This window comes from Vulpes vulpes, chromosome 10, assembly GCF_048418805.1.
Source record: "Vulpes vulpes isolate BD-2025 chromosome 10, VulVul3, whole genome shotgun sequence".
Classification (NCBI taxonomy): Eukaryota; Metazoa; Chordata; class Mammalia; order Carnivora; family Canidae; genus Vulpes; species Vulpes vulpes.
The window spans coordinates 13,922,844-15,076,276 of record NC_132789.1 but is presented as its reverse complement, the minus strand read 5'-3'; the positions used below and the strand labels follow the sequence as shown (position 1 = coordinate 15,076,276).

At 43.7% G+C, this 1,153,433-nt stretch overlaps 8 protein-coding genes and 1 pseudogene across 28 annotated transcripts; 6 read left to right on the top strand and 3 right to left on the bottom strand.

Moving 5' to 3' along the window:
• The first annotated feature begins 27,829 nt into the window (after window positions 1–27,829).
• Window positions 27,830–29,133, top strand: LOC112932912 (keratin, type I cytoskeletal 18 pseudogene; annotated as a pseudogene).
• Window positions 29,134–185,033: 155,900 nt separating this feature from the next.
• On the bottom strand, window positions 185,034–217,799 carry SUDS3 (SDS3 homolog, SIN3A corepressor complex component). The gene is made up of 12 exons (XM_026015836.2): window positions 217,485–217,799; window positions 215,432–215,501; window positions 213,183–213,238; window positions 211,597–211,668; window positions 209,728–209,747; window positions 208,138–208,294; window positions 200,232–200,327; window positions 199,033–199,094; window positions 198,850–198,871; window positions 197,448–197,553; window positions 191,102–191,186; window positions 185,034–188,357 (listed from the first exon to the last, which is right to left on the bottom strand). Exons 1-12 carry the CDS (start codon window positions 217,624–217,626, stop codon window positions 188,259–188,261), a joined length of 987 nt encoding a protein of 328 aa, XP_025871621.1. The 5' UTR covers window positions 217,627–217,799; the 3' UTR covers window positions 185,034–188,258.
• A 4,029-nt stretch (window positions 217,800–221,828) lies between these two features.
• On the top strand, window positions 221,829–401,582 carry TAOK3 (TAO kinase 3). Of its 2 annotated transcripts, XM_026015829.2 has the most exons (21): window positions 221,829–222,185; window positions 306,468–306,570; window positions 316,492–316,706; window positions 324,005–324,076; window positions 324,475–324,576; window positions 328,518–328,563; window positions 329,453–329,549; window positions 331,929–332,042; window positions 333,425–333,516; window positions 347,262–347,355; window positions 348,572–348,653; window positions 354,209–354,376; window positions 357,274–357,480; window positions 368,460–368,594; window positions 376,723–376,959; window positions 378,615–378,743; window positions 383,065–383,268; window positions 391,018–391,257; window positions 392,978–393,190; window positions 398,984–399,166; window positions 400,191–401,582. In XM_026015829.2, exons 3-21 carry the CDS (start codon window positions 316,587–316,589, stop codon window positions 400,350–400,352), a joined length of 2,697 nt encoding a protein of 898 aa, XP_025871614.1. In that variant the 5' UTR covers window positions 221,829–222,185; window positions 306,468–306,570; window positions 316,492–316,586; the 3' UTR covers window positions 400,353–401,582. The 2 variants fall into 2 exon arrangements, with proteins under 2 accessions (XP_025871614.1, XP_025871615.1); XM_026015830.2 differs by lacking the exons at window positions 221,829–222,185; window positions 306,468–306,570; window positions 316,492–316,706; ... (8 more) ...; window positions 354,209–354,376; window positions 357,274–357,480 and adding an exon at window positions 367,863–368,218.
• A 7,030-nt stretch (window positions 401,583–408,612) lies between these two features.
• On the bottom strand, window positions 408,613–413,738 carry PEBP1 (phosphatidylethanolamine binding protein 1). The gene is made up of 4 exons (XM_026015845.2): window positions 413,286–413,738; window positions 412,003–412,112; window positions 411,301–411,401; window positions 408,613–409,613 (listed from the first exon to the last, which is right to left on the bottom strand). Exons 1-4 carry the CDS (start codon window positions 413,418–413,420, stop codon window positions 409,396–409,398), a joined length of 564 nt encoding a protein of 187 aa, XP_025871630.1. The 5' UTR covers window positions 413,421–413,738; the 3' UTR covers window positions 408,613–409,395.
• A 24,301-nt stretch (window positions 413,739–438,039) lies between these two features.
• On the top strand, window positions 438,040–473,916 carry VSIG10 (V-set and immunoglobulin domain containing 10). 7 transcript variants are annotated; one of them, XM_072722947.1, is made up of 9 exons: window positions 438,040–438,442; window positions 445,049–445,330; window positions 454,761–455,063; window positions 457,051–457,311; window positions 464,851–465,144; window positions 467,626–467,736; window positions 468,034–468,049; window positions 469,945–470,162; window positions 471,138–473,916. In XM_072722947.1, the coding sequence occupies exons 1-9, from the start codon at window positions 438,055–438,057 to the stop codon at window positions 471,191–471,193; spliced, it is 1,929 nt and encodes a 642-aa protein (XP_072579048.1). In that variant the 5' UTR covers window positions 438,040–438,054; the 3' UTR covers window positions 471,194–473,916. The 7 variants fall into 7 exon arrangements, with proteins under 7 accessions (XP_072579048.1, XP_072579049.1, XP_072579050.1 ...); XM_072722954.1 differs by lacking the exon at window positions 438,040–438,442 and adding an exon at window positions 438,468–438,762; XM_072722948.1 differs by lacking the exon at window positions 457,051–457,311.
• A 2,062-nt stretch (window positions 473,917–475,978) lies between these two features.
• Window positions 475,979–494,829, top strand: WSB2 (WD repeat and SOCS box containing 2). Of its 4 annotated transcripts, none has more exons than XM_072722943.1 (9): window positions 475,979–476,134; window positions 482,341–482,509; window positions 487,247–487,491; window positions 487,644–487,775; window positions 490,201–490,301; window positions 491,509–491,681; window positions 492,426–492,536; window positions 492,663–492,770; window positions 493,397–494,829. In XM_072722943.1, the coding sequence occupies exons 1-9, from the start codon at window positions 476,122–476,124 to the stop codon at window positions 493,557–493,559; spliced, it is 1,215 nt and encodes a 404-aa protein (XP_072579044.1). In that variant the 5' UTR covers window positions 475,979–476,121; the 3' UTR covers window positions 493,560–494,829. The 4 variants fall into 4 exon arrangements, with proteins under 4 accessions (XP_072579044.1, XP_072579043.1, XP_072579045.1 ...); XM_072722942.1 differs by lacking the exon at window positions 475,979–476,134 and adding an exon at window positions 476,232–476,486 and having other exon boundaries at window positions 482,029–482,509; XM_072722944.1 differs by lacking the exon at window positions 475,979–476,134 and adding an exon at window positions 476,241–476,486.
• A 393-nt stretch (window positions 494,830–495,222) lies between these two features.
• Window positions 495,223–540,121, bottom strand: RFC5 (replication factor C subunit 5). Of its 2 annotated transcripts, XM_072722945.1 has the most exons (12): window positions 540,029–540,121; window positions 507,980–508,214; window positions 504,452–504,516; window positions 504,052–504,188; window positions 502,776–502,855; window positions 502,025–502,098; window positions 500,696–500,855; window positions 499,862–499,943; window positions 499,332–499,461; window positions 498,662–498,739; window positions 497,440–497,494; window positions 495,223–496,140 (listed from the first exon to the last, which is right to left on the bottom strand). In XM_072722945.1, exons 4-12 carry the CDS (start codon window positions 504,061–504,063, stop codon window positions 496,044–496,046), a joined length of 768 nt encoding a protein of 255 aa, XP_072579046.1. In that variant the 5' UTR covers window positions 504,064–504,188; window positions 504,452–504,516; window positions 507,980–508,214; window positions 540,029–540,121; the 3' UTR covers window positions 495,223–496,043. The 2 variants fall into 2 exon arrangements, with proteins under 2 accessions (XP_072579046.1, XP_072579047.1); XM_072722946.1 differs by lacking the exons at window positions 507,980–508,214; window positions 540,029–540,121 and adding an exon at window positions 506,207–506,562.
• Window positions 539,466–947,570, top strand: KSR2 (kinase suppressor of ras 2). 2 transcript variants are annotated; one of them, XM_072722940.1, is made up of 20 exons: window positions 539,466–540,519; window positions 630,427–630,567; window positions 634,058–634,208; window positions 704,669–705,182; window positions 775,807–775,991; window positions 840,781–840,850; window positions 844,002–844,085; window positions 861,101–861,168; window positions 864,031–864,149; window positions 873,549–873,717; window positions 881,538–881,579; window positions 882,189–882,261; window positions 886,634–886,682; window positions 888,579–888,946; window positions 928,406–928,502; window positions 929,482–929,615; window positions 934,912–935,043; window positions 939,749–939,878; window positions 940,907–941,040; window positions 946,890–947,570. In XM_072722940.1, exons 1-20 carry the CDS (start codon window positions 540,340–540,342, stop codon window positions 946,894–946,896), a joined length of 2,847 nt encoding a protein of 948 aa, XP_072579041.1. In that variant the 5' UTR covers window positions 539,466–540,339; the 3' UTR covers window positions 946,897–947,570. The 2 variants fall into 2 exon arrangements, with proteins under 2 accessions (XP_072579041.1, XP_072579042.1); XM_072722941.1 differs by lacking the exon at window positions 946,890–947,570 and having other exon boundaries at window positions 940,907–941,044.
• Window positions 947,571–973,183: 25,613 nt separating this feature from the next.
• Window positions 973,184–1,153,216, top strand: NOS1 (nitric oxide synthase 1). 9 transcript variants are annotated; one of them, XM_072722939.1, is made up of 30 exons: window positions 1,040,323–1,040,581; window positions 1,063,969–1,065,098; window positions 1,077,991–1,078,117; window positions 1,094,350–1,094,478; window positions 1,095,976–1,096,121; window positions 1,097,756–1,097,918; window positions 1,098,636–1,098,727; window positions 1,101,390–1,101,531; window positions 1,103,671–1,103,810; window positions 1,105,524–1,105,698; window positions 1,108,864–1,108,965; window positions 1,110,418–1,110,612; window positions 1,111,039–1,111,124; window positions 1,113,683–1,113,827; window positions 1,115,105–1,115,209; window positions 1,115,771–1,115,829; window positions 1,116,777–1,116,878; window positions 1,118,987–1,119,103; window positions 1,123,701–1,123,875; window positions 1,127,662–1,127,800; window positions 1,128,245–1,128,323; window positions 1,135,013–1,135,206; window positions 1,136,676–1,136,845; window positions 1,140,141–1,140,351; window positions 1,141,076–1,141,163; window positions 1,142,725–1,142,846; window positions 1,143,950–1,144,098; window positions 1,145,396–1,145,590; window positions 1,146,169–1,146,287; window positions 1,147,677–1,153,216. In XM_072722939.1, exons 2-30 carry the CDS (start codon window positions 1,064,383–1,064,385, stop codon window positions 1,147,690–1,147,692), a joined length of 4,398 nt encoding a protein of 1,465 aa, XP_072579040.1. In that variant the 5' UTR covers window positions 1,040,323–1,040,581; window positions 1,063,969–1,064,382; the 3' UTR covers window positions 1,147,693–1,153,216. The 9 variants fall into 9 exon arrangements, with proteins under 9 accessions (XP_072579035.1, XP_072579036.1, XP_072579034.1 ...); XM_072722934.1 differs by lacking the exons at window positions 1,040,323–1,040,581; window positions 1,116,777–1,116,878 and adding an exon at window positions 973,184–973,526; XM_072722935.1 differs by lacking the exons at window positions 1,040,323–1,040,581; window positions 1,116,777–1,116,878 and adding an exon at window positions 1,040,030–1,040,141.
• Window positions 1,153,217–1,153,433: the final 217 nt, after the last annotated feature.

Genomic DNA, 1,153,433 nt, shown 5'->3' with positions numbered 1-1,153,433 from the left:
TACCTAGTCATTATCCATGTGACTGGTTCTGGCTAATGAGTTGTAAAAACAAAAAAGTGGTTAAGTACTACTTCTTGTCAGTGTAACACCCAGGGAACTCTTTGTCATGCCAGGTGACTATCAATATCTGAAATGGTGGCAGTGCCACCAGCATTGGTCACAGAGTGAGAAGACATAAGCATAACTCAACTGGATACACAAGATGAGAGGGAAATAGGCCTTTGTTGTTGAAAGATTTTTAAAGTTGTTTGTTATTACTGCATATCCTACCTACGCTGACTGATACATCCTTTGATCTTGCATGCCCATTTCTAGAATTATAAGGAAACACTTGCACACACAGATAAATATGTTAGAGGATAGTTTGAATACATAGATACATATTAAGGATATTAATCACAAAATTGCTTTAAACACACACATACAAAAACACATAGAAGTCCTATAGCATACCCACAGTGCCAATACAGGTAGGTCAGAAGATATGGCAATATCATCCATATGCTACAAATATTTCCTAAGAAGACCTACGCCCTGAAATAGAACCAAGTCACCATTCCAGCTTCTTCTCTCCCTTCCTCATGAGTTTCCCATCAGAGCCCCCAGAGTCCACTCAGTTGATTTTTTTTTCACTTTTTTATTTGTGATAGACAGAAGCAGAAGCATAGGCAGAGGGAGAAGCAGGCTTCCCACGGGAAGCCTGATGCAGGACTCGATCCCAGGACCCCAGGATCACAACCTGAGCCAAAGGCAGATGCTCAACTGCTGAGCCACCCAGGCATCCCCACGTAGCTGACTTTATTAAGATTTTCCTAGTCCATCAAAAATAATAATATGAACCTCAATCTGTTTTTTCCCAAGAATCCCTGAGTTTCCCTATGCAAATTTATCTAATGCCTCCACATAAGCCATCAAGGTCCATAAAACAAGGAATAGAGGTAGAAAAAGGCTTTATCTATCCCCAAACATACCTGCTATGTGTTTTTCCCCTGGAGCAATGAATACTTACATGCTTTGCATCTACATAACACACTCAAGCAAAGTTTCCACCCCTACAAATAAAAGCAGCTGGAAATGTAGCAACTTCTCTCAACACTGAGGAAAATCACTTTTAAGCTTACCAATTCATCACATTAGTATTATTAGGAATTATGTTGACCACGTAAACAGTGATGAGAAAGAAGGATGAAGTAGAGAGATGTGACAGGTTTCACCATCCAGATTAGAATTTGCCTTGGGGTCTTCAAGGTGACCCTTTCAGCAACAGATCTTTAAAATTTAATGGCCCTACTGGGTATGGGTATATCTTCTGAGCCTTAGGAAGTAGTTGGTGAAGAGAATAAGCAGAGTGAAATGTCCCTAAGCCTCCCAAAGGGATGGTTTCTCGGCTACTAGAAGACCTTATAAAGTTGCTAGTAGTGGCAATTGTGGCAGTGGTGGTAGTACGGGTGGTGGGGGTGACAGCAGTGGTGATAATGGGTAAACATGGTAAAACTTACTCATCAACCCAATCCTGACCTCTCAATTCACAAGGCTGAATTAATGTGACAGTGATGGGGCATTAATATTTACTAGGATTTAATATTTTATAGCCATTCTCTCACTCTAGAAATGGATTGAAAACAGAGAGGTCAGCTGTCATCAGGGAAAACAAACAACTCAGAGCAACAAGAGAGAAGGGAAGCAATAGGGGAGGTGTGGGGCAGTAAGTAGAGACAGGGGGACCAGCCAAACTCTTGGGGCACCTGCCATCATAGGCTCTAAGCCTGTGAGACAGAAGCATTACCAAAACATCCGGTCAACCACTTTTCCCCTATTTATCAGCTTTCTAGAACATCCTGACTCTGTAAATTCACCTATCTCCTCCCACGTGGGATAAGAAAGGAAGGAAATATCCCCTTTCATACCTGGAAGTCCAACAGGCAGGTTTCAGGCAGCAAATCAAGTTGGGTCAAGACTATGATCCGAATTAGTCATTGGCTGCTCTTGGGATACCTCCTCTCTGGGAATAGGTGAACCCAACTGAGGATCACCGTTTTTTCCAAAGTATGTTCAGAGATGTGGTCTACAAGCTGGCCTGGCAGCTCTATGAGGGCAGGGACCAGGTCTATCTTGATCACCAGTGTTCCAGCACCAAGAGCTGGGAAAATGCCTGCGATATTTTTGGAGCTTAATGATTTTTGTTAGACGAACAAATGAATAGATAGTCCTATGGGATGTTGTATTTAAAAGTTTCCATAGTTGAGTAATTGGAGGAAGGATGTAGATCCTAGAGTATCTGTCCTTGGAGAATTACAATGTAACATCCAAGAAGCCCTTTGTCTAACTATGTTTATCACAGAAGGTTTCAAATTTATTTGAACATATGTTACCTCCTCCCTTTTTATGGAATGCTTTAACTCTATTTCTATGGGACATGCTTTGGATAATGCTGATAAGTGTCATTTCAGCATGGTGGAAAGAGCATGAAATCTGGAGTCAGCCCAAACCAAGGTTCAAAATTCAACTTTACCACTCTTCAGCTGGGTTGCCTTGAACAAGTTGCTTCATCTCTCTGAGTCTCAGTGTCTTCATTTGTGATATGTGAAAGATCACAGTATCTCCTTTATGTACCTCATGTGGCTCATTATAAGAATCAAATGAGCTACACATGGAAAATAAACGGCTTACACATTAGTCATTGCTGTTTCTAAAAGCAAGGATCATGTCAAGTTGATATTGCCCAAAGCAATTTCCATTTTAGCTTTGGATCCTGCTAAAAGATGTGCCAAAGTCTGATCTCTGGAACCCCCCTAGGCCTTGAAGGTAAATTTCCAGGTACAGGTGAATTCTCATATCTTAGAAAATTAATATTAGAGTTTCTTAAAAGGCCACATGAAGCACTATAGTAGACACTGATCATTCACAATATCTTTATTCCTTGCCACCTCCTACTACTTGAAAGTTGGAAAACCAAATACTAAATTGCCAGATGTCCTTGAAGCTAGGAGAGATATGGTTTATTAAATATAAGCAGAAATATTTAATGAGGCTTCTGGGAAAGGCTTTGGTTTTCTGATTTAATACAGAGTCAGAAAAGACTAGCACAGCCATCTCTCCATTCCCTTCTTGAAATGAGTGCAAATGTGAAGGCTGGAGTAGCAACAGCCGTATTGTAACCTGGAGGGAAAATACAAGAAAATTACAAAGGCATCATTCTAAAATTATTGAGCCAATGCACCAAAGCCAGAAACCATCTTTCCTCAACTTCATATTATTTAAAAAAAAAAAAACTAAATCACTGTAGTCAGGTTTATGCTACTTGCAGCTGAATAAAATCCTCATAAAAATAGTAGGGGAAAAAAAAAGGTTTGATTGGGAGTCTGCATTTAAAATCAAACTTAACATCATGAAAATGTTTATATTTCATATTAAAACAACCTGAAGTTGTAATTAAGTTGCTTTATTCCATGCGCTTATTCTTTTTTTTTTTTTAAGATTTTATTTATTTATTCATGAGAGACACAGAAAAAGAGGCAGAGACACAGGCAGGGGGAGAAGCAGGCTCCATGCAAGGAGCACGATGCGGGGCCAGATCCTGGGAATCAGGATCACGCCCTGAGCCAAAGGCAGATGCTCAACTGCTGAGCCACCCAGGCATCCCCCATGTGCTCATTCTTAAAACCAAGTATATATTATTGATTTATTTGGTATAGAGCATAATTCTTCTAGCCACATTACATCCCAGCATAACACGGAGATGCTTCACCTCATGTTGGACTTTCACAGAAAATTTGGGAAGATGAGCTACATCAATTTTCCTAGAAATCTCTTTTAAATCCTCTGTTATTCTTCTCCCTCTCCTTTCCAGTTCCCATTCTAAGGTCCTCCTTGTAGACTTTTGTCTTTCTTAATTGCCTAATTTGGCCAGGTGCTCAGCTGTCAAGGGCTTTGCAGGAGATGTGAGCAGCTCATCAGGCATCACCATCATCAGCTTCATGAAATCCCACATTATATGCAAGATTTGCAGTTTTACTTTATAGCCAGTTTGCATTATATTTCCTTAACACCATTGGACATTTACAACATCAGATCATTGGGGAAGAGGCTGACTGAGACACTGACTAGAGAGTGGAGACAGACTAGTGTTGAGTAAAAATGTATGGGGATCGATGTTGAAGTAGACAATCCATTGGTGAATATTTTCAGGCACTGTTGGCATTCAAAAGTCTACAATTAATGTTCACCTTGATACAGTCATAAAGGTAGTAATTGGGAGTTAGAAGACCTGTGTTCCAATTCCACTTCTGTCCCAATTTGCTATGTGACATCAGGCAAGTAATTTGTCCTTGTTGGGAAAATTATGTTTCCTCAATGGTAAAATGGCAGACTATGTACATTTCAAGATCTCTCAACTTCCAAAAATGTCTATTATCCTTGAAATGATTGGCAATGGACAGGGGTGGGTAGCAAGCTTCAGTCCAAAAGCTAAGGGCCTCTGGAAAGGGTGACCAAAAACCCTAGATGAGGTCTTTTACTAAATCTGACTCAGGCTACATGTTTTCATTTTGAGGAGGCCCTCGATCTCTTAGCAGCAGAGAAACTAATTAGATTTAATAAGAGACAAGGCCGTTAAATGAAAGTACATGAGAAATATCACATTGCTGAAGATTAACACATGTTATGGTTTATCCTCAGAATAAAACCAGAGCTCCTATTTATCCTGGAATCTGTGACCCAGACTGAATGTGAGAAATAAGCAGCTTGTTCATGAAATAAAAGTAAAAATTTCATCCCAAAGGAAGAACAAGGAAAACACGTGCCACTGGAATAGACAATAAAAAGTGGTTAAGAGGTCAGTCTTTTCCCCTCACTCCTCTGCTTCTTAATGCTCACAAAAGCCCCTAATGTTGAAAATTGTTCAATGGCTCTTCACTGAGCCAATATATCCATTTGACAAGGTGTTCAAAACCACCTGTGATCCATTCCCTGCAAGTATCTCTGCCCTTGTCACTATTTCATGGTCTCACTTTGTACTTCAACATCAAGACATTTAATATTTTAAATATTTAGGAACATTCCATTTACACTGCACTGTTTCTCCCTTCCATGATTGCATTTTTTCTTTTCTTCTCAGAATTCTTTCCTGTCTTCTACCCTATCCTGCAGCCAAACAATTTACAGTTCCCTGAGCATGTGCCTCCAGCCTCCTTAGTTTTGCAAATGCCATGCTCCCTTCCAGGGACATTTGATCATTTCCAATACATTTGACTACAGTTAACAAAATATCCAACTATAAAGAGCTTAAACAATAAGGAACTTAAATTAGTTTGTTCAGCAGCTCAACAATGTCAAGAACATTCTTTTTGTTTCCTCTCTCCTTCCCTCCCTTTCTTTCTTTTTCCCCCCTACTCCCCAAGACTAAGTGACCCTCTATCATGGGCATTCTTTCCACCTTTCCACTCTACCATCTTCCTGTTGACTTTTAGTCTCAGGCTTAACACTCCATCACCTTTCCCCTCCTCCCGTCCAGGTGGCAAAATAGCTGCCACAGCTCCAGGCATCGCAACTCATACAATAGCATCCAAAGGCATTCAAAAAAGGACTTTATCTTCTCAACTCTCTTTTCATGGAGGAGAAAAACCTTTCTCAGAAGCCCTTGCACCCAGAAAAATTTCCCTCAAATTTCACTGGCCAGGAAAGTTCTTAAAACTTCCCAGGAGTAAAACTTTCAAGTACTTACTATCAGTTCCATTCCTCAATGTCACCAGATCTCCTCCTAGCCTCACCTCTCATTTTGTTTTTCATTGCAGCGGCATCCGCAGAGTATTACTAAGTGCTAGGCACTCTGCTAAGCACTCTACAAACATTATCTATTTATCCCTTAGAACAACTCTGTGAACTAAGCATGATTATCGCCATTTTGGGGTTAAGAAAACCAAGGCCCAGAAAGGTTAAGCAATTTGCCTAAGGATGCACAGCTAGAGAGGTAGATTCAGGATTCAAATCTAGAATGTCCAAAGCCCAAGCTTCTAGCCCCTCTTGATCCTTCTCACTCCTGTCTCCTCTTGACATTCTTTGCCCCTTAATGGTTCCTTTTTTTTTTTTTTTACACAGAAGTCTCCCTGTCTAACTGACCCTTTCCCTCTGCTGAGCAACACCTTCAGATCTTCCCTATAACTAAAGAAAAATGAGAGCCATTTCCTTTCACGCTGTTGTCTCCTCAATCTATCAAACTTCGCAAAATCGCCTCTTCACACTTAACTGATTCCACTTCCTCAGCACACATTTACTCTTTGCTTAATCTTGCATCCTCTCCACCTCCCCACTGACACGCTCTGCCCAAGGTTTTCAGCAATAGCCAATCGAATGGCTTCCCCCATGTTCCCTCCTCCTAGATGTGATTAATTAGTAGGGCAGCCAGGAAGCAGCCCAGGGCTCCAGTCTATATGGAACTCTAAAACATCACTGGAAAGGTAACAAGATGAAGAAAATTGTGTTTACCAGAACTCCTCTTAGGGATAGTACTGTGTGCAGTTGTAAAGTAAACTTTGATAAGTTACTGGGTAAGACAGTGAGATCTCCCCAAGAGGCATGCTTGAGTAACAACAAATGCTTTCCAACTGCCCTCCTCTGAGGGTTGATCTCTTTAACTGCAGGGCTTTTGTCTTCCTTAATAGGAAATGCAATCCTGCAGCTGGAGTTAATTGCTTGGGTCAGTAGAGCAGAGGCCTTTGCCCCATGTCAGGCTCAGGATCTCCTCCAAATTAATGCCAAGAAAATACTTAAAGAATAGCAGTTTGAAGGGTGCAAAATTATTAGCCTACTCTATGGACCCATATTTCTCAGTCTAGATCTATCTGTTGCACATAATATGACTAATACACTTCCTTCGCTCCTCCATGGTCTGGTCTGCCTTCTTCCGGGCACCAGCATTCCACTGGTTTGTTCTTACTCCCTCTCCCTCACTCCCTGTACCCCCTCTCCCGTAGGGAGATCATGCAGTGCATACAGCTAACAACCAGGGCTTAGAATTAAGCAGACCTAGGATTAAGTTCTAGTTTGGCCATTTCCCACATGTGTGACCTCAGGCAAGTTACTGAACCTTTCCAGGCTTCAATTTCCTTCTCTGTCAAAATAAAATCTACCTTGGGACACCTGGGTGGCTCAGTGGGTTAAGCATCTGCCTTTGGCTCAGGTCATGATCCCACGACTCTGGGATCCAGCTTCATCTCCCTCTCCCACTCCCCATGTTCATGCACACATGCTCTCTGTCAAATAAATAAATAAAATCTTTTAAAAAAATATCTACCTCATGCAGCTATTTTGAGCATTGAGATAATACAAGTAATCCTCTTGACACAGGGCCTAGCACAGCAGGGTGCAATAAAAGGGAGGTTTTGGTGATGACAGATGATGACAGTAGTGATAATAGTGAAATCTACCCAATTCTCAGCAACAGTAATCACCAACATTTACAGAGAGCTGCTATGTACCAGACATTCTAAGTACTACACATGCAATAAATCACTTAATTATCACAGTAACTCTATGAACTAGACATATTATTACATATTATTATGTCCATTTTATATATAAAGAAACCGAGGTGGGGATGCCTGGGTGGCTCAGTGGTTGAGTGTCTGCCTTTGGCTCAGGTTGTGATCCCAAGGTCCTGGGATCGAGTCCCACATCAGGCTCCCCATAGGGAGACTGCTTCTCCCTCTGCCTGGGTCTCTGCCTCTCTCTGTGTGTCTCTCATGAATAAATAAAATCTTTATTAAAAAAGAAAAAAGAAACAGAGGTGCAGAGAGGAGAAGTGGCCTGACCAAAGATACATACAAGCCAGCAGGGAACAGAAAGAGAATTTGAACTCAGGTCCACTAGCCTCAGGAACTCAATAGAATTTTAGGAGACACCTAAGCCCAGGGCTCAAGGAATCATGGTGGTGTGTATGTGTCTGTGTGTGTCTGCACAGGACTATGCATGTATAACGTGTGTGTGTGTGTGAGAGAGAGAGAGAGAGAGAGAGAGAGAGAGAGACTTGGAATTATGTGTGAGGCTATACAAATGTGTTAGGCTGTGTATATGTGCTCATGCTCATACTGTATAGGGTAGAGAGAAAGAAATTTATATTCTGGGTCACAATTTGCATTCTCTTTGCATTGGGGCATATAGCTTTTGGTTACAAAAACTCTTGCTTGTATGCTTTCCTTAGAACTCTTCTCCTTTTCCTTTCCTTTTTTTTTAAAAAAAGATTTTATTTATTTATTCATGACACACACACACGAGGCAGAGACACAGGCAGAAGGAGAAGCAGGCTCCAAACAGGGAGCCCGACATGGGACTTGATCCTGGGTCTCCAGGATCACACCCTGGGCCGGAGGCATCGCTAAACCTCTGAGCCACCTGGGCTGCCCTCTTCTCCTTTTTCTAAAGCATGATTCCCCACTTGTGGTTCAGGGAATGATGAAAAAGCCCCCATTGGCAAAGTGGAGCCTGCCTCTTAAGGGCATATAAAAAGAACTACAAAACTCACTTAAACCTTTCCTACTGATAAATTATAGGGAGATTTCCTCAGTAAAGAAGACAAATGAATTATACAGTATTTCATTCCAATGTACTCTCCTCCTTCGCTCTATATATTTCTACGACATTACAGGAAGAAGAATAGCTCTGCAAGAGGTAGGCTCTAGTCAGCCTGCCAGTGTCCCTCTCCACCACCCCCAGACTTGATGTCTTCCTCACAATGGCTTCACAGCTTTGTCCCCCTTCCCCACCAAGATGTGGAAATGACCAGCTCTGTCTCTCAACGACAAAACCCACCTGCTGTGTCTCTATCTCTTTCCCTCCTCTGTGTATCACCTTAGATTTTCCCCTTCCCTCCTGTTTCTAACTCTATCCTCCTCCCCATTTCTTCCTTCTTCCTCCCATCCTCACTCATAAAATTAAGGAGCAGGAGTGGTTAACAGGCAGGGAATTGGTATCAGACTCAGCCCTGCCATTTACTATCTATATGACCTTGAACAAGTATTTAACCCCTGAGAATCTCAGGTTCTGCATCTGAAAAATGAGGGTTATGGCAAGGATTCAATACAATATGTATGTAAGGAGCTTAGAACAGTGCCTGACACACAGTAAACACTAAATACATATTAGAAGGGCCTATGAAATTCATGATGAATCACAAAGGGGACAAGAAAAATGTTTTCCCCATTGAATGGTTATACATCTGTTAAGAATAGGTTTATCTCTGATCTTAGCTCTGATTCTTGATCTCTGGTTAAGAATGAATTAGTTCATTAGTTCAGGGTTCAAATGTGAGCTCTATGATATACTGGCTTCACGACCATGGAAGAGACTAAAACTCTCCAGACACCAGTTTCCTCAGCTGTGAAATGATGACAGTAATATTCCCCACCTCACAGGGAGGTATAAGGAATTAGTTTAAAGTCCTTAGTTCAGAGTCTGGCGTATAGCAAGTGCTCAGTAAGTGGCGATTATTAAGAGTTGGCAATTGTTAAGAGTTGCAGTATCCCCCTTGCTCTGCAGCCAATGACCTCCCCTTGCCTATTTGCAACCCTCTTCTCTATTTGGCCTTTAACCCTTTTCACTCCCCATTCACACACAAAAGTAGGGAAGTTCATAAGAGCATCTATTCAATGCTGTATCTGCCATTTGTTGCTGTCTAACAAAACATCCCAAATCTGAGTGCCTAAAACAACCACAACCATTTATTTTGCTCACAAATCTGAAATTTGGATAGGGCTTGGCAGAAATGATTATTCTCTGCTCCAAGCAGCATTAGGTAAGACAGCTCTACTGGGAGCTGGATGATCTATTTTCAAGATGGCTCTTTCATAGGCAAGCTCATTGGTGCTGGTTTTAAGTAGGGAATTCAGCCAAACCTATGGGCTGAAGAGATTGGTTCCCCTGCACAGGCTCCTTGAGCTTCCTCACAATATGGTGCCCACATCTCAAAAGTGCACATACTAAGAGAACAAGGAGGAGGAGCATAGCATTTTTGTGAACTAGCCTGGGACGTCATAAAACACCATTTCCATGATATTCTATTGATCAAGGTTGGAGGGGAAGTGGCATGGACTCTTGATGGGGAGTAGCAAGGCTCTAAAACATGTGGGATCAGATAGTGTTGTGGCCACTTTTGGAAAATACAATCTGCCATACTTAGGTACTTTATACATCACACCCCACCCCCAGCTTCCACCCTTCAAGGAAAACTTTCTAACCTTAGTTATCTTCCTTTCAGCAGATTAGAGCTAAAGAAAGCCAAGCCAAGGACCCCATATTAAGACATTGAACTGATTTCATCTCCACTTTGAACTTATTTGGATTTTCTGTATGAATCTGCTGGCTTGGGCAGTGTTGACTATTTTCTACATGTGGTCATTCACAGGAGGTGGTTCTGAGAGAGGTGGGTGGGGGCAGCACCACAGAATACCACAAATACTGTGGTCAAATTCAACCACTCATTCAAAACTGTAAAAATTCCTTAGGCAATAAGTTTCTATGTGATGCAATATGAGCCCACCCTTTCAAGGACAGCTGATTGGCTTAGGTTTAATCACCTGACCTAAAGGCAGCCATCCCAAGTCCTAGGACATAAAGATAAGCTGAACCAAACAGATCCTGTCTCACAGGAATGCGAACGAATTAAAAGGAGGCATCTGTTCATGGGAATGGAAGGTGAAAGTTCATAAGGCAGAGTAAGTATGGAGCCACCTTAAAAAGTCTTGTATCAGCTGATATATTGGTAAGCAGAAACTGAATTACGATAAGGTAGGTGTATGGAAAGGAGAGTAGAACAGTCTCAAAGTAAAGATAGAGACCACTGAATTAGTAAAGAAAAGAGATCATTAGAGATTTTTTTTTAATTTTAATTTTTTTTTAATTTTTTATACTTTATTTAAATTCAATTTGCCAACACACAGTCTAACACCCAGAACTATTTTAGATTCTGGTAACTTTCCATTCTAGTTCCAGGGACTTTATGATTAAGTCCCTTTCATTCCCAGAGTAGGAATGCCAAATCATATATGATAATTTTATTTTATTTTATTTTATTTTTTATTTTATTATTTTATTTTATTTTATTTTATTTTATTTTATTTTATTTTATTTTATTTTATTTTATTTTATTTTATTTTATTTTTTGAGGAACCTCCATACTGTTTTCCAGAGTAGCTATACCATTTTACATTTCCATCAACAACACACAAGGGTTTCTTTTTCTCCACATCCTTATCAACATCTGGTATCTTTTGTCTTTCTGATAGTAGCCATCCTGACAGGTGTGAGGTGAAATGTCACTGTGGTTTTGTTTTGCTTTTCCCTGGTGATTAGTGATGATGAGAATATTTTAATATTCTGGATGGCCATTTATATGTTTTCTTTGGAGAAATGTCTATCTAAGTCCTTTGCCTATCTTTCAATCAGGGTTTTTTGGTTTTGGTTTGAGGTTTTTGTTTTGTTTTGTTTGCTATGAATAAAGAAAATGTGAGATAGATAGATAGATAGATAGATAGATAGATATAGATATAGTATAGAGAGAGTATTATTCAGCCTTTTAAAGGAAGGAAATCTTGCTATATGCAAGAACATGGAGAACCCATAGGACATTATGCTAAGTGAAAGAAGCCAGTCACAGAAGGACAAATACTGCATGATGTCACTTATATGAAGTATGAAAATAGTCAAACTAATAGAAACAAAAAGTCGAATGGTAGTTGCCATGGCCTGGGGGAGTGGGAAAGAAATTAGGAGTTGCTGCTGTTTACTGAGGATAAAGTTTCAGTTATGCAAGATAAGAACAAGCTCGAGAAATCTGCTGTACACTATTCCTACCGTGAATGATACTGTAGTGTGCACATAAGAACTTATGAGAGTATCTCTCATGTTAAGTGTTCTTATCACAATTTTGTTAAAGTCTCTTTTATTTACACTGGCCTGTGTTCACTCCCAGTTCTCCCACTGCCTTATCTCACTAAAACATGTAGAATGTATTCACCCATTTCAGAGATATGGAAACTGAGGCTCAGAGAGGTAGCCAACTTACCCAAGGTGGCACAACCTTTGAGCAACAGGAGGGCCTGGAGTGTGAGCATCTGGGATGGCAAGTCCTTTCTTTCAAGTATTTTTGAAAGGTCATCTCTCTCGGACCTGGCCCTTTCATTAACCCTACCCTCTCTGAAACCTGTTCCTTGGAGGCTGCTATGAAGATATTTCTGCAATAACCCTGCCCTTGAAAGATGAGTTTTGCCTTGAGATTCCATCTTCCTGATGGAATTCTTTGATTCTATCCCTTCCTCGAGCTAATTGCCAAGACTGGGGAAATCTCACCAGCTCCTCAGTTCAGCCAGCAGGACCCCCATCCTTAACAATGCAACTTTCTGACAAAGTATGATAGATGGCCTCAGACAAAACTTTCCTAGCAGGGGATTAAAAAGGAAAAATAATTAAAAGCACAATGGAAGGAAGGGGGGAGAGATTTCTTTTCATTGATTTCTTTGCCAATGAGAAGTCTTTAAAAATCACTTTTTAGCTATAGCCCTTAGATGCGTGAGCTGTTATGCTGAGAGGGAGAGAGAGAAAAATCAAACTCTGAACCAGATCAAACTGTGATCTTTCATTCTCCTGAACAGATGGCCATCTTGGTAAAGAGCAAATTAGAAATCCAAACAAAAGAAAGAGGGAATGTCTGGGGTAGGCTCGGCTTTGGGCAAAATTGTGAGTTGGCAAAGTCTGACCTTAGAAACATGCGGTGCCCCCATTCTCCCTGTGATACCCGCCAGAGACAGAATCTGCCTTGAGCTAGGTGAGAAGAGGACGAATTTGGCTTTGCCTTCCCTTTCTACTTCCTGTAGACCTCCTGTCACTGGTTCCACCCACTATAGGTGTGACCTGTCCCTTCAGTGTTCTCTGATGCTAGTAACAGACCCCCAGGAGGGGATGCTAGTTAAGCCAGCTGTTGATTAGTTCATAATAAAATCTAAACTGGGGATCCCTGGGTGGCGCAGCAGTTTGGCGCCTGCCTTTGACCCAGGGTGCGATCCTGGAGACCCAGGATCGAATCCCACGTCAGGCTCCCGGTGCATGGAGCCTGTTTCTCCCTCTGCCTGTGTCTCTGCCTCTCTCTCTCTCTCTGTGACTATCATAAATAAATAAAAATTAAAAAAAATAAAATAAAATAAAATAAAATCTAAACTGTAGCTACCCCCTCCCCACCAATCTCAAAGGATATTTGAGATTTGAAACAGGGAGCTCTTCAAGGCACACTCTCTGATGAAGGAATAGTAGGCAGTGTATTGACTGAGGAACGCAGTGGATGCTGCCAAGATCCCCCTTCAGAAACGAAGGATGTAACAGCTCAACTCCTGAAGTGCTCTTAGGAGAGCCCTTTGCAATCAGCCCCTTTCAGGGATTGCCTCAGCTGGAGAGAGCTACCTCATCTAAGGTCATGCCCAAGGTCATGCTGCCTTTCCCAGGCAACCTGCACCAAATTACTAATTAATAGAGGGTATACAGGCCCAGACTTCTTGCTGAGACAACCTCAGAGACAAATTGGGAAGATCACCCCCTCTTCAGAACTCTCCCTTAGGTTGTCTGAGGTTTCTGTTGAATTACAGCTCGATTTCCTACTCTTTTCAATCCTGCTTCCTTCTCTCCCATAAGTATTGATCCCAAGAGCTCTCCCTAACAAACCCCCTGCATGCCGATACCCATCTTGAAGTCTGCTTGCCTAAGGAATCTAACCCATGACAGTGCAGTAGAAGGACCTTTCTGGCAGAGCCAACATGTTGCCTAACTCCAGGGTACCACATTTCCAATTGTACTGTTTGGAAATGGTATTCCCTAGAGTTCAGCGATCCTAAAACGTGCTTCCTGTCAGTGCCTCAAATCACACTGTCCAATCATAAGCATGAATTCATGTGCACCCAGCTAGTCACTTGACCAGCCTCTATGACTGGCTCTTCCAAGTACCTGAGTCTTTCACTGTGGCCTGTTTTTGCCACTCTGTAGTGTGCTTTCTCTGGACCACTAACTCACCTGCTAAGCTGTTTCCTCACACCCTGACACTTCTCCCACATCTAGCCTTCCTCAAAATGCGTACTCTCTGTTTTTGCCACTATGTGGTACTGGGCAAATATTTACCCTTCCGAGCCTCCACTTCCTCACTTATACTGTGGCACAGACTGCCAGTTGGCCCCCAATTTCCATATTCCCTTCTTCCCCTCCCTGAGCATATGGCCACCCATCTAGATGCTTCCCAGCCTGTCTTGCAGCTAATGACATGCAACCACATTCTGACCAATGAAATGTAAGTAGGAGAAACTGCATGGTATGTGGAAGCTCTATATTGCACCCCTAAAAGCAAGCTGTTTTCCCTCCACATCCCCTTTCTTTTTTCTTATGGCTAAGAAATTACAAGTGGAACAGTTACCTTGAATCCAATAATGGAAGCCAGCTTCAAACCACCAAACTCCACCAGTACATAAGGGAGAATAAACTTCTATCATGTTTAAACCACTCTATATGGGGGCCTCTTGGATACAGCATTTGAGCATGTAACATAACCAATACACGTGAAACGAGGTAATGACCCTTACCTCACAGACTACCTAACGTCTGGCCACCCTCGATGAGTTTTCCTCATCCTGTTTTTGTTGAATCTCACCTCTAGAATGAGGAATTTAAAAAGACTGATCTTAGGGTGCCTGGGTGGCACAATCGGTTAAGCATCCAACTCGGTTTCAGTTCAAGGTGTGATCTCAGGGTCTTGAGATTGAGCCCCACGTTGGGCTCCGCGCTCATCATGGAGTCAGTTTAGAACTCTCTCTTCCTCTCCCTCTGCCCCTCCCCCCCCCGCCTCTCCCTCTCTCTCTCTCTCTCTCTCTCAAATAAATAAATGAATCTTAAAAAGACTGATCTCAAGAAATAGAGATCAACACAAGCAAAGATCCTGAGTTCAGGGCCCAGATAAACTGGAGTTCACACTATACAAACTAATCCAAAGCCAACTCACTTTACCATTCCATGCTTTGTTTCTTTCACTGTAAAATGAGGATAAGAATTATAGTTAAATCACTGGGTTGTTGTGAAAGTCAAATGAGAAAGCATATGTAACATGCTTACATAAATGTATGCTATATCATAGATGCAAAAAACAGACTCTCAACCAAGGACAGCTATTATTACCAGAGAGGCCACTCTGTCCAAGGAATATGAGCAAATGCTCTGGAACCAGGCAATCTGGATCTGAATCCAAGCTCCCCCACTTGCAATATTTATAAACTTCGCTGGGGTACTAAATCTTTCTGGATCATAATCCCTCTATGAACTAGGGATTGTAATAGTATCTACCTCATAGGTTCATCACAAGGATGAAATGAATTGATAATTTTAAAGTCCAGGAGAGTGCCTAGCAGGTGGTAATTATTCAAAAATTCTACCTATTGGTTATCATTATCAAGACTTCCTCCAGGGTTGATATATTAGGACTCTCCTCACAAAACTGAAAGGCAGCAAAAGTCCTAACCAAGCACACTCCAATGCTCTATGAAAATGAGATTTGCCCTTGCTGACCTGCTCTTAGCTGAAATTCTCATTATTAGAACCACATCTTCAAATTGTGGTGTGTTTTCATAAAAATCCTAGCCCCAAACCAAAATATATTAACAGAAAATGAGACTACTTGGCCTGTTTTATAATTCAGCAGAAATATACTAGTCATTTATCCATTTAAACATTTTCTAAGAAGCTATAAGCACAGTTCAAGACTCTTAAGGTATAAAAACATAATAGAAATCAGTTTCCCTGGACCACTAGCTCAAATTGTAAAGAAAAGGGAAAATGGAAGACACTGTTCATTGCCTCAGCAATATCTACTCCCCTTTTTGATAATGACACCAAATTTCATTTGGAAAAATAAAGCGCTAACTTCAGGCAATGGGTTGTCATTGGTCTACACTGATTATGACCATCTTGTTCCCTCTTCCCAGCCTCTCTTGCAGCTAAGGATGGTTAGTTAGGTGACCCAGGTACAGGAAACAAATGGGAATAAAATCTACTAATGAAGCAGTTCTGAGAAAGCATTTGCTTTCTACAAATGGAAGCAAAATCTACTGACAGAAGTAATAGTGTGGTGCCTTTGCCTTTTCAACCTCTCCCATCTTCTTCCTATCTTGAACACATATGTGATGTCTGAAACTAAAGCAGCTATCACATGGTTTTAAGATAACGAGCATAAAAAAAAAGATAATGAGCATAAAGGAAAGGCTGAAGGAAGAACAGATACACTGGCCCTGGCATTCCCAAGCCACTCCCTGAACCAACACCAGTAACCACTTACTTCCTAACCTCTTATTATACACTACTGCAGGTGAGTTCCACCTGCAGCTAAATATATTCTTATTTATACAGGTCCTTCCACAGAATATGGAGCTATAGCAGGCAGGTCCAGATAGCAGTTTCCAGGACATGGGGATATGTTCTTGTATCTAAGTCATGGGGATGATATGAAGGATGTGAAGAGGGTACTAAAACTAAACCATTCAAACTTCATTATTTTAATTAAATAATGTAATTATCATCTAATTCAACCCAGTCCTTGGTGAATTTCCCAAGCACAGATATAAGTAGCTTACTAATAATACTAAGGGGGCACAATTCACCCAACAGCATACAGAATATGTAGTCTGCTGCCCTCAATAGCGCTGCTCAGTTTGGACAGCCACCCTTCCCAGCCCACAGCATCTTTCCTTTCCTAACATTTCTCTTCTAGCACATAGCAATTCTGTCTCAAAGGCTTCCTGTGCCTTTTTGACTCTGCAATCACCCAGCAGTTGGTAAGACCTATTAATATTTCAGTTCATTTTTCAATTGCAGGGCCATTATACTCATTGAACACAGACCATCTATTCATCTGCCACAAACACACCCAAGTGTCTCAAAATGCCCTTCTGGTTACAAATGAGATAGTTAACAAATACCCTTCAGGACCTCAGAGAGCACCCTTCCTATGACATTCCAGGTCAATGCAAGGTCAATTTTTCCAGGACTTCTTCCACAATCCAAGGCATGACATTGTCTTTTCTTGGCATTATTAACCAGGAAAAACAAAAACAAAACACTGGGTGGAGTAAGACAGCCATTTCTTTAAACCAAAATGTGGCAATCCGCCTCACGATGACCCTCATTAGGGGTAATAATAAATGCAGCTAAAATATATGCAGTACATACTTTGTTTCAGGAATGGGGATAAATGTTTTAAATCCATTATTTAATTTTATTATTTCATTGAGATCCATATAGCTAGAGTGACCATATATTCTGGTTTACACAGGTCCACCCTGATATACACTTGCTATTCTAGCCTTATTATTAACAGCACCCATTTCACCCACAAAAGAATGATACTTTACAGTTATAAAATAAATTAAGTCGCAGGGATGTCATGTACAGCCTGGGGAATATAGTCAATAATATTGTATTAACTTTATAAGGTGACAGATGGTAACTAGACTTATGGTGGTCAGTCCACAGCGTATAGCAAATGTCAAATCACTATGTTGTACACATGAAACTGATTACTCAATAAAAGCAGCTTTTTAGACAGTAAATTATATGGCAATCTTAAGTATGGTCAGACCACCTGGGTTAAAGTCTAGTACTCTATTAAGAGCCATGTACTACTTGCCTCAGTTTCATCACATAAAATGAGACTAATAATAGAAGTATCTCTCACCATCTAAATTATTTTCATCCAAATTCAAGAACATGGGGTGCCTGGGTGGCTCAGTTAAGTGTCTGCCTTTGGCTCAGGTCATGACCCTAGGGTCCTGGGATTGTTGCCCTGCATCGGGTTCCCTGCTCTATGGGGAGCATGCTTCTTCCTCTCCCTCTGCCTGCAGCTTCCCCACGTGTGCTCTCACTCTCTTTGTCAAATAAATAAATAAAAATCTTTTAAAAATTTAATTTAATTTAAAAATCCAAATTCAAGAGCATACAACATAGTAAAATATATCAGTAGGAATTATAGGATTGTGTGTGTGTGTGTGTGTGTGTGTGTGTGTGTGTGTGTGTTTGGGAAACATATATTTAAGGTACATATAAGCTTAGTAGACCATTGACATTTAGTAAGTGTTCCACAGTGTGGTAGCTGTTTACTCCTGTTTCTCCATCTGTAAAATGGCAATAACATCTTATGTTTCTGGCACATATCTGGCATTTGGTGAATGGTTCATATTATTATCTTAATCTTGGTCAATAGCTCCCTCTGAGATGGAAGGCATAAAGTGATCTAGAGATACACAGAATCATTAAGGGTTTGCTTAACAGGCCTCTTCCATCCTGCCATCTTCCTTTGGAAGGAAGCATCAATTCTGGCACATGACATCTGTCCTATGTATGCAGTGCAGGGCCAGAATGTGAGATGACTCAAAGCCCACCTGCCACAGGTTGATGGATGGCAAGCCAGTGAACTGCTGAGACTGGCTCAAACTCCCATCTGCCGCATGCCAGGAAAGAAGCTAGGGCTTCTAGCACAATCATTGATGTCTGTCCAGGTATCTGATATTTTAGTTAAATTTAGACTGGCAATCAATAGAGACCTCTCCGGAGGCCTCATTTTCACAGGTTCTTACTCACCTCACCAGCGTGTCATTTTGCAGTGGTGAAACCTGCATTCAGGGCTGCTGCCTCTGTTCTTAAGCAATTGTCTGAAGTTCCCCAGTCCTATCTCCACTTTCCTCCATATCTTAAATCACTTCATCTTGCAACAAGGAAACCATGTGACTGATGGCCACTCTCCTCTAGGTAAATTTACAGATTATCAAATCGCACAATCATGGAAAATCTACATAGAGCCAGATTGCTTTCAAAGTCTCTAGTCTGATGCACTCAATTTACAGATCAAGAAACTGAGATTCAACTAAGAGAAGAGACTTGCCCAATGTAATATACAAATTATTTTAGCATTAGAAATAGGTTGGGGGCAGGACACTGGAGTCAGATTGCCTGGCTTCAGATTTTATCTCCACCATATTCAAGTTACTTATCTCTCTGTGACTCAGTTTTCTCAGCTATAAGATGAGACTAATCATAGCACCTACCTCCTTTATTGTGGTGAAGATTAAATGAGACATAAATCCCTTAGCACAGCTTCCTCGGGCTTAAAATTAGCATTAGATCACATTGCTTTTTATTATTTTTAATATTGATGGAGCTGGTACAGGATTCCACATCTCTTAGTAAGAAAAACTGAACTTGTCAGATTTTGGGTGCATCCTCATAAAAAGGAATTTTTTTAAGGTTTTAGATTTTTAAATGTTTTTCCTTTATAGTATTTAATGTTCCCAAGGTTAATAAACTTGACTAGTATTTCTTAAACTGCATTCCTCAAATGACTAGTCTTCTTCAAAGCTAGGAATTCCTTGAAATCCCTAGTTTGGTGGTCAGACAAGTTTAAGAAATACTGGACCTTTGGCTTCCTCCTCCCCTGCAGATTAAGAATGCACACGAACATATTAAAGATCTAGGAAGTCCTGCAGGAAAGAGGTTCCAATGTTGTTATTTAAGCTGTTACTTCCCAAATATACTTGACCATAAAATCCTTTTGAATATCCCCACTGACACCGGTTATCACACAAACACAAATTGAGAAATTTTGAATTAGATCAAAGCTTCTTGTCTCCCACTCAAAATCAGAAGCCAAGCCACATCACCTGACATTCCACAGCTTCCTAACCTGAACAAAATCTTCCTAGCAAATAACCTATACTTGACACCTACTCCTGAGTCCAAGACTCCCCACAAGGCATAAAGTCGCTGCAATCATGTTTGTAGAACTTTGCCACCCCACCCTTAACCACAGCTGATTGGCCCAGAGGTGGACATCTGACTGAGGATGAACCAATAAGACCCTCTCCATATAGAGTCTAGTGTAAGGAGGTGTCCCGGCCCTTAGGTTAAAGACTCCTTTACAGACCAAACTCCTACTGCTAGAGATCCAGCTGCTATTCTACTGATAGTTTCTTTGCCGACTCTCCTCATATAGTGGTAGGGATAATGAGTAGCATCTCCAGCCCACATTCTATTCTTCCTTCTCCACAATTAACTGAGTTTGGTTGGCCCTGACTGGCCCTACATAGGTCACTGACTCATCCTGAACCAATCACAAGGGATGTGGGCTTCTGATTGGCTGGACCTGAATCACATGACCATTTCTGGAGCTAAGATTGACAAAATTCATCTGATACTCACAGGTGGGAGAATATGGGAGGAGTAGTTTCCCACAGGAAAACTAAGGTTCTGTGACCAAAAGAGGAGGGACTAGATGGTGAGCAGATAAAATAAAGATGTTCACGATACCCAGGGCCACATTATGAGTTTTATGGATTTCAGGCACTTTTAACTTTAGAATCCCTTCCTCCATAAAAATATATAGATTTATATTTTATGACTATCTCGGTATAAAGACAAATAAATGCTGGCTAGATTATATTCATGGTTTTTTTTTTCTGATTTTAAAAAGAAATTAAAATATTTTGGCGCATCTGGGTGGTTCAGTAGGTTAAGGGTCTGCCATTGGCTCTGGTCAAGATCTCAGGGTCCTGGGATCAAGCCCCACATTGGGCTTTCTGCTCAGCAGAGAGTCTGCTTCTCCCCTCCATTCTCCCTTTGTGCTCTTGCTCTCTCTCTCTCTCTCTCTCTCTCTCTCTCAAATAAATAAATGAAATCTTTTTAAAAGAGAAATTAAAACATTTGTGTAGACTCTACACACTGCACCTACTGTGCCAATGGATTAATGAGCCCTGACTGCACCTGCTCTCAGATGAAACCCTTTTCAGCAGAAACTTGTGCCCACTGATGAGCAAGTATTCTTATGCCTGCCTTCCACACCACCCTCCAAGCTCAACCTGAGAGCTCCTGAGTAGAGGCAGCCAATTTTCCTGAAGAGCCAACCTGGAGAAAAGAGAAGCCAAGAAAATTATGGGCTTCTTAATCAGTATAATCTCCCTGCTAAAAGGCTTATCTGCCAGAGCACCTTAATCTGCTTCCAAAGTTCACATTCATTAACTGCCCAGTCTTGGAAAGGTGCTGATAGGCTCCTTCACAAATCTCTCACTTGCCATAACTGACATTATATTCATGGCTATTATTTTTAGGATTATGTGAAGTCAGTGACCTTCTACTTTCTTCCACCACAGTTTGAAGAAAGATGAACTAAGAGAATATTTTCATGGAGAGGAAACCAAAGAACAGAACAAGGTAAAAAGAAGCCCTAAGTACTTTGGAACCAGAAGTCCTGAAAGGGACTTTCTGAGGTTAATTGGAGTATTTCTTGTCCCTAACTAATTTACCCTAAAGAATTCTGAGCAGCATGGTGTGGTGCATGCATTTCCATCTGTCATTCACTTTCTCAATGTTGGTGGGTTTTTGCCATACTTGTGTATCAACTATAGTATTATTAAATCTTTGTTTAAACCAACTCACTTTTCCCCCACATAACCTCATTCTAAACAATACCATGCAGGAGATCAAAAGTTTGATGAACCACTTATATTTTTCCTGATACATTTAATTAAATGTTAAGTATTCAAATAAAAACTATTCGTAGATGTACCTCCTAAAACCTTCATGAATACCCCCAATGACATGCACACTGTGGGTAGGATACCTGCCACTAATTAGCTGTGTGCCTTTAGCAAGTCACTTACCCTTTCTGATCTTCAGTGTCTGGGCCCAGCTGACCTCTAGAGGTCTATGATTCTGCAGTTCCAGAGAGGGAGTTAGGCAGTTGAATTCTGTGTGATTGTGTTCCACTTTCCACCCTCCCCTTAACCTTACCATCTTTTAATTTTCTGAATAGTAATTTTTAAATGAGGAAAAGCCTATATAAGCTTTAAAAATAAAATACATCTTATTTATAAAAAAAATATATATTCTAAATCCACTGGATTTTTTTTCCCTTCAGATGTCTGTCCATCAAGTGCCTTCAAAATTTCAGAGGTTTTGTACATGCTTTTCTCTCTGGAAACAATCCTCTTCCTATAAGCTTTTGTATCTACTCATCCCTCATATCTCAGCTCAAGTGTTCCTTGCTCAGGGGAGCCTTTCCAACCTATTACCATCATTTCCACTATAAGTCACATTCCTCCTATTAAATGCCTCCATATTATTGTTTCTCCAGATATAATTTTATTTAAATTTGGGGGGTCATTTCATTAATGTCTGACCTCCTCTCTAGACTATACATTTCATGAGGGTAGGAAGAGTGTTTGATTTCCTTGCCACTGTGTTTCCAGAAATTTCTTTAAAAAAAAAAAAGATTTTATTTATTTATTCATGAAAGACACACACAGAGAGAGAGAGAGAGAGAGAGAGAGAGAGAGAGAGAGGCAGAGACACAGGCAGGAGGAGAAATAGGCTCCATGCAGGGAGCCCGACGTGAGACGTGAGACTTGATCCCGGGTCTCCAGGATCAGGCCGTGGGCTGAAGGCGGTGCTAAACTGCTGAGCCACCCCAGCTGCCCTATTTCCAGAAATTTCTATAGCGACTGGCACACAGTGGGTGCCCAGTTGAACAAATGACATTTCCAAGAGGAGGTGGTTTTGAAATTTCATAGCAACTAACATTTCTTTTGGTAACTTGTTCTAGGGTGCCTCAACCTCTTCAGTCACAAAATCATCCCTAATGTCTAGCCTAAGTTCCTCCTCACTCTTGGCAGAGAAAACATTTTACAAATGGAGTTATACCTGAATGCAGTAATCTTTTGAGGACCAAGGAGACAAATTACAAGCTACTTCTCTGATGGAGCCCTGGGAATTTCCTCCCACTCCCCAGCCAAAGCAAAATCCAAATGTTCTTGATGTGTGTTAATTGCGAATGAAGCCTACTGTTACCTGGTTCAACGCAATTATCTACAAAGCTGGTCAGAAATGTTCAGATGGAGGTGGTTTAAGAACAAAGACGAAGGGAGAACATTATTTGAGCAGCAAGTAGGCAAGCAAAATCCATCATGGTTAATTATTTGCTCTTAATTGTCAGGAAATGAAGGATGGATGGAAGAGGGTTTAAATGGAATAATACTAAAAGTGTTCTTCTACCCAAATGCTGTAGCCAAATTTGCAAGTGAGACTTTTCATAATCCACGGGTTGTTAATTATCTAAACACGGGTCCCTTGGAGCTGCCTGAGTGAAGATTAATTAGTTTTTGAAATAATAGCTAAATTGATGCGGGGAAGGCGTTCAGACTCCAAAATAATGGCTGAAAATTAGCCATCCTATTTCTTCATTTCTCTTTGCTGGGTTCCTGGAGGACATTTATCTCTGTTGCTTTTGCAGAGAGTGCTCATTAATCAAACAGGCAGATGGGCCTTCCCAAATTTGTGACGTGGGATGAAAAAGCAGCCCCACAAAGTGCACAGGAAAAGAAAAGCTGATGATTTTCTGTACAGACTTCCTTCCAAACTCAGTCATGGCTAGACACTTCCTTGTCAATATAAGCAAGACAAGGCATAAACTTCAAAACTCAATTCTTTTCTCCTGGACTGGAAAATGGGTCTGTGGGTAGAAGAAGGTTTTCATGGTCCCAAATGTCCAATCCAAAGACTGAACTTCTAACTCAGAGAAGGACTTAGTTTCATATAGTCTTTTTTTTTTAATCTATATAATTAAAATTAAGAGGTTTTTTTCCTATTTACTTACCACATTATATGAAAAAAAAAAGCAGAGCAGGTTTTCACTAAATTTGGGAAGTATGTTTAGGTTGATCAACTAAAAAACAGAAATTAGTTAGATGTGCCTGGGTGGTGCAGTCAGTTGAGCATCTGACCTCAGGGTGGTGAGATCAAGCCCCGTGTTGGGCTCCGAACTCAGCATGGAGTCTGCTTAAGTTTCGCTCTCTCCCCCTCTCTCTGCCCTTTCCCCCACCACACATTCTCTCTCTTTCTCTAAATAAATAAATCTTTTTTAAAAATTGAGATTATGTGAGGTTGATGAATTTACATATAAGCAGTTGTCTGACTTTAGGTTCCCCCAAAATCAGATGGTGGACCTGGATGCAGGTAGTTTAAATGGGAGATGAACCCAGGAAGCACAAGTGAGGAAGTGTGAAATGTGAGCCAGAGAAGGGTAAGAGCTAACAAAGCATGCTGATGAACTGAATACCACCATGGGCAACAAGGACTCATTCTCTTTAGAAGTCTCATGAGGGGTGCCGGGGTGGCTCAGTTGGTTAAGTGTCTGACTTTGGCTCAGGTCGTGATCTCAAGGTCCTGGGATTGAGCCCCATGTCTGGCTTCCCACTCAGTGGGCAGTCTGCTTCTCCCTCTCCCTCTGCCATTCCCCCTGCTCATGCGCTCTCTCTCTCAAATAAGTAAATAAAATCTTTAATAGAAAAAAAGAGGGACACCTGTGTGGGTCAGCGGTTGAGTGCCTGCCTTTGGCCCAGGGCATGATCTTGGAGTCCCAGGATCGAGTCCCACATCAGGCTCCCTGCATGGAGCCAGCTTCTCTCTCTGCCTCTCTCTGTGTGTCTCTCATGAATAAATAAATAAAATCTTTAAAAAAAAAAGTCATATGAAAAATCATGTGAAACACAGCTCTACATGGTCTCTCTGGAGGATGAGGAGGATGGACTATTCAATGATTATCATGCCCCAGTATACTGTTGAGGGTTTCACCTACGGCATTAAGATCTAACACCATTCTCCCTGGTACCAAGGAAACCCAAGGGCAGAAGATGGAGATGCAGGTGGAAACTGTCCATTGCTGCATATGAGTCCAGATGGATTGAGGGGGATAAGTAGTGGGGCATCAGGAGTCATTGCAGTAGCCTTGCCCCAGAGTAGGTGACACTGGAGTGCAAGAAGTTAGTGACTATCCAAATATGCTATATTACAAAACTGTGGACAGAGAAAACATACAGTGGTTTCAAAGATGAGCCCCTAAATGAAAGTCTTAAGTGTAGATACTACAAAACACAGCATTATAGCTTCCCACAGGGGCAACTCTACATACTTTAGTGTACTTTAGAGAAGATGCAGAGAGGTTTATTTATGTACAAATGCTGAGAGATTCCAACAACCAAGTCTAGGGGGAAATAGTTGATACAAAGTTTGTGTTGATATCCAAAGAAATATCCCCCGTCCTTACTCATTTTCTTCCAAAACCACTGGGGTTTCATGTCTTTTCCCTTCTGCCCTGGAACTCAGACTGAACCAACTTTATTTACCCAGCTTATTAGCAAGATCTAGTATTGTCTTGGGTTTGGTTCTCCCAGAAAAAGCCAGAAGGACAATTATTCAAGGAATCTGAGAAGTGATCCCAGGAAAGTTGGTGTCACTGGTTGAGTTCCCCAGAAAGTGGACTTGGTGAAGGAGTTAGCATGTAGGATGTTTATTAAAGAATGCCCTTAAAATCAACACCTATAAAAGTAAGGGGAAAGAATCAGGGATGGAAAGCAGGGGGAGATGAGCCAGCATGCAGGCCCAGTCATACCTGACCCGACATTACAGAGAGCTCTGAAACTCAAATGACCCTGTAAGTAGTTCAAAACTTGGCTAGGATTGCTAAGCCTTATAACCATACACACACAAGTTGTTAGGTGTGGGCTTCCCCGAGAATGAGATTTGTCTTTGGGCAAGGCATTTGTCTGCAGCTAGATGATCCCTAGAGGGCTGACAGTTGAAAATCATCTGCCGACAGCACTCCCAGCATCTGGGGCAACAAGTCATTCAATGAAGGGACATCTGCATGTTGTATCCCACTGTACAGTAGGGGGTGGAGTAAGTGAGACAATGAAAGGAAGGAAGTTAATAAACAGTATGTTATTGGAGAGGTTACCACTGAGCAATCAGATTATCCCACCTAGGGTGACAAGGGAGCTCAGGTATTTCTCTACCAACCCATGTCAGTCATGGGTTGAGAGCTAATCCTGTGGACCATTAACGTCCTGGACACAGACTCATGGGGTTCCAGTTACCAGAGAGAGCCATCAAGCAGAGTCACTATGAAGCCCCCTAGGAGCCTTGAGCTGAGTATGTATAAAGTGGTGCCACAGGTATATGAGCAGGCACCAAGATTATCTGCCAAAGTACCAAATTGTTAACCAAGAGCAATCCAAAGAGGGTTTTTCTATCACAAAAAAGCTCTGACTCCTCTTCTCAACTGCCCAATTATCACAGAATCATCCTTTTGCCAAACTGCAATTAGAGTGATCTCCTTAAAGTAAAAAATCAAATATGTCACTCCCTCTGCTTAAAAGCCCATCCTGCCTCCCTCTCTGTTACAAGAAAAAATCCAAATTTCTCATTCTGGCTTAAAAGGTCCACCTCTAAAGCATGACCTTACCTCACTTTATCTTCCACGACCTCCCCAATTAAACTACACTTATTTATGTCCCTCAAATTCATCATGTTCTCTTCCTTTCAGGCCTTTGCATGTGGTGTTTCCCTTGCTTTTAATATTCTTCTTCATTTTTCTCCACTCCTGTAGCTCAGGTCTGAGCTTCAGGTCTCAGTCTGGTGGTGCTTCCTCCAGGAAGCCTTCCTTCCACCACAAAGTGGGTAGATGCTCCCTCCTTACCATCCCCTAGCATGCTGAATTTCTCCATTGGTAGTGTTTTATATACTGCTTTGTATTTTTTGGTTGATGGATCTGTTTCCCTCACTAGGCTAAGCTTTGTAAGGGTGGAGACCATGATTTGCTCATTGCTCAATATGCTGTCAGTACCCAGCACAAACGCATGGGACAAGGCAGTTACTCAATAAATTGTGGGGGAATAAATGTGGAGACAAATTTACCCCAAATCCACAATGTATGATGCTCTATATCTTTTCCAATGTGGTCCAGCTCCAACAACAACTTTTTTGTTTGTTTGTTTGTTTTAATTTTTTTGAGAGAGCATGAGGAGGGAGAAGAGTAGAGGGAGGGTTAGAGAAAGAGAATCTTAAGCAGGCTTCACACTCAGCATGGAGCATGACATGGGGCTTGATCTCACAACCCTGAGATAATGACTTGAGCCAAAATCAAGAGGTGGACACTTAACTGAGAAACCCAGGCACTCCCCAGTAATCACTTTGAAGCAATACAGACAACCTCTTCACCAAGGAAATCTTTGCTGTCTTATCTACTCTTTTGTCGATGGGATGATGACTTTTCATGCCTCAGTGTTGTGAGAAAACTGACATTTAGCATCAGAAGAAGAAGGACTCAATGATTCAAGTAAGGAAAGGCTTTTAAAACTTCCAATAATGAAGTGTGGTGTGCGAAGGAATAGAAGTTCCTGCAAACAAGAATGGTTTGGTTAATCAACAGGAGAAATATGGATTTAATGAGGACTCTTCTGTGGCTGAGGTACAGACCTAATCTTTTACAACTGCCCTCAGTAAGAAAAAAGCAGATGATAAATCAGAAATCCAGAATCATTTCCAAGCTGCAAATATCCAGTCCCCACACTAATTGAGCTCCAGAAATGACACTGGAGTTTTGGAATCTAAATACATCTAGATGTCGGGCAGCCCAGGTGGCTCAGCGGTTTAGCGCCACCTTCAGCCCAGGGTGTGATCCTGGAGACCTGGGATCGAGTCCCATGTCAGGCTCCCTGCAAGGAGCCTCCTTCTCCCTCTGCCTGTGTCTCTGCCTCTTTCTCTCTCTCCATGTCTCTCATGAATGAATAAATAAAATCAAAAATAAATAAATAAATAAATAAATAAATAAATAAATAAATAAATCTAGATGTCCAAGCATTCAATAATCCCCAGGGAAGGTTCCTGGCCTGAGCTTGAGTCCTGGCCTCCCGAGTCACCCTCTTGCTCTCCGAACAGCATGAGCTTCACCAACTGCTCCACCTTCTCTTCCAACTACCGGTCCCTGGGCTCCATGCAGTCACCCAGTCACCAGGACCGGCCGATCAGCAGCAGCGCGGCCAGCGTGTATGCAGGCATGGGGAGCTCGGGCTCTGGATCTCTGGATCTCTGGATCCCACTCCACCAGCTTCCGGGGCAGCTGGGGGTCCAGGGGCCCAGCCGCGGGATGACCGGGGGTCTGGCGAGCATAGAGCACATCCAGGGCGAGAAGGAGACTATGCAAGACCTGAATGACCACCTGGCCTCCTACCTGGAGAAGGTGAGGAGCCTGGAGGCTGATAATCAGAGAGTAGAGATGAAAATCCGGGAACACCTGGAGAAGAAGGGACCCTAGGTCAAAGACTGGGGGCATTACTTCAAGACCATCGAGGACCTGAGGGCTCAGATCTTTGCAAGTGCTGTGGACAATGCCTGCATCGTTCTGCAGATTGGCAATGCCCGGCTTGCTGCTGACGACTTCTAAGTCAAGTATGAGACGGAGCTGGCCATGCGCCAGTCTGTGGAGAGTGACATCCATGGGCTCTGCAAGGTCATTGATGATACCAATGTCACTTGGCTGCAGCTAGAGACAGAGATTGAGGCTCTCAAGGAGGAGCTGCTCTTCATGAAGAAGAACCATGAGGAGGAAGTAAAGGGTCTACAAAACCAAACTGCCAACTCTGGGTTGACAGTGGAGTTGGATATGCCCCCAAATCTCAGGACCTGAGCAAGATCATGGCAGATACCCAGGTCCAGTATGACAAGCTGGCTCAGAAGAACTAGGAGGAGCTGGACAATTACTGGTCCCAGAAGATCAAGGAGAACACCACAGTGGTCACCACACAGACCCCTGAGATAGGAGAAGCTGAGATTACCCTCATGGAGCTGAGATGTACTGCCCAGTCCTTGGAGATCAGCCTGGACTCAATGAGAAACCTGAAGGCCAGCTTGGAGAACAGGCTGAGGGAGGTCAAGACCCACTACACGATGCAGATGGAGCAGCTCAACAGGGTCCTGATGCACCTGGAGTCAGAGCTGTCCCAAATCCAGGCAGAGGGGCAGCATCAGGCCCAGGAGTATGAGGCCCTGCTGAATGTCAAGGTCAAGCTAGAGGCTGAGATTGCCACCTACCATCGCCTATTGGAAGACAGGGAGGACTTCAGTGTTACTGATGCCCTGGACAACAGCAACTCCTTGCAGACCATCCAGAAGACCACCACCCACAAGATTGTGGACAGCAAGGTGGTGTCTGACACCAATGACACCAAAATTCTGAAGTGTTGAGGCACCAAAACAGGCCAATAAAATGTTCAGAGGTCAAATAATCATCATCACCATTATCATCATCATCATCATCATCATCATCATCATCATCATCATCCCCAGGGAAGCTAATCGAGTTAGCTGGGGCCCAGCAGAAATGGCCTGAAAGAAATTGGACAGAACCTAAAGGAAATCCATCTGTAGGCCAGAAATGGAACTGAAACTGGAAAATAAGGAATTGGTACTACAATTCTGACAATGGATGCTTCTTCTTCCAATAGATAATAAACTCCATGAAGACAGGAATTCTATCCATCCTCTTATAGATGCCCATCCTTTTATAGAGTCTAGCATAGCACCAGATATGTAGCAAATCTTCATCACATATTTGTTGAAAGAGGGAATGAATAAATAATGAAATGCTCTAACACTTTCTCTTAAAATCTTGCAACATCATATTGCTGACAATTTCTCCAGTTGTATGTCTCTCCATTCTCCACAATGCAAATGAGTCTCTAGCCAAGGCAAAAATGTGGAGGACCTGAAGCTCTCATCCATTGATGGTAGAAATATAAATTTGTACAAGTGCTTTGAAAAACTATTTGGTGATGTCCACTAACATTGAATGCATACTACATGACAACCTAAAAATCCCATTCCTAGGTATATGCTCAGTAGAAATATGCACATATATTCACTAAAAGACATACATTAAAGGTTCATAGCATCACTATTCACAATGGCCCCAAACTGGAACCTCTTGAGATGCCCATCAATGCTAGAATGGATAGAATGAATAAATATGTTGGGGTATGATCACACAATGGAGTGTGGTAATGAGAATGAAGAAACTATAGACAGCAATGTGGATGAATATGGTAAATACAGTGCTGAGTGAAATAAACCAGACACAAGGATACTAGTGTATGATTCAATCTATATAAAATTCAAAAACAAGCAAAATAATGTATTCGGTTAGAATACAGGAAGTAGATAACCTTGGGGATGATAGTGATCAAAAGGGGTTATGGTGGATATTGACAAGCGCTTGCAATAATCCATCTCTTGATCTAGGTTCTGGTTACACAGATAAGTTCAGATCACAAACATTCATTGCACTGCATGTTCTTATGATTTGTGATTTTGCTATATGTAGGTTATATTTAAATTTTTAATTTTAATTAAAAATAATTCAAATAAATAAACAAACAAACAATTCTAGCCAATGACTTGCAAACCCAAATACCTGTGTATTTAATGTATGTGAGAGACATGGGTCATAGGGCCAGCTATGAGCATAGTAAGGAAATGGTAAGGACTAAGTGAATAGGGAGTCAAGCCCCTCTAAATACACTTAAATTCAGATTTTGAAAAATCTGTGCTCACTCAACCAAACATGACCAGTGGCCCAGTTCAGCCCATGGTGTGACCAATTATTAGTCTTTTCAGGTCTGCCCATGCTCAACCACCCACAGTCTGTAGATACACCTGACAACCTGCCTCTAAGCCTTTGCCCCCACCCTGTCTTCTGCCACCTTCTCCCATAGCAATGCCTTCATCATTGTCGAAGATCTAGCTCAAATGTTTACCTGGTGGAAAGCCTTGCTGACCCCTCCTCTCTCAAGCACTAACAATCACTTTCACCTTTGTGCTGCCATAAAATTATGGTCACCCCACAGAGTATAAGCTCCAAGAGGCCCGGATTTGTCTTGTTCCCAGCTTTACTGCCAGCACCTAGGACAGCACCCTGAACATGGGAAATGTCCAATATAGATGTTGAAATATAGCTGGGGAAAAATATTTACTATAGCTCTGTAACTATGCTCTTTATCCAGAAGGGTGTGGTTACAAAGCTCATAAACAAACATGCATAGCCTGTCAGTCCCCTATATCAAATCCAGAAGACTATAAACAGTTCCTTATTGGGATTTGGGTGGTATATTCCAATCCCTATAGACTCCAAAGAGGATAAAGATTTTGAAACTTTTCCCCTGTTCTGTTATAACACTCTGCCAATGCCAACAAGTCAATTTCTTCCCCCTCAGGAATTATACCCCATGAGGAATTATCCATTTGGAAGCCTCCTCCACTCGGACTCTCATTCTCTACCTCCTCTTTCTCCCAGACCCTTAGCTTATTCAAGCCATTGCTCAATCTTCTTATGCTTAGTTTCTAGTGCAATTTTTCAGCCACTTGAATCCTCCTTTTGTTTAATGATTGGGTTGGAGATTGTGGCATGAAGAAGGAGCCCAGATCCTTTAAGGAGAAGAGGAAGTGTACTCAGCCTGGCTTCCCTCACCGTGGATTATCAAAAAGTAATCAGACTTATACTGCCAAGATTAAAATCTTCCACTACCTCATCCTCTAGTTATTATTATGCTTAAAATTATCTATCTCCTTGGTATTTACCACAGAAAGATGGGAGTGGAGGGAGAAAAATATGTTCCCTCCACTCTGCTGTCATAATAACCATCACACTGTATTTTGGCTAGATGTATATAATCTGCTTCCTTTAGGAGACTAAGCTCCCTGAGGGCGTGAACTATGTTTTATTTTTCTATACATCCTCAGGGCACTCACAGAGGGATGGAAGTGGGTGCCATATGGTGATATGCTCCATTGGGTAGCAGTTGAAAGAAAAGCTGCTGCCACTGGCGAAAAAGGAGCATTTTAAACCAAATTCATGTTTGCCTCCAACAGATTGCATCTGTCCAAAGTTCTGTACTTATGCTACAGAAGACAAAAGGCATCAAGTGGGAGTTTGGGCAACTGAAAGCTTGGCCATTCAGAATGATGCGTCTACATATAGCTCTCTCTACTGGAAGCTTCGGGTGCCTGCCTTGACTTCAGTGTTCAGAATACTGCATGCAGGGTAGAGGATTTAAGATGCTATAAATACATTCTCTAGACTGTAAGAGCATTCACTGGCACCATAAGGTGCCAGGACCATACACATGGTGGAGATGGGGTGAGGGAGATTCTTGTTTAATTAAAAATAACTTTTTTCTTAATATAAGCATCATATATGTGAATTGTGGAAGATTTCAAAAGTACAGGGAAGCATAATTTTTTAAATACATGTGATACAAGTACCTAGGAATAAACATCATAATTCCTTCCAGGCTTTTATATACCAATGCTGGCACCGGTCTCAGAGAGTGCTTGGCTCTATCTTCATGTGAATTCAACTCTGCTACACATGGTTTCTGCCAGGTGTAATCCTTTCCTCTGTGCCTCATCTATGCCCACTGCCATGTCCAGTTCCCTCCAGCATGGTAACTCTCATCTCTGGTGAACACTATGCATCCTTTGCAGCTCATTCTCCATTCTATGTCACATGTGCAATTATGACATAAACTCTGTGCCCTGCTCCTCTCTTCCCTCTGGACTATCAAAAGCCTATTTGCAAACCAAAAAAAAAAAAGTGTGATTATGTTCCTCCTATATCCACCCTAATTCCTGTCAAAGCGAGATAGATGCCTTGGACTAATTAAAAAAGCATACATACTAGGAAAATGAGAAAATACTATACACACACACACCCCAACATTTCTGCATTTCATCAAATCCAAGATGCTAGAAATTATAAGACACCATTTTTAAAAATCTTATTGAAGCATAGCAAACAGAGAGAAAAGTGTATAGACGCAAATGCATAGCTCAATGGATAATCACAAAGCAAACACCTGTGTGACCACCAGCTGGGTCAAGAAACAGGATGATGCCAGCCTTTCAGAAGTCCTCCCCTCACCCCCGCCCCCACACTGTTATGTTCCCTGTATCCTCTCAAAGGTAACAACTGCCTTGACCAATAACACTATATCTTGGTTTTGCCTGGTTTTTTTGAACTTTATGTAAGTAGTATCATACATTATATATTCTTTTGTTTATGACTTCTATCATTCAACATTATATTTGCGAGACTCATCCTTGACTCACCACTATTTTATGTAGCCCTAAGAAAGAAAAAACACTACCAATTAAACTAGGGCACAAAGCTTTCTTATCACTTAAAATTTTTATTTCATACCTACTTAAAGAACTATTTCAGATTTATTTGTTCAGACTTTTATCACATATTATTCTTATGCATTCATAAAAAAGGGAAAATATAAGCAAAAGATATTGGTAGGGTGTTCCTAAAATTCCTATGTGTTCAGAATCCAATTCTTCTGGGGGCACCTGGGTGGCTGAGTTGGTTAAGTGTCCAATTCTTGGTTTTGGCTCAGGTCATGATCTCAGGGTCCTGGGATTGAGCCCCACATCAAGCCCCCAATTGGCTTCATGCTCAGTAGGGAGTTTGCTTGAGGATTTTCTCCCTCTCTCCCTGCCCCTGCCTCTGTGCTTGCTCATACTCTCTCTCTCTCAAATAAATAAATCTTTAAAAAAAAAAAAGAATCCAGTTCTTCTGAATCACTTTTGACTAACAATCAAAAATGTCCATTTCTTTTTTCACACAATGACATTCATCATACTATTGCATTGGTGATTTGTTTTTTCTTCAGAGTATACCACTATGGTATCCAGAGTTTTCTCCAAGCTGATGACCCCAGGCTGAAGAGTTGGATGCTGGAAGTTTCTTAACAGAAGCAGCAATAGAAGGTTTTTAGACAATAACCAGAATTCACAGTCCTTCCTTCAATGGTCCTTAATGGTTGGGTGACTAAAAGCATTCTGGAGCCAAGTGATCCATTTAGGCCACCAGGAATATGAGCCTAGTGTGCAAATACTCAAGACAATGACAACCACATAAAAATGGCTGTCCAGCTGGCAGGGATTGTAAGATGCCACTGATGCCTAGATGCATACAATTTCTGAGCTGACACAGTGCTATTTAATGTGTATTTTAGAAACAGCAAAATGCAACAATATTTTAATGTATTTATCTTGCTTTTTCATACAGTAAAAATGGTCATGTGGTAGGACTATACTTTCTTAAGACTAGGAGGAGAAAAGCATACAACCAGAGAGGAACAATTCAAAATATAAAGAAAATATTTTGGTGGAAAAAAAAAACTGAGAAGCTTATTCCAGTTTAAATATAAAATGAAGTATAAGATGGATTGGGCTGAATTTATTTAAATTTTCACTAAAGAAATTATTTGATGCTTATGTTTTATTTCTCAAATGATTTCACAGTAGCTAGGTTCACCATCACACAGAATACCACCACCATCTTCCACCCAACTTCCCAAGCCATAAACTTAAGAGATATCTCCCTTGCTCATGACCCTTACAACCAATCTGTGTCTAAATGGCATCTCTCTACTCGCCTGAAAATCTCTCTGATCTGCCTACCCCCCTTCCCTTCATCACAAGCATTCCAGCTCAAACTACCATGACCACTCACTTTGATGACTATAAATGTATCCTTACAGGTCTATCCCAGTCTCTTCTAGGCCCATGACCATCCATCTTCCACCTAGCTAAGAAAGGATCCTTCTCAAATGTAAGTCTAGTCAGGCCATCCCATCACTCTAACAAATAATGTCCTTACCATAGCTCCTAAGTTCCTGTGTTTTCTGGTGGGGAAATACTATATAGAGCCATCCTGAATGACTATAGGGCACATGATTCTCTAGATTCTGATCTACTGTGCTGCAGAGACGTGCCCTATACAATCTATCTAACCACACACAGCAGCCATCATCTTCTCAACCTCTCCAGCCTCATTTGTACCACATTACCTTTGCTCCCCACATTGGACCCACATGGACCTTCTTTTAGCCCCCAAACATGCCAAATTCCTTCCCAACCTTGTCTATGCTATTCTTTCAGGCACACTTACCCTCAATTCTCACTCAAGTAATAATACCTACTAATCTCCCATGTCTGTTTGAATAATACTTCCTCAAGAAAGCCTTCCCTGACTATCCAGGCTTTCTGTACAACCTGTCATAGACTTGGTTAAAACTGGAACAGATACTTTTTCATGTGCTTTATGACTGAAAAATCTGTATTCTCACCTGGCATATAAACTGCCCAAGAGAACAAACTGTCTCCTCATTAATATATTCCCAATGCCCAACATAATACCAGGCACAGAGAGGGTGTTCAGTAAGTAGGGGATAAATGAATGGGTAGAAGGATGGATGCAGGAAGGATGGATAGATAGACAACTGAATTAAAAAATGGAATGGATCCCTTTAACACAAGCAGAAGCAGCATTACTCCATTGATTTGGTATCTTCACATTCTTCTCTCCCTCCTCTTCCTAACCTGTCACCTACTTCATTTGGTCTGAGAACCAGGACCCTCCAGTGGGTACAAAATTACCTTTAATCTAGGATAATCAAACGCAGTGCATAAAACACAAGATAACCTAGGGTAACAAAATGCAGTAAATAAAACACAAAAATAAAACCACATTGCTCAATGGTTAAGCATCTGCCTTTGGCTCAGGTCCTGATCCTGGGGATCTGGGATCGAGTCCTGCATCAGGCTCCCCACAGGGAGCCTGCTTCTCTCCTTCTTCCTGTGTCTCTGCCTCTCTCTGTGAGTCTCTCACAAATAAATAAATAAAATCTTTAAAAAAAAGATATACAGTTACATATGAAATCAGATAAGCAATGAAATTTTTTAGTATGTCAAAATGAACAATAACAATTTCATTTTGGCATACTTATTCTAAAAAAAAATCACTGTCAATTTGAAATTCAAATTTAACTGGGAATCTTGTGCTTTATCTCGTAAGCATACTTCAACCTCTTCAAACCTGGGTCTATTTGTCCCAGCCCCAGCCCCTGCCTTTTGCTCACCTTTCTATCACTGGTGGCTGACATCTGTGGACTACATTTCCCAGGGACCATTGCTAGCTGGCTTCTAGGACTGGCCAGTGAAAGGCCCAGGTAAGATAGTGGTGGGGGACAGTAAGAGAGGAGTCAATCTTTCCCCCTCTTCTTATCAGCCTCAGGCAGCATCTCTAGTAGCAGACATGTCACTTCTGTAAGTCCAGCTCCTGTTAAAAGGCTCTCTGTGGTTCCAGATTCCATAGGGTGACCTCGGCTCCTGTTCACACCATCCTATCTTTGTCCCTTGGGCCTGAGCCAGAGGAGCTTCCTGCAATTGCCAATCACTGAGTTACCTCACCATTTCACTTTCTTAAGCTTCTCTGTTCTTTGCTCATCTGTGTAATCTATTCCCCACATTAAACTCCTTTGGTACCAAAACCTCAGAAGGTTTCTGTTCTCCTGTTTTGAACTCTGACTCATACACCTAAGTCTCTAACTTCTTGCATGGCCTGCTGACCTGGTTGTTGAGCATAACTCTTCCTCCAAGATTGTAAGCCAAGGGTACCATCTACAGTCCATCCTCAATTTCAATGCTTCCCTTTGTCTACTTTTGGGGAAATGGTTTCATCATTATTTTTATGAGTAATAATAATAGAGCTAATATTTATTGAGTAGTTACTATGTGCAAAGCTCTACATCCATTTCATCTCATTTACTTTCCAATGCAACTTTATGACTTGGTACTATTATCCCTATTTTCCAGATAAGGAATCTGAGGTTCAGAGACCAAGGTGATGCATTTAGGAAAAGCAAACCCCCAGCATGTGTGACTCCATGCTCTTAATCATCCCCCTCTGCCTGGGACTCCAGTCCCATCCCCCTCTCACACCTTCTATAGGGCATACTCTTAGAGCCAATGTCAGTTCTCTTGGGAGGTTTGGGTATCTTTAGAAGATGTTGTGTAGGCTATTTCTGGAGGGGCTTTTTGAGTTTTTCAGCCAGCAGGCTGTATCTTGAGGCTGCTTCAAATGAACCGTTCTCAGTGGTATATGTATGTGTGTGGTGGGGGTGTGGGTAGGTAGAGGTAACCAAGAGGGAGTGACCTTGAATTTTGAAATGAAGTCATTCTGTGTCAGCTGTCAAAGTGGTGAGAAGCCAGCCAGGCAGCTCCACAGGGGACCCAGGGAGACATGAAAGGCACACAGAGTCAGGTTGAAGGAGATATTAAAAATCAGGCAGAGGGACTTTTGGCACCAAGAGAGTATCTGCTCAACAAAATATGAAGTGTCACCCAAGCAGCAGTGTGATAAGGCCTCTTGATGTATGTTACCTGAGAAAGGCCCATTTTATAGCAAAAATAAATAATGAAATGAGGTTGACACCTATCCCTCCATCACTCTTTCATGTTTCTGGAGAAATTGCAGCTAATAGAGCACTGCATGGCTCTGTGCTTCACAATGAGGAGCCCACAGAATTACCCCCAAAGGGATTCAAGTCCCCAGGGGCAACTCAAATGCTACAGACCTCAGCCCTGTTAGCCACCAGCTGCCAGCCTCACACAGAGCCAGCTGTTTAACATTTACCAACCGGTATCTATTTTTAACATGGCACAGGTGTCAGAAAGTGGGCAGAAAACCAGGCAGGGATGAAGTTAGCACATTTTGATTTGGCCAAGTTCTCTGATCTGGAGAGTGGTGCGGTAGAAAAGGCAAGGTATGGTCTGGTAGAAATGGGAAGCAGACTATTTGTCTGACAGTTTCCTTCCAAAGATTCCCCACATGAAACACCCAGTGCTCTCCAAAATCATATTCATTCAGTGTTTAACAAGTAATTATTTAGCATCTACTATGCCCTTGGCATTGTGCAGGGGGCCCTTCCAGACTCCCTCCATTAGGGAGGACTTTTCCCATCTTCTGCCCCATTTGCAGCAAGGTCTTGCTTTCAGGTTCTTTGTTTCATTCTATTCACAATGTATTAATTAAGTACCTACTTCATGTTAGGCACTATAGTTAAATATACAGCAGTGAACAAGCCAGACCTAGCCAGTTACATATGATAGCAAGAGTAACAGATCTGAAGGCAAAAGATAGACTTTGGGGTGGGGGGGGGGGGGGATTGAGTTTGGACAGGTTGGTTAACCCCTTAGAACATCAGTCTTCTTGTTGGTAAAATGAGGATGATCCTACTCATTTCAGAACCTCAGAAATAAAAGATGTAAAAATTACTAATTATATCTAAAAGACCCTATTTCTAAATAAGGTCACATTATGAGGCTCTGAGTAGATATAATTCTGGGGGAACACTAACTCACTACAATTATAGTAGGTTATCAACTAATTCATATTTTTTCAGGATTGACTCTATGTTCATGTCCCTTAATACCCACCCCATATTCTCCTTGAGATCAGGAAACGTGCATAATATTTTTTTGGATCCCCATTTTCACTAACATCTAAATATATATTGAATGAACAAATGGACTAAGGGATAATAATAGGAGAATGAAAACTCAAGGGCCAGGCTGGTAACAAAAATGAGGGCCTGCTAGAGTGACCTGGAGGAGGGCATTGCCACTCAATTCCAGCCAACTCCCGTCATGCCAGAAGCAAGCCTAGAGTTGTGTGACCTTCTGTTTTTTTCAATAGAAGCAGAAAATGAAGCTTTTATATGAAATCTTCCCAGTTTAAAATGTTGGTCATAAATTAAACTTTTAAAACTCAGCACAGAATAAACAAAATACATTGATGAGCTGGATTTGGTACAGGCACCATCACCTTATCACTTCTACTCACAACTCAAGGAGTGACTCTGAAATTACCATTTCAGACAGGCCAGTGCTAAAGACATCTTTGAGATGGTTGGCCTTGCAGTGTTTCTTCTCTGCCTACCTGTGTGTGTTTATGGAGCCCTGCAAAGATTTACAAGTAGAGGATTCATATCCTTATCAATTCATGCATTCAAGTATTTACTGAACCATAATTATTTGTGATGCTTTGTGCTAAGCTGGGCACACAGACAAAAATCAAACATCACACCTACCTTCAAGGAGCATGGAAAGGGAAAGAGAGACCAAATCGATCATTATTCCAAATAACTATTTAATCACAACTATGGCGAACTAAAAACAAGACAGGAACAAATTTTTCCTCGCTCAGGTTTTTGGTATTTTTGTTTAGTTTACTTGAAGAGAGAGCTAGAAGGGGGTCACTATTTTGGGGAACCCAATGTGGAGCCTGAGTATTCTCGTCTGGATTCTCAGCCTCAGTGCAACTTGGTCAGTACTTTTCTCTTCCTTTACTTTCATTTCAGGGACTTTTCAAGGAATACAGTCTTATTGGAACATTCTGATGCCAACTGCTCAGGCTGCAATCCCCTAGCCCATGGCTACTCTACAGGGAGGAATAAAAGCCTGCCTTTGGCTGGAAACTTGTACCATGGCTGGAATGGTAATAAGACCCTGGAGTGCCTGGGTGGCTCAGATGGTTGGGCATCTACCTTTGGCTCAGGTCATGGTCCCAGGGCCCTATGGTGGAGTCCCATGTTGGGTTCCCCACTCAGTGGGGAGTCAGCTTCTCTCTCTCCCTGTGCCCCTCCCTGGCCCCCACACTCATGCTCGCTCTCTCGCTCTCTCTCAAATCAATAAAATCTAAAAAGAAAAAAAAAGACCCAGAAACTCTTTTTAAAAGATTTTATTTATTTATTCATGAGAGACATGGCAGGGGAGGGGGTGGTCAGAGACACAAGCAAAGGGAGAAGCAGCCTCCATGCAGGGAGCCCAACGTGGGACTTGATCCCAGGACTCCAGGATCATGCCCTGAGCCAAAGGCACTCAACTGCTGAGCCACCCAGGTGTCCCAAAGACACAGAAACTTGATGCCCTTTCTTCATTTTTGTCCTTATACAAAGCTGGCTATCCTAGACATGGGACACCCACCTAAGTTACTAGGACAGCTGTCAATCTTAAGACTCCTATGTTAGGTTTCTTTGTCCTTGGTCTTTGTGATCCCCTCCATATCTCTGGTCTAGCCACTTCTAGCCATAAGGCCTCTGCTTGGAGCTAGTGGAAACCAGTACCCGACTGAATTAAAACCCAATGGGGACCCTTTCCTAGGGAAGGCAGCTGTAAAAGACTACATGTGTTAGAATGTCACTTAGACCAGGATGGATTTCTAAGTTTACTACTCTTTGTCAACATCCCCTACTACCTAAATTACAACATGGAGTAATTTCCCCTTGTAAAACTTTTCTAGTGTTTTCCATGGATTAAAAATGGCATGTTCGGCATGGCATGGTATGTCAGCCCATTCACTGGCACCCATTTGTAGTCTAGAATGCAATGGAGAAGCAGGGCAGGAAGGGAACAGGGGGCAATCCCTACTACAGGGCAAGGTAGTGTTCACAGCAATTTCATTTGAGGGACACCTCCAGTTGTTTGGACACTAGGCACTTCTGACACATCCTACAAGGGACACCACTCAATAGTTGGGGGGGGGGCAGATTTTTTTTGTAATGGACCTTCTCTACTTTTCTAGGAGCATGGGATCTCCTTCTCTCAGCCCCCAAGGAATGTCCCTTGGATGCCTTTTAACCCACTGTAAACGATTTGGATTGCAAGATTTAAGAAAAGGCTGATCTTCTGTAACACTGAATGGCCTCAGTACTCTTAGGAGTTGAGGAAAAATGACCCATTAATGGGACATTAAGCTTCAATATGTTTTATCAGATCTCTTCTGCAGGGCAAATGGATGGAGGTACCTGTGTTCAGGCATTCAGGACCCTAAATTAGGCCCAACCTAAGGGCCTCTTGCAGAATGTGTCTGGCCACTAACCAGGCTAGTGAGCCCCCCTCCTGATATACTGGATGATAATTGTCTAAACAGGTGTCCTCCTAATAAACCGAGGTTGCTGGAGGAAACACAGGCCATCCCTGATGAAGGGGGTGCTGACTCTCTCTCACTGTTCCTCCTCCTAATAGACCCAGGTTATCCTCATTGTCTGTGGGGGCTTCTCCTTCATTCATTTCCTCGGTTAATGGCTATGCTAAGGAAAGCCAATTGTCTCTGGTTAGTCTGCCTCAGGACAGGGACTTTAAGGAATGTTTCCAAGCAGCTGCCGGAACACCTTCTGTTTCCAGGAAGTTCCCAGTCTTCTCTGGCCCAACATGGACCTGCCTATTTTTATTTGTTGATGCAAAAAAAAAAAAAAAAAAAAAGCAAAACATGCATCTGTTCATCTGTCCAAGCTGATGAGCTTTAGAACTGGGAATCCTCTTTCTCTGCCCTCTGTACTTTTATCCAACCTCCAGTCTTGCTGGTGGCACCTCACCTTTTCTGCCTTCCCCCTCTCCCTAGTCCTGTTTCTGCACCACCTCAAGTGTGGCCTGCATAACTGGCTCCTATACCATCCTGGGTGCCTCCAGCACCATTGGCTCCTGCTCCTCCTATCCTCACTATCATTGAGCCCATCCAGGAGAATAGAATTCTTTAAAAAGTGATTGGAGGGGCACCTGGTGGCTCAGTCAGTTAAGTGTCCAACACTTGATTTTAGCTCAGGTCATGATCTTATAGTCCTGGGATTGAGCCGTGTGTTGGGCTCAGCTTGTCTCCCTCTCCCACTGCCCCTCGCCCTGCTCATACTCTCTCTTTCCCTCTCTCTCTTAAATAAAAATAAATAAATATATATTTTTAAAGTGATTGGAAAAGTCAATAACAACAGCTTCCACTGAATCAGCACCTGCTATGTGCCCATCACTGTGCCAGACACCTTAAATATGATTTCTTTAACTTCCAAACCAAGCCTGCAGGGGAAATATTATTTCAATTTTCTAAAGGAAATACACTAAGTTGATAGAGATTGAGCTGCCCAAGGTCAAACAACTGAGTGAATGGCAGAGGCAAAGCTTTATGCCACATGTGTCTCATTTTACAGCTTATAGTCTTTCAGCGACCCAATGCTATCTCACAGCAACACTAGAACCAATCACTACCAAGTGAAAACTCCCTATCCACACTTCCAGCCATGACAGCAAACTACACCCAACAGGTATGTTGGCTCAAAAGTGATAGAAATTTATGTTTTTCACATGTGTGACATTCCAAAGCAGTTTTCCCAAACAGCAGGGTAGCTCTTACCAAACAGTAACTCAAGAACCCAGAACTTTATATCTTCTGGTTTCACCATCTTCAAAAACAGAATGGCCTCCAAGATTAACAAGATGGGAAAAGAACAAGGAGGATTGAGGGTGGGAGGTTTTTATGGGCAGCATAGGGGGCAGGACACATCATTTCTGTTTACATTCCATTGGCTACACCTCAGTCACATGGTGATGCCTAGTGCAAGGGAGGCTGGGAAATATGGTCTGTGTGCCTAGAAAGAAAGGAAACAAATTTGGTGATCAGCCAATACTCCTGCCATACTGCTTCCCAATAAATCCAATAATTCTGGCTGTATCTTTTGAGTACTTGTAAAAGTTCGCTGAAGCTTACCTTCCCTTCTGGAGCATTCAAAGAGCTTTTATTCATGTGCCTTACAGTTTTATATTTACATTGATAGCTATTTAAAGTCTGTATAAGTGTTTGACACTATCATTATCTTGCATGCTTCACAGAGGTTGGAGTCTCAGGGAGAGACCTGCTTTCTTTTCCATGTATTAGAAATGAATACAGCCCCCTATGCAATCTTGCCAAGGACTAAGAAAACGATATAAAGAATGAAAAGCTTTCAAAAGGAAGATATTACTCATGTAGTCATCCAGGAATAGGTCTACAAAGGAGATATGAAAATACCATAAGCCAATTTCAAGCAAATGTCATCCAAGACTCTTAAGAGGTTCCCTCTTGTCAAGTTTCCCTTTATGACACATTGAAAATTTTAGGGTACATCAATAAATCATGATTTGCCATTTCCTTCCAAAGCCCTCCCTATTGTGAAATTCCAAGTAGCTAATCCCTAGAACAATATCTTTTAGAAGATTTTCCTAAGTATGTCTGCATTTATTTTATGTTGCCCTTTATTTAAAGAAAGAACTTTTGCCCTATTCCTTACCAGCAAAGGATGCACGATGAAATGGGGTAGTTCAGGGTTTTTTTTGGTTTTGGTTTTTTAGGGGTTTTTTTTTTTTTTTTTTACTCATTTGGGGAATAAATTACACACAGACTTAAATGCTTCTCCTACACGGGGAATTACTCAAACTGTGTTTCATGGAATACTCTTCCTATGGATGTTAATGTATGTTCTGAAAGAAAATAGGAAGCAAAGAAAGGATTCTGGAGAAAAAATAGGGTAGGACAAACTGGGTTAAAGAAAGATAAAGAGGTTTCTTTACTGCAGGACTTGTAGAACCTTTTGTATGATAATGGTGGACTGAATATTGAAGAGAAGGCACAGGTTGACTCTGAAGATGGAAACAGTTGTTATCCTTTCAAATAGAAGATACCTCTAAATGCTTTGCATTTATCTATATATCATCCTTCTGAGTTTGAAAAACAAAGGTCTCAGCTCTGCTCAAAATATTCACAGATGGGATATTGGATACATTTCCTGATCACCGACTAAAAGTCATGGATCAGAAAAAAAACTCTTCATTCTATTAAGTTAAGAACAGCAACTTTGGGGTTGAAAGACCTGGGTTCAAACCCTTGTTCTTCCACTTGCCTTTTTTGTAAATTAGTCTGAATATCACTTCTTCATGCTTCATTTCCTCACACATGAAATGGGGATTATAATAGTACCTACTTTATGAAGACATAGAAAGAATTAAGTGAGACAAACTCTGTAAAATATTTAGTGAGGGTTCCTGGCATACATGGGTTACCTCCTCTCCAAATATATAAGCCATTTGTCATCACCACTATAGCATGTATTTCCCAGATTTATATGGCACAGGTACCTTTTAACACAAAATGTGCATTAGCATCTCAAGGAACTCTGCAGATCCAAGTCTGGGGAATGGCTAAGTAAGAGGGCATCCTATGAAAATGACATCCTGTGATGTCATCCTGTGATGATGACAGACCACAGGGGAGTCTGAGGGATCCAGAGGAGATGCACCCAAGACCTCAACATCATGCATGTGAGCTCTCTATCCACCTTTCAGAATCCAAAATGGTACATCTGGAGATGGTGCCAACTTCCCGGGTTCACCTGCAAAGTCCTGGTGTTGGGGGCCTTCTGCTCACCACATTCCAATCCCATCCAGGACCTACAAAGTTTGGAAATGACCTTTCTTTGTTCAAAATGAGGATCTCCTGGCTGAAGATCACATGGGACTGTCAGAGCCCACAGACCACCATTATATCTACCACTGAAGTCAATGCTTCTCTGTCAACTCCTAGAGCTTACTCTGCTCCAGTGGCGGAGGGCACTCTTCCTCTTTGAGCCTGATCCAGTTTGTCTGTTCCAGGTTCTCTGAGTGATGAACTGCCACCAAAGGCAGTTATAGCAATTTGAGTTTCGATGCATGTCCAGAGTAAAATTATAGTCATCTCACTCTTGAACACTTCTGATATGCCAGGCAGTGTACAAAGCACCTGAAATGCACCAATCTCATTTAATCCTTACAAGAACTCTATAAGATAGGGTCTATTATTGTGTCCATGTCACAGATAAAGAGAGAGGTTTGGGTTTTTTAAAGATTTTTAATTTATTTATTCATGAGAGACACAGACAGAGAAGCAGAGACATAGGCAGAGGGGGAAGTAGGCTTCCTGCAGGGAGCCCAATGTGGGACTCAATCCCAGGACCCTGGGATCATGACCTGAGCTGAAGGCAGACTCTCAACCACTGAGCCATCCAGGCACCCCAAGAGAGAGAGGTTCTAAGAGATAAAACGACTTCTTCAAGTTCTCAGGGTAAGTAATGATCTGAACTCAGGCTAGGTCTCCTGAATTTGGTTCATCTACTTCCCACCATCTCCTTTGTCACATAGTTTCCCTCTGTTTCCTGCCTGTTCTCTGCCATGATATCCAAGAAAGAATTGGATGGATTTAGGCAAGCAGAAAGAATGCCAATTGGACATACTGGCTTTCAGAAAAATAGCTTTCTGCTCACTGATGTTCAACAAACTGGCTTACTTCCAGCATCAGAAATGGTACTTGGTGGGTTATTCAAGAAAGCCAAAGTTAAGAATCATAAAACATAATGCATTCATAACTTATGTGTTTTAGTTTAACCTCAAACAAAGCAATGTCATTTGTTCGCCAATCTTTTGAAGTAGGAGAGAAGGTCTTGTCTTGGAGCGCTGGAGTCTTAATGGAATTCCCTTCCCTTTTTTTTGCCATAAATCACAACTGTAATATATTACTTTTGATAGCCAATTTCAATCTGTTTGGAGTGGTGGACTTTAAAGAAGGCACATGTGAAAAGTAAACTGCTGCATGCTTCTAGATTTTTGTGATTTTCTTTTTTCTTCTTCTTTTTTTTTTTTTTTTTTTTTTTTTTTTTTTTTTTTTTTTTAGTTTTCCTAATCTCTTAGTTTTCATCCCCTGGTTTCACAGCATTTCTTTGCAACTCAACTTTTCAAGCCTCTTCAAAGCATTTAACATAATGTTCATGGAAACAACTCCTCTCTTTTAACTCCTGTATTCATCTGTGATTTGTAATATTTAATCAAACTATACACTTAGAACAGAACAAAATGTAGGAACAACGATCTTCCCCCAGATATCTGCCCAGTTCATTCCCTTGCTCAAATGTTATCTTCTCAGTAAAATAAAATTGCAACACTCCCTTCCCTGTTTACTTTTCCCTCTGGCACTCATAATCATCCAAGATACAGAACAGCTTATTTCTTGCGTTTATTGTTGTCTAACCTTATTAGAAAGTAAGTGCCATGAAGACAAAGATTTTAGTCTATTTTGTTTGCTAATGTGTGTCTAGGGCCTCACACATAGTAGGTCCTCCATAAATATATACTGAATGAATAAATGAATGAACAAAATGGCAGCCATGATTTCAGCAGATACCAAAGAGATCTTGAGAACCTCCATGTTTTAAGATGAGCCACTGAACTCTGAGGTCAGACACCCACCTCAGAGGCTCACTGAAAGAAGTACAACCTGACCCCACAACCCCACAACTCTCCCAGTCTATAAAAGAAGACAGCTACAGCATGGTGAGTAATGACAGGTGACCCCTAACCCTCCCTACAGTGTGAGATGATGGGGGGGTACTTTTTGCCCATCCTGAGGTCGGAGATTTTCTCTGTGCTTTGGTTTCCTATAAATTTTCTTGAATGTGCCTCGGTGTTGATTTTTTTTTTTTTTTTTTTTTTTTATCCTGCGTAGGGTCTGTAGGGCATCTTATGATGGCTTGATACCTTTCATCAGTTTTGGGGAAGGTCTTTGTCACTATCTCAACAAATATCTCCTTCTGCCACATTCTCTTTCTCTGTCCTTGGGACTCCAGTTCGATCTTCTCATCTTCCTTCTCTCCCGAACACACCATCCTTTTGTCTTCCTCTTCTTGATACACAGTATTTTCTTCTGACTCGTCACATGCATAGTAAGCAGAGCTATTCTCAAGTGTGTCTGATAACTTCAATATTTGGAGGTTCTGGGGGTCTGTTTCATTTGCTGTTTCCACTAGTTGTTATTTAGTTTGCTCATCTCTTCATGTGCCTGATTATGGTTTTATTGGATGCCAGAAACTGCATTTGTAAACCTGTTTGTGGAAATAATCTGAGGCCTTAGGATGATGTTATTTTTCTCCAAGGATAATTTATATTTGCTTCTTCCAGTTTTCCGTAGGAACCAGCAGTCTGGGGTCACCTCGATACAAATGCAGGGATTGAGATGAGCAGTTGCTGAACTACCATCCCTGCAAGAGCCTGTCTATTTCCATTTCACCTTTACTGCTAGGGTGCAGCCCTTTGTGATTCTGTTCAAAATTAAGGAGGGTTCACCAAGGCTTTCTTCCCCGGACAAGTACAGAATTCTAATCCCTGTGCCCTGACCCTACGAGGCTGCTAAAATTCACACAGAGCCTCTTTGCTGCTTATCACACCTGGAATTGCCAGATACTGGTCATCTCCCTAGACCTCCAGCCTCCCCAGATTCTGGTCTATTTTTACTATGTCTTAGCCCTATAATGTCTTGAAGCACTGTGTGTGTGTGTGTGTGTGTGTATACATATATATATTATACATATATAAATTATATATTTATCTGCCTAGTGGGGGGACCGGTCTAAATTACCTTGTCTGCCATTATCAGAAGCAGAAATGTCCTCCTTACCTATGTCAGGGCCTGGCTAGGGTGAGGCAAGTGAGGCACTAGAGTGTGCCATTTGAGGATACACTCACTCTCAGGTCCATGAAATGCAGGCCTGAGAGTGAGCACATCCTTATACTGTGCACCCCAATACCTTGCTTGCCTTAGCCTCAACCCAGTCCTGATCTATGTATGTCTGCAGAGGTTTAAATACCTAGACAGGGATCCCTGGGTGGCGCAGCGGTTTGGCGCCTGCCTTTGGCCCAGGACGCGATCCTGGAGACCCGGGATCAAATCCCATATCAGGCTCCCGGTGCATGGAGCCTGCTGCTTCTCCCTCCGCCTGTGTCTCTGCCTCTCTCTCTCTCTGTGACTATCATAAATAAATAAAAATTAAAAAAAAAAAAAAAACCTAGACAGACACTGCTAGGTGAATTTACATCTGGAAAGTGGGCAGGGAGATACAGACTTGACTTGCTCTTTATTCACTTCTAAATTGTTTGGCTGTTGGAGATGCCTGGGTGGCTCAGTGGTTTACCGTCTGCCTTTGGCCCAGTGCTTGATCCTGGAATCCCGGGGTCGATTCGCACATCAGGCTCGCTGCATGGAGCTTGCCTGTGTCTCTGCCTCTCTCTCTCTGTGTCTCTCATGAATAAATAAATAAAATCTTAAAATTGTTTGGCTGTTCTTTCAAACCCAGGCATTACTGTTTACTATATGCTAAGTGCCTGACATGCCTCGTGCCATCTTTATCCCTGGTTTGCCTATGAGGAAACAAAAGCACACAGAGATTAAATGACTTGTCCATGTTCTCCAAACTGAAAGACGATGGAATCAGGTTTTGAACCCAGCCAGGTTCCTAAGTCTCTATGTCCAATACACACATAGCCACCCATTATGGGTCCTGTTAAAAGTGCCAAATTACTTTTGCAATTTAAAAATATAGTGTAATCTAAAATAGTATCTTAATTAGTAGTATATAAATATATTTTATACATCAGAATATATATTAAAAGGCATTCTTATGTCCAAAATTGCAGGACTTCCAGCCCATCCTGCAACAGTGAAAATCGGGAGTCCACAGCCCCTCTACACTTCCCATCCCTGGCCTTTTCACGCTCCCCAGCACAGAGGAAAAATGGCCCAGGGCCTGTTCTCAGACATGTCCAGGGCCCAGACTACTGCCCAGGCCACATCGGTCTGCCTGTTGTTACCATGTCAACTCACGCCTTTGTCCACGACACGGTGCCCGACTCCCATTACTCACTCTGTCCTTTCCTGTCCAGCTGTGCCAATAAAATGATTTATCAGCAGGAGCTCAGGACAGGCTGCCAGGTTCTGGGCAGAGGAAGGAGGCATGGGAACTGCTTTATGAAATAAAGGGCTGGCACCCAAAGGACACACTTCACAATCTCAAATCCTTTCCCACAAGTACTGAAAGTTGTATTCATTCATTCATTCATTCATTCATTCATTCATTCAACAAGAATTTACTGAGGACCTAGAGCTGACCTAGGCCTGTGGAATAGGGTGGTTAACAGAGGAGGTGAGCTCTCTGCCCTCTTGGGAGTTCACAGACCTATGGGAAGGCAGGCGAAGATCAAGTCACTTATGGGTACATTCAAATAAGCAAGTGGTGTTACTAAGGCAAGAAGCAGAGCCTCCACTAGCCCAGGAGTCAAGAAGGCCTCTCTAAGGAGGTGATTATTCTTGAGCTGTGATCTGAAGGCAGAATAGGAGTCAACTCCACCAAGACAGAGGGGAAAGCCTGCCAGGTGGGTGAACATAGCACAAGCAAAGTCCCTGAGGTCAGAAGGAGCTTGGAATTCATGAGATCTATAAAAGGAAGCATGGCCAGCAAGCAGAGAAGGGTGTGAGAGCAGAGAGGAGGAGGCTAGGGAGGCAAGCAGGGATCCAGTGATGCACAGCTTCACAGGCTTTGTAAAGAAGCTGGTCTTTATGCAAAAGAGCTTGCAAAAAATCATTGGAAGATTGTAGACAAAGGCACGTCAGGATCCTGTTTGCATTCTAGGAAGAACACTGAGGAAAACAGATTAGGAAGGGACCTATGTGAAATGAGAAAAGCCATTTAGGAACCCCGAACAGTGCTTTGCAGATGATCTGCAGGGAACAACTACTTTTCCTTCAATCCATCATAAATCTATGCTTTTGTAAAATACAACAAAAATTCGCTTGGATGTCACAGCAGCATCAAATTGCTATAGAAGTCATAAACCACTTCCGATTTCTTGCGTTATTATGAACCAGTAAGAGTTTGCTGACTGTCACTAGTACCTAGATGACAGTTTTGAGTGGCACTGGTGTAGCATGAACGAGGTCCCCAAAACAGGCTCAATTGTCCACCGAGAGAACAACTCTATTTTCTAGAACCTGGCTCAGTTTGACACCTGGTCTCTGTTCAACCTCATGTAGGAAACAGTCTCAGGCCTTCCGAGTAAACCTGCAGGTTACTACTCCTACATAGTTGAGTGTTTACTCTCCTCCCTCCCTCCTCACTCTCCTCCATCCTGGCACATGTCAGGGAGCTCATACACACTGCAGCCCTGGTGGTCTTGGTAAAGAAGAGGCTGCTCCATTTGATCTGTATTTGCCTCTGCCCAGTACCCATTTCTGTCCTAGATATAACTTGCCACTTCTGTCCTTGAACTCATCTTCCCTCCTGCACTGACCTTTGGTCTTGCAGCCTCTTCTGGTCCTCAGCTATTTAGTTCATCAATGCATCCTCTGCTGCACAAGTCACATCATCTTGGGCCCAGCCCTTCCTCCCTCCATCCCTCCTCTGGGCTGACTCCCTTACCATCCCCCTTTCCTGGGGCCACACACAATCCCCTGCTTTTGTCCAGCTTCCCTCTGCCCAGCACTCCTCCCAGCCACCCCTGACCTTTAGCTCTCTTGCCACTGAACAAAACACAGCTGCTGATTATCAGAGTAGCAGCAGGCACAAACAAGACACAGGTGTCTCTTCACCCTCAGATCCCTGTACTTAGAGTGTTACCCCAAGGATTCAACCCAAGGAGGTAGAGTGAGCATACTTATGTAAAATTCTCTCTCTTCCTCCTCTTCAAACTCACCCTTAGATAGAAGGAGGGGAACTGGATCTGGTTAACGCTGATTTCCTGAATCCTTCTGCCTCACAGCTAGGTCCAAATTTGGATTCAAGAGGTGATAAACCATCACCCTTATTATCAGCTCCAATTCCACAACCCACTCCCTGGGGTAAGGATGGGAGTGCTGCTTGCAGATATTTCCAGTTCTTCTTCTTTCATTGTTCCTTTGCTCCTGTGAATTAAATGTGACTCTACAACTAGCTAGGGCCGGTAAGATGGGAGTGGGAGTGACACCTGGCACTCCTGAGAAAGCACGTTTTTGCTACAGAGGAATCTCCTCCTGCAGCAGTTATAGAAGCATGTTTGCTTGCACTTGATATGAAAGATTCATAAGATCAAAGCTGCCAGGAGGACAGCAGCCCCAGAGCATCACCATGACTGTAGCCAACGTTGCATGAGTGCAAAGTAGGTCTCTGTTTTGAACCCACTGGTCTTCTGTTATAGCAGCAGAGCATTGCCTATCTTGACTAACCCACCATAGTTCTGGTTCAAACAGAGGATGGCAAAGTTGAATAGAAAAGTAGTCCCTAGCTAATGTCTCAGCAAGTCACCCTCCTTGTGGTAATTGTGGCCATTCCCCAGGCTAAAATAATGGTGGCCCAGCTTGTAAAAGTGGTGGCAGCAAAGATGACAGAAGTGAATAGATTGGACAAGTCCTGTTAGATCAGACTGAGAGGGATGAGAAGAGGGATATGTCAGGTCATATCTTGGGTTCTGGCTTGGGAAATTGGGGAAGTGGCAGAGCCATTAAGTGACATGTGAAACATTGAAAAATGAGCTGACTGCATGTCTCTGTCCCAGAGTGCTGAACATGGCAGGTCACAACAGTTGGGATGAATAGTCTTTATTGGGGTGCTCTCCTGACCCCAGTTTGCAAGCTTGAGGATGAGCTTTCTCAATTATGTGGCAGACAGACGCTCAGTGGAACAGCCAACAGGACTCTGCTATAATCAATCCCATTTATAATCATCAGGAAAATAGCAAACTACAAGGAAGAATGCTGTACTCCAGAAACCACTGGCATTTGAGCGCCTGACAGAGCTGCCAGTGCTGAGGGTTTGATGGATGAAGAAGACCGAGAAGAATGTCTGATTTAATTGTTTATTGTATCAACTAATTACATGGTATTCATTCATCAACACAGGATGGTGAGAGGGTCCCCTAAGCTTGAGACCCAGACAACTAGGTCTTGGTTCCAACTCTATCATTCATGATCCCCGGCAAGGCAATTCCTTGCCCTGGGTCTCCCTAACCCTATAACCCCAAGGTCCTTCACAGGGGTCCTATGCATGCCTTAGAGACTCATTAATGGGATGGAAGGATCCCCAGAAATTATAGTCAGCATATTGTTTGAATGTGCAGATGTCTACATACTAGAGAAGTGGGTCTATGACCTTCATCAGGGCTTGCAAAAAATTAAAAACCACTGAAAGTGGAAATGGACACACCCGAGGATTGTGAGGAATGAGGGAGAAGTACGCAGGAAGAGATTTACTTCTAGTTCTCTTTTCCAGGTGTCTCTAGGCCAGCCCAAAGGCCAAATACCAAAATACTCAGGAACGGGGCAAGAAGAGAATAATGGAATCATTTGTGCACTATTCATCCAACAGCCATTTGTTGCAGGACCAGAAACTAGGGGTGTTGCAACAAAGAAGCAATGAATGGAAGCATGGCAGAGGGGTGTGTGTGTCTATGTGTGTGTGTGTGTGTGTGTGTGTGCCTGCATGTGTTTGTGTATGTGTGTATGCCCTGGTATGTGTGTGAATGTATGTCTGTGTGTGTCTCTGTGTCTGTATGAATATATGTATGTGTCTATGTGTGTCTCTGAATAGGCCTGTGTGAATGTGCCTGTGTATGTCTCTGTATGTTGGCGTATATGTACATCTGTGAAGGTATATCTCTGTGTGTCTGGGTCTGTCTGTATGTGTGTGTCTGTGAAGTTATATCTCTGTGTGTGTCTGCAGATGTGTGCTTCTGAAGGTGTCTCTGTGTGTCTGTGTGTATGAATCTCTGTATATGTATGCTGGCCCTCGGGGCAGCTGTGGGCTGGGAGCCCATCACATGCTCTTCTCCACAAGAGTCCAAATCTGAAAAGCTTGGGGGCATCATGCATGTCACCGTTAAGAACAACTCACCCTGGAGCTGCAGGGCAGACAAAGGGATGCCAGGGAGTCAGAAAAGCCTTCATGGTCTTCAGATGCAAACCTGGTTTACTGGGAGGGGCTGTCCCACCCCCTCCTCAGGAGGCTCCTCCCTCCACTCCTGCAGGGAGCCAGTGCTGCATTCCCAGGACCTGAAAGCCTGCTAGAAGTGGAATGCCACCATTTTTCCACACCTGCCCCGAAACCCTCTGTGACTACCTAAAATCTGACCTGCAGAAATTCAGAGTGATTGATGCATCTATTCACTGCAAACTGAAAAGACCAAATACAGATCTTCCTGGACATACTATGGGATTACATCCTAATAAACCATCATAAGTTGAAACTATTTTCAGCCAGAAATTTAATATGCCTAACCTACTGAGCATCACAGCTTAGCCTCGCCTCCCTTACACATGCTCAGAACGCTCACATTAGTCTGTAGTTGGGCAAAATCATCTAACACAAACCCTGTTTTACAATAAAGTGTTGACTAGCTCATGTAATTTACTGAACACTGTACTGAAAGCGAGACACAGAATAGCTTTAAGTGTCATGGGCCGTTTGCCCTCCTGATCATGTGGCTGCCTGGGAGCCGTGGCTGCCTGCTGCTGCCCCACAGCACGAGAGTATACAGTCCCACAGATCGCCAGTCTGGGAAAAGATCCAAGTCCAAAATTCAAAGTACAATTTCAACTGAATGTGTATCGCTTTTGTGCCATCATAAAGTTGAAAAATCCTAAGTTGAGCCATGGAAAGTCAGGGAGTGTCTGTACTAGGGGCTTTCCCCAGTGCAAAGAACCATGACACTGCCTCTATTTGAGACTTGCGAGGCTGGCTTGGCACAGCACACAGAAATGGTGGGAGTGGTCAGGAGCAAGGCTCTGAAGTCAGAATGGACAAGTCTGAACCAGTGACCAGTGTGTGCCTCAGTCCCCCTCATCTGTCCAATGGGATGAATGTCAGTAGCAAGTACCTACCTCCTTGGGGTGTGTTAAGAGTCAAATGAGTTAAGACCTATAAGGGTTTGCAGTACTACTGGCACATAGAATTAAATAAATACCTATTATTATTACTGTTATTCATGAAAAATAGTTTCCTCATAGTCATTTGAAACTGTGCACTGCTGGAAGAGAAAGAGAGAGAGATGGCAAGAAAATAAGATGTTACACATCTACCCATTAATGATACCAGGCAAGAGAGGGTGAATCAATTTTTATGACACATTAGTATAAATATTTTATCATATTAAACTAGCTTGGACTTTTTCTCAACTGAAAGGCATTTCTTTCTCTCTTCTAAATTAACTATGCCATGTTTCACTTGAAAGGAAGAAAGGAAGGAGGGAGGGAGGAGGAGGTGAGAAAGGAGGGAAGGAGGGAAGGGGGGAAGGAGGGAGAGACAAGGGAGGGAGGAAGGGAGGAGCTCTGCAGAAACTGCTCCCCCACAGTGACCGCTGTGTCAGTGCATCACCTGTATAGTGTCTTACAGGTTCCTAAGAATATGCAGTTTACTAGCTTCCTCTGGCTGCCCACAAACAGCCCCATGAAGCTTGTATTCTCAGCTCCACTTTCCAGATGACAAGACTAAAGTTTAGACAGGCTGAGTAAAGTAGCTCATGGTTACCCTTAGGCAACCAAACCCCCAGCTCCTCTGATCCCCTGCCCAGGAGCACTGGGTCCTCCTCCCACTGCCTCTAGAAGTTCTTTACTTATTCATTCCACAGTCCTCAGAGTCTGTCCCTGTGAGCTGTGCTGCAGATACCAACATGAATGCACTGCTGTGGCTTCATGGAGGCAGCGTACAGTCCGGTTACAGGAGGCATTTCACGGGGCTATCCTCCGGAGTGGCCTTCTCCAACGTGAGGAATCCCAGAGCCATGGGAACGTGCACTCCCCTGGTCAAGTCCTGACTCCTCCACATACTGTTGTGTGATTTTATGACCCAAATGACCTCTCTGGAGCCACTTTCCCCAGATGACAAATGATGATAGTACCTACTTCCCAGGGTGGTGGTGCATCTTCCACAAAGCAATTCCTGCAGAAACACTCAGCCTGATCTGGGAGAGACTCCTTCTGAAAGGGAAACTTGAGATCTCCTCCCTGATGGGTCTGAATACCTTGAAAGGAGATTTAGACAACTGGCAAAGAGCTGGGGATTGAGTCTGGGGCAAGCACGCAGATCACAAAGCCAAGGGGAAAACGAGGCAATTATTAACTTGAGAGAAAAGGGAAGGTGTTGCAAAAGAGGAAAGCAATCTGAATCAACTGCAGAGTAAGCAGTGCACCCCATTTACAGTTAGGGTAATACAAACACTGAATATTGATCCAACAGAAATTACAAAGGATCTGGGGGAGGGGGAGGGTGTCACGTTTAAAGGCAGAAGCAGTGGGGATGCAGAAAGGAAAGAAAGCTAAGTCCTCACTTTCCCGTGGAGAGAAGCCAAGGGATAGAGTCTGGAATGGAGTCATCAAAAAGGTACAATATCACCAGGCTATTTTGAGACCTGTAGGTAAACAAAATAACCCACCCAAAGGGCAAAGGTGGTGGCTTCTGAGGAGGGAGAGAGGGAGAGAGGGGCAGAGGAACTGCTGTTTTGTATTACATGCTTTGCAAAACTAATTGAATCTAAACCAGGTATTCTCAACCTCAGCACCACTGACATTTAGGACCAGATAATGCTTTGTGCTAGGAGGTGTTTCATGTACTGTAGGATATTTTAGCAGCATCCCTGGCCCCTACCTACCAGATGTCAGTAGCAAACTTATCACCCCCACTACTAACACCAATTGTGACAACCAAAAATGTCTCCAGACACTTCCAAATATTTGCTTGGGGCCAAATCACCTCCCTTCTTTCACTGAGAAACACTGACCTAAATTAAGTACATGTATAGCTTTAATTTTTTAAAAAATCTCTTATGAAATGCTTACATAGTGACCAGTGCATGGTTAGCATTTTATAAATGGTAGCAAGGACTGTTATTTCCCTGACCTTGCCAGGACTGCGTTCTCAACCCACCCGTAGATATTTCCTGCCATACCCCAGTGAGCTCCGAGTCCTTCATATTTGAAGACAATACCACTGCTACTAATCATATTAACAGAGATAGCAATAACAGTATACCATGTCTGGGATTAGCACAGTGGGGATCCCAGAAGAGAATAAGTACATTCACACTTAGTAATACCTTGTTGCCAGGTTATTGTACATGATTAGTGGTAATTTCATCCTCATAAAAACCCAGAGAGGGAGGAGAGAGGATTCTTCCTCTCATGTTACAATGAAGCAACTGAGAATCAGAGAAGTTAAGCAACTTGCCTGAGGTCACACCTAGGAAGTGGAAAGGCCTTAGTTTCAAACTTAATTCTGTCCAATTCCAAAGCAAGTCATCCCCCACCACATTAGGGAGTCCCAACTTTTGCTATGTATGCATTAGGGTCAACTGAGAGATTTTTAAAAATAATGATGCCATGGGACACCTGGGTGGCTCAGTTGGTTAAGCACTAGTTCCTGGTTTGGGCTCAGGTCATGATCTGGCAGTTATGGGACTGAGCTCCAGATCAGGCTCCACACTCAGCAGGGAGTCTGTGTCAGATTCTCTCCCTCCCCTGCTGCTTCTATCCCTGCTCATGCGCTCTCTCTCTCTTTCTCTCTCTCTCAAATAAAGAAATAAAATCTTTAAAATATAAAATAACTAAAATAAAATAAAATAATGACGCCCAAAGGAGATAAAGAGGTCTAAACTTCCAGTTACAAAATAGGCAGCCCGGGTGGCTCAGCAGTTTAGTGCCGCCCTCAGCCCAGGGCATGATCCTGGAGACCCGGGATCGAGTCCCATGTCGGGCTCCCTGCATGGAGCCTGCTTCTCCCTTTGCCTGTGTCTCTGCCTCTCTCTCTGTCTCTCATGAATAAATAAATAAAATCTTTAAAATAAATAAATAAGTCACGGAGATGAAAAGTATAATATAGGGAATATAGTAAGTAAGATTGCAATAACATTGTTTGGTGACAGATGGTACCTACACTTACTGTGGTGAACACTGAGTAATGTATAGAACTGTTGAATCATTATATTGTACACCTGAAACTAATATAACACCGTATGTTAATTATACTTCAATAAAAGAAAAAAAGGCTTCATATTCCTCCCACTGAGATGATACAATTAATATCTTGCCATATGGCAAATATATAAGTTTTTGTACCAGTTGACAGAAAGTTGCAGAATGAGTACTTTATTTTCAAATAACATGTTTTTCTGATCATATAAATAATATATGCTCAGTATGTAACTCTTGTAAACTAGAAAAAGAAAATGATCCTTCTCCAAAAGAAAAAAAAAGAAAAGAAAAAGAAAACAGAGTTCATTCCCAACCCTGTCCCCAGCCAAAAAGGGATACCCAGACTCTAGACCAAACCAATGAATCAAAATCTGTGAGGGAGGGGCCCACACATCTCAATTTTTTGAAAACTCCCCCAGGTGACCCTGATGCATAGGGCAAGTTGAGAAGACCAGCTCTAGATCTAGATATGCACGTAAGGCACACATGGTTCCTCCAGGTATCTTTTTAAGATGTGGGTTCTAGTTCAGCAGGTCTGGGGAGGACCTGGGACTGCATTTCTAAAAAGCTCCCAGTAGTGGTTTGCAGACCACACTTGGAGCACCAAGAAATGAACCTGTTGCCTGTCCTGTCTTGTTAACCCTACCTGCCAAACTTACCTTAGACATTTCCTAAGGTAAGAGGAAAACTAGATTTTTTTCTCCAGGGAAAAGAAATAGTAACAACCCCACCTACTGAACAGCTACCATGTGCCAAAGTCTGTGCTGAATATGCTTTCAAAATATCAGCTCTTTTAATCTCCATAATAATCCTGTGTCATAGCAACTTCTGTTTCTCTCATTTCATGGATGATGCAAGAGGTGCAAAAAAATTAAGTCCTTTTTTTCAAGAGTAATACTTAGTAGTTAGCAAAGTAATCAAAATTCGTACCCGAGTCTCTCTTGGAACTCTTGATCCCTGCTTGTCATGCCCACCTTAATTCAAAGTCCATGCTCCATCTATAACTTTAGACATGTCACTTGACCTCTCTGAGCTTCATATTTCCCAACTGAAATCTGAGCATAAAGATTGTCCCTAGATACCTCACATTGAGAGAATACATTTTGACATCCAACAAGACCATATCCCTATAGACACAGCACATTACAAATGCCTACTCAAAGGGTGGTGGGGTACTGGTTTTTTTTTAATCTCAAGTAGGTGGGTGGAATCTTGGCCTCCAGAAAACACAGCTGTGCAAGGGGCTGGGAAGCAGGTAGGCACATCTGCAGAAGGAGATAAGGTTTGCTCCATCTCCAATGACTAGAAGCTTATTACGGAGAAATAGCTAGAGAGATGCTATCTCCCCAAATGAAATATCGGCCAGCTTATCTCTGACAGTAACTCAGCCTGGGCAGGGGAGCAAAGGCAACAGGATGATCACTTAAAATGCTTCCTGCTCTCCAAGGATGCTAGAGGCACCCCCAGCCCATGACTGGTGGGGCTGAGCACCTGCTCAGGTGTGGATGAGCAGTCCAGCCCCTCAGAAAAATGAGGTGAGTTGCAGGTTCAAATTCTTTCTCAGGGTACAATCTATATCCAATTTGGAAAATGATGGAAGCTAGAGATAGAACCAGAAGACTTATTCCAGCATGTTCTGGCTGTGGGAGCCTGGGCTCTGAGACTGAGAGAAGACCACAGTGATGGAAGCCCAGGGAGAGGAAGAATGGTTCCAGAAAAATCAGGAATAGCAAGTAGGAGCAGATCATGTAGCATTTTTACATGCCAGAATAGAGAGCCTGGGGTTTGTTCTAAGTGCACTAGAAGCCTTTGGAGGCTTAACTAGTTGGGTCACACAATCTTATTTAAGATCACTCTGTTCTATAGAGTATAGATTAAACAGGGGAACAGTGGAAGCTGGGTTATTAGTAATGAGACTCTTGTAGTTTTTAATTCAAGAAATGATTGTAGACATAAGGGCTCATGTCCACCAAAAGAGGTATATAGGAATGCCCATAGCAGCATTACCCATAATAGCCACAAACTGGACACAAGCCACATGCCCAACCACAGAAGAACATATGAAAAATGTGGGACATTTATACAGTGGAGTACTACACAGTAATGAAAAAGGAGGACCTAGTGCTACCCACAAGAACATGCATGAATCTCCCAAGTGTGCTGGGAAGCCCACAGAATTGTACATTCTGTTTTATTTCATTTATATGAAGTCAATACAGGCAGAATTAACCTGTAGTAAAGGTGACTGGGGAGGGGTCAACCCTGGGGTGATACTGACTGGGAGGGAGCATGAGACAGCCAGCTGGGGTGGCTATATAAATACACATTTATTGCTATGTAAAATCCATCAAGCTGTGCATTTTGATCTATGCTCCCTATTGTGTAGGTGTTATACCTCAATTTTAAAAGAAGACATTTAGGGGCACTCAGGTGGCACTGCCAGTTAAGTGTTCCACTCTTGGTCTCTGCTCAGGTTCTGATCTCAGAGTCATGGGATCAAGCCCACACATCAGGCTCAGCAATGAGTCTGCTTGGGACTCTTTCTCTCTCCCTCTGTCTCTCCCCTACACCCCACCACCACTTCGTGCTCTCTCTCACTCGTGCTCTCTCTAAAATGGATAAATAAGTCTCAAAAAAAAAAAAGCATTTAAAAGTAAAAACAAAACAAAAAAAAAATGTTCCTCAACTACTATAGAGCAGAACCCAGATCTCCTAACTCCCAGTTCTGTTCTATTCTCTCCAAGCCACAAAACCACATGAAATATTTCAGTAATGCCCTCAATTTAGCCTTAATCAATATATATCCCCCCCCTCCCCATACACACACACAAAGAAAAAACTGAGAATGGCTCATCCTGGCAGCAGAGAATGAACACAACAGGTATTCTGGAAGTGAAACTGGCCTCTTGGGGTCACTGACAGCTCTGTCTCATGACTTGTGAGCAGCCCTCTCTCCCAGAGCAGAGACTGTCTGCCAAACCAGGGGTGACTCTGCGGCACCTACAGCCCCAAGGGACAGGATTCCCCCAAGAGTACTGGAAATGTCTGGCAAGAGGTCTAGAATGGTGAGCTCCAGCTCCCCTACGCCTGCCAGCTGAACCGAGAAGTCTCAAGCTGCTGGAGGAAAAAAAGCCCTGCCTGGTTTTAAGCAACATTTGATCTCTGTCAACCACAGAGTTGCATCAGAACTGTTAGAGCTGGAGCAGCAGAGGCAGACTCAACTCCTTCTGCCTATTTTTAGACCCAGCAGCCTGCACTGCGTTCCTTCTGTGTCACAGCAAAAGGACTTCAGGTTGGAACCCTGCTGCTTGGGGAAGCCTCCAGAAAGGGTTCCCACATGCTGGTGGATGATGGGCTGGGAGGTGCTTTGCTTTCTTGCAGTCAGACATGTGACTTTGATGTCTCTTTCAAAACTTTAGGAAACTTCATAAAAGCAACAAGAAAAAAATATAGAGATATCTATATAAATAAATAAATTATACACATGCACACACAGTACAAATGGAGTCTCTTCCTAATGGCTTCTTCACTCAATAACTGATCTTAACTATCTTCCAGTGTCATTTACTAGACCTCAAGTACATCTGTTTTATTAGCTCCATAATAACATAATAATCGATAACACTAGAATTCATTCACTGCACACCGTCCTAAGTGCTTCTCATGTTTTTGAGCCTTTAATCCTCCTCTAAGAGGTAAGTTCTATTATCATCACCCCCATTTTACACACAAGGAAACCGAAGCTTAGCCCAAGGTTGGGATACAGCCTTGGCTTCAATGCAGTTGCATCTGACATCCGGGGGGGTCTGCCCTTTACCAGCACATCTGCCGGCCTTGGGATTCCGCCTGATGAAAGTGCTGTTGTGTCTTGAGTTGAGGGCCCCTCATCATAAATCCAGATTGATTCTGTGTTTTGCCATTTGTTACACAGTGGGGCTGAAGAACATCCCTGTGAGTAGCTAGCTAAGTGGGGGTCACCATGACCATTTCTTGGGATAAATGCCTGGTTGTGAGACAGCTGGGTGGAAAGGTAATGCCCCTCACCAAGTTAGCTGTCCCCTGAAAAGGCTGTAGCATTTACTATCCCAACAGTAGGGTGAAAACTGCCTTTCACAACTCCTCCTGCTTTCAAAATCTCAGCCAGGAGTGACTCTCCAGCCACCTTTTGAACATATGGATGCACCACTGATTGAGAGTGACCTGGGAGAATGGGTGTATGTGTTTTATCCTCTCTGCCAGAACACAAGCTCCTGGAAAGCACAGACCAAAACTTATTCATCTTTAGGACACTCCTTGCCCCAGGGGCAGCCATCTGTGCTAGGAAGAGGTCATATCCCCAAAGTAAAGGAAGAGGTCATATCCCCAAAGTCTTACCTCCCAGGTTTTGCATGTGCTACTTCCTCTGCCCAGGTCACTCTCATTCCACTTCCCTATCTATCCTCACAGGCTTGGCGCTGGCACTGCCACCATCACCACCTGCAGGAGGCCTTCCCTGCTCCCCAGGCTGGAGCCAGCTGTATATCCACAGCCCCATCTTTACCCCTGACATAATACTGATCGCATTACTTTATAGAAAATTTCTTCAAATTCAAGCCACCACCACAATTGTTTGCAACCCTAAGAAAGACTCTGGCACAAGCTTCTCCCTTTTTAACTAAACATCTTTACGAAGATAGAATTCACAAACCATACAAGCTGCCCACTGAAAGCATGCATTTCAATGCATTTTAGTATATTTACAGACTTGTGCAACCACCACCACCACTGTCCATTTTAGATGGGTCTCATCACCTCTAAAGGAAACCCTATATCCGTTAGCTAGCAACCCCTTGCCCCTACCCCTTCATCCCTACCCCGTCGTAAGCGACCACTCATCTACTTTCTTTCTCCAGATTTCTCTACTCCAGATTTTTTGATATGAGAAGAATTGTAGAATATGTGAGCTTATGTGGCTAGTTTCTTTCACTTAGCATAACATTTTTGAGGTTCACCCACATTGTAGTATGTATCAGTACTTTATGCCTTCTTATGGGTGAAATAACATTCCACTGTAGGGAGAGAACACATTTTCTTTACCTATTCATCAGTGGATGGACATCTGGATTGTTTCCATCTTTGGGCAATTGAGAATAACGCTGCTATAAGCATTTGTGTACGTGTTTCTATGCAGACATAGTTTTTCATTTCTCTTGGGTATATGCCTAGGAGTCATGGTGCTTCCTTATCACTGAGAATGTTTATTTCTACTTATTTAAAAAGTGCTTTTAGACTTAATTTAGACATCAATGTTTTATCACATATCATGCTGACACATACTTAAAAAAAAAGAAGCAAAATATATTGGCTAAGATATTCCAAAAAAACATCTACACTGCAAAGTCCAGGCCTTCTAAATCATTTTTAAAGTCATGAGTGCCCACTGTCCAGGTTTTTGTACAAGAGGTCATCCTCTATGCCATTTAGAGCATTAGAGATATAAAAATTCTTAAAAGATATAGGCCCACTCCAAGCAAGGCTCACCTCACCCTGACTGCTGCTGGTCAATGGTGATTTTACACCATTGATTAGAAGATCCATCCAGATCTCAGAGAGGCTCATATGAGGGGAAATGTGCATCTTAGAATTCATGAAATAAAGTCATCTCCTGTCTACTTGCCTATACCTCACACAAAAGATTTTAAGTGTCTCAAGGACAGGAACCAAGCTTACCCACCCTTGCATTCATTCATTCATGCTCATAAGTCAACAGAAATGTATGAAGTGCCTAGCCCACACATGATGCACTAATGAATGAACGCTGACCCCCTTTGGAAAATAAAACTCACTCACCTCCTACTTGGGGACCACTGTCAATTAGTTCATCTCTCTGAGCTGTTTCTCCAACTGTGAGATGAGGGTAGGGTAGTGCTGAGATTGAAAATAAGCTCATGTGTGCAGGGTACCTAGGAGAGTTCCCACATACAGCGGGCTACTTAAAAATACTTGTGGAACAAAAGGAGTGAATGACAAAAGAGTTACCATCACAGCTAAAATTTGCTGCACATTTGTCTGTTGGCCAGACCCTGCTCTATGCACTTTATGTGTGACAACTCGTTTTGCTCATCCCTCATTTAATCTTTACAATGACACCACAAGGTAAGTATTAATATTCTCCCCAGTTGACAAATGAGGTACAGAGAGGTGAATGAATGAATGAATGAATGAATGAATGCTGACTTATGTTAAAATCCCAGACATCCAATTTCTAGAGGGTAAACCTAGTCAGTCCACTCCCCGTCTGTAAAATGGAGAAGTAGATCGCTTGTATCTCACAGGTGGGTGCTGCAGAGGGTGTGAATCTATGTGTGTGCAGTACCTGACTCAGATGCAAACAGACAAAATGAAGGCTGACCCATTTGCTATGAGAAGGCTTTCACTGCTTGACCAGGTGACCTTGGGCAAGTCTCATAACTTCTCTGACTTCATTTTCTCATCTGTAAAGCACCCTACATCCCCAACGTGGAGGTGAGGAGGCTTGAGATTGCCCCCGACAAAGCCCCTAACTCAGCCAGCGACTGCCTTAGAGGAAGCTTCACACTGATTAGTGGTCCTTACCCAGCCAGGTCTGCTTTCCAGGAAAGCCAAACAGCCCACAACAGCTCCTCTTTCTCAAGCCGAATCTAACATGTGCCTGTAGCGCCAACCCTTCGAGCTGTCAGACAGGCTGGGCAGAACCCAGTGGGTGCACTCTGCTTCCCCCAGATGAATAAATCATTACAGGAGAGAGCTATGCATCCCACCAGCATCCATAAGGACCTGAATTATATATAACGAAGCAGCAAAAGCAATTTATCCCAGGCACGTGCAAGTCATAAAATGGGAGTTCTCGGGTGCCGGAGACAATTTTCAGATATTGCGGTTTTTATCAAAGCAATAAGGCCCACCAAAGGAGCACCCTGCCCCACGGGTGTGGGGATGCCTTAATCGGGTTTATTTATTATCAGAGGAGAGAAATCTAACTCTCTCTCTCTCTCCCTCTCTGCCACCACTCACCGCCCCGGTGTGGCTGCTTCTCAGCTCAGGGGTTCTGAGATCTAGGGATGAGCTGCCAAGAGCAGTCGCCCATCTAGTAGGAACCATCTGCTGAGAAGCTGGAGGTGGGACCAGGTGTGCTCCAAATCCCTAGAGGAAGAGGGGAGAGGGAGGATGGGATCAAAAGAAGAGAAGATGGTATGGTAACAAAATCTCTAAATCAGAGCTCAAGGGCCCCACCTTTGCCACTGATTACAGGCAGGGAAACTGAGTCACTGAAAGGTTAAATAACTACTTGTCTAAGGCCACACGTGGAGAGAGGAGAGGAGCTAGAATGACAAGGAAGTTAGTTTGATAGACGTTCAGGCTACTACGTGCCGGCAGTTGGGATTTGAAGGAGAGCTGTCCTGGCATGTGGGACAGCTGACTCCCCTCCATCTGCATTCAGCCCACAAGCCTGCCTTGCTGATGATGCTCAAATGTGCCAAGTACACTCCTATCTCAGGGCTTTTGTACCTGCTATTCCTTCTGCCTGTGAACACTGTTCCTCCAGATCTTTACATAGCTGACCCCTCACCTCCTGGCCTCTGCTCAAATGTCACCTTCCCAGGCAGGACTTCCCCAACCACCTCATCCAAATTTGCAAGCATCTCCATGCCACGATGCTCCATCACCTTGCCACGTGTTGGATTTTCCTAAAGCAAACACAGAGATGGCGTGTGATGTGTTGAGAGGAAAGCAAGTGTGGACAAAAGATGGATGATAAACTATGACATCCGTTCAACATAGCTCCACCCCAGCAACAAGCTCTTCAAGCAAGTATACCCCACAGGCATGTCCGGAGTCAGGCTGAAATGGCCAGGCTTTCATACCCAGCCTCACGTTGGCACTGGATACAGGTTGCCCCGGGAAAGGTGTGAGCTTGGGCAAGGTGGCTCTCTGCCGCTCAAGCAAACCCTGAGGAGGAGCAGGGGGGCTATCTGCTGACCACCTTCCCCCCAGCTGAACAGCAAATCCTACTTTGAAGGGGGATGTGGGTGGCACATCTTCATATCTACTTACACCCTTTATCCTGCTCTATATTTTCTCCCAGTGCTTTACCACCACTCAACATTGTATGTAGCTACATATTTCCTTGTTTATTGTCTTTCATGCAACTTCCCATGAGGTTCTCAAGGATATAGGTAATAGCGTTGGTGCATAGCAGATACCCAATAAATATTTGCTCAATTAATTAATAAATGAATGAATGCCCTCCATTGCTCCCAATTTAACAGAAGAGACTGACAAGTGAACAATTACATTTCAGTGGTGAGCACAGCTGGAATCCCAGGGAAGTGGGTGTTCTCTAACCCAGCCTGGGATGGGGAGTGTCCAGGAAGGGCTGTCTGACTTCAAGTCCAATGCTATTCCCACTATACCAGGACAGGATGCATGAGACAGAGTCAGCCCTTACTGCACTCAGGGCTACCCCTCATCTTGATATGCTGCTTGTGGTTCCTTAACCATTTCATGCTTTTATATATTGCCTCTCCAACCACAATAGAACTTCTCTGAGCCTAAGGAGCACATCTTGCATTTCTTCTCTTTATCGTACTCAATGCAATGGTGGTGGTTTGGGCACCACTGTCATTCCCTGAACCACTACTGGGTATATGAAAAGGGACTTTAGAGATGTAGACAGCACAGGTACAGGTGACCAGGTTTTCTAACCTCCAGTTCAGACATAATGTCTATAGAGATAAAAACAGCCACTGTTCAGTGAGTACCATGTCCAGCCAGATACTGTGCCAAGCACTATGCATACATCACACCTGTCAATTCTTATAGCCACGTTGCAAGGCTGAATGTTGTCTCCATTTTACAAATGAATAAACTGAGGCTCACAGAGGAGAAAACATCTGCCCAAGGTCACACAGTCAGTATGCAGTAGAGCCAACAGGCACATCTGAGCTGATGTTGCTCTTAACCATTACACTGACTTTCAAGGTTAATGAGACAGACTGTTTTAGCTCACGATAGAATCATAAAACCTGAGTGGTGAGCTCAACATCTCCATCAACCTGAAATCACCATGGTTTCTGAATTCCTTCAGGGAACAGAACAAATGGCCACTCAGCCTTATTCAATCTCATCTCTCTAGTAATTCCAGATGTCTTTGCTCAGCTGTCAGTTGTGTCTCCATCAGAAGAAGGAACCAGCAAGCTATCTCCCAAAGAGATTCATATGATAGTATGAAGGTTGGGTGATTATACCCAGATACTTACAAACAATGGAAACCTGGCTCTCTCAACACACTGACAGGGGTATCATCCCTCAGGGTTAGACTCACATTAGCCACACTTTGAGACTGATGTATAAACCAGATGGCTACTTTACTTATTTGCAAAGAGAGATTACTATCAGAGAGATTGATTCAGAAAATCTATACAACCAGTACTTTATCTCCTCGTAAGAAGACCAGCCTAATAAAATGAATAATAATATTGTTTCTTGATGTATAAAATTGGGACGAGAAATGGATGCATTCATTTAATGTCTAGTGGCAACAGACAGAAATGGTTAGGAATGAGCTTTTTTTTTTTCCAGATGGAATTATAACTATCATAAGTCAACTGGCAACTGGCAATATCTGCATCTATCTTGTGGCAGATATTTTTTTGTTGCTGCCAAAAGGCCACTGTCAACCTCCTTTCTCATGGCCACTTCATACTGTAGAGATTAGATAAGCATATATTCACTCTCCTTGGAAAGAAGGGTGGTCATCTCTGGCCAATGAGACCTAATGGAAGTCACCTGAGGGACTTCCAGCAAAAGGTACAGGAGGCAAGAGAAGAGCTCACAGGTACTCTTTTCCTTTCTTTTTGCTTTAAAAGTGGATGTGATACTTGGAGCAGCAGCAGCCATCTTGCAACCATGAGGAAAATGAAAAGCCAATTTCCTAACTATGGAATAGAAAGAACATGGGATCACTGATAACATTGTTGACATACTGCTCCAGAACTAGAACTTCCTACATCCAGAATTTCCATTTGAGAAGTTCATTAAATGCTTTTATTGCTTAAACCATTACAGTTTCAGTTATCTGTTGCACTATTACAAATGACCCCCAAAACTTAGTGACTTAAACATCATTTAACACCTCTCATGAGTCTGTGAGTTGACTGGGCTCAGTGGGATGGTTATTCTGCCCATTTGGGGTTGGGTGGGACTACAATCATCTGGAGGTTCAACTGGCAGGAATGCTCAAAGCAGTGCATCTGCATGACTGGCAGCTGGCTGACAGCTCAGCCTTTCTCCAAATGGCCTGGGTTTCTCACAGCAGCTGGCTTCCAAAAGTAATCTTCCAGGCATGCAACAGTAGAAGTTGCAGACCTTTTGCAGCTTGGAAATGACACAGCCCCACTTCTTCATTCTCTTTATTTGAGATGAGTCACAGGGTGAGCCTTGATTCAGGAGGAAGGGAAAGAGATCCTGCCTCTTAATGGGAGGATGGCAAGAAAGTCTCAGCCACCTTTAATTGACCATAGTTATCAATCTGCTTTCCCACGGCTTGTAGTTGAAAGCAGTTCTCTACATCGAGCCTTGCTGCTAGAACAAGAAATATTCAAAAATCAAGACTCCTTCTCCATTGAAACAAACTGTAGTGGCTGCAGTCAAGGTTGGCATTTGCAACTCTCTGTCCTCCAGGCTTCTGTGGCAGATCGTGATGGATACAGTATTTCTTTAAATATGTTAATAAGTTCAATCACATGACAGACAAGTCTTGCAGGGCTCTCCATCCTGTCTCTTTAAGGTGACTTTGCATTGCTCTGCTTTGATCTATAATATATTGACTTCATGGTATAACTCTCAGAAGGCAATCTTCACTCCCTATGCTTTCCAAGGACTTGATAAAACACTGCTGTAGTTCCCTGGACCTGGCAGCAACCTTCATCAAGATCCTTACCCTGTGCATCATAGGGCTGTTGAAAGCATCTGATGAGATGAGAGCTACAAAAGTGCCTCAAAATGGTTAAGAGGGATTATTGTTATCCTAATCAAATAAGCATTTGTGTCAGGTACGGCTCTTTTGGTAACAAGTGACATAAAACCCGATTTGAACTAACTTAGCAAACAGGAGAAATGCTGGCTGGGAAAGGAGTCTGAGACTCATTCCAGTTTCAGGCATGGCAGGATCCAGCAACTCAAACATCATCAGCAGGACCTATTTTCTCTCTGCCTCTTGGTCCTGATCTCCTGCAGGTTGCTTCATTTCTCAACAAGATGGCTGCAAGCAGCTTCAGGTGTACCCCCTGCTGGGTTTGCTCTTCCTAACTCTTGAAACAAAGGTCCTTCTCCTGATTGTTACTGGCCCAAGTTGAGCAATATGTCCATCCTTTAACCAATTCTTATGGCCAAGGGGATAATGAGCTGACTGGCTGGGCCTGGGTCACATAATGACTTTAGATCTGATAGGGTTGGTTTCACTCAAATCTTATGGATTGAGAAAATCTAGGTACTATCACCAGAGAAGGATGAGTATGTGGCCACTGTACATGACACAGTAGAAAAGCATTAGGTAAAGGACTCTGGATCCTGTGACTATCTTGGTCCTACTGGATTACTGACTCTTGCTCCCAAAGCTTGCATTTGGCCCAACATGACCTCAGGGACTCTCTATGTTGTGTTGATTTACTATCAGGTCATCATGGTATCCTACTAAATCTGACTCTAGTCCTTAGAGACTCTTTAGAGTGAACGCAATTAGTGCATCTCGTGTCCTTTTTATAAAGCCTAGGCCTTGGCCAGGCTATAGAATAGCTGCTATTGTATCATGGGCTACCACTGGTCTAAGAAGGTATGGCTGGGGAGGGAAGACACATGGTATAAAACATGGGTAACTTACCAGGTACACCATGAGTGAAGAGGCACACAGATGTGACGACAAGCAGGGAAATGGAGCCAGTGTAGCAAGAAGTAGAAGGGAACACTATGCAGCTCCATGAGAAAAGGCAGGAAGGACTCCCCCATCCCCACCTCCCCAAGAGGAAAATCCATTCAGTAGAAAACATTTAGAATGACTCACATAATACTGAGCCCAAATTTTCAGAGCAAATCATGGAAGAGAAAAGGGGTTTGATTTGGAACTTTATCTTGAAAAATGAAACTGAGCTTATCAACATAACAAAATTCAGGTTACCATTTCAACTATGCATGAGTTCTTATGAAGAACGAAAAATGAATTAAGCAGTGAATTTTTTTTTTTTTTGGTGTAATTTTTGTGACAAAATCCTTCACTTCAGGTTTGGTTTTCACAGCATGATAGCAAAAAGGTCATTTAAAAAATATTCAAGGGCTTCACCAATTTTTCCTAAGGCCCGTTAGAATCTTTTGATATTTAAATCTTTCTCTTTTGATGTGTTCACCATGTCACTTTCCTTGTCATTTTTTTTTCTTCAACTGTTAACTCTTTTTTGCATTGATATGATATTCAAAATATTTAATAATCAGTGTGAGACAAGTATCAATTGACCAGAGCAATGACCACAACAGCCAGTGTGGCTGACCCTGTGATGTTGTTCAAAGGCCACCTGATTCTCTTGGATTGTCTGTGATTTTTCTGTTCTTTAGGCATGTTTCAACACCACTTTCATCAGCTTCATGGAACTTTACATCTTGGGCAAGATTTTCTTTTCTTTTTTTTAAGATCTTATTTATTTTTTCATGAGAGACAGAGAGAAGCAGAGACACAGGTAGAGGGAGAAGCAGGCTCCATGCAGGGAGCCAGACGTGGGATTCGATCCCATGATCCTAGGCTGAAGGCAGAGCAAGATTTTCTTTCTTTCTTTTTTAAAGATGTTATTTATTTATTCACGAGAGACACAGAGAGAGAGAGAGGCAGAGACACAGGCAGAGGGAGAAACAGGCTCCATGCAAGGAGCCCGACGCGGGACTCGATCCCAGGTCTCCAGGATCAGGCCCTGGGCTGAAGGTGGCGCTAAACTGCTGAGCCACCCGGGCTGCCCCAGGCAAGATTTTCAATCGACCATTTGCAGTTGGATTACATTGCATAAGCACCAGGGTCAGACAGTGAAAGACTGATTTTCTTTGACAGGATTTGTTGGTTGGAAGAACCAGCAATCCATTCCAGGACATATGATAGGCATTCACAATTCAGGGGGTCCTTCAGAGAAACTGAGCTACAAGAGAGTGAACACGGCAGAAAAGGATTCATGCTAGGGGTGCCTGGGTGGTTTAGTTGATTAATCATCTGCCTTCAGCTCAGGTCATGATCTCAGGGTCCTGGAATTGAGCCCCACATCCGGCCCCCTGTTCAGTGCGAGTCTGCTTCTCCCTCTCCATGGGCCCCTCCCCCTCACTGGTGCGTGTGCTCTCTCTCTCTCTTTCTCTCTCTCTCTCAAATGAATAAATAAATTCTTTTTTAAAAAAGGATTCATGCTAGGGAACATAATATAATCAGTAAAAGCTTTAATAAGTGAAGTTGTATAATTATTGAAAAAAAATTTAATGACAAATTTTTGCTCTTCTATACAACTTCACCAGGTCATGGACTCAGATGATAAATACTCAGTAACAAAGACCCTGAATCCTGTTTGTGAACTGGCTTGCATGGATTGGCCTTTCTTGCTACCACTGAGTCCTAACAAAGACCAGCAGGATTTACAAGTTAGGGTCACCAGATGATTTCAACAGAAGTATCAGAACAACTTGGAAAAAATACGATGACCATGTATCAGTCTGACAGCCTCTGAATTTGTTTCCTAGTAAGACATTCAAATATCAGCCTGCATTTCAAACTAGAAATCCTATTTATAAAATTCAGGACAGTTCTCTTTCTTAGCTGTAGACTTTACGCCCCCAGTTCAGACAGGGACGGGGCTTGCCTAGCTAATCACAGAACAGAACACAATGTAAACACACAGGACTGGAAGGAGCAGATGAACTGAGGAGTTTCTCCATTGGGTCTTCTTGCTGAGGCTCTGGTGTTCCAATCCTTAGCCTTAGGAGTCGGGGTTGGGGTGGGTTGGGCTACTGGGTATTTTCTTGCCCCCAATTTTGAGGAACAACAGCAATTACTTCATGTTCTGCAATGTTCATTAACTTGACTGGGTCAAAGGCTCTCCCAGATCAGAAATAGTTCTGAAAATGGACTCACGAATTCTGCAGACTGTGAATTTTCCCTAATTAACATATTAACATACTTCCTTCCCCTGCCTCAAGTCAGAGCTTTTCAATCTTGGAGTAGGAAAGCAGCAGAATCTGGCTGTCACTGGCTCTCCAAAGAGCACAGTGATAAAAAGCTAAGGTTTTGCAGCCAGACAGGTGTGGATATCAATCTTGATTCTACTACTTGCTGATTGCACGTTCCTGAGTAATTCACTTAATCTGTGTGAGACTCAGTTTCCTCATCTGTAACATGAGGACAATAATTGTATCTACCTCATGGGGTTGTTAAGCATTTCAATAAGGTGTTTCTAAGCCTAATGCATCACGAATGTCCAAAAATTATGATGAATCTGACCAGTGGTAGACGATCCATCTCTTTTTTTTTTCCTACCAAGAGTTCATTATTCTTCCCTATGGTAACAGCTCCTTGGGTTTCCTTTGACTAATTACTCCTGCTCTCTAGGGTGGTTCAAGGGGTACTAAATAAATCCATCCCAATTTAAAGGAAGGAAACTGTGTACTATTTTGCTAAGGCTGCATAGAGTGGGTGGCTTAAACAACAGAAATTTTCTCACAGTTCTGGAGGCCAGAAGTCTGAGGTCGAGGCATTGGCAGAGCTCATTTCTCCTGACACCTCTCTCCCTGACACAGATATCCTTCCTCTCCCTGTGTCTTCACATGGTCTTCCCTCTCTGTGTCTGTCTCCTAATTTCCTCTTCTTATGAGGATGCCAGTCGTGCTGGATTAAGGTCCACCCCTATGACCTCACTGAACCTTAATTACCTCTGTAAAGGCCCTATCTCCAAATACACTCACATTATGAGGTCCTACGGGTTAGGATTTCCACAAAGGAATCTGAGGAAGTCACAATTCAGCCCATAACAACCTGACCTAGATTTGGCCAAAACACTCCCTTCCCCCTAGTCAAAGTGATTGATTCAATGCTAGACTTTTTTAAAGCTAAGTACAGGGAATTTCTTCATCTGTAAGATGTGTGTTGCAAAGGTAACATGGAATGGAGCTGTTTGTTGTTGTCACCATGTGGGAAAGGTCAATATATAAAACAATATAGGGATCCCTGGGTAGTGCAGCGGTTTGGCGCCTGCCTTTGGCCCAGGGCGCGATCCTGGAGACCCAGGATCGAATCCCACATCAGGCTCCCGGTGCATGGAGCCTGCTTCTCCCTCCGCCTGTGTCTCTGCCTCTCTCTCTCTCTCTCTGTGACTATCATAAATAAATAAAAAATTAAAAAAAAAAAAAACAATATAAAAGAGAAATGGAAAGAGAAAGACTTAGTCCTGAAATCATCAGCTGAGCCCCTGGATCCATCTGAGCCTGAAGCTCCATTTGACAGTTCACTCAGAGAATCCACTAAAATCCCCTTTGGTGGCTTATGCCAGTTGGGAGTTTCTGTCACTTGCAACCAAACAAGTCTTGACAGAGATAGCCCCTATTTAATTATTAAGGAGCTTGTAGATCCCAAGGAATAGAAAGGGAAAGGATTGAGAAACAGAGCTGGAAAGTGGAAGAACCATTTACAAAACAAATTGGGCAGGTAACCATAACCATACAATGCAGGAATCAGGGTGGATTCAATAACAGATGTGTATTCCTTTAACTGAACCTAATGTAAGACAGTTTGACTCTGCACAGTAGTGAAGGCAAGGAGTTCTTCTCTAAACCATAGGCTTCTCGAAGGCAGCAATATTGTTTTGTTAGGTGCAATGTAGCCCTAGTGCCCAGCATGAAATAGGCACTCAAAAGATATTTGTGGACTTGGACAGGCTTACTAAGGAATCTTTTGCATTTTATGGTTCAATACAGATATCTTTTGCCATAGTATTATATTTGCACTCACTGTTAAAGAGTTACATTGATAATCATATAGCAGCCAAGTATTAATGTTAACAATGTTTGATAACTCAAAGAAAAAACCTTCAAGTGTATCCTCTCACCATTAGTGGACCTGTGACTTCCTTTAGTCATCAACTGCATTATGATTCTCTGCTGGAATGTGGAACTGCTCTGCTTGGCACCCATTACAGCCCCCTGTAAAAGTGGTTTGGATGGGGAAAGAGAAGAATGTGTATATACGAAACTGGATAATGGCATGGAGTGAGCAGAGCGTGACCTTGCTCTACATGGATTACTGCACCACTGGAGAACCCTGAACTTAGAGGAGACTCTGAGTTTCTACCAAGCTGCTGGTTACCTGCCTGTCCTTCCCTCTGGAGAGAGAGAACTCCTTACCCTGGAAAGGAAGTACATGTCTCTGGGATATGGGGGTTATCTCTAGGTTTACTGCCTCTGAACATAAGCCAATATCCTCTAGGAAGAGAAAAGAACTTCATCACCCTGGAATGTCTCCAGGGAGAGAGAGGGTCTCTACCTTCAGTCTGCTATTCAATCATCCCTAAACAAAGACCATACAAGAACCCATGAAATCCAGGGAATATGGTCTCCAAAAAAAACCTCTGTTGAGATGACAAATGGAAGGAATCTAGATTCCTGAGTCAACAAATAGAGGAGAGCCTTTGACAACCTTTGCATAGCCAAGAAATATACTTTTGAGATGCTCAACCCCTGAGATTTCAGGTCTTGTCTACCACGGTAGCTAGCATCAACTATCCTGATCAATAAAGAGGATTATAATGTGCACCAGACAAATCATACTTGCATGAGAAATAAGAGAACTACACAACATGTAGTGAGTGCCAAATGATAAGGATTAGGATGAGATTTGGGAGTGGGCAAAAGATTATGAAGAAGTCATCACCTTACTAGTGACAGAGTAAAAGGACACAGAATTTGAGAGACCAGCTGCAGCTGTCCAGGGACACATCCCCCCAGGTTCAGCAAATCCAAGTGTCATCAGTACCCCCATACCCACTCTCGTTCACAAACATTACACTGAGCCAAAGCTGTGAATGACTTTCACACAGTTTAGAGATTTTCAGATCATCTTAAGCTCAATTACAGCTAAACCAATAATATACCCCAAACATCATTATTGGAAAATCACCAACCAGGCCCACTAATTGTATTTGCAGCTTCTTCATCATATTAGTAAAGTCATAAGTGCAGCATGCTCTTCCCAGGGGAGAGCCGTTCACAAGGCCAATTTCCTTAGGATGAGACTTTCATATCACATCAGTTTGAACTAATGCGTCTCGGGAAATAAACTGTCAGATCAATAACATTTGCAACCAGAAAATATTTGGAGCAAATAGCAGAATACAGCCTGTGGTTGAGACTAATATAATCCTTACCTGACACTTGGAAGCTGTCATGACTCTGAACCTTTGGAGCTTTCCATGGGGTCAATTTGGAGATCCTGTAAAAACACAAAGAGCCTTCATTCAATACATTGTGACCTTTTTCTAGGAAGCTCATCATACCATCACTAATCTGGAAAAAGCAAACAACAATTATTAAGCTCCTTCTATTGGCTTGATGCCTTTATCAATATATGCCTTGATCAGTATATGTAATGATAAGCAGCAGTCTTTATAGTAGTCCATAAAGGAGTTCAAATTCTAGATCTAGGGACGCCTGGGTCGCTCAGTGGTTGAGCATCCACCTTTGGCTCAGGTCATGATCCCAGGGTCCTGGGACCAAGTTCCACATCAGGCTCCCTGAGAGGGGTCTGCTTCTCCCTCTGCCGATGTGCCTGCCTCTCTCTGTGTGTCTCTCATGAGTAAATAAATAAAACCTTTAAAAAAAAATTCTAGATCTAAAACTTCCTAAGGCAAGTTTCTTTACTTCTCTGAGTCTTAGTTTCCAAATCTGTACAATGGAAATAATAATGGATACTCTCCAGGGGCATTTGGTGACTGAAGAGAAGGTACGGATCCTGCCTATTTTAGTGCCTGGCACACTGTAGGTGCTCAATAAATAATAGTTATTGCTATGATTCTAGGTACCTCTTTGTAACTGAAGTTAAATTAATGTTTCCCCCTCAACTAGGCCATTTGAGGGGAGTAAGTTTATGTGCCAATCTGGGTTGACCCCCTTAATCTTTCTGTGGAAGTATAAAAGGCACACCATCTGTTTTTGAAGTAACAGAAAGAAATGGTCTGCATCTCTGCTCTAATTTTTCCTATATTCTCAAGTAAAGCCCTTGACCATAACCTAGCATTCTAGGAGTATCAGATAAAGATTGAAAAGCCAGTAAAGAAATACAAAAAGGATGGAATGCTGAGAAGTATTTAACAACCCAGAGTTGAGGTTCCCTTTGAACTGGTGAGGCCTGGGACTGATTTCTAGATCAGGCACTTAGCAAAGGTGTGACCTTAGGAAAATAACAGGATTTCTCTGAGCCATGGTTTACTCTATGCAAAACAGCAACACTGTCTGCCTCCAGGAGGTAAGGTCAAAACTAAATAAGATAAATAGCAAAATTGTAACGAATGTTAGTTCCCCCAACCTGGTTCTCATCTCCTATCATTATAAGCCTCAAATTAATTCAGTAAACATGTATTGGGCACTGTGGTGGATACTGGGGATATCAATAAAGGAGACTGACAAGGTCACTGTTTTCATGGCCCAGATGACATTCTGGAGGGAAAAAGATAAATTACTGAGCCAATTCCACAAATAAGTCGCAAATTACATTTGTGAAAAGAGCTAGAAAGAAATGATGCAGGACGTTAATGAGAGTTCGCTAAGACCACCAAGCTGAGGCGTTAAGAAAGGCCTCCATGAAGATCCAACTCTCCTACCCATTCTGGGTTGTAAGCTTACTTCTTAGTGGTGAGAGGATAGAAAGTGGCACTGGGAGAGTAAGCCAGGGCCCATATCATGCTGGGCTTCACAGGGTAGACTGTGGGGCCACCACGTTGCACAACCACAGGAGATGTCAATTATGCTAAAGCACAGTCTGTGTTGCAGAACCAGCAGCCCTGGGAGACAACAAGCAGAAAACAGAAATCGCAAGGGACCAGAAACATAAATAAAAGGCAAAGTGAGTCAGAGAAAGCATTCAGAAGCAGAAACAAATGATGGAACTCCCAAGTATGGTTATGATAGAGTAATTGAGGCAGACCAACGTTCTTACCACATGTAACTAGAAAAACCAGACAAGGCACAAGCACAAAAAAAATTGTGTGTGAAATCCCTGGGGTGCCTCAAGTATTTGCAGGACAAAAATCCTGCAAAGAAGGTAAGTTTCAGGGGCCCCTGAGTGGGTCAGTCAATTAAGCATCTGGCTTCAGCTAAGGTCATGATCCCTGGGATCAAGCCCCTTGACAAGTTCCCTGCTCAGCGGAGAGTCTGCCTCTCCCTCTCCCTCTGCCTCTGCCTGCTGCTCCCCCTACTGTGATTTCTCTTTCTCTCTCTCTGTCTCAAATAAATAAAATCTTTTTTTTTAATGTGCATGCATTAAAAAAAAAAAAAGGAAGAAGGAAAGTTCAGTGAGATGAGCCTGACATTGTGCACATCACTTTTTCCCTTAGGACATTGATGACTCTCAAGCATCATGGGGGGAAGCTCTGAGGCAGGGTAGAGGGTCACTGTTCAAAGGCAGAGAAGCTGGGGAGCCTGGGTAGCTCACTCAGCTAAGTGCCCAACTCTTGATTTTGGCTTAAGTCATGATCTCAGGTTGTGAGATCAAGTCCCACATCAGGCTCGGTGCTGGCTGTAGAGTCTGCTTAAGATTCTCTTTCTTTCCTTCTGCCCACTCACCCAGGTCACACACATGTCTGCCCACTCACCCAGGTCACACACATGTATGCATACACATGTGTGTGTTCTCTCTCTCTCACTCAAAAAAATAAAATAAAATAAAAGGCAGAGAAGCTATCAAAGTGGTTAGGATGCTTCATGAGGGTGGGAGACAAAAATTAGTATTTGGGAATGTCAAAACAGGTAGGAGTTGAAGGCCCAAATTATTCTTCCCAAGGAAAGGATGTAATGAGAAGTGATCCAAAAACACTGTAGCTATTTCCCCCCATTTATGCTGTATAAGGCAGGCAGTTTAGAATCAAAGCAACTATGTGAGAGCTGACCTCTCACCAGATGTGATGGGAGTGAAAAGGCAATGAAAGGAGATGATGTCCAAGTTAGAATTCTACACATACTGAAAATAGCCTTCAAGGATGAAAGTAAAATAAAGTTATTTTTCAAACAAATTAAAACTGAGAGAATCTGTCACCAGCAGATCCAACTAAAATAAATACTAAAGGGGGTTCTAAAGGCAAAAGGAAATGATCCCAGACAGAAATGCAGGAAAGACTTGAAGAGCAATAGAAAAAAAAAAAAGTATGAATAAATCTAAATGAATATTGAAAACATGAGCAATGATTTCCTGTGGGGTTTTAAATACATGTACATTTAAGTAAATACAATTAAAAGCATAAAAGGCATAAGGAAAATAAATTAAAGTGTAACAGGCCCTAGAATTGTCTGGAAAGTGGTATAAATACTGATTTATATCAGACTCTAATAAACAAAGGAGGTATGTCTTAATTTCCAGGGAAACCACAAAAAGAAGGCATAAGTAACAAGTTAATAAAAGAAAAACTGGTTCAATTAAAAAAATTTTTTTGATTGGCCCACATTAAGGCAATAAAGGAGAGGAGGGGAATAGAACAAATAGAAAGAATAGCAATATTGTGGATATAAAACCAAACATATCAGTAATTACATGTAAATAGACCAAATACTCTAATTAACAGACCTAGCTTGTCAGATTATATCAGAATCAGTCATATGCTGCTCATATGAGATACACCCTAAACATAAGGACACAAAAAAGTTGAAAGTAAAAGGAAGGAAAAAAAATAAAATAATAACCAAAAGAAAGGCAATAGTTATACTAATATCAAACCAAGCAAACTTGAAGACAAGACACGTAACTTGATATAAAGAGAAAAATTCCAACAAAAAGGTTAATCCACCAGGAAGATACAACAATCATATATTCATAAGCACATAATGTCATACTTTCAAAATATACAAATTAAAAATCCGAAAAGAAAAGTAGACAAATCCATAATGGTAGTGGAATATTTTAACAGCCTCTCTCAGGAGCTAATAAAAGGAGACAAAAAAGTGGTGGGAGTATAAAGATCTAAACAACATGATTAATGAATTTGACTTGTTTGACATTGGACTCTAGCAAGAGATTGGACACAGCTTAAAAAAAAAAAAAAGAAAGATTAATGAAACGGAATAAATCAGTGGGAAACATCCACAGCACCCAATGATACCAGAATACACATATTTTCAAGTGTACATGGAGCACTGACCCAAAATGACTGGAACACTGGGTCATAAAATAAATGTTAACAAAGTGCAAAGGTGAATATTACGTAGAATATATATTCTTACTACAGTGCAATTATGGCAGGAATCAATAATAACAACTTAAAAATCTCTTAAAACCTGATTGGAAATTAAGAAAAAAAAAGTCACAGGGGTGCCTGGGTGGCTCAGTTGGTTAAGCATCTGACTCTTGATTTTGGCTTAAGTCATGATCTCAGGGTCTTGACATTAAGCCCCAAGCTGAGCTCCATGCTGAGCGGGGAGTATGTTGGGGATTCTCTCCCTCTCTGCTCCTCCCCTCAGCTCATGCTCCCTCTCTCTCTTTCTCTCTCTAAAATAAATAAATAATCTTTTTTTCTAATCACCAAGAAAGAAAAAATCACAAAGGATATTAGGAATATTTTAAACTGAATGATAATACAAATAAGACAGGAGAAAGTATGGTAAGTAGCTACCACTCTTGTTAAACAAAAACTTACAGCTCTAAATGGATATGCCTGAAAAGAAACAAAGATGGGAATCAATAATATAAGTATCCATCTCAAGAAGTTAATAAAAGAACAACAAATCAAACTCAAAGAAACTAGAAGGAAGGAAACAACAGACATAAAAACAAAAATCAATGAAATAAAAAGGAAACTTATAATAGAGACAATCAACAAAACTCAAAACTGGTTCTCTGAAAAGGCTAATAAAAATTGGTAAGTGCCACACAAGATCCTACAGGCATAGAAAAAAATAATATTATCCTAAATAGTGAGACAGAATATTATAAACAAGGTTATGCCAAAAGAATTTGACGATGTACTTATTTTTTTAAAGATTTATTTATTTATTTATTTATTTATTTATTTATTTATTTATTTATTTTAGAAAGAGAGACCACAAGTACAAGCAGGTGGGAGGGGAAGAAGGAAAGGGAGTGAGAGAATCCACAAGCAGACTCCCCACTGAGTGCTGAGCTCAAAGCAGGGTTCAGTCCCAGGACCCTGAGATCATGACCTGGGCTAAAACCAAGAGTTGGCTGCTTAACCAACTGAACCACCCAGGTGCCCCAGAATTCAACAATTTATATAAAACTATACAATCTAGAAGAACACTCCTTACCAAAATTGACACAAGGAGAAATAAAACATCTGAATACTTCTATATCTATTAAAGAAATTGAATCTGTAATTAACATTCCCTCAGAGAAATCTCCAAGCCCAGATACCTTCACTGGTAAATTCTTCCAAGCATTTTAAAAAGATGTAATACTGACCTCACCAAACCACTACTAGAAAATATAAAAAGATGAAACATTTCTCAACTCATTTTTTGAGGTCAGCATGACCTTGATACAATCACCCAGATACCAAAACTTGACAAGTATATTGCAAAAAAAAGAAAATTACAGTCCAATCTCTTTCATAGACCCAGATACAAAGCTCCCAAACAAAATATTATGAAATCAAATGCACTACTTCCATAAAAAGGATGCTATATCATGACCAACTCTGGTTTATTCTAAGAGTACAAAGTTTCAGGTCTGTAAAGAAATCACTAAAATTCTCCATATTAATCAAACAAAGGACCAAAAAAAAAAAAAAAAGGATTCATCTCAATGATGAGGAAAAGCATTTGAAAAGTTAAATACTCTTAATCTTAGCACACTAAGACAGTTTTGATAAAGGGTAGCTAAAATAACTAGAGCCATCATACATAATGGTGACATATTGTACATTTCCTCTCAGGCTGGGAATGAATTAAGAGTGTCCATTATCACCACTTCTACCTCTTCATCAGAAGTCCTGTAGACCAGCTGTTCAGCCCATGTCCTCCTTCCTCCTCCTTCCTTCTATCCAGTAAGACCAGTCCTGTAGGTCAGTTGTCACCCACACCTTCCTGTTCTCCATCACTAGTGGACTGGATGTTTCTATGGCAGCCACACCTCCAATCAGGTCTGAATCTCAGTCTAGCAATGAGGAGAGGGTCCTCTTAAGTATCTTCACTTATTCACTGCCTTCTCCAGTTACTCCTCTGCACCCCTTAGAATCATGTTCTACCCTTTGAAATAACTATCCACCTTTTTACTAGTTGTACTAGCTAACACATTTTCATGTGAAATTATCCTTGTTCAGGTAACTGGTCTGGTGTCTGTCTCTTCACTGAACCCTGACTGGTACCAAACCTAAAGAAATGCAGTAATAAATAATGTTCATGGACTGAAAGACTCAATATTGTAAAGTCATTTTCCCTAAATTAAGATACAGATTTAACAAAACCCCAATCAAAATCCCAACGGGTTTCTCTTTTTTGTTGGAATTGATATGCTAATTCTATAATTTATATGGAAATAACAAGGGCCAAGAATATCCATGACAATCTTGATGATGTCAAGATTGGAAGATTCACACTTCCAGATGTTAAGAATTATGATAGGGGCACCTGGCTGGCTCAGCTGGAAGATCATGTGACTCTTGATCTCAGGGTTGTGAGTTTGAGCCCCATAGTGGGTATAGAGAGTACTTAAATAAATAAAAACTTAAAAAAAAAGAATTACGATAAAGCTACAGTAATTAAGACAGTGGGGTAATGGTTCAAAGTGAGACAAATGGATCAGTGGAAGAAAATACAAGCCTACAATATATTGTTACTTGATTTATGACAGACACTATTGGAAGTATAGTAGGATAAGACATTATTTTTGAAACCTGGGGCTTAGTCCCCAGTTCTACCTGGTGAAAGTTCACATGGAAAAAAAAGGAACTTTCTTCACACTATAAACAAAAATAAGTTCCAGGTGGATGGTAGACTTAAATGTAGATGTACAACAATAAAGCTTCTGAAAGACAAACCTAGAATGGGCAAAGATTTTTTTCCACCAGACCTATAAAGCACTTTCCAATTTAAATGATTTATACATTGGACTTGTGGCTCAGTCGGTTAAGTATCCAACTCAATTCTGGTTCAGGTCATGATCTCAGGGTCCTGAGATCAAGCTCTGCATTGGGCTCCATGCTCACTGGGGAGCCTGCTGGTCTTTCTCCTTCTGCTACTTCACACAGACACACATACACACACACACACTCTCTCTCTCTCTCTCTCTCTCTCTCTCTCGTTCAAATAAATAAATAAATAAATAAAGAGAATCTTTTTTAAAAATTAAATAAATTAGAACTCATTAAAATTAAGAACTTCTGTTCATTAAACTCATCAACAAGATAGTAAGGAACTGCCAAACTGGTTTCCACAGTGGCTGTACCATATTACTTTCCCACCAGCAGTGTACAAAGTTTCCAATCTCTCCACATCCTTGCCAGCACTTGTTTTTTCGTTGCATTTTTGTTTTCTTTCTATTATGGTCATCCAAGTGGATGTGATGTGGTATCTCCTTATGGCTTTGATTTGCATTTCCCCAATGACTCACAAAAGAATTGAGTATTGATCCATGCTACAACTTAGATAAACCTAAAAAACAGTATGTGAAGTAAAAGAAGCCAGACACAGTAGGCCACATATTATATGATTCTATTTATAGGAAATGTCCTGAATAGACTAATCTATGCAGACAGAAAGTAGATTAGTGATTGCCAGGGGCTGGGGGAGAAAAGAATGGGGAGTGAGTGCTTAGTCAGTTTCCTCCTTGGAGTGATGAAAAAGTTCTGGAACCTGACAGGGGGGATGTGCTTATACAACATTGTAAATGTACACAAAGCCACTGAATTGTACTATAAAATGGTAAAAATAATAAGTTGTATGTGTTTATATTTTACTACAATTTAAAAATAAAAAACCAAACACCTCATAAGAGGTGAAAGGGCAAACCACAGGGTAGAGAAAGATATTTGCAATACACATAACTAAGAAAAGCCTCACAGCTGGAATATACACCATCAAATATACAAATCAATAGAAAAGAGATAGACAATTCATTTTTTATTTTTTTTATTTTTTTAATATTTTATTTATTGATTGATGAGAGACACAGAGAGAGAGAAAGAGGCAGAGACATAGGCAGAGGGAGAAGCAGGCTCCATGCAGGGAGCCCGATGTGGGACTCGATCCCAGGTCTCCAGGATCACGCCCCTGGCTGAAGGTGGCGCTAAATCTCTGAGCCACTGGGGCTGCCCGACAATTCATTTTTTAAATGGGCAAAAGACTTGAACAGGCACCTCACAAATAATATATAAATAATCAGGAAACATACTCAATATGTTCAAAATAATCAGGAAAAATATTCAATATCATTCATCATTAGGGCAATGCAAACTAAAATTTCAGTGAGACACCACTGTACACATGCCAAAAGAGCTTAATCCTTTTAAAATGACAATACCAAGTGTTGTTAAAGAAACAGAGTGGCTAGAACTCTCACTAGTGGCTAGTACAATGAAAATTGATACATTCACTTTGGAAAAGGTGTTTGGCATTATCTAATATAGTTGAACATACATACACCCTATCATCCAGCAACTCCACTCCTGAAAACAGCCCCAAACCAGAAACAACTCAAATGTCCATCAGCAGCAACATGAAGAAATACATTGTGATATATTTTTAAATGGAATACTATAGGGCAATAAGAATAAATTACAGCTACATGAATATATTTGCAACCATAATATTGGCCAAAAGAACCCAGATAGAAGAACAAATTTCATATGAGCCCATATCTATAAAGTTCAAAAATAGGCCACAGTAGCCTATGGAGAGAGAAGTAAAAACAGAAGTAAGGTTACCTGGAAGAGGGCATAAAGGCACTGGCAAGATGCTAGTTATTAGTCTGGGAGGTGCTTACATGGTTTGTTCATGAACTCACCAGTCGGTATCCATATATTTGTGCACTTTCTGCTTGAAATGTTATGCCTCAATTAACATGTCTTTCTTATTTAAGTGGCTGGATAAACTAATTGTAGCACAGACATACAATTGAATCCTACTCAGCAATCAAAAGGAATGAACTATTGTCACCTGTAACAACTTGCACCAATCTAAAAGCCATTTTGTTGGGCAGCCTGGGTGGCTCAGTGGTTTAGCGTTGCCTTCAGCCCAGGGCGTGATCCTGGAGACCAGGGATTGAGTCCCACGTCAGGCTCCCTGCATGGAGCCTGCTTCTCCTTCTGCCTCTCTCTCTCTCGAATAAATAAATAATTTTTTTTATTAAGGCATTATGTTGCCTGAAATAAGCCAGTCTCAATAGTTACCTACTACATGATTCCATTCACATGACAGTCTCTGTAAAAAAAAAAAAAAAAACAACAACAACAACCCACAAAACTATAGGATGGAGAATAGGTCAGTGGTCACCAATGGGGTTAGTTTGGGCTTGCAAACTGGTCTTTGGACTCTTGGGGCAAGGGGAAGTTGAAGAAAGAGGTGGGTCATTCCAGATTGGTAGGTGGCAGATTTAACAAACAAGGGAACTTACTTACGAGGCTTGTTTCAGGTGGCCGAAAGCCAAGTAGATTCCTACACAACCCACCAAAACCTTAAAAGTTTATCTAGAAGCCTTAACTATAAGATTCCATGACAGACCTGGTCTACATGGTCTTAACATCTTAAGTGGGTGAGATCTACATTCCAAGGATGGAGGAAGAGTAATGAGCTTCCAATTGCCCAGATCGAGTTCCCCGGTTAACTGGTGGTGTCATCATCCAAAAGTTAAGATGGGTCAAGATGGGACACAAAAGAGTATTTTGGGATTATGGAAGAGTTCTTTATCTGATGGTGGTGGTAGTGGTTATACAAATATATATGTGTTAACATTCATAGAACTGTACGCTTGTCTTTCCCCAAAAGTCAGTTCTTTATATTATAATTTTGTAAATGAAAAATAAAGTGCAGGCTTTGCAGTCAGTCTTCCTTGGTTTGAATAACATACTAGCTATTTATCCTGTGATAAGTAACTTAATATTCCCATTTCCCAGTTTCCCCATAAGAATAAGAATTCTTTCCCCAAAAGAATAACAGGGCACCTTGGTGGCTCAGGGGTTGAGTGCCTTTGGCTCAGGTGGTGATCCCAGGATCCTAGGATCAAGTCCCAAATCAGGGTCCCCGCAAGGTGCCTGCTTCTCCCTCTGCCTATGTCTCTGCCTCTCTCTGTGTCTCTCATAAATAAATAAATAAAATCTTAAAAAAAAAAAAAGAAGGATGGAGGTCATGGTGACCACCCCCCCATAGGGTTGTGAATATTACAAATATGCTAAAACATACAAGCATTTAGAATACCTGGTAAGAAATAAGTGCTCAACAAATATTGATGGTCATTATTAGGACACATATACATCATGTGAAATTTGTTATAAAGCATGTAATTTTTAAAATGTATTACTTTTCCATAACCCAAATGCTCATTAGCTGATGAGTAGATAAACAAACGTGATATATCCACACAATGAAATATTATTCAGAAATAAAAAGGGGTGCCTGGGTGACTCAGTTAAGCCTGGGACTCTTGATTTTGCCTCAAGTTATGTCTTTGGGGTCCTGGGATCCAGCCCTGTATCAGGCTCTGCACTGAGCATGGAGCCTGCTTAAGATTCTTTCTCTCTCTCTCTCTTTCTCTCTCTCCCTGTACCCCTTTCTCTTTGCCCCTTCCCCCACCCCCACACGGCTCTATTAAAAAAAAAAAAAGGAAATACTGACCCATGCTACAACATTATACATTATGCCAGGTAAAGAAGCCAGATAGTCACATATTATCTACTGCCACCTATATGAAATGTCCAGAATAGGCAAATCCATAGGCACAGAAAGTCAACTAGTGGTTGCTGGGACATGGAGAGATATGAGAATTAGGACTTTCTGCTAATAAGTAAGGGATTTCCTGTTTGGAATGAAAGAAATGTTCTAGAATTTAAAATGGTAATCATTGCATAACTCTGTAATATACCAAAAACCACTGAATTAATATTGGCTCAGGTCATGATCTCATAGGTTATGAGATCCAGCCCCACATTGGGCTTCAAGCTTACTGCAGAGTTGGCTTGGGATTCTCTGCCTCTCTCTCTGCCTCTGTCCCTCCCACACCTGTCCCCTCTCTCTCTAAAAAATAAACAAATAATCCTTTTTAAAAAGGGTGCTCAAGAAAACTATTATTTAAAAAATACTAATACTTAGTATTAGTATGATGATGAGCTCACTGCCCAGTCAACTCTGTCAACTTGCTGGTCACCTTATATTGTCTAGAGAAGCTTCACATATATTTTGGTTAATTTTGCTTCTTAGTAAATTATATCTTCTACATTCTTCTATAATAAAACGGGTTACAAATGACCAGAGAGATTTTTTTAAAAAAACAGATCATCTTGACTTTAAAAGATTTAAGTGTCCAAGGATGTGAAATGATGTTTTAAATAACTGCAAATAGTTTTAAATAGTATTAACTAAAAAGAGGTGTGATAAAAACCATTTAATGGTTGTTAATCTGAATAAATAGGTTTTAAATCATAAAGTGGCACTTAATTGACCTGCAATAACTGGCTTGTTAAATCTAAATTAAATCATTATCTGAGGCATTTTTTTTTAAAAAAGTAGAATTCTTAAAGATTTGCAGAAAAAAATTAGTTAAGTGTGAAAAATAGCAATGCTAGTTGTGTACTGAAGCAATTGTTGAAGCAGCTTCTATGTCTTTTAACTAGGACTCTTGGTATCAATTCCATTGTGTGTCTAGGGAGGCATCCCTCCCCCCCCCCCTCACAAATCCAACAACATATCCAATAATTCAACTCAATTCTGACACTATCTACCTGGAGATAATAATTGGTTTCACAGGTTAAGGGTTCACTGCCCCCAACCATTTCTGACACCAGTCGCTAGTGTAGATTGTTACCTGTACTTCCCACCCACTGGCTATAAATCAGAAGTTCAACTAATTTGCCATAGCAGCTCACAGAACTCAGAGAAAAATTTTACTTACTGGATCACTAGCTTATTATAAAAGGCTATAACTCAGGAAGAGCCAGATGGAAGAGATGCAGAGGGCAAGGTATGGGAAGAGGCCTCAGAGCTTCCATGCCCTCTCAAAGGGCACCGTTCTCCACAAATATCCACGTTGCTCACCAACCCAGAAATTCTCTGAGCCCTGTCCTTTTGAGTCTTTAAAGGAGGCTTAATTACATAGGCATGATTGATTAAATCATTGCTATTGGCAATTGATTCAACCTCTGGCCCCTCTCCTCTCCCAAGCCCAGAGATGGAGGTGGGAGTTGGTATTGAAAGTTCTGACCCTCTAAATCATCTGGTTGGTTCTCCAGGCAACCAGCCCCTATCTTGAGGTTGAGTCCAAAAGTCACTTATTAAGATAACAAAAGAAAACCTTAATGGCTCTCCTCACTTAGGAAACTAAGGGTTTTTGGGAGCTCAGTGCTGGGAACAGGACTAAGACGGGGCATATATTTGTTATTATAAATCACAATATCACACCATTGCATCACTCACATGTGGTTTAATAAAAGCTTACTGACCACTTGCTATGTCCAGGTATTGTGCTAGATGCTGGAAACACAGTGGTAAAACAAGAAGACAAGTTATCTATCCTTTGGGGCCCTACAGTCTAGCTATTAGTACTGTTCAATAGAAAGAAAATGTGAGCCACATCCATAATTTTAAATTTTCTCCTGGCCATGTTAAAGAAGTAAAAAATAAATAGTTGAGAGTCATTTTAATATTATATTTCATTTACCCCAATACATACCATATATAATAATTATAACATGTTACAATACAGAGAAGTATAAACAAGATATCTTAGATTCTTTTATTCATACTGCCTTTAAAAACCAGTATGCAATATACATTCAGGGCACATCTCCATTAAGACTAGTTGTATTTCATGTGTTCAACTGCCACATGCAACTAGTGGCTACCATATTGGACAGTACAGGCCTAGCTGTACCACCATTTCATTTTTTGTTTGTCTTTCTTTTTTCTTTCTATTTCCCCTAACATTCTCAATATGTCACTTGGACCCTGGCTTTATGGTTGGAATTAATATGGAAAACAGAGCCTTCACAGGAAAAGGTACACATTACAAGTTTTATAATAAAATATATAAGCACCATCACACAACATACTTGTTAAATTGCCCAATATTTGGCATCTTGTTTGGCTATGACATTTTTGATACCAGGCACACTGTAGGTATCCAAAAAATGCTTACTGAATGAGTGCTAGCCCAGTAAGTGCTGTGAGTTTCCAGATGGGAGGAGTCCCTATAATTGAAAGGGGCTGAGATGAGTCCTTCAAGAAGGACTCATTTATTCATTCAACAAATACTTACTGAGCAACTACTATGATGGGTTTGGAGTGGGCCTAGAAACATCAACAGGACTAGAACAATGAAAGTAATATCACTTGGTTGGTTCCTCATGTTGATCCAACCATTGCTTCACAAAGTTCAGTTTTTTTATCACCTTAACAGTTTTCTTCAAAACCATAGGCACTATTACAGTATTTCTTTAAATTGACTCATATCTTTTTAGTAAAATTCTAACTTACAAATTCTAGCATATAAACATTTAAAAAAAACCACTATTCCTTGCCATTCTTAGAAGTTAACTGCAAAAAAATAAATAGAATGTACCCAATTCTACTAAATTCTCTATAGCTACAGTTGCCCCTGGAGACTCTCAGGCTATGCCCTGCTTTCTTTTCTTGTTCAAAGGTAGACTAGTCAATGTTAGAGAGGTGTTAGAAACATATTAGCACTGTGTTAATACTTTTTCACCTCTATAATCAGTAGGCAAATCATTTGAAAGGAAAATATGTGATTCAACTGTATGTAGTGTTCAGTGATATCAAGTTACCCTGTGCATACCCAGTGGTACACATATCATACTTTGTTCAAAGAACCTGAGTGGACTCCCAGGAATCAAAACAGGGGGCCTGTTTTATAAGTGAGCAAGAACACCACACTTGCCTCTAAACCAGATTCTCAAAGACATCGTGAACCTCAAGTTCAAGGCACATGCTGTTTTTCCAAAGCAAGCACACTCTCTTCTCTTCCTCTGCAGTCGGAGGGTACCCCAATGTTCATGCCTCAGAACGTCCATAAACTATATTCCTAATGTGAAATCTGGCTAGAATTAGTTTTTAAGGGAAGTAGTATAGTTCGATGGTTTAAAGCCCAGGCTTTGGAGTCAGACAAACCCAGATTAACATCAGGCTCTGCCACTCTGTAGCTCTATGATGGCAGTTAAGTACTTAACTTTGCTAAATCCATGCTATTTGCATGTAAAATGGGAATGATAGCCCTTTCTTCTAGAATTACTGTGAGGATTAAATAAAACAATATACATAAAGTACCCTGCACAGTCTTGACACTTAAAAAACACTCCATTAGTGTTTCTTGTTGTAGTTGCTGTTGTTATTCTGATGGAAATACTTCTGTATCAACCAAGGTTCAACCAGAGAAGCAAAACCACTATGAGATGATAGATAAATTTTCACATGTTAAAAAAATATGTAGATATACACATACGTTTTAAATATACATAATGATATAGATTTTGTATGTGTAGATATTATATATAAATATATGTAAAACAAAAGGGATTTGTTGCAAGGAATTAGCTTCATGCAATTGTGAGGGCTGATTAGGCAGTTTCTGTAAGGCTATTGTCTTCGTATCTCATGCTGGACCTTGAAGTCCTCAGGCAGGCAGTCAGAAAGAGAAGAGGGATCTAAGAACATGCTGGAACACCATGAAGGCAGATTGAAACCAGGCTCCTGGTGCCTCTGGTATTAGTGGTGTGAGTATCCTGAGGAAGCAGAGCCCTTAGTCATAGAGCTGAACACACACACACACCTGCACACCTAAACACACACACCTGGCCCAGGAGTGGCAGGTGCTGAAGGTAAAGTAGTTTGCAGGCCCAGACACTGCTCATCATGCCCCCCGCCCCCACATGATTGAGCAGATCAGCAGGAACAAGTATGAGCTTCCCTATATCCTCCCCCAAGAATCTACCTGGAGGCTCATCCGATTTTGAAACAAACAAGAAAAGGATTCTGGGGCAAGTAGTTCGTATTAACCAAGTTGACGGACAAAGCCACCACCCCATCTAAAAACAAAAGAATTCCCATGAAGGGATTTTCACACTGGAGGGCCAAGGAATGTTCCTTGCATGGCTGTGGTAAGGATCAGCATTTTCATTCTCTCTTTTTTAAAGATTTTATGTATTTATTTGAGACAGAGACAGTGAGAGAGAGATCATGAGCAGGGGGAAGGCAGAGGGAGAAGCAGACTTGATCCCAAGACCCTGGGATCATGATCTGAGCCAAAGGCAGATGCTCAGACCATGTTTTCTAAACAGTCATACTTGACATGAATCTTTCTCCCTCTCATGTATCATTCAGAAATCTATGCACTCACATGGAAGGATCTCTAAGACCTCTTGTTAAGTGAAAAGAGTTTGCCTTAAAGCAATATACATAATAAAATCCCCTTGAGGTTAAACATACGTGCACCACACACATACCAAAAACTGTATACATGTACAGAGAGAGACAGAGAGAGCACAAGCAGGGGGAGCAGTAGACAGAGGAAGATGCAGACTCTCCACTGAGCAGCAAGCCCAACAGGGGGCTTGATCCCAGGACCCCTGGCTAAAAGCAGATGCTTAACTCACTGAGCCACCCAAGTCCCCCTAAAAAAAAAATTTTTTTTTAATCTTAAAAAAAAAAAAAAAGAAAGAAAGATCCAGAATGATACATACAATGCTAACAGTGTTCATTTCTGGAGACAGGGAGAAAATTGACATGATGAAGGAGATCTTTACCTTTAGAATGTGTACATGTCTGACCCATAAACATTTTATTTGAATTAAAGTTTTTTTTTAATTTAAATTAGTTGCCAACATTTAGAAATCCTAAGATTTCACATAAAAATATCCTAGGGGCACCTGGCTGGCTTAATCTGTTAAGGTCCAACTCTTGATTTCAGCTCAGGTCATGATCTTGGAGTCCTGGGATCGAGCCCTGAATCAGGTTCCACACTCAGCAGGGAGTCTGCTTGAGGATTCTCTCCCTCTCCCTCTGCCTTTCCTCCATGCCAAAATAAATCATCTTTTTTTTAAAAAATCTCGAGTTCTGGATTTTTTTTAAATTATAATGTCTGGCAACACTAGGTCCTCACCCTTATGGCAACATTGGGCTGGACCCAGTGGTAGCAGAGACCCTGGACAGAGCACAGGTGCTCCAGGTCTCCATGGTGGCCAAAAATTGGCTGCCTGACCCACTGCCCTCCCATTCTTGTTAAAGACCTTGATTTTGCTCCTCAATTGAGCAGCTGCATGCCCCTCAGTCCTGGGTGCAGATGTAAGTCTTGCTTGACCTAAGTCAGTTATGGTGGGCACTTGTCCCTTTCCAGGAACTTGCTTAGGCTTAGACATGTGACACAGGCCTAGCCAATGGGACTTGGGACAGGCCTTCTGGAAAATATTTCCCTCACTGATTAAAAACAGAGATTCAAATCAACAGAGAACATAGCCTCAAATTCATTCACTGGAATGACAATGTAGGAATGTGGGAATATAGGAAAAGTGACTCCTTGGTGACACTGAGCTGCCAAATTAGTCACCTGGAATCACTTCCCTCCTAACTTCTTGAGATGCAACACAATTTTTTCCTGATATTTGAACCACTTCTGGTAGGGCTTTATTTTACTCAAAGGTCAAAGCATCCCAACTAATACAGACTTAGGCTCAACCCTGTAGGCATACAAATCACTGGTCTCCAAATGTGCCACCCACATTCTCATCTTCATGTTTTTATTCTGCCCTGGGATCCTCCCTCAACTCCCCCATCCTTAGATTCCTGGCAGGCAAATTCTTAGTCACCTAGGAAAGTCCAGGTTAAGTATCAGTTATTTTCCTATAGTTTCTTCAATCTCTAGCTCTAGGCCAACTTAATTGCTCTCTCTTCCATGTTCCCATAAAATCTCCATTCCAGCACTCTCTTTCTTGAACTTTACGAGTCTATCCCATGCAAGAGCAATGCTCCTGGTTTTTAGCTCTAGATTCTTGGGAATCTTTGAATTCCCAGCATTTTGCAGAACTGAATCAATATCTTAGGCATTGTCCATGACCTCCAGGCTCACTCAGTTATTCATCTCAATAAATATTTCCTGTGCATTTAGTACTCAATGTCATAAGGGTTATAATGGGAAACAAGACAACTGGCCAAGCCTTCATGAAACTCAACCTTTACTGGGAAAGAGACACAAATAAAAATATCATGTGATAAATGCTATGAAAAGTAGAGTCATACCCAGAAGTGGGACTCCTGGGTGGTAAAATAGTTCTATTTTTTATTTTTTGAGGAATCTCCATACTGTTTCCCATAGTGGCTGCACCAATGTGCATTCCACACCAACACTATACAAAAAAAAAGATTCCTTTTTCTCCACATGCTCCCCAACAACTTGTCATCTTTGGTCTTTTTTTTTAAGATTTTATTTATTTATTCATGAGAGACACACAGAGAGAGGCAGAGACATAGGCAGAGAGAGAAGCAGGCTCTCTGTAGGGAGCCTGATGTGGTACTCGATCTCAGGATCCGAGGATCATGACCTGACCCAAAGGCAGACACTCAACCAATGAGCCACCCAGATGTCCATCTTTGGTCTTCATTTAAGAAATATCTATCAAGATCCTCTGCCCACTTTTTAATCAGGTTACTTGGTTGTTTGCTACTGAGTTGTAGGAGTTCCTCATATATGTTGGAATATGAAACCCTTACCAGACATATGGTTTGCAAATATTTTCTCCCATTCCATAGGCTGGCTTTTCATGCTGCTGTGTTCTTTGCCATTCAGGTGCTTTCTAGCTTGATGCAATCCCACTTGTCTATTTTGGCTCTTGTTGCCTGTGCTTCTGCATTGTGCCGTTGTTTCAGTGACATCCAAAATATCAGTGGCTAGACATTGAGCTTGATTGTACTGATTATTTCACAACATATATGTATACCAAAACATCAAGTTGTACATCTTAAATATATAAAATTTCTCTTCGTCGATTATGCCTCAATAAAGCTCAAGAGGGGGACCTAGGGGGGACAATGAGCAAAAAGAAGAAATGTTGAACCCAAGCATGAGAAGGCAGGAGATAGCTCCTAGAGGGATGCTATCCAAGATAATACCCAAAGGTTGAATAAAAGGATCTTGGAGAGTATTCCAGATAGATGCAAGAGCATGTGTAAAAGCACAGAGGTGAGAGACAGCAAGGAAGCTTCAAAAAGTTCAGCTTAGCTAGAGTAAAAAGGCAGCTGGGAAGATAAGCAGAAGGTCCTATTGCAAAGCATGAGGAAAAACCATAGTAAAGGCTTTGGTACAGAGTAACATTCAAATGCCTTATCATGGCTACAGGGCATTGCATGATCTGGCCCCTGTCTACCTCATGCCTTCTCCCCCTCTTTATCCACTCTGAGCCACATTCTGTCCTATACTCTTCCTTAAAACCACCAAGCTCATTCAGATGTCAGGGTTCCATACTTACTGTTCCCTCTCTCACCACCTCTATTCCTCAAGATCTACACACGACTTGCTTTTTCTCATCATTCAGGTCATCATGGATCAAGGGACTTTACCAAGGGACACCTGTGTGGCTCAGTGGTTGAGCCTCCTCTGCCTTTGGCTCTAGTAGTGATCCTGGGGTCCAGAATTGAGTTCTGCATCGGGCTCCCTACGGGGAGCCTGCTTCTCCCTCTGCCTATGTCTCTGCCTCTCTCTGTGTGTGTCTCTCATGAATAAATAAATAAAACCTTTAAAAATAAAATTAAGGGTCAGCCTGGGTGGCTCAGCAGTTTAGCACGGCCTTTAGTCCAGGGCCTGATCCTGGAGATCCGGGATCGAGTCCCACGTTGGCCTCCCTACATGGAGCCTGTTTCTCCCTCTCCCTCTGCCTGTGTCTCTGCCTCTTTCTTTCTGTGTCTCTCACTGAATAAATAAATAAAATTAAAAATAAATAAATAAATAAAATTAAGGGACTTTACTTCATTTTATAATATATCTCTATCACCTAGAACAGTGCCAGGCACATGGCAGGAGCTCAAAAAGCACTGAATGAGTGAACTTATGTTTGAATAGCATGACACCAAATGACTCACTAGTCTGGAGCACACTGGGCTGGATGAATGTGATAAAATTTCTTTCCTCTTACCACTTTCCAGATGAGGGAGAAAAAAAAAACAAAACCTCCAAATAAATAAATAAATAAACCAGTCACCATTCTTCCCTTTGGTGTGCTGAAACTATTTTCTCACATCAGCTTCAGTTCATTTTACAGGGAGAAAAAAAGCAAAACCCACCTTCTTCTGGTTAATTCAAAGCTCCAACACTGGCTGACAAATGATAGATGCTACATAACAGCCCTTGTCTGTCTTATGTCTTCGGCACAGACCTCAAAAAGTATTGGAGAGAAGGAAGGAAGAACTGATCTATCAGGTCAAAAAGTCTTGCTTCTTAATGCCTGGGAAGTCCACTCCTTAGCCCTATTTGCTCCATGACTTTAAATATTCTGCAGGTGCCTTCAAGAGTCCAGCACTGTGCTAAGCTCAGAGAAACACAGAAGACAGAGACAGGATCTTCAAAGAACAAACAAGTTGGATCCTGCATAAGCCAGAGGTTGGAATCAAAATTCAAATCTTAACAGAGTCTAATCCTAATCTAAGCACACTCACATTTCTCTGTGGATGATCTCTTGCCAGTTCAGAAGACTTGAGAAGATTACATACTTTTTGAGACTCAGTTTGTTCATCTATAAAAGAAAGATATTATTAATCCCTGCTTCAAAGAGCCATTGCAAGAATTTAAAAAGACACATACACATCAATGTGCTCATCACAGAGTCTGGTACATCCTAAGTACCAAAATGGTCAGCTATGAACATTATTATTACAAATGGCCTTCCCCTAATGCCCCAAGCCTCAGTTTCCACACCTTTAACGTGGTGGTGGTGGGGCTGGGGAAAGGGGTGGTTCATGTTTTATGTGTGTGTGTTTGTGTGTGTTTAATGAAAATTAGACAAATAGTTCTGTCTTTTCAGCATCTTAGAATCACCTGGGGGGATTCAAAGTCTGTCCCCTCAACAGTTACTCCCAATTACATCATAATCTATGAGGATGGGGACTAGGCATAAGTATTTTTTAGTTCCTTAGGTGATTCCAATGATTAAATGAATTTGTAGGCACATAGTAGATGTTCAATAAATGTCCCTACCTTCTACCTCTCAAAGGACTCAGGGGAAATGAGTTCCTTGTAGGGTCTGAAATCTTTGCCACTTTTAAGATCTCATGAACAGAAATGACGAAGCTTTTAGAAATCAAATAAGATATAACTTCACAGACCCGAGAGGTTATTCAAGTTGTATGCAAATCATCAATTAGTAATGCAAATGCTCTTGTGGCCCTTTAACTATTTTATAGGGCCCAGATGAGGCCCTGAAAAGACTTCATTTGGACATACCCACATGAAATGATAGCCACAAGAGAGAAAGTTACTATCTCAACAACAGATGTTTCCCAAACAAGGCAGCTCACCTGAGTATGACAAAAAATGGAGAGACTCTGCAAAAAGTTTGAAAAAGGGCTTGTTTTGGCTCTAATAAAAGAGTAGCTAATCTTTATCTAGGGTTTAATCATCCCCAAACTAGGCCCTACCTCTTCCTGTCTCAAGAAAAATATCGGAAAGGCCTGGTGCAGGGAGACAGTAAATTATTAATACCAATCGCACAAGGTGTTTTTACCTTGCTTTTATCTGTGGCTTTGGAGGCAGTTTATAAATATTAGCTAATTAAGCCACCCAACAGCTTTGCAAGGAATATATTATTATCCTGATCCTTCAGATGGATGAAATCACCTTTATTAGAAGACAGTGCTAATCCATTATCCCAGAATTAGCCATGGCAGTTGTAGTGGAATCGATGGCTGCATTAAGAAGGCAGAACTCCCTTGCTCTCTCATTCATTCATGTAGTCATTCATTCATTCACGTAGTCATTCATTCAGCAGCCATTTCTTGAGGGCCTACTAGAGGCTCTGGGCTTGGTAGGGAAATGCTAAACCCTAAGGATTATGACTTAGTCTTAGCTGCATGCTCAGAGCCTAGAACAGTACCTGGCAAGTAGTAAGTTCTCACTGCACATTGATTTTAAAATGAAATGAACATTAATGAGTGAGACCCAATCCCTGCTAAAACCACCGAGCCTGCTTCAGGCTTCATTCCCCTGCCTGAATAACAATCACTGCTAGTTACTGTCTGTGTGCCAGACCCGATACTACAGGCTTTAGGCACACTAACTCATTTCACCCTAAAATCAACCCTAAGAGGCTGGGGATGGGACTTCCATTGGAGAGAGGAGAAGCTGAGCCTGCTGGAGTCCACATGCCCTGGTAGAAATCCCAGCGCTGCCCCTTACTAGCTCATGACATGGCACATGCTTCTTAATCTGTCTTAAGCCTCAGCAACCTCATGTGTGAGAAGACCTGCCCCATGAGAGTCATTTTCAGGGTTAAATGAGATCATGGCCCAGCACTAGCAGCAGTACCCAACATACATCAAGTGCAGAATAAATGTCACTACAGCATCTACTCAAGGCCATGCCTGGTGGTGAAACTGGCATTCGAGCCCAGTCTGCTAGCTACTATGATCGTCCTGCCGCAGCCTGCTACTCAGCTGCTTCTCTTCTTGTCAAATGATCCCATATCCCAGGATTGTCCATGTTAGCCCATCTTCCTGTAGCCTGCCATCCTTCCTTCTGGCCACCCTGTTCTGCAGGTCTTGTTCTCACACCATGATGGTCTAGACATCAGCACCATTTTCCCCTAAGCACACGGGGCATTCACAATCTGCCAGGCCACCACTCTCCTACCCAACTCACACTGTCCATGAAAATGTGGATTTGGGTTCAAAACCAAATCCCTCTACTTATTTGCTGGGGGCAATTATAACACCTATTTCTCAGGGTTGTTTCGAGGAGTAAATGTAATGCATGAACATGGCTTAGCACAGTGGTGGGCATAGAGAAGCACTCAGTGAATGTGAATTTGTAATGCCACTCCTCAATTCATTGTTCTAAACCAGGGGTAATTTTTCTCCCTAGGTAGGGTTACCTGACTTGGTGGTGGGGTTGGAGGGTATGGGTAGAACAGGATGCCCAATGTAAGCAATAATTTTTTTTTCTTTTTTAGAGAAGGAGTGGGGAGGGGCAGAGGGAGAAAGAGAATGTTAAACAAGCTCCTGAGCACAGAACCTGATAAGGGATTTGATTTCATGACCCTGAAATCAGGACCTGAACCAAAATCAAGAGTGAGGCATTTAACCAACTGAGCCCCCCAGGCGTTCTAACAATAATATTCTTTTATTTATTTATTTATTTATTTATTTATTTATTTATTTATTTATTTTTAAAGATTTTATTTATTTATTCATGAGAGACACAAAAAGAGAGAGAGAGAGAGGCAGAGACACAGGCAGAGGAGGAAGCAGGCTCCATGTAGGGAGCCCGATGTGGGACTCAATCCCAGGACTCCAGGACGCCCTGGGCTGAAGGCAGGCACCAAACCACTGAGCCACCCAGGGATCCCCTCTTTTAATATAAGTATGTCCCATGAAATATTTGGGATATGCTTATACTAAACTTTATTGTTTATCTGAAATTCATATTTAACTGGGGCCCTGAGTTTTATTTTACAACCCTACACCCAGGAAACATTTAGAAATGTCTAGAGCTACAATTGGCACCTAATGGGTAGAGGTAAAGGATGCTACTGAACATCCCTCAAGGCACAGAACCACCACCACCCTCCCACGGCTTTTCTAACCCAAATGTTAACAGTGCTCAGATTGAAAACTCCTGCAATAAGCAATATCATAATAATAATATTCAAGGGGAAAGGATTGAATGGGCAGGGCTTTACACCCCTATAATGGGTTGAATTTGTCCCCCCAAAAGATATGGCCAAGTCCTAGTCCCTGATACCTGTGAATTTATTTCGAGGTAGGGTCTCTGCAGAACTGAGTTAACGTTCTCCAGATGAGATCATCCTGCATTTACAGTGAGCCCTAAATCCAATGACTGATATTCTGCATCTGGCACTCTTGGTTTCAGCTCAGGTCATGATCTCATGGTCCTGGGATCAAGATCAAGCCTCCTGTCTGGCTCCCATGCTCAGCAGGGAGTCTGCTTGAGACTCTCTCTCTCTCCCTCTGCTCCTCCTCTGCACACATATGTGTGCACATGCTCACTCACTGTCTCTCTTTAAAATAAATAAATAAATCTTTTAAAAAGAGAGAGAAAAGAGAAGGAAATATGAGATACACAGAGAAGGCCATATGAAGTCAGAGACAAACAGTACAGAAAGGAGGCCCCACACCAAAGGCATGCCAAGAGTTGCCAGTGGTTATCAAGAGCTAGGACAGAGGCATGGAACATATTCTCCCTTAGAGCCTCCAGAGAGAACAAACCCTATGTTGGTTTCAGACTTCTGGTCTTCAGCACTGTGCAAGAATAAATTTCTGTGGTTTGGGGCCACCGACTTTTAAATAATTTGTTATGGAAGCCCTAGGAAACTAATACAAGCCCCTATGAATTTAAACTCAAGCACCCCCCTCTTTTCTTTTTCTTTCTTTTTAAAAATTTTAATTATTATGGAATGCCTCAAGCCTGTAAAAAAAAAAAAAAAAAAAAAAAAGGAGAGACTCTAATATAATGAGCACCATAGACTCATCACCCATCTTGGGAAATGAAGCTTTACATATACTAATGAAGCCCCAAAGGCACCCCATCCCTGCCCGCTCTCTCCCCCAAGAGGCAATCACTCTCTGCTGAATTTGGTGTTAATCATTCCCTTATGAGCTTTTATACCTTTATTACATATATATGAATTCCTAAATAACAAATAGAATTATTTTGCCTAAACTACATTAAAAAATGGCATCCTCGAACATGTGTCTGCCTTCAGCTTGTATTTTTACTGGACTTTTGGTTTTGAGATACATGCTAATGCACGTGATTCAAATTCACTTATTTTTCACAGTTCTGCTATGTGCATATTATCACAAATGTCCTGATAAATTCTCTTGCGGATAGAACTTTCAGGTTGCTGGGTTTTTTTTCTTTTCTTTTGTTTTTTTTTTTCCCCAATTTTTTGTGGTTGTTATTATAGACAATGCATCAGCAAGGCTTCCTGTTTCCTGGTCTGCATGTGTAAGAATTTCTCTAGGGTTCTGTTTCTCAAAATGTGGCATGAGACCAGCTGGTGAATAATGAAATCATTTCAGTGGCTCTGTGGTCAATGCGGTGGGTTTTTTTTGTTTTTGTTTTTGACAAAAGAGAAGAATAAAGACTAAGGGTGCATCATATAGCAAGGGTAAGTATTGCTTCATAAAACTTTTGTTTCAATTATAGATAAGTGCATTGTAGGTTGCCATCTAGAATTTATTTCTTACTGGCAGTCAGAACCCAAAGAAGTTTAAGAAACAGTTCCCTTGGGCCTTGCTAGTCAAACTGTGGTCCAAGCATCACTGGGGAGCTAGCCAGAAATACAGAATCTCAGGCCCCTATAGGACCTACTGCATCAGAATCTGCATTTTAATAAGGTTCCCAGTGCTTTGTCTGCCCACTAAAGTTTGCAGACTGGTTCTCTAGGGATACCAACAAGTGGATTGCTGGGTCACAGAACGTGCCCATGCTTATGGAGCTTTACTAAATATTGCAAAAAATGCTATACAGAGTGTTTACACTAAGGGTCTCCTTGATACATCTACTCTCCATGTTAGAGGTCACAGTAAGATTCCATTAAACCAAAGCATCCTGCAGCCCCCAATTCTTATTTTAATTTTTTAAATGAAAAATGGGTGGGTAGCTCAGTGGGTTAAGCTCAGTGGGTTAAGCACCTGCCTTTGGCTCAGGGTCCTGAGACTGAGCTTCTAGTCAGGCTCCCTGCTCAGCGGGGAATTGCTTCTCCCTCTCCCTCTGCCTCTGCTCCTCCTCCGCCCTGCTCATGTTTTCTCTCTCTCTCAAATAAATAAATAAAATCTTAAAAAAAAAAAATCACAACCCTTCTTTGCGGCTTTCCTGAGACTCCCTCCTCCTCCATCCCTCCTGGCTTTCTCTGGGGAGTGAGAGAAGCCTGGTATAAACAAAGCCCCCTTCTGGGAGAAGGGGCTTCACCAGGAGAGGAAACAGGGACAGCTGCTTTCAGGGAACCACCTGAGATGTTGAAACACCTCGTCCTGGAGAGAGACCAGCCCCAGGAGAATGTAACAGACTGGCTCTCTGGCAGCTCCTGGCTTTCCTCGGGCTAAAAGAGCCACAGTCCTTTTCAGCGAAGCTGACATTGTTTCCTGGCTACAGCAGCCCTACTCCCGGATGCAAAGTTTAATTTGATTTTTTCACTTGAGTAACCAAAGCATTTCTGATGCATTGCTTTTCATGAGGTCCTGGCACTGCATCAGCTGAGCCATTTCCTCGAGCCTCCCCTCTCTGCTCTGGTTTGAATTTTCTTTTCCTGGTGCCTGACTTACTTCCTTATGCAGTATCCACTTCCTTATGCAGAGTCAGTGCAATAATACACCCTTGCCCTGAGAGCCACCACCTACTGAGAGTCTACAGTGGGCCTGGCGCTGCCCTGGGGACTTCCACACACCACAGATACACACCATTATCCTCATTTTGTGGCTGAGGTCATCATTCCAAGTTGCACATCAACACACTGATGAAATGGGAATAGGTCGATCAGAATATTCCACCCCCAACCACAGTGATTGGTTCAGAAATTAATATAAGATCCAACTTGGTCTAATGACACACCATTACGGTATGAACCACTGGAAAAGAGACCCACTCTTCCCACTAGGTTTGCTGAGCTGGTTACTGGCACCCCTATTACTGCAAGAGGCCAACTTGCCATCACAGAACAGAGGGGCTGCCTGAGAGTGAAGCCAGCATGGAAGAAGGCACAGTGGCATGATGGAAAGAGACTGGTGATACTATTCAAACTCCTGAATCCAGCTGTGCCTAATTCCCCTCAACTTTGCCATTTTGCAAGCCAAAAGGTTTCTTCTCCCCTCGAGCCAGATTAGCCTGGGTTTCTATCACTCATAACCAGGAGAGTCCCAGTATGACAGTTCCTGTGGCTATTGGGTGTGATGACATGAGATCATGCTGTGGGGCACTTAGCACAGAACCTGGCACATAGGAAGTGCTCAGTAAATGACTCACTTTGTCATCCCCAGCCTGAACCACCTCATCAGCTTCAAAATAATTAGCAGAGCAGTGGCCACGACCCTGAGGATGAAGCTGCTGACTTGGCCTGGCACACCCACTTACTTCTCCCTCACTGCCTCTCGGCTCCCTCTGCAGAAAGCTCCAGTGCCAGATGGCTTGGGGAGGAAGGTGACAGCTGAAAGCTGGTACAGTGAGGGTGGTATCTACTCCCGATATACAGAGAGGACTTTGGAGGGGTGAGAGGTGGGTAGAAAGGAGACAGTTAAAGGCTAAATGAGCCCGAAGGACTTCTGGACCTCCAGACCTCCAGCTGCCGGAGGTTCAGGCCTTGGCAAGGGCAGGTACCCCAGGCTCCCTGGGCCCAACGACCTCATGCCAACCTCATCCATCTAGCGGGGGACTGAGACAACCCCTCTGGCTTCTCAGCTGCCTGCATCCTTTGCTGAATCACATCCTCGCTTATTTCTGTACTGTGAGTTCTCGGCACTTTGCTGAGGACGGTCAGGGACACTGTGAGGATGGCTATTGCCAGTGATGGTGTGCCAGAAAGACAGAGGAGCCAGGAGGCTGCTTTTTGGTTTCTCTTCGACTCAGAAGAGGATGAGAGACCTTCTCATATTCCCCATCATCTCACTGATGCCCATTCCTTCCCTTGCCTCCCCTCCTTCGCTCCTCCTTCATCTCCCTCCATTGCAGACAGCTGTGGATTGTCCCCACGATCGTGGACACCAGACCCCCTTTTATAACTTCAAGCTTCTGTATATATTGCTGCCAAAGCCTTGCACCTGTGACCTTCTTCAAAGCAGTGTCTTTGAAGTCCTGGAGTTGCATCCCCCCACTGGGAGAGACCCAGGAGTCCCTGTGAACTCATACACCCAAGGAAGCCCATTGCTAATTACTGGTTCATGGGTACATTTGGCCAGCTGTGCCTTAAAGTGAGACATATTCTTGAGGCATAAATTACATTCCAGAGCTCCTGATAGGATCTGGCCAAGGCTGGGACTTTACCTGAAGTCACACTCTACCTAGACTCCCTCGCGTTTTGTTAGCCTGCTTCCCCTACTCACCAGTTTCTCCCATATGCATTTCCTAATCATTTACATGCACACAAATCTCTGGTCTTCTCCTGAGAGAACCCAGCTGAACACACCTGTCCAGCACCCATTCCCTTAGAAGAACTGCCCTCTCCCACTCTTAATCCCTGTGGTTTGTTTAAAGGTGATGACCCTACCTGCCAGTGTGATCAAGGGACATGCCCCAGACCTAACAATCAACTTACTTTGTCCACCATAACCTCAGTGATTGGTTCAGGATGGGACATGACCCAAGATGATCCAATAGGACTCAAGGCCATATACTTTGCTATAGCTATATGGAAAAAGATCTTGTTCTGCTGGGTTTATGGGTAGCACATAAATCTTGAGCTACTGGGGATCAACTTGCCACCAGGAGGAGAGGAACTTCCTGAGAGCAAGGCCAACATGAATGAAAGCAGAGCTGAGGGTGTATGGAATGGGACCAGGGCATGACATCATAAGAGTACCTGGATCCAGCTATACCTGAAGATCTAAACCACAGATTTTAAGTTCTTTGATATTGCAGAAACTCAATCAGCACCCACCAATATTAGTAATAACATCTATTTACTGGGCACCAATAGGTGCCAGGCACTATGCTAACTGCTTTCTACAAATCATTTCTTTTTTAAAAACTTTTTAAAAGATTTTTATTTATTTATTTGAGAGAGAGAAGGTGAGCAAGAGCATGAGCAGGGAAGGGGCAGAGGGAGAAGCAGACTCCCTGATGAGCAGGGAGCCTGAGTGGGACTCGATCCCAGGACTCCAGGATCAGGACCTGAGCTGAAGCCAGATGCTTAACTGACTGAGCCACCCAGGCACCCTCTACAAATCATTTCTAATCCTCACAAGAAACCTGCATACATTATCATTTCCCATTTATAGAAGCAGAAACTAAAGTCCAGAGAGACGCATCAGCTGTCCCAAAATCACACAACTGTCATATGGCAGAGCTGGGGACTTGAATCCAATTCCCCACAGCCCCTCTACCAAGTAAGTATTCAATCAATGCTTTTTGGTTTGAATAAACTTGGCTTTCCAGCCTCCCCCAAATAGCCAATTTGTGGCACCTAGATATACTAAGTTTGGGCTGCCTAACAGTGGAGGTCACCATATTCGTAAGTTCATGTCCACAACATCTTTCTGTCCCAAAAACAACTCCCCAAATACTCTACTCTGGGCCCACATGTCCACCCTGGAGGCTAAGCCACTCCTTGACTCTCCAATGCTACTGGCTCCCTACACAGCCCCCATGAAATAAGAACCATTATATCCCCATTCTTCAGATGAGGACACTGGGGCTCAGGGAGATGCAGTCACTTGTTCCAGATCACACAGGGGCTTTAGCAGAAATCAAGACCCTTGGGAAAAGAGACTCCATGGGACTGTATCTCATCCTATCCATGCTCAAACAAAAGGGAATAGCAAATGCTTGCTGCACGCATGAATGAATGAGTGAATGAATGAGGATGGAAGGAGAAACAAATATGTACTTTTCTACTTTCAATATTTTTAAGAAGGTGAGAGATGGTCATGACTGATAAGAAATAATCCTTCCAACCTATAATTTCCTCACTTGAAACTCTGAGGAAAGGGCCAGGGGCTAGCTTGGTGTAGGAGCCAAGAGAATTAAGATCTGACTGTGCCTTTATTTCCACAGCATCAGTGATGCAGTGGAAAAGCCAAACACCTTGGAGGTAAATCTGGGGTTAAATCCATAATCTGCCAATTATTAGCTGTGTGACCTTGAGCAAGTCACTCGCCTCTCTGAGCCATTTTTCTCATCCATAAAAATAGGCAATTCAAAGATGCATCTCCCAGGGTTGATAAGATAAATCGCATACAAGAGGCATTCATTAAACAGCAGCCTCCTTTAGCATTTTCCTTACTCCCCCGGGAATTTAAGACAGCGATGACTAGAACCCTTTCCAGACGAAAAGAACTGAGCATTGCCAAAGCTGTTTCACGTAATAGCCTCCAGCTGCCTCGCTGGGGAACTGGCGGCTTAAATGGGACACTACCTATGAAACGCTTTGAGAGACTTGGAAGAAAAGGGGTGAGAGATCCGGAGGGTTATTATTACACACGGAAACGAGAGAGCCGGAGCCCACACACGCCTCTCTTATAATCAAACTGACATTGAGGTTTACAGTGCATTGAACACTGCGTTCCAGTCCAGGGAGCTAAAAATGGAAATCTGTGAAAACAGCAGCTGGGTTAAAAAGAGAGCAGGCCTGGTTTGCGATGAGCGGGCTCCTTCAGGCTGAGAGCAGAAAGGACGTCAGGCCCTTGCCTCCTGAGCTGGGGTGGCCGCGGGTCTCCTGCAAGCTGGGACACACGCTCCACGTGCCACAGAGCCCCAGATGGGCCTGAGAGCCTGTGGCCTTGCAGGACTCTTGTAAACAAACAAGCCAGGGCTACAGCCTATTCTTGTGCAAAATACTTCACCAGTCTGGGTCTCAGTTTCCCCATCTGCAAAGTGGAGATATTCTGAGGACTGTTATTAGGATTTAATTAGCTCATAAATGAAAGTGCCTCGCTTGAGTGTCTCACGTATAGTAAGCTTTAATAGATGTGAGGTTATGCTGCTGTGGGCCTTACTCAACCTCTTAGACCCACCTGGATCATTCCCTCCCTCCAGTTTCACTTATTTCTTCCTAACTAAATCCTAACCATCCTATAAGCCAAAGTTCAAATTCCATGTTCTGATAAAACCATACATGTGTTGGGAGAGTCATTCATTCATTCATTAGGTACCAACTATGTGCCGAAGCTGTCCCAGATCCTGAGTCTACAGCTATGAACAAACTAGACAAAAGTCTCTGCCCTCTTGAACTTCTATTTTAGTGCCTTGTTATATTTTTCTAATTATATTAATATAATTACATAACAATGAACATTTTTCAGCGTGTCCTCCTACCTCTTAGAATCAGCTCATACACTGAGAATCCCTGCGTTGATGCTTCAGATATGCAAATCTTCCTGCAAAACAGGCTGCTGAACTGCTGCAGGGCAGGAGGGGCCCTATCCCTCTTCCCAAAAGACTCAACTGGTCCCTGTTCTGGAGGGAGAAGAAATCTGACTGCCTTGAGTTGAGAAACCAGGCCATTTGTATCTCACAGTTCTCTCCCCACTTACCCTAAGAACACCAGCTTCTGCTAAAACAGTCCTTCCTACAGCTTGCCTTTCTGCTTGCATGTCCCTCATCACTCTGCACCTCAGATGACATTTTGGCAGCCTGATCAGCCCTGCCTAGATCTCTCCCCAGAGGAAATAGGCTGATTTCGGTGTCTGGCAGTGCCTGGCACAGGTGTGTATCCTTTGATAGAGTTGGCCTTGGGGACCTGAGGGCAGATGTTCTAAATGAACAGCACCCAACTGCCAGTAATCATGTTGGCCTTTTCGCTTGTAGCTCCCAAAGCCCCCTGGGAAATGGAGTCTACACTCTGCTCACACAGGAGAAGAGGCTGGGAGGCCCAAAATCTGCTGACAGATGCAAAGGAGTGTCAGAGCCAATGAACCTCAAGCCTCTTCAAGGGGGTATTCTTCATCCTCACATGCATCACAGAAGCCATGCAACAGACTGGGGATCAGAAGATCCGACCTACCATCTAACATGGTACCCACTCACTGTGGGGTGTCATTACCCTCCATGAAACTCATTTTCCCTGTCTGCAAAGTGGAACCAAATAGCTTGTCCTGAGAAGTGAAATACTGGTCATGGTGGTATTTTGTAGCCATCATCCGCTAACTATATGACGAATACTCTCTGTGCCTCAGTATCTTCATCTGTAACATGGGTTTAACAGTAGAACTTTCCTCAGAGATTTGTTGTGAAGTAAGTGAATGAGGTCAGTAAGAAATGTGGGTTTTGAGAAGGATTAAATAGGGTGACCAAGCCTCCTGGTTTGCTCACATCCTATGGGTAGGGGCTCTTGGAATGGAAAATCACCAGCAAATCAGGACGAGCTGATCACTCAAGGCTTCAATGAGTGAGTACAGTGGCTGGCACCTAGTAAGATCTGATAGGCATTAATTAGCTCAGTGAGTCATGCTCAAACCAATGGGCTCAGAATCTAGAAGCTTCCAGATGGCTCTACTGCGCAGCTGAGGTTCAGAATCATGCGTGGAGGAAGATGAAATCCCTCTACTCCATGCTTCTCAACCTTACCTGCCGATTGGAATCTCAACTCTACCTGTAGAGAACTTCAAAAATTCTCCATGCAGGGCCCCCAGCCCACACTAAAGAAATGAGAAGCCCTGGTGTGGAGCTGAGCATCATCATTTCTCACAAGTTCCCTGCCTGAACCCATCTCAGCCATTGAAAAGAATGAAATCTCACCATTTACAATGATGTGGATGGAGCTAGAGTGTATTATGCTAAGTGAAGTCAGAGAAAGACAGATACCATATGATTTCATTCATATGTGGAATTTAAGAAACAAAACCAGATGAACATAAGGGAAAGGAAGGAAAAATATGATAAAAACAGAGAGGGAGACAAACCATAAGAAACCATTGTTTCTTAACTATAGGAAACAAACTGAGGGTGGCTGCAGGGAAGGTAGGGAGAATGGGGTAATTGGGTGATGGGCATTATAGAAGGCATTTGATGTAATGAATGCTGGGTGTTATATGCAACTGATGAATCACTAAATTCTACACCTGAAATTAATAATACACTATTTATTAACTAAGTTGAATTTAAATAAAAATTATTTTTAAAAAATCTTTCCTTCATGGAGTTATGAGTTTTAAAGGCATGAAGCTGGATGGGCACCAAATAAGAACCAAATCAGTACCTGGGGCACCTGGGTGGCTCACTCAGTTAAAGATCTGACTCTTGATTTTAGCTCAGGTCGTGATCTCAGGGTCCTTGGATTGAGCCCCACATCAGGCTTCATGCTCAGCTCAGTGTGAGTCTGCTTGGAATTCTCTCCCCTTCTCCCTCTGCCCCAATCCCTGCTTGCATTCTCTCTCTCTCTCTCTCTCTCTCTCTCTCTCTCAATAAAATCTTAAAAAAAAACTGAATCAGTGAGATAAGTTGTGTTATTATTCTTTATCACACATTAATGAACCCATTTTGCAGATGAGAAAAGTTGAGGCTTAAATAGCTTGCCCAAATCCACCCATCTATGAAGCACTGGAGCCAGCAGCTGTCAGGTCTAGATGGCTTGCTTCTTCTCACCGTGTTCCAACCCCTGGCCTCACACCTTCCCTCCCCCTGGTCCCATGTCTGTCCCCCATGCTCTTCCCACCAATCTCAAAATTTCAAGTTCTGGGCCCTGCGGTGACAAGGAGACACACAATGTCAATCACAAAAATAAATTCTAAGTTGAAGATGCAAATGAAAACAGGGTCCCTGCAGCCAGGTGGGTTTTCCAGGTGAGAGGCTCAGAGCCTATCTCACCACCTTGCCCTTCTCTGTGGAGAATCCAGACCCTGTGGATACCTGAGAACCATACATGCCAGTCCTGGTGTAAGGGCTTCACGCATATTATTCATTTAATCCCCACAGCAACTCAATAAGGTAGGTTGCAGTAGTAGCCGAATTTCACAGGTGAGCATACTGAGACTCACGGAGAATTAAGAAGCCTGCTTCAAGAGTCCACGAGCTCTGACTCTGGAGCTGTGTTCTTAACTTTATCCTGCCTCCAAAGGCAGGCAAGGATCAGTCCTCGATGGAGAGGGAGGCAAGGATGCAAGTCAGAAAGAGAGTGGATGTCAGGTCAGTGGACTGTTTGGGTTTTTGTTTATTTGTTTTGGTTTTGTCTTTTTTGTTTCTTTTGTTTGGCTTTTACTAGCTCCATAAAAAAATCCCTGAGGCCAAGAGTAAAAGGGACAAGAAGCAGTTTTCAACAGAAAACAGAGAAGAGCTTTCCAATCTTTAGGACAGCCCTTAAAAAGAAAGGTTGCCTTGGCCTTTAGAAAGCATGTTGGAATAATTACGTGTAGTTAGCCCAGGGAGGTGGTGGCAGAGCTGGGAGCAGTAGCCCTAAAAGCCAGCTTAAAACTTCTAAAAGCCCTGAGCTCTGGTAAAATTATATAATTCCATTTCTAAAAATCCAGAAAACAAGCATAAAGAAGGCCAACACATGCTTTCTTTGAAATATCAAATTATCTGTGTCTCAACAACAAGAAAAATGAGAGGACCTCCCACACCTACCCCTTTATACTACTGTTTGGATAATCCAATTGGAGGAAGTGGAGACACCTTTATTTCCTATTCCACAGACTTCCCCACTGGTTGACTTTTGGACAATGAACATGTACTACTTTTACAGATAAAATAATGTAAAAATGATCTTAAATGGTTCTAAAGGGTATTTATGATAGGGGAATATTTATGATGTCATGGTAAGTGAAAAATGGCAAATCACAATGTAACCTTTTTTCTTTATTTTAACTTTTATATACCTAAACATTAATAGTAGTTGGTGGGTGATGCTATTATGGGTGGTTTTTATTTCTTTTATGCTTTCCAATATTATTTTCCCCTATAATCCACATGTATCAGCTGTGTAATAAAAAATTAGGGTGATGGGCAGCCTGGGTGGCTCAGCAATTTAGCACCGCCTTCAGCCCAGGGTGTGATCCTGGAGACCTGGGATCGAGTCCCGCGTCGGGCTCCCTGTATGGAGCCTGCTTCTCCCTCTGCCTGTGTCTCTGCCTCTCTCTCTTTCTCTCTCTCTATCTCTCTCTCTCTCAGTGTCTCAGTGTCTCTCATGAATAAATAAATAAAATCTTTAAAAAAAAAATTAGGGTGTTTTTGAAAAGGTGATGATCCTAGCCAAAGATTGAACTCTCTTCCATGACCAGAGAGGCAGGGAGAGAGAGTGAGGGAGATCTGCTTGGGGAGAGGTTAGAGATTTGAACTCACAGAATCTCTGTTACTGGGGTTCTGAGGTTTATAGAACCCAAACAGCCACACCAATGGTGGGTGTGCCAATCAAAAAATGGAATGACAGAAGAGGAATCTGGAAAATGAAAAAGATACTGAGTTTGAGATGATCTAACACATCCATATAATTGGAGGCTATAGACCTAGGAATCAGGGGGCACGTGGGTGGCTCAGTCGGTGAAGCATCTGCCTTCAGCTCCACTCATGATCCCAGGGTCCTGAGATCAAGTCCCACATTGGGACTTGTGAGCAGTGAGGAGTCTGCTTCTCCCTCTGCCTCTGCCCCTCCCCCCTGCTCATGTGTGCTATCTCTCTCTGTCTCTCAAATAAAATCTTAAAAAAGATCTAGGAATCAGGGAAAAGAGCAGGAGTTGGAAAGTTAAATTTGGGCATTTCCTTAAAGTGATCAGTAAAGCTACACAGAAAAATCCTCAGGAAGAGAATCCTGCCTGGCATTTCTCAACCTTGTACTTAGCATGGATTGTGTCAAGTAATTAAAAATTTCTGGTCATGGGGCCTGTGCATCAGCATTTTTAAAATAATAGACTTTTTCAAAGAAGTTTCAGTTCAAGTGAAATTGAGCAAAAAGTACAGAGTTTCCACATACCTCCCAGCCACACACACACAGAGACCCATCATTATCATCCCCCACCAGAGTGGTACATTTGTGACAGGTGATGAAGCAACACTGACATATCATTATCACCCAAAGTACACAGTTTCCATTAGGGTTCACTCTTGGTATTGCACATTCTATGGTTTTGACAAATGTAAAGACATGTACCTCAGATTCAGTGTAATCCCTATGGAAATACCAATAGCATTTTTCAAAGAACTAAAACAAATAATACTAAAATTTGTATGGAACCACAAAGGGCCCCAGTTAGCCAAAGCAATCCTGAGAAAGAACAAAGCTGAAGGTATCACACTCCAGGATTTCAAACTATACTACAAAACTATGATAATCAAAATAGTATGCTCCTAAACAAAAATACCAACAAAAAACCAGTACGATACTGGCACAATAGCTGACATACAGATCAATGGAACAGGAGAGAGAGCCCAGAAATAAACCCAGGCATATATGGTCAATTAATCTACAACTAGGGAGACAAGAACATACAGTGGGGAAAAGACAATCTAGTCTCTTCAACAAATGGTGTTGGGAAAACTGGTCAGCTACATGCAAAAGAATGAAACTGACTACTTTCTGACACCATACCCAGAAATAAACCCAAAATGGATTAAAGACCTAAATGTGAGACCTGAAAGTACAAAATTCCTAGAAGAAAACATAGGCAGTAAGCTCTTTGACATCAGTCTTAGTAATATTTTTTTAGATCTATTTCTGCACACAAGACAAAAGTAAAAATTATTTTTTTATTTTTTTAAGTTTTAAATTTTTTTTCAAAAGTAAAAATTTTTTAAATGGGACTACATCAGGGCAACTGGCTGGCTCACTCCATAAAGCACTTGATTCTTAGTCTCCAAGTCGTGAGTTCAAGCCCCACATCAGATGTGGAGTGTACTTTTAAAAATTAATTAATTAATAATTAAGAAGAAGAAATGGGACTACATCAAACTAAAATGTTTTTGCACAACAAAGGAAACCATAAAAAAAATGGAAAAGCAACCTACTGAAATCAGAGAAGATATTTGTAAATGAGATATCCAGTAAGGGGTTAACATCCAAAACATATAAAGAAGTCATACAACTCAATATCAAAAAACAAACAAAAAAAATCCAATTAAAAATGGGCAGAGGACCTCAACAGATATTTTTTCAAAGACAACATATAGATGGCCAACACAAACACATGAAAAGATGCTCATCATAACTTACCATCAGGGAAATACAAACCAAACCCACAATGAGATATCACCTCACACATGTCAGTATGGCTATTATTAAAAGGTAAGAAATAGCAAGTATTGGCGAGGATGTGGGGAAAAGGGAACCCTCATGCACTGTCTGTAAGAATGTGAATTGGTGCAGCCACTATGGAAAACAGTATGGAGTTTCCTTTAAAAATTAAAAATAGAATTTCCGTATAACCCAGCAATTTTGCTTCTTGGGATTCATCTGAAGAAAAAGAAAACACCAATTTGAAAAGACATATGCACCCCTATGTTCATCACAGCATTATTCACAATAGCCAAGATATGAAAGTAATTTAAGTGTCCCATTGATAGATGAATGGATAAAGAAGATGCGGTATGTATATACATATATACACACAGTGGAATATTACTGAGCCATAAAATGAGTGATATGGATGGATATGGCTGGTATAATGCTAAGTGAAATCAGAAAAAGACAATTACTGTATGATTTCACTTATATGTGGAATCTAAAAAAGCAAAACAAAGGAACAAACAAAACAAAACATAAACAGATTCACAGATACAGAGAACAAAGTGATGGCTGCCAGAGGGGAGCAGGGATGGAAGGATGGACAAATAGTTGAAAGAAATTAGAGGTACGACCTTCCAGTTATAAAGTAAATAAGACACGGGGATGTAATGTGTAGTGTAGGGAACAAAGCAATGTTATAAAAACTTTGTTAAGGTGACAGATGGCAACTGCTCTTATAATTGTGATCTTTTCATAATGCATATAAATATCAAATCACTATGTTGTACACCTGAAACTAATATAATATTATATGTCAATTATACTTCAATAAAAAAAAAAAGAAAGATGTGTATCCACATTGCAGTATCACACAGAATAGTTGCTCTGCCCTAAAACTATGGGGATCGGTATTTTTTGAAAAAAGGTGATTCTAAGGTACAGCTAGGCTTGGGAAGCACAGGTGTAGCCAGCAAGAAGAACAATAAGCATGAAACCTTGAAGAGCACTTGCTCTTGGCAGAGAGGAAGAATTGAATTTTGAAGGAGATAGATGAGTAAAGGTTACAGAGACGGCAGAACAGCATCATGAAAACCAGGGAAAGAATTTTGCAAAGGAAAAACAGAACGAGCTATAGGAGTGAAGAAAATTGAGAAACAAAGAGAAGGAGAATGGAGAGTGGAGCGTTTCATTTGCAAGATCTCCGGTGGCCTCTGAAAGTTTGGAAGCAACAGAATATGTGGCTGAGGTGGGGTGTAGGCACAAATTTACCTGGGGGTGGGGTTGAGTGGGCAGTGAAATGGAGGCTGCAAATATTTTTTAAGAAGAAGAAAAGAAATATGGGAATAAAGTAGCCAAAAAGAAAAGCAAATTTCACGAAAAGGATCTTTCTTTTTTAAAGGATATTCATTATATATATCCTTTAAATATTTCACACACACACACACACACACACACACACGAACAAGATTGTAGGCAAAGAATCTGTGAACAGGAGCCAGAGCACAGGATGGATTCTGGGATGAGACCTTAGAAGGCAGTGCCTAGAGGTGTGTTGAAGAACACAGGTGGGTTCACTTGTAGGAAAAAACCCTATTCATCTGTAAATGAAAAAGACCTTCATCTAGATGGTTAGGAGAGCCTGGGACCAATTGTCCCTACAAACCCCATCGCCCAGCACAGCTACCCATAATCAGGAGGGAACTCAAAACCCAGAGCTGCTCCAGGAGAAGAGAAGGGTTTCAAGCCCATGTTGGGCACCCCAACTTTGCAGACCTGCAGTTGAGAGACAAGCCCCCCAAACATCTAGCTTTGAAAGCTGACATCTCTTAGACCCACAGGACTACAGGGATCTGAGAACAGGCTGAGGGACCCACTGCTCCAGGTCCAGCACACAGGAAGCCAATGGAGAGGCACCTAGACTTTTTGTGAATGAGGCTCATTTGCTCATCTCAAAGTGGTGGCCTGAGGGGCAGGCATCTAATTTTGCACATACCTAGGGGCCTGCTGGCTGGCAGGTGCCATCTTTGGCTCTGCCTCTGCCACACTCCAGAGCACCAATAGCTCCCAGGAGGAGCTTTTATGTGCATACAGTGCTTTGGTATTTGTGCCTGCCCAAGGGACACCCCTTTATCACTTGACTCTGGAGGCCAAAGAAGCTTGCCAGCCTAGGTCCCACAGGATTGTAACAATCAGAGACACTCCTTGACAGGCTACCTCCCCCAGAATACTGCAAAGAAAGCATACAAGCATACCCCCATCTTCCTGAGAAAGAAGCCTATGCTTGTGCAGAAGTTTCTGCCTGATGGGTGGGCTACTGGTCTAGCACACAGTTAGGAGCCTATGGAGAGGCTCTCAGGAAACAGAAGCTGATCAGCACAAACTTTGTGCTCTCACTCTCTCTCTGCCTCTCTCCACTAGCTGGTTATCTCCTGGAAAGGCATTTTATACCCTTGTCTGGTATCCCAATTTTCACATCTATTGTTAGAGGACACCTCTACATCACCTGGTTCTGGTGGCCCATGGGGTTTACCAGGACTGTATATATTTATATACCTTAAGAGCTGCTGCCTAAAGGTCTGACTTCTTGTCATCAGCCTGATTCTAAGTGCAGACTGAGATCCTGTCCTTTGGGACAATGACATGTCTTGGCACACCCTTGACTACTGGGAGCCATAAAAATAAAACAGGCTACTTGGACAATCACAAAAGTTTGAGAGATAACCAATTGCTAAGGCAGGGTTGAATGAGAAGGTTCATACCCTACAGAAGGCCACTCCTTCAAGACTGGGAGAGGTGGCTGTTTTAGGATATGGATATCCTTGGGTGGCGGTGAGGGTGGGGGTGGGGGTGGAAGGTCATTATTCTACCTACCACAAGGGACAAGTAAGGAGTCTGCTGTTATAAACAGATAGCCACAGCTAATCATAATACTGGGAACACTCAGCAGACTTGAGGGCTAGAAGTAACTTTAGATGGTCCAGCAGTTTACTGAGCAATTACCACATGCCAGCCCCTCAAGTGGAGCCCTAGAGATGGCTAAAGAAGATGGAAAGATGTAGAGGTGAGGTTTAGGGATCCTTCCCAGGTTAGCAACCTCTCCTACTTGTTTTACATATTGTATTGTATTTTTTTCAATATTCTACTACATTAAAATATTTTTTTGAAAAGCTCTGATCTAGTCAAATGTTCTCATTTCCATGATGAACTGAGGTCTGAGAGATTCTGATAATTTATACCCCTGAAGTCACTGAGAACTGAGCTCAATTGGTCAGTCACCAGGCAATCCTTCTGGAGGGAGTGGCACATAGTGGTAAAGAGCATGAACTTCAGGTGAATTCAAGTCCCACCCAGACACTTGCTGTGCAGTGTGTTTCTAAACCTATTGTAAGGGTGGATTAAGAGAGATAGTACACAGAAAGCACTTAACACAGCACATGCCCAACCATGTAGGCTACCATTGGTGGCTGGTATTATCATCATTTCTAAATATTTCTTATCTCCAAACTATACTGCAAGTTCTTTGAGAGTAGAACCTGAGGGGATTGGTCTTTGTGAGATAGCTGGGTGCCTCACTCCCTCTGACTGGCTCCTACTCACCTTTCAGGTCTCAGCTGAAACACCCCTTCCCTGGGGGAAGTCATCCCAGACCACCTAGAAGGCATGAGGTCTCCTATCCTATACTCTTGTAGCATCCCAAATTCTCCTTTGTAGCTTTCACCCCCACCTACTGTTAAACAATTATTTATGCAATAATTTGTTTCTCCAACAATGCAAGCTACAACACAAGCTCTCTAAGGAAAATTAAGCACACCAAATATTCCATGTGCTCCCTCCACATTTCCCAGCCTCCTTTCCAGTAAACTGGGGCCATGTGACTAATTTTGGCTCATGGGTTGAGTACAGAAGTGACACATGTCACTTCTGAGCTGACATAAAGAAAAACTGGCACAGTAACTCTCCAGCTGTCAATTTCCCTAGGCAGTGATTGGCAAGATTCCAACAGCCTGGGTCCTTGAGTGACTACATGGAGGATTGTCTTCTGTTGATCCACACTGGATGATATGTAGCATGAATGAGGAAAAAACATCTTTGTCATTTTAAGCTTCTGGGATTTCAAAGTTAACTTGTTACAACAGCACAACCTCACCTATCCTGACCAACACACCACTATATTCCCAGCATTTACACATAGTGTTGGGCACACAGAAAGTGCTCCAGAAATACATATTTGTTGAATGAATAAGTAAGCCTCTGAAACAACAGATAGAAGTCAGAATACATGATATTTCTTAAGTGGAAAAGGATAGCTTTACACCATGAAACACACACACATACACACACATGCATATACATGTGCACAAAAGATTAGACTACTAAAAATTCAAATACCAGGATCCCTGTCACCTAGGACAGAAGCTAGAAAAGCAGTCTCTTTGACCTTGGGGCTGCTGGACTCCGAGTCATTGTCGTGTTATAGCAGGTCACAAAAACATTCAGTGATGCTGAGGACAATTAGGTACCCAACAAAGTGATAAAATCCACTACAACCAGAGCCATTAGTCACAGGGCATTATTTAGAAATTGTTGCAATTTATAATATTTATGAATTGATCTGCAGGAACCCATAAACATTGCTCATCAATGTAACTAATTGGCATTTATGAGCTCGTTTGGTTGGCTGATACATTCCGGCTGGTGTCATCATGGTCTTGAAGAAAAAAGGAACCCACACATGCTGGGGCCTTCGGCTGTGGTGTCAGCATTCTGACGATTCCATTGGATTGGACAAGGAATTGAGTGAAAGTGGTACATTTATGAATTGGAGGAAACACCAGTAGAGAAGTGAGGAAACAGCAGCTACCACAGAGGACAAGAGGAACCTAATCCCATTGTTTCCCCATGAGGACAGGTGCAAAACATATCTTTTCCCTCCTACTCATCATTCAGGTCTCAGATGAAATAATCCACCCAAGGAGAGAGAGAGCTGGGATATTTATATATCAAGTCCCAAGAGTCACTGGTCAAAGACTGCTCTTGAAGCAGAAGTGTTAAATTCTTGACAGTCTGGCCTGCCTCTCATGGGCAGTTTGAATTCTGGAAGTTCCAGCACATACATGGATCCTGGCAGTCAACAACTGGCTAGAATACACTGAAAGGTAGGAGGCCTATGGATCTCTGCTGCATCCACTTCTCTTCCTTTGATCAAAACAAAGAAACTCACATAAGCCCATGGTTGCTGAGTGCCTTCACTGTACCAAGAACTGTGTGGGGGGTTGGGGATAAAGTCTTGAGTTTGAAAGGCATGACCCTATCACTGCAGACTCAGAGTCTACAATATAGAGGAGACCCAGTCAATCTCAGTAGAGTGATAGGGTTATAACAGGAGTGATCATATGCAGTGGAGAGGTTTCTTGCTCAGTCTGGCTGGAAGAGCATAGTTGGGAAGTCTTCCTAAAGGTATAGAAGGCCACATGGGTTATAAAATGAGTCTGAGTTGGCCACATAGAAAAGGTAGTTGTGGGAAGAGTGTTCCAGATGGAAGGAACAGCATGGGCAAAGGTACAGAGGCATGAGGGAACATCTAGTGCTCAAGGAACTGTAAGTTCCTTGGGAGGGTGGAAAGGTGTGCTGGGAAGTGATGGGAGGGGTGGTTGGAGGGGTATGGAAATTGTGAGGGGAATGGAAATTGTGACCAATTTGAAAAGTTTGAGATTCTGATTTGCTAACTGGCTTAGGCAAAAGTAGTCCAAAGTAGAAGTACCTGGGATTACCATAAACTACCCAGCATCCAAATATCTGAGAGAAGGGCAGTTTAGGAGAGCAAATGCAGGACTGGAATTGGGAGAGCAAATTAACCATGTAAGCTTGGCCGGGCCCTTCCCCAACCTGGGCCTCAGTTTCTCATGTGTCATCTGCAAGGTCCCATCTTCATTCATTCATTCATTCATTCATTCATTCATTCATTTATAATTCAACAAATATTGGTTGAGTTCCTAGTATGTGCCAAGTACAGAGGATACAGCAGTGAAAAAAATTCCACCTATCACAGAATTTACCTTCTAGGAAAAAAAAAAAAAAACAAGAAGAGGCAAACACATAAGTAATACAACCTCACTTATGGAAAATCCTATGAAGAAGAATACAGCAAGGTCAGGAGTGAAGGATAAGCAGGACTCTCTGAGGAAGTGATATCTGATTAGAGATATCAGCAAAGTAAAGGAGAGAGTCCTGGGAATACCTGGGGAGAGAACATTCCCATCTTGGTGTGTCCAAGGAACAGCAAAGAGAAGAAAGGAGTCAGAGAGGGAGGTATGAGCCAGATGAGGTAGGACCCCCAGCTCATGGTGAGAGTTTGTGAGTTTATTCTGAGCTTAGAAGACATGAAGGAGTCAGCATAGGAGTGACATGCTCTGACCTACTATATAAGTGTCCATAGCAGCACTAGTCACAATAACCAAAAAGTAGAGGCAACTCAGATGTCCATCATCTTATGAATGGATAAACAAAACGTGGTCTACCTATTCAATGGAGTAATATTCAGCCATAAATGGAACAAAGCACTGACATGTGCTCTAACAGAGATAAACCTTGAACATACAATGCTAAGGGAAAGAAGGCAGGCACACAAGGCTACATAGTGTACAATTCCATTTATAAATGCCCAGAGTAGGCAAATCTACACATGTAGGGAGTAGATGAGTGGTTACCAGGGCCTAGGGTGGGCATGTTCCAGGGAGGAGTGGGGAATAGCTGCTCATGGGCACAGGGTCTCTTTCCAGGGTGACTAAAAATTTCCAGGATCAGGAGTTAAGACAAAATTCCTCTTTAACCCTTTAAAGGGTTCCAAAATGTTGCCAGTCTGTGGGCAGAGATATTTTCTCCCCCTCTCATCCACATAAAAGACACTCGCCTTAACCAAGCATAAGTAAAAAGGGCAAGTTTATTATAAGAATATTGGCGAATTTCATGGAGCTGAAAGAATAGGAAATACCTGGATTAGGAAGAATCAGCAATCTGTCGGTCTCCTCTCTCTCTCTTCCTCCACCTCCCCTGGAAACAGATTTCTCTCTCTCCCAGTCTTCTGGGGCAAAAAACAAAACAACCATCCACCATTTTCCATTCATTACTGTTTCAGGTAAGAAGGACTGCCTTTCCTTTAGTCTCAGACCAGACCCCAGGGGACTATTCTAACAGGTCCAGGGCCCAGCATGGGTCTGGGGGCTATTCATCTAAGGCCAAAGGTGAGGCTCATTGCAGTAACAACAGCTCTCTTGGTGCTCTTGTGATTAGAGTACTAAATTGGGGTGGGGGTGGGCTTTACTTGGAAGAAAAGAGAAATTTTCCAGAAATAAAGACTTGTTAAATGAATGACCCTTAAGATCCCTTTAAATCAGAAAAATCTTAAGATAAAGTGTTTATGGTCAAATGGTATGGTAATCAAGTGATTTTTAATGAGGCTATGTTTGGCCAGGGCTGGCACCATTCTAGAGTTGCAAGAACAACAGTATGGCAGCATTTTGTGCCCAGCAAGGCCTGCAGAAAGGAGCTTGGGTTTGGACACAAAGCAGATCTCTATACCCCTCATCCCCGCCCCACACTCAGAGAACACAGTGACCCCACAGGATACCCACATGAGCCTAGAGATGATGTCCCCTTGCCAACTCAGCTGAAATGCATTTCTCCAGATCACACAGAGATGGTCCTGGATCTCATCGATATGGCTCTCACTTGAGCCACAGATGGCAAATGGAATGCTCATCCCCGCCCCTAGCTCCCTGGCCCGGCTGCTTCCACATTCCTTGACAATAATGCTGGTTCAGAAGCTGGCACTGGAGCCAATCCTTACTAGGCACAGCAGGGTGGGAGAGGCAGAAGGAAAGCTGGCAAGGTGGGAAATAGGGGCTTTTGATTTTATGCTGGCCCTAGCAGCCTGGAAAGTGCTGTGAAAAGTGGGCAGCAGGACTGCAGCAGATGACAAAGCTTTATCAGGTAAGGGGTGGAGCTGGGGGTGGGGGGCAGGGGGCAGGCACGGAGAAATTATAGCCCCACTTGCCAAGTCTCAGAGACACCTGTGTCTAATTTAGCATAAGGAAGATATTATGGAAAAGGGGCTGCCACCTTCCTCAGATGACTCTCACTCAATCTGGTCTATTCCAGCTTCTAAATCTCTCTAGCCCCACCCCACCTGCTCTAAGCCATCACCATCTCTTGCATAGAGAGCTGTGACTGCTGCCTAAATTCTCTATTTGCTCCTTGGCCACAACAGCTCATTCTCCACCCAAGGACCAGAGTGATCTAAGTTGCAGGTCTGATTAAGCCTCACTTCAGCTTAAAAGCCAACAGTGGCTCCCCAGAGGATAGAGTCCAAAATCTTTCACAGCAGTTCAAAAGGGCCTTCCTGTGCTGTTCCTGGCTGACTCCAAAGCTTCAAGCATCAAAGGGGCTTGAGGTATGTAGCAGAGGCTCTGGTTCCCTGCTGGGTCGTCTCGCCTTTACCATACTGGCCCAACTTCCAATATAGCCAGCACCTGCTCTCATTTGCTTGACAGCTTTCTCTGGTGACTGGAAGCCACTTTTGCTCATATGCATGACAGGAGAGAAGTGCCAGGGAATTAACATCTTCCCCTGCCCCAACTGACTGCAGCCCTCCAACAATGACTAATGGAAGATGGTGTATAAATATCCCAGCTCCATCATCCATTGGGTGGGATAACTGAGATGCATGTCTGACTCAAGCCCCCACAGTTCCCCACTTGCCCATAGTAGTAACTTGTTTGATTATGCATCCTTTCCCAGCTTCTTCCTTCCCCTGTCTCACCTCCCCATTCCTCAACTGGTATTCAGAATCACCTCCCAGATGAAGCTCTTATATTCAAATCTTTATCTCTGGGTGTTCTTTGGGGAAGATCCCTGAAAAAAAAAATTGTTTTCCATAACCAGGTTTTCCAGCTATGTACTTATTTGCACATGTTGGTAATGAATGTTCCATGTCTGCAGCCTCAGGACCTTTGCATAAGCTGTTCCCTCTACTTAGCATACTCTCTTCTTGCCCCGCCCCACCCCTACAGTGCCTTCTATCTCCCAGGTGGATCTTTAGCTCTATCTTCAGCTTAGATCTACATTATTGGGTAGAACTTCTTTGACCCAAGCCCCCACACAGACAGGAAAGTTTTCATTCCCCTGGAATTTATTCTCCCCACACACTATTTCTATTTCATTTCACTCATCTCACCTATAATTATTTGTTCAAAGCCTGTATTCCCTGCTGATATGTAAGCCCTATGAGAACAGGAACTGTATATGTGGGATCATTTCTGGATGCCCAGAGTCGAACATGATGTAGATGCTCAAAGTGGAGTCAAATAAATAGTGCTTTGACTTCAAAAAAATTGGAAGAGAAGGTGTAAAACTCACTCAGAAAGGGAAATGTCAACACATATGTATTGGATAATCACAGCCACCATGGCTCAGCACATAGTCGGCCAGACACTTACCAATTGTTTCACAAACATCACTTTTTAAATTTGTTTAATTCAATTTGCCAACATACAGTCTAACACCCAGTGCTCAACTCACCATGTGCCCTCCTTAATGCTCATCACTCAGTTACCCATCCCCCAGCCCACCTCCCCTTCTGCAACCCTTTGTTTGTTTCCCAGAGTCAAGAATCTCTCATGCTTTGTCTTCTAATTTTTCCCCACTTAGTTTACCTTGCTTCCCTTATGGACTCTTTCACTATTTCTTATATTCCACATGTGAGTGAAATTATAATAATTGTATTTCTCCAATTGACTTATTTCACTCAGCATAATACCCTCCAGTTGCATCCACGTCGATATAAATGGTAGATATTTATCCTTTCTGATGGCTGAGTTATATTCCATTGTGTGTGTGTGTGTGTGTGTGTGTGTGTGTGTGTACCGAATCTTTATCCATTCATCTGTTGAAGGCTTTTTCTGCACTTTGGCTATTGTGGGCATTGCCGCTATGAACATTTGCCTTTTTGGATCACTATATTTGTGTCTTTGGGGTAAATATCTAGTGGTGCAATTATTGGATTGTAGGGTAGCTCTATTTTTAACTTCTTGAGGAACCTCCACACTGTTTTCCCAAGTGGTTATACTAGCTTGCATTCCTACCAACAGTGTACAAGAGTTCCCCTTGCTCCATATCCTTGCCAAAACTTGTTGTTTCCTGTCTTAATTTTAGCCATTCTCACTGGTTCACAAACATCACCTTAGATTATAATATTATTCCTATTTGCCATAGGGGGAAGCTGAGTCAAAGAGAGGCCAAGTAACTTGCTAAAGGGTACACAGGTAATAGGAGGCAGAGCTGGGATTTGAACCCAGAAGATATGGCATCAGAGTGCACATATTTAACCACTAAGCTCTCCTGCCTCTTACCACATGGAGTGAGATGCCAATTATTAAGCAGTCCACAGCATCTATATACAGAGCTTCTTCCCCTCAGAAGGCGTGACCTGAAGAAAGACAAACAGAATCACTGGCCTGATGGCATTCATTCACCATACCAGATATTATAAGGTACCTACTATGTGTGAGGTACAAGGACAGAGTGGTAAACAAGACAGACACAGTCCTTGCACTCCCTACAGTACAGTAGGAAGGACAGTGCTGCATGAATAAACACACAAATAGTTTTGTCATTACCAGTTGTAAACACTGTAGAGACAAAGGGGATGAGAAGCACCTAACTTAAACAGGTCAGAGACAACGCTGAAATGAAGACCTGAAAAATGAGAAAAATTCAGCCACCCTAAGGGGGTGGGTAGAGAACATTTTCCACCAGACCGTGGGAAATGTTGGCTGTTATTCTAGGTGCAGTGGGAGGCCACTGGAGGGTATTAAGGAATTGGAGATGTGTTCTGATTTACATTTTCAAACCTCCCCTCCAGCTGCTGCGGGGAGAGTGGGTGGCAGGGAGACAGGAGCGGGAGCAGAGACCAGCAAAGAAAGCTGCTACCAGGTTTTAGGTAAGAGACCATGGTGGCTCCAGCAGGGCTGAGAACAGGGGAGATGGAGAAACAGGCTCCATTCAGGATACATTAGGGGGAAAACCAACAGCAAAACTTAGTGATGGCTTAAGTGTAAAGGCCAAGGAGGTGGAAGAAACTGAGTTGGTTTTCAGGAGTGGGTGATGAAATGTGGTAAGCCTGGTCCAAACCTGGCAGCTTTCACAGTTTTATCCAGAGAGTGTCCCCAAGGTGACATCTTTTCCAGTCCCTCCCCTCTTCACTCTACAACCACATTCCATAATAAGTCCTTGAGGCATTTTAGGAAAGCTGGAAGAAGCAAACCTCCAAATAATAAAAGTAAAAACCAAAGCAGGTGAATTTTGCACACTCCTCATGGACTAGGCATATATTTCGTGCAATTATCTCAAACACACTATGATGAAAGGCCTATTATTATCACCATTCTACTGATGTAGCTTAGAGAGGTTAACTAATTTTCCCAAGGCTTACACAGTGGATCAAACTCAGGACTGGCAGATGATAAAGACAAATCCCACCCCTTTGCTCCCCATTTGGAGGACCAGTTGGTAATATTTTCTCCTTCTTCTCTTTCTTCTCCTTCTGATCCCCTGAGGACCCCAGGACTACCAGTAGTTGTTTGTGAAGCCTGGAAAGATGCCTAGAGATGTTGGCTCTCAACCATTGCCTAAAGCCTTGTCTTCACCAATATCCTGCGAACGCCCCACTTCCATACCTTCCATTAATCTCAATCCAGACTAAGGAAACTTCAACCACAATCAAACAATGGATAGATACCACCAAAGAGAAGGGGAGAAGAATGTGGGCCTGAAGTATCCACTGATCACACCCCTATTCTGTTCAAGCAGCTCTCCTCTGATCTCCTGCCTCATTAAACTCTTTCACGAACATTATCTCATTCGATCAATGGGTACATACCACTCTACCCATTCCCACAGGTGAGTAAACTGAGGATCAGCAAAATGAAATGACTTGCAAGCTCAGAGCCAAATTCTGAAACCAGGGCCTCTCAGCCTAAGTCCACTAGCCTTTCCAACATCACTCAATAGCTTGCCATGAAAACCTTCTTGGAAGTGTTCTTTTTATGGATTTTGTTCTATGTGCATTTTTACCACCTCAGGAGCAGCCAAGAATTGGAGAGGAGGAGGAGAAATGGGGTGTGGAGAGGAAACAAGGGAGGCTTGAAAGCAGTAAGGGCGTGATCTCAAGAGGAACTGTGATTTGAATTGAGTAGAAATTGGTTTCCTGTTATCTTTGTAGCCACTATGTTTGCAATTCGGGACCTGATGCCCATGCATACAGGCCAAACACTGCCACCGTTTTCTGATCAAATCGCCTTCCTAGGAAGACACCGTTAAAAAATTCTCTGTAACCTATCAGGCAGCCTAAGCTCCTCTAAAAGACTCATATTGCTGAACAAGTTCACAGAGGACTCCCTCTGCAATAGAGCCAGAAAAGAAGCCACGTACTGCCACATTGCAAGGGGCCAGGTGGTAAAAGATAAATTCTCCCAGGCCTGTAAGGAGCCAGAAGGAAACATGGTGATACTAAGACACCAGTGACAGCCCCTGCTGTCCTGTGTGCCATATGACTGATATCCAGCCATCACACACAAAAACAGGCATACTAAAGGTTATCATGTTGAAATCCTGTGCACCCTGACAAATTACCCTTTTGCATATCCCTGACAAAGTCTATCTAAAACAATAAGGAAACGTGTCATCTTATCCAACAGGAAGTCCATATGTAAGGAGGGTTTCAGGTCTAGTTGATTTGACTGCTCAAAGAGGTCTTGGATTCTTGCTTTCCCTAAGCTCTGCCAAACACAGTGCAGACTCCATCCAGAGTGTAATGCCTGCCATGGTTGTAAGACGGTTGTGGGTAGCACTTGATGCTGATGCTTTCTTGTGTAAGTCTAAGGGGAGGGACAGAGCCTCTCTCCAAATTATGGACTATAACCCCTTTACCATTAGTCCATTTGGACTAGCTCAAATTCATAGGACTACCCTAAACCAATAACAGTCACCAGAAAAATGCCCCCAGTGACATTTGATAATGGTCTGAAACATTTTTAGCTGCCACACTGGGGATGAGATGCTGCTGGCATCTAGTGGGTAGAGGCTGGGGTGCTATTAAGCATACTATAATGCACAAAACAGTCCCCCACAACAACGAATTATCTGGTCCAAAATGTCAATGGTGCTGAGATTGAGAAACCCTGCCTTAATATAGATCAGGGTTGGCAAACTACCACCTGCAGGCCACAATTTGGCTCATTGACTGATTTTATAAATAAAGTTTTATTGGAGCACAGCCACATTCATTAATTTACATATCATGGTTGCTTTTACACTACAACAGAGAGTTGTCACACAACTAGTTGTGGCAGAGCCCATATTCAAACCCCATCACCACTAAAAGCTTAAAGTATTTATTCTCTGGCCTTTTTCTGGAAAAGTTTGCTGATCCCTGATCTAGGTCTACTCATAAAGCTGTCATTGGAAGACTATATAATAAGATTAGGGTTCTATTAAGGAGAAACATTCATATTGAGAAGAAATAAATAGTAATCACTACCAAGATAAGTCTGTTCTCAGAGGACACACCATAGGGCATAGCTCTCAGCAAGGGCTTTCCCAACAAAAATTTATTTCCACATACAAGATTGATTATAAAAACTAGGAATTTAGGTCTTAAATAATCTTTAAGTTGGTGAGAGGTGGTGAAACATCCAATTCTCATCACCCCCACCAAAAAAAAAAAGAAAAAAATCAAGATTTTCCTTCATTCAACTCCTACCACAAAAAGAACTGATCTTCAAAGGCTGGTGTGTTCTGAGTCCACAAAACCTGAGTCAGGCCTGGTGTGGGCTCCATGGCAGGCCAAGGCCACACTGAAATCGAGGGAGAAGAAAATGCAAGAGAGGAAATTACTGAGTTAAACAGACCACTCGTAGAAGAGGAAATTACTCAGCAGGAAGGATCATAGGACAGATGAAAGAATCATCTCCAGCAAAATGGTGACCTGACAACAATCCTGCCCCATAATGCCCTGGGGTCCTACAAGATTTCGCAAAGTATCCAATAACTCCTTTTCCTTCAACAAATCTAGTTGGGTTTCTGATCCTTGGAAACAAAGGATTCCTGAAAATACAAGACTCCTTGAGTCACTGGATACTATTTCCAGGGCCTGCCCCTCATTGCCTCAGGGGGAGGGTAAATATTTGCCCATTGGGTTGACTGGTTTCTCCTCTCTCCTTCCAATCCAGTTACCCAGAGACTCCTGACTCACTTGGCAGGAAATTGGGTAGACCCAGAGGGCTGCCAGAGAGTTAGGAATTAAAAACTATGAGACCCAGGAGGGAAAATGGTATCTGACTTTTCATAGTTATTTTATTATTTTTAAAAAAGATTTTATTTATTTATTCATGAGAGACACAAAGAGAGAGAGGCAGAGACATAGGCAGAGGGAGAAGCAAGCTCCCTCCAGGGAGCCCGATGCGGGACCCGATCCCAGAACCATGCCATGGGCCAAAGGCAGATGCCCATGGTTGAGCCACCCAGGGATCCCTTCATAGTTATTTTAAAGGTTTCTTATTTTAATAGCAACTATAAATAGTTACTATACTTGTCATATAAAAGTCAATATCAAGGGATCCCTGGGTGGGGCAGCGGTTTGGCGCCTGCCTTTGGCCCAGGGCGCGATCCTGGAGACCTGGGATCGAATCCCACATCGGGCTCCCGGTGCATGGAGCCTGCTTCTCCCTCTGCCTGTGTCTCTGCCTCTCTCTCTCTCACTGTGTGCCTATCATAAATAAATTAAAAAAAAATTTTTTTTTAAAAAGTCAATATCAACTCCTACAAAAGACAAAGAATGGAAAAAAACTTTTTTAAGTGGAAAAAAAAATTCATGGCCATGTCTTTCCCACATGAGATAATAATGTTACTTTGATCTTCTGCTCAGTCTGGTCCTTATCTGAAGCCCACCACTACACACCCTGTTCCTATTACTTTCCCATTTGATATTTTAATTGAATGAGAACCGTCATATCATTCCCCATCTGCTGCTTCTCCAGTTTCTCCTGGGAGCGCCTGGGGCAACACTTCTCCCTGGAACAAAATCTACTCTCTGAGTTTCTTTGGAATAGATTATTTCTCCTGAAGCCAGACCACTCACCTTTGGGATGCAGATCTGTCCTGGAGGTGTCCCTCTGGGGACCACCATCTTGGTTTTTGGGCTGCCCTTATTGGGTGGAGGGTGGTGGTGCCAAATTTTTGCCTCTGCTGTTTCCAACCCACTCTCCCCAAGCTGAGGCTTGGGAAAAGGAGTCCCCCCATTTGAACCGCAATCAAGACAAAAATCAATCAAATCGTGATTCCGAGTTAAGCAAACTGCAAGCAAGATAGCAGTGAAGTCAAACATTTCATCAAGAACATATTCAGCACACATGTCCCAGCTAAGTGCTAGATTGTACAGACAGAGATGAGGAAAGTACAGTTTGTATGCTCAAAGCAACCAGTCTTGAACAACATTGTCCAGTGTAACTGGAGCAAAAGCCACACTTGCAATTTGGAAGTTTCTAGTAGCCACATTAAAATAAGTACAAAGAAACAAGTACTACCAGGCACTTCAGACACATTATTTTCTAATTTAATCTTCACAGTGAGCATATGAACCAAGAACTTTTATTTCCTCATTTTACAGATAGCAACACTGAGGAACACAGAGTAGGTAAAACCGTGCTCAGGGTCTCACACTGGTAAACAGCACAAAGGGAATTTAAACTAGACAATTTAGTTACAAAAGCTATACTCTCGCTTGTTGTAGGGAAGTGGTTATTTAGAAAGGTCAAGAAGCCTTTTTCCTTTCATCCTCTAATCTATTCCAGGCTTCCAAATTCAGATTCTGAAAAAATCTGGGTTTTCTTCCTGTGGCAAACATATCAAGCCAGGACATTAAATTCAGACCTAAATAAATATGCTTTTATCGATGCTACAAACAGGTTCTCTGTTTGGCCTTGTTTGTCTGCAAAATACTTCCCTACCAACCTTGTATCTGTTTGTACCATCCAGCAGGGGCAAATGGAGGTTAAGTAGCTGAATCACCCTTTCCTGGGGTTTCTGATCCATATACTGGGTCCCAGGCGATTCTTGTCCGAGATATACAACCTCTCAGAAAGGGAGTCTTTCCCCCAGAGAGACAAGGGATTAAAATGGGGGTTCATACCTATCATGTGCCCACCATTGAACTGGATGCTGGGGTTAAAGAGAAAAAGTCAAGACCTCTCTGCCCCTCGTAGAACTCACATTCTCTCATCGGCTACAGACACAGAATGAGTGGCTACAGTGCCATGTGATAAGAACTATAGGAGAAGGGTGGCACCACATGGACGGCTCCAGGGAATGGGGAGAATCATGGTCAGTGCAAACTTCCCAAACTGATGCCTGAACTGAGCTTTGAAGAATGAGTGTAAAAAGGCAGAAAGACAACAAGGTCAGCCAGACATGAGGCCCAAGAGACAGGCAGGGCCAGATCACAAAAGGCCTTGAGCATCCAAATGAGGAGTTTGGACATTTCCTTGAAAACAACAAGAAATTGTGCCTCAATTTCCACATCTAATATAAGGAAAGTAATCATATCCACCTCATAGGCTTGTTATGAGATTAAAGTGCTTAGCATAATAGTTCATATTAAATGCTTGATGATTATAGTTCGTATTGAAAAGTTTTAGAGAGGGACACCTTCGTGGCTCAGTTGGTTAAGCATCTGCCTTTGGTTCAGGTCATGACCTCAGGATCCTGGGATCAAGCCCCATATCAGGCTCTCTGCTTCTTCCTCTCCATCTGCAGCTCCCCCTGTTCATCTCACTCTCTCTCTCTGTCAAATAAATGAATGGGGTCTTTTTTTTTTTTAAAGGTTTTAGAGAGACTAATAATATTAATAACTGGTGATATGACGACTACCATTAACATCAATATGTGCTAGACAGTGTACTAAGCCCTTCATGTACATCACTGTTTTTCTTCTAAACATGTGTCACTAACTGAAATCGCATCATGCATTATGTGGTTACCACCTGTCTCTCTCCTGCTAGAATGAAAGCTCCATGGGAGCAAGACCTGTTTGTCTATTTGCTGCTATTTCCCCAGTGCCTATCATGGAGACTGATGCATGAAGTAGAAGCTCAATACATCATTGTTGGATGAGTAAATGATGATCTCATGTATGATAATCCAGAGAAACAAATATTATCTCCTTGATTTTACAAATGAGGAAAATGAAGGGTAGAGAAATCATTCAAGCTGCAATGTGGACAAAAGATGCAAGATGGGAAAGGCTAGAGGAAAGGAGACCAGGGAGGAGGCTACTGCAGACATGCAGGGAAGGAAACTGGGATGGAAAGAAGTTACTAGATCAGAAAAATATTAGAAGGTGGGTGGATATGTGGCTGATGGATGGACAGATGGGCATGTGGATGGACAGGCAAGTGGGTGGATGGGTTGATGAGTAGATATGTGGGTGAATGGATGGGTGGGTGAATTGATGGATTGATGGGCTGGTTATGAATGGGAAGATAAATAGATCTTCAGAGGTTTCTAATATACTTGCATGAAGCATTTTACACATAGAACAAAAATTTTCTCTAAGAGTAACCAGAATGAATATTAAAATATTTTCCAGGTAGGAGCACCTAAAGTGGCTCAGTCGCTTAAATGTCAGACTCTTGATTTCGGCTAAGGTCATGATCTCAGGGTTGGCGAGACTGGGCCCCATGTCTGGCTCTCTGCTGGGCATGGAGCCTGCTTGGGATGCTCTCTTTCCCTCTCCCTGTGCCCCTCGCTCATCCTTACTCTCCCTCTCTTAAAAAAAATAAAAATAAAAAGTAAAAGTAAATAAATAAAATATTGTCCAGGTAATGAAGGCACAGTCTGTAACATCATGAGATTCATGAGATTCAGGAAATATAGCAATCCTCTCCAATATGCCTTTATACCAATTTTGTCCAAGACTCATGTGCTCAATTATTCTTTCCTTTACTCCTTTCAAGACAAATAAGGCATAAATCAGCCCTTAACCTGTCATTCCTTCAGCTGATTTCCAAATCCAGAATGCTGAGGCTTTAAATTATTCTGTATCTAACTTGGTTAGCAGTACCTGGGTCTTCATAGGATGATCTTATTGTCAAGGAAACAGAGTTGGTCTGACCTGCAAAAGCTCCTGCTGATGTGGTTGCTATTCCAGAGAGAGAGTTAAAGGCAACTCAGAATGGCTTTGAAAGATGATTCCTGTCCAGTTGAGTTCAAACAGACATTCAGTCATAAAAAATCCCAGTTGGGTCACTCTTCCTTACGAAAGGCAACTGTGGACAGAAGAGTCTGGTCTGTTCTTTCTCTTTCTTCAGCCCCTCCTTTCCCTGTGTCTTGAAAACACACACACACACACACACACACACACACACACACAGACTCACATATGCATGACCATGTTCAGGGCCAGAGTAGGTGAAATATGGTAATATAATTTAAAAGAAAGCCCTACCTAAATCAGTACCTTCCTGATCTTTCCTTGAAATTCTCCCATGAGCAACATATTCTTTTGGGATAAATATTACCCACTTGAGACCTGATGATCTCTTTTTAAATAATATTCAAGAATTCTACAGGCTTGACTAGGAAGAGTCAGTATGTCCCTACAGAAGCTTCCTTTAGCCTGTAAATTATTTAAGTTACTCAGCATATTGGTTTGCTAGGGTTACCGTCACAAAGCACCACAGATTGGGTGGCTTAAACAATGGAAATTTATTTTTTCACAGTTCTAGAGGCTAAAAGTAAAAAATCAAGGTCTTCCCTTTATGCCTGTGTCCTAATCTCTTCTTATAAACAAACACAGGAATCACTTTGGCTTAGGGCCCACCCCAATGACCTCACTTAACCTCAATTATCTCCTGAAAGATCCTATCTCTAAACACAGTCATATTCTGAAAGACTGGGAGTTACAACTTCAACCTATAAATTTGGAGACATGGGGGGGTACATAATTCAGCCCATAACACCCAGACATAAAGCAGCCCAGGGAAGCATCTTGTTTAACATTCACATCTCAATGTAGGGGTAGTGGTAGGAGAGGAGGCTGTTCTTCAGTAGGATGGGTGTTGGTTGACTCTGTTGCTTGACATCCCAAGGAGAAAACGGAATATCATGCTATGACTGGCAATATTGGGTCACTCTGCAATGGTCTCTTGTTGGGCCAGATCCTGGACATGGCTATTATCTCTCTTATAAGGAAAATAGCATCATTCCATCATGCCCATCTGGCTGATCATACCGCTCTTAGGTTCCCTCTTTACTTACTCACCTAATCTCAGACCAGTATTTTCTAGAGATAGTAAGATATGTAAGTCAAGAGGAAATTTTTTTTATCGTGGTAAAATATATATATCACAAATTTGACATTTTAACCATTTTCAGGTGTACAGTTAGGTGGCATTCGGTGTGCTCACAGGCTGTGTAACTAATTCCACTGTCTTAATTCATTCAGCCTGCTGCTATAACAAGATAAGGTGGCTTATAAACAACATAAAGTTATTTCGCACAGTTCTAAGGCTGGGAAGTCCATGATCAAGGCACAGGCATAGTTATGTTCTGGTAAGTAAATCTCTTCCAGGTTTCAGCCTCATTGTGGTGTCCTCACTTGGTGAAGGAGGTTAGCAAGATCTCTGGGATGTCTTTTTTAAGGCCATTAATCCCAGTCAGAAAGCTCAACCCTCATGACCCAGTTACCTCCCAAAGGCCCCACCTCCTCATACCATCACACTGGGCATTAGGATTTCAACATATGGATTTGGGGGAATGGGTAAACACAAGCATACCATCCATCTTGAAAACTAGTAATTTATTAGCCCAAACAGAAACTCTGTATTCATTAAGGATTAACTCCCCATACCCCCTCCTCCTAGGCCCTGGTAACCTCTATTCTACTTTCTCTGTCTATGAATTTGCCTCCAAGTGGAACATACAATACATGCCCTTTTGTGTCAGGCTTCTTTCACTCACCACGATGTTTTCAAGGTTGATCCATGTTGTATCATGTGCCAAAATTTCATTCCTTTTCATGATTAGGTAATACTCCATTATATGGAAGCATCACATTTATTTATTCACTCATCTCTTAATCGACACTTAGGTCATTTCCACCTTTGGCTGTTGTAAATTATGCTGCTATGAATGTCGGTATACAAGTATCTGTGTGAGTCCCTGCTTTCAACACCAGAGGAAATTTCAAGAGCTCCATGCTGAGTCTGGGGTTATCAGCCTCTATCCTCCTTTTCTTCAACTTGATTTTATTTCATGGTTCCTACAGTTCTTCTCTGCACCACTGAATTTGAGTCAAGATCCCCACAAGTCTCTCCCACCAGGTCTCCCTAACTATTAATTTGGTTGCTTAGGGATTGGTGTATTGATTCTGTCCTCCCAGGAAGCCCCAGAAGACTGACGCAAATTGATCCATCTCTTCCCCTCTAGTGGGCTTTACATCCCAGGCAGCCAGGGAAGCAACCTTGACTGAGTCCCAAGAGTTTTTCTAATCCCAGGACAATGGCCAGCTCGCACCCTACATTTGTGCAACACAAAACAAAGAGGATTAGCTTCTCTCAGTTAAAAACAAAACCATAATCCTGCACAAGTAAGCCACCAAACAAATATTTATTAAACAGCTATAGAACAGGATATTAAAATAATTTCCACTCTTGGAGTTGAACCAACACCCTGACATCCTAAATTAAGGTTCCATCCTACTTGTATAGGACATGCCAAGGGCCTATTAAACTGGATTGGCAGGCATTCACCCTGCCACATTTCTAGGCTACAACTATGAGGTTGAGGTTTGAAGGAGCTGGAATGGGGATTTTGTGATGGGTATTTGTTGGGAGGGCTATACTTCTTTCTGCCCCTTGGCCACTTCACAACAAGGGCTGAGGAGTATGTCCTCTCATCTCAAGCCAAACACTGGAGGTCTGAGAGAGCTGGTATGTGCTTCCTGGAGTCTGGTGAACTCAGGGTGTTGGGTCCTCAACAAAAGTGCAACAAGACAAAAGGCTGTGTCTGGAGTTTTCCATGGTAGGGAGTGGAATAAAACTTCCCCACCACTGGCAGGAGGAGTCAAAGGAATGAGCTTTCTGGACATTTTTATGGTTCCCACAGAAGGAAGCTGGTTGGCATCAGTCTAAAGTGTATCCTGCCCAAGAGAACCATTTGGAGATACTCAGGGACCAATGCGCAGCTAGAAGGTTGAAAACAGAGTCTATAGTCAGAGACCCAGGGAGCAGGCTTTCCTGGGAACCCACAAAAGCACCTCATAGGAGAATCAGCTTTGACTTCCATTCTGCCCAGAGGATAGCAATCTCAGATTGCAACAGCATCAGCTGCATGATCAGCTGCAACTTTTTCTCTGCCATCCCATCCCCTAAACCAATCTCTCCTTCCACCCACTCTCCTCCAACTGGGGGTGAGGGAAGCAGAAATCATAGACTGCCAAAGAGAAGAAAAGAAACTATAGAACCAGTGAAGTCAGCCCATGTGCCCTCCCCCAGCTCTGCTCTTTCAAAGGGAGGAGGAGGAAGAGATTTAAATTAGAAAAGAGAGAAGGCTTTGGAGTCACTACAAGGAGTCTGTCCTTGTAACTGAATGGTTCCCCAAAGCTGTGAGCCCTGCCGGAGGTTTCTTCCAAGGTCAGGAAAGAACAAGTCCACTGGCAATGTACTTCTTTCCTCTACGTACACCCTACCACGTCAAACTCATCTAAGGAACTCATAATACCTGCTATATGCACTTTGCAAGGCACTAGGGATTCAGAACTAAAAAGACATAAAGTCTTGCCTCAGAGAAATCTTTATATAATCCTTAATTTATTATTGGAGGATTGTTTCTTGCAGACAGGAGCTCTGTGTAAAGAAGGGATCAGGTGCTTGCTGGAGAAGGAAAGACTACATATATAAAGGATAACTCAGATTCTAGGAAGGTGACAAAGACAGTGACATGGTTTTAGACCTGCCCCAAGTGCCCCCATAACAACAGAGACTAGCTGGGAGAGTGTAGTGGATGCTAATGGTACCCGCCCCCCATACCCCTTTACTGGGATGATGTACCTATCTCCCACTTTAACAGCTCACAGCTGCACCCTTCTCTGGAGAATTGCTCTCAATCCAATGGGAGCCCTTTGTCCAGGAATTTACACCTTTCGAGGCAACCCACAGCCAATAACTGGGTGACAAGGGGGGTAGAAATGTGACCCCCTCCTTAAGGCAGCACAAGTCTGTTGTGTAAGTCATACCCCAGAACATCCTGTGGGATCAGGCTAATGCTCTTTTTCATCTGAGATCCCATCTTCACTTAACTCCTTTTTATGCTGCCTCATGCTTTTCTCCTTACTTTTCTTGGAGAGCACTTCCCCCAATTAACCAATCACATGTACTAGAGTCCCTATCTCAGGCTCTGCCTCTAGGGATGATCCAAAATAGAGAGCAAAACAAGACAAGATCTACAGAAAAACTAGGTGATAGTTATCCCCATAAATCCCAAAATATGAGTGGGTAGGGACAATACATCAGTAGCTATTGGACCCACATGATTTCAGCATCTTTGCAAGATGGGACAGAGGGAAGAAAAAGGGGTCTTCTGAGACCCCAAAACCAACTGATGATCACAGGGAAGCAAGGCAGGCTGACCTGAGAACAACAGCTGGAACTGGGAAGGAGTCTGCAGGTTCTACTTCAAGTGAGTGCAGGGATCAACATAAGATTAAGAAGGTCTAGTTACTGGTCTCAAAGCAAACTAACACCCTTCCAGGACAAAGCCCTGGAAATCACTAAAAGTAGAATCCAAAAAGGGCAGGGACAACAGGAGCAAAGGAAAGACAATGCTCAGTATAAGCAGAAATGGAGGGTAGAAAAAGCACACAGCTGAAAGTATGGGGCCACATTTTTATCACATAATGAAAACAACTAAAGATGGGAACTCTAGAAACAGGAAGCTTGAAAAGCTATCTTAGCTTAATTTTCTAAATAGAAATATCGGAAAACTTACTTCACTTAAAAAGTGAGTAACAAACTCTGGGAAACAAACTAGGGGTGGTGGGCAGGGGTGGGGGTGACTGGGTGACTGGCACTGAGGGGGGCACTTGATGGGATGAGCACTGGGTGTTATTCTATATGTTGGCAAATTGAACACCAATAAAAATAAATTTATATATATAAAAAAAGTGAGTAACAAAAAAGGATCACTGTCAAATACCATTAAAAATTATAAGAAAACAGAGACAAGGAAAACATGCCAGAAATATATGCCCACCAAAAATAGAAGAAAGAAAACTACATTATAACCTGATGCAGCAAAATGGGCTAAAAGAAATTAAGAAAGTAATAGCTATAGAATATTCATATAGGGGCAGCCCTTGTGGCCCAGCGGTTTAGCACTGCCTTCAGCCCGAGGCGTGATCCTGGAGACCGAGGATCGAGTCCCATGTCAGGCTCCCTGCATGGAGCCTGCTTCTCCCTCTGCCTATGTCTCTGCCTCTCTCTCTCTCTCTCTCTCTCTCTGTCTCTCATGAATAAAAAAAAGAATATTCATACAAGTCCCTTGAAAGAAATCCAAAACAACAAAACAGAAAAAACAGATTCATAATTCAAGAAAATCAACCCAAAATGCCTAACACTGAAACAGATCCAAGAAAATTACTGGACTTAAAAGAGAAAGGGGGGAAAAAAAGATTATACTCTGGGCACCAAGCCTAAAAGATCAAGTCACTTATAGGATAAATAAAATCAGATTATCATTAGTCTTTTTAATAGCACTTTATGCTAAAAGAAACATAGAATCATATTTAAAATCTTCAAGTAAAAAAAAAGTGGGCCGAGAATTTCTATCCTGAACTGACCTTCAAACAAAATTAAATTTAAAAGTAATTCCTAAAAATTCAAAGTAAAATAAAATAAATGAAACTAAATATGTATTCACTCAGTATTATATAACCACACAGAGAAGAATTTTTTCAAGTAACTTTAAAATATAAAATCTGACTAGATACCCCTCATGGAGTATATCCCAAAAATAAAAAAAGGAATGCAAAAAGCAACATACCCACAAGAATTGAAGACAAAATATTCAAACAAAACATGTACAAGAATGTTCATAGGATGCCTGGGTGGCTCAGTGGTTAAGTATCTGCCTTTGGTCAGGTCGTGATCCTGGGGTCCTGGGATTGAGTCCTGCATCGGGGTCCCCTTGAGGAGCCTGCTTCTCTGTCTATGTCTCTGCCTCTCTCTCTCTGTGTGTCTGTCATGAATAAAATCTTTTAAAAAATGTTCAGAGCAGCATCATTCATAATAGCCAAATATGGAAACAACCCAAGTGTCCATCAATGAATGAGCAGATAAACAAATGTAATCTGTCCATGCAATGGAATATTACTCAGCCATTAAAATGAATCCAGTACTGATATATGCTACAACATAAATGAGCTTGAAAATACACTAAAGGAAAGAAGCTTGGCACAGAAGACCACATAATGCATGATTCCTTTTATAGGAAATGTCCAGAAGAGGCAATTCCATAGAGACAGGAAGTGGATTAGTGATTGCTGGAGGAGGGGAGGGGGCCTGGGGATGGGCAGAGGAGAGAATAGGGAGTCCCTGCTGAATAGGTACTCGATTTCTTACTGGGATGATGAAGGTGCTTTGCAATTAAATAGTGGTGATAGTTATACCACATTGTGAGTATACTTAAATCCACTGAACCACATATTTTAAAGTGGGTAAAAAAGAAATGCAAAAAAATTTTTAAATGCATAAAAACGTGATTTTTTATGTTATGTGTTTCACTTCAATTTTAAAAAGTCCTCAACTATTTGTATTAATCAAATTGATGGTATAAATGATGATATTGCTATTTCCAGACTGGTGTGTGTATTGAGGGATTTTTGAAGCAAAAAAATAATTATCATAATATCTTTGGGAATCAAGATTCTCACCACTAGGGGAAGGAAATACAGAGTTAAGAATGTCGAAGTTAAATAAAAAGCCCTATTTCTTACAAAACTAAACATATTCTTACCATACAATTCAGCAATCACAGTCCTTGGTATTTACCCAAAGGAGCCACCATTACCCCATGTGGCCACTCTCCATCATCCCATGTAGCCACTCTGAATCATCCCATGTAGCCATCCTCCAAATGTACAAAACCCACTCACTTTTTCCCTATCCTACACAAGTCTGAATTTTCCACACTAAGGCTCAAGGTTATGTGCCTAGGTAAGACCAAAGTGTCAGAATTCTGTAGTTTTTGCTAACTTGCATCCATTCACTCTTCACTTGACAAAGTATCCTGAATTGTCTCTGGGGAATGCCACCTTTCCAGTCTCATCCAATGTGCTACAGGTGGGGCTCCATCCCCAGCCCACGGTCAGAACACAGGACCCAGGTCCAACTGAATTAGCGCATTAAACATTAAATCCTGGGGCACCTGGGTGGCTCAGTTGGTTAAACATCTGACTTCAACTCAGGTCATGGTCTCAGGGTCCTGGGATGGAGGCCTTTGTGGGGCTCTGTTCTCAGCAGAGTCTGCTTATCCCTCTTCCTCTCCCGTTGCCCCTCCCCCGGCTCATGAGTGTACTCTCTCTCTCAAATAAATAAATAAAATCTTTAAAAAAATAAATTTAAAAATGAACATTAAATCCTCTGGTTAAAATGACTGGTTCAGGGATAATCATGAGAGCCTATGAGATTTAATAGGACGTTTGCTGGAAAGCTGGCACAAAGACTGTCTTATTTTTCCCATTGTGTGTACATAGGGAAGGATGTATTTCTGGGAGCTTCTGGCAGTCATTATAAGACCATAAAGGGAAAACTTGCCTGAATGGAATCAATGCAAAGAAAGCAGAGATGGAGAAAAAGAAGAGATGCACTCTGCTATCATTTAGACTCCAGATCCTGACTTGCCCTGACCTACCTCTGGACTTTTCAGTTACTTGAGGTGATAAAGTCCCTTCTTTTCTTAAGAACTTTTTAAAAGAACAATGGGAAGCCCTCAACAGGCACTAATAAGGAGAATAATTTGTTTCGAAAAAAAAAATCACTTTGGTGGTTGTGTAGAGAACAACACAATAGTTGGAGAGAACAACACAACAGTTGGAGGAGATTTGGAAGAGGACAAGAGTGAAAGCAGAGAGGTCTGTTAGGAGGGGCTTTAGAAGTCTATGGAGATGATGGTGGCTTGAACTGGAATAACATTTATCCAATGTCAACTACCAAACATCAGTGGCAACATGACAATTGCCAAAATTGCCAAAATCCCCATATACTATCTCTGACTTTTTGCTCTGTTATTTTCACATAAATGAATTTTGTCCTTAAATAAATTCTTCCTGACCTTTAAACAATAATATTCATGAAATCACAAGGTTGATTTACAAGATATATGATATAATACATATCACATATTGGTATATTATGTATTATATGTTATATATGTTTCTAAGCCACATTAAAATAAGTACATAACTATTAATCTTTTAAATGTTCACATACAAGTCCCTGAAGTTCAACTTGAATACCACCAATAGGAGACAATAAACCATCCAAAAGACTGTAGGAGGTACAGGGAACAGAAAGAAATACTTCTTTTTGTAATGCAGAGGAAAAGTGCTACTTGGGATGAAATAAGGTAGTTTAAGGTGAGTAGGGAAATTTTTACCTGTAGATGGACTTTAAGAGAGAACCCAATTTAAAAAAAAATAAAAATAAAAACTCAGCTGAACAGAGAAATAAGAGGGTGGTTATTTGAATGACATCCTTCCCTTTAACAAAATGGCTCACCACAGAGACCCTTTAAACTGAGAGCTCCCCTACCGAATAAGTGCCTAGTACCATCATTAACTACTTGACAGAGAACCTGGGGGCAGCTAGGGGAGGAAGGAGGAGGTGGAGAGGAATTTTAAAGCCAAGCTCTGGCCCATTTAAGACCAATTTGAAACGAAGATTTCAGAAAGTCTGAAAGTATAATTTAAGTGAATGCACTAAGTAGGCTTCTGTGAATAACTCTTCCACTTAGACAATGTTCCTCAAGAACACCCTACTCTGTAGCCATTAAAAAGTGTGTTTTAGGAGAATATTTAATGACATTGGAAACATCTCAAAAGCAGGTGGCAAATCAGCATGTACAGCATGATTCCAATTTCAGATTTAAAAAAGAAATTCTATACATGGGTGAAAAAAAAAAGACTAGGAGTCTACATTAAAATGTTAACAGTGGTTATATTTAGATGGTGGCTTAGGTGGAAGATATATATTTTCTTCTTTGTTCTGGCCTGTATTTACCCAAGTTTCTGATAATTTTATAAGCAGGGAAGGACAAATAAAGGGTGTTTTTAAAAATAAGAATCCATTGATGGGATACTACAAATTGTATCAATTGCTTATTGACTGAAAACATAAAACAGGAAATCTCTTTCTAGAAGGGCCAAATCTCTTATTTCATCTATGATGATAAAATGATAGCTAACATTTGTAACCACTTATTATGTGTCAGGAACTGTGTTCAGGGCCTTATATAATCATGTCTTTGACAATGACTCTTCACAACCACCTATGAGATGGGTATTTTTATGCATGCCCCCCACCTCAATTTTCCAAATGAAGAAACTGGGGCTCAGAGCAATGCCATAAACTGTTCAAGGTCACTAACTGGCAGGTGGCAGAGAATCCAGGTCTCCTGATTTCTAATTCAGGGCCCTTTCTCCTCCATAGTATTGGGTTTCTACAGATGCCCTAGTTTATGGGCTGAAAATATCTCATAATTACCCCATAAATAAGCCATCGAACTTATTTATTCCTTGCATTTAAGTTATTATTTAGCATTTAAAGGACACATTACATTGAGCAAGAACCATCAATCTTTCACATAATGCTCTGGTTAATAACTTGGTAATTATAATCCACAGTCACAAACCTGAGCATGCTTGTCATTTCCATGGTGCCAGATTCTCTTTTAAAGAAGAGAACTCATCAATTATCTCTGACCTGCTTGCTCTATGAATTTACATCCTTCCAAAGAACCAGCATTTACCCTGGTGGTCGGAGTGTTTTAAGAGTTAACCACAGAGCTCCTAAAACTAAGGACTTGAAAACTGTGTGTTTATAATCCCCTCTAACATGGTATCAGAGTATCATTTAGCCATTCTTTGATGCTAATAGAGCTCCTAGTTATAAAGCATTCACAGGTGTATGTCAAGACATGAACTAACTGCTTTGCTTACAGAAGGAATATCAGAATGCACTGCTTACCAATCTTATCAGACCCAACACCTCCTTGTATCAGTCAGTTTCTGCTGTGTAACATACAATTTCAAAATCTCAATGGGTTACAAGAAAAAGAATACTTATTATTTTACTTATGAGTCTGTGGTTATATATTTTACTTATTCACTCTGTGGTTTTGCTGAGCTCATCTGGGATTCCATGAACCTGGGTCCTGGCTTTAGGTTAGGGTCATACCCATTCTAAGGGTCTCCCCACTCTCTGTGGAGCAGTGGCCATCCAAAGCATGATTTTCTCATAGCAAATAGCAGGAAAACAAGAGAACAACTAAAAACAGATGATGCCTTTGAGGACCAGACTCAACACTTACACATTTGCATTTCTGTTCACATTTCATTGGCCAAAGCAAGTCTCATGGCTAAGCCTCAAATTAATGAGGCACAGAATATTCTCCATTTACACTAGTGGGAGGTACTACAAAGTCACATGGCAAAAGGTACTGATGTGTAATGCCATTTAGAAAGAGAATGAAGTGGGAGCAATGATCCATTCTACCCACCCTTTTGTAACAAATATATTGTAATGTGCCCTTTATCATCCTGAAAAGAAATTCTGAGATAATGCAACCTATACATGTATAATTTTCAAAAATCAATTTCATGTGTGAATTCTAGAAGACACAGTAAGGTAGTCCGATGTTGGCACATAAACCAAGAACCACTGTATGCATAAGAGCTACAAATGCAAGCTGAATCAGAGGTGTGGTGTGAGCCCCTGAAATAATTTGAACAGCTTTTCCATTGTTTATATGATTTTTCTGAACTGCTATACAGCTATGAATAAAGTTTTTGGCAAAATAAACTACAACCATCCCTTGATGCACACTGTAAACTACATTCCTAGAAGAATCAGAGTATGCTAAAACCATGCAAAAATAGGGGTGGCTCAGTTGGTGGAGCATGTGACTCTTCATCTCAGGGTCATGAGTTTGAGCCCCATGTGTGGTATAGAGGTTACTTAAAATTTTTTTAAGATGCAAAATATATTCTATGTTCATATGTAAAACAGGCTCAGATGACAACATATTTTAGTATATGTGCTGCTGAAGCAAGCACTCAGATGACAATATATGAGTTTTTCACCCACAAGAAGATATGGCAGGACAAAGGACAGGTCCTCCACATTGTTGAACATCTGCTCACCTGGTCCCCTAAAGCAAATCATGTCTTCATGATTTTGTAACTCCCCATAAGTGTAACTACCAAAAGTGAGCCCACTAACTTCTGTAGAGAGTTCTAGAGGGTAGTATTGCCTCTGTGAGAACCACTGATGTTGTATTAGAGTGAAATCTTTAATATTCTACAGCCTGACTTTGAATCCAGGCTCTACTTCCTACTTATTAGCTTTGTAACTCTGGACAAGTTACTGAACTGCTCTGGGCCTGCCCCATTCGTAATGTGGCTTTAAGGATTAAATGAGCGTGCCGGCACCTGGGTGGCTCAGTGGTTTGATCATCTGCCTTTGGCTCAGGTCATGATCCCAGGGTCCTGGGATCAAGTCCCACATTGGGCTCCCCTCAGGGAGTCTGCTTTTCCCTCCAACTATGCCTCTGCATCTCTCTCTGTGTCTCTCATGAATAAATAAAATCTTTTTTAAAAAATTAATTAAAATTAAAAATAAATGAGTGTGCAAATGGCAAAACATTTAGCACAATGTTTATACATACTAAATGTTCAATAAAAGTCAGAGCCTAATGTCACACTATTCATTTAACTTATTTCCATTTCACAGATGAAGAGATTGAGGCTTAAATGAGTCGCCTTTCTTCCTCCTCTCCCTGCTGTCTTCTATTCTGAAGATAGGCACTAACTGATGTTCTGCTGAAGGTCAGTTTGAGACGAAAGGTTGGACTGGAAAGATCGTGGGATTGATAGATGAGTCCAAGAATGGAGGGGATCTGGATTCACATTGTAGGCTGAAATATATAGGACGTTCACTCTGAAAGAAGCACTGTCTCACATCTCCACCGGCATCACTATTTGGCATGTTCAAGAATGGTGGCACTGCAAACCCACCCAATAGTGGTCCAGAGGAGGATACACCCTTCAGTGGTAATGCCAGCAGAGGTTTTAGAGAGGCAATATGGAAGACAGACTCTGGATCTAGAGGTCAGAGCTCTGTCACTTACCATTCATGCATCCAGGTAAACATCCCCACCCCGTGCCTCAGTTTAATCATCTATAAAAGAAGAATATTAGTGCATACCTTACAGGGTTGTTGTGGAGACCAAACAAATATAGAAAGTATTTAGAACTATGTTAACATATAAGAAGCTCTATGTAATTGTGCACCACTGTACAACTGATGTCCACCCATAGGTTCAGTGCAGTCATATAGAGCCTGACCTGGTGGTTGATAAAAAAAATGGCAAAAAGAATGGATGAATGGATGGACAATGGTTGGAAATAACTATCAACTTCAGAAACATGTCATTTCTGGCTTCCAATTGGGGGGATCTGGAAAGCTGCAATGGAGTATTTGTGCTTATCAGCATGCTCTCAACCACTATACTGCATAGACTTTCAAAACCACAAAATAAAACAAAACAAAACTGAGGTATGTCAAGGAGTGCTCACAGCAGTTAACAATGCAACTGAACTAAAACCAACAGCATCAATCTTATACACACTTGCCCTAATAAGTAAGGCATTTTTTATCCATTGTCATCAACATTTATAGAGGAGAATGAATGAAGAGGCACTGATGAGAAAAAGAATGGGACAAAGGGAGAAAGGAAAGCAGATGGAAGCAGAGTGCTTAGTACAGTGTCTGATGTACAGAAGGCCCTCAACAGTTATTTGTTGAATGAGTGGATGGATGGATGGATGGATGAATGGATGGACGGACGGATGGGAGGGTGGAGGTATGTATGGATAGATGGGTAAATGGATGGATAGGTGGATGTCTAATCTTTTCTGCCCCAACTTCAAGCTTCAAATCAAGACAGAAGATTTCCAGAGATAAAGTCATCATCACTGTTCATTTTTTAAAGCCAACAGTTTCCTCAGGAGGAAATATGAAAATGCCATGTTATCCCATGTTAGGCAAATCATAAATATCTCAAATTCTGGTGAAAGTTCTGCCACTAACTAGCTATGTGACCTGGATTAAGTCATTTTGATTCTCTAAGCCTCATTTTTCTCAGAGGTGGTCTCTAAGAATTCACTCAGAGCAGACATCATATAATATCATGAATGATTTATGTGCATAAGTATGTACTCATATTTGTAGTTTATACTCAGCACCCAATTTGTTAGCTTTATTCATTCCAAACTTCTTATCACTATTATTACACAGCATGTTATTGTATATTGGTAATTCTTTACTTCCACATAATACTTAAGAGTTTGTAAAGCACTATAATACCTTGGCTACAAGTCATTTAGCACTATGTACTTTCTCATAGGTCCTCACAACTCAGTAAGTAGATGTTACTAATTCTGTATCAGTCATATATTCTCCCACTATTGCTGCATAACAACCAACCAAAAAAACTCCAGGGCACCTATGGCACCTATAATAAACATTTATATGCAGTTCAGGTGACCTGGGCTGGGCTCATCTGATTTTTCTGCCTTGCTCACATGTCTATAGTTAATTGCTGGTTACCTAAGTGCCCTGTTGATTTTGGCAGGACTTACTCACATGTCTGGGATTTGGCTGGCTGTTACCTGATCTAATACGGCCTCAGCTGAAATGCCTGCTCCATGACACAGCAGGCTAGCTTAGAAATTTTCTCATGGTAGTCGTAGAAAAACTACCTCTGCCTGTGTCACCTCTGATAATATCCCATTAGCCAGTTTAAGGCATGTGGCTAGCATAGATTCAAAGGACAGGTAAATGGACCCCACCTCTTTTATGAGAGGACCAGGTAAGGCTGTGGTATTTTGAGTTGAACTACCTGCCCAAGATATGTATGTTGAAGTCCTAATCCCCACTGTCTCAGAATGTGATGCTATTTAGAGATAGGGTGTTTATAAAGGTAATCAAGTTAAAACGAGGTCATTAGAGTGGGTCCTAATCCAACCTGACTAGTGTCTTCCTAAGAAGAAGAAATCTGGACACAGAAAACCAGAGGGAAGACAATGTGAAGACACGGGAAAAACAGCCATCTACAAGCCAAGGAGAGAAGCATGGAATACATTACCCAGCCCCCTACCCCCCGCTACCCACTAGCCCTCAGAAAGAGCCAATACTACCGACACCTTGATCTTGGACTTCTAGCCTCCAGATCTATAAGACAGTAGATTGCAGCTGTTTAAGCTGCCCAGTGTGTAGCATTTTGTTAAGGCAGCCCTAGGAACCTAACAGAAGGGGTGAAGAATTAAGGTGTTAATGAAATCAGGCCTTAATACTCTATTTTACAGGAAAGGAAACAGAGGCTTTCAGAATCCAATTTATGTATCACCCAAGGAGCATCAGAGTTGTGAGTAGAACCTGGGTCTTCCTTATCAGATTTCCTTATACCTCTAAGACATTTCTGTTCACAATCTTTTGTCTTTTCCTAGGTGACTTCCAAAAGGGAGGCACTGGCATGTGCAGGACTCTGTTCATGCCCAACTAGGCAATTCTGTGCATGTTGCTTCAAAGCTTCTGTTTTACAATCCTTAATGATCTAGTAATTGTGTTTATGGCTTTCCAATGAAGTGTGCAGAGCTCTGATAGCCATGACTGGTTTCTTGAGGGCCTTTATTTGATCTGAGACTGTGTAGAGCTTCTGATAGACTAAAAAGGTGTGTGAGAAAGAGGAGAAAATTTGGGTCAAATATTTTACAGAATGGTTTTCAGCTAACCACTCCGCACATTTGAGCCACCAACTACATTTTCATCAAACATACTCAATTATTTGGAAAAACTCTGAAGCCACTGGAATGATTTCTCCCACAGAATGAAATAAATGGAAAAGAATTAGGCCTTTAACCCATATTTTAGTCAGGGTTCTCCAGACAAACAGAACCAATAAGACATACAAATCTCTTCTATGTAAAGAGATTTATTATAAGCTATTGGCTCCTGTAATTACCAAGGCCGAGGAGTCCCACAACCTGGCTTCCATAAAGTGGAGACCCAGGAAAGTCATCCATGTAGTTCAAGACCCCAGAGCCAAAGAGTTAATGGTGTCAATTCCAGTCTAGGTCTAAAGGCTGGAAACCAGGAGTGCTGAGGGCAGAAGCAGCTCAGTCAGAGTTCATTCAAACTTCTTCCACCTTTTTGTTCTATTTAGGTCCTCAACAAATTAGGGCCATCTGCTTTACTGAGTTCACCAATTTAAATGCTAACCTCTTCCAGAAACATCCTCACAGATATACCCAGAAATAATATTTAATCAACTATCTGGGCAAGCTGACAAAAATTTATTGAGTGCCTACTACTTGCCAAGCACTGTTATAGGCTTTGGGATACAGAGATGGGTGAGGTACAACACACACACACACACACACACACACACACACAAGAAGCTCACTGTCTCATATTTATCCAATATTCACTCATCAAATACTAGTTTTGAGTACCTACTGAGTGTAGTCGCTCTCTGAGTCACTGAGGTTACTGAGATAAACAAGATAGACATGATCTCTACTCTTGGCAGTGTCCAGAGGTGAGCTCGTGACACTGTTATTGAATAATTCGTGGCACAATTAAGCAGTGACATTTGTGAGGAGTGCTGCAAAGGAGAAGCATACATTGCTGAGGCTAGTATAACAAGAAGACCTGATCTATTCACTTTCAGGGGGTGAATCAGGAAAGACTATCCTTAGGAAATGAGTTCTAAGCTGAGATCTGAAGGATGAGGAGGGATTAGCCAAGCAAAGACAGCGGAAACATCCTCCTGACAGAAAAAAAAAAAGAAGCCACCCTGACCGTCTATAAACTGGCCTGGTACGACTCTGGTACTTACTATCAGCATGGCCTTGGTCTTGCTGTGAGCTGATCTCCTGGCACTCACAACTAGGGCTTGGTGTTCTCCTTCTTTTTTCTTTTTTAAAAGGTTTTATTTATTTGAGTGAGGGTGAGTGAAAGAGAGAGAGCACAAGCAAGGGGAGGGGCAGAGAAAGAAGCAGACTCCCTGCTGAGCAGGAAGCCCAATACTCCCGCATCCCAGGCCTCTGGGATCATGACCTGAGCTGAAGGCAGATGGTCAATGGCCTGAACTACCCAGGCGGCCCCTTGGTTTTCTCCTTTAAAAAGAAACAACTGCACAGGACACCAACAGCAGACAAAGCCACTCTGAGACCACAATAGAGCAAGACTATGTAACTGAGACCAAACACAAAGAAAAATCACCAAAATTCCCCCATCCTGTCTAACACGAGGGACTGCTATCTCTTTACCAATTTATCAAGTTGCCTGGAATGTCACTGTAGTCTTTTCTCCTTTCTGACTTATTAACATGCCCAATCACAGAATCACTCTCACTTCCTGCCAGTACCCAACCGAGAGCAAAGCCCCATTTTCTTAAACCCTCCCTAAATTGACCAACCTGGGTCCACATCCTAGACTAAGTCTCTCCTAACTCCCTCCTACCAAGATACCCACAGGTCCCACTGTACATTTCTCCGCAGTGCTACAATGAAGGATAATCCCAGCTTGTTCAACTTTGAGTATGTTTCTAGTGGTCTTTAGCTGAAGGGCATTGACATTTGGTGAATGTTTTTTTTTAATATTTTATTTATTTATTCATGAAAGACACAGAGAGAGAGAGAGAGAGAGAGAGAGAGAGGCAGAGACACAGGCAGAGGGAGAAGAAGGCTCCATGCAGGGAGCCTGATGTGGGACTCGATCCTGGGACTCAATCCTGGGACTCGATCCTGGGACTCGATCCTGGGACTCGATCCTGGGATTCCAGGATCATGCCCTTGGCTGAAGGCAGGCACTAAACCGCTGAGCCACCCGGGGATCCCCCTGGTGAATGTCTTTTAAGAGATCTGAGGGATCCAAACCATCCTCTTCCAAAAGAACTGCTAATTTATATACAGGAGCAAGAAAGATCATCATTTGGATGTTTAATTAACATTTACCATAGCTAATGTCTTAGTTTTATGGTGAATTTAAGATGGAATCATGTTTTCTTATGCTGTATATACACTTTGACAATACACTGAGAACCTTTTTATAATTAATGTGTCTAGTATATACTTAGATTTGAAGCACAGTTTATTATCTTATATCACTAGGAGGGCTTAGAATTCTCATAGCTCTGCCTTTGGCCTATCTCTAGTTGTCGGTTTTGTTCAGAGTCCTAACCTGGATTACTAACGATTTGGGGCCATCCACGGTGCTTTTGGCCAAAAAACTTGACCAAACCAGAACTCATTAACTTTTCCTAAAAGCCTGGATACCTGGCAATTTAAAAGAATTTATCAAAATTTTAAATGTGCTCAACTTCTGACCCAGCAATTCTGTGAAAAATGTATTGTATAAATCCACTGGACAAAAATTCAAAGATATACAAAGACATCCATTGCTTTGTTGGTAATAGCAAACATATGAATAAACAGAAAATTGGAAATGACCCAAATTTCCCATCAATAGTCAGTTGGCTAAATGAATCTTAATATACCCAGAGAGTGGAATATTATGTAGCCATTAATAATAGTGTTATAAACATATATGAACTGGTTTGGAAAGAAGCACATAATATATTGTAGGGAAAAATGCAGAATAATGTAATCCAGGATTAATACACACACACATATGCACAAACATTTATAACAACATATTTTATACCATAATAAAAGTGAATTATATCTAGGGGTTAGGATTAGAGAATTTTACTCCTTATATCATGTTCAAAAATCACATTATGTGATGCCTGGGTGGCTCAGCGGTTAAGTATCTACCTTTGGCTCAGGGCATGATCCCAGGATCTGGAATTAAGTCCTGCATCAGGCTCCCTGCAGTGAGCCTGCTTCTCCCTTTGCCTGTGTCTCTGCCTCTCTCTCTCTCTCTCTCTCTGTGTCTTTCATGAATAAATAAATAAAATCTTTTTTAAAAAGTCACATTCTATTGCTTTTACTTTTTAAGATTTTATTTTTAAGTAATCTCTATGCCCAACATGAGACTCAAACTCATAACCCTGAGATCAAGAATCACATGCTCTATCAACTGAGCCAGCCAGGTGCCCAGTATTGCTTTTACTTTTAAAAAATGCATTTTTGGGTCCTGTTTGCTATATTCCTTTTCCAGATTCACCAACCACCAAATCCTACCTAGGATCTTACTGTCATTTTTACCTCCTCTCTCTCTCAGCCCTATATTCAGCCATATGCTGAGTCAAACCTTTCTACCCCTGAACTGTTTCTCATATCCTCACCATGCCCTTCCTGTGGTGAAGGTCAGTATCATGTCGCAGGCCTCCCTATTTCTACTTCCTTACTGTTCCAGTGTATGCTCTGTACTGCCACAGGGGACTCTTTCTAATTTATCTAATCATAATCATTCCTTTGCCCCAAACCTTTGGCTCTTCTGGACTAACTGACTAAGCCTCAAACTTTCACCATAGACTTCAATTCACTTTAGGTTCACTTTGCATTTCAGTCTTAAAGTCAAGCCTCTGAAGCATCCATGCCAGTCCCCCATCCCAGTCAAGGCAGCATTAAGGCCCCCCTGAATGTCAATCTGCATTTTCATACCTACAAATCTCAACTCACATTGTTCTCTCCTTCCCTATGCCCCTCCTTTTAATTTGCATCTTTAAAAATACAAAGGCCTTGACTTATGTTTGATACTGTAAATGTTTCTTTTTGCTTGTACTGAAAAATAGCCTTGTATGTTGGAAAATGCACAGATTTTTGAGCCAGATCATCTGGGATGGAATTTTAGCTGCTATTTATTAGCTCTGTGACATTTACTTCACTACACCATACCATGGTTTCCTCATCTGTAAAATAATAATAAAAGCAGCCTCATAAGCCAACATTTGCAAAGCAGAGAAGTACTGAACACAGTAAACACTTGAAAATGTTCATTATTATGATTACTGGACTCCCAAATGGTATTATCTTCTGTTGCTATTGAGCATGTTGGATTTTTGCTCCTAAATTAAATGCTCCCCTCTCAAAGCTGCTGAGCCTTTTGAGTTCCTGTGGCTGCTTTTTATAGCTTTTTGGCCTTAGTCTCTATGCATAATAATTAAGAGCCTAAGTTCTGAAGACAAGCTTTCTGGATTCATGACCTTGACTCTTGTCTTGGGCAAGTTAACTGAGTTAAGCCTCAGTTTCTCCATCTATAAAATGAATTAATAATGAGTTTCTGCCTCATAAGGTTGGCTTGGGAGACTGAATGAGTGAAACTCTAGAAAGTGCTTAACCTGAGACTAGCACATATTAAGCACTCAAACATTAGCTAGCATTATTATCAGTGAGACAGAAGTGAGGGAGGAAAAAAATATATTCAAAGAGTTTAAATAAGGTGGAATTTATTTTAAGGGCCCAGACAAAAAAGATACTACCACCAAAGGGCATTATTAACATTTGGGGTTAGATCATTCTTTGTTGTGGGGGCTGTTGTGGGCATTACAGAATATTTAAGCAGTATCCCTGTAGCCCCTACCCACTAAATGCCAACCACATTCCCCTCACCCATTCATGTCTATTAAAAATGTCTCCAAATAAAAGGTAAATAAATAAAATAAAAATAAAAATGTCTCCAGGCACTGCTTAATACCCCCGTGGAGGAGAGGGATGCTGGGTACAAAAATCACTTTCTGTTGAGAACCACTGTGCTACCCTTACATGACCCAGAAAGTTGCTGGCCCACAGGACTCTAGCCTCTTGGCTTCTTTCTACTTCTTAAATTGCTCTACAAATCAGCTTCCTCTCTCAGTTTGACCCTCCTGTTCCCCTAACTTAAGTCTAGCTGGTCTTTAGCTTGCCATGACCCAGCCCTGGCTCTCATGCATACCCACACCATTTAACAGCTCCACCACCCAACATGGTTGATATCTAGTTCTCTTTATGCAAATTCTCAAGAAACAAAGATTCCGATTGGTTGAACTACAGTCAAGTGACCACCTTCAGTCTAATCAGCTGTGACCACGAGAGAAGAGGCAACCTGGAGAATGACCACATCTTGTACAGGTGCCTTGGGATGCCTCCAAAGAGGTGGGTGTGGTCAAGTCAGGTGTAGTCTGTCTCTGTAGCATCTGTATTCTCCCTTTACATCAGATGGTCCTCAAACTTGTCTCCCACTGCCAAGGAGACTGCCGCCACCAGTTTTTGCTTCTGGTCAGTCAGAGGCTTTTTAGCACAGCTTTCAAAGGATGAACAGGCTTCAGTTACGGGTCCCAGGCGGTGTCCAGACATTTATTTTGCATCTTCAGAGACTTTTCTGAACTCCCTTTGGATTCCCAGGATTGATTCAGATAATTAAGATTGCAAGATGAGTGAGCTATCTCTATATGTATTGAAGGGGATCAGAATATGCTACCCCACAATATGCTACTTTCTCATGAGGCTTGTTTGGAGGTAAAAGTAATTAAGGAGGAGCAAATACAAAGAGCTCTTTTTTTCTTCTCCCTCTTTCTACCTCAGAGTAGGACATACATTTCCCTATGTGAGGGTCTTCCCCTCCCTTCTGCACCAGGAGAGAAAACAACCATTAACACTGGAGACAGAGTGTGAGCACCAAAATGGGCCTTCAGTACAAACTTCACTAAAATAAGTCCTATCTTCCCTTAGCTTCCGCCATATATTTGCCTTTCCACAATTTACTATACCTAAAAGACCAACCCCTTCTCCTATGCCTTGTAGCTTCTCCACAAATGTACTTTCTTTTGTTATGATAGTATATAAGCCCCTCAAGTCTAATCACCTCTTTGGATCTACATTTCTTTTCTAAGAAGGCCTCAGGCCTCTGTGCATGCTTAAAATATATAAATAATATAATATAAAAATGTATTAATTCACCTCTTCTCCTGGTAATCTGGTTTTTGTGTAATTTGCAGGCCCCATCTGCAGAACCTAGAAGGTAGAGGAAAGTCTACTTCACATTATTATAAGCACACTAGACCAATGTGTTTTCTTAGGTTTTGTTGGAACAAAGACCCTTTGCAAGACAAGATGCAACATTTCTAAGTTGCATAGAGTTTCAGGGTGGTTCATGGTCCTCATCCCAAGGCCATTTCTTGGATCCTAGAAGACTTTATATAGGAGAATAAGATATATGTAAATCAATTGAACATCTATTGTATCCAGGGTGTTGGCACACACACATTTACCTTATCTGAATTCAATTATGAGAAAGAGAGAAAAATTTATCCTGCGGCTCTTAAAACCAATCACACTAGAATTTGGCTCCAGTGCCCCAGAGAAAGGAAGGTCACAATCAAAATGCAAAAAGAAACAAGATAAGTTAATTCTTGCCTTTTGCCCTTGTAAAGACCCAGGGCAATTTAAGGTAATTTGGGCCACACAAGATTTTTGCCTTCAGCACTAACACTAGAACCTACACCTTTAACCTCCATTCAATTCGTAACCCCACATGCTTTCCATATCAGTGGTTTTCAAACTGCAGGCCTCCACCCACAGGTGGTCATAAAATCGATTTAGTGGGTCATGACCAGCAGTTTTTAAAAAATTGAATAGAATGGAATAAAAAATAGCAGAGTGCTAGTTTCATAGTGTGATTGAGTATTATTTCATAAAAGTTTTGCTTCATTTGTGTGTGTGTATGTGTGTGTTTCTTCATCTGGTCAAAAACATTTGAAAGTCATTGTTCTATATTCTGTGCTGCCCAGTACTGGTAGCCATTACCACATGTGGCTATTGAGCATTTGAAATGTGGTTGGTCAAAACAGATACGTGCTGTTAAGTATAAAATGCACACTGAATTTCAAATTAAAGATGAAAAAAGAATGTAGAATATCTAACAGATAATTGTTATATTGATTACATGTTGAAATAATAACATTTGCCTTTGGATATAGTATGTTAAATAAGATACTAAAATTAATTTCGCATGTTTCTTTTTACCGGCTTACTAGAAAAATGTTAATCATATATTTGGTTGTTATTATATGCCTGTTGGACAGTGCTACCCTGTATGTTTTAGCAAAATATACAAGTACATACATATGACATGCTTATAACCTGGCTTATAATATAGCATCTTTAAAAAAATGTTTACATTTATTTATTTCTCAGAAAGAGAGAGAGTGGGGGTGGGGGCAGAGGGAGAAGGAAAGAGAGACTCTTAAGCAGACTCCATGCTGAGCATGGTCCCAGTGAGGGGCTTGATTTCACAATCCTGAGATTAGGACCTGAGCCGAAATCAAGAGATGGAGGCTTAATTGACTGAGCCACCCAGGTGCCCCAAAATAGCACCTTTATTTTTTAAATTTTTAAAATATTTATTTATTTATTTACTCATGAGAGACACAGAGAGAGAGAGAGGCAGAGACACAAGCAGAGGGAGAAACAGGCTCCATGCAGGGAGCCAGATGTGGGACTTGATCCCTGGTCTCCAGGATCATGCCCTGGGCTGAAGGTGGCACTAAACTGTTGAGCCACCTGGGCTGCCCAAAATAGCGCCTTTAAATAGCATCTATCACCTATTATTACCAAGCACTTAGAAAGATTCATTCAGTGTCAAAATGGCTGCCCCTTTATCTAACACCCTTACTTCCAATGCAGAGAGTGCCTTTTGACTCAGTCTTAGCCTGACTTAGTTTAATGTTGCAGGTCCTTAGTAGAGGTGACAGATGCCTTGGAAATGTTCTATTTATTCTCTTAATTTATTCAGAAAGGATTATGGTCCTCCTGTCAATGGTTATGCATTCCAAATGACCACACATCCTGAATTAGGCAGGAAATGATTGCATATCTATTTCCTGTGTTCTCTATAAATCTCTCTGTGCATCAGCTTTACCTCTCAACCTCATTCCCCATATTCTCCTTTCCTCTCCTAACTCAGGGAAGGTTCTATTACCAATCATAATCTGAATATTCTACTTGTCAAAGGCATGCTACAATGACCCTCCCAACATGCATGCACAGGCAGGTGTATGTATATGCACACACAAGCGTGCACACACAAACACACACACACACACACACACACACACCTGCCCATCCTAATTAGTTCTAGCCTCTCTGGAGCCACTCATTTTTCTCTGGCTGACCCCTCTACATCCAATACCTCTCATCATATTGATCTTAGGAATTCTTCCCTTCCTTGAGGTAAGTAATAATAAGAATAGTAATAACAGTAAGGAGCTGTCTTTTATAGACCACTTGTCTTCCAGACATTATGCTAAGCACTTTCTCTCATGTAAAAATCATTAACAATCTTGTTGTGATGCAAATACTTTCCCATTTTAGAAAAAAAGAAACTTTGCTATATGAGGTGATCTAAACTGTAAGATCCATAATGCCTTGCTCACTATACACCCAATGTGTACAAAAAGTGCCTGGCACATATATGTGTAAGGGCTCAATAGATGTCTGTTAAATAAATAAGTAAATGGGTGGATGATGACATACCACTGTCTACTTTTTTTTTTAAGATTTTATTTATTTATTCATAGAGACACAGAGAGGGGGGGGGGGCAGAGGTACAGGCAGAGGGAGAAGCAGGCTCCATGCAGGGAGCCTGACTTTGGACTCCATCCAGGGTCCCCAGGATCACACCCTGGGCTGCAGGCAGCGCTAAACCACTGCGCCACCGGGGCTGCCCCCACTGTCTACTTTTACTTATAGTTATGTCTATGTATCATCAATCTTATTAAGTTAAGCTACAAGTTCCTTTTTTTAAGGATTTTATTTATTCATAAAAGACAGAGAGAGAGAGACAGGCAGAGACATAGGCAGAGGGAGAAGCAGGCTCCATGCAGGGAGTCCGATGTCGGACTCAATCCCAGGACCCCAGGATCATGCCCTGAGCCGAAGACAGATGCTCAACTGCTGAGCCACCCAGGTGTCCCAAGCTACAAGTTTATTGAGGACAGAATTTATTTTTGCATTTCCTGAACTTAGTACAATGCCTGCCACAGAGTGGACACTAGAAGATATGTCAAATAAACCAATAAAAAAAATTGATGATTAAATGATTTAAAACATAAGTGATTGGGATGCCTGGGTGGGTCAGTGGGTAACTGTCTGCCTATATATATTATATAATATATTATATAATTATATAATATATTATATAATATATTATATAATTATATAATATTATATATAATTATATATTATATAACTATTATATAGTTATATATCTATATATTAACTATATAGCTATATATAACTATACTATATATACTTATATAACTATATTATACAGTTATATATAACTATATATTATATATATAATTATATATATAGTTGCCATATATATGGCATATATGTATATGTGTTATATATGTTATGTTATATATATAATTAGTTCATTATAAAATTTAAAATATACATATTTCACACACAAAATATCTGGATTTATGGCTACTCTCAGTTGTGGGAGAAGCATCTGAAGGTCTAGAACACTACATATATAGTCAGGATAGGCGAGCAATGCTATAGTTAACAAGGCCAAAATCTCACACTGGTTTCTCACTCACTACATGTCCATTGTGGGTAGTCTGTGGCTCTGCTCCCCATCTCTCTGAGTTCCATGTGGAACACTGACAGCCACCGTGGCAGAAGGAAAGGAGACACAACAAACCAAGTTTACTGTTTTCACCCAGAAATGACACAAGCCTCTTCCACCCACATTTCATTGGCCAAAGCCAGTCAACGGTGAGGGGATATAATCCCTTTACAGAAAGTCCACTGCAAGGGAGGAAATAGGATGCCTAGAAAGCACTATTACAAATCTATCCCAGGGAAACAACCTGCCTCCTTTAGATGGGAGGACATACATTTCTCTTCATTCATAACTCATCATACATCACATTCATTCCTTGTTGGAAGTTAGCCTTGCAATCACTATAGTAAAGAGTAAATATGTGAATAAATGAACAAACCTTTCTATATATTATGGCACAAATGAAAACTAGCTCCTTGGAAAGCAAACTTTCATGCCAAGCTCTGGCTACTCAGTCACTGCCTTTCTTGGGACACCTTGCATGGACTAGCTCCACTTCCTATGACTACTTCATTGGCTGGCTGGAGGTGAATAACACCTCCATGCAGACTCCCCATCATTGCAACACAAATGGAACATCTGTCCCCTAAATGACTGAGCAGCCATTACTCATGGCAGGCTGGCCAACATTTATGAAACAGATGGGACTTGGTAGGGTAAGAAGCTAGGGTCTATGGCAGGTAGGAAGCACTGACAGGTGGAAAAACATTTTGGGGTGCAGCCTCATTATTATGTTTCTAATGATAGGACTGAACATTAATCTTGAATGCCTTGCTTCCCAATAGTGACAAGAAAGGATTCTCTTTGCTCTGTTAATGGGCTTATGGGCATAGAGGGCAGATTTCCCACACTTAATTTCTTTCACACTGTAATGGTAAAGGCGATCCAAGTTTTCTCTAGACTTTCATTTCTTTGTTTTAAAGATCATTTATTTATTTTTAATTTTTTTTAATTATTTATTTATGATAGTCACACAGAGAGAGAGAGAGAGAGGCAGAGACACAGGCAGAGGGAGAAGCAGGCTCCATGCACTGGGAGCCCGACATGGGATTCGGTCCCGGGTCTCCAGGATCGCGCCCCGGGCCAAAGGCAGGCGCTAAACTGCTGCACCACGCTGGGATCCCAATTTATTTATTTTTAAAGAGAGCAGAGAGAGCAAGCATGCAGGCAGGGGGAGGGGCAGAGGGAGAAGGAGAGAGAGAATCTCAAGCAGATTCCCTGCTGAGCATACAGCCCACGGGGCTCCATCTTACAACCCTGAGGCCATGACCTGAGCCAAAACCAAGAGTTGGACCCTGAACCAACTGAACCACCCAGGCACCCCACTGGATTTTTATTTCTAAGAGGCCTTAAGATGCCAGGATAATACCAAATGCAATATGAATTATTATTAAAACAATCTCCTGCCCCAATCTGCATCAGCTCTGTTAACTTCCTTTCACCAGGCTACTAGATTTTGAGTTATCTACACACAAGCACCAGTGTTCCTATTTGCACACTTATGGTGACATCATTACATTTTTAGCCATATTCCAAATTGTCCCCTGATTCCCATCTGTTCCCTCTCTCATACTTGCATGTGTGAGTAAACATATATACACATACACATTTATGAATGTATATGTAAACTTTATTATTTCTTCCAATGTACATTTAGTACCAGGCTAGGCAGTTGGGGTAAAATGTGAGCAATACAAGCAGGGATGCTAACTCTTCTGGAACTCAGAGTCCTAGCAGAAAAATAGAAATAATAAGAAATTGTTATAAGTTCTACCATAAAAGAAGTTCAAAGAACTCAGGAAGCCTAGACCAGGAAGGTTCATGGACCACTTCCCAGAAGAAATGACATTTTAACCTAAGACCTAAAAGTTGGCAGTAATTAGTGAGGCAACTCCAGACAGAGGGAACTATGAGAAGACCCAGAAGCTAAAAAGATGGGATCTTTAAGGAACAAGTGGGTTCATTTGAGCTAGGATGTGAGGAGCAGGAGACAGAACAGGAAACAGGTGGGGAAACCCTAAGAGCAGCAGCTAATGAGGAAAGCCAGGGCCAGACCTTATAATGCCTGCATGCCCTGTGAAGCAGCTAGAATTTAATTTCCAGTGAAACGGGGAGCCAATGAAGGGTTTTAAGTAGGAAGGTGATATGATCCAATTTGTATTTTCTCCATGGGAATATTCAAAACAGGCTGGAAGTCTTGGTACTGAACCCATCACAATGGATTTAGTCAGGGTCCTGAAGGTGCCCTGCTCTTCTGGGCATTCACTCACTGACTACTGAAGGTCTTAAGTGTTCTGGGGGAGAGGCTGGACTGCCCGGGGGCCAGGGAACTCAGGTCAGTGGCTATTTATCACTGTATGGTATTAATTTATCACCACATTAATTCATAAAGATCTAAAAGTATACATAGGAGAAACATGAAGAAAATATACACCAGCAAAACTTGTCTTGTAGGATGATGGGATTAGTGGTCTAGGTCAGAAGTATCTTAATGTTTCAACCACCAGTATGGCCCTCCTGGGGCATAACAGCTAAATACACATGCTAATGTCTGCCCAGAACAAATATACCAGGATAATATTTTGAAAGATTAACTGATGTTCTTTTCTCCTACTACCAGTATGTCTTGTTATCCCATGACCATTCTCTATTCAAGGGGTCAGACCATGGTCAGATCATGAAAACAGAAAAAAAAAAAAAGCTTTTAAATTTCAAAAGCCTGAATTTTGAAGGGACTTGGACCAATGGAAAAATAAACTCAAAGAGGCAGACTAGGATTTCCTGCCTCCAAGACAAGATAAAAAGAGAAAGCAGAGGAGTTTGGGCACTGGGGAGCTCCCCAGTGCACTAGCGAGCCCTATAAGAGAGACCCCAGTAGGAATCAGAGTACTAGGGATATGTGCTCTTAGTGGTTCACCCAAGAAACCAGCAAGAGTCCAAAAGGGGAAATGGCTAGGATCCAGGTACATGAAACAGTCTTACCAAGTTCCTCCCAGAGGACTGCATGCTTCAGCCCCTGATAACCTCCAACACTCAGATATTATTTAAGTCTCCAGAAACTTAAGAAAGAAAGATGCTCTCAGAACCCAGCTATGTGAGACATTCTTGGGACAACTGGGGATTTATGAATATGGACTAGATTTTAGATATTATGAAATTATTTTTATTTTCTTAACTGTGATGATGGTATTCCAATTATATCACAAAAGTCCTTTAACTTAGGAAAATGCATGCTGAACTACTAAGAGATGGAATACTCGAACTCTGCAACTTATTTTCAAATAATTCAACTGACAAAACATACAGGTACACAAGAGAGAAAGCAAATCCAGCAAAATGTTAACAATCAATCCAGAAGGGGAGGGGGGGATATGGGTGTTTAAGATACTGTTATTTCATTTTGTCTATAGCTTTAATTTTTTAATAATGTATAAACATTTAAAATACTTTTTTATAATAGAACTCATAAATGCTAGAAATCATGAGGAAAAATGTTGATCTGATAATATTCATTTAAAATGTTTTAAGCAGCATAGAGAATGGTTTGTATTATTACACATAAAGAAGATGAAAGTACAAGTAACAGTTGTTGAATAGAGTAGTTGGGATTATCTGTGGCATTTTTCTATATTTTTCATCTTTCTGTGCTTTTATAATATTAAAAATCACTTTTAGATGTTATCTTAAAGAAAGATGGGTGGGGAGAAGAGATCCTGAATTAACTAAGATTAAGTATCTGCCACCCAAGATAATGGGGAGTTCAGAATAAAAATTAGAGTGAATTATGGAGAAGTGAGGAAGTTACTGCTGCTTCTGGGTTAGTGGACCAAGAGTTATACAAGTCAAGTTTCCTAGGTGTAAGCAACAGAAACCAACTCTGGCTCCTTAAAGCATTCTGGGGATGGTGGGGAGCTCACAGAACCACCAGGAAGGCTGGAGAGCCAGGCCTGGAAAGTGGACAAAAAGAAAGAGAGGCTGGCCAACAGCCACCGTCACTGTCAGATCTAGGTGACAAGAGCCAATCAGAAAGGACAGGACAGTAGCAGCCACTGAACTGGGGTGGGCTACAGCTCAGACCTCTGCTCCTCCTGTCCTGAGCACTGAGTGTGGACACTGGCACCATCACTGGCCTCTAGAAGCCTACTGCTGCTCCTACAAAATCCTCTACTGGCCTTTTTTTTGCATAACACTGCTCCCATTTCTAAGCCTTGCATGTATGCATCTGATGGGCCAAGTCTGAGTCACATCTCATACGTGAGCTGCAAAGGACACTGGGACAGCCATGACCTCATCTTCGAAGCTCCTCTAGTGGGAGGAGGGCCCTGCCTCCCACTAAGACTCATATAATGGGAAATTTTCCAGAAAGGTTGGAGATTCTGACACTGGGCACCAAAAAATGACAAACGTCACCATGTAGTGAACCAGGCATCCCATAAGAGAAAACAAGACCAAGATTTGGCCCTTGGCCTCAAGGAGCAGCTTTGAGAGTGGATATTATATCTTATTATTCTTTGTTAACCCACAGTGCTTAGTGCAGAGTAAACACTCAATGCACAATTACTAAATAAGTAAAAATAAATGAACAGTCTGCCCTGGACAAATCAAAAGACCTTTTGTTGGCAGAAGACTGAATAAAAGAATTTTCTAGAACCTTCTAGCAAGATGATTCTTAGAATTTATGGCCTTACCTGAGAATGCCTGAGAGTCTTAGTGATGTGACATTCCAGAGACTGGGAACCAGATGCTAGAGGAAAATTGTACTGATGCACTAAACCTTACCAAATATTAAAATTTTTAAATGGATCCACCTGGAAAACCAATTCAAATATAGTCTAAATCCAAATAGCTGAAACAATTGAACAAGAAAGAAATTTGTTCTGAGTCCTTCCTCAAGACTGAATTTTCTTATCTTTTAAGCAGAAAGCCCAATGTCATTAGTTTTGGTCATATGTTGGTCTGTGGTGTCATGCTGGGCTATGTCACAGCACACATCAGCAATAATTTTATAAATGTGTTCTCCCCAACCGCCTACCTCTGAGCTTGAATCGATTTCCAGCCACAGTTTGCACATTTCATGCCAAAAGGCTGCAGTGGGGGGTGGCAAGGGCTGGTGTGAAATCACTTGTTCTGCACATCTTTAAACATGGATAAGAATCATCTCTCTTTTCAATGGTTTTGGTCTCGGTTTAACTAAACACAAACTTGCTACATCCTGTGCAGTCTCTAGACTTTTCATTAATTCACTCATTTAGCAAATTCACACTGACTGCTCACTATGAGCCAAGAACTGTGCTAGAAACTGGGGATATAGCAGTGGCCAGAAAAGATATGGACCTTGAATTCATGGCACCTAAATTCTAGGTGAAGACCCATATGTGAATATGCAATTACAAAATGGAATGATTAGAGGAGAAAAACAATCAAACTGGGTGCTTTATACAAGAATAATAAGATATCTAATTTGGATTGGAGTTCCTCAGGAAGTGACATTTAACCTCCAACCTAAACACTGAGAATAGTTATGGGCTGAATTGTGTCTCCAAAACTCACATTTTGAAGCCATAACCCCCAGGACTTCAGAATGTGACTGTAGGGTCTTGAAAGAGGTAGTTAAGTTAAAAAGAGGTCATTAGGATGGCCCCTAATCCAACAGGGCTGGTGTCCTTATAATAGGAAATTTAGATACAGACACACCAACACAGAGAAACCCACACCAGGACACTTGGAGAAAACCATCTACAAGCCAAGGATAGAGGCCTCAAAAGAAACCAACCCTGATGCCACCTTGATCTCAGACTTCTAGAACTGTAAGAAAATTGTTTTTTAAGTCACCCAAGCTGTGGTACTTTGTCATGGCAGCCCTAACAAACTAATACAAGGGTTAACCAGGTAAAGAATCAAGGTAAAGAAGAGAGAGGCCCAGGCAGAGGGATCAGAAAGAGCAAGTAAAGACCAGAAGCAGAAAAGAGTCTTGCCCCATCAAAGAATTGAAAACCCAAAGACTTAAGTGTTTGGAGCTGAATAAAGGCAAGGAAGGATGGGACAAAGTAGGACCAGAGAGAGAAAGAGGCAGAAGCCAGAACATATAGGACCCAACAGGCCATGTTAAGGATCTTGACATTTAATAATTTTGGAGAAGGGGGAGGAGGCAGTGATATGGTTTGTTTGACACATGGTTCAGTATTGTATTGTCCGATGAATGGAAGGGCACTGCAGCAGGGAAGTCAGCTAGGCCAGTGATGATGGTCTTTGGACAGGTGGTAGCAGTAGAGAACTAGTAACAGACACATATTTAGAAGGTAGAACTGATAGGCTTTGCTATCATTTGGGTGTGGGGGCTGAAGGAGGTGGATGGCAAGAAAGGTACACTGCTTTCTGGCTTGAGTACCTGGGAGTGTTAAATAAAACACATTTTCCTATGTGTAGAGAAGCTTTGGAAGCCATCTTTTGGCTGAGACACTAGACAAAGAGGTACAATCTCTTTAGGCAAAGGTCAAGGCACTCAGCCTGGAAAACAAGGTTCTTCTAAATCGACCCCCTCTCTGCCTTCTCAGCTGCCTCTTCCATTACCTGCCCTCCTCCCCCATACTTCATGCTCTAGACACACCAGATTTCTTAGTGACCATCCTTGCTCCCCCTACATAGAACATACATACTCTACACCCCTGGGAACCCCTACCCATCATTCCATATTCTGTGCAAATAACCTCTCCCAAACCTTCCTTGATTCCTGTGTCCACCTGGACCTCACCTCTCCCTCTAGTGATGGTTCTTTATATCTCAGTTTGACCAAAGCACTAATTATATGCATGCTATTCCCTCACATCGCACTTTTCTTTTTTTTCCAATCCCTATTCCAATTTGTAAATATATATTCATTTATGAATTTCCTTCTAGAATTTAAATGCCATGAATACAAGGTTACATCCATGTGGTTAAATTCAAGGGGCACTTTTCCCTTTTTATGTTTCCTGACCACTCCACAAAACTCATTATGTATTCTACTCCTTTCTTTTTTTACATTTTAATTTGAAATGTTTCTATAGAAAAGTTGTAAAAATAATATATTGAATACCCGTGTCATACTCTAATCTTCACCCAGATTCTCCAATTAATCTTTTTTGCATTATGTGTTTATCTGTTTTTGTTTGTTTTCTGGGCCATGGAAATGTAAGTTGCAGGTATCACAATGCTTTACTCCTAAATACTTCAAGTTTCCTAAGAACAACGATCTGTTACATCATCATAGCACAATTATCAGATTCTACAAAAATAACATTGATGCAATACTACTGTCTTAGTCTGTTCAGGCTGTTCTAACAGAATACCATAGACCAGGTGGCTTGTAAACAATAGAAATGTATTCCTCATAGTTCTGGATGCTGGGAAGTACAAGAAAAAAGTGCCTGCAAATCCAGTGTCTGGAAAGAGCCACTTCCTGGTTCTTAGATTGCTGTCTTTTTACCATGTCCTCACATGAGGGATGGGGGCAAGGGAGGTCTCTGGAGTCTCCTTCATAAGGACACAAATCTCATTCATGAGGGCTCCACTTTCATGACCTAATCACCTCCCCAAGGCCCTGCCTCCAAATACCATCACACTGGGTGTTAGGACTTAACATGTAAATTTAGGAGGGATACATTCAGTCCACAGAAACTCTTATCTAAAAGCCCATTTTAAATTTTGTAAATTGGGGCACCAAGGTAGCTCAGTCGGTTAACCATCTGACTCTTGGTTTCGGCCCAGGTCATCATCTCATGGGTCATGAGACTGAGCCCCACATCAGGTTCTGTGCTCAGTGGGGTGTCTGCTTGAAGATTCTCTCCCTCTGCCCCTCCCCCAACATGTGTCCTCATGCATGCTCTCACTCTAAAATAAATACATCTTTAAAAATGCAATGAAACTTTATAAGCTGTTCCTATAATTTCTTTTATAGTGACTTTTCTGATCTAAGATCAAATCTAAAACCACATATTGCATTTAGTTGTCTTGTCTTTTAGTCTCCTTTTATCTGGAACAATTCCTTAGTCTGCCTTCATCTTCCAAGATGCAAATATTTGTGTGTAAAGTACAGCTCAGTTTTGTAGAATGGCCCTCAATCTGGGTTTGTCTGGTGTTTCCTCATGACTGGATTCTGGATATGCATTTTGGGGTAGGAATATCACAGAAGAGATGTTGTGTCCTCCTCCTCAGTACATGACATCAGGACACACATGATACTGGCTCATCCCATCATCAGTGACAAACCACTTCCTTGAAGGTCTCTCTCTTCCCTTGGCTTCTGTGTCTTCCTCCTACCTCCCTGGCAGATGCTTCTTGTCTTTTTCATGGGCTCCTCTTCCTCTGCCAACCCATAACTGCTGGCCAGACAGATTCCTAGGCTAGGAGCCTGTTCTAGACTCTTCACTCTAAATTCTTCTCCATCACATTCTTCTGTATCCTGACTCTAATCTTCTGTAACTTCAATTACCACCTTTGTCCTGACGGCTCTCCAACTTCCAACTCTCCTCACTCTGGATATCCCTCCTAAACTCCAGACCCAGAAGTGCCTACCAGACAGCTACACCAGGATAGCACAATGTCCAAGAAAGAATACATCATCTTCCCCTGCCCCTAGACTGTTTCTCCTCCTCCTGTGATAAATGACAACACCCAGAGCTCAAGTCATTCATCCATCTTACAAACATTCATTGAGGACTCAGAACTTTTCAAATTTAATTATACAGTCTTCCTTCATGGAGTTTCAATTTCTTTAAATAAGAGCTGTATCTGTTTTCTTTGTTATTGTTTCCCTAGAAATGTCTCACCTTTGAAAATGGTAGCTGTTTCTAATCAAACTCTCAGTTTCCTCATCTCAAAGGTAGAAATAATAATGGATACCTCACAGGGCTTGGGTTAGGAGCAAATTATATTGCATATGAGCAAGTCCTTTATAAATCTAACATTGTATCTATCCCCTGGCTACTCAAAATGTCCAAGATCAGCAGCAGCAAGCAATACCTGGGAACTGGTTAGAAATATGAGTGTGGGCTCCATCCTGGCTTCACCCAACTGCTGAATCAGAATACCTATTTTAGCAAGATTCCTAAATGATTTATGTATACACAGTGAAGTTTGAGAAGGACTGCTCAATCCCAAGTGAATTACAGATAGACACATCCACTAAATATATCACCCCATTTGTTAACATTCAGTTCATGGTGTTTCTCACACAACAAGTCTTTCCTGGTCAAATGAAGAAACGCTAGGTTCACATGAAGGGCATAGCATCAGAGAAAAAGCAGGCTTTGAAATCCTAACTTCTCAGTTTTCTCACAGAACTATGTTCTCTTAACATAGTTTTGAGAGTACAAAGGTCCGGGATCTTCACTGCCTAGTGAAGATAATATACATGAAGGATTACATACAGAACATGGAATGTGATACTCAGAAAATTATATTTGGCTTTGTTTTTAAGTATGGAAACTCACATTCAGATGGCTTCCCATTTGCCATGCATGTGTAATCTTTGAGCTTGTCCATGGGCTCTACCTAGGTTATAAGAGAACAGGAATCTCTCCTTATTCTATGTCTCAAACAAATTACCATTTCAGAGATCTGGATGGGTGTGTGTTTTTTAAGCTACCATTTGCTGAATTCCTACTGTGTGCCAGACACAAGCTGAATAAAGTGAAAATGTCTGGTCTTTCCATTCTCCATGTTGGTTCCAGGCCTATAGCACATAAGGTGGGCAGGGGCTAGAGCAGCAGAACAGAAGGTGGGGAAGGAACAGGAAGGAGGAATTGATGGTTAAAAGAGCAGATTGGTGTCCTCAGGCTCCTTTTGCCAAAGTTTATTTCAATCTGGCTGGGTGTTTTTTTCAAGCTTCGAATTTAACAAGCTCAAGATAATCCCCATTGCTGCTTTCTGCATCTAGACCCTTACCTAAATAAAGGTGCTTCTTAAATATCAAGTACCACTCATACCTAAGATGATTGTGGCTCTTCAAAAAGAAAGATGTGCCAGGCTCAGACATCGCAAAATTACAAACTGACATTTTCCAAAACCCCCAATGAGATTCTAATGAATGCTATATTGTGCACCCTCCAAAAAGATAATCATACCACAGACACAAAGTTTTGCATACAATGTCAAGGAAAGAAGGGTTGCAAGCTTTAAAGGAGACTCAAAAATTTTCCACTTAAAATCTCCAGATTTGGGCAGCCCTGGTGGCTCAGCAGTTTAGCACCTGCCTTCGGCCCAGTGCGTGATCCTGAAGACCCAAGATCAAGTCCCACATCAGGCTCCCTGCATGGAGCCTGCTTCTCCCTCTGCCTGTGTCTCTGCCTCTCTTTCTCTCTCTGTGTGTCTCTCATGAATTAATAAATAAAAAATCTTTTAAAAAAATCTCCAGATTTAAGGTTCACTTGCTTCTCTTCACACAAATCTTTTTGTACCAACACACATGTGCTTCCAGACATACACACAGAGTGCATTTTCACTTACTTCATTTACCTCTCTAGATCCAGAAGCAGAATAAATTAATATTTTCCTGGCAGGCAAGTGAAGACATGTTTTGTCTAGAGATTACATAGATTAAGCCATCAAGTGCCATAATCTACCCTCAATAAGGCAGAAAGACAGTAAGACAGGAAAATGTAGACGTAGCCATCTAAAGTCCAGGAGGAAACAGTAACTTTGCAGCTCATGAGTGCCCCAGCCCACTCACTGGAAAGCCCACATGAAAAAAGAAAAAAAAAAGAAAAAAGAAAGCCCACATGTTTGGGCATCCCACCTGGTCTAACAGACATTGCTCAGAGGAAAACACATCTCTGTAGAACATGATTCAAAAAATAAATAAAACAAAACCATGAAGTCAGAAAGACCACAGTTGCTTGGAAGCCACTAACAGACTCATTTTACTCAAAATGGGCTTTTAAATCCAAAGGAGACATTTGGGCAGCAGAAAGGACAGTCCAGTGGCTAAATGCATGGGACTCATATGGTCCCAACTCCCTGGTTTTGTGTAAATACTTGCTCCACCCCTTCTTCTGAGCCTCAGTTTATTCGCACAGAGAATGGGGCAATATTAGCATCTACTTTGTGGAGCCATCCCGAGAGTTCAATAAGGTGAGCTGTGTGAAGACCTTTGTATGGCACCTGGTATGTAGCAAGTTCTTGACAGAGCCTCTAAACTATGGCATGGATGTCTCGGAAGTCCACAGAGTCTAGTCTTAATGGCCAGAACATGGCAGGAGCCCTCAAGTCCCAGCTACTCCTTCCCCTCAAATGTTCTATCATGTACCAGGGCATTTTGGTGATGCACTACACCAAACACTACAGGACTTAACAAAAGTTGATGACTTTAACGCATTTGGGTTTTTTTTTTTTTAAGATTTTATTTATTTATTTGAGAGACAGAGAGATAGAGAGTATGAGCAGAGAGAAGGAGAGGCAGACTTCCCAGTGAGCGGGGAGCAGGATCGGGGTCGGGGGGTGGGGTGGGAGGCTCAATCCAGGATCCCAGGATCCCAGCCTGGGCCGAAGGCAGATGCCCAACCGAGCTACCCAGGGTCCCCATCATTTGGGTTTTTTTTTTTTTAATTTTATTTTAGGAATGCATTATAATTGTATTTATTAAATAAAAACAAATTTTAATAGACATTTATATATGTGTGTGTATTTTATAAAACACATGCATATAGAAAACATAAAATTTGCTATTGTAACCAGATTTAAGCATGAAATCTGATGGCATTAATTACATTCACAATGTTGTGCAACCAACACCATTACCTATTTTCAAAATTTTTCATCACCCCAAATAGAATCTCTGTACTTGTTAAGCAATAACTCCATATTCTCCTTTCTCCCAGCCCCTGGTAACCCTTTTTTTTTTTTAAATTTATTCATGAGAGACAGAGAGAGAGAGAGAGAGAGAGAGAGAGAGAGGCAGAGACACAGGCAGGGGGAGAAGCAGGATCTATGCAGGGAGCCCGATGAATGACTTGATCCCAGACCGGGGGATCACACCCTGAGCCAAAGGCAGACGCCCAACTGCTGAGCCACCCAGGCATCTCCCACCCCACCCCCGCCGGTAACCTTTACATCACTTTGTTTCCATGAACTTGCCTGTTCTAGATATTTCAGGTACTGTAAATCTCCCTTTATCCATGGGGAATATGTTCCAAGAGCCCCAGCAGATGCCTGAAACCACAGAGATTACCAGACCCTAGATATGTTTTTTCCTATATGTACATACCTGTGATAAAGTTTAATTTATAAATTTGACAGTGAGAGATTAACAATAACTGATAAAATAGAATTATAACAATATGCTGTAATAAAGAGTTATGTGAATGTGATCTCTATCTCTTGAAATATGTGACTGTACTGAACTCATCCTTCTTCCTGGAATGGTGTGAGAGGATAACATGCCTGCATGACAAGATGGAGTAGGTGTATGACGTAGATGTGATGACTTAGCATCGGACTACACTGACCTTCTGACAATATATGAGGAGGATCACCAGCTTCCAGGCCGCAGTTGGCCACAGGTAACTGAAACCACAGAAAGCAAAATGGCAGATGAGGGGAGGCTGCTCTAAGTTTCAGAATCATGTAATATTCGTCCTTTTGTGTCTGGCTTCTTTCACTTAGCATCATGTTTTCAAGGTTCATATTGAAATTCACATATTGTATATAGCCTGTACCAGAACTTCAGCCCTTTTTATACCTGAGTAACATTCTATTGTATGAATATGCCACATTTTGCTTATCCATTCATCTGTCCCTGGACACTTGGGTACCTTCCACGTTTTACTTACAGCAAGTAATGTTATGAACATTAGAACAGGAAGATCTGTTTGAGTCTCTGCTTTCATCTCTTTGGGGGACATACCTAGGAATGGATCTGCTGAATCATAGGGTAATTCTACGTTTAACTTTATTTTTTTAAAGAATTTTAGGAACACCTGGGTGGCTCAGCGGTTGAGCGTCTGCCTTTGGCTCAGAGAGTGATCCCAGGATCCAGGATCAAGTCCCACATCACGTTCCTTGCAAGGAGCCTGCTTCTTCCTCTGCCTGTGTCTCTGCCTCTCTCTCTTTCTCTCACATGAATAAAATAAAATCTTTAAAAAAAAGTTTTTTTAAAATTTGAGAATGAGAGAGAGAAAGAGAACATGCACAGAGGGAGAAGAAGCAGACCCCCCACTGAGCAGGGAGTCCGATGTGGGGCTTGATCCTAGGACCCTAAGATCATGACCTGAGCTGAAGGCAGACACTTAATTAACCAACTGAGCCACCCAGGCACCCCTCTATGTTTAACTTCGTAAAGAAATATCATACTGTCTTCCACAGTGGCTGCAATATGTTTTACTCCCAGCAGCCCTGACAACAGCTCCAGTTTCTCCACATCCTGTTATCTTCCATAACTCTTTATTTTTAAGAACATCTCAAGACTATCCCAACAAGATAGCAAACTTACTGTTCTAAAATAGCTAAGAAGCAAGTAACTCTAGTTTAGCAGTTCTCACTCATTTCACTAGGGACAGCTTTGCTAGTCTAAGGAACATTTGACAATGTCTAGAAACATGTTTAGTTGTCATAACTCCCCATAAAATTATTTTACATACTGGTCTTCCCTGTAAGATTTCATTCAAAGTTCTCACTTCTCTTTTATACTTAAAAATATATTTTAAAAACTCTTATTTCAATCAAATTGGTTTGGCTCCAAGTAACAATGGCAAATGGAGAGTAGCTAAAAAATAAAACATCTCAAGCTTTTTTTTAAAAAAAAGATTTTATTTATTTATTCATGAGAGAAACACACACACAGAGAGAGAGAGAGAGAGAGAGAGAGAGAGAGGCAGACACAGGCAGAGGGAGAAGCAGGCTCCATCCATGCAGGGAGCCTGACGTGGGACTCAACCCAGGGTCTCCAGGATCACGCCGTGGGTTGAAGGGAGCACTAAACCGCTGAGCCACCTGGGCTGCCCACATCTCAAGCTTTTAAAAGTCTGGAACTATTGAAGTTTAGTAGTTCAATAATACCACCAAGGACACAGGCTTTTTTCATCTCTCTGCTTTACCACCCTTGGCATTCCAGCTCCTATCCTCAGATTTGTCTCCTCGTGGCTTCAAGCTGATTGCTGCAGATCCAGTCATCACTTCCCCACACAGCCATGTACAAAGGCAAGAAACAGACATTTATTTACCTCTTTGCACCCTAGAGGAAAACCTATCCCAGCATCCAAATAGCAAACTTCCCCCTGGGTCTCATTCACCAGTGTTTTAATCACTTGTTCATGCCTAAAATGGTCACTGGCCAAAAACTAAAATCACTATATTAATTTTAGGCTAATCAAAGTTTATTCCATAAAGCTGGAGAGAGATCACCTCCCTGAGCTTATTATAGGAGAGTGAAGGCCCAGACAGTAGGAGATATTGAAAGTATTAACCAATCTATAGGTTGTTTCATTAGTACTTCAAAGCTACTTTACTTGTCATTTGGTTTCAGATGCAAAAGACAAAAACTTTGTTTGTTTGTTTGTTTTTTAAAGAAGGGATGGACACTGGCTTCAGATACATGGATACTGGTGGTTAAATGCCATCACCAAAAACTTAAGTGTTGCTCTCTCAGCTCCCAATTTCCTCTGTATGGGCTTCATTCTCAAGCTGGCTTTCCCCTCTTAATGAAAGGCCAAAACAAAGTCCCAGAACTGAGTTCTAATCAGCTATGATTGGTCTGGCTTGGATCACACGGCTCCACCAGCACAGCGGACAAGCAGGATGGGTAATGGATGCTAGTTTTGTGAACATCAGCAAATATGTACTACACAGATACATGGGGAAACAAATGTATATATTTTTGGCCTCCAGTAATCTGGATATTATAAAAATGCACTAATTCATTCCACAAACATTTGTTGCACTGGAGAGGTAAATAAGATACAGTGTCTTCACAAGGAAGCTAATCCTCTGCCATTTAACCTGTATGACCCTGAGGAAGCTTCTCAACTTCTCAGATTCTCCTATTCATCATCTGTAACAGGAAATGGCTGGAATGCTTGACTTTTCCAATTCTGTATTCAATCAATTCCATGACTTCCTTCCTGCAAATTGCTTTGACTTTTTTTTTTTTTTTCCTAGATGCTACCAATCAGATCAACTGGACTCTGTTTGCATGGCTTGTTGCCCACAGAGGAACAAATGAAAGAAGACTGAAATCAACCCAGCGCCCCTCTGTGACTGAGCAACTGATTTTGGCATCTAGAATTCACGGACTTTTGCAGCCAGACAACTTGTGGGTGACCAAGGTGAGGAAGCCCAACAGAAGGGAGGTCTGGGCAAGAGGGAGTGGAGAAGCCTATCACTGGGAAGGAAGCTTCAGGCCACAGACTTTGCTCTTTACCACCTCCCATACCCAGTCTGGGCTATTTACTTCCAAACCGTGTCTGTAAAGGTGCTTGACAAAGAGACTCATTGGTACCTCTGCAGATTGCATGCTAAAATTAGCAGTGGGTGTGAAGCTGACTCCTTCAGAGTGATTGCAGGGCTCTGGGGGTGCTGGCTTCTGCTGATTAGTCATGATGCTGGCTTGTAAGGAAATAGTGTCAGGTGTTTGAAATGTTTAGTGACCCTTAAATGACAGAATATTGTAGCTAAGCTCAAGTGAATATGTCTGCTCTAAGAATTGTAAATTCTTTTCCCCAAAGTGATGAGCATACTAATGGTCAAGAGGTAACAGGCTCAGGAAGCCCAGGTGGCTCAGTGGTTTAGCGTTCAGCTCAGGGTGTGGTCCTGGAGTCCTGGGATCGAATCCCATATCGGGCTCCCTGCATAGGCCCTGCTTCTCCTTCTGCCTGTGTCTCTGCCCCCCCCACCCCACCTCATGAATAAAAATTTTAAAAATCATATAAAAAAAAGAGGTAACAGGCTGACAGCCCTCACATGAGGAGTTATACAAGTTGGGCACTGCACAACTTTAGGGGTACCACTGCAGTCTATGGAAGCCTAGGTGAGTGGTGCCTCCTAGAGTTACGCAGTGCCCAATCTATACAACCACATGACCGTCCTTAGTGCCGACAGCAAAGCTAAGCTGAAAAGGCTGCCATGGTCAGAATCCAGAGATTTTCAATCAGTCAACACATAATATTTTGCACTGATGATAAACTGAAATGCTATTTTGGACACACTGGGTTAAGTGAAATGTATTAATTTCATCAGTTTCTCTTTTTAACATGTCTGCTAGAAAATTAAAAGTTATACATGCAGCTGGCATTTGTGGCTTGCATTATATTTCTACTGGACCATACTATCTTAGAAGCTCCAGAGAGGGATGGTGCAATTGCCCACTGGGGTAACCCATTCTCTGCCACACCCTTTTGCCTTTCTTCCTTGCCTATCTCATTTTCCTACTCTTTCACCTACTTACAACGGATCACCTCACAAATAAACTAGACCCAAATTTGTCTCAAAGCATGCTTCAGGGGTAAAGTAAGAAACAGATTTGCTATGCACAGGGAACCACACTAATATGTACATTTCGTTACACCTGATTTGCATATGATCAGAAAAGAGGTAAAGAAACCAACACAAGAAAGGTTAAATACAGGATTTTAAATAACAGAATACCTGCCAAGTGAGTAGTAGAGAGTAAGTGCTAAGAGCTTGAAGGAGGAATGATATTAATATGGAGTATTGTGGTTGGGGAAGAAGATTTCTGCTTGGCCCCAGAAGATCTAAGTGCTGCCAGTTTACTGCCAAAGAATGAGTTGTGAAAAGTGAAGTCTCAGCAAGGACCTAGACTCAAGGAATGGCTTTGGTGCTGATGACATGTGCAACCTATTTTGTGGGAAATACACTTTGAACTGCAGTACGTGCGTGTGTGTGTTGGGAGTGAGACAGGATGCTACGATTTGATTCTCTTCTATCACTCATTCTTGTGAACAAAGCTGGCAGGGGGAAGTAATGCAGTCTATTTCAGAAAGCACAAACAAAACATGCTTTCCAGAAAGGGATCAAACACTCTACCTCTTTCCCATTAGCGCCATGCTTTTTGTGACTGAGATGAGCAACTATAAATGTCACCATAGGAGAAGGACACATTCATTCTATGAGCACTATTGACCACTCACTATGTTCCAGGCACTACTGAAAGAGCAGTGCAGAAAGCAAAAGCAAATGCTTTATAACTTTCAAGATGGAAGAAAAAAAAACCTGCCACCATTCAGTCCTTTAAGCAGTGAATAAGTCAAAAAAGTACAGAAAGGAAATAATTAAACTGTCCTGAAGAATAGATGTTTTGGTAGTTACCCATTCTCTTATTTATTGTTTTCTTTTATAGAAGTAACAATCATTTAAAAAGTAAGAGCCCAGAGTTAGTCGGAATTTAAGAGTGAGCTAAGTACAGTGTTTCCTCTGCAGAATGAACTTGTGCCAAAGAAGCAGAATGGTGCTGCCCAAGGTACTGGTGGCTTCTCAGTACACCTCACTGGGATTTGAACACAATTATGATTCTCCCATAACTTTACAAAGATCATATTTTGCCCTTAATAAGTAGGTGGACATCACAATCTATAGTTACATGTATAGATTAAAAATAGCTTTCCTTTCATCTATTCTTATTTTAAATGTCCCATTCAGATTTAAAGATAAATTCCATCAAAATACATAGAGTTAGAGTGAAGGTTTTCTATTGATTCAGTTCAGTCGAGGTTCTAAAACACATTTCCCCTTGTAGTCGATATTCTTGCCTATACCCAGCTGAAATCTCTTCTGCTTGATTGAATGAAGTTACAAATTCAACAGTCTACAAAGATCAGAAGGCAAATTAAATGATTAAAATGGGACTTTTTAAAAAAAGATTTTTAATTTATTTATTTATTTTAGAGAGAGAAAGAAAGTGCATAAACAGGGAGAAAGGAGGAGAGCGGTAGGGAGAGGGACAAGCAGACTCCACACTGAGCCCGACATGGGGCTTGATCTAACAACCCTGAGATCATGACCTGATCTGAAGTCAAGAGTTGGATGCTTAACTGAGCCACCCAGGTGTCCCTAAAATGTGACATTTTAAATAATAACTGACATGCCTTCAGTGTTGGGAGAATAATAGTATGATGGGACTGTTTACTAGAACAGCATGTGTTCTGTCTAAAGGGAGAAGCTTCTACTCAGCTCCAGTCATGTGTCCATGTGGGACAACAAACTCTGTCTTGCAAAGTTATCTCATTATTTAGAAAAGCTCAAAAATCTCTTAATCTAATCTAAAAATGTCTTAATTGACTCAATTTCTTACAATTCACTGGGTGAAAGCCAAAAGGCTGCATTCTACTATCTTTGCCATCTCTTTTCTTTTTTTAAAAAAAAATTATTTATTTATTCATGAGAGACACACACAGAGAGAGAGAGAGAGAGAGGCAGAGACACAGGCAGAGGGAGAAGCAGGCTCCACGCAGGGAGCCTGACGTGGGACTCGATCCCGGGTCTTCAGGATCAAGCCCTGGGCTGAAGGCGGCGCTAAACTGCTGAGCCCCCCGGGCTGCCCTGCCATCTCTTATCAATGCCAACTCTCTTGCTGGCAATTTTAGAGACTTGAAATACATAATATGTAAAAAAACAGATATTTTCTTTCCCATTTCACAGATGGGGAAATCAAAGTACAAAAAAAAAGAAAATCTCAGATTTCAATTCATTTTAGAAAAGTTGAGAATGCAACCCCAAATACGTTCAAGTACTCTAAATTAAAAACAAACATTAAACAATTAGTTTGTGAGCAGTTAGAAGAATTCACTGTAGAAAAAAAATATACTATTGGTTGAGCACAATACCCAGTTTGGAGTGAGTGCTCTATAAATATGTTTTGTAGAGACTGCTGAACAAACGTCAGCTCAGCCCAATACCATGGTTGTGTATCACAGCAGTGTGGTGTAAAGATCTTGATTCATACTAATTTAGAACTGTACCAACAGACAGCTTACTATCTGTAGGACATTCTCTCAGACTCAGCTTCTGTAAAATAGGAATAATATCCAATTTGCCTGTTAGGAGGATCTGAGATAATACACTATATCATCCATGTCTACACATTTTATATACATAGTACCCATTATTCCAATTGCTTGATAGATTACCAGACTGGCAAGTCAGGAAAATGTAGTAGAAAGGGATAACAAGGTTTAGTGGAAAGGTCAATCAGTCCAAATTGAGTTGGATTCTAGGGTCTGCCACTTGCCAGCCTGGCTACCCTGAGTAATCTACTCTTTAGTAATACCTTCACTGGGCTGTTGTAAAAAAATTAAAAATAATTGAGCACCTATCCTATGCAATGCAATTGATATAGAATGCTTAGCACTGCCTGGGCTATAGTAAGTGCTCAACTAAGAGTAGGAAGTGTTATTATCAGCATATCTGAATAGCAGTGAGCACTTAACACCACTCAGGAGAGCCTTGGGAGCATAATGATAAATGTGGGCTGGATGGAACCATAATTAAGTGGGTTTGTGAAAGAGGTGAATACACCACAGAGAAAATATTAGATAATAGTTGAGAGCCAAAAGAAGCCTGCATGATCATTTAGAACCAGGTCAGGGAAGTTTCTTTGTAAAAGGCAAGGTAGTAAATATTTTTGGCTTTGTGGGTCAGTCACTGCAGCAACTACTCAAATTTGCCCTTTTAGTGTGAAAAGCAGTCATGGATAGGACTTAAACCTACAAGTGTGGCTGTGTTCCAAACAAAATTTGTTTACAAAAACAGGTAGCAGGCTGGATTTGGCCTATTGGTCGTGGTTTGCTAACTTTTGGTTTAAAGTAAAAACATGACGGCATGTGATAAGATAAAGTGTGCTGTTCAGTTGAAGAAATCAAGTGCATAAGCACTTAAACCTTTGGAATTTAAATCAAAACTCAGGATGATCATGGTAGGTGAGATCCCAAAAACAAAAATGAAATTGCTAACATGATTTTAGCCCACAAAAGAGAAAATTCTATCCCAGTCTGCTCTGGGGGGACCATCTCCATGTTGATTCTAGATATAGTAAGGTGAACTACAGCATGTTCAACTGAGATTGGTGATAAAAAAACCAGCCAGAAATGGCTTACATGTTTCATCTGGTGAGCCCACCACTACACCTCATTCCCAGTCAATTGCTAGTAGCTGTAAGGAGCACTGTGTAGAAAGATTTCTGAATCCTCACATCTGGGCCTAAGGAGAATGAGAGCCAAGACTGATTAGTAAGGTTTTCCCTGGGTACAAGGGGAAAGCCATGATAGGTATGCTACATAAATGCCACCTTGAAAACCCTATCTTATGAGGAATGACCCAAATAAGTTATATAACCCAAAATATAATCATCTTCAAGCTGGCAAGATAGTACTACACTCTAAATATTAATCTGATCTTGCTAATAATGGACATATTCAAAAGAGTTTTTATTACAGTGGGCAGCAGGGGACTGGACTAGTCACCTGAATATTCTTCCCAGCCCTGCATGACACTATGTGATTTTTCAAGATGCCTTATTGTACTATCACAGCTGTGTTCCAGGTGGCTTAGTCTTTCCTAACAGCTTTGCTTTGAAGACGTCATGAATATTTAAATATACTTTAGGCTAAACATTTTTCATGCTTCTCAAATCACCCAGAGTCTGAAGGTGGGTTTTGGATGGCAAGGAGGCTCATTTTCAAGATGTGTTGTTTATGCACATATATGCATATAAACCCAGAGGCATTATTTTATATACACACATTCAGACCTTCAAGGTGCATGTTATGTAAATTCTTCTTAAATCTGGACACTCGGTTTTGAAGTCAAAGTCTGCAGTAAAAGGCCACTGACAGGTCTTCAGACACAAACTAGCAACTCTGCGATAAATAAGAATGTTCTGATTATTTGGAAATGACCTACTAAAGTTCCCACTGCAATTGTTCATCGATTGTGACCTAAGAACCACAGTGACTGTGAGCTAGCCAGTATCCCCTTCATTGTTTCGAGGATGCTGAATAAATCACAGAAGGTCCTGGAGACAGGGAGGTTAGGTAGGTGGGCAAGGCATGAGGGCTGAGGTAAAGAGAATTGGAGATAGATAGATAGATAGATAGATAGATAGATAGATAGATAGATAAATAGATAGGTAGATCTGTTCCTTTTTCCATGAAATCCTACTGAAACAACTATAAAAGTGTTTTGTTTTACTCTGTTTTAAGCACCAGAATGGAGACAATAGGTGAGGGGGAAAAAAAACATATTGTAGAATCTGAATGTAGATTTAAAAAAACACAACAAAATCTTAAGTTAACAGTGGAGAAAGCTGAGACTCCTAGATTAGCAGCACCCAATCAGAATTGAAGAACCCTCTAGAAATGAGGGTTAAGACAATGAGACCTGAAATTCAGTTTAAGAAGCTGTCAGTTTCCAGCAAATGCACTACTAGGTATTTACCCAAAGAAGACAGAAATACCAATCCAAAGGGAATGTGCACCTGGATGTTTAGAGCAGCATTATCTACAATAGCCAAACTGGAAACAGCCCAAGTGTCCACTGACTGACAAATAAAAAAGATATAGTATACAGATACAATGGCATATTACTCAGCCATCAAAAGATTGAAATCTTGCCATCTGCAATGACATGGATAGAGGTAGAGCATATTATGCTAAGCAAAATAAGTCAGAGAGAGACAAATACCATATGGTTTCACTCATATGTGGAATTTAAGAAACAAAACAAATGAGCATGGGGGAGAATGGGGGACAACCAAGAAACAGAGTCTCAACTATAGAGAACAAACTGATGGTTACCAGAGGGGAGTTGAGTAATGGGACGGAGGAACTAGGTAACAGAGATGAAGGAGGGCAGTTGCTACAATAAGCACTGGGAGATATAAGAAGTGCTGAATTACTAAATTGTACACCTGAAACTAATATTATACTGTATGAACTAACTGGAATTTAATAGAACACTTAAAAAAAAGCAGCTGTCAGTTCCTGAGCTCTGCTTCCCTACTTCATGCAGCAAGATTGCCGAGAGACTAACCTGGCCACAGACCTGAGGTTTCTTCTCTAAAGAAGATAAAACAAAAGGTCTCTGGATGAAAGGACTCTGAAATGGGTACCACTCTTTAAAAAGAAGAAAGGATTTAAAATCAGAAAACTAAAATAGTTTTTAGAATTTTTTTTAATGAAAAAGCAAAGTAAAACTCAATATAAAGTTCAGAAAATAAGGTGAAGGAAATCTCCCAGAATAGAAAATAAAAAGATGAAGAGAAAACAAGAAACACTAGGAAATAAAAGCTGAAGACTATTATAGAAGTCTATTATCCAAGTAACAGGAATCCCTGACTGTAAGATTAGAGAAAATGAAGGGGGAAAAAGCATCCATTATATTAGTTATCTGTTACTATATAACAAATTACCCCAAATACTCAGTAGCTTCTGACATTTATTCTCTCACCTGGTTTCTGAAGGCCAGGAATCCCTGGGAGCCGCTTAGTTGGGTGGTTCTGGGTCAGGGTCTCCCATGCAGTTGCAGTCTCATTTGAAGGCTAGACTGGGGCTGGAAGATTTCTTCCAAAGTGATTCACTCACATGGCTATTGGCAGAAGTCTCAGTGGCTACCTAGCTGTTGGCAGGTGGCCTCAGATCCTTGCCACATGGACCTTCCCATATGGCTGTTTACATGGTAGTTGGCTTGCCCCAAAGCAAGTGATCCAAGAGAAAGAGAGAGGCACAACCAAACACAAGTCACTGTGTCTTTTATACTTCAATCTCAGAACTGAATTGCTGTCACTTCTGCTGTATGCTACTGGTCATGGAGACTAACCTTGGTCCAATAATGACAGTGAACTCTACAGGGGCTATGACTATCAAGAGGCAAGGATCAGGGCACCATCTCAGAGGCTGGTTACTATATCCATGAACTCTGTGTGTGTGTGTGTGTGTGTTTATGTACATGTAATATTTTAATTCTCAGAATTTAAAGACATAAGTTTCCTTAATTGAAAAAGCTGACTGCTTAGCACAATGGACTCAGCACAAGGCCTATCATCACAAACTTTCAAAATACCACACCTCCTATAAGCTTCCAGAGAGTTAAAAAGTCAGATCACCAATGGGTACATGAAAAGCTGCTCAACATCACTAATCAAGAAAATGAAAATCAAAACCACAATGAGATATCGCCTCATGCCTATTAAAATGATTATTATCAAAAAGACAAGAGATGACAAGCACAGAAAAACATATGGAGAAAAGGGAACCCTTTTGGTAATGCTTTTGCCCTGGTGGGAATGGAAATTGGTGCAGCCACTATGGAAAACAGTATGGAGACTCCTCAAAAAATAAAAAATAGGGGCAGCCTGGGGGGCTCAGTAGTTTAGCACTGCCTTCAGCCCAGGGTGTGATCCTGGAGACCCAGGATTGAGTCCCACATGGGGCTCTCTGCATGGAGCCTGCTTCTCCCTCTGCTTGTGTCTCTGCCTCTATCCCTGTGTCTCTCATGAATAAATAAAATCTTTTAAAAATAATAAAAATAAAAAAATAAAAAATAGACCTACCATAGGATCCAGCAATTGTACTTCTGGGTATATACCCAAAGGAAATGAAATCATTGTCTCAAACATATATCTGTATCCCCATGTTCACCACAGCATTATTCAAAACGGTCAAGACATCAAAGCAGCCTAAGTATCTGTTGAATGAATGGATAAAGAAATGTGGTATATATGTGTGTGTGTATATATATATATATATATATATACACACAATGAAATAATATTCAGCCATAAAAAGGGAAATCTTAACTATTTGCAACAATATGGATGAACCCCAAGGGCATTATGCCAAATAAGTCAAAGAAAGACAAATACTATATAATCTCACTTATATGTGGAATCTAAAAAAAAAAAAAAAAAAAAAAGAACAAACTACTACAAAGAGAGAGTAGATTGGTAGTTGCTGGAAGCAGGAGCAAGGGGACAGGTGTTGAAAAAGAGTGAAGGTGGCTAAGGGATACAAAGTTCCTGTTATAGATAAACCCTGGGATATAATGGATAGTATGGTAACCACTGTTAATAAACACTGTACCATATACTTGAAATGTGCTAGGAGAGTAGACCTTAAAAGTTCTCACCACATATGCACAAAAAATGGTACACCTATTGAAGTGAGGTGATGGATAGGTTAACTAACTTTATTGTGGTAATCACATCACAGTACATGTGTATCAGATCATGTTGTACACCCTAAACCTACACAATGGTATGTCAATTATATCTCAACAAAGCTGGGGAGGGGGAGAAGACAATATATAATCAGAATGGCTTCCGACTTCTTCAGGACAACATCGAGGCTAGACACCAATAAAAAAACACCTTCCAAATCCTGCAGGAAAATGATTTCCAAGCTAGAATTAAACCCACCAGAATGGAAAACACTGGAGAGGAAAACAACCAAACTTTAGAAGCTGCAAAGCAAATTAAAACAAAACCTGAATCTTAAAACTGACAGCAGAGAAACCTGAGAATAATGAATTTAGCAGCACGTGGAAGCTCTCAAAACGAAGGTTGAGGGAGGAAGGGGCTGGCTGAAATACAGGTAAGTGCTAAGTGCTTTGTGGGCCTTTTCAATTCTGGAAATGGTCTTAAATTCTGGGAATTAAAAATGTAGTTATACCAGCCAAACCATCAATGAAGAGAGCAGAATGAAAGTGTTTTTAATCATGCTTGGTAAGTTATTGCAAGATGCATTCTGCCAAAATGGGAGGAGTGAAGCAGAGGAAAAAAAGAAGACAAAGGAAATGAGAGATCCAAACCCAAAGAATGACAAAGGGGAGACCCAGGATGGTGGTAAAGGAAGACTCCAGAGGGATAGCTATGTGCCAGATGGGGTGGAGGGGACAAGTCCAGAGTGGGCAACCAGGTCAGAAATCCTCAGGGCGGGGGAGGAGCTTTTTCAGGGTAGATGAAATCTACCTAGCGCATCTGAGTGTCTTAAAGGGAATGTAAACACTTGGTGAAGGCTTTGAGATTGAATTCCTAATAAGCACCTAGGAAACCAAGCATACAACAAAATACAAGACAATTATTAACTCCTGGGGGGGAACGCTGTCAAGGAAAAAAAAAAGCAATCATACTTTACAACAGGGCTCAGCTGTGACTAGCGTTTACATAGTCATAATGTAAACACTGAATATTGACCTAATCAAAATTATGAAGTAACTATATTGGGGGAGGACTGCCATGGCCAGAATTTAGTAGAGAATGCATAGAACTGAAATATCTAGCATTAGTAATAAGCAGAGATAGAAGTGAAATACCAAAAAAATCAGCTGAAAGGTGCAATGGTTGCTTCTGAGAGGGGAAATGAGGCAGAAAATAAGAGACTATTGTATTTTATGGCCAACTTTGTAGAATCCTTTAATTTCTAACTGCATATGTCATTAGTTTGATCTTAGAGATTAATATGCTACACTAAGAAATGAGGAGACAACAGCCACTCATTCATTCAGTAAGCATTTAAAGAGTGCCTACAGCGAGCAAATCCCTGAGGATTAAGGGGTGAGAAGACCCAGTCCCTGTCCTCCCTCACAGGTCAGTAGGTTTCTCAAACAGCCTGTGGGGTAGAGGTGCGGGGCAGAATTTCAAACTCTTCTCTAGTGAGGCGTTAATAAGGTGGAGAACAGATGCCTGGACATCTGCTTATCTTGAATTTCAAGGTTCCTGGCTAGTGGCAGGGGTACCCTTGGACGGTTGCTGTAGGCTTAGCTTCAAAGCATGCTGGGACAAGGAGCAGGTGGGATTGACAACTCTTGAAATTACAACAGCCCCTAACATGGGCAGCTGGCAACAGAGGATGTACTCTCTAAAGCGCTAGAGTGACCCAGGCTAGTTTCAAGCAGGAGGGTTATTGTCGTGGCTGCTTAGCTTGCAGGACCTCATTTAATCCCCACAATGAACTGCTGAGGTGGCTGTCATTAACATCCCCACTTTCTAGATGGGAGCTCAGACAGGTTATGTGACTTGCCTAAGATCACAAAGCTTATAAAACCACGGAGCTAAAATTCAAACCCAAATCTTAAGTCCATAGCCTTCAGGCTCAGCCTGGGTCTTCCCTCAACTGTTGTGATAAGGGGTTGCAAGACCTGGATTTAGTTTCTCCTCTACCATTAATCACGGTGTGATCTTAGGCAAGTTGCTTCCCTTCTCAGTGTCTGTTTCCAGGTGTGGAACATAGAGGGGGTTGGCTCAGATGATGACTAAGCATCCTTTACACATGGGCAGTTTATGGTAGGAGGGAGTAAGTCAAAAGGAAGAAATGTATAAATATGGTGCAGAGGTGAAGCTTTTTCTCCTCCAAGCCTCAATTTCCTCATCTGTTAAAATAGGAATCAAGACATACCTCACATGGGTGTTGCGTGTGTTAAAAAAGATAATGTAGGGGATCCGTGGGTGGCTCAGTGGTTTAGCGCCTGCCTTTGGCTCAGGGCCTGATCCTGGAGTCCTGGGATCGAGTCCCACGTCGGGCTCCCTGCAGGGAGCCTGCTTCTCCCTCTGCCTGTATCTCTGCCTCTCCTTCTCTCTCTCTCCCTGTCTCTCTCTGTGTGTCTTTCATGAATAAATAAAAATCTTAAAAAAAAAAAAGATAATGTAAAGTACTTGGCACTTGTGCAGGCAGGCACACAGTAAGTGCTCAATAAGCACAAGCTCTTATGTATTCCTATCACTCATGTACTGACAGGTGCTCCACCATGCTTGGATTCCTGAAACTTCCACCTGTGGTAAGGTCAAAGCACCATGTTTGCAGGAAGATGAGTGATCAAAACAGAAGAAAGGGAGTCAAACAAAATTACTGTCTAACAGGAATGTGTGCTGTTGCCCTTTATTGGTTTTACATACGAGTTAGTTTACGAATACTTTCAGGAGCATGTAAGTGTGAAATTGGAAAGCGTCACTCCAAGACTGCCACGAGCCACCGCACTGGCGATATATAAGGGGGAGGAGGGGGGAACAAGGTGGGCCAGGGAAGGGAGAAAAGGAGACACACAGGAAAGGAAGGTGAACCCAAAGTGTGGAAGGACAAAGAGATATAGAGCAAACGGATTTTAAAGTTCAAAGCTCATTCATCCAGACTTATTGTTGAGCACACACACTCTTATTTAACTTTTTAGACACACTCCACCCCCCACCTCTGCTTTTACTCCAGCCTTTTCCTCCCTGTGCAATTCCTGCTCCCAGCCATGGACCCTGCTCCAACCTGCCTCGGCATTCAGGCCAAGTTTGAATTTTATTTTCTTTCAGAAGACACTGTAAAGCACTCGTGGTTCAGGAGAATGTAGACTTTGGATCAGCGTCAACCTGCTCTGGAATCAAACTGGGAGAACTTGAGACAAGTTTAATTGTTTCAAACCTCAGTGTCCCAGGCTGTAAATCCCAGATGTATAACAACAAATTCAGAGGGCACAACAAACTATTAATGAGATAATGCATATGAAGCACTTAACCACCTGCTCCATAACTTTCTCCATGCCTCAAGTGTAGCCCCTATTCGGTGGAACTAGGAACACTGACAAGCATGGCTGTCCATCCTCAGTGTCCCAGAGAAAAGGAACCATGCTTTTACTTCTGAATCCTCCATAAGAACCTAGACTTCTACTCAATAAATGTCACATGGATTGACTGCAGGAACTATGTCAATCCTCAAGCTTGTGATTATTTACTATTTCAAGTAGAAGATGAAACATCCCAAATAATTGACTCCACGCGACCAGATGATCATGCTGAGGTCTCCTGTCTTGCTTGGGATGACACTGTAGTTCCCCAGGAACCCATTCCATGGCAGGAATACTTTGTTCCAATGATAATGAAAACAAGAATAATAAACGAACTTATATTAAGGATTTACTATGTCCCCAAACACTCCTTGCGAATGCTTTAGCTGTTAAGAAATCAGTTAATCCATGGAATCAGCAACTCCATGGCAAAAGGCCAATTCTCATCCCCACTTTACAGAGAAGGAAACTGAGGGGGGTGACCAAATATCTCAGTTTGCCTGGGTCTAAGACACTTGCTGGGATGCAAGATTATCAAAGCTAAAACCAGAAAAGTCCCAGGTACATTGGGATGAGTGTGCCCAAACACTGACGCACACAGGCATTAAGTAAATATCCCTAAGTTAAGGAGCAGCCAGGCCAGGATTATGAATAGAGGACACCCATCACCTCTCTGCCTACAGCTAGCCATATTAACTTAGGCACATCATTTACCATCTTTGGGCCTCAGCTGTTTTCATGTTCAAAACTAAGGGGTCAAGCTAAATCAACAATGGCAAATCAATGGGCTCCCTTGCCCATGGCAATGTTAATTGATTAAGCCACTCCTCCATTTTACCCATCTTGGGCTTCAGAATCCTTCTCAACTCAATGCACTGGGCACTCCCATTTGTAGGAACGGATGCTTAGCATGGTCTCCAAAGCTGGCAGGTTTACCTTCACAGTTTGTTGGCACTAAATCAGCTTCCTGAAATCATTCTAGTCTTGTAGGATTTGGGAGATTAACATCCAAAGACAGAGAACAGATAGATGGCAGCAGCACTAACAACGGAAGGGACAGTCTCCAGAGATGGGGCACTCCCTCAGTGTTACATATCCCTCAAAGCACAGTATGGTGAATGAGAGCAGGGACTCTAGAGAAACTGGGCTCAGAATCCTGGCACACCATTTACCTGCTGTGAGATTTGGGACAAGTTATTTAACCTGTTTCTTGATTCCCTCAACTACAAAGTGAGAATTATAATAGGAGCTACCTAGCAAGGTCATTATAAGGATTCATAAAATTAATATGGGTAAAATGCTTAAGTGTTCTATGCGTTAATATCAGAATTCTCAAAATCATGCTCTGGGGTGGATATTAGTATCTAACAGATGAGGAAACTGAGGTTGAGAGATTAAAGTCACATAGCAGCTAGTTAATTTAAGTAGCAAAGCTGGATTCAAATACTGATTCCAAAGCCTCTGCTTTGCCACACTGCTACTACGCTTCACTGCATCTCAGGAAAAACTCAAAAACTTATTAAAAGAATGCTAGAAAAAAAATGTTGAAATAAAAGTGATTCTTGACTATCTGTAGGGACTTGCCAACCTAGCCACTGTCGTCCTACCTTCAGTACCTGTTTATCCCCCATTGGTAGTGCTTTCCTAGAAGGCTCCGAAATATTGCCTACTATGACCCCACACCCATTCACACCATCAGCAGGCAGAGATGGTGCCAACAGATGGGCAGCATCTGCTGAGTCTCCAACTTCTGAGAAACACGTATCAGTAAAGTGAATTTTGTTATTTTATAGATCTGTATCTTTTAGGGAATTGAACAAACACAGATTAGGGAAAATGGATAAAGGGATTAAGTATCTAGGTATGTATGCTGTATCTTATCTTCCTTGCTCCCCTAGAGATCCTCCTAAACATGTATATTTTGGTCTTAATAATCATATTCACAAAAATATCTACTCTGGTAAAAACTAAAATTCCTAAAGCTAATATATTTATCACCATGTCATTATGTCCAAAGAGAGTAAGCTGGTACCCACATTTCTAATGCATTCCATCTACTATATTCCTTTTAAAAGCAGGAAAGGTGCTCAGCTTTACACAAGATGGATTTGGGCCATCTCTAACACTAGTCAGAGACCAGAAATTGCATTCGTTCCTGCCTCTCTCCAAATACTCAAACCCTGGGTTTGGTTGTTATGCGGGTTGTTGGTTGAGCTGAGCAGGCAGTCTAAAGCAGGTGACATTGAACTGGTGTGTTCTTTCATTCAGTGACTCTACTAGCAGGACATGACATGACAAGGTCCACTAACATCCAGAGAGCAGCCAGATGTAGGATGTCCTGCTCTCTATCTACATTTTTAGAAATCAGTTCAACGGCTCCTCCCCTCTTACTTCAGACGTGACAAGAAAGGCAAGCAGAGGGGATCCCTGGGTGGCTCAGCGGTTTGGCGTCTGCCTTTGGCCCAGGGCGCGATCCTGGAGTCCAGGGATCGAGTCCCGCGTCGGGCTCCCGGCATGAAGCCTGCTTCTCCCTTCTCTGCCTCTCTCTCTCTCTCTCTCTATGTCTATAATTAATAAATTAAATAAATAAATAAATAAATAAATAAATAAATGCATGCAAGCAGGGGACACCTGGGTGGCTCAGCAGTTGGGCAGCTGCCTTTGGCTCAGGGTATGATCCTGGGTCTGGGGATCGAGTCCCACATCGGGCTTCCTGTGGGGAGCCTGCTTCTCCCTCTGCTATGTCTCTCCTCCTCTCCATGTCTCTCACGAATAAATAAAATCTTTTAAAAAAATAAAAAGGACAAGCAGGAAGAAAGTGATCTGGTGGGGGAGCAGAGGAGGGGAAGACACATGTTTTCCTCCAAAGGCTCTCATGTTGATTAGATAAAGTCGGCTCCATCAAGACTACTCAGTCTTTACATTCTAAATGGTTCCTTGTTTTTATAACTCTAACATTTCCTGCCCATGCTGTTAACAGAGGAAAGCAACCTCTTGGCTAGTAACTGTGGCTCTCTCAAGCTCGATTACCAAGGGAGAAGCCTGGAGTTATTCAGCAGGGGAAAGGGTCCTAGAAAATAATAGTGTTTTTGCCTCTAAAATCTGCTAACTCTTGTGTGTAAGAGGTGAGGGCAGATAAAAACAAATTCCCAGGGAAGGGCTGGAGAAAGGTGGAAATGCTGAATGTAATTTTAACAAAGGGAACTAGGAACAGACTGCACAGTGCAGTGGTTAGGAACCCTGGCTTGGATTCTGAAAGATCTGGGACTCTGCAACTCAGCGTGTGACCTTGAAGAAATTACTGAACCATCTCCTGGGACTAAAGGAATGTGTTTCCTCCTCTGAAAACTGGTAGTAACAACAGTGTCTTTTCTCTGGGGTTGTTATGACGCTTCGATGAGACAATAAAAGTGAAGGGCACAGCACCTAGGGCTGGCGTTCTTATTATTCAGCAGTCTGCCTGTCTCTGCACATCATTTTACACTAACGTTATTGGACAACATTTACTGAGCGCTTACTACGAAAAGGGACAGCGCTGAGCTCTGGGTTTGACAGGAGAATTAAGTCTCTGACTAGGTTAACGAATATATCAACAATGTAGCATATATAAACAAATTACATTAAAAAATATGTTGGGAGTATTAGTACTCAGATCATTACAAGGGCTAAGTGAGAGAACACCTGCCCTGAAGGGGTTTAGTATAGTGCCTGACATATACAAAGAACTCAAGTGAAGGTGGATATTCACATCAAGGGCAAGTCCCACTGGCCTTGGCAACAAGTGGGAGGGAACAGGAGTAACCTGGAGGGTTTCCACCTCCCCCATTTCGCCACATCCCCATCCTCTAACATCCTTGGCTGGACCCTAGCCTCCACCAGGCACTTGGCTCTTCAAAACAACTATGAAGAAACCAGCAGCTCAAGAGCTTGAAGATTAAGGTGATTAAAATACAGAAAACCGGTCAGGCTAACCATTACCCTTGGAGTAGCAGCAAGCTGAAGAAAGTCTGCTCGGGGCTGTGAGTGCTGGCTGTGCTCTTTCCTAGTCTATGTGGACTAGGTTATGTGGACGCATTCACTTTGAAGAAACTCAATTGCTACAATGAAGATTTGCGCTCTTTTCTGTACAAATGGTATGTTATAATAAAAAAATGTTAAAAATAGCCACTGCCCTTTTCCAATACCCAAAGCACAGAGCAGCCCTTCCTGATGGCATGCCACACTTGGGTCGTGAGCACTCCAGGTCAATCACCTGAGGCAGCCAGCAGCCACCTCGATCTAGCCACCAGGGAGCTGTTGAAATACCAGGAAAATTGAGAAATATTGCACTAGAGTACCAAATGACAACATCCTCCTCAATCACAAGAGTCTACCTGAAGGTTTTCCCTATCTAAGGTCAATTTTATTGACTCAGTTTTTAATGAGATTGTTTTATCATCTCCAACAAGGAGAGAATACACCACATTTATGGGTCAACACTCCTAGACTGCTCTTTACAAAACTGAGAGCTTGTCTTTGACATCATTCTATATCTTACTCTTCATAACAAACAAATATCTAGCATATCCCTCCCTCTTTCCCGATTTCCTTTCTCCACAATCACTGGGGGGGGGGCAGAGGAGGAACATAAAATAAATTTCAATATTTATCAAGTCAATGGATATAACACAGACTACATGCTGGTTTTCTCTTTGAAAGTTTATTGTTATTAAAAAAAAAACAACCCTATACTTTTTACATTTTACATTCACCTCTCAGAACATTTAATGATACCAGTTAATGATGATATATAAAAAGCCCACCAGCTGCTTGAAATGGCTGCAAATTTTTACCATGTACTGGTATTAAAGTGGTTTGAACTCTTTGGAAAAATTGGTGTAACATTAAGTACCGAGATTTCAAATTCCCAGATTAGAAGATTTTTAAGTCAGGAGGAAATTTAGTAAAAATTCAAGACCTTAAAAGGAAATGTTAATAGAAAAACAAAAACAAAAATACTGTAAAAAATAGGATTTCCCCCCACCCCCAAGTTAGGTTAAGAAAAAAAAAAAAAATGTAACCAACCCCAACCCATCCCCAATATTTCTCTTAGAAAAGTCACCCAATCCTGAACACAGGGTCTCACACACAAATACAAGTAGCTTCATTTGCAGATCAGCCTCTGGGATCTTACACTGGCCCCAGTTCAAAGTTTAAAAAAAAATTAAGTTAGGTAGTTAGATATCCATAAATACTGGTATTCAAATGAATGAAAACATCCTAGCTTTGGTATGGCTACGAAAATCTGGAAATTGTTCAAGAGGACACTGGCTTTGGAAGAGGAGTCAGAGGGTGGGGAAGGCAACACAAACCCCCAAGCAGAGGTAAAATAAATATTGGGATACATCCACAGCAAACACAGTGTGTAATACTGAGGCAAGTGCCTCAAACAAAACACACATAGAGGTTCTTGATCAAAATAACACAAGTGCAGGTTCTTGACCAGATTCACACATATACGGGTTCTTCCTAAAAGCTGTCTAGACCAGCCTTTATCAAAGTATTATTTGCAAGAAACAGTTTGAATCTGGGAATGCAGGTGGTACCAGGAATTCAGTCTGGTTTTGCCCATCACAAAAGCACCTCCAACTCCTAACAAGGGGGCTCAAACACCCCTGATCACCACAGGGGCCTGTCCAAGGGGCTGAACTGCTCAGCTCATCTCTGCAGTGATGAAAAAACTCAACCTTCTGGGATTAAGAGTACAATTTACTACGCTGTGTCACAAGTCTACTTCCCACTTGCCCCCATTCCCACAGTCTTGATTACGGATTGTGAGGATATTGAGGAGCAGAAGGCAGTGATGTGGCTGAGGCCGGAGCATGACCTCATCACCCTAAAATTTATAGAAGAGTCCAACTTGCCCATACCCTGGTCTTCAGATGAATAGTTACTTCACAAAAGCACAAAGGTGCTACCAGAGAAGGCGAGAAAAAAAGGCAACTTGTTGCTTTGATGCTTAAATCCCCAGTAGTTATCAACACAAGCCTTTCTAAAAATAATAACAACAACAAACTTTGGTGTACTGCTAGGAAGCCAGTAAGACAATCATCCAAAAAACAACTTGGATGACCACACATGCTGTATCTAAATAAATTTCCATTGCAGGGCACTAGTAGAGAACAGACAGACAGCCACCTATCATGGGATGTTACACACACCACAGTGACAATTCAAGTGACAGAGGCCCTCTCTTGGAGCAAAGGCTATCAAGAAGAAATGAAAGATGAAGGCCCTGTTTACTGTGGACTTGGTTCACTCCAGTAATCATAATGGGGGCTGCGGGCAAAGGAGAAGCACAGAACATCCAGGCAACTCTAAATAAACAAGCATCATTTACCCTGTTCTCTAAAGGAGACTCCAACACCAGAAAAAAGAGAGAGAGGAAAAAACAACAAATGGGTTATAAATTAAAAACCAATCTGTACAAGTCTTTACTCTGAGTCAGTAAGGTTTGGTCTCTGTTGAAGCCAGGACTTATAGGAAGGTGATTCGCTTCTCATCATGTACCCCCCAACTTGCTTTGGGGTGTATACATTAAGAGACAACACGGAGAGAATCACCGGAGTCCGAGGGTATGGCATACAAATATTTCCTAGAACGTGTAAGGTCTACTGACTACCCACAGAAATGCTAACAGTTGCTCTAACCCCAAATTCTCTAAATATCCTAAGGTGGCAGCTACAATACAGAAAACTCCATCTGCCAGCGAATCATTTCTCTAGTGCTGGGAATGAGGGGCAGGAGGCAGGGAGAGTGGGGAAGCTGTTTCACCAGGACTCCTTCGGTTAGTGGCAGCCACAGCAGAGCTTTCCTTTGTCTTCAGCCTGGGCCAGACTCCTGGGAGGCTGGGGGCACTGACAACCAGGCTCCACGGGCTCAAGACAGTCCGTGTGCAGTAACAGCATCAGCGACAAGAGTGCGAGTGGAGTTACGAGTGAGAGTCTCTAGATCACTGACAACTGCCCTATCATTCTCCCTCAAATCATCCAAAACCATCCAAAATCCCCCCCACCTACAAGAGACAACCCAGGCAATGCACCCACGCCGCCAGGTACCACTTCATCTCCTTAGGAGCAAAGAACGGAAGTGAATTAGAAATAAAAACTTCTGAAATGACTATTTGTTCTGGTTCAGGCTAGATCAAATGTGCCTAAATCAAATACTCACATTAAGTAACATTTACACTGCAGTACCTTCAGTACTTGAGGAGCATGAGACGCCCCCTCCCCCAACCCCATTACTTCAGCACACGTAGCCACCCAGGCAAATTTTTCTGTCACTCAGCCAGTGGAATGGATGGCATACGCCAGATGTTACACAAGGCATTTATTTCTCAGAGAAAGCTGAGAGCCAGGAGAATTAATCTCCTTCTGCTAGGACCTCTGCCCCAAGCTTCTGGAGAAACAGTGAATTGGGCTCGACAAGGGAAAGAGCTACGTGATCCACTAATCAGATTCAAAACATGAAAATGCAATGCAAAGTATATCCCTTCCTGGTAGAAAGACCTAAAGACAAAAAAAAAAAAAAAAAAAAAAAAAAAATGTCCCTTTAAACTCAAAGGAGGCTTAAAAAAAAAAAGGTAAAGTATAAGCAAAAAAACAAAGAAATGAGTAAATCGAACTCGCAACACTCCCAAAAATAAAAGTTCGTGGTGACTGCCAGCTGGAAGAGGTCGAGGCAGGAAGGAGTAATGCAAACACTGGAGTGGCTGCCACCAAAAGCGCCTTGCAGAATCCACAACAGCTCTCCCCGTTTTCCAAGGCCAAGGAGCAATTCCCGAGTTAAAAACTTTCTATTTGGAAGAAAACAAAACCAAAAACCACTCCAGAAAAACGGTCAAGGGAAGAAGAACACTGTAGAAAGTCAAGCCGCTGACCTCCGGCGGATCACAAAGAGCCCGCGCTGAAGCTGGCCCAAGTAGATCCTCATCTTGGTGCTGTCACTGGTCTTCCTCACCCAGATCTGCAGGGGAGAAGGAGAGGGAACAAGATGAGAGGGTCCAAGAGTGAATTCTGAGGAGTGAATCTTCCAGAGCATCAAAATATCTGCACGAGTGAGGTGTGGGCGGAAAACTGTCAACCTCTTCCCAGCAGGCCATGGCCCCCCTCCAGGAAACCTCTAGCACAGAGAGCAAGCATCAACCTAGGACTTCCTTTCTCCTTTTTTCTCCCTCGCTCACACCTCTCATTAAGAAAATGTAAAGCACAGTGATCTCAGGTTCTATTTTTGCCTTGATCTTAAGGACTTTTTTTTGATTTGGTTTGATTACAGCATTATCAACATTCAAAATACATATATTCATGAATAAAAACTTTCAATCAAATTTGGAAATATTTTCCTTGCCCCAAGGGACTTCTATATTACAGTTTTTCACTCCTCTGGGTTCCTGGCAATCAAGGCTACCAGTCATGGCAGAAAAACTAAAAAATAACAAGGAAAAAAAGAAAAACCCCATGAGTTGAGTTAAGGCCCAATTAGGATCATCAGAAGGCTAAATTAGCTTAAGACAGCCCATCCCTCCTAACCATATCCTTTTCCCACAGATAGTATCAGAGGTCTGACATTTCACAGGGCAGATGCATTCTTGCACAAAATGGAAAATGAACTCTTGGCAGCAGGGTGACCACCAGAGCAGATAAGGGCACTGTCATCCCTGTGGCCAGGACTGGGAAGAAAGCCACCTCCTCAGTCACCTGATACACCTGAGCTTTTTCATCTTCAGAAGAACCCTATAAAAGTAAGATCCTCACCCCATTTTATAGAAAAGGAAGGGCAGGTCACACCCATCCAGTGTGAATCCTGGTGTCTGCTCTCAAAACCCCTTGCTTTCTCTTGTCTACTAAACCAGCTGACTCTTCTTACCACCTGTTCCTCATCCCTTTGGTTAAAATGCCATCAGATGAGGCCAAAAGCTGGATTAAGTTCCACGTCTCGCCCACATATGCAAGTACAAGTCCCCAGAACAAACTATCTTCTCCCTCCCCCATTCAGCTCTCAGGTTTTAAGCGTGTGTCCTCAGTCTCATTTCAATTCCTTTGATGTGATTATTTGGCAAGAGACTTTAAAGTCAAATACACCGGTTTGAAAATAAAGTTAAAGGCCTCACAGAAAGCTGAGCCTCTAAGGACCTTGCAGAAGCACTTTACATCAAAAAATGACCCCACAAAGGGCTGATGTGTGTTTGTGGGGGCTCACCACCAAGCACAGACCCACCCAACAAATGTGCCTGGAGTCAAGTTATGCCAAGGCCAACTAGCTCCAGGGTCACTTAGGAAGTGACCTGAATAATCAGCCAGAATACTTCCGAGAAGTGAGAAATGTTTCCCTCTGTTGCAAGCCTCTGATGCACTGAGGCTTCCTCCCTCCAGGTGACAGGGCTCAGTGTCATCATTTTCTTGTCAGACCTCGTTGGCACTCTATTATGTCAAAGGATGACAATCTTCAACAGAGAGAGAAAAAAAATGTAACTTGCATTTTCTCTTTTCCTGAAAAATCTTGAGGTGTCATGGGGAGGATGAGACACTGGTTCTGATGTTAGGCATGGGTCCTAGGAGGGCCACACAGCTGGGCACAAGGACTCTGCTGTGAAGTCACAACACCTCTTGCTGACAAACAGCAGGTCTCTCCATCAGATCCCATGTTCTGACTTGGGTGACTCACAGACACCCCACCCCCTGCCCCCAAGCCCAGAGAGAAAAGATGTTCATTCATCTGGGAGGCTCTCCCTAACTTCTAAGGAAACAATCATTTTGCAAACTAGTCACATTTGAGGGCATTTTCAATTCCGGAAGCTAGGAGAATGGAAGAAGCTTAAGTTATTTCATAATCCAGTTTCATTAGATTTCCTGTGCACTGACACGAATAAGTTACAGAGGGTAGGCACATAAAAATCAATTTATTTGCAGACATTTTGTGGACTGATAAAAGATCAAGCCAATTGAGCTATTAAAGTTTTAAAAACTTTTAAAAAACTACTAACAATACAAGTTACCCATTGCTGACATCCCCCTAATGAAGGGCCAGAGAACTCACTCGCCAGTCATCCCATCCTTGAGCATAACCCTCTGAACTGACTTAGAACCAGTCTCTAGCCTACAGGAGAGACTCAAGGAAACCAATACCAGGGGGGCAAGAGCCTGGCAGCTCACCGTTGAGAGGCACAACAGGACGTGTCAGATCATAAAGACAGCAGGCAAGGAGGAGGGTGTAGCTCAGATCAGGCCAACATCCATTTACTGAGCACTTCCTATGTGCCAGACCCTGTGCCAGGTTAAAATCTCAAAGCATAAAACAAATCTCTTAATAGACATGAAAGCTCTAGAGAAAGAACATAGATGGAGTACGCTCCACAAGCAAGTTCCATTGTTGGTACACAGTTACCTTACAAAGCAGCAGGACTTGAACACACAGAGATCACACAGACTCGCCTTCTATTCTTTCCTGTAGTCTAAGTGGCTCCCAACTCAATTACTGTATGTGGAGCTCACCAGTACCATTAGGAATATACAAATCCACGTTATGTTGGTAATCAAGCAAAGTAAGGGATTTTCAGGGATCTTTTTATCTACATGCAATTTCTGCCAGGAAGTGCTTACTTAGATCCTAACCCACATATAACACACAATTCCCGTACTTCTGTGGTGGCACCTGCACTGCAGGTTGGTCACACTGTGCTCTCCTGAGGAGGGAGGGAGTTCAGTCCCTACCTCATTTGCTCCAACAGAGCTGATCACACAGCTCAGTTTCTGGTTGTCCTTTGACTCTAAATAGATGGCCTGGCTCTTGTGGTACCTGTCAAAAACAAGAAACAGTTTATTTATATTTTTAGCCATTTTATCAAGGTAAGACTGACATGTAAAAAAAAAAAAAAAAAAAAAAAGCCATACGGATTTACTGTTTATAACTCAACGAGTCTGGGAATAAGTATACACACCCATGAAATCATCACTACCACGAACATATCCAACTGCTCCCAAAGTCTTCTCCTTCCCATTTCATCATAATATATATATATATATTTGGTAAAAAGAACACTTCACATAAGGGCTATACTTTTAACAAATTTTAAGTCAGTAATACAGTACTGTTGAAGGCAGAAATTTTAAAAAAGAAAGAAAAACACCCAAAATATAATTAAAAGAATCTCGGGGCAGCTGGGTGGCTCAGTTGGTTAAGCATCTGCCTTTGACTCAGGTCATGCTCCTGGAGTCTGGAATTGAGTCCTGCATGGCTCTGCACTCAGCAGGGAGTCTGCTTCTCCCTCTCCCTCTCTCAAATAAAATCTTTTTTAAAAAAAGATAAATAAAACAAGAGTCTTAGTTTACATTTGAGGAAAATTCTGGATTTCAGGTTTAATTTGAAGGCCTCCATCCTTCGATTAGATCACATGGCCTCCTAATCTTCTACTAAATCTAAAACATATTCCTTGGTCCTTCTGCAGAGGGGAAAAAGGAAGTGAAGGAAAGTCTGGAAAGCTAACTTATATTTACTCTCTACTTGGGACTATATACCCAATTTATTCAAAAAGTATATTATAATTTTTCAAATAAAACCTGTTGCTGCTTTCCACCTATTCCCAAAACACTAAAGACAGCTGGATGGACAAAATAAATAGAAGGGTCTGAACAACTGATCTATTATTTATTTTCAATGCATCCAAATAGGTCATCCACAAGAAGGTAGGCCAAATTCAACTCTTACTATGGTCACTCATTCAACAAATGCTCATTCATCACTTATTGTGTACCATACCACTGAGTATGTTGGAGGTTGGTGGTGGATAGTGAACAGGTCCCTGCTATCACACAGCTTCAAATCCAGTAGCTGTGAAGAATACGGAGTAATCACACCTGGTAAGTACTAACCAGGCGAAGTTCTGAGTGTCAGGGTGTATGTACCACAGGGATCTGATTTGGCCCGGGTAGTCAGGAGAGCTGCCTTGCATGGAGCAGACCAGACAGACACTCCATTTCAGCTCTGGTAGCTATCCCTCTTGGCCTGTAGCAAAGGATCACCTTCAACTTCTACAAGCTCATGGATAAGGCCAAGGATGAAAGTGAGGAAGCCAGGGCCAAAGCCCAAATGAGACAGCAGCTGCCACAGGATGAAGGAGCAGCTGCTGGATTGCAAAAGTTGGAAATATCAGCTGAGCTATGGCTGGCAGCCCTGGCCGGGGCCAACCCTAGTCAGTCAAGAACATAACCTCTGGTTAATTCTGGCTGCACAGATCTGGCTCAACAGACCCACTAACTCATGTAAATTCTACCAAAATGCATCTCCCAGGAAAGCACGGCATTTTATCATTATTTCTGTGGGGGGGAAAAAGACACACTGTTTTGCTGGTTTAATGAAATAATCTATTGCTGGGATATCACGGTAAGAGATATACTTCACTCCCAAAATGAGCTTTTTCCAATCTAGGTTCTAAGTACTCTTCAACTTGTTACTTGGGAGCTGAAAACTCAGGTTTCCAACTCAATTTACTTCCTGAAAACACTGTTAAAAGAAATCGAATCATAAATACAATTAGAACAGCAAGATTGGTTTAGACTCAGCTTTAAAGTTGCTTTTGGCCAGAGATCAGTTGGTAAACTGGGTCAGGGGACCTTCATTATGCTAAATATGTAATATCCACAAGGCCTGAAGTATACAGTGCGTGAGACAAGGCTGAATTAGTTCACAGCATGACTCAAAACCTCCAGTTTCCCTCCTCCATCTAAGCCAACTTTCCTATGTAAATAGTAACATCTCGAGTGATGGTTAAAATAAAAATACAGAGCGGGAGAGCATTCACAGTTATTCTATGGGGATTGTGAGTTATTAAAGAAATAAACACAAAACAACACGCACCTGGCCTCAAGTCATTCTGATACTATTTTCTAAATACTTTAATAAAGAAAGGTCACAGTGAAGTGAAGGAGTATGTTACTAGTGTGGAAACATGCTCAATATACTGCTATGTAGAGGGGGAGAGGAATCTATGTCCATTACCTTCCTGTGTTTATTTAAAAAAAAGAAAAGAAAAGAAAAGAAAAATGCATGTCACCTGTGTATCATACATACAAAAAGCTGGGTAAAGTTATATAGTTAAGATGCATAATAAAATGTATATTACAACTTTATAGAAATAAAAAGTGTACATTAAGAATGGTGTTCCTTTTATTCCATGGCTTTCTTTTTAGTGAAATAAACAGATACTACTCATATTAAAAATTAAATAAGTCATGGTTCTAGAAAATACCTAAATAACAAAGACGGGTAAAAACAAAACTTGATGATACAATTAACATCTTAATGTCTGTTAAGGACAACAGCTAACTCTGGGAGGCTAGTCAAACAATTCTCATGAGATGTGCTTCATTTTCCTTCAGATGTGTATAGAACCCAAACCCCAATACCTGTGACTGGCTTTTATATGAATACCGGAAGTAAACAATGAGATCCGATCTATTACCCTCCCACTACCCCCCCTCCCCCAGAAGAAGTGGTCTGGGACTTGAGTATCTGGCCACCTCCCAAATCTGCCTGCTTTGGGGTCACCAAATGGTGGTAACTTGAATGTCCACCATTGGTCACCATCTGCTCCACAGCAGAGCTGTGGAGTTCCCAAAGCAACCCACTTCCAAGACTTCCAAGCCAACAGATTACCAGATCTTTCTGAACCAGAGTCTCACACTATACAAGTCTTGGAGAACCATTATCCCTAGATATCAAATCTATTCAATTATCTGAATTCCCTAGAAGAAAAAAACCTTTAGCAATTAGCATTCATATTTTCAAGATGAAACTAAAAATTATATGACAACCTTACCATACAAATTTACTTTTTAATTTCTAAAGACTAATAAAAGAGAGGGAAAGAATTCAAAATAAATAGACATAAAAACTGTTAAAAAGCAGCAACAATGGAGCTAATTAATAAAAATGTACATTACCACTTTTTTGCCAATTAACCCATTTTACAAGCTGCAACTCATCTGAGATGAAAAAAAATATTTTCAATAGCCTAAGAGAACAAGCCCCAAAAGTCAAATCGATTTTATTGCTTTATTACTAATGGAAATCCTGACCTGGGAATCCCAACAAATGAGCTCTTAGAGCTTTGCTTCTACTATTAAATCCAATGAACTAGAATCAACACTACTATTATAGAAGAAAGCAATTTCTCCAAAAGGTGGGTCAAAAAGGAGGGGGGTAGAATTAATTTAATTTTATATCCTACTGGGAATCCTGATATTAACGTTTCATTTCCCAAAAAAACTGAATACTATGTTACAGCTCTGGAACCTGAGTCCCAATGCCAGTTGTAAATATTCACCGCCTTAATAGTCTTTGTCAGTTGACGGCTGGAGGAAGCAGGGGACTTCACTCCTGATTCACATTAGCAGACCCACATTTAAAGTGAGAAATAAACCAGTCCACCAGCACCATCAGTTAGTTATTTTAAAATATCAGCTACTTTCATGGTACTTTCTAAGAAGGGTCATCAGTCCAAATCAAAATGTGAGGAAAACTTACAGCAGGACATAAAATGCCTTAAAAGCACTACCAGAACAAGGCAAAGTGAAGATGCTTATCTTTCAAAATGAAATGTAGCTTGATAAGTGTTCATGCCAAGATGGGAAGCCTGAATCATACTCAGTTTGCTGAAGTCATTTAAAACTCAATGAAACATGTTTTGCCAGAAATAACATTGCACCAAAATACTCCATACCCCTGGAACGAGCATAAATCGGTTCACTTGCCTGTTTAGACACAGGCCATGACTAGTGAAAAAAGAGGAAGAATGAAAGCCTCCCAACTGAAAGGGCACAAAGGCCAAATATCAGGTTCAGCCTGGTGAGAGATAAGGCCAGCTATGCACTAGTCAGTGTTCACCAGGACCCCCATGAACACCTTCCAAATGTAGCAGGGAAAGGAGACCCAGCTTCCCACAAATATGTCATCAACTCTGACTGCCAAAGCCAAAAGGAAAAACACAGAACACAGATGAAAAATCAAGAGTCTCCATATTTAACAATATTAGCAACTTTAAATTCACTGAAAAAGGAAAACGCTCCGAGAGACCTTCTTTTAAAAATTTCAAAAAAAAAAAAAAAATTCTGCAGCCCCTATGAGACAGACAGTGAAATTCATTCAAAATGCTTAGGAGGTCTAGCACAACAAATGCAACCACTCTGTTTATGTTATGAAACATCAGGCACCATGTATCCCCTCTTTAGAAAAACAAGAATTTTACCTTACTGCATTTTCACCCTCAAGTCTCATAAAGTCTGAAAATTAAGCCTTAGAAAGATCTGAAGCAACGCAATTACAAAATGAACATCATTTGAAATATCACATAGCTTTAAGACTCATAGATCCGTAAAAATGTTAGTGATAAATCTCATCATTTTTGAAGACGGCTGTTATGTGCGGGCTTGATCTTTAAAGGTTATTTGGTTTTCATTATTAGAAACATTTTTCATCTTACTTTGCCCCTCAGTGTGATGAGCTGTTAGGGCCTGCCACCCAGTGGCGATATGTTCTGATAAGCAATTTTAGGATACACTAACTGCCCTCTTTGAAGAAAACCAAATAGAGGGGCAGAAGTCACTCAGATCAGGCTCCCAGACAGAGGCGGCCTTCAGCATTTACTGGGTAAAAAATTCACTGTAACCTAATATTTTGGGAGATAGATTTAGTTCAGGCATGACTAGAGGACTAGATTTCTAAGTACTTCTGCCAACTTCAGAAGTGTATTATTTTAAGGTAATCAACTAACAATCTTGGGGTTTTTCTTCTTTAACAAAGCTCAAACAACTCAAAATAATCATTACTCTAAGTTTAGAACTTTGGGTTAACATACTGAAACTCAAAAGATCATTATAAATGATAGCCGTCATAAATGATCATTACAGAGCATAAAGTAACACCAGATAAACATTTTCCAAACAAACAAGTGGAAATTCAGAATGCAAATATGTGTCTACCATGACTTAAACTGAGTATATTTGCATATGGACAATGAATAAAGGGATATATCAGAATTAAAGAGCTGTGACAAGGTAGTAAGACCTGGGGTGGCTTAACACCTAGCAGAATCCCTAGCTACAGAGCAGATAGTAATGTTTGTTGAATAAGTGAATGAGTTTGTAAACCCTCTCATATTGCTTTACAATTTCCTCCTGACCACACTGGTGGTCTCAAGCTTTTAAACTGTCTTTATTCACAAGTATTTCTGGCATATTAAAAAAAGTATTGTAACATACCTTATACTCACGTGTAGCTATGAAATAATAATACACAAAAAGCAGTTAAAAAAAAAACTATTTTTAACATAAACTGGTAACATTTTAGGATTTAATTCCCCCAAGTATGTTTCTCATAACACTCCTATAATAGGATGATGCATACAAAAAGGGTAACCTGGATCAAATCAGTAATACCTGTTAACATCTCAGAAATTCACGGCGCGCAAGTGTATCAGAGAACCCAAAGAGCACCTACAGTGAAGAAACGCATTTAATTTAATTAACATGGTCATCCCCCAGACTCACATGACCACAAAATCCTTTTTTCCACAGAACAGCTATTAATTTTAGTGCACAAGGGCAGAGTTAAGAAAAGGCAGAGAGGGACATAAACCCTGACCTCCGTCTACAGGGCACCACCAAAGAATGGATGCCAGCAAATTCTAGTCTGATGCCAGTGGCACAGAGAAAAAGGACAGCTCCCATCAGAACACATTTTTGGGAAGCACTGCCTTCAGAGATCAAATGAGCAGTATCAATCAAATGACTCCTGAAAAAAATAAAAAAAATTTTTTTAAAGTAAGCTCTATACCCAACATGGGGCTCAAACTCATGACTCCGAGATCAACAGTCACTTGCTCCACTGCCTAAGCCAGCCAGCCTCCCCAGTCCTGATGTACTTTTAAATGTTATTCTGCTTCAGTACTACATAAGCTATGCGGCAGCCATGCTCAGAAACAATGAGAACAAGCCCCAGCCCTCTTTCCAAGGGGTTCTTTTGAGACTCTTAACGAATAATCTTGTGTTTATCATAACATACCATCTTTTATCATAGTACAGCTTCCCATCTTCTATCCGAGCTTCAAATCTCTGGGCTGGAGACTCTGCCGGTGTAGCAGGCAAGTGTTCAGGAGAGGATGGGGATGCTGGAGGAACCAAAGATATTTCAATGACTAAGCATGTAACAAGCATGTGGTCCAACTGCTAACATGCTTTAACTGTAATGCCATTAAAAAGTGGTAATAATCAGGATTGCTAAGTCCTCAGGGGTATAAAAATGAGAATTCAACAAAATTCTTGTATATTATACCTAACTTGCTCCTCAAAGCAACCCTGTGAGGTAGGCAAGGCAAAGATTAACCTCACTGCACAGAGAAGAAATTGGGGATGCAGGCAGGCTGTGATTTACCCAAGTGTCCATCAGAAGCCCAAAGAGGCAGCAATTAGGAATATCTCTTTAAAATTTTAAAACACCTGGGTGGCTCAGCAGTTCAGCATCTGCCTTCGGCCCAGGGTATGATCCTGGGGTCTAGGATCAAGTCCCACTTCAGGGTCCCTGCATGCAGCCTGCTTCTCCCTCTGCCTGTGTCTCTGCCTCTCTCTCTCTCTCTGGCTTTCATGAATAAATAAGTAAAATTAAAAAAATAAAATAAAATAAAATAAAATAAAAAATATAAAATATAAAAAAAATAAAATAAAATAAAATAAATACAATAAAATACAATAAAAATTTAAAACCAAAGTCATTTCTAGATCTATTTATTACTAGACAGAGCAGGCTTGTAGTTATGAGCTAATACAGTGTCAAAGGATCTAAATTCACAGTCACGTAATCCCCTCCCCATCATGCCTTCAGAAACACAGAACCTCTCTGTGGACCACAGTGGCTCTCAGAAGCAAACTGCTTAGAGAAGAAAAAAAAAAAAAATCTTGTTTCCTTCCACAAGACTTGGTGAGTGGATAGACATGTGAGTAATCATGGTGCTTAAACCATAACAATGCCTTGCCTCCAGAATTCTATTTTGCAGCCTAGCACTTGAGTGCCACTCTGGAAGGAACCACCTCGAACACTGGGCTGGCCCCTTCTGTAAGCTGGGACTGTCAGTCCCTCAGCAGACTCAGGACATGAAAAGCCACTGAACAGCAGTGCTTAGCACTCAAGTCCACAAAGCAAGTAATACTGAAAAATCCTTCAGGTTTCATTTCCACAAACGGGGGTATACTTAAATCTTATGCCTGATGCCTACACAGAAGGAAACTTTTACCAAAACGGGGAGGGGGGGCACATAAGGTTCCCTCCAGTTTTCACAATGACTACTCTGAGGCAAACAATGAACATTTTATTTTTGAAAACTGCAACAATTCCCTGTCAGGTATAAGCATGCTTCCCCCACAACATGATAAAAGAGACTGCACAAATGCCAGCAACACTGTGCACTTACCTGGTCTCTTGGGTGACTTAAGCTGTAGGAAAAACAACAAGAAATCTTAGAGCAGATCATTTCAGATGCAACGAAAGGTATCAATAGGTATCAAAACGATTTAACAAGTAACACGTGAATGACAGCGCAGAGACCTATCATTCAAACCTAAGCTGTCAAATAAATCAGAAAATCAGACTGTACCTTATTCAATGTTCTCAGATCCTCCATGATCTGTTCATCTGTTAACAAATAGTTTAGCTGGGGTGTTGAGAGTTAAAGGAATGTGTCCAAGAAGCATGGGTTTTGAGCAAGCAGAAATCAACAGCACAGTACCAGGATTTACGGAGTGACTCTGCCAGACGCTGCTTCTACAACCTTTTGCCCCTCACAAGTTGCTGGTTCTACTCGATGTTGTAGTGCCCAGGTACGTAAAAGAACTCACAAATTTCTTTCAAAGGCCTCTAAGTTGTTTATAACTCCAAGAATGAGAGCACAGGACACAATACAAGGAGAACTTCCTCCTTGATTTATGAAGTGCTTTTGTTTCAAAGATCTGAAGACTTGCACATATGTGTGCAAGCCACACAAATGTGGTCTTAGTCTTCCTCCAATAACTTAAACCCTCAGTTGTGAAGACAAAGGAATCTGAAGTTAAGCCCTTTCTCGGCGGCAGACAACTGAATCATTTTATATAAATGTCCTCTCCTCAAGAGAACAGAAACAGACCTTTGCCGTGTGTGCCCTCTTCCCACTCCTCTGTTTTTATGATTAAAGGGCTTTTTTATGTGACTGAAATCTCATTTAACATAACAACAACTTGAGTTCTACTGTTTTCAGGATATAGATAATAGAGGTACAAAACCTTTGACCTCATTTTACAGGTAGAAAAATTAAAGCATGTGAAATCTGAGGTCGCCCTTGAATCTCCAGATGTTAAAACCAGGTTGAATTTTCAACACAAAGTACCTTTCCAAATAACTGCTCTCTACAAATTCCTTCCACTAGAAATAGCAACAATCAGGGAATTGATAATAAAATGGCCATTCCCAGGTGCTTGGGTGGCTCAGGGGGTTAAGAGCCTGACTCTTGGCTCAGGCTCAGGTCTGATCTCAGATCTCTGAGTCATGAGTTCGAGCCCCACACTGGGCTCTGTGCTTAGCATGGGGCCTACTTGGGATTCTCTCTCCCTTACTCTCTTTCCCTCCTGTGTGTGCACACCCTAATAAATAAATCTTTGAAAGAAAAAAAGGCTATTCCCTAGCCCAGGGATAAATACACATGCTTGCCAATCACATTCAATTTCTGTAGGACAATGGCCATGTAGATTCTAGCAAACAGATAAGCAAAGGATTCAATAATCTCAAGAAAAAAAACGATTAAAGTTTGATACAAATGGATATCAGGAGCAGGTTTTCTCCTCTTGTCTGGGATGGGGACAGGATCATTTGGTCGCCTCCGCAACTTTCTGGTCATGATGGGTTTCACTTCCATAGAATCTGTGGCAAGAATTGAATGGGTAAATCTATCCAACTTCCACTTGAAGTCAGTAAGAATCACTGTGCTATAAGAACATCTGCCCCACAGCCACCCAATCAGAACTATTTTACTGGGGACATTTGGTTCACACATGGCCCAAGCCAGACACCTGTATCAAACTTGAGAAAGAGTGCTGTGTTAGAAGTCTCAGACTAGCTGGCCTCAGCACACGCCCCTCTCAAAAATGTAGTCCAGCCATGCAGTCTTACTTGGGGAAACATCTCTCCAGCATCCCAAAAACTAGGATTTTTCTCCTCTTTCCTCAAATTAAGAAGCCACAGAGTGGTAGGCTCCTGGGATCAGAAATCCTTGGATCACCTAGGTCAACTAATTCCTGCTGTTCCCACCGAGGGAGGAAGGAGAGCTGAAGTGTGCTTGTGCACAAGACTCCATGAGAGGCCATGGCCTCAGTGCCACCATCTTTATAGTACATGTTCATTTACAAACTGGGCCACTATTTAATTTCAAAACCTCTTACAGCTATTTGACTATCAAGAATGATCTAATGAAGGCTTATAATAAAAGCTCTTGACTTCTCTCTGCAGTCAGACTTTGTTGCTGACTCTTTCCCTTGCCTTAAAATCTCTCCTCCCCTACCCACAGATCTCTACTCTCCTGATCTGCCTCCTTGGCTCCTATCTGCTGGTGACCACTGGAGTCCAGTCAGTTCTCAGCCTGTGTCCCAGTGAGCCTCCATCGCCAATGCCAGCTCCCTCAACCTTGTGAATGGCAACCTATGCCCACCGACACCATCCACTCTCATCCCCTTGTCCCATCCTCATTGCCCTCAGAGCAATCTTCCAAAGACACCGATCAGGTCATTTTACACATCCCCCTTCTTATTCAATACTTGCATGGCTCACCACGCTCTACCAAAAAAAGGCCAAGTCTCTTTCTGGTCTTGCTTTTTTCATTTACACACACCATGTGAGAACTTCTGGCTAAATCTCTTACCCAAGGGCACATGCCTTACCACACCCTAAAGCCTTTACACACTCTCCCCTGTGCCTGGTCTTCTCTTTTCTGTCCAGGATACTCCTATCCAACATCCCTTAAGAACCAGCTCAAGGCTCCCCGTTTCATGATAGCTTCCAGAGTCACACATCTTCTAAGTAACCAGAGCAAACCTCTGTACCAAGCACCAAACTGTAGGGGACATTTTCCCCAGAGACACCTGAATTCCGATCCAGCACCTAGCAATAGTTCGGGCATGCAGTAGGCACTTCACAGAAGAGTTTCCTGCAGAATGACTAGATGAGGTCAACCTGGTAAGATCATCCATTCATGACCATGCAAACTTATCAGCAGAGCAGACAGAACAGCCTTTCAGAATTCTAGTGTAGCCCTTCCACCACAGCAATGCACAGGATCTGCAAGTATATAATATGTAGAAAAATACTTCAAAAAATACTTCTGCGTGTTGCTCTTAAGGAGGAAAATGAGAAAAACTGATTTCTCCCCCAAATATGGAGGGAAAACAATGAGAGCCACAGACCTAATGAGTGTGTGTAAAGATGTGCATGAGAGTGGGGGCAGGAAGGAGGAGGACAAACATACTCGCCCCTAAGAAAAAGTGAGGAGAGAAATTGTCCTCTCTACGAGAACTCTCTACCTTCTCCTGAGCTGGCAATCCTTCTCCAGTTACTTACTGGCCAGTGGGTGTAAATCCCTGCTGCAGCTATGTGACTCAAGGTGCACTATGTAAACACTGTCTCAACTTTCTTCATCTATAAAATGGAATCATCAGTAATATTTCCCCCACAGGATGCTGTGAGGGTTATAGGAAAAGATACCAGTAAGGCCCTAAACACAGTGCATGGCACAGCAATGTTCAATCGATACTAGTTTTTGTTATTATTGTATCTGCATCCAGAAAAACACTATACAAAATCTTTAAAAAAAAAAAAAAAAAAAAGAAAAGTCAAGATGCAAAGAGCTGAATGAAATTACTTGAAGACAACTGATGTCAGCTGCAACGCTTTGCAACATTCACGCCTTATTAGGAAAATAAGGTGTAAAGGGAGCTTACCCAACCCAAAGCCACTAGAGAAAAAGCACCTAGTACATGAACAGCATGGAATGTTCTGTCCACCAAAGACAATGGCCCAGTGTACCCTGCCCTCTGGGCTGCCGAGTCTTGGAGGTGGGGAGGGTAGGCAAAACCGATGGAAGTAAGCCAAGTAAAGGCATAGCTGAGAGAATACAGGAATAACCCAGTCCAATCATGGCCAATAAGCTCAGAAAGTTGTAACTGCATCACTCACATATCAGAAAACATAATCAAATTCTTCTTATGGAATAATGAAAATCAATCCATTTAATTAGCCTAGCCACCACAATAACCTAATCAGTTGTCATCCAAAAGACGACTTCAGAAGGAAGGTGCTCTGAAAACACCTCTGAAATATACTGGCCTGTCCCCACCACCATCTAGGAAAGAGGGAGTGGGGGAGCAGATACTGCCAGTGGTCCAGGCGAAAGATGGGATTCACAGGAAGACCAACATATAAGTATCACAGCCCCAAAACTACACAGCAGATTACCTACTCCACCCTCTTCGCTCCAGACTGCCTGAGATAGATTTTTCACGGAGGGAAGGGACAGCTGACTACCTGGAAGTTCTATTTCTCAAGAAAAGCAAGAGGCTGGCATTCTGAGTCTATGACATCAGGATCCTTGGAGTTTTGCCAGCAAGAGTCCCAAGGAGTTCACTCTGAATCCACCACAAAAATCAAACCTCTGGAAGTGACACTCAGACCCTGGAGGGTGGCCCCCCTGGAGATAGCAGTTGAGCAGAATATCAGTCTTCCTCGCAGACAAGCCCAACACAACTGGCTTAAATCAGAAAGCCTCCCAGAAAACCTAGGGCCCTTCATGATTTTGTTCTCTTGGGGATACTCTCTGTGATCTTACTGAACACCACACACACCAGAGATGGGGGGGGGGTGCCGGTGTGCGGGGCAGACAAGAGAGAGAGACACTGAGCAAGTGCTCCCCACAAACCACCTTGTCTATGTGATATTTAATACCGCAAATCCTCCTGCTCTGTTTACCAGCAAGGACAGAAGGAATGGTCACACCCGAGAGAGGCACACTGGGCATCCTGGCTAAGAAATGGGAACGCAGGCTGAATCAGTGCTGGGCAGAGCCATTACAGCACCATCCCTAGGGAGATATATTCCCGGTAACATTAATTACCTGCAATTACTATACAATTAGCACTTCCCTGCTGGCCTTGGGTTCCACACTTCTCTGAGCCTTGTCTTTCACTCCAACAGCTCACCTATCTATAGCTCACGTGTGCAGTAAAAGCTTGATGTTATTAAAACAAACCCATGCTGGTTCAGCTACTGAAAAATAACAGTTGCAGTGATTCAAAGCAGCAGCCTTAAGGAAAAGAATGTAGGGGCACTTGGGTGGCTCAATCAGTTGAGCATCTGACTCTTAGTTTCAGCTTAGGTCATGATCTATGGGTTGTGAGATCAGAGCCCTGCACTCTGGCTCTGCACTCAGCAGGGAGTCTGAGTTTCTTTCCCTCTGCTCCCCCCTCTCCTCTCCTCTCCTTCCCCCACCACACTGGCTCATGCTCTCTCATAAATACAAAATTAAAAACAAATCAAAACAAAAGCCACTGTGGAGTAACCACTGTAGCAGATCGTCAATTACCCTCAAACCAGGAGCAGTGCAACATGGCATGGGCCTAGAGGCCCAGAGCAAAACCCAGCACATCCAGGCCCCTCTCTAAGAGGTTGGCAGACTCATCAGCATCACAAATGGACGCTGTGCCAGTGGGAAGTGAGAGAAGAATCAAGGTTAGGTGTTTAGTGACCAACCAGGTTAAGAAGGAAGGGCCCAATCTCCCTCAGGCCAAAGCTGTCCAGAGAACAGGAATGGTGTTAAGAGAGTGAACCAGTCAAGCCTTCTCACGTCTGCACCTTGAGACACCTAGATTCCACAATGGCAGCACCAGCAAAGAGTATCTTGGTGACAAGCCTGCTCTGCCCAAAATCCAGTCATCTCTTCCATTCTCCCCGCCTAGATATGTGTGGGGCTTCTTCTCACCTGGACTTCCAAGGTCCCCTCTCTCTGGCATCTGTTCCTCATTGTGTGAAACTGTGCCTGCATCAGTACGACCAGAGAGACCTCTACAAGGTTTTACAATCAGTAAAAACAAGCCTGAGAGATCTTCACCTTCATTAGAAGCATGCTTTCTGGACACTGCCTTATGCTGGGCAACAAGCTATGTCAGCCTTGTAACTATCAGAACACAGGCTCCTTGAGGACACAGACCTCACCTATTAGCCTCATTTTATGAATCACTCAGCACCACATGAAGCCACAATACTTCCGTGGTAGAAAGTCAGTATACTGTGGTGGTTAAAGACCAATTCTGGGGATCCCTGGGTGGCGCAGCGGTTTAGCACCTGCCTTTGGCCCAGGGTGCGATCCTGGAGACCCGGGATCGAATCCCACATCGGGCTCCCAGTGCATAGAGCCTGCTTCTCCCTCTGCCTATGTCTCTGCCTCTCTCTCTTTCTCTGTGACTATCATAAATAAATAAAAATTAAAAAAAAAAAAAAAGACCAATTCTGGCTTAAGCCCTCTCACATTGGGGCACTTTGAGCCAACACTGTTCCTCTGAGGTTGCTCTGTCAAGTCAAGTCAAGTCAAAGGGAGTGGCAGGAACCGAGGGATATTACAACTTTCCAAAACCTATGTGATTATTACTAACTGCACCAGCTGCTCTTGGAAGCATCTCACCCGATCTGCACACACTAAACCTCCGAGGTAGATCTGACCATCGCCTTCCTAAATGAGAAAACTCCACAACAAAAGCAAGCTCAGGACAGGCTGGGATTCATCCACATGTCAGCCTAATGATAATGAGGCAGTTCTAACATTTTTATGTAACACCTGGCTCAATGTAAGTACTTTTAGTGTTATGTTTTGATATTATAATTTTGATTTTAATATTATAAATACTCATAGCTCTAGCCAGAAATCCAGTTATCTTCTAAAGGAAACTCACAGGCTAAATGAAGTCATGAGTAGCTTCCACAGGGGCCAGAGGGTTGAAGGATGCCCCAGTGAGGCAAAAATTTACAAAGGAAAATGATGTAGTGGTTGCTGGGCTGGTGAGAGAAAGAAGAAAAGGCAACCATCCTCAAGACAGGAAGAGGATAACTTGACAAAAAATAATAAGATTCCCCACACTTGAAAAATCACTGAGTTCTCACTGATTATTTGGGTTACTTATAACCTCCGCCTGAATTGCAGAGAAAACTCACACTCAAGTAATTCCACCTACACCCTGACTACTCAAAGCATGGTCCAGCCAACAGCATCAGCAGCCCCTGGGATGTGGTTAGAAATGCAGGATTATAGGCTCCATCCCAGGCCGGCTGAAGCAGCAACTGCACGTCATCAAGACCCCCAGCTGACTCATGCACACACCCAAGCGGGGGGAGCACGGACAATTTATCCCAGTCTCCTCACCGACAGTACACCTTTCTACCAGCACAACCCGTTGTCCTTAAGTTCTTCTCAAGCAGTGTGCACAGTGAGAGAACCTCCCACTAATTCCCACAGAGTCTGCAAATGCTTTTGGTCCTGTCTGGACAAAGCAGGTACTTGATCTCCCTGTTTTCAATGGCTTAATTTGGTCTAAGTTTCCCATCAGTCTATAATTCGAACTTTGTTTTTCGAGAGATCTTCATGTTGAACCAGAAGAGGAGATTTTAAGAGGTATCTTTTCCGGGCAGAGCTAGGCAACGCTGATATTGGGCATCAATCCACAAAGGTGAAATAAGTCACTCAATGAGAGGAATGAAATCAGGCCTTTAATCCAGCACCATAGCAGCACCATCTGTGGAAATGCTAATTATCCTTCTAGCTCCACTGCCTTTTCTTCTGACACTCTATCATTACCTTGGCAGAGCTTTCTATACCAAGGGTACCAAATGGCTTGAGGAAGGACATCAGTACCTTTAATGCCCATGGCTAGCTTTAAGCACTTGTGTAATCTATTTTACTGCGTTACAAATGACTTCCCTGCATTTATTTGTCTTTTCTACCCTGGCAGGATCAGCTTCAAGTCACTGGGGATGCCTCCTATCCCAGTTAAGATTCTGGCTGCAAATGGCCTGGCCAAACAATGTCTATTGCTTGTCAATAATCAGGATGCCAAATCACAGGTAAGTTGATGATACCCTTCCCTGCAGATGGAAAGGGAGCAGCTATAAACTGACAATATTTCCCACTAGCCTAATGAAGACTCCTGAACATCTGGTGGCTCTAGCAGAGAGCGATGAGGCATCAGTGCCAGAAACAGCCACCGTCAAAGAAAATGGTGTACAGTTCAGAAAACAGGCAGAGAGACTGGTATCAAACAAGGTAGCACAGTGCTAATGGTCTAGTCAACAAAGCATGGCCACAAGAACAAGACAGTGCTGTCTAAAGATGCTATTTTTAGCGTCCATTCCCCCCCCAAAAAATTTCTGAGCCTCTTTCAGAGGCCTTCAAGGAATTCCTTCTGCCAAGTCTTTCAAGGAGAAAGCTACCAGAAGAGACTTTCAAAAATGAGACCTCCCACTTCAGACACACCACATTCTCATAGGTGTCTTGGGGGTTGGGGCCAAAAGTTTATGTCAACTGAATGGCCATGCTGGGTCACAGCGACAGAACTACAGAAAAGGAAATACTACTTAACTGTTACTTTTAAAGTCCGTCCCCAAGGACTTAACATGAAAACAAAGCATTTCTTAAGGACCCCTACTAAAATCATACATGCCAGACCACCTTCAGTACATGATAAGAATCAAATCTGGGCTGTGCAGGAGGCCTACACTTACATGTCCAGGTGACAAACTTCGTCACTGACTGTCTTGCAGTATTCACTGATAGAAATGTTGCCAAGTTCCAAAATATCCAGTTCAAGCCACTTCCTGCCCTGTATCCTTCTAGGATTCATCAGTCTACATATAGCAACAGAACAGTCAAACCCATATTGCTTCTCCCTTAAACTTGCCTACAACCTGCTGAGTTCCATATGCAGATGACTAAAACATAGAAGGCAAGGGAGGGATTGGCACAGAGTCTAATGTAACTTTACTACCTGTACAGGAAGCTAGTTCAGTTTAGCTACTCCTGCCAAATTTGTACCAACTCTGTCTGAAATGTTCACAGTAACACCTGGGGAAGGGATCTAAGAGCACAGATGATATAGTCAAACGCCTTTGTTCTCACATCTAGGTCAAAGGAAGACAATGCTTTTTCCGTAATTAAGGCAGACTGGGCGGGGGGGGGGGGGGGGGGGGGGGGACCAAAGCAGATTCCTACCACCACAGAGGGACTTGGATAAAGAATCTGTGAATATAAGCAAGATGAGAGTGGCAGCTGACCTGGAATTAAATAAAGCACAAGCCAGAAGTGGCAGCCACTCCTAAGGGTCTCCCATTTCCCAAACACCTGGTACACATAGGGCACTATGCTAGGCACTCACATTTCTAAGCACAATCCTGTGAGATGAGGTCTGATCAGCCCCATTTTGTAGAGAAGGAAATAAGCTCAGAGACATTCAGTGGCTTGACCAAAGTCACACAGCCAATACCCAACAGAGTTGGAACTCTGAGCTGTCATATCAAAGTCCTATCAAAGCCCTCCTTTGGGCTCCCTCCGCTCGGAGGAGGAACTAAGACAGAGGAGTGATTGTCACACCCCTCCGGGCCCTACCCAGGGCTCCTGGGACCCTGCTCTGGGGTGCTTTCATACCTCCAGTCAGCTCCATCGTCAGCTTTTCATTTTCTATCATTTTCTTCTTCTCTTCTAGTTCAGCAATCAAGTTCTCTTTCAGCTCCACCTTCTTGTCTTCAAATTCTTTCACCGCTGCTTTCTTTTCTTTAATGTAGTTTCTCTCCACCTGTTCTGTCTGAGCAAAAGATAAAGCACAGGCTAGGCCTCCATGGGGCCCTCACAGCCAGGGCTCCAAGTCTGGCTCTGCACTTCGGAGCCCAGAAAACACTTTGACGAGAAACACAGGAAAGCTGAACTCACACGTGCACTGGCAGAACAGGATGTCTGGGAGCAAGTTTTCCAAGAATGCATAAAATGACCCCTATGACTTCTACTTGCCTTTACGAGTATCCCCTGCTTGCTACTCATATTTCCCCTCCTCATCTTACATTGCACAGCTATGTTAAAATAAAACTTAAAATTCTCAAAAACAATAATCTCTTTTATAGACATTAATTTTAAAGGAAAATAGTACATTCCGGATGAAATACCTACATTCAAAATTATGATTACAAAATACTGAATCAGGGCAGCTCAGGTGGCTCAGCGGTTTAGCGCCACCTTCGGCCAGAGCATGATCCTGGAGACCCAGGATCAAGTCCCGCATCAGGCTCCCTGCATGGAGCCTGCTTCTCCCTCTGCCTGTGTCTCTGCCTCTCTTTCTGTCTCTCTCTACATCTCTCATGAATTAAAAAAAAAAAAAAAAACCTGAATCAAGATGGCCCAAGTTACTATAATTGTTGACATTTATGCCAAGATAAAGATCAACTAGAGTAGATCATCTGTTAGATACCTGAACCCTCAAGTACACAAACACTGAAATAATACTAAATAAAAAAGTGTTCATTTTTTAAATCTCACCATTGTATTAAGAACAAGGGAGCTTATGGTGGGCTATGGCTGCAGATCACACAATCTTGCTTACTGTGATTATGTGTGTTGCGCTGACTTCAGTAGTAAAATGGTTTCCAATAATGTGCTCTATTAAAATGTGACCTTCTCATACTTGTGTGTGGTTCTGATAAAGTCAGGACTCCCGCCACACATACATCCTAGCACCCCAGGAACAGATCATCATTCAAGATTCAGGCCCTCATCTCTGTACTACCACTGTGCCTCCAAAGAACCAACGTTCAGATGTCTGCTGTAGGAAAGGAAAAATGTTAAATCCGTCCTTCCTACTGACCCAGACCACTTCAGCTGTAAAACCACTGAGCCAATTCAGAGACTGGGCTACATCAAGGACTAATATTTATTAGACCATTAGAATTCAGACATACTCCTAGGTGGCTTTAACATGAGATAAAAGTTAACAAGAAAGCAGTGAGGGGGGTGTATCCCCCAGCCCCCTGTGATAAGCAGAAGCTGCCCACCCTATAAATGAATAGATGGTAATTTCAAATTGAGACCCAAAATGTCCCTTAGTGAAACAGAACACTGATGAAGGCTTTGCAGCTGGGGGCTTCTTAACTGTCCCTTTGGTGACAGAAGGAAAGGTTCTCCGGATTAGGAGAGCAAGATTCCTGTCTCTGAAAGAGACTGCAAAACCAGAAGATCCAAGGTACTTACCTCCAGCTGGAGGAAGAGTTCTGAAAGAGATAAAATGTGCAATTAGACTCGCTAGGCTGTGTCACCTTTCTAGACAGTGATGGTACGATTCATTTAGAAGCAGTAATTGCTTTCTGAAAGCACAGTTACACAGAGCAAATGTTTCCATCAGTAGAGCGTTGATATACACGAAGGGGAAAGATGCAAGAAGCACTCATGTCTAGTTAAAATTTGGCCCTGAACAGAATCACTTCTGGCAGTTCTGCCCAAGGGCAAAAACAAGCAACAGGAAACAAACTACCCTGGCAAAATAAAAGCGAAAGGCATCCCTTCTTTCACTCAGTACATGCCGTCCAACAGTCCTACAGGGTAGGGTGGGTCAGGAAGGAACAATGCAATTACTCCAGGAGCAGAGTCAACAGGGATGTTTTTAAAGCATGTATGAAGGGCTATGTGTAGCAAGGATGAATACTGCTGGAGAACTCAGAGCACAGAAGCTCTGAGCCCTCCTGGGGCTTTCTTTACAGGCCACCAAATCTCTGCATACGGCTGCACGTGTACAGCCACGCCCTCAGGGTCCGAGTGGAATTCCAAGCTTCAGATCTAATGTAGCCCTTCCTGAGGAAGGGTCTCATTCACAAATGTGGTAAATCCTATGATTCTACTGTCTCCTATAAAAGCATATATATGCACATCCACATGTAATTTCATAGAATTTTGAGTTTCAGGACTCCAGATTAAGAATTTAGATCTCAATTAATAGATGTTGAATAAGAAACTTAACTGAGGAACAGCACCTGACTGTCAGTGAAGGCTGACAGGCTCAGTCAGTGAAGCATACAACTCTTCTTCTTTGGGACTGTGAGTTCAAGCCCCACTGTAGGCGTGGAGCCTACTTAGAAAAAAAGATGCCTCAGGAACTGACTGCAGTGGGGGTGACCTCAGGGGCAAGCAGGATGAGGGTAGGCAGAAGGCTATATTTCCATTTCCCCAGCACCTCCCACACCCTCCAGCTCCCCTTCTCTCTGTTGGTATACACAGGACATCTACACCCCAGAGGAAAGGAAGCTGGGGAAACACTGGATCAGAAAGCAAGAGGACAGCAGCCTGAGGAATGGCACCCAGACCTCATCTGAAAACCCAGCATTACTTTTACCACTGCAGGAGCAAGCACCACGCTTGCACTCAAAATGCTGGCTGACAAGGAGCTCCCAAATGGGACCATTGTGTTCCTGTGAGCCCGGGAACCTGTGTTTATACACTGAATGGTCATCACATTTACTTTTTGCGTGATTATTTACCTCAGAATGTCCCTTAACTTTCCCCAGGTTGTATGTCTTGTCAATAAAATCCCACACTTCCTCAAGTCAAGGACAATGTACTCCACCCATTTCATTTTGCTCAAAGCTTGGATGTAGCAGGTGCTCAACAAATTCTTACTGAATGAATACATTTACTATGTACAACAAACCAAAGCATACTCTTCCCCTAATGCTTATAATGCTTGAGAGAAAAAAACAACAGAGCACCCCTTCCTCCCAGAGCAGAGAATACTAGAAAAAACAAACTTCCAGTAAGAGTGAAAAAAGCTCCAGTTCTTTCCCATGTAGCTCCTCTGATGGTCCATTTAGCCAGCCATGCAAATGTGGGAACATAATAGCATGGAGACATCAATAGCATGGTTAAAATAAGCTCAACCACAGGCCATTCATTAGCCACTGGAAAAATGAACCAGTTTTACACAACTGCAGCTTTGAACTCTCCCCTCCACCTCATCTGAGAACATATGCCATGCATTCTCAACAACAGCTTTTATGGCCATGCTATATCGCTGATTAGCAAAAAAGCAAGAACACCTGAAGATGATTTACTTCCACCTAAGAGCCTCACCTGCATTTCGGATCCTCTCTTTATACTGCTGATCTAGTTTTTTCATCCTCTTCTGATATTCCTGTAAGGTACCTGATTTAGAGATTTACAAAATAAAATGTTACTTACTTTGGGATCAATCTGCTCTACATTTCAGTTCCTAAAATTATCTAACACCAGCAGTGATTGTTTTAATAATATCAGAGTAAATAAAACACAAACCAAAGAAACGCACGTGCAAACAAAGCTAACTGGACTCTGGTTCTCAACCAAGGCCCAGAACAGAAATCACCCCATCTAGTGGATTAAGACTCTCTAGCAAGTGATGGGGAGTAGAAAGGCACAGGCTTTCTCAAGTGATTGGGATCACCTGCTGCTACAGTCTGAGCCAATGGGCCTCCTTTTCCAATTTCCTTCAGTAAGGCCCAGATTAGTGCAGTCAAGTAGAACTTTCTTTGCAATGGTAGAAATGTCCTATGTTGCACTGTCCAATATGGGAGCCACTAGTTATACGTAGCCGCTGAGCACCTGAAACAGCAAGTGCAACTGAGGAACTAAATTATTAATTTTATTCAATTAGATTTAAATAGCTACACACGGCCAGTTACAATTCTGACCAGCTCAGGTACAGACCTTCACCAAATGTCTACACATGTCATTGTTTTACCCAAAAGCAGCGAATGACAAGGGTCATAACAATTAGTGCAGGAAGTGTTTTCTGATCATAATGTAGTAGGGTATCTTTTTCAAAATCTGTCACTCAACCGTGCCAGGTATGCCTCACAGACTTGCTGGAGTGGAATGTATTTCTTTCTCTGGTAGTAGTTCTATTATCGTGGAAAGGTTAAAACAAAAAAACCCACAAAGATGTGTAAATGCAACTCATGGGAACATTTTTTCACTATTAAGCAAAAATCAATGTCCAATGGGCTAGTCCAAGCAATGTAAGTACCTACTGGAAAGTTGCTTCACTGATGTGAGGGTTCCACAGAAATAAGCCAAAGAGCTGCTGTCCACAGCTGTCCCTGAATTCCCAGTGCACCACCCCACAGTGCTAAACACCTGCCACAGGTAGTCACATCTGCTTCTGCTTTCTGAAGTTCAAAGGTCGGAAAACAAATTTAAGCAAAAGGAAGTGATGTGCCCAAGGTCAAAGTTCCAGAAGGCGGTAAAGTTAGAATTCAAGCCTATGATGGCTCTTAACCTGATGCTGAACTGTCTTTAGCAGGAAATAGCATTGGATAAGACAAATTCACTTTTAACTTACCAAGCAAACGACACAGAACACCATGAGGATAACCCAGAGTTCATCAGTATTTAGTTTAGAAAGAATGGTAAAATTTCATGTATTCTTTGAAAACAAGATCCTTCCTAAAAAGGTCAAGCTTTAGGCTCACAATGGTTTTCAGCTCATGCTTTTCAGAAGGCCCTAGGTTAGAGTTCAAAAATGTTTGAAAGCCACCACTTTACTAACAGCAGGTGATAGCAAAATGCATACTGGACAACTAAAAACAGCCGATCAAATTTCCCACAGGGGAGTGAAATAGATTTCAAAGGCTTGCAATACCATGTATATTTAGAAATGAAGGGTTAAACCACACACCAACCTTCCTGCAGTTGTTGCAACTGCCTCTTGAGAGAAGCCAGTTTATCCTGATACATCCTGAAAAGAAAAAAAAAACGAAAACCATGTTGAAAGACAAAAACGTTCAATACTCAATTCCAAAATAATCTACACACAGGAATTACCTCGGTTGTTACAGCAATGTCATTGATGTCCTTTAGGAGACAGGGAAAACTGAAATCTGCCAGCTGGTTTAAAATGTACCAGCAGCTAAAGGGATCAGAAAGGGACAAGGATTCTGTGTTCTTGAATCATATCCCAATTCTGTAGATTCTCCTGTGTTATCCCACCTTTAGAGAATCAGTCTGAAATCTACAAATATGAAGACACGCAGATTTTAATAAATAAGTGACAATGATAAACAGGCAAGAAGATACAAAGAAAAACTGAAAGCGTGATGCCATTTTCTTAGGGGTTTAAAACTATAAACAATGCACACGAAAATGTAACAAAGGCATTAAGCTCATATCAACTTTACAATTAGATTATAAATTCCAAAGGAATAAGATTATGTCTTTGGCATGTTTTTCTATATAGACAGCATAGCTGTGTAAGCATCAAATTAATAAACCTTTATGTCATTTTTAAAAGCACTATTCTTTTAGGATCAGAGAAATAATAGTAATTCAATACCAAAAGTTAAAATGCAGGATTTATTTGCAGCCCCAGCTGGATAAGAACACATAGTACACACAAAGCACAAGAGCCTAGCGTGTTATTCTCCACCCCCCACCCCACCCCAACCTCGAATGGATTATAAGCAATTATATACTCTGGCAAGTCTGTTTGAATGGCGGATTCCACAAGTAAATCTTATTTCAACAATATTTTTGCTTCTACCTGAAAAATACCCTCAATTTTACAGTGACAAAAACAAGATTTGCAACCTGAATGTGCACTGCCCAAAAGATAACAAGCAGGATAGCTTTCTGACTGCTCAACTAAGGGCCGTAAATAAAACCCAACTATCTACACAGACAGGAAACACTGGGCAGAATCTGGGGGTCACACAGGGGCTCTGATCAAGACATCAGTGACAACTGAGATGTGCTCTCAATACCCACCGTGAGTCACACAAGGCATTCAGTTTTGATCAAAAGTTTTTCTGTATCCAACATTAAGAGGCACATTCAATTAAAATATGGTCTCAAGAGAAGGCTTAAATATGTCGAGTAAGAAGAGGGGAAACAATGTGTAAACTACACAGTTAAGTATTTGGAGCCCAGCATGTTCAGTTTTCTGCCACATCGAGTGCAGGAAACAACACCTTTGACTTCTGAGTCTGTCTCTGAAAGGGAATATTAACAGAAGAAAAAAATAAACAAGCGAAACAAATTTAGATTTGGGGAAAGGAAAGGTATGTGGAAATGGTTCAAGGTAAATCAGTAAAAAACCTGAAGAGAATAAAAAGCAAGCACAGTTTCAGGAATGAAGCTATGAGAAAAATCACATGAATTATTAAAGTAATCCTTTATTCAGCACTGGTGGATTTTAGGTGAATTGCCCTTTTGGGTTCCAAGCCTGAAAAGAATAACAGAATCCAGAGGATGGTCACGAACCATTTGCAAATAGGACCTATAAAAAAAGGAATGTGGATCATCTAGTTTAAAGTAAAAGAATTTAAAGTTAAATCAAGATCCTCAAAATACATTCATCAAATACTTATGGAATATGTTTTATAAAGTCTTCCATCTGTGTTTATTACAAAAGTGAGTGGTTTTCGTTTCTCTGGGCGCATTTAGAGAAGGCTTGAGCCTGGATGTGTGACAAGTGGAAAGAGTACTGGAGCAGGAGTCGGGAGTCCTGCTCTCCAGTCCAGGTCTCCCTGAGCTCTCTGGGCATCCTGCACACCGTCAGCTCTCAGCAGGGTCACCCCCATCTGAGAACCAAATAGCTATGACACATCCTTTACTCTGAGTAATGATTTTCACATTTAGAAAAGAAAAAAAAAAAAAAAAAAAAAAAAAAAACCTCAAAGGAGTGGGAAACAGTTCTCTCCTGATACATGGTTTTATTTCCCTGGGATCATCTCCCTCAAGGCTCTTCCTAGCCAACCCTCAAAAGATTGTTTTAACAGGAAGATCGATTAAACAGGACAAATTTAAGGGGGAAACTGTACACATACACATGGTCTCTGGAAGATCTATGGTCAAAATCATAAATACAAGGTCACTGTCATGATTTCCCTGTCAACTCTAGATTCCAAACAAGAAATTTAAGACTCATACTCACTGTTCCTTCATTTCTACATAGTCCTCTTCATCATGCTTTGCCAGGTCAGTTTCACTAGCATCTTCAGTGTCTAAAAAATCAGGGAAGAAAGGTTAAAATCATAATTCATAAAGTTGGTATCACCTGACACAGTGACACTTAAACTTCTGTCAAATGAATGCAGGCCTGCATGAAGCCATCAGTGAAAAATATTAGTTACTTCAGGAAAGAAAATGCCCTTTCCAGTTTAGACATGGCCAGATTTATGCAACGAGCTGCCTTCACCTGAAGTGCAGCCAGAGAACAGGGTGCAGTGCCTCAGAGGTAGGCAGTCATGGTCAAGGCTGCAACTTCACGAGAGCAGTCATGCTGGCAGTTCAGTAACTGGAGCTGCGAATGTCAGGACAACAACTACAGGCGGACAGGCCTTGCTCGTTACTCCAAAATGACCTAATGAGTCCATTCTCTTCTGGTCTACCCCCAGTTTGGAACCTTCAGCAGATTTGACAACCCTATATACACAAAGGAGAATCCAAACCAATGAACCCTAATAAACTAAAATGTTTTCAAAGTTACAATAAGGGGATCCCTGGGTGGCTCAGCGGTTTAGCGCCTGCTTTTGACCCGGGGCGTGATCCTGGAGTCCTGGGATGGAGCCTGCTTCTCCACCTCTATGTGTCTATCATGAATAAATAAATAAATCTTAAAAAAAAAGTTACAATGAAAGGGGGAAGATGATCGAAGAGAAAGTGTTTCAGAACTTTTCAAACGCTGTTCTTAGACTATGACAATAGTGAAGGGTCTACATTAACATTATATTTCAACAGCCCTACTCCAGGCCGGGAATAAAAAATCAATTTCGGCTTCTCGGCTCCCCCTAGTGGGCATTTAAAGCGGTCACAAGTGTCTCACGTCCAAAACCCCTAGTGAAGCCCCGTCTTCGAACGTAATTCAATCAAACGCAGTTAGTTCCTTCGACTCGGATCCTGCGCACACGTCTCTGCCTTCTTGAAGGCTGCTGCAGCTCCGAGTCTCCACAGAGCCCTCTCCTCTCTCTGTCAGGAGGCCTTCGCTGAATTCCTGCCATAGGCCGGCCGCCGTGGGGGACTGAGAGGAACCAAGCATGTTCCTTACTCCCGGCAGCTAGCCCAACCTTTTGCTCCACAGCCAGAATATTCTACCCACACGTTGGTCTCTATCTCCTCTCTTCTCCCGTCTTTTTTTTTTTTTTCTTTTTTCCTCACCTTTCTCCGTCTCCAGTAAGCTCCTTCCTCAATCCCTCCAAAACAGTCTTCCTCACACTTGCCAAAGCGAAAAGCCCAGTCTGAAGAGCCAGGCTCTGAGAAGGCAGTAAAGGTAACACGAAGAACGTGGGACTGAAGACACAACACCTGGGCACCATTCGGCAAGTCCCTATCTTCCCCGGCGCCGCGAAGACCTCCGCAGACCAGGCCCAGCGCTGTGCGCACGCCCCCCCTCACCCCCACACACGCGCGCTAGGAAGCCCCGTTCCGGGCTGGGGAAACTGAGGCTCGCAAGCTCAAGTAATAAGCGGCCTACGGTCACAAACTGCGACCCTGATCCGGCCGGTCCCAGGGCCTTCTGAGCAACCCGAACTCTCCCCCTGCGCCGGGCTGCACGGCCGGGGCAGGCAAGCTGGGAACCTGGAGGCCCAACTGGCCTTCGCCCGGATCCTCTCCGGACCGAAAAGGGGGAGGGGAAGGGTCCTCCAGGTACTCTGAGGAAAGCTTTCTCATTCCGACCAAAGCCCGGAGGTTCCTCAGAGACGGCTGCGGGAGTGGAGAGGAGCCTTAAAGGGACCTCCGGCTCTGACAGCAGCCCCCTCAGGCCCTCCTTCCCGTGACCGTGAGGGCACGACGTCCCCCCCGACCCCCCGCGGCCCCGGCCCCGGCCCCAGAGCCCGTGGGGGTAACTTCCTGCAGCCGCGCTCCTCCCGGCGGCCCCGTCAGCTTCCCCCGGCCCCGGACTGCGCTCCGGGCAGCGCCCTCGCTCCCGCGGCGGCGGCGGCCCCGGCCCCGGCCCCGGCCCCGCCCCCGGCGGCCGCAGGACGCACCTTCGTCCGACTCGCGGCCCCGGCAGCTGCGCTCGTCGTCCTCGGCGCTCTCCAGCTCCTCGTCCTCCTCTGGGTAGAACTCCGGGGCCGGCGGCGCTCCAGCCGGGGCCGGGGCCGGGGCCAACAGCCCTGCAGCGCTCATGTCGCCTCTGGCCGCGGCTGAGCGTGCCACCCAGCGGCCGCGGCCGCGCGCCCTGCGGACTCGACGCCCGCCTCGCAGCCCCCGGGGGAGCCGCCGAGCCGACGAGCGGGAGCCGCGGCCGCCGCGGGAACCCCTTCCCCGTCTCCGCCAAGCCCCGCCCCGCGCGCCCGCGCTCGGCAACGGGGGCCTCGCGCCGGCGGCGACTTCCGGGTCGTGGGCTGCCCGGGGACCGCCTGACTCCGTCATCCCTGGGGAGGAGACGCCGCCCGACGCCCCCTTCGGTTTAACCTCAGCCCTTTCATCGCAGTCTTAAAAATCCTCGACGGGCAGTGGGAGGGGCAGAGACAACGTTCTCTAGAGTTAGGCAAATCCTTGGACGTCCCTGGCCGCGGCTAGGACCCCCGAAGCTCGCTGGCCACCTCTGGAAATGGCCGCCAGGCGGCGCAAGGAGCCAGAACTAAAGCGAGGAGCCTTAGCGACCTGAGAGGCAGAGGGGTTGAAGGGTCCTGGGAGGTGGAGGTGACCTCCTTCCATTGAAACGGGTGACCGGCTTGAACCACCCCCTTTATAGGTTGGGAAACGCTGACATCTACAGTTTTTGTGATCATCTCCCAGAGCCTGGCTCCTCCCCTAATTGGAGCTTTATTGAAAACGAAAAGGCAAAGATGCTGATATTCCATCCGTGGGTCAGCAAAAAAGCATGTTTCTCCCCGTCCGTGGGAGTCCTTTCTGTTTGTTTAGGTGTACTCAACAAGGTATTTTTCCAATTTTACAGATGAAAACGTTTACCTAAAAAAATGGTAGCGCCCCGGCTGCCTTGTCTACATGATCACACCCAAGCGCCGTACATTACTGCCGCCTCTTATTTCTTAGAATATTAATTTTTTAAAAGGTGCTTTTCCCCATCCAATAACTTGCTAACAACTCTCCACTGAGCAAGCAGAACATTTTGCCTGCAGGAAGTTAATTAAGCCGACATAAGGAAGGTGCTGTGTGGAAACTTAGAAAGGGAGAGAACTGGGGGAACTTGGGTGGTTCAGCGGTTGAGCGTCTGCCTTTGGCTCAGAGTGTGATCCTGGGGTCCTGGGATCGAGTCCCACATCCGGCTCCCCATAGCGAACCTGTTTATCCCTCCACCTATGTCTCTGCTTCTCTCTGTGTCTCTCATGAATAAATAAAATCTAAAAAAAAAAAAAGGAGAGAACTGAATACCCACATAAATTAATGCATGATTCCATCTGAGTAGGAGACACTGTTATAAGCTTTGCTTAATGAACAAATTTAGGATGTCCCTTGCCTAGCTGTGGGTAACAAGAAAAGGGATGTTTATTCGTTTAAAGTACCCCTGCCCCCTTCATGTTGCTCCCAAGACTCCATAAAATAAGTAATTTATGAGTAGTAAGGCTGAACACAGATGTAAAAGCTAGGGTGGACCCCAATATCCTGATTCTCAGATCCTTTGTGCTCAAATTCGTCTCTGAATGGGACCCTGCAGAGTCTTCTCAAAGTGAAAAAAAAAAGTATTCTCATCCCATTTATTTCAACATTTATTTTCTACCTTGTCTTAATGAAAATCTTGGTTCTGTTTGTGGGAGATTTTTTTCCTCCCAGCAAAACAACAATTTGCAAACTGGACTGCTGCAATATCTTTCCATGAGTTCTGAGGTCTTCTGAAGCTCCTTCTAAGTAAGAGTCATTCTTGAGGCTCACTGTAGAGCCACCGTCTGTATTGAAACTAGGATTTTAGAACTGCCTCTTGCCCGAAGGATGAAGTCATTTCTATTTTTATATTAGATCACAGCTAACTTATTTGGAATCAGCTATATTGAGCAACTTGGGTTTCCATCAGAAGCAATAATCATAGACCAGAAAAAGCACCATTTTAGAAATTAGAGTTCATTGATATAATGAATCCAAAAAAAAAAAAAAAAAGATTTGGCTTCGTTGCTAATTGGTTTCTTCAAGATACGGAATTTTCATCTTGCTTATGTTTTCTTTCTATCTTCTGATTGCAAATAACATCTGTTAATGGTCATGCATTTTTTTATATGAATAGACACAACTGAACACTGGTAGTGAAAACTTCCATTTCTTCGACCCATATTCCCAACTGCAGAATTGCTAGGATGAGCTCTTAATATATGTTCTTTAAAAGAAGGAGGACCTAGTCAAAAAAGTTCTGTCATGACTTTAGCCTTACTTGACCTTTTTTTCTTTTTTTAATTTTTATTTATTTATGATAGTCATACAGAGAGAGAGAGAGAGGCAGAGACACAGGCAGAGGGAGAAGCAGGCTCCATGCACCAGGAGCCTGATGTGGGATTCGATCCCGGGTCTCCAGGATTGCGCCCTGGGCCAAAGGCAGGCGCCAAACCGCTGCGCCACCCAGGGATCCCTTACCTGACCTTTACAATTGTTGAATATAATAATTTTCAGGGCTCCTGGGTGGCTCCGTCGGTTGAGCATCCAACTCTTGTTTTCAGCTCAGGTCGTGATATGGGCTGATAGGATCTGACCCAGCCTCGGGTTCCACACACAATGGGGAGTCTGCTTGGGATTCTCTCTCTCCCTCTGCCTCTTCCCCACCTCCTCTAAAATAAATAAAATCTCAAAATATATATATACGTATATATATAAAATAATCTTGGATAGTCTCCCTGGACCTATAAAAAAATCAAGTTCCCCTAGAACTACCTTGAAATCTCTCCTCATCCCTTTCCAAAATGCCAGTCAACACTGCCCTGGGGCACCTGGGTGGCTCAGTGGTTGAGCATCTGGCTTGGGCTCAGGTCATGATCACCACAGTGTCCTGGGATCCAGTCCCACCTCAGGTCCCCCGCAGGGAGCCTGCTTCTCTCTCTGCCTGTGTCTCTGCCTCTTTGTGTCTCTCGTGAATAAATAATAAAATCTTTAAAATAACTAACACTGCTCTGGAAGCATCCACTTCAGAACTCACCCCAAATGAAGTCCTGCCAGCTTCATTTCCACAGGCTCTCTCTGCATACCCTATACCCAAATTCAAAGGGGAGCATTGTAATTGGAATAGGGTATAATTTTAAAACACTAGGGAAAACACGTAGTGTTTAGAAAACAAATTTTGCCTGCAGGAGTTAACACAGGAGTTCATGATGGGAAAGTTTCCTGAGAGCAAATCTAACAAAGGCTTAGGATCGAATCGTGTGCCTGAAAGGAAACAATTTCTTCATAAAATGCTGGATTGTCAAAGTCCATAAACTTTGGGGCTTATGAATAAGGACAGCAGATTTCGATTTTTGGTATTGACTTAACATATCCAGTTTCAAAAACAAAAAAAACAAAAACAAAAAAAAACAAAAATATATATAGAAGGGCTGAGTGACCCATGCCCTTTTACCCCTGGCAGAAGAGTCTCTCTCTGATCATCACAGGTTGCCCTTTGGCCATCGGTTCACACAGAATCATGACAACATTAGCCCTAAAAACGAATACGCTGACTAAGCTCGCTGAAGCCTACCACACAGTTCCTGTTCCTACGGTCGAAATGATTATCAAAACCCACAAACTGATCATTTCTCAAGTTTGGTCCTTGTTCCTCCCCAAAATGAGCCCCAACGGTGCTGAAGGCTTTCCTTGCGCACAGTACAGACCTCGTATAAAGATCTTCCCCTCCTCCAACAGCATTAAACTGACGTATGTCCAACGCAATGCAAGGGCACCTCCCTTGCCAAAGATCTACAAGAACTGAAATCCAGGAACTGTTTACAAGGCCGCGGTAAATGCACGCTGTATTAGTTGACGGCGCAATTACTTAGGGGACTAAGCCAGGACGGAAGAATGGAGACCTCCTCGAAGACTCTCCACCCGGTGGGACCCCGCCCCCGCCCCCACCCCACCCCGGAGTCCCAGGGGGCTCGGCCTCTGGGAGGCTCCCAAGAAAAGTGAAGGCTCAGAGGAGTGCCATGAACTTTGACCCCAGCGCCGCACAAACAAGGCGGACCGCACCCCAGGCGGGCCCGCGGGGTAACTGAAGCTGCCAGATCTTCCGCGTCTGAGAAAACCCCGCCCCGTCTCGTCCCGCCCACCGTCAACTCCGCCAATCCTCGGGCGCCATCGGCGGCTCGGCTTCCCAGGCGCTTCCAATCGAGTACCTATGCCAGGCCCCAGGCCCGTGCCCCGCGGTCAGGGGAGGTCAGTAGAGAGCCTATTGGAGCCGAGCTGGGGGCGTGGTCGGGGGCAGGGGGCGGGCGAACTGAGACCGTGGGGCGGAGCGCGCTCGGCGCAGTCGGGTGCGATTGGCCACCCCTGGCAGGAGCCGCACCTCGGACAGCAGCAGCGGCGGCTGCGGGAGGGTCCGTGTGGCGCCCGGCGGCGACGGCGGCGGGGTCCTGCCTGAAAGAGTGGGACCCGACCCCGAGACCGCGGGCGGAGGCTCTGCGTGGCCGGACCCGGCACTCAACGACCCGACCCGGGCATCCTCCGGGGGACCAGCGGCAGAAGAGCGACTCGGGAACAAGTGTGGGAGAGGAAGCGGCGGAGGCGGCGGCGACGCCGGGCCCGGGGGTGGTGACAGCAGGTCTGAGGTGAGAGCACTGGGGCGCGGGACGGTGACAGAGTGAGCCGAGGCAAGGGGACCCTGGGCGGAGTGAGGTCCGGGAGGACTCGAGTGGCGGGAGTTCGGGAGAGGGTTTGTCCGGACTGGGGAGAGGAGACCCCGAGAGCTGCTGAGGTAGCGGGTCTGAGCGGGAAACGCGAGAGGGCTCGGGACGCTCTGAGGAGGGGGGACCCCAGAGGGTTGGGGCAGGGGGTCTGAAGGGAGGGGACCCCGAGAGGGCTCGGGACGCGCTCTGAGGAGAGGGGACCCCAGAGGGTTGGGGCAGGGGGTCTGAAGGGAGGGGACCCCAGAGGGTTGGGGCGGGGGGTCTGAAGGGAGGGGACCCCAGAGGGTTGGGGCAGGGGGTCTGAAGGGAGGGGACCCCAGAGGGTTGGGGCAGGGGCTCTGAAGGGAGGGGACCCCAGAGGGTTGGGGCAGGGGGTCTGAAGGGAGGGGACCCCAGAGGGTTGGGGCGGGGGCTCTGAAGGGAGGGGACCCCAGAGGGTTGGGGCGGGGGGTCTGAAGGGAGGGGACCCCAGAGGGTTGGGGCGGGGGGTCTGAAGGGAGGGGACCCCAGAGGGTTGGGGCAGGGGGTCTGAAGGGAGGGGACCCCAGAGGGTTGGGGCAGGGGCTCTGAAGGGAGGGGACCCCAGAGGGTTGGGACAGGGGGTCTGAAGGGAGGGGACCCCGAGAGGGCTCGGGACGCGCTCTGAGGAGAGGGGACCCCAGAGGGTTGGGGCAGGGGGTCTGAGGAGAGGGGACCCCAGAGGGTTGGGGCAGGGGGTCTGAGGAGAGGGGACCCCGAGAGGGCTCGGGACGCGCTCTGAGGAGAGGGGACCCCAGAGGGTTGGGGCAGGGGGTCTGAGGAGAGGGGACCCCAGAGGGCTCGGGACGCGCTCTGAGGAGAGGGGACCCCAGAGGGTTGGGGCAGGGGGTCTGAAGAGAGGGGACCCCAGAGAGCTGGGACAAGGGGTCTGAAGCAAGGGGACCGCAGAGGGTTGGGGCAGGGGTGTCTGAGGGAGGGGACCCCAGAGCGTTGGGGCAGGGGGTCTGAAGGGAGGGGACCCCAGAGGGGCCGGGACAGCGGATCTGATAGGGGGACGCCAAGAGGAGCCAGGACGGAGGGCTTAGGAGTCGCAGAGAGCACTTGGGACAGGGGGTCCTGAGAGAGAGGATCCCGAGAGGGCTCGGGACAGCAGGTCTGACGGGGAGGCCTCCCCTCCCCGAGAGGGGTCTGGACAGCGAGTGTGAGGGGAACCCAGAGACCGGGCCGGAGCGCGCGAGCGGAAGTGGAAGAGGGGAGCATGCCTGGATTGGGGTCGCCGCGCCGGGCGATCCGACGGCTGGCGGCGCGCAGCGAGGGGACGCGTGCTGCCCCCAGGGTCGGCAGCGAGCGGATCTCCCCGACCGTGCTGCGTGAGACGCGGGACAGCCCGAGCGCCCGTGACTCTGTGGGCGAGTCTGGAGCAGGGATTATGTAATGAAACCTCCCCTGAGTAGAACTCAAGGGCTGGAGGGTCTGGCAGAAGCGCCGAGGGCTCGGCAAGAGCGAGAGACGCACTGGCCGACCTCTCTCCTCACTGGCCCCCTGGCTTCCGAGGTGTTCCTCAGAGTTTGGCGCGGATGCCTTGAAAGTGAGGGGCTTCGTCGACCTTGATACCTTCTCCAGAACCTGAAAACTTGGACAGGGCTTCTCCAGGCCGCCACAAGCCAGTTGAAAGGGAAAGACCCGTGTTTGGGGTTTATTGGGATGTTGGTGGTGATAGACTCAGGTATTTTTTATTTCAGCTCAAGGAACTAAGATAGGTTTTAGAATTTGGCAGCGCTTTGGTATCAGTGTTTACAATGCAGATTCAAAGGAGCTATATACACTAAGTTTGACTGTTTAACTTTGATGTGTTGGAGATACTTGGGAGGTCAAACTAAATTTTGAAAGGAGGTATTGGAGTGCCTAAACTGACAGCGCTTTCCAATTAAATTTCTCATCCTAAACGCTACCAGGACTGAGCTTTAGGCATAATTCCAGGACAAGCGAAGGAGAGAGAGATAAGCCTATTTAAACCAGACATTGTGCCCTGGTAGGAGGCAAGTGTGCGTCTATTAAAATGCTGAAACAAAATAGTGGAAAGCCAGAGGGGGTGGGAATTGGGGGGCATCTTCCTACTTTGATGGATGTGAAAATTAAACTAATGACCAGGCTAGTTGTTCATAGTAGTTAGGATATGTTAATACTGCCCTGACTACCTCCCAAATGTTCTCTTGACTGCACAAGCTTTGTCACAGCTGTGCCAAGCAGTTTTGCACTTGAATCTTTTTACCTTTTTCTCTATGTGTTGCTCCTCCTCACCCCTTCTCTTTGTGACTGGTTTCTTTTCTATAGAAGCAGACTTAGAAAATGATGGTTCGGGTAAAATAAAGAGGAATGTCATTATCATTTCACAGTTACTTAGATATCTTCTTTGTTTCCGGTTTAGAATGTGTTTTATTAGAAGCTTTTTACCCTTATGTAGTAATGGGCAGCTTTAACGAAGGGAAAGAAAGAAATGCTGCTTTATTTCCCCAAGACATAATGGAGAAAGCTTACATAGAACTGCCTATTTAAATCCAAGACAAACATTACTGAAGTCGTTTTCATCAGGGTGATAGTAAGTAGAGGACATGTGTCATTTGGGGATTTTATTTGATATTACCTGATACAGAGCAGTTCTTATATGACTGCAGAGAGTGTGTAGCTGGATATGGTTATGAAAATTCCACCAACTAGAAGTCCTCCCCTAAGAAATAACAGGGACATAGGAAGAGCAACAACAGCAAATACAAATTTAAAATATGACACTATGATTTATTTAAGATGTATTATGATTTTTTACAGTAAATATATTTTTCCAGAACTCTAGATCAAATTCAAGTAAAAAAATAAAGTCAGTTCATTCAAGGGGTTATTTACACAGTGCATAGATTCATTATGTAGTGCTTATAACTTATGAAACGGTCTGTGGAAGGATTGGGAATCTCAGTACCAGTAATTCTGCAAAGTAATAGAAATGTTTGAGCAGAGGAGCTTTTTGATCATACTTGTTAGATCATTTCTGACTGGTACAGTGGTAGTTTCTTAAGACAGAACTAAATTAATTCCTTTTAAGAAAAGAAAATGTTCTGGTACTCCCTAGAGTGATGACTAAAGCAGTCATTTCAACCACATTACATTATGGTATTGATCCAGAGATGATGAAGAGAGATTCTTCATAATAGAATTTTTAGTGATAGAAAAGGCCTATAGTGACTTTTTTTATTCCTTGGGGTGATGAGTGGGTAGATAGGAGGGTAGGAATTGTATGGGAATTCATTTTCATTTATTTCACAAAATAGAAGGACACCATGAGAAACTATAAATATGTGAAGTCATTGAACCTGTGCTCATTTAAACGCTTTCTTTTCAATTAAAAAAATATACTGAAAAGAAATTAAGAAGGAGCTTCCCACTTCTAAGGGAATGATTGTAGCAACCACAGAATGCAAGTCCTTTTGATTTGTTGGAGTTCTTAAACTATTCTTACTCTTGGTTTAGCGGGATGCAAGTACTACCCAGTAAGTACAATAACCCATTTTACACTTTCTTTACCTCTTGAGTCATACACAGTCAAACCATTGTCATCACAGAATCTACCTTTTGATAGCTGCTTTGGTTCAATATTTAAGGCAACCTGAATAAAAGTTCTCATTGCTTGACAGTATGCATATTTGTTGTTTTCAGTAGTATAGAGATGAATGAAAAACTATTGATACTTTCATTTTAGAGCTTCCTTTGAAAGCGTCTTTCTTTAATAATCTTTTCTTCTAGTCTTTGTTTCCTCCCTCCCCCCAAAAAGAAAATACACTGACAGACAGACAGAAAGCTTCTACCCAAAAGTGTTTTATGACTCTGCTAGGGGAAGACTTCTTTTCAGTCTTCAATGAGATTCAGTGAGCTCATCTTCAATGATTCTGTCAACCAGTGAGGAGTTTTGAATAAATAGTTTTGAGTTGTGAGATATTATGCAGTTGTAGTTCAGCATAGGAGCTTTAGATTGTGATTATTTAGCTTTATCATTCATTTAATTGGTTGCTTTGTTATTTATAAAGATATATTAAAAGTTTCTGTTTCTTAAACTCAGACTGAGTAAAAACAAAACAAAAACAAAACAAAAGTGGTATCTATCAATCTAGCTGTCCTTATAGATAAGTATATTGAGTTTATGGACCAAAATGTAATCTAATTCATTTCTAAACTACAGGCATCAAATTAAAAACAACTATTTAGAATTTTTAGGATAACTAGCAGGAATTAACTTGATCATTACAGCTATATGTTATATTAAATCTACCTAAATATTTTATAAATCAACCTAATGCGATTTTTTTTTTCTGTCTGACCTGAGATTTGTTAGAGACATTGAATCTAAATTATTTCTATTTTATAATAGAATGACTTAGGGGTCAGTTTCTTGGTTTGTTTACACAGATCAGCCTCCTAACCATTGTCAGCTATCCCACACATACACATTTTTCATCTGCAGAATGAGTGAGAAAGAGAATTGGCTTTGGAATACTTTATACCTAGGAAGAATATTTTATGCCTAGGAAAACCATTCCCATTAAACAAAGAGGTGTGGCCCATGTGGCTTTAGGTACTAACCTAAGAATTTACATGCTGGAGTCTAGTCTTTGGGGCCCTTCCACTTAGCCTCAGTGAAATGATGGATAGCAAATTCAACCCCACAATATACATTTTGTTATTCTTAATATTTTAGTCAATTATCGAAGTACCAATTAGAAGACTTCAGTTTTACTTCCATCCACTATTTCTGATGGACAATGGGATAACCCTTTATTTCCAGATTAAGCAAGGACTCTGGGCACCATGTTTATTTTTATGTTTCAGCTCTGTCTCATGACATACATAGGCTTATGTCCACAACAATCAAGGCTTATGACAATTCAAATAATTTTATTTACCCGTTACAATAGATGGCACTAATTAAGGCAGAATGCTTTCTTACATAAACTAATAACCTAATAAGTGTTGGCAGTAGACACACAGAACAAAGTCATAGTTTGTGGCCAATTTTCCATTCTGTTGTGGACATTAGCCTTTATTTCTTTTTTTTTTTTTTTTAAGATTTTATTTATTCATGACAGAGAGAAAGGCAGACACAGGAAGAGGGAGAAGCAGGCTCCATGCGGGGAGCCTGACATGGGACTTGATTCCGGGACTCCAGGATCACACCCCAGGCCGAAGGTGGCGCTAAACCGCTGGGCCACTGGGGCTGCCCTAGCCTTTATTTCTTGAAGAGTGTGTGTGTGTAAATATACAAATATTTCCAAAAAACACATACAGTTTTTAAATGATTTAGGTCAAGAATTAATGGCAGAGATAAAAAATTAACAATGTTATGTTTCATGTACCTTTATGTTTCTATTGTCTCTTGTGCAAAACTTCTCTTCTGTCATTGTATACCAGTTCCTTTTTTGCATGCATTTGTCTTTTACTAGCCTGTGAGCACTTCAAGGCAGAGCTGAGTAGTATTCATCTTTGCATCCCCCATGCCAAGTTTAGTACCAGGCACAAAGTATGAAGGATGCTCCATAAATGTGAATTGAATGAGTGAATTAATTAATGATGAGCAAATTATTAGATCATATTTACATTCACACTTTGTTTCTTGTACACGAAAGAGACAGGGATTCAGTTGGAGCACATGAGTGAATGTTAGCATTATTCATCTGTTGTCTAAGAAACAGCATGATACGTTGGAAGGAGAAAGGACCTTTCACTCAGAGAGACCTAGGCATCTACTTTGGCTTTGTCATTATGCCAGCTGGCTTTCCCTGGGTAAATAACTTAAGTCTTAAGGCTCTCCATTAAAAACGACAAATACCCACCATTTGCTTCAACGTGGATGGAACTGGAGGGTATTATACTGAGTGAAATAAGTCAATCGGAGAAGGACAAACATTATATGGTCTCATTCATTTGGGGCATATGAAAAATAGTGACAGGGAATAAAGGGGAAAGGAGAAAAAATGAGTGGGAAATATCAGAAAGGGAGACAGAACATGAGAGACTCCTAACTCTGGGAAACAAACTAGGATGGGAGAAGGGGAGTTAGGGGGGGCAACTGGGTGATGGGCACTGAGGTGGGCACTTGATGGGATGAGCACTGGGTGTTATTCTATATGTTGGCAAATTGAACACCAATAAAAAATAAATTTACAGAAAAAAAGTCTTAAGGCTCTCCATTCTCTCATCCATCAAATATGAATACATCACAGGATTCTTATAAGGAATAAATGAAGTTTATATAAAGTGCTGAGCACAATGACAAGCACATGAAAGTGTTTAATAAATGGTAGCTGCTTATTATTTTAATCACTTGAAACAACTTTATTATTTATTATTTATTTATTGTTGTTTTGTTCTGTTGTTTTTGCTCTATTCCCATTATCTAATCAGTTGATAAATCCCATGGCCCCTGACTCCAAAAAGAATAATTAATAGATTCACATATGGGGAAATAGAGACAGTAAGAGTAAGTGACTTCCCAAGATCAGACAGTGGTAAACTTGACCCCTGTGACCTAGATTTGGTTTTCCAACTCACTACAGTTTCTACTTCATACCTCTCAGTGGTCTAAGAAGGAGCTAAAGGACTACTGTGATGATCTTGCAGTCTCTTTTTTACGGTTGCTCTTACTCTACCTAAAGTACAGCTCTGATTTTGTCACTCACATGTTCACAACTTTAATAATTCCCTGTGGTCTACCGAATTTGTCCAGATTTATCAGATCTGTTCCTATTGCTCCTAATCTCTGTGTGTGTGTGTCCTGCACCCCAACCAGATGGGCCTACATACTGGTTGATTGCTTACTGATTTACCATCTCCAGGTCTTTGTTCCTGCCATTTCTTTTCCCTAGAATGCCTTCTGTTTCTTCTTTTTCAGACCTACTTTCATGCCGTCTTCCCTGAAGCCTTTTTTGATCATCCTCCTTGCTTCTCTTGCCTTGAATTCCTTAAGTACTTTGTATGTATTCTTATTACATTAGTATTCTCTCTGATTTTACATTATAAGGTTTGTACTTGTCTTTCCTAGATGTCTGTCTTCTTGGTTTTAAAAGGATGGTGTCATACACATCTAACTAAGTATCTTGCACCTATTATCTGCTCCGTAAATATTTTTTGAATTGTATTAAATTTAAATACTTATTTTAGGTTCAAAAATAATATTTAAATATAACGGTTGCTCCCAGTGAAGATAACAGAGAGAATTCTTAAATGAAACATTCCCTCCTGACCCTGGCAGTTGGTAAATTCAATGCCAATGCTACCAAAGACTGGAAAGTTGTATGCTCATATTTGGCTTGATAATATTCCCGAAAGTGAATTTTGACTCTTGAGTGTTTGGGATTTGTTATTTTTGTTTCCTTACGTGTTGTTTTTATCTGTAAGGAATGGGTTCTAGCTTCAGGTCTTCGGAAGTTTCCAAACTTTCTCTGGGTATTAGCAACAAATAAAATAAGATTCCCTTTCATTTGCAACAGAAGATGGTCACTTGAGTCAAAGGTAGAGCCTGGGAGAGATCTAATAGTTTGCTCTTCCAGAGAAAATTCCTCACGTTGTGACATAAACAATTTGCAACTATTAACAGATAAAATTATCTCTAACTTCCATATTGTATTCTTCTCCACAGTGCTTACTACCTTCTAACATACCAAATATTTTATTTATCTTATATATTTACACTAGAATGTAATGTAAGTATGAAAGCAGAGAGTTTTGTTCTATTCATTGCTGTATCCCAATTCATAAAACAGTGCCTACCATGTAGAAGGTGTTCAATAAACACTGAATGACTTAGTAGCTCAATTTGTCTTTGGGAATTTCTCCAATTTGTTGGCTAAAAAGACGGTTTTGTTATATTAAACATGCAAAGTAAAATCCTAAGGAAGTAAGATATAGCTTAGAAGAGTAGTTTATCTGTATATCTTACTCTCTCTGGATTTTACATTTATCTTTAAGCTGCCTTGAATTTACTATATTTTTGTTTTATTGATTTCAAACAAATGCCATTCTTGCTACCACACCATACATCCAAGACGATTGTGTCTCAGTCTGGCTAAAATCGAAGAAAACTGTTCATTGTAACAAAACCCAATGGACACTTGCTAGCACAGCTCTTAGGCATTAAAGACTAGTAAAACCAAAATTATAATAAAATTCAGTATAGAGGCATTATCCCCTTAAAATCACTTCAGCTGTTTTTCTTAGGTGGTAATATTAACCCTGAAAATTGGTCAATCAAGCTTCTGATATTATCAGTTATCAGTTTTCTGCATATATAAGTGATTGGGGTTGAAATGTGCTTTAAGCCTGAATTAAAAGAACTTAGTCACTGGTGACTCATGATGAGTTTTTCCTTTTCCCTGCTGGAACATATGCTATTGCCTCCAACTTGGCTTTTTTGAAACATTGAAGACATAAAGAATCCTGCTTTTGTGTACTATGTTCTGGAAAAGTTCTTTTGGGTTTAAGGTGAGGGCCTTAATTACGATGTTGTTTAGTAATGAGCTCTACATTTGACTTTTCAAATTCCCATACAATTTTTTTTAGTCACTGACTTTATGGAAGTTTTCTCATCATCATGAAATAATCAAAAGTCATCTAGATAGTGTGTGAATGACCACAAGTTTTCTCATCATCATGAAATAATCAAAAGTCTACTAGATAGTGTGTGAATGACCACAAGGACTTTGTCTGTTTTGTTCATTACTATATTCCTGGTGCCTAGAACAGTGCTTTGTACAGAGAGAGGATTTTCATTTTTGAGTGAAGTCACATACATTCTTAAAAACAGTGCATCTTACAAAAATAATGAAAGTCTGTTGAAATGAATTTTCTCCAGCCCTGTTGAATTAAATAATCGTCAATTCAAAATCAAGCTATTTGGGGAAGCTCTGGAATTAGCCCAATGTAGTTCTACCCTAATAGTTCTTAGCATTGATTGTGCCAACCTGAAATCTTCAGTGGTTCACTTACAAAAGGAAGAGTTAAATCGGCAACACCCAAAGGCACTTGCACCTGTGGGAACCAATGGGCGTCCTAACAGGAAATACTTTTAGCTTGCAATACCCATAGTAATGTGCAGCGCCCAGGACATGCTGTTTTATCTGCAGTTCCTTATTAGGATTGTACATTTCTTCAAGGTTTACATATATATATGTATATATGTTTAAAAGAGAATGCACTTTAAATTTGAAAATTAAATTGTGGATGGTTATTTCCATTTTCTTCATTGTCAAGGAATTGGTGAGTTGTCTTCCTTTAAGTAAGTTCTTTCTTTACCTTCTAATGTTCTGTCCCCTGAAACTTGACGGTAGCATACAGGGAGGGGGGGAAATTTTACGTCAGCGTAAAATAATTAAAACTTGAACTGATATTATTGTCAATAGGAATAAGCAGTTCTAATATTTACATGATACCGTGTCAGTAGCTATTGGTAGAATTTCATAGATCTTTACATAAGATGTGTTTAGCTCGACCAAGTTTTTCTCTTTTGTAAGGACTGGGGGAAAAATTCAGTGAAAGTTTTTAGAAAGTTCTTTCCAAAATGTCAAAATGTAAAGCTGTATACGTTAATGTAGAGCTGTTAACGTTAACTCTCTGACCAGGAAGTACTCTCTTGAAGCCTCATTTATAAAACTGTGTCTATAATAACTTCCTTTCTCGGAATGAAGGTGCTGATAGCGTGGTGTTGTTCTTACAACTTAAGCTGAGCTTGGTTTTATCTTTCCTAATGAACAAGAGGCGGCTTTTTAAAGAAAGTCATCTCTGGGGCAATCTTACTTATTGCTGGAGCTAAATAAAGAATTTTTAAGGTTTTTAGTATGTTGGATTGGAGATGTAGGACATGCATTTGAGAAGATCTGTGAGTAAGCTTACTTTTTGTTTTACATTTAGCATTTTATTATAAATATGGTTTGTGTCTAAGCATTGCTAATAAACTTTGTTGAATTTCATGTGAATATTTATGGCTTTAGCTCAAAGTCCAGCTGAGAGTAATCAACCTCAAAAATTACTGGATTCCTATGTTCTATTTATTTTAGTTTGTAGTTTCATATTATACAAATAAATATGAGTGAGAACTTTTTTCAGAAATTGATTTTTTCCCTTTTTCTGCATAAGTAAGGTAAATACTCAGCTGCAAATAAAATATGAAAATCTTGTCAGAAGAGTCTTAAACAAAAATTTTAGATATACTGAAGGCTATTTTTATTAAATGAATAGTTTGTGTTTATGATTGATATTCCTATAAAACAGTATTTCAAAATGAATCTGCTCAAAATGGTACACTATTCATCCTAGAGATCTTAAAAAATATCAAGGCCACGTCCTATTTTTCTTCTTTTCCAGAAGGGAAATAGAATAGAACACAGAGCAGTTTCTTGAACATAATGCCAAATTTAGAAACAGAAAAGTCAGAAGATAGGATTATGTTTATCTTGTTTTGTAACTTTTTTGTTTTAATACATAAAATTAGTTACTTATTAAAATATAAAAATAAGATATCTTAGCCATGAGGTAATAATATATGGCACTACTCTAGTCCATAAAATGAAATTAGATGAAGTAGAAAAGTAAATAATTTAACAGTTTGTATGTTGAAAAAGTAATGCAAAATATTTCATTAGCAAACAAAGCTGCCTTAATAGTTTCTTTACTAATTTCTCTAGGCTCTTTAAAACAATGTTGAAATGAAATGTATATAATCCTGACTTCCAAACTCCTGATACTTTACGTGTTAGATGTGTAAATCAAAGCCTTACAACCGTAGGTAGGATGAATTTTCATTTAAGAACATCGCAGTAGGGATACCTGGGTGGCTCAGTGGTTGAGCGTCTGCCTTCGGTTTAGGCCATGATCCCAGGATCCGGTATCCAGTCCTGTGTCAGGCTCCCTGTGTGGAGCCTGCTTCTCCCTCTGTTTATGTCTCTGCTTCTCTCTCTGTATCTCTCATGAATAAATAGAATTTTAAAATAAAAGAACATTGCAGTAGATATTACTGATTTGGGAACTATTCCTCTGATATGTAAGAAAATTAAAACTTTCAAATAATCTTTGAAATGTGATATTTTACAATGTGTTTTTTAAGATTTATGAATATTAAACACTTAACATAAGTTGTACTTTAACTTCAATTTTCATGGTTCAGGAGGCCTTTTTTGATTGTTCTATCAGCACCACAAGTAACCCAATCATAGCTGGGGTGAGGGTGGGGCAGAGGAAGTAGATGGAGCTTCACAGCAGTGACAAGATTATTGCAGATTATATGGCTGCCTGCCAAAAGGCCACTAGTTGGAAAAGTGGAAGTTACTAACTGCATCCTATTAATTTGTACATATTTATTTGTAACCATTTTTAACTGTTTGCTGGTTTCACACTGATGATGAGTATTAAACTTCTGACTCACTTAATATGTGCTTAATGTTCTGTTCTTTAGTTTACGTTAGTCATATTCCTTGCATACTCTGCAAAGATCACACTATTTTGTGGAAGACTGTGTGTTAGCAGAAAAAAAAGGGGGGAGGGGTGCACAGAACTTTAAACCTTAACTGTTTTGCTTTCTAGTTAAAAGTGTTACAGAGTTAGGGATGCTTGAGTGGCTCAGTGATTGAGCATCTGCCTGCGGCTCAGGGTGTGATCCTGGGTTCCTAGGATCAAGTCCCACATCAGGCTCCCCTATAGGGAGCCTACTTCTCCCTCTGCCTGTGTCTCTCTCTCTCTCTCTCTGTGTCTCTCATGAATAAATAAAAATCATTTTTAAAAAAAAGTGTTAGAATTAAAATGTAAGGCATCCCATCAGATTTGGCAATTTCTGTAAAAATACAAATAAAAATAATGTGAAGGAAATTGTAGTTCTCAATTATATTGGTTCAGTGTGAAATTGAGATTCCTACTGTTTTCAACATACAAGAAAGCTTTGTAGAGGAAATATGACATCTCTGCCCTTATGCATAAAGAGGGAATTACAGTGGAGAGTTATTTTTAGAGGTGTCTTCTTATGAATATATTTTATGTGATGAGAAGTATCTCTCAAAGTTTAGTTTCTGTTTCAGGGTCACTGGCAGAAGTTAAAAAGCCTGTTCAGGTCACTGGATATTCTATTAAGAAAATACTTTTAAAAGCATTCTGATATCACCAACAAGCAGCCTAGTTCGTCTTGAGCTGGCTGATCTCAGTGATAGCATTTTTCAAAAATGTAACCAAACTGAGAAGATATCAAGATGCTATCAGTACCATCAAGTAGTAATATAAGTGTCCTACTAAAAGAGGGGACAATTAATTTCCATTTCATAGCAGTGTCCTACTCCTTCAAGAAAAGAGTGCACTGTTTTTAGTATAAAGAAAGATTATAAGTGATTCGAGGAATCTGTTCATTGGTCTCTGACAGCTCTTAGATGTCCCTGCCTAATTCTTGTACAGTGAATAACATCTCCAGGTTTTATTACTTTTGGTCCCATATGTTTTGAGGCTGGCAGTTAATTTTTTTTAATTTTTTTTATTTATGATAGTCACACAGAGAGAGAGAGAGAGAGAGAGAGAGGCAGAGACACAGGCAGAGGGAGAAGCAGGCTCCATGCACCGGGAGCCTGAAGTGGGACTCGATCCCGGGTCTCCAGGATCGCGCCCTGGGCCAAAGGCAGGCGCCAAACCGCTGCGCCACCCAGGAATCCCCAAGGCTGGCAGTTAATTAACAAGAGCATATCAGCTTGAACATGTCTGCCTCTTACAGCTCACCAGCTTTGTGACCTTATACAAATCCCTTAACTCTTGAAGCCTTGGTTTCTTCAACTGTAAAATGGACACAATCATAGCACCTACCTTATGGATTATTGTGAGCATCAAGTGAGATTACATATTAAAGGAACAAGTTTGGCTGTACATTATAAAGGAAGATCTCAGTGAGTGATAGTAGCTATGGTTATTTTTGCTGTTTTTTGGACATTTCAGTTCTTATTCACAGTTCTACCAGGAGATGATTCATGGGAAGAGATATAAAACAATACATGCAATCATGTAAAGATAATAGAATCAGTCTTACTGGGATCCCTGGGTGGCGCAGCAGTTTGGCGCCTGCCTTTGGCCCAGGGCGCGATCCTGGAGACCCGGGATCGAATCCCACGTCGGGCTCCCAGTACATGGAGCCTTCTTCTCCCACTGCCTATGTCTCTGCCTCTCTCTCTCTCTCTCTCTCTCTGTGTGACTATCATAAATAAATAAAAATTAAAAAAAAAAAAGAATCAGTCTTACTATAGTAGAAGTATGTAAAAATACCATGGGAGGGGGCACCTGGGTGGCTCAGTCAGTTCAGTGTCTGCCTTCGGCTCTGGTCATGATCTCAGGGTTCTGGGATGGAGCCTCTGCATTGGGTTCCCTGCTCAGTGGGAAGATGGCTTCTCCTTCTGCCCCTCCACCCCAAATAAATAAATAAATCTTAAAAAAAAAAAAAAAAGCACCATGGGAGCACTTGAATGAAATCTATAGGTCTTATTTATTTATGGCACTCTTACCACATTATATACTTCCTATCCTCAGGGGAGAGGGGAAACAAGGGAAGAGTCAACTGTAGATTTAATTCATTAGTATAAAAAGTTAATGTGCCAAATTCAGCTTTAGCAACATTTTGTTGCTGTTTTTCACTTCAGAGAAATTTCCTCCCAATAGAATATAGCACAGCTTAGGAAAGCAACATGGCTAAGTGTTGATTTTGTCATTCATTTTCTCAACAGTTTGTTTTCTTCTAACTGGATCACCATCAGATAAAGTTAGGACCATGTCTAAAGATTCTAGGTCAACTCAAAAAAAAAAAAAAAAGTTGGGTTTTTTTAGGAATGTTGTTCTAGTTTGGTTTTACTTGGGTAAAACCACACAATAAAGAATATGCATTTGAGTATAAAGAAGAGTGTTTTCTGGTTTTGTCTTAACGTCAGGGGTTGATACCTATAATGGGTCAGTTAACTTTATGTATTGAAAGACAACTAATTTTTACATTAGCAGATTTTCATGGGCGCTGTGTTAACAAAGCAGATGTGAGATTGGGGGGGGGCACCTGCAGTAAAGAAAGCAATGAAACTACTTATAGGGTATTTGAAAAACATTTAAGGTTTGTGAGTATATTTTTAGTGTTGGAAATTTCCAGATTTTTTTTAAAGATTTATTTATTTATTTATTCATGATAGACAGTGAGAGAATGGGGGGGGGGGGGCAGAGGCACAGGCAGAGGGAGAAGCAGGCTCCATGCAGGGAGCCCAATGTGGGACTTTATGACCACGCCCTGGGCCGAAGGCAGGTGCTAAACCACTGAGCCACCCAGGGATCCCCATCCAGATTTTAATCTATAGCGCAACCCCTTTACCTGGTTGGCAGCCTTTGCATTAGTCTGTATCTCATTCTTGTTTCTGATACCCCCTAATTTTATAGTCTGAAGGCCCAGCGTGTTGCTACTAGAAAACACAGTTTCTCTGTGCAACTGTCTTACTTAGACCCTTAGGCCCTCATCTCTGGATTACCACAGTTGCCTTCCTCCATTTCTGTCTGTTTTTTTCCAATTCATCCTGATTAACCTTCTTTAAATGCTACTCCTCCCCTTTTCAGAAAGCTTCACTGGTTCTATGTTTCTGCTACATTAAATCTAACCTCTTCTGCTTGACTTTCAGCGTCCTTTCTAATCTGTCCCACACTACTCATCCAGCTTTATTTCCTATGTTCTTTGGCCTCTTCTTTCTGCTCTATTGAAGTCAGTCTGTTTCTGCAACACACCATACAAGTTTAAATCTGCACCTCTGGTTCTCTCCTTCATTCAAAAAACCCTCCTTCCTGGGGGTACACCTCGGTGGTTCAGTCAGTAAAATATCCAACTCTTGATTTTGGCTTAGGTTATGATCTCAGGGTTGTGAGATGGTGCCCTGCATTGGACTCTGTGCTCAGTGTGGAGCCTGCTTAAGATTCTTGGTCACCCTCTGCCACTCCCTGACTCAAAAAAAAAAAAAAAAAGCCCTCTTCCCTTCTCTCTGCCTATTCAAATTTTACCTTTTCTTCAAGATCCTGTGTAAAATTCACTTCCTGTTTGAAGTAAAATCAATTTTGCTGCAAAATCCCAGATTTTTAAATTAGCAAACCATCGAACACAAATGTGCATAGTATCTTAAATCATCCAGTTTTATCTTCACTAATGATGTAAACACTTTGAGTACAAGGACCATGTCTTACACTTAAATCTTTCAGAGTTCCTAGCAGAATGCTGAGGTACCTGACCTTCATTTGAAGAAAAAGAAAAGAAAGTAAATCTATTTCATCCTGCCTGTCTAAAGTCGAGTCAACAATCCTAATAATATTGAAGAGACCTGAATGTTTCTCCAATTTGAGTCAGGTCTGTCACTTCATTGACAAAAAAATGTGAGGCAAATGAAGACAATTTTGTAACTGATTATAGATTGACATGTTTGCTTTTCTTTATAAGAAATTATGTGTATGTATAGATATTCATATATATGTGTGATTTTGTTTCCTTTATTAAGGAATGAGATAGCCAGCTACTCTCAGAGAAGTTTAGTTTTGGTATTAACAACTTTCCATGCTGTCACTATAGATTAAATATGATCAATAAATTTTATGTAATCAAGGAGTATTCCTACCCAATTCTTTAAGTGACATAAGTGTAAATGTCTAATTTTAGGCTGTGTGAAGGGATGTTGAAGTTAATTACATATGATCCCTTCCCTCATAAAACTGTTAATTCTATTAGGGAAAAATATATATATACTCAAAAGCTTAAACATAAGAATACTTGTTAGTTCAAGTGGATGCCTATTGCTTTAATTTTTAGTCAGTCACTTGTCTTTTGAAATGATACATGCTGGGCACCCCCGGTGGCACAGCGGTTTAGCGCCGCCTGCAGCCCGGGGTCTGATCCTGGAGACCAAGGATCGAGTCCCGCGTCGGGCTCCCTGCGTGGAGCCCGCTTCTCCCTCTGCCTGTGTCTCTGCCTCTCAGTCTCTCTCTCTGAATAAATAAATTTTTAAAAAATGCTTAAAAAAAAAAGAAATGATACATGCCTTCTTGTATTGATGCCAAAGACCATATAGGACAAAGAAATGAAAGAAAAATTTAAGAAATTCCCCCATCATTATTTTTCCAGTTTATTGAGGTATAATTGACCTATAACATGTTAGTTCAAGGTGTACAACATAACTTATGTATATATAGTGAAATGATCATCACAATAAATTTAGTTGACACCAATCACCTCACAAATTTTTTTGTTACAAATTTTTTCCATCGTGAGAATTTTTAAGATTTACTCTCTTAGCATCTTTCAAATATACAATACAATGTTAATTATTATCACCATGCTGTACTTTACATCCCTAGAACTTATTTATCCTATAACTGTAAGTTTTTACCTTTTGATCACCTTCACTTAATTTCCCCCTATCTTCCACTCACTGCCTGACAACTACCAATCTGTCTCCAGTATCTATGAGTTCAGTTTTTTTAGATTCCACATACATACAGTATTTTATTTCTCCTTCTGACTTATTTCACTTATCATACTGCACTAAAAGTTCATCCATGTTATCACAAATAGCAGGATTTCCTTTTTTTTTTTTTTTCTTTTTGGCTAATAATCCATTGTATACAGATACTACATTTTCTTTATCCATTCATTCATTGATGAACACATTATTTCCATGTCTTGGCTATTATAAATAATGCTGCAGTGAACATGGGAATACAGATACCTTTTCAAGATAGTGATTTCATTTCCTTTGAATATATATCCAGGGGTGGAATTGCTGAGTCATATGGTAGCTCTGTCTTTAATCTTTTGAGGAGCCTCCATGTTTTCCATAATGGCTGCACCAATTTACATTCCCACTTGTTTTTAATGTATGCCTTCCTTTGTATTGATGCTAAAGAGCATAAGGGACACCCAAATGAAAACTTTTAAAATACAAAATGTCTTACATATGTAAAAGTATGGATATTTAGAAATGTCTAGTTAATGCTTTATTTTTTTAAAATACTTTATTTAAATATTTTACTTATTTATTCATGAGAGATACAGAGAGAGAGGCAGAGATATAGGCAGAGGGAGAAGCAGGGTCCTTGCAGGGAGTCCAATGCAGGACTCATCCCAGACTGGGATCACACCCTGTGCCAAAGGCAGACACTCAACCACTGAGCCACCCAAGTGTCCCAAGTTGATGCTTTAGATTTTGTTTTGATGCTTGGTTTTAGATATTACCTTTCATTTCAAAGATTAAGGTTCAATAACTCTGTGAAGTATTGTACTGTTAGTGCCCAGAATAAGTGCTATAAGTCCAATATGCCATTCATATATAACAATAAAAGCTGGTTATCTAACTTACCAATGATAAAAAGCTAAAATTATGGACTATTCAATACAGTTTATGATTTTAAAAAACTATTTTACAAAATAACAAGGTTTTTCATTTATAAAGGGCTTTAGAATTTATATAATGATTTCACATTATTTCATGAGTCTCACAACTTTGTGAGGTATTATTCTCACTTTATAGATGAGGATTGAGGCTGAACGAAGTGATGTACTTAAGATCACACAGCTAGTCAGCTAGTAAATAAGTGGCAGAGTTAACTTAAACCCAGATTTGCTGATTTAAAGGTTAGACTTCTTTTCCTTTAGACCACAAATCCAAATTGAGTTATTTGGGGGATAAAACTCAGTTTTTTCCTTTTTCTAGTTAAGATAAAGTTCACATAACATAAAATTTGTCATTTTAAAGTTTATAATTCAAGTTTTTAGCATATCCACAATGTTACGCAACTATCACCACTGTCTAATTCCAGAACATTTCCATCACTCCAAAAAGAACCCCTGTACCTGTTAGCATCCCATCTCAATTACCCCCATCCCTTGGCAACCACTGACTTTCTATCTCAATGGATTTTCCTACTCTGGATACTTAATATAAATGGAATCATAAAATATGTGAATTGTCTGACTTCTCCACTTAGCATGATGTTTTCAAGGGTCATCTGTGCTATGGCATGTGTCAGTGCCTCATTCCTTTTTATGGATGAATAATACTCCATTAGATGGATAGGTCACAGTGTATTCATTCATCAGTTAATGGACATTTGAGTTGTTTCCATTTTTTAGCTATATGAATAATGCTACTCTGAACATTCATATGCAAGTTTTTGTGTTAATATGTTTCAGTTCTTTTGGATATATACCTGGGAGTAGAATTTCTCATAATTATTCTTGTAAAATAATTCAAATAGAAGTGCTTTGAAGTTATTTCTTTTGAGTTCTTTATTCACAACTGTCACACATATGCACAGAATTGTTTATTTCGCTAATTTGTTTCCCACATCTGTTCTTCAGAAGTAAGGCAGAGGCAAACTTTAGCTTAGATCTTGGGCAAGAAGTCTCTAATTCTAAGTGAGTGTAGTCTGAGTTCAACACTGCCTGCTACGTTCAAGATACTGTGGAGTTCAAATAATTCAGTAGTATTTCTTTTGCTAGTCATATTCAATTAATGGAATTAAGAAATGTCCGTGTTCTTTCAAAGTAAGGCAGAATGGCATCAATGCCACAAGAAGTACTTTCTATATATGAGAAACGAAGAGATTACTTCTGCACTAGGGTGATGGAGTAACTTGGAGATAGAATTTGAGCTGAGTCTTGAACATTGGGTAGTTTTTTCAGCAGGTGCAATAGAGCATAATCTGTGTATTTCTTAGCCTAGTTCAGACATTGTGAATAAAATATAGGATACTTAGGGACAGTGGCAAATCAAAGGCCCTTGAATCCTGTACAAAGAGATTTGAACTTTGAACATTCAGTAGTGGAGAGCCATTTAAGGTGCTTGAATAGAAGATACTGATGCAATCAGAGCCTCTGAAAGATGACTCCTTCAGTAGTTGGTAAAGCAACCAAAAGAAAGAAAGGGATTTAGGATGAGGACTTGGACTGGTAATGAGGTTCTGGAACTAGGACAGCCTCAATGCAAAGAAGAAAAGCAGCTTGTGAGAGATTTAGTGAGGACATTGGCAGCTTGAGTGAGATAGCTGAAAGCATAAGAGTGAATCAGATCAATAAGAGAAAGTGCAGCGAGAAGAGAAGGGGCCCAGTATAGACCCTTGTGTTAAGAGGTGAGCAAAAGAGGACAAGCCAAGAAGGTGGGTTGGAAAGAAACTTCTAAGAGGAAAGTGCCACACAAGCCAAGAAATAAGATGTTTTTCGTAAAGGTTATGAAAGGGTACGACCTGAGAAGGATCCTGTTGGATTTGGAGACTAGGAAGTTAGGCTAGTGAGTCCTAGGGAAATAAATAATAAATAGAATCTTCAAAAAAGAGAAATAGAAAATATCTTGAATTACCTCAGGCTTATGTAGAAAGATCAAATTCTGTCTTTCCATCTTATATTAATATTCACTTTTTTATCTGTGTACTGAACATCTTTGCCAATTCTTTTAAATGTGCTTTCCTCTCCAAAACATAGGAGACCCAATATGATAATAAACATAGGAGACTACCAATTATGCTTGTTGAGTCCATTTTTCTACTAATTTTTTTTTCATTTTTCTACTAATTTTTCAAGATGTGTATTTTAGTGTTAATATTGGCAACTCAAGTACAGTATTTAAAAGTTCATAGTCCTCAGTTTGAATTTTTTTTACATATTTTTTTTTCTAAAAAATGCCCCAAACTAATATTATTGTGCTTTCTATAGAATAGAAACTTGTTAGTGATCCATTATAGTGTAGCAAGCACTGTGGAAACATTGTAATCTGTACAATATTTTTTTGGTTAACAGTAATATTGATGAAAAAAACAGTAATAATCATGAATAGTCATTCCTGTTGTAAGATGTTGCAGAATTAGTTCCTTATGAGTCCTGAAGTTTGGAGTTCCCAGCAAGAACACTTATTGGTAAATGAGTAGAAATGGAAGCAGGTATCTATCTCCCTTGTTCCCATTAATATTTTCTCCTGTTCTCTACAAAATGGTGGGAAGTCCTTGACCCAAGATAGCTCTTAGGTAATTTTTAACAACTATATAAATAACATATGCTTTTCATTTTAACAAATAGAAAATATAGATGAGTAATTAGAAAGTAAAAGTTATCTTCTATACTCAAATATATTTTGACATATAATTTCCCAGACTTATTTAAAAATATACTTTTTTTAATGTAGTGATTAAGGGGACACCTGGCTGGCTCGGTTAGAAGAACATGTGACTTTGAACGTGTGAGTTCGAGCCCCACATTGGGTATAGAGATTACTCCAAAATAAAATAATTTAAAAAATAATGATTAAGAAGGTTATATTGCATTTTTTTATGGTTTTATAAGCTGTTTTTTAACTTCAACAGCAGTATATCATTATACCACATAAATAATCATATTTCTATGCCCAAATGTATTGCTTCCATATAATTTCCTTTTTTTTTTAAGATTTTATTTATTTATTCATGAGAGACAGAGAGAGAGAGAGAGACATAGAGGAAGAAGCAGGCTCCCTGCCAGGATCCTGATGTGGGACTCCTTCCAGGATCCTGGGATCACAACCTGAGCTGAAGGCAGAGGCTTAACCAATGAGCCACCCAGGCATCCTGCTTCCATATATTTTTTTTAAAACCAGTATTATTTTATGGATATTCAAGGTGAATTTTTTTGGTTAGTTTTTATTCTTAGAATTTATCCTAAATAGCTCCTTAGTTTTTCATCTCCATTAAAACTCTAGATTTCTTTACAGTCATAGAAGATTCTGCAGCAGATGGACCATAAGAACCTGGTTTCCAAGATCATGGTCTTTGTTTTGTTTTGTTTTTTTAGAGTTTCTTAAGATTTTATTTTATTCATGAGAGACACACAGAGAGAGGTAGAGACATAGGCAGAGGGAGAAGCAGGCTCCATGCAGGCAGCCTGATGTGGGACTCGATCCTAGGACCCCGGGATCACACCCTGACTCAACCACTGAGCCACCCAGGCGTCCCTCAAGATGATGTTTTATTTTGTTTTCAAAAAAGGGGAATAGCATTATTATACTGTCTGTTCCAACAAAGGCTCCCAATGCTTAAGAACTGTCCTCTTTCCCCACCTGCTAGAAGCACAAGCTAATAGCGTCTAACAGTTCTGTCGACCAAAAAGGGTTTGAAAGGATGCGTACTTATCTCCCTAAACACATGGCTTTTTCCTTGGCCTTCATCTCCTCCAGAGGAACTCCAGCTCCCCTTCTTCCTTTAGACTATCACCAGCCTTCCTTCCTCTTATATTCCTGCCTATTCAGGATTTTTTTTTTTTTTTTAATTTTTATTTATTTATGATAGTCACAGAGAGAGAGAGAGAGAGGCAGAGTCACAGGCAGAGGGAGAAGCAGGCTCCATGCACCGGGAGCCTGATGTGGGATTCGATCCCGGGTCTCCAGGATCGCGCCCTGGGCCAAAGGCAGGCGCCAAACCGCTGCGCCACCCAGGGATCCCTATTCAGGATTTTTTTGTTTAATTTTTGCATTCAAACTTCTTGGTTAAAAGCCAAGATCATCATTAAGAGGGGTGGGGGGGAGACTTTGGATTTGTATAAAGTAACCAATTACTACAGTTATTTAATTAGTGAATATTTTATGCCCATTATTATAAAGGCTATATTTCAGCCTCCTTAATTTATTCTATTTTGTATTTTTTTAAAAAACTATTTCCTGAGCTGACTGTAAAAAATAGATATTTTCATTCTCATCATACTAAAACTTTTACTTTAAATTTATATCACTAAAGTAAATATGAATATAAGTGTAGAAGGTGTTCAGTAGGTTCAGTAGGCTTAGTTTTTAACATTTTATTTAATGGCTAGGTGATTGAGTCGACTAAGCTTATAAAATTTGCTAAGTGATTCTTAACTGGCTAGCATTGTAGGAAAACAAATTAAAGTTGTAATTGTCCTTGACAAGGTGAAGGGGTACCTCAGTATTAACAAGAAGTTAACTAGAGGACTTGAAGTTAACCAAGCGATTCAATGAATGACTTAAAAAAAAAAAAGAACTGCAGCAGAGGACACCAGACTTTCAAAAAGCATGGCAGAAAAAGAAATAGTCTTGCTAGTTAGAGTCCTGTTAATTATGGGAGAGTAAACTACCATTGTCATTTAAAAAGCTGTAATACTGTAAATAGTATTATTAATAGAGCTTGATTTGTGTTGCAGTTAAGGAGACTTCAGCTGAATTCCACTAGTTTCTAATATGTATTGACAGAGAGGAGATGTATGCAAGTGATAAAAAAAAAAAAAAAAACAGAGGTGAGATCAAAACATTCTAATTGCCACATATCTTTCATTTTACTGAACGTATCATAAAGCGATAGTTGCTGATACCACATTTCTTAGATGGAAGTTCCATCACTGTCAGTGTATGAATAGGTATTGTTGATGTGAAAGCTCTTCTTGTGAGCCAGGTAAGATGAATGGTTCGGTCAGAATGTGGCGTTCTGTGTGCTGTATATATCAACAGAAATTTACACCTGCACTTTTATATAACTGAACAAATCAACTCTGTAATTGCCTTATTTGAACCTAGTGGATTATATGTACTGCGACACCTGCTTTCACTTTGCTTTAAAAGAATCAAGACTGGGATCCCTGGGTGGCGCAGCGGTTTGGCGCCTGCCTTTGGCCCAGGGCGCGATTCTGGAGACCGGGGATCGGGGATCAAGTCCCACATTGGGCTCCCGGGGCATGGAGCCTGCTTCTCCCTCTGCCTGTGTCTCTGCCTCTCTCTCTCTCTCTCTCTCTGACTATCATAAATTAAAAAAAAAGAATCAAGACCTTGAGTTTTAGTATTTTGCCAAATCAGAAAAAAAAATTAAAGATGTATGCAGGATAAAGGGCAATTAGTACATTAGAGACTCTGGGGGGAAATGAGTGAAGTCAATATAAAAAACAAAAATGAACAGGATCAGAAGTCAGTCCATTGTCACTGTTCTAAATTTGTAAGTGTATACAGGATTTCTTATGTTGCAGAACTTGGAAAAATTAAGTTCTAGGGAATTTTTAAAGAATCTCTAGGTTTGGGGTTTTTTTTTAAAATTTATTTATTCATGAGACACACAGAGAGAGAAGCAGGTTCCCTGTGGGGAGCCCGATGCGGGATTGGATTACGCCCTGAGCCAAAGGCTGACGCTCAACCACTGGGCCACCCAGGTATCCCAAAGAATCTCTAGGTTTTGTTTTGTTTTGTTTTGTTTTTAAAGAAGCAATGGCTTTTTTTTTTTTTTTTTTTTACTTTTTATTTATTTATGATAGTCACACACAGAGAGAGAGAGAGGCAGAGACATAGGCAGAGGGAGAAACAGGCTCCATGCACCGGGAGCCCGACGTGGGATTCGATCCCAGGTCTCCAGGATCACGCCCTGGGCCAAAGGCAGGCGCCAAACCGCTGCGCCAGCCAGGGATCCCAAGAATCTCTTGGTTTAAAAGAAAACCTAGTCTCCAAAATTCCCATCTCTGAATTGCTGTCTTTAAGTACTTCTTTAAGTTTAAATATATTGATGGTTTAATTTGGTATCATTCTGACACTTTATTTTACAGTTTGCTAATGCACCTAATGCAGTTCCTTGTACATATCAAACACTCAGTATTTTAAATTTTTTTACTGGGTATTATAAGTCCTAGGTTTAATATAAAGTGTCACATATAGGGAATGTACAGAGACTCCTGAATTTCCATGACAAATTTTTGCTGTTAATTAATGAATTTACCCCACAATGTAGTGCTATCTAGATTCTACCAACATATGTGGAAGGGACCTGTGTGTGTGTGTGTGTGTGTGGGACCTGTGTGTGTGTGTGTGTGTGTGTGTGTGTAACCTGAGAGATATGAATAGAACCTGATGTGTGTATATATATAGATATATATAATATTTATTATATATGTATATAACCTGAGAAATATGAATAGAACCTGATATCCAAATTTTTGAAGACCTTAATAGGTCTTTTAGTTAAGGTTTACAACGGGTTTGTAAAAGGGTTTACAATTTTTAGTTAGGGTTTACAATGTCTCACAACCAACCGAGTATCATCCATTTATATTGTATTACATATTTTATTTATTGATAGCACACGAGTTTATAACTCTTTGTTATTTTACCTGGGTGAAGAGTCTGACATTTACTTGTTGATTTCTTCAGGCTTCTGGGGATGATAAGTTTCTAACCATTATTTTTGTTTGTTTGTTTCTAACCATTATTATTTCAAATCTTGAACTAAATGTACTTCCTTCCTACTTGTATAACAAGATCTTTTAAACATGTTGGAGAAAATATTCTTTACCAAGCTTTAAAAAGGGTAAAATTCAAAGTTAGTTTATTTTGTACTAATAAAACTTTTACTGATCATATTTACATAGTAGGCTCTGTTAACATAGTCTATAGCTATCAGAAAATTGATTTCTTAACCTAGCTTTTCACTGGAATCACCAATAATATAATAACATCAAAGCTTACTGATACGAGGAAGCCACATGGTCCCTCCCAACTCTGAAATCCTGTGATTTCAAGCTAATTTCAAATAAAGAAGGAAGTCTTTGGCTAAAGTAAGACAGTGAAAATATTAAAACAAGCAAGTGAGGGATTAAAAGTTTTTTAGCAGGGTTTAGTGAACTTCCTTGATAAAAATCTTATTAAAACTATTATAATAGGCAGTTTTATAGTTAAAACTGTGAACAAAGAAGGAAATGTTTTGAAAACAGGCAAAAATGAAATCAGCGCTTCCCCTTACTTTTTTTCTAAGTTTGCTTAGTTTGACCACACACCCATACATTTGTAGCACGCATGTTAACAGAGTGACAATCTGGTTACTCCTTTTATATTAGATTTAATTATTTAAATTAGTTAAAACTCCTGGTTAATTAAAAATTTTAAGATGTATTATTGCTATTAAAATAAAATTTGGCCAGATCAACTAACCAAAATATTTGTACCTAATTTAGACTCTTATAAAGACAGTAAGATAAAAAAAGAGAGAGAGAGAGAGAGAGAGAGACAATCTGGGAAATTTAAAAATTTGACCTTATATTTGATGACATTAAAATTTTGTTAAATTTTAGGTATACTGATGGAATAGTTATTATGTTTTTTAAAGTAGGTTTTTTATTTTTTTAAGATTTTATTTGAGAGAGAGATAGATATATAGTGAGAGAGAGTACAAGCAGGGAGGAGAGGGAGAAGCAGACATCCCAATGAGCAGGGAGCCTTGACATGGGGCTCAATCTCAGGACCCTGATATCATGACCTGAACCAAAGGCAGATGCTTAACTGATTGAGCCATCCAGGCATCCCAAAAGTAGAGTTTTTTAGATGTGCAGTCTGAAATGTTTATGGTTGAAATGGCGTATCCAGGGTTTGTTTCAAATAATGCGAGTAGATATAGTGGCGAAGTAATGAGTTGATAATTTAAAGCTGGGCATGACACAGTTCAACTTTTCTTTACGTTTGACATTTTCCATAATAAAAAAAATTCAAAAAATAACATTTAACACCCATCTATGAAGTTTTACTACAAAACTATTTGAAATGCCTTTTTATTCCTTGTACAACGGAAGAAAAGCATTACCTACAATAAATTCGACACCTTGCCATTTTCTCCTCATAGTCCATGTTCCTGATCCACTCTTTGGTGTTGGCAAAGAGCTGTTAAAATTGCCACGTGGTAGAAAAAGAGCAGGGGGGAGAAAGTCACTTCACTGTGCCCAGAAGGAGTTACATTTAGCTCCTTTGCTTTTCTTCCCTCTCCAACCTAGTGGAGAGTTTTCTCCTTTTTTGGGAGTAGGAATGGAGGCAGCCAAGTTATCATTAGGTAATAATAACAAATACATATATGCACAGAAATGTATGGTAAATACTTATAGTTATCTCCACAATTCAAATTTATAATATTCTCTACAAAGATCAATATTTTAGTTATCAAAGCTCTAACTTGTTGCTAAAATAGTCACTTTGTGTTTTAAGAGAAATAAGTGTCATTTCTCACTAGCATGAATAGTTGTAGAAATGGTCATTTTTGATGATCAAAATATAAATAAGCTAACCACAATATGCAAGATTTTGTGAAATATGAAGAATAGCTTATTATTTCAAAATTTTAGAAATTGAGAAAAGGAATTTCAAATAAACTAGATAGCATGTATTAGAAGAATCTGTAGAAAAGAACAACTAAAATTCTCAATAAATGTCTCCACTTCACAGCCCTATGATATGATTCATTACACAGATTTAAAGATAACAATGTTAGATTCAGGCCAATAATTTACAAAGAATTAACTTCACAAATGCAGTACAATTGACTTTTGGTAAATTGAATATTATTAAGAACTGAGACTTTTCATTCACTTCAAGCCCTTGTCTTGGTTTCTCAGCCTCTCTCTCTCCCCCTTCCTGCTGTGTGCATCCTGCTCACTGCCATCAGAGTTAACTTTCTAAAAGGCAAATCTGACCATCATTCACTGGCTTCAGAAACTCTACTGTCACCCACATTGTTCATGCAAAAGTCCATATTGCCTTAGTGTAGCATCCAGAGTCAGGCCACTAACTTCATCCTTTTTTTGGCCTCTCCTAGGAGAGAACAGTAAGCTCAAGCACAACAAAGTCTTTGCTTGTGCTAGGGAATCCTATGCTTTTCTGATATGATTGTGCTTTTGAATGCCCTGTTCCTCAGCTTAAAATGGTTTCAACACTTCTTATTGCCTCCTCTGTTTTCATAAGCACTTTTCATTATGTCACTATTTTTTTGTACTATATTCTAACCACTTGGTGGTGTTTATCACCCTTTCTATTGATTTATTATTTCATTCAGTCATTTGTTCAAGTATTAAGTGAGAAGTTACTATGTTCCAGACACTGTTGTGGCATTGGAGGTAGAGTGGTAATTAAAATTGTCATGGTCTCGGGGATCCCTGGGTGGCTCAGCGATTTAGCGCCTGCCTCCGGCCCAGGGTGTGATCCTGGAGACCCAAGATCGAGTCCCACATCGGGCTCCCTGTGTGGAGTCTGCTTCTCCCTCTGCCTGGGTCTCTGCCCCCCACCCCCCCGGTGTGTGTGTGTGTGTCTCATGAATAAATAAAATATTTTTTAAAAATTGTCATGGTCTCTAGTGGAGGACGCATATATTTGCAGATTGCCCACTCTGTCTTCCCACCTCCACTCACCAGCACAAAAACTAACCCCTCACACTAAAGAATTGGCTCAGTAAATGCTTAATAAAATGAGTGATGTGGGGAGCCCGGGTGGCTCAGCGGTTTAGCGCCGCCTTCAGCCCAGGGTGTGATCCTGGAGACCCAGGATCAAGTACGGCACCCGGCTCCTTGCATGGAGCCTGCTTCTCCCTCTGCCTGTGTCTCTGCCTCACTCTCTCTCCCTCTCTCTCTGAGAATTAAAAAAAAAAAAATGAGTGATGCATGTATAACTATATGGATTTGTTAGGTTAAAGTTTATTTTGAGATTTTTGTAGATTGACACAGTTGTAAAAAATAAAGATATTTCACATACTCTTTACTTATTAGTCTCCTGCAAAGATAATGTCTTACAAAACTGTAGTATAGTACCACAACTAGGATATTGATGTTGTCCCAAGATTTCCCTGTACACTGGTACATGTCTACCTATATATATATATTTGTGTGTGTGTCTTTAGATCTGTGCAACTTTTCACACGTGTAGGTTTGTGTATTATACCACCACAGTCAAGATTAAAAAAAAAAAAAACAGTTCTACCACCACAAGGCTACATCACCACTCCATCCCCATCTCTCCAGCCCCTATCCTAAATCAACCACTAATCTGTTTTTGCATCATTTCAAGAAAGTACACAAATGAAATCCTATAGTAGGTAACCTTTGTTGATTGGGCCTTTTTTCCCCACTCATTATATTTCTCCAGGGATTCTTGAAGTTGTTGCATGTATCACTGGTTCATCCCTTTTATTGCTAAATAGTATTCCATGGTATGGATGTATTACAGTTTATCATTTATCTGTTGAAGGACAACTGCATTGTTTCCAGTTTTGGGCTATTACAAATAATGCTGCTGTGAACATTTGTGTATAAATCCCACTCAAATTTCCATTTCTCTTGGATAAATACCCAGGAATACAATTAATTGCTGGGTCATATGGTAATGTTTAGTTTTATAAGAAAGTGCCACAGTTTTCCAGAGGATTGTAACGTTGTATATGTAAGAGAGCAATATAGGGGAGATTCAGTTTCTCCATATTCTCACTAGCATTTGGTTATATCACTTTTTTTTTTAATTTTAGCCATTATGGTAGGTATGTAATAAAACCTCATTGTGGTTTTATTTGCATTTCCCTAATAGCTGATAAAGTTGAATATCTTTTCATTTGCTTGTTTGCCATTTGTATATTCTCTTCAGTGGAATTTCTTTTTCTTTTGCCCATTTTCTAATTGCATTTTTGGCTTTTTTTTTTTTTAACTGTTGAGTTTTGAGTTTTCCATATATTCTACATATTACTCTTGTTGGATATGTGGTTTGCAAATATTTTCTCTCACTCTATAGCTTGTCTTTTCATCCTTTTAATGAGATCTTTTGTAAAAGAAAGGCTTTAAATTTTGAGTAGGTACAATTTATCAAATTTTCTGTTTATGGGTCATGCTTTTGGGGTTAAATCTATGAACTCTGTCTATTGTTAGATCCCAGAGATTTTCACCTATGCTTTATATCTAAACATTTTATAGTTTAATGTTTACATTTAAGTCTGTAATCCATTTTGAGTTAACTTTATATAAGGTATGAGGTTTAGCCTATGGATGTCCAGTTGCTTCAGCACCATTTGTTGAAAAAGGTATTCCTCCTCCATTGAATTACTTTTGCACCTTTGCCAAAAATCAGTTGACCATATTTGTATGTGTATTTTTCTGGGTTTTCTAATTCTGCTCAATTGATGGATATATCTATCTCCCCACTGGTACCAAATTGTCTTGATTACTATAGTTATATACTAAGCTGTAATATTGGAGAAAGTGATATTTATTCTTCTTCCAGGTTGTTTAGCTATTCTAGTTCTTTTCCCTTTTCATAAAAGTTTTAGAGTAAGTTTGCATATGCCTACAAAAAAACTTTGCTGGAATTCTGATAGAAGTTGCTTTATAACTATACATCGGGTTGGAAAGAATTGACATCTTTTCTATGTTGTCTTCTGATCTGTGAACACATTACATCTCCTTTTTTATTTAGATCTTTGATTTATTTTATCAGCATTTTGTAATTGTGAGCATGCAGATTCTGTCCATGTTGTGCCAAGTTTTTTCTCAAGTATTTCATTTTCTTTGGAGTGATTATAAATGATGCTGGTTTTAATGTCAGTTTCCCCATGTTTAATGTTAGTATATAGAAATTTATTTTTATGGTCTGATCTCATATTCATATCTTTGTGACCTGGCTCAACTTACTTATTAGTTTTGTATTTTTGAGATTCCTTAGGATTTTCCATATTGACAAGCATGTTTCTGCAGTTACAGTGTTATTTCTTCCTTTCCAATCTGTAGGCCTTTCTAGTATATGTGCTGCCGAAGTAAGCACTCTGTAGGCCTTTCTTTTTCTTGTGTAGCCACCTTAGCTAGAACCTGCAGTACAATGTTGAATAGAAGTGGCAAAAGCAGACATCCTTGTCTTGTTCCTGATCCTAGGGAGAGGACATCCAGTCTTTTACCATTAAGTATAATGAGATATATGTATGTATGTATGTATGTGTATATGTATGTATGTTTTGGTAGATGTTCTTTACCAAGTTAAAGTAGTTCTGTATTCCCAACTTCCTAAGTGTTGGGTTTTTTTTTAAAGTCATAAATAGGGACGCCTGGGTGGCTAAGTGGTTAAGCATCTGCCTTCAGCTCAGGGTGTGATCCTGGAGTCCCAGGATCGAGTCCCACATTGAGCTCCCTGCATGGAGCCTGCTTCTCCCTCTGCTTATGTCTCTGCCTCTCTCTCTCTCTGTGTCTCTCATGAATAAATAAATTTTTTTAAAAATTAAAAAACATTAAAAAATAAAGTCATAAATAAGTGTTGGGTATTGACACATGCTTTTTCTTCAGAAATTGATATGATCATAGGATTTTTCTTTAGCTTGTTGATGAGGTAGAGTATATTCAAATGTTGCATCAGCTTTGAATATCTTAAATAAATTATGCTTGTTTATAGTCTATAATTCTTTTTATACATTGTTAGACTTAATCTGATAATATTTTGTTGAGGATTTTAAAAATTTTATGAATATATTTAATAATTTTATTAGACCTTTTTTTTTTTTAAAGTAATCTCTGCACTGAGCATGGGGCTTAAATTTACAACCCCACAACTCTTACCTACTGAACCAGCCAGGTGCCCCTGCTTTGATGAGAGTTTTTGTGTCTAACTTCATAAGAGATACTGGCTTGTAGTTTCTTTTTTTGTACTGCCTTTGTCTGGTTTTGGTGATATGATGACAATAGCCTCGTAAAATGAGTTGGGAAGAATTCTCCTACTTTCTGGAAGAGATTATATAAAATGTGGTAATTCCTCTTTAAATATTTGGCAAATTTTTCCAATTCAGCCATCTGGGGGCCAGGGATTTCTTTTTCAGGAGCCTTGACATTACAAAGTTCTTTTTTTTTTTTTTTTTTTTCATGGTTATAGGACTATTCAAGTTATAGTTTAATGTTGGTGGATTTTTAGTGGTTTGTGGTTTTGGAGAAATTGGTCCATTTCTTCTAAGTTGTCAATTTGTGAATATAAAGTTGTTCAGAGTGTTCCCTTATTATCCTATTAATGACTATAGTGATCTGTTGTAATAGCTCCTGTCTCATGGATAATTATTAGTAATTTATCTGTCTTCTCTTTTTATTTTTATTAGTCTTGCTGGAGATTTATCAGTCTTACTGATTTTTTCCAAAAATCCATCTTTAAATTTCATTGATTTTTCTTTTTCCCATTTTCAGTTTCACAGATTTCTGCTCTTATTTCCTTCTTTCTGCCTACTTAAGGTTTATTTTACTAATATTTTCTTAAGTTCTTAAGGTAGAAACTTGGATCACTACTTCCAGACCTTTTGTCTCTGCTAATATAAGCATTAATATTATAAGTTTCTGTCAAGGACACCTGGATGGCTCAGTTGGTTAAGTGTCTGATTGTTGGTCACAGCTCAGGTTTTGATCTCTGGGTCCTGAGTTCAAGCCCTGCATTGGGCTCCATGCTGGATATGGAGCCTACTTTTAAAAAAAGTTTCCCTCAGAGCACTCCTTTAGTTGCAGCCCACAAATTTTGATATGCTGTGTTTTTATTTTCATTCAGGTCTATGTATTTTTCATTTCCTTTGAGAAATAAAAAGCCATGCATGGTTTAGAATGTGGTGTTGATTTCTAAATGTTTGAAGATTTCCCTGTTGTGTTCCCATTATTAATTTCTAGTTTGATTTCATTATGGTCAATAAACATACTCTATATGATTTCAGTTATTTTTGATATATTACAGTTTGTTTTGTTGTCCCAGGATATGGTGAATGCTCCGTGAGCACTTAAAAAGAATGTGTATTCTGCTGTTGTTGGGTAGAGTGTTCTATAAATGTCAATTATGCTGGTTAATGGTATTCTCCAATTTTTTTATATCTTTGCTAATTTTCTGTTCAGTAGTTTTATCAATTGATGAGAGTAAAGGTGTTAAAGTCCTCAATTATAACTGTAGGTTTATCTGTTTCTTCTTGTAGCTTTTATAGCTTTGTCAGTTTTTGTTTTGTATATTTTAAAGCTGTTGTTTGGTGAAACACATTTAGGATTGTTGTCTTTTTGGTGGATTCATCCTTGTATTCCTATGTAATGTCCTTCTTTGTCCCTAGTAATTTTCTTTTCTCTGAAGTCTGCATTATCTGATGTTAATATAACTACTCCTGCCTTTTTTTATTCAAGATAGTGTATCTTTTTCTGCGCTTTTACTTTCATCCTACCTATGATGTGATATTTGAATTGAGTTTCTTATAATCATCATATTGTTAGGTCGTGTGTTTTTATCCATTCTGTCAATCTCTGTCTTTTATGGTGGCTATTTTAAAATATTTGTCAAATAATTCCAATTTCTGATTCATCTTAGTATTGGCATTAGTTGATTGTCTTTTCCCATTGAAGTTGTGATTTTCATGGCTCTTGGTATAACAACTGATTTTTTTTTTTTTTTTTTTTTGTATGCTGAACATTGTAAGTATTATGTTTGGAACTACAGATCCTATTTAAATCTTCTATTTCACCAGGCAGTTGCCCTGTTTAGGTTCAATGTGTAGGTTCTATCCTACTTTTGTGGGTGGTAGTTTCTTTTTTTAATTTTAATTCCACTGTAGGGGTGCCTGGGTAGCTCAGTCAGTTAAGCATCTGACTCTTGATTTTGGCTCAGGCCATGATCTTAGGGTCGTGAGATTGAGCCCTGTAGGGAGCTCCATGCTCAGCTTAGAGTCTGCTTGAGATTCTCTCTCTGCCTCTGCCCCTCCTCATGCTTACTTACATGAGCACATGTACTCTCTAAAAATATAAATAAAATTTGATTCCAGTGTAGTTAACATACAGTGTTATATTTATCTCAGGTGTGCAATATAGTGTTTCAACAATTCTATATATAACTCAGTGCTCATCAAGATAAATATATTCTTAATCTCCTTCACCTATTTCACCCATTCCCCCTACCATGTAGGTGGTAGTTTCAGTGATAATTTACTTGTTGTCCTTTCAGTGCTATCTTGGTCTTACTTCCTTCTTCTGGTTCCACTTGAGCTCCCCACTGGGATCCCTGCTGGTACCACCTATGAGGATTGATGACACTTCCCTGGACCTCCCTGGGCTTCCCATTGTCATTAGGTAGGGGGTGTAAGATGCTGGATTTCCCCCTTTACTTCCACTCTGTCTCTGATGGTGCTTCTGGGAGAAGAAAGCATCTACCCTGGGCCACCTGCTGCTGCTGATGGAAGGTCAGGAGCCAAGGGATTTAGGTGGCTCTCTGCTACTTGATACAGTATATGAGACCAGGCCTGGTTCACTTTGGGCTGTTGGGTAAAGGGCTGAGACACCTGGCCTGGATTGGCTTTTGCCACTGAGTGACTGGCCAGGAGCCACCTGTGTTGGGTGGTTCTCTGCCAGTGGGTAGAGGCGGAGAGACATCAGCCCTCTTGGGGTCACTAGAGTGGATAGAGGTGCACACCTGTTGCCATCTGTTGTGAGACAAGAATTGATCAGCCTGCTTGAGTTCCACTGTTGCCACTAATGTGGCAAATGGGTCCCACTTCTGCCACTAGATATGAACCTTTCTGTGAAGTCCTTGATATGCTTCCTCTTTCCCAATCCTTTGGCCAGTGAGAACAGGGGTTATTGTTTGGTTTGTTTGGTTTTGATTTTATATGTCTGTTGGTGGTTCAGTGTGTAGACATTTCCCAGGCTCAGACTGGGATATAAGGGAGATAAAACACAACCTCAGGGAAACAGTCAAGGTGCTCTTTAAGTCCTGAAATCCCTAGCCAGTCTGCACTCTTGTTTCTACTGTTTAGGGTCCTTTATGATCGTGTCTACTGAATCATTTCCAGATTGTATAGTTGTATTTAGAGGGGGAAGAATAGGGAGAAATGCATCATCTCTTGTCCCAGATTCAGAAACCTACATGGATTTTTAAAGAGAAATACTGTACAAACAGCACTAAAACAATACTGGACATAACTGAATTTTTGATGATGTATCTGTTGCAAAGTATAAGTTGTGTGTGTGTGTGTGTGTGTGTGTGTGTGTGTGTGTGTGTTTAAACAGCATAGAAGATGGTGAGTTTACTAAACATTTCCTTATCCTTAAGAGAACCATGATTTTCCAGTTTTTATTATGACAAACCTGAGGTTCTTCAGGTCTTTCTCTTCTTTCTCCTTAAGCTGGGGTGGAGCAAGCTGGCCAGCATCTTGAGTGTCACAAAAGTTGGAGATGTTTCCTGGACCTTCACAGGCATGAAGCTCCTGAATATCATTTTTAATGCACAGTAAAGAATAGGAGCTTGGGTTAAATTTGTGGTGATTAAGTGACATAATCTGTAAGTGTGTAATATTAGTTTATTTAGTATTTGTCTCTATTTTATAAAAGTAGAGTTCAATTTTTAAAAAAATCTTATTTTGGGTGAGGATAAATGAGAATTTAATCTACTTTTACATGATTTCAAATGTTTAATTTAAATTTAAAATCTGCTTGGTGATTGCATGATCTAATTCTACCACCTACCCACACCACTGTGTTAGAGACTGTGCAGTTCTCCTTATGGAAAATGATATCACCAAGCAGTGGAGAATGACTAACTGATTTAATGACAGGACAACAGCATAGCTTCTTTCTGTGTATTCTAAGGAAGGAATGCAGTGTAAAAAAAAAAAAAAAAGTGAAGGCACTTTCTTTATTCTGATCTAAACTGTAGACTTATACTGGAAAAGAAGTACAAGATATATAGGTGCTGCTGAGATGTTAGTTGGCTTGCAAATAGAGGAGAAACATTTCTGTAGTGGTATTTTTAAAAAATAATTAATTTCAAGAAAACAAGGAGAAGAGAAGCCTACAAGATAGGTCTACTAATAGAGAAAAAAGGGGGGAGCAAAGGAAGAATACCTTAGAAAAAATAGCTTTGTATATAACCCAAGTGTGAGAAAATAAAGTCATATGATAGAAACCGAAGACTGGATAGTAGGGTAAAGGGGCAGTAGATGACAAGAAGAAAATACATAAGGAAAGACTATCCTTAGTTCCTAAAAGTAATTAGTGTAAACACTATATTTTTCCCTAATTTTTTATCCTATTCACGGTATCAAAGGTGTTAAAAATAAATTTATTTGTGATGTGATAATAATCATACTTTACTTTCATAGGTTTTAAAAGGTTTTTACTTACTAGTAGTATATAATATTTATAGGAATTTATAATATACCTTTACATGCATTATTTTATTTGACCCCCAAGACTGTCATAAGATTTGAGGTTATTATACTTATTTTGGAGTGAATCACTGACCCAAAGTCACAAAGCAAGCAAATGGTGTGGCCAGGACAAAACTAAGCTCTTTGCTTTCTAATTTAATGAGGTACAATGTATCTTCATTCCCTCTTTACATCAATTCAAAAATCAAAGGTTAAATGTTATTATAGACTTTGTTCTAGAGGAAATGGAACTGAATTCCAAGTCACATTTCTATTCTTTAATAACTACTCCCTCATAAAAAATACTAATTATCTGTATGCATGTTTCAAGAAATCTTCCCCCTCAATATAACATGAGACTATGACCTGTGTGTACCATAACTACAGTTTTATATTGCTTATTTGACTTTTGATTGTTTTTGGTAGGTGGCAGTTAGTCACAGATAAGTTCCATATTCTTGTTCTTCACACCAAAGGAAACAGATGTCTCACATTTTCATGAGGTTTATGGCAGTTTCAGACTTATGAACCTCATAAAGACAAATGAGTACTGTCAAACCAAAGGCTCTTTGTTCACCCAGATTGCCTTCTGCAACCTTTCTACCCACTTCTGGGTCTTTCTTACTTACTTTTCCCTATGTTTTTCTCTCTCTTCTTTTTCTACCTTCTTTCCTTTCCTTATTCCCTCTTTGCTTGTTTTGAACTCTTATCCCCGCCCTTGATTTCTTTTTCTTTTTTTGCTTATTATCAATGAACACATTTAAAGTTTAATTAGCAACTGCCTTCTTTTGTAATCAAAAGGAGCTGCAGTGCAGTATACTTCCTCTTTGTGATAGGTTCCTCTTTGCCCTACTATCAACCGGGACCAGATATACACAAACATGGTATCTTAACTATCTGGAGGGTGCCTAGGGCCTGAGTTATGATAATTGAGTTGGGTCAAGAATGTGAACAATACCTAAAATTACACAGAGCTACTATGGCATAATTTAAAATTCATTCAGCAATGGAACTTTTTTTTCTACCACCAATAGATACGTTTATATTGGCTTTGTAAAAATACGTATAGCTATTCTTTGCCCACAAGGGAAGTTGATAAAGACTTATCAGACCTCACTATTCTACTATAACTCAAGCAATCCACTTTGAAACAATTTCATTCATAGTCTTGAATATAATCTTTACATTTACTTTCTCAACTTTCATTTTTACTTTTTATAGTGAGGGCTTTGTTTTTTGGTTCCCATCCTGACATCTCTAGACATAATTCTCTTAAAAGAAAAAAAGACAGGAAATGAGAGTTCAGGTATTATTTTAAGACTTCTGTCATTTTGTAGGAAGCACATGCCATTGAATCCCCTAATGTATTTTTCCCACTAAATATTGACAATCTCCAAATATTTTTTTGTGTTGTTGATGACAAACAGTTCTAACTTAATGGCAAACATTGACAGTGTCTTGCTATTCTTCTGTCATTGCTTAAAGAATTAAAAAGCTCATAATCTATTGTTCTGTCTTTCTGATCAGCTACATACCAGAGTTGCATTTTCAAGTCACAGCAGCAGTAGCTTTATATAGCCACTTCATTCAAATTCTGATTGTTTTTACCAATATCATGTCAGAGAAGTCATCTTGGATTCATATGGAAGACATCAAAATTGAGGAGATATTTGCGTTTACAGGTCCTTTGGTTTTTATTTAGTTCTACAGTGGTGGCTAAGTGAACACTACTCACATTTAAAATGGGAAGAGAGGGGTGCCTGGGTGGCTCAGTTGGTTAAGCATACCCCTTTGGCTCAGGTCATGATCTCAGATTCCTGGGATAGAGCCCTGTATCAGGGCTCCCTGTTCAATGCTTCTCCCTCTCTCTCGTCCCTCTATCCCCCACTTGTGTGTTCTCTCTCTCTTAAATAAATAAAATCATTAAAAATTATAATAATAAAAGAAAATGGGTAGAGAATGACCTTCTTCCTAGTGTAAGCCGAAGTCATGGGATATAGCTAGCTTTTTATCTTGATATAAAAATCTTGTTCCTCCAATCCCTGTAAGTATGGAACATATAGAAAAATAACTCATGGTATAGAATATAGTCTTTTTGCTACTTATGGTTCTGGCCAATATTTATTCTTAGTACATTATCTTCTTTTTCTCCATTTTACTTTTCCTAATTATACTCTGAAAGAAATGATGTATAGTATTTTTGGTATTTTGCTGGGTTTTAAAACATTGAAAGTTTTGAGTTGCTCTGGAATTCAAGTCTTTCAGGACACAGAGTCCTGGTGTATTCCCATGTTCTTCTGGAGAAAATAATCCAAAAATCCAAATCCCAAGAACCAAACCAACCTTCTTAGTAGAAGAGACTACCACATCATTTCTTTTAGGAAATATCATGTAGTGTTTAAAGGAGGTTTAGAGGCCCAAACATCTATATTCTGTTATCCAATCTATTGATTGTGTTCATTAGTCATTAACTCTGTCATGCTGTCTTGCCTCCAGGCTTTTGTGTTAACTACTCCCACCTCAAACACTTTTTGGTTTCTCTGGGACTCCTTTACCCCCTTTCTCAAGAGACTAGATTAGATATCCTTTATCTGTGCTACACTGTTCTGTTACTGTCTATACTTCAGGCCTTGCTTTTCATCAAACGTCATCTCCTTGAGGACAGAGATTTTTAACATGTTCATGATTATATCTTTGCTACCTGGCATGAAAACTGGCATATAATAGATATTAAATAAATATTAGCTGAATAAATGAATAAAATTACAGGAAAAAATAATAATTTCATATTTTCTTTCATATTTAAAAACCTTTACAAATCCTTTATACCAAGGTGTTTATCTTGATTAGTACTACACTTCATTATACAAATGGAAAGATTCGATTATTTGGTTACATTTTATCTATTTTTTAAAGATTTTCTTCAAAAAAAAAAAGATTTTCTTTATTTTGGGGGGCACTTGGCTGGATGAGCACTGGGTGTTATGCTATATGTTGGAAAATTGAACTCCAATAAAAAAAATTTTTTTTAAAACCCTCTAAACACTTAAAAAAAAGATTTTCTTTATTTTTTATTTGAGAGAGAGAGTGGTGGGGGAGGAGCGGGCAGAAGGAGTTGAACAAGCACACGCCATGCTGAGCATGGAACCCAATGCAGGGCTTAGTCTCACCACCCTGAAATTGTGACCTGAGTCAAAATCCAGAATTGGATGCTTAATGCACTGAGCCATCCAGGTATCCCTATTTCGTTACATTTTAAATTAGGGACTGGCAAAATGGATTCCTTGGTAAGAGATCTCCGGTTTTCCTTGAAGAAAAAAAAATTTAGGTCATCTACCCAGAGGAAATAATTAATATAACCTGTTACCCCTTAATGTGATTTTTCTGAAATAGCTAGATTTTTTGTTCGTTTTAAATAGCCTGCTTCTCCCTCTGCCTGTGTCTCTGCTTCTCTCTCTGTGTCTCTTATGAATAAATAAATGAAATCTTAAAAAAAAGATAAATAAATCATTTTAAATTCATCTTAGTTCTTTGTGTGAACTCTGTGATAGAGTGTAAATGGCCAATATATAGAGTAAACTCACTGTTTAAATATAATATATTTTCTGAAAATAATCCAAATCTGTTTAGATTATGAAAATCACAAATTTGCAGTCAGTTTTATATAATATGGTCACTCTTTCAGGAAAAGTCGGTCTAAAATTAATCCAAAAAGAGCAAATGGACTTTTCAAATTTTATCTAGCAATAGAAGTTGAGAAGGATAGTGTTTGTGGCCACTAAGTAGATCTTTATTCAGGGAGACATAAAATGGAAACTCTAAATGCCAATAATCCTGAGGTTTATTTGTGAACATTATGGTTTAGGGTTTTTATAAAAGTTCATCTTCTGCCAGAAAGGAAACTTGAGTTTAAGAACTAGTCTCCAGGGAGTTGATAATATTGAATGAACTTAACTCTTTGTCTGACACAGATTGATTTTATTATTTTTGGCACAAGGTCAAAATAGCTTCAACATAGCTTTTATATGAATGTTTGGAACATTTTCCTTTGGTATTTCTCAACATACGTGAGTGCTTTTCTTTCCAAGTGTTATATGCTCACCTTATATGAACAAGTGCCTCAAACTTGTTTAGACTTGAGCTTTCATGCTGTGATTAGAAAATCATCAAATGAACTTTCTCTAGTTCTGGTTCTTAACCTTTCCAGAACTTCAGCTTCCTCATCTGTGAAATTGAGTTAATAGTGCCTACCAATTAGGATTCTTCTGGGAATTAATTAATATAATATACATAAAACCTCTTGCACTAAATGTGCATGTTGTAGATAGATGAGTGATAAGGTAGAATCAATAGTTTGCGTCATTAAAGCCAGACGTTGGGATCGAGTTAGGTATTATGCTTGCCTGTTTGTGTTTGATCATTGTGTCTTTTAAATATGAAATACCAGTAAGGAATACTTTGCAGTTACCATGTAGTAATTTAGGCTGATATGTGAAGATGTACATCAGCAAGTTGCAGTTGGTATTATAGTATGACTCCATTTGTGTAATAAAAAGGGTATGATCACTATATGTACTTACAGATAAATTTTTAAAGAATACACAAGGGGTGCCTGGGTGGTTCAGTTGGTTGTGTCTGACTCTTGGTTTCAGCTTAGGTCATGATCTCAGATTCATGAGATCCAGCCCCACATTGGGCTCTGTGCTCAGCATGCAGTCTAGTTGAGACTCTCCCTCCCTTTCCCTCTGTCCCTTGTGCTCTCTCTCTCCAAAATGAATAAATCAGGGCACCTGGGTGGCTCAGTGGTTGAGCATCTGCCTTTGGCTCAGGTTGTGACCCCAGGGTCCTGGAATCGAGTTCTGCATTGGGCTCCATGCAAGAAGCCTGCTTCTCCCTCTGCCTGTGTCTCTGCTTCTCTCTCTGTGTCTCTCATGAATAAATAAATGAAATCTTAAAAAAAAAAAGATAAAATAAAATAAATCATTAAAGAAATACACAATAATTTCTTAGGAGTAATTACCTTTGGGAAGTGAGAATAGGGAGGCTATCCCTTCTCCACCCCTTTGTACTTCTGGAATGTTGTTGGAGATATATTACTCTTATAATAAAGACTGTTGAATGTTTTGGCAGCAGTTGGTGGAATGAAGACTGTAAGTAGAACCAATAAACTGCCTAAGTGAAACCTAGTGAAATCTAAGTGTGATTTTTTTTAATCATAACTAATAATTTTGGTAGTTATATCCATAATTATGAAAATGAAGTGATATGGATAGTTTGCTGCTCAAATTATAATGAATCCAAACTAACTGACAGTGCTGTATGTTCTGTTAAAAATGAGCACAACAAAAATTGAAAATGAAATTCCTCCCTAATGACACCACCATTGACATTTACTTATTGATAGTGATCTGGTATATTTTTCGGGAATTTTTCCTGTGGACATTCATAAGCACTCACATAATTATAAGCATGTATTTCTTTTTTTTTAAGATTTTTTTATTCATGAGAGACACAGACAGAGAGAGAGGCAGAGACACAGGCAGAGGAAGAAGCAGGCTCCTCGCAGGGAGCCTGATGTGGGACTCCATCCCAGATCCCAGGACCACGACCTGAGCCGAAGGCAGGCACCCAACCACTGAGCCACCCAGGCGTCCCATAAGCATGTATTTATTAAAGTGGGATTTTATTATACGTACTATTATGTAACATGCTTTTCTCACTTAATATATTTATATAAGATCAGTACATATGTACTTATCTTCTTTCAATCACTAACCTGTAGTACCTTCATTTATCTAATGTTACTGATTAAAGTAAAAGTTGTTTGCATTACTTTACTACATTGAACATTACTATTTCTTTTTTCTTTTCTTTTATTTTTTTTTTTTTTTTTGTATTTATTTATGATAGTCACAGAGAGATAGAGAGAGAGGCAGAGACACAGGCAGAGGGAGAAGCAGGCTCCATGCACCGGGAGCCCGACGTGGGATTCGATCCGGGTCTCCAGGATCGCGCCCTGGGCCAAAGGCAGGCGCTAAACCGCTGCGCCACCCAGGGATCCCGAACATTACTATTTCTCTTGTGTATTTCAGTAGAGCAAATGTCTAGAAGCAGAATTGCTGCGATGACAAGATATCCCTGTTCTAAAATTTGGTAGACATTGCCAGCTTGGCCACCAGTGAAGCTCTCTTGTTATACAGACTTGCACAGCCGCCCACCCACAGGGTCTGATACGTTGCCTCTTTTCCCCTTCTAACACAGTACTGCCCTGGTATGAATAAATTAATATGATATAATTTAATTTAAATTTCTTTGATTATCACTGTGATTAAAAAAAACTCTTCACATGTTCATTAGCTATCTATAGTTCTGTAAATTAGCTAGTCACCTTCTTTTGCCCATTCCCCCTTTATATTGGTAGTTGCTCTTTATACATTTTGGAAAATGGTTATCTCTGTAGTATATGAGACAAGTATTTTCCCCATTTATTGTCTATCTCTTACTAGTATTTTATGCCAAAGGAGCATCAATTTTTATTTTTACTTTTATTTTTATCAATATTATACATTTATACAGTTTAAAAAGTAAAAATTTTCTTCAGATTGAAATGAAAAATTATTGTCTCCTGCCTCATATCTCTACTCCCATTTCTAAATCCTGCACTTCTTAAAAGCAACCACTTTGAAGGTTCATAGGGGTTTTCTCTGATTTTCTTCTCCATATTTCTGAAGAATATATTTATTCTGCCATCTCAGAATTTTAGTTTTAGGTGAAAGGTGAGAATTTCGCTTTCTTACACATAGGTTTTGCCCTCATCTTCTAGATATAGTTATATCATAATTTTTGGTTAGCTTAATATATGATATTTCCATTACCGTGTATATTATTCATGGCTATGGTTTTTTTTTAAGTAATCTTTCTGCCCAACTTGAAGCTCAAACTCATGACCCTGAGATAAAAAAATCTCATGCTCTACTGATTGAACCAGCCAGGTGCCCCTGCTGCTGTTTTTTTTTTTAATGTATTCTGAATAAATTTACCTTTTTTGCATAACATTTTGTTTTCCCTAGGATAAATAATTGTTTTACTTTCTTTTGTTAATATGGATTAATTAATTCCATATTTTATGCCAAATGACAAATAACCCCTCAATATATCCATTCAATATATTTGGTAACTATCTATTTCATCTTTTTCTTAAAGATTTCCATACAGGATCCCTGTATCCTTTCACTCCAGTCTGGCCTTGTGGTTCCTAGAACACAGTTATCCTGAAATTTCCCTTCAGCATCATCTTAGAGATTTACATTTTTATTTAGCAAAAATAATTAGTGTTTCTCTGAGTTTCTATATTTTGTGTCACACTTAAAATCTGAGATCATACAAATATTCATCCATATTTTAGCTGTTTAATGGTTTTATTTTTTCCATGTATGTTCCTAAATTATCTTGGTGTAATGAATGAGGTAGAGGTTTATTTTTATTTTTATTTTTTTACACTTTGAATGACTAGTCACTTTTCCTTACATCATTTTATTGAATTAGTAATTCATCTTTACACACTGATTTGAAATGCTACCTGTATCACATATTATTAAAAACCCATTTGTATTTGGTTCTATTTTTGCGGCCTTCCTTCAGTTACATTGACCTTTCTGTTCTATTCCAATGCCGGATCTCAATATTTGATTTGTTGTAGTTTTATAATTTGTTTTAATATCTAATAGAATAAGTCTTCCTTCATTACTCTTTTTTCTTCCTAAATTTCCCTGGCAATTTGTTAGATGTTTAAACATTTTTTTTTTAATCTTTATTTATTTATGATAGTCAGAGAGAGAGAGAGAGAGGCAGAGACACAGGCAGAGGGAGAAGCAGGCTCCATGCACCGGGAGCCCGACGTGGGATTCGATCCCGGGTCTCCAGGATCGCGCCCTGGGCCAAAGGCAGGCGCCAAACCGCTGCGCCACCCAGGGATCCCCAGATGTTTATTTTTCTAGATTAGAAGTTTGCAAATGATAGCCCACAGACTGAATCTGTCCTGCTGCTTGTTTTTGTATGAACTGAGAACTAAGAATGGTTTTTAAATTTTTTAATGGTTAGGGGGAAAATGAAAATAAAATTTCTTGACATGAAATTAAAATCTCAGTGTCCAGTAAAGTTTTATTGGAACATGTGCTCATTTATTACTTATTATCCATGGTTGCTTTCACACTACAACACAGAATTGAGTAATTACATCAGAGACTGTATGATCCACAAAACCTAAATTATTACAGATACTTTATAGAAAAAGTTGGCTGACCTCTGTTCTAGATCAAATTTTAAACCATTGGGATCCCTGGGTGGCGCAGCGGTTTGGCGCCTGCCTTTGGACCGGGGCGCGATCCTGGAGGCCCCGGGATCGAATCCCACGTCGGGCTCCCGGTGCATGGAGCCTGCTTCTCCCTCTGCCTGTGTCTCTGCCTCTCTCTCTCTCTCTGTGACTATCATAAATAAATAAAAAAAATTTAAAAAAAAAACAAAAAAAAAAACAAATTTTAAACCATTAAAAGGAAATCTATTAGAATTTCATGTAATATATAGATTAATTTAAGGAGAAATAATCTCTTCAATGCTAAATTTTACCATCAAAGAAAAAAATACTTCTTTCATTTATTTAGATTTATTATTATATCTCTTAGTAGGAATTTATGATATTTGTTCCATCTGGTTCCTGTACATTATTTACATTTATAACTGGATTCTTTTTTTAAAGATTTTATGTATTTATTCATGAAAGACACAGAGAGAGAGAGGCAGAGACACAGGCAGAGGGAGAAGCAGGCTCCATGCCGGGAGGGACTCAATCCCAGGTCTCCAGGATCACACCCTGGACCAAAGGAAGGCCCCAAACTGCTGAGCCACGCAGGGATCCCCCTTGGATTTTTTTTTTAAGATTTTATTTATTTATTCATGAGAGACACAGAGAAAGAGAGGCGAGACAGAAGCAGGCTCCATGCTGGGAACCTGATGTGGGACTCAATTCCGGGACTCCAGGACCACGCCCTGGGCCGAAGGCAGACACTAAACCACTGAGCCACCCAGGGATCCCATATAACTGGGTTTTTTTAGATTGTTGTAAATACAGTTGTGAATGAGATATTTTCTTCCATTCTATTTTCTTTATAAAAAATTAGAAACAGGGATCCCTGGGTGGCGCAGCAGTTTAGCGCCTGCCTTTGGCCCAGGGCGCGATCCTGGAGACCCAGGATTGAATCCCACCTCGGGCTCCCGGTGCATGGAGCCTCCTTCTCCCTCTGTCTATGTCTCTGCCTCTCTCTCTCTCCCTCTCTCTCTCTCTCTGTGACTATCATAAATAAATTTTAAAAAAAAATTAAAAAAAAATTAGAAACATATACTCATTAGAAAATTGTGAAGATGTATCATAAGGTCATCACTGAGTAGGAGCAATCTTGCTGGGCGCATGGGTGGCTCAGTCAGTTAAGCATCTGCTTTCAACTCGGGCATGATACCAGGGTCCTAGGATTGAGCCCCTCATCAGCTTCCCTACTCAGTGAGAAGCCTGCTTCTCCCTCTCCCTCTGCCACTACCCCTGCTTGTGCTCTTTCATGTTTTCTGTCAAATAAATATTAATTTAAAAAAAGCAATCTTGCTATCTCAATCAGGTAAGTGAAACAACAAAGAAGATAGAAATTGGTACAAATATAGGTTTTGGTAAAAAATTATTTACCTGGAATTTTACATTATCATTTTTTTGAAATGTCTTGTGATCTTAGTTTTTTTTTAAATAAGATTTATTCATTTATTTTAGAAAGAGAACGCAAAAGCATGGGAGGGAAGGGGCAGAGGAAGAAGCAGAGAAAGTCCTCAAGCCGACTCCCCATTGAGCATTGAGCCCCACTTGGGGCTGGATCTCAGGACCCTGAGATCATGACCTGAGCCAAAATTAAGAGGCAGATACTTAACCACCTGAGCCACCTAGGCACCCCCTTAGTTTCTGTAGTACATGTTTTAATTATGAGTCAAAGACAAAATTACTCTAAAATTATTATTTAGTTTAAAATTATAATTTATAGTTGAAATTATTTTAAATTAAAAATATACTTCTATTTTATTGTTTTAAGATTTTTATTTATTTATTCACAAGAGACACACAGAGAGAGAGGCAGGCAGAGACATAGGCAGAGAGAGAAGCAGGCTCCATGTGGGGAGCCTGATGTGGGACTTGATCCCAGGACTCCAGGATCACACCCTGGGCCAAAGGCAGATAGATGCGCAATGGCTGAGCCACCCAGGCATCCCAATATACTTCTATTTTAAATACCATAATGCACAATATATAAAGTAGATGACCCCAGTCAAGTAAAAATCCCCAATCATACCAACCTTTCCCACAACAGATAGTCACTATAAACAGTTTGAGAATATTCTTCTATATTTCTCCTTTATGCTTCTTAACATTGTTCATATTATTAATGCTACTTTTAAAAACATATCATATTACTATTTACTTGATATTTTAGTATATAAATCTGCTTCTGGTTTTATTAGCTACATAGTAGTCAAGTGTGTAATTGTTCCAGTTCCTCTTTGATGGGCATTTGGGTTTTTCCAAATGTTTTCTATTACAAACCATGCTGTAATTATCATTATAAATAGCAGCATGATTCATTTTCAGTTCATCTACTCTGACTTCAGAATATTCCAGTTTAGGGACCCTCTTTCTTCATGAACTCCCATTAGGATAAGGGCCCCTTTACTTTAAAGCAGTGTGCTAACTAGCAATCCTTTCTGTTTTTTGTTTCTTTAAGAATAAAATAGCCCTTTTAACAGTGAACTTACAGTCTAGTATGGTTGGCCAGGGATACCCAGTTGATCATAACTATGACTAATTAATATTGTTTGTAAAATGTCAGTCATTACTATGAGCCAATAAACTTAACTTGCCTTGGGCTTCCAACAGATTGTGGGAGAGTGGGTTGATTAATCCAGTATAGGAAACAGTATATATGAAATGGTAGCAAAATGCTGTTTATTGATGGGCTTGTGCCAAAACGTATCTCTCATCTAGTAGGCTAAAACTACATATTTTAACAAGGGGGGAAGTAAAAGAGGGAAAAAAAAGGATGTAAATCCTATCCTGGCATTCCAGGATATGCTATCTTGTTTCATTATTCAATATGTTTTAGCAGCATCAGCTTCAAGAAGTAATGGTTGGGGACGCCTGGGTGGCTCAGCCATTGAACATCTGCCTTTGGTTCAGGGCATGATCCTAGTCCAAGTGTCAAGTCCCGCATCCGGCTCCCCGCATGGAGCCTGCTTCTGTCTCTTCCTCTCTCTCTCTCTCGTGAATAAAATCTTAAAAAAAAAAAAGAAGTAATGGTTGAAATACATGTAAACCTATTTTTCAAAGTATAATTAAGTCACTTAACCTTTATTAAATCTCAAAATTTCACTAGACCTCTGATCCTATGTTTACTAGGACATGTGATTATAAGAGTACAAATGATTCATATTAAGTGAAAAATTATTAACTTTATTAATAATATAGAAATGTAAATTAGAGGGGCATCTGAGTGTCTCAGTTGGTTAAGCATCTACCTTCAGCTCATGTCATGATCTCGAGGTCCTTGGATCTAGCCCCATATCTGGGTCTGTCTCGGCAGGGAGTCTGCTACGCCCTCCCCTTCAGCCCCTCCCTCCTGCTCATGTTCTCTCTCTCTCTCTCTCTCTCTCTCAAATAAATAAATCTTAAAAAAAGAAATGTAAATTAGAGTTAATGTTAAGTGTCTTAATTATTATATGCCTTTTGACAAGTCAATTGCATTTGTAGAAATGTATCCTAAGGAAATAATCATGGGTACATCACCACCTGTATTTCCAGAACTTTTTTGTTATCCCGGACAGAAACTCCATACCTGTTAAGCACTAATCTCCATTCCCCTGTCTTTGCCCAGCACCTAGTGACCTCTTACCTACTTTGTCTCTATGAATTTGCCTATTCTAGATATTTTATACAAGTGGAACATATAAAATTTGTCCTATTTTGTCTGGCTTATTTCAATTAACATAAGATCTTCTTATCATGCTGTAGCATATACCAGAACTTCATTCCTTTTTATGGCTGAATAATGTTCCATTGTATGTATACCATCATATTTTGTTTATCCACTCATCTCTTGATAGACACTTAGATTGTTTCCACCTTTTGGCTATTATCAATAATACTGTTATAAACATTGGTATACAAGTATCTCTCTGGTCCTTGTTTTTGATTCTTTTGGTTCACCCAACTCTACCTATGCATAGAGTTGCTGGAATAAATGGTAATTCTGTTTAACTTTATAAGGAACCACCAAATTGTTTTCCATGTTCCTGTACCATTTAACATTCCCACCAGCAATGTAAGGGAGTTCCAAAGTCTTCACAGTCTCAACAACACTTGTTATTTCTCATTTTTAAAGTAATGGTTATCCTAATGGTTGTGAAGTGGTATCTTAATTATCAGGGAAATGTGATTGTTTTTTTTTGTGTGTGTGATTGTTAATAATTAAGAGTGTGGAGCATTTTTTTCAAGTGTTTATTGGCCATTTGTATGTCATCTTTGGACAATTGTCTATTCTAGTCCTTTGCCCATTTTTAAATTAGGTTGTTTTATTATGTTGTTCAGATGTAGGGATTCTTTATATTCTAGATGTTAAACCTTTATCAGATATATAACTATAAATTATATAATTTTCTTCCATTCTCTGGATCATCTTTTCAATATTGTATCCTTTGCACATACATTTTTAATTTTAATAAAGTCCATTTTATTTGTTTTTACATTTCATTGCTTGTGCTTTGGATGTTATATTTAAGAAAACTTTGCCAAATCCAAGGTAATACAGATTGCGCCTATATTTCCTTTAAGAGTATTATAGTTTAAAAAAAAAAGAGTTTTATAGTTTTAGCTCTTAAATTTAAAGCTTGGATCTGTTTTGGGTTCATCTTTGTATATGGTATAAGATAAGGGTCCAGCTTCATTCTTTAGCAAATGGATATACAGCTATTTAAAAACAAAAATTGGGGATCCCTGGGTGGCGCAGCGGTTTGGCGCCTGCCTTTGGCCCAGGGCGCGATCCTGGAGACCCGGGATCGAATCCCACGTCGGGCTCCCTGCATGGAGCCTGCTTCTCCCTCTGCCTGTGTCTCTGCCTCTCTCTCTCTCTCTCTCTCTCTGTGTGTGTGACTATCATGAATAAATAAATAAAATATTTAAAAAATAAAAAAAGAAACGGAGAAGATGCCAAAGGCACAAATGAGTATAAAAGCAAAACAGAAAAAAATAAAAATAAAAATAAAAAAAAATAAAAACAAAAATTGCCTTTCCTCCATTGTATTGTTTTGGTACTCTTGTTGAAAATCAGGGATAGATAGATCGATCGATCATGTAAGAGGCTTTATTTCCATGCTCTCAAATCTGTAGCATTGGCTTGTATATGTCTATCATTAGGCCAGTAACACACTAGTTTAATTACCGTAGCTTTGTAGTAAATTTTAAAGTCAGGAAATGTAAGTCTTCCAACTACGTTCTTTTTCTTCAAGGAAATGCTATTCTGTCTGGGTCCTTTGAAATTCCATAGAAGTTTTATGATGGGCTTTCCCACTTTTGCACAAAATACCATTGGGATTTTGGTAGGAATTACATTGAATTTGTGTATTGCTTTGGATAGCATGGTCATCTTGACAATATTAAACCTTCTCGTTCTTGAACACAGGGTGCTTTTCCATTTATTTAGGCCTCCTTAAATTTCTTTCAACGCTGTTTTGTAGCTTTCGGTATACAAGTCTTCCATCTACTCAATCAAATTTATTCCTAAGTATTTTAGTCTTTTTGATGGTACTGTAAATGTAATTGCTTTCTTAATTTCTTTTTCATATTATCCATTGCTAGTTCATAGAAATAACAACTGATTTTGTGTGTTTATTTGTATCCTCCAGATTTGCTGCATCTGTTTATTAGCACTAACAGATTTTTTGGTGTTCCTTGGGGTTTTCTAGAATGAAAATCATGTCATCAAGGCAGAATTTTTTAAAAGATTTATTTATTTATTTTGAGAGAGTGGAGGGAGGGGCAGAGGGAGAGAATCTTTCAAGCAGACTCTCCACTGAGTGAGGAGCCCGACACTTGAGGCTCAATCCCACAACCCATGCATTCATGCCCTGAGCTGAAACCAAGAGTCAGACGCTTAACTAACTGAGCCAGTCAGGTACCCTGAAGCAGAATTTTTTTAACATCATATCTTCTCTGAGTAAGAAAAAAAAAATTATGTCAAATAAGTAGAAGCTCTTCAGTTTTATGGGGTTTTTTTTGTTTTGTTTTGTTTTGGTTTGGTTTGGTTTTTTTTTTCAGTTGGGGAACCATTTCTAAATGGTTTCTAAAAAGGAACACTTGTAATAAACATAAAATTTCTGAAGGAAAACTAGTGCATTTAACCCAATTCTTTCAAATAGTAGGTATGCCATACTTAAAGGGAAAATTAAAAGAGAAGTTGAAATGATAAGATTTATATAGACAGATTCATGATCAGCCTTTGTTCAGACTCCTTTAATTGAACATTTTAATTTAAAACATTATACTGCATATAAATGTATTAAGAAGGCAGAATCATCTGCAGATCCCCCATGTAGAATGCCTATTCTGTAATAGGCAAAAGTGGAAACAACCTGAATGTCTACATGTCTACTGTTGGATGAATGGATAAAGAAAATGTGAGACAGACACACACATACACACAGATATTAGCTATAAAAAAAAGAAAGAAAGAAATCCTGCCATTTGCAACAACACGGATGGACCTTGAGGGCATTATTCTTAGTGAAAAGAGAAAGACAAACACTCATCTCACTGTGGAATCTAAAAAAAAGTGAAACTCATAGAAACAGTAAAATGGTGCTAAGCAGGCACTAGGAAATAAGGGAGATTGGGAGATGTTCGTCAAAGGGTACAAACTTGTAGTTATAAGATGAATAAATTCTGGGAATCTAATATTCAACATGGCAACTATAGTCAATAATCCTGAATTATATACTTGAAAATTGTGAAGAGAATAAATCTTAAATGTTCATAACACACACAGGTGAAGTGATGGATCCATGATTAACTAACCTTATTGTGGTAATTCTTTTGCAACCTATACATGTATCAAATCATCACGATGTACACCTTAAACTTATACAATGTTATGTCAGTTCTGTTTCAAGGAGGAAAAAAGGAAGGCAGAGTCAGTCATCCATTAGCATTAGGAATAATTTGAGGAGATATCTAAGAAGTCAAATAAGATTAAGTTTTCTAAGTTATATATATGTGATATCCCATCCCCTGTGCAATCTTTCTTGATATCAAAACCTCATAATAACCTGCCTTTCACTGCACCATCCTGAAAATATTCTAGCAGCAACCTAACTGTTTTTATCAATACCACCAGCTCATGGTGAACTTGGAGAATTATCTAGTCCAGAATTCACAATCTCCTTTTATTTACTTAATTTCTTCTATCAATTTTGCGTTGTGATTTACACTTAAAATTTAGTTCAATTTTACCCCAAACAAGTTTTTCCTCTTACGTGTATATGCATATTACATAGTCACTCTTTCCCCAGACTCTCAAATAAACCATTCAATCTAGTTTCCTCCCTGTTTAGATCTGCACTGGGGGAGGAAGGCAGGGGAGGAGGATTATTTTCTTTTTTACAAAGGTGAAATATTTCAAAAATGGAAAATGTAATTAATATCTATGAACCTCTCAATTTTTTAAAGAAATACAGCGTTATATAATTGAATTGTCCTTTGTACCACTTCCTAGTCCCATTCCTACCATCTGTCCCAGATCCATTTACTCTTCTGAGGTTAGTGTTTATTCCTGCCCTTCCATTTGTACTTATATGTGTGCTTCTGCAAATAATATGAATGTTTTTGTGTTGAAATTCGAAATAAATTTCAATATATCCTACATGTGATTCTTCAGTTTGGTTTTTCCTCCATTATGTGTTTGACATTTATCTATATTAATCAATTTAGATTAAGCTCATTGCCTTAAACTATGATATGGCGTTTATACGAGGTGATTATACCACAATTATCTTTTTCCCTATTGATAGATGTTTAAGTTGTCATTTTTTACCATTACAATGCCTTAATGAATATTCATGTGCCTATGTGGGGGTTATGTAGTGTACACATCTCCAAACTTAACTAGATATTGCTAAATTTCATTGATAAAATGATTATGGTAATTTTTAAAATTTTATTTGTGAGCAAAATATGGTGTTGATCATGACTGGTAAGCCTTGTTATAATGGAAAAGACACTGGATGAGAATTAGGATGGGGTTTCAGCTCCAGAACTAATTGGTTGGATACCTTGTATTTTTTCCATCTGTCTGAGTCTCAGTTTCTCCATCTCCAAATTAAAATCAGATTGAATATGATCTCTGAGTCTTTTCCAACTAGATGTTCTGTGGTTTTCGTGCTGATGATATATTGTATGTCGAAAGACAGAAGAGCCATACATTTTTAAACGAAAGTGGATCCAATAAAGTGCTAATGTCAGCAGTCCCTAACATCCTTAAGTAATCCAAAAGTTCAATTCAGAATGTCTTCAAATCTGTCATTTTTATGTACTCATTCTTTTTGTTTTGTTTTGTTTTTTGTTTTTTTTTTTTAAAGATTTATTTATTTATTCATGATAGACAGTGAGAGAATGAGAGAGAGAGAGAGGCAGAGAAAGAAGCACGCTCCATGCCAGGAGCCCAACGCGGGACTCGATCCCGGGACTCGGATCTCGGGACTCCAGGATCGTGCCCTGGGCCAAGGCAGGTGCCAAACTACTGAGCCACCCAGGGATCCCCTATGTACTCATTCTTAATTCAAGATATAATTTTTAAATCACTCAATTAAATGTTTTCTGATTTGCATAATTAGTTGTATTTCAGCAGTACTTTTTTGCTGTTGTTGTTGATCTCATTAACTTTATTGTAGGGTAACATTGAACATGTTACAGAGGCAGGATGTTTGACTTCCGAGATAGGTGACCCTAATTTTAATCTGTGCTCTTAGCAGTACTTTTTAAAGGTATTTTAAGTGCAAAATAAATTGCCAGGTTTGATTATAGTTAATATACTCTATGGACTAACCTCAAAACCTAAATTCTATATGAAACATTGATTTGTGGATAAAAACATACTCAGTTATAGATAGATAACTAACTTGGAAGTGCACATTTGGAACCCAACCCTTTTGCAAGTTGGAGATTTCCTGTAACATTAATCTCAGGAAATCCTAGGCAAATATACAATTATTACTCCAGAAGATATATAGATGATATGTACTGTGATGGAAATTAAAATGTCACTGCTAAAAGATTTGCATTTTGTGGGCTTGGAAGGCTCTGGACTTCCATGTTAGGCTTTGTTTTCTCTACTAGCAATATCATTCATTTTACTACTACATGAAAAAGCAGGCAAACATAAAGGCATGGAAAGGAGACAGTTTTATCAAATAGTTTGCAAAAGGCCAAAGAGACAGATTTAAGGGCAATGATAGTAAATAACTTTTTTAACTTAGTCACCAAATAAGATAGATAAGATAGAGCTGCAATTACTTATTCCAGTTTGAGTTCTTCATAAGAAGTTTTTCTGGATTTCCTTTAATGTAAAAGGTTTGGTTTTCATTTCTCTAAATTTTAAGCATCAGATTACTGGGCAGTTTAGACATTGCTGTTATGTATAAGTTTACTATTGAAATATCAGAGGGATGCCTGCATGGCTTAGCAGTTAAGAGTCTGCCTTCCGCTCAGGGCGTAATCCTGGAGTCCAGGGAACGAACCGAATGAGTCCCACGTCCCCACATTGGGCTCCCTGCGTGGAGCCTGCTTCTCCCTCTGCCTGTGTCTCTGCCTCTTGTCTCTCATGAATAAATAAATAAAATTAAAACAAAAAGAAATATCTGACACAACCTTATAATGGGGTTACTATTGACAATAATCTTTGAAATATTAGAGTGCCTAAATCTTATGTGAAGTTCTAAGAGACGGCCTTTTGTTCTTTGTAATACAGCTGAAAACACCTTTTTTGCATAATGTCTTGCTTGATCTTTCTGCTGGGATCCAGTATTACCTCTAGTTGGTTGGCTATCTTTTTATATAGTTTTTAAGCTCATTTTTTACAGATTTCATTTTGTTTGCTTTTAATTCTTTTTCAAGAGCTGTTCAACCTCTTTTCTGCATTTTTTCCTCTCTTTAATGATAGGGATTTTTTTTTTTTTTTGTCAGTTTCATTTTCATTCCAGTTTTTAATACAAGGCTCAGCAGAAAAGAGCCTCAGCAGATAAGCACTTTTGATTGACGGAATTCACATCTGTTGTGTTTCCCCAAATGTATTTTTTCCTCCACAGTCTTTCAACACTCTCATTATGATTTTGTTGTGCTAGATCATGATACTACAGGCCTCTGGTTAAGATCAGTGTTACTCAGTAGCCAAAAATAATGTGAGAGTGCAAGGTTGTAACAAAAGCTGTGAGAGAAAAACAAAAAATCCGAGTAGAGTGATACTCTTCTTCTGTTGACTCAATATGCAACTTTGGGCAATTCATTTCCTTTAGCTTTGCTTTCATTTCTTCATCTGTAAAATGACACAGAAGTTGTCTTGTGGATTTCTTAAATAATTTGATTATCAAACATTTATAAATTGTGATGCCTATGAATTGGCTAATAATAACCTATAACAAATAAATTATTTTAGGAAGCTAGTCCTTCAGTACTGTCCAATTCCCTACTCCCAAGAAAAATACCTTTATTAATCTGCCCATGGAACACCTGGGTGGCTCAGTGGTTGAGCATCTTGGCTTGGGTCGTGATCCCAGGGTCCAAGGATCAAGTCCCGCATCAGGCTCCCCGCAGGGAGACTGCTTCTCCTTCTGCCTATGTCTCTGCCTTTCTCTGTGTGTCTCTCATAAATAAACAAATAAAGTCTTAAAAAAAAGAAAAGAAAGAAAGAAAAAGAAACTGTCCAAGGCATGACTAGTTGCAGATTCTGGAAACATAGGCAATTTTATCAACCATAATCCATAATTATGGTTGGTGGTGGTGTTTATTTTAAAAGTCACAGTTGTTTATATATTTCTTCAATGGATTTTTAATTATTCCTAATAAATGTTAAATTACAAACTAGATACTAGATTTTCTTAAAATTTTAATCCTTAAAGGGATTAAAATCTGTCTTAAATTTTCATAGCTATGATTTTTGTCTTTCTGGTATAAAATAATTAATACACACAAAACCTGTTTTGTTGATTACTTAATTTTTAAGTCAGTAACTCAAGCAGAAGAATATTGGAGTGACAGTAGTCTCCAGGTAGCAAATATTCTCAGATTTGTTCTTGAGCCTTTATGCCTGATTGCCCGAAGACTATTTTTAATTTTTGGAATTTAGTAGCTTAATTAGGACTTGTCTCGGTATTTAATTATTCTATGATCATTTTCTCTGGTATACTGTGTGTCCTTTCAAACTGTAGCTTTTTTTAATTCCTAGAAAGTTTATCATATTAATTTTCAAATTTTATATTTCCATTCTCTTCTTCAAGGATGCTTATCATGAATATGTTCATCGTTTGTATCTATAATTTTCCCTAATTTTTAAAAAACTTATTTACAGCCCTTGTGTTATTTTTCTCAATTCTGTATTCTATGTCTGTGACTGTGCTTTCTTCAACACTACAGGTTCTTCTTTGTCCTACTTCCAATGGAGGCTTTATTTTGGTAGTGGTTTAACCTTACCCACATCTCTCTTGACTTCTGCCAACTCATGTTTCATTCCCTTTTGGCTCATGATATCTTCCGTTAACTCTTCTATCCCTACTATGAGCTCCTGCTTCACATATCAACTACTTCATCAAGGTTTTTTTTTTCTTTTTCTAATTCATTGTCAGTATGTTCTGACATAACTTCCGTCCGATGTATGACTTTTTTTTTTTTTCTCTGAAGAGAGTTCTTCACCTTCCATTTCTTTTCCCTATTTCCCTTTGGTTTTCTTTTTGTTTTCGTTTTCACAAATCTTTAGGTAGACCCGATACAGTTTCCTTTTTATAATTATTCATCTCTAAATGAGATGAATTCTCCTTGGTCTTGTGGTATTCCCATGGGGAAGAGTCCAAAGCCATGTTTTAGGCCAGCAAGTGTTTTCCCTATTTAATGATGAAATCCTTATAACAAACTTATTTGTGAGTTTTTTAGTCTTTACTTTTACTGAGACCATGGATTTGCAGTTTCATTGCATTAATTTGAAGAAAGGGCCAATACAAATCTCTTCTGGACACAGTTCATTTATTGTACTTAAAAAGTTCTGCATAAATATCCATGAAACATCTATAAGAAAAAGTAAGGTTATAGACTGAATATCTTTTTTTTAAAAATTATTATTATTTTTTAAATTTTTATTTATTTATGATAGTCACAGAGAGAGAGAGAGAGAGAGGCAGAGACACAGGCAGAGGGAGAAGCAGGCTCCATGCACCGGGAGCCCGACGTGGGATTCGATCCTGGGTCTCCAGGATCGCGCCCTGGGCCAAAGGCAGGCGCTAAACCGCTGCGCCACCAAGGGATCCCTAGACTGAATATCTATACACATTTTGTGGATATAGCCATTAGCTATTATTTACAGATGGACCAAGGAAATAATGTAGCTGTGAAATGTCATATGAATGCAATTAGTTTTCCCACTGCCCTACAACTCTAGATTCAGCACATATTAAGGTGATACTCATTGTAAAGTTCACACATTCTTGACTCCTTTCTGTCCCATACTTTAAATCCCTCCTCCATACTCTCCTATAATAGAAGAAAAGACCTACCAACTTCACTAAGCAGATGTGGTAAATCTATTCATATGACTAGTAACAATTCAATAGAAAGGTGATTATAAACATTGAACCAATTATATCAAATGGATATATGTTAAATATACAATAGAAATCCGAGCAAAACAATGGATAAGTTTCATATTTCTATTTTAAAACAATATACAAAGAAAGGAAAGGAAAAGTTTCAGGAATTAAATTTGAGAGTTCAATTAATAACATCTGAATATCATAAGGAAGTAGATTATAGGCATTTTTTACAGTGTGCACTTTTCCCAGAGCCATTTTTTGGGTAGCATTCTTGCCTTGTAGAGGTATTGGTATACTAGAAAACATGAAAAATCAGATACTAATAAAAAAATCAGAATAATAACAATTGATGTTTCTATCCTACTAGGATGTTAACATTATTAAATGTGATTAGGTATGCTTTATACAAATGTAAGCTTTTAATGTTGTTTGTTAAAATATAGAGGAGACTGAACTTGATTCTAGCAGTCTCTTTTAGTCTCTCCTGTAGTGACAAACTCTTTTATACTATGACCTGTAAAGACGGTAACAAGTCTTAAAATTACTCACTGGAGCAGTACGCAACCTAACATTTGTAGTATTTGAGTAATAAGGTATCATTTCCTTGGGTAGAGAGTTAAGCATTTTGGAAATCCTTTAAGGCAAGAACTCCCTGAACTTTGTTAACAGTTTAGGGAGGACACCATTACCTCTAGCTATTGGTGAGACGATACTATCAAGTACTTGGAAACTTCTCTAACAGGAAGAAGGAAGGAGAAGCTATAGCTGCTCTTCTAGACCGTGAAAACACGTATTCATACATACTCTCATCCTTCCAATTGCTATGTGATAACCTAATGCCGTAGTTCCTGTTTCCTATTGTGGTTCTCTTTCATTCCTGTTTAAAACAAAGACAGCTGGTCTCAGAGCTAACTAAATGTAAGCAGCCTGAGAAGATATTAGAGAAAGACAAGGCATCAGTGGCAATATCTCCATCCCTCAGAGGTTGGGCCACCAAAAACAATTGAATTCCCTTAGGAGCCTCCTTAGAGTTAGACTACTGGTTAGAATTTTATTTATTTATTTATTTATTTATTTATTTATTTATTTATAGAATAACAAAAAATATTTTACTAAAACATAAGATTTACAGAAGTTTCCAGACAAGCCATACAAAATTGTCACAAGCTTTTTCTTGAAGGAAGGATTCTACACTTGACAGCAAAGTCACAATGTTATTAGTGAGGGCTGTAATGTTTGTTTAATGTTCCCTTTTTGGTTCAAATAATCAAGCTTGTCCATCTACAGTGTCTAAATAAAGTTAGACTTGGCTAGAGAGCATATTCTAAAGAACTGGTTAGCTGCTTTTAACTGATGCAATTAGATCACCATAAAAGGGGGGAAAGGAGCCCATAAAGTTAAAAACTACCTCTCCCCCTCAAAAATAATAATAAAGAAAAACACCCACATCCCTGCCGCTAACCCTGACAACTACCTTCATTCACAGTGCTTTATACTTAAACCATGATGGGGGAAATGAATAAAAGCAGAGAGCGGCCACTGCTTTTAAACGTTTCTCAACAATCCAGATGGTACTTCTAGCCTCTGCTCATGCTTTACAACAGTGAATCAGGACAAGACATAGATTTGCTAATGTGCATTTAATCACCAAAGGACTGAAGATGTCTGGGATTTTATTCTGTAATGTTTCTAAGACTGTGTCCATTAAATGCAAACAAAAAAGGAAGAAGTCTTGGCAGAACAGGAGAAGTGATGCACACTTGATGATCAGATCGATTTTAAATATTATTCATGGCATATAGCCTAGTCCATGCTCTAGCTGTTTCTATGGCTTGGGCTTCGTTGGTCTTCCACTGCTCCCCTACATCATTTGCTAAGGGATCATCTGGATTGGGAGCACTTAACAAAGCCTGGATCGATAGCAGAACTGTGCGGATCTGCAGTGCTGGGGACCACTTATCTTTCAAAATATCTAAACATATTCTTCCCAACTTGTCTACATTAGGATGATAAATTTTGGTCATGAAACGTACTTTAGGGGCTGCCATCAGGTATTCTTCTGGAAGGAATAGTTCCAGTTTAAAAGTCCCTCCCTCAAAGGGGGAATCCTGGGGACCAGCAATGACCACATGAAAATAACGTTGAAATAAATGAAATGAAATGAAATAAATGATATGAAATATGAAATGAAATATGAAATAAATGAAATGAAATATGAAATGAAATAAATGAAATGAAAATAACATGAAAATAGCGTTGCTCTCATCTGGTTCTGCCTTAATGCCAGGAACTGGTTCTGCCCCCAAATGCTGGGTTTCCTTGATAATCCTGTGAGGCAGCCAGGCCATCTTGTCAGATCAGCTGAGTTCGGCCTCAGCTCTCCACCCTGGCTCCGCTGGCCTCACGCAGGAGTTGGTTAGAATTTTAGATCTTAGCTTTTTGTTTTACAAATGATTTCAATGAAAGTGTATGAGGCCACTAATGAAAGCAGGAAGGGGAGGGAGAGGCTGGTAGAAGGTTGATTCGTAAAGTTGTAAAACAGTGTGAAACCTCAGTACTCTGGGAAACGAAGTAGGGGTGGTGGAAGGGGAGGAGGAGCGCGAGGGGTGGGGGTGAATGGTGACGGGCACTGAGGGGGGCACTTGACGGGATGAGCACTGGGTGTTATTCTGTATGTTGGCAAATTGAACACCAATAAAAAATAAATTTATTATTAAAAAAAAACCTCAGTACTTCTTGCTCAATTAGTCAAGCGCTGTGTCAACAATTCCTGAGGCAATGATACAACTTTTATAGCTAGTTATAAGAATCATTATTATTCATTTTCATCATAATTACCAATGTTTTTAAAAACTAGAACTGTACTTTCCAACATAGTAGTTGTTAGGCATATCCTACTTAAAACTTAACAAAATTGGAAATTCAGTTCCTCAATCACACTAGTCACATTTCAAATGCTTAATAGCCACATGTGGTTAGTGGCTACCCTGTAGGACAAATACAAAGATACACTATTTCCATCATGATGAAACATTCTATTTGAAAGCACTGATCTAGAACAAACTGAGAACAAACGTATAATGTTAAGCATATCTAGCTTACAAGCAAATGACTGAAGTCCAAAATACAGTATGTAAAATGATGACCTTTTAGAGATGGAGTCTACCATTGTGGCTTGGTTATTCTAGGCATAAATAATACTTCTAAAATGAATCAGTGTCCACTAAAAAGGACAAATAGATGTTAATTTTAGGCTTGAGGGAAACACGTATAGACAATGAAAAATGTCTTTCTATTCACAATCCTTCAGGATAAGTCAAAATGAAGAATTTAGAGAAAGTATTCATATAATTAAAGTTACTAGTAGAAAATAAAACATGAAAAATCTAATTCAAACAATGACACAGGGTACTTATAAAGTATGCAATATTATTTTATGAAAATATGATGTCCTCTTGAATATATCTTAAAAGTGGTTTCTATAATAAAATTTAAGCATCAGTAAAGAAAGAAGGTTTATCTAATTCTTAGTTCTAATACAGTAATGAATGTTATTACTGTATCCAGAGCAATAGGGGAGAATAATTGAATGCCAATTGAGCTCATTTTTTGAGCTATTTACTATTCATAAGTAGAATAGTAAAAAAATAACAGCCAAATACTTTGTAATTTATAGATAGGCACTATACAGATTTCACATTTAAGTATTTCATTTATTAATAGTAATAGATGAAATTTACTGAATGTGTGCTCTGTGCCAACCACCCTATCACTTCACATGCACTATCTTATTAAATTCCCCCAGGAAACAATTCTATAAGTTAAATACATTGGTTGTATTCATTTTACAGATGAGGAAACTGAACCCTGGAGTTTTGATACTTGCCCATGCTACTTAGGGACAGACTGGAACTTGAATGTAGTTCTGCTCCAGTCCAATTCCCATAATCTTAACTGTGATTGCCTTTCCAAGTAGCAGTCTAAAGATCATAGTAGTAAGCAGAAGAGTCGTATTTAACAAGAGAGCTTTGAGGGTTCTAGTGTTCAGTATGAGAAATATCACAAAACGTGAAATTTCTAGAGAGTAAAAATCAGAAGTTTTCTTTAATAGAATATCCCCTGAAGTGAATGAAATGTAATTCAGCCAGTTGAATCACTGAACTATTTTATTGCATTGGAACTCATAAAAGAATTTTGTTTGAAAAACACTGCTTGCCGTTTCAACAACTTAAAACAGCAGTCTATTCAATCATCTCATAACAAAGTAGTGTGGAGAATGACTTCACTGAAATAGGGCCAAACTCTCTTGAGCAAAGTGGAGTTGGCATGAGGCAGCAAAAAGGAAGGGCCAGGGATGTAAAGAAAGAGTTAACAATACTTTTTTTTTTATTAGCTAGCATTAAAATATGAAAGCAATAAAGAAATAATATGTGGAACATCTTCCAGAAAGTTATTCTAATTGAGAGAAACCAATTCATATGAAACAATATGAGATTTGTAAAGTGACTAACATAGGAAAATGATACATAGTTAAAAGTCAGTGCAAAAATATTTTACATCATTTTGTAATAGAATTGATTGATTCAGTCTTTCATTGACTATTTTTTGCAGAATTATCAGTTATAGTCAAATATTGTTTCAAGCATTGGAAATGCAGTAGTTAACAAAACAGACTAGAAAACCTGCCCTTGGGATCCCTGGGTGGCGCAGCGGTTTGGCGCCTGCCTTTGGCCCAGGGCGCGATCCTTGAGACCCGGGATCGAGTCCCACGTCGGGCTCCCGGTGCGTGGAGCCTGCTTCTCCCTCTGCCTGTGTTTCTGCCTCTATCTCTCTGTGACTATCATAAATAAATAAAAATTTTAAAAAATTAAAAAAAAAAAAAAGAAAACCTGCCCTTAATAGAGTTTACATTCTAGATGGGGAGACAGGGATCCCTGGGTGGCGCAGTGGTTTGGCGCCTGCCTTTGGCCCAGGGCGCGATCCTGGAGACCCGGGATCGAATCCCACGTCAGGCTCCCGGTGCATGGAGCCTGCTTCTCCCTCTGCCTGTGTCTCTGCCTCTCTCTCTCTCTCTCTCTGTGACTATCATAAATAAATAAAAAAAAAAAATAGGGATCCCTGGGTGGCGCAGCGGTTTGGCGCCTGCCTTTGGCCCAGGGCGCGATCCTGGAGACCCGGGATCGAATCCCACATCAGGCTCCCGGCGCATGGAGCCTGCTTCTCCCTCTGCCTGTGTCTCTGCCTCTCTCTCTTTCTCTCTGTATGACTATCATAAATAAATAAAATTAAAAAGAAATAGATGGGGAGACAGAAAATATACATATTATGCAAAGTACATAGTATTTTAGAAGCTGATAAGTGCGATGGAAAAAAAAGAAGAGAAGATGGATGGACAGGCAACAGGATGGGGGAGGAGGTTGCCATTTTAAGAAAGGTAGCTAGGGACTGTGATATATCTTTTATTAAACTTGTATTAGTCTGTAGAAACTGAAGTTGAAGCAAAGCCAAAGCTCTTCTCCTTAGTGAAGTAAGAAGTGAAAGGAATTTAGTGAAGGGAATGAGAATGGTGTCAGGTACTTTGTTGATCCCTTTCCTGATTCTGGATGTGTTCTTTTATTTGTTTGGCTGGTGTTTGAGAAGTACATGTGGCTTTTTGGTGGGTCAGTTGGCCATTTAGATAAAATTGGGTGATGGTTGTAAGATATTATCCCTGATAGTACAGCACAGTTCCACTCATCTTCCCCTGAACTCTGCAAACAGTTACATTCCATTACTATGGAATGATATTTCTGATAATGGCATTTTCACTTTTTTTGCTCTGTCCTCTTAAAATCTTGAGAAGTAATCATAGTTAAGAAAACTCTGCCTACCTCTTGCCAAACCCCTCTAAAACAAAGTTGATCAAGGGTTTGGCATTGAATTATTGGCATTGTCCATTCACTGAGTGACTAATGTGCAGATGTTTGCTTTTTCAAGTGTATTTAAACATTTCCTACTTTGCCATGTTTTTTTTTTAAAGATTTTATTTATTTATTCATGAGATACAGAGAGAGAGAGAGAGAGAGAGAGAACATAGAGGGAGAAGCAGGCTCCGTGCAGGGAGCCTGAGTGGGACTCCATCCCCAGACTCTGGGATCACGCACCCTGAGCCAAAGGCAGACCCTCAACCACTGAGCCACCCAGGCATCCCTGCCATTATTTTTTTTTAATTTTTTAAAATGACTAAGTATTAGCTGTCCTTGTCTCTTCCTCTCCACCGACCCCTTCCCTCTTATCTGTAGGCAAGCATAGATCTCTACTTATCTATAAAAACCTGTTCTTGACCCTACTACTTTATTTTGTTTTACTCTGGTGTGCCTATAAAAATATTCCCCCTGCCTTCATTTCCTTCACTTTCTACCACAGTCCCAACCCAACCCCATTCCAGCTAACTGAAACAGTTTTCTCAAAGATCATCAGGAGTTCCATTTTGCCAGCTTTAATGATCTTTTCTAAATCTTTATTTAACACTTAATCCTTTTTCCCAGTTGTATGCTAATGGCATGCCTGTAAGATGCCTGTAAGAATTGGTGTTCTATCCCATTTCTCTGAACTGTCTTACTGTCTTACAATTCAAACTGTTTAAAACATACTTCATCAATATAACTTCAGATGGTACTGCCTTCTAGTGATTTAGTCAATGACATTCTCATCATCCTAATCACTCAGACTTGAAACCCTCCTTAACTTCTCTTTTCCATTTCTCTATCCTAATTCACATCAGCTGATACCGTGTTATTCCCAAGGGCTACACAAATACATGACTAATCCTTATGTGTCTGATACAGATAGTAAAGTCAATCTGAGAAGTGTCTTCATTACTTCCCTTTAGTTAAAAACTTATTATTGTTCTCTGTCATTTTAGAAACATAGAGTGAAAAAAAACTAAGAGCTGTTGGAAATTTTATATTTATTGGAAACTTTTTTTCCAGTATCTTACATAACTGGAAAAATGACACATGTCACTCTAGATTCTTTCCTTGATCTGTACAGAAAGCCATGTTTTCTTTTTTTGTATTTTCCCCACTTAGATATGAGTAAATTGAGACAGAGTGACCAAAGACATCCACTAGAAAAACATCAGAAAGCACACAAAAATTCTAAAAGAAGCACTTTGTCCATATATAATGTAATTCTATGAAAGTTAAAGGGAATTAGTCTGAGAAGAAATAAATATACATTCTTTCTCACTTTCGATGCACTCATTCTTGTCATGTTTTGAACTCTAACATATTCTGACCACAGCTTCAGGCTTTAATAACTGTAAATCAAAATGAAAAAGAAAGCATTTTTTGCTGAATCATGAAGAATTTCATGAATTCTTGCTTTGGGGAGGAGTCTTAGTTACAAAGTACAAGATTAGTTGTGATGAGAAAGTTCTTTAAAACTTCAAGAAAACACTTAAGCAAATGTATTACTGAGTTCCTTCTATATCAGGCAGTCAGCTAAGTGCTAGAATATTTTTTCAGCTTCTATCAGCTATTTTGCTTTGATGTCTCCACTTCTTTGCTAAGGTAATCAAGCCTTCCGGATGATGACATCTGCTTCTACCTGTGCATTATACTATGTATCTAACATTTGTCAAGTGCCAAGAGAACCCAGGCCCAGGATAGGAGTACTACTGAAGAAGAGACAAAAATGTGAAACTCACTAAAATATCCATACTGGAAGGAGAACTGGATCTGGTCATTTTTGGCTGTAGGAAGGAGGTAAAAAAGAGGATGAGAGAGATCCTTAAAAAGGCATAAAATGATCAGAGAATGAGAACACATATAATTGTTGAGGAACAAAGAAGAACAAATTTAGAAAGAAAAAGCACTTGGCAAAATATCCTTCAGTATATTAAAGATTTTTCTTCTTTCTTTTCTTTCTTTTTCTTTCTTTTTTTTTTTTTTTAACTAAAGATTTTTCATTAAGTGTGTACACTTAATATAATGAGGCTGTTTAGAAAACCGGCTCTGGGCTCATCTTTACTTAGAGTGAGTCTTAGGTTTGAAAGCTGGCTTCTCTATGATTAATCCTTGCCTCTTTGGTACTCAGTCCCCACCCAACACACAAACGCAGAGTCTCTGAGAATTATCTCTTTTATCACTTGAAATTCAGCTCGCATTTACTTACTCAGACTTTTGGAAGTTACCACTCAGACAGATGCAAATTCAGTATTATGCCTGCCAAAATGTGCAGAAAAGAGACTTTCTTTTACACCTTCCATCTTTTGAGCTTTTGGTCCTGCTCTTTCAATCCTTGCTAAATAGTAAATGGGGAGATTGTTGTTCAGATGAACACGAGTGCATTTGCATTACTGAGCTTGCTGTTTCTAGTTCTAAAGAGATTCTTTACAATTTCCTTATCAGCAAAGGAATCGCCTTGATTTCCTTTGATGATGTTTCCCGGCTGATATTCTAGAACTAACTAGCAGTTCATACTCTCGTGAAATAGCTCTTGCTGGGTAATCCTGCTTAAATTGTACATATTAGGTTTTAATTTACAAGGTTAAGAGGATGGATAGAGAAGAAAGCAAAAAATACCCACTGCCCCCAAATCGAGCTCTATCAAATCAGCTTGACTCCCTCAACAGAGACTTGCAGCAAGAATACATTTATATCATAACTGTTTTTAGCCCTAGTTGCCAGCCATGAAGAATAAACACTTAGGACTTTAGTAATTCAACCTGAACACAGATTGTGTTAATAATAGTTCACAAAATTGTGAGAAACCCTGAATACCTTAGACTTATAAAAAGCATCTCAAAACACATTTGTGCCTTTTTTGATATGCTATTAAGAGCTATTTTTTTTCATGGGTACCATATTCTGATCTCAAGATAGCTGTGAAGGTCATATGAGTCTAAGTGTTTGTATTAAGTTGACAGAAGTTTACCTATGGGAAGTAGAAAACCAGTGCTGAAAGAAATGAATATTCTTCAAAGGTTTTGGAAGATTTTAATATTTTATATATTTGAGGAACTCTATTTTTTTCTTTTTAAAGCATAATTATCCTTTTAACTTATTCTTATATTTCTAACTACTTAGTCTTTTTTTTTTTTTAAGATTTTATTTATTTATGAGAGACACACAGAGAGAGGCAGAGACACAGGGAGAGGGAGAACCAGTCTCTCTGCAGGGAGCCTGATGCCAGGCTGCATCCCAGGACCCCAGGATCAGGACCTGAGCCAAAGGCAGATGCTCAACCACTGAGCCACCCAGGTGCCCCTAACTACTTGGTCTTTAAAACAAAAGCTAGGGCCAGTATAACTGAAGTATTTAAAAGTTGTCATATGGGTTAATGACCTACTGAGAAATGGCAAGGTTTTAAAACAAGAGAAAACCATTTTTGACTAGTAAAATTATCCAAATTAAACTACCAAAATTAATGCTCCCTTTCTAACTTTAACACTTCCATAAATACTGATTAAAATGAAAATTTTTAGAGCATTGGAAAGTAGAAAAAAATGGAGCTTTTAAATGTACTTTTCCTTTTTTATTTAATTAAGTTTAAATAGTTGATTAGTTGAATAGTTCTGATTAAAGGGCTTGCCTTGAAAAGAGAACCCAGTTTTGTAAAAATGGGCTTGCGTTTATGGGGGCATGGAATGGGTGAAGGGAAATTAATAGGCACAGCTGTATGGAAAACTGACATCCCCTTTGTAGCTTTCAGCTGCCTAGCGTGGTCTTCTCCTTTCCAGTGAATAGAAATATACATTTTTAAATCATAAAAATATAGTGACAGAAGAGCATTGTTTTTAAAACTTTATTTTGTGCCTTATAATTCAAAGGTTAGTCCGTGGACCAGCTATAAGGGCCTGGAGCTTGTTAGAAATACAGATTCTTTGGCCTCAATCCTACTGATACTCAGAATCTGCATTTTAACAAGACACTCAGATGGTGGATGTCCATCAAAGTTTGAGAAATACTGATCTAAGACTTGCAGTTTGAGGCTAAAAATCTTAGGAATAGTAGCTAAATTTCCCTTTTATTTTTAGTGACTTCTGTAAGCATGTAAAAGTAGCATTAATTGACTCATTTCAGACTAATATGTCTTTCACAATTAATATCTTACTATGAAAAAGAAATTGTGAGAGTACTTTGGAATTTGAGAGGCTTTGTAAGGATGGATTGAAATATGGAGTTATTCCCAGTTTCTGAGAAATAGTTTGGGTTAAAATAAAAACTACCTTATATTTGGGCATATACCCTGGCATTACCAACTGTGTTATCCACATTCCCAATTATTATTATATTTTTGTTATACTTTAAACAGTATGCTATATCTGAATAAACACTAGTTCTTTTGGATTTTCAGTAGGATTTAGCAGATCACTTTTTACCATGTGATTGATTCCAGTATAAAAATATAATTTGAAGGGCACCTGGGTTCCTATATGGAACTCAGTCAGTTAAGCCACTGACTCTTAATTTCAGCTCAGGTCATAATCATGGAGTCGTTACATTGAGCCCCACATGTGGGACTCTGCTCAGTGAGGAGAGATTGTCTCTCTCTCCCTCTGTCCCTTCCCCATCCTCTCTCTCTCTCTCAATAAAAAAACTTAAAAAAAAAAAGGATATACTTTGAGTATCTCCTTTTATTCTTCTAACAAACATTTGTTGAGTGTCTATTATGTGTAAGAAAGTATGAGAGAATGTAGCAGTGAACCGAACAGACAGCAAAGAAACAATAACAATGTAAACAAAATAATTTCAGATAAGTTTAAGTGCTATGATGTAAAGAAAACAGAATGATGATAATCACTGAGAGGTAGAAAAAGCACTTTAATAAGGGTGCTTTGGGAGAGGGCCCTCTGAAGTGGCCACTTCTGAGCAGAGATCTTAAAGCCATACCCCTGCCTGGCCTTCCTGATTCCCATCCTGCTCTACTTTTTTCTTCCAAAGCACTCATCATTTTTTTTTAAGATTTTATTTATTTATTCATTAGAGAGAGAGGCAGAGAAAAGGGAGAAGCAGGCTCCCCTCAGAGCAGGGAGTCCAATATGGAACTCAATCTCAGGACCCTGAGGCAGACACTTAACTGACTGAGCCACCCAGGTGCCCTCATCATTCTTTAATACGTAATTTACTTTATTATGTTTATGGTTAATTATCTGTTTCTCTCCACTAAAATTTAAGCTCCACAAGTTAGGAAGCTTTGTTTCGTTTCTCGAAGTACTTAGACTGGCACATGTTCAGACATTAAATAAATATTGTTTAGTGGATTATGAATTAAATTGAAAGTGCTGCTCAAGTCAGCCTGTCTAAATCACATATTTAAAAATGACACTGTGCTCCAAAAGAGCACAGGAAGAGAAGAATCACTTCTATGTGGAGGAAAAGATCAAGGATCCTACTTTCTAGTTGAGAAAACAAGTATGTTCACAGTAAACTGTTGTTCTTTTAATATCAGCTGTAGATGATATATATTATAATAAGGATACAAATAAAGTACCATGGTAATTTTGAATTTTAGCTGTCAGAGGTAAGGAAGAGACGTGGAATTTAACTAGGTCTTAAAGAAGCAGTAGGATTTTTTGACTTGTAAAGAAACAAGATATTCCACTCTAAGTAAAAGGTGCAAGCAGTGAAAAGTATGTAGCACATTTAAGGAATAACTAGATAGCTGGTAAACCTGGATTGGAACCATATCTTAGCAGCCTTGAGTGTCTTTCTGTGGAGTTTGGATGTCTTCATCAAAGATATTTGAATAGCCAAGTGATACTATTAGAGCTCACTGTCTCAGGAAAATGACATTTCAGACCATGTATGGGAGAGGTTGAAAGCAAGAAAACTTAGGAGACAATTGAATTTACTATAGGTGTCATTCTTTGCTTATGTGACTCATCTCTTCTTCTGCATATAAAATAGCTAAAGGATAAAACTTGACTGTGTAACATTCTTCTGCATATTAAGTCCGATTCCTGTTACACTTTACCCCTTCAAAGTTAAGGACTTTGAGAATACCCCAAGTCAGTTGTTGTAGGAATGTTTACTTTTAAAAAGCAATTTAATATTGGATTTCAGTGTTTGCTTGAAGAGATAGTCGTACGTTTTTGAAGGCAGTCCTATAGGAGAGAACTGCTGAAGCAGGATAAGGCAACTCTCAACAGGAGCAAACTGCTCTAACATGTATTCTGCCAACATGTATGGGTGCTTGCCCTACCTGCCAGTGGCAAAGCAAAATTAAAAGTGACTAAGAACACTGAGTTACCCTTTCAACATGGGAAATTAGGCAAGAGTTTCAAGTTTTAAATGCTTTTAGCATATAAGTGCATCTCTGAAAGTCCCAGGACAGAATTACCTTAGAAGATTTTAGATACTCGGGCTTCTTTTGCCTTTAAAAGGCACATTACTTTTTACTGAACAGAAATTCTCAGGGATGACTTTAACTTTTTTAAAAGCACAAAGTGAAAAGAAAGTTTTAGATGGAAGGATCTTAATCTTCTGGTTTGGCCTTAGGTAAAGCAAATCACAATAATTAAGCAGTTAACATTCAGGAATATTTTAGACTAGATGGAATCCTTTTTATTTATCAAGCCATTAATTTCTGAAATCTCTGATACAGTGATTTAACCAAAAACTGCTATAGTGTTAACAAGAGTAGCCTTGAGGTTAAACAGGCTAGATTTGAATCCCAGCTCTACCATAGAGCTCTACCCAGGTCTGTGAAGTTTGACCTCAGATTTTTATCTGTGAAATGAGATCAATAATAGTAACTCTTTTGCAGTGTTGTATTAAGGCTTAAATGAGGTAATGTACAGTGCCTGGCATATACTGAGCATTGAATAAATGTTACTATGTTGATGATGCTGTTGATTACATTAAACTATGCCCTACTAACAAAAATAACTCCTCTTTCGGATCCCTGAGTGGCTCAGCAGGGTAACACCTACCTTCAGCCCAGGGTGTGATCCTGGAGTCCCGAGATCAAGTCCCACATTGGGCTCCCTGCATGGAGCCTGCTTCTCTCTCTGCCTGTGTCTCTGCCTTTCTCTCTCTCTCTCTCTCTTTCTGTCTCTCATGAATAAATAAATAAAATCTTAAAAAAAAAAAAAAGTAACTCCTTTCTACCTTTAGTGCCTGTGGTAGTCTAAAATAAATGACTTCTTCTGTATTAGTTCTAAAATTAATTCATTTATCAAAGGTAACAATGAAGGAATATTAAAAAATCCTAATAAAAGACTGAATGATGTCCTATAAACCAATATAACTGATATTTTGGACTTGGTGACTAAAAGCAGGCCTAAGTAATGGATTCTAAACTACTTGTGTAAGAATATCATGTATTCTAACTGTGCATAAGGAAAAAATATTACATAGCAGGATTAAGTTTTTGTTTAATGTTAGTTTAACTTTTTTTAAATGAATACATATAGACTTGAACTCCAAAGGGTTTTCTAGATGTTAAAATGGGATAATATCAAATGCCAGTTTTTTAAGATAACCACTAAAACAGATCGGTTCTTAATAATTCTGATATTAATATTTGGGTACCATGTAGTTCAATAAAATACCAAATTTCCATAATAAAGATCAGGTTCATTTTAGGTAAAGCAAGCTGTAGAAATATTAATTTAAAAGACACATTAAGGGGTGATGGTTACTTGCTTAACAAAAATGTTTGCTCTAGTAGTCCTTAAAATCAAAATATTTTAATATATTTTATATATGAATTACTATAATTCAAGAGCATATTTTGGCCACATTTAGTAGGCCAGCCAGCATGTTAGATACTGGTGATATAAATGTGATCCAGGCCCTCTAGCAGTTTATGGTTCTGATCAGAGACATTTACCTAAGATAATCTAAATCTTGTGTCTATATGATGTATATGAGAAATGTTGCAACATTCTTCTCTGGGGAAAAAAACCCACCCCAACTTAGGGGAGAATCAGGAAAGTTTCCCTGAAGTGATAGTATCTGAGCAGATTCTTGGATGAATTCTAATTATCTAGAAAAAAGGAAAAGAAACAGAATGCCAACAGGTACTTCTTGATATTCCAAGGTAGTGGTTTGAAGTCTCCAGGGCATCCAGGGTGTGGCCCTGGCATTACTAAGGACAAGGTTCAAGAACGGACAAGGAACAGATCACAGAGGGTTTTGTTTGCCATCTACCTACAGACAACTTGAATTTTATATCCTGTACGTGATGGGATTCAAGGCTTTTAAAACATGGAGAAATGGCATTGTCATATTGTCCTTTCAGGTTGATGATGCCTGGCAGTAGTTTAGGGGATGAATTCCATTCACAGACAGCTAAAGCTTTAAAAAGAGTTTTTAAGATCAGGTGGTATATAGAGAACTGATAGAGTTCATTCAGTTTCCAAATTTCAAGTAAATCACTCAATCATGAAGAAATTGTTTTAAATACCTAAACAAGAAAGTACTTGTAATCACTTCTATCTTGTAGAACTTACACATTTGACATTCATATTCAGAGGTTAGTATTGTTGAAAGATCAAATAAATGTGAAGAGTCTTTGGAAACAGATTTTAGGTCAGGATTTTATACTTAATCAAGCATATGTATTCTGCATTTGTGTTTTTATGTTATTATTATTATTATTATTATTAAATCATCATAAACTTTTTCTTGTAATTCAGAGTATTTCCCCTCAGTTCTTTGAAGTATCAAGATACATATTTTTTAAAGAAATGTTTTTATCTTTTCCCTCTGCTTTTAGGCAGCTTTAAAAAAAAAAAAAAGATTTTACTTATTTATTTGAGAGAGAGAGAATGCACATGCACAAGCAGGGGGAGCAGCAGAGAGAGGGAGAAGCAGGATCCCTCCTGAACAGGGAGCCAGATGCGCTGCGAGGTCCATCCCAGGACCCTGGGATCATGACTCAAGCCAAAGGCAGATGCTTAATGGACTGAGCCACTCCCAAGGTGCCCCAAGATACATTTTTGAAAGGAAAAGGATTATCAAAGGATCAGTTTGTCTAGCTACCTGGGAAAGAATATATTTTCACTCTTAATTTAGTAACTATTCAAATATTGCCCAAATCTTAGTCCAGAAATTCCCTAAGGAGGCTCAGGCTGCTATAACAAAATACCACAGACTGAGTAGCTTAAACAACAGAAATTAATTTTCTCTCAGTTCTGGGAAGTCTAAGATCAAGGTGCCAACAGATTAAGTTTCTGGTGAAATCTCTCTTCCTGACTTGCAGAATGGCCACCTTCTGGAGTTGTATTCAAATGGCCTTTTCTCTTTGTCAGTGTAAGAGAGGGAGAGAAAGTGGAGGGAGTGAGAGACAGAGAAAGAGAGGAATGGAGAGAGGGAGAGAGAGGAGGAGAGGAAAAAAAAAAAGAGAGACAGAGAAATGAGATCAAAATCTTTCTTGTTTCTTTAAAAGCCACCAGTCCTGTCGAATTAGGGTCTCACCCTTCTGACTTCATCTAACCTTAATTACCTCCCAAAAGCCCTATCTCCATATACAGTCATTTTAGAGGTTGGCATTTCAAAATATGAATTTGGGGGTGGGAGAAAGATACAATTTAGTTGATAGCAGAGGCTAAATAGACCTTTTCCAAAAAAGTAAATATAAGTATATACAATTTAATTTTGGAGTTTTGGGGTCCCTAAATCTGATTGTGCTAATGAAAACTTTTATTTTCAGGGCAATGAAGTGGAGATAGGAGAAAAATAGTTCCAAACAAACACAAAAAGAACTTGCTAATAGCTGTGACATTTTAGAGAAATTGCATGCTAGATAATCCTTCATTAGTTGTAAGAACGTTTATTTTCAAAGCTCTTATTTCTACATGTTCTATTATCTCCAGTGTCTGGCATTGTAATCCTGTAGCAGGGAGTCAAAAGTTATAAATACAGGGCTCTCACAGTGCCTTCATGTATTTGGTGATCAGTGGCAGGTAAAATTTGCAGAGACTAAAGGTGTTTACATCTTGGGTTTTTCTTTTGTTTGACTTGGGAACAATTAAAGATTGCTGGGAATTTTGGTTATAGAGAACTCAGGGCATTTGTGTGTATGTGAATCTGAATACAAGATTTTAAATCGAGCAACTTGCCAAAACTCATAGAATTTTAGGGTTGGAATAGAACTTAGAAATTGTCTCATCCCCAAGACCAGGAAACTGAGGTTTAGAGAAATTAAATAACTTGATCAATGCCACAAAGCCATTTAGGGACCAATATGGGCCTAGGATCTATGATTTCTGTCTTCCAGTTCAGAGTTCTTCCACTGCACCATAATGGTGTTCCCCATTATGATTGGCAAGTAGTCTTTGATCATGAATTCAATCTAGACTATAGTACTAAGTCATTAATATTAAACTACTTAAAAGAGAGCCTCCTTGAGCCCATCTTCAATATATTCTAAATCTGAAATTCTGATTACAAAAAGAATGTAAAAAACATTTTAAAATATATTAATAATGAAAAGATCAGTTGGTTCACTTTTTGCTATACTGCACATATTTTCTTTTTTAAAAAATACATTTTTTCCATAATTGATATGAAGTAAAAATTTAGATTCATATAAAAATCTAAATTTTCTTTCTTATAGTATTCTTTTGACTATTCATCTCAATTTGTTAGACTTAGGGAAGTAATTTTGAACCTTTTGATTGAATGGAGTAAAATGAAGAGAATGCCTAATTATAGAAACATAATATTAGTTTAGCATTTGTGTAGCATTCACTAAGAATTCAACTACAAGATATTTCCCCAAGATTTTATTCTCAGCCTTCTCTTTTCTCTCTATTCTTTACCTGAATTACTATAGTTCCTTCTTGAATTTCTTATCTACCTTATACAAATAATTCCAGATCTGAATGTCTAGCTGCCATTTCCCCTGAATTCCAACCTTCATTTCTTACTACTTGCTGTATATCTCTCCCTGGATGCCTATCTAGTGCTTAAAAGTCAATTTGGCAAGAAAGCACTCATCATTCTTCTACCATTGAACTTGTTCCTTCTACTAAATTCCCTATTTTTGTTCACAGAACAATGATCTCTTTTGTCACTTGTTCTTACAGCTTCAGAGCTAACTTTGACTCCCATGTCTTTTCCAGGCTATTCAGCGTCAGTTGCTGACTTTGAGCTGTGTTATTGTGTTATTCTTGCATCCAGAGTCATGGTATCTGCCTCCTGATTTCAGTTTTATTGCCAACGTTCTAGGATATGACTATTATTCTTTCTAGTTTCGTAGCCTTAACCTGACCTCCCTGATCTAGTCTCCTTTAATTCCAATTCAATCTTTTAAAAATATTTTTTACTTACTTTTTTCACTGGAGAAAATATAGAAAATACATAAAGATAAAAAGAAAACAAAATGCCTATGCTCCCAATACTCAAAGATAACCACTATTAACATTTTGGCCTATAGTCTATCAGTTTTTTTCTATGATGTGTGTATAGTATTTTTAAACAAAATCTTCCCAATTCAGCCTATATATTACTGCCAGAGAATTAGAGTATTATTCTTGAAGCCTGAATCTAATTTAAAATATTTTTTCATCATTTTCAAAAAAAGCTTAAAATTATTTGCATGATATTCAAGATCCTTGAAAATCTAGGCCCAATAGATTCTTCTATGTCTTTTTCCAAAGGATTCTTGTCCCAAATCTGCAGAACGAAGTTACTTGCCATTTCTTAAAATGCTGCAACCTCCCATCATATGCTCAGAGCATTTCCTAAAAATTCTACCTGTTCTCTGCAGAGCAATCTAAATGTCATCTCTTCCATGAACCCATCAATCACCTGCCCATCCCCATCCCCTATTCTTTATAGAGTTGGAAGTTCTCTTTCCCTCATTTGAACTTCCATAGTACTTACAACATTCACTGGTTCTATGTAATTAGTTTCTATGTTACATATTTTTCTTAACACCTAGCACAATGTCTTAAGCATAATGGATATCTAGTAAATGTTGAATGAATAAGTGAATGAATGAATAGTTGAGCACTACTTCAGGGTCACTATACCTCTTACTAAACTCATGAAAATAAGATTTTATAGATACAGAGGAAGCTTAAACAAATAAAACTTAGGTTAGAAGGAATTGATTAAAGAGACAAAATTAGTGGAATGCTACAAATCCAAGTTTATCACTTAGCTTCTGGGTTGTGATGTGGCTTTTGATCATTAATGAGTAGATACTTATAGTATGGGTTGCCCATTGCTTGATTATCCTGTTTTGAATAGAAGGGAGGCCATGTTACTCCTTCTGCTATGGATATGGAAGAAGAACAGGTAGATATTTCTATCTCAGTTGCCTGGCAGCTGACATGTGGACATGTGACCTTGGTAAATCAGATGTTCCCACCCAGGACTATGAATCTTGATAGCTCAGGGCACAACAGAGACAGGTTTTGGCAGTTGTGAAGGGGTTAAGAGTTCAGTAGAACAAAAGCAAGTAGCAGTGGCAGCTCAGACATTTACATAGAATGATCTTGAATGTGCATTCGCCCTTTTAGGGCACATTTTCTGAGCTTTCTGGTTCATTCTGTGAGATAGCGTATTCTAATGTGTGTTTTCCAAAACCAACAAACAATTCAATTCTGACACTATCTGTCTGGAGCTCATGTCAGACCCCATAGGTTAAGGGCTCCATCCCACAAAACTGCCCCCCAGACCCCCCACTTAAGATGCCTGCCGCAAGTCCATGTTGTTACCTTTGCTTCAGACTGACCAGCTACATATTGGAGGTTCTCATAACACTGTCTTCAGGTTCAGTTAATTTGCTAGAGTAGCTCACAGAACTCACAGAAACATTTACTCGTTTACCAATTTATTGTAAAGAATATTATAAAAGATACAGATGAAGAGGTACAATGGGTGAGGTCTAGAAGAGTCCCCTGCGCAGGAACTTCTGTCCCTGTGGAAGTGGAATATGTCACTCTCTTAGATGCATTCACCAACCTAGAAGCCCTCCAGACGCCATCCTTTTAGGCTTTTATGGAGGCTTCATTATATAAGCATGATTGATTAAATCACATGCCATTGGTGATTGAATTCTTTATCTCCAGCCTCCCTCTCCTCCCAGAGGTCAGGAGGTATGGCTGAACATTTCCACCCTCTAATCAGGGTTGGTTCCCCTAATAATCAGCCCTCCATCTATAGGGGCTTTCCAAAAGTCACCTCATTAACAGAAACTCTGGTGTAATTGAAAAAGGACTTCTTATGAATAGCAAGACTCTCTACGTTATTGCTCTTATCACTTAGGAAATTCTAAGGTTCTTAGAGTTTCTCTACCAGATGAAGACCAAATATATATTTCTTATTCCAAATCACAAATTCACACCTATAAAAAAAAGTCTGGCCTTAGTTAGCCAGAGTTGGTGTCTATCACTTGCAACCAAGGACCTCATAGCAACTGTTATCTTTGGTATATGCAATGGAGCAACATCATACATGAATTTCACCTAATTCCCAAAACAAAAGGTGAAATTCTACAGAAATGAGACCACCAAAGCCAAAAGATATAGGAGTGAGAGCTATTCAATGGAACCACAGTGGAAAATGCTAAGTTATTCTCTACAATTTTTAAAATAACAGTGTATGCTATATGAATGTGATCAAGGAAGAATTACATTCACATTTAGCAAATCTTCCTGAATCTACTAACATGCGTGGCATGTTATTTAATCCTCACAATATTCTATTAATTTCTATTAATAGAACTTATAGAAGCTTGACAGGAAACAGAATGAATTAAACTCTATAAACAGGCAGGAACTCTTTAGAATTCCTCACTAATATCCACTTATACTGGTTATCTTGAAGAGAGAATGGTTTGAATGCCCAAATTTCTGTAGATGAAGAAAGGTGTTAGAAAACATTGTTTTGTTTTTAGTAATTCTAATATATTAATGTTGGCAACAAACCACACAAGTATAACAATATCTGAGACTTTGTCACCAGTCACCAATAGATATTTTACAATATAGTTATAGAAATCTCAAAATATTATTTATGTTCATTGCTCTTTGAAATTACTGTAGTTATTAGACTCCCTACTAGCTCTCATTACTAAATGAATAAAGCAGCATATATATTACTATATCACAAATTTTAAAAAATATTTTGGGGATCCCTGGGTGGCTCAAATTTTAAAAAATATTTTGGGGATCCCTGGGTGGCTCAGCGGTTTAGCTCCTGCCTTTGGCCCAGGGCGTGATCCTGGAGACCCAGGATCGAGTCCCATGTCAGGCTCCCTGCATGGAGCCTGCTTCTGCCTCTGCCTGTGTCTCTGTTTCTCTCTCTCTCTGTATCTCTCATGAATAAATAAATAAAATCTTCAAAAAAATAAAATAAAAAATATTTTGGTAACTTTATTTCAGCATAACTGCTTTCCTTTGTAATTCCAAATAGTTAATTTTTTTCTTTTAAAACATTATCGAAGAAGGACGTGGACTTCACTAGGCTGCCAAAGAGATCAATGTCCTGGAAAAGGTTAAGAATTATTTTTATACTGAAATTAATATAACACCATATGTTAACTGTACCGGAATTAAATTAAAAATCAAACATTTAGAAAAAATTGAAAACGTCTTTTTTTTTTTTTTTTTTTATGATAGTCACAGAGAGAGAGATAGAGAGAGGCAGAGACATAGGCAGAGGGAGAAGCAGGCTCCATGCACCGGGAACCCGATGTGGGATTCGATCCCGGGTCTCCAGGATCACGCCCTGGGCCAAAGGCAGGCGCTAAACCGCTGCGCCACCCAGGGATCCCTGAAAACGTTTTTTAAGAATTACTTTTATAGTTTTCTTTTTCTCCATTAGACTAGCTCAATGGCTTCAACACTTAACTATGCATGAGAATTAATTTAAAGGATTTCACAAACAGAGCCATGTATAGTTGACCCTCGAACAACATAGGGTTTGAACTGCATGGATCTATTTATATGCATGTATTTTTCAATAAATGTAGCAGAATATGATAAATGTCTTTTCTCCTTATGATTTTCCTAATATTTTCTTTTAACTTTATTGTAAGAATACAGTATATAGTACATATACATACAAAATTGACTGTTACCAGTAAAGCATCCACTCAACAGTAGATTATCAGTAGAAGTTTTGGGGGAGTCAAATCTATATGCAGATTTTTTACTACACTGGGTGTCAGTGCCTCTAACTCCTGTGTTGTTCAAGAGTCAACTGTATACTGGATTCCCAAAGATAATTTGCACTGTATGAAGTTTTGGCCTTAAGTGTCGACCTTTGTACCTAACCACTTTGGGTAATATATGATTACAGTCTAAAGTGTTTTCAAGTAGATCCACAGACTCCTGGAAATTTAAATACATGAAAATAGCTCTAAAAGTTGTCTGTGAGATTTTTTACATGTTATATCTATTTTGATGATTATCTCCTTAAAAAATGCATAGTGAGTCATGTGGATAACCACTTTATTACCATACTTCTGTGATTTGCTATTATTTCAGGGCATGAGTTTGTGTTTGCCATAGCCCCAGTGCCAAGTGGTACTACTCTGTCTCAGAGTAATAAGACAAGTATAGAGGTGATATTAATGCACAGATGTTGGGTTCTTGCCTTGTGAAGACCAGATGATGTCAAGTCAGGCTGTATAAATGAATTTTCTCCAGCAGTACAGTTAGAGAAAAGTGGTGGGAGAGGAGAATTAAGCCATCACATGGTGAGTAAACATAGGGCCATATTTGTTTTGGGGGTTACTATATCAACATAATAATACATCTATTATATTAAATCAGTGTTTTTAACTTGGATTTGGGGAGTTTTGTAAATTTGTTATATGTTGTATAAAAGCTTAAGAAATTTATCATAGTTTTATAAATAGGTAGTTGTAGTAGTTCAGGCCACAGACTTTTGAGTCCTCTCTTCTTTACTCCTCTCTTTCTTACTCAGTAAGAGCAGCAAAGCCCATTGTCTGTTCCTTCTCAGTTATTCCAGAATTAATCCACTTCTCACTAGCTCCACCACTACCTTCACCTTGGTATTGACTACCATCATTTCTTGCCTGGACTTTTGTAACAGCTCTTTACAGGTCTCCCTGTTTTTGGTTTTTAATATTTGTCTATTTATTTTAGAGAGAGTGAGAGAGAAAGAACGTGCCAGAACATACAGGGGGAGAGGCAGAGAATCTTAAGCAGAATCAGTGCTCAGTGTGAGCCTGAGCCTGAGCCTGAGGCAGGCTCAGTCTTACAACCCTGAGCTTACAACTTGAGCCAAAACCAAGAGTCAGGCACTTAACCAACTGCACCACCCAAGCACCCCAGTTCTCTTTGTTTTTAACTGTGTTCCCATATAAACTGCACACAGTTGTCAGAGTGGTCCTTCATTTATTTTTTTTTTTTTTTTTGAGTGGTCCTTTATAATATGTCACTGCTCTCCTAAAATGCTTCATTGGCTTCCCATCTCACCATAAAATCCAAGGTCTTAATCATGTTATGAATACCTTATCTCTTCCCCTGCCACACTCCCCATTGCTCACTCTGTTTTAGCCATACTGGCCTGACTTTTCTTGAAATACACCAGGCAATCTTGCTAGGCTCTCTGCCTGGATTGCTCTTCCTGGCTAGGTATCTTTAGAATTTTTACTTTACTTCCTTTAGCCTTTAAGCCTCTGTCAGTTTTTATCAGAGAGATCTATCCTGACCACTAACTTTGTTTTATTTTATTTTTCTTTATAATATTTATTACTACTTGACATGTCCATATTCACATGTTTCTCTCCACTAAAATATAAGCTCTATGAGAAGAGGGAAGAACCTAAAGCCTTGTTCAGTACTGGACATATGTTAGGCCCTTAATAAATATTTGCTGAATGAATGAATAAATGAATAAGTAAATAAAGTGAATAACTAAAAATAAGAAAATGTTGGGATCTGTGAGAATTTTTCATGAGGGATTTGAATATTAATCAAGTTTAAGAAACTGAAAGAGTAAATTATCATTATGTATTACAATTATTTAAAGTTTTCATACCATACACATGGCTAAGTGCAAAGTGAAGACTTCAAAGCCTGGTCAAATCTTTTAGAATAGTTTAGGATTTATGTAGACATGCCAGCACCATTTTTGTACTGGTATTGACTTACATTATCACTTTTTCCCCAACTTGATTTATCATAGATTTTAAGTTGCTAGCTTCATATCAGGATATCAGAACAAAAATTTCAGTGTTAAATTTATGAAATCCAAAGGAGCTTCTCCTTTCCCATCTTTCTCTCAATCTAAACGTATTTTTTTATGGAGGGGGAAAATGATATTCATTAATAAAACAATATATTTACTTTTTAGCACACATGAAGGTTTTTTTTAAGATTTTATTTATTTTGAGAGAGAGTATGCACATGAGTTGGGGGAGAGGTAGAGGCAGAGAGAGGGGGAGAGAGAGAGAATCTCAAGCAGACTCCACACTGAGCGGGAAGCCTGACATGGGGCTCAGTCTCACGACACTGAGATCATGACCTGAGCAGAAATCAAGAGCCAAATGATTAACCTTGAGCCACCTAGGTGCTCCACACATAAAGTCTTAAAGGGTGACTCATAAGAGTCCTCTTCAAAATATTTAACATCAGTTGACCCAGAAGTAGACTAACAGTTATCATTGTTATGATAATCAATAAACCCCAGCCACTTCTGCATTATTTGCTGAGTAGAAATTAGATGACTTTAAGGTCCCTTTCCAGTTATCAAGTGCTATGATATATCATCACAGTGGGCTACATGATCATAATGGCGTAAAAAGCAACTAGCATCTAGTTTTATTTTCAAAGTGAAAGTACCATGAAAATGGTTTACTTCAGAATAACGATTACATATTAGTGGCAGAGAGTAGCAGCAACAGTTTTCTTTCTTTAAAAACAATTCTCTTCAAAAAAAAAAAAAAAACAATTCTCTTCAAGTCTGTGTGGGTAGTTTATTATAGGAGGGAAAATAACGGGACTAGTTCTGACTTTGAAAAAGTCCTATCACCTATTTGTACTTCATTTTTCATTGCTGTAAAATGAAGATTTTATATGCTTCTACCCTCTGGGAGCAAGATGGTGAATAAAATAATAGGAATTTACAAGCTAATTTAGAGTAAGGTTTAAGTTTCAGAGCCCCTTGTTTGTACCAGCCCCTTCTGAGGCCCTAACACTTATTTCTGTGTGGGAATTTTGTAAAAAAAAAAAAAATTATCTTAAATAGATACCCGAATTTTTTTATACTTCAGCCTACATAACTGAATCTACACTACTTACTCAAGTGTTATGAAATATTTTGGAGCAAAAAAATATATTTTGGAGCAATAATAACACAGAAGGCTGATTTTATGTTTAATTAAACTTTTCTTGACCACTCTCCAATCTATAGCAAAATAGAAAAACTTTTAACTGTTTTGAAGTCTGACTTGGACAGCTTGATTCAGAAGGAGGTTTTCTGGAGTGGGGAGCAGAAGACCTAGATTTTAATTTGAGGTAACTCCACTACATAGGTGTGATTTGACACTTAAGTTTCCTGAGATTCAGTTTAAAAAAAAAAAAAAAAAGAGTTGAAATGTCTGATCTCTCAAATCTTTTCCAATATGAAACATTCATTCTTACTTCCTAATGCTGAAGTGTTGTGGGTTTTTCAAACTAGTTGGCTTCAGGTTTATTATTGAAGTAGTTGTGACTACAACATTGAAAGTCGACTAAGATCTTCAATGAATCATCTTTCTTGAAAGTTTCTGGGAAAAGGGAAATAATGAAAATTATTTATATTTTACTCTGTATCAAGCAGTCTTCCTTATATTAAATTAGGATATCTGTGAAAAATAATGTACTTGATTATCATTATTGAAAGATTTCCATTTCTTAGAATAAAGAGTGAAGAAAATTATTCCAGTTGCACGTCTCTGATGAAATCCACTACTCTAAGCTGGCTGGGTTGTTCAGTTGGCCCAAGGGCCTAAGACCAGAAATACTGCATTCTTGGCAGAGTTCTCAGTTCTCACTATAAATGCAGTACCTGAGGTTGCAGAGGTCAAGGAAGAGGGAAAAAATAATTCCATGCATATCATTTCATCTTCAGTTAATTCTTAAAATGCATTCAATCCTCTTAAAGGAAAAATGTCCTTGTTCATATTTTCAGGAAAGGATGAATTTATAGATCACTTTGAGAGTAAGATTGGAATAGAAACGGGAAAGAGATTTCAGCAGATTTTTATAGAGTACCTGCTATGTAAAGATGTCACAGGGCCCAGCAATTCAACTCTTAGGTATATAATCAAGAGAAATGAAAATATATGTCCACACAAAAAAATTGTGCACAAGCAATTATAACAGCATTATTCACAGTAGCCAAAAGGTCGAAACAGCCCCAAATGTTCATCAGCTTATAAGTGGATATACAACATGTGGTATATTTATATAAGGAAATATTATTCAGCAATAAAAGAAATTAAATACTGATTCATGCTACCACATGGACAGATCTTCAAAACAGCATGCCAAATGAAAGAAGCCAGTCACAAAAGACCATTCAAAGGAAATGTCCAGAACAGGGATATCTATAAAGACAGAAAGTAGACCAGTGATTGCTTAGGAATCAAGGGGTGGTAGGGTAAGAGCTAAAGAATATAGGGTATCTTTTTTTGTGGTGACTAAAATATTCTAGAATTGACCATGATGATGATTGCAAGTACCAGTGAATATGCTAAAAACCATTGAACTGTACCCTTTAAATAAATAGGTGATTTGTATGGTATGTGAATGAGATCCCTCCCAAAAAAATGGCTTTTTAGAAAAGATGTCATGGGAAACAATGATTAAACAAAACATAGGTTTAGAAATATATCCTCCTCTAAAGAAGCCCTTGTCATCCAGTTAAAGTATTAATATATATGTATTTAAACTAAAGGGAGAAAATGGCAGGTCTCTTACCAGAGGTTATGTTCACCTGGACTGTGAGAGTGGTTGGGGTTTGGATATTCTAGTCAGAGGGAACAGCATAAACAAAAACAAAGCTATGAAAATATAGCTTCATTTTTTTTCCTGATTATAGAGTTGAAGAATTTTAATTAAAGTAGTGGTTTAAGGCCAGTTTTGAATGTTAATTAGGTAAAGTTATGCTTTATACCATAGACCATAGGGAGACACTGAAGGATTTTGAGCAGAGATGTGATATTGTCTGACCTTTGCTTCAGGAAGATGATTATGATAATAGTGTTTTCAAGATGAATTCCAGAAAAGATAGACTAGAGTCTGACCAAGTAGAAGCAGAGGAAAGAGATAACAGAACTGGAAAGCAAAGATACAGATACAAAGAAATACTTAAAACAGAATTGTGAATTAACAGAGACAAGGACAAGGGAAAGGTTAAAGTTAACTTAAGGTATATGTGAGAGGAAAAACCAAAAAGATATCTGAAAATATAGGTCTAGGGCTTGAAAAGGAGGTCCGCACCATGTAATGCCATAATATTACTGGAAACCGTTGAATGGACAAAAATTAGGATAGCAGCTCACAGTCCCAGAGCTTCAGGCAAATACTTGGAGGAACTTTCATTTAGAGATCAGAGAGAAGAAGAGAAATTGTAGAAGGAACAATTTGGAAAAACAAGAAAGAATAGTTTTATGGAACTCAAGAGACCTTTATAAAGAAAGAAGGGAGCTTGTAGAATGAAAGAAAGCTGAGAACATCCTTTAGGTGTAATGGGCAAACTTCACAGTATAGCTTTCAGTATCAATGGCATGTGCAGTCTTCCAACAGAGAAAAAGAAAGATAAAACCAAGAAAGTGTAATTCCTAGAAGTTGTAGACTTTATTTTAGAATATTTAGAGAGCTACGCAACTGAAGATAGAGAATACATGTTAAGAAAATTATGTAAGAATGAGGAAATATTTAGAGAAAGAAAAATACTGAGCGTATGTGTCCATAGCATGTCCAAATGAAGTGAATAGTTCATCCTGCATTTGAAATTAGGAAATGAGAATGTTAGTAAATGCCTAATTTTAAGTTGCTTTCTTAGAAATCTTCCAACTAGTGTTCCTCTAATAACCTAAGGAATATTTTATTGAAGCTATAGTCAGATTAGATTAGCAGGATAGATATGCAGACATGGCAGTTATCAATTGGTTTGATGGTTAGTTAAAATGTGGTACAGAATTCAGTTTTTAGCTGCCACTTAATCTAACATTCCACAGCCAGAGAATCAGAGTGAATAATAAAAATAATGAGAAAGATTAGTTTATAAATATAAACTTGAGAGGAGTTTGGGATATTCCTCATTCCTCAACAGGAAAAATGTGAAAGTGGAAGTCATTATCTTTTTTCTAGTTTTTCCCCCCTCTATAAGGCCTTCATCTCCAAAGCCAGTCAGATTACTTAAAAAGTATTTCAATATGCATATTATATGTTTTAAATTGTTATATTCTTTGACTGAATAACTCTAGTTCTAGAAATCCATTCCAAAGAAAACCCTAAAACGTAAATAATGTACACAAAGATCTTCAAAACACAGTAATATTTGTAATTGTTCAACAAAGAGTTGAATATAGCCTTGGTTTCTAATTGTGGAGAAGGAGCTGTTGAAGGAACCCCCAAGATATACGTTGGGAGATACACACTGAGCAGTCATTAAAATGAGCATAGTAAATAGTGATAACATGGCAAAAATGTTTGTAATCTAGAATTAGATAAAAGAGGTAAATTGTGGAATTATATGTACAAATGATCTCAACTGTATATAACAAAATAAGTATGAACATGAAGAAATAAATATGAGCATAGAGAAAAGTATGCCAAATTGTTGATGGACTTTGTCCTCGGTAGGATTATAGATTTTTCTTCATAACAATATTTAGTTCCCAGATTTTCTATATTGGGCATATACTTCTTTAATAGATAATAAAGAATAAACATTATGCCCCAAATGAAGAAGACTAGTTATAGGGGAGCCTATGAACAGGGAGATAGATGAACCGATGTAAATCATCATGCTGATTGGAAAAGCAATTCAGAATATAAGCTTTACTGACAATCAGCAGCATCACTACATGCTATCAGATTAGTCCTGTCTACTGGTAGACTCTATTGAGTTTCCCTGGACCCAAACAAACCAAAGGAAGTCTTAGTGTAGATTCTGAAATATAAGGACACTTTCATTTTCCTGATATGTCCTGTGAAAATGTAGCCCAAGTCGTTGATGTGAAAATCTTATATTTTGCATTTGTCATTCACAAACATATGAAGATAAAAGTTTTAAGTTTGTAATATTACATGTGTAAATTTGTAAAGCTACCATATGATCAATTATTGCTTCTTTAATTTTGGTATTATAATTATGTTATATTCTTCTTTTTCCATAGGTGCACCATAAATACAAAAGACTGAAGTTTTAAAAGAGGACAAAGAGTTTGCTGCTAAGATGAATCTGAGCAATACAGTGTATTTTGTGCCATTCACAAAAAGGTATTGTCCATAGATTAATGACATAGCTTTCTCCTATAAAGTGGAAAGATATAGTATCTTCTAGTTTTTCAATAATTAATTTTTACTGTATTTGTAAGAAAAAATAGGAAGTAAAATATTAATAAAATCAGGATAAAATATTCTTTTATTAAAATATTTTAGTTTTAAATTCTTTCCTTACAGATTTTCATTATTCTCAGTCATAGCTTACAATTTAGAGAAATACTTGGTTAAAAGAAATGAGCTTACCTAAGGTTTTTTGGGTTTGTTTTTTTTTTTTTTTTTTTTTTTAAAGATTTCATTTATTTGAGAGAGAGAGAATAAGCAGGAGTGGCAGGGACGGAGCAGAGGGAGAGGGAGAAGCAGACTCCCCCCTGAGCAGGGAGCTCAACGCCAGGCTTGATACCAAGGGCCTGGAATCATAACCTGAGCCAAAGGCAGATGCTTAACTCACTGAGCCACCCAGGTGCCCCTTACCTAAAGTTTCTTGCCTCCTATTATCAAATTATCTTCTGGAAATATATATTGACTTTTTCGTTGTAGTGCTTTATAATTAGACTTTGAAGTAACAAAATTTTTCACATCACTTTTCCTCTGATTATAGAAGTAATAGACTTTGCAGAAAATTTAGAAAATATATATAAGCAAAAAAGAAAGAAATATAAAATTACCTGAAATCACAACACCTATTTCAGATAAAACAAGCCTGTAAAGAAATCCAAAGTTGGGGATGAAAGAAGCCATATTTCCCATCTTCATGGTCTCATCCTTCTTTATGCTCTTTTAACTTACATCCTAACTTTTTTGCTAAAACAAAACAAAAAAGACGTTGCCTTATATAAATTCCTAGAAGAATATTACCTGGTCAAAAAATGTATCCATTTGGGCAGCCCGGGTGGCTCAGCGGTTTAGCCCTGCCTTCGGCCCAGGGTCTGATCCTGGAGACCCTGGATCAAGTCCCACGTCAGGTTCCCTGCATGAAGCCTGCTTCTCCTGCCCCCCCCCCCCCCCCCCGTCGCTCATGAATAAATAAATAAAATCTTTAAAAAAATGTATCCATTCTGTTCTTCCAATAATATATAAAAATGACTGTTTCCTTATGCCCTCACCAAAAACAGTATCTTTTCTCTATACTTAGTCAGTTTGGTAGGTGAAATGAGGTGTCTTATTATTTTAGTTTTTTACTTCTTTGATTGCTAGTGAAACTGTGTATGTTTCATATCATTAATAGCCACTGCTATTTCTTTTTAAAATTTCTTATATATGACCTTTGTGTAGGTAGGTGTATGTATATGTAGGGGTTCACCTGTCTGACATGTTTCTATTGAAGTATAATTAATATACAGTATTAGTTTCATGGGTATGAGATAATGATTCAACAATTCTATATATCACTAAGTGTTTTTCAAGATAACTGTACTCTCAAACCCCTCCCATTATCTACTTCACCCCTGCACCCACCCACCTCCGCTATCACAACAACTACTGGTTTGTTCTTTGTATTTAAGAATTTTTTTGTCTCTTTTTTTCTTTATTTGTTCATTTTTCCTAAATTCTACATATGAGCAAAATCATATGGTATTTTTTGTCTTTCTCTGACTTACTTCATTTAGCATTATACCCCGTAGGTCCGTCCATTCATGTTGTTGGGAATGGCAAGATCTCATTCTTTTTTATGGCTGAGTTAACATTCCATCATGTGTCTATGCATGGGCATGGGTTTGTATACCACATCTCCTCTATTCATTCGTCCATGAATGGACACTTCAGTTGCTTCCCTATCTTGGCTATCGTAAATAACATTACAATAAACATAAGAGTGCTTATATCTTTTCAAATTAGTGTTTTCATTTTCCCTGGGTAATGGAGAATATACCAAATAATGGAATTGCTGGCATATATGGTAAATCTATTTTTAGTTTCTTGAGGAACCTCTGTACTGTTTTCCACAGTGGCTGCACCAATTTGCATTCTTACCAACAGTGCATGAGTGTTCCTTTTTATCTACATCCTCACCAATACTTATTATTTCTCATGTTTTTTATTTTAGCCATTCTGACAGGTGTAAGGTGATATCTCCTTGTGATTTTGATTTGTGTTTCTCTGATGATGAATGATAGTGAGCATCTTTTCATATATCTGTTGGCCATCTACATGTCTTCTTTGGAACAATGTTGATTCAGGTTCTCTGCTCATTTTTAATCAGATTGTTTGGGCTTTAGGGGTGTTGAATCCTGTAAGTTCTTTATATATTTTGGATATTATCCCCTTATCAGATGTATCATTCCCAAATATCTTCTCCCATCCAATAGGCTGCCTTGTTGTTTTGTTGTTGGTTTCCTTCTCCATGCAAAGCTTTTTATTTTGGTATAGTCCCAATAGTTTAATTTTGCTTTTGTTTTTCTTATCTGTGGAGACATATTTAGAAAAATGTTTTTATGGCCAATGTCAAAGGAAGTATTGCATGTGTTTCCTTCTAAGGAGTTTTATGGTTTGGGGTCTTAAATTTAGGTCTTTAATCCATTTTGAGTTTATTTCTATGTATGATATAAGAAAGTGATCTAGTTTCATTCTTTTGCATGTAGCTGTCCAGTTTTCCCAGCACCATTTGTTAAAGAGACTGTCTTTTCCCCATTGCATATTCTTGCCTCTTTTGTTGTAGGTTAGTTGGCCCTATAAGCATGGGTTTATTCCTGGGTTCTCTATCCTGTTTTTTGATCTATGTGTCTCTTTTCATGACAGTACTATTCTGTTTTGCTTACTACAGCTTTGTAGTGTATCTGGAAATCTGAGATTTTGATACCTCCAGATTTGTTCTTTCTCAAGATTGCTTTGGCTACTCAGGGTTTTTTTGGTTCCACAGAAATTTTAGTATTCTTAGTTCTGGTTCTGTAAAAAATGTTGGTATTTTGATAGGGATTGCATTAAATCTGTAGATTGCTTTGGGTAGTATGGACTTTTAACAATATTGATTCTTTCAACCCATGGAATGTCTTTCCATTTTTTGTGTCATCTTCAGTATGTTTCATCAGTCTTTTATAGTCATCTGTCTGATATTAAGAATAACTTTTAACCAGCACATATTTTGCAACATTCCTACTTTATTTGCCTTTCAGTTTTGTTTGTTGCATTGTTTTAAAACAACCTTCTTGGCTTATAACTAACATAGAATAACCTGAACATATTGAATGAATATGTTATGCCATCATATATATCTGTGAAGATAGTAAATATATCCAACACTTCCAAAAGCTCCTTTTTAATCCCTCCATCCCTCCTCTTCTCACTCAGCCAATTCCTAGGCAACCACTGATGTGCTTTCTGTTACTTTGGATTAGTTTGCATTTTCTAAAATTTTATAGAAATGCAGTCATAAAGTACATACTTTTTTTGGTGGGGGTCTATCTTCTTTTCCCTCAACATAATTATTTTAAGATTCATCCATGTTGTAGCATGTGTCAATAGTTCATTTTATTGCTAAGATGCATTCCATTGTCTGCATGTATGACAGATTGTTTATCTGTTCCTTTGTTTTTGGTTTTTTTTTTTTAAGATTTTACTTATTTATTCATGAGAGACACACAGAGAGAGGCAGAGACACAGGCAGAGGGAGAAGCAGGCTCCATACAGGGAGCCTGATGTGGGACTCAATCCCGGGACTCCAGGATCACGTTCTGAGCTGAAGGCAGACACTTAACCACTGAGCCACCCAGGCATCCTGCATCTGTTCCTTTGTTGATGGGGTTTTGGGTTGCTTCCAGTTTGGGCTATTAAAAATAAAGCTGCCACAAACATTTGTGTACAGGGCTTTGAATGGACATATGCTTTCGTTTTTCTTTCATAAATACTTAGGACTAGAATGGCTACATCATATGATAGATACATGTTTAACTTTTTAAGAAACTGCCAAACTGTTTCCAAACTACCATTTTTACATTCCCACCAGTAGTATATGTAAAATACAGTTACTTCACATCCTTGCCAACATCTGGTATGCTCAGTCTTTTTAAGGTTAACCATTCTAATAGGTGTGTGTAGAATTTTAGTAAGATTTTAGTTTGTTTCTCCCTAGTGAATAGTGATATTAAGCATCTTTTGTTTAGTTGCCATCTACATATCTTCCTTGGTGAAGTGTCTGTTCTAATCTTTTTTCCATTTTTATTTTTTTTTAAAGATTTTGTTTGTTTATTCATGAGAGACACACACAGAGAGAAAGAGGCAGAGACACAGGCAGAGGGAGAAGCCAGCTTCATGCAGGAAGCCCTATGTGGGACTTGATCCTGGGACTCCAGGATCACACCCTGGGGCCAAAGGCAGGCACTAAACTGCTGAGCCACCCAGGATCCCCTCTTTTTTTTTTCCATTTTTAAAATTGGGTTATTTTCTTTTATTGAGTTTTGAGGATTCTTTATATTTTCTGGATACAAAAGTGATATTATGAGATATATTTTGCAAACATTTCTTCCAATCTGCGGTTTGGCTTTTCATTCTCTGAACAGTCTTTCAAAAAGTGTATATTTTTCATCTTGATAAGCCTAATTTATCAATTACTTCCTTTATAGATAATGCTTCGGTTCTTATATCTAAGAAATCTTTGTCTAACCCAACCTCAGAAAGATTTTTTTTTCTTGGATTTTTTTCAAGGATTTTTTTTAATTGTATGTTTTATATTTAGTTCCATGATCCATTTGAAGTTAATTTTTGTATATGGTGTACTTAGGTATGGATCAAAAAAGATCCTTTTTTTTGTGTGTATATATTTATACAATTATTCTAGTACCATTCATTGAAGACTTTTTTTACTGAATTACCTTTGCACCTTTATCCAGGTTCAGTTGTCCACAAATGTGAGGGTCTCCTCTGGACTTCCTATTTTGTTGCATTTATTTGTTTGCCTGTATATGCTAGTTTCACACTATCTTGATAACTGTAGCCCTATGATAAATCTTGCAATTAGATTATGTCAGCCTCCCAACTTTGTCTTCCTTTTCTCAAAGTTGTTTTGGTTATTTTAGGTCCTTTAGCATTTTCATATGCATTTTAGAATCAGCTTCTCAATTTCTTTTTCTTTCTTTTTTTTTTTAAGATTTTTATTTATTTATTCATGAGAGACAGAGGGTGAGAGAGGCAGAAACATAGGCAGAGGGAGAAGTAGGTTCCCTGCAGGGAGCCCAATGTGGGACTTGATCCTAGATCTGGGATCACACCCTGAGCCAAAGGCAGATAGATGCTCAACCACTGAGCCACCCAGGCATCGCCCAATTTATTTTTCTAAAGAAAAATCAATATTGATTCTTCTGACCTATAGCCACAGTTACCTCTCTTCATTCTGTCTTTAAGTCCTTTCACCATTATTTTATAATTTTCAATATATAGGTCTTGCACATTCTTTGTCAGATTTATCCCTAGGTATTTCATATTTTTATGCTATTATGATGTTTTAAAGTTTTGATTTCCATTTGTTCATACATAAAAGTATAATTAAGGTTTATATATTGATCTTCAGCTTGTATTTTGCCACTTTGGTTAACTCAGTTATTAATTCTAGTAGCTTTTGGTAGATTGCATTGAATTTTCTACTTAGGTGGGTTTGTTCTTTGTCAGTAAAAGTATAACTCCTTCCTTTCCAATCGTAAAAGTATAACTCCTTCCTTGCCAATCGTAAAAGTATAACTCCTTCCTTTCCAATCTTGATGTCTTTCATTTCATTTTTTTCTTGCCATATTGCACTTTATAGACCATCCAGCACAATGTTGAAGAGAAAGGCTAAGAGCAGACTTCCTTGCCTCATTCCTGATCTTAGGAGGAAATAATTTGGTCTTTGACCATTACATTTCATATTAGCTATAAATGCTTCATAGGTTTCCTTTATCAGGTAGGGGATATTACCTTCTATTCTGAGTTGGCTTAGAGTTTTTATCAGGTTTGAATTTTGGATTTTGTCAAATGATTTTTTGAAATCTTTAGAGATGGTCACTTGGCTTTTTATCAGATTGTTGATTGGGGGAATTACATTGCTTAATTTTTGAGTATTAAACCAACATTGCATTCCTGAGATAAATCCCATCTACTTATGATATATTATCCATTTTAAATATTATTGAGTTTTATTTGCTATAATTTTGTTATCAGTTTTTGCATCTGTATTTATAAAGAATTTTGGTCTGTTTTCTTTCTTGTAATGTTAGTTGTTTCTGGTGGCAGATAATAAATCTGGTCCCTGTTACTCCATCTTGGCTAGAAACAGAAGTCCATTCATTATATTTTTTAAGATAAAGAAGTTATAATTGTATATAATCAAACTTACTGATTTTAGTTTATGACTTTTGCCTCTGGTGTCTTGCTTAGTGAATAAAGATTCACCTGAAATTTATTTTAGAAGTTTTTGTGGTCTCTTTTTTTATATTTAAATATCTGTCTCTTTTGAGAATCATTTTAGTCTAGAGTATGACATATAGTGATCTGTGTGTTTCCTCCTAATGATTATCCATAGTACTTAGCTTTATTCACACTAAAGCCAAAATATTTAAAAGTTTGGAATACATTTTGATGATTGGAAAGGTCACAGATTTTTTTTGTTTTTCCTAAAGACAAGCTCATAATTTGCTTTTTTTTTTTTTTGGCATAGTTTCCAAAAGGCATATCTTTGATTTAATGCATAGTTTCCCTTTTCTGTTCTCAAACATAAGCAATGAAAGCAATAGCACTTTTTGAATGTTAGTTGTGTACTTTTTGTCACTTGACTGACAACTAGATTTTTGTTACTTTTTCAAGAGCATCGATATATTGACTTTATGTTTGGTTATGTTGGCATTTATGGATTGTCAGGATTAGTGCCCAGGATTATAGGTGTAGTATTGCAGGGGAATCCTTTTTTCCTATTTAAAATATTTAATGGTTCCCCACTACCCTCAGGATAAAGACCATATTTCTTAATATGGTCTAAAAGGCCTGTTGTGATTTTCCTTGGCTTAACACCAGCTTTATATTTTCTCCTTCCACCTGTTACATACATCCATATTGAATGATCTACTTTGATTTTTCCTAAAAAGGCATGCTTTTTTATATCCAAGAAAAAATAGACTGGGTCACCCTATTATATCTTCTATTAAATTTTGTGCCCTTTCATCATAATAATCATTTATAACCATTTTGTTATTTGTATCATGATACTGTAATGTTTATTCCTTAAGACTCAAAACCCTTTAAGGACAGGGACCATATCCCATTGTACATGGGACCAACATCCAGTACATGCCTGGAGAATACTAGGGACTCAATAAATATTTGTTGAGTCAGGGAAAGAGTTGCCTGGCTAGATGGACAGTTAGGTTGATGACCTGCATATGCTAATGATTTAAATAGACTAACCATATGAAGTAATGTACATGGTCACCTAAGGCTGTCATGCATGTCACAAGAGAAAAATGCTTCTTAGCACTGACTACTGGTACTTCTGTATTAACGACACTCATTTTCTCTTCTCCTTGAATGAAGCTTGTTGGCTCACATTTTTAAAAATATAATTTTATTGAACAATAACTAAATGTCTAGCGTATTTATCTAGTGGGTCAAGGAAGAATCACAAACTGTCCGGTGATAAGTTCAGCGTTGGAGTGATTGATTCTCATGGTGGCAAAGTATTTACGATAACAGAGGAAAGTTAATATTTCAGTTTTTTTCCAAAAATAAAAAAGGATCTATACCAACTAAATGTAACTATTAACAACTAATATATGTCAAAATATGTCATTTTATAAAAATTTTTTTATGTATTTTTTTCATGAGAGACACAGAGAGAGGCAGAGCCCTATGCAGAGGAAGAAGCAGGCTCCCTGCAGGGAAGCTGATGTAAGACTCAATCCCAGGACCCTGAGATCATGACCTGAGCCGAAGGCAGACACTCAACCACTGAGTTACCCAGGCATCCCAAAATATGACCTTTCTAAATATAAACTATAAAATCAGAATATTTTGTGTAGCAGCAGAATAACCTTCCTTTTTAAGTGAATATTTAGCATAATCTTCAAATTATAGCAGTGTGTTACTTAATTACCTATTCTATATGTCTGTATTGTATATTAATTAAGATCCTGGGCTTTACAGTTAGATCTGGGGTTGGGCCCCAGTTCTGACAAATACTAGCTGCCTGATTATGGGGGAGTAGTTTTGCCTCTCAGTTGTAGTTTGTTGTATAAAATCAAAGTAATGAAAAAAATAAATAAATAAAATAAAATAAAATCAAAGTAATGAAGTCCTACATTATGAAGCTGCAGTAGGGATTAAAGAAGATAATATATGCATATATGGAATTTAGTGTTGTCTGACATGTGCTTAATAAATCTTAGCTTTTATTATTTCAATATTAATTAGACCAAAATACTTTTAAAAACAGATTTATTAAGGGATGCCTGGGTGACTCAGCGGTTCAGTGTTTGCCTTTGGCCCAGGGCTTGATCCTGGAGTCCCGGGACCAAGTCCTACATTGAGATTCCTGCATGGAGCCTGCTTCTCCCTCTGCTTATGTCTCTGCCTCTGTGTGTGTGTGTGTGTGTGTGTCTGTGTGTCTTTCATGAATAAATAAATAAAATCTTTTTTTTATTTTATTTTATTTTATGATAGTCACACACACACATAGAGAGAGAGAGAGAGAGAGGCAGAGACACAGGCAGAGGGAGAAGCAGGCTCCATGCACCGGGAGCCCGACGTGGGATTCGATCCCAGGTCTCCAGGATCGCGCCCTGGGCCAAAGGCAGGCGCCAAACCGCTGCGCCACCCAGGGATCCCTAAATAAAATCTTTAAAAAAAAAAACAGATTTCTTGAGATTTCTGAGCTCATTTGAAGTGTACAGTTCAGTGGATTTTGGTATATTAACCATTGGGCAACCATCACCACAATCAATTTTAGAACATTTTCATCACTCTAAAAGAAAGCCCATACATTTTAGCTATCACTCGCAAACTCTACTTCCTCTAGCCATAGGCAACCAATAATCTGCTTTCTATGTCTATAGATTTAGTTATTTTGGGTATATTCTATAAATGGAGTTATTTACTATGTCATCTTTTGTGACTGGCTTCTTTAACTTCACATTATGTTTACAAGTTTTATGCGTCTTGTAGCATATATTGCCGGAATAATATTCAATGGTACAGATGTACCACATTTTGTTAGTTTATTCATCAAATGGACATTTGGGTTGTATCAAGCTCTGGCTACTATGAATCATGCTGTGGTCAATATCCGCCCATACAAGTTTTTGTGTGGACATATGTTTTTATTCCTCTTGGGCCTATACCAACGAGTAGAATTTCTGATTCAAATGGTAACTTAATTTTTAAGTTTTTGACGAACTGCCAGTCTGTTTCCCACAATGATGCACAATTTACATTCCCACCAGCAGGTTTAGAGGGTTCCAATTTCTCCACGTCCTTACCAATATTTATTTGACTTTTTGATAGTAGTCTTCCTAGTGGATTTAAATGGTATATTACTATGGCTTTTTTTTTTTTTTTTTTTTAATTTTATTTATTTATGATAGGCACACAGTGAGAGAGAGAGAAGCAGAGACATAGGCAGAGGGAGAAGCGGGCTCCATGCACCGGGAGCCCGACGTGGGATTCGATCCCGGGTCTCCAGGATCGCGCCCCGGGCCAAAGGCAGGCGCCAAACCGCTGCGCCACCCAGGGATCCCTATTACTATGGCTTTAATTTTTATTTCTCTAATGACTAATAATGTGGAGCATCTTTTCATGTGTATCTTTGGATAAATGTCTATTCAGATCCTTTGCCCATTTTTCTTTTGAGTTGTCTTTTTATTATGAAGTTGTAAGACCAAGGTATTTTTTAATATTAATTTATATTGCCACCAACCAGGATGTTTTAGAAATAAGTTAATGTCAAACCTTATTTTTCTACAGGTACTAAAAACTTACCTCCCCCTCCAAATATTTGTAAATGAGAGATAAGGCTGACTGGGATATCAAAAGCAAGACATTTGCAGATATTGGTCATCATGCGTAAAGGGGTGCCAAAGGACCCAGAGATTGCTGATCTCTTCTACAAAGATGACCCTGAAGAACTTTTTATTGATTTGCATGAAATTGGACATGGAAGTTTTGGAGCAGTTTATTTTGTAAGTAATTTTAGAATTGTTTAGAGAGATTAAGTTAGAGAAGTTTGAATTCTGTACATTCCATTACTTGTGAAATATTGGTTTTAATGTTTATTCTGCAAATTAAATGTCTACACTAGAGGCAAATACTCATTGCTGAAAAGACAGTCCTAGAGTCCTAGGTATTATTAAAGTCAGTGGTATCTCTATCACCACCTGACTCTGCTATCAAGGAAGTCCAAAAAATGTTATAAGCCTGAATTTTGGCCCTGTGCATTTCTTCTATATGCCAAGCTATTTTTCTGCCTCAGGGCCTTTATACATTCTCTTCCTCTCACCTGGAAAACTCTGCACATTGCATCCCCATCCCTACCTAACTCCTGCTTATCCTACAGATTTCAGTTTAAGTACATCCACAAAATTGCCTTTCCTGTTCAACTGTCCAGCACTAAATTAAGACTTTCTTTATGATCTCATAGTAGCCTGTGCTTGCATATTGTTGCATTTATCATGGTTATAATTAAATAATTATGTGTAAGACTTTTTGACTCATGTATGTCCCCCCTTCTACATAAGTGCCATGAGGGTAAGGATTATGTCTATCTTATCATTGCTATATCCCCAGTAACCTATATAGTGTCTGATAATAGTAGGAACTCAATAAATGATGGATGGATGGATGGATGGATGGATGGATGGATGGATGAATAGATGGCTACTCAGAGAGATGGACCAACAAAGATTTTTAGTAATATCCATGTCAAGTCATAGTTTTAAGTTAAAGGATATAAGGTTTAGTACCCTAAGGTCAATTTGAATTCTAAAACTGTAATTATCTTCTGATGAGGAGAATGGGAAGTGACTGAAATGTTTTCATATCTCATTCACTTGAAATTCATTACAGAAAATGTACTTTTTAATTTATTTATATAACCTTAGAAGTTTGCCTCATCAAAGTCATAAATATTTTTAAGAGGCCTAGTCCATTAAAGCAAGTAATGTTTAAATACTACTTATTACTTATTTCTCCTCTAAACCTGTTATAGAATAGGTTTTTTTCTTAAATGGTATTTGATTTTTAGATGATCCTTTATGTTTTGGCATCTGGGTAGGGCTTATCTTCAGTTGTCCTTACAGATAAGATTTTATTAATTGCTTTTTTAGCTCATCTTTTTGTTTCTAGCCAAATCTTCAGCCTGGATTTTCCCTGAACTTTCTCATGCTTTTGTGTCTGTACTCAGCACTACCACCACTTCTCCTTTGTCCCCATCTAATATTTGACTTCTATTCAAGTATATTTTATCATTAAGTGGCCTTCCAGGGCTGAAAAGAGTGCTAATTTTCTAGTCAACAGTGCTATATTAGTCTTTGAGCTTAGAATCCTATTTAAGGCCCAACCAAAGTCCTGTCTTCTTCATTCAAAGGGATACTTTTTTTTCCCCTCAAGTTTATTTGTTTGTTGTTTATAGTAATCTCTGCCCCCAACATGGAGCTCAAACTCACAACCTTGAGATCAAGAGTCACATGCTCTGCCAATTGAGTCAGCCAGGCACCCTAGGGATGCTTTTTTAAAAAGAGGATTTTTAAATTATAAATATACATACAGAAGTGTGCACAAATACATACCCATATATTTTATTTTATTTATTTGTTTGTTTGTTTGTTTATGATAGACATAGAGAGAGAGAGAGGCAGAGACATAGGAGGAGGGAGAAGCAGGCTCCATGCGGGGAGCCTGACGCGGGACTTGATCCCGGGACTCCAGGATCGCGCCCTGGGCCAAAGGCAGGCGCCAAACCACTGAGCCACCCAGGGATCCCCCCCCATATGTTTTAATATGTAACTTAAAGAACAATTAAAAGGTAAATCCCTTTATAAACACCAGCCAGGCCAAGAAATAGAATATTGCCAGCACCTTGGAAGCCCCTCTTAAGTTTTGTCTATTTTGAATTTTATGGTGATGATTTTCTAGCTTTTCTTTGTATGGAGCCCACTTTCTTCTGCATCTTAACAATATAATTTGGTTTTGCCTGGTTTTGAACTTTTAAAAAATAGAAATATCCTGTATATATTTATTTATGAACTATTTGTTTTGCTCCAAGATACTTTCCTCAGTCATATTTTCCTACTTTCCTTCTATTTACAACTCCATTCATCCTCTCAGAATCTTTCTTGGCCAGAGTCAGAGTAGTTCCAATCTCTATTTGACTTTAATATTTTACAAAGCAGCTAGATGTAATGAGCACTGGATGTTATATGCAACTAATGAATCACTAAATTCTACCCCTGCAACCAAAAAGACCCAATACATTAACTAACTTGAATTTAAATTTTTAAAAAGTGAATTTTTTAAAAAAGCAGCTAGAGCCCTCTCAAAATTCACCTTTGACTACAAAAAAACCAAGCGTGTTTTGAAACTTACCTGCAAGCCTTTGTACTAAGGACTAAATGAGACCTACTTTGTAGTAGGCTGCAGAAGACCTAGTGATCTATTTGCTGTTTGGGCTAAGTCCTGTCGCTTTAGCGAGAGTATATGCCTTTTGAAAACGAGGATCGTTTCTAATATCTCTTTATAACTCTAAAGGCTAGCCCAGTGCCTTGTTTACAGCAGGCACTAAATATATGTTATTTGTTGATATGATAGACTAGAGAAATCATAAGCATAACTGAGTGGTTTTGAAAATGTAATCATTAACTATATAGTATCACCCGTATGCAAAATGAATAATACAGGCTCATAGAAACCCATAAAGCCATAAAAAACAGATTAAAGAAGAATTAACTTATACTTTACAGTAAGACTTAGAAAAGCTTAAACCTTTTATTCATAAGGGTCACATAGGTTATACCTTAAAAATGGAGTTCTCACTGGCCACAGTAATATTTATGTATAATTCCTCCCTCAGGATTAATAGATTCTTCCTCTAGTTATTCATACCATGAGAACCCAGAAGACTATCGTCTTTTCCTTGGACAACTGCAATATCCTCCCATCTTTGTGTGTCCATTCTAGGTCTGTCTTTAGTCTGTTGTCTGCACTACAGTGAGTTTGGGAGAAAAAGAAGTAAATCCGATCACATCACCTTTATCTATAAAGCCTTCAGGAGCTCTCCGTTCTTAGGCTGAGATCAAAACCCTTACTGTACCCAGCCTACAAGGTCTTCCACGATGTGTCCCTGTTTGTACTGAAGCTATATCTTGTTCTCATTGCCTTAGCTATAATATTATAGCTTTCTTTTGACCATCATCATAGGATCTTTGCATAAACCATTCTCTCTGGAATGTGTTTCTCCTTTTACCTCACCTTCTTAACTCCTGTTCCTCTTTTAGCTCTCAGCTGGAGCCTCATTTCCTCAAGGCCGCCTTGTCTGACATGCCCAAGTCAAATCCCCTGGGGTTTTTTCTCAGAGTAACACATACTCTTGTTTACAGCACCTATCACAATTGCAATTTTATATTTGTTGGTTATAATGTTTTTGTTACTGTCTATGCTGCTACATGAGAGATAGATAGTAGACATATTTACTCATAGTTCTTAGCCCAATACCTGACAATTTTTGAATACCTAATAAGTACTTGTTGAATGAAGGAATGAATTATAGAGAGCTCAGAGAAATTGGGAGCACTGCTAATTAGTACTTTTCATGAATACTGGTCGTGCTAGCAAGCCATTAAGACCAGATTCTAGCAACCAACATTTTTATACCTAAACACTATAATTCTGTTAGATTTTTGTAGTTTATAGCTTTTACACAGAATGATGCCAGGAAATATGTTCAACGTGAATTATAAGCTAGCTCAGCTCTTATAGGATCAATCAGCTGAGAGTATATTTAGAAAAAATGGAAGCTGTTAACTTGATGAAATATCACTGTGTGTCTGGATTTACATAATTCAGAAATTAGCAGCATGAACAGATGAGATAGTAAGAAATCATATTAAAGGAAAATAGAAAAGGGCCAAGCATGCTCATTTTTGTATTCACTTAACACGACTATGTAAGCTCTACGTTTCTAGTGTTGCTTTGTTGAACTTAGTGTATCTTCTATAATCCATCTAAGGCTAATAATTTAGTTCTGTTCTTCTGGATATAATTATTACCTTTTAGTTTTAGTTGAGACTTAATAACAGCAAAAAGAAAAGCTTATTTTTAATTTTTTTTATAAATTAGCAACAAGTGGATGAGAATCAAATATAGCTGGAAATGGTTAAGAAAATATCAGAAACACATAGGAATCTAAATATTTTTTGAGTTAATGATCTCACTTAAAGTTACTGAGATCATTGAGACTATTGAAGTGTTAAGTATGAATGTAAGCTTCAAAACAGCACTTGAAACGTGTAGAGGTTGTAATCATAATATTGTTTGAAGTACTGGAAAGCTGAGACCCCACTGATAGTTAGCTTTCTCTATATTAAAACATTGATTTTTTTTAAGTTTCTGAATTTTAACCACTATAAAATTATATTAAAAATTTCAGGGCAGCCTGGGTGGCTCAGCGGTTTAGCACTGCCTTCAGCCCAGGGTGTGATCCTAGAGACCTGGGATTGAGTCCCATGTCAGGCTTCCTGCATGGAGCCTGCTTCTCCCTCTGCCTGTGTCTCTGTCTCTGCCTCTCACTCTCTCTCTCTCTGTGTGTCTCTCATGAATAAATAAATAAAATATTTTTTAAAAATTCATATCTAAATAGACTCTTTAGAGAACACACTGATCATTAGCAGAGGGGAGAAAAAGGGGATGGGTGAAACAGGTGATAGAGATTAAGGAATGCACTTGTGACAAGCACTGGATGATGTATGCAAGTGTTGAATCACTAAATTCTACACCTGAAACTAATATTACACTGTATGTTAACTAACTGGAATTTTAAAACTTAAAAAAATAAATTTCACATCTAAGAAAAATCAACATGGAAATGTTTTTCAAATATTGAGTCAGTGCTCCAGTAGACAGGTTCTGTAAGCAAATGTACTTACCAAGTCCTAAGTAATGATTACTCTGTAAATGTAAGGAAAAACATATATGCTTTTTAAAGATTTATTTATTTATTTTTGGAGAGAGTGTGTCCGAAGGAGTGGGCAGAGGAAGAGGGGGAGAGAGAATCTTAAGCAAACTTCCCTCCCTGAGTACAGAGTCAGATGCGGGATTATATCTCACAACCCTAAGCCAAAAATCAAGAGTCAGATGCTTAACCAACTGAGTCACCCAGGCACCCCAAGAAATATCTTTTTATTCTAGGGTGATTTATTTTCAAGTCTCTGGTACTGAACAAGCACTGATTATAAATAATCTTAATAAGCAATTAGGTAATACCTTCTGATTCCATTTGTGTGGGTCTTTTCTTTTCTTTTCTTTTTATAAAGGTTAAGGATTTGTTTTTTAAAACCCACTACAGGTTAAAATTCCTCATTGCTTGAGCATTTCCTTACGCACCTTTCCAAGGGTGCGTAAGCTGCACAGTACATAGATTCATCCCCCAAAAATCTACTTTTCAGATATAATCACTCTAACCTTGCTTGATTGTAATACTGAATTCACATCAGCTTGTCTTTGCTGCTGTCATATAAGCAGTCTTAGCATTAAATTTTAAAAGCCAGCAAAATGTGAGAGACTTTTGTTGTTAGCAAAAATCTATCTGTACCTTCTAAATGAACAAAATACCTAAAAAATGCCTTTGTATAGACCTACTGATTTGAAAACTCTTAACTAGGAGATACTTTATTTTTATAATAGGTACTTTACCTTTAGTGCTTGTAGAAAAATTTTTTTTCATTAAGGGTTCATTTGCTCAGTATTTTATCATTCAGTAAGACTCTGGGGTTGAATTTTTATATCAAGTTATTGTTCATTTTTAATTTTAAAATATTTGAGGCAGACTGGGTGGCTCAAAGGTTTAGCGCCGCCTTCAACTCAGGGCCTCATCCCAGAGACCTTGGATCGAGTCCCATGTCAGGCTCCCTGCATGGAGCCTGCTTCTCCCTCTGCCTATGTCTCTGCTTTTCTCTGTATGTGTCTCTCGTGAATAAATAAAGAAAATCTTTTAAAATGTATATATTTTTTAAGTTAGAAATAAAAATTTTTTAATTAGAAATTCATAATTTTACCTGAGGAGCTTCTTTAAGAGTATTTAAGAAAGTGATTATGCATTTTTCTCTAAAATCAGTGTCCTGATTTTATCAGTGAGTGAATTCCAGTGTTCTACCTCAGAACCATTGCTATAGCTTTACTAGTTTACAATAATAATATCTTAGAACCAAAATAGCTTACTGACATCAGGAGTGTGGCACTGATACAGAGCCCTGTTATTAAAAGAAAGCCAAAATTAGATAATCTTTTAATGTCTTATATTTATTTTTCTGAAATTTTTTAGAAAAATATCTAGTTTTAAATCTCTTATGTAAATTTGGAGGAAGACTGTTATTTGAGTTGTTATTTTCATGTGTGCTCTCAGTGAACTATTGTATTTTGGGTAGCAAAAGATATATAGAGATAATTATGAAAGAAGGCAGTCTTTGTAGATGTCTACACACATGTATGTATATATGCAACACATTCTTATTTAAAACATAAGTACTTTTGGAAGTGAAAGCCCCTCTTAAAATTTTACCTTCTGCTGCATTGTTCAGTGCAGTAACCACTATTTAGGTTTAAATTAATTAAAATATAAACTCCATTTCCTTAGTCACTGTAACCACGTTTCACATGTTATCATATATAATGTATATATAAAAAATGTCCCTCAAGACAGAAAGTTCTGTTGGACAGCACTGCTCTAGGAATTATCACTGATAGATACTCTGGTATAAATTCTTTCACATTGTTTCTACACATACACTCATATTAGTGCTGTTTTGCAAAAGTAAGATAATATGCAGCTTGTTTTTGTCATATTTTTATATCTTTCCATATATCTTACTGTATATTCATATAGGTTACTTCATTCTTCAACTATTTATTTCATCATATGATTGTACTACATTACCTAACTGGTTCTCCACTGATGGACATTTTACATGGTGAAGCCAATATGGATATTTTGGAAATTTGACATATTTTTGTTTGATTGGATGTGTTTTTTTAAACTCCAATCCTTTGTAGTATTATAGCCTTTGCACATATATGGATAGGGATCAAGAGAAGCTATACATTACAGTGGGGTAGAAATGTCTATCTAGCCTATGAGAAGTTTCAGCATCTTTAAACTGTGATAATGAAGTGTGAGAATATTATTTAAAGTCTCTAGTCAAATATTTACATTAAAGTGGCTGAAACATCATTCATTCTTTTTATTTTTTTTTCTTCTGCTCTCTCAACACAGGCCACAAATGCTCACACCAATGAAGTGGTGGCAGTTAAGAAAATGTCCTATAGTGGGAAACAGACACATGAGGTATGTTAAAGACAGTTGTATACCTAAACTGACATGAGCCAGTTAGTATGAAACTGACAGTAGAAACAAAGTTCTTTAAACATTTCTTTATCATAGTTATTTTTATTCTTTTTTGTGAGGTGTATAATAAATATTCTTAATATTCTATCTCAATCATATGGATTTTTGTGGAATAGAACATAAGGTAGTACGATAGATTTGCTAAATATTTGGTAACAGATTTACATTTACATATACTAAAATTAAAGAAATAACACAAATTTAAACAGCTTATCCACTTAATTAAACCTTTACCTTGTCCATTTAAAATAATGAAAAGGATACTATATATGTATACTTGATAATAAAATACTATTTCCAGCCTAAAAATCATACCAGTTTCTTTATTACTTCAATAGAAATGGCAAGATATTCTCAAGGAAGTCAAGTTTTTACAACAATTAAAGCATCCTAATACCATTGAGTATAAAGGTTGTTACTTGAAAGAGCACACTGCTTGGGTAAGTCAAAGGACCTGTATTATCACTTATTTCCTATTAAAAATTTTTCTGTTTTTTGTTATCTCTTTGATCTGCAGAATTATCAGTCCCATTTCTGTCCCATTTGACTTTTGTTATCAGTATCTAACATTTGTTAGTGTGTGATATGGTAAACATTCTGTAAGATTAAATATGATATCTAGCCTATCAGAAATTTTATTCTATAAACAATCAACAAACAGTAAAAAGTTAATATTGTTTGATAATGATTTATTCGCAGAAATAAAAGGCAGAGTCTTTTATTCTCATCCTAGAATTTTCATCATTGCCATTTCTCATTCCTCATTCCAATTCCCCCCCAAATTTAGAATTATGTTTAGTATTACTGTCATGGTCTAAGTTTTATCAGAAGGGCCTAGAATATGATTAAAATGACAGTCTTGGGTGCCTGGGTGGCTCAGTCAGGTAAGCATCTGACTCTTGATTTCAGCTCAGGTCATGAGATCAAGCCCTGCATTATGCTCTGCACTGGCTGTGGAGCCTGCTTGGGATTCTCTCTCTACCTCTCCTTCTGCCCCCTCCCCCACTCCCCAAAAAGTCTTTTGTTTCACTCCTTTTTTAGTATGTTTTCACATGATTGTATTTTTTAGGTTAGCACCTTAGGCACTGCTTAGTACATGAAAATGCTATACTTTGTGCTGTATCAAATCTTAAATTCCAGTTTAAAGTCCAATCTATCATTTATTGAGATTCATTTATTGAGAATTACCAGTATAAGTGCTTTCCTATACATGATCTCCAGTTAGGGAATAGAATTTTTGTTCCCAGATAGACAACCAAACAATATACTTAAACATTTCTTTTCAAGCATCTTTTAAGATATCTAGAGCCATCACTTCTGTTCTGAGCCAAAGTAATTAATCAGAGGAGTATCTCATTATCTGGCAATCAGTTCTCCTGAGGAGAGTCAGCCACCTTAAAGGAGTCAAGAAAGGGATTTTAAGCAGGCAGGATAAATGTTACACAATCAAGTGCTAAATATCGTGTTTGGAGTCTTCAGAAATTCCTCTGAGCTCTTATTTAAAGCTTATTTACTCTTAGGTTACATAGAGTGCTAATAAGCTTGGTTAACGGGTCTCTGCCCACAACAGATTTGATAGGCTAAATAGAAGATGCTCATAGGAACTAAACTGCCAGAGACATGCATACAAATAGCCACAAGACTGATTTGACCAGAAAGAAGAAACCAGGGAAGTTAAAAAGCAGACTTCTAGTTTAGAAATAGAGGGACGCCTGGGTGGCACAGTCAATTGAAAGTCTAAGTCTTGATTATGACTCAGGTCATGATCTCAGGGTTGTGAGACTGAGCCCCATGTCAGGCTCCACCCTTAGTATGGAATCTGCATGAGTTTCTCTCTCTCTCCCTCTGCTGGCTCAGTTTCTCTCTCTCTCTCTCTCAAATAAATAAATCTTAAAAAAAAAAATAAAAAGGTAGAGCAACTAGAGCTATTAACAACCGGCCTCAGCTCAGGTGTCCATATGTTATGGAATAATAAGAAAAAATATCCATGACAAAAATATACATTAACATACAATTTTTAAAAATATAACCATAACTGTAAACATATTCTCTCCATTTGGTTTTAAAGTTCTATGTTCATATTCCATATACTCAGTTAAAGGAAGTTATATGTGTATATTAATTTACTTACTTTAGGAAATCTTTCCATCAAAATTGGTTAAACAAAGAAATAGTGTATGTCAATTATACCTCAATAAAGAAGAAACAAAATAGTGCGCCTAAAAAGCTAATGTTTATTATAATATTGATTAAATGTGGAATCTTTCATTTCACAATAAGAAATAAAATTATACTTCACATCAATTAGAATGGCTAGTATCAAAAAGACAAGAAAAAAAACAATTATTGGCAAGGATGTGGAGAAAAGGAGCCCTTGTGCATTGTTGGTATGAATGTAAATTGGTACAGCCACTGTGGAAAACAGTATGGAAGTTCCTCAGAAAATTAAGAATAGAAATACCATACAATCTAGTAATTCAACTACTTGGTATGTACTCAAAGAGAACAAATGGCACATTTGAAAAGCTGTATTACCCCTATGTTTATTGTAGCATATTTATAATAGTCAAGGTATGGAAGCAACCTAAGTGATACTAACAGATGAATAGATAAAGATGTGGTGTACATATACAACGTAATATCACATAGTCATAAGAAAGAATGAAATCTTGCCATTTGTGATAACATGGATGGACCTAGCAGGTATTATGCTGAGTGAAATAAGTTGGACAGAGAAAGACAAAAGCTATATGATGCCACTTATATGTGGAATCTAAAAAAACAAATGAACAAACAAAAAACCAGGAACAAACTCATATACACAGAGAACAAACTGTTAGTTGCCAGACAAGAGAGAGGTGGGGAAATGGGTGAAATAGGTAAAGGAGATTAAGAAGTGCAAACTTCCAGTTAAAATAAAGAAGGTGAAAAAAGTACATGGGGAATATAGTCAGTAATATTTTAATAACTTCCTACAGTCACAGATGGTAACTACAATTAGGGTAGTGAGCATTTCATAACAGATAATTGTTGAATCACTATGAAGTATACCTGAAACTAACATAATATTGTATGTCAACCATACTTCTATTAATAAATAAATAAAATTAATGTTTCTGAATCTGCTTATTTTAATGTCAAGCAGAAAACTATAATAAAATTTCAAAACTTTAAACTTCTATGTTTATCATGTTTTAATTATTCTGGTAATGAAATAATTTTAACATATATAGTTATATATTTAGTTACCTATATAAAACGTAACAAATTTAATAGTTTAGATGTAAATATGTCTCTATTATACATAATAATATGATATATAATATGTATTATGTACCTGGAATTATTAGAATTATATAGAAGAATATGATACTGTAAATTAATCTTATATAATGCATTATTATGTATAATAATATATATTATGATCATAACATTATATATCATGTATTATATAATTTTATCTCATATTCTTCTAAATTATTCCAGTAATAGAACATACATAATACATAAACATCTGTTTTTGCATCAATTATTTTAAATGAAAAGAGCTAATATGTTAATAGTGATTATGTGTAGATGATGTTAGGAAATTTGTATTTCAAAAGGAACATAATGGTGTTTTTTAGAATAAGAAAATAGTATGTAGAGTGTATGTGTGTGGAGATTGGTCACTGAGAACTCATGGTTCTGACCTTGTCTATAAATCAGTAGTCTGGGATACCTAAAAAAAAAAATCTAAGATGAGAGTAAAAGAATTTTCTCCTTTTTGCTTTTGAAAAGCTTCCCAAGATTGCAAACCCAGGAAATACCAATAGTATGTTAATAACATTGTTCTAGAAATATTTTAATATAAAAATTTAAATATCCCATTTCAGAGATGCAAGATAATGTAAGGCTACATAGCAAGGTACAGCTTCAGATTGAGTTCTAAATAATATTTTCTTGTTTGGAAGTGTTTTAAATGTGAAAATAAGGGATTTACTACTTACTGGTTTATTTTATTTAGTTTTCCCAGTATAGATTATATTAGTATTGTATTTGGTTGCCACTTTCCAAGGTACAAAATTTAACTTAAAGTGTAACCTAACTACCTTAAATCTGTTTGAAACAAGATGGTGTAGAACCTAGTAAATAAGTAGCAATCTCAGCTTGACCATTTCATATCGGTACCCTTATAGTCTTAGAACATTCCAGTTCCAAGGAGGAAATGGCAAAACCATATGATAAGTTATAAAAATCAATTAGTGTCGGATGACCAAAATTTAATCCAGGTTCAAGTAGGTCAGAATACTTACTCTCCTAGCGTCCTTGGTTACTTGGTTGGTTTTAGCAGTTTCTTATTAACTGTGATTATTTTGGTTATTATTTTAATCTATTACAGTTGGTGATGGAATATTGCTTAGGCTCAGCCTCCGATTTGTTAGAAGGTAAGAATAAAAGCACTATCCCCTCCTTTCTGTTATGTCTTGACCAGAATATTATCTACTCCTATATTAAAATGCAGTTTATTTGTTTATTTATTTACTTGGGCAAAGCAAATGGATGATAACTTAGACCTAATGGTTGTGTGGATGAGCTGTGCAAACTTTATCTCTACAGTTGCTGAAAGTGAATTAGTAGCCTTCCTGTTGTTGAATACAAGGCCCATCCAGGGCAAGTACTTACTAAAATGTTTGGCTAATGTGATCTAATGTATGTAGCCAAAAACGTCAAATTCACGTGTATGTATGAAAGAGAGATAGATGGTATCAAATTATATTGATATTTAACTCTTTCAAATATCTTGACTGACCCAGTTCTCTTCTCCAAATGCTATTATAAACAGAGATTGAGTTAAAAATTTACATTTAAAAAAACCTTTTTTTATATCATCCTTGATCTCTGAATAGAAATTGCTTATTAGCTGCTTTCACAAATAATGAAAACCTGTAGTTAGAAGAAGTAATTATAGATGCGCTGTGGAGAGGAGAATAATACAACCTAAAACACTCTAGGCATTTAAAATGTCACAAAGGACTGGTAAATTTGGGCCTGGCCAATTGGAATCAGTGGAAGCATTGACTTGCAACTGACAAGTCAATTAACAATTCATTACAGTGAATATCAGGCTTCGTTTTATTTTGTTTTAAGGAATTTGTTTGTTTTTGTACTTGGGTTTCCTGTTAACTGATTATTTATTGCAATTCTATAGGAAATATTATGAATCTATTCCCAAATTGTCATTTGAGAGTATGTAATTCAGTATGATAAAACTGTATAAGATATTAAAAAGAATGCAATTGATTACTACTTCTGAATTTTTTTTCCCTTTCTCAGTTCACAAGAAACCACTTCAAGAAGTGGAAATCGCTGCCATTACTCACGGTGCCTTGCAGGGGCTGGCCTACCTGCATTCTCATGCACTGATTCATAGGTAAGATTAGAGACCAGTTACGTATTAGTAACAGGGCTCTCCAAGGAATCTTGAAAATTAGTGCATGCTCCACTTTTTAGGGTGCCTGTGGATTTATAGGGAGCAAAGAGATTGCTGTTCCTGCTGCTGCTGCTGCAGCTGGGTATAAGAAATAACGAATGTAGCTCCTGTCTCTTGGTTTGTCCCAGATGTACACAAAGATTTTCTACACCTCTGTTCTGTCAGGAACTGTTCTCCAAGCTGGCTGTTGCAGGAAATTTTGAGGAAGGGCCCAACAGCCTTTTGATACAATGCCAAGAAGAAAAAAAAATTAGCCTTCCTTGCATATGTTTATTTTCTAGCTGAGTTTCTTCTCCTTTTCCTATTTCGAATAACAAGTCAATCCTCTATAAATATATGCTGTTTTATCACTTTAAAACATTGTGCATTTCTATAGTCTACATAGATATTTAGGAAGATATTATTGTATTTATCTTGGCAGATGTAGAAACTGGGACTCTGAAAGATTTAAATAATTGCCCGTAGTTTCACAGGTTTTACATAATAAAGATTAAAGATCAGATTTCTTAACTCCTAATCCAAGGTTTTCCTCTACCTTTTATTTTCTCTACCACAACTCCACTGTCCTTCCTCCAATCTACTTCCTACCACTAACTTGTCTTAAATAAAAATGTTGTTCTTAATCTTTCCTTCTCTCAGTAAAGAACTTCTAGCATAGTTACCTTAATGAATGGGGGTAGAAGTAGTGGAATATGAGGTAGATATAAAGGATCTCAGATGACTCAAAAACAAAAGAAAAAACTTTTATATTTACTAGGAAGAAATGAAACTATTACATTGTAGGTTCCCCTTTTGCTTCTGCTTTAATCACCATAGAATAGCCATTACCAGTTACTGGTATGACAAAAACAGAACTTCCTCAAGATAGGCAGACCAAAATTCCTGCCATGAATTTGGCTTACTTATAAATACAAAAAATGAACCTAACCATATATAATAAATGATAAAATGGATTTAACCATAATGTCTGTGGATTTGACAAAAAATATTTTAGTACATATTTTTTATACCAAAATGTCATTACTAAATGCCAACTTGTTTATATGTGATTTAGCCAGTTCCTATTTAATTCCATGGTTCATTTTTTTGTGGCTTTGTTACCAAAATCTGCACATTAATTTAATGTTTTATATTCTCTATTATACTTTATCTTCTTTGCTATATAAAAGAAGTTGGAAAAAAAACTTTTAAAATTTTCTCCCTATTTAAAAATAAACACCACATCTCAGATTCATTATTTTGATATGACAAGTCAATGTTCTAATTGAAGGTAATAGAGAAAAGATATTTTTCTGTTATTAGAGAAATGAATGTTTTTTTAGTTCTCTCTGACAATGCCTAATGTCATCTTGAGTAAAGAAACTGAATTTTCAAGAGAAGATTTTTGGAGACTTTGTTTTGGAAGCATTTGAACCTTCTCATCTTCAATTTAAATTTTCCTCATTCTTCTCTCTTTGTCTTTCCACGGCCCATCAATTTATAAATCTGGATTCCTAGTATTCATTACATCTCATGCTTTTTTGGAAGAGAATCAAGAGTACATCCACATCTTTTCATTCTAAATTATCATCCTTAACAATGAGTATTTTTAAATAATTTTTAAAACTTTCTGCTGCATACAATATCTAATAGCTTTAGTAGTAACCACTTGCGATTCTTTGTCTATACAATAGAAATGCAATTTCCTAATCCCTAATCCTTGTTTGTTTTGATCTTTCAGGGTCTTCTTTTTACTGTACAGTGTTATTTTTAAAATAACACCTTCTATATAACATGTGCCCTCAAATGCCTTAGAGTTGGCAGTTACAATTAAAGCAGAGAGAAAGGGTCACAGGCAAGAAAGAAAAGGTATGTGTGTAGTTGAGGTTTATTGGTAGGTAGACAATACAGAGTTATTGAAAGTTGGTTTAGACTCCAAAAATGTTTTGTAATTTTGGGGAAAAAAAAAAAGGCAATTACAAATGGCACCGGTTTTCCCAGCATAAAGAATACTGTTGATGACTGGATTTAGCATCTGAGAATATGCTTTTTTAAGTGTAGCAACTGAATAGGTTTCCTGTCTGCCATGTCTGCCTTTTTTCTCATTGCATTCTCTCCCTCTAAAGAAAGCTCTACCTTTTAGTAATTACTTTGACCTACCTGTAAGTATACCCAGGAATCCGGGCCCCCTTATAACATGCAGTAATTACTAAATCCCCTTCTGGCTAACTGAACAAGATTCTTTTTAATAAACTTTTTGTCTTATTAATTGCATGCTCTGACCTATTCCATAATCAAAGATGAAAAGTAATTTTCTAACCCTCTTATTTTTTCCTATAGGGATATTAAAGCAGGAAATATTCTTCTAACAGAGCCAGGTCAGGTGAAACTAGCTGATTTTGGATCTGCCTCAATGGCTTCTCCTGCCAACTCCTTCGTGGGCACACCTTACTGGTATGTAGAATTTAAAAACTAGAATTTTAAATGAGCATACATGAACAAGATGAACTCATGGCACCGCTTTTGTTTTGTTTTTTGACAGTGTCTCACCATGTTCCTCAAATGAGATTTCATTAAAGGATAAAAACTTACTGCAAAAAAAAAGAAACAGTATAAAATTTCCAGTGACTTTAAATTGTTCAAATAAGCTTGATGTCACTGCGTGTAAACCAAATAGGATTATCAACTCACTGACCAAGCTCAGGTTTTAGATTTCATTTGAAGTTTCTTTTGAAACTTTCTCTTGAGGCAGAATCTCTAGTCAAAGACAAGGCAGTTTCTTTAACCTTCTCTAACTAGTCAACAAGCATAAATATTACCTTTCAATGAAAGAAATCCAGGTTCCCATGTTTGTTGAGTTCTCTGTTACTATAGTTTGTCACTAACTTAAAATTTCACCCCATCTATTTAAGATGCTTTTCCTTCCTTTCATAGATAAACTGGAATTTCATTGTACCTTGGAGAATGACTTATATCCCTGGTTAATTACTTACCTACAAAAAAAAAAAAATATCAGCTACTACATTGAATTTTTTTGTTGATGATCATCAGAAAGTATTTACTAAGCAGTCACTTACACATAGTAACAGGAAAAAAAAACATATTAAACTGATAAGGCCCCTTCTCTCCTATGGAAAGCCATTCTGGACAAACAATATCAATTACCATAGTCTGTTTGTTTGTTTGTTTGTTTGTTTGTTTGTTTGTTTTAAGTTGTAATATTTTTTAATATCTTTGAAATATCTGATTATATTGTTTTTAAAAATTCCGTAAGTACGGCAGCCCGGGTGGCTCAGCAGTTTAGCGCCGCCTTCAGCCCAGGACGTGGTCCTGTGGACCCGAGATCAAGTCCCACATCCGGCTCCCTGCATGGAGCTTGCTTCTCCCTCTGCCTGTGTCTCTGCGTCTCTCTCTCTTTCTGTGTCTCTCATGAATGAATAAAAAATCCTTTAAAAAAAAATCCGTAAGTATTTTTCATGTTGTCTATTGTTACTTGTTTAAGTGTTTCATACATATTCATCCTTTACAAATCTCTTTGAGGTATCTACTAGAATTCTCTCCACATTACAGTTGGAAAAACTGATGTACACAGAGGTTAAATAATTTATTCAAGGTAAAACTGATAGATAATGATGGAACCAGGACTTATTGAAAATAATGTGTTTCATATAAATACTTGAATATCATATTGCAGTGTTTCTCCAAATTACTTGGATAAGGGAATAATATCTTTATCAGACAAAATTTTAGACTGTGCACAAAAAGCTATTTCACTGAATTGCTTTATGAGATGAATTTTAATTTGCAACTCAAGTTTTGCCCATTATGTTTGGCAGGATGGCTCCAGAGGTGATCTTAGCTATGGACGAAGGACAGTATGATGGGAAAGTTGATATTTGGTCACTTGGAATCACTTGTATTGAAATGGGTGCGTAAAAGAGTTGTTTTTATTATACTTTTGAGAATCACTCCTTACTATGATTGTTAATTCATTCATCCTGCTATTATTTAATGGGTCACTGCTATATGTGAGCCAGGCAGCATGAATTTATTATATTTTTTTCTATGCTTTTGTATAACATCAGAAAATTACTTTTTCTTTGCTACATTTTCATGTCATTAGTTTAAAAGAGTTTGAGCAGGGGCACCTGGGTAGCTCAGTGGTTAAGCATCTGCCTTTGTCTCAGGTCATGATCCCAGGGTCCTGGGATTGAGTCCTGCATCAGGCTCCCCGCATCAGGCTCTTCCCTCTGCCCACATCTTTGCCTCTTTCTGTGTCTCTCATGAATAAATAAATAAAATCTTTAAAAAAAATTTTTTTGAGCAGATAGAGCAAATATCAAATGTGGGAATACAAAATAGTAAATATTAATATTTGAAAAATACCCATTCTCCATATCATGAATGATAACTTATGTCCTTCCTTCCCAGTATTAATTTAATTTCCACATGTATAAGGAAAATCTGAAAAAGTGACAGCAGGCTTATCTAAGATTTGACTGTAAAAAGTGTATTTGACCCATTTACAGAGCAACCTTAAAGAAAACTTTGTGTTAAAAGATGCCCTCTGCTTTAAAGTTGTTCCCCAAGTGTTGTTGTATTTACGTAAAATTGTCTAAAACACCACAGATTCTTGATTCTGGTTGTATATTTGGAACTTTAATGTATCTGAAAGTTACCTTTATCCAGGGCTATCTTGACAGATTTAACCAATAATTCTTAGGTGGTGGAGAGATAGGATTACTGTGGATTTGAAGAAAGGGATGAACAATTGACCTTTCAAAGCCACTGAGAGCCGGCTTTGGCACAACACTGCCTTTATCTAGATTTGTTATTTAAAATTTATATAAATATATTTAATTTTCTAGAACAGTTTTAAAAAATTTCTTCATCTAGTTTTTTGGCTAATGTCCTCTATTCTGGTATCCAAATTTATCCTATAAGAATTTCTGAGCTCCAGTTTGATTCTAAGACTATAGTTTTCTTTTTTCTAAAACTAAACAGGTAAACTTTACCAAGTTACCTGTTTAACTGGTAAAGACAACTTGGTATACTTTGTATTGCATTTCCAATTGCTTCACTGACCCCTTCCTTGAACTAAGAAACACATGATATACATGACTTCTTTTTTGTTTTTGTTTTTGTTTTTTAACTTGAAGAGGTACTAATTTTTTTAAAAAACTGAGTTCAGGGAGGAGAGTTAGAATATTAAAATATTTGATTTTTAAAAATAAGTACTATTCATATGGTTTATAAATCAAAAAATCTAAAAAGACATGCAGCAAAAGAACTTCTTAGACCTCTGGCCCTATTTATCCATTTCCTTTCCCACCCCTGCCAGTACACACAGGGCACCACTGTTACTAATTTCTTGTATATCCTTCCAGAGTTTCTTTGCAAATATATAAACAAATATGGGTATACATGTATTATATTCCTTTTCTCACCCACGTTAACATATACAAGTGGTTCTGTTCATTGATTTTTCACTTAACATCATCTTACAGATCTGTTTTATATTGGTAGCTTAGACCTCTTTATCATTATTTTTTACTGACATCTTCTTACTCCTCCAGTATTATGGATATATCATAATTTATTTGGTCCTCTGTTAAAGAATATTGAAGCGGTAGATTTCTTTTTTACAGTCTAATATTGTGTTATTCTCTCACTGCAAAAGAAATTAATCTAATTTATTCATACTGATTGGGATGGGGAGACCCAGCAGAAATAATTGCATACTTTACAAAGGACATATGAGGGGTGGCTCAGTGGTTGAGCATCTGCCTTTAGCTCAGGTTGTGATCCCAGATTCCTGGAATCCAGTCTCATATTAGGCTCTTGAGGGAAGCCTGCTTCTTCTGCCTATGTCTCTGCCCCTCTCTGTGTATCTCTCATTAATAAATAAAATCTTAAAAAATAAATATATAAAAATAAAATAAAAAGGACATATGATGCACTTCCAACAATACTATATAGAACTTGACAGGGTAGTTTTAAAAGTCAGAGGGCCAAAACTAGTCCAGACAATTTTGAAGAAGTAGAATTTGAACAGAAAACTCATGGTAAAAAAAAAAAAAAAAAAAAATTTCATGGTACCAAAACCCATACCATCATAATTAAATCAATACACAATTGATATAGGGAAAGACTAATATCCAATAGAACAAACTATAAAACCTAGAAATGGGGGGGGGGGGCGCCTGGGTGGCTGAGTGGTTGAGTGTCTACCTTTAGCTCAGGGCACGATCCTGGGGTCCTAGGACTGAGTCCCACATCAAGCTCCTCACATGGAGCCTGCTTCTCCCTCTGCTTATGTCTCTGCCTCCCTCTCACTGTGTCTCTCATGAAAAAATAAATAAAATATGTTTTTTAAAAACCACACTAGAAATGGAATCGTGTACATCAGATTTTGGTGTAAGACAGGAAAACAGTACAAATCAGTGGGGGAAGGATCGCCCATTTGATAAGTAATAGGCAACTTGTTAAGTTAATTATATGAGAAAAACTATAATTAGACCCAAGCTTATGCCATGCACAAAAATAAAATTCCAGATTGGCTAAATACCCACAAGTGAAAAGTAAAACTTTAAAACTTTTAGGAGAAGTCCTCTTGTGACTCAGTTTCCTCATCAGCAAAGAAGAGATAATAATGCCACAAAGTAGGTGCTATTATTATGAAAATTGATGAATAATATATAAAAAAAATTATCGATGGGTACTCGGGCTGCTTCTGTATCTTGGCTATTGTAAATAATGCTTCAGTAAACATGGGAGTGTGTATGTCTTTTTGAATTAGTGTTTTCATTTTCTTCGGGTAAATACCAATAGTGGAATTATTGGATCATATGGTCTTGTCTATTTTTAATTTTTTGAGGAACCTCTATATTCTTTTCCACAGTGGCTATATCAGTTTACATTCCCACCTTTTCACATTGGGGTACCTGGGTACCTCAGTCAGTCAAACATCTGACTCTTGATCTCAGCTCAGGTCTTGATCTAAGGGTCATGAGTTCAAGCCCTGAATTGGGTTCCATGCTGGGCTTGAAGCCTACTTTAAAAAACAACAATAAAAACAGAAACCTTTCACACTTATCAGACAGCAAAAGTTCTTCAGTCTGAGGATAATAAATAAATTTTGGGAAGCTACTAAAGAAACAGGAACTCATTGACTATAGGTAGAAATGTAAATTGACCTAACAACTTTGGAGTATAAACTGGAAATATCTAGTAAAGTTGATGACGAGTAGTCTCAGTGACCCAAAATTTCACTTCAAAATATATTCCTTAAATAAATATTTATGCATGTACACTGGAAATGTGTACAAGAATGCAACCTTGTGTAGAAGCTAGAAAAAAATTGAAAAAAAATTAAATTCTTATCCAAGGAGGAATGACTAAATCAATTATGGATTACTGTATCTCTGTTAACTGCATGTATCATCATGGACAAATCTCAAAAATTGTAACATTGATGAAGAAAAAGCATTTAACAAAATACAACATACTTTCTTGATTAAGAAACTTCAACAAAGTAGGAATAGATGGAACATACCTCAATGTCATAAAGGCTATATATGGAAGACCTACAGTTGATATCATTCTCAATAGGGAAAAACTGACAGCCTATCCCCTACACTCAGGAACAAGACAGGGATGTCCATTACTATTTAACATATGATGCACTATTTAACATAGTACTGGAAATCTTAACCTTAGCAGTCAAACAACAAAAAGAAACAAAAGGCATCCAAATCAGCAAAGATTGGATCAGCAAATTTCACTATTTGCAGACGAATAATAATCTATGTAGGAAACCTGAAAGACTCCGCCAAATACTTGCTAGAACTAATTCATGAATTCAGCAAAGTTGTGGGATATAAAATCAACATGCAAAAATCTGTTTCATTTCTATACACCAATAATGAATCAGTGGGAAAAAAAAAATCAAGGAATAGATCCTATTTGCAGTTGCACCAAAAAGAGTAAGATACCTAGGAATAAACCTAACTAAAGAAGTAAAATATCTGTACTCTGAAAACTATAGAACACTTACGAAAGAAACTGAAGATGACACAAAAAAATGTAAAAGCATTCCATGCTCATGGATTTGAAGAACAAACATCTTTAAAATGTCTGTGCTACCAAAGCTATCTACACATTTAATGCAATCCCTATCAAAATAACACCAGCATTCTTCACAGAGCTAGAACAAACAATCTTAAAATTTGTATGGAACCACAAAGGACCCCGAATAGCCAAAGAAATCCTGAAAGAGAAAAAACTAGAAGCATCGCAAGTCTAGATTTCAAGCTATATTACAAAGCTGTAGTCATCAATACAGTATGGTACTGGCTCAAAAATAGACACAGAGATCAATGGGACAGAATAGGGAATCCAGAATTGGGCTCACAACTATATGGTCAACTAATCTTCACCAAAGCAGAAAAGACTATCCAATGGAAAAAAGACAGTCTCTTCAACAAGTGGTATTGGGAAAACTGGACAGCAACACACAAAAGAAAGAAACTAGACCACTTTCTTATACCATACACAAAAAGAAATTCAAAGGAATGAAAGACTTAAATGTGAGACTGGAAACCATCAAAATCGTAGAGAAGAACACAGGCAGTAACCTCTTTGATCTTGGCTGTAGCATCTTCTTACTAGATACATCACTGGAGATAAGGGAAACAAAAGCAAAAATGAACTCTTGGGACTTCATCAAGATGAAAAACTTCTGCACAGTGAAGGAAACAATCAACAAAACTATGGAATGGGAGAAGGTATTTGCAAACCTCATATCAGATAAAAGGTTAATATCCAAAATCTATAAAGCTTATTAGCTTATCAGACTCAACACCCCAAAAATAAATCAGTTAAGAAATGGGCAGAAGACATGAACACTTTTCCAAAGAAGACATCCAGATGGCCAACAGATACATGCAAAGATGTTCAACATCACTCATTCTCAGGGAAATACAAACCAAAACCACAATGAGATACCACCTCATACCTATCAGAATGACTAAAATTAATAACACAAGAAACAACTGGTGTTAGTAGGGATATGGAAAAAGAGAAACCCTCTTGCATTGTTGGTGGGAATGAAAACTGGTGCAGCCACTCTGACAAATAATATGGAGGTTCCTCAAAAAGTTAAAAATAAAACTACCCTATGACCTAGCAATTGCACTACTAGGTATTTACCCAAAGGATACAAAAGTACAGATTTGAAAGAGTATGTGCACCCCGATGTTTATAGTAGCATTATCAACAATAACCAATCTATGGAGAGAGCCCAAATGTCCATTGACTAATGAATGGACAAAGAAGAGTGATCTATAGATACAATGGAATATTACTCAGCCATCAAAAAGAATGGTATCTTGCCATTTACAATGATGTAGATGGAGCTAGAGTGTATTATGCTAAGTGAAATAAGTCAGAGAAGGACAAATACCATATATCTCAGTCAAGTGGTATTTAAGAAAGAAAACAGATGAGCATATGGGAAGGAGAGGGTGGAAAGAGGGAGAGAGGGAAATAAACCATAAGAGATTCTTAATGATACAGAACAAACTGAGGTTTGATGGAGTTGGGTGGATGAGGGCATGGACTACATGGATGAAGGGGTTTGAGGAGGGCACTTTTTATGATGAGCACTAGGTGTTGTATGTAAGTGATAAATCACTGAATTCTACTCCGGAAATCAACATTTCATTGTATGTTGACTAATTTAACATTAAATTTAAATTTAAATTAAAAAATCATAACATTGAGTATTTAATAAAGAAAGTTGTAAAAGTATAGGTGCTTTTAAATTATGAAAGTTTTATAAACACTTCTCTATATTGTTTGAGTGTATGTTAATATATATATTAGTACATACATATGTATTAATAAAGCATAAGAACATAGATGTAAAAGATGTAATTTCAGAATAGAACATTCTCTGCAGGGAGGAAGAATAAAGTTATACCTACTTTATTACTTTGGGAAGAAAAAACTTCTGAAACAAATATCACAAAATACTGATTAAATGGTAGGTATCATCTGCAAATTTTTACATATGAAATATTGAAGAATTTAACTTTTTTCAAATATTTTATTTATTTATTTGAGAGGGGGAGGGGCAGTGGAAGAGGGAGAGGCAAAGAATTTCAAGTAGACTCTGCACCTAGCGTAGAGCCCATCATGGGGCTCGATCCCATGACCACTAAGGTCATGACTCCAGCCGAAACCAAGAATTAGTTGCTTAACCAGCTGAGCCACCCAGGTACCACAAAGAATTTAACTTTTTAAAAATGAGAAATAAATATACATTCCTGAGGTTTTAAAAAAAACAAAAACAAAAACAAAAAAACACTGTCCTCTAACATAGAGTTAGCAATTTATTTTTTTTCTTTTTTTTTAATTTATTTTTTATTGGTGTTCAATTTGCCAACATACAGAATAACACCCAGTGCTCATCCCATCAAGTGCCCCCCTCAGTGCCCATCACCCATTCACCCCCACCCCCCGCCCTCCTCCCCTTCCACCACCCCTAGTTCGTTTCCCAGAATTAGGAGTCTTTTAGAATAAATTTTAAAATGAGATACCCTGGATTTGAATTTTGGCTTTACCAACACTTAGCTGGCAGGACATAGTATTCACATAGTCTAGGATGTGAATGACACCTTTCAGAGTTGTATAGCATGTTCATCCTGACTGTGAAAGTTTGGACAACTTTCTCAAATTGCTTGAGCCTCAGTTCTCTCACCTAGGTCAAAATAACAATACACATCCCCTAGATATTGTCAGACTTCAATAAGATAACATATGTATTTAACATAATGCCTGGCACATAGCAAAGGCTCAATAACAGCTAATTGCATTTATATGTAGGATTATTCCTTATGTTTGCCATTTATATTCTAAAAAGAACAAAAATTATACTTGTAACACTGAAGCCGTAGCAACTCGTCTGTTATGAAAATTTAAGAGGATGTACTACCTAAGTTGAACTTTACAGCTAATTAGTGTCCACCCATTGTTTTAACAAATTTTTTTCTTACCATACATAGTCTTTCTAAGATTTTTTTTTTTATTTATTGATTCATGATAGTCACACAGAGAGAGAGAGAGAAAGAGAGGCAGAGACACAGGCAGAGGGAGAAGCAGGCTCCATGCAGGGAGCCCGACGTGGGATTCGATCCCGGGTCTCCAGGATCGCGCCCTGGGCCAAAGGCAGGCGCTAAACCGCTGTGCCACCCAGGGATCCCTACATAGTCTTTCTAAATGTAATATGAATTCTACCCTTTCCAACCTTCTTAAATAGAGCAAACAACGTGTATCTTATGATGATTCAAGATCACCATCATATCACTTTTTGAACTGTGTAGATGTAGTAATGACTGAAGTTTCAAATAGCAGTTCACACTGGGTGAAATATAGGTACTTATCCCAGAGATATTTTTAAAACTTCCTTTCTTGAGAGATGCCCTGCTATGTGCTTAATTTCTGATTTTATTTTTTACAAAAATGAATTAAAGTATGTATGAAAACATGATGTCTATATCAGACTTTGATTGCCTTTTGTAAAATTATTGAAATAAATAACAAAGTAGCCACCTCCTGAATTGCCTTATCCTCCACAATGGCTATTCCTGCAAATTGATAGATGATACTATTGAATTATACTTGAAAACATAAACTCTGTGGTCAAACTTGAGTTCTAATACCAGCTCTGCCATTTCTCTCTCTCTCTTTTTTTTTTTTAAGATTTTATTTATTTATTCATGAGAGACACAGAGAGAGAGGCAGAGACAGAGGGAGAAGAAGGCTCCTTGCAGGGAGCCCAATGCAGGACGCGATCCCCGGACCCTGGGATCATGCCCTGAAACCAAAGGCAGACACTCAACCACTGAGCCAACCAGGCGTCCCTCTGACATTTCTTAGTTGCGTGACTTTCATCAAATTATTTGAATTCTATAAAATTTGCGTAATAATAACCCCTAGCTTACCAAGATTGTCTGGATTAAATGAAAATATGGATTTAAAGTGCTTATTATTACAATCCCTACATAGTATACTTAATAAATGTTAGCCACTAATAACGCAATCCTGATATATATCATATTATATCCAAAATTTTATTTTATTTACTTATTTTTTAAGATTTTATTTATTTATTCATGAGAGACAGAGAGAGAGAGAGAGAGAGAGAGAGAGAGAGAGGCAGAGACACAGGCAAAGGGAGAAGCAGGCTCCACGCAGGGAGCCTGATGTGGGATTCGATCCCGGGACTCCAGGACCATGCCCTGGGCCGAAGGCAGGCGCTAAACCGCTGAGCCACCCAGGGATCCCCTATCCAAAATTTTAATTTACCTTTTAACATCTCTTCCAAACTGGGAGATATTTGACAGGCAACAGCATTTTATAATTGGTAGCATTTTCCCCCCAAGTTATACGTAAAATAGTAGTGCATTTTAATAGTGGAATATTTTATAGTCAGTGGCATCTTAGAATCAGAGAAAGATGGTAGTACATGCTCAGTTAATATTCATTAAGTAAAATTGTTACCAAGGACATTTAACTTATCAAGAATTTTTCAAAATGTACTATATTGCTAATGCAATAGACCATACAAGTATCTTTTTGACAGCTTTTCTTCTTTTTTTTAATTTTTTTTTTAATTTATTTATGATAGTCACAGAGAGAGAGAGAGAGAGAGAGAGAGAGGCAGAGACACAGGCAGAGGGAGAAGCAGGCTCCATGCACCGGGAGCCTGACGTGGGATTCGATCCCGCATCTCCAGGATCGCGCCCTGGGCCAAAGGCAGGCGCCAAACCGCTGCGCCACCCAGGGATCCCGACAGCTTTTCTTCTATATCTATATCTATATCTATATCTATATCTATATCTATATCTATATCTATATATTTTCTATATCTGTCTCCCTAGCATTAGTCTTGTTAATGGACATATAAAAGAAGGGTATTTTTTACATGAAAAAAGAATAAACTGCTGCATATAAAACCCTAAACAATGATTTTTCTAAGTTTTCTATATGTTTGAAATACTTTAAGTTGTTGTACTTTTAATGTTGAAATTACTTTGAAAGTTGCTTTCCTTGTGACATTTCTTCTATAATACTGTATATTTTTTAAAAGCTCCCTAATCTGTAATTTAAATTACTAAAGTCATATCACAAAGGAGGAAGATGATAATGTTACTGGCACTGTGCTTCTTTCCTGCAGGAATCTCTATAGTTCCTAAGTGGTGAAGCCTGTTCCACAAATTATCTTTTGCTAAATTAATTTTCCACTGAAAGAACTAGTTAAATGCAAGAATCCTCAAATCTTTGAACATTAAAACTGTCCAGTCAGCAAATATTTTATTTTTCAAGATTATTTCAAGAGAAGTTAATATGATGTTCATTTGTTTAACCTACAGACACTTAGTTCACCTGCAAAGGTCACTAAAGAAGCTACAAATGGTCCATTAGCATTGAATTTAGTGTGCTCAGAAATGAATTCTCCAGGAAAAAAAAGAAATCACACACACACACATTGTCATGTAGGTTTTTTGCCTGTATTTTCATCTTCCACATTAGCCGCTCATTGTTTATTGTTAATAAATGAATGTTGTGATGGCTGTTGGGGAGAGGCAGGCATATTTACTCTTCTTAAAGCTGCTGATGCTGCTGATGCTGATGCTTTTTTTTTTTTTTTAAGTTTATTTAGTTTTTTAGTGATCTCCACACACAGTGTAGGGCTCAAACCACCCTGAGATGAAGTGTCACACCCTCTACCAATTGAGCCGGCCAGGCATCCTCCCCCCTTTTATTTTAAATACCTGTACAATCTCTCATAAAATGCACAGGGTTGTTGAAGATGCACTGAGACCTTGTGAAAAGAACACATTTCTTGAATTCTTACATGATGGGTTGAGATCCCAGTTTAGCTACTTACCATGTGACTTAGTTCCATTATTTAGGCTAGCTGAACCTCCGTTTCTTCAGCTGGGCAATAATGCTTATAATAATTACACTTATCCTGTCAAGCTAGTCTGAGAATCGTGAATGACATGTAACATGTGGTGAGTGCCTAACCTACGGTAGGAATTCAGTACATGGTTTTAATTATTGTTATTGCTAATTATTATGGTTTTCAGCCACATTTGTTCATGAGAAATCTGTTTGCCACAAAAACTTGGTCATTGTCTTTAAAGAGAAATCTTTCTTTATTTTCTTTTACTTAACTCAGCTTTTTTATGCTCCCACCCTTTTCCTTTCTTTTGAGAAATTATGAATTATATATCACAAGGTAGCTCCTAGTTCCTTTAGTTCCTATTTTGCTGCTTCTGTGGAAGATTGTATGCAGACTATTATATTCCAAAGTAAGGGTTGACAAACTTCCTGTAAAGGACCAGATAAGTGTTTTGGGCTTTCAGGCCATACATTCTCTGTCATAACTACTCAATTCTGCTGTTCGACCATGAAAACAGCCATAGAAAATATGTTAATAAATAAATGTGGCTGTAATTCAACAAAACTTAACAAAAACGGGTTTCTAGGTAAATTTGGCCTACAGACCATAGTTTCCCAACCCTTGCTCTATGGTGTTCTGGCTTAGCAATGAGTCCTGTCCCCATGACTCAGAGGATTATGTAGCACATCTAGCAAAGGACTTGAATGTAGCTGAGGCCATCTGAAACTAATATTTAGCAAACGCTGCCGAGACCATAGAGCTGTTTAGAATACCTTTAGTCATGTACTTCTCTGCTATAGCTCTTCTGTCATCATGTGGCTGGTTGTAATCTTGTCTCGTTCACAGCAGAGTGTTGGCTACTTACAACCTCACCATTCCTGTTTCAAATCTGAGCTATTGCCTTTCTTGTCACTACTGAATTGAGTTTTGTTGTTGCTTTTTTTTCCTTCATCCTCATCCCAAATTTGTTTTTCTTCTTCCTTTAGTCCTCCTTCCTGACTGTTTCTCTCAGGCAATTCAGTGTTCTGAGCAGTTTGAATTTTTTACCTTTTGCCAGTGAGGGTTCCTGTCCTTCTGGCAAGGAATGAAACCGTCACATAGCATCTGATGTAAGCCCCGAGACTTAGTCCCTCCTTAGTCATTTTTGTGACTTCTTGCTGCACAAGATTCTTTGTTGACAAAGTTTCTTCTTTCCTTTAATTTGCCTTACCTTTATTTATTTATTTGATAGTTGTTTTTGGACCACCAAAAATATATACCAGGTGCTATGCTTAGCAGTGGGAATGTAAAGATGAACATAATAGACACTGTCCTTGCCCTCATGAAGTTTAGCAAAGACGACACACATTATGTAAAGAATTACACAAATAATTATGGTTGCAATAGATAGTGGAAAGGAAAAACATAATTTGCAGTCACAAAATATTTTTTTAAGATTTTATTTATTTATTTATTCATTCATTCATGAAAGACACAGAGAGAGGCAGAGACACAGGCAGAGGGAGAAGCAGGCTCCATGCAGGGAACCCGATGTGGGACTCCATCCCGGGTCCCCAGGATCACGCCCTGGGCTGAAGGCGGGCGCTGGACTGCTGGGCCACCCTGGGATCCCCTGCAGTGACAAAAATCTAATAGGACCTAGTAAGTGTATAATAAGCCTTGAATAAATATTTATGAAATGAATGCAAAAATGCAATTATATTTAAGGTGAAACCTGAAAGGTTTGCAAGAATTAACCAGATAAAGTTTAGGGAATCAGAGTGAGAGGCAAGTCCAGATAGAAGAAGCAGTAAATGTGAAAGGCTCTGAAGTTGGTTCTCTCGGTGAAGCAAAAGATGATTTGAGAAGACAGGGGAAGCATTGCTTCTCAGAATGAAATGCTAGAGGTCACCAGGGTCATGTTAATAAAGGCAAATAGACTATGTGTAGGATCTGGACTTGGTCCTAATAATGGGAAATCGTTGATGGTGACATGAGTTCCTAGTTCCACATGTCAGAAGGCCAAGCTCTAGAAACTCTCCAGAGTGTACCTCATGAAAAATAAACTTGAACCTAAACTTGAACTCTTCTACATTTGAAATAGATATATAAATCCATTTGTCTACACTACAACTTTCAAATTTCTACTTGTGGACAGTCCATGCCCCTATAATAGTGGTAACTATTACATGAGTTTATAGTATCCTATTGAGAGGCTAATAAAAAATATTTGTAGAATGGTAGACTATGTGTTTTAAAAGTATCAGGGAACGTTTAGTCAGGACTATAAGAGGCCCCTCCAAAGTATCATGGATAAATAACCATTGTTGTCTTCTGCTGGGATACTGCCAGTGACTTAAAGTTCACTACTTTTAAAATTATTCTTTCCAAGTTTTTTTTTTGGGGGGGGGTGTTTTCTTTGTTTTCTCACCCTGGCTTTTCACAAGTTCATCCTTCTGTGAATGAAAATGTGTTTTGTGTTACTTCTGCTCTTAGTTCTTATTTCTTAGAATTGCATAGAATAAGCCCATTTTACCATTTTAAAAGTGCTTAAAAACCAAAATGTTTTGATAAAATCTGAGAATTAAATTATGAATTACAAGATGGAAGTGTGTAAAGAATCCGTTAAGATAAGCATGGTAGAATGAGATAGTGATTAATCTTCTAAGGCATACTAACTAGTAAATAATATAAAATTAACTGTTTTCAGAACTAAAACCTGTTTCTTTCCTTTTGTCAACAAATTGAGCACTTAATATGTGAATAATATTATATATTGCTTGAGGAATAAAAGCATAAGAGTATTAAGGTTGTAAGATCTTACTCATAGAGCTAATGATTTCTTTTGAGAGAAAAGATTTGTATGTTTATGTAAGTGCAGTAGGAGAGCGCATGCCAAATAAACAGTATACTAAAATAGAGCTATAGAATTTCTAAAAAAAGAGACAATGATGGGCTGAGATGGAATAAATCTATTTAAAAGTACCTAATTTCACTGAGTTTCTCCTTAAAGATTTTATTTATTTGTGAGAGACACACAGAGACATAGGCAGAGGGAGAAGCAGGCTCCCCCCTGGGAGCCAGATGCAGGACTCAATCCTAGGATCATGCCTTGAGTGTAAAGTAGACGCTCAACCACTAAGCCACCCAGGCATCCCTGAGTTTCCCTTAAAAGGGGGCTAGATCAAGTCTTGATTATGATTTATCCTCCACTTCCACCCATTTCCCCTCCACTATCACCTGTACCATTTATTTGGCCTGAATGAGCCTTCAGACAGTGTTTATTGAATTGAGTACTTAATCTTCCTTGCTATATTAGTAATGTTGAAGATGTTCCATTCTATAATAATTTTTCTTATTCTATTCTGTACCTTATGGATTTTTTTCAATGAATACAATACATAGGTTTAAATTAAAACACATACACTTATTGTGGGAACACAAGCAAAGACCAGCCATTTGAAGATATGTGGAAAAAAATAATTTTTTTGAATCTTTTGAAATGGTTCTGTTAGGAGCTTTGCCAATGTACATTAAGATGACCGGCAGCTTCTTCTGAATGGCTATCCTGGGCTGACCTTAGAGATTAAAATAAGTGGATTATGTGGCATGATGACAGTAACGAGCCATTGATTTAGCAGCAAAGCTTTGATCACAGATCCTTATTTCTCTATCTGCCTGATTTCTTTCAAGAACACTTAATCGTGTTTCTTTTCCTTCAGCGGAACGGAAGCCACCCCTTTTCAATATGAATGCAATGAGTGCCTTATACCACATTGCCCAGAATGACTCCCCAACGCTACAGTCTAATGAATGGTAAGACTTTGCTCTCATTTTAAATCTCTTAAGGGAATCACCATATGGTTTTAGGCACTTTCATTAAATCACATTTTAAATATCTGACCTAGAAACCATACATTCTTTCATTGTATGTTATAGTGACAGTGGTGCTTTATAGGTGTGAACTGGCTATGCACACACACATTTTTATTTCTGCCCTCACTGTCATTTGTACTGTGTTCTTAATGTGTGTGTAGGAACTGAAATTCTACAGGGAACACACCCTGCTATCTTCCTAATAAGTCTCTTCTCTTATATCCTGACAGTCTTGTATTGATCATCTCAGCTTTTATCACTTCTTGGCAGAGATAAAGTACCTTCTCTGATGTCATTATTTTTCCAGTTGTCATTTCTTTTATTATATGTATATTTAAATATGTTGACACAGAACATACACTATCTATTTAGAAGACATATCATTCCTTACAGACAATTATGACATTTTGATAACTGTTTGGGCCACATGAGTAATAGAAGAAGGGCAATTTTAAAGAAGAGTGGACAAAATGGAATTCTTAAGAGAAAGACATTTTTTCATCCAGAAACCATATTCCTAAGTTCTCTTCCCTTATGCTTCAGATTTTACTACCTGTTTATGGTGGTGGGTTATGGAGAAGTTACCAACTGGCAGTGAAGAATATAGGCTTGAGACTTATAAGAGTTGTTATCTTTGGAAAGAAAAATATATATAAAACTATTACATATATAAATATAGTATTTTTCATTTTCTGACATAAATTATGATTTAACCGTGCTTGTATGTTAAGATATGTTTAGGTGTTGACTAATTTGAAACTCTCCACATTCATTATCCAAATATTAATTTTTAGCAACACCTGGGTGGCTCAGCAGTTGAGCGTCTACCTTCGGCTCGGGGCATGATCCCAGAGTCCCGGGATCAAGTCCCACATCAGGCTCCTTGCATGGAGCCTGCTTCTCCCTCTACCTATGTCTCTGCCACACTCTCTCTCTCTGTGTCTCTCATGAAGAAATAAATAAGGTATTTTTTAAAAACAAATATTAATTTTTAGATACCATAAACTTGAAAATTGTCCACTTCTCCTAATATTCCATATATTTTATTAAAAATCTCTTAAAATGTAAAACTTTCCCATGAATGAGAATTATTTTAAGTACTCAGTGTATTCCAGAGACCTGATTTTATTTTCTTTCGATGTATTTGCACATACAGGACAGACTCCTTTCGGAGATTTGTAGATTACTGCTTGCAGAAAATACCTCAGGAAAGGCCAACGTCAGCGGAGCTATTACGGGTAATTTTTCAAATTTATATTTGAGGAGGGGGATTTAAAGTCATGTTGTAGTAGAGTATAGTAAATCATTTCTGTGGCAGCTTATCATAACAAACTGGATTAGAACGTGCTGCCTTGTCATTTATCCAGAGATAATAGCTAGGCATAAAAATAGCAAGATTATCACAATGGATGGTGCTATATATTCCACTTGGACAGTTTTTTCCTCATCTTTTCTATCTTTTCTTTTTTCTCTTCCCTCTTTTCTGCCTTGACAACAAGTATTTCTCTTTGCTCTGGTCAGGATGTTCCATTGACTAATACCTGCATGAACTTCAATACAGTGCTTTCAGGACAGTCTGCCAATGGTTCACATGCCAACTCAGGGATTTTCAGTTAGGTTGTTGCCAAATCATCAAGCAGTGAAGATGTACCATAAATATACAAAACATGCGTCTACATGGCATTACATCATACATGTTGGTGACAAGAGTATCGTGTTAATTTCATTTATTTAAACATCTTATTTTGGGGGCATCCCTTCATGTAGCATTTTATTATAAACTTTATACGTAGGCTCCATCAATATCAATGAGGTATGTGGAGACTTCTACAATGTAAATGTCTTTTATTTGGCACAAACTAATCCAGATTTATTTAACCTCTTTCTATATATATTTTTTTCAACTCTTTTTTGTTGGTTGGTTGGTTGGTTTTAAGAAAAACTCAGAAAGATTATATTGCCTAAATTTGAAAGCTTAAAACCGTCAGCTACCTTTATAATTGAAGAACACCTTGTCTAGGCTGCACATTTTTGGTTTACATTTTCTTTTCCTGAGAACTCTGTAAATATTATTCTATTTTCTGGAAGAGAGAGCTAGGTCTGAAGCCAACTAGTTTTTCCTTGGAAAATTAAGTTATTTCTTCTTGTAGAGAGCAGCCACAGGAATATGGTGGCAGAAGCAACAGGGCAAAGGACTTTGTTTAATATCCTTTTGGCATGGGGCTATCGTATGTTCTAAACATGAACTCTACTCTGTATGCCTTAGCAACAGCTCTACATATCTGCAGGGAAAATGACAACCAGAACAAAAGCACCAGGTAACCCAAAAGGACTTTGTTTAATATCCTTTTGGCATAGGGCTATCGTATGTTCTAAACATGAACTCTACTCTGTATGCCTTAGCAACAGCTCTACATATCTGCAGGGAAAATGACAACCAGAACAAAAGCACCAGGTAACCCAAGATAAAATAATATCTTTATTACTTTGAAGTAGGTGAAGATTTTTTTTAATTAGAAAGTACTACCATAAAGGGATAATTTGGGGATGGTATTAAAATCAAACGGGAAAAGCATTTCAAAGAAAAAGATACTACAAGGATTCAGAAATGAATTTTTGGGCACAGACACCAAAGAGGTATGAAAAGCAAGTGGGCAGAGGTAAGAAAAGAAATGGAAGAGAAAAATTTAAACACAGAATCATAGGCAACAAACTAATGTAGTAAACCAACCCATGTAGAGTATTTCCAGTGGCAGAAAGTTGTAGGGAAATAAAGTTAATTGCAAGAGGAAAAATTGTAAAGATGATCATAATGAAGATGACACATAGGGAAGATAGGAGTTCTCACATACCCCACCTATTATTCCCGAAGAAGAAAACAAAGCACATCTAGCAGAAGATATTTAAAGATGTAACTGAAGAAAACTTTATTGGAAATAAATGTTGATTTTTATTTGACTTGATTTAGTTTTTTTTTTTTTTTTAAGATTTTATTTTTTTAATTCATAGACACAGAAGAGAGAGGGGCAGAGACACAGACAGAGGGAGAAGCAGGCTCCACGCAGGGAGGGACTCGATCCCGGGTCTCCAGGATCACACCCCAGGCTGCAGGCGGCGCCAAACCGCTGCACCACTGGGCCTGCCCTTGACTTGATTTAGTCTTAATTTGATTTGATGGACAAAATCACCTGAGACTACCATTTACTCAACAAATATTTACTGTCTACAGTGTGCCAAACACTGTTCCAAGCACTAAACACACAAGTAAATATATATCAGTTCATAGTAAATTCTTTGCAGAAAAATAAAGCAGGGACAGGGATGAAGAGTGACAGGATCTGGCATCCTTTTTTAAAGTAAACTCTGCCCCCCAACATGGGGCTCAAATTCACGATCCTGAGATCAAAAGTTGCACATTCTCCTGACTAAGCCAGCCGGGTGCTCCAGGACCTGATGTTTTAAGTGAGGAGTTAGGGAAGGCCTTTCTTGGGAGATGACTTTTAAGCAGAGCCCTGAAGAGAGATACCATGGAACCAGTCATCAGTAACTCTCTTTCGGTGTTCTTTCTGCTGGGCTTCCTTTGAGAGGTCATGCAAAAAATTGTTATAAAGGAAGCTAACTTGTTTCTTCCCAGTTGGCTATCTTGTTCCCAAATATTTCTAGTTAATTCATCTTTTCTTCACATTTCCTTCCTGACATTTTAAAATGTCACCTTCACGTTGAATCCATTTAAATATAGAGCCAAAGTAAAATAATGTATATGGTTAAAGAGCAGAATGTAAATGCTGTAAACATTGACAATGTAAAAATACTAATGTAGAACAAGTTATGGGTAGGAAAGAAAGATAAGTGTACTGATTTTCCTATTTTTCAGAGTAGATGGTCAATAATAATTCTTAAGTTGAAATGGCATAGTTTAAAAAAAAGTAACTCTAATCTCTGTCATTTTTTGTTGTTGTTCACTTTAGAGGGTCTTTTAAGAACTGGTAACTCTTGGTGAAGAAATTATAATTAAAGTTAAGCTTAACTTCATTGTCTTCTAATTCCGCTGTATTTAAGTATACCCTGATTTAACAGATTTTCTTAAAATTAGCATGTATAATCTTTCCACGTAAAATTGTTTCTAGATATCTATTATCCTGAAAGAGAACGTCTGAAATGATATTCTTTAATTTAACAATGTTTATTTCTGGATGGTGAAATTTGGAATAATTTACTTTCTTTTATGCATTTTTCTGTATTATTTTTTTTTTCATTTTTCTGTATTATTTAAACATTTCAAAGAAATATACTTTCAAGAACAATAAAACCATTATTTTATAAGGATCTGGGGACATTTTAGTTGTAGGGGTTTCGAGAATAATAAGCTTTAGAGAAGAGAGAGGAGATGGGACTGAATCTTTCTGCAGGCATAAGAACATAAGCAAAGGCATGTAGGTGTGAAACACATGGCATGAGTCCAAAACTATCTAGAATGTACTATATGTATTATATGGGAAAAAGGACTAGGAGTGACTAGGTTTGAACCTAGAAATAGAACCATGAACCTGGCTGTAAAAGGCCAGGTTCATCATGGAAACATGTGTTTAAGATGTTGAGTGTATCAGTTTTAAAAGGCTTAAACAGGGAAGGGTTTAATTATCTTGTGAAATAAAAAGTCGAGGGCATTGAGAAAGGAGATGTCATAAACAGTCCAGAACTATAAGCAGCTCAACAGTGTCATCATGGATCCAAGCTCCTTCCATTTTCCTACTTTATTATTTTTGGTATGTGGCTTTTATCTTCTTAGTCACAAAATGGCTCCTGCATCTCCAGGATTCACGTCTTTATCCCAAGAGGGAAAAAGGAGGAAAGGCAGAGTGGAAAACCTCTTATCTTCAGATGCTTTGCCTTTTTATTCTAGAAAACAAAACTTTCCTCAGGGACTTTTCTGCCTCTACAGTACAGCTTAATTTACAGTATCTCATTCACCAGATTTTAGTCATATTGTTATCTCTAACTACAAAAAAGGCTGGAGTTCAACTCTTTTTACTTTCTAGTGCTTACAATAAATGAAGGCAAGGAAAAGAGTTGGAATGGGGGATAAATGGGACACCAGTGTCTGTCACAATGAGTGACACAATCAAATCTATGTCTTAGAAAGATAACAGCAGTGGTAGACCACCAGAAAACAAACACCAAAGGAGGAAATGTAAGTTGCATGCCTAACTCTTAGTTGTGTAAATCATTTAACCCCTCCATGGCTGAATTTCCACACCTTGAAAACAAAAGAATTTCTAAGAGCTATTCCTGCTCTAAATTTCACTGATCCTGTTATAGCTTGAAATTCACTGTAAACCAGTTTGCTCTTATATAATCACAAGCAATAGAGGAGCAAAATAATTTACTTTCTCCTTTTCATGCTCATCTGGAAATATGCAGGCTGCACTCACTTCCGGGAATAGTGTTTCATTTTCAGAAAGGATTCTTTGCAGAGGAAGAGATATTTTATAAAAGCAGGAGCAAAAGCCACAATTCCCCTGATAGCAAAGTCAGGGTGAAGAACTACAAGACATGTACATATTTTTCTCACAGTGGCCCTACTCCTCTTTTATGGCTATTTAACTTATGAAGAGATGAAATCTATTCTGTCATCTAAAGCTTACTACATTATATCCCATTTTCCCAATGTCTTAAAATTATAATTTCACAGAAGTGAAATTTCCACATAACAAACTTTTCCTTTAAAAAAACAAGACTTCTTCCTCCCACTTTTGATCATTTTCTGCGTAATCTTGTCAAAATACACGATGTACTTCTCTGCCTTCTTAAAGAAAGCATAATGAACATAATTTCACTTCTTGATGGCTCAGAAGCAGTAGTATTTCATCAACTCTTGGAGTATAAAAGGACTACATGAGGAGCATCTTCCTCTTTGCAAAATAGTCCACAAACCTTTGTTCATTTTTATGTGATTGGTTGGTAGATGTCTAAGTCATGGATTTTTCTTTCTTTTTCTTTACTGTCAGGCTGCCTAAGAACTTTCAAAGGATAGTTCTTTTTACAACAAATAACCTTAGTTCTAATAGCTCTCAGTCCTCTATTCTCCCACTTTTATTCCTTCCTTCTAAACTGATAGAGGCTGAGAAACCAGGAAACCAGAATATGTGTAAAGATCACTGATAATGTTGAAAGTAAGAGCCGTTTGTACCATAAAAGTTTATGAACTTTGGGGCAGTTACTTTCACTCCTCAAAGTCCCTTGTCCCGTATTTCTGGTTGTACAGCTCTGTAGAGGCAAAATGGAGTTATCCAAATTATGATCTCTATATAAATTGATTAGTTGCCATATTTTCAAGTGTACACTAGATATGACCCCAAGAAAACAAAATATTCAGAAGTCTGTTTCAACAGGGTAGTGTAGGGTAGGTAGGGGGATTGAAGCAGATTATAACAATAATACCTATAACTCCACATTACTTCTATTTATATATATTCAAATCTTTCAGATTTGAAAGTAACAAGCCTCTAAGGTGCTAGTCATTATTACTTATGTGTTAAAGTAAACCTCAAGAATTCTCAAGTAAACTCTGGACAAAGTCCACAAAATGGGGTTTAAGGAAGAAGAGAAGAACATAGTTATCTCTTTATAAGATTTATACAAAATGAAAGGCTATATGAAATGAATCATATCTTACTATTTCTGTAAAATCAATAGACTTACTTTATATCTATTTACTTTTATAATGTAAATCTTGCCCCCAAAAATCTGTTTTCTCATTTTCAATTTCTGTTTTTTCTCTTCCCTCAACTAGCACGATTTTGTTCGCCGAGACCGGCCACTACGTGTCCTAATTGACCTCATACAGAGGACAAAAGATGCTGTTCGTGAATTAGATAACCTACAGTACCGAAAAATGAAAAAAATCCTTTTCCAAGAGACACGAAATGGACCCTTAAATGAATCACAGGAGGATGAAGAAGTAGGTTCAGTTTATTTGAGTAGGCACTGATAGAATGCCTACTACATGGGAAGGTTCTGGATAGGGCACTATGAAAACCACTTTTGGTGATAAAAATGTAATTAGTGCTCTGTGCTTCAACATGTAGAGTTGCAAAAGAGACATTCATAAAATTACTCTTATATAAGACAAAATATAAAAAATACTATCAAGATATGTCGCCATGCAGCAGTCCATAGTGTGGATAAAATTAGCCTGCTGGGGGGCATTAGTAAGTTTGTGTAGAGGACATGATGTGGGTGGTTTCTAAGAGACAGGCATAGGGCATTTTAGACTCAGGAAAGTATTGTGCTTTAGGAAGATTATTCTGGCAACAGAATGTATTACAACAGACTTGAATGTGTCACATTCTGTATAATAGTCCATGCAAGAGGTAATAAGGGCAATGTCAATGGGGATGGGGGGGAAAGGAACACTTTTGAGAAATACTGTAGAGGTAGATATGATAATACAGTGCTTCTCATTAAAAGTGGTAGTGACAGATGAGGAGGAATTTAAAGCGATTCTGAGCATTTTAGCCCAGGTGACTGTACAATACCAAGAACAGAGAAAAAGAACCAAGGAGAAAGAGTAGGTTTAGGATGATTTCAGTTTGATGCCCGTTGAGTTTAAAGTCCTGGCATCCTATGCTGCTGACATAGTATGCAGATGGAGTTTTCAAAGGAGAGGTGACTTTCTGGTTTCTCATTCAAATAACTTAAGAAGGATTGGTTGAGACAAGGGTAATGACAGTCAAGACACCTGAATGGTGATGTCTGGCAGTTGATTAGGAAATTCAAACCCAGAACATAAGAAAGAGGTCTGGGTAGAGTGGTTGGCTGGGTCAAGAGCATTAAAATGATTATAAATCAGGAGTTGAATGTAGTATGGGAAGAGTGCAGTGCCATATGAGGGACCCTAGGAAACAAACATCAGAGATGTTTGAGAGTCCACGACTTCAAGGACGGAACAGCCAGTATCATCAGATGCCATAGACAAGTCAAGTTAGACAAAGACCAAAAAAAGGAAAAAAAAAACCAGAAGTTTTTTTTGTAGAATTAAAACTGGGTTTTACAAGCAGGGCATTCTTGATGACCTTCGTAAAAGCAGTTTTACAGGAGTAGTTACAATAAATAATAGATAACTGTGGGTTTATAGAATAAATGAAAAGTGAAAAAATAGAGACAGTGAAAGCTAGTTATTTTAAGATTCATAAATTTAGCTAAGAAGGAAAAGGGACAAAGGGCAGTATGTAGAGAGGTATGTAAGTATGGGGGAGTTCTCTTCGTATTCATAGGCAGAGTGGCAGAAGCCGAGACAAAAGCTTTGAATTTATAGACAAGACAGATGTAGCTAAAGAAGTAGGATCTCTGGAAGTACATGAGCTAGGAGTAAGAGTACTAGAACCTTGAACGAGAGAAAAGACTCCACTTCCTCTGAAACCAGATAAAAAAAGAGGAAAAGAATGAACAATGAATTTTATTTTACCTTTTTAACATAAAAGAAAAATTATCAATAATTATAAAAATGAAATTCAGAAAACTGAATTGGACTTTAAAATCTCTTGATTGCAAATATACAAATGATCCCCTTTAATTAGGTAAACAAATCTGTTAAAAATATTAATGTATTATCTACCATTTAATTTTTTTTTTTTTTTATGATAGTCACACAGAGAGAGAGAGAGAGAGGCAGAGACATAGGCAGAGGGAGAAGCAGGCTCCATGCACCAGGAGCCCAACGTGGGATTCGATCCCGGGTCTCCAGGATCGCGCCCTGGGCCAAAGGCAGGCACTAAACCGCTGCGCCACCCAGGGATCCCAATTTTTTATTTTTTTTAAAGATTTATTTATTCATGAGAGACACAGAGAGAGAGAAAGGCAGAGACACAGGCAGAGGGAGAAGTGGGCTCCATGCAGGGAACCTGATGCAGGACTCGATCCTGGAACTCCAGGATCATGCCTAGGCCAAAAGCAGGCGCTCAATCACTGAGCCCCCCAGACATCCCTATATACCATTTTAAATTACCCAAATTACCTATGTCAGTGATTCCTTATAGTGCCATGACTAAGTAACAATTCATAAAGTTATATACATACAGTATAGTTCTCTGAAAATAGGATTTTTGGGGAACTAAGTTGCTTTAATTATATTATTTAATCTTATATCAATAGATATCCCACTGTGATGGGTAAATTACATATTCTGATTATTTTACCACTTCTCAAATAGTAGTCTTTGGACTAGCAGTGATGAATACCAGTATTATTTAACAGATACATTTAATAAGATTACAGAGGTAAGCATGATAAAATTGCTTGAGGGAGGCAGAATTTAATTACCTGTCCAGGACAATAGAATTAATATCCCTGCTTAGACATGAAGTTACTCAATAATGATTTGTGAAGGAACACATTGCTTGTCAAATCTCTGAATACTCTTTTCACTCTATTTTAGTTTCAAAGACAACTGCCCTATTTGTAAATATCCCAGAAGTTACCTGTTCAGTTGCCTACAGTCTTTCTTTAGCACCTTGATGTTCCTGAAAGTCTCTTACACACCTGGCCTGATTTCTGCTTACTGAATAGCAAAACAATAATATGATAGTTGCATATGACAGAGGAAAGCCCTGGGATAGCAGCATTTGGAGCCTTATGACCCATATCCAGAATGGCCCCAGAGGAAGGCAGAGAAGTGAATTTGAGATGTCTGAAAATGATGAGGGAGTATTGGAGTCACTACATAAAAAGTTTATCTTTGCAGATTTGGCAGAAAAGCAACTTGGCACTGCAGAATTGAGTGTGCTTAATAGCTCAGTCAATGGATTGGCACTTTATCTCCAGTCATTTTTTTTTAACCCCCATGCCCCATTTTTATAGGACACTGAACATGGAACCAGCCTGATCAGGGAAATGGACAGCCTGGGCAGCAACCATTCTATCCCAAGCATGTCTGTGAGCACAGGCAGCCAGAGCAGCAGTGTGAACAGCATGCAGGAGGTCATGGATGAGAATAGCTCTGAACCTGTCCTGATGCACGATGATGAAAGCACTCTAAATTCCAGTTCCTCTGTTGTGCCCAAGAAGGTAGGTTCCATGGTCCCCTTTGTAGCTCTAGGTTTTGTCAATTGTGATGAAATCACCTCAGTCCACTTGGTATCCAGACATTTCAGTGGTGCCTTTCTACAACTGAAATATGGGACTAAACTTAGCACTTGATAGTTCTCTTACAGTATAAAGATAATAAAATACTGTGTAAAGCTATAGCTGGGCCTATTTCTTCATCTTCCTCTCCTGCTACTCTGACGTCTTCCATCATCAGTAAATAAAAATAAATCCATAAATCTCCAAGTCAAAGAAATTAATAAAATCCTCTCTAAACCAATAACTTTAATACCATAAATCTTAACAGCTTCCCTAGTATAGGCTGTTGGTTGTGCCCTTTTAGAAGTATGCCCTCAGAAGTATGTTTCTTTTTTTTTTTCAGAAGTATGTTTCTTAATGTATATTCCCAAGATACCATTTGTTTTATAAACAGTTTCTACTCTTTTCTATTGCTCTTAGATTTATTTCTAATTCTAAAACTAGCTCTGTCTTGTTAAATATTCTGACTTTTGAATAAATGATTCTGTTTTTTATTTTTAATTTACCTTTCCAATTAAAGATCCACCTGGGTGGCTCTGTCAGTTAAGAGTATGACTCTTGGTTTTGGCTCAGGTTGTAATCCCAGGGTCATGGGATCAAACCCTGCATCCAGCTCTGTGCTCAATGCAGCATCTGCTTAAGACTCTCTCTTCCTCTCCCTCTGCCCCTCCCCTGTTCTCTCACTCTCTCTCTCCCTTCCTCTCTCTAATAAACAAATCTTAAAAAAAAAAAAAAAAAAAAAAAAGATCTTCCTTTCATACAGGCCTACCATGGTTCATAAGTTGAAGTACTTCATGAAAAAAATGAAAAAAAGTTTTAAGGATTCTTCAGAGTATTTTTCTATGAGTATTTTACAGGATTACCAATAATTCTTTGGAATAAGTCCCAAAAATGTTTTGAGTGACTTTAGGTACGCAGTCTACAGTGTACAGTGTAGAATTATATGAAAAAATCCCTTTTTCCTCCTTAGAAGGTAAATATGTACTTATTTTGATAAATGCCAATGATTGCATTCTAATTTCAGTGACAGAGCATGTTTAAGAATTTCTTTTCACTTAGACTTCAACTGGTGCATTTTCCTTGGGGCAAAAAGGAAATTAAACGGATAAGGATGAAGGGCAGGAGAAAATATATTGGTCCCTGGTCATAAGTAGTGGAAGTATACACATTTATCTTCTGAATGAATTAACTTATTCATTTATTCAACAAAAATTGGTGAGGACTTCTACTACATATCAGAAACTATGGTTAGGCCCTCTGGATGCGTAGGAAACAAAACAGACATACTGCTTTCATGAAACTTATTATCTGTGGGGGAAATTAGGAAAATAATTGTACAAATAATAATGTAATCATGTAATTATATCATGTAATTATGAAACTTCTGCTCTGGGTAAAAGGATTTAATCTATCAGGGAGTAGTGGAAAACATACTCAATGAAGTGACATTTAAGCTAAAACTACAAAGATATGTTGAAGTTAGCTAAGCTGGAGTGAGAGATGGGGATGAGTCAGAAAGCAACAAGCACAAAGGCCCTGAGACAAACAGAACTTTGTATGTTCAAGGAAGAGGTGAAAGGTCAGAGAGGTTAGAGCTTGGTGAGCAGTATGAAAAGTGAATGAAGTCTAGAGAGACAGCAAGGACCAGGTTATCAGAAAGCCATGTAAGCATTTTGAGTAAAGGAGTGATATCAGAGAGATGCAGAAATCTGCTAAGAACTCAGCATTGGCAGCCAGACTTCTCTAAACATGGGCAAGTGGTCCTATATATAAAGAGTAGAAAAGAAGGTTTTTGCTGGGCTCTTTTTTTGGAAGGAGCTATCATGGATCCTGACGAATGTGGCTCTTTCCTTTCTGTTACCTCTGAGCCTACATGGGAATAGAGACCAAAAGAAAAGGAATTCCACTGGATCTTTTTACTCCAGGACTCCTCAAATGAGAACAGAATTAGAAGAAAGATACTACTGGCATATCAACAAGAAGGAAAAGCCTAGTCTTGAACTCATTGGAGATTTTAATTCTAATTTTGCTATGTGATAGTACAGACCTATCTTGTGATAATATAGGTTTTTCAATACTTTTTTCTCTTGCATGGTGTAATTACTTAAGAATAGATAGTAATTTATGGGGCACCTGGGTGGCACAGTTGGTTAAGTGGTTGATTCTTGGTTTTGGATCAAGTTGCGATCTCAGGGTCATGGGATTGAATCCCACATCAGGCTCCCTGCTTAGTGATGAAGTTTCTCTCTCCCTCTGCCCCTCCCCACCCACATTATGTCTCTCTTTCTCTCTTCCTATCCCTCTCTCAAGTAAAATAAACAAATCTTTAAAAAAGGATATTAATTTATATTCTGAAATAGAAGGTAATTGTATTTGATCCGGGCAAAATGTTTGTTAAGAAGAACTTAAATTATATAATGTATTTCTGTTTTATTATGAAATAAATATATAGAGAAAATGAGATAAAAAAATTGAAAAACATATGCAAATGAAACTAAATAAATTAACTGAAAATATAAGCAGGCTAACCAAAAGACAGTTTCAACAGAGCAAAAAAGCAGCCTACAGAATGGGACAAAATATTTGCAGATCATACTTTGCATATCTAATATTTGCATATCTAAGAAGGGATCAATATCCAGTTAGAGAAAGAGCTCCTAAAACTCAACCAAAAAACAACCCAAATAAAAAATGGGCAAAGGATTGAATAGACATTTTTTTGAATAGACATTTTTTTAAAGATAAATAACCAATAGGCACATAAAAAGAGGCTCAATATCATTAATCATTAGGGAAATGCAAATCAGAACTACAGTAAGATACCACCTTATGCCCATTAGGATGGCTACTTTCAAAAAATACAGAAAATGACAAGAATTGGAAAGGATGTGGAAAAACTGGAATCCTTGTGTGTTGTTGGTAGGAATGTAAAATGGTATAGATGCTGTGGAAAACAGTGTGGTGACTCCTCAAAAAGTTAAAAATAGTATTACCAAATGATCCAGCAATTCTGCTTCTGGACATATACCCCAGAAATCAAAAATAGGGTCTCAAAGAAATATTTGTACAACCATGTTCATAATAGCATTATTCATAATAGCTAAAATGTGGAACCAACCGAAATGTCCATTGATGGATGAATGGATAAGCAAAATATTGTATTTACAAACAATGGAATGTTTATTCAGCCGTAAAAAGGAAAAGAAATTCTGATATACACTATGACATGGATGAACCATGAGGACATTATACTAAGTGAAATATGCCGGTAACCAAAAGACAAGTAGTGTATGATTCCACTTAAATGAGGAATTTAGAGTAGCTAAAATCATAAAGTAGAATGGTGGCTGCCAGAGGGTGGGGAGAAGAAAGAAATGAAGAGTTGTTTAATGGGCACAAGTTTCAGTTTTATAAGATGAAAGAGTTATGGGGATAGATGGGGGTGATGGTTGCACAACATAGTGTATTTAATAGTACTGAACTGTATACTTAAAAATAATTAAGATGGTTAATTTATATATTAAATTATATATATTTTCCTTCCACAATAAAAAGGGAGAAAATTTAAGCAGGCAGGAAAAGTAGAACATGTTATCTACGAAAACTGGAATGTTAAATATGATATATCTTCATGAGACCCATTTAAATCCTATACCTGGGCTTAAAAATGTATCATTTTAAACACAACAGAAATTTTTTAAAAATTATTCAAGAACTTTATATTTGTTGGTGTACCTGACTTCCCAAAAGTTTTCCACTTGGGAACATAAATGAAATAAGATCTTAAGCTCTCAATAGAAAATATTATGTAATCATAGGAATGAGGAAACTAGTTTATAGTTCTGTCTGCCACACTGTTGTGTTCATTTACTTTAGACAAGTCACAAACCTCTCTGGGCCTCAGTTTTTCTATCTGTAAAATTAGGAGTTGTTCTGTATGGTTTCAGAGATCCCTTCCAGCTCAAATTCTGCCTTTCTATTCCTGTAATCTTTAGAGCAGCAGATCTTTGTGACTTTCAAATTGTTTTTGTAGAGAGGTACCTCAGGAACAGGCCTCATCCATACCTCCTCCAGGACAAGACTGGCTTTTATCTCTTAGGTTATATGATTGGATTTCACTTAAGATTTCACTTAAAAAGGGCATTTTTCTAAAAGCCACTGTTCTGATCAGTCCCTCCTTTTTCACACAGATGGTATAGCAGTGACACTGTATTAAATGTAGGAACAGCTAACATTTACGTCATGGGTTGGATTCTCTGGGAAGCAAAGCTGAGACGGTTTCAAGCAGCAATTTGCTTATTAGGAGTTTCCTTTGGGACCAACCCCTGTAGAAGAGAGAAGGAAGCAGCACTGAGCAGAGGGCAAAGCTGAAGTGAGATGCAGACCTAACAGCAGCCTCAGCCTTAGCAGTCTAAGGGAGCTAATGGTCATTTGGGGCTCTAATGACACTTCAGAGTTGTCCAGACTGAGTCAGAATGGCTGGGCCTTGTTACCCTCACCCAGACCAGTCATTGAATATGAATAACCTGGGAAGAGTGTGAACTTGCTCACAGCTGCTCCCTGCAGCCAAGGCAGCCCCTAAATGGACCAACAGCCGTTCTGACTGCCAGGATTCTGGCAGCAATCTTTTCTTAGAGGCGGATCTAGGTGGAGCATTTCTGAGCCTACTATAATTTGTGACCACAAAGATTATTTTTGAAAGAAAGCAATCAATATTATTTTTTAAAACATTTACTAGTTTTGCATGGGTTTGTGACCAAAATCTTAGAAAAGCCTATATATCACTAAATTATCATATTACAACCTATATTCTACTCATTATCCCATTTTATTTTCTTTTTAATACTTGTCACTATCTAATATTATATATTAATTAGTTTATTATTTCATTAGTAGAATGTGAATTTTATTAAGGCAAAGATTATGCCTACCTTGTTCCACACTGTATCTCAACACCTAGAACAGTGCCTGGCATAGCACAGGCATTCAGTAAATAAGTATGCAATGAATGAATGAACGAACAAACAAAAAACACAAGGACTGAATTAATGGCCAGATAGAAAACATCATTGCTATTTTGGTTCATTAAACATATAGATTAAAAGAATTAAATAATCTTATCTTTATGGTTTGAAAGACTTAAATAGCATTTCTCCAACAATTATACCCAGACAGTAAGAACATGCTTAATAAATATCAAAATATAAGAATAAGGGTGGGGGATCTTTTTGCCCCCCCACACACATCTTGATTATTACAATCAAGCAGACATTATCTTAAATTAGTCAAATCATAGATATGAAACAGATTACCATTTTATATAAGAAGTAAAGGCCATGTGTAACCAGTAAGAATGTGACTTGCAATTAACTGCTCTGCATCCAGAATAAAGATGCCCTGATTTTAGCAGGACAGTTCTATCACAGATCAAGCCCCCAAAAATGTAAAGTGGGACACAGAAAATTTTCCTTTGACATCAGAATTTCAGGTTATTTCTTTTTCTCCAGTCCTCACCTCTGCTCTGAATGGACCCTAATCTAATCTTCCTTGTGAACAAAAATGACTTGATAAGTCTAAAAGTATATTCTGACAAACTTTAAGTACTTTTCCGCTTCCTAATGTTGCCACACTGCTTTTTCAAGTAACAAGAATATCTCTAGACTGTTACCTCCTCAAAGACATCTCTCTTCTGCTACCACCCAGCACAGTGTCTGTCACATTATAAGCACCCAATAAATGTTTTGTGAACTAAAATGAAGGTGAACTTTTATAGGACACAATTCTACATGTGCCTCAATTCTCAGTTTTTTCCAAATGACTCCAGAGCAAACTCCAAATCCAGATTAGGTCTTTTGCCATTACCTAGCCTCCTTCTGAGCCTCCACCCTACTACTTAAAATCACTGTGGATGTAGCAGCAGCAAACAGATTTTAATAGCATTGTAACCAACAAAGTCTATTCTTTTAATTTGCCAATTAAAAGGTACACTTTTATCTTGTTTAAGTCTAAAATCAGTTATCTTTGCCTGCTACTGCCTTATATTAATATAGATCATAAGACTTTAATATATTAAAGCATTTGGTCATTAATCACTTTGTTATTTTAGGTATGCCTAATGAACTTTAGTCATCATGACCCCCTTTTAGAGATTATTTTTAAAAATCACTCTATCCTAACTTCTAAAACTTTATTTGGCCTTTTTCTTATTCATCAATGTTCTTTTCCCCCCTCTTCTTTGAAAAAAGAAAGTCTTTCACCATTTTTGTGGGGGAAAAAAAAGAGAGATGTCCTTGAGGGGATAGGATGTTCTACTTTAATTTTAGCTTTCTTTCAGGGGCCTTTCCTATCATTTTTTGCTGAAGAGAGGGGTGGGTTCTTTGACTCTTCAACTCACATTAGTCAAAGTAAAAGTAAATTAACATATGAATGTAATGTTTTTTAAACAGAGCAGTCATACAAACCACCTCTCTATAGTAGCATCATTATCCTCTGCATTCTAGTCATTTTTTTCTCCCTAGTAGCTATCCTCCCCGGTAAAGATAGCCTGTCCATCTTCTTCCCTTCCTCTAGCCCTAGCTTTTGATAGCTATAATGGCTTATGCAATAATTTAATACTTCTAAAATGAGGAAAAACAAAGGAGAGATGGTGGGTTTGTTGATCCTTTCTCCACACCATAAAAAGTGTAGGAGTAATAAAAAGACTTCTCATCATCCAATAAAAGCCATTTTAGATTCTCTTCCTGCCCCCAAGTAAAAGTGTGCTTGTCACTATTTTACAACTTTCTTAGAGTACAGATTGGCAGGTTTTTTATGAAATACAAATTTGAATTCTGTTAAATAATATAGGAGAAAATGTCATTGTCTCAGAATCTTCTCACACCTATATTCTTTTTTTAAGATTTATTTATTTATTTATTTATTTATTTATTTATTTATTAATGATAGACACACAGAGAGAGAGAGAGAGGCAGAGACACAGGAGGAGGGAGAAGCAGGCTCCATGCCGGGAGCCGGAGCGGGACTCGATCCCAGGACCCCAGGATCGCCCCTGGGCCAAAGGCAGGCGCCAAACTGCCGAGCCACCCAGGGATCCCTCTCAGACCTATATTCTTGAACTTATTTATTCAGCAAACATTTACTGAATGCCTACTAAGTATCAAGCACTAGATGGGGGTCCTAGGAAGACAGAATTTTCAAGCCACATTTACTCTATTTTCGGAAAGCTCACAGTCTCATGGACAGACACATAAGGAAATATTTGATAGTATGGTAAAGGTAAACCCAAAGTATAACAGAGTCCAGAGAAGTAGTTTCTAGGGTTAATTTCAAGTTAATCTGGAAACTAAACAAGCAGCTATACCATGAATCTTAATTTGAGAATCTTAATAGATACTTAGAGAAAAACTTTTTAATAAAAGTAAAGCTCCCTGTTCAGGGTATAAATAGTAAAGTTGTTGCTTCATGTTTCATGTACTTCAGTATATTATATAAAAGTTCAATTATTTTTGCTAAAATCTGAACAAAATTACAACAGCTTTTTTTAATCTGAAGAAGTTTTATTTTTTTACAATGAAAGAACATTATAAATTTACCTGCTTAACATAAAATTGCTTAAAACTGGTCCTCAACCATATTGTTGTTTCAAAGAGCTATTTTGTTTATTCCCAGATGATAATGTTTTAAAGATAAATTAAAACAAGACCTATATTTTGTCTTGGTAAAGTAGAACATGATATTTGTTCTTTAAAAAAAAAAATTGTTTTTGTAGGTATTCTCTACCTTCAACATAGGTTCAAACTTAGAACCCCAAGATCAAGAATCACATGCTCTACCAACTAAGTCAGCCAGGCACCCCAATACCCAATATTCTTCATCTTCTAAAATCATTCTTTAACATCAAAGATGCTGACCCTCACATCATTTGTAAATAATCTGCATCAATGCCTAACTGCATAAAATAGCAAATTGACTCTTTCCACTATTAGTCTTAAAATGTATTCAGTTCAGAAAGTCTTGGAGCCCGATATGGTGGTCATTTTCAAAAGGACTGCTATTTTGTAGGGGCAGTATAATCAACAGACAATATACCCAGTAAAGTCAATAGTTTCATTTGTTTGTACTTCTCAAGTCAACTTTTCCTCATTTTAAAATTGCTTCATTGTTTAAGTTGTCTTCAGAGTTTTAAACTTGCTTTATGCAATGGCATTGAATATTTTAAAATTCATTTTCCTATGCATTTGAAATGGATATTCACTGTTAGACCAGAATTTTACCTCATTTTGTGATCTCTTGCATAATGTTTGAAGACTTTTAGTGTAGGGATAGGTTATGAAGCTGTTGTGGAAAACTAAGAATTCTTTTGTAAAATAAAAAAAAATTTAAGCTGAAATAAAGAATTATACTGTTAACATTATTTACTGTATTTGAAGTAGATTAAAATCTTGGGCCTATTCTTCAGATTAACTTTTAAAAAATAGCATTATTTTAGGGGGATGTCAAAAAATAATAAAATAGCATTATTTTAAAAATATACCTTAGTGGATTATTGAATTAGCTATGTGTTAACTAAAATCACTGTGATTTCGAATTTTAACTTTCCCAGTGTATTCCAATATCCTTGGTTTAAAAACTTAGCAAATATAATGTGACTTTTAATTTGCTAAGCAAGGTCCTAGCCCATAAGTGTTAATTTTTATCTGAGAGAGAACACACTAATAATATTAAAATTATACATATTTGTACATGAATATGTTTCACTTTATTCTGTTAAGTGTAGATTCTAGTGTCACTAGTTATCTTTGTAAATCAAGTTATTACAATTTAAAACTGAGCTGCTACCTCTCAGTGTCAATGTACTTAATGTTAGCTAATTAATAATCACCAAACTGACTTCTTAAGGCCTCCGATGAAACCACAGGGCTCTACTTAGTCTGTCTCATCTGATTGTTGGCATTTAGAAGCTTCTTCTTTTTCTGGAACTGTAATATTAGGTAAGATAAATTTTTTAGGTAAGGTCAATAAATGTGACTTATTAATAAATACTCAGCAATGTGAATGGCAGTAGATCCCAGTGCCTTACTCTCAGAACCTTAAACCTAGTGCATAAATTCTAGTCCCATACTGATCTCTCTGCCCTAAAAAATAAGAGGTTAGATTTCCTGGGAAATAGTATAGAAGTTTTAATTGGCCTATCAAGGTTTTTTTTTAAATAAATCTCAAAAATATGGGTTGAGGCACATTTTTAACCTGTAGTACTGTCTAATGGAACTGCTTGCAGTGATGGAAAGGATCTTATCTGCAGTGTTCGGTATGGTAGCCATAGTTAGTGGCTACCTTAAACATAGCTGGTGTGACTTAGGAACTGAATTTTATATTGCATTTAATTTAAATATCCATGTGGCTATGGTTGTCATATAGGACAGCAGTAATAGAACATCCTTGAATTTGATGTATATGTCCTCAGTGGCATTAAAGGTCCCTTCATTATTTAAAAACAAAATAGACCTCAATACAGTATATTGAAAAAAATCTCTAAATATAGATGTAATGGTAGATACCTTCCCAACATTCTGGAGCATTCTAAATTTATAAATGGAAAAAGAAAATCAGCCCAATGGTAAATTTAATCTTGCCTCTTGGCTTTTACCTAAAAACCTGGATATAAAATTTAATTTCCCTCAAGAATATATGTGTCTTGAGTTTTCAAAATTTTAGACTATGTAATAAAATTTTGTGTTTTCTGAACCTCTACAATTTTTGTTTTCTGCTGAAAGAGCAATTTTTAAAAATTTTTTCAAATAGTCATAGACAAAATGCAAAACTGACTTCTCACAAATGGTTTCTCCTAAAACCCAAGAGCAATTAGGAAATTAATTCCTTCTTCCCCATCCTGAACATGTACTGTTTAAAAATCCCCCATGGTTGTACATGTTTTTGAGCTATTATTATAGTGTCTTTTTTTCCTGAAGGGTTAGAGCTACTTACTGACTGACCACTCCATCTTTTATAGAGAAAAGCATCACCCTTTGAAAGCATTTTCCCCTTTAAAACTCATTTAAATTGCATTTAAGAAACATCCATTATTACCCTTCCAGGGAGTGTTATTTTTCACTGGGCATTACAACAAGATTAATCATCTCTGCCTATCAAGAAGCACAGATTTGATTAAATCAGCCAAAGACATTAAATCCCAGCCTTACTCACTCTAGTGACCATATCGAGACTGAGTTGAGGGAGAATTTGTGAAAGTATCATTTGGTTAAAAATTGTATGCCTGTCTCTTTAAATCTAAAAAAAAATCCTTTCAGAAGCTGTAGAGAGAAGGTGCTAGAACTGTGTACGATCATGACTGGAAAGCAGGATCCCTCAGTGACTGCCGAATCTTCCCAGCACAAGACAGAGAGGCAGCTCAGCACAAGCCTACACTGGTTCTAGGCAGAACGATGATCCTACCGAACAGATCTCAAATAAAATTAAATTGAGAAAGCAGATCTTTCAAGGGAATGAGGCGGAGGCTCGCTTTTATGTTAAAAGCAACCAGCATCCTCCTTGCTAGACATGGACATGACATTTTTAAAGGAATTATTTGGTTACAGCGTTTTAAGCAAACTGTTCTAAGGAGTCTGTACATTGCATTGTTTTTTCTATTCTTTTTTTCTTTTGCATATATGTAATTCTGGAGGTAAAGAAAAAGCCTGCCAGGGATTCAGAAGGCATCCCACTAGCGATCAGCTGACATTCCTAACTGAAGGCTGCAATGTGTTGCTTATTCATTTTGTACCGTGGGAGCTGCGGGGACTAGCAGAGAGCTAAACTATGCATTTCAAACAGCAGTGCTTGTGCAGAAAGAGGGGTGAGAGAGAGGCAGCCGGCGAGGAAAGAGCACAGCTGGACTTTCTCCTTGTTTTTATCCATTTCTGCAGGATCATGTATTCATAAGGGATGAGGCGGGCCACGGCGATCCCAGGCCTGAGCCGCGGCCTACCCAGTCAGTTCAGAGCCAGGCCCTCCACTACCGGAACAGAGAGCGCTTTGCCACGATCAAATCAGCATCTTTGGTAAGCAAACACCCCTCTACCCACCTTCCCTTCCTTCCCCTCCTCCCCATCTGGCAGCCTCTCGCCCTCCCTGAGCCTCTCTCGGCTTCATGGATGGGAGGAAAGGAGTCAAGAATGTTTTCTCCCTCCTAATAATTTTATTCATTTTAGAAAAAAATCTGTTGGCATGGCAACCTGATTCTCAGATATTTTAGCATTGTCTACGGCATGGAAAAAAACCTTTGTGTGTGTGTGTGTGTGTGTGTGTGTGTGTATTTATATATGCTATATGTGCAAAATAAAAGGCCTTTAAGATGAAGTTGCTAACCTATCCAATATTTTAAAATCTATTTGTCTTTTCATTGAAATAATAATGCTAAAAAAATTTTAAAGGTATTTGATGTATGTATATGCAGAGCACTAGGCTTCTTTTTGTATAGATGCATGTGTATTTGTAATGTATACACACATATCAAAAGATAAAAGAATTTTTTAAAATGTATCACTGCTGGCTAATGTATATAATTGTAGAAAATAAGATACTAGCTTCCTAGGGATGAATTGCTGGTTCGTTCTGGTTCATTCATTTATTTATTGCAACAATGGTAGTGGCTGCACTTCCCCATTTAACCCCTGAAGAATTTCCTGGCACCAATAAAGCAAGAAGAAGGGCTTTGTAGGAGAGGATAGGGATGGTTGTGGAAGAAAAGATACTGTAGGATCCTTCAGCATTTTTACTATTGCAAATGTGATTGCTGGATGCCCTTGTAGTAGCAAAAGGGGTGTGTGCTGGAAGAGTTAGTTTTCATGCCTCCTCCCCTTGGCCCCCCACGCGTGCGCGTGCGCGCTCACATACTCACACACACACACACACACTCACATCGTTTCATCCTTGGCACTCTAAACTCTCTTTAATCTTTTGCTTCTGAATCTCACTTCTCAGCCAAAAAATTATTGAAATATTCATTGTTTTGCCCAGATTGATGTTAGAGGTCACATGGGCAGGAAGAGTTAGTGTACACTGCCTGGCTATTACATTTAGATCCTATGATGACATCATCCAAGGCCGACCCAGAAATTATTTTTCTTGTCCTATTTTTTAAACCTGATTTCCACTTTTATCTCTCAAGTCTTTGAAAGGCTTCAATTATCTTTGGAATCAATAATGGATTATGATCCTTAAAAACCCAAATATAAGGAAAATGGAAGTTAAAGCACCTACATATATTGCTATACCTGCTGCTATCTAAAAGCAAGCAATTTAATTGAAACTGCTTATCAGTAAGCCTACCTTTAAGTTCCTTTGTATAGAAGTTTCTTGTTATGTCTTTAATGGACAATTTTTCACTTTACATGAATGTTATACTGTGTAATGGAGATATAAAAATGCCCACTATGTATTTGCTAATGATTGCTAAGCAAGTAAAAAAAAAAAATGCTTTGAGTCTAAATAAAGCATCATGAAATTATTAATAGATATTTTCATGTCATGATACCTGACCAAAAAAATATGGTATTTATGTAATATCATTACTTACCACCGACTCTTGTGAGACTTGTATCTTTATCCAGACATGTTCATGTTGAAATGAGAGGAAAAATAGTGAGCAGCCACTGAGACTCAGAGCACCAGAAGCAGGTTTTGAATGTGAAACAAACATTATACCCAAGTGGATTTTCCCCATCTGGAACAGGTTCCCTTCTTTTGTCACTTGCCACACCCTCATTCCCACATCATATATTCATGACCTCTCCTACCTCCTAGTAAGATGTTACTACTGCTATACCACAATGATCTCATGCTCATGTTTATATACTCACCTAGGGCTACTCTGTGTGCCTATCAGCCATCACAATCTTCTCTGTGGTTGATGAAAGCTGATTCCCTACTAGGCCACCTCAGGACTATAGGCAAAGTCCTTAGGAGCCCCTCTGAATCATATAGGCTTTCTAGTGCCCAGCCAGAGAATAGCTGAGATCAGTCTCTGATGGACGGTTGATTTGCTAAAAAGGCTCCCTGTCTCTATACTAAGTTAAAAACTGAGTAGCTAATAGGCTGTTGCAGTAGCCACTATAAAATAAGTTGTTTAATGTGGATAACCTTCTCTCCAAATGTAATGCTTTGGGAGTCATGGTGGGATTGATGGAAGTTTATCAAAGGTTAGTGGTTTTTAAAGAAGAAAAAAGAATTAATAGGAGGGAAAAGTGATATGATTCTATATGGTCTCATTTTGGACAATCTAATTATTAGTGTGAATATTTTAAAGTACTAAAGTTCTACTGCCTATGCTGTTTTAAAGGCTAACTCCAATTTATAAATCAGGACACTGGAATATCAAAAAGAAGTATCTAAATTTTAAAAGTATATCATGAATCTTATTGCTTTTCATGGATCTCTGCTCAAAGGAAAAGAACTAAGTTACTTAAATGACATAAAAGTAGGAACAGGATCATGGGAAAATGAAAGTCTAGTATAAAGAAAAATCGTCATTGTTGAAACCTCTCTTCACTTCCTATAGGTGGTAATTATACTGTATTGATTTCTTTAGTTTAGTTTTAGTCTTTACAATCCTCAAATAGAAATGCTAATAAGCCACAGAGTGATTCAAAGTGAACAGTGAAAAGAAAAAAGAATGTAGAAATTATTTTTTAATTATTAGATAAATAAGTAATGAGTGTATATTTTTTAAATGAGTATACATTTTAAATAGACTTGCAAACTGACAAAAAAAAAAGTTATAGTTTCTTAAATTTGTTTTATCAGCCTACCTCTTCTACATAAACCTAAAAGAGGCCTAAATCTGTGGGATTTGCCCTTGGCATTTTTTCTACATTGTGCTTTTGAATGGGGTCATTGACCAGTGTATGTATGTAGCCCATGGGATACAGGCTTTTACTGCTCGATGTTTTTACCATTTTAACACCTTAAAACTGAGATTTTTATGTTATTATGGACTGCTGCACAATTACATTTGTAACAAAGGAAAAGCAAGGACTCTGAACCTTGATATCAGAGTTAACTCCGAGGAAACTTTAGAATTATGTATTTTTTTATTATAATTATTGAAGGCAGCAATTATTGACCATATTTTGAAAAACTAGGAAAAGGAAGGGCATTTTATAGAACTTTCTTTGTTTTATCCTTTCTTTTTCTTCTTCTGTAAGAAAATTCATAATGGACTGATTCATGATCTGGAGAAAGGAGTTGTTTATATAATTCTTCAGAATTACTCATCTGCCTTTTTGGGCCTTTGAGATGTCCTGCCTTAAGTTTTTATTGTTGGTAAATGGAAATCCTAATATTTTAATTGGATTAGTGACCCATGAGAGTGTTTTCAGCTGTTGTTACATCTGATATCATTTCTTAAAATTTCATAATGTTCTGGATCATATGGTAGTTCTCATAGTAGATGTTAATATAAAGAGCACAAGTCCATATCTGTCAGACAATTCAGCTTTTGGTCTTATGAGGGAATTCTCACTGGAATGAGTGGTCTTACTATAACAAGTGAATTTATGTTAAAATACATATTGGTCCAGGGAGCAGGAAGCACGTGGATGGCTGAGTTGGTAGAGCATGCAACTCTTGATCTTAGGGTTGTGAATTCAGGAGCCATGTTGAGTATAGGGCCTACTTAAAAAAAAAAAAAAAAAAACACTTTAGGAACAGGGGCATAAAACTCTTAGTTTCTAATCTCTAGTAAAGCATGTAGACAAAAATGATGTTCTTTCCATACAAATACGGATTTTTTTTTATTTTGCTTTTACATTCAGTAGGAAATGTAAAGACTCCATATAAAAATGGAGTCTTCATTTCAGTTTTAAAAATGCAACCTAATTTTCAGCTAATCGTGAAATTGGATACCTGAAGAGTTTGGTAGACAAGCATAAAAATATTAGAGCCTCTGCAGTAAATGCTGTTTCACTCCTCATGAGCCCCTCTGTTCTATTTCTAAAGGCTTGAATATGTGTTCTCTTCCTGGATAGTGTACCAAAGGATGCTTGTCAGAATATTTTATAGCTCTTCTTTCCTTTTCCTTGGCTTCTTAATCTCACTAAGATCATTACTGAGAGCATTTTTCATTTATGCTGCCCAGTCTATCTGCCCCAACCCGCATGACTGAACTCTCTCCATAAACATGTTGAATCAGTGAATGAACAAATGAATGAGTGAAGTCTCTTCTAGCCCTGCTAGCACATGAGAATTTGGATTTGCAAGTATACATTTCTAAGTGCTTTGTTCAGTGTTTCTGTATGAGACAGAATTGCCTGTTATCCATCATTACTTTTGCTATGAACTTAAAACATTTTTCCCTAGGTGTTCTAAAGAGTGGAATATGAAATTTCTAATGTCAAAATGTGACCCAGTGTATTCTTTTTAAGAACTTGCTATAAATTTCATTTATTCTAAGAGCCGAGGTAGGCAGTTTTATCATACGCATTATTTTGATTCTTACTCATAATTAATCTTGTAAGTTGGCTTTGATCTCTTAAGAGGGTAACATTATCAGCTGCTATGCTCCTCTTTTATGTTCAGTAAGTTGCTTATTAGCCCTCTAGTGCAGTGTTCTTCAGTTGGTAGGCAGATAGTACACTTTGGATGTAGTAGTGTTTTAGGTCCAAATTTTTGCCAAAATTAAATAAGATGAGATGAAATAGCTATAGAAACTTTTTGGGAAAAGTTCAGTCTTTTATGACTCTTAACTTTTATATATTACTCCAGGTATGTTAAATGGTTAATAATTCAGAGTCAGAGATTATGCATACTTATTTTATAAGCCATGACCTGGATACAATTAAGTTTTATTTTTAAACTTGCCCTTTTTCTTGGATCCACTCCTTCTGATCTATGTCCGTATCACTAGAAATGCTTGGTGGAGGGAAAAAGAGACATACTACTCAGACCCTGGCAGGACAAGGAAGGAAATCAACATATATCAAACATCTCTTATATGTCAGACATCTTGCTGGACATAAGTGTTATCCATCAGTGATCTCATTGTAGCAGTGGCTCCTCTTTGAGAACCTTCAAGAAGTTGAGTAATTTGCCCAAGGTCAGTAATACAGTAAGGGACAGAATGGTATTGTGTTCAAGCAACCTACTAGGTGTGGCAAGATGCTACTGCCCACTTTCAACTAATCACATTTTTGAGACTACAAAAATTTGTGAATATTACAGTCACTACATTTCTGTAACTGCCTTTCATTTTTAGACTTATTCGGTTTGTAGTTTAGACTTGCCATTCTGTCCAGCTTTGACTTTTTGGAGTGTTGATTCCTTCCATTACTTAATAATAGAAAGTTTCACTCTGCCTTAATGGGGTAAATTTCCTCAGGCAATTCAAGAACCATAGGACCTCAGTTCAAATCCCAGGGTTTATAAAAATTAGAGGTAAATTGCATGTGAAAGTACATTGTAAACCATAAAGCATGGTAAAATTTAAAATTATGAGCTATTTTTTAATTCTGTTGACCAAATAGTGTATTTGTAAGACATGCAGTATAAACTTAAAACCTGCACGTGTACATAACTGTAGATAATAATTTTATATGTTTCTAGTTAGACTTCATACATGAAGCATCTGGCCAGACTTGTATTTAAATTTGTCTACTTTGCTTGAGTATGGGATTGTAAAACTCAGTATCGCCATTTGTGTCCAACAAGGTAATTAACGTTGAAACATAGAAAGTTTCATTGCAACATATTGAAGGTGATATTAGTTTAAGAAGGTGATTATCCAAATTATGGGAAGCATTAGAAGCAAAGTGTTTCTCCTAGAATTCAGTGATAAACAATGATAGCACATTGAGCTTTGTAAATTTGTCTTAGCCACACAGTTGTGTGATCTGGTATGCAGTAGGACCACCCTTTTCACAGGGACTCACCCACCAGTTAGGATAGAAAATGTTCTTGAGGGACGCCTGGGTGGCTCAATGGTTGAGCATCTGTCTTTGGCTCAAGGCATGATCCTGGAGTCCCAGGATCAAGTCCCACATCGGGCTCCCTGCATGGAGCCTGTTTCTCCCTCTGTCTATGTCTCTGCCCTCTGCCTCTCTCTCTCTCTCTCTCTCTCTCATAAATAAATAAATAAAATATTTTTAAAAAATGTTCTTGACACAATTCATTTCCACTTTAGATTTAGGTACCTGGTTTAGGGAAATGGCCATCCTGAGAATACTTGACCACAAGCTAGTCAGACCTTCTGTTGTCACATTTTAAATGTGTCATGATAGCTTTAAGGTGTACCATATCTCAGTTTGGGGAATTTGATTAAAGAAGGAATACTAACATAAGAAAAAATAAGTTTAGAGATAAAACATATCTCAAATGCATTACCCTAGAATGGACACTTTACTGACATATTTGTATGAAAAACAAGTGAATTTAGTAAGGACTAAATGGTAGTCCCCTATAGTTGAACTTTAGAAAGGTGTAAGCATGAGGAAGGTGTAAGCATGAGGAAGTAAAATATACAAATATATTTCAAATGATTTCTTTCTTTCCTTTTGTCATGAAGTAAGTCCATTAAAAAGAAACATGATATTGTGATGACAAAATAGATTTCCTTTAGAGTGTTAGGTGCCCCTTTGGTGATGCTGTCCTTTTGGTCTTGAAATATCTTCTGCTCTTATTCTTCACACTTTAAAGAGGATTGTCCTTTAGAAAAGAGAAATGAATATGAAACCTAGTGTTAGTTTCAGTTGGAAAGGTTTCAAAGTTCGGCTAATGTTTAATGGTATACTTTGATAATACTATCCAGTTACAGAACAGCACTCTCTTGATAGTAAGGACTCAGTCTGGTATGCAGGGACACCTTCTAAAAGGAGCAAAGAAACAAATTGTTCTTTGTACAAAATGCACTTTGACCCATAAACTGAAAATAGTAAAGAGAATTAATAGCAGGATGGAAATTTCTAGTAAAACTTGTTTGAGGGTGACGTTGGGGAGAATTGGCTTATGGTAGATAGGAATGACTAAATTGCTTAGCGATAAACAAAGCTGAAGTTATAATTTTGTAATTTTTTTTTCTAAAAAAGGAAAGATGAAAATGAAGTGAGCAGATAAAATAAAGGGAAAATAAAAAGAGGGGTGATAAACTGAAGGAAGGAGTAGAAAATCAGAAAAGGCTTAATAGAAAGAAACAAGAGATGCCAAAATTCATATTTGCAATCTTGAATTTGTTGGATATTCACCTGAGAATGGGTTAAGGAAAAATTACTAAGAAAAGCCATCTAAAAATCATAGAAATGCTTTCTCTTTAGGAGAGCGAGTAAATGTATTATAATTTGTTGACATCTCTTCTGTGGGGAAGGAAGGGGAGGTGGGAGAGGGAGATTTTAAAGAAGAGAATGCTGTCTGCTTCTCCTCTCTCCCTCTTCCTCCTTTCACCCCCACAGCCCCCACCTTTCATATTAAGAATCAGAAATAAATCTTGTTCAAACAACTTTAGGAATATAATCAAAATTCCTGTGACTGTTAGAAATATGTTTAAAAACAAGCGGTGTAATATAATGCAGTGGTTCTCAACCAGAGGGATTTTGCCCCCCAAGGGACATTTGCCAATATCTAAAGACATTTTTGATTGCCTTGACTTGAGAGGTATACTGGCATCTAGTGGGTAGGCCAGGGATGCTGCTAAATATCCTGCAATGCAAGGACAGCCCTTCAAAACAAAGAATTACCTGGTTCATTGTCAATAGTGTTGACATTGAGAAATCCTGGTGTAAGGGAAATAGCATGGCTCTGGAACCAGACAGAAATGGGTCTGAATCTCAGCTCTACCCTTTATTAGCTATATGACCTTGAAGAGAGATGCAATAATATGTCAAAAATATGTAAATTCAATTTGGCTGAATGAATAAGTTAATTGCCTCAAGTCTCAGTTTCTTCATCTATAAAATGGAGGTGGTAACAACTAACCTCATTAATGACTAAAATGAATGAGTGAATGAGTTGGTTTTTAGGATTAGAGATAAAGAATATAAAGAGGACAAAGCATAGTGCCTGGTACAGGTGAGCATTCAACAAATAGGTAAATTGATGGTGGCAGTGATAGATAGAATTCTGCCAGAGGGCTCCTCTACTTTCCTTGAAAGTTTGTCTTCCATGAATCTGGTTACCTGAGTTCTGTTCACCACCCCAAATCAGGTTACACGACAGATCCATGAGCATGAGCAGGAGAACGAGTTGCGGGAACAGATGTCAGGTTATAAGCGGATGCGGCGCCAGCACCAGAAGCAGCTGATCGCCCTGGAGAACAAGCTGAAGGCTGAGATGGACGAGCACCGCCTCAAGCTACAGAAGGAGGTGGAGACGCATGCCAACAACTCGTCCATAGAGCTGGAGAAGCTGGCCAAGAAGCAAGTGGCTATCATAGAGAAGGAGGTCAGTGTGCACACACATGCCTTTGTGTTGTAACCAAGCCAGGACTATTTCAGTCAGTGGCATCACATGAGCAAAAGGCAGGAGGGGTGTGCCTTTTGGTGATAGAGGAACAATGTTGCCTTGGTGGTGGTAGTTGAGAGGGGTTAGGTTTTGTGGGGCTACTTAAAATTGCCATTAAAAGTTAAAATAGTTACTGCAGGTGTATATTTCATTCTTGTCTATTCAAATATATTCTGAGAGTCAGTTCCTTGAGGGGGTCTGGTGCATATAAAAAGAAACAAGACGCTTCTATCCTGTGGAAACTTGCACAGTTCAGACCTGTTATCATGCCTGCCACACCCACAGTCCTCTTCAAAAGAATACTGCTCTACAGATTGTCCCTTTCAGTGGTGATAATCCCTGCCTACACTGATTGGACTAGGAATGGGCACCTGACCAGTGGCCACAAGTAATTAATCCTCTATTGCTTGGGTCTTCTAGAAGACATCTCTCTTCCCTATCTATGTTCTAAACAAAGAAGAGGCTAAGGCAGACAGTCAAAATATTACCTTTATTACTGATAAGTGTTAGATGGGAGAAGTGATTTATGTCTGAAGGGAAATGCACTAATAATACCGTACAAAACTGAACAGACTTGCCTATCTAGGCACCGGCCCCGTGCTAAACCAGTCACCTTCCCTGCTGCCCTGCCTCACCCCCATAAGACTTACATAGCGTGGGAAAGCAGGGGTGAACATATGCTCCTTGGGGATGAAGTGACTGGAGACAGAGTGCCAGGGGTGTTTTGGTAATTAAGCTCTCTCTCCACGTGGAAGGGAACATCAGAACTGCAGATGAAGCATTCCCCCAACAGCCATCAAGCTGTAAAGCAGCCTGCCATGAAAACCTCTGCCCAAACAGGGATGATATTGATTAAATAAGCCAATCAGATTCTTTCTTGGGGATTTTATTTGGTAAATATGTAGAGAAAATTGTTCATGATGGAAAAATTATTGATAATAGAAGTTAAAGGTGAAAAGATAACATAAAGAGAACCATGAAGCATAATTCCCTCCCTGTCTCCGAAGCATCTCATCTTACATATGTGCTGCATCTAATGGTCCCCAGAAACTTAGATTGGTCACTTTCAGGAGCCAGTGTTTATTGGGTTATCTTTTATTTGGTCTGTGTTCTATCCATTTGGGATCCCTCGATATGTCCCAGTGTCTGACTATTGTGGATTGTAGCAGGTGCCTAAGAAAACAAAATGTTATTCATCAATTAGAGTGAGTTTCTTGAAATAAAACTGGCCTGTCATGGTTATTTAACCATTTTTATAATTTAATCTGTGGGCTACCGACATTATGAAAAAAAATATTTTATTAGAATCCTTAGTTCACTTTTCATCCCTTGTATATTTTGTATGTTCAGTAAAACATGTTTATGGCTTGCTTTCATATTTTTCCCATAATTGGGAATGTATTTTTCAATGGTAACAATTCCACATTATTTAAGATACAAGAGAATCAGAGCAAGTATTTATTTTGTTTTTTATTAAGTGTTCAAAAAACACCACATTATTCAGCACTTATGGACTCTTTCATGCATTGGAAGATATAGACAGCTGAATTCTGTGTGAAAAACAAATTATCCTAGATTGTATGTCATTTTATCAGGCAAAGGTAGCTGCAGCAGATGAGAAGAAGTTCCAGCAACAGATCTTGGCCCAGCAGAAGAAAGACTTGACAACTTTCTTGGAAAGTCAGAAGAAGCAGTATAAGATTTGTAAGGAAAAAATAAAAGAGGTAAGAGTACCAATATTTGTTGTCATCAAGTTGCCATTAGAATGGTTAGAGCTTGGGATCCCTGGGTGGTGCAGTGGTTGGGCGCCTGCCTTTGGCCCAGAGCCTAATCCTGGAGACCCGGGATTGAGTCCCACGTCGGGCTCCCAGTGCATGGAGCCTGCTTCTCCCTCTGCCCGTGTCTCTGTCTCTCTCTGTCTCTCTCTCTCTCTGTATGACTATCTCATAAATAAATTTTAAAAATTAAAAAAAAAAATGGTTAGAGCTTAAGGGGAACCTGGCTGGCTTAGTTGGTGGAGCATGTAATTTTTGATATTGGGTTATAAGTTTGAGCCCCATGTTGGGTGTAGAGATTACTTAAAAATAAAATCTTAAAAAAAAAAGAATGGTTGAAACTTAAAATTGATTAATCTTATGTTGTCATTAATAGTCTAAACCATTTATTCTCAAACTTTATATCACCTGAAGCACTTATTAAAATGGATTGCCAACTCACTAGAGTTAGTTTTCTGATTTTCTGATTCAGTGGGTCTGGGTGGAATTTGAAATGTGCATTTCTAACAAGTTCCCAAGTGATGTCAATGCTGCTGATCCAGGCATCAGATTTGAAGAACCATTGATTTAACTCTAAACCATTCTTGCCTACTTCCAGTTTATTCTTCAGCGACTTTAGCCAGAGTGATCTTTTCAAACCATAAGTCTTGGGGCATCTGGGTGGCTCAATCAGTTGGGCATCCATCTCTTGTTTTGGCTCTGGTCATGATCTCAGGGTCCTGGGATTGAGCCCCCTGTCAGGCTCTGTGCTAGAGAGGGAGTCTGCTTGAGGATTCTCTCCATCTTCCTCTGCCCCTCCCCCTGCTTTCTCTCTCTCTCTCTCTCTGTCTCTCTGTCTCTCTCTCTCTCTCTCTCTCACACACACACACACACACACACACACAAAATAAAGCTTAAAAAAAAAAAAAAAACCTAAGTCTTATCATATCTCCTCATGATTTTCACATTTGTTGGCTTCCCATTGCTCTTAGAATAGATCAAAATACTAGAAGTCCCTAAGTAATCTACTATCAGCCTCCCCTCTAGTCTCACCTCACACCACTGTACCCCCACCTGCTTACCCCACACCTGACGCTTTGCTGCTCTTGCCACAGTGGTAACCTTTTGGTTCTTCAAATGCATCAAGTTTCACTTTTCTCCAAGGCCTTTGGAGAAGACTGTTTCTTTATACTGTTTCTTCCACCAGGATGCTCTCCCAGCCCCCACCTCTCCCTCTGCTGTTAATTCTTACTCCTTCCTCTTGTAAGATTTAGGATTATTTATTAATACCTTACCTTGGACCACCTGGCTGGCTCAATCTGTAGAACATGTGATTCTTGATCTCAGGGTCATGAGTTCAAGCCCCACATTGAGCATGGAGTCTACTTAAAAAAAATAAAAATAAAAATCATTTCCTAAGGGAAGCCTTTCCTGCTTCCTCAACCAAGTCAGGTGCCTCTGGTTTCATAACACTAGTTTTCAAGTATCCCCCCCCCATTTTTTTTTAGTTTACAGGTGTTTGTTTTGTTTTGTTTTGTTTTGTTTTAGTTACTTACCCTACTAACCAGTAAGTGATAAGAGCAGAGACCATTTCTCTCTCTCTTCCCCCTCCCCCTCCCCCCGTGACTGTATCCCTGCCTGGTACATGTCTTTATCAGAGGATAAATTATTGAACGGTTCTTAAAACTTGGATTGAAGTCCACCAATAGAAATGAAGAGCCCTCTGATGAACTGCAGTTTGATCTGAAAGCTCAGGTTTCTAAAGTTCTCCCACCACTGCTTATAGTGAATGGCCTGCATGCAGTTCCCTAAGCTTTGCTCCTCGTAAGACTTAGCATTTCTTATTTGTAGATTACTGGTGTATTAAGATTTAAAAAAAATTCAATATGGGGCATGGTTTCAGTATGTGAAATCATTTATTTGAGCTCTTATTCTAGGTTAACAAATGGAACTTATCAAGGTTCCTCTCCAATTCTGTTTTACTTAGGAAGTGAAAGCAAGTGGGTTGGGGTGAGCCTCAGGACTAAAGTCCTGCCCAGATGAGCCATGGTGATTGTTGAGACTGACAGAAATTTGTATTTAACCCACACTGCCTAAATGGGAAAATCTCTGATGCTATAAAGGTCTAGAAAACCAGGCTGTAGGGAGAAATAGCCCAACTAAGAAAGTTCATGTTCTATCCATTTTCTCTGAGTTATTGCTTGAGCCTAATTATTATATCATAATAGAAAGATATTGCTGGATCACAGAGATAACATTGATTTTTCTATAAGAAATTTTGAAAAAAAAAAAGAAATTTTGAAATATTCTCAATTACACTTACATTCTTATTTCTTTTTTTTTTTTTTTAATTTTTTTTTTACATTCTTATTTCTAACTCCATGTGTTTACTCATGCTCTGTAGGCCACACTTTGTGACTGCAGCCACCATTTTGAAATTTTCTAGCACTGAGGTATTTGGAGATTGCATGAACTCAACCTGTAGAAGATTCTCCCACAGAACAGCATTTGAGAATCCCCACTTAATCCTCAGACATCTTTGTTACTCAGATTTATGAGTGCAGGAAACCACAGGCCTAAACTTACAAGTCTTTCAACACTCTCATGAGGAAAAACAAGCCTAAACTCAGTTTGAGATAGCCCCTGTAAGCCTTTCTATGCAAAGCTAATACTACTGCTTATGAAGTAAAGTTCAGTTATGATTATTTAAGGTGCCATGTATATTTAGACATTGATATATTTAAAGGTATTGCCCTGGGGGTAGCAAAACAAACTCCATTATTTCCACTGTTTGATAGACAATGGGGATGTGAGCAATATGGATGATGAGTGGTCTAGAAATAATTTATTCTTGATTTTGGAGTGACTTTACATGGTCACATTTGAACTTGGGTGTGCAATGTAGTGGTTAATGCCAAACATAGTAGTGAAGTCATAGCATCAAGAGATGAATCACCGAGCCTTCCTGTTGTGATTCCAGCTTACTCCATACTCAAAACAGCTTTCTCTCTTGTTGATTCTGATATTTCACTTAAGACTTCACTGGAATAGGAAAGTTGAAAGTTGATTTACCAGGGCTTCTTGACTAAGTGCAAAAATAATCTAAATAGTATGTAATATCTGCATCACAAAACATTAAGTAAAATAAGTATTAACAAGATTAGTATTAATTAGTATTAATAAGATTTTCACTGAGTAGTTAACCAAATATTATACGTCAAGCTTGTCAGTATGAACAAAAAAGAGTGCACTGTGCTTTCTCTAAAAATGGTCTTCTTTCTCCGTAAAGTTAACATCATCTTAAGTGTTCTGATTCTCTGCTTTCTTTTCTTTATCCATATAGTCTGGAAAAATTGTGACTTTTGTCTTTTTGGAAATATAGGTAGTTCATTTACTCTCTAATAGCAAATAAAGAATGTTTTTTCCTGAAATTAAAACTAACGACATTTACTGAGTTACCTCTTATTTGTGAAATCTGTCCACTTTTCCTGGTCTTGTCTCCTCCACTCTGTTCTCCACAAGGCAGCAAGAGTCCTCTTTTTGAGATGCATCTCATTCTGTCATTCCAACATGTATAAAATCCTTGTCTCCTATGCTACAGATCAGTGTCTTTAATTTGGCCAGTAAGACTTCTGATGGTCCTACTTCATTTCATGTCACACTGCACCCACCACCCTGGCCTGCTCTCTGTTTCTTGATTGTACCATGTTTCAGTTAATATACCTTCTACCCAGAGTATTCTCCCCTCCTCCTTTTCAGTGGTTAGCTCCTACAGGTTTTTCAAATTTCAGCTTAGTTGTTACCAAAACCAAGTATGTTCTTTTAAGCATCCTTGTAAAATGAAGTACTTCACCTTCACAGCAGCTATCACAGTCATTTTCAGTTCATTTCCACTGTTCTTTAATATTTGCTTCTAGACTGTGAAGCCCCATGATAGTGGTAATCATGTTCTTTTGCTCATCATTGTATCCTTGTGCCTTGCACAGTGCCTGTCACATGATAAGAACTCAGTAAGTGTATATTGATTGAATGAGTGAACCAATTATTTCAGAGAGGAAGAAGCCAGAGACATGGGAACTAATAAGCCTCCCTCTCACTTAATACTCAGTTAATCAATAAACAAAAGTTGGGGCGGAGGGTGGATATGCAGTGCCAAGTCTTTCTGTCTTTACATTCTCAGTTGCTCTCCAAATAATTTAATCTGCCATTGCAATGAACTATTAGTTCCTTTTACTTGATGAGACCAGCATGCTGATTTTGTTTGTTTGTGTTTTTGTTTTGTTTTGTGAAGGAGATGAATGAAGACCATAGCACACCCAAGAAAGAAAAGCAAGAGCGGATATCCAAGCATAAAGAGAACTTGCAGCACACACAGGCTGAAGAGGAAGCCCACCTTCTCACCCAGCAGAGACTGTACTACGACAAAAACTGTCGTTTCTTTAAGCGGAAAATAATGATCAAGCGGCATGAGGTGGAGCAGCAGAACATTCGGGAGGTATTTATTATATTCATTACTATCATCACTGACTTATGAGACAAGAAGTTTTGTGAAGATCATGACTGTTGTGTCCATTCTTACATCCTGAACCTTTATAGTCTTTAGTGTAGCGCCTGACACAAAGTAGGTGTACAAAAGTAGTCAGGGAACAAATTCACTACTGTGATGAAAGAGAAAGCCCATTTACAGAGTAAGGAATCAACATTTTCCAAATAAATGTAATAGGGTTTTATTGAGCACCCATTATAAGCCATATTATGCGGTGGAGAATCAAAAGGTATAAAGAATTTCTGCTTTCAGCCTGCTTGTCAAACACTGGGGTTTTGCTCCACATGAAATACTAAGTAATAGAATGATGCTCCACAATTAAGCCATCTAGTCATCCAGTGCCCCTTAGTGCTAGGCACTGTGCTGGAGATGCCAGGGCTCAGGAGGAGCTATACTTCTTGCCTTCAAGTAACCCTAAATCTAAAAGGAGAAACAGACATGTAACAGACTAGTTACAATGTAACACATCAGATACAATAGACATATAAATAAAATGTCCTGGGCATGCAGTCGTGAAAAAATTTGGAGGACTCAGGGACTGATGAGAAATTGAGTTTTCCACAAAGTGTAATGTCAGAACAAGGGTAATTAGAAGCAGAAGGCAGAGAACCTTTTTTGTTAAGACACGTTATTTCAATTTTAGCCTGAAGGCAGTTGCATGGCCATTCGAGACTTTTAAGCAGGAGGTCAAAGAGAGTTTTCTTTGAAAGAAGTAGTGAATCAGTGTGAGAGTAGGCTACAGCAGCAAGAAGCAAAGTACAATGAGATCAGCTAGGACATTCTTTCTCTAGCTTGACCTGGAAGAGACAATGGGGAGAGATTAGATCTGAAGCAGAACTGACAGTAATTCCAACCAAATGGCATCAGAATTTCAGAAGAGAGAGGAGTCAAAAATGACTTCAAAGTTTCTAATTTGGGAAACTGGATGAATAAGACATTATTCACTGAGATGAGGAGCACAGAATGTGATTCAGTTGTAGATACAAAGTTCCATAGGAAAACATCTTGACCTGGAGTAATCAGAGAAACCCTCATAAATGAACTAAGACATTGGTAAAAATATGAAAGTTTGCAAAAAAAAAAAAAAAAAGTGTTAGTCCACACAAGAGAAACAAGCACTGAAGACATATATAATGGGAATGTGCATTGGTACAGTGTAAGCTCTTTGGAGAGCAGTATTCAACTGGGAAGGAGAAGGAATGGAATAAACTAAAATTTGTCAAACATGTATGATGAGTCAGGCTCAGGTCCTTTATCTGTATTGTCTCATCTCACTGGAAGAGGGAGAAACTGCTGACCATTTATTTTTGAGCCAGGCAATGAGTGATATGGCTAAAATTTTACTTCTTTTTTTTTTTTTTTTTTAAAGATTTCATTCATTTATTTGACAGAGCACAAGTAGGCAGAGTGGCAGGTAGCAGGAGAGGGAGGAGCAGTCTCCTCACTGAGCAGAGAGCCCAATGCAGAGCTCAATCCCAGAACCCTGGGATCATGACCCAAGCTGAAGGCAGACACTTAACTTACTGAGCCACCAAGACACCCTTAAAATCTTACTTTAAAGAGAACAGCCCGGTTTGGGTGGGTGATGCACAGATTGATTCAAGCCTACATTCTCAGTGGAGGTGATACTGTCCCTAGGGGAGTGAAAATGGGTTCTTGCAGGGGAAGGGTCGTAGATACTACAAGAGTCAGGCCCTCTCAAGTGACACAGTACATAAACAGATAATACAGTGTATCGGTGGTATTTACATTTCATGGATGGAATTGATCAGGGGAGGGGAAAGTCTAGAAAGGCTCTTTATGATTAAAAAAAGAAAAAGAATGATAATGGGGGGGAAGGTTGAGAAACATTGAGTTAGGGGTTAAAAATAAGAAGCAGAGTACTCAGGTGGTAAGAAATAGGGTATAGACAAAGATGGTCATGGCAGCTATAAAAAGAGAGGCAAATTGGAAGCATATCTTGAATATAAAACAAACAGGACTTGGCATACCATAGAATATGAAAGAAAAGACAAAGGTAGAATCAAAGTTATTTCTGGTGTTCAGGACTTGGTTACATGTAAATTTGGGCAGAAACCAAGAAGCTTAGAGAGAGGTGTTGATAAGAAACTGATTAATCCTGTATTAGACATGCTGTCATTTGTTAGAAGGCAAAAAAATCCTAATGAAAAAAGTCCAAAAGCCATTTGAAAATAAGATATTTGGGATTCTTTTCATCTGGCGATTATTATTGTTGTTCTGATAGCACATATATGGAAGAAGTCTAAGGCCAAAGAAACAATTAGTGCCAATAAAAACTGCAGAAGACAGTTATTCCCCAAAAGTGATAGAAACTATATTTGTGACTTCATTAGTGTCAGGTTCTAACCAACTGACAAAGTTCTAGCCCTCTTACAAGAGTAGTTTTCTTACAAGAGTATTTTTCTTGAGTCTAAGTTTTTATTTATGAGAACATAAAAAAAAAAAAAAACATAGTTGAGTAGTGAAAGTTCTTGATAATCCCATTCCACTCAGTCTCTGACCTGACTACCATTAACTTGGTATCCAGATTTCCAAATTTCCTTTTCTTTATATATATGATACATACATTCAGCTTATATATAACTTTAACTTTGCAAAAGTAAGATTACATTAGTATCAGTGGGTTTTTTTTTGGCTTGCAAGCCATAGGAACAAACACTGGCTGCCCAAGAATGGAAAGGAATTTATTGAAAGGATATGGGTTAGATGACAGAGCTGAAGAACCAAGCCAGAGAAGATGACGACCTAAGCTGGAAAAGTAAATTCCATGACCTAGAGAGTAAGAGCTAATGGACATTCCTCAGAACATTGCCATATGGATGTATTTCCTCCTACCATGTTTAATCTTTGTATCATTTCTGCTTAAGATTCACATTCCTTAGGGAGTGAGACCTTGATTGGGCAATGCACTTAGTCCCTTACTCAATACTCTGATTACAGATTGGGTGGAGGAGTTTCTCAAGCAAAACAGGAGCCTGTTAATAAAAGAAGGGGAAATGGATACTGAACCTACAAAAATGTCCACTGTACTATTTTGTAACTCTTCTCTTTTTCTCATTCACTGTCCAGGAGATACAGCTCTTTCTGTTTTTTGTTTTTTTTTTTAACCATTAATAGTGAATTTTAAGGGTATGGCTATAAAAATATTTATTTAATGAAGTACTTCTCAGTGGATATTTTGTTGAAGTTTTGCAGTATTACTAACAGTGCCACAGAGAGCATCTTTTTATGCAGATCTTTTTACACATATGCAAATATTTTGTAGGATATATTCTCAGAAGTGGAATTTTGGGGTCACAATGTATATGTGTAAATTTTTGGTAGACATAGCCAGATTGCCCTTGAGGGGTTTATACTCCCACCAACAAAGACCTCCTGTTTTTCTGTGTCTTTGCAAAAACTGAGTATGAGCGATCCTTTTGGTTAATGAAAACATTGAAAAGGCTCACCACAGACTGTACACAGTCTTCCCCTATCATCACTGTACACAGATGCTGGCTATTTTCTTACCAGTTATGAAACCAAGAACTGAAACTAAGAAAGCGTTGAATGTGATAGGCTAACAACATCTCCATTTAAAAGTTTAAGTTCTAGTTCTTAACTCAACCTCACTGGGCATGAGGACACAATTTTTTACTTGAGTGAGAGCAACTGCTTTTAAAGTAGTAGCACTTGGGTCATGGTTGGGAAAGGTTTGTCATGGGACACACCCTGATCCACATCTTACACAGGAGGTAAAGTCATAAAATACAGTCATTTGTTCAAGGGCCATAGCATATGAAAAGTACATGTGTTTCGACACTAAGCTCCCTCTCAGCTTTGGGGAGGGTGCACACAGCGTGTGATGTGAGCTGAGGGAAGGGGAGCCCACATGTCTCTCATTTTCTGCTGCCTCCAGGGCATATAGATGTGGAGAGCAGTGGTGGGCAAAATCACCTATACCATTACATTTGCTTTTGTTTTTGCTCAGCTCATTTTATGTAATTGGTATAAGCTGAAGGTGACTGCACATTGTGCCATTTGTACAGACAAAGCAACCACTGCATCATGTCTAGCCAGAGCAGAGGGATTCTTCAGAATGTTGTGTCACAGGCTAAAAAAAAAGCATAAAACAGGAAAATATAAACCATTTGTTGGGACATCTTTTAATGGAAACTGTTGAAAACTCCCAAATCTGAGTTTTAGACTCAATTCTACTTTATAGAAGTTGTATGATCTTATGTTAGTCTCTCAATTCCCAAATGTCTTACCATCCTATGGAAAAGGGGTAAGCCCTTGCAGGCTTACCACCTCATAGGGTTGCAAGTGGGACTGAGTGATATATAAGAAATCACTTTTAAAAATTTAAAGTAGGGCAGCCTGGGTGGCTCAGCAGTTTAGCACCGCCTTCAGCCCAGGGTGTGATCCTGGAGACCCGGGATCAAGTCCCACGTCGGCTCCCTGCATGGAGCCTGCTTCTCTCTCTGCCTGTGTCTCTGTGTCTCTCATAAATAAATAAAATATTCTAAAAATAATAAAAATAAATAAAAATTTAAAGCACATTACACATCTTTATGTAGGCACAACAATAGACTCGTAGGGAGTCAGTAATAATAATAATAATGTAGACAGTTTATCAACTTACACCCCAGCAACTTAGATGTGTGAATTAAAGGTAAAGGGAGCAACTTAACAATTGTAACAGAAAAGCAATTTTATTATCCTGCTTATCTCCCTTTTTTAATCATTTATTAAAAACTAGATTTAAGGTATTATATGCCAGATTCTCACTTCTGAATACAGAATAATAATAATAATATGTTGATATGTTCTGAAGCCTTTCTGAAGATTGTTCCTGGCCTTTCACCTCATCTTCACAAGAATGGTTGTCCGTGGTATAGGTACTGTTATCCTCACTTTACACCTGAGGAAACTAAAATGCATGTTAAAAGACTTGTCCAATATCATACATGATTGACTCATACCCTGAATATTTTTCTATTGATTCTCAAACTTTAGTAAGTATCAGAATTAGCTGTGTGACATGTTATTACAACCAATCATGTGTAGCCCAGGTGTTTCTGATGCAGGTATTTTGTGGGTGGCATCCTGAAGCATCCTATGAAACATAAAGCAAAGTATTTGATTTCTTCTGAAAATGTTGTTTGCTTTGTGTCTTTTTTTCCCCAGAAGTTTTAGGGCTCTTGGCAGCCCAGACTCATTTTGGACTTTTCAGTTTAGGAAGATGTGTAATGAATAAATGCCCAATATTGAGAGACCTGGTACTCAAAAGTTAAAAAAAGATATAGTAATCTAGGAACAGGATCTTTACCTATTTAAAGGCTTTCCTTGGCTTTTTTCTTGGTCATTGGTCTAGAATAGCTTTAGTTCCGAGAAGACTTCACCATCCTTTGGTGCCACCTAGGGGCCAGTTAGTGACTTTTAAAAGAATACATTAAATGGCCTAGACAGAGTAAAAGTAAAATAAGGGAAAGCAAAATGCAAGAAGGGGCGAGGTGAGGTGCTCTAGGTTATCTTTTTTCCTTAAGACAAGTGTAAATTGCATTTATACTTTGTTTCCCCACTAGAAAATAAGCTCCATGAGGGGATGTACTTGTTCATGGCTGTATCTCTACTGTCTACAACAGTGCCTAACACATGTGAAATGTGCAACAAATATTTGTTGAATAAATGAATGAATGACTAGTGACTTTGCTCCAGGTACAGATGCTGTGCCATTTAAAGGACTTCTATAAATAAATAAATAAATAAATAAATAAATAAATAAATAACGGACTTCTCTTCAAGTGGTTAAAAGAGCCAAGTGTGCAAGATATTCTCAACAACCAATATGCAAATGTTATTGATATTAACGTATCTGAAAATAAATGACTTACACTTTGTCCCACAGTGGATGTCATCAGAGAAGAGAGTCACTCTTGTTCTCACTCAAAGTCCAGCTCACAAACTTTCTTTTCCTTTGACTTTTTTTTCTAAGAAGAAGAAGAAGAAGAAGAAGGTTTTATTAATTTATTAGAGAGAAAGAGAACACAAGCAGGGAGGGGCAGAGAGAGAAACGGACTCCCTGCTGAGCAAGGAGCCCAATGTGGGGCTCGATTTCAGGACCCTGGGATCATGACCTGAGCCCAAGGCAGATGCTTCACCAACTGAGCCAGCCAGCCACCCCTTTTCTTGACTGTTTTAACTAGTAGTAATACCACCCTTTCAGAAATCTTACAGCAGAAGTTTTTACCTTTTTTTATAGCATTTATCATTTTTAACCTTGTTCTCCTTTTTAAAATTTACACATAAAACTTATTTCCTTGTGTTAATTAAGGTTATTTTGTTTACGTTACTAAAATTTATTTGAGCGAGTTTAAGCCAAAACCAGGGAATTTATTACAGAACTAGAGGAATATTTCACAAAATCCAGTAGCAATAATACAGCTGGGCCTACGAGAGAGCTATGAATACAGCATCATCCCCAGTTATGAACATGGGCACCAGCATATTACCTGCACGTCTGTCTTTCCCTCCTTCATTCTTCATGTTCTAAGCCCAGATTTCTCTAATCCTCAGCCCACTTAGTAGCAGTGGATGGCTACCACATATGTAGTTTTTATATGCCCCTCAGTTCCAGCCACAAACAGAGACTTACTGTCTCTGAATCCCAATTCCATATTCCCAGGAGAGAGAATAGATTCAGTCAGCTGTGAGCTAAGCATATAGTACTTCAATAAATGTGTAGTACAGTTCCCTATTAGAGTGTTAGCCAGTTGAGAACAGAATCATGGCTGAGTAAACATCTTTATATACCCAGAGCACATGGTTCAGATCTTGGATATGGTGCCATATAGGAAATATTCTTGAACTGGCGAATGAAAAAATTTTGCCTAACTACCTCTTTTTTTTTTCTAGTTTTCTTTCTTTCCCCCTTAAAGACAGACATGAATAGAACTAGAAAGAACAGAATGATTCGACCTAGAAATGATCAAACTAACTAATGGAAAAAATGGAAGGAGAGAGCTCTCATCTGCTTTTTCCCCAGCCTGCCCTTACTCTGAGATTTTAAAAAGCAGATAATTGGTCTACTTCTAACACATGCAAAAACAGGGTTTTTCCCAGAAAACTAAGAACATTGCAGACATTGCCAATTTAAGTCATTGATTTTCAACTCTGACCACATGTTAGATTCACCTGAAGAACTCTAAAAAATAGTGATGTCAGAGTCATCCCCTCTTTCAAACATAAAGGTTAAAACAAACCTTTAAGTTTGAAAAGGTTCCTCACATGATTTTTAATGGGCAGCCCATATTGAGAGCCACTGTCTTGACTAAAGAAACATTTATTTACACCTGTGCGGAAGGCATCACCTATGTAGAGTTCATAGCAGCTCTGAGGTAAGAAGGGGTCAGATAGTATTAATCCCATTCTATGGATAGTGTGGTTGTGATGCCTGCAAAATCACGTTTTACAGATAGTGTAGTTGCCCATCTTATAAATGATGGACCCACAAACAGAACCTAAACCTCCAGGGATTGTTAATCTAATCTCATTAAGTCATGCTGCCAAGCACTAATGGGTTTAATTAAGAGACAGTTAGCAGTACCATTCCTTGCCATCTCTCACTTTGTTGTGAATTCCTTCCAGTTCACCTCCAGTCATCTCTCTCCATTTATCTTTTGTTCCTGAATGCAGGAACTAAATAAAAAGAGGACCCAGAAGGAGATGGAGCATGCCATGCTAATCCGGCACGACGAGTCCACCCGAGAGCTAGAATACAGGCAGCTGCACACATTACAGAAGCTACGCATGGATCTGATCCGTCTACAGCACCAGACTGAACTGGAAAACCAGCTGGAGTACAATAAGAGGCGAGAAAGGGAACTGCACAGAAAGCATGTCATGGAACTTCGGCAACAGCCAAAAAACTTAAAGGTAAGAGGAAATTCAAGTGTTCCCTTATGTGTGCTCCAGGATACATTTAGACTGGATCAGTAGTCCCTGCATCTGGATGACTGTCAGATTTTCCTGGGCAACTCTTCAAAAATTACAAATTTCTGGGCCCTGCATCTATTGAATCAGAATCTCTGGAAGTGAAGCACAAGAGTGTATATAACAAACTCTTGAACAGATGCGACTCTGGAAACCATTGTACTGGATGATCTCCATTTTTCTTTGTATCCATCATACAGTTTCTCTGATGCCTTCATGACCTGCCCTCTTTAAAATAGTAATTTATGGACAAACAGCAGCCCATAGTTCTAATCTCAGGAAATAAGAAATTTACCTAACAGGTATAAGGCAGATAAATTTTATCTGTCATGCCATTTATTAGTAGTAACTACTTTGAGTGCTGCTATATTGAGAAAGACTAAAGCCACATCCAAGCTGAGTAGGAAAGAGTATGATTTATTAGTGACATCTGTGATGGACATGGGACTCAGGAGTGAATCTACACGTACCAGACATTTAGTATCCCTGCATTAGAGATTTGGAATTCCTTTGGCCTTTACTGCCTCAGATAATTTTAGCTGACTGCTAATTCACAAGCTCTATGGACTAAGCCATTGCTGTATTTCAAGGAGGTCATTGTTGTTATTTTTTTTTTTAATTTTATTTATTCATGAGAGACAGAGACACAGGCAGAGGGAGAAGCAGGCTCCATGCAGGGAGCCCGATGTGGGACTCGATCCCGGGTCTCCAGGATCATGCCCTGGGCTGGAGGCAGCACTAAACCACTGGGCCACCCAGGCTACCCCATCATTGTCGTTATTAACACAGATAGGAGGCCCACCTCAAATGCACTGGCCATGTTCCTGCCTAGCCAAATCCTAACCCATCTAATGAGTGTTCTGTGTCATCACAACTTCAAGCACTCATGAAATGTACATGCAACTCTGAGGCAACCTGATGGGTGCCTTCTGGACTTAAATAAAACAGCCAAAATGCATATTTGATGTTGCTACATGAAAGTATAACCTCTTCATGGGAAAGAAATCTAAAATCACATTTTCCCTTTCCATTTATGCTGAAATCCAGTGGAAATAGGTCATGATGTGAGGCATTATCCAGATGTATTTATTTATTTATTTATTTATTTATTTATTTATTTATTTATTTATTTTAGATGTTCTCCTTTATTGATTTGCCAAGGAAACGCAGAGCTGTGAGAGCCAGTTTATACATTGCCATCCCCTTTCTCACTTAGAAATGGGTAGGGGAAAAAAAAAAAAAAAAGAAATGGGTAGGGGAGGACATGACCAAAAAAAAAAAAAATGGGGGGAAAAAACAATAAACAATAGACGACACTGAAGATTTTGACTAGGAAGCCATTAAAATAATGAACAACCCTTAACAAACTAAGCTTCATATCATTCTACAATCTGTTAGGAGTTGTGATCCCCTTGTAATAATTCATTTTTTAAAATTCATTCATAAGTTCAAAATTACTTTTACTCATTTAACAGAAGGCCAAAAGTATTGATAAATAACGCTTGTCTGTGTCATATGTATTATTTTTTCATTATTACTGACTAGTAATGTAGTCCACTGCACCAAAAGACAACTGGTCCCGGCACTGTGTTGTACTATTAAAATGGAAGGGATTCTGTTTTTAGTAATGTGTCTTTATTTTCCTTTTGTCACTTCTACACAGGCCATGGAAATGCAAATTAAAAAACAGTTTCAGGACACTTGCAAAGTACAGACCAAACAGTATAAAGCACTCAAGAATCACCAGTTGGAAGTTACTCCAAAGAATGAGCACAAAACAATCTTAAAGACACTGAAAGATGAGCAGACAAGAAAACTTGCCATTTTGGCAGAGCAGTATGAACAGAGTATAAATGAAATGATGGCCTCTCAAGCGGTAAGTGGTTAGGTTCAGTGCCACAGCTTCAAGAGCTTTGGGAATCAAGAAAATTCAAGATCCAGCCTTTTGTTCCCAAGATGATTCTTGCACAAATTTAGGATACTGGTGTTTTTTCTGCCCAAAGAACTAAGGAAGTGACGACGCTGAATAAAGCCAAGCCAATGTGGATACTTGCTGGAGTATGTCTTATGAGATGGAACTCAAGGAGTAACATGCTCAATCAGACCCGTGGCACATAGGGACTTTGAGGGCAATATATGATAGATACCTCATATAATTTGTTTTCATTCATCAAAACTGGCGCAACTAACATTAGGCACAAATGAATAAGACACACAGACACATTCATTCAATAAACTTTTACTAAGCATCTGTGTTCAGCATTCTGCTGGGCTTAGAGAGAGAGTGATAAGCTAGAGAGACAACAATTGGTCCCTGTCTTCACACTTTTTGTTAGTCAAGCAAGGAGGTCATATAATTAAGCAATTTTTTAAAAAGCATAATAAATGCTTTGAAGTGGGAAGTGCAGGAAGCTATGGAGGATAAGTAAGAATAACTATCTGGTCTAGGAAAAGCTTCCCAGCAAGAGCCAAGAAGCTTGAAGGAATGTATTAAAGTAAGCAGGCCCTATGGGAAGGGTCCTACATGGGCAAAGGTCCAAACACTGCAAAGCGTGTATATGGGGCCTGAAAGAACTTTGGTGTGAGTCCAGAATTTAAGGAGGATTTATGGGAACCCAAAATGGAAAGGTTGTAAAGGTCTTGGTAACCCAGGGATGGGAGCTTTCCTGTGATTCAGTGCAGCTTTCACCAGGAGATGAGTCTTAAAGAGTAATAGTTTGTCAAACAGACAGAAGAGGAAAAAGTTATTCCCAGCAGAGTACCCAGTGAATCCAAAGATACGAGGCCTGAAAGAGGATAGTGCATTTGGGAACAATGAGTAGTTGATATGGCAGGAGTATAGAGAGAAGCAGGTGGATGGTTGGGGATCAGACCCTCAAAAAGTCAGGAGTTTGGACATCATTCTATAAGCAATGGGTAGCCTGCTGAAGCCTATTTTAGGAAGGAGAGTGATGAGATCAGATTTGTCATCTAGAAAAATACTGGCAGTAATGTGGCAACTGTAGGTAAAGAGACCTGTTAGGAGACTATTTTATAACCTAGGGGAAAAAGTAATGAAACCCTGAACTGAGAACATGCTCCTGGAGATGGTGAGGAGGGAGAATGATTTGAGAAATATTTAGGAGTTAGAATAGATGGAGCTCAGTGACCAATTTGGGAAGTAGGTTTGATGACAGTGGAATGGGTTATCATTTTACCAATACAAAAAAAAAAAAAAAAAAGAAGAAGTTTGGATGCCTGGAAGAAAATTGACTAAGTTGTGATATGTTACCTGAGCTATGTGGGTATCCAGGTAGAGAGGTACAGAAATGGAAATCTGTAGCTCAAAAGAGTGTTGGAACACAAGATGAATAGCTAGGCATCCATGTTAGATGAGGGAAGTTGTAGCTGTTGAGAATACTTGAGGCCTTCTAGGGACAGGAGATTTTATCAGGAAGAGGACAAGGGACAGAGCTGTAGACATCACCATTTGAGAGTGGAGGAGGAGCAGATCAAAGAAGATGAATAATCAGTGCAGGAGGGGAACTGGAGAGAGCACATCACAGATGCCAAAACAAAAGCTTCTAGCTGATCATTTCAGATGTGGCAGAGAGACCAATTGGATCTAGCAGTGGATTTGTCCAATGACTGTCACAGTCAATCAGTGGAGTAGTAGGAGCAAAATATATTGTGGTGCATACTACTATACGCTATAAAGTGAGGTAGAAACTGTATGCAAGATTACTTTTCCCAGCTGCTTATCAGTGAAGGGAAGGAGAAAGAACTAGCTAGAGGAGGAGACAGTTGAAGGAGGAATTCTGTTTTTTTGGAAGGGCTTAAAGGTCTTCTTTAAACGTGAGGTTGAGGGTATGAATCCATATACCATTCATTCATCCGTTCATCCAGTAAGTATTTCTTGAGCACTCTATTGTGCCCCAGGCACCTTGGGATACTGTGGGGAATGACAGTCATGTATCATGTCTTCATGGAATTTATGGAAAGGTGAGGAAATGCATTGAAAAAATCTACTCCATGTAATGGCAGAGCCAAGTGCAAGCTTGCCAACAGATTGTAACCAGGAGAGGAGGCTGGTCTGGAGAGTCGGGAAACGCCTAACACAATAAGTATTGAAGCTGAGGTGTAGAGAGCACATTCTAGGCAAAGGAACTGCATTGGTAAAGATGGGAAATAATGGCACTTTGACAAATTCAGAGTCCATTATATTTGGAATATAGAGAACAAGACAGAGACCAAATGAGAATAAGACTAGGGTAAATGGGCCAGATCATGGAGGGGCTTGTAAGCTTTCTTAAGGATTTTGCTCTCGATCCTAAAAGCAATGGGAGGCCATTGAAAAGCATTAAGGAAGGGGACCGACATCAGATTTGCATTTCTGAATGATCACTCTGGTGACAGGCAGAGAATGGCCTGGGAGATGGTCAGATGGATCTCAGGAGATCATATATAAAGTTGCTGCTTTTACCTGAGCAAAGCAAGTGGCTAGACCAGAAGGGGGGAGATCAGATGAAGGAGAAAGTGATGAAATTTGAGAGATAGGCAGGAGATAGAAGTGAAAACGTTTAGTTCCAGAGTAAAGTGGAGCATGAGGGACTAAGGACGACTCCCAGTCTTTAGTTTGAACAAAACTGTAGATGATGGTGCTACTTAGCTTTATGATAAAGAAGGAAATGGAGCAGCTTGGGGAAGAGGGAAGGGAATGATGATAACCTAATAGTCATGCTGAGCTTGAGGGGCCTGGGCACCTTCTAGGTGAAGGTGTCTCTAGCAGACTGGGGAAGCTAGCCTGGGCATCAGAAGAGAAGTCTGAAATAGAGGTGAAGAGGTGGGAATCATCCACATCTAGATGATAGATAAGATTCCTTAGGAAGAGAAGTTAGAAGAAGTGAGCCCATATTTAATGGCTGGAAAGGAGAGGAGGGAGGGAACAACCAAGAGAATATCTCAGAAGACTAGAGAAAAATTTCCAGAAGGGAAGGGGGAAATCCACAGTATTAAATGCTGCTGGGAGTTAGATAAGATAAAGACCTCTTGCCACCTAAGTAAAGGGTAGGATGGGAATGGGAGTGCAGGGAGAGCTTAAGAGTAAGGAGGGGGAAAGAGAGTTGGTTGAGACACCAAGGCTGATAGGATTTTTGTCTTGTTCATCTTTGTGTCATTAGCCTCTGCAAAAATTCCTGGTGCACAGCAAGTGTTCAATAAGTGCCTGTTATATAAGATGGACAGAATGGGATCAGGTATAGAGGTTCACTATTGACCTTGAATAAAAAGAGAGAAATTCCCATTCTCCTGAGGCAGAGAAGAGATAAAAGTAGGTATGATAAATGCTACTATCCTTAGTGACTCCTTAACCATGGGCCAGCCACCACTAGGGATATGTTTTAAGTGTTATTTCATTCTCGTGCAACCCCTTTGACCTTTGAAGTGTTTACTGTTTTAACTCTACCTGCAAGGTATGGTTCATTGAAGTAAAGCCACACAGCAAGATTTGGCAAACTTTCTGTAGAGGGACAGGTAGTAAATCTTAGGTTTGGTGGACCCCAGGGTCACTATCACCACTTACTCAACTCTGCTTTTGTTGTGCAAAAGCAGCCCCAGGTAGTACGTAAATGAATGAACACATCTGTATTCCAATAAAACCTTACTGACAAAAAATAGGCAGCAAACCAGATTCGGCCCTTGGGCCAGAACATGCCCACTCCTGGGTTAGGGGCTCACATAGTGGTAATTAGCTAAGTAGTGATGAAGCTGGGATTTGACCCCATTTCATGGGGGAGCCAGTAAGTCTGGTCATACTACATTATGTGGCTGCCATCATATCCTTTTATTCATGTTAATCCACTTAAGGAAACAGACATGCTATTTACCTGTATTTCTATAAAACATTTTAATGGGTTTGATATGTGCAGCTTTGGGGTGATGAATATCAGATAATGGAATATCCTCTCTGATTTCTAGACTGGCACTTCTACAGAGTCAGAGCTAGTACAAAATGACATAGTTATGGACCTTAGTAATAGAATGCCAGAAATAAGAGAATATAGAGATGTTTAAGAGAAGATAGAGATGGTCTAAGCTGCTGAGGAAGAGCCTCTCACCCATTTGACCAGGACTCATAACAGTTAACAAAGATGAGTAGAAAAGAATACACTATCATTCCCTTTGTTGGTAAGGAAACTCCCATGTCAAGAGGGAATTGGTAAATCTTATTGGGAGCCAGTAAACCCTTTGGCATTTATCTGTAAGGCTGTGGAGTGGCTGTTTTATCTTGTGTCTCCTCTCCCTTCATTTCTCATTGGGAAAATAAGAGGTATCCTCTTCAGTAGATTTTAGTGAAAGCTGGGTAAGATTACTAGAAAATACTTTGGAAATATGATTACATTATTTCATGTTCATATGATATATTTCTCCAAAAGTACTAAAGAATACACCATGCACATAACTTGCTAAAACTAGTGTAAAAAGATTTCCAAAAGTTTTTTAATCAATATATTGGGATATATTGTTAAATGTCACAAATTGTACAGATTAGGGGGGACGAGTATAAAATGGAGAATAAGTGTCTGTATGGAAACATGTGGATAAGCTCAGAGTTGACAGAACTGTCTAATTCAAGGATTTTTATCTCCTGGTTTCAGCTGAACTGAGGGCCTGATAAATTTAAACAAAACCAAGCCTGGGACAGGAGGATCATCAATCCCAAAACATAAGTCCCACTAATGGCCCCAAACCTCCAATTATGCTCATTGAAAGAATGGCTGGCTTTGCGCATTCCTCATACAGAATCAGTACTGTGGTGTGTAATACAAAGTTCAGGTGCTATTGGGAGCAAGAGGACTCTATCAGCCTACTTTATAATCTGGACTTTACTGCTTCAAACCAGAACATGCCCCATAAGATCATCCAAGCTATCTTCTGCAGAGAAGAGATTTTTGAACAGCTTGAGTTTTAGATTGGCTGGCCTGTAGGGTAATGTGTATAGCCAACAATAGGGACTGACATTACTTGATAGGAACTGTAGGATGTCCCCAAGTGTAAATGGAGATTGGGCTCATTTTTTTAGAGTTAAGGATACCTAAATGTATGATGGTTTAAGGGTTAAATATATATAAATATGGAAATGGATAGTCAAAGCAAAAATAATGATAACAGCTACTATTTACTGAACGCTTGGTATACATCTAGAACTATGCCTAGGAATTCATATGAATTTTTTTTGTTTAATCCTCATACCAGTCTTAGACAGTAGGAACTATTATAGTTACTGTTTGAGAGGAAAAATAGTGAGACTTGGAGGGGTAACTTCTCAAGGCGACATACCTGAGTGAATCGTGGAGCTAGATTTCAAGCTCAGGAGTCTGCCTCCAAAACCCACAGGCTTAATCACCAGAGCATGTAGCCATACTGACTCCTGCTAGTGTGGTTTTAAGAAAACCAGTTTTTCTTAAGAATGTTTTGTTTTCTTAAGAAAGAATCTTTAAAGAACGTATTCAAAGAACCTTGTAGCCCATGGGGCAGAATGTACTATTTTTTATTCCTCACTCTGAATGTACTTGGGGCATCTGTTTTTCTGAGGGGGCCTGTTTCAGTCCAAACAAGGAAACCTCTTCCAGCAGTCACCAGGTGCCATAAACTAGCAGTGAATTACAGTGTGTGTCTTTTGTGCCTGCAGTTACGGCTAGATGAGGCTCAAGAAGCAGAATGCCAGGCCTTGAGGCTACAGCTCCAGCAGGAAATGGAGCTGCTCAATGCCTACCAGAGCAAAATCAAGATGCAAACAGAGGCACAACATGAACGTGAGCTCCAGAAGCTAGAGCAGAGGGTGTCTCTACGCAGAGCACATCTTGAGCAGAAGGTATGAGAGTGTTACTCTGGGTCCCATACAGTTGGATGGAGGACGGACCGTGGGCTAGGGAACTGCCTTTTATGAAGCCCTGCCTGTGTACCTGAACTAGGAACTGTTCACTTCCTATCTGGTTTTATCCTCCTAGTACCCCCTGAGAGATAGGAATCATCTCCACTCAACAGGCAGGATTCTAAGGCTCCAAATGGTTAAGTTACTTGTATAAATCTGACCCCACAGCCTAAGCTCTTTCTATTACTCTGCTAGGAAGCCCTACACCTTCACAGCCAGAAGAATAGCATGATAAGACGTTTGTGAAAGGTGTTATGAGCTGATAGCATGACTGCTTAAACGGTATAAGGAAGCGAAATGCAGATTGGATTTTTATTTTCAGCTATTTCTAAACCAAAGAAATCACCAGCAGGGCTCCATAAAAAAAAAAAAAATTAAAATGAAGAGAGGCTGATATTGCCATGCATAATAAATGTTATCAGAATGGAAATATACATTGCTTTAAATATTGCTGAAGAATATGAAGTAGAAAAGATTTCATAAAGTATCTCAAAGCTGTTAAGCATTTATTTACTTAACCGGTTATTTGTACTTTCTTCTGGTACTTTCCTGAGACCAATGTAAGAGACTATTTTCACAGCTCCTGTTCTAGAACTAAATTGCTAATGACCCAGGGGGCATTTGGCTCTCTATGGGAAAGCAGCACAGTCTAATTGTGCTTGAGTATCTTTTAGCTTCTCCTGAGCCATCTCCTGCTGAGACAGGACACTGACCTAGATCAGCCCAACTGCTTGGTTTGCTAGAAGTGCTAGCCCCAGGTGGGCCCCAAACATTTTAATTCTTGTGAGCAAATTTTAAATATAACGGATTTATCCCAGGATTCTCCCAGCCTTCCCCAGTCTAGTTTACACTTAGTTCCTGTGTGCTTGTGTGTTATGTGTGTGCATGTATGTGAACATGTGTGTTTGTGGGTGCCTGCAGGGAGATCCTTTCCATTAAGAATTGCTCATTGTGCTTATTTCAGATTGAAGAAGAGCTGGCTGCCCTTCAGAAGGAACGCAGCGAGAGAATAAAGTACCTATTGGAAAGGCAAGAGCGAGAGATTGAAACTTTTGACATGGAGAGCCTCAGAATGGGATTTGGGAATTTGGTTACATTAGATTTTCCTAAGGAGGACTATAGATGAGATTAAATTTTTTTGCCATTTACAAAAAAAAAAAGAAAAAAAAAAAGAAAAAAAAAAGAAAACAGAAAAAAATTCAGACCCTGCAAAACCACATTCCCCATTTTAACGGGCGTTGCTCTCACTCTCTCTCTCTCTCTTACTCTTACTGACATCGTGTCGGACTAGTGCCTGTTTATTCTTACTCCATCAGGGGCCCCTTCCTCCCCCCGTGTCAACTTTCAGTGCTGGCCAAAACCTGGCCATCTCTTCTATTCATAGTACACGTCACAGTATTGATGTGATTCAAAATGTTTCAGTGAAAACTTTGGAGACAGTTTTAACAAAACAATAAACCAACAACAACAAAAAGTGGATGTATATTGCTTTAAGCAATCACTCATTACCACCAATCTGTGAAAGTAAAGCAAAAAAATAAATAAATAAATAAATAATAATAAATGCCAAGGGGGAGAGAGACACAATATCCGCAGCCTTACACCTTAACTAGCTGCTGCATTATTTTATTTTATTTTATTTTTTTGGTATTTATTCATCAGGAATAAAAAAAAAAAACAAAGTTTTATTAAAGATTGAAAATTTGATACATTTTACAGAAACTAATTGTGATGTACATATCAGTGGTGACATATTATTACTTTTTTGGGGATGGGGGGTGGGTGGGGTGAAGAGATCTTGTGATTTTTAAGAACCTGCTGGCAAGAGTTTAACTTGTCTTCAGCATATTCTGATTGTATCATAATCATTTTCTGCTGTTGCAGAGGATGTGAATACACTTAAGGAGCTCACAGAATCCCAGTAGCACAAATTGGGCTTTGGCAAATCGTGTATTTTGTGTATAGAAGGAATTTAAGGAGAGGTATTACTTATTTTCATATTGTATTTTAACTGTTTCTCTGATCAAATTTTTTTACTTCCTCCTATTCCTCCCGACCTCCCTCCTTTTCCAATTCAGTATTTGGAGTTCAACACTGTCTCTCAATCAGATCATCTTGATCTTTTTCTTTATGTCCCTTCCCCTCCCTGAGTCCCATATCTTGGTCATAAATATTGCATTATTCACACTTTCAAACTGTGTATTTTCTTACAATAAAAAATGATGAAAAAAAAAAGGCTTTACTTCTTTTGCATGCACTTTAAAAAAAAAAACAAAACATTTTTCAGGTTCCAAGGAAGAGCATGATAACTGTCAGAGCTTTTAATTATATTTGTAAATAAAATGTTCATTACATCGCCTTGCTGTGTTATTGTAGCAGGAAGTTTCCCTTCTAGGTTCAGCAATTCATGATTCAGAGGGAGACCTGCCCTCCAGAAACCATTTTCCACAGCCCTGGTTGTTCCAAGAAGAGCCATCTCTGTTCCAAGAGATTTTCAGGTAAAGCTATGTCTTCCAAGTTCTTCTACGGAGCTGAAGATAATGTTGCACTGTTTCAAGTGGTAAGTTGCACCTGTTTGCCCTTTAGAAAAAGGCACATGTGCATGCATGTGTGCCAGTCATATATAGGCACATGCACTGCTAAGAAGTTATACACTCTTACAGGAAAAGCAAGCTATTAGAGATTATGACCAAATATTTGAAATAGTCCCACTATAATAGATCCTCTCATATTCTGCTTCTCTTAGAATAATTTTATGTGCATAACAATGAGGTAGTAATATATATAACTTCTAAGATATGTTTTTAGGGTCAAGACCATTTCAGTAAGATCTCCTATTTTTAGGGTTCTAAGTCCTGGACAATGAAAATTTATGTTTAGCATGATGACCTGAAAATCATTCTTTTATCCTACAGGCTGTTCAGTCATCCTAGATAATATGACCAGCCGTGTTCACTGTGATAGACTAAAGCAGAAAGATATACTCAAAAGATTATACAATAATTATCAACAGAATAATTATCGAGTATCCAAAATAAGTTTCCTAAGCAGCTTAGTTCATTGACATTTCTGTATTAGATCCATCCAAAAATAACACTGGAAAAGGCTAGAATACTCATAATTGTCCATGAAAAACATAACCTGTATTGCATGCTTATGCTTACTATTTGATGGGATACAACATTAAGCATTTTACAGATGAGGAAATAAACTCAGAGCAGGGTAAGTGGTAGAAGTGGAGTCTGAATCAAGACCTATCTTGGGCAGCCCAGGTGGCTCAGCGGTTTAGCACCGCCTTTGGCCCAGGGTGTGATCCTGGAGACCCAGGATCAAGTCCCACGTCGGGCTCCCTGCATGGAGCCTGCTTCTCCCTCTGCCTTTGTCTCTGCCTCTGTGTGTGTGTGTGTCTGTCTGTCTGTCTGTCTGTCTCAGACTAAATCATTAATAAGGCAGAAAAACTTCCTATAGTTTGTTTCATTTCTCACTAGCAAAAAACATCTAGCTAGCTTGTGAAAAAGCTTTATTTCTGTGAAATTATAGTGCTAATCTCTAGAAAAAGTTCCCCTCCACAAGTTTGTCAGTGATGTGCCGCAAGGTAAAGTTACTGGAAAGAAGGAATGTAAGTCCCTGCTCCTAACACCTGAGTCTTCCAACTCCTAGTACCTGCCTAGGACCAGAATGGCAGCAAAAGAACAGGTACAAAAGAGATACTAAGGGCGGAAGCAGAGAGCCTGCGTCCTGTATTCTCCAGTATATACTAATCTCCCCTGAGTTTAAAAAGGAAAGAATTATTATAGGTTTGTCATATGTATTGGTAAGGGCTGCTTATATTTTATTTGTAACTATTTATTCAGTGAGTACCAAGATACATCAGTATATCTTAAAGAGGTAAAGATCCTTGCCCTATGACAAAACATAAGAGACACCTAACTCTGGGAAATAAACAAGGGGTAGTGGAAGGGGAGGTGGGCGGGGGTTGGGGTGACTGGGTGATGGTCACTGAGGGTGGGGGCACTTGGCGGGATGAGCACTGGGTGTTATGCTGTATGTTGGCAAATTGAACTCCAATAAAAAAAAATTTTTTTTTAAAAATCCTTGCCCTACCGGGGCTTACATTAGGAGTAGGAGGAAAATGATGACACAATAATTAAAAAAAATAAATGATCTTACGTGGTCATACATGCTATAAATAAAAAGGCAGAAGAGATATCCAAAGTGTCAAGATCAGCTCATTCATTCAAAAAATGTTTATTGAGCATCTATTGTGTGCCGGGGCAGGGGGGAGATACAGCCGTAAATAGGTTGGATGGGGGTCACTACTCTGCTGGAGCTCATGGTTTAAATCTCCACAGAAATAAGGCACTAAGTTAATCAACAGTGGACAAGCCATGACAATGCAAGTTGGGTACTACCAGGAGTTAAAAGGAACTGAAGCAATTACAATCATAGGAAATATCAGCAAACCAGTGATATCTAATTGAGTGTAAAAAAAAAAAATTTCTTGAATTTACCACCATCTGAAATTATTATGTATCTATTGAAAAAGCATATTTTGGGGCATCTGGAAACATGCCCATGTATGAACTCCATATACCCCTCTGATTTTAATTTAGTAATCTACTTTGCCATAGAAATGGTATAAAAGATATATTTTTATTCTAGTTTGGCATAGCAGTGTGTTTTTCCCTCTGATTACAACTAAAAACTAGACCAAATGCAACTATCTGAGGACACTGAAAAAAATAAAAGCAGGTGAATTATGGAAAAGCCACCTACACAGAGGAATGAGGTAAAAAAAAATCATCCTCAGATGAAAAATTAAAAGAAGTTACTGTCAGCAGAAGTATTCTACAAGAAATGCCAAAGGGAGTTCTTCATACTGAAGGGAAATGATACCAGAATGAAACCTGGATCTCTGGGAATGAAAGAACAACAAACGGTAAATACCTAGATAAATATAAAAGTTTTTCCCCCCTCCTATAATCCTTAAAATATATAAAAATATATAGTCTTTTCATTGAAAGCAAAAATTATTGTCTGGGAGGGTTTTGATGTATCTAAATGCAATCCATAATAACTATAACAATGGCTGGGGGTTAAAGGATGCATATGGTTTCCATGCTTCTACATTTTACACGAAGAATTTACCATTCTAATTCTCAGCAGACTATGAAAAATTAGTTATGTATATTGTAACTCCCAGAGTTAACTACAAAAACAAAAAGAAAACCCAAAGAGGTATAATAGCCAAAAGGCCAATAGATAAATTAAAATATTCAATAATCCAAAAGAAGGTAGGACAAGGGAAAACAGCCATAAAAAGAGGAGCAAAAAGAACACCTAAGATGGTAGACTTAAATTTAAATAACTTATATTAAATATGGTTTCCAGTGTATGTTCTCATTCATTTGGGGAATATGAATAATAGTGAAAGGGAATATAAAGGAAGGGAAAAGAAATGTTGGGAAATATCAGGAAGGGAGACAGAACATAAAGACTCCTAACTCGGGGAAATGAACTGGGGGTGGTGGAAGGGGAGGAGGGCGGGTGTTGGAGGGGAATGGGTGACGGGCACTGAGGTGGACACTTGACGGGATGAGCACTGGGTGTTTTTCTGTATGTTGGTAAATTGAACACCAATAAAAGTTAATTAAAAAAAATAAAAAATAAAAAATAAAAAATAAATAAAAAAAATATATGGTTTCCAAACAGTCCAGCTAAAACTGACAGAGTGAATTAAAAAAAAGACTGTTTGCTGATTATAAGAGACAAACTAAATATAAAGACACAAATATAAAGACACAAATTGAAAGTAAATGAATGGGGAGGGGAGTACCATGCAAATAGGCATAAGGCGACTATCAACTAAAATAGACTTCAAGACTAAGAGCATTATCAAAGATAGACATCCATAATGAGCAAAGGAGTACCAAGAAGATATAATTTTAAATGTTGAAAAAAATCAATTATAGGGGCGTCTGGATGCTCAGTTAAGCAGCCAACTCTTGGTTTCAGCTCAAGTCACGATCAGGCCATGAGATTGAGCCTCGCATGGGGCTCTGTGCTCAGCATGGGGTCTGCTTGAGACTCTTGCTCTTTCCCTCTCTGCCATCCCACCACCACCCTGCTCTAAAATAAATACAATCTTAAAAAAATAAATAAAGATACAGATTCCTGAGTAGAGGGGACACCAGACTAAGATCAGCTTTCTGATATTTATGGTCATCAGAATTAGAGAGTTGATAAATGGGCTTTAAAGAGCTCTGTAAAACTGTTGTATGTGAATTTTTGTAGAAGTATACATTTGGGAAGAGGAGAATGAACCTTTAGGATATGGCATATGAATATAAAGAAGTCCATACTCCCTAACTGAAGAACCTCTTTACAATGATTCATTCAACTGATGGTCATTAGATTTCTTATGTCCAATGCTGGAAATACTAAGCAGGACATTAGTTATCCTTGCCTTCAAGAAGGCTCCAGGCTAATGGAGGAGATGAACATTAAACAAAAAATGACACGTTTACTATTTTAAAATTTTAACAGTAAAATGTTACAATGCAGTGGTACAGGAGAATCCAGCCTAGTCAGGATTTCCTGAAGGTCAGTTAAGGGATACTTAAAGGATAATTGGGATAATGTCAAAGAAAGTGGAAGAGGAAGATTCCAGGCAATGTTTGTAAGGGACCAGTCTGGCTTGCCAAGGAACTGAGAGGCAGCTGGCAAGTTTGGAGCTTAGTGAGAAGACAACCACAGGAAGCTAGAGGTAAATGGTGGGGGGTGGGGGCCACATCATATAGACTCTCATAGGCCATTTAAGGATCTGGTCTACATCACAGATCAACTCAAACAGCTGCCAGGTTTTAAGTGGATGCTGAGGCTCTTTGACATAGCGCCAATTTAAGAATAGAAGTCCTTTGCTCCCTGACCCAGGAGAGGATATAGGCCATGGGCTGCCATGCCTAAGTATTAGATAGATACCAACCCTGTGTTCCCAAGATCTGATCTCATCTGTTGATCAGGTTTAATTTAGGGTTTCCAGAGTAATGACCACATCTGACACATTTGGCCATGAAATCAGAATGAGCACCAGTTCCCGAGATTCCAGGGTTGTTAGAATACTGGCCTCTGGCAGGGCTGCTCCAGCTGTGATAATGCAGAGTAAAGACTCCCATATCTCTTCATTCTAAACCCTTCTATATAGAGACACATTTCTGGCAAACATTCTAAACAAGAAAGCGCCTTGAAGAAAGCTGGTCATTTGTGAACTTTGTTCCTACGTGTGAATCAGGTCAACCTCATTTCCACATATTCACTTCATCTCCACAAAAGACCATTTTGTTCTCCAACAACCCTGGAGGTAAATATGGAGACTGATGATCCCCTGCCTTTGCCTGCCCTGCCACCACTCCTTTTCCACAGGAGGCTGAGCCTCAAAGGGAACTTGTGGGTTTGTAGTTATGAGCTGGGCTCTGAGACCAGAGCTAGGTTCAGAATCCAGATCACCCACTTCCCAACTAGGTGCCCTTGGGCAAGTTCACTTCACCTTCCAAGTTTAAAAGGGGAGACAGGCTATCCCCTTGCTTCTATGCCTCCTAATATATCTTTTCCTATGTATTCTTTTCATGTGAACGTCTTCCGCATACACTTCACCTTTTTTAGTTGGGTTGTTTGCCTTTTTCTCAATCATTTTTGAGTCTATACCTATTTTAGATAAGAAAACTAACATACCACCATAATTCCTAATTGATTTTTCAGTCTCTGTGACTGACACTGGGTGTTATATGTTGGTAAATTGAATTTAAATATTTATTTTTTAAAGATTTATTTATTTATTTATTCATGAGAGACACAGAGAGAGGCAGACACAGGCAGAGGAAGAAGCAGGCTCCATGCCAGGAACCTGACGCAGGACTCGATCTCGGGTCTCCAGGATCACACCCTGGGCCGAAGGCAGGCACTAAACTGCTGGGCCACCCAGGGATTCCGAATTTAAATATTTAAAAAAATAAAGTCAACAGGGCAAGGGGCACCTGGCTGGCTCAGTAGGTAGAACATATGACTTGATCTCAGGGTTGTGAGTTCAAGCCCCACATTGGGTGTGGAGCCCACTTAAAATATAAAGTCAGTGGGGTAGTTATTTTCTTTACATAATTTGTCTTGCAAATTATTTAAAAATTGAATTTTAAAACCCTAAAGTTAGAAAATATTATTCTCTATCTTCCCCCTATAAAGATTACACAAAGCAACATTTTGGAGAAGGAACTGCAGCAAAAGGTTGGGAGAAAAACCCAGCCTCGTTTAATTAGCACAGGCCCATCCATGATTCCTTCTCTGACACAAACCAGGTCAGTGATATGAACTTTCAGTTTTTTTTTTTTATTTTTTTAATTTATGATTGTCACACAGAGAGAGAGAGAGAGGCAGAGACACAGGCAGAGGGAGAAGCAGGCTCCATGCACCGGGAGCCCGACGTGGGATTCGATTCCGGGTCTCCAGGATCGCGCCCTGGGCCAAAGGCAGGCACTAAACTGCTGAGCCACCCAGGGATCCCAGTGATACGAACTTTCAAATACTTTCAAATACTTTCCTTTCTTTTTGGTACATCAAAAGGTATGAAAGTACAGTGGACCCTTGAACAACAGGGGTTCCCACTGCGAGGGTCCACTTTTATGTGGAGTTTCTCCAGTATAAGACTGTAAATGTGTTTTCTCTCTTCCTTATAATTTTCTTAGTGACATTTTCTTTCCTCTAGATTACTTCATTATAAGAATACAGTATATGATACACATAATATGCAAAATGTGTTAATCAACTATATATGTTATCAGTAAGGCTTCCGGTCAACACTAGACTATTAGCAGTTAAATTTGAGGGGAATGAAAAATTACACAGATTTTCAACTGCACAGGCAGTGGGTGCCTATAACCCCCATGCTGTTTAAGGATCAGCTGTAATCTCCCCCCACCCACCCTTTCACCTTTTGGGTGTAGATTCTATATGGATAACAAGTCAGAACAGTGAGAGGTGTGGCCTATTTCTAAGTCACTATTCCTGTGAGCAACACCACCAAGGGGAAAGGCTTCCCACTGGTTTCACTCTCTGGTAGAAAGGACCACTTGAGAAAAGCAAAGGTACTTTTTGAGCAAGAGGAGTTGGCCTAAAGCTTTGTGATTTTTTTTTTTAAACCCTCAAGCTAGAATGGTTGCTCCTGCTGTAGTTTGATGGCGTGTGTACAAACATGGATCCTCTGTTTTGGTCCCTGAGTGAAGTCCCAGTCATCACTAATGGTCGAAAGGGACCACTCACCCTTAGAGGTTGTCTCCTGACTTCCCACATTTATGAGGCCCCCATAGCCAAAAAGGGCAAAATACCTGGAGACTGGGTTTATCCACACAATGTTTTTATTTTTATTCACTATAAGCAAACAGCAGAATTTACACAACATTCCGCAACTCCAGATCAGCTTTTCTATAGACGAAGAGTGACTGGTTCAACAGGCAGAGGCTAAAGGATTTTGACAACCCCCTCAACCAGCCCTGCAGCTCATCCAGATGGCTGAGCCTCAACTGCCAAGCAACTCTCCCTGTTGCTTTTTTCCAGTACTACCCTTGAGAGAAACCAGAGCAGGACACTGACCCCTAGAGTAAACAGTCTGAGATGTACCACGCTGGGGGTTAGTGGACACACCAGCCTCTGGCTGTCATGGTGAGAGACACGGCCATGAAAACATGACCCAGAAGTGCCATCGGGCACAATTCCGGACTCAGGCTGACAAAGGCAGAGGCAATGAATCTTTTTTTTTTAAACCTCCCTTAAAGATTCTTTGATGCTTGGCCCCATTAACTATAAACCTGGTCTTTCACCTCAATTTTCCTTTCTTTAAATTCTGGGTTGCTCTTCTTATATTAACAATTTGATAACCCCAACATAGTACCAAAATATCCCCCAAAATGGAGTTCAGTTTTGATCAAAACATAAACCCGAGGTGTGACTCTCTAGAATTATAAAGGATAGGCAGGAGGAAAAGTCACTCTAAACCACTATCTGATTGCTCAGGCCTCACCTGTGAGAACGGGGATGGGGAAAGTGGAGAAATCTACATGCATCACTGAACTTGAGAACACTGCTTGAGACTTCTGGGACAGCTACTGTCTCCCAGCACTGCCCTACTTCCCAGACAGCTGCTCACAGAGTTTGGGCACATAGTCATCCCATTCTGCCTGGTAACATGTGCCAGCCACCGGGGGCCCAAGCTCGTATTTTTTGCGAAAAGATGCCACTTTGAATTTGCCACGGTGGTCTCCAGATCGGTTGCTGAGAATGGGCTCATCACACTTCAGTGGCCCACTCTGCTCGTATACCAGCCAGATGTATCGATGAAGGCCTGGAGGGGGAGGCAGGAAGATGTATGCATGGTAACACATCAGGGATGGAGACGTCCCCCATTTTCACAGAACATGCCAATGTGGAGGGCCCCAGCCACTCCATCTACAAGAGGAACACTAAGCACCCACAGAGGTAGGAATCAGATCATTCAGCTGCTGGCAATCACCCAATAGCTTCCCACTGCAATGGGTGTCAGGTCCACACCCCAGCCTTACAACCTCTGAGGCTGCTGCCCACCCCTCCTACCTAGCCTTCAACGCTTACTCACCCTGCTACAGGCTCCCAGCCCATCTCCACTGGGACCCAAGTGCTAGCCACTACCCCCATGTGAACACCCCTTTCACTTCTGTGATGGTAACACTTCTCTAAAAGTCTGACTTTTTCTCACTAGAAAGAGAACTCTAGCATAAAGCAATGGTGTTTGTCTTGTTGACCGTTCTCACCCCAGAACCTACCCTAGTGCCTGGTAAGACTCACTTTAACCAACTAAGTAGCAAAGATGCTGAGAAACATCTTGTTTTCAAAGATGCTTACATGGGTCACCATCTATCAGTCAATAATCACAGACTAAAACTATGCTTTGGGCATTTTATTCTCTGTAAATTATTCTAAAAGGATATTTTTTAAAAAGCAAGAGGGAAGGGAAAAAAGTCGTCAAGGCTTTTTTGTTAATGAGAACAAAGCTCCTACTTGAGAGAATTGCTTTATTCTCATGTGTGCACTTCCCATAATTAAACTGCCTAATTGTATAACTGCCCTTGAGAACTTAATAGATTCCTGGGAAAGATGTACCTTTACCTTCCTCTTAGGAACACAAGAGAGGGCCTGAAGCCATCAGAAGCTTTGAGGTCTACAGATAAAGAATGAGTCTAGGGCCAACTGTTCCTGTCAGGGACCTTCTTATACCTCCTCAGACTAGACAACATGTCTCCCCATCGCCACTACTTCCTTGTTCCAGCAAATGAAAGCATCCTGTAACGCACAGTAAAGCATTAACAGCGCATCTTCCACTATCATTAGCTTATCCGACTTGGAGAGTTTCAATGCAATATTCTCTTTGTATATAGAATTGTGATATATAACACAACACAATACCATGTGTGTATCTTTAGTACTTCTTAAAGCCTTCCAAATCTTTTCAAGATGATACCACGCTAGATTTTTGACACAAAGGAACTGCGAAGAGATAAAGAAGCCAATATCTTATAGTTAAGAAACTATGATCATTTCTGAGATCTTTTGTGGGAAGTGGAAACTCAAAGATCCCACAGGTCAAAGGCTGAATACAGAACTTAGATGGGTTAATTGCATTCAATCCATGTGCAGCAGCACATCCTACCCCCCACCCCCCAGCTCCCACCTCTCTGAAAGTTGTTCCAAGCTTTCTGCAACACTGCTTCCTTAGAATCCTCTCTCAGACTTTCCTGCATATAGAGGCCTAGTGGCTGAGAGGTAGTACTAATGGACAATCCACCTGACCACAACCCAAGATTCTAGCCACCCGATGCTACTGTAGGTGTCAATATCTCTGGCAGGCCACTGCCCGGAAGGTGAACTACACTGTCTGAAAGCTCCACTAGGCTAAGGGATCGGGAGAACCAGACTAAACTTTGCAGCCCTTTGGGCCAGTCCTAATGTGTACACACTGCCACTCCCACCTCCCCCACAAAGCAACCTTTACTGACCTGTGCCCTTGGGAGGCCCAGAGCCGACATAATCAGAAAGGACTGTGCCACTGCTAATGTCGTTGCCTTTCATGTTGACCACCAGAAAATGGTGCCATTCCCTAGGACGAGGAACACAAGACAGCACCACAGGAAGTAAGTACACACTCAATGCACAGCCAGCAAACATGCAATGAAACACATGTTCTGGACTAGGCTGCAGTGATGAACGAGACTGAGAGTCCTGCTCTCGTGGGCACAAACCTCACTTGGTCTGTAGAGGAGAGGGCCCCGTACCTCCCTCCCTCCTTCTCTCCCTCCAAGATGCTCTAAGCAGTATCAAGCAAATTTTTTTCCACAGGGCCAGACAGTAAACGTTTTAGTCTTTGCCATGCACACTGAAATTTGAATTTCATGTAATTTTCACATGTTAACAAAGTATTATTCTTTCAATTTCAATCACTTAAAAATGTAAAAACCATTCTTAGCCCATGAGGCTATACAAAAAAACAGGTGTCGGGCCGATGTAGCTCTCCACTATAGTTTCCAGACTCCTGCTCTAGGGACTGAAGGAGGAGGAAATGGCTTAAGCGTGGGTGCGACCATCCCAAACGGGGTCTACTTCTGCTGGCACAGCATGTCCAGCAAGGGGTTTACGCACTGCCAGGAAGCACCAGATCATACTTGGATGGCCTGGTGCTTCCCAATCTTTCCTCAACTTGCCTGTATTTGGGGTCCTTCCTGCTGGGAGCGTCTGGATCTGTCAGGACCAAGGTGTAGAGTTTACCTGGATCAAGACCATCCCATGCAATACTGGTGGGCCGGTTCTTAACCTGTAGGAAGGAACCACTTTGGAGTTAAAAAGAAAAATGCTGAAGAAGCCAACGCTATTTGATTTCAGGTTCTTCAGAGGTAAAACAGATTATTAATAAACGCTAAAGTATTGACTCTGCTAAAAACCAGGAGCTTAAGTTCAATATACATTAATTTATTTTAGTCCCAACAACACTATAGGGCTGGCATGTTATTAACAGAAAGGATCTCAACCCTGGTGGTGATGGAGTCTTCCAAACTACAACCTCATGGTATGGAATGACCGGGTTTCTAGATCTGGTGACCAGCAGCTGAGCTAGGGCCTGCTAAAGTGAAATCTGAATTAACTGGACACTTAAAAGTGCACAGAAAATGAGAGAGTCGAGGTGGCCAGACTGGACAGTGCGTCTGGGAAAATGGCAGGCTGCAGAGGGGCACTTTATATTTAAACATCTAAAGCAAGAAGCTGTGTAAATATCCAAAGCAATAAACTGTCAGCGCAGCTGATTCACATCATTGCCCCGGAGTTTCACGGCCAACAACTGGCAAGTACTGGACGCTTTAGTTTTCCTACTTGCGGTCGCCAGAACCTGACCTGGTCGCGCGCCAAACGGCAGAACAAGGCCGTTGCCCTAGAGCCTTCCAGCTGCAGAAGGCTCGCTTAGCTTTGGGTGGCTTCGTGCCCTAGCCCGCTAAGACAAAAGAATCGCTGAGCGATGCTGGTCACCGGTTACATAATGCGTCACATGCCTTCGGATGGGGCTTTTGCTCCCCAAACTGAGGCCTAAAATCCTGAGACCCGAGGGGAGGTCTGGAGCCCAAGGGGTGGCCACGACCCAGCACTTCTCGGGCACCGCCGCCTCCTCGGCCCCGCGCCAGGCCCCCTGCCCGCGGCCCCGAGCTGTTTCTGGGCCTACGCCCCAGCCTACGCCTTGAAGTGCCCGGGAAGTAGATCACTGTCTCCTGCAGGCCGAGCCCGCCCGCCACGTGCGGGTACGTGCGGGTGCCCGCAGGTGCCCGCAGGTGCCCGCAGGTGCCCGCAGGTGTCCTTAGGCCTGCGGGGTGGGAACCGCGACGCCCTTCCCTCGCAGGAGCCGGCGCGCGCAGGCCGGACCCTCCTCCCCATCTCCGCCGGCCCCCCGCCCCGCCGGCTCCACGCCTCGAGCAGCTGCACCCCCTGCGCCCTTGGGTACCTGGGTGGGCGTCAGCACTTTGCCCAGCTCGTCGACCTCCGTCCCGGTGTATTTGACATGCAGCGCATGCTGCGGCCGCTCCTCCACTTCCTGCAGGCTCAAAGGCCCGGACCACTTGCCGAGGTCCACCGGCATCACGGAGCCGAGCTGAGCAGACAAGAGGGAAGAGTTTCTGCAGACGGGACACAGGCACGCAGCACCGACTCCCAGCAGTCAGCAAACTGGCCAGAGAAGGCGCGGGCCCAGCGCTGGGGAAGCGCAGGCGCGGGGCCCCAGTCCCGCCCACCCGCTGTTGCAATCGCAGGTGAGGCCCGACCCACTCTGCTCTCTAATTGGTTAAAGCGGGTAGCGCGAGGCGTCTCGCGCTCCCGGTGAAAGCGTAGGTTTTGCCTCTCTAGTCGCAGCGAGAGTAATTTGCTCCCCGCCGCCGCTGGGGTCCATGGGAACTGTGGCTCGGTTTGCAAGGCCCCTTGTTTCAAGAAATGCAACAAAAATTGCTTTGAATTTTGTTTTGTTTTGTTTGTTTTACCACTTTGCATGATTCTTTGTCTATTTTTTAAGTGCAGAGAAAGCCTTGCTTTTTTCCCCACTTCTCACAGCCAGCTTGTTTGCTCTCGCCTCTCTGTACTTTTGCGCATGCTCACTGTTTTGGTAACTGCTGCATGAGAGGGCCTGTGATCGAACTTTTGAGCATTCTTCTCAACGCACAAATATATTTACACATATATTTGATCTCCTTGCCCCTGCTTGGTGCAAACAAGATTCCTGGGAAGTGAGTTGTTTTTTTTTTTTAATTAAATTTTGAACCATTAAATTTTTGAACTCCTGTTTTGCTGACAAGGGGCTCTACCTCTGCCAAAACTGCTCTCCCCGTGGCCAACAAATGCTTTCTTTTTACTAAATATAATGGTACTATTTAATAGTCCTTATCCTGTTGATGTTAGGACAGCTATTGACAGTGATAACCTCTCCTGCCTAGGGAATTAAAAAATTCTCTTGTTTTCTTAGTGGTTATATACAAGTTCATTGTAGAAAATTCAGAGGAAAAAACCTAAAAGTAAAAATTTTTATTCCACTATTTGGATATAAACATCAGTAACAATAATTTCATTCCATTTATTCACCAAAAAATTGCATTAAACTCCGTTATAGAGAACCCTGGGTGGCTCAGTTGGCTAAGCCTCATACTCGGTTTCTGCTGAGGTCATGATCTAAAGATCATAGGATCCTGTGGCTGGTGCTGGATGTGGATCCTGCTTAAGATTCTATCTCTCTCCCTGTAAGCCTCCTTCTAAAAAATAAATAAATTCTACCATTATAGACTATATAAAAAAATAGATCATTATTTTAATGACTTCTAAATGCACCACAATTTATTCAACAATTCTCTTTATGTTGGACATTTATGCTTTTTGTTGATTTTTCCTTTTTATAAATATCAAGGAAATGAACATCGTTATACACATATATTAAAAACACTTGGTAGATAGTTTCAGGAAAATCTTATTAGGGATAATCTAGGCCAGAGAGTACTCCAATCACGACCACTGCCATTTATTGCCCATCACCACTGCCATGTGGGGGCCCTGGCCCAAGGAAAGCCTTGAAACTCCACATCTCATTTCATCCTCACACCAACCCAATGTGGGAGGCACTGCTTTTACCTCATTCCATAGATTAATAAACTGAGTCTTGGAAAGGTGTCAGTGACAAAACCAGATGAAACTCTGCCCGGCTGGCTGCAAAGGCCAGACACAAAGCCCTTAGGCACATTCCACCTGGGAGTGTGGAGGAAATCACAGAGGGGGCAGTCATGAGCTGGCCTCCAGAAAGCTTCCTCTAGGAAAGGTGTCACCATGAAGACCCCACATGGCAACCATGAGAATGTGCCTCTTACTTGCACAGCCATTTCCCCTAATAAGTTCTTTGCACAGCTTCTTAGATGACCAAGAATGATGCTCCCAAGTTTAATAGTATGAAAACAAGCTGAAGTGGAGGCAAGCTTGGGGCGTTGGACCTTGGAACAGTGCGTGGACAGGTTTTGTTAGAATAGGGCACTTAGGTAGGGGCAGATGGGTGGCATAGCAATAAGGCTGAATAAGGCTAAAGAGAAAGGAAAAGGAATATCCTTTTATTTTTTTAATCTATAAAAAGTTTAAATTTTTTCTCAATACGCAGATAATCAGTTACATAGCATAATTTAAGGGCATGGGTATGGGAAACAGAACACATTCATATTCTAAATCTCTCACCCATTACCTATGAAATCTTCCATGTGAGAGGCAGAAGAATGACTTCCCAAAGATGTCCATATCCTAACCCCAGAGTCTGTGAATATTGCATAACAAAGAGAAATTATGGTTGCAGATGGAATTAAGGTTGCTAATCAGATGCCCTTAAAGTTGGGAGATTATTCTGGATTATCTGGGTGCCCAAGGTAATTTAAAAGTCCTCAATGGGAGGAGGAAGGCAAGATTGTCCAAACCAGAGTGATTCCGTGTGAGAAAGACTACCAGCCATTGTAGCTTTGAAGAGGGAGGAAGGGGCCATGAGTCAAGGAGTGCAGGTGGCCTCTAGATGCTAGAGAAGACAAGTAAACAGATTCTCCCCTAGACCCTCCAGAATGAATGTAGCTGTACTGACATGTTGATTTTAGCTCAGTGAGACTTCAGACTTCTACTGTCCAGAGCTGTAAAATAACAAATCTGTGTTGTCAGGGAACCTGGGTGGCTCAATGGGTTAAGCATCTACTCAGGTTGTGATCCTGGAGTCCTGAGATCAAGCCCTTAATCAGCTCCTTGCTTAGTGGGGAGTCTGCTTCTCCCTCTCCCTCTGCCCCTTCCCCAGCTCATGTGCATGCACACACTCTACCTTTCTCAAATGAATAAATAAAATCTTTAAAAAAATAATAAAATAAAAAATACATCTGTGTTATCATAAGCCACTGAGCTTGTGATCATTTATTACAGCAGCCACAGGAAACTCATATAGCATATGACTTCTCCTCACTAAGCCTCAGTTTCTCCCTTTCTAAAATGGGTTTCCCAACATCCCTGAAATGATCATTGTGAGGATTGAATGAAACTCATACGGGGACGCCTGGGTGGCTCAGCGGTTGAGCATCTGCCTTCAGCCCATGGTGTGATCCTGGAGTCCCAGGATCGAGTCCCACATCAAGCTCCCTACATGGAGTCTGCTTCTCTCTCTGCCTATGTCTCTGCCTCTCTCTCTCTCTCTATGTCTCTCATGAATAAATAAATAAAATCATTAAAAAAAAAAACATATGATGTGCTTCACACGCAGCCTGGCACATCCAAGTAGGAAACTATTACTTTATTACATATTCATTATATAAAACTCATAAATAAGCAAACATAACATTAAGCCCATTAGTAATCTTACCACCCAAGGCAATGAACATCTTGCTGCATTTACTTCCAGACTTCTTTCCTCTTTTCTTCTTTCTTTCTCTTTCTTTCTTTCTTTCTTTCCTTCTTTCTTTCTTTCTTTCTTTCTTTCTTTCTTTCTTTCTTCCTTCCTTCCTTCCTTCCTTCCTTCCTTCCTTCCCTTCCTTCCTTCCTTCCTTCCTTCCTTCCTTCCTTCCTTTCTTCCTTCCTTCCTTCCGAGAGCAAGGGAGACAATCTCAAATTGAAATTGACAATCTCAAATGCCCAGTGCAGAGCCCAATGCAGGCCTCAACCTCACAACCCAGAGATCACCACCCAAACCAAAATCAAGAGTCAGATGCCAAACCAACTGAGCCACCCAGGCACCCTCTTCCAGACTTCTTTTTTTTTTTTTGTATATAAATAAGAATATGCATATATGAAAGTATGATTTTAATATAACATACATACTATTGAGTAATTTGCCTCTGTTCACTTTTTCCAATCATGTCTATAAATAAATACAGCAACATTTTTAAAAGATTATATTTATTTATTTTAAAGACAGAGAGAGCATGAGCAAGGAAAGGAGCAGAGGGAGAAAGAGAGAATCTCTAACAGACTCTGATCTGAGTGCTGAGGGCAGAGTCCAACAGGGGGCTCTATCCCACAACCCTGAGATCATGACCTGAGCTGAAACTAAGAGACTCTTAACTGATTGAGCCACCCAAGTGCCCCAATACAGAAACATTTTAAGAGCTGAACTGGATTCTATTGTGTGGATTGTCCCTTGTTTATAAATGCAAACCCCCCTTTGGGAACATGTAAGGCATTCTCACTATTATGCTCTAGAAACATCTGTGCAATGCTTATCCTTTTGTGTGTACCAGAGCACTTATTTAGTTGGTTTGCTTTCTCTTGAGGATAAAATCCTAAAAGTGGGTCAAAGAGACTGTGTTCCAACCTGGTTAGGGCGTCTGTGATTGGTTGATTTTTAAGTTGAAAGGGAAATTAGTGATCAACCAGGTCTACTCTGTTATTTATTTCAAATACTTCAAGCTCCACAAAGTTTTATTTTCATGTTTTTGACTATATATATCTATATAGATATATAGAGAGAGTATATTATCCACATAAGAATACATACATAATTCTGTATTATCTCCCATTTAATATTTTAAATGTGTTCTTTCTTTCTCCCTTTCTTTCTCTCTCTCTTTCGAGAGAGAGAGAGAGAGAGAGAGAGAGTGACCATGAGCAAGGGTAGAGGCAGAGGGAGAAGCAGGTTCCCACTGAGCAGGGAGCCCAACATGGGACTTGAGCCCAGGATCCCAGGATCAGGATCCAAGCCGAAAGCAGATACTTAACAGACTGAGCCACCCAGGTGCCCCCACTTAACATTTCATTTTGAACATTTTCTGATGTCAAATACATTTCAGATAAAGATTCTTTTTTAAAAGTCTGTCTAATATGATGGTGTTGTGAATTATCTAATTATGCATTTGTTACTAGATATTGAGGCTGTTTCTCATTTCCCCCCTCATTTGATGGCTGAGGAAAGAGAAGTGCAAGAAATTCAGAAATTTCAGGGACTTGCCAAAAAGGCTGACATCCGGCTGAGAGGAGAACCATCTGGTCTATGCTGAGTGCTCTGCAGAGTCCAGAGCAGGTCTGGACAGAGAGGCAGGGCACCCGAGAGAGAGAGCTTCTGCCAGCCAGAGTGGGAGAGCCGAATGCTCCTGCAAATGCCTAAGGAAAGCCTCATTTTCACCCAGAAACCGAGCAGTGCCCTAGAAATCCAGGTTAAAAATCCAACCCTGGGGGAGTTAGGAGGCTCCTAGCATATAGCAAATGCCCTAAATTACTGACTACTCAGAGCACTGTTCTCGTATTAAAAGAGGTGAGGAAAGCAAATTCTTAAAAAGAAAGCAGAGAAAAAGAAATGTTATATTTATTGACACATACTCGCTATATACTTGCCTTTCCTGGATTGTAATTCGTCTGTGTGTGTGTCTCCTGTAGGTGTTGCCCTTGGGTCGACTCAAATGAATGAGTCTGAAAAACCGCAGCTTGTTTTTGTTTGTTGAGTGAGGAGAGGAAATTCACTGATGTGGTTATTTGGTGGAATGGCTTCATTCCAGTTTTGCTCCTTGTGCTTCTACTAGAGAAAGTGTTTCACCAGAGAGGTCTAGACTAAAATAAAGCTCTGTCCTGTGGCTACAGTTTAGAAATTGTTGCTGAGACCATACTTGATTTGGAAGTGTGACTCCAGGGGATCCAGAAGCTGGCTGTTGGCCATGGAATCTGGACCAAGATACTATTCTGGAAGTTGACCAGGATCTTGTTCTCCAGGATTCCCCTTGTTAGGTTTTTTTTCTATTGAGATTTTTGCTTTTCTGCTATGGGAATTTCAAAGCATTTTTTTTTTTTAAGATTTTATTTATTTATTCATGAGAGACACAGAGAGAGGCAGAGACACAGGCAGAGGGAGAAGCAGGCTCCATGCAGGGATCCTGACGCAGGAGTCCATTCCGGACACCAGGATCACAACCTGAGCCAAAGGCAGATGCTCAACCACTGAGCCACCCAGGTGCCCCAGCACTTTATTTTATATTTAAAGATTATATTTTTAAGTAATCTCTACAACCAGTGTGAGACTCGAACTTAACAACCCCAAGATCAAGAGTCTTGTGCTCTACTGACTGAGCCAACCAGCCTCCCCTCTACATATTTTACAACACCCTTGACATTCTCACTGCCATCTTCTGCATAAATTATCTGTAGAAAAAATAGAAAATTAATTTTTAAAATGAGCAGATTCTCTTTCCTCAAAAAATTTAAGATAGAATCACCATGGTAAACAAATAAAAAAAATTAAAAAATAAAAAAAAATAAAAATAAAAAAAAAAGAATCACCATGGTCCAGCAATCCCACTTTTGAGTATATATCCAAAAGAATTGAAAGTAGAATCTCAAAGAGATATTTGCACATCATATTCAAAGCAGTTTTATTCACAATAGCAAAGAGGCGGGGACACGCCATGTGAACTAATGGAGGAATGGATAAACAAAATGTGGTCTATCCAGACACAGAATATTATTTAACCTTTTATAAGAAGGAAAACCCAGGGGTGCCTGTGTAGTACAGTCAATGAACCCTCTAACTCTTGGTTTTGGCTCAGGTCTTGGGATCTTGGGGTCATGAGATTGAGCCCCATGTCAGGCTCTGCACTCAGCCAGGAGTCTCCTTGTGTTTCTCTCTCCCTCTCCCTCTGCTCCTCCCTTCTATGTTCTCTCTCTCTCTCTCTCTCTCACAAGTAAATAAATAAATCTTAAAAAAAAAAAAAAAAAGGAAACCCTGTCACACACCACAACATGGATGAACCTTGAGGATATTAAGCTAAATGAAATAAGTCAGTCACAGGGATCCCTGGGTGGCGGTTTGGCGCCTGCCTTTGGCCCAGGGCGCAATCCTGGAGACCCGGGATCGAATCCCACGTTGGGCTCCCGGTGCATGGAGCCTGCTTCTCCCTCTGCCTTTGTCTCTGCCTCTCTCTCTCTCTCTCTATCTGTGACTATCATAAATAAATAAAAATTAAAAAAAAAAAAAGAAATCAGTCACAAAAGGACAAATACTGTATATGAAACATACATGAAATATTTAAAGTAGTCAAATTCCTAGAGACAGAAAGTAGAATGGTTCTGCCCATGGGTGGAGGAAGGGGTAGGAGATGGAATGAGGGGTTGTTTAATGAGTATAGTTTCAGTTTTGCCAGATGAAAAAGTTCTGGAGATGGATGGTGGCTATGCTTACACAACAATGCAAATGTATTTAATTTGCACACCACAGAGCTGTGCTTAAAAATGATTAAGATGGTAGGGGCACCTGGGTGGCTCAGTGGGTTAAGCGGCTGACTCTTGATTTCAGTTCAGGTCATGATCTCAGGGTCATGAGATTGAGCCCTGCCTCGGGCTCTGCACTGAACAAGGCGCCTACTTAGGGATTCTCTCTCTCCCTCTCCCTCTCCCTCTGCCCCCACCCCACACTCGTACTCTCTCTCTCTCTCTCTGTCTCTCTCTCTCTCCAAAAAAAAAAAAAAAAATAGTAATGGTTTAGATGGTAAAATTTGTGTTACCTATATTTTACCACAATTAAACAAAAAATAAAATAAGAAGCAAGCTAATCTGGTGTACACACACATGGAATATTACTCAGCCCATAAAAAGGAATGAAGCACCCATACTTACTACAATGTGGATGAGTCCTGAAAGCATAATGCTAAGTCAAAAAAGAATGTATATATGACTCCATATATATGAAATATCCAGCATAGGTAAGTAAGTCCATGGACACAGAATGCAGAATGGTGGTCACCAGGAGTACAAGGAGCAAGGACTGAGGAGCAACTGTCTAATGGGCGTAGGGCTCTATTTTGAGGGGATGAAAATGTTCTGGAACTAGATAGAGGTGGTAGTTGCATACCATTGTGAATATACTGAATGCCACGGCTTTGTTCACTTTATTTTTTTTTTAATTTTTTTTTTATTATTTATTCATGATAGTCAGAGAGAGAGAGAGAGGGAGAGAGGCAGAGGGAGAAGCAGGCTCCATGCATCGGGAGCCCGACGTGGGACTCGATCCCGGGTCTCTAGGATCACGCCCTAGGCCAAAGGCAGGCGCCAAACCGCTGCGCCACCCAGGGATCCCCGCTTTGTTCACTTTAAAATGATTAGGTTTATGTTATGGGAATCTTACTTCAAATTAAAAAAAAAAAAAAGCAAATTCTAGAAGTCCCCTGCAAATGTGTTGGTAGGCTCAGAAGTTGTTTGCAGGATTATTCCACAAATAGTACATGCTTTTAGAGACTGGCAAACAGAAACGGACAGATTAACAAGTGTAGACACTAGTGGTGTTTTGCCAGCATTCATTTCTCTTTCAAGTAAGAGCACCCCACTTTTCCTTTGGGGAAATCACTCTTCTGTCACTCTCAGGACATATGGTTTAGGTGGGCCTCCAAGGATGGTCATGTGACAAGAGACTGGCCAGCCAGAAAGCATTGCATCTCTCTGGCTGAGCCATTGGTTCAAGGATGGATAGGTGACCAAACCAGACCACTGAGACTCTGCTTGGGGACGTTGGGTAGGACCACTGGGAAGAGGTCCTTCTAGCCAGTGCTGCAACGGAGCAAGGATGTCATCCTGGAGCTATAGGTGATCATCTTGTCACCAAGACAAAAGAGGCTGCTTGAGAACAAGTCAATACAGAGGGAAGGTAGCACCAAGAGAGTCTTCATGCCATGATGACACTGACACTGACCTCCGGATGGAGCCAAGCATGAAGCAAGAACTACCCTTGGACTTTGCAGATACATTAGCCAGCATATTCCATATTGGACCTGTGCCTGTTTAAATTGGATGTCGTTCACTTGCGACAGAAAGAGTCCTTAGTTAATGCAGATGATCCCCTCATTAAAAAGGAGCTAGAAATAGAAACCAGTTCTCACAAATTGTGCAAAAATTTGGTAAAGCTTCATTCATTCAGGCTTTAGCTATCACATTAGTGTTATTCAAACTGGAATCTTTACCACCTTCATGAAAATGGCTTGCTTCATGTCTTTTTGCCTGCCATGCCCAGGGCAACTAGGAAGCCCTCATGAGTCCACCCCCAACCCACCTGACCACCAATCCACAAACATGTCAAACCGCCTATAAAACAGACACCAGCTAGAGCTCAAGAGAATGACCCAGCCCAATCAGATTTGACCTCTGGAATCTGCGCTGGTGTATAAGGAGAGACAGGCAGGTATGAAGCGCAGGAGCTAATCCAGAATGGAGAAGATGCTCAGAGGGTGCAGAGGGGCCACTGAGAGTCTTGCATAAGCTGGAAACCAGAGGCAAAAGGGAGTTTGGGTAGAAGTATATATAGGATATGCCCAACAGCCATGCGAAAACAACAGATTCCCAGAGAGAAGTAAGCACTTGGAGAGAGATCTCTGACCTTTTCCACAACAGGGCTCCAGGTGGGTGCCAGACCACCAGTATCCTTTCAGCAAATACTTTGTCCTTGATGTGACCTCAGCACCTCTCTATCTCTGGAAACCCAAAGATTCTGGCCAACTGATTTTTATGTTAATCAGGATTCTTTCAGTTTCAAGTGACTAAACCCCAATGCAAATCAGAATCTTAAAAAAAAAAAAAAGGAATTAGTTTAGGTCCTGGAACACCAATAGGTGGTTGGCTTCAGAAGTATCTGGGTCTGGGGGCTTCAGTGGTACCATAAGTATGGGTCTCTGTTCTATTTCTCAGCCTTGCTGGCCTCTGACCTGGTTTCTTTTTTTAAAATAAATTTATTTTTTTATTGGTGTTCAATTTACCAACATACAGAATAACACCCAGTGCTCATCCCATCAAGTGCCCCCCTCAGTGCCCATCACACATTCACCCCCACCCCCCGCCCTCCTCCCCTTCCACCACCCCTAGTTCGTTTCCCAGAGTTAGGAGTCTTTATGTTCTGTCTCCCTTTCTGATATTTCCCACACATTTCTTCTCCCTTCCCTTATATTCCCTTTCACTATTATTTATATTCCCCAAATGAATGAGAACATAAAATGTTTGTCTGACCTGGTTTCAATCTCTCCTCTCCCTTTATGTTGCCAGAAAGCCACTGGGGTAGCAGTTTCTAAGAAGGCCCTGGTGATCCCCACCTCCTGGTATTCATGGCCTTGTATAATCCCTTCCCCTGGAGGAATCCAGTTTTAGCCAATAGCATACCACAGTGCTAAAGGAATGTCACTTCTGTGATTAAGTTACGTGAAATTGTGCCTTACGGCTTGCTAGCACACACTCTCTACAGCCTTCTCGATTTGCAGGCTTTCATGAAATGAGCTGCCATGTGGAAAGGCATATGGCAAGGAATTGGCCTCTGGCCAAGAGCCAGTGAGGATCTGAGGGCCACTGTCCAATAACCCACAAGGAACCGAATCCTACCAACAACAACCAAGAGAGGTTGGAAGCCATTGATTCCCCAGTCAGGGCTTCTGATGATGAGGTGTCAGGCTTCTGGTTTAAAACCTACGTGTGACTCCCCAGGCCAGCCCGTAGGCGATGAATGATAAAGGTGTTAAGACCTGGTGGGCCTCAGAGGGGAAAGCTGGCCTCCCCACACTGGCCTGGTGCACAGCAGGCAGGGGACAGTTTCTGAAGGGAGATGCATCAAGGACTCACACCCCTCTGACCAGTCATGCTCTTGTGTGTGTTTGTATTCTGAGCCCTGGCACTTTTACGCCTAGGTCTCTTTATCTGAAGTCTTGGCCAGAGGTCCTTTTCAGATGCCTGTGCCAAGGCCACCTTCTGGAGAAAGGATAGGACCTTGAAGACACTTCCTCCACTCTGACTCAGCACCAGTGATTTTCCACTCCAAGCCCTGCTCCCTCATCTTCTGCACCCCAGCCCACAAACTCTAGGATCCAAAAAACTACCAGAGTCTTTTTTAGGGGTTCTTTCAACAGCGAGGTGATCCCCACGTCTGTGCTAATTGCCCTGTGCCATTTTATGGGGGGGAGGGGGAATATAACAGGGAGATGAGGTGCTTTCACCGGGTTCTTAACTGACTGAGCCACCTGGGCACCCCAGCCCCCAGACTATTTAATTTGGTATAAATTTAAATTTAAAAAGCACATTTCTTTTTAAGTCAACTTAAATTTCTCTCTCTCTTCTAAGTGAATATATTGGCATTCACATAAATTATATATGTAGATAATGTACCTCCATTGCACAGTAAAAAATATCCAAAATAGGGGCACCTGGCTGGCACAGTCATTAGAGTGTGGGACTCTTGATCTCAGGGTTGTAAGTTCGAGCTCCACATTGGGTGTAGGGATGACATACAAATATAAAAAAAATCTTTAAAAAAATATCCAAAGTAGTCTACAGATGGGAAAGGGTGAGCATATGGAACATCTCTTTATACACAGGTAAAGAAAGGTCTCCTCTCTCTAATTTGAAAACTCCGATATCTCAGATATTAAAAATCCCATTTAGAATCAGATCAGCCTCGTGGCTACACTGGCTAATAATGCAGGCCTCCGCCTGCTTCAAATAGATAGAAATACTAAAAAAAAATAAATTAATTAATTAAATTTAAAAACTATAAAATAAACTAACTGGTTAAAAAAAACACATAACATAAAATTTACCATCTTAACTCTGTACAGTTTAGTGTATAGTTCAGTAGTGTGAAGTGTTTTCACATTGGGGGCACCTGGCTGGCTCACTTGGAAGAGTGCACAGTTCTTTATCCTGGGATTGTGAGTTCAAGCCCCATGTTGGGTGTAGAGATTGCTTTAAAAAAGAAATGTATATCCACATTGTTCAACCAATTTCTAGAACTTTTTCATCTTGCAAAACTAAAACTCCATACCCATTAACCACTAACTCCCCCATTTCCCTCTCCCTCCAGCCCCTGGTAACCACCATTCTGCATTCTGTTTATATGAATCTGATTGCTTTAGATACCCCATATTAGTGGAATCATACAATATTTGTCTTTTTGCAACTGGCATATTTTACTTAGCATAATGTCCTCAAGGTTCACCTATATTGTAGCCTGTGATAGAATTTCCTTCCTTTCTAACGCTGAATGATATTCCACTGTCTGTATATACTGCATTTGTTTACCATTCATCTGTCAGCGGACATTTGGAGTGCTTCCACCTCTTGATTACTGTGAATAAAGTTTCTATGAATGTGGGTGTGCAAATATCTTTTTGAGATGCTGCTTTCAATTCTTTTGGATATATACCCAAAAGTAGGGTTCCTAGTTCATGTGGTAGTTGGACTATTTGTAATTTCTTGAGGAACTACCATACTGTTTTTCATAGCAATTGCATCCTTTTACAGGTCCCAAGAACAGTGCATGAGTGTTCCAATTTCTCCACATCATCTCTAATACTTTATATTAGTATAAAGTTGGAATAGCCTCCTAATGAGCTAAGTGATATCTAATTGTGGTTTCTTTAAAAAGATTGTATTTTACTTGAGAGAGAGAGAGAGAGAGAGCACAGCCAAGGTGAGAGAGAAAGGAAGAAGCAGACTCCCTGCTGAGCAGGGAACCCCATGCTGGGCTGAATCCAGGTCCTCCAGGATCACACCTGAGTCAAAGCAGATGCCTAACCAACTGAGCCACCAGGGTGCCCATCATTATGATTTTGAGTTACATTGCTCTAATGATTTGTGATGGTAAGATTGTTTTGATGTACACAACAATGTGAATATGTCTAACGCTACTGAAGTGTACACTTAAAAATAGTTACGATAGTAAATTTTATGTTTTGTTTTTTACTACAATTTAAAAACATTAAAAAAAGACTATTTATTTTTAAAAAGGGAGAGAGAGCATATGTGAGTAGGGATGGGGGAGAGGGTGAGGGAAAGATTCTCAGGCAGACTCACACTGACCGTGGAGCCTATGTGGGGCTGGATTCCAGGTCCCTGAGATCATGATCTGAGCCAAAATCAAGAGTTCGATGCTTAATGGACACTGAGCTCCCCAGTTGCCTTTAAAAAACATCTTTAGGGGTGTGATCCTGGGGTCCTGGGATCCAGTCGCACATCACGGTCCCCACAGGGAGCTTGCTTCTTTCTCCCTTTGCCTATGTCTCTGCCTCTCTCTCTGTTTCTCTCATGAATAGGTAAATAAAATCTTTTTTAAAAATTTAAAAACACTTTTTTTTTTAAGATTATTTATTCGTGAGAGACACACAGAGAGAGGCAGAGACACAGGCAGAGAGAAGCAGGCTCCATGCAGGGAGCCCAATGTGGGACTTGATCCCAGGACCCTGTGATCGTGCCCTGGGCCGAAGGCAAGGTGCTCAGCAGCTGACCCACCCAGGCATCCCTAAAAAACTTTTTTTTTTTTTTTAATTTTTATTTATTTATGATAGGCACACAGTGAGAGAGAGAGAGAGAGGCAGAGACACAGGCAGAGGGAGAAGCAGGCTCCATGCACCGGGAGCCTGATGTGGGATTCGATCCCGGGTCTCCAGGATCGCGCCCTGGGCCAAAGGCAGGCGCCAAACCGCTGCGCCACCCAGGGATCCCCCCTAAAAAACTTTTAAATGAACAACAAAAAAGGAATGAAGTGGATGAATCTTGAAAAAGTTAACTGAAAGAAGCCAGACACAAAAGGACAATGTTGTATGATTCCATTTATAGGAAACAGCCAGAAGAGGCAAATCCATTGAGACAGAGGCTAAATTAGTGGCTGCCAGGGGTTGGGCTGTGTGAAGGGAGGACTGCCAATGGCCATGGGGTTCTTTTTGAGGTGATAAAAATGATCTGGAAGTAGTGGTGGTTGCACAACCTTGTGAATACACAAAAACGCACTGTATTGTATACTTGATGCAAAATGGTTTTTAAAAAAGCAAGTGTCAGGTTGCTTGGATGGCTCAGTGGGTTAAGCAGTTCATGATCCTAGGGTCCTGGGATCGAGTTCCGAGTCAGGCTCCCTGCTCATTGGGGAGCCTACTTTTGCTTCTGCCCCTCCCCAGATAGTGCATGCTCTCTCAAATAAATAAATAAAATCTTAAAAAAAAAATCTTAAAAATATATAGTGTATGATCTTATCTAGATTTTTTAAAAAGCTGTATCTTTATATGTTATCTATAATGCATATATATGTAAATACGTAACTGGAAGGGTAAACAACAAATGGCTAACTGTGGTTTCCCTTTAAAGAAGAATACAGAATTTAAAATTTGTTACAGAGACTTTCACTTCTCACAATTGGACTCAATTGTTTTAAATTATATTTTTGCTTCTGACTTGCTAGCACAAAGGGATTTAAAAGCTAGGAAACTAAAGTAAGCCAAATAATTAGTATGACGACATTGATTATTTGAGATACAAAATGTAGAGAAATAATAATTTTTATAATTATAAAAGACTGTAAGTTATGAGCCATAATATAATTTTATAATACAATTATTGCATTATATTTTATTGGTATGTTTTCATATGATTAAAATACAATAAATTAAAATAAAATAATATGTACACATTCTTCGTGTCCCAGATGGCATGATGATATTTATGCAGCTCTCATCTTTGCCAGGTTCCATGGTAACAGGTAAGGGCAATAGTTATCATTCTCATTTTAAAAATTTTTTCTAAGATTTTATTTATTTATTCATAAGAGACACAGAGAGAGGGAGAGTTAGAGACATAGGCAGAGGGAAAAGCAGGCTACCTGCAGGGAGCTGGACTCGGAACTTGATCCCGGGACTCTCGGATCATGACCTGAGCCAAAGGCAGATGCTCAACCCCTGAGCCACCCAGGTGCCCCTCATTCCCATTTTATAAAGGAGGAAACTGAGGCTCAGATAGATCTTGTAGCTTAGAAGCAATGGGCTAGACATAAATTCAAGTGTGTTTAATACCAGAATCCAGAGCCTTATCCTGTAGTCGGTTAGAAAAGACTGAAATGCAGGCTGGAAAAGAGTGCATAAGAAAATGAAGAGGTTACTAAGGAGGTAGATGTTGAGGACATGAGCAATGAACCCATGACCTGCTATATACTTAGATGAGGATGCCCAGGAAGGATGGCCCCCCAAACACAGGCTGTACCCTGAAGCAGAGAAGATAAGCAACTAAAAGGAGGGATGCAATTGGGTAAGCCTCCAACTCTTGGGTCTCAGCTCAGGTCCTAATCTCATGGGTTGTGGGACCAAGTTTTGCATCGGGTTCTGTGCTCAGAGCAGGGTCAATTTGAGATTCTTTTCTCTCTTTCTTGGCCCTCCTGCTTGTGCTCTCTCTGTCTCTCTAAAATAAAAACATCTTTAAAAAAAAAAAAAAGCAACTGAAGGGAGATCAGAGATCAGATGTCTCCATCTGATCAGAAAGAGAAAGCAAACTGATGGTCAAGAAGATAGTTTCTGGCAAACAAGAATCATCTCTAAGATTGTAGAGTTTTGTGAGCAAGGGTGCCAAAGTAAATCCTCTCCCAAGGACTACATTCAGGTCCACTTTGGCTAGAGCAACATTCTTACTGGTTTACTTGCCATTTACTGAACATCTGTTATGTGCCGAGTCTTGTGCTAGACCCTGGGGACCCATAAAGAGACGAGACACTATCCATACCTTCAAGGAGGTTCCAGCCTAGAGCAGGAAAGACAGACATGGAAAGCAGTGATTACAACTCAGAATGGCAAGGCTTATGATACAAATTTCTGCAGGGCGCTAGCAGAATGCAGAGGAAGGGCACGTGCACCTCCTATATGCACCATAGAAGACTTCCTGGAAGAGATGACCACTTGAGCTTGAAGAGTTCCAGATGAAGAAGGGCACCCTTGTAGTAGAAAGAGCAAGAACATGGTTGGGGAACAGGGGCATGTAGTGAAAACATGGCTTGATTGAAACAGCTGTTGTCTGATGTGACTGGAGCTTTGGGAATAGGGATGAGTTCCTTGAGACAGAGGCCACACCGTGTCTGTTCCCTGGTATCTAGCACTGTGCCTTGTCAGAACTCCAGTAAAGACAGGGAACAGAGGGGAGGGGCTGGCCTCTAGGCCTGCAGTGTGTGAGTGTCTGAAGGCTGTGCATCTTTATTTTTACTTTATTTTATTTATTTATTCATGAGAGACACACAGAGAGAGGCAGAGACATAAGCAGAGGGAGAAGCAGGCTCCCTGTGGGGAGCCCCATGTGAGACTCAATCCTGGGACTCTGGGATAGATCATGCCCTGAGCCAAAGGCAAATGCTCAACCACTGAGCCACCTAGGTGTCCCGGGTGTGCATCTTTAAAAGAATTAACAAATCTGCTATAAGGTGAAATTTCACACTCCTTGGGGTTTTGCCTTCTAGGGGTCTCATAGTTGTAAAAATACAATTTCACTGCTATTTTACCTTTGGAATGGTCAGAAATACATGCTGAAAAGAAAAAGGAGATCTAGGGATATTGAACCTCAGGGCAACTTACTTTTCCAGAGTCTAATCTTCCATTTCCCTTCTGTTCCCACACATGCTCTCTATCCTACGAAAGCACCCAGCTGGCACTCAGCCTCTCCAGCACCCAGCTAGGAGCTGGGACTGCCAAGCCACAAAACCTCTGTCACAGAGTCCCTAAAGGAACAGGAACTTTTCTTCTTCAGTGCCTATGTATTCTTATTTTCCATAGTGTTCTTTAAAAAAAAAAAAAAAAAGATTTTATTTCTTTATTTGAGAGGGAGAGAGAATGAGCACAGAGAGGGATAAAGGGAGAGGGAGAAGCAGACTCCCTGCTGAGCAGGGAGCCTTTTGTGGGCTCAATCCCAGGACCCTGATATCAGGACCTGAGCCAAAGGTAGACTCTTAACCAACTGAGCCACCCAGGAACCCCTTTCAGATTGTTCTAATAAGCTTAGTTATGTAGGTTCCAAGGAAGAGTGTACATAAGTAGCAGTTAAAGTAGCAAATTAAAGTAGCATATTGACAGTAGCAAGAACTACAGCTATATTATAACAATATAACTATATTAATAGTTACCAATTAATTGGATATCTACTACCTGTTGGGCATTTTACTGGCACATGCCTCTTGAAATCCACTCAAAAACCCCCAGAAACTGAGGCTCAGAAAGAAGATAACATTCCTAAGGACACATAGACACATAAGTAAACCTGACGCACAGGAGGACCAACACCTGTGTTCAGTGCCTCACCCAAGAGTGGAATTAACAGAGAAACAGCAGTCTAGGACCATTTTGTGTGGGCGATAAATCCCCCTAGTTTTGTACAGATAGCACAGCACAGGAGTTAATGTTCACAATGTCCACACACACAAAAGCTCATTGCTTGAATTGTCATGAGAAAATACTGCATTGTGTCCATTGTGTTCTGTTCAGAGTAAGGGAATTATGTGATACATTTCAGAAATATGTGAACAAAGATAAGTGGGTGAGTCCTGGCTTTGTCCATGAGCTGTGACCTTGAGCAAACTCCTTAGCAACTCTGCGCCTCCTCTCCTCCTCTACATGGTGAGGGTTACTGTTTGAACCAATAATCTCTGAAATTCTTTGAGTTCCATGCAGCTTGGACCAACTCTTAGAAGACCTTGGCCTTGGGGAACCAAGTCCTTTCAGGGCTGAGAGCTCCACCTGCTGATTCAAGCTTGTATGTGAGCTTTTTACCTACCTCTTGGGCCCTGCCAAAAGTTTAGACCTACAGACTTAACCCGGTCTGTTATTTTCCTAACTCCTTTAAGTTACTTTTATTTTTTTAATTGCTTTTAAAATGCTGGTAATAGGTGCACCTAAGTGGCCCAGTCGGTTAAGCATCAGCCTTTGGCTCATGATCATGATCCCAGGGTCCCTGCTCAGTGGAGAGTCTCCCTCTCCCTCTCCCTCTCCCTCCCCCCACCCTGCCCATGCATGCTCTTGCTCTTTCTAACTCTCAAATAAATAAATCTTTTAAAAAATGTTGGGAATAGGTGCATCTTCCTAGAGAGAGGGTACAAAGTTTTCATCAGCAGGTTTCTTTTTTCTTTTTCTTTTTCTTTTTCTTTTCTTTTCTTTTCTTTCTTTTTTTTTTTTTTTTAAGTTTTGTTTTTAAATCATCTCTACTCCCAACATGGAGCTTGAACTCACAACCCTGAAATCAAGAATCGCAGGCTCCACAAACTGAGCCAGCCAGGTGCCCCTCATCACAAGGTTCTGAATCCTTGAAGTGTCCCCCTAACCCAAGTGTTTACTCCTCTGAGTAAATGTGAGGCCTAGAGCAGGAGTGATTCATTTTATAAACATGGGCCTGAGGCTATGACTTCATTAGGAAAGTTCTTCTACCTCTCCAAGCCTCAGCTTCCTTATGAGTAAAATGTAGGTAAAAAAATAGTACCTACTTAAAAAGTTTGCTCAGAGGATGGGAGGAGACATTCCATGGAGAGTGGGCCTGGCAAGAGCAAGTAGTGTACGTTCTGAGGGAATTTTCTGGAGCTCTTACAGGAAGTTAGCCATCCAAAGAGACAGGAGGCAAGTGGTTGCCATGTCTCTACCAGTTTAGCAAGACTAAGTTCTCCTGGACAAGGAATGCAAAAATCTTAAAGTTGACTTAAGTTTGGCTTTGAGAGATAGGATGGAACTTTTGCAGGTTTGGAAGAAAGAACTAAAGCAAGTGATGATCAGATGCTGGAACCCTAAAAAGTTGAGAATTCTTGGCTGTGTATCTCCAAAGGAGTAGGGAAAAAGGAAAAATAATGGCATAGAATGCTACTTGATTGAATCCCTGTTCAGGTGCTTTGGAATATACAGAGCTCAAGCCAGGTAAAGAGAGGCAGGCTTTTGTAAATGCCAGCCTGCTCGTGGTAGAGCAGCAAGGGTAGCAAGAATGCTTTCTTTCCAGAAGACACACATAGAGTGATGGGTAAGTAAGGCAGAGAAAAAACTAGCAAAAAGGTGCCCTGAGTTCTCTGGGTCACATAGTGGCTTGAATGTTTATTGACTATCACCTGACGAATGGATAAATAAACATGTGGTATTTCGGTACTACGGAATGTAATTTGGCGACAACCAGGAATGAAGTGCTGATAGATGCCACAACATTGGTGACCCTTGAGAACATTATGCTGAGTGACAGCAGCCAGATACAACACACACTGTTTGATTCTGTTTCTGTGAAATGTCCAGAATAGGCAAATCCACAGAGATGGGAAGTAGATTCATGGTTGCCAGGGGCTGGGAGTGGGGAGCATGGGAGGTGATCGCTAAAGGGTGAGGTGTTTCTTTTGGGGTGGCAAAAGTAAGAAATTGTTTGTGGTCACGACTGGACTGCTCTGACAACTAGAAGCCACTGAACCATACACCTTGTTTGTTTGTTTGTTTGTTTGTTTATTTATTTATTTATTTATTTTTAAAGATTTATTTATTTATTTATTTATTTTGGAGAGAGAGAATATGCAGAGGGGAGAGGGAGAGAGAGAGTATCCCCAGCAGATTCCCTGATGAGTGGGGAACCCGACGGGAGGCTTGACCCCACAACCCTGAGATCATGACCAGAGTGGAAATCAAGAGTGGGAAGCCCAGGGCAGCCCAGGTGGCTCAGCGGTTTAGCGCTGCCTTCAGCTCAGGGTGTGATCCTGGGGCCCTGGGATCGAGTCCCACAGGGAGCCTGCTTCTCCCTCTGCCTGTGTCTCTGCTTCTCTCTCTGTGTCTCTCATGAGTAAATAAAATCTTTTTTTTAAAAAAAAAGAGTAGGAAGCCCAACCAACTGAGCCACCCAGGTACCCCTGAACCAAACACTTTAATTGAGTGAATTCAGGGATGCCTGAGTGTCTCAGTTAAGTGTCCAACCCTTGATCTCTGCTCAGGTCTTGATCTTAGGATCCTGAGATCAAACCCCACGAAGAGCCTACTTGAAAAAAATAAATCAATAGATGAATGAATTCATAGTATATAAAGCTGTTGGGGAAAAAAACCTTCGTTGAACTTTACACATCTGGGTAATCATAATAGCCAAATCTTCTATCATTACATAAACTTTGAAAATACAACTGTCGATGGCTGTATAATATTCCAACAGGTACATGTTAGGTAACCAGGAAAAACTGTAGTTTCCAGAAGTTGGCAAGACTGGGTGTTACTGGGAAGAGGACTGGGACCAGGGGGAGGTGGGCAGAAGACTTACCTTTCAGATATAATTGCTTGGATTTTTTTCGGTATGACTCACTTTCTTTTTTTTTTTTAATTATTTATTTATTTATTCATGAAAGACACAGAATGAGAGAGAGAAAGAGAGAGAGAGAGAGGCAGAGACACAGGCAGAGGGAGAAGCAGACTCCATGCAGGGAGCCTGATGTGGGACTCGATCCCAGGACTCCAGGATCCACGCCCTGGGCTGAAGGCAGACTGTAAACCCCTGAGCCACCCAGGCGTCCCTGATTCACTTTCAATTCACAAATACAGAGTAAAGTATCTCTGTTCTCTGTCCCACGTATGTATTATTTTTTTCTCATTGTTCTCCCACTTCCCCATTTTCTTCTGCATTTAAAAAAATTTTTTAATTGTGGTAAAATATACATAACATAAAATTTACCATCTTAATCTATTTCAGCATACAGTTCAGAGGCATTAAGTACATTCATATTGTTGTGCAACTGACGTACCATCTGCTTCCAGAACCTCTCCATCTTGCAAAACTGAAACTCCATACCCATTAAACACTAACCCCCATTTCTCTCCCCTCAGTCCATGGCAACCACCCTTCTAATTCTGTCTTAGGAGTGTGACTACACTAGGCGCCTCAAATAAATGGAATCACACAGTACTTGTCTTTTTTTCTGACTGGCTTATTTCACTTAGCACAATGTTTGCAAGGTTCATTTGAATTTTTTATCATAATTTTTTAAATATTTTATTTACTTATTCATGCTAGACATAGAGAGAGAGAGGCAGAGACACAGGCAGAGGGAGGAGCAGGGAGCCAGACTTGATCCCAGGTCTCCAGGCTTACGCCCCGGGCCGAAGGCAGCGCTAAACTGCTGAGCCACCCAGGGATCCCCCATAAAAATTTTTTAAAGTTTTCTATGGGTATTTTATTTTTTAAAAAAGATTTTATTTATTTATTTGAAAGAGAGAGAGCACAAGTAGGGGGAGTAGGGGAGTGGCAGAGGGAGAGAGAGAAGCAGGCTCCCCACCCAGCAGGGAGCCCAATATAGGGCTTGATCCCAGGACCCTGGTATCATGACCTGAGCTGAAGGAAGACTCTCCACTGACTGAGCCACCTAGGTGCCCTTTTACCATTAATGTTTTATTACTTTTCCAGTTTAAAAGACTAGTTACTTGTAAAAAAAAAAAAAAAAAAAAACAATACTTAAAAAGCTAAAGAAACAAGCAGGAGTCAAAACTTTGGGTGAAATGTCATTACAACTTTGTAAAAACAAAACCACACACATTGGAGCTCAGCAGAAATGACTAGAAGGTTCTAATGATGTGACTATTTCTAGTTGGGTTATGGTTACACTTTATTTCCTATTTTTCTGTTTTTCATTATTTTAGAGTGAGATTGGTATGCTTATAATCAGGAAAAAGCAAATGCCATCTAAGAAATAGGTATGTCAACTTTGGAAAAATGTTTCATCCAAGTTTTCCCTGGAAATCCTGAGTTTACTAAGGTCTTCTATTGCTGTAAATTAAATATACTTGCTGTTATCAAGCCGTATGTTTCAATTTGAAGGTAGGAAAATCACATTTATTTTGGCCAACAAATGGCATTCAATAGATGAGTGGTGAGATCAAAAAAACAGGACACTGATCAAAGAATGTTTTCTACCTGAGTCATCTGTTTGGTTCCTGGGACATCCGGTCAAAAGTTTCCCACCTTGGAGTTGTCTCGCTGGGGGAAAGTGATGTATTCCAGGGGTGCTGGCTTGGGAGAACTGATTGTACATACTGTGTGGTCACTTCACAGTGATAGCCTGGAATTGGTTATGGTGTAAGTATTTATACCAGAGAAATTGGCAATCACTACAAGTCAACTCTTACCCCTGCCCCCCCATCACCACCAGCAAGGGAGTCTCTGGTTAAACATTTACCAGGTTACCTGCTGGGTTGTATTCATCTCTCCGGGTGGGTGAGCCATCCTCAGCCCCCTAGCTGCCAGTTTCTCAAGGAACTGGCTGGTCATTTCCTTCATCTGTCTGTGGCACCATTTTGCTTTCTGGGTTTGGGTCCACCTTCCACTTTCTGTGGTTCTCTGTCACTCAGAGATACTAAACTTCACCCTCCTGGTCTCCAGTCCAGAGAGGAGAGGCTGGGCTCTGGTCAAAAATAGTAGACTCATTTGACAACTTTCCATTTTTCCATTTTCCTATCTCATCCTGCCAGGCTCTTCTTAGAACTTCACCTGATTTCAGGAGCTTTACTGGTATGGCCTCTGCATGCCAGTTCTTTTCTTCTGGGAAGAAGGCAGAGAAGTGGTATTTTGCGAAAATTTAGCATGCATTCTTTTCCAGAGAAAGGCCGGGTTGGTTCTGTTGTCCCTGTTCCTTGAGGTGCCAGCCTGTGGGTCCCAGGCCTTTCCACAGTGTATAGGTAGGACTGCCATCCACCTCTTTATGCCTCTTGAAGTGAGGGGGTTGCAGAGCTTACTGAGTAGCCAGGCTGCTACCCCAGCTGTTCCCAACTGGCCTGCTCTTTCTGAAGCCCTCAGGAGAATATCTCTAGGTTGAACAGAGAAGCAGGTTGTTGCTAAGAAACCTTTCAGCATTACCTCTAGGGAAAGGACAGGAGAGGAGGAGTAGTGGGGTAGAAATAATAAGTAGCTTGATGGCCTCAGAGACCCAGGCTGTAGAGGGCTGGCTACAGAGTCAGGCGGGAGCCCCGTGCTGTCCCTCCCTCTGAGACTGAAGAAGACAACTGTGCCTTAGATCTGGGCTCAGATCAGCCACTGCCTCCCACCGCCCTCCTCCCCACCCCCATTCACTTGCTATGCCACCTGGCCTTTCTGAGCCATCTGTAAATCCAGAATGATAATCCCTACCTCTCAGGGTTGTGTTGAGGAGTGAGTGAATTAATGAAAAGCACTTAGTGGAGGGGAAGTTTTTTTTAATTCATCAGAGGTGAACACAAAATGAAATAAAAACAGCCTTGTGTGGCAGCCTGAGCAGAGAGGTGTTTGCACCTCATGTTTAACATGTGGCTGTTGGATTTAGGATTTATATATGACTGTAGATGGGGGTTGATGCCTTAACAACATTTTTTTGAGTCCCTTCCTGCAGGTCAACTCACTCTATCTTTCCAACAACCCATCATAAAATTAAGGCTCTGAAAGTCCCTGTCTTGTTAGGAACCCCACGGCGAACCCCCATCTCACTGGTCACTGTTTTAGACAGGATGCTTTCTACTGTTCAGAGCAGCCTGACACGCTACGGGCATTTCCTGACAGTTCCTGTCTCAGGGTCAGCCACATCCTGGACCTAGACCAAAGAGGGTGGATGTTTCCTGGGCCACACAGCTGTTCTTGGAGCCCTGCTTAGGGACATGCCGTGTCTGCTGGCCCAGTGACACTCAAAGCATCCAGCCCAGGGTAGCCTTTATATAAGGAAAAAAATAAGTTTGTTTGGCAAGAGTTGGTGTGGGACAGAGATGGGCTCTAGTCCTGGCTTTGCTATCAACCAGCTTTGTAACTTGGAGCTTACCCTTCTGGAGCACCAGGTATCTCATTCATTAAGTGGGATTGCATGATTTCTTAGGTACAAGGGTTGTAGGGAGGGCCCAATGAGATTAAGTTTCTACAGTGGCTTTGGAAAAAGGCCCCAGCCATGCACACTAATTAGCATTGTAAACCATCCCAGAAGAAGTTGATCCTTCTGGGGTGGAGAACTGGTCATAAGCATTTCACAATTTGACTCAGTAAATATATCGGAAGGGCCTGCTCCGTGCAATTCCACACTTAAGGTACCACCAGGGTCACAGAAGTTTCTAGATCCTCTGCTGGAAACCAGCCAGTTATTGATTTGACTTCTATCTTGTGCACTTCAGGATGAGGAATGTGAGGTAAGGAGCTTATCGAGGAGCTACAGTATCAAAACTGGTGAACTCTCCTTTGTTTACTTAACAAATACTTAGTGGGTGGGTTATAAGCTGCCAGGCACTGAAAAAACAGGAAGAGGTCATCTGGGATGGAGTTTACCTTCCATCACAAAGTAAAAGCTGAAACAGGAAAGTGAAGGGAAAGTAGGAAAGTTGTCAGGAACTGGCTGAAGAGTTAAATCATTTCGCAAAAGACAGAAAAGGGAAGAGCCGTGCAATTTTATGGCTCAGCTCATCAGGCCAAACATACTTTTTTTATTAGTTTCAAGAGGATTTCATCATGGAAGAAGTATTTCAATAAGGGGCCTGTGGGCAACAGAACAGATGATGTTTCTTAATAGTAATTTTTGGGTTTTGCTCCAAGATTTTATGATGAACATTTTCAAACATAGGGAAAAGCTGAAAGAAGGCAAACACGCATACACCTACCTCCTAGAGTCCACCCCTAATATGTGACTGTACTAACTGCGATTTTGTTTTGTTTTTTTTTTAAAGGAAGTTCCACCTAGGGCAGTTTCAAGTGTCAGCTTTTCCTGAGGATATGGTAACCTTGTTTTTCCTAGGACAGGATGGGGTGAGGATGTGGCAGGGAAGAGGGATTTCAGCTCTCTGGGAATCAGACTGTATGGGGTTTCGGTTGGGGGCGGGGGTGCAGAGAGCTCCCGAGAACCAAGTTCTGCTGACCCCTGGCTTCTCCATCTCGCTGTGTGGTCTCGGCTAATTCACAGGAAAACAGGAGTCTCGTGGCTGCTTTTGGCTGGAGGTCTAAGGGATCCTCTTTCTCCTGCTCTAGACTTGCCTTAGTCCTGCAAAGGGTAGAAGCCTGCCATGGCGGCCCTGGCGTCCGTCCTGAGCACGGGCAAGCCCTGGAGAGCCCCGGGAGAGCCCCAGGAGAGCCCCGGGAGAGCCAAGCGGGGGCGCCGAGGGGACCTGGAGGGGACCTGGCTTCGGCAGCCCCGCAGCTCGCCCCGGCTGCGGCAGGGGGAGCGCCGGGGAGGGGAGGCAGCCGGCGGCCCGGGGCCGGGGCCGGGGCCGGGGCCGTCCTGCGGCAGCTGCACGGCTCTGCCGGCCCGGCTGTCCCCGCGACTCCGGGCTGCCGTCCCGGGAGGGGGCTCGGCGCGGGACCGGCCTCCGCGCCCCACCCCCGGCCGGGCCGGCCTCGGCTCCGCGCGCCCGGGCGCGCGCCCTCTGCATAAAGCCCTCCTCCCCGGCCAAGGTAGAGGAAGTTGGGCTCCCGCCGGGGTGGGAGGCGGGAGGGAGTCCCGCTCCGGTTGTTTTCGGCGAGCGGAGTGGGCGGCGGGTGCGGAGGGCGGGGTGCGCCCTGCGCCCTCCCACCCGGGCCGGGCGCTCCGGGAGCCCCGCGCCGCTCGCAGCCCCGGACCTCGGGCTCAGCCTCGGTCTCGGTGGGGTCTGCGGGGAGCGGAGCTCAGTACCCCGCGGCCGGAGCCTGGGGCGAGATGGCCGCGGGCGCCCGGGCGTCCCCGCCGCAGGTCCTCGTCTGCCTCGGGGCGCTGCTGGCCCGCTGGGTCGCCGCAGGTAAGGGGCCGCGACCCGGAGCGAGACGTGGAGTGTGGCCCGGCAGAGGCGGGGGGGGGGGGGGGGGGGGCAGGGACCGCAGCCGCCCCGGGAGGGTCTGGAGTTCCCTGCTCCCTGCTCGCTGCTCGCCGCTCGGCGCGGGGAGGAATTTCCCCGGGCGCTGATGGAGGGCACCAGAGCCCCGGGCTCTCGGATCGGGCAGCTGGCGGGGCTGCAGAGGGCTGCGCAGAGGGATGGGAGGGAGACCTGGGGAACTGGAAGATGGAAATTTTGAAGATGGGGAAAATTGAAGAGGCACGTGTAGGGGGGGGGACGTGGTGTTTTGTTGCTTTTTTTTTTTTTTTTTTTTTTGCTTTTGTTTTTGTTTTTGTTTTTTTTTTTCCTTTAGCGTCGGATTTAAATTTTCGTTCTGGCTTTACCTGCTGCGCTGGGGCTCAAACTCGAGGCTCCTCTATTTTTCTCTCCTTCCTCTGCCCACGGTTGAACTCGCCTTACACCGGTAACCTGTGGATTTCCCTACACACCCGTGCAAGCCGACCTGTGCGGACTAGCACATTCAAAACCGTGCCTCCCTCCTTCGCCTAATCAAACAAAAGAGCCAAAGCCTTTTTATTTTGAAGTGATTTCAGACTTTCAGAAAACTTGCTCTTACACTTGACATGACCTCCCCCACTTGACACTGCCGGTAGAAGGTCTCAAATGCTTCATCTAGGCTCTCTCTTGTGACAGTAAGTTTACGGAGTTGCTTACAAAAATATATAGGATGTAAAAAATATTGAACAAGCATCTTTGAATTTAATTCACCAGCGAATGCCGTCCCTGTGTGTGCAGGGCAGGGCGACAGCAGTGAGAGGGAGGACTCAGGTAGAGGGAAAGGAGATGGGGCCAGGAAGTGATGCAGTTCGCCAGAATACTTGGGAGTGTTATTTTCTGTGTAGCCGTCCCCGGCACACACTGCTGATGGATTCTCGTAGGTTCCTGAAGGAATTCCCCCCTGAGCTTCCTAGCAGCAAGTGCCAAAAGTCCCTAAGCCTTAGGCTCTCATAGCCTTCTATTTTTGTTTTGTTTTCAGTAATCATTTGCAAGCAGTACAATTTCCCATAGTCTAGGTTTCCAGTTTATTTGGAAAAATCTGATGATATGGCAGCACAGGGCTTTTCCAGCTGGACCTGAGCAGTGGTCACCCCTTCTATCCTGGGCACGTGACCCCAAATGTGCTCCACCTGTCCTGTTGTACTTACCCCACACTCTCCCGTTAGGGACCTTACCTGCTGCCCCCCTGCAGGCATTTGACTTAGTGGTCACCCAGAGCTTCCTGGAGAGGAGGACAGAGAGTCTCCAATTGGATCTCTGCGGAAATTAAAGGTGATTCCCTTCTCCGTGCTGTCTGCAGTGTTTACTGAGCTGTGAACATCAGGGGCCTTGGGACATCAGAACCCTGGGTTGAAATCATCATTCTGGAATGAACCAGCTTTAGTCTGGTGGCAGTGCACACGCAGGGACACTTCCTCTACTGCCCAGCCGCTTTTCACACCCAGGCCAAGTTCACCTTCCCGGATAGTGCCTGGGGGCTTCCCTCAACCGGTGAATTTTTGTTGTTTGTTTTTCAAATTGAGAGTTATCCTAGGGGGGGGGATGATTGTCAACCTCGCTCCAGACAATATTCATGCCTGCACTGTCACCTCAGATTGTAAATCTTTGTCATTCTTGGGGAAAAGTTGGTAGGAGAAAAGTGGGTACAATCTCAACTCTGTAAATGATAACATGAGGGCAGCACTGGGAAATGGTTGTTTATATTGCTCCCTCCTTAGGTCCGTATTCTGAATTTAAGGTGGTGTGGGGGTGCGGAGACATCCCTGGACCCTCTGGATACCATGTAGACAACTTCTAGGAACACAGACTGCTATGATGTCTTATTATCTCATCCTGTCTGATCGGAAGAACAGAATAAAGCCCTGTGACCCGAAGGATTGAAGACGTCAGTGTCAGTCCCAGCTCTCCCAGACTTGTGTGGGCCCTTTAGGAAATCCCTTAAGCTTTCTGAACCTGTTTTCTCATCTGTAAAATGAGGGGGCATGGAACCAGTGCACCCTCAAGGACCGCCCCGCGTGTCTATCATTAACTGAGAGGGGGCTCAGCCTGCCTCATCTTGAGCCCAGCCCTCGGGACTGCCACATCTCAGGAATAAATGACCTCCAAGGTCACCTTCAGCTTCAATGGCTAAAAAGAATGGAGTGAGCAGAGCCAGGAGGAGTGAAATGCCTTAAATGGTTTTTTTTGTGATTGTGTCACTCTCCTTGCAGGAGGAGACAATGTTAACTCAAGGTCTAGGACTCGACTTTTGCCAAGAGCTTTTCCAAATTCATTCTTTATTCCTTCATCAAGTTGCTGGGAAGGAGCAGGTCTGTAGGTCTCATGAACACATGCCGCATCTGTAATATACTGCAGTTCATCTTCTCTCCTCTGTGGGCATTGCCACCGATAGCTTGGGTTCTCAGGCCTAATTGTTCAAGAATAATTCTCACCTGCTTTTCTTTTCTTTTTCTTTTTCTTTTTTTTTTTTTTTTTAAGATTTTATTTATTCATGAGAGGACACAGAGAGAGGCAGAAACACAGGTGGAGGAAGAGGCAGGCTCCCTCCAGGAAGCCCCATACGGGACTTGATCCCAGGACTCCGGGATCATGACCCAAGCCGAAGGCAGATGTTCAACCACTGAGCCACCCAGGTGCCCCTCTCACCTGCTTTTCAAAGTACTTATTCAGAAGCCTTTCTTGCTGGGTTGGAATCTCTAGCATTAGAAGACATTCTCTGCCTTCCAGTGAGTTGCTTAGAGGGTTTTTTTTTTCTTTCCATGTTGTCCTGGCATTTGGGAGTGGTGTGGTTAAGATGGTGAGAGAGTTGGAAAGTCCACTGGCTCCAGGCTGCCTTCTAATCTTATAAATGGAGTCCCTTCTAACCAGACAAAAGGCCAAAGACAGATCACTGTTACTCTTTCTTTTATAACAGGGAAGGATTTTCAGAGGCAGGTGGCAGTTTATTTATTTATTTTTTTACTGCTTTACTGAGATATAATTTACGTACCATAAAATTCACTCTTTTAAAGTATATAATTCAGTGGGTTTTAGTATATTCACAAGATTGTGCACCATCACCACTGAGTCCAGAATGTTTTCATTACTCCAAAAAATAAAAAAAGCTGTATGCTTAACTATTAGCAGTCACCCCTCACTACCTCCTTCCCTGATGATAAGCCCCCCTCCCCCCACTCTAAACAACTGCTAATCTAGGTTCTATCTCCATAGATTTGCCTGTTTGGACATTTCATATAAATGGATTCACACAGGATGTAGTCCCTTTGGAGTGCCTTCTTTCACTGACTGTAACGCCAGGATTCATCCGTGCTATAGTATGCACTTCATTCCTTTTTATGGCCAAATAATATTCCACTGGTATGGATATACCACATTTCATTTATCCATTGATCAGCTGGTGGGCATTTGGGTTGTTTCCATCTTTTGCAATTGTGAATAGTTCTGCTGTGAAGCATGTGCATGTGAAGTCTGTAGACATAGGTTTTCATTTCTCCTGGATCTACACTACGCCTCAGAGTAGAATTGCTGAGTCATACCGTAACTTTAACCTTGGGAGGAAACAACCTGCTCTTTTCCAAAGTAGCTGCACCATTTGCAGATCCTTCCAAGGATGCATAAGGATTCCAGTTTCTCTGAATCTTTGGCAGTATTTACTAATAACAAATTAGTCTTTGATTTTAGCCATTCTAGTGGATGTGGAGCGATAGGTGTCTTATTGTGGGTTTGATTTGCATTGCCCTAGTGACTAATGATGAACATCTCCTCCTGCACTTATTGGCCTTTTGTATGTCTTTTTGAAGAAATTCTATTCAGATCCTTTGCCCATTTTTAAATGGTATTTATTTTTTTATTGTTGAGTTGTGAGAGTTTTTTATATGCTCTGAATACAAACTTATCATCAGATAGGTGGTTTGCAAACATTTTTCTCACAGTCTGTGGATTGTCTTGTCACTTTCTTCATGGTGTCCTTTACCTGTCATAAAGGAAAGAGTAACAGTGATCTGTCTTTGGCCTTTTGTCTGGTTAGAAGGGGCTCCATTTAAAAGATTGGAAGGCAGCCTGGAGCCACAGGACATTCCAACTCTCTTCCCGTCTTAGCCACACCACCCCCAAATGCCAGGAGAACATGAAAAAAAAGAAAAAAAACAAGTTTTTATTTTGACAAAGTCCAACATACCCATTTTTCTTTTGACACTTGTGCTTTTAGTATCCTGAGAAACCATTGTTTAACCCAGAGTGATTTATTCTTTTTTTTTTCTAAGTATTTATAGGTTTAGCTCTTAAATTTAGGTCTATGGTCCATTTTGAGTTAATTTTTATATATGATGTGAGGTAAGGGGTCCACCCTCATTCTTTTGTACATGGATGCCCATTTGTCCCTCTACTGTTGTTGAAGGCAATTTATTTTGTAATGAAATACTACCTTTTGCAAACCCCAGTGTATTCATATACTTTGAAAACTTCAGGGGCACCTGGGTGGCTCAGTGGTTGAGCGTCTGCCTTCGGCTTGAGTCATGATCCCAGAGTCCTGGGATCAAGTCCCACATTGGGCTCCCCACAGGGAGCCTGCTTCTCCCTCTGCCTGTGTTTCTGCCTCTCTCTGTGTCTCTCATGAATAAATAAATAAAATCTTAAAAAAAAAAAAAAGAAAATTTCTGATGTGGTGGAAAGAGAACATTCTGGAAGATAGCAAGAAGTCTAGTTTCTGGTCCAACTTTGCTACCTTTTCACTGGAGGATTTGGATTTAGCCTGCTTTCCTTCTTGGCATCACACTTTTCTCATCTACTGACTGTGACAGCATGAGTGGAAGACTCCTCACAGGGTGTTCCCATGCCTGTGGCCTTTTTGTATTTGGGCATTGATTATGGAAAAGGGGCCGGAAAGTTTCAACACTTCTCAGAAAACGGGCTGCATTTGTGTCTTGTTACCTGGTAACAGTCTGTACTAGATCAGTCACTCTTCGCACCTGTCAGTCATGGCTGAGCATCAGAATCACCTGGAGGGCTTGTTAAATGCAGCGCTACTTCCACTCCACCCCTAGATAGGTTATTTATGTGATTTAAGTGCTCCAGGATAGGACCTGATAATTTGCATTTCTAATTGCGCTACTGCTGCTGTTAATGCTGATCTGGACTTTTGAACATGCTGTTCTGCCTGGGAACCGCATCTTCTTGTCTACCTGGCTAATTCCTACTTGTCCATCAGATCTCAGTGTGGCCTCCTGGAGGAAGCCTTCCTGGCAGTCACCCTAGCTGGACTTAGGAGCCCCTTCTCTGAGGCCCTGTCATGGTATTAATCACACTGTATTATAATTGCCAGTTTATTGTCTGTTTTCCACATTAGACAGTGAGATCCTAGAGGTCTCTCTCTGTTTTTGCCCATCCTTGTCTCCCTGGTGCCTAGCACAGGGCACGCCCAAAGGTGGAGTGGCAAGAGAGCTTTGACTTCCAGGATCATTTGCAGCTGAGAGGTGGCGAGAGCCAGCAATAGGAAAGTGGGAACAGAGCCCAGGCCCTCTTCCTTCCATCCCTTCTGGATTTCCAGGCAAACAAAACCACTTGGATTCCATATTGATTATTTATTGCCACGGTAGTGCTGCAGACCAATCACAAAATGACCAGAAGTGCTTATTGCTCAGAGGTTGGAGTCAGCTCTGCTGATCTTGTCTGGGTACCCGCACATGGCACTGTGTCCATTCTGTAACTGAGGACGAATCTGGAATGGCCTCGGCTCAGATGATTGAGACACCTGGGGTCCATATCTGTAGCTTTCATCCTCCTGAGACCTAACTTGGGCGTGTCCTTCTCCAGGTGATGGCAGGAGGTGAGAGTGTACAAGCCCAGTTACATGAGTGCTTCTTCAGCCTCTGGGTGCATCACATTTGCTAACATCTCACTGGCCAGAGCAAGCCGCGTGACCCCACTGGGAGTCAGGGCAGGATGGGAGAACAGTCATGCAGTGAAGGACATGGATAGTGGGGGAGGGGGATACTTGGGGCTGTCTCTGCGATTGCCATTTACCGCAGATTCATTGACATCAGCACTGGCCAATAATCCTCACAGGGTGCCTCTTAAAAACACACACCTGCTTTTTGTTTGTTTTTTTTTTAATCCTAAAGTAGAGGGACTGTGCACAAGGGAGGGTGCTCAGAAATGAAGAAATGTAGTAACAGCCTGACCTTTCCTCATACAGGGTTTGAGGCTCTGGTCATCGGAGAGGTTCACGAGAACATTACTCTGCGCTGTGGCAACGTCTCGAGACCAAGGGGCCCAGTAACCTGGTACCGGAATGACTCGGAGCCTGTCTTCCTCCTATCTTCCAATTCTAGCATCCCACCAGCTGAGCCACGCTTCTCTCTGGCAAATGCCAGCTCGCTGCACATCAAGGTGCTCAGGCCACAGGATGAGGGGAACTACACCTGTCGGGAGGTCCTGAACGAGACTCGGTGGTTCCGAGTGTGGCTACAGATGGCCCGTAAGTGCAGTGGCAGGGCACTGAGGCTGGCTGGCCAGACACTCGGAGCCTTGGGCGGGAGGAGGGCTTTGGAGTCAGGGCTGGCTTTCATCCTGGGTTCTGCAAGCCCAGTGGCCTCTCACACCTGGATTTTCTCATCTGTGAAATGGGGATGAAAAGAATTCTTGGGTTCTAGGAGTGCTGTGAAGACTAGATTCTGGTTTATGTAGATAAGGAGCTGCTAATGGCTCCTGGCATATTAGTTAGCGACTACTTACAGCTTGTTAGCATCAACCTTGCTGTGAATACCATTTTATTATGCACCTGAGTCAGAGTTTATAACACGATGGGGTCAGACTGCCTGAGTTCCAACACTTAGGCTGTGTCACCTCAAGTTGCTTAATACCTCTGAGCATTAATTTTCCTTATTTGTTAATTGGGGATAATACATCACAGACCTCGGTAGATACAGTGCTCTTATGCTACAATGCTCACTACAGGGCTTACTTGGCATGAGCTACTATTAGATTACATGCTGCACTTCCCTAAAACAGTGTCTTACCTGTTGATATACACATATGAATTTAGAATAGGGGTTGGCAAACTATAGCCATATCTGTGGGCCATATCTGTCCTGCAGGCTATGAATGTTTTACATTTTTAAATGGTTGCAAAAACCCCTAAAGATGAATGATATTTGTGACATGTAAAAATGATATGAAATTCCAGTGCCCGTGAAGAAGTCTTTATTGAGACACAGCCACACTTATCCATTTACATCTTACCTCTGACTGCATTTGGTGCCACCACAGCAGAGTTGAGTGGCAGTGATGCAGATCATATGGCTTGCAAAGCCTAAAATTTTTACTCTACAGCCCTTTACAAAGAAAGCATGCTGTTTACTGGTTTAAAAAGATAATGGTGTTCTAGATACAGAGTGTGTAATTTGGTAGAAATATACACGTGATCCCGACTGCTCCCTAGTTTCCTCATCTGTAAAATAATTTACTAATTTTTTTATTCAGCATCTATCCATTGAAAGCCTGGTGCCAGGCACTTATTCAAGGCACTGGGCCCCAGGAGCAAACAGGACAGACAAGGCCTCTGCCTGCATGGGGATGGCATCCTAGTGGTAGAGACAGACAGTAAGGAAGTACATGAATGCATCAGGCACTATCAGAGTGATGAGTGCTATGCAGAGAATGGAGGTGGGGTGATTCTCTGAAACACTTTAAAGTAGGGAGGGCAGAGAGAACCTTTGGGAGGAAGTAACAACAGAGCTGAACGATGATGAGTAGGAGCCAGTTATGCAAAGGTAAGAGTAGTCCAGGGAGAATTAGATCCAGTGCAAGATGAGTTGGGTGTGGTGTGTGTACAGGTGGGGAGAAGGCTGATGTGGTGGGAGGCCAGTGGGTGAGAGGGTGGGACTTGTGTTATGGGTTGAAATATATCCCCCCAAAATATTGAAGTCCTGACTCCTGGTATTTGTGAATGTGACTTTATTAGGGAATCAGGTCTTTGCAGATGCATTCAAGTTCAGATAAGGTTATCGGGGTGGGCTCTAATTCAAACTGACTGGCATCCTCCTAAGAAGAGGAAAATGCATGTATACACAGAGACACACAATGAGAATATTGTATAACAACAGAGGCAGAAAGTGGAGGGGTGCAGCTAGAAGCCAAGGAATGCCAGGGACTGATGGCCACCCCCAGAACCTAGGGAAGAAGTAAGGAAGGATTCTCCCCTGCCCTCCTGACATGTTGGTTTCAGACTTCTGGCCTCCAAAATTGTGAGAGAATCCATTTCTGTTGTTTGAAGCCACTTCATTTGTAAAGTGAGGAGGTTTCCATCATACGAATGATGGACTTTGTAAAGGCAACCTCAAGAAATGAATGTACCTGGCAAGGAATTGAGCTTGTTGTTGTTGTGGGTGCCAGAGGAAACTCCTGGAGCTTTAAGCATGTGTAGCATTATTTCAGTTACACACACAGAACATATGTGTGTAATCTCAAGGACTGTTAAAAATAGGCCAATTGGAGCCACAAGATGTTGGTGGCCAGAACCAGGGTAGTAGCAATGGCCTTGGTGAAAAGGCACAGCTTCAGAAATGATTTTGGAGGTAGACCAGTAAGACCTGCTGGCGGATTAGACGTGGAGGATGAAGAAAAGCAAGTTTCAAGGACACTTTAGGTTTTTGGATGGTCTCTAAGGTTTCTGCCAACCTGTAAGGCTTATAGAATTTGGGAGTGCAGTGTTTTTGTGTTTGGAGAGGCCACAGTTGAATTACTGAATTGCCAAGAATGAATGTGGGTGCATTAAAAATGTCAGCCATCTTGGCCCAACTCTGTCTAGTTCTCACTATGAGCCCATACCGCTTACTCCAATGCCAGTCATTAATAATTCCTTATGTCCGTCTCCTCAATAAATGCTTGCTCTTTTGACCACAGAGTAAGATAGCATTACAACTTGTTGCCTTTTTTTTTTAAATCCTCATTCTCGGGGATCCCTGGGTGGCTCAGGGGTTTGGCGCCTGCCTTTGGCCCAAGGCATGATCCTGGAGTCCCGGGATCGAGTCTCACGTCGGGTTCCCGGCATGGAGCCTGCTTCTCTCTCTGGCTGTGTCTCTGCCTCTCTCTCTCTCTGTCTATCATGAATAAATTTAAAAAAAAAATTTAAATTATTATTCTCTTCAGTTTATGATGACTTTATCAGACATTGATTAATCATTGGCTAAGTTTATTGGAGGGTAGATTAATTTCATTATTGCCCTGGAGGGAGATAAATGCAAGGCCTCTTTATGATGAACATAAACTTAAAAGAATCTTAAAAGAAACTTAAAAGATTCTTAAAAGGATCACTAAACTTAAAAACTTAAAAGAATCTTAAAAGAAACTTAAAAGATTCTTAAAAGGATCACTAAACTTAAATGGCTCTTGGGGCTCCTGAGTTATTATGATTTGATTCACATAATGGAAGCTTCTTCATTTGGAAACATACGGTGTCCCCGACTGTTGTGGGCTTGTTTGTGAAAACAAGACGCTGACTGTCTTAGTTTGGGCTGCTGTAACAAAAGTAACATAGGCTGGGTAGTTTCAACAACAAACACTTCTGGCAGTTCTGGAGGCTGGGAAGTCTAAGATCAAGGTACTGGCAGATCCAGTGTCTGGGGAGGCTCACTTCCTGGTTTGTAGATAAATCTTCTCATTGTGTCCTTACTTGGTGGAGGGCAGAGAGAGCAACCAAGTCCTGGGGTCTCTCCTTAGATGGGCACCAGTGCCATTCATGAGGACTCTACTCTCATGACCTCATCAAAGGCCGCCCCACCTCCAAATACTATCATATTCATGATTAGGTTTCAGCATGAATTTTGGAGGGGATACAAGCATTCACTCCGTAGCACAGATGTCCTCTGTTTTCACATGTACCAGAGCCCTCCAGAATCTCAGATCTTGTTCCCATTCTAGGACAAACTCTGGCAAGCACAGACACCCCTGGGCATCAGGGAGCCCCTTGCTGCTCCTCCTCAGACAGTGGCTGAAGGGGAGGCCTTGACATCGCAGATCAGACTCTGCTTTCATTTCGCGCAGAAGATTTTGGAATATGGATTAGGTCTGATCCAACCACTATTTCTGGGAGGGGAAGGCCACGATATTGCTGAGTAGCTAAGAGCATACACTGAGGACCAGCTGCCTGAGTTCAAATCCAAATGCTGCTGGCTGTTGTCCTTGTGACATTGAGGAAGTCCCTTGAACTACTCTCACTTTAGTTTTATCGTCTGTGAATCAGGGGTAGCAGTAGAACCCAGGAACAGATTCACTGTGTGCATTCTATGTGCATTCACGAGATTAACATGCTCAGAGCTGGGCACATGGTACGCACTTGGTTCATGTTACCTCGACCAACTGGTTAAGCAGGTGATGGGGTTCCTGTGGGAAAAATGCATCTCAGGTTCCCAGCAATCAGTTAACATCCAAGCCTTTTGAACAGTACCTCCTGTGGGTCAGGGATTCTGTGTGTCCAGATCTTGCTTTTCCTGTCTTTTCACTGACGTGTTTGATAACTTAGTCTCATAGGGAGAAAAGTTTGGAAACATTCTAATGTGGCCTTGGAAGCAAGGGGAAAAAATTCTGAGATGTGACAAATTATTATCTGCAAGTGACTCTGTGTAAGTGGACAGGGGTGCTGTAGAGACACAAAGCTGGCTGTATAAGGGCCAGTAGCTTCTCCCTTCTTACCATTTGGATCTCTGCCTATTGATTAGGGGGCATTTGGTGGCTCTGCCTTCCAGGGCATCAGGTTTTCTGTGGGCTGGGATGATTTAATATTCCTGGAATGGGTACTGCAAACTGATTTTGTTATTTGTCTCAGGACAAAAGACTGTACTATTACTTGTTGATTTAATGGTGCAGTTGAGGAGTCTTGCCCTCTAGATTGGGACTGGTGCTCCTGAGAATACAGAAATCTTTTAGACCAGAGCAGTTCAGGACTGCCAAGGCTATTTATTTCATTGACTTACCCATTCTCTTCTGCCTCCAAATTGGAGTGAGCATGAGGTTAGACCTGCTGTGTGTTTACTTGTAGGAAGGCTGGAGGGATTGGCAAGGTGTGACCTTAACACATTCCACTAGACTTTGTTCTTTAAAGATATCAGCCTCATGCATTGGGGAGCTGAGTGATCAGATGAACCTGTGAAAGCCCACAGTCAGACCTCGTGGTGCATGACAGACTCCCTGTGTCTGTTTTTCTTAGACCAAGCAACTATTAAGGGGGGCATTTGAACTGGATGGCATATGGACTGTGATGAAGCTGGTTTGTGTCAACCTCCAAGAATCTCTTTGGAGTCAGCTGGGGTTTTGGGAATGGGGAATGCTCCCATTTAGCAAGTGATATACCTTTCACATCAGGAAAGGCCAGAAAAGGGGCCTAAAGAAAGTCCCATGCTCCCTATTTGTGTTCATCTTTTTTTTTTTTTTTAAAGACTTTATTTATTTATTTGATAGAGTACGGGAACACAAGCAGAGGGAGCCACAGGGAGAGGGAGAAGCAGGCTCCCCACTGAGCAGGGAACCCGATGCAGGGCTTGATCCCAGGACCCTGGGATCACAATCTGAGCTGAAGGCAGATGCCTAACCAACTGAGCCACCCAGGTGCCCCTAATTGTGTTCATCTATTTGATCTATGATGCTGATGGTGATGCTGTGCCTCATCACAACATAAGGTCCTAGGGACAGAGTGTGTTGGGTGCACTGAAGAAAGATTGTTGGTCCCCTTCAGAAAATGGAGGACGTTGTCTGGAGATTGAGTCTTGCCAAGCTGATCTGAAACAGAGATGGGTGTTTATAAGAAGCTGAAGACTTCTGTGGTCCAGCTTTTTGTACAGATCAGTAGTCACTCAGGAAATCCGGAGGCAATGGGGTTGTTGCATGTGTCTCTATGTTTGTCCCTAAAGGTAATATCAAAACAGTCTCTGTGAGTTTCCCCAAGGATCTCATCCCACTCTAGAACTACAGGTATGCCCACTGATTAGCAGAAACTACCTGATATATTCTTAGGTCATTTTTCAAATAAAAATGCTAGTTTGAAGAACAAATGCCTGACAACAGCTCTTCCTGTTGGCAGAGAACCCAAGACACTGAGGTGAGAATCTTCCATTTTATGGAGTTCTAAGTCAATAATGCTTTGAGACTCTTGACAGGCCAAACTATGATTTTAGAGGGGAAGGAAAGAAGTGAGTTCCTTTGTCAAGAATATCTGCAGAGACGAGGAAGGCAATGGCAGTGGTAGATCATTCTAGACCAGGAATCAAACTTTTTCTGTAGAGGGCCAGATGATAAATATTTTAGATGTTATGGCCCAACTTGTAAAGTCAAGGATGTTGTATAAAAACTTAACAAGAGCAAAAACACATTTCCACATTTTTTAGTTGACAAAAATTCAGAGTATAATCATAAATGAATGCTTTCTTTGTAGTGTAGTATAGTGAGAAAAATGGAATTCCTTTTTGGGGGGGATAACATTTCACTTAATTGGGGTTCAGAGTTAGTGTTCTCATCAAATCAATTGTGAATATTCACCTATAAAAACCATTCTCAGCATCTGGGCCGTACAAAAACAGATGGTGGGTCACCATTTGCTGATGCCTACTGAGTCAATCTACAAGTATATTACTGATAATACCAGATCAGATTTTTAGAACATTGACCACATGTCAAACACTAGGCCAAGTGTTCTGCTTATATTTTCTCATTGGGTCCTTCAGTACCCCCAGTGATAGGTGTTATTTCGTTTTGTTTTGTTGTCGTTGTTTTTTCAAGATTTTATTTATTTGAGAGAGCACATGAGCAGGGGGAGACGGAGAGGGAGAAGCAGACTCCCCACAGAGCAGGGAGTCTTATGTGGGGATCGATCCCAGGACACTGAGATCATGACCTGAGCCGAAGGCAGGCCCTTAGCTGAGCCACTCAGTCTCCTGTATTTCTGTTCTTTTCATTTCACAGGAAAGATGAGAGAGAATGAGAGTGATGGGCACTTGTCCAAGGTTGTTTGTCTATAAGTGGCAATAGGATTTACACCTAGGCCTTTGAATTCAGAGTACAAGAGCATGACCACTAGGCTAAGGCATCAATCCAAGAAAAAGCTGAGAACTCAAACTGTAATAAACAAGGCCTCAGTAAGACATCAAACCTTTGTAACTACTCTATATTTTTATTAATTTGTGTCTTACTCTTGTCTCCTCTCCCATCTATCTGTCTGAGTGATTGCCACCATTACTCTGGAAGCAAAACTGGGCTGCTGGGTTTCTGTTTGGGAATAAATATCACATGGGTGGAGAGAGCCATGGAAAGGAAGGAAATGGGTACCTCCTTCTTTGTAGTAAAGTTAGAGCAGGGGAGGAGGCCCAGGGAATCAAGAAGTTGGTGTCAGCTTTAATTAAGAAAGCAGACTCAACCCAAGGGGTTTATAGATGAGCTGTAACCTCTGAACACTTAATTCAAGAGGCCTTTCAAGTTCTCTCATTTGATTTATTTTTCTAATCCTTCCACCTGGTCTTTCTCATCCATGCCCTGTATCCAATGCTGTTTCTTGCTGAGAATTGTGGTGGCCAAAAGTCCCTCCCTGCCAGTTTCTGGGGCTCCATACTGTCCATGCCAGGTCACTGTGGCCCTCCAGACCACAATTCAGAAGACCTAGGCTGTCTAATCTAACGTACTACTTTGCCACCTGAGGCTTTGGCTGTTAGTACTATAGAGATACCCTCTGCTTCATTGGGTGCCTGCCAACTGCCAACGCCCTGTTACCTGTTGGTCTGCATACCTAACCAACTAGCCAGCAACAGTAAATGGTGCCTCCCAAACTAATGGCATAATTTTATCCACAGACCCTCTATGCGAGGTGACAGGATTCCAGGAGGTCTAGACAACCATTAGGAGCCAGCTCCGACCTGAGAAGCATACTGTTAAGAATATTGTCCTGGGAAACCTACCATTTCTATAGTTATATGATGGCCTCAGGCATAGGTGAAGTAGATGCTGTACTTTGAGGGGCTCTGGGAGAGCCTTTGCCTCCCCGGAATAATTTTTCTTGCTACTGTATTTCTGTTCAAATTCTATAGTCATAGATGTATTCCTTTGTTCAAGCATTGCCCTTCCTGGAGTCTTTTTTTTTTTCCTTAAAGATTTTATTTATTTACTTGACAGAGAGCACAAGCCGGGTGGGGGGGGGGGCAGCAGGCAGAGGGAGAGGGAGAAGCAGACTCCCCGCTGAGCAAGGAGCCCGACATGGGGTCCAGTCCCAGGACTCTGAGATCATAACCTGAGCCAAAAGCAGAGGCTTAACTGACTGAGCCACACAGGCACCCTCTGGATTCTCCTTCTCCTTCTTCTCCTTCTTCTCCTTCTTCTTCTTCTTATTATTATTATTAAGATTTTATTTATTTATGAGAAACACAGAGAGAGAGGCAGAGACACAGGTCCATGCAGGGAGCCTGATGCAGGACTCGACCCCGGGGCTCTAGGATCACGTCCTGGGCCAAAGGCAGGTGCCAAACCACTGAGCCACCCAGGGATCCCCCGGATTCTTCTTTTTAAAAGAGGGAAGTCTTGGAGCACCTGGGTGGCTCAGTTGGTTAGGATTGAGCCTCTGCATTGAGTTCCCTGCTCCGTAGGGAGCCTCCTTCTCCTTCTTCCTCTGCCCCTCCTCCCCTGTTCATGCGTGCTCTCTCTCTCTCTCTCAAATAAATAAAATCTTTAAAAAAAAAATAAAAGGGGTAGTCTTGAGAGAGGTAACACATTCAAAGGCTTTAGTCTAAATAGGTGTTATATTCCTTTGATCAAAAGAGATGCGCTGGGTACCAGCCATGGGAGAGCATTTCTGGGGATGAGAAAGAAGTTCAGAAATGTTAGGGGGATCCAGAGAAGACCCTGCACTTACCCAGTGCTTCCAACATGACTGGCATTGTTCTGAGTGCTCTACTGTATTCACTGAACCCCCTGCAGTGGGTTCTAACATTGCTCCCGTTTTACAGATGTGGAAATGGAGGCTCAGAGAGGTTAAGTAATCTGCCCAAGGTCACACAACTAGTGAGTGTAGTCCATAGTTTGGCCTGGAGCCAGTGTTTTTTGTCTTTCAGAGTGAAATTGTGCTAGGAGTCCTCAAGCCCACCCCCAGGCTCAGTGATTCTCTAGGGGAACCTATAGGACTCAGCATGTAATTTATTATAGTGAAAGGCTACAAAACAAAATCAGTAAAGGGAAAAAGCACATGGATTTAAGTCCAAGGAAAACCAGGAGCAAGCCTCTAAGAGTCCTTTCCCAGGGGTGTCACATGGGACATGCTTAATTCCTCTGGGAGCAAGTTATGGCAACACGTGTGAAATGTTGTCTGCCTGGGAAGCCCCTTAGACACCCAGCACCCTGGATTTGCCTTGGGGGCTAGTCACATAGTTACCCTCTGCCTAGGACACACCAAAATTACAGATTCCCAGTGGGGAGGCATGTTCAGCATAACCACAGTTTGTACAAATGGTTCAGGCCCAGTGAGCCTCACTCTCGTCAGTTGGGGTGAATGACAGAAACCCTCCTGACATCAGGTTGTGGTTGCCAGCCAAGCCCGGTCACGCAAGCAGGCCTTTTGAAGGAAAGCTGACTCAGGCCTGCTATGTTAACTCTGTTAATGCACAGGTAGCCCATCCATTCACCAGTGTTTCTGAAAAGGAATGATTCGCATTTTTCCCTTTTCTATAAGGATTGAGCCCCAATAAATATACATTTATCTCAGGATTAGAATGCATAAGGGCATTTAGCAGAGCATTTGTCATATAGTGAGTATTTGGTAGATACCGTCATCCTCACTGGCTGTTCCCTGAGGATTTCTGTGTCTCCTAGATCTGGTAAGGAGCTCAAGTTCACTCTTAAGTAATTAATACTTTCTCCATTCCCCTTGTCATTCCCAGGAGGCCCCTATGAGGTTGAAGTCAATATCTCCAGCACTGGTGCACTCCCCAATGGCACCCTCTATGCAGCGAAGGGCTCCCAGGTAGACTTCAGCTGTAACAGTAGCTCTCGGCCTCCACCGATGGTTGAATGGCAGTTCCAGGCCCCAGATTCCAGCACCGAGACCTTTGGAAACAATCTGACTGCCAGCTGCTTCTCTCTGCTGCTGATGTCACAGAACCTCCAAGGGAACTACACTTGTTTGGCCACAAACATGCGTAGCAGGAGACAGCGAAAGGTGACCACCGAGCTGCTGGTCTACTGTGCGTAAGAAGCGCTCCCCTCTCCCATGTGTCCTCACTTTGACCCTTGATGAACTACCTGCATGTTTGTGCCTCTTCCTTCTGTCTATAAAGGCATGCCTGCTGCACGGGTCCTAACGTGCTTCTGTGGCTCCCTCAGCACATGTACACACCCAGGGCTGTGTGTCAGAGAGGGAGTCACTTCTAGAAACTAGCTGCTAAGTAAGGATACAGGAGAGTCCCTGTGAGCCACAGAGAGAAGTTAGTGCCAAGTCTCATGCTTGCTTTTTTAAAAATTGAGGTGAAAGTACATAACAACCATTTAAAAATGTACAACTCTGTGGCATTTAGTATATTCACAGTGTTGTGCAACTGCCACCTCTGTCTAGTTCCAGAACATTCTCATCACTCCAAATGGAAATCCTGTCGCCACTGAGCGGTTACTACCTCTTCTCTTCGTCATTCCCTGGCAACCACCTGTCTGTGTTCTGTCTCCCTCCATTTGCCTCTTCTGGATGTGTTGTCTCAATGGACGCATACAGCATGTGGTCTTTTGTGACTGACTTCTTTTACTTAGCATCATGTTTTCAAGGTTCGTCTATGTTGTAGCAGGTGTCCGTCCTCCTTTCCTTTCTGTGATTGAGTTAATATCCCATTGTATGGAAAGCCCACAGTTTGTTTATCCATGCGGCTGTCCCTCTTCTGTCCATGAACTCAGGGCCTCTAGCGCTGTCAGGACGGGCAGTTCATGAACTTTTATTTTTGGGGCAAAACAACAGCACGTTCCTTGGATGACAAGCATTGTCAACGTGTAGAGCGGACTCATCAGAATCCATGCTAATGAAAGGGAGCTTTAGAACAACAAATTAGCAAACAGGATAATAACACCTTTCTTAATTCATACGTTGTCTGGTACCTTTATAAGTGTCTGTGTTCTCTGTCATAAATGACAGCCATTGTAAATGAAGTCATAGGTGCTTGTTAGAGGAAACAGATGAGCATAAAGAAGAAAAGGATATTCTAACCATCATTTTGGTGTCTTATCAATAATTTATCTTGTAGATGATAGTGTCTATCCATCCATGTAAGATCCAAATTTATTTATATTTATGTGTATTATATAAAATATATAAAACATAGTATACATATATAATACATACATAATATACATAGATACACATAATATACACATATAATGTGTGTGATTTTTCATATTTGGTTTTTTTTAAAAGATTTTATTCATTTATTCATGAGAGAGAGAGAGAGAGGCAGAGACACAGGCAGAGGGAGAAGCAGTCTCCCTGCAGGGAGCCTGATGTGGGACTCGATCCTGGGTCTCCAGGATCAGGCCCTGGGCTGAAGGCAGCGCCAAACCGCCAAGCCACCTGGGGGCCCATTCATATATAGTTATTAACACATGGGTTACATTGGATTTCCAGGTTTCTAACTTGTTAAATTTTTATGTGTTTAGTAATATATGTACATAATAAAAAGGTATATGTTAATAAAAAGGAAATATATGTTAAGTAATATATGCACATAATAAAAAGGAGGTATATGTTAATAAGAGGTGGGAGTGAATCCCACCTGTAACTCCACCTGGGGACCAGCACTGTTCAGTAGGACTTTTTTGATGATGGAGATGTTCTGTTCTGTGTGGTTCCGTACAGTGGCCACCGACCACATCTGGTTCTGGAGCCCTTGAAATGTGTGTGGTGTGATGGAAGAACTAAGTTTGTAATGGAATACAATTAATTTAAATGTAAATAGCCACGCTTAAAGGCCATTGTGGCTAGTGAGAAATGCAAAGATGAATGAGGCCCACATCCTTGAAGATGTAACACTTAGCCCAGGAGATAAGTTGTGACGCAACTAGTTTGTGCTAAGGATCTATTTCGGGGTATGCTCATGATGTTTCTCTGATACCCTGGTTCTGTAATCTCTAGAGCCAGCTCAAGGGCTGATCTTAGAGCCTGTGACTAAGCCCACATCCTCTGGTGTTTTGCAGTTCCCCCTCCATCAGCCCCTCAGTGTTGGGCAGAGATGTCACAAGGATCACTCATGCTGCAGCTCACCTGTCGCTGGGACGGGGGATACCCAGACCCAGACTTCCTGTGGACAGAAGAGCCAGGAGGTGTGGTCGTGGGGATGTCAAAGCTGGGGGTAAAGATGCTGAACCAGTCCCAGCTGTCAGATGGCAAGAAGTTCAAGTGTGTTGGGAGCCACATAGTGGGGCCGGAGTTGGGAGCCAGCTGCGTGGTACAGATCAGTGAGTCTGGATTGCTTTGTCTTGGGTTGGGGCCCACCCATCTTTATTCTGAGAAAACCATCTGCAAGGTCTGGGAGAGAAATCCCAATATGTCACAGTGAACTGAATGTTTCTTCTTTTCTTTTATGTTTCCTTCCTTTCAAACTTTAAAGATGCTTAACCAAGCTTTCTTGGTTCTCATCCAAACTGTTTTCCACTTGACAAATACTAATTAAGCGCTTGCTATATGCCACGTACAATTTCTAGGTATTGGAGATGGAGCCTGAATGATATGGGTGTGGTTCACTTATTAGCTATCTCGTATTATGTAAGAAACACCCCCAGACTTAATGGCTTGAAACAACAAATCATTTGTTTATCCTATGATTTCTCTGGGCCAGGAATTCAGACAAGGTACAGTGGGGATGGTTTGCCTTGGCTCTATGATTCCTGGGTTTCAGCTGCAAGACCTAGTTGGGAGGGTTGAAATTGTCTGAAGGACCTATTTCCAAGGTGCTCACCCACACACCTGGCAGGTGGCTTCTTTTCCACATGGGCCTCTCCACAAGGCCCCTTGTCTGTCTTTACAACATGGTGCTGGCTTTCCCCAGAGCAAGTGATGCAAGAGGGAGCAAGCCAGGCAGACACTAGCTATCTTTTCTCTGAACCACCCAGCTTCAGTAGTCACAAGGCCATCCCCACTGCCTATTCTGTTCATTAGAAATGAATCACTCATTCTGGCTCCACTTTCAAGGGGAATGGATGGAATTGGGCTCCACTTCTTTTTAAGATTTTATTTATTTATTTGAGAGACAGAGAGTGAGAGAACATGAGTAGGGGGAGCAGCAGAGGGAGAAGCAGGCTCCCCTCTGAGCAGGGAGCCTGATGTGGGGCATGATCCCCACATCAGGGGGGATCATCATCTGAGCCAAAGGCAGATGCTTAACTGACTGAGCCACCCAGGCACCCCTGGGCTCCACCTTTTTGGAGGGAAGAGTGTCAAATAATTTTTGGATATGTTTTTGTTTTTGTTTTAAAGATTTTATTTATTTATTCATGAGAGGCAGAGGCACAGGCAGAGGAAGAAGCAGGCTCCCTGCATGGAGCCCGATGTGGGACTTGATCCTGGGACTCCAGGATCACACCATGGGCCAAAGGCAAGCACTCAACCACTGAGTCACCCAGGCGTCCCTCTGAAAGTGTTTTTGAAACCACGACCATTCCTCTTTCATAGAGCTCAAATTCTTTTGTGTGGGGTGGGGGGTGAAAAGAAGGCAAAAAGTCCAAACACAAGTGAGGTAGGTTCAGATAGTGATAATAATTGTGAGGAGGATAAAGTGGGGTGTGTTAAAGACTCTTCCTAGGGGGCAGGGAGATCTCCTTGTGGCAGTGGTATTTTGAGCAGAGGCCTGAAGGATGAGAAGGATCTGACCAGGTGGACTGAGTATTCCTGGCAGAAGGAATAGCAAATGCTAAGGCCCTGAGTTGGAGTACATGGCACTGGAAGAACTGAGTGAAGGCCAGTGTAGCCAGAGTATTATACATGAGGTACCCATATGGCTAGATGGCTGTTGTGTATTGAATTGTGTCTCCCTAAAAAGATCTGTTCAAGTCATAGTCCTGGGTACCTGCAGATGTGGCCATATTTGGAATAAGAGTCTTTGCAGATTTCATTAAGTTGAGGTCCTACTAGGTTAGGATGGTCTCTATTCCCCTGAATGGGATCCTTACAAGAAGAGGGAGATTTGGACACAGACACATGAGGACAGTGCCGCATGGTGTTGGAGGTAGGGACTGTAGTGCTGCGTCTATAAGCCTGAAATGCCCATGATTGCTGGTGATGACTGGAAGCTCCTGGATGGGGCATGGGATGGTGTCTCCCTCAGGAACCTCCAAAGGAATCAAGCCTGCTGACACACTGATTTCAGACTTTTGAGTTTCTGAGCTGTGAGAGGATGGATTTCTGTAGTTTTATGATGCCAAGTTTGTGGTACTTTGGTATAGCAGCCCCAGGAATCTAACACAATAGTAAGCAAGGACAGAGAGTGTTGGGTTTTGTTGGCCATGCTGAGGGTTTTCCTCACAGTTTATCAGGATAATCCTCAGAGATGTGGCCATGGAGAGCTGGCCTGCTGAGAAGTAAGCCTTGCTATATTCCAGGACATGCTGGTTTTCTCAGGCAAGTGGCATTCCCATGGTTGACACTCCCCCACTGACTCATTCAGCAAACATGCCCGCAGTGTCTCATCTGTGTCTGGTACCTGGCTGGTCTTGGGCAACATAAGAGACCAAGACTCACTTTCTGCATTAGAATAGGGCTTGGCAAACTGTGGCCCATGGGCCAAATCCAGCCCAACTGATACTTTGCAATTTTAGTTTGAATGAGATATAATTCCCATAACCTCAACTTCACTATTTCAAAGTGTCTAAGGTGGTAGTTTTTAGTACATTTACAATGCTATATTACCATCACCACTATTTACTTCCAGAACATTTCCATTACCTCACAAAGAAGCCCTCTACCCACTGGCAGTGACTCCCTTCTAGAAAGACCATGTGAGAGTACTTAGTTCCCTGTGTTTCCACTGACCTTGAGTGTTATCATTAATTTTTTAGACTTTTTTCCTATTTGCTCATTAAGACATGGCATAACTATTTCGATTTGGGTTTCTTTGATCCTAGCGGAGTTGACAATATTTTATGCTTACTGGTTCCCTATATCTCATCTATGAATTATCTCTTCACGTCTTGTCTATTTTTCTATTAGGTTCATCTTTTCCTATTATTCCCTAGGAGTACTTTTTCTTTTTTTTTAAAGATTTTATTTATTTATTCGTGAGATACACTCAGAGGCAGAGACACAGGCAGAGGGAGAAGCAGGCTCCCTGAAGGGAGCCCCATGTGGGACTCGATCCTAGGACCCTGGGATCACGCCCTGAGCCAAAGGCAGAGGCTCAACTGCTGAGTCACCCAGGTGACCCCCTAGGAGTACTTTATATTAACTTTGTCAGTTAATTTCATAGAACTATCATGCGTGTCATAGGTATTTTTCTGTCCTCCTTGGCTCCTAAACTACATTTATGCCTCATTTCTGCTGGTGTTCAGCAATTTCTGATTATGAAGGTCACCTCTGTCATAACCTGCTTTTTTTAGGTTTCTGGGCTCTGAAGTTCTTTTCCTGTTTCCAAATCATTAAGATGTTGTTTTCCACCCTCCCAATAACCTGCAGGTTAGACAGGACGGTTTGTAAGTTGCAGATGTGACATGATATGAATGGACTCACCCAAGATCACCCAGCTTTGGGTGACTGGGCCAGCACTTAGCCCAGGGTGGTCTGACTCCCGAACCCTTGCCTCCCTTGCGAACCCCCTTCCTTGGGACCTAATCCAGCAAATCTTCCTGGGCAAGAGTTATGTACTCAGCATGGCACTGGGCACTGTGGAGGAATACCGAGTCCTGACCTTTGAAGGACGTGAAATTTACTTGGAGAGAGAAGTCTGAGAAACATGACATAGGGAAGTGGCTGTATCACAAGGATAGTGACATCGACAGTTATTGAGTGCAAGGTGCTGCGCTCAGTATTTGCCACTCAGTATCTTGCTTGTCCTCACAACCACCCTATGAGCTGAGTGTTCCTATTATCTTTGCATAGTTGTTTCCTGGGGCTGTTGTAACAAAGCACCACAAACATGGTGGCTTAAAACAACAGACATTTATGCTGACCTAGCTCTGGAGGCTAGAAGTCTGAATTTGAGGTATTGGCAAGGTCATGCGGTCATTGAAGGCTCCAGGGTAGAACCCTTCCATGTCTCTCCTGGCTTCTTCTGCCACCAGGTGTTCTTGGCTGGTGGCTGCCATCCCTCCCATCTCTGCTTTGTCTCCATGTGGCTTTCTCTATGTGCTTGTCTCTCTCTGTCTTCTTCTTCTATTGTAATATATAAGATGTCAGTCACTGGGCTTAGGGCTCATACTAAACCCAGGATGATTTCATCTTGAGATCCTTATCCAGTTACATCTGCAAAGACCCTGTTTCCAAACAAGGTCGCATCCTGGGATTCCAGGCGGATGTGAATTTGTGGCAGATGCTGTGTGTTCCCTTTTACGGATGATGGAGCAGAGGCAATGGGCTTGACCTAACCTCTGCAGCAGGAAGGAGGACACATGCTCACAGTGGTGTCTGATGAAGACTTCTGAAATGGGCCATGGCCAGGAAGTCCCAGGACATGACTAAGTAAGCGACTGACCTTGAGAGAGGGGGAGATGGCAGAGGCAGGTGACAGGTATGGTGTTATTTCCTCCATCCCTTAGTTTTTCTGCAGATCCTGAGTCGCCATTCCTGTGGCTTCTGAGACTTGGCCAGTAATTTGAATCTAAATATGTGCTCAGAATTAAGAAATGTGTCTGGAGGAAAGAACTGACTAGAAAGGAAACAGGCACAAGAGCCTGGAATCTTCCTGACTCTGATGTTGTCCAGTTATCCCCTGTCCCTTCTTGGTCACCTGGGCCCAGAGCATCTCAGCCTTGCTGTCCATCCAGGTCACCTGGGGGTCTGGTTAAAAGGCAGATTCTGACTCTCTAGGTTTGGGATGAGCCTGAGATTCTGCATTTCTAACCAGCTACCAGGAAGTGCTGATGCTGCTGGTCCAGGTACCATACTTTGAACAGCAGAGCCCTTGGGGAAGAAGGAGTCTCTAGATCATTTCACTTGGGAGGACCAGTAAGCCATTGAAAAGTAATGTTAGGAGAGCCTGGCTGGCTCAGTCTGTAGACCATGTGACTCTTGATCTTGGGGTCATGAGTTCAGACCCCACATTGGGCATAGAGCTTACTTAAAAAAAAAAAAAAAAAAGGAAACGTGATGTTAATGCCCACCTTTGGGATGCAGAACAGTGTAGTCCCCAAAATGATGAAAAGGGATGCTTTTGGGGATTTGTGCTGCCTACACCTTTCTTTGAATTGTTGGTAGCCTCTATGCTGAAGAAAACCACTCACACCTTGGTAAGTGGAAGCACTAACCAGCCCCTGATGTGAAGGCCCTTGTTTTGTCCATCTCTTACAGATGTGAGGGCCCTGCATGCCACCCACCTCCACCTTTTTTTTTTTTTTAAAAAAAAAAAAAGGATCAGAGGATCAGACCCCAAGGCCATGGGGATGCTTCGCTGTCTAGGACAGACTTGTGATAGACAGACAGACTAATGCTACCCACACAAAGATGTCCATGTCCTAATTTTATTTATTTATTAATGAGAGACACAGAGAGAGGGAGAGGCAGAGACAGAAGCAGAGGTAGAAGCAGGCTCCCCGCAAGGAGTCCAATGCGGGACTCAATCCTGAATCCTGGGATCACGCCCTGAGCGGAAGGCAGCCGCTCGCTCAACTGCTGAGCCACTCAGGCATCCCCCCCGCCCCCCAACCTCCACCCTTGACTCCACCCCTGCACGCAGCATCTTTCTTAAGTGAAAGAAACTCTTTGAATTTCTAGATGCCATACCAGCCATTTGGGTGATTTGGCTTTTTGAGGGTGAAAGCTGTGTTTGGCAAAAGGTGCCACCAGGTGGATAGTTTGTTTTGCTTTTTATACAGGGTGAGGAGGCCATTTCTCAAACTTTGGTTTGGGGGCCCCTGAATTCCAACATACTGATGAAGCTTGTCACTGCTTCAGGCTTTGTGACCCCAAAGGAGATAGGAAGAGGGGAAGGTATGATTTAGCAACATTGGGGGACCTGATGGTTGATTCAGAAAGGGGCGTAACACATGAGTTTCCTGAGCAAACCTAGGTTAAGAGGACTCTCTTGCTGACCAGAGGCTCTGAGCTGTTCCACACTCCCAGCTTGCCCTCCACATGCATTCATTGCCCCTTCTCTCCTCCCAGGGTGCCAGCAGTGAAACCCTAGATTGTCTCTTGGAACAACTGCTGGTAGGAAGCGTGGGGTTTCATTCTCCCAGGCAGGAGCTCAACATGCCACTTGGTATCCTTCAGCTGCCAAAAATATAGGCTTAATATATCACCCAAGATGAATTTTAGACCGTTCCCAGGAGGGCGTATGTTTTGGGAAAAGGCTTCTGCCATAAAAAGAATAAATGGATCGCTGGAGGAGACCTTACAGTTCCCTGTGTCCCACTCGGATCAGACCCCAAGGCCATGGGGATGCTTCGCTGTCTAGGACAGACTTGTGATAGACAGACAGACTAATGCTACCCACACAAAGATGTCCATGTCCTAATCCCTTTGACTGTTTTACCTCACATGGCAAAAGAGACTTTGCAGCTGCGATTAAGATCTCAAGATGAGAGATTATCCTGGATTATGAGGGTGGGCCCCACGTCATTACAAGGGTCCTTCTAAAAGGGAGGCAGGAGGGTCAGAGTCAGTAGCAGGAGACATGATGACAGATTGAGGTTGGAGCTATGCAGGGAGGGGCCAGGAGCCAGGGAATGCAGGTAGCTTTGGAAAGCTGAGAGAGCAAGGAAATGGACTCCTCCCTGGAGCCTCCAGAAGGAATGAGCTTTGCCAACACCTTGACTCAAGCCCCATAAGATCATTTCCAGCTCCTGGCCTCCACAACTATGAAAGAATAAATGTTGTTTTAAATCACTCAGTTTGTGGGAATTTGTTACAGAAGCACTAGGAAGTGAATACAGCTGCCTTACTGTCCCCTTGAGTGCTCTTGGCAGGCTCTGCACCCATTTTTTTTTGTATGAGCGATGTGACTATGGAAGCCTATAGCATAGACGTGAGGGGTGTGGGCTACAAAAGCCTGGTATAGTCTGGGTTTATAAGAGTAACCAACTCTGAGCACCTGGGTGGCTCAGTTGATTGATTTCAGCTCAGCTCATGATCTCAGGGTTGTGAGACTGAGCCCCACACCTGGCTCTGCCCTCAGCTGGGAGTCTGCTTGGGATTCTTCCTCTCCTTCTCCCTCTGCCCTTCCCTCCCCGCATGCTCTCCCCGCCCCCCACTGTTTGCATACTCTCTGAAATAAATAAAATCTTAAAAAATAAAGTAACCAACTCATCCTGGTTTGCCCAAGACTTCTCTGAAAGCACCATATCTCAGGAACCCCCTCAGGCTTCAGCAAACTAGGACAGTTGGTTACCCCAGATCCTTAGTGCACACTTAACCTGGTTTATGACTTTGAGCAAGTTACATAACTTTCTGTGGGTCTCAGTTTCCTCATCTGCAAAATGGGGTCAATAAGTTTAATAGTGCCTAGCCCATAGTAGATGCTAAATAAATGTTAGCTGTTATTATTAAATGACACCAAGCACAGTACAGAAATTCCTGGAGCTGCTTCATTAAATATTCTTTTTCTTAATTAATTAATTGAGAGAAAGAGAATGAGTGGGGGAAGAGGCAGAGGGAGAAGCTGACTCATGGCTGAGCAGAGAGCCTGTTGTGGGGCTTGATCCCAGGACCCTGGGATCATGACCTGAGCTGAAGGCAGACCCTTAAATGACTGAACCACCCAGGTGCTGGGAAGGTAATAATATTCTTGAAAATTTCAGGCCACAGCTTGAATCTCCCTGAACATTTATCTTTCTTTACCTTCTCATCACCAGGGAGCCCCTCCCTTCTCTCTGAGCCCATGAAGACTTGTTTCGTGGGGGGCAATGTGACACTCACCTGCCAAGTGTCTGGAGCCTACCCCCTTGCCAAGATCCTGTGGCTGAGGAACCTCACCCAGCCTGAGGTGGTCATCCGGCCCAATGGCCACTATCTCATCACGCAGGATGGGCAGAGCTCCACTCTCACCATCCGCAACTGTTCCCAGGTTGTGGATGAGGGCTACTACGTCTGTCGGGCTGAGAACCCCGTGGGGGTGCGAGAGGTGGACATCTGGCTGAGTGTGAAAGGTGAGTGAGGGAAGTGGCCCCAAAGGAAGATGGTTGAGAGCTTCAGAGGACCTGGCACTGGCATAGGGAGGGATGGTTCTTCCTTATACTCAGGTCACTGCTATCGGGAAGCAGGTATATCTGCTTGAGTGTGACTTGATGGGGTGGAAAAATTATTATCCAGTCCTAAATCTCTAACACTGCATAGGGATAAAGAAATAATTTGGGCAGCCCCGGTGGCTCAGTGGTTTAGCACCACCTTTGGCCTGGGGTATGGTCCTGGAGACCAAGGATCGAGTCACATGTCGGGCTCCCTGCAAGGAGCCTGCTTCTCCCTCTGCCTGTGTCTCTGCCTCATTCTCTGTCTCTCATGAATAAATAAATAAAATCTTAAAAAAAAAAAAAAAAAAGAAAGAAAGAATTTATGTTGGGGCACCTAGCTAGCTCAGTTGGAAGGGCATGCAACTCTTGATCCCAGGGCGGTAAGTTTGAACCCCACATCGGGTGTAGAGATTACTAAAAAAATGATAAAATAAAACTTAAAAAACAATAACTTGTTACATGCCAAAGAATATGTATAAAAAATGTATTTTAAAAATATTAAAAATGTGAGTCATGAAGCCTGATAATAAGGATATCTGAGAAATGCCATCCTGCTTAACATACAGAGCAGTGCCCACAATGCTGCAGTTATTTGTAGGTAGCATGGCCAGATTTAGAAAATGACAACAAAGCTAAAACAATGCCCACTTGATTTGCATTTCAGAAAAAACAAAGACTTTTTTTTAGTGTAAATATATCCCACATTTTGCATGGGGCATACTTATGCTAAGACATGATTCATTGTTTATCTGATATGTAAATAAAATGGTCATACCATATTTTTTCAGGCAACCCTACCTCTAGACCCCTTTCTAGTCTCATCCTGGGCCTCCTGAAAAAGGATAAGTATTATCCTGAATTTTTTTTAAAAAAGATTTTATTTATTTATTCATGAGAGACACAGAGAGAGAATCAAAGACACAGGCAGAGGGAGAAGCAGGCGTCCCGCAGGGAGCCCAATGGGGGACTAGATCCCTGAACCCCGGGATCACGACCTGAGCCAAGGGCAGACACTCAAGCGTCCCTGAATTTTTTTAATTCAAGAAGCTTTACTACATATGTGAAATGCTTGCTGCTTCCACTCCAGACTTTGTTCCCAGGATTTACTCATGCCACTGTGTAAATTATACTTACCTCTTCACTACTGTAGGATTATCTACTGTGTTGTGATTCCACAACTAAGTTACTAATTTTCCTGCTGATGGACCTTTGTATCATTTCTGATTTTGTTGTGATGAACAAATGTGATGCTATGAAAATCTTCTACCCAGCTCCTTGTGTACATATACAGTAGGTTCCCAGGCCAGTATTTCTCTACGATATATGTAGAAGGAAGAGAAAGGAAGGATTATGCACATTTGTATCTTCATGGGATAATACCAAATTATTTCCCAAAGTGGTTGTACCAATTTCTGTTCAGAACATCAGCATTCAAGAGTGTTGAGTTTCTCAATTTTGGCTTTGAGGTTTTGTGATTAAAGTGGAATCTTACTGTTCTGATTGGCCCTTCTGTGGTTACTAAGAAGATTAAGCATTATTTCATGTTTATTTGCTATTTGTGTTTCTTCTGTGAAATAACACATTTATGTCTTTTGACATCTTCCCCTTTCTTACAGATATGTAGGAGTTCTTTAGAAATTCTGCATACTAATTCCTTATAGTTTTACATGTTAGAAATATCTCCTTTTAGTTTGTTCATCTTTCTTTCTTTCTTTTTTTTTTTTTTTTTGGTTTATTTCTGGTATCCTTTGATTAGCATTCTTTTATGTAGTTGATTTTATGAATCTGACCTCATTAGTTTTTTTTTATGTCTCAAGAAATCTTATCTCTGCCGCACCATAAAGATACTATCCTATACTTCTAAAAAGTTTTAATATTTTGCCTTTCATAGTTAAATCTTTGATCTGTCTAGAATTGATTTTTGTGAATGGTATGAGGATCAAGTTTCTCCCCGGCCCAATTTTGGATAGCCATTTATTCCAGTACCATTCTTGAATAATTCCTCTTTTATTGACTAATCTGTTATATATCAAATTTTCTTTTATGTGTAGACTGTTCTTGGATTCTTTGTTCTGTTCCCATTCATCACTGTTTATCATAGCCCCAATAGCCCCTACTTTTCATTTCTGTGGCCTTATAAAGTCTTGATGTCTGACAAACACATGGAGATTTTAACTTTCCAATGTTCTTTTGCATCACATGCTTCATTTGCTACCCACAAACTGTCAGAGGGAGGAAAATGAGATATTTATCTTGCTTTATGGAGAGGTCATATGCCTTGCTGAAGATCATGGAACCAAAATAGTACTAAGATCCAGGCAGAGGAAGGGAGGGAGGTGTTGCTATTTTACCAGCATGTGTATCAGGTGGAAGAACCAGTAGTGTGATTTGTCTTTGCAGAACCTTTAAATATCGGGGGAATTGTGGGAACCATCGTGAGCCTCCTGCTGCTGGGACTGGCCATTATCTCAGGGCTTATGTTGTATTATAGCCCTGTGTTCTGCTGGAAAGGTAAGGATTTCTTGGGTCCCCCCCTTCGTTTACCTTTTAGGCTTCTTGAAAGGGAGTGGGTGGGGGAAGGAGGCCCCTGTTGTGCTCCCACCTCACATCCCGTTCCATAGGCTTCTTCACTGGGTCCTGGTGTGCAATAATGAATCACTTAAGTATCATTCCTGAACACCCTGTCACCTATCACGTTGGGTCAGTTTTTCTCAGTTGTCAGTTCTTTTGTAAATGTTACATTAAAAACTTTTGTGAGGCTGAAATGGATGTTACTGGATATTAATTTTTTTTCCTTTCTCCCTTCAGTAGGAAACACTTTCAGGTGAGTGTTCCTAGAGTCAAGTCAAAAACCCATTTCCATGATCTGTCTTCACTGCCATTTTTGTTTTCTTTCATAAGAGCAATAACAGCAGCCACTGTTAAAGACCTGGCATGAGCCAGACACTGGTGCAGAGGCTTCACTGGGCATTATTAGAAACTCTTTTGTAATTTCTTCAGCCTGGTGGTGGCACCTTCATTTTCCCAATAAGGAGATGGGCGCTCAGGGAAGTAAAGTAATTTCTGCAAGCTCACCCAGGAAATGAATGGCAGTGCCTGTGTTTGGATCCAGGTCTAAGTGATTCTAAAGTCTATATGCTCTTTTTTCAACGCCAGACCTCCGGGCAGGGCACCTTGCTGGGCTCTCATTGAAGCATAAAGACAGTGTGTATGCCGTGAGCCCAGTCATTTGTGCCTTTATTTAATTTTCTAAAAAGGAGCTGAAAAGAATAAGTCATAGTCTTACAGCATGTTTTAGAAGATTAGTCTGAGCATGCCCAGAAGCCCCTCCCAAAAGGAAATCTCAGGATGGGTATGTGGGTGGCTCAGTTGGATAAGCGTCCAACTCTTAATTTTGGCTCAGGTCATGATCTCAGGGTCATGGGATTGAGACCTCGGACTCAGTGCTCAGTGTGCTCAATGTGCTCAGTGTGGAATCTGCTTGTCCATCTCCCTCAGCTCCTCCCTCAGCTCCTCCCCGTGCTTGTGCACTCTAGCTCTAAAATAAATAAAATCTTAAAAAAAAAAAAAAAGAACCAGCCCCTAGGGGCAAGGTAACTAAATGGAATTTGTGTATTTTTTTTAAAGATATTATTTATTTATTCATGAGAGACATGCAGAGAGAGGCAGAGACACAGGCAGAAGGAGAAGCAGGCTCCATGCAGGAAGCCCAATATGGGACTCGATCCCAGGACTCCAGGATCACGCCCTAGGCCAAAGGCAGGCGCTAAACCTCTGAGCCACCCAGGGATCTCCAGGAACTTGTGTATTTCATTTCCTAAGGAGATCCTGGGTTAGAGCAAAGAACTCTTCTCTTTGTTTCCCTTAACCAGTTTATAAAGGGATATTACAGTTCTGGCGTCATCTTTCATGGGAATATGTTACCTTTACTGCCCTGTATCTGAGGGCCATCTTCCCAGGGAAACTTTCATTCCCCAGGTTTATTTCTCACAGGAGAAGGCAGCAAGGCATAGTGGAAAAACACTTTGGAACTAGTGGACCTGGATTCAGATTGCGCCTCTGCCATTCCCAAGCCCTATGTTCATGGAAAATCCCTGACCCTGTCTGAGCCTCTGTCTCCTCATTGGTTTTCCAGAAGGAAACTGTTAAGATTACAGGAAAATTTAATGCTCCTAGCATTGTGACTGGCCCATCACATGTGTAAGAAATGTACAGGTTGATGGGGTAGGCAGAGCCAGCAATGAACTGGAGAAGAATTAAATGCTAACCCCCTGGGCATGGACTCCCAAGTGCAATCATAGTTCATGGCTTGCGGGGAGGAAGAGGACCTTACCTGGGCCTTGAATAAAGAGTAGGAGGTGAAATTTCAGTAAGTAGAGAAGTAAGGGGCATTTTAGGAAAAGAACACAGCATTCGTGTACGAGCTGCGGGGGGAACTAAAATGGTAGGTCCCTGAAACAAAAAGTCCTACCTGCCCAAGGAGCAGGGGGGAGTAATGAAACCCATCTAGGATGATATGTGATTTCTGTAGGAATCTGTGGCAGCATCTCTTTGAGAGATTATAGCCACACTGTTCTCTCTTAACCGAGCTGAATGCACAAAGAATTCTCCATGTTACAAAAGAGGTTGCCATAAATCTAGTGTTTTCTATTTGGCGAGGGCTGATGTTAGGGAAAAATGGAGTACCGTCTTGATTATTTCTCCCCCTTTGGAAATTAGGGGGCAAGACATGGGTGATGTCATGGTTTTGGTGGATTCAGAAGAGGAGGAGGTAGAGGAGGAAAATGCTGCAGAAGAGGAGGAGGAAGAAGAGGAAGAAGCAAACGAGGGGGAGGAGTCACCAGAAGAAATCCCCAAGCATGGTCACATTCATAGAGTGACTGCACTGGTGAACGGGAATGTTGACTGGATGGCCAATGGTCTCCAGGCTTTGCAAGGTAAGCTCTTTTTCTTTCAAAGCACTCTGCTGGGTTGCAGTGGGATTCCCAGTGAGCATCTCTCTATGGGGTGAGTTTCATTTTTGTTGTGTTTTGTTTAAGATTTTATTTATTCACAAGAGACACAGAGAGACAGAGACATAGGCAGAGGGAGAAGCATAGGCAGAGGGGAAGCCTGATGTGGGATTTGATCCTGGGACTCCAGGATCATGACCTGACCAAAGGCAAATGCTCAACCACTGAGCCACCCGGGTGCTCTGAGTTTCCTTTTTTTTTTTTTTTAAAGGGTGGGGAAGTTAGTTAACGTTTAATCTAGGATCTACTGTCAACTCCTGACACTACAATTAAACTGGCAAACATTTATCAAGGCCTTGCTCCAGGAAGGGCACAATATTGGCATTGTTAGGAGAATATAAAAAGACTGATCGTAATTGTACACAGAGAGCTTTACAAGATCAGTTAGAGTGTACTGAGGAACACTTGGGGAAAATTAAAGTGGAAGCAAGATTTAACCGTCACTGTGAGAGAACATAGAGGAACCATCACAAGGAGGAATCTGATTATTGCCAGATGAATGATCGGCTTAAAAATAACAGGACCTCAGAGAGGTGAATGCCTTGAGGGGCTCTGCCTTGGTCGGGAGAAGCTAAATGGCGGAAGGAAGAGATGAGGCAAGTCTTTCAGGACAGTTGAGTTTGAAGAAGCAGAAAGGCAAGAGAGTATTCCAGGTGAGGGGAACGGCACACACCAGGTTTATGCAGGGTAGATAGCATCAAGCACTTCTAGAGGATTCTGAGTGAAAGAACAGGAGAAAAGGGGAATAGGCACCTGCCCCACCTGCTCCCCCATGACTTCCAGTTCTGAGGCCCACCAGTAAAGGACTGGCAGGTGCAGTGATTGCAAACTGAGGGTGTAGATAGAATGACCTCTCGCTGAGCTCCCTTAGATGCGGATTTGCTTTTCCCTCCTCTCCAGACAACAGCAGTGAGGAGCAGAGTGATATCATTCAGGAAGAAGACAGGCCTGTTTGAAGAAGAGAACTGTCCTCCACGATCCTGTCCTAAAAGCTTGGAAAGCAATGTCGAAGATGAGCTTTTCATTCTGCTTTGACTTGACTTGTGCCCCTGCCTGAAGGCTTAAAATGGTTTGGGACTCTCAGCAAAACAAAAAACAAAAAAACATGGATTTTTCCCCCCCGCCCCCCCCCCCAAATTAGTTTGATTTGCTGTAAGTTTTCTCATGGATGTTAACAAGTGTTGGGGATGGGTAGCCTATGGGGGAAAGGTGCATTTGCCCCCTGAGGTGCCTGTTCCACTGTGACTTCTGGCTTCATCCTGGTTGATGCTGATGCGGAGGTAGCAGGAGCAGGAGCAGGAGGAAGCACTTGACTTCCAGGCTCTCAGTGTGCTATTTGTGGTCTGGGAGTAGCTTGCCCCAATACACAAGGGAATATCATGCAGTGATAGGGACGCCTCCTTTGTCACTGCCCAGGGAAGCTGGAAAACCAGACATCCCCTGGAAAAGGTTAAGGAGGTTGTCAGCTCCTGATGCTAGTCAGAGGGAGGCACTTTGGCTCAGGTTCTGAAGCTGGAAACACCTAGGCTTGAGAGTAGGCCTTGTCACTTGCTTATTCCTGGGCTCGGGCACGTTACTTTACCCCTCCCTGGGCCTCTGTTTCCTCATCTGTAAAACAGGTGAAGTCATTACCTGCCTTATGGCACAGTGGGGACTGAATGAGGTACCTGTGGATGTGAAAGTGTCCAGGAGGTATTCAGTAGACAATTTCTTACCCTCTGGACTTCGCCCTCTCTAGTGGAAGAAACAATGTCAACTGTAAATTAGAAGCTGTTGCCTGGGTCTCTTGTTCTTTGTAGAATGGTTTCAGAGGAGAGCATTATCAGAGCTCTCCTGACCATATTTGCTTCCCTGGAGGTATATAATTCTTTTCAAAAGAGGTAGGGGCCCCTAAGAGGAAGTGCCTTTCATTAGAACCTCTCATTTTGCAGAGCTTCATACTAATACAAAAGCCTCTTAGGTGATACCCTGGTAGCTTTCAGACTCTCCCATTCTCCTCTTTTCTCCTGTGGCTCTGAAAGGAGGCAGGAGAAATGTTTTGCAATGGAGTATCTGGTGATAAGTACTCCCTGGGCAGACTAGTTCATCTGGCCTCAGTTTCTCCATCTTGGAAATAGGAATGGGAAAAGTTGCTTCCTTCCTACTGCTTCTCTACACCTTATGAGGATGCGTTGATCAATAATACTAAGTTTTGATTTAAATCAAATAACATCTGATGAGTTTAAGCTGTTTCCAGATCCCTATAAAGCCCAGAGATTTTTCTTCTCTGATTTCATCCAAGCCTCTTAAATGTCAGAAACCTAATAAGGGTGCAAAAGATGTATGCTGAACATGAAAATCTGACTTGACTTTGCACTTTTTAATGCTCATATCCTGCTTAATAGGCAAGACCTAGGGCTTCAGGGAGAGCTTCCCTTCTCCAAATAACAGGGACTGGGATTCAGGTAAGATAAGAAACTGGTTATCTGCAGCCTTCCCCTGCAGCTGTGGTGTGGAGGGGGGTCTATTTTCTTGGAAGGATGAAAAGACTGTACTGAGCAAATCTCTAGAAGTGAGCCCTGTCCCCAGCTTGGAGCCCTGTGGATCGCAGGAGCTGACTGCACTTTCCACCCCTCAGGAATAGGTGCGAACTGCAATTCTTGCGTGCTCAGGCTTCTGCTGCCTAGTACTTCCTGTACTTCGTCACTCTGGATGGCTAAATTAGTGTTTTAGAACAGGAGACTTGAGTTGCTTCTAAAGTCACTGAACTCTGAGCTCATGTCCCTTTAGAATCTTCTGTGATTCTGTGAATTTGAGAGTTCACTCTACAGAGTCAACCATATTTTTAAAAAGAAAAAGAAACAGGAAAAGTAGTCCCTAGATATGAACCCAGAGAATGATTTGAAAGATGACTGAGATGCTTTCCATAACTACTTCTTCTCTTGCATATGCACCTGATGATGGGAAATCTCTGGAGAAGGATTTTTCCACTAGCAGTTGGGGGCTTCCAGGTCTTATTGCCAAACACTATAAACCCTAGGTTAGCTGAGCCACAACTTCTGTCGCTTGTTTCTGAGCCCTGTGTGTACATCTATATAGCTGGATCAGTTAAGAGCACAGGTACTGGCGGTCTTCAAGTTTTAAGGATTTTTAAAGAATTAGGGCTTTCTTTTAAGATGATCCAACCCCAAACTACAAACATGTTGATAGTGGGTTACAAACTGTGTGGCAAAGTCCAAGTTATTACATTGTGCTGTTACACAATCTTATCTGAATGTATTGTGAACTCCAAGATCTATTTATCAGGACCAGGAAGATAAATACTTAAGGGCTATCACCACTGACATTTCAGAAGGCAATCCTGTGGCTTTGAAATTAGTTCTAATTCTCACAAGCACATACAGGCCCTATTCCTGCAGTTAGCCCATGATGAAAAACTTCCATAATGCATGCACCGAAACCTGGGAAATCATCCCTGCCAGGTAAAATTTATTGTGATGCAGGAAGTACCAACTGGTAATTCTCACCACGGACTGACCAGGAACTGTTGCGAAGAAGAATGAGCAGATCTCTCTGCATTATTTACATTTTAATATTTGGTGTGTGGTGGGGGTGGGGGGAATGGGCAAGAGAAATTTATTCTGAGGTATAATATGGATTTTTTTAAAAAGATTATGGAATAAAGTTATTTTTAAATAAATGCTTTCATGATCTTGATTTAGATTTGATTAGTAAACAAAGATTTGGAGAAATGGATTTGCCTCCCCTAGTTGTTGTTTTTCTTTTTTTCCTACCTTTACTACCAATACTTACCTGTATTGGTAATGATAGCATTCTCATTGCCGTTTTATTGTTTGTACATACTCTCACACTCACTGAGACACCTGCACCTTTCCTGATCTCTCTGAGAAACTTGTTCTTCCATTTTTTAAAAAATTATTTATTAATGAGAGACACAGAGAGACTCAATCCCAGGACCCTGGGGATAACGACCTGAGCCAGACCTGAGCCAGGCCTGACTGAGCACAAGGCAAATAAATGCTCAAACACTGAGCCACCCAGGTGCCTCTTCTCCATTTCTTTTTTTCCTCCCTGCATATGCATGGTTTTGGTCAGACTGCATGCTTTCTAACATGAAAGGACTAGGGTAGCAGTCTTCAGGGAGAAGAACATGGATCTGCTTGGACTGTCTGAAATGACAAATGCTATCAGCCGTCCTGTAGCTCTGAGTGGCCTTGGAGTTCTTCACCGCGCTCAGCTAATTGCAGCCCCTATAACATCTCACATACCTCCAGATTTCCTGCTCTAGACCTCAGTGCTTAGAGGAAGCTTTCAGTCCCCCTCTTAGGTCATTCCTCCTCCCACCAACCCCTGTTTCTTTACTGCGCTCCAGGTTGCCTCTGCTGCCCCCCACTTTGCTCCCCAGCTCTTTATCACAGCGGCTCCACCTTATTCCCTAACAAAACCCTTAACCTCAGTATCCCAGGTTCCTTTCAACCCAGCCCCTCCCTTTGACTATGTATGGGTTTATTTTTTTTAAATTTTATTGATTCATGAGAGACAGGCAGAGGGAGAAGCAGGTTCCCTGTGGGGAGGCCGATGGGGGACTAGATCTCAGGACCCCGGGATCACGACCTGAGCCAAAGGCAGATGCTCAACCACTGAGCCACTCAGGTGCCCCTATGTGTGGGTTTAATCCCCCCAAGAAGGTTCCTGAGCCCCCACCGTGACCCTGTTTAACTTCTCTCCGTGCAGTCCCCCAACACCTCTTTCCGCGACCTCCAGCCCTCCCGGGTCACACCCATGTTTACGCAGCTTCTCCATTTTTGGACCCCCGCTCTTCTGGGATTCCCCCCTCTTTTGGTCCGGCCCGCTGCCTCTTTTCTCACCGCCCATTTTAACCCGGACACGCTCGTTTTCACCCTCCATTTCCCGCTGGGCTGGTCTTTTTCTGGTTCCCACGCTTTAGAAGCCGGGGCGCACCCCCTCCCCTGGTCCTCGTTCATTCCTAGCCCCGGAGCTAGGCTCCTCCGCCACGGCTCCCACTGAACCTCCGAGGCCCCGGCCCCAGCGCCCCCATTTTATTCTGCAGTCTCGTTCCTTCCCTACCCCCGTCTCAGCGGCTCCAGGGGGTTCCCGGGCCCCCCGCCCCAGTTCTCTCCTCGCCCTCCGCCACCCCCCAGCTCCCCGATCCCTGGCGTCTTGAGGGCTTCGCTCTCCAGCCAGTCTCGTCCTGCTCGCCGCCCCCCACCCCTCCGCGGTTCTCTTCTCAGCCCTGCCCCCCACCCCGGACTCCCTGCCGCGCCCCGTCTTCTGCCTTCAACTCCTGCACCTACTCGCCCACCCCCGCCGTTGTCGCCGCGTCCCTTCCGCTCCCGGCTTGCCCCCACTCGGTTTTCACCCCTCCCCTGCTTCTCTCACCCCCGCAGCCCCCGGTTTTGAGCCTGCCCCGCTCACCTGCATCCCCCCACCGCTTTCCCTCAGCCCCGCCCCCCGGATTGTGTCCGGTCCGCAGTCACCTGCCCGCCCCCCCCCCACTCTCCCCCGGCCCCGCCCCCCGCCGCCTCCCAGCCGTCTACCGCACCTCCCCACCCCGGTCTTATTCTGCCCCCCCCCCCCGTTTTATCCTGCCCTCCCACCCCGTTCCCCCGAGGCCCCGCCCCTTCGCCCCGTGCCCCGCCCCCCGCGCATCCCCGCCCGCTCCCGCCGCCATGTGACGGGAAGCAGCTGATGGCCTCTCCGGGCGGCGGCGGGCGCGGCGGCGGGGCCGGGGCCGGGGCCGGGGCCGGGGCGGGGGCCGGGGTGGGGGCCGGGGCGGGGGCGGGCTGTTTGGGGGCGGCATGAGGGCGGGCGGCCCGGGGGGCTGAGGCGCCCGCCGCCTGCCGCGGGGCCGCGCGCGTCCTCCATGGAGGCCGGAGGTGAGCGGGGTCGGGGCGCGCGGGTTCCCGCCGGGCGGGGCCGGGCCCCTTCCCCCCGGGGCGAGCGGAGGCGCGGGCTGGGCGGTGGGAGGGGCGCGGGGCGGTCGCGAGGCCGGGGCTGTCCGCGCGGGCCGGCGGCTGGGGGCGCGCCGGGCGCTCAGCTTTGTTTCACTTTCGCTGTCAGAGGCCGCCACCCGGTCTCCCGCCCGCTGCGGACTGGACCGGAGGAGCTGGAGCCACTGCGTGCGGGGGATCCGCATCCCCCAGGACCGTGGGAGGCTCCCGAGGCCCGACGCCTACGCCTAGGGGGACTGCGGGGGGCCGCCGGGCCGCAGGGGGTGATGACCCCGGGGTGGGTGCCCAGGTGCCGGGTGACGCACTTGCAGGTGTGGGTGGGAGTCCGCTCCGTCCCTTACAAGCGGTGTGATCGCGCACCCGCCGCTTAAGTCGGTTTTGTACCTGCAAAATGGGATAATAATAGGACTTGCCCGGGTGGGTGGTCGGGAGCTTCCCAAACTTGCCAGTTCGTAAGAATGGGGTTTGGGTCCCTATTTAAAAATATCTATTGCGAGTCTCTCCCAAGAGGAGACTTATTCCTAGAGGTGGGGTGGGGCTGGGGATGCTGATCCTTGCTGGCTTGTTTGATCGGGCAAGTTTAGGATACATTGATGGGTGAGGTGCATGCCTTGTTAACAGCTGTCATCAGAAAACAGTGTCGAAGTCAGAATATCGGATGTACTTGGAGAGTCGGCCCAGATGAACGTGTGATCTCAGTGTGCTTGTTATGTGTGCTTATTAGGCACAGGCAAAACCTCCAGGCTATCCCTCTGTCTTCTCGCTTCCAACCACTTTGCCTCTAAACTCTCCCTGTACAGAAATTTGGGGTGGGCTTGGGATTTATTCTGGGAGTTCCAACTCTTGAATATACCCCCGTGCTTAAAGGCAGTTTCTTTAGAGAAAATTCTCAGAAGGGGTCAAGGCCTTGGGTTTAGAGTTGTTGCAGAACGTCTTGGTACTCTTCCAGTGAAGTTCAAGCCTCGTCTTGCTCTGAAGGATTCTGATTGTTGATGTTTGCGTTTCCCTGGCTAGTTTGATGGAGCTGGGGATTGTGGGTGGGTAGGTTCAAATCAGGGTATTCCCTGGGGTGGTGTAACTTTTTAATTTGGGAAATGACATTTCTTTGTTTACTGTAGTTAGGCATTCAGTAAAAGGTGTAGAGGCAGCTCTCTCTGCCTTCCCATCTAGATAAGGGCTTTCTTTTCAGTGAGTGTTACCACTTTTTAAATGGCCCCTACTGTTTGTCTGAATCTTATGTGAATCTTTTTATAGCTTCCGCTGTTGTTTCCATTGACTCCTTATAGTTAAAACTGAAAGCGATCTGTAGCTAGTCTCCCTTTTTAGCTGGAATCTGTTTCCAGTTCTGAGTTTTTCCTAATGATTGACGACTGTGTTTTGGGGTGTGAGCAGAGCTGTTGAGAGCTGCCAAGTTGCTGTAAAAAAAAAAAAAAAAAAAAGGCTAGAGACTTTTACGTTCTTTTGAAACTGAATAAAGCCCATTGTAATGGGATTACAATGGACAACAGTAGATATTCTTCAGAGCACTGGTTAGAATTCATTTATTCTTTCGACAAATATTTATTGAGTATCTACTGTGTGCCAGGCACTCTCTAGGCCAGTGCTGACCAATAGAACTAGAATGCCACAGCTGTTATTTAAAATGTTCTAGTGGCAGCATTAAAAAACTGAAACAGGTGAAACCAGTTTTAAAATTGTATCTGTCAATCCAACACATCTAAAATATTACCATTTCAGCATGTAATCACAATTATTGATATATTAGTTTTTTTTGGTACTAAGTTCTAAATATGACATGTGTTATATACTTAAGAGCCCGCCTCAGTTTGGACTTGGCATATTGCAAATGGTCAGTGGTCAAGTGTGGCTAGCGGTTACTGTATCGGACAGCTGCAGCAAGCAGATAGGCAAGTTTGGGGGTGGGTGGGGAAGAGATAGACAGTAAATATATAAAAACAAGCAATCAAGGCAAGATGAGCAAGTGGTACCTATAAAGAAAATTGAACGGAAGGAAAGGAAAGTGACTGAGCCACTTCAGATAGTGAGGCCAGGAAGGTCTCTAAGAAGGTGACATCAACACTAAGCCCTGAATGGAGTCCTCAGACAAAGATCTGGGCCTACCATTTTCCGGGTCATATGAAACAGCTAACGTCAAGATGCTAAGGCAGGAAAAATCACCAAGCTTCTTGCTGGCTGGAGTGAGCCATTGCTTCCATCTCTATGTTCAGGTGAATGTCCTTGCATGGAAGAAGCCAATAATAAATATATTTTCCATTCAGCCTGCTTGTCCAAATACAGCCCAATGTTTAACTAGAAAACCCTGATCCATGGGCCTTTTCACCATGAAGGACCATGGCATGTTCAGTCCCAGATGAAAGCTGAATCCTCTCTGCTCTGTTTTTTTTTTTTTTTTTTAAGTTCTGCACTAATTATGGCTTTTCGCCCCCAGCAGCCAAGTTTAGTTTGGGCCCAGACTCCACTTCAGAATTTCCTTAGTTCTAGAAATGAAGAGACAGGAGTCCCTGAGTTTTTTTCTTCTTTTAGCTCCTGGATTCCTGAGCCTGAAATAGCAGGAGATTAAATCTCCAAATCACAGAAATAGAGTGTGAAATCTGGGTATGGCTCTTGTTTAAGAAGCATTTCATATGAAGTGTTTGGCATAGGCATCATAATACTTTAAGGGGCTTCATTTTGTTTATATTTAAAGAGGTGTACCATGTTTATTTATTCAACAAATACTGCCTGCCTGCTCTCTGCCAGGAACTCTGTTCAGCACGGAGGATAAACATACGAGGTCCTTGCTTCTCTGGATTTGTCCTGGTTGGGGGGAGACAGATAACTAGTCATAATGGTGACTGTGCTGTAAATAACATGACGTGAGGAGTTGTGAAGGAGATTGACTCGAAGGAGTTGTTATTTGAGCCAAGCCCGAATGAAGAGAAGGTGCCAGTCATGGAAGGGTATGCCAGGTGAAGAGACTAGCTTGTCTAGAGGCCCCCAGGTGGGTAACTAATTGAGCACAGTCTAGGGGTGAGGCAGGCTGGAGCCTGGGGCAGAGAGGGGAGAGTTATAGGCCCAGATAGGAGATGAAGGCCTGGGGTGAGGTTATACAAGGCTTCAGGGGCATGGTAAGGAGCTTGAATTTTATTCTAAGAGTGGTTGAAACTGATCACTGGAGAATGGATGGGGAGGAGCAGAATGGAAGCTAGGAGAACAGTTGGAAGGCTGCTTAGTGAGAGATGACGTTGATGAGATGGTTTGCATAGATTAGAATAGTAGCCATGGAGATGGAGAGAGGTTAGGTTTGCCAAGCCTTTTGGAAACAGCCTTGATAAAACTTGTTAATGGATTTGGTTTGGGAAGTAAGGAAAAGAAAACAAGGAGGACCCCTTTTTGTATCGGCGGAGCCTTCTTGGTGTCAAGAGGATAGATAATGTGCCTGTTGTGGAGGAGGTGAACCAAGTGTGAATATTATCAGGGTGGAATAGATATCTATCCTCCAATAGATAAAAATGTACCTCCAGATCAATCGATGTCATTTAATATTTGACTACATCTGAGTTTCTCAACCTTAGCACTATCGATGTTTTGAGCAAGATAATCCTTTGTTAGGGAGGGCTGTCCTGTGTACTCTAGGATGCTTAGTAGGATCCATGACTTTTTTTTCATTAGATACCAGTAGCACCACCCCCAGTTATGACAACCAAAAATGTCTCCAGACATGTCCGCATGTCCCCAGGGGGCACCATCCCTTCAGAACCACTGGATTGCATGAAGGAGGTATTGACAGTTTAGGGCTAGATCACCATAAGAAAATGTCTAGGAATAATGAGAATGAAGACAATGCAACAGAGTTGCTTGGTAATATTGAGAGACCTGTTTTGGATTGAAAATGTAAAATAACTTTTTAACATGCATATATTCCCACCTAAAGGAATATGCTCAAACAGACAGTAATTGTGTAAATGAAAAGATGCCATGTACAAACGTACAAATTTCAGGAGAAATCCTTTGTTTAGGCCTAAACAAATGCCAGTTTAGATAGACCTACTGTATTAAAACCTAGATTTATACATAGAACCTCGAAATGAATTTTCTCCTTGCAAGGAAACTTAATTTTTCTTTAAATAGCAAAGCCACCAAAGGTCTCCTAGATTAAAATTCTATTTAAAGACAGAATCTTCAGCAACACATTTATTTTATAAAATGAGGTAGTTACCTACATTATCTTCTATATTACATATACCAGGAAGTATTATATATATACATATATAAATATCATATACAGATATGCTTCTCACTACATATGCATGTTTACCATCTGTTTCGTTGAACCCAAGATACCATGGTTCATATGTATCACTGAGAAAAAAATACTGCCTATTTAACTATAAAATTCATCATGTGTAAGACATATCCTGATTGCAGTGAGGTCAAAGTGTGAGAAGACCTCTAAAGGTGTATCCTAAAATATATGAAATAGGGGCTGTTTAAATTAGTATCTATCTGGTGACAGGCATAAAAGGGTCAAGGTCTCAAAACTACTGAAGTGGAATGTAGCCATCAGGAAGTGACCTCATTCGGAGTGGAAGCCAGTTTTTATAGGAGTATGTATCACAATCCTAATTAGTGATCAAAAAAATTCTGAATGCCTTTATTTTTTTTATTTTTTTTCAAAGATTTTATTCATTGGGCAGCCCCAGTGGCGCAGTGGTTTAGCGCCACCTGCAGCCTGGGGTGTGATCCTGGAGACCCAGGATTGAGTCCCACGTCAGGCTCCCTGCATGGAGCCTGCTTCTCCCTCTGCCTGTGTCTCTGCCTCTCTGTCTTTCTCTGAATAAATAAATAAATCTTAAAAAAAAAAGATTTTATTCATTTATTCATGAGAGACAGAGGCAGGGACACAGGCAGAGGGAGAGAAGCAGGCTCCATGCAAGGAGCCTAATGTGGGACTCGATCCCAGGATTCCAGGATCACACCCTGGGCTGAAGGCAGGCACCAAACCTCTGAGCCACCCAGGGATCCCCCTGAATGCCTTTAACTTATGATCTGCATCGGCCATTTGAGAACCTTCTGTTAGAGTAGAGACTTGACCTAGAAACTGCCCTCCAGGTGGCTGAAGAAGCACCAATGCAGCACCCGCCCTTCACAAGGCACCATGCACAGCCCTGAGGGAAAGGAAAATGAAATCATTTTGGTGTTCGAACAGGGTGCTTAAATTCTGGTAGAGGGTAATTTGTAACTATAGGAGATAATGAAGTAAGCAGGATGGGACTGATTTCTGCCTGGGTAGAGATCAGGATATGTGCTTGGGATTCTCATCATCCCAGGTATGAACATGAGTGAGCTGCTTGGGGTGTGGCCAGAGTGTGGCAGGTGGCCAGAGGTCACAGGAAGGAGGCGGGCCTGGGCTCCGCTGCCCTCACTGTGTACCCAGGTGGGAGCCTTGGAATGTAAGGGAAAGGTGATGTGTGTTCCAGCTTTAGCAGAGTTCCTGGGGCCAGGAAAATCAGGGCTGTCTTATAAAAGTTCTGGGCAAGATTGGGATGAAGTTTAAACTAGAGCAGAGATGGAAATGGGAGGCCAGATCAAGGGGTCTGAACGGCGGGAAGCATGGCGGGTGCTGCACATTTTCGCCTTGATGAGGAGGAGGATGCTGGTGAGTGACCGGGAGCCTTTGAGTTTCAGACATTCCTTCTTGCACTGGCTCCCCAGCTGGCAGGTTCTTTTGGGGAGACCTTAAATCCATTGGAAGGCTTCCTAATCTGTACCATCTAGCCTGGTCCCAGCCTGACCGGCTCTCCTTTCTTCCTCTTCAGGCATTCATAGGAAAATGAGGCCCCCATTCACCCGGGTCACTCGTACAAAGGTTACTCTGAGTCATGGTTAACCGGCAGTGGCCAGTGCCAGGGCTGAGTAACTGCGCTGGAATGTGGCCTGTGGCTCCTGTGATTGCCGCAGGTCATTTAAATGACAACTCCCTCCCGGAATCCAAACTATCACCCATTGCCGTGGGGAGACGGTGGCTTTCCTGGGTCTGAGTCAGCAAGGTGGTCCGGAGCCTGGCTCCCTACTTCCCTCGCCCCTGGAAGCGAGAGTGTTTATTTGAAGCATGCTGTCTCCTGTCTCAGAGGAACCGCTGCTGCTTGCTGAGCTCAAGCCCGGGCGCCCCCATCAGTTTGATTGGAAGTCGAGCTGTGAGACCTGGAGTGTCGCCTTCTCCCCAGATGGTTCCTGGTTCGCATGGTCTCAAGGACACTGCATCGTCAAGCTGATCCCCTGGCCGCTGGAGGAGCAGTTGTAAGTTCTCACACCCCCAAACCCAGAGGAACGGGGGAGTCCTCATGGCGGGGAACCAGAGTGGGTTCCCACTTTACTCCCTGCCCTTTGGGGTCTCCCTGCCTGAGCACAGGAAGGGCGGGGATGGCTGCCAGCAGTTCAGGAATTGATCATTGGGGTTTCCAGAGTCCCACGGTCAGTTCGTGTGAAAATTAATTCTGTGGAGATCATGTTAGCCCTGCTGTTATTTTCTAACAGCTTTAATGAGATATAATTTACATACCATACAGTCTGCACATTTAAAGCACACAGTTCAGTGGCTTTTAGTATATGCAGGGAGTTGTGTAACTCTCACCATGATTAATCTCAAAACCATTATCATTGCCACAGAAAGCAGCCCCACATCCCTCACTTGTCATCCTCCAATCTCCAGCCCTGAGCGGCCTCAAATCCCCTGTCTTTGTTGACTTGCTTATTCTGGACTTCTTCTGTACATTGAATCTTACACCGTATAGTCTTCTGTGACAGGTTTCTTGCACTGAGGATAAGGTTTCCAGTCATCCCTCTTATGATATCGGTACGGCATTTCCTCTTACTGCCCAATAATCCTCCATTGTATGGAGACAGCTCACCTTATGTATACATTTATCAGTTGCTGGATGCTAAGGTGGTTTTCCCTTTTTGGCTGTTTGCATAATCCTGCTGTGCACATGTATGGATGGCATTCTTTTGCATGGACACGTGCTTGCAGTATTCCACCACTTGGAAAACAGACTGCTGCTGAAGGTGGCTGCGCCATTTTGCAGTCCCACCAGTGATGTGTGGGATTTCCATATCCTCCACACCTGTTCCATATCCTCAACACTTTATTTTCTGTCTTTTCCATTCTATTTTTTTTTTAAAGATTTTATTCATTTATTCATGAGAGACACAGAGAGAGAGACAGAGAGAGGCACAGGGAGGAGAAGCAAGCTCTGTGCAAAGAGCCTGATGCAGGACTCAATACCGGAACTATGGGATCATGTCCTGAGCCAAAGGCAGGCACTCAACCACTGAGCCACTCAGGTGTCTTTTCCATTCTAGCAGAGCCATCCTAGTAGAATTGGAAATGGCATCTCATTGTTTGGATTTGCATTTCCTGATGGTTTCTGACTTGGAGCACCTTGTGGTATATCTTCTTTGGAGAAACATCCATTGCACATCCTTTGCTCACTTTTAAATTTGTTTTTTGTTTTTTTTCTTTATCAACCAAATTGTTTCTGGTATTAACTGGTTTCTTTCTTTGGGCTGGACAGGGCCCAGCGTCTGCATGCTGTGAGCTCCAGGTCAGATGGCCCAACCAGGGACAGGGCAACTCCACATGGGTCTGTGTTTATTCAGGCAGCATTTGTTGGAAATCTTTGCCTGACGTTGAGCTAGGGGCTGGGAATCTTGAAATAAACCCACTGTGGCCTCTACCCTTGAGGGTCCCATTTATTTTGCTTTAGGCATTTCTTATAAATTGCACATTAAAGTGTTTTGTAAGTTCAGTCTGGAACTTGTGGCTTTGGTGACAGGTCCCACTGACAAGAGCTTGCTGAGACAGGTATTCTGGGCACCACTAGGATTGAGGGGTGTACATCTGGCTTTTCGGCATTCTGCATCAAGGACCTTGAAGATGTTTTTCCTGCTACTAGGAATCTCAGAAATGGGGTCATCTATTTCTATACACTGACTTTCATCACGGAATTAGTTCTATAGTAGGGAAAAATCAGAAATCACTTAAAACCTGGTAGTGAAAGGATGGTAAAGGAAATCATGGCATTGTCATAGAATATTTTTGCAGCCTTCAGAGACTTTTTTTTTTTAATCATGATTTTCAGTTCCTTCTGTGGTCAGTTTAATGAGAATGCTAAGGTCTTTCATTTTTTTTATTGATATCTTACCCTAAATGCAAGAAACTCAACTTTATATCCAGTCTGGTATAAATTTAGAGTCTGAAAAAGAATTTTTTAAAAAGTGTACAAATGAAAACTCTGTTTTCCTGAAAATCATTCTTATATTCAAACATATATGTCACTACAGGTAAATATATCTGTCCAGTATAAACTCAGGGAACTCGAGTATTAATCCATTTTGTGTATCTGTTGCTTAAAATAATAAGAGAAATGTTATTGTTTAATATGTTAAGTGAGAAGTTACTTGTTTTAGGGAAAAATCACACATTTTGAAGAATAATAACTTAGGAAAATGTTTATAAGACTTAATAAAAAAGTAAGCTATAAAACCATATGTGTAATATCCAAATTTGTCTTTTTTTAATGATTTTATTTATTCATGAGAGACACAGAGAGAGAGAGGGGCAGAGACACAGGTAGAGGGAGAAACAGGCTCCACACAGGGAGCCCGATGTGGGACTCGATCCCAGGACTCCAAGATCACACACCCTGGGCATGAAATGAAGGCAGGCGCTAAACCACTGAGCCACCCAGGGATCCCCCCAAATTTGTCTTTGAAAAACTTAGGTACATATGCATAAATAAAAACTCAAAAGTGAAATGTTTACTCTGGCTAGAGTAGTGTTAGGATTATGGGTAATTTTTATTTTATTACTTGTCTCACTTCCAAATTTTCCCCACATCTTTATTACTTTTATAATTTAAAATAATTGTTATTTTAAAAGTCCTTTAAAAGGGGCAATCAGAAGTCTTTAGATTCTTGTTTGAAGTGCTACACACTTTTTAAAAAATGGTGCTTTTGGTATTGAGGAAATAGTTGGTACTAACCAAATAATTGTACTACCTTGTGCAGCTTTTAGAAACTTGAATTTCAGTAAAGTTAAATTCCCCCAGTGACTCTGCCTTGCCCTGAGCTATCCCTTTCCTGTGCATGCACCCCCCCCCCACATAACTCATCCCTCGATTCATTGGCAAACTCTGAAGTCCAGGGGATCTGTTAAGTAGTAGGCTTGGATACCCAGGACTTAAGTTCTTGTTCCAGTTCTGCCCCTGATTTTGTGAGCCTAGGAAAATTAACTCTACACCTAAAATGGAGGTTTTAGTATCTCTTTATAGAGAAATTAAATCTATGATGTTAAGATGAATTAATATGCAGATGTGCCTTAATTCCTTTGCAATAAAGTAGCTACAGATTTTTCCTTAATCAAATGCAGAAATTAGGATTTTATAAAAAAATAAATGTAGGTTTGGTGGTACCAAACTGTCCTAACAGAGCTTTCCCTGTGGCTTGCCTTTTCCACACGGCTTCCCTGGATAGCAGACCTAGGCCCCTGTGCCAGGCCTAGGCAGCTCTGTGAGGCATGTGGATTGAGCAGGGTCAGTCAAAAAGACATTCATTATCACATTCAGATGTTTGTCAGGACAAGAAGTTTTCAAGCTACATTTGACCTTTGAGACCTGGGATCAGCAAACTTGTCCTTTGAAGGCTCAGGTGGGAAATATTTTTGGCTTTGGGAGCCATATAGTCTTGATTGAGACTTCTCAGCTCTGCTGTTACAGTGTGAAAGCAGCCATTGACAGCATGTGAACAAATGAACGTGGTGGTGTTCAAATAAAACCTTATCTATAAAAACAGATTGCTGGCCTGGGCGTAGCTTGCCAACCTGTGATTTGGACTAACAGAGTTTTAGAGCTGATGGAGCCTGTTTGCCTCAGTTATTCCCTTCTAATTTTATTGGTGAGCTTGGTTAAAATTCTTTTTAAAAGAATGTTAAATTTAATATGAAGTATTAAAATATTTCAACCACACACTTGGCAAAAATATGACTCACAACTTTGGGGGAACAAGTCTAATGCATAACGAGGTCTTAGTTACATATATTGAATATAGGATTTTTCATGGAACTGGGTTCCAGCTTCATCATCTTCATTTCCCTAGTTTAATACACCCCAGAGTGTGTTCAGGGTCACACAGAAAAGGAGAACTTAATACTTGTACTGATAAAGTATACTGCAGACAATAAACTTTGATTTTGAGCCTCAGGGCTAACCAACTGCTCAAGCCTGTTAGATTTGGTCTACTGTGGGGGTGATGGGCAGGGTCTAGATCTTAGGGAATTAATCTCATGCAGCTCATCTGGGCCTGTGTTTCACCATAAGTAGAACATAAAAGGAGCGGTTCAGGCCATGGGATCTTTGAGGTCAGTGTAGCTCGCCACAGCTCTGTGGGCTCTTTCCCCCTGCTGGTTGGTTCCTGTGCTGGATGTACCCAGAGAAGTAAGTGAAAGAGCCTCACTAATTGGTTAGAACATAGTGGAGGTAGAAACCAACTTGTACCAAGCAAACTGTGTGAGCCAAAAAAGGCTTTATTTTCTTGCTCCTTGGGGCTTTCTAAGCTAGAGATAAAAGGACTCGCCAGGCAGGGAGCAGCAGATGGCTATTCAAGTTCTAAGATCTGTCCTAGTTCCAAACCTACAGCATGCTTTCTTCCTCATGGGAAAAACTGTGTGCATCTTTCCTTCCATGCACCAAACCTGAGAGAACTTTCTGAGGAAGCGTATGGCTCCCTGGAGCTCCTGTGATCTAGTTATCCCACAAGGCAGGTCATCCCATTGCAGGACTATCACAAATGGTATGAACTAAGGCTAGTGAAGTCTTTGTTATGGGAATTCTAAAAAGAAATGAAAAGTCATGCCAGAATTCACCGAAGACCAATTTGTTTCTAGAACCTTAATGTCTCAGTATGCCAATATCATGGCATGAAAAGTTGGTTGACTCAGTGGCAATTTTTGACTTATGAAGAAATCTCTGCTTCCTGCAGCATCCCTAAAGGGTTTGAAGCCAAAAGCCGAAGCAGCAAAAATGATACAAAAGGACGAGGCAGCCCAAAGGAGAAGACTTTGGATTGTGGGCAGATTGTCTGGGGTTTGGCCTTTAGCCCGTGGCCTTCTCCACCTAGCAGGAAGCTCTGGGCACGCCACCATCCCCAAGTGCCGGACATCTCTTGCCTAATCCTTGCTACAGGCCTCAATGATGGGCAGATCAAGATTTGGGAGGTGCAGACAGGTAGGTCTTTTGTGGCGGGACAAGGTCCCAGGGTGCATGTTCTCGAGGACCAGAGAGGCTGCCAGCCTCCTAGTTGGTTGTGGGGCGTAGCCATGACCAGCAGACTGGCTGCCGCCTCTCCCACTGACTGAGTGCTCCTGCTCCCATGCCAGGGCTCCTGCTTTTGAATCTTTCTGGCCACCAAGATGTTGTGAGAGATCTGAGCTTCACACCCAGTGGCAGTTTGATTTTGGTCTCGGCATCTCGGGATAAGACTCTTCGCATCTGGGACCTGAATAAACATGGTATGGAAGTGATGGAACCACTTGGTAGCTCTAAAAATACTATATTTGCCCTTTCTCTACCAGTATCACTTTTATCTAGAATAGTGTTTCTCAACTGAATTTCCTGAGGACTCTTTTAAGACCTTTTTTCCTAATCACACACCTGCCTCGTCCCCATGAGAACATCAATACCAAAAATACACTGTTTATGCACTGAATGCATATGTATACTTTGTACATGATTACTAGGAATCAGTTTTCAACCCTGTCGAAAATAGATGATGTCACATAAGTTTTCTCAACCATGGCACTATTGACATTTTGGGCACACTAATTCTTTGTTACAGGCTGTCCGTGCATTCTAGGATGTTGAGCAGCATCCCTGGGCTCTCCCTACCAGATGCTAGAAGCACTTCCTGTAGTTGTGACAGCCAAAACGTCTCCATACATTGCTCCCTGTCCATGTGGAGGCATAGTCTCCAAGCACTTCCTGTGGTTGTGACAGCCAAAACGTCTCCATACATTGCTCCCTGTCCATGTGGAGGCATAGTCTCCCTAGGTTGAGGACCACTGATCTAGAGGAAGTCGTCCATGTTGGGTACTTCCTATTAGAAATGAAGTTTCTTTGTGAAGTGGAATCTTTGCCCAGAATCCTCTTAGCTAGAGAGGGTCAACTTTGGTGGAATTTTGCTTTGGGCAGAACTGTATAGAGAGGTGGCCCATACATCTCTGGTTATTGATCTTCAACTGGAAAGGTGACATAGGGAAGGGGAATTTATTGCCAGGCCCTTTATTCCCCATGTGGGCAGGACGTAGGGGCTGGAGGGAGGTGGAAGGAGGAAATGGCAACATGGACAGGTAAAACAGAGGCACACCCACCCCCAGTAATACCAAGGCGCCGGTACTCTTGCCCCAGCCATGACTGCTAGCTTTCCACAACCATGAGGGGACCTCCTCCTGCCCTCTTAGAATCACGCCTGATGACTTGTCAGACTGCCAAGTTGGTGCTTGTGGTGTCCTCATCTGATAGCATCTGGTCACCAAGAGAACTCTGGGTAGTCTCTGCCCTCAGCTGTGGAACTTGAAGTCACAAGATAGATCTGGTGATGGGAAGGCTTCTCCAAGGCAGTACCATTTTTAACGTGTATCCAGAGGCAGCTTGTCACCATCTAAAGAAGATCCTTGAAGTGATTTTAAGTCTTTCCGTGGTTGGGAAGGGAAGACTAGCTGAAGGGGACTGGGAGCTGGCAAGCGCACTAGGACTTTCTCAGGAGGGGAGGGGGCTAAGTAGTGTTTGTAGGTATGGAGTCCTGCCCAAATTTGTTCAGCATTCACAACCACCCGGGGGTTGGGGGTGGGTGTTGGTACTATTCTTATTTGATGGCTGAAGAAACCATGACTTATTAGTAATAATACTATATACACCCATACACACACACACACACACACACACACACACACACACACACTCTTAAAGGCATATGCATAACTATTTATGTTCATAAAAGTTTTTTCCCTTTTTTGTTTTGGTTTTCATCCTCTCCATCTCTTTCCCTATTTTGTCCACCCCACCACTGCCTTCCCTGTAATCACCCTGTAATCATGACCCATGCTAAGAACCTTTTGTATTTCCCTCTATACTTGCATGATCCTTCTTAGACACTTAAGACACTTATATTTGTGGGCTTTGGGATATTGTTCCACAAAAATGGGTTCCTCACATTTTCCCCATAAAACGGAAAATCTAGATTCTTAGTGCCATCTGAATTAATGGGGTAGATGTATTCCATATATCCACATGGTCTTTTATGCTTATGGATGGGCATTTAATATTTTCCCAAAACTCAGAAGAGCAATTATGTGAGTGGGCCTGGGGTATGTGCTGAGTAATCAGTGGAGTCAGGGTTCAAACACAAGTTCTCCTGACTGCAGAGCACATGGCCCTCGTTATTCTGCACCGTCACTATCCAGACACTGGTGAGGGTGAGAGAGAGAGCAGTGGGACCTTTGGGAGAGGGCGAGACCATTAGAGTGTAAAGTACAGAAGTGAAGATAGAACATTCTTAACATTTGAAAGGATGCTTCAAAGTACTAGAGGTAGTCGGGTGGGGGTGGGGGGGTGGGTAGTCTGAAAAGAATGTTTTCTACTATCAAAGGGGTTGGATCTGATCTATGTACAGCCTTTAGCCTACTGATCTTGTGGATTTTGGTGAAACGGGAGGTAATGATTTCCTTGGGGATTAAAATATTGTATTAATAGATATCAGGTGTTTAAATGACAAATCATGGCGTATTTCTTTCTCTGCATTAAAGAAAGTGGGCCTTTGGGCTCAGTTGATAGAGAACCAGGTGAATATATTGGGTAGGTGGGCCATTACTACCAGTCCTGTCCCCCAGCTGTATGGTTATGGGAATTGGTTCACCGTTTGCTCCTTTTCTGTGCCAGGTAAACAGATTCAGGTGTTATCGGGCCACCTGCAGTGGGTTTACTGCTGCTCCATCTCCCCCGACTGCAGCATGCTGTGCTCTGCAGCTGGAGAGAAGTCGGTAAGGCTCGGACATTGGGTGCCATTTCCTCTGTTGCCAGAGTCTAGCAAGACCTGGAGGTCTGAACGGGCCTTATGTGTGAGAGGGCAAATAAGCCCAGTGCCTCAAAATCCATCTGCAAACCAGCTCTAACAGAAGGCATGCTTATGGGCCAGCACCTCCTCCTGCTCGCTTTTGATTTGCATTTTGACATAAACCAAAAGAGAAGAGGTGTTTAAGTAGATGGATTACTCTCATCACTGGAGATGGGCTGTTTGTTTGCCTTTATAAAATAATAAAACTGCTTTTTACATTTCTTTTCCCCTTGGAGTCTCAGCTTTTTAAAAAAATTTTTGGAGTCTCAGATTCTAGAAGTCGTAACCCATATCTCTGTTCAGATTTCCCTCTGAACAATTAGAATCTGTGTAATTTGGATTTCCATTTCAAATCAAAATGGATGGTTACTTAGTTGAACGGTGTTCTGACGTCTGTTATTTAAGAAAGTATTAGAAACTTAAGAACAATTTGGAAACAGTTTGTGTAAATTTTACATCTGTATTGAGCTGTTTGCTGTGACTAACTCGGGAAAGTTGAGTTCACTATGTGGTACATCCCAGGTGGTTAATCATTTATTTAGGGTTTGGAACGACGTGGAATCGAGTTGAAAGGGAAGAAAATAAGATCTCATTTTTAATGATTCTCAAAGACCTTTCAAGTGATGAACCACGTCAGATCGTATGTACAGTTGTAGGGCACATTTCCACCATTCTGTAAACACATGGTGTAAAATGTACTGGCAAGGTGCCACTGCTTTGTTGGGAGCCCTGGAGCTCACCTGACCCCTATTTTTGGTTTTAACTGAAAGGACAAGATAGTTCTTGGCTTGAGTCTTCATCAGCACACACTGTGATTTTGCAAACAGGGCTCAGAAGCAAAACTCAGAAATCTAATGGTACATTTTGGCAGGTGGTCTTCCCAAGGTTGGCTGGGTTTATTCTCCCTCAGAGCAGGCTTCTTGAACATGTGTACTGGTTGGGTGTCTCAAGAATTCAGACCTATTCCTTTACCTTAACCGCTGTGATGCATTCTGGGAGAGCTATACAAAAGTGGAGAGCTTGGCTTCACCTGGCCGTGGGGTCTGATGTAGGCATTGCTATGTCATTTCACACTGTTTACATTCTAAGCACTTTATTGCCACCCTTAACCAGGCACCTATTCCTTTCCACAGGTGTTTCTATGGAGCATGCGATCCTACACATTAATCCGGAAGCTAGAGGGCCACCAAAGCAGTGTTGTGTCTTGTGACTTCTCCCCTGACTCCGCCTTGCTTGTCACGGCTTCTTATGATACCAATGTGATCATGTGGGACCCCTATACTGGCGAGAGGCTGAGGTTACTCCAGTAAGGATGGAATCCCTGCTGATGACTTTCTTGGGCAGGGGGTCGGGGTGACTGATGAGAAAGCTGCCTTGGGTTAGGCACGGCCCTCATAGAGTCCGGGGCAGGGAAGGGGACAGCCTGGGTAAGAAGCACTGTGCATTCAGTGCTGCTTCTGAGACAGTGGCATGCAGTGGCACTCCATTGTCACTTATGTTCTCAAATCAGACCCAAGTGCCTTCGAGGCTACCAGTATAGGAGGCTCTGTGTACTTCTCTGGATTCAGTGATAATGAAACCTCAAAATGACTGTTTCTTTCCATTTACTAATAACTGTAGTAGCAAGTTCAGAATGATCCTCTTACTGAAACTGGTATTTCCAAAATGAATTTTCATGTTCTCTCAAACTTGGGTCTTTTTCCTCTCTGTTGTTTTCTGAAGCAAATAATAGGTAGTCCTATAATTATCATGTATCTTAGCTGAAAAAAGACTTTCAGTTTGTACTGTGGCATTAAAGTGAGGGCTGACCTACTTTGCGTAAGGAAATTAGTACAGGGAGTGTGACTAACTCTTTAGCCCCTTCCATGAGACACTTAGGAAATACGCTTCTTTTTCAGTCTGCTTTTTCCAAGGTTCTCCATATGGGGTAAGACTGGGTCTTTGAGCCTATCATATAGCCACAGCATTTGGGCCACCTGCCCAGGAATGAAGGTGAAGGGTGGAAAGTGGCTGTCACCCCAGGCCTACTGTCCTGTTTCTTTCTCCTCAGCCACACGCAACTTGACCCCCCCATGGATGACAGTGACGTCCACATTAGCTCCCTGAGATCTGTGTGCTTCTCTCCTGAAGGCTTGTACCTCGCCACAGTGGCAGATGACAGGTAATGAAGAAAAATTCTGTGTGTGGCCTCAGAGCAAATCTCTGCAAGTCACTGTAGCATCACCCTCTGGGTCTGGCCCCAGGTCTACTAATGTGTGAACATTTCTTTTCTCTCTTTCTTGTCCAGACTCCTCAGGATCTGGGCCCTGGAACTGAAAACTCCAATTGCATTTGCTCCTATGACCAATGGTCTTTGCTGCACATTTTTTCCACATGGTGGAGTTATTGCCACAGGGTATGTGTCTGATAGCTGAACAGATGGAGAACAGTTTCTGCTGAGTGTACCATGTAGCTTTTTAAGGAAAGAAAGAATCTAGAATGTTCTTGCCTATGATGAAGGCTTTAAGGAAATCCAAGATGACACAAAATTCTAATATTCTTTTCTGCCATTATAGGCTATCATTTACTCTTAGTATTTAATCTAAATGTAACTAAAAAACTATGATTCGTGCCACTTAATGGGCCAAGTCCACAAGGAGGCGTAAGTCGAGATGATGCAGAATCTGGAAAACCATTTAGGGCAGAGACCACCTTATAGGGAGCATCTATAATTCAGGAGGCAGCACTCTTCCCTCTGATACATTGGAACTCACAATGTGATTGAGAAGGGGCCGTTGCTCACAGATAGCACTTTGGTAACAAAGGTGTCTTGAGTTCTTATGATCCTCTCAGTGGTCTTAATTATTCAGCATTACAGCCTTAATGTTGATTTCAACCATCAGGGTTGCATTTAAGGGCTGCATTGCACTCCCTGGGTGTCTCCTGCTAATGCAAGTCAGAGTAGAAACAGTAATATCCATCACAGTGAAAACATGGATTTCTAAGGTCTGTCTTAAAGCGCTGGTTTCTGTTTGGTTTCAGGACAAGGGATGGCCACGTCCAGTTCTGGACAGCTCCTCGGGTCCTGTCCTCACTGAAGCACTTATGCCGAAAAGCCCTTCGAAGTTTCCTGACCACCTACCAAGTGCTAGCACTGCCGATCCCCAAGAAAATGAAAGAGTTCCTCACATACAGGACTTTTTAAGCCACGCGCCATAGTCTTGTTTTCTTGTAGCAAGATAAGCCTTCCTGGCAGAGGAGTAGCTGGAACGATGGGCCAAACGTCTGGTCTTGGATTGAAATAGAATTTCTCTTTGAGATAGTGAACAGAGTGTAGCAAAAGCAGATTTTGGTGGACTAGTCATCCGTTTCTCTCCGTGACCTGTGGGACTCAGCCACGGAGAGGATTCCACTTCCATGGCAGCAGAGCCTCACCTGAAATCCTCAGCCCACTTAGAGACGGCAGTATCCAACGCTTTTCCAGGTCATTTTGATTCAGAGCGCAGTTACTCCTGTTGATTTGATAAGCAGAGTAACCAGGCCTTGAGAGCCTCTCTGTAGTGGCAGATTATTCCCTCGACTGGCAAGTACTGGCAAAGTATGGCTTCTGCCTCATACATGTCACTATCACATCTAGGTGCAGTGGTGACATTGTTTAAAGTTCTCTCCTGCTGTGTCAGAGTGGCTTTGATGTTGGCAAGTGCTTTCCTTCCTCCAGCTCCCTCTGACCAGCAGGACCAAGTTTTCGTGGAGCCGTCTGCTGTGAGGTATTAACTAAATTACAGGTGACTCAGAGGCCATACTCCTGACTGATACACTATAAATGGCTTTTTTTTTTTTTTTTATAAACAGTGGTGTGCATGTGCAGGAGATGACAAATGTGTATGTCCGATTACACAAGGATGTGTTCCTAAACTGCATGACTGTTCAAATGGCTACTGAGTTGTCAGTGGTTTGCCATTTGTAGCATATTTATTTGTATTTTCTCAACAGATGTTAAGGTACAACTGTGTTTTCCTCCGTGGTATCTAAAAACCATAGTTCTTAAGTCGAACAGTTGTGAAGATGTCTCTTCTTCATTGTGTAGAGAATTGTTGTCACCCCTTTGGCTGATTTTCACGTACGGTCTGACTTGCTGCTTCACCTCAGCAGACTAATCAGCCAGTTTCAACTCTACCCCTTAACAAAAATAGCTCCTTGAAAGTACTGTTCTCCTTCAATGGTGTGTAGTTATCGATCAAGACACCTCATTCAAATGAAATCTGCCTTTGGAAAATTTAATATATTTTAAATTATTTTAAAAGAAATGCAACATCTTATCCTTTGGCTTTCTTACTAGGTGCTTTATGAAGGCCAGTGTTAACATTATAAAACTTGTTGCAAAAGTACAAGAGTCTCCTCTACCACCTTTGTTGCTGAAGAAAAACATTTCTTTTCAAGATGAGAGGCTTTCATTGAAGGAAAAGTTAAAAAGCTCTTGGCTCACTGTTTCATTTTTTCCACTAAGAAAAAAAAATCACCTTTTAAAACAAGTGAGTACAACAGGACAGTGGGGAATGGCTTGGGCAAATTCTTAATTTTGTGGTTATCTTGAAATATCAGTGTAGTCTGAGAGGTTCTGGGTGGCTCCCCAGTGGTCCCACTTGGCCAGGGGCTTCAAACTTTGGTATCTTTGGGGAGTGAGTTGTATGTGGATGATGGAAATAACCAACCTCTCCCTTTTGATAGTATAAGAAACTACCACCTTTATAAAGAACAGCCTCCTGAGTGAGCGGATTCTATGCTATCAGATGGGGGAGGCTTTTTCACATAAACACAAGTTTAATAAAGTCCGTGTCTTTATAACTGGTGAAGAAAAGAGTCACTTGTAAGACAGCCAACATGCCAGCTTCTTTATTTTTATTGAGAAGAACACTATCATAAAGGCAGTCTGTTTGCTATAAAATAAACTGCTACACTGGACACTGGGCCTACCCTTTCAGCACTTGGAGGTTTAGAGTCTGGTCCGAGCCCATCAGCCCTCATACGTTAACAAGGGAATACTATACAGCCTTGCCCCCGCAGCCATACAGTGACACTTCACTGTCCACACCACAATTAGGAACCTGCTAGCACTGGAGAAATTAAAAGACGTTTTTAAAGTAAGAGAACTGAGCACATTTATAAGAGTACAATAGTTTGGGCCAGAAATCTATTAATACCTATTTAGAACAGACAGACTGTGACGCAGATTGAGGTTTATACGCTGAATTGTGGAGATGCTTTGTTTACCTGGAGTTAGGAGGCAATGGCACCATGGGGGGTTTGGAAGCCTTTTAAGTTCTAGACCAAAATAAGGGAGGGCAATTTCCTGCCATCCAAGCAACTGAATGGTTAAAAGCCTTAAGGCTTAACAACAACAACAACAAAAACCCCACACACAACTTTTTGCACTTTCTTTCTCCCTGTAAAAAACACAAACAGGCAGCACAGTAAGACAGCTGTCTGTTCCAGTGGTTTTGTACCTGCTTCCAATAGCCACAGACACGGTACTTTTTCAACCTTTGCCCGTCGGTGTCGGGGACAGGTTTCCACAATTCGGGGCGACTGGCTTCACTATCCAGCCTGGGCAGCATATCATCCTGTGACTCAGTTTCCTGTTCTTCAGTCACTGCGGGGCCTGCGAACCGCAGTGAACAGGCTTCAGCCTCTAGGCCTCTGTAACAATCAGGTCCCTGGTGACCTGGAAAGCGGCAATGAGAGAGCTCAGCTGAATCTTCTCATTGGTGCCAACAGAAAGTCTGTACCTAAGAGAAAGCAAACGAAAGGTAAGAATATGGAATATTATGGACAGCTACCTTTTGACAACAGAATGATAGAGTTTGAAGGTGGAATAGTTTGCTAGAGAAAAGCAGGTAATAAAGCTTCCTCCCAGACAGTCATCTTCAGTATGTCCCCTAACGTTTTCTTCTCATTTATACATTCGATTCATACTGGTAAGGGGAGGGCAGCCTGGGTGGCTCAAGCAGTTTAGCACAGCCTTCAGCCCAGGGCGTGACCCGGGATGGAGTCCTGCGTCAGGTTCCCTGCATGGAGCCTGCTTCTCCCTCTGCCTGTGTCTCTGCCTCTCTCTCTGTGTCTCTCATGAATAAATAAAATCTTTAAAAAAATGGTAAGGGGAAATTAAAAATTGATAGTTATCAATGACAGTGTTCTGAACTGAACTTCATGCTGGCTCTGTAGACATACACAGAATTTACATGATAAGGATTTACTTCTTCACTCACAAAATGCATTCAGAGAAATTGTTCCTCTTTTTAAAAAACTTATATATTTTTAAATTTATTCATGAGAGACACAGATAGATAGAGGGAGGAGCAGGCTCCCTTCAGGAAGCCTGATATGGGACTCGATCCCAGGACCCCGGGATCACGCCCTGAAGCTGAAGGCAGACACTCAACCACTGAGCCACCCAGGCATCCCCATCTTGCCACCTTTCAAGTGCCTAGTCAGTGGAGGCAAAATCATGACACTCATCACATAGAAGTGGTGACCTAATGTGTGCATGTGAAGGCCAATGACAGCAAATTAGAGTTGATCCTCTGTTGGTGTCTGTTTCAAACCCAGTGCTCCTGTCCACCTAAATGCTAGCTGCCAGCTTCACTGGGGCAAATACCTGCATTTATGGAACCAGGCAAAGTGGAAAACAGAATTTATGTTTACTCTCCCCCCAGTATGGTTTGCTATGCCAAAATGCTTTCATAACAGCTGGATGGCTGGTTGTCCCTGAATAACCGAGATGTTGTAACAGCTGCGGGCCTCCCACAAGTGGCTCTTCTAGAACCAACATGGACTCTAAGCCTTTGAGGTGTAAGGAGAGGCCTTTATCTACAATATGTAACTGAGCTGAACCTGTCCTTGTATTTATTCATGTTCTTTAAGCAAATCCTACCGTTCCTGTTTCTTTCAGTGATCCCACCAAAAACTAGATTGTACCACAGGGGATTGATGTAGACAAGCAAGTTGGAACCAACCAGGCAGAAAAAAAAAAAAAAAAAAACAACAGGGTAAAAAAGGGAAAAGAATCAAAATTGGGGAGTACTCACTCTATGTCTGCCATTTTGGTCAGTAAATGTACTCGAACCGAAGATGGAAAGTCAACTAGGGAAAAACAAAACTGAGTGAACAAGGGTCTGCCATCCCCTACTACTAAAACAAAACCAAACACACAATTATGAACTTAAACAGCAGGAGACACTAAACTTGTCTAGAGGGGGATCCCTGGGTGGCGTAGCGGTTTGGCGCCTGCCTTTGGCCCAGGGCGCGATCCTGGAGACCCGGGATCGAATCCCACGTCGGGCTCCCGGTGCATGGAGCCTGCTTCTCCCTCTGCCTGTGTCTCTGCCTCTCTCTCTCTCTCTCTCTCTGTGTGTGACTATCATAAATAAATTTTAAAAAATTAAAAAAAAAAAAACAACTTGTCTAGAGGCCTGAGGTCACTAGGTGCCACACCTCTAAGGAAGTGATCGCTGCAGAACCTATTTCGTGAACAGGTTCCAAAGCAATCACAAGAACACAGGAAAGAGTCAACCGCGCTGCTTTAGCAGCAGGGCAGGTTTTAAAAACAAATCCATCGATCTGTAAGTATTTATTTCCCACAATCAAAGCGCAGAGCTGGGCTTGAGCCGACCATGATCCTGGGCAGCGATCAACCTGCCGCTTGGCCCTGGGGAGGCCCACGGAGGCACTGGCAGAACAAGCCATGGACCTGACTGTTGGCAGTTGGCTGTGGCGGAGGAAAGAGCCTGATGGAAGAGGCCTCGGAACAGACCACCGGAGAGCCTGAGGAAATCCTGATGCTTGCTTGGTTCCCCCCAAAAGGCCAAGTGACTTGGTCTGGGATGACTACTATGTGCTGCCAAGGTGGAGAACCAGTTCTCTGTATGGTAGATACGGCCAAGTGTGCAACTTAAGATGGTTTAGTTAAGACTGCTCTGGTTTACACCGAAGATAGTTCCTTCTCTTTCTCTCCTTTTGAGGGAAAATACCTTTAGAAATGTGAATGAAATGTACTATTTACTGCTGTAAAATTTAAACCCTTGGAGGAAATAAAGTCAGCCCTCTGGAGCTTCTTCCCCCAGGAGCTTTAGAGGTTAAGAGTAGTTTTGGAACAGAGTTTTAAATACTAAAGAAAATTGACTGCAGGGCCAAGGTTTATACTTCATTCTTGTCTCTTTGCTTCAAAAGTGAAGCCTCATGTTCCCTCCCTCCCACCCTTAACTCCACTCCCCTCCTTTCCCATCTCAACTAGGGAAGAACGAGAATTACCTCTGTGCACAAACAAGTGTATCTCTGTCAGGATATCATGTAGCGCCAAGCCCTTCAGCGTTTTCAACTCCATTATATCTAGAGGAACAGTTAAGGCAGAGGGCACAGAACAAATTCAGGTTCAGGTTCCAGAACAAATACACAACATGGAATTCTGAACCCAGATTCCGGTGAGTGGGAAGGAGGGCTTTTAGCCCCACCCAACAGAGTGGTTTCTCTCAATCTGAAGTTGCATGAGGTGGACTCCACTTGTTACCTTTCCCATGTTTCCCATTTTCCACAAGGGCTTTCTGGCAGAACTGTGTCTCTGCCTAGTAGAGAACAGAGCCCACCCATTCCCCTGAAGGCTTCCTATCACTGCCCCTGGCTTTTAATTTCACAGCAAAACAAGAGTAACACCTGCCACCCCAAGATCTCACTGCTGCTCTCCTCTGTGAGGAAGGTGGCTTCAAGCCAGACCTATGTCACACTCCTTCAGGAAGAACTTCAGGGCATTAAAGACAGGACCCACTCCAACCACAGACACCGTTCATCCACAGCAAGCTGACCAGCCTCTGGAGCAGCCGTGTTTGGCCAGCAGGGTGCAGGCACTGGCTGCACCCCGGGCTCCCAGGCCACACTTGGGCCTGAGATACAGCACCTACTGTCAGCAGGACACAAGGAAGGATACTCCTGTAGGCTGTGGTGAAGTCTTGATTCAACATCCAGTCCAGAATGTTAGCAATGTCTGACTTGAGGGGGTGCCCGGTACAGGTGTAGACCGTTTCCTCTGTCACCTTCCCGAAGGCCATATTGGTGCTCTGTGCAAAGAGGGAGTATCGTGGCTGTCACGGCGGCCACCACGGTGCAGGCGGATCAGGAGGAAGCTGAGGCAGCACTGCACATGCGCAGTAAAGTGACTGGGCACAGGTCAGCTCGAACGCCGCCCAGTTTACCTGGTAGGACTTGGCCTCAGCTGGAGGCACGAGAAGATGCTGCTGCTGTGTGCCAGCCAGAGTCCTGCCCTAGCTTTTCCCTCACTGGCAGCACGTTATTCTTTCAATTATTTAAAACCCAAAGGTGGGGGGAGATTGTTGGTACATGATGAAATTGAGATCCTACGGCTCTCTAGATTTCTGAATTTGTAGGTTAGCTGTGCTGCTGCCTACCTATAACTCTTCCAAAGCAGCAGCTTGAGATCTGCTACGAGTAATACTGTACCTGCAAAATGTTCAGAGCCCTCCGCATATCTCCGCTGGAAAGGGTCACGAGTGCTTTCATCCCGTCCTCACTTAGGTCCACTCTGAAAGGAAAGCGGCAGGAGGAATTCAGAGGCCCGAGAGCACCAGCATTCACCCGGGAACGAGATGCCCCCCAGAACGAAGGCTTCCAGTAACAAGAGAGGGGAGGTATGGAGTTCGCAGGACTCTCGGCATCTACCGCTGGGGGCGGATCCGGAATTCACTTTGGCTTTTAGGGCTGTGGGCTTCACGTTAGCAGTCATGGCCACTGCAAGCCGGGAAAGGCCCTCACCCAGGACCAGGCACCGAGGACCAGGTGAGCAAGCGGCTTTGCACGCTGTGCTGCGAGGCACGGCCGGCCCCTTTCAGAAAGCAGCAGCTCGGGCGGCCACTGGCGAGGCAGCCGAGTACACAGAAGGTAACGTCTCAGCACCTTCCCTTCTGGCCCGAAAAGGCTGGAGGCGTCTCGGCAGAAGGGGCGCTGGCAGCCTGCAGTCTCCAGTGACAAAAGAAGAGTAGGAGGAAATCGGGACAGCTTCCAGGGCGGGGGGTGGATCAGGAGAAGAGCCCAGGGCCGTCATGAGGGCTGCCCAGGAGGTGCCAGAGGGCGGCGGCGGCGAGGGGGCTGCACCGAGCGAGCGAGCGAGCGGCCTCCCTGGTTCCCTAGCCGCCCCTCCCCCCCCTGCCGCCCCCCCCCCCCCCCCCCCCCCCCCCCCCCCCCCCCGCACGCAGCGCCCTGCAGCGCCCTTGCTCCGGCAGCGCCCTCGCTCTGGGCCGCCGCTGGCTTCTCCTCACGGCCTCCCCTCACACGTACTTCTCCTCTCCTACGACGTGCTCCAGGCGGGGAACCATGAGCTCGGGGGTCAGGGGGCCGAATCGGAACCTCGTACACCGGGACTGCAAGGCCGGGATGATCTTTGACAGATAGTTACAGATGAGGCAGAACCGGGTGTTCTCGGTGAACTTCTCAATCACTGGCAAGGAGAGGACACGGCGTGAGGGCGGCGCGGGGCGCCCGAGGGGCAGGGGCAGGGGCAGGGGCCGGGGCAGGGGCCGGGGCAGGGGCCGGGGCAGGGGCCGGGGCCGGCTCCCGGCGGAGCTGCGGCCCGCGCCACCCGCGCCACCCGCCGCCACCCGCCGCCTAGGAGCGGCTCCTCAGAACGTGCCACGCACGATTCTGGATTCGGGCGTCCGTGCTGCGCTGTTCCATTAGGCTAGAAACCTGGGGCCCTGTCCGTGGGCCGAGAATTCCATTTGGCAGGTTGATGGAGCGGCGGGGGGCGGCTCTCCGCGGCCTCCCCGGGGGCCTCCCCGGGGACTCGGTCCCGGAGCCTCGCAAGCCCCAGCGCGCTGGGCGGAGGGATAACTGGGATTCACAAAGCTTATGAAACACGGGCTCGCTCCGTAGTTACCCCATGTTCTTGCCCGGGGATCTGCCCAGACAGTCCTTGTGCAGAACAAATGCTGGAGAAAGGCTGCCAAAGCTTTTAGGATCAGAAGATACTCTCACTGTCCCCCCCGCCTCTTAAACCCGGCCTGCACCCCCTCGTCTCGCCAGAACTCCGAAAGATCACTCCGCTCTCCTAGCTCTTTACCTCTGAATCTTAAAGCGAGAGGTGACCGATGTCCTTTCACAGAAATCCCCTGCACCAGGTCCCTGACGACAGACAACTCCCATGATACTCCCTCGGCAAACAGAGACGCCGTGGCAGCTCTGAGTGCTACCCCATTTCCTGGATTATTTTCCCGGCCACTGTGTGTCTCGGGGTACCAAGAGCAGAGGGGTCTACCCAGCACCTGCTTAGGAACGACGGGCTTTCCCTACCCCATCCTCTCCCTCACCTGAGAATACAAATTCCCAGCCCCAGATTGAACCCCGTGGAAGAGGAGGATGGGACACCAGTGTCTGGTCAGACTTAAAAGTCCCATCAGGTGAGGCCCTTATCTTTAAGCTGCTGAAAGAGGGAAACCCCAACATTAGAGATTTGGTCTAGATTGACAGCAAAAGGTCAACCGATTTCTCTGGGCCGGAAGATAAATGAAAACTGTCAACCATCCATGCTGTTATCTCACATCCAAAGTTCCTAATTCTCTTTCGAATGCACTCAGGAGCCAACACACTACATCTGGGAGCTCTTCTTACCTCTCCTCAAGGCATTCTGGGCGTCTTGAGTCATGGCGTCAGCTTCATCCAGGATCACTAGTTTGAAGCCTTTCCTAGGAAAACAAATGGTACCATCTGCATATCTCTTCGACCTCATCTCAACTTCCAGGCCCAACCCACATTAGTGCCATGAGGCCCTGCTGGGACAGTCCCTTCCTCCTTGACCTCCGAGCGAAGCAGACATCTGTGCTCACACAGGGAACACGCCCATTACTCTCAGCTCTTAAAGGAACTAAGGTCTGACTTCTGCATGTTTGCTGCATCGTTTCCTCTGGCAAATGCACCTTTGTTCTGCGCACACAACGTATCCTGCTACTCAGGGGCCTTGCTTTTTTCTATCACCTTCACCCTTCACTCATGCCTGTCTTTTCATCTTTTCCTTTGTTTACCATCATCCCGGTTATCCATTCTGATGTCAATTCATTTTGGTTTAAATTCAAACCACCTCATGCGGTCTCAGGATGTTATCAGTCTTCAGTTAACTAAAAAAAATGAAGTTAATGCTTCCCAAAGAATGTGCAGATATATATATATATATATAGACTTACATAATATTTTGATACTTGCATTCTTTCCTACTCCTGTCCTTGTACTTTCTTTCTGATGCCTACTTTTTACAAAGTCATTTTTAACCTTTACAGACTGGCAAAGGGGAGGATTGAAAAAACTAAACTCTGTCATCCCACTGATCAAAATCTCCAGGGAGAGAAATTATGCCAATAATTCTTACTTAAATATTGTCCTTGTGCTAGCGAAGCTCAGGATTGGTCCCCGAACAATATCTATTCCTCGGTCGTCTGAAGCGTTCAGCTAAATGTGGGAGAGAGAAGTCGGAGTAAATTAGAAATATGCTGGTGTGCTACCTATGAATTAATTCATCTCTTCATCAGTCCCACTAGACAGGCTAGGTCTAGGTCTCTCAGTCTAACAGCCAAGAGATAAACACCTATTAAAAAACCAAGATCACAATTGTATTTAAAACTCACAACTCACTAGATCGTTACATTACATTCTGAAAGGCAAATGAATGTGTTTCCTTCCCCTTTCAAAGACAATCATTGACATACACTGGAGGAATAATTAATTGGCCGGGTCACAGTGAAGAGCACCTCTGGCATGAGCAGAATCATGCTAATTTTAGCTACCACAACCCAGAGCGATCCAGAAGTTACCAAGTCTTTAATACATTGAGGTAAGAATACTGGTGGCAGCCAGGTTCTAAGATCTCTAACAAAAAAAAAATAAGTTAAACATTTTTTTCCCTCGGCAATAGATGATATTTAGAATTTTGTAAATCTAAGTGTATCAGTCAAATCTCAGCGGCAAACAGATGGCATACTCAAATTCAGTGATTTGAAGAGAATTACATGAAGCGGTATTTTAAAAGGTGTTGGTGGGGTGTGGGGAAACCACAAGGGCTTTGCGATACCTCTGCAACGACTAGGGCCCATTACCGACCCCAGGTCTTAGGTGAGTGGGGGAGCGGTGTGGGCACCTAGAGAAGGCTATGTGGATTTGCCCTGCAGGTGGGGATGCTGTCAGCCCGTGGTGACCCCCAAGACAGGACGAGGCATCCTTCCTCTTCCCCTGAATCCTGTCAGGGCCCCTACTGGCCAAACCTAACCAGGAGCCAAAGAACAAGGCAGCCTGCAGTCAATACAGCGCAGCCTTCCAGGGCGAGAACAGGGTGGAGCCACGTGGAGGAGAAATCTGGACAGGCACATGGGAGACAGCAAGCTACTTAGCAACCACTCACTGAGTGACCACTGAGTGCTTGAGTATGAGTTGGCAAAGGCAAAGAAAAATACCTAGCCCTACAACTGCCCTCTAGCTGATGCCAACCAAGACCAAAATGTGTATTCTAGATAAAAAGTGACTGGAAATATTCTAGGTCTGTTCCTTTCCCCCACCTCCAGTACAGCAACTTAACTTGTAAAGTAAATCGAAGAGTACTAAAAGTAAGAGACTCGAGTTCTTTGCTGAGTAAGAATAATCCTCCTGTTTACCTCCAAGACCATGGAGCCAAATTCCTTATCTTTGTATAGCTGTTTTGCACAGGCCAGGATGGTGGAAGTCTTTCCTGTCCCTGGAGGACCATAGAGGAGCAGGTGGGGCAAACGGTCTTCACTGATAAATTTTTGAACTGAGGAAGAATGAGAGAGCCCATCAATTTCAAGAGTTACCTGATTTACCTTGGGCCCTTGGGGTTGGCCTGAATGCACTTCAATCCCATGTTCAAACCAGAGACAGATGCAGGAAAGAAAAATCCGAAGGACCTAGCTCACAGAACAACATTCCATACAGCTCAGTCAGATACTTCGAGGTTATTACTCAGCAGAGACATAACCAAGAAATTTATACAAGTCTTCCAACTAGAATGACAGCAACTGACACATGGATGCTTACTGGTACTCAAAATGTCCTGATGAGAAATCAGATCATTCAGCGTCTGTGGCCGGTATTTTTCAACCCTGAAAGACAATTTAGCAGGGATTACAATATATACCAATGCAAGAACACACTGTTATGTGCAAAAGAATCCTTTCCTACCCTAATGAAAAGAGGAAGAGAAACAAAATCCTCTAAGTTTGAATACAGACCATTGGTTCTCAACCAGAGGTAATTCTGTCCTCCAGGAAACACTCAGTGATATCTGGAGACATTTTCAGCTGTCACAATTGGGTGGAGGTGCTACAGGCCTCCAGTGGATAGGCACCAGGGATGTCACTAAACCCTACAATGCACAGGACAGTCCCCATGCCCGCCTCCACCAAGCGTCTAGCCCAAAATGCCAATAGTGCTGCTCTAATTTCACTTTCCCAGCTGTCTGCCTATAAATAATCTCAACCTGGATGGGCACCTGTTATTTCAAAATAAATTAAAAACTGAACTCATTGGGGCTCCTGGGTGTCTCAGTCGGTTAACCATCTGCCTTCAGCTCAGGTCCTGATCTCAGGGTCCTAGGATCCTACTCTGCATCAGGCTCCTTGCTCAGCAGGGAGTCTGCTTTTCACTCGCCCTCTGCTCCTCCCCCACACTCGCGTTCTCAAGTAAATAAAATCTTTGTTAAAAAAAAATTGAACTCGTACCCAACTATACATCAAAAGATGAATGGATAAATAAATGGTGGTCTATCCATACAATGGAATATTATTCACCCATAAAAAGCAATGAAGCCATGACACCTGCAACAGTACAGGTGGACCCAGAAAACATGATGCTGTGAAAGCAGCCCGAGTCACAAAAGGCCACATACTGATTCTATCCATGTAAATATCCACGGTAGTCACTCCAGAGGCAGAAAGCAGATTAGCGGTTTCAGCAAGTGGAGTGGGGGGGGGGGGGGGGGGGTGAGGGGGGAGATGGCGAATAACTGCCAATAGGTGTGAAGTTTCCGTTTGGGGTAAAATGAAAAATTCTGGAGCTAGACAGTGACCTGGTAGCACAACATTCTCAACGCACTTAAAGTCATTGAATTACACGCTTTACAATGTTTACAACTGTAAATTGTATGTTATGTGTTCTTTCCATGAGAAAAGCAAGCTGAACTCAAGAGACAAGACCGACCAACTTGCAGCTTTCAGAAGAACTCAAGCTGAATCCCATCAGTTTCTAAAACACCATCCAGATGCAGCCGCGGAAGTAGGATGCTCAAGAGGGCAAGCTCTGGTTTCACCTGGATGCAAATCCCAACCTATTTTCCTGCTCTGGACCTCAGGCAAGTCATTTAACCTTTTTGTTCTACAAGGGGAGTAACGACCTACCTCCTAGGGTGTTTGTAAAGATCAAGCATCTAACAGGAAGCCATTTAAATACAACTCGACTGGGGAGCATTATTATGACCGTTGTCCTTTCGGCCGAGAATTTGAGCAACATTGCCTGAGGATTCCGGCAAGAGTGGAGAGACTACTTGGGCCCGGAGGCCGATGCAAAGTCAGAAGAGGAGGGACTGAAACCTCTACGCTGTCACCCAGTGAATACCAGGAATGGGGGCGGTGGGGTGGGGCCGCGGGAAGATCTGGAAATGGCCTAAAAGAACGGAGGGCGCTGGGGCGCTGGGGGCGTCAAGGCGAAATTCTGGGGCTCCGGCCGGCCGCAGGTCGGGGGCGGTCGGGCGAGGGCACCGGTCCCCTTTCCCGCGGCTGCCGGGCCTCCTCCTACCAGGGCAGGTTTCTGATCTTGGCCGCCGCGGGCTGCTGCTGCTCCTGCTGCGCTGAGGTCTCCATGGCGCGGTGAGAGAGGCGTCCGCGTCCGCCGGCGTCGTCGCGGCCCCCGCGGACCTGCACAGCGACCAGCCGCGAGCCGACCCGGCCGGGACCGGGGCTCTTAGAGTTCGCGCGCAAAAGCAACTCTCGCGAGATGTAGCCTCCTGCTTCCGACTTCCTCCCTGGGTCCCGCCCCCTCTCTGTTGCCAAGGGGTCGGTTACCAGGTTACCGGGAGGCGCCGGCCGCACGCCTCCCTCCGGGTCCGCCCTGCCAGCCCCCGCTGCCCTCCCGCGCGCGCGACGGAGCTTCCCGGGCCCCGGGAACCCGGGAAGCTAGAGAGGCGAGGCCCCCGCTGCAGCCGCCAGTCGTCTTTACAAACTAAGTATCACGGCCAGAGCCAATTCCAGCCGCCAGCAAAGTTCAAACCCTCACCGTTCAGAGGAACAGAGAGCGTCCAGCCCTAAAAAACACAAGACAAACAAACCTGAGGATAAAACAACCGCGATTCCCTAGGAAAAGACTCCAAAAAACCTTTTGGCCCCAAAGCTGGGAGGTGAGTACTTCGAATGGATGAACAACTCCAAACACACACAACTCCAGTTTACCTCCCAAATCCATGCCCCTCGCCCAACAAAATCTAGAGAACCAAGTTCCGGAAGCAACCCCAGTGAAAAACAAAAAATAAACTTCCAGTTAGGTTAATGTGTGTGACTGGAAAGCGCTAGTTACCAAACATGGAGGACAGGGGACCCTGTGATCTGAAGATAGGAGAACCAGTATTGAAATTTTTTCTGCAATGAGGTGATTATGGAGCACTGTTATTTTCTTCTATTTTGCTGGTCTGTATTTCCCAGCAATATGTGTTACATATTACAGATCACAGGCTTTATCCATAATAAACTTGTTTGTTGTTATTTTTTTAACATGTTGAGAAGGACATGAGGAAGAGAAGGGAGAAGACATGAGGCTGGCCTGAGTCAGGAGTGTACTGATGCAGAAGTAGCTACTCCTAGGCCACCTGGGTGGCTCAGCCAGTTAAGCATCATCTGCTTTCACCTCAGGTCGTGATACCGGGGTCCTGATAATTGAGCCCTGCGTCATTTACCTGTTCATCAGGGAGTCTGCTTTTCCTTCTCCCTTAAATAAAAAAAAAAAAATATATATTTTTTTAAGTAGCTGCTCCTTGCATCTTATTACATCACTGGCACCTGCCCCAGGAACAGAGTAGAGGGACAGTTGGGCAAATACATGATGGTGACTATGCTTCACACTAGCTCCTGCCTATAGATTCAGAAGAAGGGGGGGGGGGTGTCAGATGTGGTTTGTAGTATGACTTTGGCTAACTCTAACTCTGGTTGTTTAGGTCCTTAGTGTGCCACTTTGCCGCTTAGCTTTGGGCAGCTTGCCTCTCTCCTAGTCCAGTAACCTCTACTCCAAAGGTGTCTCAAGAATCAAGTAACACATGTGTGGCATCTGGTACATGGCCACTTTACTCTCTTCTTCCCTTCTAGCACTTTCCACCCACCCTGTTTGTGTTTCAAATGCTTCCTCTCAAGCAAAAACCTACTCAAGAATTGGCTGGTGTGACGATGCCCACCAGGGTCGGTTTTATGTGACTGGACTCTGGACGCCCAGGAAGCTGGTAAAATATTTGGAGGCTGTGTCTCTGAGGGTGTTTCTGAAAGAATTTGGCATTTGAATCGGTGGCCTGAGTAAAGATTATCTCACCAGTTCAGGGGGAATCAAAATCCACTGAGGGCCTGAATAGAATGGGAAGGCAGAGCAAGGGTGAATTTGCTCTTTTTGAGCTGGGATATCCATCTTCTTGCCCTCAGGCATCAGCACTCTTGATTCTCAGGCCTTTGGGTTCAGACTGAATGACACCGCTTGGCTCTCCTGAGTCTTCAGTTTGCAGACAGCAGGTCTTGGGACCTCTTGGCCTCCCACATCATGTCAGCCAATTCTTAGGATATAAAAAAGATGAATATATATGTGAATATAAAATGAATATATATGAATATAAAAATATAAAATATTTTAAAATACAAAATATAATATGAATTATGTTATTGATGTAATATATAAAACTAAATCATATATCATATAATATATAATGTAAAAATATTTTAAAGCCTACATAAATACAAATATAATTGACATATAGATAGCCATTCTGCTAAGGGGCCTTTGCAATAGAAAGAAACATACCACTACCTCCTTGAGCTGGAAGATATGAGTGAGACTGAACAAAGTTCTTGTAAAACTCTGTGTGTACCTGCTGTTCAGTCAGCTTGGGATGTAGAATTCTTCTGTGTGATATATTTTATATTTACAAGGTCATGTATTGTGTGCCTCCCCAATGGATTGTAAGCTCACTGGGAGGCAAGGCTTTGACTTATTCACCTCCGTACACCTGGTGCCTGGAACAGTGCCTGGCTCAAAGGAAACACTTAGTTAATAATTGTTCCATGAATAAATGAAAGAATGAATGATAATAGCTAATATTCATTAGGCAGTTATGATGGGCCAGACACTATTCTAAGTGCTTTGCTTTACATTTATTATACTCACTCAGTTGTCAAGATAAGCCTAAGCCACTGTCATTAATCCCATTTCATAGATATGTTAGGTGACTTGCCCAAAAATTTAGTAGGTTTTGTGACTTGATGTAAGGGGTACAACCGGATCTTTTGTGTGATCCTATAGCCCAGACTGATAGCCACTAAGCTAGTGTGGTCCCTGGCCTAGCAGCAGCAGCTGTATCCCCTGGGAACTTGTTAGAAATGTTAATTATTCTTCTCCTCACCCCAAACCCACTGAATCTGAAACTCTGGGGGTGGGCCCAGCCATCTGTGCTGTAACAGGCCCTCCAGGGGATTCTGATGCACTCAAGTTTGAGAACCACTGCCCTCCCCTCTACTGTTTCTCAGTCCTTGAGGTCCCCATCACTTCACTTTCTAAGAATGAGAATGGGTGCTCACATGCATACTGTGGAAAAACAGAGGTGTCCATTTAATGTGTGTGTGTATGGTTTTGTTTGTTTCTGTTATTAATTGAATTAATCGGAGGTATAGTCCTTTGGGCAAGTTACTTAATACGTCTTTGGACCTCAGTATTAGCATTTGTAAAATGGGCATGGGTAGGAGGCTGGCCTAGACTGAGAGATGACATTAAGAGCACCTGAGGATTTTGCAAAATTCCAATACCTGAGATCTAGTCTGACTCATTAAACTTGGCCTCTGGGAGTGAGACCAAGCCTTGGCAGTTTAAAAAACTTGCCAGGTGATGAGAGTCAACCCAAGTCGAACTAGGGCCCATCCTGAGCCAATCACAGCAATCCTAGTCCCCTGATTTGCATAAAGGTGAGCATGTGACCCAGTTCTGCCCAACGAGATGGAAGGGGAGGAGGGGGCGGGGCCTCTGGGAAACTTTTCTTCTTACGAACTTTGTGGATGCTTGTTCTGAGTGGTTTTTCGCCTTTCTCCCAGGAGAAAGATTTTGTCACTTTAAAGAGAAAGAGGTGAGAGACCAAAATTACAAGCTCACCTGTGTCTAAGCAGCCTGGGAGTTAGTATCTAAAGCAAGAGGGATGGGTGGAAGATTTAAGCAGAAAAGGAATGCTATAACAAAATATTGGCTGGCTCACTATCCATCAGAAGGCTGGAGACCCCGACTTGGAAAATGGGACAAAGGACAAAGACAGGCCAAGGAACTGAAACCATAGTCCAAATTACACCACGGAACCAACCAGTAAGGAAAGTGTAGCTGCTTCCGACCTTCAGAGGCCCCTGCCCCCTCGCTGCCCCTGGAAACTGGATGTTGCTTTCACCATTTCCACTGTCGGAAAGAATTCACCCATTCCTTCCCTGGATGCTAACTGAAACTAGCACTCCATTTCGAGTCTGGGAAGATATGCCTGCTTGTCCAGGCTGGGGCTGCATGCTAGCAAGTCCCTGATACAGAGCTTGAATGGCAAGGACTAATGTCTGCCTCCCACCAAGACTTGTGAACTGCGGACATTCTTGAATATAGGAGAGGGGTCAGATGCTGGCGACAAAGGATCACAAACATCCACTTTGCCAGTATCCAGCTATGAGGGATGGCTGCCAAATGTTGCCAGAATTTAGGATTTTTTATTTTATTTTATTTTATTTTATTCAGAATTTAGGATTTTTAAAGGCAAATCATAAATTTAGATTTTTTTTCTGTGAAATTACTGTATTTTTTTTAAGATTTTATTTATTTATCCATGAGAGACACAGAGAGAGAGAGAGAGGCAGAGACACAGGCAGAGGGAGAAGCAGGCTCCATGCAGGGAGACCGACGTGGGGCTCAATCCGGGGTCTCCAGGATTGCACCCCAGGCTGCAGGCAGCACTAAACCGTTGCACGACCAGGGCTGCCCCTACTGTATGTTAAATATTGACAACTAATTAAAAAAAAAATCTGGTCAGGAACAAATGTTGGATCACTTTGTGACTTTTTCTTTCTCAAGTACAGATGACCAGGCAAAAGATGGAATTATCCCTTCTTACCCTCTGCCTAGATTAAGGGTAAGAATCTGGGCAAGAATCTGGGGGAATTAAGGGTAAATCAAGCTGGTATCTCCATGTGAATTGTGACATTCATGAGCATAGGCACAAACTTTTCTTATGTAATCAGAACCAGATTTGGAAATGCTTTAATAAAACAGCAGGTCCTAGAGATGGCAGGATCAGAAGTTACAAACAAAATTACCAACGAAAGACATTTGCTCTTAAATTGAATTAGGGAAAGGGAGCCCTGGATTTTATTACTCTCAGCTTTGGAACAAACTTGGCTTTAGACACAGCACTTACTGCCTTAGTTTATTTTTAAGATTTGTTCTTATGAGAGAAAGGGATGCGAGGCTATCTTTGGAAGATGCTGGCAGAAGAAAATCAAAGTGGGTCTTTCTCCTGAGCATGTTTATACTGGTGAAATCATGTTTAAATGAAGAACAAGGACTTGAAGAAGGAAAAAAAATCCCAAAGGGCAATTTGAAGAGTTTGTGTAGAGGAAGGGCCATCTTCTTTGGTGACCACAGCAAAATCAAAGACTGATAAGGGACATAAATCCTTGGGGACATGTTTCCCCTTCAGTGACTTTCTCTTGTCAGAAGCCTCAAAATGCCCCATGTCAGAGTTTAGGGAAATCCATTCATCATCCCCTAATGTGTGTTATTGAATAACTAAGGAATGGTTATTTTTTTTATTCCTGAATCTGATATACTTTAAGTTTGAGACTGAGAGCGTGATTCATATCAATTTTCTCCAGGGGCTCAAAAAAATTCACATTTTTAAATTTTTCTAAATTAAATATGTGGCTCCAAGTCCTCCACTGTCTCTTCCTCAAGCCAAGGGAGTTTGGAAATTCATTCTGTGGGAGTTGGGTCCCTTCCCTTGCCTGCCGTCATCCAAGAAGGCTGAGAGGTTGTGGGGAAATGGGCCGGAACATTTGAGGAAGGGCTTTTAGTCTTCAGTTTTTCCTGTAGTCTGTTGGAATAGACGCTCTTTGTCCTAAAGTTAGAGGTTTAGACTTCCCTGTGCCCCTCCTCTGAAATTCTTCCACCTTCTCCTCCTCGCCTGCTTACTAACTCAAAGTGAGGTTCCAGAACCAATAGTATAAGCACTCCTTGGGAGCCTGTTAGAAATGCAGAATCTCTGGACCCAATCCAGGACTCCTGAATCAGAATTGCATTTTAACAAGGTCTCCAAGCAGCTGGTGTGCAGATTTCAGCTGAGAAGCCCCAGATACCACATAATGTATCTCTCTCCCACCATCTTGCTCCTCACCGCTGTTCTGCATCTTTAGGGTGGGATTCTTCAGAGAGTAGGGCCACTGGTCTCTCCAGTATACTCCCACCTCCCCTCTGCTAAGCGCCTAGCATTTTGATAATTCAACTCCAAGTCCCAAAGTTTCAAGGCACCTAAGCTCCCCTGAGCTGGGCAAACCCAATGCTCCAGGATTCAGAGGCTTAATTGCTTGGGGAAAAGAAAAGAAAACAAAACAAAAAACCTGAGTTTTTTTGTGATGAGTCTGCAGTAGAAAGTAAGTCCAGCTAATTTCTCAGTCATACTAATAATAGGCCCTCTGGGCTGATGAAATTTTAAAAATATTTCTTCTAGAGTCTTCCTGATTCCTTCCAGTTTGAGTCCAGCATAATTTCCCTGGGCTAGAACCTCTAGGGCCATCTTGATTAAAAAAGAGGAAAGGGTGTTCATAAGGAGTGAATGGAAGTGTAGTTACATTATCCTGGCTCTGTCTAGTAGGTCCAGCCATAGACCACACTGCCTTTGGGTCTATGCAACAGAATCACAAGGCAAAAAGCAGTTGGTGTGTACCTGTTGTACAGTTTGTGTTGCAAAACAAGGGGACTGTTTCTCTCCCCTCTCTCATCATAGCAGGGACCCCCGGGGGGATGTAGTGAAGTACGAAATAGACCTTAATATTGGCAAAAGACTGCAGATTCAATTCAAGGACGAATAGTAATAAGAAAATGCAAATTACTATCATTATTTACGTTGCATGACAGAGTTACACAACACTTTATTATACAGTAGATGCTATACAAAGAACTGCTATTTATAGACATTTCGTCCTGTTCCTCCAATCTCCCTAAACTCACTCTTTCAAAGCATCTGGCCCAAGTTCAATGGCAATGTGATAAAAAAAAATACATATTTTATTTATTTATTTTTTAAAGATTTTATTTATTTATTCATGAGAGACACAGAGAGAGAGGCAGAGACCTAGGCAGAAAGAGAAGCAGGCTCCCTGCGGGGAGGCTGATGCAGGACTCCATCCCAGAACCCCGGGATCATGACCTGAGCCAAAGGCAGACGTTCAACTACTGAGCCACCCAGGTGCCCCAAAATACATTTATTTTAAATAAATGCAATACTGAAAAATAAAACAAGAGAGCAATACTGAAAATTGAAGAACCAAGGGTCCCCCAAGTCAATGTGAAGAATTTTTAAACTTGAAGATATTTTAAGTGTTCCAAAGATCTAGATGTTCAAAATATATTTTAAAAATTCTTGGGCAGCCCAGGTGGCTCAGCAGTTTGGCACTGCCTTCAGCCCAGGGCCTGATCCCGGAGACCTGGGATCGAGTCCCACGTCGGGCTCCCTGCATGGAGCCTGCTTCTCCCTCTGCCTGTGTCTCTGCCTCTCTCTCTTTCTCTCTCTCTCTCTCTGTGTGTCTCTCATGAATAAATAAATAAAATCTTTTAAATAAATAAATAAAAAAATTTAAAAATCCTTTCAACTTAAGAGAAAGTTTTGTTGTTGTTGTTGTTGTTGTTGTTGTTTTTAAAGGGAGGCAGCTTAGAAATCAATCTTACTCCAAACTGAAGATACTTGGCAAATGTGCAGGAAATTAGAATATCTGGCATGTTCATTAATATGAAGATTGGACAATTGTGTCTTGAAAAAGTCTTAAAATTTAAAGGTCATTTAAAGTACAGATTTTTAAAAAATTAATGAATGCAAATTTCCTTTCTTAAAGGGGTATTTAATTAAAGTTTCCTGAATTTCATGGGAGTAAATTATTTTGTACCCTCTGCTTTAATTTTTTTCTTAAATTTTTAAGGGATATTGGACAAAAACAACATATTCAGTATGTCATATTTTGGCAAATGTCAACTAGAACTGGCTCGTTAAATGTGGGTTATCTTCAGTTTATGCCAATTAATTTAAAATGCTTTCTTTAAAAAAATTTTTTTTTAAGATTTTATTTTATTTTATTTTTTTGAGAGAAAGAGAGAGAGCACACAAATGGGAGAGGCAGAGGGAGAAGGAGAAGCAGACTGCTGAACAGGGAGCCAGAAGTGGTTCTTGATCCAGGGACTCTGGGATCATGACCTGAGCCAAAGGCAGACACTTAACAGAATGAGCCACCCAGACACCCCTAAAATGTTTTCTTAATGCTAAATTCAAATAAGCTCTTGGTTTTGCTACAGCTTCTAATTTTCTTTTGTTGTTCAGGTGATTTGAAATTATAATTGAGAATAAATTTTGCTAAATTAACACATAAAAAGGCATCACTAGAAACGTTTTCCATTGCATAATTCCAAATGCCATGGAAATAGTTGGCATATTTGGATAATCATGTAACTTAATTCCATACGTACATATTTCAAAATTATCCATCTGCTTAACACCAGGAAGGGTTTCAATGGTAAGATCTTGGTGTACCCGATTGTGGAGAACTTGGTGTGATAAAATTTGCAAAATCAAAATCGTGTTGTTTCTTTAAAAAAACAATTAGTGGGATTAGAAAGTTGGTCCAAGCCTGCAATATGGTGTTATGAGAACAAGAAAACAAGATCATGTATTCATGTGTCCCTGTACTCCTCCTATGTGACCACCAGGGAGAAGACACACACAGAGGTAATGAACTAAAGATCCTCCTAGGTCTTAAGGACTAGGCGACTTTAGCTTAACCTTTACTGTTTTTAACCAAGCAAGACATCTTACTTGAAATTATAAGTGCTGAAAAACTACAGTGACATTCAAACCCCGCCTTAAGTATATTTTATTGGGAAAATACCTTGACATCTTTAATCCCAACTACTACAAACTATCCCAATACTAGTACTAAGCTATGGTAGATAAACTTCTCCTTTGATTTGTAGCAACTTTATAAACAGAATGGGTACCAGTTATTTATAAATACATAAATAAAGGGGCACCTGAGTGGCTCAGCGGTTGAGCATCTGCCTTCAGCCTAGGCCGTGATCCCGGGGTCCTGGGATCAAGTCCCACGTTAGGCTCCCTGCATGGAGCTTGCTTCTCCCTCTGCCTATGTCTCTGCCTCTCTCTGTGTGTCTTTCATGAATAAATAAATAAAATCTTTAAAAAAAAAGAAAAATACAAAGATACATAAATAAGGTGACCGTGGTAGATTGTCTGCAAAGATGGTTGCTGCCCATTCCTTCTGTCCTAATGGGCTGCATGCAGCTCCTGCTCTCAACACATGGATTCTATCTCCTCACTCCTTGAAGGCTGGTTTTGACTTGCTTTGACCAAGAGAATGTGGTGACAGTGCCATTCCAGAACTTCCAAGCTGAGGCCTGGAAGTTTACCCTTTAGCTAGAAGGAATACCATCTGCTGTGTCAAGAAGTCCAGGCTTTTCTGCTGGAGAAAGAAGCCAAGGCAGGGGGACTCCAGGAACTCAGATGATAGCCAGAAGGCCCCAGAGACATGAGGGGAGTCCAGCTAACACCACAAGGAAAGAAGCCCAGCTGTCCTATGCGGTCCTCAGTTGTTCAAGCCATTCTAGCTGAAGCCCTATGAGTGAGGCCATCTTAGGTCCTCCAGCCCCACAGGGAGCCACCCCAGCTAACACCATGGGAAACACACATGAACTGTCCCTTTGAGCCCTGCCCTAGTTCCTGGTCCACAGATTCATGAGCAAATAAAATGGTTGTTATTTTTCACCATTACATTTGGATGTGGTCTATTATATAGCAGCAATAGATAACATCACAGTGACAATTTTCTGTTAAAATTGGGACTTACCAACTCTTTTTCTTTTTTAAGATTATTTATTTATTTATTCATGAGAGACATAGAGAGAGAGACAGAGACATAGGCAAGAGGAAGAAGCAGGCAGGCTCCCCCAAGGAGCCTGATGCGGGACTTGGTCCCGGAACCTGGGATCACACCCTGAGTCAAAGGCAGACGCTCAATTTCTGAGCCACCCAGGCGTCCCAGGACTTACTAACTCTTGAAACATTTTGGAGGTTGAAAGGAAAAGACAAGTAGAATATTCATTAACCAACGCTGTCATAATGACAGGAAATTTTAAAGTCCTTTTGAAAAAGTTTTGTGGCTATGCTTATAGATGATCTTATTTGCTAATAATTCTGTCACGGGGAGTGATTTATTTATAAGTTAGCTAATATGTAACCTTGACTATAGCAATGGCAAAAGTAGTTTTTTCAATACTTATCTCATTTTCACTTGGTTATGATGTAAATGAGAAATTTCAAGGAAGCTGTAAGGAAGAACAGCCTTACAAACCAGACCCTCTGCTAAGCACTCCTAGGCTGCTAATATAATCTGTATAAAGTACACTTGATATACTTGTATATCAATAGAAATGCTTGTCTGCATGTATTCCTAGACCTAAGGCCAAAAGAAATTTATCTAGGCCTAAAACATGTTTTAAGTAAGTTAGAATTTTTATTCAAATTATAAATATGACTTGCAATACTAGTACTGAATTTTTAAAAACTTGGCCACCTCATGTTACCAAATTTGCCAGCATTTTGACAATGGTATGTATGGAAACATTGCTAGCAGTTTTGTCGACCTCAGGATTTTTTTTTTTTTTATCTGCAAAATTGGGATAGATTTTTTTTAAGAAAAGAACATTTAAATTAGCAGGTGACATATGGATCAGATACTAGCTATATTTGGTGCCTGTTCACTAGAAAATTACATAAAAGGATAGTTAGGAAAGGAGGTGAAAAAGAACCAGTAATAGGAGCCAAATACTAAGGGAAGAAAAGTCTAGTTTATACATAAGACATTATTAGCTTAAGGCATTTTGTTCTGTAATGTAACTGTTGTAAATGTAGGAAGAGAATAGGAGAAAAGTGGTAAATATACAGAAAATAACAGGAGAACAAAGTGACTTGAAAAAACAGGTTCATGCACATAGACTGAGGGAAAGAATATAAACTAGTCTACTGGGTTTCCATTTTGGGGCATTATTTTGGACTAGATAATGTAAAAACTTTCCCCACAGTTAATAATCATCTAGATAATGCTGGATAAAATATAACACCACCAGAAAACAGGAATAATCTTTAGGAGTCAGAAAAACAGAAGGTGAAAACCACACTGGTAAGGATTGTCTGCATGCATCAGGGGAGGGGTTTCAGTTGTAAAAGTCCCAAAGACAGGGGACAAAATTTGGGGGGAAGGGAATTGTGGCCTCCACCCAAAGACCCTCAAAGAGCTACACCCTTATAGAGAAAAGGATGGAGGGACTAGAAAATTTCATCTAGCCAACATAGGGAGATAACAAGGAAGCTTATTTCTTTTATTCTGGACCCAGAGTGGGAAAGAAATACCCTGTGAGGGCAGCCCCGGTGGCGCAGCGGTTAAGCACTGCCTGCAGCCCAGGGTGTGATCCTGGAGACCCGGGATCGAGTCTCACATCAGGCTCCTTGCATGGAGCCTGCTTCTCCCTCTGCCTGTGTCTCTGCCTTTCTCTCTCTCTCTCTGTTTCTCATGAACAAATAAATAATCTTAAAAAAAAAAAAAAAAAAAAAAAAAAAGGAAATACCCCCTTAGAATTTGTCACAATAGGACTATACTCATTTAGGCTTGGGGTTCAAATTCACACTATGAGGAACCCTCAAACCAAGAAATGAGCTAAACAGACTCTGGAAGGACAAACCTTCAGTCTAGATGTACTGGATTCCCACAAATAAAGATCTATGTGTTTGAAATTACAAAACACACAAGGAAAGAATTCACCATGAGCAAGAGTCAACAGAAACAACAAACAACAAGATCAGATCCCAAATGCTTCAGATAATTGGTTTACTAAAGACCCATTTAAAATAAATTGGTTTCCAATGATTAAAGCCACACATAAATTAATAAACACGAGAAAAGGACAACTCTTAAAATAGATGAAGTACTTTTGAAAAAGAAACTAGGATGTCTTCATCTTGGTAAGCGATTTTTCTCTTTATCGTTGTCAGTGGAACCAAATATTCAACATGAGACTGCACCTACGCATTGTATATTAACCAGAAGCGGTAAAATTTCCCCATGAGTCATTCATTATCACTCATTTAGCAAACATTTATCGACACCTGCAATGTGCCATCAACTGTGCTATGCCTGGAATGAGGACATGGGGGAGGCGTTCAGCAGGTGAAGGAGACAGACCCTCCAGTGGGGCAGAGAGAATTGCAGGCAAGACAGACATGGAGTTCATTTCTAGCATGATGCAGGTAACCCAGGATGAAGGAAATAAAACGAAGACCCAGGCTGAGAGGGGCCTAGAAAAAACCTAAGGAAGTGATGCTTTAGCAGAGACTCCAAGAGTGATTAGAATTCAGGAGATAGAGAGGCAGGGAAGAGGGATGTTGGAAGGCCTAGATTCAAGGCAGACTGGTGCATTTAGTCTGCAAGAAGACCACTAAGAATGAAGAAAGCCAGTGGGGGGGCGGGGGGGAGAGCATGGGTTGTACGCGTAGGTGTACCATGGGAGGTTGAATAGCTCTAGGGGCCAGATTCTTTTTTTTTTTTTTTTTTTTAAGATTTTATTTATTTATTCATGGGGGGCGGGGACACAGAAAGAGAGGCAGAGACATAGGTAGACAGAAGGAGAAGCAGGTTCCCTGTGGGAAGCCTGATGTGGGACTCGATCCTGGGGCTCTGGGATCACACCCTAAGCTGAAGGCAGATGCCCAACCACTAAGCCACCCAGGCATACCTAGGGGCCAGATTCTGAAAATCACTTTCTGCAAGGCCAACGGGCACAGATTTGGATTTATCCTGCAGGTATTGGGGACATTTTGGAGAGAAGAGACCTTCAAATTTAAGCTTTGGTAAGACCGTTCTGGGGACAAGGCACCAGATGGTTTAGTAAAAGGTAGATCTCAAGGTTGTAGCCACAAAGAAAAGGAAGTTCTTATCCTGGCAGTTTTTGGGGAAAACACTCAAAACTATTTTGGTAAGTATCAATAGGGAAATGAAACAGTTAAGAGAAAGCAAGCTTGGAAATGCATCCACTGTGCATTCCTAAGTGGAAAAACAAGCATAAGAATAATATACATACTTCCATTTTTAAAAATGGAAACAAAAACCTAAAATCACCCCTACCTACGTGTGTGTGCATGGTAAATATATATATATATATATATATATTAATATGAAAAAAAAAAAAAGCTCCAAAGAACTTCTAGCCTCCTTTTCTTGTTCCTCAGGTTCCAATTGTAGATAATTGTCCAAAAACAATAACAATGACGCTTCCTGTTTTCAAATTCATCGCTGATTGTGCAAAAGAATAAAAAAAGAGGGAAATTAAAAATTACTCTGAGGTCAAAATCATGACTCCCTCCCTGAAAAGTGAGCTCCCTGGAAATGAGCCACATGTTTTATTCATTGTTGAATTTCTCCAGCGCCAGGCACATAAATGCCCAATAAAAGTTTATTGGATGTGAGAATAAGAATATGGGAATTTGGGAATGGCCTAATGGTTGTGTGAAACTGGCAGGGGATTACATTTTTCAGAGTTCGATCCAACAAATATTTATAGAGCCCTTATACTGTGCTACCCTGAGCTGGCATGTAGGGTGAAGGATGGTGGCTGTGGCTGGCAATTTAAAGACCCAACCTGGGCAGCCTGGAGTCCCACGTCAGGCTCCTTGCATGGAGCCTACTTCTCCCTCTGCTTGTGTCTCTGCCTCTCTCTCTCTCTGTCATAAATAAAATCTTTTTTTAAAAATTTTTTTATTTATTTATGATAGTCACACACAGAGAGAGAGAGAGAGAGGCAGAGACACAGGCAGAGGGAGAAGCAGGCTCCATGCACCGGGAGCCCGACGTGGGACTCGATCCCGGGTCCCCAGGACCATGCCCTGGGCCAAAGGCAGGTGCCAAACTGCTGCGCCACCCAGGGATCATTAATAAAATCTTAAAAAAAAAAAAAGACCCAACCTTAGCAAAAAGCAAAGGAGGATTAGAAAGACGTGATCAAGGGTACCAGCTTTGGAGTCAGGCTGACCAGGGTTTAAATTCTTCCATTTACTGGGGTTTGACCAAATGCAAATAGCTTAACCTCTTTGGGTCTCTACTTCCTCATCTGCAAAATAAAGATTATAATAATAGTGCCTATCTCAGAATTGTTGAAATAAATGAGGTATTCTTGTTGAGCACTTAGCACAGTACTTGAGCCAGAATAAACTCTGGATTCACATGAGATATGATTACAGACAAATGTAGGGATCACATTAATGTACCTGGTTGGTGCTACTCTTACCAGCTGCTCTAAAATATCTCTTTGGTAACTTTGGTAGGCAGAATAATGGTCCCACAAAGATATCCATATCCTAATCCCTGGAACCTTCGAAGATGGTACCTTACATGACAAAAGGGATTTTGCAGATGAGATTAAGTTAAGGATCTTGAAATGCAGAGATTATCCTAGATTATCCTAGTGGGCCCCTTGTCATCATGAGTCTTTATAAGTGAAAGAAGGAGGCAGGGGAATCAGTAAAAGGTGTGACTGTGGAAACAGAGGTTGGAGTAATGTGTTGCTAGCTAGGGGTCACAAGCCAAGAACTGTGAACAGTCTTTAGAAAATGGGAAAGGCAAAGCCATGGATTCTCCCCTAGAGGCAATCAATACCTTGCCTTTAGCCCAACGAGTTGATCCAGGATTGTAAGATAATAAATGTATGTTGTTTTGTTTTTGCTAATTTGTTACAGCAGCTGTAGGAGACTCAGACTGTAATGATGGACAGTGAGATGGGCTGCCCAGATCCTATGCAAGGAAAGACTACTATCCCATTGCCAGGAGAATCATCAAGAGATGGGCTCCACTGTTAGCTCCTTTGGCTTCAAGCCTCAGCTGGGGAAAGCTGCTCATCTAAGGTCGTGTCCTTTCTGGGGAAGCTCATACCGAGTGGCTGAGGGAGGCAGGAGTGGGATGGGGCTCCAGGAACCTGTTACTTCGGCCCAAGTCCAACAACTCCTACAGGCAATCATTGCTGCAGAGCTTCCTGTGGTTTGGGTGGAGGCTTTGTTGGGTGCCCACTCTAGCTGGGCTTTTCTCTCTGCTCAATTCTGCTTTGTTTAGAAAAAACCCCAGTTCTCCCTCCTGTGTTTTTCCTTTACTTTCACAGGACTACCACATTCACAACACTTCTGACACCAGATATGTGGGGGTTTTCCCTGCACCAAGCAATTCTGCAATACCAGCTGGGTGTCCTACAATTCAACTCAATTTTGACACTATCTATCTGTAGGTAGCATCAGATCCCACAAGACTGTCCCCTCAACCCCCACTTCAGATGCCTGTTGCAATAACCAGGCTCAGCACTTGTACTTCTGACCCATTGGCTATAAATCAGACTTCCCACAAACCCCTCCTCAGATTCAATTAATTTGCCAGAGCATCTCACAGAACTCAGGAAAACAGTGACTTACTTTTACCAACTTATGAAAGGACACGATAAAGGATATAGATGAGGAACCAGATGAAGAGATACACAGGGGGAGGGTCTGGGAGGGTCCGGAGTGCAGGAGCCTCTGTCCTCGAGGAGTATGGGGTAAGCCACTCTCCCAGTATGTGGATGTTTTCTCCAACCTGGAAGCTCTCCAAATCTCAGAGCATTGGGATTTTATGGAAGCTTCTTCGTGTGGCATGATCAATTATTAACTCCATTTCCAGCCCCTCTGCCCTCTCCAAAGAATAGGGAGTGAGGCTGAAAATTCCAAGCTTCTAATCCTGGCTTGGTCTTTCTAGTGGCTAGCCTGCATCCAGGAGCTCATCCAGGAGGCCAGAGAGAGTCACCTCTTTGATCAAAAAATTGTCCAAGAGTTCTTATCACTTAGGAAATCACAAGGGTTTCAGGAGTCCTCTGCCAGGAGCTGGAGGGAGAGATAAGCATGTATATTTTCCATTATCTCACATGCTTTTTCCTGCTTCTTTTCACAAATGTTGAGTGCTAACTTTTATACTTCAAACTGTTTCAGTATTCTTTCAGAAAAATCTACCTGTAGCAGAAACCCATTTCAGAGTAAAGGACAGTGCCTTTGAGATTGTAGACCACTATTTAACTGTCTGGGCTTTTTTTTTCCTTTTCCTTTTCTTTTTTTAAAGATTTTGTTTGTTTATTCATGAGAGACATAGAAAGATAGAGGCAGAGACAGGCAGAGGCAGAAGCAGGCTCCTTGCAGGGTGCCTGATGGGGGACTCCATCCCAGAACCCCAGGATCATCCCTGAGCTAAAGGCAGACACTCAACCACTGAGCCACTCTGGCATCTCTAACTGTCTGGGTTTTTTAAAGCTTTTAAATTTCTCTAAAAATAGAGAATATAATGGAAATCTGGGTGGCTCAGTCGGTTAAGCCTCCAACTCTCAGTTTTGGCTCCGGTTTGAGTTAATAGGTTGAAGGATCAAGTTCCGTGTTGGGCTCTGTGCTCAGCAGGTAGTCACCTTGAAGATTCTGTCACTTTGCCTCTCACCCCAACGTGTGCCATCTCTCTCACAAATAAATAAATCTTTAAAAATTAATTAATTAAAATACAGAATACTAGTATTTTAATCATAATCCTTTCACCAATGTATTTAATTACTTTTCTGTCCCCTTCTTAAAAATAAAATAAGATCGAGATAAAAGCAAAAATCTGATTTAGACCTGGAGATCACATATCCTGCTTATTTTTTTTATACTTTGTTTATAAATAGGAAAACCAAGTCTGATTGCATTTGTAATTTATGTGCACAGGAAGCAATTTGCCTTGTTTAGGTGTTAGCCAAGTTGAGCTGAGGAGTATAAATCTCACAAGAGAGTATAAAGGTTATCTTCTCTCCTCAGACAAAGAGAAAAGAGGGCAGAAAATCCATCCCCTGGAAGGCTCACCTCTGTTCATATGCATGGATATTTTATTATATGATTCAAGGTATTTGAGTTTTATTTAATAAACCATTGTGGAATTTCCAATTAAAACTAGCATATTGAGAGACATCTTTATTTCTTCTTCTTCCCAAAATCTGGCTAAAATATAATAAAGGGATGAAAATGTACTAACAAAGACAAAGAGAATGGGTGGAGAGACAATCACAGATAAAAGATTTCAACAGATATTGAGAGACAAAAGGTTGTTGGAGGGATTTCCAGTTGAACATGAAAGACCAAATACTTTACATTTGTCTTTGTGCCTCTTCTAAAAACCTCACTGAAACAACATTAAGGAGTGGCACCTGGCTGGCTCAATCCATAGAGCATGTAGTTCTTGATCTTGGGGCCATGAGTTCAAGCCCTGCATTGGGCATAGAGTCTGACAAAAAAGGTTGAAGCTCCTGGCTGGCTTCATCAGTAGAGCATGCAACTCTTGATCTTGGGATTGTAAGTTTGAGCCCCACATTGGGTGCAGAGATTACTTTTAAAAATATTAAAAAAAATAAAAACATTATGGGATAATAATAAAAAAAAGTATGTATTAGACATAGATGTACCATACCTGAGGGGAGAGTAGTCACCAGCTTTCCAATCTAGAATTCTATACCCAGCCAAACTATAACTGAAGAGTGACATTAGAACAAAGGTATTTTCAGGGAGGCAGGGACACAAACTACCTCTTTTTAAAAAAGATTTATTTATTTATTTATTCTTGAGTGACACAGAGAGAGAGGCAGAGACACAGGCAGAGGGAGAAGTAGGCTCCTCGCAAGGAGCCCAATGTGGAACTTGGTCCCTGGAACGGATCACGCCCTGTGCCAAAGGTAGATGCTCAACTGCTGAGCCCCTCAGGCATCCCTGAACTACCTCTTTCAATAAGCTTTTGGAAATGTACTCCAACAAAATGAGAGTAAAATAAGAAATAATGAGAGAAGACTTCAAGGAAGAGGAGATTCAAAATGGACAAAAGGCAAAGGAAATTCAGAGGATGGTGGCAAAGAGGTGGTTCAAAATGACAGCTATGCAGCAGGCCCTAGAGAACAACTTATCCTGATTGGAGCAAGAAAACAGTCTCTGGGATGAAATAATCCAGGAAAAACATGAAACTGATTCTTTGAAATGTGGAAAACATATTGTAGACAGACCTATAGCAGAGATGTTGGAGCCCTTAGAAAATACTTAGAAACAAACCACATTTACTAAGGTTTGGTAGAAAACAAAATTTATATGGTCATAATATAAACATTTATTCAAAATAATACAGTTGAGGGCAGCCCAGATGGCTCAGCAGTTTAGCGCTGCCTTCAGCCCAGGGCCTGATCCTGGAGACCCGGGATTGAGTCCCATGTCAGGCTGTCTGCATGGAGCGTGCTTCTCCCTCTGCCTGTGTCTCTGCCTCTCTCTCTCTCTCTCTCCGTGTGTCTCTCATGAATAAATAAAATCTTAAAACAAAATGAAACAAAAAAACAAAATAATATAGTTGAGAAGCACATAACTTAAAAGAGCCTTCTTCTTATGAAATTGAAGACTTGACAAAATATTTTCAGCATAGTGGGTGGGCAATGACTCTGGAGTTCAATGATCTGCTTTTTAGCTTTAACTCTGCCATGTGCCTTGGATAAATCACTTAACTTCTCTGAACCTTGATTTTTCTTGCCTATACGGAGGGGGATATCAATAATACCAATGTCATAGGAATGATTTCAGAATTAAATGAGATAAAAATAACAACAACAACTAAGGAACTGTGCTAAGCTTTTTGTACATGTTATCTTATTGAATCTTCACAATCTGTCAGTTTTATGAAGAGCAAACTTATCACAATGCCTAACTGTTTGATTATTAATTATTTAACAAACATTAGCAGTTTTCTGTCAGTAGTTTTATGGGAATGAAGACAAATAGGAGAAACAGAATGAAAAAATAAAGATAAACTCAGTGACATTCTGCTTATTTTGAGACCAGATTTGTGATGTCCTCTGTCCCCCTATTACACATAGTCTTGATATGAAATAAGAAGAAAAAAGTCATCAGGGTATCAAAGTTCTGCTCAAAAGGGACAGTTTTTGGCTTAGCTCTGCACTCTTTTTTTTTAAAAAAATTGTGCTGGGTCGTCTAGCTGGCTTCGTCGGTAGAGCATACAACTCTTGATCTTTGGGTTGTGAGTTTGAGCCCCACATTGGGCATAGAGATTACTTTAAAAAATAAATAAAATTGTGATAAAATATACTTAACATAAGATCTACCATTTTAACCATGTTTAGTTTAGTACCATTAAGCACATTCACATTGTTATGCAGCCATGACCACCATCTGTCTCCAGAATTTTTCATCTTTGCAAACTGACACGCTGTCCCCATTAAGCACTAACTCCCCACTTCCCCCTGCCCCAGCCCCGGGAAACCACAATTCTATTTTGTGCTCCCATGGATTTGATTATGCTGGGTATGTCATGTAAGTGGTATTTGTCTTCTACGTCTAAGTTAAATAAACTTAGCATAATGTTTTCTTTTCTAAGATTTTATTTATTTATTTATAGAGACACAGAGAGAGAATGAGAGGCAGAGACACAGGCAGAGGGAGAAGCAGGCTCCATGCAGGGAGCCCGACATGGGACTCGATCCAGGGTCTCCAGGATCACGCCCAGGGCTGCAGGCGGCGCTAAACCGCTGCGCCACCGGGGCTGCCCAGCATAATGTTTTCAAGGGCTATCCATGTTGTAGTATCTCTCAGTACTTTGTTCTTTTTTTTTTTTTTTTTTTTTTTTTACTTTGTTCTTTTTCATGACTGAATCATACTTCTTTGCATGTATATTCCACATTTTGTTATTCATCTGTCAGTGGACACTTGGGTTGGTTCCACTCTTGGCTATGATGAATAATGTTGCTGTGAACATGCAGGTGCAGATATCTGTTTGAGTCCTTGCTTTCAGTTCTTTTGAGTATATGACCAAAAGTGGAATTGCTGGATCACATGGTAATTTTTTGAGGAGGTACCATACTGTTTTTTGCAGTGACACACAAGGGTTCTAACTTCTCCACCTCCTCACCAGTACTTGGGGCTCTGCACATACTGTTCTGTGCCCATGAGGAAGAGATTCTCTTGCATGGATTTTTAGGAGTAGAATTGCTAGGTCAAAGAGTATAGGTCCCCCAGAGGAGTTGTACCCATTTACACTACCATTCTTATCTGTTATATTCTTAGATAATATTGCACTCTTTAATATTTGCAATGCTGATGGACCAAAGATACTTCACTGCATGAACTTGTATTTTTTCTTTTTTAAAAAGATTTTACCTATATATTTGAGAGAGAGAGAGAGATTGAGAGAGCACACGAATGAGCAAAAGTGGAGGTGGGGGGAGGGGCAGGGCAGAGGGAGAGAGAGAAACAAGCTCCCTGCTGAGCAAGGAACCTGATATGGGACTTGATCCCAGGCCCCTGCCACCCAGGCTCTGAGCACCCCTGTATTTTCTTGATTACTATTAGAGAATTTTTTTTTTTTTTTTTGCATTTTTATTGGATGCCCATGTAACTTTGCTGTGTTTTAATCAGTTCTCTATTGGTGGACATTTGTCTTGGTTATTAGCCCACTTCATATGTGGAATAGCCAACGAAGAAGGTGAATATGGGAAGGTGTTAGAAATGTGTCCAATGACAATAAAATGACTGCAGAGACATTCAAAATAACCTTGAGTCATCAAGTTTCACTGTATTTAGGAAACAGAATACTGTTCTACAAAGAGTTCTATCAAAAATGGTTAAAAATATGAAGTCTTGGTAATTTTTAAAAGCTACCATTTATTGGGATCCCTGGGTGGCTCAGCGGTTTAGCCTGCCTTTGGCCCAGGGCGCGATCCTGGAGTCCCCTGATCGAGTCCCGCGTCGGGCTCCCGGCATGGAGCCTGCTTCTCCCTCTGCCTGTCTCTCTCTCTCTCTCTCTTTGTCTATCATAAATAAATTTAAAAATCTTAAAAAAGCTACCATTTATTGAACATCAACCACTCATCATCCTCTGTGTTAAGGCTTTTCAAACATCATTTGATTTCATCTTGGCTTAAACAAGTATATCATTTTATGTTGTAGCAAAGAAGGTTTCTGGAGACTTGCCCAAGGTTACAAACCACAGTTGAGTGGGTAGTTGGAGCCTAATCCAGATCTGTGATACCCTCGCCCTTTGAGAGTGACATCTGAGGGAGGTCCTGGAGACTCATGGACCACAGGTCCTGTACTTATCAGCATCTCGAATGGCCCAGGCCATTGTTTTTGGTTTTGTTCTTATTCTTGCAAGTCCAGAGTCAGTAGACTTTCAGGCAAAGATTTTATTGTAGTCCTGCACAAAGCGTGCACCTTGACTCACTAGGAAATGACTTTAGGTGGTGCTTAGACACAACATTCAACGACACTGAATCACCCAGTGAGGAAGCTACGCTCCCATCAGTCCCTCCCAATCATGTCATCAAGGAGAAAGTCTCCACTCGGTGCTACCAAATCTGTAACACTTCTCTGACACTTGCTGATTTTTTTTCTATTTAACAAATGCTGCTGCAGATTCAGAGCTTCAGCCGGTAACATTCCATGTCTATATGGAATTTAATCACATTATTTTTTTAAAATGATATTTACTTTTACAGCTATCATCTAATTGTGGCAAGATGTATATTTTTCATTTGCACTAATGAAATAAATTTCCCTTTTTTAATTATTTTTGAAAAGATTTTATTTATTTGACAGATTGCGCAAGTAGGTAGAGCTGCAAGCAGAGGGAGAAGGAAAAGCAGGCTCCCTGCTGAGCAGAGAGACCAATGCAGGGCTCCATCCCAGGACCCTGGGATCAATGACTTGAGCCCAAAGCAGACGCTTAACTGACTGAGCCACCTAGGTGCCCCTAAATTTCCCTTTTAAAATGAATTTATTTTGAGGGTGCCTGGGTGGTTCATTTGGTTAAGCGTCTGGCTTGGGGTCAGGTCATGATCCCAGGGTTCTGGGATGGAGCCCTGCATTAGGCTCCCTGCTCAGCAGAAAGTTTGTTTCTCCTTCTCCCTCTGCCCTTCCTCCCTGCTGTGCTGTCTCTCAAATAAACAAAATCCTTTAAAAAATGAATTTACTTTAGAAAACATAGTGTGTCACTTTAAAGGAAAATTGTAAGCATATGCTGTTACTAATTGTCAAGTAACTGGACAAAATTGTGAATAAAGGTAACACTTGAATGATGTTTGGGAGACACTACTTTCCTGGATTCATAAGAGTAGTCTCTAGGCTCCATGGATATCACTCTTTGTTAATTCTAATCATACTTTCCCGACTTGAGGGTACATTATATCACATGAGATGCTTGTTAAAAATTCAGATGCCCAGACCTTTAACCCCAAAGAGCCTCAGTAGGTCTGAAGACAGGGTCTGAGTTTTGCAATTTTGATTAAGCAACCCAAGTGGTTCTGATATGAGCTGGTCAGCACATGGCATTTTAAGAAATTCTGAACTGGATCTTCCCATTTGAACCCAATATAGATTAAAAAAAAAAAAAGATTTATTTACGTATTTTGGGGAAGGCAGAGGGAGAGAGAGTCCTCAAGCAGATACCCTGCTGAGCGCAGAGCCTGACATGGGGCTCAATCCCAGGGCCCTGAGATCATGATCTGAGCCAAAACCAAGAGTCTGTTACTTAACCCATGGAGCCACCCAGGCCTCTGGTGATTTAGATTTCTTTGGAAATAGATGGGGGCAGAATGCTGCATGCATGTAAATCTGGCAGGATGCAGGCATGCTTCTGCCTTTGTATTATTCTACTGGGTTCTGTTTCTGGAGCAGGAGCAGTCACCTCTAATTTTCAGGCAGCGCTGTAAGCACTTTACACACTTTGAGTCATTTCATCCCCAGCACAACCTGGGGAGGCAAATACTATTATCTTCATTTTACAGGTGGGGAAACCTGGACACAGAAAGGTAAAATCACTCACCTAAGGTCATGGGGCTGGGAGGCACCAGAGCTGGGATTTGAACGTGGCCATCAGATCAGACTCAGGGCCAAGACTCTTACCCGCAGTGGTCGGCTACCTCACCTGAACTTGTCTCTATTTGTGATGATAAAGGTCTATCACCCCCTCTAATTCTGTAGATTCTTGTTGTCCTATCAGGAGATCAGACTCTCTACTTATAATCAGAAATTGATAATTGAATTAAATGAACGAATCTGGACTAGGTAAACATCCCAGGGCTGAGGACTGCTAACCTTCCAGCTCAGTTGAAACCATGGACTAGGCCTGTCTTTAAAAACTAAAAGCCAACATTTGTACTTCCTATGACAAAAATAAAAAGTATTCTTAATTTACCAGGTGAACCAAACCGGTACTGATTTATCTGATTCTGTGCACAAAAGCACAAGGTAGGGGAAAACCTGTGATCTGTCCCACTCAGCATTTCTAATATTTTCCCCCATTTCCTCAAAGAAGAAGAAAGTCTAAAAGTCACAGAAGAGACTTATAAAAGACCATCAGTTCAATATTTCAGACTGAAATACAAGAAGAGTTCCAATAAACCCAGGGTCTGTATCTTTCAGAGGGCAAATCAAATTGTGGATGATTTGAGGCTCATCCAGGACAACGTGGGCAATTTGGTTCATCTACCACATACATTTCTTTTTTTCTTTTTTCTTCCTCCCCCTACCCCCCACCCCCAAGTCAGAGATGGGGGTGCTGGAAGCTGAGCTAATACTGCCACGAGTTGCAGACAGCTGTGGTGGGGTGGGAAGAGGAGGCACATTCTGTTTTTACTGACCAGACAAATGGCCCACAGGTGAGCTGGAAGGCAGGTGTGGGCTTCATTTCTGACCTGGGCATTGCTGACTGCGGGAAAGGTGTGTGCAAGGGGAGGTAACTTGCCTTGAATATGTCCAGACTATGGAACAGGTTTTGTTTTTCCTGTCAGCAGATGCTTTTTTATACTGTTGGAGAGCTTGGTGGAGGAGTTCACCAGCAGAAGCACATGGAAAATGCATGGCCAGGATGTCAGCAATTGCGTCACGGTTGCACTCTGGAAAGGGGTGATCACTTTGAACAATGCACACGTGTTCACATGACAAACCATTAAGACTCCAGCCTGGGTAAACAGCACATGTTCTTTATCAGATTGCTTCCTTAGTCTCTAGCACAGCATAGGTTAGAGCCCTTCATGCTAATTAAACAAATGCAGGGTTAAGTTCCAGGTTTTTATGAGGTACATTCAATGCTGTTTTTTTGATAATGAAGCCACAGGGTCCCCTACAAAAAATAGAGTATTTATTCCTATGTTTCTTGTATCTGTCAAGATAACTGTCGAGCAGCTGAAGATGGCATATGTTTGTAGGGGTAGCTATCCAGAACAACAAAAGATATTTACTTTAAAGTCAAAGCTTTAAAGATTCTCAACGCATGTGTAGTTTGATCTGTGACATCTGAGGCTAGAAAAGGTGCAATTCTCTAAAAGGAAGATGTAAAACAGTACTTCTTAACTTTGGCTCCATATCAAAATTCCCCGGGGAGCTTCTGAAACTCCCTGCTGGGATCACACCCCAGACCGAATAATTCAGAATCTCGGAGAGGGGGAGCGGGGGGTGCAGGCACCAACATTTTTAAGTTTCCCAGGTGATTCCCATGTGCAGCGAAGGTTACAAATCGTTGCTTTAAGGGGAAATTTCCTCACCTTTTTGAAAGTGTAACACTTTTGGGGAAATGAATCCACTGACAGCTCATTGATGGATGAATGAAAATGGAAATCACCATATCGATTGCCTGATTTCCATATTTGATTATCTGCCTCTCTTCTAATTGTTTTGTGAAAATATTGGAAATCTGCACTTTAGCGCCCCTGGGGACCAAGCAGATAGAGCAGATAAGGATCCCAGGGGAAAGAAGGCAGAAGGGGATCCGAGAAGCTCAGCTCCAAAGCTGAGTAGCTGTTCCGCTTCCTCATGATGCTGTCGGGGGCAGATGGAGCTCAAGTGGGGCCTGGGTTTTGGATTTTTCCAACTAAATTGCTCATCAGAATTTTTGTATGTAAAATATCCCATTTTAGAAGCGTTAGCCACAAATTAAAGGCTTTTTAAAAAAAACTTCCATGCAGCCAAATGAAACTCGTCTGCAGGCCAAATTTGGTCTTGTGGGCTGCCTTTTAGATCACCTGATTTATACACCTTTTGGGAAGCAGGGATTCTTTTTCTTCTTTTTTTAAAGAATTATTATTGTGGTAAAATACACTTTCCATAAAATTTATCATTTTAACATGTTCAATTCAGTGGCATTAAGCACATTCATGGTGTTGTGCACACATCACCTCTGTCCAGTTCTAGAACTTTCTCATTACCTCAAAGAGAAAACCCATACCTGTGATCCCCTTCTCCAGACCCCTCACAACCACCAACCTGCTTCTCTATGGATTTGCCTATTCTGGATATTTCTTATCAATGGAATCGTTCAGGCTGTGGCCTTTTATGTCTGGCTTCTTTCCCTTTGCATAATGTTTTCAAGTTCATCCATGTTGTAACATGCCTCAGTGCCTCATTCCTATTTACAGCTGAATACAATCCCATTGTATGGATATGCCACATTTTGTTTATCCACTCATTAGATGATTGTTTGTTGGGTGTTTTCCACCTTTTGGCTGTTGTGAATAGTGCTGCTGTGAACATTTGTGAGCTTGTTTTGTTTCAATAGAGGGATCATCCTCACATAACAGATACCCCCATAGCACTAATCTCAACTCTGAGCACACTAACAGGTGCTCAAGAGTCGGGGACTTCACTATAGGACCAAATTGTCCCACTTTGCCTTGGATTGTCCCGGTTTTACCATTGAAGGCCCCACATCCAGTAAACCATTAGAGGGAAGTCTGGCAGTGCCACATCCCATCCACCAGCAAAAGCCTTCTCAAGGCAAGGCTAATGGTTTTAGTATTTTGATTGTGACAAACATGTTTCTTGCAGTTGTCTGTAATCACCAGTGATTTCAGGGTGCTGTGCTTTGGCACAACCAGTCCCTCCGTGTTGTTTAATCTAAGCTTTCAGAATCACGTCCTCAACAGAACCTTCCAAGAGACCCTCCCTTGTACAAGGTAAAGGACTCCTCTCCTTTATTCCCAGAGCATAGAATAGTTATAGGATGCACTTGCATGGGTTTCCCCCCTAGACCATGACTCCCTCAAGGACAGTGGAATATGACTGTTGTTTTGGTCTGTCCAACATCCATCCCCTCTTCTGACAATAGCATTTCCCCCTTTCCTTTGGGGGGACCAGCTCTCCCCTAATCTCATACAGCACAATACCACTTTCTCTCAATGTCTCCACACTGCATTTGGGTAATTCTTGCAACATTTCAAACTTTGAAATGTTTGGTGATCACAGATCACCATAACAAATTATTATTATACATTTGTTATGGTGATCTGTGGTCAGTGATTACACCTCACTGAAAGCTCAGATGATGGCTAGCATTTTTTCGCAATAAAGTATTTTTTAAAGATTTATTTATTTATTTGGGATAGAGAAGGAGCATGTGTGCACATGCGGAAGTGGGGGAGAAGGGCAGAGGGAGATAATCTTTAAGCAGATTCCCTGCTGAGCACGGTCCTGATGTGGGTTTGATCACATGATTCATGAGATCATAATCTGAGCTGAGACCAAGAATCAGATGCTTAACCAACTGAGCTGCTAAGGTGCCCCAGGAATAAAGTATTTTTATTTCATTTATTTTTTATTTTATTATTATTTTTAACACTTTATTTATTTATTCATGAGAGAGGCAGAGACATAGGCAGAGGGAGAAGCAGGCTCCCTGCAGGGAGCCCAATAGCGGGATTCAATCCTAGGACCCCAGGATCACACCCTGTGCAGAAGGCAGATGCTTAACCACTGAGCCACCCAGGTGACCCAATAAAGTATTTTTAAATGAAGCTATGTACATTGCTTTTTTTAGACATAATGCTATTGCATACTTAATAAACTGCATTCCAATGTAAAGATAACTTTTATATGCATTGGGAAACCAAAAAATTCATTTGACCTGCATTATTATAATATTTGCAATATTTATCATGGTGGTCTGGAACCAAATTCATCTCCAAGGGATTCTCATATGCCCAACAGAATGGATGACAGGTGTTCAAACAACTGGTACACAAATGTTCACAGAAGTGCTACTCACAATAGCCAAAAGGTGCAAAAACCCAAATATGCACCAACAGATGAACAGGCAAACAATGCAGTCTATCCATATGATGGAATATTACTCAGCTGCAAAAAGGAATGAACTCCTGATCCAGGTTACAACATGGATGAACCTCAAACATTATGCAAAGAAGCCAGACATTGGAGGTCTGATACTTTAAGATCCCACTTCTCTGAAATATCTAGAATAGGAAAATCCGTAGAGACAAAAAATAGAAAAAATAGATTTGTGATTGCCAGAGGCCCGGAAAAAGGAAGGAATGCTGAGTGACTGCTAAATGCATATGGGACTTTCCTCTGGGGTGATGAAAACATTCTGGAAGTACAGAGTGGTGATGATGGCTGTACAGTGCTGAGTGTCATAAACGTCACCCACGGTAAATTTTAGGTTATGTATACTTTACCACAATAAAAACAAAACAAAAGAATCAGGAACTTCACCAGGGCTGCTGCAGATGGATGCCATGCAGGTTGTTTCCTTCATCAGGTGCCCAGACCTGGGAGGAGAGGGGCATGTCCTAATTCCAGACTGTGTTCTGCCCCCAAGCTGCGACCCCTGGTACCTGAGCAGAGCACCTGCTTGCTTCAGATTCACCCTTTAGGAAAATGCAGAGCTTTGCAGACAAGATGGTGTAAAAAATAAGCAAGTTTGGTCGATGGCATCACTTTCAGGTAATTGTCAATGATACTCCTTCACTGTGTTCTAAGTGGTCGGCAAGTGCCACAGTACACATCCTCTCCCATCCTGAGGGTGCTGTCTGAAAATTCACAATGCATTGTTGAGTGCTTAATTTATAAAGCTAGGATAAATCACTGGACTAAATTGTCCACTACTGTGAGCTCAAGTTATCTGGCCATCAAGAGAGTGATCTGGTTGCTTTGTTTGCACTGGAAAATTAAGAGACAAAGAGGCAAAAGGCCAAAAGGGAAAGAACTCTAGAAAAAGTCAGTTTTCTGATGTTGGAAAGACTTCACAAGGTTAAAGATAGGAGCATTCTGTCTGCACTCATCAAAGGTATTTTTTTAAAGCCATTTATGTTTTGGGGATCAATGAGTTAGAACAGAATAATAATAGTCCCCTTGCAGCTAAGGAGGACTTGGTTGTGTCCTGAGGGCTGGCATTCTGAGATTGCTGCCCACCTCTCCCCACCCCCCATTCCACCCCCACCCCCCCTCCAAAGAATCAGTAGAAAAAAGGGAAAAGGGGGGAAAATGCCCTGGGAAAGCAGTATGTTGAACCCTTCAAGGAGAAGTCAGTGTTAGTTTTGTTCAGTTCCAGGAGCATTGGCCACCCTGCTACTTCCTAATGTGCCACTTTCCCATTTGGGTCCCTATTTACAATGCAACTTAGAAAATATTGGGGACAGCTTATCACTAATATAACAAAATGTGGGATGGGATTTTTTTCCTGTTGACCCAGAACTTCACCTGAAGCTTCAAAGCTGAGGGCAATGGGCAACCACACTTCCTCCTGTCCAGAGGCGGTCAGATTGGTCCCTTGACCATCAATAACCATCAGCCTCCAGCGTATATAAAACAAGGTCAGATTCTCTGCAGAGGACGTTTCTCTGACAGGTCTTTGTAGGGAATTTTCTTCTCCTCTCTGATCGCCAAGCCAAGAGAGGAGAGCTCAAAGAAGAATCACTCATGAGACTGGGGGCACCAAGGCGGGGTGTGGCTGGCATCTCCCTGCCAGCACATGGGCTGCCCATGACAGCAGGGCAAGAAATGAGGGCAGAGGGCAAAGGTGCATCCTATTTCCCACGGGCCAGACTATGTATGTAGGTCTGAGTCATCCTGAAAAGACTCACCCAGAACCTCAGAAAAAGAATTTGGGGGTACTTCCTGGGGTATGAATGGAAAAGAGGAGTGCAGGGAGTCACCCAGCATGTGCACTGAGTCCCTACAAAGTCCCCACAGAGTTCTTCAAACATTTCCCCAGTGCGCCTCATGTAAAAGATCATGTGAGCGCTTGCCAGCACATGGCAGGGGGTGGGGCGCATGTGACACTTGAGAGAACTATACCTGTTCTCAGCAAAGGGTCCCTTTCTGCTTGTTCCTCTTCTCCTATACTTCAGCAAGGCGACCCAGGAAGGGGCAGGAGAGGACACACCTGCCCTAGTCTCCATGCAGATTCCTGAGCCATCTGTGGGTCAGACCAGAGTGGGTGGGGGAGAGGTATTAAACCACATATAAGAGTAGAATTTTGATTGGACTGGATTTCTAATATGAAACTGTTCTTATAGTTGAAACTAAAAGCTGTAAGATCTGATGTGATATTTCCAAGCTCAGCTCATTCCATAGCCCAGTAAGAATAATTTATTCCCACCATTGATAAAGGCACTGTGAGACATGGAGCATCCAGAGTGCTATGCAGTTTCCAGAACAAAGTCCCAACAACCACAGCACAACGCTGAGCAGTCAGTTCCAGTTCTCCAAGCTGGTGATTGGTGAGATTTCTATTGATCTGAGGTGCAAACTACCTTAAGTTGTACCAGGGGCAGCAAATGCAAATGCCAACAGGGGCCAGGCAGGAAATCTAAATAATCAATGAAGGGTGTTAGGTGGGGGCCCTGGGGAACTGGAGAGCCTGTGTCCCATCTGAGAGGGACAGCTGTCTCTCAAATCAGCCAATTGTTGCCCAATGAAGCCAGATCTTCCTGTTTTCCCAGAAATGCCAGAAATCTCCATTTTTGGTAGTGTCTCCTGATTTCAGAATTGTTGGTTAGAATATCAGTTAGGGTCCTTCGTGGCAGAGACACAATGTACTCCAGGTGGGTCAAGTAAAAGTGCTTTTACAGGGTGGTACTATGGACTGAAATGGGTCCCGTCCACATTCATATGTTTAAGCCCTAACCCCTTAATGTACCTTTACATTGCTTAGGAGGTAATTAGGGTTAGGTAAAGCCAAAGGGTAAGGCCCTAATTCAAAAGGCAATGAATGGCCTTATAAGAAAAGTAAGCCATGTGAGTCATACCTGCCATGTGAGGACACATCAAGAAGATGCCCTCTGACATCCAGAAAGAGGGCTCTCACCAGAACCCAAATATGCTGGCACCAGAACTGTGAGAAAAATAAATTTCTCCAGCCTCCAGAACTGTGAGAAAAATAAATTTCTCTTGTTGAAGCCATCCACCAATGGTATTTTGTTAGGTTAGCCAAGGCAGACTAAGACAGGTGGTTAGAAAGCCTGTAGAATCTCCAGGAGGACAAGAGTGCTAGTTTCAGACTGTACAGCTGGGAATGATGCTCAAACTGCACAATCGGACACTCCTGTGAATACCATGCCATGCCTCTCGGCACAGACCCCATGCTTACACAGGGGCGGTCCACCTGGAAGCAGGTGCATTGGCTGCTGTGCTTACTATCAGATAGACTCCTCTTTGTTGCTCACTTCCAAGTATAAATCTCATGTGACATGTGTAATGGTAGAGCCCAGATCACATGAAACTTGCTTGCGAAGGAAGGTTCTGGAGGAGTGCTTTGGTTTCTCTTATGGAGAGATGTGACTCATAATGTAGGTATTTTCCAAACATAGGAAAGGTATTCAAAGGGGGCTGGATGCAAAGCATAACAAATATCCACTATAGCAATTAATTGAAAAGATGTAGTAGTGGTTATGTGGGGGTGGGGGCAAACAATGCCTTTGTGTGCTTGCTTACAACCCTGCCAGTGATGACTTCCGAACTATGGGCTAATTTTTTAAATGTCTATTTCCTCTGAGAACAACTAGAAAAGCCAAATCAAATCATCATCATCATCACCATCATCACCATCATCATCTACTTAAAGGCATTCAGAAAGCTGCTGAATCAACCAGAACTAGAGGGGCCAAAATTCTGAAACAATGTTGAAGTGAGTTGACAAACTGCAGCCACTTTTTCCCTGGGGCATTTGCAATTTTGGGCACTTAGAAATCTAGAGTTTTCCTGGGCAAGGATGCTGCTGCTGGGGGACAGAGAAACCAGCAGAATTTCAGCAGTGTTTTAGGATTGGAGAGACTATCCTAGAGAGAAGGGAGGGATAGAAAAGTGAGCTTGATGTTGGCGTTTTTCCCCTTAAGATATTTGGTAAATTCTGAAGCAGTGCAGGCCAAGGGGCTAGAAGCCAAACAGAAAGCCCCTGAAAAACAGAGCAGAGTGTCCAGCAGTCTTGCCATGTTATGGCTACAGAATTAGAGCACAGGACCAGAGGGAGGTGCCTCGGTGAACATCTGAAGTTCTCAGTTGGACTCTCTGAAAGGCAGAGCCTTAGAGGGGGGAGCCAAAGTCAGATGGTCTCTTATTAAAACTGCAACCGAGCCTCCACCCAGCTCAGCCCCTGATTGGATTAAGATGCTTAGTACCCCTGCCACCTGCATGCAGAGAAAGGGCGAGCCCTCCCCAGAGTTAGATATTACCTGGAGACTTTATATATATTTTTTTCATACACAGATGTTATATGGCATTCAATAAAAATTACAAGGCCTGCCAAGAGACAGGACCAAATCCCTGAAAACAAATAGAAAAACAGGCAATAGAAACAGACTCTGCAGGTGACTGAAGTACTGCAATAAAACCAAGGCTTTAAAATAATCATGATTAATATGTTCAAGAGAAACAAAGCAAAAGAAGGGGAAAACAGAGGAAAAGATAATTTTATCAGAGAATTGGAATTCAGGAACTTCACAGTCCAAAAGAATGAGGACACAGAGAACTCGCTTGAGCACCTCATCTACAGATGGATTTTGAAAATGCTGAGTCAGCTCTGTATGAGCCATAAAACCTCATGGCCCACAGTCCAAAAAAAAAAAAAAAAAAAAAAAAAAAAAAAAATTTCCATCACTGTCATTCTACTTCTCAAGTGGCTTCCTCTAAGGGATACATACTGTACCATGTGTTCTGAGTCACTCTGCTCTATAAACCCAGTTGCCTGCCATGGAGCTCTGTTTACCTGGAGAAAGAGGAGCCTTTTGCTAATTATCCTAAATACATCTTTTGAGCAATGTGTGTTGGGAGTACTAGTAGTTAAGATGATCATCAGGAAGATGAAGCCTCTCTGGGATGATATATGAGTCGACACCAAGTGACAAGGAACCAACCAGGGGAGAATTAGGGGGAAATGTGGTCTGCACAGAGGTGATATGGAGAGCAAAGAACTGAGGCAAGAATATGTTTGCTGATTTAGTCAGGGGTGGGCAGACTTTCCTGGAAAGGGCTCGACAGCACGTATTTTAGGCTTTACAAGTCATACAGTGCCTGTTGCAACTACTCACTTCTGCTGTTAAAACACAGCAGTAAATGCAGACATAAAACGAATAGGTGGCAGTGGTCCAATAAAACTTTATTTATGGACACTGAAATTAGAATTTCTTATAATTTTCACGTCACAAAATCTTTTGATTTCCCCCCCCCAACCACTTAAAAATATAATAACCATTCCTAGCTCTGGGGCCAGAGTTTGCTGGTGTGAGGTCGTTTAGGTAGGCTGGGATCAGATCGTACATAGGGCCTGGTAACAATCAGATTAGGGCAAAGCCCCTTTCGCCGTCCAAATGGAAAGCTGCCCGTCGAGGTGACTGCAGGCCAGGGTACCAGTTCTAGGGGTGGGCAGCTTCCCACAGCTCGTGGAGGACGACCCGGTTTGCATTACTCTTCCCCAGCAGCAAGAAAGGACAAACGAACGCACACGCACACGCACGCACTCTGGGAGGCAGCTTCCCACAGCTCGTGGAAGATGATCGTGTTTGTTTTCTTTTCCCCAGTAACAAGAAAGAACAAACGAACAAAAAGACAAACAGATGCGCGCGCGCACACACACACACACACACACAGGGCTCACGGCAGAGGGTCAGGTTTGTTTCGTTTTACACACACACACACACACACACACGCCCCGAGCCAGAGAGCCAGAGAGGACGTGCCCAGCTTCACGAGGCCGCCTCTCCAGCACGCACTGAGGGTCTGAAAGTTGGGCGCGCACCTGCTCCCAGCCCGAGCGCACCTGCCGAGCGGTCCTCCGGCCTCGTCTCGCGAGAGCGTGCAGTAGTAGTGGCCCCCGCCCCGCCCCCGCCTGCCCCGCGCCCGCGCCCGCCCCGCGCCCAGCCCCGCGCCCGGGCGCTCTCCCCGCAGGCTCCCCGCCCGCGGCTCGCACGCACGCACGCCCGGTAGTAACCGCACAGGCCCGCCCCCGCCCCCCGGGCCCTGGGCCGCGCCGCAGCCCCAGCCGCAGCCGCAGCCGCAGCCGCAGCCCCAGCCCGAGCCGGCTCCTCCGCGGGCAGGTGCGCGAGCCTGCGCGCGCCGCGGCCGCCTCCGCCTCCTCCGGCGGGTCCCTGGCGCGCCGGGCCGGGGCGGCTGCGCGCACGGCGCCGCTCCACCAACCCGCTCCCCGCAGGTCCCTCGCTCGCTCTCCATCCCTCGCCGGCGCTCCCCCCCCCCCCGCCCGCGCTTTGATTGACAGGCAAGATGTCGGTGTGGAGCGAGGCAGGAGCGAATGCAGCAGCCGTCACCCCCGGAGCCCGGCGGCGGCAGCAGCAACAGCAGCAGCAGCAGCAGCGCGAGGAGGAGGCAGCAGCCCGCCGCAGTCGCCGCCGCAGCCGCGCGAGCAATGCAGACCGCATCTTGAGGACGCGCTAAAGCACCCCAAACGGTGGACAATGCCTTGTCACTGCAACTGGGAGGGGGGCAAAGCAGAATTTTTTTGACATAAAAGCCAGCCAGCCAAAAATATATACATTTGTCCTTCACGGAGCCGGTGTGTAAAGAGTGAGCGCTGTTTTCCTTCGCCTCCTCCTCTCCCTCCTCTCCTCTCCTCCTCCTCCTCCTCTTCCCCCTCCTCCTCTTTTTCCTCCTCCTCCTCCTCCTCCTCCTCCTCCTCCTCCTCCTCCTCCTCCTCCCTAAGTGTACAGACAGCATCACATCACCTGGTTTGCTTCTGAGAAACAGCATCTCTCCTTTTCAGGGACCAGAGACTCAGAGAGAGAGAGAGAGAGAGAGGAGACGTTCTAATGGAGTCTGCCTGATACCCCAAAATAAAATAATAAATTTTGGCTCTCGTCCCCTCCTCCCACCCCACCCCCTCAACCCTGTGTGAGATGTTGGGTTTCTTCTACATGAGACATTGTTGAGAAGTCGCAGTGGTTGGAGAGCGTAGGGGGTAGACTACCTCTACTCCCCCCCCCCCTTTTTTCTCTCTGGGAGGAGGAGGAGGGGAAGGGGGCTTGCCGAGCAAGCGATGGATGAGGAAAACATGACGAAAAGCGAGGAGCAGCAGCCTCTGAGTTTGCAAAAAGCCTTACAGCAGTGCGAGTTGGTCCAAAACATGATAGACCTGAGCATCTCCAACCTGGAAGGGCTTAGGACCAAATGTGCCACCTCCAACGACCTCACACAAAAAGAGATCCGGACCCTGGAGGTAGGTGTTGCCTGTGGAAAAAAAGCAATCTTTCCTTACCTCTCCCTGCTCCCCACCACCCCCTTTCCTTGGATTCTGTTGGTTGGGGGGCGGGGGAGGGCAGGAGGGTGTGGAAGGGCAGCAAGGTGGGCACGATTTGATTTTCTGTGATTTATCCTCTTTGCAAAGCCTGCACTGGATGTCCCTTTACTGTACCGCTGTCGTCTACGCTTGGCTGGGTGGTGGTAGTAGTAGTAGTAATTGTGATTCCTTCTGTATTATTATTCTTGCGGCTGTTATTATCATTCGCTTCCTTTCCGAGGAGTGAGTTCTCTCTTTTTTCCGCTTGTGGATTTGTTTCTATGCCACGGGGGCTTGTGTGCTGGGTAAGACATCAAGGCGCTGCAGAGAACCCACGTGACCTTGCGCATTCTGCAGGTGGTCAAAAGGTGGTTTTTGCTCGCGGAATGGGGCTGCCTATAAATATAGACCTCTTCTGCTCTCGGCCTCCTTCCCAGCCCCGATTTTGCCCCTTGGATTTTGCTTTTTGTTTTTGTTTTTGTTTTATTTCAGTGGTATACATGTCAGGAGGCAAGATGAAAAAAAAAAAAAAAGGAAAAAAAGAAAAAGAAAAGCAAAAAAGAAAGAAAAAATTCCCATTGAGCTCCCCATTTCCAATCAAATCATTTGATGCAGGGAACTGTTGCAGGCCTGAAACGTATAAAAAGAACATAAAATATGCCTGGATCAGCACACGCGATTGGTGTGGGAAAATACTCTTGAATCTTGGTGGGACGGTTCAGGAGAGGGGTCGGAGGAGGAGTTACCTCTGTCGAGTTGTAACGTTGTCTCCCACAGAACTTGAGGGGGGAGTTTGAAGCAGTTTGGGGGGATGGAGTTGGATTCAAAGTTACTCTGAACGAAGATGATAGAAATTATTTCTTCCCAAGGCCATTTGGTCAAAGGAGGAAGGTTTCCAGAGCCTTAGAAAATGTCTGGCGTGCACGTAATCATTGGGCATCCACGTTGTTGGAGACATCTGAAGGGTTCCACTCACTTCTCCCTCAAACCAGCTGTACACATAGCTTGATTAAATTTGGGAACTCCCATTAGCTGGCATTTGCTGAGGGTGGTGGCTGTGGGGCTGGGAGCAAAGGAAAGTTCTCCCTCTGGCGAAGTGGGCATGTGCAGTGCTGGGAGGTTCCCTCTTTCCAGCCCATGAGTGTCTAAGGCCTGAACTCTTCTGTCCCTGATGAATCTTTGAGCCCTGTGTCCCCTGTTAAGCCCCCCTCTCTGATTCACTTTAAAATCTTTTTTTTTTCCCTTTCCATGATTTTAACTTCAGCTGGTTGTCAGCACACAGAAAGGTCATCGATTTGAAAGTGGAGTGTGTGTGCGTGTAATATGCTGTTTGCTACCCTAGAATACATGTCTGTGTGCACCTGTCATCTGGGAAGATGATCCTCAGAAATGAAATAAAATAAGTGTCAAGAGATATCAGAGGAGTGGAAATTCAGTTGGGAGGCCAGGTATTTTCTTTCTCAGAGCTTCGGGAGAATAGTCTAGGCTAGGATTTTGTTGCTGGAAGAAAAAGTGTGGGATGCCCTGGCCCAGCCTTCTTTTGTGTGTGTGAGCAGTGTTCAAGGTAAGATTTTGTTCAGAGCTGCAGGCAGTGAATAAATAAGTAACCTGAAAAGTCGTCTTCTGGTCCTTTGTGCCAGGAGTCCCAAGTGCTAGTTCTGGTATCACTAAGTTCCTTCAATTTTCTTTACCTCTTTTCAAAGCATCCTTCATCCTCTGATAGCTCCTTGAGTGATGGTGATGGTCACAGTGGACCCTGGTCCCTGTGGCTTCTTCCCTGCACAGTGGTTTTCTTTGAAAACCAGGGGATGGAGTTGAAAAAGGTGGCAATTACTCAGAGTGCATCTGATTGTTAGTTTCCTGGTCCCAGGATGCCACAGAGCAACCTCACAATCACTTTCCCCATATTGCCCAGGGAAGGGTCTCCAGCATTCAGGCCAGTCTGTGCTTCTCAGGTCCCTGGGGCAAGGGTGGGGCCACTGAGGAAGGATGGTGACTCCAGGTACAGCCAGGTCCCTAGGAGCCTCACCCAGGTGTTGGACCAGACAGAGGTCCTTTATTCCCCCAAACCTTCACCAGAACCCTGAGGGAGCTTATTTAAAATGCACATTCTCAGCCTCTTACCCCAGAGGTTCTAATTCAGATGGGACTGGGGGGGGGGGGCGGAGGGTGGGGGGAAGCCCAGAAATCTGCATTTAAGAAACAGTCCAGGTGTTTCTGATGCAGGCTTTCACATCAACACTCTGAGAAATACCCACCTATTAGGAGGTACATGGTGTATTTCTGCTATTTGATGGTGAGCACTTCCTGCTCACAAACACTAAAGTAAGTGGTGAATTGAACAGACCATCCCTGAAAACCGTAATAATAGGCACAATTTAGTAGCATGCATATGACCCTGTGGGAACGAAAATATACAGCGTGGAGTGAGCCTTCCCGAAGTGTCCTGCATGATTAGGGAGACAAGGCTAATAATATACATGTGAAATAATGGTCAAGTCCAAACAGCAAATAATATGGGAGGGCAGCATGTGGGTCCATGAGGAATGTGTTCAAGCCGCATGAACTGGAAAATCCGACCACAGTGTTCAAGTGAACAGTGGCTGCTTTTTCTCGTGTAGCAAGAAGTCTGGAGGTATATGGCTGCTTGAGTTGGCTCAAGTAAGTTAATAACATCAGGGCCGATGTCTCTTTGAGTTCTCAATGGCCTCTTTCTTATGGTTGCAAGATGGCTCTTGAAGCTTTAGCCATCACACCCAGGTGAGGCGTGTGCAGGGATAAAGGGTTCATCATGTCTTTATATCACTTCCCCAGGATACCTGCAGTTACCTACCCCGCAGATGATGTTTAATTATGTCTTCTCGGCCAGACTCAGTCAGATGGCTAGTCCCAGCTGCAAGGCTGGGAGGTGGGGAAGCGAGAACACCATCGTGAGTGGTTTATATGAGTCGTGGTCCATTGCCTCAGTTGATCTGTTGCCACTCCATACAAAATCAGGGTTCTGCTGGCATGGAGGAAATCACGAAGGGATATTGGGTGGATAGCCAGTAACATTGGCCTTGGCATGTTACCAGGAGGTATTCTGGGAGAGAAGAAAGATCATGAGCTTTGGAGTTAGACCAATAAAGTTTTAAATTGTAGTTTTTCTACTTATCTTTATCTTGGGCTAGTGATTTAAGTTTTCTGGACCCATGGTTTAATTTTTTGGTAAAATGGCAAGAAAAAAATAGCATTACCTACTTTGGTGGTTATGAGGATTAAAAGAGAAGATATTTTCAAAGTTCTAGGACTATGTGTAGCACAGCCCTCAGGGGCCAAATAAATGATAGTCAGGATGATGATATGATTAGCATTACGTGGTGTGGGGTAGATAACATGGAAGGAACAGCTCAGATCTGAGGGAGAAAGGGAAGAGTTTGAGCAGCATTTCCAAAATATGTTCTGTGGAACCCTAGTTCTGTGGGCTCTTGGCATTTTTTTTTCTCTTGGTATTTTTTATTCTTCCAACAAGTACTTGAAATCCATGGACTGTATTAGATGCTGGTAGTTAACAAGTACTCTGTAAACAAAATGAATTCCTTGGTTCAAATGTCTGGGAAAAGTTGAGTTAAACAAGGGGAAACAGACTTCTCAGAGCCTTTACTATATCAGGTATGTGTGTCTGGTGACTCCAAGAGAGGATAGAGTCTGCTGCGTTTCCTTTTTCCAAGGATATCCCTTGGGACTGATGTTCCATAGAATACACCCAGGGAAACATTTGGCAAAGCAGTTAGGGTAGCTTTCTTGGTTGGGGACCTGGGGACCCTGAGTGGAGAGAAGGATGGGGAAGGTTGAGATCACAACCGGTTGGTAGAACCTGCTCGGCAAGAACAGCCAACCAGATGAAGGCATATCGCGCCCATTCGTGCCTTCATGGGGCAGCCTCGAGACCAGTTGGTCCAGAATGGAGAATACTGGAAGAATGTCATAGAAAATGAATTTAGGTCACAGACTCTTGAGACCTAAGGACAAGGGAGTCAGACTGACCAAATTTCATTCCTTTGAGGAAGGAGATTGAAGTCTTCAAAGGTTTTAGAGTGACTACAATAAAAAGTTGTTTAAAGGTTAGTCTGATGGCCCTGCAGCAGGGGCCAGCAAACTTTTTCTGTAAAGGGGCAGGTAGTGAATAGTTTAGACTTCGTGGGTTACACAGCTTCCATCACAGCCTCTGAGCTCTGCTGTTGTACTGTGCAGCAGCCGTGGACGAACTATCTCCACAAATGGACGTTTTCCAATGCAGCTTTATTTATGGATCCTGAAATTCAAATTTGATATAATTTTCACATGCCAGAAAGACATTATTTTCCTATTGATTTTTTTTTTGACATTTAAAAATGTAAAAACTATTCTTAGGTTTTGGCCCTTACAAAAACAGGCAGTGGGTCAGATTTGGCCTGCAGGTTACAGCTAGTTTGCTGGTCTCTGATCTGTAGGGTGGATGATCTAGTTCTGCTGATCTTGCCTGGGTCACTCATGTGGTTGTCATCATTGGATGGCTCAGCTGGGCTGGATGGCCCAAGATGGCCTTGCTCACGTGGCTGGTGGTTGGTTAGGGAACCTTGGTTTTCCTCCACATGGCCTTTCCAGTGGGACAGCCAGATTTCTTACCTGGTGGAAGCATCAGTGTTCCAGGAGAACAAGCCCCATTGCACAGCCCCTCTTAGGCCTTGGTTTCCATAATGTTTGCCAGTGTCCCATTTGCCAAAGCAAATGGATAAGCACAGAGTCAATGTGGAAATTACTATCTAAGGGTATGTAATCTAGGAAGTGTGGTTCACTGGGGGCCAATGAACAATCTAATGTAACAATGTACTGCAGCTATGGGAAGAACCCAAAACCCAAAATAAAACCAAAATAGCATGGGAAAGAGGGAGGGTCATGGAATGATCAGCAAAGGTACCCTCAAGGAGGTTTTACTTGAGGAAGCAAGCCAAAACATATCTTTGGAATGCACTAGGCAGAGGAAGCAGCAGATGCAAATTTCTTGGGTGGGAATGAACTTGGCATGTTATTAGAACAGCAAGGAGACCACTGTGGTTGGAGTAGAGTGGGTGGGTAGGGAAGGGGTGAGGGACACAAGGGAGGCAGAAGCAGGGTCCTGGTCATAGAGGGCTTTGATAAGATACTTGGATTTTGTTCTAAGTATGAACAAGGAGGTGACTGATTTATGTTTTTAGAAGGTCCTTCTGGTTGCTGCAGGGAGAATAGACCATAGAGGGTAAGAATGGGAGCAGAGAGACAATTTGGGAGATCATGGAAAAACCAAAGCCAGAAGTGACTGTTATGCTGGTTGGGGGAATGGGGCAGGTGGCTGGATTCAGAAGGTCAGGTGCACAGGAGGTGCTCACAAATCAGATATAGGGAAAATAAAGGATGGAGGATTACTTCTAGGTGTTTGGCTTAAGAACTGAGTGAAAAAGAAAAAAAAAAACGAACTGAGTGAATGGTGGTGTCTTTATTTGACATGTGAGAACTGGAGGTGGAATAGGTTGAGCTTGACAGACAAGTCTGGTTTGGACACGTTCCATTTGTCAAGTGGATAGTTGAATATTCGAACCTACAGCTCTGAGGAAGGCTAGAGACTTAAAATTATAAATAATACCTTAGTAGACATTCTTGTGATTTGTAACTGTCCTTTAATTCCAGGGGAATTGCTAAATCCCAGGATATGCAAAGTTTCAGGACTTATGATAGGTTTTGCCAGATTACCCTTCACCACGCATGTGAAAAGGGTCTGTTTTCCCCTTTCCTCAGTGTAAGTTCAGGCTTTTTTTTTTTTTTAAAACATTTATCTACTTATTTTTATTTATTTAAGATAAATAAATTCACTTATTTGAGAAGGAAAGAGAGAGCGCACGAGCGGAAGAGGGAAGGAAAGGCAAAGGGGGAGGGAGAGAGAATCTTAAGCAGACTCCCACCGAGTGTGGAGCCTGATGTGGGGCTTGGTCTCCCGACCCATGAGACCAGAAGGCAAGCTGAAACCAAGAGTCAGATGCCTCACCAACTGAGCCACCCACGTGCCCCTGAATTTATGGTTTATCTTTTGGTTGCTTATGTTTTGATGACTGAGAGCTCAAGGTTAAGGAGGCAGCTGCCTCAGGTTAGAATCTCATCTTTCCTGTTTCTAGTTGAGAAGGACCTAGGGACTTGTAGGTACAAGAGGAGTACTTGGTTTTCCATACAAAGTGACCAGCCTGTAAAGACCTAAGCCTCATCCTTCTTCTTATTCTTATAAAGATATGGGGAGTGGGGTGGTCTCACAACTCCGAGTCAGTGGCAGAAGTTATTTCTGAAGGGTTCTCTCTCCCCTCTGGGTATTTGGATTGGATTCTGTTAGGGAGCTTGGTATCCTTCTTCCTCCAATGGGCAGAAAACTGGGGAGTCTTCTTCCTCCCCCAGAGTATCAGTCATTTTCTGGGCTCCCACCCACTGGGCTCCAACTGTTGGGACCTGGCCTTCCTCCTCGCCCCCAGAGTGCTGCTTTGGAGCTGGGGAGTGGGGAGGTGTTCAGAAGCTGAAGAAGACAAGGGACACATGGCAGCTGGGACGGAGGATGGAGAAGCCAAAGAATGGGGAGGAGAAAGTCAAAGCAGAGAATAACTGTCTGTAGTGTTTCCATGACCCTTGCAACATCTCTCCAGTGGGCAGGTTCCTGTTTCACAAGTGAGTTTACTAAGGTTTAGAGTCACTGATTTGACCCAAACTGGAGGCTGAGAAGAGGTTTACTGTTCTGCTGTGGGCTCCCCAAAGGTGGCGTGGCCTGGAAGAGAAGAACGGAAGAGTGAATAGAAGGCAAAGGGGAGGTGCAGGCGATCATGCTGAGGTGGTCAGAGGTGATAGCTATCAGGTTAGTGAAAATCATCATGGTGCAATACTGTCACTCAGATACTTTCATTTCATGGTGACTTTTATTTATTTTATTATTATTTTTAAAGATTTTTATTCATGAGAGATACAGAGAGAGGGGCAGAGACATAGGCAGAGGAAGAAGTGGGCTCCCTGCGCAGAGCCTCGATCCCAGGATCCCAGCATCACAACCTGACCCAAAGGCAGATGCTCAACCACTGAGCCACCCAGGTGTCTCTGATAGTGACTTTTATAGGTGAAAGCTATTGGGGAGAAAAATAGAACCAATGGAGACAAAGTAGGGCATCCACAGAGGCAAGTAAGGATGAGACAAAGAGAAGGAAACAGATTCAGGATGTCCAGTATGGCAACCACTTGCCACCTTGGCTCTTGACCAGTTGAAATGTGGTGACTTCTGACTGAAATGTGTCATTGGTATAAAATACACACCAAATTCTGAACCTTTAGCATAAAGAAGAGAATATAAAATATCTTATTAATAATGTTTTATATTGACAACATGCTGCCATGATGTTATTTTGGACAGATTGGGTTAAATGAAATCTGTTAAAATTACTTTCACCTGTTTCTTATTATTCTTTTTCTGGAGGCTACTAGAAAGTTTTAAATTACACAGGTGGCTCACTGTGTATTTCAGCTGGATAGTGCTGCTTTTGGTCATTGAGATGATTTGTCTATTTTTCCATAATAGAAATCTTGTTCTTGGTAAAGACTGAGATTGTTGCTGGGGTTACTAGGCAGCCATTGTCCTGAGTTTGCTTGGACCAGTAGAAAAGTGAGATGAAGACTCAGAAATAATAATTGAGTCTTTAGGAATTTTTGTGGATCCTTAAAGCAGTATTATCTAGTGCAAGCCTTGGGGTCCGCCATAAGATTGCTTGGATTCCAGTCTGAGTTCAAGATAAACTAGCTAAGTAACTGGGGGAAATGAGCTCTCCTTTCTGAGCTTTAGTTTCCTTGCTTTTAAAATTAGGATCATGGTTATTAGGATCGTTATGCTGATTACAATGGAATCATGCATTAAGTTGTTGAGCAAGGTGCTTGGCACATGGCAAGTACTTAACAGCATTCCCTCCAATAGATGGGCATGGGAGGGGGAGGTTAGGGTATCTCAGCCTTCCAGAGGTTCCATCTTTGGTGGTATCATTAATTTATTCAGTGAATCTAACTGAGCTCCCAATGTGTGTGAACAAGGTGTGAGAAGAAGAAACCCATAGAAGCCTTCGATGGGATAATGGCACACCTGCTGGGTTGCAGGTGACGTAAGTGAACAAGATTCTGATACTAGGTCTGGATCTTTGAATTCGCCCACAGATGACTCACTTCCCATCAGTGCCTGGCAGGCTTTAGTCTTTAAACCATGTGCTCATCACAACGCTAAGTTGGATAACAGTTATGGGGTTGGGCCTCATAGCTTCTGAACTTCCCTTAAGCTTATTGTGGTAGAAAGAACTGTGGTGTCCAATTGCTTGAAAATTGTATCCTCTCAAGGTAGGAGGACCCTTAAGAGGTTGGCTAGGCTTACCTCTTAGCCAGTGTCCAGCTTTGGCGTGGTGATTTGGGGTGAACACTATCTCCCAAGGCAGCCTTTAAAAAAAAAACTTTTTTATGGTGGTAAGTATATATCCCATAAATTTACCATTATAAACTTTTTAAAGTGTGCAGCTCAGTGGCATGAAATAACATTCATAGCATTGTGCAACCATCATCACTATCTATCTGCTGAACCTTTTCATCATCCCAGATAGGAATTCTGTACTGATTAAGTAGTAACTCTCCCCAGCTGCAGGGTCACCTACATTTCCTGTCTATATGAATTTGACTATTTGAAGTATCTCATAGAAGTTGAGTTGTACACCATGTGCCTTTTGTGGCTTCTTTTGCTTAGCACTGTATTTCTAAGGTTCATCCATGTTGTGTCAATGCTTCATTCCTTTTTAATGGTTGACTAATATTCCATTATAGGCACAGACCACACACATTTTGTGTATCTAGTCATCTGTTGATAGATACTTGAGTCATTTCCAGCCTTTGACTATGGTGAATAATGCTGCTTATAAACATTGATGTACAAGTATCTGTTTGAGTCCCCGCTTTGAATTCTTTTGGGTATATGTCTAGGAGTGGAATTGCTGGGTCATATCATGAGTGTCTGTTTGATTTTTTAAAAATATTTATTTATTTTCAAGAGAGAGCATGTGCACACATCTACTAGTGTAGGGGGGATGGGCAGAGGGAGAGAGAATCTCTAGCAGACACCTGCTGAGCACACAGCCCAATGTCAGGCTTGACCTCATGACCCTGAGATCATGACCCAAGCTGAATCCAAGAGTCAGATACTCAAAGTGACTATGCCACCCAGGCACCCCTCCATGTTTAATTTTTTGAGGAACTGCTATACTATGTTCCACAGTGGCTGCACCATTTTATATTTCCACTGGTAATGTACCAGGGTTCCAATTTCCCTACATCCTTGCCTATACCTCCTATTTTCTTAAATTAAAAAAAGTTGTTTTTTTTTTTTTTTAATTGTAGCTATCCTACTGGGTATGAAGTGGTATCATTGTGGTTTTGATTTATAGTGCCCTAGTGACTAATGATATTAGGCATCTTTTCATGTGCATATTGGCCATTTCTATTTCTTCTTTGGAAAAATGTCTATTCAAGTTCTTTCATAAGGCAACCCTTTGATCTGGGTGAGTTATAATGGTTAGAATTAATCTCCTTCTGTTGAGTTGGATCTGTTCTCTGATGACTTCTAGCCTTTGACTCTACTCTCTGGAACAGAGAGAATGAGGCCACTCCTTATTCTGGCTGAAAAAAATAGTCTCAAGAAGAGTCTGTATCTAGATTTGGAACCTACCAGGTATAGACAAGAGATAGCCAGGCCCACAGACTCCTGACAAGTCTCTGACCCAAATTTTGCAGCCACCACCTCCATATTCTGTCCTGTGTTAGTTCCATTTCAGAATTCCAGAATCTGGGGTCACAGGCAATGGTGAATTTCCCCTTTGCTGTGCACCTCTTAGTCATAGTATCATGCCACTCAGACGTAGTCATGAATGTTTCTCTGTGAGCTCAGCCCCAAAGGCACTAGGATGGTGCTTAGGCAGGATTGAGTGGCTTGGACTCAAGCAATGAGGCAAATAGGTATGAAAAAGAACTCATCAGTCAAGTAGGGAATCCAGGGGCTTTGTTTTTATTAAGAGGTGGCAGAGCAAGTTTATTTTATTTTAGTTTCATTTTAAAAGATGTTATTTATTTGTTTGAGAGAGAGAGAGAGAGGGAGATGGCAAGAGAGGGCAAGAGAGAAAGAGAGCACATAAGAGAGCTGGAGGAGGGGCAGAGGGAGAGGGAGGGAGAGAAGCCCAAGCAGACTCCACACCGAGTACAGAGCCTCATGCAGGGCTCACTCTCACAACCCTGAGATCATGACCTGAGCCAAAACCAAGAGTCAGACACTCAACCGACTGAGCCACCCAGGCACCCCAGGAGGCAGAACAAGTTTAGATGTCACTTTTTGTATTTTTGCCTTTATCTGGCTTAGACAAAAGTGCTTTGTGATAAATCCTAAAAGCAATATTATTCTCTTCATATATTGCTAGATTTAATCCATTAATATTTTGTTAAGGATTTTGAGTCTGTTCATGAAGGATGTTGCCTATAGGGATCCCTGGGTGGCGCAGCGGTTTGGCGCCGGCCTTTGGCCCAGGGCGCGATCTTGGAGACCCCGGATCGAATCCCACATCAGGCTCCCGGTGCATGGAGCCTGCTTCTCCCTCTGTCTGTGTCTCTGCCCCTCTCTCTCTCTCTCTGTGACTATCATAAATTAAAAAAAAAAAAAAAAAAAAAAGGATGTTGCCTATAGTTTCATTTCTTGTACCATCTTTGTTCAGTTTCAGTATCAGGGCCTCATTAAACAAGTTGGGAAGCACTCCCTCCACTTCTGTTTTCTGGAAGACTTAGTGTACACACAATTGGTGTTCTATCATCTTTACATGTGTTAAATGCTGGTAGAATTGAGCAGTAAAACTATCCAGACCTCAAGATTGTTATTGCTTTTTTTTTTTTTTCACATGGAAGTTTTTATTTATTTTTTAATTTTTTAAAGATTTTATTTATTTATTCATGAAAGACACAGGAGAGAGAGAGGCAGAGACACAGGCAGAGGAAGAAGCAGGCTCCATGCAGGGAGTCCAACATGGGACTCGATCCCAGGTCTCCAGAATCAGGCCCTGGGCTGAAGGCAGGCGCTAAACTGCTGAGCCACCCAGGGATTCCCACACATGGAAGTTTTTAAACTACAAATTCAATTTTAAAAGTTTGTTCTTGGGGGATCCCTGGGTGGCGCAGCGGTTTGGCGCCTGCCTTTGGCCCAGGGCGCGATCCTGGAGACCCGGGATCGAGTCCCACATCGGGCTCCCGGTGCATGGAGCCTGCTTCTCCCTTTGCCTGTGTCTCTGCCTCTCTCTCTCTCTCTCTATGTGACTATTATAAATAAATAAAAATTAAAAAAAAAAAGTTTGTTCTTGGGTGAATTTTGGCAGTTTGTGGCTTTTAAGGAATTGGTACATTTTATCTGAATTGTTGAATTTACATGCCCAGAGTTGCTCATGGTATTCCCTTACTATCCTTTCACTGTCTGCAGGATCCTTCATCCCTGATGTTGGTAATACTTATTCTTTTCTCTTTGATTCTTTGCCAGTCTGGCTAGAGGTTTATCAATTTTATTCTTTTCAGAAAACCAGATTTAGGCTTCATTTATTTTCTGTTTTATTTTTTCAATTTGATTTTTTTTTAGTTATTCATGAGAGACACAGAGACATAGGCAGAGGGAGAAACAGGCTCCCCGCGGTAAGGGGTGGGGGGAGTGGGGGATAGCAATGCGGGATTTGATCCCGGGAATCCAGGATCATGCCCTGAGCCGAAGGCAGACGCTCAACTGCTGAGCCACCTAGGCGGTCCAATTTGATTTTTTTTTTTTCATTATTATTATTACCTTCTGCTTTGGGTTTATTTTGCTCTTCTTTTTCTGTTTTCCTAAGATAGATGTTTAGATTGTTGATTTGAGACCTTTCTCTTTTTCTTAGTGTTTATCACCACAGATTTCCCTTGAAGGACTACTTTAACTACTTTAACTGCATCCCACAAATTTTGATGTTATATTTTCATTTCTTCCATTTCTTCCTGTTTGATGCCTGCGTTCTTTCTTTCTTTATTTATTTAATTTGTTTTTTTATTATTTTTTTTGCCTGCGTTCTTTAGATGAGTGTTTTTTAATTCCTGAGTGTTGTGGTTATTTTCTGGTTTAATTCATTTAGGGTCCATGAACACATTTTGTATGGTTTCAACTATTTTAAAGTGCTTAAAGGTTTATGTTATGACCCAGAATATCTTCCCTCCTGGTGAACATAACATGTGTCCTTGAAAAGAATGTGTATTCTGCTGTTGACAGGTGCAGTCATATAGCCATCATTTAGATCCAATTGGTTGATAATATTGTTGAGACCCTCTATATCCTTGTTGATTCTCTCTCAGATTGTCTTATATTGATTACACAGAGAGGAGTGTTGATAGCTACAGCTGTCATTGTGGATTTGTCCCATTCTCCTTACAGATCCATCAGTTTTTGCTTCATGTACTTTGAAAAGTTACTATTCATTCCTGGAACTTTATCCTTGCTCTGAAAACTATTTTCTCTAATATTAATATAGCTACTCCAGCTGTTACTTCTTTAGGTTTTTAAAAATTGAAGTAAAATTCACATAACATAAAATTCACCACATGGACTACTTTACAGTCTGCAATGGAATGGCTTTTGGTATATGCTTCATGTTGCCCAGCCATCACCCTTATCTAATTCTAGAACATTTATTTAATTCTAGCCATCATCACAACCACAAAACACACAAATACCTTGCACAGGCACACCTTGGAGATACTGCGGGTTCAGTTACAGACTGTTGCAATAAAGTGAATATCACAATAAAATGGGTCAAATGATTTTTTGGGTTTCCCAGTGCACATAAAAGTTAGTTTATGCTATACTATAGTCTGTTAAGTGTACAATAGCATTATGTCTAAAAGAGCAATGTGAATATCTTAATTAAAAAATCCTTTATTACTAAAAAATGCTAACCATCGGGACACCTGGGTGGCTCAGTGGTTGAGCATCTGCCTTTGGCTCAGGTTGTGGTTCCAGGGTCCTGGAATCGAATCCCATGTTGGGCTCCTTCTGGGGAGCCTGCCTCTTCCTCTGCCTGTGTCTCTGCCTCTCTATCTGTTTTTCTCATGAATAAATAAATAAAATCTTTTTAAAAAAATGCTAACCATCATCTAAGCTTTCAGGGAGGCATTATCTTTTTGCTGGTGGAGGGTCTTGCCTCTATGCTGCTGGCTGCTAACTGATCAGGCTGGTGGTCACTGAAGGCTGGGGAGGCCGTGGCAGTTTCTTAAAATAAGGCAGTGATGGAGTTTGCTGCATTGATTGACTCATCCTTTCAAGAATGATTTTTTTAGTAGCAAGTGATGGTGTTTGATAGCATTTTACCCACAGTAGAACTTTTTTCAAAATTGGAGTCCATCCTCTCAAACCCTGCTGCTGCTTGATTGACTAAGTGTATGGAACATTCTGAATGCTTTGTTGTTATATCAACAGTCCTCACAGCATTCTTACCAGGAGTAGATTCCATCTCAAGGAACCACCTTCTTTGCTCATCCGTGAGAATCAACTCCTCTCATCAGTTCAAGTTTTTTCAGGAGTTCTAGCAACAAGAATCAACCTCTTGATATTTTGACCTCTTCACATGAACTGCAAATGTTCTTGATAGCATCTAGAATGGTGAATTCCTTGCAGAAGGTTTTTGATATTTTTTTTTCCTAGATCTATCAGAGGAATCACTGTCTACAGCAGCTATAGCCTTAGAAAATGTATTTCTTTTTTCCTCCCTTACTCCTCCCTTCCTTCCTTCCTACCCCCCCCCCCCCCCCCCCCCCCCCCCCCGCACCTGGCCCATCTTTCTTTTCTTTCTTAGTTAGCTCCATGCCCAGCATGGAGCCCAGCATGGGGCTTGAACTCATGACTGTGAGATCAAGGCTCGAGCCAAGATCAAGACTCCAGACGCTCAACTGACTGAGCCACCCAGGTGCCCCACAAAATGTATTTCCTAAATAATAAGACTTGAAAGTTGAAATTACTCCTTGCCCCATGGGCTGCAGAATGGATGTTATGTTAGCAGGCATGAAAATAACTTTATCTCGTTGTACATCTCCACTTCATCAGAGCTCTTAGGTGACCAGGTACATTGTCAATGAGCAGTAATAGTTTGAAAGTTATCTTTTTTTTCTAAGTAGCAAGTCTCAACAGCTGGCTTGAAATATTCAGGCAGTCTTGTTGTCAATACATGTGCTGACATCTGGGCTTTGTTGTTCCATTTACAGAGCACGGGCAGAGTAGAGTTAGCATACTGCTTTAGGGCCCTGGGACTTTCAGAATGGTAAGTGAGCCACTGGCTTCCACTCAGAGATACCAGCCGCATAAGCTGCTCACAAGAGTCAGCCTGTCCTTGGAAGCTCTGAAACCAGGCACTGACTTCTCTCTAGCTATGAAAGTCCTAGATGGCATTTTCTTCCAGTGTAGGCTTGTTTCATCTACACTGAAAATCATTGTTTAGGGGGCACCTGAGTGGTGCAGTTGGTTAAATGTCTCAGGTCATGATCAGGTCCTGGGATCAGCCTTGTGTTGGGCTCCATGCTCAGCATGAAGTCTACTTGGGATTCTCTCTCTTCCCCTCCCTCTGTCCCTTCCACTTGTCTGTCTCTGTCTCCCTTTCTTTCTCTCTCAAATAAATAAAATCTTTTAAAAAATTATTATTTAGTGTGACCACCTTCATGAATGATCTTAACTGGATCTTCTGCAGAACTTGCTGCAGCTACTCCATGAGCTGCTTCGCCTTGCACTTCTGTGTTATGGAGATGGCTTGTTTCCTTAAACCTCATGAGCCAACCTCTGCTAGCCTCAGATGTTTCTTCTGCAGCCTCCTCACCTCTCTCAGCCTCCACAGGACTGAAGGGAGTTAGGGCCTTGCTCTGGGTTAGGCTTTGGATTAGGGTAGTGTTGCACCAGGTTTGAGCTTCCCTCCAGATCACTCACACTTTCTCCAGATCAGCAATTAGGCTGTTTTCTTTCCTTATCATTTCTGTGTTCCCTGGAGTAGCACTTGTCACATCCTTCAAGATCTTTTCCTTTGTATCCACAACTAGGCAGATGGTTGGTGCAGGAGGCCCAACTTTCAGCCTTTGTCAGCTTTTGACGTGCCTTCCTCACTAAGCTTAATAATTTTTAGCTTTTGATTTAAAATGATGAGATATGCAACTCTTCCTTCTACTTGAGCACTTGGAGGCCACTGTAAGGTTATTAACTGGCTCAATGTCAACATTTTTGTGTCTTAGGGAATGGGGAGCTCTGAGGAGAGGACAAGACACAGGATAACAGCTGTTGGTAGACTAATCAGAACACACACACTTACCAATTAAGTTTGCCATCTTAGGGCACCTGGGTGGCTCAATCGTTTAGCATCTGCCTTTGGCTCACGTCGTGATCCGGAGGTCCTAGGATCAAGTCCCACATCAGGCTCCCTGGAAGGAGCCTGCTTCTCCCTCTGCCTATGTCTCTGCCTCTCTCGATGACTCATGAATAAATAAATAAAATCTTTTTAAAAAGTTTGCCATCTTATACGGGCACGTTTTGTGGCACCCCAAAAACAATTACAGTAGTAATATCAAAGATTACTAATCACAGATCCCCATAACAAATATAATGATAATGAAAATTTTTGAAATATTTTGAGAATCAACAAAATGTGACACAGAGACCCCCAAGTGAGCAAATGCTGTGGAAAAATGGGGCTGGTAGACTTGCTTGACACGGGGTTGCTACAAACTGTTAATTTATGAAAAACACAACATCTGTGACCACGATAAAATGAGGTGTGTTCCTACCTACTTGTTATCATCAATCCCAATTTCCCTGCCCTCCATCCCCTGGCAAGCATTAATCAGTTTTCTGTGGCTACATTTTTCTTCTATTCTGGGTATTTCACATAGATGAAATTATACGATCTGTGACCTTCCTTGTCTGGCTTTTTTCATTTAGCATAATATCTTCAAAGTTCATCCATTCATAGCATCATATGAGTACTTCATTCCTTTTTATGGCTGAATTGGATTCCATCGTGTGGGTTTATCTGTCCATCAGTGGATGATTGGGTTGTGTCCTCCTCGTGGCTATTGTGAATAGCTGTGGACATTTGTTTGGCTAGGGCAACAGGAGCACTTTAGGAGTAAACCATTTTTCCTTGGCCAGAAACTAAAGAAATGTTCAGGCTGGAACATGGTAAGGAACCCTAGAGTCAGAGGTTCTTTGCCTACGTTTGGTAATTGTATGTGGTGGTCTCTATGATGCTTTCTGGGAGCTCTTAAGGGTGCTTAGTTGGCTAGTCCAGTTATCTATGCCCGGTTATGAATTGTTCATGCAGATCTCAGAAATAGAAGTCATTAAATAAAAATGTCATTGTAAAGACAGACATTTATAGACATCAAAGCAAACCGTATTCATCATAAGGAAAATAGAATATATGCTGGATTAAAAATGCACACACTTCTCCTACCACCCACAGATGAACACTCTTCATACCTTGTTACAGAGTCTTCTAGGCTTCCCCTCATACAAATCTGTGTTTTTATGTGACTTTTAAGAATAACTGTATTTTATATATTTTGTAGTCTCTTTTTATCTTAAAAGTTGATTTAAGATGTGAATGTCTTTCCCTGTCAAAAGCATTTCAAATGACTAGTAACATTCCAGGCTAAAGAGAGAGCATAATTGAGTTGACCGCCCACCTTCAGTGAGTTATTTGTTTTTTTTCCTTACTCTCAGAAACACAGCCTTAATGACTACTTTTGAAGCGAAATCTTTGTGAAGTGCTTCTATTTGTTTCTTTAAGAAACTTCCCGAGAAGTAGAATTCCTACCTGCTTATGAGGCTTTTCCTCCTCTCTGGCCCAATAGTCCTTTCGGAAGATCCCCATTTATAGCCTTTGTAGAGTTTACAAGAGTCTGTCGCCTTGTGTTTTTCAGGAATGACAACGGTAAGAGGGAAATGTTTCAATAAATCTGTGGCTTAATAAAAAATATATAAAGTCTCTTTACTGCATCTGTGAATCAACTTGTAATGAGTTGAGAAACTTGACGCAGGCCTGGTTTTTGACAATGCACACTTTCTGTTGAATTATTACTTATTTTTAAAGATTTTATTTATGCATGAGAGACACAGAGAGGCAGAGACATAGGCAGAGGGAGAAGCAGGCTCCCTGCGGGGAACCCGATGCAGAACTTGATCCCAGGACTCTGGGATCATGACCTGAGCCAAGGGCAAGATGAGCCAAGGGCAACCACTGAGCCATCCAGGTGTCCCAACCAGATGACTGTTACTGACCAATAATTCCTTAGTCAGATATTTCCCTAAATCACAAATCAAAGTACCTGTACACAAAAGAGAATTGTACTTTTGAAGCAGCCACAATGGCAGGCCTTTGCCTTGCCCTAGTTCTGCTGGCATTACGTAGGATATTCTTGAAAACTGTCTTTAGAGTCACTTTACGAGAAAACAAGTCTCTTTATTTTTTGTCTTTATCCCAAATGGTAAAGCCTTCATGATGGCTCTTTGAGTCCCAATGATTTTTGTCTATTTAGAACATAGAAATATTCAAGTCTGCTCTCAATGAACAGGATGTGTTGCCACTGAAGAGGATCACAACAGAGTTCTGGGCACGGTGTCTGAAAGGAAACTCAAAGAGAAGAGTCATAGCTCTGGTGTTGGGCTATGTCTTCAGCTACTTCCAGTGTCTGCTCTGAGAGGGCAACTAGTTGGTTAGCTTCAGCATGTACCCGCCCTCCATCCCTCCTGCTTGGTGTTAAATGTATTAACTATACTGAGGCATCTTGCCCCCATGGGCAAGTACTGAGTGCCAAGTACTAGGTACTGTGTTAGGTCCTGGGACACAGTATTTGCTCGTGTTCTAGTGATGTGATATTCAAGATAAGACTTGAAAGATGGGATTGTCAGAGGTGAGGAAAGGCTGTTCCAGGTAGAAGGATGGTGTGTGCAAATGCCTAGAGGTAGAGAGATCATGGGGTGTTTGAGGGGCCAAGTAAGTCCAATGTGGCTGGAGTATAAAGGATCTCAGGCCCATTTGAAGACGAGGTAATGGGATAACCCTTTCTCCTTTGTCTAAACGGGGTTCCTTTGCATCCTTTTCCTGCCTCATCTCCTCCTCATTATAGAAAAATGAGGCGGTCTCATTTGCCAAATTGAATAAAAGTCTAATCTATGATCTCCATTTCTGAAATACGATTTGAAAGCATAACATTAATTTATTGGTCCCCCAAGGTGGAAGCTGGCCCTTCCACACCACCACAAACACAGGCCATCCCATTATAATAATACAGGGGCAAGACCTCCAGAGGGGTCGGCGAGGGGCAGGGGGTGCAGGGGAGACAGAATCAGGCCAGGAGGAAAGAGGCGGCGAAATGGAAATACATTTCAAATCCCATGCTTTGTGGTTTATTATTAACAGCAGCGCAGAAAATGTCTCTACAGAGTTATGAAAAATTCATTAGGAGCGTGCTACAGGTCTGAGAAGCTGGTCATTGTTTGATCAGATTAACGATAATGAGAGCAGTCTTAAATTAACTCAGATTAAGAGGAGGACTCTCCCCCTTACTGTTCAGTCATACGTGTATAATCACATTTCCTCACAGCCAGTCGCCCTTAGTTGTCTGCTGAGATGGGAACGAGGGGCTTTTTGCAAAGGTGAAACCAGGCTGGCAGACGGTGGGCTTAGCCCAGATGCCACCTTGAAACTGGGGTCTGATGGAGCAAGAGTCCGTGGACACTCCCTCCTGTGTCCTCCAGCCTCTGTCTCGTCTCCCTGACACTGCTCTTCTGTTTTCCAGACCTGTTTCCTTCTTCCTGGGTCACGATTTCCCAGCATGTAATGTCTACAAAATGCCATGCAGTATTCTGGGGCGGGGGCTGGGGGTGGAGGGATACATCCGTTGAGTAAAATAGGCAGAGTCCTGCTGTTGTGCCTAGTCAGAGGAGACAATACATAAACATAAGAATAATCAAGAGTGGTGAGTATAGCAAAAAAAAAAAAAAAAAAAGCGAACTTCATGGAAAAGGTGACATTTGGGCAATGATTTAAAGGAAGTGAGCTAGTGAAGATATCCAAGGCAGGCAGAAGAACAATTATGGTGAGGCAACAGCTTGTGCAAAGGTCCTGAGGTCTTGGAGGAACAGCCAGGACGCTTGTGTGACTGGACTGGAGTGTTGAGGATTGTGACAGAGCAGCGAAATAAGACCAGTCTAAAGACTTTTACTAAGTGAAGTGAGGTGCACTGGAGGTCTTTGAGCAGAGGTTAACATGATCTGACTTGAGTTTTAAAATTATCCTTCTAGCTGACGGTTGAGAACAGACTATAGGGTAGAAGCAGAGGAGTTAGAAGACTATTTAGGTGAGAGACGAAGGTGGCTCATGTCAGACTGGTGAGCCATGGATGGACTTCGGATATATTTAGAAATTACAGCCAACAAGATTTCCAGATTAAATTTTTTTATTTGAGTATCATTGACACACAATATTACATTAGTTTCAGGTGTACAATAGAGCACTCGACAATTCTGTACGTTATGCTGTGCTCACTGCAAGGGTAGCTATCATCTGTCACCAAACAACACTATTAGAATACCTTGACTATAGTCCCTATGCTGTCAGGATTTCCAGATATATATATATATATTTTTATATATAACCAAATATATATATATATATTTGTTACCTTGCCTGTTGAGTGATGTGAAAAATGATAATATTTACTGGTTATGTTAGCCTGAACTTTTTGGTTGCAAGTGACAGTTATGTACCTCAAATTTCTTACGCAAAAAATAGGAATTCTGTTTCTACAACTTGGAAGTTTCTAGGATAACACTAGCTTCAGCATGGCTGTACCCAGGCACTTGACGAATGTAGTTAGGGACCCTTCCCCTCTGTCCCTGAGCTCTGCTTTCTTGCTGTATTGCTTTCATTCAGGCATCTTCCTCGTGGTGCTGGGATGGCCATCGGAAGTGCCACTCCTCCATTGTATCACCTTAGCTCCAGTGGAGAAAGAGCATGATTATCTACCGGTGACTCTGACAGATGTCCTTTTTGCGGGTCACACTTGATTCATTTCTCCAACTCTGGGGTCAGGAGGGTTCTGCATTCTCCTAGTTTGGTTCTGGAGGGAGGTCAAGCTCCCGTGGACCAAGAATGAAGGTTCTTCAAAGGAAAGCTGGGATGTTAAATCCAGAAAGTAGTAAGCTCAGGAGGAAACAATAGATTCTATCGTCCCAACATAGCTGAAATTCTTAATCTAGAATTCTAGCAAATGCAGGAAGTTCTAAGCATGGTGTAGGAATCTAAAGTATAAAGCATACCCTGGGAGTGTCTGGATGTTCAGAGTGGAACATTTCAGAGACCTTTAAACTCAGTACTCATGAAGTCAGCTGGATTTTACATAATAGCCCCACTCCACTAGTCCATTCTGGGACCAAGAAACCTTTGCTTCCAGCATGTTCTCATATCTGGCCTCCCAAGATGGACCATGTGTCTTTGTTGGGACAGAAATTAGATGGAGGACCAGGACAAGGTGCCTATTTCCAGCTCTGCCACCCTCTTGCCACTGTCTGACTTGGGCAAGTTACATAACTGCACTGAACCACAGAGGGTACAGGGGAATCCAGGGAAAGAAGGAGTTTTAGTATTGCTTCTGGTTAAGCGGTGCTTAACATTCGCTGATCATTGAGTTGCCAGGTAGGAGGATACAGGATGCTCAGTTAAACTTGAATTTCAGATAAATAATGAATACTATTTCAATATAAGTATGCCCAAATATTGCATAGCACATATTCATGCTAAAATGTTATTTTTGTTTATCTGAAATTCACATCTAACTGAATACCCTTTTATTTGCTAAATCTGGTAGCACTAAGCGATCGTAACAAGGCAAGTGTGTTATTATTGTTCCTGACCACTCATGACTACCCTGAGACAACCACTTCATGTTAGGATTAGGAACAACGGTACTCTGGAGTGTAGACATCATTCATGTTTTCAGATTGGATGCGAATGAACATTTTGTTCTGTCTTTTGACTTTTTTTTTTTTTTTTAAGATTTACTTGTTTGAGAGAGGGAGAGCATGAGCAGGAGGGACAGAGGGAGAGAGAATCTGAGGGAGAGTCCCTGATGAGTGCAGAGCCCAACACAGGGCTCAATCTCACGACCCTGTGATCATGACCTGAGCTGAAACCAGGAGTGGGACTCTTAATTGTGCTACCCAGGCACCTCTTGAGTATAGGTTTATGCTAATTTTTATTTCTCGAATTTGACTGTATACCTATGTCAATCCCTTTTTTTTTTATGTCAATCCTTTAACACCACATTAAAAGATGTTCATTTTGAGATATCTCAGGTTTGAGTTTTGGGTAACAGTGTTGGCTAATCCAGTTTTGTGCCATAACATTGGACTTCATCTTCTCAGCATCTCAGTTTCCCCATTTGTCCACATAGAAAAGTGACATGCCTGCCCATAATGTGGTTATGAGGGTTAGCTAAAACGTGCAAAGTGCTTAGCTCAGCATCTGGCCTGTGACAAGTGCTCTTAAGTGTTAGCTGCTGCGGGTATAGTAAATCTATAGAGATTAATCTGGCTGGTCTAGAATAACCCGTGTTTGCTTTTCCAGATTAATTTCTCAGCTCTATTTTAAAGTTTTCTGGTTGAATTGTTCTTCTGGTTTGGGCTCGCACTTAGCAGGTCATACCCCTGAAGCAGAATGATAGGATGCAGTGTTGCACGTGACACGTATGAGAAACTTTCAGCTCCAAGTTGGGGGAGGAAAGGAGGAAGGGGAGGATTGTTATTTCTAGGTTTAATGGGCATGATTTTGACAGTCTTGACTCTACATTCTACCCTGAGTCCAAGCAGGCATGCCCTGGTTTGCAAGGGGGATGGACATAGGAGTGTACCTTGAATCCAAGCCATGGACATGTGTCCTTTTTTGAGTCAATGTCTGTAGCCCTGGTCCCTAACTCTTTCCATCTATTTCTCACTTGTAGGCCCTGAGCAGATGCTGGGGACAGGTGGAAATGAACTCTGGGGTCTTCAGAAGTGTTTTGGGGCTGCCCAAGGACAGGGGGTAGACAGGGCTAGCCCGAGGTTCACCCTGGTGTGTTATGCATGCTTCTTTTTGCTTGAGATCATTTAAAATGGAAATGTTTTTCAAGCTTGGTGTTTTTATCCATATGCTGCTTAGAGAGAAATGTTTTTAGATGACTGTGGGAGACACAGCCGCTGAAGTCTCTGTTCTGCAAGGCTCTTGTAGCTTCTGTAAAAAGAATGTGCTTGGGGGTTATGAAATTTCAGAGGCAGATCAAAATGTGCTTCTTTCTTCTTGAAATGAGCATTTTACCAGTGAAAGACAAAGTTGTTGGAAAAGTCTGTATCAACTTCAGTGTTTATCTTGTAACCATAGCTAGCATTTGCCTGGCTCTGACTGAATCCTGGGCACTCGCCTGAGCTTCTTGTGCATGGCTGCCCAAAGTGTGGTCCATGGGTTGGGTGGCATCGGTGCCACCTGGGACCTGGTGAGAAACGCAGAGCCTCATACCCTCGTTCAGACTCACTGAATTGCGTTTTAACCCAACCAGGTGATCTGTGTGCACATTAAAGTTTAAGAAGCACCAATTTAATCCTCAGAACACACTGTTATTAATTCCATTAAAATTTGTATGGTGTTAAAACATACATGGCATTTATCATCTTAACCATTTGTTAAGTGCATGATTCAGTGATGTTAGGTGCATTGACAATGTGGTATAGTCATCACTACTAGCTTTGCCCAAAACGTTTTTATCATCCCTGGCCAAAACTCTGTACTCATGAAATAGCACCCTCCTCTTCCCTCTTCCAGCACCTGGTAACCTCCACTTTCTGTATTTATGAACTTGCATGTTCTAGGTACATTGCATAAGGGGAATCATACCGTATCGGTCTTTTTGTCTGTCTTATTTTACTCAGCATTCACTCTTCCAGGTTCATCCGTATTGTAGTGTGTATTGGCACCCCATTCCTTTTCACAACTAAATAATATTCCATTGTATGAATAGATCCCATTTTGTTTAGCCACTCATCTGTTGATGGGTATTTGGGCTGGTTCTATTTTCTGGCTCTGGGAGTAATGCTGTTATGAGCATGAGGGTACATATGTCTGTCTGAGTCCCTGCTTTCAGTACTTTTGGGTATATTCCTAGGGGTTTTATCTCCCTTTACATATGACAAGAGCAAGATGCAGAAATGACAAGGACTTCCCTGAAATAACACAGCTGTTCAGGAGTGGTGCTAAGTTTCTGGATTTACGTGGTCCCTTCCCTTGACCCCCAAGGCCACATGCATATATACTTTAAAGAGAAGGATGGATGTTTTTCTTCCTTTCTAGAGGTGACAACACAGATGGTGGGAAATCTTGGGCTTCAGAGTCTTTTATTTTTTTATTTATTTATGATAGTCACACACACACACACACACACACACACACAGAGAGAGAGAGAAGAGAGGCAGAGACATAGGCAGAGGGAGAAGCAGGCTCCATGCACCCGGAGCCCGACGTGGGATTCAATCCCGGGTCTCCAGGATCATGCTCTGGGCCAAAGGCAGGTGCCAAACTGTGCCATCCAGGGATCCCCAGAGTCTTTTAGATCTGAGTTCAAATCCTAGCAGTTTCCCTTGCTAAGCTGGGTGTCTTGGTCACATTACTTACACAATTTCAAGTATGTCCCAAGGTCTATTTTCTCATCTGTAAAATTGAGGTGATGGTGTCCAAAGCAGTGGTTGGGAGGATTAAATGAAGAAAAAAAATAATCCAGTGCCTGGTGTATAAATATTTGACAAGTAGAATAATTCTGCTTGCTAGTAGAAATAAGGAAATAAGTTCCTCAAAAAAAATTAAACATAGAATTACCATATGATCTAGTAATTTTACTTCTGGGTATATACCAAAAAGGATTGAAAGCAAGGGCCTGAACAGATATTTGTACACAGTTGTTCATAGCAGCATTATTCACAGTAGCAAAAAGATGAAAACAACCCGAATGTCCATTGATGGATGAATGGATAAGCCAAAGGTGGTAGATACACACAGTGGAATGGTAATCAGCCACGCACAGGAGAATACCACAACGTGAATGACCCAAGAAAACATTAAAGCTAAGTTAAATAGGTTGGACACCAAAAGACAAATACAGGTGACCCTTGAACAATGCAGGGATTAAGAAGACTGACCCCCCCCCATGTGGTTGAAAATCCACATATAACTTTTGACTCCCCTCAAACTGAGCTACTGATAGCCTACTGTTGAGTGGGAGCCTTACCAGCAACACCAAAACTCAATTAACACCTATTTTTATGTTGTATGTATTATATACTGTATTCTTACAACAAAGTAAATTAAAGAAAACATTGTTGCAAAAATCATAAGGGAAGAGAAAAACATTTACAGTACTGTACTATATTTCTCGAAAAAAAAAAATCCACATGGGAGTGGGCCCACACAGTTCAAACCCATGTTGTTACAGGGTCAGCTGTACTGTAGTATTTCATTTATATGAGATATGTGGCATGGTCAAATCCACAGAGGCAGAATTGTAGGAGCCTGGGGCTGGGGGAGGGGCAACGGGGAGTTAATGTTTCATGGGGACAGAGTTTCAGGTTGGGGAGATGGAAAGTTCTGGAGGTGGACGGTGTCACATGATGGTTGCACAACAATGTGAATGTACTTAATGCCACTGAACTGTACACTTACGGTTAGAATTGAAGATTTTACGTATGGATCTTTTACTACAATAAAAAAGTAAGGAGGAAGAAGAAGGGAATAATGGATTCTAGGTACCGATATTGTATTGGAATGCATCAATTACCTTGTTTGCCCATAGCAGTGTCTGATTAGTGCCAGGGAAAGGCCTGGTTCTTTTTCTTCTTTTTCCTTTTTACATAAAATGATGATGATAAAAAATCATTACTTGTAAATGATCGGTGTCAGATACTGGGCAAAGTACTTCCTATATGTTATCCTGTTTTCCCCCACATGGCAACCTGAGAGGTGGGTGCCATCACATTTGACACCCGACAACTGAGAGATGAAATGTTTTCTGAGAGACACAGCTAGCCATTGGTGGAAGCAGGATTTTAGAGCCTTGCGATGTGATATTCTACAGGCCACGCTGTGTTGCCTCCCAGGCTGCCTGCCCAAAGGCAGTTGACCAGGGGGCACTCTTAATTCTGCCTCCATGTTGCAGGGAGAGGGTGGGTGCTGTGAAGGTCGCCAGGCCAGCTCTGCCAAAAGCAAGGCCATCTGTGACTCTCACCGCTGGTGGCTGCTGAGTGATTTTTCTCCTCTGGGTTGGTGTAAACACATGACGAGGAGAATGGATGTTCAGGGAAACTTCCTCAGTGCCAGAAAGTGCTCTTGGAAACAGCACCACGAGAGTCCCTTCTGGGAGAGACCAACCAATTTCCTCCATCTAAAGCAGCCCTGACATATGCAAATCAAACTCGTAATTCACCTCCAAAGCAGCAGCTTCCAGATTCCTAATTGAGAGATGCTAATTAGGAATTATGGAGTGTTTGTCATCCTTGGGGGTGCTTTGCACATGATGTTCAGTGCTCATAGCATCCCTGTCAACAAGTTATCAAGACTCCTGTTTTTGTTCCAGAAAATATGATGGGCTAGTGAAGCTTTGCATAGTTCCCTCAGGAGCAAAATCAAGGCTAGGATGGGGAGACAGCTGGTTTTTCTTCTCTTTTCTCTGTTGTTCAATTCCACATGTACATGAGGAAGATCAGTAGGCAGCCATTACTTGGTCTCTGAAAAGGCTACGTTGCACCATAGATAAGCACACACTTTGGAATCGGTCCTTTGTTCAAATCTCAGATTTGCTGTTTATTAGCACTGTGTCTCTGAACTGCTCTGTGTCTCAGTTTTTCCATCTGTAGAATACAGATAATCATAGGACTTTCCTCTCAGGGCTAGGATTCATTCATTCATTCATTCATTCATTCATTCATTTATTTAAAATATTTATTTATTTATTTATTTATTTATTTATTTATTTATTTATTTATTTATTTATTTATTTATTTATTTATTTATTTATTTATTTATTTATGATAGACATAGAGAGAGAGAGAGAGAGGCAGAAACACAGGTAGAGGGAGAAGCAGGCTCCCTGCTGGGAGCCCGACGTGGGACTGAATCCCGGGACTCCAGGATCGCGCCCTGGGCCAAAGGCAGGCGCTAAACCACTGAGCCACCCAGGGATCCCCCTAGGATTTATTTTTTAAGGATTTTATTTATTTATTCACGAGAGACACAGAGAGAAAGAGACAGACAGGGACAGAGACATAGGTAGAGGGAGAAGTAAGCTCCCTGCGGGAAGACCCATCCTAGACGGGACTTGATCCTAGGCCCTGAGGATCACCACCTGAGCCAAAGGCAGCTGTTCAACCACTGAACCACCCAGGTGTCCCAGGGCTAGAATTTAATAAGATAACACCTGTAAAATGCTTAGCCTTATATCAGGCATGCAGGAAGTAATAATATGAATAGCTTATGGCTGCTGCCATTATTCTGTAATTATTATGTAAAATACCACCACCTGTTAAAAATGATCAGCATGAACTCTCTTCTCCTTTAAGGGGTAAGGTTAATAGGAGACAATTTATTATTTTTCAAGTCCTTTTTAACAGAAAATTTTAACACCCAAGAAAAAAAAAATGGGAGAATGAGCTTTTGTGTCTCTATCACCCAGATTTAACAATAATCAACACTGGCAATCTTGTTTCATATGTCTTCATCCCACTGTGTTGTGTGTGTATGTGTGTGTGTGAGAGGGAGAATTTTAAAGCAAATCTCGATTATAGACTTATATCTTTTATAGACTTTTATCATGTATCTTGAACAGATAAGGACATTTATATAAACACAAAGCTCTTACCCCAGCTTACAAAATTTTAAAAAACCCCTAATTTCTTAATATAATTTAATACACAGTCCTTGTCCAAATTTCTCTGGAGGTTTTGAAAATGTCTTTTTGCAGCTGATTGGTTTGAATGAGGATTCATAAGAGGATGTCACATTGCATTTGGTTGCTTAGTCTCTTAAGTTCTAAATCTCCATAGTTCGCCCTCTCTTCTCCCCACATCCCTTATTTGCTGAGGAAATGGAGTCATTTGTTCTGTAGGTTTTGTGCTTCCTTGGTGTATGATTTACCGTGTTCCTATATCCCTCTATTTCCTGTCAGATGATAACTAAATCTAGAGATGGTCAATTAGATTCAGGTTTATTTATTTAGTTTTCTTTTGCAAGAATACCTCACCTGTATTTGTCATGCTTACACCAGAAGGCACACAGTACCAGGGTATGGTGCTTTTAGTGATACCAAGATTAATCCAGTAGGATCAGGTGTTGTCAGTCTGATCTACCCCCTTATAATGCGTCCCTACGGTCTTTTACCCAATGACTGGCATCTGCTGACAACTATATCTAGCTCTCTTACTCTGTTAGGGGTTGCAGTATGAGGCTTTTCAAATTCTATCATTCCTCTTGCATTTGAAGCTAGAATTACTTTATAAATAACTTTTGTTTATCACCTATATGGTTACCTTGAAGTCCAGTTTATATGGAAAGGCAGGATAAATGCCTGTTCTTTCCCTTTACTTACCAATTTTTCAGATATAGAGTTGGTACACTGGCACATCCAAAGATGACCAGTGATTTTTAAGAATGTTATTATAAGTTAATGGATTAAAAAATTTACTTGATTTGTTTCAACCCATTGCGGCCGTTATTCTTTTTGAAGCTCAAAATGTCCAATTTTTGGCCAAAGGGAGCCACTTTATGTTGCCTCACAGGTTCTCTGGATATGATCTCAGTTGTCTAAAATGGTTTCCATGCCTTTTGGTACAATAAGTTGTCCCAAGATTATTTTGTTTCCCCTTATCTCTGGGATCAGCTGTTTCCCAAAAGAAGCCCTGATTCCAGGGCAGCTGGATGGCTTAGTGGGTTGAGTGTCCAACTCTTCATTTTGACTCAGGTCATAGTCTTAGGGTTGTGGGATCGAGCCCCCGATGACTCAGCAGGGAATCTGCTTGAAATTCTGTCTCCCTCTCCTTCCCCTTACTTGCATGCACACTCTCCCTCTCTCAAATAAATGAATAAATATTAAAAAGAAAGAAGGCCTGACTTCTTTTAGAGAGTGTTATTTAGAAACCACAGTTGGGCACCAGTGGTGCTCATTGCTACTGGGTTATCATTTTAGTAGATAGAGTTGGAAAATACACATTTTTTAGAAAGGGAAAAATGAATTCAAGATGTTATTTTCAACTGAAATGTAAGATTATATAATTTTATCTAACTATTTTCTATTTGTATCTTATTTCTTTTAAGCTAAGAATCTTGGTTTCTAACTACATTGACCTGGATACCTATTGTATATGTTTCAAAATAGTGATATTTATACTGTTATTTTTAAATAAGAATACTTTTTTAAAAAAGATTTTATTTATTTATTCATGAGAGACAGAGAGAGAGAGAGAGAGAAAGGCAGAGACACAGGCAGAGGGAGAAGCAGGCTCCATGCAGGGAGCCTGATGTGGGATTTGATCCTGGGTCTCCAGGATCAGGCCCTGGACTGAAGACAGTGCTAAACTGCTGAGCCACCCGGTCTGCCCTTAAATAAGAATACATAATATAATTTAGATAATACTATAATTGTATATGTCTCAAAATCATATTTATATTGTTACTATTAAATAAGGAAATAATTAAAATAATACTTAATACAATTAATAATTTTGAAGTTCTTTTTGTCATTGGGATACATCCTGCTAGGTACATATATACTCAAAACACTGTTTTATAAGAAACATCTGTATAGTTACCAAGGTGACATGCAGATAAGTTCCTTTGTTGAGTTTTTATTTTATTTATTTTAAAAGATTTTTTATTTATTTATTCATGAGAGAGAGAGAGGCAGAGGGAGAAGCAGGCTCCACACAGGCAGCCCTCCAGGATTAGGCTCTGGGCTGAAGGTGACATTAAACCACTAAGCCACCTGGGCTGCCCCCTTTGTTGAGTTTTTAAAGTTAATTTTAGTTTTAGCCTTCATCAACAAAACAAATATCCATGTATATATTAAAACATATTAATTAGGGTATTACCTGGGTAGCTCAGTGGTTGAGCATCTGGCTTTGGCTCAGGACATGATCCCGGGGTCCTGAGATCAAGTTCTGCATCGGGCTCCCCGCAGGGAGCCTGCTTCTCCCTCTGCCTGTGTCTCTACCTCTCTCTCTGGGTCTCATGAATACAATAAAATTTAAGAAAAAAAACATATCAATTAATACTACCTCTTTCTTATACAAATCTGGACTACCATAAACACTACATACTCTAATAATCTAAAGTACGGCACTCCCTGTTTAGTTCAATTTCAGCTTAGTTGTTTGCTTCATTGCATTTATAGATTTGAATTCCAGTCGATTCTTATTATTCACAGTAGTTATATTCTATAAAGTCATCACTGAATTAATGAGCAACTGAACCATTGTTCCAGGGGAGACAGGGTTGGGTTCCTGCAACCGTCTGGTCACGTTTCCACCGACTGATCAATACATAACCTTGTTTTATATGTGTTTCTGTTCAAAAACACCTTATTTAGCGTACATTAATGTTGAACTCCTGGCCAACACTACTGTTACTCATGCTTAAATGAAGCTTCTCAAACACAAATTTTCTGTGTAAGGCACATCACAGCCTTCTTGTGCTTAGAAGCACTAGACCATGTGTCACTACTATGCTTGGGGACCATTTGAAACAATGAAAATCACCAAAAAAAAAAGAAAAAAGAAAAAATTTGGTTCTAAATAAACCATAGAAAGAGGGGAACAAGAGGCTAGAGTATCACTTTGTTTGACCTCAGTGGGTGACTCAAATGGTTTATTGCCCTGCGTTTGTCCCCAAATGCCTGAAAGCACCATGTGTATTGATTTCAGGGTTACAAATACATTTTAACAAGTAGGCAAATCTGCAATAGGAAATCCGTGAATAATGAGGATGGATTGTATTTTATTTGCCTATATTCATTTTCCTTTTCCTCCATCTCTGCAAAGTTGTAGGCCTCAAAGGGGGAGAGACCATGCTTGTGCGTGTCTTGTACCTGGGAGAAACTTAAAAATACAAATGAACGAATCCTCAAATGAGAATGGATAGTTTCTACTCTGGGTCTTACAGCTCTAAATATTTGTGTTTAATTTGGTTTAGATGTATTTCCACTCTTCTGCAATAGTAGTTTTTTTGTCAATAACACTGGTCTCACACATCAGTCATCAAAGCTTTGAACTCAATTAATAAGTCTTGGTCTTTAGAAATGACTGAACCCAAAGTGAAGCTCATGTCAAATTCCCCAAGTCCTTTACTTTCGACTGTTGTTCACCCTACCAGATGATCTGCCTGGATTTTCTTTAACTAGGGAACTCTACTAATATGTGCAAACTGTGCTTTCATTTGTTGCAGGTTGACCGACATGTACTCTTTCAGCCATACAGACTCTGACCAAGAAGCTCATTGTCCTGATAGCTGATATTTGAGCCATGAACTTTAGCCTGTTAGGGAGAATTTCTCATAGAATTTCTCTGAGCAGAAGTTAAAGCATTTGCATTAGATTGGCTGATGAGATTTTGTAGGATGTTGCTAATTTGAGACTCGCTGGGTTTGCCCTGTCTTCAGATAGGTGGGAACATTTCTGGGTGTGATTAGCAGCCTAAATATACCACATCAACATGCCTGCAGAGGAGCTAAGCTTCCAAAGAGCTTGGGAAGGAGCCCTGGCTTCTGTCTGGGGAGTGCTTCTATTAGAGTCTTCATCATACTTTGTTTACATTTAGTGCATCAAAATCTAGGCAAATAAAAGTATACAGCCTCCATAAATAGCTGTCACACAAACATACATTTGCAAAACTCTTCAGGGATTTGCATTCATATATGTAAGAAGAACATCTACTATTTACTGATTACTTCTTTTTCTTTTCAAAGGTTCAAACTACTTTACTAGCTGTGCATTCTCTGTGGTTGCCATTATCACATTATTTGTTATGGAAAGCTGTTGGGTTAAGTGAGTCCAGTGTATTGACTTAGTTGTTAATAGTGTCATTTAATGAGCATATGTTATGTGCTGGGCGTGGTGCAAGGAGTTTAATGCTGATTGGATTTAGTTCTTAGAGCAGTTCTGAGTAGATCATATCAACATCTCCATTTTACAGATGACTAAATGAGGCTCAGAGAGATGAAGTAACCTACCCAGAGTCACACAGCCTGTTAGTGGCAGAGTCCAGGACTTCGTGACTCCAAAGCCTGTGTGCTAACCACCTCGATTAGAAGTGTCTCTAAAAGTTTCCTTGTGAAGAGGTCTTTCTTTGTGGTCTCAATGACAGCCTATTCAACTTGTTTAATATTTAGTGAACATTTATCATGTGCCAGACACCACAGGTGGCATTTGTGCAATTAAGAATCACAGCAGCAGTGGCCAGCATTTATTTAGCATTTAATGTACCCAATGCTCTTCTGAGGCTTTTGCGTGTATTGGCTCATGTAATCATTTTAACAACCACTGGAGGTAGGTCTGATTATTGCACTCATTTTACAGATGACGAAATTGAGTCCCAGAGAGGTTAAATGAGATGTTAAAATCACAGAGTGAGGGAATAGCAGCCAGGATGCAGACTCAGGCACCAGGGTGTCTGAGCTAGACTACTACAGTGCTAACTGCCTCTCAAAGATAAACAAAACTCCAGTTTCAGGAGTGAGAACAGGACCTAAGGAGCTGTAATTTAATGGGGGGAGGGTTGTGTGTCCATCTATGGTGAGCCCACAGTTTCATAAGTTTGGCAACCCCTGCCCCAGAACTTTGCCACCTGTTGTCCACAAATCCATTTTGAAGCCAGGTGGGCCCTAAATTCAGAAATTCTGTTTCTCTGTGCTCCTCCCTTCCACTCCATTCTGGGCTGTGCTTCAAGTTAATGCATATGAATAGCTGGTTTAGTGCCTGGCCTACAGTAAGTGCTCAATAAATGGCCTCAATGCATTACTATTATTGATCTGTTTTATTTCAATATAGGTAATGGTCTTATTCTTCCTCTTTTCCAGGTTGAAGCCACTATCATAGGACCTCCTTTATTTTTTCTCATCTAAGTCTCTCATCTAATAAATCAAAAAATTATTGATGGGATACATGACTCATTTTCCTGGTTAAAAATTAGAGTATTACAGATAGCACTAAAATATTCTTGACCACCCCTCCAGGTCTGGGGGCTTGTACTCTGTCTGCTCCCCTGAACTAACTAGTATTGACAGTTTGCTGTGTATCTTTCTAGACTACATACACACCCTTGTTTTGTGTATAAATGAGTATTTTATACATTTATATACACATCATTCAGTAATCCTCTTTTTTCACTTAGTAATATTTCCTGTTATTCCTTCTTTTTCAAGTCTTCTCTGTTCTTGCCTATTTTGTCTAGTTCTTCTATCATTTACTGAGAGTGGAATATTAAGATATATTAAATATTAAAATACTGAAAGGATAAACAGTATTTAACTATTGTTATTTAATTGTTTTTCCCATCAATTCTGTGAGTTTTTATTTCATGTGTTTTGGGGGTTTGTCATTAGGTGCATATATGTTTATAGTTATTAGCTTCATCTTTTAGAGTACTGCATTATATTCTTTGGAACGTGTATCAGTCAGCATGGGCTAGGATATGCTGCAGTAACAAACAGCCCTCGAGTTTCAGTGGCCCAACACAACAAAAGTGTGTTTTCCTCTCACATGTTTAGTGTCAGTCAGCAGGGGTCTTGGCTGATGGGGAGCTTTAATCTCCTAATCACTGAGGCGGAAACAGGAGATGGAGAGACTCCCACCCTGACTCTTGAAGGTTTATGTTTAGACATGATACCCATTATTTTTGCTCACATTTCATTGGCTAAGATAGGTCATATGGCCATGCTTTACTTTAAAGGATATGGGGAGGAATAGCCTTTTATGAGAAATGAACAAGGAATTATGTAATAACCAGAATGTGGATGTTAGGTGGCTTATTTAACCGTTTTCCTGTTAAAAGTCTGGTAGGAGGGACACTTGGGTAGCTCAGTGGTTGAGCATCTGCCTTTGGCTCAGGTAGTGATCCTGGGGTCCTGGGATCGAGTCCCATATCAGTCTTCCTGCAGGGAGCCTGCTTCTCCCTCTGCCTATGTCTCTGCCTCTCTCTCTCTGTCTCTCACGAATAAATAAACTCTTTAAAAAAAATAAAAGTCATGTAGGAGATTTCTACTTATTTTGTTATTATACACAGTGCTGCAACAGGTAGCCTTGTACCTGTTCACTTGAGGATTTACCTTCCACCACATTGTGTTTAAAGCTGATGATACCCTGACCTATTCTCTGGAATGCTTCTCTTACCTCTTATTCTGTTCAAGGCAGTGGACAGCAACAAAGAGACACAAAGGCTCTGCAAAGTAATCCTATGCTTAGGACCAAGATAGAAATCTCAGCAGTCTCTTCATTGTTGGGGTCTGAGCAGCCTGGGGGCTCTGGGACTCGTTTAGCAATAAGCTACAGTTAGAGCATAGGAATTGTTCAAAGCAGGGGCAAGAGCATGCCTGGTATGAAGGAATAGGAAAGGTTTATAAGAGACAATATTTGAAATGGGTATTGAAAGGTCAGTAGGACATGATAAGGGGGAAGGAAGGAATAACAAGCGAGAAACAGGGCAAGGAAGTGTATGTAGGGTTTGTAGCTGGAGTGTGTGGCAGTTGGCCATTGAGACTGGGACCATATTGTCAAGGGTTTTAAATACTCAGTAGAATGGGCATTGGGAGCCAATGAAAGTTCATGAGCAGGAGAGTGGCATGATCACAGGTGTGTTTTAAGATGCTGCATGAGATAACATGTAGGGCTTTGGTTTGCACACTCAAATACTTATAAGTGCCAAAGAGGCCATCATAATGAAAGAGGTAGAGTCCCCCTACAATAAATATACAGTCTAAGTAACAGTAGCTTGCTAGGACAGGGCAGCTCAAGTCAATGATCAGCCTCCTCTTTTGATCAGAAAGCCATCCTAGTGGAGTTGCCATTGACTGGGTGTAAGGTAATAAGGAGTGCAGGGGTAGGGAGGGGATGGGACACACTGGGAAGTTGGGAACAGCCACTACTGTGTGCCAGCTGATCTTTCCATGCAGGAATGCAGACTCAGAATTCTCAGATCTTCTGTTGTTTTTCAAGAGAAGCCAAACATTCAGATTTTATGTGATTTCTCCTCATTTTTAAAGGTTGGAAAACCAATGCAAAATTGGCAGATCACTTTTGTGGGCTGGATGTGGCCTGTAGTGGCCCATTTTCATCGTCTGCTGCTGGGGAGAGAATGGAACACAGGCCATATAGAGTAGGGATTTAGAATATTGATTATCATCCAATATACCCACAGATACATTCATCCATGGGTGCTGCTGTGTCAGTTGGGGTTTCTCCAACCCAAAGAATATTCTTCTTATAAAGGAAAAAAACTTTTATTTTTTTAAAAAAAATGTATTTATTTATTTGACAGAGAGAACACAAGCAAAGGGGAGAAGCAGGCTTCCCTCTGAGCAGGGAGCCTGATATGGGGCTTGATCCCAGGACCCTGGGCTTATAACCTGAGACGAAGCAGATGCTTAACTGACTGAGCCACTCAGGCACCCCAAAAAGGCTTTCAGATATGTTATATAGACTTAATTATTTTAATGTGACTTAAAATCTCTACCAACACAAGACTCGTTCTTTTTCTTTTTTATAACAAATTTATTTTTTATTGGTGTTCAATTTACCAACATACAGAATAACACCCAGTGCTCATCCTGTCAAGTGCCCCCCTCAGTGCCTGTCATCCATTCACCCCCACCCCCCACCCTCCTCCCCTTCCACCACCCCTAGTTCGTTTCCCAGAGTTAGGAGTCTTTATGTTCTGTCTCCCTTTCTGATATTTCCCTCACATTTCTTCTCCCTTCCCTTATATTCCCTTTCACTATTATTTATATTCCCCAAATGAATGAGAACATACACTGTTTGTCCTTCTCCGATTGACTTACTTCACTCAGCATAATACCCTCCAGTTCCATCCACGTTGAAGCAAATGGTGGGTATTTGTCGTTTCTTTCTTTTTTTTTTAATTTTTATTTTTATTTTATGATAGGCACACAGTGAGAGAGAGAGAGAGAGGCAGAGACACAGGCAGAGGGAGAAGCAGGCTCCATGCACCGGGAGCCTGATGTGGGATTCGATCCCGGGTCTCCAGGATCGCGCCCTGGGCCAAAGGCAGGCGCTAAACCGCTGCACCACCCAGGGATCCCCGTATTTGTCGTTTCTAATGGCTGAGTAATATTCCATTGTATACATAAACCACATCTTCTTTATCCATTCATCTTTCGATGGCCACCGAGGCTCCTTCCACAGTTTGGCTATTGTGGACATTGCTGCTATAAACATTGGGGTGCAGGTGTCCCGGCGTTTCATTGCATCTGAATCTTTGGGGTAAATCCCCAACAGTGCAATTGCTGGGTCGTAGGGCAGGTCTATTTTTAACTCTTTGAGGAACCTCCACACAGTTTTCCAGAGTGGCTGCACCAGTTCACATTCCCACCAACAGTGTAAGAGGGTTCCCTTTTCTCCGCATCCTTTCCAACATTTGTGGTTTCCGCCTTGTTAATTTTCCCCATTCTCACTGGTGTGAGGTGGTATCTCATTGTGGTTTTGATTTGTATTTCCCTGATGGCAAGTGATGCGGAGCATTTTCTCATGTGCATGTTGGCCATGTCTATGTCTTCCTCTGTGAGATTTCTCTTCATGTCTTTTGCCCATTTCATGATTGGGTTGTTTGTTTCTTTGGTGTTGAGTTTAATAAGTTCTTTACAGATCTTGGAAACTAGCCCTTTATCTGATACGCACAAGACTAGTTCTTAAACAGGGGTGATTTTGCCCCCTCCCAGAGGTCATTTGGCAATTTCTGGAGACATTTTTGGTGGTTATGATTTGGGGGAGCATAGTCCGCTATCAGCAACTAGTGAGTAGGGGCTGGGATGCTGACCAACATCCTGTAATGCATAGAGTGGTCCCCACAACAAAGAGTTGTCTGGCCCAAAATATCAACAACACCCGTGTGGAGAACCCCTATAGAAACCTGGGTATGAAAGTCCTTTGCTTATAGATGTTGAACAATTAGGAAGACAAAGCAAACTTGTAAAAATTCAGCATAAATTATTTTGCAAGCCCAGTACATTCCAATAGATAACATCAGTGGGGCAAATGATATTTTGCTGAAAGTCATTGAAACTTATGTGGGACTCTCCCTACTTTTGTACCGGTTGTCTTGTCTTTGGTGGCTTCGTTCATCTGTAATACAAGGAAGGAAGATGGCGGGTGTGACTTCATTTGGCCTTCACTGAGCTGGGGTTGGGGGGACTCATAATCTATTTTCATTAGCTTGTGATAATTAAAGCAAAACAGCTTGGCACCAAAAGGCTCATAAATTATAAGCATTAAAATTGCCAAGGAGAACTGGTTTATAAAGTGGGCATCCAGAGGCACCTGGGTGGCTCAGTGGTTGAGCATTTGCCTTGGGTTCAGGTTGTGATCCTTTGGTCCTGGGATTGGGTCCTGCATGGGGTTCCCCGCAGGGAGCCTGCTTCTTCCTCTGCCTGTGTCTCTCCCTCTCTCTCTGTGTCTCTCATGAATAAATAAATAAAAATCTCTAAAAAAAATAAAAAATGGGCATCCAGATCATCCGGCAGGTGTATTGTATGTTCTGTGTTCCATGTAAAAAAATTACATTTGAAGTGAAAACTCAAAATTTAAAAATTCGTGTAGGGAACTTAGAGACCCCTGAGAATTCACCAAAGACTCCTGAAACTTCCATGCATCCTAGCCAAAGGGGCACTAACATGGACCCTATCAGAAGACACTAGTTTGGTAAAAATAAAAGCAAGAAATGATAGTGGAGTTATTTGCTAATCGTAGTTGGCAACTTGATATATTGGCCATTTCCTCAAGGTCTGCTTAGTGGTGGGGAAAGTTTTGGTAATTCTGGGTGTGGGGCAGATGGTGGGAGGGTGTTCTGGGTGTGTAGGTGAGATATTAATCTTCGAGTCATGGAGAAGCTTCAAGGAGGAAGAGATATTTGAATCAGGTCTTGAAAAAAAAAAAAAAAAACAGGAAAACTGTTTAGGCTATATCTCAGGCCAAAGCTTCTAAATTTGTCAGGTTCCATGGACACACAGATATGACAGTTTTCCTTGGCTTTCCGAGGTTAAGTTTAGCCTGTGGAAAACAGAAGTCAGAGCCATATCAGTGTTGGTTACTACTATTTCCTCACTGTCTGGTAGGTACATGTATGCAGTACCTACAAGTATGCAGTTGGATATTGGCTAAGAGAGTGATTGCATGGTCATCTCAGTTCAAAGTTCTCTGCCCTAATAGCTCCATAAGGAGCTTGTCAGATCCTGAATCTTGATTTTGGGGGAGGGAAAAATCTACTGCAGACACAGACTATTCCTGAGACAGAAATATGGCTTTGGATGACCCCAGCTGACTTGTGATGTCACTGATCCTCACTACATGAACTTGACTCTCTGAGATGCTCTGCTGACCCACAGCCCTCCACACTTGGAGATCCAGCCTTGACTTCACACTGTATTTAGCTTATGCATATGAAAATGGATTCCTTGCCACTTTCATCAAAGTAGTGTCAAAGCACTACTACAAGAAGCAAAGCACTTGCTATTGCCAGGTACTGAGACAGGCACGGGGATTGAAGGGGAAAGAAATCAGGGATCTTGTAATCTCTTTGTGATACAACAAATCTGATTCTTAAGAAAGCAGAGAACACACAATGAATGTTTGGTTGAATCTGAATTCAGCAATCTGAGCTTCTGTTTTTTTTTTTTTTTTCTCTTTTTACCCATACAAGGGAAATAATGACTTCTTCGCTAAAGTTATTACGAGACTGGAACAGATCACAAAGTGGAAGGAGTTTGCAAACTCTAAAGGGGTAACATTTCTGGGATTGAGGATTTAGTAACTGCACATTTTTCTACACCATTCTTGGAAGCCCAGAATCCTTCACTCTTCTCTCAGCTCTGCTTTTGTCCAAGGCTGTACAGATGGACCTAGCAGGCAGTGCCAACGAAAGGGGCATAAGCTGCTGAGTAAAAGCATTACTGATTACGAGAGGTAAAGTCGGTTGAGTGTTTCCGAAGTGTCAGGTGTTGTGCTGAAGTGCTTTGCACGAGATTACTTCTCTGACCCCTGCAATAACAGTGTATGCCTGGAATACCATTAATGCCAGTCTGCAGATGGGAAGTCTCATGCACCGAGTCTGATGTGGTGTATTATCCAGTGCCACACAGCCAGCAAGGGGGCAGGACCCCCTTAGGGGTGGAAGAGGTGGGGGAGGGTAGGCATATTCATTTCCTGGGGCTGCTGAAACCAAATTCCAGAGACCCAGTGGCTCACTACAATAGAAATGTATTCTTTACTGTTCTGGAGGCTGGGAGACTGATGTCAAGGTGTTGGCAGGGCCAGTCTCCTTCCAGAAGCTGTAGAGGGAGGATCCTTTCTTGCCCCTTCTGGCTTTTGGGGGCTCCTTTGGCTTGTGGCCACCATCCCTCCGGTGTCCTCACATGGCCTTCTTCCCTCTGTATGTCCTATTTCTGTCTCTTATAAGGACATGCTTACGGGATTTAGGGCCCACCCCAATTTAATATGATCTCCTCTCAATTCGTATCTTAATTACATCTGCAAAGATCCTATTTCCAAATAAGGTCACATTCTGAGGTCCCAGGGGCACATGGATTTTGGGGAGACATTAAGCCCACTGTGGTAGGACAGACAGATTTAAGGGGAGGAGTAGCGTGGAAGGGGAGGGAGCTGTGGTAGCTGGTAGTGGTGACTGCTTCCTTGTGTGTGTGTGGGGTGGTCTTTGAAGCTCCCCCAACCCCCTGACATTTGAGCAGCTCACAGCAGAAAGAAACCAGGTCCCCGCGTCCTGGTCTAGAAACTTGCTGTACAAATCCCAGGATGTTTCTCCTTTTGAGCCACCTGGGATCAAGCACTCTGCTTCTGAAGCCAACGCGGGGAGGGGTCAAGAGATGCCATTCATTTTCTAGTCGAAGATGTCACAGGCACCCCATCCTTATTCCGGGCTCCCCTGCCCCAGGTAGGGCCTCTCACCTCTGGGCCCTCAGGAGATTCTCATCAAAAGATTAATTTGGAACAAATTGTTTTCAGAACTGCTGGAAACAGTGTCTGCCCTGAGGGGACTGACTGCCAATGAATTTTTTTTAAACTAGGTAAGCCTCCCTAGCTAGCATTTCACTGTCTTTCCAGGCCCCGGCTTGCTCTCCTCCTGAAATACAGCATTAAAAGAGCTGTGATCAGAGGAAGTTCTGTCCTCTGGGGTGCTGAGCCTCCCTTCTACTTTGTGTTTTAAAATCTGACTCCTTGTTGAACGTTTAGACAGTATGCAGAAGTGTTAAGAATTTCAAAATGATTCCATAATCCCACCACCCAAAAGCTTGTGCTGAAACATTTTTGGTATTTTTTCCCCTTTTTATATTGGGGTCATCTAGATGCAATGCTTAGTGTTGGTTTTTCTGGCTTAACCTCACCTTATTAGCATTTCTGTATCATTTCAAAACTTTCAGACAACTCTAAAGCTCTCGTGGACCAACAGAATTATAGTTTTCCAGAAGGTCATTCATCAGGACACAATCCTTCTATACTGGCATGGATTTGCCATTTCCAGGGTTCCAGATGGTCAGGAGGTCACAGGCATATATTTTTGTGTTTCCCAGCACACTATAACATACCATTATTTGAATGATATTAATCTCTACTTTCATTTTTTTTTAAAGATTTTATTTATTCATGAGAGATACACAGAGAGAGACAGAGACACAGGCAAAGGGAGGAAGCAGGCTCCATGCAGGAAGCCCGATGTGGGACTCGATCTGGGGATTCCGGGATCATGCCCTGAGCCAAAGGCAGATGCTCAACTGCTGAGCCACACAGCGTCCCTCTACTTTCATTTTAACAAGGAGGCCAAGATATAGTACTAAGCAAGGTTCAAGATCCAAGCAGACAAAAGCAAAGTAGCTTTTCCCACTCAATGTGGCTACTTCGTTAGACCCTGGGAGAAGTTAACTTTCATATTTAGTACATAATGGCATTGGAAATCTAAGATGCTTGTTTACTGCATCACCTCCTAGAGGTGGGGAGAGGCCCAGGCCACTTCTATTCTTTTGGAGAGGAAAAAAAAAGAAAAAAAAGAAAAAAAAAAAAAAAGAGGAAAGACCCAAACAGAATCCTGCAAGTTGGTGATATATTTTAAATGTTTTCACTTAGAAAATCAACATGTTAATCACACATAATACAGTGACTAATGATTCACATGGCCTTTTGAGATGGCATCAGATGTCTGAATTGCAGCTCCTTTCTGGCTTCAAAGCTCAGAACAAGTGGTCCTCTTGGTCGAAGAAGCATAAGCCCTGCCTTCTTGTCAAGCAATATGTTGGGGTGTTTTAAATTTTCCTGTGTTTGCTACTTCTGCCCATAGAGACTGAGAATTCGTGATCACTGTGAATCATAGTATTTGTCTGGTCAGTACTGCAATGTATTTTCAGCAAATGTATTGACTACCTATCTGCTTTATAAGAAAGTGGAGAGATATGGTTCCTGTTTTCAAGGAATTAAATATCTTATGAGGACATGGACTTATAAAGAAAAGAATTTTAAGTATGATAAGAAGTCCTTGATTGGAAATATCTTCAAATACTCTCATAAGCAGAAGAGGGAGGTCTTGTTCGGAGAACGTACTAGTCAGCTTTTGCTGCAGTAACAAATAGTCCCCAACTTCAGTGATAACTACAGCATTCTTATTTCTTGCTCATTAGTCTGTGAGTCATGGCAGCAGCTGTGCTGTAAAGCTGTGGTTAGGGTTGAAGTCTGCTCCACGGGACTCTCATTCTGGGACCCAGGCTACAGGAACACCAACTACTGGGGCATCTTCTTATGAGAGATCACAGCAGTACAGGAGGTCAAACCAAAGCAGGTGTATGCTCAATGTGGCAAACATGTCACTTCATGTTCCATTGGCCAAAGCAAGTTACCTAACCAAGCCCATCATTAGTGCGGTGGGGGATTATTCTGTGTGTGTGTGTGTGTGTGAAAGAGAGAGAGAGAAAGAGAGAGAGAGAGAATGAATATTGGCCAATTAGTAATACAGTCTACCACAGAGAAGATTTAACACAGGAGATAGCCTTCAATTGGGTTTTGAAGGATGCATAGAAGTTCATCAGGCATGAGTGATTCATGGAGGCATAGAAACATGTAGTATCTTAAAGGCAAAGTACTGAGTATTACAACCACTTGCTTGGGTGGGTGCTATATGGCTGATAGGGCAGGGGCCTCTGATAGTGAATTTCAAACATGATCAATTGTAGGAGATCACTGAGCTCTTTGGTCTTTGTGAATGATATCCTTCCCTTTGCCAGTGACAAAGCAGCATAGATGAGCACACAGATGCTCACCTGTTTTCTTAGGATCACACTACGGTATGCTTCCTGCTAGACTCATGCCTGCCTTTTAAACTGACATTTGAAGAAAAATTTCCCAAAGCAGCACACTCTAGAACCTTCTTTTAAGAATTTCATGATGCTATATAACACTATGCCCCATAATAAGAGGATACAGGTGAAGATCTGGTGCTGCCTATTGTACTCAGAGCATTTTTCTAGTTGTCTACAAGAGATCTTGTGAAATACCAAAGCTTTTCTAAAGGCAACGTAAGTTTATTTATTTTTATTTTTTTATTTTTGGCAACGTAAGTTTAAATTGTGATAACATTGGGGGGCATTCCCTTTGAGGGTGGGGGCATCATTCAACCCATCCTTTCTGAACCTTATGCAAGAGTAAGTACAAAGCAAAATCCCATTGGCCAGCATAGACTCTTCCATGTCAGGCACTGTATTGAGCACTTTTCATGCAGTATCTAACTTGAACCTCACAGCTATCCTACAAGGCAAGTATTCTTATTACAAATGAGGAAATCGAGGCTGTTCCTTGATTAGAAGGAGATTAGCAACCACTGGAGAGTTGTTAAGAATGTAACAGCACTAAATTGAGACTTTCTTGGTATGAACTTGATGTAAGTGCAAAAGAATTAGAAAAGAGAGCAACTGGGGTACCTGGGTGGCTCAGCGGTTGGGTGTCTGCCTTTGGCTCAGGGCGTGATCCTGGAGTCCAGGGGTCGAGTCCCACGTGGGGCTCCCTGCATGAAGCCTGCTTCTCTCTCTGCCTATGTCTTTACCCCTCTCTCTCTGTGTGTCTCATGAATAAATAAATAAAATCTTTTAAAAAAAAAAGAGCAATTTTTATACCATATGATTCAGGGTTTTGTAATGCTATGTGCACATTCCAGTTTCTAATATTTCCTGATATTAACAGGTGTACACACACCACATTTGGGGAAATGGCATCTTAGGTAATTGGGGATGAGGATAGAGGATGAAGATAGTTAGAAGACATAGGAGCTGTGGTTGGGAGCAGTGGAAGAGGAACTGGAGAGGCCTTGCCACCATCCTGGTAAACAATGTCAAGCAACTTAGACCTGGTAGAGAGGGAATTTGTTTTATAAAAGACGATAGGGGTAGTATAGACGTGGTAGAGAGGGAATTTGTTTTATGAAAGACAACAATAGGGGTAGTAAAGTGATGTCGAAATCTTGTTCAGGCTGTAGAGTCCCTCTTTCTAAGTGAAATCTTATCAAGACTCCAACTTTATATGTTTACATATACTTTATACTTTTTACATACTTTATATGTATATATAAAGTTATATATACTTTACATATGCTTTATATGTAAAGTATAGCTGCTAGGTTAAAACTGTTGGGGTTCTTGGAATCCAGCCTACTAAGACTCTGTGTGGAACCCTGAGGGATCCATGGAACCCAGTTTGAAAACCATGAGTGTAAGGCCATGCATATTTGTCTTGGGAACCAAAACCAAGGATGAATCTTGGTGCTGGGACAACTAACTTGCTTTTCGGCTTTGTATGGCATGCCCCTCCTTTATGTCTTATTTTCCTTACCTGCAAAATTGGGTTGGCTCACTTTTAATTTCAATATTCTACATAGTGATAGACCACAGTGAATTAAATACTGGAACTGAATAGGACATTTCATTGCTCAGATACCTCATTGCCTGAGCAGCTCAAATGAATAATACCCTGCAACTTGGGTTGGAAACCCAGGTGTGACTTATTCCAAGTGGATAGCTTTTCTCTGTAATGTGTTAGAAGGTTTGTTTGTTTACAGTAGTATGTGCCTTCATACACTATGCTCCCCCACTCTTGTGTGAGTCAGAGCACACATGGAAGTCTCTTTGACCTCAGAATTCTATGGTTTCTCTATTCAGATCCCAAAGATTGAGTATTGTCTTTATGTATTTGCGTCATAGTGATTCTTAAGAGCTACACTGTAGACATCCTCCAGGTAGTAGGAAGGGCAGCTTTCACGAGTTGTGCCTCTGTTTACAGTTCTACTCCAAAGGCTGGTTGCTTAGGAATATTTTGCCTTGATGATGTCCCTTAAAGGTGAAGGTGGGTGTGCATTTCCACATTTATTCAGACTTTAGAAGTCTTGTTTTTCTCACAGAGCAGCCTCACTCAGCAAACATGCTAGTGGATTAGAAAATGTAATCCAGAAGAAAGCTTAAACTTCAGTAAATAATTAGTCTTGTAAAAAAGCATGCATGGAGCCAAAGTTAATGAGTTTTCTAGTTATTCGTGGCTGATGTTTACTTGGAAATGTATGTAAAATGGATATATGACAAGCTCATGTAAATCAATTTTGTGCTTTGCTTTTCCATTATGAATCACTTTCATTTCAACATGAAATACAAATTGATTGCTGTCAACCACTCTGTCTTACAAATACCCACCCCCAGTGGTTTTTTTTTCTTATTACCTTTTTCTTTCTTCGGAACTAATTATCACTTCACTTTTAGCCAACCTGAATCTTCCAGTATTTTCCAGCTCTCACCAGGAGCTTCCACTTGATTCTTTTCTTTCTAGAAGCCAAGTACTGTCATTGTATTGAATACCTTCTCAGCCATTTGGCAGCTCCCAAAGAGGGTCAGTGGAGGGATGATTATGAAGCCAGTGTTATATAGCTTTACAGGAAGAAAACAGAAGACAAAAAAAATGCAAGAAAGATGTGGCTAAAATTCCCCCCTCCAGATATTTCTGGAAAGCTATCATTAATTTCTCTTCATTTGCATTTCATGACTAAACAGTGTGAGGTCAACTTATGTTAACCTTGTACTCTTAGAGGTGGTTGGTTTGTGTGCAGATTTTTCCATTCACTTTTTTTCTGATATTTTTCTCCCTCTCCCTCCCTTGCCCCCCCCCCCCCCCCCCCCCCCCCAGTGTTCTGTGTTCTCTTAATCTCTAAACAGGTCAGGGCAGGAGAGCAGTTTCCATTGGGGCTGACGTCAATCCAGCCCTGCAGATTAGTTAGCAGAGGGTGTTGGGAGAGAAGTGCAGCTGTTGTGCCTTCACCTGGAGACCAGATCTCACCTGAGGTGCCTGCCGAGTGTGTCGTCTTGGGCTCCCAGATCTGGCACATCCAACTTCACAGGATAGAAGACTCATTTCTTTGAATTTCATAAATTCTGGCTGAAAGAAAGTGCACCTGTTCCGTCTCTGCTGAATCAGCATTGGCAGAGCTCCCCATTCTAAACAAAGACAAATAGCAATGGCTAATTGCGTAGATGTCATCAGAAAGAACCAAGCATGAATCTTGGTGCTGTCACTTCCTGTGTTGATCTGAGGGAGTAATTTGATCTCTCTGAGCCTCAGTTTTCCTAACTGTCCAGTGAGGAAAAGAAAGTACCGACTTCATAGAATTGTTGAAGGGTGGTGGCTCTCGAAGTGGGGTCCCTGACCAGCAGTGTGAATAAGCATCACCTGGGCACTTGTTAGAACTATAGATTTTCAGATCCTACCCCAGACCTACTGAATCAGCAAGTCTAGAGAAGGCGCCCAGCGGTCTGTGTTTTTATTTATTTATTTATTTATTTATATTTATTTATTTTTTAATTTATGATAGTCACAGAGAGAGAGAGAGAGAAAGAGAGGCAGAGACACAGGCAGAGGGAGAAGCAGGCTCCATGCACCGGGAGCCTGATGTGGGATTCGATCCCCGGTCTCCAGGATCGCGCCCTGGGCCAAAGGCAGGCGCCAAACTGCTGCGCCACCCAGGGATCCCCGCGGTCTGTGTTTTAACCAGCTTTCCAAGAGATGTGATTTGCTCTAAACTTTGAGAGCCACTGCTGTAAGGTGTCAGTGAGACAATCACAGACACATCCAAAGCTTATACTTGCCCAGGGTCACAGGTGTATGAAGACAAGTGATTTAAGAAATTAAAAAAATTTTAATTCCAATATAATTAACATACAGTATTATATTAGTTTAAGGTGTGGGGACGCCTGGGTGGCTCAGCGGTTGAGCATCTGTCTTTGGCTTGGGGTGTGATCCTACACTCTTGGGATCGAATCCTGCATGGGGCTCCCCACAGGGAATCTGCTTCTCCTTCTGTCTATGTCTTTGCCTCTCTCTGTGTGTCTCTCATGAATGGATAAAATCTTTTTAAAAATTTTTAAAAAATAGTTTCAGGTGTGCTATATAGTGATTCAACACTTTTATACATTGAAGGAAATTCATTTTCCTTTTTTAAAAGATTTTATGTATTTATTTATGAGAGAGTGAGAGAGAGAGAGAGCAAGCATGAGCAGGGAGAGGGGCAGAGGGAGAAGCAAATTCCCTGCTGATCAGGGGTGTGCATGTGGGGCTTGATCCCAGGACCCTGAGATGATGACCTGAGCTGAAGGCAGATGCTTAACTGACTGAGCCATCGAGGCATCCTGGCAAGTGATTTTTAAATGTATATCATCCATGTGTTCTCAGCATTTGGAACAGTGCCTGGTGCATTGTAAGTACTCAGTAAATATTTGTAGAATGAGTGAATGTTAGCTATGATCCTGATCACCCTATTGCCATTCTTATTACTAATTATTACATACTATCTTCCTACTTTTTATTGATGTGTTGATTTTTTCCCCCTACTTTTTAAATCATGGGATCAGATCAGAAAAAGGGGAACTTGGTGTGTTTTAGTCCAGATCTCTTCAGGAAGGTAAGGATACATGATTTCTACTTTGTGATGATTTTATTTAGTATTTTCCTTTTATTATGGCTCTGTGTCTCAGCCTCAGGCAGAAGGCAGAGTTGTGATTCCAACCCTCGTCACTTGGCTCTTCAGCATAATGTGTTTTTCTGCTATAAGTTGCTGTCTTTATTGGGAAGAGAATAGATTCACAGCAGTTCTTGGTAATTTTTCATGGCTTGGGTACCATAACTATGGTACATAGCCTACAAAGCGCACCAGCTTCTTCTCCTTCTTCCTCTGATCACCTGCCCTCCTGCGTTGCTATTACTAGTTCTGGAGTTCCGAGCATCCCAGAGTCTGGTGCCCTGATCACCAATGGACACATCGGGATTTGGGACTGAGGTGTGGCATGTGGGCAAAACATTTTGCATTTTAATGTGGTCCATTTTATTTGTATTAGAAAATACGTAACTAGCATATCAAAATTATGGCTTTTCAGGTATTATGTAGGACAAGGCTAACTAACATGAGTCATGATAGCAGGTCTGCAATAACTTGAATACAAGTTTTAAAGAAGTAACAATCACTGATTTCAAATAAACAGCAGTGGCTGGGGCAAAGGTTGTAAAGGTGGTGAGCAGGTGGCTAGGTTGGAAGAAACACTGACCCAGAGGCTTGAGAGCATCAGCTTTAGGGTTCAATATAGCTGGGCTTGAGTTCAGAATCTGCCATTTACCAGCTCTGAGACCTTGGCTAAGCATTAAACATCCTTAAACAATGTTTCCTCATTTATAATTGTGAATAATAATATTTCCCTCCTCCCAGTGTATGAGTCTCCTGTGTGTTTACTAGAGGAAGGGGGTTATAAAGCTACTGGAATCTGTTTTTTACTTTTTAAAAGATAGCCTAGCCTGCCTTTAAGCAGAGCGTTGAGGTGGAAAGCATGAATATGAATGGCATGGGCTGGACTTCTGAATTCTCCTATAATTTCAGTCTCTATGTGGCTGGTTGAGAACTGATGAGACTATGTGTATATATACTGGGCACCACAATAATCCCATGCATTGAATTTCAATCAATCAATGTATTTAGAAACTGAATATAGCAGAAGCACCTTCCTCCAGTGGAGGAACTCCCCTGTGAGGCTGGTGTCCTGTGATGTGAACCCCCAGGGCCTGCGGAAGGGGGTTCCCTTTGTGTCATGTCAGGATGTCAGGGATACTGTCCTATACCTTGCAAGCGATTTTTCCTGGCATGTGATGACTGCTCTATCAGGGGCTAGCATGCTAACCATTTTCAACAAAGCATTTCAAAGTGTTTTTTTTTTTTTTTTTTCCCTAGGTAGGGTTGCGAGGTACAATAAATAATGGACAATTACATTTGGATTTCAGGTGAACGATGAATAATTTTTTCTTGTTTTGTTTAAGGATGTCCCGTGCAATCTTTGGGACATGCTAAAAAACTAGCTGTCCTCTATTTTTATTTGCTAAATCTAGCAACTCTATAGCCTTACACTATTTGCTACTTCACTGTTTGATAGAAGGCACACTTTCCTGTACCAGGGCCAGCTGTTGACCCGTGCTGTTTTATGACCCCAGAGAATCATAAGATGTAAGTCAAACCCTTATTTTTAGATGTGCTTTATTTATAAATTGTAGCCTTTCTTAACCATGATTTTATCAAAACTGGCGACTAATGCAACTGAAAAGAAAATCAAAGGGAAATGTCTTTATAAATATGTATTAAGTATGAAAACCAAGCTCTTACCCTGATTCATATGGCTCACATTTGTCAACTGGCTCACTCTGTTTAGAGTGCTTTAAATGTATCATTAAAAACCCTCACAACAACACTGTAAATAGAAAGCAGGATTTTCCTCTATTTTTTTTAAGCTCAGAGAGGGTAAGGATCTTGCCCAAGGTCACACAGCTCATAAGTGGTAGCAGGATTTGAATCCAAGCAATCTGACTCCAGAGCCAGTGGTTGACCTCTCTGCATTGTTCAGTATATGTTTGTGATAAATCTGTAAATAAATGTGTGGAGCCTTTGGAGGAATTTTTCTATTAGGGCTGGCTTAGCAGAGACATCTTATAATAGGAGTCTCTTGATGTTTGTACTGAAGACTCCCTTTTTCCTTTTCTGGTAATTCACTTTTAGCAAGCAAGCATAGACATGCTTCGTTACACGCAGAATTTTCAAATTTTCAAACCAAGTTCAAAATTATGTTCCTTATATTTATCTATTGGGTGTTCATGAAGATAGGAATCTTTGACTGTGAAATGCTGGCCAGGGGCAGGGGCAGAGGGTAGTTTGGGCTGTTTCTCTTAGTGCTAAGCAGAGCCATATTAGGGCAGGAGGGAAGAGGAAAAATGTGTGCCCCTATGCACCTTTATCAAAACATCTTCCCATATCCTGAGCCAAGTGGGAGAGTTAGTAAAAGTTCTAAAAACATCACTATATGTAAAGCCCTGCATTGTCCAGTGTGTTTGCCAGCTGTGATTGTCAACCCTCATAAACCTACTAGAAGACATGATGACCTCGTGGCTTTAGGAGACCAACTAAAATGGACAATTCCTATTGCACAGTAATGCAGAATCTTAAAATGAACAGTCAACCACAGCCTATCTTTTAAACAAATTTAGATATTTTGTTCATCATGAATTTTTTTCGCATTTATTTGGATTTTGAGAAGCATTGCACTCAAATATTGCACATTTTATTTAGAATTTTGTATATATTTAGTGTCACATTATACATTTAATGTGCATTTAATTATTTATTTATTGTATTCCTAAATGTTTTGGTATGCCTTAAACTTTGCACCCATGGTGAGTAACTCACTTGCCTCACCCCGAGCCCTGGTTCCCCACTTCAGTGACCCCATGGTGTGTTCCTTCTTGAGCATTTGTCCTGATGATAGTCTCTTCACAAGCTGACTTTTTTGGAAGAGCTCTTGATGTTTCTGAATTTATTATGCCAATAGGTTCTTTTCTGGGGAAGATGAAACCATCTTTTGGTCTTAATGATTTGATGCCTTGCCATGCTGTTCTAAGCACTTTGAAGAGAAAAGATGCCTTTGCCAGCATCACTGTTGGTTTGGAGGCATATGAATTTGCTGTGTCAGATCAAGCATCCATGCAGCCCAGAGCTTGTCTGCCTCACATGCTGGCCCATCACATTTGGTTTTCACAGTTAATGCTTTGGTCTAATGCCAGTTGACTCAACAGCTTATAAGTGTTGGGTGCATTCTTTTTTTTTTTTTTTTAAGATTTCTTTATTTATTTTACTGGAGGGGGGCAGAGGGAAAGAGAGAGGGAGAGGAGAGAGAAAGAGAGAGAGAGAGATATCCAAGTAGACTCCCTGCTGAGCATGGAGCCCGAAGGGGGCTAGATCCCAGGACCCTAAGATCATGACCTGAGCTAAAACTAAGAGTCAGATGCTTAACTGACTGAGCCACTCAGGTGCCCCAGTGTGGGGTGCATTCTTAAATATGGGTTTTGGTCATGATGCTGATGTTCTAATGATATGAGAGATAATAAAATGTAGTGGGTTACAAGTTGTAGGTTGAGTTTGCCTACCTGTGATATCTCAAAAGCCCAATTGGTAATAATAATGATAACCAGCTTATTATGCCTACCATGAAGATGAATTATATATGTATACAAAGTCCCAGCACTGTGGCTGGCACATGCTGGATTTCAGTAAATGGTAGTCATTATTATTTTGAGTTTTATGTGTATTTCCTGTTTTTCTCGCCTTTCTCTTGATGCATCCATGAAGTGTTCTTTGAGTACCCACTGTGTGCTAAGACTAATTATAGCACCTTTGTGTATAGTCAAAGAGTCTCTTTCTTATAGGGTCTGTTCCTGATGGGTATGTCTTTTTAGTATTATGTTTCTTATTCATTGTGTTCCACAAAAATATACACCTCAATTTAGGTCTTGAATAAGAGTCAATAAGCTTGTGTATTGGATATTAGGCAGGAGTCAGGAAATCTCTGAGTAAGTAGTTAAGGGCCTCTGTGTTAGTTTTATATTGCTGTCTACAAATCATTACAAACTTAGTGGCTTAAAATAATACATGTTTATTATGTCACAGTTTCCATGGGCCATCAGTCCTGGCATGGTTTGGCTAAGTCCTGTGCTCAGAGTCTTTACAAGGTTGTAGTCAGGGTGTTGGCTGGGCCGCATCCTCCTCAGAAGGTTGGACTGGAGAAGAACCTGCTCCTGAGCTTGTTCACGTTGTTGGCAGGTTTGTGATGGAGGGCCCCAACCTCTTGCTGACTGTCACCTGGGGGCCACCCTCACATCCTAGAGGTTACTTATAGTTCCTTGACCATATGGCCATCTCTGTAGGCAGTTCACAACATGGCTGTGTGCTTTTTCCAGACCAGCAGGGAAGCCTTTCTCTCCAATCTGCTAAGATGGAGTTTTATATAATGATTATGGGAAGGACATCCCATTACCTTTGCCATATTATTTTGGTTAGAAAGCCTGTCCCATGTTCTGCCAACATGTCAACCCACAAAGGGGAGGACTTGTACAAGGTCAAAACAGTTCGTGAGGCCGTCTCAAAATTCTGCCAACCACAGTCTCCTTGGGGAAAACACTTTGGTGTTAGTATATGGGCTTTGTTTAACTTCTCATAGGACTTCGTTTACATTTATTTTGTGATTGTGTCTCAAAGAGGAGGGGAGTTGGTGAACATGAGGCCTAAGGATAAGCAGAGATTTTGATGTTTTTATCACATGCTAAGTATCCATTATGTACTGATCATGTTTATAAAACTGTTGAGATAATCTGCTTACAGGATGTTGGGATCCACAGGATCAAGGACCTGTGAAAGGGAGGGACTTTTTAAAAAAGTTTTTATTTAAATTCCAGTTAGTTAACATACAGTGTACTATTAGGTTCAGGTGTACAATATAATGATTCAGCACTTCCAGGTGATCCCCAGTGCTTGTCACAAGTGTGCTCCTGCATCCCCAACGTTTCCCCCATCCTACCTGGCCCCCCCACCCCCACCTCTCCTCTGGTAACCATTAGGGTGTTCTCTGTAGTTCAGAGTCTGTTCCTTGGTTTGCCTCTGTCTTTTTTCCCTTTGCTTGTTTGTTTTGTTTCTTCAATTCCACATATGAGTGAAATCGTATGGCATCTGTCTTTCCCTGATGTATTTCACTTAGCATTATACTCTCTAGCTCTATTCATGTCATTGCAAATGGCAAGCTTTTATTCTTTTTTTATGGCTGAGTAATATTCTATTGTATATGTAGACCACATCTTCTTTATCCATTCATCTGTCGATGGACACTTGGGCTGCTGCCAAATCTTGGCTATTGTAAATGATGCTGCTCTAAACATTGGGGCGCATGCATCCCTCTGAATTAGTGTTGTTGTATTCTTTGGGTAAATACCCAGAAGTGTGACTGCTGGATCATAGGTTAGCTCTACATTTAGCTTTTTGAGGCACCTGAAATGGAGGTACTTTTAACGAGAATTGACATAGAAGGAAGAGCCTGAGGTCATCTGATCCTGCTTCCCACCTCCAGGCAGGGATTTTACTTTAGATAGAACTTAGCCTTCCCAAACAAAAAGAATCCAAGAGACAAAACAGCCCCTTAAAAACCTCCTACAGTCTTCTTCAAGAAAGTGGAAAAAGAAAAGCTTCCCTAACCCCTTCTCAGGCTGGAGGACTTTTGAAGTGTGATTGCATTTGGCTCTGTGCTAAGACAGTTGTGGAGAGGTGCGGGTTTGGCCATCAGTGTCTGTGTTCAAACACCATCACCCTTTTGAAGTGCATTTGGCTCTCCTAACCCTCGAGCTTGGGGACTGGCTGCAGGCAGCTGATGTGCAGAAGGCTGGAGTTCGCAGGAAGCGACCCAGGAGAGGTGTCAGGTTGCTGAGCGGAGTGTAATAGATGAGTGTTTGCATGCGTGAGCGTGCGCGCGCACACACACACACACACACACACACACACGGTGTGCACAACAACTGCCAACCCTTTTGTGTGGGTGGACATATTCTCAAGCCAACTGAAACTTCTGCGGGGGTGTTTTCATAGGAGACTGCAAAATAAAACTGTATTCCCAACAATTTGGGGACTTGAGCCCATTATATTTGTAGGGCATCTGCTCGGTGGTTTCTGCTGCATTAATGATCTGGCATCGCTGGGTGTCTTTGCTCTGCACAAAGCTAGCACCCAAGTCACCTAGCTCACGTTAAAAAAATATATATATAGGAAAATTATCAACCCAGTGCTTATTTTTGTACCAAAGGGGATTTCCACGGGGTAGGAGGGCAGGTGGAGAATTTTCCTTTCCTCTGAAGGCCATTGCTACCTCAAAGGCATGTCTGTTCAGCCAGGTAATGGGGACGGCCCGAAGACAGGAGGAAGCCAGAACGCGGCCCCTTGTATGGGACTCACAGGAGGTGCTGGTGAGGCTTTGATTGTATTTTTGGACACTGCAAAGCTGGTGTGGTTTCCTAGTCAACCTTTCATGCTGCCTGATAATGGAAGCTGCTGGGCGGACTGGAGTGCTTTCTTTTTCTCTTAAAAGAAGCCGAGATCTCAGACTTGCTGGGTCAGGGAAAACAACCTCCTCACCTTTCTTCTGTACAGCATGCTGAGTGCCAAAGCTATTCTTAGTTCAAGTGCATTTCCTTGGCACCCATGCCTTGGGTATTTTTTTTCCCTCCAGATCATTCCTGCTGTGCATAATGTAGCTTGAAACTGGCATTTGCCACAGCTTGGGAGATGGATACTAATGAAAGCATTAATTCCTGATAACAAAAGTGTGGGTGCTTCCTGCCCCCCGAACTGAGCACCAATCTCTGTCGACCTGGGCAAAGAGGAACAGGGCAGAGGGCAGGAAACCGCTCCCCTCTATCACCCACTGGTTGGTGGGGGAAGTGTCTCAGCCCTGCTTGGCACTGCACCTGCCCTGTCAAGCTCTCTGCATCTGAACCCTAGTGGAGCCTTGACCTTGCCGAGTGGGAGCCAACTACCAGTGTACCCGTTTTTTAAAGGTGGAGACTGAGTTCCTTGGCTGTGTGTTTGAATCACATGGGGAACTTTTGAACTGAGATGTAGTTCACATCCTATAAAATACCCCTCCCTATAAAGTGTACAGTTCAGTGGTTTTTGGTATATTCAGAGAGTTTTATAACCATCACCACAATTTAATTCCAGAAACTTTCCATCATCACCCCAGAAGAAATACCATGCCCATTGGCAGTTGCTCTTCTCTCTCCCTCCCACCAGCCTCTGGCAGCCACTAATCTACTTTCTGGAAGTTGCATCTAAATGGAATCATATAGTATGTGGCTTTTTGCATCTGGCTCCTCTCCCTGAGCATAACGTTTTCAAGTTTTACCCATGGCGTAGTAGGCGTCAGTGCTTTAGTCCTATTTTATGACCAAATAATACTCCATTGTATGGATGTGCACAGTTTCATACATTTCTCAGTCGGTGGACATTTTGGCTCTTTCTACTTTTTTTTGGCGATTGTGAATAGTGCTACTGTGTTTAATCGTGTACTAGTTTTTGTATGAACATATGTTTTCAATTTCCTTGGCATATCCCCACGAGTGGAATTGCTGGGTCATGTGGTAACTCTATGTTTAGCTTTGGAGGAACTGCCAAGTTGTGTTCTACAGTGGCTACGCCATATTACATTCCCACCAGCAGGGTATGAGGGTTCCAATTCTCCACATCCTCGCCAGCACTTGTTACTGTCTCTCTTTTTGATTATAGACACCTTAGTGGGTGTGAAGTAGTCTGGAGAACTTTTTAAAAATACCAAGTGCCCACACCACCGCCTCTCTACTTCTGATTAATTGGTTTGGGCATAGATTTAGGCATTGCTTTTGTTATGATTGTATTTTGAATTCTCCTGGTTGAGTCTCATGTACAGCCAGGTTTGAGAACCACTGGGCCAGGAGAACTTTGTAGTGCAAATGAGATAGTTAGTAGGCCTCCACCCAGGGCTGGGACTAGGCACTCCCCTTGGGTGAAAAGTTGAAGGGGCAGAGAGCAAAAAAATAAAAAGCAAAAATTCATGATAAATGAAGCATCATCATTTTCTTTTCTTTTTTTCTTTTCTTTTCTTTTTTTAGGTTCAAGAGTGCTTTAATGGGGAGCGCTCCTGGGCGAGGTTCCATGACTTGGAGAGGTGGCCCAAGTCAGGGAAGTTGCAAACATCATCATTTTCTATAAAGACAGCCTATGATGTAGTATCTGCATGATTTACCTCCCTCTGCTCACCCTAGACCTGGCACAGTTTAATCCTGTCTTTATTTAAAATGGTGAAAGTTTGTTCTTCATGGATTTTGGGGCGGAGTATTAATTTTGATTTAAAAAACTAATTGCATTAAAATAGAACTCATCTTGATGACTGCTTCTTTTTTTAGGGGTGCCTCCTTCAATTTTGCACCTGGGGGTTCATGCCTCACTGTTCTTACCCTTCCCCCAGCCCTGCGTTTGCCTGCCGCCAGATACTTAATGAAGTACTCACTCTGTTTTGGGCATGTTTAGTTACTGAGTGTGATCTCATTGAATCACACCTCATTCTTGCAATAATCCATTAGAAGTAGGTGATAGAATCCTCAGTTGATAGGTGAAGATATGAGGTTCAGAGAGATAATGTGATGTAACCCAAATTACACAGCTAGTATGTGGTCAATCTAGATTTGCACCCAGATTTTTGAGCCCAGAGATAATGCTTTTTTTTACAGCGCTGTGTTGCTGCCTTGAGGGATTGTGACATGATCAAGTTTATGAGCCTCAACCAGCCCTGCAAAGTACAAAGAATGGAAGGTGTTGGTCTCCATCTACAGATGAGAACACTGAACCCGAGTCACTAATTCATTGGACACTTCAATCACCTCTTTTTGGGAAAGGCTTTTTTTTTTTTTTTAGCTTACATAGAATCTCATTCCAGTTTTTCCTTAAATTTCATTAGCACTTCATTAACTTGGCTCAGCAAAAAATTCTTGAGCCTGGCTGTGTGTCCTGTCTTTGTTGATTATGGGGCAGGGACCAAACTGCTACAGTCCTACATGTGGAGTAAAGATGTAGTACTATTTGATAAAATTCACTTAGAAGCAACTTCTCAAAAAAAAAAACAAACCCAACTTCTCATGAAATTGACTTTTTTTTGGTATGTAGAGCAGGAGGCCCCAAACTTTTCTATAAAGAACGAGATAGTAAATATTTTAAGCTTTCCAGGTCATGTAGTCTCTATTGCAGTGATTCATCTCTGCAGTTGTAGCACAAAAGCAGCCACAGACAGTATGTGAACTAATAGATATGTCTGTGTTCCAATAAAACTTTATTTATAAAAACAAGTTGAGGGCCGGATTTGGCCTTCAGGCAGTAGTTTGCTGACTCTATGTATAGGGAAAGGTGTATCTTTGAACAGAAGCCAGTATAGAAGAAAATGGTCAAAAGAGTCTAAAATTGGCTGATGAAGAAGACCGAATCTTGAAAGACAGGAAACAAAATAGGAAGAATCCTGAAGGGAAGAAATGGAAGAAGTGGGAATATTGTGTTGTGAGAGCCCCCAGACTGGGAGGCATGAGGAGGAGTGGGAAATTAAAAAGAAGCAGCGGCAGCAGCAGTCACCAATAGTTTTGTTTTTTTGGGGGGTGGGAAGTTGCTTTTAATGTATCCTTGAATTTTAAATAGGAAAAAAGAACATAAGTTAGAACAGATATGTTTAAAAGGACATGGAAGCTGCTGCCTTCTTCCCCCTTTGATTCTCATCTTCCTATTTATTTATTTATTTATTTATTTATTTATTTTTAAAGATTTTATTTATTTATTCATGAGAGACATAGAGAAAGAGGCAGAGACACAGGCAGAGGGAGAAGCAGGCTGCAAGCAGGGAGCCTGATGTGGGACTCGATCCCGGGTCCCCAGGATCACGCCCTGGGCTGAAGGCAGGCGCTAAACTGCTGAGCCACCCAGGGATCCCCTCGTCTTCCTTTTTAAATTATTATTTTTAAATTTCATTATGGTAAGGACATTTGATATGAGATCCACCCTCTTTACAGATTTTAAGGGTACAACACAGTACCGTTAGATAGATATCTGTAGGCACAATGGTGTGCGGCAGATTCGAGGACATATTCATCTTGTGTAACTGAGATCTTATACCTGTTGGTTAGCAACTTCTCATTTCCTTCCCCCCAACCAATGTTTTAAAAATCATTTTAGATGTAACAAGGCATTTGTAATTTAAAAAGTGAGCTCTAGCGATTGAGACTGTATGGCTAAGAATGTAGGAATCTCATGTCCTCTGCTCTGCACACTTCTTGTGTGACCTTTGAATGATTTAACTTTTCTCAAGCGAGAGATGACAGTGCTTTACCATGTAGCAAGGTGACCCAGTGGTAATTCCTCATCAACAAGGGAATCCAGTAGCCCTTCGAGGTAGAAGATGGGATGTTGCAATATTCCACTTTGAGACCTCCTTTTCCCATCTGTTGGAGCTTAAATCTCCTGGCTCCCGGTCCAGCATTATTTCCATTACACCATTCAAGTGTGATGCAAGGTTTGGCAGAAAAACGTCCCAGGGTGGATCCAAGTGGGAAGAGGAAAAAAAACCCACTATGGTTTATGGATATATAAACAACTTTAAATGCAGTAAGATGGATCTGAATGAAGCATGAGGGAGGGGGTCTCCACATAAAGTTAATTGGGCATGAAACCATGGATAAAATAGTTTTTTTAATAAAAAGTTTCTAGTACCTGCAAAGGACTTTAACACAGAGAGGATCTTTTAAGTGGTGATCTGGTTTGAAAAGACTAGATTTACAAGCTGTGTTACCAGGAGAACGCGATGATGGAATTCTGAGGTTGAGCCCCTTAGTCTGAAACTTACAAGTTTCATTAACAGAGGATGATCATGATTGGAGAAAAGCCATAGCAAAGGTACCATCCTGGGCTCCTAGGACACTTGGCTGAACACTGTAGCCTATGGGCACCCAAAGTGGCTGGATACTGTACGGATCTGGGTTTGAGTACTGGTTCTGTTGATAATAGCTGGAGTGACTTTGGACAACACTTGACCCCCCTTGAAGGCTTAGATCTTGCATCTCTGCAATAGGAGGAACAGTGCCAATGCCAATGACTGTTACGAGGATAACCCAAGACAGTGCTTCTCACACTGTAGTCCCTGGCCCAGCAGCAGCAGCAGCAGCATCACCTAGGCACTTGTCAGAAATACAGAGTTGGGCATCTCCTCAGATCTGCCTGGTCCAACAATCTCATTTATTTTTTGAGGTAGAAGATTTTTTTTTAATTTAAGTATAGAGGCACCTGGGTGGCTCAGTGGTTGAGCATCTGCCTTTGGCTCAGTTTATGATCCCCGGGGCCTAGGATCGAGTCTTCCTGCAGGGAGCCTGCTTCTCCCTCTGCCTATGTCTCTGCCTTTCTCTCTGTGTCTCTTATGAATAAATAAATATTTTTTAAAATTTAAGTATAATTGACACACAATGTTACCTTAATTTCAGGTGTACAACATAGGGATTCAACAGGCCTATACATTATGCTGTGCTCACCACAAATGTCGCTACCATTTGTCACCATACAGCACTATTACAATACCATTGACCGTAGTTCCTATTCTATACCTTTCATCCACATGACTTACTCATTAGAGAACTGGAAGCCTGTACCTTCCACTCCCCTTCATCCATGTTGCCCATCCCCCCACTTCAGCAATCGGTCTTAACAAGCCCTCCAGGGAATTCTGATACACGGGCAAGGTGGAGAACCATTGGCCTAGGAGTGGGTTTCTCAATCTCATCACTATCAGTATTTGGGGCTGGATCATTCTTGGTTGCAGGGGAGGAGGTGCTGCCCTGTGTACTGTAGGGAGTTGAGCAGCATGCCTGGCCACCACTCACCAGGTGCCAGTAGCCACCTCTCCCCTGCCTAGTTGTGACAACCAAAACTGTCTCCAGACATTGCCTATTGTCTCCTGGGGACCAAAAATCACCCCTCGTTGAGAACCAGTGGCTTAAGGTAAAGTGAGTTCCTGGCCTATGATAGGCTCAACGTCTTAATTATCTTTTACTTTCTTTTGCTGTTTGGCTATTTGAATTGTGTTAGGGGAAAAAAAAAAGAGAATGAAGAGGCAAGATGTGAGCCTTTTTACTTTCGCGAGCATGCTGACACCGTGGCCTGATGTCTCATTTAAAAATAGTTGCACCCTTTAAACTTTCTAACAAAATTTTCCTCTGGGTTGAAGCTAAACATGGAAAATCTCAGCCCTAGGGACTTGCGTTAATTCTCCCCCAAGAGCTAAGTAGCTGCACATGGGGATTTTGGTGGAAAGTTTTAGGCCACCATAGCTGCAGAGCTTGCTGCCCAGATGTACGGGCACGAGGTCCCTCCACTTCACCTTGGGTTTCTCTCCTGTGAAAGCCACACAGCTGGTACCCTCCACAGCTGGCTGCCTCGCCCTGCTAATAATAACCAGAAGAGGTCTTCTTTGCTGGTGAACTCTCATGCCTGGATTTTCCTTCTACATGAGACCCAAGTTTGAACTAGCATCTGAGGCTGGGGACAGGGTGCATTGTCCCTATGTGGTGCCTTGGAGTTGGGTGAGTTGGGTTCCAGTTCTTCCTCTGCTGCTAAATTGCACAGAAAATGCTGGGAAAGTTTCCCACTTTCTAGGGCCCTGATTGTGTTTCTGTGTTTACATCTGTAAAATGGGCAGAACAATACATCCTTTTTAAAGTTATTATGGTAAAATATTATGTTTTATATAATAACATAAAATTTATCATTTTAGCCATTTTACGTTCTGTGGAACATAAATTTGCAGTTCTGTGGAAGTAAGTAGATTCACATTGTTGTGCAACCATCACTACCCTCTGTTTCCAGAACTTTTACAACATCCTAACCTGAAACTCTGCACCCATTCCCCAATAGCTCCCTATCAGCTCAGGCTGCCTTAACAAAACACCACAGGCTGGGGAGCTCAAACAACAGAGATTTATTTTGTCAAGGTTCTGGAAACTGGAAGTCTGAGATCAGGGAGCCAGCAGGAGTGAGTTCTGGTGAGAGCCCTCTTGCTGGCCTGCAGATGGCTGCCTTCTGCCTGTGTGCTCACATGGCAACAGAACATGCATAGATTTCTTCCTCTTTTTTTTCCCTCTCTTTAGTTTCAGTGAGATAGAATCAGCATGCAGACTAAGTTTAATGGGTACAGCATAATGACTTGAACACAATAAGTTAACATCCATCATCTCATATAGATACAAAAGAAAACAATTTTTTTCTTTGTGATAAGATTGCATAGGGTTTACTTGGCAACTCCGCCCACCCTCGACCTCTGGTAACCACATATTTTATCTTTTCCTATCTATGAGGGTTTTTTTTAAGATAATACAGATAAGTGAAATCATAGAGTATTCGACTCATTTCCCTTAGTATAACACCCTTGAGAGTCATCCATGCTGTTGCAAATGGCAGGATTTCCTTCTTTTTTATGGCTGCATAGTATTGCATTATGTATATGCCATATTTTCTTTATCCATTCAGTATCTGTCAATGGACACTTGGGTTGATTCCATATCTTGGCTATTGTGAGTGATTCTGCAGTGAACATGGGGGTACAGGTAACTCTTCAATATAGTGATTGCATTTCCTTCAGGTGCATACCCAGAAGTGGGATTGCTGGCTCATATGGTAGCTCTGTTTTTAATTTTTTCAGGAACCTCCATACTGTTTTCCACAGGGACTGCACCAATTTTCATTCCCACCAACAGTACATAAGGGTTCCCATTTCTTCACATCCTCGCCAGTATTTGTTGTCTCTTGTTTTTCTAAGGATAGCTGTTCCTTCTTTTTTTTAATTTATTTTTTATTTTTTAAAGATTTATTATTTATTTTAGAGAAACACAGAGAGAGAGAATCCCAAGCAGACTCCCCTTTGAGCATAGAGCCTGACACGAAGCTTGATCTCATGACCCTGAGATTATGACCTGAGCCAAAATCAAGAGTTGGATGCTTAACCGACTGAGCCACCCAGGTGCCTCTCTTCCTCTTCTTATAAGGATGCTTATCCAATCATGGAGGCCTGACTCTCATAACCTCATCGAAATCTAATTACCTCCCAAAGGGTTCCCCTCCAGATACCATTGCACTGAGGATCAGGGCTTCAGCATGTGAATTTAGGGGAGACACAAGCAGTCCCTAATACTTCCCACCCGCCACTCTCCTTGCCTGGCAACCTCTAAATTACTTTCTGCCTCTGGGAATTTGACTAGTCTAGGTACCTCATATTAACTGCAATCATACCATATCTGCCCTTTTGGAGAATATACTTTTGATATAGTGGAAGCTTTTATTTGTAGCATCGATCCCTTTTGAGTTTTCCCAGAAGCCTCGTCTGGGCTGAGTCTGACCTCCAGTGGAAAATTTGGAAGTGCCCCGGGGAAAAGCCAAAGGTCAAATATCTGAATAAAAACTAAAAAAAAAAAAAAAAAAAAAAAAAAAAAAAAAAAAAATGCTGGTGGTTTTATGGTTATCCTCAATAGGGATTTAGGCCCCCGAAGTTATTTGGGGCTGGGAAGAGGCTGCAAATCTTTAGAAATTTTATCTCAAACATTCAGCCTTTCTTGAGGCAAGCACCCAGTGTGGCAGACCCTCTGATTTGCCTTTCCAAAGCCATGAACCTTCCTCCTGGCTTCCCGAATCCTATCCTGGTTTTATTCCCTCTCATCTGAGTAGCATGCCCTGAAACAGCTCACTGAGGGACTGGTCTCAGCCAATGACATTCTCCTTGCAGTGATTGGTTGACCATAGCCAACTGACCCTCTTCATCCAGCAGAAGCCTTCTGGAAGAGGGCCCCTGGCAGAGGCTTGTCTCATTCAGAGATATATTGGAGAAAATGTTGTGCACGTCTTGGTCAAGACTTGGAGTTGCTGCAGCTACTTTGTGCCTTTAAGGAGAGAAATCATTGATATTATTGATGAGCCACTGGATGGACCAACCCTGGCAGCCACTGTGCTTCTAGATTTCTTGCTTTGTAACTACAAGATAAATCTGTTGAAGCCACTTTTAATAAGGTCTTTAGTTCCCTAAAACAGAGCATCCCACTGATAGGTTGGATTCTTAGGAATTGGACACTGACCCTTGTACTCTATGTCCTGTGTGTATTGGATTTTGAGCAGACTTTGGCCTGCATATAAACATCATAGGCACCGCCCTCCCCCCCAATCCCTGCCTCTTCTTAGAAGACAAGATATTCTTTCTCTTTCCTAGGGGATGACCCTATTTTTTTAATAGCCCGGTAGTAGATGTTTATGTTGTAAAATATATATAGTAAAGACAAATAAGAGATATAAATAATAATTTCTTATACATAGCTATATGTGTGCATAATTATATATAATGTATGTATATTACATAAATGTGTATATGTGTAACTATAATATGTATATATATTTTTAAAAATTTTACTTATTTGAGAGAGAGATAGCACATGAGCAGGAGGGAGGGGCAGAAGGAGAGGGAGAAGCAGACTCCCTGTTGAGCAGGGAGCCTGACTTGGGCTGATCCCAGGACCCTAGGATCATGATTGAGCCAAAGGCAGATGCTTAACCAACTGAGCCACCCAGGCACCCTGAGTATAATGTGCATGTTATTATTACCTGTAATACATGCGTGTGTGATTATAGGTATATTATGTATGTAATGCAACACGTGTGCTTTTTTCTCTCAGAGATAACCATGGCAGGGTAGCCTAGTGGGTTGGGTGCCTGGGCCCTGAGCTAGACCTTCTATTTTCATTTCCTTGCTCCACCTTTTCTGGCTGTGTGATCTTGGGCTAAGTGCCTTACCTCTCTGTGTGCCAGTTTCCTCATCTGTCAATTGTGATGAATAGTAATATCTACTTCATAAGGTTGTTGTGCATGTTGTATGAGATATACATGTAAAGTGCTTTGCATGATGCCCAGCATGTGGTAAACATTCATGAAAGAGGGGCAGTGGTGACTTCTACAACCTTCTTTGGAAAGACCCAGATTCTAAGTCCAGCTGTGCCACCTCTTAGGTGTGTCAGCCCAAAGGAGTCATTTTGCCTCGCTGAGCCTGGGCTTCCCTGTCTGTACCCAACGGGCTGTGGTGATCATGCCCACCTCAGTGGAATCCAAAGCCTGCATATGTAATGTGCCCAAGGATGCCCAGCTGGGACTTGTCCTCCCTCCTCCGGGCAGGAGCATCCTTTGCCATTACCCACTGCACCTCGCAAAGGAGGACAGAGAGGCATTAGTTATATGCAGTTTTTCTCCATGGCAGGTGCTGCAGCGGCCTTCGTTTAATGTAAAGAGAAGGCTTTAATGTAAAGAGAAGGACTAGAGCAGGTGGTAGAGAAGATGGTGACAGAAAAGGGAGGGGAGCTCTCGTGGCCCATTTTCTAAGCTGGGTTGTCTAGAGATCTATTTCATGCAGCCTTTTGACATTTCTCCTTGCTACTCAATCTACAATAGCTACAGAGGCCACAGGCATATGATTTGAGTTTTTAATCATTCTTGCTAGATTATTTTTCCTAAAGAAACAACAAAGTGCACATCCACCAGAAATAGAAGACTATGTGCTTCCTCAGCTGGAGGTGGCATTTTGGATGACATCTCTTCTGATAATCACCTTTTGGTGGAAATGGAAGATGTGGGCTTGGCCGGCAATCAGGATGCTGGGAGGGCTTCCCCCACCCCCACCCACCCCTCCAAGTGATAGAATTTCAGAAATTCCCCTTCTCAAAGGGAAATTATTAGTTCTAGTGGCACCTGGCGCTATGCAGGGGGGGACGGCGGTGTGTGGCCTATCTGATATGGAGCTCAAAATGTCCATCCCAGCCTAAGTCTATGCTCATTAATGAACATTGTGCAGAGGTTTCACTGGAGACTGGATTTCTCCTCATCCTTGGTCTCATGCCTCCTTCTCTCTTTTGTTGTGTTATTTTGCTGTGGGATTGAGGATTGTGCAGAGGTGTCATCTGTAAGAGGGGTTTCACCATTTAGAGGCAGGAGGAGGCCCAGATAGCTAGCTGGGTGGGTTATAAAATTACAGGGCTTGAACAGATGGATCAGTTGGTATCTCTCTTTCTCCCTTTGTAAAATGGGCATGATGATGACGTTGGCTGGAAGCAGCTCTCACAAAGTTGTTTTCGGGACAAATGAGAATTTTTTTTTTTTACCCATTTTATCGAATAATGTCATTCCACCCTTACAAAGTTTCTGCAGTTCCCCACCTTATAGGAGTGAAATAAACCTCCTTGCCATGACTATAATAGGACATACATGAGCTGGCCCCTGCTTTTATCTTTGACCTCATCTCCTCTTCCCTTCACCCAGAATATGCCAGCTCTCAGTTCTTGAAACATGCCAAGTGTTTTCCCACCTCAGGACCTTTGTACATGCTGCATGTGGCCACCTGGCCCTTTCTGTAGGGAGACTTCTTAGACTGGTCCAGCTAACAAACCATCCTTCCTTATTATGGGTTCTAAGCTCTTTATTGCAACCATAGCATTTATCACAACAATCTGTGGTTATCTTATTTATTGCTTATTTGGCACCTCTTTTTCCCACAAAAATGGAAGTTCCGTAAGAGCAGGGATCAAGCCTGCCTTGTTGACCATTTTATCCTGGGCCTTAGCACAGTGCTTGATACTTACAGGAAATCAACTATTCATTCATTGTTATCTATGTGCCAGGTAATAAGAGAAGCACCTGAAAGCATTATCCTATTTTATTATTTTATTTTGTGTATTTGGTTATAAATTAACCTTATTATTAACAGTAGTAATAGGAATTTATATCACTTGGATGTAACCGCTACACATAGCATGATGTGCCCACTATGATGTCATTCACTTTCAAAATGGGAGTCAAGGGATCCCTGGGTGGCTTAGTGGTTAAGTTCCTGCCTTCAGCTCAGGGCATGATCCTGGAGTCCTGGGATCGAGTCCTGCATCGGGCTCCCTGCATGGAGCCTGCATCTCCCTCTGCCATGTGTCTCTCATGAATAAATAAAATCTTTAAAAAAAACAAAAGCAAAATGGGAGTCAATCGTGACTTCCCCGTGCTTTCACTATATGGTGCTAAGCAAGTACCATGAATGAAATGCTTATGTGATGGATAGATGGTTGCATGGCTGCATAGATGGGTGGATGGACAGATGGTGGATGGATAATTGCGTGGATAGATGGAAGGGTGATTGGATGGGCAGATGGTGGATGAATGGTTGCATGGTTGGATAGTTGCATGGCTAGATGAATGGGTAGTTGGATGGGTGGATGGGCAGATGGTGGATGGATGGTTGCATGGATGGATGAGTGGTTAGAAGAATAGTTAAACCCCAGATCTCTGAAATTAAGGATTCCAGGATTGAAAGGAATCTTAAGACTCACCTATCCACATGTGATTCCTGTATGCTCAAGTGGAAGCCAGTGTGGGTGTGTTTGTGGGTGTGTAGGGAGTAATGGAATGGTGATTTGGAACATAGGAAATGATAAGTATCTGTCAAGGTCTGTTCTGGATGTCATCTCCTCCAGGGAATTATCTCAGATCGTCCTTCCTGGACATCATCTCTCCTTCTTTGGAACACTTTGCTTCTGCCTCTACTGTAGTGCCCACTGCCCCCTGCAGTCACAGTCAGGTAAAGGAGCTCTGTGTGTACCTACTCACTCCCCTACATTCTGAGCTCCTTGAGAGGGGGGCCTTGTTGGGAGCTGCAAGGTGCTTTCCTCTTTTGGTGGTCTGGCCTGTTAGAGCTGCCTGGAGTTCTCCTGCTAAGGCCCATAGCTGCTTCTGGATTTCAGGGAAATGTGTGTTCTTAGTAAGTGTGCATAGGACACTACTGCATCCCCTTACAGGGATCCTGAATAGGATTTTGGTACAGAGGGTGGGGCCCCCTAAGCTATGCTATACAGGCTCCTGTTCTCTGTTCTCATGACCTTAAGTGATATGAATTGTTCTAAGATGCATAGTCACTAACCAAGCCTGCTGGGCTTGAATCCACAACGTTTGGCCTCTGGTTCCCTTACCAGCTTGACTGGCTGCCATAGCTTGTGAAAGGACTGCAGCTTCAGAGTTGGATGGCCCTGGGATCAGCTAGATTGTGCCAACAAGTTCATTGACCTATTCTTTTCCTCATGTTGACAGTGAGGCCAACCTTGTAGGTTTGAGAGAATATGCATAAAGAGCCTGAAACATGGAGCTCTGCTGTTGCCATTTCTTAGCTGCTGAGACACTTGGGAGGGATGGTACAGCAGGGGCTATGGGGCAGTGGTGGTAGCACCAGCAAATAAAAGAGGCAGTGGTGGTAGCACCAGCAAATGAGAGGAAATGAATCTCGCTCCCTTTCTCAGTGGAAAGTAGCTTTTCACTTCTCCCTGCTGTCAACAACCTCATTGCTAGGTTAGTAGCAGATGGCTGGAGTTGCCAATCTGTTGTGTTTGTATCTCTTTTTCACCAAACCCCCTCCGTACCCCAAAACAAGCCAAAACAAACAAAACAAAAAAAGTCATTGGGAGTCCAGGCTGGGAATCCAAACCCAGGACTGATTGGGCAGCTGTGGGGTTTGTGCATGGTGAAGGCCTTTCATTTGTTCATTTGGGTCCATCCTTCATTCATTCATGAATCCATTGTATGGATTAAATGGCTTCCCAGGGGAAACCACTGTATTCATTGTTGGAGGAAGACAGAGATAATAAAGACAAGGCCCCCTGCCTTTGGATATGTAAAATCTGGTGGGGGAATTAGGACACGAACATAAATAATTCTGATACAAGGGAATATATTTCAGGTGGCAAGCATAAACGCTGTGGTTTAAGAGTTGAGGGAGGTGAATTGTACTTCTGGGTGGGAAAGAGATAGAGCTTCCAGGCAGAGTGAGCATTTGAGCTCAAACATGAAGGCTAGACTGGAGGTCAAAAGGCAAGGAGATCAGTTCAGAAGCACAGAAGGATCTAGAGCAGGTGCTCTCAAGGCAGAACATGCATCGGAATCATCTTGTGAAAAACACGTGGCCGTGTCATTACTATGGTTTCATCCAGTGGGTCTTCTTATGGACTTGGGTCAGGTGTTGTGGGGTTCCAGATGGGGGAGAAGTATGCAGGGCCCTGCAGGCCAGGGTAAGGAAGGTCTTGGGTGACATTCTCAAGACTGTGGGCCTTTGTCCATGACTGCAACAAGATCTGAGAGGGAGAATGTCCCAAGCTCGGCTTGACAGAGCCATCTCACACCTTCTCTTAGCAAATCCTCAGCTCTCAGTAGTCATCCCTTTATTCAACCCTTACAAAACACCTGGAAAGTAGAAAGGAGTATGTGTGGGTTTTTGCTGAGGGGGAGGGAAATGGAGAGAAGAGATGTTATGGAGAAAAGATTACATCTTGCTTCCAAGATGGTAGCCACTGGCCAGTTGCATGTGACTATTTGTAGCTGAATTAATTAATGTTAAATACAACTTTGAATTCAACTCCTCAGTTACATGCACTAGCCACACTTCAAGTGCTCAACAGCCACATGTGACCCCTGGCTACCATCTTGGACAGCATAGAAATAGAACATCACCACTATCACAGAAAGTTCTACAGGACAGCCCTGGCTTCAGTGATTTGCTGAGCGTGGTTCTGATCAGCTTGTTCAGGAGAGAGACGGGAACATGGTCATCTGAACAACTCCCAGCTTGGAGCTCTTTTTGCTCCATCATTTCACTTTGCTGATCCCATGGTAGCCATGTGTGCCAGAGTCGCCCTGCCTGGAGCTTTGTTTGGTTGCAATGCAAAACCAGAAGGCTCACACCCCCAACCCCGAGCCCCACCTGCCTGGCAAGTGTTCTTTTCTGAACACTGTTGCCAAGGTCCCCAGCACAGCACAGAGACACACAAAAATGCTTTTCCTTGCCCAGCAAAGCTGAGACTAGTGTAAACCTACAAAGGATACTTTTGCCCTTCCCCCCATTGGTGTCACCTATAGGAATAATCCTGGGATTTTTGAACTTGGAGTCACTCTGGGAGAGCAACTATTTTTTAACCTCTCATTTAATGGAGAGAAAAATGAGTCTGTGAGAGGTCCCACAGCAACTTAATTGCACAGCAGGGAGTCGAATGCCGGACTTTCTGCCTTTGATTTTAGGCTTTCATCACCTGTGCATTCAAAAGACATAGTGATGTTGTATGGTTCATCTTGGCTGGACCATTTTCCAGCTAACTTGAAAATTTCCAGCTGTATTTTGGGGTCAGATTTTTTTTCCTGTGTATATGTGAAATTCACTAATTGGGGAAAAAAAAATCAAAATCACTTAAACCACTACCTGATTTCCCATCCCAAGCTGCTCAGTATTGGGCAAGGGTCAAGATGACAGTAATACTGAGAATTTGGCAAAAATCCTTACAAAATAAAATGGAGAGGGGTTAGTGGATATGTTTATAGCCTCTGTGCTTCCTCCTAAAGGATTTTATGGATTCTCTTTGTTCTGGGGTAAATCTCACGGCCAGGATTCCCTGCTCTGTTCTCTACCTCTCCCACTCAGATCTGCTCTGTGTAGACCTATGCCTCCTGTCATTCAGGAGCTTGCGTTTTCCATTGAGACAATCTGCAAATCTTGGAGAGAGTAATATTGTACCTTTAGGGTAAAGGGCTTTGGGGTGTTCATTTCCTAAGAGATCTGCTACAATTGCATGTGTGGTTTAGAGGACCCCCCCCCCCCCCTTGAGATGGTGAATGTATTCTGTATCTGTGGGGTCGACACAACAGCCACTGGTCAAATGTGGCTACTGACTGCTTGAAATGTGGTTGGTGCAACTGAAGAACTGAATGTTCACTTTTATGTAACTCTTCTTTGGTTTTAAAATTAATATTTAATTTATTAAATCCATACCCTTTACGGAAAAGTTCCATACCCTTATTTTCCTTATGCTCTTTAGATAATATATTTTTAAAAGATTTTATTTATTTTTACTTTGTCTTTTAAAATATTTATTCATGAGAGATACACAGAGGCAGAGACATAGGCAGAGGGAGAAGCAGGCTCCCTGTGGGGAGCCCGATGCAGGACTCAATCCCAGGACCCTGGGATCACACCCTGAGCTAAAGGCAGATGCTCAACCACTGAGCCACCCAGGCATCCCCATTTATTTTTCTTATAGAGACAGAGTGTGTGAGAGAGAATGTGTGTGAACAGGGGAGGAGCAGAGGGAGATAATCTCCAGCAGACTCTGCACTGAACACAGAACCCCAAGATCCTGAGATCATGACCTGAGCCTAAACCAAGAGCTGCTCGCTCAACCGACTGAACCATCCAGGCACCCTTTTCCTTGTACTTTTAATCCAGTGTATATACAGTATTATTCTGTTCCTGCGAGTCTAGCAAATTCCAGCAATCACATCTAGGGGGGATTTTGCATCATCTTTGCTTCCACCGACAACTGTAGTGAATTAAACATTGCCAAACAAACTATTTATAAATTTGATATACAGGAATTAAAAAAAAACTGCTCTAATTATTGACAGGCAAGCCTTGCCACCTGTTTACACAGCACATAGAAATCTAAAAAAAATCAGACTTACAAATATGCTGGGCCTTAAGCCCTTCCTAATAATGTACAGAAATTGTATACAATTTCAATGTCAAATTCATGGCTAAATTATTCAGTTACACGTTTCAAACCAGAAAAGTGAATTCTTGCTCTAAATGGCCAAATTATTTAAAACCTTAAGAGAATAGAAAATAAATACTCCAAAGGTATGGACTCTTTTTATTTTATTTTCTAAAGATTTATTTATTTGAGACAGAAAGAGAGAGAGAGAGAGAGAGAGAGAGAGAGAGAGAGAGAGAGCGCACGCACACACAGAAGGAGAAGCAGAGGGAGAAGCAGGCTCCTCGATGCGGGGCATGATTCCAGGACCCGGGGATCATGATCTGAGCTGAAGGCAGATACTTAACAGACTGAGCCACTCGGGTGCCCCGGCATGGACTTTTCAATTCAAATATTAATACTATGGATTTAATTATCTTAAATATGTCTATTATTCATCCTAGATTTTCCCAGGACTTAAAGGTGCTAAACCATTCTGGACACTAGCTTGTCTCACATAATTCTCGGCTCAAATTCTCATGACATTTTTTGGGAGTTGAATTCTCTAATTGCCTACATCCCATGATGATCATTAGGGATGCTTTCTGGATTTTTTTTTCTCATTTTCGGGATTTTTGGTCAGTGGTGCCCATAAGATGCCCTATCCTTGTTTATTCTCTCTGTGAAATATTTATGTAATTTTAGTCCATTTTAATTTCTCTGTACATAGCCACATGTGCTGAGTGGCTATGGACAGAACAGGCTTCCAGGGTCAATGTGAAGAAGTGCCCCCTCCCAAAGAGACTTTACTTTTAGTGCCTGTGTGTTTTTTGTTTTTTCCCCTGATGCATCTAGTCTTTATTTCTGGGATCTTAGTTCTACTTTACCTATAATGGAGGCAGTGGATAATAAGGCAACATATTGCTTAGGGCAGACCCTCCACAGATGTTTTTGGCTACTAATTGCATCTAGCTTTGTCCCCCCCAGCTGTCCAGGGACCATAGTCATGGCATCCCAGAATTTTTGCCTAATTCCTCCCCAGCTCTGCTTCCTCTAGTGGAATACCTGTCCCTCCCTCCCTCCTTCCTTCCTTCTTTCTTTTCCATCTATCTTTGTTACTTGCCAGGAGGTCTCATGGTTCAAAATGCAGGTGCAAAGGATGGACCCCCACCCTATGAGCTTATATTTCTCTGCACAGCTTGGTCCCTGGTGAATAATTAAGGAGGGGATCAGGGAGGTGGGCAGAAGGTGACTTAGGCCTTGTGCCCCTAAAATCAGCCCTGGACAAAACACGTGTTATTATTCATTACTCTTCATGCAGGCCCTCCTTATTCCAAAAAGGCTGGGAGTGGTTACACCTGTGGCCAACTGAAGTTTGCCTTAGGGGACCCTGCATCTTATTTTTCTCCTGCTCCTTCTTCTCCTTTTTAGGATTGTTGGTTCTACATACATCGCTTGAAACTGCCCTCTCTGGAATTTCAGCCCCTCAAGACTCATTAATTTAATCAGATCACCTAATTGGCACTGCACTGGTAATGAGTGATAAAAAAACCGAAAGGCGGTGGTTCTGGACTTTTTGCCTTTGTCAGAACTATCTGGGGACCTTGTTTAAAAGAAACGAGAAGCCCCCTGGCCCCGAGAGTATTTGATTCTGCATGTGTGGGTTGGGGGAAGCAGGGGCTCAGCCTGTGTATTTTTAACACTGTCCTGAGGGGATTCTGCTGCAGGCTAAGTTGGACCACTTTAAAGTGTGGTATGGAAGGAAAGAATTGGGGGCGACTTCGAGCCCTGCTTGCTTTCCATATGACTTTCAGGCAGGTTGTTATTCTGTGCCTTCAGTTTCTCATCTTTACAATGGGCATAATTGGACTCTTAGCCTTCCGTGTGTGTATGCAGTAAAATATTAATGAAGCACTTATCACAATGCCTGGCATGTAGTAAGTGCTTAGTAAAACTTAGCTCTGATAAGGTTTATGACTATAATATTCTATATTAGTGTATTGATGACAGCATCGTTATTAACCTAATTGTGTAGTAAAATGGTAGACGCAGGCTGTCATATAAGAAGTATCAACAAATGTCGGTTTTATCATTAGGAATATATACTACATGCTATATAATATAAATAATCTTATATTTCTAGTTATGTATTATATGCCTATAAATTCCTACCTATGATTTACATATGAACATATACAGTATATAGACATACTACTGTATTCTAGCATGTTTTGTTACAGCATAAATATTAAAATTATAATGATGACTATGTGAGAAAGTTACCAGTGGGCCTGGCATCTAGTAAGTGCTCATTAAATCAATGAACCCCCCCCCCCCATTGTTTGTAATATTCATTAGCAATAGTGATGTAAAGAAAAGCCACTAGCAACATCGAGGCCTTACTCCCAAGTGGTGTGCAGTGGGCATTTTCTGGCATCCGTGGAGGACAGCCCAGACTGGTGGGTCCCACCTGCTTTGGCCAGAGGGACACCGCCCAGATGGATCTGGGGAGGGAGGGCAGAGAGGAGGAAGGTGCATCTCCCAGGCCTCCAGCCCTCAGCAGGGAATTTGCCTACGGATGCAAATCAGCTGGTTACTTGAGACGTTAGCGAGTCAAATAATTCTCTCCCCCGTCAGCTGGCCCCGTGGAGCACCAGGGATGTTATGACAATGGTTGCCCTGGCAACCGCGGGAAGGCGTCGGGCTGCTGGCTGGGCCCCCGCCACGCAGCCGGGAACGCAGAGCCTTGGCCGCAGAGCCAGGGCCCCGCTGCTGGACGAGCTTCGCTCCCACTGGAAAAGGGGTTGGGACTTCCTGGGAGAGGCCTGGCCCTCCCCACCCCACGCCCGCATGAACCACCAAGAAAAATGTCCTGAGTACTGACTGTGTGCCAGGCACCGCTCTGCAAGCTGGGGGCAAAGCCTGTGGTGCTCTTTTGAGCTGGCATTCTGATGGGTGTGTGTGTGTGTGTGTGTGTGTGTGTGTGAGAGAGATGGTGCTGATGGGGGCGTAACCATGGAAACCAATCAACAGGCTCATTTGTGGGCTAAGGATAAGTGCTAGTGAGGAAAAAAGCAGGGTGGTGTGATGGTGACACTGGGGGGTGGTTGGGGGGTGGTGCCCGAAGGGTAGGAAAGTACCATTTGTGCCTGTAGTGGAGGAGACAGCTCTGGGCAATGGGGAGAATCGTGGGGCGCGCCCCCCCCCCCCCCCCCCCCCCCCCCCCCGTGGGTTCGCGGCTTCCAGCTGTCTGCTGCTAGCCGGTGCCTGCCAGCCCCAAGGCAGCAAGAGTAGGGTGTTTGCTGACAGGCAGCCCTGAGAGGGACAGCGCTGTGGAGTCCGCCTCTTCATCCGTCAGATTTTCAGGCCAGTTACGCCACATTTCTGAGCCTCAGTTCCTCCATGTGTAAAATCCGTGGGAGATGAGACCCTCCCCTTGGCATTGCCGTGAGACTTACAGCAGAGGTGATTTGTGAAAGATCACATAGAAGATGCTCAGTCTCCCTTCCAGCTTTCACACACTCTGCTTTAGGTTTTTGTTTTGTTTTTGTTTTTGTTTTTGTTTTAAATAGCACCTAAGGGGAACCTGGCCAGCTCAGTCAGAAGAGCGCGTGACTCTTAATCTTGGGGTCGTGAGTTCGAGCCCCATGCTGGATGTAGAGATAACTTTAAAAAAAATTAAACAAAACAAGATAGCATCCAAGCAGTGCTGGTTTGGGGCTCAGCAAACTGAACCCCAGGAGCTCAACCATGGGTCAGTCCCAGGGTTTACCTTGGTGTAGATTCTAAGTGCAAAGTTCCCCATTACACATTAAAGATTTCAGACAGGATTATTTATAGTTCTGTCACATGTCTTGACTTTAAACATTTTTTTCTTGTTGTTTATGCTGCTAAATTTACCATCATGCTAATACGGAGTACAGTAATAAAGCACTGAGGATGCTCAGATCCAGGAGGGTCTGAAAAAAAAATTTTTTTTCCAGTCTGCGGTGGAAAGTGCCAGGCTGCCCCCTGGTGTGGAGTTGGAGAACTACACTTCTGGGTGCCTTTCTCTGTCAGGACTCCAGGGGATCCTTCGGACTCCATCCAGGTCCGGAGACCTTGTTTTGCACCCGTGCAGGGCGAGGGCAGGTGGTGGGCTCAGCATGGATGTGCTCTTTCCAGGAGTCCTGTGTTTCTTTACTTGAAGGTGGCACTTTTGGATCTTGGGCCGTTCAGCTCTGCATTGACTTGAATTGAGGGTGACCTAAAAATAAATTAGGACACCTGGCAGGGTGAGGACACACAAAGACCCATTTGCAACTGTGCTTCTCAACCTTGATCTCTAGGCCTCTCTGCAGAAGCAGAGGACTATTGGGAAGAGGGCCCGTGACTGGTAATCAGAGCCTGAGTTTGAATCCTGATCGGGTGTTGCTTTTGTTGTATGAGCTCGGGCAGGATTCCAATGGCCAGAGTCTTAGTCCCCTGTCTGTAACATGGCAATAACAATTGAACACCCACTTCAGCATTGCCGTGGTGCTCTCCTAAGGCTGTATCCCTGAAGCCCTTGTGCAGGGTAATGTATTTAGTCATGTAGGGGGATTCAGCTTCATCAATTCCCTGAGTGTGGAGGACAGTGACTCTCACACCCCCTGGGGGTGAAGAATCAGCTTTTCTGTTCTCCCAGTACTCTGTAGCCAATGCTTTGGTAAAATATGATAAAATGATTTTGTAGAAAAATGAAGGGGACTGAAATATCCAAACAAAATACAAGCCTCACTTTGAAGACATTGGATTTAAGAACAGAAAAGCACTCTGTCAAATCGCTATCAAAGTAATGGAATGCTCTCAATTTCTGTGCTTATCTGAAGGAGGCTGGCCTTCATAGCCTTCAGAGCAGGCGTCTTCAGGCCACACCTAGAATAGCTGAACAGCCCTGCCCTGGGGCAGGGAGGATGGGTCATTGATTTTGTATCCCTCCCTCTTGGTATTTAGAAAGCCCCTTAAGACACACACTCAGTAAATGAATGAATGGCAGGTCTTCTCCTAGAATAAACATAGAACTCCCACCGGTATCCTGTGATCTTGGCACATTGCTATCTACGAGACTGTTCTCTTAATTTTGCACCTTTGTGCCTGTACTGAAGCCTGGCTGCTCCTCTGTTCTGGCTCCTCTCACCTGGTCTTGTGATTTGTGTTTGCACATCTGTCTCATCTGCCCCCCTGGGAGCCCCTTCAGGCCTGGACCGGTGCAGACTGCTCTTTGAATTCCCAGGGCCCTGGACAGGGTCTTTCCCTTAGAGCTGCTCAGTGAATGCCTACTACCCACAGGAGCCCACAGCCCCAGAAGCCACATGGACTTCCAGAATTGGGTTTCTGCCCCCGTTTTGTTGTCCAAGGATCCCGATGCTTTAGCTTGTCAGAGAAACAAACTGCTTTCATTACGTAATTCAGACAGTAGATGAATGTTTCTCCTGCTTGCCTGACCCTCAGAGTCATTGGGGTGCTTGTGTTTTTATGAATTCCTGGGCCTTCCCCAGATTTGGTGAATCAGGCTTCCTAGGGGATGGGCCTGGAAGGTTGATATTTGAACAGATACCTCTAGATGATTCTTATGGTCAGGGAATTGGGGAAAATGGATGCTTATATGTAAAATAATCTTCTACCTTGGAGATCTGCTAAAGCTCTATGGCTCTCAGTCTCCTCATCTGTAAAGTGGGGACATCTCTGGGGTTATGAAGGTTAAATGAAATAAGGTAAATGAAATGTTTTTTTTTTTTTTTTTTTTTTTGGTAAATGAAATGTTTAGCTGAATACCTGTACTGTGTATAACCTACAGTATATAATAGTTATATATGTAGTTTAGTTATATATGGTATAATTATCACATGCATAATATAGGGTTATATGTAAACTTTTTTTTCTTTAAAGATTTTATTTATTCATGAGAGACACACAGAGACAGGCAGAGACATAGGCAGATGGAGAAGCAGGCTCCCTATGTGGAGCCCAATGGGGGACTCGATCCCAGGACCCCAGGATCATGACCTGAGTCAAAGGCAGATGCTCAACCACTGAGCCACCCAGGTGTCCCTATAAACTTTTATATATAAACTTATTTAATGAAATGGTGGACATTGCATGTATCATATATATGAGATATATGTATCATGTATTTATCAGATATGTCTAAGGGCTTTATACATGATTTCATGTAATCTTCATAGATATATATGTATATATATGTGATGTATATATGAACTGTCACAGCTAGCATTGTTGCATGGATTAAGAACGAACTGCAGGAAAAATGGAGACCTTATTTAATGAGGTGGCTGACTTTGGCTATGTCCCACATAGCTTTATTGTTGCTAAGTGTCAGATTTTCATGAGGTTTGTGATGAATGATCATATAAGTAATTCAAACTTATAGAAAAATTAGAAGATATACATGCACAGAAATAAGCAAATAAATCCCACTGATAATCCAGAGATGCAATTTAACTTTTTCTTAACTTTAAATGGGGGCAGTGATTGATATCACAATGTCACTGTGCGGAGTAAATAGACAGGTCACAAAAAGTGTTTATCACACCATTTGGCTCAGAGAGAACCCCTGTTGGCTGACAGCTGCGATTATTCTATGCTATCAATCTTGGGGACCCGCTGGGGGAAAACTGCTAATTCCCAGGGGATATGTTCCACTTGGGAAGTATTGTTTGTCCAGCCTCACACTTGGGGCAGGTTTCTGGGTTTTTCCCTGCTCAGATTAGCTGTTCTCTTGTCCTGAAAGGTGACTGGTTCCCCTTTGCTTCCAGGGGAAGCCTCGGTCCTGTGATTGCCGTCTCTGCCTTTCTTCCCTACTCCGCCTGCTTCTTACCCCTCATTCCTTTTTTTTTTTTTTTTTTTAATTAATTTTTATTGGTGTTCAATTTACCAACATACAGAAAAACACCCAGTGCTCATCCCGTCAAGTGTCCACCTCAGTGCCCGTCACCCATTCCCCTCCAACACCCGCCCTCCTCCCCCCTTCCACCACCCCTAGTTCGTTTCCCCGAGTTAGGAGTCTTTATGTTCTGTCTCCCTTCCTGATATTTCCCAACATTTCTTCTCCCTTCCTTTATATTCCCTTTCACTATTATTTATATTCCCCAAATGAATGAGAACATACACTGCTTGTCCTTCTCCGATTGACTTATTTCACTCAGCATAATACCCTCCAGTTCCATCCACGTTGAAGCAAATGGTGGGTATTTGTCGTTTCTAATCGCTGAGTAATATTCCATTGTATACATAAACCACATCTTCTTTATCCATTCATCTTTCGATGGACACCGAGGCTCCTTCCACAGTTTGGCTATTGTGGCCATTGCTGATAGAAACATCGGGGTGCAGGTGTCCCGACGTTTCGTTGCATCTGAATCTTTGGGGTAAATCCCCAACAGTGCAATTGCTGGGTCGTAGGGCAGGTCTATTTTTAACTCTTTGAGGAACCTCCACACAGTTTTCCAGAGTGGCTGCCCCAGTTCACAGTCCCACCAACAGTGTAAGAGGGTTCCCTTTTCTCCGCATCCTCTCCAACATTTGTTGTTTCCTGCCTTGTTAATTTTCCCCATTCTCACTGGTGTGAGGTGGTATCTCATTGTGGTTTTGGTTTGTATTTCCCTGATGGCAAGTGATGCGGAGCATTTTCTCATGTGCATGTTGGCCATGTCCATGTCTTCCTCTGTGAGATTTCTCTTCATGTCTTTTGCCCATTTCATGATTGGATTGTTTGTTTCTTTGGTGTTGAGTTTAATAAGTTCTTTATAGATTTTGGAAACTAGCCCTTTATCTGATATGTCATTTGCAAATATCCTCTCCCATTCTGTAGGTTGTCTTTTAGTTTTTTTGACTGTATCCTTTGCTGTGCAAAAGCTTCTTATCTTGATGAAGTCCCAATAGTTCATTTTTGCTTTTGTTTCTTTTGCCTTTGTGGATGTATCTTGCAAGAAGTTACTGTGGCCGAGTTCAAAAAGGGTGTTGCCTGTGTTCTCCTCTAGGATTTTGATGGACTCTTGTCTCACATTTAGATCTCTCATCCATTTTGAGTTTATCTTTGTGTATGGTGAAAGAGAGTGGTCCAGTTTCATTCTTCTGCATGTGGATGTCCAATTTTCCCAACACCATTTATTGAAGAGACTGTCTTTCTTCCAATGGATAGTCTTTCCTCCTTTATCGAATATTAGATGACCATACATTTCAGGGTCCACTTCTGGGTTCTCTATTCTGTTCCATTGATCTATGTGTCTATTTTTGTGCCAGTACCACACTGTCTTGATGACCACAGCTTTGTAGTACAACCTGAAATCTGGCATTGTGATGCCCCCAGCTATGGTTTTCTTTTTTAAAATTCCCCTGGCTATTCGGGGTCTTTTCTGATTCCACACAAATCTTAAAATAATTTGTTCTAACTCTCTGAAGAAAGTCCATGGTATTTTGATAGGGATTGCATTAAACGTGTAAATTGCCCTGTTACCCCTCATTCCTAATGCATCATAGTGGGGATGCCCCTTGATTCTTGGTCCTGGGCAGGTATATAAGGTCCAGTCTCTGGGTGACTCTGGAAACATCTCCCAGAATTCAAGCATTCCTTCAACAGATAGTTAGGACACTATGTTCATGTCGGAGGAGGGCTCAGCTTGCCTTCTGCACAGACAGTATCTCATGTGATGCCTCAGCAGTCCTGTGAGGAAAGGTGGTATGTGCCCATTTTACAGATGAGAGAGTAGAGGCTCAGGGAACTAATGTGACTTGCCAAAGCCTCAGAACTAGAATTTAGAAACTCACTTCTCCCACAATACCTGGAAGCCTTCCCAAGATGAGTGAGGGGTCCACGCCTGACTTTGGATTTCCAGTTCAGTGAGAAGGATCCGTGAGCAACTCATAGTGCAACATTCTGCAAAAGGGAGGGAGCTTTGGGATCATGCTGTGGTTCCCCAACTTACATAGTTTTGTGGATCTGGGTAAGTGATTTAACCTCTTGACACCTCAGTTTTCTTGTTCACAGAATGGGCTCAGAATACCAGCCTCACAGCTAACATTGTTGCATGGATTAGAAATGAACAGACACATTCAAAGCACTTGTCCTACCGTGCCAGGCTCACTGCAAGTATTTAGTAAATGGTGGCTGCTCTCATGGCTGTTATTCCTGAAAACGCTTTATCAGAGCCGACAAAGATGCCCCCAGCAGACATCACAGAACTGCTCACATCATGGGCTTTTGACCCTGGGATCAAAGGAATCCCTCATGCAGAAGATTAAAAAGAATGAGTTAGATCTGTATGAACTAACAGAGAAAGATGCTCGAGGCTTGCTACTGAGTGAAAAAAGTAAAGATATAATTTATGCGGAAAAAAATAACCCTATACATCCAACTGTGCTGTGGAGTTTACACACACACACACACACACACACACACACACACACATACGGACATGCATAGAGGCATAGAAAAAGGTCTGGAAATATGGACACCAAACTAGTCTCTGTTGTTACTTCCATTATGTCTAGGGAGAAGAAGGCCAGCATTAGTAGGAGTGGGCAAAGGGGGCTTTGGCCTCATCTGAAATAGTCCAACTTTTCCACAAGGAAAAGATATACACGTGCTTGTTAAATAATTAACATTAAAATAAAGTTACCCTTTCTGCAATATTGTGGGCTTGGAATCAGATTGGGTTTGAATCTTTGCTCTCTACTTACTAGCTATGTGATCGTGAACAAATGGCTTAACTTCTCTGTGCATAATTTCCCCATCCATAGAATGTAGATCTTAACAGCATGTAGCCTCTGGGAATGTGTGAATATATTGACATGATGTGTGTTAGCCCTTTAGCCTGGGCTTGGCTCATGGAAGTGCTCAATAATGGTACTTTTACTACTGTGCTTACTTCATTTATCCAAATGATAAATCCTTCCAAATCTAGAAAGGGCTCCTTAACCTTTTGAGAGATATCCAGTGTCTTCATTATTAGCTGATGATAATGCAAGGAAAACTGTGATAAATGTTATAATAGAGCATGTAAAAATAAAATGCTGAGGACTTGCTGGAGAAGGTGACATTTGAGATGGACTTCAGAGAAAAATATTTCCATGAGTTGATGGGGTGGTGTATCAGCTATGTGCCCCCATAATGCTGCGTAACAAATGACCACAAAATCTTAGTTGCATACAACATAAACGCTTGTTAGCCATGCATCTGGGGGTCAGTTGGAGATTCCTGGCTCTTCTGATCTTGACTGGGCTCACTCACAGCTAGGCAACAATTGGCTATTGTCTGAGTTGAGATGGTTTTGTCTGGGGTGTCTGGGAAGACTTGGCTTTACTCTACATGGTCTCTCATCCTTCAGTTGACTAATTAGCCTGGACACATTCTTACATAGATGGCAGATCCAAGGCAGCAAGAAGAACCATGCAAAGCCTTTTTATTTTGGCCGAGGCAAGAAGCTTCACCAACTGATTGCATGGTTGTAGGCACAGACTCTGCCTTCCTTGTGAGTTAATTGTAAGGGCACATTGTGAAGGGTACAGAGGCAGGAGGCATGAAGGATTCGGGGCATCTTTACAATCTACCCACAGGTGGGTATAGAAAGGACTTCTAGATGGGGGAGCCTGAGCAAAATCATGGAGGGGCAACATTTGAGGTGATGTGTTTAGGGAATTGCATAGAAACGAAAGAGGTAAGGAAGGAGAAATGGACTACAGTTGAACCCCGAATAATGTCTGAGTTTGAACGTTTTTCTGTAGAACAGTATTTCCCAAACTCATTAGTTTGATACCACCATTGTGCTTTTTGCCATATCTGTATATGTTCTTTAAACCAACTCAGTTTTTTTTTTTTTAAATATTTTATCTAAAAGAGTGAGAGAACACGAGTGAGGAGAGGGGCAGAGGGAGAGGGAGAAGCAGGCTCTCCACTGAGCAGGGAGCTGGATGCGGGGCTCAATCTCAGGACCCCAGGATCATGATCTGAGCAGCTGAAGGCAGATATTTAACTGACTGAGCCACCCAGGTGCCCCTAAACCAACTCAATTTTTGAAAGCATACATATACTTATTTTTTTTAAGGTTTTACTTATTTATTCATGAAAGACACAGAGAGAGAGAGGCAGAGACATAGGCAGAGGGAGAAGCAGGCTCCACGCAGGGAGCCTGACGTGGGACTTGATCCCGGGACCCCAGGATCATGCCCTGGGCCGAAGGCAGGCACCAAACTGCTGAGCCGCCCAGGGATCCCCCCATACATGTATTTAAAAATAAAACATTATTCAACTATTGTAACAGAAAACTAGTATCACTTGCCATAAATGGAAGCAACCAAGAAAATAAACACCATACAAACAGTAGTGTCATTATATCACACTCACTATTGTTACCTGCCCAAGGCTGTCAGTCTGTGTCCTTCTGTCTCTTATAGAGATCAGCAAGTGTTAGGTATTAAGGACATAGATAGCATCACTGAACAGAGACTGTCTCCTTGATATATGGTGAGATGGCTGAAGAGAGATTTGGAGAGAGGACATGTTTACTGTGGCACTCATTGTCACTTAATGCAATGCCTCAAGTTATCAGTGTTACCCAGACTTGGGAGATCTGCTACTTAAGAATGGGTTTTTGAGCAAGGTAGTGACATGGCTCCCTTGCTCCTGCCATTCGGTATCAATGCTTAGTCCAATTTTTCAATCTTCTGGGGCAATGAATGCTTAATTAAAAGTATGAGAGGGCAGCCTGGGTGGCTGAGCGGCCTTTAGCCCAGGGCCTGATCCTGGAGACCCGGGATCGAGTCCCATGTCGGGCTCCCTGCATGGAGCCTGCTTCTCCCTCTGCCTGTGTCTCTTCCTCACTCTCTCTCTCTCTCTGTCTCTGTGTCTCTCATGAATAAATAACTAAATTCTTTAAAAAATATTTAAAAGTATGAGAGACTGGGGCACTAGCTGTCTTAGTCGGTGGAGTGTGTGACTCTTGATCTTGGGGTTGTGAGTTCGAGACCCATGTTGGATAGAGATAACTAAATAAAAACTTAAAAAAAATAACGGTATGGGAGACATGATGTCACTGGCTTTCTTTGTTTCTGTAAGTCAAGAAACCATATTGTGGGGCACCTGGGTGGCCCAGTTGGTTAAGTGTCTGCCTTTGGCTCAGGTCATGATCTCGGGGTCCTGGGATGGAGCCCCATATCTGGGTCCCTGCTCAGCAGGAGCCTGCTTCTCCTTCTCCCTCTGCCACTTCCCCTGCTTGTGCTCTCTTTCTCATCAAATAAATAAATAAATAAATAAATAAATAAATAAATAAATAAAATCTTTAAAAAACAAATGAAAGAAAGCATATTGTTTTTATTTATGTCAAGAAAACACATTCTTATTTCTTTTACCATATTTGAAATCCAACATGGGCATATGTAAACATAGAATAATAAACAGCAAAACTTTGTTTATTTAGGTAAAAAGTCTGAGGAAGGCCAGTAAGCAAAAATCCCAAATTTATAGATATTGTTAATAATAAAGTAAGCATATGTTACTTTTTAAGCAATTTCTGTAAGTTGGTTGGATTTAAATCCTATGAATTTCAGAATCAGGATTTAAATAATGAATTGGGAGATAGTTTTCATTTTAATCCAACTAAAAGTACATTTCTTTGCAGTATAATGTACATTTTAAACAAGGATATGTTTTATCTTTTTTTATATGTTTGATCTTTAAAGAACATATATTTTGAAATAGATTAATTTTATTTTTTTAAGATTTTATGTATTTATTCATGAGAGAGAGAGAGAGAGAGAGGTAGAGACATAGGCAGAGGGAGAAGCATGCTCCCTATGGGGAGTCTGATGCAGGACTTGATCCCAGGACCCCGAGATCATGACCTGAGCCAAAGGCAGATGCTCAACCACTGAGCCACCCAGACATCCCAAAACAGAATAATTTTAATTTATTAGAAAGACTTTTTCTGGTACTGAGAGTTAGAAAATTGGGGGCACAGCCCCTTTGAGGTAACTGTGGCAGATGCTTGTGAGTTTGGGTGCTACAAAATCAGCATTATTGGTGTGGCATTTGGAGTGGTTCTTCAGCACCACTTTGTGTGAAAAATCCCTTTTAACTCTCCTCACCATCTTGTGAAGTAGGTATGCTTGTTATAGCCTTCAGTTTCCAGGTGAGAAAACTGAGGTCAGGGTGGTTTTGAAACTTGCTTGAGGTGGTTCAGCTACTAAGGAGTGCAGTGCGATTGGAGCTCAAGTTAGCCTGACTCTGGTGTCCAAAGTTCTGGCTCCTTCCTGATGCTTGCCTTTTATTCCAGCATGCTGGCATGAAAAAAAAATTCAAGATTTGTACAGTATAGTCCTCTTTCTCTGGTACTATATTGTGCATTTCTATATTTTCAATTACTAGGAAGCCCTCAGCTTAAAACCGTGCAAAGCAAGCAAGCTTGCTAGGCACACTTACTGCCAGTCAAAGATGGCCTTTATCTGAGGGTCTGAGAGATCTATTTTGCTTTTAATTACTGGAGTTTCTTTTCTGCATGATGAAGAAAGTTGTAATCTGAGATCTCCTCTGTCCTGAAGCTTCCTCAAATGGATAGAGAGAGTGAGTGATAACTGCTGAAGACAGATTTCATATCTAAATCTTCAGAAGTTCAGAGCTGACTTTGATTCTCTGTACCAGAAATATCAGAAGGAAGGCAAATTTTTGGTTAATCATATTCGTTATTGAATTCCCAGAGCCCAACGAGGTGCCTGGTGCACTGGTGAATAGGGGGCGCTTAGTAAATATTTTATGAATGAATGAGTGACCCAAAGGTTAGGTAGGTATATGCAAAGCATAGAGAAGATGCCTAAACTAAGTCTTAAATTTAAAAAAAAAAAAATCCTTCTGGGGCACCTGGGTGGCTCAAGCAGTCAAAATTCTGCCTTTGGCTCAGGTCATGATCCCAGGGTCCTGGGATTGAGCCCTGCATTGGGTTCCCTGCTCAGCGGGGAGTCTGCCTCTCCTTCTGCCCCTGCCCCTCCACTCATGCTCTCTCACTTTCTCTCTCTCGCAAAGAAATAAAATCTTAAAAAAAATTCTTCCAAATATCGAAAAAGCAAAGCTGTATGTACTTATTATAAACATCAAAATAGCATCCGTATACAGTAAAAAGTGAGTGCCCCTCTTCCCCCCATGCTCGTTTGCCATTGCAGTTCATTGTAATCTGCCCAATATTTTTCTATATAATTATATCATTGACATACAGAGATTTATTTATATATTTGTTAAGATTTTATTTTATTTTTTATTTTTTTAAAAGATTTTATTTATTTATTCATGAGAGACACAGAGAGAGAGAGAGGCAGAGACATAGGCAGAGGGAGAAGCAGGTTCCATGCAAGGAGCCTGATGTGGGACTCGATCCCGGGACTCCAAGATCACGCCCTGGGCCGAAGGCAGGCACCAAACTGCTGAGCCATCCAGGGATCCCCTATTTTATTTTTTAAATATTTTATTTATTTATTCATGAGAGACCCAGAGAAAGAGAGAGGCAGAGACACAGGCAGAGGGAGAAGCAGGCTCCTTGCAGGGTGTCCGACACGGGACTCGATCCCAGGACCCTAGGATCACACTCTGAGTCAAAGGCAGACACCCAACAGCCAAGCCACCTAGGTGTCCCTAAGATTTTATTTTTAAGTAATCTTTACACCCAATGTGGGGCTCAAACCCACAACCCCAAGATCAAGAGCCTTGTGCTTCACTGAGCCAGCCAGGTGCCCCGACACACATAGAGTTTTAAAAATATAAATGTAATTATAGTATATGTATGTTGTCTTTGCAGATTGCTTTTTCACTGAAAATGAAAATCTTGGAGATTTTCCCGTCAATATGTATCAGTCTACCTTATTTTTGTTTTTGTTTTTTAAAAAAAATTTTTTTAAATTTACTTATGATAGTCACACAGAGAGAGAGAGAGAGGCAGAGACACAGGCAGAGGGAGAAAGAAGCAGGCTCCATGCACCGGGAGCCCGATGTGGGATTCGATCCCGGGTCTCCAGGATCGCGCCCCGGGCCAAAGGCAGGCGCCAAATCGCTACGCCACCCAGGGATCCCCAGTCTACCTTATTTTTGAAAGTTTATATAGTATTCCATCCTATAGATGTGCTATAATTCATTCATACTTAGCTTTTTGGGTAATGTACCTTTTAATTATTTTATCATTTTTTAAAAAGACATAGTTTTTATTTTTTAAAAGATTTTATTTATTTATTCATGAGAGACACAGAAAGAAGCAGAGACACAGACAGAGGGAGAAGCAGGCTCCATGCAGGGAGCCCAATGCGGGATTCAATCCCTGAACCCCAGGATCACACCCTGAGCCGAAGGCAGATGCTTAACTGCTGAGCCATCCAGGTGCCCCATTATTTTATCATTTTTTAAAAAAGAGTTTGTTTGTTTGTTTGTTTGTTTATTTATTTATTTGAGAGAGAAATAGCTGAGGGGAGAGACAGAGGGAGAGAAATTCTTCAGCAGACTCCACACTGAGTGCAGAGCCCCACATGGTGCTCAATCTCATGACCCTGAGATCACTACCTGAGCTAAAACTAGGAGTCAGACACTTAACCAATTGTACCCCCCAGGTGCCCCTGCGTTCATGTACCTTTTTAAACGTTATTTTCAAGTTTTAAAACTTAATTGTGCTGCAGTAATGAGCAAGCCTTTATTCCATGTACAAGTATATATAAGTATGTCTCTAGGGTGGAGTCCTAGAAGTGAAACTATTAAAATGTTGAGACTAAAATCCCTTTGCCCTCCAGTGGCATTCTCAATGGTGTCTCCCATTCTTCTTGACACTGGATAGTATCTTTGTAAAAGAAATGTTGCCAAGCTCATCTAAACGTTTTTTCCATTTATAAGTAGGTAATACATATACATTGTATTTTCTAATTTTGCTGTAGAGAAGCAAATAAAAACAATCTCTATCGATAATCTGAATATTTAATAATAGTACCATCATTAATAATCTTAATAATCTTAGTTGTAATTATTATTAATCTTAGTAATCTTAATCACCCATAATCTTACTATCAGAGATAACTGCAGTTCACATTTTAATTTTATTTTTATTTTTATTTTATTTTTATTTTTATTTATTTATGATAGTCACAGAGAGAGAGAGAGAGGCAGAGACACAGGCAGAGGGAGAAGCAGGCCCCCTGCACCGGGAGCCCGACGTGGGATTTGATCCTGGGTCTCCAGGATCGCGCCCTGGGCCAAAGGCAGGCGCCAAACCGCTGCGCCACCCAGGGATCCCTGCAGTTCACATTTTGTAATATACCCTTCCACAGCTTTTCTATGCATATATATACACAAATAGTTGTATACATTTTTATGATTATTTGTACATTATAAATATTATACATATTTTATACCTTATTTTTAATGATACACCATCATATAGATATATTGTAATGTATTTACATCTTCCCCTCTTGGTGAAGAGTTGGATTGTTTCCGATCTTTCTTGGCTATTATCAACTTAAGCAAAGCTTTGTGAACATTCTTAACTATTTATTTAGGATAAAACTCTACAGCAGCACTGTCCTTTAGAAATACATCGACAGTGGGACATCTGGGTGGCTCAGTGGTTGAGCGTCTGCCTTTGGCTCAGGGCTTGATCCCGGGGTCCTGGGATCGAATCCCACAGTGGGCTCCCCACAGGGAGCCTGCTTCTCCCTCTGCTCATGGCTCTGCCTCTCTCTGTGTCTCTCATGAATAAATAAATAAAATCTTAAAAAAAAAAAAAAAAAAGGACGCCTCGGTGGCTCAGCAGTTAGGTGCCTGCCTTCGGTTCAGGTTGTGATCCCAGGATCTGGGATTGAGTCCCACATCAGGCTCCCTGTGAGGAGCCTGCTTCTCCCTCTGCTTGTGTCTCTGCCTCTCTCCCTCAGTCTGTGTCTCTCATGAGTAAATAAATAAATATTTAAAAAAAAAATAAAAAAATTAAACACATTGAAAGTGACAGATGTGTGCCAAATGTGTAATTTAAAATTTTCCAGTAGCCACATTAACAAAGAAATAAATGAAATTCATATTAATAATATATTTTATGTAATCCAGCATATTCAAAATATTATAATTTAAACATATAATCAGTGTAAAAATATTAAGGGGATACTTTATGTTACTTTTTCCTACTAAGTCTTTGAAATAGGGTATGAATTTTATACTTAGAGCACCTCTCAATTCAGGTGCTAAAATTTCAGTTTTGAAGTAGAGTGTAATTCTATCAAAGTAATAGTTACGTTTAACAGAAAAACATTTTACATGGCTTCTATTTTTTTTTAAAGATTTATTTATTTGAGAGAGACAGTATGAGTGGGAGGGGCAGAGGAAGAGATTCCCAAGCAGGCTTCACACTGAGTGTGAGCCCCAACTGGGGGCTTGATATCATGACCCTGAAATCATGACCTGAGCCAAAAACCAAGAGTTGGATGCTTAACTGGCTCTGCCACCCAGGCACCCCTATGGCTTCCATTTTTAAAATTTCAGTTAAGTAAGGTTAAAATTCCATTCTGTGGATAGACTGGCCATGCTTTGACTGCTTAGTTAGCCACACGTGCCTAGTGGACTACCATTTTGGACAATTCACGCAGACCTGAAATCAGTTTCATTCTCATAAACCAAAGCAGGGAAAGGAGTGTGTCTGCGAAGAGGATCTGAGCATCCCCTGGCATGTATCAGCATCTGAAAAAATAATTTAACTCAGGATTCAAAAAACTCAAAAAGGAGGTAACAGAACTCAGGAAAGTATGAGAAATAAAAGGGGAATGTCATTCATTAAGGTAAATAGGTGAAAAGTAAGAAAACTTTGTACAAATCAGACATATGTGGAAATCTCCATAAGACAGGCAGTAGTGCTAGGGTAAGAAGTCAGTGCAGCAGGGGTTGAGGCCCATGAGGAGAGCATCCAAGTAGGGCAGTGGCCCTGTGCAATTGTGAAATTTAATAAATCAGTAGACTGAAAAAAAAAAAAGTATTGAAGATTGTTTTTCTCACTGAGATGAGTGATACAGATGTGGGAAGTAAAAAAGTTAGAATAAACCCTATGGTATTGGATTGTGACTGGAAGTATTGGTTATCAATACATATAAAAAAATCTAGGCATAATACATATATTGCCCAGGCTGTCCGCGGAGGGGACTGGAAACAATGACACCCCAAATTCAGTAAGCACATCAAGCACTTGAATCTTGGCTTCTAAATACCATTTCCCGTTCAGAGGAACCAGTGCTTCCTGGGTGAGAGGACTGATTCTAGAGCCGTGGCAGGGAAAGAACAAGATGAGCCTGGACAATTTTGTTATGTGGCAAAGAGAGGAATTGCTCAGAGAGTGACTGTGTATGCATCAAAGTATATTTCTTTCAAGTAGTTTTTTTTGTACCTGAGTCAAAAAAAAATGGTTAAAGCAAGTCATAAAATAAAACAAAGGACAGACAGGAGAGGTCTGTAGGTATCTTAGTTGAAAGATCTGCTCTGGGGCTTCTGGGTGGTTCAGTTCGTGAAGCATCTGCCTTCTGCTCAGGTCATGACCCCTGGGTCCTGGGATGGAACCCTGCATTGGGCTCCCTGCTCAGCGGGAAGTCTGCTTCTTCCTTTCCCTCTGCCCCTCCATCCTGCTTGCGTTCTCTCTTGCGTACACACACACTCTCTCTCAAACAAATAAATAAAATATTTAAAAATTAAAAAAAAAGCTCTGCTCTATTAATAGTTCAGGCCCTATTCATTCAGAATAGGGAATTAGAGAAAAAAACATTCTTTTGGACATTTTCTATTTTAAAACTCTAGACTGAGATTCCGGATGACAAGTGTGGGAACATCAGCTTCATGTGATTTTTGTGCCACTATTGCAATGGAACTTAGGCCACTATTGCAATGGAACTTAGGCTTTCTTTATCAAGAAGAATGACAACTTTCATTTTATTAGTAAGGTGAATAGAATGTTAACTGAAAAATGAGTTTTCTGATTCCTTCCAATCAGCCTCAGGTGGGCTCCCATATGGCAGCAGGGCTGGCCTGGGCAGCTTCTGGCTCGTATGGTGTCCCCTTGTTCCCCAACAACTCTAGAGGGAAGTAAGGGCTGTCTTCTGAGCACTTGGGAAGGGTTGCTGGGGAGGGTCCTTGGGGGCTGGGTCTGGCTCACTTCTTGTCCTTGATCCTTGTCCTTTTTTTTTTTTTTAACTTTTATTTATTTATGATAGTCACACAGAGAGAGAGAGAGAGAGGGAGAGAGAGGCAGAGACACAGGCAGAGGGAGAAGCAGGCTCCATGCACCGGGAGCCCGACGTGGGATTCGATCCCGGGTCTCCAGGATTGCACCCTGGGCCAAAGGCAGGCACCAAACCGCTGCGCCACCCAGGGATCCCTGATCCTTGTCCTTGATCAGGCCTGGGTCATGTGCCCATCCTGCAGCCCAAGTGGAGTGGGTGGGTGAGACCAGCCTTATCAAAAACCATATGGACTGGGATCCCAAGAAGGAAGTTTCCCCCAAAGAAAATTGAAATGTTCTTTTCAGCAAAAGGGGAAATGCAGATCAGCTGGACAGAAGCAACAGATGCCCGCTACCATCATCTCACTGTTAATGTTAGTTTTCACGTAACTAGTTTTCCTTTCTTGTGTCATGGAATCTCTCCATAGCATGAGTTCAAGTCCATCTCATTCTAAAAGTATTTGTGAATTTGTGAATATTTGCACGTGAATTAAGATTCACAGAGTACAAAAGGATTTATTTATTTTTAAAGATTTTATTTATTTATTCATGAGAGACACAGAGAGAGAGGCAGAGACACAGGCAGGGGGAGAAGCAGGCTCCCTGCAGGGAGCCCCATGTGGGACTTGACCCCAGGACCCCGGGATCACGCCCTGAGCTGAAGGCAGACTACTGAGCAGACCACTGAGCCACCCAGGTGCCCCAGTACAAAAGGATTTAAGTGAAATGTTTCTCTGCCGTACTTTTCATATCTGTGACTTATTTATTTTCTAACTGGAAGTTTGTACCTCTTACTCTCCTGAAAGGTACAGCATTGGGAATATAGTAATAATATAGTATATTATAGTAGTATACTATAGTAATATAGTAATATTACTACTGTAATAACTTTATCTGGTGACAAATGTCACTACACTTATCTGCTTACCGTAGAGAGCACCGCATAATGTATATAATTGTTGAGTCACTATGTTGTACACTTGACACTAATATAATATTGCGTGTTGCTTATACTTCAATTAACAATTAGAAAAAATAAAAACAAAAAAATGTTTCTTCCACCCCTCTTCCCCACCCCCCCCCCTCTTCCCTTCCATAGCATTTTGGAAATCCTCCCAGAGTGTCTGCATTTACAAAGCTATATAAATGTAAACAGTGCCCACATGCATGGAGAATATTTATTTTTATGTATCAACGTATCTTGGAGACTGTTCTGAATGACTACATAGCACACTTCCTCATTTTATTTTATAGCTGCGTAGAATTCCCTTGTGTCATGTACCCGCATTTGTGAGTCTTCTGCTCATGGACCCTCAGGGTGTTTTCAATCTTTTGCCATTGCAAGTAGAACTGTAAGAGCTATTCTTTTATAGTCACCTTGCACAGGATGGCGCCTCTAGGAGATTTCCTAGAAGTGGAATCATTGCATTGGGTCCGAGGACTCATGCAGTGGAAATGTACATGATTGCAGCCCCGAAGCCCCCTAATAAAGTGGTAACAACGTGTGCCCCTCCTTCCTACAGTGACACTGGTGTTTGAAATAGGGGTTGGATGGGGTTCAGGCAGGGAGGGGGGGTGGGGGGCGGGGAGATTCTTGCCTGTTCTCCCATGGCAATGCCTGTCCTCATCTGTGTCTCCACAGAGCAAGCTGGTAAAGTACTTCAGCCGACAGCTGTCCTGCAAAAAGAAGGTGGCCCTGCAGGAGCGCAACGCCGAGCTGGATGGCTTCCCCCAGCTTCGACACTGGTTCCGGATCGTCGATGTGCGCAAGGAAGTCCTGGAGGTGACCAGAGACAGCCCCCCACCCCCCTGCCCCTTCCTGGCCAGAAGCCAGCCCCTCCGACAGCAGGTTTTTGCCTGTGCCTGACGCAAATATGTGTTGGATGAAGGCACAGAGGATCTCTGATGCTGTCCAAGTGGGTTGTTAAGAATATGGCTCTACCTTCAGTTGGATCCTCTTTCAGCTCTGCCTATTTATTAGCTCGATCACCTTGGCCAAGTCACATTACCTTTTAGACCAGTGCTGCCCAGCAGAACTTCTGTTATGATGGAAATAATTTATATCCATGCTGTCCGACGCTACTGCATCGGACAGCATGCCATACATAGGTGTCGGGTGCTTGAATTGTGATGAATGCATGTGTCTGATAAGCTGGATTTTTAATTGTATTTAATGTTAATTAACGTGCCCAGTGGCCACCATATTGGATCCCACCATTAAATGGGGGTAAAGATTATCTCCTCTTCTGAAGTAGCTAGAATAAAATGAGAAGATCCATCTAAAATGTTCCGCTCACAGTCTGGCACCTTACCATTGAAAACTTTGGAAGTAACGAGAGTGGACCACATCCTTAAAATCTCAAGGATAGTGAGATTTTTTTCCTACCCTCTTGGATTCTAGGTCCCCACTGATTCCAGTGACCAGTCTGGCCCTTCCAAATAAAACTAGTTACTGAATGTTTGGGGCCAGGAGTTGTCCTAAGGGCTCTACACCCAGGATCTCAACTGTTGAGGCTCGCAATGACCTTTTGAGGTGGGGACAATTATCCCCATTGTGCAGAGCAGGAATATAAGGCTCAGAGATGAAGCAACTTCTCCTGTTAGAGTACATGGGGCTGGCAGGAAAATGCAGCTCAGTAGGACTCTGGAGCCTATGGGAAGCACTGTGCTTTCTCCTCCTTTTGATGTTGCTGGGGACTCCCTGAGCTGGGCAGACAAGGGAGTGCCCCCCTTGCCTGCAGGACCAAGTGCCATTTCTCATGGTGCACCCTTCTTCTTGCTTGAAGAGGTCTTCCACCTTTTGTCTTTTTCAGACGTTGACCTCTATGTGAGAGCTAGCATGAACCCACCTGATCCTGAGCTAGAAGAAGGGCCCACACATTCCTCAATCACACCCTACCCCAACCTCGTGCATGCACACTGGCTGACGTATAATTCTATGTTCCTTTCATTCCCAGAATGGTAATTTCATGTGAATTTCCTTAAAATGAAAGGTCACGAGAAACTACAGACAGCACATTTTATTTGCATGGGCAAATCCACTTTTTAGAGGCTTTTGGGACCATTTATTTATCAAGCTGGATGAATACAGAGACAAAATCCTTTCAGCCAGGGATTGAAAACTGGTGGTTCCCAAGCTGTTCTTCCTTGTATCTGATGCACAAACATTTTTTGTTTGTCTGGTATAGTGTTTGCAACAAATTTTTTGAGCCAATATTTAAAAGCTTAAAGAGTTTGCATTAAAAAACCCCAGATCTCTGGCTTCTCTTGAAAAAGCCCAATTGGGGAACTCACTGAACTGAATTCCTGTCTGGTGGCAGTGAATGACCTGATTTCTGCTGCCCCTTTGGATCCTGTAGGCTCCTGCTAGTGAGCAGTTTTGCTCATTTACATTTACCTGGCCTGCAGGTGTCCCAACTCTGGCTCTTACCTTAGTCTGTTAGAATCCTGAGTCCACTAACCCGGAGATGGGGATGAGCTGGGGTTCCAGCTCTCTGTCTGTAGCTCCCATGTGCGTCCACCAGAGGTCCCCTTTCTGAGGAGGAAATGGCTCCCAAGTAACAGCCTGGGTTCAGACTTACTTGCTGTGCAACCCTGGGCAAGTGGTCTAATCTCTCTGAATTTTAGTGTCCTAAATACAGACCAATGATGATGATGAAGAAAGTACTCCTTTATGTGGTCTTTGTGATAGTAAAAACAAACAAACAAACAAACAAACCCAGGGAAAGCCCTTAAAACAGTGCACCATCCATTTCATTTTTGTTTATTATTATCATTTTATTGGAAGGAAGTGCATCTGGTCTGTTAGTCCGCATTTCTTAAGGCTTTGTCCATTTTTAATGTCATTATTACTTTTGTGGTTTTTTTCTCTGACCCCAAATTTCAGTGAAAATTGAGTATTTGGGGGAGTAAATGATAGGATTAAAATGCACAAGTGAATCCTGCAGCAAAGAAGAGAATTATTTTATGCTGTCAGTGAGTCTCTCTAAATGTGATTTGTTTTGTACCTTCAGATCCTGGACCATCAGTTTTCTTAAAGTGGCCTTTACAAGCCATGTGTCTCTATTTGAGAAAAGCCCTAAATGATTCAAATATTGCTTTTTCCTGATCCTTGCCCTAGTGAATTGGAAAGGCACTGATTTGTCTTTGTGGCCTTTGCCCTGCATCTGTCTTGAGGTGGGGAAAGAAATTTTCCTCTTTTTGGCTGCCAGTTTAATGCCTGTATGTGTGGTAGAGATGCTGGTGTGGTGGTGGTGGCCTGATTTTGTTGTAATACACAGATATTGCCACAAGAGGGCAGTAATGTTCCACATTGTCCTAGAAACTCCATCTTTAGGTATCTCAAATTCTTACTTAAATAATATATGTAAAAACAATGGATACCATTAACTGCTATAAAATGAAGCCTCTTCATTTCATATACATGTATAGCTGTAGATGTATACAGATGCATAAATGCAAAAAGATGCGTAAATATTGAAGTTTGACAAATTTCAAGGTGTATCCATATCATGGTGTTCAGGGACACATCGTTTTGGGAAAGGGAGGGTGGTTGCTTTTGGTGGTGAAGAGACATTTATATCTGGGAATCCTACCCTCTCCAGAGGTATCCCTGTCCCCACCCTATGCTATACCCCAGCCTTAGCACTTTGTCTTAGAATGCAAAATTGTGCCCTGTGGGCTCAGACACAAATCCAGTTCCATTTCCAGCACTGAACTACAGACAGGGTTCTGTTCTATGCTCAGGCTACTGCCTCTTAGGATTCCTAAGGCCCCAATCTAGACCCTTGAATGTGTAGCTTGGGAGGACAGCCATCAAGAGACTTGGGCCCTGCTCTTGGGCCCTGTATTGGGGCCAAGCCAAGCCAAGCAGGAGGCCCAGAGAGCCATCCAAAGATAATGAAAGTGGAATCTGCCCATGAGAAGTTCAGAGTGTACAGAGGAGGGCAGATAATTAACCACCACCATCTATGGAGCACTGACTGTGTGCTCACAATAGGTGCTACCTTACAAAGTAGGTGCCATTAAGACTCCCATTGTACAGGTGAATAAAATGAGGCTCAGAGAACGTGACTTGCCCAAGGTAATGAGCGGCAAAGCAGAGATTCAAATCCAGGTCTGTCTGACCCTAGAGTCAGAGACCTCAGCTGCAGTTCACACAGGGTCGGGTGTTGCACGTAGGCTGCTAGAGGGCAGTGTGGAGGCTCAGCCCACTACCCTTCCCTCTGGGCACCTGAGGTGTGTTTACCGTCTTTCTTCCTTCCCTCTTCTAGGAAATTACCCCCGGCCAGCTGAGTCTGGAGGACCTCTTGGAGATGACAGATGAGCAGGTGTGTGAGACCGTGGAGAAATACGGAGCCAACCGGGAGGAGTGTGCCCGTCTCAATGCCTCCCTGTCCTGTCTCCGGAACGTCCATATGTCAGGTGAGCAGGCCTTGGGGATGGAGACTCGTCCCCAAAACATCAGCCTCAGTTCCTCTAGATTTCTGTGCCTGAGCTGCAGGCCAGGATGAGACAGAGTCAGCTTTAAATACCACTCATGAGCAGAGAAAAGAGAGGCCTGGATTCGGAAGCCAGAGGTGGTGAGGGCAGCTCTTGGAAGCGCTTCCTTAAGGGAGAGCTCAGGTGTAGGGCATTTGGTTCTGGGTAACACCAGCCAAAGGGTTATTAGTTCATCCACGTAGTTGTTTCAGTTTCCACCACAAGGTGTCGCTGCAGAACCTCAGTCTGGACCCATCAGGCCGCTGGTTTTCTGCACAAGCCTTTACAGGCTTCAGCATGGGACATTCAACAAGTATTTACTGACTACTGTGTGCCAGCAGGCTGGGATACAGCAGGGAATGCAAGAGAACATATTTGGAACAGGTCATTGGCCCAGATTCCCCATGCATGCCCTTTGGTAGTCTTTCTTTCTAGCGTATCCTTATCAAAGTTATCATCAAAAGGGACCCTGAATCGGGGGCTGTCCTGTCATTGAAGAATATATGGCAACAACCCTGGCCTCAGTTACAAGATGCCAGTAGCACCCTCTCAGTCCCGGTCATGACAAACAAAAATGTCTCCAGATAGTCTACGTGGCCATGTAACCTTCCAGAAAGTTTGTATCAATTTATGTCTCTCCCCAGATCCTGCCCCCTACAATACATGAGGGTGAGCATTGATGTTAGGTTCTTAATTGCTTTTCTGAGTTCACAACTTCCATCAGAATTCTGCTACTGAGTTCAGTGAAGTCCTTATAAATGGAGCTGGCCTCCAGCTCTGCCTGAGATAGGTGTTTCACCCATCTGTGGTGACATCCTGGGCTGGACAAGACCATGAGAGGGCCTCTAATCTTGTGTTTTCCAGTTTTGATCAAGATGCCTAGAAATGAATCGGATTTACACTGCAACTCTGTACAGATACACACACACACACATACCCGTACACATACATACCTGAAACGAGTCTCGTGAAATAAAGAATGGCCATCAGGGGATCCCTGGGTGGCGCAGCGGTTTGGCACCTGCCTTTGGCCCAGGGCGCGATCCTGGAGACCCGGGATCGAATCCCACATCGGGCTCCCGGTGCATGGAGCCTGCTTCTCTCTCTGCCTCTCTCTCTCTCTCTCTCTCTGTGACTATCATAAATAAAAAAAAAAAAAAAAAGAGAGAGAGAGAGAGAAAAAAAATAAAGAATGGCCATCAAACACATTCTTACTATGCATGGTATTTTGCATCCTTTCCTATTTTATTCTGTATTACTTACCAAATGCTGTTCATGACCCACCACTTTCATGTCACACCTCACTTACGGATTGTGAGCCATGGTTTGAAAGACAGCGATCTTTTTGGTCCTGGTGGGGAGAAAAAATTTTCTCTCTACTCTTCTGGGTCCTTGGCTGAAATGGCCCCTGTAATAAAAGACAGATTAACAGAAGAAAAAGAAGTTGTAAAGTTTAATAACATGGTTACTTCCTGTATGTGTGGAAGAGCCTTGGGGAAACTGAGGAACTCCTTAGAGTGACCCAAGACACCACCTTCAATTGCATCTCTAGTTAAAGACAAAGGAGAGGAGGCAGTTGGGGGGTGGGGACAGTTGTGGGAGGTGACCAGGAAAAGCACAAATAACAAAGGGAAGGTGGGTGTGCAAAAGTCTCTGCCTTCTCCATTGAGAGGAAGAAGTTTCTAGAGTCACCCTTCTGATACTGAGTTGGAGACACCTTTATAAATGGAGGTTTCCTGTATAAATGTCAATGTCTTTTGCAAAAGTGCAACTTCTCATGTTTCAGAGCTTCACCCGTGTCTACTGTTTCTTCAAAATAATCAGCCTCAAATAGCTTTTATGCTAAAGGGACATATCTTGGGGTAGCAAATTCTGCTCCCTGTCACATCCTTTTGCCTCTACAAAGTCTTCCCAGCCAGCTCAGATGCCGTCTACAATGTCCTGCTTCTGATACCAACCTTATGGCCGCTGGGACCTTGACAGCAGTGGCCAAGTGCTGCACGTTTGCCCAAATCCTATGGCACTTAGTGTTGAGGTCAGCATGGGGAGCAGCGCAACTCAGTGCCATGTGGGGTGCATTCCACTGAACACAACCCAAGTAGGTGTTGGAAGTGAAGACCTTCTTATTACTTGTTATAAGGAAGGAGGCAGGGAGATAACTCTCCAAGCAAGGCCTCTCCCAACAACAAAATCGGGGAAGGGTTTAAGCTGCAGGCTCATACGTATTCAGGGAGGAGCACGACAAAGGATGGTTCAGGCTAGAATTGGGGCAAAAGTCATCCTCAGGTGGCAGAGTCCAGGTCCTAGTTGACTGAAGTCACAGGCCAGCCAGGTTCAGCATCATCAGCGCTCTGGCTCCAGGTAGTCCAGTATTTGTGTGCTCAACAGGGTTTAAATCCTGCAGAAATGACACAAGAGTGGGCATTAGGTCAGTCTTTACTTTTGAAAAAGCACTGGGAGCTTTACCACTGATTTATTGTCTCTGCTGTGGTCAGACTGTCCTGGCTTGGGAGTGGCTGTTTGTTTTTCACTTTCTTTTGTTCCCTTAAAATCATTAACTACCAAGATCTATTTGTTTTCCTGCAATTTTTATGCACCCCAAGAAGTTCTGCGAGAAATGTGCTTGTGCAAATAGTGCTGGTCTGGCATCGATCACAAAACGGCTGGGGTCCTAACATGACTTCTGTGATGTTAAGAAAGCTGTATCTCATCTTTACTTTTCTGGGGACCCTTAGCTCTGTCTTGTCTACACACCCAGCTCCGAATTTCCGTGGTGTCATACTTCATGTCTGATCTTCCTGTATGCCGCGTGGTTGTTTGTCACATTTTAATTTAAATTCTGACCTTTTTTTGGGGGGGAGGGGGGTGTGATTTAAAAAAAAAAAAAAAGGATGCCTATCTCCCTACCAAACTGTAAGCTGCAGAAGGGCAGGGATCATACCTCTTTTGGCTCACCATTTTATTCCCAGCCAGAGATCAGTATGTGATACAATATTTGACTCTATGAACTTAGTAAATATTTTTGAATTAATGCACCTTTCTCCACATGTAGCCCATGCAAATCACCAATGGCTTAAAGTATATGGCCTTTCCATGGGTTGTAAAGAAAGCTCAGGGTTTGGCTTCTATTTGGAGCCCCACCGTTCACATTTCCCCCTCAAGCCTTGACTATTGGCTAAATCTACTAGTTACTTAGAGTTTTCTAGACCAGGCATGGATTTCACATGGATTTCTTGCTCCCAGTGCCACTGCCTAGAATTCTCTTTCTCTTTGTTTTTCCAGGGAACCCCTGCTTATCCTCACATCCAACTCCTGCCTCAAAGCCTCTGCACTTTGTTGAGCGAATGAATGAATGCTTCTGTCACCAACTGACCATGTCTTGCAGTGGTTGTTAGTTTCCTGGCTCCCTCATCTAAATGTGACCTCCCGCTGGGCAGGTGCAGGACAAACCTAGCTCCTGGCTGGGGTTGTTAAGGGAAGACCCAGGATGCTGTTGGATGTGCTTGCCACTGATCTCCACCAGGGGGAAGCAGTGAGCCATCCTGGACCCATCCTTTTAAATCTTCCCTCAAAAATGATCATTGGTTCCTAGAAGCTTCTAACTATCTTGGGAGCTGGATGATTCCATCATTTCCTGCCCTTCGCTTTAACTAAAAATGTTATCCCAAACTAAGGAACAAACTAGTGTCTTTCCCACGAGACTCTTGTTCTTAAGCATCATGCCATATTTATGCACCCTGGTAACCCCAGCTCTCGGCTGGAGGGCTGGAGTCTTCTACGGCAGTGAAGTCAGATATTTTAAATTCTGGCTTGTAAATGGTGACTCGATGCATGTTTGTTAAATGACTGAAGGAATGCAAGTTGTATTGAGAAACTCATGGAAGCAGATAGAGACAAGTAAGCTTTATGCCTGGCTGAGGATACTCTCTGCCTCTCTGTCTCTCTCTTAGGGGATCAGGCAACTTTATTTCAGACGTGTGACTCTAATCTTAGATTTCTCCTTGGGTTGGGTAAATTTTTGTTTTCCAGTGTCCAAGGAGCCCCTGAGTTAGGGAAAAAAAAAATTAACCATTTTTGACTTTTCAGAGCTTGTTAGATCAGCCTCAGCCTGAACTGAAGAAGCCTCAATTGTCCTTTCAACAGGCTCGGGGGACCCCAAACCCATGATATCTTAACCTTTTCTTATCATATCAGATGTGGCCTGAAACCAAAAAAACATTCAGTCATTCAACAAAGTTTGTGGAATGCCTGCACCGTGTCAGGGACTGTTCTGATCTCTGAAAATGCAGGCTTGGATGTCAGTCCTCGGGGGTTTACGTTCTAGCAGGGGGAGACAGATGACACGTTATGATCATAATAAGCAAATGCATTGCAAAGTGTGTTAGAATAAGTGCAGTGGGGGACAGAAGAAGAAAAGTGGAGCAGTCTCAGGGGGGTTGGCAGAGCCTTCTGGGAATGGTGGCCAGGTTGTCCTATTAAATAGTGTGGTCAGGGCAGGCCTTCCTCCTATTCAGTTTTCCTCTCTGCTCTCCTTTCCCAGGCTTTCACTGTCTGCTAACAGTGTGGAATCTGGACAAACCCAGCCTCTGCCAAATTCTGAGTCTGCAACCTATCAACTATGTGATTTTCAGTATGGCCTCTCCAGATTCTGAGCTTAGTTTCTTAAGTAGTGGGATGAAGATGATGATCATTTCCACCCAGTGGTTGTTGGAAGGATTACATAAGATGGCACAGGCAAAGCATGGGGCCTGGCTCAGATTAGGTACATGATGAGTCCTCTTGTTACCATTACTGTCATTGTCCTCATTAGCACCATCCCTGCCCCTGTCCCACATCCATTACCACCATCTCTGCTGAAGTTCTACTACCATCACCACCCATCACCACCATTGTGTCATCACCATCATCATCACCAGCCACACCATCACCACTACCATCAGTGCCACCAACATCACCACCACCACTATCCACACCATCACCACACAACCAACCACACCGTCATCACCACCATCATCATCACCATCACCACCGTCATCACCACCAGCCCATCACCACCACCATTAGTGCCACCAACATCACTACCACCACTATCCACACCATCATCATCACCACCATCACTACTATCAGCATCACCATCACCACCATCATCATCACCACCAACATCACCACCATCGCTATCTACACCATCACCATACCACCAACCACACTATCACCACCACCATTATCATCACCATCACCAACATTGTCATCACCACCATCACCACCACTATTACCATCACCAGGGTCCACTAGCCTTTCTCTGCCTCCAACTCTCTTCCCTCTACCTTTCTGCCATACTCCTCCCTTTTTTTTTTCTCTAAAGGGCCCCTGGCCTTCAGTTTTCTAATTATGCTTCTAATTCTGTGTTTCTCTGATTTCCCTTCCCCCTGAGCCACTGTCTCCCTCAACATTGCTGCTTCTTTAGAACCTATTTCCCCCACTCTGTTTGACTTGATTGTTCTCTAGAGGTGGCCCACGTTTCCTCTGGCCAAAAGCATCAAACAGAAAAGCCCGAACAATTTTTTCATGGCACATGGCCCCATTTTCTCCATCATGGTCAGTACAGAGCCAAGGTCCTAGGGTTAAATTGATTTATTGCTGGAAGAGTGTATTCCTGCCATTTGCTCCCTCTCCCCTTCAGCCCCAGACTGGGCCTCAGGCCTGAAGACCACAGCCTCTCTCCTTGAACTCTCCTCTCTGGGTCACAGCTGCTTATCAGAGAAGAACTTGGAGGGGACAAGGCTCAGAGATCAGAATTCAGATGCTGTGCTTTTCTTTCTCTTCTGCTTCATCTTTGTCTGTACTCTTGGTCTTTTGACTGTTTTCAGACTAATAATGGGCAACCATTTGCATCTTTGCTTTCCCAAGGAAAGACCCAGGTCCCACATCATGGAAGACCTTGATTTTCTTCTTCCTTCCTTTCCTTCTTCCGTACTGATTTATCAAGCACTCAGTATGTATCAGGCACTGCGCTAGATTCCAGGCTTGGGGACTCTTTTAGGGCTTCAGGGTGGAGAGCTGAGAACCAAAGCGTGAGGAGGAATTCTCCTAATGACTTGGGTGGGGGGTGGGGTGGAGGGTGGGGGGGTGGGTAGCATGCAGAAGTGCCTTGTGGCTGGAGACAGCATGTTACATTCCAAGCACAGACAGACCTGTGTGACTGGAAGTCTGGGCCGGCTTTCGCAGTGGACCCTGGCACAGAGCTTGCATAATGGGGTTTTGAGCAGAAGATGTACAGATCATTGTCCACTTTTCAGACAAACACTCTGGTTTCAGAGGAGGGGAGTGGCTTAGAGTGCGTTGCTGGTAAGTGCAGCAGGAGGAGGCTCGAGGACTTCCAGGGTGTCGGAGGGCTGTGGAATGCAAAGGTCAAGAAAGAATTCTTGAGATTTTGTAGGGTGCAACTTAGTAAGTTTATTTAAGTAGCTTGGGGACAGGGGCAGAAAAAATGGGCAGAAAAAGCTGAACTTTTGTTGTATGAAGCTGGTGGTTGTATGCTTTGTGCTCAAGGGGGAAGGGACATGTAGGGAGTAGATAAGTGTCTTCGGATTTCTACTCCTAAAACTACTTTCCCAAGATTTTTCTAGTGCTTATCATTGAGCTTGACATTAATTATTGGTGAGAAATACAGGCAGTCAAGAGGTCCTTGAAGAATGTAGCAATCAGCACATATGGATCCTTATCGGAACTCTGCAGGCTGTAGGCCAGCCTTCTGGGCTAAAGACCAACATTTTTTCTGCTTCCATCCCTTATCACAGGGAGAGAGAGAGGAGGCTGGGGTACAGTTGGCCAGGAGATACCCCCATGCCCCAGCAGCCTCTCTGGAGCTTGTGCTGTGGGGGCCCCCTCCAGCTCCTCCTCCTGCATGTCCAGGGGGAGGACTGGGAGCCAGGAGAAAAACAGGACACAAAATGCCCTGAAATAGGACAGCCTCAGACGTTCTCTTGCTCCTTCCCGGTTTGGGCGTTGAATGAAGCCCACTAGAACCTTGCCTTCACTACAGCCTTCCTTAGACTGGAACAAAGAGTGAGAGCAGGATTGATTGCCCTATTGTTCCAGTTGCTTCTAACTTTGGGCTGACTGGGGAGGCTGAGGGAGAGTGGCCCCTCCCAAAGCCCACAGTGTCTGGTGTGTTCCAGAGCCCATGTCCTCTCTCCATCGTCAAACCCTCTCCAGCCCTGGGCTGTAGATCCTCAGGAACACCTTGCACACAAGTAGTGCCACTTTGGGTCTCTCAGTGGTGAGTGATAGAAACTTAATGCAGCCTTACGCACAAGTGGCTCATGCATTCATTCAATAAATACCAATCCAACTTCCTGGCTCAGTCACTGTTGGGGGCTAAGGGACATAGTGGTGGGTAAAGCCCACCAGCTTCCTGCGCTCAGGGACCTTATATTCTAGGCCCACACTGTCCAATCAAGCAGCCACTAGATTGTTGGGTGTGAGTTTAGTTCGGGCTGTGTGCTGGGGCACCCAAATATTGCCTTTCCATGTAACTTGGGTTTCTTATAGAATTAGTTCATAAGGGGAGACTGGAGATTCAGAGCAAGGTCTCTAACCTGTCCTGATGTGGGTAAGCCAGTCTGGGTTTTTGGAGACCTCTGGAAGCCAGCATGTCCATCTGTTGCAGGGAGACCAGGAAGAGGGACCAGTGTAGACACCTATGGAAGGTTATGGTTCTTTGGAGCTGTTCCCTCTGGGAGTTTGCAGGAAAGTGTCTGGTGTCAGATTTGAGGTCACTGTTGGTCACCAGGACCCACTGTCAGGATGAAGAGGTGGCCATGGAGCAGGACCCGACGAAGGATAAACTAGATCGGCACCTCTACATCTGTCTCTTATTGTCCTGGGCCACAACACTCCAGGTGGACCCCACTGTGTCTCCTGCTTCCTACACTTCTCACATTTTATATGACTTTGGCCAGCTCTAATCTGGGACCCAACAGAGAAGGAATTCTGGAAACGTGGATGGCAGCATAGCCAAGTTGACAATACACCGGGGAAGTGCAGGGAGCAGGAAGAGAGGCGAGCAGCAGCATGGAAGGTACAGGGAGGGGAAGAGAGTCAGGTACCAGCTCCTCAGGAGCCTCAGAGCCACAGCAAGAATTGGGTTTCTTTGAAGCAGAATAGGAGGCTGTTGGAGGGTGTGGTTTTTTTTTTTTTTAAGATTTTATTTATTTATTAATGAGAGAGACAGAAAGTGAGAGGCAGAGACACAGGCAGAGGGAGAAGCAGGCTCCATGCAGGGAGCCTGACGTGGAGCTGACGTGGGACTCGATCCCGGGTCTTCAGGATCACGCCCTGAGCTGAAGGCGGCACTAAACCACTGAGCCACCCGGGCTGCCCTATTGGAGGGGTTTTAAGAAGGGAATTGTCTTGGTTTGATTTCATTCAAGTCATCAGGCAAGGGTGAATGGAGCTGGTTTTAGGCAAGTTCCAATCCATTGGCCAATCTCTCTTCCTCCTTCTTCATCCCTTAGTTCTACTTCCCTTGGGCTTGGCCTCAGCTCCCCCTGCTTATTTATCTCTATCTTTCTTTCCTCATCTGTAAAGTGGGGATGCTGGTAGTATTTTCCTTGTGGCACCGTTGCCACAAAATAAATGAATTAATACAAATAAACAGTCTGATGTCTGGCCAATTATATGCCTAATACATGGTCGGCTCTGGTTATCTTCATTATTTTAAGTTGATCCCTCTACCCTCTGCCCTGCCCTGTCCCTGGCCTTTGTCTTATAGCCAGGGAAGGAGAACCCCTGCTGAGAAACCTCGTCCAGGGCTTCATCTGCCCTTCCCAATATAGCTGCTACTTTTACTTTCTTGCTTGCCACCTTTGGCCTGTCTCTTTAGACCCCCGCCACTTCATGCGGTCAGCCCTGGCTTTTGTAGGAGCCTCCCAGTGAGAACAAAGAGAATCTGGTTTCTGGCTTTCATGTCTGATCCAAGCCAAGGTTCCCCCCTCCCTGTATTCCTTGCATTCTGGATGTAACAGAGTGAGAAGAATTAGGCTCCAAACTGAGACTGAGCTTGGACCGTGGAATCTGCAGGGGCCGAATTGTTTGAGGCTCGTGGGTTCTATGTTTACTAACCAGCCGAGCTGAATCAGACTGAAACTGACCGTTCCATCTTAGAGTCAGACCCAAGCCCCTTCCTCCAGGCTCCCAGGTGGTCCATCTCCAGATGGCTTCATTAGCTTATCACACCAGCTACCCTGACCTCATTGCTTTTCTTTGAACAGCCCACCTCAGGGCCTTTGCACAGGTCATCCTTTCTGCCTGGAGTGTTGTGGCCCCAATCTTCCCATGGCTGGTTCCTTGTCATTTTGGTGTCAGCTCAGATGCCACCTCCCCAGCGAGTCCCACGTCTGTCCCAGACATTCACAATCCCCTTACTCTATCATGTTTTCTTCACTGTTCCTATGACATCTGAAATGATTCTGTTTATGTGTCTGTTTGTTTCTCTACTCCTCACTAGCACAGTGGTTCCCAGACCTGTGTGTGCATCAGCATCCCCAGTAGGGCTCCCGGATTTTCTGTTGTGGCTGTTCTAGAGAAGCACCTAGGCACCTGCATTTATAAGCAGTTCCCAGGTTCTGCTGTGGCTGGGGGTTTGGGGACACCACTTGGAGAATGGCTGTGCCAGAACTGTTCCAGAGCCTGGCTTTGAAGGGTTGAGTAAAAGGTAGTCACTGAGTGGTTAAGTGAATGATGGTGGCCCATGATACTAGTAAAAGCAGAAATCAGTGGAGTTCTTACTGAGAGAAGCAATGTGCTAGATCATCGACAGGCAGCACTAGCTCATTGAATCCTTTCGACAACCTCATGAGGTTTATACACTTAGTTTTTTTATTTACTGGTAAGAAAACGGAGGCCCAGAGAGGTAGACACTTTCACTAGGGTCACACAGCAGTGTGTAGAGCCAGGGTTGGAACTTAGGTTGGTCTGACTCCTGTCAAGCCAAGCGTCCTCCCATAAGACAGACGGTGGGGATGGCTTTCTCCTTAGCCCTGGAGTGTGTGTGTGGGGGGAGGGTCCATGTATTTCCATTTGCCCAGCTGGAGTGTGCACCCCTCTGGGGAGCTTATAGGGGTGTGGCAGCTTAAACCAGAAATGAGAGAAAAAGACATTATTTAGAGCATATATGTAAATACTGAATAACAACAACATTGCATATGCACAGAACACATTCAGTTTTGAGAAGCCCCTGCCTGCAGATGGTCTTATTTCATCCTCACAGATGTATGAGTGGTGGGCAGACCAGGATGAGCACCCATTTCACAGATGAGAAAACAGAGGCCAGCAGAAGGCTGCTCTGACTTGCCATGGAGCTGGAATTGGAACGGCAGCACCTGTTCCTGCTGCTCAGCACAGAGCCCTTTCTACAGTGGGGTGTTTGGGGCTGTTGGCGGGGGCCGCCTTGCCCCTCCAGGTTGAATCCCAGAGCTGCGGAGCTGGGACCCTGCCCTGAGGTGGGTGTGGCTGGGAAGGTCAGCAGTCCCTGGAGCCTCCTCGGAGCCCTGGGAGGCTTCTCCCCCTTCCTCCAGCAAGGCTTAGTCTCCCTCAGTGAGTATTTCTGCCCTGTTCTTAGCAATGGTTCTGGAAGAGAGTGGGTCTCTGATCCTTGGGTACGTGATTCTATTTGAAAAGTTCAGTAAATGTGCCAGAGGAAGCAGGGAGGGTGGGGGGAGTGGAGAGAAGTCTTTTCAGGTGGTGGTATTATTTGGAACCAAATTTGCCCCCCCCTCCATGTCCCAACACTCTGATGTAGCATTGCCGGACACAAGGAGATCGCTCCAGCTCCTTATGGTTATGCTTTGCACTCAGGTGGCCTTTTGTGTTAATTATTTTCCTGAATATCGACTGATAGTCTTGTATGATAAGTGCCCAAACTAGTGTTCAGGGAAGCAGGAAGAAAAGGCACTGTTTTTTTTTTTTGTTTTTTTTAAGATTTTATTTATTTATTTTTGGGGGGGAGGGGCAAAGGGAGAGTGAGAATCCACAAGCAGACTCCCTACTGAGCCCAGAGCCTGACAGGGCTGATCCTGGGACACTGAGATCCTGAGCCAAAACTAGTAGTCAGATATTTAACCTGTTGAGCTATCCAGGGGCCCTGGAAAGGCACTGTTCTGACCAAGTTTGAGGGTTATTTTTGTTTTCTAAATGAATACATAGCAAACAATTCTAGAAGGAGATACAGTTGGATATTTAGCATAGTTGTCTTGGATCAGGGGTGATTATTCTTTCTCTTTTGCTTGTCTGCATTTTCTGTCTTTCTGGGAAAGAAACAAGTAATTGTGTAACTTCAAAGAGAAAAATTTGAAGGAAAAAAAACTCCACGTTGTTTACCTTGTTCTGTTCCCCTTGTCCTGTGTTCCTCCCAGCTGCTGGTACCTGGTGGGCCTGGATGCTCAGACCCTGCAGACCTGGATGATTTCATATATTTATTAAATCCCCTCTTTGCATCTGTTCAAAAGAGAAAGCCTCCTGACTGCATGTTTTGGAGTAAACCTTCCCATGGCTTAGCAACTCTTGACAATGCCTCAAGACATACATGCCCCCACTGCCAGGAAGCCTGCCTTGATTGCCGCTGCTCTCATCTTGGCAGTTATCTTATAGTTGTTGTTTGGATATATAAATCTCCCCTACAAGATTATAAATTCCTAAGGTAGCAGGTGCTATCAGTTAGTAACAATAAGTTATTGAAAGCATATTATGTATCAGGTATTATCCTAAGCTGATTTTAAGAAAAACTTCAGTTACACTTCAGAACTTCCCCAGGAGAGAGACACCTGGGTGGCTCAGTCAGTTGGGTGTCCAACTCTTGGTTATGGCTTGAGTGGTGATCTTGGGGTTGTGATCTCAGGGTCATGGGGTGGAGCTTGGTGTAGGGCTCCATGCTTAGCAGGGAGTCTGCCTGGGATTCTCTCCCTCTCCCTCTGCCCTCTCCTTGCTTGCACGTGCAAGCTTTCTCTTTCTCAGTCTCTCTCTCAAATAAATAAACAAATAAATCTTAAAAAAAAGAACTTCCCCAGGAGATAGGGATTCATATTCTTTGGTTCTCAGATGATAGAACAAAGGTACAGAGAGGTGAACCGAGTGATCCAAGGTCATGTGGCCATTAAACTTGGGACAGGAGGGCCCCAGTCAGCTTTGCTGCCCACACACTCAACGAACACAGGGTTTCTTTCTTTCTTTCTTTCTTTTTTTTAAAATATTTTATTTATTCATGAGAGACAGAGAGAGAGAAAGAGAGAGAGATCGAGAGAGAGAGACACAGGCAGAGGGAGAAGCAGGCCCCACGCAGGGAGCCCAACGCTGAACTCGATCCCGTGTCTCCAGGATCACGCCCTGGGCTGAAGTCAGTGCTAAACCGCTGGGCCACCCGGGCTGCCCTCTTTTGTTTTCTATAAAGTACTCATCACAGTGGCAAAAAGTATCATTGAATGAATTAACAGACAAATGAACTGTCATAATTGAATCATGGAAATTGCGCCCTTGGAGCAGAAGGTTGAAGCATTTTTAGATTTGCCCCGGGAGAGAGAAATGAGTGGAAGACAGTTTCAGGCTATATGTCAGTGATGGGCTCATGGGGTAGAGATGAGGAGCAGATAACGAGAGAGAATTCTCTCTAAAACAGAGATGGGCAAGCAGCCCACAGGCAAGTTCTGCCCTCCGTCTGCTTTTGTAAGTAAAGCTTTATTGGAACACCACCATGCCCATTTGTTCACATGCTGTCTGTGGCCGTTTTCACACCACAACAGCAGAGCTGAGCGATATGACAGAGACAGAGCAAAATGGCTCAGAAAACCTAAAACACTCTTTTTTTGCAGAAACAGTTCGGTAACCCTTGCTATAAAAGACCAGGCAGGAGATGAATGTCAGCGCAAACAAATGCATCCATGGTCGAAACCAGAAGAGACCTCAGTCCGATGTAAAGAGGGAGGAGGGGAGTAAGTAAGGAAAGGTGTCCTGGGGGAGGGGAGGGCATTACCTGTGGAGAACTCTATGGATGAGGGTGAGCTACTCTTCACACAGCAGGACAGCATTTACGTGGAGCTGTCATTTATTGATGCCTTACAATATTCTGTGCCTTGGGGAGGGAATAAAGGGCATGAAGGATGGGCATGCCCAGAGAGGCTAAGTAACTTGCCCAGGGTCACACAGCTAGGACACGATAGAGCCTGCCTGCATTCAAACCCGTGCCAGTCTCACCCAAAGGATGTCCTTTTCTCAGACAGTGTCCTATGTGCTGACTTTTCTGATCTGTCCCCTCCAGACTGTGGATTCTCTGGGGTTGGGGACCATATGATCTCTAGAGTGCTGTCCAACTAATGCCCTGCAAAGTGCCCCACTATCCCATTGGGATTCTGGGCATGCTGTGTCTCATGCTCCACATCGCCTTCTTGACTTCAGCCCTCACTTGGAAAAGAAACCTGAAATGGCCTCCCTTCCCCCAGCCACCCAGAAGACCTGTTGCCACCTCCAGCCTCCCACGTCAGCCCCGTCCTTGGGCACGGAGCTCAGTTTAGTTCTATCATCTGATCACTTTCTTTCTTTAGCGCTTTTGTTTTTTCCCTTCTCTGTCTGGTACTTTGTGGAAGAGAAATGAGGAGGACAGGCTTTGTAATCGGATACCAGGGTGCCCTTGGTGGCTGAGGCTGGTGCTCTCCCTTCTCAAGACCTTCTGCCTTCATGGTCGTGGAGGGCGGAGGAACCAGAGGCAAGGCTATAGCTCAGCTTTCAACTCTAGGCTCCTTGCTTGAAGAAGTTAGCTCAAAGAGCTGGTCAGCTGCAAACACTGAGATACTTGGGGATACTTTTTTTTCCTCCCTGCATTTATCACTCTGGACACATCATCCCACCAGGGCCACTTTGTGATGATTCCTGACGGCCACCAGGAGGTGCTCCCTGACAAAGGATTTGCTCAGGTGCCACTGCGAAAGATTTATGTCAATGTGCCAACGGCAAGACACCTCAGTCTCATCCTCTTAAACTTTCAAATAAGGAACAATGGAGTCCCAGAAAGGAGGAAGGCAGGGCCCAACCATGGCGGGGAAACAAGTGTGGGCTTGGCTTACACACTGGGTGTCATCCACAGAGCGTTCTGGGCAGGCTGAAAGCAGGTGGGTTTGGGGGACCTTTGGTCTCCTTTTCCAGCTGCACAGACAGACATCAGAGCAGGCTCGAGGTTCCTGCTTGCCTCGGGTTGGCTCAGAAGGGGTCTTGCTGTCACTAACCTCCCTGCAGGGCTCTTGTCATTGTCGCTCTCTCTCGTTGGTCTCCCTGCCATGCTGCAAGGCCAATGGAGACAAGAAGATGAGCAACCCTGAAAAGCAGGTTCCAAATAATAGTGAAAATGCAAAGGGAGCTCAAAGGGACAGGGGTCTCATTTCCTCAGGAGACATCTCAGAAGAGCTTGGGGGGCAGACTTGGGGTGCCTCCTGTGGTAGGAGCCCTCCTAGAGGCTGTTGATAGACTCAGGGAAAAGCTGTCAGACTTAAAACCAGCATCTTCCCCTTTGCACATGCCCAGCATTGGGGGCACATACAGAAAAGGCAGAGCCATAATTGGCACAGGATACCCCAGGCTGTAGAGAACCTGGTCCAGCCCCGTCTCCCACCAGAGCCTGTCTTTGAAACAGGCCTAAGAAATACCTAATCATTTGGTGTTGTTGCGAGTAAGTGAGATGCTGTACGCTTTGCCTCTGTCTGGGGCTGCTTCCCCCTGTTGGAACAGAACCTTACTTTTGTTCTTTTGGCTGAAATGAATTGGAAATTGAACCACCCAAATGAATGGGCCGAGTCAAAGATTTCTCTCCCTGGTCTCCTGTTCTGCCTCCAGCCTCCTTTGGGAAGGCTGGGAAGGCCGAGAAGGCTGGGAAGGCTGGGAAGGCTGGGAAGGCCAGTTCCTCTGGAGCTGAATGGCCACAGGTGCCAGAGCTGGTGCCACCTGCTGTGTGATGAGTGGGGCCACCTGAGGGTTTTGCCTCAGGGACTTTGGTGGAGCCCCTGAATTTGACAGAGCTGGTGCCCCATGCAGGACTGGGGGCTTTGCAACTATTTTAGTATTTTGGAGCAGGAAAAAAAGGTAGCGACCAATCACAGTCTTCCTTTAACATATTTGGGAGTTTGGAAAACCTCCCATAATCTTTTATAGAACCACGGAACTATATTTATCCCTCCAAAGTGAACAAGCTTCTAGACTAAGGGGCTTTTAGGCAGGGGGTCTGTGGGTTTACATGTGGTCCTTTCTCGCTGAGCTCTGTCTCGAGGCTGTGCGGTAGGGGAGCCGTGCTTAAAAACGTAATGGTTGCCTGTTAATGCCATCAGACCCCACCAGATCTTGGGTCCCCAGTAGGGGATCTTGGGGATCATAGCATGTAAAGGGCTGGCCTGGGGTTTCAAACCTGGGCACCATTGACGTTTGGGGATGGATGATTCTTCGTGGTGGGGGCTGTCCTGTGCATTACAGGGTGTTTGGCAGCATCCCTGGCCTCTACCCACCAGATGTTTGTAGCATATTCTCCCTCCCTCCCCCATTGCCCCAACTCTTCAGCTGTAAAATCAAAAATGCCTCTAGACATTGTCGAAGGTTCCCGGTTGAGAGCTACTGTCTTGACGATGCTCTGGCTCGGATGATGACAACTTAAGTATTCTGAGGCCAGACGAAAGCCAGGAGATTTTTGTGAACTGAGGCTCTGTAAAAGCACAGAAAACCATAATTGAGTTGGGAGTTGGACTTTGGCTTATCAAGCCCAGAGCAAGATTTTCCCAGGGGTCCTTAGTCACATTTACAGGAACCAGATGAAAGCTAGGAGCTTTGATGTGGCTCCCTCTCTCCCTCACACATAAACACACCACATGCAAGCATACACACCCTCGCATTCACAATCTCCCCCTCTCTTCCCAGGGACCTTGTTGCAACTTCAGGCTTACAGGCAAACAGCTTCCAATCATCCTTTTCCTTGAGGAAGGATTCCGTGAAAGGGGACAGTAGTGGACATTGCTCAGGGTGGGAGGCCAGATGCTTGGATTAGCCCTCCCCTGACTTCTCTGGCTATGGGAGTCTGGACGAGCCACATGGCCTGGCTGAGCCTGGTGTCCTGGTCTGTAAAATACCCGGGGACAGGAAAGATAGTCAATAAATCCCCAGCAATTCCATGTCTGAAATTTGACGTTCACATCAGGCCAGTGAACTGACAGCAGGAACCATGTCCCCATCCTCATAGACAGCTCTTTGGCTCTCACCTTGGCTCCCAGTTGCTGTTATTATTAATTATTATTGCATCGGGCCCCATATCAGCTCAGTGGCACCTTCTTTGGATGCTTTGAACATAGGAAACTACTCCCCACCTTTGTTCCTGTTTCTTCTGCCTGCAACAGAGGCCATGGGCTGGCTCCTTCTCATTAGTGCCAGCTCAAATGCCGTAGGAAGCATTCAATACACAGTAGTAGTATGATTACCTTTGCCACATTATTTGTCGTAGACACGGAAGCAAGGGGGCTGAATGAGCCCATGGGAAGGCGAGAATGCAGCCAAGCGAGTCTGGGGGCACTTTCTAGAGGGAAGACCTGCTACGTGTGGTTCCAAGGGTGACAGTCTGTGTTTGGGCTTCTTCTTGGGTTGGTTATTTTGTTTTATTGCCCGCCAAATGCCATATCTCAAATCTGCTCAGGGTGGAAGTGCTTTCTTTCAAATTATCATAGTTCAAAATTCTTTTTCTTTTCCTCTGCAATATCTTTCTGGGCTTTTTTTTTTTTTTTTTTTTTTTTTTTGTAGTATCTTTTTGGACCATTTTGTGTTAAAAGCTGTCTGTAGACTTTCAGTACTAACGTCCGTAACATACACATTCTGGGGGGAAACTATGCCTATCTCTCTCTCTCTTTTTTTAAAAGATTTTATTTATTTTTTTACTTGAGATATAGTGTGAGCGAGAATGCAAGAGAGAGCACAAGTGGCAGGGAGCAGTAGGCAGAAGGAAAGGGAGAAACAAACAGGCTCCGCACTGAGCAAGGAGCCAAATTACGGGGCTCGATCCCAGGACCCTGAGATCTTGATCCAAGCTGAAGGCAGATACTTAGCCAACTGAGCCACCCAGGTGGCTCTTTTCTTTCTTTCTTTCTTTCTTTCTTTCTTTCTTTCTTTCTTTCTTTCTTTCTTCCTTCCTTCCTTCCTTCCTTCCTTCCTTCCTTCCTTCTTTTTTTTTTTTTTTAAAGAAGGAGGTAGTATGTAGGAAAAATGCCTGAATCTTACCTAACTATATCCACTTTTCTTTGATCCTCATACCAAACTCCAGAAGGTAAAAGAGGAGTTTAAATGGAATTCCTTGAAAGCTTTGACCATGGGCTTTATTCAGGTTCCTGGCTTATGCCACTTCTCTGATGAGACGCTGAGATTTTGGCAAAGGGGCATGATGACATCAGTGTAGGGCCAAACATCTTGGAGAGGAGGAGATTGGAGGTTTCTGTATGAAGGGGGTGCTGGTGTCCAGTGGATTTTTCCAGATATTCCTGGTGCCACTGCATGTGGAAAGGAGGAGTTACTCCCTCTTGGCTCCCATCTTTTGTGGGTCTCTTTCTGTATGAAGGTTTGTTATTCCTGCTATATACGAGGCATTGGTCCATGTGTATGATGTGCTAGATGTGTTGCATGCAGGGATTTTCCATGGATGGCCTCCTTTAGCCTTATCACAACTTTGTAGGATTAGGGCTGCCCCATTCTTGTAAAAAGGGAGGAGATGGTCTTCAGAGAGGTGGATGAATTTGGCTAAGGATGCACAGCTTTGACAAGGCATGAAGGCAGGCTCACACTTGGGGTTTTGGTGTGTGACCACTGCTTTATGCCACACCCCGAAGCTCTGAAGGAGAGAAAGGAAGGAGGTGGCACTTACTGAGAACCCAGGTGCTCTACAGAAGTCACTACAGTGAACTCAGATCTGCTGAAAGAAAGCCTGTGGGCTTTACCATTTAGACCCGACTTTGAGGAACATGAACCATGGGATGGTAGTGACTTGCTGGCCCTGGTCCAGGTAATACTGGAGGGTAGTTTGATGCCCTTTGAGTAGACTGGACCAGAGCAGCTCAGCAGGTGGGCCTGGAGGGAGAAGTGGGTGAGGAGGAGGGAGAGGCAAGGTGAGGTCAGGAGGAGGCTGGGACAGGCCTGGAGTCTGAAGGAGTATCCTGCTCTGTGATTTCAGGCAGCTGCGGGCCTGACCTTGTTGGATCTCTAATTGAAACAATAATGGTGCCTGTATCTTCCTTAAAAGGCAGGGTGGAGGATGCCATGAGGTGGTGCATGTGAGAGCTCATGGCTCAGCACGTGGCATACAGTATGTGCTCAATAAACAACTACTTGCTAGTTGTTTAAAGATGCTACTTTGGCTATATTATTTCCAGTGGCACAGTTCAAACGGAGCTTTCCAAGGGGCAAGTAAGAGTGGCTGCTGGGACTGTTTCTTTAGGTGAGGTGTCAGGTCAAGGGAAGGCCTGGGGGTCCATGTAGTGAAGGAGGCTGCCCAGGTCTGCCTGAGCATGATATTTTCCCTTCTCAGTGGGCTTTGAGGTCTGAGGGCTTTGCTTCCTCGGTGTCGGCAAGCTGGGGTGAGCCCAGGGAACGGCTGAGAGCTTAGGGTGGGCACCACCAGGTGGGAGAGAAGAAGGAAAAAAGTGTCAGACTGTCCCACAAAACAGGCATCATCCCCCTAAGCACCGGCTCAGCATTTAGGTCACGTGGTCCTGGTCTCAGACTCTGGGCTCCTGCAGCTTACCCGCTTGTAACCTTGGGAAGTCCGTTTGTTCCTTCGGACCTTGGTGTTCCCATCTGCTCGATGGGGATGAGGCCAACATCTGTGTGAGTCTGTGGAGCAAGGGCCGTGTGAGCAGGGAGCAGCAGGAGAAGGCCCAGCAAACCAGGCAGGGGACACGGGTCACAGGGCCAGAAGTTCAAGGTCAGCAGGGACAGAGGTTGTGTGAATACCACTCACCACCTGCTCTGCATTTTGTACTTATCCTGCGGGTTCGATAGCTTCTCGGGGCCATAGAATGTCTTGGATTCTGCAGCCAGCAGCCGTTCTGTCTCTGACCCACGAGCCTCCTCGCAGACCTGGGCTGTGGGCACAGTTTCCCAGGACAGAAAAGCAGCCCAGGGCAGAGAGCCCCAGATTTGGACCTGAAATCTGCCTTGAATCCCTTGTACCCACTTCCTAGGTCACCAGAGGAAGTCACATCACCTGAGCTTTGGCTTTTCCCTTTAAAAGAATTGAAATTCTTGTTTTCCTTTCCTGCCAGGATCTTGGTGTGGACTGAACAAGGTGAGGTCCCAAACGTGCTTTTGCAAGCTGTCAAGTGGTGAGAATTAGGAGCCATGATGGCTGGCTCTGAAGCCTCCGCTTCGTCTGGGGCCTTTAGCAAAGAAGGGCAGAGTTTCTGTGTTGAAATAAATTCCTTGGACCTCTGATTGCCTCCCCCAAAACATGTACATGTGGACACGATACAGACTTTGTAGAAACACACTCGAGTGGCCTTAACAGCACGCCCTTGGAAAGAGAGCCAAGTTAGCCATCTAGAGAGGTTGTGGCAGTCAAGAGACAAGGATATTTTAGTGTGTAGTTCACTTGTATACTCAGCTTTAACCAGCATTTATTAAACACCTACTGTGTTCCTGGCCTTGTGTGTGAGAGAGCCCAGTTTTGTGGCCCTGGGCGAGTTCCTTCATCTCTCTGTGACACCATTCCAAGCATGGAAATTTGGTAGCAACCTGTTCCTACTTCTTGGCTTGTTGCGAGGACGAAATTAGATAAAAAATGCAAAGTGCACTGCCTGGCACAGAGTTACTGTGGCTGCCTGATATCTGGTCCTTGCTCTTATTATTAGGGAGCTATCGTTATTGTTACTGTTTGGTTTCTTCACCCATCTGATCTCACTTCATGCTTCTGGGAGTCCCGCAAGGATGATTTGACTTCTCTTTCAATGCCACTTTATTTTTACATTCTGTCTTTTGTGTGAATTAAGTGCCTGGTGTTCACAGCTCCAATCTGTAGATGAATAAAGAAATACAAAGGCTGAAGCCACATGCCCTGATCTCAGCGCCTCAGAGAGAGGGGTCCCTCACCTGCCTCCAGCGAGGTGCACCAGGTGGGAGGGTTCTGGTAGTGTGATGCTGGACACTTACCATCTAAGGAAAGGAATGGCTAAGTGCTGGTGGAGAGAGATTGTCAACCAAAAAGTAGAATGAAGGGGAAGGAGCTAAGAAATAACCCGATTTTTCTTTCCGATTACATTTGTTGGGAAGGGAAAGAAAGAACAAAACAAAACCAGTTCTGTCTGGGCGGACGTGATTTAATGTGGCCAGGGCATATTGACAATAATATCAGGGAGTTTCTTGCTCTGGGACAAGTATTTGGATTTTTCATGCACTGCCAGTTCCCCTAGAGACGGGGGCAGGCATGGGAGGAAGTTGGATTTGGGGACATGTCACATCTCTTTTCTTTCACCGTCAAGAAATCTATTTATTTAATTAAATTTCCTTCGAGTTTGGTTTTTCCCTTGAGCTAATTTTCTCTTCTGTTTTCTTTCCTTCCTAAGACATTGGTCAGGGCAGAATTTATCAATGGAAATGACAGTATTAGTAATAACAGAAGAAAATGGTAATAAAACCCACTCGGCCCCCACATCCTCTGTTATCTGAAGTCTGTGAAGTCACCTCTGTCTCTTCAGAGGAATCTGTCATTAGCTCGTAGCTTACTTAGATTTTATTTTCATGTCTGCCTGAAGGATTTGAAGCTTGAGGTCTAAGGGAGTTCTGAGAAAATCTTTTTAATCATCCAGAAATGATTCAGGCTTTCTTAGGAGCTGGCAAGTCTTCCTTCCCTCTCTCCTTCCCTCCCTCCTTCCCTCCCTCCCTCCCTCCCTCCCTCCCTCCCTCCCTCCCTCCCTCCTTCTATCCTTCCTGCCTTTCCCTGTTCTAGCCTGGCCAGATATCTTTGAAAGAGAAAATGACTTGCTAAGGATGAGTCTATCTCCTTTATGCCATTTTGAGACGTATTAAATAATCTAACTTGTTAAATGAGTAATCTAACCCAGGAGTTGACAGACTGTGTTCTACAGGCCAAGTCTGGTCAGCTGCCTGTTTTTTACAATAAACTTTTATTAGGACACAGCTATACCGACTCATTTATGTACCGTCTGTGGCTGCTTTTGCTCTATAATAGCAGAGTTGAGTTGCAACAGAGGCCATATTGCTCAAAAGTTGAAATGATTACTGTCTTGTCCTTTACAGAGAATGTTTGCCAGTCTCTGTTCTAGCCCTTGGCTGTGGTCTGCTATTATTTTTTCTGCTGCCTATGCTTGTAAACAAGTAGGCTCTTTCACTTATTCATTCATCAAGTATTTAGGAAACACTTTCTTTCTGCCAAGCTCCATGTTTACATACAAGGAGTATTTCTTGTCTTTGAGAAATTATTGCAAAGCAGTAGGGCACAGAAGACCGTATTGCAGTGGTGACACAGAGGAGGAGGCAGGTAGTATTTAGGAGGTTGAGTGCAGGAGAAAGCTGGGGAAGCATTCATAGAGGAGGAGACATTTGAGATGGCTATAAAAATGAGGTTACCTAAAGGCTTGGGGGCCATGAGCTCCCAGGTATGAGAATGGCCTGTGGTGAGGTGTGTAGTTGTGATAAAGCAAGACCAGCTCAGGAAGTGGAAGTCAACCTGGAAGAGGGCTTGGGGGATGAGGGAAAGAAATGAGGTTGGCGACATAGGTGAAGGGCCACGTGAGGAGCATTCTATGAACAGGAATGATGACTTCTGTTTGTTAATTCCATGGTGATTAGCTCCAAGCCACAGTTTTGGGGCAGTGTGTAGTTGATGAGATTTGTTAGACTGGATGGCACCCCAATGTCACTTCATCTGCAGGTGGCTTTGGAGCTGACTGATCTGGATTCATGTTGGCTTTCTACTTTTATACCTATCCCAAATGTCTCAGAGGTCTCCCAGACTCTTCAGAATGACTTTTTTTTTTTTTTTTTTGGTTTTACTCCTTGCCTTCTGAAGCCAATAGAAATGTAAGCACTAGAATAATCCAAGGCACGGTTTCTCTTTTCTTTTTTCTTTTGAGATTTTATTTATTTATTCATGAGAGACACACAGAGAGAGGCAGAGACACAGGCAGAGGGAGAAGCAGGCTCCTTGCAGTGAGCCTGATGTGGAACTCTATCCCCTGACTGGGACCATGCCCTGAGCTGAAGGCAGACACTCAACTGCTGAACCACCTAGGCATCCCCAGTTTCTCTTTTCATAACATAGTGCAGATGGCAGTGGGAGACCGGCCAGGAGAGAAGGACAGGGGGCTTCTGGGGACACACCTGCAGTCTGCTGTGTTCCACAGAATGTCTGGGCAAGTCCCAGAGGAACAGCCATGTAGTCTGGATACTGGATGCCCTAGGCCTGAGGTCAGGGCTGAGAGGTCTGAGAGTTGGCAAGATTGGGATTGGTTGACTTTGAATGCTAGCTGTTCTTGTAACTCAGGACAGCTTGGCTCTAAGGGTGGGTGCACAGTTTATACATTCGCTTTGATAATGAGGTTTGGAGATCTGTGCTTCCTCATCTGTGAAATGGAGACAATTATAATACTTCTTGGGGTTCTTTTAAGAATTCAATGAATTACAATATATAAAGCAAGTACTTTGTATTAGTAAGCACTCAATAATATGGTTTAGGTATTAAATAACTGCTCAGGGAAGCATTTTCTAAATGATATTAGGAGTTCTAAAAAACAAATCAAACAGATTTCTTTCCTATAGGCTTCTTGGTTAGTTAGTATGATGCTATGCCTATGATTTTACTTATAACATCGTGATTCCATTTGGACTTGGCTCTGGCTTCCTTGTTCCCTTGCACATATGTTGAGACAAGAGTCTTATGAAGCAGGCTTTGGTAAATGCTGTTTAAGAAAACTGTTGGTTGAGGACTTTCTCTGTGTCAGGCACTGTGCTGGTGGGAACTGGGAACATTAGGGTGAACACAGGCCTACCCTCATAGACTTTGATGATAGCCCCTAGAGTGAACCTGAGAGTCCTGAGCTGCTCTACTCCTCAATGTTAGAGTCTATAAAATGGGAACAGTATGAACCCTGCTGCATTTTATCTTACTAGGAGGTTGGAAAGATCATATAAGATACTGGCTTGGGAAGGGATTAATGGAACTGGGCTGTGGAAGGATCATACCTAGCATAATGCAGGAGTGAAGAGCATAGACCCTGAAATCAATTGGCTGAGGTTGGAGAGCTCTGCTACCTACCACCTGTGTGGCCTTGTGCAAGTACCTTAACCTCTCTGCGTCTCTATTTTTTCTTCTATCAAATGAGGAGAGTACTGCTAGTACCTCATAGGGTTGTTATGAGGATTTAAGGAGTTATAAAGGCACTGACATATATACAAAGTGCTTGTTAGTGTTATGATAATAACAGCCAACATTGACCAACTATGGTACTTTACACGGATTGTCTAACTTATTGCTCACAGTGACTTTATGTGGTATTATTGTTATCCCCATTTAACAGATGAGAAAACTGAGGCTTATAGTTAAGCCACTTCCAGGGGTACGTAACTAAGAAACTAAGTATTAAAGTTGGTTAACAGACTCCAGTGCCCGGGATGCTAATTACTGCTCCATCCCTGTGTGGTTGAGCTTATTTCAGAGGGAGGATGTGGCCACCAAGCAGGGATCCAGCTTGCAGGTGGGCATGGAGGGGAGAGCCCAGGAGCTGCTGACGGGGCTGGCTGCATTCAGTTGAGCATTTCTGAGGTCACCCAGGTCCGGTGTTCAGACTTCTGGGAAGAGGTACACCTTCTCCTTGCTGTCTTTCAAAAATACAGACTTGATTCTCTTTCTTCCTCCTCTAGCCTTTGTAACAGCTTTTAGAAGTCAGAAGTAGAGTTCAGGGCTCCTCAGAATAGATCTGTAAAAGAGAGAGCTACTTTCCATAAGAAAATGTGAGCCCTAGTACTTTAATCAGTTCTGTGTGTGTGTGTGTATGTGTGTGTGTATGTATTTTTAAAAAGATCTTGCCAAATGCTAATACCTGCTTCTGCTAATGTCAGGCAGTGATTCATGGAGGGCACCCTTTAGATTTTATGTGTCTCTCGCTTGTCATCTTCTGAATATTTTTGTGAGTGGGGTGCTTGACCCCCTCCCTAAGAAGCAGTGTATTTTAAAAATGCTTTTATTGTTGTTGTTTGTTTGCTCATTAGAGTGGTTTTTTCCCCTCCTTGTCTCTTAAAACCTCCCTTTTTCTTCCTTCCCAGTGCCTGGGAACCTGACCCTGCCTTGCTTATCTATGACAGTAAAACAGGAGCGAGCTAATGTCAACTCCCCAGGGGTAGGATGTTGTCGCAGCTCTGGCCAAGGCTACAGAGCAGAATTGCCCTAGCCTTTGCAGAGAGAGAATTTAAGTCCTTTAGCACCTAGAAGGGTTATCTATCTTCTCTGTGAGCACTGTGGGCTTTGTCAGCAGGTGGCTGAGCACAGGTAGAGCAAGACTAGGTTAAGGGGGCAGGTGTCCTGAGCCTAGGTTGGAAGGAATAGGGTGCATTCATTCATTTACTCATTCATCCATTCTTCCTCCATCTCTCTCCCACCCTCCTTTCTTCTGTCCTCTCCTTTGCTCCATCCATCCATCTGTACATCCATATGTCTATTCATCCATCCATCCATCCATCCATACATCCATATATCCATATATCCATCCATCCATACATCCATCCATCCGTACATCCATATATCCATTCATCCATCTATCACCTATCCATCCAAATGTTCATCCATCCATCCACACATCTCTCCATCCGTCCATTCATCCACCCATCCAGCCATCTATTTACTCTCCACCCATATTCCATCCACCCACTCATTTGTCTTTTTACCCACCTATGCATTCACCTGTTCATCCATTTGCCCACACTCATCTATTTTATGGGCACAGAGTCCCTTTTATGCACCAGGTGGTTTGCTGAGTCCTGGAGATGTAGAAATTGTGAACAAGGCCCCTGCCCTTGTGGACCAAACTGTCTAATGAGGGAGACAGACCATTAAACATAGAGATGAGATGATCTGAAGACCTGTTTAACATTTTGAAGAAAGTAGTGAGAGAGCCATGTTAGCTAAAGTAGTCAGAAGATTTCTATGAGGAAGTAACACTTGAACTGAGCTTTGAAGAATGTGAAGGTGAGAGCAAGTGACATAAAGAATTCTCTAGACTGAGGGAATGGTGCATGAAAGGGAGAAGGGGTTCCTGCTTGAGGAACTAACTAGAATTCTCTGTGTCTGAGGCTATTATGTCCATGCCCTATCCATGTACCCATTCATCCATGCATCCATACACACCCATGCATCTATACATCCATCCATTTATTTATACACATATCCATCCACGTACCCAACCATCTATGCACCTGTCCATTCATCTATGTACACATTCATGCACCCATCCATCTATTCATCTGTCCATCCGTGCACCCCCATCCATTTGTGCACAAATGCATGTACCCACATACCGATTTATGTATGCATCTATCCATCTATGTGCTCATCCTCCATCGATGCCTCTAACAGACACTCATTGACAACCTACTATATGTTAGACACATGTTTTTAAAAAATATTTATTTATTTATTTGAGAGAGAGGAGGGAAAGAGAGAGCAGGAGTGGAGGGAGAGGAAGAGGGAGAAGCAGATGCCCCACTGAGCAAGGAGCCTGACTCAGGGCTCAATCCCAGGACCCTGGGATCATGACCTGAGCCAAAGGCAGATGCTTAACCAACTGAGCTACCCAAGTGCCCCACATCTGTTTCTCTTACATCACCTCCTAGTAGCATAAACAACTAACCACTTTTTCCTTTTGGAAATTTTCTCTTCTCTCGGCTACCAAAAAAAAAAAAAAAAAAAACCAAAAGCAAAAACCCCATACTTTCCTGGATTTACTCCTGCCTTATCTAGGCCCTACATGCCTAAAATAGAATTGATTCATCTTCTAGGACCCAGAATTGATCTTTCACTAGATTTCTTTCTTCTTAATAAAGGGTGGCACCATCTTTCTGGTTGTTTAGCTGCAGATCTGGGAGTCATTCTGATTCCAACCCTATTCCCTCTCCTCAGGAGCTGCATGTCCCCAGGTCATGTTAATTCTGTCTTTGAAATGTATGTCAAATCTTCTCACAGCCGGTCCTCTAGTCTTGCCTGGAAGACTTCAACAGCCTCCTATCTGGTTTCCTTGCTTTCATACTGGTTCCCCTCCACTGTCTTCTCCACTTGGAACCAGATTAATCCCCTAAAATCCTGAATTGAGTCATGTGATTTCCCTGCTTGAACTCTCCATCTACCTGCCTACCTCAATGGTCTCATCTCCTATTTTCTCTTTTACTCAAAACCATTCAGTCACACTGACCTTATTTTTCAGATCTTTGAATGCTTTTCTCCCCTTAGGGCCTTTGCATATGCTGTGCCTTCCATCTGGAGCATTCTCTCTCTTCCTTTTCCCTAGCTGACTCCTACTGAACTTCTACATTTCTGGTTTACAAGTTTTTTCCTCTGGGGAATCTTTCTGTCTCTGCAACTCAAAAGGGCACCCCTCTACTTCCTCTTGGGTTACCCTGTTCCTTTTCTTTATAGCATATGTCCAAGTTTTTAATTATATATATATATATATATATGTGTTTGTAGGCTTATTTGTTTAACCTCTGTTTCATAATACTGTAGCATTTCCTGAGGCCAAAAACTGTCTCTGCTTTGTTTACTACTATATCCCTGTCACTTCTTCTGGAGAGTGGCTCTCAGTTAATATTTGTTAAAATAAAATGAATGTGTTCTCAGGGAGCTTATATCAATCATATGAGGATATATTGTATGTTCACATAAGAATATACTAGGTAAGAAGTTCTATAAAGATAATTCAGACAACAGCAGTATCTAACATAGATTCATTACTCTGTGTCAGGCGAGGTACAAGGTGCTTTCTATGTATTATCTCATTGAATCCCACAGGGATCCCTGGGTGGCACAGCGGTTTAGCGCCTGCCTTTGGCCCAGGGCGCGATCCTGGAGACCCAGGATCGAGTCCCACATCGGGCTCCCGGTGCATGGAGCCTGCTTCTCCCTCTGCCTGTGTCTCTGCCTCTCTCTCTCTCTCTGTGACTATCATAAATAAAAAAGAAAAAAAAATTGAATCCCACAGCACTTACTATGAGGTAGGTGCTCTTGTTATCCCCATTTTACAGATGAGCTGACTGAGGCACAGGAACCTGAACTTATTCTAGCTCTCACACAGAGTTCATGGCCAAGCTGGGATCCAGACCCAGAAACGTCTGATTCTTGAATTCTTGCTCCTTCGTCTCAGTTTTATAGGGTTTTAGCATACAGAGGCTCAGTACATGTTTCCAGACTGGAAAAAAAGATGGTCTTGGCTGAGAACTTGAAAGTTCTTTTGCTTTGAGGCAGGGAGGTATACCAGATGAACCACACCTGGAACTCCAGCCCTGGCATTCCTCAGAAGGTCTTACCTTGTGGGTAGCACCATGATGTTTTTTCACACTTCCTCTGATGCCTGCTAAGTATTTTTGTTTTGCAAAACTGAGGGCAGTTTGCAGCTGATAAACATCTGGTTTGGTGGGGGCAGTGGTGGTGTGCTTCTCTGCCTTCCGTGTTGGGTGTTCTTGGGTAGGAATGTGACCTTGCTCTGTGCCTGAGCCCTTCCATTTCTTCCCATTCCTCCTGCCCCTGGGATCTGGAGCTAGAGCCTGGTTTTCAAATTGCAAGATAACGATTTGATTTAGTGATTTATCAGATTAGACTTAAATGTATTTATTACATGCTTAAACATATTCCAGGGAGCTCTGAAAACGAACCGCAGGACTGTCCTGGGCTGAATTTCCGGGACCCACTGGAGCAAGTTCAAGAAAAGCGTAATCTACTTAGAGGGAAACAGAAGCAAGACCTAATCCAATCGGCATCTGTGTCAGGCAGCACATCCCCTACCTCCTGCCCACAACCTCTGTGCCCCCTAAACCTCCGTCTGGAGATTGGAAGGGGCCGTAGGGGTTGGTCTTCAGGACATTAGGGCTCCTCTGGATTCTCCCTCCCCAAGAACTGATATGAGGAGACTTTACTTACCTTTTATTTGTTGTTTTAAAGCGATATTTATTTCCCCTTTTTGATACTAAAACCATTTTTATTTGCAAAAATTCTAGAAAAGTAAAAAAAGAAAGCCTAAATCACTCATAATCTCGCTCAGATTCACATTTTCTGGTGGGTCCTTTCAATATTCAAAAATGCTTTTAAAATTACCCAAGTAACACAGGATTCCATTTTAACTGTGATAATTCCCAGGCTTTTTAAAAAATGTATTTTTAACAAAATAGGAAAAATATCAAATGATAGTCTCATATCCTTTTTCCTTCACTCTTTTTCTTTGAGGAGGGGTTATGCATCACATTTAATAGCCATACCCTATTTCTTCTTGTGGATATGGTAAGTTTGCATAACCATTGTTTTTTGGTTATGTTGTGCTTTCTGGTTATGTTCCCCACCCTGAACATCTTTGTATCGTGGTGTCCTTGTATCATTTACTGCCATTTCACTTTTTAAAAAGATAGTCTTTTTTTGTTTTGTTTTATTATTTATTTATTTTTTTAGAAATCTCTTTACCCAGTGTGGGGCTCAAACTCACCATCCTGAGATCAAGAGTCTCACGCTTTACCCACCCAGCCCGCCAGACATAAAAGATGGTCTGTTTTTTAAAGAGCTTCATTGAGATATAATCAGCATATAATGAACCACACAAAGTGTACAATTTAATGAGTTTTGACATATGATACACAAGGGAAACCATCATGATGAATCAAGATAGAAAATGTACCTGCCACCTCCAAACTGTGAGTCCCTTTGTCCTCATTGCATTTAAAATGACCTCCTGTGGTCTAGGATGTTCTCAGCAACTCTGGATCCCCATGTCCTGCACATAGGAGATGTCTTAGTGGGTGTTTTCTTCTGCTTGGTGTAGGCAGCTTCTTGCCGTGGATGCCTTTAGTGATGGGGAGCTCACTCCCAGATAAGTCAGCCTCCTTTCAAGGCTGACTTGTTGTGTACAGTCTACCCTGGAGCCATCTCAAACTGGCCTCCTAGCACATCTTTCACCCTCTGGTAATTCTGCACCCCAGACTCCACACAGTGTGCCACTTCTCTCACCCTCCTGATTGCTACTCCTTTCCTGTTCATCTTTCCACTGGGCTGATTTGAAATAGTCTGACCACAGTGGTGAGTGGGACACACCTGGTGCCTGCCTTCACAGAGCTCAGTTTGGTGGGGAAGATAGACTTGCAGCGACTAATTGTGTCAATAATGATTTAACCCCGGCGTGAGCTATGAGCGCTTATAATGGGGATCTGGCCTTTCTTGGGGCAGGTGGGGATGCCATGGTCAGGGAGGACCTCCATGGAAAGTGACGTTTAACGTGCTTTTGCTGTTTGGAAGATAGCATCTTATCTCCTTCTTTTTATTTATTTTGTATTTTTAAATTTTTTTGGTTTTTTTTTAATGGTTTTATTTATTTATCTGAGAGAGAGCACACTTGCAAGAGAGAGAGCACGAGCTGGAGGGAGGAGCAGAGGGAGAGGAGAAGCAGATTCCCTGTTGAGCAGAGAGCCTGACACGGGGCTCAATCCCAGGACCCTGAGACTATGACCCCGAGCCGAAGGCAGCTTCTCAACTGACTGAGCCACCTAGGTGTCCTGTCTGCTTCTTTTCAGTTCCTTTCTCTAGACCAAGCATTTTCAGTTCGTTTGGGCATTCCTCAGTGGGCAGGACCTTAGGACCTCTCAATCCCCTACCTGCTCTTGGTTCTCTGTGTGCTCAGACAAGAGGACACTGAGAGCTCCGCCTTGGAGGACATGACTTGCCTAATCCTGCAGTCAGTTCTTGCTTTATCGTTTCCTCCTCCAGCCACAGGACATTTTCAGCAGGATCAAAAGCTGGCTCAGAAGCAACAGTAACCACAATGAAGCAACAACACTCAAATGCTTCTCTTCCCAGCACTAAGCACTTCTATGCACTCGTTCCCCTAGTTTTCCCATCAACAATATAAGAGCCAATCCTTTACAGCACACGGGGTGTGAAGACTCTGGTATGAGTGATTTATGCATCTCAGCTCACTTAATTCTCTTAGCAACCTTCTCTGGTAGGCATTTTTATGATGAGGAAATTGAGGCAGACAGGTTAAGTCACTTGCCCCAGGCCACACAGCCAGGCTCAAACCCCCAAGGTCAGTGGTTGGAGCCACTGAAGCACTATACTGCCTGTGCAGTGGTTCCTGATTTTCAGGTGAGGGTATTACGGTATAGAAGTTTCCTGAGGCCAAATGGTGACACTGGGATTTGGCTTCATCAGTGTGGCTCCAGATCCTTATTCTGTTTTACCTTCTCTTTGAAAGAACAGCTGAAGGAAGGGAGGTTAGGTGGGTGAGGTCTCAGCAGGGAGAAGCGATCTTTCTTTATCCACCGCCACAGTCCCTGGGGTCTACTTTGGGTGTCGTGAGCAGCATCAGTGTTGGCACGTGGACAAAGGAGATTGGGAGAGAGCCACTAATGAGGACCCCATCTCAGTTCTGGAATGGGGCACCTTTAAAGAGCGGTGAGTCTGCTGTCGGGAGGGAGACTCTTTAGGAGCTGAGATGTGTATCGATGATCTGGAGTGAGTGTCATGCCAACTTTTTCCCTTTTTCTCTATTTATTGAGTCATTAATTAGAGCTGTCTAATTTCCCATGCCGTTCTTATTTGGGAACGTGAGGAGGGTGCATGAGGGAGGGAGAAATCAGATCATTATCTCCCATGCCACGCTCAGAGTCTAATGAAGTTTTGCTAGAATGCTTTAGAAATTCAGACACGAGCCGACAGTAGATCTTAAGGGACTTCTCTTTGTCAGTAAACTTTCTCTTCTACAGAAAGAGAAACTTCTATGGAAAGACTCTGAGAGGTACTCTGAAAGGTCTTCCATGGCTTATCAAAATGTCCATGAGTGTTGAACTTGGTTGACAGCTGAGTTTGGGGATTCCTGGCAACATTTGGCAAAAGGGCATTGTGCCCTGTGGCCCATCCATCGGGGGCAGTGATGTATCCATCTGGCCATATGTTTTTCCAGAGGCTTCTTTATGGTGTGTTGTGTAATGGTTCATAATGCAAGTTACGCATCTATCCCAAGGGCTCTGGGTTGCCATTTCTGTTTCACCACTTAGAAGCTGACGAACCACAGGCACACTCACTTTACTTTTCTAAGCCTCGTTGCCTTATCTGCAACATGGGTGGTCATCCCTATATCCCAGGCTGGTTGCATGAATTAAAGAAAATAGTGCAGCTCGCTCTGAGCTCAGTGCCTGGCCCCTTGTGAACACTCAGTCATGTGTTCCATTGGGTCCGTTTCTGCTCTGGGGACTGAGGATGCAGGAAGGTGTATGACATGGACTCACTTCTAAGGAGCAAGCAAGTTGCTAGAGGAGACAGATGTGTATGCTGATAAATAGAATGAGTTATACCTGCTGTGGTCCAGGACTTGCCCCCTCAACCATCATGATCTTCCAGAGGTTGCATGATGACTAAGGAAAGACAGGATCAGCTATCAGACACTTGTAACGTGTTATTATTGTTCCTGCTCTGTAACAAATTCTCCAAACTCGGTGTGAAACCATTTTATTGTGTGGATGGATTCTGAGGGTTGGGAGGTAGGACACGGTCCAGTGAGGATGGCTTGTCTCCATTCCATGGTGTCTGGGGCTGGAAACATCTAAAAACTGACCTGCACTCTCATGTCTGGAGGTTGGTGCTAGCTATTGACTTAAAGCTCAGCTAGCCCACCGCCCCCATGCCACACCACTAATGCAGTTTTGCATTTTCTAGAAGCCCCTTTAAAAAAAGGAAAAAGAAACAGCTAACGATTATTTTCCAGCTTTATTGGCCTATAATTGCCCTGTGATACCATATAAGTTTAAGGTGTATGATGTGATGATTTAATTTGCAAATATATTATGAAACGCTGACCCCAGTAAGGCTAGTTAGCACTTCCCTTACCTCACAGTCACCGTTTGTTGTCATTTCTGTTGCTATGGTGAGAATATCACAGCTCTGCTCTCATAGCAACTGTCAAGAATATAGTACGGCATTAACAGTAGTCACTATGCTGTCCGTTAAATGTCTGAAACTTAGTCATTTATAACTGGAAGTTTGTACTCTTGACCAACCTTTCCTCATTGCACCCCCACCCCCAGCCTCTGACAACCACTATTTGAGTTCCTGAGTTTAATGTCTAGATTACCCCTAAGAGTGAGATCACACGGTATTTAGTTTTTGTCTTTCCCTGTCTGGCTTCTTTCACTTAGCATATTGCCCTTAAGGTTCATCAATGTTGTTGTGAATGACAGGATTTCCTTCTTTTTTTTTTTTTGTGACTGAATAATATTCCATCTATCTATCTATCACATTTCTTTATCCACTAATTGATGAACACTTAGGTTAGCTTGGCTATTGTGAAAAATGCTACAGTGAACATGAGGGTACAGGCATCTCTTTGAGATAGTGGTTTCATCTCCTTTAAATAAACTCCTAGAAGTAGAATTGCTGGCTCATATGGTAATTCTATTTTTAATTTTTTTGAGGGTACCTTCGTACTGTTTTCCACAGTGGCTGCACCAATTTGTATTCCCGCTAACAGTGTACGTGGGTCCCTTTTCTCTACATCCTCGCCAGTATTTGCTATCTTTTGTCCTTTTTTTTTTTTTTTTGGTAATATCCATTCTAATAGGTATGAAGTGATATCTTACTGTACTTTTGATTTGCATTTCCCAGATGATGAGTGATGTTGAACACCCTTTCCTGTACCTATTGGCCAGCTGCATGTCATTGGAAAAATGCCTGTTGAAGTCCTCTGTCCATTATTAGGTCAGATTGTTTACTTTTTTTGCTATTGAGTTATTGAGTGATAGGAGTTCCTTGTATACTTTGGTTTGCAGATATTTTCTTCCATTCCGTAGGTTGCCTTTTCATTTAATTGATTGTTTCTTTTGCTGTATGGAAGATTTTTAGTTTCGTGTAATCTTATTGTTTTTGTTGCTTGTAGTTTCAGTGCCATGTCAAAAAAGTCATTGCCAAGACCAATGTCAAGGGGCTTTTTCCTTATGGTTTTCTTCTAGTTTTATGGTTTTGTGTCTAACATTTAAATCCTTTATCCATTTAGAGTTAATTTTTTGTGATAGGTGTAAGATAGGAATCCAATTTTATTCTTTTGCATGTGGATATCCTGTTTTCCCAATACCAGGTATTGAAGAGACTATCCTTTCTCTGTTGCGTGTTTTTGGTTGCCTTGTCAAATATTAGTTGACCATGTATGCATGGGTTTATTTCTGGGCTCTCAGTTCTGTTTCATTGGTCTATGGATCTGTTTTTAATGCCAATACAATACTCTTTGATTGCTATCATTTTGTAGTATGATATTGTAGTGTAATTTGAAATTGGGAAACATGACGCCTCCAGCTTTATTCTTTCTCAAGCCTGCTTTGGCTATTTGGGGTCTTTTGTGGTTTCATATACATTTTAGGATTTTTTTCTATTTTTTTCATTAATTTTAAAAAATTGTTTAAGTTTTTTAGAGAGAGAGATTATGCAGGGGCAGGGGGGGCGGCAGAGGCAGAGGGAGAGAGAATCTTAAGCTGGCTCCATGCTCAGCATGGAGCCTAACGTGAGGCTCAGTCTCACAACCCTGAGATCATGACCTGAGCTGAAATCAAGAGCTAAATGCTTAATTGACTAACCCACCTTGGCACCCCTTCTATTTTTTTAAAAAAAATGTGTTCGAATTTTGATAGGGATTGCACTGAATCTATAGACAGGTAACATTACGTGTTTTATTAACCCAGTACGTGCAAGGTATAATTATTGCAATATGTAATCAAGATGAAAAAAATGATTGAGACATTTTACATTCTTTTATTTCATGCTAAGTCTTTGCTGTGTGGTGTATACTTACGGCCCATCTCACTTCAGCCACATTTCATGTGCTCTGTGGCCACATGTGGCTGGAGATTTCCCTGTATTTGCTAGGGCTCTAGGGCTCTCACAGGTATGGGTACATAGTTTATGAACATGAACAAACCATTCCTCACACTTCGGACTTTAACCCATTCCAAACAGAATCCTGGCTGCTCCCTGGACCCTGGCTCAGTGGTCTGATGCTTGGCAGGAACTTCTGCGTGGCATTCCCAGCTGGCCTGCTGAGGAAGGAGACCAGGACAACCAGGCCCATTTCTCAGGTGGGGCTGAGAAACTCATGATGCTGCCCAGAAGACGCTCTGAGTTCCTGCAGAATCTCCAAAGCACCTCCTTTTTCTGAGCAGACAAACCTAAGGAGACCTCCACAAGATTAGGATCTGCCTTCTTTGTAGCTACCAAACCCTGTCGCAAACAGATTGTGATAATAGCAGTGCTCAGAACCACCTTTTACCAACCTGCTTCCCAGGTGCCACGCACCATGTTAACTTCATCATAGACCTTATCTCACCCATTCCTCACAGCCACCCTGTGGTGCGGATACTTCTCAGACCCCCCTCTTATAGACGGGAAATAGGCAGAGAGCAGTTAAAGTAACTTGCTAAGAGCTGTCTTAGTGTGAAACGGTGATTTTCAAGCTTGAGCAGAATCCTCAGGAGGGCCTATAAAAAGCACAGGTTGCTGGGCTGCGGGGCCTGGGATTTTGCATTTTTGACAAGTTCCCAGATGATGCCGATGCTGCTGGTCTGGGGGTTAGGATGTGAGAAGCACCTAGCTACTGTTCCACCTTCCTCCGAGTTATTTCCCTTGCAGGAAGGTTGAAGGAGCTAAAGAAATTTTTCTGGAGCAGAAGCGGGGAGGCACACAGTCACCCCTGTTGTCACATAGGAGAAGGGCTGTCATGGGGCAGAGGGGGCCGTGCTGTGTGTGTAGAGGGCACAGGAGGAGCAGGAGGGTGGAAGTCATCTTATCTGGAATTGGGCTCCGTAAAAGGAAGAATTTTCTATTCATAGGCCTGCCCTCCATGCAAGGGACTTCTAAAGTACCAGTGGCCAAGAAGTTTGGAGTTGAGACCTGGTATTAGTTGGAGAGCAGGTGAAAAAAAATCCCTCCCTTGGTGGATTCTATCAAGACTCATCAATTTATCAAGTTTGACTCTCTTTAAAAAAACATCCCAGCACATTTTAATATTGATTTAATCTTATTCTGTTTCACAACATTATTCTCATTTATTCATTTATTTTTAGCTTTGTTCTTTTAAGCTCATTAACTTTACTTGTTTGGTTCTTTTTTTTTTTTTTCCTGTTTTCTCTTTTCTAAAAGCAACTGAAAATAATTCCTCATGAACAAAACAAAACCGAGATTAGCTGAAGGTTTGGGATGGTTAAGCATGGCTTACTCATCCACATAGGGCAGTGGCTGGCCTTCTATTCCTCTGCATATTAGCTGTGAATGTTAAGAGGAGGGCCAAGATGCAATTACTTGACTTGCCAGTCAGGTATCACATCCAAAATTGAGAGAGGATTCATTTTATATGAAACTAGTGTTTGATAGAGATACTGCAGCATCTGGTTTAATGGAGTCCCAGCTTGCGAATGATGTGGATTCTTTGTCATTCGACTGGCTTCAGGGAGGTGGAAAACAGGTGGGTTTGTTGGCTTCCATTGGCCAGCAGCTCACTGGTGGTCAGTCCCCAAGGGGTAGTAGCCTCATGTCTGTCTTTCCCATAGTACCTGTTGATGTGTTGTGGAGCAGTATTATCTGGCGGAGTCCAGTTTGGGGAATGTTCTACAGCGACAGTGGTTTTATTGTGCATCTTCTCTCCCTGTCTCTCTTTCTTCTACATCATACTCAGGCCCTCCCTCACTGGTTTTCAGGTGGCGAGGGGACATCCTGGCGGTCAGGTGGAATTGAGAGGAGGGTTTCTATAATATAGTACAGCCATGAGTTTCCCAAGAGACCCAGGAAACATCTGCTTCATTTTCTCCTCATTTTGTTTCTGGAACAGGCATGTGAGAATGATCAGCTGTCAGGTTTCATCAGGGCCCCGAAGCCTCCCTGTGGCACCGCACATTCCCCACCATGAAAAGGAAGTGTCACAGTTGCTCTGTCTGAGTCTGAGTGGGGCCGAGCAGAACAGGTTCCCATGACCCGTGTCCCTCTGTAATGGATCCTGACAGGGCAGGGGTGCTGGGGGGGCGGCTGGTGACAGGCGTGGGGGGCCAGTCCACTCTGTTCTTGAAGACCAGCCGATGTCTTTAAGCCTCCGCAGGGATTAATTTGAGTTTCGATTCACGGAACACTAGAGCCTGAATATGATTTAAAAGGAGTGAAATGCTGACACCTGCTACAGTGTGGAGGAGCCTCCAACACACTAGCCGAGTGAACAAAGCCAGTCACAAAAGGCCACAGAGCATGTGATTCCATTTCTGTGGAAAGTCCAGAATAGATATACCCATAGAGGCAGAAAGCAGATCTGTGGTTGCCAGCGCCAGGGGACGGGAGTTGGGGAGTGCCTGCTGCTGGATACGGCGTGCCCTTTGGGGTGCTGGAAATATTTTGGACCTGGATAGGGGTGTTGGTTGCCCAGCATTATGAATATAAATACCACCAAAGTGTATATGTAAACATGATGAATTTTATATTATGTGAATTTTACCTCAATTTTTTTTTTTAAACTCCTTAGTCTGGCTTCGTCAATGTAGAGGGTGGGACATGGACCTGACAAGGGGTTTTGGGATCCGTTTGAACTGAAATGGGGAGTCTCACCCCAGGCTCCAGTTATAATGACCTGGGGAGCTTATAAAACCCTGGCTGCCTGAGCTCCCCCACCAGAGGGTCTTTGGTGGGATCTGTGGGGCAGGAAGTGAGGATCAGAAAAAGTGGCAGGTAAGCAGCAAAACCAGAGCCAGAGCAAGCATCTCCTGAATCCCACCCTCCCATCCTGTGTTCTTTCTTTATATCCATGTCCCTCCTGAGTCTCAACTGTCAGGAAATGCCAGAAATTTGAAACAGTGCTCCTCATGTTCTAATGTGCATGTACATCCTGTAGGGGAAGGAAGGGTCGGGTTCAGCAGGATCAGGATGGGTGTGAGAATCTGCACGTGCAGTCAGCTCCTGAGTGATGCCTGCTGCTGCTGCTGGTCCCAGCACCACACTTAGCCAGGGTCTGAAATGCAGAGAAATCAGCACAGTTACAATTTGGGTGCAGAGATCTTTTTTAAGCCCAGCTAGCACAAGGCGATGTGCTATCAATGACTATTGAGTGTCAGGCTCCTTTATGCCCTCTGGTCATTTAAACTCATTTAATCCTGACACCAGTTCTGTGAAATAACTATTTCAATGGTCCCTGTTTTGCAAATGAGGACGCTGAAGCTTAGAGGCAAGAGTAACTAGCCCACACTTGTACAGCTTGAAGTAGCAGAAATGGGAGTCTGTACTTTCAGCTTCTACCCTTCTCTGCCGGGAGGGAGAGGATGGGGGAGGGCTAGCCCTGCACATCTTGGCCCAAGATGGTGCCAAGATGGTACAAAGACAGCCCCCTGATATTCAGAGTCCAAACTGAGCACAGTTTAGGCCCTGCAAAGGTGCATGGATTACGATTCATTAAATAGGTCCCCTAAATGGAGAGCTTTGTGGTTGGCTTCTTCAGGGCTTCCCATCTGTTTCTGATGATGTGAACTCCCCATGTCTCATGCTGAGGATGACCAACTCATTCTCGTTTGTCTGAGACTTTCCTGGTTTTAGTGTAGAGAGTCCCATGTCCCTAGAGGTCTCCTCTCCCCCAGTTCTTGACTAACATCTCAGTTAGACTGAGCTCCAACTTAGAGTTTTGGAGTTCTTTTCCGGCTTTAGAGGATGCTAGGTTGGCCAAGGCCAGCAAGGCAAAATGTCTGAAGGTGCCTCTACTCTGGCTATTCCCACCTGTCCTACTTAAATAGCTTTCACCTTTTCCAACTATGTACCTTTGGACATCCCTGGCATTGGTCTGTGGTGGGAAGGAAAGCAACTTACATTTTTGGAAGAGCCTGTTGAAGGAACACAGCTGTGATTTGAGTTCCCAGTAAGAACCCAGAAACAGTGAAAGCCTTAAAATATTACTGAATATGTGGAAGGATCTTGTGATCGACTGCAGGAAACACAACACTTATTATCTTGAAGTCTGGTTCCTTGATGGGCTGGTTGGAAAGATTTGTCTTTCTCAGGGAGGGAGAGATGGTAAGAGTGGCATAATGATGACAGTGATGATAAAACCACAACAGCAATAATGAGGATAAGGATGATTTTGGCCACCATTTACTGAGCACGTAGTGTAGGGTCTCCAAACAGATTGTGTGCTGGCAAATGGGAGGGTAGCAGGTGTCCATAAACTTTCTTAAAGAACCAGACAGGAAATAGTTTAGGTTGGGCAGGTTTAGCGCCGCCTTCAGCCTGGGGTGTGATCCTGGAGATCTGGGATGGAGTCCCACGTCAGGCTCCCTTAGTGGAGTCTGCTTCTTCCTCTGCCGTGTCTCGGCCTCTCTGTGTGTCTCTCAATAAATAAATAAAATCTTTTTTTTTTTTTTTTTTTAAATTTTTTTTTTAATTTATTTATTTTATGATAGTTACAGAGAGAGAGAGAGAGAGGCAGAGACACAGGCAGAGGGAGAAGCAGGCTCCATGCACCGGGAGCCTGATGTGGGATTCGATCCAGGGTCTCCCGGATCGCGCCCTGGGCCAAAGGCGGGCGCCAAACCGCTGCGCCACCCAGGGATCCCTAAATAAATAAAATCTTAAAAAAAAAAAAAAAGGAAAAAGTTTAGGTTTCGTTTCTTTTCTTTTTCTTTCTTTCTTGATTTATTTATTCATGGGAGACACAGAGAGGCAGAGACACAGGCAGAGGGAGAAGCAGGCACCCAGCGGGTAACATGGGACTCGATCCTGGGATCACGACCTGAGCCACCCAGGCGCCCCAGGTTTAGGTTTTCAAAGCTGGACAGTCTCTGTGGCCACTGCTCACCCCTGCCATTCTAGGGTGAAATCAGCCATAAACAATACATACACAAACGAATGTGGCCGTGTCCTGGAAACATCGATTCTACAGAAATAGCCCGCCGCTGGTTGTAGTGGAAAGAGCGCTGCCTTTGGGAGTCAAACCTAGGCTCCAGATACAGCTCTGCCACCTTCTAGCAGTGGGACCTTGTCTTTTCTGCGCCCTGCCGCACTCATCTGTGACATGGGGACAGGGACGGGGTCCGATCTCCCAGATTTGCAGTGAGGACTAGTGCAGTGAGTACTCGCATGTGAGCTCCGCAGCGTGGGGTAGGGTGCATGGGAGGCAGCTGGCAGCTCTTTCGGAAACCGTGGCCACAGGACGATGAGCTCTGCTGTCCAGACTCTGTCCCTGGCCTGGCCTGCAGACTCTGCCTCTCGATGGCCGTGTGCCCCGGCTCTGGGGAGGAACGCCTCATTCTTTCGCCCAGGTGTTGCTTAATGACAGAGAAGCGAGTCTTTCCCTCCTCAGTCTCACATCCCATAAATCACCTTGACAAGGGCTTGTGATTACTTAACTCTCTACATTGTTTGGGCAGTTGCTGGCAGGCGTGGGGCGGGGCGCCAAGAAAGGGCATCATTTTGCCCGGAATTGGTTCGGGAATGGAAATATTTTTTTTGTGAATTAATATTCATCACACAGATCAGGTAAACATCCAGTAATGACAATGCACAGGCGATTTATCAGTTCCAGCTTCGCGATGCAATTATCAATCAAATGGCACCAAAACACTGTAATGAAGCCTGCCCAGAAAATCCCATTTGCTCCCAGATCGGGGGGTGGGGAGGTGGGTGTGAAGATGGCCCACTTTTATATGAAGAATCATACCTTCTTGTCAGAGCTGGGGCTGCAAGTCAAATGTTACTCTGTCCTGAGCCTCAGACCTGATTTCAGAGATGCAACAGGACTCCTGGGGTTTTCTGGGAAAGTGTGAGGAGAGTAAAGGTGGGGGAGGGAGCCCCAACTCACACCTCCACCTGCTGCTTCACCTGCCGTGCTCAGAGATCATCCCATGCCTGATGTCATCCTCACAGAAACCCAGGACATCGGTGCAATTATTACCATTATTATTTTCATCCCCATTTTACAGGTGAGAAAACAGAGGCTCAGTGTGGAGAAGGTGCTTGCTTGCTGTGGTAGCCAAATAAGGGCCCCCACAGGTGTCCACACCCACATCCCGGGAGCCTGCGAATATGGTACATTACAGAGCAAAGGGTCCTAGCAGATGGGATTAAGTGAAGGATCCGGAGATGCAGAGATTATCCTGGGTTATCCAGTGGGCTCCGTGTCAACCCAGGGGCCCCCATAAGATGGATAGAAAGGCAGGAGGGTCAGAGCCAGAGAGCCAGATGGCAAGGTGGATGCTGTTTGCTTAGAATGTGAGGGAGGGGGTGGTGAGCCAAGGAATGCAGGGTCCTCGAGAAGCTGGAAAAGATATTGCATGTATGCTGCATCGAGCCGCTGAGTGTATGGTGATTTGGTACAGCAGCAATTGGGAACTAATGTACCTGTCCGAGGTGACCTGGCGGGCTCCTCTCAACACCTCTTCTGCAAGCACATCCCACACCCCTTCTATTACCTTGTGTTACCCTTTCCTCCAGGGCAATGTCTATGTAAGAAACACAGATGAGGTAAAATTCTTCAGCCTAGGGCCCCTTGGGAGCCCAACGCAGGTGTCTGATGGGCTTTCCTCAGGTAGAGGAGCTTTCTGCTTCCTGGATCCTTCCCACTCCTTCTCCGTCCGGTTGGATCTGCTTTTCTTCAGCTGAGTGGCAAGGGCTTGGCCTCCCCAGCTCTTCAAGGGACATGCACCCAGGCCTCTGTGACTCCTGGTGGTTTTATGCTTTGGTAATCAAGAATAGCAGATGAGGAAGCAAGCACCCATGGGAGCTCTACCCTCAGAGCTCCCTGACCCCCCGCCCCAGTGCTCCCTGACCTCCCGCCCCAGGGATGGGCACGGGGTGAGAGCCCTGTGATGCCACTAGAACAGCCATCTCGGCTCCTAGTCCCTTTGACACATTTGAATGGTGTCCAGCAGGCAACTGGAGCTTCCATCCTGTTGTTATTTGTGCCTCTGCCCGAGGTGAACTATCAGCTCCTAGAGCTGTGTAATTGCAGGTGGTGCCTGAGGCCCTTCAGAAGGGCTGGTGCCTGCAGGTGCTTAAGCTTGGGAGATGGATTCTGGATATTTCTCCTCTGTCTCCAAGTAGAGTCAGCTATGGGAGGTGGAGAAGAAGTTTGGTGCTACTTACGGGCTCCTCAGGTTCTTAACAATCATCACTATTTATTCAACACCAAGAGCCAGGCATGGTGGTTTGCATCCATGTTGACAACCACCCGCAGCCCCCAGGGTACCATTATAGGTTAGAAACCAGGCTTGGAGATGTCAAGTGCCTTGTCCAAGGTCACACTGCTTGGAGGTGGCTGTGCTAAGCAGCAAACACCGATCTGCTTGATTGCTGATACCAACCAACTCTCTGAATTTTGCTTTTAGGACAAATGAGGCCAACGACTGCTCATTGCCTATGATTTTTTTTTTTAACATTTGTTTATTGTGGCAAAATATGCATTATGTAAAATTATCATCTTAGCCACTTTCAAGTGTGCAGTTTGGTGGCATTAATGACATTCACAGTGTTGTACAACCATCAGCACTGCTTTTCCCAAAACTTTATTATCACTTCAAACAGAAACTCTGTTACCCATTCAGGCAATAACTTCCCATTCTTTCTCTCCCAATCTCTGGCTAATCTTTTTTTTTTAAGGTTTTATTTTTTTGCTCATGAGAGACACACAGAGAGAGGCAGAGACTTACGCAGAGGGAGAAGCAGGCTCCCTTCGGGGAGCCTGATGCAGGACTCCATCCCAGGACTCTGGGATCACGACCTGAGCCAAAGGCAGACGCTCAGCCACTGAGCCACCCAGGCACCCCACCCCTGGCTAATGTATTCTACTTTTTGTGTTTATACATTTGCCTATCCTAGCTTCTTCATATGCCTTTTTGTGACTGGCTTATCTCACTTAGCATCATGATTTCTAGGGTCATCCTGTTGAAGTATGTGTCAATGATTCTTTTTTTTTTTTGTGGCTTAGTAATAGTACATTTAAAAAAAAGATTTTATTTATTCATGAAAGAGAGAGAGAGAGACAGACAGACAGAGGCACAGGCAGAGGGAGAAGCAGGCTCCCTGCAGGGAGCTCGATGTGGGACCCGATCCCGGGACTCCAGGATCACGCCCTGAGCCCAAGGCAGGTGCTAAACTGCTGAGCCACCCAGGGATGCCCTGTGGCTGAGTAATAGTACATTACGTGGAAACCACGTGTTATTTATCTAGTCATCCATGGATGGAAATTCGAGTCCACTTTTTGGCTACTGTGAATAAAGCCACGAGGAACAATGGCATGCTGCCTCATGCTGCCCATAGCACCTCATGCTTCCAAGCACTTACTCCGTTATACATAATGCAGTCTATTTTTTAATCATTATTGAGGTGAAACTCACATAACATAAAATTAACCATTTAAGGCAAACTATTCAGTGGTATTCAGTACATTCACAATATTGTGCTGCTATCACCTTTATCTAGTTTCAGAACATTCTTATCACCCCATATAAAAACCCACACCCTTTAAGCAGCCATTCCCTGCTTCCTTCTCCCCAACTCCCCAGCCCCTGGCAGCTACCAATCTGATTTTTGTTTCTGTAGATTTGCCTTTTCTGAACATTTCACGTAAGTGGAGTCCTACGAATGTTCCTTTTGTGTCTGGCTTCTTTTGCTTAGCTTGTTTGCGAGGCTCATTCACGTGGCAGCAGGTGTCTGTGCTTCATTCCTCTTTATGGCTGAATAATATTCCACTGTATGGTTAGACCACATCTTATTTATCCATTCATCCAATGAGGGACATTTGGCTGGTTTCCCACTTTTGGTGATCGTGAATGTGCTGCCATGAACATTTGTATGTAAGGCATAGTGTGAGCCAAGGGGAGACGCATCGCCGGCTGAGCCACTCATGCGCCCCCTCAAGTGGCAATTCTATGTTTAACTTTTTGTGGAACCAAAATCCAGCCTTCTCTGATGATTTCTCTCAATATTGCAGTCTGTCCTGCAAGAGCACGGGCTGCCTTGGTTCTGCTCTCAGTGGTATTTCCAGCCTCTGGTTCCGAACTTGACATACAGAAGGCACTTGGGAAATGCTTGTCCAATGAGTGAGAGCCGTGAATAAAGTGCCCGTAGGTGGACCTTCCTGTTCAGAGGGATTCCAGGCACTTTGGTGACTGTGCAGTGGATCTATGACCCCAAGTGCCATTGATTCTATTGGCAAGTGGCTTGGATTGGAGATCTGTGGACAAGGTCCAGTAGAGTTAATGGGGAGTCAGCTAGGCATTACTGGCTCCATTTTATAACTGAAGAAACTGGAGCTTTGGGCACCTGGGTGGCTCAGTAGTTGAGCATCTGCCTTTGGCTTAGGTCATGATCCCAGGGTCCTGGGATTGAGTACCACATCAGGCTCTCCACAGGGAGAACCCTCTGCTTGTGTCCCTGCCTCTCTGTCTGTGTCTTTTGTGAATGAATAAATAAAATCTTAGAAAAAAAAAAGAAAGAAATCAAGGAATGAGGGGCACGGGCCTGGTGAATGGCAGGCTGGGGTCTGAACCCAAGTCTGTTGGATTCTGAAGGGTGCGCTTTTTATCCAATACAATGTTCTCTTTTGGGTAAACAGCTTCCCTTTCAGGAATGTAACAGAAGTCTAGAAATTTGCAGGGCAGCTTATATCCCTTACACATTTCATTAGAAGTGATCAGGGTGATGTCTTGGTCCTTACTATGTGGTCCTGAGTGATTTCCTTGCATTATATGATTGAGTTGTCACTCATCACCTTACTGGGTAGATACCATTCGCCCCTATTTACAGACAAGTAAACTGAGGGTCACACAATCCCTTGCTCACAAATGCTAGCTAGCAAATAGGAGAGCTTGTTTTTAAACATGGGCTTCCAACCCTGACCTGCAGTCATCCTAAACCCACATTCTCCTGCCAGCAGGCTGGTGTGGCTTCTTTCCTGCATCTTGGAGGCTGGGGTTTTTCTCTAGGTACCAGGGGGCATCTGTGAAGATTCTGGATCACTCTCAAAGAGTTTCCATGTCCTGGCAGTCTAAACCTTGTCACGTCTTCCCAGGTGTTCTAGTCTGTTTCACTTGGCATGCGGATTTCTATGTGAAAAGGTGGCATTCTCTTCTGGGGTGGGTGTCACCAGGAGGCAAGGGGGATGGGGTCACTGGAAAGATGATACCCAGGCCTCAAGTTGGGCCTCATCTATTTTCTAAAAAACCTAGAGGTTTCAAAACCCTGTGCCAGTAGCCCCTGGAGTATACAGGAGAGAAGCAAACAGGCTCAGCCTCCCAGGCACTTTCAAAAGCAAGGGACAAATTTCCAGCCATTGAAGAATGATGAGCCAGTGTCCCTTTGCTATGCAAGTCAGGATGACATGTCTGGGGGGCATTTCTCTGCTAAAACAAGGAAGCATGACACCACCTTAGAATAAGGGACACTCTTGTGGCAAATGAAGTCCGGGGAGGTTGCTAGAGCTGGGAGTCAGTGCTTTGCTGCTGCCTGGGGACAGCTGTTTGCCACCGCTGCTCTCTGATCCTGTAGGTAGGCTGCTCATTCTGACCCTGTCTGGCTGCCTCCTGACAAGAGCTGCTAGTAAAACGTCACCATCACCAACTCACAATGAGAATGATAAAGGAGGAGAGGACTTCTGCCCCTTGATTAAAGTTGGTGTGTTTTCCCATCCCATTTAAAGTGATTAGTGTGTGTGTGTGTGTGTGTGTGTCGTGTGTGTTGATGTGAGTGTGTGTGTTGGTGTGTGTGTGTGTGTTTGTTGATGTGAATGTGTGTGTCTGATGCAACCCCACATTTGCCATGGTGCCTTTACTTCCAAGACACCCGGTTATTTTTAGGGATGACGCACCCAACATCAAAATAACTGGTTATTTTTACTATTGGGTGCATCAATCACATTATGACATATCCCAGCTCTGGAGAAACAGTGGCCAACCAGCAGTGGAGACCTGGGAAAGATGCAGAGTGAGTCAGACATGGGGACAAAGCCAGAGGGCCAGGGGCCGCGGGGCCACCAGAGGCAGCTGATTTGACTCAAGTGACCGGGATTCCTAACCAAAGCTCCCTTGCTGGAGGGCTTGCTCTGCACATGGCCCAGTGCCCAGCTCTCTGCATGTGGGGTTAGGACTTGGTGCAGGTGTCCTCCAAGATGGGGGCTCCCATTCCCTCTGTTGCAGGTGTGGCCACTGGAGCACAGAGTTAGGCAGCCTGTCAAGGGGTTGTCTGGAGTGTAACTGGCTTCATATGACTCCAGAGCCCTCATTCTTTTTTTTTTTTTTTTTTAAGATTTTATTTATTTATTCATGAAAGACAGAGAGAGAAGGAGGCAGAGACATAGGCAGAGGGAGAAGCAGGCTCCCTGCGGGGAGCTGGATGCAGGACTCAATCCCAGGACTCCAGGATCACAACCTGAGCCAAAGGTAGAGGTTCAACCCTTGAGCCACCCAGATGCTCCCCCCCAGAGTCCCCATTCTTAACCACTGCTTCTCCTCATGTCTTATTGTGGCAATGCTGATCCTTTCCCCTTGATAACACCCATGTGGTTACAAAACGGTCACTCACTGTGGATGCTGAGTGAGCTGTGCAACTTATCTCTTGTGGGTGGAGAGAGGTGCAGAGAGGGATGTGGAAAAGGTGTGTCTGGCTCGTCTACAGGGAACAGTTTAGTGAGGAGACAAAATGCCGATGTGTGCTTGACACAGTTCGCCCTCTGGGCAGAGCAGTGGGATGGACTGCTGGTGTTTTGATGGGTGAGGCTCCCTTTTCTTTCTCCCCCTCATTCATTGGTCACATGTCTGTCCAGATGTCCCTTGAGTTGATGCGTGTTCCTCCTGTCCCTCTGGCCGCTCTGGTCTCTCTGCTGGATTCCCTGCCATTCTCCAGAAGGATCTTCCTGCTGTCAAGTCGGCCCTACCTTCCCTCCTTCTGCCAACAGTCCATTTGGACTAGATCTATGTTTCCCAAACTGTGTGCCATAGAATATGAGTCCTGAAAGTACATTTAGGAAAGACTCATGCTCCTCCCCACCCTCCATTATCAGCCCAGTTTCCCATCAGATGGACTTGCAGCATTTTTTGGCCTCTCACTCACTCATTCCATAGATATTTGAAGACTTATGTGCCAGGCTCAGTTCTAGGTGGAAGAACAGTAAACAAGATAAAGTTCCTGCTTTTATGGAGCTTACATTCCAGTGGGGGGAGACAGACAGTAAATGAATAAACTACAAAGTATCAGAGAATGACTCAGTGCTTTGAAGAAAATACAACTTTGATATACTAGGAAGTGAGTGGGAGGAGAGGGGAGGCTGCCCTGAGAAGGTGATGTGTAAGCTAATGACCTGCAGGACAGGGAGGCAGTTCCTGAAGGATCGAGGGGGAAGAGCTTTCCAAATAGGGACAAGCAAGTGCAGAGGTCCTGAGGTGAGTTGATATATTCGAAGAAAAGAAGGAAGGCCAGTGTGGCAGGAGGTGAGAGGGTTGGGGAGGAGGCAAGAATGAGGAAGGAGAGATGTAGGCTGTGCCCTGATGAAGGGTAGGCTTGTGGGTATGCCAGGAAGGAATTTGAATTCTAAGAGTAATAGAGAGCCATTGAGGTTTATAGTAGAGGAGTGAGGGTCCATTATAGGACCATGCCAGATGAGTTGTTGCAGAGTGGGTTTTAGAGGAGCTGTAGGGGAGGCAGGGAGGCCAGCCAGGAGGCATGAGGTGATGGTACCTTGGACAGGGCAACAGCAGGAGTGACAGAGCAGAATTCAGGGTGTGTATAGAGGTAGCGTGAGCTCTACAGAGGGGCAGAAGGGACAGAGATGCATCAAGATGACTCCTAGGTTTGGCCCCAAGAGCTGAGAGGATGGCATTGCTTTGTATGGAGTTGGGAGGCTAAGGGGGAGTGGCAAGGGTCCAGGGGTGACAGTGGAGGGGTCCACCCAGGGCTCCTCTTGAAGAGCATACCCTGTTAACTCCCTCCCCTCCAAGATTCAGCTAAGATGCCAGCTCCTCCCAGAAACCCTGTCTGAGCCACCAGATGTGCCACATATCTTAGTGTGGATGACACATTGCACCCTTGGTGACAGTTGTCTCTCTGTGTGACTGACCCCAGCAGGGATGGATGCCTTGTCTGGCTTCCTCACGGCTGTGTCTCCAGGTACCTGATGCTTAGTAGTTCTTCATGAAATTGAGCAGAATTGATTACAGGACAAGTCAGTAGAATGGAGGGGGTAATTCTAGAATATATTCCTGATATAAAGACAGAGATTGAAAGATAGGAAAGAGGAGGGTATCCTACTAGCAAGAAGAGAGTCATGCAGTAGGAAGAGTCCCAAACATGGTCTCAAATGATCTGGGTTCAAACCCCAGTTCCTCATCTTTTTACTGTGTGACCTTGGCCAACCACTCCACCTCTTGAACCTTAGTTTTACCTCCAATTAGAAGGGCATCATGGTAGCTGCTGGGATAAATGAGACTGCATGAGTGAAAGCATCCACACGGTATCTGGGAAAGAGTAGGGGTATGATTGTGTTAGAACCTGAGAGGTCTGAGCATGGGCTGGCTATGTTTGACATCCCCTAATAATGCCATCTGGCTTTTCTTTCTTTTATCTATCTATCTATCTATCTATCTATCTATCTATCTATCTATCTATCTTAAGATTTATTTATTTATTCATAGAGACACATAGAGAGAGAGGCAGAGACCCAGGCAGAGGGAGAAGCAGGCTCCCTGCAGGGAGCCTGACGTGGGACTCGATCCCGGGACTCCAGGATCATGCCCCGAGCCCAAGGCAGGCGCTAAACCGCTGAGCCACCCAGGCTGCCCCCATCTGGGTTTTCTCTGGCTGGAGAGGGCTTTGCAGACTGTTTACAACCTTAAGGATCACATTCCTTTTTTTGCGTTCCCTCTCGGCCTCCCGTGAAGGAATGAATTATAAAGGTTTGAAGACTAATTCCAGAATGAGATGTGTGAAGCTCTCTGACTTTGGGTTGGTTGAGACACTGAAAGGTCTTAATCTCAAAGTCTGGGTAAATGGTTTCCAGAGGAAAGTTCCTAGACCAGCAACATTGGCACCATCTGGGGACTCATTGGAGGTGCAAAACCTCAAACTGTACCCCAGACCAAAGGCATTAGAACCTTGGGGGTGGGCCCCACAATAGGTGTTTTAACAACCCTCCAGGGGACCCGGATACATGCTCAAGCTTGAGATCCACTGGCCTAGAGCTTCCAGCCTCCAATACTACTTTCCCTTTAATGGAGAGAGGATCAGAATGTTCAACTTGAGATCAGAGTTATCTTCTAGTCCAGGTTATTTGAAATGTGTGCAGTAGAACATTAGTTTCACCCATGTGTGGTGGAAATGAGGTGATTTGGGTTCCATGATCAAATAAGTTTGAAAGATGCTGAGTGTCGTAGAACATAAGCCCTATTGTGCAGCACTTCTCAAAGCCTTTAATATGCTGATATGCATACTGTTGTGAATCTCCAGTGGAGGGGTGTAGCACACAATCTTTCTCCCATATACTTTTGGGATTCATATTCCATTGCACATAGTTTGGGAAACATGGATCTAGTCCAATCTTTCATGGACAATCCTATCTCTAAATATGTGGTTATTCAATCTTTCCTCCAAGGCATCTAGATACAGGGAGTTGATAGGTTTTTTTTTTTGTTTTTTTTTTAAGAGGGACTGTTAGTAATTGTTAGTATTTGCCTTATACTAAGCCAAATCTGCCTGCCTTTAATTTCCTCCTGTGGGTTTTAGCACTGAGCCCTGGAACCGCCTAGGATGGGCTAATTCCTCTTTTGTATGACAAAAGAAAGACACCTGTCTATCCACCATGTCTTCCTGAGACTCCTCTCTTACAGTTCCCATCCCATAGACACGATCTGACTTTTGTAGCTAGTGAAGTGCTGGGAAATTGCTTCTTTCAAATGGCTTCTTGGCCACGTGTGGTTTCATAGAAGTGATTACAAAACACAAACATTTATCATCGAGCTGAGAGGTATTTTAAGAATCTTCTGTTGTAGTTTATCCCCATTCCATCTATTTGAGACAGATAATAAATAGTCCAGACTATTACTAAAGATCTGGGGAGATCACAGCCTTTCTGATTATCAAGTCTATAAGTTTTGCTTATCTTACAGCTCCTTAAGAGGAGATAGAGGTAAGATAACCGTGTGGTAAGATAGCCGTGTGGTTAACTTACCTTTCTTTTTTTTTTTTTTTTAATTTTTATTTATTATTTATGGTAGTCACACACAGAGAGAGAGAGAGAGAGAGAGAGAGAGGCAGAGACACAGGCAGAGGGAGAAGCAGGCTCCATGCACCGGGAGCCCGACGTGGGATTCGATCCCGGGTTTCCAGGATCGCGCCCTGGGCCAAAGGCAGGCGCCAAACCGCTGCGCCACCCAGGGACCCCTTAACTTACCTTTCTATTTCTAAACTCTGCTCTTCACTCTAATGAACCAATTGATTTGACTGACTTCCTTTTTTTCATTTGCGCATTTATTCATTCATGCGAGCATCTTTGAGTGTCCACTCTGTGCCAGGCATCTACTAGGTGCTTCAGAGCCAAAGCTGAACGAGACCAATTTGATGGGCATGGACCTCATAGTCAATAGGGAGAGAAGAACAATGGTAAAGTTAAAAAAAAAACAACAAAACAAACCAACCCATAAATAACAACTTTTGAATTTGTGCTAAGTGGGAAGGCAGTAATGGAGAATCACAAGGGGTGGAGACCAACCCAGAGAAGATGGTTTGGGAAGGATGCTTGATGTTGGAACTGACAGCTGATGATCGTTGTAACCCATTGCTTTTGGTTTCTTAGTTCTATTTGATCACATCATTATAATCGGGCTTAGATTATAAGGACCCAGGGAGTAGGGGCTGGTTTTTCATATTGTGCTTGGTATAAAGACAGCCATTGTGGTTCTCATTCTCCCTCCTTCATGTTAGAGCTGCCGTATGCGTTCTGTCAATAAATGTTGGAGTAGCTTGGGAGTACCTCCTGGACATTTGGAGTATCTGTCACGAGATTCTGAGTTTCTTCCGGAGAATATTGATTTGTTTGTTTTACTTTGCTTTTCTTAAGCAGGGTTCTGTTTTGCCTTCTGTGGCTGGTGGTCCAGGGCCAGATCGTTCTCAGAGTTTCTGTGATGCTTCTTGGCGTTCGTTCTAATCACGTGGCGAGTTTTACACAGAGAGTTAGGGAGCTCTTTCAGCTCTTAGACTCTTTCCCTTTGGAGATCTCTTCCACACTTTCTGGCCCCCAGGGGCTTCTTTCTCCAGTTCTTCTGGCCAAAAGTTTTAGCCTCCTGCCCTGTTGCGTAGTTCTGGATGTCTGATCATGTCCTCACAGGGAAATGGTAAGAGAAGACGGCGAGAGAAAAGCCCATGGACTCTCCCTCAACTTTATTCACAAAACATTGGTCCCCACTCCTGGTTTCTCTCTCCCCGAAAGGATGGGTTTTCTCCTGGGGGTTTAGGTGCCTGTGCTGTGTCTGTGTCAGTCAGGTCAATGCTATTGTATGGCTAAGTTGACCTGGGGGGCAGGGCTGAGAGAGGAAAAAGAAAAAAAAAAAAGAAGAAGAAGAAGAAGAAAAGAAGGGTTCCTTCACATTCTTGTGCATGCAGGGCCTCATTTTTTGGTCCTGTGCTCAGAAATCTGGGCTGCCCTGGATGTTGACTCTCACACCCACCCAGCACACAGTTCCGAGATTCTCCTCACTTTCAAAGGCAGAGCTAGGAATTGGTGGGACATGCACCATGGCCGTATTATTGGTCATTCTTCACATTTTGACCTTCCTTCCCTATTCTTCTGCTGTTATTTACATTCTTTGAACCCTCAGGCAGCTGCCTTTGTGTTTTTTTCCCCGAGTTTTTGGCTGTCACCAGTGGGGAAGACAGTCTGCTTGGGTGGGCCTACTCCACTAATGCCAGAACCAGAACTGGGGTGGGTATTTAATAAATGTTGGCTCACTAGATGCTCAGAACAATCCTAGGAGGTAGGCGATACTATTCCCATTTTATAGGGAAAAAATCAGAGGCCAAGAAAAGTGAAGTCAGGATCCAGACCATCGTCATGCTTGCCTAAAGCATCTACATGGCATTGAAGCTGCTTCCCTGGGTACCTTGCCTCCCCTCCCCTGCTAGGGGACCCTTGGGGCTGGGGGCCCCATCCCTCCTGTCCTTCATCTATGAAATGGGGGAAATCTTAATATCTCTCTTGTGGCACCATTGCAAGGATTGGGTTCAGAAATCTAAACATTGGAAGCAGCATCTGGCACACAGTAGTAAACTCTGTGCAGGGTTACGGGTGGTCATTGTCACTGTTATCACTTGGTCCTGTATAGTGAGCACTGAGCAGCGCAGCACCCAGCATACCCATCCTGAGTGGCGCTCAGGAAATATGTATTGAAATACCTGTTGAGTTCAATCTTTTGTGAAACCATTTTGCCCTTAAATGCGGTGGATTGTACTTTGTTGTTTTTATTTCGTAAATACAGTAGCTTTTTTTGGCCGTTACCCCTTTCACTGCCTCAACTGCTGACACTGCTCATAGCGGGCTGGGGGCTGGTTCCCATTCCTGCTCTTTCCCCAGTTTCCTTTTTTTGTGTGTGGGGGTCAGTTGAACTTTTCCTTCTCCTTCCTTATGCTCCTCCACCACAAGAGGGGTAAGGAGGAGCTCTGGGTCCATATTTTGGCTTTTTCACTTAACAGCCGTATAAAACTGCAATACTCCCCACCCCCACCCCCACCCCCAATCTTATCTATACCTTGTGAATGATTGTTTCTGCCTCACTATGTTGCTATGAGAAGTCAAGTGAGATAGTATGGACAAGGTGCCAGCCTACTTCCTGGTGCATAGTAGGTCCTTAAAAACTGTTGGTTTCCAGATGCCTCGGTAACTCAGTGGTTGATCGTCTGCCTTTGGCTCAGGTTGTGATCCCAGGGTTCCTGGGATTGAGTTCCTCGTCGGGCTCCCTGCGGGGAGCCTGCTTCTCTCTCTGCCTATGTCTCTGCTTCTCTTTGTGTCTCTCATGAATAAACAAATAAAATCTTTTTTAAAAATGTTAGTTTCCTTATGATCCATATTAATGATAACCAGAAGTTTCTGCTGCCGTGGGAGAGCAGCTGTTCCAGGCCTGACACAAGAGCTCTGGTTCAGATACAGCTGGCCGAGATTCCAGCACCTTCCCCTATGCTCGCTCTCTCCGCTCCCTAGTAAGTGCCCCACAAATGTTTGTGGGATGAATGAGCAACTGGAAGGCTCAAGCTTGGCACCTTATCTATCAACATCAGACTCCCCACCCTGGGGTTAGTAACTAGGGGTAGGATGCTGTTAACCATGAGCATCCGCATTGCTAATATCTAGCCGTGCTTGTTTTCATCTTGGTCTGTGATTTTTATCAGTGTAGAAGGTTTAATTATTGTTTAGACCTGGGGGGAACATTTTTAGTTTTGCATTTGTTCTTCATCTCTGGGCTTAGCAGCATCTGCTTTCAGAAATGTCCTTTGGAAGCATCGTCAACATGGTGTTTGGGTTCCAGTGGCAGGCTGGGTGCAGCGAATGGTTAGGTGCAAGGGGGATGGACCCACTTCTGTTTGTCTCTTCCAGATCAAGCCTGCAGACATTTACGGGTGCCAATGTTGTGCCAGGGGCTGAGATGGAAGGTGCCAGGATGTGGCCTCCTGCAGTTCATGGTCAAACTGCAGACATGGATCTGCTACTTAAGTGTAGTGGGCTCCTGATGGTGGTTAGCAGGGCTGTGGGAGCACAGATGGCACTGTCCTCTGGATAAATGCTCAGATCCCCACCTTGGCCCAGGGGTCCCTGCCCAGTTCCCCCAGCTCAGTTCCCACCCACTTGGCCCTACTGGCCCCTTGCATTTCCTACAGTGGGTCCCATCCTGGCACACCTGCTGGTCCCGCCTGGGATGATTGCCCTATTCCTTTGCCTGCTTCGCCCCTGCTCATCTGCTAGACCCCAGCTCAAAGATTACTCCTTAGAAACCTCTCCCCAGCCCTCAGCTCCTTCTGTTCTGTCATAACTAAACGACTGAAGTGTGATCCTGTGTTTAGCACCCGCCTCCTCTCCTAGACCCGTGTGGGACATTGTATATCTCAAGGGAAAATAATGCAAGCCATGTCTGTAATTTAACATTTTCTGGTTACCATATTAAAAAAACATACATGGAGAGGTGCCTGGGTGGCTCAATCAGTGAAGCGTCTGCCTTCAGCTCAGGTTGTGACCTCAGGGTCCTGGGATCAAATCCTGCATCAGACTCACTGCTCAGCAGGGACTCTTCTTCTCCCTCTCCCTCTGTGTTCTCTCTCTCTCAAATAAATAAATAAAAATCTTGAAAAAATAAAAAAACACATGTAAAGAAACAAGTGACATTATTTTTCTTATTGTGTTAAATGTACACAACAGAAAATTTACCACTTTAAGTGTACATTCGGTGACTTTAAGTACATTCTATATTTAAGTGTTCTATAATCACCAGCATTCTCCCTCCCTAGCTCTTGTTTCAATCATCTCAGATTGAAACTTGACCCCTGAAGCCACCTCTGCCCCTGGTAACCTCCTTTCTGCTTCTGAAGTTAGCTACTCTGGATCCCACATTGAAGTGAAAAATATTAACAATAGGTATCCTTTTGCTCCTGGCTGGTTTCACTTAGCAGAATGTTCAATGTTCATGAATGTTGTGTCCGTCTTTTAGGTATTGTGATGAATGCTGCCGTGAACACAGGTGTACAAATGTCTGTCTGAGTCCCTGCTTTCTGTTTTCATGGGTCTATTCTTTGACTGGAATCACTGGATCACGGGCTAATTCTATCTTTAACCTTTTGAGGAATGATATTAAATTGTATATGTTTTATGTAACCCAGTATTTCCAAAAAGAGACCACTTCAATATGTAATCAATATAATGGGCAATTATTAACGAGCAATCTTACTTTATTTTCCTGTGAAGTCTTCATTAATGTGGTTTGCGGGGTGTGTAAGTACTGTGTGGCTGGAGAAGCTATCCATCTTATGCATCCGAGTGCCTTGTCCATAGTAGGTGTCCAACCCAAAGATGGATAGACATAGCTGCCTGCTGCTGGGAACAGAATTCCTGCTAACAGAATTCCTGCTAACATTCCTGCTAGCAATGATAGTAACAGTGATGGGAGACTGACTGTTTGCAAGGCACTTCATTTTCATGAATTCTCAGAACAACCCTGTAAAGTGGGTACTTTTATCATTCAGTTGTAGATGTACAAACTGCAGCTCAGAGAGGTCAAGCAGCATACCTCAGGTCACACAGCTAGTGAGTGCTGGAGCTGGGATTCACACCCAGCTGGGTTCTGTTGTCCTTTGGCCAGGAGTTATCTCAGGAAATGCTAAACCTAGATGTCTTGGAGAAGCCCATGGAGATATCTGCCTTTGTTAACAGGGGTGAAGAAAGATAATAAAAGTTTACCCAACACATTTTCTCCTGGAGGCATATGCATTTCTCTCTGCCTCTGGGTCAAGGCTGTGAGTATAACCTCAAAATAAATTGACCTCCTGCTGCACTGGGCTACAAACCTTCACAAGCATTGTCCCTAGAGAGGGAAATTGGGAGAGAGAGCAAGGCAGATGCTGGTCCTGCTCAATCCACATGGCGAGGGAGAAGACAGAAGGATTGAGAAAAGCTACTTCAGTTGTCTGGAGATAAAAATAAGGTGCTTTGCAACACATGAGGTGATCTAATGCTGCTTTCAGTGTTCTTGAATTCGCCAACACAAGAGGTTAGAAAACTAATATCATGCCTGTCACTCAAAGGGTGGTGAGTTCTGGAATGAGAAGAGTCTCAGAGGTCATCTTTTCCAATGTGGTTTCTCCTGGTGTAGACTCTCTCCTGCCATACCCCTCAGAGTTGATTGGGGCCAGATGGGCCTCCCCAGCGTCTGCCTCCTTCTCCTTCCTCAGAGGCCCATGGGTGGGGCATCGTGTTCTTCTGCAGGGAAGCTGAAGGTGGGGAGGTGGTAGGGAAGGCATGCTATTTCTCAGAGGATGTAGAGGCAAAGGGAGACAAGATTAAGATAAGGACATCTTCCTACCTGGTTTCTTTGGTCACCAGACCTTTATTTCTCAAGACTTCATCCACCCAGGACAATCCCAGGCATGAATGGAATTTTGGTTATGGTAAGGCATTTCCCACCTCATTTCTTAATTGATAAATAACATTGTATAGGTTTAAAGTGTACCATGTGATGATTTGATATACACATATGTTATAAAAAAGAAAAAACAACTGTGCTTGGTGCCGAGCAACACAGTGGTAAGAGAGGCTGGGCCCCTGCCTTCTGAGACCTTGTATTTTAGCAGGGAAGAGAAACAAATAAATGATAAGTCCAGTCAGTCTTCATCATTCATGAATTCCATATTTGTAGATTCTCCTACTTGCTAAAATGTATTTGTACCCCCCCCCCCCATCAATACTTGCATGTGCAGAGTAGTGAAACATTTGAGTCATCTGATGCTTACATCCTCAGCTGAGGTCCAGCGTGGTGACATCTGGCCTTCTTGTTTCAGCTCTCATAGTATGAACATAGTACAAATTTGGTGGTCTTGAATGTAGGCCATGTTTTTCACAGCTTTTGTGTGTTTTGGTTGGTGATTTACTGTTCAAGACGACCCCTGAACACGGTGGTGAGGTGCTGTCTCCAGGTCCTGAGCACAAGAAGGCTGCCATGTGCCTTATGGAGAAAAACACATCGTTACATAAGTTTAGTTCCAGCTTCATATCACAAGTGGTAGAGCTGTTGGCCATGAGTTTGCTGTTAATGAGTCGACTATCTATATTAAACAAAGTGCCTTTAAACAAAAACCCACGTAAAACAGGATGACATATGGAACTGTTGACAAAAATGTGATAGAGGTGAGGTGCCTGGATGGCTCAGTTGGTGAAGTGTCTGCCTTTGGCTCAGGTCCTGATCCCGGTGTTCTGGGATAGAGCCCCACGCGAGGCTCCCTGCTCAGCAGGAAGCTTGCTTCTCCTTCTCCCCCTTGCTGGTGCTCATTCTTTCTATCTCTGCCTGTCTCTCTCAAATAAATAAATACAATCTTTAAAAAAAATATGACATAGGTCTGTAGGAACCTAACCCTGTATTTCCATGAGGGATGAAGGTTCAGTGTTTGCAGCATCTTTTCAGCAGGTAATGACTGCGAATAACAAGAATTGATTGTATGACCAAATAATCCCACTGAGTGGGGAGGGTGTGAGGGCATGAAAGGGGAAGGGGGGGGACAAAGGGGAGGAGAGTAGAGGTGATGACTCATGGTGATGAGCGCTCAGCATTGTGGTAAGGGGGCCAGGGCCATGCCCAAGGCCACGTGGATCCTGGGAACCCTGATGTTAGTCTAGTGCCCTGTGCAGTCTACTCTGCTTGCCGTCCATGTGGGGCTGCCTACAGCTGCCTTGTGATGCTGATGGTCACTAGGTTCAGAACCATGGTTCCAACAAGACTGCGGCATCCAATGTCCAACCCCATTACTATCAACAATGTGATAGTGTTGAAGATGCCACCCTGAACAGTACCTCTACCCTTGTGTCCATAAATCTGGACTTGTATGAACTGGGGCTTCGGTCAGCACTTCCAGCGTTTGCTGCTCACTGCTGTATCAACTGCCCTAGCCACAAGATTCTCTGGGATGTGTGTGGTGGTGTTGTTGTTGTTGTTGTTGTTGTTTTTTAAAAGATTTTATTTTTTCATGAGAGACACATAGAGACAGAAGCAGAGACACAGGCAGAGGGAGAAGCAGGCTCCACACAGGAAGCCCACCGTGGGAATTGATCCCGGGTCTCCAGGATCACGCCCTGGGCTGAAGGTGGCGCTAAACCGCTGAGCCCTGGGCTGCCCTGGGATGTGTTTTATTGCAGAATTCCCTATATAGAATCTAACTGTGATATTAACCAGGAAAGCTTGTTTTCAGTTTAAAATGCCCAACAGATGGTCCCAGTTGCTCTCTTCATTCTGGAGACAGGAAGGAGCCCAGTCACAATTTGAATTGTTCTTGACAATAAAAACACTGAATATTGTCAGAGTATTTATACAGTGGAGGCAAAACACCATGCGGTTTGGAGTGGGATAGACCTGGAACTTTTTAGATGGGTGGGCATTGGGAAAGTCCCTTCTCTTCTCTGAGACTCAGTTTCTCCATCTGAAAAATGGGGCTGATAATATGGCTCCCCTTAGGTGGCTGTGAGGATTAATTCAGATGTGCTGTGTGTCATGTAGCAGCCAAGAGAACGTGCTTTAGGATCGGATGGCTGGAGTTTAGATCTTGGCCTTGGGCAAGTGTTTCAACTTTTCCAAGCTCTGATTTCCTCACTAACCTCACAGAGTTGTTAAAGAGAGTTAAATGTAATAAGGCACATGAGGATGAGAAAGAATGTGGCCCCAGTAAGCACTCGTGAGCATCAGCTATGGCCATTATTTATTTTTTATTTTTTTAATTTTTTATTTATTTATGATAGTCACAGAGAGAGAGAGAGAGAGAGAGGCAGAGACACAGGCAGAGGGAGAAGCAGGCTCCATGCACCGGGAGCCTGATGTGGGACTTGATCCCGGGTCTCCAGGATCACGCCCTGGGCCAAAGGCAGGCGCTAAACCGCTGCGCCACCCAGGGATCCCAGCTATGGCCATTATTATAAGTGATTTGGTAAATGCTCATTGGGATGGCAGTCATCATTATCATCATCATCATCAAAGAAAAATAACAGGAGCTGGCTAGGATGTGTAGATACAGGACACTTGCACATTATTGGTGGGAATGCGAAATGGTGTAGCTCCTGTAGAAAAGTTCAGTGGTTTCTCAGAAGGTTAAACACAGAACTGCCATGGAACCCAGCAATTCCACTCCTGGGGATATCCCCCAAAGAACTGAAAAGCAGTTGTTCAGACAAATAACTTATATGCAAATGTTCGTGGCAGCACTGTTCACCATAGCCAAAAGCCAATAAATGACCATCAGCTGATGATCAGCTAAACGATATGTGGTATAGACCTATGATGGAATCTGATTCAGCCACAAAAAGGAGTAAGGTTCTTATATATGCGATACCATTGATGAACCTTGAAAACAGTACGCGAAGTGAAAGAAGCCAGTCACACACGGTCATGTATTGTATGATGCCATTTATATGAAATATCCAGAATAGGTCAATCCAAAGAGACAGAAAATTAGTGGTTGTCCGGGGCCAGGAGAAGGGGGGGTGGGGAGGAGGAGTGGCTGCTTCATGGGCATGGAATTCTCTTTTGGGGTGATGACAAATTTTTGGAATTCATAGAGGTAACATTGTTAATGTACCAAATGCCGCTGAATTCTGTGCTTTAAAATGGTTAATGTGAAGTGCACCCTAGTTTTCTTTTTTTCAAAAAACTTTTAAAAATGATTTTTAATTTATTCATGAGAAACACACAGAGATAGGCAGGAGACATAGGCAGAGGGAGAAGCAGGCTCCCTGTGGGGAGCCCGATGCAGGACTCAATCCCAGGACCCCGGGTTTACAACCTGAGCCAAAGGCAGATGCTCAACCACTGAGCCACCCAGGTGCCCCATGCACTCCAGTTTTTTTTTTTTTTTTAAAGAACTTTGTTAGAACAGGAAAGCTCCCCTGAAATTAGTGACTGGAGGTTGACCTCACGGGATCTTTTGGTGGGTAATAAGCTTGCAAATGCTGTATAGAACAGAGCCTGAGAGGCATTACTGGGTCAGAGCCCAAGCTCCCTGCCCCATCCATTCTCCCAGATGACCTCCACAGACCGGGGGTCGGTGCATTTGTTTGGTTCTGCCTGGGGACGCCAGGGTTGGGGAGAGCAGTGCCCAGCGGGACCCACGGCTCGGCCGGATGCCAAGCTCATTAATGAGGTCTTAGATTAAGATTCTTGCCAGCGTTGAAATGCTTTGGCAACTGTGTTTTTCATTTGTCCTTATTTGCTTCTTTTTTTTTCAAGTACTACTAGAAACTTGAAATTCTTCCTGGGGTTCAGGTTTCACTCTTTCAGAAATTGTGGCTAAAACGAGTGTCATATTTGACTTTTGGAGAATTGGACAGCATTGCTCCCGGTGCTGATCTAGAAGGTCTGTGTAAAATGATTTAGCCTTTTGAGGGCTTTCTGGATGGTTTTCTCATTTCTGGAGGGTGTCGGGAGGCTCCCTGGAAAGTCATGATGGTGAGGGATACAGACCTGGACTGGAGACCCCAATCTACCACTTACTAGCTGTGTGATCTTGGGCAACTCAGTTTCTCTGATAGTCTTCCACTTTCTCCACTGCAAAATGGAGACAAGAACAACATTTTCTTCCCTGGGTCTTATGAGGATAATGTGAAGTTATGCATCTAAAATACTTAGGACACTAACTGACACAAAATGCTCAATAAATAGTCATTAGTGGTAATAATAATTGTTACTGTTACTTTTCTTCTTTTACCAATGACTCCAGCGGAACGTTTCAACCAACATCTAAAAGTTTCATTTCTTGATGCAAACTTAGGAAGTTGAAAGTAAAAAACTTATTTTGTGGTTCCCCCAATGTATCTAATTATATTCAGTCTAATATATTCAGTCACCATCTAAAAGTTGTGTTTCTCCTTAGAAAGTTGTAAGGATTAAACTAACAAGGGTTTTGAAATAGTCACGAAAATTACAAGCAGTGGTGATGCTGGAATTGCAGACTTTTCCCTCTGCCTCTGAAGAGCTAATGCATCTATGCCTTCTGATGCTGGCTCTGAAATTCAGACAAGTTCGAAGTCACCCGTTTGCCTGTTTATAAAATTTTAATGGGAAGGGACAAAGAAGTTAGACACTTGCCTAGACTTTCTGAAATCATTTTCTCCCCTGAGAATGGCTTTTATTTCTCTTAGTCCCTTATCGGAGAATGTCAAAAGAAAAACCCTACACCTTGAAACGTCTTTAATCAATCCTCAGACCTTTCATTTCTTCAAACCTATTCCCTTCTCCCCGCCCATTTCGAGACTTGAAATAAAATGATTTTCCAGAAACGGATGACAAGATAGCAAGAGCCACGATTAATAACCCCCAGAGCACCTTGGTACCACACCTTCCCTATTTAAAATGAAAAATTACCTTTTTCCCTCAGACTTTATTAAAAAGAGGATCAAAAGAGAGAGGAGAAGAGTTGATATAATACAGCCCATCAGTGAAAGCACTTCTGAAGCCTCAGCAGAGAGAAGCCGAATCCCTGTCAATTGAGCAGCTGGCAATTTGGATAATGAAATGAGGCACTTGGCTTCTTCATTCCCAAACTTCTGATTTTGAAATGTAGAGGTGGAGAGGAAGAGTAATTGATGGAGCGGGGAATTTGGCAGGGGTAAAGCTGTGCTTGCTCTCTTTTCATCTCTCAGACTTAAAACCACTTTAGGGCAGGGGTTTTTGGGGGGCAATGTGGTGCTTTCTTGAACCTGGTACAGGCGTGTGTGTGTGTGTGTGTGTGTTTGGAGGGACTTGTAGGCTTCAGAAAGGTGGGGCAGTAGGTCCCAGCTCAATTGCAGAAAGCCATGTGGCAAAAAAGGAAGAGAAATGTGTAGATTTATTACCTACTATGGGACATTAGCCACGTCCTATCACTCAGCCAGAGCTCATTTATAAAATGGGTCAATCTTCCAGGGCAGGTAAGATGAGCGCTGAATCCCCTGAGTCCAGCAGGTGCCCTCCAAATGTTAACTTTTATGTCATGACCCGTCAGTCTGTAGTCAGTAAGTGTCCTTGGCTCCTGGCTGAGGAGTGTCTTCATTTCCTAGGGCTGCTACTACAATGCCACGACAAAGTAGTGGTTTTAAATAGCAGAAATGTGTTTTCTTACAGTTCTGGGGGCTCCAAGTTTCAAGCCAAGATACCGGCAAGACCATGCTCCGTCAGAAGGCTCTGTGGGAGAGCCTGCACTGTGCCTCTCTCCTAGCTCCTGGGGGCTGCTGGTAATCTTTGGCATTCCTTGTTAGCATTTACATCTCTTTGATATCTGCCTCTGTCTTCATATGGTCTTTCCTTTGGGTCCTCCTTTTCTTATAAGGACACTGATCATTGCATTTAGCTGCCCCCTCCCCCATCCCCTGCAATCCGGTGTTCCATCATCTTAATTTGATTACATCCAAAAAGAACCTATTAGCAAATAAGGTCCCACTCATAGATACCGAGGGTTCAGACTGCAACATGTCTTTTTGATGGATACAGTTTAACTGTAATAAATACTCATTGGCTTTTGCTTCATGGGTTTGCTTTCTATAGGACAACGTCAGGGATATAGTCACTTGAATGCAAGTTGATTTATGTGCTTATCTCATTTTTTTTGGTATATTTTTTTATTGGAGTTCGATTTGCCAACATATAGTATAACACCGAGTGCTCATCCTGTCAAGTGCCCCCCTCAGTGCCTGTCACCCAGTCACCCCATCCCCCCCCACCCACCCACCTCCCTTCCACTACCCCTAGTCCATTTAATCCTCCCCATTATCATATGAAATAGATGTTTTACTCCCATTTTACATGAACATTTATACTACATCGGCTGGATGCCAGAAATTATGCCAACTGCTCTACTTGCATTGTCTTATTTAATCTTCACAACAGTCCTAGGGGGGAAGCTCTACTGTGATTCTTAGTCTACAGTTGGAGCAGCTAAGTCACAGTGAGGCAAGGTCAGCGCAAGTTAACTTCTAAGCTTCATGTTGCAAAGTTCAGGTGTTCGGTGCATATAAAAATTCCTGCTTCCTTGCTCGGTGTTTGTTTAGAATTGATTCTTACTCTTGCAGTTCAGAAAACAAGTCTTCTAAACACGGAGCTGTCTCTCTTCCTTCTGAGGGAGCCAGGCAGTGGGTGGTGTGCTCATTCCCTCCCCATCCTGACCTGTCAGTTAAGGCCATGGGACAGATGTCTGCTTTGGAGACTCAGAGATCCAATGGGAGAGGAGACAGAGATGAACATCGTGTCTTTGTCAAAGAAAAAAAAAATCTAAGATGAGCCTGACTCTTGGATAGACTTGGGAGATTTTAGAATCTCATGATCCATTTTCTCAGCCTGGAAAAATAACTTCCTCCTAAGGAGTAATCTCAGAACTCCTGGGGAGAGGCAGGGGGTGCAGGGGAGGTTCTGCTGCATCCTGGGCATCTCCTGCTTGATGTCCTGTAGGAGCCCCAGGCTCAGCCTCTGTGACCCTAAGCTTACCTCCTCCTTTGTGCTCTGTTTCCTTCTCCTGTGTCTCTTATCACTGTGATCAGTGCCACAAGCCACCATGTGACCCAGGCCTGGAATCAGAAGGTCAACCTTGGCTTAGTGTCAGGCTTAAGGATGGGGACTGCAGCCCCAGCTGTCCTCCTCCCAGCTGTGTGGTCTTGAACAAGTCATTTAACCTCGTGCCTCGATTTCCTCATCTAGAAAATAGAGTGATGTTTGCCTAGTACTAGGATTGTTGTGTAGCTCTATAATTTTGTACATGTAAATTATACGACAGTGTTAGGAGCATGGTAAGTTCTCAGTAAATGTTAGCTATTTTTTTTGCTTTTTCCTCCTCTGCATGTGCCCAGTCAATGCACTTCTCTCCATCTTTGCTGACACAACCCTGCCCCAGGTTCTCATCATCTCCCATTCACATGTTTTCAGTGGCCTCAGGCTGATCTTGCTGCTACCTTTGATCTATTTGATCCCTTTCCCATGCTCTGGCCAGATACAACTTTCCTCAATGCTCATCTGATCGTGACTCTTCCCTACACACAGTGGGTCCTGTTGAGCAAGAATAGATGCCTACACATGAGAAGATCCTTATCATCACTTATTATCAGGGAAATGAAAACCAAAACTATCACCTCACACCTGCCAGAATGGCTAAATCAACAACCATAAGAAATAACAGGTGTTGGCAAGGATGTTGAGAAAAAGGAACCCTCTTGCACTGTTGGTGGGAATGCAAACTGGTTCAACCACTGTGGAAAATAGGATGGAGGTTCCTCAAAAAGTTAAAAAATAGAGCCACCCTGTGATCCAGCAATCGCACTACTGGATATTTACCCAAAGAATACAAAAGCACTAGTTCAGAGAGATACATGCATCCCTATGTTTATAGCAGCACTGTCTGCAATCCCCAAGATAGGCAAGCAGCCCAAGTGTCCATTGAGTGATGAATGGATAAAGATGTGGTGTATATATATATATATATATATATATATATATATATATATATATAAAAAACGAAATATTACTCAGCCATAACAAAGAATGAAATCTTGCCAATTGCAACAACATGGTTGGAGCTAGAGAGTATAATGCTAAGTGAAATAAATCAATCAGAGAAAGAAAAATACCATATGATTTCCCTCATATGTGGACTTGAAGAAACAAACAAACAAAAATGAGCAAGAGGAATGAGAGACAGAGAGAAACAGGCTCTCAACTATAGAGACAGACAGAAACAGGCTTTCAATTATAGAGAACACAGTGATGGTTACCAGAGGAGAGGTGGGTGAGCGGATGGAGGAAATAGGTGATGGGGATGGAGGAGGGCACTTGTGATGAGCACTGGGATATATATGGGAGTGTTGAATCACTATATTGTACACCTGACCCTAGTATAATGCTGTAGGGTAATTATACTGGAATTAAAAAAAAAAAAAATGTTGCCCACAGAACCCATGCCCCAGGGTCTCTGGAACAGCTTTAATCACAAAAAGGGCCAGGGCTAGAATACTGGACTCCAGCAGGACTTGCTGGCAAAGAGATCCCAATGGGCTATGTGATTTTTAAGCCACATGATTAGGGACATACCAGCCCCTGCCCTGGTGTGACCAGGGGCTGGGATATAATAGTGATATCATGGGCAGATCCTTGGCCTCCATACCCACACCACTTCTCAGCATTCGCCTGTTAGGAGAGCCAGCCCTTCCCTTGGCATGAACAGGGGTTTGGGGGCCCAAGTCTTGTGGATATGGCCGTATGGCCAGGCAGGAACTTGGCTGCAATCATTTATGGTTGGGGCAGTGCCAAGTGCTCCCTTGGCAGGACCAGAGGGCTGGGGCCCAAGCCTTGAGCTTACAGCTGCACGATGTGGCAGACAGAGCTTCGGCCTTGCCTGTTCCCTGGCCTAAAGTCCAGGCGCCCTTGGCTCCTGCAGGTTTGAAGGGGCTCTGTGGGAGACCACCTCCCTTTGCGAGGCCAGCAGCAGGGGACCAGTTGAGTTGACCCCTCCCTCTCTATATCCCCCTGCCTTTAGGAGAGCAAGTCCCTGGATGGTCCTCCTTAGCCCTTCTTTCTGGCCTCAGCTTGAATGTCTTCCTCCCTCCAGGTAGCCCCTGCCACCTGAGCCACTTGTAGTCCTCCATACTCATCATGTTGGGTCATCTTCTGGCCTTGACTCTGTTGTCCTATCTCCACCCTTCCCCCCTCCACTCTGGATTCCATTCCTCTCCTAGCGAGTTCTCCTGCAACCTCAAGCTCTGGGTGTAGGCACCACCTCCTCCAGGACACCTTTCCCTACCCTTCCACCAGGAGCCGGGCTGCTCACCTCTGCTCTCACACACCTGCCCTTTCTCTGACATCGGATACCCTGTTCCACATGGTGGGGACTTAACTTATTTCCTTCATGGAAGTGAAGCTCACAGAACAATGGCCATTTTAAAGGGAACAGTTCTGTGACGTTTCGTGCATTCACAATGTGGTGTAACCACTGCCTCTGTTAAGTTCCCCAATGTTTTTATCACTCCCAAAGAAATCCCTGTACCCATTAAACAACTGCTCCCTGTCCCCCCTCCACCCCCAGTATTTGGCAGCCATGAATCCGTATTCTGTCTCTAGATTTGCCTGTCCTGGACACTTCACAAATGGGATCTTACACAATGTGGCTTTTCAGGTGTGGCTTCTTTGACTTGGTGCAGTATGTTTGAGGTTCATCCAAATTGTAGCACACGGCAGCACTTCATTCCCTTTTACAGGAGAATAATATTCCACTATAGGGACACACCACATTTTGTTTATCCATTTGTCAGATCAGTGGACATTGGGGCTGTTTCTGCCTCCTGCCTGTTGTGCCTGCTGCTGCTGGGAACAGTCACATCCAAGCATTCGAGTGCCTGTGTTCACGTCCTTTGGGTCTCCACCCGGAAGTGGAATTGTAGTGAATGCTGATTTCCTTGTCAGTCCTCCTGCCAGACTGCAAGCACCTTGCAGGCAGAGGAAGGACAACCAATCCCAGGGGCTAGCATGGAGTGAGTTCCTGAGGAACAAAGTGGATGAGTCCCAGGCATCCAGAATAGATGCCTTCCTTACCCTCCATCATCTGCCTATCGGTCTGTGCAATGTGGTGATCCAGGCTCTGTGCCAATGATGCGACTCATTTTTAAAAAAGTATTTGTTTATTTATTCATGAGAGACACAGAGAGAGGCAGAGACACAGGCAGAGGGAGAAGCAGGTTCCCCTGTAGGGAGCCTGATGTGGACTCCATCCCGGGACTCTAGGATCACGCCCTGAGCCAAAGGCAGATGCTCAACCACTGAGCCACCCAGGCATCCTGATGACATGACTCATTTGATCTCATTAGCTCACCCCTCACTCGCTCTGATATTTGCTTGTGTCCACTGTCACCTCCTCACCCTTGTCTGACTGAAGTAGCCTGCCAGCACCTGTGCCCACTTTCTTTTCCTCCATGGCACTTACTACCACTGACATATTATAGACAATGCATTTTAAATGGCATATAATGGATAATATATATATGTCACTTGTTTGTTCATTCCCTTTTACTCTTTTTCTGCACTAAAGACATATGCTCTGTGAGGATGGGGGCCTTGGTCTTTTTTGTATTCATTGTTCTCTCCTGGTGTCTAGAGCAGTGCCTGGCCTATGAGAGGCATTCAGATATTTGTGAAATACTCAGGTGAATGAATGCATTTAATCCTCACTGTACCCCCCAACCAAGGGGGCCATGATTATTCTCATTTTACAGACCCCCAAACTGAGGCTCAGAGAGATCAAGTAACTTACCCAAAGTCACACATCTCATCAATGGTAGAATCAGAGTTTTAAGCCAGATCTCTCAGAGTCCCAATCCCACATTTTTTTCCAGTTCCCAAGGGGTGGGGGTGAGAGCCATAGCGATAACGTCCATAGTGCTTCTCTGTGGCCTTGGACTGCAGTGTATGATTAAGATAACTTAAAAAAATAGATTTACTCTCTTAAACATGTTTTATTTAGGTTATTTGATGATGAGTTTGTATATCCTGAGCAAATACACCAATCCAAAGTTTGCTGGGTGTTGGAGAAGCTGACCTGGGCTTCATTTTCTCTGCTCCCAGTAATCAGAGCTCTTCAGCCCCTCTGAGCATGAGCTTCTGGGAGGTGCAAGGGTGATGGTAGCATCTGCTACATGTACACTTCTTAGTACAAGTGCACACTCTTTAAAGGGGAGATAATGCCATATCTCAACCTCAGTGCTGAGAATCACAATATGCATAGCTAACATTCATGGAGTTCCTGCAGGTGTCAGGTGCTGGGCTAAGTAAGCACATCAGTTGTGCTGTTACATTTATCTTCATACTGTTCCCCTGAGGCAGGTCCTATTGTTGTCCCATTGCACGGGTGATAAAGCTGACTCAGAGAGATCAGATAAGTGCCTAAGGCCACATAGCCAGTAAGCGGGTAGCCAGACATAGGGCCAAGTCACAAGACTCCAGAGCTGGCTCTTAGTCATGGGATTCACAATGCGTAACTCTAAATTTGAAGATTTACACACCACCATAGTGATGGTGACTTTGGTAGAATGTTCTGGCAGAGTCTGGGAGAAGGGAAGAGGGAGACCAGTGTCAGAAATGAGCCCTCTCTCCAGTTTCTATTCCCATTTGGCTCATCTGTGATGGCCCAGGATCCTTGATTAAATCCGAGCCCTCTGTTTCAGATGCCCCTGGGGCATGGTTGTTGGGGTGGCCCAGGCCCTGGGTTTGAATCCCAGCTCCAGTCCCCCATCTTCATCCGGTGTGACCTTGAGCCCATCTTCATCTCTGCACATCTACGTCCTTATTTACAAAGTAGAGATCAATATGGCCCTTTGCACACAGAAAAATTAAGTAAGATGTAAAGTGGTCCAAATATAACAAGTGAAGAAAGCAGATGACAAATCATTAAGATCTTATGGCATTTCTTAAAAAAATATGTACAGAAAACCATCTGGCAGGCTCCACTGCCAAACATTAATAGGGATGGTGGTTAGGCTGTGGAGCTACATTGCCTTTTTCCTTATCCGAATTTTCTAATTTTTCTATAATGAATATATAATAACCAAATGAGTAGTTTTAATTAAAAATGGGACAGTGAGTCAGTGTTCATGAAAGCACTTTGCAAACTGTCAAATGTTCTATAAATTAGCTCTTGTTATGGTCCTTATAGTAATTATTATGTTTATTGCTAGTCGACCATGAGCTGGAATTTGTTTCTGCCCCTCTTCTCTTCTTTGGCCTGTGATGGGAGGGCCCTTCCACCAGGTCCTGCTTTGTCATGCAGTGATTGCCCAAGTACTTCTCTCTATCTTTGCTGCCACTCCCCATGTGGGGACCAGCATCATCTCTTGCCTGGCACACTGCAAAACCCTTCACGGGCTCTCCTTGTCCAAACAGGATCTTTGAGAAAGGAGCTTTCTATCAAAACTCTCACTGGCTTCCGATTGAATGTGGCATGAAATCCACACTGCAGTTTGGCCTGTGGTCCTGGTGGTCTGTCCCTCACCTGTCCTTTCACGCTCTCCTTGGGCCACTCATCTCATTATCACCATGCCTTGGGCTTACTGCTTTGGAGAAGGCACCCCAAAAAAGTCCCCAAAAAGGGACCTAAGAAAGTGCCTACCCTAACCTAGATGGATTTGGAGCCTGTCTACCTGGTCTTCTTTGACCCTGATGCTTTTGTATCTCTTAGCATGGAGTTTGTGCAGAGACCACCTTGGTATTTACCCCTCCAATACGGTAAATGAGTAAAAAAAAATTAATGCACAATTGGATTTTTAATATTTATATTTTTGGTTTAACTTAAACCGGGGCCTTCCTACCTGTGTGCTTTTGTCCTTTGACATCGTCCTCCCCTCGCCCCATACCTGCCATGGTCTTTCCTTGGTTCTTGGCAATCCCCTTCTTGTTCTCAATGCCAGCTTACATGTCACTTCCTTAGGAGGCTGAGCACTCCGCCTGAAGTCAGCCCCACCTCCAACATTTTTATTTTTAATTTTTTCATTTGAAATTTTTATTGACCTAATTATGCACTGATATACAGTCATAAGAAATAATGCAGAGTGATTCTGTTACAGTCTGTTCAGGCTACTATAACACATACTACAGACTGGGGGGTGGGGCTTACCCAACAGACATTACTTCTCCCAGTTCTGGAGGGGAAGTCCAAGATCAGGGTACTGGTAGATTTGGTTCTTGTTGGGGATCTTCTTCCTGGCCTCTAGACAACCACCTTTGAGGTTTAACATGGCCTTTCTTTCCTTGGACCACCTGTGTCTTCATCTTCTTGTAAGAGCACGAATCCCATCCCGAGGGCTCCACCTGTACCACCTTGTCGTAACCCAGTCACCTCCCCAAGGTCCCACCTCCAAGTACCATCACCTGGGGGTTAGGATTTAAACGTCAGAATTTAGGAAGGAATCGAACACTCAGCCCGTAACAGATCCCTTATACCATTTGCACAATTTCTCCTAATTGGTAACTTTTGGTGAAACTGTAGTACAGCATTGCAACCAGATTATTGACTTCGATGCAACCTCCTGATCCTTTGGATTCGCTCAGGTTTCCACAGTTTTACTTATACTTGTGTGTGAGTGTGTGTGTGTGTGTGTGTGTGTGTGTGTGTGTATTTACTTCTATGCAATTTCATTACTGGGTAGGTTCACATATCCTTCACCCCAGTGAAGACAGCAGACGGTTCCAACAGTGCACATGTCCCTTGCATTTGTCCTCTTATGGCCACACCCATCTGCCTCCTGCCTGTGTCCTCCATCCCTAAACCGCATCAACCATCAATCTATCCTTCCCTTCTAAAACATGGTCACTTCAAAAATGGAACATGAATGGGATCTTCCAATATGGAACCTGGGGTTGGCTTTCTCTACTCAGCACAGTTTTCTGGAAAGTCACCCAGGTTACTATGTGTTCAATAGTTCATTGTTTTTCATGGCTGCATAGCGGTCTATGACTGACATGCCCCACAGCTTGGTGACCATCCACCAATTCTTATCATATCTTGCCAGTTCTCTTATCACACCTATTCTCGTACCCACCCCACCCCCAACGCCCTACCTGGCACTCATCCTCCTCTGAAATCCTTTCATGGGTGTCTTTTCTTGTCTGTCGTGTCTTTCCTTCGCAGAACTTTTAAGTCTAGGGTACCAGGGAGCCTGGACTGGGTGTGATCTATTACACCTTTCTCAAACATAATGCCTGGCACATTCAGAAAGTGTTGGGTGAAGGTGTGCCCGAGCTCATGGCAAGAGCAGAGTTGGGAGAAGTGTGCAGTGGCTGAATAAGTGGGCAGGGAGTGACTGGGGACGAACTTGACCTCTGCAGAATTCATGTATCTCATTTGGGGCTAGCTAGTAAAATTGCTTTGGAAGGGAAAAGTTATCCTTGAAAATCCTTTAAATCACCTTGAAATTGCTGGAAGTAGGATCCTTGGAAGCTCAAAAGGCGAGAATTAACTCCTTTGCTTGTCTGGACATTTGAATTGTGGGCTCCACAGCCACAGGAGAGAGGGGGGCAGGGCTGTTGAACGAAGATTATGGGGAGAGGGATTTCATTCTCTTTTTGGAGGGGCCGAGGGGAGATGAATTTATGTAAATGGGTATGCAGTATAGTGAGCACACAGTGCAATGTGCACACACAGTGCAGTGTGTATAGGATGTCATGTGCATATGGTGTAAGATGCAGAGCTATAAGACATGTATGCGTAAGGTGCATAAGGGCAGCACGTATACACAGTGTGGTATATATAGGATGTGATGTGCACAGGCCATAAGGTACATTCACTGTAACATGCATACATGGTAGGGTGCGTACAGTATAACTGGCCAGGCTTTCTCATGGCTTATCTGTTGTCTCTCTGCTCCTTTGTTCCAACTCAGGAGGCAACCTTTCCAAACAAGACTGGACCATCCAGTGGCCCACCACGGAAACGGGGAAGGAGAACAACCCTGTGTGCCCCCCGGAGCCCACCCCGTGGATCCGCACCCACCTCTCCCAGAGCCCCAGGGTCCAGACCAAGTGTGTCCAGCACTACTGTCATGCCAGCCCCTCACCCGGGGCCCCCGTGTACACTCACATGGACAGGCTAACTGTGGATGCCTACCCGGGTCTGTGCCCGCCACCGCCACTGGAATCAGGCCACCGCTCCCTTCCCCCGTCGCCCCGGCAGCGGCACGCGGTACGCACCCCGCCACGCACCCCCAATATCGTCACCACCGTGACCCCACCTGGCACACCACCCATGAGGAGGAAGAACAAGCTGAAGCCCCCAGGGACCCCACCGCCCTCCTCCCGGAAGCTGATCCACCTGATTCCAGGTTTCACTGCCCTGCATCGAAGCAAGTCCCACGAATTCCAGCTGGGTCACCGTGTAGATGAGGCCCACACTCCCAAGTAAGTGTGTTTGGTGGGTGCCCTGGGGCTCCTGAACCCAGGGGCCGTCAGGGGCTGCCCCATGGCCTCAGGACCAGCCCTTGTGCACTTGCATTTCCTCTCTTCAGTGGAATGAAAGGTGGCTTTTTCTGGAGGGCCCATGAGAAAATGAATAGCATTTCCCAGAAACAATCCTTTTTATAACTATGGATTCTCTCACGTAGGGGGCGGTAAACCATCGCCTAGTGGCCAGATCTGCATTTATTGACACAGCCAGGTTCATTTCTGTGCGTGTTGTCCCGTGCGTGCTTTTCATGCTGCTTGGCTGAGATGGGGATGGTCCGCAAAGCCGAAAATATTTGCCATCTGGGTCCTTGACAGGGAAGGCTCACTGGCTCCTGCGGAGCTGGAGCTGTTGGTGCCCGGAGAAATAGGCTGTGAGCTGCATATCTAGCCTTATATTTTCTTAAAAAGAGTATAAAGGAACAAGTGATATCTTTATAATATGTGTCATTTAATCCAATATATCAAAGGATTGCCACTGCAACATAGAATTGATATAAAATATTAACACTGAAGTGTCTTGCATTCTTTTTCCCATATGAAGGCTTGGAGATCCAGTGTGTATTTTACACCAGCTCATCTCAATTCAGATTCCCTGCATTCTAAGTGTGCAGTAGCCCCATGGGGGCAAGTGGCTGCTGTACTGGGCAGCATGTATGTGGGACATGCTCAATGTTTCTAAAGAGAAGGCATGGTCAGGTCTGCTTGGGGTCAGGGGTCGGTCAGAGAGTGGAGAATTAGACTATCAGAGCAAAGGACTTCATACAGAAGCTTAGGGTGGACCTGTAGGCACCCAGGGGAGACAGTCATCAAAGTGGGTGCAATATATACATGGCTGTGGTTTGGGGGCTGGATCTTGCTGCCAGCAGAGGGTGATGTGGTATCTGTAGCTACATACTGGCTAGCGGAATGGACAGGTAGCGGAATGGACAGGAAGCAGGGTCCCTCGGAGGCAGGCTGTGGCCTGGGTCCCTTACATTGTTTTGAGGTTCTCAGTGTATTAAAAATGGAAGGAAGGCTATAAACAGGTTTACAAAAGTGGGTAGGATGTATTAAATATTTACACTTGAGCAAAATTGCCATTGAGGCATAGAACAGAAAAATGATAATTTATAATCTTTAGGAGATACCATAAGGCTTCTAAGTCTGGCACCTGTTACATATGAGTCCTGGATCTCTGCTCTGGGATCCCTGCAGCTAGGATGTGGGGGATCAGTGCACAGAGTTCCATTGCACGCCAAGGCCCGTGTGGGGGCTGAGGCCAGCTAGAGACAAAGTGTCTGGCCCAGGCTTCTGTAGGAAACAAAATGGAGAGGCACTGGCTGGCTGCACCTGACCTTTACTTGGCTTCTTGTGACATTGCAAAGGCTCTCAGGGATTTTCAGACCCCCCACCCCTTAGCTGTACCCATTCCTTTTTGACTCAGGCTGACTCTCTGTCTCAGCAGATATGCAGAAGGAGTCAGGGGGCTTGCCCCAATCTCAGACCTTCTCCCTTCCTCCTGTCTCAAGCAATAGAAAGCTGTGATGTGGCTGTCATCTTACTTTTGCAACATGGTCCCAGGATCCTCTGGGACTCACACCTGACCCCTTCTATTGCCCTCGATCACCCCTCAGGGGGTTCAGAGTAGCCCCTGCCTGTGAGGGTCTTCACTGTTTGAGCCAGTGTCTTATGAGCTCTCATAACCATATGCAGGTGGATCTAAGACATTGATTATTAAGTTGCATCCTGAGATAAATGTAAAATTTGTATGTCTTAGAATTGATGAAATGTGGTTTATTCTCATCTCTGGGCTAGTTGGTGGGGGTATTATGGGAAGCAAAAAAAGACATAGCCTTGATCTTGTGAAGTCTGACATTAATCAAATAACCACACATGAATATTGTAAAATTGTGTCCAGTAATTACAAACAGTGTTACAGGCTATAAAGATGCAGTGCAGGGCACCATCAGAGCTTATGACCAGATGGAGCTGATCGAGTTTGCGCTGGCAAGAAGGTGAGTGAAGGGCTTGGGGAGAGTCTGGTTACACAGAGTTCCCAGAAGTGATGTTTAGGCTGAAGGCTAGGGAGCAGTTAAGATGGAAAAGGGGTGGAGGTGGAGGGCATGGGAGGTCTTCACACCAAGAGGTGTTAAGGGGTCATGATACATTTGAGGAATCAACAGGAGGTGATGGAAGGCCTCTGTGGCTACAGGACCAAGGTGTGTGATGCAGGAGGAGACTCCAGAGTTAGGCAGGAGGCAGTGCTATTCACGGCAGCCCCAGAGTGGAAACAGCCCAAGTGTCTATTGGCGGGTAAATGGATAAACAATATGTGGCCTCTGCATCCAGTGGAGTATTATTTAGCCATCAAAAGAAACGAAATTCTGACACATGCTTCAACATGGATGAATCATAAAGACAGTATGCTAAGTAGAAGAAGCCAGTCACAAAAGGACAGCTATTGTGTAAATACACAAAACAGGCAAATTCATAGAAACAGAGAGTAGAAGGGTGGGTGCCAGGGGCTGGGGGAGGGGAAATGGGGATTACTGTCTATTGGGCACAGAGTTTCTGTTTCAGAAATGAAAAAGTTCTGGAGATGGGTGGTGATGATGGTTGTACAATATGGGAAAGTACTTAATGCCACCAACACTGTACCCTTAAAAATGGCTAAAATGGTAAACGTTATGTTGTATATATTTACAATACTTGACAAACTTTTTCTGTAGAGGGCCAGATAGTAAATATTTCAGGCTTTGCGGGCCATGTAGTCTGCACCTCTGCCATTATAGCAGAAGCAGCCAGAGTTAATAGGCAAATAAATGGACATGGCAATGTTCCAATAAAACTTTATTTGTAAAAAATAGGTGCCTGGCTGGGTTTGGTGCCACAGGCTATAGTTTGTGCTATCAGAAGCCATGCTATCCAAAGTGATTTTTCCTTATAAGGCACTGGGAAGGTCTTCAGGGTGGAAGGCATGATCCCATATGATGGTCACTCACGGTCTGAGGCTGTGGTTTCTCCCAGCTGTGCATCTCCCTCATCCCTCCCTGTGCTGACCACCAGGTGTCATGAAACTTAAAAGAAGGTAGAAGTCATCTCTGTAGACACATGATCTTTGCTCTATAAGGAAGGGCTGACCTTTGGGGGCTTTCTCTAGCTTTACTGACATATAATATTATGTACATTTAAGGTGTGCAAGCTGATGATTTAACACACAGAGGTATTGTTGTAAAATTATTACCACAATGACATAAGTTTTTTTGTGGTGGGCGTATTTAAGATTTATTCTTTTAGTAACTTTCAAGTATATAATACAGTGTTGTTAACTGTAGTCACTAGGCTGTACATTAGATCCCCAAAACTTATTCATTGTGTAACTAGAAGTTTTCATCCTTTGGCCAACATCTCCCCATTTCCCTCAACCCCTGGCAATGACATTTGACTCTGTTTCTATGTTTGATGTTTTTAGATTCCACATACAAGTGAGATCATGTAGTGTCTTTCTCTGTCTGACTGATTTCACTCAGCATAATGACCCTCAAAGTCTATCCATATAGTTGCAAATGTTAGGATTTCCTTCTTTTTTATAGCTAAATAATATTCCAGTGTGTGTGTGTGTGTGTGTGTGTGTGTGTGTGTGTGTGTAACATTTTCTTTATTCATTCATCTGTCGATAGACACGTAGGTTGCTTCCGTGTCTTGACTACTATGAATAATGTTACTATAAACAGAGATTGCAAATCTCTCTTCGAAATGGAAATTTCATCTCCTTTGGATATATATCCAGAAATAGAATTGCTGGATCATATGGCAATTCTATTTTAATTTTATTTTTTTTGATGAACCTTTGTACTGTTTTCCATAGTGGTTGCACCAATTTACATTCCCACCAATGGTGCATGATGGTTCCCTTTTCTCCACATCCCTACCGGAACTTATCATCTCTTGTCTTTTTGATAATAGCCATTCTAATGGGTGTGAGGTGATGTCTCATTGTGGTTTTGATTTGCATGTCATCAATGAGGAGTGGTGTTGAGCAGCTTTTTGTTTATCTGTTGGGCATTTGTATGTTTTCTTTGTAAAGAATGTCTATTCAGGTTTTCTGCCTATTTAAAAATCAGATGATGATGATTATTTTTTGCTATTGAGTTGTAAGAGGTTTTTTATATAATTTGGTTATTAATGCCTCATTAGATTTGCAAATATTTTCTCCCATTCTACAGATTGCTTTTTTGTTTTTTGATTGTTTCTTTTGCTATGCAGAAGCTTTTTAGTTTGATATCATCCCGTCTGTTGATTTTTGCTTCTGTTGTTTGTACTTTTGGTAGCATATCCAAAGGAGTCATCAAGGAGCTTTCCCCTGTTTTCTTCTAGGAGCTATAGTTTTGGGACTTATCTTTAAGTCTTCAATTCATTTTGAGTTAATTTTTGTGAATGGTATAAGATAGGGATTCAGTTTCCTCCTTCTGCATGTGAATATTCAGTTTTCCCAATGCCACTTATCCTTCCTTATTGAGTGTTTTTGCCTCCCTTGTCAAATATTAGTTGACCATATATACTTGAGTTTATTTCTGGGCCTTTGATTCTGTTCCATCGGCCTATATGTCTATTTTTATTGCCAGTACCGCACTTTAAATGTGAGCCTTTCCCCAGACCCCTGAGGGATTTACTTTGTCTGAATAGGGTTGAATCATCTACTTTTTCAAGGCCTTTTCAAATTGACCCGTCCACCATAGCTGTTTTAGAAATTGTCTATCAGGTTTCAGGCCAAGTTCAGGTTGGCCCATCAGAGTTCTTCTGTCTAGTTTAGCAAGTTCAACACTTCCTTGAAGAAAATACTTCTCCTGGCTCACCTCATGAGATGCTGAGATTTATGGCATGGAAGCAGCAGAGTGGTCAGTTTCATGATGTAGAGATGCAGTGTGACCACTTGGCCTTGGACCAAGCCATTAGATCCACAGGGCTATTAGGGTACCTGGCCTTTGGGAGTAAAAAAAATCCAAGACAGAGACAATGGCACTTTGGACTGTGTGGGCAGGGGGAGCAGGGGAAGAGATTAAATCTAATCAGGGAGCTTTAGGAAAGGTTTTTAGTTAGTTCCAATACGTAGACTGTTAACAGCCAATATTTGCTTTGGTTTGAGCTAGTCCTGGTTCTGCAGGGGAGATTAAATCTAATCAGGGAGCTTTAGGAAAGGTTTTTAGTTAGTTCCAATACGTAGACTGTTAACAGCCAATATTTGCTTTGGTTTGAGCTAGTCCTGGTTCTGCAGGGGAGTAGCCCTGTGACCTTGGGCTTAGCCTAGTGTTAGTTTTCTCATCTTTGAACCAGAGGGGTTGGAATACGTGTATGCTATTGAATCTGTGGTCATGACCCATTTGTGGATGGTGGCACCAGTTTAATGGGCTGTGACCAGCATTAAGGAAATGAAATAGAATAGCCTAGGCTAGATATTGGGATGTGGTGAGGCTATTACTGTTGTTTTTTGAAACACACATACATATATTTGTGTGTGTGTGTTTATATATCTTTCTTACTCTGGAGGTTCTTTCTACTCTGGACAGCTTTGATGCTAGAATAAACCCATCAGGGATTAGATGAGAAGGTTTGAGAAGCCAGCCCTTTATCCTGAAATTACTCAACTCATTCTGGTTTTTTTTTTTTTTTTTTAGAGATTATTTATTTATTTATTCATGAGAGACACAGAGAGAGACGCAGAGACATAGGCAGAGGGAGAAGCAGACTCCATATAGGGAGCCTGATGTGGGACTCCATCCCAGGATCCTGGGATCATGACTTGAGCCTAAGGCAGACAGACACTCAACCAGTAAGCCACCCAGGCGCCCTTCATTCTGGTGTCAGTTGTCTGTTTCATGTCTGCTTTTTTCCCTCCTCCAACCTTGTACCCCTGCTGGGCATGGTTCTTTTTTGCCATCTTGGCTGTCGCAAGTCTACCTTTATTTGCCCTTAATGGATGAAGCAGTTTCAGAAGTCACAGGTCTTTCTGAACAGATCTGAGTCTTGCACGACTGTTGATTTTTGTGAATTTTCAAGCCCCAGCACCCTGGTAGGTTTCGGGTTGGTGGAAGGCTAGATTTTAGACTAGATTTTACCCACAGCATATCTGTGGTGGTGTGTATCAGATGGTGTGTTTGAGTTCCATTCCTGTCCCCAATAATATACCATGGGCATTTGCAGAAAAAAAGCATGGCAAGAAAAGAAAATATTAGCCATAGCACATCTCTCACCTCCATTGGGAGCTGTGGTATGCTGGAAAATACCAGAACTACTCTATAAGTCATCTTATCAAAACCATTTTTCCTGCCTAGTGTTCATTCTCAAAGTCCTATTTACTCTTTTTTCTTTCTTTCTTTCTTTCTTTCTTTCTTTCTTTCTTTCTGCATCTGAGTTAAGGTTTTTTTTTTTTTTTAAGATTTATTTATTTATTCATGAGAAACACAGTAGAGAGACAGAGACATAGGCAGAGAGAGAAGAAGGCTCCCTGAGGGGAACCTGATGGGGGGTTTGATCCCAGGACCCTGGGATCACCTGAGCTGAAGGCAGATGCTCAACCACTGAGCCACACAGGCATCTCTGTGGCTTTATCTGTATGGTATTAGTAAAAGGCACACACACACACACACACACACACACACACACGTGTGTGTGTGTGGGGAGAAGAGACTACTCTTTTTTCTCCTTGGTAAAAGCAATACTTGATTATTGTGGAAATTGAGACAACACAGGCAATTTGATGAAGAAAGTGGAAAGTATATGCTAGTCCTTTGTTTTCTATGCAGGTGTGTGTACCTGTGTGTATAGAATATATATACACATATATACACATACATAGTGTTTTTTCAACAGGGCTGAAATCATCCCCAGGGGAGCAAAAGTCAGTTCTTGGAGGAGGAAAGCAAAACAAAAAACCCCCAAAAAACAAAAAACAAAAAAACACCCAAACCCAAACCCACCTGATATTACAGTAGTTTGTGGCCCTCCAAAAAGCCACTTACAGAAACAGATATATGGTATATTTGTGGTATTAAAATTTCCTTGGGGGTTAGGGGTGACAGAATAAAAATCCAGAAAGTTTCCTTACAGGGTCATAATGAAAGAAAAAAAAAAAGATTGAAAAACACTAACATGACCCTCTGGCTATATTCCTGTAGATACAGGTAGACTTAGACATTGGAGGTTATCAATCTCCAGTGTTCCTCTTGGTCTTTCTCCCTCTGGCTTTGTGGCCACACTTACACGGCTCAGTTGGTGCCAATGCCTTATGGTCAGTCATTTGGAAAATTAAGTCCATACAATCTCAGGGACTCTGGTCATCTTACCTTCCGTCCAGGGATCCCATGGCCACGCTAATGGAAAAAGGAAAAACCTAACAATTCCAATGCAGGAGTAGTTGTATGTCTTTACGTTCTTCTATCTGCCTGTGATACAAATGACTTGCTTTCTCTTGTCAGGGCATCTGAAAGGGTAAATTGGCTTTCTAAAAACTAACCCCATTGTAAATGTATGGGAGACACTCAGTATTCAAGAGGAATTACACTGTGAGCCCCGCCCTTTCTTGCAAATCTTTTTTTAAAGGTGATTGTCAATTACAGTTTTAATTACGAAAGGCATTCCCAGACACATCTTTATTTTGAAAATACAAGCAATATAAAGTCATATTAAGTCATATAAGTCAAATATAAAGTCATAAAATATCAAGGTCAAAATCCCCTTTCCCCTTGCTGTAGAGAGAGGGGCTGTGACTGCTGGAATACTTTGATGGGAATCCTTGCATAAAAACACGTGCTGTGTTTGTATGTGCATATATTACATATTTAGCTTACTTTCTTCATAATCAGAACCACACTCTATACATTTACTAAGGTGCCTTCCCTTGGTCAGTCCTATATAAATATGAATATTCTGTTTATAACCTTCTCACACTTTTAGAAATTCTCTTGTTTTCCCCAGACCACATCTGGAAGGGGTCTTTGTACATGCCTCTGCTCTCAGACCTCCTATACTGTATACGTAGACACATTTCACCCCTACCCTTTTGGGAGAGAGTATGGAAACCCTCAGGTGGCCAGCAAGTAAGGGAACCGGGCTGGATGAGACCCACCCTCATCCTCATTCTGGTTCCAGCGAATTCAGATTCTGTCCATGGCCTAGGCTTTATCATTTGTAGGTAGTAGGAGCAGATTAATTATGTACATAAGATTTCAGGAGGGATATTTTTGTTTGTCTTAGAAAACTAATTATGTGCAAACACTCAAACTCACTGACACATTCCTATAGATCATTGTGCTGATTATTACAACAAACTCTACTGTATTTGTAAGGGCAAGAGTGGAGTGATTAGTTTGTATATAATAGTATATTCATTTAAAAAGGGAAGGCTTTTGCCATGCTCATGCAAGGGGTCCTTTTAGATCTAATTAAATATTCAGACATGTGATATAAGTCACACCTGGCATGAGTTTGACCTTGGAGGATGCAGAGCAGCCTCGAGTGTCTTTTCTGCAGGTCCTCAGGGGCTACTTTTCCTTGTCCCCAGCTCTAAGTGGCAGTTCAAGGGTAAGGTGATGAGACCCAGGTTAAGGAGGTATGGGAGCCATCCTGACTCAAGGGGTAGAAGCTCTTGTAACAGCTCCATCCATGTGGCTCCCAGGGGGCCCTGCAGGGAACATGCATAGTTAGGAGAGTCCTACAACTCAAGGGTCCCCCGATGGCTCTGGATCCGTCCTCAGGTATTTCAAGTTCATGGCAAGCACTCCCAGTCCATAAGCAATCTACCAACCAGAGGCAGTTCAACCACAAGCAGTGCAGTCTGCTAAAACAGTTGACATTTCCACTTTAGGGGGTATTCAGAGGATCAGACCTAAAGAATCAACTCAAGGTCAAATTTCCTTTTGCGGAAGATGAAAAGGTTGTGTTCACTCTTTCCCATAGTTTCTCTTTAAAAATCTTGTAAGGTGGAATTGTCACCAATTCACACTGCATTTCTTATTTTGAATCAGTGAGGTATTTAATGAAATCTTTTGTAATTTGTATACTATTACATAATATGTATATTATATATAATGTAATTTATAAATATTTCCAGGAGAATCCATGCTTATCAAGTTTTTAAGGTATTGTTACTATTTTGCATAAGAAAGTTCTGTTGACAGCCCCATCTTCCTGGCCAGCATTGACCTAATGCCCCCTCTCTCAGATTCCAGGTTCCCTTTCCTAGGTCTGGAGCAAGAATAGGCTCCTACCCTCATTGAGACCTTTCTTTTCTCCTCAAGCTGCTGAATTTGTCAGTCCTGTGATGAGGCCATGAGACTCATTTAAAATAAGTCTAGTTTTCTAAATATCATCAGAATCATCTCCTTGTATTTGCCCCAGAGGCTTATAAAAACACCAGCGAGCCATCGTTCATCACCACATTTCTACTGACATAGCAGCTTATAAGTTCCACCATGAAAAATTAGTTCAGCAGTGTGCTTATTTTATCAGAAATTATTGTGGTCAGGTGCGCTGTGGGCTAGGTAACATGGTATTTCGTTGGGAGTATCTTGTTATTTACAAGGAATAACTGAAGATACTATTCTGGTGAGATTTGGTCTGATTATATGTGGAGAAGTTTTACTTATCTGGCACCTGCCTCTGTTTTGTGTTCTACACACTTTCTTGGAGGGTTCCCAGAGGGACCAAGCCCTAAGGGTCAGCCCCGTGATGGCAGAGTCTGCACCCCTACCTCATGCCCTATATCGCATCCTTTATGGGCTTTCCTTCCTTTCCTGCCTCCCCTCTCCACTTCATCATACTTCCTGGGATCACCTCCCAAATATACTGCTTGCACCCCCAAAATTTCTCTTAGGATCTGATATTTTGGGGAACCCAAACTAAGACAGGTAATTGAGTTGCATTAAGCTCGATACCCTGCACATTTTCACTAAATGAAAAGGTTTGTTGATTGCATGATAACCCTAGTAATACGCACGATGGCCATCTCTGATTGATCACTTACTGTAATGCTGGCACTTTACGTGGTTTATTTTATTTAATCCTATTTTGCAAGAGAAGAAGTAGGCTTTAGGAAAGAACATGGTTTGTCCAAGCTCATTCAGATGAATGAAGTACTAGAGTTGCAGCTTGTTCTCACCTAAAGTCCATGGGGACCCTGGAGGATAGAGAGGGTAAGGGCATGGGCTCTGGAGCTAGATGGCCTGGGTTTGTGTCCTAACTTCACCACTTCCCAGTTGTGTAAGTTTATTCAGCTTTCAGTTGTTCTAATGCAGAAGAAAAATACAGATCATGTGCTGAATCACACTATCGTGACGCCTTAGTTTCTTTAGATGGGGAAGCATCCCTGAGACGAGCTCTATTTTATAGACCATCTCTCAATTTGGGTTTGTCTCTTGTTTATGATTGGATTCGGGTTAACAATTTTAGCAGAGATGTGATGGTATCCTCAGTGCATTGGAGCGGGAAACACGTGTCGATTTGGCCAATTACTGGTGGCGCTAATTATGACCATTTGGTGGAGGCCTGATTTCTGCACCGTGCAGTTGCTATTCTACCCATTGAAGTTAGTATGTATCTTATGGGGAGATACTTGGAAATCTCGCAGACGTTTTGTTACTCCTCAAAATTCCACTACTGATTTTCACATCCTCTGACAATTCTGTACTTGAATCAAGTATTATTATGATGGTTTCCAAAGGGTCGTTTCTAATTTCATCATTTCTTCCATATTTGCTAGTCAGCATTTTTTTTAAAGATTTTATTTATTTATTCATGAGAGAGAGAGACAGAGAGAGACAGAGAGAGAGAGAGAGAAGCAGAGACACAGGCAGAAGGAGAAGCAGGCTCCATGCAGGGAGCCCAACCTGGGACTCGATCCCCCGATCTCCAGGATCAGGCCCTTGGCTGAAGGCAGCGCTAAACCACTGAGCCACCTGGGCTGCCCCCTGCTAGTCAGCTTTCTACTGAAAGGAAAATACTTTCCCTTCTTTGTTTATATTCATGTGGTCTCATGGATTCCTACTTTACTCAGTGGGTTATAGTCCTTTATTGTCATTATTTATTTTGACACTCAGTTGTCTTTGACGTGGCCAGTGGAACCCCTTCAAGCTGGTTCCTGAATCCTTTAGACATGTTCTTGTCTTTCTTTTAGTACTGACTTATTTTCTGGTGCAAGAAGATGTGGAATCCCCATCTGAAGGCAGGTGTCCTTTTTTTTTTTTTCTTCTTCTTCTTCTTGTGTATAAGATACTATTTGTAAAGAGCTTAGTGCTGTGCGTGGTGCAAAGTAAGTGTTGGCTCTGATTGGAATCATTTGCTATTATGATGATGTGCTAGCCCTTGACAGGCCCTCAGACCTCTTGATCTTTTTCTAGTAGCAGTGGACAGGCAGGTCTGCTAGAACACAGCTGGCTGTCACAAAGGCATGCAGTATCTCTTCTTTTCTGGTACCCAGACCCTTACCTCACAGTGATACAGTCTTCAGAGGTTGTCCCTTGAGGGGTGTAATTTTCTGAGAAATTATAAAGTATATCAAAAAATGCAATGACTAATAGAATGGACCTTTAGGTCCACTACTCAGAATAAATGCACATGAACATTTTTTCCTCTTTGCTTTGCCATTTTTCCCTCCCAACAACAACAATTAACAGGTGAGGTAAGGATCCATCTGAAAACTCAACCCCGTTTCTGCTACTTCTTCCCAGAGGCAGCAACAAACCCACTTTAGAGTGTGTCCTTTTCAGTGTATGCATAGGTATTATTTTGTACACTTTAATCTTTTCTCATAACTGGTATGTAAATACAAATATATCATTGTTATTTGCCTTGCTTCACTCAGCATAGCTTCTTCTCACTTACTTTCATCTGCTGTATAATATTCCATTGTATGAACATGCCATTGTTTACTGATCCCCCTTTGGTGGACATCTCAGTTGCTTCCACACCTTTACTATTGGAACTGAAATTGCAATAGCAATTCTTGTACGTGTTTCCTTGTGCACAGACTTAGTTTCTTTAAAAGGCACCCTTCAAAGTGAAATTGCTGGGCCAATGTATTTAATACATTAAAATTGCATTTGGGGGGAGGAGGATCTCTTTGAGATTGCAGTGCTTTCAAGGATCAAAGGAAGGCTCAGGCACTAAGGCTGGGGATGGGGGTTTTTTCTGGAGTCTTTTAAACTAAATGTCTTAGAAGGCTGGTGCTGCCACCTGTTTGCCTTTTGCTCTTGGCCATCATATAAGTACTTAGAGCCACAGGGGAAAGCCGTGTCCTTCTCTCTCCTCACTACTTTCTTTTTATCCTAGATGGATGATAAGACTGGAGGTTCTTCTAGAGGGGCTGCCCCATGGGCATATTTGCTTAGGTCCAGCTTGATGGGAGACTATTTGCACTGGGCAAATATTATTGTCTTTCTGACCTTTTTTTTTTTTTTTAATCACTTTCATTATTACCTAGTTGTAATATGCCAGGTTTTAATTAAAATAGTCAGATCCCAAATATGCCAGTCTAACCACGTGCCACGGCTACCTCCTGGGGCTCTTCCTTGATCCTGTGCTCTGAGCAGGGTTGAGGGCTTATGTTGGCTCCCAGCTTCCCAGAGGTGGCTCCCCATGGTGCACCTCGCCTGATCTCCAGCCACCTTCTATAGTTGTTTCCCATCTGTCTCATTGCCTAGAATGTCTTTGCCACTTCTCTTAGCTCTCTGAGGGCCCTCCCAGTCTTTCTCAGCACTAGTTTCTTAGTGAAAATTCAGCAGACCCTTGATATGCATTGTTGAATGAGTGGGTCTTGATAGTATCAGTGTCAAGCTCACTTGACACTGGTTCACTTGGTTGAGTGTCTGACTCTTGATTTTGGCTCAGGTCATGATCTTAGGGTCCTGGGATCAAGCCCTGAGTTGGGCTCTGTGCTCAACGGGGAGTTTGCTTGAGGATTCTCTCTCCCTCTGCCCTTACCCCACTCACACGCCAATGTCCTTTTTCTAAAGTAAATAAATCTTTAAAAAATAATAATATTATCAGCATCAGTGATTTATTGAGTGCCAGTGATGCCTCAGGCATTTTCTTGTTTTATCCCCACAGCACCCCATGTGAGGTGGGTATTGTCATTATCTCCATCTTAGAGATGGAGAAGCTGAGGCTCAGAGAGAATGAAGAAATTGTTTAGGGTCACAGCTACTAAGTGGGAGCCAGAGTTCAGATGCCGCCCTGACTCTAAATTGCTTAGCTGCTGCACCCTTCTGCTTCCCGGATAGTGCTGACTTCTGCCCAAGAGAGCCTTGGGTTTGAATCCCTGGTGATGATAGATAGCCCTGGGAGAAGCCACAGGTTGCTACCTTGCTGTATCTATGTGCTTCTGGAGCAATCTGTGAGGGCTATTATTGGGACACTCTGGAACTCAGAGCACTGAGGCAGGCAAGATGACTTTAGGAGGCACATGGGACTGCTTGAAACCTTTCAAATTATGCCAGCATTTAAGTGCCATTCAAAAAAAAGTGTGGCTGACACATCAGATCCAGGATTCATTAGAAGTTGTTGCTTAAGATGAGACTAGCTAATAAATAATAATAATAATAATAAATTTAAACCATCAGTAAGCAAATAAGGCAGAGCTTCAGGAAGTGGTTCAGAAAAGGAATAAAGTTTGGGAAATACCACCTCAAAGTTATCTTCCTACCACAAAAGATCAGATTTAACTTTCAAAAATGGATGAAAGACACAAGTTCACAGAGGTAGGAGGAGGAAGAGTTGTAGATGGAAGAGTTTGGATCACAGATGGGGGAGGTGTCAGGTTCCGCCTGTGGCTCTCTGCTCTGTGAACTTCTGTGCTTCCCTCTGAGCTGTGGAGCCTAGTTCTTGGAGAAGGAAAGCCCTCCTGCTCTGGAATAAGCTTGTTGGAATCTCCTCTTTGTGGAAGTATATCCATACCCTTTATTAGTTTTTAAAAATTCTCGGGATGAGATGAGGATGTGATGGAATTTGTTCACATGGAACACGAACCCAACAAATATTTGCCAGGCCCCTACCATGGACCAGGCACTGGGGTAAGAATAGGGATATAGAAGGGCACTTGGGTGGCTCAGTGGTTGAGCATCTGCCTTCAACTCAGGTCTTGATTGCGGTGTCCTGGGGTCGAGTCTCGCATCGGGCTCCCCACAGGGAGCCTGCTTCTCCCTCTGCCTCTGTCTCTGCTTTTTCCTGTGTCTTTCATGAATAAATAAATAAAATCTTAAAAAAAAAAGAATAGGGATATAGCGATGAATGTGGAGGCAGATTCCCCTGGTCAGTATTAGAAGTGCTGGAGAAGAGCAGATGTGGAGTTTACAGATTTGATCACTTTACATGTTTGAACAAGGGGGTGTTTATTTTCCCTGAGCAGAAGGGAACTATGCCAAGGAAAGCAGAAGTGAGTAAGTGACATTTTAATGGGACCTCATGGGGAGGTATTAGAGTTGGCTGGGTACGGAAATGGGGAGACATTTCAGGACCCATTTTGACCTGGTTCAACTATGGTCAGATGGCCAAAGGGAGGGTTGGTGTTTCTGGTAAGTCTGTGGCTGGCCATTGTCTGTCCAGTTCCATGGGCAGGCATTTTTCACAGACCCCAGTATGACTTCAGAATCCTTCTCAACACAGCATTCTAGGCAAGTGGCTGCCAGTCAGTCAAATGTGGAATGTTTGATGAATATCTGATTTCTGTCTTTTCCCAGGGCCCTTCATTCTATAGGTTAGGGAAAATGGTTCTTCTCTTGATGGGGATGTGACTTAGAATGCAAAACCAAGCTAGAGGTAAGAAGGAAGGAGGGAGAGGGAAAGTGTCATCCTTAAACTGGTAAACATATTTTTTAGCTACTATTTAGGGCACCCTGTGGTTTTATGGTGCTGTGATTATCTCATAGATGCACTTTCCCAAATCATCCAGAAGCATCATCCTACAGGCCTGTTGTTTATGCAAACCATAGGCTGCTTCACCACAAGTGAAATGATACAGTTTGCTTGGTGCTGGTATCTTGAATGCATAATTATAGTTATTGTTATTGCCCTGATAAAAGGAAAAGCGTGAGAATTAGATTCGGGTTTGAGGTGCCCTGGAATAAACACCCATCTCGTGTACAGGACGCTGCAAGGCTTCCCGAGAGACTTCATTCATCATGTAGGATTTATGGTTTCTTTTTATCTATCCTTGTGGTAATCATGTTGAGTTTTTGCTTCTCCTGCTTCCCTCTCTTTGCTCTGCTCTGGTAGGCGCCAGGCTTCTGGGAGGGAATGTCACTTGGTTGCCAAATTAAATGCCCAAATCTACTCATTCTAGAGGGTGATGCCATTTCTGGAAAGAGAAGGCCCTGCTCTCTATCTTGATATTTGACCTAGTTGATAGAATTTGAAATGAGCCTTTTAGTGTGATAAATGGGGAGACACACAAATTCTTTGCAGGACCACTTTCTCCACTGTGCTTTGGCTCCTGGTTGGCAGCTTGGGTCACAGAGGGCAGCTGCCCAGTGCTTTGATTTAAGATAATGGGTGCTCGTCTGGGGGCATGATACTAGCACCACGTGGAGTTGGTCACACTGAGGCAGGCAATTATGTGAGACCTTTGAAAGCCAAGGCAGAGGTTAGGAGCAAGGCTGAGGACAGCTGAGACCCCAGAAAGGCCTCCAGAACCTGGAGGCTATGATGGAGAAGCTATTCAAAGCCAAATGTGTGGCCTCAGCATGCCAGTTGGAAGGTAGCCACGCAACAGTCATGAACACCCTCAACAGTCATGACCGCATGTCCTCTGTGTCCTTTATTGGGTCAGCGGCCAGTCCTGGGTCCACCTGTAACTCTGTACCACTATAAGCCAGATGGAAGACTTTGATGATTGAGTTTTATTTCATTCATTCATTCATTCCTTTATTCATTGATCATACATTTTTGCCCACACGATGCCAAGTCCTGAAGAGATTCCCTGGTGAGCAAATGACCCCTGCTGTTCAGGAGGTTACAACTGAGCAGAAAAGAGAGATTACTTAGCAAATTAAAATAGTAATATGTATTGAGCAGGACACAGAAGGCCAGTGGGGCTAGCTTGGAAGCAGAGATAGGGTTTAGAGTTTGAGTCCCAACTTGGAATAATAGTCTACGCCCACCTGTTCATGAACCTTCCCTCTCTCTTCCCTTGTGTTGCTCCAGGAACAGTTCTCTAGGAGATACTTTGGGACCTTTTTTTGTTCTTTGGATGAGCTAATGCTTGGGGCTTCTCCTTTTTTTCTGGTTCTTTCTGAAGAAATACTGCTGCCATGTGGTCTTCTGATCAGGGCATCAGCAGTGAACATTAGCTGTACGCTCTTTCATGGTGTCACTGGGCTCTCTGGCACTGCATCAGAACCCTTACTTGTTTGCTCATTCATTCCACAAATTTATTTTTCAGGGCTTACGATGTGTGAGAGATCTGGGCTGCCAGAGTTGCAAAAAATCCAGCTTTCCTCTTGTGGAGCTCAGGGTTCAGAGGAGACAGACTAGAAGCATCGATTTATTTATTTATTTTTTTTAAGTTTTCATTTTAATTCCAGTTAGTTAACGTATGGTGTAATATCAATTTTAGGTGTACAATTTAGTGATTTGACACTTCCATACAATACCTGGTGCTCATCACAACAGGTGCACTCTTTAATCCCCATCATCTATTTTACCCATCCCCCCACTGACCTCCCCTCCAGTAACCATCAGTTTGTTCTCTAAAGTTAAGAGTGTTTCTTGGTTTGCTTCTCACTCTCTCTATTTCTCTTTGCTCATTTGTTTTGTTTCTTTGATTCCACATATGAGTGAAATCAAATGGTATTTGTCTTCTGTGACTGACTTATTTTGCTTAACATTATACTCTCTAGCTCCATCCACCTCATTGCAAAAGGCAAGATTCATTCTTTTTTATGGTTGAGTAATATTCCATTATATATATATATATTTTTTTTCCACATTTTCTTTATCCATTCATTAATCGATGGACACTTGGGCTATTTCCATAATTTGGTTGTTGTAGGTATGCTGCTATAAACATTGGGGTACATGTATCCCTTTGAATTAGTATTTTTATATCCTTTGGATAAATACCCAGTAGTGCAATTTGCTGGATTGTTGGGTAGTTCTATTTTTAACTTTTTGAGGAAACTCCATACTGTTTTCCAGAGTGGCTGCACCAGTTTGCATTTCCACCAACAGTGCAAGAGAGTTCCCCTTTCTCCACATTCTCACCAACATCTGTTGTTTCTTGTGGTTGTTGATTTTCGCCATTCTGATAGGCATGAGATGACACCTCATGGTAGGCTTGATTTGCATTTCCCTGATGGTAAGTGGTATTGAACCAAATCTTTTCATGTGTCTGTATATATTCTTTCTAAAAATGTCTGTTCATTTCTTCTGGCCATTTTTTAGTTGGATTATTCATTTTTCTGGGGGCGGTATTGAACTTTATAAGTTCTTTGTATTTTGGATACTAACCCTTTATCAGATATGTCATTTGCAAATATCTTCTCCCATTCTTTTGGCTGCCTTTTGGTTTTTTTGATTGTTTCCTTTGCTGTGCAGAGGCCTTTTCACTTTGATGAAGTCCCAGTAGTTGATTTTTGTTTTTGTTTCCCTTTGCCTCAGGAGACAGATCTAGAAAAAAGTTGCTACAGCTGATATCAAAGAGGTTACCACCTGTGTTCTCCTCTAGGATTCTAAGGGTTTCAGGTCTCACATTTAGGTTTTTCATCCATTTTGAATTTATTCCTGTGTATAATGTAAGGAAGTGGTCCAGTTTCATTCTTCTGCATCTTGCTGTCCAGTTTTCCCAGCATCATTTGTTGAAGAGACTGTCTTTTTCCCACTGGGTATTCTTTCCTGCTTTGTCAAAGATTAGTTGACCATGCAGTTGTGGATTCATTTCTGGGTTTTCTATTCTATTCCATTGATATATGTGTCTGGTTTTGTGCCAGTATCATATTTTTTTGATCAATGCAACTTTGAATATAGCTTGAAGTCCAGAATTGTGATGCCTCCAGCTTTGCTTTGCTTTTTCAAGGTTGCCTTGGCGGTTCGAGGTCTTTTTTGGTTCCAGACCAATTTTAGGATTGTTTGTTCTAGCTCTGTTAGAAATTCTGGTGGTATTTTGATAGGGATTGCATTAAATTTATAGATCACTTTGGGCAATATAGAAATTTTATTTTATTTATTTTATTATTTTTTATTTTAAATTCAATTTAGTTAACATATATTAGGTATATTATTAGTTTTGGGGTAAAATTTAGTGATTCATCAGTTGCATATAATACCCAGCACTCATCTCATCACATGCCCTCTATACTGTCCATCATCCAGTTAACCCTATCCCCTCACCCTTCTCCCCTCCACCGACCCTCAGTTTGTTCCCTACAGTTGAGTCTCTTATGGTTTGCCTCCCTCTCTGATTTTGTCTTATTTTGTTTTTCCTTCCCTTCCTCTGTGTTCATTTGTTTTGTTCCTTAAATTGCACATATAAGCGAAATCATATAGTATTTGTCTTTTTCTGACTGACTTATTTCACTTAGCATAACATCCTATAGTTTCATCCACATCATTGCAAGAGGCAAGATTTCATTCTTTTTGATGGCTGAGTAATATTCCATTGTATATATACACCACGTCTTCTTTATCCATTCCTTTGTTGATGGACATCTGGGCTCTTTCCATAGTTTGGCTATTATGCACATTAATGCTATAGACATTGAGGTGCGTGTGCCCCTTCAAATCACAGTTTTTGTATCCTTTGGATAAATGCCTAGTAGTGCAATTGCTGAGTTGTAGGGTAGCTCTATTTTTAATTTTTTGAGGGACTTCCATACTGTTTCCCTTCAGTAGACATCTTAACAATATTTGTTCTTCCAATCCAGGAAAGTGGAATGTCTTTCCACTTTTTTTGTGTTTGTTGTGTTCGATTTCTTTCATCAGTGTTTTATAGTTTTCAGAGTACAGGTGTTGCACCTTTTGGGTTAGGTTTATTCCTGGGTATTTGATTGTTTTTGTTGCAATTGTACATGAGATTGATTCCTTAATTTATTGTTATGCTGCTTCATTATTTATAGAAATGTAACAGATTTCTGTACATTGGTTTTGTATGTTTTGTATCATGTGACTTTACTGAATTCATTGATCAGTTCTAGCAGTTTTTTGGTAGAGTCTGTAGGGATGGGTTTTCTATATAGAGTATCATGTTATCTGCAAGTAGTGAAAATTTTGCTTCCTCCTTGATGATTTGGATGCCTTTTGGTTCTTTCTGTTGTTGTCTGATTGCTGTGGCTAGGATGGAAACATCAGTTTATAATTCAGTGGGGAAATGTCTAGGGGAGAGGAAGTAATACTAGGGCTGAGGGAGCCCCAGTGAAGAGCTCCTAAAACATCCAACAGAGCCAGAGTCAGCTTCCTGGGAGAACTGTCATCTAAGACAGGAGTTGGAACACTTTCCATATAAGGACTCAAGTAGTAAATACATCAGACTTCAGCCCTATGGTCTCCTTGCATCCACCCAACTCTGGAGTAGTGAAGCAGAAGCAGCCATAGGTGGTTTGCCAGTGGCTAGGTGTGGGGATGTCCCAATAAAACCTTATTTACAAAAACAAGTGTTGGGCCAAATTTGGCCCTCAGGGTATACTTTGCCAACTTCTGACTAAGATAAGACCTGAAGAGTGAGTGAGAGTTGGCCAGGTGAAGAGAAGGCAAGTGTCCAGGTAGGACATTAGCTGGTGGCAAGGCCTGGGAGCCAGGGCTGGTTGGGAGACTGAAAATAATTGTGGGGCTAGACTTTGTGGATGTGTGTGTGTGTGTGTATATGTGTGTGTCTGGCATGGTGTGGGTGGGAGGGGAGGGTTAGGGAAGTGCTCTTGGGCAGTTTGGAGTTTATCCAGGAGGCAGGCAATAGGGAGCCTCTGGAAGGGCTCTCAGTGTGGAGGGGCATGACTTCCTGTGCATCATTTTCAGAGCGGTGCGTTTTGGGCTCAAGGCCTCAGTCCAGTTGCTCTGAGACCTTTTCTTCCTGTTTCTCATTAATTAATTCTTTCAGGTATGCAGTGTGCCTTCCAGGACACAGGAGAGTGTGGCTCTGGTGACACGGGTGAGCAGAAGTCAATGGGAGGCTGTGCCATCTGCTCCTGGTGGCTGGTGGCAGAGAAGGGAGCCCCTGGCCCCCCTTTAGTGGTGCCCGCTTCCCCACGTGCGTCACCTCCGATGGCCTCCTGGCCTCTGGCTCCTGAGGGTCCCCATTGGGGCTCTGTAATTTGAAATGAATGTGGCCAGGGCTGTCTGGTCGCTTGCAGTGAGCTCTTCACCCCCTCCCCCTGCTCCCCTTGGACTGGCGGTATTTATTAACTGGAATTAATAGAGGAAGAATAAAAACATTAACAACTCTCTAGGCCTCCAGCTGGGGCCCCCTCCACCACGGCTGGGCTTCTGGAAGCTACAAGGAGAGCAGACGAGGTTAATTTTCTAGAGTGGTGCTTAATGATTTTCAGGAGATAGTTGCTGGGTCCTTCCTTCCAGCCTGGCCGTGCTTCAGGATCATGAAGTGTACATTAGGGGGGGTGGCCTTTCTGTGTCCAGCAATTGAATCGGTCACAGGTTTAGCGGTTCCAGCCTCAGCGACTTGGGCTTTAATCGCCGAGAGGGTGTGGGATGCATCTGGGGGTGGAGATGGAGCTGTGGTGGATGTCATCTCATGGGACCTGCGGTCGGCACCTGCTTGGATTTCACTCTCCAAGAGGTTGAGACTTAAAACATTTGTTTTCAGTGAAGATGAGGAGGATTATCCAAGAGACATGTTCTTTGCTCTGGGAGGGTACAGTTCATTTTCTTATATCCTTTGTGTCACAGAAACACTGTGTGCAAGAACCTGAGGGTTTTCTGGTCTTCAGAAAGCATTGTGGGGGGAAAAGAAAGAAAGAAAGAAAGCATTGTGGACAGCAACCCAGCCCTGCAGGGAAGTTAGGTAGGCTTTGATCTTGTTCTAATAGGTAAATGTAGAGGGGCTCGGGGCCACACTGTTAGATATGGTTTTCTCACATGGAGCTGACCTTGCCTCTGTGTGTACACTTCTATTATTATACTATAGTGCAATTAATAATAATAATAGAGTTAACATCGACTTCATCCTTACCAGGTTTATGGGCTGTTATCACCATTTCTCTTATGTAGTAAAGGAGACTGAGATATAAGGAGATTATATAACTCACCTAAGAGCACACCTTCTCTCTCAGGGATTGGTAAACAACCACCCGAGAGCCCAATCTGGCCCTCCACCTATGTTTGTAAATAAAGCTTTATTGGAACATAGTTGTACCCATCTATTGACATGTTATCTATGGCTGCTTTCATACTGCTATGCCAGAGTTGAGTAGTTGCAACTGAGACTATGCTCTGTAGAGCCTAAAATATATACTGTTTGGCCCTTCCAGAAAATGTGTGCAGACGCCTGGCCTTAGCTGGAGTGGCAGATGTAATACAAATCTGACCCAGAGGTTGAACTCATGACTATGCACATATGGTAGGCTGTCTTTATAGTTGCTATGCCCATCCCTATCATTTGTTCATCCAGCAGGTTTTAAGTATCGTTTTCCAGACTCATAGCCTGTGAGATCCTGTCTTACTCATTTCTTTCACTTCTCTACTTAATGCAGCATTGGGTACAAATTCTCAATGAATGTTTTTTGGATAGATGGATGGGTGGGTGGATGGATGGACGGAATGGTAAGGGGATGGATGAATGAATGGATGGATAGATGAATGGATAGAAGGATGAATGATGGATGGCTGAGTAGGTGGATAGATGGGTGGACCAATGGATGGATAGGTAAGTGGATGGATGGATGAATGGATAGATAGATGGTTGGGTGGATGGATGGATGGATGACTTTCCCAACCCCCTACATCATTGGAGGCCATCCATCCCGACCCTTGGTCCAGTGCTTTCCCTATTATACAGTGAATATGAGAGAAGCTACACAGGATGGCCCTTTTTCAGCTATTTCCCTTAAAGGCAAGAATGGGGGTGAGAAACTTTGGCCCTGCTGAAGACACCTGCTTCATCCTTTCCAGCCCTGGTCCTGCCAGGCAAAGTAATGTGGAAGCACCTGCCCAGTGCCAGAGGAAGCATTCTTTACTGTTCTTTTTGACAAACCTCTTAGAGTTGCCCTTGCTTGGAACTCAATTTCTGAACACTACTAAAATGCCATTGTATTCAAGCAACACTTATTGACTTGAATGGCAAGCATAGCCCTGAGTGTGAACTCATGGGGATCCTTCCCCATGCTGCTACAAAACATCTGCACAAGAGCCAGCTGGAAACAAAGTCTAGGGAGATGCGAAGCAGCATCACCCTTCTGAAAGGGCTGCTCTGAGGCCAGACTCAGTGATGTGCCTAGAAGTGTTTTGTCAAATGCCAGGGCTACAGAAAAGGAAGTCTCTGGCAGGGTACACTTTTATAAGCAAGGGATATAATTCATTGGGTATCTACAACATAATTTAAGGCTGCTTCTAACTGCATTTACTAAAAGAAACCAGCATTTATTGAGCACTCATCCCTGACATACATGCATGGTTTAATGTTTTTCCAGTTTCCTAGATGAGGAATTGATGGCATAAGGAGCCCTGAGAAGAAGCAGTGCCTGCACTTGACTCTGGACTATCCAGAGCCAAAGTTAATGATTTTGGCCTCTCCCCACATTTGCAGTGAGCTCCTGGCATGGCTTAGCTATGAGTAGGGGCAGCATAGGAGACTTTGGCCTCTGGCTGCTACTTCCTTACGCGAATCCTAATCACATCTGCAGCTCACTCCGTCCAGGTCTGCAGCATTGCATGAAATGAGAGCCTGGTGCCATCCCAGGGGTGAGGGCTGCAGGTCTGTCATCCCACTAGGAGTGTTTCATGGCCCTGCCAATGCACATGGGTTGCTCATCAGGCACTGTGTTCCCAGTTGTTCTCAGTTGTCCAAGAATTTCCAAGAATACTCCTGAAGTGTGGGGTGTCTAGGGGCTCTGTGGGAGCCAGAGGGGCCTCTCAGAAGTTAATGTTCTGTTCCGGGTCATAATGGACAGCAGCTGGGATGTCTACCTGGGCCAATTTGTTATGAGTGGCTGGGCACACTTGGCCTCTAGTGGAGAATTTGTGAGTTTATTTAACCGTGGTGGCGAGTGCAGGTGTAATAAAATGACAAAACTTGCTGGAAGTGTTCAAAGTTGCTGGTGTTCCCCAATTGGTCTTTTTCTCATGTGACCCCTTGCATTCTCCCTTTCTTTTCTTCATCTGCCCTTTCTCGTTATGAAAGGGTCACATGGTCCCCAGGTTTTTCCCCCCTTCTGTAGCCTCTTGATTTACAGTTTCTATGATTGAGTCCTAATTTCTATACAAATAAAAACACAAGTTTTAAATTAAATGAGTTTTTAAAGAGATTTTATTTATTTATTCATGAGAGAGAGACACAGAGAGAGAGGCAGACACAGGCAGAGGGAGAAGCAGGCTCCCTGTGGGGAGCCCGATGTGGGACTCGATCCCAGAAACCCTGGGGTCACAGCCTGAGCCAAAGGCAGATGCTCAACTGCTGAACCACCCAGATGTCCTAACGAGTTTTGATCAATGTATATATCCACCACCCCAGTCAACTCAGAACATTTCTCATGCACTCTGGAAAGTTCCCTTATGCCTCTCCTCTCCAATAATCTCCCCTCCTTGAAGGCAACCACTGTTCTGATCTTTATCACATAGTTTAGATCTTGTACAGAACTTCATATAAAAGGAATCATACATTACAAATGCCTTTGTGTCTGGCTTCTTTCACTCCCCATAATCTTTTTGAGATTAATCCATATTATATGTATTCATTCCTTTGTATTACTTTATTCCTCTATATTAATAATATTTCATTGTGTGAAAACACCACAGTTTATTTAGCCATCCTCCCTGTGTTAGTTTCCTGGGGCCACTGTAACAAAGTATCACAAACTTGGTGGCTTAAAAACCCAGAAATTTATTATGCCACTGTTCTGGATGCTGGAGATGCAAGATCAAGGTGCCAGTTAGATCTAGAAAAGACTTCTTCCTTGCCTTTTCCAGCTTCTGGAGGCTCCCAGCAACCCTTGGTGTTTTTGGCTTAGAGCTACATCATTCCAGTCTCTGCCTCTGTCTACCTGTGTCTCTTTCCCTCTGTATGTTCTCTCCTCTTCTTATAAGGATGCCAGTCATTAGTTTCCATGCCCACCCTAATCCAGTATGATCTTCCTGGAACTTGATTATATCTGCAAAGACCCTGTTTGCAAATAAGGTCATATTCACAGATATTGGAGGTTAGGACTTCAGGATATCTTTTGAGGACACACTACAGCCCATTACACGCACACACTGATGGACACTGGAGTGTTTCCAGTCTGGGGGTATTGAGAAGGAATCTGTTAGGAACATTCTTTTTTTTTTTTTAAAGATTTTATTTATTTATGAGAGACACAAAGAGAGAGAGACACACACACAGACAGACAGACAGACAGAGACAGAGAGAGACAGAGAGAGACAGAGACACAGGCAGAGGGAGAAGCAGACTCCACGCAGAGAACCCAATGTGGGACTCGATCCCAGGACTCCAGGATCATGCCCTGGGCTGAAGGGGGTGCTCAACCACTGAGCCACCCGGTCTGCCCTGTTAGGAACATTCTATACAGGTTTTTTTGTTTTTCTCTTTTTGGTCAACATATGTTTTCATTTCTCTTGGGTAAATACCTGCCAGTAGAATTCCTAGGACATAGTGAATGTATTTATCTTTCTAAGAAACTGCCAAACTGTTTTCCAGAGTGCCTGTGGGTTTTACTACTCCACCAGAAAAGTCCGTGGCTCTATGTCTGTGGTTCTCAGCATGGGGCAATTTTGTCTCTTGGATCACATTTGGCAGTGTCTGGAGACATTTTTAGTTGTCTTGACTTGAGAGGAGGGTGCTGTTAGCATCTAGCACCTGGGGTAGAGACCAAGGATGCTGAGAGCTATTCTACATTGCACAGAATCACCCCCACCTTTACCCTCCAGGAAAGAATTACTCAACATGAAATATCAATGGAAAGTGGTATTTCATTGTGTTTTCATTTGCATTAATTAATTCATTAATTTGCACTTCCCTGATGACTAAAGATGGTGAACATCTTTTTGTGGACTTACAGCCATTTCTCTCTCTCTATCGAATTATCTGCTCATATCTTTTGCCTGCTTTTAAATTGGGTTGCTTATGTTTCCATTACTGTGTTGTAGGTTCTTTGTCAGGATATGTATTGTGCCTATTTCCTCGCAGTGGAGCTTCCTTTATCACTCTCTTAGGGTAGTCTTTCAAAGAGCCAAAGTTTTCCATAAATGGGAGTGCCATTTATCACATTTTTTCCTTTTATGCTCAGTGCTTTTTCTATCCTAAGAAATCTTTGCAAATCCCAAAGACACTGATGTAGTCTCCTGTTTTCTTCTAGATGCTTTATAATTTTTGCATTTATGGTAGGCATATTATCTGTATCATGTTAGTTTTTGCATATGGTGTGAGTTAAGGGTCAAGGCTCATTATTTTCCATATGACCATCCAATTGTTCCCACACTGTTGAAAAGAGCACCCACTTCCCACTGAGTTCCCTGGCATCTTTGTTGGATATAAACTAGCCATTTATATGTGAGTCTACTTTAGGACTCTCTATTCTGTTTTATTCTTATGCCAGTACCACACACTCTGGTCCTTCTCTCCTTGTCCCCTCGTTCTGTTTCTTCCTCTCTCAACTTCCTTTCTTTTGCTGAGTAGTTGGGAGAGAAAAACAAAGCGAATTCCTTCTTCTTTCCTGCCTCTTTGCAGTCTATGACCCTTGCCATCTTCTCCGTGTGTGTGTGTGTGTGTGTGTATGAAAATTAAGCCAGGAGTAATAAAATTAAATGGCTTTACCCAGCATCCCTGTTCTTATTAACCAGTTTTCTTATTTTTTTCAGTTAACACCTTTGTTCTCACTATCCCAAGAACATCCTATCTAAACAGATTGGCCAAGTCTGATTCTTCCCCTTGTCTTTGACTCTATTGACTTCTTGAAATCTCTTCCCCCACCCACCCATGAGTCTTCCTGGAATCGGTAGGAAAAGGTCATGTTTCTTCTTTCCTAATGAGTGACTCATCAAGCCAGGGCTGCATACTCACAGCCATCTCTACAAGGGATCGAAAATGTTGCTTGTCTCTGTTGACTCTCCCATTTATTCTTGGCATGTTCTCTTGCATCTGGGATGATGCCATTGGCTATGTCCTGGCAGTGCAGACCCCCTGCCTGTTTGACGTGGATCATGGAGCACCTAACAGCCCAAAACTGCATAGAAGGAACGTAGGGGGCCAAGACTATTTTTTGCTAATGATCCAGAGAGATGATGCTTGTTGGGTAGCTATCAGCAGCATAACCACAAAGAGTCTCATGACTCCATTCAGGACTGAATGGAAAGGTTATATTGCTCATTGCATCACAATTCAGGAAACGTCCAGTTTTTGTATAAGCAAATGATAGGTGAGAACCTGTATTGATTCCTTAGTATCTGAGAGGTGTTGCTGCTTATGTCCAGGTAGAGTCTAAAAGGTGCACATTAAATCTGATCCCCCAAATATATTATGTTTAAAAGAGTAAACTGAAATAAATAGTAAGAGCAGGCTTTGAAGACAGCTTTGAGTCTAAAATACTTAGATTAAAAAAATTTAGAATTTCGTGGATCTGGAAATGATTAGCTTACTTAAAGCATATACTTAGTACTTCTATGCCAGAAATATGTAATCATTCTTTTGCACAACTAGGAAATGAGATAGCAGTTTCTCTTTCTTGCAGGCATTTCTGGAGAACAGGAATGCGCTCTCTTTGTGAACCCTATGCCCTCACAATTGGAAGACCAAAACCAAACCTATCCCCCTGCCTCCTCTTCCATAGCCTAAGGAGGGGGCAGTGAGAGTCAGGGTATGGGGCTGACTCTGCCTTCTCTTTGTTACCCTTGTGGGAAGGAGCCTGGTCCCAACTCTGGCTCATGGGCAACTCTCTTTAAAGAGTGAAGTCATTTATGTCTTCAATTTTTAACTTTGGGCATTAACCATAACTCTTATTAATAGGAGAAACCTGATATCTTATTACACTGTTACTATGAATAGTATCATTCTGACTGTATAACCTTCTAGACTTACCTACAAGTATGGATGTATACGACCTTCCATTTCTTGTCTACATTCCTATATAGCTGTTCATTTATCAACATTTCCCCCAAATTTCTACTTTGACTAGAATTTCCATTTTTTTAAATTGGCACATAGTATTGCATCATATTGAAGCCCATGGTTCTTGAGTGGTTCCTCTTTTAGTTGGAGATTTCCATTATTTCTAGAGCTTTAACGTTATGGAGAGCACCGTTGTGAGTGTCTTGGTGTATCTAGCTCCTTGCTTTTGGTGATTTCTTTCCTTTGGAGACGTTTTCCCATAAGTGGGAAATGGGATTGAATTTACAAACCTCTTAACTCTGTGTCAGAGCTTAAATTAGCACTCCCTGCCACCCAAAACACACACTAGTTGTGGGTCTGATGGCTGAATGGGACCTAGAGGGATTATCTGGTCAACACTACTACATGTGTACCATGTAGTACCATTGTGTACCACCTACACATCTTTTCTTTCCAGTTCCGTCTCATGCCACTTTCCTTTCCCACTGGCTTAGGGACTTTGCCCGTGCCCTTCCCTCTGTCTGAATGCTTCTTCTCTCTTCCTTCCCCCTCTTTCATTAATTCCTATATACTCCTTAGATCTCAGATCTGCGCTGAAATGTTATTTTCTTCGAGAAATCTTTCCTTACTTTACCACCGTCAAATGTCAGACTCCCTTGTCAAGAAGAGTTCTTTTTCATGATAGCATTGATCATGATGTGCTTCGACATTTATTTGTGTAATAAGTGCTCTGATATTCAAGTCCCTTGTTAGAATTAATGGTGGCGCTCATCAATGCATGCCCACTGAGTGTCTGGCACATAGGCATTTAGAGTTTGTTGAATGAATAAATCCGTCTGATGCTGCAGAGTGAAGAGGATGCCAGTCAGGATGTCAGGGCTTTTATCAGTCTATCCTCGGTCTCGTCTCACTTTGAATGACTCGTTTTTGGGGATGGAAATGAATCAGGGATTTAAAAAAGCCTGGAGCTTCTGAATGGGCTTCAGGGGTCTGTGAACACCCTGATACTCAATCTAGAGATGTGGTGTAAATAGGTACATTCAAGAGGGGGAGGCAGTAGAGGGACAACAACCTTCATTGGATTTAGGAAAGGGTAATGAACCCTTAAAATGATAAGAACTGTCGGCCTGGATGATTGTTGGGGTGTTTGGGACCGTCAGTAACTAGCCCTCCTTCCCTCACTCTCTGCATGAGCTCTGAATCAGTTAAGAAATATGACTTAGATAATGATGCAAATGGGAATCAAAATATACTCTTTGCTACTCAGAGATATTGGAGAATGTGACTTCCATTTGTGGACAAGCAACTACCCTCCCCATGCCACCCCCAACATCAATCAAGGCCACCTAGTCCCTGTCCGTGCCTGATCGGAGCAGGCCTCCCTGCCTCAGCAGGGGTGAACCTGGTGCTTGTAGAACTGCAGGCCTGGAGGGAAGATGGGAATCTGTCCTTTCTGCAGGTGGTTCACCCCTGCAGGTGCTCCTGGTCTGAAGAACGTAGATGGAGAGAAGTTACATTGCCAGCTCCTCTGCCAAACTGGTGTCATGGAGTCACCCTCTATTCAAGGGAGGGAGTGATTGAGGGTGCAGAGGGACCCCAAAGGGGATGCTGGTAGAGCTCCTTGCACATGGGAAGAAACATTAAGGGTGGGAGACACACCTGTTCCTCATGCTTCTCAGCAGTGGCCTAAACATCTTATTTCACCTACTTGCTTGTTTAGATTTTACCTCAACAATTTACTGTGCAGTTAATTCATGTATGTTTTGCAAAGCTTGCAAACCCCAATACTTAGTGGGACCTGTCAGGAGATTCAAATGGATGAAGAGGCCCTGGTGTAAGATGATGAATGGTAGTTGACATTCTGCTTCTAACTCAAGGAGTAGCAGGAGGGCATGGTGGAGAGTGGGGCAAACAGGCAAGCCCCTGCCCCATCTACAGAGAGGGCAGCCACTACTCATCTCCTGCTCACTCTTGCCATGTAGGATGCAGGTCCTGAATTATTTCAACTTAGAAGTGAATAGAGAAGCCAGAAGTGTGGAATTTCTAATGTGAAATTTCTCTATTAAAAAAAATGTTGCCAACAAAATCCATATGTAGACCTCATGAGAGCCAGCTAACATTTGTCTGCTGTCCAGATGTTACTCTACAGGTCACCACTTTGCATAAAAAATTTAGATCCCTGCAAACCCATTTAATAAATTCTTTCCTTGAAGTCCACCAAAGTAGAAAGTCTGCTGGGGTCCATTGCTGGGCAATTGGTCAGGAGGTTAGAAGTCCTCTCTTTTAGGGAGATGGTGACCCTATGTCATTATGTTGGACCTTGTCAGTGTCTCCATAGTCAAATTATATATGGCAGAGGGAAAATAGCAGAGATCAGGACACAGCTGAAAGGCCATGCTCTGCCAAGGGTGCTGTTGGTATATGGATTCAAGCCCCATGCAGCAGAGGCTGAAAATAGTCTCAGGTGTATGGGTGGCTGTTTTGTTTTAACCACCAGGCCCTTGACAACTGTCACCTCATTAATCTTCATGACAGGGAGCCTGACTTGGAGGGTAAAGGTGGACTTTGAAATTCACACACTTACTTCTGGCTGGGCATGTGTGACCCTCAGTTTCCCCATCTGCATCTGTCCATGAGGCACCTACCTAGTCTCATGGGCTGGCTGACAAGGTGACCTGAGGCCAAGATTTCTAGGTAAAGGTGGGGTTTTTCCAGGCAGCATTCTAACAGGAGGTTTGTCTCAAGAAACAAGAATAAAACCCTGAGGACCACATTAATTTAAAGTATGGTTTTGCCCAGCACAGTTTTTCTTCCATGGATAGTGAACAATGAGATTTTAGTAAAATAGTCAGAGAAAGTACCCTTCTTGTGGACCTCTGTGCATTTCCAGTGACCTTTGAAGAGCCTCTTTATACTTAATTCATAATATGGTTATAAAAGATTCTTAGCAACTCCTCTAGACAACACTCAGTTAACCCAGAGGGAGTTACTACATTAATTAAAAGTCATAAAAGTAAATTTATTTTAAAATGCATTGTACTTGAACTCTCTTTGCATTAGACAGGATTTTTTTGGTTGCAAGTGATTAAGTCTCAAACTGGCTTTTCCCACAAAATGTATTTGTTGGCTTTTGTGACTGTGAAGTTCAGAGGGATGGCTAGCATCAGGTATAGTTAGATCTAGGTGCTTAAACAACGTTGAATAGGACTCCATCTTGATTCTTTCTCCATGATAGTTTTGCTTTCTTGTGGTTGTCTGGTTCCTCCAACTCCATGTCTCAAGTAGTTCCAGGCTTCCAGCCTCAGTGGTAAAAGCAAGGTTCTTGAAGGTTCCTGTAAAGTTCTGGAATTAGCCCTCACTAAGTCAGCTTGGGTTTCATGTCCATCTTTGAAACCATTGCTGTGTCCAGGGAGGTAGAATAAGCTGGTTGGCACAGGTATACACACACCTGTCTGCTCTACACAAACCATGTGGGTGTAGAATCAGGAAGGAGTGGGTCCTCAAAAGCAAAATGATTTGCATTTATGGGAACCAAAGGAGATGCGTGGCAGGAAGACTAGACCAATATATCTCATCTATATTTTAAAAATAATCAAAACCTCAGCCCCTGGCCAACCTAAATATATAGGGCTCTCTGGAAGGTATAGTTAAGAGTGTGCAGCTGTAATGTAAGAGGAGGTTGTTTCTGATTGATCACATTTTTCCATGGCACCATCATTACTTGAAAGATCACCCAAAGAGGGGCGGGAAAGTAGATGATGACTTTGGTGAACTTGAGGAGTCTGACAGTGGGCTTGTCTTGCCAAACTCTTCAGCTCTGAAATCCCATCCGTTGGGCTGGATAGGACAGAGCAATGTGTCACTTGAGAGGAAGAACCAATAGTGACTCCAGAAGTCAGACCATGAGGATCAGAAGATGGGAAAGATAGAAACGAGGCCATATCCAAGAGCCAGTGAGGGAGGGAAGAACACACTAGGGGATTTGGAGAGAGTCAGAAAAATCTCATTACAGAAGAGCTTGTATTAGTATAGATTTTCTTCTGGGCACTTTCATACCCATTATCTCATTTGAGCTGTGCCACAACCCATGTGGTTGGCAAGTCAGATATTCTTATATTCATTTGTTGCATAAAGAAACCAAGATCTATTGAGGTTAATTGACTGAATCAACGTCAGAAAGCTAATTACAAAGAAGTCTGGGAATAGAATTGGGGAGGTTCTAGACCAGTGCCACTCAATAGACACATTATGCAAACCACATATGTAACTGAAAAAGAACTTTAGCAGCCACATTTTAAAAAGGTAAAAAGAAACAGGTGAAATTGATTTTAATCATTTATTTCATTTTACCCACTAAATCCAAAACACCATTTCAACCTATAATCAGTATAAAAACCTGAGGTATTTTACTTTTTTTTTTTTCTGTGTGAAGTCTTCAAAATCTGTGTGTGCTCTGTCGTTATGGCACATCTCAATTCAGACTAGCCATATTTTAGTTGCTCAGTAGCCAGATGTGGCCAGTGGCTTCCCTGTTGGGTGCTATAATCTGAGCTGTGCTAGATGGAATAGGTGGAAGCCATACTTTGGAACCAACTTTTCTGAGTTTAAATTCATTAATTTAGTTCAGTAACTACATGTTGGAATATACATTACGTGCCAGATGCTGAAGTTATAATGACAAACGAGAAAGACTTGATGTCCACCTTCATGGAATCCCTATTCTAATGAGGGAGGCTGCCACAAAACAAATTCAAAATGAAATACATAAAATATTTCAAATTGTCCCAAGGACTATGAAAGAAACACAAACGGTAGTGGGATTGAGAGTGATAGAGGGGTCAGGTCCTCTGTATCTGAAGCTAAGATCAGAAGAATTATAGGAGTGGCCACACAAAGAGTTGTGGGGGGTGCAGATGGAAGAGGGTGTTTTAGTAAGAGAGAAGACATATGCAAAGGCCCTGAGGTAGGAAAGCACCTGCATGTTCCAGGAACTGAATGAAGACCAGTATGGCCAAAGTCATCTGGGGAATGGTTTAGAGAATACTTGTTTGCTCTGATATCCAAAGTGCTTGATGCTTGGTAGATTCTCAATGAATATTTGTTGGTTGGATGGGATGGATGATTGAATGGATGGTTGGATGAATGGGATGGGTGGGTGGATGGATGGATGGATGGATGTTTGGACATTTGGATGGTTGGATAGGTAGATGTGTGGATAGTTGGATGGACAGAAGGGTACATTCCTTATATGTTGTCTGCAGCTGCCTTGGTGCTAAAATGGCAGAGCTAAGTAGTTGCAACAGAGATTCTATAGCCTACAAAGCCAAAAATATCTATATCTGGCCCTTTACTGAAAAACGTGTGTTGACTTCTTATTTATAAAATGGGGACAACACTAAGATTAACTTCGTTTAACAGTTGTGAGGATTCAATCAGAGGAGGATGTCCCTTGTCTGTCCCAGACACTAATCTCTATATACACTCAAAAGAGCTGCATTTCCCCTACTGAATTCTCTCAAATCCTTCTCTGAGCCCTTGTCCCAGCCTTCTGTGGACCTTTCCTGTTCTGAGGCAGCTGAAATGGGGGATTGAATTTCCTCTTTGGATCCCCGCCCGCCTCTTCCTGAATGTTATATTTTATTTGCAAGGGGGGGCGGGGCTAGGATGGGGTCCTTGAGGCTCCCAGACCTGCCTGTGATAATCCTCAAGTGTTGACGTGTTGGCTGGTGGGCTGACTTTGGGCTTTCGTTAACATTAATTACGGCCACGCTTCATTTCAAAGGAGCCCAGATTCTTACTGCTCTAGGCGGAGAGAAACTTAGACCATGCCCCTTAATGAAAAAGTTGTGCCTCTCTTGCCACCGTGAAATTGTGAGCGTGAGCTTGAATTTAGATGAGAATTTATGTATCCAGGGGCAACACAGAGAGGCAAGAATTCCCCAAATACCTGCTCACGACCAGGTGAGTTTAAGTCCTGGCACTGGGCAAAAATAGAAGAGTGCCGGGTGGAGTTTCTAGATTCCCAGGATGAAAGCCAGAAGCCAGGGTGATTGTGAATGCCTGCCACATAGCTCAGTTTCTCTGCCTCAACACTGTTGGCATTTTGTGCTACATAATTCTTGTGTGGTGGGTGTTTAAGTTTCCCCAGCATCTACTCACTGGATGCCAGTAGCGTGCCCCTCCCCAAGTTGTGACAACCACAGAGGTCGCCTGACACTGCCCACTGTCCCCTGGAGGTCAAAGCCATCCCTGGGTGAGAAGCACTGGTAAAGCGGGGCCCGTCAGATGTCTGTGTGAATCTGGAGGCAGCTGCTGTTGGGCACAGGGCTTAGAGGTCAGGTTGACTGGATTCAAATCCCTGGGGTGTGCTCGGCTAGCTGTGTGACCTTGGGCAGGTCACTTAACCTCTCGAAACAGATTCCTGCTTCAAAGGTTGTTGTAGAGTTGAAATGGGATGATTAAAAAAAAAAAAGAAAGAAAGAAATGGCATGATTTCTTTCTCTCCTGGATGTTCTCTCCTCCCCCTTCCCTCACCTCCTCCTTCTCCTCCTCCTCTTCTTCCTTTTCTTCTTCCTCCCTTGTCCCCAGACTCTGAGAATCCTTTTCCCTCTTAGCTGATCTCTAGGGGCAAATGGGCACAGGCCGCCCTCCTAAATTCCTCCCTGCTCTCTCTCTTGCCATTCTTCATGAGATTCAGCACAGGAGGTCACATGTTGGGGTGAAGAAAAAGTTGCATTTGATTACTTAAAGCTCCCTTCAAAGAATGGCGCAGGTCTTATAATTTGCAGCTGCATGAAAGAGTTCCACCTGGGGCTCTAAAAAGAATAATAGATCAGTGAGATTCGAACCTTAAATCCACTCATCCTCCTGGAACGGTGACAGGCATTTGAATGAATATTTAACGATCCGGGCTTTGATAATGAAGAGCTGCTGCCTCTCCCGGACCTGCCCCCAAATCAGGCAAGAAAATTCCTCTTCTTCATTCTGACCTCTTCGATGAATGCGAAAAGGATGAAGTAAAAGATTGGGGAATAATTTGCCCTCCCCAGCCCCCAAACATCACAAGTAATGCTGTGCCAAACTCATTTAATTCCGACTTAGAAGCAGTGGGTTGCTGGCATCTGGGGAGCTCAAGCACTTGAAATTGAGTCAGCCTCCGGGAGTAATTTGTGTTTTTGCCTCATTCCCTGGGGAGCAGCCCCATCTCACCTCACTCTGGAAGCCCTTTCTCTAGGACCTGCTCATCAGGCCTGATAGAACTTGGGAAGGAAGAGAGGGCAGAGGATGGAACTGTGGAGGCTGGACAGACTTTCCTCTTCTTGTCCTGTCCTGTCCCCCCATTCCCATCTCCCACCTTCCCCTATTTTAAACTGTAAAGGTAATTAATCTGCGCTGGTGTAATAGATACAAATGATGCAAAAGTGCACAGCAGTCTGTTTACTAATCAGTGAAAGTCCCCCCCCCCCCCCAACTGTAGACCCTAAGCAACTGCTTCTAACCCTTTGCTGTGCATCTTTTTGGAGAGTGATAGATAACATACCAAACTCTGTTGGGCAGGGTTCTCTAGGGAAACAGACCCATAGGGAGTGTGTGTGTGTGTGTGTGTGTGTGTGTGTGTGTGTGTGTGTAGATCTCTTTACCTCTCTAGCTATATTTTCTCTAGCTCTGCTTGAGAGATTTTAAGGAATTGACTCATGCAGTTGTGGGGGCTGGCGAGTTGCAAAGCTGCAAGGCAAGCCAGCAGGTGGGCAGTCTTGGCCAGAGTTGATGTTGCAATTTTGAGTCTGGAGGTAGAAGTTTCTCCTGTGTGGCAGGTGCCGTGTTCAGCCCTTTAACAGCACTGTAGCACTTACTCTAGAGGGTAGAGACTCAACACATTGCCACGTTTTACAGGGAGAAGGAAGGAAGCCCAGGTGGGAGCTGGAGAGAGCGTTCCCCCTACAGGGCAGGGAGGAGCAGCTCCATGTCCTGACTCCCACCAGTGGTGTTTCTGAGGGTCTCCACTGCTGAGCTGCTGTGGTCTCTGTGGCTCCTCCTCCCTCCCCAGTCCCAGTCTGAGACCCTGTCCCCAGACTTCATCCTTTTTTAGGAAGAGTTGCTATCACCTCCCAAGGCCTGTCCCCTGGAAAAGAGCTTGGGAGTGTCTTGTTAGTGAAGATGAGGCTTTTTTTTTTTTTTTTTTTTTCCTGCTGGGAGGATAAAGAAAGCTTGTGAACCATGGTCTTCTACCTCACCTGAAGAGAATGAGGATCGAGAGTCCTGGTCACTGCCAATGTGGGGATAAGACATGCATGAGCTCGCCAGCAGCCTTCTTCCGGGCCTGGGAGGGTTGGTGTGGGTGACTCACACCTGGGTCCTGGGGGCCTCATGCCCTGGCAAGCCTCACATGTATGCCTGCAGCCTGCATGGAAAGGGAGATGGCCGTGAGCTCAGCTCTGCCTCCTCCAAGCAGGGCAGGCCTTGGGAGGAGCAGAGAAAGGGGGTGGGCTAGTCAGTCTCCCTCATCCCCATGCCACTGGGCCAACTCCTCCTGGGCACACAGCAGGCCTGTCTTGACTCCGTCTACCCTTCCCACTGGCATGTCTGTTGGCTGGCTGTGACTGCCTCCCAATCATGATTGTTGTCCTCCAAGCCATTCTCCGGAGAGCTTCAGCCACAGTGATGCCCAGTGAGCTCCCAGAACATGCAAACACTTCCTGCCTCAGGGCCTTTGCACATGCCTTCCCGGGACATTTCCCTGGAACACCGTCCCCATCTCCACCTCTATTATTTTCATGGCTGACTCCTTCTAATCCTCCTTCCTATCTCAGCTTCAGCTGCTCAGAGAGGGTTTCCTGACCACCTTGTCATCCTCAATCTCAGCACCCTGTGTGTTTTCTTCGTAGCACATGGGACACTTCAAAATGATTTTATGTATTTGATTGTGAGCCCGTAGGCCAACCCATGTCACTGCTCTTGTAGTACATAGAAGCAACAATAGTAGGTAAGCAGGTTAATTACAAACAGAATTATACAAACCCTAAAGTTGTGATAAGAGATAGGAAGGAAAATAAAGGGCCCAATGAGGAATAAGGCCAGAGGTGAAGGTAATGTGCCGAAAGCCCACCCTGCAACCTGCAGGGGCAGATCAGATTTGAACCTGGGATTCCAAGCTTTTAAACTTGCTTCTGTCTACACTGGGTTCCTGTATCAGATTCCTCTGCCCCAACGTCCAAGGGCACTTGGGGTGTGGGGAGGTACAAGCACCCCAGGCTCCCCGTAACCCACCCCAGCCCTCATACAGTCTTCACAATGTGCTTAAATGCTCCATTCTTTCCATTTCCCCAAATGCCTGGAAACATTCCCATTTCCTTGTTAAATAAAAGATGAGAGGCAGATAATGAAATCCAGATGCCCCCAAGGCCTTTGATGTCACCTGCCAATTTTTCTGTTGGTCATTTTTTTTTCTTTAAACAAAACAGAAGCGATGGTTTGATGGTTCGGAGCAAGAGGCCGTATTCAAATAGCATCATTACCTTTCGGGTCTCGCTATGTTTTATTCACTTGTTTCTCTCTTTAGATTCGGGGCTTGGATTCAATATTCTAACCTGTCTTGCAGTTGATTTTTCAAGCACCTCTCAGATGCCCAGGTTCCTATGCAGATCCACCCCCTTGAGAGCTGGGGGCAAACCCACTCTGTGACCTTTTTTCTTTTCCCTAGAATAAGAACTGGGTATGAATCTAGTCTTTTACAATCAAGTATATTTAGGATCTGTCTCTCGTATAGGCCAGCGGTTCTCAGTCTGGTTGATTTTACTCCCCAGGAGTCATGGGGCAATGCCTGCAGTCAATTTTGGTTGTCACAATTGGGAAGGGGAATGCTACTGGCATCTTACAGATAGAGACCAGAGATGCTGCTTGATAACCTACCATACACAGAATAGCCCCTCACAATGAAGAGTTATTTCTCCCCAAATATCAACGGTCCTGAGTCTGAAGAACTGTCATTTAGATTGTGATTCCTGTGGGAAGCTATCTCGTCTATGGCCATGTCCCCAGCCTGGGTTCCTGCACTCAGTAGAAGCCCAATAAATGTTAGCTGAGTGAATGATCTATTTGGCTGCCCTCAGCCAGGAGTTTGGGGAGCACCACGTCTGCCTCTCCATCCTCATGTCCCATCCTTCCATGATCCTCTCCAGCAACCCTCAACCATGTGTATTTCCTTTACTTGGTCCTTTCTCCATGTTCTTTATTGTCTTTTCCCCTGGCTAACTCCCATGTATTCTTTAACACTCAATTCAGGTGTCACCTCCTCCAGGAAGCCCTCCTTGACTCCCTCTCCCCAGGGTGTGCCAGTGTCCCTCCTCCTCTGAACCCTATCACACTTTCCACCCACCCATTGTGGATAGGCACACAACTCCCTGCCTCACAAGTGGCCCATCTGTACTGTAACCTGCCCCCTCCTGACCTAGCCTTCCATTCCTGCTGACTGCCATCCCCTGACATTCCCTCAGAGTTCTCTCTCAGGGAAGAAAAAAAAATCACTTAGAGGTTAAGAACTGACATTCTAGGAGTTGGAGGCTGTATTAGTCTCCCAGGACTGCTGTAACAAATGACAACAAAATGCATGGTTTAAATAACAGAAATGTATTTTCTTACAGTTCGGGAGGCCAGAAGTCTGAAATCAAGATGGTGTCATGGTTACTTCCTTCTGGAGGCTCTGAGTGAGAATCCGTCACATGCCTCTCCCCTAGCTTCTGGTGGTTGCCAGCAATCCTTGACATTCCTAGGCTTGTAAACACCTCACTCAAATCTTTGCCTCCACCTTCCCCTGGCTGTCCCCTCTGTGTGTCTCAGATCTTCCTCTTCTTCCTCTTTTTTTTTTTTCTTCTTCCTCTTTTAAGATGCCAGTCAGTCATTGGATTTGGGGCCCACCCTAAATCCAGAATGACCTCGTTTTGAGATCCTTAACTTAATTAGATCTGCAGAAACCTTATTTCCCAATAAGGTCCTCTTCACAGGTACTGGGGGCTGGCACCTAGATGTATCTTGTTGAGGGACACAGTTCAACTCACTACAGATGCTTGAGGTCAAGCCAACTTGCTACCAATTAGCCTGATAACCTTAGATGAGATACTTGACCTGTTGGAGTCCCCACTGGGTCACTGAAGTTGATAAAACATAAAGAGCATGTAGCCATTGGGTCAGGATCATTGGGTGAGGTTCATTGAGAAGCAGCCTCTCAGCTCAAAAATAGTGAACAGGGCATTTTTTAGGAAGTGCTCTTGTTACCAACATGTGGGGAAGAAAAGATCAGAGGCAAGATGGGCAGGGGAGTGAGAATAATGCCCCCCCCCCCCCCCCGCAGAAGTCCACATCCCGGAACTTGCAGATACGCTACTGTACATGGTAAAAGGATTTTTGCAGATGTGGTTAAGAATCTTGTAATGAAGATTATAAGAATATGGGTCCTTGTAAGAGGGAGGCAGGGGGATGAGAATCAGAAGTGTGACAACAGAATCAGATGCTGGAATCTGAAGGTGGAAGGAGGGGGTCATAAGCCAAGGAATGCAGGCAGTTCCAGAGGCCAGAAAAGGTAACTTGGCTTTTCCCCCAGAGCCCCTGCTGACACCTCGATTTAGTTCTGCAAAACCTATCGACCTTCCGACTTTGGGGACTGTACAGTAGCACAGCTGTGTTGTGTAAAGCCTATCAGGTTGTGGTCATTGTTACAGCAACAGTGGGAGACTCACGCAATTGAGGAGCAGGAGGTGGTGGACGGGAGAGGACAGGAGTCTCTGTGGAGACCTTGGTGGCCCTACAGGGTGGTCGATGCTGCTGTGACCTTGTTGCATATGGAGCAATCCATCTTCAGGTGCAGCTCCACCCCTGACGGAAGTTCTAGTTTCAACACAACTGCTCATTCGCTGAGCAAGCCCCTTTATCACTAGAGAGGAGGGGAGGTTCCAGCCTCTACCTCCCTGTTCTCAAGAGGATCCCACAAAATAAGGCGCAGAGAGCCTGGCACTGGAATCAGTGGGAGGATGGAGTCCTGATTTGAGTTTTCAGGTGTCACTCTCTGACTTAATATCCAACAGTAGATTCTCGGAGTGGGGGGGTTGATTGAAGCCCTAGATCTCTGTTTAAAGATTTTATTTATCTATTCATGAGAGGCACAGAGAGAGAGGCAGAGACCCTGGCAGAGAGAGAAGCAGGCTCCCTGCAGGGAGCCTGATGTGGGACTCCATCCCAGGACCCTGGGATCATAACCTGACACCCAACCACTGACCCACCCAAGTATTCCCTAAGGGATTCTTTTGTTTGTATTTTGTTTATTTGTTTTGTTTTGTTTTGTTTTGCCAAAATGTAGTACCACCAGAAGCTCTCAAAATTGGTTTGTGACCGAGTTAGCTTTGAAAATTCTGGGTGCTGTCTCCTTATATAGCTTTGAGCCCTGGCTGTCCAAGATTATAACTAACTCTCCTATATTTTGTTTTGTCTTTTAAAAGCTTTATTGAAATAAAATCTTTATGCCATACAGTTTGCCTGTTTAAAGTGTACAATTCAGTGATTTTTAGTATCATCATAGAGTCATTAGACCATTATCACCATCCAATTTTAGTACATTTTTGTCATCCTGGAAAGAAACCCTGTGCCCATGAGAAATCACTCCGTCCTGTGCCTGCAAACTCACTGCCGACCACCACTAATCTCCTTTCTGTGTTTCTAGATTTGCCTATTCTGGTCATTTCATGTAAATTGAATCATATACTCTGTGACCCTTCATGTCTGGCATCTTTCCTTTCCTTTTTCATGGCTGAATAATATTCCCTTGTGTGGATAGAACACATTTTGCTTATCCATTCATCAGTTGTTGGACATTTGGCTGTTTCTACCTTTTGGATGTTGTGAATAATGCTGCTATGAACATCGATGCTCAAGATTTTGTATGGACATGTTTTCCTATGCATTTTAACCCTCTTATTTATTATAATGTCTGTTTTATTTCTATAGCCATTTTGTTGACCAGGCTACTTTTAAAAAGCATAATAATGTGTTAATTTGCGTACCATGAAACACACTCATTTTAAGTACAACTCAATGCATTTTAGTAAATTTACAAGATATGCAACCTTCACCATACCCTAGTTTTAGAACATGTCCATCACCCCTCAAAAGACCTTTTGGGCCTGTTTGCCATTAATCCTTGTTTCTGTCCCAGCTGCACACAACTGCTGTCTGTTTTCTGTCCCTACCTATGCCACTAGGACACTTTTAAATTGGTTTTCCAAGCAGAATGACTAATACCGATAAAGAAGAGGCTGCCCTTTCTAAATGTCTGTCCCTTATGGGCATGTGGATAGGTGATGTCACCTCCTTGAGTCTCACCTCTTTATCTAGGGGCTTGATCACTGTAGATGGTTTTACAGGACTGGAAGTTGTCATTGGCAAATAGACTTGAAACACTCAACTTAATGTTCAGCACATGGTAGGCACTCAGTGAGATGAAGACATGAGGGTCATGTTTCACTTTGTCCTACCAGCTCTATGAGGCAAGTGTCATCACCCCATTTTACAGATGAACACACTGAGGCTCAGAGAAGTGGGCGGAGGTGCTGGGAATGAATTCCAGATAGGCAGATTCCTGATCCTGGGCCCTCCTACCTCGCCAGCAGGCTAGATTTCCCAGCAAGAATTCCCACAGAGGGGGGTAACCCCTGGCCCCAAGCCTGCCTGGTGGGTTCTAAGTGCTTTGTTATGGCCCAATCTGTCAGGAACCAATTACAGCTGAGAGCACTTAGCTGCAAATGTGGTTTCTGAGTATTGATGGTAATGAAGCAGTTGGAAACTGTCACCCGACAGCAAAAGGCACATGCAGCTGTTTGCCATAAGTCAAGGCCATGCTTGAGGCTGCGGCTTAGGATCCTAAGTTATCAGAATAAAGACTGGGTTAGGGACCTCTGCTTGGTATCTCCAGGGGCCCCATCAGAGCACCTGCCACTGTGCATAGAGGAGCTAGGAAAGGGTGTCCATGAACCACAGTGTCTTGTGTCCCATGTCCCTGAATCTTGATACATAAGTGAGCCTTTCACATACCTGGAAGAACATTGAAGCAAATGGACAAAGCTGACATTTTTCAGTGCAGGGGAGAAATGACACATGTGTCTCCCCCTCGGGGAATGTCCTTTGTCTGACTTGTCTCTGCACCCTACCACTGGCCTTAGCTTCCTCAGGAAGCCTTCCAGGCTTCCTTCACTAGGCTTCATGGCTCTGATCTGCTCTCAGAGCACCCAGGACTGCCTTTCTGTAGCACTTTCCATAGTTGGAATTAAACATCCTTAAATGAACTCTAAGCTGCCTGGGGGCAGAGCCTGAGTATTCCAGTTCACAGTCATATTACCAGTGTCTAGCCCAGGGCTGGGCATAGAGAAGGCCCTTAATAAGGAACAGTTATGGGACACACCACTAAATGACACGTGAGCCCTTCTGACTGTGCCCTCCTCTCTAATCTTAGACTAAATTTGTAGACTTAGCTTCTAATTAAAAATCATTCCAGCTTGAGATTCTTTACCATTGTATCTTGAGCTTGGTGTAATGCAGAGATCAGCAAACTTTTTTCTGTAAAGAGCCAGATAGTACTTTAGGCTTTGCAAGTTCCTGTTGCAACTATGTCCATGCTTACCATACAAGAGAAGTCCTAGACAATATGTCAGTGAGTGGATGTGCTGTGTACCAATAGAACTTTATTTATAATAACAAGTGGTGGGCCACATCTGGTGGGAAGGCATAGTTTGCTGACCTCAGATGTAGAGAACTGTAGGTGAAAAATGGGAAGATCTGGCATTATAAAGCCTGAGAGAGGAAGGTGATCGCCTCTCTGCTCCTTTATTGACCCCCTGTCCTTTTGCGGGTCAGCCTCCTCGACTCTGTGCACACAGCAGGAGGTGGGCACCCAGTGTGGCAGCCTCACCCCCAAGCTCACGCATCCTCACAGTGCAATGTCTGCAGCTAACCAACCAGATACACTGGGTCCCGGCTCGAAAAATCCCAAGAGAGAGAATCTGATTGGCTCATCCTAGGTCAGGAGTCCACCCTCATCGAATCACTTGTGGCTGGGGGGGAAGGAGAGGTGGGTCCATGTCATGCAAACTCAACTGCTGGTGGTGGGAGTCTTCAGACCAGGTTAGTGTGGGCTGTGGGCATCTGAAAGATGTCTGCTGAAAGAAGGCACTGGGGTCTCCTTTCTGGTGAATTTCAGGATTAGAGAGAGCATCAGGGGTGAATGGGTTGAGTAGTATCTCCCCACAACGGTGTCCATCTGGACCACATTTGGAATAAGAGTCTTTGCAGATGTAATCAAGTGAAGACGAGGTCATTCTGGATTAGGGGGAGCCCTAAGTCTGCTGACTGGTGCCCTTAGAAAACGAGGTGAGAGACAGACACAGAGACACACAGAGAAGAAGGCCATGTGAAGATGGAGAGAGAAACAAATGGGAGTGAGCAGCTACAAGTCGAGAAACCCCAAGGCTCACCAGGAGCCGCTGGAGGATGATAGAGGCAGGGAGGGATCTTTTGGAAGGAGTGTGGCTCTATCAACACCTTGATTTTCAATGTCCAGCTTCCAGAGATCTGAGAAAATAAATTCTGTGATTTTAAGCCACCCACTTTGGGGGGGGGGGGTTTGGTTACAGCAGCTGAGAAAACTAATGCAGGTGGTGGGGGTGTCTGTCTTGCTCGGAACGGCTGATGGCCAACGTGGCCAATATACGGGAGCTGTCCATGGTTGCTCATGAAGTCTTCACAATGGCCCCATGAGAGAGACACCACTGTCATTCCCATCCTACAGATGAGGAAATTGAGGTCTATGAGGACTATTTTGTTTAACTGAGTACAGAATGGGCCAGGGATTTGGACCCAGGAGTATGATTCAGGATCTCATGCTTTTTGACATTCTTGCTTTGTGGATTTCCAGGGGCCCAATCCAGTCTTTGGGGATTCCCTCTCTCCCCAGTGGTCTGGGCTATGTTGCTGGGTTATTGAAGAGATGCCGAAGTCAGATCCCAGATCAGTGGCCAGTTGGATTCCTTTGGCTGTACCCGTGACCTGTTTCCCTTTCCATGCTGGAAACGTGCTTTTCTACTTGTCCACTTGGCGGGAGGTGGCTGTGGGTGGGGTCTGGTGTTAGTTGTTTTCACAACTTGAAGACAATTGATGCCAAAGATCTTTCCAGGTGCACATGCAGCCCAGGAACCATTCACCGCAAAGGTATGAGTATAAATTTCCTCCATCCATGAATATGAAATGTCCTCCTCAAAATCCAGATAATCCCATTGATTATAAGTTCTTCTGTTGCAACCCCATAAGAAGCAGTGGTCAGACTGAATCGTGCCCCAAAACAAGACTCAGCTTTTACCCAGAAATTGCCCAAACTCTTCTGTTTATGTGAATACCTCTCGATTGTAGCAATGTGCTCTTTTGTCCTTTTTTCCCATGGTTTCCATGCAAAGTAAAGAGATTCGCTGATTTCAGCCTATTTACACCGCATGGAGTGGAGGTAATTTCAGCGCTGGTGGTCTAGACCACCCATGTGGTTGGGAGGACATATACTCCGGCAGAGTAGAGTTGGGAGAGCCGGATGGGTCTTGATGGGGTTTGTTTGCATTCATTTCCTTCGGCGTCTAATCCTGCTCTCTGGGAAGATTGCTGGGTAGCTGTGTGCGTTTGATAAATTCAGCCTGGCCTGGGACTCACAAGTGGTTTTTCAGCGGGAGGTGGAATTACCTTTTAAGAACTTCAAGGTGCCATTTTTTTGCTGTTTTTGTTATGGCCAGGGGTTTAGGGTCACGAGGTGTAGGCAAGTTCCCTCCCCTTCTGCATGTAGACTTGATGCAAAACAGCAAAATGGTCTTGGTGGTATTTGTCAGGGGGACCCCAGCAGCTAGCACCAGGGCCAAGGTGAGCCAGGTACAGGAAGATCAAGGGGAATGATGTTCAGGGTGTTCACTGCGGGGTTGAGCATGTACCTGAGGGAAGAGGCCCCTTAATTCTGCTGTGCTATGGCACCCACTCCCCTCCCTTGGGGCCTGGCCCCGCCCAGCACCCTGCTGGCCCTCCCTAAGGGTCTGTTGAATGGACAAATTAAACCCTGCTCTCTAAATGAGGAAACGAGAATCAAAGAGGTGAAATAACTTGCTGAGGATTTGGCACCTGGCAGATTTTGAGTTTGGGATTTGACCCAGGCCTGAGTCCAGAGCCATCTGTCTCTCTCTCCCTGACTTCAACTCTATCCTGGCTTTCTTCTGTTCCCCTTCATTTCTGGGTTGGCTTTTCCTAGGGGGTGGATGAGTGTGAGTCTGGAGAGGATGAGAAGGAAACAAGTCTGTTGCTGGAAAATGGTCCTTCCTCACTGTTTCTGCCTGAGTCCCCCAGAGAGCCGGCCGGCTTCCCCTCCAGTTGAGTGTCCAGCCATGAACAGAGAAAAATGGCCCCAAACGTGTGCTAATGGAGCTCTGGAAGTTCTCATTTCGAGCTGAACATCCCATTAGCCAGAAAGGAGCTTTTAACAGGGCCACAGTGTGCTGGCCACTCACTTCACCAAATTTTTATCTTTCTGCAAGTGGCTGGAGCCTTTGACTTGTACTCTGGGAATATTCCAGTTCAGTGGGGGCAGGGCTAAAAATGGTCCTTAATGAGGAAATTAGTTCTGCTAACTCTGGGGGAATCTGGAAGACAAGGAGTCCTGGGTTGACACCATCCATAGGCTCTGGAAGTTGTTTTTTTGAAAACTTTGATGTGGTTTTGGGAAAACAAGTCAGGCTAAATTGCCTGCTCACCCCAGAGACCTTTTTTTGGTTTGTGTTTCCCTTTATAGCTTGATGGGTTTATTTGATATCTGGCTATAGCTTCTGTTTTTGAGATACTCTAAATTGCTCTTCCCTTCACTCATTCAAATATTCGGGGGTCAATTATGTATCGAGCACTGTATGCATAGTTCCAGAGACAGGAGTGAAAGAGATAGATGTGACCCCCACCCTTGCAGACAAGTTCTGATGAGAGAGGTGACTGAGTCCCACACCTTTGCTGTATTAAGTGGAGGGAGCTACTTGATGTTGGGAGGGTCTCTAATGGGGAAGGGAATCAAACAGGGAATGTTTGGCCAATGACATCAGAAAAGTCTTCCTGAGGAGAATGATAATTGCGCTGCTATCTGAAGGTGAAAAAGTTAACCAGGAGCTGACAGCGGCAATAGCATGTGCAAAGGCCCTGGGGTGTCCAAGAAGCATGTTGCATTTGAGTAAGTGAAGAAGGGCAGGGTGGCAGGGGAGAGAGCAAGTGTGAGGGGCCAGATCCCATGGAGATTTTGGAGGCTGTGTTACCTTCCTGCACTGCTGTACCAAATTACCCCAAACCAGGTGGCTTCAAACAGTAGAAATTCATTCTCCATAGAGCAGAAGTCTGAACAAAGTGTCATCAAGGCCCTGCTCCCTCCAAAGGCCCTTGGGGAGCATCCTTCATTGTCTCTCCCAGCTTTGGGTGGCTCCACATGTCACCAGCTTGTGGCTGCATCACCCCAGTCTCTCTTCCCTGTTACACAGCCTTCCCCTCTGTGTCTTCTCCTCTTCTTTTTCAAAGTTCCCTCTGCTTTTCTCTTATAAGGACACTTGTCATTAGATTTAGGGCCCAGCTGGATAACCAGGATAATTTCACCTAAAGATCCTTAACTTAACTCCATCTCCAAGGACCCTTTTTTCCCAAACTGGGCAAGATTCACGGGTCCCTGCAGATATGTATTTGGGGTGTGTGTGTGTGTGTGTGTGTGTGTACCACTCAACCCACTACAGAGGCAGTGGCGAGGAACTTGGTATTTATCTTGTGAGCCTTGGGAAATCACTGAGGGATTTTAAGCAGGCATGTGGCATGATCAGATTTAAACTTTTAAAGTTTTCTCTTCTTAGTTTGGAAAGAGGATTGGTGGGCATTCAGGTGCAGCGACCAGAGGTTTTTCTCCATCACCTGGTGAGAGGCGATGGTTGTGAGTCCTGGAAACAGTGGGGGGAGGGATGTTGAGAAGCAGATAGAAGTAACTGGAAGTTTGTCCTTATCAGCTTGAATCACTTCTTTGGGGTGTCACCCTGCACGATAGCCCTGATGTTGAGGATCATACAAAGACCTGGAAAGAGGACGTTTTTGCTGTTTGAATGAGCCATTCTCCCTTATCTGAGAGATGCCGACATTTGCTCCTGCGTTGACGATTCCCTCATTATGTGGCTTTTTCATGAATAAATGTTTTCTTCAGAGCAGTTAATAGCATTCTCATCTAGTTAAGTGCACACGGTGGCAGGAAGCCAATTAAAGCACGGGCAGGCTTTATATATCTCCATATATCTCCATGGCATCCGTGCAGCATCATTATTTTTCAGTGGCTTATTATTTTTTTTTAAAATAACAACCAGGACAGTCCTGTGCAGGAAAAAATAAATAAGAAAGGCAATTTGGTGCTTGTTGGTTGCACTTAATTTGCATTTCATGAAGGACCTCACTCTGCTCTGATGCTCAGGTCAGATCATGGCTGAGGAGGCAAAGTAGTAGGTAGACAGTGACAGTCATGGTCACATGGAATGCATAGGAGGTGGGCAGAGGGAGCAAGGCAGATGGTCCAGCCTGTGGGCTCTGGGATGTGACATCTCATGGTCCACTCCTACCTCTGGCAGCCTGTACCTGGCTGGCTTTGGGTGGGTCACTGAGCCATTCTGTACCCCACCTATAAAATGGGAGAAGAATACCTACTTTATTGGGCTCCTGGGACAAGGCATCAAGAAATACTCAGTAAAAGGGTAGTGATCATTATCCCTGACATTTTACACAGAAGCTCTAATAGTTATTTGTTGAATGCCTAGCGCATGCCACGTGCTGCCTTAGGAGTTGGGCTGCAAGCGTAACATGGCATCTAACGGCCCTGTGCTCATGTAGCTTGGTGAGGGGGCTAGACAGTAGGTGCATAAATCAATCGATGTGCATGATGTCAGGTGATGATAACTGCCGTTAGGGAAATAGCCAAGGTAAGGAGGCAGAGAACGTTGGAGAACAAACTGCTATTTTAGATGAGGTGGTTGGGGTGGCTTCCCTGATGAGAGCGCACTGGGGCACAGAGATGAATGAAATAATGGAGCAAGCTGTATGGATTTCTGTAGCAAGAGTATTTCGGGCTAAGGAAACGGTATGTGCCAAGGCCCTGAGGTAGCCAGTAAGCACTGTGACGGCTCCAGTCAGGAGATGGGTAGGAGATCATTAAACAAGAAGTACCATAATGTCCTGGTGATAGGACAACCAAGGAGAAAAATAAGGTGAGCAAGGGGTTCAGAACATAACATGGGAGGCCACTGGAAACTTTGGGGTAAGTGGTTATGGAACGTCTCCCTGAGGATCTTGTTATCAGGGCTATGCACATTCTAGACTGCTAGCTTTGGGGAGCTACTCTGCAGCATCCTTTTTGCTCTTTGGTGTTGAGGGTGATGGTGATCTCAGCTGGGGTGGGGAGCTTGCTGGAGGGACGCTGCTCTTAGCTGTGGGTTGGTGTCCCAAAGTCTCCACCAGGCGCCACTCTGTGAATCCACTGAATTCTCCACACCGAATCAAGGTGTACATAACTGCTCCCAGCCTAGCTGTGGACAAAGCTAGGAAGGGTTGACAGATGCAATGATTAAAACAAATGACACAGGAGGTCATTACTGTGGGAGCCTCTCAGGAACTTGACTTGGGATTCGAGGAAGGGACAGAGGGAATGTATAGTTTCCTCAGGCTTCCTGAGCAAGAACTGCAGACAGGGTGGGCTTAAACAAAGAAAAATGGATAGTTGCACAGTTCTAGAGGCAAGAAGCCCCAAATCGAGGTGTCAGCCATTAAGGTTCCTTCTGAGGGCTGTGAGGAGACCTGTTCTATGCCTCTCACCTAGCTTCTTGTGGTTTGCTGGCCATCCTGGGTATTCCCCAGCCTTTGGGAGCATCACCCCAATCTTTGCCTCCTCTCCCCATATCTCCTCATGTCATCCTCCCTCTGTGTGTCTGTGTCCAAGTTTCCCTTTCTTCATAAAGGACAAAAGTCCCATAGGATTTTGAGATCTGCCCTACTCTGGTATGAGTGCATCTGAATTTAACTAATTTAATTAATTACATTTGCAATGACTTTCTTTCCAAATAAGGCCCCATTCTGAGGTATTGGGTTTAAAGACTTCAACCTCAGACCCTGGGTGGCTCAGCAGTTCAGTTGAGCATCTGCCTTTGGATCGAGTCCCACATCAGGATCCCTACATAGAACCTGCTTACCCCTCTGCCTCTGCCCTCTCTGTGTCTCTCATGAATTAAAAAAAAAAAAAGACTTCAACTTTATTTTTTTTTGGGGGGGGACACAATCCAACCCCTAACAGGGGCACTTAAAAATCTTTTTATTGAAATCTCACATGTGTACACAAACATACATACTAGTAAGTGTATAACGGCCTGAATTCTCATCAGATGACTGTACCTGGGTAATCGGCATCCACATCAAGAATCCCCAGAAGCCTTCAGAGGGGGGCTTCTATTTTTTACTGTGTACCTTTCTATACTGTTTTGATATTTGAAAACTATGTGGACTTACTTTTACAATAAAACCAAACTAAACTTAAAAATAAAGAGCTTTAGCCACTCAAGGAGAAAGAGCTGATATAGATTGCTCCAGTGCCAGGTAAGGAGAGCCAGCTTTGCTCTCATGCTGGATGCTTCTCAGTAGAGCTTCCCAACCACTTGTCCTGCAGAATGGTTTAAAGGTACATCCAAGTATCGATCATCTCGGGCCCCTGACTCCCTGGGACAGCTGGGGACAGCTCCTCATCTGTTTCCCCTGGTGTACGCCTTGTGTCACTTTCTGTGTCAGGTCGAGGAATCCAGCTTGCCATGTACCATCTCAGGAAACCCTCCCCGCCACCCAGGGAAGCAGGAACTACACTGAGTTCCATTAGGCAGGTGTGAAGGCAGAGGCTCTGTAAGGCAACTTCTGGGTACAATTTCTTAGGGGCTGGCTCGACATTACCTAGATGTGGCAAGGGGGAGGTCATGGATGTCTTTGGATGTCTGGAATCACTCATTAGTTGACATACTAGTGAGTCTCCGGGAGGATTAGAGCAAGAAGGGTCTTTTTTGGGGAATGGCACTGTCTAACCCAAGGCATCCCTTTACAAGGGAGATTAAACAACCTCACTTAAATTGCGTGGCTGGTTGGCTGCAGAGGTGGGTTCTGTTTCCTATTCCAGCTCCTGAGTCCAAATCCCAGATGACTTCATGATACTACCTCCAACAGCATTAAAGTGTAGGTCCTCCCTTCTTTTTTTTAAAAAAAAAATTTTTTTTTTGTTTATTTATGAGAGATACAGAGAGAGAAGCAGAGATATAGACATAGGGAGAAGCAGGCTCCCTTGGGGAGCCTGATGCGAGACTCGATCCCAGGACCCCAGAATCATGAAGATGTAGGTCCTCCCTTCTTACAGAAGAGAAATCCAGCGTGCAGAGAAGCAAATTCCAGGTTTGTCTGAGTCCAGATCCACATTTTTCTTGGCGTCCACCATGAAACTTAACTGTAAGGATAGCTCAGGTTATTCTAGGACAATTACTGCCATGATCACTTCTGGAAGTCTGTACAAGTTGTGCATCTGGGAAATCCACTCTCATTTGGGGTTCACTGTCCACTGGTTTTCTTATGATGCAGATAATATGTTAATCATGGGTGCTGTGGGACCCCAAAGAAACCCAAGCTGGGGCCCGGCAACCTGCCCAGGGTGGCAGGTGGCAGGTGGCGCTGCACTGTCCTCCGCCAGCCTGGGTTTTACAGCTCCTTTGTTAATGGTCATAAACCTGGCATTCGCTTCTGGTACTTGGGGAGCCTTGACCCTCTAATTAAATTGGATCTGAGCAGGTGGAGAGCACTCAGCTACAGAAGACACTTAACAGCTGGAGAGAAGGTGTAAGGGAACCAGACTCAGCTGGCTGTGCTGGCTGTCAGCATTCACTTGCACAGGTTCAGCCTCTTTTTCCCAAGGGATGGCACCTTGTCCCTTCTGTGAGTCTTGTGGCCTCCATTTGGTCCTCTTGAACAAAAGCAATTCCCTCTCCAAGTGTCTCTCTCTCTCTTCACCCCCCCCCTCAGGACCCTCCTCCCCCATTTCAGCTTTCCATGATCAGAAGATGGGTTATCCACTTGTCAACACATCTTTTTTATTGTGATAAAATGTATACAGTTTAACAGTTGTCATTATAACCATTTTAGGTGTACAGTTCAGAGGCATTAAGTACATTCACGTTATTCTGAAGCCCTCACTACCTTACTGTCTCCAGAACTGTTTCATCTTCTCAAATTGAAACTCTGCAGCCATGAACACTAACTCCCCACTGTCTCTCCCTCCAACCCCCCTGCACCCACCATTCTACTTTCTGTCCCTACAATTTGGATTTACTCTAAGTACCTCATTGAAGTGGCCTCCCACAAGATTTATCCTTTTGTGACTTTCTGATTTCACTTGACATAATAGCTTTAAGGTTCATCCACGTTATCTCAGGAACCAGAATTCCCTTCCTTTTGAAGGCTGAATAATATTCCACACTATGGATAGACCACATGTTGTGTTATCCACCCATTCGTGGGTGGATACTTAGGTTGCTTCTACCCTTTCACTGTTGTGAATAATGCTTCTGTGATCACTGGTGTATATGTATCTCTTTGAGATCTTGCTTTCAGTTCTTTGGGGTATATACCCAGAAGGGGAATTGCTGGATCGTATGGTAATTCTGTGTTTAGTTTTTTTGAGAGATTGCTATAAGTGTTTTTTTTTGCAAAAGAGCTGCAGTATTTTATACTTCCACTAGCAATGCACGAGGGCTCTGGTTTCTGCCTATCGTCCATGCAGGTTTAGGTCCCTCCCTGCAGACAAAGTTCAAGGGCCAAGTGATGACCCTTCAGCCAGTGTAGCTTAAGGCATGTGGAATTGGGAATAGTAATTTATTTGAGAAGGAAGAGTGGAGTGGTTTGGCCCAAAGGCATAGGAGTCAGAAATGGTTTCATTGCAGCCTGAGTGTATTACACATGGGGTAGATGACTTGAACACATGATGCTCCCCTCTAAGCCTCAGGTGTCACTTGTCAATGGGGATAGTAGTAGGACCTCCTTCCTGGAATAGGGAGGATTCCATGAGCTTGTACCTATAAAGCATCTAGCCTGGGGTTTCACAGGAGATAAGCACTCTGGGAATATCACTGTGGGTGGAGGGTATTTATCTACCCAGGATTTATCAACCACCTGCTGGCGTTAGGTGTCGGGGGTGGGGGGATCCACAGAGCCACATATTGTCTATTGTGATTGTTGCTTTTCAAAACCCAGTCCTTGAGGAACTGGGGTCCATAGAAGTGTCCATTCATCTTCAGTGACCAGAGCAGAGATGGGATTAGGGGAGGAAATCTAGTTTTTGAACATTGAGCTTCTTCCTTCAATTCAAGAGTGTTCTAGAAAGTCAGCTCCATTCTCTGGGCTTTCATAGAGCATGGATTGGGAGTAATTCGCTGCCCACAGGTGGTTCATTTCATGTTGATTCTTAGTCTATAGCATTTCCTGTATTCTTCTTTGATTAACCAAACCCAGCAGGCACTGGGCATTTATATAACACTGTGTGTTCCTCTTTGTCATTATTTATTTGTTTTGTGTAACTTCTTGGTGGGGGAGTGGATCTGTCTTGGCTCCTCAAATAGATTGTTAGCAGCTTGAAGGCAAGTGCCTTGATATGTTACTCCATGTCCCTGTAATGTGTTCTGCTCTATTGTTCAGTAAATATTTGTTCAGAGAGTGAATAGAAGACTAGAAAGGGCCTCAGTTTCCTTATCTATAAAATGTATTCAACAGCGACAGTACTTACCTCTTGGGAGTGGTTGGGAGAATCAATCAAGAGTACACATTAAATTTTTTTCAGGATGGTGCCTGGCAAATAGGAAGCTCTGAATAAATGTTATTTTATAGAGATTATAGTGCTGTTTGCAGTAGGATATGGGGCTCCAGGGACTGGTGATGTTTCACCAACAGGAATAACATGAAACACTTAGGAAGCATTAATTAAGTGCTGGGCACATGCTCTTTACACACATCACCTCATTTAATCCTCAGCCTTGGAGATAGGCGCTATTTCTAACCCCATTGTAGAGACGAGGAAGTGGAGGCTTGGTGTACTCAGAGTGACTCACCCAAGCACGCAGCTTTGTAAGTGGCAGAGCGGCATCTGGCTGCCTCCTGCATCTGGTGATCTGCTTGGTTTCCCCTTTCCTTTCCTACTGCTTCCTGTCCCCCTGCACTACATATCCCATTCACTCAACTCAACTTTCCCTTGCAGTCGGTCACACAAGCAGCAGGTGGCCTGTGTGAAGTTATTTCCTGCCTGCCTGAGACCTGGGACCAGTGGGTGTTTGCAGGGCTGTCTGATGTGGCTAGTCTCTGTTGGCAAAGCCAAGCCGAAAGAGCCCCTGAGTGCAGGCTGAGAAATAATAAATGTTGTCTCTGCTCCTAGGATTATTTGGGCCTGAATGCAATTCGGCAGAAGCCACACGACCCCCCTGCACTTGGCTCTCTCCTAGGGGAAAGGTCTTTTTGTGTGTCAGGGGCACCATCGAGCCCTCTGTGCTTGTTGGCTTAATCAGCAGAGTCAACTCGTACACCCCCTCTCACCTTTCTCCACATCCTCACAAACCCTTATTCTTTACAATTTAAAAAATTTTTTAAAAGATTTTATTTATTTATTCATGAGAGACAGAGACAGAGAGGCAGAGACACAGGCAGAGGGAGAGGCAGGCTCCATGTAGGGAGCCCGATGTGGGACTCGATCCTGGTCTCCAGGATCCCGCACTGGGCTGAAGGCAGGGCTGAACTGCTAAGCCACCCAGGCTGCCCTCTTTACCATTTTTTTAAAAAGATTTTATTTATTCATGAGACACACACACACAGAGGCAGAGACACAGGCAAAGGGAGAAGCAGGCTCCCTGCAGGGAGCCTAATGCAGTACTCGATCCCAGGACCCCGGGATCATGCCCTGAGCCAAAGGCAGACGATCGACCACTGAGCCACCCAGGTGCCCCTGTTCTTTACCATCTTTTAAAAAATTATAGCCACCTTATAGTGGATGTGAAGGGACATCCCATTGTGGCTTTCATTTGCATTAATGATGTGGAATGTCTTTTTGTGAGCTTGTTGGCCACTGTTTGCCTGTCTTCTTTGTGGAAATGTCTATTCATGTCTTTCGTACGTTTTTGTTTTCCACTGGGTTGGTTGTTTGTTCCATACTCTCCTTTGACTCACATCCATCATCCCTCCGTCCCTTGAGCCCCAGTGGCCTGGTTGTTCCAGGGGCATCTGCAGAGAGGAGTGAGGATAGACACTGGGTGGAAGGCCACCTCTGTGGGCCCTGGGGCAAGCAGTGTCCACTCTCCGTGCCTCATTCCCCCATCTGTACAATGGGGACATGGTGCTCTGCCTCCCACATTGGGCTCTGAAGATCGGAGGTCACAAGGGGGACATGTTCATCCTGGCATCCAGCATGAGGAGACCCTCATCCCCCTCCCACGGGGTGGCAAAATTTCTTAGTAGCCTGATATTTACTCCTGCTTCTCGATTTCACTTGTGGCTCCTGGCCTGGCCATGACATGTACTCCCTTCCTAGATGCTTTTGAGTCCACCAGAGATCTGGGGTGAGCACTAGAGAGTGCAAGAGACAGCCATACAGCATAGGGATTCTGCAACACCTTGATGTGATGGCTGTCTTTGCACCCAGCATGGCCTTGGGTGGGCAGCCGTCTGTCTCTGTCAGCCATCGAAACCTCTCTGATGCATAATTCATCTTTATGCCAGAGTCACAGGGAAGGCAGCAGCCCCAGAAGAGCAGGCGACTTTGCGTATTCAGGAGGAAGAGGGGAGCCTTCTCTCCAGCTTCCCAGAGCTCTGTGGCTCAAGGTGAAGACCAATGACTCCATGGCCATGGCTAGAGTCTTTCTTTATGTTGGGAAGCCTTCAGGTTGTGTCATTTTCCAGTGACTCCAAGATGGCATTTGACATTGCCTCCCTGATCCACCAGTGGAGACACCAATTGCCCTTGATTCCAGGGCCTCCGTGGAACAAAGTGTCTAAAAGTGCAGCAATTTTCTTTTTCTACTTTAAAAAGCCACTTGCACAGCTTCTTCCCTCCTGTCCCCTCGAAAATACAGCCCTGATTCTTTTGAAAGTCACCCCTGCAGCATTGCCAAACCATCTCAAGTCCTCCCTGAAGCTCTGTTTTCCAGAGAAGGTTTGCAGATTTTCCTCCAAATCAGAATCTGTTTGTGGTTGGAAAACACTGTGTGGCATTTAGAGATGCGGTTTCCTTGGAGATAGAAACATCTGCCTGCAGATCTGGGAACCTGCATGACCACAGACCAGCTTTTGAGCCTGGTGGGATCTGGAAAGCAGATCTCTAGATGCTGAGCAGAATCCATTGCCCTGTTTTTCTTTTTCTAAACCAGCAAAGTGCCACAGAATGAGACCCCTTTGATGTGATAATGTGAGTATGAGAACTGAATTTTTTTTTTTGAGATCACTGCCATTTAATTAACCTGTGTGCTGGCAGCAATTAGTTCAAGATGTTTAAATAAGTAACACACAGCCAAATTCCCTTTATACATGCTTGTGTCAGGGGCTTAAGATAATAGTTGAATTGTTCATTTTCCAGGTCAATAGAGGGAGATGAACAAAAGTGCCATGACTCTGCCTTCTTGGAGTTGATAGTCTAGACCAGATGTCAACAACTATGGCCCATGGGCCAACTGTGGCTCCCTGTCTGTTTTTGTAAATAAAGTTTTATTGGAACACAACCTTCCTTCTTACCTTCCTTCCCTCCCTCTTTCCTCCTCTCCTCCATTCATTCTTCTTTTCCATCTTCTCTAGCTGCTTCTTTTTCCTTCTTTGAAAGCTACACACAATTATACTCATGGTAGGCATTTTTTTTTGGTAAAAATTCACACACACAGTCCAATGTGGAAGTTCCCCGGCCCCCCTCTTCCCACTGTTTTTCCCAGTAGAAACCCTTCCAGTTCTTTTTTTGTGGCCTTTGTCAAACAAAAAAGGAGGCAGAACTGAAATAAAACAAAAGCACTTATTTGGAGTCTTAGAATTGCAATTCAGGGAGCCACGGTTCAGGTAGCAACCGAATTTGTATCCCACTAGGGAGCACAAGTCAAGGGCTTTTAAAGGCAGAAAAGAACACTTGTGTTCGTTGTTTACCAAGAATTTTGATTGGTGTTGGTGGCAGAAGACTAATTTTGGCTGAACATAATTGGTTGCTAAGGATTTCACTAAGCAAAGTCTCTTACTGTAGCAGGTTGCAAGTGCTCCAGCTGAGTCCTCGGACTATTTGCCATTTGGGCTGGTTCAGAAGTTCATGGTTCTACTTGGTGAGGATGCCACCTCCTAAATGGACTCCTGGGTTCTTTTTAAAACCCCTTGATGTTAATGGCCCCATTTTATGTCACCTTCAATACATCATATGACTATATAGGAAATACATTAAAACAATTTTGCAAATGTATTTATCACGTTTATGTTTATTTATTTGTATTTGTACAAATGAGATCATACTATATGTGTTGCTTTCTTCAAAAGTCAACGTGTCTTGAAGTTTGATATATCTGCTTGTGGAGAGCAGAGTTGGTAAACTATGGCCTTTGAGCCAAATCTGGCCCGTCCCTTGTTTCTGCAAATAAAGTTTTATTGGGACATAGCCATGCCCATGTGTTGATGTATTGCCTAGGATGGCTTTGTGTTTCAATGGCAAAACTGAGTAGTTGTGATGGAGACTTTATGGACGAGACAAAGTCCACAATATGAACTATCTGGCTCTTTACAGAAGTTTGCTGACCCCAGCCATAGAGCCTCCTCATTCTTCTTAATGACTGTATAGTAATCTGAACTATAGATCATCATGTTTTATTAAATCCGTCTCATGTTAAGATGTCTCTGGTCTTGCTCTCTCTACATACTCCAGTGGGGATCTGCTAAGTGGGGCTGTCTCTGGGGAGCCTGGGATGATCATAACTACTATGGGCTTTTCTGATGCAGAGTGGGGTGGAACTTGGATTTCCAATGTACAGGACAGGGTTTATGTCCCTGTGAGTGTCCCAGAGAATGTCCTTTGCTGCTACGTTACCTCTTTTCTTCTGGCATGACCTCAACTCTCAGCCTTGTCATCTGGTCTGTGGAGAGCCCGAGCAGATGCTAGCGATGGGAATGGTATTTTATTCCAGAGCATAGGCCTTTGCCAGACCCACTGGTAACAATGAAATCAGGTGTCATTGATGTAGACTTCCCAAGTGAGCAGTGGTTCTCAGGAGTGGGGAGGGGTTCCTACAGAGCTTGTTAAAATGCAGAGATCAGGGCCCTACCTAACATCAAAAGACTTGAGAAACTCTGGAGTCAAGGATACTTATCTGACTTAGAGAAAAATTGAGCTGTAGACTTTTTTTTAAAGAGAAATTCAGCTTTAGTGGTTCCAAGAATGCATTAGGGGTCTTTTGCTGCAAACAACAGAAGCCATCTCTGGTTGGTGTAATTAAAGGATGAACTTATATGGAAGATTCTAGTTCTAGGGTAACTCTTAGAATAGACAGGAAAGCCCAGAAAGGAACAGGATCCAGAGCATTCCGGGAGGGCTCTCAGTAGCGGGAAGGACTTGACAGGTTTTGGAGGGAGCCACCAGTAGGTTAACTGAGATTCAAAGATTTTTTTCCCATCATTGTCATGCCAGTCATGATTCATGTTTTCCAGAGAGATTCTGACTGGTCTGACTTGGCATCTGGTGACATGGGGAGGGTGGCATCTGTTCTCCTGGTCAATACCCCCAATGAGATTGTGCTCAAAGTAAAGAGAATTCTCTCAAATTGGGATTGGGGCTGAATGCAACCCACTGCAAAGAAGCATTACAGGTCATAGGCTAAATACATGACAAGCCTTTGTGGCCAGAGTAAGTCCTCGCCATGGAACATCAAGTTGCAATTCCCCAAAGGCCCATCCATCCTCTATATTATTTCATCTCCAAATAAACAAATTTTATATCCTAACAAGTCACTGTTGGATGCAAAAGTTGAAAGCAGGTCAGAGGCCTTGGTTTGAAAAGAAAAAAACCCAGTGTTTTCAGGCAATAATTCTTCAAACTTATCTGGAAAAAGAGGTTCAGACTTACTTCTTGGAGTCACCGTAGGATAGTCAAAAATGATTTATTGGAAATCCCACACTGCTGGGATCACACCGGCTGAGATTTTGCTGTGTTCTCCATTTAGCTCATGCTGACTCATTTGCCCCCCTCTGAAGCAAGGGGCAGACGGAGGGTCTGGAGAGGTTATCCCACCGTATAAATAAGAAGACTAGAAGCCTCATAGCTTCTGCCCAAGGTCACGCTGTTAGTCTGGAGGAAAGGGAGCCTCACCACAGAATCATCACAGGGAGGATGGATGAGCTTTTAAGGATGGCCTGCTCTCGGCCTTGTTTTACAAGTAAGGATGCCGAGATCACACTGGGTTGAGCGGCCGGCCTGGGGCACCAGCTAGCCCCCAGTATTGTGAATCCTTCCCATCAACAGCTGGTAGCTGCTACTGTCTGTCTCATGGAAGTTTTTCGGTGTGGATTTCATAGAACCACCAGGTTGACAGATTTGCCTCTTAAGGCATGTCCACAAAGATCCTCTCTCAGTTAATTCTCCTGAGGGTAAAGGAAGCTTCTTTGAAGTATTCCATAGGTGGCAAAATACTGTTTCCCTGAATAAATATTTCGAGCCAACCCCAGCTCACGAGAGAAGACCCTTTGCTGGCTTAACATTTGATCTGACATTTGTCAATTTCTGCCTTTGCTGAGGATGCTGACCCTGGATGATTTTATCTGGAGGTGCCCAGGCTGTTGAGAATCTGAATGGCAGCATGCTTCCTTGCCACGGTGTGCCAAGGAAATCCAGGCCCTAAGGAGGCTGGAAAATGTCTTAGGACTGCGAGCATTGGGGTCAGACAGGACCAAGTTCAAGTCCTGGCTCTCTGCTTTTTAAAATATCTATTTTTTTAAAGAATTTTATTTATTTATTCATGAGAGACACACAGAAAGAGGCAGACACAGGCAGAGGGAGATGCAGGCTCCCTGTGGGGAGCCTGATGCAGAACCGGATCCCAGGACCCTGGGATCACAACCTGAGCCAAAGGCAGACACTCAACCACTGAGCCACCCAGGTGCGCCTGGCTCTCTGCTTTTTTATAGGCTGTGTGACTTTGGGTAAGCTGCTTAATCTTTCTGTTTCTTCACTCACAGATGATTTTGCCATCTTAAAAAATAAAATGAGCTAATGCTTATGAAAATGCTTAACACATGGCCAGGCACATAGTAAGGGCTCAATGAATGGCAGCTGTCACAATTAGAGCCAAGACACTTTGAGCAGAAAGGGACAGAGACCTCTCAACAAATCCCTGCTTTAGATGGGAGAGGAAAACAGCCTCAAAGCCCACAGTGACTTGCTAATAATGACAGAGCCAGGTCAGGAACTCAGCCTCCTGCTTTCTCTACCCAGTCATCTTATCAACCCAACACATGGCCTCCCTCGGGGTTACCCAGTAGGGTGGGTGTCATGGGCGGAGGGCAACCGTGTTGCTGATTCACCCTTCCTGGCCCCTCTCCTCTCAGTCTCCTTTAGAGGTTCTGATTTTAGGGGAGGTTTATGAGTCAAATGACTCCCTGCCCATGGGAAGGCCAAGAAAAGCGGGAAGAAGCCAGTTCTGGTCATCACTTATTGGGCTGATGGAGGCTGCCCATGTCCCACTGGCCCCAGGGAGACAGCAAGAGCAGACCTCTATGCCAATTTATCTTGGAAATTGTCTTTTCTTCAGGCAAGGGGAGGGGGAAGGAAGCCTAAAAGAAAACATCCAGCCACATGCCTGTGAAATCTCTGCCCAAAATCAGTCATCCTTTTTAATAATGAGGGCTGTCAGAGCCCTGGTTCAGTCGGAAATGATGGCCTGTGTAAATATTTGGTCTGTAACTGATTTATGGGTTGGGGAACAAAAAAATAAGATTAGTCGCTAATCACAGGGATGCAGGAAAATCAGCGGGCCTGGAAGGCAGAAGTGAGGTTGGCTGTCTGGGTGAACTCACATAGGGTCAGGGGAGGCTGGGCTGGGCTGTGCAGTGGTATTCACTTGGGAGGGGGGCCATGGGCTTCCGGATTATTCCAGAATAATCCAGAATGGGCAGAGGCAGCATTATCCATGTGCAGGTCAAGAACTGGGCGAGACCAGCTTTGTGGCAAGATGCCCGGTTCGCAAGAGCAAGATTGGCTCTTCGCAGCGAACCCTGAAATCAACAATCTACACAGCCCCAAGCGTGCACAGGCACCCCTAATAAAATGGGAATATATGCAATCAGCTCTTTCAGTGGAATGAACGGCGCCATTAAGAACAGGCTTTGAAGTCAGTTAAATATGTGTTCACACCCCAGGCCTTTATTGAGTTGTGACCTGGGTACATTAACTGTTGAGAACCCCAGTTACCTTAACTGCAAAATAGGGGTTGTAATTGTTCTATCTCAAATGAGATAGCAGTCCCAAGCACATCACTTACTCCTGGCATCTCAGCCAGGCAGATCTTAATGCCGACGCCAGCAGCCCTGTGAGTTCTGGAATTCACAATCCCAGGTGGGCTAATATAGGTGCTTACCTCTCCTGCAGATTAACCCCCCGCCACAGCCACCAGATGCACATGCCTCCTATTAGAAGTAAATGTATAGGGTGGGGTGCTGGCCTGGCCCCTCCCCATACAGCTTAGAGGCAAAGCGGATGCATTGGAGGACCACCTTCTCCTCCTCGACCCACCTGAACCAGGAGCCCGTCAGCAATCATGTGCTGGTGCAGTAGAAGCACACAGACTTCCATGTGTTCATTTAGTTCATTGAACTCTCACTATGCCTCAGGTCCTGTGCTGGAGGCTGTGCTGAGAACAGGTCACACATGATCCCTACATGAGTGGGAGGAGCCCGCACTCATCAGATCATCAGAATTGCAGGGATGTACTCTAGAAGGGAGCCAGAGCTTGAAGAAACGAATAGGTGCTATGAGAAGGCCAAGTCTATGGGGAGGATGAGGAAAGACCCAGGTGGCAGGAGCTGCAGCTCTTGGGGTGAGCCAGGTGATGGGGAGGGGGATGCAGCATGGTTTAGGTGGTTTGCTTCACTTTTCCTACTTTTAGGTAAGTCCAGACCCTACTAGAACAGGGGCAGGCAGGCTACAGCCCAAGGAACAAATTCAGCCCACTGTCTAGTTCTGTAGATAGTTTTATTAGAACTCACCACATACATTCATGCACATGTTGTCCCAGGCTGATCTTGTGCCACACCACAGAGCTGGGTAGCTGAGACAGAGGACATATGGCTTGCAGACGCCTTTTACAGAAAAAAAATTCACTGACCTTTGCGCTAGAACACTTTTCCTGTCCTCTCTCTTTCCTTCTTCCTCTCTCATTCACCCTGGGAGGATCTGAAGTGGTGTCTTAGCGGACAAGAGAGGAATATATATATATAGTGTATATATACATATTTTTTGGTTTAGATATATATGTAAAACAATTTGCTTCTCCTGATCAAGTCTTACTAGAAAGTCTGTTTGATATTGAGAGCTAATATGTTACTGAGCAAAATTTAATCTTAAAAAAGATAACTGTGTATCTATTCTTAGGATATTTTGCATGTTTTTCAAGTATATATATTTGTATATAACATATATTTAGCCACACACTATAATACATATATAAATGTATATACATAAATATATAATATGCTATATTGTATATTATACTATTATATAATATATAAATATATAAATTTGTACACATAAATATACACCATATTATATATTATGCTTGAATATATTATATATAAATTTACATATATAATACTATACTGTAATATACTATATTATATACACTATATGCTATGTACTATAAATATGTAAGTTTATATATAATACAAAACTATATATATATAATGAAACATATGTATATGTTAAATTCCTAGGAATCTATAAACAACCACATTTGTATATCTGTCAACTAAATCTGAGATACCAGTTACCAAGTGACAGAAGTCATTTGGGAAACAAAATCCATCTCAAATTTGATCTTCAATTTAAAACTTATTGAAAAAATAATGAAACATCATTGAAATATTAAATAAAGATTGACCACATTATTTCATGTCTGTACCTTTGTTTTCTAGAAGTAGAGTTTTTTTGTTTGTTTTGTTTTAATAAAATAAAGAAAAATTCAAGCCAAAAATACTTCAGTCATTTTACAATTATGTTTTATTATTATCATCAAAGAATACTCCTGGTACTAAGTTCCAATGGTTACTAAGTTCAAAGCCTAAAAAAAGTACTTACTCCCCAAATCCCAAGCCCCCTCACCAGCCTGCCAATTGCTTCTGTGTATCCTTCCAGAAAATGTTTCTATACATGGGACCATATCCAGCTAAGACTGGGCTCCTACATAACGCAATGATTTAGGATGTCAGATGACTCTTCCTTTGACCCCATTACACTGTTGGCCAACAAGTCCTAGAAGAGCTGTGTTCCAGATGCTTCCTTTCCCTTCCCTTCTGATGCCTAGAACTTGGTCCACACCACTGCCATCACCTTTTGTCTGGGTGACTGCCACAGCCTTTTCTACAGAATCCCATTCTTGGCTGCACCATGGTCAACTCTACACATTGGCAGAGTGGTCTTTCGAGAACAGAATTAGGTTTTGTCACCTTCCTTCTTAAAACCTGCGGCAGGTACCCATGGCTCTCAAAACCCCACCTCCCTCCAGGGGCAAGCATCCAACCAGCAAGCACCATTTGATCGCACTAATCCAGTCTCATCTTCCCTGATCCTGCCTTCCCTCTCTACTCCTCCCTTGCTCACTATGAGTTGACTTGCCCTGGTCTTGGCCTCCCTAGCATTGACTTTGCCTCACTGCCTGGTCCCCTCGCCCTCCAGTTCTTTGCAAATCTGACTTCTTTTGACAACCAGTTCTCAGCCTAAATACCATTTGTCCACGAAGGCCTTACTACCCACTCACTACTGCATCACCTGATTTTAATTCTCCATGAAGCTCCTATTATTACTCAGTATTTTCTTACTATTTTATGTGTTTTTCTGTTTCTGTTCTGTTCAGTTTTCTATTTCTGTTCCAGGATACCAGCCCAGGCAGGGCATGGCTCTCATCTACCTCGTACACTACTAAAGTCCAAGCACCTTAGTGTTCTGGTGATATTTATTGGATTAATTTTTGGAATTAATCCCATTTTTATTTTGTTGCATTTTTCTTGTCCTAAGGAGACACAGGGGAGGGTGGTTTGAGCAAGCATTCCTTGCCAAACCTTTTCTCTGGATAACTTTGAAAATCCTGTTGTAATTTGTCTTCTTCCAGGAAGGCTTCACGACTGCCTGGCCTGGTCATCACCTCATCCCAGTGATGGGAATCCTCCTTCCCCAGTCGATGTGGTCTGTGGACTTTTGTGTATTTCCCCTGAGGCAAGAGGTCCAGGGTGAAGGGGAATTCTTTGGTCCTCTTCATGGATACTTGTCCATTTTCCTTTGATTTTGAGCCCGACTTTTACATCATCTTTGCCTATAAAGAACTTCAGTCTATCTAGAGGAAGCAAAGTATCTAGACAAGGGACCAGTGCAAGAAAGATTATCACCTAGCAGGTGCTAGACACTCTCTCAGGTACTCAAAGCACATTATTTCATTGGATCTTCATAGAATCTTGTGAAGTAGAGGAATTATTATGCATTTTTACAGGACATTGAGGTTCAGAGAGGTTAAATGACTTCATGAAGGTCACCCAGCTAGTAAGAAGGAGGGATCTAGTTCCTGTGTTACTATTATATATTTTCCTAATTGTAGCAAAATACCTATAGCATAACATTGACCATTTTAACCATTTTAAAGCGTATGAGTAAGTGGCATTAAGTACATTCATAGCCTTGTGCAACTCACCACTATCCAGTTCTAGAACTTTCTCATCACCCTAGATGGGAACCGCAAGCCCATTAAACAGTCACTTCTTATTCCCCCTCTTGCCCCTAGACCTGAACAACCACTAATCTGTTTTCTGCCTCTGTGCTTTTGCCTATTTTGGATATTTCACCTAAACGGAATCATCCTGTGTGGTTTTGTGTGTGTGTGTGTGTGTGTTTTCCACTTAGCTAATATTTTTGAGGTTCATCTACATCATAGCATGAATCAGTACTTCATAATTCTGAATCATATTCCATTGTATGGATAGACAATAATTTGTTTATCCATTCATGTGTTGATGGGCATTTGGGTTGTTTTCACCTTTTGACTCTTGTGCATAATGCTGCTATCAACATCGTGTAAAGTTTTTGTTTGAACACCTGGTTTCAGTTCTTCTGGGTATATATCTAGGAGTGGAATTTCTGGGTCTTATGCTGATTTTTATACAATCGGTGCACCACTTTACAATCCCACCAGCAATGGACAAGGTTCTGGTTTCTCCACATCCTTGTCAACACTTGTTCCTTTTTTGACTTCTTGATCATGGCCATCCTAGTGGGTGTGAAGTGGTATCTCACTGTGGTTTTGATTTGCATTTTCCTAATGACGAATGATGTGGAGCATCTTTTCATGTAGGCTTGGCCAGTTGTATATCTTCTTTGGAGAATGTCTATTCTAGTCCTTTGCCTATATATGTGTGTGTGTGTATATGTTTTACTATTGTTTTCTTTTCATGTAGGCTTGGCCAGTTGTATATCTTCTTTGGAGAATGTCTATTCTAGTCCTTTGCCTATATATGTATATATGTGTATATATATATATATATATATATATATATATATATATACACACACACACACACACACACGTATATAGTGTGTGTGTATATGTTTTAGTATTGCCTATATATATATATATATATAGTGTGTGTGTGTGTGTGTGTATGTTTTACTATTGTTTCCTTGAAGATTTTGTTTATTTATTTGAGAGAGAGAGAGAGAGAGAGAGAATGAGAGAGAGACAGCACAAGTGGAGGGGAGGGCAAGAGAGAAACAGACTCTCCATGAGCAGGGAGCCCAATATGAGGCTCACTCCCAGGACCCTGGGATCATGACCTGAGCTGAAGGTAGATGCTTAACTAATTGAGCCACCCAGGCACCCCTATTTTAGTATTGTTTTAAGAAACTTTTTGTAAAGCATAACTTTCATTCAAAAGTAAAGTGCACAGTTTTTAGGTACAGTTTGATAAATTTGTATATATTGCGATACCCATGTACTCACCACCCACTCAAGACTGAAGATATGTCCAGCCCTCAGAAGGCTTCTTGAGTCTCATTCTGGTCAATAACCTACTCAAAGAAAATCACCCTTCTGCCCTTTCTAGCATAGATTATAATTTTGCCTGTTTTTGAATTTCATGTAAACAGAATCCTGATGGAGTCATACAGTACAAGCTCTTTTGTTGCTGATTTCTCTTACCCAATGCACTATCATTGAGATTAAGCCATATTTATAGTCTAGCCAGAGTTTTCTCTTTTTTTGTTGCCATGCAGTAATCAATCATATGAGCAGACTATGTTTTATTTATCCTATTATTGACAGACATTGAGACTATTCTCAGTGTTTGGTCATATGAGTAACGTTGCCAGGAACATTCTTGCATGGGTTGTTTCATGGACATGGGCGCACTCATTTTGGCTGGGTACATACCGAGGGGTGAAATTTTGGGGTCAGAGGGTATGTTCACTTTAGTAGATATAATCAGATAGCTTTTCAAAATGGTTGTACTAGTGTATAATCTCACCAGGATTGGGGGGAGGGGTGGATTCTGGTCACTCTCTTCTTGCCAACATTTGGCAAGAATGTCAACTCCATTTTTAGCCATTCTGGTGGGACCTGCACTGGTGTTAAACATGTTTTTCAATCAATGTCTCTTCCTCTCCCCCATCTTCCTCTTTCTTCTCTTTCTCTTCTTAGTATATTTCACATAAAACTGTATATGAGGAAGTCATTGCTGTGGGATTATGGAGTTGATATGCAAGTTCATTTTTCAAATTTTACCTATTAAAATACAAAAAGTTTCACCTGTGCCTTGTCTGAAAGCATTAAATATTCATCCACACCCGGGGAAGTGCGACTTAGGTGTTTGACTCACTCATGCTTCCTTTTTTGCCAGAGGTCCAGTGGATTAACGCCCTGTTTGGAATGTGTTCAACCTGGAAACGAAGTTTGTAGCCTGTGGTCAAGGAGCAGAGCAGATTCTACTAAACAGTCTCCTGATGTTAGACTTACTAGGCCTTTGCTTTTCCAAACCTTCTCCTTCCCTGAGTTCTGTGTGTATCCCCTGCCTCCTCCCTACCCAAGAATGTTCTTTGGTCTTGAAAGGGTCTTGCCTGGAGGCTTCAGTTTGGGTAATTAGATCAGGTCAAATGCAAAGGATTTAAATGGCCCCATTTGAGAGGGAGTGAGCTGTCTCTCCCGTGTAAGGCCAATGGGCATTTTTTCCTGTTTGGGAAAATGGTTGATGGATGAGTGCTTTGCTCCACTGAGCGATTGTGAGAATGTGTGCTGTGCCTGTCCTCCAGCCATGCTTGCGAGGAGCTTGTCTGCCCCCAGCTCTGCCATTTCCTCCCAATTGGCTGGGCCAGATGCTCCAGACACCGTTAATGAGATGCTGAAGTTTATGGTCGGGTGAAGGCATTTGAGTTCAAGGGGACACAACCCCACACACGAGGAAGCTGAGGGTAAAGAGGCCATGTGAGTCAGCAGCTCTGCTTGACTCAATGCCCAGCAAAGTTTTGGAGTAGGAAGTGGTACAGAGACTAATCATCAGTTTGGGAACCCCCTCAGTGATCTTTGCAACCGAAGCTCTCAAGGGCAGGTGACAAATGGGCTTTGATCAAGAGCCTTTGGAGTGCAGATCTGTGTCTGCCAGACCTAGGCCAGGGGTGGCCAGGGGCTGGCAGAAGAAATCAGGTGTGTCTCTGCCCTCAAGGAGTCCATAGCTGGAATTAGCTGAGAAGATGTTGCCAAACCAGGTCTCTTGACTTGCAAGTCAAAACTGGGCTACATCCCTTTAAAACATTCCCAAGACAGAAGATTCCAGGTTGTCTTTGCTTGAGCTGGGGCACATGGGCTTGGGTGGGAGTCTAAAGATCCAGCTTCTGTTCTTGGCTCTGCAACTGTGGGTTGCCTGCTTTGTGTTAGCTGCTGGGATACAGGCTCATCCCGTGTGTGTTGGTCACAAGCCATGGGGTGGGGAGGGATAGACATTCATACAGCAACCACATAAGTAAAAGCAGAATTCCAACTGGGATGCATTCTGTGAAGGAAAAGCAGATAGTGCTAGGAGCATATGTAATCTGGAGATCTGACTAGTTCTGAGGGTTGAGGACTGTGTCTCTAAATAAGTGATGCCTAAGGTAGTTCTTCACTAACAGGATGGGGAATGGTGTTCCTGGCAGAGGGAACAGCCTGTGCAAAGATCCCAAGGTAGCTGAGAATTTGGTATCAGAAAGATAGAGTCTGAGCATGACAAGGCAATGATAATACAAGAAGTCCTCCAGAGAGAGATCCTTGAGGGTGCCTTGAAGCTTTTATAAGAAGACCTTTGGAAGTTTTAAAGCAGGAGAGTGACATGATACAGCGTATACTTTTTAAAACTTCACTTTGGTGCCTGGGTGGAGAATGGATTATGAAGAATCAAAAGTGGGATGGGATGGGATTATTCAGCCATAAAAAGGAGTGAAGTTTTGCTACATTGTTACCACATGGATGAACCACAAAGACATTAGATTCAGCCAAAGAAGCCAGACGCAGAAGTTCACATATTGTCTAATTCCGTTTAAATGAAATATCCAGAATAGACAAATCCATAGAGATAGAAAACAGGTTGATAGCTGCCAGGGTCTGGAAGGAAGAACATGGAAAGGAATTGCTTAGTAGGTACAGGATTTTGTTTTGGGGTGATGAAATATTTTGGAACTGGATAGGGATAGTGTTTGCACAACATTGTGAATGTACTTAATGCCACTGAATTGTTCACTTTAAAGTGGTTAATGTGAATTTTACCTCAGTATAAATAAAAAGTAAAGAAAATCAAAAATAAAGAAAAAAAATTAAAAGCTGAATTGGGGGTCTGATTCACAGACAGCAGCAGCAGCCACTGAAGTGAGGTGAGGGAGGAAGGTGGCTCGGACCAGAGCTTTAAGGCTGGAGATGGAGAGCAAGGAAACAATTGAAGAAGTAAGGATTCTCAGGATCCTTTTAGTTCAGATATATTCTGTGCAAATTAAGCTTCGGGAAGGTCAGAAGAACTTTGCTAGATTCCAACACTGGAATGAATAATCCTTTGCTCTACCTGGTAAAACAAGTGCATTTTCCCTAAGCACAGATTAGGAAGCTGGGTGCCTTCCCTCCATAGATGTGCCACCTCAGCTGAGCCCGGCTCTGGGGCTGCTGTCAGCACCGCCTGCTGTCAGGGAGCTCGGACTGGCCCGCAGACAGCAGCACGGTCCACCCTTGGCTCGTATGGCCCCAAAGGATGGAGCTGCCCTCACCGATGCTTTGTGCCACCTCGTTTTGCTGCTTTCCCCAGAACTGGCCCTGATTCCAGGGAAGACATTTATGTAATAGATTTCTAATATCCTGCGATCATGGGGAGATGTTCTTTTTAATTACACCTGCAGGTCATACTGCAAAATATGCACCGAATCTTACACAGTCACAGTCATTGGACAGTCATTTTTGTTTGTTTTCTCCTCTGAGCATGCTGGGTAATGAGGGCAGATGGTAAAGGTGAATCCCACATCTGTCCATGAAGACTTCGTTGGTGGGCAGGAAGTGATATGATTCCCTTCCATCTATCCTCATCAAATAGCCATTCATTCTCCACTTTCTCTTTCTCCTGCCCTCATTTCCTATTTGTCTTTCCATCCTCCCATCCTCTTTTCCTTCATTACATCTACTTCTCCATCCATCCATCCATCCATCCATCATCCTCCTGTCCTTCAGCTTTTTCATCCATCTACCCCTGCATCCATCCATCCATCTATTCACCCATCCATCCTTCTATCCATCCTTCTATCCATCTTTCTATCCATCTCTTTTCCATTCATCTATCCTTTGTCCTTTTCCTCATCCATCCACTCACCTGTCCATTCATCCTTCTACCCTTCCTACCTTTATTTTTCCCTTTCTTCTTTCTTTCCTTCTTTCCATCTATCCACCCAGCCAGCCAGCCAGCCAGCCAGCTTTTTATCCATCCATCTGTCCAACTAACATTTATTTACATATTCCCCTTCTCTTCTCCATCTGTGGTCCTGAGTTAGTAAAGCAAATTGACTTTGTAGTAGTTACTGAACTACTGTTAAACTTATGCTGTGTTGGGCTTGGTTATCCTTATACAAGGGATCTGGCCTTGTCATTTGGTGGCCCAGTGCCTCAAGGCTCCTGTCAGTGTTTTGGAAATAATGATGATATCTATTGCCAGAGGGTATGACTGCATCCTATTCATCTGCCAAGGGTAGTGGTGGGTTGAGAGCTGCCAGATGTTTCAGATGAAAAACATGGCTCAGCTTTAACTTTTGGCTCCTTCCAGGTTAATTCCATACCAAAGAGACACCTAGTTTAACCTGGCCATAGTGATATTAATAACAGGTAACCTGAACCCTCACTCTGTGCCGGGCTCTGTGCCAAGTATGTTATTTCATATCTCATCGAATTGTCACAACATCCATCTTATAGGTAGATGCTATTATTTTCCTCATTGTCCAGGTGAGGAAACTGAGGCACAAAGAGATGAGATCACTTTCCTGAGGTCACAACGAGGACCTGGTTTCCCTGACCGCAAAGTTTGCGAGTCCAACTTCAAAATTATACTACCTAGGTGTAGATGCCTCTTTGAATCTCCACCATTGGAGATTCTTGTGGAATGAAATAACACTCCCTTGTTTCTCTCTCTTCTCCACCCATGGGCAGGGAGAGCCAGCCACTGTGCCCTGCTATAACAGGAAGTACCTTCCTGGGCCTTGTTGCAGACCCCTAGGGATATAATAAGCAAGGCTGCCAGCCCAAGCTCTGTGAGGAAGTGACTTTGCAGGTGCACTTGGATTCCTTATAGCTGATGAGCAGCGGGCGTCCTGGAGAGGGTGACTTTTAGGCTGCCTGAGTGGGAGGCCTCTAGTCTTTCATTAAGGCACCTTCCTGGGCTCTCCATCTAGGAGAACACATGCAAGGATGGTTCACTTTGGCCACAAGATGGCACCCAACTCCGAGCTAGACCTGAATGGGGCTTCAGTGGGGGGTGAGGGGGGGTGGGGATGGGGGAGGGAGGTGGGGGGGTAGAATGGTTAGTTTGGGATGCTGTTCTAAATCACACTCTGTTAAACTGATCACCTAATCTCCTTGGGAAGGGGAGAAACATTTCCAAACCAGCTCCAGAGGTTCATTCCATTCAACTGGTGCCAAGCCAGAGGCTGAAAGATCCAGGAAGGAAAACCACAGGGTTCCTGCCCTCAAGGAATTAGAATGCAGCATGATTAAATTCCAGTCATAATCCAGATTAATCATTTAATAGGCTTTTAATGACCACCTACTGTGTGCCAGGTTCTGTGCTAATGGTTGAGGACAGAGAAATGAACAATACGGGGAATCATTGCCCTTGAAGACCCATAGTTCACTTGGGAGACAAGAACTAAAAGAACAGGCTGGGGAAAATAAGAAAGTATAGCCACAGGGATACACACAGAATATCATAGAATTGAAGTCCAGGCAAGGAGGGAAGGGAATATCAGGGAAAGCTTCCTGGAGGAGAGGACACCAGAGTGGGGTCAGAGAAGACTGATGGAGATTAAGCATCCAGGGATGGGGAGGCTATTCTGGGCTGTGGGGACAGCGCCAGCAAAGGGTTGTAGGTGAGAAACAGCACAGAACCAAACTGAAGGGGAGATGGAGCAGCCCCAACAGACCAGGTCAGTTTGGGGAGTGGACATTGGTGCCATTTTTTTTTTTTAAGATTTTCTTTATTTATTCATGAGAGACACACAGAGAGAGGCAGAGACATAGGCAGAGGGAGAAACAGGCTCCCCACAGGGAACCTGATGTGGGACTCCATCCCGGGATCCCAGGATCATGCCCCGAGCTGAAGGCGGATGCTCAACCCCTGAGCCTCCCAGGTGCCCCATTGGTGCCATGTTAGAGAGACTGGGTCTGCCTGTGTGCACTTATGGATATGTTGTCCTCTCTTCTGTCTCTCTTTCAGAGCCAAGAAGAAAAGCAAACCCTTGAACCTCAAGATTCACAGCAGCGTGGGCAGCTGTGAGAACATTCCTTCTCAGCAGCGCTCCCCACTCCTGTCCGAGCGCTCCCTGCGCTCCTTCTTTGTGGGACACGCACCTTTCCTGCCCTCCACCCCTCCCGTCCACACTGAGACCAACTTCTCTGCAAGTAAGTCACCCACCCTCCCGCCTGGGGTTGTTGTACCTTCTTGTCTGCCAGGTGCACACTCCGTGTTCTCTGCGGAGAAACGCTCCTGAAACACTTTGAACGTGGCTCAATCACCTCCCACCTGCGCCGCTCACGCCCCTTGGGATGGTTTCGAAGGGAAGGGGCGTAATTAGTACTCAGGAGGCTGACTGGCTGTTGTCATTGGTCCTATATTCCTACTCTTTTTGCCTGCAGGTGTGGAGGGATGACAGAGGGGAAGCAAGCATGCAGGGCATGAAAGGAAACATCAGCTTTTTCTCTCTGCTTCTTGGCTGCCGGGTCACAGGATTTTTCTCGGGCTGCTGTGGATAAGGCATCTATGATTAAATTTTGTAATTTTTTTTTTTGCCCCACTCAGGTCAACACATATAACCTTTCATTTCAAAGATGTATTTGGGTTCAAACTGAGTTGAGCATGGCCTGAGGTGTTTTACATTCTGCTCCCGCGAATTTCTGCTGGAGACAAAGTGGTTATTACTCGGAACGGAAATGGAACTTTCTGGTGATCCAGGGCTGAGGTTTCAGAAGACGTTTAATCTTTTCTGCCCAGAGGCCCATTTTGCTGAACAGGCACAGATGTGGTCAGAGGGGAGCCCCTGAAAAAAAAAAAAGCCCAACCCGTCCTCTAGCTCAGATATCAACTTTTATGGACTGGGAATTTAGGAGGAGGAGGAGGGGCTGCTAGAGCAGGAAGGGAGGAACCCTGGGTCCCCAGTACAGCCATGGGGTGATCATGCTGCTGCTCTGATAAATAAGAAGCGATGTTCACTGAGCACTTGTACATGCTCATAACCCCCACGCATGACCTCATTTGGTTCTTGCAACAAGCCATTGTGCGGACAAGTTATTCTCATTGTATAGATGAGGAAACAGAGGCTCGGGAACATTGAATAACTTGACAAAGTCACACAGCTGTTGAGTCATTGAGGCAAGCTTGGAAGCTGGCTCTTCCTAACTCCAGAATAGATAAGCTTTACCACCACATGTGATTTGATCCAAGATCCCTCAAATATTCAGCTGGGGGTCTTTCTCTAAATGTGGGATTCTCTTCTTTACCTATGCATAAGGGTCTTTGAACTTTTTTTAGGGAAGCTATGGACCCTCCACCATGAATTTCATGAAATCTGTTATTCCTCTTCCTTGGAAAATTGCACACTGTACCTCCACCATGGTGTCCAGTATCAGGACTGTTGGGCTCAGATGCTCTGCTTTAGCCCCACTGGATGGTAGGCCTGGGCAGAATGGTGAACTGTTTACAGTCCACACATGTGCATTGTGCATCCACTGCAGGGACCAGAAGAACCAGAAGTGACCAATGTGGACATCAATTAGAACTTCTAGCTAGAGTCTGGCTTGTGTCTGTGCCTGGGGGGCACAGGTCCTGAATCAAGCAAACTAAAATAGACTCATGACACATATCAACACCAGAAGGCCAATTTATTAATTTGTCGAGAGAAATCACTGTCAGACCAGAAATACTCTGTGGGGGTGGGCCTGTGTGGCAGTCAGAGGGTGGCCTGGGAGCCCAGACAAGGAAAGGGGGTGATGACGTATCAAATGTATCATAGCAGCAGGGTGAGGCAGGATTTCATGGCCCCAGAGGGTGATGCCAGGTACCAGTGCCAAGCTCTGTTTCTTTTTGAGCTGTGTGCCTGACCTCGAGCAAGTGCAGAGCCTTTCTAAGCCTCAGTTTCTTCATCTGTAAAATGGGGCTAACCGTAGATGCATTCTATCGGTGGTTGTGAGGATTAGATCGGCTCCTGCCTGTCGAGTCAGCTGCATAGGGCCTGGTACACAGTAAGTGCTTAATACATGGTAGCTGTTGTTATGATGTTTATGAGGTCCGTTTCCCTGGCAGCATTTATATCCTCTGACTTTATGATTAATTAGGGGGCTGTGGGAAAATGTCTTTCAGTTCACCCCCCCCAGCATACACACGTACTTCCCCATGGCCCTAAGGGTGCTTGGAATTTACCTTGGCATGACGCCGGGTGGCTGCCTCCAGCAGCCATCTGTCTCTGGGCATCAGTGTCCTATGAGTGATATTACCATGGCCATCTCTGGGGGCTTAACCACAGCTCTGCACTTTAGCTCTGTCCAGAACAGAAGCATCTTCAGCCTGCTTAAAAAACCACATACTTATTCATTTAGACCCCTCCTCTCCTGCCAGAAAGTCTTGGGAAGATTCACCATGGCTCCCGACTTTTCATGCCTGCCCTGGTCTCCATGTAAGAGGAGAGGCTGCTCCACTTGCCTGTGAGTAGGAGCAAAGTCCTTAATTAAAATCAGCCCTTAGCATTAAGAGGCTACAGAAGCACAGTTTACTGTTTGGACGGTCCCAGTCCTTGTATGAAGAGAGGTCGCCCTCTGATCTTCCGTAAAGGAGAAAAGTAACATTTGAATCTTAGCAGGAGAATGAGTGTGTATCCCAAATATTAGTTGGAATCCCGTGGGCCAGTCCCACTTCCACTGATCCTAACAAAGGATGGAAACAGAGGCAGCCCAGTAGAATAGGCTCCAGGTTAGGCAATGAGAAGCTCTCTGTTAGAGTTTTCATGGTGCCACCAATTGCTTGTGTGACCTCTGTCTCTTCCTCACCACAGTTCAAACTCACCACAAACTTTGAGACATGCATTATAATTCTCATTCTATAGATAAGGTAACTGAGACTCAAAAGGACAAATGATCTTGCCCGCCTTGTGGGTTTTGAATCCAGTTTCAACTCTAGCCTGTATCCTTGTTCCTTGGTGAAGCGAATTCCTTTCTCTGTCTGGGTCTCAGTTTCCCCCGTTGTATAATAAATGACTCCACAGGGGTCCAGTCCAAAGCTTAGAAACTCTGTGATTCCAAGGCTAACCCAGTTACCAAATCTTTTGATCACTTAGAATGCTGGTCTGAGGACTCTGGGCTGGGACAGTTGGGAGGATGCGTGGGTCAGGCACTGGGTCACCCTTGTTTGTTCTCCCCTTACTATGAGCTTCAGAAGAGACCTTTCTGCCTCTGGGTCCCAGTGCCAGCCTTCCTCCCTCTGACCCAGTGGAGGGAGCTGCTGAAGCTGTGTCCCTGCCAGGCTGAGTCTGTCTGTCCTTTTGTCACTGTCAGATCTGGCTGTGGCTGCACTGTGATCCACCATCTTGTTACCCCTGCTGGAGACACCTGGGGACAGCATTAGAGCATTAGACAGATCTGCCTGTAGAGTGGCAGAGACTCAGACCCTCAGGGTGCCCTGCTTCCTCTGATGGGTCATGAGAAGGACTTCCCCTCCTTGAGTTTACCCTATGTTCCTGGTCTGGGAGTGACGAGCAGGGTAGAGAAGGGAGTATCGGAGCCCCAGCTTTCAGAGGAACCTTTCTCTGAGGCTGTCGTCAAAACACAAGTTACTAAACCTTACCACTCAGTGGAAGATGGTGACTCAGGAGTGAACCTACCTCCCAAAGAAGTAGAGAACAATGGACTTATCTTCCCATCCTCGAGGCATTTCTTCTGTGTTTTGTTTGGTCACGTCATGTGGCCCAGATGGTGTCTGATCGGATGCCCCCTACCCACCGACCAGTTTTGGTCCAACAAGCTGTGTGCTGGTGGCTCCTTGTAGGGTATCAGGCTGCCACTATAATCCCCAATAAAAGTCTTCTTCAGAATGCAGAAAATACTGTCTAGATGGGAGAGAGTGATGACTCATCATCATTCATTACCGGTTGGTGGAAGTGATTTTGGGAGTATAGCAACTAAGTGGTTGCTGACATATCGTTGGGAACTCACTGAGCCCCCTGAGTCTGTTTTAACCTGGCAATGATGTAGTGAGGACAAAATGAGGAATGGGTGTAAGTTTCCCAGCACAGGGGCTGGTGCTTAGAGCACGAAGTGTCATAAAGGGTAGGTTTGGCAGTGATTGCTGCCTGTCCTATGATGGGATAACTTGTAACAATGATGAAAATGATGATAATAATAGCAATTGGCCTTTACTGTGCATTGACGATGTTGCAGGCACCGTTAATTCAGGCAAAGCAATTTGCTTGCATTATATAAGCTTCCCAGTTCTCCATCAGGTAGTTTCTATTCTTATGCCTATTTTCCAGATGAAAAACTGAGGCTGGGAGGGTTTGAGTAGCTGGCCCAAGATCACAAGGGCAGGTAGGAGTTTGCCTTCGTTCTCAAGTCCCCATTCTATGGTGCTGAGTGAGGAACACAACTGCCATGCTGTCTTCGCTGAGACCTGGTTGCTTATCATGGAGGGACCTTAACTTGTGCCAGTTTCCCTTCTGGCATCCTTGCCTCTTTGGGGAATTGTGTTGTGGGGTTCCGCCTTGCCCCAAGGATGCCTCTCGTTTATCAGCATGCTGTGCTCACTCAGAGAGCAGCACCCATGCTGGCTGACAAATTGTTACCCTGCCAGACTCCGGTGTCGATATTCAGGGGCCATTGTCCCAGGTGGTGGCTCTGCCTGTAGGGGCCAGGCAGCTGCAGAACGCAGCCAAAAGAATGAGTTGCAGACACCTTCTGCAACTCGTTTATCCTGGACATCTTTAGTAGAAGATGAGGAATGATGCTCTACTTTTCCCACCTGCAGTTTTCTGGGTGTTTCTTCGTTAGCTGCCTATGGGGGTCTAGGACTTCAGGGCAGTAGCTCCCAAAGGGAACAGATGACTAATGATTTCCAGACTTCCCCTTCTTGGTCCTAATGGCACCAGCTGGGGTTTTATACATGGCCCCCATCCTATAAAATATAGTCCTTCACAGGTGTCTTGAATGATGGTGTGCCCTCCCCTTGTCCTGTCTCACCAGACGTGCTCTCCTCATCTCTTCGCTGAGCATTTCCTGTGCTTTTTCATGGACACAAGGCGACAGAGTTGACCCTCAGCTGAGGGCTTGGTCCCCGTGTGCCTTGAGGCTGAGTCAGAAGTCTGATTTGTTGAGGGAGGCAGCAGGTAGCAATAAAGACTGATGAAGCTGAACTGCATGGTCCCAAGAAACCAGCCACTGGAGGGTTATAAAGAGACTCGGGATGGGGGTGATTATATAATGGGGTTTAATGAGGCTTGAGGCCAAGGTTCATTACCCCTTGAAGAGGACGACGAGAAGTGCATGTCTTGACAGAACTTTGCTGCCTGAACCATGTTCTCATCTCAGAAATTTGAGATTTTTGAGAAATCTCTGTCTGGCCTGACTCAATGGTGGCAGTTTCAAGGGGGAACCCATCTATCACATAGGAGGGTCCCAGAGAATGTTTCTCCCCACAAATGAGCAGGTTAAAAGTGCTGTTCCTCATCTCGCCTCCCCCCAGCAGATACAAGGCAGCACCCCTGTTGCCTGGCATCTTTGCTGTATTTTAGAAATTTTGCTATAATTTAGCAGGTCCTTAACCCACACTGACCATGTGCCGCTTGCCAGGCAGGTGCTGGTCTAGGCGCTTCATAGCCATTAAGATATGTGTACCTGGAAACCAGTAGCATCCACAAAGGCTCGTAATGCAGAATACTAGTCCCCTGTGCCATCTCTCTGTCAATCCTGCTTTAAAAAAACTCATCCTGTGTCTTGTTCTTTTGATAATCACTTCCACCATTTAAGCTAGATTGTACCCGGGCTTCTCAAAGCATGTCCCAGGCCAACAGCGTCTGCATCACCTGAAAGCTTGTCAGAAATGCAAATTCTTACTTTCCCCCTTCCAGACCTGCTGAATCAGAAGCTCTGAGGAGAGAGTCCAGCAATCTGAATCTTCACCAAAACTCTAGGGGATTCCGCACACTAACATTTGAGAATCATTTGGTTATATGACAACTTAAAAAAGTTGTTTATTTTGAGATAATTTCAAACTTACAGAAAAGCTGCAAAAACACTACAAAGGATTCCTGTACCCCCTTTACTGGGATTCATCCATTTTTAACATCTCCTTACATTTGCTTCCTCTGTAATCCCCCACCTTGTTTTCTCTCTCATTTTTGTCAACCATTTGGGACTGGGTCATCTACACTCTTATGTAAGAGGTACACAGAGGCACCAGGTTCAGTAACCTTGACACTGATTCAAGACTTTCATCTAACCATATTCCTATTTCGGCAATTGTCTCAATAGCATCCTTCATAGCAATTTATTTTTCTGGCACAGGATCCAATCCAGGATTACATATTGCATTAAGTCCTTGTGTCAGGCTTGAATAGTTCCTCAGCCTTTCTTCATTGTGACTTTGACGTCTTTGAGGAGCGGGGACCAGCTTCTCCACAGAATGTTTCTCAATTTGGGTTTGTCTGCGTTTCTCCATGTTAGATACAGCCTGTGCGGTTTGGGCAGGATTTCTACTTATGTGGTGGTGTGTGCTTTTCAGGGCAGTCCCTCTTTATGGACTAGGTGTTTAAATTTTTCCAAAGAAGTCAGAGACTGTGACTTTTCTTTTTAAGGTTTTATTTATTTATTTATTTGAGAGAGAGAGAGAGAGAGAGAGAGAAAGAGAGAGAGAGAGCACGAACAGGGGGTATAATGGTGGGGAGGCTGCGGGGCAAGGGGAGAGAGAGAGAAGCAGGCTCCTCACTGAGCAAGGAGTCCTACTTGGGGCTCCATCCCAGGACCCTGAGATCATGACCCAAGCCTAGGGCAGACACTTAACCCACTGAGCCCCCCAGGTGCCCTGAGACTGTGACTTTTATGAGAAATCTCCCAATTTTAAAATGCTACCACCCAATGAAAAGTCTTTTAACACTGTTTGAGGTGGTATTAATCCCACAGATTTGTGGGCTGTATTTGGTCTTGGGGCTCTCAATTTTTAACCTCTGTTCTAAAATCATAGAGCTCAGGCCTAATAGGGAACTGAGAAATCACTGAGTCTAAGCCCTTATTTTACAGATGGAGAAACTGAAGCCAGAGAGTAAAGGGAACTTGCCTAGGGTTTCAGAGCTGAGATTTGAACCTGGATCTCCTTATGCCTAACTAATAGTTTTCTCCATTATGCCAAGATGATTGTAAAATTATAGAGTCTGCTGCTACTGAACGTGCTCTAGAGGAAGGAAACAGTACCTTTCTTTAAAAGGTGACACTATTTGTGTGTACAGGGGGCTGGTAATTGTGTGTGAGCATGCATGCGTATGTGTGCGTGGTGCATGCATATAGTTATGAATGTTCTAGGTGAGGCAGCTTCTGGGTTTTTATCATCAACCCTTTCTTCTCTGTAATTTTGCAGTTCTTGCCCTAGCACAAACAGTTTGGGCTCAGCATGCAACAGACAACCTTAGACCTTTTGTTATGATTGCTCCCATCAGGAATTGTGACAGCAAAAATTGGTTGGTAAGTGGTTGGCATTAGCAGCCAGGGGATCATTTATATCTATTGGAATGAGTCCTGATTCTTAGTCAGGTACACATTGTTGGCGTGGGCAGACCCATTCCCTGTCATCAGGAGTGTGTCTTATTGTACCTTTGTCCCAGTAATATCCCCCAACCCCTGGCTGAGTACTTCAACCAATTTTATAGCAACGAGAAAATAAGTAACAAGTAATGTGGCTGTAGAACTACGCGATGTACACCCAGTATTCATTTTCCTCACCCATGTTCCCTCATCCCCATTCTGTAAATGAAGAAACAGATATTCCAAGAGGAGAAATCCATGCTTGGCTTCAGTTTATACAACTCATCAGAGCCGAGACTAGAAACCATGGTACCTTTAGACTCTAAGTTGCATGTGTTCTCTGCACATAATTTGGTCAGACTTCATTTCCAGGAGACACCAGTTGGGGCATGGTGGCTTTTTTTTTTTTTTAAGATTTTATTTACTTATTCATGAGAGACATATGAAGAGAGGCGGAGACATAGGCAGAAGGAGAAGCAGACTCCCTGCAGGGAGCCTGATGTGGGACTTGATCCCAAGACCCCAGGATCACGATCTGAGCCAAAGGCAGACACTCAACCACTGAGCCACCTAGGTTCCCCATCCTGGGTTGCTCTTATCAAATTTGTTTCCCTCCCCAAGAAAAAAAATTCATCTCTAGTGGCCTCATCTTTTATATCTACCCAACTGAGCAAGTCTGGATTTTATCTAGGTGTGATCTTTGGCCCTTCCTCTCCATGATGTCCCATATCCAAGTCTTGTTGAGTTGACCTTCTAAATAACGGTTGACAAACTTTCTGTAAAGGCCCAGGTAGTAAATACTTTCAGATCTGCAGGCCATATGGTCTCTATTATAACTACTTAGTTTTGCCATGTAGCATGAAGCAGCCATAGACTGTCTTCTAATAAAGTGGGTGTGGATGTGTGTTCCAATAAAACTTTATTTACAAAGCCTGGCAAGGGGCCAGATTTGGCTCAGGGGTTATATATTGTGAGTTCTCTTCTTCCAGTTCTTTCCATCTCCTCCTCTATCACCACCACCCTGGTCCAGACTATTCAGTAGTCTCCAAATGGATCTTTCTATATCCATTTTAGTCCCATATCCAGTCCACCAAAGTGATCTGGCCCTCAAATCCAGTTTCTACCATGATCTTAAGTGAATTGCGTCCTCTCCTGTTTTGAATGCATGGGCTACTGGATACCCTGTCATTGTTGTCACTTCATCTCAATCACTACTTCCTTGGGAAAGCATTTCCTAACTCCCCGAGTTATGTCAGTTACGTCTTCTCTTGTCTCTTGCGCTTTCCTTCTGAAGCACTTATCATAATCCACAGCCATCTGTTTGTTTATATGAGTATTTGTTTAGTGTCCTGTTCCCCATTATCAGTTTCTCAAGAGCTGTGACCACTTTGCTCTTGCTTGTTACTGTATCCACAGTGCCCTGCATGGAGCTGGAACATGTAAATGTTTTTGAGTGGACAACAACATTTTTGAACATTCACTCTGTAGCTGGCACTGTGAGCCTTCAGTTACTCAGGGTCTAGAGGACAAAAGAGAAAGGATTCTGTTATCCTCCAGAGCTGCGGTGCTTCCTGAATTTGGCATTACTGAGGCAGGGGCTGAAGTTGTTGGACTTTGATGCAGTCTTTGGGATGTTATGGGTAGTCTCCTGCCTTACCTGACCAAAGAAACAGGCACTCAAGCAAAACTGCTAAAAACCATTTTGTTGGTTGGAAACAGGGTAGTCTTTATCACTGCATGGTGGTGGTAGTACTAATATAGAGCTTAACACTCACAAGTGACAAATAATCCAAGTTGTGGGTTTGTTATTTTGTTTTTGTTTTTTGTTTTTTAGTAATAAGGTCATGTATTGACACATGTAACTGAAAAGTCCAGGGGTTGTGTAGGCTGCAGGTATGGCTGGATCAGGGGGGTTCAGTTCATGTCAGGACTCAGTCTCTCTGTATCTCTTGACTTGCCTCTTCCCCAGGATGGTTTCACTTTTAGGATCCATGTGGTAGTAAGATGATCCTGGAGGTCCCTTCCCTACTCTGGTACAGAATGGGAGAGTGAGATTGTTGAGGTCTGAGATGCACTGATTTAAATCAACGTGGCCATGTGCTCTCCTCTAAACCAATCAGTGGGGTCAGACTTGTGGGATGTTAACTTATTGGCTTAATCCTAGGCTGTGATCTTTTCTTTTGGGCTTAGGAATTGTGGGTTTTATCTAAGAATGGAGAATGAATGCCAGGGAAGCTGATAACCAGTGTCCACTAGAGTAACAATGAATAATGGGATCCCTATCCTAGGGGTTTTGAGGAACATCCACATGGCCAAGTTAGTTCATTATCCAAATTAGTGGGGCCATGTCTCCATGCTATGCAGAAAACCCTTTCAGTTCTCCAACATCTCCCTTGGACTGTGTTTCTCTGTGATCCCTGGCAAGGAGTTTCTTTACTATCCCTCTGACATTCCCTGGGAGTCTCTAGGACGCACACAGCCTCCCAGAGAACGTTAACCCATGGTGCTGGGGAGAGGCTCAGGGCCATTCCCAAGACCAATAGCACCCCACTATTGGCCAGGCACCAAGCTGAGAGTTGGACAAGCTTGGGTTTGAATCTTATCTCTGTTTACCTAATGTCTATGAGCCTCAGTTTCCCCATCTTTAAAATAGGCATAATATGCCTTTCTTGTGGAATGGTTTCTAAGCTGAAGTGAGAGGGTGCTGAGCATGGTACCTAGTGTGTAAAAAGCACTACCTAAGTGTTGTAGTCATCAGCACTCCTGTATGGTGTTTGGGTTTTGGTCAGTTTTGATCCTTGTCGGTTTATGCTGGACATCACTCCTCCCACCACCATGTCTGAACATGTGAGTACTGATTGAATTCCTGATATGTTAAGGGTCTTAGTCCATTAGGGCTGCCGTAACAGAACACCACAGACTGGGTGGCTGATAAATACCGGGCATTGATTTCTCATAGTTCTAGAGGCCGGGAAGTCCAAGATCAAGATGTTAGCATGATAGTGTTCTGGTGGGGGCCCTCTCCTGGCCAGTGTTTTCTTACTGTCTTCTCACATGTTGGAAGGGGGCTTGCAAGCCCTTTGGGTCCTCTTTTTTATACATCCAATTCCACTCATGAGAGTCCACCCTCATGACCGAAGTACCTCCCAAAGACCCCACTTCCTAAGACCATCACATTGAGGGTTAGGATTTCAACATTCGAAATTTGGAGGGCCACAGACATTCAGATCATAGCACTGAGTATCATGGAGGCATCAAATAAATGTCTGCTACCGTCCCTGACCTCAGAGAACTTGCAGTCTGGTTGGTTAGAAGCCACATGAGACACAGCCAAAACCGCTAGGCCAGGAGTTGGGAGATCTGGGTTCTCCTCGCAGGGCTGCTCCCCTTGGCCATGTGGCCCTCGCTAGATTGCTTAACATTTCTGAGCCCTGGTTTCTTTATCTGGCCAATGGGCATGCCAGTGATTATCTGCCCATCTCACGGGAATGTTCATTGTTGGGAGGTCTGTGACCACCGTCTGAAAACTAGAAATTGTTTAGATGGACAAAATGTCATTATCTCTGCCCAGTAAAAAGCAATACAGACAGGCGGTGCAGACGTTGGGCTGTTATGCATTTGTAACGCTATTTAATCTGATTGGCTGGGCTTGTGTTCTGACTGGCTGAGCATATCTCCTGATTAGCTGGGCCTGTGTTCTGATTGGTGGGACGTGTGTTCTGATTGGTCAGTGCCCATCCCATAATGATTGTTAAATATTCTCAGACACCCCTAAATGTAGATGCCTACTTCTCTAAACGTAAGAAAATTCTCAAGCCTCAGTTTCCTGGTATGTAAAATGAGTGTAACCATATTGTCATCATATGGTTGTTGTATAGACTATAGGAGATGAAGTGTTAGTTGGATTAAGGTCAGCTTTCTTCACCAAGTGGTGTGCTCCAGAAAGGCGATGTTTTGTCTGTCTTGTTCATGGCTACATCCTCAGTCTGTCTTGTTCATGGCTACAGCCTCAAGGCCTGGCACTTCGTGGATGCTGAGAAGTATGTTTTGAATGAATAAATAAAGCCCAGTGCCTCCTGCTAGGGACATGGTCATTACTCAGTAAATCTGCATTTGGGACATGGTGGGGGTGAAGGATGCTCTTGGCGTCAGGCAGTAGGGAGAGGTGAGGACTGTGGAAAAACACAGAGCACCCACCCCTTCTAAAGAAGGCAGTCACAACTCATAGCCAATTGCTGCTCTATGGGAAGGGGACAAAGTGTCACCAGATCATCCAATTTTTCCAAGAGAAGCCAGACTTCTGTGGGCAATTACACAACTTTTAACATATTGGCAACGGAGGAAATGCTTTAAAAATTCTGTCATAGGTTAGGCAACATTTGCATGGGGGGGCCACCAACTAGTGACCAGACCCCCCATACCTGGGATGTCCTTTGCTAATTCTTGTAACAGGAACTTTTTTAAGAGGTGGACTCAGCCTTCCTTTCCACCCTCAGGACTGTGTCCTGGGGCCCCCCTCTTGACCTCCACTGTCACTCACGTGCCACAGAGACTATCCTCCCTGATATACATCTGCTCCTAGGGTGTAGCTTTCAAAACTGATTTTTCACCCTGGGCATTTTGCTTATTTGTTTCTCCTTTTGAATGGGGAGAGTCCTTTTTCTCCAAATAACAGGCTGCCTTCTGCTTCCTAGCCCTCAGACAGCCTCGTCCCAGCAGCCCACCAGTGGTGGCTGGGGCCCCGGGCTGATTACCAGCACACATCCTTGCTCTGATATCCAGGCCTCACCAGCTGCTGGGCAGGATCTGAGAACCTGCTCTTCATCTCAGGCCACATTCCTCTTGGCCAGAGATGAAAGTGGCAAACATCTCACCAGGCCCCATGCTGCTGTTTGAGGCTGTTAAAGCAGTTAAAGCAGTTCTTCCCTCTGCTGGAAGCCAGGGCATTGCCAGGCAGGCACGGGGTGGGCACTGGGCACCCGCATCCATTTCCCCCTCCTGCTTTCTGCCAATCTGCCTTTCTGTCTCTCATCTCTTCTCTCCTTTGCCTCTCGCCATCCCTTTCTCTCTCTCCTCTCCCTCCTGTCTCTGGTGACCCATCTTCTCCAGCCTCCTGAGCACTGCTGGCCACTCTGTGCCACATTCCTTGGTAGAGAGAGTCTGGACATGGTAGGGGGTGCTGGAGGGAGGGAAGACTACTCCTCACCCACAGAAACCAGAGCACCTGTCCCGAGGGAGGAAGGCCTAGCATTTGGTGCTCAGTGCTGCGGAGAAGGAGTGGGGCGCAGATGGCAGAGATGTCCTGTCTGGGGCAGGGGATGGCATGCTCCTTTGGATGAACACAAATAAAGCCCAGTGCCTCCTGCTTACCGATCCCATCATGAAAGACCCTTGGCTCCTAGGGCCTTAGCCGTTCATTGACACACCCAGCTTGCTGCCCCATTATTTTCTGTTTCCCAGCAGCATTTGGTCTCACTGTTGTCTGGAAGCCCCAGGAGCTGGGCTCTCCCTGGGAGGCTAACCAAGTTTAGTCACCCAAACAGGGGCTGAGCAGGACCTTCTGGGGTAGGGGGTAGCATGCTGCAATTGAAAAAGCACAGAGGCTGTGCCTCTGCCAGCACCAGGGGTTGGCTACTTTCTCACTAAGGGGCAGCCTTACATAATTGAGTGGGCAGGGCTGTGTTTCAATAAAGCTTTATTTATAAATGCGGGTGGTAGGCCAGATTTGGCTTAAGCTTCAGAGCTGCACAGGACCTGGTTTCAGATCCCGGCTCTGCCCCCTGCAGGCTAGGGGGCCTTAGGTAAGTGATGTCTCTGAGCCTCAGTTTCTCACCTGTAAAGTTAGGAGAATAGTCAGATCTCAGAGGGTGATGGCAAGATTAGATCAGAGAATGTGTATGCACTTCTAACACAGTGCCAGGCATGTAGTGAGCTGGTAATAAATATCAGTAATTGTTATTTACATAATGTTACTAACATATGTATATATTAGATATATGCACACACACACACACACACACACACACACACACACACATCCATTCCAAGAGGTGCAGTTATTTTCAGTGCTGGATTTGGAATTGCAAGGAGAGCCAAGAGTGTGGGTTTTGGTGAGGCTTTTTGTTCCACTGTATTTAATGAGGCTACTTCACCTTTGACCCTCATGAGGATGGATTTAGTCAAGGCCCTGTTTCTTCTGTCAGGGACCACCATGCGCACGGCTCAGCCTATCCACACTGAGGTGACTGCTCCATTACAGCCTCTTCCTAGTAGTCTGGGATTCTGTTTTTCGGGATGATGGGTGGAGAGGTAGACAATGAAATAGAGATTCTCCCAAGAAACAGTATGGTCTCTGCATATATGTAAATGTAATTCTGAAAGCAGATGTATGGGATGGGGGGTTCAGGAGTCTAGAGAGAGGAGGCAGTCTGCCCTTACCCAGTTTCTCTCCCTCTTGGAAATCCCACAGAACCTGGACTGAGGAGTGGGGGAATTATTGGCAAAAGAGGGGTACCTGGCCTAGAGACCCTTCAAGATTGCATTTGACAGGGCTTTTTGTGGTGGAGGTAATAGACACCCATCATATAATTGGCTTCAGCAAATAAAAGGGAACTTGCTGGTTTGTGTACTGAAAAAAAAAATCTAGATACAAACAGGGTGTCAGGAATGGCTGGATCCAGGAGCTCAGTATCAACAGGGCATGTTCTTTCTCGATTTCTTTCTCTGTCCTGCTTTCTTCCTAGTGGGTTTCATTCTCAGTTAGGCTCCCCATTCCTAGTGGTCCTTGGTTGTTCCAGGCTTCCATTTTTATAGATCTAAGTGCATCAGGAGAAAGAGTTTCAGTATTAGCTCTGATTGGTCTGACAAAAGCACACACATGTCTATCCTGAACTGATCTTTCTAGTCAGTTAGATAGAATTCACTTATGTGGCCCTAGTCACTGGCCCATTCTTAAGTCCATGGAGTGGAGTCCAGTTGGGTGGCAATTAAGGGGGAATGGACCTCTGAGGAATACTGGGGGGATATAACTCCCAGCATAGGGATATTGAGCAGGCAAGATCAACAAGTGCCCCTCATAAAATCCCACTGGTCTGCGGGTAGGACGCCTGTGATGCATGCTCCCATCTGCTTCTCTCATTGACCAGCCAGAGGGAAATATGAATGATTATTAATTCAGAAGAGGAGCATAAACCTATTTGATAAGTATTGCCCTTTCTGCTTCTTTGAGATTCCCATTTTGGAGGGTGTCAGGAATCTTTTTCCCCTTCATCATTGCTTTTCAGCTGGCCATGAAGTGAGAAGAAACCTCTTCTAGCCTCGTGGTTCCAGCCTTGGTTGTACATTCAGACCATTGGGGGGTGGGGGAGGGAGTTGGGGAGGTTGGCAGGATGGGGGGTGCTTTTCAAAATTCTGATTCCCAAGCTGCACCCCAGTCCAATGAATCAAACCCCATGGAGGGTGGGGCCCAGGCATCAGTACTTTTTTAAACTCTGTGGGTGATTGCAACATGGCAGCCAAGGTCAAGAACCACTGGTCCAGCTGGAGTAGCCGCTGTATTCAGGAACTCTTCTACATGGGTAAAGATAAGCTTTTGCAGGATTTTCTGAATACCTACGACTTCCATGTAGGTACTGCAAACTTTCTTTTCTCATCTCGAGCCCCAGAAATAAATAGGAGACAGGCTTTGGACTGTGAGGTGATGCCATGTGATTTACAGGTGCTGGAGCCCCGCTGGGGCAGTATTCCATCGGCACCGTTCCTGCTTATTAACCCGCTGATGACTGTCAGATTATCTGGTCCCCTTGCTGCATCCTCGCCTGCTCTGGCACCGAGGCATCTGCTCAGGTCCCAGAATGCACATTTGCAGAGGTGGAGGAAGCGGGTGGGCAGGCAGGTGTGAGATGCAGACAGAGCTGCGGTTCCTGGGGCAGATCACAGACGGATCAGGCTGTGGGGACAGGACCAATGAGGAGACTTCAACAGCTGTCCAGAGTGCCTAAGATACCCGCCGCCCCCCACCCCGGGGTCATTCATTCGCTCAGCAGATGCTCATGGGGGACCTGCAAAGTCAGGCGCTGTGTGTTGGTGTCAGAATGAAATTGTTAATGCCATACCTAAGGTTTAGAACAAAAGACACAGGTAGTTCTAAGTGCTGGCTCTCTGCATCAGCTGTGTCTGAACCTCATTCCTACCCCATTCTCAGGGTGGAGATTTAACAAAAAGCTCCCATGGATTTAGGGCACAGAGACCAGCCCCTTAGACCAGGCTTGTGACCTGGTGATGTTTTCAACCAGCTGCCAGCCGGGTGAGAAAAATAAAACAAGAAACAGTGTTTCCATCATCCATGTTTGTGAACTAAATACATAGCCCTTTGGTTGGAGAGAATATCCTTCATATCTTTCTGGTGTTAAATGTCCTTTTTAAAATAGAATGATGGGTAATTATATAGATGGTGATTGTTTTTTATGTAGTTTCTTTCCTTGGAAATAAACATTGGCAACTCTAGTCCTTTATTTATTACATTTACTGGTCCATAAAATGCAAGTCAGAGATTGGCGTTCCAAAGGTTGATGATTAATCTTATTTAGAAACAAGCCCCTTCTTCTAAAAGCATCTTACATAAACCTCCAACATATGAATCAGCAGATAAAAGAGGAGTTGCTCTGAGTTGTGTGCAGCAGGGGCCTGGTGTCCCATCCCCATCCCTTCCTCCTGTCCCCTGACAGTAGAGACCCTGAGACACTTCTGTGAAACTCAGTTTGGAAACTGCTACCCTAGGCATTTCTATAAATGTTCTGAATGAATGGGGAAATGCAGGGCCCTTAGGAGGGAAGGGTATATTCCAAAAGTCCTGATTCCTAACTGAGTTTAGTCATTCCAAGGCTGACTTTCGCTGACAAATTAGAGACCCTTCCCAACCCCCATATGGATTTAGCACCTGTAGGTGCCAAGCAGTGCAGTCCCCATCATAATAGTCCTGGGAGGAGGTAGGGTCTGATTTTCTTACTTTGAAAAAGAGGAAACATGGTCCAGGGAAATTACGTGGCTCTCTCAGCATCACCAAGAGGGAGGAAGGGCCTGGGGTCACATATGATTGCTTAAGATCCAGGGCTTTTGTCCACTTTTCTTTATGCTACAGAGCCAGCTCTGGAGTCTTGGAGGGGCTTTGGAATTATGAGCTCTCCTGCTATCCAAAACTAGGACATTCTTCTGAAACATTTTTTGAGCCAAAATGGTGTGAAGCAAAGAAGTAATGACATTTTGTAAAAGTGAAAGTCCTCTTTGGATTTCTTTCGCTTAGCGAACACAGGTCCTAATGCAGGTCTTTTGTAAAAGCAAAGTGGCATACAGTGAACTTGCAGAGAGCAGGAAAACCTGTATCCAGGAACTGTGGCTTTCCGAACAATGTAACTCTTGAGTTGATGACTTCAAAAGTCATCCCTCCATCTGTCCATCCAACCAGAAATATTTTTGAATGCCTACTCTCTGGGTGGGTACCAGGGATATGGGGATGACTAGACATTCAAGATCTCCGTTCTCATGGAGCATCCAGACTGCTAGGGGAGACAGATGTAACAGAACCAGTTATAGTGGCAATGAGTGGATGTCTAGGATGCTATGAAAATTAAAAGAGAGGAGCAGGGATGGTAGGGGAGCAGGGATACCTAACCTAGCCACTCACAGAGAGGCTTGAACGGTTAGCCAGATGACAGGTGCGGGGGTGGCGGATGTGCATTTAAGGCAGAAGGAACCCCTGTGCTGAATGCATTGGACATGTTTCAGGAGCACAAGAGTCTATGGATGGAGCAGCAGGGAGAGGGAGAGGGAGAGGTGAGCAGGAGCCCCATCAGGGGTTATAGCTTGGTATTGGGGGTTTATTTTTATTTTATTTTTTAAAGATTTTATTTATTTATTCATGAGAGACACAGAGAGAGACAGAGACAAGGCAGAGGGAGAAATGGGCTCCCTGTGGGGAGCCCAATGCGAGACTTGATCCCAGGACCCTGGGATCACGCCCTGAGCCAGGCAGACGCTCAACCACTGAGCCACCCAGGAGCCCTAGTATCTGGGGTTTAATCTCAGTGCTGGGGGAAACTTTCCAGCCTCCAGCTCAGGTGCTGGACCTTACCTGTGCGGTTTCTGCATCCCCTTCAGTGGCAGTTTCTGCTACCTGACAGGTGTGCCTGTTACAGGTTGGAATGAATCCCCCTCACAGATATGTGGAGGCCCCAACCCCCAGGACTGCAGCGTGTGACCTTATTTGGAACTGGGGTTGTCGCAGATGTAATTAATGAAGTGAAGATGGGGTCTTGCAGGAGAAGCACGGGTCCCTACTCCAACACAACTAGTGTCCTTGTAAGAACAGGGAAATTTGGGCAGAGAGACAGAAACACGCAAGGAGAATACAATCCGACCATGGAGGCAGAGACTGGGGGAGGCGGCTGCAGGCCCAGGAGCCCGAGAACTGACTGAGGCCCAGACGCTGGGGGAGGCTGCGGAGGAGTCAGGGGTCTCCGAGGGGGCCTGGCCCCGCCGACACCCTGATGCCGGACTTCCAGCCTCTGACAGGGCGAGGATGCCTTTGTGCCCTGTGAGGCCACCCAGATCGTGGCGCTTGGTGACGGCAGCCCCTAGCCAGGGTCTCTCAGAGGTACATCTTCAGCCCCGACATGCTGGTGAGTCAGTCTCCCGGTGACTGCATAATCAGTCTGGGAGTAAACGGGGTGCTTTTTGTGAAAACACGGTGAGCTCTTCTCAGCTGTGAAATTGCTCATCAGTCAGTGCGTTCCTGTGATCACCCCGCAGATGGCCTCCTAGTGACCATAAAGAGTTAAGTGCTGCTTCCCCAAATGCCCCACTGGCTCCCTGGGTGGCTGTTTGCCTTGGAAGAGAGTCTCTTGACAAGCAGCCCATGGGGACCCTTGGGGGAGGAGGGGGTGAGAGCCCATTAGACACAGCTGCTGCCACCCACCCTCAGGCACACGGGTCCAGGCCTCCTGCGACACGGTGGCAACAGGCTCTTCGGATTAAACCGTTCGCGCAGCCCAAAGAGCTTCACTGGAACTCCCTTTGCTTACTGGCATCACCCCACTTTCTGATTTCATAGTAAACCAGGCAAGGCAGTTCTTAACCCAGAAAGGCTGCCAGTCAACTGGCATAGGACAGAATGAGTGTCGAATGGATTCCAAACCCCCTGGATGAGCCAGCCTCTGCCATCCGTTATTGGGTAATGTTGGCCAGGTTAATTAACCTTGCTGAGACTCAGTTTCCCCATCTGGAAATTGGGGCTTCCTCTGCCTCCTCCACAGCAGTAAGATAAAGATTACATTTAAAAACAGATGGCAAAAAGGCTTCTGAACTGGAGAATGCTGTCCCCCTGGGGAAGGCTGACTGAGAAGGTTCCTTGGCGCAGCCAGGAGAGCCTTGAGTGAAGCCCCCTACCCTCTGCTTGGGGTTTGCAGTGGGAAATAGCACTTGATCTTCCTGGTAATGACCAATAGAACTATCTCAGCCCATTGTTGCTTTGGGTGTGGATGTTCTTCTCACTGGCTTTTCCCTTTCTGCAAAATATTTTTTAAAAAAATATATCACAGGAGTGCCTGGGTGGTTCAGTTGGTTAAGTGTCCGACTCTTGATTTCAGCTCAGGTCATGATCTCAGGGGCATGGGATCGAGCCTCGTGTCAGACTCTGTGCTCAGCGAGGAGGCTGCCTGAGATTCTCTCTCCCCACCTCCCTCTGCCTCTCCCCTCCCTATGGCACTTCTCCCCTCCTCCCTAAAATAAATAAGTAAAATCTTAAATAAAAAAATATGTCACAAATAAAAAATAGTGCATTTGCATATATCCATATGTATGTAGATGTGCTGCTTGTATGTTTATAATCTACAGACACTTTGAAGAATAATAAAATTTTAATGTAATGCTTTAAAAAATCAAATGACAAACTGTGGCCTGTGCACTGGCTGCCTATTTTTGTTGATAAAGTTTTATTTGTACCAGATCTGGGATTAGGGAATAGCTAGCAAGGCAAGGTCATATAAGAGCAGGGTGGAGGGCAGCCCGGGTGGCTCAGCAGTTTAGTGCTGCTTTTGGCTCAGGGTGTGATCCTGGAGTCCTGGGATTGAGTCCCAAGTTGGGCTCCCTGCGTGGAGCCTGTTTCTCCCTTTGCCTGTGTCTCTGCCTCTCTTTCTCTGTGTCTCTCATGAATAAATAAAATCTTTAACAACAACAATAAAAAAGAGCAGGGTGGAATCCTGTCCTTCTATAAATGTTTGATACTTAGTTCATGAATTTTTTGCACTCATTTAAAAAACATTGCATTACAATATTTTTACCTTGGGCACCTGGGTGGCTCAGTGGTTGAGCATCTGCCTTTGGCTCAGGTCGTGATCCCGGGGTCCTGGGATCGAGTCCTGCATTGGGCTCCCCGTGGGGAGCCTGCTTCTCCCTCTACCTATGTCTCTGCCTCTCTCTGTGTGTCTCTCATGAATAAATACATAAAATCTTTAAAAATATATATTTTTACCTTGATACCCAAGTGTCTTGGCCACTCCCTTGAATTTTGTGCTCAAAGCTTGTGCATTGCTTGCCCTTCCCCCTGATAAAAATATTCAGAAACTGGCTTCCAACTTGAAAAATAGATATCACAAGTTCCTGGAAGCCCTTTCTGTGCATCTCCTGATCCCGTTTCTGTTCCTCTCCCCCCCAGAGATGACGCTGTCTCGAACTTGTTTTACCAGGACTTTTTTTTTCTTTGTGTGGCACCTCATGTATATGTGTCCGCAAACAACATATAGTTTGGTTTTGCATGTTTTTGAACTTCATAAAAATGGGATCATACTGCACGTATTCTTCTTCCAATGAATATTCTGGTTCTGAGATTCATTCAAGTCTATGGGAATAATTGTAGTTCATTCATGTTTATGCCGTCTCATACTGTTGCGCCAACTCTGTAACGCCTACACCTCCCCCCAGATTAGCATCTCTGAGATTGGGCTGTGCTTTGCAGTCTCTGGCACCTCGTAGTCACCGTCTGTCTGGCAGGGTCGGCTATAGTGGTCATTGCTTGCCCGTCCAGCACATAGAGATGTGGCTCTTCCTTTTGTCGTCACTTCTGAGGCATTGTGCATTATTGATCTTACATGAGTTGAATTTAATTGGAGTTTGAAAGGTCTTCAAAAATATTACACTTTCACTTGGCCTTGAAACAAGAAACTCTCTATGCATCTTGTCTATCCAGAAAGGCTTGGGCACAGAGCAGTGTGATACATGGTCAAATATGTCTAAATCAATCTAAGAGAGATTGGAAAATAACACTAAATTAAAAATTTTAACTATAAAAAAGCACTGTGCCAAAGATTAATCGGCAGCCTCTTTCTTTCTTAGTGGCTCATAAATTAATGACCTTACACTCAGTGGCTTCTTAAAAGTCAATGAAATATGGTAATAATCCATTGTATGAACAGACCACAACTAATGCATGCATTCCTCTGTTGATGGACATTTGGATTCTCTCCCAGTTTTTCACTCTGAAGTATTCTTGGACATTCTCCCCGTGTACTTGAGCATCTAGAACAGTTTCCCAAACTTCTCTGGCAGTACCAGTTATTTGGGGAGCATTTGTTTAAAAAATACTGATTTGGGGGTCCCTGGGTGGCTCAGCGGTTGGGCACCTGCCTTCCGCCCAGGGCATGATCCTGAAGACCCGGGATCAAGTCCCACATCGGGCTTCCTGCATGAAGCCTGCTTCCCCCTCTGCCTGTGTCTCTGCCTCTCTCTCTCTCTGTGTCTCTCATGAATAAATAAATAAAATATTTTTAAAAATACTGATTTGTGGGTCTCATCCTGAGTCTTTTGAATCTCTGGGGCAAAGCCTGGGATTTAGTTCCTTGAGATAAGTGCCTTTCTTAATTTCTATCAGGGAAGTGTTGGAAAATCTGATCACAGAAATATTCCTGGGAGAACATCTGCTGGGTCTGAGTCTATATGTCTTCACTTGACAAGATCAGAGTTTCTCAACTTCAGCACTGTTGACCCTTGAGGATGAATGATTCTTTGTGGTGGGGACTTCCCTGTGCAATGGAGGATGTACGGTAGCATCTGTGGCCTCTACCCCCCGAGATGTCATTGGCACCTCCCCCAGCCCCAGAGAAACCAGAATATCTCCAGATATTGCCACATGTCCCCCTGGGGACAAAATGAGCCCTAGCTGAGAACCACTGGACTGAGATGATGTTTAATCAGTTGTCAAAATGGTTGTGACAATTTCTATGCTCACCAGCAATGCGTAGGTATTCCCATTGCTCCATATTTTTTTTGCCAGCTTTCCTATGGCCAGACCATTTGCCTATTTTGCCCATCTGGTGAAAATAAAGTGGCATCTCAGCTTAGGTTCAGTTATTATTTGCCCAATGGCTGAGAAAGTTGTAGATCTTGCCACAAGTGTATTGGTCTCTCATGCTTCATCCTCGGTGAAATGTCTAGGTCATTAGCCTTTATTTTTTTTTTTCTTTCCGTAAAATTGTCTCTCTTTTTCTTATTGATATTTGGGAACTGAAAAAATATTCTAGATTCTAAATCTTTGTTATGTATGTGGCAAATATCTTCTTCTGATATGTGGTGTCTCTTTTGATGAATAGAAGTTTTTAGCATTAATGTAGTCAAATATATCATTCCTCCCTTTATGGTTTTTGCTTTTAAAAAATTGTATTTAATCAGTTCTTTCTGCCCTGAGGTCATAAACATATTGTCCTAGATATTCCTCTAAAAGTTGTGAAGTCTTGCCTTTCATATTTAAGTCCTTAATCCACCTGGAATTGACTTTGCTATATGGAATAAGGCAGGGTCTTATTTTCTTTTCTCCCTAAATGGATAACTGGTTTCCCAATACCATTTGTCAAATAGCCTTCCCTTGCCCCCACTGATCTGCCGTGCCAACTGGTCATTGATCAGGTGGTCTGAGTTCACTCAGGAACATTCCTCTGCCTTTTATTCTGTTCCACTAGCTGTCACTCATTTCTGTGCTTTGTATTTCCTTTTGTGTAGGTATCTGGATCATTTTTTAAATTTTGCACTGATTTTCTTTTAAAAATAGTTCTTAAATCCACTGTGGTATCCCAGAACAGAAGGATGTTAGCAAAAAGACTAGTGAAATCCAAATGAAGTCTGGTGTTGAGTTAATGGTAATGTACCAATGCTGGGTTCTTGGCTTTGACAGCTGTGCTATGTTTATAGAAGATGCCAATATGAGCAGGAGCTGGGTGCAAGGTAGATGGGAACTCTCCAGGCACTCTTTGTGGCCAGTTGAAAAGTATTCCAAAATAAAAACTTTTTAAAAAAGATTTATTTATTTATTTATTTATTTGAGACACAGAGAGAAAGGCAGACATAGGTAGAGGGAGGAGCAGGCTCCCTGTGGGGAGCCCGATATGGGACTGGATCCCAGGACCCGGGGATCACGACCTGAGCCAAAGGCAGACGCTCAACCACTGAGCCCCCCAGAAGCCTCTCTAAAATAAAAATTTGATGTAAAAAGTTTTTCTCATTTTTTTCCTTCCTTCCTTCCTTCCTTCCTTCCTTCCTTCCTTCCTTCCTTGTAGCCTCCATGCCCAGCATGGACCCCACAGTAGGGTTTGAACTCATGACCTTGAGATCAAGACCTGAGCTGAGATCAAGAGTCAGGTGCACAATCAACTAGCCACCCAGGTGCCCCTGATTTCTCCCATGTCTTAAAAAAAAAAAATCTTTTTTGCCTTTTTTGTAATCAATGCCTTCTCTTAAATCCTTAAATTCATATTTACTTTTACATTGTTAGTTTAGCATCTCTGGGGTTTAAACCATTTATCTTCTGTTTCTTTGGTCTACCATCTTTTACATCTTTGCCTCATTGCCTGGCAATTTGTAAAAAGAATCTCCTCTCTTTTATCTCACTGTTTAAGGTAAAAATTCTTAATGTTTCCTACATATTGAAATTCTAACTCATTTTTAAGGTTTTTTTTTTAGGTTATTCATCTCTCCTCATTTGCTCTCGGCTTTAATCTCTTCATAATCATCTACTTTCCATTACTTATGATGTGTAAAAAGTCACAGGGCTATAGTGTATGGCACAAGGGACATAGTCGATAGAAGTGGATGCTAACTAGACTTATCATAGGGATCATTTCCTAATATATAAATTTATCAAATCACTATGATGTATGCCTTAAACTAATAGGCTATTATATGTCAGTTATACTTATTAAAAAAGATCTATCACTCTTCCCTCCTTCTTCTTTGTGAATATGTTATAAAATTTTTGGTTATGTTTATAAGAGTAGAAAAACTTGGTCATGGGGAGACATTAAGAAGCAAACCCCATGAATGGGGGACACATGAGTCTTGCTTCCTTCCACTCTTGAGTTTTAGCAGCAGATTCTGCTAAAGGAGGAAGCCCCTAGTCCCCTACCGAGACAGGCTGTGGGATAACCTTCTTTCTGCAGGCTGTAGTTCTCTGTGTGCAGATGATGTTTGATTTGCTAGAGTAGTCACTTCCATGATGCCTGGGACAGACCATATGTGTGATGTCACCTCCTGAAAATCTATGGCCTGGGTATCTGGAGCTATTGCATTTGAGCTCACTGCTCTCACATCTCCTACTTCAGGATGGCTGGAGGGTCTGCTTCTGGGTCCCACTCAAGTTATCCAGGAAGATGGATATGATTTGTCTCCACACTCACAAATACCATCTACTCAGAGGTAACCCTGGTTGATCACAGATTTCTCAGGGCAGGCAGATCATTTCTGGGGTGTTGGGCACTAGGCATGGCTGGTCTAAGGGGATGCAGCCCTCAGTTCCTGCCTTCCCTATGGCTAATTCATAGGGTAACTGATGTTTAACTTGAAATAGAAATTCCTTCTTGCTGGTGCCTTTGAACAGTAGCCTTTGGGAGAGATAACTCCCATCTAACCTTATTCTGGGGACATCTCCCAGTAGCCCCCCTTTCTGCTTGGAGTGAAATTTCTATTCTTGTAATAATGGCCTGGCAACTCTCTGAGTTCATGTTTGGCCTGTGCAGGTTTGGTGGCCAAGGAGCACCTGCTGGATACAGGGGTCTCAGGCTCTCCAGGGAACCTGAGGCTCGTGAGGGCCTTTAAAGCTCCATCTTGAACATCTTGCCTTTCTCCTTCCATCAGAATAAATAAATGTTTTATGAGGGCTTTAGTGATTTCCTTTTTTACTTTGGAATTTTGTTTAATGAGTGATAATAACAGCTCACATTTTGTATAGTGCTTTTTGGCTTAAAAGTACTTTTTTGTGTATTATCTCATCTGATAAATCAAGATAATTATCCCCATCCTACCCCCAAGTAACTTGATTCATCTTATTTGTGAGTACATAGAAAACACTGAAGTTTCATTTGGTTTCCGGGCATTAATGAACACTTAGTATGCTTAGAAAAGGAGCTGGCCAAAGATTATCTAGATTTATTATCACAATATTTAGCATATTGGAATATAGATGAAGAAAAATAATCAGGCATGAGAGATGTAGATAAAAGTTAAGTTTTTTTTTCTGATGGAGAATTGACAGACCTAGATTCCTTTTTTTCTGACTTACATTGTTTCTTTTTTTTTTTTTTTGTATATTTTTTATTGGAGTTTGATTTGCCAACATATAACATAACACCCAGTGCTCATCCTGTCAAGTGCCTCCCTCAGTGCAGACCTAGATTCCTAATCACTACAAAGAAGATTGACAAAGTTGGTTTTTGATCGTAAAATAAGAGTCTAAAATTTTTTTCAAACACAGACATAGCAATAGGAGGTCAGGCCATCACCTAGGCTTACAGCTTTAAAGTGGCAGCTCCAGACTCAGCTTTGCTTTTATTCATTCAACAAACATTTGGGACACCTAGGTGACTCAGTGGTTAAGTGTCCACCTTTGGCTCAGGACAGGATCCTGGAGTTTGGGATCGAGTCCTGCATCGGGCTCCCTGCGTGGAGCCTACTTCTCCCTCTGCCTATGTCTCTGTCTCTCTCCGTGTCTCTCATGAATAAATAAATAAAAGTAAAAAAAATTATTGAGGGGCTTGCTCTAGTGTCAGGCTCCTGTCAGCCTGGGAAGCATTCTCACCTCTCATGGAGCCCTTTGGCCTGGGTTGTAAATCCCCAGGTCTTTGGGGGAATTGAATCTAACAGGAAACAGTACCGTGGTCCTTTATTGTGGGATTTCTGCTTTTTACAGAAGCATAATCTTGACCTTCACTTTTGCCAGGCGTCAGTACCTCCCTCTGTACTACCCATTAGTGCCATTCTCCTTCGCCCATCCAATGACCACAGCTCCCAGAAAACCTTATGTCCCCAGTGCCTGCCAATTTTCACTCGCCCGCTAATTCCCAAATTCTCCTTTCCATCCATATTCCCACTGCTACATCAAAGCCATGACCACCACAGCCACAGCCTTCCTGCTTGCCTTTTTCCAGGTCGTTCCCTACACTGCGACCAAGGGGATCTGTGCAAAAGAGAGGACCTTATCAGCTCCTCCCTGCCTATAACCCTTCTGTGACTCCTCAAAGACAAAACTCCTTAATATGGCCACCACGCTCTGGGTGCCCTGTGTTTTCGTTTTGCTCTGTACCTCCCACAACCCCAACCCACCAACTCCTTCCCCTATACACACACAGACTCTCTCTCTCTCTCTCTCTCTCTCTCTCTTCCTTTCCCTTACCTCCCCTCTCTTCCAGCTACACTCATTTCTTCCAGCCCCTCATACCCCTATATTCTCTCCTACCTCAGGACTTTTGCACATGCTCTTCTCTCAGCCTGGGATGTAAGTGAGCACAGATCATCTTTGTTGCCCTTCTGCCTGAAGTATGGCAGATTAGTGTTTCCACAAGGGGAGACTGAGAGACGTTACTCACGGGCATACATTAGACATTATAGCACCACTGCCTTAGAACTTTGGGGTTTTCCTTGCTTCTTCCCCTGTACACTTGGAGGAACCCAAAACTGCTTGATCTCAATGGGATCTCCTTGGCCTGCCCGTGAGCACTTGCATGATCCCCTTCTGTGTGGGCCCAGGGAGCTGAAGGTGAAGTGAAGGGCTGCTCCACGAAGCTGTGGACAGTTCAGTTGGTAGGGGTTCAGTTTCTTACTTTGGAAAAGGTTGGTTGAAAAGGTAGAGTTTATGGAGGATGCACATAGCTCTTCTTGATATGTCAAAATACGCCTCTGTGGTGATGCCCAGGCTGCATCTTTATGACTCCCCATAGCATTGCCTTCACTACTTACATTTTGGTTCCTATATGTCTTCACTTTAACTGAGGGACAATTCAGGAGAGTTCCAAGGGGGTATCGCTGAGGATGTTGATTGCTGTAATAACTGTCAAGGACCTTGAGAGGTAATTTATTTCTTGTGTCAGGAACAGGAAGAGTCTTGATTGTCACCTGCTCTTATTTCGTTTTTTTATATGATGGAGCCAGTGACTGGGTCAGGTGACCTATTTATGTTTTCCTCTTTCCTCTGGCCACCAACAGATTCAAAACCAAATCTTTGGCCAGCTTCTTGCAGTTGCCAGCATAGGTGTTATGTCTGTTTTCCTTCTTAGTTTCACATTTGTTTCCCGGTCCTATTTCCTTCTGGCTCAGCTTTTTTTATTAGCTTGTTCAAAAAACTTTTCTTCTCTAATGAGTGTGATCCTTTTAATCCTTTTCAGAATAAAGGAAGGCATAAATAAACATGCAAATGTTAAGTTTTGTTACATGATTTAACTATTGTTCACCCCTGAGGGCACATGGGGCATCTGCCGGGTGCCAGGCACTGGGCTATGTGACTACATTTACATGATGGAATTCAAAGAAAAGGAAAAGGAGCTGCAAAGAGGTAGCTTGCAGACTAGCAGTTGGCAGAGTCCAGTTTTTTAAAAAGATTTTATTTATTTATTCATGAGAGACACAGAGAGGCAGAAATATAAGCAGAGGGAGAAGCAGGTTCCCTGCGGGGAACCTGATACAGGACTCGATCCCAGGACCCCAGGATCATGACCTGAGCCAAAGGCAGACACTCAACCACTGAGCCATCCAGGTGCCCAGCAGAGTCCAGTTTTAAGGTCAACTCCGTTCTTTAAAATCCGTGCTTTGAATCACTACCTTCAATTTCCTCCACTGGAGCACTTGCCTACCTCACTGCACTGTAATTATTTTGCTGCTTATCTTTCTCTGAGACCTGACTGTGAGTTCCAGGAGGGCAGTATTCCTGTCTTGCCTCTTGTATTTCTGGCATTTGGCATCATGCTTGAGATATAATAGTCTAGGTTCAAGAAATATTTGTAGAGTTGGTATCAGCTTGGGCTGGGTTTGGCTAACAATTTTCTCTTATTCCAAAAAGTGGAGTAAAGAGCATTTCTAAACAATTCAAGATTCTAAACATTCTATCGAATCGAAGCTTTTCGGTATATAATGTCCTAGACATTTTCTGTGGTGGTAAGATAACCTCTCCAACCAGTGCGAGTTAGACATGGTGTTACCTCTTTTTAAAGCAGGGGAAGGTAAGGTATTAACAGGAGTTTAATCCTGTTTGACCTTTTCTGTTAGGGACAGGGAGAAAAGAATCTTGGTAACTAAATTGTACAACCCTCAAATTACACAAATAGACTCATTCCGAAGGAGATGCTAGTTGAATAAAGTAACTTTTGTTGTCTTATCAAAGAGGCTTTCTGCAAGAGAATCTTTTGCTTTGCAGATGTTTTGGGTGCAGAGGCTGGGAAGGCTGATTGTAAATCTCAACAGTGTTGGCTCTCTGAGCTCTTGAATTACACATGTAAAATTAGATGCAGGAAATGATGATTTAATCTTGAGCAAATCACATCCCAAATCCTGGATTCCCAGAGGACTGGGTTCTTTTTCTATCCCCCACCCCATCCCACTTTTAAATCAGAAATGCAGAGAGATATGGGGACATGCCTCAGGTAGTATTGGGAATCATTGTTGGGAGTGATCTTGGACTCTCCCATCAAGACGGGCTTGAGTTTAGCAACTGGCACCATCTTGCTTGTGAGGCCAAAGCTGTTATATAACTTTCATGTGCTGAATGAGATCATCATCCCTTAGTTCCCTAAATTGATAGAATAGGATGCAGATACCTCCCCAAGATGTGCGCAGAATGTCTGTGGTCCCTTTATCCATCTCCCTTTGCAAACTTGCATTGTGGAGGCTAAAGCATAGAGATGTAGGTGATGGGGGTAGAAGGTAGAGGCTGATGAATAGGGAGAAGGTCTGCATTGTGATTATTATTTCATATTTGACTTTGGAATTTTAGAAAAAAGCTTTTTCTGTATTTTAACATAACTTCAGACTTGTGAGAAGACGCAAAAATGTTGCAGAGTTCCATGGACCCTTCACAGAGCTTCTCCCAGTGATATTTTCTGGAACCGTAGTGCATCATCAAAACCACGGAAATGATACTGGCAGGATATAATCAGCCAAATGACAAAAGAAGGTCTGTAGTGCTTATGTGCTCATATATGTGGATGCAGTAACTGAATTCTTGCTCTGTGCCCACCCCTTTATGCACTGATATTATTTTAATCCCTTTAAGAACACCTTTAGGTGGATCCTGTCTTTATCCCCATTTTAGAGATAGGGAGACTGAGACAGAGAGAGGGTTAATAATCTGCCTAAGAGTATGCAGCTAGTAGGTGGTACAGCCATGAGACAAACCTGGAATCTAACTCTGGAACCTGTGCTCTGAATTACTTCTTCTGTACTGCCTCCCAATTCAGTAATACAATTCCTTGGAAGTAGGGACTTGGATCATACATACTAATCTTGCAGCAGTTTGCCAATGGTAGGGGATCACTACATATTTAGGTTTGGTTTTGAGTGTTCATAGGTTGGGATGATGCAGTAGGACAAGACTGGCTCCTCCTACTCTTCCAGAATTTGCTTGTGAGTCTAAGGCACAAGAACTAGGAAGGAAACAATCTGGGGGGAAGAAAGGATGGGAAGTACCTACACATTGTCATAGCCCACAGAGAAGTGCCTCAACCTGATACCAGCATCCTGAGCCATGTAGGCAGAGAATGGTCCACCTTTCTGACCTTTGCTGCCCATAATGGAGGTGGGTCCCCCATAATAGACCCAACTTATCTCTGATCAGGACACAGATATCTGCTCGCCAGCAGCTCTGGAGTGTGTAAGCTTCAGTAGCATTTAACCCACAAACTCTTTGTTCTGGGTGTACTTCCATAATTTCTTCCTTTATTTTCCTTTAGTTAGTCATAACGCAAATATGTGGTCCCTAGCTAAATATCAACGAGTGGTGGGTGACATGAAGTTGCACAAAATGGTACCTGGAGGTAGTGAATGAGGATGGGGGCAGGAGCCAAATAGGACTTAATTGATTTCAGTTCAAAAAAAAAATTACTGTGCACCCATGATAGGCAAAGAAAGTGTGCTCACCACTCAGGATCGAGGGGAACCTATGTCTGGCTCAGAGGTAGCTTGTGGGTGATGGCTACAGTGTTGTAGAGGGACAGAGCTCTCAGACATGAGTTTGAGTCCCAGTGTCTGTGTCATTGACCAGCTGATCAACTTTGGGTAAGTGTCTTAACCTCTCTGACCCTTAATTTTCTCACCTACAAAGTGAGGATAATACCTTCATTGAAAGTCAGCTGTGATAAATGAAAGCAGACAGATCTAAGACACCACATACCGCACAATTTCATCTGTATGAAGTGCCCAGGAAAGGTAAATATAGAGATGCAGAAGGTAGTAGATTAGTAGTTGCCTGGGGCAAGGGATGGGAATGGGGAGATAGGCAAAAGGTGTCTTCTGGTATGATGGAAATGTTCCAAAATTGGATTGTGACAATGATCCCAACTCTAAATTTACTAAAAGTCACTGAACTATACACTTAAACTGAGTGAATTTTACAATATGTAAATTCTACCTCAATAAAGCTGTTTAAAAAAAGTATCAATTGTGAGGCTCAAGTGAGATGATGAATTGGCATCACTTAAGACATTATGACATGCTGTACACGTGTGCATTATCATTAGCATTTTCAAAATTGGAAGTAGACTGTTCTGTGCAGCTGACTGCACACAGGAAATGTTGCTGGGGGAGAGCAATCACACCAGCTTGGTCGCCTGGCAGGCTAGCATACATCATTGTAGTAACTCAATGAAAATTGGAAGTTGTAAGTTTCTTGAAGGTAGGGGCTGGCTTTGAATCTGCCTCCCCAGGGTCCAGCAGAAATTTCTGTCTTTCAGCCATGGTGCACTTTTCTTACGTGGACCAACTCTCTCAATCAGAATAACTAGAGAAATTGGACAAAAATATTTTTTAAGAGTTATTTGAAGGCATCAGCAAGCTACTGAAGTAGTGAGGGTTTCAGGAAGAAAAGAGGCACAGAGAAGTGAGCCCAGCATTCAGTATTGCTTTGCCCCTCAAAGAATGGCTAATTCCAAAATGGTGGTTGAGAGACTGAGAAGCTGGGAACTTCCTGCATCTCACAAAGCTGAGGAACAAACATTGGAGCTTAAGATAAACAGAAGGGATGCTGGTAAATACCAGTGTGTCCAGTAAAAACCCCAAGGGGCTATACTGTAGGAGGAAGGGTAAACTAGAAATAGAAATAGACCAGTGCTTATAAAAATGAAGCCGAGCTTCAACTCTGCTCAATCCCTGATTGGATTAATATGATTTGCCCTCTCTTAACTGCCTGCCGAAAGCAAAATTTCAATTCTCTCTGGAGAAAAATAACATCATCCAGAAACTCAAATTATCTCAATTTTCATACACAATTTTATGAATTCAATAAAAAAATAAATTACCAGGCATATTAGGAGGCAAAACCACATGACTTAAAACCAGAAGCAAAAGGCAGACCCAGAGGAGATCCAGATATGTGAGTTATCAAACATGGACTTTATCTTGTATTTTGAATGATCTAATTTTTTAAGTCATGTGTTTTGGGATTTGCCAGAATTAGAAGCTGTCTCCCCAATTGGTCTAGGTCTAATTTAGGTTTTCTAAAACCAACACTATTGAGTTATTATAACTTGTTCCCATTCAAATTTACTGTTGGATGGGTTTTGACAAGTATATATACCTCTCTAAGCTCTGTTACAATGAAGATACAGAACGTTTTCATCACCCCAAAAAGTTCTCTCATATTCCTTTTCAGTCAATCCCTCCATTCCTCATGTCCCATCAATCACTTATCTTCCCTCTGTCACTATACATTATTTTACATTTTCAAGTTTCACACACATTGATTTATACAGTATGTGCTCTTTTGTGCTTGGCTTCTTTCACTCAGCATAATGTTTTTGAAATTCATCTGTGTGGTGCAGTTATCAGTGGTTTGTTACTTGCTTTTGCTTGTATTTCATGGTAAGACATGGACTTTAAATAACTATAATTAAGATAGGTAAGAAATTAGATGATGAGTTAGAGAACTTCAGCAGAGATCTAGAAACTATAAAGAAATCATATGTACATTCTAGAACTCAAAAGCATTATAACTGAAATTAATAATTCAATATGTGGAATTAACAGCAAGTCAGACACATTTGAAGAGAGAATTAATGAACTGGAAGATGAGTCAGAAGAAAATATGGAGATTGAGGCACAAAGGGAAATCAAGGATAGAAAATACTGAAAAGAATGCATGTGAGACCTATGGACATGTCAAAATGGTCTAATATATTTGTAATTGGGATTCCGGAAGGTGAAGAGATAAAGAAGTGGATGAAAACAAAATTTGAAGAGATAATGACAGAATTTTCCTAAAATGACAAAGGGCATCTAGCTACAGCTTCTAGAAGTGTCTTGAACCCCAAACAGAACAAATACAATGAAAACTACACCCAAGAACATCTTGTAAAACTGCTAAGCCCAGTGAGCTACATAATCAAATATTGGTTCATAGAGGGCTCTCAGCCATTGCAAGTGTGCATGGGGGAAAGAAGGGAGGGAAGAAAGGAAGAAAAGGAGGGATGGTGGGAGGGAGGGAAGGAGGGAAGTGTGTCATAGAGTCCAGCTTTCTTTCCTTGGTTTGCCATGTGTTGCAGGTTGTTTCCTAGGAAGCAGAATATGGGATGGAAATTATCATGTAGGAAGTTTATTAAGGAAGCCTCTTTGAATCAACAGCAGTGAGGGGATAAAGGATGCAAAATTGAACAGAAGGAGAAGTTGGGCTGTGATATGGTCTCAGTGAAGACTCTTTGGACTTCAGAGTGGTCAGGAGTTGGGCTAACAATGCAGACTTGTTCAGAATTGGGCTGAAGGACTCCAGGTCTCTATATTGATGCCACTGAGCAGCCCTTGGGGCTGTCCCTGGGGATGGGGTATGACTTTGGGCAAGGCTGCTTTCTTTAGGCAAGGGCAGGTGCTGGAAGTGGGCGTCTAGGTGGTACACCACAGTATCTATTAGCTCTCTGGTATCTCTTCCATTCCTTTTTTGCCATAGACCTCTGGCATGGGAACTCAGAACCCTAAATTGTAAGAACCCAGTTTCTTATACCCATATACAATAACCTAAGTCCTTACATTATGTGAATGAAGACAGTGCATTTTTCTTATCAGGCATAGGGGTGAGAGGGACACTTATTACCTATTCTGATTTTGCTGACTATTTTCTTCCCTTTTCTTCAAAATTCACTCATTTCATGATTCATCAGTATTAAAATATTTATAAAAATATTTTTATACTTGGCCCAAAGTTCTTTCTCCTTAAAATCTTTATGTGTTATCTGTTGCTGCATGACAATTATCTCAGGACTTAGAAGCTTGAAACAGAACATATTTATTCTCATATAAGGAATTCTGTAAGGAATTTTGGAGCAGCTGAGCTGTGCAGTCTGGGATAAGGGTCTTTCATGAAAGTGAATTCAAGATGTTGTTGGGATTGTGGACTCATCTGAAGTCTTGACCGAAACAGTCTTCATCCACTGGGGCTGCTATGAAAAAATGCCTCAGACTAGGTAGTTTATAAATGAAAGATATTTGTCTCTCACAGTTCTGGAGGCTGGAAGTCCTGGATCATGGTGCCAGCATGGATAGATGAAGACCTTCTTGAGCCAGTACCCTCTTGCTATGTCCTCACATGGTGGGAGGAGCTAGGGAGATTTCCAGAGCCACTTTTTATAAGGCATTAATCCCATTTATGAGGGCTCCATCCTCATGCTTGAGCACCTCCCAAAGGCCCCACTTACTAATACCATAACCTTCAGAGGTTAGGATCTCAACGTATGACCAGGGCAGAAGTTGGAGGGTCTACTTCCAAGATGGTGAACTTATATGGCTGGCAAATTGGTGCTTACTTTTAGCAGGAGGACTTTGTTGCTCTATGGGAATCTTTCTTTAGGGCTGCTTGAGTGTCCTTGTGACATGGCAGCACTAGTTTCACACAGGCTAGTCTTGACCTTGCATTGGTCTCTCCAGTCTGCTTTGTCACAAGGAGGACATAGCCATAAATTGACATTTTCCTAAGGACTGAAGGCATGGTGGTGAGCAGGTAATGAGGGGAGGGAGAGTAGCAAAGAAGAGCAATGCATTTAATGTTGGTTAGTAGATATCCCTGAATCATTGGACAGGATGTAACCCCCATATCTGAGCTAGCCCAAAACCTTTAAAGTACGAGTTTTTATAGACCAAAATGGAATATGATGCCCGTGTGGGTGTGTGTAACTGGAGAGAAGGGGAACATGCTTCTCGCATGTTCTCATGCGCTCTGGGTATGTCTCATCAGGAGAAGACAGAGTGGGAGGGGTCACCTCTGCTATCACACCAAGATTCATCCTCCAATCACAGGTAGACCGAAGTGGGGAACAGCCCAAGCAGCACAGGTACTCTGGGTATCCCCATTGTATGTTTTGGGTGGGAGGAGAAGAGAACTAAATAGATTTTCTCTTAAGATAAATTCTATCTTAACTGCCACCATTACTATCAAATTCAGGCCAAGTCCTAGCACATCAGAAAAGATGTCAGGACAGGAAACAGAGAGCAAGTCTATCCATGCTCACATATTAATAGAGAGATAACACTCAGAGAATATCAAAGTAAATTCCAGAGGCAGTGGTGACATTTCCAGAATAAACATTAGTTAAACACTTATGAACGACCATCAGAATTATTTCATGGGTGTAAATTAAAAGTCAGCCCTGCAATGTTGATTCATTTTCCTCTCCCCAAGTTCCTACAGTTGAATGCGCAAAAGGATGGAAGAAAGATATTAAGAGGCCTTTCTCCACATGGAGATGTCAACAGCCTCCCCTTTTATCTTCTGTTAACTCCCCTTTGCAACAGGATCAATCATTTGCTCCTAATAGCATGATTACATTCACATTTTATCAGATAAGGAACCAGAATTCTGAGCAGCCCACCCAGAAAGCTCTGTTCCAGAGTTTCAGAGCATTTATTATTATTATTATTATTGAGGCTGAACAAGTGCAGTCAATTCTCAGTTACCCATTTGTGTACTTCCTTCTGTGTGTCTTTTCCTTAGAAGAAGTTTTCTCTAAATTTTTACAGCTTACTTATTTCAATTGCAAAAGATCGTTTATGCTTATTTCAAGACATTTAAACAATAAACAAGCATACCAAGTAAACAGATCAAATTCCATTACCAGAATGTGTCCATTTAAACTAGTTTGAGGATATCCTTCTTGAATTTCTTTTCTGTATATAGCAGTGTTCTACTCTTCCATCCAAGTATTAACCAGGCCCGATCCTGCTTAGCTTCCGAGATCAGACGAGATCGGGCGCGTTCAGGGTGGAATGGCCGTAGACACAGTGTTCTACTCTTAAGATGGAATTAAATATATGTTATTCTATACCTTGTGTATTTTCACTTAATCTATGAGGGGCATCTTTTCATATCAATACATACATATTTATGGCATTAATAACACAATATTTCATAGTTTTGATGCACCATAATTTATCTATTTGCTCACCTATTTTACTAAGTTTTTCACTGTTTCAAGGCCACAGTGTCTTGTTTTAGGTCTCTGAGCGCAGTGCTAGTTGTGTTACCCTACCTCTGAACACAGAGCCTGAGGCAAGGATTAAGCACTAATAGTTTATTTGGGAGGTGCAGTTCCATGATATTGAGAATAAGGGATATGAGAAGTCAGAAAAGGCAGGAGGAGAAGCAAGGCAAGGTGATGCATTATCTCCTTCCCCCAAGCCAGCTAATTCATTGTGAGCCAGAAAGAGACACAGCCATCATTTAGCAGGTGCATCTGCTCTTCCACATGGGATGTCTAGGATAGGCTTCACAAAGAAACCATGCCTCAAGAACAGTCCACTGAAGAAGGGAAGGGAGAGAAAATGGATCTGCCTAGTTGCTTGTCAGTCTGTCTTCAGGGGTCGTGGTTCAACCACAGTACATTAACCCTCCTGTATCTCTAGGTTGGATCATCCAATCCATTTAACAGCTGCTCAGAGAGGCCAGGTCCCATGCTTTGTGGCTTGGTGTCTCCTGTGAGTCCAGAGTGGGAGACTCCACAGAGGCTCTGAATGTGCAGTTAATCTGCCTTACCTGGCTAAATCATACCTAACAGACGGAATCAGCTTAGGGGGTGGCAGCTGAGGCAGAGTGAACAGGTGAGGGTCTGAGAGGCATTGAGGTTGGGAGAATCTGGCCAGTGCTGTGTCTGACAAACAACAGTCTCTACTGAAGGAGAATTGTTAGGTGAAGGTGTGTGCACATGGAATTTTGACAGATTCCAACAGATTGCTTTCCAATAAGGTCATACTGATGTACAGCCCCACCAAGAGAGCATGAGAGAGTCATTTTCTACCCTTCCACCAATGCTGGGTATTATCGATCTTCATCAACATTTTCCAACTTGATAGGTGGAAACAGTTTTGTTTTAATGGGCAATTATTTAATGATGAGCGAGGTTCAGCATTTTTCATAAATAACGTGGCTGTTGGATTTTCTTCTGTGAATTTCCCCACTCATAGATCTTAGAACAAGTTAAAATTTCTATGTCCTCAAGAGCTTCTAGGATGCTTTGACAATGAAGTACAAAGACATTGAAGTAGTTTCCTGATTTAACCTAAAGAAAGGACTCTTTCTACTGAAAAGAATTGTATTATTCCTTCCAAAGAACTCCACACTCAAACACATATATGACCTTTTTTCCAAAAATTTTTATTGTGATAAATTATTCATAAAATAAAATGTGCCATTTTAACCATTTTTAAGTGTGCAGTTCTGTGGTATTGAATACCTGCTTAGACACAGAAGGTTGTCTCTAAGAATTTGATTACTCTAAATATTTCATATCAGTGGAATCACATAGGACTCAACTTTGTTTTTTGTTTTTTTGTTTTTTTTTTTTTTTGAGAGAGAGAGAGAGAAAGAGATTGAGAGTGGAGGGTGGACGCAGAGGGAAGGGGAGAGAGAAAATCTTAAGCAGGCTCCATGACCAGTGCAGAGCTCAATGCAGGGCTCAGTCTCACAACTCTGAAATCATGGCCTGAGCTGAAATTAAGAATCAGACATTCAACCAACTAAGCCACCAGGCGCCCCCAAGGCTTATCGTTTTGTGACTGGCTTCTTTCACTCAGCATAATGTACTCAAGTTTAATCCATTTAGTCGCATGTGTTAGAATTTCTTTCCTTTTTAAGGCTGAACACACATGTGATTTTGAATTATTATTGATTAGAATTACATATGGTTCTCCAGTAGACTATAGGCTTCGTTTCAGAAGTGATTATTAGAAGAGGCTCCAGTTTGCTCTTTGACCACTGGTTCATCTGTCACTCCTGCTCAGGACCTGCTCCTGGCCAGATCAAGTGCCCTCTCCCCTCCCTATCTCCCTTCCCATGAACATATGCTCCGTCAATGCTTTCCTATGCCATGACCCAGCCATTCACCAACCTGCTTGCTGATAGCAGGGAGTCTGCAGTGAATACACACTTGTGTGTGTGTGTGTGTGTTTTCAACTATTGACAGATTTCTTTTTCTTTTTTTAAAGATTTATTTATTTATTTTAGAGGTGGGGAAGGACAGAGGGAGAGGGAGAGAGAGCCTCAAGCAGATTCCACACTGAGCATGGAGTCTGACATGGGGCTCAATCCCACAACCTGAAGATCACACTAAGATCACAACCTGAGCCAAGACTAAGAGTTGGATGCCCAATCAACTGTGCCATCTAGGCACTCCAAGTATTGATAGATCTGTGTCAAGCTCAGGGGCATACCTTGATTTGACTGGTTTAGAGACCATATGTGAACCCTGGCCTTACCAGACCCTGGTAAGCTTTCTTTTGTACATGAGAACCAAGTCATAGTGGCTCGGGCTTCCTTTTGGGACCTCCCCTCCCCCTTCAAGGGCTTATACTTCCCTAGGCTTCATTTCAACTCTCTACAGGGTGCTGAGGGTACCAGGAAGGAAGAGAAGAAAGATGATTTTCAGGTTCTTTGAAAACTTATAATCAACAACACTAACTCATTCTTTACATAATAGTGTGGAAGAGACCTCATTACTTAGAGGTCTTTTTTCAAATTAAAAAAAATTATTTTAGAGAGATAAGGATAGTGGCAGAGATAGTGAGAGAGAGCATGAGTCGGGAAAGAGAGAGAGGGAAGCAGACTTCTTGCTGAGCAGGAAGCCCAGCATGGGGCTCAATCCCAGGACTCCAGGATCATAACCTGAGCTGAAAGCAGATGCTTAACCAACTGGGCCACCCAGGAGCCCCTAGAGTTCTTATTAAATATTTTGAAATGTGTATGTCTCCTGTATTTCTGTCTCCCCAAATATATAAATATATTTGTGTGTATTTTTCTAATTGGGATAAATTTTAATGACTGCATAATGTCATAGCAAAATATGTCCTGTGTTTTATTTACTCATTTTCTTATTGTTTCACGTTCACGTTGTTTTCTAATTTGGGGACATTCTAAATAATTCTGCAATTTCAAGACAATCTACATGACTATTGAGCTTTGTGTGCATCCATGATCATTTCCTTAGGTGGCATTTTTAGAAGAATAATTTCTTTGTCACAGAGTGTGCATATTTATAAGGCTATTGAATTATATTGCCAAATTACCCTACAAGAATTGTATGATTTATACTCTCTGAAAGCTAAAAATCTTCCCGCCTAGGAGGCTGGGTAATATAGTAGAAAGAACGCTCAGAAAAAATATAAAAATAAGAAATCCAGTCAGTCCTGGCTCTGCTGCTCTCCAGCTGGGTATGTCTGGGCATGGAGTGCTTCCCCACCCACTGCCCCCACACCGCCTCCCACCCCCACCTCCCAACCCCCCACTCACCATGGCTGTTTTATGTTTTGTGCAACAGGAAAGTTGGGTTAGCTCAGGAATTGGTAAACTTTTTCCATAAAAGGCCAGATAGTAAATAGTTTAGGTTTTGTGGGCCATATGGCAGTAGTTTTCAACTGAGGGGGGGATTTTTCTGCTCCCAGTGTCTGGAGACATCTTTGGTTGTCAGAACTGGGGAAGGAATGCCATGAGCATCTCCTGGGTACAGGCCAAGGATGCTGCTCAGCATCCTACAATGCACAGAGTAGCCGTCACCACAAAGATTTATCCAGCCCCAAATGTCAGTGGTGCCACAGTTGAGAAACACTGCCATCTGGTCTCTGTCACAACTTCTCAACTGTGGCACTGTAGTACAAAGGCAGCTACAGACAATAGAGAGGTGAGGAGGTACGGCTGTGTTCCAATAAAACTTTATTTGTGGGCACCGAAATGTGAATTTTGTATAATTTGTCACATGTCACACAATCTTCTTTAAAAAATTAGTGTTCAATCATTTAAAAATGGAAAGGCCATTCTTAGATGGAGACTATACAGACACAGATGGCAGGCTTTCGAGCCAGTTTGCCAACCACTGGGTTTGAAGATTCTTGTCAGACGGAGGCGATGGGTATTACTGATTGAGAGTTTATTATATGCCAACCACTGCACCTGGATCATCATCGTGTTCACTCTCATATCACCCCTGTGGAAGGGTCCTATCCCCTTTTAGAGATGAGGAACTTGAGGTGAGTGGGGGGCAGAGAGATGAAATCACTTATCCGGGACGTCTCAGTGACAAGTGGCAGAGCTGGGATTTGAACTCTTTTGGAGCAAGGCATGAAATCAGCAGGCCACCTGCCTCTAAAGTCACATGCGCCTTCCCCAGGCCTCGATGTGTCTGTCTGAGCTTGGGACCAACGTGAGAAGTGGGGATAAGAGGGGGAGAGACAGGTAGGTAGGAAGTCGTGGGGAAATGCAGCATGCCAGGGAAAAGGTCAGGGAAAACACTGCTTCCTGTTGTCAGAAGGTAGGAAGGAGACTCCCAGAATTCCCTGTGCACCCCAGTCTGAGGTTCTGATCCCCAACTGTGTCAATCGCAGGCCTCATAGTGCTTAGCTCCACGCGGTTTCCCAGTATAGACAGATCCGTACTGTCCAGGGTGGGTCTGAGCCACTTTTGCACCTTCCTCCATTTTAAAAAAATTGTTTTTAATTATATTTTGTGACTATATTGGCATCAAGACAGCTATGATCTATGCTGGATTCATTATTTTATACTCATTATTAGTACATTCATTTATTTTCTAACTTAAAAAGAAATGAAAGCGAAAGCATTTTTGAGGGTCCCCAGCAATGTCTTTCCTGTAATGGGCAGAGTCGTTGCTCCAATGCTGCTTCCTCAGGGTTCTGGGATCAAGTCACACCTGCGAGGCTCTACATTCTTGAGCAGGTTTCCTTATTCTCTGAGCTGAGATGTCCTTGTTTTTAAAATTGTAACAATGACACCTTCTATGTCCAGATCAGGAGGTGATGATAAAATGATCTGAAGTTTCCTTGGTTTGTTTGCTCATTCCTTTATTAAGCAGATTTTTTTTTGCCTTTAATTGAGCAGCTACTATGTGCCTGATACCTTTAGGCACCAAGTAAGACACAGCCACATCATTGAGGAGCTTGTGGTCCAGGTGAGCTCGTCCTACAGCACTGGGAAGTGTGAGCCACCATTAGGCACTTGGTAGGTAGTTTGTCATTTAATGAGGCACTATTTTCAGCTCCATTGTACAGCTGAAGAAACTGAGGCTCAGGGAGATTAGATAACAATCCCTGGGGGATGCTCCCCTTGCAGAGTCGAGCTGGCCCCCCTTGGTATAGTGGTCCCTGTGGGCTGGTTGTCCATGCTGAGGAGACATTGCTCATGCTTCAGTGGCCTCGGGGACAACCCAGTCTCACATGTGGCAGCCACTGTGCCCAGACTCGGCTCCACTCTCTCCAGAGGGGCACCCATGGTGTCAGAAACTCTTTATCTGGCTGTCATACCTGTCTGTTGGCCTCAGATCCACAGAACCCCCGGGTTAATCTCCTGTCAACTGAATGGCCTGACACTGTCACCCTCTGCCCATCAAGCCTGCACATTGCTTCTTCGAAGTTTCCTTTCCAGGGAGGTCTGCTGATGTAAGGTGGGTGGTGGAGCATGAGGCCAGCTTTGAGCTTTGCCCGATTCCCCCTTAGAGAATAGGAGAAGAGACTTGTGGTGGGGGGCTTGCAGAGGCGAGAGAAACCCAGAGAATCTCAGCTCCTCATGCCAGGAGGGGGCACAAGCCCTGGAGGCTCGTGTAGAGACCGCACAATATGGAGCCTTCTGAGGCTGCCCATCCTGAATCTGGTGCTGGCTTTGCCTCCTATCAGCTGTGCCTCTCTCTGGGCTCAGTTTCATTATCCACAAAAGGGGGATATGCATGCCCCCTTCCGCTCTGCCATTGGGAAGACTTCATGGGGTCATGCATACCACGCTCTTAGTATGGTAAACACATCTCAGTTATGTCATTAGTTAATATTAGGGGGATTTCCTCTGTGCAAACTAGCCTAACCCTACTTTAATTTAATGCAACTAGACCTTCAGTCAAGACCATTCGGAGCCACACAGATCCTGGGCCAGCACCTGGGAGGCTGAGATGAGCCAGACACATCCTTTATCGAGGAGATTGTTGTTATTGGGCATAGTGACACAGGACACATCAGCCTGCAGGTATCACCACCACCCCACCAACCCAGGACAGGCCTGGCTGTGTCCAGGGTCCTGCCACCTACATGCCTGCCCATGGACTTCAGGCTGGTCAGAAGTCTGGAAAGCAGGCAGGGAAGCTGAGTGGCCAGAGGGGAGCTTGCAGGACCCTCTCCCTCTCGAGCTGGGAACTCCGTCCACCCTGTCCCCATCCCTATGTTCATCACTGCATTCTTCACTTTCTTCCTCGTTTCCTAATCTTTAAGACACACGTTCGGAAGGGACTGTTTGCTTCTTAAGGAAAGTGACCTCGTGTTCCCAGAGCCAAGCCCAGTGTGTGAGCCATGAGTCAGCAAGTGCTCACCAGCAGAAGAAGGGAGGGAGACAGACAAGCATTTTGAATATCAGCAGAAGTCACCAAGAAGTTGGTCTTAGTCCATTCTGGCTGCTGTAACAAAATACCATCGACTGGGTGGCTTGAAAGACAGAAGTGTATTCCTCACAGCTCTGGAGGCTGAGAGTTCAAGGTTAAGATGCTGGCAGACCTGGGGACTGGTGAGAACCTATTTCCTGGTTTTCAGATGACCGCCTTCTCCTTGTGTCCTCACCTGGCAGACAGCAGACAATGTAAGCATGTTCTCTTCTGTCTTTTTATAAGGATATTAATCCCATTCCTGAGGGCTCCACCCTCATGACCTCATCACCTCCCAGAGGTCCTGCCTCATAAACTCATCACATTCTGGGTTAGGATTTCAACATGTGAATTTGTAGGTGGGGCACAAACATCCAGCCCATAGCAGAGACTGTTTATATTTTGTTTGGATACCAAAGCTTTGCTGCTTTATTTAAAGTTTTGTAACTGTTCAGCTTTTATCTGTTCAGCTCTCCTATACACTAGGCTCTGTCCTGACACTTTGCATGTATAGTTATATCACAGCATTGCACATCAGCCATGCCCCCCAACCTTGGGGTACAGACATTACCATCCACAATAAGAAAACAGAGAGAATCAACTTGCTCATCATGCCCGCGACATATGAGCTCTTGATGTCACCCTCATTAGTGGGTAGATTTGGAGGATTTTTCTCATCCTGACCTTCCTTAGAAGGAGCCACTGTGACCCTTCCTCTTTTTTCCAGAGGTGAGGGTCATGGCTGGAGAAGGGAGCCAGGAGTTGGAGATAAAAGATTGAAGTCAGCACAGGGCACATAGAAGCTGTTAAGAAGCTTCCAGGGGTCATAGGGTAGGTGGACTAGCCACAAACAAGAAGTGGTAATCCTGAGCCTCCATTGTGTCAGTTAAATAGTAGTTACATGGGATGTTTCTAGGCATCATGGGGAGAAGAAAGAATTCCAGGCTCAAACAAATTTGAAAATTCTGGGTTCCAGCAAGTTAAATGAGGTCTCTTAGTACAGGATTTTTCAAAGCTTATAATATTCTTTTTTAAAGATTTATTTATTTATTCATGATAGACAGAGAGAGAGAGAGAGAGAGAGAGAGAGGCAGAGATACAGTCAGAGGGAGAAGCAGGCTCCATGCCCGGAGCCTGACGTGGGACTCGATCCCGGGACTCCAGGATCATGCCCTGGGCCAAAGGCAGGCGCTGAACCGCTGAGCCACCCAGGGATCCCCCAGCTTATAATTCTTAATGTTCATTGTGACTTTTCAAAATTCAATGATCATGGAATCATAACTGTCTTCATGGAGCACCTCTCAGGGATAGCGTGGTCTATGTGAGAAATACTGGAAGAGGCTGAATTATATCTGCCAACCCCAAATGCTTTTAACTTGCAGGTCAGAGAAGCAGGGAGAATGCTTACCATGGTCTCCATCTAACGGCTTAGGAAACCAAGGCACAGAGAGGTGATGTGACTGGCTCTAGTAAGTAGAAGAGCACCCCTCAAAACCAGCCTAAACCCCAGCCCTGTGCTCTTGCCAACAGGCAAAGCTTCTTTGCAGATCTCCCAGTTCCCTGCCCTAACATTAAAGAGCCCTTCTTTTAATGGATGAACCTTCTTCACTTTGGGCCTCATTGTTCTTTCTTTGGTTTCTTTTGCTTATTTCTGGAATCCACATGAGGCATAAAATAAACCCACTGTAATTTAGTCCAGCGGACGCCCTGCCCTCGAGCGGTGTGGTAAACAAGTCTGGGATCCTTGTCAGCACCAGAAGAACTTTATGGATGTTGGACCCAGGTTGGCTTGCAGACAGAGTGTCCTGGAGGCCCAAATCAACCAGATCACCATAGTAACACTTACTCCAAGTTAGGGTGTATGTGTCTGTCCATTAACAGACTCTTGGAAGAACCTCAGAACATGCAAAGCTACGGAGGCCCCAGTGAGTCTGTTTGACTTCTTCTCTAGAAGCTGCCACCAATATTAAAAGAAAACATGAGAGATCAGAAGTCTTGAATGTGGCCTGCAAATATATTTTGCTTGGTCCAGGCAAATGAGTTAATTTTCCCCCTGGATTAATTAAAAATTAGGAAATGTCATATAAAAGTCTGAATTTCTGGTTTCTCTTGGAAGAACCAGAAAACCCAGTAACACTGGATGCACATTCCTGCTTGGCCACAAAGGACCAGAGCTGAGTAGTGGTCACCCTCCTTATTTATTTATTTATTTATTTATTTATTTATTTAGTCATCTCCTTTAGATTGGTCCACGATCTCCAACTTGCTACAGTTCCCCCCATTCCTGGTGTTTCCCCATTAACAAGGCAGATGCCAGCTGCCACCTAGCATTACAGACACACCATTGTAATATACATAATATATAATTATGTATGCTGATAGTAAATATATCAGTTGTATTCATGTTCATGAACAATTTCCCTCATCCATTTGTCTATGAAGGTTAGGAAAACAAGGGAAAAATTGAGAGGGCTCCTGTTTTATTTTTCTGACTTGTCTCTCATTTGTGTAACTTGTAGGCATTGAGGTTTCATGTCCTCACTCTGGATCAAGGACTGGCAAACCAATTTGGCTTGCCAATCAAATCCGGCCCACTGAAAGCCACATGGTGCAGCCACTGTGGAAAACAGTTTGGCATTTTATGTTAGAGCTACCATACAAAAGTTAGACATTAGAACTACAATACAACCCAGTAATTCCACCCTTAGCTATACACCCAGGAGAACTGAAAACAGGTTTTTTAAACAAATGCTTGTATACAGATGTTTGTAGAAGCACCATTCACAGGAGTCAGAAGGTGGAAACCACCCAAATGTCCATCAGTGGATGGATAAACAAAATGTAGTCTCTCCATACAATGGAATATTATTCAGCCATAAAAAGGAACAAAGCACTGACACCTTCTACAACATGGATGAGCTTCAAAAACAGTGTGCTCACTTAAAGAAGCCAGACACAGAAGTCTACACAGCAATGATTCCATTTATGTGAAACGTCCTGAAAATGTAAATCCGTAGAGACAGAAGACAGATTGGTGGTGGCCAGGGGCCGGGAGAAGCAAATGAGGAGTGGTTCCCCAATCAATCTCCTTTGAGGGGTTATGATTCTGGTTTGGAAGTTTGACAGAGGGTGACATTTGCACAACACGGACAGTATACTAAATGCTACTGAATTGTACATATTAAAAGTGTTTTATGTTACTCGAATCTCGCCTCAATTAAAACAGAAAAATCTGGCCCACTGCCTGTTTTCTTGCCTGGCCGAAAAGCTAAGAATGTAGTTTTACATTTTTAAATACGTATAAAAATCAAAAGAAGGATCATATTTAATGACATGTGACCATTATGTGAAATTAATTTTAGTGTCCAGAAACAGTTTTATTGGAGAAAAGCCATACATGTCATCTGTGGCTGCTTCTGCACTACAGTGGCAGAATTAAGTAGTTGTGACAGGGACGGTGTGGCCCACAACATCTAAAATATTTATTCCTGGTACTTTACTGACCGAGGTTGCTGACCTCTGCTCTGGGTCCTTCTCAACCAGGTGAGGGAAGTCAGGTAGAAGCCAGATACGAGAATTGAGAGATGGGAGGGTCAGTGGGCTTGTGCCTGGAGGCAGAGGGGTGAACAAACAGGCTGCTCTCCATACCAGGTGTTGTACTTTCCTGTGGCTGCTCTAACAAAGGACCACACACTGGGTGGCTGAAGACAAAAGACAATTATTTTCTCCTAGCTCTGGGGCTTGAGGTCTTGAAGTCAAGTCATTGACAAGGCCAGACTCTCTCTAACGGGTCCAGGGCAGGAGCCTCCATTGCCTCTTGCTGACTTTTGATGCTTGCCAGCCATCCTTGGCATTCCTTGGTTTGTAGATGCCCCGTTCCAATTTCTGTCTGTCCTTACACAGCAATTTCTCTCTGTGTGATGTCACGTCCTCCTCCCTCTGTGTGTTACTGTGCTCTGAGTGGACATACACTTTGGGGGGACACTTCAAGCCAGTACATCAGACACCCCCAAGACCTTTGATTCTAAATAATGAGCCCAGGCTCTTCATGCCTTATCTGCTGCACTCTGAGGCTGAGTGGAATAAGCAGAGAGGGATATTAATTAAGTGCTAAATTAAATATTAATTAAGCACCTTCTAAGTGCTAAGCATCGTTCTAAGTGCTTGGTTAATCCTCCGAGGAACTGGTGAGGCACAAAGAGATTAAGCAAGAATCTGCCCAAAGTTTTAGTTGACATGTAGCAGAGCCAGGATGCCAACCCCAGGCAGCACAACTGACTCCAGAACTTTTATTAACTCTGGCAGCCACCTTGCAGGGTTGCTGTTTAAATTCTTATATTGTAAGTAAATAAGGGAATGATCTCAGCAATGGTTGAGAGGCTCGGCCAGGGTAAAGCTGAGATGGGAACTCAGGAAGCAGGACCTGGCTCTTACCAGCACAGGGGGGCAGCCCCTCCCTGAAACCCCCATGCCTTTAACACTCCCATTTCTTCCTAAGGTGGGTGGAGAAAATCTTTTTTTCCTGCCCTTACTCGAGGGTGATATCTAGGGATGAAGGGAGCCAGCAGATGCAAAACAAGTCACCTGGAGGCTTTGAGTGGGGCTCTGAAAACCCTGAGCTGGCTCCAGGCATTCACTTATGAAAACCCCTTTCAGACTTTAGAGAATCAAGGTCCTATTGACAAATGCAAAGATGTTGACATGTGCTTGGAGGCTGCGCTGCCTGTTCCAAGGTAAAAGGCGTCCATCAGGCCGGTGAATGTGCTTCCTCAGAGTTCATCAATCTTGCCTTTGTTTGGTACATAAGCGAGAATGATCACACTGAACACATCCATCATTAGGTTGTGTTCCTTTCCACAAGAATAGGAGCACCAGGTAGAGGAGACGAGGGTGTGGCCCAGGGGTGCATTCAGAGCCCAGCTCCATGGAGAATGGGGGCAGGTGTCAGAGCGAAGGCACTCTGAAAGTGCATCTGATTGCATCCACACCCATCCATCAGGCCTGGATTCGGCACCTCTTCCTTTCCACACTGACTATCAGTCACGTGGCTTTTGAAAAGCCTGAAAAGATTGCACCTTTGGATTTGGTTTGCTGAGCTTGAGAATTGGGAACTGGGGCCGCTTTGTGCATTTATGTTTTCCTCTTTGATATTTGCAGTCAGACCGTCTTTGAGCATTGGCCCTGGGTGCTTTCAGTGGCTCAGACTCATTCCTTAGTGATTGGCCAAGATTGGCCGTTCCGTCCTTAGTGACTGGGCTGAGTCAGTCACTTGGGAGCAGTGGCTTCTCTGAGCACTTGGGGAAACTTTGAGAAGACAATGAGCCATTTGGTTAGTAGAACCTATGGCTGATTGCTTGACCTCATGATGTCTGCAGGAGTGACAGACTTAGGCAACTTGTCCCCCCCACCCCCTGCCCCATGCTCACCATTCAGCCCACGCCCTTGATAAACAGTTGAGACTATGGCCAAGAACCTCAACACGTTTGAGGGTCACCTTCAGTGACTTCCTTCCTCTTGTGCATTCTTGGTATCTCTGATCTAGAGCAGTGGTTCTCAACTAGGGGCAGTTTTGACCTTCTACCCCTTGAGGACACTTGACAATATCGGGAGACATTTTTGTTTGTCACAGTGGGGGAGCAGGGTGCTGCTGGCATCTGGTGGGTAGAGGCCAAAGAAGCCATTCGACTTCCTGTGATGCTCAGGACAACCCCCACAACAAAGAATTATCCAGTCCCGAATGTCAACCATACCAAGGTCAAGGAACCCTGATCTAGGACATTTGTTCTCAAAGTGCAGTCCTTTGCAGCATCAGTTCACCCTGGAACTGGTTAGAAATGCAAATTCTGCTCCCTACCCCAGACTCAGTGAATCAGAGACTCTGGGATAAAGTACTGGTATTTCACCTAGTCCTGACCAATGCAAGAAGTTTGAGAAGCACTGATCTAGAGCAATCTGTGGTCTAAAAGGCCTGGAGAAGCAATAGGTCTGGTTTACATGGTCAGGATGTGACTCTGACTTCAGAGCATCTCAGTTGCATTTGAAGTTGCATCATTTTACAAATCGCTACCTCTACATCAGGGCTCAGTGTCAGTCTGAGAGGCCAAGCACTTTCTAGGTAGATTAAGACCTGCTAAGTGACTGTAGAGAGAGTAGACCTTGGGCTTCTTTGGATGGTGCCTTCTCTTATGGGCTTGGTAGATGAAACTGCTTCCAGAAAGGGTGGGGCTTTGACTTTTATGGGATATTGGATCTTGTTCACAGATATTACCACCATTCCAGTTCCATTGCTTCAGGCCACTAGGCAAATAAACAGATTTGGGGATTTCTTTCCTATGAAAAATTCCTGATAAAAGAACTGGCAAGAAGTCCACCACTCCTCAATTCACTGGCTGTGTTGGGCAAATTACTGAACTTCTCTGATCTGGAGTTTTCTCTTCCGTGAAGTGGGATGTGGTCTTGGTCTTTCTGGTTGCGAGGAGAGTCCTCTACGTAAGACCCCAGACCTGGAGAAGGTTCATAAATGCCCATTTACACTTGTCCTTTGAAGGAAGAGCTGGGAGACACATGGCAGTATTAGTTTCCTATGGTTGCAGTTTACTATAACACAATTTCGTAAATGTAGTGGCTCAAAACCACACACTTCTTCTCTTGCAATTCTGCAGGACAGAAGTCCAAAATGAGTCCACTGGGACCAAAATCAAGGTGTCAGCAGGACTGGTTTTCCATGTCCTTCACAAGGCTCCAGAGAAGATCTGTTTCCTTGCTTTTTCTGGCTTCTAGAAGCAAACAGCCCTCATTCCTTGGCTCACAGCCAGCCTCACATCATCTTTTCTCCCCCGGGGGTCAATGAGGTCATAGAGCCTTCCTCCTGGGACTTTCTTTACTCCCTTTTATAAGGATACTTGTGATTACATGTAGGGCCTACTCGGATAATCTCCTCATCTCACTCTCCTTAATTTAATCCCATCTGCAAAGTCCCTTTTGCCATATGAAGACCATTCACTGGTTCTGGGCATCAGGACATGGATAACTTCAGGCAGGGGGCATTACTCAGCCTAGCACAATCTTAGCTCTTCCAGGCTGCCATAACAAAAACACTATGGATGGAGTGGCTTAAACAACAAATATTTTATTTCCCACAGTTCTGGAGATTGGGAAGTCTGAGATTCAAGTGCCAGCAGATTTGGTGGCTGATGACAGCCTGCCACCTGATTTGTAGCTGGCCTTCTTCTTGCTTTGTCTTCATATGGCAGAAGGGGCAAGGGAGCTTTCTGGGGTCTCTTCTATTAGGGCACTAATCTCATTAATGAGGGCTTCACTCTCTTGACCTAATCACCTCCCCAAGGCCATACCTTCTAATACCATTGTTTTGGGGGTTGGGATTTCAACATGTGAATTTTGGAGGGATCCAGACATTCAGTGCATAACACACATTGTCTAAAGTCATTGGCAACTCTAAACAAATTCTGCTGTAGGAGACCCAAGAGTGAAAAGGCCCTTGCACTAAGGTATGGTTGCAGGGTGGTGTCTAGGTACCACTGCTTTTTTAGTGCTGCTCCTCACTTTATGACTCATGAAGAGCAGCACACACCACCCTGTGAGTCTCAGCATCCGGCGGCATCACATCCCCTGGGAACTCATTAAGATGCAGATCCTCAGGCCCTGCTCCAGCTTTAACTGAATCCGATCTCCTGGCAGTAGAGCCCAGTGATCTGTATTTTAACAAACTCCAGGTGATTCTGATACCTGCTTCAGATTTTTAAAATAAAGCTGTTAAAAAAAAAAAAAAGTTTAAGCAGGCACCAGAATCCCTGGAGCTTGTTCACCTACTGCATAGTTTACCCTTTTCAAACAAGTCAGGGAGTTTTAGTGTTTTCCCAGAGCTGTGCCACCATCGCCACTATCTAATTCCAGAATGTTTTTATCACTCCTCCAAAGAAACCGCATACCCATTAGCTGTCACTCCCTACTGTCCCTCCGTCAAGACCTTGGCAACCATTAATCTACTTTCCATCTTTATGGGTTTACCTATCCTGGACATCCATATAAATGGAATCTTACAATATGTGGCCTTTTGTGTCTGGCTTCTTTCACTTAGCACAATGCTTTCAAGACTCATTTACATTGTAGCATGAATCAGTACTTCATTCTTTTTTATGGCCAAATAATATTCCATTGTAGGGACGTGCCACATTTTGTTTCTCCATTCATCAGTTGATGGCCACTGGGTTGTTTCTGCTTTTTGGCTCTTATAAATAATGCTGCCATGAATGCTCAAGTTTGAGAACCACTGCTATAGAGAATCCATCAGAATTCAAAAATCTGGATCTTACTTTGCCCGTTCAGAAGACAGATTCTCTTAGAGTCCGATTCACATTAACCAGACTTTGGAGACTGATGTATAAAACTGGAATATCTGTGTATTAAGGTACGATGAGAACTTGCTATTACAGGCACTGCCTTTCTCAAGTATCAAGTGATTATCCTATTTCCTCGCTGTAGTCTGCCCTTCCTGGATGCCAGATTTTCTTCAGCAGGTTTCCTGGTGAATGTGGAATAGGGAGAAGGGAAGTTTGTTGCAGGGAATATTTGAAGGCCTCAGGCTGGGGCAGCCTGCTGTCTCTGAGTAGGGTTAACTGAGAGTTCAGGCGAATGGCCCAGGTTTAGATCCGGGCTCCACCACTTGTTAGCTGTGTGACCTAAATCGAGTTGTTCAACCTCTCTGAACTACTTCCCTCTTTGAGATAATAATAATGAGGATGTCATAGGATTATTGTGCAGAATAAATGAGATAATACCCATAAAGTGTTTGGTACTCGTGCCTAGTACCTGGCCTGTAAATGGTGTGCTGCACCACCTCTGTGGCAATTAGCCATCTTGTGGTTGGGGTGGGGCTGCCCTAGGGACTGTAGCTGTCAGAAATCTGCTAGTCCCATCTGTCTCCATGACCTTGCATCAGGTCGGCTTTCTTCTGCTTATAAGTGAAACAACTCAAACTACGTTAAATGTTCAAAAATGAGGACTTGACAGTAACTGGAGAAGATCCAGGGGCACCAGTAACAGACATACGAGCCCTTGGGTTGTCTCCATCTTTCTGCTCTGCTTTTGAAGTGTGATGGCTTCCTTCTCAGGTGGGCCCTTCCAGCAGGTAAGGCCTGTGCCTCAGGTGTGCAGACCCACCTGCTTAATTAAACTACTCCAAGGGCTAGAGGACCTCTGAACCAAAAAAGGCGGGGGGGGGGGGGTGGTCCCAGGGCATTTCATGGACTCTTATTGGCCCATCTTGGGTCACATGCCTACCCTTGGACCAATCACCTCTGTCCCCCCAGGTGGGCTGGGAGGGTCAAGCCAACACCCATCCCTGCAGCTCCCTGCAGCTCTCTTTGCTCATCCTTTCATAGTTGGCTGAGCCCCTCTTCCAGTCTGTATATTTAATCCAGTTGTATCAGGCTCTGGGCCTAGATCCCTTCGACTCTTTGGGCAGGGATTCTCAACTGCAAAACAATTGCCATTTGGAGCTGGATAGTTCTTGTGCTGGGGGCCATCTTGCATACTGCAGGATGTTTTATAGCATCTCTGGCATCCACCCATTAGATGCCAGTAGCATCATCCCTTCTGAGCACTTACCCCCTAAAATGTCTCCAGATATTGCCAAATGTCCCCGGGGGGAGGGGCAACAACACCCACTGCTGAGAACCACGGTTAATGTTTCTCTGTCCAATGATCCATTAGGAGTTGGGCTAGTTTCACTCTTGAAGGGTCAGCTTCTTTGCTTATCTTCAAGGTTTTGGGGAGTGAAGTTTCTCTGTACCTCCCCAGGTCCCCCTTCCAAACTGACAACACTTCTCACTGAGAAACCGTGGCCCCATGGCAGCTGAGGTCCCCTCTCTCAGTGGCCTTCCTTCCACAGCTGCCACATCAGGGCCAGGGCCCATCACATCTCCAGCACTTCAGTCCCATTTTGGGATGCTTTGGGGCATGGACACCCTGCCCTGCCCCTGGAATGTGATCCATTACAAGGCCGTCTCCACCACAGTCTGCAGGCCACAGACAGTGTGACCTGTCTCTGGTTGGTGCTTTGAGAGTCAGGGAGCTGAAAGAGGGAGAGGATCTATTATGTGAAGTTCAGACCGAGGATGTCTTGGGTTTCTTGAAGCTAGACCAGGGTCTCTCACAGCAAGCTCTCCTGGTCCATCCTTGCTGAGCCCAGTCAGGCAGTAAATCCCAAGGAACGACTCTGTGTGGGGAACTTCTCAGCAGCCCTTTGTTCTACGGACAATTAAGTTCCACTGAACATTAGCTACCGGGCGGCTGCATAATTAAAAAGCATCACATTTCCACTGGGGGAGAATTTCAGCTCAAGCGACTCAGAATGGCTCTGATTTAAGATCCATAAACTCAGTTCAAGGCAATAAATATGTAAGTAATTGATGATGTAGTGTGCAAGGAACGTAAGACCCATCCATCACACATCCATCCATAGGGAGGGCTATGGACACGCTCTGAGAACAGGACAAGAAGAGGGGAATAAATGGCCAGAGGGACCTAGACAGTTCCACCCTCCCCATAACTCACTGCTGTTCTCTGCTGAGTTGTGGCCTCGTTCCCTACAAAGCCTCGTCCCCAGGTTTTGTCTTCTCAGGCCAGAGAGGAGGGCCACTGGGCAAAGCTGCCAACAAACCGCCACCTTTTAATGCCTACCTACTATGTGCCCAGCACTTGCTTCATCCATATCCATGGATGGTCCTTAGGGAAACTGCAAGATGGGTGTTATCACTCCTGTTTTACAGAGGAGGAGGTCCAGAGGGGGGAAGACGAGACAAAGCAACACAAGGGATACAGATGCAGTGAAATGCCGGAACACCTGCACCCCAACGTTTATAGCAGAATCTGGATTTCAATTCAGGTCTGCCCCTGTGAATTAATTCCATTTTGTCCCTCTGCTTCTTGGGCAAAAGAGGGGGCTTGGGCGCCTGGGTTGCCTGCCTTCATTGCGATCCACAAACGAGTCCTGTCACCCGTTTCTGGGTCCAGATGTCAAGCCCAACTTGTAGATTCCAGCCTATGGTCTGCGTGTCCCCCACCGCTCCCCGCCCATGCCTGTCACTGATACTGCTGTTTCTGTTGGTTTGTTTCAACGTGAGACCATTTACAATTGAAATTGATGGAGCACAGGGCTGGCTGTTTTTCTCCCTTCACAGGGACATTGTGGTGATGGCAGCATGGGGCCTCTGTCTGTCAACTCTTGTTTTGTCCTCATGTAAGCCTGAGCCTGGCACAGTAAGCCAGCCTCTTCCAATTAGCATTTTCCTTCAGGTCAAGGAGACAGATCCTTTATCTGTGTGGTCTGAGATGGCTCTGCAGTGCTCCCTGGGTCTCCGGCTGCCTCTCCTCAGGGCTTCTCTCCCAGGAGGAGTGCACAAGAAGACTCCCTTACTGACTCTGCTAATGGGCTCTCTTCCTCATTAGCTGGAGAGACAGTGATGCTCATAAGTGTTAGGACTCCCCAGTGAAGGACAGCTAGGTTCCAGTCCCAGGAGAACATTTTTCCTTAGCTGACTCCCAGACTCAGTTTCCCCATTTGCAAAATGAGATCATTGGTACTTATGGGGCAGGTCATTCATTCATGATCTATGGAAGTGCCACTCTGTGCCCATCACTGTGCTTGCTGTGGAGGATGCAGGAGGGAACGAGGGACACATGATTATTACAGCCAGTGAGCAAACACGTGCCAAACACTTAGGCCAGGGGGCCCCCAAACGTGACTGCACATTAGTATCACCTGGAGATCTTTTAAAATTTTCAAAGCCAGGCCAGAGCTCACACTGTTAAATCAAGGGTCAGCCAATGTGACGGTAGAGCCAGATACAGGCTCTATATCTCTGTCCTGGCTCCTCAGTTCTGCCGTTCCAGTGCAAAGGCAGCCGTAGACACTGGGCGTGGCTGTGTGCCAAGAAAACTTTACTTATAAAACAGGCCATGGGCTGGATGCATGGCCCAGGGGTCAGCAAACCCTGGGGTCAGGGGTCAGCGGTCAGGGTTTGCCAACCCCTACATTAAACCACAGTATGAGGCAGGAGTGCAGGCAGGCATCAGATGATTCCAGTATGCTGACAGTTTTGGGAAATGACCTGGGCAATGCCTGGTCTGCATTAGCCCTTATTCGTTATACTAATGTGGCTCAGAGAAGCAGTTAGGGGCAAAAAGAGGACAATAACCCTGACTCCAAATCCCATTCTTTTGATCACTCTGCTTCTCTGTTTGATAGCTCTCAGAGCCTCGGTTTCTCCATCTGTAAAATGGGATCAATGTGCAAATTGACTTAAATGCTAGGTCTGCCCTCTGGAGGGGCTCTGTCAGTGGTACCCATTATAGGCAGGAGTCAAGAGGAGCTGAAAATGGTCCAGGGGTCCCGACCCTGAGGGAGCTGAGGAAACTCTGGAGCCCTGGACAGACAGGCAAGTGGGGAAAGGTTTGGGAGAGGAAGTGCTTGGGCTCCATTTTGGGGCAGATGGGCTAAAGTTTGGTCTGCTGCCCCAGTTGTGGTCCCAGCCCTGGTCAGAGCTTGAGGGCTGGGGCTGGAGGTGTAGATGGGTGGTCAGGGCAGAGTGGGGCCCCTTGCTTCCCAGGACCCCTGAATGGCCCAGGCCCGTGTGAAGAAGTAAAGCCTCATTCAGAGGGTTGGGCTGCTGGCTTATTTTTGCTGGAGTTAACAAGGAGAACGTTCACCTCTCAGCTCTAAGCCAAACTCTACAGGAGACACTGGACACATAAGGATGAATCATTAACTGCTCCTACTCTGTAGGAACTCATGGTCAGGGGTGGTGGGGAGAACAGATTCCTAAGCAGAGGCTGTCCATGTAGGGAGGCAACTGGCCTGGAGGGGTAAGCACGGGATGCTACATGAGGGGCATGGCAGAGGTGCATTCAGGGAGGGCTTCCTGGAAGAGCCACACCTGGGCTGGATCTTGGAAGAGGCGTTGGATGGGTCAGGCTAAGAGAATTGGGGAAGGGGGTACAGAAGCATGTTCTAGAAAGGAGAACAGCATCTTTGAAGGTAAGAGGTGCAAAATAGCAGATCCATGGTGTGAATGTGACTGGAGGAGGGCTGGGCGGGGGCTGGAGACAGCTGTGGGGCCATGAGCACCATGACTGGCCCTTTCCTCTGTACTGCTGCCTTCCAGATGCATGGAGCATTTTTGTCCTTTTTGGCCAGCTTCAGCCTATTCTTTCTCCCTCTCTGACCTTTCCCTGTCACTTGAGTGGTAGATATGACCTATAACAAAGGTCCTTGAGACAACAATTGTGGATACACCAAGCCCACTCAAAGGATCAGATTTAAGGAACCCACATGCCCCCCATACACACACACCAAACTCCAACAGCACGTATTTCCTTATTGATAATTTATTTCCCAAATAAACCAAGGTGGGTCCATTATCCTCATGAGATTCTTCTGGATTTTGAGATACCATTTTTTTCCCTTTTTTGTATTTTAATTTTATAATCTAATTACATAAGCCTCTTTTGACATTTCAGGATGATCCCCCTCCTCCTCTTTCCACACCACAGCAGAAAAATTATACCAAGAGGACATTTGTGGGGAGGGTTTGGGGTAAGAATACAAGAAGAAAAGAGAGGTTTCCCCGATACATCTTTTTTTTTTTTTTTTCCCAATACATCTTATTTTTAGGATTGAGGGAAGCTTGATCATTAATGCCACTCCCCACTCCAATCTGTGGGGTGGTGGCTTATGGACTTAGAGGCCCATTGCCTCACTTTCCCTGTTATGCTCCCCATGAGCCCCCTCATCTCCCAACCCCCCTCCCCTCCCTGCATGCACCCCTCCTCCCTGCCTCTCAATGTTAACATCTTGGATTCTCCATCCATCATCCCCACAAGGAAGATAATTACTCATATGGCACCCAGGTCTCCCATTGTTTGGTTACGAGGTTAAAAATCCCTGATACACTTTAATAAATTCAGCAGTGAGCACATTATAAAATGTAATTAAATCCCTCAGCCATCCTCTCTTTCTTTACCGGCCGTGAAATTTAATTGAGGCCACCTGAGGGGGCTGAGATAAATCACAGGTGATGACTCTGGGATTCACATCCCTCATCGGGAGAGGGAGTGATGGCCTCACCGTCCCCACGCTGATTAGTGGGCAACGCAGGGCATCCCAGTTCTGCCGGGACCTGCCAAGACTCAGACACAGGTGGCAATGGGCTTCTTAAAGGGGGACAATGATGTTAGTTTGTCCCCTAATCTCGAAGGTGCTTCCAGTTTGTCTTCAATATTTAAAAAAAAAAAAAAATGTGACCTGGGGCCAGAAAGAATGGGTGTGGAGAACTTTGTGATTCCCTGTCATGTCTTCCCTTCCCACCCTGTGTCCGCACCTTCCTGCCTATTGCCCCCATCAGCGCTTTGTCTGCTGCGCTACCATTTATTTGCTCAGTGCCCTGACTGCTCATCTGTCCTTCCGAGGTAGGCTTCTGCCTTGAGACACTCTCAAGAAGGCACTTTCTCCGTCTCTCCCCGTTGGCCATGACCAGCACCACCACCCCTCCAACTGTAACTTATACGTCCTCAAGGTCTTCTCTCTGCCTGATAAAGTGACAACTGGATAATCATATTAATTAGCCCAGTCAGAAGTGGCAAGAAGAGAGAGTTAATTTGCCTTCCCTTCTGCTTTCACAAGCTGACATGGATTTCAGCAGTGGCAGGTAATCAGAGACATTGCCTCCTCTTGGATTATTCTATCAGGAGTGAGGGAGGGCTAGGAAGTCAGGCTCGGGGCGAGACTGGTATGGGTCAGAATCTTAGCTGGAGGGGCACCTGGGGGGCTCAGTGGTTGAGCATCTGCCTTCCGCTCAGGTCGTAGATCCCGGGATCCTGGGATCGAGTCCCACATCAGGTTCCCCACAGGGAGCCTGCTTCTCCCTCTGCCTATGTCTCTGCCTTTCTCTCTGTGTCTCTCATGAATAAATAAAATCTTAAAAAAAAAAAAAAAAGGATCATCGCTGGACTGCTTACTGGTGCTACCGTGCCTCACTCCTCTCTTCTGTAATATAGGCGTTAACATGACACAGCCCATAGGCTGCTAGGATGAGGTGAGTGGAAGGATTCACACTTTTGTCCAAGGATTGTCACACCATGTAAGTGGAGGAAGTGGATCTACAATCCAGGTCTTCTGGCTTCAGAGAAAAGAATCCTTTACAATGGATACGTACATTGAATAGTCACATTGTAGACTTTAAATATCTTATAATTTTATTATTTGTCAGGTGTACTTCAATAAAACTGGAGGGGAAAAAAAGGTAGGGAGGGAGTGTCTCCCCTCCCCAAGGAAATGAGTTACACAGCCTTAAACCAGGGGTTGACACATTTTTCCTATAAAGGGCCGGGTAATAATCATTTTTGGCTTTGTGGGCCATACCGTGTCTGTCACAGTCATTTAACTCTGCTGTCCTGGTGCAGAAGTAGTCACAGACGATGAGCAAATGAATGGGTGTGATGGTGTGCCAATTGAGCTTTACCTACAAAAGCAGGTGAAGGGCTGGATTTGGCCTGCAGGTAGTAGTTGGCCCGGCCAGCCAGTCAGCCATAGTCTTTGGAGAACTTTGTCCTGTTCTAACTGGTGTGTTAATCCTCAAAGCAATAATAACAGTAATGTAGTTGGCACTCAGCTGAGCCCCTTGCTGACTACATGACCCCTCCTCGTCCCCCTAAGATCTTATGACTCCCTTTTCCCAGGAGGCAAAACAGAGGTCAAAGTGCCTCAAGCCTCCTCTCTAGTAAATGGCAGAGTTGACACAGGATCTGCTTACGGCCAAGTCCCACACTCTCTCCCACACTCCACTGGGCAAGTTGATGACCTGGAAGCCCTTCTTGTAAATAGGCTCCCCTGTCTCTAAAGGAGGCCCACATTCAGGGCCTTGTCACTAGTTTAAACGCCCTACACAGGTGGATTGGTGTGGTCCTGATGCCTCCATTCCTGCAGTTTTCATATTTCTAGACAGATTACTTCCCCATGCTCTTTGCTTTGACTCAATACCATGGGAATCCCTGACTCTCCTCCCAATGGTCTCTTCCATCAGGAGCAAGCAGCACTGTCCTTGCTCACTCCTCACATATCTTACCCAAGTCAGCCCCCTCTGCCCGAGTCTTCCCCCGTGACGTGGCCCTCAGGCAGTCTTATGGATGTATGCATTGACCAGCACCAGGTGGCTCCGTGGGTGCCTCCGTAGCCACTGACAGCCCTAGATAATGAAATCTGGATCTTGGGAAGGGGGTTTAGATGTCTCAGGGAGGGAATGATGTCCAAGGACACAAAGAAAAACCCATTTTGGCTTCGAAGAACCGTGGAACCGTAACCTTTAGAGACAGTACATAATTAAAAAACTTTGAGATCTGACATATTTGAATTGGATATTAAAGCAAATAGAGTTATTCCCTGCTATGTGAATCATATCATGAGCAGCTTTAGCTGAGGATTGGTTGGCCCATTGGATAAATCAGGGGGGATTTTAGCTGGCGACTGGCCTATGACCCCAAAAGACAAGTTCCATGGTCTAAGTTTTATTAGTTTCTGGTATCTCCTATCATGTCCCTGGGTTGGAAGCTTATGGGCAGCTGGAAAAACTTCCATTTTATTTGTGGTGTTTCTGAGGATGAGCTCTCCGGGTTTGACTGCCCTGGCTCAAGCCCCAGCTCTCTCAGTGAAGATGGAGTTATGGAGATTAAATGAAATAAATACATCTAAAGCACTTAATCTGAGTCCTGCCATGCAGTAGGTGCTCAATTAATGTTAGCTGTGATTATTAATAGTTTTCTGTGCTCAGAGGTCTTTATCTCCATGGAAACATGTAAGGCTAGCATAGCTTCTATCCGAGAGGGTTGAGAGGCTCAGAGGCTGCAGCAGAGAGCTTCTTTCGGTCTCTTCTAGCTCCAGGACTACATCATTTAAACAATAATTCTCACGCTTGCCTCAGAAAAAGACATGCTATGGGAAGATAGTGTGGTGTAGGGATGCAAGGAAACTGAGTTCAGTCCCCAAAGTGTGCCAATACCCGCTGTGGAACTCTGAATAATTCACATTTTCATTTTCCTTACGTTTAAACTAGGAATACAACCTCATAGGATTGTTTGGATTAAGTGAAGAAATGGCTTCCAGAGGCATATCCCCGCTTGGGAGTCATACCGATAAATAAAACCGAGCTCATTGCTCCCCTGCTTGCCAGGCAGCAGACTGATGACTCTGGGGTGTGGATTTTTTATTGGGGCCTGCAGCTAGCATCATGACAGCTCAAGTGGGAAAGCCCTGGGCTGGGAAGAGAATGGCCTTGTAAGGGTCAGGGCTGATGCTTTGGACCACTGTGGATGGGGAGTTGGAGGATGGGGAGGAGGGTTTGGTGGGGGGAATGGGGGTGCTCAACCACAGCTTGACGGGCTATTCTCCCCTTGGCCACCAGAGGGAGCTCTTCAATGAGTGAGACCACCCCCACCCCCCAAACACACACCTCTACCCCCAGCATCAGGCCTCTGATTTGTTTTGTTTTGTTTAAGATTTTGTTTATTTATTTGAGAGCCAGCGAGAGAGCACAAGCAGGGGAAGTGACAGAAGGAGAAGAAGACGCAGGCTCCCCACTGAGCAGGGAGCCCAGTGTGGGGCTCCATTCCAGGACCCTGGGTTCATGACCTGAGCCTAAGGCAGATGCTTAACTGACTGAGCCACCCAGACCTACTTCGGGGTTCCCATCACCCTAAAACAAATGCCAAAGTCCGTACTGTTTTATTTCCCTTATGAAATGTATCACTGTTTGAAATTACCTTGGGCTTTTGTTTACTCACTATCTGACTCCCTCACTAGGCTCTAGGCTCAGAAAATTTAATTATCCTGTTCACCATACACCTACCTCCTAAAACTGTCAGCCGCACAACAAAGGTGCTGTATTGGTTTCCTATGGCTGCCATAACAAATGACCACAAACCTGATGGCTTGGAACAACACCAATTTATTACCTTAGTTTTGCAGATTAGACATCCAAAATTCGTCTCACGGGGCTGAAGTCAAGGTGTGTCGGCAGGACTGCTTCCTTCTGGAAGCTCCAGGGGAAAATCATTCTCTTGCCTTTTTCTAGCTCCCTTGGTTCTTAGCTCTCTCCATCCTCACAGCCAGCAACTGTCATGTTGCCTTCCTGAACACAGACCCTCCTGCCACTCCCCCTTTCATACATGAGGACTCATGCTTACTTTGGGCCCATCTGGATAATCCTTAATTTAATCACACCTGCAAAATCTCTTCTGACTGTTAGGTGACTTACCTAGAGGTTCCAGGGATTAGGACATCCTGGGGAGGGGTGTGGGCATTATTCTACTCATCAAAATATTGTTGGCTAACTGCAGGGGTGAAATGAACAGCATCCTACTACACCACCTGCCAGGCCTCTGCAGCCCTTCCCTGAGCTTAAAAGGGTCAATGTTCAGCATTTCCTTTGTTCCTCCGAGACAGAGGTAGGAGGCGTGGACACACTAGGATGGGTTGAGCTCTATGTATCTGGAAAGCAGTCTCGACTAGAAGCATCCAGTTCGTTCTTCCTTTCTGTGGTTCCAGTCCCAACTCCATCACTAGCTATGGATGATTGAGTATTGCTTCTAAGCCTCAGTGTTCCCATCTGTGAAATGGGGAAAAAAGTAGCCGTCACTTATCAAACCTAAATTCCGTGACCTGAATTAAAAACCCCACTGCTGGCCTTTATTTGCTGTGTAACTTTGGGCAAATGGTGTAACTTCCTGATTTATTTGTTGGGGTGATGGGGTAATAATCATAGCAGCTGCTATGTTCCATGCATCACATGCAGTGGATGGATTACATGAGGTAATGTACGTAAAGGGTTTATTTGGCAATAGTCCTTGGCACACCATAGTGCTCAACAAAAAGCATATCTATTTTTTTTTCCTTATTTCTCCTCTTCTTCTTTGTCTTCAGCATTTTTTCCTCTCTTACTTTTGCCCCTCCTCTTCCTTGGCTTTATCATCCCGTTTTTACCTGGTGTCTCTGTGTTAAATGTTTCTAGATATTTTTCGCACATCTGGCTCTTCTGTTAGCCTGAGCTTCTTCCCACCAGGTCAGAGCCCAAGCTTCTCATTTCAAAGCTCTATGTAATGCACATGCTTTATTAATGTTGGTTCCTTGTGTCAAGGCGTCTGTCTATCCGTCTGGCTTCTTGAGGGGGTTTCGAAGACTGAGGCCCCTTTCTGTATGAGAGAGAGCTGCTGAGAAGGCATAGACAGGGAACTGCAGAAGGAGAAAAGAACCCTCCCTCCCTCCAGCACTCCCTCTCTGTGGAGCACTGGAAATGAAAACATCTGAGAACAGATTTCTATTATTCTACCCCTGGGACTGAAGGCACCAGGGACGCACACAATTCTGCCTCCGTGTCTGCATGACTTGTTATCAGAAAATTAGAGTAGAAAAGAAGCTTTTGTTCAGCTATGGAGACATCTTAATAGGCGCTTTGATTGTTAAACAGAAGTTTCTGTATCAGTTTAATTGCTGTAAATGCTGTTTGCCTTCTCTGTTATGATAAGGCCTGGATTTTCATAGATCTCCCCCCCACCATTCCCTTTAAACAGTTTTCCTTTGCTTTAAGGCTTGAGTTGGCAAGTTTAATGACATCCACACGAAGGAAGTGAAGAGAGGATCTCTAAGTTCAGATCTGCACACCCACGTCCGAAGCCGTGTGCTGGTTATTATTGCTTGAGACTAATGATGCTGTAGCTGTGCTGTGTAATTGACGGAATTCACCCCTCCAACCAGATACCGGGAAATGACACCAAACGACTCAACTTAATTACTTCTACTTCTCGAGAAGGGGCTGTAATTGAGAATAACAGCATAACCGGGATATGAATCTAAAAGTGAGATGTGCTTATAATAAAAGAGGATTTGTTCTTTGTGGACTTGAGCCTCAGAAATACCGTCTTGGCTTCTTGGGGTGGGGGGTAGGGAGGAGGGAGGCGAGTGGCTAGGGAAGCGGAAAATATTTCGGTGGGGGATTCTCAACCTTGGCACTTTTGACATTTGGGGCTGGTTAACTCTTTGATGTAGGGGCCAGCCTGCGCATAGTAGGATGTTGAGCTGCATCCCTGGCCTCTGCCTGCTGGGTGCCAGCAGCACTTCCCCACTCCACTGTGACAACCAGAATTATCTCCAGATATTGCCCAATGTCTCCTGGGGGCCAAAAGTCACCTTGGTTGAAAACACTGGACTTAGGAGCAATTGAAGAATTACCCCTCGAGGTTCTGTGGCTGCCTAACTGTGTGACCCGTAGCGTGTCACTGCATTTCTCTGAGTGCCCATGTCTTCCTGTGTAGGGAATAATGAGAACACTGCGAGAGGCATAGTTTCCAGCTCTAAACTGTGCAGCATGATGCCTAACACATATTGAACGATCAATTAACTCAGTGCTTCTATCATAATACGCTTGGGCTCAGCAAACATATAGGAAGTACTTTGCTTCTGGTGATGCAAAGATGAGGATGAGGTCCCAGTCCTTGCAGAAGGGGCCCATTTATGCACACTTGTTGGTACCGCTTTATTCTTCACCCGTGGCAGACATTGCTAATCAATCTTGGTGTTCTTTTCTATTGGGTCTCAGAATCATTGTCAACACACTTTTCTAGACAGCTACTACGAATGTCCCATGAGATGAAGCCCATTCGGCACTCCTAGTTTTGTAGATTCCCCGTGACGAGGCTGTGTATCTGAGCTAACTAACACTTTCTCTTCAGCCCAGCTGTCCCATCTGCACCTGCCCCAGCGCTGGAGAAAGCATTTTAAGGAATTAGCAAGTAGCATCCGTCTTCCCAAATCAGACTTAAGTCCCCAAATGAGATAGGAATGGAAAGAAGACTCTTTTTTTGAAATTGGTTTTTTTTTTTTTCTTTCTTTCTTGTTTCCCTCAGAAACTGGAAAAAGTGGCAAAATGGCTTGGACTTCCTTTTAGTTATACTAAAGGAAATTCCACTGGCTATGATGCTGATTGATATATCACGCTGTCTCTCTCGTGGCTTTACTCTGCCCTTTGGGCTTGGAAAATCACTAGCTCTCCCAGAAAGGGTCCCAGCTTTACAAGGGCAGAATTGGAGTTTCTGGAAACAGCTCTCAGGTGGCTGTCGACAGCGTCATTAGACAGAAGAGAGGAGTGAATGGGTTGGGGGTCAAATGTTCCCTGACATCCCCAGCTCCCGGTGAACACACCACTCCATAACAATGGCTGTGAAAAATGATGTAGGTATTTGTAGCCCCAAAAACAGGGAGCTGGCTCCATCTACCTGGCCTAAGAAAGGAGAGCTGGTGTGTGGATCAGCCACTCGCTTCCTCTCTCCCTCGCTGGTGGAGATTTCACACACAGCACAGCTTCATTTCTGCTGTTGTTTCACACCTCCCCAGGGCCTTTGAGGTCTGAGAGGAGGGATGTGAGGGCGGCCGGCTGGTGGAATGAAGGTGGGGGCTAGTGCTCAGCATCTGCGGAAGAAGTCCCAGAACTCAGTCAGAGGTGGAGTGATAGCAGAAGTCTCTGGGATTTAGCCTCAGGCATGAAAGGAAAGACCAGACGGAGCCAGGCATCCAGTCTGAATGAAATCTGTGTGATTTTTTTGTTTCTTCCTCATTCCCATTCATCCATCAGCCTATCTATCTATCTATCTATCTATCTATAGATACATACATCTACCCACCCACCAATTCACCCATCCATCCATCCATCCTTCCACCCACCTACCTTTCCATCCAACCACCTACACACCCATCCATCTACCTATTCATCTGTCTTTCCACCTACCTATCCAATCACTTGTCCACCCAATTATCGAAATATTCATCCATCCATCCACCTACCAATCCATGTATCCATTCATCCACCCATCCATCCATTCATTCATCCAACCACCCACCTACCCATCTGTCCATCTACCCACTCATCTGACCATCCACCCACCTATCTAAACATTCATCCACCCATCCCTCTATCCACTCACTTACCAATCCATCTACTCATCCATCTATCCACCCACCCTTCCTTTCACTCCTCAATCCATCCACTTCTTTATTTTTTTTTTTTAGAGAGAAGTGGGGGAGGAGCAGAAGAAGAGGGGAGAGAGAAACTTATGCAGGCTCCACATCTGGCATGGAGCCCGACTCAGGGCTCGATCTCACAACTCTGAGATCATGACCTAAGCCAAAATCAAGAATTGGACAAATCAAGAATCTTGACCAACTGAGCCACCCACCCCTCCATCCACTTATTTTAATGAGTTTAGATGGTACATAGTTGGACATAGTTACTGACAATATACAGAGAGTGATATCAGATTTCTATATAGAGTGTGCTTTTAAAATAAATGTATTTAAACAAAGTTAACTAAAAATAGGAAGTAAATAATTTTATGGACTGTACGGGACACGACAAAACTGGGAAAGTGGTCCGTGCATGATTGGTGTTTGGAGTCTACCTCGTTAGAACTTTGCACACAAGGGCATATGCTCAAGGGGCTCTCAAATCTAGATTCACAGCTGCTCGGCAGCCTCCAAAGTGTATGACCTTGCAGCAATGACTTCCTCTCTCCAAGCCTCAGTTTCATTGTCTGGAGGGTGGGGATGCTAACAAACCCTTTCTTTGGGGTTGTTTGGAGGATGTAATGAGCTAAAGCATGTGAGTCACTTACCACATGCCAGGCACACATTAAGCACTCCGTAAATGGAAACAATGCTCATTTTTATGCCTTCCACAGCTGGCTTCTTTCAAGGCACTCCCTGGCTGCCCTGCCCAGGGGAACTTGCTTGAGTCCAAGGAACACATGTTAAACCAATGTTCCATTTAGCTTTGGTTTAGCAAGTGATGGTAGTGGTCACTGACGCTGGTGAGCCTCCCTCTTCCTTCCAGGGGGCTTGGCTGGAGCCTGCCCCATCCTCTGACCCTCTGTGTAATCGACTCTTCTCCTCTCTTCTGTCCCTGCAGACACACTGTCCGTGCCGCGCTGGTCCCCGCAGATCCCTCGCAGAGACCTCGGCAACTCCATCAAGCACAGGTAGGCTGGGTGCCTGCGGGCGCTGGTGCCCACCTCCAGCACAGTGAAGGCTGGCATCTCTGGCTGCCAGAGTGGGCAAAGGCTGGGCAGATATTTTGCTCTAGCTCCTGTGTCACCATGCCCCTCTCTACTCTGCCAACTGAAACCTCATCAAGGCATCTTATTAACCTGGCCTTTATAAAATCAGCACATAATGGTTAAAAACCAGGGCTTTGGAGTCTGTCTTGTCTTCCAGTCCCAGCTAGCAAAGTGTTGCAACCTTGAGGAAGTTACTTAACCTCTCTGAGGTTCAGTATTCTCATCAGATAATTCTGCCTACATATGGGGTGTCATGAGGATCAAATGCGATAATATACATAATGTGCTAAGCAATGGGCACAAAATAATCATTCAGTAAATGGTATCATTGTCAAGACAAACGCTTTACATCCTAATTTTGGGCCTCCCTACTTAGAAGGCAAGATTGCATACTGAACTCAGAGACGCTCGCTCTCTGCTGAACGTAGGTCAGCCCAGAGCTCCAGCCCTGATGGGTCTGTGGAAATAATCTCACCTGGGGTACACCTGTCCTTTCTGGAAGAAGACTTGTATCTACTAGACATCCCTTATAAGAAGTTCTTTAACTTTCCAGATTTAACTTTCTACATTTTATGTCATTATCTTCACAGTCTCCTCACAAACTTAGTGGGGTAAGTAGCACAGGTGTGGTCATGTCCAGGTGATAGGGAAACTGAGGCCCTGCATGATTTAAGTGACAGGCCTACAGTCTAACTGACCTCAGTCCTCTGTGTTCTTTGGACACTGCTGCTCAGAGTTTTCTTTGTACTGAGGCCTCTGGGAACTAGTGGACGGGGCTGTTTACTCATTCATGGATTCTTTGTGCTAGTATTCGCGGAGAATTTCTGTGCCTGGGCAGCAGCATGGCACAAGACGTAGGGCCTGCGCCCTTGGGGAGCTTGCGGTCCGGTGGAGGGTTAGGCGGCTAACAGCCCATGACAGTCCGTGGGATCGGGGCTGCAAGGCCGGGGACAGTATCAGGGGCAGACACATCGCCACAGGGTGGGGGGCTGGGGGGCGAGGCCCGAATGAGCCACACTCTCCCGGAATTGCACCTCGTCAACAGTGTTTGGAAGAAACATGTTGACAGGATAGTTGTTAGGACTCAAATGAAGAACCAGTGGAGGAAGCAGTGAGAAACATGTGATAGACGCCTCGATGGTCAGCAGGGAGATGCAGGGAGATGCAGGCAGATGCAGGCAGATGCAGGGAGAAAGGCATCACAAAGAAGGGCCTTTTCTGTCGGCTTCCCCACTGCCCTCCCTCAGTTCCCTACTTGAATCCATCCCACCTTGGGTTTGGCTACACCCCTGGCTCAGCTCCTCCCCCGGGTTGGCCACACCCCTAACTCGGCTCCACCCTTAGATTGGCCTCAACCCTGATCTGCTCCGCCTCCGGGTTGGCCACACCCCTGGCTCGGCTCCATCAATGGATTGAAACTGCCGCCAACCCCCCCCACCCCCCCCACCCCCCCCCACCCCCCCCACCCCCCCCCCCCCCCCCCCCCGCCTTGCAGCCTTGCCTTCTGGCTCAGCCTCATCCCCCAGCTCTAGCAACCTACTGTTAGATCTGGTGTCACCTCAGATTCAAACACTGATTCCCAGGGGAAGGATGATGATCTTGGGCATCAGGAATGTCTCCTTAGAGGAGCCGGGACTTGGAATGTCCTGTTACTCTTTAGTCTCACCCTGTTTCTTCCCGGGGCTCCATGCCAGGAGGGGGAAACCTAGACTCACCCAGTCTTGGTAAAGAAATTAAAATCCCATTCCATCCGTTGTCCTCAGAGTCCCCCTCAGCCAGAGCTCAGAAGGAGAGAGCGCTGATCCCAGAGATAGGAGAGGACTGGAAAGGAAAGAGAACGCTGCACTACGAGGCTCACGCTGCCTGCCCTCCATCCCCACGCTGCTGGCTGGGGGGTGAACACAAGTCTATTCTGTTCATTCCTAAGGGCTGCCAAATCCCACAAGGTAGACCCTGCCAAACTCGCTGGTCCCGTGGAAGGGGCAGAAAAAGGCTGGACCACCCCCCTGTCCAGGACTGGAGGGGGTTTCCTTAGCCACAAGAGTCTCTGTTCTGAATATTGCTATTTGGCTTCGGTATGCAGGTTTGGCTGCAGCTCATTCCACTTGGAGGGTGACTGACCCAAATCAAGCAAGTTGAGCACAGGGATGCAAACTTGCCCTCGAAATTCTCAAGCACCAACTTACATAATCACTTCTGATTTTCATTTTGACACTCGGAGGCAGTCGAGATTAGATACAACTCCAGCTGAAGGTGGCAAAAATTGAAAATGAAAATTAACTCTGACCCGGCAACCTTCAATACTTTTCTGTGGCCTGGCTCTGCTGCCGCCTGGTATCTCTTGGGGGAAGAAAGCACCCCAGCAGCTGCAGGATCCCCAGGAAGTTAATCTAAGGCACCTCTGTTCCTGTGGGTGCCTGGTTCCTAGCTGTGTATCGGAGGCCTCCGAACTGCCTTATGTTTGCAGCAAGTGGTGCTGGTGGCAGAGGAGGATGAGCTCACCATCAGCAAGGGCTTTCACTTTCGGGACTCTGCTTCTCAGGTTTGCAGCCTGAGATCTTCTGGGGGAGGCCCTTGTCAAAGCTCCCCAGGTGATGTGCTGGGCAGTGAGGGGCAATGGGTCTCCCGGACTCTTGAGAGGCTCCACCTTGCTTGTGGTTCTCTGAGGACATTCTAGCTCCATCCATCACTCTGTCCCAGAACTGAACTTGGCCTATAGCCAGCCACCAGGCAAGACTTGCTGAACTAATGAAGGACTGTCACAAGTGTCCAGGTAACAATATAGTCACAACCCCACTGGGTGAGTGCTGAGTATGCACCAGGCACTGTGTGAGGCTCTTGACATTCCTGGCCCATTGGTCCTCCCAGCAACCTGTGAGGTTGGCTATCATCTTCACTTTACAGATAGGGAGACTGAGGCTCGAGTGGTCTAAATGATGAAGTCACCCATCTCAGAAGCAGCATAACTAGAATCCAGGGCCTGTGTGCTTACCCTTTAAGCAGCTCATCCTTCCAGAGAGCAGCTCGGTCACCACCACCTTGCCCTTGAATGTTTTCTATCTCTTTTCCACAGGTTTTCCACCAAGTACTGGATGTCTCAGACATGCACAGTCTGTGGGAAAGGAATGCTTTTTGGCCTCAAGTGTAAAAATTGCAAGTAAGTGGCTGTACCTGGAAGCATGTTTTCACAGTACCTGGTGTCAGCGAGAGCCATGCTGGGCTTTGAAATAGTTTACCGGAGTTTGGTGTCTTGGCTTTCAGGAGGATCACTTGCTCCATTTTTCAGAACTGTGTCTTGAGTGAACCTCTACCCTTGGCCATGGGGTCAAGGAGAATAATTCTGAATAAGAACCAGAGCTGATGGAAGGTGCTGGAAATAACACTGTCTGCTGATGCCCAGTGGATGTTCCTAGCATCTAAGATTAGGGGTTGGCACACTTTTTGTCTAATTGACCAAGATAGTGAATACTTTAGGCTTTGTGGAGCTGAGGATCTCTGTTACAACTACTCAACTCTGCCAAGTGACCATAAAGCAACCAAAGACAATATATAAACAAATGGGTGTGACAAATTTCTTTATTTCAAAAGCATCTTATTTGCAAAAATATCCTGCAGGCTGGCTTTGGCTCCTCAGCTATAGTTTGCCAATTCCTGAGCTAGAGTTTGTGAAGTTGTTTCCCCTCTGAGGGGGTATTTGATTCTCCCCATCTTACAGATGTGAGAGCTGAGTCTCGGCAAGGATCAGCCACCTGCCTGAGGTCACAGCCCTGACCCCTAACTCCTCTCCCTTCCCTAGCGGCATGTTGGCCTCCAGTTCTGGTTTAGAAGTCTCGACCACACAAACCTCCCCCACTTCCACCCTCTGTGCCAGGTCATGGCTGGCAAAAGGCAGGGCGGTAGGAGAGAAAATTGTGATGTCCAACGTGGGCTCTGGAGTCAGAGTAAAATGGGTTCCTTTCTGGCTCTGTTCCTTTCTGGCTGTGACCTAGGGCAAGTCACCTCACATTTCTGTTCTGCATTTTTTGTTTTATCTGCACAAAAGGAATTATCATCATCCCTGGTGGATGTGGTAGTAAGCACCCAGTAAATCAGTACTCCAGGACACAGCACGGTGCCAGGCACAGAATTCTGGCCTCTATCGGAGGTCTCGAGTGCCTTTCTGCCTGGCCTCTCTCTCTCCTTCCATAAACATGTGTGAAATATCTCTCTAGTCCAAATCCTATAAGGTTGTCAATAACATTTAACTGTTTCTAAGGGTGACAAATGGAAATGCCTCTGTCTGCTTTATAGGAGCCATTTAGTTTAAAAGAATGTAGGAATTATTCTTTCCTTGTCCAGCCTAGGCTGGCAAACTCCTGTTTGGGCTCCTTCCAGCCTCCCCACGTCCCTGCCCCTTGATGGAGGGGGAACAGCAGCGGTGGCGGGCACCCACTCCCCCCACCCCCAGCCTGGGTGTCTCACCTGAGGCATGGAGGAGACTGAGCTCCCTTCCCTCCTGGAGTCGTGGAGGATTCATTAGTTCCAACCCTAAAGAGCCATAGGTTCCCAGGCAGAAGAGGAGGTGGGGAAAAACGACCAAGCATTACTGTTTGGAGACCGGCATCCCCACCTTGGACTCCCACTGACCCTGGCTCTCAGGTGAGCCCTCAGCATGGTGACCCCTGGTCTTTCTGACTCGGAGAGGCACGAGGCCAGGTCCTCCGGTCCACCTTGAGGGCTGTCTGATAGCCGCCCCCCCCCCCCACCAGCGGCTCTGGGGGCCTGCCTTGTCCACGTGTAGTCACACCGTGTTCTGAGAAGCTGCAGCTCTCACATCCTCACACCTGCCGAGTGGAGGCTTTGAAGTCAGGTAATTAGGTGACAGGGACACAGCCAGGAGTCAGTGAGGCTGAACACCTTCTGAGCCGTTTTAATTTTCAGCCCTAGAGGCAGAACTCATGAGGCGGCCTTTGCTCCTGCTCTCTGTTCTAGAAGTAATGAACAAAGACTCAGACCCTGCCAGGGGTTGGGGGAGGAGGCTGGGGAAGGGATGGGGACCAGGGCTAGAAGCGCAGGCTTTGGAAGCAGCCAGAACCGAGTGTGAGGCCCAGCTCCACTGCTGCATTCTCTGTATGAGCTTGAGCCAGTGACTTCTCAGTCATCTCGGCACTCAGTTTTCTGATCTGCAAAGTGGGTGTGATGCTGGCATCCTCCACAGGACCGTTGGAAGGAGCCGGTGATATGTTCTTGCCCCAGATGACAATGTTCTGCCGAAAAACATTCTTCCTCACTCCATCTGGTGCAGAAATGGCTCCTGGTGTGTAAAAAGCAGAATTCAAGCCATGGTTGGATTGCACTGTTGATCTCACCAGTTTGCTCAGCTGGTAGAGAAGCTGCCAGAACAGTGAAAGCGGAGTCTGTATTGCTCTGAAGGTCCGGCATGCTTCCGGTTTTTTGACACTTGTGTGACTACAATTTTGTGCTTTTGTAGCTACAACCAAGCTTAGAGTTTTCTCCAGGACATAATTAGCGTGCTTTACTGCTATCACCAGCTGAAGTGTGGATTCACTCTTCCATGAACCAGATCCTGCATTTTTCACATGAATTATGCCTTTTACTTTTTTAAGGATTTTATTTATTTACTTGAGAGAGAGAGCAAGCGAGAGAGGGAGCACAAGCATGGGGAGGGGCAGAGGCAGAGGGAGAAGCAGAGTCTCCACTGAGCAGGGAGCCCAGATGTAGGGCTCGATCCCAGGACTGCAGGGTTGTGACCTGAGCCAAAGGCAGACGCTTAACCGACTGAGCCACCAGGTGCCCCTGAACTGTCTTTTATGTGTGTCTTCAAACATTGGCAAGATTTTGGACATACTAATGGGCTGGCAGGTGGGTGGGGGACAGAAATAGGTAACACACAGAGGCCATTGTCAAGGAGCTTAGGGGAAGACACACAGAGAGAGAATGAATTTCGGTGGAACCGAAGCACTTGCATGAAGAGCCGTGACAGTAACATTGCAGAGAGGTAGTACCAAGAGTGCGGAGGCAGCTTTTCAGAAAAAAATGGGCAGAACAGTTTGTTCATTTACTCGGCTGTCTATTGAGCACCAACTCTGTGCCAGGCACTGTTCTGGGCAGAAGCGAAATCACAGCGACTAACCCACACAAAGCCCCTGCCCTCATGGAACTCACAGGCCAGGGGAGGGGAGTGACAGGAAACCAACCAGTGAAATAGATCATCTGTTCAGAGGATGCTAAGTGCTAAGCAAAAGAACAAAGCAGGGAAGGGAGAGAGGAAGGGCCAGGGGAAGGGCTAGGATTTTAATTAAAGGGCTCAGGGAAGTTCTCATGCTTGAATGGGAACTTAGGAAAAGTAGTGGTCTGTGACACAGGCCATTTCCTGTCGTCCCAAAGCATCCCAGAGGCATGAGTTTGAATTTGATTCTGCCCTAAAGGCAATGGCTTTTTTTTTTTTTTTTTTTTTTTAACCTAGAGCATTGCTGGTTCTGTTAATTCCAGAAACTCCCTGGGTGAAAAGGATTGGCTTGAACCCATGGACTCCACGTGTGGTCCCCTGAACCAGCAGCATCAGCTTCACTTGGGAGCTGGTTAGAAATGTAGACTCTCAGACCCTGCCCACACCTGCTGTATCAGAATCTGCATTTTAAGATTGTCCTGGTGATTTTTGTACACAGTAAAGTTTGAGGAGCATTTATTTCTCTGAGTGATCTCCAAATTCCCCTTTAGAGCTGATTTTCTTTCTCTAGATCAGGGGTCTCAAACTCGAATATGCATCAGAATCCCCTGGAAGGTTTGTTAACACACAGATTCCTGGGCCTGCCCTGGAGTCCCTCATGCAGCAGGTTTGGGGTGGAGCCCAGAATTTGTTGGCTGGTAAGTTACCTGGTGACGCTGATGCTACTGGTCGTGGGATCACATTTTGAGAACCACTGCTCTACATAAAAGTAGTAATTTGATAAAATCAAACTTTATTTTCCAGCCTGACATTTCAGCATGTGTGGTTTGTTTTTTGGATTTTTGTTGGTTTTTTTGTTTGTTTGTTTGTTTTTTATTGGTTTTTATTTTTAGATTTTTTGTTTGGTTTTGGCTTTGGTTTTTTATAGAGTAGTCAATCTTTGCTAACTATTTTTTAGGCTTTTATATTATTACATCTCTTGGCCTCCTTCTGTAAACTTGAGTCTTGTTCATCATTATCTCTCCAGTACATTCATCTAGTAAATATTTGTGTGATAAATCAAAAAGATAAGGCATGATTGGAACCCAGAATTGTAGGTCAGACACACACACACACACACACACACACACACACACACACCTGCATTTGAATCCTGACTCTGCCACTAACAGCTGTGTGACCACTTCTGAACACCATTTCTTCTTCTGTCAAAAGAGAAAAAATATCTACTCCACTAGATTGTTAAAAAACAAAAAACCAAAACCAAAACCACATACAAACAAATAAAAAAACCCTAAGTGAGGTAAAATAAGGTAAAATTCTCAGCCCAGTACCTGGCACATTATGAGGACATCATACACGAAAGCTAATATTGTTACTAACTTTATGGATTAATTTTGGGGTACCCCCCCCAGGAAGCCGGGATACTCACAAACGTCTAGCCCCCTTTCCTCCTGCTTCGTCTTAATGGCCACTTCCTCCGGAATTATCATCAGCTGTCTTGTTGGCGTTCTGAATAGAGAGATTAGCGAACTAATAGGAAATTATGCTCAGAAAGCAATTTGCAGTTATCTAAATTGAGGACTTTTCATCTAATAGGTTCATGAGCGCGGAATGGAGTTTCGTTCTAAGTGGTCGGATGTCAGCACAATCCACGTATTGTCTGATGACTGTGGATTCAGCTGCAGGAGGATGCTGATGGATTTCCCAGCTCTTAAGCATGTGTTATCTGCATCTTTCCTCCTTCTTGGGGTCTTTCCACAGGTTTCTGCAAAGCTGAGGTTTGGGTCCCTGGAAACCTGTCCACTCCTATTTTAAGATTTTATTTATTCATTCATTCATGAGAGAGAGAGAGAGAGAGAGAGAGAGAGAGGCAGAGACACAGAGGGAGAAGCAGACTCCACACAGGGAGCCTGACGCGGGACTCAATCCTGGGTCTCCAGGATCACGCCCTGGGCTGAAGGCAGCACTAAACTTCTGAGCCACCCGGGCTGCCCCCTATCTGCATTTCTTGCAGGAAAGTTGCACGGTGGTAAATTCGGGTGGCTTATGCTCTAGGAAACAAGAGTTTGAACCAAAGTCCCCCCCTCCTTTTTTAAACTGCAGGGACTGAGTGTGGAAGGGACGGAATGTCTTTCAAAACTGCCAGTGGGGAAGCATCTGAATTGTTGGTCTCTCATGCATCCCCCTCCACCCACTCTCTTTTTAGAGTGTGCTGTGGTTCTGGTCAGGTCAGCATCTCCCTGGCTGAGTGTCTGCCCTGGGGGAGGTTCTGTGCTACCTCTTGGGGTGTGAGGGTGAGAGAGTCACAGTTGCTGTCCTCCAAATACTCAAAGTCACTGCCAGTGATGTAAAGCTTAAACTTGTCCTGTCTGAGCCCCTCCCAAGACTTCCTGGCCCAGTCACTGGGGATAGGGCCTAGAAACTCGCATTTTTAAGAAACTTCCCAGAGCATTCGGATTTGCACTGAAGCATAAGTAAGGAGCATGCATCTGGAAGGAGAGATGAACCAGGTAAGTAATTATTACCATAGGGGGAGGTGCCCAGGCTGCCTCTGGCTGGGAGAGATGCACATCAGGGGAGGCTGTCCCGGAGGCCTCTGAAGTCTTGGGGGAGGAGTGGGAATTAGCTCAGTGGAGCAGAGGAAAGGATGTTCTGGGTGAAGACAGGGCATGGGCAAAGCTTGGGTCAGGACTTAGAGGGACTTGAGGATATTTTGCTGTTGCTGGTACCAGGCAGGGCCTGGGATCCGGAGAATACCAGTTCTGCTTTGCAGCCACAGTACCAAGCCCTGCCGCTCTGACTTGTGGCTCCAGGCTTGGGTAGGGACCACTCACTCCCATCCAGCCCCATTCCTTGGACTCTGGAGCTGTTATCTTGCTGGAGGGAGTCGCTTGCCAAGGATAAGGCCTTGGGGAGGACAGTGTTGGTCAGGGTGGCCTTTTCTCCTGGCAGTAGAGTGGGAGGCAGAAGCCAGGAGTCTTGATGTTCTTCAGGTCACTTGCTCTTACAGCCTGAGATGGGAAGGGTTTGGGTGTCAGAATGCCTTGCAGATGCTAAGACTCATTTTTCTCTAAGACCAGGGACGAGGACTTACTCCTCCACTTTGAAGACAGGATGATGAAGTTAGTGGCCACAGAGCACAGCCTTCCCCCATCCATATATGTCTTGATGTCCTGCTTATATTCCCAAGTGACCTCATTTACCAGTTGCTGTGGGCGCCGCTGCCAACAGCTTGTACCTGAGACCTCCCCTGGAGGTTTGCCCTTGGGTGATTGCAGCTGCCTTGCCCCTACGTGCCTGGAGGAAGCCTCCCCCTCTCCTCCCCCACTAGCTCAGAGTCAGGCACTAACTGGGGCAGGAGTACAGAAGGCCAGATTGCTTGCTCAGGGCAGATGCCCTCAGTGGTGCAGTTCACAGTCCAGAGCCTTGGAGGGATCAGACTGAGACTCATCACCTGAAGCCACATCTTTGCTTAGCTTCTCCATTTCCTATCCTGCTCCCTGCACAATGGAGTTCTCTTGGAGAACCCCCTCCATATATCACTCACTAGAACATACATCTCAGGATCTGCTTCTGGGGAACTCAGCTCTGTTGCTCTATGCTAAAACAATAGCAGGATCCGGACCCTGGGGCCAGAGAGAGCTGAGTTCGGGTCCTGCCTGGCTTTGCCACTTCCCAGCTGTGTGATTCTGGGGAAGTTTCCAAACCTCTCTGAAGCAAAATGAGGCTGAACCATTCATTTGATGTATTAAGACATATGAGTGCATCAGTCATATTAATGGCTCAGGGATTCCCTCAAATCAGAATCTTTAAGTTGTTCAGCATTTATTTACTGTAGAAACCGATATCCTGTTAATGTAAAGTAGGAAGAGAAATCTACTTGCTAAATCACCTCCATGGGTTGAAATGAGGTTGAAGTTCTGGAAAATTTAGCACATTCCCTCCTTTTCTGTAATGCTTGTTCCCCGTTCATCTTTTGGGATTTTCTGAATCATCTAGCTTCTTGGGAGACATGTTTAAGCATTTATACCAGGGTTTCTTGACTTTAGCACTATTGAAATTTGGGGCCAGATAATTCTTTGTCTAGGTGGCCGTCCTGGGCATTGCAGGACCCCAGATGCCAGGAGCACCCTCAAAACACATGCACACAGACACACACTCCATCCCCAGGTGTGACAACCAAAACTGCCTCCAGACATTGCCAGATCTTCCCAGGGGGCGCATGGTTGCCCTTGGTAGAGAACGGCTGGTTTATATAACAGATCAGTCATTGCCAACCAGTGGGACTGTGGTATACATTATTCAGTTCTAGAGTGCCAGCGTTAGGGTGCCATTACTAAAATATTCAACAGAGTGATCAAACATCTCAGTTTGCCTGAGACTTTCCGGTGTTTAGCACTGAAAGTCCCACGTCCCAGGTGACCCATGTTGGTCGGGGTCAGATCTATGCACGTAGGAACGTTTCATACTCCACTTCTGTAGGAGTGAGGCCCATAATTATTTACTTGGAAATGTAAAGAATGAGCTTGGAAAACTGAGTTAACCAGCACAAATTTTCCAGTTTATCCCAGTGCTTGCATGCCCTTTATACACATCCTGTCTCCTACCTTCAGTAGCCAGGCCACTGGACATGCTTGCACTTAGGTCTTTTTGTTTTTTTTTTAAGATTTTATTTATCCATTCATGAGACAGAGAGAGAGAGAGAGAGAGGCAGAGACATAGGCAGAAGGGAGAAGCAGGCTCCATGCAGAGGGCCTGATACAGGATTTGATCCCGGGACTCCAGGATCACGCTCAGGGCCGAAGGTGGCGCTAAACTGCAGAGCCACTCAGGGATCCCCCAGGACTTAGGTCTTTTTATGTAAGCTGTCACTTTAACAATTTTCATTTGAGTGAGCCTTGCACTCTTTTGTCCAGCTTTGCTCTATTGTTGGATCTTTTCCTTTGGATTTTCTGTGCTTCTTGGTTCCTTTCTTGCCCTATATATATTCTCCTCACCTGTGTTTCTGCATCAAAATGCAGTGTTTTATCTGAAAATTTCCTGGTTTTGTACAGTGACTCCAGCCACAGGTGATGAGCTAGCTAGAGGTGTGAAGTAAGCCATGGTTGGTTTGAGCCAGTGGGTGCACTAATTTTCCCAACCCAGGAAAACCTGGAGAGATGATCAGCACTGGTGTCACAGCTGCTGCAAAGCTCCTGGAAGCTTTAGGAATTTGTATAACACACAGGATATTGGCAGGATATAATTATGAGCATGCATTTCAGGGATCACCAGCTTAAAGCCTGAACTACTTTTCCATTAATAGAAACATTTCTGTTTTGGCAACAATCATAATGGGAATATGTGGTACCTTATGTGAGTGTTGCTGGACATTTTGCCAAACACCTTTCATGCTTGATCTCATATAATCCTTGCAACAACTGTGGAAGGTAGGGTCTGTTCGCCCCCATTTTACAGATGAGGAAATAGAGGCCTTCAGGAGTAAATCCCACATCTCCCAGTGGGTAGATCTGCTCATCAAACAACTGGTCTCTCTGATTCAAGATCTGAGACTCTTAACCACTTTACATGGGTAAAGGGCCAGCTACACAGTCCACCAGCAACAAATGCTAGCCCTCACTCCGCTTCTCGTTGAATTAAACAGGCGGAATGGAAGATGAGGATCTGATCTCAACCTGCCTCTGGACCAGAGCAGTCATCTTTCCCTCCTCCTTCCCCCAGCCTACTACCCTGGCCCAATTTCTTGAATTGAGAGAGGGCAAACTGGTATTTGTGTTTTGCTGAGTGCCTCCAGGCCCTGGGAGCCAAGAAGACTCTGTGGTCACTCTGTCCTCTCTTAGGGGGTACAAGGGGGACATCTCCAGCTAAGAAATGCACAGCTGTCCTGCAGTATATCCCCTTATTATGGAGAGAAGTGCCAAGTTTTCCTAATCATTGCTCATTATTTTGCTGGAGCTTATTAACATATAACCATATGTTAACACATACAAATCATATGTTATATGTAAACACTCCCCACGGACCCTGTTTGTGTTGTTGGGTTGTTTTTTTCTCTTGAACCCAGACATGGGCCAAAGAGCTCAGCCTCACTGAGTTGTCAGCAGGGAGGGAAAGAAACGTTTGATATTTGATATCCTCCACTGACAGCATATGGGGGCATTTCTAGAAGCCTTGGCTCAAAGGAGAGACCACAGGGAAACCAAGATGAGACGAAACTGCTCAGTTGGGATATTCAATGAAACAAGTCCCATTGGAAAGGGGGCAATGATTTGGTTTAGTGATTTTGCAAGAAGCCTTGAGGAGTACTTAATGCAGTGACTTGGGAAAAAGAAAGCAGAGGCAGGAAGTCAGATAATGAATGAGGGATGCCTTTTAATTGTAGACATTTACTGCGGTGGGGGGGGGGTGCTTTCCAAAATGCTAATCTAGCCTTCGCCTCCTTGTTTAAAATCCTCCCTTGCTTCCCCCTTGCTCTCAGGGTAAATCCAGGCTCACGATGATACACCGCACTGTCTCTTGCTCAGCTGTCCCTTTGCCCGTCTCACTACCTCTCTCCTCACACCCAGAGCTCTACAGCTTCATTGAACTGTTGACCCCTGTGGCAGGCCACATGCCTACCAATCAATACAGCTTTGAAATGCTTTTTTTGCTCCTGCCCAGCTCTCTCTTGCACACATTAGCTAGCTCTTGTTTATCTTTCGGGCTCATCTCAGTCACCACTTCTTGCAGGAAGCCCTCCTGGACTTCCCACAGGTCTGAAGTGCCACACCCTGCCCTTCACCATCGCTCTGTATAATATAACCACGTTGTGTTGGCCTCCAAATCCTGCCTGTCTCTCTGACTGGACTTTAAACTAGATGAGGGTAGAGCTGTGTCTGTGTTGTTCACTCTTTGTACCTCCAGGGCTAACATGGTACTTGGCACACAGAAAGTGCTTAGTAAATATTTGTTGGTGGAGTAGATCTCCAGAGGAACCTCCACAGGGAAAGTGGTTCTTGCCAACCCAAGGCCCCAGTAACCTAGTAGGGGATCCTTTCTAGGAGGCAACTCTGAGGCAGTGGGATGAGTGGAGAGATGTTCATGCTTGAAATAGAAAGAGATAGGTTCACATACCTGGAAGGTGGACTCCATGCTAGACGTTTGCAAGGGAGATGATTAAAGAAAGAATTCCTGTTCTGTTATTACACACACCCAGGACCTCACACAGCATCTGGCACAGAGGAGGAAGGCAATCCTGTTTTGGGGTGTGTAAATGAATGAGTGACCCTCATTCTGCCCTTAACTGTCTATATGATTGGGCCACTTACCAAGCCTCAGTCTTCTTGACTTTGAAATGGGTGTGATGGTATCCACCCTTCATGGCATTGCTGTTCAGAACAAACAGGTTATATAAGAGCACCTGGCCCAAAGGTGGTGTTTCTTTAACATTTCCTCCATCAGATGTTGGACCAGGGTTTCAAAACACACTATGTGCACCCGGAGTGGAAAGGCTATGCCCTGCTCAGATGGGTTGCAAAGCAAGCTGGTGTGGGCTTAGAGAGTTGGGCTGCTTGGAGCCAGCTTCTTGTAAATTGATCACAGTAGCTCAATGAACCACTTGAAATGGGCGGGACTGTGTTCACCAGCAAAAATCATGCCTACCTCTCTTCGGGGAAGACTAGTGTTCTGATCCTTGTGCCATACCAGGCTCTGGGCTCACATCTGCCCCATGGGGCTACTGGGGGTCATGACAGATCCATTAGGGAGACAGCAGAGCTGCTTAGGAAGGTGCCATGTGTCCCCCCCCACAGTTCCCGGGCAAGGTCCATGCAAGTTTGCTGTGCTTCTGGCCCAACACCTGTCCTGCTCTCACGCTGGGGGTCGTGAGAAGGGAATGCAGACAGGAACACTCCTGCATTTCACAAACTTCAAGAGATACCATTTGTAAGAAATAGGAATCATTTCAAGAAGCCTTTAGATAGAGACTATTTGCTCCCATACACCAGTGGTGTGGGATGGCTTTCCCTTCTGCCCTTCCTTCCTTTTCTGTCCCTCCTTGTCCGTAGTGTTTATTCAGCATTTTTACACACCAGCCACCAGGCCAGGCACTGAAGGGGGGTGGGCGTAGGAACAGGATTTACAAAAATGAAGAAGACCCAGATCATGCCCTCAAGATGAATTCATTTATTTAATTTTCAGATGGAGAGGATGTCTCATTTAGCTAGCAGCTCCTTTGGGGAACGAGATAGTCCATGTAAGCAACTTTTCTCAATAACTGAAGCTTATCCTCTTAGCTTTGAAAGTTAAAAAAAAAAATTTAACCCCCTTTGATGAAAAGTTTTTAAGTATGTCCTTTCCAAGGTTCCAGGCTACATGAGGTTTGCGTGCATTCTCTGTCCGCTCAAGTGGGTTTTAGCCCTGCCTGCACAAATGTTGACCTGTTTGCTGTCTGAATGGACCCTACTTGGGCATTTTCTTGTTAGATCCTCATCACAGTTTTGGAGATGAGGAACATGTTGCTTAGAGAGGCAGATGGATGTCCCCTTGGTGTGGGAAGAAGAGAACTGGGATTCAGGCTCAGGTTAGCTTGACTCAGAAGCCCAAGCTTCTCACCATTTCTGGAACCACATCCGACCTTGCCCTGGTGCCTGGCATTGTTCAGAGCCACCACGTTAATTCACGGTGCTCCTCTTGGCCACATTTGATGGGGAGCTTTGTCCTGGGAAGTCAGCTGTGTCCTCCCCAACCCCTCTCTTTCCTCTGCATGGAATGGAGCATCTGGAAAACCAAATTCATTGAGGACCAAGTGCTGAGGACACACGAAGGACAAGGAGCAGAGGGCTTGGTCTTGGTGTGAGAGCTTGGGACAGGCCACATTGGATTTTGAACCTCTTTTAACCATCATGGTGTCCTGATTGGACTCCCTTCTTTCTAAAGACCTCAAAACAAGGATTTGAGGGTGAATGGTTTGTTTGAGAGGTGATCCAGGTCACACCAGCAGGGGAGCAGGGAAGCAAGGCAGGGAATAGAGAACAGCCAGTACTGAGTACCTCGTAGGGGAGGTAAGGGCTCTAGGCTGCTGGGGTCCAATCCCATGTCTACACACCTCTGAGTTGTCCCAGCCAAGGGAGAGGGGACTGGGATTGTCCCCAACTAGCTCCCACCCATGGGTGTTTCAAAGCTCTAGGCATTGTAGCCAGCCCACATTTCAGCAAGAGGAAGGATCTCAGGGGCTGAGAGGAAAGCTATTGCACAAACTTGGAACAGTAACAATCTACCCTGATAAACTTGCTACTTCAAGTAATTGTCCTCAGCACCCTGCTCATGTCGTATCATTAGGGTTCTCTGCAACTGCAGATACTACATTTCTCTATAACTATAGATACTATGATTGTCCACATTCTACAGATAAAGAAACTGTAGCTCGGAGCAGATCAGCAACTTCCCCAAATTGTCACAGCCAGGAAGGGGTAGTGTCAGGCTTTGAACCCAGATTCCTTCTCCATACTCTCCTGACCCCATTTTCCTTTTGGGAGGAGAGGTGCTGGATTCCAGCAAATCTGGGCTTCTAGATATCTCTCATTTGGGAAGTAGAAGGTGTCCTCCTCATGTAGCACTTCTGGAGTGCTGGCATGTGCTTGCTGAGAACCCACATTCCCAGCACAGACCGAATCAGAACCTTGGAAGGTGAGCCTGGGGGATCTGATGGGGAAGCAGGTGATCGATCTTCGCAGTGTGTGGTGCGAGCGGTGAAAGAAAAAGTGTAATTTGAGTGGAATCCTGTGTGTTTTCTGCTGGAAAAACGATTCTTCGTAAGTGGGGCATGGTGTGTCTGCATCCTGCGAAAGCCTCCTCTCCATCCCTCTTCCCCTCCCCTCCAGGGTCTGTGTAATTTCAGCCCTGGGCTAATCCTGCCAACTCAATTAGCAGATCCTGGACACGCGGGCGCTAGTTCTTGACGGATGCGCCTCTGTGCAAAGGGTTAAGTGTCTTAGTGTGAAAGCCAGTTCTCTGGGCTTTTCTCCGTGAGCAGTGGCTGTGCCCCTGTCCCCAGTGCTGCCCTTTGAAGTGCTGGCTGGAAGGACAAGCGTTCCATCTCCCACCCTTTGGCCAGAGATGAAGGAAGGCTTTTCTGTAAGTGCAAAATACAAGCAACAAGGGACAGTAGAGAGGAAAATGCCAGGGGGAGGCAGGAGATGACCGAGGTCATAGAAGAGGCCACACCTGCCCCGACCTGGTTTGGGCATGGTCCAGAGGTTGTGTGAAATTGCCTGTCCCTGCTTGAGAATGCTGCCCACGAGAGCGAACAGGCTTCCTCACATCTGCACGTCACCATTCCAGCTGGGCTTGTTTGGGAAGACTCGTAGGCGGGAGAGGCAGAAAGGAAACATTTCTTTCTGGAAGCTTCCAGGGTGGAATCAAGCCATTTCAAACAAGAATGAGTGCAGAAACTTCTTGGTTCCTTCTCAGTTTGACATCAGCAGATTCCCCAACTCAGGGCTTCCCAAACATCAGTCTGACCTGTCACAGTTGTCACAAGCTTCCAGTGGCTTCTTAGGGTGTGCAAGATCAAATACAGGCTCCTTGCCAGGGATGCCGGGGCCCTGTCTGTGCCTTCTCCCCTCCCTTGTGTCTTTATTCACCCTTTACCCTCTGACCCCTGAATCCACCAAGCTCGTTCTGTCCCCAAACTTTTGACTGGCTGGAAGCCCTTCCCTTCTCACTCTCCTACTCTCCATCCTGTTTCCCTTATGATTTTTTCCCTCCATCTTGCCACACCTGCAATGATCTGATCTTTGTTTAGGTGTGTTTTATCCCTCCCCATAAAGATAGCGGCTTTGTCTGCCCTGTCCCTTGCCTGTGTGTCCCCAGGACCTGGAGCCCAGTAGGTGCAATTAAGTATTTGCAGAATGAGAGGCTGGTTGTACATTCAGCAGAGCTTCCTGTTAGGGTTTGGATGCAATACCCATGACCTTCCCTGTAGGTCTGAGAGTCTGGGAGCTTTAGAAACGGAAAAGACAGAGATGCCTGGGTAGCTCAGTCAGTTGAGCGTCTACCTACACTCAGGTAATGAGCCCAGGGTCCAGAGATCAAGCCCCTACATCAAGCCCCTGCATCAGGCTCCCTCCTCAGTGGGGAGTCTGCTTCTCCCCCTCCCCCACCTTTTGCTGCCCCTGTTCCTGCTCTCCTCTCTCTCTCAAATAAAATCTTAGAAAAAAGAAAAAGACAAATCGACAGTAAGGTTGGACTTTTACTATCCTTGTGGAGTCAGGCTGCTATAGGGGGAAGAGCAAGATGACATCTTTGGCTTATCTCAAAGGAGGCCCTTTAGATTTTGCTGGTTACAGATCCCAGGAAGCTTCCTGTTTATGGAGGTTTTGGAGGCATCTGCATGCTGGTTAGAGCTAGGCTTGGCATCTCTGTCTCTTCCTGGCTATTTGACCTTTGGCAAGTTATCCAAATTTGCTGAGCCTCAGTTTTTCACTCTGTAAAATGGGGATAACGATAGTTGCTGCTTTTTAGGATTGTTACAAGGATGATATAAATTGTGTAAAGCCCCGGGGGCATTGCCTGGTATTTCACAAGCACTGAGCAAATGATAGCTCTTCTTCTTCTCTGAGTCACAGCATCTTTGTGACATTCGTGACCGATAGTACCCCTTAATGTTTTTCAACCACCTTAGGTTTTTGAGTGCCAAGCGCTGCCCCCTCTTTCTGACAGTTACAAATTATGTAAGCCAACTTGTCCCAATCTAGTTCAATCATTCACACACCACCCTGTCATGATTTTGTTATATTTGTGTAGCAGTCTCATTTTTATTTATTTACCATTTATGGCCTTTTTAGCTTACATAAATTTATTTAAAGATGAAAATGCATTTTATGACCATGAGTGGAAAATCCATTAGTATAAGGCAACCAGGGGAAAAAAAAAAGACATCAGGTGGAAAAATAAATTTAAATTTTCTGTTGATACTGTCACCCATCTGAATCTAGGACTGTGGTTAGCATGTGGTAGAGAAATGTAAAGATGTGTTAGCAGCAGAAACCTTCTCCCGGCTGCAAAGTGAAGGGGATTTGGAGACTGGCTAATAATGTTTTTGCCGTATGATTCATGCTAGCACTGTTCCATGCTGCCCGCATCCCTCCTTGCTGCCCCTCTGCACTCCCGGGGGTCTCACGTCTAATTTTTCCACCGTGGAGAGGAATCCAGTGAGTACCCAGTTAGGGCCACAAAAGACTGAAGACAAGAAAAATTGGAGAAACGTGCATAGGCTTTCCAAAACAATCAACTAGACCAATGGTTCTCACACCTCAGCATGTATCAGACTCAGGTGGAGGGCTTATTAAAACAGGTTACTGCATTTCAGCTTCAAGTCTTGGATTCATCACATCTGGGGTGGGGGCCCAGGAGTTGCATTCCTGGAAAGTCCCCAGACCACCGGTGCTGATGTTGCTGGTCCTGGGGCTCCACTTTGAGAACTACTGAGCTAGATGAGTCAAAGTTGAGTCTATGACTGGGTGTTCGGATCATTCTGTTAGAGAGAACTATCAGATTTCTAAAGGGCAAGAAGGTGAGAGCAAATCTCAAGCTCCCACCTCTCTGTAGAGAGTTTTTAAATATGAAACCTCTAAGCAGGCTGCAGGTGCCTTCTGGCAGGGCTGTTGGCTGCTGCAAGTTAGGCTGGCGCGCCAAAAATTGTAAGGGAATTCAAAGGGATGCAGGCACCGATAGCATCTGCCACAGTGTGTATTCCTCCTACTGACAAAAACTCTAAAGACAAAGCCAGATCACAATTAGTTGGGGTTTTTATTATCCTTTGGAGGCCTGGCAACTTTTCAGGGAAGAGCAAGGTGGCATTGTCTCAAAGGAGGACATTGTGACTCTAAACTCCTCCTACCTCTAAAACGGAATACCTGTCACTAATCTCATCCTAAATGGAAGCCTTGGTTAGCTGGTTCCTGTTGCTTGAGCCTTTTAGAAAAAGGAGAGACCACCGTTGGCACCACTCACCCAAGTTTTCTGCCAGGAAAGCTCAGTTAATCTGTGTTTCCATCTGTAAAATGGGAATGATAATAGTATCCATTGTGTAAGGCTATTGTACAGATCCAATAACATAGTATATGTAATATGTTTAGTTCAATGGCTGGCAGATGAGTCTATAAGTAAACAGTGGATGATTATTAGGATTGGATGATTAAAAAAAAGACTGGATGATGATAAAGATAAAAAACACAGACTGGGGGGATCCCTGGGTGGCGCAGTGGTTTGGCGCCTGCCTTTGGCCCAGGGCGCGATCCTGGAGACCTGGGATCGAATCCCACGTCGGGCTCCCGGTGCATGGAGCCTGCTTCTCCCTCTGACTATGTCTCTGCCTCTCTGTCTCTCTCTGTGTGTGTGTGACTATCATAAAAAAAAAAATTAAAAAACAGACTGGAGAGGGCATGGGTGGCTTAGTTGGTTAAGCACCCAGCTCTTCATTTCGGCACAGGTCATGATTTCAGGGGCGTAAGGTTGAGCTCTGTGTTGGGCTCCAAGCTGGGCCTGGAGCCTGCTTAAGATTCTCTCTCTCTCTCTCCCTCTGCCCCTCACCCCACCCCCCTACTCTCAGCTCTCTCTGTCTCTCTCTAAAACAAAAAAAGAAAAAAAAATACAGACTGAAAGGGGAGAAAATATCTTTCAAAGCATAAAACCTAAGTGGACACTGCTGGTGAAAGAGTTGCTATACATCTTGGGTCTGACCTGTGAGAATGGAATGACAGTAGACTTTCTCCAGAGTTAATTTCCTAGGTGCCAAGGAGGTGTTTTAGCTACCCCATTTCATCTCCACAGCTTCCAGAGCTTTCTGAACCACCAGGGCATCCCATCCATCCATCCATCCATCCACCCACCTATCCATCTATCCACCCACTCATTCCTCCACTCATCCATCCACTCACCCACCCATCCATCCACTCATCCATCCATCCATCCATCCATCCATCCATCCATCCATCCTTCCTTCTCTGTCTTTCCCGCAGGTTAAAGTGCCACAACAAATGCACCAAAGAAGCCCCTCCCTGTCATCTCCTGATCATCCACCGAGGAGGTAAGTATTTAACACTTGCTGCCCTAGGGGTAAGTAGGATGGGGCAGGGGCTCCTGCAGACCCTCTGCTATAGCTGTCCCATCCAGGCCATTTCTGGGTACCTCTTAATCCCCTGATACTTGCCTAATTGTTTTCCCTTTGACACTCTTCTTCCTGACTTCTGTCTCCTTCCTCCATCTCCTGACCCCAATCTCCCTATTCCTTGCCCCTCTGCTGGTCTCACTGATACTTTAGCCCCCAGACTCATCTCCCCCTTCCTAAGTCTTTTTCTTTCATTCTTGTCTACTCTCCTACTAATTTCCACTCTCCTCTCTTTCCCCCAATCTAATTGCTGTTACTTCGCATTTAAAAAGAGTCCTGGCTGAGTGTTCCCCATGATGCGCTCATCAGACTCAATCACCGGGGGCCTTGAGGAGGTGGGCGTGGGGAGGAGTCGGGCTTGGGTCTGTGGGTTTGGGCCATCTGTGTTCTGTCCCTGGGGGCTCTGGGAGTGTCAGGGCCAAACTGTCCAAGCAGGGAACTAACAGCTACCCTTGGGAGACTCAAGGACTCAATGGGAAGCCTTTCCTCATGAAACCTGGCAGTTCAGCTTTCAAAATAGTTCCCCTGACTCTTGTCTCATAGGGTGTTTATCTCTGACCTCATTGTCTACATTGCAATTCATTTACCACAGGACTCTCAAGGCCTGTGCTCTTTAATACAGTAGCTGCTAGCCACATCTGACTATTTAAACTTAGCTTGATTTAAATGAAATTAAAGCAAAAATTCAATTACTCTGTCACATCAGCCACATTTCAAGGGCACAGTAGCCACAGGTGGCTACCATATTGGGTAGTGCAGATAACAAACACTTTCCTCATGGCAGAAAGTTCCATTGGGTATCACTGGTCCCGACCTTTGCTATTCAAAGTGCAGTCTGTGGATTGGCAACATGGGAATCCCCTGGGAGCACTTTAGAAATGCACAGTTTCTGCCCCAACCTCAGACCTACTGAAGCAGAATCTGCATATTTTTAACTGCTTTTAACTGCTTCTGCGAAGGGAAGGCATTCCCTTGCCCCTTAAAGTTAAGAAGCAAAGCTCTAGGGTAGAAGTTGCAAACTCGGATGCCTACCAGGGCTAAGCAAGGATCCGAAATGAGAGAAGGGGGCCAGATGGGGCCATGGAAAGTGGAGAGGGAACCCAGGCACTGTCTAGAGAGGACAGTCACTCCAGCAACGATGGAAGCCCATCGTTGGGCTGCTCACCTGCTCTGTATTTTTCTCATGGTTCAAAGGAAAGCCCAGATAGTTGTATTAAGATGCTAACAACTTATTAAAAGTTTTAAAATTTTTGCTGGCCAATTCCCTGTCACCCTATCTGTAGGTTGGATGGAGCCATGGAGTCGATGTTGCAATATGCAACCTGCTGATCTGAGACAGAGTCCCTCCTCATCCCTGCTGTGTCCCTCACAGCTCCCCTGGCCTAGGCTCTGAGGAATCTGCCCTGTTTTAGAATGAACCCAAGGGAAATGTAAAGACTTTTTGCCAATTGGTGCCAAAAGTCCTAAGATATGTTCCGAAGCTGATGGGCCATTGGTTTTCAATGATCTTTGCATTGCTTATCTCCACAAGGAGAGGAAATTGCAAATAAGGAAAAGTCATCGGCCCTCTTGCCCCTTCCCACCCACATCCTTAATTAAGAACCATCTGTTCCTTGCACAACTTTATACAGTCAATGAGGCCATTTTGAAACCTGAATTCTCACAACTCTTGAACCCTTGAGTCAGATTCATTGGGGAAATTCTTCTCCATAGTGGACTCTGCTGGAGCCCAACTCCCATGTGGAGACCAGAACCAGCCTGCTGCAAGGTGACCCACTCTCAGAGGCTGACATCTAAAGAGGGGCTCCCTCTGCTTGTCCACCCACCTTCCTGGACATGTCCTCTTCGCCCCAAGGCAGCAGGTGCCTGTACAGGCGAAAGCAATGGCTCTTTCCAGAAGTCCACCAGCTTCTTGCTTCCCCTTCGCCCTCCACCCTTGTTGATAGGAAGTTTAAAATATAGTTGGTTTCCATGGAGATGGTAACTCAGGCTAAACAGAGAAAGTAAATCCCTGGGTCAGTGCAAAGCTTTAACTTTTCCACTAACACCCCAGTCCTGCTCTCCCCCGCAAAAAAAAAACCAGTTAATGAGTAACACTGCCAGGCATCGAATTTGAATTTGAGTTTCTCAATGTGCCCCTCCCTGTGGTCCTGATAAGATAATAACAGAGGAGTAACAGGAAGAGGAGCTTGGATGATGTGGTTTGGATCAGGAAGCATTTATTTAGCATTAGCTATGAGCCCAGCTTTTTGTGTGGCTTCAGGGATGGCACTGAGAGGAGGTCTGGAATACTAAGCCTTCCCTTCAGGAGCCCAGTGGTTGGACAGCCTGAAAAATCCCACAAGCAGTGAAGGAGGATCCCAACACAAGAGTTCTATGGGGGCTGGGGAAAGGTAGTCATTCTGAACTTGTCCATTGACTGCAGACCTTAAGGAATCAAGAGGAACCTCTTGTATTTCAAGGGAGAGTCAAGTCTGAAATGAATGCCAGTGTGAAACAATTATGGTATTGAAAACAGCCGGATAGCTTCAGTGTTATGATGAAAATTTCTAATTGACGAGTCATTTGTTGAGAATATAAGAATTTTAGAACCCACGGAGAACACTGGATCTTACTACCGTGACACAAGGGCTATCATTTTTAGAGAATTCCCTTTCTGTCCTGGGACGGGGTGGGGAGACCGTCGGGGTAGGGTCCCAGCTCTGTTCTCCTGGCATAACCGTATAAAATCAAAGTAGTACTTAAACTCCCAAATTGCTGTTTTTACCCCTACGGATCCAGCAAGGTTAGTCCGAACAGAGTCCGTCCCATGTGACATCAACAACCCTCTACGAAAGCCACCCCGGTATTCGGACCTGCACATCAGTCAGACACTCCCCAAAACCAACAAAATCAGCAAGGTGAGGCTGGGGTCCTGCTGGGTTGGGGCATGCTGGGATTGCCCACTGCCTGGGAGGGGCAGGAAGACAGGGTGGGGGAGCTTGCATGGCTGGCTCTGGGATCCTTTGCCTCCCAGTCCACTTGGGGTGTCCTAGTTCTGTGTTGTTTGTGTCAAGCTAAGCTTGGGGGATATCCAGCCATCACAGGAAGAGTCAGTGTGCCAGAAATCTGTCTAATTTAGAGAGAGGGCACATAAAAATGAGAATGAATGAGTCTTTCAAGGAGAGGCAGTGGGGATATAGCAGGAGAGCCTGAGTAGATTCCTTAGTGGACCAGATCTGCCCTCTTTGCTCTGTGAGATGTTTCGCCATCTGCCATGATGAACTTCGCAGATGGTTCTGGGCTGACACATCTTTTGAATCGGACCACCGAGGGATGGGGCGTCTATTTCTGAGCTCCTGCTGGAGGCTCAGTGATGGATACAGGCTGGAGGGGGCCCAAAGCTCTGAGCCTCAGCCAGTTTGGTTGGCTTGTGGCTGGTCCTCACATGGTGGTCAGCAGTGAGCTTCTCTGTGCATCTTTCTCTCCACCATGGCGTGGAAATTTCCAGGGTGATTTCCACATCCTGTGTTTGGTCTGTTGGTCAGACAGCACCAGAACTATCCCGGGGAGACTTGCAGCCTACTGTGACAGTAGGAGGCAAAGGCTGCAAATGCCAACAGGTGATTTCTCAAAGTCTCCAGTGCTTTCATGTATTGTGTTGAAGGTGAGTAAAGTGTCGATCAACTCTAGCATGTGGGAAGTCACCACCTGTGTTCAGGACCCAGGTGAGCATTACAATGGCTGAGTGACCTCTCCCTGGCAAGGCTCAATCTTGCTTCTCTGCATAAGGCTGGAGAGAGCATTGCCCCCTCCCCAACCCACCCTCCACGTAGTAGCCAGAGTGATTCCTAATGAACATTATTTGAATCCCGTCCCCCTCTGCTTAAAAACCATCCAGTGGCTTTCTACTGCATTTGGAAAGCAGATCAAGCTCCTTACTGCAGCCTGCAAGGCCCAGCGTAATTTGGTCCCTCCCTCCATCCCTGATCACTCTTTGCATGCCTCCCCACCAAAGCACATATGTTCTTTCTCTCATGCACTATCACCCACCGTTTTTACTACTGGCTGTCAGCCATTCACCATCTGGCTCCTTGTGGCATCATCTCAGCAGTAGAGAGCTTGGCCTCTGCAGTCAGGCAAACCTTGCCATCAACCTTGGCTTTTCCTACTTATTAGCAGTGAGACTCTGGGCAAGCCATTCATCTTTCTTGGCTTCAGTTTTCCTGTATGTGAAATGGGTATGTTCTGGTTATCCAGCACTGCACGACAAAGTACCTCAAACTTTCTGGTGTACCACAGCCTTTTCATTATGCTCATGGAGTCTGTGGGTCAGGAATTAGGACAGGGTACGGTGGGTCTGGTTGAGCTCTACTCCATGATGTTCAGGGACTCAATAGGGAAAACTCACACCGCTGGGGCTAGATTCTTCTAGAACAGAGATTGGCAAACTGTGGTTTATAGGCCTGACCAGCTCAGCACCTGCACCCACTTTTGTGAATAAAGTTATATTGGAATGAGCCACACCCATATTGTCTATGGCTGCTTTCACACTACAATTGGGAATTGAGTGGTTCTAATAGAGACACATGGTTCACAAAGCCTAAAATATTTACTATTTGGTCATGTCAAGAAAAAGTTTGCCAACCCCTGATCTAGAGCCTTCTTCACTCACCTGTGTGGTGTCTGGACTGGGAGTGCACGGGGCAGGGTTCAGCAGAGACTCAGTGGGAGCATCTGCATGTGGACTTGCCTTATGGTTTGGGCTTCCTCAGAATATAGCAGTTTCAGGGTAGTTGGGTCTCTTACAAGGCCAGTCAGGGCTCAAAGAGCAAGTGTTTTAGCCAACAAGGTGAAAGTTGCATGGGATTTTATAACCTAGCATTATAAAAGCCAGTGTATTGTCTTGATTTGTCACTAGCCAAGGGTTGGTATATGTATACTGTACTGATAGAGGCTCTCATGCTCCTACTCAGATTCAAGGGGAAGAGGCAGGCATAGATACCACCTGTCAATGGGAGGAGTCCAAGGAGTTTGAGGCCATGTTTTAAAGTGCCCATGGCAGGGGCACCTGGGTGGCTCAGTTGGTTAAGCATCTGCCCTTTTAGCTCAGGTCCTGATCCCAGGGTCCTGGGATCAAGCCCCACATCAAGCTTCCTCCTCATCGGAAAGTCTGCTTATTTCTCCCTCTGTCTCCCTCTGTCTTTCCCCTGCTTGTAGTCTCTCTCTCTCTCTCTCTCTTTTTAAATAAATAAAATCATTAAAAAATAAAAAATAAAGTATTCATGGTGGCTAATAAGAGCATCAACCTCAGAGAGTTGTTTTGGGAATGAAATGAGATAATTAACATAAAAACACTTAATATGGTTCCTGGCACATAGTAAGTGCCCAGGAAATTCTAGATACCACTATCAGGTTCAATGTTGGGCTTCCAATCCAAATGTCAGGCTGGGTCCACTTTTTCTTTGTTATATGCAAAAGATACATAGATATCTCTAGAAGAAGGGATCCCCACCTCTGGGGGTGCTTAGGGGGCTCAAATGGTACAGCTCCTGAGAAGTAACTGTGTGTGTCTATAACCCATTCTTTTCTTTGTGACATCTTAGGGGGTGGGTTGCTCAGAGCCATCTCGAGACCTTCCCCTCTGGCTTTGCCGGCACAGTGAGCCTCTCAATCAGATGGGACAGAAACACAGGTCAGATAGATCAGTGACTATGACATGGTTCTGCTTGTCTGCCAGCAGGAGAATTTGATAAGAGAAATAAATTAACCTCTATTTAGAAAGCAGCTTTGACTTGAAGGTGGACAGGATCTATCACAGGGCTGGGTTATTTTTTCCTCTCTTTCTCTTCTCACTGGCTTCACACAGATTCTTTTTGTCAGGCAATGATGTGGTTAGTGCAATAGATTTCTGAGCCAATTTGGTCTGAAGACTTCCTTTTCATTGCTCTGTCTCCTCTCCTGTCTGGCTCAGTCAATCCAGGTTCACGGAAAGCCTTAGCTTTTCTCCCAACAGAATAGTTAAAGAGGGTGCATTTGGGAGTTAGAAAGGCCTGGGCTTGGAACTTTGTTCCTTCACCTGAGTGGTCACAGCAAGCTCTCTCTGCCTTGGTATCCCCCCCTTCCCAACCCAATCCCCATAAAAAGGACAGTACGATAGCAGACGTGATTGGGATTGTGGAAAGGATTAGATGCAATGACACGTGTGAAGGGTTTAGTCCGCCACTGGATACTCAGTAACAAAGAGACAGAATGGGGAGGGGAAGAGGAACAGGAGGAGGAGGAGGAGGAGGAGGAGGGGAAACAGCAGCATCTGCCAGCAACTCAGGGGCCAGTCTATAACACTTATGCTTCCACATCAAGGCATCAAAACCCCATGTGCAGTGGTGTCCAAGGCTGAAGACCTGCCTGCTCCGGTGCTGCTATTTGAGACAGCTGCATGCAGGCATGCCCTTTCCAATTGGTCTTGCGCTGGGGCCAGCTCCCTGGACCTGCCACAAGACCATGGATCATTATCCTGTTCTTCCATCAGAACCATGACTCAGCTACTCTTTGTGGGTCTGCTCTAAGCTGTTACTGTTGACTGGTTTCCTCATCCTCTACCTCCCTCTCTCCATGCCATTGCTTCTGCCACCATATAGTTCCTATTCTTCATCACCTCGGCTTATTTGTTTTCTGGCCTGTTGTAGCTCTTTCTGTTCTCTTTGAACCTCATTTCCTCTCTGCTGTGCTCCTAATGCTGTTTGCCCTTTTTCCTGTTGGCCAATTCATCTTTTCATTCCATGTCATAGTCATGGGCCAGCTGCAATCTCATTCTGACCTGTGGTCCTGTGTTGGGTATGAGCTGTGGAAGTCACAAGACAAGGGTGATTGTTTAGGACTACCTGTTCAGCACAATCTATTGGGTTAGAGGGTAGGGACAGTTTCCTCAGGAAAAGTCCATGAGAGAGGCAGTTATCATCACCACCACATCCAGACCAGTACACAACTGAGTGGAGTGGGGACCTGGGAGATGAGCATGCTTCTGTTTCCTTCCCAGAGTCAGATGTGGATTTCTTGTGACTTGGCACTATCTTGTTTTTCTGCTGCTGGGCTGGAGGTTAGGACCTGGGTCACAACTCTCTGTATGACTCTAGCAAGTCATTCCCTGCTCTCCAAGTCTCAGTCTCCCTGTTTACAGAATAAGGGGTTGGACTGGGAGGTCTCTGAAGGATACTTCTGCATCTCAGCTGGGCTCAGAAAGAGGATTTATGCCACCAGCCCTTCCTGGAATGATCTGATAGAGTGTGAGGTTCCTCTCAATGGAATGCAACCTCCAGTTGCTGGTCCCGTTGGGCTGTAGCTCTGGGTCTGACCTGCAGAAGGAATTTCCCCTCCTGTTGTAGCAATTTGGCCAAGGAATGTAGGTACCTATGCAGCGCTCTCTTGGGATGATTCTGTATATTTACAGCAGCCCTGAGCTACACAGATTAGAAAGACCTAATTCCTACCATCAAAGAGGTAGAGATCATTCCTTCCTCTATAAACACAATTCCCTCCCTTTCCTCCCTTTCCCTCTCCTTCCAGTTCTCCTTCTTTTTCATTAATTCACTCATTCATATAGCACTTATTACTACCTTTTACATTTTTATTTCTGTGCTAAGTTCTGCAGATTCCTAGATGAATAGGACACAGTCTAGGAGGAGGAGATAGATCTTTTCAAACCTCCCTCCCTCTCTCCTTCTCTTCATCCATCCAACCCTTTCTCTCCCTTCTTTCTTGTTTTCCTTAATCTAGCACATATTTATGGAAGGACCACACTGTGGCATATTTCTAAGTGCTGAGAATAGGGAGCTCCCAGCCTAGAGAATGAGAATGAGAATGAGACAAACAAGTAGACTGAGAAGTGACGAGGTAGAAGCAATAGCTGAAGCTGAGGGAGTAATGCAGAGGTAGCTTTCAGAGCGAATGATGTGCTTTACTGGGTGGATCAGGGGTTAGGGGAGCTTCTCAGAAGATAGGAAAGGTAAGCTGTGTCTTCTAGGCAGACTAGGACTAGACAGATATTCCTAGTAGGAATAAGAGCATGTCCCAAGTCTTGAAGATGTGAAGTAGCCTGGTTTGTGTTGAGGACTGTGAGCCCCCTCATCCAGCAGTAATGCAGCACCCCCACCTGATGAGGTAGGGTCAGCCGAGGCCTGATGGAGAGTCAGGACATTTACTACCACCCACCTTTAGTGAAGCTATTCCCCATCCCTGGTATCAGTGGAGGCTCCATGGGGAGTAGTAATGAGGCACTCCTACTTCTCCCAACAAGAGTGTATCAGAGGAGGCTTATGAAGGAGCTGGAATTCCTACCCCCACCCAGCAACAATTAGAAATCCTCCTATCCTCAGTGGCCAGGCCAATAGAGGCAGAGAGCCTAGGCATCGGCCCTTACCCAGCAATAACAAGACAGCACACATCCTCTTCCCTGCTAGGGCAGTGTCACAGGAAGCCAGCTAAAGCCGAAGATTTATTTATTTTTAAGATTTTATTTATTTATTCATGAGAGACACACAGAGAGAGGCAGAGACATAGGCAGAGGGAGAAGCAGGATCCCTATGAGGAGCCTGATGTGGGACTCAATCCCAATATCCCAAGATCATAAACTGAGCCACAGGCAGATGCTCAACCACTGAGCCACCCAGGTGCCCCTAAAGCCGAAGGTTTGAATAAGACTCAGAGTCTCACACCCTAATACCCAGATGTCCAGGCTTCAGTGAAAAATCACTCATCACACCAAGATCCAGAAAGATCTCAAACTGAATGAAAAGAGACAATCAATAGATGAGATGAGTGAGATTTTGGAATTCTCTGACAAAGATTGTTAGAGCAGTCATCATAAAAATGTTTCAATAAGTAATTATGAACAGTCTTGAAACAAATGAAAAAATAGATCACTGCAAAGAAGTCGAAAGTCTCAGCAGATAAAAAGAAGATATAAAGGAGAACCATATGAAAATTTTAGAACATATAACTAGGAAATGCAGTAATTAAAATTAAATAGTGGAGAGACTCGATGACAGAATGGAGGGGCAGAGGAAAGAATATGTGGGATTGAAGATAGAGCAGTAGAAAGTACACTGTCTGGTAACAGAAAGGAAGTAGACTGAAAAAAAAATGAGTAGAGCCTCAGGGATCTTTGGGACAACAATAAAAGGCATGGTGTTGGTGTCATTAGAGTCCTGTGAGAAGAGAAAGAGGGCAGAGCTAAAAAGTTCTGCAAGAAATAATGGGCAAAAACATCTCAAAATTGGCAAAAGACATAAACCGCTGTTCCTATTTTCTAATTTGGAAGCAAATAAACATACCATATTCATGGATTGGAAGATGCAGCATAGTTAAGATGTCAGCTCTGCCAAAAATTGATACCTAATTCCTATCAAAATCCCAGCAAGATTTTTTTTTCCAGCAAGATTTTTTTTATAGATAAAGACAAGATCATTCTAAATGTTATATGAAAAGGCAAAGGAACTAGAATAGCTAAAAACAATTTTGGAGAAGAATGAAGTGGGAGGAATCAGTTTGCCCAATTTCAAAGCTTATTATATAGTTAACAGTAATCAAGACCAAAAAGGATATACAGATGGCAAGTAAACCATGAAAAGATGTTCAATATCATTCACCATTAGGAAAATGCAAATTGAAACCACAGTGAAATATCACTACATTCCTATCAGAATGGCTAAAATAAACCACAGTGACAACTCCAAATACTGGCTAGGATGCAGAGAAAATCAATCACTCATACAGTGTTGTATAAAATGGCATAGTCACTCCAAAGAACAATTCTTGCATTTTCTTTAAAAATTAAATATGCAATTCAATTACCATGCTGTTCAGAAACTGCACTCCTGGGTATTTATCCTGGAGAAATAAATACTATTGTTCATATGAAACCTGTACAAGAATGTTCATAGAGCAACTTTATCCACAGTAGCCACGAAGGGAAAACAACCTAGCTGTCCTTCAATGAGTGAATAGTCAGACACACGGTGGTACATCCATGTCATGGAATACTACTCAACGATCAAAAGGAAGAAACTTGGGGTACCTGGGGGGCTCAGTGGCTGAGTGTCTGCCTTTGGTTCAGATCATGATCCCAGGGTCCTGGGATCGAATCCCACATCAGGTTCCCCATGGGGAGCCTGCTTCTCCCTCTGCCTATATCTCTGCCTCTATCTAGGTTTCTCTCATGTATAAATAAATTAAATCTTTAAAAAAATAAAAAGGAACAAACTTGATACACACAACAGCTTGGATGTATCTCCAGCGAATTCTTCTGGGGAAAAAAAAAGCCAATCCAGAAAGTTACCTACTGTATGATTCCATTTGTGTAGCATTCTTGAAATGACAGAATTATAGAAGTGGAGAATAGATTAGTGGTGTCTAGTGTTAAAGATGGGAGGAAGAGATGCAAGGAAAGAGAGGGAAATGGGGATAGCTATAAAAGGGCCACGTGCAGGATCCCTGTGGTGGTAGAAAAGTTCTGTATCTTGACTATGTCAACTCAGAGTCTGCATTGTGATACTGTGCTATAATTTTGCAAGATGTAATCATCAGAGAAAACTGGCTAAGTATGCACAAGACCTCTGTCACTTCCTAAAACTCATGTGAATCTGCACTTACCTCAAATAAAAAAACCTTAATAGCAAATTATGTCATCAACGTAATTGCTACCATTTATTGACAGCAAAGTGCCTCGGCCCAACGCGAGGGCTATAGGTCCATCCATAACCTCATCTAAACTTCAAAGCAGACCCAGCACATGGATGTTCTTAGCCCCCATGAGGGACTAGGAGAGACTGAAACTCACAGAAGTGAAGTGGCTTACTTGGAGGTAGTGGGGGTGAGCGGGTCCTGGGAGGGTGATACGTGTAGCACAGGCACCCATTGGGCATCTAGATGGAAAATGTCCATTTCCCATTCCCCCTTGCCCTCCTATGCTGGTTGGTGTTTTTATGCTGACTCTGGAATTTGGCAGGTAAATACACCTGTTGTTAAATAATGGAGTCCTCAGGCACCCGGAGCAGGTCAGAGTGATGGACCTCTGAGTAATGCGGGGACCAAGGGACCACTGTCTTGTGTGTGGACAGATTATGTTGCCTCTGAAAACACTTGGTTCTGTTGGCTTCGAGAGGCAGGAATCCCTCTTACAGAATGTGGAGGTTTGCTGGTATTATTCTCATTTTACAGTGAGCACAACTGAAGGATGGAGAGGTTAGGCATTTTGTCCAGGACGTAGAGGGAGGAGGTGGTTGCAGGATTTGAATCTGTGCTTGCCTGACTCGGGTTGCTGCTGGTATGAGTTTCCTGGGGCTGCCGTAACAAATGACCACGAACTGGGTAGCTAAAGTAGCAGATATTATTTCTTTCAAAGTTCTGGAGGCCAGGAGTTTGAAATCAAGGTGTCAGTGGGGTGGGTTCCTTGTGGGGCTCTGAGAGAGTATCAGCTCCATGCGTCTTTCCTAACCTCTGGTGGCTCTGGCCATCCTAGTCATTCCTTGGTTTATAGATGCAGCAGTCTAATCTCTACCTCTGTCTTCACATAGCCTTTTCCTCTGTGTGTGTCTCTCATTTCCCATTTCTTGTAGGGACACTTGATATTGGATTTAGGGCCCACCTTAATCCACAATGATCTCCTGAGATCTTTATTTCCATCTGCAAGGACCTTTTTCCAAATAAGGTCATTCTGAGTTTCCCAATGGGCAGATCCTTTAGGGAACTCTATTCAAGCCACAACACTGCTCCTGATGCCACCGCCACCGGGTCTGTCCTGAGGGTGCACACATGGATCTGTCTTTGTGTTTGCTTAGAGCAGGTTTGAGGTCCAGGCGAGGCAGGGCCCACTCCAAATGATATGTGAGGGAAGAAGCCGAAGGCTCACACTCACTCTCTCTCTTGAGCTGTCAGGCTGTTGATTCTTTAATAAACACTCGGGAGGAGAAGTGCTATGATGGGAAGAGCACTCTGGGCACCTCGGCGTGGGACTTTCCAAAATCAAAAGGCACAGGGAGCATGGCTGTCACCTATGTGGCTTTTCATTATGTGGTAACCTTTTGCTCTGGAGTCCAGACAGTGGACAGGAAATTGATGCCAGAAACTGTTCCTTCCACAGCTGGATGCAAACCAGCTGGCAGGTGGGGATGATGAAACAGGTGGGACATGGGAAGGGTCGTGGCTGAGGGGAGGGGGGCTAAGGATGCTGGGCAGGGGGTTCCTTCCTCCTTGCTCTCTCTCACTGCTGTGTCTCTGCTTCTCTGCCTACCCCTGGCCCCTGCCCTGTTTTCTTTCTGCAGGACCACATCCCTGTCCCTTACCAGCCAGACTCTAGCAGCAATCCCTCATCCACCACGTCCTCCACACCCTCCTCGCCAGCACCCCCGCTCCCTCCCAGCGCCACACCGCCTTCTCCCCTGCACCCTTCCCCGCAGTGCATGAGGCAGCAGAAGAACTTCAACCTGCCAGGTACCTCTGCACCTGGGGAGTCGCCGAGGCGGGAGGGATTGGGTTCGAACCAGAGCCGTGTCCAGGGCAGTCAACAGGTTGAAGACATGCAGTTGAGCTTTCCCATGTGCAGGGAATCACCACATATTACCATATTTGATCTTTAGTTTAGCCACAAAATAAGTCTTCTCCGCTCCATTTTACAGATGAGGACACTGAGGCTCAGAGAGGTAAAGGGACTTTTGGTCAATAGCAACTCAGTGTCTCCAACTAAGCGTTGGACATGCATTCGAGCTGGCAGTGGTCTCATGAGCTAAATAGCTTGAAACTGGCATCAGGATCCTGATGCAGGGCTGCATTTAGACAGAGTCTTACTCCAGATGTCAGGATAGGGCACTGAATGAGCAGCTGGAGTCCTGGATTCAGTATCCAGTTCTATCCTGTTCATGCCACCTGACCTCTGACTTCAGCTTCCCCACCTCAGAAAGGGTACAGATGAATGAGAGGATCCAAACGGTTCTCCTGGCTCACAAATTCCAGGGCATCTGGCTGCTAACCTGCAACCATGCACGGGGCTATGCAATGCTGGAGAAGCCACTCACGAGATGTTTGGCTGCTGAGCCTCCTTTGTCATTAGACTTAAGAGATCTTCCTCTGCTCAGGTGAACTGGATCTAAGAGTGTTCCCATCTCTTCTGAGGTCTAGCCCAGTCCACTTCCTCTTCTAGAACTCTAAGGACTTTCCATCTTGGCCATATTTTCAGCCCCACAGCTGATGTCAGGAAGGAGACTGGTGGAATGAGGTCTGGCTTGGTCAATGGGAACCGGAATCTAGAGCTGTGTCACTCAATATGGTGCCCATAGCACATGTTGCTATGTAAATTTAAATGAATTAAATTTAAATATAATTAAAATGTTAATTCCTCAGTCACATTAGCTGCATTTTGATTACTCAATAGCCACTTATGGCTGATGGCTGCTATATTGGACGGTGTGGCTACAGAACATTTTTTTCATGACAGAAAATTCCACTGAATGGTGCTGATCTGGGGGCTGATTTCACCTGAGCCAGGGAGCTTCATGCAGGGGGAGGAATTCCTGGTCCTCAGTCACAGGTCACACTTCCAAGCCTAATCAGCCATGAGGGCATGGCTGGTAGGCAGGTGGAAGCCCACTCCCACACCGAGGCAACATCCCGATACAGCTACTGGATTTAAGGACAAGCTGTCACCTGCCCACACTGTTTTGATCTGGGCTGTGTCCATAGGAGTAGGGCACATTTTGAAGTCTTGGCAAAACTGAGATTTTTTTGTTAAGTTCAAGCTTAAGACAGTCTTATATCTATTTGGTGTGAAGGCCACTCACTTGGCAGCCACCAAGGACCATAACATGAGTCAGCAGCTGGAAGCATCTCTGTGTGTGCTTCCCTGAGTCAATTAGGCCAAAATTGTCCTCTATGTCCACAGATAGAGAGCTCCCAGTGCCACCCCAGGGTGGTCCATTCCTACTTCACTGGAAGGGGGTGAATGGAAGAAAGACCAGTTGGTACTTCATGACCCCCCAAACCTGGAGGGTAGTGGGTCTGGGTGCTTTCTTAGAGCTACTCCACCACACCCCAGACACTGACTTCAGGGTATTTTCCCTGAAATTGTTTGCTGCTTGTGTAAGGGCTAGGGGCTGAGAAAGGATCTCTTAAGGGAGAACCAGAAAGAGCTGTGGCTCTTTCTGTCCCTAAAAGACTCTGCTGGCATCTGTAGACAAGAGACCCAGCTAACCAGGAGTGATCACTGTTTCCCTGAGCTTCTTCATTCCTTCGGTCCGGTCTCTGAGGAGTCCTTGCTGATTTGCTGGTAGCCTGCCAGTGGATCTGCATCCAGTCCAGAGCATCTCATGACTGTGACATTTGGGGAGTGGGCCAAGGGATCCTCTGAGCGAGGGTACTTTAAAACAGTATTAAGAGTATCCACTCTGGAGCTGGGCTGCTTGGGTTCAAATGCCAGCCCTACTACTTAATACCTGCATCATACTGAGCCAATCTGTTACCACTCTGTGCCTCTGCTTCCTCATCTGTAAAATGGAAATAATAATAGTATCTACTTCATAGAATCATTGAAGGACTAAACCTCGTCATACACGTACAGAGCTGAGCAGAGTGCCTGTCTCATTGAAGATCTTAACAAATGCTGAGTTGCCTGGGTGGCTCAGTTGGTTGAGCATTCAACTCTTGATTTCCACTCAGGTCATGATCTCAGGGTCGTAAGATTGAGCCCCACATCAGGCTCCATGCTAGGCGTGGAGCCTGCTTGAGATTCTCTCTCTCCCTCTCCCTCTGCCCTTCACTCTCTCTCTCTCTCTCTCTCTCTCTCTCTCTCTCACAAAAACAAAAACAAAAACAAAACGACCATGGCTACCATTTTTGGCATTTTCACCATTACTACTGGTTAATATGGGCCTAATCAGAATTATGGAAATAAAGATGAAATCTTCATATACTCTGGTATTGGGAGTAGGAATTGAATCACCCATTGAGAAGGTAATTTTGCATTGTCTGTCAAAGTTTTATATGTACATTCCTTAGACCAGCAATATCACTTCTAAGACTTTATATACAGATATGCTTGCGTAGGGCGCAGGGATCTGTATGTAAGGATTTCATTGCAATAGTGGAAAATCTGGACTCAACCCAAGTGGGGAATGGTTGGCAATCAAGAGGCCCTGATACACTGTAATATATCTGCATAATCAAATATTCAGCCTCCCTTAAAAAGAATGGGGTGACTTCTTGTAGCTATCCTGACATGAAAGATATCCACAATGTCATTTTAAGTGGGAAAGTAAGTAATTTGCAAAGCTGTTGGTATAATAACATCCTACTATTCTAAAACAATTATATATAGTTGTATGTTTATATGTGTGTATATATAAACTTGTGTATTTATACATGCACAAAAAAAGTCTGCAAGAACTTCATGGCAGGTGTTTCTAAGAAGAATAATTTTATTTTATGCATTGCTACAATGTATAGAATACCAAGGAGCATGCACCAGTTTTATAATTGAATAATAATGGTAAAATGCAATATTGAAATGGAAAGCAAAATAGGACCATCCCGATGAGCTGCCAAACCTTCTCTCTTGACTTAGAAGATTTTAGCAAAATTCTCTCAGGATGACAAGTGCCTGTCCTGTTCACATAAAGTCCTAGTCACTTGTCACACTCTTGACTGTGAGCCTTTGCTGATGGGAGAGGCAGCTCTGACCATGGTTCCCTGCCAGATATTGAGTTTTCTAAAGACTGTTCCAGCTAATGCCTAGGTATAACAATGTCTCCAACATGGACTGATCTAGAACATTCTTTTGCAAAAGGGTTTGTAGGGGGAACAGACATTTGACTCACTTGTTAACCTCATGACATAGGAAAGGAGGGTTTTTAGTTGGAAAACCAAGTGCATCAGACACAGGCTTGGTAGGGTTTGTGATTGACCTCCTTGTTCTCTGCTACTCACTTCCAAATCATGTGGGTGTGTTTGACATGGCAAGTGGCAAGTGGGTGTTTCCTCCTTTCAAAACCTTCAACCTCCCCTCACTCTGCCCTGATTCCCTCTTAATCCTCAACAGTGCTCCCCCTTCCCTGCCATGAACTTGTTCATTTATTAACTTTAGTGTTCATGTCCTCATGACAATAAGAATTGTCAGCTCCATGAGACAAAGAAACATGTCTGCTTCATTCATGCCTCTATACCTGAAACCCAGCATGTTGCCTACTGCCAAAGGCACTAATGAGATGTTTTTTTGTTTTTGTTTTTGTTTTTTTTAAATAAGGGAGTGATTGAATGAATCAACGAATGACTTGAGATTCTTGAACTGCCCAGGGCTGCAGTCTTCTGTCTTCAAGTCATCCCCTAGCCCTCAGACTGCATTCATCCATCTATTTCCATAGCACATATTTACTGAGCATCTACTTTGTACCATTACTACACGAGGCAGTAGGGATAGAGCAGTACACAAACCGGGACTGCCCAGTATGAGTTTCCAGTGGCTGCTGTAACAAATCACCACAAGCTTAGTGGCTTTAAACAGCCCCAGTTTATTATCTTATGGTGATGGAGGTCACAAGTCCAAAGTCAGTTTCACCAGGCTAAACATCAAGGTGTCCGCAGAGCTGTTTCCTCTGGGAAGTGCTAGGAAAGAATCGACTTCCTCGCCTTTTCCCAGCCTCTCGTGGCTTTCTGCATCCATTTGCACAGAGCTCCACACCACTCTCACCCCTATTTCTATCACTGATTTCACATATCTGATTCTCTCCCTGACTCTGAGCCATCCTCCTCCCTCTCATAAGGACTTATGTGATTACATTTGGGGCCCACCCAGAGGATCCAGGATAACCACCCTGTCTCATGACCCTTAACTGAATCATACCTGCAAAGGCCCTTTTGTCATGGAAGGGGACGTAGTCACAGTGTCCAGGGATTAGGATGTGGACCTCTCGGGTAGAGTGATATTATTCTACCTGCCACCGTCCCTGTTCTCACGGAGTCTATGGCTTAGTGAGAGAGATGGGTTAGCCACGCAGACATACACCTCAAATAAGTTACGACAAGTACTTTGACGGGAAAAGCATAGCATCAGAGCAGCCCTACAGCAAATTCGAGAGGAGAGCAAGTTTAGGTTGAAGGGTCAGCAGTGGCTGAGTTCCGAAGATGGGGGAGAGTTGACCAGTAGAGGGAGCAGAGCATGTGCAAAGTCCCTGCCCCAGGAAACAGCAGAAAAAAATGTCCCTATGACCTGAGTGCCATGAATAAGGGGAAACAGCACCAGGCAAGACTCAGAGGTGCAGGGAAGAGGCCTGGAAGGGCCTTGCAAGCATGACAGCAATCTGGATTTTATCTAAGAGGTGAGGGCAAGAGATGACTTCTCCTCCATTCTTCCTTCTAGATCCTTCCTTCCAGAAAACCATCCAGGCTGCTTTGGGGGGAGGCCTTGGGGAAGGAGGGGAGGAAGAAGGGCTTCAGAGTAGAAGTGCCTTCAAAGTGGTCTGCTTATCCCTCTGGCCTCTGGCCACCTGCAGCCTCTCAGTTCCCAAGTCCTCTTCAGTTCCAGAGAGCGGGGAGCCACTCAGCTTTCCTGAACAGGCCACTCAGGTTCATTGGCTTCCTGTTGGAGCGGCTCCTTGCTGGTGTCTGTTGGCAGCAAGGACAGGGCTCACAGTGACGCCTTGACTCCTCTCTGGCCACTCTCTCCTTTGCAGTCATCAAGAGTGAGCAGTTCTCCAGCATGCAGAGCGGTCGAAGAGGGAGGGGGGCTCTGTGCGTGGAGACGTTTGCCACTGTCCCTGTGCCTGACACCTGTCCATTTTCAGAGTAGTGCTTGCTCCCTCCCCCAGCTGCTGCTCTGTATAAGAATATCACTGCCAGCTAGCCTTTTCTGCAGACACCGAATCCCGTCCCACTTGGGGAGGGAAGAGATCAGCTAAGCCTCTTGAGAACCCCGGGTGGTTCTTCCTTTTTAATTTTAGCCCCTTGTTGACTGTGTGCAATGAAAAAGCCTAAGTTATCTAACAGAAGAAGGTCCTTGAAATCTTGGGGGTTGGTTTTCTTTTAAAGCTCTGCCCTGGACTTCGAATGAATTGCTTCTCATCCCCGGCACCTCATTTTGCCGAATCAGAAAATGCATCCGTTTGGATTCCAACTATCTGGGATATCTGGGGACCGCTGTGCTAGAAGAGACTACAAGAGAGTAGATTAATTCCACAAACATGAGTTGTGCACCCACTGGTCCAAGGGCCCTTGGGATCCTGAGATACCAAGGTTTGTTCTCTGTCCTGGGGGAGTTTATAAATCAGTTCCAACCTCAGAGGCAGCTAATGACTTCGCTCTTTGAAATTGATTTTCTCTTAATTATAAGTCATTCTTGTCTGGTTATTAACAGAGCTTAGAAAGATACTGGCTTATTCGTTGCGGCTAATGCTTATTCAGCGTTTCTACGCACTGTGATCTCATGTAATGATAATCTCAGCCCTGGTTGGGAGAGACTGTTATTATCTCCATTTTACACACATGGAAACTGAGACTCAGGAGACAGTTGCTGAAGCTTTTACAAACAGCCGAAGGAAGAGCAAGGATTCGACCCTCTAGGATCAGCCTCCTACTCCTGCTGTGCAGCTCCTCTTTGCTTTAGCCCTGAAGTCACCAAATTTTCTATAATGGGCCTGATAGTAACATTTTAGACTTTGTGGGCTGTATCCCCTCCATTGTGGCAAATACCTCTGACGTTGTAGCACAACGGGAGCCAAAGACAGCATGCCACTGAATGAATGTGAGCCTGTCTTCCAATAAAACTTTATGTACAAAAACAGCTGATGGTACAGATTTGGCCCGTGGGCCATGGTTTGTCAACCACCGTGTGAATTCTTGGTGAGTCAACGTGCAGTTGTAGGTTGTCCCTGGAGGTAACAAAGTTGTTTCTAGAAGCATAGTCACCAATTCAGACTCCTATCTGACCCCACTCCTGCTCACTTCCTCTGTCCAGGGAGATGAAGCTCTGTGTGACCTCCCCCACTGCCCATGATACCTCTTGACCCCACTGGAGGAACTGGTAACATTAGAAATCTCAGGGATGTCCGGAGCAGTTGGCCTCTTTTGAGTGGACTGAAAGTTAAATGAATTGTAGGGAAAGCAGCATCAAGTTGAGGACATTTCTTTTGTCCCTAAATATAGAGACCAGCTCATGCTCGTGGTAGGCAGGATCACGGTACCCCAAAGATGGCTAGGCTCTAATCCCAGAATCTGTGAATATGTTATTTTTATCTGTGACTTTACTTTGCAGATGTGAATAAGTTAAGGATCCTTAGGTGGGGAGATTCCCCTGGATTATCCAGATGGATCCTAAATGTAACCATAGGGGTCCTTACAAGAGGGAGCCAAGAAGGCCAGAGACAGCAGGAGGTGATGTCAGGACTGGAGTGATGGACTCTGGGCCAAGAAATGTAGGCTCTAGCAGCTGGAAAAGACAAGGAGCAGATTCTCCTCTGGAGCTTCCAGAAAGAACCAGCCCTGCTGACACCTTGATTTTAGCCCCTTGTGACTTATTCCATACTTGTGATCTCTAGAACTATAAGAAGTTGTTTTAAGCTACCAAGTGTGTGGCAATTTGTTACACCAGCAGCAGGAAAGCTAATATGATGCTCAAGGTAGAAAATTTGGAAGACACAGGAAATGCATATTTTTTCTAATTTTATTGAAATATACTTGACATATAACATTGTATAAGTTTAAGGCACACAACACATAATGATTTTAATTGTTTGAGGACCCTCCAAACTTTTATCCACAGTGACTGTACCGGTTTGCATTCCCACCAACCATGCCCTACACACTTTCTCCACACCCTCGCCAGTACTTCTCTCTTGTCTTTTTGATAGTAGACATCTTCACAGACATGAGAATATTTCATTGTGTTAGAAAGGATTTTTTGAAAGCTTCTGTAATCACTCTGGCAAATCACAGACTTTTTCTCTCTCTCTCTCTCTCTGTGTGTGTGTGTGTGTGTGTGTGTGTGTGTCCCTATGCAGTTAACAAAAATGGGACTGTGCTCTGGGTGACCCTCCGAGTTGAGATGCTCTGTTTTCAGGGGGCTTTAAGTGAGAGGGTTGGCATTGGATGTATAGAGCTCTGGTTCCTTTATATATCCTCCCAGTCCCTTGTCATTTAGGGTGTCTGCAGAAATCTGGAAACCCTCAAGAGTGGGCAGGGAACTCACATGATCGCTGTGGGACCAGATTTGTTATTTGAAGGGACAGCCCCCAGGGCAGCACTGACTTTGCTGTTTTCATTGTTTTTGCAAGCATCCCACTACTACAAATACAAGCAGCAGTTCATCTTCCCAGGTGAGTCCTGAGCAAGCCTGCTGAGGGACATGTGTTGCTGGAATGGATGAAAGCAAGGCTCTCGGGGTGGTCAAGCTTAGAGAGAGGGTGGCAGTGGAACCGCCAGATCCCCAGGATCATAGTGGGACGTGGAGGTGGAAGAGGAGAGGTTGGGAGATCCCAAGGCAAACAGAAAGGCCTGAGAAGGTGGTCAGCAGTAGAGGGATGGGCCAGGGTGAGGAGGGGTGCAGAGGGAGAGAGGGGGTAAGGGAGAGGTAGTCAGAGGGCCTGAGTGGGGCACTGGGGGCCATAAAACCAAGTGGCCTCACCATCCCAAAGAGAACTCAGGAGTAGGGGGTGATTTGGAGGTGACCAGGGTGCTTCTGGTCAGAGGCTGAGGGTACTGGCCACCCTCTAGTCAACAGGGGGGTGTTTTGTGTCATCTTAGAACCCTTCTGTGTCTGAGCAGGAAAAGTTCAAGCGATGGAGGAAGGGAAAGGGGATGGTCAGCCCCAAGGACCTGTGATGTTTTGTAAAGTTACTAGCTACTCCATCTCCCAGGAACCAGGTTCTTGGGGGAGGCTGCGGACCCCACATTGGGTTTCTGACTGTCTCATGTCTGCCTCTCAGATGTTGTGCCGGTTCCAGAGACGCCAACCCGGGCACCCCAGGTCATCCTGCATCCAGTGACCTCAAATCCAATGTAAGTGGAATGGAAACCTCCCTCCCCTGTCCTGGGCCTTCAGCCCAGTCAGGGTCACTGTCTTCTGTCTTTATTTTCCTGAAATTGATGGGGTGGGATACTGGAGTAAGTCAGCTCTGCTTCATGTCCTGGCCTTGCTTGTCAAGTCTGATTTCCAGGGGCTGGACCATTTCCTTAGGGATGCCCAGGCTCTTCTATAATCAGGAAGATAATTTTCTGCAATAGCTAGAGCTTAATGAAAGAACAGTTATTCTACATCATTGCCCCCCCCACTTTAAAAAGCATAATTGGGGTTCATCTTGCACAAATTGTGCAAGCATAAAAAGCATGATTTAGGGTTATGCTAGGGATCAGCAAACTATAGACTATGGGACAAATCCAGTTTGCCGCCTGTTTTTTTTTTTTAAATAAAGTTTTATTGGAACACAGCCATGTGCATTTGCTACAACATACTGTCTATTGTGGGTTTCAAAGTCCACAATAGCCAAACTGTGGAAGGAGCCTCGGTGTCCATCAAAAGATGAATGGATAAAGAAGATGTGTTCTATGTATACAATGGAATATTACTCAGCCATTAGAAATTACAAATACCCACCATTTGCTTTGAGGTGGATGGAACTAGAGGGTATTATGCTGAGTGAAATAAGTCAATCAGAGAAGGACAAACATTATATGGTCTCATTCATTTGGGGAATATAAAAAATAGTGAAAGGGAATAAAGGGGAAAGGAGAGAAAATGAGTGGGATATATCAGAGAGGGAGACAGAACATGAGAGACTCCTAACTCTAGGAAACGAACAAGGGGTGGTAGAAAGCTAGGTGGCGGGGGGTGGGGGTGACTGGGTGATGGGCACTGAAGGGGGCACTTGATGGGATGAGCACTGGGTGTTATGCTATATGTTGGCAAATTGAACTCCAATAAAAAAAATAAAAATAAAAATAAAACAAAGTACAACAGCAGAACTGAGTAGTGGCAACAGAGACCAGATGGCCTGCAAAGTCCAGAATGTTTCCTATCTGTTTACAGACCAAGGTTGCTTACCTCTGGTTTATACCATGATAAGAATAATATAAGCTAATTTTGGAAAATGTGGACTCTTCTAGAAAAAAAAAAAAAGAAGGGAAAAATAATCACTCACAATTGTACCACTCTTAGAACTTTGATGTGTGCTCTTTCTATTCCTGTTTTACATACATATGATTCATGATCTATGCAGTTTCCAGCCTGCCTTGTTATCCTGGAAAGCTATAACATCTCATTTTTTGTATTATTCCAGACCCTTTATAGATACTGTTTTTAATGGCTGTAAAATATCATTATTGATGTAGAAAACTGTCCTTAACCATTTCCTTATTGCCAGATCTCATATCTTCCCATATTTCACTGTCATAAATAACACTGCAATGAGTGTCTTAGGATGTGGCATTGTTAGCATCCTCTCTTTCCAGGTGGTCTGTTCTCTGCACCCAAGTGAAACCACCTTCCTTGACTTAACTTCTTTGGTTGTGGCCAGAGTGTGAGGCATGCTAGGGACTTGATTTCGATTCAACCAGTTTCCCAACTCTTCCCATTTTTGCCTACTTGGTTATTCTTTGGGCTCCCCTAACTACTCCATCCTTTCTGACCCGTGTTATGGATTTTGTTAAAGACCCAAATGGTACATCTGTGAAATCAAAAGAGCAGCAATTTGCTGGGGATATTGTGCCGACATCTAGCTCCGGATCATTTCTTGGCTGCACATAAACCAATTCTACAATTTGTGTAAGACGAACCCCAGGTTATTAAATGGCAGTCGGGGAGTGCCAGCGAAATGCCTGCGATCTGCTTAAACATGCACAAAGTGATGGGCACTAACTCTTCACAGAAGGAAATAATTTAATCGCCAGGCTACCATCATCACGCCTTGATGCAAGCAGAGGAGGGCTCCCTGTTCTGTTGTTGGGCGTGAGGAGGGACTCCAGCTGCATTATTCCACCCAGATCTCCCCAAGTCATCAGGTTCCCAGCATTTCAGCTGTCACTGTGTGGTTGCATTCCGCCTCCCCAGCCGTACTGTAAATAACTCATTTATATGAAAGCAAACAGCACTTTGCGGTCCACCCTTCTTTCCTTTTCTTTTAATTCTTACAGCCTCTCAGGATCCCTGTCTGCAGGAGCCTCTCCAGCAAGTGGACTGGCTCTTTCTGCAGGGTAGGCAGTTTTTTTGGGTTTCAGAGTCAGGAGAGCAGTGGCCCTTCAAATGAGGGGTGGGAAGGGGATCTGCCGAGCTTGCCCAGGGGAAATAGGAAGGGGGCAGGTGTGGTTCTTTTCTGCCCCTGGGTCCAGCTTTTCTTTGCCTTTAGCAGCCCAGTTACTGTCTCCCCACTGCACTCCACACACACACACACACACACACACACACACACACACAGTCTCTCTCTCTCTCTCTCTTTCTCGCTCTCTCTCTCCTCTGAAAGCACACCCCCAGAAACACCTCTAACACACACTGTACCCCACATGCCCATCACATACCATGTGTTCCCATACTCCCTTCATACCCCAGTACATAGCCAGCTACACTGTCAACATATGGCATGCCTCCAACATCCCCAGGAGGTACACCCAACTCACATGCACCCAGAACAACCCCTGCACAGAGCATATCCCATCATACCCACATGGTACTCAACATATACTTAGTACTCACACACACAAACACATTGTGTCCCCCAGCACCCACACCTGGCTTGTGCCCACGCTTAGCACAGCTGCAGCTCACAAGCTCATGACTGCCTCACATTCGTGCATGGACACATATGTGCATGTGCACACATGCACACCCATGCGTGCACATACACACCTGTCTAATGCAGTTTTGTTTCATTCTCATTCTACACATCCTGATGCCATGTGATTGGCAACAGCCAACTAGCTCAAACATGGAGAATTTTTTTTTAATTTTTTTAAATTAATTTTTATTGGTGTTCAATTTACCAACATACAGAAAAACACCCAGTGCTCATCCTGTCAACTGTCCACCTCAGTGCCCGTCACCCATTCCCCTCCAACACCCGCCCTCCTCCCCTTCCACCACCCCTAGTTCGTTTCCCCGAGTTAGGAGTCTTTATGTTCTGTCTCCCTTCCTGATATTTCCCAACATTTCTTTTCCCTTCCTTTATATTCCCTTTCACTATTATTTATATTCCCCAAATGAATGAGAACATACACTGTTTGTCCTTCTCCGATTGACTTATTTCACTCAGCATAATACCCAAACATGGAGAATTTTCAAAACACATCTAGTAATCTCTCCGGGGCATTTCCATCAGACTCCATTTACTCAATTCGTACCTAACTTTTGGCCCTTGTCATTTTTAGCCTTTCTGCACAATATCTCTGCACTTGCTCTAGTCCCTTCAGTAGTGATATATAGTATTCTTCAAAGTTAGGATCCATGCCAGTTTCAAACTCTGTGTCCCCTCTGATGGCCTCACACCATTCCTGTCTCATGCAGTTTTCCCCCACTATCTGAAAGTAGAGCATTCCTATGAGAACTTTCATGAACCAAAATGGTGTGATGCAAAGAAGCAATTATTACTCATTTATATGAAAAAATTGAGGAGTGTCCCCCGACCCCCCCAAAAAATACCTCTCTTGGCTTTTCTGATACCTGAGGACACACCTTGCTAATGGATGCACAGAATAAATGGAGATGAAACAGATGCTTATAGACACAAGTAAAAGCTCTGGTGGCTGGATGCTGAGATGCTGAGGGTCACTCCTAGGGAAGGAGCTTGGATGCCCTCACTCAGGCTGCCCTGGATGCACGCTGCCTCTGTAACGACTCGCTGCAAAACATAAGCTGAATGCAATTTCACTTTTTACCCTTTTTCATAAAAGCAAAATCCTCTTCAAATTTCTTTTAGTTAGCAAAACAGATACCAATGTAGATCTTTCCTAAGAGCAAAGTGGCACGATGCCAGCTTTCAGAAAGCAGGAGGTACCTATAATCCCGAACACTAAGGTTCTTCCATAGGATTCCGAACCCAAGCGAACTTTAGCGATCTCATTAATTCTTTCCTAGCAAACCCAGAGCTGAGGATTCTTCTGCCCATGGCATTTAGGCCAATTTCTAAGGAAGCTGCTAGATTAGTGGAAACCAAAGCAATAAAAATGAACCCTGAGCAGTCCAGAAAATCTTTTTAAAGCAGTGTCCTTGTCATTGCTTCTTCATGGTGAGGTTATGGATTATTTTAGATGCAAGTGTTGAAGTGAATTTTGAGATAAAGCCTTGATGGTGAGGGCTTCTCATTCAGACTCTTCATACATGGATAAACAATACACAGACCTACCTTTTCACCTGAGGGTCACATTTATTTTTCTTTCTTTAAAGCTTGGAAGGAAATCCATTACTTCAAATTGAAGTGGAGCCAACCTCAGAGGTGAGATTTGAAGAGGAAAAAACACCTTTTTCCTGGGGCTGCCCAGGACTTGGAGAGCTGACAACCGACTTTAATGATGCAGAGGGCTGGGGGCAGGTGAAGGTGGGGGGACCCTGTTTGATGGATATTCTAACTCCAGGACAGCTAACAAGTGGGGGGCCCCTCCCGGCACCAAGCCTAATGGGGTGTTATATGGTGTGCATCATGGAAAAGCTAGTTGTGCAGAAGTTGGCAAGAGATTTGCATTCTTCATTGAAAAACCAGCTTAGGGCCAGGTGAATACCAAGGGGGATGTGCCCCCAATGCCTTCCAAAGAATACACTGGAGGAGGTAGAGTCTCCGGGAACACTGAGCTTGGCAGGCTTTTGAGAATGTTCTAGGACTTCTTCCCATGTGCCAAAACTACTAGAGGAATAAATGGAGTGTCCTGGGAAAGAACCATGGACTCCTCAGCCCTAATGGTGTGTCCTGAAGCGAAGGAAGTAGAACCAGTGTTTCCAGAAAAAAAATCAAGTCCTTTCTGCAGTTACTGTGCTAGTTGAAAAATTATCCTGGGGGAAGCCAACGGAAATTGTGTCATTTCTCCAGAGTGTGCCATGAGGGACAGGTTGCTCAGGTGTGGGGTCAGGAAGATCTGTGGCCAGCCAAGAGGCCACCTTCTCAGGCTGCTGTCAGGACTCACGCCTCTGGGAATCCCCACTGGCTGGGGCTCCTGCTGTTCCCTCACTCAAGCCAAAGAACCCAAGGGGCAGAGCATTCGCAACCACCGCTCTGGGAAGACAGGCCCCTGGACCGTGCAGGGGTGTGGGACAAAAATGCAGAGTTCTGGCCCTGGCCTGACTTTTTTTCTGATTCAGTAGCTCTGGGGAGGGCCCAGGAATCTGCATTTTCTCAGGAAGCCCAGTGGCTGTTGGATACAGGTGGTCAGATGTGTGCAAGGGATTTATGAGGCTTTCATTTCATTGCAAACCTCACACCGTCCCCGGGGGCAAATTTTATTAGCTCTACTTTATGATGAGAGAAGGCAATCTCAGAGAAGTCAAGCAGTTTGCCCAAGGTCACACAGAGGCCAGATTCCAGCTCATTTTGTCTGATTGTTAAGCCCATCCTATGAGCCTCCCTCCCACCCCTTGCCCTCGTGGCTTCGGAGGAAGCCCGGTCATCTGGCCTGTGCAGAGTAGCTCTGACCTGTTCCCCTTTCTGATTCGTCAGTTCCAATTTTCCTGGGGGAAGCAAAAGGCACTGCATATTGAGGGTTGTCACATGCTCCATGCAGACACCTGATGCACCCATAGCTCAGCCTGTTGTCTTCATTACACATGCATGAGTAGGCAGGTCAAAACATCATGGTAGAATAGGAAAGCATTGGATATTAGGAGTTGAGACACTTGTATCTTAACCCGAGCTCTGTCTGGCTGTGCGATGCAGTTGCCCAGCTCTGCATCATCCCGGGATGACCAACCATCCCTGTTTGCCGGGACCGAGGGGCTTCCAGAAGGGACTTTCATTTTTCATTACTCTCTACACTCAGTATAGGGGTCAGACTTACAACCCCGAGATCAAGAGTCATATGCTGTCCTGACTGAGCCAGCTGGGTGTCCCCTCCCCCAGGAGACATTCAGTGCCCAAACCAGGAAAGTCCAGCAAACCAGCATGGGTGGTCCTCTAGCATTTCTTCTCTGGGAGCTTCAGTTTCTCCCCTAGCAAAAGGGCATTGGATAACCATGATCTCCCTTTCAGCTCCACCTTATATGATTCTAGACAAGAGTGACCTGGGCAAATAGATATATGTCCACACTGGCCAAAAACGCACATAGAGACGTGTCCAGATCTGGGGGACCTCGTGGGAAGGCAGGGCAGGAGCCACTCTGATCACTCTCCCCTTCCCGGCCACAGAATGAAGAGGGCCACGATGAGGCCGAGGAGTCGGAGGATGAATTTGAGGAGATGAACCTGTCCCTGCTCTCAGCTAGGAGCTTCCCACGCAAGGCCAGCCAGACCAGCATCTTCCTGCAGGAGTGGGACATCCCTTTTGAGCAGCTGGAGATCGGCGAGCTCATTGGCAAGGGCCGCTTTGGGCAGGTGTACCATGGCCGCTGGCATGGCGAGGTGGCCATCCGGCTGATCGACATCGAGAGGGACAACGAGGAACAGCTAAAGGCCTTCAAGCGAGAGGTGATGGCCTACAGGCAGACGCGGCATGAGAACGTGGTGCTCTTCATGGGCGCCTGCATGAGCCCACCTCACCTGGCCATCATCACCAGGTCAGTCCTTCCCAGGCTTCCCACCCATGGGTCCATTCCCAGAGCTCTGCTTCTGGTGGCCTTGAGAAGCAGGGGTTCTGGTTAATGCCTTGTTCTGGTAAATGGTGCTTCTTCTGGCTCTACCATTTACAATGGTGTGGTTTTAAGATTTGACATTCCAGAAAATACTTTTGATGCCAAAATCCTTTGGCAGAGTGGTGCCACGGGAAGGGCACCATAAATGGGAGGTTAGGAAAGTTGGTTCTGGTCCCCATGTACTCCAAGGATTTGTGAAACAACATCACTGAGATTCACTGTCTCCGTATTTAAATTGAGCTGAATGGATCCAATCAGGAATTGGCTGATTTTTTTTGTAAAGGGCCCAGGAATGAATATTTTAGCTTTATGGGCCATACAGTTTCTGTACCAACTGCTCAACTCTGTCCTGTGATGTGAAAGCAGCCACAGACAAGATGTAAATGATTGTATGTGGCTGAGTGCCAATAAAACTTTATTTATAAAAGCAGGTGATGTGCTGGATCTGGCTCTTGGGCCCTAGTTTGGCCAACCCTGGGCTGAGATCATGATGACTTCTTTCATTCAAGAAGCAGACAACATTTGCAGCACTTTACCATTGCTATCTTAAATATCCAACAACCATGATCTATAGCTGCACAAGAGACATAGTGAGAACTGACATTAAGAAAATGTCAGGTGATAGCAACTTTCCAGAACTTGATCTCTAGCCTCACTCAGTGACATGGGGCATTGAAAAAAAAAAGCTTTGGTTTCAATTCTTTGGTGTGTTTTTAAACTCTGGCTGTTGCTCTCCTGTTGCATTAGGGCTAGCCATATTCATGCCCTTCTTGGTGTGGCCTGTGATGCCAAGAGTCAGCTAGGATCTCTCTCCTTCTCATTCTCAACTCCAGTGAGAAGATCCCAAATATACAAGCCTCTCATCTTGACAGGTGTCATAGCAGGAGCTGTGAGCTCAGGAAGAGCCAGTGGGTCTTTGGTTCCCTTGTGATACAAAGCATCTTTGAGCCCACTTATAAGATCTCAGGGGTCAGAAGAAGGTGTGTTATTGTCTGTCAGCATTGACTGTGCAGATGATGGATTGACTGGAATCCATGTGTCAGATGGTGTTTTCAAAGGATTGGAGATTGAGAAGTGGCCCTTCAATCCTTCCTAAACGAGGGTAAACATGTTAGTTCTCAACCCTAAACAGAACAGAAGAGGCTCTCAAATAACCAGCTCAGACGGCATGCAGGGGCTGAGCTGTTCTCATGAGGTGAGTGTATCAATAAGCTTGTGCTGAGTAACAAGCTACCCCCAATGCTTGAGAGTTTTCCTCTCTTCTGTGGACAGTTCTGTGCTGAGCCAGGCCCAGTAGCTGGGCTCATGGATGTGTCTGTGGGCAGCTGGCAGGTCAGACTAGGAGCTGGTCATTCTTGGATGTCCCTACTTCTGTGTCCACAGGTTGGCAGGTTGGCAGCTGGAGTGCCCTGATTCTCCTCTTCATGGCCTTGTATACCCCAGCAGCCAAGATAGGCTCATTCTTGTGGTGGTCTCAGGATTCCAAGTGCTGCAAGAGGTTGAGCCCTGATGGGCAAGTGCCTTTCACACCTCTGTCATGTTGCCTTGATCAATGAACGTTGGCCAAACCAACTCACATGGTCAACCTAGATTTGAGGCATGGAGAAACAGACCTTACCTCGGCATGGGAGGATTTGTGATGTCATGTGGCAGGGGCATAGATGCAGGGAGAGGGACAACCTGAGGCTACTTCTACAACCTGCCACAGCTCCTTTCCTCCTCTCTTCATTATCCAGAATGTGTCATCCTCCTGCATAGCCTTTTATTTTGGGATGTGTACATCTTGTTGGAAGGCGGTCTTTCCCCTCCCCTCACTGGCCTTCTTTCTACTGCTTCCACCAGACTGTCACCCCAAATTTCTCTCCGGTCAGCTTCTCACATTCCAGTAACCCCTCTTTTTGACATCTCCAAACTAGAACTTTGAAACCCATCATCTCCTGTCCTTTGCCTGGCCCTTCTAAGGACCTCTCGCCTCCTGCCCTCTGACTTTCTCAGTGTTACTGATGGATCCCAGTACCCCAAGCCTCCCTCACCCCTTTCCCAAGGGCTGGGTAATTAGAAGTGGACAGATTCAGTTAGCAGCCACCCTTGAGAAATAAGTGGTCATTATGAAAATGTGTCACTCATCCTGTAAGCCAGCTGCATTTGGGGCCTGAAATTTCTATTATGTACAAACTCTGCCCCCCTACTCCCCGAGCACCGTAACTGCCTGCAGATTTCACAAATAGCACAGCCTTTTCCTGGCACCGTGATAAAGACTCTGCAGCTTTGGGACATGTAATTGGTCTATGAAGTGTTTTGGTATTTTGTGTGAAGAAGCCAGATGAGCCCCAAAGAAGTGGCATTTATTCCATATTATTGTATCATTATTTATTTTTTTATCTTGGGGGATGCTCTGTGAACCCCATTCTCCCATGTAGCACCATCCACTTGTTGACCGTCAGGCCTTTTATCTGAACATTCAGTTTGAAACCTGATATTTGAGTAATTTGATTAATCACCTGCATCCACATAATTGGCTGGCTGAGGTCGATGGTTGGACAATAGCCAACCAACTGGAACAATTTTGGGACCCTGGATTTATTTTACAGGGAACATAAGACCAGATAATTACCTGGCATATTCCAACTAAATTCACAATGGCGTGTTCTAGCCAATTACTTAGTAATTATCATCGGAGTTAACAAGTATTTCTAAGATTAGCTTCCTTGTAATACGATGTGTATGGCTCTTGGGGAATGAGTAATAACCAACTAGTTACCCAATTGCTATATCCACAAATACAATTAGCAGCAGGATTGCTAAATCGTTTCACGATTGGGTCATTATGAGATTATTGCAAAGCTATTGGCAGTCTGCACAATCGTTCATTTTAAAAACTCCAAGTGGAATTTGAAAGCCGACAGAGCTGAATGAAAACATCTCTCATCCTTCCGCCTTGCTGCAGAGTTCCCAAGGCCTCAGTGTCCCCATCTGCAAAATGAGGCAGAAGTGGGTGCTTGTGGCAGGGTCCCTCTAACTCTGACAAAAAGCTCTGGGAATGGGCTGGTTTGAAAAGCAGCCTGGAGCAGCTCTGGAGTGGTGCTCCCTGAAATATAGTCCACCTGGATCTCCTGCATCAGAGCCAGCAAAGGGAGGAAGGTCGTTCAAATGCAGGCACCTGGGTGCTCCTGTATTGGTTTCCTAGCGATGTTGTGATGGGCACACACTTGGGTGGTAATATGACACACATTTATTGTTCTGCAGTGATAGAGGTTGGAAGTCTGGAGTAGGTCTCACTGGGCTACAGCCAAGGGCTGCTCTCCTTTATGAATGAGAACATTTCCATGTCTTTTCAGCTTCTAGAACATTCCTTGCATTCTTTGGCTTGTGGCCCCTTAATCCTATCTTCAAGGCTAGCGGCATTCCCTCTTGCTTCCATGGTCACATAGCCTCCTTCTGTGGTCAGATCTCACTCTTACAAGGATACTTGTGATTGCATCTTGGACCTATCCATCTGGAAACCTCTCCCATTTCAACATGCTCAACCTCAATCACATCTACAAAGTCCCTTTGGCAATTTTTTTTTTATTCAGAGGCAGAGAGAGAGAGAGGCAGGCAGAGAGGTAGAGACACAGGCAGAGCGAGAAGCAGGCTCCATGCAGGGAGCCCAATGTGGGACTCGATTCCGGGTCTCCAGGATCCCACCCCAGGCTGCAGGTGGTGCTAAACCGCTGCGCCACCGCCACCGGGGCTGCCCCCTTTGGCAATATTGAGATAACTTTTGTGGCTTTCAGGGATTAGAACCTGGATATCTTTGGGCTTCAGTTTTTAGTTTATCACATCACCTTGGACCTAATGATTTAAGCCTGTTTGTAGGTTAAGACTTTCTAACCAAGCTCCCCAACCCATTCTAATCTAATTAATATCTGGGAACCATACCCTGGGGCATATTACCAGTGAGTACCTACTGTGTGCTTAGCACAGATGCTGATGTAAACCAGCTAGTGCAGAGGGAAATGGAAACAGGAAAGTTTTTTGGGGGAAAAAAAAGACCAGACAAAATTACAAAATAATTAGGATCTCAGTGGGAAGAAATTTGTTATTAATCTGGTGACAGGAGCCAGGACCAACCTACCTTAGCTAGGTGCCATGGAGACCAGACCAAAGCAAAACACTACCGCTGATGTCTCCAGGAGAGCTTCATTAGCAGGAGCCTGATCCCATTGAACTCATCCGGGCCATATTACAGATATGGAGACTGAGGCCAGGAGAAGAAAGTGGGGCTGGGACAGAAACACGAGGTCTCTAGCAATGCACTTGATCCTCCAACAGCTTGAAAACCCTAGCCTCCCCCAATCCTTGTCCATTCATTCATTCAATCATCAGATACTTAGTAAACACGTTGAGTACCAGGCACTTTGCTGGATGCCAGGGGATGACGCTGAGCAAGACAGACATAGACCCTGTTCTCAGAATGCTGTCATTGTAGTGGGGGAGACAGAGTAGTGCTAAGTAATAATGAGACCATTTGAATAGGTCCCAGCATATTGAAGGAACCAAGCCAGAGCAGTGCTATAGAGAGACTTGGGGATGGAGTTATTTTAGGTATGCATTATGGGAGGGAAGATCCAGGCAGCCTCTCTGAAGAAGTGGCATTTGTGCATAGACCTGAGTGCAAAGAGCCAGCTGTGAAGACATGGGGCAGGGCACACCTAGCAGAGGGAGTAGCACATGCAAAGGCCTGGGGGTAGGAATGAGCAGCGTGTGCTTTGGACCAGAAAGAAGACTGTGGTAGAACATGGTCGGTGAGGACGAGAGGGTGGGAGGTGAGTAAAGAAGCCAGCAGGGGCCAGACTGGGGAGGGGAGTGGTGCTTGAGCCTGGTTGACTTGGGCACTGATGCCTACAGCAGCCCATCAGCTTGGCACCAGCTCATTTGGGGCAAGATTGTTCATCTATAGGAGTCTGGCCCATGCATTGTAGGATGGTTAGCAGGATCCCTGCCCCTTACCCACCAGATGCCAATAGTACCAAGTCCTTAGTTGTAAGAACCAAAAATGTCTTCAGAGATGGCCGAATATCCCCTGGGGCAAAGTCACCCCCAGTCAAGAACCACTCCCTGAGAGTCTCTGGTTTAATTAGTCTGTAGAGGCCACAGATTTCAGTACAAAACTTCCCCCACATGACTCTACGAGGCACCTGGGAAACCCTCTGCTGTAGGACCTGGAAGCCTGGCGAGAGGTCTGGATCTTATTATGCTCAGGGTAGCCCTTGGAGGGTTGTGAGCAGGGTCAGGAACTAATGTCTTAAAGGACAAAAAAAAAAAAAAAAAGAAAGAAAAGAAAAGAAAAACCCAAAATAGAGGGTGGTGGCCCAGGAAGAGTATTTTGACAGCTGCCAAGGCAGTTTATCTGGAGGAGGGAGGTGGGGGCTTGTGGGAAATGCCAGTGTATCTGCCCTGACTTCCCATTCTGGTCGGTGCCGATGACTTCACCAGGCGCCAGTGCCTGGTCCCTCATCCCGGCCCGCTGCCCTTGGCCAGCCCGGGAAGCACTGCGTTATGACGGCCCTGCGCCGTCGCCCTTCTGCAGGTGGTGCGTCTGTACCAGCAGCTCCACCCTCGTTGTCACTAAGGGTGGGTCAAGGGAGGGAGAAGCCGCCCCATTCTTCCCGAAAGGTTTATCACCATGTCCCAGTGCACTTATTAGCTCCCGCCCCAGCCCTGTCCCTGGAAAGGAAGACGCAGTGTGCTCATGGGCCAGGCGGAGACGACCGGGTCCATTGTGGGGCTCCCTTCCTGGAAGCTAAATGGGGCACAGCTGATCCTCATGTCCGAAACCATCTCCCTGCCTTGAGAGGCATTTATTTAATGTTGATAAAGGCAGAGCCCCCCAAAGACACCAAAACAGCAACAGGTTCCACCAGCCTTCAGCAAGTGCCTTGCTTCGGGCCGGGCATGGTGATGTTCTTCCTTTTGTTACTGTGCCCATATTACAAGTGGGGAAACTGGGGTCAGACAGGGAAGGGGAGCCCTTGAACAAGACTGGCAGGACCTGGAATTGAGCAGACAGGGATCTGATGTTAGCCCAGCGGCTTCCTTCTTTGCCTCGGGCTGCATCCGCCAGGGGGAGGGGGTAGGCAAGACTACTACATCGCAGGATTTCCCGGATCACACCAGACTCACCTGCGGGACTTGGTAACAATGCAAGAGCTAGGCTCCCTCCTAGATCAATGAGCCAAAGCCTCTGTCTTTTTAATTAAGTTTTGGAGGATTTGGTACACTGCCTTTTGAGAGCCACTGGCTTATTAAACCGGTTTCATTTTTTTGTAGCTTTGATTCTGTTTATGTACTAACATACCCTGTAAGTTGCTATGGGCCAGCACACACATACACTCACACACACGCCTCTTCCATATACACTCTACATCACACACTCTCTCTTCTCTTTCTTTGTCCTGCTCTTTTAATTTTTTTTTTTAATTTATGATAGTCACAGAGAGAGAGAGAGAAGCAGAGACACAGGCAGAGGGAGAAGCAGGCTCCATGCACCGGGAGCCCGACGTGGGATTCGATCCCAGGACTCCAGGATCACGCCCTGGGCCAAAGGCAGGCGCCAAACCGCTGCGCCACCCAGGGATCCCTGTCCTGCTCCTTATCTTATAAAACACACACTCACTTTCTCTCTCCCAGCAAAAGACTTGTAGTATTAACAATAACAATTGATGAAGATCCCATAGCCCACAAGCCCCCACCTCCCTCCTCCAATCTTTTCCTAGAATCTCCAAATTATTTAAAGCCATGCTTCAGGGCAGCCCGGGTGGCTTTAGCGCCGCCTTCAGCCCAGGACCTCATCCGAGAGACCCGGGATCGAGTCCCGTGTTGGGCTCCCAGCGTGGTGCCTGCTTCTCCCTCTGCCTGTGTTTCTGCCTCTCTCTCTGTGTCTCTCATGAATAAATAAATAAAATCTTAAATAAAGCGATGCTTCATAGCGTGGACCCCTGGCTAGCATCACCTCGGAGCTTTTTAGAAAGACAAATATAGGATAAAGAATTCCCTCTCTCCTAATCAGAAGCTCTGGGGGTGGGCCCACTCTCTGAGTTTAAGAAGACTTCCAGGAAGTCTCTATGTGCTCAAGATCAGAACCATCGCTCTAAAGAGACCGGCTCCCACTTCCTACCCTGAGTGATCAGGCTTTTCTGCTGCCAAGAGCTGCACACCCTTGAAACTTCCTGCGGCCTCAACGAACCATTTTGCCAGGCGGCACAGACTGGTGAGTGGCTGGGCCCAGGAAGAAGGAGGGCCCAAAATGTCCAAAAGTGAAGACCAGCAGGGGCCTGAGAGCCACCCGTTAGCTTCAGTGCTAACGCGTGTTCACAGATGTGCATGGGACCCTGGCTGAGTGCCTGGCTGCCTGCTAGGTTCTCAGAACACAGTTCCTATTGTCCTACAAAGACTTTCCATTCCAGCAGAAAAGACGGTCAGTAACAAATTAGACAAGTAAGATAACTACAGCATTGCCTTAAGAGCTGTGAAGACCACAAATGGAGGATGGGTCAGAGTGACAGGAGGGCTACTTTGAGGAGGGGCTGAGAAGAGGTATCTGGGGGAACTGACATTTGCACTGAGACCTAATGAAGAGGAGCAGCAGGGAAAGAGTGGTCCAGGCGGTGGTACAGCAGGTGCAAAGGCCCTGAGGTGGGAATGAGACAGGCACATTTGAAGACCAGAAGGAAGTATGTGAATGACTGCGGGGAGGCAGGAAGGAGGCTGCAGGGCTTCAAAGGTGTGAATAAAGGTGTAGAATTTATTCTATTGCAGTGGGAAGCCAATGAAAGATTTTAAACAGTAGCTAACTCACAGCACTCTGCAAGCTTCCTGATGGCCTGGCTGCCTGCTGCCTCCTCTTACACTCTGCTAATTCGTCAGTTCAGTGTGTCAAAACTCATTTGGTTGAAAGCAGTGAAAGCACCAACCTAGCCCAGCCCCAAAGAATGCAAGCAGAGGAAATGGGATTCTGGGGTGCTCTGGATATCGCTGTGGTGTTTCCACCTGAGTGGGGCTTCAGAATAGGTGCCTGAGTGGTTCCTCTGTGTTTGGGAACACCAAAAACTTAAGAGGCTTTTTCAGGGGTGGGAATAGGAGGGATCAGGACAATAAGGGGCATTCCAGAGACATCTTGTCGTGAGAGAGGGGCTTGGGATATACACCCCAGGAAAGAGAAAGGAACAGGGCTTCCCCACTGCTTTCAGGAAGATTTTAAAAAATTTCTCATTGGGCAAGTGTCCTCAGTCGCTGGGTGCCCAGAGTCTGAATGCAGTTGTGATGTCATGTGAGGTTGGCTGGATTTCACCCACCCCCCAACTCCAACCCCTTGGGGCAAGGTAGTAGTGAAATGCCGTGGGGCCTCATTTGCACAGCACTCTAAGTCTGGTAAATATCAGGAGCTTTTTAATAGACGACGTCCAGCTCCGAATCAGTTCTTGTTTTTTTGTGCTTTCAAATATAACAGCGCCAAGCTGCAATATTTGACAAATAGAGGACCCTGCCTTCTAAGACAGTAGTAACTCCATCCCCGAATGAGATCTTGACTTCCTTTTCCAGTAACTCTGTACTTGTGGGCTTTCTGATTTCTTCCCCCCTTTGGGCCAGTTTGATTGTCCTAAATATAACATACAAGAGTGGGGGTGGGGGGGCACTGAGCACATGAAGATTCCACCCCCCCCATCATCTAGTGGAATCGTCTTCCTTTTATGTTCAAAAAGCTGAATTGCTTTTCCTTTATAAAGCACAGCTGAAAAGGTTTTTTGTCTGTGGCTGCCTTTAATTGTGCTGGAATGTGAAGCACCCCGGGACTTTTGTGAAGGAAGCGCTATAAATGCACTGCATCATTATCATCATTATTATTAACATCATCTCATGTACATTGCATATGCCTGTTGGTGAATGACCATATGACCAGCAGAGGAGTTGCCTGGGTGAAGGCTTCGCCACTGGCCATCACATTCCTAAAATCTCAAAGATTCTAAATTACTGTGTGGGCCATCTGTTATCACTTAAAAAGTCACTTGGGCGTCTTATTAGGCGAGTGATAGCTTATTGAAAATACAGATCAGCAAAAAGAAAATGAAATTCACCTGTAAGGTCTACAGCCAGAGGCAATCACATTAACATTTTGGTATATATCTTTGCAGGCAGGTTTCTCAATATATATATGCAGTTTCCATATATATGTGTGTGTGTGTGTGTGTGTATATATATATATATATACATATATATATGATACATATACATATATATGATACATATATATATATATATATACACACACACACACACACAAACTGATGGTTTGTATTTGTCAGGGTAACAATAGCTGCTGTAACAAGTTGTAAAGCATTAGATGGCTCTACACAATGGAAGTCCATTTTTTGCTCACATGGTAAGTCCAAGATGGGTGTTCCTGGAATGTAGGTGGCTTTTCCTCAGGTGTGGAGGGATCTAAGGCCAATCTCAACTTTTGGATCCAACCCTAGGGCTCAGAGTGCTCTGCATCTAGCTGGGGAAAGAAGAAAGTACATAGAAGTTGTGTGGGATGTTCCCATGAGCCATACTTATGAGTGATGCACATCATTCTACCCATGTGTTATGGGCTGGCACATTTCCTTGACCACACCAGGCTGTAAGGGAAGCTGAGGAAGAGCCAATTGTACTCCCAGGAGGAAACTGACATGGGTTTTGGTGAAGAGCCAGCAGATCTTTGACTACGCAGACATTTATGGATAGATCTTCTATCCCATGAAGATAGACTCATCTGGCAATCCTGTTCTATGACTTTGTTACTTTCACCAAATATATGTATGAATGCTCCATTTTTTGGATTTTGGTTTTTTGCAAATTACTTTTGTGTGCTTCTGTTTCCTCATCTATAAAATGGGATGACCCTTTTCCCTCCTGCAAGGTAGAAATAAGAATTAGAGATCAAGCTATAGCTTAATGCCTCCAATAGCCAGAGGTGCTCAATACCTTGTATCTCGCAGTTGCTATGATAATAATGATGCTACTCTAACGATGATGACAATAATGATAGTGATAGCAATTAACAGTAGTGGTGTATTTCCTCCCGGGTGCCAAGGCATCCCTGGCACTACAGGCAGCAGGTGTTTTATGTTTATTATAACATCAAATGATACAAGGTTATGGCTATAGGTTGACCCCTTGGACTCATGACCCAGTGCTGCTCCTGGCTTGTACCTTGGCCATGTTACTTAACCTCTCTGAGCTTTGACCTGTCCACAGGGAGATGTTGACAAAGGAGCTGGATATCCTGGTCTCTAGCTTAGAGAAAGGTTGAGGCTGGAAATAACCATGTGTGAGTCATCTGCAAAGAAGTGGTGATTGAAGCTGTGGGCTTCTGTGGAAGCTGAGGTCATCCAGGGAGGTGCAGGAGGTCACCCAAGGACAGAGCCTAGAGCACCTCCACCCGCACAGGGTGCCTTGGTGGGGAAGGGTCACCACGCACAGGAGACTGAGAAGAAACAGGCAGGACTAGAGGAGCCTAGAAGAGCATGAGGCCCTGGAGTCAATCCAAAGTGGTATTGCATTGCCCACCTTCCCCCCGCCCCCTCATTCCCTGGTACGCCATCGCTGTGTTTTGTTTTCATTAGAGCACTTCTCACCATAAGATAATATCTTCCTCAATTTGTCTGCTTGCTTTTTGTCTCTTTTCCCTACATCCTTTCCCCCACCCTAGAACATAAGCCCTAGGAAAGCTGGACCTCAGCTATTTGGCTCACCTCTGTATCCCCAGTCTCTAAAACACTGGGTCCTCCTTAAATACTTGTTGAATGAGTGAATAACTATTTCCAAAAATATATTCACACACATTATCACAGCCTGCTCCTCTAGGCAAATGTAGCAGCAAACAATGAATGGAACTGTTTACTCGGAATCACTAAGAAATGAGTGGGACATAAGTAAAATGTAGTACAAACTAGTGGGGGGGGGTGGCTATAAGATGTGGGGGAATTAACAGGGACCAAAAGCAAAAGATGCCAACTATGTGATGTAAGTGAGAATACAAAAAGAGACTGGGTGTAATGGTGGAAATGAGGAAGGGAAGGCATGGCCCCTGCCCCCTGATGCTAACAGACAGGTAACTGGATGATTCTCAGTGTCACAATCTCTGCAATAGGATCCTGGGGAGCTGTGGGGACCTGGAGCTGGCCCTTTTCCAACCAAGGAACTGGCCAGAAGGACAAGAAGGTATTGGCATTCCTAACAGCCAAGAACTGTAATGCAGAGGGCTGGCGTTGGGAGGGAACAAGACAGGGAAGAGGCAGCAGAGTCAGCAGCTGGAGTATAGGACCCATTTGGGTACTAGCAAGAGATAAGAAGCTGGAGATAGTCTGAAAGGACCTCATGGGCCAAGCTAAGGAATCTGGACTTTTCTCTCAGAGGCAGGGAGTACTACCCAGAGTTTTAGCCAGAGGAGTAACACAGTCCAGTTCGCATTTTAGAAAGACCACTTTGGGGTGATCCCTTTCCTTAGAGGAGCTTGCAGCGGGACTGTCCATCTGTTCCCCGTCCCCCCTCCAAAAATGGTGTGGACAGTGTTAATCCTCCTCGGACATCAGCGGGAACAAGTGTGGGTTTTAATGCCCTAGGTTCTAAAAGATACTTGGCATGACTCCCTGAGGGGAGAGAGCAACAGCAAGCTGGCAGTCCTCTGGAAACAAAGGCATTTTCAACAGCTTTCACTATTTACCCAAGTTAAAAATAGCCAGCTGTGCTCCCATGTTTTGAAGGCAAGTGTGGGCAACATCAGGTCCTTAACATGTGTTCCAGAAACCAGAGGGACGGTTTCCTCAGCTTTGCTGGCAGGCCATGGTTAAACAGACTCAGGAGCATGGGGGCAGCTTTGCGGAGGAAATCAGGGTTGTAATTAAAAGCTGGTTTTCTGTGATCTGATCGGCCTGCATGCAAATACTGGATTTTCTGTCTTTTGAATGGGTTTAGTGACTGTCTGAAGTAGGTACATTCAATTCCCCCATTTATGGATGAGGAAGCAGATGAAGCAAGGTGCCTACAGTTACATAACGCTGGGGATGGTCAGGATTCGAACTCAGGATTGTCTAATTCAGACCAGAGTTCATAACAAACCACTCCCTCCTGTTCTTTCCCTCCCCAACTCTAAGTCCATCCTTCTTTCTAATGCCCCTTTGGCCTCTGAGAATCCTGATCTGCTGGTCCTCACCCCTGGGCAGGGGGAAAAAGCTGACCTACCTCCAGGTCCTGTTCATTTGTCTGAGCCACCAAACTTACCTGGCTTATGACTTGTGGCCAGGTGCAAATTGTAACCCTGGCATGTGTCTGTCCCCTCCCCTCTCCTTGTGGTGGCCTCCAGGGTGGTATGGGTGGGTGGAGAGTGGGAAGTGTCAGATCAGTATGTTTTCACTTCTCTGGGAACTTGCTGGGCCCTGGGCTTTGCTTTGATGTATTCCCAAACTGGTTACGGTTGCTTGGGCACTTCTCAGCTTCTGCTTTGTCCCTGCCTGGTCGTGTTTAAGATAATTAAGCCCATAAATCAAATAATAAATAGATATTGACTCTTTGTCATGGACTATATCAGGATTGATTGACCAGTGGGAATACTGCTTTCCTCAATCAATGGGGAGCCAGGGGGATAAATAAATCTTGATAATGACTGGCAAGAGGAAAATCAATAGGTATATTAATATATGCATTGGGAGCCTATATCTTTGAATGTGAAATAAGAGTTTGTTTTGGCAGAAGAGGGAGAACCCAGGAGACAGGGAGCAGGACGAGACAGACAAACAGTATCCCTAGATGCAGGCATGGTACCTAGCACACCTTGGGTACTTATTATTTTTTTTGGTGAACTACAGAGATCCAAGGAAAGGTCTGCTTTAAAGAGAAACGGTATTTAGTATTTATTTTTTTCCATTCTCTGAATGTTGAGTGCTCAGAAATCTCATCTGCCTGTGGGCTGCACCCTCCTCTGGAAGAAAAGAGAGGATGGAAAGCCTGGATGTGATGGGGAACGGAGACCAGGCTGCTTAGTGGCTGGCAACTCCCACCGAGGAAGAGATTGCTGAACTCAGTCAGGGACAGGGAGCAAAATCAAAAGTCTGGTTGGCACGTTGAGCATAAGGTACCTCTGAGCCTTTCAAGAGGTGATGTCAGGTAGGCATTTAGATAAATGGCTGTTCAGAGTGCAGTTCTGGACGTGAGGCCCAGAGCTGGCAGTCGTCTGTGCTATGAGAAACGAGGAACCAATGGCCTGGGGCAGCACTTCTCCAAGTGGAACTCCTGGGTGGGGCCTGAGAATTTGCATTTTTAACTGGTTCCCAAGTGATGCTGACACTGTAGGTGTAGGAACCCCATTTGAGAACCAGTGAAGGCAGTGGGGAAAGATGTAGGCGAGAAGAAGGCAGAGTGTGCCTATAAGGAAGCCTGATCAGGAGGGGCCAGAGAATCGAGGAGAACCAGGAGGGTGTTATCATGGAAGCCCAGGGCAGACAGTATTTCAGCAAGGGAGCGTGGTCAGCAGTCTCAGATGCTGCTATACAAAGACCAGGCGAGATGCAGCTGGAAAAGTGTTCCCTGGAACTCCTGCAGCCTCAATATTTTGTTGGGTTGTGGCTTTCCACCCATTGGCAGACCTCCCTGTTTACCTGTCCAGGGATGTTTGACCGCCCCACCTGTGCTCCTAGGTGTACACCATGTGAACTTCCAGGTTAGGGCCGAGGTTCACGTGGGAATGGAGCTCTTTACCCTCTGAACTGGAAGGATGGTGATGATTTTAGTGATGCTAGTAATAGTTTCAGAGGGGGCTGAGGCACACAGCTGGAAGATCCATTCCCAGGAACAGCAGGAAAGAGCTGAAATTCATCAGGATGGCTGTACGGATTCACCGAGGCTGGAAGTGAGTCCGCTCCTGGAGTGTTCTTTCTGGGCACGGCACAGCATTGTTTTCAAAACCAGTCCTTGATGTTCAGCATAACTAAAAGGAAGGAAGGGAAGTTGGTTGCTTGGTTGAATCCTTGTCCATATAAGAGAGGGCTTTGTTGTGAAGTGGCACTCTCGATATCAAGGGGAACTTGTTTGTTGAGCTTCTACTGCATGCTGAGTTCTCTGCTAGGTACTTTAGAGCTATTGCTTCACATAATTGTTGTCCACATTTTACAGATGAGGAGGCTGGGACTTTGGGAGATGAGGTGGCTCATCCAAAGACCTACAGCTGGTGTGAGTCTGAATCAGGCAATACCGTTGACCTCTCTGATCCTTAAGGCTCTCTTGAGCCTTAACACTACCAGGCTCTACTGTGTCATCTTAAGAACAGACATAATTTTGTGTTCGAATATTCCTTGTGACTGTTCTCCAAGGCTCTCTGAATGAGTTTCATAGATCACTGTCATGCTCTGGTCTCTTCTCTCATCCTTGGGTATGGAGTAAAATTTTTTTAAAGATTTTATTTATTTATGAGAGAGAGAGAGAGAGAGAGGCAGAGACACAGGCAGAGGGAGAAGCAGGCTCCATGCAGGGACTCAATCCCGGGTCTCTAGGATCACACCCTGGGCCAAAGGTGGTGCTAAACCGCTGAGCCACCCGGGCTGCCCAGGTATGGAGTAAAATTTATAGGGATTTTCCCTATATAGAAAATTTAACTGGGGTGGGAAAGCATTCTTGCATGTTAAAGTCAAGAATCTGTATATCTCCCAGTGCCCGGCCGTGTGCGTCATCAGAAAGTACAAGCCGACAGTCACCGAAATAAGCTCCAAAAACTCTCGGTTTACTAGTTGTCTGGATCTGAGTAATTAGACTTTAATACAGGTTTGTCAATGTAAGTTTTTCGTTTGGACTGGTAATTTTTAAGCCTTTCTGAGCCTCACTTTTCTGTATCTGTGCAATGGAGATTATAGGCCCCTACCTTGTGGGATTGTTGAGGATTAAGTGGGTTTCTACATATAAGGCACTAAGCCTGTTATACCTTGTAGAAATTGGTAATGGAAAGCCTCACTAAAGTGGACTCAGGATGCTGGCAGGGAAGGCTGGAAGGGGGAGCTGTGCCACTCAATGTCAGTGGCAGGAAGAATCATCAATTTACAGACCCCTAACAAAAGAATCTCCACAGGAAAGAATCATCAATCCAGACCCCAGCAGGGAAAGGTGTACATTGCTTCTCCTACAAGGATCGACTAGCCCTGGAACTCAGCTGATGAGCAACTCCTCACCCTGAACCCTTGCTTCTCTCCTCTGGACTTTCCTTTCAAAACAACCCCTCCCAGCTTCCTCTTCCTTTTCCATAAAATAACGTCCTCTTTGTTTGTTGGACTTGCCTATGGCTTTGCCGTAGCTTGCTTATCCGGGTTGCAATTCTCTGCTATTTTGCTGTTATAAAATAATGGGTGTTTTATTTTTAAGGCTAATAACATGAAGTTCTATGTAAGCATTGGCAATTCTCGTTGCTGCAGTGATTATTACTAGTAGCCCTGCATCGTGAGTATGCAAGGGGGCAATGCAAATACCACTCTTGTCATATGCTACAAGAGGAAGAACTTTGGACATGGAGTTATGAGTCCTGGCTTTGTCACATGCTGGCTGTGTGACCTTGGTCAAATCACTTCCCCTCTCTTAGCCTCTGTGTTTTCATCTATAAAGTGGAAATAACCATGTATGTTTCCCTGGGTGGCTAGGAGGAGCATATGGAATGGCAAGACTGAAAACTTGGCATGAAATGGCCGGAATTAGAGAAATGTGGACTAGTTTTAAAAATTGTCTAATAATAACAGTTTATGAAGCATTGACTACATGTCTGGTGGTGATCTAAGCACTTCGACTTTTCCCAGCTGCCAGGTGAGGTTGGTACTTCTGTACTGGTGGAGCTGGGATCAGGGCTCCTGTCTGCTGTTGTCAAAGCGGGTATACATAAGCACTTTATTGGGGAGGAGGATTTTCTTCTTGAACTGGCAGGTGGCAGTGACCCAAGTTTCAAGCTGGGGCTGCAGCTGAGGGGAGCGGCAATCAGTGTCCCCTTCCTGGGGTCCAGTACTTCAGTGGTCTCCCGGGCAGACCATCCCTCTACCATGACTGACAGATGAGAAATAGGGCTACGGGCCCCAGCTGTCCTCTCCTTTTGACAGAAACAGAGTCTTGGGGTTGGGAAGTTGTTCTTGCCTCTAATCAAAAGGCTCGTCTCTGAGTCCTCTTCAAAAGCAGATTCTGTTTCTTGTAGGTGTTCAAAAGACCCAAAGGAATGCCGAGCAGGAACAGACCCAATATCTTCAAAGGCAAGGAAGGAGTCCCAGCCATCTTCAGACTTTCCCCAGCTGGAGCCAGTCCCTCCTAGGCAACTATTAGTACAGCCTTTTGGGACTGAGGCCCAGATCAAGGATTTTCAGGGGACTTGTCTGGAGTTTATGTAGACCACTGGGGCATGTCCCTGCATGTCTGGCACCCAGGTCCGATCTCTATCTGAGCAATAGAAGTGCTTCTGACAGGTTCTCAGGCAAAAGATGCTGTACCTTAGCCCAATGGGCTATTATTCATCTTGTTAACTCACTGTTTCTTGGGCCCAGCCAGCCTTGCACCCGTTCCTCCTGTTGGAATTCTGCTTCCCCTGCCCCACCCTCTTCCTCTCCAGCTTTCAGCCTTGGTGCTGGGATATCCCTGGGGCTTATCTCACTCATCCAGTTACAGAATATGGAGGTGGAAAATGAGTGCTGTTGACATGGCATCTGGAGGGATGGGCCTTCCATTATGTGCTGTGTATGGCAAGGGAAGGGCCGGAAGGGAGCCAAAAGTTCAAATACTACTTCTGCTGTGACCTCAGACAAACCTTTAACCTTTCCAGCTCTCAGTTTGTCTGTGAAATGATTAGAACATTACCTACTTCATCTTTATCTGGGTCATTTTCCTCCTTGCTTAAGCCTGGTTTGCCTAAGCTGAACCCTTAGGAGTGAATGACCACTCATTTATCCATCTATCCATCCATCTATCCACCTTTCCACCCATCTACCCACCCATCTATCCATCCATCCATCCATCCATCCTCTCCTCAATTCATCCATCCATCCATCCATCCATCCATCCACCTTCTCATCAATTCATCTACCCATATCATACCCCCAACCCTCTTTACAGATGTACCCATCCAACATCACCACCCTTCCTTCCCGCACCCATCCAGCATTTGCCCTGTCTTCCCCATCCATTCATCCATCCATCCATCCATCCATCCATCCAACATCCACCTGCTCAAGTACCCTTCTTCCTACCAACTCATCCTCCCATCTCCTGCCTAGATATTCATATGCCCATCCACCTACTCATAGCCCATCTACTCATAGAATGATCTAGCCATCTAGCCATTAAGCAAATGGTTGTTGAGAGCCCATTAACACTGGTAGGCACTGGGAATGAGAGTTTAGAGCTTTCCTTCTGAGACCTGTTGGAGGTCAGACAGTGTGTCATAATTAAAGCCAGCTCCTTGGAGCAAAGCAAGGGTAGAGTAGGGAAACATCCATAGACGGGAATCGCAGCAGACTGCACGCCCATGGAAATGAACTGTGGGTGGCACATTCCCAGATATGAAAAGAAAACAGACCATCTAAACAAAAAACAGGCAGCAAGCCTGAAAGAATCATCTCTGACTCCTGTTTCCTTGCCTTTGGTCTTATTTTTATGGGATTCTATGCTGATGAGCATGGAAGCAGAGACCCTGGAAGTACCTGGAGGTCTTGGGCTGGTGGGGATGGGGAGAAAAGATGCCAATTTAGTAGGCTCCAGAGTAGCTTAGCACATTTTCTGAAGGTTGGAGGTGGGGAGACGGATGAGTGGCAGGGCTGTTCCCTGCCTACTTTACACCCCATTAACTCCCATCTTGTAATAATGTATCAGTGGCAGGCTGGAGTTGAGTTATTCATTATTTATAGAGAAAGAGTTTGCTAAGCAAATCAGCAGTTCAAACAAGATCACAGGGGGGTAGATTTAACCCACTCAAAAAAAAAAAAACAACCAGAGTAGAGCCTCAGCACAATCACTGGCTGCAGGCAGATGGAACTGCTGGGGACAGACGGACACCCACTGGCCTTAATGGTTCCTGCCTTGTAATTCCAGAAACCTTCACTTTATTTCTAAGTGGCCTTTCTCTGAGGAACGCATCTCCTCCCCTTCTCTGCTCCATTTGGCCCGGTTTCGACAACCGGTTCTGTGTTGCCTTTCAATACCGCAGTAAAAGGCTCCAGTCAACCCTGATAAGAATATCTTTGGGAGTCAAGTGTCAAAACCAGGTCTCTTGAACTCCTTCCCCTGTGTGAGATGAGTGGCCATGGTTTTCTTTAAATGTCTTAAAGATCTCTGGGCCTTTCATCTAAGGACATCCTCTTGGACTTGAAGTTGGGACACCTGCTTTCCCATCTGGGTGCTGGATGATGCCAGGTCCTCCACTTCCTTATCTGTAGAATGGGCACACTGCATGCATATGCTATACATACATCCCTATGCTATGGAGATATTTCAAGCAGGAGATTAAACCGGACAGTGTTTTGTAAACCAAAAAAATTTTTGAAACAGATGTGAGGGCAGATCATTTTTTAGATGGATGTCAATGAAAATGAGAGGTATTGTTTTTTGGTTTTTTTTTTTTTCCTTTGAGTGAAAAATGAGTTGTTTCCATTTTTCCAGTAGTTCTGAACCTTGGCTTAACATTGGGATTATCTGGGGAGCTTTTTTAAATTTAATTTTTAATGAATGATGTTGGGACTCCACCCCAAAAAAGGTCCTGATCCAAATGTTCTGGGGTGGGACCTGAATGTCCTTTCATTTAAGCTCTCCAGGTAATTCCTTCATGGAACCAGGATTAGGAACCACTATACAATTCCCAGATGAGCCATGTTCAATTTCTCCCCTGACCTGCGCCCAAATCCCTGTTCCATTGTAACAGGGACCCTGGAGTCTTAACCTCCTAGCTGCTATGTTCTTTAAAAAGGACAGATTATGTCTCGGTTATCAGAATTATTAAGAGGAATAAATCCGACAACATAGGTGAAGTATGTTTCTTTGATGCCAACAGCACAGCTTGGGCTTGGCAACTGATAGCTAACATCACTGTTGTTATTTCTCACGGGTTGGCCAATAAAATACCAGTTTCAAGTAGCTTTTGGGCTTCCTTGGGACAAAGTTCAGAGATAAAATTCAGTTTCTAAAGAGCAGCAAAAGCTGTGTTAATAGATAGAAACAGTTCTCACCAGAAGACTCAGAATAGAAACAGTAAGGAGAATTACAGTTTGTTGGGTACTTACTAGGTATCAGGGCTCCTGCCAAAGCCTTTACTTGAATGATTTGGGGTCATCTTATAGCTACCCTCCTGAAGTAGGTACAACTATTATTCCCATTTGACAGATGAAAGACCTAAGGTTAGTGCCATCCAGGGAGGAGTCAGGGAAGCTGGGCATTGAGGCCAGTAGCCAAGCCCCAAGCCTCTGCACTGTGAGTTGGAGAGGAGAGAGGTAACGACCATGGTGGTCCTACCCAGAATGGTTAGGCGTGTGCCTGGGCTCATTTCGGTTCTGCTGAAGCACGGAGACCATTCTCCCACCTTGTCTTTTCAAGAGGACTAGGGCCAAGTATGCTCAGGTAGTCCCTTCCCGTTTCCAAGCCTCCATCCACCACCACCCCTTCCCCGCCCCATAAAATGGGGATGATGAGAATACATGAGATTATGTAGAGGATCCAAGGTGATGCCAGTGAAGGGCTTGAAACAGTGCATGTAAGGAGTGCTAGTGAAAGACAGTGATTAGTCCAGCTGTACCGTTTTTCTTGGGGATTTCACAGACCCCAAAACTTACCTCTACCACACTGCTGTGCATCCTTGGGCAAGCTACTTCCCCTCCCTGTGCCCCTACTTTCTTCTTCTGTACAATTAGGACAGCCTAATACCCTGTCCGGTATTAGGTATTAGGACCAGATGGCTGTGGAAAATTAAAGCAGTCTGAATATTCAGATGCTTAGAGTAGCACAGGGCATAGCTAAGTGTTAGCCATGCCACTGTTGTTCTCATTGATTTATTCCTAATTCATTTGTTTTCATTTTTTTCCATATGCTAAAATGTAAGTTCCATGAGGGCAGAGGCATTGCTTTTTAACCTATTACCTAAAACAGTAGCTGATACCATAATATGTGCTCAATAAATACTTGAAGGCATGAATGAGGGAGGGAATGGATGTTAGTTCCCAGGTGGCTGATGTATCTCTTAGACTATGCTGGGGTTTGGCTGTACCACTGCTGAGAGCGTCTATTGGCTCTGACATGACATGATGTGATGTGGCTTGGGAGCTCAGCCTTGGCTGAGACTTTGCTCACCTGTCTGTCTGTCTTACCCCCGCCTTTAGAAGAGATGGCCATTCCCTGAGTCACCCAGACATGACACTTGGCAGTTACTTTCCCCTGGATTTAGACACTGCCCTGGTCCAACTTTACCTGTCACTCAGGTGATTACCTGTATGAAGGCAATTGCTCATTTGGGCCCTGGAAGTATGCAGAAGGAATAACTGCCTCCCTGCTCCCAGCAGCAGTCTCGGGCTCCCTTTGGCTGGTTACAAGGGACAAGGGCCACATGAAGAGGCCAGGGTAGTGGTAGGTGGAGTCGTGTTGCATGGGACAAGGTTTCATCATTCTGCTATGGAGGACTCTGGAAGGATTTGTATTGGTGCACCGGATGGGGCGCATAACATGGTTTCCTTTTTGAGTCACAAAGCTCATTGCCCTGTTGTGTGCAGAGCAGGTTGGAGGGAGGGAAGTGGAGGAGGAGGCAGGCCAGCGAGGGACCATTGGGTTCATCAACTGAGAAGGGCTCTTAGAACTTCCTGACAGCAGTGGGAGGTCTCCTTGGGCCCCAACACCCTGATGATATTGGGACGATGTCTTAATGATGGCAGATGCTCTCTCTTTGCCTTCTCTGCACCTTTGCCAGAAACCCTCCTCCACAGCCACCCTTCCCCCATGCAGCAAGCTCTGCTCCCTCTTCTGTGCCCATCCTCCCACATGTAGCCTGAGCCAGACAAGGGTCTTTTCACACCTGCATCCTCCCCTACACTAGAAGTTCCAGGAGGGCCTGGATTGTCTCCTTGAGCCATGTGACTGACCCCAGAGTCTAGCACTCAGCCTGAGACCCAGGAGTCACCCGTTTATTGTACGAATTTACGCCCTGGGTGGTTACTTACAGGGAGACAGGAAATGAACACACTGTTAATTGTTTTTAATCCTTATAAGGAAGAGCAGTGTTTTGGTTGGTACTCTCCATGTGCCAGGCACAGCAGTAAGCTCTTTAGATAAATTGTTTAATTTTCAGAACAGTGAATTTGGTTCATTAAATCCAGCTTATGGATGAAATAAATGGAGGCTAAGAAAGATAAAGCAACATGTAGTGGTAGAGGCAGGGTTCACATCTAGGCATTTCCTTGGCAATTTATGAGGATGGTCCCGTCACTCTTATTTTGCAGATAAGGAATTGAGGCTCAAAGGGGTTAAATCACGTGACTCTGTTCCTTGACTGGGAGGCACCAGAGCCTATCCATTCACTCTGAAGCCCGTGAGCTATCTCTGGGCCTCTGTCCAGCTGCTCCTCTTATAGGAGAGAGTCTAAGGTCTGCTTGTCTGCTTTTCTCCTGGAAAGGCCCCCACACCAGGCTTTCTGCTCCCATCTTCCATGTGATTTTTGAAGCTGCACTGGGAGGTGACAGTCAGCTTTGTGGACAACATGGGGCTGTTCTGACACCAAGAGGATGGTAGCTCCGAAACAGACCCTCATTCACATGTGCTAAACAGGAATAGAAATTACAACCTGAAACTGACAACTCAGGAAAAAAAGAAAGAAAGAAAAAAAAAAACAAAAACAATGTTTTCTAAGTGGGAAAAGAGAGGATATTGGCCGGGAAGAGAAATGTCATTTTCAGGCTGCCAAAAAGAGTGTTAACATATGATCTAGAGAACCGATAAAATCCATAGACTAATTCTTCTGGGCTGCCTCATTGAAATAATTTTTGAAATCACATCTGAGAGCCTTGACATTTTGTTTCTAATTTTGATAGAAATGATGTTTTGTTGGCTCAATACGGTGGCATGTGTGTCAACTTTGAAGGTTCCTTCCTAGTTATGGACATTCCAAACCTGTGTCCTCAATCGAAATTTTCAAAAATGGCTTTGTTAATCATTAATGTATGTGTTCCTTCTCTTGGCCATCCATCCAGCCACTCAATCCAGCACAGACAAGAAATTCAGCATTATACCAGGGAAGAAGAGGGGAAACACGGGTATGGGCAGGGTGTGATGAAAACTCACAGAGAAGGGCAATGGGCTATTTCCTGACAAATAAGACCTTTGGAAGAAGTGGGAGATGGAGGAAGGGTGTTCTTGGTGGAGGGGATAGTACTCGAAAGCAAGAAGGTAGGAGAAAGAAGGTGCCACATTTGGAAAAGTATCAGCTGTGCAGTTGGATTGAAATAAATGATGCTGGGGCACCTGGGTGGCTCAGCGGTTGAGTGTCTGTCTTCAGCTCAGGACGTGATCCTGGGGTCCTGGGATGGAGTCCCGCATTGGGCTCCCCACAGGGAGCCTGCTTCTCCCTCTGCCTGTGTCTCTGTCTCTCTCTCTGTGTCTCTCATGAATAAATAAATAAGATGTTAAAAAAAAAAAAAAGGAAAGTAATGGTGCCAATTTGGTGGAGGGGGTGGGGTATGGTGGGTCCCAAAGTCTAAGGTATTTTGACCCAGAGGGACAAATAATCAAATAATAATAAGAGTAGATATCAAGCCTTAGAGTGTGCCAGGCACTGTGCTGAACAGACTGTTGAGTGCCGCTTTGTGTTAATGAATGCTCACAGCCAATCATGGGGGTGACTATGATTATTTATCAGCTTTTTATAGATCAGGCTCAGTCTTTGTCCATTCAAGCTGCTATGACAAGACACCATAGAATGAGTGGCTTATAGACAGACATTTATTTCTCACAGTTCTGGAGGCTGGGAAGTCTGAGATCAAAGTGCTGGCAGAGCCAATGTTTAGTGAGACTCTGCTTCTTGGTTCACCGATGACTGTCTTACCCTTGCCACCGCACCTGATAAAAAGAGGCAAGGGGGCCCTCTGGGGGTCTCCGTTACAAGGCACCAATCCCATTCATGAGAGCTCCCCTCTTATGACTTCATCACCCCTTAGAGGGCCCACCTCCAAATACCATTGGCGTGGGGATGAGGTTTCAACAGGATTTTTGGCGTGGACAGGGACATCCAGTCTATAGAAAGCTCCAGGAAGTTTCGTTCCTTGTTCCAAGTTCCCTGGGGGTAAACCACAGGAGCATAAGTCTGCTCAGGCAGGAGTCTGGGGAGGGCTGATGAAACTCACAGAGATGAAGGAGTAGCAGTCTGGGCTCTGGTTTTAGAGGGTGAGCAGCATCTCCACATGCCAGCTCCAGGTTGGGGTTAAACCCTGAGCTTCCATTTCTTCACTGTACAATGGGGCCGACTATACCCACCAACACTCAGCGCTTGCAGTGATGTGATTGATAGCTTCCACACTGGTGGGCAGGATGGTTAGAGACTGGCATGACATCTGAGCTCTGGCCTTGAGCTTGTGAGAGGTCTGGTTGGTCCTAACTCTTTATAAATATCCCAGCCCCCAGCCCGGACATCCCCTCTTACTGGCCTTCCCAGAGCATCCCAGTGTGCATGCCCCTTGCATGTTGAGGTGGCTGGACCCTTGTGCACTAGAATCTCTGCATCTTTGCCCTGGAAACTTTGTAGACAGGAGCGAGGGATTTAAGGAGGCCTGAGAGGGCAAGATTACCTGGTGAATGATGGGAAGGAATTCTCTTGGTGCCCTGGAGTCAAGAGCTTAAGCAGGGGGGAAGAACCCCAAATGAACTTGAGTGACAATTTTTGCCCGTCTCTGAAAAATTGGCACAAACTTACATTTTGTTCGTGCACCTTCTAAATTGGGTTTTGGGGAATGACAGGGCTTTGAATTGAAACAGATTACCAAGGTGAGGCTTGGTGACTAATGGAAATATTTGTAATAGGATTACATGGAGTTTTCATCTTTCCCATGAAGATGCAACATTGTCACACGGCAACCTTTCAGGGCACGGAACCTGTGTTTTTAATCTCTCCGGACATTTATTTTCTGTTTTTAAATGATTGAGAGGTGAGGTCACATCCCTGGGGTGACTTGCTTTCTATCTGTGAGAAGCAGGAGAAAGCTATTAACAAAAACATGAAATTGAATCTCACCGAGCAGATTCCCATTTGCCTCTGCTCTTTGAAACCACTGTGCTGCCCAGTTACGTACAAATGGAGGTGTCTGTGGGCATTTGGAAGAGAACTGTGCTTCTTCAACATCAAGGAAAATGCAGCTCCCATCACAGATCCTGGTTCCCCTGGTGATGTTTACTGTGCTAGTGTGACCCTGGCCAGAGTCTCCTGGTTGCATGTTGCTGTTGTCTCTTTCTCTTTCATGCTCATCTTATGCCCTCACTCATATTGTAACTGTGTGATTCAGTGCTATTTGGGGCTGGTGGTACCTATCTTGTGTCCTGGGAAACCCTGATTCATCTAATCCCCAAACCTGCAAACCTCCTCCTCCTTCCTGCTTAGTATATTATTAACCGGGAGTTATGTCAGGATAGGATAGGCTCATGCAACAGTGACAATCAACTCTGAAATTTCCATCGCTCACTCAGAAAGTTTACTTCTCACTCACATAGAATTTGCTGCAGTTTGGGCAATGCTCTGGGTGGTGGGGGTGGGGGTGGGGCTGCCTTCCACGCAGTCCCTCAGAGACCCAGGATATTCCAGTCTGCGGCTCTATCCTATCATCTAAAAAGAGATTATAGATGGGCTGCTCAGTATCCCAGCCAGGAAGTGGCAGGGGTCACCTTTTGTTGGCCAGGACCAGTCAGCCGGTGCTGCCTAACTGCAAAGAAACTGGGCAGCATGGTCTCCAGTGGCACTTGGAGGGAGCATCTCTGAAGCATCTCTGGAATTCAGAGACATGTGGTACTGTCTCTTCCATGCACATTTTCTAATCTAATCCCCCCAGACCTGTGAGGCAGGTTCTGGCTTGTCCATCTGAATTTATTTTAGGTGACTTGCCCAGAAGCTTAAGAGTACCCAGACTGGGGGCACCTGGTGGCTCAGTCGGTTGAGCATCCAACTCTTGGTTTCGGCTCAGGTCATGATCTCAGGGTCATGAGATTGAGCTCTGTGTCTGGCTCCACGTTCAGTGCAGAATCTGCTTGGGATTCTTTTTCTCTTCTTCCCTCTCTTCCCTCCCCCTCCCCCTCCCCTCCCCTCCCCTCCCTTCCTCTCCCCTCCCCTCCTTCTCCTCCTCCTCCTCCTCCTCCTCCTCCTCCTCCTCCTCCTTCTCTCTCTTTCTCTCAAATAAATAAATAAAATCTTAAAAAAAAAAAAAAAAAGAATACCCAGACTGGACCTGGAACTTCATTCTGCCCAACTGCAACTTCTAAGCTCCGAGCCCTGAAGTGCTACTGCCTCCGTGATATTGTCTCTGTCCCCTCCATTCTCTTTCTCTGTTTCCGCCTATAAAAGGAACACTTACTCCCAGCACATTCCCCTGTCTCTAGATCTGTGTCCATTTCTCCTGGGATAATGAAATGGTAGCTTAAATTCGTTTCTGTGCAAGTGGTCACCCCAGCAGTGCTGCCCGTCCAGCCTGCCTTAGCTCCCCTCAGCATTCTGGCTTTATCTAAAAAGCTTCCAATGCAAAGGACACAGTGCTTTTTGTCATCAGGCTGGCGGAGACATGGGCTGTAGAAACGGGGCAAAATTCTTTCCCTGATTGACAAGTCTGCAAAATCAGGGGTTTTTCCTATTTCCCAGACCATGGCTCCTTTGTACCTCTGCCAATGCAACAGGAAGAAATGAGTGGGGATTTTTTGTCAACTTGTAATTTTCTTTCTTGAAAACTTTATTATTTTATTTATATATCTCCTAAAATTTGCTCATTTAAAGCGTCCATACAGTTGAGTCGTTTCTAGTATGTATTCGCAAAATTGGGCAACTATCACCAATTCTAATTCTAGAACATTTCACCACCTCAAAAAGAAAAACCTTGTATCCATTAATGGTCACTCTGTACCACCACCCTCATCAACCCGCAACCCCTAGCAACCTGAACTCCCAGTTTTCAGACAAAGAATCCATGGTTTTATAGGAGTATGTCAAAGGCCAAGGGAAATACAGACATAGAGAGCTTTCTGAGAGGTGAGAGGCTTTGGCACTTCTGCACAGTCATATCTCCCAGGCTCTCCCTACACCAGTCACAAAAACATATCCAGGGATAGACATAGATGAACACATAAATGCAAAGATGCCCCCACACATGTATGCATGGCTACGTGAACATGCACGTATGCATGTCCTACCTCGTTGCACCATATGCACACACAGATTCACTCACATGTGTACACATGTATTCATGAACACATAAACATGCACACGGAGAAGAGCATGGGCATCCATAGAAGCAAGAATGTGTACATACATATGGGTACACACAGACATGTGTCATGCCTGTGGCTTTTGACTCAGCTACAGTGATCCATCGTGTGGCAGCAAAGGATCCGTGATTTCCTCTGCGGTGGCCCTGTGAGAGCCAGTGATCTGTAAGGAAGATATTCTAAAGCAATTTGGGATTTGCCTCACTTGGATGAACATTTGTCCTGCTCATCTAGTGCCCAGGGGCCGCCAGGGAAGGCTCCAGTGGGGGAACAAGATGTCTTGTTAAGCTCTAATTCTAGTAGCCCAATTTCTGTTGACCCATCCCAGTTTCTTAGAGCAAGGCTGAGTACACATCTTCTGTAGAGTCAGACAGTAAATATTTTTTAAATTTAAAAAAATTTTACTTATCTTTTTCAGACAGTAAATATTCTTAGCTTTGCCAGAGTCTGTTACAAGTACTCAACTCTGCCATTACAGCAAGAAAGCCTCCATAGACAATGTGCAAACAAGGGTGTGGCAGTGTTCCAATAAAACAGTGTTTACTGGGTACTTGGTCTCTTAAGCCTTTGTATCTACACTTTTTCAAATTCTTTGTGAACTCCTAACCTAGAGCAGTGTCAACAACGAGCTTGTTGGATGTGTGCTGGGATGTCCCATTCTTTTTTTTTTTTTTTTAATTTTTTTTTTTAATTTACTTATGATAGTCACAGAGAGAGAGAGAGAGAGAGAGAGAGAGAGGCAGAGACACAGGCAGAGGGAGAAGCAGGCTCCATGCACCAGGAGCCCGATGTGGGATTCGATCCCGGGTCTCCAGGATCACGCCCTGGGCCAAAGGCAGGCGCCAAACCGCTGCGCCACCCAGGGATCCCGGATGTCCCATTCTTAAGGAAAGGGAGAAGCAGCAGAAAGGGAGCTTTGGGCAAGCCGATCCTGTTGCCACATCTTGGCCCTGAAGGATCCTGGACAAGTCATTCATTCCCTTGAGCCTTTGCTTCCTCACTGGAAAAGTAGGAAGATGAACTGTTCCCCCACAGGGCTCTGGTGAGGCTTATGTTGGGAGCTTGAAAAATGTTGGCTCCTTCAGCCCTCAGCCCTGCTCTTTCTATTCCCCAAAGAGGCCATGTAGCTTAGTGGCTGAGAACAAGACGCTGGTGTCAGACAGACAACGGGGGCGGGTAGCCAGTTCTGCTCCATAGGTGTCCTCTACATGAGCTGAGCCAGAGACTTGACCTCTCTGGGTCTCAGTTTTCCCATCTGAAATAGCTGTTGTACTTCCCTAATAAGGTTGAAGTCAGGAGTGCATCTGTTTGTGACCTTTGAACCACACAGGTTTGAACCACAGTTTCATTTATATACAGATTTGCTTCTAGAAATACAGTATAACAGAGGTATTTTCTTTATGGTTCTCTTGATGCTTTCTGTCTAGCTTACCTTATTGTGAGAATACATATATAATGTATATAATATACATATATAATGTATATTATATACATTATATTTATGAATACATATATAATGTATATAGCATACAAAATATGTGTTCGTCGACTTTATGTGATCTGTAAAGCATCTGGTCAGTTAAGTTTTGGGGGGGAGTCCAAAGTTACACGGGGTTTTCAACCATGTGGGGAGTTGGTGCCCCTGACTGCCGTGTCGTTCAAGGGTCAACTGTAAATAAGATTATTTATGTCAAACTCTTAGCAGAGTGCTCGTGGGAAGGTTCTCAGTGAATGATATTGATGAGTTTTTTTCACTTCTGTCTTTTTTTTTATTGGAGTTCTATTTGCCAACATATAGCATAACACCCAGTGCTCATCCCATCAAGTGCCCCCCTCAGTGTCCGTCATATTGATGATTCTTAGGAGGCAGCATGGCTCTGAGGCTGCAAATGCAGAATTTAGCCTCAGGCAGATCTGGAGGTTCAAGCCTGGCTGTACCACTTGAAGCACCACCTTGGGAAATTCTACTTTCCTCTGCATTTTGGTATCCCCATTTCTTCCATGAAGGAGATGGACCCAGTGATCTATAACACTAGTTTATAGCCTGAATTCTAGAACTTTCTATACATGTTTTCTTACATCATGGCCAGGTAGGTGCCACACTGAGGTCCATCTCCTGGGAAGGTGGACTCTCCCGTCCCCCTGCTGCTTCCCCTCCCCACCTCACCATCTCCCTCTACCCACTTGGGTGGTGGGCCCCATAGGCAGAAAGGACACAGCAGTTTGTGGGGTGATGCATACAGCTCATTGTCTGCTCCTCCTCCTCCTACCAGACACACAGTTATTTTTAAAAATCAGGTCATTGACTCTGCCCTCTTCATTAAGAATTGAACTTTTCCAGGGAGGGAGCGCTGTTGGGGTTTTCAGGTAAGGACCAGTCACTTGCTGCATGCTCAGAATGTGCTAAGGCCTGTGCCGAGGACAAGGCGCAAAAAAATGCTTCCTGCCTTGAAAGAGTCACAGCTGGACAGCCTTCCGAGCAAGGCCAAGGCTGAGCTGCTTGGAGCATGGATGCAGTTCATGCATTCAGCTACCTGCCTCCATCCTCATTTTAGTCTGTGGCCAGCTCGGTATTTTCCAAACTGTCTATAGGATAAACATGCATGTGGTTTCATTGCAGTCTGACTCAGAGGTGCCTTTTCCCCCTTTTTCTCTCGTTTTACAAAAGTAACATGTTTATTGGGAGAAAAAATGAGAAAAGAGAGATAAGCAGCAAAGGAAAAAAAAACTTGTAAAGCTCTAAATCCCACTACCTGGAAATAACCCTGCTGACACCTTGGAGTCTGTCCTCTCTGGATTTTTAATGCGTATAAATTAGGTGGTATGCATATACATTTTTTAAATGGTAGTTAAATTTACTGTTCAGCTTTTAAAATATATGTATGGTCTGATCAGGGAGCAGCAAGAACTGATGTGTTATGGGATCCAGCTCTGGAAGGCAGAGCCAGCGGTCTGTGTGGTCTTTTGGTACCTTGCGCAGATAGGGAAGAGGCTGCATGCTTCTTCAGTGACTTACCCTGGCTTGGCCCTTGGTCTGTTTCATGTGCTAAGCCAGGAAGAAGGATCTGCCCTGGCACTAAACACAGCTCTTCCAGCTACAGTGGGTCATGGGAAGAAGGAAGGTGGTAGGAACCATGTGTTGGTTCATTCACTTGTCCTAGGAGCATTTCTGGAATTCCTCCCCTGGGCCTGGCTCAGCTATATGCTGTAGGGGTGCATCCAGGAGCTCTAAAGACCCCCTCAAATGGTCCACTCCTATTTGGCCTGCCTTGATTATCTCCAGGTGGTGGCTAGGCATTCACAAACAGAAACAGCAAGTGGACTGTCAGGCCAGACTTGGGCTGACCCTGAATTTAGAGGGTTGAACGATGGTTGAGCTGGGAGGTTGAGGGGGAAAGGGTGTCTCAGTTGAGCTCAGTGGATGAAGTTTCTTAGGAGTTGGGCCCTCTTGCGTGGGTTCAGCTCACTCCTCTTGGCCAAATCATTTTTTCCCAAGGGATCTTCTAAAATCCTGGAAAGGTGTGGTGCTTTCAGACCTGGACTCAAATCCAGAGCCTGTCACCTACTGAGTGTGGGACCTGGGGCTGGTGCCATAACCCTCCTGTACATGAATTGCCTTGTTTGTAATCTAGAGGCCTGAGAAGTGCTTAGCTCAGTACCTTGTCACAGAGAGCCACGTAACAGAGACCATTGTTCCATCTTGTTTCATTTCCAAGCAGTGCCAATTAGTACCTTCTCAAACTAGGGGCAGAGGCCACACACATACTCACACGATGCATAAGCAACTCTCTTCCATCCTCAGCCCACCTCACAGGTCACAGAGCACTGTGAGTTCCAGAGGTTTCCAGTAGTCTGCCTGAGATCACACAGCCAGGAAGGGGCAGACTTTTATCCCAAGCAGTTCTGATTCTGAAGTGTGTTCTCCTATCCAAGCTGGCTTACTGCCTCTGTCTCCCATCCATACGATGCGAAGAACCCTACCCACTTTAGAGAGCTCTTTGAAGCATTGAATGAGAGGATCCCTGGAAACCTTTTGCCTCTGTTCTGGTCCCCTGGCCAGCCTTCAGGAGATGCTCATCATCCTGAACAAGATGGTGCCCGCCCTTCTTGGTGAGATGAGACTGGTTGGGGGGGTCAGGGGGGCATGTGGGGAGAAGTTGCCAGAAAGCCGTGTAGTCTTTGCCATATGACAGCATGATGTGGCAGGAAGGGGGGCACCCTTCTCAGGAGGGGTCCTGAGATGCCAGCCTGACCACTTATGAATGGAGCCACCCACCTCCCTCTTCTCCATCGCTCTCTGACCCCACGTTAGTTTCTCCATTGTCCTACTTAGAATTGTTCTATTTGCTACTGTCTGTTCCTCCATGAATGTGTCAGTTTCATGAAAACAGGGATATGACCCTTTTTGTCCTATCACTGTGCATAGGAATGGAGAGAGGGGTTTGCAGGTACAGGGATTACATGAGGTTTTCCCAGAGGGGAGGACAGGTACTGCTCGGCCCACATAGCATTGAATCATGGAGGGTGAGACCCCCCCCCCCTTTTCTTCTTCTATTCTCTTTCCATCCTCCTGGTGACATAAAGGAGAACGTTTCCACCGAACGCTAGCATCCAACACCTTCTTAACCTTGACTTGCTAAATTTCTTTTTTTTTAAATCCAAAAAAACAAAAAAAACAAAGAAGGGGCCTCAAGATCAGATCATTTGGCAGGCCACAGTGCCCAGCTAGGATTTCGTTTTGTTTAACGTGTTGGCTTTCACCATGCTTACTTTTACATTTATCTGAGGCTAGAGATACTGGCTTTCTACCTGGCAGTGATAGAAGATAATGATAAACATTTCTTTAAATACACATTTTTTTTTCCTAGGAAGTGCACCTAAATGAAATTATTAGCAAGTGATAAATAATGCAAGGTGGCCCATCTGGCAGAAATCTTAAGGTGGTTCTGGAATGATCACCATGAGATACACGTCTGACGCTTAGGAGATGATTTTTAAAAAACCAATATGCTTCAGAGTTAGGGAGGATCAGGTCCTGGGATGTTTTTGGACAAGGTCAAAAGGAACAGGTCTCAGATGGCAGCTGGACCACGCAATGTGACGCAATGTGACCAGAGAGAGGGGGACCAGCTAGGCTACCATTTCCTGAAAGTGCTTCCTGTAGTGAGCTAAAGGCTCCAGCTTCCCCCACTGGCTGCCTGTGCCCTTGGAGCACTCCTACCCTTGTGAAGCCCAGAACCACCAAGAGCAGGATGTCACCAGATACCCAGAAGCCTGAGGTCACAGTCGGGGGCAGGAGGGCTCACTAATTGGCACAACCCTGTCTCCATACTGGAAGGACTCAGAGCAGCAGCCTCTGCACTTAGCAAAATTGGATCCAGCCCTGGAGAGAAAGATCCCGTAAGGTAGGGTCTAAGCTTCCTTTTTCCCTCCCTACTTCTCGAAGCTTTTCAGCAATATCAGAAGCTGGAAAGGGGGTGTGTGCATTAGCAAAAAGTAAGCCCCACTTTCCTGGGCAGCTAGGCTCCTGCTCTGCACGGTCCAGTATCTGGCAGGCCACCATCCTCTTTCTGTCTGGCTGGGACACGAGCCTTCTGCCACCAACCCCTTACTAAATGGAACTCTATAACTCTTCATTTCCTGGACGCACGTCGGGTTAAGCAGGTGGCAAACAGCTGGCATTTCTCACTTGCTTTCTGGCATTTCCCATTTTTAATAGGAAGCTAACCTGGCATTTTTTATTAGAAAGCCCCAGAGTCCCAAGGTTTAATATCTTCAGTGTTAGATTCATGAACGACTTGGAAGTTAAAAGCTTGCCTGCGGCTGGAATTTGATGGAGGATGCAACTTGTCGCTTGAAATGTGATTTATTTGCTCAAGGGAAGGGGGGAGGAGATGGGCAGTTAAGTGGGTTTGGAGTTTTGAGTGGTGGGCTATGCTTAGAAGTAAGTGAACAAGCAAAGGGTTGTAAATCCCTTCTGACAGAATAGAGTGTTTTTAAAATAACAGCTGACTTTGAAACCCATTGCCTTAGGGACTCAAATCAGACAGAGCTAAGAAGGATGGTTTTCACCCAATTGTTTTTTTTTTTTTTTATTTGGAAGATCAGCACTTGATAGGGGGCAGGCCCTGGGAGATGTTCTCTAGAGCCCAGCCATATGGCCTTTGCTGTAGTACTCAAGTGTACCCTACCTCAGGGCCTTTGCACTGGCTGGTGTCTGAGCCTGGAACTCTCTTCCTCAAGATCTTCATGTGGCTGGCTTCTTTCTTCATTCAGCTCCTGGCATGAATATCACCTCCCCTGAGAGACTTACCCTGACCATCTTGCTAAAGTAGCCCCCAGCTCCGTCACTCTCTGTCCAGTAAATCTATTTATTCTCTCCTTAGCCCCTGTGCCTCTCTGAACATCTCATCTATCTGCTTGGTTTACTTATTTATCGCCCATTGTCTCCCCTGGCCAACCAGCCTCATGAGATTAAGGACTGGTCCTATCTTGCATACGCCCACAACAGTATCACCTACCCCTAGAATGCTACCGTGCCCACAGTGCCACTCACTAAGTGGGGGGTGAATGTAGCTGATTATCTCTGGGCCTCAGTAAAATGAGATTGGTCTTGAGCAGTGGTTCTCAAAGTGGTGTGTCTGGACCACTAGCATTTTAGCATTACCTGGGAACTTGTTCAAGATGCAAATTCTCTGCCCTAGAATCAGAATTTCTCAGGATGGAGCCATCTTTTTTTAACAAGCTCTTCCAGGGAATTCTGATGTACATTTAGGTTTGCCAGCCACTGGCCTCATGCTTAAACAACTATGAGGTCTAGACAGGTGTAACTTGTAGGAAGGGGAGCAGGTGTGGCAGAGGAGACCATGCATGCCAGGTCTAGGACATTCCAGTTTAAGACCAGGCATATCTGAAAGCCCAACAGCCCCCTCCAAAACCAACAGACCATCTGTTACCCTCAACTAGAGGCCCTTAGAGCTCACAAAATAAAGCCCACAAACAAATAAGCCCGGAGAGACGAAGACAGACCCTTGAGAAGTTGTTTCTATTTAATTGGATGTGATGTTCCGGTGGCGATCTCACTCCCTGGAATACTGAAAGAGGAGGTCTGGCCATGTGAGGCAGCCCGTGGCGTTGCATGTATTCATTCCTTCAGAACCTTCTGTGTAGTGGGAGTACAGGTACGGCCAGATTGACCTAGACCCTGCCTTCATGGAGCATAGTCTGGAGGAGGAGACAGCCTGTCATCAAAGATTCCAGGCAACAAGTGTATGATTCCAACCAGGACAACTGTTGCAGAGATGAAATCCATGGTGCTGCAGGGACCTACTGGGGAGGAGGGAACTAGTTAGGGAGGCCAGGGGAGGCTTTCAAGGACGCATGGGGAGAGCTGAGGAAACAGCACATGCAAAGGCCTTGAGGTAAGCATGTGTGGCTGGAGCTCAGTGAGCAAAGGGAAAAATCCCAACAAGAAAGGGGTGGGGCCAGTCTGTGTAGCACCTGTGGGCACTGGTAGAGTTGGGTCTGTATCCAGAGAGCACTGCGGGGAGTGGGAACGAGGGGGGGGCACAGAGTTGGGGGGCACACACTGTAGCAGGGAATGGCCAGGTCTGCTTTGTATTTTGACACGGCCTCTCAGCATGCTGGATATAGACCAAATCAGGGAAGCCAGAGAGGCAGTCAGGGGCAGTTGTGGCCACCTACGCAAGAAAGTAGTAGTATTTGCAATAATATCAGCAGTAATATTATTAGCAGCGATCTGAGCTGCTGTTGAAGGAGTACATGTTCCAGCCAGATGCTGGGCCAAGAGTTGTACCTGCATGACCTCATTTCAACCTCCTGCCCTCCTGCCAGGCAGTATGTACGTGCTGCCCGCTGGATTTGTTTCCTATAGCTGCCATCTGTATCTTGCAGTTCTAGAGGTCAGCAGTCTAAAATGGGCCTCACAGGGCCAAGATCAAGGTGGCAGCTCTATTACATCCTGGAGGCTCCTTTGGCTTCATCCTTTGGCTTATGGACCTTCCCCATCTTCACAGCCAGCAATGGCTGGTTGAGTCCTTCCTCCGTACTCTAATCTCTCTCTGACTCTTTTTTGCCTCCTTCTTCACTTTAAGGGCCCTTGTGATGACACTGGACCAACCCAGAAAACCCAGGATAATCCCCCGCCCGCCCCCCCCACACACTGAAAAAGTCTTAATTTAATCACCTCTGCAAAGTTCCTTTTGCCATGTAAGGGACAGAGTCACTGTTTCTGAGGATTAGGATGTAGATGTCTTTGGGAGATCACTGTTGGCCGACCACACTCACAGTTACAGATGGGGACACTGTGCCTGGCCATGTGGACTTGGAGGTGGCAAAGCTGGACTGGGAGCCAATCTGTCAGTCGGAGGAGGAGGTGGCCCCCAGGCACATATCCCCCTGCCTGGTTCGTTCACACAGGCCTGGGTCCCCAGATTTGGTGCTAAGGGGTTTGGAGGAGAGAAGTGAAGTGGCTGCCTCAGACATCTTGATTTCTCTCCCAGTCACTGTTTTTGGTAGAAAGTAGCCAGTTTGGACAGAGGTCCTTGATAAGCCTTGTAGATGGTTTTATCTTGTTGTTTCTAGCAATCCTCTTTTAGGCTGGTTTGTAACAAGCATCTCACACGAGCAGTGCCATCCTGGCCAGAAGGCTCACTGTTACCTGGGACATGGGTTCAAAGGTCAGAACTGTGTGAATGAGTTGCCTGGGGTCAAGGCTGGGGAGACCTATCAGCCTGCAAATGAAGTGGGAAATGTCCCATCCTTGTTTCTCTTTTTGGAGAAATGTGATCCTTTTGCAGAGAGAGATACTGAGAGGGGAATGTGTGTATGTGTGCATGCGTGCGCACGCATACTCCTGTGTGTGTGTATGTGTGTGCACACGCTCATGCTCACCGCCCCAGAACCTAGAGAGGTACTAACTACATCCTGAAGCCACTAAAACATCTTCTCCTGACCTCCAGACTGACTGCTACCAAGGCCAGCAGCCTCATTAATCTTTATTGCCTTAGTAGCAACATTATGGCTACTGTTCACTGAGGGTGTACGACGTGCTGGAGTCTCAGAAAAAGTCATGGAGCAGAAAATGGGAGTTAAAGAGCGTAAGCTCTGGAGCCAGGCTGCCTGGGTTCAAATCCTAGCTCCACTTAAACTCTCTGAGCCTCAGTTTCCTTCTCTGTAAAACATGGCTGATCCAAGACTTCACTAAATACAAGATGCCATCAGTCACAACATGGACCATGTATTCATGAACTATAAAGAATACAGTGAGAGCAAAACTGTTACCTGTTCGTGAATGAGACGCATTCTGATTTTAGAGATGTTAAGTTTCAAGGAAATGCACATCTTAGGATCCATGAAAAACAGAAAGAACACCCACTGTGTGGATCTGTTGTGCTTAGACTGACACCTGGCACATAGAAAGGGCTCATGCACGTTAGCTGGTGTTGTTACTATTACCCCCATTTTACAGATGAGGAAACTGAGATCAAAGTCACTTCCCAAGGTCACCCAGCAAGTAGTAAATGGTAGAGTCAGATTTGGATTCCCTTGTCTGCATGTCTCTTAAATGGTCCCAAAATCATATCCACACCACGGAGGAGATGAGAGAAAGATCAGGAAAAGGCTGACACCATCTCTGTATGTCTGTGAGCAGGTCTTCCACCCCTCTGGGTCTCCATATCCTCATCTGTGGGAATGGGCCAGTGGTGTCGACCCTGCAGCGTTGCTGGGAGGATTTGTGAAAGTGAATAGGTCCCACACACATGCTCAGTAAACCTTCATCCTTTATTCCCTTCCCTTCCCACCTCCTACTCTGCAAGCAGCTTTTTGGGCACCGCCTTTAGCCACAGAAACCCCAAGCTCAGAGCAGTTGCCAAAGATACTTGGACTGACTTGCCTGGAGTATCCGAGCCTCAACCACCCTGGACACCTGCCTGATGTCTGCTCCGGCTTAGAGCTCAGCCTTCTCCCTGCACCTGCTCTCCAGCTCAACCCTGATGCACACCTGGCAGGCATAGCCAGGCCCAGAGCCCCTAACTCCTCTGCAGAAACTGCCTCTCGGGACTGTACTGCTTGGAAGCAGATACCTGGGGTATCCGTGTTGGTTTAGATCCTCCTGTAAATTTCTACATGGTGAATTGTTCATCCTTGCCTGTTTGTTGAAAGCAAGACTATCTGGCAAAGTGTCCAGATCCTAAGAGCACAACCTGCTGAATTTCCACTAAATTCACACTCCTGTACCGGTACCCAAATCAAAACAGAACATTGCCTGCGCACCCCCCCCCACCCCCCTCATTCTCTCTCAAGCCTCCCAGTCCCCAACTGTCAGCACTGCACAGACTTCTAGCACTTGGATCAGTTTTGTCTGCTTTTGCACTTTATATACATGAAATCATTCAGTGTGAGTATTGTGTGTCTGGCTCCTCTGGTTCAATGTTGCATTTATGATTTTTGCCGTTAGCAATAGTTTATGGTTATACAGTACAAATATATACATATTGTTATATGGCTACATCACAATCTATCCATCTTTGTTGATGAATACTTGGATTGGCTCCGGTGTGGGGCTGTAATGAATGGGCTGTTACTAATGTGGTAGTACGTTCTGGTGTATCTGTGGGTGAATGTGAGTATGCATGCCTGTTGCCTATATACTTTGGGGAGGAATTGCTGATCGTGGGTTATTTGTATCTTTCACGTTGGTAGCTGTGCCAAGCTGTGATTGTGCAAATTTACATCCCACCAGTCTGTGTTGGTTTCTCCAGCAGCCCCAGAAACCACAGGGTAGCGAGAGAAGCAAAGGTTTTCGCAGCTGCTCCTAGAGAGAAAGATGTGAGCAGGGAAAGATGGGATGGATATTTGAAGCCTGCGACTTGTATGCAGTTATTCTGGGAAGGAGAGTCTGGGAATCCGGGAGCCTATTGCAATGATTTGCTCTGTGGGGATAGTATTTTCTGGGCTCTGGCCTGTAATGAGTGTAGGTGGCTGTTCAAGAACTGAGTATCCAGGGGAGAGAATCCACCCACGGTCCCCACCATCCCCAATATTTAAATGTCAATATGGTTTAATTGGCTGCACAGCCCACTGTCTCTCCATCTCCTGCAGCAGCTACAGCAAATGTACCCTAGGACAGCAACAACAGGGGACAGCCTTGAGTCACCGTTGCTGCCACCTGCCAGCTTACTGGGTGACCTTGGACAGGTTAATCAGACTCCCTGGGAGTCAGCTTCCCTAAGAATCTCACCTTAAGGAAGTAAAGAAACACATCTTAGTCAAAGATCATGGGTAGCATTTGGGATGGGTGGATGGGTGAATACGTAGCTGGGTAGATAGGTAGAAATATAATAGATGGACAAACAGATGTGATGCGTGTATAAATATACTACACATATTTGCACAAGGATGTGCATGCATTTGCCATTTTATTGATCATTTGCCACCTCTCCTAACAGCCCGCATTTTGTGAGCACTTAATATGCGTCAAGCACGGAGAGATGCCTGTACTTTTACACACCTGATTTCATGTGATTCTCTTTAACAATCTCATAAGGCAGGAACTATTTACCCCCTTTTACAGATAATGAAAATGAAGCTCAAAGAGGTTAACTCATCTGCCTGGGGTTACACAGCCACTAATGACAAACCAGGATTGTAAACCACAGAGTTTGTCTAGACCTCGGTTCTAACTGCTTTGCTACACTTTCCACCACATGCCTTCTCTCATTCAGTTCTCACAGTGACTCTACAAGGGTAGGCATTCTCTTTGATAGCTAAGGAAACCAAGGTCCAGAGGGGTTAAGTAACCCATCCAAAGACACACAGTAAGAAGCCGAGCTGGGATCCAAACTGAGGTCTCTCTGCCACAGTTCTAGCTCCAACCACATTTTCTCAGCTAAGTCTTGCAGGTGACAAAGGCTCAAACAATACTAAAGGAGGGACTGAGAGTCTTTTAGCAATTAACTCCTAGATTAAAAGAAAAATTCAAGCCATTATTTTGACACAAGATGGAACGTGAACTTTCCTAATACCATCCCTCCCTCTTTCAGCCAACACTGGATACTATGAGCCAGACGTGGTGCTAAGGGCTGGGGATGAGGTGGGATTCATTCATTCACTCACTCATTCGGTGACCACGTACTGAGTGTCTGTTGTTGCGTGCCAGGAACTGAGCCCGCTGCAGAAAGGACAGACGGATGGGCATGCAGGCAACTAAATGAGGAGGTGTTACTGTCACTGCATTAATGTCCTTTGTCATCTTTTCATTTATCTTAAACATTGGTCCTCAAAATGAATTCAGTGAGGCTGAAAAAGTTTGAAAAGCCCTCTATGTAGAATGTAGACAGGCATCTGGTTTGGGGGGAAGAGCATTGATGTTGACAGGCCACTGTCTGAAGGCTTGAATGCATCATTGGCCAATGGTACTTGGTGGATGTGAGCCACCATTCTGCTGGTGTTTTATCACTGTCCCCCCACCTCAGCAGCTTCTGGAGAGTGGGAGCAGCTGGGACGAGTGGCTGGCAGAGTGATAAGTGGTGTCTGAGGACCCCAGAAGTTTCTGGTTTATGTGCAACTTTCATTCTGTGCAACCCTAGGACAGATGGAACTGGGCCCGGGTTAGATTCTGTAGGTATCCTATGATGCCGGCGGGGGGAGGGGGGGCAGTGTTGGTGATGAACCCAAAGAACGTGCCCCTGATCTGCATCCCAGAACCAGGTCTGAGGTCCAGTTACAGGCTCATTATCCAATAGGCAAACTAGGGGCACATCCAGTCTTATTTGTCACATCTAACAACTACCGTGGGTCACTCTCACCGGAACAACTGCCAATCATTTATTTTGTTCTTTTGCTTTCCAGCCTCTGTAAGGGACGGACGCTCTATTCTGTGGTGAGGGATGCCAAAATCGTCTTGGATGTCAACAAAACGAGGCAGATTGCCCAAGAAATTGTGAAGGTACCACAGGGTCTGGGGCTCCCTCCTGAGATGCATGGTTTATCTTCAGATCAACAGTCTGGATTTTAAAAAAATTAAATTTGACCTAATAAATACCACACTGCAAGTGAAGAAGAGTTTTGCCCAGATGTCACCATTAGGGTTGGTCTCCTGATGTTTGACTTCCATCTGGTGCCTCATTGTCATGATAATTGGGCATGTACAGGGACCAGGAGAAGTTTGTGCTGCTAGATTCCCTTACCCCTCAGATGCTTGAATTCCTGTGAGTGCAAACCATCTCTCTCTCTCTCTGCAGCTGCTGGGGAAACATCCAATTGTTGCAAGTTGTTTGGGATTAAAACAAACTGGAACATCCTGTGTTTTCTGGCAGGTGCCTCATTAGTCAGTTGACTGGGGCTTTTAGTTCCCATTTGGAAGTGTTAGGACTGAGCCATTAGAAGAGATAAAATGTGACTGCTCATAAAGGCAAAACCCCAAAATCTAGAGACTCACCCTTGAGTGAGACCTCCACTAGACTCTCTGTGATCTTGATCATTGGCTCATGATCCATGCTGCACTGATATGAGTTAAGTAGATATAAAACAAATCTTCTGCAGAGGAATTATTTTTTTAAAAGAGGAAGTGTGGGGAAGTGGTGGATGGGATTCCTTTCTCCGGGAACCTCTTCTTCGTTTTTGTCTTCATTTTTTTTTCCCCACAAGGGACATCTTCCCTTGTTTGTTCTTCAGGAAGCATACAAGCTAGGTAAGAATAGTGGTGGTCATCCGGGGGTGGTGGCAGACATGTGTTCTGGGGACCCTGCCTGTTCCCACTTGCCATGACTTCTCTCACCCTACCTCCAAGCCTCTGTGTTTGGGCTCCCAGCGCTGCAGCTGTCCAGGACACTCTTGTTGGAAGGGCAAGGAGGGTGAACCCAAGCCAGAGTAGCAGCGAGCACTCAGGTGTTCCCTGGAAATTCCTATTTCCTTGCTTCTTGCAGGGCATGGGCTACCTCCACGCAAAGGGGATCCTTCACAAGGACCTCAAGTCAAAGAATGTCTTCTATGACAATGGCAAAGTGGTGATCACAGACTTCGGGCTCTTCAGCATTTCTGGGGTGCTGCAGGCTGGCAGGTGAGTGGCAGTAGAAGGGCATAGTGGAGTTCTTGACAGATGACACTCAGGGGTGAGAAGTCACCCAAATGACCAGTGACCTAGACTGGGTCTTGGGCCGGAGGTCATTTAGCTGAGCAGCTAAGTAGGCTATTGCTGATGCTACAGTGCTGATGCCAGGTCAAGCCATGATTCCCTGGGAGCCTGTCTTGCAAGCAGTACTTTTGAGCCCACGTGCGTGTCGTTGTTTTTTTTTTTTTCAAAGATTTTATTTATTCATGAGAGACAAAGAGAGGCAGAGACACAGGCAGAGGGAGAAGCAGACTTCCTGTGGGGAGCCCAATGCAGTGCTCGATCCCAGGACCTCAGGATCACACTGAGCCAAAGGCAGATGCTCAACCACTGAGCCACCCAGGCACCCCTGAGCCCACATGCATTATTGAACACTGAGCATTCCTGAATCCTGAAAGACCTTGCCCTTGAATTTAGCTGGAAGACCCTTTGCCCCGAGTACCCACCTGGAAGTTGGAATCACCCAAGAGTCCTTGCTCAGAGTTTTCTTATGAACCAATCCATTTTAGTGCAGCAAGAGTACAGTTAAGGGATTTAAAATCTGACCCACCTGTGCCCCACCCCCACCACTTGGCTCTGCCACTTAATAAGTGTGACTTTAGTTACACAAATGGAACTTCCCTGACCTTCAGTTTCTGTGTCTGCCAGAAAAATGACAGTGTGATCATGCCTACCTCGTCAGATCATTGTGTGGATGAAATGACACAATCAGGCGTCCAGCACAGTGCCCAGAGCATAGGAAGCACACCACACAGAGTAGCTGCTGCCGAGTTGTTGAAATTACTATTAATTTGCATATACCTCCCCCAGTGTCACCCAGGAGAATCATTAACCATCCTTAAGTAATTAATTCTCAGGAGCCACTCACCCGAGGGCAAGCTGCCTTGAGTTGACCATGAGAAACAGCTTGATTCCAAATAAACAACCCATGATTCAGAAAGTCTGCCCTCGGTGACTTTTAATTTGGAGCTGCACGCATGCGTGCGCGCACTCACACAAACTTAAAAACCCTGCGGTTTTCTCTAATCGTGCCTTTTATAAGAGGTACCTGTCTCCTCTGGATGGCAGCCCCACACTCTTCTTTTACTTCAGTTTCAGCTGCTTTGAGGTACTGATCTCTTTGAGGTCCACCCCAGGGTCCCCCCCTACCCAAAGTGAATTTCATTCAAGCTGTATAATATCTTAAATCTAAGAGCCTCCAAAAATCAGCAACACTTGATCTAGCTGCTTCTGTGTGATCTAGATACAGGAAGCATAACAAAAGCGTAAGTTTGTCTTCAGCTTTTACTCCACCCAAAAAAAGAGTCAGTGCGGTCTCCCAAACTATCTATGGCACCTGAGATGAAAAAAGAAGTAGGTAAATGAACAAAGATATCGGTGGATAGGTTGGTGGAGAGAGTCCATCGAGTCAGAACCCAACAAGCCAGGAAGGCTGAACCACATTCCTTCTTCCCCTGGTCTTCCCAGCAGCACTCACAAGTGGGTTTGCTGGCAGAGAATTTGCATGTGTACACATATGTGCGCACACACATAATTTGCAAGCATGCATGCACGCACATGCATGCTCACATACACATACACTCCATCCATCCATCTATCCATCCATCCGTCCATCTATCCATCCAACCCCCCAGGGTTAAGAGGAGGAGAAAGCAGTTGGCAACATTACTATGCACTCAAGTATTTGTGTCCAAAAAGAGGTCCAGCAGATGCTTTTGTGAACCTACTTCAAGGCTCTTTTAAAAAAATCATCCAATTGCTCCCTCCTGGAGGTGTGTCCACATACCTTCCCTTTCTCCTGGCTAGTGGATTCTCCTGAAGGTGGAGGATAAGGAGGCAGGACCTCTGATTTTCTCCCTTTTGGTTCTTGGTTTTCTAAAGCCTCAGGGTAAAGAGGAAGAAAGGAAATGGAATGACGTGAGCATCCTTTCCTTTACCTCATTCACAGGGGCCCAGTGTCAACCGGGAATCAAGTTCAAGTCAAGGGCAAAGTGGCTGCTGGCCTTGTCCAGCCGGCATTCCCCCCACTCCCACCCCTGCCCAGCCTGGTCATTAAAACAAACCTGGGCAGTGTCAAGAGAGGCCAGGGAGTCCTCAGCAACCTCTCCCACAAAAATCCACATTTCTTGGCTGCCTAGCCCCCCATCAGGGATCTCCTGTGCTTGTTGTATGTTCCCTGCTACAGTTGTACGTAGGGCTTCAGTTTGCTCCCTAAGGGGGGCATTTCTCTAGGAATTGCTGTAAAATTATGGTTGGGAGTCTCTGGAGTCACTTAGTACATCTCCAGCTTTAGGCAGGTCACTTAAGTGTTTTGAAGCTCTGTATCCTCATCCACAGTACAGGGATTTTATCCATCTGATCGTCGGATTAGTGGGACTGAGTGTAATGGATAACCTGGCACACGTGAGACACTCAGCGGGGGCTGCTTGCCATCCTGCTCTGCCCTCAGTGGGGACTTAGGGCATTCACGGTGCTGGGTTCCCCGCAGGAGAAGATCTGCTGGGCCTGGACAGGGGTAGAGGGTTACCCTGTGAAGGGAGCGTGCCCTGAACATCCAGACCGACCGCAGGGGCTTCCCTAGAGCCTGTCCCCAGCATTGCCAACATGCAGCTGTTCTGCTATCGTCGGGAAAAGGTGTCATTTTTAATGCCAGCACCATCATGCCAGCCCCCCGCAGGCTGTTATTAATCATAATAATAACCATAATGAAGATGATTTGAGTTTGTCACTGATGGGCCCATCACTATGGGAACGGGACACCCGGAGTGTCTGGGTCAGGCCTAGCATTGAGCCCCCTCCCAGGCATGTGTCCCCTCCCATCCTGGGTTGATGGTTAGGAAGGGGCCAGCACCCCTCCTTCTGACCCATCTTGCAATTCCAAACCTGCACTGAGCCAGCGAGTCCAGAATAGGCAGCAGAAGCGGTCAGGAAGAGATCAGAACTGGGGTACTCTCCCTTTGGGCAGCAGCACCGCATCTCATCATACCCCCAATAGCCTGGCCATGCCTGGAGAGTGTTAGCTGGCTCAGGCCATGGCCCACCCTTCTTGAAGGATGCTCTTACTTTGGGCTCTAGGCTCAACTTCATCTCTGTGTCCTCAGGATGAAAATACATTTGTAGGGCACAATTCTGTTTAATAATCATGTGGCCCCCACCAGAAAGGATTATCCAGCCCCAAAACTCCTAGAGGCTCTCTTATCAGGGTTCTATCCTTCCACTACACATGGTCCACAAGATAACTTTAGGGATGGCATGAATAAGCATATTTCATCTTAATTTTAATTAAGATGAAAAATTTTAATTAAGATTAATTTAGTACTAAAAAAGTGCTAGTTCCCATGTATGGTCATGTAAAGAAGTAAATGAAAAAACCCATTTTCAGTAAATAATAGTCAAGAGCAGCACTGTCCAATAGCTCTCAGCCATATAAGGCTATGTCGTTTTAACTTTAATTAAAATTAAATAAAATTAAAAGTTTAATTATTTAGCTGCACTAGCTGGGTTTCAAGTGCTCAGGGGTCGTGTTGACTAGTGGCCACCATATTGGATGGCACAGACAGAGAACATTTCCATCATCATGGAAAGTTCTATTGGATAGTGCTGCTCTAGAAGGTTTTCAGATAATCATCAGGGGAGTAGGGCATCACACCTGACATAGCTCAGAAGCCATCCTAGGGGAACTGTAGAATCTAGGCAGCCCCAGGTCCCCCATATTCTGGAGGCTCTGGACCATCACAATCTCACTCCTAATGGGTGGAGATATCTATCCCCCTCTCCCATAGCTGCCCCTTTTCCCTGAATTAACTGGCCCTTTCCTGGGAATCTTGAATCAGTGGAAACCTTACGGGAGATCTGCTCAGATTCCAGTCCCAGGTGGAGAGCTCTGTACTTACAATAGTGAAAAAGGCAGCCAGCGTCTTTCCTCTTCCAGGAATTTATCCTAAGGAATAATCATAGATGTGGGTGCAAATATATTCACAGTGGCTACCAAATGATGTTCTTCCCAGCATTGTTTATACTGATGAAAGAGGGAGGCCCATCAACTAGGGATTGGTTGTATACATTTTAACAGATACATGGGATTGGCATGATATGTGCCAATGATGCTGGCTGCCTTTAGGTTTCTAGAACACCCCAAACAGGGTTTGCCTTACACCTTTATCCTAACTTCCCCTTCTGCCTAGAATAATATCCTTCTCCTTGTTCATATGGCTTAGTCCTTTACGTCCTGTCAATCTTAGCTCACATTTTATCTAAAGTGAGTTCACTCTTATCTTTAACACATTCCCCTGTTTAAATTATTTTGTATAATGCTTATCTCTCTCTGTATTTTTCCTATTAATTTAATTCATTTGTCATCCCCTTCCCCTCCCAAAGCACAGGCTCCAGGAGGGCAGAGACCTTGCGGTGTCCTTCACTGCTATGTTCATGGTGCTTAGGCATAGTAGATTCTCCAAAAATACAGCGAATCCTCATTGCTCATGGATTCCATATTTGTGAATTTGCCTACTCAAATCTATTTGCGCCTCCAATATCAATGCAGCACCTTCTCATTCACAGGCATGCATAGGGTGGTGAAAATTTGAATCACCTGATGTAAGTGTTCCCAGCTGAGGTCAGACAAGGGGATACTCTGCATCTCATACAGTGATGACCAGGGGACAGGAATGGGAGGGGGCCATGCAGTACAGGGCAGGAAGTCCTGGCCTCGGGACCAGTTGGACAGAGTTTTGCAACTCTGGCAAATGGTCATGGGAAGCCTCAGACACATTATATGACACTTTTGAGCCTTGTTTTCTCTTCTGTAAAATAATGAAAATAGAATGTACTAGGATGAGTTGTTTTTAGGATTTAAGATTATGATTTATGTGAGGTGTGTGTGTGAATACATATTTCCTCTAGGAGCAATTTTCTTTATTTGCTAATTCACTATTTGCAGAGACTTTATAAAACATAACTACCATGAATAAGAAGGCTCAGCTGTATTGGTTGAATGAATATGCAGAAGGGGGTGCCTCAGAGGCAGAGGGACCCAATGAGGGTTTGAGTGTTGAGTGTGTCTCTCCAGATCAGTCTTCTCTGCCCCTTTCACTGGGTCTCAGCCTCAAGTACAAGGTCAGGCAGTGCCCATTGGGGGAGATGCAAGAAAGCCAGCAAAGGGGGTCCAGAGACTTGCGGTCACTGCTGGGGAATTAGTCCTCCCTGGGCTGTGAAATGGGGCTCACTCTGTGTTTTGCTTCTCTAGGAGGGAGGACAAGCTGCGCATCCAGAATGGCTGGCTGTGCCACCTGGCACCAGAGATCATCCGCCAGCTGTCTCCTGACACAGAAGAGGACAAGCTCCCCTTCTCCAAGCATTCAGATGTCTTTGCACTCGGGTAGGTGGCCCACACTGGCTGTGGAGAGCCCCAGCCCCGGTAGAGGGACATTGCCCAAGCCTTTCTTCTATACTTTTGGAAGAGATGGCCCCATCTGCTGGGGCCGAGGTGGTTACATTTCTGGGTGAGATTGGGGGTATCCAAATGGAGTGTAATAGAAAGGGTGACCTTAGCAAGCCTTCATGCCTGGCTTCTAACTTGTTATGGACTTTGACAAGCTACTTGACCCATTCATTCATTTGGTTAAGCAATAACTATCTATGGAATGCCTACTGTTAACAAATTATCTAAAACTTAAGGGCTTGAAGCAATATTCATTATCTCAAGTTTTCCGTAATCAGGAATTTGGGGGGTGACTTAGCCGAATGGTTCTGAGCTGGTTCAGGATCACTCATGGGGTTGTCTGGGGCTGCGGTCTCGTCTGAAAGTTTGATGGGCTGAGGATCCACTTCCAAGGTGGCACATTCACACGGCTGTTGCCAGGAGGCCTTGGTTCCTTGCCATGAGGGCATTTTCATAGGCTGCTACAGTGACCTCGTGATATGGTGCCTAGAAGCCGCATTGCCTTTATGAACTGGTCTCAGAAATTACAAATCCTCACTTCTAGCATATTCTGTGTGTTAGAAACAAGTCACTAAGTCAAGAGGAGGTTCTGAATGAAGCTGTAGATTTTGCAAGAAGGAATATCAAAGAATTGGTAGATCTATTTTTAAACCACCGAAGGCCCCTACTCTATCTTATCTAGTAGACCAACAGGGAAACAGTCCGTTTTAGCAGAGGATGATAAATGCTACGCTAAGGATAAACACAGGACTGTGAGAGTAGAGGAGGAACTAAATCCAGCCTGGGAGACCAGAGAGAACTTCTTGGAGAAGGTGACTCTTGAGCCTAAGTTAGAGGTTGAATATAAGTGGGCCAGATGAGGGTAGGGTGAGGTGTCTAGATAGAAGGAACATGTGAAGAGGCCTAAGGTAATGGAAAACAAATTGCCCACAATGGAGGAACATGAGGAAGGAGCTGAGAGATGGAAAATCAGGATAAAAAGAGCTTGGGGTGGTGATATAAGAGACTAGAGAGGGAATCAGGGTCAATCCTACAGGGACTAAGAGGCTGAGTTGAGTTTTCACTTCATCTTCACAGCACTGGGGAGCCATTGATAGTTATTAAGCAGAGGAGTGATGTGATCATATTTTGAGTTTTAGAACAATCACTCTGCTGTTCAGAGAATGGAAAGGAGAAGGGCAAGACTGGAAGGCTGGGTGACCAATCCAGGGGGAGATGCTGGACAAAAACATCTCCACTAAATCAGTGCCAGTGGGTTTGGAACCTGGGAATGGACATAAGCATTTAGGGGGTGGCTAGGATGGGGTTTGATGATGGGTTGAATGCAGGTGGTACCCAGATACCTACCTTAAGCAACTGAGTGGAGACTAGTGTCATTTCCAAGGTAGAGACCCTGGAGGGGATGCCTGGGCCATGCTAGGAAGGCAAGGAGAGCAGATTTGGACACAGTGAGTCTGGACTACCTTGGAGATGACCAATGGAACCAACCAGAAGGCAGCTGTATCTACACACCTAGAGTTTTGGGAAAGAGTTTAGGGCTTTTCAGTAAAGAGAGAGAAACTGTACCTATAAGAGAGAATGGGATGTCTTTGCAAGTGTAGAGAAGAACAGGATGCAGCCCCAAGTTGTGGGACAGAGCACTCTGAGAAGGTACTTATGGGAAGACTTCTAAGCTCCCATCCTTCAAATAGCCATGCTAATCCTTGCCTTAGCCTGTCCACTGCGGTGGTTGCAAAGATTGGTGTCTGCAAACAGAGACGACACTGGGGAAGCTGTTTGGGCAAGTTGCAGCCCTGCAGATGTGTGCAATTAGACTTAGCACCACAAGAGATGGTAGAGAAACTGTCTCCCATGGAAAAGTACCCCTACTGTGTCTTCTCTGTAAATCTTGGGGAGGAGGGGTGGGGGGGGGTACATTTGCTGGCACATCAGGATTCTCAGCGTCTGTCATTTGGACCCCTTTAAGCATTGTCATTTGCCTTGATTAGTTGATGTCCAGAACTTTATCTAGTTAGATACTGTTATCTGAAATCAAACTGCAATAATTAAGTTGGTATATTTTCATATAAATTTAGCAAAAGAAAAAGAATGTAATTAACAAATGTACCAAAGTAAGTAATTGGTTTTCCACTGGAGTTTTAATCTTTAGCAATTTATTTTTTTCTTAGTGTGAGTTTCTCTTGGAAGTTGGGTTTGAAAGGAAGTTTTAATGAGGCTTTTATTCCTGACACTGCTGAATTCCGAGGGACCTGGCACTCTTGGTTTCCTGCCAATTAGGTGCATCTTGTTGCTTGGGAACATCATGCTCAGACATGATTTAGAACAAAACTGGACTTTTAAAAGCATATTGAGCTCCGTGTTAAGGTTTTTGTGGGTGCTGTCTCCTGGAATCTTCACAGGCATCTTTTGTGGCAGGTACCATTGCTGTTTCTCCAAATGACAGGTGAGGAAACAGGTTCAATGACTTGCCTTATGGTATTCAGAGGTAGATCTGGGAGTCACTCTTGGGACATCCTAACTCCAGAGTTGGAGCATTTGGCATCAGACCTTCAGAGTCATTTCACCACAAAAAGCCCTATTGTCCTCAACCGTAATTAAACATAATAAACCCACTCTGAGGATTAAACGCAAAAACACCTATAAAGCCCCTGCACCAAAGCTCCTGCTGGGCTCCCTTCCCCCTCCCCCGTGAGCCCTTGCCTTTCTGTGCCTCCTTCCCCAGGCCCCAACCATCAGCTATAGGGTTCTCTCCCGTTCCCCTAAATCCTTCACTGCCCCAATTACAAAGGACTCTGGAATAGGATGGAGTGTGGGTTTCTTGTAGCATAATGGCCAGTGGTGCAATTCTGCAGTCAGAACAACTGGATTCAGCTTCTGGCTGCATCTCTCATTTGCTGTGTGACCCTGGGTAAGATATATAACTTTCTGGAGCCTCAGTTTCCTCTTCTGTAAAATGGGGATGATGATCGTGCCTCCTGTTTGAAAATGTAGGTCTTATTTTTATTCAGGTATGATGATAGGCAATAGATCAGGAGGCAAGAGTCCTTGGAAAGATGATTTGTTGTTTGTGGTTTCCAAAAGGAGGGGTACATCATACCACACAGGGAAGCACCAGCGTCAAGAGGCAGAGGGAGTGGGAAGAAAATGCAGGCAAGAGCCTTTAATGTAGTTTACTTGGGAGGAACTGATGAGGCAGGGTAAGCAGGCTAAGATTGGCTAGTTTGACTAATTTAGTGGGGGGAGGGGGGAGGTTGTCCTGAGTGGAAGCCTGCTGGAGGTGGTGGTAGGGCTTTGGATTGCTTAGTTTGCATTATGAAGTGCAAACTCACAGGAGAGTCCTTTACTATCTCTAGGAATAGGCTGGCCCCAGAGAGAAAGGCAATCCCTCCAGGGTCAGGGAGGCCCCCAGACGTCAAATCATCAAAATAAGGCCTGCTTCGTATACCTCCCCCATAATCATAATAAATGCTAAGGGCTTCGAGCACCTACCCCAGAGTAAAAACTCAGTAAGTGTTACTGATTATTACAATGACAACAGCCATCATCTAGCGCCTTAATGTGACAGCTTCCTGACCATCTAACTCAGCACTCCAACACCTGAGCATCACCACTCCTCAGCCCAGAGGGATGAGGGTGGCAGGGGAGAGAATATGCTGAGAAGGGGGGCCCTAGAAATAGCTGGTTTGACAGAGTCCTCTGATCAGTAAAGAAGATAACAGAGCACTTCATGTACTTTAAAGCAAATTTGCATAAATTATCTTAGATTAGAGGAAAGATCATTTCCTAGGATTGTTTCAGATATTTCCTGAGTTGGGGAATTTTGTTCCCAGTGAGCTGAGACCTCGTCCCATGGTACAGCTCAGCAGTTCCCCAGCATCCTGTGAGTACCGCATGGCATCTGCCAAGGCCCTCACTGTCACCCACAGCCCCAGCACTTTTTTCCCTACTATTCCATGGGATGGTTTATATTTAGAAAACAAAACTATAAAAAAAATCCTATGCAGTCACCCAAGTTAGCCATTGTTCATATTTTGCTGTCCCTTTATTCTCTTGCCCATGCATATATGATTTTTTAAGAGTATCACCTTATATACAGTCTTGTGTCCTGCTTTTTTCACTTAAAATTACATATTAAACATTTTTTCATGTCACAAAATTTCATTGAAATGTTTCAATAATAATATCATATTCCATTTTGTTTTATGAATTTACCATAATATATACAACCTATTCCTTCTGTTGAAGAATAGTGTCATTTCTCCTTGTTTTGGTGTTATATATAATGCTGTAGAGAATATTCTTATAAGTGGTTTTTGTATCTCTAAGTGTTTCCTTACAGTGGTTTCCTAGAATTACAAGTCTAGGGTCAGAAATCTTAGCTTCATTCTATTAAACTTTCCGGTTCTAGGTTTGACTCATTTTAATTCAGGTACCAGGGAAGGTATCCTGGAGTAACCATGACCTCTAAGACATCAAAAAAAGATTTAGGCACATCCCAGCTAGCAAAACACCAGGCCCATGAGGAAGAAACTAGAGAGTGAAGGGGTTAGCCAGGGGTCTGGCTCAGTGTGTGTGGGTGAAGGGATACAGGGTTGGAATTAACACAGCACATCAACTCCTCTTTAACAACATCTGCCAACAGCACAATTTGGTATGAACTCCATGCCAGGGAGTGGCCTTTCAAGACCCAACCAGCAGAGGCAATAATCTGGCAAATGGGCACAGGCATGAAACCCAACCTCAGCCAGATCGGCATGGGAAAAGAAATCTCGGTAAGTCCTGGGACAGTGCCAGTTCTGGGGGACAAGGAGAAAGGTAGACACAGTTCTGGGCCTTCTTTCTCCTGTGTGTTAAGGCTATGAATGCTTCCCCAGAGGTTGGTACAAAAGCTTGCCCATAGCCTTGTCAGATAGTGATTTGGAGTTTAGGAGGTGAAGTTTCTGAACTGTGCCTGCAATTCAGGTTTGCGCCTCAAGGGTGCAGTAGCACTTGGCCAGATTTTCCCTAGCAATGGGTTGGTGCATCAAGTAGAAACAATGAATCCCTTTTTCTGTTACTTTTAAAAGATATTCACTAAAATATTACATATACTAATGATTCTAATTTCATTTGCATCTAGATAAAAACATTTTTAAGGCATACTCCAACTCAGAACAAGATATACACAAACAGAGAAGCCTGAGAATAAATTAATAATCACCCTCTAAAACACAGCAGGAAGAGTGCTGTCTTTTGATCAGAAGACAGATAAGTCAGGGAAGGAGTTATTATCTGGTATGTTTTCAAGCATTACCTGTGTCTAGGTTTCCTTTCTCGAGTGAGGTGATTATTAAAAGTAACTTTCCACTCTGACTTTGAAGAGCATTTGTGATATTGAGATGTGGATAGAGACCTCAGGATTTACTTTCCTTCCTCCCTTTGAGAAAAAAAATGGCCAAAGAGCTCCTTGGGGAGCATTACTGATATCTGTGTATCCTAGACCTGTTAGAATAGGACATACCTAGTTTGCTATATGGGCTCATGAGTTGAATAAATGGAAGGATAGATGAATGGATGGAAAGAAAAAAGAACATAGAAAGACGAGGATGAAGCATGAATCGAGATGATTCAATGGATGGATGGATGGATAAAAGATAGATAAGGATGAATGCATGATTGGGATGGTTGGATAGATGGATGGATGATGGAGGAATATGCAAGTGGAGCAAATGGATAGACAAATGGACAGACCCAAAGATGCACCAGAGAGTATCAAGACATCACCATTTATGTTAAATTACCACTTTTTTACTTCTTTTAGGACATTCTTCTCTTTTGCTGGGCCTTTGAACAAGAAGAAAGACCTACATTCACTAAGCTCATGGACATGCTGGAGAAACTGCCAAAGCGAAACCGCCGCCTTTCTCACCCTGGACATTTCTGGAAGTCTGCAGAGTAGGTGTTCTCCTTTAGTCTCTCTCCCTGCTGCCTTTCCTGCCTTTCTTGCTCCCCTCCCCAACATCTCTGTCAGCCATCTCCTTTCCATCCACCTACTTCCCTCCCCCTGCCACCACCCTCCCTTACCAGGTTTCTGTCCAGGGGACTCTACTCTAGGATTTGGGTCCTAGAGTCTACCATCTGTCCTTGGTCCCTGCTGCTACCATGGCTACCTCCTTGCCTATCCCTTCCTGATGAAGGTTAATTCCTTCATCAGGTGAGTCTAAACATCAGGTGCAAGGTGATGCCCTGAACCAAGCAGTATATGCCTTCAGGAGGCCTGGCTTGCAGGAAATCTTCCCCCTGGGCCAGCAACCTCTCCCCATCATGGCATCTCACAGCTTCCAGAACTCTCTGTCGCATGACCAGGGAAGGGAAGGTTCTCGGCTTCTCCTTGCTGTGTCTCTCTGGCTTTCTCATTGGAGGTGCTGTGCCCCTCCCCATCCTTGTTCTTGGACAGAGATCAGTGGTTCTGCATGAGGTAATGCATGGGGCGTCTCTCTGGGAGCCTCCCTCCTAGGCCTAGCCTCAGTGGTTTCTCCAGAAGGTGAGAGCCAGACTAGCCCAGATGAGGCTGCTGAGAGGTCCCTGCTACCCGCTGCCCTGCTGTTCCAGGCACATGTGGTTGTGTACACTCACACAGACACAGCCAGGTGTACACACACACATACAAACACATACACACAGACACAGAAACTTAAGTTAAAAACATACCTCTATGCAAGTGTACACACAAGAGCACTCAGATGTACGTATGCACCACACAAGAACGTTATAGGAACACACACCACTGTACCCAAGCCCCCACGTGCAGGTGGACTCAGATGTACATGCACACACTTTGCCTGACACATGCACGCACACACCTGCTCTTCACCACTACAAGCCTTTACACAGGCACACAGATGTAGGTCCATGCTTGTGCAAACCCTCAGCTATGTGTGCAGGCACACCAGAGTAGTTGTCAGCGTCTCACCACAGGACCCAGGAGGCCCTCAGCTGCCCCTCACCCCACCATTTGGGCTTGCTGAGCCAGGGAGGGCAGGATCTCTTCCTTAGAGCTCAGACTTCCCAGGTCAGACAGATATGGTTTGGAACCTCCGCTCTACCACTTCATAGCTGTGTGGCCTTGGGCAGGTTACCTGGCCTCTCTGAGCTGCAGTGTCAGCCTCCAAAGAAGGAAGGTGGTCATCGGCTCTAGCAGGAGTGCTGTGAGGGTGCCGTCAGGTCATGCACTGGGGTGCCTGGTACAGTGTTACCCCCGTGGCAGGTGTTTTGTGTCCTTGAGCAACCTTTGTCTGCCGGGAGGGAGGACAAGCTGTGTTCTGCTGGCCTTCCAGGACTGAGAATGGGTTAAATGTGAAAATGGAAGGAGGGAGGCTCTAACAAGCGGGGACTCTCTCCAGCTAACGGAGTGCAGGCAAGGTGGCCCATGAGTGTCAGAGCTCTGGGCAGGGTTCGAGGGGTACCCAGTGTTACAAAACCTGAAGTGTCATTTGGGCCATCACCCAGTGGCCTCTACTTTACCCGGGGATCAAGGAGGAGAGGGCAGGAGTTAACTGAACAGAGGGTCTTAAAGCCCCTTGGTTGGAGGGAGAGCAGGACACCTTCTCTTCTATATTTTTCTGTGCAGATGGGCTGAGGCACAGGGAACTGGAGACCCTGTGGTCCGGTGGAACGGGAGTGAAATTTCCTATCCACTCACTTTTTTCCTCCATCTGTGTGTAATGAATACCTGTCCTGTGCCAGGCTCAGTTCCTGGAGTGCAAATGCAGTGGTGACTCAAGTCAATCAGGTCCCTGAGCTCATAGGGCTCACATTCCAGAGCTGGTGCAATGAGCAGATAAACCTGTTTTAAAGGGGTCACCATTTCAGATGAAGTCATATTGAAAAGACAATGAAACAAGTCGGCGATAGTGATGACTGGGAGCTTTGGGTAGAAGGGACAGGTCCGGGAACGGCCCTCGGAGGAGGGCATGTTAAAATGAAGCCCTTGGGAGGAAGCCAGCCCTCCAGGTGGGAGTGAGCATACAGAGGTGGCACAAGAGGTAGGAAGTGGGTGTGACCAGGCCATGGAGACCAGGAGGGAGACATGGCAGGTGAGATCTCACGGGGGGCCAGAGGCCATGTCGGCACGGTGGGAGTTAGGGTTTGTTCAGAGGATGACAGAGCATCACAGAAGCTTTTTCAGAACCAGAAGGCTCCCAGGAGGCCACGTGGTCCCACACCTGCTCCTCCCAGGGTCATCCACCGTGTGAAGGTCATGGGGGGTGTGGAGGGCTTTTCCTTTGTGGACTAGCTGGCAGTGGGCTTGAGGGTACAGAAAGCTGAGGGCAGCTCCCACTTCTGTCCCTACCCACTTTGTCACTTGGGGCCCTCTGTTTATTGCCTGGCGCAGCTATTTTGTTGGCCACACCATAACCCCTCCCTCGGGGAGAGGGAATATGAAAAGACACTATGAATTGAAGCCTGGAGGGAACAGAAGTCCTCTTTGTTTCTCGGTGTCAAAGTAGAAGAGTCCTGGGGATTACCTGTCTGGTGGATACCCTACGCCTGCCCCTGTGGCCGACATGGTGGATCTCCCACGGCACATCCACCATCACGCAGCCCTCTCGCTAGCCACCACTGGTAACTCAGAATCAGTGCACGGAATGCCTCCATTGGCCCTTCCAGACTGACCCAACCTCCTTTTACATATGGAGGAACTATGGCCCAGAAACATTCAGAAACTCAACTGCATCTACAGGGGGTGTTGTTGACAAAGCTGGGAACACAGGTGAGGCTCAACTCCCTCACCTGAAATTTTCTCTCCCTGCATCAGCCCCTAGGGTTCCCTCGGTCATGCTCACCTGGCTTTGAGATGGCCACTCTGGTGTTGTGCTCAGTGTTGGAGTCCTCTCAGAAGTCAGCAGGCAGAGGGCTTAGCTACACTCGGCCCAGGACCTGGGTCCTATCTAGGCCTTTGTAATCTGTGGAGGAGACCAACCAGGAGGTCTCAGCTGCAGCCACCATGTTGCAAGGACAGGAGTGGCAAACTCCAAACTTACCTCTGGGGTCTTGGGTTTACCCTTCTAGTGGGTCACACTTGAGGAGCTGGGGTTTCCAGAATCCCAAGTATGCCTTAGCACATGGTAAACTGGAGGCAGGCCTGGGGCAAGCTTGCATTCCAGAGCAGTGCATCTTGAAATTTAATATACACCCCAAACATCTAGGGAACTGCAGATTCCCATTGTATATGTCTGGGGTGGGGCCCAAGATCTAGCATTTTCAAGCCCCAAGGCAATGCTGGTGCTTCTGGTCCACAGCACCCTCTGAGTAGCGAGGGTCCAGACCTATGCTGCCCAATAGTGGCCACTCTCCAAGTGTGGTTCTTGAACACTCAAAATGCAATGAGATGAGATGTCCTGTGAGTATACAATCCACCCAAGATTTTGAAGATGTAGGATAAAAAAAAAAAAAGAACATAGAGTAATTTGTCCCATTACATAGGACAGTGATATGTTGAAATTCTGGTGTTTGGGGTATATTGTGTTAAATAAAATATCCTATTAAGTTTACCTTTTTAAAACCCTTTTAATATATGACTAGAAAATTTACGAGTATGGAGCCTGCTTCTCCCTCTGCCTGTGTCTCTGCCTCTCTCTCTTTCTCTCTGTATGACTATCATAAATAAATAAAATTAAAAAAAAAAAATTAAAAAAAAAGGGGATCCCTGGGTGGCGCAGCAGTTTGGCGCCTGCCTTTGGCCCAGGGCGCGATCCTGGAGACCCGGGATCGAATCCCACATCAGGCTCCCGGTGCATGGAGCCTGCTTCTCCCTCTGCCTGTGTCTCTGCCTCTCTCTCTTTCTCTCTGTATGACTATCATAAATAAATAAAATTAAAAAAAAAAAATTAGAAAATTTACGAGTTCCATGGCATTTCTTTTTTTTAAAAAAAATAGCCTTGTTGAGTTATTAGTTTACATATCTTTTAATCCTCCTGCTTAAAACATACAACTCAAAGGGCTTGGGCATATTATTGTTTTTTAAAATTGTGGTAGAGGAGTGCCTGGGTGGCTCAGTTAAGTGTCCAACTCTTGATCTCAGTTCAGGTCTTGATCTCAGGGTCATGAATTAAAGCCCCATTTTGGGCTTCACGTTGGGCATGGAGCCTACTTAGAAAAAATTGTGGTAGAACATATATAACATATAATTTGCCACTTTAGCCACTTTTAAGTACACAATTTGGTGGCATTGATCACATTCACAGTGTCGTGCAACCACCACCACCATTTCCAAAACCTTTCGTCCCCTCTGAACAGAAACTGTACATACCCGCTAAGCAGTAACGCCCAGTCCCTCCTCCTTCCAGCCCCCGGAACCTCTCACCTACATCCTGCCCCTGTGAACTTGCCTATTCTAAATATTTCATAATGGAGAATCCTACAGTATGTGTCCTTTTTGTGTCTGGGGTCTTCTCTTAGTGTGTCTGCAAGGTTCATCCACATGGCATGTATGAGAACCTTACTCCTTTTCACCACTAATATTCCATCGTATGTACGCACCATGTTTTGCTTGTCCTTCCATCCGTTGGTGGACACTTGGTTTGTTTGCACTCGGGCTGCTGTGAATAATGCTGCAGTAACAGTGGTGTACAAGTATCGGTTGGAGTCCCTGCTTCCAATTCTTTTAAATAGCGCTGTATGTCCATTGCACGTCCTTGGTCTAGATCATTACCACAACCACCAGCATGATCACCATCATCTGGGTACCACTTATTAAACATGTGTAACAGGCACTCTGTCAAGCATTCCATCTGCATTGTCTTGCTGACTGCTCAGAGCTCCTCCTAAAAGCCAGGCACTGTTGCTATTTTACTTAGAAGAAAACCAAAGCACAGAGAGGCTAAGTACCTTCCTAGAGGTCACACAGCTAGTAAGGAAGGGAGCAGGCCTTGGAACCCACGTTGGTCTGGATGCTAAATCCATGATCTTGACGCCTCTACTCTGCTGTCTTCTGTACAAAGATTACCTGTGTACCTTCTGAATTCTTTCCAGAACCATGCTGGGAGAGTGGGCATGAACATCTGCCATGGATGCCCAGATCCCAGCTCAACAGTGGGTGGCAAAGCCTCTGCTCCTAGCAGGAGTGTACGGTGTGGATCCTGGTCTCACCTCCTCTTCTTGTATTTCTAGTCCTTATCTAGCATGCTCAGCTGCAACACGTGGCCTCAGCCCAGCCCACCTGCTAGCAACCATCCCTAGCCTAGAGCCTACCTGCTCAAATGGGAAGAGTTCTAGGTTCAAATCCTGACCTTGCTGCTTCCTGGCTGTGCACCCTTGGGCAAAACACTTAACCTCTTGAGCTTCCATTGTCTCATATGTAAAAAGGGTGCCTATCTCACAGGCTGCTCTCAGGTTTATATGAGATCGGGTACATGTGGCACTTGGCACAGAACCTAGTATATAGTAGGACCTCAGTATAATGGGTATCCCTTCCACTTTTTCTTTTTTTGTTTTTTTTTTTTTTTTAAGATTTAATTTATTTATTCATGAGAGACACAGAGAGAGAGGCAGAGACACAGGCAAAGGGAGAAGCAGGCTCCATGCAGGGACCCTGACGTGGGACTCGATCCCGGGTCTCCAGGATCCCACCCTGGGCTGAAGGTGGCATTAAACCACTGAGCCAGCCGCCCTCCACCTTTTCTTATAGAGGACAGGAGCAGCTCATTTCAAACCTTCTAGGCCACCAAGAGGGTTCTCATTGACCAAAGATGCCATTGCTGTATCCAGTGACCTCTTGTCCCTCTTTTCTCTCCCCACTCCAGGCTGTGACCATTGGACAAAGGGACAGCACTCAGCTGCCTCAGCCCCCGAGCCACCTCTCCTTCCCTGCTCTGCCCTCTGCCAGCTCAGGAGGCCAGAGGCTCACCATCAGAGGGTACCGACCCCGGCCGGCCTGGGAGCACTGCACAACCCCGCTCGGCAGCTTCCCCATGCCCCAGACCCGTGCCCTTTTGCCCGGGCAGGGTTGGGGACCCCTGAGCTAGGACTTACCGGGACCAGCCAGGGAGACGCGGGATTGATCCATGAGGTCCAGGGGCGGTGTAGAGAAGAGACCTGGAGGCTGCACGTAGAGCCCCTGGGCCACGAAGATGAGGGCAGGAGGCCCACGTGGGCAGGCTTGCAGGACCGGTCTGTGCGTACATGTGTGTGTCTGTGCGCGACATCGTCTGCTTTCCATCCCCCTTGACAAGCAAGAGCCAGGCTGTTCCAGTCCTGGAGCTCCCCTCGGCTGACTCAGTCCCTGGGTGGTGGGTTCCAGCTGTGCTCTCTGGAAAGATGGGGTGGGTGGGGAGCTGAGCTCTGACTCCATGGAGGCCATGGGGCCAAGACCTAGGTCGGAGGGGGGCTCAGCTGTTCCTTTGTAAACCTCTGCTCTCAGAGGTCCCCACCCAATCCTGTCATGGTCTGTGGTCCCTTTGCACATAGCTCCAAAGTGCACAAAACAGTCTTGCATGTCTTTGAATTCTGGGTCTCTCTGGGGTATGGTTCCCCATTTCTGCCACCTTCTCCTGTTCTGTGAGAGCACCGTCCCTTTTGGCTTCACTGCCCCCATGCTCCCCTGCCGTTCGAAAAGCACAGTGGCTTCCTGGCCAAGATGACTTCTGGGGGCTCCTTGCAGCTCACCTTCATCCTTGACACCCCCTGAAGTCTGGGCCATGAGAACTGGGAGGTCTGGGAAGTTCTAGAATGTTCCTTTTTCCTCCTCTTGCTCTAGCATCGACACCAGCTAAGTTTGTCCACCACAGTGATGGATGCGGGTGCCTGATATATGTGTGTTGGATTATATGGCATATGTGTGGCATCTTGTTTGCAAAGGACCCCCAGCTCCTTTCACCCTTAATAAGTCCTGTTGAGGAGGTGAGGAGGGAAGCTGTTGAGGTTCACCCTCTCAGCTCCAGCCTGGTGTGGAGTCCTGGAGTGGCTTTCCTGGGAGAGGTCTGTCTGTGCTTGCTCAGTGCCCATGCCTTGCATCCCTCCCTCTTGCTCCCTCCTGGGCTGGTGGCTTTTCCCAGCCACCTTGGGACCAAGTGTTGTGCACAAAGGATCTAGGAAGCAGGTCGGGCATGCAGAATAGTGCAGCGAGCCTCTGTCTTATGTTCTTATGTTCCATCCCATATGAGGGTATGTCTTATGTTCCCAAAGTCCATCTGACTTGGCTCCAAAAGGAAACCTGTCCCCCAGCAGGGCAGTAGCAGAGCAGCTGGGTAGCAGCCAGGATGCCCAGGGTCAGCCCACAGCATCTCTGTCCTCCCTGGACATTGCCCAGGCTTGGTTTTCTTCTGGTCACCACCTTATCCTGACATCCATCCCCCTCCCAGAAAGGGGACCTAAGACTTTAGAAATCCTACCTGAGCTCAGACTCGACATCCCACCTGATGTAAAGGATGTGAGGAGGTCTTCCCCATGTTGGGTGACCCCTGATGAATTCATGCTCTGGGGGCCAGGCCACTTCCAAACTGGGAAAAATGATGAGATAGTCATGCTTTTGGAGACTCTGGCCAGGGGATACTCATGAGCCTCCCAGAGGACCCTCCTGAATGGGCTCCCTACCTGCACAGGACCAGAGACTAAAGGCCCCTGCGAGGGCTGTTCCTAAATGGATATACCTCTTCTGGGGACTCCTATAACTGGGGCTCTTGGCTCAACATTCGTGTATCTTGGAGTCGCGTTTTATACACACCTGCACAAATCCTGGCAAGCCCCCTTGCGGACCAACCCCAAACATGGGCATGGGCCTGCCTAGCTGCTTCCCAGAGGCCTGAAATCCAATCCTGCCTTCCCTTTAATCCAACCAGGACTTCTGGGGTCTGCAGACCACAGCCTTTGTTGTGGACCAGGGTGCAGGAAATGGGGAAACAGAAGGAGCAGACAGGACACAGGTACCCTGAAGCCGAAATGCTCACTAGGATAGCAACCTGCTCCATCCTGCGGCTCCCATTTCCATAATTCACTGACATGGCAACCCAGAGCCTTTGGCAAGACACGGGGTGGTGGGGGGTGGGGGGTGGGGGCTGGGTGGGGTCTCCAAAGGCTGATTTTTCCATCTGTTCATGAACAACAGCTTAAGAGTGAGCACAAAGTCTGAAGGATCCAGGGGGATACCCCAGCCTTCCCTGCTTCCTAAGAGCTTCTCTGCTTTGCCAAACAGGGTTCCTTGAGTCTGTCCTTGGCCCGACGTCACCTGCTCTTGACTTCTCCCCCTTCTCCCACGTTCTTACTTTGCCCGCATCTCCCTTGTCCTCCACAGAGCCAGGCTTCCAGCCCCTTCCTACCACCCTCCTCCTGGAGACACCACCCTGAATTGTTTAGAGGGCAGTTTTAATTTGCAGACATTTCAATTCAGGAAGAACCAAACCTCTGCTTTCCCTGCTGACCTCAATCTTATTCATGAGTCAAGTACTGGGAGGAGGTCATATTCATTAATCTTTTGCGAGAGGAAAAAAAAGGGAGGTGTGTGTATTTTTACATAGTAATTGCCAGGCTCGCCTGTGACTCATTCTATAGAATCCACACAACAAAGACTGTGTGTGTGCATGCTTGTCCCTGTCACAGCTGTGTGCAGGTGCCCCATGCCCTACAGCGAGTTGCTTATCCCTATGCCCTGCTCTGAGCAAATCCTTACATACACCAGTGCACCAGTCCACAGGATGAAGATGCCCTGGGAAGCCTTGACCTTGCCTTCTTTGAAGGGCATGTGGATTTGCCTACTGAATGCCACCCAACTTCCCAGGCCACGTATAACTCCTACCATGGGGCCCCCTTTCCAGGGGCACCCCCTTGGCCATATGTAGGGATATCCCCGGGCATGAAGCTGGAGACTCAAAGTCTTTACTTAATTCTGTTTTGTCCTTGTTTTCCTTTTGCTGGTTAAAGGGAAAAACCTCATCTGGCCACAGAGCCCCCACGCCCACCTCCTTTCTGGATTCTTGGTGCATAGAAGCCCTGGGTTGATCTCTGATGACTAGACTTTTTTTTTTTTTTAAGATTTTATTTATTTATTCATGAGAGACACAGAGAGAGAGAGGCAGAGACATAGGCAGAGGGAGATGCAGGCTCTCCTGTGGGAGCTGGATGTGGGACTCGATGCCAGGACCCCAGAATCATGACCTGAGCCAAACGCAGACGCTTACTCACTGTGCCACCTAGGCGCCCCATGACTAGACTTTTGTATCCAGGGTCCCTGGTTCTGCCCCTTTCCCGCCCTGCCCCCACAGAATCAGACTTCATCGGCTGATTCTGATGTTTTTGCCTTCCCACCCCAATCCACTGCCAGTGGACTGTCGTCTGAGGAACACAAAGGAAATGGTACACCCTTGGCCCCAGCCCTATCCCTATCTTCAGAAATCTAGAACTGGGGTCCACAAATGATGGCCCTGGGCCAAATCCAACCCACCAGATAGCTTTTACATTCTCTAGTTGGGGAAAATCCGGAAGAATATTTCCTAAGACATGAAAATGTGATAGAATTCAAGTGTCAATAAACAAAATTGTTATTGGCACACGACCACAAGCCATTCATTTACATACGAACCTCGGGGCTTGGTGTGGGGTTTTCGTGTGCTAGGGAGCCAGAGTGGACTACTTGTAACAGAGACCGTGTGGCCCACTAAGCTAAGAACATTTCTAACCTTGCCTTTATGGAAGACTTTTCCAACCTCTGATCTTGGGGACTGTCTTACTGAAGAAGCAGCCAACTTGCATATGGCTCCTGAGGGAGGAACATAAGTCAGGCTGGGAGTTATAGGGGCAGAGGACTCGTTTCAGTGAGGGAAGAACTTTCTGACAGCTTGCTTCAGGATGCAGTGGGCCACCTGGGGAGGTAGGAAGCTCCCTGTCCTTGGGGATGGCTGCTTGGTGGGCATGACAAAGAGGGAGCACCAGCTTTGGGGGATGCAAGGACAGTTCTATATAAAACTGTATTAAGCTCAGGCTGGAAGACAAAAAATACCATAGATAGGAGACTTCAGCAGCAGAAAGGGATTTCTCACAGTTCGGGGGGCTGGAAGTTCAAGACCAGGGTGTCGGCAGGAATGGTTTCTGCTAAGCCCTCCCTCCTTGGCTTCTAGGTCAGCCTGCCTCCTGCTATGAGCTCACATCCACGGGGTCTGTCTCTCTTATGGGCACTAGTCAGATTGGATGGGAGCTCATCTTCATGAGCTAATTTAATCTTAATTACCTCTCTGAAGGCCCTGTCTCCGATCCCAGTAATCATCTTGGCGGTTAGGGCTGCAACACAGGGGGGCTGGGTGGGGTGTGTATTGTGGCCGGGAGCACAGTTCGGTTCCTTAACCAAGACCCTTGATATTCCTGAGACTGGGATTGTAGGGACCTTCTGGGCAACACTCCTATTCCTGCTGTTTGTTTCCACGCTGTTCTCAACCTTGAGTTCCCAGATTGGTCCTCCCTGTTCTAATCCCCCACCAGCCTTCACTTCACCATCCCCCGCGCCCCCAAGGACTGGTCTTGTTTCAACTATTCCACCACCCAGGCTCCTCTTTTGTGTGTTTGTGGACCAGGGCCACTATAACAAAGTCCACAAGCTTGGCAGCTTTAAACGACTGGGATGGATTCTCACAGCTCTGGAGGCTGGAAGCCTAAAATCAGGGTGTCAGCCGGGCTCCACTCTGATCCCCCACATCCCCCATAAAGGAGTCCTTCCTTGGCCTCTTCCTCTTAACTCATGGTGGTTGGCTGGCCATCTTTGGCAGCATTGGCATTCTTTGGCTGCAGGTGGATCTCTCTACCCCTGATTCCATCACATGGCCTTCCTGCACGGCTGTCTTCACGGGGCCATCTTCATATAAGGACACTTCCCTACTCAAGTTTGGCCTTACCTTAATTAATTATATCTGCCATGACCCTGTATCCAAGTAAGGTCACATTCTGAGGGACTGGGGATTAGGACCTCAACATTTTTTTTTTTTTTGGAGGGGACACGAGTCAACCCATAACATTCTCTAAGGAGCTTTTCTCTCCTGCCTTGACTGTCCCTCCCCAGCAGACCTCCTGGGAGAAGGACCCCAGAGCCCCTGGGCCATGAGGGTCAGGACATTGATGTTGATCTTATCAAATTTGATGCCTTCATCACTGAGTCCAAAAGTGGTAAGGGTGAGGGTGGGTGGCGCGTCTGTGATGTGATGGTCACTTGACTGCTGAATGAATGTGCTTCAGCCCAGTCTGACATGGTTGATGGCATGACGTTTGCTTTTATTTGTGCTGCTCATGCTCAGCGGCAGAGGAGCAGACCGTGGCGAGCTGTGCACCTGCTGGTGTCCTTTTCTGGTTGTGCTTGTGAATGAGGAAGTTTGGAGCAGGCTCAGGAAATCCTCCCCCCAGGTCCCAGCCTCCGCTAACCACCCCCACCACAGCCATCAGCTGCACACACCTGTAAGGGCAAAGTCCTGACCTCTAAGGGGAAGGAGAAGAAAAATGAGGTCTGGGCTTCAGAACATGGGGACCAGGGTCTTGAAGGTTATTGTTCTCCCTGAGTCTCTCCATGTCATGCCACGTGGGCCACGTTCCTCTCCAGTCACTGCTCCTGACGATCAATTCAAATGACTGGTTCCTGTCTTGAGGCCCTGCCAGCCATGCTGCTCTAAACAGCTGGGGCAGAGAGTTGGGGGGAGGTTTTTATCCTGAGCTCCTCAACTTATCTATGTGCTACCACCTGGTATACTTCCTGGCACATAGTAGGTGCTCAGTAAATGCTTACAGAATGCAGAGGGGGAGCAAGCACTAGCACAGGGGGCCAGATGCCGCTCCTTGCAGGGAAGGCAGAGGGACTCCACAGACAGGGCCAGGCATTAATGGGATTCCCAGGCTCTGTGCTATGGGTCCCACGTCACCCCACATGAATTTGCCGGGTTCCGTGGATGTGACTCATAGAGACCCGTTGGCAGGTGTCCCAGAGCATCTGAGCCCTGTGAGGCCAGAGTAGTAATCCATCTCTTACAGCCTCTGTTCACTGAGCTCTTCCTATGTGCCAAGACCACTGAATCCTCATGATGGGACAGTCCTGGGAAGGAGGAACCGTTCTCCCCATTTCACAGGTGACAAAACTGTGGGAAATGCAAGCCAGCTTACTAAGAGGTAGGGCCAACATTTTAAATAGGAGTCTTTGGACCCATGCGTTTTTAGGAGCCCACCACCGTTTGAGTGGTTTATGCCCCAATGCCCACTGGGATGTTACTGTACCAGCCTCTGTCGTCATGTGTAGCTTGTAACCAGGAGAGAGGGAGAGAAAACAGGAAGTGGTTGAAGGAGGGTACAGGAGAGGGTGCGGACCCTTGGAGGGGTTTGCACGGAAGCTCTCACTTGCATTCCCAGACTGACAGGCTGCCAGCAACGGCCTGGGTTTCCGGAAAGTGTGCGTCTAGGTTGGCAAAGCTGCTCCCAGGTCCCTCCAGCTCCCCTGCTTCAAGCAGCTTGCACCGTCAGCCCAGCCCTCTGCCTCTCTCATACTGGACTGGATGTTTAACTGTGATCCCCTGTCCCAAGAAACTCAGCAGTGAGGGCCCCTCTCTCTCAGGAGTGGGAAGGGCTCCTTCCTTCCTGCTCACTGGGACCACACAGCCTAATACCAAGAATACGAAGGATCCATCTCTATGGGGTTGAGATGGCTGCTCTCCTTCTGTTGAGGACTGAGCTGGAGGAAATGAGATTTGCCTGGAGCTTGCCTGATCCAGGTTAGACCCAGTTTACCAAGCATGTTCCATAGACCTTTAATATAGCAGACTAGATAGAAATAATGTTGCATTATTAGAAGGGTCCAGGGACAAATATGCATTGGAAATGTTTAAGCAAACCAAGATTAAATTTATTTCTTGGTTGCAGGACTTAGGAGAGCATTGAAGCACACCACTGTGTAGTTAAAATATTTAAAAGGCTGACAGCAGGCTGCTCTTCCCAAGCTTTCCCAGGCTGATTTCTGAATCTACAACAAAGATTAATCTCTGTGAATTTTACTTGATATCTTGCGCGGTACTTTGAGAGCAAAGGCCAGTGTGCTGGCCCCCAGAAAAGAGCAGCTAATCACCAGGATTTACAGACCACTTGCTAAAAGTTGGCCTCCCCGGGAGGCTGGCACTGTGAATGATGAACCTGGGCAGAAAGATGAGGGGGGGGATGGCCACTGGCCACCAGTGCTCTTGCTTTTCCATTCCATACTGGTCAGAAACCCTGAGCCCCAGAAAAGTTTGCCCCTGCCACCTCACACATGCTGCACAGGCCTGCTGGTGGTGGACCCGACCACATAGCCATGCATGTGGACAGTGGTTCCATGCACAAGGATGCCACGAACTAGAAAACTCTGGCTGATTGTGTCTTTCAGTGGAGGAGTTGAATCTGCTGCGTGTTGGTGACTGTCCCAACGTATCACAGCTTGGAGACCAATGTGGAAATAATAGACATGTCTTGCCCTCAGGGGGGGTCAGCTAGGTCATCACCAGAATTTTTTTTAAGATTATTTATTTATTTATTTATTTATTCATAGACACACACGGGGGGGTGGGGCAGAGACATAAGCAGAAGGGAGAAGCAGGCTCCATGCAGGGAGCCCAACGTGAGACTCGATCCCGAGTCTCCAGGATCATGCTCAGTGGGCTGAAGGCAGCGCTAAACCGCTAAACCACCCGGGCTGCCCCATCACCAGAATTTTTATCTCAACTAGGTTATTGGGATGAATATCTAGAATGATCTATATCTAGAAGATCTAATCCAAGGAGGGCAAATCTGTGCCATTTCTGCCACCACCGCCCTCTCCTGTACACTTGGCAGACATCGCCAATCAATCACAGCACGCCTTTCTGCTGGGCCCAGATGCAGTCTCGGGGCATCAGAGTTGCCACTTGATGGGGGCACAGGTAACCATCCCTGATTCATCACACCCCTCCTTTCAGAGAAGAAAGAACTCAGGCCCAGTGGGGAAGGTAAACTCTCCCAAGTTAGATTCCTTTCTTAGAGGCAGAGGTGGGTTTAGTCCTAAGGCCTTGGAAGCTTCCAAAAACCCAGTCATTTGAAGTGTTGGCTGTAGCTGGTGATTGTCTATAAGGCCCTTGCAGAGGTTTCCTTTTCAGGCAGGAAATTTTGAAAATGCAGAAAGATTCTGTTCTTAAGACCCAGGGTATGAGCCTGTTTGGTAATCTGCCTGCTTGGAGAAACACCATCCATCTTCCAAGGAACGGCTTCTCCTCGAGGCCAGAATGCTACCACCAACCACATAACAGCTGGGCTGGAAGGCCCCAGGACCTTCAGGAAATATAGTGTGTGTGTGTGCGTATGGTACTAGGCCGGGGAGCAGGAAGGGCTGTTCTTGGAGCAGTTTCTAAAACTTTCTGTGGTTCAATCTGGACATCTTGAAGTTACAGAATGTTGAATATGGAGGAAAGGAAAAGGAACCTGACTCCAGTTGCTTTGGATTTCTTCCCTGCAAAGAAGGCGCAAAATCAAATTTTCATCCAGATGGAATTCCCTGGGGTCCTAGTGGACCACCAGCTCTACTCCTGAGCTTTGAAATGCCCCTAGGAACCAGCTTGGTGGCTAAGAGTACTCTCCGTCTGCTGGCTCTTCACTTCCTTCCTCCCCTTATCCACCACCACCACCACCTCCTGCCAGATAACATCTCCCCCCTGGCCGTGAGCTGAGGAGAAAATCACACAATAGTAGAGATGAAAAATAGCTGCCATGTATTCAGCTTAAATTAGCTCAGAAGAAAGGCTCCCTCCCTCCATTGAGCGGGCAGCAATTGTTTATGCCAACGTGCTATTTGCATCGTGCCTTCTTAGATTTGAAAGTCTAATGATTAAAAGCAAATCTTAGTTTTTCTTTTTCACCACTTAAGAGGGAAAAAAAGAAAAAAACAAAACAACCCACCAGCTTGGCTAGTTCTTCTTGTTTAAAAATACCCCGACTTCCAGAGCTAGAGTGAGGATTTTGGAAAGCCTGGTGCTAGGATAGCAGGCAGACAATAGAGAGGCCTTTCTGGAGTGGTAAGTGATGAGGTGCTGAAGGTGGGGGAGGGGCCTTTGCATCCTCACTCAGATGCCGACGTCTATCTGTCTAGGTGGGTTCGGAATGCAGTGGGCTTATTTCATCATCAGCTGTACTTCATGGGTTATTTATTGAGCATCTACTATATCTTTGACACTGGGCATTCAGCGATGAGTGAAACAAAGTCATTTTGACCTTAGAGTCCAGCAGGGGAGATGGGTAAGGAGCCACCCAGCAATATATGAATCACAACTCATGGAGCCCTGTGGATGGAAAACCAACAGGGGGCCAGTAACAGGAGATGGGTGGGGGGTGCCCACTGTGGAGGAAGCAGGTGCAAAAGTCTTTCTGAGGAGGTGACATTTGAGTTGAGATCTCAAGGAGGAGAAAGAGGAAGGGATGATCATTCTAGGCCATGGTCCCTCAAACATGGCACTGGTGATGCTTGGGACCATTTGTTGTGGTGGAGGGGCAGTCCTGTGCATTGCAGAATGTTGAGCAGCATCCCTGGTCTCTACACACCAAACCAAAGATGTTTCCAGACATTGCCATATGTCCTCCAGGTGGGGACGACGGAGGGGGGCACCAGGTGGGGAGGTATAGAATCACCACCATTCTAGACAATAGAAGCAGTAAACACAAAGACCCCAGGGGACCAGTGAGCAGGGTGGACAAGGGATGAGCTGTGCAGGGGGCCGGAGAGTTGGAGCATCCAGGCTGGGGAAGGTCTCGAAGGTCTTCCGAGGGCAGTGGCAAAGCCCTGGGTGGGCAGGCGAGGAGGGGACAGTTTCAGGAATGCTGTGTCACTATCTGATCTTCACTGGTTTGAGCCAAGGCATGAGGTCTTGAGTAGGCTGTCTCCTGGCCAGATCACTAGGGTCCGGGTCCAGGTCCAGCCTGCTGCCATCTGCAGCCTTGCAGAGAAAACGGAAATCAGACAGAGAGAGATGGGAAATCTCAAGAAGGAAGATTCTTGAGTGACAATGACACAGAAATTGGTTTTAAAAGTAATATTTAGCATCTTTAGAGATTTGAAGGCTGCCTAGGGAAGGAGGACGTTGACTGGCCATTCTCCATCTAGATAGACAAGGCGTGACACCGCAGCTCACGGGGGTAGGAAGTGACCCTCAGGCTCTCCTGGTCACATCCTCCCCTTCCTCCCATGGTGGTCCACTCCATCCTCCCATGGTCCTTCTAGGAAGCAGTTCCTCCCTCGACCTTGGCCTCAGGCAACCCTAACGCTGCTCTCTGGAGCCACTCAGGGAAGTCCCCTCTGTCTCTTCCTCAGAGGAGAGTCCCCAGGTACGCCAGCCTCCTTCCGATCCCCTACTTTACTATTGAGGAGAGAGTTAACAGAGCTGTCTCTGGTGGAGACGATATAGTAAAATGGATGGTATGGATGGGAGGTGGCAGTTGGATCCCATCCCACGTGGCTGATGTGGGCACAGTGGCAGGCAGTGGGTGTGGATGAGCTCTGTGGGGCCTATGGCTCTACCCCTAGAATCCGATCCCACGGACTCCAGCAGTCCCAGGACTGGGGGGCAGGGCAGCCAGGAATGAAAAGGATGGGGGCTGGGAAAGCCATTTTTGGAAGCTGGGGATACTCAGCCAAGCACCTTCCAAGAAGGATGCAGAGTCAATTGGGGTCCTATTCCTTGGGGGGGGCCGACCTCTCCCCACCCCAGCCCTGCCCGACTTGGGGCAGCGGCAGCTTAAGTGTGTCTTGGACAATTAATGCAATGCATTGGTCATCCAAGATTGTAGCCATTTCCCTTTGTTTATTTTTCTATCTGTGTTGCTAATAATAATAATAATATTAATAATAAAATGGGTACTTATGAACTCGTGTAAGTTCAAGTAACTGCTATGTAGCTACAGTGTAGACACCAGGCTACCCTCATGGACTGGTCCAGCCGCAGCAGGGACTCCCACCCTGGCCCGCTGGCTTTCCGACCAGCCTCCTAGGGAGCGCTGAGCAGCGCCCTGCAAACCCTGGGCAGCCAGCGGGGCAGTGCCTGGCGGGAGCGGGCAGTAACAGGGGGCCCGGCCCCAGCACAACTGTGACATGCACAAAGTCTTTTCTGGCTCCTTCCTCCCCCTGATAAAGCACCCCTTCCCTGGGGCCCCCGTGCTCCCTGCCCCAGGGAGTGCTGTGGGCTATTCCTCTCCCAGCCCGTGCACACCTCCCAAGCTTGCTGTCAGAAATAAATCTGCAGACAGCCCAGGCCTTGGCGCACAGAGGCCACAAGCCCAAAGGGCAGAATGTCGGGCACGTGGTCACCCGAGCATGGTGGTGGCTTTGAGAGCCTGTGCTCCTCATGGGCCTCCCCACATCGGTCCCATGATCCACACAGTGCTGCTGCCATGCCATGGTCCTCTGGCACCATCGAAACTCCCAACTTTTTTGGCCTATGTGTGGATTTTAAGTGCCACCATTTGAGCTACTTGAAGGGTTCTAGAACAATCTTCCCCGTATTTCTAGCCACACTCACTACATCTTCTGCCGACCCCAGCATCAAACGACCCTTATGCCTTCTTTTCCTGAGACTGCAGGTCATATATTCATTCAACAAATATTCACTAATTGCCTCCTGCACCCCTGGGAAAATAGGAAAGAAGGGTGGCACCTACCTTCAAGGAAAACTGAGTCCAGGGGAAGGGACAGACAAGTCCTGAGAGAGGTCCTGAGGTCCCAGAGGAGCACCTCACCCTGGCAAGGCTTCTCAGAGGAGGGGACTTCTGAACATTGACTTGAGATTTGAGTAGAGAGTGGGAGTGGGAAGTAGGGAACAGTGTGCTGGATAGAGGAACAGCCCATGTGTAGAGGCAAGATCATGATTTGTTGAAAGCCTGACACTGGGCATTTGTTCTGTTCTCACCTACTGTCCCCCAAGCATGGCATCAGGTCCTGGGAGACCCCCCATTCCCAAACAGGAGGTGTCCTGGCTCAGGCGTAGAGACCTCAACGTCTCCCGCCATGTCTTGGTCCTGGCAGTTGGCCTTCAGGTCCTGGAGAAGATGATGTCCTGGGAGAGTTTTATGCTTGCTAGAGTCAGTTCATGCTTAGGCTGCCTGAGATCCCCTCTGCATCTCTCTCTGGCCCCGTGGGCCTCCCTCCGTGTCCCTGACTGCCTGCACACACTCTCTCTGGGTCTTAGTGCCTCTTCATCGGGTTCTTCAAACCATGGGCATCTCTGCCGTGGATGGGTTAGCAGTCAGCCCTCCCTCTAAAGCATTTTCTTCCCTGTCTTTGCTTCTGTTTCACAACCCTTTCTACCTCCTCTTGTGACCTGTGTCTCTGATCTCTCTGAGGCCCACACAACTGTCTTGCCAGAAAGATATCTCACCCTGGCCTCTTTCCTGGAGAGTCTATGTCACTCTGTGGCATAGGCCACTGGAGGGTTGAGGTCAAGGACATGGAAATTTACTGATGGAAAGACCCTACTCTAAGGGTTTCCAACTAACCATGACAGGTGTGATGGGCAAAATACTGATTTGTTACAGAGTAGCTGATGAAGACCTAGGGATCATAGTGGGCCACAAGCCAAGTCTGTTATATAGCATAAAATGTGGGAATGTGTCAACCCTCTTGATGGGATGGTGTCCCACTGTCCTTATAAATGTATGTCAGGGTTTGAAGGATAGGAAACATAGTTCCTTTGCTGACTCTCATGGTATGTGTCTGTGTGGTTGCTGTAAATTATCAGGGCTTGTTTTACCTGCTTCAACTTGACTCAACATGCATTTCTTAAGCCACTCCCTGTTGTGGATAATGACCTCACCATCAATTTCTCAGCGCCAGCAGTTCCCCCAAAGCCTTCCTTGGATTTTTCTTAGCTTCATGCAGCCTGCTAGCACTTAGTATATCCTTAACCCTCAAGATTATTGGAGGGAGTAAATGAAATAATGAATGTCAATAGAATTGCACAATACCTGGCACACAGTAGGTGCTCAGGAACCATGGTTTCTCTTCTCAATAGCCCAACCAAAACATCCCCAGGAATTCCACCTCTAAGGAAATGTTCCTGAAAAAAAAAATGGAGAATTGGAATAGAGAGGTGGTGGGTATCACCCATTTTCTTAGGTGCTGGTGCATTGGTAGACATGGGGAGGGGGACCCAAGACTCCTAAAGACACCCTCCAGCTGCTGTGGAATCAGCATGCATCAGGGCGAGGCTCAAACTTAGGAAGCTGGAGAGCCTCTGGAAGACCAGTTCCCTCCAAGACCCCAACATGGAGGCCAAGGGCATTCACTGAGGCCAGATGAGACTGGTCACACGTGATGAGCACCCTTGTCTATGGCTGGGCCAGGCTGAGAACATCCAAAACTTGGGCCATAGAGTCCTACCCTGAGCTTGTTTCTCTCTCCCTGTGCTTTGATCTTGCACCAGGGTCCACTCCACGAACTTTACCGCATGATTCATTCGGTTGATTACTCTCAAAGTTAGGAAAATTCTCAATTGTAAAAAGGCTTTCTCTCTATGTAAATTATGCTGTTACCTTTTCTATACAAAAAGTATATATATCTATAAATATTATACATATATATTATATATATATATATATATAAAGATGAATTCTTGTACAGACCAAATGGACCAATGGTCCAAATTGTTTTCTCTGTGTTTGTGCTGACTGTTGCAGAATGAGTTAATGTAAGAAGTTGGTTTCATGTTTTCCTTTTGGGGCCACTTCTTTTCTTCCCTTTTTATCTTTGTCTGTCTCGGTCTCTGTCTCTCTCTTACTCATTGCCAATGTCTCATTCCTGAGAAAGAACAGTCGATTCAGATGCCATCCAGGAAAAGAAGGCCAGATGGATGGAGGGTCCACTGTGTATATTTGTACAGAATCATTTATAAAGTTTTCTACACTTCTCAAAAAAGTATTTCTAACTTGGGCTGTTGGACAGGTTGTGAGCCTCTGAGCCGGCAAGCCTATTGTTTCTTGTGTTTAGTGCAATGTTTAGTGAGAATCCAATTGTCTGAATTATTTATGCCAATAAAGAATTTGAGAATTACTGCATCACACTGCCGCCAAAACAGGTGTGAATTCTGTTGTTGTTTGCTGTACAGAAGAAAGAAATCCTGAGATGTGACGGTGGCCAGTATATTAGCCTGTTCTTGCTGCAATAATGGGGCATAACAAATTTTCCCAAAACGCCATTGCTTACAACAACTAGCATTTATTCTCATGCTCCTGGGTCTGTAGGTTTTGGCTTGCTTAACCAAGTCTCCTATTTAGGCTTCTGGTCAACTTCCAGTTTGCTTCACACGTCTCTCTGTTTCAGCACCCCTGCTGAAGGAAAACCTTCCTGGACCATGCTCGTCCTATAGCCGATCACCAGATCAGAAGAGCCGAGCCAAACTGCACAAATACATTCAAAGCATCTTCTCAAATTACATCCGCTAATATTTCAGTGGCCAAAGCAAAATCATATGGCCCAGCCTTTCTTTTTTTTTTTTTAATTTATTGAGAAAGAGAAAGAGGGAGAACGAGAGCAGGCGTGCATGCATGCTCGAGCAGGGGGAGGGGCAGAAGGAGAAAGAGACTCTCAAGCAGGCTCTGCACTGAGCGCAGAGCCCAACGTGGGGCTCGATCTATGTCCCTGAGATTATGACCTGAGCTGAAATCAAGAGTCAGAAGCTTAACCTACTGAGCCACTCAAGTGTCCCTACCCAGCCTTTCAACAAAATGGGGCTGTAAACTTCACTCAGACCAGGAAGGAAAGGAAAGTGAGTGTTTGCTGAACAGTAATGTGGCTTATCACTGCCTGGCCAAGTATTGTTCCAGCCAGCCAGCCACAGGTGAGTTTTCTCCCTAGAGGTAATACGGTATGATTAATAAGTCCACACACATACACACACACACTCCACATACCCACACGCAGATACAGCTCTGCATATTGACCACTGCTCTGTGCCCAAATCAGAAAATACTCAGCATTGTCTCACTAATCCTTACAATTATCCAATTCCACTTGACAGACAGGGAAGCTGGGTGCAAGGGGATGAAATAATTGGCCCAACCCAAGGCAAGAACCTGAAGCTCATGCTTTCTTGAGTATACACACAGCACAGCGGCTCCTAGGTACCTTGGATTGCTGAAGCCACTTTACAAAGTGCTTCTATGAAACAAGATCTCTTCTAATGTGGAAAATCAGTCAGGGAGGCAGGAAATATTCCACTTTCACGAGCACGATTTCTTCCCACTCACCATGATCAAATAGGGAGGTGGGTTTGAGGGGCCCCATTTTTACAGATGGAGAAACTGAGGCTCCATAAAGTGAAAGTCTCATGCAGCATCTGAACCTCAGTCCTGAGCTGTACTACCCAGGCCAGTGGTATGACCTGGCTGGACGGGGATGTCGACTTTCAGAGCCCTGATTTATTTGTGGAATTGAGATAATTGCTCTCACTTCAAAGAGCTGTACTCAGAATTGAAAGCAGGTAAAAAAAAAAAAAAAAAAAAAAACACTTAACACCATTCCTGGCGTCAACAACCAATAGATATTACTTATTTCAAGCCCAGATCTGACATTTAGCTCCGGGTCAGTATTGACTTGGGGAGGAGGTGTGGGACAAAACCAGAATCTTCCATCCTTGTTGCTCCTATTTCAAGCAAAGAGAAGGGGCCAGAGTCTTCCCTGGGGCCTGGAACTAATTGACTGTCCCGGTTCTGGCTTGTGGTCCTCTGTGGCCGCAGGGCCACCATTAATCAGGCACAGCAGGTGTTGAACTGAGGGAAGGAGGCCTTGCAAGTCAGCGGAACTGAATAGCTCATTAACCTCCGTGCATGAGCTGTAGGGGAAGTACCTGGGAGCCAGTAGCCAGGCACAGAGGAGGCCACCCAGTTGCCCAGGTGGCAGGGACAAGGGCTCTCAGTCCCTTCTGGTCCCTGGGTTCCTCCTCACGTTTGCCCCACTTGAGACCCTCCAGAGCCCACCCCCACCTCCTGCCTCCTATCAGCTTGTTCCCAGACACCATGCTAAGCAAGTTATATTTGTCATCGCATTTAATCATCGCCATTGTCCTGTGAAGCAAATACTACATTGTCCCTGTCATACAGACGAAGCAAACTGAAGCTCAGAGAGGCTAAGTGACTTGCCCTAAACTGTACAATGCTAAGCATGGAGCCGGGCTCCAAATCCTGACAATAGGAACCTGGGGCCCAGGTTCTGATTGGCAGTGCTGGATGGACTCCATGCAAGACAGTTTGCAATGAATTCAAGCAATTGCCATGAATCATTGGTTCTCACTCAGGGGCAGTGTGGCCCCCGAGGGCATTTGGCAGTGCCCCACTGGGGAATGCTACTGGCATCTAATGGCAAGAAACCAGGGATGCTGCTCAACATCCTGTAATGCACAGGACAGACCCCCAGCCCCCCACCATCTCACATACACAGATAATGCAGAATTATCCAGCCCAAAAGGTCAGTGTTGCCAAGGTCGAGAAACCCTGCTACAAATAGTGCTAGGCTTAGAGCGGGGAGGGGAGCTCTGGCTGAGTCTAAGGGGGAGCAGTTAGGAAAGCTTTCCTGGAAAAAGGCAATTCAACTTTCGTGTTATAGATGGGGCAAGAGAAGCCATATGAATTGCTAAGGGACAGATTCAAACTCAGGTATTAGTCACTGAACACCTTCCACATGGCGGGCATGGTGCCACGGAGGCCACCAATCCATGCATTAAAAATCATTCACTCAGGGGATCCCTGGGTGGCTCAGTGGTTTGGTGCCTGCCTTTGGCCCATGGGCGTGATCCTGGAGTCCCGGGATCGAGTCCTGTGTCGGGCTCCTTGCATGGAGCCTGCTTCTCCCTCCTCCTGTGTCTCCTTCTCTCTCTTTCTCTCTCCTCTCTCTCTGTCTATCATGAATGAATGAATGAATGAATAAATAAATAAATGAATAAATAAATAAAAATAAAAATCATTCATTCAGACATTAACCTGCTACATCAGAGTCCTCGGAGGTAGGAAGTCATCCCCGTGCTGTGTGGTGGACGCTGACCCCAGGAGGTGGCCAGTTGTGTGTGTGCTCAAGGTTGTACAGTCAGAGGGGCCCAGCTGAGAGTGGAGCCTGGTTCTCCCGTCATCTGCCATGAGAACAACAAACCAAGAATGTCGATGTCCGGTGTCTGTCCGCCCCCAAGCAGGTGGGCCTAAGCCCGGAGCACCCTGATGCACAGGCAGGTGGGTGACCCCGGGATCTGCACTTGAGTCTGGGCTGTAAACCACTTAGCAGCTCTGCGACCTTGGGGCAATTGCTTCGTTTCTTAGAGCCTCCACTGCTCATCTGTCAAATGGACCTGAGGACAGGGTCTCTGTCCTGAGATCATTATGAAGACTCGGTGACGTGGCATAAATTACTAAGTGTTTAGCACAGGGTAGGCCCTCAGGGCGTGTTTTAGTTTGCGACATTCTGGGAAACAGGTTTGGGACTTGGATGGGGGACATGTGTGGAAGGCCTTGATTTGCCAGGATGAGGTTTTGGGGGCTGGGCCTGATGAGCCGTGGGAATAAGGGGTCGCCGGTCAGTTGATGTGAAGTGCTCCAACACGTGAATCTCACAGAGCACTGGGGTGAGCTTCCCTCCTTCCTGAAACAAACATCCTGGGGGAAGGATGCCCCTTAGCCTTTCCTACATCTTCCAAGATGCTCCAAGAGGTCCAGGCTGCACTGAATTGGGGATGAAGAAGGTATGGCCTGTGCAGGTGGCTCAGGCTCCAGTAGGAGTGGAGTTGGGCAAAGGAGGGGCTCTGGCCCCTGGCTTGCATTCCCTTCTCATCGGCCTACAGGTCCCAGGGGTGTACCGCCCTCAAGCCCCTGCTTTACCTTCCAGAGCTGACCTCCCCATGTTTACATGAGCGTGCACACACACATACACACATTCTTGCACTCCCCCACTTGCAAACTGTTCAAATTCCCACTGCTCGTCCACACGCACACACACACCCCTTGATCCCCACACTCACTCACCCCTACTCCCTCACCCCACTCTTTCCCACTGGTTGCAGTTGGGTACCTGCAAGCCTTATTTGACTTCCGCATTTGTGTTGCTAAGACATGCCTGAAGGTCACTGCTTGTCTGAACAATCCACGATCATTGCTCCAGGAGTGGGCTGCTGGTTCTGGGGCTGCAGGCAGGCAGGCTGGCGCTTGCCTGCCTCCAGCTCTATGCCATGTCATAAATGTCCCTGCCTTCCAAGGGCTCTAAATCACCACAATGTCTGGCAATTGGGTCATTGTTTCCCCTGCACCATTTATAACTCAGGAGGCTCTCCTGGGACTTTACGCACAAGTGAAACGCCACCTCAGCCACTAATGAGCCAAACAAGGAAAAACATATTCTTAGGCCCCAGAAAGAGTGACTCTAGCCAGTATATGGAATTTTCCTGAAATATGTTCATGGCAGGTTAATGAGTGTGATCAAACAGCAAAAGCGCATTGGGTGAAACTAAGTTAAGTACATTTCTTTGCTACAGGACTTGTCAGAGTCTTTACTATGCTCATGCACCTTATAAACTCTCTCAGAGGGAGTTAGAGTATATAAGTTTCCCAACTTAGTTGTCCCCAGAGCCTTTTATTCACTGTATCTTAGAGGATTTGTGTTGCATGGAATGCTTTGAGAAACATTGCTCTCATCCATGGAAAAAAATCAAAGTATATTCTTAGACCTTGATGGTTCACATGTCCTGGATCATTAAATGAAAAGGAAAAAAAAAAACTTATGGAAGCTGATATATTGTCTTAGCTTTTTATTTTACCAAGTAGAGACATTAAAAAAAAAAAAAAAAAGCAAAACCCAGATAGGATCTCTGCAACTTACTATCATATTGTTTTATAAAAGAAAATCTAGCTATTACCAAAAAAAAAAAAAACATTTTTTAAAATTCAGTGACCAGAATTTGAAGGAAAAAAATGCAAATACATTAGTATTTTTCCTCGTTTCTCCAAAGCCTGGTGAGTACTTTGACATGGACCAGCAGGAGTCCATATATAAGTGTTTGGAAGAGGTGTGGCTGGGCGGGGCACCAGCTTCAAGTTAAAGCTCCAGGCTCTGGAGTTGGAAGCCAGGGCTTTGAACCCAGCTCTTCCACTCAAGGACCTTGGCCCTGAGTCATTGCCATTATGTGTGTCCCTTGGCCTCCTCTGTGTGTCTTTGCTCCTGTGACTTCTTGGGAAAACTGTCCTTGGGGTGCTGGAGGTGCTTCCACATGCCTCCAGGGCAGCCCTTAGTGGGGACTGACGAACCCTTGAAGGGGGATGACCCCTAGATGCACCTAACACTCCAAGCCCCTTCCCCTGCCCTCCCTGCAGTGTCACACCAAGGCTAGGACCTCCCCTGATATAGCTCTTCGCTTGCCCCCCCCCCCCTTACCCAACTCCCCTGGGAACACTTCCTTAATAAATGGGCTGCACCTGGCTCCTCATCTTAGGCTCTGGGAGAACCCAAACTAAGACCTTATGCAATTTCCGAGCTTCGGTGTCCTCGGGCGCCATGTGGGGATATGCACCCTAATAATCTCGCCTACCTTCCTAGCTGGGAGTGAAGACCACAGGCAGAGATCTATGTGAATCATTTAGCAGGGAGCCTAGCTCCTAATCAAGAAAGGCTGACACTTGCCATTGTTCTTACATGTTATGGGAACCTATGTGCCTTTGGGGTTTGTAGCAGCTTTCCCTAGTCTAGAAAACCAAGAGATCAGTTTGGTGCAAGAAAGACTGGCGATGGAGTCACGACCTACCTGGTATCCCAGCTGGAAGCTGCAGATCCAGCCTCCCCAAGCCCCCTCCCCCTCCCCACCAGGGTGACAGGGCCTGGAGCTTGAAGCTCTGGCTCCAAGTCCCCTCTAGCACCCGGCTCCTTCCCCTCTGACTTTTCATTCAGAAAGAGTGGAGCTTCGACACCTCCAACAAAACATCTGAGGATTTTGATCTTTTTTAAAATTTTTCTTCCTCTTTTTTTTTTTTTTTTTAATATTAACATCTGATTCCAAACCAGCAGCGTGACTGTGGGGTCGGGCTTGGTGGGGAGGAGGTGGGCAGCAGACCTGCCACGTTCTGTCTAGTCCAGCTCCATCCTGGTTCTTTGTTTTGTGTGACACTTTTCAATCCCAATAAGGTAGGGGGTTTTTGAGGGGGTGTTTTTTGTTGTTGTTGTTGTTTTGTTTTTTAAGAAAGGAAAGTCAGATCTTAAGGGACAACGGCTAGAAGTTCTTCAGGAAACCAGAATCTGCTAATTGCTGATGCCACTTTGACAAGGAGGCAGATGTGAAACACAGCAGGGTGAAATCCCTTGGACACTGACGGGGAGAGGGGTAGATTGATCCGTATCACTCACTGATGCCGTTTGCAATTACTTTATTAAATATGAAATTAAGTCCTTTTAAGGCCCACTTAGCTTTCATTTATAACATATTTGAGGGATCCCTGGGTGGCGCAGCGGTTTGGTGCCTGCCTTTGGCCCAGGGCGCGATCCTGGAGACCCAGGATCGAATCCCACATTAGGCTCCCGGTGCATGGAGCCTGCTTCTCCCTCTGCCTGTGTCTCTGCCTCTCTCTCTCTCTCACTGTGTGCCTATCATAAATAAATAAATTAATTTAAAAAAATCTATTATAACATATTTGAAATGGTATGCGCCTCCATTGCTGATTTCTCTATCTCAAAGTAAAAATTCAGATCAACGGACTTAATGTTGTTTTTCATTACAGCAGGAGTTGGAAAACTACAGCCCCTTAAGCCTCGTCTGACCTGCCACTTATTTCTGTACAGACCGATCCTTATATTTTAAGTGGTTGGGAAAAATCAGAAGAATACTCCATGGTATATGGAAATTATATGGAATTCAAATTTCAGCATCCATAAATAACGTTTTATTGGAACACAGCCATGCCCAAGGTATGGTCTGCGAAGCCAAAAATATTTACTGTCTGTCCCTTTACAGAAATTGTTTGCTGACTCTTGCATTTACAGACGTGTCAGCACTCTCTAGGGAAGGAGGAGACAAGCCTGTTCAGGATGGGACAATGGAAGGTCATCCAGCCACAGTGGATTGGGTTTGGGAAGGTTCTCTCTTTGGCTCTGGTTGCCGGGTGGCTCACCTTCTCTCCTCCCCGCAGGTGCATGCGTCCCCAGCAGCCCCATCTAGGACAGCACTGCATGAATCTGCCTGCCCACCACAGCTGATTGGGCCAGGGGGTAGGCATGTGACCCAAGCTGGGGCAATCAGATTTATTTTCCTGGGACTTTAGAATTCTGACCTGGGATTTGCAGGGGCCATTGGGTAGTATTAGGAGCTAAGTCTGTTGTTCAAAGAAGGTCTGAGAACTTTTGCTTGCTGACACCCCCTGAGGAGATGGTTTCTGCTTTTCCTTGATTCCTTGGATTCACCAGATGTTCAATATTCTAATCACTTCTGCCCCTTCTTCTTTTCCTCCAAAGCTCAACTGGAATCTTTTTCATCACTTGCAAACCAAACAAACCAGAGCGACCTGGTCTCTAGCCCAGAGCTCTGCTCTAGATCCGTATGATACCAAGTCAGGTCTTAATGTCATTTCTCCTTGCAAAGAGGTATTTATTGTGAAACATCCAGAGCCAAGAAGATGGAAACAATTACCCCCTAAGTAAATTAGAAAGATCTGAACAGAGCAAAATATGACTGAGGATTTATTTTTAAATATAAAATAAAACTGTACAAAATGATTTCTGAGACAATTTCATTAAAGATGCCCTTAAACTAATATTCTATTAGGTAAGTTGTTGAGCCTATTGGTGGCCCAATTTTTTCATCGTTGCCAAATGGGGATATAACATGATCTTAAAGGATGAATGTCAAGATCGATGCAAAATTGCTGAGGAGCTATAGAAACATAAAGAGGGTTGGACAGGGGAACAGTATCACACTGTGGAGAAAGAGCAAGGCTTCACAGTCAGCCAGACTTAACGTGGGAATCCCAGCTCTGTTGATCACTAGCTGTGTGACTTTAGGCCAGTTGCTTGACCTCTCTGAGCCTCGGTTTCACCATTCATTCCTATCATGGAGACAAAAGTAGTCTCTATGCCATAGGGTCATTGTGAGCATCAAGTGAGATGATACATGTAAACCACTTACCACAGAGCCAGGCACATAGTAAACTGGATAAATGATAGCTATGGTGAGGAATTTTATAAGCCACTAGTCAAAGGTCGGTGCTATTTCCAAGTCATCGCTTGGTCTCCATTTGTCACAGTGTAAACAGTCCGGCAGCCTCCACCTCCCCCAAGTCTGCGAGCTACCTGGTCCATCTTTCTCTTCTCATTGCCTCATCAAAGGTTGACTTTTCAGACTCGAGGCTTTTGCTGGAAGGAACCTGCCACCTCCCAACATGTCTGGAGGAGGAGGCTTTTCTGAGAGTTGAGGGGGTTTTGCACCTTCTGCATCTTTAACCCCCTTGATACTTCTTTCCCAGCCTTGGGTGATTTCCTTACACTCACCATCAGGATTCGTGATTACTTGGGAGGAGCTGCTACAATCTTTCTAGACACACCAGCCAGGTAAATGAGGCAGCAGGTGAAGTTCTGCTCTGTGCTCGGGAATTTATCCTCAATCCTCCCATGACATTGGGAAGCTGTGTTCTCTGATACAGTAGCCAGTAGCCACCATATAGCTATTTAAATGTAAATTTAATTAGTCAAGTAAAATCTGAAAATCTGTTCTTCCATCATGCCAGGCACATTTCAAGTGCTTGAGAACCACCTGTGGGTAGAGGCTACCACCTTAGTGTCCACATGTCCATCCTTGCAGAAAGTCCTTCTGAACAGCAATGCATCAGATAAAAGTGGTATCATCCCCACTTTACAGATGATGTGGGGAAATTGAGGCTCAGACCACACCACCTCTTCTACTGGGTGACCCGGTATCAGTAGTAAAGAGAATATTCAGTAAGAAGCATTAAGTAATCATTAAGCAGACTGCCTTATGAGTGAATGAGCTCCCTGTCAGTCTAAGTGTTCCAGCCGCATGTTGTAAGGGGCCTCCAGAAATTGGGAAAGAGTTCTAGAAAAGCTAGTCCATATCCAGTTCAGCACTGGACTGGGCTTTAAGGACAGAAAGAACAGAGAGGAGTCCTCAGCCAAGCAAAAGAGAGAGATGAATAATGAAAAAATAATAGCATGGCAACCCACAGGATCTGTGGGTTCAGGGACACCTTTCCCACTGATCTGAGAATATCCTACCCCCTATCCTCATTCTCTTAGTCAACAAAACTTTTTGGGCCTGCCTAATGCAGGGACCACTAGTCACATGTGGATATCAAGACCTTGAAATGTGGCAAGTCTAAATTGAGATGTTTGAAATACCCACCACATTTCTAAGATGTTCAAAAGATCAAAAAGAATGTAAAATATCTCATTAGTAATTTTTTAGATTGATTACACATGGACATGATCTTTTTTGACCCTATGGGGTTAAGTAAAGTACTTTATTTTTTTTTTAAGATTTATTTATTTTTAGAGAGCAAGTGAAGGAATGGGTATAAGGAGAGAATCTCAAGCAAACTCCGCGGTGAGCACGGGAGCCTGACTCGGGGCTCCATCTCAGGACCCTGAGATCATGACCTGAGCCCAAATCAAGAGACACTCAACTGACTGAGCCACCCACATGCCCCTAAATGAAGTACTTTAGAATCCATTTCACCTGTTTCTTTTTAGCTTCTTAATGTGGCCACTAGAAAACTTATAGCTATGTCCGTGGCTCACAGTGTGTTTCTACGGGGTGGTGCTGCTCTATTGACCTACTGAGTGCCAGTCCCTGAGTCTGCAGGAAGGCACAGAGCAGGACCAGAGAGCCCACACAGGGGACAAGCTGCTCAGTGCATGGGCACTGGGTGTGTAATGGTGTGTATGGGACCAAGAAGCTGGAGCTCAGTCTTATGGCTTAACCAGTCACGTGAACAGGCAGTTTCGGCTGCATGGGGGAGGCCCAGAACATGGGAGTGCCAAGGCAGGCGGAGGCCCAGAACATGGGAGCTCAGAGGAAGTACCTGCCTGGGTGGGGGATGACCTCAGGAAGAGCTTCCAGGGGAAGGTGATGTCCGAAATTAGGCCTGAAGGTGGCATAGAAATCAACTAGCTTTTCTAGAATTCTCTCCCAATTTCTGGAGTGCCCTTTTCAACATCCCGCTGGAACCCTCTGGCTGACACTCACTTACAAGGCAGGCTGCTCCGTGATTTCTCAGTACATCGTACCAGAATATTCTCTTTACTAGTGACACGCACTGCCGGGAGCTGGGGTGCAGTCACCTGAGCTCAGAGCCCTTCTCCTGCCATCCTAAGAGTCCGGTCCAGTCTGTACCCTGGGCACCTGCCCCACGTCTGGCTCATGAAGGCCTCATGGCTGGCAATCCCTCCAGCTGCCTGCGCCCTTCTCAGCTTGACAAGCCAGGCAGGCTGAGTCATGGGCTCAGCTCCTCCCCACCCACGTGGGGTCTGGGTCTGGGCCAGGGGGATGAGCTGCCTGCCAGGGTGCCCAGAAGTCAGACCAAAAGGAGCCCATGAGCCTCACTGAGGATTAGACCTAGGAATGTTCTGGAATCCCACACTGTACCTTGGAGCTCCCCAAGGGATAGACCTAGCAAACAGTCATGTTATTCTGTGCCCCCAAGAACACAGGGCAGGGGAGTCCTGTCCTGCCTGAGAATACTATTATAATAATTATTATTGCTACATATTATCACGGTTAATTTTTAGAACATGCCAGCTTCTTGTGTACAGGAACCCCTCTGCAGTGCTCACTGCTACATGTCCAGTGTCCGTCACGGTATCCGGCACATAGTAGACACATGAGTGCTCTTATTGAATAAGTGCATAAACAACAATAGCTTCCTCTATTTCTCAAGGATGTGCTACAAGGAATTACATATTTATTTGTGTGTTCTTTTATTATCTGTTTATTGTTATTACTATTCTCTTTTATTTATTATCCACCACCAGGGCATAGACTGACTCTATTTTGCCCACCGTTATGTCTTCAGCAGTGACCTACACATAGTAGATGCTCAATAAACATTATTGAATAAAGAGATAGGTGCTGTGCAGTTTCTCATTTGTCCTCACACAGCCCAGGCGGGGAGGCAGGGCTCCTGAGCACCTTATGGAGACCCTGGAGAAGTGAAGTGACCTCTGAAGGCCAAGTGGCCTATGAAGACCAGAGCCAGGATCTGGACCCATGTCTATTATTACAGACACTGTGTGCTTTTAACTGCTGGGTCTTACAGCCTCTGGTGGTAAAGGGAGAAACCAGGGAGGGGAGGTCCCTGGGAAAGTCTACTGAGGCAGACTAGAGACCACCTCAGCACTCCCCGACCCTGCCCAGTGAGTCCCAGTCACAAAGCCCTTTCCACGTGGCGTCCTATTTGGTGCTCACCACAGCTGCACAAAGCCCAGAGAGGTAGAGTAACTTGCTCAAAGTCACACAGTCAGAAACATAGGTCTCTGACTCCACATCCGATGTTCTTTCCCCTAAACCCCAGCTACAGCTCACTTGAAGACCTAATATAAGCAGGGATGCACGTAGGTCAGGAGAGAAGGCCTATGTTTCAGCCCTGGACTTGGCTTTTCTGGGCAGCCTGGCTCCACACATCTGGTGCCGAATCCAAACTCCACACTCTGCTGTGTGACCTTGAGAACTGGCCTCCCCAATTATCTGAAAGAGGGTGCCCTAGTCTGCAGGTGGGGGCTAAAATCCCTGACTAGGTGTCTCTCTGGCTGTGTGACTTAGGGCAGAAGCTTGGCTTCTCTGAGCCTCGGTCTCTTCACCGACAAAGTGGAGTTCATAACCACCCACCTCTCCGAGCACCGCGCAGGCACCATGCGGGACCCAGCATGTAGTAAGTGTTCAATAAAAGAGGGTTTGGGGAATCCTCTGTGGCCACAATGGGTGGCCCTCCTGAGCATCCCGCTGGCCAGGCCTGGCCACTGCAGACCTAGTGCACGCACTCCCCGCTGCCCCTGGCCAGCCAGGCAGAAACCTGAGCCACCCTCCTCCTGGGCAGACGCTGTCACTGTCCCTGCTGTCTCTGAAATGAAAGAAAGGTCAGAGCCTAGGGAAGCGGGGCTGGGGCGTGCTATGGAGGCAGCAGGCAGGAGAGGACGGGAGGAGTGGCCCGCAGCTGCCTGACCGCCCTCGTCTCCCCAGGGGAGGCCCGAACCAGCCGGGCCTGGGTGCAGCCCCCCTGCCCTGCCCGGGGCCTGGCCTCCCTGCCGGGCAGAGCCGCCTCCCAGCCTGCCCCTGGGGAGGGGCCACCTGGTGTCAATTAAACCCCAGCCACTCGGCCGCACCACGCCAGGCGGCTGATTAGTGCCGCTGGCCTCTCCAGATGGGGAGCACCGCATGACAGGGGGCGGCTGCCACCACCCGGGTGAGGCCTCTGCGGAGCCGGTGAGTACCGGGCGGGGGGCCCTGCTCCCCCAGGGGGCCAGTGGGCAGGCGGGGCCAACCCTGCTTGGGCATCTCGGGAAGGGCCCCCCGGGTGCTCTGTTCTCCTGGGGCCTTCTGGGGCCTCCCAGCATCCCCGACCTCCTTCGCCTCCACCCAACCCGAAGGGAACCCAAGGGGACCTGATGCCAGCCCAGCGTCTGCCCCAGGGCCATGCGGCTGCAGGGGCAACCCCAGACCATGGCTAGGGGGAACCTGATGGCTGAATGAAGGGCCTGAGTGTGCCCAGCTGCCTCCTCATCATTGCCGGAGGAGCTGGTTCTTTGTGCTGCTTGTCTGGGCATCAAAGCCCATGTCCCTCCACCCCGCCTGCTCATGCCATGTAGTAGCCCCACTTGCTTGTCTGGTCGGAGACCCCTGCAGGAAGCAGGCATGGGGAGGCTGCTATACTGCAAGCCCGAGGTCGGGAGGAGGCCTCTGGCTTCACAGCACCACACGTCCTGGAGCCCGGCGGGGGGCCAAGTAGGGCCCTGGCCCAGGATCCACATAGTTCTGGGGACACCAGTCCAGCCCACAGGCCAGGCAATCCTATAGGGGCTGAGCCACCTCTTGATTCCCGGGGTGGCCGGGGAGAATCAACGCCAGTAGTGGCAAAGGAGGGAGCAACTGCCTGCCCGTGGCACAGACCAGAGGGTTAGAGAGGGACCGCTCTGGTACCTCCAGGAAATGAGGTGACACATGACTTGTCTCTGGTTCTGCACTGTGAACTCTGAGCCTCAGCTCCTGGCTGATAGGGGTTCTGTGATCCATGAAAGGGGTCCCTCGTGACAGGTGGTGTTATCTCCTGGTGGGACCACAGGGTGGTCCGTGGCCACCGTCTGCCTGGGGGCAGAAGCAAGGTGTGTTTGGATGGGATGACAGGCCAGGTGGGGAGGAGGTTGGAGGAGGGGTGGGTGCAGGGGCAATGATGGGTGCGTATCCACATGCTTGTGCCATCTGGGGTGCATCTGGAAGATGAACAGGATCACTCGTGTGGATCTCTGGAGCCTTTCGGACAGTGGCTCTGACATGTAGACTGGGGAGGAAGGATGGGTCACAGGAGAGCACTCTGTGCCCAGTGGGGCATGGCCACATGTCCCCATCTGTGTGTGCATGTGTGGTAATATCGATGCCAATGCCAAGCAAGCAAGGGCTCTTTGGAAGCATCCCCGGGTCACTGTGCTCTGCTCTTTCCAGCACAGTCCATGGTGGTGGTGGTGGGTGGTGGTGAGTGTTTCCCAAGGGAATAACCTACAAGCATACCGGCAAGACAGTGTCCTAGTTATGCGCCTTGCGGGGCTTCACTTGCTCTGTTTTCCAGATCCGGCTGGAAAACATTCTACCCGCCTGAGGCCAAGCTGGGCTGGTGGCTAGACTCAGGGGCTCAATTCCTAGAACCCACATCTGTGACGCTGGGGCAAGTGGGAAGATAGAATAACAGCTGAAGTCCAGTTATGATCCAGGGAAACACTGGATCTGGTTCATTTCCTCCATAAATATTCATCACCCGCCTGTGTGCTGGGATGTGGGCTCAGAACTGAGAACAGGGCAGCGAAACTAGAATTCATTCATTCACTCCAAAACATTTATTGAGAGACACCTATCCTCAGTGCTGAGCTCACATGGCAGAGCTCAAATTCGCTCCTTCCTTTGTGCCTGCATTCACCCCGCGATGCTCACTGAGCAAACACTGTGCACGAGCTCGGCAAGCTGCTGCAGATGCACCAGCGAATCTGGGAAATGAGAATCCACCTTCTCTTCCAACTTTTCCTTGTGTCTAAACACAACGAGCCTGGGTCTGGGAGAAAGCCAGATGCTTAAGAAGCAGAAGAACATTAGGGTTCCTTCTCTGGTCCCTTTGCAGCAAGGGATGAGGGCTCCATTTAGCCATGCAGCTGCCACCTGGAATGTCCCCAGTGTCCACCTGGGATGGGTGGCTTTTGCTAGAGCCCAGTGATCATGGCCGTGATACACCGTGTTGGGGCTCTGGAACAGGAAGAGATGAGCTTCACACACACCCATGGTTGAGCTCCCCTTGCCAAAGTAAAGTATGATACTTTGGACAGTTAATTTCTAAGCATGCCCAGAGCACTGCTTGGCTAATGAAAAAATACTAGAAGGTACCACTTATTATTTTTGAACAATGGCTCGTTCATTCAGTAATTGCTCATGTCCCCCAAATGCCAGGAGCCAGGCGCTGGCTTAGCACATCACGTGATCCATTTTGTTGAATTCTTGCCCAGGCTTCAGGTTGTAGCTCTGCTATTTTCCCATTTCATAGATACAGAAACCGAGGCTAGGAGGGAATAAATAATTGGCCCAGGGCCTTTCTGATTCCAAAACCTGTGCTTTCAACCTAGAGTCCTCGATTAGATGGGGACATAAGAGGACGTCAATACACAGCGTTTGGACAGGGCAGCATGAGGGAAGGTGTGCCCCAGGTCAAGAGGCATGGGAGTTGGAAGCAGATAGAAAATGCAAGACAGCAGAGGGGCTTCTTAGTCTTTGAAGCCACCGAGCACTTTCATCCAAACAAAACCTAATGGATATAGGCCAAACAGCTGTTCTGTGTGAGCACCCTAGGTGAACCTCTGAGGTATGCAGGCAGCTAGCAAAGTGCTTTGGTATGAAGTCAAAGCCAGCCAGGGTGAACATGGCAGGTGAGGATACCTGAAAGGTGATGGTAGAGGTGGCCTTGAAGGGCTGAAGAGAATATTAACAGGAATTCAGAAAAGCAGATGGTCATTCATGTCAATATTCATTCATTCAGCAAATGCTCACTAAGCTCCTACTCTGTGCCAGGCATTGGTCTAGGCCCCAGTGTTGCAGTGGGGACCACAGAAAACCAAGCTCCTCCCTTTGGCCAAGAGCTGATTCTCTGCATGGCCTGACCGAGGAGGCCCATGTGATTGGAGCAGAGACTTTGCACAGAAGGTAGGAGAAATGGCTTGTTCATTCAATAAATGCTTGTGACTCCCAAATGCCTTGACACTGGGGTCTCAATGATTATCAGGCTGTCCTGGCCTCTCCCGGCTCTGAAGCAGGGCCTAAAATGTGATATCCTGTGCACATATTTTCTGGAAGGAGAGCTTTCTAGAAAGAGTGAGTGAGGAAAGGAGGAGAGGGCAGAAGGGGCTGAGCAAGGCTGGGGTCTCAGCTAGAGATGCCGCAGCTGGATCCCGCGAGGAGCTCTGGAGCGTGATCCCACCTTGAGACAAGGGGAGCAGGCCTTTGGTGTATATCCCCATGCCCTCCAGTCACTGGTTCAGGCTGTCACCAGTTGGGGTGAGGGGTGTCATCATCTCCCCAGCAAGAGAGCTTTCCTATATAAGGCAATACTCCAGAATAAAAGTCAGCAGCTGGGGAATGGGTGCATTGGCCTGGTAAAGGGGACCCGGACAAGGCACCAGAGTCGTCCACCTCACTGCCCCCGGGTTGCTCCTGGCCCAGCGTGAGCAGAGGAGGACGTGGAAGGTGCGTTGCCCCAGTGGAGAAGCGCAGAAGCTGAGGGAACCCAGGAGGGGGCGCAGACCCGGTGTGGGCAGTCAGGGAGATGCAGCATTGAAGAATTTGAGGCCAGAGTTCAAATCCTAGGACTGCCACCTGCCAGCTCATGCCGTTGGGCCAATTGCTTCCGTGCTGGAGGCTGGGTTTGCTCAGTTCTGGGATGTAGAGACTACCTGGCAGGATTCGTGTGAGAATGGAGCAGCCCCGTTCTGGCAGTGGTAACCTACTGGGACCATGCAGGTGGCAGTACCGGTGAGCCTGTGAGCGTGTGTACGGAAGTCAGGTGAGACAGCAGAGAACCTGTGTTCCCTCGGAGCCTGGGCCCTTCCTGCAAACTCCGGGGGCACCTGGGAGGCCCTGGGACATGAGCCAGGAATGGCTACCAGGGGCAGGTCCCAAATATTACTGGCACTTTGGGTCCCTCGGGGGGAGGAGGCAAAGGTGGGATGTGCACAGATGGAGCAGAGTTGGCTCAGAGCTTGACTGAGTGCCAGAGAGAGCAGAGCACTGGGACTGACCAAAGGGCAGGCCCCTGTCCCCTCCCCAGGCCTACTCCAAAGCCCAGAGCCCTGGTCTGAGGACACCACGTCCTTCCCTAGGTCTCTTTCATTCATTCAACCATACTTCTTACACCCACTATGTCCCTGGCTCTGAGGATGCACTCGTGTATGAGGCAGAAAAGATCCCTATACTATGAAGCTCAAAGTTCACAGTGGAACGAAGGGGGTGTCACCAAATGCCAAGGATAGAGGACAAAAGGAGGGATGTTGCCAAGGATATGAAAGCATTGAGCAGTTTCTGGGGATCGTGGGGCAGAACCTGGTGGCGAGACGGTGAGGACATGGGCTCAGCACAGGGGACAGGCTTTGCTTTCAACCCAAGTTCAGCTGGGAAGGGGCAGAGGAGACATGGAACTCTGGCAGGGACTGTCTAATTTGAAGAACACGTGTGTGTGTGTGTGTGTGTGTGTGTGTGTGTGTGTGTGTGTGTGTAGGGCTGTGTATGGAGGATTCAGGTGGGGGTACAGTGGATACGTGGGTGTGAGGGTGCACATAAGGAGGTGTTGGGGGGACATGTGTGATGGTGTAGGGGTGTTATCTATGAGAGGGTCTGTATGTGAGGGATTGTGGGGAGCTATGTGCAAAAATGTGTGTGTGCATGTAAGTGTGTAAGCATATAAGTGTGTGCGCAGGGAGTGGGGGTATATGTGTGAGGCGGTATGTATTTAATGGTGTATATATGGGTGTGTGAGGGTATATATGAATTAGCTTGCATGTGTGTGAGAATGAGTGTGCGAGGGGGTGTGTGTATAAATCTATGTGTGAGTATGCATCTGTATCTGAACATGTGTGTGTACCTGTGTGTACCGTGTCAGTGCATTTTCATCAAAATCTGGATTCTTAGAGCTAGAAAGAGTCTTGAAGCTTGCTCAATACGACCTTCCCCTGGACCCCACTGCTCAAAGAACAACTCACCTCACATGTGCACTGCACCCTATAGCTTGCATGTTCCCATTCATTCTTCTTTGGGACCCTCACCACAGCCCTCTGAAGACAGCTTCATTCCATTCCACAGATGGGGAAACTGAGACCCGGGGACCCACAAGGGAATGGCAGTGCCTCTAAGTCATGGGAACTGGTCTTTGGCCAGATGTCAGCTCTGACTACTCATTTCCGTATCTCCTCTAACTCAAGTGCTTATGCACGTAACAAGATGCCTATGCAGAGCCCACGTGCATTCATTATATTATTTCTTTTCTCCGTTGATTCTATTACCTTCTTTTTTTATCTGATTTCTCCCCTGGGTTCCACTTTGCTTCCACTCCACCAAGAATAAATGAGACTGTAACTTTAACATCCCTCACCCCCCGCTCTGCCAAATGCATTTTAGAAATCACTTTTCAATTAAGAGGAAAATTCTGGTAAAAATGTTTAACCCAAAGTGGAGTTCATTATTCAAGAAAATACGGTTAGGGAAAAAAAATTGGTTTGCAATGCTCCCCATGATTCCCTGAGAACAATGCATTATAAAGGAGACATTTAATGCTTACGAAGAAAAACAAATGATCTCAAATGAAGACCAAATATTTTCACAGAGTCAAGCCCCAAAGCAGAGAAAACAAATTCAGTCTTAAGCAAGCTGGCAGTGCTGTTGGTCAGCGACTCCCACGGAGGAGGGGAATCTCTTTCTCTCTCTCCCTCTCTGTCTTCTCATTCCTCATTGGCTCCTGAGCATCTCTCCCACTCTGCCTTGCACTGCCCCTCTAATGGCAGCCCTTGGTCCTCCCACCAGCTCCTGGAAGTAGGCAAGGCTGGAATGGTTCCTTGTCCTCATTAACATATTGAGAGCCAGAGGCTCAGAGAGGTCATTTAACTTGTCCAAGGTCACACAGAGCTGGGCCTTACCCTCAAGACTGTGTGTTTTCCAGTCCAGAATGCTCCTTCTGATGGCATCACAGAGTCCCCGGGTTTCCTTCCCAGGTGTTTCTCCACTCTGGCTGACACCTTTATCTCCATTTTCCTTCTACTTTCTTGACCAGGATGTAAGAGATGGACACAGGAACACCAAAAGAGGGTATTTTTATACTATTAGACATCTCTTCCCTAAGCCCCAGGAGATAGAGTAATACTTGAGTAGTCATCAGGCACTGATCAGAGTTTAGGTGCTCGCATGAGCCACTGGCACACCCCAGCCTTACCTACCATGGCTAGGAACTAGCACCAACTAGTTGAAGGATATTAAATTGACCTGTTGGCTGGTGTGGAGCCAACACCAACATTACACCCATGTTGACCAGCAGGATACAGGGACCGGGGCTAAGCATTTGGAATATTAATTCAAAATGGGCAACAATTTTTGAGCAAGGGGTATGGCCTGCAAAACAGCATGGTGGCTCAGTATCTTTCAAACACAGAATATTCTCTCAGATACTTCCCTCCCAACATTACCATGAAATATTTGTATTACGATGTGGCTTCAGTGCTTATGGCAAAGCCGCAGGTATGAGTTCGTCACCCTAATATTGCAGTAAAACCAAAACGAATCCGCAAATTAAATGCAATCACAATGCAAAACAAATCCAATTTGAATTCAAAGCCTGTGTGCCATGGGCAGAGTGATGTTTTGCTCAGCATGTGAGTGTAGGACATGCTGCCCAGAGGTCTGTTTAGATTTCTCGGGCCTGGAGGTGGGCCCCACGATGACTCAATCTCCTGCCATTTCTTTGCTCCGTGCATTGCTCTGGATCCTCTGTCCATACAATGTGGCATTCTGGCCTCCAGCCTTCACCAGGCATGGAGAGAATCGTTCTTGTATCACATCTGCAGCCTTTTCTTATTATTGTGCTGTGATTAAAGCAGCAGTTACCGTCATAACAGAGCAGTCACTGGGCACGGAATTGCCCAGGTGGTAATTCTTAGTGATAAGATGGTTATCAATGAGTCCAGGAAAGGCTGGTGGTAATGTCCTACGGACCACAGCACAGTTATAACTCTTCTAACACAATCACAGTGGTATACAACCCCCCAAGGGACCCCTATTTCAGGAACTCAAGTGCAGGTGCATGGAGCAGTCATGGGCAGTGTGCACCAAAGTTGGGGAACCTAATTAGGAGGCTATGGTGGCATGAAGATGTCATGCCGGGAGGGCTCCAAAGGCTAGAATGGGAAGGAAGATTTGAATCGTGTGCCAACAGAAGGTAGGCAGGATGTGAGTCTTCCTGGTCCAGATGCCCAGGGAACTGGCATGGGTCCCTAAGCTTCCCAGAGCCCTAGTGAACCATGAGGCATGAAGAAGGAATAAACAAGCAGCTGGGCAAGGAAAAAACAGCTGGGTTGTTCCCAAGAACACTAGGATCCTGGGCTTGGCTGCACTTGATTTGTCTCATCTTCAATTTCTTTATCAGTTACACGAGAGCAAGACTTTCCTTTATACTGGAAAGTGTAGGTGACTACTTAAGGGCACAGGCTGGGGAGTCCAGCCAGCCAAAGTCTGAATTCTACTCTACGCCTTACCAGCTATGGGGCCTTAGGCTAGTCCTTAAACACGTCTGGGGATGTGTATCCTAGGCTGTAAAAGGGAAATTGCATTTTTGTCTTCCTATAATTATTGTCACGGTTGAACCCAATATTGTTTGCAAAGGGCTTAGGGCAGTGTCCAGAACCTGTGAGTTCAGTAAATTAGAGTTATTGATGTCTTTACATGCTTGTACCGTTGGGCCATCAGCTGTAATCCTTCATGCACCTGCTATCTGCCTCTCCATCAGCCTGGATCCTAGCTTCCCTCAATATATGGGTCCTGCTCTCTGCTTCCAAGACTTTATTAAATGCCTTACCTGGCATTTCTCCTCTTGGTTTGAAAAGAGGTTCTCAACCTATTTCATGCCATACACTCCTTGGAAGTTTGGTAAAGCCCATGGACTCCTTCTCTGAAGAATGTTTTTCAGTGCAAAAACAAAATAAAAACAAAAATGCTCAGGATTGCGAAGAACAAATTATATTTAACTATAGTTATGAAAAATGTACTTTAAAGAAACAAATGTCATACGATGAAAGTGTGCTTCTCCATCGATGCATTAAAGGGAAGCTGTGAGTGCAACAAATACTCTCATTTTGAAGTAGTGATGAGCATAAATATCTCGAGATATCTGCAACAATTATAAGGCCATATGAAAATACCTATGATTTTCATTGGTGAGAGAGTCACAGGTTTGGTAGTACCACTGTGCCTTTTTGTCCGTGTTCGTAATGAAAGCAAGTATTGAGTTTCAGTGAGGGGTTAGGAAAATAGAGATGTAATTATTTTTCCTATCCAAGTTCATGGCCTCTCTGAATTGTACCCATAGACCCTTTGCTCCAAATCCAGTGGTGTTAACTGCCTGTGCCATGCATTTGGCTTTTGGCCACTGACTCTATTAAGCGACAATTTATGTCTCTTTGAATGTTCAAAATCTTTTCTCTAAGCACACACACACGGTTAAAAAAAATACTCAAGTAAAAGAGTAAGCCTTACCTTGGGGAGCAGTTGCCCACCCCACCTCTTTCCACTCTGCCTGCTTCCCAGGAGCTACTGTTCTTATGTTTCCTAGCTATCCCTTCTGTGCTTATCTGCAAATCTCTGATATTTATTGATTGACAGACCTTAGACCTTATCTATCAACATTTCCCACCCTGTCCTCTTAATAGAGGTCTATCACTATTTTTAGGTCCACACCGGTTACCTTGGCAACTTTAAGAAATGCCTTCACTCTATTCCTTCTTATTCCATCAACTACAGGCGGTGGATTTTGACTCCACACTATTTCAGATGAGAGTTTGGTAGTCTACCTTCCTTTCCTCTCCCCCTTTTCCCAACATTGATAACCCACTCTTTTTAACATTAGGACCTGTCTACCTAATGTCATTTCAAGCTTCTGCAAAGCAAGGATCTGGCTTGCTTTCTCCTGTATCCCAGCACAGTGCTTGGGATGCATAAGTCTGTGCACTGCCCCTTGGCAGTTGTATGCACCCCAAAACCTGGCCACCTGTGTGGACGATGAGCCCCCAGCCACCACCATGACCAGGGGACAGAGCAGGACTGATGCAATGCAAGTTTCTCCCTCCCAACCGGCCAAAAAACATCACTTCCCATAATTATGCACTACAGGAATCCTCTCCTGGTCTTGGGTCTGAAGTTCCCACTAGAGCTTCAAGGAAGCTTCTTCGGGGAGACTATTAATGACTGTCTGAATCATTAGCTTCCCTCCTGCCAGTGTCACTAGATTTTTCAGCCAGGCATAAAATGGCTCTGGGAGAGGAGACAGCAAGACCAAATTTCAGAAGGAAGGAGTCTTTTCAGATCTTTTGTAAATTTGATGACTTGCCTCCCACGTAGTGTTCCTGTTCAAAAAGGGAATCTATTTCCTGTGATAGAGACCTTTCTTGACCCTGCTCTCTTCACTCAGGCTTCTCTAACATCCACCCAAAGGCTTCCCAGTGTCTCAGGACCAAGTCCAAACTCAAACTCAACCCGAGGGCCTGGACTCTAGACAACTCTCTCATTTCTTCCATGTTTACTTCCCATGATTTGACCCTACAGAGCACCTCACAGTTCCCCAACCTGGCACACTTTCTCTTGCTCCTGTCTGTGCACAAGCTTTTCCTTCTGCCTGGAAGGCCCTTCTCCCCATACAGTGTCCTCTCCTGGACCTCCCTGCCTCAGCTCAGACATTACCTCTGCCAGAAAGTCTTGCAGATTTGTGGAAGACACAGCCTCCATATGCATCCCTATCATAACCCATAGCCATCGAATCAAGATAACCTATTTGTGTCTCCTCCTCTAGAATGTCAATTCCTTGAAAGTGGAATCCGTATGTCATTTAGTGTTAGATCACAACAGTGCCTAGTATGGTGCCTGGAAGGTAGAAAGTGTTTGGTACATATGTTCACCATGGGCTATGGGTGGATAGATGATCTAATAGATAGATGGATAGATAGTTGGAGGAATGGAGGAATAGATGGACAAGGGGATGACTGGGTGGATATTCAGACAGATGGATGGATGGATGGATGGATGGATGGATGGATGGATGGATGGATATGCAGGTGAGTGAAAAGGTTAGGAGTTGGAAGGACAGATAGTAGATGACCTTTTGGTCCCTGCTAAGGATTCATATAATAAGAAATGCCACAGGGAACAAACTTCATATTTCTGTCATCCTAAAACTCTGTCATTGATGGAGACATCAAAACATATGCCCTATTGTGTGACCCTATTTCATGTAGCTCTGAGTTTAAGTTCATGTTTCAACTTCTCCCAGCCCTGCAGTAATGCATGAGGGATCTTTCATTCAAAAATGTCTCTCAACCTTCCTGGAACCTATATTTTTATGGGGTGCCTTTGGAGCTCTAAATTTTAGATGTCTATTATCAATGGTGTACACAGGACTTTCTTTGAATTTATTATTCAGCAACAAACATCTCCTAGGGATATATTATGCTCCAGCAACTATTGTAAGTGCCAGGATATGGAGGGGACCATCACTGCCTCCCTGGAGCTTCCAGTGTGGGAGACGTGGCAGACGTAAATACGCACTTAGCTAATGATGACACTGACATTGGCAGTCAATGTTCCTGCCACTGGCTGAGGTCTTACTAGAAGGAGAAGAGAACACAGATGGAGAAAGAAAGAAGTGAGAGTGTCCCTGGTGGGAGAAAGCACAAGAAAAATATAATATCCTCTCATGTGAGGGAGGTGCTATGAACTTCACTGTGTAAATGTAGAAAGTGAGGTGCAGAGGGGTTAGTGGAATAATTCAAGGGCAGGGAGCTGCTAAGTGGCAGAGCCAGAACTCTCCCTGCTTCCAGGACCCAGGCTTCAAACAACTGCATGGCCCCTGCCACAGCATGCAGCAGAGCCCGAGGGGGGGGCGGTGGGGGGGACCAAGAGCGGTCTAAGCCAGGTACTGAACTCCTCCTAGACGAGTGGCAGAGACTTCACTCAGGGTGGTGGGTTCTCTGTGGACTTGAGGGGCGTCATTCACAGAGTTGAAGAGGGGTTGTCCCATGATCCCTGATACCCCAGTGCCTGGTGAGCTCCATGGTGTGAAGCTTGAGCTAAGCCTCTGACCAAGGGCAGGGCATGCACACCCCGGTTAGGATACCTCACTCCATTTCCCCAGACACAGCATGGTGTCAAGGATGTGGGGCCCAGCTTGGGGTCAGATTGGCCTGAGCTGGAATCCCCAGCCTGTGCCAGCCATGGGACAGGTGAGTGACTGAGCCCAGTGTCTGTCTTCCAGTCTGAGCTCTCAGAGCCTCTGTTTCCTCATCTGGAAAATGGAAATGATGGTGTCTACTTTGCCCAACTGTCTGTATGGGGATGATGTATGTCAGCCTGGCACATAGTAGGGCTCAGTAAACAGTGGGTCCCTTCTCCTGACTCTTGGGCACAAGCAACCTCCTCAGATCATTCTCAGAGATGTTCCCTTTGTAGACATAGAACCCCTTTGAGTATCTGATAACAGCCAGAAATTTTTTCTAAAATAAAAAAAAATGTATATACACCTTGAATTGGGTAGGTATGCCATCTTAGGAGGTTGGCACACCACTGCGGGTGCAAAGTCAGACCTCCTGGTCTTAGCACTAAGGTGTAAGTCATATAGTTACTCACGTTAGCATTTTGGGTATTTTGGATTTTGGAAACCCAACGGACCACGGATGACCCAGTTTGAAAGTCTCCCTAGAGATAAGCAAGGAAATGCTCTGAAGCATCTGTGAATTGATAAAAATCACCACCACCACCATCAATGCTTGAACATTTTCCCACAGTCTAAGTGTGACACAAAGACTCTTAGACTCATTAGCATTTTCTGAACAGAGTCATCTCAGTTCATCCCCATTTTATGGATGAAGACATGGAAGCTCAGAGAGGTGAAGTTACTCGTCCAGGATCATTCAAGAAGTGGCAGAGCCAGGATTCGAACGTGGATGCCTTTAATTCTAATTGTCGTGTTTCTAGTGTAACGATTAGTGTGACTTAGGGCCAGTGGTTGCTCACACCCCAAAGATCAACATGGTAAGTCGGTGTCCCTGTTGGACCAGAGCTCACAGGGCGAGAGCAGAAGCAGAGGTGGATGCAGCGAGAACCCCCCCTCCTCTGGTAAGACCTCAGAGGTGGCCATAGTGACCTTCACCCAAGTGTGCTCTACCCCCTGCCCTGGGACCCGCTGTGTGGGCTGCCCACTGACCCGAAGCTCCCTAAGCCCATTTCTTCCAAAGCCCTCCGAGGTTCCCAGGCTGGTGATACAAGGGCTGCTCTTCTGACAGCTGCAGAGAACAGCGGAGGACAGTTTAATGACAGCACATGGGCATCCTTTCATCAAATGGCCAGTCTCATTCCTCGAATTCTGGAACTGTCTAATAATAGGAGAAAGCACTGGGCCGTGCAGTCATCGGAAATCAGTTGCCCAGTTGTCTCCTGGAAGGGATGCAGTAGTGGGTTTTTCTCCACCATGACACTGAGAGGCAGAGAAGCACCAGGCTGACAGCCAGAGGGGGGTGTCCTCCCACACACAAGGCAGAGAGACCCAGTGAAGGGACGGCTTCAGTCCCTGGGTGGGCTTGGCCGCCGTCCACAGGGGGTGCGCCTGAACCACCAGCTTATGCCAATTAGAGCCCTTGCATGGGGGCTTTGTCTCCCTCTGTCACCTGCACCCCAGAAATGTGGGCGATGCATCACCACAGAAAAGAGGACAGAGGCAGCCCGGAAATAAACCAAGCCCATCCCTCGCTCAGGCCCGGAAGTGTTGGGGGAGGCCAAGCACATTATTGACATCTCTGGGTACCACGGCCCCACTTGCGAAATGTGAGGGGCAGTGCCTACTTTGCGGTTGGCCTGTGGGACATTAACCATCTTGAATAAGAGATGTGTAAGTTTGCTAGGGCTGCCATAACAAGCTCCTATGGATGGCTAGGCGTAAGTGATAGAAATTTCTGGAGGCTGGAAGTCCAAGGGAAAGATGCCAGCAGGAATGGGTCCTTCCAAGGGCTGTGGGAAAGAATCTGCTGCCTGCCTCCCTCCTGGCTCTGCTGGCCGCAGGTGTTCCTTGACTTAACAGTGGCGTCGTCCCTAACTTGACTGCATATCATCTTCCTCTCTGTGTGTCTGGCTCCTGCTGTGTGCTCTCTCTGTAAGGACACCAGTCCTATCTAATTGTCCCCCCACACCTAGGGGTTAAGATAGGACCTCATCTTAACTAGTCACACCTGCAGTGATTTTTATTTCCAAATAAAGTCACCTTCTGAGTTACTAGAGTAAGGACTCTACGTGAATTCTATATGTGAATTAATTAGAAGTTGGGGGGGGGGGTTGGTCACAATTCAGCCACAAGACAGGATGCCACGGCAACTTAGGAAGAACACTTGAGGACTGGTCATCCCTTCTGTAAGCAGTCAACCGACAGATAAATGGATGAGGAGAAAGAGGATGATGGGGAGAGAGGGGAGAGAGAATGTGGTCACGAATGAATGTGCAGAGCCTGAGTGTAAAGGACACAGGCTTGTCTCCAGAACTGGGTTATAGTTTTCTGCCTCCCTCCTTCCCCCCTCCTCCCTCACCCCTCCCTCCTACTCTCATAAAGCGAGTGAGGTGCTTGTGCATTTTGAGGATGATTCCTTTATATGAAAGAAGACACCACTACAGACAAGGGAATGAGTGGCCAAAGACGGTGGACAAAGGGAAGCTCTGGGGGTTTAAAAACAGAAATGGCATTCAATTCTTTTGCCTTTTTATTTTTTTTAAGATTTATTTATTTATTCATGAGAGACACAGACTGAGAGAGAGAGGCAGGGGGAGAAGCAGGCTCCGCAGGGAGCCCAATATGGGACTTGATCCTGGATCCTGGGATCACGACCTGAGCCAAAGACAGGTGCCCAACCACTGAACCACCCAGGCATCTTGCTTTTGCCTTTTTAAATGAGAGGATTCTGAAACTGTCCCCCTACTTTCAGGTGTGTACGTGCATGCACACACACACACACACACACACACTTACTTCAGGACCCTAGAGCTACAGGTCTTAAACTTCAGCATAAATCTGATCCACCTGCAGACCTGGTAAAACAAGGAGAAGGAGACTTCCAGGCCCCATTTCTGGAGATTCTGACCAGGACGGACTATATGATTCATGAGGCCCCTCGTTCAAAAGTTAATAGAATTTCAAGACAGCAACAGCAAAGCACAGCAGAAGCGCGGGGCCCTTCTAAGTGTGAAGCGCTATGTAGCTACACAGGTTACTTGCCCATGACTCTGACTCAGAAAGTCTGGGTGGGGCCCTGGAATCTGCCTTTTACTGAGTCCTTGTGATTATGGTACAAGTAGCTACAGACCATCCTTGGAGACACCTGGCCCAGAGAGGGGCAGCTGCAGGAGCTTTCTGGACATGCAGGTTTGGGCTGCATGACCATCCTACTCCTCACCAATCTCTTTAAGATGGTTCTATACATGTTACCTGGCAGGAAAGGTGTAAGAGTAACCTTCAGAGTGTTGAAAGGCTGCCTTGTGGAAGATCCCTCCTTCCACGCTCCCTCGAGGCAGGTGGAGAAGGGGTAACCCCTGGGACTTGGCCCCTGTCTCTCCCACTGCTGGAGAGGACTTTGGTAGAGTCTAAAGGACAATCTTTGGGTCCTCAGCTCTCAGCTACTCACGACTCACAAGCCCCAACACAATCTGTGGGTGAATTTGACCAAGGCTCACCCCAAAGAGATGTCAGGAAGATGGAACTTGACTGAACAATGTACCTTTCCGTCAAGTCAACAGCCAGGATCCCCCGCAAAGTCAGGGCAAGCAGTGTTCCAGGCGGCATCCTCAGCACCATGTTCAAGGGACCCCACACCAGAGAGCTCCAAGGAGAGAACACCCTGAGATTTCAAGAGAAGCCATGCCCAAGAGAGGGTCTGACCTTTCCAGTCCTCTCGCTGAGCCTGTGATTGGGGTCAGATCTATCCCAATGCCTGGCGTGTTGAGGGGATGCATAATTAGTTAATATGGAACATAAAAGAATAAAGAAAAAGTAAAGACTGACAAGGAGTGTTTACGTAGGATCTTCCAGGGCTAAAAGTAGACAGCATGTCCCCACCCAGTGCCGAAAGATGAGGGGCTTTTCTCAAGTCTGTGAGGACCTTTGAGCAATGGTCAACCAGCTAATCTCTCCACATCCCAACTGCCAACCCTCCAGGTGGGCACACCTTTGACACTCCCCAAGTAGGAAGAGATGTTGGGCACCCCCTGCCCCAGCCCAAGCCCTGATCCCAGCACCACTGGGATGGGTTTCTCATCACATGACTAGACCCACAGGGATTGATTTGGCTCTGCCTGACCTGGTTATGGACCCAGAGAACTTCTAGGTGAAAAATCACGTCATTCCAGAGGCCAAGGATCCACAACTTGGGAGCTGGGAGTCCAGTCAGCGATTTTAGATGCTGTAGAAAAAGATTATTCTAATTCTGTAGAATTAGACAATGTAATCAGTCCTGAGGGTTCAGGAGGAGAAAAGGAAGGTTGCTGTGACCTGGACCCATCCTGGGGAGCCTCCTGCAGAAGGCAGCGGTCGATTTAGGCACCTCCAGCCACAGCTCACTGCAGCGGCCCATCAATAGGATTAGTATCCAGTTGGATGCTTTTAATTCTCCTTCTTATCTTTATCTCTTGCTAAGGGTTGAACAGTGTCCTCACCCCCCAAAAAAAGATATATCCAAGTCCTAGCCCCCCATACCTGTGAAAGGGATCTTTTTTTTTTAAGATTTTATTTATGAGAGAGACACAGACTCCATTCAGGGAGCCCGACGTGGGACTCGATCCTGGGAATCCAGGATCAGGCCCTGGGCTGAAGGCGGCGCTAAACCACCGAGCCACCAGGCTGCCCTTGTGAAAGGGATCTTATTTGGAAATAGGGCCTTTGCAGATGTGATTAAGTTAAGGGTTTCATGATGAGATCATCCTAGATTTAGGGTGGGCCCCAAATGTAATGACTGAGGTCCTTATAGAAGAAAGGAACGCAGGGAGCACCAAGGATAGCCAGCAAACACAGGAAGGGTGAGCATACCCAGGATCCCCCCTTCCCTGTACAATTGCTGCAACTTCCTATGAATTTGTAATTATTTCCAAATAAGAAGGTTTTTTTTTTTTTTTTTTAAGGAAAAGGAATGAATATATTTCTAAAGGAAGAAGAAGAAACTAAAAGACAGGGAATGAATTCTCCTCTAGAACCTTCAGAGGATATGTGGCCCTGCAGGCACCTCGATGGAGGACTCCCAGCCTCCAGAGCTGTGGGACAATAAGTGGCTGTCATCTTAAGCCTCCAAGTTTGTGGCTAATTGTGGCAGCCTCAGGAAACCAGTACAGACATAATGGGCCCAAGCCTCGCCTGGCTGGATTTGGCACATAGTAAGTGCTCAATAAATAACGGGTTGATTTTAGGGAGTTGCTTTTTTGCTTCGCAGACTTTTAAATAAGTTTAAACTTTTAAACTTTCTATACCAGGGATCTTAAGATTGACATAACAGGCATTCCTCAGGAACATAAGGGCACAAGCCCACATTTGGGAAAAGAAGTTTTGTGGTTACATTTAAAAAGTGCCTAGGGATCCCTGGGTGGCGCAGCGGTTTGGCGCCTGCCTTTGGCCCAGGGCGCGATCCTGAAGACCCGGGATCAAATCCCACATCGGGCTCCTGGTGCATGGAGCCTGCTTCTCTCTCTGCTTATGTCTCTGCCTCTCTCTCTCTCTCTCTCTCTCTGTGACTATCATAAATAAATTTAAAAAATTTTTTTAAAAAGTGCCTTATCGAATACATCGTGTGGTCCACCTGAGAGCCGGTTAGATGTGCAGCACCTTGTGATGAGAGTCCACAGGACTGTATTATAACCTTCGAAGTTGCTAAAAGACAAGATCACGCTCGCTCCCACCACAAACAAGAAACGATAAGCATGCAATATGGTAGAGGTGTTAACTGATTGCATTGCAATATAGAAGCTATCCTCAAACTTACTGGCATGTCAGTCACAGCTGGAGAGTAATAAATAAATAAGAAAGAAATGCAGAATCTCAGGCCTTGTCTTGGGACTTGCCGAATCAGGATCGGCTCCAGGTGAACTTTGTGTACCTCAGAGTTCAAGAAGCCTCAAGCAAGGGCACCTTGGCCCCACTCCAGCTTTTTGGTTGTTGGTGTTTTGTTTTTATCAGAAGTTACTTTTTAATTTTCAAGAAGCAGGGCAGATTCATTAAAAATTTATTTAAAATTATTAAAAATTGGTGGAAGGGAAATCTCATGATGAAGCTGAAAGATGGAAAATATTTAAAACCCCCAGTTTATAATGTTTTACCCTTTTGTTTAAAAAGTTAGATATAACTGAAACCATTTCCAGAAATAAGATTCTTCACCCTTAGAATCTAGAGTCCAGATAAAAAGACACAAACTTTACCTGAAGTGGGCCGGGTGCAGGGCCTGGAGGCTCTGAGAGGGGGGAGCCTGTCTACAGGGGCGGTCCTGCTGTGGACTCCCCACCCGGGGCCCGTGGGCTCCCTGTGGCTGCTGGAGCCTGGAGCCGGAGTTCCAGACGGGCAGCTGTGCCAGGTGGCGGGGCAGCCGCTGGCCCCCACTGCCCCTGGACACCCACAGAGTGAGGCAAAGCGGTGGGGGAGTGGTTCGCCACCGGATTCCTCATGTCCCCTCTGTAGGCTGGAGGCTGAGCATGCGTCTGGGTGAGAGGCCCAGCCTGCATGTTTGTGGGCTCGGGCAGGTCCCTGGGGTGGAGAGGCCCGAGGGCATCCGCTGAGGCTGCCCGCATGGGGCCAAGGGTGTGGTCGCTCTGCAAGCACCTGTAGCTGGAGCCCCGTCTCACCTTTGGTCCCTGCTGGTCGGTACCACTGCCATCACACGAGGCCACACGGCGTATCATCCACATGGAGGATTCACCACCTGTATGATCATCCTTCCACGGCAGGACCCGCCACTCTGACACCTGCCTCTGCAGGTAGTGGGGTGGTCAGAGCTGGCCCAGGTGTGAGATGAGGCCCCACTTCCAGCTCCAGGCCCATATCAGGCAGAGTGGCTCCCAGGGTATCTAGAGTGACAATTTCCCACTGTCTGCGAAGAACAGACCCTTCTCCAGGGGGCCCGAGAAGCATGGCGTTGGAGGCCCCAGCAGCCACCTGTCCAGCCTCAGTCTCCTCACACAGTCACTGAATCCAGAACTGCCGATGGCCACTGGAAGCCTAGGGCTGACACCACTGGCAGGGAGGCCTCCCAGAGAGTCTGGGGCTGGGGGTCCTGCCTCCTGGAGCTGCTAGCCAGGCCCCTCCTTGCCCTGGCCCCAGACCCCATCTGTCACCAGCTGGATCTGAGTCTTTTCCCATCACACAGACACCGTGTGCCAGCAACAAGCCCATGAACACTGGCTGTCCTGGAGGCAGAGCTAGGCCCCAGGGCCTTCTGTCTGAGTGATGAGGTGTCCGTGGCTCAGGAGGAGAACCAAGGAGGGGCTGCTGGCCATGAGGGTGCACCAATCCCTTCTTTTTCTATTTCCTGAGTCTCTGATGCTTCATCTATAAAATGGGACCAGACTACTTATCTTATAGGCTGTTCTAAGGATCCAGTGAGCCAAGTACTAGACTGGACACTTTCCTGCCTGGTCCTCTCTCTGTCCCTCTGGTGGGTGTCTTCCTCCCAGCATCTGGCAAATAAAGCATTGATTTTTTTTTCTCCCTTGCAGAGCTCTTCCAGAGCAGCTCCTGGGGGATCCCCACACAGGCACAGAAGAAATCCGTGTCTGTGGGGTGGCATCCAGCCTCACAGCCAGGGCCACCTTGGCTTTTCTCTCCCTCCTGTGCCGCTGCTGCTATATGTCCCCCTGACTAAGACAAGCCCCTAGGGTGGAGAGTCAGTTGATACCAAACCCCAGATCAGGGCTGCAGCTTGATAACAGGGGCCAGACCTTCCTTCCAGTGAGAAACTCAGCAGCTTTCATGGGACAGATCTGAAAATTGAGTCAGCAGAGGAAGGGAGAGGGGGAATGTGCTCCAGGTGGATGGAGCAGCATGTGCAAAGTCCCTGGGGTGAGGAAGAGGGAGGTGCAACCAATCACAGAACTGAAGGCACCCAGGTGTGGCTGGTACATAGAGCCGGGGGTGGGGGTGGCAGGTGGTAAAGAGAGCGAGCCTGGGACAAAGGCAGGTCTGGGTCAAGGAGGCGCCGTCAGACATCTTAGGGAGTCTGGTATCAGTGGGGAGTCAAGGGGAGGATTAGAGCTACAGAAGGAGAGAGATAAAGTCAGATTGGCACTTTAGAACCACCTCCCTGGCTAAATGGGAGTGAAGAGTGGGCAAGACACCGGTTAGCAGGTGTTCACAGCAATCCTGGTGAGAGATGGTGGGAGCCTAAGGCTTTCTAATACGGCTAAGGAATTGAGGATAAAATGATGCCTGTCTTACCTCTGGGCTTCGAAACCTAACCTAGTCAGATGGCAGGGGGTAGAGAGTATCCCCAGTGGAGGTCAGGTACATCCCTGTTCAGATCCTGGTCACAGAGGAAGTTGCTATGTGGCCTTACGCAGCCCACTTAAGCTCTCTGAGCCTTGGTTTTCTCAACCATAAAATAAGGATAATTACCTACCTCCCAGGAAACATAACAGCATCTATTCTTATGGCTGTGTGAGGATTAAATGAGAAAATATACATAAAGAATGATGCCCAATAGACCAAGGACCCCACACAGAGTCACTGTACTCATTTCACTCATCAATTGTTAATTCTCCAGTGATTCAGCACCTATTTTGTGCTGCATCTGGGGACCCAGTGAACAAGACACTGTCCCTACTCTCAAGGATGTCACAGGCTAGTGGGGGAGGGAGACATGTATATAAAGGGAAGAGAAGAGTGAATCACACCTAGTGTACCTCGTAGGCATGGGCAATGGCCAGGGGAGTATTTGGGGGAAGAGAAAGAAGCTACGGGTGTAGACAAGCAATGAGAACAGCCCCTGGGATCCCCAGCACCAGCTGCCAGCCCAGGACGCAGACAGAGCAGAGTAACATGATCGGGCCTGGAAATCTCTCATTGGCACAGAGAGACCAACGGATGGTGTGTGTGTGTGTGTGTGTGTGTGCATGTGCGTCCGAGCATGCTGGGATAGATGAGGTTGCCTAAATAGCCCAGATCACGAGGCTCATGGTGCAGGGTTTGTGACAGCCACAGGATCACGGGATCTGAGCAGGAGGGACCATCTTAGATGAGAAAGGCATTCTGAGCCTTGCCTGGCCCTGGGCCGTCCGGAGAAAAGGGCAAGGGTGCAAATAGCCCTGGACCGTCAGAAGCCACAGGCTGGAACAGCCTCCAGGAAGGCACCTGATGGGACCTGTTAACCTGAGAACTCCTCCTGCCTCTGACCTTGCCAGGTCTAGAGCAACAGCAGCCAAGGGGCATGTTGTTCATAATAGTAAAAAAAAGAAAGAACATCTAGAAACAGTCTAAATGTCCATCAGGAGAGAAGTGAATAAGTAAAATATGGTTTCTTTCCTGGATACAGCAATTTAAAAAGAAAGAAATCGATCTGTAAGCATTCACATGATGAGATCTCAGACACATCCTCTGCCTCTCATAAATAAATAAATAAATAAATAAATAAATAAATAAATAAATAAAAAATAATCTTTAAAAATATTTAGAAAATTCACAGCATAGAGAGATTCTGGGAAGTAGTTAATCTTAGAAGGTATCTGCTATACAGATCAATTTTTAGCGCTCCTCTCCTCTCTATGACAAGATTATTTGCTGTAGTAATTCTATACTAATAATTATTCTTTCCATGGTTTGGTCTTTGATTTTAAACCAGTAATTTTAAAAGAATAAAAAATCAATGTCAAAGATATATTCAAATTCACTAAAATAGATCGTGAATGAACTAAACATTTGTGCTTCACAAAAAACAAAAAAATATTACGCCTAGCGTTTTATACTCCACTTTACTCTTAAATTTTAAATAGGTACATTTTAAATGCCACTCCAGGTAGTGACAAAGAATGACTGAAGTAACTCAAGTGTTATTTCTTTGTGTCTATACCACTGTTTATTTTGAATCTGCTGTTTAAATATAGGAATATATGTTATCCAAGAGGCAGGAGATACAAATCGAGCCCAAAGTGACTTCGAACAACTTCAAGCTGTTAGGAACTTCCTAAATGATCACGTGTAGCTGAGTCCGCCTATGTCAGAAGCCAGTGTATACCAGGGGGTTCTCTGAAATCGCTCTCAGATAGAATATCACATTCATTAAAGGATAAGTAATAAAATTGGGTTAATTTTAAGCCTATTCATAAAGCTTAACAGTAATGCAGCAGTGGCTAATAGCTTAGACAAACAAAATACTTTCTAAGGGGGGAGTATTCATTTGATCACTACCTTTGGTTAGAATAGACGATGCTCAGGGATAATAAAAAGCAGATCGACTTCAGTCTGTTTTATTATTACTGTAAACTTTTCTACAGGCAGCTCGTTATTGCCTGCTTTCAGAGTAGGCCACCCCCTCAGCCCTGCCCTTGGTACCCCATGGCTAGGAAGGCTGGGACGGACCAGGATTTAGGCTAGGGGTCAAAGGAGACTTTGGCTTTATCCATAATTTTCTAATTTTTCCCAGGACAGTGGCTAAGAGCATAGGCTCCAAAGTCAGACTTCTGAGGTTCTCATCTTGGCCCCATGGGTGTGTGACCCTGGGCTGGTAACTTAATTCCTTCTGGTCCTGCCTTCCTTTTCCTGTAACATGGAGCTAATAATGCCTATATCAAAGAGTGGCTGTGAGGATGACATGGGAAAATGTGGGGGATTTTCTGTCTGTTTGTTTGTTTTAGATTTTATTTATCTATTCATGAGAGATACACTGAGGCAGAGACACAGGCAGAGGGAGAAGACCCTTCCTGTGGGGAGCCCGATGTGGGGCTCAATCCCAGGATTGAGGACCCCAGGATCATACCCTGAGCTGAAGGCAGACGCTCAACCATTGTGCCACCCAGGTGCCCTGAGATAATTTGTATAAAATGCACCGAAACACCTCCTGGCAAACACTAGGCACTCAATGTTGTGAGGATAATGTGAGATAACTCGTATAAAATGCATAGAAACCCCTCCTGGTATACGCGAGGTGCTCAATAACATCAGCCACGTTTTTAGAAGGACAATGTATATACATATTAAGAATGTCATTTTTTTTTTAAATACACACCTAAGGCTACTCCTATCATGAGATCTAGCAATCACATTCTTTGGTATTTACTCAAAGGAGTCGAAAACTTTTGTCCCTACTAAAACCCCACAAAAGCAGTCAAATTTTTATAGCAGCCTTACTCATAATTACCAAGATTTGGAAACAACCGAAATACCCTTGGGTGGGTGCATGGATAAATAAACTGTGGTCTGTCCACAGGATGGAATAGTACTTTGCACTGAGGAAAAATGAGCCATGAAAGATATGGATATGCCATAAGTGAAAGAAGCCCATCTAAAAAGGCCACAGAACATGTGATTCCAACTATAGGACATTCTAGAAAAGACAAAACTAGAGGGAAGGTAAAAAGATCAGTGGTTGCCAGGGGTTAGTGGGGAGGGAGGGATGAATAGACAGGAGATTTTTAGGGCAAGGAAAGTGTCCATTATGATACCCTGAGGGTGGATACATGTTATTATACATTTACCCAAACCCATGGAATGCACACCACCAAGAGTGAGCCTGAATGTAAACTATGAACTTGGTGATGAGGATGTGTCAGTGTTGGTTCATCAGTTATAACAAGTGTCCCACTCTGGTGTGGGATGTTGACTTGGGGGAAGGTCGGTGGGGAGCAAGAGGTTATAGGGACTCTGTACTTTCCATTCAACTTGGCTATGAACCTAAAACCACCCTAAAAAATAAAATTTATTTTTTAAAAGAGGATATGTCTAGAAAAAGATGCTAGAATGCCTTTTTTCTGTTAATCAAGGTTCATGCAGCATAGCAGGAATATTTTATTATCTGTGCTTTCTTAAATGTACCACACACACACACACCCATCTTGATGTTGGAAGGTAGTGAGGTAGTGTCCTGGGGGCCTTAGCTGCAGAATCAGAGCCCTGCCCTCAGCACACCCTTCAGCTTTGGGTCTGATGCTTCGAGATCTGTTCAGGATAGCTATGGCCTGGCCTGTGGAACTCTCTGCCATGATTCAGGAGGCATCTTCTCTCTCTGAGTAGATATTCTTTGTCTGGAGTGGACACACGGAGAAGCTGAGCTGCCAAGGAAGTGGGAGGATCTTGGGCCAGGTTGATAAAGAAAGTGGGAGCTACCTCAAGGTTTGGGGGCCTTCTTACGATGGAGAGATAAGGCAGAGGCCTGGACAGGAGCCCACCTGGAGCACCAGTCCTGGTGCTTATCTGTCCACCTGTCCATTTACCTTTCCATCCCTCTGCCCATCTGCCCATCCATCCATCCATCCATCCATCCATCCATCCATCCATCTACCTGCCTTTCTGTCTGCCTATCAGTCCTTCTCATGCATCCATTTCATTAATTCATTCATTTATTCCACAAATAGTAATTGAGCACATACTATGTGCCAGGAACTGGGATAGGCCTGGGACGTTGCTGTGAACAGGGTGGACACAGTTCCTGCCCTCCTAGGGCTAACATTCTAGTGCAAGACACAGCAATAATAAGTAAACAAACACACAATTATATAATCACAAGTTGGGCAAAGATTCAGGCTGCTGCTTATCTGTCCATCTAGCTGCATCCATCCATTAGTGCTCCTACCTTCCTGAGATTTCTGTCTGTCCTGATAACAGCTGGGAGCAGCCCCCAGAAGCCTGCTCCCCCAGAGGCTCCTTCCCATAAGTTGTCTTCACTCTTGCCCCAACTCACCCAACTGTGAGATCTTCCGGTGCACCTGTTAAAAATACAGATTTCTAGAACCCTCCTGGAGATACCCATGAAGGTACCCTGAGTGTAACAAGTTTCCCATTCTGACCCCAGGGGTGTTTAGGTGTGTGCTGCCCAGGGGTGGGTGAGCCTCCAGCTCCACCTTCTTCCCCTACCCTCAGCTGAAGCCCTGAATCCTCAGGTACAGCTCCAGGATCATGGGGACAGCTGGGCCCCGGGTGACAGGGCCCCAGGGGACACACCTGGGATGGTTCTCACAGCCTGGAGCCCTGGGAGGGAGGGCTTACTGGGGTCAGGGTTCAGTCCTGTTCAGTGCCAGGCTTCCAGGAGGCAAGGAGAGAAGTGCCCACAGGATCCGCCCGCCCAGCTCCTAACCAGAAGGAGGAGGAAGAGGAGGAGCCTTAAAGGGTCTCAGCAGGTAGGAGGCCTGGGCAGGGAAGAGCACAGCCCTCCTGCCTGGTAGGGAGGGGACCTCTGCCAAGACTCCGTACCCACCACCCACCCAAGGGGCCTGGGTAGGGTCTGAATTTGGTTAAGGAAATTGCCCATCATGGGTATGCGAGGGGTCAGGGCAGGTTTGGTGGCAAAAGGGAATCAGTAAGGTGTTCCTAGAGGGAGCAACAGTGGGAGCCAAGAACAGGACAGCTCAGCACTCATTAGAGAGATCAGACTTCCCGAGACTTCCAGTAGACTGGAAAATGAGGAAATTTCTAAACAGGGTGTTGAAAACTTGCCATGGTACTTTAAACACTTGCAGGGAACTAATGGGAGGACATTTAACACCCACCCACAACAGGGCAATGCAAGTATGCTGGTCACAGGAAAACAGGAGGACTTGTTTTACATATCGGTTCATAGCCCAGAGCTGGGTAGAAGTTAAAAGCTAATGAATGTCTCTGCTTGGGACCCTATCACTGCATCTCGGTGACTATGAGTGACCACAGTCACTTCGGTTCAGAGATAAGGTCAGGTATGTGGGTTTGAGGTCACTGTCTTCCTGCAGAGCAAGGCCTCCAGGCAGGTGATTAGGGAGACGTGGAATTTCTGTGATTGGACGTAGGAGAGGTGGTTGTGTTGCGGGGCTGTGGAGCACGGGAAAGAATTCTCGAGACCTTGTATGGGGCAACTTAGTAAGTTTATTTGAGTAGCACGGGGACAGGACTTGTGGGCAGAAAGGGCTGCACTTTTGCTGTATGAAGCTGGTGGTTCTATGCTTAGAGCTCAAGGGGCAAGGGACATGCAGAGGGACATGTAGATCATAAATGTATTCTTCCAATATCTCCTTGTAAACTGCTTTTGCAAGATTTGTGCTTATCATTCAGTTGGACAAACTATCTGTGAGATGTACAGGCAGTCATGAGCCCCTTGAAGAATGTAGCAACCAACACGTATCTGATCTTTATCAGAACTCTGCAGGCTGTAGGCCAGCCTTCTGGTCTGTAGGTAAATTTTCTGTTTTGTATCCCTCATCCATGGAATGAGGCAGTGTACCATGGGAGCATGACGGAAACATCTCACCCAAGCTGGGAAAACCAGGGGGCCATGTGGTGGGTCTAATTTGGGACCTGGAAGATGAACAAGCATGAGCCGTGTAAAGAAGGGTACAAAGAGGACTCCCAGAGGAAGGAAGAGCAGGAACTGGCCAGAGAGGCCTGGAGCCCTTGGTAGTACTGCTGAGGATGGAGAGGTGCATCGGCAGACACAGAGAGGGAGTCCTCTTGGGTATATTCAGGAATTTGGTCTTTAATTCCCAAAGTCAATTCAGCCAGACTTGCTTTACTTACAGATATTGCCAATGTGGGGCTTTTTTTTTTTTTTTTTTTTGCATGTTTTTGTGTCCTTTGTTAGCAAAATGGAAAATACAGTAAAGCAAAATGATTGGGTTGCTTGTCATGAGAAGTGTGAAAGGACACAGGGGTTGAGCATTGCATGGGCAAGCCTGTGGCTTCTCTTTCCCGCCCAAAATAATAATGTGAAAAATAATGACTCCCCTTCCTGGGGAGCCCAGCAGGTGGGTGCCAGGCATCAGAACTATATAAATAAGAGATAGATCAATAAATAATGTATATATTAACTATTAAAAACATTAGCAATTAACATACATAATTATCTGTGTGTGTGTGTATATATATATATATATATATATATATATATATATATATATAGTTATCTCCTGCTGCATAAAAAAATCACCACAAACCTAATGGCTTAAAACAACAAACAACACACAGAAATGGTCTCAGTTTCCACAGATCAGGGACCTGAGTATGGCTCAGCTGGTTCCTCTGCTTCATGATCCCTTATAAGGGATCCCTTATGATCCCTTACGGCCAATCTGCTGCGCTCAGAGTATCAGCCAGCAAACAGATCTCATCTGAAGGCTCGACTGAGGACAGCTCTGTTTCTAAGCTCCAGTGCCAACGGCTAAAGGATAACTCAAGGTTAGGAGGACCCACCACTGTCTTCTGAGCATCTCTGGGCTCTGGCACCTCTGACTGCTTCCTTATCCCAGCTCCTCCCTGTCTGATGCAGAACTTTTTGCTGAATGTTTGGGGGCTTTAGTACCCAAGGGAGAGATCTGGCTGCCTGACTAATTTTGAGTGCCAGTCTTCATCATAAGTCCAGGCTTTCCCAGGATTTTGGTTGTCCCCACATGGGTCCCTGACCACATAACATAGACATGAACCCTTACCTTGGCCCTTGTTAGCATGTGATTCGCCACTAGGCCAATCAGCTGGACCCAAGGGAGAATGTGTTCACTCATTCAGTCTTTCATTCATTCATTTACTCCACACATATTTGGTACATACCTGCTGTACTTCTAGGCACTGTGTTACTCAAGAAATATTTCATTCCTATCTCCTAGAGTTAAATATGGGGAAACGAGAAGGGTATAAAAGTCAAGTAAGTAGCAGATCACAATAATGGGAGTTATATTCTGTTTTAGAGGTGTTGGGAGCTTGCCTGACTCTGTCTTGTGTAGGTCTAGAGGAATTAGCAATGAGTTGCTTCTCTTGGAATGAGTAGAGGCTAAACCAGAGGGGAAAGGTGAGGGAGGGCACTCCACACACAGGGAACAACAAAGACACAGATTTGCAAAATGGCAATGATATATTTGATTTGAGGCAGGCTGGAAAGTTGGTCCTGTGTACAGTTTTGGTGGAAGAAGGTAATAGGAATGGAGAGTAGGGATGCCTGGGTGGCTCAGTGGTTTAGCGCCTGTCTTTGGCCCAGGGCCTGATCCTGGAGTCCCAGGATCGAGTCCCACATCGGGCTCCCTGCATGGAGCCTGCTTCTCCCTCTGCCTGTGTCTCTGCCTCTCTCTCTTTCTCTCTCTCTCTCTCTCTGTCTCTCATGAATAAATAAATAAAATCTTTATTTAAAAAAAGGAATGGAGAGTAAATAGAAGAAAACTAGAAGAGGAAAAGACTTTAAAAAAAAAAGGATAGGATACTGTAAAGTAAAGGATAGCATTATAGTCTCACCATTTCCATGGCCCTTTTGTCCTCAATCAAATAGGCCAGTTGTCACACACGAACGGCTCTCAGGTGGGCACATTTTGTTTAGTCTGCAGTGTTATATCTTGTTAGATTTGCTTTTGGGATGAGTCACCAGATTTAAAATTCAGGAGATTTTATAATAAAAGTACAAAACTCAAGCCTTCTAGCTTCTTGTGAAAGATCAGATAATCTGGCTGCTCTAAAGGCCCCACATTCCTACCCCATATGATTGACCAGAGCTGAGGGGCAGCCATGAGTATGCTAGTAGACAGCAGAATAGGCTCTCCAGTTCAATCTGCCCCTCACTCTCAGCCCACTTCCTCATTTATATGTACACAACCTGGCCCCAGGAGGCCTTGAGGGCTGGGGTCCCTACCTTGGGACCCTCCATGTCAAGGTTCCAACATACCCCACAAGTCACTCTATTTCCTGCTACCACACATATTTGATCAGCACCCCTTTGGTGCAATGAGGTATCAATGGTGATTGTGTGGGGGATCCTAAGCTCTCAACCACCCCTTCTAGCCCCACCTGGAGGGGCTGTTCTCCAGAGGCCAGGTTGGCTGAGTCAGGTTCAAAGGACTGTAATCTGGCCAGACAAAGGGAAGCAAGGGAATGAGGGGAGGGACTGGAAAGAGAAGGCTGGAACTCCAACCCCAGCACTTCCTTCTGTCTCACCCAAAGCAATTCTCTCAGTTCCACTTATTCACCTCTGTCCCTACTTGCCTTTCCCATAATCACAGCTCAGAATTTGGTGCCAGGAAATGCTGAGTTCACTTCTTCCCCTTAAGCAGGAGCAATAATGATGCCACCTCATGGGGATGGGACAGGGCCGTATCATAAAGGAATGGGCACAGTACCTGGCACTTTATTCCAAAAAAGATAAATGCATCTGTGCATTATTATTTCTTCAGTCTAGTTCTTTCTCTAAGTGTCTATAGCAGATGCAATCCCACAAAGATTTCTTTACCATGTTTGTGCATGCTAGCTCTCCATGTGCATTTGCTCCCAACAGCCAGAACCTGCTATGCCTGGGAGAGAACCCAAGTGTCTGGGAATTTACATCCTCTGGGGGTGATCCCTACCGAGTGATTGAGGAGTGCTGTCCCCTCAAGCCCTAATGGGGACAACTCTGGGGTCTTGTCTACACTGTCTACAGCTCTTCCCTATGAGACCAGGCTCTGGGGACTTTACTGATACCACATCCTCTTGGTCACCTTCCCTCCCTGCTCCTACTTCCCTCTCTTCCCTACCATTTTTCATGGAGACATGTCCCAATCAATCACTGCCAGGCATATCTTCATCTCAGGGTCTGCTTCTGGGGAACACAACCAAGGCAGTATCTCTTTCCATCTCAGCCTTGCAAATGCCCCTCCCTCTCAACCTGGTTCCATTGCTTCCTTGCTCTCCCCACCTCCTCCCTGCTCTGCCTTCCCCTCCCGGCTGGCTCACTCAGGCACCTCCACCACCAACTTGGAAGCAGATGGCATCATCTGGGAGAGAGAGCTCCCTTTGCGGTGATTTATGATCCTTGATTGGGCAGCGCTATTTTTAGCTGCCTCTCTCCACCTTCTGCTGTCCTCCGCAATGGAGGAACTTCTGCCCTGGTTTGTGGGCATCAGACAGTGGCTATGTCTGTGGTTTTCAACTAGAGACAATTTTATCCCCCCTCTCTCCCACTGAAGATATTTGGCAATGCCTGGAGACATTTTTGGCAGTCACAGCTGAGGTAGAGGGTGCTACTTGCATCCAGTGGGTAGACTAGAGATGCTGGAAAACATCCTACAAGGCACAGGACAGCCCTCCCCCACTCACAAAGAATTATCTGGTCCCAAATGTCAACAGCTCTGAGGTTAAGAGCCCCTGGGCTATGTGTCTCACCACTTCTTTTATTTTGTCACCGTGTGAGGATGTCGCATTCTCTTCCTGGAAACATAGGAAAGAGAAGTCAAGATGCTGCTGTGGGCTGCTGTTGGGAGCCCACAATGAGAGAGAGGCCCAGAAGTGCTAACACCTAATGCATGTTGGCGTTTACTCTGTGCTAGGCCTGTAGTGAGCAGTTTATGTAATTAGGTTATTGCTTTCTCACAGATACCCTATAAGGTGGGGAATCTTAATACTCTCCATTTTGCAGGTAAAAAAAACTGAGGCTTGGAGAGGTAGTGTTATTGATCATCACATTTGAGACTGAACTGTCCACACTCTTGAACACTACACTAGAGACGCCTGGGTGGCTCAGTGGTTGAGCATCTGCCTTTGGCTCAGGTCATGATCCTGCGATCCTGGGATCAAGTCCCACATCAGGTTCCCCACGGGGAGCCTGCTTCTCCCTCTGCCTATGTCTCTGCCTCTCTCTATGTTTCTCATAAATAATAAATAAAATCATTTTTTAAAACCCCATACTATACTAGATTAGTCAACCAATGAACAGCTTTTAGAATGTTTACTCCAAACAAGATACAACTATACCTGTTCATTGCCTAAGAGGCATCTGTGGTCCCAACTTGAAATCAGGCTGGGTGGAGACCCAAGAGAACTGTCTATCAGACAGCAATTACCAAGGCCTTGGCCTCGGATGGGGTAAGGTCCTATTGCTATGGATGCTCCAAGTTCAGACAGATGTAGGGTCAGTGATGGCCCTTTGAAGTAGTCTCTCCTCAAGATGTATCCGTCCATTTTTGCCGTGTAACAATCCACCCCAAAATGTAAAGGCTTATTATTTTAAGTCGCTATTGAAGTTTGTAATTCTACAAATTGGCAGTGTAGGCTGGGTCAGATGAGTGGTACTCCTGGTTTCAGGTGGGCTCATTGATGCCCTGTGGTCAGCTAACCATTTTAAGAGTGTTTAAGAATGTGGACAGTTCAGTCTCAAATGTGATGATCAAGGATGGCTTGTCTCTGCCCCACCTGCTCTCTCATCCTCCAGCAGGTGAGTCTGCACTTGTAAACATGCAGGGCAGGATGTGAAGAACAGGTTAGCAGCTACAAAGGACTCTTGAGACCTACACTGGGCACTGAGAAATGTCACTTCTGCTGCCTTCTATTGGTCAAAGCGAGTTACATGACCAGCCCAGATTCAAGAAGTGGGGAAATAAATGCAACTTCTTAGCAGGAAGAGTCACACAATGTTGCCGCCATTTTTGTGATCTGACACAGTGACATTTTCCTTCCAGGCCCAGGTCAGGTATTTAGTTGGAATCTTCATGGTTGGTGGCACCAGCACTTAACCTGGCTCTAAGAAGTTGTCAATTACTTAGCTATGTAGCCTCAGGAAGTCCAGAGAAACTAAACCTCAGTGGTTGGGGTTTTTTTTCCCCCCATTTATATTAAAGGTAAAATATACCCATCCTGCCAGTCTCATAGAGTGTCATAAAGCTCAAATAAGATAGTGGAGAACGAAAGGCCTATTATTTCATTATCTGTCCTTGAAACAGAAGGAGGGCCGGCTGTTCACGCTGGGCACGTGCATCTCTCCCCCTGAGCTGAGTCTCCTGTAATTCATCAGTAGCCAAAGCTTGACAAGCCTCCAGTGGTTCTCCATCAATCCTCCTGTCTGTTTTCCCAGGGAAAACCCAAGTGGTTTTGTCAGAAAAATCTCAAGACCTTTTTTCTCAAGTTTGGATGTTAAGCATTGGCCAAGAGCCCCTCTTATGGTTTTGTTATTTGGTCTGAAAACAAACTTTTAAGATTCCTTGGCCTGAACTTGTCTCAATGAACCCTTCTCACTGGCAAAGGCTCTCATTTAATAAACATAGCCTGGGTGTTCTGGGACATCTTGTAGGCTACAAGTCCTGAGAGGGTACGAAAGAGCTGGGTCCTCCTGGATGGGAGTATCAGGCTGGCTCAATGCATGGTGACCCTCATGCAAGGGACCCCAGGGATCATCCAGCAAGCTTCCCACAAGCCTGGGGACACTGAAGCCAGAGGTGCTAAAAGAAGAGCATGATTATCCCCGCCGGAGTAATGGGTCTTTGGATTATTTGGAGCAGAGGAGAGAGAATGAACACTGTCATTTAGTTATTAAATGCTCATTCTGTGACAGTGTTCCCTGGTCAAGGCTGGGGACTATTCCTGACCCATTCGATGTTGTACCACTGTGCTTGGCATGGGGTCCAGTCTAGGAGGCTCAGGGAGGTGTGGAATGGTCTCAGTTAATAGTGCAAGAATCTATCCAAGTGAGTGTCATTATTACCATCCCATTTTGCAGATAACAAAGCTGAGGCCCAGGGCAGGGAGAGGATTTGTCTAAGTCACACAGCTGTCACACAGCTGGAGGTGACAGCATCAAGATTCAGACCAAGCATGTCTGGCTCTAAAGTTCATACTCTCCTGGCTACACCATGTCCCTTCTACTCTGCTGTCTCCATGATAGTCCAGGACATTGGACAGGGTGTGGGAGGGGTACAAACAAAAACATGCACACCAGATAGATGAGCCAGAGGGTTCTTCCTGGGGAGGGGGAGACAAAACCACTGTTCCCTCTGGCCTCCTCCAGATCAAATGCACCCTGCCTGCTTTTCTGGTGTCAGCGTGGCATGTAGCAACAGGGACCAATCCGGACTTTTTGTACTGATTTCACACTTATTATATACTTCCTTGTACCAGGCACTGCTCAGAGCTTAGCAGAAACCAGAGCCACAGGAGCAAAGCACAACATGTCCATTGGGCCTTGCAAACAGTCACTGCATAGCTGGAGCTCTCTGGAAGAGGCATGATTAGAAAAACAAGGCACCAAATAGACATTTAAAGTGCCTCCTCTTTTCCCATTCCTTACTACAAAAAGAATCCTGCTTCCTCCTGTGTACAAGGGAAGTAAGGTTTAAAAAATTATTAAGTGTGCCTGTGTGTCATGTGTGTTCCCTATGACCCTGGTTGTCGATTATATTCTTATAGTGCCCCTACATTTATTCTCCCACGTAGAGGGATTCTATTAAAATAGGAGTCAAATGACATCACTGCTTGCTCAATGCCTTCCAGTGACGTCCAAGAAAACTCAGAGTGAGGTTCAAGGTCCTTGCCATGGTCCATTAGGTCCCCATTATCGGGATCCCTGGGTGGTGCAGTGGTTTGGCGCCTGCCTTTGGCCCAGGGCGCGATCCTGGAGGCCCGGGATCGAATCCCACGTCGGGCTCCCGGTGCATGGAGCCTGCTTCTCCCTCTGCCTGTGTCTCTGGCCCCTCTCTCTCTGTGTGTGACTATCATTAAAAAAAAAAAAAAAAAAAATCCTAATGGTTTCTCGGCCCTAAATTTAAAAAAAAAAAAAAAAAAAAAAAGGTCCCCATTATCTCTAGGGTCTTTTCCTATCACACCTCCTTTCTCGTTGACTTGTCTCAAATCACACTGCTGTTTCTCCAGTTCGCTGAACGTGCTTATGCCTCAGGGCCTTTGCACTGGTTCTTCCCTCTAGCTAGGACCCTATTCCCCCAAGTGTCCACTTGTCTCGTTCCCTCACCTACATACATGATCATGAAGAAGTGATTCCTCATCAAGAGGCCTCTCCTAACCACCCAGCATCCCCTGTCCCTACCAGGTCCCTGCCCTGCCCTAGTTCTCTCCAGAGCACCGTCACCTCCCGACACACTAAAGTGTCAGATGTCAGCTTCACAAGTGCAAGTACCTGGTGTGTCCACTTTGTGTCCCTGGGAACTAGCACAGTCCCTGGCACTTAGTAAATGCTCAAAAAATATTTGTTGAATGAATGAACAATTGATTGATGATGAATGACACTGTTAGATTGGAATGAATGATCGTATTGTACAGACAAGAAATCTAAGACTCAAAGGTAAAGGGACTCACATGAGGCTTCCCACCCTGTAAGAGGATAAGAGGACATAGTTTTATGAACATAATATTCCACCATCCAGTCCTCTATTGTCAAACACATTGTTTCCTCTCTCTGGTCGATAACTTGATCCTCCTTATACATTCACCCTTTGTCCTGTGTCTGTTTATTTTCTTGAGATTTTATTTCTTCCCTTGATTCCCCTGTTTCTAGGGAGCTTAGATTCAAATTATAATTAAATAGTTTCATAGACTGGATCTTGCTTCAGATAATTATCGTGTCTTTGCATTGTCAATAACCACTGACAAAAAAAATAGATTTATCTTTTCATTTTCCTGTTTATCACTCAGTATCAGTGCTTAAAACCACAGTCCCACCCATTCTTGGGTTATTTATTTTGATTCATTATTGGGTCAACTGGGGCTTATATTTGAGTACTTTTTTTTTAAGGACACATAGATGGCAAACTTTTCAAATCTGTGCATGTGCGAGAATGTATTTCTGATGCCTTAACACATAAAGGCGATTTGAAGGGTTCAGAATTCTTGGACTAGAATTCATTGCCCAGAACTATGTGTGCATGTGTGCATGCACACATGCGTGGATGTGTGTGAAAGTACTGTATTCAGTTATCATAAACACACAGTAAAACAGAAATATTTAGTGCACAATTCAATAAAATGTTGGCAAATATTTTAACCATGTAACCATCAACTAGATCAAATATAAAATATTTCCACCACCACTGCATAATGTTCCCCTTGTGGTCTTTGTATTTGTTCACTTCAACCCACCACATGATGTGGTCTGATAGTATCATAGTCTCATGTTGTCTATTCTTGAACTTCATATAAATGAAATCATGGTCCCTTATGTCTGGCTTTGTTCACTCAACACAATGTCTCTGAGATTCATCCACATTGTTATGTGTATCACTGGTTTATTCCTTGTATTTTTTCCTTCTGAGTAGTGTTCCATTGAATTAATAGACCAGTTTGCTTTCCCATTCTCCTATAGATGGACACTTGAGTGGTTTCCAGTTTGGGACTACTATGCTCATGTAGGTCTTTTTGTGGACATGGAGTACGCATGTGGGAACAGGATTGCTGGATCATAGGCACACTAATGTTTATCTTTGTAAGAACCTGTCAAACACTTTTCCAATGTGGTTAGACCATTTTACATTTGTTCCATATCCTGAACAATTCTTATAATTGCTGGGGGGCAGGAGTTAAAAATTGCTGCTTTGTGGTTTTTGCTTTGTTCCAACCATTCTGCTGGGTGTGGTTTTAACCTGTATTTCTTTGCTGACCAGTATTGAACACCTTTTCATGTGCTTATGGCTTGTCCTTTATTCTCTGATTTAGTTCCTGGCAATACTTCATCTTCTGTTCCCTGTTTCCAGTGTAGCTTTTAATTTAGCAATCATGTTTGCCTCTCCCCAGTCTTCCTTAATCTCAGAAATGCCTCTTTCAAGAATGCTTCCTATGGGTTCTCAGACATAACATCCCTTAGAGTTGTCTCAAGAACACAAATTAGAAATTTGACAGTTTTCCCTGATTCCTTTTGATCCTTCCATTACATAAGAATATGCTGTCCCATTCTTTTGGGTCCACCATCTTTTCCTGCTTACTCATTCTTCCTACAGGAGCTTTCTGGGGATACAGTGTAGTAGGGAGTTGAATGTGGTTTTTCTAAGATTATGCAACCTGTTGATACTTTGGGGCCTAGCAGAAACGAGAAGGGGAAAATTGAAGTTGTTACAGTGGAATATTTCTGCTTTGGGATTCCAGCCACCTGGGAGCACAAGGTAGAGTTGTACCATGGGCAACCTCATTGGGAAGCTCAGCTTTGGGTTAAATAGTGTCTTTTCTCTAGTAATAGTGGAATCAAGGAAAGAGTTGAGGCAATGCCCTTAGTCTCTTGTCAAGCCTGGCTTTCCTCAGTGGCAGCCAGCCATGCAGTGCCCACTTGGGATTCTCCATAACATGGCGACCTATATTGTACCCTTCCCATAGGTACCAGCTGGACTTACTTGAGCTACTTGTTACTCCCCATTCCTGACAGTGGTATGCTCTGGGGTCTCTTTTGCTCACTTGACACTGACTTATTCTTTCACATATAACCTTCCATGGATGTTTAGACCTCCCTCCAATTTAATCCCATCTATACTCTATGTTGCATAATTTATCTGAAGTTTAAGTGATGTGGATGCCAAGCTTCCCTAGCTCACAACCTGATAAAGTCTTCCCCTTCATTTTTATATTTCATTACTAATTTCAACAGATAACCTGAAGAGGAACACAGACCCTGCTGCAAAAGCTATCATCCAGCCCAGAAGTCCTTTGCCGTCCCCCGAAGCCACAGGAAGCTGGCATCTAATTAAATAGAGATCAGACCTCACCTGATAACCCACTCATTGTATTTTATTAAACAATCCAGGAACCCTCTTATTAAATCTAAATTGCTCACATAACTAAGTGTACTGTAGATGTTTCATCATGGCCCACGGCCTGTTTTTCTGCTGGAATTGAGGTACTTTCCAGGTTTGGAGACAAGGGAAGAGGAGTTACACTAAAGCCTCTGAAGCTTTGGAAGGGCTTTCATTTTTAAATGAGGGGTAGGGGCACCCAGGGGGGCTCAGTCAGTTAAGCAGTTGACTCTTGTTTTCAGCTCAGGTCATGATCTCAGGGTCCTGGGATCGAGCTCTACATCAGGCTCTGTGTTCAATAGAGAATCTGCTTGAGATTCTCTCCCTCTCCTTCTGCCCCCCACCCCGAGTCGTGCACTCTCTCACTCTCTGTCAAATAAATAAATAAATAAACAAACAAACATACAAATAAATCTTTTTTTTTTTAATGAGGGGCAGTCTGGGGCTGGCCCCTACCTTGTAAAATAGCTGCCTCCTTCCCTGAATACCTTGAAGTTAATGCCAAGTCTACCCCAACTAAGCCAACAGCCCCGGCTTCGGCAAAATCATAGATCACAAAGTCCAGCCAACACTTATCTCCCTCCAGGCACTAAGAAGTGCTCCCAACAGCTCCACTGAGTGCATGCATTTAATATGAAGAAACTCGGGCTCAGAATGGTCCAGCGGGGGGTCACACAGGCACTGTGCGGCACAATGAGGATTGGAATCCATATTTTAGCTCCATTACTTCTCAGAGCAGACTGATGAGGTAGGCATCACTATTTCTACTCTAAGGTGAAGCAATTAACACCCAGGGAATAAAATTAAGTGCCAGGCTCCCCTGGTTTGGGTGCAGTGAAGCAGAGGCTCAGCCCGGGCAGGGGTCTAGGGACATGTTGGTAGCTCAGGACAGAGGTGTGGCCCGATGGGACAGTCTGGGGACATGACAGTGGGTATATGATGGCTAAAGTTCGGGGGCGGGGGGCAGAAGGGAGAAAATCAGGGTGATGGAGAGGAAACCGTGAACAAAGAAACACGTATGGAATGACACAGGAAGAGGTGTCCACAGGACAAGGAGAGGCCAGGACAGGGCAGCTGTGAAAATCAGAGGAGAAAGGTCTCTCATGTGACTGGAGGTCATCAGAGCCTAAGCTTCCCCTGGGAGGGGCTTGGTGTAAGGTGGGCTAATCTGAAATCAGATCCAGCAAGTTGGGCCAGCCCAGTAATGTGCATTTCTAACACATTCCTACTTGACATTCATCCAATGCACCTGCTCCTGCTCCATAACCACCTTCAGAGCCTAGTTGTGTCATGGAGGGGTGGCTCTGGTAAGAGGAGGAAGCATCAGTATGGCTGGAGTCAAAGGTGCTCAGCCAGGTCCCTGAGCTTTTCCTCCTTTCTCCTCTACCCTGGCCCTATCTGCAGTCTCCTCCAGACTCTATTTATTTCCTGCTCTCTCTTTTGAATGGAGGTATAGCGCAGGCCCAGTAAGGCATACCAATCTTAGAGGCACAGGACTGGGGGGCTTTTACATGGATACACATCTGTTTTCCCACCACCTAGATCAGGATGCAGAACATTTCCAGCACTCTACAGTCTACCTCACGAGCCCCCATAATCAATAACCCATCCCTTGAGGTAACTACTATTCTGGAAGGAATGGGGTCCTTCCTCTTGAACTTGACAAGGCGGAAACACACAGGATGTTGTCTTTGTGCCATAGGTTCCTTCTGGATAGTTGGACTGTGTATTTTTTATTTCTCATTCTTTCTAAAAAAACTCCCTCCAGAGAACACAGGTGACTATACCCATTGACAGCTCCCTGTGCCTCTTCCTCTCTGTAAGATGCATAAGTAAGATCCTCTTACTGCTCTTTGTCCTGGGCCAGACACAAGTTTCTGTATCATCTATTTCAATTCTCAAAACAGCCCTGTAAGGAAGGTGTTTATATTTCTGCCATTTTACAGATGAGGCTCAGAGAGGTTAAGACATTGGCTCCAAAACATACAGCCTATAGGAAGCAGCCTCTGGCAGTTTGAATCCAAAACCTGTCCTTAACCACTGGACTATCCTGCCTTCCCTCCCAATGGAGCCTTGCGACCCACTAAATGTGCCATCAATGTTTGCTAACTGGCTAGGTGAAGTTAACCCCCTTAAAGTAGCTGTCTTCCTGCTCTTTGGAGTTGCCGCAATGAAAGCACCTAGGATTACTTCCCAGGTGGTAGGTGACTCAAAGTCAGGCCAGCTTTGTTCCTGGGGTGAGCACTGGACTCATGTCCCCAGAAATCCAGCCTCAGCTTGACTTGCTCCTCAGCTGGCCAGTTTGGGAAGCTGAATCCAGAGGCCTGGAGGTCAGGCTCACTGATAGATGCCCCCAAGAGCCATCAAAGGGCAGAGTCAAGCGCACTGCTTTCCCAGACATTCTGGAGGTTTCCTGGATCCCCAGATGTGATCTTATGTAGTATTTAAACCAGCCAACGCACAAGGCTGCCTAGGTAGGCCACAGAAGGGACCAGTGAGACAACCGAACAGCCAACAGCATTTATGCTAGCAAAAGAGATGTTTAAAAAAAGGATGTCAAAAAGAATAATTTTTTTCTCCCCTGGTTTTTTGAAGCAGAAAAAAAAGAGAGAGAGATAGGAAGAGCGGGGAAATGGGCCTAATTATAAATGAAGAGTGGCGTGAAGTTCATGATGACTCATTTTTTAAATTGGTGTTTGACAAGAACAAGAAAGAACTGAAATCAGGACAATTAGGAAGTAATGAAGAGCTTAAAAAACAGAGAGAAAAGCAGGTAAGAGAATGAGTCTGGGAGGCCAGGCCTGGAAATGACTAAGTGTGTCTCGGGAGCAGACTAGGAATGGGTATCCCATAGGGGATCTGTCTAGAGACAGACTGACTGCCATTCCCTTGTTCCAGATCTTTCTGGAGCTTCTCAGTGCACACTAGAGAAAATCTCAATGCTTCACCTTGACCTCTAAGTTCTAGTCTAAGTGATGATCTAAGTGATGAGCTCGTGTCTACCTGTCCAGCCTCATCCCGAGCCATGCAGGCCCTCACCCTCTGTCCACATCAGGATTTTGGCATCCTCAAACATACCAAGTTTGTCCCAACCTCAGGGCCTTTGCACATGCCCTGTCCTCTACCTGGAATATTCCATCCTCACTTGAGGGGCAGGGGAACTCATTCTTGTCCTTCAAGTTTACATTTCAAGTCGGAGTAAATGTTCCAGAATACCTGGCTGAAGTAAGTCTCCCTGGTCATTCTTGTTCACTGCACCCTATGGTATTTCTTCATAGCCCTTATTGTGGCTTGTAATTATACCTTTTCTTCATTTGCTTGCATGTACGCTGTCTAGTTCCTACTCTGAACTATGGCAACAGGGACCATGGGTGTTTTATTTACCAACATGTTACCCAGCACAATGAATTATACACATAATAGAGTGAGGAAAACGGTCACCTATGCTGTAGTTCCAAGCTGGGGCTTCAGGCACAGTTGGATCCAGGTGGTTTGTCATCAGGGATCTTTCTCTGTTCACTTAGATCTGCTTTCCTCTGTGCCTTCTTCATTCCCATGGAGGCATTCTCTTCTGTTTCAAGGTAGGCTCTTGTGGTACCAGTATAGCAACTCCAGTGGAAAAAGAGGCTCTCTTTCCTCATCACTTGAGCCACAGTTGAGTCACCATTTACTCCTGGACAAATCTTTATTGAGCACTTACTATGTTCTGGGCACTGTTCTAAGAATTGAGGAGCCATCAGTAAACAAAATGGACAGAGCTCTTGCCCTCTTGGAGCTTACATTCTAGTGGAAGAGACAGACAATAAATAACTTAGGATAATAAACTCCCTAAAATAATTGCAACAGGAGGGTATTGAGAGTCCTGAGCAGGAAGCAGTTGATGTGTGCTTGATCCTCTGACTGCCCTGGCTGGAGCTACTTGCTTCTCAACCAATCTCATGGCAATGAGAGGAAGGGGGGAATATTGTTCCCCAAAGGAAAGCGGGGTGCTATTCCCAGAAAAGGGCAGGATGGAGACAGTTGGGCAGATCCAGGAGATGCTCTCCTCCAGTGGTGCAGGAGAGAGGCTCAGGATTTGGGATTGCACTCCTCAGCAAGTACACATGGTGTATACTTGTCTGTACCAGCTACGGGGGAAGAAACTCAGGGCCCTGGATGAGAGAGGTCATTTCTGGCCTCATGGCTGAGGGTGATGGTTCTCCCCTCCAAGGAGGGGTGGTGGTGTGTCAGGACCCACCAAGAGACCCTAGAGCACCTGAGTGTATAAAGACCTGATTCAAGACAAGTCAGAGCAGATTCTAGGAGGTCCCCACAAAAATGTCCCTTTCAGTAACTGGGAAACTTTCATGAGCAGGCGAGAAGGACCTAGAGTCTCCATAGGTACATGAGGGTCTACACCCACCAATCTGCCCTCTTTCGGTCACACTGTGCCTGACACTGTGAAGGGACTGCTGGGAGGTGGCAGTCCTGGTGATCACCAGCTATCACGCTGCTTTATTTCTCTGCAAAATATTTTCACAGCCTTAAAATCAGGCACGCCCATGAAGGTAGATTGCCTTATCTCTTTTGTACGTCTTAGAAGAGGGAGAGCCAAGAATTGCAATTTAGGGATATTAAGCAAATATTGCTCCAGAAAAGTCAATTCCCAGAAATAGTTGTGTTTGGGGAGGCAGCCAAGCTTTGGGTGGGGTTTGTTTTCAGCAGTTTTAGAAGGGTTTGGGGGTTCCCTCATGTCATTGGGAAATCATCTGAGGTCATGAAATTAGTGACCAAGGGCTTAGAAATGTCTTCTCCTCAAGATGGCCCTCGAGGGCAGGAATAACACCTGATTTTCATCTCAAATGTCATCCCACAGGGTTTGGAAAGGACTGCCTGGACCATCATGTTGAGCACAGATATAGGCTTAGTAAGAAAGTGTGCTGTGATCTACTAGTAATGTCTTCTGGGGACAAGGAAAGAGTGAGTTGTGTGCACATGCCAAATATTTACCAGATATTTACCTGGTCAAATGGATAACATCATGCATCCTGGTGAAAAATGCCTAGCTAGAAATAGATGCATGGCAATAACAGAGGGATGTCCCGAGGCCCCATGTCATAATGAAGAGCAGACTCAGATCAGACCACTCCTGGCCCCCTCCACCACTTGTGTCCTGGGTGACCTTAGGCAAGTCACCTACCTTCCATAGCTTTGGTTTCCCCATCTCATTAGTACAGCTATAACATCATTCCTATCAGGTCCTATCAGGTAGGGTTTTCACAAAGATTAAATGAGATCATATATGCAAAATGATTCAATAACCCCTACTTCTCTTCTTCTTTCCACCCTCTCCCCTACCTATAGCCATCCACTCTGAGGAGGTGAGAAGTCAGGGAGAGGAGGGTGAAGAGCCTGGAATAACTGGATAAGGAATGTACAGAGCGGCTGATCTAGATAGGAACTGAAATAGCAACAGCTGGAAAAGAACAGGAAGTATAGAAAAACCAACCCCAGAGCTTCCATTAGCAATACGAGCTCATCCAGCTGGCACATCGCCTCCTGGAGAGCCCGTTGGGAGTCGTGGTTGACAGCCTGCATTCTGGAGCCAGACTGCGTAGGGTGGAAGCCCAGCTCCATCTCATACTGGCTGTGTGCCATACCTCTCCGGGTCTCAGTTTTCTCATCTGTAGAATGGGAGCTGTAAGGGTACCTTCCTCACGAGGGTGTTGGGATAATTAAATGAGACCTATGGAAAGCACCGGCACAGTCCTTGGCACATAGTAAATACTGTGATCATCGTGGTCATAATTATCGTTCTCATCATGATCTAGCAAACATTCATTTGTCCATGGCCTAGACGTCCACCATCAAGCTCCTTTCTTTCTGCCACAACATCACCACATGAACATGGGGACGTAGAAAAAATGGCCATAGAGAAGAATTCCTCCCACAGCGTCCAGGAGATGCGCCGCTCCTGTGATCTGGGGCTGGAGGGTGTCCGAGGCCCCTGGGTGACCACACCACGCGGAGGCTTCTGAGTCCCATCCGGGCAGATGGCGTGCCCCGGGTTCTTCATTAATTATCACACAACAGAACCTTGCTGCTTCCAACTCTGATGCCCTGTAATCAGCCAAGAAACCTCACAATTTGATATTTGGAAACAATTAGCTCAGTTCACGGCCTCTGCAGCATCAATTAATGTGGACTCAAACACAAATTATGGGGAAGCGGGGACAGACACAGGGGGATGAGGTCACAGCAGCCATGAACCTCTGGCTCAGATGAGACTCCCCCAGAACAGGGCTGACAGTGAGGTTGTTCTCCCCTCAATCCCGTAGGCAGGGCCTCTCTCTAGCAGGGGCCTCCTCCAGGGGCCCAGAGCCAGAAGCCTGTGGCCAGGGCCTCAGAGCTCAGGTCCAGGAGGATGTGGGAGGGGCCCAGGTCGCCCTGTGCTCAGACAGGCCACCTCACCCATCCCCCTGCCTCCACACAGACTGCTCTTCCACGTAGAGAAAGATGCCACAAACCCGCATATCCTTTGGATATCCCTCTGGGCAAGACAACACTGACGCCCTTCTCTTGCCCTGGCACAGGCTAAGGGTGCTTCCTGGAACAAGCTATGGGCTCCTCATCACCCATTTCCCGGAAGGTCCAACCCAATCTGTTGGGAAGCAAAGGCTCTGAGGCCAGGCCTCTCTGGCTTGAGCTGTGTGACCATGCACAGGTGTCTTAACCTCCCTAAGCCTCAGTTTTCACATCTGGAAAATGGGGATTTCAAAAAGGGAGTAGACAGATGGGCTTCCCACGGTGCCTGGCATACAGAGAGTACTAGGTCAGTGGGGGCTGCTGTTGGCAGTTGCCAGAGTAACAGTTAACAGATAAATAGCAAATATCTTAGAAGGCTTCAGGGCTTACAGAACCCTTGACCACCACAGTCCCCCTGGATCCCCCTAAAGACCAGGAAAGGGAGGCAGACCGGAGGTGATCTAAACGTGTGACTGGGGAGGGATCCACCTCCAGGCTCGTTCACATGGCTCTTGGCAGGTCTCAGGGCCTCACCAGCCATCCCACAGAGACCTCAGCTCCTCCCCACCTGGGCGTCTCCATGGGGCCACTCGCAAGTTCCCCCAGGGCAAGGGCTCCAGTGGACTGGCAGGGACTGGGCTGTCCACTTTGCAGCCATCGTCCTAGTTCACTAAGGCAAGAGCAGGAGAAGGCAAGTAGACAGAGCCTCTGTCTTTTTGGAAGCTAATCTCAGAAGCGACGTTCATCATTTTAGCTGTATTATTAGAAACAAGTCACACTCAAAGGGGGAGCCTTCACCGGGATGCGGATGTGACTACCAGGAGGCAGGGATCCCTGGGGGGCTCTGCAGGGGCCACCTGGCCCCAAGGGCCAGGTAGCCAGGCACCAGGCTGAATGCTTTGCTGGCATCATCCTATACAATCCCTATTTACGGGCAGGGGAAAAGTCTGCCAACTACTGTTACTATCCTTGTTTTATAGGTGAGAAAGCTGAAGCTCAGAGGAGTTAGGTAACTGACCCAGAAATCGGGAAGAGGTGTTGGAATTTGAACTGTGTTTTCATCGTTGGCATTTCGCTCCACAAAGGTCAGGCCACTGTCCTTTGGGACCCAGCCACAGACCGTCTGGACTGCCCTGAACTTAGGAAGTTGAATATCTGACTAATAGGGTCAGGAAGCCAGCTTCCCGGCTGATCAGGGGAACCTTGCAACAAACCATAATTTAGTAGTGCAATTTTTTTTGGCCAGGGAAGACTGGGTACTGTGGGCCGGCAGGAGCAAATCTTGTGCCCTGTCTGGCTTGGTCTCATTGGAGACTTGAAAGTTCCTGAAGAATTGTAGGCAGCCAGCACTGTCTGCTCAGGTGAAAGTCACGAGACCAGAACTGGTCTCATTGGGAGGAAATTGCTTTGAACCCCCAAAGGTAGCAAAGCACAGTGGTATAGCCAAGAAGGGATGGGGACTCACACCCCAACCAATCTGGTACACCATCCCATCTCTGCCACCATCTGATGGTAGACCTGTAAGCAATCCATGGGCCCCTTAGAGCCCATTTCCAGACCTGCAAAATGGAGGAGATGGTCATCTAACCTCGCAGGATCACCATGAGGGACTGCACAGCACCCCACAGATAGTGGGTGCCCAGCAAACAGTGGCTCTTCTCGGCATGGGGGACATGCCAGGCAGAGCTATGCCACCACTATGCTTGTCTCCCTCGTGCCTGCTACAGACTTGGCGCTTAGTCACATCGGGTTAGTCGATTAGGGAATTAAGGAAAAATGTCATCTCTGGACTGGATGAAGGTCAGTAGATGCACATTCAGGAGTTGAGACCTTTCTCAGCTGCAGAGTTGACATGAAATGGGTCACAGCTCTATTCCATAGAGAGCTGTAGCCAAATGAGTCAGTGATGTCAACTCCCCCTGCTTGGCAATCAGGTGTCTTTCAACCACCTCAAAAGAGCAGATTTCCCACAACACCTGAGCAGTAACCAAGTGCAAGGCTGGTTAGGAACAGCTCTCATCCATTCTTGAGAAGGGCTCCCTAAGACTCCAAGGGGACAGGGATTAATCTGGGGTGCCTGCCATATGTCCACTCTACCCTGGACCTTTCGGTATGATCTGTGGCAATTCTTAACTTGCTAGAAAACCCTGAAATAATGCACTTGCTCTGTGACCTTTGGAGGAAGATTTGACCTCTCTGAGCTTCAGAAAATGGGATTCATCTGGGCACCTCCAGAGCTGTAATAAGGACTTGAAGGTGACACATGAATCGCAGTGCCTGGTGCCTGATATAAATCCTCAATTACTGGTGGCTCCCCGTTGCTATGTGCTTCTTTAGAATGATTCTACAACCCTAAAGACCCCGTTGGGTCCCAAGGAATAAAGCTAGATGTATTTCCTTGGAAGTGGATCAAGGAGGAGCAGAGCACTGGCAGGCATGCTCGCATGAGGGAAAGGGGACCGGGGTCTTTCTGAAGGCTTGCGGTGAGAGATCTGAAGGCCACCTTCCACCTCCAAATGTCTGCCCTGGATGCATCGTGCCTCTGCTCACAGAAATTTTGGTGTCAGCACAGGGGACAAAGGGACTGTCCATCATAGCTCAGTATCCTAAGGAGAAGCACTGACAGAGGAGCAAGCATATGGCAGAGAGATGGACACTTTCGATGTCCATCAGAGCTCTTGGCACCTGGGGGATGGAGGCCATGCGGGTGTGCATATGCGTGTGTGAGGGAGTGTCTATGGTGGTGGACACGCTTCAGCAGTCGGGTCTTCACCAGCAGTGAATCGAACGCACTGGGTTGCAGGGAGAGTCTTCTCATCTGCCAGGAGGGCTGCCTGCCGAGTTTGGGGGCTGTTGGCTGCAGATGGTCAGATATTAAATTCTACTCTGCCTCCCATCTGGTGGCTGCTCTGGCTGGCCGAGAGAATTCCCCACGGGCCAGCTCTGGGTTCTGGACAAGCCACTCTGCCCTGACCCGACCCTCGAGTGACCCTTCAGACAGGGCTGTGCTCAGCTAATCAGGAGGGTTCTCCCCTTCCTGCCAAGCACCCCCCTCTTCCCTTGCTAAGGCAGTCACCTCTGCTCTCCCCTCTGAATCTGCTCCCCCACAGCAGAGGCTAAAAGAGCACAGGTTTGGCCTCAGATCCACCAGGTTTTGATCATGTGCTGGCTCTATTGGGCATTCACCTGGACCTCTCTGGGCCTCTGCTTCCTCTTCCATGATCCCTACATCACAGGGCCATTGGAGAGACGAAATAGGGTCTCTCAACCTTGATGCTGCTGATCTATTGGTCTGGATGGTTCTTTGCGATGAGGGGCTACCCTGTGCTTTGTAGGGTGTCTAGCACCATCCTTGGCCCATCCTTGACCTCAACCCACTAGATGCCTGTGGCACCCCACCCCCATTTGCAACAACCAAAAATGTCGCCAGACACTGTCAAATGTCCCCTGAGGGTCAATATTGTCCCCACCAAAAAAATCATAGCAGTGGAGTGTTTTGTACTCTGCCTGTTACCTGGTGAACACTCGGTACACAGAGGCTACACCAGCAGCCACGGCGCTCAGAACGTAGCAGGGCATGCGGTAAATGCTGGACAGATGTTCGCTGTGACTGTTGTCTTGCCAAAGGACCTTTTGAGCCCTTTGAAAGAGGTTTTAAAGTTTGGGGTTTGATGTTCATACATCAAACATGTATGGAGAGCTATAGGCCAGCCTGAGATGGATACACATGGGTGCTCCGATTCAGTATTTAAGAGAAAAGGGAGCAGGGGATGGTGGGGCATGGGGCACACAGCAGAAACACAACCTGATTATCTCACCATCACTGAGTATTTTTCTGTCGCCTCTATTGTCCTTATTATGATCCCTAGCATTTGTTCGCCACTTACTCTGTTCCAGGCAGTGTTCTAAGAACTTGAAACGTTATCTCCTGTAATCACCCAGATGACTCTAGCAGGAGACACCTCCGATTATTTCTTGTACAGACAAAGAGATGAAGGGATGTCAGTAATCTGCCCAAGGGCCCTGGCTCTGATGGAGGCCTTTCCGCAGGGTTCCTGGGGTGCGGTGCCGAGAAGGGTCACCCAGCTGGAGGGTCAGGATAGCAGGCTGACACCTGAGCTGGGTCCTGAGTCCTTAGTAGGATTGCTTTTAAGAAAAGGCGAGGAGAGGGGTGGTCCAGGCAGCAGGGAGAGCCCGGATAAGGCTCTGAGGCCAGAAAAGTCAGCTTTATTTCACAGGGGGGCTAACTTTTAGGGAGAGGATGTACAGAAAGAGAAATGGTGGTAGCCCCCCCTCTGCCTCTCCCTGGGTCTCTGCCCAACACCAGCGGTGCCAGGTGGGTGGGGCACCCCTCCTGGGCCTCTAGGATCCTAATATTTCCATGCATAAGGAGACTTATATGTTCCCTTCTCAGCCTCCTTATGCATGGAAATATTAGGATCCTGGTCAGGGGACCTCTCCTGTGCTAGGGTGCCTGATGGTCCTGGGTTGCCCAGTACTGAAGGATTCCCAGGATATGGAACTTTCTGTGCTAAACCCAGAACAATTCTGGGCAAACCAGCAAGATCTGACTGTGGCCCCTTTACACACACCACCCTGGGCTTTTATGGGCAAATCACCCCCATCTTCCTCCCAGCCAGCCTTCTAAAGCCCCCCAAAAAGGTAGGCATGGGCCAGGGGGTCCAACAGCTGTTTCCCAGCTGCTTGGCAAAATCCACCTTCCCCAGGGTGAGAGAATCTGAGATCCACCAAGGAGGGGGAGGCCCAGAGAAGGGAAAGGACTCACTCAGAGCCACCCAAGGGTCAGCAACAGAGCTGGGACCGGAGGCCAGGTCTTCTGGAGAAGCAGAATCATTTCCATTTAAATTTAAAGGAGAATAAGGGTAAAAACTTGAGGTTTCTCAAGCTCATCCTACAGCCCGGCCCCACACTGAACACTGAATACCTGTCCTGACCCCAGAAGTAAGTACTTTTATCATCAAAATCATTTTACGAAAGGAGAAACTGAGGCACATATAAGATAAATGATTTGGACAAGATTCCATCCCAGGAAGCCAGACAGTACAGCTGGGGAAGATAACCATTGTACCACCCAGCCTCGTAGAAACAGCATCTTACCTGGCCCCTGGTGGCTTTGCTGTGTGCAGGTCTGAGTCTGAGACCCTTGCAAAGTATAGCAGTGTGGAACACACACACACACACACACACACACACACACACATATGCCTCTGTCCCACGGGACACTTCCCTGACACCAGAACTATCACATACTTAATGTGGGGGCTCGACTTAAGGATCCCTTAGAAGGAAGTAACACTGACCTTCAATAAGGACTTGCTAATGGTGGTGTTGCCAGCACTGTGGTAGGTTAGAACAATGGTGGACAGGGACAGGGACATGGTTCTCTCAACCTAGTGGAGAACCAGTCACTCGCTTGATAATTACGGGGCCATGGCAAATCGTGGCAGGGCACAGGAGGTAGAGGTGAAAGGAGAGACGGTATTCATTCAAAACTCTTTATTGCGGGATCCCTGGGTGGCGCAGTGGTTTAGCGCCTGCCTTTGGCCCAGGGCCTGATCCTGGAGACCTGGGATCGAATCCCACGTCGGGCTCCTGGTGCATGGAGCCTGCTTCTCCCTCTGCCTCTCTCTCTCTCTCTCTTTCTCTCTGTGTGTGTGTGTGACTATCATAAATAAATAAAAATTAAAAAAAAAAAAACCTCTTTATTGCAACTCCCTTAGGCATTGGAGAGCCAGAGAATCATAAACATGACACAAAGAGAGAGAAGCAGCCGGGAAGCCAAGGGGAGTGTGGTCTATGCCAGGTGGGAGGTGAGCCCAGAGGACTCAGGAAACACAGAGGAGGCACTTGCCCCAGTCTCTGGAGGTAGGAGAAGTCTTCTAAAGGAAGTGACATCTCAGCTGAGATCTGAAGGAGAAGTAAGGTTTAGCCAGATAAAGAAGGTCAGGCAGGTATTGCAAGCATTAAAGAAGAGCTTGTGCAAAGGCCCAGGAGTGGAAGACAATGGCCCATGCTAGCAGTTGTCAGGCACTTAATTCTCTATTTGGCCAGAGCCCGGGTCATGGAGTGGAGGAGGGGAGAGGAGAGGCTAGAGAAGTGGCCAGGGACCAGATCGGATAGGGATCTGTAGTTCATCCTATCTTGAGGACAATGGAAGACCATTGATGGGCTTGAAGTGAAGGAGTGACAGGTTTGATTGTATCTGTGCTTTAGAATGCCACTGTCATTGGGAGTGTGAATGAATGGAGAAAGAATTGGAGAGATGGGGTGAAGCTAGTATGAACGTGGGGCTACATCCTCTTGATTCTCTGATCACCTTCAATACTTATTAAGTGGATGGATGGAAGGGAGGGAGGCAGGGATGGAGGAAGGGAGAGAAGAAGGGAGAGAGGAATGGAACCCATAAAACAAATGAAGACAAATTCAAGAAAATTGAACTTGTATTCATTTCTACTTGAAATATTTCAACTTGGAGTATGAGAGAATTCTATAACAATCAGAAGGGCCCAAAGATGGAAAGACCTGCCTTGAGGGGCAGTAAGTTGTGGGATATTGCGTGGGGGGATATTGTAGCACAGACTGGGATAGGATTCAGTACCACAGGGTAAACAAGAGCCTTGGTAACTCACTTCTGTATAGGACTTCACTTCTCTAAAGCAGTTGCATAAACTTTGTCCCTTTTAATTGTCATAATATCCATGCATCTTGACTATTATCCTAAGTATCATCTCCTTTTCACAGATGAGGAAATTCAAATTCACAGAAGTTATGTGCCTTTTCCGGCTAGTAAGAAACAGAACTTGCCCTGGAAGCCTTCTGACTCCAAGTCCCCTGCTCTTTCCAGAGAGCCCCAGTTGACTTCCAAAGTTGCTTCTAACCCTGAAATGATGGATTTCTTAGTAGAAGAGGTTTCTGCCCTGTAGGGGCTTATACTAACAATTAAACTGTGGAAGCTCCAACTCGGAGAGCTGTTTCCTCAAGATAGGCAGAGTAGCATGGTGGAAAGAGGGCAGGTTGGGAGTTATGCAAAACTGCCTCCTACTAGCTCTGTGGCTTTGGACAAGCCACCTTACTTCTCTGAGCCTCGGCTTCTTCATCTATAAAGTAAGGGTTATTAATACCATCTCACAGGGTTATTGAGAGAGACAAAGTATATGAGGGGCTGTATTGGTCAGGATTATTTTGGTTGTAAGTGATGGGAACCCAGCTCCAAACAGACAAAAAAGGAATGTATCACATCCCTAGTTCTCTCTGTTCTCTGCTTGTCTCTTCTTCTCTTGCAATGGAACCCTCCGTCTCTTCCCCTTACAGATGAGCCTCTTCCAAATGGCATGAACAGGACCACCCACAGCCTCAGTAGAGAGAGAGCTTCCTTCACCTATAACAGTATATCCATCCTAGGGAAGACCCTTGATTGGTCCTATTTGAGTCACATGCTCACTCCTCAGACCAATTACTTTGGGAGAAGGGTAGGAGGTATTAGGGTTGGACACACCTCAGTCTTGTACTCACCACCATGGCCAAGGGAGTAGGATACATTATGAAAGGAAAGATGATTTTAAAAGATTAACTAAAACCCATTACAAGCACCTAGGACAGCGTCTGGCATGTAGTAGCTGCTCATTAAATGGGAACATTGTTGGTGCCATTGTCTGGGGGAGTCAGTGACAGTTTTGTTTGCAGAGAAGTCTAGAGCTGTGTCTTCTCGGGAAAGTTCTAGAGGGGAGAGAAGGTGAGTGACATAGATCTTGTTAATACTAAGTTCATGTTCATCTCCATGGAGACCACCATATGTTGCACCTGCATCCTGTAGGTGTCCTCTATAGAGAATAACTTACATGTAGCAGAACTAAAATGGGGGGAGGGGTTTGGGGTATAGGTGAGCCACTCACTAAGGGTTCCCATGCTCTGAAATAGGCAAACTTGCTTCTGGGGTTGTTCCTCTTTTATTTGCCAATCCCTTTCATTCATTACTTTATTCAACACTATTTCTGTGCACTTTTCTCAGGCCTGAGGATTCAGCAGTGAATAAGACACACAGCCTTCATGCTCAAGGTCTAGCTGGCTCCCAGTCATAGTTTATCTCTACTTCTTTCCCTCACGTGTTGATAAGCTTTAAATGTTTACCTCATCAAAGAGGGGAGAAAAAGAACCATGAATTATGGTTCACAATTTACGTGGCTGAGTCAAAGAACTCGTGTTGGTTCAGTAACAATTCCAAAATGATTCCATCTCTTCCCCCTCGGGCAATTTCCATAACTCCCTGAGGCTTCCAAGCTGGTTCCAAGCCAGGCATCATATGCACCATGCACATGTTCTTTGGCCCACAGAACACTTTAGGTGCAGTTTGTTGCCAGCATTTAAAACCCAGTACGTTTCTAAAATCTGAACTGGAGGCTTCTCTTAGGAAGCCTAAAGACCTAGTGAAAATGGACCAGTGTTCCACACTGGCAATGATCGGCTGGAGCCACATTGTGTCCACCCCTTTAGACAGGACCTGTGCTCCCTGATTCTTCAAGGTTCCCACATGATGTATTTTTCTAAGTCATTAACTGACTGGCCCCTGCAGGCATTTACGTTTGCTACCCTGGAAGTAGAGGACATTTGGTGAAAATGTTATCTTTGCCAAGCGTCTCTGCCTAGTCAAACTGCCTCCAAGCCTGCCCAGAAGCCCTTTCCTCTGCAGCAGCTCCTCCAAAACCCCCATGGTGTAAAAAACGTGTAGCCCAGGGAGAAAAACAAGTGGCCTCATCCAGAGGCAGGTGAAGCCCAGACTTGCCTTTTTTTACACTCTGTTTTCAAAACCCAGCCTATTAGGTGAAGCCACTTGAGGGAATAAAAGGCAGAGATTCAAGTGGTTTTCATTGCATCAAAGATGAGTGAGTGTTTTACCCAACGTGTCAGGAAGGCAGTTTCAATCATCAGAATTACCTTCATTCAGCCTTTGAATGGCTGGATTCTCTGGCTTCTCTGAGCTCAGAGAGGCTCTTGTTCAATGGGCATATGAGAGCAGGGCAAGGAATGGATGGTTCTTTGGCTTGCTCTCAGGTTAGGGAAGGGAACTAATCACTTTTGGCTGATTTGTGCTCATGGACTGTCAAACACCGAGTAGAAATAAGAAGAAATGATTCACATTCTGATTCAGAGAGTGTTTATTAAGTACATACTATGCACTTCAAATGCTGTCGACAAGACAAATCCCTAAACTACGTCACCAGCTCAGACCTCTTTTGAATCCTTTTCTCTTTCTACTTGACACTGCCATTTGAATGTCTCCTAGATTGCAAACATCTATGTTCTAAATCCAACTCTTTACCGCACCCCCCCTCACAAAAGACTCTCTTACATCTTCCCCAGCTCAAGAAATATCAACTTTATCTCCACAGTTGCTTAAACTAAAACTTAGAAGTTCTTTTTTTTTTAAGACAGAGAGAGTGCAGAGGGAGAGAAAGAATCTTAAGCAGGCTCCACTCCCAATGTGGAGCCCCATGTGGGGCTGGATCTCACAACCCTGAGATCATGACCTGAGCCAAAATCAAGAGTTGGACACTCAACCACCTGAGCCACCCAGGTATCGCTAGAAATTGTTCTTGATCCCCTTCTCACTTATCCACAATAGCCACTCATCACTAAGTCCTGCTGGTTCTTTCTCTTAACTCATTTGTTCAATGGTTAGTTAAGGTAGTACTAGCTGCTGTAACAGATAGACCCCCTCAGTGGTTCAATAAAATAGAAATGTATACTTAGGTCAAATAAAGTCTAACTAAGGATCCCGATGATGATTTGGGGACCCAGGGATCTCCCACCTTGTGACTCTACCATTCCTTAAGGCCTGTGCTTCTAACCAATAGACTAGAAAAGAGAAGGCAGGGAAGACACACCTACTCTTAGCCACTTGAGCCCAGAAGTGACACCATCACTTCTCCTATTGCATTGGTAAGAACCAGCCACATGACCTCATCTAGATGCAAAGGGCACTGGGAAATGTAGTCTCTGGCTGGGCAGCTGCTTCCCAGCCACATCTATACACTATGGAAATGGTGCATATGATAGGTGACCATGTCTGCCTCAGTTCATTTCCTCCACCTTCACTGCCACTTGCCCAGTCTAAGCCACCATCCTGCATCACTTGGGTGACAGTCCTCTTCTGGTCTCCCTGACTCCATCCTGTCTCTTCTCTAGTCTATTCTTCACACATCAGCCACAGGATTGCTTTAAACCATGTATCAGACCATATATGTCGCTCCTCACACTCAGAATAAAACAAGCACCCTCACTGAGGCACATGAAGCTTGATCAGCCTGGTCCCACTTCATCTTCTCCTTCCCCCATCACTCATGGTTCCTCCAGCAACCACCTTCATCATTGACCTGTTCTGTTATCTATACTTGGATCACCTTTCCAACCAACTGATCTTCCTCATCCTCCAAGACTCAGCACAGACATTAGTCATTTTCTCAGAGAGGACTTTTTCATCCAAGTAGTACCCCTCATAGGGGAGCTCTTCACAGTGAGTAGTTGGGTATTTCTTTGTGTGGCTCCTTGTTTATGTCCTTTTCCCCACATAGGCTGTAAGTCCCCCAAGGATAACAGCAGTTATCTGTTCTCTTTACCACAGCACCAGTTCTCTTTGTCCCCAGCACCAAGCACTTTACCAGGTACAGAGTACGAGTCCAGTACATTTGTTGAATGAATGAATGAATGAATGAATGAATGAATAACATGATGTCACTGACTTCCTGGCACAACTTAATGTGGTGGGTTCTATTACTATTCCCATTTCACAGATGAGAAGATGAGGCTCAGAGACAGGAAGTGGTTTTTCCTAAGGGTGCACAGCAAGGAAGTGGTAAACCTATAGCTCAGAGCTCTTTCTAGCTAAGTCTCTTCTTAGCAATCCTATTTGGAAATACTTTGAGAAACTTCTATTTGCCTTCTCCCAGATTTCCCATCCTTTTCCCAGCTCCTAAGACCCTGAGAAACTCATCACTTCTTCCCACCTCCTCTGAAACCTAAGCAGGCACAGATCATGGCAGACACTACCCCTTATATCAAACAGGGCCCTGACAAGAAAGGGATGTACACTCAAACTGTGTAATCAAGGAGAGATTAATGAAGAGTGTGTTTACAAAGATGTAGCCATGGTCAAGAGATACCAACAAGGGGTACAGGACCCAGGACCATCAGGATCCTCATAGAACAAGACGAGGGAGCAGCTAGCAGCACCTGGAGAGTGAGCTGTGTGGGAAGGACTGCCTTTAACAGAGGAACATAGCCACTGCTCCTTAGCCTACAGGGAGGGGGGCCCAGAAGGGAATAAACCCAACCTTGCTGTCTTCCCAATTCCCACTGTTCTGCCCAAGCTTTCCATTGGCTGAATCCAACCAGAAGCTAGAGGCAAGGGACTTTGCTAATTGGATCAGCCTCCACAGAACCAATAGAGGACAGAAGGGGTGTGAGTAGACCTGAAGAGGCAAACAGCTAGCCCATGGGACTTTCAGATTGAAAGATGAGAGGTGGCTCCCATCCATTAGGGTTTCTTCGGTTCCAAGCACCAAACTGATTCGGGCAAAACTCCAGCAAAACAAGGGATATATTGGAGGGATTCAGTTAACTCTAAGATTTCAAGGAAAAGCTGAACAACTCAGACTCAGGAGTAGAAAACAACACTCTAGGACTGCATGTGAAGGGAAAGGGGAGCTCCCCAAAGAAAATTAAGGTGCAATTGTCAAAAGAAAGGATGCAAATGCTGAGCCCACAGAAAATGAAAGATGTCCTCACAAGATTCACTGCTACAAAAAAGAAAATAAAACCAAGTCAGTTGAGAAGTTAATACCTTTTCAGACCTCAGAAGGATCACTCATTGGTGCTCAATCAGCGTTTGTAGGTTGGAAGAATAAATGGACCAAGGAATGCTAGAGAATTTGGGCTTTATTCAGAGGGCATTGGGGACTTTGAAGTGTTTCAAGCTCAGGAGGTGACATAGTCAGATTTGCATTTTGGAAAGGTGTCCCTGACTTGGGTAGGGAGACTGGACTGGAGCAGGGAAGCCTGTTGGGGCTGATGGGATGCTCTAGGTGAGGATTGTGGTGGCTCAGAGTGGTCATAGAGAAGGAAAGATAGAGTTACATCAAGCAGTTCAGTGCCTGGGGGGTACAGTCAGAGTCTTTGAGACTATATACATGAGATGTTGATCAAGCTGCTAAATGCAGCTCAGAACTCCATTGGTGGGCCTGAATTTGGGCATCTGCAGCCTGGGTGAGGGAATGAGGTATTCTTGATGCCAATAGCTGCAGCAGTATGTGCCAGCAACTTGTCAGATGCTATGGTCACCCCTAACCCACCATAGCTGTTGACTCCCCAGGCCAATCCCATGAACCAATATGAATATCCCTCTATCTGCCAAGATGACGGAGACCCAGTCACTGGCCCTGAGTATCCTCCATTCTGTTGGCACAGAGAGATGGACACAAAGATAACATTTCCATCCAAAGACGAGGGGATCACCCAGAATCACTTGGCGGGTGCCCACACCCTGCTTACAGCATTTCCAGGGAGTATGGTGCAGCCAGAACTAAACTATGGCTCCAGGGTTTAGCTGGTTTACATCCAGCTAAACCCTGAGCCACACTAAATTAGGCAAGAGGTTAGCTCTGCCTTTGACACAATACAGCATCCCAGGGGTTCTTGAATATGCCATCACTTCCTGGTCTTCACGGGTCTTTGTGTATTTCCTCCCCCCTCCTCCCTTCCTCCCTCTCTTGGGCCAATCTTCACCAGACATCAGCTTAAAGTTTTATCCACTGGGTAGGAGTTTCTTTGCCCCAGGCTGGGTAGGCTTCCAGTGTGCTCCCATTATCTCCTCCCTCTATGGTCCTTGATACACTGCATTGTCATTGTATGTCTTTGAGCAATGACTTAGTCTTCTCTGAGACTCCCTTTCCTCCCCTAGGAAATAGGGTCATAATAGTAACTCCTAACTCGGTTGTTGTTAAATGGTATGGCCCTTAGAATGCACGCAGGATGGTGCCTAGAGCAGAGTAAGCAGACAGTGGGTATTAGCTGTTGCTTGCCTAGCCACTTGTTGGCCATGAGACTTACTGCAGAATCTGCTACAGACCTTGGTTTTCCAGAGCCATGTGATTTCCCAAGACCTCAAGCAGCCCCTCATTGATCCTCAATGATTCTGGCAGCACTCCTACTAGTATTGATCAAATACCAAGACCAAGGCTGCCTTCCTCTCCAAGGTGTTAATTGGCCCAAGAACTGTGTGCATGGGGAACCTAGCAGATTTCTGAATGAAATCACTGATACCATTCCCATCACATCAACTCAGAGAAAGGGGGGTTAGTGATCTTTGGCGTGCTTGGAAAAGCCTTCTTTTGTGAGGTGCTCTCCTCATCTGTGTTATTATTCATTGGCTGGACAACTAAATGTCTTACTCCCTGTATGCATCAACCCTTTATTAAACACCCACTATATACATATCCTCCAAGAGGTCTTCTCTGCCACAATACCTAAAATTACCCCCAGCCCAGTCCCCCCTCTGCCCCCTTACCCTGCTGCTTTTGCCATAGTACATGTCATACTTTGACATTTATAGTACTTGTTTACTTGTCGGTGAGTATGCTATTTGTGTCTTTACTTGTTTTATGGTCAGTCTCCCTGACCAGAATGTCAGCTTCCTGAGGGCCAAGGCTGGGTCTGCTTTGCTCACTGCTGTGTCACCACAGTCTAGGACATACAGTCAGAGCCCCTTGAATATTTATCAGATGAATGCATGCAAAGCACCAGACCAGGGACTTTGCCAGGGGAAAAAAATTGAAAATAAGATGTGGATTCTGGCTTCAAAATGTTTATTTGTTGGGTAGTCAAGCAAAAATAATTACAATTCTAGACAGAATTGGTGGGTTCTAAGAGAGGGACCTTACCATTCTCTAAGGGTAAGGGAAGAGAGAAGGGGAAGAAGTCTTGTATGCTGGCTGTAGTTCACTTTTTACTGTCTGTTTCCTCTCCAGGCCTGACCACAGATTATAGGCTGACAGCAGGGATCATGTCTATCCAGTTAATCATTAATCTAGGTGCAGGATGGAGTGTGGCAACTAGTAGTCCCATCAATGTCTTATTTTAGTTTTAGCTGGGAGATTGAGATGAGGGTTGGAATGCAAAGAATTTCTTTGGGAGGTGACCCCAGAAAGATACGTTTTATCATGCAAGTTACCATGGTGGGAAACCAGAGCTAAATCTTGCACAGGAGCCTTGGGAGCCAGTGTAGACTGCGTATCTCAGATTATCCCACTCCAAGGGAAGATAGACTAATCCCCCGATGTTTCTTCTGCAAAAGAGTGCAGTTGCTACCAGTTGGAAGTTGGATCAGCACGTATGAGAATTGTAGATGCCAAGGGGATACGGGTAGGGCACTCTCAGAAGGTGCTACAGCAAATATTTATTGAATGAATCAATAAGTGGAATGAATGGACATTGGTCAGATGCCTACTACATACCAGATGCCTTGTGGCTGTTTGTTAATGTGATTTTCAAAGCTTTTGAAAGACAGGTAGATACTGGGGCTCAAAGAGGTTTGGTAACTTACTCAAGGTCACACAACAAGCAAGAGACAGAGCTTAGATTCAGCCCAGGCCCAGTCTTTTATATATATTTTATTTTATTTTATTTTATTTTATTTTATTTTATTTTATTTTATTTTATTTGTATTGTATTGTATTTTTTGACAGATAGATAGAGCTAGAGAGCAGGGGACGTGGCAGGCAGAGGGAGAGGGAGAAGCAGGCTCCCCACTGAGCAGGGAGTCTGATGTGGGGCTCAATCCCAGGACTCTGGGACCATGATCTGAGCCCAAGGCAGACGCTTAACCAACTGAGCCACCCAGGTGCCCCCAGGCCCAGGCTTGTCTGGTTTCATGCCTCTCCTCTTTCATAATGTCAGTTGGTGGGATACAACTGCGATGTGGATACCCTGGACTGAAAATTTCAGGAAGGGTCCCCACTTGTCTCATTCATCTTGCCTATCTGTCTTCTATTTGGCTCCAGGTGTGAGTCAGCCCAGCCTTGTCCCAGAGTCCAGTCAATGGATCCCCTTGCCCTGAGGTCACTACAACCTTCTAGGGCTTCACTTCAGCCAGAATTCCCCCTTAGGATTTGTGGGCTTTGGATTCCAATAGTTCAAGTTCCAGAGCTGCCACCACTTAGATGTGAGTTCTGGAGCAAATCATTCTACCTCTCTGTGCCTCTGTCTCCCCACAAAGAAGGCCAATAATACCTAACTTACAAGGTGAAAATTAAAAAGATTAGCACAGCCCATAGTGAGTGTACAAGAAATGGTAACCATGGTGATCTCAAAGCAGTGATGCTTAGCTTATTTGTCACTTGTTACCCCATCTTTCTGTACCCCAAACCAATTCTTCTACTCACTTCCTCCTCAATATCAGCAATCGGTATGTAGTATTAAATTGCATAGACCCTGGAGCCAGTCATCTTGGGTTCAAATCCTGGTTCTGCCTCTTACCAAGTGAGTGAGAGCTAATGAATAGAAAGTGCCCGCCATGTTATGGGTGCTCACATGTTACCAAGTATTTCCTATCATCATATTTCTTGTTATTGTAATCATTAATATTACCTAAAAGTCCTCTTGTAAATCAGCAAAACTTTATTAAACACCTACTGTGTGCCTAACACTAGGTGGAGCACTGGGGCCGGTAAAGAAAACAGGGTCCCTGCCCCAAGGACCACTGGGTCAGATGGAGAAATAGAGCCAGAGGACAATGAATACAGAGTTCACTAGGTGACTAGTGAACTGATCACTAGTGATTAGTGATCACTGATCACAGTTCACTAGGTGACTAGTGAACTGATCACTGTCCTAGTGACTGATCATCACTAGGACAGTGGGAAGGCCAGAAGAGCATTGACATCACATCCAGTGAAGAAGCCAAAGCATCCAGACCCTTCCCTGTTAACCCCCATATATAGCTTTATCTGAACACCCTGCTATCCCCTCTGTCCATACTTCTCTTTCTGCCCCAAAGCTCCCACTTCCTGCCCTACGGCAAAACTAGAGTGGTCGGTGGGTCTCTACGCTTCCCTTTGACAACCAACTGTAAACTCTTCGAGGCTGGGGCAGTATCTTAAGTTCTTTTCCATGCCACAGAGTAGCCAACACACAATGCTGCCACAGTTTTATGGATGCTGGCAGGAGACACAAGACTCCTGGGTCAGAGATGCAGGTTATTACAGCAATAGTAGTAACCAGAATATCAATGTTTGTGCCGGTAGCCCAACACCCAATTTCCACAGAAACTTCCACAGAGCAACACAAATAGGACTGGGTGTTGTGGTTTGGATTACAAGAGAGGAATCCCAAATGTAGAGAAGCTGAATCTTTTATCATGGGAGTAAGCAAACCTGCCCTTTGCTGGGGAGAAAGTCAGTATCTTTATTATACAGGACAGTAGGCATGCCTTGCTTTTGCTCTTGAAGGGAGGTACTATTTCTATCTTCCAAAGCTGTTACACAAACATCTTGAAAAGATAGTCTGGAAAAAAGGCAATCAGTGCCTCTGCTGGCAAGACATGCAGAAACGAAAAAGATACGTGGTCTCCCAACAAATATAGATGGATGGATTGGTGGATGGATGGATGGATGGATGGATGGATGGATGGATGGGTGGATGTATGTATGGGTGGGTGGGTAGGTGGTGGATAGATGGACAGGAGGACCAAGAATTGAAAGGCAATGATTTTTAACCTGTGTTTCTAGAAATCATAAGAACTTGAGGGGTTCCCTGGAGGAGGATAGGGCAGCCAGCAGTCTTGCCCCCTCCCCAATGATTTCTCATACCTCCTCCTTCACTTATTTTATATATTGGCTCATACATACAATTCCACTTGGAAATTTTAAAAAATATATACATTGCCACGGCTACAAGTTTGGAAATCATTGATGTAGGAACGTGATTCTCCAACTTAAAAAAGTGTCAGAATCACTGGAGGTTTGTTGAAACCCAGATTGCCAGTCTGAGGTGGGTTTTAAAAAATCTGCATTTCTAACGAATTCCCAGGTGGTGCTGCTGCTGCTGCTCTGGAGACCACACTTTGAGAACCACAGTTGTAGAGAAACTGTCCTGATTCTTCCATACAATAGAATTCAATTACTGAGTGCCTAGGATGTACTCGCAAACTGCTAGGCATATTGAAGTTCATAAAAATGGATTCAGGCGTGGCCCATACTTCTCAAAGGTCTTCTCATATCAAAACAGAGACAAGAGCCCCATGTACATTAATAAATAATAAAAGGAGGAGGAGCTATCGTTGACTGACCATGTACTATGTGCCAAAGACCATACTAAGGGCCTCATATGCATGATCTCTGTGAATCAGCATAATCCTGGGAGATAGGGATGATCATCAACCCCATTTTGACAGATGAAAAAGGTGAAGTTCAGAATGGGTAATTAACTTGCCTAAGGTCACACAGCTAGGACGTGGCAAAATCCAAGACAGACTCCAAAGCTTTTGAATCACACCATATCCTTGCACACTCCTCTCTTCCACACAATTAGAGAAGAGTATAAGACTGTTTGCTTGAGTGTCAGATTAAATAAATCAAATGCCAAAATATATGAAGTTAATGGTGCTCTAGGCTGTCAGGCTGAGAAGAAGAAAGTGGGTTCTCTCGTTAAGGCTTTAAACATCAGGGTGCGGCCAGCTGAATCGTTTCTGGGGTCCGAGGAAGTGTAGATTGCAAAGTGTCGCATGCTAGCAGCCTGGTCTATGAGCTTGTCTGACTTGCTCTTTGCATTTAGTCCTTTAGGAGTGAGAAATCCTGCCTCAGGGTAGTTGCCCCAGTCGCTGGCACAGTGCCTGGTACATAGCCTATCAAAAAAGAGGGGATGGCCACGGATGGTTAAATGCACGGTACAAGATGCCATGGAGAGTGTCCAGACTAGTCGCACTCAAGTTTGTTTTTCAAATGAAAACTGAATGAGGAAGCCAGATACATAGACAAAGAAGAGATCAACCCAGAATGGAGGGGGAATTTAGGGGGCCCAGGGCACACTTCCCCAGCCTACTCCCTCTACCTGCAGCCCCCGAGACATTGCCGCAGGACCCAAGGGGGTCCTAGAACAGAGAAGGAAGCTAGGCTCCAGTCCAACCCCCTTAATTTTATAGATGGGAAAATAGAGACCCAGAGAGGGGAGGGGGGGTGGCCCAGGTTGCACAGTGAGTGGAGGACTGAGTCAGATGAAAACCCAAACACTATGGCCTGGGGTTGGTAGCTTTCCAGAATACTGAGCTGGGATTTCATCTGCTCCTCTGTCTACTGCCTCCCCATGACCCTCTCCCAAGGATTGGTGTCAGAATCTTTTTCCTAACTCTTAGAAATAAGTTCTAGTGTGTCGTCTTTTCTGTGCATGTCTCTGGTATGGTGGGGCCTGGGGCAGTGCAGAATGGCCAGAGATTGCTGCTTCAGTGAGGGGAGGGAGCTGCCATTGTTGCTGAGGAGTTGTGTCATTGAACTCCAAGTATCTGCAAGCTGAGAGTGAGGACCTGACCCAGCTCACCAGGGTGGTCTTACTGGCACTGAGTAGCCAACCTGAGACCTGCCTCAGTTTCCCCTGAGGAGCTTACCAAAAATATAGCCTCTTGGGTCCTCTCCCCCCACCAAGACCTACAGATTTAAATTCTATCTAGGCATAGTCCAGGCACTATATGGACAATTAAGGCAATTCTTAAGCACCTAGAATTTTAAGGACCACTACTTTATGTGCTGATTAAGACCTCCCTTGCACTCACAATCACTTCCACTCCCGGGTGCTGAAATCCATTTCCTTGGTCAGGGTTCTTACACTGGTGGCTGAAACCTGCTTCATTCTAAGTGAATGCGTTTAGGTGGACCATGCCCTCCAGTTAGCCACAAGCCCCTCTACTCCCTGATGTCTCAGAGCCAGCCCACTTCATCTGTCCCCTGGAAGCACTGGCTTCTCCCTGCCATTGCCTTCAGAATGAAATACTTTGATTCCCCTTCACAGCCCAGTGTGACAGGCCATCAAACACTCTAGGTTTAGAGAATTTTGAGATATAACACCTGGAGCTGAGATGGGGGAGTTGCGGAGCAGGGGGGGGGGGGCATCCTGTATTGGGGTTGCAGGAGAGAACGAAAGGACTGATTTGGGAGTATGAACAGAAAACTTGGGCCTCCTGCTGAGTTTTTGGTTGATTCTCTGGGGTGCTCAAGGCCCCACACCTTATTGCCCCCACCCTCATTTGATGCCTCCTCTATGGACGGACACTGCAAGACTGGGTGGCGACCGGAAGATACAGACAGTCCCCAGAGCAGCCCAACACTCTCATCCCGTTCAAGTCAGGTCAGCCTAGAGGGGACTCAGGCCCAGAGGTCCCCAAAGCTGAGTAAACAGGAGCAGGAGATACCTGACAAGTGATAGGAAACAGGAAGGCTACAGTGAAGGTTTAGCGCGCCATCTGTCGGTCATTCGGGGAACTGTCTCTGCCAAACGGGCTGCGTAGCGCAGGGGGCACCAGCAAACTTGCCCTGTAACTCCGGGGGCGTCTTCGGGTTGGGATCACTCTCTGAGACCCTTGCCGAAGGGTTTGTCCAGGCTCACACAGCCCATTCGTGGCAGAACCAAGTCTAGAAGCCAGATGTTCCAGCTTCAAATCTAGTGCTTCCTGTACCCAGGCTGCCCCTTTAAGCCTTAAAGGGCTCCTCTCTCTTTCTTCCCTGCAGGAATCCTATGAATGTCTGCCAGGGGTGTTGGACAAGTCAGTAACCATCCCAGGGACTGTGGCTCCTCCACCCCTCCCAGGGGGTCTAGGCTCTCAGACAACACTTTTCCTTGCTTCTTGGCCCTGCTGGCCTATTCCCCAAGGTGCCCCCAAGGGCCACTATATAGACTCACACTCCTTAGGGTCCCCAGAACCAGCATCTTGAGCTTCTTAGAAGCCAGGTGAGGGATCTGATAGGTCACTGGCAGGCTGTGAATCACCTTGGATCAACCACCAAACCTCCCTGGACCTTGGCCTCCCCATGTGTAAAAAGCCATAGTTGGGGACAGCCATCTCCAGGGCCCCTCCCATGGTGCTGCCCCTCTCACTCTGGGCAAGACTGACCCACAGGCATGATCCTTTATAAGCATAACTAAGTGACTTCCCCAACCACGTATCCAGGGACAGGGTTAAATTCTATTCTAGAATTAGAGGCGCTGAGTGGGTGGGGTGGGATGGAACACTACTTACGTGAGAGGGGATTTATGTGCAATGGGAGCAGGGAGGGGGGCAGCGGGACACAGAGGAGGGCGCCCCTGGGTCTTTCAATACATAGCATGGACCTTCCACTCAGGGCAGAGAGGCAGAGCAAGGGGCAGTGCTGGCTGATGGAGGAGAGAGGGGTATGACGAGTGGCTGGGAGAGGCACAGGGTTTGGTATACAGTCGATGGCTAATTAAGGAGCTATTGTCACTACACAGTGGGATCCCAGCAAGCTCTTCATTCATTTATTCAACAAGCATTAATTTGGTTTTTGATTGAAGCAGACGCTCTCCAACTTGAGTGTGGACCAGGATCTCCTGGAGAACTTGTATAAAACAGATTCCTGGGCCCCCATGGCAGCGTCTGGTTCAGCAAGTCTGGGGTAGCCCCAGAACTGATATTGCTAGTAAGACTGGAGGGGCTGCCGAAGCCTCTGGTCCAGGGAACATGCTTTGAGAAGCAGTGATTTTGAGTTGACAGATGAGACAGACCTCACCCCCACCCCCCACTGCCTGGTGGTGCTCCTAAGGGTGCAGCATTAAACGATTAAATATCCTAAAGTGTGTTGCCTTAAGAAAGGGGAAGGGCAGGGCATTAGGGGAGCTCAGAGCAGGGCTCTCCCCAAAGAGGGGGTGTCTACACTGAGACCCGAAGGCTGAGTAGAAGTGGCCCAGCAAAGCCACAGAAGGGGGAAATTTTCCTGAGACACTTACTTAGAATCCACCTGAACCCCTCTCACAGTCCTCATCTATTTTTCCTGGTCAATGGGAGGGAGGCAGCATTGATCCCATTTTACAGATGAGGAAGCTAAGGCTCAGAGAGGCAGAGGACTAGCTCAAGATCACGTATGGAGAAAGTAGCCCCAGTGTCTGGCATAGGACACCTCTCAGCTGCTGCCTCTGTGCCGCTTCTCCCCAGCACCCCCGTTCCCCTCCCTGGGGGAGCCACCACCTAGACACAGCTGCAGGGTGGCCAGCCACACTCTGCTGCCTTCCCCCGCTCCCCGCCCTAAGCCCTTCAAGTGTTTTCGCTGCCGGGTGAATTCAACAGATGCCTTTCGATCGCAGCCTATTAAATTAGCCCCTCTCTGCAGCCAAAAGAAGATAATTATGTTTTCATTAGCCCTGGATAATGTATTACCCCCCTCAGTGGCAGCCACATCGGCAAACCTCCTCCTTCCCCCTCCTCTGCTCGGTTCCACCGGTTCCACCGGAGCACTGTTGCTCCCCTCGGCCCACCTCTAAGCCACTGGGTGGGGACTGGTTAGGGTCCCCCCCAGGGTGGTGGTGGCGGTGCAGGAGGCAGCCTCCCTTTGGCTGGGAGAGGGCTTTTACACAGCCGCCATCCACCCAGGAGTGGAGGGTGTGGGCCCAAAGAAGATTCAAGAATAATTGTTCTCATAGTGACCATTGCTGGGGAGCTGACTCCTGGATGTGTCTCAGCAGCCTGAATCCTAGAGCAGGTGGGGAGCAGGGTGGTTTTACAACATCCCCCGCCCCAGAACACCATGGGGGTCCTGCTGGGATCAGCTTAGAGCCACTGACTGTCCGACTGTCCCACTGTCCGAGCAGCCTCTGGAGAGAGGGCCCGACACCTGAGGAGCTTTGGGGGACCATCACTCTGCACCGGAAAGACAGCACTGACATAGTCCCTCTGTTTCTCCACAAAGGGGCAGGCAGGCAGGCAGGCAGGAAAGGCCTCACTTTGGGGTCGGTAGGACCTGAGTTCTAATAGATGCTTTTATCACCAATTCACTGGGTGACCTGGAGCAAGTCACTTTGCCCCTCAGAGCCTCTACGTTCCCCCCTGTACAATGGGAATAAGAAAAAGAATCATCTCTTATGATTTGAGGATTCAATGAGTTATCTATAAAACGCTCCTTTGGGACTGACAAAATAATTAAATGCCCAATACAACATAGCCATTATTCTTTCTACTGTGATTAGTACTGTCCTAGTCACCTAACCTGATGGAAACAAGCAGAGTTAGAGAAGGGAAGTCTCTGTCTCTATCTCTTTCTCCCTTTACTCTCTCTTTTGCTCTCGTACCCACACGCAGGACCCTTTATGGTGACAGGCTCCCTCCTTTAGGCTCAGAGGCCCCGTCTCCCCCAGATCTCTGTCTGGACAGCTACATTATCAAGCTTTGCCCTCAACTGCACCAGGACACGTGGTGAATGGGGTTTCTGTGTCCCTCTTCCCAAACCCAGGCCAACTCTGCCTTTTGCAGGCACAGTTCAGCCTTGGCCCTGACCCCACCATCTTGTGGCTGCCTCTTCCCTACCAACCACCCTTCTCCCAAGATCAGAACAGCAGGTGCTCCAGGAGAGGAGGGGCCCCGCCTTAGGCCTATTCTGGTCCCAGCACGCACACAGGCAGGCGAGGTAGCTGTTTTGAGCAGGTGAACGGCCAGCCCAGTAGAAAAGTGGCTTCCCTTCCCCGGGCTTCCAGCTTTTCCCCAGTTGCCATGGTAATTGAGGGGAGCAGCATTCTGAGTCTGACACCACTGAAACCCAGTGCTCAACTTTGAAATGGTTCAGACGAGGGAAGCTACAAGGACTCAGCCCCTGGATGCCCCATCCAACCTTTATGTCACTATTATTCTCCACATTGGTATTTTTTCTGGCTACTGTTTACTGAGCACTTACTATATGTTGGGCACTATGCCAAGAGCTTCACCAGCATCATCCCATCGTAGGCATCTTCCCAATGAACCCAGACCCATTTCACCACTGGAGAAACTGAGGCTCTGGAACTTGCCCCATGCAGCACAGTTAGAAAGTGGCAGAAGAGCCCTGGCGCCCAGAGGGAATTTCTGGTGTCTTCCCTCCAGTGTGCTGAAAAAAAAAAAAAAAAAAAACACAGAGCTCCATGCCCCTGCCAGCTTACTCTTTACTCCCTCCTCCCATCCTCATCCCCCCACACCTCTCTTCCTGCCCCCAAAGTCACACCCCCTTCTCCCATGCCTGATGTGCAAGATGATCTGAAAAGCATTTATTAGTGACAAAGGGGCTGTGGGGGGGGCGGGGGGTTCCTCTTTGCCTCTTCTCTGTACAACTCAGAAGCTGAACGGGCTTGTTTCCCTCCGCAAGGCTGAGGTGGAAATCAGATCAAGCCAACCTGCAACCAGGTGCTCAGTGTGTGTGTGTGTGTGTGTGTGTGTGTGTGTGTGTGTGAAGTCTCCTCTCTTTCCTTGATTTTCCCATTTGCCCAAGTGTGTGTGAGCAGCAGTAACAGTGAAATGCAAAATCCTTTGCAATCTGCCCAGGAAAAGACAGCTTTTGAGATGGGTTTATATGGTTACCCATATGTTAGAGCCCCTAAGAAAGGAAGGAAAGCTTGGATCTCTGTCTTCTCCTGCCACCACCACCCCCCCCAGCCCAGCCCCAGGCCTCTCCCCACCTGCAGGACCGGGCCACAGGTGAGCCAGGCCCCTCAGCGGCTGTCAGGCCTAAGTGCTGCTCCAGGGAAGACCAGAATAAGGCAACATTTCCAGAACTGGCTGCCCGTCTCCCAGTCTGCCCACCCAAGAGCCAGGGCCAGCACACCTGGCTGCAACCTCCTGAGGGCCCCCCAGGGGGTTCTATCCCTGCCCAGCGTGGGGGGCTGTGGGGCCCACTGTCCCGTTAAGGAATCGCATCCCAACACCGATGTAGAGACAGAAAGAACCATCCCTGCCTCCCATGGGGCCTCGTCTGCCCAGAGAGCTGCCCTGTGGCCACTACAGTCAGCCCCCTCCAGGCTCCCAGAAATTGTCGTGGGGTGTGTGTGTGTGTGTGTGTGTGTGTATTTCCTGATAGGAAAAAAAATGGAAATTAGGTTATATAAAAGATGTATGCTTCGGAGCCCGGAGCGGCTCTTTTAATGAGGGTTGCGACGTCTCCCTCCCCACACCCATACACCAGCCGGGTTGGACGTCACCGCTAATTCGTTTCAGCGACGATGGGATAAAGGAGGGACATTAAGAAATAAATTCCCCCTCGCGACCCTCGCGGAGCTCGCGGCTCGGTCCCCACGTGTCTCTGCCGCGTTTGCAGCCGCCGGGCGGGAGCCGCGTCGCGCCGGGCGCTGGGCTGCAGCTCGGAGGGCGCCCAGGGCGAGGCGGCCGGCGCCGCGGTGAGCCGGGCGCGCGCGGGGAAGCCCCAGCCCCGGTCCCGAACTTGGGTTCTGCGGGGCGGAGGGAGGGGAGGGACTCGGGACTCGGAGGGGCGGGGGCGCGGCGAGAGGGGGCGGGGAGGGCTCCGGGAGGCACAAAGCGGCGCGGAAGGGGGAGGGACTCGCGCGGCTCCTCTCGGAGGTGAGCGGGCGCGACCGGCGCCCTGCAGCCGCGCGGGGCGGCGGGCCCGGGCCCTGGGAGCCCTGGGAGCCCTGGGAGCCCTGGGAGCCGGAGCGCGGCGGCCGCGGGCACCCGGGAGGAGGCGGAGGCGAGGCGAGGCGAGGCGAGGCGAGGCGGAGGCGAGGCGAGGCGAGGCGAGGCGGAGGCGGGCGGGCCAGCGGACCGGCGGGCGGGTGCGCAGCGCAGGCGGCAGGCTCGGCGCCGCGGGACTGGGCGGCAGGTGAGTTCTCGGCCCCGCCGTCCGCGCCCCCCGCGCCCCGCGCCCCGGGCTCCCCGCGCCCCGCGCCCCGCTCCCGCGCCGGCTCCGGGTGCGCACTCGCCGCGCGCCCCAACTTGCTGCGAGCGACCCGGTTCTGCGCGCCGCGGGCGGCCCCGGGCTGGGGGCTCCGGGCCGGGGTCGCCGCGCCCGCCGCGCTCCAACTTTGCAGGGACCCGCGTCGCTGTCGGGCTGCGCGCTCGGCTCCGGCTGCGCGCGGTCATGGCGGGCCTCGGCCCCGCTGGCAGCCCGCGGCGGGGTCCGCCCGCCCCCGAGCGCAGCCGCACCTGCCCGGCCTCAACTCCAGGCTCTCCTGCGCGCCCGCGGCCACGGCGGGCCCTGGGCCTCGCGAGCCGCCCCCGCGGGCGCCCGAGGCCGGGGGGGGGGGGCTCTGCCCCGGGGAGCGCGGCTCCTCCTGGCTCCCAACTTCGCGAGCATCCTCGTGGCGCTCCCGCGGTCACGGCGCGGCCGCCCGCACCTCCCGCCCCGCAGGCCGGCGGCTGGGCCGTGAGAGCGCGGCTGCCAGCCCCGGGAAAGTTGTGCCTCCCGCCCCGAGAGGCTCCGGGGCTCCGGGCGCGTCCGCCCGACCCGAGCAGGGCGCGCTGCGCGGGGACTTGGCGGCAGGCGGTGCGCTGCGCGCCGGGGCTTTGCTGCCGGGTGACCAGGGGGCAGGGCAGGGTCCCCGTGAGATCCGGCTCCCCGGGCCGCCCGAAGCACCCCGGGGCCCGAGGGCCCGGATAGGGCTGCCCGGACTGCGCCCCAGAAACCGGGAGCCCCTCGCCCCCACCGCAGGGGCACCGCGGCCCGAGTGCCTCCCGCTCCGGCTCCCCGCGGGCTGGACACCGGCTGCCTGGGGCGGGCGCCCGCAGACACGAGGCCCGCGCTGATGGGCTGTAGAGCGAGGGCAGGGAGCTTCGAGTGACGCCCTTGGGTTCTGATCCTAGATTCGCGCTTAACGGGGTGTGTGGCCTCAGTTCTCTTGCCTGTAAAATGGGAAAAACGATTTCTTTCCCGTGGGACTGTTGTGAGCACATTAAAATCATCGAAGTGCAGGGCAGGTGCTCGGTGTACAGGGAGTGTGGCTGACAGTTTATTATTATCACACACACACCCCCCATGGGATCCGGGAGGCTCTAGGGTCAGATGTTTCCTGCCACTGGAACTGGGGAATCCCTCAGGGTCCCCAGGCTGTAGTCCGTTGTACTTCCTCTAGTGCAACCCAGTAGCCCAGGAAAAGATGCATAGGGTTCGTCCTCGCAGATGAGACCCTCTCTAATCCCATAGTTTAGTTCAAACCCTTTGTGGAGACCCCTGAAAAATGCACACGTGGCAGGAGAGGGAGCACCCCCAAGAGGGTCCTTTAGCAGAGATGTGGTGCTGGTGAGACAGCCCAGGGCACACAGTCTGGCCTCCAAGGGACTGGGATCTTGGCAGAGAGCAAGAAGGAAATAGCCCCTCAGTCCAGTCCCCCAGAGAAGTGAGGGGGATTTTCTCCTTCTACCCCTTTCTCTAATTGATGTTGGGGCAAATGTTGCCCATTCACAGACCCAAGGGAGCACTGATTTTCCCCATCGTTATTTTGAACTTAAAAGAGGGAAGGGGCCTTTTGTGCCCCCTAGCAGAGTGGTGTCCATTCTTCTCTGCCCCTGGGCATTTCAGCAGATGGACTGGAGAAGCCTTGGCAAGAATCCTAGGAGAGGCATTCTGCCCCCAACACTGCCACCACCCCAATCCTTACGACCAATCCAGGTTCCAGAAGCCCCTGAAAGAGTACACAGCTTTGTGCCATCTTCAAGGCCCGGTCACATACAAGATGCCCCTAGAATACGCCAAGAATACTCCCCAAAACTTCCCCCAGGTCACCAGTGCAGCGATCCAAATCCCATTTTGCAGATATGGAAACTGAGGCAGGTTAAGCCAAGAAACCTGCCCATAGTCACCTAGTCGGTAAGTGGGACAACTGGTGACCAAAGTCCCGGCTTTTGGATTTTTTAACTCGAAGGGGTTTTGCCCACATCTGGACACCAAAGCAGTCTAACAAGTACATGCTCCTGCCTTAGCACCCACAACCTCATTTCCTGATACATCTGCTCAGCCAGAGGCCACCCCAGCGGTCAGGGGCAGGACTGTGTCTCCAGAAATTGTCATTTTCCCAAAGTCTTTGACCACGTAGGGAAAGAGCAAGCAACACAGTAGAGAGATCTGGTAAGGATCTTTGCTTGAGGCCATGCCACTTAACCTCTCAGCTTTAGTTTCATTATCTGCAGAATGAGAACATAACTCCCCCAGGGTTGTTTTGAAGATTTTCTTCATAATGTATGTGAAAGATAGTCTGGAAACCATAGGTCTGTGCCAAGATTGGTGGCTGTAGAAGAAGGAAGGAACCCCAGAAGGAAGTCTCCTGTGCACCATTTGGGGCTAGTAGCGTCGATGTGGTTTCCAGACCGGTCTTCCCTGTGATTTTCCTGCCTCTTCTTTATTTTCCCCACATGGTCAAAGCAAGCTGTCTGGGAGGCTGTCATCCACAGAAAAGGAGCTTGCCGGAAAAGATGAGAGGCTTGGAATGGTGTGGTGGGAGAGTGTGCTCCCTGAGGGTCTCTGCTTTTGAGTCTCAAGACGCTGTCCAAGGTACCAACTGGACAGTTGTCCCAAAACTTTCCTACTGATGGGAATGCCAGTTTCCTGGGACATAGGGGACCTGGGGGTCAGTTCACCTGGGTATTGTGAGCACACACAGGTCTGGCTATGCTGCCTTCTCCGGTGTATGTTTTAGAGCGTCTTAGGACAAGACTCCGTATACTGCCCATCATTCAGCTTCTGTGCCTCTGAGCTTTGGAATGTGGTTGAGAACCACTGGCAACAATCTGTGCGCATTACAACTGAGGGCCTTCTCCTATTAGAAACTGGAATGTGCAGAAGTTTAATTTGGCATTTTAGGACCAATTTTCACCTGGCCTGTTTGAACAAAGGGGCATGCTTCCCACCACAGGTCAGTGTGGGTTTGTGTGTTTAACCACACGGTGGCTGCAATGACTGGATACATGACCATTTTTCTCATTCTCATACATGATAGCATTTAGACATTATCTAATCCAGCAGATGCCAAACAGCCGCCCAGTGCCCTATCACCATCAGAATCTATCGAGATGCTGCTTAAAAGCAGAGATGCCAGATATCATCCCAGATCTAACAAGTCAGTGTTTTCAAGGGAGACCTGAAGTTTCTGTATTTTTAACAAGACTTCTCCAGCAGATTCTAACGCCCTCAGCTCTTGTCCACCACCCTCATTTGACAGATAGAGAAACCGAATTCAGAAAAGTTACGTGATTTGCTGAAAGTCACACAGCACTGCATTGACAAAGCTGGGATAGAACCTCAGTGTCTTGACTCTTTGTCCAGTGCTCCACTATGATAACATCATGTTTAGTCCAAGATAGAGAAGCCTCGTAGATTCCGAACTTAAAGGAATTTAATTACCTCTCTCTTTCTCTTCCTCCCTCTCTCTCTCTCTTTCTCTCTCTTTCTCTCCCTCCCTCCCCGCCCCTCCCAGTTGTTGTCAGATTGTTCAGGAGAGACTGAGCAGAATTTCTTCCACTTTGACCTTGCTAAGCATCAGCCCTGTGTCCCCATCTAATGTTGGGTGTTAGCCCCCTTGGCTGACCTATCTATCCTTTGAGAGAGAATTTCATTTAAAAGTGGTCTATTGGATGAAACTCTAGGAACCAAGTAATCACAGATGCTAATAAACCCTGTATAACTACCATTAACTTCACCAGAACCATTGATTTGAGCTCTTCGACAGCTGAGTCAGCCCTACCAACCCAACCTTTGCAAGTCCGACATGTTTATGTCACTCACATGCTTGTACCTCTGAGCAGCACCAGTAATGCAGGAAAATTGAGTCTACTGGAATCTGTTAAATAAAAATGATCTATCAACAGAGAATGCCCCTAAGTCCCCAGTGCAGGGTGCAGCAGGCATGGATCACGGCAGAGGCATATTCAGTGACGATAAGCCGATGATGAGCAGCAGTTATGGGTGGCTCTGCGGCAGACGTCAGCACATTTGTCAAATGTGTGATGATGAGTGGCAAATGGCAGGCTCAGGGCCGGACCCCAAGGGCAGACACCCAGATTAGGGTGGTGTAAGACCTGCTCCGATGAAGCCTGCAGTCCGGCCAGGCAGTGGGTACCAAACAAACCGTGTACCAAGTGTGATGGTTGGGTGGGACAGGTAGCGGTAAAATGCGGCAGCAGTACCCAGGATGGATGATTGGGGGCATCAGTGCAGGGCTTCTCGGAGGAGGCGGCGTCGGTGCCGGGAGCCTGCTGATTTGTAGCACCTCCTCAGTGACGGGGTCTCCAGTGCCAAACTGGGTCAACTGCAGCCAGGTTGAAAGGCAGAACACCACACTGAGAATCACAAGAGGATGTCATCTGGGGAAGCATCTGACACCAGGCCCTAGCACTTGTGGATTCCGTGACTCGGGGTGAGTGAGTTAACCTCTCCAAACCTCAGGTTTCATTATCCATAAAATGGGGATTACAGCTACTGCATGGGGCTGGTAGGAGGATGCAGCGTGAGATAGTATGTGTGGAACTCTGGAATGGGGAGAGCATCAGTCTCATGCTCAGGATCAGTACAAAGCAAAGAAATGCAAAAAAAAAAAAAAAAAGACACCCCCCCTCCAGTTAGCCAGCTGATGTGGACCATGCCTGTTCCCATCCCCCGGCCCCAATTTTTTCATCTGTGAAATGATCGTTAGGATTCAAAGGCAGCTCCATTTGGAAACCTGCAGATATGTTCTGTCTGGCTGGGGCTGGTACAGGGTTTGCATCTTGGTCTGGTTTTCTTTTTTCTTTTTTATTCTTTTTTTTTTTTTTTTTAACCGTTAAGTCCCAAACCCCACCATTAAATACTGTTTATGTCGCTTGCCTGGCCCTTGAATATATTTTCCATTTACAACCCCTGAAAGACCTTTTCTACTTTAACATTCTGTGGCTTGCCAGAGACAAGCATTTGCCCAATTCTTGTCCATCAGTGGCATTCGTGATTTCTGCTGACATTCCCCGGAGAAAGCCTGCTCTGTTAGCCCTGGAAACAGGGGCCATCTGCAGGGGTGAAGTTCTTGTTTCCAGCCAGGCTGATTTTCCATATTCTGTCCCCTACCCTCACAAGATCACCTCTTCTCAGTTGGGGTTCCCAGGAAATACAGGTCTTCTTTTTGGCCATTTGAGATGCTTTAGGAGTCTTGCTCTACAGGCACCTTAAAAGAAATCCCACAGATTATCACAAGGGTGTCCTGAAAAGTGTCTTTGCTTCTGCTGGGAAACTTGGCTCACTGGCATTAAATAATACTCAGGAATCCCTTCCTTATTCAAACATGGCAGCTAAATTGGTTACTGTGGGGACCTGAATGGTGGGCCTATCTGGAACCTGTTTACAGGTTGAAATGAAGAAGGGAGCATGGCAACTTTCAGATGCTGCAGACGGGCAGCTAGTGCTTCTCAGCTAGAGGATTTCTTGTCACAGATGAGAGTCTGGGCAGCTGCTTCTTCATCTATCTAACGAGCCCCCAGCCCTGTTCCAGAACCCATGGGAGAAGCTGGGGCATAAAGAAACAGATGACACTATCCCTACCTTTGAGTAGCTTGGGTGTCCAAGAAAAAGACCAACTTGTCAACAACTAGAATGCAATGGGGTACATAATATGGGCAGTCCATCCTACTTGGTCATTAAAATAGGCATATGGATCTCACTGTGCTATATTTCATTACAAGAATTTTAGGCATAAAAAATGGAACCCAGAGGGATAAATCTAAATACTACTCAATAGCAAGTGACATATTTTGGGCATGTTTTTTTCCTTTGGATTTTAAGGCACTCTCGTGGCTCTGAATATTCAATATCCAATAAGGAAAATGAAAAATAATTATGTTCATGTAACCAGAATGCAGGTAATGAAAAGAGTCAATAACATCTATGTGCTAGTTTATTAAGATAAGTCTTAGCTGGAAAAAGCTTCATTTGTCATTTCTTTCCTGGTATCACCGTAGTCACTGAAATAAAATCCTTTTATTTCTCACCAGGCAGGGTATAAAATAATGAGACAGGATGGATGTTTGGGTTGATATGTTGTTTATTGGGTTTGATTATTTTTTAACAAGGATGCAAAACTCCTACGTGTAGTAAATGTTTCCTTAACTGCTGTCTTCAATGCAGGATTTCTTGGAGGGTACCTCCTTCAAGACTTGCCTTCCAAAATTATATATTTCTTTCTGACTTTCCTGAGTGATAGCTCATTGGGCTTTTAAGGGATCATTTGCATTTCAGAAATAACACAAAGTCACTGGAAGCCACATTTTGTGGTTAAAATGGGTGATTACATGGGTTGAACTCATGTGGAGATTTTGTTTTGAGGAGGGGCTCTTTTCCAAAACAATGTAGTATAAACAGACAAGCTTTTTTGTCTGGTTGCAAACTGATGTCTAAGGCAAGCATTGTGCCCTGCGCACTTCATCTTGAGACTCTGATGACGAGAACCAGCCCCATGAAGCCAAAAATCTTCCCGCTCAAGAACCTCTTGACAGCCTCTTTCCATGTGGCAGATTGGCTTCTCTCTCCTGAGCAGTAGGGATTAGATTTACTACCTCGTTTGCCATTGTTTAACACACAACCTTAACTGAATATTTTGGGACATTTTATAAAGATAGTTAATTTTCTTCGGTGTAATAATGATACTGTGGATTTTGTGGGAGACTGTCTTTTTTTTAAAGATTTTATTTATTTATTCATGAGAGACACACAGAGAGAGAGGCAGAGACACAGGCAGAGAGAGAAGCAGGCTCCATGCAGGGAGCCTGATGTGGGACTCGATCCTGGGACTCCAGGATCATGCCCTGGGCCGAAGGCAGATGCTTAACTTCTGAGCCACACAGGGATCCCTGGGAGACTGTCTTTATTCTAAGATACGCATGTTGAAGAATTTAGGGCTGGAGCATCATGACATTGGCAACTTATTTTCAAATGGTTCAGCAAAAGAGAGCTGCAGACAGATGATAGATAGTAGCATAGATAGATAGGTGAAGTCAGAGAGAGATGGATGGATAGATGGATATACAGACAGACAGGGCAAATAGGACCAATGGTAAGTTGGAAGTTTATAGTTGGTATTGTACTATTCTTTTCAATTCTCTGTGCTTAAATATCTCATAATAAGAAGTTGGGTGGCAAGAATAGCTTTAGGCTTTCCTCCGTGTTAAATTTTCCCAAGTTTCTTACGAGAATAACATTCAGCCTCCTCATCTCCGTCCCCCTCCCCACACACACAGAGAGACACACACTCATGAGCGCTGCTTTTCCTGGAAGAAATAATCCTGCAGTTTAGCAGAATGTCACTGTTTTCCATGGCAGCCTTTCTTTACATTTTTCTCTCAGCATTTTAATTAGGGCTGTGAGTCACTGTGCTTTATGAAGGCTGGTGACAATGTCATTTACGGCTGTTTAGCATCCCAATCGAGCTCTCTTCTGCGGCGCTCATTACATCAGGGGCATTGAGCAGTGAGCAGGCGACACTTCTCTCTGTCAGCAGCAGAACAGGCTCCGGGCCTCTTGAGGAATTCAGAAATGAGCTTGAGGTTTGTCCCTGGAATATCTTCCTGAGTCCCCTTTTCCTTTGCTGGGCTTTATAGTTCTGGTGTGGTTTTGAATGCATTTCAGCTCCAGAAGGTGATCCAAAACTGAGCACTTGACATCCTTCTTGGAGACAGCAGGCTTTTCTCCCAGGCACTGGGGTCTGACTTGCCCTGACATCAGCTCTTGGATGCACGAGACGCCTCTGGATATGAAGTGACAGCAGGAGGCAGGATTCTGGAGCCCTTCCAAGCCAGATTCAAATCCAGCCACTGCTACTTATTCATCCTGTGACCTGGGGCAGGCTATTTTATCTCTTTTTAAACCTCTGTTTCCTCTTCTGTAAACGTGAGGGTAACTCCACTTCATTGGGTTATCAGGACTATTAAATACCTGGTGCCTGTTGGGTGCTCCATATGTTTGTTCAGGACGATGAGGATTGCCTTAGGATCATCTGATGTAGACATGCTACTCCCTTGACCATTGGGGTCACTGCTGATAGTCCTTATCCCTAGATCCAAGATGCAGTGGAGGTGAAGGTTTGTCAGCCAGGGTCCAAGCAGAACACAGAAGACACCTGTAACTGTGCTACTTTGACTCCAAGATAATGTAATGAAAGTGTTATTTGTTATTTACGGATACAGTTTAAGATACTGACAAGGGAGAGTGAAGCATCCAGGAACCAGCAAGGAGGGGGAGGAGATGATGGCCACCACAGGACTGATGGAGCAGGGGGAAGGAGCATGTTACTGAAGCCCTTTGGGCCATAGAATGAGGTGTGGGAAGCTCTCAGCAGAAGCTGTGCCCAGAGAGGAATGCAGACCTCTCCAGACCACAGCACTGGGATGGCATAGATCCCCCTCTCTTTCCTCCTTTGCATCTCCTTTGTGCCAAACCTGATTCGAAGCCAGAGGACATGGAGCCTATTGATATCCATAGAGGTCAGCCCCCTCCTGGGACCCAGATAAGTTAGGAGAAGGGCAGAGGATAGATCAGGGGACAGAGGATGGAGAACAAGTATCCTCACACAGGGAAAAGAAGAAGGCCTCTCTGATAATCAGGAAGAAGAGCAAGCCCAACTTATCAGCTCTGAGCAGAAACATGCTTCCTTCATCTGGGATGTGCTAGAGTGTCTCCAGTTTTCAGTAGGATCCCCCATGAAATTCTCAAAACAAATCAGGTGTTTGCTTTCATTTCAAACACCAAAATGCATCCCAAGGTGCTTTGAAGAAATAGGAGTGAGCATTATAAAATCAAATAAACAATTTCAAGGCATTACAACCTAACCAGCAAATTTTAGGGTAGCATCTCAGGTAAATAAAGCCTCTGGTCTACTGAGGAGGTAAGGCTTATTGGAGAAGCTGCTGATATACGTTTGGTGTTCAGTCAACAAATAACCAGTGTGGTATCTGTTAAATGTCCACTCTGTGTGGCTCTGAGCACATAGCTGGAGATGATGGCCAGGTGTGACGTACCTGCCAGGTGTGCACCTTGTGAAGCAAGAGATCTTGGATGCCAAAGCAAGGCATTCTAGTGGTGGTATGACCCTAAAATTTCACAGTGACCCTGAAATTTCATTGCTGATCTTCAAAGAAAGTAGTAGATCAAACTTGAGGGAATTTTCTTGGTGAAAGCCACAGGATGGTGTAGAAAGAACCACAGAGTGGTAGCCAAGAGGCTGGTAGGGGTCTAGCACCAATGATAGCACAGACCAGCATTCTTCATACACCTGCTGAGGGCTGGGTACTGTACTAAGTTCTGGGCTCACCAAAGCACAGCTTTTCCAAAATGGTAAATTATGGTAAAATTCACATAACATGAAATTTCTCATTTTAAAGTATACAATTTAGTGGCATTGAAGACATCCACCAGGTTTTACAGCCATCACTTCTATCCAGCTCCAAAGCATTACAAAGCTTCTCCAATAAGTAGCTCCAAAGCATTTCCACCCCAGTGGAAAGCATTATCCCCACTAAAAATTGAAAACAAGTATTCAGGCAAAAACTTGTACATGAATGTTCACAGCAGCATAACTCGTCATAGTCAACAGGTGGAAACAACCCAAATGTCCATCAACAGATAAACACAGTGTGGCCCAAATATCCATACAATGGAATAATAGTCAGCTATAAAAAGGAATGACTTACTGATGCGTACTACAATGTAGATGATCCTTGAACACAGTATGCTAAGTGAGAGAAACCAGGCACAATAGGCCACATATTCTAGGATTCCATTTATATGAAATGCTTGGAATAGACAAATCCATAGAATCAAAAAGGGGTTGCCAGGTGCTGGAGGGAGATGGGGAGAGACTGCTTATCTTCTACTCGTGTTTTAAAATTTTTAATTTTGAAGTAATTTTAGACTTACAGAAATATTGCCAAATAGTGCAACAAGTCTCATTATACCCCTTTATCCAGCTCCCCCTAATGTTAACGTCATACATAGTTTTAGTACAATTATTAACTAAACTACAGACCTTATTTGAATTTCACTTTTCCCATGAATGGCCATTTTCTGTTCCCGAAGTTTATCCAGAATCCCATATACTTTTAGTGGTCATTTTCCTTTAGTTTCTTCTGACCTGTGACAGGTTGTCACACAGGCTGTCTCTCCTGACTTTGACACTTGTGAAGATTACTGGTGGGTTTCTTTGGAGAATATCCCTCACTTTGAGTTTGTTCAATGCTTTTCTCATGTTTGGAACAAGATAGTATCCACTTTTTTTATTTGCATGTTAAATCTTTGTTTGGATCAATAATAGGAAAACGTAGCTGCCCCTTTGTACAATTATTTCATGGATGTTGTTCCTTTGGATGAGGCTTTAGTAAGTATTTAAGGTAGAAAGTGAGTCCGCTCTAAGGAAAAATTGTAAGCAGATGATAGCATAGGATGAGATACAGGTAATGGCACAAAGATATGAAGGTGGCAAGACCAGCTGGGGAAACATGACGTCATTTTATGTAATCTTCATAAGAGCCTTCCAGAGTAACTACTATTTGCCATTTTACAGCTGAGGAACCAGAGACATAGAGTTGCTAAATGTCTTACCCAAGGCTAGCCAGGCAGTAAATGGCAGAGTCAGCATTTGAACCCAGGACCTACCATCTTAACCATGACAATCCCCCCACAAGCCTTCCTTCCCACCTCTGTGATGTCAGCTTAGATGCTACTCATGGTGGCATCATTCTCTTTTCTCTATGATTTTACTGCAGGGGGAAGTTTGCAGAGCTCTATTCAGTGAGGCCAAGTCAGGTGAGAATGTATCACTCAGGGCTGAGGGAGGAGTGTCTTCTAGGGGCTTACCATACTGGCACAATAGGAGTTGAAGAGCCAGCAGGTTCATGTCACCCCAAAGTAGAGTCCCTAAGGAAAATGAATGGGGTCTTGGATGGCGTGTTCCCTGTAAATGAAGAAGGGAAGCTGGTTACCATTCAGCTCTTGTTGGAATAAGTAGGCAGACTGGTTTGACATCCAAAGTAAAAGCTCCATTTACAGAGAAGGGCGTCACTCCGGGAAGGGGTTTTTATAAACCAAGTTGAGAGAAGAAGCAGCTATGGAATTAAGGATGACTATTATGTGAATTGCTCTACCACTCTCAGTAGCTTTAACCCAAGGAAAATGAGGGCAGAGTGAGCATCAGCCATAGGGCAAAGGCTGGAACAGACGCTCTCAAGAAGATGGGCATCAGTCGAACACCCAGATCAGCCAAGGGCATCTATGGCAGGACCCAAGTCACTAGCACATCTGTCCTTCCACTGAGCAGCTTCTAAAGATGACCTTCCTTGTTTTCCTTTAAAATTCACTACAGAACAAGGGTCCTCATAGTCAAATAAACACCTACGGGGTCCTGGCAAGAAACAAATGAGTGAAGGAAGTTATATGGGGGCCAAGGGGAACTGGAGAGCCCATTCCCTATCTAAAGGGGCCACACCATCTACTACTCCAGCTGTTTGCTGACTTTCTGGAATACAGAGCCAGTCTTAATGTGCCTTCCAGTGTTCCAAGAAAACCAAAATCTGCATTTCACATGAAATTTCCAGTTTTTACGTGGTGGTAAACAACATGAAAAAAAAATTTTTTAGCTGTATTAACCAAACAAAACTCATGTGTCGTGCCTACGGGCTGCTGTTCATAGCATCTGACTGGAGACTTTTTGAAACAGTGATATCCTGAATCTAAAGCACTTTTGTGCAGAACAGTTTATAGTTTAGGTGGAAATGAAATTTCATTTGTGACTGCCATTTTTGCAGGTCACAAAATCATTGGATATCTGCAATTTTACTTGGTTCAACCTAATATTATTGCTCCCTTGACTCAAGTGTTCTGCTTGAAGCTTCATGGGACTGCAAAAAAGTAACATAGGCATTCAGAGGCAAACTTGACCAATGTTTCTCAAGCCATAATGTGCACACTAATCCCCTGGGGTTTTTCTGAAAATGCAGAGTCAGATTCATAGGGCTGGGGCTCTGTATTCCTAACCAGCTCCCAGGTGATGACTGCTGGTCCATGGACCACACCTTGTATAACAGGCACTAGACCATGTCCGTCACGGGTGATTTTACAAACTACATCGAGACACGCCCCCCTCTTTTACCTCTCCTTTTTCTGAATCCAGGTGTTCTTACCTGAGTGTGTGAAGTTTCATTTATTTGTTCTTTAATTTGTAATGGGCCATGTTATCACAGCTGCTTGACAGGAAGTGAGCCAATACTCGCCTTGCCAATAGTGCTCTGGATGTGGCACGATGATCCAGTTCTCTACTGGTCCCCACTGCTCCCTCTCACCTCCCATCTGGGCTACTTCATTCAATAGCTGTGGACTCAAGAGATTGAGACTCTGATTTACTGAGCACCTATTATGTGCCAACCAACCTGCTGTGCACCAAGAGTGCAACAGTAAACCAGAAAACCATGATCCCTATCTTCAAAGAGCATACAATTTCATAGTTCATTTAGGATGATATGTTTTTGGAACAAAGTCGTTACTCGGTAAAAGCTGAGAAAATGAAGGAGTTGTGGCCAGGATCTGTTATACTATGATCCTTACTTTTATTTTATTTTAAAAAGTATGTTGTTTTTATAGCTCTGTTCATCAGTACTAAAAAACATATAATCAGGTTTTTATCCTAATTATAAATTTGATCTTTTAAACATTTACTTTGACAAGCAACTAATATGGGGTCTGTGGGCTCCTACAGGGCTCTAGAAAACCTGAAAATCTGGAATTGCATGCACAGCTTTTGTGATGATTTTCCCCCTCCCTTCACCTGTCGTAATATCTTCACACCCCATGTTATCAATCCTGGATAGGCAGATGATAATTGGTGGTAGTTCACCAGGAAGGGATGAATGAGGACATACTTGGTGGCTTGGGCTTATTTTGAACAATCAAGAAACAGTATAATAGACGTAAAGGGCATCTACAAAGAAGGCTGCATCTTACATCCTAAGATTAGCATTACTGTCAAATATAGGACCCTGAGTAAATTTCCTAAGTTCATGGAAGAAACAAAGAAAATGAGCCTGTAACTTGAATTTGAGAAGAAATCACGCAAGAGAACAAGATCCTGGCTCTGACTCAATCTGTATGAACCTTTGGCAAACCCTTCCCTATCTGTAAGCCTTGAACTTCTCATCTGTAAAATGTAGAGTTAATCTAGTGACTTCTACTCTTACTGGTTACTGAGTCATGGAGTGCTTAGAAAATCATATTATGGGCTATCTCCTCATATAAAACATGCATATGCACAGACACAAAAGTTGTGCACACAATTCCAGAATTGTCAGGAATCCCCAATCCCTGCTGCGGGTCCATAGACGCCGTATTATGAGCAATTGAAATAGAAAGCTCTACAGTCCATTTCAGCCACCAATTACTAACATTATAAGTGGTGATTCCAGCCAAATGAAATAAAAATACATATTAGTATTTGGAAAATGGCAACAGCAAAGACTTTGAACTATCATATTTATAGATGATATAATTATCTGCTTAGAAAAGATGAGGCTAAAATTTACTGGAGATAGTAAAATAGTTTAGTAAGTAAAAAATAAAAAGCGGAGACTTTGAGCTCAAACTTGGTTTGAATCCCTGTCACTGACACTAGCTGGATAAACTTCTATGATGTAATTAACCTCTTTGAGCCTCAGTTTCAACATCAATAAAATGGGAATAGCAAAATCATGACCTTCATATAGATGTTGCAAGGATGAAATTAGATAATTCAATGAAGTGTTTACATATATAAATATTCAAAATATGGGGTTGAACTATAAGACAATGGTGAATTTGGTCATTTGCAAAACTGCTAGTTTAGTATAGTTCAACCTGATTAATAAAAATTAAATGAAAGAAATTGCTGTGGATAACTGATCATTTATTCAGTAAATATTTATTTTGTCCTGATCAGGTGCTAACATATTTTAAGAAGAGAGTGAATTATATCTTTCAAATCAAAGCAGACCTATGCTGCCTATGCAAATGTACATCAAACCCATACCTGCCTTTGCAAGCTGTTTTTCCTCCTGTCCTTCGCCCTTGTCCCCACATCCATGCTGATATAAAGCAACTGAAAATGCATTTAGTCAACTTGAGAGTCTCGATCTTTTATTCAAGTTTAACCCATTTACATTTATTGTTTTTGCTGATCCATCTGGTGGTGTTATTCTCAGCATTGTAGTTTGTGTTTTCTATTTAATGTATTTTCTCTTTGCTGAAATTCATCTGTAACTGATTGGGATCTACATGGATACTGTGATCTATCTGCAGGGAATTTCCAAGTTAAAGGAGCAGATATTATCACTCATCCCTTAAAAATAACCATTCTTACTTCTTTTTCCTTCTACGGGTACCTTTTGCCTAACCCAGCTTCCCTGCACCAGGGACACCCAAGTATGCCAGGCATGAGAGGAGAAACTTGGTTGAGTCTCAAGTTAACACTGAGCAGCAATCTGAAGGTATCATTCTTGATGTCCCCCTTGAAATAAAGACTTATCATTGCTACAGCAGTTGACAGTCATGGTTTATAAAGTGCTCTTCACAGCACCTGTCTTATTGAATCTTCACAAAACCCTTATAAGTGGTTGTTATTACGTTTTCAATTTTGCAAAAGAAATTGACATTCAAAGTGCTTAATGACTTGCCCCAAATCAAATAGCTGGGGAATGAGCCAAATCAAGTGTATATTTTCTGTAACCCCTCCCTTCATTCTCAGAATTATGGAAATAATGCTATCAGGAAATGTTGACTCTTGCAGTATACTAGACCGCAGTTAAATTATTTATTATTACTCAGGAAGGACAGTTTTATCAAATTAGTCTCATTCATTCTTATCCTTTCTTTTGCCCTATTTTTACCCTGCCCTCCTGTGCTCTCTTAGCCAGGAAATGGCATCATGATCCATCTACTTGTGGAAGCCAGAAGCTGGGAAGTCACCATGGACACCTCTCTCTCCTTTGCCCCCTCCATGCACTCAGTTACCACATCCTGTTGACCCAACCTCCTAAATATCTCTTAAACCTACCCACTTCCCCCCTTCCTCCCTTCACTATGCTAACCATGGTCATTTCTCATCTCTGGCCTGCAACAGCCTCCTAACTGGGCTCCCCATAGCCAGCCTTGCCTCCTCCCCACCCATTCTCCATGCTGCAGCCGGAGTGATCTTTCTAAATCTAAATCTGACCACAGAACTTCTCTCCTCAAAACTCTCCAGTGCTTGTTATCACTGTAAGAATAAGGTCCAAAATCTTTAACTTGGCTCTCAAAAGAGCTGCATGATCCAGCTTCTGAAGATCTCTCCAGCTTTATAAGACATTGGCTTGCTTCTCCTGCCACAGTGGAGAGGGCATAGGGGAGTCCCTCAGATGCCTGTTCTCTCCCTTCTGACTGCCTTCTCTCCTCCACCCCTCCCTTCAACCACTCTCCCCTTTAATCTGGCTAACTCTGCATGCTGACTCTTCCTCCAGGAAGCCTTCCCTGCCCACCTACCACTGAGACTGTTAGATGTCCTATCCATGCCCCTGTTAACACCCTATATTTCCACTTTGTTCTACTCACTGCATTTGTCACTAATATCTCTCTCCACCACCTTCTTTCTCCCTTCCCCCGGCAGTATGCTCTGAGGGCAGGAAAGCTGTCTGTCTTATCTATCCCTCCATTTCCAGTGTCCAGCTTCTTGTTGGCCCAGGTGGGAGCTGTATAAGGAGCAAATGGACAGTATGAATGGGGGGGGGGGGAGGAAGGAAGAGAGGAAGGGAAGGAGAGGAAGGGAGGGGAGAAAGAAAGAGGAAAAGAGGGGAAGGTTAATTGGCATATGAAATATGCACTGACTTTTTGCAATGATTCCTAATAAGTGTTTCAGAGACCAATGGCAGTGTTTCATTTTTACAGTAATGAGGCCATCCTCTTGGCTGTGATGATGTTCACATATCTGGCCCAGGATCATTCATTTTCCTTGATACAATCTAAAGAGACTCTAAAAAGAGAAGTTTAGCAGTGCCACACATTTTGCATAAATTAACCCATCAAATGTACTCCCATTGAATTATCCCATGTAATATATTGGTTTCTACCTTAAAGGTTGTTCCTGTTTTCCCATTGTTCCCATTTTATAGATGACTAATCTGAGGCTAAGAGGTGGTAGACGTGGGTTGCAAACCCTTGTCTTGTGGCTCTAATGTTCATGCCTTTGACCACTACGTGACACCTCCAGCAGTGGAGGATGTCTGGTGCACAGGGGGAAGGGGGAGAGGAGACGTGCATCTCTGTGAATTTTTGTGCCACTGAGGGGTGATGGGAGGAATTTAATTACCTTAGCCCCAAACTCTGGAGTATTCTGTCTCAATGATGGATATAGTGCTCTACAGATGGCTGAACTCACTCATAAAAATGAAAAAAATGAAAAAAAATCACCTTGCAAAATGAAGATAAAATAAAAACTCTATAATACCCCAGACCTGTTCCAACATGGGGATAACAGCCCTGTGGCTCTCTACTGATGATGGACTGGACCCATGACATCCCTGTCCTGCCCCAGTGGTGTTGACTCACCACCGGGGTCCAGGGCCTGAGTTTCTGGCTGCTTCTCTTGAGTTCCATGCCCCAACATGCTGAATCCTGCTCCTTTGGTGTTCCAAGGACACGGTGACAGGCACCTACTCTGCTGAAAAAGTAAGACAAATCTATGTATCTGCAGCTTTCTCTTGGTTCTTCAGCAGAGTGCTTTAAGCAACATATGTCCACTTGACAGCATAGAAGACCAATAGGATAATGGCTGCTTGTGTGAGAGTTATTCATAATTGTAGTGGGAAGAGGGTTCATCTGTTGGGCACTTACCATAGTGTATGGCATATTGTAAGAATTCAGTTAATATCAACTATTGTTCCATCTTCAAAGATACCCTGAAGAGATGCTATTATCATTCCCATTTTATAGATTCAGGAACTATGACTCAGAGCGGGTAAGCACCTTGCCCACTCACCACCACAAAGCCAAGTGGAGAAGCTAAGAGTACACATTTAAGACAGTCTGACTTCAAAGACTGTGATCTTTTTTAATATATGATACATAAACATAGTAAAAGATGAATAAATAAGAAGTACAAAGGAACATACCAAAAAAAAGAATATACAATAAAAAGTAAGCTTTCCTCCCATCCCACCCCGGGCCTTCCGGTCCCCTCTCCCAGAAGCAAGCACTGTTACCAGTATCTTGGATGTTTTTGCAGAGATTCTCAATGCATCTCTGAACTTATATGGAAGTGGGAATGAACACGTAGGATGGATGTGTAAATATATTTATATGCCAATGCTCTCCACTTTGTAAGGTATAACAGTGTATCTTGAAGACCATTCCCCATTAGTCCTTTTAGATTTAATCCCCTCTTATGTCCTGCCTGCACAGGCTCCCATTGTAGATATGTGCCATTGTTTATTTACTCTGTTGATATTCTGAACAGCCCTGCAAGGAAGAGGCATGTGTATATCTGTGTGTGTGCAAGTAAGGATGTTCCTTCTAGTTTATCTGCAGGAGAAAGTCCTAAAAATTGAATTGCTGGGACAAGTATCTGTGTATTTTAAATATTAGGGTAGATACTGTCAAACTGTCGCTCAAAGAGGTAGTACAAAGCAGCAGTGTGAGAGAGGGAGGCTTTCCCAAAGCCTCACGACAAGGTATACTGTCAAACTGGAAATACCCATGAATACTCATTCTACTAACTCCGAATTATGCTCATGGGGTGTGGGCATTAGATCTGGAAAGATCAAGGTATCATCAGCAAACCATACCCATGAAAGTGGGGGAGTTACATGTCTGGGGTACCCGGTGGGGCCAGGGTGCCCCTGTATCTCGGATCCCCAAAACACAGAACACCAACTGACCCCCCTGATTTGCAGAGGTTGGCAAGTTTGTAGCTATGATTTGCCAGCGTGGGAGAAAGCTCGTCAGCTTGATTCCCGGGTGGTGTTCTCTCTGGGGAAAGACTGCAAATTAGCAGTTTGGGAGATGTAAGGAAGTTGGTTGCTTTGTCGTGTTTTGTTTTGTTTTTTTTTTTTAAAGAACACAGTTGGGTTACGGTGTGGGTCTTTTGTTTGTGTTGAGGGTGGCGGTATTTTGTTTTGTTTTTGAGACACCAAGACTTGGAATTTGTTTCTAAATGAGATAGGAGGGAGATGGGAAATGGAGCTGTAACTCTATCAGAGATTTTGTGAGTGTGCAAACAGAAAACACCCAGGAGTTCACAGGCTGAGTGTTGTTTTCTTCAATATTATTCATTTAAAAGGTAATACACATGTAATTAAAAACATCATTTAAGTGATATTCAAATAGAAAAATAAGGTAGACAGTGCAAAGTATGTTTTTCTCCTACTTGTGATTTCTCATATTCCTTGTAAATTGCAACCAATGATACCCATTCCTTCCAGAGTATTCTCTGCATTTACATGTGCAGAATTTACATGTATTTTTGTATCTTGGAACTCATATCGTACCTATAAATAGAGATCTGCCTCATTCTTTTTAACTAAACATTCATTATATACATAGGTTAGACTTCAAATGACCTTCGGACAACAGGATATTGCACACTCTACTATTAGCCCAAGGGACATCCTATTACCTCTCCCTTCACGTAGTTCTAGGTGGATTCTCTCCCTTACCCCATCCCCATCACACGTATTCTCAGAGGTCAACCTCAAAAAGTGGCAAGATCTTTGCTAACCCTGTGTCATTTTTCTGGTTTCTTTAGAAAGAGTATTATCTTCTCTGGTGAAGTTACCAGTATATTCTCAAGGGGGCCCAAGGGACAGTGGGAGACAGAGAGGCGGTCAGACTCCAGACCTGCACCGCCCAATGGCAATACAATGTGGTCCAAAAGTGTGACTTTTTTAACTGTACAGTAGTCACTTTTAAAAAGAGTTTAAAAAGCCACAGGTGACATTAATTTTCATAATAATTTTATTTAACCCAGTAGATCCCAACAACATGTAACCGATATTGAAAAATTATTGAGCTATTCTATGTTTTTTCAAACTAGCCTTTGAAACCCAATGTGTGTTTGCTCTTACAGCAGATCTTAATGGAACCAGACACAGTTAAGGAGTTCAGTGCCCACATGTAGCCACATGTAGCTAGTGGCTGCCCTACTAGAGAGCATAGCCCTAGATTCCCCCCTCCCCCCACCTATCGCTGATCATGTTGAATGAACCCCTTGGCTCTCCAGGCCTCTGCTTCCTCATTTTTTAAAAAGATTTTTTGTTTATTCATTTAAGAAAGAGAGAGCACAAGCCATGGGAGAGGCAGAGGGAGAGGGAGAAGCAGACTCCCTGCTGAGCAGGGAACCTGACGTGGGGTTCGATCCCAGGACCTGGAGATCATGAGCCAAAGGGCAGACACCCAACCATCTGAGCCACCCAGGCACCCCTGTTTCCTCATTTTTGAATGGAAGTTGAGTTGGATGATCTCAGCAGCTCCCCTCCCCTAATGTCCTCTGACTTTCAGTACTAAAAATGGACAGTCATGGACAAAAAAAGCAGCTTAATCTCACCATCTATACAATGGGGACCATCAAATGTGACCCTAATCAGAGTGAGGATGAAAAATATGGAGCCAATGAGGATGTGCTTTGGGGAGGAAAAGAAATGAGGCAGGATGTGGGTATTAGGATTGGAATCGACCCCGTTATGAGGACTCAGAATCCACTTGATAGACCCACCGGGTTCACTTCTCTGAACCCCACTCACCTCGCCCATAGGTAAGGTGGGGCTAGGAGTTTCTCCATACAGTCTTCTGCCACAATCAAATAAGACAGCCATGCAGAGGGCTTGGCGCCATGCTCGGCACACTGGAAACTCTCCATTACCAGAAACTGCTGCCATCCCCACCGCTCTGGTTGCACAAAGGCGGCCCAGAATAGGAAGTGGCTTGCCCAAGGTCGCACGGTGAGATGGTAGTAGCAGACGCTGGCCTATTTTGGCTCCCTCCTTGTCTCTGGCAATTGTCCCGAAAGTCAGCCACTAATTTCCTCGCAGCAAGGTAAATGAAATAAATACACCCGAAACCACTGAACTACTCGAATGAGGCCCAGGTCCAAGTATTGTTTCCATGGTATATACGCCGGAGTGCATGCATGTGATTTGTTTAAAATCACAGCTCCGCAGGGCGGGGGCTGGCTTGGCAGGACGCGCTGCCCTGCACCCGGCTCCCTGTGCTCAGAGCCCCATTCCACGACCCGTGCCAGACTCCACCAGATTTCCAGCAAAGGGCCCCCTCTAGATGGCACATGAATACCTTTTGGTGAAACTGTGATGGTGTAGAAAATTAAAATTAAAAGCCAGGAAGCCTGAATTGTTATATATTATATAACAATAACAGGAAGCCATTTCTTCTGGGCATTTGCTGTGTGACATTGCTGGGTACCCTGCATTCACCATTGTAATTAATCCTTTTGGTTACCCAGGGTAGAGGTAACCACTTAACAACTCCATTTTACAGCTGAGGAGATAGAAATTCCAAGAAAATAAGGAACTCACCCAGAAACACACCGACAGAGCCAGAAGGGGCCTTAAAAATCTTCCCTGGGGCAGAGGCATTGCCAGCCACCCCACTGACCCAGGAGCCTACTGGACACTAGACATTCACCAGCTAGGACAAGTGGGTCTTCCTAGAGCACCTTAATTTATTTATCCGTAAAATGGGGATATTTGAACTTGACTTTGGTGAGAGTGAGGATAAAAACATGGCAGCAGATGAGGATGTGCTCTGGGAAGGAAAAGGAGGGAGATAAAGTGTTGTGGAATGGTTATTAAGATTAAGGTAGAGGCTGGCAAGTGCTCAGAATCTGCTGGCTGAGACACAGGGCTTCTTGCACTCTTGCGCTCGCTCTCTCTCTCTCTCTCTCTCTCTCTCTCTCTCTGCTGGCAGACACTGAATATCCCTGTTTCCCCCAAGCCTAGCCTCTTTCCAGTTCCTTCCAAAGATCAAGTTCCTTTTCTAAGGCCAAAGTCTGAGAAACATCACCCCAATTTCCCAAGCACCAGCCAACAGCCCTCCTTGATTTGGAAACCAACTGAGAAAGAGAAAAAGCTGAGCAAGGCTGGGAAGGTTTATGGATCACTTCATTCTTTTTCTTTTTCCTTAAGCCAAGCCCAGGCTGTGTCCTCTTTAGGGTTTGGCCCAAGCCAGAAGTGTAAGAAAAGCACTTGGAAGCTTTGCCTTCCCAGAAGCTCACCTACAAGTCCCGTCCTTAATTAAAAAACAGAGTCCACTGCCAAACTTGGACACCTAAGAGCTCTGGAGGTCCCAGCTATCTCTGCCTCCAGCTCAACAATGAACATCGTGGATTCAGTACCCAGAAGAAATGAGGCTTGGGGAGAGCTAAGGAAGTAAGGGAGTGAGGGGAGGACCGATCTTGCCCCGTGAGGAAAGACACAGAGATTCTGGATGGTTTTCTCTGCAAATCAGGACCCCAGCAGCAAGATGCTGAAAGACATTCAGCCAGTCGACGCTCGAGAAACACACGCTCACACACACAGCAGAGAAATGACACAGCATGAGGGCAATGCATGAATACACAGAGAGAAACACACACATACAGCGACGCCAGATGGAGAACGCAGCCTGGGCTGGGCCTGGGTATTCATTATTCCCTCACCCACACAGGGGCTGGCAGAGTTACATAATACAAGCTGCAAAAGGGGAGGCTGACTTACTAACCGCCCCGCCTTGAGGGGATCCAGGAAGTGGCACCTCCTTCTTGGGGGGAGGGGATATCTGTACCCATCTCCTGCTCACAGATGCAGTGGGAGCTTGTCAGCTGCCTCAGCCCCCGGATGACCCCGAGAATTCACTAAAAGGGAAATGAGGGAGTGAGTGTCACTTTGTTAGTAGTGGCAGATGGGGGCTCCCTCCTTGCGCTAAGCATGGTGAGGATGCCAGGAGGGAAGGGAAGGGGTAGAGCTGGAACCAGGACTTGAACTGGGGGACAGAGAAAGATGGAAGGGTTCTTTGCTGCTCCCACCTGCCCCTGACTCCACCCATAATCCACAGATCACCTGCTCCAACCCAGACCTGTAGGACACACTTACATAGCTGCCTGCCTTGTGCTTGCTACAGATGCATGCACTTCCCCTGGGCTGCAGCATGCCCAGCGGGGCCTCCCTGTGGCCCTTTGGTACCCCAAGCATACCCTGTTTCTCCGAGCCTGGGGAAGCTGGTGGAAGTTGAGAAAATAACCAGAATATGAAGTTTCTTCAATTAGACTGTAAGTTTAAAAGCTCGGCTCAGGAGTGGGGCAGACCTGAGTTCAAAGCCTCTCTTTACCATCATTTCTGTGTTATTTTGGACAACTAACTAAGCCCCTTCCCAGGCTTCTCATCTATTGAAGGGTAACCGTGAGGATCAAAGGAGGAAGAAAGATATATACGTTAGGAGCCTACATGTTCAATACGTGTCGGCTGTGTTTAATCATTTGGGATTTTTCTTCATTCAACAAATACTCATTGAGCACCTGCTGTACACTTGTGCTAATCCTAGGGGTACACAGTCTGCTCTCCTTAGTATTTCCCCGTTAGGGTTTCAGGTTGTAGAGTACAGATGTTCTCTAAAGTTTTCTGTGGAATCCATGTCTTTGGTGTTTATTACATCAGATTGGCTTTATGATGGTTTGTAATGTGGCCACATCTGTTCTCTTGAGCCTGGAACAGGTCAATATTTACAAAAATGGTCAGAAAGGCCAGTTGACCCCATTGTCAGGATTCCCCTTCCAGTGGGTTTGTTGTGAGGACTTTGGGAGTGGCCAGGACAGAGAGTTCAAAGATCTGTGCTGGCTGAGCTCCTGACCTGTTAGTGGAAAATGGTCATAAAATGCCGAGAGCCAAAGGCCACATGACAAGCTGGAATGGTGGCCTCTCAGGACGGGAAAGAGATGAGATGAGATTGTGATTCTTGCCTTTTGATTTCTAAGCTGTCAGTGGTTCCCTTGGTTTCAGAGGCCTTTGATCATGGGAGGTGAAACCAGGCAATTTGCAGCTAACAGGGAAGGTACCCCCTCCCCTCGAGGAGGAAGGATTTCATTTCGAGGTTGGCTTCCAAACTCCGGGGTCTCATGGCTAGACTTCTCAGTTGGCTGCATTTCCCATCTCGGTTTTGACGGTGGCGTTGGGCATCCACATCAATCTCTCTTTTTGTAACTTCACCCCCTCCCTTTTCCTTCTCTCCAGCACAGGTCTGACGAGCTGGTGATGCCCAGAGAATAGTGCATGGTAGCTTGCGTCACCTCGAGACACATCTAGACGCAGCCACCAGACGCTTCTCCTCCCCAGTCTGCCTGACCTGTTGCTTAGGGACACGTCCCACGGCTTCTCCTGACGCCTGCCTGATCAACCATCACTTCCTAGAGAACAAGGAGGAAGGCCAACACAGGAAATCATGCCACCGACGGCCGGACAGCAATGAGTGGGTGACGCCAAGTTGACGTCAAAGACAGAGAAGACAAAGCCCCAGAGCAGCTCAAAGTTGAGACTCCTTGTGGCACCAGCTCTTCCTCTCAGTGTGGCATTAAGCCTGGCTCCTCCTGGTGAAGTCATCTTGGCTTGATATAGTGTAAGTCTTCAGACCCTTGGACCGTAGACACCATGGAGAGTCAGGTGTTCAGTGTTCAGCAAATCCAACCCAACGTCATTTCTGTCCGCCTCTTCAAGCGCAAGGTGGGGGGTCTGGGCTTCCTGGTGAAGGAGCGAGTGAGCAAGCCGCCCGTGATCATCTCTGACCTGATTCGGGGGGGTGCTGCGGAGCAGAGCGGCCTCATCCAGGCCGGCGACATCATCCTCGCAGTCAACGGCCAGCCCTTGGTGGACCTGAACTATGACAGTGCCCTGGAGGTGCTCAGGGGCATTGCCTCTGAGACACATGTAGTCCTCATTCTGAGGGGCCCTGAAGGCTTCACCACTCACCTGGAGACCACTTTCACCGGGGATGGGACCCCCAAGACCATCCGGGTAACACGGCCCTTGGGTCCCCCCACCACAGCTGTGGATCTGTCTCACCAGTCATTCGCCAGCAAAGAGCACACACCGGACGGGGCCACAGGTCCTGGCAATGGGCCACAGCATATCCAAGACAGTGGCCAGCAAGCCAGCTCACTCTCGAATACCAACAGCCTGGCTCCCAGACCCCCGAGCCAGGACTCTACCAAGAAGAGTACCGGGGTTGCTCTCCAGGACAGCCAGAACAATGAATTGCTCAAAGAGATAGAGCCTGTGCTGAGTCTTCTCACCAGTGGAAACAAAGGGATCAATGGAGTGGGACCTTCCAAAGCAGAGACAAAAGATGCAGAAGTCCAGGTGGACAGGTAAGCTCTACAGGTGTGTGCGTGCATGTGTGCAGTTATGTGGTGTATGCAAGCATGTACTGCAACTCAGATCAGAGCCCAGAAGCCAACCCGAGCTGTTCCAGACACCTGCACAGACATATCCACTCGGCCACTCTTGCCTCTTTCCCTTTAAACTGTAGTTTTAAGATTGGAATGGGCATGACTTCTAGCCTGTATCTTTTGCCGTGAGACCCAGTGCTGAGAGTCGTGGTAGCTGATGTCATGTCTTCCAGCAACCCCTCAAGGTGGGTTTTTTTGCAGTCTACAATTCATGGGGCAGAAGACTGAGACTTAGAGGGAAGGGACTCTCCTAAGTCACCTAGTGAGCGAGAGGCATGTCCATGGCAGCCTCAGCATAGAGTGAATGCCAGGGTCCTGGGAAGAGAGAGAGGAGGAGCAGAAGCCTGGGTAACCCTCAGCCTAAACCAGCCCTTGCCTTGTGACAGCCACTTGGGAGCAAGGGAGGTTCTAAAGGAACAGAATGGAATCAAAGTAGAGAACTGGCCCCAACACCCCAAAACAGTGGTTGTGCTCATATTATGTAGGATCCAAGGCTAGAACATGAAGACCCGCGTCCCAGCCCCTCTGTATTTGCCAGATTGAAATTTTTTTTGCTTCTGGGGAGGAAGAAAACAGGTAACACAGTGGGTGATTCTAGCTCCTTCTTTGGAAGAAATTGGTAACTAAGCCCAGGTGTCAGAGAATAGCGGGTCCAGAGACATAAGAGAGACATTCCTTTCCACTCTCATCTTCGATTAGCACTAACCCTATAGCTGCTACTTCTTATCCATGCCCCACTACAGAGGAGGCACAGGTGTGGGGCCAGAAACACAGGCCAAGATTTCCCAACCCCCTCCCCAAGGACCCCTGAGGGTCCAGAGAGCATGTAGAGGTGCCCAGGATGCCCCTCAGGAGCCTGGATTGAAGCAACCCTCCAGGCCCCTGTACTGATTCATTTAACAGATGTTCATTGGAGACCTCCCGTGGCCAGACACTGCTCTGGGCGCCAGGGATGAAGCAATGAATGGAACAGACAAACCCTCTGACCTTGTGAATGAATGATATAGACAAGCCGCTTGACCTTGGGGAGCCAATTACAGTGTAGTGGGGACAATGAAGAATAAATTAGACAAAGATGTTAAAATACACCAGCCATCAGTGATATGTGCTAACGAGAGAGATGTTACAGGGAAGGAGTCAGGAAGTATTGCAGAGGGTGAATTTTAGAGGGAGAGGCTGGGTAGGCCTCAAGGAAGGTGATGTTGGAAGACCCAGAGGAAAGGGAAGAAGGGCACCTTGAAGCTTAATAGAGGAGAGACATTCTGGACAAAGGGAAAGGCAGGTGCCAAGGTCTGGAGGTAGGAGTGAGCCTGAAGTGGTGGAGGAACCACATGGGATCCAGTCTTCCTTCCTAATAGGTCAGCCCCCATTTTGTGGGGTCTGTGGCATCCCACCTCAGCCAAGTATTGCATCCTGAAGCTTTTCTAACTTCTCACACCTGGGCAAAAACCAAGCGAATTTCAGCAAGACCCCGAGAGAAAAGGTAGAGGCTCTGTCAGAAGCCCCCAAAGGGCCCCCCACTGCCCTTTTTTTAAAATATTTTATTTATTCATGAAAGAGAGAGGCAGAGACACAGGCAGAGAGAGAAGCTGGCTTCATGCAGGGAGCCCAATGTGGGACTCAATCCCAGAACTCCGGGATCACACCCTGAGCCAAAGGCAGGTGCTCAACTGCTGAGCCACCCAGGCGTCCCCCCACCCCACTGCCCTTTGAGGGTGGGAACCCCTATTGTCTTGACGTTCCTTTCCAGAGCTGGGGGCCTGGATCAGTCCTTGAGTCTGTCCCAGCTTGCAGAGATCCGGGGTCTGGTTAGCCCATGACTAGCATGGAGACCCCCCACAGGCTCCAGCCCAGTCCTCAGGAGAGCTGCCACCTCCCGGGGGCCCTTACAGCGGCACACACATAAAGATGACATGGTCTTGACATAGCTTCCGGGAAGCCAGCAGCCCCCAAGTCCACTCAATGGACTTAAATCCTAAAGCAGCTGTAAAATCCAGAATCAATCATTGGCCTGGTTTTCTGGGAGACACCAGAAGTGCCTCCTCCTTTCCAAGGCTCAAGAGCAGCAGGACCGTGAATACGCGTGGCCTTCCCCCTTGGGGGCTATATTCCATACACTTGGTTCTGATTCTTGGCTGGGCACGGGACGGGCATGGAGTCATGAGCATCGGAATTCCCTGGGGCTATATTTCAGCCTGCCTCCCGGACCCAGGAGCCTGAATCTCCATGTGTGACATGGAGGCGTCCCCTGGAAGGTCCCTCCCCCCACTCTGAAAAGCCGGTATGACCCTCTCCCAGGACACGAAAGCCCGGTGCAGGACTCTAGGCTTGGGGGAGGTCATCAGATATGAAGGGCTTTAACAGGAGCCCTCTTACCAGCCAGCCCTGAAGGGCCTCTCCAAACACCAACACAGAAAAGCAGCCTTCATTTCCCCAAGGATGGGGGAAGGGCATACCTGTCTGGCACTGGGTTTCCTCCAGCAGATTTTTTTTTCCCAAATTGGGAGGCTGCACCTGAGCTCTCAACCTGTCACCATCCATCACAGTCTTCCTTCTAGTGACCAAAAGGAGCAGAAAGCACTGCTTTGGAGAAGGTGCAATTTGGAAGACAGTGGCCCAGGGCAGGGACAGGCCTCCATGAACCCCATTAAGGTAAATGGTTCTATGGATGAGTATTAGCTAAATCTAGTGCATGTTCCCCTGACTCAGTGGCTTACACCTGTGCTGGACTCAGAAACCCACCCCTTCACCCCGCCACTTGAACACATATTTTTAAATGCCCCTTTTACTAAACAGGAGCTAGTTCATGTATCATATAACCTACTCACACTTTATATTTTTTAAATAAATATCATGCCCTAACTATAAAGTAAAGGAGACCATAAAAGTAATTCATAGTAGGGGCACCTGGGGAGCACAGTCGGTAGGGTGTCTGACTCTTGGTTTCAGCTCAGGGTCATGGGATCGAGCCCCACATCAAGCTCCATGGTTAGCAGAGAGTCTGCTTGAGTTTCTCTCTCCCTCTCCCTCTGCTGCAACCGCCTGTGCTCACTCTCTCTTTCTCTCTCAAATAAATAAATCTTTAAAAGAAAAAAGTAATTTACAATAACAGGAGCTATAATTCAATATATGAGTGCTCAGATATTTGCCCCTAAACACAGAATTAGTCCACACACGACAGTGTCAAATGCAGATTAACACAAGTGTGTTATTTTGGCAACTCAGATGTCACCAGTGGTGTTGCCTTAGTGATAGGATGGTGTGATTGTCCAAAATGGTGACAGACTCCCAATAAAATGATGTCCTGTCTTTTTTTGTTTTTGTTTTTGTTTTTTTTGATGTCCTGTCTTTAATTTATCCAGTGGCAGCATGCACAGAAAACTCAACATATTTTTTTCTTTTTTTTTTTAACATATTTTAAAGCCATGTTTATGTGTAAGACCAAATTGGGATCTTGGCCCAGGAATTTCAGCTTGCTTTTTTATCTGTGTGGATGTCCAAAAGTTTTGTGGCAGCCAGGACCCTTCTTCCTGGTGTTGCTTTGTGCCTTGCACTGCAGGATATCTACCCTCCCTGATGCCACCTCCTTCCGGCTGTGATGCCAGGGACCCTCACCATTGTTGGAACAACCAAAACTTTGGTTATTGCAAAAGTGCCCTCAGAAATTACCAAACTGCCTCCTAGGGGCTGAGATAAGTGTTGTGCTAAGTGTCAGCATCCCAAGTCAGGAAATGGAAGCCCAGGAACAGAATGGCCTTCGGGGTCACTCTTGGGGCTGGCAGGCCAGGGAGTATTCAAGCTCCTTGGAGCATGTGGCTTCCTGGAAATTACTCATTACTCATCCTTCCAGTGGCTTCCCCATCCAGGCTGGGGATCGGAACTGGCAACTTGGATTCTCTATGGCCAGGTGACAGTGAGGCCGGCTGCCCACCAGGCCTGGAGCCCCACATCCCAGTCAGTTCAGCAGTCTGTGGCTTCTGGGGGCCAAGCAGAGGCTGAAGCTATTCCTGGTTCTAGCAGTGCCCTTGACTCTCCTGCTGTCTCAGCCTCCTTTCCTTTCTTCCCTGTTTCTTCTTGGATACAGGCCTATTCTCCTGCTTCATCTAGTTCTTCTCCCTCACGGGGCATCCCTGGTCCTGTAATTTGGGGATGCTGGCCCTTTGTTGGCGGGGAGAAGTGATGCTTTCTTAGTCTAGACGCAGTGTCACCCTTGATCCCAGGGGGAAGGTGGGCCTGGCAGGTGGTAGCTGCGTGTAGGGAGCGTAGGAAAGGGAAATCTGGGGGCTTCTGGGACCTTCTGCACTTGGGAGCTGTCACTTTAAAATGCTGCATATCGGAGGATATCCAGATTGTTCAGCTTGCTGCCCTGAAGGAGGGTTCTAAAGAGGCCAAGGTCCCTGGCCCAGCATCCATCTGGACCAGCCGGTCAGCCTCACCCTGCACTCTGATGACTTCCTCTCCACTTGCAGGGCAGCCGGTTACTGACAGAGTACCTTCCCAACAGCCATCTCTTCAGAGCTTGGGTGAATTCAGCTCCCTAAGTGGGTTGTGTGGTCTGGGCTCCCCATTGAGACCAGGAAACTGAAACTTCACGAGGGGGAGCAGTTTGCCCAGGGTCACGTGGCACTGGCCACAGGGTGCTATCTTGGTTCTACCTAGAAATCTCACTATGGATGTCTACAGTTAAAGAGAAACTAGGCAAGACAATGTGGCTGGAGGCACAGAAGTCAATTTTGACCCCAGAGAATGAGCTTAATTAGGGAAAGGTGGTCTCCTATAGCAAGCCTGTGTTTTGTGACCATTATGCAGGTCAACATATACTGAGCACTCCAGGTGGGCCTGACTCCAAGCTAAGGTCTTTACATCAGTTAATTCATTTGTTCCTCATAGCACCTCATTTTCCTAATAAGAAAACCAAGGCTCAGAGATGTGCAGTCACTTGTGTCAGGTCACATAGCTAGCAAGCAACAAAGCCAAGACTTGACCCGAAGCCCATGCTCTTGGCTTCTACTGGCATAGATGGCACTGTTGGCCACTAGCCACCAAGTGTACTCAACCACTAGCCATCAAGTTGCTGGGGACATTGGAGCATTTTCTCCATCTGGAAAGGAAACTGAGGCCCTAAGGTGCTATCTAAGAGAGATAGCACCCCTGGAGAACTGATCTCAGACCAACCAGTGACAGCATTGACCTCAGGACCATCTGCATTAGAGGATTTCCTCCCTGGCTGGACTGGACATGCCTTGTGGCTTTGGATCACTCTGTTGGCATTGACTCCACTGACTGCCTTCACACTGAAAATCAGTGTAAATTTTCATTCTCACCTTGACTGTTTGAACACAAGGGGCTTCCCCAGTCCATCCTTTCCTGGGAAGGGAGAGAAGTCCTATTTATAGAGTTACTACTCTTGCTTTGCACTCTCTTCCATCTGTGTCCCCACCATCTTATTAGATAGGCACCTAGCCCCTCATTTTGGGGAAGAGCTATGGAATAAGCCCACCTAGCCACCACTCACCCCAGATTGCATGTAAGTAGGGGGTGTCTTACCATCTTTCATTCAACAGATATTTATTGAGCATCTGTTCTGCTCCAGATACTGTCCTTAGAACTGAGGATCCCCTGATGAGCTTTGACCATTCATAGGCAAGAAATGAATAATAAACAGGTAGATCCAGGCAGTCGTTTTAGATAGTGACGCATGCATGAAAGAAATGAAATAGTGATTTGAAGAAACATGGCTTGGGGTTAGGTTAAAAAAAAAAAAAAAAAACTAGATCGGAGGGTAAGAGAAGGCCTCCCTAAGGAGGCAACATTTATACTGAGGCCAGAAGGTGTGAACCATGTGAAATCTAGGGAAGGGCATTCCTGGCAGAAGGTACAGCAGGAGAAAAGGCCCTGAGGCAGAAACAAGGTTGGGATGTTCAAGGAACATAAAGAAGGTCTGTGGGACGTGAGCATAATGAGTATAAAGAAAGAGTGAGGCAGTGACATCGCACACATGGGCAGGGCCACCAAGCCCTCCCCTTCACCCCCCTCACACCCTCCCTTCCTCTGCCACCAAATATTCACTGTATCCATTTCCCCTGGCTCTTTGCTACAGTAATGAAGTCCACAAACTGGCCTAAAACCATTCTCTCTTACAGCTCTGGAGGTCTTATGTCTGAAGGCTCTAAAGGTGAATCTGCTTCCTTACCTTCTGCAGCGTCCAGAGCTGCATTCCTTGCCTTTCGTGGCTGGTGGCCCCTTCCTGCCCCTTCAAAGCCAGCATGAGGCATCTTGTTTCCAGGGTCACATGGCCTTCTACTTTTATGGCCGATCTCGCTCTGCTTCCTTCTTATAAGGACATGTGTGATGGCATTTAGGGCACACCCAGTTAATCCAAGATAATCTCCCCATTTTCAAGATTCTCAACGTCATCACCCCTGCAAAGACCCTCTTTCCACATAAGGAACCATATATAGGCTCCAGGGGTGAGGACTTGATGTCTCTGGGGGCCATTTTCAGCCCACCACACCCATCCAACAAACTCCATTGAGCGATGCTGTGGCTAGGCCCTGGACGGGCCATTACTATGAGGTCTCACTGGACTGGGATCAGGGACATTACTTCTAGTCCCCCTTTGTGGCTCACCAGCTCCATAGATGAGCTATAAGATTCTTCCCAGAACTACCATTCAGGTTCCTCCCGAGGTAGGAGGTCAGTGGTGGGCATACTCATCACAGGCCAAGCAACTGATCAGTCCACCTCCTTGTCAAGCCCACCTGGAAGGTTAACTGCTCCCTTCGACCTCTCTCCAGGGGGAGGAGCTCAAATATCCCTTTAGGTCAGAGGTCACAAACTGGGAGTTAAGGCTCATACCCAAATCTCCCTCCAGTTTTATTGGGCCTACAGAATTTTCTGGCAAAGTGATTTTTGTTGCAAAATAGAGAAATCAAGAGGTTTCACACTAAAACTGATTTCCAGCCTCTCAAAACTAGAGAGACTAGCTGAAGAGCTATTAGCACCAAACCTGTATCTTAGGGAGACAGCCAGCCTCGGGGACTGGGTGGGGCTAGCGTGGGCCCTCCAGTTCCCCAGGATCTAAAATCAGCCAGTTGGCTCAGCCTGGACGCTGTAAACACTGGAGTTTAAGGATCCTGCCCAGTTTTTGTAATGTTAACAATTATACTCATGATTACTGCTGAGCCCAGAGGCCACCTCTCCAGCTAGAGCATTGTGGGAAAATTCCAGCTTTCAAGAGCCTACTCTTCTCTTTTGCCATCTTCCCCTACCCCAGCATGATGAGATCTAGAACGAAACTTTGCAGAGACCCCAGACTCATTTCCCACAGCCCCCAAGTCTTCCTGCTTTAACTTACCTCCCAGCATCCACAACCAGGTGGATGGCAGACAGCAAGAAGGAGGAAGTGGTGAGGCATAGTGTGGTATCTGAGGAGAGACACAGCAGGCTTCTTGCCAGGACCAGCTGCTCCTCAGCGGCCTCCTCTCCTGGTTGGGGCAGAGCAGGTGGCTCCTATGTCCCAACCATGCCCAACACACAGGCCTGGCCCACCTGCTTCCCATCCTGGGTACTCTCGGTTGGTTTGTGGTCAGCACTGGGTTGACCAGCACTTGTGCAAACTTCCCGTGGAGTGGGCCCAGGACCCCCACACCCTCTGCCTTAGAGCCTAAGATCTGGCTCCCAGGAAGCTTAAGTTGGAAGGAGCTGGCAAAGGTCTTCAGAAGGTCTGAAGAATTCCAGACTGACTGTGAGCTTGGATATGATTGTCCAGTTGGCAAAATGGAAGCAAAGGAGCTTGGGTTTGGTCCTTGCCAGGAAGCTCAGAAAATGCTCACCAAGTAGGAAGTAGAGCTCCAGGCCTGATCTTATTGTGGGGGAGGGGAAGCAGAAAGGGAGCTAGGGGGACATTGACGTTCCTAACCAGAAGGAAACCTTGCTGTTCATTGCTAGAGTCAGACCCGGAGGCCTCCCAGGAAGGGGGGGTCTGCAAGGATGTCCATGGACCATGCTTCTGACAATGCAGATTCCACTGTCCCCACTTAGACCCACTACTTCGGACTCTCCAGGGAGCAAGTTCAGGGGAATTTTAACAGGCCCCTCAGTTGATTCCAGTAGCCCCTGGAGCATGAGAACCGCCATGATGGGATCATGATACTGGGGATACTGGTCCACCTGGAATGCAAGCCCACTGGAGGGTGGCTTCCTAGGGGGCTGAAGACACCTGGGAGAAGGTGGAAGCCACATGGCAAGGGCAACTTTTTCAATCCTATCTGCGAACAAGGGTGAACTAGTAAATAAATCCTCGTGGATGTAGAGATGGGCATAGAGCAAGGATGGGAAGCATGAGATTGGGGTCCTTAGCCACACCTAAGCCAGTGCTTCTCAATAAGGAGGAGTACATTTTGTTTCCTCCCCAAAGGGACATGGGGTAATGTCTGGAGACACTTTGGATTGTCACAACTGGCAGAGACTGTGGAGGGGAGAGGAGTATTCCTGGCATCTGATGGGTAGAAACCAGGGAGACTGCGAAACACCCTGCAGTGTACAGGATACCCCCACAACAAAGAATTATCCAGCTCCCAAAATATCAGTCATTCCAGGTTCAGAAATTGTGATCTAAACTGAAACCACTCCAGGCAGCTGGGCAGGACCAACATTCATGAGGACTAGCAAAGGAGAGTCACCATCCAGGCTTCTAAGTAGTCAAGACAGGCCCCGTCCACCTCCATCTATGGGTTCCCGTATATTTATTTAAATGAAGAAATGATACATCAGAGCAACCAAAAACCTCATCCAATGGATAAGTACATTCAACATCTCTACTGCATTTAGAGGGAAAGATCAATATCTAGATTTGAGGTTCTTCACCAGTATGAGATTCAACTACATAGATGACTCTCCCACCACCCCCTTAAGCCCTGTTCTCAGTGATTCGCAGCTGGAGGAACAGCAAAAAAGGGGACATCTGACTTTCAGGCTTTCTCCACTGCTCATTGGTGGTGTGACCTTTGACAAGTTACCTAATCTTTCTGAGCTTCAATGACCTTAGTTGTCAGTGAAGATACACATGTTCGATCAGTTCTATGTGTTAGGCATTCTACATGCATGGCTTCGTTTAACCCCCAGGAGTGGAGAGGTGTGAAGCGGGTGTTGAAGGTTGACTAGGAGTTGGTTCCCAGCAGAGGGAAGATGAAAGGGCATCTCAGGAAGGTCAAGTGTAAAGGTAGGAGTGGACAACACTCCCTCGGGAGGAGGGGAGAGTGGAGATCAGGACTGAGAATGATGGAAAGTGGGAGTCTGGAAGGGGAACAGAGGATTCTTGAAGTCCTGTGCTCTGTAAATAAGACATGACAGTTTAGAAAGGGTCTGAGTATCCCTGCCCGTGCCCTCAAACCCCCAGGAAACATGCTTTTTCTCAGCTTAGAGCTATATATGCCTTCATTTCCCAGTCTTCAGAGACATTAAGGCTTTGAGGGGCACTTGTCCAATGCTACAACCATCAGCCACATTTAGCTACTTAATTAAAATTAGATAAAATTTCAGATTCAGTTTCTCATTGCCCATAGGAACATTGCAAGTACTCAATTGCCACATGTAACCAGTGGCCATAAAACTGGACAACACAGATGTAGGATGTTCCCATCATCGCAGAAAGTTCTACTAGACCCTGCTGGCATAGAGGAAACTTGGCTGTTTTATACAGAACCAGCATTTTCCTTTTTCTGTTTCTGTCTAATCAGCCCATAACTACATTAGTAGGTGCTACACAGCTAATGGCTATAAGCTTTACCTCGTTTAACCACTGCTGAAACGCCACGAACTAGGTATTATTAACCCTGCTTTAGAGATGAATAAATGGAGGTTAAGAAAGCATAAGTATCCAAAATATCCAAAGTTGCACAGCTTATAACCAGCAGAGCCAAGAGCTGAACCCAGGGCCACCCAACCCATAGCCCATGCTCTTAACCAGCAAGCTACTCTGCCCGTACAAACCCATCGAGCAGGTAGATCCCGGGGGGAACAGATTCGTGGCAATGAACCAGAGGTTTCCCTCAGACCTGGTAATCACTGTCAGGCTGGGAGCTGGGAATCTACTGAAATCTACTTCTGATTTTGCTCCTGGTTGAATGGAAGCAGAATAGCTCAACCCAGATGGTCCCTGGTTCCATATTAAAAATATTCTTGCCCTGCTCATCACACAGGACTCTTAAATAAGTTTGTGTTGACAAAATACTTCAAATGCATTATTTAAACAAAGGTGTTAAAGGCTTTTTTTAAAAAGGAGGGAGTGCAGGAGGGAATAAAAGCAGCTCTCCCTGAAGATTCACAACAGACAAGCCATGTGAGCCACTTCAGAGTTGCCTAGGTAATTGTCCCCTAGAATTTTTGCCGACTGGCCTCATTCAGCAAAGAAATGTTGGATTACTTACTCTTTAGCCTCTGGCTCAGAGTAACTACGTTTTCCTGTCTGCTTTAAAAAGGAAGGATCTGGGCCGAGCATCAATGAGACCTAGTTTCAAATCCCAGCCCTTCTGTGTGCTCACTGTGGGACCTTTGGAAACTTACATAACCTCTCCAGGCTCAGTTTTTGCATCTGTAAAATAGGGCTTTTAATGTGTGTTGCGAGTAAATGAAGTAACTTCCGTCCTAGCACCTGGCATGTTACAGACACTCGAACACTATTAACCTCTTGTCTCTGCTGAATCCCCATTTATAGTCACGTGATATCATAGGATCAGGAGTTTCAGAGTTGAGAGGGAGCTGAGTGACATTGAGAGCTGCCATCTCAACAGACAATTCCTCTGTTTATCATCATGTAGGTAAACCATTGGCTTGTGAAATGTCTGTAATCAAGGACCACTCCCCGTGGTGTTTTAGTGACATTTTAAAGAGGGTAAAACAGAATGTTCCCTCCAACGATTGCAGTCTTCTCTAAGCAGAAGAGGTGGCTCTGACGCAGGCCACCAGGACTTTGTAAAACATAGTGAGGAGGGAGGTCTGGCTGGCCCTGAGTGAGCAGCCAGAGGGACCACTCAGGGCCGTGCACTAGAGCTTGAGCCCTGACTTCCAATTGATCCCAAATGACTGTCAGTGCTAGACTAGGGGTTAAGGGAAACTATAAAACCAGGATTTTAAATCCCTAAAGCTGGAAATGTAGAACAGAGGACTAGGTAAGGGTTCTCCTTGACACCTGGGACCAAAACCAGGAGAGGCCCCAGCAAGCCACAGTGCCCAAAATTGGGGAACAGACAGATGCTATAGTCAAACTAAAAGTGGATGGGAGGGTTAAAAAGAGGCCAGTTGTCAGGAAGCAAGAGGGCAGAGCTGAGAGGGAGCAAGGACAGAAGGGAGATGGGGCTGGTCAGGAGGTCTGGATTTTGATGCAACATCAGTCCCATTGCAGCCATGATTTCTCTCCATGTTAGAGGATGACCAAGCTGTGGAACCTACCTGAGATTGTCTCCTCCTGAATCTGAGTTCAAGAGCAGAGAGCCAGGAAAGCTTTGCAGTTAAGAAGTCAGGATTTAGTCATAAACAAGTCTGGTTTTGAATCCCAACTCCACCATCTGTAGCTGTGTGACTTTGGCTAGTGATTTAACCTCTCTGAGCCTCATTCTTCTCATCTGATGAGGATTATGAGGATTATGATTATAGCAACGGAGATGCTAATGATGGTGATGATGAAGGAGGATGGTGATGCTGGTAGTGATGGTGATGACGATGAATAGTATGATGTAATGAAAGTGATGATGGCAATGATGAGAGTGATTATGGCAATGGTGATGGTGATAATGGTGGTTATACTGATGAGAAACTGGATGGTGATGATGGTGATGCTGGTGGTATTGGTGATGGTGATGGTGGTGGTGGTGATGGTGGTAGCAGTGGAAGTTTGGGTAGTGATGCTGATGGTGGTGATAGTGGCAGTGGTGATGGTGATGTGATGGTGATGCTGGCAGTAGTATTGATAGTAATCTTGGTGATGGTGATGATAGTGATGCTGGTGATTGTGATGATGGTGGTGGTGGTGATGGTGGCAGTGATGGTGATGATGCTAATGATACTGATGAATGATGATAATGAGAGCCTCCACTTCAGAATGGCTGTGAAGAGTGGGCTGGAAAACTGTGGCCTTGAACATCTTAGTTTCTGTCTTGCTTACACCATCTATAAAATGTGGTTAATTTTCATTCATTGTCACAAGGATCAAATTAGAACACTTGAAAAGTGCTTGACACATTATAAGTGCTTAATAAACACTAGCTATTGTTTTTAATAGTATTATTATTTTTGTTGCTCTGTTCCTCTCATTTTCAGAATCTTTTCTGTTTCTCTTGGGCTAGTATCATCAGTCTCCTTATCAGCACTTATTCAGAATTAGGATGACTTATCACCCTAGCCCCCAAGACTTGTTTTCTTCCCTGTTCATCCTGCTTCCTACATCTTAAGTTGTCCAGGGGATCTGCCAGGAGATGAGCCTTCTGTGTTCCTAGATCTTTGAGATGGGGAAGTGAGAAGGGAGGATCAAAGCCACATCATGGCTATCCTGAAGTGATGTCCACACTAGTTAGTGCTTGCCAACCATCAGTGCTGACGTCAATGAGCTCACCTTTGTGCTTGACCACAGGGCTGCCTTCCTCCGTGTTGCTGGCAATTCTGTCGAGCAGCAGGCTGGGCACCCACAGTTTACTGGCTCCACATGTGGGTGAACCGTGGAGGTTCTATACAGACTCAGGACTTGTAGACCAGGGCCATTAGCCTGCCACTCCTGATGTCATGCCTTTCTCACATCCCCTGCCTTGCCTTTCAGAGGTATGGACAGCAAGTCACACAAACCACTGCCCCTTGGCGTGGAGAATGACCGAGTCTTCAGTGACCTGTGGGGGAAGGGCCATGTGCCTGTCGTCCTCAACAACCCGTATTCAGAGAAGGAGCAGGTAAGTGGGTGGTGCCAGCTTGGCTCCCACATTCCACAGCTTCCTGAACCTTCTCCAGTGTGACAATGAGGGGAGGGAGGCCAAACAAATGTCAAACCATGTTGGGATGGAAATGAGCTACCACGGGTGGAGGGGTCAGGGATGCGGAGGCCAGGAGCATGTATCCTGGGATACAGGTTTGGCTCTGTTTTGCTTTGTTTGTGATCTTGCCATTTTTCAAATTTCAATTTTGTTTCCACCAGGAAAGGCACTCCCATGCCCTTCACATTCCAAATTTAGAAGGTAAAGATACATGGTAAAAAGTGTTCCTCCCTCCCCTAATCCCAGCCACACGGTTGCCTTCCCTAGAGGCAAGCAACAGTTATCATTTCTATGGTCCTTTCAGCAAAACTTTATGTGTAGACTGACAAATACGCACACATTATTTTCACACAAATGAGAGCACATTATGCATTTGCCTCTTGCTTTTTTACTTATCAACATATGTTGGTGATTAGTCCCAATCGGTAGGTGGAGAGAGTCCTAGTTCTTTTTTCATGGATGTATAATATTCCATTCCATACCTCTGCTATACTTCTTGAGTCAGTCCTCCATGTAGACACCTAGGACATCGCCAGTATTTTGCTAGGATGTTGCTATAATGAGTGACATTGCATAAATGCCTCACATGGCTCACGGGCAGGCTTTTCAATAGCATAAATTCCTAGAAGTACAATTGCTGGATCAAAGATCATAGATATTTGTGATTGGGGCAGAAATTGAGAAATTACTCACTGTAAAGTTTGCTCCAGTCCTGCCAGCTAAACAGGAGAGTAGTGGTATCCCCACAGCCTCGTCATCCTAATGGATTATCAAACTTTTTGGTCTCTGCCAATTTGCTGAGATGTGTTTTGACAGCTGTGTCAATATTGTTCCTGAGCATGGAGAGATTTGGCTAGAGACTTACAGTGCCTTTTTCTCACCTGCTTGGGCAGCTAATGGACCAGGCCACTGCAACCCTATTAAAATGTGTGAATTTCCCGCCCATCCTCTGTACTGCAGTGAAGTGAGAGGTCAGAACAGGGAGATGGCCTAAGTCACTCAGCAGGTCACCTTCTTCCCTCCACCTGCCCCAAGCCCTGTATGGCACAGGGCAGGTTGTCAGATTCTGTCTTCTGATGCATCCGTGTGGACAGCACCTTCTGCTACCAGCTCACTTGAGCAATGACATAGCCTCATGGGGGGATGGGACATTCCAGAGCCTCAGGGGGAATTGCTTTCCTTAGCAGCTGATAGCTGGCCAAGAAGATAAGGATGTCCAGGATTCTGCACTAGGTCATCCCCATGCTCCCACTGCTAGTTTCTCTCCCTCTTCCAGTGACATCTAGGAATGCTGAGAGAAGCACCAATATAGACTTCTGTTATGCCATCCTCAAAAATCAGGGTCACTCTGTTAGCATGAGGGGACCAGTTTCCATTCATGATTAAATGAACAAATAAAGTTAACACATTTTTCTTTATATTTTCTTTCCTAACCGGAAATAAAGGGATATTACCATAAAAAAAAGAACAGAAAGAGACAGCCTCAGGCTAGATCCAGGATCTGGACATGATTTGTTAGATCAGCACGTTCTTGCCCTAAGGGTCAATTTATATTTGTACTTTGAGTTTACTGCCAGTGTTTTGAAATTTTATATAAATATCATAGTCACAATTTTTCTCTAAAAATGCAGACACTCTGACCACCTCGAGCCCATATATTTTTTTAAGATTTTATTTATTTATTCATGAGAGACACGTGAAAGAGAGGTAGAGACAAAGGTAGAGGGAGAAGCAGGCTCCCTGTAGGGAGCCCGATGTCGAACTCAATCCCATGACCCTGGGATCAAGACCTGAGCTGAAGGCAGATGCTCAACCACTGAGCCACCCAGGTGCCCCTCGAGCCTATATTCTTATGGGACAATAATCTCTACGGACTGAGTAGCAGCTGCCCATCTAGATAGACAGAATGTGGGCTTTCCAATTTGCCACAAGCCTCACCACTCCCTATCATCTGTCCCCTTAAGGCCCTGTCTATTTTCACTTTTTATAACATTAGTACTGTTGATTTTCTTAGGATGCAAGGGGAATATTTTTATATCCATGACTTTGTTATCAGTGGCAGATAGAGACAGACCAAGAGGGTTGTATGTTTCAGGAAACATGAGAGAGATTTCATGTTTTATAAAAATTAAGAATATTCTTGCGTGTTTAATATGCAACCGAGTGTTCTGTCTTGAAATCAGCCAGCCTGCTTTGCTAATTTACCTTACCTACCTACCAGTCCTCTCCAGGTATCAGAGTTTGTAACTGCTGGTATACAGTAACCCCTGAGTCTCTGACTCACAGAGATAAAGCTGAGGATGCCTTGACCCCATTAGAAAGACCCTTAAAGTCACAGCTGAATTCTAAGCAGTGGCAGGATAATGGCCATTTCCTTTAATGCTGTCACTTCGGTTAGACAGTGACAGCTTGGAAACCATAACCTTGGACTTCAAGCCCTCAATGTTGGGAACAGGGCAGGAGTGATTAATGGGACCACTGACCCTCTTCTCAGAGCTCCGTGATGAAATGATCAGTGTCTGAGGTCAGGCAGGCTGCTATAATTCCAGAATTCTAGAAACTGAGTGGCTTACAAACAACAGACATTTATGTCTCACAATTCTGGAGGCTGGGAAGTCCAAAATCAGGGCACTAGCAATTCAGTATCTGATGAGAAACTTCCTGGTTCATGGCAGGTATCTTCTCGCCATGGCCTCACATGGCAAAAGGGGCATTTCTCTGGGGTCTATTTTACAAAGTGATCTAGTCCCTCCCCCAAGGCCCCACCTCCTAATACCTTCACCTGGGGGATCAGGCTTCAACATATGAATTTGGGGGGTGACTCAGATATTTAGTCTGCAGCCATCGGGGAGTGGTGCTGAGAATCTCCCCCTCAAAAATGGCAGTTCCCTTTGCTTAGAGAAGGAGAGAGGGTGCTGGGCAAAGGAGGAAAGACCACATCTTCCTGGGGTTAAGACAGCCAGATAGTTTTAAAATTGGGAGCTCCTGGACGCACACCATACAGACAGCCCATGCTTGAGATGTATATTCACTCCTTTATCCTCAGCAAATCCTCACTGTCATCTATGACCCCAGAACCCCTGGCCAGCAAGATCACCCTGGCTCAGTTGTCTGAGATAGTTTTCCAAATGCATCTCAAAAATACAGCTGCAAGAGGGTAGAGTTCCCAGTGCCCGGTTATATTTGAGTCCCAGCCCCTGAGCTACAGAAACAGCCCTGTTACCTCCTGCTAGACATCTCCAAAGCCACAGCGCCGAGAAATGTTTCCCAGGCTGAGCAAATTAATAGAAAACATAATGTTCTTCTTTCCATCCTGAAAGACCAGCATATATGCTTAGCCTCTTCTCTACCTGCTCAAAGCCACTTTACCTGGAGCTCCGGGGATCGGCTTCCTTCCTCTCAGTTGTAACCCACATTTGCTGCTTTTTTTGGCATCTGTGGGGGGTTGGCATTGTTAATAACACAAAGAGAGACCCAGCCACTACCTGCTTTCCTGAGTCGGGAAGAGACAGGAGGAGGTGGAAGCACAGCTGATCTGCCTTTTTTGCCCAGGACCAGGCAAAAGGCAACAGAGTCTAAGTGAAGCAGGGTGGAGACAAGCTAGACAAGAGAAAGAACTTCCTGATTCAGAAGCCTATCAGCTCCCTGACAGAATCATGAGATCTGCCCCATGCTTCTTGATTCCCTCCTCTAACCAAATTCAAGGAATATCAGCCATAGAAGCACCTTCTCTTAAATCAGCCACAGGAGGCTGAGATGTTAATTTCTATCTAGTGGTGATTTCTCTTGCTAAAGGTCTGGTTCAACAGTAGGTACAGCCTGTGAGACTCAAGTCCCTGGTCACTAGAACACAGTGTGTGGATGACTATAGTGCTCATCTTTAGCATCCCCTTGCAAACAGTATCTGGCCTGGGCTGGTATATAGAATAAATCATTTCACCCATCACCTGCCATGTGCATAGCTCTGGGGTGGAAGCAAAGGGGAGTAAACCTCGCCCTCCCTGCCCTTAAGACTTTCACAGATGCCTGTGGGGGGACAGACACAGGTACAGTGCAATTCATCCTAAAATACAGAGGGACACAAAACACTGTGAGACCACGAATACCTCAGCAGGTATCAGAAAAGGTTTAGCTGAAGAGGTAACATTTGAGCTGAGTTTTGAAGATCATGTAGGAATTTGCCTAATAGAAACTAGGAAAAGGTATTATAGTAAAAGGAACACCTGTGGCTGATACATGATATGCTCCATTTTTCTTTCTTGCTAAAGATCATTCTTGGACCTCTAGTGCTGATACCACCTGGGATGCATACTGAATTTTGGCAGCATTCTAAAGGCCCTTTACCTGATAATCCTCTTAAGTTAAAATGCTCTCCCACGTAAATGACTTGAAAAACTACTGTTGGCCTGTTCTCCCTATGAAACCTCAGGATTTGAGTCAAGCTCTTCTCTGTCCCCCCCCCCTTTTTTTTTGTTAAGATTTATTTATTTAGGGGCACCTGGGTGGCTCAGGCAGTTAAGCATCTGCCTTCAGCTCAGGTCATTATGGGGTCCTGGGATGGAGCCCAGCAGGGAGCCTGCTTCTCCTTCTCCTTCTGCCCTCCTCCTGCTCGTGTGCACGCTCTCTCTCTCTCTCAAATAAATAAATAACATCTTTTTAAAAATTTATTTATTTGAGGAGGGGAGATGCCAATGGAGAGGGAAGGAGAATCTTTTTTTTATTTTTTTTATTGGAGTTCAATTGGCCAACATATAGCATAATACCCAGTGCTCATCCCGCCATGTGCCCCCCTCAGTGCCCATCACCCAGTCACCCCAATCCCCCACCCACCTCCCTTTCCACTACCCCTTGTTTGTTTCCCAGAGTTAGGTGTCTCTCATGTTTTGTCACCGTCACTGATATTTTCACTCATTTTCTCTCCTTTCCCTTTATTCTCTTCCACTAATTCTTATATTCCCCAAATGAATGAGACCATATAATGTTTGTCCTTCTCTGATTGACTTACTTCACTCAGCATAATACCCTCCAGGTCCATCCATGTCGAAGCAAATGGTGGGTATTTGTCGTTTCTAATGGCTGAGGAATATTCCATTGTAGCCATAGACCGCAGCTTCTTTAGGGAAGGAGAATCTTAAGCAGACTGCACACCCAGCGCAGGGCCCGATGTGGGGCTCAGTCTCACAACCCTAAGATCATGACCTGAGTTGAAATCGAGTCGGCTGCCTAACCAACTGAGCCACCCAGGTGCCCCTCTGCTTCCCTTCTCATTAAGCAATTATTTCCTTACCTGCCCGATTTGCTTTCCTAAGGAGGAAGGGGTGAATTGTCTCTTGCTTCGGGGCAGCATGTCTATTGTCAGATATTAATTAAGCATCAATCCAGTCCTTAGTGGATGTGAGGGAGGGTCTTGGGCCAGGGGGAGGTGGGTTTTCCAGTTGGGGCTCCCCCCCCCCCATCTTATTCAGCTGGCTGCGCCTCTCCAGCCTCTTACTGACACTGGCAATCAGGTAATCGGATAGATCACTGTGACATCAAAATCCCCGTCCCCACCGTCACCACCTCCTCCAGAGCCTGGCATTTCCTCACCCCTGGGGACATGGGGCTTGCTGGCTGCTTTCAAAATGTCAAAATCTGTTGAGAAGCTTTTCTGTACTATAAAATAAGTGGCAGCATCATCCCAGGCTCTGGAGAGCCCCAGATTATGAGGTGTGGGGGGGGCATATTTGTGGGTCCCTAGCATCCAGAGGATCAGAGGGGGTCAGGACCCCTCTCCACACAGGCACACGCCCCTGCTGGCCATCACTGCCTTTGTGGAAAGCCGAGAGCGGGCAACCAGCCCCAGCAGGGCTGCGTCTGAATGAAGGCAAGCCAGTGACACTCTGCCTCTCAGCGACACCCCAGCCTGCTGCTGGGAAACCTGCACGTTAATGATGTCAGGATAAAAATAACAGTAATGCAGATCCCAGTACCACCTTGAGGGTATGGCCGCTCTAACTGTGGGATCCCCTGCCCCCAGCTCTGGGGTCTGCTGGCGTTGGGCCTCATCCTGCTGATGACCTTGGTCAGACAGCAAGTTAGCACCTGCGCTGAGGCTCCATTTCCTAATGGGCTCGTCCAGCTGGGGGAGGTGAGGTGGGAAATGACAGCATCTCTAAATATCAGCTGATATGTATGTCGAGCAGTTTCGGCCACTACGCCGAGCACTTCAGGTCCGTGGTCTCAGTGAAACCTCACCCCAACTCAATGAAGTACTATCGCCCTCATTTTACAGATGGCTAAACTGAGGCACAGAGGGTTAGCTTGAGGAGGCCTAGGAGGAATGGTAGAGATGGGACTGGAACCCAGGCCGCGAAGCCCCAGAGCCTGCCCTTAATTCTTAAAGGCCCAGCACAGAATAAGTTCTCTGAAAATGTGCATCTTTATTATTATTGTTGGTATGGTTGCTGTTGCTTAATTTGGCTGATTATTATATTGCTCATTTAGATACAGTTTTCCTGCTAACTGTTAAATTGCTAATGTGAGGCAGAAAGGGCAGGAAGCACCATCCCGGTTCTACAGATGATTGGGGTCTGGAAAGGGAATGTGAGCAAGCAGCCACTGAGTCTCGGTGACAGAGCCACACCTCTCTCCCTCGGTGACTCCGTCATCATCCTCATTGATCGTTCCGATTGAGGCAGCATGTGTCCTTCTGCTGCGGGGGGCCAGGCTCTCGGAGTCCACTGGGGCGAGTAGCCAGGTCTGCAGTGGAAAGGCCCAGCCTGTGAAAGCCTGAACCCCATGCCCAGCTCTGTTGCCTGTTAGCTGTGAATTTGAAGATGGTCATTTCACTTCTTACAGCCTCTGTTTTCTCCTCTGAAAAATGGGTTGCCAGGAGGCTTCCGTGAGCCAGTAGATGTACAATGGCCTAGCTTTGCTCAGCCTCTGAATAGGCATTTACTAAACGTTGCTTACTACATTAGGGAATCAGATGCAATCACTGCACTTAAGAAATTCACTGTCTGAGCATCGTCTCTTCATCAAAGCATTGTCTGACTTCCAGAAACTTCTACTTCTAGGATGAGCTACAGGCCATATCACACACACACACACACACACACACAGCAGTTATCACAGTGTGATATTTGGGGTTTCATAGCATCACATCCAGACATTCTCTGGAGACCTGCCCTGCTGGCTTTGGTAGATTCAGTGGCTCCGTTTAGGGTGTCTGTTGATTACTCCCTTCTCTAAGCCTCTCTGAGCGCTTAAGGAAACTCCTGTCTTTTGAGATTAATCTCTTTCTGTGGGAGGGTCCCCCAAATCACTAGCCATAAACTCCTACTAAACTCATTACTGCCCCCCAGCTCAGTGGGACCAGCTTTCCCTCGGCTTGATCCAGCCCATGACCGGAATAAGACATACAGGTTGGAGTTTCCCAAAAGCACCTTCCATAGCTCGCTCTTTACAGGTCACCCAGTGTTCCAGGGATACCCTCAAACAGGGGATAAAAAAAACCTCAACAAAGATACTTTCTGGGAATTTATGTGGAATGGAGTCTCCCTCGGCCCCCAGTGGCAGCAGAATCCAAACCTTGCTGATGTTTCACTTCCTCCCACCCATGCCATCACCTGCTGGTTACCTCTAGGGTCTTTGTAGGCCACTTTGCCATGAAACCAGCCATCCCTGTCCTGCTTCTTCAGGTGGTCAGAGCCAGGGCGGAGCCAGGAAGCAGGGCCTGAATTAATGGGGGTTTGGGTTCAACCCTGCAGGAATTTCCACATATTTTCCTAACTGTTTGTTAGCTGTTTGTTTTAATAGTGAGTATATTCAGAGCAAGCCGTCCCAACTGTTTCCATTGAGACAATGATGTCTGGCTCAGGAAGCAGTGATACCGCTCTGCATGCTTAGTCATTGCAAACCATATTCAAGTTCAAACTATATTCAAGGTTTTTTCCCAGAGAAGCCAAGTCAAAGTGCTTTTTCCTCCCCTCTGTGCAGATTGATACCCCTCCAAACAGAGATTCTGAGAGGTCAATAGGGCTTTCAGTTTCTGAGGGTCACAATATCTTAAAGGTAAAAACTCCAAATCACAATTGTAAGGCTTGTGCATTTTAAATAGTTACCTTTAGCAAGTCAATGCTTTGAATAAACACACACACACACACACACACACACACAGAGTCCAAATGTAATAGAAAGGGGTTAGGGCACAAGATAATTATTACAGCATTTCTTTTAAAATTAATTGATGAGGCACATATTCATTGTGGTCTGGTAATGGGATGAAGTTTAAAGTTGTGTAATAACATCTGGCTACCTTGCAACATCAGTGCCACTAAACGTCTACTCAGCAATGTACCGTAAGGACCCCTTATCTTCACAGGCCCTTGTCTGTGGCTGCAAACTGTGATGGTCTGACTCTGGAGCATCTCCTTCTTTAATTATCCTCCACAGAAAATGGCCTGTTGAATCAGGATGGGGAAGCGGGGGGAAAATCAATGATTTCAACCTTCCATGGAGTTATTATAAAGAATGAATCACTTTATAAATAATGCTTTGCATACACTACAAGGAAATTATACTCAAAGGTACTAAACACAGTTGGTTAAGTTTTATAAGTAGCAATTTTTTCATCACACAGCATACCTGCTGATTTGCGGGTCTGTGGTCCTGGACCCTGATCTGCCACAGCTCATAACCCAGTTACACCTGCTGCCCTGAGGAGGTGGTAGCCACAGGTTAGAGCAATGCTGCTTGGGGCTGCAGCAGAGGGCACGGTGTGTGGACCTGGCCTCTAGGGTGGCTGGCGTGGTGCCCAGCTTAGCCCCAGGATGCTGTCCTCATTTTAGGACAAGCCAAGCAGGGCAGGTTGCTGCAGGCCTAGGAGGGAAAAGCTGTCTCTGGGGCTGATAGTTAAAGAGTAAGAAACTACTTGCTTCCTACAGGTTCCGGCTTCAGCTCCTGGATTATTTCTTAGCTTGTAACAAAGCATCACAAACTGGGTGGTTTAAACAACAGAAACAGGGCACCTGGGAGGCTCAGTGGTTAAGCATCTGCCTTTGGCACAGGCTGTGATCCCAGGGTCCTGGGATCAAGTCCCACACTGGGCTCCCTGCATGGAGCCTGCTTCTCCCTCTGCCTGTGTCTCTGCCTCTCTCTCTCTCTGTGTCTCTCACGAATAAATAAGTAAAATCTTTAAAAAATAAAAACAAAACAACAGAAACATTCTGGAGCCTGGAGAGCTCCTAAAATCAAGATGTTGGCAGGTTGGTTCCTTCTTAGGGCCGTGAGGGAGAATCCTCCACAGGGCCCTCTCTGTGGCTTGTGGACGGCAGTGTGTATGGGTCTTGAAATTTCCCTTTTATAAGGGCACCAGTCATATTGGATTAGGGCCCACCCAAATGACCTCACTTTAACTTCATTACCTCATTAAAGACCCCAGGTAAGACCATATTCTGAGGTGCTGGGAGCTAGGACACCAGCATATGAATTTGAGAGGGACACAGCTCAGCCCTTAACAGTTCCTAGAATGTGGTGTCTCCCAGGGAGCTCCCTCGCTGCTGTCAAGCTCCTGGCCCCATTCCATGACGAGGCTCTTGGCTGGGAGGGCCCACAGTTGGGGAACAGCAAGGTACTTGGCTGCTGTGTCCAGATCTTCCAAATTCTGATGTCTTGTGTCTATGTTCCTGCCTTAAAAAGCCCCCCTCCACCACCTTCCTGTCACTGCTGCTCCTTACTCCCCGACGTCCTCCCACTCATGAGGAGGCCTCCAAGTCACTGTTGATTTTGTCCCTTGCCCCCTCCCACCCTCTCACACCCCCAGGCTGTCTGTTCTGCTTCTGGCACCCCACTCTGGCTCCTCCCACCCCACCACAGCTGCTGCAGCTGTGCTTTGCCCTCCCAGCTTCCCCCTGCACCGAGGCAGCCCCGTGGTTCTCTCCGCACTCAGCGGAGAGAACTCCCTCCCACAGCCCTTGCAGCCACGTGGCCTAAACCTTGGCTTTGAGAAGTGCCCCCCCAATCAGGCAGCTTCATGGGGGGGGGGCCATTCTCTACTTAATCAAGACAAAAGCCTTTGGCTTAGCATTCAAGGGATTTTGAAATGCATTTAGGCCTTGTGTTCCTTGGCTTGGGCTGCCATCACAAAACACCACTGACTGGGGTGGCTTAGAAGTAGAAAGTTATTTCTCGTAGCTCTGGAGGCTGCAGTCCACGGTCAGGGTGCCAGTGTGGTCACACTGGGCAAGGGCTCCCTTCCTGGCTTGCAGACGGCCACCTTCACCATGTCCTTATTTTGGTTTTCTGTGTGTGCGTGGAGGGAAAGAGAGAACGGTCTCTTCTTCTCATAAGGTCACCAATCCTGTCAGATTAGGTCCTACTCATGACAATTTTTTAAAAAATATTTTATTCATTTATTCATGAAAGACACAGAGAGAGAGAGGGAGGGAGGGAGGCAGAGACACGGGCAGAGGGAGAAGCAGGCTCCATGCAGGGAGCCCGACGTGGGACTCGATCCCAAGTCTCCAGGATCACACCCCAGGCTGAAGGCGGCACTAAACCGCTGAGCCACCCGGGCTGCCCCATTTTTTTAAATTTAATTTATTTATTTGAGGGGGAATGAGCAAGAAAGAGAGAGTGTGCAGGAGTGAGGGAGAGGTGAGCAGAGAGAGAGTGAGAAGCAGACTCCCTGCTGAGCAGCACGACATGATATGGGGCTGGAACCCAGGACCCTGAGATCATGACCTAGGCCAAGGGCAGATGCTTCACCCACTAAGCCACCCAGGTGCCCCTTTTATGGCCTCTTTTCATCTTAATTACTTCCTGTCTCCAACAGGTTAGGGCTTTAACATAGGAATTCAGAAGGGACAGTTCATCTGTGGCAGACCTCAGTTTGTTGAGCATGTGCAATGTGCTGGACACTGGTCTAGGGGCTAGACACAGAGCAAAGTAGACAGTGGGTAAGCAGAAAACCATATCTATATCTAAATATCTGTAGACATCATATATATGTATATATATATGTATGTATTATGTCTAACCAGATCCATAAGACATAGAGACTTAGACATATATACATTCACATGCAAATACATATACACTCGCAAATTGCAGGCAGTGATAAATGCCTTGAAGAAAACTAAAGCATGATAAGGGAGCACAGAATACTGGGTGGGGCGCTGTTTTAAAGGACAATCAGGAAAGATCTCTAATGCAGTGCCATTTAAGCAAGTGGAGACACAGGTAAAAATAACTTAAGCGTTCCACCACTGGAAGTCGATTCTCTGGATCAAGAGTCTAGATTTTTCTGTAAGGGGAAAAGTAGGAAATAGTTTTAGCCTCTGTGGCCCTTATGACCTTGGTCTCCGTGACAACGACCCTGCTCTGCTGCCCTATCCCTAAAGCCTCCACAGATAATCTAAGAACAAATGAGGGTGTCCGTGTGCCAATAAAACTTTATTTATGGACACTGAAATTTGAACTTCATGTAACTTGTATGTATCATGAAACACGACTCTTCTTTTGATATTTTTATTCAACGGGCTAAAGATGGGGGGGAAAAAACCCTTCCTAGCTTGTGGGCTGCATAAAAAGCAGGCAGCGGACCAGGTTTGTCCCCCTGGCCACAGTCTGAGACCGTGGCACGCAGCCGGATGAGGCTTCTCCTGGTTGCGGGATGAGAGTGGGGACCACCGTAGGGCCAAGAACACGAGTCCCAGGCACACAGTAGGTGCTCAGTGTGTATTTGTTGAAGGAGAGGGAGATGGAAAAGAAGGAGAGGGCAGAAGGAACCAGGGTGTCAGGGTGCCTACAAGGCTGAATTCCTGGCTCCAGGCCCCGGGGCTGGTATGACGTCCCCTCACTATCTCCTCTTGGGCTGCAAGGCCACTACCTTCCATTTCACAGCCCCTGCAGGCTCCAGAAGCAAAGAGGTGTGGACAGAGCCTTTGAAATGCCCACTTAGGAGCGATGTCCCAGGCAGCCCTCCCACAGAGCCCACCAAGATCTAACCAGGATCTCCCACCACCTAAAAAGCGTCCGCTGACCACACCAGGCACAACTCTAGTAAAGGACACGTGGAGCTGCTGCCCAGAGCCCACCTGTGCCCTGTCCCCAGCTTAATAACTCACAAGTGCCACTAATCTGCATTTTTAACGAGAACATTTCAGTCCCCACTCAGAAAAGTCATTTGCATGCCCCATGCAGGGCCCCTGACTGCTATATTAATCTCCCCATTTGTCCCCTCCTGAGTCATCTAATATTACTGCTGGCTAATTAAAACATCAAAGCCCCAAGTACAACAGCCCTGCCAGAGGCTTCCTAATGCCTGGTTTCAAGTGTGTGCAGTTCAGCACAGCCCAGGGCGGAGAGAGGCGCAGCTCGCGCCTGAGCCCCCCATTCCTTGGCTCGAAATGACCACCCCTCACACATCTGGATCCTCAACAGATGGCCTCTTTCATTATGCCTGTTACTCCCTCCACACACTGCCGATGAAGGCTGCCAGCTGCCCACCCACCAGCCGTACCCCACCCCTCTTCCCCCTGCCTCACTCTGCTCCCCATCCACCTGCCCTCCCACCCCCTCCACGGGTCCTAGGCCTGACCCCAGCGTTAGCACTGTGTCTGTCCCATTATCCTCTCTCTGGGATTCCAACTGCTCCCCAGCCTCCAGGACGTCCATGCGGGTGGTTAAGAGAGTTTGCAAACTGGCTGAATGATGCGCAATATTTAGGGAGGATGGCTCGGGTGCCTCCCGCATGGGCAAGGTCAGATTTTTTTTGGTTCTCATGTTGGCATGGTCGGAGGAATGTGTTGCTACAAAGTCTTGCCCAAAGATGTGACTTCCATCCCTTGCATGTCTGCTGGAAGAGACTGTAGTGAAGACAGATCTTAAAGAAGTGTTGGTGCTGTCTGGCCAGGCCTTCAAAGGAAATGGAACTGTCTGCATGTGGCTTCACAAGGCGACGTAGTAAAATAACTCAGAGCTCAGCAGGCAGAAAGTGCAAATGGGAGTGAAGGGAAGACTCCTACATCCTTCTCCTGCTCCTGGTGTGGCAGGACTATAGTAACACTTATGGCCGTGGCATTACTGATAGGACTAGCAGGGGTACTGACCCTAGCAGATTATGACACTAAGAGCAGGAAGTGGTGGCTGACATTTAGGAGGTGATCACATTCATCCAAGTGAAAGATGATTTTGTCTGGCGAGGATACTGGCTGGTTAGATGGGGAGAAAAAGGAAGGGGTGTATTCTAGAGCTATTTTGAAGCTAAAATGGGGGGACTTGGGGGAGGATCAGGTGTGGGGGATAAAGAGTACTATGTCCAGGATAGCTCCCACCTGTGTCTTGCACAGGTGGATGGATGGTGATGCCCAGCACTGAGATGGGAACCACTGGAGATGACCAGATCTGGCCACAGCAGGGAGGTATGGAAGATCATGAGTCATGGCACCTTCCTTTTGTTCTCTGCTACCACTTGGATGGTTCTGGAGCTGTCTTTAACATGCTGTTCACCTATCCTCAGCTCCCCAGATACTAACATAGTCTTATTCCACTGGCCAGAAAGGAGGCTATGATATGCCTGTCACCTCAGGACCTTTGCATAAGTTGTTCTTTCTGCCTGCAAGACCTTGCTCTTCTTTCTTTGCCTGATTGACACCTACTTGTCCTTCAGATCAGATCTCAACTTAGAAGTCAAATGCTGTAGGTTAGGTGTCTCTCTTTTGTGTTTCCACAGTCCTTTATACACCACCAACGTCCCATATTATGACACCCACTGTACTTGATTATAACGATCATACAACTGTCATCTCTCCCCCCACCCCAACATTGCACTAAGAACTCCATGAGGGGGATCCCTGGGTGGCGCAGTGGTTTGGCGCTTGCCTTTGGCCCAGGGCGCGATCCTGGAGACCCGGGATCGAATCCCACATCAGGCTCCCGGTGCATGGAGCCTGCTTCTCCCTCTGCCTATGTCTCTGCCTCTCTCTCTCTCTCTCTCTCTCTCTCTCTCTGTGACTATCATAAATAAATAAAAAATTTAAAAAAATTAAAAAAAAAAAAAGAACTCCATGAGGGCAGAGTTCTCATCTGTCTAGTTGTCACTATAGCCCTGGCCCTTGCTGCCTTGCTTGGAACATAGAACCTACTCAATAAACATATGTTGAATGAATGAATGAATGACTTATGCATAATGGCGAAGAGGCAGGAGAGTCCAACAGTTAAGAACATGGTTTGAGGGGCTCCTGGTGGCTCAGTCAGTTAAGCGTCTGCCTTTGGCTCAGGTCATGATCCCAGGGTCCTGAGATCAAGCCCGGCATCAGGCTCCCTGCTCAACTGAGAGCCTGTTTCTCCCTCTCCCTTTGCCTGCCACTCTACCTAGTTGTGCCTTTCTCTCTCTCTCTGTCAAATAAATAAATAAAATCTAAAAAAAGAAAAAGAAAAAGAAAAAGAACATGATTTGAAAGACAGATTTCCAGGATCTGACTCCTGGCTCCAGTGTACTAGCTCTGTGACCTTGGGCAACTTAACCTCTCTGTGCCTCCGTTTCCTCATCTGTAAAATGGGCATAAGCTCTTGCTTGGCATACGGTAAATGCTTCTTGAATGCCAGTTTTCAGTCTTAGCCCTTCAGCATGCTCTATGATTTCTTTCCTGGACTTAGCCCACTTAAGTGTAATTCACAGCTTCCTTACCCACCTGAATTCCACCAACCCAGTTCCTCCTGCCTCCTCCCTGACTTCATCTCCTTGCCCTAATCACCCTCCTACACTCCAGCCACGGTGGCCTCCCTGCTGGTCCTTTGAACTTAACAAGCTTATCCTTACCTCAGGGCCTTTGCACTTGCCTTTCTCCCCTCCACTTAGTCATCATCATATATCCTTACCACCAGCTGATACTACATTGTTCACATATAGGTTTACTTGTGACTTAACTCCACTTCTCTCACATCAGTGTCCCAGAAGGGCCAGAGCACTCTCTATCTTGCTCACCACAGTGCCCCCATTGCCTAACAGTGTCTAGCTCATAGTAGGTGCTCAATAAATACTAGTTGAGTGTGTGAATGCCCTCCCACAAGGTCTCTGTCCAGGGCTCCATTCTTTGGCATGAGTGTCACTCCACACTGGTTTGTCTTCTCCCTTCCCCCACCTAGCTGACACAGCAGGGCATACCTGCTGCTTCTCCCTTACAGTTGCTGACTGACACTTGTCTGATGCATAGACAGGTAGACAATTACTCGGAAACACCCAAGACGAACGTAATCCTTATTAATGAGATCTAAAATGGATGGGCCAACTTTGGTCAGCCCAAGACTTATCGCCTAACACCAACTGGGCATTTTGTTTATAGAAGGGAAGACAGATGGGAGACTGAAGGTGTTCAACACAGAGGGAGCAGTCAGTGCAAAGGCCCAAAGGCAGGAACACATTTGGCATTTTCAAGAGGCAGAAGCCTAAAATTCAGGGTAAATATTCTATGCTTTGAAATTTTTTAACTTAATTTTTTCCGTTTTCCCAGTGCTCACCAGATGTAGTGAGTTTGGACTATAGCAGGGAAGCCCAGGAATCCAAGGAATTTGACCTAGCTTCAGCTTTGATTCCTCAGGCCTAAAAGCCAGCACCATTCAGAGAGGCAGACTCTGTCCCTTGGTCATTTACTCATTCAGCAGACATTCAGTGAGTCCCTACTATCTGCAAGGACCTGTGCTAGACACCAGAGAGGCCACCTTTGAGTTCTTGACCCCTCCCCAAAGAATAGAACCCAAAAGGCTTTTCCACAGTGCCTCCTTTGGCATAGGTAGAGAGACCAGGTTCCCAACCACCTTGTAGGTGTCACGTGGGAGAATGAGTCTTCCTCTCTGTGCAGGTGCTTGGTAACTGGCAGATTCCAGGAAGAGCAACTCACCTGCCTCCTGCCAGATTTCATCTCCTTGCCCTAATCACACTCCTACATTCCAGCCACGGTGGCCTCCTTGCTGGTCCTTTGAACTTCACAAGCTTATCCTTACCTCAGGGCCTTTGCACTTGCCTTTCTCCCCTCTACTTAGTCATCATCATATATCCTTATCACCAACTGATACTACATTGTTCACATACGGGTTTACTTGTGATTTATCTCCACAAGTGGAGACAGTTTTCCAGTGTCTGATGTCCCATACTTCCTTGTCTCCTCCAGCCCCCTGCCTCGGGAAAACAGTCTCCCACAAAGAATGGAAGCCCCTCCAAGTGCCCCCGCTTCCTCAAGGTCAAGAACTGGGAGACGGATGTGGTTCTCACTGACACCCTCCACCTTAAGAGCACATTGGTGAGTATCCCAGCAGGACAGAGACCAACTTCACATTTGGTGTTGGCTAAGTCTTTGTTGTGGGGCCTGCCCTGTGCCTGTAGAGTGGTTAGCGTCATTTCTGGCTTATACTCATGAGATGTCAGTAGCCCCCCTGAATTTGTGATAACCAAAAATGTCTCCAGATATTACTCAGCATCTCCTGGTAGGGAAATCCACTCCCATTTGAGAACCACTGGTGGATACTTACTCACTCATGGAAATACTTTTCATTTGTATACCTTGAACCCACAAGAATCCAAGTGAAGTTGCTGGTTCTGAACACATCTTCTTTGTCTCTCACAGTCTGACCACTGATAAGGTATTGAAAAAGCCCTTCCTTGGTTTCACTGGGTTTCTGCTAAACTTTTATTTATTATATTTTTTAAAGATTTTATTTATTTATTCATGAGAGATACAGAGAGAGAGAGCAGAGACACAGGCAGAGGGAGAAGCAGGCTCCATGCAGGGAGCCTGACATGGGACTCAATCCCGGGTCTCCAGGACCACGCCCTGGGCTGAAGGCGGCGCTAAACTGCTGAGCCACCCGGGCGGCCCTCTGCTAAACTTTTAGATCATATTTTTAACAGTTAGCAATTCAACACATTGCTTTACATTTTTGTTGAAAATGAGCCTCTTGGAAGAATAGTGTGTTGGTTAGCTATTGCTGCATAACAAATATACCCAAAAGTCAGGGACTTAAAACAACAACCACTCATTATTTTCCAAAAGTCTACAGATTGGCTTGGTGGTCCTGCTGGTTTCAGTTGATTTCAGGCATCTGCAATCATCTGAGGGACACCAGGCAGGTCTAGGATGGCCTTGGTTAGGATAACTCTGATCCCCCAGCAAACTAACTTGGCCTGGTTCATATGGTGGTTGCAAGGTTTTCAGAGAGAGAATGAGCAGAAGCATACAAGATCTTTTGAGGCCTAGGCATGGGATGGGCACAACAGCACCTCTGCCGTTTTCTATTGACCAAAACCAGCTCACATTCAAAGGGAGAGGGTATAGGCTCCGCCTCTCGATGAGAATTGCTCTAGAGTCACATTGCAAAGGGTATGAATACAGGCAAGAGAAGAATTGGGGCCACTTTTTTGCAGTCAACATCCCAGAGAGATGTTCAAGTGACCTATTGCAACCACTCTACAAGTTCCTTCTTGATCAACACAAGATCAAAAAAAATTGGGGGATTCAGTACCAATGAGTCTGATTCTCAGGCAGTGCCAGTCAGAAAGCCTCTCTTCCCCTAGATGAGTAGAGCAAACACTTTCAGAACTTTAACACACTGCCTGTGGATTCTCACCTTTACTGGTGACCACATCCCACAATGATTTGAAGCTGGTACTTGAGAAATCCCATTTGGGTATTAAAGGCCAGGTAAACTCTACCATGAATGTCAGATCCACGTCCACAGCCCCACTTGTGCTACACTTGGGTAAGACCAAGTGATCGTCCAAATCTCTCTTGTCCTTCCAGGAAACGGGATGCACCGAGCACATCTGTATGGGCTCCATCATGCTCCCTTCTCAGCAAATACGAAGGCCTGAAGACGTCCGCACAAAAGAGCAGCTCTTTCCTCTCGCCAAAGAGTTCATTGATCAGTACTACTCGTCAATTAAAAGGCAAGTGTATGTTGACTCGGGGGACCCAGGGTGAATTACCAAGGACCAAGACAAAGACTTCAACTCCAGCTCTGTGATGGTTGAACCAAGACCTGAGCATAAGGGCTCTGCCCTCCATACGCACAGTTTGAAAACTGGTGGCCCAAGGGCCAAATCTGGTCCCCAGGAATGTCTTTGGCCTGCAAAGTTGCTTAAATCTGAAACATTTCAAGCAATTCTGTGTCTAGGCACACTACCTTAAAGAAACTCTCACACTTAACTTGTTCACCAGAAGACATACATAAAAATGTTCAATGAGACATTGTTATAATAGGAAAAAAATTAAAATCAAAGAGCTAACCCGAAACAACTTCGACTCCCTCAGCAGAGAATGTGTAAGTAAGTGGTGGTATTTTCCAAATCATGGAATGTCATAACAGCTACAGAAAATGAGTGAGTTGGCACTCAGCATGTTCATGGGAATGAAGCTTGCAAATAACTATGCAAAAGGAAGAAAGGATAACTTTATAAAAGAAAACATTCAAGGTAGCACCATTTATATAAACTTTTTAAATGTACAGAGTAATACTGTACATGGTTTAGGGAATAGTTACATAAGTATATATATATGTATATATATAACATAAATATTTATGTAAATATATATGTACTTATGTAAATATATACAATATATATACTTATGTAAGTCTGTATACAATAAACATAAAAAAGAAAAGCATAAGAGGGGGCACCCTGGGTGGCTTGGTTAGGCAACTAACTCCTGATTTTGGCTCAGGTTGGGATCTCAGGGTCATGAGATGGAGCCCCACGTCAGTACAGAGTATGCTTGGCATTCTCTCTCCCTCTGCCCCTCCCCCTATTTGCTGTCACTCTCTCTCTTTCTCTCTCTCTCTCTCTCTGAAATAAATAAATCTTTAAAAAAAAAAAAAAAGAAAAATATCAGGCACTTCTGGGAAGAAAGTGGGTTACAATGGGAACATAGTCCCCAAGGAACTATAATATCATTTTTCATTGATTATTTCTTAGGCGTGGGTGTTCATTATATTGTTCTGGATACCTTTTTGTAAGCCCGAAATTTTTCATAATATTTTCAACTTTCTAAAATTGAATTCCCTGTCATCATTTAAAAAAAAAAAAAAAAAGGCTTCTCTTTAAAAAAAAAAAAATCAGATTTCCAGGAGTACCTGGCTGGCACAGCTGGTGGAGCACATGACTCTTGATCTCTAAGTTGTGAGTTCGAGCCCCACACTGGACGTAGAGATTACTTAAACATAAATAAATAGATGAATAAAATTAAAATAAAAATCAGATTTCCAGTTTCTCTTGAAAGGAGACCTGGCATCCCCGGCCCCCACTCCTCCCAGGTAACAACCAGCAGGAGCAGAGTGGTAGCTGCCCCCTTTGAATCAGGCATTGACTCACCCATTGGGCACAGTCCCCACCCAGCCAGTTCAGTCACTACTGGGCCTTTGTGGACTTTTGAGTTTGCCGTCTTCTTATGCTTGAACTGTTGTGTCCGCATGTCGACTCAGACTCGCTGTGGCTTCTGCCCTCGTGGGACGGCTCGGCCCCTTCGCCAACCCCTAAATCAGGAGAGAAGGTGACCCTCCCCTGTCCCTCCCTTCCTCACTCAGATCTGGCTCCAAGGCCCACACAGAGAGGCTGGAAGAGGTGAACAAAGAGATCGAAACCACAGGCACCTACCAGCTCAAAGACACGGAGCTCATCTATGGGGCAAAGCACGCCTGGCGGAATGCCTCCCGCTGCGTCGGCAGGATCCAGTGGTCCAAGCTGCAGGTAGGCGGTGCGGCTCTGGTGGGTGAGGACGGATGAGCTCCAGGGGCCCCTGGAAGGCAAGGTGAGATAGTAGATGGATGGTCATAGGGCCCCAGATTCTCAGGTCGTGACTGAATCTGCCGTATAGTCCTGTCTCATTGAGCCAACATGGTGCTTTTTTTAAAAAGGAACGTGCGTGTCTCTTGGTAAGGCTTACACTCTCCAGTTTACCACAGACCCCACCATTCCTTCTTGTCTCCTACCTACTCTCTCTGCTTATTTATACTATCAACCTATTCCCTGAAGACATTAGATTCTGTGTCCCCTGGTATGATTCCCCACCCCCACCACCCGGGGAATAGTTTGAAGTCTCAAATAGATTAGTTATTAAGTTCAGAGGGCTTTGTTTGATTTGTATTTATTTTGTTTTTAAATCCCTGATCCCTAGTGTTTCCTACCAGGAAATACATCTAGCCCACTAAGGTCTCTCCTTTACTCATCATCCTGTAACCACATGCACTTACACAGCATGCCTGCTTTCAGGGGATTTTTCCTGGTTTGATTGACCATAGTTACTAGGATAGAAAACAAAACTTGAAAGCCCAGCCGAGGTCTCATTAGTGGAGTGCTTCCTACTTGAGTGGGGCAGCAGGTGACGTGGGCTCCAGGTTCTCCGCCCACTGGGGGAGCCGAGGAGGGAAGGCAGAGGCACCCATTCTCACCATGTACCCCTTGCAGGTGTTCGATGCCCGTGACTGCACCACAGCTCATGGGATGTTCAACTACATCTGCAACCACATCAAGTATGCCACCAACAAAGGGAACCTCCGGTGAGCCTGCCAGCTTGGGGGAGGGGAGTCTGATGCCCCCAAAGCACTGACCCTGGGGTCTGGAGTTGACTGGCTCACCTGCAGAGAAAATGCTCCCCTTCTCCCCTCAGGGAGATGTGCTTAGCTGGAAGAGGTGGCCTGGCTGTTTTGTTCCACCTCCCATGCCCTGTCTATTCTGGAAGAAATAGACTCTTGCAACCAAAATCAGACTTGACCCACAGTTCAATATCACCCATGGAGGGGGAAGGAGGGGGTGTTTCCCATTCCCAGGACACGGAAAATCCCAGTGCCAATAGTGACCTGCTTGTACCATATCCTACTGTGTTGCTCGGAGCTACCTTAGAATTTCCCTGGGTTTAAAAGACCATGTCTCTTCCTGCCGCTGTGGGTGCAGCTCCCTCAGATGCTACCTAGCCAAGCCATACCTTGGACCCCTCTTGCCCCAGACAAAGAACAAAGCCCCAGGGGGCAGACCAAGGCAGAGGATCCCAGTACCAATGTGGGATGGCGGCTTCCACGCTGGCAAGTTGCAGCTGGAAGGGAACAGCTGGGACCCCACAGTTCTACTTGTCAATCTTGTAAATCAGTTCTGCTCCGGCATCTGGTCCCAGCTGCTGAGGACCAGCCCCACGGAGGAGCCATGAGGGCCACTGTAGGGAAATTCCCACAAGCCACAGGCTGCACTGAGCTTATCCCCATGGTGGCTTGTTTGCATTAAGCAAGAGTTGTCTTGGCCATGTCCCTTCCTTGAGAAGGAAATTGTTGCTCCAGCTGAGCCCACCAGTAGGGAAGGGGCCTATAATATAAGCCCAGAGCCTGAGCTTGGGGAATTGGTTTTTCAATCTCTTCCTAAAAGACCTCATCCCTCAGAGGACATCATCAAGAACCCTCCTGTGTATCCTGAGCATCAATGGAGGGCCCAGTCAAGGTCTCAGCCCTCAAGGAGCTTATGTGGTCTTCTCTAAATGGTGATATTACAAGGCAATATGGGGAAGGGGGGAATCACCAAAAGCCAAGCAATGCACCTCCACTTTTTACAGTTATCAACTTGGGAGGGCAGTTCTCAAGATCTTCTACTAAACAAAATATTCTGCTAGACATGATAAGAAAGCCATCAGAGAACGTATACCATACGTAGAAATCACCTAACCATAACAGAGAAAGGCAAGCAAGGGAGAAGGGACAGGGAGAGCGAGATGTAAGGCATTCGATCTGCCGTTCAGTGAAATTATGTTTAGGAGACGTAAGTGTGTTGTGTTTCTTCTGTTGGTCTCGGTTCCCGCACACAGAGTAAGCATTCCACCCGCTGTGTGTGATTCTGGTGTTTCTAAACATACTTTTTAAATATATATGTTACACAAACACCCTTTATCTGGTGCTCAACCAAAGCAACGGCCATGTGTTTTACTGCTGGAGGGAAGGCTGACAGCTTGACTCATTCTGTGTTCATCTCCAATATGGCGCCTTTGCTAGGAGGTTGTTGAGAGCACTGTTGGCTCTGGGTGAGTCCTACCTTCAGCCCTCATTCTAGACTCACCCCCCTTCCCCCCGCCCCCAGGTGCAGTGCACCATCCCTGCAGTATTCAATGGCGTCTGGTCCTGTGCACACAGTAAGACCCTCATGTGCTCAGAAAGAAGGCGTCCCTGGCAACATACAAGACAGGGCATGCTTTGTGGAGGAATGGAATCTGAGCCACTCCTTGAATGTGGGTACATGACAACAGAGAGGGAGTCCAGCCAAGATGGGCAGCAGGGCAAAGTTCCAAGGGCAGAATATGTAGAGAAGATCTGCAAGCAACGGACTGGACCTGCCATGTGATCCTCATGCTGACACAAGTCAGGGCGGTGGCTTCCGCAGCCTGGGATGGAATCCACTGGTGGGACGGGTGAGCCGGGGTGGCAGGAGCTCCTGGTATGAGATCACATTAAACCATGTCCTTCCGATGATGCCAAAGACAAAGCCCCAGTTTGGTGTTAAGACTTCCTTAACACCTCTCTAACGCTACTGATCACCCCTTTAGCAGCATGAGCGGGGCTCCAGCTAGGTGTCTTCAGCAAACAACATCTTCCTGCAATGTAACAACAGTATACAGTCTCATAGTTGCCTCTTTAGGTAGGCGAGGCCAGTGGCGATCTCCAGTTTTCTTCTAAAGTGAATAAATGTGAGTACAAGGGAAGTACTAAGGTTTCGTCTTAGTTGTAAGTGTGTAGACTTTGGTATGATACAGGGGGTGGGCACATGGGGCGGGAAGTTAAGGATGGTGGTAAGTGCAAGACTGGAGCTGGGAATCAGTGGTGGGCTCTTAGAGGGAAGGAGGATCCCACATTGTTTCCCTGGAGATTACCTGCTGCAAAGGATCCCATGGGAAACTAGCCCAAGCCAAGAGTGTTTAATGGTCTCTAAGCAGAGCAGGATTCTTTGTTCTCCAGCGGGCTGCCATAAGGCCTCCCATCCTCTACTCTTCAGACCAGTGATCCAGTAGAGGGACGAGGCATGGTCCCTCCCTTTCAACAGTGACCCCATGGTCCTTTGGGGACCTTGGCACAGAGGTAGTCCACCCTCAGCCTCACACACTTGGTGGCCTGGGTGATGCCCTTTCCGGTATGTCCATAAGGCACCAACCCTGCCCTGACACCACAGGTCCCCCTCTCCCCACCACAGGTCTGCCATCACCATATTTCCCCAGAGGACTGACGGCAAGCATGATTTCCGAGTCTGGAACTCTCAGCTCATCCGCTATGCTGGCTACAAGCAGCCTGACGGTTCCATCCTAGGGGACCCAGCCAACGTGGAATTCACAGAGGTGTGTGCCTCCCACCCCATCCCCTGCCTGGGCTCTCAGTCCCCTAAACTGTCTTTATCCACAGCCTTTTCTTACTTTAAAGCTTATCATCACAGGGAAAGCAGCCAGTGGGGTACTGTTTACTCCTCTCCCAACCTCCTGCTCCTTTTGGGTGCCCCCAGTCCAGCTGATTCCCTTACAGCTGGTCATGTGGTCATTTCCATCCATTACCTTGTCTAGCCGTCATGATAGGAACTATCGTCCCACTTCACGGATGAGTAGACTGAGTCTCAACACAGCCGAATGAGTTCTCCAAGGCCACCAAATAAGCAGAGAGAGATCTCGAAGTACAGTCCAAAGTTCTCCTGCCTCCCACCAGCAGGAGAGGAGCTGACATACAGGGGCTATTAGTGTCTAGTATGCACCTTTTCTGAATTGGGTAATATGTCAGAGTCCTATCATTCCTTCACTTCCACAATTTTGCCTACCCAGTCCTTCTTTGGATGAGCGCGTCTCTGCATAGTACCAATATGACCACAGTTTCTGGCAGCCCAAATCAATTCATAAAAGCCAGGAGGAAAACAGGCACCACCATCTCCCCATCCACTGGTGATGCAGACGGGTAGCAAAGGGAACGCACGATAGCTTACAGCACCTATGCCCATAGAGGACACCATGGGCAGACCCATGCCTAGAATGATCTCAAGCACAAAGCCTGGCACCCTTCTTATTTATCACCTTAGTTAACACCATCCCCAGTTGAGATTCATCTCTATTCTTTCCACTGTCACCACCCCTCAGGACAGAGCTGGCAAAACCAAGCGCTGCTCCACTCTCTCATTGCTACTGACTTCATTTGCATGTGGCTTTTCTTATTAAAATGTTATTATCGAGAGAAGAAGGGGCTGTAACCAGGGCGACCAGGAGTTGCACCTGTGCCGATTTACACTCAGCCAGACTCTCGGCTCCACTTGGCTGAGCGCTAACTGCATAGTTGGCTGACCTTGTCTTCATGGCCACCAGAACATAAACGCCACAGCCTCTTCCTCCCCTTCTGTCTCCAGGAACCTTGCTGACAGCACATGTTCTTCTAAGCCCGTGATTTCGTGCTTTTCCTCTTCCTACCCACACAGCAGAAAGAATCACTCCAAACATAACCACATAACCGTAGCTTTTGAAACCCTCTGCTCTGCGCTGTCCAGGGTGGCAGCCTCTGGCCACATGTGGCTAGTGAGCGCTGGAAATGTGGGAAGTCCAAGTTGAGGTGCCTCGAGAGTATGAAACACACGCCGGATCTCAAAGACTGAGAACAAAACAGAGTGGAAAATATCTCATTTAATAGTTTTCATCTTGATTACATATTGTAATGATATTGTAGATAATGTTAGGCTAATCTATTATATTTATTAAAAATTAATATACCTATTGAGTTAGTTAATATATTAAAATTTATGTTAAATATATTATGGTAATATTAATAATGTATTTAATAATTTACCATTATCACACTAATGATGATTAATACATTTAATTATGTAATATATTATACATTTGCTATATTTATTGGATAACTATATTACATATTTTAATGTTAAGTATATTATTAAAATATATTGCTATCAATACTGTAATATATTAAGTTAATTTTGATATAAATATGATTATGATGATTAGTAACTAATAATCAAATATTATTGAAATTAAAATATATTATTTAAAATGAATGTATTATTTAAATTATTTCACCTGCTTTTTTGTTTGGGCTTTTTTTTTTTTTACCTTTTGAAATGTAGCTGCTAAAAAATTTTCAATTATTTATGTGGTTTGCTTTATATTTCGATTGGACAGCTGCTCTAACAGATGCATTTATGCACAAACTCTGATAATTCCGCCTTCATCAGATGTGGTAGGTTTTCTTTATATCTCAGGGTGCCCGATGCAAACAGTTCCAGAGCGAGTACCTAGCACATGCCAGACCCTGTGCTCGAGGGTATTATAGATACAACAGATTTGGCTCTTGCCCTCTGGGAGTTCCAGAGGAAGGTGCTGCTTGCTGGCTTGCATTGGGATCTCTGCCCCTCCCCCCACTGCCATAGTGTCTGGAGGGTCTGGGGCACAGCAGCAGTGGCGGTGGCATGACCTGACCACTTCTGGTTGCAGATCTGCACACAGCAGGGCTGGAAACCCCCAAGAGGCCGCTTCGATGTCCTGCCACTCCTGCTCCAGGCCAACGGCAACGACCCCGAGCTCTTCCAGATTCCTCCAGAGCTGGTGTTGGAAGTACCCATCAGGCACCCCAAGTAAGAGGAACTGGCATGGGGTGGGTGGCATGGAGGGTTTCATCCAGTGCCCCACTCTGCCAGTCCCTAACCCTCTGGCTCTCCCTGTTGCCCGGACAGAAGCTGAAAGGAGGTCTTGGTTCCTTGGTCACAGTGGGCCTGGGCAGAGTGGGTCCTCCCAACCCCCTTCCCCACACCCCCCTGCCTCCCCACCAGCAACAAGCAGTAAGTCCTCCTTGACCAGCCAGAGGATGAACATTTCTTCTGAACCATAATCACCCTCCTTACCCCACTCCTACACAATCAACCACACCTGCCCTTTTTCTAGCCTTTTTTCCAGCTTTCCAGAAAAGCAGAAGCACCTCCTGTCTTGTGGTGGGCACTAATTTTAAATAGAACTGTTTAAAACTGTGTGACCTGATGTGAGTCAAGTCCAAAAAGAATTTGGAGCCAGGAGAGAACTGCAAGTCCTGGCCAGGAGCACGAGCAGAGGTCACACTTTGAGAGTGAAGGAGATCCACAGTGAGACATTGGCCTTGGAGGCTAAATGAGGCAGGGGACCATGTGTGGGGGGGGGTGGCACCAAAAAGCTCAACAATCCAGACCAATATTATTTTAACACAATATTTTTATCAAAATTAATTTTTATCTCAAAAAAGTTTATCAAAATTTAATTTAAAATTGTATGAAAATTTTAAATAAAGACAGGATCCAGTTCAGGGCTGAGGTTGAGGTGAAGCAAGCCAGGTAAGTCATACACGTGCAAGGTGGGACCTGTCTTTATTTAAAGTTTTGATGTTTTGTTCATTGTGGAGTTTCTTTTGCATCACTTTTGATTTGTTTGGAAAACGTAGAGTTAATTTAGAACATAACATAAATAAAAAATAGTCCTGGGCTTGATTACTGGGTTTGTTGGGGCCCTCTTACATTTTGTACCCAAAGCTAGTGCCTGACTTACTTCACCCTCGTCCCAGGCCTGGAGAGGGAGCAAGTGTCCTGAGGCCCCTGACACTGCTCAGTATCTGGGAACTCACCCAGTCTCCCTAGTGAAACCTGGCCTACATTCATTAATGCATTCCTACAACATGGTTTATTATCCCTGCCCTGGGCCAGGCATTGTGCAAGCCTTTGTAGGTGACATGGTCTCTGCCCCTATGGTGGTTTTGGTCCCAAGAAGGAGGACTTACACATACTATTACTCAAATAAATAACCACTTAGTTCCCAAAAAGTGCCACAAAAGAAATGTTATGGTTCCCAGAGGGATAAAGCCACCTGACCCAAGCTAAACCAAGCATCAGGGAAGATTTCTCAGAGTAAGCAACATTTTAGCTAAGAATTAAAGTTGGCATAAGGGCTGGACAGACACAGAAGGAAGAGAGAAGGTCCCAGGAAGAAGAAAGTGCCATGCAAAGGCCCTGAGGTAGGAAGGAATTTGGCAAGACTCCCTTTCTGCTGGATTAACTTTCAGAGTGGGCTCAGGAGATAAATATCAGCCCAGCGCAGTGGTTCCTGGGCTTGGATGTTCATCCCCATCACCTGGGAAACTTGTTTCAAATGCTTATCATCAGCCCCGGCTGTGATCCCACAGGTCTGAAGCGGAGCCCGGGAGAAAGATTCTGACGTCCCAGGAGGTTGCTGGCATTTCCACATCCCCAGACTCAGGCTGCTCCGCCCACATGTCTGCCTGAGAGGCTCCTGCCCCGTGGTGAGCTGGGCTGTGTCACTCTCCGCAGGTTTGAGTGGTTCAAGGATCTGGGCCTGAAGTGGTACGGCCTCCCCGCTGTGTCCAACATGCTGCTGGAGATCGGCGGCCTGGAGTTCAGCGCCTGTCCCTTCAGCGGCTGGTACATGGGCACAGAGATTGGCGTCCGTGACTACTGTGACAACTCTCGATACAACATCCTGGAGGTGAGGTCCCTCCCTGGCCATCACGATGGGCCAGCAGGAGGCAGAGGGGGTGGGCCCAATGGTCCTTTCCCCACAGCCGAGCTTTGGGTCATGGAAACTGGAAGAGGTTAGAACAGAACCTGCACCCTAGGTGGGGCCCCTGGCAAATCCCAGGGCATCCACAGCAGGAACAGTGCATGTACTCTGGGCTAGGCACTGTTCCAAGCACTTTGTGTCTGTTATGTGCTCATTTCATCCCCAGCACAACCTCCAGGTATGCTAATCCCCATTTCACAGATGTGGAAGCTGAGGCCTTTCAAAGGTTAAAGCGACAAGCTCAAGGTCACCCAGCTAGTGAGTGGCAGAGATGGGATGTGAACTCAGTCTGGCTTAATGGTCCAAGGTCCTAACCACCCAGCTACACTTGGCCTCTTATTAGGCCAGTTTGAAAATGATCCATAAAGGAGCACCTGGGTGGCTCAGTCGGTTAAGTATCTGCCTTCCGCTAGGGTCATGATCCCAGGACCTGGGATCCCAGAGTCCTGCATCCAGCTCCCTGCTCAGTGGGGAATCTGCTTCTCCCTCTCCCTCTGGCACACCCTCTGCTCATGCTCTCTCTCTCTTTCTCAAATAAATAAATAAAACCTTAAAGAAAATGACCCATGAACTCAAGACATTTCTTGCCTTTTTTCTGAAAAACAAAGGAGGAGGGTTGGCAGCAGTTGGCCAGCATATACATTTCTCTGCAGCGGGTCTGATTCCCTCCTTGACTGAGTCATCCTCCTCTACTAAACGCTGCTAGGGTGGAGTCTGGAGCTCAGACCTGGCAGATACCAGGATAGCTGTGGTCTTGCCAGCGACTGTTATTCCTAACAACTGTCTGCTGTGGTAGGCTGTGTTTCAAAAGGAGGTGCTAAGAAACAGAGCAGTGGTGAGCTGGGCTGATGTCACACAGTAAATAAGGCAAGATTAGAACTGAGAGTTGAGCATTAGGTTTATGTTGTTAAAATCCATGGGTGTTCACATGGATGGGCCTTGAGACATTACACTAAGTGAGATAAGTCGGAGAGAGAAAAAACAAATGATATGATATCACATGTATATGGAATCTAAAAAAGCCAAACTCATAAAAAAAAGAGAGGAGAATGCTGATTACCAGGGGCTGGTGGGTGGGGGAGTTAGGGAGATGTTTCAGGGTACAGACTTGCAGCAAAAAGATAAATAAGTTCTGGAAATCCAATGCATGGAAGAGTAATTATAGTCAACAATACTGAATTATAAACTTCAAAGTTGCTAAGAGACTAGATCTTAATTGTTCCACCACAGAAAAAGAAATAATAATTATGTGGCATGATACAGAGGTGTTAACTAACAGTGGTAATCATATTGCAATATATAAATGTGTCAAACAACATGTTAGATTTCTATACCTTAAACTCACACACTGTTTGGCCAAGTAGGTCTCAAAGTTTTGGAAACAGAAGCCAGGGGTCCTCAGCCTTGCCACACGCTGGAATTACCTTGGGAACTTTATTATGCCCGAGTCCCACTCACCAGGATTTGGTTATAATTGCTCAGGGATAGAGCCTAGAAACCAACATTTTTCAAAGCTCCCCAAAAGAGTCTACCAGGCAGCCACTGATCTGTACGAACTTCCAGCAGGAAAGGAAAAGATGTTTCAGGCAATTTCTATAGATGTGGCTCAAGTCACATTTGGGGATTTTTTTTTTTTAATCATACAGTCTTTTTTTTTTTTTTTCCTGCAACTGCTTTCCATTCTTTTAACCAAAGTAGTGGTGTAGAAATAACAGTAGCAGCATAATGGCTAGACACACTTTCCTCTCTCATAAAATAACTCAAGTTTTGTATGTATTCATGTAAAGCAGCAAATTTCTTTCTGTGTGTCACCGCCAACGGACCACAGCAGAACCTCACACCTCAGCCTCAAAGAATGAATTAATATGAGATCTGCTTTCATGATCTCTGCTTACATTTCGATTGCAGGGAGTCATTCCCGAGTAACTTAAATGAGACTCGCTCCCACGCCTGCCCTCCCAGTCTGACTGCTGTTATGTACAAATGTTGACAGCTGGGCTGGGAAGCAGTTTACCCAAACCTGAGAAATTGTCGCCTCATAGCCCCATAATGAGACCTGGGCTCCCACAAGTGACTAGAATTGACAGAGGAAAGAAAAGCAAGGCTCTAATTAATGAATTTGCTATTGGGTCTTCCCGACTCCTGACATCAGCCCCTGGTTCAGCTTGAGCTGTAACATGTCAGGAGTTGGGTTTTTTCCAGTAGTTTTGCCAATGGAGTTGGCTGGCTAGGGAGCAGCTCTCAGATCTTGAACATTATGCATCTGCCTGGGCTCTAGCTCCGAGGCCAAATGGCTCTACGGACCTCGCTGAGCCTAGTTTCCTTATCTCTCAAATAAGAGTCAGGCAGGTGTCCCCCCTGAGCTCAAAGCATCCCTGATCTGATCCCAAGTATGGCTACTCCAGGCATGGAGCAGAATCAGTGGAGAGCTTTCCCTTCCAAAAAGCAGATCATGTCACTCCCAGACCCACACTTCTGCTTAAAACCCTCCAAAGACCCTCTCCATGATATTTGGAATGAAATTTCCACTCCTTAGGCTCGTCCCAGGTCCTGCATGATCCAATCCTGCCTCTCTCCCACCAACTCCCCTGGCTCACTACCCACGCCCCTCAAATACACTGACCTTCTTTCTGTATCTCAGATGGTGCAAGCCTCACCCCACCTCAAGGCTTTTGCGCCTGCTGTTCTCTCTGCCTAGAACCTTCCCTCAGTAGACCTGCAGATATCTTGCTTCTTCCCATCATTTTGGTCTCTGCTGTGCCACTTCCACAGTCGGCCTTCCCTGACTATCCCGGCTCAACCCAACCCCCATATCCCTCTTCATCTCATTTCCTTGTCTTATTTTCTCCCTGGGAATTAGCACTCATTATAATATTAACTGTCTCTCTCCCCCACTAGAAGGTAAGCTCAAAAACAAAGGGGCCATCCAAGTCTCTCTAGTTTCCTGCTACCAGTACATACTCAATAGAAAAATCTTTTGAGTGAATTCATCTATCTGGCTATGAATTGACTATTCATTGGTGACACTAGCTAGCCCTGTCTCTCCAAAGGTGGCCCAGCCTGTGAGTCTGTGTTTTGTTCTTTTTTCAGGAAGTGGCCAAGAAGATGAACTTGGACATGAGGAAGACATCCTCCCTGTGGAAGGACCAGGCACTGGTGGAAATTAACATTGCTGTCCTCTATAGCTTCCAGGTAGCATAGGGCACACATCCTGGCTGTCCAGTCTCCAGGGGAAACTAAAACTTTCCAGAGGCTTGAAGCAGAATGTCAAGAGACCTGGCTGCCAGGGGTGTATCTGTCCGTCAGCAAGGTCTACTTCCCAAAATACATGCCTTAGTCTCCATTTTGGATCTTAGGTGGAGACCATTTGAAGAAGAGATGAATAGATAGGGATGAGGGGCAGTGTGATTTATTGTTTAAGATTTATTAGAATTGAATGGCAGGCATCCTCTGTGTCTTGTCACCTCTTCAGGTTTCAGACTATCACATAACAGACACAAATACCCCTCTTCATTATCAGAAGCATATAGGCCCCTCAATGCGTGAGGTCAGTGGGTGGTATTACGTAGAATGGCTGTAGAATTTATTATCTAAACCACAGTACTCCTGAGTGCAAAAGGACGATGCTGCTAATAATTATGCCAGGGTGACAGCCATAAGCTGGCATTATCCTGGGCAGAAGTCTATAGAAGACTATAGACTAGAGATCACTCTCTGTAATAGAAACCAGCTCTATATCCTCTGGGGGCTGAGAGTCTGGGAAGCTAGGCCCTCCTAGACATACATGGAAGGCACAGACAGTAGAATGAAAGCATCAGGTCATGGATGGACATGAACATGAACTGTGGGTGTAGGGAGAATGGACACACTGGGGAGTATCCCAGGGAAGATACAGGTCGAGATGGGGTGATAGGGAAGGAAGCCCCCTCTTCTCCCTCAACCGTGGAGGAGTGAGGTTTTCAGGAGTCGTTGAGAAGGATACAGTGTAGTTCAGTGGACTGGGGGGACCAGTGAGCCAGAGATGGGAGAGATGGGAGCGGGTGAGTGATTGAGGAAAGAAAATGCAGAAAGGGGTAAGGTTTTGTGGGCAAAGAGGGAAAGCACTGTCTAGACAAGGTGTGAATCCAGGGCAGCTGACCAGAATGGGCCCTAGGGACTGGTTACCCAGATAAGCAGTCCCGCGCCTTTACTGTGATTTCTCGGTTTTAATTTTAATCAACTCATCCTCAGTACTTTTTTTATTTTAAGAGGCTTTTGTATCAGCACCATAAATGGAGAGTCAGTATCAGTTGCCATAAATAGAAGGTGATTATGATATTAATTAATAAGCAAACAAACACAAGGAAAACAATGCAAAGTTGTTAAATTCTAGCTCAGCACTGTCTGAGGTTCCTCTCTCATGAAAAAGCCAGTGGGGTGGCAGGGGGAGACGAAACTTGGCAAGAGAGGCATTAGAGATGTGTTAGTACCAAAAGGAGACTCTCCCGTGGGTATAATTGAGAGAGAAATGTGGAGAGCCACTCCACGTTGCCTAACATCACCTCCAGGACAATATTCTGGGAAACGCTGCTCTATGGGGAAGGGTATCCCAAAGTACCCCAGCTTCCCTTTCTTCCTGACTCCTTGTCCCCTTTCCTTCTGCAGAGTGACAAAGTGACCATCGTTGACCACCACTCTGCCACCGAGTCCTTCATTAAGCACATGGAGAATGAATACCGCTGCCGAGGGGGCTGCCCTGCTGATTGGGTGTGGATTGTGCCCCCCATGTCTGGCAGCATCACTCCTGTCTTCCACCAGGAGATGCTCAACTACCGGCTTACCCCCTCCTTCGAATACCAGGTCCTGCCCCTCCCTGCCTCTTTTGTGCTAAGTCTTCAATATTTGGTATGCCTGTTTTGCTTCAAGCATGTCTGAATTCAGATCTGCTCTTTGGACATCTAAGTGCTCCACAGCCAATGTGGCTGATGGCTACCATATTGGACAGTGTAGCTCTAGCTAAAAGACTAGTGGAGGCAAAGTGAATAGTCAGGGGTCCCCAGGGGAGTGTTTGAGTGGGACCAAGGGCTGAGTGGAAAGGTCTAGCAGGACAATGCAGGGAGACTGGACCAGCTACTCTGTGCAAGGACCCCATGCTCATCACCAGCAGTCCCTTCAAGAGCTGAGGGTTGGACATAGCTGGGAGCCACGAGCACCCAGGAAGTCCTGAGCATCCCCCAGGAGGAGCTGGATTCCCTCACTGTGGTGACTATGGTCCTCTCTTCCCAGCCGGAGCCTTGGAACACCCATGTCTGGAAAGGTACCAATGGGACCCCCACAAAGCGGCGAGCCATCGGTTTCAAGAAGTTGGCAGAGTAAGTGTCTTGAAGTGGGTGGGAGATGGGAATGCCTCCAAAATCAGTGAGCCCCAGTAAAGGAGGCTGCGCTGATGCTTGGCCCTCTGACCCCTTTTGTGATGTGATTTTTCCATCTTCTCTGAACCCCTCATGCCTTCTTTGCCTCAGGATCTGAGATGCGGATGTTGCTTCAACTTTTTTCCTTACCAGTCTCACATTGCTCACCTCCCATGTCCTAAATTCTTGTCTTGGAGGCAATAGCATGTTGATAAACCAGCTCTCCTAAAAATAATAACTGCACTAGTAATTATAATAAGAATAATAGATTTATAACATTTGCCAATTTCCATGGTGTAAATACTCCCCCTCTGGCCAATTTCAAGCTACTGACATGAAGTCACTGCACCCAGAGGTGGGAAGGAGCTGGAACAAGCCAACTCGCGAGGACTCTCACCAGAGGCTGAGCTCTAACACCACTCATTCATTCTTTCCTTCATTCATTCATTTGTCCAACAAATGAATACTGAGGGCCTACTCTGTGCCAGGCACTGTGCTAGGCTCCAGCCATGCCTGATGAGCCAGATAAATGTTGTTCCTGTCAAAGCTCACAGCCATTCGTTTCCCAAGAATCACACCAATACAGGAAACATTACAGGTGCCATTGAGGAATGATTCATGGTGCCATAAATAGAGTTAGCCGAGATTGGAAGGTCAGAGAGGGCTTCCTTCAGAAAATGACAATTGGGCTGAATTATGAGATGAATAGACTTAACCGAGCAAAGGAGGGCAGGAAGGAGATGATGGGCCAAGCCACAGAAGAGTAATGATCCTAAAGAATGTGTGGCCAACCACGGGATCCGCTGACAAGTTAGGTGGGGCTGACAGAGATGATCTAATGGGGATAGCAGCCTTCTCCTAAAGAGACCCACTCAGCGGAGACCCCTGTTTGGAGTTAACCTTTTGGCAGAGGAGCTGGATACACAGTGAGCAACTCTTCCATCAGCACCCTCAGGTCCAGAACTCTCTGGGTACAATCCCACGATGTGCAACAGATGCCATCCATGCCATGAACCCCAGAAGAAAGGCACTGGTGGGTCCTGCAGGGACTGCAGACCTAGGTCCTGGCTCCAGTCACATGGCCCATGGCACCTCTGTCCCTCTATCTCCCACGCTTGTCTCTCTTTCCACCTAACCCCATCTTGCAGCCAAACAAGAACACATCAGTGGCCATCCTTTCCCTAACAAGAGAATCACGGATATTCTCAGGGAGGGCAGGCTTTGGCTTTAGTTCAGTAGAGCTGTTTTTGGGAGAAGAGAGAGTAAGAAATCTAAAACATTAATTGCACTATTAAGTGTGGGGTAGAAACAATGGTGGTTAATTATAGATGCTTTTTTATGCTCTGATCATGCAAAGGGAATCCTCCAGACACCTTTTATTCTTTTCTGTTTCTCCCTCTTAGCTCGGAGTGCTCTTGCAGTGTGGGTGGTTTCCCTTATTCTTAAAAAAAAATGAATTTCCCACCAATAATCCCCAGGTGGGGCTAATTAGCAATTTGTCTACTCTAAGGTTCCATGTTGGAGCAGGGGTGCCAGCTCAGAAGGTGAGCCCAGGCATTCCTGAGCCTCTGCCTATCTGCCACCCCCACGCCCTCATTGGCAGGAGGGAAGGAACACTGGTTCTGAATCCTCCATTTAGCTAGAAAGAGCCTAGACTTAATAGTTAGGCTCCCCAGGGATTCGGTGGTAGCAGTGTCTTTAAAATTCATTCCTTCCCTCTTTTGTTAGATACTTATTTAGTGCCTATTAGATATCAGGCTCTGTGCAAGATCCTGTATATGAAGCCTGACTAAACTGGAGCAAGTCCTCCTTTTTGGATAAATAAGCCTCTAAAATCCCTTCTAATTCAATACCTGGTGATTTATTAGTGTCTCTCTTTCTATCACATACACACATACACATACAGACACACACTAGAATTAAGCTCCATGTCTATGTTCTTCAGCTCCTATAACTATGCCTGACACATGATGTAGCACTCAACAAATGTTTGATGAACGAACAAATGAATGAATGAATGAATGAACTATCATCTTTGGGGGCCATGCTTGGCAAACCCAGGTTCTCAGACTGGGATTGGTCAGGCAAGCAACAAACTAACAAAACTAACAACCATGTTAGCTCATGACTAGTTGCGCTTTTTTGTTTTTTAAGATTTTATTTATTTATTCACGAGAGAGAGGCAGAGACACAGGCATAGGGAGAAACAGGTTCCATGCAGCAAGCCTGACGTGGGACTCCATCCCGGGTCTCCAGGATCACACCCTGGGCCGAAGGCAGCACTAAACCACTAAGCTACCTGGGCTGCCCTAACTAGTTTCTCTTGAAAGATTTAATAAAAGGGTTGATATGGTGCTAAACTTAGGCTTCTAGTGTCCCTGAAACCATCAGAGATCAAGAGAAGAGTAAGTTCTCTCCCGTTACATTCCAAGGATCATGATCCTTGCCACAAAGCCCCAGCCTAGCATCTTCCCTCTTTTCTACATTTCCCATTTTCTTCTCCATCCTCTTCCCCCCAGAGCCGTCAAGTTCTCGGCCAAGCTCATGGGGCAGGCAATGGCCAAGAGGGTCAAGGCGACCATCCTTTATGCCACTGAGACGGGCAAGTCACAGGCCTATGCTAAAACCTTGTGTGAGATCTTCAAACATGCTTTTGATGCCAAGGTGGGTAGCGGGCAGTGTCAGTTCCCTGGTCCCATGTGGTAAATATATAGTTGGGAAGGGGAGTGAAGGAAGTTAACAGAGAAAAAGAACCTTTGAGAATGGATGCACAAGCACATCACAAGGTGCGCATCAGCATGTACATGCATATTCGTATAAATTTCAGGGGACTTTGATGCCCCTCTTCCCGTGACCTTCCAGGAGTCCAGGAATCACAAAATTAAACCCCATCTCAAAGCAAAATCTTAGAGGGTTGATGAGAAAACATTCTGGGGTCAGTTTGGGAAGCTCTGCATTAAACCCATTTCAATGATATCACAGAGCCTTCAATTTGCAAGTCTGCACAGTTGACCCTTGTGCAACATGGGGGCCAGGGGTGCTGAACATCTGCATGTATCTCTTGACTCCCAAAAACTGAACTACAGATAGCCTGTTGTTGACCAGCCTTACATGAACAGTTGATTGACACGTATTTTGTATGTTGTATGTATTATATGCTGTATTCTTATAGTAAAGTAAGCTACAGAAAGGAAAATGTTATTAACAAAACCAGAAGGAATAGAAACTGCATTGACAATACTGTATTGTCCTTATTGGAAAAGAACCACATATAAGTGGACCCACGCAGTTCAAACCCATGTTGTTCAAGGTCAATTGTATTCTAATTTCCAAATGAGAAGGGGATAGAATATAAACGTATTTGTTCATGGCTCACTTATTTTCGAGGAGCCTCTCAGGAGACTGGGCTTCCCTAGAACCTACTTGGAGAAATGTTGCTCAAGAGATGCTGAGATATAGGGCAATATCTTCCCTACGGCAGGGATCTCAGAATTACTTCACCCAGGTCCCATGCTGCTGGAGGGAGGGTTAGCAAGGAAGCTGAGCAGACTTGGGCAGATCCAGCTGGGCCATTCTCAGCCTATTGTGGTCAAGAAGATTCCACAACCAGTTGATTATAAGCCCAAGGATCTCCATCAAGATCTGTCTCTATTAGCAGCTAACCCCTTCCACCACTGCCCCAGGTTCTTTATGGTCCTTCAGGCCACTGTGACCACAGAAAGGTCCCACACTGCCAAAAATTTTAGGTCTACCGACTTGAGCCCATTAAAATAGTGACACTCAGAACTTTTAGTTCTCCTTCCAAAGGCAACAGCTCAAGATGACTTATCTTGTCCCCTTGTCTCTCTTCTCCCCCCATCACTTTTTGTTCTCTCTTATCTCTTCTCTTGCCACCTTCTCCCTTCCTCTCCCCCACCATTCCTTCACCCTTGCCCTCCTAGGTGATGTCCATGGAAGAATATGACATTGTACACCTGGAGCATGAAACTCTGGTCCTGGTGGTTACCAGCACTTTTGGCAATGGAGACCCACCTGAGAATGGGGAGGTAAGATGAGCTTTCACCTATTCTAGCATGTTCTCCATTGGGAAGGTGGGGGGGAGCAGTTATACCTGCCAGTCAGTAGCAAATCCTCCCAGAGCCTCAAAAGCCTGTGACTTTGATTTGGATCCAAGTTCCACAGAGATTGGACACTTCCCAGACCTCAATCTCTCAGTGTCCACTGACTAGCCAATTCCAAGTGAAAATGCTGTTGCCTGAGTGAGCTGTTGCTTTGGATTGGATGCTCCAATCAGGACCTTGGCATCCCCTGCTCCAGCTGAGAGAAGTGGGGACAATCTTTTTACAAAGAGAAAGCCACAATGGGGGTTTGTGAGCTGGGGGTAAAAGGTTCACACCTCTAGCCCCTTTATCAGCTGGCCCTTCCAAATGCACCTGCAGCTGGAGTACAGCTACCCAGCCTGAACCCCTGACCATCTCTAGTATCCTGGCCCCTGGAGCCATTAGGCTCCTCTTGTGCCAGCCAGGACCCCAGACTCTCAATGCCCAACCCTATTCCATGTTTCGAAATCCGTGCTTCACGTTTCAATCCTCTCTTTTGGCTTCCAGAAATTCGGCTGTGCTTTGATGGAAATGAGGCATCCCAACTCTGTGCATGAGGAAAGGAAGTAAGTGAATGACCCTCCAGGGTCACATTACACACTCTGGAAGCAGCTGAAGATTATCTTTTGGCATCTGGGTTTCACATTTGAGTCTGGCGGGTTTTTGTGACCTGAAGTCCATTTGTGAGCATTTTTAACTGGTGGGTGTCTGGGGTCCACTGGGGCTGATATTTTGACTTCTCGGGTGACTGCACTGCCCCAAGTCCCAGTTTCTTTTTCCACCAAATAGGGCTTGTTATACCTGCCTTACCTTCTTAACTTGTAAGAATCAAAGGAGAAAATAGATGTAAGCATCTTGTGAAAACTTAGGAGCCCCGTGTAAACACCAGTTCTTACTATTTTTCCGCTTTGGAAACCTAGCTTCAAAATTAATGAAAATGAGCTTCTTTCCCCACAACTGTTCCATCAGATGCTCTCAGTGGAGTTGCCGGCTAATGTAGAGGTTGAGTTCAGAAGATAAGATACCTCATAAGGCAAAAAAAAAAAAAAAAAAAAAAAAATGCCTGTAGCCAAAAGATGTTCATAGTGAAATTGCATTCCAATGTGGTGTTGGGTTTGAAAGATATTTTGTAAGGTGACAAACACCTGTAATCCTGAGTACCCTTGCAAAGCCCAAAGTCCTGCATAAAGTAGAGAACATATGGCGTGTGCAAGCTGAGCTATCTTTCAGTGAGACCAACACAGTGTCCCCTCCAGCATGGAGCAGAGCAAATGCCATAGCTGACTGCTACTTAGAGGCCATAGTCTGCAGAAAACCTCTCCTGGTTTTCTCATAGCCAAGCACCTGTTGGCGAGTTCACATACATTCCACATCCAAGGGATAGCTGTGTCCCTCCTGCTCAGCCACCTTTGTCCCCACTCTCCCTGTCCCTCTCCTTCCTAGGTGATCACCACAAGCTCCCCCTCACCCTTCCTTCAGGGAGAGAGAGGGCACCATCCTTTCTCCCCTCTAGGTACCCGGAACCCTTGCGTTTCTTTCCCCGTAAAGGGCCTCCCCTCCCCCAAGGTGACACAGAAGTCCATGGTCTGGCTGCAGTTCGTGACAGCCAGCAGAGGTAGAGTGTGTGTGCGTGTGTGCATGTGTGTGTGTGCGTGTGTGCATGTGCATGTGTGTGTGTGCCCATCTGTGTGTGCACACATTGGTGCACATGTATGCACCATGTTCGTGTATGCGTGTGGGCATGTGTGTGCACATGTGCATGCATGCCCAGGGCCAAAGCATCCAAGGACACATGTGGGTCTCAAGGAGACCTGAGTTCTAACCCAGGCTGTGCCACTCACTCACTAAGTAACCTTGAGCAAGGCATTTGACCTCTCTGGGTCTCAGTCTTTCTCATCTGCCAAATGGGGAGAAATCGTCTCCGCCCTAACTACCTCTGGGAGTTGTTGAGAGGATCAAAGGATAAAAACAAAGAGGAAAGCGTTTGGAAAAACCTCAAACCTCATACAAATACATGTGCTATTATTTTTAACCCACAAGCATCAACCATCCCTCCCACACTAACAACACAGCCACCCCCTGATATGTTGCATGACTTATTTGCAGAAATGACTCAATGTGAGACTATTTTAGGGCAGAAAATACACTTACATATATTTAGAACTTTCCTGACGCTGGAACAAAAACTTTGAAGAACGTCCAGCTTACAAGCCCTGCTGCCAGAATGCGCAATGTCTTTTTTTGTCTTTTGCACTCAGATTTGTCTGTTGAGACGTTTTGTTTTGGTTTGGGTGTTGGTCTTTTGTTTTGGGAGGAGTCGTTTTGTTGTGTTTTTTGGTCTTTTATTGTGTTTTTATGTTTTGTTTTTGCCTCGTCTAAGAACAAAACTTCCCACTTTGGGAGGAGAACAGGGAAACTGGATTTTTTTTTTTTTTAAGTCTCAAGTCTCCTGAGCCTCTCGTGCTGAGGTTTGAGTCCCAGTGACATCTTCCTTCTGCTTCAAAATAGTTTAATAAGAAGTTGAATCTCTTTTCATGCCATGTCTCAGTGCTGAACATTTTCCACGTTTACTTGAAATGGGAAATGTGACAGATCCTTGAAGTGTCCAAGGACCATAACTTACTAGAAAGAGAATGTTGAATGGGAGTTGTCCAGCATAATCCAATAAAACTTTCTAGGATGGTGTAAATGTTCTATATCTGTGCCATCCAATACGGCAGCCACACCACATGTGGCTCCTGAGCACTCGCTAGTGAGGAACAGATTTTTAACTGTATTTATTTCAAATCAATTTGACTTTGTTTTTTTAAGGTTTTATTTATTTATTCATGAGAGACACACAGAAAGAGGCAGAAACATAGGCAGACCGAGCGCAGGGAGTCCAATGCGGGACTCTATCAGGATCCCAGGATCGCACCCTGAGCCAAAGGCAGGTGCTTAACCACTGAACCACGGAGGCATCCCTAACTTTATGTTTAGATAAACACACATAGCTACCGGGGCACCTGGATGACTCAGACGGTTAAGTGTCTGCCTTTGGCTCAGGTCATGATCCCAGGGTCCTGGGGTCGAGCCCCTCATCAGGCTTCCTGTTCAGCAGTTTCTGCTTCTCCCTCTCCCTCTGTGATCTCTCTCGCTCTCTCACTGTCTTTCAAATAAATGGATAAAACCTTAAAAAAAAAAAAAAAAGACGCACATAGCTACTACATGGTAGACAGCACAGGTTAGTTCCTGGCTACTCAAAGTGAGTTCTGGGGACCACCAGCATTGGCATCCCTTGAGTGCTCATTAGAAATGCAGAAACTCAGGTCCTGCCTGGATCTGCTGAATCAGAACCTGCACTTTAACAGCATCCTATGATGATTCTTGTGCTTGTTAAAATTTGGGAAGCAAGGAAGCTTGGTCTCATAGTTAGGGGATGGTCTATTCTATTTGTGGCTTTTTGCCAATTAAATCATCTTGACCGTTTCATTCTCAAGATTCCGGAGTCGAGTGTGGTCAGGAACCTTTTAAATACACGTAGTGTCATGTGCCGATGGCTAGCTATCGTCGTGATGGATGAGGGTAAGTTGATCCATTCTGGAAGCATCCATAGAAGCATTATGGTCTCAACATGTAAGAGAAGGTCCTAGAAACAGGGCTTGTCATGTGAAGGTCCATTGGGACATTGACCCCAGAGGGAGTTCCAAACCAGAACTCACAGGCTGTCTTCTGTTTTGGCAGGAGCTACAAAGTCCGGTTCAATAGTGTTTCCTCATATTCTGATTCTCATAAGTCATCGGGTGATGGGCCAGACCTCAGAGACAACTTTGAGAGTGCTGGACCCCTGGCAAATGTGAGGTGAGCAGGGGCCGTGGGCATCAGGGAAGATATCTTGGGGAACTGGATTCAGTTGCAAAGTGGGCTCTTTGTTTGGGGGGAGGGTCTCCCTTCTACTCCCATCCATCTCTTGAATAACCAGCTGCACCCTGGTTGTCTGGGGACTGTACCCACCCTGGTAAAGCATGCTACCTGGGCTCTCCTGTGACCTCTTCCTGTACATACTCTCAGAGCTCCATTGCCCAATCTCACCCCATCATCAGCACATCATTTGTGCTGAAGGATGTTCTTCCCTAGAAATATCTCACTGAACTGCCCTTCCTAGTGATACATTTTACACCAAACAAACTTTTGGGGACACCCTGCCATGCCTCAGTCACTCTTAACCCTGGGATACACATCAAAATTGTTTGGAGATGTTTGTAGTATACCAATAACCAAGCCCTATTTCCAGAGATTCCTGTGTAACTGGTCTAGAATTGGACCCAAGCTTTGCCTTTTAGTTTCTTTATTTCCCCTAAGTGCCTCTAATGTGCAGTCAGAGTCAAAAAATATTGGCCCAACCCCCTACTTATCAGAGTACAGTGGTCACTTACCAAGAGATCATTTTAGGTAGATGGACAGATATTTTGTATTTCAACAGTTGTGAATTAAGTTCAATGAGCATTTAGGAAGAAAGAAAACTAGATGTCAGGTCCTTGGTTTTGCCAATGTCCATAAACACAGCTAATCTAAGCCAAGTATTGGGCCTGGCCACAAATCTTCCTGACCTTTGCCAACCGAACCTTCTCATACCTGCTCAGGACAATGCTTGCTAGATGATACACATCACAGGGGTCCTGGGTATTGAGGTATTATGTCCAGCAGGGCACTTTTTTAATAGACTTTTATTTTTTTAAAGCATTTTTAGGTCCCCTGCAAAACTGAGAGGAAGATATAGAGATTTCCCATATACTCCCTTCCCAGGCCCCAACAAAAACAGCCTCCTCCAGCACCACCATCTCCACCCAGGGTGGTACATTTGTACAGTTGATGGACCTACACTGACACATCATTATCACACAAACTGCATAATTTATATTAGGGTTCATTCTTGGTGTAATTCATTCTGTGACGTTTGACATCAGGGCATTGTTTTAGCTTGACATTGAACATCAGTTTTGTACATTGACAGTCAGACCCATTTTTTCCTTATGAAATCTATCATGGCTTAGAGCAGGCATTGGCAGGCTGCAGCCTGCAGGTGCAACACAGCCTGGCCACTGTGTACTCTTACACAGCCCGAGAGCTGGGAATGGTTTTTACAATAGAGCATTTGTAATTCACCTGATGAAAGAAAACATTATTGCTGAACTCCAATTAAGCAAAACTCTACCCCCCCCCAAAAAAAGGAGTTCTATCTTCATAAGTAGGCACAGTACTAAAACATTATCCTCAATAACTATAATAATAATAATAATTTTTTAAAACTTTTTTTGTTAATAAAAATGCACAGGCATTTGTTTTCCATCTCTTATGTAAGTATCTACAGAATAGCTTCGATTTTGCTTCTTGGCCTAGAAACCTAAAAATATTTACTCTCTGGCCCCATGTTTAAGAAGTTTACGTTATTCTGTATGTTGACAAATTGAACACCAATAAAAAATAAATTTATTAAAATAAATATAAATAAAATAAATAAATAAATAAATAAAATAAATTTTAAAAAAAGAAAACAACATCTCAACGACTTTCAAGCATCATTTATTATTATTCGTGCAGCACAATTTCCTTTAATTGTTGATTACCAATGTATTTTCTGCATTAATAAAATGCAATTTTAACAAAAAAAAAAGAGAAGAAGTTTGCCAGTTCCTGGTTTGGAGACTTAAAATGGGAAGTTTGCAATCATAAGGTAAAGATAGGGACACCTCGATGGCTCAGCAGTTGAGCATCTGCCTTTGGCACAGGGCATGATCACAGGCTGAGATCCCAGGACTCAGTCCCGCATCAGGCTCCTTGCATGGAGCCTGCTCCTCTCTCTGCCTGTGTCTCTGCCTCTTTCTCTCTCTGTCTCTCATGAATAAATAAACAAAATCTTTAAAAAATAATAAAAAATAAGGCAAAGTTGTTGGTGGAAATGGGAGTCTAGGAAATAACTGGACTTCAGGTCTTCAGGTGTACCAGGAAACATACTAATGAATGAATCACCTGAGCCATCTGGTAGTGAACACAACTGAGTTTGATAAGCTAATGAGTACAAATTGAAAGCAAGTTAAACAGCAGTAATAAGGAAATAGTAGTATCGGTGGAAGTCATGAATGGCAGACGCCATGAACATAAGTATTGCATATTTGAGGAACAACATCATAACTACAGTCATGACTGGTGCTAGGAATTTTCAGTCTCTGTTAGGCTGAGGCTAAGGGGCATGGCTTGGGGCAGAAATGCTCCTTCCGGTTCCCTTCCAAACAGTCCACTCCTGGTTACTAGCTGTCCTACCTGTCACACTACCATCCTTGGAGGAGAATGTGAGGAAATCCAGCTCTAGGAAGATGACAGGTAAAGGAGTGATGGGAGGAAAACACTGCCTAATCCCACGTACTTTCCTTGGAAAGCCTCTATAAGCTCAGGGAAAGAAGGGCAGGAAAAGAGAAGAGGCTCAGTGAGGGAGCATGCATGTAATTTTCCAAGGACTGGATATTAACCTATGCTAATTCTCACTGGATCTGGGAGACACCTGGACCCATCTCCAGCGCATTCTCCAACGACAGAGAGAATGGGAATCCCGTCCTAGCTTCCCCTCCTCCTTCCCTACACCCCCCATCTCAATCTTTGGCCAACTTGACCCCTTCATCCTAAACAAAGAGATTCAGAGGCCGGAATAGCTGACACAGCTCCGCTCCTGGGCTTGTCTGAGATGACAGTCTACGGCAGAAAACTCCAACCCAGGAAAGAAGTGGGGTGGGGTGTTCTTGTCCCACTTGTCAACCTGTCGCTCTGGTCCCCATGAGGTCGAGACACGCAGCTAGGACCAAGCCCTGGAAGTGTGACATAAAGGGTCTGTAGGACAGTCAATTAGCAAGAGTGGCCGTCTGAGACACAGCCCTTCTCTTCTCGTACTCCAGTCAAGGCAGCCCACCTTAACAGAGAGGAAACTCTCATTAACTTGACCCCCTGCTGATTCAAACAGCCACATTTTCTTGGTGGCATCTAGGCAAAGAGTGTTTGTGAAGCAAATTAATTTCATAGACATCACAAGGGGTGGAGTCAGCATATTTATAAATCTTTCATCCCCTTTTAGAATAACCTGTTTGCACACCAATATTTGATGTGGGTTTTTTTTAAGGTTTTTGCCTTAATCCCAGTTAGTTAACATGCAGTGAACATTTGATGTGTTAATGACGAGTCCTTCTGATCCCCTCGTTAATACAGGTCCCTGAAGACCTCTGTATTGTGATTTTTTGTTATCTTTGTACTTAAAACTTATCTGGTTGTGTCCCTTATAGAATTCAAGCCTTCCCCAAAAAAGTAGACTAATTTCTCCAGCTTAAAAAGGGACACATGAAAAACAGCCAACGGTTCTGGGTCATTGCTATCCCTATCTAACTCATCCTCCTTGGGACCATTGGGAATTCTCACCCAAGGATGGTCACACCTAACAGAGACCAGAAGGAAAGGAGAACAGGCCCCAAGGGCTCCCAGATATTATTTTATTTTTTTAAAGATTTTATTTATTCATGAGACAGAGAGAGAGAGAGGCAGAGACACAGGCAGAGGGAGAAGCAGACTCCATGCAGCAAGTCCAATACAGGACTCGATCCCGGATCCTGGAATCATGCCCTCAGTCGAAGGCAGATGCTCAACCGTTGAGCCACCCAGGTGTCCCAGGGCTCCTGGATTTTAAAACAGCCTTCCCTGGGTGGGCTTGGGGCTGTCTGACCACCATGGGCTAAACACCGTCCTCATAGAGATACCAGATGTCTTGGTCTGCTCTGGCCACCATAACAAAATACCAGAGTGGGTGACTTCAACAACAGGTATTTATTTCCTTGCAGTTCTAGAGGCTTTAAGTCCAGTGCCAGTAGGATTGGTTTCTGGTGAAGCCCCTCTTCCTGGCTTATAGATGGCCACCTTCTTGCTCTGCCCTCACATGGCCTCTCCTCTCTGCAGGGTCAGAGTGAGAGAGTGCTATTGGTGTCTCTTCTTCTAAGGACACAAGTCCTGGGGCGCCTAGCTGGCTCAGGCAGTTAAGCATCTGCTTTTAGCCCAGGTCATGATCCCAGGGTCCTGGGATCAAGTCTCATGTCAGGCTCCCCACTCAGCAGGGAGTCTGCTTCTCCCTCTCCCTCTGCTACTCCCCCTGCTCATGCTCGCACTCTCTCTCTCTCTCTCTCTCATAAATAAATAAATAAATAAATTTTTTTAAAAGACACCAGTCCTATTAGACTAGGGCCCAAACTTAGGAATCATTTACCACCTTAAAGGCCCCATCTCCAAATATGGTCGCATTGGGAGTGAGGATTTCAACATATGAATTTGGCAGCATGGGAGGGGAAGGGCATAGAGTCCATAATACCAGACTCCCCCTCATGCTCCACAGTCCTCTAGCACAGACCTTTTGTTGTCTCCTTGACAGGTTCTCTGTGTTTGGCCTTGGCTCCCGGGCTTACCCTCACTTCTGCGCCTTTGGACATGCTGTGGACACCCTCCTGGAGGAGCTGGGAGGAGAGAGAATCCTGAAGATGAGGGAAGGGGATGAGCTCTGTGGACAAGAAGAGGCTTTCAGGACTTGGGCCAAGAAGGTCTTCAAGGTAACCACCTGCCCAGATCTCAGAGACCCAGGGGGAGAAGTCATGCTCCAAAGACAGAGTACCCATTCCACTAGAAATAGAAGAAACTTGAGAGAACCTCTGGTATTTCCCCCGTGTGTCCAGCCAGGATATAGCTTTAAACAACTCAGATGAGTTTGGGTGGTCTTAAAACAAACATTCTCCATCCAGAATCTAACCTCCTGCATTATGCGTAGGGACTTGGTCTGTTAAAAAAAATTATAGTCTTGGGACTTCAGAGCTGGGAGGAATTAATTGATCCCTCACTCACATCAAGTTGGTTAGCCAAACCAAGGGGCCATGCCTCACCCTAGAACTCAGATCTCTGATTTGTCTACTTTGACAAGCTTCTCCCTCCTGTGCTAGATCTCTGTTAACCAATACAGGGGCCACTAGTCCCATGTGCTATTTAAATGTAAATGTAAATGAATGCACATTTAATAGGATGAATGGATAAGTGAATATGTTATGTCTAGACAATGGAATATTACTCAGCCATGAAAAGGATGAAACAATGACACCAGCTACACCATGAATCAGCCTCACAAACATGAAGAACGAAAGAAGCCCGGCACAAAAGGTCTATGTTTCCATCTATAGGAAATGTCCAGAATAGGCAAATCCATACAGAGATTAGATTCGTGGTTGCCAGGGGTCTGGAGGAGTGGAAAATGGGAATGATGGCTGATGGATACAGGGTTACTTCTGGGGGAATGAGAATGTTCCAGAACTGGATAGCAGTGGTGGTTGCACAACTTCGTAAATACACTAAAAATCATGGAACTGTACATTTTCAAATGATGAATTATATATTACATGGAAAATTTCTAGGGCACCTGGCTATTTCAGTAGGTTAAGCTTCTGCCTTCCCCTCAGGTCATGATCCCAGAGTCCCAAGATTGAGCCCCACATTGGGCTCCCTGCTCAGCTTCTCCCTCTGCCCCTCACCCCACCCATGCTCTCTCTCTCTCTCTCAAATTAATAAAAATCTTTTAAAAAATAAAAGAAAATTTTCTGTGCATACATACATAGAAATAAGTAATACTAATTATTAAGATTAATTATTATGATTAGTAGTTAATATCAATAACTTATATTTTTTTAAAGATTTTATTTATTTATTCCTGAGAATACACAGAGAGGAGAGAGAGAGGCAGAGACACAGGCAGAGGGAGAAGCAGGCTCCATGCAGGGAGCCTGACGTGGGACTCGATCCTGGGTCTCCAGGATCACACCCTGGGCTGAAGGTGGTGCTAAACTGCTGAGCCACCCAGGCTGCCCAATATCAATAATTTATATTACATAAAATTACTAAATATGTATTTAATATACCACAAGTAATATAAAAATTTTTAATAATTATATTTTTAATTCTATTTAATACCCATATTAATTAGATCCTATTTAAAAATCCCATTCCTTGGCTGTGAGTTTCATGTACTCAGTAGCCACAAGTAGCTAGTGGTCACCACAGAAAACAGCACAGAATATTCCTATCATAGAACATGCTAATAATGACTTTCTATCTGTATGTGGGATATGATTCGATTAGCCATCCTAGGAGAAACAAAAAGCCATGAGTTCTGACCTTTCCCTGCTTCTTCCTCCATGCCAGAATGCATTCTCTTCAGCAGCCATAGGAGAAAGGGCACTTTACAACCTCCTATCACTCAGTTGGCACTTTCCATCCCTCATGCAAATGCAGATAAGGAAAAAAAGGGGAAACTGAGGCCCTTGAGCTATACAGATATCTGTGGGGGAAGGCTGTGTCCACAAACCTGTTTCTGCATTTCTTCCTAGACAAGGTAAAATTGAGATAACTTGGCTTTTGTTATCTTGAGATCACTGTGGTTCTTGACTTCCATCAGCCAATTTAATTGAGTACCCCAGAAACAGGGCCTGTTACAAGCCACCATGCCCTTCAGCTATCACCAGCCCCCATTCTCCCACCAAACTCCCAGTCTTGGCAACCACTAATCTACTTTCTGTCTCTGTAAATTCGTCTATTCCGGATATTTTGTATGAATGAAATCATAGTATGTGGTCTTTTGAAACTGGCTCATTTCACTTAGCATCTTGTTTTCAAGGTCATCCACATTATAGTATATATCAGCACTTCATTGCTTTTTATGGCCAAATAATATTCCATTGTTTGTATATATCATATTTTGTTTAACCATCCATCAGTTGATGGACATTTAGATTGTCTGAAAATCAACATAAAGCCACAGAAATGGTTAAAGCTACCCTTAAAAACCTCTTGAATTGGGGCACCTAGGTGGGTCAGTCAGTTAAGCATCCCACCCTTGGTTTTGGTTCAGGTCATGATCTTAGGTCATGTGGGATCGAGCCCCACATCAGGCTCCATGCTCAGCACAGAGTCTGCTTGAGATTCTCTCGCTCCTTCTCCCTCTGCCCCTCCCCCCTTGTTCGTGTGCTCACTCTCTCTTTTGCTCTCTCTCTCTCAAATAAATAAATAATTTTTAAAACTTTTGAATTATCCATGGCTTTTATCCCAAAACTTGAATTCCAAATAATAATTCTTAGGACTATTAAAGTCAGAGAACTTATGCACTTGCAAAAGAAAAACATAAGAAAATTTCACAGGTGTTCAAACATTTAGTATGTTCTGCTTTCAAGGTAATTGGGTTGTAGAAGGGGAGGTGGGTAGGAGGATAAGGTAACTAGATGACTAAGGAGGGCACACAATGAGATGAGCACTGGGTGTTATACTATATGTTGGCAAATTGAATTTATTAAAAATTTTTTTTAAAGTTTTTAAGTAATTGAATCTTTAGAGGAAGATAAGTTCTAAGGTGTTTCTTTTCTCTTTTGTAAGATTTTAATTTTTTTAAAGATTTTATTTATTAATGAGAGACAGAGAGAGAGAGGCAGAAACACAGGCAGAGGGCAAAGCAGGCTCCATGCAGGGAGCCCGACGCGGGACTCAATCTGGGGTCTCCAGGATCACGCCCTGGGCTGAAGGCGGCGCTAAACCGCTGAGCCACCTGGGCTGCCCAAGATTTTAATTTTTAAAACTTTTTATTTATTTCTTTGAGGGAGAGGGAGAGAGAAAGAGAGCATGAGCAGGAGGGAAGGGTAGGGGGAGAGAAAGAAGCCAACTCCCCAATGAGCAGGGAGCCCGATGTGGGACTTGATCCCAGGATCCTGAAATTACAGCCTGACCTGAAGACAGACGCTTAACCAACTGAGCCACCCAGGTTCCCCTAAGGTATTTATTTTCTTGTTTAATATTAGGCCTCTATAAATACTGGTTTTAGGAATAAATGACATAAAAGTTACATATTAAATAGAGGTTAAATCCTAAAGTCGTTAATTAGTAAATATGATATGTCCAGCGCATCAAAGGCATTCAAAAAGCATAGGATGGATTAGTGGATAGACTGATGGATGAGAGGCAGGTAGGTAATGGGATGGATAGATGGGTGGATGAGTAGGCGAGTGGATATAAGTATGGAAGGAAGGAAAGAAGGAAGGATGGGTAGATGGGGAGAAGAAAGGTTGGATGAACAGATGGAAGGAGGGATGAAGGAAGAAGGGAAGAAAAGAAGGAAGAAGAAAGGAAGGAGAGTTGGAGGGAAGGAAGAAGGCTAGGAGGGCAGGTAGGTGGAGGGTTGGAGGGATGAATGGACAGATGGGTGGATGAATGGATGGATGGAGGAATACATGCCATGACTTGAAGCTGTTGGTGGAAAGTCCCTCTTGACTGAAAGAGGTCACCCACTGAAAGCCCTGCGTGTGCCACAGGCAGCCTGTGATGTGTTCTGCGTGGGAGATGATGTCAACATTGAAAAGGCCAACAACTCCCTCATCAGCAATGACCGCAGCTGGAAGAGAAACAAGTTCCGCCTCACCTATGTGGCCGAAGCTCCAGAACTTACACAGGGTACCCCTCACCACCTTCCTGGGGAGGCACGCAGGATAGTGAAGGGGGTGGAGCTGGGAGGGGAAGGAAAGACAGGAGCCCTCACCTCCCTGACAGGTACTGAGAGAAGGTGGGTTTCATTGCTCATGTCTGCCTTGACCACAGTCCTCTGAAAATAAATATGCTTCCAGGGCCCTATGCCCCGTCGACCTGTGCCCGGATGTTTCTCCCTCCAGCAGGGTGGCATGTTACCCTGAAACTCTTCTTCTCAACTCAGCTTTACCAGCTTTGCTGCTGCTTCTGCATTATCCACAGCACCCCCCACCCCAATGTCTTTTCTTTCCTCTCCTCACTTCACTCCAGAGGACGGTGGAAGTGTGAAGACAGGGTCAGTAGAAGCTGGAAGGTTTGCACTGACCACGGTTTAACCCCATCTCAGGGAGCCTGTTGTGTTTCTCCCCACAGGTCTATCCAACGTCCACAAAAAGCGGGTCTCAGCCGCTCGACTCCTCAGCCGTCAAAACCTTCAGAGCCCTAAATCCAGGTAGGAACACCTTGGTTGGCTCGGGGTTACTCCTCTGTTCTCCAGATGCCACCCACAATCAGGGAAGAGCCCTGGTTGGCTCGCAGGACTGGCATCCCATTACCATTCCAAATGCCATTGAGCTCGCCTTGCTGCTTTATAGCATGGAGGTTTTCCTGCTTCCTCTTTGCTGCTCTCTGACCTAGAGGGACCAAGAGAAGAGATGCTGATAATCATCATGGAAAGCAGAAAGGGAAGGGGTTTATGAGGAATTTTGAATATAGACCACCCCCTTGTCAAATTGCTAATGTTCATCATACCAGAGCATGCTAGTCAGAGAACATTTCCTCCATGTGGGTGATTCGATAGAATCTTGAAAACTAGCCACCCAGGCTCTGCTTAAATTCCTTTGGGATGATGGGAGGTTCATTACCTCACAGAACAACCCACTCTGTGTTTCAAAGTCCTAATTGTTAGAAATGATCTTATATTGCTACAACCAAAGGGCATCTTCCTAGCACCTCATATTGATCTCTGGTGACACTCAAAACAAATTCAGTTCTTCCAAATGAGAGACCTGCTGATAGCCAAGGATACTGACCAATGTCTCCTGGGTTTTGATCCCTTCAAATTGCTCTTCCTAAGGCCCGGCTTCCCAAGTTCTTCACTTTAGTACAAGGACACACTCTGTCCTGCTGGACTTGTCATTCTCAGACCTGGTCACAGCACCGTGGAGGACCGGTCATAGATGCCACGTGCACTGAGGCTATTTTAGCCACCCCCCAACCTAAGCAAGACACACTGATGCCACCAACATGGCAGGCATTGTCCTGGCAGCCATGCCACACTCCCATTAAGCTTACACTCTTGCTGCTATTTTCAAGATGATTGAGCCAGGTCTGTCTATCCCTCAACTTGTGTAAATAGTATTTTTGGCTTTAATGAAGTCCTTTGCATTGGTCCCTATGGAATGGCATCTCTTTTTTTTTTTTTTTTTTTTCACTTTTCAGCTACAGCCCACAACGATCTTTTGAAATTTCCGTTCTTTAGTACACAGAGTGGGCTCATGAACTGGACAATGGGTTCTGACCCCAGCTCTGCTGCACACCAGCTATGTGACCATGGGCAAGTCACTCAGGTCCTCTGAGCCCTTGTCTCCTTATGTAAAATGAGAATAGTGGCTACACGGGTTGCTGATGTTTATCTAGTGCTTTCTGTAGGCCAAGTACTGTTTCAAATCCCCTCTGTGCAGGATCTCCCAGAACTCTTGATCAGCCCAGGAAGTAGATACCACTATCATCAACATTTTATTTATTTTTTTAAAGATTTGTTTATGTATTTTAGGGGGGAGGGGCAGAGAGGGAGAGGGAAAGAATCTCCAGCAGACTCCCTACTGAGTGTGGAGCCCAGTGTGGGGCTTGATCCCACAACCCCTGAAATCATGACCTGAGCTAAAATCAAGAGTTGGATGCTTAACTGACTAAGCTATCCAGGTGCCCCATCATTGATGTTTTAAATATGAAAAATGACAATTAGAGAATGCAAGTGACTTTTTCAAGGTCACATAGACTCGGTTCTCCGACTCCAAAGTCAGTATGCCGAATGGCTACACAGGTGGCATCAAAAGCATTGCAAGGCTGCTGTATTAAAGACGAGGTGCACAAAACTTTCTCGTTACTCTTCCTTATCCGTCCCAGCTTCAGACACCTGCAAATTTAGTATGCATGCTTTCTACGTGGACTTCAAACCTCTGATAGAATTATCAACAGGACGAAGCCCCCAGGCTCTCATGTACTCTCTTAGATCCCCAAACATTAAAGAAATGGATTAGGAAATTAATCCCTTTGAATAATTAGTTAAATGCAACATTCGGAGCATAGGGATCTCTGATAAAGAGAGGGACTCTGTGTCTGAAATATGCACCCCTACTTCCCATTTCTGCCCTATAGAAAGGGATGACTTCAGTAGCATGGAAGAAAAGAGATTAAGAATCCATTGGAAATTTCCTTTAGCAACAAACTGTGAAAGACCAAATCACAGAAATTACTCCCTAAACCATAGTACATAAAAAGCAAGGTCCTCTGCAAATGTTCTGATGCTAAGTTGGACCAAATCCCAGAATAACCCCCACTCACCTCTGGAAATGGCAGCTGACTCTATATTGAGTGATTTACAAGAGAATATTTCAGCAAGGTTAGGAACTAGAACCTAGTATTAAAATCAGTCATGAATTAGCACAAAAAGGATCAAATTGTATGTAGATCTCTTTCTCTCTCTTTAGAAGCACACTCTGTTTAGCACAACCTATTTTCAGGCTTACTACTGTCTCCAGCTTTATAAGTTGTTGGTTTGTTTTAAGGGATAATCAAGTTAAAAAAAAAAAAACAAAAAACCATGATACTCTCTCTCATTTTCCCCTGCCCAAGTCAGCCAAAAGTCAGGCTGTTTGGGCCAAGAGGCCATAAGTGAGATATCACAAAATACTCCCCACCTCCCAGACCCTTAATTGCAAGCAAAGTGCTTAAGAGGAAGTAAACAGCCTTCTGAGGGTGATCCTTGCACATCTAAAGAGAAAAGTGACCACAGTTGCTGCCTGGCCAGGAAGTACATTTTCTAGGTACACCAATTCACAAACAATACAGACCAGAGTATAATGAAGTGGTAATGGGTAGTGGGTGTGGTGATCATAAGTCCTAGATGTCAGAAGGGGGAGGGGAAGCACAGGGCAAGCTTTGGAAAGGGAATGAGAACAGGGAAGGAACATGTAGACAGAGGCTGGCAGGAGCAAAGATGCAGAGGGGGACCCAAGTGCTGGGGCATCGTGGAGGTGGTGGGATATCACAATGGAAGGTTCTTGGTGGGGGGGGGGGGCTCTTGATTCTCATTGCTCCTTGGATGAAGTTCCTTCTCTCCAGCCTTCCCCATTTCGACAGAGAACAGCAACATTTGGCTTAAGCCAAAAACTCAAGAGTCCTCTTTGCCTCCTCTGCCTCCCTTACACTGCACATCCAGCCCTCAGCTGGTCCTATGGGACTTGACGTTCAACTTCATCACAGACCTATAGCTACCATCTTGAGCAAAGCCATGTGCATCAACGGTATGAGTGGCTACAGTAGATGCTAACTTGTCTCCTTGTTTCTTGGCTTCTCTCTCAAAGATCCATTTCCAAACAGCAGCCAGACTAATCTTTGAAAAACAGAAATTGAATCCTATCACTGCACAGCATCACACCCTTCAGTGGCTTCCCACTGGATTAAGGAGACCTCCAAATTTCTTGCTGTTACAGGTCATGATGAAGCCCTCATGATCTGGCCTCTTCCCAGCTCTCTGATCTCCTTCTCCTACCCCCACATCTATGTTGACCACTCTCCAAACACTCCAGCCTTCTTTCCCTTCTCCAAAACATGCCACACATTTTCCTACCCCAGGGCTTTTGCACATGCAAACACTCTTCCCAAACAGATCTTTGCATGTCCCCTTTCTCTCATTGTTCATGTCTCTGCTCAAGTATCACATCACCACAGAGGTCCCCTGGACCATCCTATCTGGTGGTCACTCAGCCCACTGGCCCTAGCCCATCACCACCCACCCATCCACATCACCAACTCCTCTGGGACCTTTTAAGTTGCTTCTCAATGAGAATAGGACATTCAGTGAGAATGAGACCCCAGACCCATCAGTGTCTCACCAGTGCCTAGAATAGTGCCCAACACTCAGTACAAATTTGCTGAATGAATGAAACTTACAATGTTTATTCTTTTCATTAAAGAATGAACATTAGCCTTTTTTTTTATTATTTGATGCCAGACATTAGCAGACTGTTGTTTCATCTGTGAACCTGTCATTGAACCACTGCCAAGCATACATGCCTGTGTGTGTATGTGTCTGTGTGTGTGTGTTATGCTTCTGGAGTCTGGAGGAGGGGATGGAGAGGCCCCCAGATGACTGCCCTCGTCTCTAGGTTAGTGCTACCAAGAGAAGGTAGAGGGGAATTTGGTTTCCCCCACAAAGCTTCAAAGACCAGCCCATTAGGGTGTCCTGAGGCCACGAAGCCATTCAGCGCTGGGGTTCTCAGCAAGCCATGTCTGATCAGAGGCTTGCAGAGTCCCCTTGGTTTAATTCCCAGCACGAGCAGAGCCTGGGCCACCTAGCTAACCTGCCAGCTGCCTCGTATTCCTGCCCCTTGTCTTCCTGACCACCTTGTGTCACATTCAAGAGGACTTGGGGGAAGTGCCTGTGAGCGTGAGCCAACTCAGCAAGTTCAGGTCCTCCGCATTTCTATTTTGTACCGGCCAGAAGAACGTAGGCAAATATACTTCTGAAAGAAATCGTGATGATCTGGGAGAAAGTGGGAATTGATTCGGGGGCCTTTGAAAGGCTTCCTGTGGTTGATGCAGGAGGCTCCGAAATTAGCGGCCCCACAGCTCCCCCTGCTGGCTAATTCCCATCCCGGAGCTGGCAAGAGGCGATGGTTGTCTTTGCTCTCCAGGAACCAGGAAACCAATGAGCTCAGAGCAGAATCAGTCATGCAAATCCGTATAACTGACAAGATTAGTGGCCCAAGAGACAGCAAAATCTGTCCAGGAAAGGAGAATGGGGCCCCAGATCCTGACAACACCCTTCACAATCTCTGCCACCAATTTCCCGCCACTGTGCTAAGGACAGGGGTGCCTTGCTTCAAGAAAATACTTGCAAAAAATTAAATGTGCCAGCACAACTATTTTTAATAACGGTGGCTATTTGTAGCACAAAAGGGTTCTTGGGTGTGCCAGAGACTCCTTTATATAGCGAGTCCCATTGATCTATTCAAGTGTTGATTTACATACCATGGAGAATGTAGAAACTTTGTGTTGAATATGAAGTGTCTCTACTGAGAACCAATTGGCAATGAAGAAAAGCAGATCTGAAATGCAGATGGGGGGGCACTTGGGTGGCTCAGTCAGCTAAGCATCTGCCTTTGGCTCAGGTCATGATATCAGGGTCCTGGGATCAAGCCCCACATCAGGCTCCCTGGTCAGCAATGAGTCTGCTTCTCCCTCTCTCTGCCCCTCCTCCTGCTTGTATGAGCATGTGTGCATGTTCTCTCTCTCTCTCTCTCTCTCTCTCTCTCTCTCTCTCAAATAAATAAAAATCTTTTAAAAAGAAAAGAAATGCACGATACACCTGGGTGCCTCAGCGGTTGAGCATCTGCCTTCAGCTTAGGGCATGATTCCTGGGTCCCAGGATCATGTCCCACATGGGGCTCCTTGCATGGAGCTTGCTTCTCCCTCTGCCTGTGTCTCTGCCTCTCTGTCTGTATCTCTTATGAATAAATAAATCTCAAAAAAAAAAAAAGAAATGAAGATGGAACCCAAAGAGGACAAAGAATCTGATTTACCAAAGTATAACCAGTCCCCAAGTTCTCAGGTATTGTGTAAAATGCAGTAGATCCATTCCATTTAAAGACTAGAATGATCAGAGTCCAAGAATTCATTCTTGAAGCCTTCACTTAGCAAAGGCCTCTTGCCCTGAAAATACAATAACCAGTGGGAAAGAGGAGGACTTGGCAGGACATAAATAAGTTCATGTGTGTTTTCTCCTTAGATCTTTCAAATTTATATTGGTATTTGTGCACAACCAATACCAAATGTGTTTCTCTTTATACAGTAATATGAGGACCCTTCCCCCACCCTACACACACACACGCACACACACACACTAGAGTGGGGTGGAGCTTGGGATTCCCAGGAGAGATGGCATCACAGAGACTGGGGACTCCACTACCTTGGCTCCAATTGGATAGTGATTCCTGGGAGAACCCCAGTTGGTACTGAGAACAGAGTTTGTTCTGGCAAGCAGTTAACCCTAGGAGTCTGAGGTTCCTTCATCCAATAAATATTTCTTGAGTACCTGCTGTGTACCACGCACTGTCCTACTTGCCAGGAATAGAGCAGTGGACAAAAGAGACAGATCCCTTGCACTCTGGAGTATACATTGTCCTGGAAGCTTGTGTGGGGCTGGTAGGCGGGGAAGGGCAGACCATAAACCACATGATGATGTAAACTGTTCAAGAGGGCAAGACGCCCATAAGTGCTATGGAGAAAGGCAGGTTCAGGAAAATAGAAAAGCAAGGAATCTGGGATGTCTGGGTGGCTCAGTGATTGAGTGTCTGCCTGTGGCCCAGGTCATGATCCCGGGGTCCTGGGATTGAGTCCCACATCGGGCTCCCAGCAGGGAGCCTGCTTCTCCCATTGCCTACATCTCTGCCTATGTCTCTGCCTCTCTCTCTCTGTGTCTCTCATGAATAAATAAATAAAATCTTTAAAAAAAAAAAAAGAAAGAAAAAAGGAATCTGAGGACTGAACCCTGAGTACTCTAATGCCCAGAGTCTGGGGAGATGAGAAGGGACCACCAAGAGAAAGAAGATCAGCAGAGCCTGGGGTGCTAGAACCTGGGAGAAGAGAGTGGAGAAAGAGGAAGTGAGCAGCTATGCCCAGTGCTGCTTCCTTGACCAGGATGAGCACTTGGAACTTGCCATTGGATTTGCACTGAAGAGTTCATGGGTGATCATGCTAAAGACCATGGTGTGGAACGATGGGGGCAGAGGTCTCATTGGCCAGGGTCCCACAGAGAATGAAAAGAGAGAAATGCAGCCACAAGGAGACACAAAGGAGCAAAGAGAGGAGGCAGTAGCTGGTGACTCTTAGCCGACTATCCCCCTTTCCCTCCAGCCGATCAACCATCTTCGTGCGTCTCCACACCAATGGGAATCAGGAGCTGCAGTACCAGCCTGGGGACCACCTGGGCGTCTTTCCTGGCAACCGCGAGGACCTTGTGAATGCCCTGATCGAACGGCTAGAGGATGCACCCCCTGTCAACCAGCTGGTGAAGGTGGAGCTACTGGAGGAGCGCAACACGGCTCTGGGTAACTAACTAACTATGGGCAGGCGGGCAGGCAGACCAGGCACCCCACCTGGCCCCTCCCAAGAGCCCTCCCCTTCTCCAGGGAGTTCTGGAGGCAGTGGGTGTCTGCGGAAGAGGAGACCCATCCTTCTTCCCCATATCCAGTCCAGGCAAGAGAGTGGGTCTCTGTCACCTCCAACTTAGGAGACTGAAGACTCCTCCTTTCTCATGACTTGACAACCTTGGCCCAACTGGCTAAGCCAGTGACCATGATGCCAAGACACCAATAGCTCATCCTTGGGGGGAAGGGGACTCTGCCTTCCTTCATTGCCCCCACCTCTCTGCCCACCGAATAAATAGTTGAAGCATATCCCTCCCTCCTCTTAAAATCAAGGGACACTATATGCAGCTCCATGGCCCACTCAAGGTTGAACCCTGTTTCTGACCTCATTAGATCAGGCCCCAGTCTGTTTCAGTGACCATCCTTGACCTTTCTGTTCGAAAACTTTCAAATGCAAGTGGGTCTCAGCGCTTCGTTTCAGTCAGCACAGGTGAGCTCAGGGCTCAGGTACAAGAAACCACAGTGACCTTACCTGACCAGCCCGTGATATGGTAACATGTCCCCTTTACAAAGGAGCTAGAGTACGGTCAGAGCAGAAGGTGAAAATAGCACGTGGTCCAAGCCCTATTGAAAAGTCCTTTGGGACATACCACTTTGAATTAATAAATCTGACCCAGCCAGTTCTTCCTTCGTGTTGGAGCAGCACTTTTTCTCTTGAGTTGAGCCCCTGATAAAGTAGACACTGTATATCCGATGAAAATTACACCAAAGCAGTACAGTGTAGTAGTTAGAACGAGGTCTGGGGCAGGAATGCCTGACTTCACACTGTGAGCTGTGTGACCTTGGGCAATTTCCTTGACCTCTCTGTGCTTCCATTTCTCTCAGTTGCAAAATGGGGATAGTAATAGCACCACCACCTGAGATTGTTTGTGAGGACTAAGTGAGTTAATAATATAAAGTGCTGAGAATAGCACTTGGCATATAGAAAGTGCTAGCGAAGTGTTAGGCATGTTTGTAATTTTAAATGCTGGAATCCCACTTAGAGGTTTTGGAGAGGCCAACACCATTAGAGGGCAGACAGCCAAAATAGACTCATAGCTTATGCTCAGTGGGGGGGCTCACTGCATCGAATGCCAGAGGACTGACTGTCTCATGCTATTTTAATATTGCCTTATATTTTAATTTTTGAACTAATTTGTTCAGTTGACTTTGGATATGCTCCTTGCACTCATGAGGTGATCACACGGTCCCCAGAACTCTGGGTCTGGAGGTGAAACATGGAAGGTGACAAGCCAAGGGATTGCTTGGCTCACCTGGCCCCATCCTCTGCCCTAGGCCACCCAATCTGGCCTTCCTGACTTGGACCCAAGCCCTGGGAGCTCATACTCTCCTTCCCTGATCCACCCCTCACCTCCATTGTACCTCCATAGGAGTTATCAGTAACTGGACAGATGAGCACCGCCTCCCACCCTGCACCATCTTCCAGGCCTTCAAGTACTACCTGGACATCACCACGCCGCCAACGCCACTGCAGCTGCAACAGTTTGCCTCCCTGGCCACCAGCGAGAAAGAGAAGCAGCGTCTACTGGTCCTCAGCAAGGTGGGTGTCTGGCCTCCTACAGCCCCAGGGGCACCTTTCACCTCCCCGTCAGTGGAGAGCTCTACAGCTATTACAACAGTTTTCCAGCAGATGGCAGCGTTGAGCAAGAGTGGCCCATTTTTAGTTTACAGCTGGTCATCACCCTACTGGCTAGTCCATTTTGGTTCGTCCTCACCATTTCCCCTCATTCTAACTAAGGTTTGGCACAACAAGGATAGCCCTGTTGAATCTCAGAGTTCTCTGGCCCAGTAGAAATTACTGTTCTAACTCTTGTTCCTCCTTCTTTTGGAACTCTTGAGCTTCCGTTAGCTCCAACTGAACCCATGCTTGGAGGGCAAAGAAAATAAAGAATCCCACAGTGCCCTGTTTTAGAGGGAGGTCTTTCCCAAAGCAGAAGAGCTGTTGGTGGGACTTGCAAGATATAGGAGGCCCTCTGATGGCAAAATAAATCACACATTTCTACCATCCATGCTTTGAAACCCGGGACTTGCTTGCCCCAAGCCACTACAAAATCTTGCTCAGTAAGAATCCTACCCAGGAGGACCACCCAGAGTTTTCCAAGTGGGGGCTCCTCTCCATTAAGCCACCCACACAGGATGGCTTAGCTTTTCTTCTGCTGTCCAGGAGAGCGACGAATGATGGGCAGAGAGGAAGAGGCTAATTCAAAGAATGCCTATTACAGCTGGCCCCTGAACAACACAGGTGTTAGGGGTGATGACCCCCCTGTGCAGCAGTAAATCCATATAACTTTTAACTCCCCCAGAACTCAACCACTGATTCAGCCTACTGTTGACCGGGAGCCTTACAGATAATATAAACAATTGATTAACACATATTTTGTGTGTTTTATTCTTACAATAAAGTAAGTTAGAGAAAAGAAAACGTTAAGAAACTCATAAGGAAGAGAAATTTCATTTAGAGTCCTCTATTATATTTGTTGAAAGAAAATCTGCAAATAAGTAGACCTGCGCAGTTCAAATCCATGTTGTTCAAGGGTCAGCTGTACGTAGAAATGAGAAAACAAACATCAAAAGGAACATTTAAAGAGTTTTAAGTGGTTCATTCTGGGGAGTTGAAAAACAGATTGGAGAAGTGGAGCATTAATTTTCATTGTAAGCTTTGCAGAATTGCTTAACTTCGTATACAATGTACATGTATAAATGTAATTTAAAAATTTAATTAATGGAAAACATTTTAATTAATGGGGGCCTACTATGAAGAGGGATCCGAGACTGCAGTTTGCATGAGATGATTTCGAGTAGAATTTGATAAACTGTATGTGTTAGCCCGTTTCTTCTAAAGTGCATGAACTCCAAGGTGGGATTAAATGAGTGAAGATTTCTATTAAGGGAACCAGCCTGTGTGAGGGAAAAATGGGCAAGAGTCAGATAAGGCTGGGAGGACCATCAGGCCTCCAACAAGTCTGACCCCAAGTGAAGGAGAGGGAAGGAAGTATGAATGGAAGCATCTGGAACTGCAGCCACAGCTATAGGAAGCACCAACATGGGTGAGCCATGCCTGTTTTCCTGTGAATGCTCCTGAGGCTTTTGGCTAATTGCACACCTACAGCTAGAGGTCAGTGAGGTTGAGACCTGGGAGGCATGTTCTCAAGGATACCATGCCCTCAACAAAGCAAGGATGATCTTTTTTTTTTTTTTAATTTTTATTTATTTATGATAGTCACACACACACAGAGAGAGAGAGAGAGAGAGAGGCAGACACAGGCAGAGGGAGAAGCAGGCTCCATGCACCGGGAGCCTGACGTGGGATTCGATCCTGGGTCTCCAGGATCGCGCCCTGGGCCAAAGGCAGGCGCCAAACCGCTGCGCCACCCAGGGATCCCAAGGATGATCTTTAGGGACATGGGGGAAAGCTGTGTTATACAGTGCACATTTTTTTTCTTTAAATTCAATTTGCCAACATACAGTATAACACCCAGTGCTTATCACATCCCATGCCTTCCTTAGTGCCCATCACCCAGTCACCCCATCCCCTCACCATCCTCCCCTTCTACGACCCTTTGTTTGTTTCCCAGAGTCAGAAGTCTCTCATGGTTTGTCTTCCTCTCTAATTTTTCCCCACTCAGTTTCCCTTCTTCCCTTAGGGTCCCTCTCACTATTTCTTATATTCCACATATGAGTGAAACCATATGATAATTTTCTTTCTCTTATTGACCTATTTCATTCAGTACCCTCCAGTTCCATCCACCTTGATGTAAATGGCAGATATTCATCCTTTCTGATGGCTGGGTAATATTCCATTGTATATAGAGACCACATCTTCTTTATCCATTCATCTGTTGAAGAACACTTTTAATATGCTTTTCTCCTCAAAATCTGAGTCTCCTATAAGCAATCAGGGGCTGCCCAGAACAGCTTCTGAGATGTAGAAAAAATAACTCCAGAGCCCCAGAGAGTTCCTCCGTTCCCTGGTAACAGCTGGACTTTGCTGTCCACAAGCCCCTGAACTTGGTCCTCCACACCCTAACCTGTTCCTTTGGAGCTGTCATTCACCATCCTGAACTTGACCTATGCTCTCTGCAGATGCATCTCCAGCCCTGCAAACTCACAGATCACAGGGCTGCATGCTATACCACCAAATCATGACTCCCACCATAGTGCTTCTCTCTTGACCTTTACATATGGCAGGACCTATGATGGTTAGGAGCACACATCCTAGGGCCACACTGCCTGGAGCAGGGGTCAGCAACCGTTTTCCATAAAGAGCCTGGTAGTAAATATTTTAGGCTCGTAGTCCATGAGGTCTGCATCACAACCATTAACTTCTACCATTATAAGCCCATAGCATAGACAATACCCGAGTAGTTGTGGCTGGGTTCCAATCAAATCTTACTTGTGGGCACAGAAATTCACATTTCATATCTCATTCTTTGCCGTGAAATAGTATCCTCCTTTGTATCCCTATCCCTCCCTCAACAATTTAAACTGTGTAAAAACAACTCTTAGCTAATGGGCCCTACAAAACAGGTAGTAAGCTACATTTACCTTTTGGGCTAAAAAGTTTGCCAGCCCCCAATCTAGATTCAAAACCCAGAATCACTGCCTCAAAGTCAAAGAGCCTCTGTATTTGTCAGTTTCCTCAGCTATAAAATAGGGATAACAGTCATATTTATTTCATAAGGTCATTGTAAGAATTAAAACCTAACATGGAGTCATTACTGTGTAAGTGCTGGGTATCATCGTTACTACTTACCTTCATCCCTGGATGTTCTGATGCCCTCACTGGGAATGTACCAGGGGTGGGGTGCAAGTTCTGTGTCCCTCTTCTTGGACAGGGTTTACAGGAGTACGAGGAATGGAAATGGGGTAAGAACCCCACCATCGTGGAGGTGCTGGAGGAGTTCCCGTCCATCCAGATGCCTTCCACCCTGCTCCTAACCCAGCTGTCGCTGCTGCAGCCCCGCTACTATTCCATCAGCTCCTCCCCAGACATGTATCCAGATGAGGTGCACCTCACCGTGGCCATTGTCTCCTATCGCACCGGAGGTAGGCAGAGGCGCTGGCAGAGCCTTGGGCATCTGCATTTGCCCCCAGGGACCTCTGCAGGACTGCCCAATCCCAAATTCCCAGGAGGTGACCCACCCCGAAGACAGGAACTAGGAGAAGAAGCAGGACAGGCAAACTGTCCCCTTTGGCAGAGCCAACCCTGTGCAGAATTAGGAAGGAGGGAGGATATGCCCTTGAAAGCCTCCTCTACTCCCAAAGCCTGAGAGCCCTTTTACTACCTTCATCCCCTCCTCAGCCCTCCACCCCTGCCAAAGCAGCAACTGGAACAAGCCATGCCTACCCATCCCTCGGAGGACAGAGCTCTCTGCTGCCTGAAGTCCCGCTGGTTGTAGGATAGTCAGATACCCTACCCTTTCTCTCCCATATTTTCCCTCCCTGATAAAGCAATTAAAATGCACAGTGCCTGAGAGAGCTCTGAGACCAGGATCCTGGGAAGCCACCCAGAGCACACTGACCTGGACCTTTTCAGTGAGCAGGGTCTGAATCCTACCCACCGGTACCCACAGGAACCCTGGGCAGTTTCACAGCTGTGAGCTCACCCCAACTATACCATTCCCTCTTCCCCTTCAGGGGAAGGGATCCAGACAAGGACTTCCAAGGCAGAGACTTGTGGCATGGGGCTGTGAGCCTTCTGCCCTGGAGGGGGGGGTGGGGGGCAGTGACAGGGAGTTGGCACACCAGACCACCTCGGTTATTCTGCTAGATGGAGAAGGACCAATTCACCACGGCGTGTGCTCCTCCTGGCTCAACCGGATACAGGCTGACGAAGTGGTCCCATGTTTCGTGAGAGGGTGAGTGGCAAATGAAGAGAAATAAGCAGTTGTCCCAAATCTGCATACTGATGTCCTGAGTTGGACTGGGTGGACCAGCCTCCAGGGTTCTGGAGATATGGCTGAGTCAGAAGCAAGATCAACACTCTGTATCCCTCCAAGCTGTTAAGTAAATGGGATTGTGGGATGGGCAACACAGCAGAAGCGAAGCAAGCCCGTTAGTCAAAGTCAGGTCAGTGCAATGAATATTTATCAAGTGCAAGCACTGTGCTAGATGCTGGGGCAACAGCAGCATCTACAATGGGCAAAAATGCCACATCAGCTTTCCTGAAATCTGCAGACTGGTGGAAATACTATCCACTGTCTACCAGCCACTCTGTTTCCACTTTCTTGGAGATGAGAAAGATCCAAACCCTCGTCCCCCATCCATCAGAGCAGTTCCTCCCAAATTCAGTTGGTTGGATTTTTTTTTAAGATTTTATTTATTTATTTATTTATTTATTTATTTATTTATTTAAGACAGAACATGCATGCCCAAGCAGGAGCAGGGGGGGAGCGGCAGAGGAAGAGGGAGAAGCAGGCTCCCCGCTGAGCAGGGAGCCCAACACGGGGTTCAATCCCAGGACCCTGAGATCATGACCTGAGCCAAAGGCAGACGCTTAACCGGCTGAGCCACCCAGGGGCCCCCCAAATTCAGTTTTAAAGGACATTCCTATCTGTGATTACCAGCACTGTATCATGCACTTAAAAATGTTGTTAAGAGGGTAGGTTTCATTTAAGTGTTCTTACTGCCATCAAATAAAAATTACAACTCAAAAATCATTCACAATGAAGGGTATACCTGAGCTCATAGGCTCTGGAGATTCCTGCTTTGTCAACCATTGACTTCTGTACCAAACAGTGACCTTGACCAGTGATTTTTCTCAGCTATTGAGAGTGGAATCTTCATAGGATGGTCCATGTATCATGAGCATCAGAATCCCCGGTGGTGCTTCAAAAATATGGTATACTGAGCCCAGACTTGCTTCATGCCCAAGAATCTGCACTCTTAACACCACCCGGTGTACACTGAAGTCTGTTCCCTGATTTAGGAGATCTCATTGGTGGCCGAATCTGGTTTCTCAGCAGGAGCTGGTTTTCCCCCTCAGAGCACTTGTGGCAAAGCCTGCAGAGATTATTGTTTGTCACGGCTGGAGGGTGCTCCTGGCATTTAGTAGTTAGAGACCAGGGGTGCTGCTCAATATCCTACAATGCACAGGACACCCCCCACAGCAGAGAAGTATGTCAGTAGTGCTGACTTCAGGAAACCCTGAGTTAAATCAATCCCACTGCCCTGTGTGGCTTAGCTCAGCAATGAGGAAAATTGGGAATTGGAGTGGTAGCCGGGCTCTGAGGAGCTCCTGTTTAGAGAAGTCCCCAAACCTGTGAGACCGCCCACTCTGATAAGGGGCACCTGATCCCCAGCTGAAGAACACCATCCCACCTTATCACCAAGACAGCCATCTGGTCTACACCCAAGGCCTAACCACCTTTGATCAGATTTGAGCTCAGCAAGCCTTCTGATTCTCTCTTTCCTGTCCAGAGCACCCAGCTTCCACCTGCCCCGAAATCCCCAAGTGCCCTGTATCCTCATTGGCCCAGGCACTGGCATCGCCCCTTTCCGAAGCTTCTGGCAGCAGCGGCAATTTGATATCCAACACAAAGGTGGGTCACAGTTCAGCAGCTAGGTGATTTCCACCCTGCCTGAACCTGGAGAGACTGCCTGTGTCTCAACCTCCTGGAGGAATGATAGAGTTCCCTCTCCACTGCGTCACTGCCTGGGGGAGGTCAGGGAGATCATAATATGACCCGACCCAGAGGTGAGGTTCATGGTTATACTTCAAAGGACCTATCCAAACAAATCTCCCACACAGCTTGTTCTAAGGGCTTGAAATTCCATCCCCAGAAGACACTTCTTTCTTAAGATAGGACCCATCTGAAAATTCAGACAGCTCTAGAAGAGTAAACATTAAGCCTTATCAAATGTATGTACATTTAAGGGATTGTCACAAAGGTTGTTATATTCAAGAGCAGGCTTTGCTGTGAGAGACACAACAGATCAGTTTTGGGAGGGGAAAGAAACCCACAGTTGTGGCATCTATTAAGCAGGGATTTATTGAGTATCTAGTAAACACCAAATACTATTGTGGGTGCCAAGGGATAGTATTGAACAAGACAGAGAAACAACTTAAAAAAAAAAAACTGCCCCCATGGCCCAATCATTCTGGTGGAAGAGCTAATATTGATAAAGGATTCACTGTATATATTCGCTGGGCTGTAATGTTTTACTTCTTGAAGTAACCCTAGGAGGTGGATGCTATTATTACTTCTATTTTGTACCTAGGGAAATACACACATAGAAAGTCAAGTTGCTCATCATCACACAAAGCTGGAATTTGAACCCGGGTAGTATGGCCCCACAGACTGGGCTTTTAGCATTACCCAGTGGTAGGGGCTGCTAACTAGCCAGGACAGGGGAATGGGGAGCAAAGGAAAGACTGAGATCCAGAGAAAGGGGGTCTGCTAAAACCTGAACACCTACTTCTTTCAGTGTGTGCAGGTGCGTGCATGTGTGCGTGTGTGTGTGTGCGTGTGTGTGTGTCTACACGGGTGTGTGTACAAGTACATACACCCACCTGTCCCAGTGTTCAGATGCCTCTATGTGGCACACACTGAGGTTCCCAGCACCCCTCCCCTGGCACCACCAGCCACCTCCCCCAAATCGGACATCAGAGCTGTCAGTGACATGAGATCTCCCTGGTCCCCAGGAATGAGTCCGTGCCCCATGGTCCTGGTGTTCGGGTGCCGGCAGTCCAAGATAGACCACATCTACAGGGAGGAGACTCTACAGGCCAAGAACAAGGGGGTCTTCAGAGAACTGTACACGGCCTACTCCCGGGAGCCAGACAAACCAAAGGTAACCCTTGGCCCATTCACAGCTCCTGCACCCCAGCCCAACACACACACACACACACACACACACACACACACACACACACTTGTACACACATGCACCTCCCACCTCCAGACACCCCCACACGTATTCTGAATTCTCCTCCGGGACATTGCTCAAGCATAAAAATATTGATTTAAAATATCTAACAGCCCATGTTATATGATGCCACTTAGGTGAAATATCCAGAACAGCCAAATCTATAGGGACAGGAAGCAGATCTGTGGTTACCAGGGGCTTTGGGGACAGGAGAACAGGAAGTGACTGCTCGTGGGTACAGAGTTTCCTTTTGGGGTAATGAATGAGTTCTAGAAAGAGATAGGGTGATGGTTCCACAAGATAGTGGTGCACAAAGTGTTCACCTGAAAATGGTTACATGTTAAATGATATGCTATGCGTATTTTACCAAAATAAAAACATTTTAAAAATAGGAATTAAAAAAAAAAAAACACTCAGCAGTCCACAAGAGGTACTCCGAGTCAGAATAGACACAGGCCATGGGACTGGAGCGTGTTCCTACTGGATGTTGGGGGGAGACCCAGGGGGTCCCAGGAAAGGGGCCTGGACAACTGGGGTGGGGCAGGAACTCAGCGGGTCTGGGCAACAGCTGTTTGATGACTGATGTGCAAGTACACCAGTGTTTTAAGAAGCAAGACACCCATGCTGGGACATCCCAGCTGCATGTCAACCTCACTCTGGGGCAGTTTCCTGGACAACTGAAAGGCATCCTCAACCAATAAGGCAAACCGCCCTGGAGGCTGTATTGGACTTCCCTGTGCCCGCCCCACGCTCTCTTAGCTCCCGTGTCACTTGCTGTGGCAGCTGGCTTTGTGCGGGTGTCAACAGGCAGCCCGTCCCCTCCCCCGTCTCTTGCTGTTTGCCCTGGGGATGCTCTGGCACCCCAGCATAGGATGCCCGCAGTAACGAACCCCACACCTGGCGGAGTACAGGTGTTCACACCCCGTGGGTGACCGTGGGTGACCGCTGCCCACTGGCCAGGGGAGCAGGTCGATCGTGTCCCACTCTCTGCTTCTCCAGGTTCTGGCTCTGGGATGTGTTCCGCATGGCCCCCTGGAGGGTCCTCAGCACAGCTGAGCTCCAGCTCGGGGAGCAGCTCCTTCATACACCCTGGGATCGCCTTTCCCTCTCTTGCTCACTGTCCTCCCAGTCCCCCAGGGTCGCCTGTGTCGGGCTCTGCTCTCCTGGGGGAGTGTCTCCCCAGGACCCACCTCCTTCTCATGCATCTTCCTGCTCCCTGCAGAAGTATGTGCAGGACATCCTGCAGGAGCAGCTAGCAGAACCTGTGTACCGAGCCCTGAAGGAGCAAGGGGGCCACATCTATGTCTGCGGGGACGTCACCATGGCCGCTGATGTCCTCAAAGCCATCCAGCGCATCATGACCCAGCAGGGGAAACTCTCGGTAGAGGATGCAGGCGTGTTCATCAGCAGGCTGAGGGTGAGTGACAGGCTCAGCAGCCCATTCCTGTCGCCTCTTCCTCACCCCACCTGTCTGTGGTTCGAGGAACCATGATGACATCCCTGCCTGCTCCCAATTTCCCATTTATGGCTCAGGGTAGAGGATGCCTGTGGTCCCAAACCATAGTTAAGGGAGGAGGATGATTGGGTGCTGGGTGGGCAGGCGCACGTATTAAATATGGGTGGGGCCTGTGGTGTGTGAAAATAACAAGCAGGTGGAAACCATCCTACCAACTTTTCCTGCCCCCAGAACCAAGCTGCAGCACTGTCCTGTGCAGTTGTACAGGCTGCACACTGCACAAAAGTTTGTCCAAGGTTTGCCAGCTCAGATGTGAACTGAAATGTTCTTTGCCACTGGGGTGGTGAGACCCCATGCCCTAGAGAACACAGGGTTTTGTGAAGCACAGTCTAGGACGCCAGAGGTCCTCCAGGAGCCACTGGGTTACATCTTGTTTGCTTAGAACTCATCTTCTTTAAGGACATTCCACTCCAGGGTGTCAGTATATCTGCCCCTCTCCTGCCTTTGGCTGGCATTTGAGGGCTGTTTCTGTCCTCCAGGATGACAACCGGTACCATGAGGATATTTTCGGGGTCACCCTCCGAACGTATGAAGTGACCAACCGCCTTAGATCTGAATCCATTGCCTTCATTGAAGAGAGCAAAAAAGACACCGATGAGTAAGCTGGCTCCATCCCCAAGGGGAGGGGTGGGTAGAGCCCTCTCTTCCTAGTCCTGATGGGGGTGTTGTGGCGGGGGGGATGTCTGGTTTCATCTGCCCTGACTTTCCCACAGTGGGGAGCAAACTACAAATGCAAATTCCCAGGCTACCCCAGACCTGCTGACTCTGAAACTCAAGTGAGAACCAAGGCTTGTTTTTTTTTTTAAGATTTTATTTATTTATTCATGAGAGACACAGAGAGAGGCAGAGACACAGGCAGAGGGAGAAGCAGGCTCCCTGCCAGGAGCCTGATGGAGGACTCAATCCCAGGACCCCAGGATCATGACCTGAACCAAAGGCAGACACTCAACAACTGAGCCACCCAGGTGCCCTAGGTTTATGTTTTAAGGAGCCCTCCAGGGAATTCTGAGGCCCCTCCAAGTATGGGAACCCTGGCTTTGGATGCCTGCATCTGCCTGGGGCACCCCCTAGTGGAATAACAGCTCCAGCCTCCAGAAAGGTATATTCCTGGCCAGGGCTCCCAGCATTTACACCACCTCCCACACACCCCCAAATTGCCCCAAGCATTCTCATCCACGCAAATCCCAATTGGTATTACTTTTACCGTCTCACTGGTCTTCTAGAAATTGCTGGAAACAGTCTGAGGTACCACAAGACTGGATTGAGTCTCGCTTATTAAACCTCACCTTATTGCCCTGACCTCTGAACCACGATTGTAATGCCCCTCACTCCATGCCCGCCCCAGAGTGCCCCCAAACCACCACTGTGTGCCCCTTATGTTAAATTAGGTAGGAATTGGATTGTCTTATTTTCAGTAGCATAGGGAAGACACCTCATTTCTTTTTTTTAAGATTTTATTTATTCGGGAGAAACACACAGAGAGGCCAAGACATAGGCAGAGGGAGAAGCAGGCTCCCCATGGAAAGCCCAATGCGAGACTTGATCTCAGGACTCCAGGATCACACTCTGAGCCAAAGACAGATGTTCAACCACCGAGCCACCCAGGTGCCCCCGACACCCCATCTCTTAAGCAGTTGCATTTTTACACCATATGATGATGACACAGCAGTCTTGAAAACATATTTTGGATCCAGTAGGCTGACTTTACTGCCTTTAAGATTCCAACTCCTTTGGCTGTCATTGCCTCTCTTCCGGGTCACTTGTGCTGGTGAGCAAGCACTCATTCATTCATTCATTAGCTTGCCCATTCGTTCAAGACGAGCACCAGCTAGGGGTCAGGTGCTGTCCCAGGTGCAAGGCCTGCAGAGGAAGTGGCAGTGAAGCCCCTGTGCCCAGGGCTTTAGTGGCTTCTCTGGGGCTCTGTAAGGACACAAAGCAGCTTTGCTTCCATGGCACTAACTCCCTCCCCCTCCCTGTCTTCCTGCAGGGTTTTCAGCTCCTAATTGGATCCTCTTGCCCAGACGACTGGCAGGGGGGCCGTCCCATGCGCCCCGGCGGGACGGCTGCAGGTTTTATAAGTGTGGACACTGCTGAACCTTCCCTATGGGACCCCATGTGGCCCCCAGCTGTCCTTCTCGTCCTGTCGCTGTGGTTTTTCCTCTTCTGGGTCCTCGCCCCTCAGTGATTTCCTTGGCCCCCTTGGGTTTTCTCCTTGAGTTTTCCTGCTGCAATGCAATGCCTTTATAATCCACAGTGGCTCTTACAAAACTAATTCCCCCTCACCCTCTTCCCAACAAGGGCAAATCACCGGTGCATGAAATCACTGGAACATGGCCGTTGCTCGTGTTAGGGCTTGTTTTCTGGGAGGAGGCTGCAGGGACTGGTCAGGAGAGTCTTCTGAGCCAGTCTATCTGCTGCTGAAGCCTCCCTTTATCCTTTTTTATGATGACGTCCTGATCGCGTGCACGCATGTGTGTGTGGGTGTGTGTGCACAGGTGTGCGTGCGTGTGACAGGCCTGGGCCTCCATCTGCCTGTGTAAGTGTGTTCCCTGCAGACTCTCAGTGCCAGGAACCGTGCCCTAGCTCTTCACGCGTCCATAATTATTATCTATGCTCGTCGTGTCCCCGAAACACTTGTCCTGGTTACAAAGGGCAGGGCAAGGCCAGCGTGATGATTAAGGAGGGAGCCTCCATCAAAAGGGGGCTCACAGAATTGCTTGCATTTAGATTCTGGCACCGGTTAGCAGAGCCCTTGCTGGGAAACCAACCCGTCTGGTGGATTAAGCACACCTCCTCTGCAACCCTAACCCTGCCCCAGATGGGATCACCTGATTTGGCCCTCCCCAGACAATCCCACCCAGAAAACCGGAGAAGTAATCTCCAAGAGAATATGTGGGAAATAAGAATTGTCCCATCTTTGCCACCAGGTGACTTTGGACAGGTTACTTTTCCTCAGTTTCCCCTCGTGATGTGATGAAGCTAAAACAGTAGGAAGAGATCAGATTTTTAAAGTGGTAGAGACTGGAAACAATATCAAGGAAGAGTATCATTGCTATTTTGTTATTGCCCCAAATGCCCCAAAGACTCACCCTTCTACCCTAGGAAGGAAATAATAGAAGCCCACTAACGCGGATAGGTTGGAGAAGGAAGCCACCATGAGGCACCAACAGGGCTTCTTTTACAGGACCACAACCCACAGTGGCCTGGTCCTCATGCCCTTGGCCTTCTAAAAGTGATCCCCCAAGTCTCTAGCCTGATCAAATAATTTTGACAAATAAATTGAGCCTTGACTCCCATCCAAAATGGGCATCACAGTCTTCAGCGAGAATCAGTCAGTTGCAGTTTGTCCTCAGCAGGTTGCCTGTCCCAGTGAATGAGCTGGGAGGGTCCCTCTCTACCTGGAAGTGCTCAGAATCAATGACAGGCCTGGAGGGAGCCACGAAATTCCTGGAGGGGCCTGCCCTGCCCCCCCTCCACCCCCAGGGTAAAGGGGAAGCCTTCCTGGAGGGGAAGCCTGCCACCCTGTATGTTCTTCTGTTCTGTTGTATTATGTTTTGTCCTACAGAGAGACACATTGCCTTTCTATATGGCACAATGGGTATTTCCTGATGCTCCGTTTAGGGGGCTGCCAAAGAGAAAGGGCACTGGCCCTCTCTGGAAGGGCCTTGGGACACAGGGTGCCAAAGAGGTGTCCCCAGGAGGAGACAACCTCCAAGATTCCTAAAGGCAAAGGACAAGCTAGACCTGGCCTTTCTTCTCCACCCTCTGGGGCAGCCCCCCTCCCTCTTGGGATCTTGGGATCCCCACCCCCCAACGCTGAGCTGTTTTCCCTGTTACCACGTCTGCACTCCTGTGTGCCAAGCACCTTCTTCATGCATCCCTGCCCCTAGTAGCAGGCTGGCACTTGGAAACTCATCTTGTCTATCAGGGAGTCGGACACAGCGATTATAGAACCTGGATGCATCCTTCTCTCCGAGAAGGATTTTTTGTTTTTAAGGTAAACACCTTTCAACCCCCATCACAAGCCACTTCAGGACTCCCCGCTGGAAGATTCTGGTCTGATGTATTTCTCTCATTTGCCAGAATCCCTGTTATGAACAGCCTCCCTGTAAGGAGCCTATCAAAGGGGCAGAGTGTGAAATCTTGATTTAGGGGTTAGCTCTGATCCACAGTGGGCCAATGCTGCCCTCTGGTGGTGGTTTTTTACGTCAGTTCCCAGTAGCCAAATCTGTCACAAAAATTGGTTTCACAACAAGTGGGCAGAAAAATAGGATTGATTGGGCATTTGGGGGTTACCTAGATTACAGACCTTTTTGTCCATCTTCCCCCAGGACTGGCCTGCAGTGGTTCCAACTCCATTTAACAAAAGTGAGTTAGGCCAGAAGGAAGGAGACATCCCCTAAAATGGGGAAAAGCTGAAACGGCCATGCCCCCCACCCCATCACACTACGAATCCAATTGCCCCACCTTGTGTTACAAAAGGAGCAGAGGTCATTAAACTCCCTGAGAGGAGGAGGATTTTCCCGCTTGGTTTCTAAGGAGGGAGATGGCCAGATACCCTTTCCATTCAGGGAAATGCTTCAGATCCACCAAAGTGGAGCCTTTGGAAGCAGCCCTGCATCCAAATGCTAACTCTTGCGCTCCCCACTTCCCATTTCTTCAGACAGCCCTGGGCTGGTGACTTAACCTTCCCATGTCTCTATATCCACTTATAGAACAAAGTGGGTTAAATGAGATAATGCCCAAAAAATAGCCAGGTCCTGGCCCACTGAAGCTTTCAAATTTTATTTTTCCATATCATCAATACCTGTATGCAGAAGTCACAGTGGAGCGTACGGTTTGTAAAGATGATTTGGAATCTCGTATGTAGACACACAATTCTTAGAATTGCCATAAATGTCTGGGATTTAAGAAATGGGTGGATTCCACCTACAGGTTTAGGGAGATAAGATATCCAGGAAGTAGGAAGAGTGGGAGGAAAGGCGCAGATGGGAGTGTGTTGCAGTAAATCGAGGCTGGCTTCAGGCACAGCTTTGGAAGGCTGAGGATGATGAGCCAGATGCTGGGAAGGTGAGCAAGGACCAGGTGGTAGGGACAGGTGAGCACATGTCAAGGAATTTGGACTATTTGGTAGGCAGCAGGGGATCCCTAGGAATGTTTTTCAAACAGGAAAAGTAAGGTAATTGGAGTTGTACTTGGAAAAGAATATTCTGGCTGCAGCACAGAGCCTGGACAGCTGGTCTGCTGATCTGTAGACTATTGTAGTAACCAAGGCTGGAAGGAAGGAAAAGGCAGATGTAGTGATACAGTGACTCCAGGGGCTGATCAGCAAGACCTGGAGACCTGTCTGTTGTGGAGAAGGAAAACAAATGAAAAAGTCAAGAGTCTTACCTCTAGGCAGAGAAAGGAGTCTCATGAGAAAAAGCAGCCTCAGGGAAAGATGAGTTTGCAGTTGTTGACATGATAGCCAGCTTACCCACCAGCCAACAGGGTACATCCTTCCAAGGTCCAGCCATGCCTAGATGCACAGAAAGAAAACCGACCCCAGGCCAATTAGACATTGGCCTTAGAATATAGGATTCTCTTGCCAAACACATTCTCAGGCAGCCACCTGCTTTGGACTTCGAAAAGGAGGTCAGGTTTTGCCCTAAGTCCAAAACAAGTGAGATTTTCTGACCCAGATCACAGGCAAACTGTCTCTCTGCCAGGATGGGCAAGCCAGATGTCTGGGCCCCTCCACCGCTAGAGCGCTGACCATTCATGCCTTCAGGAGAACTGTGGGGTTAAGATTTTGTGTTAAGCCCACCATTGACTTGTATATTTACGTCTCCACTGCCCTGACCTCCAGCACGTCGCCACCTTACCAGCAAAGCCTTCTGTTTGAATTGGCAGGTTAATCTGAGACTGCCTGCAGGTGACAAGGAGAAAGAAATATTCATCCAGGCATCCTGTATGACTTGTGTGTACTCCTTGATGTCTCCCAGCCCTTGTCAAGTTTCCTGCATCCAAATGTCCTGTTTGGCTTAAGAATTATAGACCAGGGGCTGGGATGATGGAAGATAGATCTGAGAGTCCCTGCCCCCCAGAACTCAACACAGATGGTCCCCACGAACCTGAATCTGACCTTTTGAGGCTGACACCAGCCTGGTCTCTCCTATTTCTGTCATATGTACCTGTCCTCGATCCACCCCAGGTCTCCACCTAGTGGCCAAAGCTGCCTCTCCCCAAACCCTGAGGAGTCTCAAACCTACTTGAGGACCTAAGTAAACTCTCACCCCCAGAACATGGATGGGTCTTGAATCGATTCTCTATTAATATCTGTCAAAACCACATGCAAGGGAGGAGGTCAGGGGTAAATATACCTTTGTTTGTTTATGAGTTTGTCTTGTCCTGGAAGATCTGAACGGTTCTGAAGAAGCAAAGCATGTCTGTCTGGTCCAGGACAGAGACTGTTCTGAAGGAGGTGGCCCTGGCATGCAGGAGCAAATCTGCCTTAAAATGCTGCTTTCCATAGTCTTCTAGAAAATGAGTCCAGGACATCCAAGTGCCCAGACTTGATTGTGGTCCAGGGTCAGCCAATCTTTGTACTATTGGCATTTGGGGCTGGAGAATTCTTTGTGGTGGAGGCTGCCCTGTGCATTGTATGCAGGATGTTGAATGGCATCCCTGGCGACCACCCACCAGAAGCCAGTAGCAGTCCCCCTACCCCCACCAAATGTGACACCCCCACCAAATGTGACAACCAAATAGGTCTTCAGGCATTGTCAGATGTCCCCAGGGGGCAAAAGAATCTCTCCTGGCTGCCCCAGACCTTTGCATCAGGGAACTTCTGGAGTCAGCAAAGCAGCCCTCAGCCCGATGGCTTTGTTTCCATTATCTGAGACTCCAAGGATTGGTGGGGGAGGGGGGGAGGGGGGGAGGGTGAAAAAGTGGTTTCACAAATTCCCTCCCAAGACAGAAGGATGGTTTCATTTTGGCAAGATGCTGTGCCCTTGGCATCGCTTTAATTATGACCCAGAGAGGCCCGATGCCATGTACCCTGCCTCCACCCTGTTTTCCTTATGTCGTGCTGTCTTGTGATCATAGGACCACTCAGGGCTCAGCAGTGGTTTCCTGGAAGGCAGAGAGAGAAAGAGAGAGAGAGAGAGAGAGAGAGAGAGAGAGAGAACATGCAGGTGGCCGCCCCTCCATGCTGTACCAGTGGGTTTCCATTCGGGGTTGAGGAGCCAGGGAGGTGGGCAGACCGGGTGTCGCATGTCACCACACACACGCTGTCAGAAACTCGGACGTCCCCCTACCTCTGAGCTCTCGATGCTGCTAATGTCTGCCTAGTGTCCCGTGCGCTCTGGCACCTTCCTCCGAGGACCGATGCCCGCCCCAACGCTCCTCGCGAGGTTGTCCAAGCTGTGTTCACCGCATGCTCTCCTTCTGCATTGTCCTCATCTTCTAACTTGATGGAATTCAACAAAAGTCTACTTATGCCTGTTTGCATTATGGTTACAATATTAAAAAGTGGAGTTGACTTCACTGGCTGTTGTCTATTGCTTGATTTGCTTAGAATTTCTCCCACCTTTGCTGGCCATTGCCAGCCAGGTGCCCCCAGGAAGCCTACCTTGAGACCTGAGACAAGTGGCAGAGGTTGATCTGGGATTGGTCTTGGGGAGGGGAGGGAGAGCAGTCCAGAGAAAGCCTGAACCACAATATCGTTGCATCAGAGATTTCAGCCAATCCTTGCAGGGAGTTC

Bases quoted from the DNA above. Each gene is read 5' to 3' on its own strand.
- SUDS3 (XM_026015836.2), bottom strand. From the start codon at position 217,626: ATGAGCGCTGCAGGGCTGTTGGCCCCGGCCCCGGCCCCGGCTGGAGCG. The intron at 215,502-217,484 runs GTGCGTCCTGCG...CTGATTTTTTAG, and splicing joins GGGCCGCGAGTCGGACGAAG to ACACTGAAGATGCTAGTGAA. The intron at 200,328-208,137 runs GTATGAAAGCAC...TTCTTGCCACAG, and splicing joins GACGATGGAGCTGACTGGAG to ATTCTATGGAAGTGAAACCC.
- TAOK3 (XM_026015829.2), top strand. From the start codon at position 316,587: ATGCGTAAAGGGGTGCCAAAGGACCCAGAGATTGCTGATCTCTTCTAC. The intron at 316,707-324,004 runs GTAAGTAATTTT...CTCTCAACACAG, and splicing joins GTTTTGGAGCAGTTTATTTT to GCCACAAATGCTCACACCAA. The intron at 324,577-328,517 runs GTAAGTCAAAGG...AATCTATTACAG, and splicing joins TGAAAGAGCACACTGCTTGG to TTGGTGATGGAATATTGCTT.
- PEBP1 (XM_026015845.2), bottom strand. From the start codon at position 413,420: ATGCCGGTGGACCTCGGCAAGTGGTCCGGGCCTTTGAGCCTGCAGGAA. The intron at 412,113-413,285 runs GTACCCAAGGGC...TCCTTCCTACAG, and splicing joins AAGTGCTGACGCCCACCCAG to GTTAAGAACCGGCCCACCAG. The intron at 411,402-412,002 runs GCAAGTTGAGGA...TCCTCGTCCTAG, and splicing joins AGGAAGGACCCCAAATACAG to GGAATGGCACCATTTTCTGG.
- VSIG10 (XM_072722947.1), top strand. From the start codon at position 438,055: ATGGCGGCCCTGGCGTCCGTCCTGAGCACGGGCAAGCCCTGGAGAGCC. The intron at 445,331-454,760 runs GTAAGTGCAGTG...TGTCATTCCCAG, and splicing joins AGTGTGGCTACAGATGGCCC to GAGGCCCCTATGAGGTTGAA. The intron at 465,145-467,625 runs GTGAGTGAGGGA...TTGTCTTTGCAG, and splicing joins CATCTGGCTGAGTGTGAAAG to AACCTTTAAATATCGGGGGA.
- WSB2 (XM_026015890.2), top strand. From the start codon at position 481,823: ATGGCGGGTGCTGCACATTTTCGCCTTGATGAGGAGGAGGATGCTG. The intron at 481,869-482,340 runs GTGAGTGACCGG...CTCCTGTCTCAG, and splicing joins TGATGAGGAGGAGGATGCTG to AGGAACCGCTGCTGCTTGCT. The intron at 487,776-490,200 runs GTATGGAAGTGA...TTTCTGTGCCAG, and splicing joins CTGGGACCTGAATAAACATG to GTAAACAGATTCAGGTGTTA.
- RFC5 (XM_072722946.1), bottom strand. From the start codon at position 506,271: ATGGAGACCTCAGCGCAGCAGGAGCAGCAGCAGCCCGCGGCGGCCAAG. The intron at 502,099-502,775 runs GTAAGAATTATT...TTGTTTTCCTAG, and splicing joins AGCACAAGGACAATATTTAA to GAAAGGCTTCAAACTAGTGA. The intron at 498,740-499,331 runs GTATCCTTCCTT...CTGTTCCTCTAG, and splicing joins CTTCACCACAGCCTACAGGA to ATATAATGGAGTTGAAAACG.
- KSR2 (XM_072722940.1), top strand. From the start codon at position 540,340: ATGGATGAGGAAAACATGACGAAAAGCGAGGAGCAGCAGCCTCTGAGT. The intron at 882,262-886,633 runs GTAAGTGGAATG...CTTTCTTTAAAG, and splicing joins CCAGTGACCTCAAATCCAAT to CTTGGAAGGAAATCCATTAC. The intron at 888,947-928,405 runs GTCAGTCCTTCC...TTTGCTTTCCAG, and splicing joins CACCTGGCCATCATCACCAG to CCTCTGTAAGGGACGGACGC.
- NOS1 (XM_072722939.1), top strand. From the start codon at position 1,064,383: ATGGAGAGTCAGGTGTTCAGTGTTCAGCAAATCCAACCCAACGTCATT. The intron at 1,105,699-1,108,863 runs GTGAGGTCCCTC...TTCTTTTTTCAG, and splicing joins CTCGATACAACATCCTGGAG to GAAGTGGCCAAGAAGATGAA. The intron at 1,115,210-1,115,770 runs GTAAGATGAGCT...TTTGGCTTCCAG, and splicing joins ACCCACCTGAGAATGGGGAG to AAATTCGGCTGTGCTTTGAT.